We start from the raw sequence: 1,153,433 nt of genomic DNA on the forward strand, positions 1-1,153,433 counted from the left end.
CACTGCATGGTTTCAAGCGTGAAGTAGTACTATTAAAAAGTGCCTGTGAAGAAGCCTAAGTAAATTCATAATTATACCACAGAAACCTAAATCAATCCATAATTATAATAAACAAGCCTTTCTCAATGTCTAACTCTTACAGAGGGACAGTATATAACTATCTGAAAATGTTTTCCCAAATTAATTTAAAGTGCATGACATAGTTCTCCTTTCAAATTTACAAAATAACATCTTACCTTTTAAAAACAAATTTAAGTTGTCAGTGAAAATGCTCTTGCAATGTACTTCAGGAAGTAGTAGTCAAAATGGCTGTGTTTCTCTCTCTTTCTTTATATATATTCAGGTACATAACCAATCAAATGTCAGGTAAAAAAAGTAGAAAATGAAAGTAACATTTTAATTGGTTGTCAATTCCAACACTTCAGATGTGTTTTGTGAAGTAATTTACCTCAGGGTATTTAGAGAGGTCTACAGGCTAAATGGCTAAATGGAATTCCAACCAAATTTGTGAAAATGGTAGGGATTGGTATGTAGTATGAGCTAATCTATATTTGGTGCAAGTGTCTTCAGTGGCTTTTCTGTATATTATTTTCCCACCTTTTTTGAGCGAGCGCTTCCCGGTGCGCGCCCCGGTACGCGAACCGGCAGCGTTACGGGAGTCCTCCATTTTGTGTTTCGGTAGATTTGAGATACAAGATGGAGGGCAAATAATGTTGAGAATGGGTAGAAGGGGGCACGGTAGACGTATCCTGACCCCCTAGGTTTTCTGAGGGTGGCTGAGGAGGCCCATATGTGCGAGAAAAAAACCCATTTGTTTTTCAAATTTTTGCACGGTTAGCGTCCGGTGCACGTACCGGGTAGCGCTCCGGTGACCGTACTTTGGTGAAAATTAGTGAAAAAAGTTAGAGTAAAATAATAATTGTGAGTGATCAGATGTAGGGTAGCTCTGAAAAGAGCTTTTGGGTCCTGTGGCTGATTTAGGTACCTACAAGTAAGCACCAATGCACAGTCTTAAATTCAGGATGAAAATTCTGTTCCCCTCATCTGAGAAGTGAACTCCATCTCTTCTGCAGATATCTTGCATGTAGTAACGCAAGTTATTGTTGTAGATGGAGCCCATTCCATGGTCTCTCATGTAAGCTGAAACAGACTTATTTACATGCTTCCTCGATTTCTCAATTTGTGGACAAAATTGGTTGGACCACCTCCATTTCTGTCTTTGGCATATATTTGAATATATCAAGGCAGTTTGAGGAAAAAGTGCCATCAATTTGTCAAAGGTGTCTTTTAAAAGCATTTCCAGACCTACCCCAGTCAAAGTGCCCAAGTCATTTCCTCCACAGTGCTCAATTAACAGGTCAGGTTTTGGCAAATGCAAAACGTTTTTCACCAATGGTATCAATTGGTGACATCTTAATCCTCTGTGGCCAATCCAGTTGATTTCCACATTTTGTAAATTGAGGTTGTGTACATTTCTGTTATCAGCATACCTTTGAGCCCAGTGGATATAACTATGTCCAACAATCCAGACAGAAAACATGGTGAGAGGAGGTTCTGCTGCAGTCAGATGAAGTGTGGGAATGAAATGGCAGTTGGAACAGTAGGAGTATGTAATGAAAAAAACTGTGGAGTTTCTGTGGTAATTAATCAGTAGCAGTGATTGGTGGATTTTGATTGCTGAAAATAGAAAGTTAGGGTGCATGGATGAGTTCTTTGAAAGATGTAATTTGAATGGTCAAGAAAAAATCATTTTATGAAAGATTGCACTGGATACGCAGGTGTACTGAGAGTTCAGAGTTCAATTGAAACATTGTTGTGTGAACTTGCAAACATGAGAGGTCTTTCAGGAGGTGGTTGCTATGGAAAAAAGGCAGAAAGGGCAGAAGGGGGAAGGGTGTTGATTTGAAAAAAGTGAGGGAAGAGTTTTGATTGGGTGACATGAGAGATATGTGTGATGAATTACAGCATTTCTGTGCCATTGTTGGTTGCAGCCTCTGGAGTGCATACCTTTTGCTCTGCTGAAGACAAATTGGTGTGTGTCTGAGACTGTTTTGAAACTCAAAAAGTATTTGCTAAGGTGGGAAAAGATTCATTTAATTTAGATAGAGAATAGTATGCTTTAGGGAGAAAATTATGAAGAAAGTTGTGTATTTAAAATGTTGCTTTGTTTCATAGGTTGCTTGGGGCATATTTACAAGGCCTTTAAGTCCCTTTGATATTATTTTTCCCATTTTAATTTAAGACATTTCCCCGTGGTGCAATGTCCTTGTAAATACGCCCCCATGTGTGCTTGGCAAATGTAGATTTTGTTTCTTTGAGTTACATAGCCATGTTAAAAGTGATGCAAAAATGGTTTAAGGGCCTTCAAAATACGCTTTCATGTGTGTTAGGGCATTTTAAGTCACTTCCCCATGAATGTAGTTGAATAACTGCTTTACTTGATGTGTTTAAAAACGTTTATTGAAGTCATTTAAGTTTCTTGATATGTACTGCTAGAGTTTCATAGGCTGCTTGGGGCATATTTACAAGGCCTTTGAGTCCCTTTGATATTATTCTTCCCATTTTAATTTAAGACATTTCCCCGTGGTGTAAGGTCCTTGTAAATACGCCCCCATGTGTGCTTGGCAAATTTAGATTTTGTTTCTTTGAGTTACATAGCCATGTTAAAAGTGATGCAAAAATGGTTTAAGAGCCTTCAAAATACGCTTTCATGTGTGTTAGGGCATTTTAAGTCACTTCCCCATGAATGTAGTTGAATAACTGCTTTACTTGATGTGTTTAAAAACGTTTATTGAAGTCATTTAAGTTTCTTGATATGTACTGCTAGAGTTTCATAGGCTGCTTGGGGCATATTTACAAGGCCTTTGAGTCCCTTTGATGTTATTTTCCCAATTTTAATTTAAGTCATTTCCCCGTGGTGCTAGGTCCTTGTAAATACGCCCCCATGTGTGCTTGGCAAATTTAGATTTTGTTTCTTTGAGTTACATAGCCATGTTCAAAGTGATGCAAAAATGGTGTAAGGGCCTTCAAAATACGCTTTCATGTGTGTTAGGGCATTTGAAGTCACTTCCCCTTGAATGTAGTTGAATAACTGCTTTAGTTGATGTGTATAAAAACGTTTATTGAAGTCATTTAAGTTTCTTGATATGTACTGGTGGAGTTTCATAGGCTGCTTGGGGCATATTTACAAGGCCTTTGAGTCCCTTTGATGTTATTTTCCCCATTTTAATTTAAGTCATTTCCCCGTGGTGCAAGGTCCTTGTAAATACGCCCCCATGTGTGCTTGGCAAATTTAGATTTTGCTTCTTTGAGTTACATAGCCATGTTAAAAGTGATGGAAAAATGGTGCAAAGGGCCTTCAAAATACGCTTTCATGTGTGTTAGGGCATTTTAAGTCACTTCCCCTTGAATGTAGTTGAATAACTGCTTTAGTTGATGTGTTTAAAAACGTTTATTGAAGTCATTTAAGTTTCTTGATATGTACTGCTAGAGTTTCATAGGCTGCTTGGGGCATATTTACAAGGCCTTTGAGTCCCTTTGATGTTATTTTCCCCATTTTAATTTAAGTCATTTCCCCGTGGTGCAAGGTCCTTGTAAATACGCCCCCATGTGTGCTTGGCAAATTTAGATTTTGTTTCTTTAAGTTACATAGCAATGTTAAAAGTGATGGAAAAATGGTGCAAGGGCCTTCAAAATACGCTTTAATGTGTGTTAGGGCATTTTAAGTCACTTCCCCTTGAATGTAGTTGAATAACTGCTTTACTTGATGTGTTTAAAAACGTTTATTGAAGTCATTTAAGTTTCTTGATATGTACTGCTAGAGTTTCATAGGCTGCTTGAGGCATATTTAAAAGGCCTTTGAGTCCCTTTGATGTTATTTTCCCCATTTTATTTTAAGTTATTTCCCCGTAGTGTAAGGTCCTTGTAAATACGCCCCCATGTGTGCTTGGCTAATTTAAGTACTGATAGGATGTGCTTCTACATAGGACCTGTGTTGTGTTTTCAAATTATGACCAGAAAATCGTTTTTTTTTTTAAAAAAACGCTTTTCACATTTATGAGAAGGTCATATTGGTGTCTGCTTCTTTAAATAAATATTGAACTGAGAAATATTAAACTGAGGCTTATGTAAGTGTCAAAGGAGGTGAGTAATGTACATTGCTCTGTTACATACAGTCCTCATCCTCTGCGTACTCTTGGATATGCTAGACTAAATCTGCTCAATGAGATAACTAAGCTGAGGAAAGACAGGTGATGTGATTGTTAACTGAGCATAAATATTTGCACGTTTTTCAATTACATCACCTGTGTTTCCTAACATTATGAATCACATTGTGCAGTTGAGGTTTAGGCCTGTCCACGGACACAGAAGAGGTCTGACCTTTGTTCAAGAGTGCAGTGGACATGATTCACTTCATTGGTAGGCCTGCACATGTATTATCTCCTCTGTACTCTTCAACAAGCCTAAATTCCATCTGCAACCCTGAGTAGGCCTCACCTCAAACAAACCTCTGGATAGTCCACACCTTATCGTCATCCTGAATCAATCATTTAAAATGTTAGGGGCAGATTTATGATGGCCGTGTGCCTCTTTTGCGCCGCTGTTGCGTCACTTTTGTGATGCAGCAGTGATGCAAAAGATGCACCATGTTGCAAGATAGGCCTCACTTCATCTCCAACAAGATACCATCAGTTTAAACTGTAAACATTTAGGACTGTGTAGGGGGCATGGAGAAGCTGAATCTTCTGTAAATGTCAAAATTGTTGTATACAGTGCTCAACTTCTGCGTACTCTTTGATATGCTAGACTCCATCTGCACAATGAGATACCTAAGCAAAGGAAACACAGGTGATGTGATTGTGAAATGAGGAAAAGAAATTCCACATTTTTCAATTACATCACCTGTGTTTCCTAACATTATTAATCACATTGTGCAGTTGAGGTTTAGGCCTGTCCAGGGACACAGAAGAGGCCTGGCCTTTGTTCAAGAGTGAAGTGGACATGATTCACTTCATTGGTAGGCCTGCACATGTTTTATCTCCTCTGTACTCTTCAACAAACCTAAATTCCATCTGCAACCCTGAGTAGGCCTCACCTCAAACAAACCTCTGGATAGTCCACACCTTATCGTCATCCTGAATCAATCATTTAAAATGTTAGGGGCAGATTTATGATGGCCGTGTGCCTCTTTTGCGCCGCTGTTGCGTCACTTTTGTGATGCAGCAGTGATGCAAAAGATGCACCATGTTGCAAGATAGGCCTCACTTCATCTCCAACAAGATACCGTCAGTTTAAACAGTAAACATTTAGGACTGTGTAGGGGGCATGGAGAAGCTGAATCTTCTGTAAATGTCAAAATTGTTGCATACAGTGCTCAACTTCTGCGTACTCTTTGATATGCTAGACTCCATCTGCACAATGAGATACCTAAGCAAAGGAAACACAGGTGATGTGATTGTGAAATGAGGAAAAGAAATTCCACATTTTTCAATTACATCACCTGTGTTTCCTAACATTACGAATCACATTGTGCAGATGAGGTTTAGGCCTGTTCACGGACACAGAAGAGGTCTGACCTTTGTTCAAGAGTGCAGTGGACATGATTCACTTCATTGGTAGGCCTGCACATGTATTATCTCCTCTGTACTCTTCAACAAGCCTAAATTCCATCTGCAACCCTGAGTAGGCCTCACCTCAAACAAACCTCTGGATAGGCCACACCTTATCGTCATCCTGAATCAATCATTTAAAATGTTAGGGACAGATTTATGATAGCCGTGTGCCTCTTTTGCGCCGCTGTGCGTCACTTTTGTGACGCAGCTGCGGTGCAAAAGATTTGCTATGTTGCGACATATTTACAACTTGATGCATCTAGGCAGATGTGTCATGCTGTAAAGTCCTGTGCCACATGAAACCTGCGTCAGATTTCATGTGAGCGTTTCGTTGTAGGGTGGGCAGTCATTTGCATGAAAGCCCTGTAAAACTAACACAGTAAAATTAAGAAGATTTCACTCAGTCACATTTATGGCATTGCTGAATCAAATCCTTACGCCTGTTTGAAACAGGCATAAGGAGTGATGCACCATGCAATGTGTGGCTTGCCCCTGTGCATTGCAGTAGATATGTCGCGCTTACGACGTGATTCCTGCAATGCGCCGTTTTTGTGGAACAGATGCGTGACGCATCTGTGCTGTTTTTGCTCAATGGTGCTCTGCATTGTAAATGCGGCACATCATGGGTGGCAGAGCAGTGGCGCACGTTAACTGGTGCATCCCTGGGGATGCGCCAGTTAACATAAATCTGCTCCTTTAAATTTAAGTATTAGCAGGGGACACAGTGTTGGTGAGGCTTATCCAAGGTTAAGAAGAGATGAGTCCTGTTCACTGAAAAATTGGACATAGGCCTCACCTCCTCAGCATCGCTGGACATGGTTAAATAATATCTGCAAAATGTTACTCTTGTTAAACAATTTTAGAATTATAGTCTCTGAGATTTGTCTCTTACTCTGCAACATCTCATTGTTGTTCTCTTTCTTTAAAGATAACGACAACATCAAGCATGAGTGATAATGAGCAATCTGTTGATCTCGATATTATCATTGAAATTGTGATTGAAACATCAGTGGAAGTAGATCCCTTGGATGATTTAAATCCTGAGGATGATGAAGAACATGACGAGGATGCCGATTTGTCAGAATTGTATGACATAGGGTGGGAAGCTGACCTGCTCGAGCCTATGGAACTATAAACATTTATTTTTAAAAGTTACTGGAAATGAAAAGTAACCATGTTAACCGTTTCATTTAAAATTAAACAGATCTTCAAAAACAGCTTGTGTGAAGTGTCTTAAATAAAATAGGCATTAAAAAAGTGAAACTAGAGGGTCTCTAGTTTCATCCCTTGGTATGCACACCGTGTATGAACTGGGATTACTCTAGAAGGGAACTTCTTTTGTACCTACCACTTCTACTAACCAGTTAGAACTGGAAGTAAGCTTCTTTAAGCTTATGCGTAAACTTCGACTGAGACACTTTTTTGATAACGTAGTACCAGAGCGTCCACAACAAGAGAAAGATCAACTGTTGGGACTACGTCCCCATAGTACCTTCCAAGCACCAACAAGCCATAAGATATTAGACTTATTTGAAACAATGGTCAAACAAGACCTCAGTAAGATCAAATACAGCAAACCAAAAACAAGGAACATGACGCAAAAGGATCACAACACTCTGCTTAAATTGGCAGCCAATGATCAAAGTATATTCACCAAAGCCGACAAGGGAGGAGCCATGGTGATAATGAACACCACCATGTACGACAACAAAGTAATGGAACATGTTTCTGATACAAACACCTACTGTTTATTACACCAAAACCCGACGGGGGAATATTCGAAAATTCTACAATCTATCATTAATGAAGCCTGCACCAAAGGTGTTATCACTGAAAGAACAAAAAACTTTCTAACAACCTCTAACCCTAGAAGCCCATCGTTGCGAATGGTGCCGAAAATCCACAAAAACATCAGGGACCCACCAATGAGGCCGATCGTTTCTACACGAGGTAGCCTACATGAGCCGATTGGACAGCTGATCGATAAATATTTACAACCATCAGTGCAAGCTATGCAAACTTACATCAAGGACACTTCACAATTTCTACTAAAAATACAACAATTACCATTCAATATAGATGAAAAAGTGATCTTATGTACAGCTGACGTATGTAGCCTATACACGAGCATACCCCACAACATGGGGATCGAAGCCATGGAATCTGCTCTTGTAAACACAGAACTGGACCAAGACCTACAGGTATTCCTAATGGAATTGATGTGTTTTATCTTACACCACAGCTACTTTAAAGTTAAAGGGAAGTGGTACCAACAACTTACTGGGATGGCCATGGGCAATTCGGCCGCACCCGTGTATGCGAATATCTTTATGCAGTGGTATGAAAAACAACACATTCTGACAAAAACAGCATGGACCAACAATTTGAAATTGATAATTCGATACATCGATGATTATTTCATCATTTGGAACAACTCAGAGGAATCACTACGTACTGAACTCATGAGGTTTAATGAAATCGATCCAAGAATTCAACTCACCTGGAACATATCAGACAGTTCAGTCAATTTTTGGGATGTGAAAATATCATTAACCCAACGTGGCTTCACAACAGAACTCTATGTCAAACCGACGGATAGAAACAACATGCTCTTACACTCAAGTTTCCATGAACCTAATTTGATAAGGAACTTACCATTCTCACAGATGGCCAGAGCAAAAAGAATCACTTCAGATGTTGTAACCCTCAACGCAAGCCTGAATGAAGTATCCAACAAGTTCATTAACAGAGGTTATCCTCAAACCCTAGTTGATGAAACTAAAGCAAGGATTGCTAAACTGGACAGGCAGGAGCTGTTAACTCCCAAAACAAAACCTGAGCAAACACGCACAGTGGTTGTTTCAAAATATTCAACTGCCAGCAACAAATATAAACAAGCCATTTTAAAACATTGGTCCATATTAAACATTGAACCTGACTTTAAACAATCTTTCAGGCAACCACCTTTATTTGCGTTCACAAGGGCAAGGAATTTGGGAGAAATTTTACAGCATAAACCCACGGAGTCCGCAACATTTTCTGGAACTAAACCTTGTCTTAATTGCGGAAGCTGCAACAGTATAATCAAAGGGAACACCATTCATCACCCGATGAAAGGACATGCAATAAAATTAAGAGTAAATGCCACCTGTGACACTAGTAATCTGATCTACGGGATTAAATGCCCGTGTGGCAAAATGTATGTCGGAAAGACAGAACGACGCATCAAAGTGCGTCTCACGGAACACAAGTCGAATATCCGACTCAAAAATTTGAAGTCAGCATTATCCTCTCACTACGTTGAAGAAAACCACAACGTCTCACAAATTAAATATATTGTCCTGGAAACTGTTCAAAAAATGGAGGGTACAGACAATAATAAATACCTCCTAAGAAGAGAGAACTTTTGGATCCACAAATTGTCGACCCAAAAACCGATGGGTCTCAATGAAAGAATTGAACTGTCATGTTACCTTTAATGATTTGCTCCATGTACTGCAGCTTGTGATTACTGTGTTTGTTTACCATCTAACTTGACACTATCTCATTTCATCAGCACTTAATCCTTATATTTTTTTCAGTTCCCACTATCGCGGCATTAGCCAACACGTTAACCACTGACCACCCCACTACACACTATCCCAGTTCGATCCCATACCAGCATTTTTATTATTATTTTTTTACTGACACCACATTTGGTTTAAATTGTGTTTTTCACCTATTCCACAATTTGGATTATTCCTATCAATTAATCCTGTCCCCCAGACCTTTCATTTCACGTTTCTGTCTACATTTCCCCGATGGTATGACGGAGCTCTATAGTCTTTCTACAGTGTGACTCACGTGATACATCACGTGATCGGACACTTTCAAAATATCCAAACGCGGGCAGCATCTCCTGCGCCGGCGTTTCTTGAAGACAAACAAACGAACCGCAACACTCGCTCACCAATTTTCAGGTCAGTTACAGATATTTTATAACCTCCAACTCAGAATACTAAATCCCTACATTTTAGCAGTATCCTTTGACCGCGTTTTTTCTATTACTTCCTTACAGAATCGATTCATCTTTCTCGATAGGCATGTAAGTGACACGGCACCTTATCATTTACTTTCTGTTTGCCTTCAATGGGTTTTACACGTATAACACTGCGTTTACTGTTGCGCACTATCAGTTATTAATGACAGGTTACGTTTACATGCACAGTATTAATGACAAATGATTTTTATGTTTAATTACACTGTTTTGCTAGTACTGTTTCTAACACTTAGCTATACTGTTAGGAGTCAAACTAATAGTTGATTATTTTATTGCTTCACAGTGTCTATTCCCTGACGAAGGGCATGAAGTTAATGCCCGAAATGCATTGGACACGTTGTAAAGACATTGCCTAAGTGAAAATTGTATATCATGAAACTGAATATTATAAACTTAATCCAAGCTTAAAATGAAGTGAAATATAAAGATACTCAAAGAAATTTATTGATTGGAAGTCTTTCTTTTCAAGACAAGCATTTGTGTGCCTACCAAGGGATGAAACTAGAGACCCTCTAGTTTCACTTTTTTAATGTGTATTCATTGACGCCGTTGGACACTCGACGTCACCTGGCGGAGCACCCTAAAACTACTTAAACAGCATTGTACCTTAATCAAAAACTTCTTAAATTCGTAGTGCATCTATCTGAATTTCATTTAAATAAAATAGGGAAATATGCTGATAAAAATTAGTTCAGATTCACATATAAAAGAGTAAAGGTCAAATGTAGAAGCATTCTCTTTCTTTGCTACTATTTGTGAGTACTAAATTTGCCAATGCACTAAAAATTATTGTATGTAAAATTGACAAGTAGTGTGTTAATTTTTTGATGACTGTTATTGATTTACTGTTTGGTAATAGTGGTTAATAAAAAATTTTAATATATTTTACCACAGATTCAACTGCAGATCATTTCAAAACTACATTATGCCATCTAAAGAAAGAAGCCGAAAGGCTACAAAACGTCAAACAGCAGATTACTAAATGCTTGCAGCAGTCCTCTACAATAAAAACTCGTCAAGTCACCAAGAAAGCTCCGGGTAAGACAACGAAATCATTCCTAAGAAACATTTCTAGAAAAAAAAGTATTACTACAGAACATGTTTTAGTCCAGAAAAAGAGAGCCAATTTAAACGGAAAGGAAAGGCCAATCAAAAATGTTACTGCTAGAGCAGGAGATAACTCTGTGCATGGTAGTAGAAGGAAAAATCAGTTTAGGGACATTCGTAGACGAATGTTCCGCAACAGGATAAATGGCAATTTGTTAAAAAATATTAAGAAAGGTCAACAGAAAGTGGTTTTTTATAAGAGAAAAAAAAAAGTTGAGAAAATTATTGATCAGGCATTTGAAATTAAGCGAAAGTTATTTATTTTGATAATCAATAGAATTAGGAAACTAAACAAGGCAATTTATGATTTCAAAACAAATAGTAGATGGAAGAGAACAGTTAATCGTAGTAATTTTTGTGAAGTTTTTTCAGGAGAATGGATGCATAGTTCAAGTTGTGAGGCATTTTTTAATGAGGAGAGTTATTTCCAGGATAATGATTTGGTGCATGCAGTTGACACCAGTGGTCGAGCTTATGAGGTGAAAGATGGTTGTCCAGTTGAAAAAGAAAAACTTGTGACAACAGAGGCAGAAGAGGTGTTAGGTAATGAGATTTTAGGAAGACATCCTAAGGGACCAGTGTATACCTGGAAGTGTAGTAGTATTTGCAGTGTGCGACAGGATTCCATCAATTTGCTTTGTGATTTTGTACGGACATTTAATAAGAAAACTTTAAAACAGAAAATGAAGTTGTTGCAAGAATTAGATCCTTGCAGAGTGAGAGAAGGGACAGGTTTGCCTGGTCATTCACTGGCTTGTCTTTCCAGGAGAGTATGCCAGAGTGTTTTTCATCATTTTAGGATGCTAGCAGTGCATCATAATAAAGTGAGGAAATTAGTTAGAATGTTGTATTATGCTAAGAGTCCAGCAATTATGCTTAAACAATTATGCACTGCTCTTTTGCATGGTTCTGAAGTAGATGTGAAGAATATTTGTGAAGAAATTGAGTTTTGTTACTTTGCAAGTAAAGAGGAGAATGTTGAAATTGACCCAGAAGAAGAAGGTAATGTGGAAGATAGTGTACAGGTTTCCAGTACAGATAATTTTCAGAAAGAAATTGCCACGTTTCAGGTGAAATCAAGTGAGAGGCCTAATTTCACTTGTGTGTGTTGTCGACGCACTTATTATAAGAATCAGACTAAGTTAGTGGATTTATATGCGAAAAGTGAAAGGGAAAATAATAGTGAATGGAAGGATTTTGCAACATACTTGATGGTAGAAAATTGTTTTGATTTGGGATCGGATCAACGTGTGTGTACTTATTGTTGTAACAAATTAAATCAAAACCGGATGCCTGCTAGAGCGGTTCATAATAATCTGGAATTGGTTGAGATTCCTTCTGAATTGAAGGATTTAAATACTTATGAATCTATTTTGATTCAAAGTATCCATCCCTTTCAGGCTATTATACGAATGGAGCCAAAGACAGGGAAATTGCCTCCATCAGATTTACAGAGAGGATTAAAGGGAAGAGTTGTTTATTTGCCTCTAGATTTGAAGAAAAACATTAATACAATTGGAGTAGAGAAAGTGGAAGAGGAACCTCTGGTTATCTTAGTTAATGGGTTTCCGACAAAAAGTAAGACAATCTGGCAAGATTTAGTGGATGTTAGGAAAGTCAAAAAGGCAACATTGTATTTGAAGAAAAACAATAAGTACTACAAGAATGTATATGTTGCAGAAGAGGAAGTAAGTGAAGAAGAGGATAGCGATTTGTGTGCTGGTCAAATTGAGAAAGTAGAAGCCTCTAAAAATGAAGAAATATATGAACATTATAGTGTTCATCCTTTGCATTCCAAGGAAGTCATGGGGAATGCTATTGAGTTGTTTCAAATGAAACAAGCCAAAGGAAGTCCCATTAGTGTTTGGGAGGAAAGTTTGGAAGCTCGGTGTTTCCCACAGCTATTTCCAACAGGTCAAGGAGTAAGATATGATGAGCGACCTGATCAAATTCCTGCTTCTGAATACCGGACTTTACGATTGTATGCAGAAGATCCTAGGTTTCGTCAATGCATTCCCTATTTGTTTCATCTACTGTTTGAAAGCGATCTGTCTAGACTGTCATATGCAGTGAACCACATCTTGAAAAGTGGTGTACACATGCAAAATATCTCGGCAAGGGACTTTATGGATAAAGTCAATGTGCAAGACAGTATTTTGGATTCTCACCTGATTAATCTCATGGCGTGTCAGCGTGGTACTAATGAGTATTGGTACCGTCGTCATGGTGATTTAAAATGTATGCTGAGGAACTTAGGAACTCCCACATAGTTCCTCACTCTCAGCTGTGCCGAGTATGGCTGGGAAGACTTAGTTGAATTTCTACGAGAGGCAAATGGAAACATTGAAAATATCGAATTCAAGACACCCTGAGAACTGTGCTCTTTGGATCCAGTGAATGTATGCAGGTACTTCAATCATAGATTTGAAGCTAGGATGTCTTTCATCATGAACAAGAAAAATCCACCTCTTGGAGAGGTATTGGATTTCTTCTGGAGAAAGGAGTACCAAGCAAGAGGTGCTCCTCATATACATATGCTGCTGTGGATCAAAGATGCACCCAAATTTGGAACAGATCCGGATGACTTAGTGATGAGTTTCATAGAACAGTATTCTACATGTGCTGTTCCAAAGGCAAAGGAAGACAAAAGCCTAAGAGAACAAGTTTTAAGCTTCCAAAGCCATCGTTGTGGAAAGTACTGTCGTCGTAAATTCAGAAACAAGGACAAGTTCTACACAAAATGTCGTTTCGCCTTTCCACGACCGGTGATTTCTAAAGGAAGAGTGAACAGTTTGATGTCTTCGCTGCGACATAATGTGATGAAGAAATCACCCAAAAATACCTACAATTTGAAAAGGAACGAAGAGTCCAAGTACATCAACGACTACAACCCAGTGATTTTGTCCATGTGGAATGCTAACATGGATATACAGTTTGTGGCTGATAACTGTATGGCTGTGACTCGGTATGTGACATCTTACATCACCAAAAAAGAAAAGACAGAATTGAAGGATATGTGGGAGGACATTTCCCATGAAAAGAGCCTCAGTAAGAAGTTGTACAGTTTCAGTCGGAAGATGTTGTCGCATCGAGAAATCGGAGCTTACGAATGTTCTGACCGGTTGTCTTCAGCAAGTCTCTATGCCAAATCCAGGAGTATCATTTGGGCGAGTCTTGGTCTTGCTGCAACGCGTAATCGAGTTCTGAAACCTGTACGGGAAATTGAGTATTTGGCGGAAAAGGAGCCAAACAGTACATATATTTTGAAGACCAACAAACAAATAGAAGCAGTCACCTCGAGAATGTTTGTCTGTATGAGGTTCTACAAAATTACATATTCAAGAGGAACATCAAAGAAGATATTGATAAAGGAGTGTATGCTGTAATTGGAAGTGAGGGATGTCTGGTCAAGCAAAGAAACTGCCACTTGGTAAACCATCGAAAATTGAGTGGCGAATCTCCTGAAAGAAAAGAGTTTTTCTATTTAGTACTTTTGCAACTTTTCAAGCCTTGGCGTGCAGAAGAGGAACTGCTTGGAGATTTCCTCTGTTACGAAGACTCTTTCAATGCCGCGAAGGAGACCATAGAATGTCCTGTTTTTCCCAAATATCTAGAAATGTTGAATGCGGAAATCGAGCAGGAAGCAACGATTGCAGCCGAGATTGCTAGAGACAGTTCTCAGGACAGTCAGAGTTCTGTTTCATTGAGTCAGGATCCACTAGGAGGACCAGTTATCGAAAATGAAGCTGCCACTGCCATGATTGAAGTGGAAAGAGCCATGGCACATGCTCAGGAGGATGCGGTTAACTTAGAAGACTTGGAAAGACAACTCAACGTTGAGCAGAGGAAAATATATGACGAAGTTACCAACCAAATAGATCATGGATTAAGTCATGAGAAGAAAGAGTACTCATGTACGTCGTTGAAGCCTGTCCGACTGTACGTGAGTGGAGAAGCGGGAACTGGAAAAAGTTTCCTCATTAAAGCAATTTCATGTTATTTGCAGAAAAGGACTGAGTCATCGCTGTCTTGTGTTGTCACCGCTCCAACTGGACTGGCAGCACATAACATTAAAGGTATTACTTTGCATCGTCTACTGATGCTGCCAGTGGAGCATGATAACAAATTACAATACCACAAGTTATCTGGAGATGCTTGTTGTGAAGTTTCAAGAGTCTTGAGGAAAATGAAACTTCTTATCATTGACGAAGTAAGCATGGTTTCCAATGTCATGCTTGCCTTTGTGCATTTGAGAATGCAAGAAGTTCTCAAAACAGAGTATGATGTGTTATTTGGTGGCAAACACATCATTGTTTTCGGTGATCTTCTGCAGCTCACACCAGTGAAAGGACAACCTGTGTTCAAAATGCTCACGCATGAAGATACCAGGAAGTGCCTAGGGAGCATTGGCAATGTCAATATATGGTTAAACTTCAATTATGCTGAACTGCGTGAAAATATGCGTCAAGCGAAGGATGAAGATTATAAGAATATTCTACAAGATGTTAGAATCGGAAAAGTGACCGAGCATGGTAAAGAAGCTTTAAATGCACGATTACTGTCAAATTTGTATCCAGAAGAAGACGTTGTGCCTCAGAATATTTTTCGGAAAATTACTGAGAAGAAATATGGAATATGTTTGATGCCAACTCTTGCAGAATGTGCCATCTTTAACAACAAAATGTTGAATTTAGAAAACCAAGAGATTGTGAAACTGGAAGCTATTGACAGAATAGAGCATATGGGAGCAACAATTATTTTGTCTGAGAATTTGAAATCAAAATTGGATTCATTAGAGAGGACTATATCTAAAACTGCTGGTTTTGAAAAGACTCTGAATGTGTGCTTAAATTGCCGTATAATTTTAAGAAGGAATTTACATGTTGAAAGAGGTCTGGTAAATGGATCAATGGGTAATGTTGTTGATTTTGAGAAATACAGAAATAGAGATGGAATTGAATTTTTAAAAATTAAATTTGATGGCATTGAGGAAGTACAGCTAATTGGTCGTTGCTCTGCTAGGTTTTTGCTTGTAAAAGACTTATATGTTCGCCGTAAGCAGTTTCCTGTTTGCTTGGCATATGCGGTGACAATCAATAAATCGCAAGGTTTAAGTGTAGACAGTGCATTGGTGAATATTGGCAGTTCTGTGTTCAAGGAGGGTATGGCATATGTGGCATTGTCACGAGTCAGAACTTTATCGGGATTGTACTTGATTGATTGTGATGTCACAAACATTTGTGCGGATGTAGATTGTGTTAAGGAATACAATAGGTTAAGAAGAGAGTATGCGCCACATTTGCCTCAATATCCTTTGTTTGAAGACGTGTGGTAGGCCGGAAACGAAGAAATGTGACCAATAGTAGGGAGGTTGTAGCAAAAAGACGAAAAGTCGATAAACCCGAAATTATAAGCAGAAAAAAAATGGATTCTGTTGAAGATGTTGTTGGTTTTCAATTTGAAAATAGTTCTGGTGTCAACTGCTATGCTAATGTTGTGGTTAATGTTGTCTTTTCTCTAGAAACTTTCAAAGAAGAGATTGTGGTCAATTCGGATCAAAGATTTTGCAGTTTGTTGAATTTTGTGTTAGAGAAATGTAGCACTGATAGAACAAAAATAGAAAGTGTGTCTGAAATTCGAAATCTGTTAGACAAATGTTCAGGTCAAACGCAATTCTCTCAAAATATTCAGCAAGATTGTCAGGAGTTTTTAATGTATATGCTTGATGTATTGCAAGATGAAGGTGTAGATGTAGATCACCTGTTTGGCCTTTCTTATCAATGGCAGCATGACTGCGAGAAGTGTAGGGTATCAAGTACTACTAGTGTAGACTCAGAAAGATTTATATATTTAACTTTGCCAGACAGTAAATCAGTGTCCTTTAACAAGCTTGTGAAAGCAGCCGATCACAACATGGAGTGTAGCCAATGTAAGTCTGAAATGTTGTCCATATTATTTATACGAACATATGGCCTGTATGTCATTTTAATGTTCCAACGATGTAGGCCTGATGGAACAAAATTGACAACTTTAATTAAAAATGTTGTGGCTTTGCAGTTTTCAATATCAGGAAGGACTTTTGTAACTGCAGCAATTATATATCATGACGGTCCTTCAACAACATCAGGACATTACACAGCTTATTTGAAGTCTAGAAACGGCTGATCATTCTGCAATGATTCTGTTTTAACTTTTTTTTAAAAATTGCCTTTTGACCTTAAAAATTCTTACCTGGTGTTTTTACAACCAAAATTTTAGGGAAAGAATCTCGGGATTTGCTCTGAGGAATTTCAAGAGGTTCTAATGGCTCCTACACTATTTGGACTTGAGGATAAGAGTAGTACAGAGTCAAAAGTTATTTTTGAGTTTTAAGTAGTTCCTGAAAAAAAAGAAGGTTTTCTTACAGAAAGTGGTGGGCACGGATTAGTTAAAGGACAACAGAGTATTTCCCAAAGCAAACGGTGTTCTTATCATAACACTTGACGTCACGGAAAAATAACTGCACTTTGAATGAGTTCAGAAAAACTGTTTCTTTTAATAAGCTAATTCAAGCAGCCAATCAAAACATGGAGTAGAGGTAATGTACGTCTGCAATGGTGTACACATTTTTTGAACAAACTTTTGGTTATAATGTCATTTAAAAATTCCAACTATATAAACCTGATGAAAATAAGTTTTCAACTTTAATTACAAATGTTGTGGCTACACAGTCATTGATTTTAGGAAGAACATTTCTAACTGCAGCTATTATGTGACATGATGGTCCTTTGACAACATCCACTTATTACACATCTTATTCAAAATGTAAAAAAAGCTGATGTTCCGGAAATAATTTACATTTCACTATGAAACAATGTTGCCTTTTTATTTAAAAATATTCTTACTTTCTGTTTTCAGAAGAAAGAATTTAGGGTAGGTAACTGGCCTATAATGATTCTAGGAGTTGATATAATTTTATGTACTGTTTTAAATTGCTTTGTGATTAAAAGTGATGTAGAGAATTAAATAATTGTAGTAGTCATAGAGGTAGTGTAAGTCTGCTTCATAGTAAGTAGTATCAGTGTCATAGGAAATGTGGAACATGAGTGACCAAGAATGGTGAGATATTATTAGTACAGGATTGTGAAAGTGATCTTGAACGTTTTCTTTCTGAAAGTTGTGGAAAAAGAAAATGACGGGATTTGCTTAGAAGAATTCCAAGATTTATAAATGGCTCTTACACGATTTGGCCTTGAGGAGAAGTGCGGTAGAGAGCGAGAAGTCATTTATTGTATGTAACATATTTGTCAAAACGATTGAGCTTTTCTTTCAGAAAGTGACGGGCTGAAAATAATAACAGCACAACAGAGTATAAGCTGTTCATAGGACATCCTTCGACGTCATGGAAAGTAAGTTACTTTTGAGGAGTTCTGATTTCTGATTGGTTATGTTATATGGGTTTTTTAAACACAATCATTTTGATTGTGTTTTTTTTTCCCCGCTGTTATATGATGAATACCTTCAAGTCACTGTTTTTAGTGAAATTTGATATATTCTGAGAACAGCAAAAATAAACCATTTAACATGTATAATTAATTCTGTACTTTTTGTATTTGTGATATACATTTAGAACTGTGTAGGAGGCATGGAGAAACTGAGGCTTCTGTAAGTGTCAAGGGAGGTGAGTAATGTACATTGCTCTGTTGCATACAGTCCTCACCTTCTGCATACTCTTGGATATGCTAGACTACATCTGTACAATGAGATACCTAAGCTGAGGAAATACAGGTGATGTGATTGTTAAATGAGCAAAAATATTTGCACGTTTTTCAATTATATCACCTGTGTTTCCTAACATTACAAATCACATTGTGCAGATGAGGTTTAGGCCTGTCCAGGGAGACAGAGGAGGTCTGGCCTTTGTTCAAGAGTGCAGTGGACATGACTCACTTCATTGGTAGGCCTGCACATGTATTATCTCCTCTGTACTCTTCAACAAGCCTAAATTTAATCTGTAACTCTGAGTAGGCCTCACCTCAAACAAATCTCTGGATAGGCCACACCTTATCGGCATCCTGAAACAATCATTTAAAATGTTAGGGGCAGTTTTATGATGGCCGTGCGCCTCTTTTGCGCCGCCGTTGCATCACTTTTGTGACACAGCAGCAGTGCAAAAGATGCACCATGTTGCAAGATAGGCCTCACTTCATCTGCAACAAGATACCGTCAGTTTGAACTGTAAACATTTAGGACTGTGTAGGGGGCATGGAGAAGCTGATTCTTCTGTAAGTGTCAAAGTTGTTGCATACAGTGCTCACCTTCTGCGTACTCTTTCATATGCTAGACTACATCTACACAATGAGATACATAAGCAAAGGAAACACAGGTGATGTGATTGTGGAATGAGCAAAAAAAATTGAACGTTTTTCAATTACATTACCTGTGTTTCCTAACATTATGAATCACATTGTGTAGATGCCTCACTCAGTCTCTATCTGACACTCTTTCCTTCACTTCCTCTGTCTCCTCTCTCCCTCACTCTCTTTTCCTTATTCACCCTTTCCTTATATAGTTTACCTTACTCACTTTCTTTTAGTAGGTTACACAACTTCAATTTAGTTTTCTCTTCTATCCTTCTTTTCTGTCACTGAAAGTATCTTCTTTTTTTTCTCTTAGTAATTTATTCTATTTCAATTTCTTTTTGTGTGACTGTCTATCACCATTTCTTTCTCTTTTTTTCTGCATGTTTATCTCTAACTTTATTTCTTTGTAAAATTGGATGATTGTCAATCTTTTCCCTTGTCTTTTCTAATTTTTAAATACATGTTTTAATATTTTTCAAATTTTTGTTCTTTCTTTCACAGATTGAAAGTATAAAAATAACAAGTGACTAAGTTAACGACAATTATAAGGTAAATGTTTTGTACTCTTTTCGTTACATTTCTATCACATTTAACTTCTATTAGTTCCACAGCTTCATTTCTTTAACCCTCAGTTTCCTGCCTTTGCTATTTCCCTCATTCCTTTCTCTATTACTTACTTACTCTACTCCTTCCACTCCTTTTCTCAGTCCCTCTGTTCTCATAGTTCCTCACTCCTGTTCTATTACTCTCACTGTCTCTGACTGATCACTCTTTCACTACTTGTTCATTATGCTTTCTCCCTGTAGTTCAAGCACACTAAGGGGCATATTATCAACACAGGCAATAAAATTATCGCTGCTTTTATTGGCAGAAAACTGCCTAAAAAGCGGCTTTAGCGGCAGTTTACTGCCGCAAAAGCGGCTTTAGCGGCAGTTTTCTGCCGATAAAAGCAGCGAAAATTTTATCACCTGTGTTGATAATATGCCCCTATGTTATTTACATTTCTTTGCTGTTTCAATCATTCCTTTTCTGTCACTTCTTCTTTTCTGCTTTCTGTTTTTTCTCTCTGTTATTCCACATGTTTTAACCTTAGTCACTATCATACATCTTGTTTTATTCCTATTTACTTTTGCTCACTGTTTTCTTAACACTTTCCCTCGGGATTGTTCTTTTAGTCCGGTTCTATCTCCACCTCTCATTCCACATCCTTTACTATTTTTCTTCTTATTTTGAACATTCACTCACATTCTCTAAGAAACTCTTGTTTATTATTCTTCTACTCTCCTTTTTTACTTTCACTTCCTTATCTATTTTGTTTTTCACAATTATACCCTCTTCCATCTTTTCTTCGGTAAATAGATCTATTGAACAGTATCTCTCTGTTACTCCATCTAGCTGTCTTTCTTTTAACATTACTCTCTGTTTCCTTCCCTTATACTAACTCTTCTTTTTTTAAAAAAAAAATTTTTGGTTCGCTTCCGGTTCGCGTACCGGTGCGCGTACCGGGAAGCGCACCAATGAGAAAAATGAAGTCAAGAGTGCTAAAAATGTTAGTAATTTTTTAAAAATGGGAGGTAGTTCTGAAAAGAACTTTTTTTTAATGTTTTTGTTGTTTTATATATTTTTTAATTTTTCTGAACATTTTTTGTTTTTTTTGTATTTTTTGAACAATTTTATGTTTTTTTTGGTTTTTTGGGGGGGAAACAACGAAAAACAGGCATTATAAAGGGCTCAACAAAAAACAAGAAACAAAAAACTGGGAATTAACAGTGGCTCGAGAGGAGCAAAAAAAAAAAAAAAAATACTGCTTTCTTCTCTTGCTGCAGTTGTGGTTGTCGATGGAAGCATTAATAAGGTGAATGCTTAGTTCCCCGTAGCAGAGGGTCTTTCCGCAAAAAATGCAGACCATTTTTATTACACCAATTTTTTTTGTATATTTGGTACTGTTTCGCGCCCTTCTGGTGCTGCAAATGAAGATTCACCTGAGGAGGTGCTGGCCTGATGGTCTCTTTTTTTCTGAGCCAGATCCCGTACCTCAGCTTGTGCCAGATTGTTAGGGTGCCACCTCTGCATGTGGCGGATCATTGTGTAGTTCCCAAATGAATATTTTTTATTTGGGTTGCCCCTGGACATGACCTCTTTGCAAATTAAGCATGTCACCTTCGGGGCATTCACTTTTTTTTGCCCAGCAGGGATGGAAAAATACTGCCATATATAATGAACTTTGACATGGCTTTGTCTTGGTTCTTCAGGCAAGTATGTTATGGTTTGTTGGTCCTCATCATCTTCTTCCTCCTCTTCTTCAACTCCTGGAAGGATCTGTGGTGGTGGACCTTCCTTTCTGGGTGGTGGTGGTGGTGGTGGGGGTGCACTAGCTGCAGCTACTACTGCAGCCATGTCTCACAAATAGCTCTTGCTTTCTCAAAGAAAAAAGTAAGAATGAGGAAAAGAGGAGGGGGCTTTCATCATTTGTAGAAAAAAAAAGTTGAGAACCAATGAAAAGTGTTATTTTCAGGTCACATGTCCCGACGCGCTTACGCTACGCGCACAGGAGCGATTACGTTGCGCGCTCCGGGTCGTGCCACGGAGCGCTTCTGGGTACGTTTACGGAGCACGCCGAAGAAGCTCATCACGCGGTTACGCGATGCGTCACGTTTACACGGCGCATCACGCGACTACGCGAAACGTCATGATGTTATTTTCGTTCGCGGGTAAAGCGCTCACGGGACGCTCACCCGTACGTTCACCGGTACGTACCCCGGGAGCGCCCCGGGGCGCGTACCGGGGCACATAATAAAAAAAAAATATTTACACATTTTAAAATTTCTAATAAAAATTATTACTTTCATACATATAGATATTTGCTATTAAAAAACCTATGAAATTCACTGAAAAAAAATAGGTTATAGACCATATATAGTTAGGAATTAGCATTTACAAACCTTGAAAATTCACTGAAAAAACCATAGGTTATAGACCATATATAGTTAGGAATTAGCATTTACAAAACCTTATTTTACTCACACAAAACCATTGAAATTCGCATATATAGTTAGCTGTACAAACTATATATCGCGCACCCGCAATCCACTGCTGATCATGTCACATATTACATCATTCATGACATGGTCAGTGACATCACTGATGACATCACTGATGACATCTCAAATGACATCACTGATGACATCACTGATGACATCTCAAATGACATCACTGATGACATCACTGATGATATCTCATTTGACATTACTGAGCACATCACTGATGACATCATTCATGTGATAATACGATGAACCTCTTCAGACTCTAATATAACCTTAGATACACTCAGTGTAACCAGACACTAACAGACTGTCACAGACTGTCACTCATCCATGAAGTTACACACACACCTAGTTAGTCATGCAAAGAATCAATCACACCTCCATTTTCACAAATATACAGTTATACACACCTTACTTATTCAAACATATACTAACACATATTTACTCTCTTATACAATCCTGGATACAAGTGAAAAAAATATGTGTCGCGGCAGCTCAGCCGCGCTGGAGTGCACCATCGCAACAAAGTTGGAGAGGCCGTGATGGGAACGATTCCTCATCAACTCGGCGCTACTGTTGGGGCATAAAAGAACCAGTGTCTTACCCGGGACCCTACGAAGGGAATCTTAATTGTTGTCAAAGAAGTCAATAGGACCCCACTGAGGGGATGAACTACTGATTCCAGCATGCCCCGGAGCACTATGCAACACCCACTTAGGGCGGGGACATCAATTATAGCATGCTGGATCGTTCCGAAATTGACTTTGTCACAGTTGCCCAGGAAGAAGAGGTGATTCCTCGAAACGCATCGGCGAAAAGACTGTGATTTCCGGATTATGTACGCTGGTTGCTGTATTTTTAAATAAACCCTTGGGTTACAACAAGCAGTGTGTGCCTCCAGGTATGCTTTGGGCGTATTGGTGAAAAAAATATGTGTCGCGGCAGCTCAGCCGCGCTGGAGTGCACCATCTCAACAAAGTTGGAGAGGCCGTGATGGGAACGATTCCTCATCAACTCGGCGCTACTGTTGGGGCATAAAAGAACCAGCGTCTTACCCGGGACCCTACGAAGGGAATCTTAATTGTTGTCAAAGAAGTCAATAGGACCCCACTGAGGGGATGAACTACTGATTCCAGCATGCCCCGGAGCACTATGCAACACCCACTTAGGGCGGGGACATCAATTATAGCATGCTGGATCGTTCCGAAATTGACTTTGTCACAGTTGCCCAGGAAGAAGAGGTGATTCCTCGAAACGCGTCGGCGAAAAGACTGTGATTTCCGGATTATGTACGCTGGTTGCTGTATGTTTAAATAAACCCTTGGGTTACAACAAGCAGTGTGTGCCTCCAGGTATGCTTTGGGCGTATTGGTGAAAAAAAAAAAATATATATATATATATATTTCTAGATAACTATAACTGGTGTGAAACCTATGGTTTCTTCAGTGAAAATATATATATATATATATATATATTACCTACTGGCGGTCGCCAGTAGGTATATATAGTTAGGATTTTTTCCCTATGGGATTTTTGAAAATTCTATGTCTAATAACTTTGGCGTTTGTGGACGGAATTGGCTGAAATTTTCAGGAAAATGGAACATTTTGTTTCTGAGCAGCCCCTGAAAATTTGGGGGGGGTTCGTCAAGGGGGGCTGAGAAAAAAGGGGGGTTCCAAAACGTGTTTTTCCAATGTTAATTTCCATAGGGCGGTTGGCCTCACTTTTAGGCTGAATGGATTTGCACGAAACTTGGCAAAATTGTAGGGACTGTTAGCCCGATGTGCCTTTGCTAGGTCTCAATATATGTGCTCCAGTGGATTTTGAGAAATTAACGTTTAAAAAAAGATATATATCTGTAAGCGCGCTCTGGGCAGCGCTCCGGTTCGCGTACTTTACGCGTAACGGAACTTCGCGAAGCGAAGCTGATTGGCTCTTCGGTGTCTGTCAACATTCTAAACAGTCCGGAGCGGCCGCCATCTTGTCTCTCTGTAGGATCGAGAGACAAGAGGAGGCCAAAACAAAGGGGGAAATGACCATAAGGGGGCATAGTAGATCCTCCCTGACCCCCTAGGTTTGATGTGGAGGCTTTAAAAGGGCCCCGCAGGGCAAAAAAATAAAAATTTTTTTTTTTTTTGCGTGGGGAGCGCCCGGTTCGCGAACCGGGAAGCGTACTGGGGAGCGTACTATAAGGAAAAAAGAATGATAGACTTTTCAAATGCTGTATGTTAATTGATTGTTGGTTTTGTTGATTCTTTTTTAATTTCTTTATTTTTTAAGTAATTATTTATTATTGTGATTGTGTTTCAAAATTTAATAACATTTCTAACATTTCACTGTCTGAAATGTCGTCATTTTCCATGAACATAGTTTGTAATCTCTGAGGGTGTAAAATGTCCTCATTTTGAAGGAGGTCATCTACTGCTTGCACACATTGCAGTAGTTCTTGGTCCCAAGTTTCATCCATAAATTCTATATCATTTGGATCAATTAATTCTTGGCTGCTCTCTTGCAGGACAATTTGAAATGAAACTTTCTGTTCGCCTTCCATGTTGCCTGAAATTTGGATAAAAAAAAAAATATATTAGTAGAGATAGGGCACTGTTGGGATTAATTTTAGATAGGCAGTTTTTATCAGTGAATTTATCTTTGGGCAGTGTATAGTATCAGAGTGGAAGTAGGAATATAAAAAAGTGTATGTGATTTAACGTAAGTAATTTCATAATTATACAAGAGAAGCCTAACTCCATCCATAACTATAACAGAGAAGTCTATCTAAATCTATAACTACTACAGAGGGATAGTATATAACTTTCAGAAAAAGTTTACCATATTAACTTTTGGTGCACAATTTACTTCAGTTTTAAAAATAACAACTTACCTTTACAAAGAAGTTGAAGTGATTAGTGAAAATCCAATTGAAATGTACAACAAGAAGTAGTAGTCAAAATGGCTGTGTTTCCTTCTCTTCCTTTATATATATTCAGGTATATAACCAATCAAATGTCAGGTAATAAAAAAAGAAAATGAAACATTTTCATTGGTTGTCAATTCCAACACTTCAGATGTGTTTTGAGAAGTATTTACCTCACGGTATTTAGAGAGGTCTACTGGCTAAATGGCTAAATGGAATTTCAATCAAATTTGTGAAAATTATAGGGATTGGTATGTAGTATGAGCTAATCTATATTTGGTGAGAGTGTCTCCAGTCGTTTTTCTGTAAATTACTTTCCCACCTTTTTTGATGGTGCGCTTCCCGGGGAGCGCCCCGGTACGCGAACTGGCGAGCGCCCCGGTACGGGAACCTTAAGCGTTACGGGAGTCCACCATTTTGTGTTTCGGTCGACTTAAGATACAAGATGGAGGGCAAATAATGTTCAGAATGGGTAGAAGGGGGCACGGTAGACTTATCTTGACCCCCTAGGTTTTCTGAGGGTGGCTGAGGAGGCTTATATGTGCGAAAAAAAACATTTTTTAAAAAAAATTCGCGAGGTTAGCTTCCGGTTCGCGTACCGGGTAGCGCCCCGGGGAGCGTACTTTGTTGAAAATTAGTGAAAAAAGTTAGAGAAAAATAATAATTGTGAGTGATCAGATGTAGGGTAGCTCTGAGAAGAGCTTTTGGGTTTATGGTACATTTAGGTACTTATAAGTAGGTACCAATGCACAGTCTTAAATTCAGAATGAAATCTCTGTTGCCCTCATCTGAGAAGTGAACTCCATCTCCTCTGTAGATATCTTGCATGTAGTAACGCAAGTTATTGTTGTACACGGAGCCCATTCCATGGTCTCTCATGTAAGCTGAAACAGATTTGTTTACATGCTTCCTCGACTTCTCAATTTGTGGACAAAATTGGTTTGACCACCTCCATTTCTGTCTTTGGCATATATTTGAATATACCAAGGCAGTCTGAGGAAAAAGTGCCATTAATTGCTCAAAGGTGTCCTTTAAAAGCATTTCCAGACCTACCCCAGTCAAAGTGCCCAAATCATTACCTCCACAGTGCCCAATTAACAGGTCAGGTTTTGGCAAATGCATAAAGGTTTTCACCAATGGTATCAATTGGTGACATTTTAATCCTCTGTGGCCAAACCACTTAATTTCCACATTTTGTAAATTGAGGTTAGGTAAATTTCTGTTCTCAGCATACCTCTGAGCCCAATAGATGTAACTATGTCCAACAATCCAGACAGAAAACATGGTGAGAGAAGGTTCTCCTGCAGTCAGATGAAGTGTGGCAATGAAATGGCAGTTGAAAAAATAAGAGTTTAAAATGAAAAAAACTGTGGAGTTTCTGTGTTAATGAAGCAGTAACAGTGATTGGTGGATTTTGATTGCTGAAAACAGAAAGTTAGGGTGCATGGATGAGTTCTTTGAAAGATGTATTTTGAGTGGTCAAGAAAAAATCATTAAATGAAAGAATGCACTGGATATGCAGGTGCACTGAGAGTTCAGAGTTCAATTGCAACATTGTTGTGTGAACTTGCAAACACCAGAGGTCTTCCAAGAGGTGGTTGCTATGCAAAAAAAGCAGAGAGGGCAGAGGGGGGAAGGGTTTTGATTTGAAAAAAAGTGAGGGAAGAGTTTTGATTGGGTGACATGAGAGATATGTGTGAAGAATTACAGCATTTCTGTGCTTTTGATAGCTGCAGACTCTGGAGTGCATACCTTTTGCTCTGCTGAAGACAAATTGGTGCGTTTCTGAGACTGTTTTGAAACTCAAAGTATTTGCTAAGGTGAGAAAAGATTTCTTTAATTTAGATAGAGAATAGTGTGCTTTAAGGAGAAAATTATGAAGAAAGTTGTGTTTTTCAAATGTTGCTTTGTCTCAAGTGTTTTACAAATAGATTTTGTTTCTTTGAGAAATTGTAATTGGAGAAAATGTGAAGTATTAGTACTGACAGGGTTTTTATGTGCATAGGAGCTGTGGAGTGTTTTCAAATTATGACTTGAAAATCGTTTTTGAGGAAAAGGAATGGTTTTAAAATTTATGACAAGGACATAATGGTGTATGCTTCTTTATAAGGCAATTGAGTGTCTCTGATGTTATTTTTCCCATTTTAATGTAAGACCTTTCCCTGTGGAGCAAATTGCTTGTAAATATGCTCCCACCTGTGCATGGCAAATTTAGATTTTGAATGTTTGCGTTACATAGCCATGTTAAAAGTGACCCAAACATGCTGCAAAGGCAATCAAATAACGCTTTCATGTGTCTTAAGGACATTTTAAGTCATTTCCCCATGTGGAGTGTTTTCAAATTATGATTTGAAAATCGTTTTTGGGGAAAAGGAATGGTTTTAAAATTTATGACAAGGACATAATGGTGTATGCTTCTTTATAAGGCAATTGAGTGTCTCTGATGTTATTTTTCCCATTTTAATGTAAGACCTTTCCCTGTGGAGCAAATTGCTTGTAAATATGCTCCCACCTGTGCATGGCAAATTTAGATTTTGAATGTTTGCGTTACATAGCCATGTTAAAAGTGACCCAAACATGCTGCAAAGGCAATCAAATAACGCTTTCATGTGTCTTAAGGACATTTTAAGTCATTTCCCCATGTGGAGTGTTTTCAAATTATGATTTGAAAATCGTTAATGGGGAAAAGGAATGGTTTTAAAATTTATGACAAGGACATAATGGTGTATGCTTCTTTATAAGGCAATTGAGTGTCTCTGATGTTATTTTTCCCATTTTAATGTAGGACCTTTCCCTGTGGAGCAAATTGCTTGTAAATATGCTCCCACCTGTGCATGGCAAATTTAGATTTTGAATGTTTGCGTTACATAGCCATGTTAAAAGTGACCCAAACATGCTGCAAAGGCAATCAAAAAACGCTTTCATGTGTCTTAAGGACATTTTAAGTCATTTCCCCATGTGGAGTGTTTTCAAATTATGATTTGAAAATCGTTTTTGGGGAAAAGGAATGGTTTTAAAATTTATGACAAGGACATAATGGTGTATGCTTCTTTATAAGGCAATTGAGTGTCTCTGATGTTATTTTTCCCATTTTAATGTAAGACCTTTCCCTGTGGAGCAAATTGCTTGTAAATATGCTCCCACCTGTGCATGGCAAATTTAGATTTTGAATGTTTGCGTTACATAGCCATGTTAAAAGTGACCCAAACATGCTGCAAAGGCAATCAAAAAACGCTTTCATGTGTCTTAAGGACATTTTAAGTCATTTCCCCATGTGGAGTGTTTTCAAATTATGATTTGAAAATCGTTAATGGGGAAAAGGAATGGTTTTAAAATTTATGACAAGTACATAATGGTGTATGCTTCTTTATAAGGCATTTCAGTGTCTCTGATGTTATTTTTCCCATATTAAATTAAAAGACCTTTCCCCGTGGAGCAAATTCCTTGTAAATATGCTCCCACCTGTGCATGGTAAATTTAGATTTTGACTGTTTGAGTTACATAGCCATGTTAAAAGTGACCCAAAAAAGTTGCAAAGGCTTTAAAAAAACACTTTCATGTGTCTTAAGGATATTTTAAGTCATTTCCCTGTGGGCAGTGTTTTCAAATTATGACTTGAAAATCGTTTTTGAGGTAAAGGAATGTTTTTCAAATTTATGTGCGCCATATGCCCCCAAATTTCTTTTTCAGGGGTGCAGCAGGGTGTTCTTGAGACACCCCTGCACTTTTGGAAAAATTCCTAATTTGCGATGAGCTAATTGCTAATCGCAAATTGCACCTTCATTCCTATGGGCCTCCTGGCCCATGGAAATGAATGGGTAATTTGCAATTAGCAATTTGCTCATCGCAAATTAGGAATGGTAAAGGATCACTATTTATTCCTTAAAATTCGCTATTTAGGAAATGCAAAATAGTTTGATGATACATATGGCGGTTCATCTCTAACAAGATAAGAAGCTTAGGGATACATTTATGATGACTGGCGCAATGAAGTGGACATCACTTACTTCATTGTTAGGCCTTTACATGTATTATCTCCTCTGTATTCTTCATCAAGCGTAACTTTGATCTGCAATCCTGAGTAGGCCTCACCTTAAACAAACCTCTGGATAGGCCACACCTTATCGTCATCCTGAATTAATCATTTAAAATGCTAGGGACAGATTTATGATAGGTGTATGCCTCTTTTGCGCCACTGTGCGTCACTTTTGTGATGCAGCGGCGGTGCAAAAGATTTGCTATGAGGCGACAAAATTACAAATTGATGCATTTAGGCAGATGTGTCATGGTGTAAAAAACACCGTGCCACATGAAACCGATGCAGCAGTGATGCAAAAGATGCACCATGTTGCAAGACAGGCCTCACTTGGGGCCATATGTATCAAGCTAATTAGCATTCGCAAAGGCCGAAATTCTGTGAATTTCGGCCTTTGCGAATGCTAATTAGACAAATGGTATGTATCAAACAAGTTTGATGCAAAATAAGGAATAGCAAAATTTGCTATTCCTTATTTTGCGATTGCACTGAAGGATTTGCAAATTTTGCGATTTCTTAAATGCAATGTATCAAACAAAAAATATGCAAAAAATGCCATTAAGGATTTGCAAATTACCACCAACTTCTAGTTGGTGGTAATTTGCGAATTCTTTTCAAAAAGCTTTTTTTCCAAAAAACAAAAGGTGCCATATGACGCCCATACATACCATTAGGGAATGTATGTGCGCCATATGCCCCCAAATTTCTTTTTCAGGGGTGCAGCAGGGTGTTCTTGAGACACCCCTGCACTCTTGGAAAAATTCCTAATTTGCGATGAGCTAATTGCCAATCGCAAATTGCACCTTCATTCCTATGGGCCTCCTGGCCCATGGAAATGAATGGGTAATTTGCAATTAGCAATTTGCTCATCGCAAATTAGGAATGGTAAAGAATCGCTATTTATTCCTTAAAATTCGCTATTTAGGAAATGCAAAATAGTTTGATGATACATATGGCGGTTCATCTCTAACAAGATAAGAAGCTTAGGGATACATTTATGATGACTGGCGCAATGAAGTGGACATCACTTACTTCATTGGTAGGCCTTTACATGTATTATCTCCTCTGTATTCTTCATCAAGCGTAACTTTGATCTGCAATCCTGAGTAGGCCTCACCTTAAACAAACCTCTGGATAGGCCACACCTTATCGTCATCCTGAATTAATCATTTAAAATGCTAGGGACAGATTTATGATAGGTGTATGCCTCTTTTGCGCCACTGTGCGTCACTTTTGTGATGCAGTGGCGGTGCAAAAGATTTGCTATGAGGCGACAAAATTACAAATTGATGCATTTAGGCAGATGTGTCATGGTGTAAAAAAAACGTGCCACATGAAACCGATGCAGCAGTGATGCAAAAGATGAACCATGTTGCAAGACAGGCCTCACTTGGGGCCAAATGAATGGGTAATTTGCAATTAGCAATTTGCTCATCGCAAATTAGGAATGGTAAAGAATCGCTATTTATTCCTTAAAATTCGCTATTTAGGAAATGCAAAATAGTTTGATGATACATATGGCAGTTCATCTCTAACAAGATAAGAAGCTTAGGGATAGATTTATGATGACTGGCGCATCACCAGGGATGTGCCAGTCATCCTGCGCCGCTGTTCCGCCACCCATGGTGTGCTGCATTTACAATGCGGCGCACCATGGGGCAAAAACGGCACAGATGCGTGACGCATCTGTGCCGTAAAAGTGGCGCATTGCTGGAGTTGTATTGCAAGTGCGATGCAGCTCCAGCAAGGCTCAGGGGTGCTCCATCTCCACAATGCTGCGTCAAGACCTATGCCTGCTTCAAGCAGGCGCAGGGTTTTGACGCAGCTTTGTCCTATCTGATTGTAAATGCGGCACACCATGGGTGGCAGAGCAGCGGTGCACGTTAACTGGTGCATCCCTGGGGATGTGCCAGTTAACATAAATCTGCCCCTTTACATTTAAGTATGTGCAGGGGATACAGAGTCGGTGAGGCTTATCCAAGGTTAAGAAGAGATGAGTCCTGTTCACTGAAAAATTGGACATAGGCTTCACCTCCTCAGCATCGCTAGACATGGCTAAATAATAGGTGCAAAATGTTACTCTTGTTAAACAATTTTACTATTATAATCTCTGAGATTTGTCTCTTACTCTGCAACATCTCATTGTTGTTATCTTTCTTTAAAGATAAAGACAACATCAACATGAGCGACAATCAGCAATCAGTTGATTTCGACCTCATCATTGAACTCGTAATTGAAACATCAGTGGATGTTGATCCCTTGGATGATTTAAATCCTGAGGATGAAGAAGAACGTGATGAGGATGCAAATTTGTCAGAATTGTATGACATAGGATGGGAAGCTGACGTGCTTGAGCCTATGGAACTATAAACATTTATTTTAAAAATTTATAATAAATAAAAAGTAAAAATGTAAACCGTTTAATTTAAAAATAAAGACACCTTCAAAAACAGGTTATGTGTAGTGTCTTCAATAAAATATTAAAATATGCTCATAAAATTAGATCAGATTCACATATAAAACAGCACAGATAAAATGAATATAAATTCCATTTCTTTTCTGCTATTTCTGTATTCTAAATTTGCCAAGCACTAAAAAATCTTCTATGTAAAAATGTCAAGTAGTGTTTTAAGTTTTTGATTACTGTTATTGATTTACTGTTGGGTAATAGTGGTTAATAACATTTTTTAATATATTTTACCACAGATTCAACTGCAGATTATTTCAAGATTTCAGCATGCCAACCAAAGAAAGACTGAGAAAGGCTGCAAAACGTCAAAGACAGCAGGTCAATGAAAAAAAGCAGCAGTCCTCTAATAAAAAGATTTGTCAAGTCACCAAGAAAGCACCGGGTAAGAGTACAAAAACATTCATAAGAAATATCTGTAGTAAACAAAATATTACTACAGAAAATGTTTCAGTCGAGAAAAAGAGAAGCAATTCAAACGGAAAGGAAAGGCCGATGAAAAATGTTACTGCTAGAGCAAGAGATAACTCTGTGCATGATAGTAGAAGGAAACAACAGTTTAGGGACATTCGTAAACGAATGTTCCGCAACAGGATAATTGGCAATTTGTTAAAAAATATTAAGAAAGGTCAACAGAAAGTGGTTTTTTATAAGAGAAAAAAAATAGTTGAGAAAGTTATTGATCAGGCATTTGAAATTAAACGTAAGTTATTTATTTTGATAATCAATAGAATTAGGAAGCTAAACAAGGCAATTTATGATTTCAAAAGAAATAGTAGATGGAAGAGAATAGTTAATCGTAGTAATTTTTGTGAAGTTTTTTCTGGAGAATGGATGCATAGTTCAAGCTGTGAGGCATTTTTTAATGAGGAGAGTTATTTCCAGGATAATGATTTGGTGCATGCAGTTGACACCAGTGGTCGAGCTTATGAAGTGAAAGATGGTTGTCCAGTTGAAAAAGAAAAACTTGTGACAACAGAGGCAGAAGAGGTGTTAGGTAATGAGGTTTTAGGAAGACGTCCTAAGGGTCCTGTGTATACCTGGAAGTGTAGTAGTATTTGCAGTGTGCGACAGGATTCCATCAATTTGCTTTGTGATTATGTACGGTCATTTAATAAGAAAAGTTTGAAGCAGAAAATGAAGTTGTTGCAAGAATTAGATCCTTGCAGAGTGAGAGAAGTGACAGGTTTGCATGGTCATTCACTGGCTTGTCTTTCCAGGAGAGTATGCCAGAGTGTTTTTCCATCATTTCAGGATGCTAGCAGTGCATCATAATAAAGTGAGGAAATTAGTTAGAATGTTGTATTATGCTAAGAGTCCAGCAATTATGCTTAAACAATTATGCGCTGCTCTTTTGCATGGTTCTGAAATAGATGTGAAGAATATATGTGAAGAAATTGAGTTTTGTTACTTTGGAAGTAAAGAGGAGAATGTTGAAATTGACCAAGAAGAAGCGGGTAATGTGGAAGATAGTGTACTGGTTTCCAGTACAGATAATTTCCAGAGGGAAATTGCGACGTTTCAGGTGAAATCAAGTGAGAGGCCAAATTTCACTTGTGTGTGTTGTCGACGCACTTATTATAAGAATCAGACTAAGTTAGTGGATTTATATGCAAAAAGTGAAAGGGAAAATAATAGTGAATGGAAGGATTTCACAACATACTTGATGGTAGAAAATTGTTTTGATTTGGGATTGGATCAACGTGTGTGTACTTATTGTTGTAACAAATTAAATCAAAACCAGATGCCTGCTAGAGCAGTTCATAATAATCTGGAATTGGTTGAGATTCCTTCTGAATTGAAGGATTTAAATACTTATGAATCTATTTTGATTCAAAGTATCCATCCCTTTCAGGCTATTGTAAGAATGGAGCCAAAGACAGGGAAATTGCCTCCATCAGATTTACAGAGAGGATTAAAGGGAAGAGTTGTTTATTTGCCTCTAGATTTGAAGAAAAACATTAACACAATTGGAGTAGAAAAAGTGGAAGAGGAACCTCTGGTTATCTTAGTTAATGGGGTTCCGACAAAGAATAAGAAAATATGGCAAGATTTAGTGGATGTTAGGAAAGTTAAAAAGGCAACATTGTATTTGAAAAAAAATAATAAATACTATAAGAATGTATATGTTGCAGAAGAGGAAGTAAGTGAGGAAGAGGATAGCGATTTGTGTGCTGGTCAAATTGAGAAAGTAGAACCCTCTAATAGTTAAGAAATATATGAACATTATAGTGTTCATCCTTTGCATTCCATTGCATTGAGTTGTTTCAAATGAAACAAGCCAAAGGGAGTCCCATTAGTGTTTGGGAGGAAAGTTTGGAAGCTCGGTGTTTCCCACAGCTTTTTCCAACAGGTCAGGGAGGAAGATATGATGAGCGACCTCATCAAATTCCTGCTTCTGAATACCGGACTTTGCGATTGTATGCAGGAGATGCTAGGTTTCGACAATGCATTCCCTATTTGTTTCATCTCCTATTTGAAAGCTATCTGTCTGGACTGTCATATGCAGTGAACCACATCTTGAAAAGTGGTATACACATGCAAAACATCTCGGCAAGTGACTTTATGGATAAAGTCAATGTCCAAGACAGTATTTTGGATTCTCACCTGATTAATCTCATGGCGTGTCAGCGTGGTACTAATGAGTACTGGTACCGTCGTCATGGTGATTTAAAATGTATGCTGAGGAACTTAGGAACTCCCACATGGTTCCTCACTCTGAGCTGTGCCGAGTATGGCTGGGAAGACTTACTTGAATTTCTACGAGAGGCAAATGGAAACATCGAAAACATCGAATTCAAGACACCCGGAGAACTGTGTTCTTTGGATCCAGTCAATGTATGTAGGTACTTCAATCATAGATTTGAAGCTATGATGTCTTTCATCATGAATAAGAAGAATCCACCTCTTGGAGAGGTGTTGGATTTCTTCTGGAGAAAGGAGTACCAAGCAAGAGGTGCTCCTCATATACATATGTTGCTGTGGATCAAGGATGCACCTAAATTTGGAACGGATCCAGAAGACTCAGTGATGAGTTTCATACAACAGTATTCTACGTGTGATGTTCCAAACGCAAAGGAGAAGAAAAGCCTAAGAGAAAAAGTTCAACGTTTCCAAAGCCATCGATGTGGAAAGTACTGTCGTCGTAAATTCCGAAACAAGGACAAGTTCTACACCAAATGTCGTTTCGGCTTTCCACGACCGGTGATTTCTAAAGGAAGAGTAAACAGTTTGATGTCTTCGCTGCGACATAATGTGATGAAGAAATCACATAAAAACACATACAATTTGAAGAGGAACGAAGAGTCTAAGTACATCAACGACTACAACCCGGTGATTTTGTCCATGTGGAATGCTAACATGGATATACAGTTTGTGGCTGATAACTGTATGGCTGTGGCTCGGTATGTGACATCTTACATCACCAAAAAAGAGAAGACAGAATTGAAGGATATGTGGGAGGACATTTCCCATGAAAAGAGCCTCAGCAAGAAGTTGTACAGTTTCAGTCTGAAGATGTTGTCGCATCGAGAAATCGGAGCTTACGAATGTTCTGACCGGTTGTCTTCAGCAAGTCTCTATGCCAAGTCCAGGAGTATCGTTTGGGCGAGTCTTGGTCTTGCTGCAACGCATAATCGAGTTCTCAAACCTGTGCGGGAAATTGAGTATTTGGCGGAAAAGGAGCCAAACAGTACCGACATTTTGAAGACCAACATGTTGGATACATATTATCCAAATCTAAGCAGTCACCTCGAGAATGTTTGTCTGTATGAGGTTCTTCAAAATTACATATTCAAGAGGAACATCAAAGAAGATACTGAGAAAGGAGTGTATGCTGTAATAGGAAGTGAGGGATGTCTGGTCAAGCAAAGAAAATGCCACTTGGTAAACCATCGAAAATTGAGTGGCGAATCTCCTGAAAAAAAGGAGTTTTTCTATTTAGCACTTTTGCAACTTTTCAAGCCTTGGCGTGCAGAAGAGGAACTGCTTGGAGATTTCCTCTGTTACGAAGACTCTTTCAATGCTGCCAAGGAGACCATAGAATGTCCTGCTTTTCAAAAATATGTAGAAATGTTGAATGCGGAAATTGAGCAGGAAGCAACGATTGCAGCCGAGATTGCCAGAGACAGTTCTCAGGACAGTCAGAGTTCTGCTTCATTGAGTCAGGATCCACTAGGAGGACCTGTTATCGAAAATGAAGCTGCCACTGCTATGAATGAAGTGGAAAGAGCCATGGCACATGCTCAGGAGGATGCGGTTAACTTATAAGAGTTGGAAAGACAACTCAACGTTGAGCAGAGGAAAATATATGACGAAGTTACCATGCAAATTGATCATGGATTAAGTCATGACAAGAAAGAGTGCTCATGTACGTCGTTGAAGCCTGTCCGACTGTACGTGAGTGGAGAAGCGGGAACTGGAAAAAGTTTCCTTATTAAAGCAATTTCATGTTATTTGCAGGAAAGGACAGAGTCATCGCTGTCTTGTGTTGTCACTGCTCCAACTGGACTGGCAGCACATAACATTAAAGGGATTACTTTACATTGTTTACTGATGCTGCCAGTGGAGCATGACAACAAATTACAATATCACAAGCTATCTGGAGATGCTTGTTGTGAAGTTTCAAGAATCTTGAGGAAAATGAAACTTCTTATCATTGACGAAGTAAGCATGGTTTCCAATGTCATGCTTGCCTTTGTGCATTTGAGAATGCAAGAAGTTCTCAAAACAGAGTATGATGTGTTATTTGGTGGCAAACACATCATTGTTTTCAGAGATCTTCTGCAGCTGACACCAGTGAAAGGGCAACCTGTGTTCAAAATGCTCACGCATGAAGATACCAGGAAGTGCCTAGGGAGCATTGGCAACGTCAATATATGGTTAAACTTCAATTATGCTGAACTGCATGAAAATATGCGTCAGGCGAAGGATGAAGTTTACAAGACTATTCTACAAGATGTTAGAATTGGAAAAGTGACCGAGCATGGGAAAGAAGCTTTACATGCACGATTACTGTCAAATTTATATCCAGAACAAGATGTTGTGCCTGGGAATATTTTTCAGAAAATTACTGAGAAGAAATCTGGAATATGTTTGATGCCAACTCTTGCAGAATGTGCCAAATTCAACAACAAAATGTTGCATTTAGAAAAGCAAGAGATTGTGAAACTGGAAGCTATTGACAGAGTAGAGCATATGGGATCAACAATTATTTTGTCTGAGAATTTGAAAACAAAATTGGATTCATTAGAGAAGACTATATCTAAAACTGCAGGTTTTGAAAAGACTCTGAATGTGTGCTTGAACTGCCGTATAATTTTAAGAAGGAATTTACATGTTGAAAGAGGTCTGGTAAATTGATCAATGGGTAATGTTGTTGATTTTGTAAAATACAGAAATAGAGATGGAATTGAATTTTTAAAAATTAAATTTGATGGCATTGAGGAAGTACAGCTAATTGGTCGTTGTTCTGCTAGATTTTTGCTTGTAAAAGACTTATATGTTCGCCGTAAGCAGTTTCCTGTTTGCTTGGCATATGCGGTGACAATCCATAAATCGCAAGGTTTAAGTGTAGACAGTGCATTGGTGAATATTGGCAGTTCTGTGTTCAAGGAGGGTATGGCATATGTGGCATTGTCACGAGTTAGAACTTTATCGGGATTGTACTTGATTGAGTGTGATGTCACAAACATTTGTGCGGATCTAGATTGTGTTAAGGAATACAATAGGTTAAGAAGAGAGTATGCGCCACATTTGCCTCAATATCCTTTGTTTGAGAAACGTGTGGTAGGCCGGAAACGAAGAAATGTGACCAATACTGGGGAGGTTGTAGCAAAAAGACGAAAAGTCGATGAACCTGAAATTATGAGCAGAAACAAAAAGGATTCTGTTGAAGATGTTGTTGGTTTTCAATTTGAAAACAGTTCTGGTGTCAACTGCTATGCTAATGTAGTGGTTAATGTTTTGTTTTCTCTAGAAAATGTTAAAAAAGAGATTGTGGTCAATTCTGATCAAAGATTTTGCAGTTTGTTAAATTCTGTGTTAGGGAAATGTAGCACTGATAGAACAAAAATAGAAAGTGTGTCTGACATTCGAAATCTGTTAGACAGATGTTCAGGCCAAACACAATTCTCTCAAAATATTCAGCAAGATTGTCAGGAGTTTTTAATGTATATGCTTGATGTATTGCATGCTGAAGGTGTAGATGTAGATCACCTGTTTGGGCTTTCTTATCAATGGCAGCATGACTGCGAGAACTGTAGGGTATCAAGTACTACTAGTGTAGACTCAGAAAGATTTATATATTTAACTTTGCCAGACAGTAAATCAGTCTCTTTTAATAAACTAGTAAAAGCAGCTGATCACAACATGGAGTGTAGCCAATGTAAATCTGAAATGATGTCCACATTATTTATACGAACATATGGCCAGTATGTTATTTGAATGTTCCAACGATGTAGGCCTCATGGAACAAAATTGACAACTTTAATTAAAAATGTTGTGGCTTCACAGTTGTCAATATCAGGAAGGACTTTTGTAACTGCAGCAATTATATATCATGACGGTCCTTTAATAACATCAGGACATTACACAGCTTATTTAAAGTCTAGAAATGGCTGGTCATTCTGCAATGATTCTGTTTTAATTTTCACAAAAAAATTGCCGTATGACCTTAAAAACTCTTACCTGGTGTTTTTAAAACCAAAATTTTAGTGAAAGAATCTCGGGATGTGCTCTGAGGAATTTCAAGAAGTTCTAATGGCTCCTACACGATTTGGCCTTGAGGATAAGTGTAGTACAGAGACATAACTTCTTACCATAACACTGGACGTCATGGAGAAATAAGTGCACTTTGAATGAGTTCAGAAAAACTGTTTCTTTTTATAAGCTAATTGAAGCAGCCAATCAAAACATGGAGTAGAGGGAATGTAAGTCTGCAATGCTGTCTACTGTTTTACATTGCTTTGTGATTAAAAGTGATGTAGAGAATTAAATAATTGTAGTAGTCATAGAGGTAGTGTAAGTCTGCTTCATAGTAAGCAGTATCAGTGTCATAGGAAATGTAGAACATGACTGAGCAAGAAGGGGAAGATATTAGTAATCCAGGATTGTGAAAATGATCTTCAACATTTTAATTCTCAAAGTTGCGGAAATACAACATGACGGGATTGGCTTACAAGAATTCCAAGAGTTATAAATGGCTCTGACACGATTTGGCCTTGTGGAAACGTGGGGTAGAGAGCGAGAAGTCATTTATTGTATGTAACATATTTTTCAAAACGATGGAGGTTTTCTTTCAGAAAGTGGCGGGCTGAAAGTAATAACAGCACAACAGAGTGTAAGCTGTTCATAGGACATCCTTCGACGTCATGGAAAGTAAGTTAACTTTAAGGAGTTCTGAATTCGGATTTGTTATGTTGTATGGGTTTTTTAAACACAATCATTTTGATTGTGTTTTTTTTCCCCCGCTGTTATATGATGAATACCTTCAAGTCACTGTTTTTAGTGAAATTTGATACATTCTGAGAACAGCAAAAATAAACCATTTAACATGTATAATTAATTCTGTACTGTTTGCATTTATGATGTACATGTAGAACTGTGTAGGAGGCATGGAGAAGGTGAGGCTTCTGTAAGTGTCAAAGTTGTTGCATACAGTGCTCATATTCTACGTAGTCTTTCATATGATAGACTACATTTCCACAATGAGATACCTAAGCAAAGGAAACACAGGCGATATGATTGTGGAATGAGCAAAACAAATTGAACGTTTTTCAATTATATTACCTGTGTTTCCTAACATTACACATCACATTGTGTAGATGAGGTTTAGGCCTGTTCCTGGAGACAGAGGAGGTCTGACATTTGTTCAAGAGTGCAGTGGACATGACACACTTGGTTGGTAGGCCTGCACATGTATTTTCTCCTCTGTATTCCTCAACAAACCTAAATTTCATCTGCAGCTCTGAGTAGGACTTACCTGAAACAAATCTGTGAATAGGTTACAGCTTACATTTGAGATGTCATCAGTGATGTCATCAGTGATGTCATTTGAGATGTCATCAGTGATGTCATCAGTGATGTCATTTGAGATGTCATCAGTGATGTCATCAGTGATGTCACTGACCATGTCATGAATGATGTAATATGTGACATCATCAGCAGTGGATTGCGGGTGCGCGATATGGAATTTCAATGGTTTTGTGTGAGTAAAATAAGGTTTTTTAAATGCTAATTCCTAACTATATATGGTCTATAACCTATGGTTTTTTCAGTGAATATATATATATATGAAAATTTCAGCCAATTCCGTCCACAAACGCCAAAGTTATTAGACATAGAATTTTCAAAAAACCCATAGAGAAAAAATCCTAACTATATATACCTACTGGCGACCGCCAGTAGGTAATATATATATATATATATATATATATATATATATATATATATATATATATCCGAACCAACAAACTCCGGTTGTAAAAGAAGCCGACAGGCAGGGCGGTCTGTGGGCAGGGCACCGGCAGCCCTGTAAACTATCAAAGTCCAGCACTCCCCAGATTGTATATACTTACCATTAACTGTGACTAGGCCAAAATGGCGGAACAAGTTAGTAAGTGGTTCACTGATACTGATTTCACTGTGGTTTTGAGTCCCTTTTCTATGTTTATGTTTACCACGAAATATTTAAATGTGTACACTGCGGAGCTTCCTTAGCGTGATCAAGCCGAAAGGTGAAACGCGTTGCGGTGCAGCATTACATTTTGAATAAATTACCTGCAATCCTTGCAAGGTGTCTGTGGTATTTCTTCCGGAGTTGGGGAGTGCTGGACTTTGATATATATATATATATATATATATTACCTACTGGCGGTCGCCAGTAGGTATATATAGTTAGGATTTTTTCTCTATGGGTTTTTTGAAAATTCTATGTCTAATAACTTTGGCGTTTGTGGACGGAATTGGCTGAAATTTTCAGGAAAATGGCACATTTTGTTTCTGAGCAGCCCCTGAAAATTGGGGGGGTTCGTCCAGGGGGGGTCGAGAAAAAAGGGGGGTCCCAAAACGTGTTTTTAACATTGAGTTTTCCATAGGGCGGTTGGCCTCACTTTTAGCCCGAACGGCTGAATGGATTTGCACGAAACTTGGCAAAATTGTAGGGACTGGTAGCCCGATGTGCCTTTTGTAGGTCTCTATATATGTGCTACAGTGGATTTTGAGAAATTAACGTTTAAAAAAAGATATATATCTGTAACAGCGGACCGGGCAGCGCTCCAGGACGCGTACTTTTCGCGCAACGGAGCTTTGTGAAGCAAAGCTGATTGGTTCTCCGGCGTCTGTCAACATTCCAAACAGTACGTAGCAGCCGCCATCTTGTCTCTCGGTAGGATCGAGAGACAAGAGGAGGCCAAAGCGAAGGGGCAAATGACCATAAGGGGGCATAGTAGATCCTCGCTGACCCCCTAGGTTTGATGTGGAGGTTTTAAAAGGGCCCCGCGGGGCAAAAAAAAAATAATAATAATAATCGAACGGCTGAATGGATTTGCACGAAACTTGGTAAAATATTAGGGACTGGTAGCCCGATGTGCCTTTGCTAGGTCTCAATATATGTGCTTCAGTGCATTTTGAGAAATTACCGTTCAAAAACAAGATATATATCTGTAACAGCGCTCCGCTTCGCGGAGATAAAATTATATCTGTATTACCTAGCTGTTGCTAACACCAGTTAGTGACGGCTAGTAGGAGATAGCGACCATCTTGGGCCCCACTTTGCATGTGAGTGATATTTATCACTAATGACATGCAAAGTGGGCATGCCAAGATGTTAGCGACTGGAAACAGTCGCTAACATCGCTATCTCCTATTATCAACTTTTGGAAATATTCGAGATAAGCGCGAATATCTCCAAAAAGTAACAGCTGCCCTGAGCAGTTCTTAGCCAGGTTATCCAATGGGAGGTGGATAACATGGCTAAGAGCATTAGCTCGGTAATGCATGAATATCGCTGAGTTTTCAGCGATATTAATGCATTGCGGTCGTTTTTATCGTATTTGCGATAAACCTTGATAATAGCAAGGTTTATCTGCGATAATTTCTGACGGTAAAAAAATGTTTGCAATGCATCGTTAGGGATAAATATCGCTTAACTTTGGTAATATGCCCCAACGTCTGTTAACGTTCGATTCGAAGGAAATCAGGAAGTGTTGAAAAACATTGTCTGCGCCATCTTGTCTTTTTTCAAATGCCACACTTTTGTCGTGCACGGCAGCCATTTTAGATGCCTTGACCAGACCCACTCTGTGCACGCTGTCGATCCTTAGCATGGCTCCCCACCCTCGCAAGCATCTCACCCAGGCAGTGGTCACCCCCGCTCTCTGTCTTATGCATGGGTAATAAACCTCCCCCCATCTGCGCTGCTCTTCCCTGAGAATCACACCCTGTGCCCGCCCGACACCTCCCTTTCGCCCTATTCACTACCGCACCCTCTGACACTCCTTTTCCTCTGTGTCCGATTGTCCAGGCCGGTCCTAGGCTATCAGCTAGCCCTGCAGATGTAGTTTATGGCCACAGCTGTAAAGAATCACCCCTCTTCAAAGGAGTTATAGTAGATCAAGGCCCACACTCGATGAGATCCGTCACAGCAGAAGCGTTGCTATTATCTGAAAACCATCCTGTATTGTGATTGGGGAGGGGACCGAGCGTGAAGCGGAAGATTCCAGGGATGACTCTTTGTACATCAAAGTTTTTACAATTATGTGTCACATTAAAAATATATAGCACTCCGACAAAGTAGTAAGATTATAAAACTTTAATAATTTATAAATATATACAAGAAAACAAAAATAGTAATAACATATAAACATTTTTAGGGAAAAACAACGAAGTAGCGGTCGGCTGTGCGAATAGTCCCAACGCAGCACAACGTCCAGATTTCCGGCGTGGGGCGTCGCGGGGGGTGGGTCATCAGTAGCAAACTGTTGTGCGAATAGTTCCAAGGCAACAGAACGCGCCGAAATCTAGATGACACGAAAGTGATGTCTAGTAAGTTGCCACCCAGCAAATAACGGCGTGGGGCGTCGCGGGGGGTGGGTCATCAGTAGCAAACTGTTGTGCGAATAGTTCCAAGGCAGCAGAACGATGGCACCAAGGTGATGTCCAGTAAGTTGCCGCACTGGTTTTGGTATCCTACAATGCTGCTCCGAATAACGGCGTGGGGCGCCCCGGGGGAGGCGGCGTGAACGGGCCTCTCCAGGTGGAGTGTCATCTGTTGTAGTGGGGCGCCCCTTTACCGTTTCAGTTGCCATTCCGTCCGTTTTTGGTCCACTGTGTCAAAAGCCGCAATTCAGCTGAGTTGCGCCCACTCTTGCGGTGCAGCGATAGGCGGCTGTCACAGGACTCTCAAAATGGCGGCAGGCTCTTTCCTTTTTGGGCCTGGTCCACTGAAATGGCCCTGGGACACCTTGGAAATCGGACGCTTGTCTGCTAGGTCTTGGACCCCATTCTCGAAAGCGTCCCCTCCGCCTTGAGAATTCATCAAAAGTTTTGGGGGCCCCGACTCCTGCAGGCTTCTGGTGGGGAGCCGCTGCCATGATTGCTCGCGGAATGACCACGACGGAGCTATGAGATGGTGGTGCTCTCATGCTGACGCCAGTTTAGTCTGAAACATCCAGAAACAAGGTGGGGCTTTCATCGTTTGGGAAAAAAAAAAAGTTTTCATCCAATGAAAAGTGTTGTTTTTAGGTCACATGATCAAGCCTTCCATCATTAGGAAACCAAAAGTAAAATGAACCAATGAAAAGTTTTATAAACAAGTCACATGACCTGTTATGCGGCATAGGGTATAAAATGCGGAGAAAATACGTTGGCACGTGAGGCGGCGTCAGTAGCGGACCGATGTGCAAATAGGCCGAAGGCAATACAACGCGCCAAGATCCGGATGGCACCGAGGTGGTGTCCAGCAAGTTGCAGCACTGGTGTGGCCATCCTACAATGCTGAAAGTCGGCGTGGGGCGCCCCGTTGGCCTGTGAGTTTGCGTCAGTAGCGGACCGATGTGCGAATAGGCCGAAGGCAGCACAACGCGCCAAGATCCGGATGGCACCGAGGTGGTGTCTAGTAAGTTGCCGCACTGGTGTGGCCATCCAACAATGCTGAAAGTCGGCGTGGGGCGCCCCGTTGGCCTGTGAGATGGCGTCAGTAGCGGACCGATGTGCGAATAGGCCGAAGGCAGCACAACGCGCCAAGATCCGGATGGCACCGAGGTGGTGTCTAGTAAGGTGCACTGGTGTGGCCATCCTACAATGCTGAAAGTCGGCGTGGGGCGCCCCGTTGGCCTGTGAGTTTGCGTCAGTAGCGGACCGATGTGCGAATAGGCCGAAGGCAGCACAACGCGCCAAGATCCGGATGGCACCGAGGTGGTGTCTAGTAAGTTGTCGCACTTCTGTGGCCATCCTACAATGTTGAAAGTCGGCGTGGGGCGCCCCGTTGGCCTGTGAGATGGCGTCAGTAGCGGACCGATGTGCGAATGGGGCCAAAGGCAGCGCAACAATATTTTCTGACTGACACCACAAGGCGCTGAGATGCCAAGATCCGGATGGCACCGAGGTGATGTCTAAGTTGCGGACTGATGTGCGAATGGGGCCAAAGGCAGCGTAACAATATTTTTTGTATGGAAGATACCACTAGGCGTTGAGATGCCAAGATTCGGATGGCACCGAGGTGATGTCTAGCAAGTTTCTGTACTGGTGTGGTCATCCTACAATGCTGAAACTCGGCGTGGGTCGCCCCATTAGCCTGTGAGATGGCGTCAGTAGCGGACCGATGTGCGAATAGGCCGAAGGCAGCACAACGCGCCAAGATCCGGATGTCACCGTGGTGGTTTCATAGTTGAGAGGCACTTCATCTGCAGTGGGGCGCCGAGATCCGGATGGCACCGAGGTGATGTCTAGCAAGTTGCTGTACTGGTGTGGTCATTCTACAATGCTGAAAGTCGGCGTGGGGCGCCCCATTAGCCTGTGAGATGGCGTCAGTAGCGGACTGATGTGCGAATGGGGCCAAAGGCAGCGCAACAATATTTTCTGAAGAGAAGACACCAAAAGGTGCTGACATTCCAAGATCCGGATGGCACCGAGGTGGTGTCTAGCAAGCTATGCAGTTGAGTTGTGTGCGCACTTGCGGCGAATAGGTCGAAGGCAGCATAACAATGTTTTTTGAATAGAAGACACCACAAGGCGTTGAGATTCGGTTACCACCGAGGTGATGTCTAGCAAGTTGCCGCACTGGTGTGGCCATCCTACAATACTGCTCCGAATAACGGCGTGGGGTGCCCGAAGGGGGGGGGAGCCGGCGTGAATGGGCCTTCCTAGGTGGAGGCTCGTCTGCTGTAGTGGGGCGCCCCTTTACCGTTTCAGTTGCCATTCAGCTGAGTTTCGGCTGCTCTTGATGCTACAGCGACAGGCGGCTGCAAGAGGACTCTCAAAATGGCGGCCTGTTCTTTGGATTTCGGCCTGGTCCACTAAAATGGCCCTGGGACACCTTAGAACTCGGACGCTCGATTTTTTTTTCCTTTCCTGTACATGCAAAAAAAGGTAAATGCCCGGTACGTTACACGCTTCATCTGCCACGATGAACTCTCCAGAGGAACCGAAAAAAAATATAGTTGTGGTAACTATACCATGCATCGTCATATGGAGAGGTGGCACCAATTAATTATAGTGCTGCATAAAAGAGAGATTTGGAGGAGAACCCCTGACCTGCTAGTACATTCATCAAAGAAGTGGCACTGAGAGCTTCAGAGGCAAGGGAAACGGTCCCAAATATTTAGAAGAACTTTGGAAAGATTAAAATGACATGTTTAGATTGTGGCAAATTAATTTCATGTGGACAGATGAGTGTTACTCTAATAAATACAGCATATGAACATCATCATAGTCGTTGGTTGGTAGAGACATTTTGACTATATCCTGGACCTGCCCGTCCTCGCCCAAAATGGCGCCGGAATAAATGGGACTCGTAACTCCTTGTTGTGTACTGGTTGCAGAACCTTGAAATCACGAGATACGTATGCAGTTTTGAAGCACATGGCGGGCGGGGACGAGAATTGATTGAATATTTCGACATCCCTATTGATATTAAGTTCTGATGTGTTATTGATTACTGTACTGTTGAAAGTTCGAATTAACGTCACCCATGGTACTTGCCCGCAAATGTATATCTAGATAATTTTATTGTAACTGGCCCTGTCGTATTTTAACTATAAAATGTACGTCCACCGATTCCGTAACTGTTAGACACCTTAGTTCTTGCAACCTAATGGCCCGCCCGTTACGTTCCTCTACAGTGTAAATGTCTATTCATCATATACGATTACAGTTTGCTCCGTGGCAGGCCCACGTGGTTATAGGCTCGTATTTGTATAATGAAATTTTCACAATAAAGGTTTTTAAAAGAAAACATGGTAGTAGTATATACATTGGTAAAGTTTTTAATAATAGTGACTGTTTTAGAATCATTAAAAGGCAAGTGAAATAAAGCAGACCAATTACATGAAGGGTAAAAGGTATAATACGAAGGAACGCAGTAAAGATAAATGGTCAAGGGCTGTTGTGTTTTCTATTCCTGCAACATAAAGTGATCGATAAGAATCTCATATTCAGGCGTATCGACGACTAAGACAGCAGGTCGACCCTCTTTTGCTCAACGGCTCCGTCATGGGACGAAGAAACGCTCTTTTTCTCGAAAAAAGAATATATTTTACTTGCAGGACAGTTGTAAAATTTCCGGGAAAGTACATTAGCCTGGAACATTATAACATATATTTAAGAAAAAATAATGTTCGGAAGTAATGAAAAGCGTAATTTTTAGGTCATATGACCAAGCCTTTCATCATTACAATAAGAAAAGTAAAATGAACCAATGAAAAGTTTTATTAACAAGTCACATGACTTGTTATGCTTACGTTACGCGCTGCGCGCCCCGGATGACTTCCGGATGCGCTAACGCGGCGCGTCATATGACGCATTACGCGACAACGCAGGTACAGAATATAGTCAAAATGTCTCCACCAACCAGCGGTCGGAACACAACCCCTTTCAGCAGGCTAAATAGTTCTGTTAAATGACAACAGAAGCGACAGGCAACAAGAACCATCAGTCAAAGAGGGGAGGGCTAGTTCTTCTCTACCGGGTTACATTGGGGCGCTACCGGAACTGATCGAATTGGTAGTCTACAGTGTTTCTGGATGTTTCAGACTGAAGCTGGGGTTAGCATGAGAGCAGCACCATTTCGTAGCTCCGTCGTGGTCATTCCGCAACCAATCATGGCAGCCGTTCTTTATCGTTATTTTGGGCGGGGTGGGTGGCGGAGCCGAGCTGTTTTGCAGCCATCATTGTGTGGAGTTCAGTTCATCTCACTAGTTTTGCATTTGTCATGAGGGGTTGTTCCTAATGTTTCTATTTTAGCGAGGTCAAAAAGAGATCCCATTAGTGGACTACTGATTTTGCTCGATTCCTTTTCTTTTTTTTTACACGATTTTTCGTTATCTGCAAAGACTAAACAGAGTATTGCGACTCTGTGTTTGTTTGTAAATAGAGAATGAACCAAAGAGAACTAATTCTAAAACAGTAAATACTTGGATAACAATCAATCAAATGGAGAGAGAAACAGGCACGATGGATTACAACGGGGGCAAAGGCCTGCGTTAACTACCTTTCACTATCTGCAAAGAGAGAGTACTCCTAATAGAAATGAGGGGGGGGGGCACCATTCAAAGCAGATCAGTGTGCATAAACACGAAAATGTTTTCACTTACCACGTACTTGACATTCGACAGCTTATGATATTTGCTATTAAAAAACCATTGAAATTCACTGAAAAAACCATAGGTTATAGACCATATATAGTTAGGAATTAGCATTTACAAAACCTTGAAAATTCACTGAAAAAACCATAGGTTATAGACCATATATAGTTAGGAATTAGCATTTAAAAAACCTTATTTTACTCACACAAAACCATTGAAATTCCATATATAGTTAGTTGCACTAAATATATATCGCGCACCCGCAATCCACTGCTGATCATGTCACATATTACATCATTCATGACATGGTCAGTGACATCACTGATGACATCACAGATGACATCTCAAATTACATCACTGATGACATCACTGATGACATCTCATTTGACATCATTCTTGTGCTAATACGATAAACCTCTTCAGACTCTAATATAACCTTAGATACACTCAGTGTATACAGACACTCACACACTGCCACTCATCCATGGAGTTACTCACACACCCAGTCAGTCATGCAAAGAAACAATCTCACCTCCATTTCTTCAACTATACAGTTAAACACACCTTACTTATTGAAACATATACTAACACATATTTACTCTCTTATACAATCCCTGATACAAGTTCACAATGATCGATACAACCACTCACTCATTCAGTGGCTCTCATGCACAGTTATTTATATATGCCAACTCTCACATGTACTGTGTTTTACATATGTACTTACTATGACATGTAGCATTGAGATATCCATTCACTCATCAATACACTCATGCACACAGTCAACTGCCCATGTAGCTGTTTCCACATGCACTCTTGAACTCATACACCTAGTGAATAAACTGCTCACACATCTATGCATAGAGTCACACACCTTCCAGCCACCCCCACACAAACTCAATCTCCCATAGAAATACTTGGGCAACCAATTAATAACACATATAGCCTCTCGTATAGCTAATGATCAACACATGCAGCAGTTTACAGAACAACAGACATAATGATGCACAAATTAAGACAGTTTAGTCACTAACCCATGCATTCAGTGAGACACATTTAATCACTCACTCATACAGTCAGTCACGCACCTACTAAATCCTTCATCCAGACACTTATACATCCACTCATTCTTCAATATGTAAGACATATTTTAACTTTACAGAAACATACAGTCACTGGATGTTGTCATCAGTGATGTCATCAGTGATGTCATTTGAGATGTCATCAGTGATGTCATCAGTGATGTCACTGACCATGTCATGAATGATGTAATATGTGACATGATCAGCAGTGGATTGCGGGTGCGCGATATATAGTTAGTGCAACTAACTATATATGGAATTTCAATGGTTTTGTGTGAGTAAAATAAGGTTTTTTAAATGCTAATTCCTAACTATATATGGTCTATAACCTATGGTTTTTTCAGTTAATTTTCAAGGTTTTGTAAATGCTAATTCCTAACTATATATGGTCTATAACCTATGGTTTTTTCAGTGAATATATATATATATATATATATTCACTGAAAAAACCATAGGTTTCACACCAGTTATAGTTAGTTGGAAATTTTACTCGCATAAAACTATTGAAATTCCCACGTTATAGTTAGTTGGACTCACTATAACTTGCGCGTGCAATGCACTGCTGATGATGTCACATATTACATCACTCATGACATGGTCAGTGACGTCACTCATGACATCACTGATGACACCATCCAGTGAATGTGTGTCTTTCTGAAAAATAAATATGTTTTATATATGTATATGTAAAAGTTGATGGAAGAATACATGTTTAAATACGTGTCTAAATGGATGTTTTGTAAAAAAAAAAATTGATTGGTTAACTGGCTTATTAAGTGTATCTTAGTGAATACATATATTAGTGAGTAATGTTTAAATATTTAAATATATGTATTAGTTTTTCACTTTGTGTATAAGTGGCTGCATGGGTTGGTGAGTAGCTACATGTGTATGTATATGGGTTATTAGATGTTTTTCTTAGTATCAGTATGAGTGTTTGTATGGTTTGGTGGGGGTATTACTTAGCACATAGATGCATGAATGACTGACTCTCTCTTTGTATGTGTTTTGAGGACAGCATATGTGCAGGACTGTATGGGTGGATGAGTGTGTATATGTGTGTGTTAGTGAGTGAATGACTGTCTCACTAGTGTCTTTATCAGTAACTACATATGTTTTAATCTAGTATATGTGAATATTGATGTATATAAGTGAGTATATGTGAGAGTAAGAGATTGTAAGAGTTACTGTTTAAATAAGTATGTGTTTCTATAAGTGATTGTTTAAGAGAGTAAGTATGTGTAAGTTTCCTTAGAAGTAAGGTGGTAGTGTGTGTATAGCTGTATATGCAAATAAATGGATGTTCAATAGTTTACTTGCATGTGTGAGTATGTGTGAGAGTAACTTTTGGATGACTGTCGGTGTGTAACAGGATGTATAGGTGTATCACTACATATGATGAGTGAGTATATGTATGAGTGACTATATAGAACTGTTGGTGAATGAGTGGATGTGTATATAGATGGTGGAATTATTGAATTGGTTGTTGTAACTGGTATGGGTTTCTCCATTTTTTTGAAAATGTTAGTTTCTATTTTTGAATATGTGTTTCAAGGGTTACATTACAGTGAAAGGAGGTCTGTCACTCTGTCACAAGGATGGTGTCATCAGTGATGTCATGAGTGATGTCACTGACCATTTCATGAGTGATGTAATATGTGACGTCATCAGCAGTGCATTGCACGCGCAAGTTATAGTGAGTCCAACTAACTATAACGTGGGAATTTCAATGGTTTTATGCGAGTAAAATTTCCAGCTAACTATAACTGGTGTGAAACCTATGGTTTTTTCAGTGAATTTAATAGGTTTTTTAAATGTTAATTCCTAACTATAACTGGTGTGAAACCTATGGTTTTTTTCAGTGAATTTCATAGGTTTTTTAAATGCTAATTCCTAACTATAACTGGTGTGAAACGTATGGTTTTTTCAGTGAATTTCATAGGTTTTGTAAATGCTAATTCCTAACTATATATAGGGCCTCAAACCTATGTTTTTTTCAGTGAATTTCAAAGGTTTTTTAATAGCAAATCTCTATAGGTATGAAATATAATATTTTTATAATGAATTTTATATTGTATATTTATGTAATACTATTTTTTTAATGTATATTTTTCCCTTTTTTTTTTGCCTTGGTGCGCTCACGGTGCGCGTACCGGTGAGCGCACTGGTAAGCGCAGTGTTGCGGCGCGCCCCGGTGCGCGTAGCGTTGAGCGTCCTGTTAGCGCTATTGCCGCGAACGAAAACATCATCGTGACGTATCGCGTAGCCGCGTGATGCGTCTTATGATGCACTGCGTGAGCGCACCCGGAAGCGCCCGAGCGCATACGATCGCGCATGGTAAGAGCCCCCGGGCGTAAGCGCGTCGGGTCATGTGACCTGAAAATAATACTTTTCATTGGTTCAGAACACTTTTGGTTTCCAAATGATGAAAGCTCGGGTCATGTGACCTGAAAATAACACTTTTCATTGGTTCAGAACAGTTTTGTTTTCCAACTGATAATAGCCCCCACCTTTTTTCCTCATTCTCACTTTGTTCTTTGAGTGAGGAAGACCTGTATCTATTCATTAAGAAATGGCTACAGTAGCAGCAGCAGCAGGAGCATCTGCACCACCACCAACACCACCACAAGGACTACCACAACACCACATTGGTGGTGAAGAAGAAGAGGAGGAGGAGGAGGAGGAGGAGAGAAGGCACTTCCTGCCTGAAGTTAATCCCCCCTATAGACCGAGAGAGCACATTGTGTGGGAGTTTTTTAAATTCCCAAGGGGCCTAAAGAAAGTCATTGCGCCAAAAGTGACTTGTCTGATCTGTGGCGCTGAACTCTCCAGGGGGAACCCTGCCAAAAAGTATTCTTTTGGCAATTACACCATGATTCGTCACATGCAACGCAGGCATCCCAACAACTATTCTGCGGCAGAGGTCAGAGAACTGACCAGAAACCCTCCCCAATCTTCTTCCAGCACCTCAACAAGCAAACAACCCACTCCATCGGGTCCAGAGGCAAGGGAGATGGTCCCAAACATCCAAACCCAGTTTGGAGTTTTTAAAATTGTTTGTATCTATTGCGGGACTACAATTTCCTATGGCGAGAAAAGTATAAACCTAATCAACCGTGCAGGAGAGAACCACAACTGCAGAAAAAAACCTTAATTTTTTTCCTGATTTTTTTTGGTCCAGTTGAGCCGTTTACAATTCCCTGTTTTATGTTTCTCCCCATAAACATTACAAAAAAAATATAAAATTGTTCATAAAAGCCAAAAAAAGTAAAAAATGTTCTAAAAAACAAAAAAATATATAAAACAACAAAAAGAATACAAAAACAGTTCTTTTTAGAACTACCTCCAATTTATAAAAAAATGCTACATTTTTTAAAAACTCTGTCATTATTTTTTCTCCAGGGTACGCTCCCCGGTACTCTCCCCGGTGCGCTCCCCGGTGCGCGTACCGGGCGCTTCCCCCGCGGAAATCGAAAAAATAAAAAAAATAAAATGTTTGCCCCGCGGGGCCCTTTTATGGCCCCCACATCAAACCTAGGGGGTCAGGGGGGTTCTACCCTGCCCCCTTTTGGTCATTTCCCCCTTTGTTTTTGCCACCTCTTGTGTCTCGATCCTACCGAGACACAAGATGGCGGCCGCTCCGGACTGTTTGGAATGTTGACAGACACCCGAGAGCCAATCAGCTTTCCGCTCGCGTACTCACGTTGCACGCTGGTACGCGCCCCGGTGCGCGTACCGGGGCGTGCACATAGATATATATATTTGTTTTAACCTAAATTACTCAAAATCCACTGGAGCACATATCTTGAGACATAGCAAAGGCACATCGGGCTAACAGTCCCTACAATTTTGCCAATTTTGGTGGAAATCCATTCAGTCGTTCGGGCTAAAAGTGAGTCCAACCGCCCTATGGAAATTAACATGGGGAAAACACGTTTTGGGACCCCCCTTTTATCTCGGCCCCCGCTTGACGAATCCCCCCAAACTTTCAGGGAAGGAGCGGAGCCGAGCGGGCCATCTTCTTGGAGAAATTCAGCCAATTCCGTCCATCAACGCCAAAGTTATTCCCAATAGAATGTTGCGGATTTCCTATGGAAACTAGGACCTAACTATAACTACCTACTGGCGACCGCCAGTAGGTAACATATATATATATATATATATATATATATATATATATATATTCACTGAAAAAACCACAGGTTATAGACCATATATAGTTAGGAATTAGCATTTAGAAAACCTTATTTTACTCACACAAAACCATTGAAATTCCATATATAGTTAGTTGCACTAACTATATATCGTGCACCCGCAATCCACTGCTGATGATGTCACATATTACATCATTCATGACATGGTCAGTGACATCACTGATGACATCACTGATGACATCTCAAATGACATCACTGATGACATCACTGATAACAACATCCAGTGATTTTTTGTTTCTATAAAGTTTAAATATGTCTTACATATTGAATAATGAGTGGATGTGTAAGTGTCTGGACGAAGGATTTAGTAGGTGCATGACTGACTGTATGAGTGAGTGATTAAATGTGTCTCACTGACTGCATGGGTTAGTGACTAAACTGTCTTAATTTGTGCATCATTATGTCTGTTGTTCTGTAAACTGCTGCATGTGTTGATCAGTAGCTATATGAGTAACTATATGGGTTATTGATTGATTGCCCAAGTATTTGTATGGGAGACTGAGTGTGTGTGTGGCTAGCTGGGAGGTGTGTGACTCTGTGCAGATCAATCTGTACTTGTATCAATGATTGTATAAGAAGGTAAGTATGTGTTAGTATATGTTTGAAAATGTAAGGTGCTCTATGTTTAACTGTATAGACAAGAAAATGGAAGTGTCATTGATTCTTTACAGGACTGACTAGGTGTGTGAGTAACTCCATGGATGAGTGGCAGACTGTGAGTGTCTGTATAGGTGTATGAGTGCATATGATAGTGTTGTAAAGATGAGTGATTGTATGTATGAATGATTGTATGGGTGAATGAGTGAAGGTGTGTGTAGACGTAGCAATCAGTGAGTGCGTATGTAGTAACTAGTATTGGTGTGTCAATGGTTTCAGAAAATTATACTCTCTTTTTAACACTGGGTGAAACAGGGGTTATATTAAAATGTGAGGAGATGCATTGTATTGTCACATGAATGATATCATCAGTGATGTGGTCATTGATGTCAAATGAGATGTCATCAGTGATGTCATCAGTGATGTCATTTGAGATGTCATCAGTGATGTCATCAGTGATGTCACTGACCATGTCATGAATGATGTAATATGTGACATCATCAGCAGTGGATTGCGGGTGCACGATATATAGTTAGTGCAACTAACTATATATGGAATTTCAATGGTTTTGTGTGAGTAAAATAAGGTTTTCTAAATGCTAATTCCTAACTATATATGGTCTATAACCTGTGGTTTTTTCAGTGAATTTTCAAGGTTTTGTAAATGCTAATTCCTAACTATATATGGTCTATAACCTATGGTTTTTTCTGTGAATTTCATTGGTTTTTTAACAGCTAATATCTGTAGCTGTAAAATGTATTCTTCTTTAAATCCAAAAATATATTTTATATGTTTATGAATAATTTTTTTTTTAAATATTTTTTTTTCTTCGTTCCCGCTTCGCGAATCGGGAAGCTTCCCGTTAGCTGACCTTGATGCCGCGAAATAGACCGCGAGCCGGTAAACGTTTCTTTACCGCAAGTGCCGCGTTAGAAAACAACATCGTGACGCCTCCCGTCCGCATGACGTTTCACGTTGTCGCGTGATACGTCATATGACGTGCTACGTTAGCGAACTGGTACGCGAAGCGAGTCGCAAAGCGCAGGTTTCTGGAAGCAAACCGGGAGGCCCTGCAAAGCGCTTAACGTAAACACAGCAAGTCATGTGACTTGGTAATAACACTTTTCATTGGTTCATTTCACTTTTGGTTTCCTAATGATGTAAGACTAGGTCATATAATCTAAAATGAACACTTTTGATTGGTTGAGAACTCTTGTTTTTCCCAAATGATGAAAATCCCTCCTTCTTTCCTCACTCTGACTTTCATCATTGTGAGAGAAAGACCCTTTGTGATCACTGAGCAATGGCTTCTTTAGTAGCTTCAGCTGGTGATTCCCCACCACCTCCACCACATCCAAGGAAGAGTGGACCACCTGCTCAAGTTATAATTCAACAAGAAGAAGAAGAAGAGGAACAGGACGACGAGCACGAAGAGAGGCAGTTTTTGCCTGAGCAGCCCAGGACGTCTCACCGGAAAGAAAACTTCATTTGGCAATTTTTTAAAATTCCCAAAGGTCAGAAAAAAGTAAATGCAAGATACGTAACTTGCCTTATATGTCAAGATAGACTGTCCAGAGGAACCGAGAAAAAATACAGTTTCGGAAACTACACAATGCATCGCCATATGACTAGGTGGCATCCTAACAACTACAGTGCTGCACAGTTTCGGAACGACCTAGATAATCTCCCTATTATGGCCAGAAGATCTGTTGTACCGGAAGTAACGGGACCAGAGGGCAGGGAGATGGTGCCAAATATACAAATGAAATTTGGTGAAGTAAAACACACCTGCGTATTTTGCGATGGATTCATTTCCTACGGAGAAAAAAGCATCACTCTGATCAACAGAGCTATTGACTATCATATGCAAGTTTGTACGAAACGCCCAAAATAATAAATACTTCTTTTTTTGTGTTGTTGCTCCTGTTGAGCCCTTTACAATGAATCGTTTTCATTGCCCCCTCCAAGAAAAACCCAAAAAAATATAAAACTTCAGAAAAATTCAAAAAAAGTAAAAAAATGTTCCGAAAAATAATAAAAAAAATATAAAACAACAAAAACAATCAAAAAAAAAGTTCTTTTCAGAACTACCTCCCCGTTATTAAAAAATTGGTACAATATTTGGAACTGTGCCAACCTCTATTTCTCTTAGTTCGCTTCCCAGTTCGCTCGCCGGTACGCGAACTAGAAGCGAACCAAAAACAGTAAGTAGAAGGGAAGGAAACAGACACTTATGTTAAAAGAAAGACAGCTATAGGGGAGTAAACTAGAGATACTATTACCCGTAATCCACTGCTGATGATGTCACATATTACATCATTCATGACATGCTCAGTGACATCATCAGCAGAGGATTGCGGTTTTTTTGGCTACGTGCCTTATCCACGGTTTAATAACGCTGCCTTTTGCTTTATATAAGTTTTCAAATTGTATGAAATATATACCAATAGGTCGTTATGAACCTTTAGGTAGTGCTTTTCTTCATGAGGTCTGGTCGCTTCCATACACATACAGATGTTTCAAAGATGATCAAGAAGTTTATCTGAATGGAGAGGAATGCACTGAGACGCCAGATCATTCACTAATGTGTAGGCACATACAGTTACACGGTTCATGCAACAAACACCGACCAAATATGGCTTGCGTGTTGCAAGGCACGCCAGTTCCTGCTATCATCCCCACGTTCAAGTTGTTGGAAAATGGTAGTTATTTGATGCTCAATAATGAAGATTGTTCTGAGTTAATTGAAAAGGGTCTGCACCTCTGTACGGGTGTTCGCTATGTGAAGCACGAAAGATTCACGGGCCGAACTCAAGGCCACCTCTCTCTGAGACAAAAGAGCTCTTATTCTTGCCATGCCGTTGAAATCTGTCCCAAGGTTGGTATTTGTGGCCAGATTGAAAACTCCCTATGTTCATGTGTGGGAGGAAATAGAACATTTCTGCAGCAAATAACCCGTTCACTTACTGTTACGATAAAAGGAATACTTTTAATTCAGATTTGCCTTTCAATTTCAGCAAGATGGTTCCGACTATCTTTAACGCATCCTCCACAAAGACCCTGGCGCACTTTTTTAAAGTTGTTACCAGTGGTCTCGTGACTTCATTTGAGAAAATCTTTGGAGTCATCCCTGCTTCCTTTCATTCCATTTTCTCCACTCCGGTTCGTGGATTGGCATTTTTACTTGCATTACCAGCGGACGCTCTTGTGCTTTTTTACATTTTTAAATATGGATGTCCCTCCTATGCAACCTCCCACCCTGCAGCTGCTGACACTGTTCCGCAATCGCATGCTAGAATATTATGGCACAATGCCGTTGGCGATATTAAGCACGGCATATGGATTATCTTTTCGATTCTCCTACTTCACCTGTGTCCAGCCTGTATTTCACTGCCTGACCTGTGATTTCGATTGGGCCATTGATTTGTGTCTCTGCGGACCGGTTTCTCCTGACGTCGACTTTAATCAGCTGATGACTCCTATCATTACTCACGAGTTCGTTTGTCCTGGCAAAAGGATTATGGCTGTGGCATTGATGCATGGACTACTTGGTCCCTGGAATTTACTGGCGGCAGCACAGTCTTTCTTGGAACAGAGCTTTCTTGAAAACCCACCGAGCTGTCCTCTGATGGTGATAGAGGATCCGGTGCTGGGAGAGCACGTATGTTCTTTTCCGCTTTTTAATTGGATGGCTGAACTGTTTTCGGATGAAGACGGTGACTTCCTATTGGAGGCTGTTGCAGCTTATTTTGCATACACAGTTATGTCATAGACCTTTTTCATGTTTGATATGCTGAGTACTAGCATTTCATTGACAATTCATTGACTTATTTGTCAAGTTTTTATTATTTACCTTGCCTATTGGCTTAAGACTCGATAAAGTACTTGGCTGTTTTATTTTTCTTTAGCATTAAATTTTCCTAGTTTTTAATGCTTTACCTTGCGGACCGTCCACATATAAACTTGCAATCTGCTCTCATGAGATGGCACTTCTATTATCTTTTTCAGTTCGTTTCCGGATCATGGGGAGGTGTCATCTAGGTCCTGGATATCTTTACACCGTGTTAAGTTAGCATGGGCTCATTACCGGTTTAAACGCCATTTTTCCTTTTTTGCAACTTCTGCACACGACACTTAGTTGTTGCTTTAGCTTTCCACCTAGTAGTTCATCGTGGTTTACATGAGAATAATATGTTATTGCTCTACTATCTGCTTTGCTTGTTAAACTATATCTGTACAGCGAGTGCTAAAGTTTCAAGAACAACACGATACAGAATTGTTATGAGGTCTGATCTCCACGACTTCATACTCATAACATAAGTGCAACTTCTGCCAATTCTGGGCATGAGGCGAGTTTTATATTGCTTTGCCGAACACACATACACAACAGTTGTTGCGGTTCACATGAAGAGAGAGCTGGTGTATGCTGATGTGATTCCTTCAAATCTAAGACACTAAAGTATGGGCACGCCCTAAACCAACACAAAGAGACCTTCTTAGCAAATAATATAATATGTGTATTAGGGAGGGTGAGATATAAGCAGCCGCGGGCCGTGGAGGGAGTTACGGTGAGGCAGGGAGGCGGGGAGGGGGAGAAGCAGGCTGGAGCCCTCTCTACCTTGCCCCTCCCCCTCCCCGCCTCCCTGCCCCACCGTAACTCCCTCCACGGCCCGCGGCTGCTTATAAGTGTTGCTAACTCTTATTCATTTACAGCATGTTAACATACTGTCACCATTCGCTTTTTATGTACTAGTAACTATGCTGGTAATTTTGCTACTGATAATATGTGTACTTCTATTATCTAAGATACTACGCCTGAGAAGACGGCATTAGTAAATAAACATTTCAAATACACATGTGTTCTTCTTAACTCCATGTTCTGGTTTCTAAGAAATATATAACGACCGACTGTTCATGAGTTCCACGTATCCTGAGGTACTATAAGTTCATATTCTGGATTGTCTAAACATTGAGAGTTTGTTATATCCAATGTGACACTGTACCTAGCTTGCTAAGGAGTTTTTGATTACTAACGTGAGTTTTGGGACACCCTAATTCGCCGAGGTTCCAATCCTCTGTCCACAGTTCTGTGTGAGAACAGAAACCCTGCGACAGGGGCACCCCCGACCCTTGCTGGAGCTTCATCACACTTGCGATACAACTCCAGCAATGCGCCACCTTTACGGCACAGATACATCACGCATCTGTGCTGTTTTTGCCCCATGATGGGCCGCATTGTAAATGCAGCACACCATAGGTGACGGAACAGCGGCACAGAATGACTAACACATCCCTGGTGATGCGCCAGTCATCATAAATGTATCCCTATGCTTCTTATCTTGTTAGAGATGAACCGCCATATGTATCATCAAAGTTTTTTGCATTTCCTAAATAGCGAACTTTAAGGAATAAATAGCGATTCTTTACCATTCCTAGTTTGCGATTAGCTATTTGCTAATTACAAATTACCCATTCATTTCCTTCATTTCCATAGGGCGGTTGGACTCACTTTTAGCTCGAACGGCTGAATGGATTTCCACGAAACTTGGCAAAATTGTAGGGACTGGTAGCCCGATGTGCCTTTGCTATGTCTCAAGATATATGCTCCAGTGGTTTTTACGAAAATTTACTTTGAAAAATATATATTGGGCTACATTGGCCTATATATATGTTGGAGCCCAAATGTAGCCCAATGTAGCCCAATGAAGCCCAATGTAGCCCAATGTAGCCCAAAGATGGCCGCCAGACACACAAAAAAACAAATGTAGCCCAAATATCAGCCAGATGTAGCCCAACTATAGCCCAGTGACAGAATGACCAATCAGCTTCGCAAACCTCCGTTACGCGAAGCGGAGCGCTGTTACAGATATATATCTTTTTTTGAACGTTAATTTCTCAAAATCCACTGGAGCACATATATTGAGACCTAACAAAGGCACATCGGGCTACCAGTCCCTAATATTTTGCCAAGTTTCGTGCAAATCCATTCAGCCGTTCGATTATTATTATTATTTTTTTTTTTTGCCCCGCGGGGCCCTTTTAAAACCTCCACATCAAACCTAGGGGGTCAGCGAGGATCTACTATGCCCCCTTATAGTTATTTCCCCCTTTGTTTTGACCTCCTCTTGTCTCTCGATCCTACCGAGAGACAAGATGGCGGCCGCTACGGACTTTTTGGAATGTTGACAGACGCCGGAGAACCAATCAGCTTCGCTTCACAAAGCTCCGTTGCGCGTAAAGTACGCGAACCGGAGCGCTGCCTGGTCCGCTGTTACAGATATATATCTTTTTTTAAACGTTAATTTCTCAAAATCCACTGGAGCACATATATTGAGACCTACAAAAGGCACATCGGGCTACCAGTCCCTACAATTTTGCCAAGTTTCGTGCAAATCCATTCAGCCGTTCGGGCTAAAAGTGAGGCCAACCGCCCTATGGAAAACTCAATGTTAAAAACACGTTTTGGGACCCCCCTTTTTTCTCGGCCCCCCCCTTGACGAACCCCCCCCAAATTTTCAAGGGCTGCTCAGAAACAAAATGTGCCATTTTCCTGAAAATTTCAGCCAATTCCGTCCACAAACGCCAAAGTTATTAGACATAGAATTTTCAAAAAACCCATAGAGAAAAAATCCTAACTATATATACCTACTGGCGACCGCCAGTAGGTAATATATATCTTTATTTTAGCAATTGCAATAAAAGCAAACGATAATTTGAACTATAAAAAAGCATGAAATAAAAACATTTAACAACATTTTACAGTTACAAATATTTATATTACCCATAACAGAGACTAGGGGCATGGTGGGGGAACATCACAACAAAATTGGGAAGCACAAACTGGATTTGGTCCAACAACTCTTTTACCAGTTATTGTCTATTGCACTTTCTATAGGGAGAGAAAACTGACAATGACAGTAAACTGCAACTAGAACACACAACGATATTAGCGCTATGTACTAGGTGGCAATAGGGTAGTCTTTTTCTATCTGTGTCTCCACATGTATAGCAGAAACCGGGAAACAGCAAAGACAATTACTTGAGCCGTGTCTGCCTTGAGTACCCTAGTTGCGGTACTCCCTGATGTTCAAGTTACAGCATAGTGGCAAGATCCATTTCCTCGTATGAGCATAATACTGCTAGAAAAAGTAAAGTACAAAACGTGAATCACAGTTTCCTTAACCTCTGGGTAGAAAGGGCATCTCAGGTCAGCTTCAGCATTAACAAGGGTATGTTGCCACTTTGCAGTAAAACTCCCAAATCAGAACTTAATGTAAAGTGTTTTAGCACCTGGAGTCTCAATTATATCCATGTTCCTTTCCCGAAGATATGTGTCTTTAAATTCTAAAAAGGTAACAGTTAGAGCACCTGCTCCGCATTCTGGATGAGCCCACATGTCTCTGCACCCAATCCCCTTAAGTGTGTTCTTAATATAGCCCAACCGAGGAATTCTACTGGCCCCAAAAAGCTTCATAATCTCTTCCAGGTCTAGACGACAGGGTAATAAATCTGCTGATGACCAGATCCTACTCCAGTACTTCAGAGGACTGAGTTTTGTTTGGTTGGTGAGTGAGCGAATGAAAAGATCTAAACGAAGTGGTACAAGTGGAGGGCTAGGGGGAAGGTTTGTGAGCAGCTGGAGGAAATGATTTCCAGTCAACTCCAGGTCATTGACATTAGCATTACTCCAGAGATCCCTGCCATAAAAGGCCCCCTCCAACACTTGCAAATTGTAGATTTGCAATTCGGGTGTCATCGGATGAAAGCTGGATCCCTTTAAAGCTCTCAGATGGCCACACGTATAATGTTCAATTCTGAGTTTAGCCTTGTGGATCTGGGACAGCCAGCCTAAGTGCTTGTTGACAGTGAGCCCCAGATATTCAAAGGTGTGGACCCTCTCCAAATGGGTACCATTAAGAACTGGATGCGATCCAGCTATCTTACAAGGGTTCAGTACCATGTACTTGGTTTTGCTAGTATTGATCTCCAGCCCTCTCTGCCTGTAGAAGACTCCGAACTGATCCAGAAGATTTTAGATACCCATTGGGGATCTTGAGGCCAGTAACCTGCCATTCGCAAACTGGAGGGCAGGGACTTTCTTGTTGGCCAGATGCAGAGCATCATGCTTGCAATATTCTAGCATATTAACCATGTCATTGATATATAACAGAAACAAGGTCGGGACAGTACACACCCTTGTCTCCCCCCCCTAGTCATTGGAATGGGATCTGTCAGTTCTCTAGAGGAGCTGTACCTAACTTGGTCATAGTTGTCCAGGCGTAGTCTCCTGAACATATCAATCAAGTATTTCGGGACCCCATTCTGGTTAGAACTTTTCACAGGCCCTCCCTGGAAACTATATCGAAAGCGGATCATAAGTCGAGAAAAATGACGTAAAGTGACATATTTCCAATAGATTAGCTGTAGTTGTAGCACTTGGTCGATGGTACTTGTCACAGCCCTGAAGTCTGCTGGGAGGGGTGTCAACTCATCTGCTTCCTCAATCCATACTTGCAATCTACTCAGTAAGATTCGACTAAAAAGCTTCTATGAGCTTTTAATGAGACTAATGGGGCGATAATTTGACACAATGGACCTTGTACTCTTATTATAGTTGCACTATTTCAGCCCCTGCCCATGTCCGTGGCACAGTGGGCCCGTTCATAATGTTGTTGAAGAGAAGTACAAAATAAGGGCCCCTAATCTCCTTCTCAGCTTCACACAGGTCCCCAGGAACCATGTCAAGCACCGGGGCTTTTCCTGGTGTCATCCAGTCAATGGCTGCAAAGACTTTGCGCAATGTGATGGGGCTAGTGGCATGAGCGAAGGGACGGCGCAGCAAGAGGGAAGACATTAAATTGTTGGTCTGTTTTTCCCACTCCCCTATGGTGGTCTGGCCTTTAGTATGTGTGGCCAAAATCAGTGCATCACTTGCCAATCTAGTAGGGCTCAATATCGGGCTAGCAATTGGGAACAGGGCCCCCTTGTTGCTTCCCTAATTCTGGGCATAGAGATTTGTAAAGTGTTCAACCAAAGCATAAGGCGCATAACAGAACAGCAGGGAGGCACAATCAGGGCCATTATCGGCCACTAGTGGCCTGAAGGAGCGGTGGTCTTTCCACTTGGACGCAGCCAATAAAGCCTCCCATTTAGCATTTTCATGGTCTCTTTTGGCCCTGCCCAGTACAGCTTTATACGAAGCTCTGGATTCCTGAATGGTTATGTTGTCCCCCCCCTCGAATAGCAGCCATTAGGGCATGCCTAGCATGTCAACATGTTTTGTTGAACCAAAACGTATATGTATATTTTTTTAAGCCACTCTGGTTCCTTTAAGAGACACAGTTTGGTTTTTAAAAACGTTTTACGTTATGGAACACAGTCATACAGATGGTGGTCTACTGTCTCTTGCAGGCAACCATCTCTGTGATAGTAGCCACTCACATTGGTCGGAAATTGAGACTGCTCTAGAGAATATGAATTAGACTTGTTGTTCTGCGACCCTCCGATTTATGTGAACTGACCTAGTGGCAAAAAGGTCAGCTCCGACCTATTGGCACAAAGCTCATCTCTGAAATTATTCAGCTATTCAATTCACAAAAAGTCAGTGAGCAATTTCAACCACTTTTTTCAAATGTATTAATAGCATATCAGCCTAATGGTACCTAAGGTAAATGCATTTATCTTTTAAATATAAGGCAACTCACTCATATGGTTCTGCAAGTTATATAGTACACAAATGTATTACTAGATGGAGACTAGTTAAATCATTTCGTTTCTCATATCACTTTTTGAGTGTCATATTTTTCTGGCCTGAGACAGCACACTGCAGAGGGAAAGTGTGCATTTCAACAAGTCTTCCTGTTACAAAAAGTGACAGACCCCGAAGTGAACAACGTCAGTCTCTGTAAAACAGCAAGAAAACCGAGTTCAGGGCATGAATCACTTTCCCGAGGACGTTTTAGCACTGTCACAAGTACTAACACTGCCAATGTAAAATCCTTGCTCTGCCCCTGTGTAACCTTTAATTACCCCCACCACCCCAAAATTATTCCACAATTACCTCGCAGGCAAATTGCTAATATTATAAAGTTCTCCAAGGGATCTAACACTGAACGCTGAATTGTTATGGTTCAGTGGTTTACATTACAGACTACTTAATTAAAACAACGTAAAAAGCTGTCAGTAATCCATGTAATTTGCGGGACTTTGATAAGTGGTTTTGTGGAGTTACTGCACGCTTACAGCATAGCGCATTTCTATGTCTTGAAGGCTTTACAAGGAATGTATTTACGATTCTGCAGACATTTTGTAAAATGAACATATGGGCTATTTTTTGTTAAATACAGGTATATATTTATATTCACATTCAAGTGATGCTTTCGAATTAATAGGAAGTATTGAGTGTATAGAATGGCTGATTTCATGTGCCTCGGTCTATTGAATATTAAATACATCACGCAAAAAGATACGTGTATACCATGTATTTTCATAAATAGGAACATTTACTGATTCTGTCAGGCAGGCTTCTAATACTAGAATTTATTTTCAGGGAAAATCGTTTTGTTAATAAGTTTGATTCATAAGCTAATAGCACATTTGCGTTTTATTTATGTTCAAAAATAGCTTTTGGAGGGGGAGGGGGGGTGAAACAACTCACATCTATTTGAGTGAGCAATTCTTTTTCCAGGAGTGACTTCTGGGCAGAAAACTAGGGGGATATGGGCGTCTCAGGGCTGGAATACCCTATGTTTTGAACACAATCACGAATTTACACGTGTGTGGTTATTCAATAATTCTCCTCCAACCGTTAATACGCGTGGGAAAGGACTGCAAAATAACTCATAGCAAGGACAGGTGAAAATTCCTTCCTAGGAAATCCTAGAAACTTCCAGAAGGGAACTCGTCAAAAATTGATAAGTGTATAGTGAAAAGGGTGTCTCGATGGAGAGTTGCATTTCTCCAGCGCAGAAAAACAAAAACAGCTTTTGTACTTGCTCTGCAGATGATTCTGACATGATCAAATATATGTTTCCCATCTTATCCTGGGAGTTCTTTGTGAATTGCAAAAATGCATATGTGCACCCATGCAAGGGCAACCACTTAATATAGATTTATTGACAATGAGACCAAGTGTGTGTTGAATGAGCTTCGTGCATTCATTTTCACTGTGCACAATCACATAATCTATGGTAGGGTGACCAGAGCGTGAAAGCCAAAAATCGGGACATTTTTGGAAAATAGAAGAAGGACTACAATTTTTCATCCACGGAATGCCGCAGAATGACAACTTTCATCATCATAGGATCACAGGAGATGCATTAAGAAAATAAATAAAATGTAATTTTTACACCCACCCCGTACCTATTAGTTAACTTGCTTACTTATAACGGCTGCTAGCTATCACTGCTTTAGAACTCCCTAAAAAGTGCCTCTCACTGTTTTCAGTTGACCCCCGTCTAAAAACCGGGACATGAGCCAAAATTGCCGAAATCATGCGGGACAGCCGGTGAAAAACCGGGACATCTGGTCACCCGGTCTATGGACCCCCGTTCCCCACAGAGACACCGGAGTACAATGGCTGTGTCAGGTTGCATTTTGAATGCCACACGGACTGGTTTATGAGATTTGGTATTTTTTGCACCTTGAGTGCACGGTCCCTCACTCACCTAGGTGGAATGTTGTATCATCCTCGCTGGGAAGGCAAGGCAATACCCAGTGGGCGCCGCTCAAAAAAGGGGGATCTTGATGGAGATCTTTTCTTGTCCATGGCCCAGTAGGGTTGCAGTAGGTAATGTGTGTAGTGAGAAATTGCCTATAGAGAGCCAGTATGTACTGCTTTCATCCTCTGAACGTGTGGACCAATTAACATCAGTTATTCTTTGGTCCTTTTTATGGCCACCACGTTTCACGCCTTGCTGCCCAGCTGGGTCAAGTGGTGTTTTCCTCAGAACCTTTATATATGAGGCTGATATGTTCTTATGTAACCCTATCTCTGGCATTAAAGGCTATGTCCATTTTTTCGATATTTCATGTGTGGGTGCAAAACCATTGGAAGAGTGTCCCGAATGTTGGGAGCTCACATGCTCCTAAATCGGTGAACCCTTAAAACAAAATAACATGTATATGTACAAAGACAGACACCTATATACAAATATGTTATTTTGTCATATTACTATTCAGTCAGATCCACTATACCAAGCCATAAGCACACTTTGCATAGTCAACATCCAGGGCCTTATTTATGAAGGTCTTGCGCCGCCGGTGCGTCACTTTTAAAATGGGAAAAAGTGACGCACCAGTGGTGCAAGGCCTTCATAAATGATGCCCCCAGTATTTTGTTGGCACAGCAAAATGTGAACTGCTATTCTGTCAGTGCTTTTTCTGTAAATAATAGATGATATACTTCTAGTTTGATAGAATCACTCTATTTGGTAATGGGTCTTACCCATGTCATAGTTTGTCAGGGCCACCATGGTGGTGTTAGACTTGGCGCCTTCTCTGAACACTGCACTGAACAGGAATTTTTCGACAACTCTTACGGTCTCATCCTGGGAAATACTAGTATATATTGTGCTTCCACATCAAGTCTGATAATCAGGCTGGTATTACTTTACCCATTGATGGTTTTGATAAGGTTAAGGATATCGTTTGTGTCGTTCAGAAATGAGGGCATGGCTTCCACTAGTGGTTTGAGGAAGAAATCAGAGAAGGTTGATAGAAGTTGAAGTAGAGATCCTATTGCCAAGACAATATGAATTCCTGATGGGGAAATGTATCCTTTATGTACCTCGGGCAAGGTGTAGACCTATGGAGTCATGGCGTCTGTTTTGATGAAGAAACTTCTCCTCTTCTGCATCCCTCCAGAGATTTCAGACTCATTCACCATTATCCTGACTTATTTCACAAGCTCCTATGTCAAATCAGAGGTTAGGATCTGGTTGCTATAGCAATCCTTCAGTAGGTGTAAGCACTCTTTTCTGTATATGTCGGTTACCATAATCACTGTTACACCACCCTTGTCGGCTGGTTTAATTGTTATGCTGTAATCATTCAATAGTGAAGAAGTTGCTCTGTATTCTTCCCCCATCATGTTGTGTTAGATGCAGGGATGGGCAGAATTTGAATTACGCCAGAGTAATCAAAATAATGTCAGTAATTTTGAGTAATTCTTTGACACAGAATTACCAATAATAATGCAATGACACCTGCTCGTGTAATTTTCGGGAAAACACCTACTGTAAGAGCTCATTTGGAGCTGGTGTTGATGTTTTGTTTCGATTAGCACTATTTTCTTAATGCAAAATGCATTGATGCATCCATTTTTTATGCAAGGGTGCATTTTGTGCTAAAAACTAACCCTTAATGCTGTGAGTAACTTGGGGGGAACTCCTACCCCAAGAATACATTTAACAAGCGGTATCAGTGCAGTGCAACTCCTTCCTATCTTACTGCTACTGCTAGTCTGCTGTAGATGGTCAATTTGTTTGCATTGAGGGACAACCCTGTACAAGGTCCACAGGAGCGCTGCAACCATGGTGGGTAAACCGGCCGGCAGGCAGGCAGTCAGGTAGGCCTGGATGGAGAGGCAACCATGACTGTGTCCGTATTCAGCCACCCAGCTCGGCTCAGCTCAGGGCTTCGTCCTATGCAGTCCTTCCTTGCCTGTATGTACTGCTTTCATTTTATGAATGTAATCTATGACAAGTTTAAAAACTAGTGCAGACCAATTGAACATCAGTTATTGCTTGGTATTTTGTGAGGTCGACAGGTTCACGCTTGGCTGCCTAGCTGGGTTAAGTGGCATTTCTTCAGGGGCATTAAATATGACTTCAGTACCCCCCCATATGTAGCAATATCTTTGCTGTTAAAGGCTATCTGTGTTGGTGTCAAACACCTGACTTTTGGGATCCGATCTGCTCCTAAATCGGCGAACCTATAAAAGGCACATATTTAAAGCTCTGGCAAATACTATTTGGTCAGATCCACCATACCAGAACCTCCCGGTTAAAAGTCATGAGCAGACATTGCATACTCAGCATGCACAATATTGTGGGGTCAGCAAGTTTTTGAGCAGCCATTCTGCGAGTTCTTTTTATATATGTATGACGATTTACATTTAGTCGAAAGGATGCATTTTATTTCGTAATTTATCTTACCCATGTCATAGTTTGTCAGGGTGCCAGTAAGTTGTTGATAATTTGACGTCCTCTCTGTTCACTGACCTCTCATGGGAGAAATAATTTGTCAGATCATTGATAGAGTAGGTCAGCATACCTGTTGCTTACAGTGCTTCTCTGCACATACTGTAGGTGTTCCTGCTGGCTTGACTACACAGGTCCTGCGCCACTGAATGATCTAGTAGAAGTGGGATCTGCATTATTTAATCTGCCGACTAATGAGTAGACAGTGAGCATTTCTGAGGTCCTGTCAGCTTTGCAGGTGTGGGCAATTAAAAAACACCGTCAAATGACTGATGAAAAAGCAACTTTGGGTGGTTTACTTTGGACGCTGTCTTGGAGTGTTGAAAAGTTAGGGTTATTTATGTTCCCACAGGTGGTGGGTGACAAGTAAAAAGATGATTTTTTGAAGGGACTCTGTGTTACGACTCCATCCAAGTTTTATTTTTATTTTCCAGAATATCAGTTTTCAAAAAAATACATTTTCTGTTAGTACCAACATGAGAGGATGTTCCCCATGCAAACGAGGGAATAAATTTGCCTCTACTTGCCCAAACAGTATTACATACATGGGCACAGAGGTGATCATGCCCTTGGAAGGTGCACTGAAAGTGCTTCACAAAAAGGTGTCACACTGTTAGTGTGTCTCTTGAGGGCAGCCCTCCGGCAGGGTGAAAGGGGGTCCCATGGAGACCCCTGCCATCCCACTGTAGGCAGAGGGCTCACTGCACCTGCCTGCAGGAGATCTCTCTCTCTTGTTAAGAGTGCAGGTGGCATGCTGCTTGCAAGAGAAATACAGAGTGGCTTTGAAGGAACTGATCATTATTTCATTGAACAAGCTGCCATAAGGATAACACAAGTTTGTTGTAGCCCTGACGGCAGAGCAGTTATCATAATCAAGTGCACTTTCCATGCTTGTATGCATTATCTGGACCCTCTTTGCAATATGTGCCCACGATGGTTGGGACCATGAGAGACCTGCAGGACTCCTGCAGTGCTGTAAAACAAAAAAACAGAGCATTGTGATTAGTTGAGGAAACTTTACTACCTCAGCTATTTCGGTCCCACTAGATGGGAAGCTATCCTGCAGGAACAAGCAATCTGATTTGCTGGTCACATTTTCAACAGAAATGTTGCGTCTGCCTTTACAGAACATAGGAACTTAGTTCCTGTGTCTTGAAGTTGAATTTAAAAGAACATATAAGGAGGCAGGTGCGGGGATTCCCTGGGGTAGAAAGAGAGAGAAACATCCCAACGGCCCCAAAAAAGAATTGTACAGCGGTTACTGTTGTACTACCACAGTACCCAGCTGGACCCTCCCATGAGGGACTGTGGTATTCCTGCAGAACATTTAGTGCAAGACCTTGCAAGCTTCACTGGAGGAAACTTGCATGGTACCATGGGGTGATGCTTATTCACAGTACCTTGGGAGTATGTGGTACTGTGAAAAAATGTAATATATATATATATAAATATATATATATATATATATATATGTGTGTGTGTGTGTGTGTGTGTGTGTGTGTGTGTGTGTATATATATATATTACCTACTGGCGGTCGCCAGTAGGTAGTTATAGTTAGGATTGATTTCCATAGGGAAATCGCAACATTCTATTGGGAATAACTTTGGCGCCGGTTGAGGAATCTGCCTGAATTTTTCAGTAACTTTGTTTGGGGGGGATTCGTCAAGCGGGGGCCGAGATAAAAGGAGGGTCCCAAAACGTGTTTTCCCCATGTTAATTTCCATAGGGCGGTCGGTCGCACTTTTAGCTCGAACGGCTGAATGGATTTTCACCAAACTTGGCAAAATTGTAGGGACTGGTAGCCCAATGTGCCTTTGCTATGTCTCAAGATATGTGCTCCAGAGGATTTTGAGTAATTTAGGTTCAAAAACAATTTATATATCTATAGCAGCGCCCCGGGGAGCGCTCCGACTTGCGCACGGCAAGCTGATTGGTTCTCGGGTGTCTGTAAACATTCGAAACAGTCCGCAGCGGCCGCCATCTTGTGTCTCGGTAGGATCGAGACACAAGAGGTGGCAAAAAACAAAGGGGGAAATGACCAAAAGGGGGCAGGGTAGACCCCCCCTGACCCCCTAGGTTTGATGTGGGGGCCATAAAAGGGTCCCGCGGGGCGAAAAAAAATAAATATTTTTTTTCGAATTTCGTGGGGGGAGCGTCCGGTACGCGCACCGGGGAGCGGACCGGGGAGCGTACTACGGGGAAAACAGAGTGAAACAGGAAAATAATAATTCAAAGTGATTAGAGGTAGGGTAGCTCTGCATATAGTTGTTGTGTTGTTTGGGTGTTTTAAGTACCAACATGTAGGTACCTAATGTTGAGTCTTAAATTTAATGTACACCGTTTCCTCTGTAGATATCTTGCATGTTGTTACAGAAGTTATTGTGCTATATGGAATCCATATCATAGTCTGTCAGGAAAGCAGAAAGAACATGGAGGCAGGAGATGAAAAAGAGATGTCAAATACACATTGGAGATAATATAGTGGGAGAAAGGAAGTATCTATGAGCAAAATTATTATGTAACACAAAAAAGTTGCACTGTATACTATAAGTCTGACTTTACATTATAATCAATTTGGTACTAGTTTAAGAATTACATATAAAAATGAATAGTGTCTCAAACAATTTTCGAATTATTAAATATAAATTTATTTTTGAGATTCATTTTCCAAATTAAATATAACGTCTAACATTTGACTGTCCGAAACATCCTCATTTTGAAGGAGGAAATCCACAGATTCTACACATTGTAGAAGTTCATGGTCTCGTGATTCGTCCATGAATTCAATGTCATTTGGTTCAATGTTTTCTTCATTGTTCTTTGCAAGGACAATTTCAAATGAAACTTTTTGTTCTCCTTCCATTTTGGCTGAAATTTGCATATAAAAACATATATATATCAGTAGAGATAGGGCACTGTTGGGTTTAAGTTTAGATAGGTAGTTTTTAACAGTGAATTTATCTTTGGGCAGTGTATGGTATCAGACTGGAAGAAGAAATATAAAAAAGTGTATGTGATGAAACCTAAGTAAATTCATAATTATACAAGACAAGCCTAAATCCATCCATAACTATAACAGAGAAGTCTATCTAAATCTATAACTATTACAGAGGGATAGTATATAACTATCAGAAAAAGTTTTCCATATTAACTTAAAGTGCACAATATACTTCAGTTTTCAAAATAACAACTTACCTTTAAAAAGAAGTTGAAGTTATTAGTGAAAATCCTTTTGAAATGTACACCAGGAAGTAGTAGTCGAAATGGCTATGTTTCCCTCTCTTTTTTTTTATATATATTCATGTACATAACCAATCAAATGTCAGGTAAAAAAAGTAGAAAATGAAAGTAACATTTTAATTGGTTGTCAATTCTAACACTTCAGATGTGTTTTTGTGAAGTAATTTACCTCAGGGTATTTAGAGAGGTCTACAGGCTAAATGGCTCAATGGAATTCCATCGAATTTTGGAAAATGGTAGGGATTGGTATGTAGTATGAGCTATTCTATATTTGGTGAAAGTGTCTCCAGTGATTTTTATGCAAATTTACTTTTATTATTTTTTTGGGGGCGCTTCCCGGTGCGCGCCCCGGTATGCGTACCGGCAGCGCTACGGGAGTCCTCCATTTTGTGTTTCGGTAGATTTGAGTCAGAAAATGGCGGACAAACAACTTTGGGAATGGGTATAAGGGGGCACGGTAGGCACTCCCTGACCCTCTAGGTTTTCTGAGGGGGTCTTAGGAGGCCCATATAGGCCAAAAAAATTAATATTTTTTTAAATTTTCGCGGGGGGAGCGCCGGTACGCGCACCGGGAAGCATACCGGGGAGCATACTATGGTGAAAAATAGTGAAGAAAGTTAGAAAAAGATAATCATTTGGAGTGATCAGAGATAAGGTAGCCCTGAAAAGGGCTTTTGGGTTCTGTGGCTGATTTAGGTACCTACAAGTAGGTACCAATGCACAGTCTTAAATTCAGGAGGAATATTCTATTCCCCTCATCTGAAAAGTGCACACCATCTCCTCTGTAGATATCTTGCATGTTGTAACGCAAGTTATTATTGTATATTGAACCCATTCCATAGTCTCTCATGTAAGCAGAAACAGATTTATTCACATGTTTCCGTGCTTTCTCAAATTGTGAACAAAATTGATTGGAGCACTTCCATTTCTGTCTTTGGCATATATTGGAATATACCAAGGCAGTTTGAGGAAAAAGCGCCATCAATTGATCAAAGGTGTCCTTTAAAAGCATTTCCAGACTTACCCCAGTCAAAGTGCCCAAGTCATTTCCTCCACAGTACACAATTAAAAGGTCAGGGTGTGGCAAATGCAAAAAGGTTTTCACCAATGGTATCAATTGGTGACATCTCAATCCTCTCTGGCCAATCCATTTAATCTTCACATTTGGTAAGTCAAGGTTGTGAACATTTCTGGTAGTTGCATACCTTTGAGCCCAGTGGATATAGCTATGTCCAATAATCCAGACAGAATACATGGTGAGAGGAGGTTCTGGTGCAGTCAGATGAAGTGTAGAAATGAAATGGCAGTTGGAACAGTAGGAGTTTGCAAAAACAAACCTGTGGAGTTTCAGTGCTCTTGAATCACAAGCAATGATTGGTAGATTGAGATAGTTGAAAACTGAAAGTTAGGGTGCATGGTTGTGTTCTGTGTAAGAAGTAATTTGAATGGTTAAAAAAAGTTATTCAAATAATCATTGCACCAGATAAGCTGGTGTATTGAGTGGTCAAACACCCTTGCTCATTTGATTTGCAACATTGTAGAATAAACTTTTAACCCTGGGAGCTCAGTGAGGAGGGAGTTGCTATGGTAACAGGTAGAAAGGGCTGAGGGGGGGAAGGGTGTTGATTTGAAAATAGAGAGGGAAGAGTTTTGATTGGTTACCATGAGGAATATGTGTGTACAATTAGAGGTTTTCTGTGCCATTAATGGTTTCAGTGCCTGGAGAACATACCTTTTGCTCTGCTAAAGAAATATTGGTGTGTGTATCTGACACTGTTGTGAATCTCCTAGAGCATTTGTAAAGGTGAGTTATGATTAATTTAATATACATAGAGACTTGTATACTCTATGGAGAAGATTTGAAAGCAAATTGTGTTTTTTTAATGTTGCTTTGTGTCATGCTTTTTGATAATGCTTGGTAAAAAGTTTTTACTGCATAGAGGAATTGTATTTTGTAAAATTGTGAAGTTTTAGTAGTGACATGGAATGCTTGTACATAAGACCTGTGCTGTGTTTCTTAAATGTGATGTCAAAAACGATTTTGGGAAAAATGAATGGCTTTTACATTTTTTAAAAGGAATAAAGAATGTGTGCATGTTTAAAGAAATAAATTTGAGTCTTTACAATGATGTTACCTGTGTTAACTCAGTGTAGGAAGCATATTGAGTTTGTTTGCATAGAGGAATTGTATTTTGTAAAATAGTGAGGTTTCAGTAATGACATGGAATGCTTGTACATAGGACCTGTGCTGTGTTTCCTAAATGTGATGTTAAACATGATTTTGAGGAAAATGAATGGCTTTTACATTTTTGAGTATAATGTGGCGCAGAGGTTTAAAAAGTAACGCATCTACCTACATGCGTCACTTTTTAAATATGGCGGAAAAAGGTACATGTGTGGGCTTTTCTGGGGAGCGTAGGTGGTGAGGCTTGTGTCTAAGAGTGCAGTGGACTAGGCTTCATGAAGCCTATCCCCGACTGCACTCTTAGACACAGGCGTCAATTTGACTCTTTACTATGATGTTACCTGTGTTAACTCAGTGTAGGAAGCATATTGAGTTTGTTTGCATAGAGGAATTGTATTTTGAAAAATAGTGAGGTTTCAGTAATGACATGGAATGCTTGTACATAGGACCTGTGCTGTGTTTCCTAAATGTGATGTCAAAAACGATTTTGGGGCAAATGAATGGCTTTTACATTTTTGAGTATAATGTGGTGCAGAGGTTTAAAAAGTGACGCATCTACCTACATGCGTCATTTTTTAAATATGGCGCAAAAAGGTACATGTTTTATGCCGCCGATGCGTCACAAAAAGTGACGCATCAGCAGTGCAAAACTGACGCAGGGCCTTATAAATGAGATTCTTTTTTTTTTGCACACTACTCCAGTTTAGTCCTGTCCACTGCACTCTTGGACACAAGCCTCACCTTTTGTGCTCCCCTGGACAGTCTTCATCTCATCTGCACTCCTTCTTAGGTGTCAGAATCCTATCATATGGGGAAAGCTCCATGTGAAAGTGTTTGCCTCAGTCTTATCCCTGCTGTGAGGCAGATGCTTGTACATAGGACCTGTGCTGTGTTTCCTAAATGTGATGTCAAAAACGATTTTGGGGAAAATGAATGGCTTTTACATTTTTGAGTATAATGTGGCGCAGAGGTTTAAAAAGTGACGCATCTACCTACATGCGTCACTTTTTAAATATGGCGCAAAAAGGTACATGTTTGGGCTTTCCTGGGGAGCGTAGGTGGTGAGGCTTGTGTCTAAGAGTGCAGTGGACTAGGCTTCATGAAGCCTATCGCCGACTGCACTCTTAGACACAGGTGTCAATTTGACTCTTTACAATGATGTTACCTGTGTTAACTCAGTGTAGGAACCATATTGAGTTTGTTTGCATGGAGGAATTGTATTTTGTAAAATAGTGAGGTTTCAGTAATGACATGGAATGCTTGTACATAGGACCTGTGCTGTGTTTCCTAAATGTGATGTCAAAAACGATTTTGGGGAAAATGAATGGTTTTTACATTTTTGAGTATAATGTGGCGCAGAGGTTTAAAAAGTGACGCATCTACCTACATGCGTCACTTTTTAAATATGGCGCAAAAAGGTACATGTTTGGGCTTTTCTGGGGAGCATAGGTGGTGAGGCTTGTGTCTAAGAGTGCAGTGGACTAGGCTAATTAACCCCAACACATATACACCCCACACTCATACACTCCTCACACATATTTCACACACCCTCACCTCCACCCACACCGAAACACCCCACACAGCCACACCCACAGACACACCTTACACACCCACACCGCGACCTACACCCACTGACTCCCTATAAGTCACACACACACTGCATTACTTATCTTTTTTTGCTGTTTTACTCAAGCCCATTCAGGTACTGTTTCCTTTTACTCTCTTTGTCCTCTCTCTCACTCCCATGTGTTATCCTAATTCAATTTTTCTCCCTCTTTCACCCCTCTTTACTTATACTACCTGGTCTTTTCTCACTTTCCCTCATCGTTCTTCATTTATCGTGGTTCAGCCACTATCCTTCATTCTCCATTTTTTACTGTCCTTTCTTTTTCTTTTAACAGCCAATCACAGTCTCACACTATCTCTACTTTAGTGTTCTTCCTCTCTCTTCCTTTCTTTCGCTCCTTTAGTCATTTTACTTTTCTCACTTTCATCCAATTACACTTTCTCTATTTTTTACTATGTAATAAACAATCCCTCTGTGGTCATCTTGTAGCTCTTTTTCTCTTAACATAACTCTGTTTGTGTCCCTTCCTCATGCTAACTGCTTCATTACATTTTTTTTCTTTTTTTGGGGGGGCGCGCCCCGGTACGCGTACCCTAAGGACAAAAAATTGACAGAGATCCTTTAAAAATATAGGTTTAATTTTATAAATGTGAGGTAGTTCTGAAAAGAACTTTTTTTTTTATTCTTTTTGTTGTTTTATTTTTTTTTATTATTTTACTGAACAATTTTTTGTTGTATTTTTGAACAATTTTATATATTTTTTGTGTTTTTTAAGGGAACAAACAAAAAACAGGGAAGTGGAAATGTCTCAACAGGAGCAAAAAAAAAGAAAAGAATTAGTACTTCCTTTTCTTGTTGCATTGGTGGTTGTCCACAGCATTATTTATTAAGGTGACACTAAGTTCACCATAACATAACGTTTTGCCACAGAAAATGCAAACAATTTTTATGGTGCCAAATTTTTGTTGTATATTTGGCACCATTCGGCGTGCTTCAGGACCAGAAAGTGAGTCTTCAGTAGAGGAGGTGCTGGCCACGTGGGGTGGGTTGTTCTGAAGTTCCTGTACTTCAGCGTGGACTAAGTTATTGGGATGAAACCTCTCCATGTGGCGGATCATGGTAAAATTACCAAATGAATATTTCTTTAGGGGATTGCCCCTGGAGAGGACTGAGCCACAAATTAGACAGGTGACTTTGGGGGCGTTCACCTTTTTTTTGTCTTCAGGGATTGAAAAGAATTGCCAAATAAAGTGCACTTTAACATGCTTTTGCCTTGGTTCTTCATGCAGGAAGCGCCTTGATTGTTCCTCCTCCTCCTCTTCTTCCTCTTCTTCTTCTTCTCCTCCAAGGAACTGTGGTGGTGGACCTTCTTTTCTTGGTGGTGGTGGTGGTTGTGGGGGTGCACCAGCTGCAGCTACAAGTGATGCCATTGCAGTGATCAAAAATAGCTCTTGCTCTCTCAATGAAGAAAGTTAGAATGAGGAAAAAAGGAGGGGGCTTTCATCATTTGGAGAAAAAAATGATGCGAACCAATGAAAAGTGTTATTTTCTGGTCACATGACCCGACACATGACCCGATGCGCTTACGTTACGCGCTCCGGCGTGCTTACGCTATGCGCACCGGGCCGCGCCGTGGAGCGCTTCCGGGTGTGTTTACGCAGCGCGTCATAAGACACATCGCGAGGCAACGCGATACATCGCGCTTACGCGATGCGCCATAAGACGCATCACCTGGCTACGAGATACGTCACGCTTACGCGACGCGTCACGATGTGGTTTTTTCGATCACGGCAATAGCGCTAATGGGACGCGCCCCAGGGCGCGCCGCAATATTGCGCTTACCTGTGCATTCACCGGTAAGCGTCCCGGGAGCGCCCCGGGTTAAAAATAAAAAATAAATAAAATTGACATAATTATACAATATAAAATTCGCTTTAAAATTTATTATTTTTTATAACTATAAAGATTTGCTATTAAAAAACCATTGAAATTCACTGAAAAAGCCATAGGTTTCACACCAGTTATAGTTAGGAATTAGCATTAAAAAAACCGATTAAATTCATTTAAAAAACCATAGGTTTCACATCAGTTATAGTTAGCTGGAAGTTTTACTCGCATAAAACCAATGAAATTCCCACGTTATAGTTAGTTGGACTCACTATAACTTGCGCGTGCAATGCACTGCTGATGACGTTACATATTACATCACTCATGACATGGTCAGTGACATCACTCATTACATCACTGATGACACCATCCTTGTGACAGTGACAGACCTCCTTTCACTGAAATGTAATCCTTGAAACACATATTCAAAAATAAAAAGTAACATTTTCAAAAAAATGGAGATACCCATACCAGTTACTACAACCAATTGAATAATTCCACCATCTATATACACATGCACTGATTCACCAACAGTTCTATATAGTCACTCATACATATAGTCACTCATCATATGTAGTGATACACCTATACATCCTGTTACACACCGACAGTCATCCAAAAGTTACTCACACACATACTCACACATGCAAATAAACTATTGAACATCCATTTATTTGCATATACAGCTATACACACACTACCACTTAATTTCAAAGAAAACTTACACATACTTACTCTCTTAAACAATCACTTATAGAAACACATACTAATTTAAATAGGAACTCTTACAATCTCTTACTCTTAGATATACTCACTTATATGCATCAATATTCACATACACTAGATTAAAACATATGTAGTTACTGATAAAGAAACTAGTGAGACACTCATTCACTCAGTAACACACACATATACACAGTCATCCACCCATACAGTCCTGCACATATGCTGTCTTCAAAACACATACAAAGAGAGAGTCAGTCATTCATGAATCTATGTGCTAAGTAATACCTCCACCAAACCATACAAACACTCATACTGATACTAAGAAAAACATCTAATAACCTATATACATACACATGTGCCTACTCACCAACCCATGCAGCCACTTATACACAAAGTGAAACACTAATTAATATATTTAAATATTTAAACATTACTCACTAATATTTATTTTTCAAAAAGACACACATTCACTGGATGGTGTCATCAGTGATGTCATGAGTGATGTCACTGACCATGTCATGAGTGATGTAATATGTGATGTCATCAGCAGTGCATTGCACGCGCAAGTTATAGTGAGTCCAACTAACTATAACGTGGGAATTTCATTGGTTTTATGCGAGTAAAGCTTCCAGCTAACTATAACTGATGTGAAACCTATGGTTTTTTTAAATGAATTTAATCGTTTTTTTTAATGCTAATTCCTAACTATAACTGGCGTGAAATCTATGGTTTTTTCAGTGAATATATATATATATTACAATTTCACTAAAAAAATAAGGTTTCAGGGAAGTTATAGCTAGTTGAACATTTGACTCATATAAAAAACCAGAGAAATTCACCTGTTATAGTTAGTTGAGCTAACTATAACATGCGCGCCCGCAATGCACTGCTGATGATGTCACATATTACTAGGCCTGGGCGGTAAATTCCGTTCCGCTCGCGGAATTTGCGGAATTTGGGTAATTTCACGTTCAGCGGAGAACTCGAAATTGCCCAAAATTCTGCGTTCCGCGGCTTTGCGAAATTTTTTGTCTGTTCGCGTTCTCAAATGCGTGTTCATGAGATATTTCCCCCCGAGCACGCAAACAGCGATTGCGAACAGTAAAAAAGCATTGCGAACAAGCAATTCCGCGTGTTCACGTACTTACTGCATGTTCGCAGAGATTTTTTACCATTTCGCGGAGATTTGCGTAAAGCAATTACCCAAATTCCGCCCACCCCTACATATTACATCACTCATGACATGGTCAGTGACATCACTGATGACATCACTGATGACATCTCAAATGACATCACTGATGAAGTGGTTTGGACAGAGAGGATTGAAGTGGCACCAATTGTTGCCTTTGGTTAAAACCTGTTTGCATCTCCAACACCCTGACGTCATGATTGTGCACCGTGGTGGAAACGACCTAAGCACATTGACTGGGGTAGGTTTGGAAATGCTTATGAAGGAGACCTTTGGACAATTGATGTTACTTTTGCATGAAACTGTCTTTGTATATTCCAATATATACCAAAGACAGAAGTGGAAATGGTCCAAAAAATGTTGTCCTCAGATTGAAAAATCTCTGAAGAAAGTCAACAAAGCTGTGTCTGCATACCTCAGAGACCACAAAATGGGCTCCATCTACAACAACAACATACGTTTTGAAATGATGGATATATATAGAAGTGATGGAGTACACTTCACAGATCAGGGAAAACAAGTTTTTCTGAATAACTTGAAGCTGTGCACCCGCACTTATATGTAGCTCCATCTAATGAACACAAGGGCACTTTTTAGAGCCACCCTTTAACTTACAACTTAGGCCCACTTTTTTAGGGCCAGATATCGGCAACTCCCAGACCCTCGCCAAAATGTATTCTCCACACAGACTGTCTCACTTTGCAGCACAGACCTCTTGCTTTGATCCCCGACTCTACTCACCCACAAGGGTGAGTAGTTTGCACTTTACAAATACCGTATTGATTTACCTTCGCACTCCCTATACAACACCACCTTAGCACCAAATACAAGTTGAACACGTGTGGCACAGCGCCCACAGTAGTCCAACGGCTTTATCCCAAGTTCGTCAGCAGCTCAGCTTATGCCCCCAGCGCCATCAGACCCATAGGAGTGAGTAGTTAGCACTTCACAAATACCAAATTGATTTGATACGCCCAAATTTACCTTCGTACTCCCTCTATAACACCCCCTAAGCACCATACACAAACTACAATGTTCGAAACAAAAGTTCATCCAAGTAGCTATAACTACATGCTCACACTACTTAGACAGGTTTGGCACAGCGCCTAGAGCACATGACTTCACAACATAGCACACACAGTTTAGGCTCACGCTTTCATCCCGAGTCCAGCAGCAGCTCAGCTTAGCACCATGAGACTCTAGACAATATCTCACAAATTTTCTGTACCCCAGGACTTTCACACCAGAACGGGTCAGTAGTTTGTCCGAGTAGGTATAAACACATGCTGACACTACTTCCACAGGTGTAGTGCAGCGCTGATGGCACATGACTAACAGCATAAGACACATAATTTGAGCTCACGCTTTAATCCCCGAGTCCCGCACCAGCTCACCTTAGCAGCAACAGGCTCTAGGCAATCCCTCACTTAATTTCACACTGGTAGATGTGAGTACTTCACTTCGCACCCCCCCTATAGCACACCCTAAACACCCCACAGAGGTTACATTGCTCCTACCCTCCTATTTCCCACTTTTTTCGTCCTTTTTCCCCCTTACTCACTTTAACGGAATCACAAAATGGTGGCACCGTTCGCAGCCAATAAGCAGCATAATGCCTCAGCCAATCAGATGGCAGAATTCCCAAATATCGATATCTGTAAATTTCGATATTTCTCAAAAAATACTGACCACCAAATAAACAAAAGCGTGCTTTCTAGACCAAGACCCTTTTTCCTGCCAAATATGGGGTAATCCCGTTCCTCTGTTCGACCTGTAGCCTTGTCTAAAGTTTCCTACGGAAATTAACATAGAGAAAACACATTAGGCCCCCTCTTAACGAATCAGCACCAAACTTTCAACATAGGAGCAGATATCAACAAAAATAATTATGCTACCTACTTGCGACCGTCAGTAGGATATATATATGACTTGATGGAGAGTGCTATAGAACGAACCCGCAGCATTCCCAGGGAACAAGTCTTGAAGGGCAAAGAACAGTTTATTGAGACAAAGGCCGAATCTGTACAATCAAGGGCCATTGTCACCTACAGCCTTCAACACGCTGAGATTAGGAAAATCTTCAGTAGAAATTGGAATCTGGTAAAAAGAGATCCAATAATAGGTAATCTAGTCTCCTGTAGGCCGGAATTGACTTTCCGTAAGTCCTCGACAATGGCAAACGCACTGGTAAGCAACAACTAGGACAAACTATTATCAGGGACCTGGTTGGACCTCAATAAGGGTTTTAAAAAATGTCCATTTTGTAAAGCCTGCCGACAAGGTGTTAATAAAACTCACTACTCCATTCCCTTTCATGACAAACCTATCGCCATCAAGCATAGACTTACATGCAAAACAGAGTATGTAGTCTATGTGCTACAATGTCCATGTGGGCTATGCTATGTGGGCAGCACCCGACTGCCCGCCCACAAACGGATCTTGCAACACCTCCGAGCCATTTCAGGAAAGGATCCATCTTATCCAGTAGCACGGCATTTCGAATTGACCCACAACAGCAACCCTGATGAATTAGTTTACTATCTGGTAGACACAATTCCACCACTTAAAAGGGGAGGCAATAGAGATGCAAAATTAAGGCTACTGGAGACCAGATATATCCTGGAGTTCAACAGCAAGAACCCGGGAGGTCTCAATGCCAGTGAGGACATGTACACCTGTTTATAAGGGCATTTTCGGAAATATAAATATGTTAAGCTACATGCCGGTGTATTTCGTCTTGGTTTGTGATTCACACATCTGGGACCAGATGGAGCCAAGACGATAAAACCATTGAGTGTCTGTTTCCCAACTGTAAATCAATTTTAATTCACATTCACATTTTATTCACTTTGGGTGGTTTCCCAAGATTTTTATGAGGGATATTAGGATATCCAACAGCCATACACTATATCTAGTCTATACTTAGAGACTAGAATCTTTAAATTGGAACAGTTTTAGACTAAGGGCGGGGATTTGGGATTGCGAGGCAGGATTTTGTTGTGTTCAGGATTATCCACTCCTCCCAATTTCGTATCCAGGTTGTGCAATACTTTAGTACAATTAATGTAGATATTAGGTTATATGAAATTCTTGAATGTTTTGTAAATATGACTTATTTAAATTGGTTTTTGAGTATGTAGAAATGGCTTTTAACAATCGTCTATCTTACATATTTATTTGTATATATTATATGTTTTTCTAAATATTTGAAAAGTATATATTTGCACTACCTTGGGCACTATGCCCTGGATATGCTGCTTGCTGCTAATACTTTGGGCAGTATTTTTATTATGTCTACTGTTTCAATGTGTTACACAGCTGCTGTTCAAATGAATTCCGCTATATATACCCTCATTTATGTCATTGACACATCATGTGATCAAGCCTCTACGAGAGGCAAAACGCGTCATGACAGTTGCTGGCTGGAATTATCACAATTAAAGCACTGAAAATTTGCACTTATCTGTGGTTTCGCTATGGCGTTATTTGCTATCGTTGTGGAGAAGGAGCATGTTGGATGGCGTCTTGGGACACACACATATATATATATATATATTACCTACTGGCGGTCGCCAGTAGGTATATATAGTTAGGATTTTTTCTCTATGGGTTTTTTGAAAATTCTATGTCTAATAACTTTGGCGTTTGTGGACGGAATCGGCTGACATTTTCAGGAAAATGGCACATTTTGTTTCTGAGCAGCCCTTAAAAATTTGGGGGGGGTTCGTCCAGTGGGGGCCGAGAAAAAAGGGGGGTCCCAAAACGTGTTTTTAACATTGAGTTTTCCATAGGGCGGTTGGCCTCACTTTTAGCCCGAACGGCTGAATGGATTTGCACGAAACTTGGCAAAATTGTAGGGACTGGTAGCCCGATGTGCCTTTTGTAGGTCTCATTATATGTGCTCCAGTGGATTTTGAGAAATTAACGTTTAAAAAAAGATATATATCTGTAACAGCGGACCGGTTAGCGCTCTGGTTCGCGGACTTTTCGCGCAACGGAGCTTTGTGAAGCGAAGCTGATTGGTTCTCCGGCGTCTGTCAACATTCCAAACAGTCCGTAGCGGCCGCCATCTTGTCTCTCGGTAGGATCGAGAGACAAGAGGAGGTCAAAACAAAGGGGGAAATAACTATAAGGGGGCATAGTAGATCCTCGCTGACCCCCTAGGTTTGATGTGGAGGTTTTAAAAGGGCCCCGCGGGGCAAAAAAAAATAATAATAATAATAATCGAACGGCTGAATGGATTTGCACGAAACTTGGCAAAATTGTAGGGACTGGTAGCCCGATGTGCCTTTGCTAGGTCTCAATATATGTGCTTCAGTGGATTTTGAGAAATTAACGTTCAAAAAAAGATATATATCTGTAACAGCGCACCGCTTCGCGTACTTTTCGCGTTACGGAGCTTTGCGAAGCGAAGCTGATTGGCTCTCCGGTGTCTGTAAACATTCCAAACAGTACGTAGCGGCCGCCATCTTGTCTCTCGGTAGGATCGAGAGACAAGAGGAGGCCAAAGCGAAGGGGCAAATGACCATAAGGGGGCATAGTAGATCCTCGCTGACCCCCTAGGTTTGATGTGGAGGTTTTAAAAGGGCCCCGCGGGGCAAAAAGAAAATAATAATAATAATAATCGAACGGCTGATGACCATAAGGGGGCATAGTAGATCCTCGCTGACCCCCTAGGTTTGATGTGGAGGTTTTAAAAGGGCCCCGCGGGGCAAAAAAAAAAATAATAATAATAATCGAACGGCTGAATGGATTTGCACGAAACTTGGTAAAATATTAGGGACTGGTAGCCCGATGTGCCTTTGCTATGTCTCAATATATGTGCTTCAGTGCATTTTGAGAAATTAACGTTCAAAAACAAGATATATATCTGTAACAGCGCTCCGCTTCGCGGAGATAAAATTATATGTGTATTACCTAGCTGTTGCTAACACCAGTTAGCGACGGCTAGTAGGAGATAGCGACCATCTTGGGTCCCACTTTGCATGTGAGTGATATTTATCACTAATGACATGCAAAGTGGGCATGCCAAGATGTTAGCGACTGGAAACAGTCGCTAACATCGCTATCTCCTATTATCAACTTTTGGAAATATTCGAGATAAGCGCGAATATCTCCAAAAAGTAACAGCTGCCCTGAGCAGTTCTTAGCCATGTTATCCAATGGGAGGTGGATAACATGGCTAAGAGCATTAGCTCGGTAATGCATGAATATCGCGGAGTTTTCAGCGATATTAATGCATTGCGCTCGTTTTTTATCGTATTTGCGATAAACCTTGATAATAGCAAGGTTTATCTGCGATAATTTCTGACGGTAAAAAAATCTTTGCAATGCATCGTTAGGGATAAATATCGCTTAACTTTGGTAATATGCCCCAACGTCTGTTAACGTTCGATTCGAAGGAAATCAGGAATTGTTGAAAAACATTGTGTGCGCCATCTTGTCTTTTTTCAAATGCCACACTTTTGTCGTGCACGGCAGCCATTTTAGATGCCTTGACCAGATCCACTCTGTGCACGCTGTCGATCCTTAGCATGGCTCCCCACCCTCGCAAGCATCTCCCCCAGGCAGTGGTCACCCCCGCTCTCTGTTTTATGCATGGGTAATAAACCTCCCCCCATCTGCGCTGTTCTTCCCTGAGAATCACACCCTGTGCCCGCCCGACACCTCCCTTTCGCCCTATTCACTACCGCACCCTCTGACACTCCTTTTCCTCTGTGTCCGATTGTCCAGGCCGGTCCTAGGCTATCAGCTAGCCCTGCAGATGTAGTTTATGGCCACAGCTGTAAAGAATCACCCGTCTTCAAAGGAGTTATAGTAGATCAAGGCCCACACTCGATGAGATCCGTCACAGCAGAAGCGTTGCTATTATCTGAAAACCATCCTGTATTGTGATTGGGGAGGGGACCGAGCGTGAAGCGGAAGATTCCAGGGATGACTCTTTGTACATCAAAGTTTTTACAATTATGTGTCACATTAAAAATATATAGCACTCCGACAAAGTAGTAAGATTATAAAACTTTAATAATTTATAAATATATACAAGAAAACAAAAATAGTAATAACATATAAACATTTTTAGAGAAAAACAACGAAGTAGCGGTCGGCTGTGCGAATAGTCCCAACGCAGCACAACGTCCAGATTTCCGGCGTGGGGCGTCGCGGGGGGTGGGTGATCAGTAGCAAACTGTTGTGCGAATAGTTCCAAGGCAGCAGAACGCGCCGAAATCTAGATGACACAAAAGTGATGTCTAGTAAGTTGCCACCCAGCAAATAACGGCGTGGGGCGTCGCGGGGGGTGGGTCATCAGTAGCAAACTGTTGTGCGAATAGTTCCAAGGCAGCAGAACGATGGCACCAAGGTGATGTCCAGTAAGTTGCCGCACTGGTTTTGGTATCCTACAATGCTGCTCCGAATAACGGCGTGGAGCGCCCCGGGGGAGGCGGCGTGAACGGGCCTCTCCAGGTGGAGTCTCGTCTGTTGTAGTGGGGCGCCCCTTTACCGTTTCAGTTGCCATTCCGTCCGCTTTTGGTCCACTGTGTCAAAATCCGCCATTCAGCTGAGTTGCGCCCACTCTTGCGGTGCAGCGATAGGCGGCTGTCACAGGACTCTCAAAATGGCGGCAGGCTGTTTCCTTTTTGGGCCTGGTCCACTGAAATGGCCCTGGGACACCTTGGAAATCGGACGCTTGTCTGCTAGGTCTTGGACCCCATTCTCGAAAGCGTCCCCTCCGCCTTGAGAATTCATCAAAAGTTTTGGGGGCCCCGACTCCTGCAGGCTTCTGGTGGGGAGCGGCTGCCATGATTGCTCGCGGAATGACCACGACGGAGCTACGAGATGGTGGTGCTCTCATGGTGACGCCAGCTTCAGTCTGAAACATCCAGAAACAAGGTGGGGCTTTCATCGTTTGGGGGGAAAAAAAAGTTTTCATCCAATGAAAAGTGTTGTTTTTAGGTCATATGATCAAGCCTTCCATCATTAGGAAACCAAAAGTAAAATGAACCAATGAAAAGTTTTATAAACAAGTCACATGACCTGTTATGCGGCATAGGGTATAAAATGCGGAGAAAATACGTTGGCACGTGAGGCGGCGTCAGTAGCGGACCGATGTGCGAATAGGCGGAAGGCAACACAACGCGCCAAGATCCGGATGGCATCGAGGTGGTGTCATAGTTGAGAGTTCTGAGCAGCGGTTGTAACACTGTCTGAAGCTTATTTGCAGCTGCTGCAGCTTCACTACGCGCCAAGATCCGGATGGCACCGAGGTGGTGTGTAGGAAGTTGCCGCACTGGTGTGGCCATCCTACAATGCTGAAAGTCGGCGTGGGGCGCCCCGTTGGCCTGTGAGTTTGCGTCAGTAGCGGACCGATGTGCGAATAGGCCGAAGGCAGCACAACGCGCCAAGATCCGGATGGCACCGAGGTGGTGTCTAGTAAGTTGTCGCACTTCTGTGGCCATCCTACAATGTTGAAAGTCGGCGTGGGGCGCCCCGTTGGCCTGTGAGATGGTGTCAGTAGCGGACTGATGTGTGAATGGGGCCAAAGGCAGCGCAACAATATTTTCTACTATATTTCCGGTGTAGAAGAGACCACAAGGCGCTGAGATGCCAAGATCCGGATGGCACCGAGGTGGTGTGTAGCAAGTTGCCGCACTGGTGTGGCCATCCTACAATGCTGAAAGTCGGCGTGGGGCGCCCCGTTGGCCTGTGAGATGGCGTCAGTAGCGGACCGATGTGCGAATAGGCCGAAGGCAGCACAACAATATTTTCTGACTGACACCACAAGGCGCTGAGATGCCAAGATCCGGATGGCACCGAGGTGATGTCTAAGTTGCGGACTGATGTGCGAATGGGGCCAAAGGCAGCGTAACAATATTTTTTGTATGGAAGATACCACTAGGCGTTGAGATGCCAAGATTCGGATGGCACTGAGGTGATGTCTAGCAAGTTGGTGTGGTCATCCTACAATGCTGAAACTCGGCGTGGGTCACCCCATTAGCCTGTGAGATGGCGTCAGTAGCGGACCGATGTGCGAATAGGCCGAAGGCAGCACAACGCGCCAAGATCCGGATGTCACCGTGGTGGTTTCATAGTTGAGAGGCACTTCATCTGCAGTGGGGCGCCGAGATCCGGATGGCACCGAGGTGATGTCTAGCAAGTTGCTGTACTGGTGTGGTCATCCTACAATGCTGAAACTCGGCGTGGGTCGCCCCATTAGCCTGTGAGATGGCGTCAGTAGCGGACCGATGTGCGAATAGGCCGAAGGCAGCACAACGCGCCAAGATCCGGATGTCACCGTGGTGGTTTCATAGTTGAGAGGCACTTCATCTGCAGTGGGGCGCCGAGATCCGGATGGCACCGAGGTGATGTCTAGCAAGTTGCTGTACTGGTGTGGTCATCCTACAATGCTGAAACTCGGCGTGGGTCGCCCCATTAGCCTGTGAGATGGCGTCAGTAGCGGACCGATGTGCGAATAGGCCAAAGGCAGCACAACGCGCCAAGATCCGGATGTCACCGTGGTGGTTTCATAGTTGAGAGGCACTTCATCTGCAGTGGGGCGCCGAGATCCGGATGGCACCGAGGTGATGTCTAGCAAGTTGCTGTACTTGTGTGGTCATCCTACAATGCTGAAACTCGGCGTGGGTCGCCCCATTAGCCTGTGAGATGGCGTCAGTAGCGGACCGATGTGCGAATAGGCCGAAGGCAGCACAACGCGCCAAGATCCGGATGTCACCGTGGTGGTTTCATAGTTGAGAGGCACTTCATCTGCAGTGGGGCGCCGAGATCCGGATGGCACCGAGGTGATGTCTAGCAAGTTGCTGTACTTGTGTGGTCATCCTACAATGCTGAAACTCGGCGTGGGTCGCCCCATTAGCCTGTGAGATAGCTGTTCTTTGGATTTGGGCCTGGCTCGTCTGCTGTAGTGGGGCGCCCCTTTACCGTTTCAGTTGCCATTCAGCTGAGTTTCGGCTGCTCTTGATGCTACAGCGACAGGCGGCGGCAACAGGACTCTCAAAATGGCGGCCTGTTCTTTGGATTTGGGCCTGGTCCACTAAAATGGCCCTGGGACACCTTAGAACTTGGACGCTCGATTTTTTTTTCCTTTCCTGTACATGCAAAAAAAGGTAAATGCCCGGTACGTTACACGCTTCATCTGCCACGATGAACTCTCCAGAGGAACCGAAAAAAAATATAGTTGTGGTAACTATACCATGCATCGTCATATGGAGAGGTGGCACCAATTAATTATAGTGCTGCATAAAAGAGAGATTTGGAGGAGAACCCCTGACCTGCTAGTACATTCATCAAAGAAGTGGCACTGAGAGCTTCAGAGGCAAGGGAAACGGTCCCAAATATTTAGAAGAACTTTGGAAAGATTAAAATGACATGTTTAGATTGTGGCAAATTAATTTCATGTGGACAGATGAGTGTTACTCTAATAAATACAGCATATGAACATCATCATAGTCGATGGTTGGTAGAGACATTTTGACTATATCCTGGACCTGCCCGTCCTCGCCCAAAATGGCGCCAGAATAAATGGGACTCGTAACTCCTTGTTGTGTACTGGTTGCAGAACCTTGAAATCACGAGATACGTATGCAGTTTTGAAGCACATGGCGGGCGGGGACGAGAATTGATTGAATATTTCGACATCCCTATTGATATTAAGTTCTGATGTGTTATTGATTACTGTACTGTTGAAAGTTCGAATTAACGTCACCCATGGTACTTGCCCGCAAATGTATATCTAGATAATTTTATTGTAACTGGCCCTGTCGTATTTTAATTATAAAATGTACGTCCACCGATTCCGTAACTGTTAGACACCTTAGTTCTTGCAACCTAATGGCCCGCCCGTTACGTTCCTCTACAGTGTAAATGTCTATTCATCATATACGATTACAGTTTGCTCCGTGGCCGGCCCACGGGGTTATAGGCTCGTATTTGTATAATGAAATTTTCACAATAAAGGTTTTTAAAAGAAAACATGGTAGTAGTATATACATTGGTAAAGTTTTTAATAATAGTCACTGTTTTAGAATCATTAAAAGGCAAGTGAAATAAAGCAGACCAATTACATGAAGGGTAAAAGGTATAATACGAAGGAACGCAGTAAAGATAAATGGTCAAGGGCTGTTGTGTTTTCTATTCCTGCAACATAAAGTGATCGATAAGAATCTCATATTCAGGCGTATCGGCGACTAAGACAGCAGGTCGACCCTCTTTTGCTCAACGGCTCCGTCATGGGACGAAGAAACGCTCTTTTTCTCGAAAAAAGAATATATTTTACTTGCAGGACAGTTGTAAAATTTCCGGGAAAGTACATTAGCCTGGAACATTATAACATATATTTAAGAAAAAATAATGTTCGGAAGTAATGAAAAGCGTAATTTTTAGGTCATATGACCAAGCCTTTCATCATTACAATAAGAAAAGTAAAATGAACCAATGAAAAGTTTTATTAACAAGTCACATGACTTGTTATGCTTACGTTACGCGCTGCGCGCCCCGGATGACTTCCGGATGCGCTAACGCGGCGCGTCATATGACGCATTACGCGAGAACGCAGGTACAGAATATAGTCAAAATGTCTCCACCAACCAGCGGTCGGAACACAACCCCTTTCAGCAGGCTAAATAGTTCTGTTAAATGACAACAGAAGGGACAGGCAACAAGAACCATCAGTCAAAGAGGGGAGGGCTAGTTCTTCTCTACCGGGTTACATTGGGGCGCTACCGGAACTGATCGAATTGGTAGTCTACAGTGTTTCTGGATGTTTCAGACTGAAGCTGGGGTTAGCATGAGAGCAGCACCATTTCGTAGCTCCGTCGTGGTCATTCCGCAACCAATCATGGCAGCCGTTCTTTATCGTTATTTTGGGCGGGGTGGGTGGCGGAGCCGAGCTGTTTTGCAGCCATCATTGTGTGGAGTTCAGTTCATCTCACTAGTTTTGTATTTGTCATGAGGGGTTGTTCCTAATGTTTCTATTTTAGCGAGGTCAAAAAGAGATCCCATTAGTGGCCTACTGATTTTGCTCGATTCCTTTTCTTTTTTTTTACACGATTTTTCGTTATCTGCAAAGACTAAACAGAGTATTGCGACTCTGTGTTTGTTTGTAAATAGAGAATGAACCAAAGAGAACTAATTCTAAAACAGTAAATACTTGGATAACAATGAATCAAATGGAGAGAGAAGCAGGCACGACGGATTACAATGGGGGCAAAGACCTGCGTTAACTACCTTTCACTATCTGCAAAGAGAGAGTACTCCTAATAGAAATGAGGGGGGGGGGGCACCATTCAAAGCAGATCAGTGTGCATAAACACGAAAATGTTTTCACTTACCACGTACTTGACATTCGACAGCTTATGATATTTGCTATTAAAAAACCATTGAAATTCACTGAAAAAACCATAGGTTATAGACCATATATAGTTAGGAATTAGCATTTACAAAACCTTGAAAATTCACTGAAAAAACCATAGGTTATAGACCATATATAGTTAGGAATTAGCATTTAAAAAACCTTATTTTACTCACACAAAACCATTGAAATTCCATATATAGTTAGTTGCACTAACTATATATCGCGCACCTGCAATCCACTGCTGATGATGTCACATATTACATCATTCATGACATGGTCAGTGACATCACTGATGACATCACTGATGACATCTCAAATGACATCACTGATGACATCACTGATGACAACATCCAGTGACTGTATGTTTCTGTAAAGTTAAAATGTGTCTTACATATTGAAGAATGAGTGGAAGTATAAGTGTCTGGACAAAGGATTTAGTAGGTGCATGACTGAATGCATGAGTGAGTGATTAAATGTGTCTCACTGAGTGCATGGGTTAGTGACTAAAGTGTCTTAATTTGTGCATCATTATGTCTGTTGTTCTGTAAACTGCTGCATGTTTTGATCAGTAGCTATATGATTAACTATATGGGTTACTGATTGATTGTCCAAGTATTTGTATGGGAGACTGAGTGTGTGTGTGGCTGGCTGGGAGGTGTGTGACTCTGTGCAGATCAATGTGTACTTGTATCAATGATTGTATAACAAGGTAAGTATGTGTTAGTATATGTTTGAAAATGTAAGGTGCTCTATGTTTAACTGTATAGACAAGAAAATGGAAGTGTCATTGATTCTTTACAGGACTGACTAGGTGTGTGAGTAACTCCATGGATGAGTGGCAGACTGTGAGTGTCTGTATAGGTGTATGAGTGCATATGATAGTGTTGTAAAGATGAGTGATTGTATGTATGAATGATAGTATGGGTGAATGAGTGAAGGTGTGTGTAGACGTAGGAATCAGTGAGTGCGTATGTAGTAACTAGTATTGGTGTGTCAATGGTTTCAAAAATTATATTCTGTATTTAACACTGGGTGAAACAGAGGTTATATTAAAATGTGAGGAGATGCATTGTATTGTCACATGAATGATATCATCAGTGATGTGGTCATTGATGTCAAATGAGATGTCATCAGTGATGTCATCAGTGATGTCATTTGAGATGTCATCAGTGATGTCATCAGTGATGTCACTGACCATGTCATGAATGATGTAATATGTGACATCATCAGCAGTGGATTGCAGGTGCGCGATATATAGTTAGTGCAACTAACTATATATGGAATTTCAATGGTTTTGTGTGAGTAAAATAAGGTTTTTTAAATGCTAATTCCTAACTATATATGGTCTATAACCTATGGTTTTTTCAGTGAATTTTCAAGGTTTTGTAAATGCTAATTCCTAACTATATATGGTCTATAACCTATGGTTTTTTCAGTGAATATATATATATATATATATTACCTACTGGCGATAGCCAGTAGGTATATATAGTTAGGATTGGCTACCATAGGAAATCCGCAACATTCTATTGGGAATAACTTTGGCGCCGGTTGAGGAATTTGCGTGTAATTTTCCAAAATGTTGGCCAGCTCCGCTGCGCTCCTTCCCTGAAAGTTTCGGGGGGATTCGTGAAGTGGGGGCTGAGAAAAAAGGGGGGTCCCAAAACGTGTTTTCCCCATGTTAATTTCCATAGGACGTTCTGACAATTCTACAGCCCGAACCGCTGAACGGAATTACACCAAACATGGCAAAATTGTAAGGACTGGTACGCAGAAGTTCCTTTGCTATATTTGGTGAAAATTGCTCCAGTGGTTTTTATGAAAATTAACTTCAAAAACACATATATATCTGGGCGGAGCCTAACCACCCATCTGATCTGATTGGCTGTCAGCACTTCATGCAAGAAGTGTTGGCAGACATCTTGGGACCAATATACATGATAGCACCTCATTAAAAAGCATTGTAGTTAATAGAGGGTTTTAGGACTTTAGTTACATTATAAATCATTTGTTGATGGTACCATACTCATTTTAGGAATTGTGGTGTGTTCTAAGGTGATTTTACCATGGGAAAAAGACTTCTGCTAGGATATCATGAATCATGTTTGAACGAAAACTATTATCTCATGCTTTTCCCACAGTGGTTTGGAGGGAATCTATAAGCTAAACTGAAAGCATATTTTCGGTAAATTCACATTATCTTTCTCAGTCATGTGAGAATGAAGTCTGACATTCTCAGTAAAACATGTACATCCAACAAGGACAGAGACTGTCAGTTGATTGCTTTGTGTTCTACTGCAGCCTCCTAGAGTGTTCTAAGGAACAACTAGAGCGCTAACAGTCCTACTTATTACAAAGGTGTGGCACACCTGAAGCCATCTTGATTGGAATAAAGTGGTAACTCTTAAAACATTTAATTTAAAAAGGAACAAAATGAGGGGGTATATTTTGCCATAGAAAGTATGATTAGTGCTGCAGAAAGAAAAATTAGGGCACATTTTGAGTGACTTCTCAAATCCTCTTCTATTTCATTTAAAACTTCTGACATGCAGTCTCCCAAGATGGCCACCAGAGACAAAAGAGCCCAAATGTAGCCCAAATATCACACAGATGTAGCCCAAGTATAGCCCAATGACAGAATGTCCCAGAGTGTTCTAAAGAACAACTAGAGCGCTAACAGTCCTACTTATTACAAAGGTATGGCACACCTGAAGCCATCTTGATTGGAATAAAGTGGTAACTCTTAAAACATTTAATTTAAAAAGGAACAAAATGAGGGGGTATATTTTGCCATAGAAAGTATGATTAGTGCTGCAGAAAGAAAAATTAGGGCACATTTTGAGTGACTTCTCAAATACTCTTCAATTTCATTAAAAAATTCTGACATGCAGTCTCCCAAGATGGCCACCAGAGACAAAAGAGCCCAAATGTAGCCCAAATATCACCAGATGTAGCCCAAGTATAGCCCAATGACAGAATGTCCCAGAGTTTTCTAAAGACCAACTAGAGCGCTAACAGTCTTACTTATGACAAAAGTATGGCACACCAGAAGCCATCTTGATTGGAATGAAGTGGTAAGTCTGAAAACATTTAATTTAAAAAGGAACAAAATGAGGGGGTTAATTTTGCCATAGAAAGTATGATTAGTGCTTCAGAAAGAAAAATTAGGGCACATTTTGAGTGACTTCTCAAATCCTCTTCAATTTCATTAAAAAAATTCTGACATGCAGACTGAAACATGCACTTTGTATACCAGCAGCAGACTTCCCTGGTGAGCAGTAGCTTTACTACAGTGATCTAACGAGCAACTAGAGTGCTAACATTCAGAATTTATGGCAAATGTGTGACACATCTGAATACCTTCTTGATGGAACCAAAGTAAACAAGCATTGAAAATGCAATAGATCTCGCCCTCGTTTAAGTTAAAGCCATTCTGTTTGTAATGTGGTGGCTTTTTAGCTTTGCTTTTATTGGTGTTTTTTAAACTTTCATGTAAATAACATGCATATTTATGCATATATGTATATGTATGCATGCATTTATATTTGTATATATATAGATATACAGATTATATATGTTTATATATGTATGTATATATATATATATATATACACATACATATATATAAATGCATATGCATATATATGCATATATATATGTGTATATGTGTGCGTGTAGAGAGAGGTAGAGAGGTAGAGGTGTAGAGGTAGAGAGGTAGAGGTAGAGAGGTAGAGACTAGTAGATAGAGAAGTAGAGAGAGGTAGAGAGGTAGAGAGTAGAGAGTGAGTAATAGAGAGTAGAGAGTGAGTAGTAGAGAGTAGTAGAGAGCAATAGAGAGAGTAGCAGAGAGTGAGTAGTAGAGAGTAGTAGAGTGAATAGTAGAGTGAGTAGTTGAGAGTAGTAGAGAGTGAGTAGTAGCGAGTGAGTAGTAGAGAGTAGTAGAGAGTAAGTAGTAGAGTGAGTAGTAGAGAGCAGTAGAGAGTGAGTAGTAGAGAGTAGTAAAGAGTGAGTAGTAGAGAGTAGTAGAGAGTGAGTAGTAGAGAGTAGTAGAGAGTGAGTAGCAGAGATAGAGAATAGTAGAGAGTAGTAGAGAGTGAGTAGTAGAGTGAGTAGTAGAGACTAGTAGAGAGAGAGTAGTAGAGAGTGAGTAGTAGAGAGTGAGTAGTAGAGTGAGTAGTAGAGAGTGAGTAGTAGAGAGTAGTAGAGAGAATAGTAGAGAGTGAGTAGTAGAGAGTAGTAGACAATGAGAAGTAGAGAGTGAGTAGTAGAGAGTAGTAGAGTGAGTAGTAAAGAGAGAGTAGTAGAGAGAGATGAGTAGAGAGTGAGTAGTAGAGAGTAGAGAGTACTAGAGAGTGAGTAGTAGAGAGTAGTAGATAGTGAGTAGTAGGGAGTGAGTAGTAGAGAGAGAGTAGTAGAGAGTAGTAGAGTAGTAGAGAATGAGTAGTAGAGAGTGAGTATTAGATAGTAGTGGAGTAGGAGAGAGTAAGTAGTATAGAGTAGTGGAGAATATTCCAAAGTTTGGCACAGCACCACTTGCACAATAAGTCCAATTAAATCATATCACTTAGAGTCCTTATTGAAGTGCTGAATCTTGGTGTATATTCAAATGCATTTATTTTCCTTAAGTTTATATACCACAGCCAGCCGACACGTTTCGTTCTGTACAACAGAACTTCTTCAGGGCGTTCTTATTTCCTTCAAGTTATGTCGGTATCCTGTTGTCATATAACTAGATATTTCTTCCAAATGATAGACGAGACGTAAATACATTCTTGTTCAAAGTGACTAGGTATCAATTTTACCCACACAATTCGGGCAGACTTGAGTAATTTATAGCATCCTCAAAGTCAGTCTTTCAAAACTTCCAAAGAATAGGACATGATAATCCAAATCCAAATGTTTCTCAAGAAAAGTAATTTTCAATCGTTCGGAATATCGGTGTTTGGGCAGATGTGACCCAGGGACCCCCAGTATGCAAGGGGAATTAGTCCCCCCTCTGCAAACACGCCAGTGGCTTGCGTTGCAGAGAGGTGTAAAAAGGGGCATAGCCTCATTACACCTCTGTGCAATGCAGCCCCCTGGCGCATACTGGAGGTTCCAGGTGGGCTAGTTGGCCCCCAGGGACCCCTAGTATGCAAGGGGAATTAGTTCCCCCTCTTCAAACATGCACAGGAGCTGCATTGCAGAGAGGTGTAAAAAAGGTTGTGGCCACATTACACCTCTCTGCAATGCAGCCCCCTGGTGCATACTGGAGGCTCCTGGTGGGCTAGTTGGCCCCCAGGCACCCCCAGTATGCAAGGGGAATTAGTTCCCCCTCTGCAAACGCGGCAGGGGGATGCGTTGCAGAGAGGTATAACAAGGGGCATAGCCTCATTACACCTCTGCAATGCAGCCCCCTGGCGCATACTGGAGGTTCCAGGTGGGCTAGTTGGCCCCCAGGGGCCCCCAGTATGCAAGGGGAATTAGTTCCCCCTCTTCAAACATGCATGGGAGCTGCGTTGCAGAGAGGTGTAAAAAGGGGCGTGGCTTCATTACACCTCTCTGCAATGCAGTCTCCTGGCGCATACTCGAGATTCCTGGTGGGCTTTCAGGTCTTATATAGTTAGGAATTAGCATTAAAAAAAACTTGCAAATTCACTGAAAAGACCATAGGTTTCAGGCCTTATATATTTAGGAATTAGCATTTAAAAAAACCTTTGAAATTCACTGAAAAACCACAGGTTTCAGCCCTTATATAGTTAGGAATTAGCATTTAAAAAACCTTTAAATTCACTCAAAAAACTATAAGTTTTAGGGGTGTTATAGGTAGCTGGACATTTCACTCATATAAAACCATTGAAATTGCTCCTATATAGTTAGTTGTACTAACTATATTTCGCGCACCCGCAATCCACTGCTGATGATGTCACATATTACATCATTCATGACATGGTCAGTGACATCACAGATGACATCTCAAATGACATCACTGATGACATCATCCACGTGACAATCACATACACCTTTTCATACACCAGTAAAATCTTTCATCACTCTTTGTAAAATACAGAGTATCATATTTGAATCCATGGTTACAGCAATACAAGTATCTAAAAACCCACTCAGTGATTCATAGATGTATACACACATCTAATCACTTACCTGTAGATTCACTCATACATGCTGTCAATGAACAATAGAACACTATCAAAAATACTTATACACCTAAATCGACATTACACACCAGCACACATCCTATTCACATATGAAGTCATCCTACTCACTTATGCAAACAATGGATCATACTTACATATTTACATAGCTACACACTTATACAAACACAACTTCATCTATTCATTTAGATAGTAAGTCATACTTAGTGAATTATAAAATCATTATTACAAGTATAAAGTTATTCATACAGTCACTCACACAATCATTGAGACTTATGTATACTTATTTATATACAACAACTGACACATACACTGCCTTTTATTTTTCTGGTTTATTGGACATGTACCATTGAGAAATATATTTGCTCATCACCACACCCATAAAGATATTCACTCACCCAAACAACTGTTAGAACATGTAGTTTTAACTTCATATATCTAGTGAATCAACTATTCACACATCTTTGGGCAGTCACACCCCCCCCACCGAACCACACACGCATTCACTCTCCCATACAAATACTCAGTTAAGTAATCAATAACTAATATAGACTTTCACATAGCTAGTAACCAACTGGAGAACCAGTTTACACAACAACTGACAAAGTGATACAGATATTCAAACAGTTTAGTCACTATCCACTATATTTAGTGAGACACTATAAATTGGTCAAGTAAACAGTCAATTACACTGATACTAAATCCTCCATCCAAATATTTATTTGTATATATCCACTCATTCTTCAATGCAAATTGCTATGTATATAATGCATATTTAAATAACGAAGCAAACCACATTCACTGGATGATGTCATCAGTGATGTCATCAGTGCTGTCATTTGAGATGTCATCAGTGATGTCACTGAACATGTCATGAATGATGTAATATGTGACATCATCAGCAGTGGATTGCGGGTGCGTGAAATATAGTTAGTACAACTAACTATATAGGAGCAATTTCAATGGTTTTGTATGAGTGAAATGTCCAGCTAACTATAACACCCCTAAAACTTATAGTTTTTTGAGTGAATTTAAAGGTTTTTTAAATGCTAATTCCTAACTATATAAGGCCTGAAACCTATGTTTTTTTCAGTGAATATATATATATATATATATATATATATATATATATATATACATATATATATATATATATATATGTATTACCTACTGGCGGTCGCCAGTAGGAAGTTATAGTTAGGATTGTTTTCGGCAAGATTGTATGGGGAATAACTTTGGCGCAGTCTGAGGGATCTGCCTGTAATTTTTCTCAAAATTGCCTCGCTGCGCTCCGCTCCTTTTCTGCAAGTTTGGGGGGGATTCATCAAGCGGGGGCCGAGATAAAAGGGGGTCCCAAAACGTGTTTTCCCCATGTTAATTTTCATAGGGCGGTTGGACTCACTTTTAACTCGAACGGCTGAATGGATTTTCACCAAACTTGGCAAAATTGTAGGGACTGGTAGCCCGATGTGCCTTTTCTATGTCTCAAGATATGCGCTCCAGAGGATTTTGAATAATTTAGGTTAAAAAAAATATGTATATCTATAAGCGCGCCCCGGTACGCGCACCGGGGAGCGTACGAGCGCGTAACGCGAGTTTGCGCGCGGAAAGCTGATTGGCTCTCGGGTGTCTGTCAACATTCCAAACAGTCCGGAGCGGCCGCCATCTTGTGTCTCGGTAGGATCGAGACACAAGAGGTGGCAAAAACAAAGGGGGAAATGATCATAAGGGGGCAGGGTAGACCCCCCCTGACCCCCTAGATTTGATGTGGGGGCCATAAAAGGGCCCCGCGGGGCAAAAAAAACAATTGGGGGGGATTTTCGCGAGGGGAGCAGCCGGTACGCGCACCGGGGAGCGTACCGGGGAGCGTACCATGGGGTAAAAAGAATGACAGAGGTTTTAAAAAATGTAGCATTTTTTTTTATAAATTAGAGGTAGTTCTAAAAAGAACTGTTTTTTTATTTTTGTTGTTTTATATTTTTTTTATTGTTTTTTGAACATTTTTTATTTTTTAGGCTTTTCTGAACAATTTTATATTTTTTTTGTAGTTTTTCTGGGGTCAAACAAAAGACAGAGAATTGCAAACAGCTCAACTGGAGCAAAAAAAATAGAAAAAAATTAAGGTTGCTTGCTGCAATGATGGTTGTTTGCAGCTCGATTGAGTAAAGTGATGCTTTGCTCACCATATGAAATTGTTTTGTTGCAATATATGCAAACAAATTTAAATTTTGCAAACTTGATTTGTACATTAGGGACCATCTCCCTCGCCTCTGCACCCGATGGAGTGGGTTGATTGGAGGCCCTTGAAGAAGACGGATGGGGAGGGTTCCTGGTCAGTTCCCTGGCCTCTGCTGCCGAATAATTGTTCGGGTGCTTCCTCTGCATATGCCTAATCATAGTGTGGTTCCCAAAAGAGTACTTCTTCTTTGGGTTCCCTCTTGACAGTTCTGCGCCACAGATAAGGCAAGTCACCTTAGCTGCATTCACTTTTTTGCACCGCTTGGTAACTTGTAAAATTCCCAAATAAAATGTTCCATGGGTCTGTATGGGGGATTGTCCTCAGGCAGAAAGTGCCTGTGCTCCTCCTCCTCTTCGTCCTCCTCTTCTTCTTGACCACCAATGTAGTCTTGTGGTGGTCCTTGTGGTGGTGGTGGAGGTGGTGGTGGTGCAGATGCACCTGCAGCTGCTACTAGTGAAGCCATTTCTCACAGAATGAATGCAGGTCTTCTTCACTCAAACAACAAAGTGAGAATGAGGAAAAAGGAGGGGTCTTTCCTCATTTGGAAAACAAAACTCTTGTGAATCAATCAAAAGTGTGATTTTCAGGTCTCATGACCTGGGCTTTCTCATCATTTGGAAACCAAAACTGTTCTGAACCAATAAAAACGTGTTATTTTGAGGTCACATGACCCGACACGCTTACGCTACGTGCCCCGGGGTGCGTAGCATAAGTGCGTCAGGACGTTGCGCGATCGTATGCGCTCGCGTGCTTCCGGGTGCGCTTACGCAGTGCGTCATATGACGCATCACGCGGCTATGCGATACGTCACGATGTTGTTTTTGTTCGCGGAAATAGCGCTAACGGGACGCTCACCGGTACGCACCTCGGGGCGCGCCGTAACACTGCGCTTACCGGTGAGCGCTCCGGTACACGCCCCGGGAGCGCTCCGGGGCAAAAAAAAAAAAAAACTATAACATAATTATATAATTCGTTATAAAAAATATTACTTTTAATACCTATAGAGATTTGCTATTAAAAAACCTATGAAATTCACTGAAAAAACCATAGGTTTCACACCAGTTATAGTTAGGAATTAGCATTTAAAAAACCTATTAAATTCACTGAAAAAACCATAGGTTTCACACCAGTTCTAGTTAGCTGGAAATTTTACTCGCATAAAACCATTGAAATTCCCACGTTATAGTTAGTTGGACTCACTATAACTTGCGCGTGCAATGCACTGCTGATGACGTCACATATTACATCACTCATGACATGGTCAGTGACATCACTCATGACATCACTGATGACACCATCCTTGTGACAGAGTGACAGACCTCCTTTTACTGTAATGTAACCCTTGAAACACATATTCAAAAATAGAAACTAAAATTTTCAAAAAAATGGAGATACCCATACCAGTTACAACAACCAATTCAATAATTCCACCATCTATATACACATCCACTCATTCATCAACAGTTCTATATAGTCACTCATACATATACTCACTCATCATATGTAGTGATACACCTATACATCCTGTTACACACCAACAGTCATCCAAAATATACTCTCACATATACTCACACATGCAAATAAACTATTAAACATCCATTTATTTGCATATACAGCTATACACACACTACTACTTTACTTCTAAGGATACTTACACATACGTATTCTCTTAAACAATCACTTATAGAAACAAACACTAATTTAAACAGGAACTCTTACATTCCCTCACTCTCACATATACTCACTTATATACATCAATATTCACATATACTAGATTAAAACATATGTAGTTACTGATAAAGAAACTTATGAGACAGTCATTCACTCACTAACACACACATATACACACTCATCCACCCATACAGTCCTGCACATATGCTGTCTTCAAAACACATACAAAGAGAAAGTCAGTCATTCATGCATCTATGTGCCAAATAATACCCCCACTAAACCATACAAACAGTCATACTGATACCAAGAAAAACATCTAATAACGCATATACATACACATGTAGCTACTCCCCAACCCATGCAGCCACTTATTCACAAAGTGAAACACTAATACATATATTTAAATATTTAAACATTACTCACTAATATATGTATTCACTAAGATACACTTAATAAGCCAGTTAACCAATCAATTATAAATAAAAAAACATCCATTTACACACGTATTTAAACATTTATTCTACCATCAACTTTTACATATACATATATAAAACATATTTATTTTTCAGAAAGAATCACATTCACTGGGTGGTGTCATCAGTGATGTCATGAGTGATGTCACTGACCATGTCATGAGTGATGTAATATGTGACGTCATCAGCAGTGCATTGCACGCGCAAGTTATAGTGAGTCCAACTAACTATAACGTGGGAATTTCAATGGTTTTATGCGAGTAAAATTTCCAGCTAACTATAACTGGTGTGAAACCTATGGTTTTTTCAGTGAATTTAATAGGTTTTTTAAATGCTAATTCCTAACTATAACTGGTGTGAAACCTATGGTTTTTTCAGTGAATATATATATATATATATATATATATATATATATATATATATATATATATATATATAAGCTCAATATGGCTGTGCTTCTGATTACACTAAAAAATTATTTATAAGTAAATCAGTACTTATCATTAACCGGCACAGTGCTGCAACGTTGTGTTATATACTGCAAATCCCCGCAAAAAAGTCCTTATTCTATCTGGTGGTCAGCAAATTCTGTACAGTGTAAAAAAATATTATATTGAAAGTCAATCCGACCATTTTCTATTTTACTGCATAACACGGTTTTGGCTTTTACTGCAATTTCAAAACTAGAACAATAAAATAGTTGCACTTCCTAGGAAGTCACTAAGACAGAGCCCCAAGTGGGTAAATCCTGCCAGATCTAAACAGCAATCAAAAAAACAAAAAATATATCCTAAACATCAAGTCCCAGTCGGCTTACAAAATGTTCTTTGTTAGGTAATGTACATATGACTTCTTGAAGTGCCTTCACTCAAGTGGGCTTGAATTTGAACTTCATTCTTGAAATGCCAGATAAACACATCTTATGCCAAAGTTAACCTCCTGCAATTATTTTCAGGAAGCCCTGGGGGTGGCGGTCCCCAGGGCTGGGGGGGCCTGAGAGCCTCGCACCTATTTTGAGGAAGCCCCAGGGGTGGCGGTCCCCCGGGCTGGGGGGGCCTGGGATCCCCCACACCTATTTTGAGTAAGCCCTGGCAGTGGGGGTCCCTGGGGGGCCTGAGAGACCCCCGCACTCATTTTGAGGAAGCCTTGGATGAGGCGGTCCCAGGGGCTAGGGGGCCTGAAAGCCCCCACAACAATTTTGTGGAAGCTCCGGGGGTGGTGGTTCCAGGGGCCGGTGGGGACCTGAGAGCCACACACTTATTTTGAGGAAGCTCCGGGGGTGGCGGTCCCCGGGGCTGGTGGGGGCCTGAGAGCCCATCCCAACTATTTTCACAAAGTCCCAGGGGGTGGCGGTCCCTGGGGCTGGGAGGCCTGAGAGCCCCCACACCTATTTTGAGGAAGCCCGGGGGTGGCGGTCCCTGAGGCTGGGAGGCCTTAGAGCCCCCTCACCTATTTTCACAAAGCCCCAGGGGTGGCGGTCCCTAGGGCTGGGGGGGGCCTGAGAGCCCCTCTACACTTATTTTGAGGAAGCCCCGGGGGGGGTGGCAGTCCCCGGGGCTGGGGGGGCCTGAGAGCCCCCCTTCACTTATTTTGAGGAAGCCCCGGGGTGGCTGTTCCCGAGGCTGCGGGGGGGCTGTGTGCCCCACTGCAATATCAATAAAGTTGAGCCCCGGGGTGGTGGTCCCCAGGGTTTGGGGGGGCCTTAGAGGCCCTCAACATTAAACTTTTAAGCCCCGGGGGTGGCGGTCCCCAGGGTTGCGGGTGGCTGTGTGCCCCCCCAATTATTGATACTTTGCCCCGGGGTGGAGGTACCCGGGGCAGTGTGGGTGGGATTGGGCCCCCCCACACTTTATTTTCCAAATGCCCCCGGGACTTGGCCCCCCAGGGTCTAATTAGCATCGAAGCGCGTGAGACCGCACTTCATTTTTTTTATTGGCAGGATCCACGCACCCTGCGCAGATTTTGCCAATTTAAAAAAAAAAATGTATATATTGTTTTGCCTTGGGGGTCCTTGTGGGACCCCCTGAGCAGGCCTAGGGGCTCAGGGTGTTTCTACCCTGCTCCCTTTTTGCGTTTTTCACATTTTTTCCTTAGGTTTCTTGTGCCTCGGTTTGTGATATTTGTGATATTTTTTGTGATATTTTGTGAGGTTATTTGTAGAGCGCGACGTTCGCTCCGGAGGGAGCATCTTGGCGCTGAAGATCCTGGGTGACCAGTCCTAGAGTAGAAGTCCTAGAGTAGATGGGAGGTTAGATGGCTGCTTTGGAATAATCATCAGAGAGGTTGAAAATCCAGGTCTTTAAGAGCTTTCTGAAGGGTTTTTCAAGGGTCTGTTGTCTGAGGGTTTTGGGGAGGCTATTCCATGCTTTCGTGGCCAGAAAGCTTAAGGTTTTACCGCCCTTAGTCTTCAGGTTGTATTTGGTAGGGAGGATGAGATTGTCAAGGGACGAGCGGAGGGAGCGACTGGGGGTGTAGTGGGGAAAGCGTCTGGAGAGGTATTTAGGGCCGGTTTTGTTGAAGGCACGGAAGGCAATGATCAATATTTTAAAAAGAATTCTTTTGTGAAGGGGTAGTCAATGTAAGGTCCAGAGTGCTGCGGAGATGGAGGCTCTGCGGGGTAGCCTGAGGACCAGTCGCGCGGCTGTATGAAGCACACTTTGAAGTTTCGATAGCGTGTTCTTTTTTGCCCCTGCAAGAAGGCCGTTGCAGTAGTCTAAGCGTGAAAGTATAAGCGCTACTGTCACTGTTTTTCTGGCTTCGATTGGAAGGAAGTCGAAAAATGTTCTGAGGGATTTGATTATTCCGAAACATTTGCCGGCTACAGTTATGGCATGTTGATCAAAGGAGAGGTCAGAGTCAAAGATGAAGCCTAGATTCCTGGCCGATGTAACTGTCTGGGGGGGGGCGGCTGAATCGTCTGGTCACCAGAGGGCTGGACAGAAGGAGGTGTTTTTTCCAATCGGAAGGATCTCGGTTTTGCTAGAGTTACACTTCAAGTGGTTGCTGTCCATCCAGCGGAAGACTTCAGTTAGGCAATGTTTGAGGTTGAGCTCAGCTGCGGTGGATTTGTCCTCTAGTATTTCACCGAGGCACAAGATGGCTGCCAACACTTCGTGATTTGAAGTGTTGACAGCCAATTAGCATGCAGCTCATGCTCGGCAGGGTGCGCGGATCCTGTGAGGCCACAGATATATATGTGATTTTAATTGTGATTTTCTCAGGAAATACTGAACGGATTTACACCATTTAAGCAAAAGGCACAACTCTGAACCAAGGTCTAACTCTTTGCCAAATTTGGTGTAATTCTGTTCAGCAGTTCGGGCTGTAGCTGCGACTAAATGTTCGAATGGGAAATTGCATGGGGAAAACACGTTTTGGGACCCCGCTTTTTTCTCGGCCCCCGCTTGACGAATCACCCCAAGACTTTCAAGATAGAAGCGGACCGGAGCTGACCATAAGTTTTAACAATTCCACGAATATTCTTTGACCGGCGCCAAAGTTATTGCAAATAGAATGTCGCGGATTTCTTGTGGAAAATAGGTCCTAACTATAACTACCTACTGGCGACCGCTAGTAGGTAATATATATATGTTGGAAGCCGGCTATTTCTGGTAGGCTAAGGCTGATGCCAAAGCCAGGCAGAAACCACCATTCCAGTCAGGGCAAGGAAGTCACACGCCAAGATAACCCCTGCTCGCCCTCTAGGTAGCATGGCGCGGGCAGTCTAGGCTAAACTCGGAGGCGATGTGTAAAGCATTTGCGTCAGCGCACAACAGCAACAACATACTAGGTACACCACAAAAGAGACTCCACACAAGGTTATATTAAAATAAATTTTGTATTGTCAAAACATATCAGATAGAAATTACACATGTACATTGTGCCAACTGGCACGGCAATCTTCACAAGGGATTATTTACAAGACAGGGCCACATGGGCCACTGTCTGAATCAACACTTTGCAGATATAGAAATACTTGTCAGAAATTAGAATAAAAGTATATAAACTTCACTGTAACACAAAGTAACAGTTATAGATCACATCCAGTAACTACTGGGAACAGGTAAGTACCCCCTACGCAACCCTAAACTCCTTGGGAGACTGTCACGCAGGGGACCAGGACCTCACTAGGACCACCTGTACTAAAAAGAACAACCACCTAAGTATCACACAGCATTTAGGGGTCTAAGAAAGAACACATTACCCATGATGTATGAACCACATTCAGAGGAGTAGTAAAGGCAAACCACCTAAGTATCACACAGCATTTAGGGGTCTAAGAGAGAACACAGTACCCATGATGCCTAGATATACATTCAGAGGAGTAGTAAAGAGAAACACATAATGTATAAACCTACACATTCAGCGGTGTTAAGAATAAAGCACATGATGCAATAAAATTACATTCAGAGGTACCAGAATAATACAGTAGCGCAATAGTCACATGATGTCTAAAAACATTCAGAGGTGCAGGAATAAGACATGATGCAAGAAATCACATTCAGAGGTGCAAGAACCATACAATTGCGCACAACCTACATAAGCCACCACCTGTGGCAGTCCCTAGGCCAACTGGCCTTGTTGGGGCTAGAACGCCCTGGGTCTCAATGTCAGGGGCCTAAACGATGCAGGGGCCCACTACTTGCTGGGCCCCTGGGAACACTCACAAGGGCCTAAACGTAGCAGCTGGCACTAAGTGCTGCGCAGCTGGTACCAGAAGCTGTGGCAGGGCTCTCAGTAGCCCCTAGAACGAATCTGCGCCACCTGAGCCACACAGGCTCTAAAACAAACACTGCGCCCGTTGGAGCCACACAGGCCCTGGCCAACACTGGTCAAACATTGGAGCCACACTGGCTCTAAAGCAACATGCCCCCTGGAGCCTCCCTGGACACGAGCTTCTCCCAGGCAGGAGGGGACGGGCACCGACAATTATGCCCCGGCGCCCCTACTTATCTAACATGGCCCCCAAGAGCCTCAACAGGCTCTGAACACGACTTAGGGCAGTTGGAGTCCCTCACGGGGGACTCGAGTCAAGAAAACGCCCTTCTGAGCCTCAACAGGCTCACCAAACAACATGCGGGCACGAGCCTCTCACAGGGCTCCAAGTAATATGCCCCGCGATCGTCGGGGCGGCCCTCTGCCAAGCGGGGCCGCCCAAAGCATCCTCGCTCCGTTGGAGTCCCTCACGGGGGACTCTGTCACAAATACTGCCCCCGGGTTGTGGGAGCCTCTACAGGCTCTGCGCGACGTTGGGGCGGCCCACTGCCATCGGGGGCCGCCCTGCATACACCAGCGTCTTAGGGCCGGTCAAACGCCCGCACCCCACTCACCGGTCTCCTGAGGCGGCAGCTGCACGCGGGGGCTCTCTGCTCCTGCCGCCGGAGCCCCGCCTGCTCCTCCAGACAGCAGCTCCTCCCGCCGGCCTCGATGTGGCGGCTTCCACTGGCGGCGGGGGAATCTCCGGTCTCTCTCTCCACACGGGAGACCGGCAACGACAACCCAGAGCTTCTCCCCAGGCAGGGGGAAGCGGGAACAGCCCTCTCCCGGCCACCATGCGTCCTTCCTCCTCTTCGGCTCCCCACCACGTCACGCAGCTTCCAGGAGTCAGCCAACCACAGCGCGGCTCCTGGACCAGGCTCCCGTCCAAGGACCAATCAGAGCACGGCTCTCCTCGGGTCCCGGCCAATCCGGTCGCGGCCCCTTCGTGGTTGTTTTCTCCGCGGCAGATCGAGGTGGGCACTCGTAAATAATTAAATAAATACGGGCAAGAAGCCTCAGCGCGTCCAGCGCTATAAGTGAGCATAAAAGCGCTCCTAAGCGCTAGGAAGTCCAGAGAAAGCGCTCTCAACAGGAAAAGGCAGCCTCTCCATGCTGCCACGGTCCCAGAGCCTCCCAGGGGTAAAGCCAAGTCCCCTCCTCAGCCCAGGCAGGGCAGAGGGGTCCCCCAGGAGTCCAGGCATCCAGGAGCTGGGCAGCACCCACCCCTGGTCGATTCAACTCCAGAGAAAGAAGAACATTTTGGAAGGGGCAGAGCCCCTTCTTATCCACAGAAAAAGCTTTGAAGTCTTTAGAAGTCTTTGTGTAGGCGAGCCCTAAGCTCTGGGAGTATCTGGTTTCCCTCGCCTGTCAGCCTCAGGTCAGAGGTGACAGGGGGCCATCGGGAGGGAGAGTCATCCAGGGTGGGCCGACAGACACAGCCTGGCACCACCAGAGCTCTTTCCACTCCCCCCTAACAGCAGATGGGGGGCCTTTCATCTACGGCTTGACTCAGACCCCCTCCTCCAGACAGTCCATCTACCAACAGGCCCAGGCATGCCTGGGCCAGGCCCATCAGCCAATCACGTGCTAGCAGACTCACTACACAATTATGCCAACTTCTAAAAGTGGCGCTTCTAGACTACACACAGCCATGCCGCATACACCATTCTGCAGCATTCATTCTCACGAGTTCATACATATCAAACTCGCCCCTGCACTCCCCATGCATCAGGAATCTACCATGGGCATACATATTCCCCATTCATTCCTATGGGAGGGCAGGTCACTCACCATCCATACACAGAAAGCACACGCACTTTACACTGTACCACAGTGAAAAAGTGCGCAGAGGCCTACAATCACCAATCCAGGTTCCAAAAACAGGCTAGGAAAAAGCAAAAAGTCACGGGGTAAACCTGTCCAAAGGACCGGGTCCAACAATATATATATATATATATATATATATATATATATATATTACCTACTGGCGGTCGCCAGTAGGTATATATAGTTAGGATTTTTTCCCTATGGGATTTTTGAAAATTCTATGTCTAATAACTTTGGCGTTTGTGGACGGAATTGGCTGAAATTTTCTGGAAAATGGAACATTTTGTTTCTGAGCAGCCCTTGAAAATTTGGGGGGTGTTCGTCAAGGGGGGCCCGAGAAAAAAGGGGGGTCCCAAAACGTGTTTTTAACATTGAGTTTTCCATAGGGCGGTTGGCCTCACTTTTAGCCCGAACGGCTGAATGGATTTGCACGAAACTTGGCAAAATTGTATGGACTGGTAGCCCGATGTGCCTTTTGTAGGTCTCAATATATGTGCTCCAGTGGATTTTGAGAAATTAACGTTTAAAAAAAGATATATATCTGTAACAGCGGACCGGGCAGCGCTCCGGTTCGCGTACTTTTCGCGCAACGGAGCTTTGTGAAGCGAAGCTGATTGGTTCTCCGGCGTCTGTAAACATTCTAAACAGTCCGGAGCGGCCGCCATCTTGTCTCTCGGTAGGATTGAGAGACAAGAGGAGGCCAAAACAAAGGTGGAAATAACCATAAGGGGGCCTAGTAGATCCTCCCTGACCCCCTAGGTTTAATGTGGAGGCTTTAAAAGGGCCCCGCGGGGCAAAAAAGAAAATATTTTTTTTTTGTTTTTTTGCGTGGGTAGCGCCCGGTCCGCGAACCGGGAAGCGTTCTGGGCAGCGTACTACAATGAAAAAAGAATGAGAGACTTTTCAAATGCAGTATGTTAATTGATTGTTGGTTTTGTTGATTATTTTTAATTTTCTTTATTTTTTAAGCATTTTTTTTTATTGTGATTGTGTTTCATAATTTATTAAACTTTCTAACATTTCATTGTCAGAAATGTCATAATTATCATGGAATATACATTGTAGTCTCTGAGGGTGTAAAATGTCCTCATTTGCAAGGAGGTTATCTACTGCTTGTACACATTGCAGTAGTTCATTGTCCCAAGTTTCATCGAAAAATTCAATGTCAATTTGATCAATTGTATCAATCAATTCTTGGCTGCTCTCTTGCAGGTCCATTTCAAAAGAAACTTGGTTTTCGCCTTCCATTTTGCCTGAAATTTGGATTAAAAAAATATATATTAGTAGAGATAGGGCAATGTTGGGAATAATTTTAGATAGGCATTTTTTATCAGTGAATTTATCTTTGGGCAGTGTATAGTATCAGAGTGGAAGTAGGAATATAAAAAAGTGTATGTGATTTAACGTAAGTAAATTCATAATTATACAAGAGAAGCCTAACTCCATCCATAACTATAACAGAGAAGTCTCTCTAAATCTATAACTACTACAGAGGGATAGTATATATCTATCAGAAAAAGTTTACCATATTAACTTATAGTGCACAATATACTTCAGTTTTAAAAATAAAAACTTACCTTTAGAAAGAAGTTGAAGGAATTAGTGAAAATACTATTGAAATGTACAGCAAGAAGTAGTAGTCAAAATGGCTGTGTTTTCTTCTCTTCCTTTATATATATTCAGGTATATAACCAATCAAATGTCAGGTAAAAAAAGTAGAAAATGAAAGTAACATTTTAATTGGTTGTCAATTCCAACACTTCAGATGTGTTTTGTGAAGTAATTTACCTCACGGTATTTAGAGAGGTCTACAGGCTAAATGGCTAAATGGAATTCCAATCAAATTTGTGAAAATGGTAGGGATTGGTATGTAGTATGAGCTAGTCTATATTTGGTGAAATTGTCTCCAGTGGCTTTTCTGTGAACTACTTTCCCACCTTTTTTGATGGTGCGCTTCCCAGGGAGCGACCCGGTACGCGAACCGTTGAGCGCCCCGGTTCGCGAACCTTAAGCGTTCCGGGAGTCCACCATTTTGTGTTTCGGTCGAATTAAGATACAAGATGGAGGGCAAATAATGTTCAGAATGGGTAGAAGGGGGCACGGTAGAGTTATCTTGACCCCCTAGGTTTTCTGAGGGTGGCTGAGGAGGCTTATATGTGCGAAACAAAAACATTTTTAAAAAAAAATTCGCGAGGTTAGCTCCCGGTTCGCGTACCGGGTAGCGCCCCAGGGAGCGTACTTTGTTGAAAATTAGTGAAAAATGTTAGAGTAAAATAATAATTGTGACTGATCAGATGTAGGGTAGCTCTGAGAAGAGCTTTTGGGTTTATGGTACATTTAGGTACTTATAAGTAGGTACCAATGCACATTCTTAAATTCAGAGTGAAAATTCTGTTGCCCTCATCTGAGAAGTGAACTCCATCTCCTCTGTAGATATCTTGCATGTAGTAACGCAAGTTATTGTTGTACAGGGAGCCCATTCCATGGTCTCTCATGTAAGCTGAAACAGATTTGTTTACATGCTTCCTCGACTTCTCAATTTGTGGACAAAATTGGTTTGACCACCTCCATTTCTGTCTTTGGCATATATTTGAATATACCAAGGCAGTCTGAGGAAAAAGTGCCATTAATTGCTCAAAGGTGTCCTTTAAAAGCATTTCCAGACCTACACCAGTCAAAGTGCCCAAGTCATTACCTCCACAGTGCACAATTAACAGGTCAGGTTTGGGCAAATGCATAAAGGTTTTCACCAATGGTATCAATTGGTGACATTTTAATCCTCTGTGGCCAAACCACTTAATTTCCACATCTTGTAAATTGAGGTTAGGTAATTTCCTGTTTTCAACGTACCTTTGAGCCCAGTGAATATAACTATGTCCAACAATCCAGACAGAAAACATGGTGAGAGAAGGTTCTCCTGCAGTCAGATGAAGTGTGGCAATGAAATGGCAGTTGAAAAAATGAGAGTTTAAAATGAAAAAAACTGTGGAGTTTCTGTGTTCATGAAGCAGTAACAGTGATTGGTGGATTTTGATTGCTGAAAACAGAAAGTTAGGGTGCACGGATGTGTTCTTTGAAAGATGTATTTTGAATGGTCAATAAAAAATCATTAAATGAAAGAATGCACTGGATATGCAGGTGCACTGAGAGTTCAGAGTTCAATTGCAACAAAGTTGTGTGAACTTGCAAACACCAGAAGTCTTCCAAGAGGTGGTTGCCATGCAGAAAAGGCAGAAAGGGCAGAGGGGGGAAGGGTTTTCATTTGAAAAAAAGTGAGGGAAGAGTTTTGATTGGGTGACATGAGAGATATGTGTGAAGAATTACAGCATTTCTGTGCTTTTGATAGCTGCAGACTCTGGAGTGCATACCTTTTGCTCTGCTGAAGACAAATTGGTGTGTTTCTGAGACTGTTTTCAAACTCAAAGTATTTGCTAAGGTGAGAAAATATTTCTTTAATTTAGATAGAGAATAGTGTGCTTTAAGGAGAAAATTATGAATTATGTGGCGCAAATTGCTTGTAAATATGCTCCCACATGTGCATGGAAAATTTAGATTATGAATTGAAAATCGTTTTTGAGGTAAAGGAATGTTGTTAAAATTTATGTGCGCCATATGCCCACAAATTTCGTTTTCAGGGGTGCAGGAGGGTGTTCTTGAGACACCCCTGCACCTTTGGAAAAATTCCTAATTTGCGATGAGCTAATTGCTAATCGCAAATTGCACCTTCATTCCTATGGGCCTCCTGCTCCATGGAAATGAATGGGTAATTTGCAATTAGCAATTTGCTCATCGCAAATTAGGAATGGTAAAGAATCGCTATTTATTCCTTAAAATTTGCTATTTTGGAAATGCAAAATAGTTATATGATACATATGGCGGTTGATGTCTAACAAGATAAGAAGCTTAGGGATACATTTATGATAACTGGCGCAATGAAGTGGACATCACTTACTTCATTGGTAGAGCTTTACATGTATTATGTCCTCTGTATTCTTCATCAAGTGTAACTTTAATCTGCAATCCTGAGTAGGCCTCACCTTAAACAAACCTCTGGATAGGCCACACCTTATCGTCATCCTGGATTAATCATTTAAAATGCTAGGGACAGATTTATGATAGGTGTATGCCTCTTTTGTGCCACTGTGCGTCACTTTTATGATGCAGCGGCGGTGCAAAAGATTTGCTATGAGGCGACAACATTACAAATTGATGCATTTAGGCAGATATGTCATGGTGTAAAAAAAAACGTACCACATGAAACCGATGCAGCAGTGATGCAAAAGATGCACCATGTCGCAAGACAGGCCTCACTTGGGGCCATATGTATCAAGCTAATTAGCATTCGCAAAGATCAAAATTCTACGAATTTCGGCCTTTGCGAATGTTAATTAGACAAATGGTATGTATCAAACAAGTTTGATGCAAAATAAGGAGTAGCAAAATTTGCTATTCCTTATTTTGCAATTGCACTGAAGGATTTGCAAATTTTGTGACTACTTAAATGCAATGTATCAAACAAAAAATATGTAAAAAATTACATTAAGGATTTGGAAACTATTGTGGTAAATTGGTGGTAATTTGTGAATTCTTTTCAAAAAGCTTTTTTTCAAAAAAACAAAAGGTCCCATATGACGCCAACACATGCCCTTAGGGCATGTATGTGTGCCATATGCCCCCAAATTTCTTTTTCAGGGGTGCAGCAGGGTGTTCTTGAGACACCCCTGCACCCTTGGAAAAATTCCTAATTTGTGATGAGCAAATTGCTAATCGCAAATTAAACCTTCATTCCTATGAGCCTCCTAGCCCATGGAAATGAATGGGTAACTTGCAATTAGCAATTTGCTCATTGCAAATTAGGAATGGTAAAGAATTGCTATTTATTCCTTAAAATTCGCTATTTAGGAAATGCAAAATAGTTTCATGCTACATATGGCGGTTCATCTGTAACAAGATAAGAAGCTTAGGGATAGATTTATGATGACTGGTGCATCACCAGGGATGTGTCAGTCATCCTGCGCCGCTGTTCCGCCACCCATGGTGTGCTGCATTTAGAATGCGGGGCATCATGGGGCAAAAATGGCACAGATGCGTGACGTATCTGTGCTGTAAAGGTAGTGATTGCTGGAGTTGTATCGCAAGTGCGATGCAGCTCAAGCAAGGCTCAGGGGTGCCCCATCTCCCCAATGTTGCGTCAAGACCTATGCCTGCTTAAAGCAGGCGCAGGGTTTTGACGAAGCTTTCTCCTATCTGATTGTAAATACGGCACACCATGGGTGGCAGAGTAGTGGTGCACGTTAACTGGTGCATGCCTGGGGATGTGCCAATTAACATAAATCTGCCCCTTTACATTTAAGTATGTGCAGGACACACAGAGTCGGTGAGGCTTATCCAAGGTTAAGAAGAGATGAGTCCTGTTCACTGAAAATTTAGACATAGTCTTCACCTGCTCAGCATTGCTGGACATGGCTAAATAATAGCTGCAAAATATTACTCTTGTTAAACAATTTTACTATTATAATCTCTGAGATTTGTCTCTTACTCTGCAACATCTCATTGTTGTTATCTTTCTTTAAAGATAAAGACAACCTCAACATGAGCGACAATCTGCAATCAGTTGATTTTGACCTCATCATTGAACTTGTAATTGAAACATCAGTGGATGTTGATCCCTTGGATGATTTAAATCCTGAGGATGAAGAAGAGCGTGATGAGGATGCAGATTTGTCCGAATTATATGACATAGGATGGGAAGCTGACCTGCTTGAGCCTATGGAAATATAAACATTTATTTTTAAAATTTATAATTAATAAAAAGTAAAAAGGTAAACCGTTTAATTTAAAAATAAAGACACCTTCAAAAGCAGGTTATGTGTAGTGTCTTCAATAAAATATTAAAATATGCTCATAAAATTAGATCGGATTCACATATAAAATAGCACAGGTAACATAAATATAAATGTCATTTCTTTTCTGCTATTTCTGTATTGTAAATTTGCAAGGACTAAAAAATCTTCTATTTAAAATGTCAAGTAGTGTGTTAAGTTTTTGATCACTGTTATTGTTTTACTGTTTGGTAATAATGGTTAATAACATTTTTTATTATATTTTACCACAGATTCAACTGCAGATCATTTCAAGATTTCACCATGCCAACAATAGAAAGACAGAGAAAGGCTGCAAAACGTCAAAGACAGCAGGTGAAAGAAAATAAGCAGCAGTCCTCTAACAAAAAGATTTGTCAAGTCACGAAGAAAGCACCGGGTAAGAGCACAAAATATTTCATAAGAAATATGTGTAGTAAAAAAAATATTACTACAGAAAATGTTTCAGTCCATAAAACGAGAAGGCATTCAAATGGAAAGGAAAGGCCAATCAAAAATGTTACTGCTAGAGCAAGAGATAACTCTGTGCATGATAGTAGAAGGAAACAACAGTTTAGGGAGATTCGTAAACGAATGTTCCGCAACAGGATAATTGGCAATTTGTTAAAAAATATTAAGAAAGGTCAACAGAAACTGGTTTTTTATAAGAGAAAAAAAAAAGTTGAGAAAGTTATTGATCAGGCATTTGAAATTAAACGTAAGTTATTTATTTTGATAATCAATAGAATTAGGAAGCTAAACAAGGCAATTTATGATTTCAAAAGAAATAGTAGATGGAAGAGAATAGTTAATCGTAGTAATTTTTGTGAAGTTTTTTTCTGGAGAATGGATGCATAGTTCAAGCTGTGAGGCATTTTTTAATGAGGAGAGTTATTTCCAGGATAATGATTTGGTGCATGCAGTTGACACCAGTGGTCGTGCTTATGAAGTGAAAGATGGTTGTCCAGTTGAAAAAGAAAAACTTGTGACAACAGAGGCAGAAGAGGTGTTAGGTAATGAGGTTTTAGGAAGACGTGCTAAGGGTCCTGTGTACACCTGGAAGTGTAGTAGTATTTGCAGTGTGCGACAGGATTCCATCAATTTGCTTTGTGATTTTGTACGGTCATTTAATAAGAAAAGTTTGAAGCAGAAAATAAGGTTGTTGCAAGAATTAGATCCTTGCAGAGTAAGAGAAGTGACAGGTTTGCATGGTCATTCACTGGCTTGTCTTTCCAGGAGAGTATGCCAGAGTGTTTTTCATCATTTCAGGATGCTAGCAGTGCATCATAATAAAGTGAGGAAATTAGTTAGAATGTTGTATTATGCTAAGAGTCCAGCAATTATGCTTAAACAATTATGCGCTGCTCTTTTGCATGGTTCTGAAATAGATGTGAAGAATATATGTGAAGAAATTGAGTTTTGTTACTTTGGAAGTAAAGAGGAGAATGTTGAAATTGAGCAAGAAGAAGAGGGTCATGTGGAAGATAGTGTACAGGTTTCCAGTACAGATAATTTCCAGAGGGAAATTGCGACGTTTGAGGTGAAATCAAGTGAGAGGCCTAATTTCACTTGTGTGTGTTGTCGACGCACTTATTATAAGAATCAGACTAAGTTAGTGGATTTATATGCAAAAAGTGAAAGGGAAAATAATAGTGAATGGAAGGATTTCGCAACATACTTGATGGTAGAAAATTGTTTTGATTTGGGATTGGATCAACGTGTGTGTAGTTATTGTTGTTGCAAATTAAATCAAAACCAGATGCCTGCTAGAGCAGTTCATAATAATCTGGAATTGGTTGAGATTCCTTCTGAATTGAAGGATTTAAATACTTATGAATCTATTTTGATTCAAAGTATCCATCCCTTTCAGGCTATTGTAAGAATGGAGCCAAAGACAGGGAAATTGCCTCCATCAGATTTACAGAGAGGATTAAAGGGAAGAGTTGTTTATTTGCCTCTAGATTTGAAGAAAAACATTAACACAATTGGAGTAGAAAAAGTGGAAGAGGAACCTCTGGTTATCTTAGTTAATGGGGTTCCGACAAAGAATAAGAAAATATGGCAAGATTTAGTAGATGTTAGGAAAGTTAAAAAGGCAACATTGTATTTGAAAAAAAATAATAAATACTATAAGAATGTATATGTTGCAGAAGAGGAAGTAAGTGAGGAAGAGGATAGCGATTTGTGTGCTGGTCAAATTGAGAAAGTAGAACCCTCTACTAGTGAAGAAATATATGAACATTATAGTGTTCATCCTTTGCATTCCAAGGAAGTCATGGGGAATGCTATTGAGTTGTTTCAAATGAAACAAGCCAAAGGGAGTCCCATTAGTGTTTGGGAGGAAAGTTTGGAAGCTCGGTGTTTCCCACAGCTTTTTCCAACAGGTCAGGGAGGAAGATATGATGAGCGACCTCATCAAATTCCTGCTTCTGAATACCGGACTTTGCGATTGTATGCAGGAGATGCTAGGTTTCGACAATGCATTCCTTATTTGTTTCATCTCCTGTTTGAAAGCGATCTGTCTGGACTGTCATATGCAGTGAACCACATCTTGAAAAGTGGTATACACATGCAAAACATCTCGGCAAGTGACTTTATGGATAAAGTCAATGTCCAAGACAGTATTTTGGATTCTCACTTGATTAATCTCATGGCGTGTCAGCGTGGTACTAATGAGTACTGGTACCGTCGTCATGGTGATTTAAAATGTATGCTGAGGAACTTAGGTACTCCCACATGGTTCCTAACTCTGAGCTGTGCCGAGTATGGCTGGGAAGACTTACTTGAATTTCTACGAGAGACAAATGCTAACGTAGATAACATCGAATTCAAGACACCCGGAGAACTGTGCTCTTTGGATCCAGTCAATGTATGTAGGTACTTCAATCATAGATTTGAAGCTATGATGTCTTTCATCATGAATAGGAAGAATCCACCTCTTGGAGAGGTGTTGGATTTCTTCTGGAGAAAGGAGTACCAAGCAAGAGGTGCTCCTCATATACATATGTTGCTGTGGATCAAGGATGCACCTAAATTTGGAACGGATCCAGAAGACTCAGTGATGAGTTTCATCCAACAGTATTCTACGTGTGCTGTTCCAAACGCAAAGGAGAAGAAAAGCCTAAGAGAAAAAGTTCTGCGTTTCCAAAGCCATCGATGTGGAAAGTACTGCCGTCGTAAATTCCGAAACAAGGACAAGTTCTACACTAAATGTCGTTTCGGCTTTCCACGACCGGTGATTTCTAAAGGAAGAGTAAACAGTTTGATGTCTTCGCTGCGACACAATGTCATGAAGAAATCACCTAAAAACACTTACAATTTGAAGAGGAACGAAGAGTCCAAGTACATCAACGACTACAACCCGGTGATTTTGTCCATGTCGAATGCTAACATGGATATACAGTTTGTGGCTGATAACTGTATGGCTGTGGCTCGGTATGTGACGTCTTACATCACCAAAAAAGAGAAGACAGAATTGAAGGATATGTGGGAGGACATTTCCCATGAAAAGAGCCTCAGCAAGAAGTTGTACAGTTTCAGTCTGAAGATGTTGTCGCATCGAGAAATCGGAGCGTACGAATGTTCTGACCGGTTGTCTTCAGCAAGTCTCTATGCCAAGTCCAGGAGTATCGTTTGGGCGAGTCTTGGTCTTGCTGCAACGCGTAATCGAGTTCTCAAACCTGTGCGGGAAATTGAGTATTTGGCGGAAAAGGAGCCAAACAGTACCGACATTTTGAAGACCAACATGTTGGATACATATTATCCAAATCGAAGCATTCACCTCGAGAATGTTTGTCTGTATGAGGTTCTTCAAAATTACATATTCAAGAGGAACATCAAAGAAGATACTGAGAAAGGAGTGTATGCTGTAATAGGAAGTGAGGGATGTCTGGTCAAGCAAAGAAAATGCCACTTGGTAAACCATCGAAAATTGAGTGGCGAATCTCCTGAAAAAAAGGAGTTTTTCTATTTAGCACTTTTGCAACTTTTCAAGCCTTGGCGTGCAGAAGAGGAACTGCTTGGAGATTTCCTCTGTTACGAAGACTCTTTCAATGCCGCCAAGGAGACCATAGAATGTCCTGCTTTTCCCAAATATGTAGAAATGTTAAATGCGGAAATTGAGCAGGAAGCAACGATTGCAGCCGAGATTGCCAGAGACAGTTCTCAGGACAGTCAGAGTTCTGCTTCATTGAGTCAGGATCCACTAGGAGGACCTGTTATTGAAAATGAAGCTGCCACTGCTATGAATAAAGTGGAAAGAGCCATGGCACATGCTCAAGAGGATGCGGTTAACTTAGAAGAGTTGGAAAGACAACTCAACGTTGAGCAGAGGAAAATATATGACGAAGTTACCATGCAAATTGATCATGGATTAAGTCATGATAAGAAGGAGTGCTCATGTACGTCGTTGAAGCCTGTCCGACTGTACGTGAGTGGAGAAGCGGGAACTGGAAAAAGTTTCCTCATTAAAGCAATTTCATGCTATTTGCAGGAAAGGACAGAGTCATCGCTGTCTTGTGTTGTCACTGCTCCAACTGGACTGGCAGCACATAATATTAAAGGTATTACTTTGCATCGTCTACTGATGCTGCCAGTGGAGCATGACAACAAATTACAATAACAGAAGCTATCTGGAGATGCTTGTTTTGAAGTTTGAAGAATCTTGAGGAAAATGAAACTTCTTATCATTGACGAAGTAAGCATGGTTTCCAATGTCATGCTTGCCTTTGTGCATTTGAGGATGCAAGAAGTTCTCAAAACAGAGTATGATGTGTTATTTGGTGGCAAACACATCATTGTTTTCGGAGATCTTCTGCAGCTGACACCAGTGAAAGGGCAACCTGTGTTCAAAATGCTCACGCATGAAGATACCAGGAAGTGCCTAGGCAGCATTGGCAACGTCAATATATGGTTAAACTTCAATTATGCCGAACTGCATGAAAATATGCGTCAGGCGAAGGATGAAGTTTACAAGACTATTCTACAAGATGTTAGAATTGGAAAAGTGACCGAGCATGGGAAAGAAGCTTTACATGCACGATTACTGTCAAATTTATATCCAGAACAAGATGTTGTGCCTGAGAATATTTTTCAGAAAATTACTGAGAAGAAATCTGGAATATGTTTGATGCCAACTCTTGCAGAATGTGCCAAATTTAACAACAAAATGTTGCATTTAGAAAAGCAAGAGATTGTGAAACTGGAAGCTATTGATAGAGTAGAGCATATGGGATCAACAATTATTTTGTCTGAGAATCTGAAAACAAAATTGGATTCATTAGAGAAGAGTATATCTAAAACTGCAGGTTTTGAAAAGACTCTGAATGTGTGCTTGAACTGCCGTATAATTTTAAGAAGGAATTTACATGTTGAAAGAGGTCTGGTAAATGGATCAATGGGTAATGTTGTTGATTTTGTGAAATACAGAAATAGAGATGGAATTGAATTTTTAAAAATTAAATTTGATGGCATTGAGGAAGTACAGCTAATTGGTCGTTGTTCTGCTAGATTTTTGCTTGTAAAAGACTTATATGTTCGCCGTAAGCAGTTTCCTGTTTGCTTGGCATATGCGGTGACAATTCATAAATCGCAAGGTTTAAGTGTAGACAGTGCATTGGTGAATATTGGCAGTTCTGTGTTCAAGGAGGGTATGGCATATGTGGCATTGTCACGAGTTAGAACTTTATCGGGATTGTACTTGATTGAGTGTGATGTCACAAACGTGCGGATCTAGATTGTGTTAAGGAATACAATAGGTTAAGAAGAGAGTATGCGCCACATTTGCCTCAGTATCCTTTGTTTGAGAAACGTGTGGTAGGCCGGAAACGAAGAAATGTGACCAATACTGGGGAGGTTGTAGCAAAAAGACAAAAAGTAAATGAACCTAAAATTACAAGCAGAAACAAAAAGGATTCTGTTGAAGATGTTGTTGGTTTTCAGTTTGAAAACAGTTCTGGTGTCAACTGCTATGCTAATGTAGTGGTTAATGTTTTGTTTTCTCTAGAAAATGTAAAAGAAGAGATTGTGGTCAATTCTGATCAAAGATTTTGCAGTTTGTTAAATTCTGTGTTAGAGAAATGTAGCACTGATAGAAGAAACATAGAAAGTGTGTCTGAAATTCGAAATCTGTTAGACAGATGTTCAGGGCAAACACAATTCTCTCAAAATATTCAGCAAGATTGTCAGGAGTTTTTAATGTATATGCTTGATGTATTACATGCTGAAGGTGTAGATGTAGATCAGCTGTTTGGGCTTTCTTATCAATGGCAGCATGACTGCGAGAACTGTATGGTATCAAGTACTACTAGTGTAGACTCAGAAAGATTTATATATTTAACTTTGCCAGACAGTAAATCAGTCTCTTTTAATAAGCTAGTAAAAGCAGCTGATCACAACATGGAGTGTAGCCAATGTAAATCTGAAATGATGTCCACATTATTTATACGAACATATGGCCAGTATGTAATTTTAATGTTCCAACGATGTAGGCCTGATGGAACAAAATTGACAACTTTAATTAAACATTTTGTGGCTTCACAGTTGTCAATATCAGGAAGGACTTTTGTAACTGCAGCAATTATATATCATGACGGCCCTTCAATAACATCAGGACATTACACAGCTTATTTAAAGTCTAGAAATGGCTGGTCATTCTGCAATGATTCTGTTTTAATTTTCAAAAAAAAATTGCCGTATGACCTTAAAAACTCTTACCTGGTGTTTTTAAAACCAAAATTTTAGGGAAATAATCTCAGGATGTGCTCTGTGGAATTTCAAGAAGTTCTAATGGCTCCTACACAATTTGGCCTTGAGGATAAGTGTAGTTCAGAGACATAACTTCTAACCATAAGACTGGACGTCATGGAGAAATACGTGCACTTTGAATGAGTTCAGAAAAACTGTTTCTTTTTATAAGCTAATTGAAGCAGCCAATCAAAACATGGAGTAGAGGGAATGTAAGTCTGCAATGCTGTCTACTGTTTTACATTGCTTTGTGATTAAAAGTGATGTAGAGAATTAAATAATTGTAGTAGTCATAGAGGTAGTGTAAGTCTGCTTCATAGTAAGCAGTATCAGTGTCATAGGAAATGTAGAACATGACTGAGCAAGAAGGGGAAGATATTACTATTCCAGGATTGTGAAAATGATCTTCAACATTTTAATTCTGAAAGTTGCGGAAATGCCAAATGACGGGATTGGCTTACAAGAAATCCAAGAGTTATAAATGGCTCTGAAAAGATTTGGCCTTGTGGAAACTTGTGGTAGAGAGCAAGAAGTCATTTATTGCATGTAACGTGTTTTTAAAAACGATGGAGATTTTCTTTCAGAAAGTGGCGGGCTGAAAGTAATAACAGCACAAAAGAGTGTAAGCTGTTCATAGGACATCCTTTGACGTCATGGAAAGTAAGTTAACTTTAAGGAGTTCTGAATTCTGATTTCTTATGTTGTATGGGTTTTTTAAACACAATCATTTTGATTGTGTTTTTTTTCCCCGCTGTTACATGATGAATACCTTCAAGTCACTGATTTAAGTGAAATTTGATACATTCTGAGAACAGCAAAAATAAACCATTTAACATGTATAATTAATGTTCTACTTTTTGTACTTATGATATACATTTAGAAATGTGAGGTAGATATGGAGAAACTGAGGCTTCTGTAAGTGTCAAAGTTAATGCTTACAGTGCTGCACTTCTGGGTACTGTTTTTTTTTTAAAACTGAATAGGCCTCACCTTAAAGAAACCTCTTGAAAGGACACATCTTATTTGTATCCTGAAAGAATCATTTAAAATGTTAGACACAATTTTATGATGGCTTTACATCTTTTTTGCGCTGCTATTGCATCACTATTGTGAGACATCAGCAGTGCAAAAGATGCACCATGTTCCAAAATAGGCCTCACTTCATCAGCATCAAGATACTGTTTGTTTATAATATATATCTTTAGGATTGTGTAGGGGACGTATAGCAGCAGAGGCTTCTGTAAATCTCAAAGTTTTTGGAAAACTGTTTCTTCTTGAACCTTTTCCCTTGTCTTTTCAAATTTTTAAATACATGTTTTAATATTTTTGAAATGTTTCTTCTCTCTTTTACAGATTGAAAGTATGAAAAAATATTTGAAAAAGTTAACAAGAATTATAAGGTAAATGTTTTCTACTCTTTTAACCCGCAATCCACTGCTGATGATGTCACTGACTATGTCATGAATGATGTAATAAGTGGACATGACTTACTTCATTGGTAGGCCTTCACATGTATTAGTGCATACACTGCTGCACTTCTGCGTACTGTTTCATATGCTGAACTACATCTGCACTATGAGATACCTAAGCAAAGGCAACACAGGTGATGTGATTGTGAAATGAGCAAAAGAAACTCCACGTTTTTCAATTACATTACTTGTGTTTTCTAAGTTTACGGATGACATTGTGCAGATGAACTTTAGGTCTGTCTATGGACACAGAAGAGGTCTGGCCATTGTTCAAGAGTGAAGTGGACATGTTTTACTTCAATGGTAGGCCTTCACATGTATTATCTCCTCTGTATTCTTCAACAAGCATAAATTTGATATGTAACCCTGAGTAGGCCTCATCTTAAACAAACTTTTGGAGAGGACACACCTTATCGTCATCCTGAATCAATCATTTAATCTATCACATTTAACATCTATTAGTTCTACTGCTTCATTTCTTTAATCCTTACTTTCCTGCGTTTGCTACTTCTCTCATTCCTTTCTCTATTACTTAATTATTCTACTCCTTCCAGTATTTTTCTCAGTCCCTCTCTTCTCATACTTCTTCATTATTATTCACTCATTCTGTCTCTATTAATGTTACTGTTTCTGAATGATCTCAAAAAAATTTTAAAACAAGAACAGTAAGTATAAGGATAGGAAACAGACATTTATGTTACAAGAAAGACAGCTATAGGAAGTAAACAAAAGATACTGTTACTCGCAATCCACTGCTGATGATGTCACTGACCATGTCAAGAATGATATAATATGTGACATGATCAGAAGTGGATTGCGGGTAACAGTATGTTTTCTTTACTCATTGTAGCTGTCTTTCTTGTAACATAACTGTCTGTTTCCTTCCCTTATACTTACTGTTCTTTTTTTAAAAATGTTTTTTTGGTTCGCTCCTGGTTCGCGTACCGGAGTGCGAACTGGAAGCGAACTAAAAGAAATAGAGGTTGGCAGAGTTTCAAAAATTCTACCAATTTTTTTTATAATGGGGAGGTAGTTCTGAAAAGAACTTTTTTTTTGGTTTTTGTTGTTTTAAATTTTTTTTATTATTTTTCTGAACATTTTTTATATTTTTTTTGTTTTTTCTGAACATTTTGTAATTTTTTTGTTTTTTGGGGGGGAGGGGGGAAACAAAAATGATTCATTGAAAAGGGCTCAACAGGAGCAACGAAAAAAAGAAGAATTTATTTTTTGGGGCGTTTCGGGCAAACATGATTTTTGATAGCTCTCATTATAAGGGTAATGCTACTTTCTCGGTAGCAAAGTGTTTGGTTGCACCACACGCACACTTGCTTTACTTCCCCCATGTCCATTTGAATGTTCGGGATCACCTCCCTCGCCTCTGGTCCCGATACTTCTTTGACAACAGATCTTCTCGCCATTGCCGGGGGATTTTGCTGTTCATCACGAAGCTGGGCAGCACTATAATTATTTGGGTGCCACCTACTCATATGCCTGTGCATCGTATAATTTCCGAAGCTGTATTTCTTGTCAGTGCCCCTTGAAAGTCGTTCGTCGCAAATACGGCAAAACACATATCTGGCATTGACTTTTTTTTGCCCTGCTGGAAATTAAAAAAATTGCCAGATGTAGTTTTCTTTTCTATTGTATCTTCTGGGCTCCTCTCGCAAAAACTCAGGCTATTCCTCCTCTTGCTCCTCTTCTTGATCTTCCTCTTCTTCTATGATTGCTTGAGCAGGTGGTCCTTTCTTCCCTTGAGGAGGTGGTGGTGGTGGTGGGGGAACACTAGCTGAAGCAACAATGGAAGCCATTTCTCTAGAATGTAAAAGGGTCTTTCTCTCACCAAGATGAAAGTCAGAGTGAGGAAAGAAGGAGGGGTTTTCATCATTTGGGAAAAGCAAAAGTTCTCAACCAATGAAAAGTGTTATTTTTAGGTCACCTGACCTAGCCTTCCATCATTATGAAACCAAAAGTGAAATGAACCAATGAAAAGTTTTATTACCAAGTCACATGACCTCTCACGCTCATGTTACGCGCTGCGGAACGCGCCCCGGTTAGCTTCCGGGTCGCTAAGCTTCGCGCCCCGGTCCGCGCCGCGAGACACTTCCGGGTGCGCTAACGCAGTACGTCATAAGACGCATTACGCGGCAACGCGATACCGTCACTATGTTGATTTCTTATCGGTTCGCGGACCGGGTCGCGGCATCTATTTGAGCTAACGGAAAGCTTCCCGGTTCGCGGACCGGGAGCGGAACAAAAAAAATATTTAAAAAAAATTATTAATAAACATATAAAATATATTTTTGTATTTAAAGAAGAATACATTTTACAGCTATAGATATTAGCTTTTAAAAAACCAATGAAATTCATTGAAAAAACCATAGGTTATAGACCATATATAGTTAGGAATTTGCATTTACAAAACCTTGAAAATTCACTGAAAAAACCATAGGTTATACACCATATATAGTTAGGAATTAGCATTTAAAAAACCTTATTTTACTCACACAAAACCAATGAAATTCCATATATAGTTAGTTGTACTAACTATATATCACGCACCCGCAATCCACTGTTGATCATGTCACATATGACATCATTCATGACATGGTCAGTGACATCACTGATGACATCACTGATGACATCTCAAATGACATCACTGATGACATCACTGATGACATCTCAAATGACATCACTGATGACATCACTGATGACAACATCCAGTGACTGTATTTTTCTGTAAAGTTAAAATATGTCTTACATATTTAAGAATGAGTGGATGTATAAGTGTCTGGATGAAGGATTTTGTAGGTGCATGACTGACTGTATGAGTGAGTGGTTAAATGTGTCTCACTGAGTGCATGGGTTAGTGACTAAACTGTCTTAATTTGTGCATCATTATGTCTGTTGTTCTGTAAACTGCTGCATGTGTTGATCAGTAGCTATATGAGTAACTATATGGGTTATTGATTGGTTGCCCAAGCATTTGTATGGGAGACTGAGAGTGTGTGTGGGTGGCTGGGAGGTGTATGACTCTGTGCATAGATGTATGGGTTCAAAAGTGCATGTGGAAACAGCTGTATGGGTGGTTGACTGTGTGCATGACTGTATTGGTGTGAGTGAATAGATATCTCAGTGCTACATGTCAAAGTAAGTACATATGTAAAATACAGTACATGTGAGAGTTGACATATATAAATAACTGTGCATAAGAGCCAGTGAATGTGTGAGTGGCTGTATGGATCATTGTGCTCTTGTATCCAGGATTGTATAAGTGAGTAAATATGTTTTAGTATATGTTTGAATAAGTAAGGTGTGTATAACTGTATAGTTGTGAAAATGGAGCTGTGATTGATTCTTTGCATGACTGACTAGGTGTGTAAGTAACTCCATGGATGAGTGACAGTCTGTGAGTGTCTGTTTACACTGAGTGTATCCAAGGTTATATTAGAGTCTGAAGAGGTTCATCGTATTATCACATGAATGATGTCATCAGTGATGTGATCATTAATGTCAAATGAGATTTTATCAGTGATGTCATCAGTGATGTCATTTGAGATGTCATCAGTGATGTCATCAGTGATGTCATTTGAGATGTCATCAGTGATGTCATCAGTGATGTCACTGACCATGTCACGAATGATGTCATATGTGACATGATCAGCAGTGGATTGCGGGTGCGTGATATATAGTTAGTACAACTAACTATATATGGAATTTCATTGGTTTTGTGTGAGTAAAATAAGGTTTTTTAAATGCTAATTCCTAACTATATATGGTGTATAACCTATGGTTTTTTCAGTGAATTTTCAAGGTTTTGTAAATGCAAATTCCTAACTATATATGGTCTATAACCTATGGTTTTTTCAATGAATATATATATATATATATAGGAAAAATGTGGGGTGGGAGTCTAAGAGTCATTGGAAGCCTGCGGGGCATTGATCACCTGTGTGGCATTGGGACACAAAGGCCATGCACATTAGTGTGTTGTGACCACGGGCCAAACCCCCCACCAGCTGAAGGCTCTGCACTGTGGGGGATTGGGTGCCCACGTGGTTTAGGCACAGAGTCTGGCCCTCCAATCAAAAAATCAGTTCTATTGTCTCCATGATTAGCTTAACACCATAACCAACGAAAGTCTTCTGGACATAAGCGTCCCCATAAGGCAACCATTAGGCTTGTATTCATAGAATTGCAAGTATCGTACAAAATTACAGCAGATATTCAATTTATAAACTCTCCTAAAAGAGCCTAACAAGTCTCATGACAGTGCAAATCTTAAGGCACAATGGTTTTTCACGGGGTGACTGACATCAAAACCTTTGTCTACTATAAAATGTGCATTATAAGAAAGTGAATTATGAATTGGTGTGATGAGTTATTTTGCTACCTCTTTTCTTGAATCAGGAACATTTGCTTTCCCAATCTATGCAACAACCTGACAACAATGCTACGGAGAGCTGTTTGTCTACACTGTGCATCCTCAAAGCCCCTCATAAGAAGTAAACCACTTATCATGTCATTCCCCACCACAAAGCTAGGCACAACACATTTAGGCAAGTGAGGGGTGTGTAACCCCTCTTTAGATGGCTCCTCTCTTTTTGCACCGCCATCACTGCACAAGTCCAAAGTGACCACCTTTTTCTCTAAGGCCAGCTTCTTTTCTTAAAGTACCGACATCTTCTCCTCCTGAGCTGTAGCAGCCAGTTTATCTTCTTAGTCCCTCTTGACTTCCCATCACTGTTCTCCAGCTGACGAACTCTAAGGGGCTCAGGATGTAGCTGTCATAACTCCTATTTTATTAAGTTGCACACTGGAAGCATCTTACCAACAGATTGCCATCTGCCTCCTGTTCTTCTTGGGCTCCCTCAAATTCCTCATTGTCATCTGAGGGGGTATGTAACTGATGGAGTTCCTCTGAGGCCCTGAGGGCTTAATGGAAATCCTCTTTATTGGATTCATTGATCAACTTCAGTCCACTGTGCTTGACAGTGCTCCTCAGCTTGGCCATGAAAAGGATCTCCATATCAGACAGATCCACCACTATTTTCATAATACATTAAGGCCCAAACATTTGAATCAGAAATGTATTTGGGAAAAATATAAAAACTGAACCCAATAGAAATGAAAATTCTCAAATCAAATGTTGCAGTCAATTAGTATAGGGATTGTTAATTTCGTCCTTTATAAGTGGCAATGGCACTGCTAAACACAAGATCTGGATCCCACTGCTAAACACCAATGGCGGAAAGTGGATTACTAGCTGGGGTCAATGGGAGTCTACCACAAGTAATAAGACCGCAAGCTTGTTAATGTAAAAAATATGTGCAATCATTTGAATCAGGTGTCAACCCCCTTGTACCTAGAGCAGCTTAATTTAGGACAACAAGTACAGTATTTAGCAGTAGCAAAACAGTTAAAAAGTCAAATCACAACACACCAACAATCCCTTGACCAACTTAGAAATATATAGAACAATATCATCAGTACAATTACACCAACTCAACAAAAATCCAATAAGCAAAGTCGGAGGAATGAATTTTTTAAAGATTTAAGTAAACAAAATCCTCTTGAAGTCATCCACTGTTATCTTGAAGTCCTGCTGAAGCCCTAAAGATCTTGGAAGTCCTAACATTGTTAAAGTCCCAGCTTTTCAGAGTTTCTAGAGCAATTCCTCTTGGTCACTTCTAAGGCTTCTTGGACACCATGGGCTGCCCTTAAGGTCTGGGTTTCACTCCAGGCGAGGTCCCCAGCAGGGTCCAATACATGTCTACAGCTCAGCTTGACATTTCAGGAAAAAGGCCTCCTGCAGCCACCAGGACAGCAGCCAATTGGCACGCAGCACATGGAACATGTATCATGTTGTACTTTGGAACAAAAGTATACTCACCACAGTAGGAATGAGTTGAATTTACTAGCAAACAATGGAGAATACAAGGCATGATCCATTTATTATGAAACTTTACAACAAAAGCAGTGTGCTTGACATATTGATTGGGAAAAGCATATATTAAATCCAATAGCCTAGAGGGTGGACAATGATTATACTCTTAGAGTCTGGAGACAGGTATTTTGTTACATGGGATCTTACAAATTACTGGAGTAGGCAAGGGTGTTGGTATTGGTTTCCCCTCTCAACAGGCTGAGGAGTTAGAAGATTTGCACTCTAATTATCCAGGTTAGGCACCTGTTTGGAGGGATCATACGTTGTTTTCCCAAATTTTATACAGTATATATTTCTAACTTTAGGAATGTAGGCATTATAATTGCCTTGTAGGAAAGTACACACTAATACAATAGGCCAAAGTTGGTTATAATGACAAGTCAATCATGAAGTATTAGGCTTTTTATTTGGATTATTGACTTTATTCAGTGGGCATGGTATGTATGATGACATAGGTAGGAATATCTTTATTATAAAAACGTTGTGACAAATGCAATAGGTCTGACGTATTTCTCATTAAGCATGGTATGATAAATGCCGTAGGTCTGACGAATTTCTCTTGAAACATGTTATTCATATTAACTCCAGTAGACCTTTAATGATTGAGTGATATTATACAGCTTTAAAACCTGTAGACAGGTAACTTATTAGATGTTACATCAACCCATTTCATTGTTGGTGCTTGGTATCGCTGTTTCTTTTTTACTCTGCACATTGGGTCATTGCTATCCATGCCCCAATGTATGTGTCTTTACCTCTAAAAACATGGTAAAATTGGCTATTCCCCAATTGGCCTTTTTAACTTTGCAATAGGACAATCGTATCTGGAGCGGAAAAATATACCACCTGTGGACTTCAGCACCTATTATGCCATCCACTAGGGTGAAAAGGAAAACATGATTTCAGGCCAACCTGTACTGAGTACTGCACGTTTTAAGTCTGCAGGCAAATATGTCAAAATAACCCATTTTGACAGTAAAGACCCCTGCTTTTAATTATTGACTAGGTTATCCCTAAATGACCCTTTTATACCATAGGGTATGGTGCGTAATACTTAAAAGCTGTCCTAACAGAAACACAAAGGTTCATATGAAATATTAAGTCTGCTAACTTTCGATTGGGATATGCTACAGTGATGACTAAACCACTATTTTGACTATTTACTGAAAATCAAGTTTACTGGTAAAGTTGCGTTTTAATAAATATTTAGAAAAAGTGACTTTTAAAATGTTGCATTTGCATGCCTGAACCTCCAGTAGACTATTTAGCATTAGCCAGGAGCTGGACCCTGTCAGTTTGTTCCTCCCTTAGAGAATGAATAAAGGCCTGTTAAAAAGGTGGTAAGGGTTTCCCTCATTAGAGAGGAAGTGCCTTGGAGTTACCCCCCCACCAACTGGCCATTGAATTTTATGAAAGTGGTGCCTCACCCACAGCTCAAGGAACTTGATCTGGATGTGCAGAAGAAGAGAAGAATGACTGCATCTGCCTGTGAGGAGACTTGAAAGGTAGGACCTGCTCCCACTTGTACCCAGGACAAAGATGTGGACTCCAAGGGTCAGTTGTTGTCCTTCTGGTAATGTACAGGAACACAACAAGCTGCAAGAAGCTCCAATTCCAGAAGAGTCCATTTTATCAGTTCCAATTGAACCTAAATAAACCCTGCTGGTGGCTTCTGTTAGAGTGAGTCTGGATCCCCAAGTTATGTTCCCGAGGTCCCGAGATCCTTGGCTGTGTGAAAGTTTACTCCTTTTAACATCCTGAGAAGCCTGATACATAGAAATGTTTTAGCTCCATTGACCTCCGGAGGACTAGGACAAAGCTGCCAAGTCACTCCGATAAAGGTGCAATGCAGCTGGGCCAAAGGTTCAGGTTGCTCCTTCTCAGAGCTTTTCCACAGCAAAAAATCTGTAATAGCGGCTGATACTGAGAGGGTATCTGTTCAGTTACAACTTTCAGTCTTGCCCTGCTGGAGGAATCCAAGCTCCAAAAAGCATACTTGGTTTTAATGTAGAAATCTTCACCGAGCAAAGATGCCAAAAGTAACTGGAAAGTGAGGGACATTTTTTGGGCAAAAATTAAAAATTTATACCACTTGGAGCTTTACAGTCAAAATTCAACATTTCACCTGGACCTCATCTGATGGCTATCCACTCTTGTGGAGCCTTTCTCACCAAAAGCCTTGTTTTGACTTCTATTTCAGGGGCTAACTCGGAAAATCAAACTTCTGAGTAGATGGAACCTGGTTTCTGAATCCGACCCACTCTCCATCGCGGTCAGCCTTAAATCACGTCCAGCCAGGTGCAACCAGGTGGCCACGGTTGGTGCTTAAAGTTTTTGTACTATTTTTAGTTACAACTTTAAAAAATCATATCTCTGGTTACCCTTATTGTATTTTTGTTGTTTTGGTGTCAATTTGTTCAATACATGTTTTTTATGTTTATAAATTGGAGTGAAAATCTTAGTTTGCACCTGTTTTGATACTGTTAAGAGCTTTATACATTTTCGTAAATTAAGCCTGTCTGCTCTGCGTCAATGCTAAAGTTTAATATTTAAATTACTGAAAACTTTGCAGGACTAACAAAATAGTGCCATTATAACTTGTGGTGGACTCCCATCCAATCCAGAAAATAATACACTATCTCACAGTGCAGTTCAATAAATTGTGGCAGAATCACTGTTTATGGTGGGCTGTTCATTTGATTACAAATAGCAAGCTCTGGACACTACATAGTAGAAAACCCATATTAGTTTTTTTATTTTGGACATTTTAAGGAATGTATTAGTCGAAAACAAGACATCCCTTGCCCTGACTGGCTGGCCTATAAAACATCACAACATTTGCCATATTTGAGCAATTTGTTTCCAAAACATGGTAACTCCCCTAGACATACTTGGGTCTTCTATGTTTGTGTTTTCTATTAATTTAGGGTGTTTGCAAGTAATAAAGGGCCTGCAGTGTCTATTTAAAAAATGAAAAGCGGCTAAAATATAGTGCTGATTTAGGATGTCTGTCATCGGAGCTCTATGAAAATGTGAGACAATCATATATTTTCAGCAACTAAACATTCTAAGCATTCTAGTGACAGACTTCACTCACACTGTATGGCCTGCTAGTAGGATGCACTGAACATGACAATTGCATGATTTTATTATTTGTTCCCAAAACATAGTAATTGCCTCTATTTAGCCTCGAGCAGTAACATATTCCTGTTAAGGCTTTATCCAAGCAATGTTCCTTTGGGCTTCTTGAGTGTAGAGCACAGGAATTGGCTGTTTTCCCCATCTCCACAAGTTGCAAGTAAGTGTGAAGCATGGAATTTACAGGAATTGGCTGTTTTCCCCATCTGCACAAGTTGCAAGTAAGTGTGAAGCATGGAATTTCAAAATTATCTTTATCCTCTTAGACTAAGAAAATATCAAAATGCCCTTGCTGGGCCATAGATACACAGTTCCTTCCTTTTATTTTACTTTCTGAGAGGAAAAAGCAGTGTGTCTTTGCCCTAGCAAGGAGCCAGACATGATTGAATTTGACCTTAGTTTTATGTCTGTGCCCCAGCAAGGTGCCAGAAGAGGGTTTGATTTTTTTGGTAAACAAAATATAGATCAAAGCATCATCTGGCTTCTCACTGGATGATGGACACATTTCCTTATTCTCAACATGCTTCTCATGAAAAGAAAAGTATTATGAGAGAAAGGAACTATGGTGTATATTTACAGGAACTGGTGCATCACTCCATTGCCGCAGTGATGCGCATAAAAACTTAACACAGTGGTAAGGCCGATTCCTACACCATGCAGATGTCACATTTACAATATGGTGCACTATGACGTAAATAGGTAGCGGGCGTCGTAAAAACGGAGACTCTTTTCTGATGTGAATGCTGCATAAGTGACATTGGGCTGATTAGCATCTTGAAAATAAACGCTAGCCGTCATAGCATCACTTTTGTGCACCTAGAGTAAAATAAAATAACTGTAAACACTTCTACATGAAAAAGAAATGGTGCCGGAACGCGATACTTATAATTAAGGGATACTTGTAATTTACATTGAGAGGTGCTGTCAAGGTTCACGGATACTTCAAGGTGAAATAAAAAACGGAAACAGCACAACTGAATAAACAGGCAGACTAGGAGTAGGACTACGAAACCGCGTGGGCCACTGGGGCTCCGACTGAGGAACCCTTACATGCTACGGACAACTGCCGACGGCTCTTTCTTTCTCCCCTTTTTTTCGTAACTTTGGAGGATCCACGTGTGCGTTACCGGATGTACTTTCATCTCGCCCTGAAGAAACTCCCTGGTAGGGAGTGAAACGCGTTGGCTGATTGTTTATGTCAATTGCAGTTTGATGCCTTTAAAAGAATGAATAATATTAAATAAAGGACTTTTTTCACATACCAAATTCTACATCTCTCTTGGACTTTTTATCTGTGTGCCCCCACATAAGCTAACAAACTACCCATGATCTGGAAAACACAGCAACGCCAATTAGCAGCTGACGTCGAGGGTGGCTGCACACAAACTTACAAATATTTAGAAATGGGTTCAAGGTGCGGCATTGTAGGGTCCGCTGCTACAATCTTTGTGTACATGAAAAAAAATGGCACACTAATTTGAAAACAGCCACTGAGGAGACAACACATGGTAGAGCCCAGTACAACAACCCCAGCAACCCCAGTACCAGCCAGGATGTCCTGACAGAGTGCCAGGGGAAGTGGAAGTGCAAGTTTAGTGGGGAGGAGAAAGAGATCCTGATCACTGTGGTGACGGAGTACCAACAACAGCTCTTCGTCAAATCAAAAATGTCATCAAGGAGTAAAACAGCCACATGGGAGTCCATTGTGGACACAGTCAATAGCTTTGCAGAAATAAAGAGAACAGTGAGTGACTGCAAAAAGTGCTGGCATGATTGCAAGCGAAGGACAAAGGAGAAATTGGCAAGAAACCCCAAGGCAGTCCTGTAGGCCAGAGATGGAAGTCCAGCGCCCCAGGAGCAGCTGGTTTTCCTGGAGTAACGGGTGTCAGCTGTCATCTCAGAGGAGCTGGTGGCAGGAGTTGATAGACATGACAGTGCTGGCTATGATGAACCACAACGGCAACAAGGTAAGTTGCAACAAGGGGCAATGCAGGTAACTAGGTCATGTCATGCAGTGGAATCAGCTATGTCCCAACACTCCTAGGCACTGTCTGCAGGCCAAAGGGTAGTGTGTTGGCTCATCTATGGTTAGACATAACATAATGGAAGACTCACGCTCCAGTTACATATTGCACAGTTCAGTCCACCTCTATCACCTTTATGCTTTCCATTTGTGAAGTGCAGCACCAGTCCACGGTCAATTTTCTCTGCATTATGGCACTTGCAGTTGAATGTACAACATCAGTCACTAGAACTACAAGTCCCACCATGCAAAGGAAAAAAACATGGGGCATATTTACAAGAGAATGATGCAGCCCAGCAAATCATCTTGCTGAGCCGAGCTGTGTCATTAGAAAAGTTCAGGGTTTCCAACGCAGACACCTTTGCATCATGATGCAAGCGTACCTGCATTGATGCTAGGCAGCCTATTGCGTGCCAGCGTAGAGGAAAGCACAGGGATGCGTCATATTTTTGTAAATATGACACATCTCAGAACTTTCCTCATGACACAGCTCGCACAGCAAAATTGCTTGCACCACCACACTGCACAATATTTTTGTAAATAGGCCTATCTATTTCACCTGGGCCCATGCACACTAAGCTAACCTGCAAATCCATGGCATGCAATTGTTTTGTCAGAGGAGAAATAACCCACCTGTGGGGTGGTGGATTTGTGGGCCATGGGAAGTATCTACACATAGGGACATTTAAAGAACCACTTCTATAGTAGCATAGATTAAAATACATTGCACTCAGCTGTACTGGCATGCAGGGTCAGAGCACACAGGTTTCAAATGCCAAAGTAGGGACCACCTGAACTCTTCTCATTTATTAGATCTGCCTGTATGTGGGTGAATGCAAGTGATGTACACCAGAGGACCATGTGTGTCAAACAAATGATGGTGTATGGCCCTGGTGGGTTCCTGCTAGTGCAGTGCATAGTAGATGCTAACTGTGCACATCAAACTGCCTTTTTGTCTGAATGGGGAGACACTGCATAGCAAGGAGGTGAGAAGGAGCATGTTTCCTTAAAGGTACCCTCACCAATACACATGTGCTGCTGTGTTTGACTGGGTCACTCTTGTGTTGCAGCTGGTTAGGGATTGCAGACAACAGCCCATTGTTGTACTACATTCTACATGTCATGTGGACCTGGGTGAAGAAGCAGTATGTGCCAGGAGGAAATCTTGTCCTAAATTGTCTCACTCTGCCACATATATAAGTTGGAGGAAGTCATACAGGGAATTGTCATGGAATAGAGAGAACTACTTAGCAACCACAAAGGACATGAAAGGAGGTGAGATGCTGAGGTGGATGGGCCCAGTTGTTTTAGAAAACTGAGCAGGTACATGTCACCACTTCCTGCACCACTACCAAGTGGGGTGCTACCAGACCCATATCAGTCAAAACCATCCTGTCAATTCAGTCCATTGGATTAGGTCACACATAATATAGGTGCCGTAGGCACATGGGAGTCAATGTATGACTTGGGCTCCATCTGTGTGTGGCAGTAATAGCAGTTTATTGTCAGGTTAATAAAAACCTTAACAAACTGACATACAGATTAAAAGCATTCAACATGCAAGGTTAAAACGTCCCATAAGAACAAGCAAGTCTGAGTTCAGCACAAAAGGTTTGAGCTGAACCATTGTTAAAACAAAAAAAAACAGGATTTGCAGCGTGTTTGATTGCGAAGAGACAGTGTACAAAACAGCAATAGCAGCATAGACAATACCAGGCCCATTTAAGTCACAGAAATACATTAATTTAGGTAATAATTAAAACCGAAGCGCAGTTTTTGCAGCATATTCGGTTGCTATAAAACAATGTATAAGATTGCCATGGCAACATAGACAGTACCAAGTCCATTTAAAGCACACTGTGGAATTTTGAAGTGTAGAATTTGTATCAAAACATTTTTTATCAAGCACAGACCATCAGTATCAGGTTGCACAGGTGTTGAGATTTTAAAGAAAAAGTGTAATATGTCAGACAAAAGAGAAGGGTTGTTTAAACTACGATACTGGGCATCAGGTTGTTAGCAGCACAGATAGAATTAGCATTGTCCAGTTTGGCCACAGCTATCCGTAGAAACTTAACAATTTTGACGTTCAATAAGGAATTGACAGGGTTCAGACTGGCTATTACTACATGTCAGCAGGAGTGAACTCCTAAGCGAATGAAGTCTGTGCGGAGAAGGATTTTTCTATGCTTCAGCAAAAAAAGGTAAATGCATAGGATATGAATGAAAGTTTCTTTTTCCTGGTCACAAAAATGGCATGCCAGAAAGTGAGCTAACAAGTTCCACTCATCCAGTCATAGTGCCACTAACCTGGCCTTAATACACAGGGGGATTTGTGCAAGAAATATAGGGCCTGATTATGATGGCAGAATCCTTTCGGGAATGGGACCGTTTGATTAGCTGTTAGCAGTCCCACTATAGGTATTACGATGCAACCACCTTCAAGGCGGTCGTACTTTGTATATTTTGTATTACGTGTGTGCTACGGGCTGCAGCTCAAGCTGCAATATAAAAAAAACTCATTTTGCTTATTCCTGTACTATATGACTGACACCATTCAGTGCCTGCCACATGGTGCAGGGATATGAAGGGGGGCATGATAGGTGCCCCCTAGGGTCCATATTGTAGGGCCAGTGGGGAAGGGGGCCACTAAGGCCCCCATGTCACTTTCTGCCTGCCTTTTAATGGTGGTTTAACCACCATGAAACAGTGGGAAGAAAGGAACATTGTGATTGCTACGGCGATGCCTGAACAGACATGGCAAAACCATTGTAGGGACTGCAGTCCCTCCTGCCTCTATGGTGGTCGGTCTCACCAGCTTCCCTCCATCCACTTACCATCATAATGTGCAGGTGGTCACGCAGGGTCCGATGGCAGTGGGACCACCACTGACGGCCAGGTGGTGGTAGTTCTACCACCATCATAATCAGGCCCATAGTACTGCTGCTTACCGAAGGCATAGGAATTGATTACTGACTGCTCAATGCCATCATATCCTCCAGTTTGGAGTGTTTTTTTTTGCTGTGTTTGCCCTTAGTTCTTTAAAGACCTGGGTGGCAGTAAGTCAGCTACCAGGACCAAATTGGGAATAGCCAGAGGAGGCATGTACACATACAAGTTCATGGGTCTTACTGAAACGATGTGTGACACCCTGCCGATAACCAACTCTGGTCATCATGAAATGGGGTAAAAGTAAGTGATAGTAATCAAACCAGTATGACAGGGCCCGTCTCCTCGGAGTAGACACACAGTGGTAGTGGAAATAGTGCGGAGATCCAGACACCTGAAAAGGAAGAACAGTACTATTTGAAATGAATACCCATGCGTAACAGGTGTCCTACGTATCAATGAGGAACTGAAAGTGATAGATATGGAACCTTGATTGTCAACTGGATTACTCATGTCAACATCTAACAGAGATCACCAATAGCATTTCTTCATCTAATTGCAGAGGAAGAACCCTCACCTCATAGCAACTAGGTTGTCCAAGACTTCAGCAATGATATGGAAGACAACCTGCAAATCCTAGACCAGTACACCATCCAAGAAATCATGGACTCCATTGAGACACCATCTCTGGACATGAAGAGGGTCAATAGCATTGTGGGGTCTCCACATGATTGGCATACCAACCAAATGAACCATGTGCCAGTCCACCCAGAGCCCTGGATTCCAAGGACGTTCAAATACTTTTCCAAAGTACTGCTGTATGCGTCCAGCAGGAGATAGTAGACCAGGTGTGGGTGGGGATAGAGACCATGGCAGCCACCCTAGAGGGAGGCAGTGGGAGCCTTAATCTCAATAGGGACAAAACTGTGGCCATAACAGGCACTTACTCTCCACTTCATGGCTTTCAGTAGTCCCTGGCTGACATTGCTTGTGTCATGAGGCAGAGACATGAGCAAATCACCTGTCAAATTGACACCAGTGAGGTTGCCAAACAGCTGGGGGCAATCAGAACCATTGTAGAGTCCATAGAGCAGAAGACGGACTCCCACATTGCTACCATGGCTGCCCACCACCTCAAAGTTGCTGCTGTGTTGCAAAATAAGCAGATCCTCCTTGCTGCTGTGCTGCCTCATGTGTTGCCAGAGATAAATGCTGCTACTGACATGGGATCCACATCTTCAACCCCTGATGTGAGTGTGCCTCCCTCAGCTTCTGCACCTACAACACCCTCTCATCAGAGCCACTTCATACACCAAAGTAGGAAGGTGTGGACTGCACCTCTTTTTTACGTAAAAGTGTCTGGTAGCATTTTTCTGTGCCACATACCCAGTTTCTCTTTTGCCATTTGCCTATGAACATGCCAGTGAAAATCAGCTGACACTGTCCTCAATGTGCTTCCCCCGTGTTGAGCTCAACTATTTATGGACTGTCAATGTGGCCTGTCCTCCCTAATGCCAATGTGGTCATCCTCCTTGCTGAAGCACTCCTCTACTCCACATGTCCCATGACATGTCCCCCCCCAAGTACTCTGTCTGGATATCCACCGGCTCAAAACATCATCTTTTGGGGTTGCTGTCCTATGAACTGTCCCTGTGAGCTGCATAGGTATCAGCACATGTAAATAAATGCACTTAACACTACTTGTGCGTTGTCTGTCTGTTTGAGTCTGGACCAAGTTGACCATTGTGCATTCTATGAGGCAAAGACACCAACTACTTGCAAAAGGGACATGTGTTGTTTCGAGTCAGGGACAATGCTAGACAGTGAGAGTGAAACATATTTTGTTACTCTATATGTGCGTTGACTAGCAAGTGGTTACTTAAGGTTGCAAGCATGAAGGACAACAGGCATCAAGCAGTCAATTTGAATAGAGAATGAAGTCACATTATAGGTGCCAGGTATACTTATAGATACTAACAAGCAAACAACAGTGGGCTGACAAGTAAATGCTGCGAATATGAGTATATACAGGGCAGCCATCAGTGTGTGAGCCAAAAAACCTTCAATTTGGGCAAATGTTTTGAGCACAACATCCCTCCAATGCCTGTTGCAAGACGTACCCACACAGAGAAATCGTAAGTGAATACGGGTTGCAATATGTATCCATTCCCATCATGATTGCCACATACATTGCTCAACAATGTCTTCAGATAGATTATGTAAAGCCATGGTCAACCTGACAACACACTGTCTATAAGTAAATCACTTACTCACACATGTTGCCAAACAATGCTAGCAAAGACAAATACATGTACATAACATTACCCGAGCAACCATGCTAACTTCCACACAGTAAATCATGATGTAGACCTGTATGAAGCAAACAATGACATTTAATGTCAACTGAAAATGTAAAATTACTAAACCAACCTAACGTACAATAACTAACTAATCTAATCTAACTAACACTACCTTATCCTACATACTATCTAAAACTACCTTATCTTAATCTAGTTTACTCTACACATACAGCACAACATGATAATCATTAACCCCCACACCCCTGAATACAGAAACTTCTCCCAAATATCAACTAATTACACATATAATCCTAACCAATCATATATTTTTTTTCTTTTGTATTTTTTGGGGTTTTGTATTTTTAAAACACATATGTAACACATCAACCCGCAACCCAAAAAATACAAAGTACCCCAACCCACTAAAATTGTAAATACCTGCATCAAACCCCTAAAACTGCTACCCCTACACAATACCTACACTAACTACCCTAAACTAAGCTATAAAATCATTAATAGCAACTAAAATCAATGTACACTGGGAAGGGCATAAAGGTTCCCCGTGGCTCAATAAGGGGGCTACATCCATGCCACTGGCCGCTTTACTTCATTTAGGAGGGTATTGACCCAATCCATTTTGTGTCCAAGCACCACCCCTCTCAACTTAGGGCCGGAAAAGCCATTATGCATGTCCTGCTCAAAGGAGATAGACTCTTGTGGGCTGAGGTTTGGGGACTGCCGGTTATGTGGGCTTTCTGCTGGAGGTGCCTAGTACTTGTCCCCTGAAGGTACCTTTGTGTGCCCGAACATGCTTGCTCTTGCTTGCACTATCCAAGCTTGGTTGGTGGTCCCTGAGGGATGAGATACCATTTGCCAGATGCCTTATGCCCCGCATATTGCTTCTCCATTGCTTTGTGAGCCTTTGTTACTCAATGGATGTGGAGGTAATGGTCCTTTTGAATTTTATGCTACCTCAACTGCTATGGGAGCAAAAAGGAATACTGTCAGACAAAGGGTGACTAGGAACAGGTACAAACACCATGAAACAACATCATTTTTGAAACATCAAAATACAGCAACCCTACAGCCAAAAATCATCTTACAGCTTAAAGTGAGCATACACATGCATATTATCTATCATCTCGGATTTACTAAGAACAAAGGCAAGGCAAATGTTGCACAATGCAAATGCACCACCTTGGCATATCTAGGTAAGACCATGTAAGTACATTATATGCTTGGAAACAATGCTGTTTTGTACCCATGATATGGTACACACGTTGTTTGTACTAAACATTAGTGTGCCTTCTGCATTCTGCAATAACATTTATGCCATTGGCATTTGCCACAGTAAGATGTGCAATGTCTGCAAAGTAGATGTATTGTCTCACAGCATCGTGTACCAGATATGGCAAGGACCCATATCAGGATGCATTGCTAACTATACTGAATACTTGGCATGTATTAGATTTAACAATGAAGGTTGGATAAGTAACTTACATCACACCGAGACATATGAAACATCTCTTATCTGAACTGTTACCACGGCTTATTACATGCTTCCAATGTCATAGCATGTGCAACTGACATGCATTTAGAAGTTTTCACATCCACAAGCATTTTCAGATATTTCTCCACTACCAGAGATTTTCACATAGTCTGCCTGTGTGATCATCGCACCCGTCAAGCCTTCCATCATGTGGTCCATCCTAGATTGGCAATATATTCTCTTTGACATTAGCCAGAGGCTGATGCACAAGCTACAATTAACATTTTCTAACCTATTATTCATATTGCAAATGTTTCTTTCTGATAAGGATGCACATTGCATCTGGAAATTTACACAGCATCTTACATCACAATCAATCCTTGCACTGCACTGCACAATAAGCATTGACAAAGGCACTCACTGGTAATATTGAGGTCTTTGAAACTATCCACCTCTCCAACTGTGTGTGTGGCAGGTCAACCTACAAGACATAACATAACATGTAAAACAAATCACTTAACTTAGAACACATACTTTGAATGCAAAGGAAGCACAGTACAAATGCATAACAAATGGCTATGTCACCCTTCAGGTTGTAATTGATCTAATGGCACAGTTGACATGCCTGAATGATACACATTGGTAAGCTGGATGGAGTGTACACACATGAGATGAGCCAAAACATGCACCTGTTGGCCAATTTGTGGAACCAGGTTTTAGATCTCATAACAACTATTCTTCACCATGGTAGCTGACTTTAATAACTCTCTGCACCTAAATAACTCATATACCATACTCAGCAAGTTATTGCAATACTCATGCCTTCTTAATTTTTAAACTAGGATATGAGTATGAAACAGACATCAATCATTAGGCATCCTTGTTCTGAGTTCTGTAATTTTCAGTGCTGCAGCCTACCAGATATTGTTCAAACATGTCCTGTGCAGCCCTAAATATGTTATTTGACAATTGTACATCAACATGTAAGGGATATGTTGAGATGTGTCAGATTCAGGCTGGCATACCCTTGTATACAGTCCCATGTGAGTGTGCTCCCCTATGAGATATGTGAGGTCTCTTTTTCAAAGAGCATGCATAAAAGGAATCTCAAATGTAAGAACAGCTATACTGGCTCTGGCCTCAAAGCATCTCCATGGGGCAATGTAAAGCCAGCAGGTGGGGCTTGCTATACATTCAGAGGTATGGAGTCAGGCAAACCAGTACAAAGCACATCATGCCATAGTGGACATCAATGAGCCATACCTTTTACATTGTAATTGCTGTTGAAGGCCAGTAAAATGTGCTTTGCCACATTCATCATAAGCCATGGCAAGGCCTTGTTAATGTGTAGTCACACATTAATGTGAGTGGGAGGTATGCCAAGGAGGATCATCAGCACATCAATATGTGCCATTCAGTATTTTATGTGTGCTACATTCCAATGCACACATAGAAACGTTTGAAACTCTGCCATTGCATTTCATTGTGCTGAGAGCAGTCCCTTCCATTAGAATATCAATTGTCAACAATGCACAAACACAAGGGCACCATAGGTCAAGGGTGCCTGTGTATGCTAAGACCACCAAGGGGCAAATTTTCAAGCCCATGCCATGCAGAGGCCTCACTTTTTTACGTACAAAATGAGGCAACAGTGCAGCTAGAGGCAAGTCAATAAGCATTCTAGTTGGTAAGGTGGTCAGGTATAACCCAACAGACTACCACTTCATAGATAAATTATGCCTAAATCTGCATTAACTCAGTCTTGCTGGCGAGCACAGAGCAAATACTTGTTGAGCTGCCCAGCACCAGTAATTTGCACTCCCACAGTGTTGTGTACATCTGTATGTACAACGTATGGTCTATAATGGCCCATCACAACTGTACCTGGCAAAAGTGAAAGAAGAAGCTCTGGAGCTGACCTGCATTACCTGGTTTGTCACCATATAAGTTGTCAGGACGGGTGACAGGCATGTGCATCAACTCTATGCATCTCTGGTACTGAGTTGCATCACCTAAATCGACACTAACACTTGTGTGGCCCATTCTGTGACATAGATAGCACTTTAGCAATAGCATTTGCATAATGTGTATGGGGGTATGGCTATTTTGAGCAAAATGTTACGTGGGCCATAGTTACTGTTAACACTATTAATTACTGGGTAAATGAGACACATGGGAGAACACACACATCATGTGTACTTACGAACATGTCCATCAAATTTGAAGCCGATTAAGTCCAGGAGGTGCATTCATGGCCAACCACATCCGCCCAGTGATGCTTCAATTGATGGACCATCCGGTAGATGCCAAACATCCTTTCCATTTGTGTGTGCACCTTCTCCCACCATTGCCTCTGCACCGCTGTGGGGTAACCCAGGATTACCTGTCCAGCACTGGCCACCACGTTTGGCAGATGGAAATTCTCCAGCCACAGGAAGCTCCCAAACTTCCAGGCATTACTCAAGCCAAACCCAATTCACACCCAAACAATACAGCACCCCCAAAAACCCACAACTAGCCCTATTACAATAATACCCCAGATACAAACACCCGACTACACAAAGAGCAATACACTACAATGCACACCAATAAAGAAGAAAAAGGGCCTTAGGTTCATGACAGGGAGATCAGAAACTACTAAGCAGCTCCGGACACAATAAAATACTCTTCAGCACAGCCAACACACAGCCACTCAGAAGCACAGACAGATAAACTGTGATTTAAATGTAAAATTAAACTATCTCGACAGTTCCTGTATTGCAGAATGCATGATCCATTACATCACATCCTGGCCGGATGCATCCCATTTTCAGCAGGTGCGTCATTGTTTTTATGCTTCCAAGTCAATGTGTCGATTTCATAAAAGGCCTGACAAGGCACCATGCATTCATCCAAATGCGTCAGCGGAGAAGCGTCATTTTCAGCTGACGAGATGGCTGCAAAATTTCATGCACATTCATCTTTTTTTGATGCAATAGGGCAAAGGTAGGTTGGTTGGTGAATTGTGATGTTCAATGCATGTAAACATTACAGGGATTGCTGTGTTGGGTGTGAATAGTTGGGGTGCCCGGCTTACTGTCTTTGCTTGTGTTTAATGTGAGTGTTAACAGTGTACAAATGTGTGAGTTCATGCATTTTTAGGATCATACTACACATAGGGCCCAATACATCTGGTAGAGCAAGGACATACCTTACCGGTGTTCTAATATCACCTATTTACATGGCTTTAGCTTCTCCCAGAGATGCCATAAACTTGCACTGACATGTGGTCAGTGCACCCACAGCTAAGACAGCGCAGCCTTTGGCCAAACTGCGCTGTGTACCACAGTGCAGGCTGTAGGGAAACGGGAGGGTTACAGTTTCTCTTTCAGGTGAATGCTGCGATTGGCTGCACCCACCTGGAAGGGATGCAGGACACATAGAAATTGGACATGACAGAGACGTAAATATTTTTCTTCATTTCACCTCACCTTGGGAGGGATACTATTAGCAAATAGTCCCAGTATTCTTGGTCCTTGGATATGAGGAAATGTGTGATTATAGTATGGGCAACCTGTTCCAATAGGACAGAATGGGGAGTTTATTTATAACATCTTATAAGCATAACTGGCCCTGGGAAGAAGGTAAAACAATAAAGTTTAGTATGCCTGAACACAGAATGTTAAAATGCAACTTTTAGGGAGGGTGATTTTTTACATTCCGTGTTTGAAAATACCACTTTTAGAAAGTGGGTATTTTCTTTCCTAAAAATCCAGTATGACTCTGCTAGGTTTTTGTATTGAATGTCTGGCTTTTGGATGGCAGGGGCTGGAGAGGGGCTGCGGCTCCAGAAGTCTTATGAGTCAGGGCTGGGCTGAAAAGACCTGGGCTGTATTTAGACTAGGGGGAGGAGATTTCTTTTTTAACTAAATGGGCCTGGTCTGCCTTCAACAATGTTGTCTCCACCTCCTGCCAGGAAGCTGCACCAGTGAGGACAGAACTGGTTTTGGCTGGGTACAGACACTCTCTGCCTTCAGAGAACAAAGCATTTGTGTGTATAAAAAGTGGGGCCCGGACCCCAGACTATTAGATCACTTCTGAGAAATCAAGAGGAAGGTTTACCAAGGAGAAGAGCCAGAAAGCTGAGGAGAAATACTGCCTCCGTGCTATTTGCTGTCCGGGGTTGGCCTGCAGTGGCTGCTTGCTGCCAAGGAAAGGAGAACAGGACATTGCTGTTTGCTTTGTCATCTTAAGGAAGATCTCCAAGGGCTTGAAACTGAGCTTGCCTCCTATTCTGAAGTCTCAGGGACACAAAGACTTCACTACCAGCTCCCCTGAATTTCCTTCCTGGAAATTCCAACCTGCATTGAGGTTCCGCTGCTGTTTAGGACCTCTAGCGACTGTCGCTGGGAGCTGAAAAATCGAAGCAACACCAATAAAGCGTGTTGCATCTGCACCTGTTTTCCGATGAATCACTGAAGAAACTTTTGCAGTGCCTGCCGCAGCTTGAGAAATAGCATCACACTGCACGAAACCATGCATTGCACCGGATCGATGCATCGCATCGAGGCACCAAGACTGTTGCATCATTTGGGGCCGCAGCAAGAAACAGACGCATCAACTCCACACACAGTAAGGAATGGATGCATTACCTCCCCTGTGCCGCAGTAAGGAACCATGGCATCACCTCACCTAAGTGTAAGGAACCGACGAATCACCGTCCCTGCGGCCATTTTGTTTGTTTTGCGTGACACATTTAAGGAACTTTTGAGAAAAGTGTTGCAATTACAACTTGCATTGCTCTGAACTATTTCTACTATTTGAAAGCCTTATCTTTAATACTGTATTGTGGATTTTTGTGATTTGGTTTTGTTTTGGTTTAGAAATAGATTACTTATTTTTTTAAACTGGTGTGGTGTCCATTTGTAGTGTTTTCACTGTATTACTGTATGTATTCACAAATGCTTTACACACTGCCTCTGAGATAAGCCTGTCTGCTTGTGCCAAGGTACCAAGGGGGTGAACAGGGGTTATTTTAGGAGTGTATCCCCGTTACTCCGACTAGAATCAAGGGTCCCTATTTGGACAAAGGTACCTCCCTCTGCCAACTAGAGAACCCCATTTCTAACACCCTCCAAGAAGCAAGACATGGTTTTACTTTTCTCTTATGGTAACAAAAGATTCAAACAGCATCTGACTCACTGCTGGAGTGTAGAATTGTGTGTTTGTGGCCAAAAGGAGCCATACAAGTGTTGATTTGTTTTAGGCAAATAAAGCAATCCAAACAGCCTCTGGCTCTTTACTGGGGAGTAAACTTCAGTGTTTGTGGTCCAGATAGAAGCAACAGTCTGTTTGGATTATGTTTTAGCCTAAACACAACTCTAAAACAATGCTGGGCTCCTTGCTGAGTCACAGAGTTGTTTGCTTGTGTCCCAGAAAAATACACAGATGCTATTTTTCGATTCGATTCGAATACTCTTTATTTCGATCACAAGATCATAAAAGATGTACATTACATTCTATATAAAAATTAAAATCGTATTATACAAAGTTGGTGATCAAAAATAGGACTAAAAGTGGGAAAATTACCACGGAATTATGTCGTCATAAATCTTCAAGTGTTTTATACAAGCATTTTTACACAGCGACTTCTAATGTGCCACACAGCAGTTAAAAATTTAGACAATGCAAAAACTACAATGGGGGACAAATCTGTCTTTAGGACTCTATAGGCAGGTAAAAAAGTTCTGAATCCCAGATTTCTAAGCAAAGGGACTAGCCAGTATTTCCTGCTCCTCTCGTAACCCCTACAAAAAAAGACAACATGAACATCGCTCTCCATCGGGTGTTCGCATACCGGACAAGTTTCTGAGGTGGAGCGAGAAGACCAGGATGCTGTAAATGTCGCTAGGGGGAGAGTTTCATATCTCCATTGGAGAAATAATTTCCTGGTCAATTGTGGGGTAATGGCATCTAAGACACTTTCGAGTTGATAGGAGTCTTTTGTTTTTATGAACTGATTGGCCAGTGATCCGTCCCGGGTACCTTCTATAGCTCTGGAGAGCGTATGTTCATAATAAGCTCTCGCAAGTACCTTTTTGGGATCTTTGGACAGGTGTTCAATGGGTCCAGCCATAGTTCAGGGTGTCCAATTGCTTCCAGCATTCCCTTGATGTATGTAAGCCATGGAATACTTTTACTTTTGGTATTGGACAGCTCTAAGAATTCCTGCAACTCAGCTCTATAATTTGAGAGGTCTGGGCTACTCCATAAACGCCGCCAAAATGTCAAGGGCTTAAGACCTAGCTCCTCCGTTATTGGTCGAATGCCCAAATCCAGTCTGAGCGGGAGTAATGGAGTACTCTGTGGAAGAGCAACTATCTGTCTCAGAAATTTATTCTCAGTTGTTAGTAATTTGCATGTCGCACTATGACCCCACAATTCGCCCTCATATGTAACACCCCCCGTGCTTGGACTTTGTAGATATGGATTATGGGACTAAGTGGCCGGTAGGGAGATTTGTTCGCCAGTCTTATAGTGCCTCCCGCCAGCTGTGCCAGTTTTATGTTCATTTTCGACTGGTGGGATGACCACGTCAGGTTGTCATTAAGAGTGATCCCCAAGTATTCGATTATGTGCACACGTTCCAGTTGGACTGTTCCCAACGTGGGAGGTGCACGGTTATGGGGTTTGGGATTAAATATCATATATTTTGTCTTTTGTGAATTGATTTCCAAACCCCGGTCTAGACAGAACTGTAAAAATCCATCCAGAATGCGTTGAAGGCCCATAGGAGATTTAGACAGCAGCAGAGTGTCATCTGCAAACATAATTGCAGGCACCCTGCTGCCAGTCAATTTTGGGGCGTCAGTGATGGGGATCCTAGTCAGATGGGCAATGACCCCGTTCACAAAGAGGCAAAACAGGGTCGGTGCGAGCACACAGCCCTGTCTTACCCCTCTGCGAACGGGGAACCTTTCGGTTAACTTACCACCTCTACCACACCTAACACGGGCGTAGTTGTTATAATGCAGCCTCATCAAGATCGCCAAGATATCTGCAGGGACATTCAACTCCTCCATGACTTGCCATAATTTTGCCCTCGGTACCAAATCAAAGGCGGCACGCAAGTCTACAAATACTGTATACAAGGTGCCGCCCTCGATTACAGCTGTTTTCCAATATAGGAGGTTGAGCCTGAAGATTTGGTCTATTGTGGACACCCCCTGTCTAAATCCTGCCTGATAGGGGGTCAGGACATCCGCCTCCTCTACCCAGCACTGTAGCCTGTCAAGAATCAATCGCCCGAAGAGCTTTTGGGATATGTCGATAAGACTAATTGGTCGATAGTTGGCTGGGAGCAGAGGGGACCCCTTTTTATAAATTGGAACCACCTCTGCACCCAGCCAAGTATCCGGGACCTCCATGCCCTCCAGAATAGCATTAAATATCAGTGTGAGGTATAGGGCCCATATCCCTGGTTCCTGCTTAAATAGGTCCCCGGGTACCCCGTCAAGACCAGGTGCTTTCCCTGCGGACAGCCCAGCTATAGCCACCCTCATCTCTTTTTCTGTGAAACGGTCGCCAGTAGGGCCTCGTTCCATTATAGTGTTATGAGTATTGGGAGACCCATTTTCTGCTGAGTACAGTGACTCGAAATGACTATGCCATAAGCTAGGGGCTATATTAGGCTCAATTGCTGAGGATAAGTCTTCTGTACCATTGGCGACTAAGCTCCAAAATTTGCGCGAGTCTTTGGTGGTTAGGGACTTTAAGAGGTTTTCCCAATATTCTTGATCCCATTCGGACCTCGCATCTACCAGGAGCTTTCTGTAGGATCTTCTCCTATCTTGTATTTCCTGCCTACTTTTACCTCCCTTAATAGCAAGTAGGAGTTGGGCCTTAGATTCCCTACAAGTAGCGTTATACCAGGACTTCTTGACTGGGGGTCCTTTTCTATTCCCAGGTTTAGAAAACAGATCTAGCTGCAGGGTACTAATTAAATCAGCATGTATCTGAGCAAGCTTTTCTCTGTTAGCTGCACCTTCCACCTCCTTTCCTATCTGAAACGACTCCTCTAGCAACGGGATAATCCTAGCGTATAGTTTAGGTATTCTTTCTTCGCTAGTGGCCAGTTTCTCCCACCTTACTTTCCTCCTGTTGTTATCTAGTAGGAGCCCTGACTTGACTATATCCATGCCAGGCGAGAAGTCCTCGTTCCATGGTGAGCTGTAAAAAAGTTCCAGGGCGTTGTGGTCACTATCCCTTCTCTCAGTGACTTTAAAATCTAGTACTTGCGACCACATTGCTAGTTTAACAAGGATATAGTCTAATCTTGATTCCCTACCGATTTTGTTGTAGGTGCAGATACTTGGTGTATCCGATTTACAACGACCATTGCAGGCCCTTAAACCATGGTTTAAAGTGAGGGCATTTATCTGCAAGGCCAGGGGGGTCCAGGCTCTGGGGGGGGGGGGGCGCCACCGTTGCGGGAACCATCCAACGTGAGTCTTCCTCATAAGAGGGGCCATCACATAGGCCTGATAGTGGTTCGTACTGGGAGTTTAAATCACCTCCCACCAGGCATGGAAGTTCCCCGGGTATAGCCTCGAGGAAAACAGAGAGTTGCTCTATGGTACTAGATTCTTTTGACACGGGTACCGGCCTTGAATATATATTTACAACTAGCAGTTTCGAGGAATTTGGCCATTCTAGTAGGATTGCCAGAATATAGTCGGAGTTGGTTTCCAAACAGGTAGCCTGGCAGCCTAGATCCGTTGCTACCCATGTTGCGAGTCCTCCCGATGGCCTACCCCTTCCTCCCCACTTGGCGGGTTTAGAGAAAACTGCAAATCCCTGGAATAGCAGTTCCTCACGCGCCCAGGTCTCCTTAAAAAGTAGAATGTTTTTTGATCCAATGAAGGAAACCCAGTCTGAAGAGTCAATTTTACTAGCTAATCCTGCAACATTCCATGAGATCAAAGTTAAAGGGAGTGGTTTAGTAGTAGGTTGGCCTGTAATGATGGTATTAGCAACACTGATCTCAGAGGATTCTATCTGAATTGGGGTTGTGTGAACCAGAGACAAACTTTGATTGGTGTTGGTCACAATAGGATCCTCAAAGATAGGCTCTAGGGCTAGATTTGGTTCCAATGCATTTTGTACCCTTATATGTAATGAGGGTACCGAGGGCGAACTGATCTCCATCAGTTCTGATGTGGAAAGTACACCCCCCTCATTGCCCGAGTGTCAATCCACCAATTCTAAGCTACTATATCTGTTATAGGTAGGGAAATGGGCTGGATAATGCAGTCTGTGGGGCCCAGGGATTCCTCTTGTGTATCCACCCCCACCGCCCCTCCTCCGCGGGATTGTTTCCCAACCTCCCTCCTCCCCATATGGTAAAAAATGGTCTGTAGATCTAACCCTGTGATTGAATGGAGCACTCCTCCCCCTACGGGAATTTTCCCAGTCATTCAACAACTCTTAGTGGTGCCCCCATCTCTGATCTTCCAGATTATATGGACTTGCTGGATAAAAAAATGAGAGGGGGAGGGGTTGGATGTTACTGCCCAGGTCATCCGGGGCCCAGGCGCAGATGTAATCAGCGGTGCCCGGCTCTCTAAAAGTGACCAGAACGCAGTCTCCCCTTAATGATTTTCTAGAATGTCCCACCCACGTGGCCCGCCTAACCATAGAGATGTCACTAGTTGTTCCTCTCGGGAGCTATTTTGATTTCTTTGAGACAGTGGTGGTAATGTAAAATGATGGGCACCCCCCCTGCAGAATGTGATGAGGAGCCCCCGAGTCTCACATGTTTCAGAGAAATTAATTGGCCTTGTGCTGAAAGTGGGCTCCCTAAAGGCTTGGGGGGCCTTTAAAGAGTAGGGGGCCCCCTGCATTGCAGACACTTGGAAGGCTTCCATTACATCCCTGGTTTAAGCCCCAGAAAAATATCTAAAATACACCTAGGGCCTTTCCATTGTAAGAGAGCCCCAAGTGATTCCAAACTAGCAAACATGCTATTTGGAGAATGCCTTTCTGTTGTTTTTGTATTACATAATTCTCAGAAACCCTAATAGGAAAGCTCAGAATATGCCAACATCAAGCATTTTCTTATTTTGCAGATTTGCTACAGATAAACGTTGTAGCCAATATCTATTAAGAGAGCTTTTCTACTCTTTTCTGGTGATTGGGTGACTTGCTTCTTTATTTTAACTCCCTCTTCCTGGTTCAATAGATTGTCTCACTATTCTTGTGCTTGTTGTGCCAGACAAGAATGTTGCTCCTACCATGCTCTGAAGGATGAGTTGTGTCCTTCTACAGCTAACATCACAGCATTATTTTTCCTTATGCATGTTTCTTAAGCATTTAAGTTTTAGCTCTCAATTCGAGTGCCCCTATTGTTCCTTCCAGTAGTTCTGCTTGAGTATTAAAGACCACCCTTACTTTCATTTCTGCCTCTAGACGCTCACTCCACCTTCCCAAGTTGTCTTTCCACTCGGTGTCTCCACCTGCTCATCATGGTTAAACAGTTCTACAAATCTGGTTCTCCCACTGACAGCCACCCCTCACACATTCTTCATGAAATCTTTTCTTTCTGTTCCGACCCCCCTCTTGCTCTCCTTAACAAATCATTGGCTTTGGGCGTTGTCCCTAATCTCTTTAAATCAGCTAAAATTGTTCCAGTTCTGAAAAAGGTTGGGGCAGATCCCACTATCCTGTCTAATTTTTGACCTATCTCCCTACTCCCATTTCTAGGTAAAGTATTGGAGAGATATGTAACTCATTGCCTTAGCTCCTTCATTGAGGCCTCTGATTACTTTGATCCTCATCAGGCTGGTTTCTGTCCCACTCACTCCACGGAATCAGTCATCCTCTCAGTTTTGGATGAACTAAGAGTTAGTGCTGACCATGGATCTACTCAGGCCCTTGTACTTCTTGATTTATCGGCTGCCTTTGACACGGTCGACCATCATCTTTTGGTCGACCGTGTCCAACGTGCTGCCATCTCGGATGTTGCCTTGAGTTGGGTCTCTTCTTTCTTGGAGAACCGTCAACATGCGGTTCAGCTCTCCTCCTTTTCTTCCCTTCCTCAAACAGTAACTTGCGGTGTTCCCCAAGGCTCTGTTCATTCCCCTCTTCTCTTTAAACGTTATACTTTTTCCCCTAATTTTTGCTTTACGCCACCGGGAGGTCTCAGTGTTTAATTATGCTGATGACCTTCAACTCTTTTTCACTTTCTCTTCTTCTCCTGATTCTATCTCTCACTTTCAGAACACTATGATCTTTATCCAGGACTGGATGAGCACAAACCATCTTAAGTTAAATCCCGACAAGACGGAACTAGTCCTGATCGGAGGCCCATCCAATCCCTGGACTCCCAATTTCTGGCCTTCTTCTCTTGGCTCTGCCCCCTCTCATATGAAGTCTGTGAAAAGTCTTGGCATTAAAATCAGTGACAACCTCTTGATGCACGCCCAGATTAGTATGGTCGTCTCGTCCTGTTTTTTATGCCTCCCGACTATTCGAAAAGTTTCCAATTTTGTTACCACTGATGCTCTCAAATGTATCCTTCTAGCCCTAGTCATCTCTTGGGTTGACTATGCTAACTCCCTTTACATTGGTATTCCCGCCTATGAACTGCGCCGGCTACAGCTTATTCGAAATCAGGCAGCTAGACTGATTCATAGACGGTCTAGATACCATCATGCTCTTCCGCTTCTGAGGCGATTGCATTGGTTACCTGTTGCTCATAGATGCCTATTTAAACTGGAATGTCTTATTTTCAAATCATTAGCGGGCTTAGCTCCTTCTTATGTAGCATCTAGGCTAACAATCTACACTCCTTCTAGAAACCTTCGGTCCTCCTCCAAGAAACTTTTGGTTGTTCCACGCTTTGTTAGATGAAAACATGGGGGGTTGAGCTTCTCCTTCCAGGCCCCTTGATTCTGGAACTCCCTTCCCGATAATCTACGATCCTCCCTTTCATACTTGAAGTTCCGCAAATGTCTGAAGACCTGGTTATTCACTAGGGCCTTTGCGGTGTAATTGTTGCCTTATTCTGCTGCCAGACCGATTTAGCGCCATGAAACCTTTCTGGTATACGTTCACTCTATAAATTCCCTCAACTTCAACTTCAACTTCTACAGGGCAATCGGGCAATACCCAATGGGCTGGCCTGACAAGTCAGTGTATGGGTATGTTTCTTGGCTGTTTTGGGCCTGTTTTGTGGTCTGTTAGTATGGCCTTACAGTTGATTTCGTTGATATTACAACAAACACTGCCTGCAGAAAGCTCAAACCCATTTCTGTCTTCCATACCAGACAAAAAACATATACAGTGTGTCTTAACAAGTTCAAAATCTGCTCAATTTGCAAATATGGCCCACTTTTTTTAGCTATCTAATTCACTAATCGCGATCACATTTTATTTGGTGCCTGGGCCTATTTTCTGTCCCAACCCGACCCTGCTGCCTGTTTCTCTTTCTGCACACTGTTGTTCTGCTCTTTTACAACTGTTCCACCACCTTTGTTGGTCTCCCATGCTCTATGGTCCCTCTCAACTCCACTCTTACCCACTACACACCTTCCCATTCTATGATGCTTCCCATTCTCTGGTGCCTTCTGCTTCTTTCTCTCGCCTTGCCTCGCCACTCATTGCTCCTTTCACCTTGTTACTTTTTACCCAAGTCATATCTTATTATTTCTATGTGGTTAACTGTTTCTCTACAGCAGGGGTCTCCAACCATTTCAGTAGGGAGAGTTAATTCTGCTCAAGGAAAGTCCTGCCGAGCTAATAGCATATTTTATCACTGTAAAATGCTGATGATATGTATTAACATTACACTATGACCACCCTAAGAACGATTTATCAGTAGTAACTGCCCAAACATTCCAGATGAAGTTATCAGTAGAATGCTAGAAAACCGTTTATCAATATTAAATGCTTGTAATCAAGTAAAATTCAAATCTTCACATTCTGTTGGCCACAAAGAGTACTACCACAGCAGTAAGTCTCCCCAACACAAACTGAATTATCATTCAGCTAACAAACTTTAAATGTGTTTTAGAATTGTAATATTTTTTCTTTATTAGCTTATTAGTTTTTTTAAAAAACATATTTTTCTATCAAAAGCACTTTCCACTTTCAGCAATCAAACTAAATTTTCCAAAAGAAAAACCGTTTCAGAAAAAGCATAATTTTTTTCTTTAAAAATCAAATCAGTTGTCATGGTTAGAAAATACAGTCCCTAAACATCAGTTTTTCGTTTTCATTGAGTACAGCCTTGTAAAAATGCCTTTGATGGACACATTCTGCTTCAAATACCCAGGAATTGGAATCATAGGCCATGCTTGCTCACCATAACACTATTAATGCATCTGTTATGCTAATAATTCCCACCATTAAACCGAGGCTACCACTGTGCCCCAGCTGGATGCCCAAAATATATCAGTATGGACAGTATTATGGGAGAAGCGGTTGCCACTCTGTCAGGAATGGCTAAAAGCAAGCCATTCATGCTCTTAATATGTCAGTGATGGCAGCAAGTATGTAATTACTAGACTTGTATGCCCAAAATAGTCAAGGATGAAAATATTGTGGCAATGGCACAATTATGCCATGAACTGGCACAATTGTGTCAGAGATAATGCTCTTATGATAGGAACCAGCATTCATATTTTGCAGCCCTTGACACTAGGAGTAGCTTTAAGGAACCAACACTGTTTATTAGAGAAGGACACAATGTCACACACCCACACAAAAATGAATGTGATGCTTCTAATTTTCCCTGCCCTGGATGCATATGCATATTCTCTTCTCTCAGCTCTTTGGTTGATCATGCTCCCAACTAACACATTTTCATTCAAGTTCTTGCAGTTACACAGTTTGGTGGGTCCACCCTGGTTACTGTTGCCACTATTCTTTGATGTCACACATGGTGTGACTGATAGAGCAGGGCATATAACATGGCCAATCTCCTTCTTAGGTAGATTTAAAGTGGATAATGACGGTTCATGTAGCAGACCCATAGGCCAGCACCAGAGCCTCCACATGCTTCAACACCCTCCGCATACTTCGCAAGACCTGGAAATGTTTTCCCCCGAATCTAGGAAGACCGTCATCCATGCACTCATCACCAGCAAGCTGGACTACCGGAATACCCTCTATGCCGGAATCAACAAATCTCTGCTCCACAAACTCCAGACCATCCAGAACGCTGCAGCAAGACTCGTCCTCAGCATCTCACGACAAGACCACATCACCCAGCACCTATGAGACCTCCACTGGCTCCCCTTTGACAAAAGAGTGACAATCAAGCTGCTCACACACACCTACAAAGCCCTCCACAACACCGGATCCCAATAACTTAATGAAAGAATCTCCTTCTACGCCTCCAAGAAAACCTCCGCTTTGCTGACCAGAATTCGGCCGAAATCACCCGCATTCATAGAGCCAGAACAGGAGGCAGATCCTTCTCCTACTTCGCGGCCAAGACCTGGAACGAACTCCCCCTCAGGATCAGACGTAGCCCCACGCTGAAAGCATTCAGGAAGAGCCTCAAGACCTGGCTTTTCAAATGACCGGAGCTTCCCAAATGCCCCCCCTTCAGCGCTTTAAGAACCTCATGGGTGAGTAGTGCACTTTATAAATCCTGGATTGATTGATTGATAGGCCAACAGAGTGTGTGTTTAAGTGTTATCAAGAGGTCCTGCCATTGGTTTGTCTGTCTGTAACTCTTACGGGTAATGAAACGAGCAGTTCTGCCTTCCTTAATATACACAGAATCACTGAGATCAGATTGGTTTGGCTTCATCTCTGAGAGCTACTTTGAGGGTGCTGGTAAGCTACCAGTAGCTCCCGAGCTACTGGTTGGAGACGCCTGCTCTAAAGTCTGTCAAGCTTTGCTCATTAGAAGGAACAGTCATACTCATAAAGCAGACTGAATTGTCCATACAGAAAAACTCTCCTTAAAAACAGGGGGCCTCATTTATTCGAAGTAACGCATCGTTGCATGAAAGCAGCGATGCGTCACTTCTCAGTGCGCCCTCCTTGCGACATGATAGATGCGTCATATTTACTGTATGACGCATCATGTCGCAAGGAGTTACAGATACATCAGTATTTCTGACGTATCTGCAGGCGCAAAAGTGACGCATTGCTAGAGTGTGTCACAAAAGTGACGCAACTCCAGCAATGTGTCCTTCCACATGGGGGAAGTCCATGTGAAAGGGCCTGCATCAGTCTTACGCCTGCTGTGAAGCAGGCGTAAGTTGTTGACGCATTTGCACCCTAGATGTGATGCAGTGACATTTTTTACATTTCACTGCATCACTTCTAAAAGGCTTACTTACGTGGGAACATCCACCCTGCATACATTATACCTGACGTAGATATAATGTAGCGCAGGGAGTTACAAAGTGACGCATCTGCTTAGATGCGTACCTTGTAAATAGGGCGCACCAGGAGGCATATTTTACGCCATTGATGCGTCACAGAAAGTGATGTAACGGAAGCGCAAAACTGTTGCAAGGCCTCCTAAATAAGGCCCCGGTTTGGCTGCGCTGTCAGCAATCACTGGCAGTAGTTTCTGAAGGACAAGCCTGACCTGCTGGACATCCTGTGTTAGAAGGAGGCCCAGAAGACTGGGACCATCGGATCGCAGCAGTCTCAGGCTTTCAAGAAGGAAATCCAAAAAGACTGCAGGGTGATGGCTCCTTTACGAGTACACCTCTTCCCTTTATGAATTCCTGGCATGTGGAGAGTTAGAAACTGGAATAGGTGATTGTGTCTTAATTATGTCACTTTTCCTCTTCATCGTTGCCAAGCCCTCTTACCCCAGTGTTCTGACTGTCCTGCTGCTCCTGCCCCATAACCTTCCTCCCCTCTCCCCTGGTAATTGATCAACTTAAACATTTCCATCTGTTTGGTTGACTGGCACTAACATTGAACATCAGTGGGTTCATCCTGTGTGCCTCAAAAACTTGGGTATCATAGTGGATATCATACTTTGCATTCTGTGCTATATTAGCATAATTTTAATCAGACGGAGAACTAACATTGAAGGAAAGTATTTGCCGTCTTGATGCAATTATTTCAATTGAATGAACACATATTTTAAAGACTTGGGGATGTTGGGTCGATATCCTGAAGCATTTTGCACATCGATGATCACAGTTTTAGGCGTAATGCGATGGTCTACTAGAATTTCACGCATCTGCAGATTACTTTAAGAGCTGGCGTTCACTGTTTAGAGCCCGCTTCATTCACAGATGAGCGTACCCAAGCCTTCATTAGAGAACAGCCACAGTTCCAGGGTGTTCCATGCAGAGTCCTGAAGAAGACCAATACAAATGTTGCGAAAACATTCGCTACTTGAAAGGATTGAAAGGTGGACCGTTTTTTCACTCAGATCCTCATTACGAGTGGGCCGTCATATTCCAACCTATGTGCAGTACTTAATTTGAGCTAGTGGTTTCCGTTGTTTGGCACCTGCACTTAAGTGTCAACACAGGCGCTTGTGACAGTCTAAACAAAAAGATCCACCTCTAAGAGGTTTCCTGCGAGCCAAGATATGACAGGCATACACAGTAACTGTGTATGCCTGTCATATCTTGGCTCACAGGAAACCTTTTAGAGGTGGATCTTGTTGTTTACATATACCATTGACTGGAGGAGGGTGCATCCACCTGAGTGCTTTCTAGCACTACCTCTTCACTCTCTGATTTGATTTTTTGTTTACGCTTGTGACAGTCTGCCACATGTTGGCGCTGTCTTGATAAGTTAGAGATGACCACAACAACAGGTAATTAGTAATTTAACATAAATTAAACATGACTATTACCTGCTGTTCAAGCTGTTCTTATAGCTTTGTGGGCCTGAAATAGTCTAAATTATCACACTTGGGGTGTGAGGATTATTGGCTTTCTTGATACTGTCATTGGCAGGGCTGGCAGGAGGCAGGAGCAATGTGGGGTGCAAGTTGCAGTGACCTACCGACAAGAGCCCTGGCACTTATGAATGTACAAATTTAGCACTGCTCATGAGTAAATCCCTGCTTACACATGGGGTAGAATTATGAGTTGCTAGGTATTTAACTCGTCTGATATACATTGGATCCATGAAATACCTCAACCTTCATGAAAGTTTGGCCAGTTAAACCTGTCAAAATTTAATGGGGGAAAACCATGCAGTATTTACCGAATCATGCACATTTTGGTATATTAAACACCAATATCCACACGTTATTCCTCACCAACTTGTATTAGGTGGTACTCTATGGTATTGTTATTTATCATATGCGATAAATAGCAACTCAACTCGTATTCAGAGCCTTCGTCTGTACTTTTATGCTCACTTGGGTTCACAAAAGAGAAAGTGATTCAGGCCATCCCTGGGGTTTTTTAATTTGAACAAAATAGACAGGTTTCCAAACGTTATCTATCAATCAATTGTGTATGATGTGTTTATTCGCCATCTATATTGATGCACTGCAGTAGCACTTTGCAGCCATCATGTATGGAGCACCAGATTGAATAATATTGCGAAGTGTCATCATTTTGATTGCAATACATATTGCTCAGACCTATATGTAATATTGTTTTATTTTCTCTGTGACTGAATCATGTTATGTATGGGATTGTTCTACTTATTCTAAAATAAAATAAAAAGGTTGTTGTAATAATTTTCCAACAGAGCAATTTTCCCAATGCAAAATTGGTTGACAAGATCGGACGATTGGCTTCGCCATTGCTTGTTGGGAAACCTGCCTCTTCTTTCATTAATCTGCAACGTGCTGTCGTCCATTTTGACGTATTTCATATACTCATGAATCCTATGCAAAATATTATGATAAAGTACACAAAGTCCTATATATATTGGTTATTTTGTTAACAATTTATATTATCTAGCTTCTTTCTGCCACACGTATATATTTATTAGACCACAAAGAAAATGTGTGCAATACATTCATTATAACAATTTACACGTTTTCCACAATATGGGATGAATATTGTGTGCAGCTACATAAATAAGACACTTTCTTGTTATTTTAAAAAACAAATTATAGACTCCTGAAAAATTGACACTTATGTGTCCAGGGCCCACTACAGCAATTACTGAGAGGAAGAACAATGCCATTAAATTCAGTGGACTTCCCCTAAGTCAGCCTGGAATGTAAGGTTTGATTTCAGTCTAGTAAATCGCTCATATTGTTCTGGTTTAAATAGAGATATACCTCGAATAAATACGTTGTAAGGAGCAGGAGTGCCTAAAAATGTCTATTTAACTTAATTTTCTGGCGGATAAATGCCATACAATGAGGTTTCCATGTTGGTGGCATTTCCTGCAGCGGGGCAAACAATTATAATAATGGTGGGGACCAATGCACTTGCTCAATTTGCCTGTCCTGATTAGAGCGAAAGTGAATGGAATTTGATTTGCCTTTGCCACCTGTATTATCTCCCTATGGTCTCTTGTACTATGTCATTCATTACAGTGCCACCATTCGTTGCGGCTGATTGTGTCCGATTGTGCAGTCATACATTTAACTAACATGCTCTTGCAATTGCTGTTCTCAAGTTCAAAGGATTCTACGCTACCTTCTTAATTTTGCTAGAGTCTTTAATCAAACATTTCACATATGGCCGCGAGGCCTGTGGAGCATTTTTCAGAGGCATGTTGGAATTGCCATACTTTATTTAGGATGAATATTTGGAGAAGGTATATTTCACTTAGCAAGTACTAGTCAGAACTGAGACAAATCTTACAAATATAATATTTCTCTGTTTCTGACTGTACCTATCGTAGTTCATAAACTTCATACTACAGCACTTTACTGACTGAAATTTGATTCGTAAACGCTGATATTTTTGATTTAAACATGGAGGGCAAAAAATAAAATGTATTAATCTGATCAAGGTACAGTTTAGCCACTTCTAAATACCATAGATCGAGGAGGAAATAAAACAACCGATTCGTAAGATAAGTCAAAGTAAGGCAACATTAGACTTTTATTACCTGAATACATAAATATAAGAGTTGCTCCGTACTAAAAACTCGTACAATTGACATAAGGGCCCAGAGTACGACCACAATACATTTTTGCTTGGCGTTTTTTTAATCTGGTGCAAACAAATTTTGCTAATGTACCTTGAAAGCTTTTCGTGGCCGTGGCAATATGTGACAAGAATATTATAAACCGATCTACTATAGCTGAGGTACTGCAACTGAATAACGCAGCATTAACATCATTTCAAAACCATATCACATCAAAATAACAGAACGCCACCTCACCACCATCAAAACGACACCACAAAACACAAGAGCAATACAGTAAACCAAATAACACACTAATGCAACAAAACAAACATGCTGACGTTAAGACAAAACGCAATTAAAATACACAACACAGTACAACACGCTGACACAACATAGTGAGACAATAACCTCAATGCAGCAACACAAAACGTATTAGAACATTGATAACACAATACCACAAGAAAAGAGAGACAAAATAAAAATTAGCTGCATTAGTATAAATGCATTGCTTCATTATGCAACAACACAGTAATACAACGGTGCATTTGTGATATTTTTGTGTTGCATTGTGTTGTTGTGGTGTTGTGTTGCTGGCCTGTGCTGGTATTGTGTTGTTGTGTTACATTTGCATTGTGTCCTGTTGATGCATTGTGTTTTACACTTGTGTTGTGTTATTGTGTGTCTGTTTATAACGATTTTAATGGTCTAATACATTTTTTAATTATTGTTAGTGAGTTGTGATTGTGATGTGTTACTGTATTGGTATTGTATTTCACTGTGTTTGTGCTATGATTGTGTTGTTGTTATGTTGTGGTAACTTGTCGTGAGGTTGTATTTGTGGGTTCCATTTTTGTTGCGTTGCTGTTTTGCAGCGCTGTGTTATTGTTATGTTATGTTAAAGGTTTTTAAAAAGAGCACGTACACCAAGTGTTTTCAAGGCGCTGAGGTCCAGGAGAAGCTGCTGCAACTGATATTTTGGCAATATGCTTGTTGGAATAAGCAGGTCTTTAACTGTTTCCTAAATGGAGCAAGGGAGGTCAAAGAAAGTGTCTCGAAAGGGAGAAAATTCCAGAATAGGGGAGCCAGGAACGCAAATCTTAGTCCCCCATATTTCTTGCGTTTGGAGGACAGGATGACCAACAAATTCAGATGGGAAGACCTAAGGTCCAACACAGGAACATAGTGTTGAATCCGGGAGATTATGTATGCTGGACTGTTGCCATGAAGAGCCTTGAAAATGATGCACCCCAGCTAAAATGTGTATCGTTTGGCCACTGGAAGCCAGTGAAATCTGACCATTAATGGGGTAACGTGGTGCCGTTTGGGCTGATAGAAAATCAGACACGCAGCCTGATTTTGCACTAATTGCAGACGTTTATGTTGGTATGCCGGGATGCCCACATACATCAAGTGGGCGTAGTCAATGCGAGAGATGACTAAGGCCAACACAACTTGAGTCAGGGCTTCAGTGGTAAAGCATCTACTAATCTTCCTGATCATACGCAGCTGGAAGAGGCAGAAAGAGACCACTGTCCGAATCTGGGCTTTCACGGACAAGTCACTGCTAATAGTGATGCCCAGGATTTTAGTTGAGCATGCAGGTAGTGGAGGGGCTCCTAGTTCGGATGGCCAGAAGTCGGAATTCCAAGGGTTTGCTGGCCCACCAATAAGGATAAGCTCAGTTTTTTCGGGATTCAGCTTCAGATGGTTTCTATTCATCCACTCGCTTATAAATTTCATAGTAGATTGGAAGTTGAGAACAGACGAGGTTGATTGATTTATATCAAATATCAATTGGAGGCGATCAGCATAGTTAAAGGTGCTGATCTTCCTTTATCCAAGGAAGCGGTTCAGGGGCAATAAGTACAGTTTAAATAAGAGCCGCGAGAGAGAGGAGTTTGTTGGTACTCCACATGCCAGTTTCATTTTGAGGGAGGAAATGTGAGCAACACGAACAGCCTGAGAGCGATTGCTAAAAAAAGATATGATCCACTCGAGAGCCAGGCCCCGTATTCAAGCACTGCTTACACGATTGACCAAAAGATCATGGTCGACTGTGTCAAATGCTGCCGAGAGATCAAGAAGGACCAAGGCTTGAGTAGTGCCCAAGTCCTTTCCTAAGTTTGTCCACAACGGTAAGGATTACGGTCTCATTCGAGTGAGCAGGTCGGAAGCCGGCTTGGTGGGGGTCGAGAAAGTGAAAGCGTTCAATAAAAGAACTGAGGCTACTAGCCACATGAACTTCCATGACCTTAGCAAAGAGTTAGGGCGGTAATTTGTAAGGACTAGGGGTCCACCCCAGGTTTTAGAATTAGAACAATTTCTGCCTCTTTAAATACATTTGGGATGATACCCTGCTTGAGGAGGTATTGAGGGGTTCAAGGGGGGGTCTGGACAGATCAAAAAGGCTTCCTGTAATATGTGCAGAGGGCAGTGATTGGTGGGGGAGCCAGAACTAACCTTCCTCAGAAGGGTAAAAAAGACTTCCCTGGAAATGGGTGGGAGCTGGTCTTGTAATAAAGGTATCGTGCAAATAGCTGGTGGAACCACTGGATAGGTATTTGTAGGGATGCTAGCTTTTATATTGGTAATTTTATCAATAAAATGGGTGTTGAGGGAATCACATAGGGCTTGCGTGGGAGGAGGCTTCGCTGTCACTCTATCCGGCTTGAATAGTTCATCCACAATAGCAAAAGTTTCCTTGGATTTATTGGCACGGTTTAAAACTCTATTAGAAAAATAGGCAGCCTTGGTTTGCAGGATAGCATTTTTGTATTCTTTTAGCTGTGTCACAAATGTCTCTTTTTTGTCTGGAGAGTAATTAAGTCTCCAACTACGTTCAGCTTGACACAGGTCAAGTTTCTTACATTTTAAGTAGTCAGGGAACCAACGTTGTGCTTTACGAGGTCTTGATATTTAAAACAAATTTAAGGGAGAAAAGCTGTTGTTAGCAAATTCGAGCCAAGATTTGATATTTTCAGCTTGGTTGTTAATACACTGCTGCTCAGCCGGAGCAGTGGAGACTAGCATGTTACAGAAATCTCCCACATTGGCACCTCTCCAATTTCGAGCCATGCGGCCTACCTTTGGGAGGATTTTAGTTAAATGAACATTGGAGAGTATAAATGTTATAAACTGATCATCTGACCAAATGAATGGGGTGGTCCTTAAGTTAGAGACTCCCAGATTAGATGTCCAGACTTGGTCAAGCATATGGCCCTTGACATACTTAGCCACCCTCACATGCTGGGTACAACTTAGCCCTGAAAGTAGTTCTGACAGTTGAGCAGAACTAACACTTTCCATAATGTCATTGCCCCAGGAATTCAAATCTCCAATAGTGATGACTTTTGCATAGTTAATGACAAATTGGGAAATCATATCACCCCGTAACTGGGGAAATAATAGCATATGATATAGGGGTCTGTACACAGATCAGGGGAGAGTGAGGGGAATCAAGTTTTAAAATTGGGCTGCCAACAGATAGTATACTAGCCACCCCTTGTGATGTGAACTGTAGCTTTTGATGTATAATCACTGTGACCCCTCCCACTGTTTTCCCTGCGCCCCTGTTAGCTTGGATAATGTAATAGCTATTGGGCACTGGTGCTAATATATCCAAGTTGGACAATTCTGTGAGCCTGGTTTCGTTGAGGAGGAGTATGTCCAGTTTATCAGAGTCCAAAAGCTGAAAAAGATCTAACTGGTGCTAAACCAGAGAGCAGGTGTTCAGATATGTGACTGTAAAATCAGTTTGTTCAAAACCCATTCAGGTTGAAGGGTTACAAATAAGCTTTTACTTGGTATAAAGTTCCCGGCAGGGGGGTGTAAGATAGATCTGGGGGAAGAAGTCTCTATGCTTCAGGATCCCAGCGTTATCAAGTTTAATGTGAGTGGCACTATCAAGAGTCTTACTACCTTGTAAAGATTTCAACTCTGTATGGGAATAGCACCAGATTTGGGCATAATCACTGGCCCCTGGCCAGTGTATTTTGTTGTGCTACATAGTTCCTACAGATACTTCAAGCATGCTGTTACATTCACAACCAAAAGCAGCACATTACATAAAAGGTTCTGAGAAAAACAACTATTTGCCACTACTACCAAGGGTGGTAACATACTGATGTTACATCTCTGTGACTTTACAGAATACCAATCACTGTAAAACCATATCACAGACCATGACTTACTTACTTCATGTGATCAGTCATGGAAGATCCTCTCAATCTCCTATCAAAGGAGTCTGTCTGAGTATATGGCACATTTCGTTACTGTTTGTATATATATTTAACATTTCTTTATAGCTCACCCAAACCAAAAGGGGTTGCCTTATAGTGCCAGAGAGAAGATTGGAGTAATATTGCTTTAAAGGTGATGTTGATGGGAAAGAAGCAAAACGCAATGAGGAACATATTCAAGGCAGTGTTTATTAATATCAATAAATATGGAGCAGCTTTGGTGAACAGAATCTATTCAGAAAATATCATGTCTAGGTTGAGCATGAGGAGTGTCAAGAAGGAGGTCAATAGAGGTCTACAGAGTTTGAACCACAGAAGGATCCAAAATATTTGACTAATAACCAGTGTAGAGACCTGAGGATGGGGGAGATGTTGCCTGTGTGACTTGGGCAGCAAATGAGCCTTGCTGCTTGACAGCAAGGACTAGTACAATACTCCATATAATTAAAGTGAAGAGAGGATCCCCTAGAGTGAGCAGAGAGGGTAAATTGCAATTTTGGTTACTTGAGGAGTGGCATAGCTACGGTGCCATGTGAAAAAATGTGAACAAGGAAACTTATTTGTGGTTTGCTTATAATTTGGACTGATTCGTAATCTAAAAATAAAATCACTTTAAATTTATTTGGCTATTCCTGGTCCTTATTGTGGAATCACATTGGCTTCATAAGCTAAATATGTTTATGTATTCTCCCTTACAGTGTGTCAACGAACAAAGGTCTATACAACCAATGGGGAGAAATCTTTAATGCCTTTACTCAGAGATTGAGCTGTAAGTGCCAGTGTGCTGTCACCAGTGTTACTTCAATAAATACCGCCTTGCACAGCACAATAAATTCTCTCTGTGAATTATTGCACATACACATGCCAATACCGCTAAATCTGTTGTCTTGGTGTTCAGGAGAAAAAAGGAATTTTGCAGATCAGAGAAGCATCTACAATTATTTTTAATCTGTATGGTCTAAGCATACCAAAAATCTGATGTGTGAACACACGAACATTTGCATAAATCACATTTCAATCCTTTCATACAAAGAATGTAAGAATGCAAATTGTCTCAAAGTGAAACAAGTCAAATCAAATCAAATCAAATGGCACTTGTGAAGCGTACAACTACTCCATAGAGTGTCCCGCTGCTACAGGTTCATAGTGCCTCCCTTTCTCTTTATCTTCTGTCTTATGTGCCACCACCAGCAATTAATCAGAGAGAAAGGAAATATGTCTCTTAAAGTTGTAGACCTCGAAAAAAAATTGAAGTGTTTGTTAGTTAATACAAATAAAAATTTCCCATAGCTGTAAGGAATTGTGTTATTTGTTGAGTGGAGATAAAACCCTACTCAAGCAGCAACCACAATCCTTGTCAGGATGAATTCACAAGCAAACCCCAAATTAGCCTGTGCTCAACCCTCTGATAGGTCGGCATAGAGCAGTCAAGTTTAACTTAGAGGCAAAGTGTAAAGTATTTATGCAGCACATCAAACCCAACACAAGAAAAATCCTACACCATTTGCTAGAGTACATGTTGATAAAAAAAAAGACCAAAATGATAAAAATCCAATCTGTAGGATTGGAGATATGCAAGTATAAATATTTAAGTGAAAATAGTGCCAAAAAGTACAAAGCGGCAACAGTGGTTATCCGGTCACACTGAACCAGGACAAAGTCACAAGTTCAGGGTGACCATTATGGAGCGCAGACCTGATACAGGGACTCAGTCAGGCCTGCTTAACAAGAGTACCTTAAATCCTGGCTGCGGGGCGATGCAAACCCTTTGTGTAGAGTTGCGTTGGCTGATGTCAAGAAACTGTCAATGTGGTGCTTGTTCTGTGAGGTCCTGAATCAAGATGCAGTGCACAGCGAAGCCAGTGACTGTCAATTGGAGCTTGCAATGCAAGGCCCTGCGCCATCATTGAGGAAGCTGCTGGGACTAACGAAGACTTGCATTGTGATGCATCCAGCCTGAGGTTGGGGTGCGTAATGCTGGGCCAATGGAAGTGAAGTTGCTGGGGCTTGTGAAGACTTGTGTCAATATGTACTGTGCGGAGTAAAGCTGGGCTATTTGTCAGCTTTGAGATGCATCACAATGGGTTGGGCTGGCTGAGCCACCGAGGGATGCATGGGCCAGACCTGCGAGGTTCTGTGGGAGGCTGAGCCAGTTGTCGGCATCAAGATGAGTCACACTGGATCAAGCTTGTGGTGCTGTCAAGGGAATGCATGTTCCTGCTTTGAAGATGTCCCTCTGGCTTAAGAACAGAAGGAGAGCCAACTGACCCTTAGAGATCTTAGAGTCCTGGGATGCGCAAGCAAGATTGTCTCAACAGTCCTTGGCCAGCACAGCAGTCCTTGGCCAGCAAAGTAGGTCAGCAGGGAAGACTTCACTGCTGGGCAGTTTTTCCACAGGTCCCAACTTTGAGGGAGGAGAAACCTCAGGAGGTTTCCATCCCCCTCAAGTGTCAGTCATCCCCTTCCTCCCTGTCCTGACCCCAACCTGCTTGGGTTCTCAAAAGACTAATCACAAACCCTTTGTAAGAGTGCTCAGACAGAGTATTTGTAAAGTGCAAGTGTTGTAGGTTCCTCCCCCTCATTAACTTGGAGTGGCCCATCATGCCAACATCGATCTTCCCTTTGTCTTACTGTTTGCGAGCAATACACAAAGACCAACTACACCAGTCATGTAACCCCGAAATAAGCTGTAGGCAACAAAAGTTTGGGACAGGAAAGTGAACATTTTCTAAATGTGGCATTTTCAAAATTGTGATTAAAAATTTGACTTTACCATTAAAGAGTATCTAATTAGAATTTAATAAACGCCAAATGCATCCATTCCATCTTCTCCCAATTGAAAGGTATCACTCATAGAATATAATAGGGAAACCCAATGTTTATCAATGTTAGAAATAGGCCGTGCAGTAGTGAAAAACTAATTTGGGAGATTTTCACTACCAGAATATGTTACACATAAAAGTATATGTGTAACTTTTTAAATACACTACATCGTGCCCTCTGGGACCTTTGAGAGTTTCTCTCAGAGACTCCCTATTGACCTTGGTTTGTTGCTTGCCTATGGCGTGTACTAGGCCCAGCCACACCACTGAGGTAGTATTTTCTATCAGGACAAGTGAAAGAATGCTGAATAGTAGGAGTTCTGTGGATTCCTGCTCATTCTGGAGCTTTACATCACAAAAATTCAAAGTAATTGTGCAATTTTAGGTGAAGTTTGTGGTTTGTACTGCAGTGTGGGTAAGAAATCTTTGTAGGATCCACACAAGACATACCACCCTGGACTCCCCTGGGATTCTAGCTTTCAGAAATGGCTCGGTTTGGTAGGCTTCCCTTGGTGGCCACCGATCCCCACCCAAAAGGCAGCTACCACCATTATCATTTTTCATGATCATTTTGACTGGAAATGTTGATGTCTCCACATTGTATTTTGGGGCTTTCCCGTTGTGGACGCTCTGCCTATCCATACAAGGAAGGTACCATTTTCATCGGGAGACTTGGGGGAATGGTAGGTAGTAGGACATTTGTAGCTCCTGTAGATTTCAGAACTTTTTCACAGAAATGTGAGGAAAATGTGTGTGTTTTTAGTCAAAGTCTGAAGTTTGCAAAGGTTTTTGGGTAAGAAAACCTTGTGGGAGTCACACAGTTCACCCACCTTGGATTCCCCTGTGAGTCACAAATGTACAGGTTTGCTTGGATTCCCTAGGTGCCTGCTGAGCTAGGGCCCAAAATCCACAGCTAGCCACACTGCAAAAAATGGTCAGTTTTCAGTTGAAAATGTGATATGTCCATGTTGTGTTTTGAAGGCTTTCCTGTTGCAGGCATTCGCCCTGACCACCACACAAAGTAGGTGCTATTTGTATCTGGACACTTGAGGGAATTAAGGGGTCGATTATGATGGCGGACGGATTGCCTCCGCAGGGCCGGCGGGGGCAATCCGTCCGCCATTCTCCCTGAAATGACCCTCCGCCACATTAGGATGGCTGGGGGGGTCCGCAGCGGACGGCAAGACCGTTCGAGCTTTTCCGCCGGTCGCCTTCGCGACCGGCTGAAATAGTGCTCACATATGGTGACGGTGTCTGTGAGAAACCGCCAACCATTTTAAGATGCTGGCGGTCCAATGCCTTTCGCCGTGGAAAGGCATACGGTCTTTGTTTCGGGGGCCCGTTGTGGGCCCCCAGGGTGGGTGCACATGGGGGGTACCTATGGTACCCCCCTGCAGTTACATGCACAATGCGGCAGGCACCGCGCGGTGCCTGCCGCTTTGTGCATGCAAATGCACAGCATGCATTTTTAACTTTGCGGCAGGTGCTGCTTAAAGCAGCACCCGCCGCAATGTTAAATATACGGGATGTGACCGCCAGGGTGGCGGTCACATCCTAATTCCAACGGAGGGATTGCCGCTGCCCCTGCGGAAGGTCCCTCCACCTCGGGGGTGGCGGACGGACGCAGGTCCGTCCGCCATAATAATCGACCCCATAGGGTGGTAGGAAATGTATGGCTACCTACAGATTCCAGAACTATTCCTCACAGAAATGTGAGGAACCTGTGTTCATGTTTTAGTCATGGTTTGAGGTTTGCAGAGGTTCCTGGGTAAAAAAAACAGGCAGAAGCAACTCAAGTCAACCCACCCTGGTTTCTTCTATGTGCCTGTTTTTCATAAATGTACAGGTTGCTAGGTCTCCTTAGATGCTTGCTGTGCTAGGGTCCAAAAATCACAGCTACCCGTTTTGAAAGTGGAATAAAATGTGATGCATAAATGTTGGGTTTACAGCCCTTTCCTTACACAGGCACTAGGCCTACTAACACAAGTGAAATACCATTTTCATCAGGAAACAGGTGAAATTACAGATTGGTAGAACATTTGTTATTTCTTATTTCATTTTTCTCTGCATTTGTGCCTTTCAAATGTAAGGCAGTGCATAATAAAGAAGACATTTTGCTACATGCCCTTAGAATCATAAAGTAGTCTGGGTACCCACAAATTCAGAGGTAAAAATAACCACTACTCATAACTCTGTATCTGGTGTCTATTTCAGAACTACATATGTTTCTTTGATACCCATTTTCATTCTTTGTATTTTACCATATGAACTGCTTTATACAAGGTAGACAATAAAATAATATTTCTAAGATGCAGTTCAGATGTTGGCACTGGGTGCCTTGGGTTCCTGGAGAATGTAGTACATAGTGCTTCTCTCTAGTGTTTATAGAATTATTTATTAGAATGTTTCATATGCAGAATGTACTTTGCTCTCATGTTCTACTGTGTGGGCTTCTGTTCTATGGCAGTTACTGGTGGCTGTTGTAGAGGACAGTCCGCTCTTGTTACTCCTCGCTATCTTATTAAAGACTCTGCTTACAAGATATGATCCAGTGTATGCCTGTTTACTAAGAGAACATACAAGCCCTATATATCCCTGCTAACAAAGGGGTCCAAGGGATGTTATGTTATGTTATGTTATGTTATATCTTGTCTTTTATAGCGCACGGCTACTCAAAAAGAGTGTCCCGGCGCTTTTATTGAGAACCTGAATCAGGGTAACACAACACAGCAAAAAAAGAAACCAAACAGATCACTGAATAGTAGAACTGAATAAAATAGCCTAAAGGGCAAAAAGCCAAGTTTTGAGGCCCTTCCTAAAGGTAAACAGATTAGTAGCACCACGAAGAGCCAGAGGCAGAGTGTTCCAAAGCTGTGGTGCTAGCAACCCAAAGGAACGGCCACCAAAACGAGCCCTTTTGACTCGTGGGACCACCGCAAGAAGTAGAGATTCAGACCTTAGAGATCGTGCCGGGTGGTAAAAAGCGAGTCTCTTTTGGAGATACTGTGCTCCCACAGCATGAAGAGCCTTATGGGCCAAGGTCAAGGCCTTAAAAGCTATCCGCTTCCGGATAGGCAGCCAATGGAGCGACTGGGCTAGCAGCACTAGCTCGCCTGTTCAGGCCGTAGATCGCCTTCGCAGCCGAGTTCTGGACGACTTGCAGCCGCTGCAAAAGATATTCCGGCAGGCCCAGATAAAGGACGTTGGAATAGTCCAGTATTGAACCAATCAGAGCCTGCACAGTCGTCTTCCTGTGCTCCTCTGAAAGTAGAGGCAGAAACTTCCGGATCATCTTGAGGAGACCGAAGCATGTTCCCGTTAGACCAAGGATCTGAGATCTTAACGTCAGACCCTTATCTATCTTGACCCCCAAGTTCTTAACCAGCTGGGAAGAGCAAGACGGAGGGAACATGTTTTCAGGCCACCATGCCTGCCAATCTGGGTCAGAAGGGCAGCCGAAGAAGAGTACCTCAGATTTATCTGAGTTGCACTTTAGGCTGTTCAGCTGGAACCATTTAAAAACGGATGTATGACGTTACAACGCATACTTTTACAACGACTACCATTACAACAAATTTTTTACAACGCAAAAACTTTTACAACGCATACCATTACAACGCAAGATTTTACAACGCAAGTACCTTTACAACGCATACCATTACAACGTAAATATTGGTAAGTATATAATATTTTTTTTAATATAAATTATTTTAAATTATTAAAATATAATTAAATCTTATTTAATTTTATTTAATTAATTTAATTTAAATATAATTTTAATTTATTTTTACAAATTAACCCTGTACCCCAAAAACCCAAAACTGACCCTGAACCCTAAAAATATTTTTTTTAATTTAAATTAATTTAAATTATTAAAATATAATTAATTTTTATTTAATTACATTTAATTAATTTAATTTAAATATAATTTTATTTTATTTTTACAAATTAACCCTGTACCCCAAAAACCCAAAACTGACCCTGAACCCTAAAAATACCCCTTTACCAAAAAACTCAAAACTGACCCTGAACCCTAAAAATACCCCTTTACCCAAAAACTAAAAACTGACCCTGAACCCTAAAAATACCCCTTTACCCAAAAACTAAAAACTGACCCTGAACCCTAACAATACCCCTTTACTCAAAAACTGAAAACTGACCCTGAACCCTAAAAATACCCCTTTACCCAAAAACTAAAAACTGACCCTGAACCCTAAAAATACCCCTTTACTCAAAAACTGAAAACTGACCCTGAACCCTAAAAATACCCCTTTACCCAAAAACTGAAAACTGACCCTGAACTCTAAAAATACCCCTTTACCCAAAAACTGAAAACTGACCCTGAACCCTAAAAATACCCCTTTACTCAAAAACTGAAAACTGACCCTGAACCCTAAAAATACCCCTTTACCCAAAAACTGAAAACTGACCCTGAACCCTAAAAATACCCCTTTACCCAAAGACTGAAAACTGACCCTGAACCCTAAAAATACCCCTTTACCCAAAAACTGAAAACTGACACTGAACCCTAAAAATACCCCTTTACCCAAAAACTGAAAACTGACCCTGAACCTTAAAAATACCCCTTTACCCAAAAACTGAAAACTGACCCTGAACCCTAAAAATACCCCTTTACCCAAAACTGAAAACTGACCCTGAATCCTAAAAATACCCCTTTACCCAAAAACCCAAACATATAATATTTTAAAAATAATTATATACTTACCAATACTTACGTTGTAATGGTATGCGTTGTAAAGGTACTTGCGTTGTAAAATCCTGCGTTGTAATGGTATGCGTTGTAAAAGTTTTTGCGTTGTAAAAGTTTCGTTGTAATGGTAGTTCGTTGTAAAAGTTGCGTTGTAATGGTTGTTTCCCTTTAAAAACAGCCCCAAGGCACTCACGGATACTCTCTCCATCAAAATCTTCTCCTTTCCTACACGAAAAGAGGAGCTGGGTATCATCGGCATAGGATACGATCTGGGCCCCAAAGGACTCAGCCAATGCCGCCAAAGGGGTCATAAAGATGTTAAAAAGAGTCGGGCTCAACACAGATCCCTGCGGAACTCCGACTCCCAATGGCGGCATCACGGCCGAGCTGGATGAGGCCCAGACCGTTTGGCGGCGGCCAGCCAGAAATGATCCAAACCAGTTATACACCGTCCCCCTCAGACCGATGTCATAGAGTCTGGCGAGGAGACCCTCATGGGGGACGGTGTCGAAGGCCGCTGACAAATCCAGCATGACAAGCATGACTTTGCCTCCCGAGTCCAGTGCCTCTTTAATGTCAGTATATTTGTTTTAAAAATCTGCAATATTCATAAGAAGTCACAGATGAAAACGTAGTCACAAAAAGCAGTTTTTTCAACTCAATTCCTATATTTGGGAAAAACGTTGAACGATCTAGACAATTAACCACTTGCTGAAGTTAGAACTTTGTCTAGTTTTCAGAAATGTAGCTTTCCAGGATCCACAGTTGGGTTTCACACCCATTACCACCTCAAACTTGAACAAGGTCGAAAGCACAAAAAATAGGAAAATGGTCTCCCATTAAAATGCCAAATCTGTGGTCAACAATTTGCTTTTTCTGAATCAAGTCTTCCTATTCCTGAATGCTGGTAGAAAGTTGATTTGGCACCTTAAACCTTTTGTAGTAACAAAACATACATTTCCTTTTGCAGCACTCCCCCCCCCCCCAAAAAAAAAATAGAATTTCACTATATTTTGCCTAATTTCTCAATCCCCTTTAGGGGAATCCAAAAACTCTTGGTATTATTTCGAACCCCCAGGGTTATGGTAAAAAATGACACCAAATTGGTGTGGATACCTTATGTGAAAAAAAAGTTATGGAGGCCTAAGCATGACCTATCTCAAATAGCCAAATCAAAGCTTAGCACTGGAGGGGTAGGGAGATGTTCTAGCAGCGAAAGGGTTAAAATAAATACGAAGAAAACTGAGATTTTGGTAGCATTAAATGGCCATAATGGGTAACTGTCCATCGTGTCTTTGTACTCTCCCCAACCCAAATCACAGATACATTATGGGTACATTTGGATTCCATACTTAAAATAGACATCCACGTATGTTCTGTTGTTTTCTCATGTTCCTTGTTGATACAAGAGTTGCAACCTATTCTCCCTCTCCTCTCAAAAGATGGTGGGAGAATGGCAAAAGCAGCTGTTACTTCTGATTTTGGTCAGTGTAACTCCCACTACGTAGGTATCTCTAAACAATAAATACACAGATTGCCAAGTTATCAAAAATCAAGCTGCTAAATTAGCTGTATTAGCTCCTCATTTCTCATAGCTAAGCCCATTTTGTCCAAACGTCATTAGCTGTCGGTCCTTTTCAAAACCAACTGTGGAAGGGGTCGCTTATTTACAACTTGAATTTAGATGGAAATGACGTGGAAAGCAGAAGACATAAGTTTTGGTTGCCACTAATGAATTGGCTAGAATGATAATAAGATCTTGAGGGGCTGGGGTTAGCCCCCGTGAGATCTCAACAAGCTATCTGCCTCAGATGAGTGGTCCCATGATTACACCTAACAGCCACCATGGCTCTTTGATACCTGCCTGAAAGGCTATGGTACATCAGAGAATCAGTGTCAATTCAGGAAGGAGTTTTTTTTTCCAGACGGAGATCAGAGAAAAAGGCTGGTTCAGGAAAGGAACTCTAGAGGAAAACCTGGAGGTGAATGAGGACAAAGAAGGGATAGAAAAACCCACCTATTTAGTGTATAAATCCATAAATATCTACTCACCTAGCTTTCTCGGATCCAAATTAATTACGTATGGACCCCATGACTTTTACACTAATCACAAGCTAATCTCATTGTCTCTTGTTGCAGAAAATCTCATCACAGTCTTACATACCAGGATGTGAAAATAAAACTCCCTGCTTAGTTGATTTCTATTTCTACCTGCTTTTCAGGAAAAAAACGTCCAATTTTTTTCACTTCTTGTCACATTGTAGGACACTACAGTAGGCATATTGAAAAAGCTGGACTGTGCTTGACACACTAGGTGAAGGGTAATAGCTGCATGGAACTTATAGATGTCAAAAGATTCCTCTTGCAAAGAAGTGCTGCTGTGTACAGATATTAAGTGTGCTCCAATAGATAGACTACTTTATAATGTGTGAGATACGTGCAATCACTGATGCACACATGTGTGAGACACATTGATGCTGTGCAGTGACCCCGAGGGCAAGCAGGACGCACAAAACTGTAGAAAGTGCTGATTTTTGGCATTTCGCTTATTTTTAGAGCATATTTGAATGTATGGATTTGACCTGACACAGAATTATGATTTAAACTAGGTGCAAAACCATGATAACTTTCTGTCTTGTAACTGATGATGGATTTGTATTGAATGAAAGTACGTGGTAGGCTGTGTCATTGGGAGTATGAGACATGGGGCCTGATTTATAGTTTGGCAGACTGGAATTTACACCATCAGGGTGAAGGAGTTAAGTATCCCATTACCCTGAGGGAGTACTCATCCACCAAATGTTGAGATGTCTGCTGACCCAGCGGACATTTCTTGGATTTGAAGGCAGTTCCTGTAAATGTATTGAAAGTGTCCGTCCTGTTCCATCAACATAATGGAGCCGGAGGTCAAAGTTTGAACTTTTATTTTATTTTCATAAAGAAAATTGCATAGCAGTGTTTTCTGTTTGAAACAAAATGACCCACTCACCGTGGGAGAGTTTTCCTAAGGCATAGGGGTAATTTTGCTGTCTTCACTGCTAAGTTTTACATGGTAGTGACAGATAGTGAAACCTGGCCATGTGTGTACCAAATCTCAATAGGGTGGGTGAACAAATGGCAAAGCTTCTGATGGCCATCACTTCATTGTACCATCAGAGATGCATGTAGGCAGTGGTAATGGAATAGTCTACACTTATATGTACTGAAGAGCCCCCTGTCTACAAATGGGGGTGGGTGGAACTTTACTTTGGCAGAGAGGGCACTCCATCACAGTTGTAACAGAGTACCCTGTCCATCAAAGTCTAAATCTGGCTGAAAATGTGCAATCGTTTGGGTTGCCCTGCAATGGGGAACATTTATAGAGAGATTAGGAATATGCCTTGCTGTATCTTTGTACATAATACATATTTAGAGTATCATGCACAGAAGCAATCACAAAGTGAATAATTCTATAGTTTTGTTTTTTTGCTGTCTTCATTCCGTGTTTGTGCTAAGATGTTACATGGTGATAAGCTTTAGGCCTGGGCAGTAAACTCAGTTCCGCTTGCAGAATTTGGGTAATTTTGCGATCCGCAGAGAACGCGGAATTGTCAAACATTTTGTGATCCACAGAATTTTTTGTTATTCTGCGCTTCCAAAATGCATGTTTGCGAGAAATTTCTCCACGAGCATGCAAACAGCCTTCGCGAACAGGAAAAAAGCATCGCAAACGGGCGGAACAAGCAATTCAGCGTGTTCGCGGAACTTCTGCATGCTTGCGGAGATTTTTTACCATTACGCAGAGCTTTGCGTAGCGCGACTACCTAAAATCCGAACACACCTAATAATCATTCTGTTATTTTGGTGCCTGATCATTTTCACATTGTTTTTATATGTGTTTCTTAACAGTTGGCCTAGGCCGTTCATGGATTTGGATGGTACTAAGGGGTGTGTTTTAGGATATTCTCTTTCTCAAACAAACCAACACCACTGACATATCTTCACACGTTTCCCTCAATGAGCTCATTAGCCACATCATAGTGGCTACAGATATCAAATAAACGTGGTTATTGTTTTACATAACAGACCCTATCTACAACAGGCAACGCCAACCTGGCTTCAACTGCCCAATATGGAACATCCCTCCCGAGGTTCCATAAAAAAAACATAGCCATTTTCTAAACACTGCATTCCGTAAAAAACAATCCCAGCATATTCCTTAAAGAAATTTCCACAGACTTGCTCGAAACGCTTTTGTATATTTCTTTGTCTTTTTTTTAATTAAAAAAGACCAAACCACACACGTTTCTACTGACTTCCCAATGTGCTCTCGAGGTGCAGGAGAAATATCTGCTCGATTATACATGTTAAATTGTGCTAATGTGAAAGTACCATTTTATTTTACAAAACAGTAAATTAATTTTCGTACAGTAAGTCAGAGTTTGACTTCATCATCTCATCTATTAACACAATCTGTGTTAAACACATTTTCAGACTTGAGTTATCTGAATCACTTCTTCAATGAAATGATTTAATGACAGACCACTTACTTCTGAAGCGGGAGTCCTGTGTTCCAGTGGTTTCTTGCTCTAATTAATTAATCACGTTTGAGTATGCTCTGACGAGACAAGTGTTTTACGGTATCTGGAAACTAATTACAACGAAACACAGTATACATTTCATCCTTTTCTTAGTTGCAGCAGCTTATTTGATGTATTGTATACAATCCATTTACTTTCGCGAATTGCATTCCAAGATTACCTAAAGAATCATTCAATACTTTAACGTTATTGTTTTACATAAAAAAGGACAGAGAGAGAGAGAGAGAGAGAGATAAAAACAGGGTATAAAACTAAAGTACATCACTTAAAATAGGGAATTTGAAAAATAGAAAACTATCACTTTCGGACATACATTACATTATTGATGCAGATTTTATTTTTATAAAGCGTAAACCAGTGCTTAGTTTGAGACGGTAGTTGCAGGGGGAGCCTACCGCCACTCATTGTTCGTGGCAGCATACATGTTTCCCTATTAGACTTTGACCCAGAGCAAGAAAGAGAAAAAAGATACATGGGTGGAAGAAAGAGAAAGACTAAAAACTGCGACATTGGGAGAAAGCATGGACGATAAATAACCTATACGAACAAGATAATGTTGGGGGGTGCCTAGTGGTGTATGATAAAGGAATCACAGTTAGGCAGCCCTGGTAGTCGGCACACCCAATATTTGATAGCACCATGCATGGGCTTCTATCAGCACTAATTCTTTTACAAATTGAGCACTGGCAGACCCTGCATGAATGACACTCATAGCTGTCAATGGGCCATCCTGTCCCGTTCTGTAATACCAAAATGCACTTTGCTTATTCCAGAAAGGGGTTACATTGTCCATTTAATAAATTGTGACACTGAATGTGCAGATATTCTTTCAGTGCAATGATTAAAGATGCAGCGGGACCTCCACTTAGGGCCAGATGTACGACCATTCCATTTTGAGAGTTGCAAATTGAGATGTTTTGCGACTCGCAATTTGCGACTCGTAAAATGGAATGTTCAACAGTGTCTCAGACAATATTAGTGATTCCTAATGGGGTCATGAAAGACCTACCTCATTAACATTAATGAGGTAGGTCGCAATTTGTGACCCCTTAGGAATCTCACATATCACAGGAAGGGTGGCCGGTTGTCGGTAACCTATTACGGGCCTGGGCCTGCTGAGGACAGTAAATCACCATGTCTGTGTTTGCTTTTTAAATGAAGCACACTTTTTTTTCTTTTCAAATGCAGCCTATTTTCCTTAAAAGGAAAACGAGATGTTCTTATAAGAAAAAATTGAAAGTTTTCTTTTCATTTTTTAAGGACAGGCAGTGGTCTTTGGGACCATTCCTTCCGCTTAAAAATTATTTCTGCATACATTCACAAAGGGGAAAGGGTCCCCTGTGCACCCACTTGTGTTTGCGACTGGCTTACCTCCTAGTTGTAGTAGATGGTAACTGTGTTTGTTTTGAGACCGCATTTGTGGTTGCAAAACATTTGTACATACTGGTGCGACTCGCTATTAGGAAGGGATGCCCATAGCCAGCCCCTTCCTAATAGCCAACAGCAAACCCTATTTTGATATTCCGTAATAGGTTACCTACTCGCAAAATATTGTTTGTACATAACACAGCCCTTTTTGGTGGTCGCAAATGGGCCGATTTCCCGTTTGCGACATCTACAAAGGGTCGTACATCTAGCCCTTAATCTCTAAACACAAGTTGCAGCCTTCTGGTGTGGTGCAAAATCTGTATGCAGAATTAATGTTTTCATGCTGTAACACTGCACCAGTACTGTGCAATTATGAGTTAAAACCAATGAAATTAAGAATAACCACTTGGGATTGGATGTATCAGCCATAAAACCAAACACAATTTCAGATTCTCTTGGATTTTAATGTATGTAACAGCTGATATATGTATATTGTAGACTCTGTGTGGGCTGGGGGTGGATGTAGAGAGGTGTGGGAAGTAGGGGAGTGAAGGCTAAGTTTTGTCAGGGCGGAGAATTGTTTACTCTTTCCTGTAAAGCAGATATTGGGGAGGCAGGATCATAAGAACTTAAGTGGTGGATGAAGAAATCGTGAGTGGTAGATCATGATGTTAGAGGACAGGACCTCCATGAAAACCTAAGAGGCTGTGCAAGAGAGAAATATATGTAAGAGGGGCAGACCCAACAAGAGAAGGCTAGAGGCTGGAGGGAGATGAGAGGTGAAGTGTACAGCGGACATGAGATAGACTTGGATTTAAAGAAGACCAGAATCTGAGTGAAAGGTAAGAGCAGTGACTAATTTGAGCCTATCGGTACTAATTTGAGCCTATGGCTAACGAAGGGGGCCTCCAGCTCTTATTTTTCTGCATTAGGCATTTACCAAGCCAAGAGAGGGCAAGATACACAAACAGGAAAGAAGAAAGAGAAAGACAGAAAAATAGTCAACAGGGGAAAAAGTAAGAACGGCTAAGATCTAACATCCCTCTTGTTTTGTTGCTTTATTTACTGCTTGTGTGCTTAGTGACTGCTTCAGTATAACTTTAGAGAGGTTTTTGTTCTCCTGATGACAAATTGTTGTTTCTTTAAGCCAATTTTTCTTTATGTAAGCTCAGCTTTTTGAGATAAAATAGTTGTCAGTGTTTATCAGTGGATTAAAGAACCTTGAGGTGGATTCAGGATTATGCAGCCTTGGTGTTCGCAATCTGAATATTTAATGGCACCGACCACAGGGTGAGCAGCTCTTTGGGCACAACACTAAATATTTTACAAATTAAGGTAAGAGACAGCAGGAGGGATGAAGTGTAAATCATGGAAGTGAGAGGTAGATGTAAGAGAGGCAGAAACAGTGAGAAAAGGTAGGAGCCTGTATGGTGAAAGGAGAGAGGTGGGAGTGAAGGGGACACACCCAGAAAAAAAGGAAAGAGCCTGGAGTGTGAGAGATGAGAATTGAAGGACAGTGTATGAACAGAACATGAACGGCAATCTGTGCTTTCTGTTCTTTACTGCAGCATTTGCAGTTCACTCACCTCATCAAGCACATATTTCGTTGTGTTGATCCCCCATGCCTGCTAAAGACCAAAATGCCTAATCCATCGATCTAATTGGAATAAAGAGAATCTTGCGATGTCACTTAATAGATCTGCTGTATAGCTTTGGGACCATTCTGTTGTGGAATTTTACCCATGCACTAATTTGGAAACAGTCAGCGAACATTGCAGTAATGATATTAGTTTGGGGAGAAATATGCCTAGCTTTTCCCCCTAGTTCGATTAATGTCATGTATTTCACCTAATAAAGTTTTACATTATTTGTACTCTTTTTATTCGGATTATTACCTACATTTTTAGCCTATTCCTGTTATCCAAACTATGTAAGTAACTTCTTTCAAAGTTGCTTCAGTGATGCCAGATAATTAATTGTCAATTGATATGACTTCGTGTGATGTCATTATCCTGTGGTTGTAAATTCTGCGAATTATAGAGGCCTGTCAGGTTTCTATTCTGCCCGGGGCCCCAAATATCGTATTACTGGCCCTCAACCAGATGCCAGGTGTAGCATAGCGATGGGGTATTACTCTATTACTGCTCTTGTCAATGCATCTGATCACATGTAAAATATATAGATCACATATCAAATTTGATAAACGTGTGTCTTGTGCAAGTGGCTCTGGATTCAACATAAGTCCTGCAAATGAGATGAAATAGCTGGTCCTACATTCAGGAAGCTTGGTATGTTAGTTTCAAATAGCTTTAATAAGCTGGCTAACCAGGAGTAAAATATTATGAAAAAACATAGGTTTCAGGCCTTATATAGTTAGGAATTAGCATTTAAAAAAACCTTTGAAATTCACTGAAAAAACCATAGGTTTCAGGAGTTATATAGTTAGGAATTAGTTTTTAAAAAACCTTTGAAATTCACTCAAAAAACTATAAGTTTTAGTGGTGTTATAGTTAGCTGGACATTTTACTCATACAAAACCAATGAAGGGACACCTTCCTGCACAAAAACAATCAGTAAAGGCATTTTCCTCTTTCAATGTATGCTGTGGAATGCAGCATGCATTGAAAGAGGAAAAAATGAGGAGAAATGAAAACAATTCTCCTAGTTGCGCCTTGCTACACCATTTCTAGGATGGCGCAATATTCACACACATCTCCAGATTCCCGATTTCTCATAAATCTGGAGATGTGTCTTGTTCTATGGGTGTTGCGTGGGAACACCCCCAGCAACACATATGGAACGCCCCTTCAACGCAAAGTTCTGTGTATGAAGGGGTCGTATTTACAAGGAGAGGAAACACCATGCAGGGTGGCTTTTCCTCTCCTTGCAAATATAAAGGAGTGCCTGGCGCCATCACTACGTTACAAAAAGGGACACACTGGTGGTGCAGGGTGCTTGTAAATCAGCCTCATAAGTTCTTAGGTATTGGCAGACTGATACAATAAGAACATAGTGCTGGATGGGTGATTAAAGAATTGCATGAGACTGACAGGAGGTATCATACGCTGCATGGGTACTCCTTCAGTATTTAATGGAGTAGACCACTAGTCAGTATCCGCTTAGGGATTTGTAGGGATTATGCACAGAATATTTTATGTGTACTTGTGTTGGTGCCTAGGTAATTTTATAAGAATACCACTAGTAACTAGAATGGTGACAGTGCTGCAAACAGAGTGAACACGTAATTTGTAAGTGCTTACGTATTGGTGGAGTGATAAGATAAGTAGATAGTGGTAGTGAAGTGTTTAAAGAAGTGCCTGGGACAGACTGGATGATTCTTACACTGCATGAGTACTAACTGGTATTTAGAAGAGTGTATCAATCCACATCAACCCCAAAACCACCCTCAGAGGCACCCTCATCTACAGACCCCCGGGACCACGCACACAATTCAGCGAGGACATCGCCGACTTCGTCAGCCCGCACGCCCTCCCCTCCGCTGACTACATCCTCCTCGGGGACCTCAACTTCCATCTGGAGAACAACAAAGACCGCAACACCACCACCCTGCTGGACAACCTCGCCAACCTCGGACTCAAGCAACTGGTGACCACCCCCACCCACTACGCCGGACACACACTCGACCCGGTCTTCTCATCCAGCAAGGACATCGCCTTCAGCCACGCCACCGGACTCCACTGGACGGACCACAGCTGCGTCCACTTCAGCTTTAGAAGGACCACGATCCACCATCACCAGCAACAGGCTGCACGCAGAAGCTGGAACAAGATCACTGCCAACCAGCTCGCTACTTCCCTGAGCAAGAACCCTCCCAGCAGCACAACGAACCCCAGCCAAGCGGCTACCAACCTCACGAAATGGATCAGCGACTGCGCAGATGACCTCGCCCCTCGGAAGACCCCGCCGAGCAGACCCGGCAGCAAGAAAGCCCCATGGGTTAACGACGAACTCAAGAGCTCCAAGAAGAACTGCAGAGCACTCGAGAAAACCTGGCGCAGAGACCCAACACCGGACAACATGACTGCCCTCAAGCTCGCCACCCGAAAACCCCACCAACTGATCCACGCCACCAAGAAAACTGCATTCAAGGAACGATTGGACAATAACGCACACAATAGCAAGGAGCTCTTCAACATCGTTAAAGAGCTCTCCAACCCCAACGCCGGAAACAACGACATCACCCCTTCGCAAGACCTCTGCAACTCCCTCGCCTCCTTCTTCCACAACAGGATCGCGGACATACACAACAGCTTCTGCACTCAACCGACGCACGCCACGACCGAACCACCGCCCCCCACCACCACCCTCCACACCTGGACCCCGGTCAGCACCGAAGAGACCGTCCGCACGATGAACTCCATCCACTCCGGATCTCCAACAGACCCCTGCCCTCACCACGTCTTCAACAAGGCCGACGCTGTCATCGCACCCCACCTACGGGACATCATCAACACCTCCTTCGACACCGCCACCTTCCCGGAGAGCTGGAAGCACGCCGAACTCAGCGCTCTACTAAAGAAGCCATCAGCCGACCCCACCGACCTCAAGAATTACCGCCCCATCTCGCTGCTCCCGTTTCCAGCAAAAGTCATCGAGAAGACCGTCAACAAGCAGCTGGCCGCCTTCCTCGAGACGAACGGATCCCTCGACCCCTCGCAGTCTGGCTTCCGGGCCAACCACAGCACCGAGACCGCCCTGATCGCAGTGACCGATGACATCCGAGCCCTGCTCGACAATGGAGAAACAGCGGCCCTCATCCTCCTAGACCTCTCCGCGGCCTTCGACACTGTCTGCCACCACACCCTAGTGCAGCGCCTCAGCAACGTCGGAATCCAGGAGAAGGCACTGAAGTTGATCATCTCCTTCCTCGCCGGAAGGACACAGAGAGTCCGCCTCCCCCCGTTCAGATCAGAAGCCACCGAAGTCATCTGCGGCGTCCTCAAGGCTCCTCGCTCAGCCCAACCCTCTTCAACGTCTACATGAGCCCCCTCGCAGCCATCGCACGCCAGAACAACCTCAACATCATCTCCTATGCCGACGACACCCAGCTGATCCTCTCCCTCACCAACGACCCCGCCACCGCCAGAGCCAACCTTCACAAAGGGATGAAAGAGGTAGCCGAATGGATGAAGAACAGCCGCCTGAAATTGAACTCGGACAAGACGGAAGTCCTCATTCTGGGATCTTCACCCTCTGCCTGGGACGACTCCTGGTGGCCCTCCGCCCTAGGCAACGCACCCAAACCAACAGACCACGCACGCAAGCTGGGATTCATCCTGGACTCCTCCCTCTCCATGACCGGACAAGTCAACGCCGTCTCCTCGTCGTGCTTCAACATCCTGCGCATGCTACGTAAGATCTTCCGGTGGATCCCCACCGAGACAAGGAAGACGGTCACCCAGGCCCTCGTCACCAGCCGCCTGGACTACGGCAATGCCCTCTACGCCGGAACCACCGCCAAACTCCAGAGGAGACTCCAGCGGATCCAGAACGCCTCAGCCCGACTCATCCTGGACATCCCCCGTCACAATCACATCTCCAGACATCTGAGAGACCTGCATTGGCTCCTGGTCAACAAGAGAATCACCTTCCGCCTCCTCACCCTCGCACACAAAGCCCTACACAACGAAGGCCCAGGATACCTCAACAACCGCCTCAACTTCTATGCTCCCAAACGCCAGCTTCGATCGACCGGCCACGCCCTCGCCACCCTCCCCCGCATCCGAAGAGCCACCACAGGGGGAAGGTCCTTCTCGTACCTCGCCGCCAAGACCTGGAACTCCCTCCCGACCCACCTCCGCCTGACCCAGGACCACCTCGCCTTCCGGAAGCAGCTCAAGACCTGGCTGTTCGAGCAGTAGTGGACCCCCCCTAGCGCCTTGAGACCCCCCGGGTGAGTAGTGTGCTATATAAATGCTTTGATTGATTGATTGATTGATTGATCAATAGTATGTAGCTAGTTGGAAGTCTGCCTGGATAGTGCATAAAATATATAATAGCTGTACTTGTGTTAGTGGCTAGGCCATTCCATAATTTCATGACTAGTAACTAGAATAATTACAGTATTACAAACAGTGTGTATAGTGAATTTATAAGTGCTTAGGTATTGGTGGAGTAATAGGAAAAGTAGATAGTGCTGGATGGGTGACTGGAGAAATGCATGGGACAGACAGGAGGATTCGTATGCTGCATAGAGCCTAACTGGGTATTTAGAAGAGCATATCAATAGTTTGTAGCTGGTTAGAGGTGCTCATGCATAGTGTACAATATATTGTACCTGCACTTGTGTTAGTGACTACACCATTCCTTAAGTATACGACTAATAACTGGAGTAATATCAGTGTTGCAAAGAAAGTGTGTGCTGAATGTATAAGTGCTTAGGTATTGGTGGAGTGATAGGACACGTAGATATTGCTGGATGGGTGAATGGAGAATTGAATGGGACAGACAGAAGGATTTCTAGACTGCATAGGTACTAACTGGGTATTTAGAAGAACGTATCAATAGTATGTAGCTTGTTAGAGATCTGCATGCATAGTGCACAGAATATTGTAGTTGTACTAGTATTGGTGTGTCTATGGTTTTGAGAATGGTAGTCTGTATTTTAGGGTGTGCGGAGGTGCATCAGATGATCACGTGGATGATGTCATAAGTGATGTCATTTGAGATGTCATCAGTGATGTCATGAGTGATGTCACTGACCATGTCATGAGTGATGTAATATGTGATATCATAAGCAGTGCATTGCGGGGGCGTGAGGTACAGTTAGCATAACTAACTATAACTGACAAATTTGTCTTGTTTTGTACGAGTCAAATGTCCAACTAACTATGACGTCCATGAAACCTTTAGTTTTTTCAGTGAATTTCTGAGGTTTTTTAAAAGTTAATTTCTAACTATAATGTCCCTGAAACTTGTGGTTTTTCAGTTAATTATATATATATGTATTTAATTTCCTATCACTCTTACAAGGAAGGAATGAGCACTCAGGTTGTAGTTTGGAAGTATTTAATCTGCAAAGGACGTGATCCACACATTTCGGCTCGTCCAAACCTTGATAACGATACAAGACGTCATTGTAGCATCCTTATTTAAATGTACAAATGCCTAAAGTTGTCAACATTAACAAATGACTACATATTACATTAATCCAAAAATCTGGCAGCCATATTGGCTGGTCACGATGTAAAAATTCAGGAATTTATACAATAAAGAAAAGAAAACAAGTGTTAATATGCACACAATGTAATTTCAGCATATCTTGCCCAGTGACCGCCATACCTGTATGTACGTCAACGTGACTTATTCATAATAAACATACATAGGATTGCAAACATCATCATAAACAATGGACTACACATTACTTTAAAGTTAAAGGCTATCGACCATAATAATCTGGGCATGTTGCATATTATAATGGTTCTTATATGAATGAAAAGAAAAAAAAGGGGTGTTAATATACACACACTATCCCTAAATAAAGTTCTAGCGAGTATAGTTCCATTCCATTCACAGCTCATTTGAGATGTCATGAGTTATGTCATGAGTGATGTAACTGACCATGTCATGAATTATGTAATGTCTGAGGTCATTAGCAGTACATTACGGGGGCGTAAGTTATAGTTAGCTCAGGTAACTATAACTGCTGAATTTCATTGGTTGTGTATGAGTGAAATCTGAGTCTAACTATAACGTCCCTGTAATATTTGTTTTTTTAACGTTAAGTAAGATGCATATCACAATGGATGGTGGTGGTTGGGAGCAGGGCCTGGCATTGTGCTGCCCCACCCAAGCTTGCTGCTCCTGCCTTCCCTCTCTTAGCCATTCATTGTCCAAGTCCATGTCCCTGCTCCCTTACTACAGCCCTGTGTGGCCGTTGTTCTACCGTTGTTCTGCCACTGGTCTGCCCACCTTCTCTGAACAGTTAGCTTGCTGCCCCATCCACCTCCTCCTTATCCTCTGTTGTCTGAATCAACGGACTAGCCTCCTCCCTCTTGCCATGCATGGTCTGATGTGCTGCCACTGCCCTCCATTTAGCATAATGTACCAGTCCACACCTCCTGCCCTCCATTGCCCAATTCTATGCCCAATCATTGACCTCCTGCTTGGCTCTGTTCTTAGCTTGCTGCCCCTATTCTCCTTCCCCCTGCCCTCAGATGTCTGTGTGCATGCCCCTGCTCCATCCTTTTTGCCCACCATGTTCTATGGACCTACCACTCCTATCTACTCTGACTGTTCTGTTGAGCTGCCACTCCCCTCCCACCTGCCTAGCATTGTCAGATGACTGTAACCTCTCCCTGCCACCTCCACCCTGCCTGTCCACATTCCATGCCTCTATCCCCTTCCTCCTGTCCCCCCATGGTCCATTTTACCGCCTCATGCTTCTGCCCTCCCTGGTATGTTGTGCTGCAACTGCTCCTCCTTCCTGCCCAGCATGGTCTGTTGTAAGGCCCCTTCCCCTGAACTCTCTCATCTGTGCCCAGGACCTCACCCTCCCTTCTATCTTCCATGGTCCTTTGTGCATGCCCATGCACCCTCCTTCTTGCCCATCAAAGCCATTGTGCTGCCACTAACCCTCCCACCTTCCATGTGTGGTCAGCTAGCTGCCCCTGACCCCCTCCCACCTTGCTTCCATGGTCTGTGTGTATGCCATTATAGTCTCACTGTTGCTCTCCATGGTGTGTCTTGGTTCGAGTGCCCATCCTGCCTGACCTCCATGGGCATCTTGCTGCTCCTGCCCTGCCCCCTTGCCATCAGCCCTCTGTTTCCATGTGCAGACACCTATTCCCTCCCTACTTGCTTGTCTGTTCCTTTGTAATGCCCCTGATCCGTCCCTCCTGCCCTTTATGGTTCGTTATACTGCAGCTTTCGCTCCTTTCTGTCCATTATGGTCAGCTAGCTACCATTGCCTCTTTCCCTCTGTTCTCTGTTGTCCATGTGCATGGTCCTGTCCCCTTCCTATTGCTTTCTATGAATTGCTGTGCTGCACTCCTGCCCCGCATGCCCTCAGTGGTGTATTGTGCTGCTGCAAACCCTGATGCCTGCCCTGTAGGGTCAGTTTGGTGCACCTCTCCATGCCCCTCCTGTCCTCTGTTATCCGAGTCCATGTCCCTACCCCAATTCCTTCTTCCTTTCATGATCCAATGTATCATACTTGCTAATATTTTGAACTTGGTAAGAGGGACAGTTTGAAAAAAAATGGGGTATTGATTTTCTCCTTTGACTTACATTGAAAAAGTGGATATTGTAGACAGGAGACAGATCAAATAAAGCCCATTTGGGCTTAAAAACATTGGACATTTCCTGGCTGTTGTCATGTATGGTTGTACTACCACTGCCTCTTCCTTCTGCCTACAATGGTCTATTACATTGCCACAGCCTCTCTTGCCAGTCCTCTATTGTTGGGTTGTTGCCCCTGCCCCCCTTTCTACTGCCCTCCATAGTCTGTGGTGCTGCCACTGCCATTCCTGCCTGCCCAGTGTGGTCAAATTGTTGCCTCTGCACCCTCTACCTGCCTTCAATTTTCAGAGTCGGTGCCCCTGACCTCTGCCTCTCAACAGTATCCTAATGAACAACTAGATTGCTAACATGCTATATTTATTACAAAAGTGTGGAACGCCTGATGTCATCTTGATGTAATCAAAACTGTAATACCTAGAGCATTTCCTTTAGAAATTACATATATGAGAGGGTCTTATTTGCATCAAAATTATGGATGTATGACGTTACAACGCATACTTTTACTCCGCATACCATTACAACGCGGTATTTACAACGAATACCGTTACAACGCATAGCGCTTTGGGGTGCTGGATAGTGGTAAGTATAATTTACTATTCTAACTCCAGTCCCCGTGGACCCTAGGGAAGGTGTTGGATAGTAAATTAAACTTACCTCTTATCCTAGAGCGCCCCCCAGCGCAATGCGTTGTAATGTCATGCGTTGTAATGCCCGCGTTGTAATGGTAGTGCGGAGTAAAAGTTGCGTCGTAACGGGTGTATACCCAAAATTATGGTTAGTGCTCTAAAAAACTAAAATGAGAACATATTTTGTGAATTTTCAAATAGCGACAAAGCACTTTTAAATTATTTGTCATCTTTATGTTTTTTTATCCAGTTGACCACTTGATTACATGTTGCACTTAGAGGAGAGGATGTGGTGTTACTTCCAGGGCTGCAGACTTTCCAACTGGTGAACCAGGTTGGAGTTTCTGCTTCAGCTCAACATTCTGTGATTCTGGTCAAATCACTTAATCTCCCGATGTCTAAAACCAAAACAAATTTGTTCTTGTGTGATGTAACCAATGCTCATGTAAAACACTCCAATACCTGACAAGTCTGCACTATATAAGACTGCAAAAACACAAAAAATAAAATGTGTTTTGCATACATCTGTCATTGGGCTACATCTGGGTGATATTTGTGCTATATTTGGGCTCGTTTGGCACTGGTGGCCATCTTGGGAGATTTGTTTGTTATGAAGTTTGCTAATTTCCTCACTTACTGCAGTCTCCTCAGTAGGAAATGCTTTCAGTTTTTTACTATGATTCCATCAAGAAACTATTCTGATATGTCACACATTTGCCATACATTCTGAATGTAAAGACTCTAGTTGCTCATTAGATCACTGTAGTAAAGCTACTGCTCACCAGGGAAGTCTTCTGCTGGTATTCAAAGTACATGTTTCAGTCTGCATGTCAGAATTATTTAATGAAATAGAAGAGGATTTGAGAAGTCACTCAAAATGTGCCCTAATTTTTCTTTCTGCAGCACTAATCATATTTTCTATGGCAAAATGAACCTCCTCATTTTGTTCCTTTTTAAATTCAATGATTTAAGAGTTACCACTTTATTCCAATCAAGATGGCTTAAGGTGTGCAATACGTTTGTCATAAGTAGGACTGTTAGCGCTATAGTTGTTCTTTAGAACACTATAGGAAGCTGCAGTAGAACACAAAGTAATCAACTGACAGTCTCTGCCCTTGTTGAATGTACATGTTTTACTGAGAATGTTAGACTTCATGGTCACGTGACTGAGAACGATAATATGCTCTCAGTCTAGCTTATAGATCACCTTCCAAACCTCTGTGGTAAAAGCATGAGAACATAGTTTTCTCTCAAACATGATTCATGATATCCCAGCAGAAGGCATTTTCACATGGTAAAATCACAGTAGAACACACCACAATTCCTAAAATGAGTATAGTACCATCAACAAATGATTTATAATGTAACTAAAGTCTGAAAACCTTCTATTAACTGCAATGCTTTTTAATGAGGTGCTATCATGTATATTCGTCCCAAGATGGCTGCCAACACTTTTTGGATGAAGTGCTGACAGCCAATCAGATCTCATGATGAGATGTGTGGTAAGGCCCTGCCCAGATATATATATTTATTTTTCAATTAATATTTAAAAAACTACTGAACGGTTTTACACCATTTAATGAAAAGGGCTTTTTTAAACCAAGGGCTAATTCCATTCAGCAGTTTGGGCTTTAGCTGTGTCTAAAGTTTCCTATGGAAAATTGCATGGAGAAAACACGTTTTGATACCCCCCTTTTTTCTCGGCCCCGCTTCCCAAATCACCCCGAAACGTTCAAGATAGGAGCGTACCGAAGATTCGTCAATAGGCGCCAAACTTATTGGGAATATAATGTAGCGATGTTCCTATGGTAACTAGGTCCTAACTATAACTACCTACTGGCAACCGCCAGTAGGTAATATATATATGACATATATATATATATATATGAAGTTCCCTAATATCGCAGCCTGGGTGATGGAAAGCTGCCTGAAAATGAACACTGAGAAAACATGTTTTTATTTTTTAATCAATCTTCCCTCCTGTTTCCGGAGCTCTGGTGGCCGGGTGAGTTGTATCTTCCATCAATTCCAGTAGCTTCAGCTAGAAACCTGGGGTTCAAATTTAACTGCAACCTATCCTGCAAGACCCAGATCTGCCAGGTCTTCTCATTCTGGATCTGGAAGCTGAGAGCGTTAAGGAGATTCCTATATCTCCTCCCTATGGACTACTGGAATACAGTGGTCCATGCATTGGTAGACCTAAGATGTGCTTCTAGTTGAAAATTAGTTGCATCCCAGAGGGCACAATGATAAATGAAATACTTCTTCAATTTCAAACAATAAAGTTCATTCAAGAACGTTTTAGTAGATTCTTTGCATTTTATTGCATTGATTTAGAAATTGATGTCATTTCTTCATTCATATTTGAAAATAAATTCACATTCTCAATATTGGCTCCAATGCATTTCGGGCCAGTGCCCTTCATCTGGGAGCATATCTATAATTGAATTAACATAGCTGATGATTAATACATAAGGTCATCACAAACCTAAACATTAACATATTGACGATATTCATGCGAAAACGATGTTATGCTTCGGGAACAAAGTGTCAAATGTGATGTGCACAACGTAAAGTGAAAAGCGTGGTTTAACTCTGTGAGCAGTCATCCCACATGGTAAGGAAAAAAAGGCTTACTGGATCGCTTTTTCGTAATGGCTTCTAACTTGGTAATGGTGATGTCTGTAATATAAACATCAGTTCAGCTTTGTCTTGTAAATGGCGAAATACAGTGGGTTTTGTCGAAGCTAAATGGTACTTACAGAAAGATAGGCGTGTAGCATGAAATTGGTTCAGGCTCGAGTCACGGCTGTAGCCGGATCTTCCTGGTAATTTGTATATATGGGCGCCCATAGGTGGTTAGCGCGTCATGTGAATACGATCATGTGACGCGCCCAAGTTTAATGTCGAGGTAAAGAGCGGGCTAACACTGGATACCGGTAGTGGGTACACAGAAGCTATGTGGTAGTCATGGCGACAAAAGGATAAAGTTAAAAGACTACGGGGGTGTGAGTGATAAAAATACAGTTAGCATGGTTATGGTGATAACGAAAATATAAAAAGTGAAAAGAGGTAATAAGGTGTGATGTCAATGGTCTAGTAAAAATTTGATGGTATGGTATGTGATGATGTGTCCACACGAGAACAAATTATGGCAGAACATAAGGTCCCTTGGGACTGGTAAATTATTACAGATAACAGGAAAATTCTATTTGATCATTCAGTCCATTTGGTTTGATAGCATTCAATTTATGAATCCAGTAGTTTTCACAGCAAGGTAAATACTTGTTGTTGTCTCTGTCCTCAATTTTCTGTATGACTTCCAATGCCATAAATTTTAATTGTGATATATTGTGATTTTTCTCAATAAAGTGCACTGCCACTGATGATTTTAAATTGCATGTCCTAATATGTTATTTGTGTTCATTGAGGCGTGTTTTGAGTTTGCATTCCGTCTTGCCTACGTAAACTTTCCCACAAGGACATTTGAGTAGGTAAATGACATTTGTGGTGTCACATGTGGCTGTGACATTTAAACGGATTTCATTTCCTCGCATTGGGTGCATAACCTTGGTACCCGGAATTATGTTGTGGCAATTGTTGCAATTTGCACAAGGTTTGGTACCTTTAGGTTTGGTTTCTGGTCGATCTGTGGTTTTGAGAATTTCTCCAATGTTTTTGCCTCTTGTATAGGCGAATATAGGGTTGTGATCAAAAATACCATTAAATTCTTATTCCAAGTTTAGAATCGTCCAGTGTCTCTGGATTATCTTTTTGTAGTCTAGGCTGACATTTGAAAACTTTGAAACAATCACAGTCCTTTTGTTAAGACATTTTTGGGTGGATTTTAGTAAGGTACTATGGTTTAAAGCTTGTGTCTGTGTTTTGGCTGCTTCCACAATATGTTGTGGGTATCCTCTTTCATGAAACCTAGTACCCATTTCGTTGATGCGTTCAATTGCTTTCGTGGGATCCGAGGTTATGCGTTTGACTCTCACCATTTGTGATTTGGGAAGATGTTGTTTTAACGATCCTTGGTGAAAGCTGGAATAATGTAATATATTGTTGCGATCTGTTGGCTTGCGATAGATGTCAGTGGAAATATGTTCTGAGTGTAGTTTTATTGACATGTCCAAAAAAGTGATGGTTTCTGGATTGATTTCCAAAGTTAATTGAATGCATTGATCAATGGAATTTAAGGTCGTTAGAGCTTGTTCTAAGCTCTCCTTGCTGTTTCTCCAAATGATGAATAAATCATCGATATATCTGACGTACATTTTTATATTGTTACTCCACTGGGGGGTTGCCAAGATGTTCTTTTCTTCATATTCATTCATGAAAAGGTATGGGTAGACTGGAGCTGCGCAATTGCCCATTGATGTGCCTACGAGTTGGAGGTACCACTCATTTTGATGTTTGAAATAACTCTGATATAAGGTGAAATATACTAATTCCATTAGAAATAGTTGCATTGGTTGTTCAAGGTTCAATTTTAAAATGGCCTGCTCCATGGCTTCAATGCCCTCTTGATGAGGGATAGACGTGTAGAGGGATTTAACGGCTGCTGTACACAGTAATAAGGATTCATTTTGTTCAATCTGAATGTCTTGTAATTTTAACAAGAAATCTGTTGTGTCCTTGATGTAGCTCTTCATAGACTTGACCACAGGTTTGAGATATTTATCTAGGAATTGTCCAACTGGCTCATTGATGCTGCCTCGTGTGGATACTATCGGCCGTTGGGTTTTTGTGGATTTTTGGAGCTATGTATATTGATGGACTCCTGTGGTGTTGTTTCAACAAGAACGATTTAGTCTTCTCTTTAATTGTTCCTTCTTGACATGCTTTTTCCACAATGTTTTTTAGGATGATGGAAAATTGTTGGGTCAGATTTTCTTGTAATTTCATGTATGATGTATCATCCGAGATGTGATCTCTCAATTTTTGATTGTACATGGAGGTGTTCATAACAACCAGTGCTCCTCCCTTATCTGCATTGACGCATTTGATTGCTTTGTTATTTGCAATGGTTTTCAAAGTATCTCTGTCCTTTTGCGTGATGTTTTTGTATGTAATTTTTTTGTAATTTATTCGGGATATATCTTGTCTGACTAGTTTCTCAAAAAGATTCAACGTTTTGTGGCTCACCGGAGCCTGATAGGTGCTAGTCGTTTTTAAGCCCCATAGTTGGTCCGGTTGTGTGGTTGGTTGCGGTGGTAGTATGTTTTTTAAGAAATTTCGGAGTCTCAATTTTCTTAATAATTTGAATGTGCTGACTTCTAACTCCAGTTGGTCGGTTTTGCTTGCCGGTACAAAAGAGGTACCTCTTTGTAATAATTTGACCTCATGCTTTTTGAATCTGTGATCAGAGATGTTAATAATCAGTTGTCTTTTGGGATTGTTTTCTTCTTGTCCTTCTTCGGTAGGGTCACGCTTCTGGTTTGTGGATGTTCTCTTCCTCTTGCTCCTCCTGGGTTGTCTTTGTCGGAACCCTGTTCTAAAAAACCCGCTCCTGTTGTTTGGTCTTTCTCCGTTTGTGGAGTACCGCTGGTGGAAAGATCTTGCAGTCTCACTTCTGGTCGATGACTTCTCCTGCGTGGTCTATTGGAAGTGTCACTATCAGTTGAAGAGGTGTTGGTATTCTGAGTATACGGGCGATTTCTTCGTCTTTGGGCATATACCTCCGCCCAGGTGTAAACATCCCCTAATTTGTAATCTAATGTATCACGGCGGGATTTTCTAATTTTTTGCTCATTTATATCATTGGTGTGTTTGTCCAGTTGCCGGTTTAGGTCATTCAGAAACGCGTCCCATTCTTCCGAACTCATGCATTTAGTTAATTCCTCCGTTGTTTCAGCTATTTCTTTAGATAATTCGGTAAGAATGCTTGATAGTTCCTTACTAAAATCCACCCAAAAATGTCTTAACAAAAGGACAGTGATTGTTTCAAAGTTTTTAAATGTCAGCCTAGACTACAAAAAGATAATCCAGAGACACTGGCCGATTCTAAACTTGGAACAAGAATTTAATGGTATTTTTGATCACAACCCTATATTCGCCTATACAAGAGGCGAAAACATAGGAGAAATTCCGAAAACCACAAATCAACCAGATACCAAACCTAAAGGTACCAGACCTTGTGCAAATTGCAACAATTGCCACAACATAATTCCGGGTACCAAGGTTATGCACCCAATGCGAGGAAATGACATCCGTTTAAATGTCACAGCCACATGTGACACCACAAATGTCATTTACCTACTCAAATGTCCTTGTGGGAAAGTTTACGTAGGCAAGACGGAACGCAAACTCAAAACACGCCTCAATGAACACAAATCAAATATTAGGACATGCAATTTAAAATCATCAGTGGCAGCACACTTTATTGAGAAAAATCACAATATATCACAATTAAAATATATGGCATTGGAAGTCATACAGAAAATTGAGGGCAGAGACAACAACAAGTATTTACTTTGCCGTGGAAACTACTGGATTTATAAATTGAATGCTATCAAAACGAATGGACTGAATGATTGAATAGAATTTTCATGTTATCTGTAATAATTTACCAGTCCCAAGGGACCTTATGTTCTGCCATTATGTGTTCTCGTGTGGACACATCATCACATACCATACCATCAAAGTTTTACTAGACCATTTACATCACACCTTATTACCTGTTTTCACTTTTTATATTTTCGTTATCACCATAACCATGCTAACTGTATTTTTATCACTCACACCCCCGTAGTCTTTTAACTTTATCCTTTTGTCGCCATGACTACCACATAGCTTCCGTGTACCCACTTTCGGTCTACAGCGTTAGCCCGCTCTCCACCTCGACATTAAACTTGGGCACGTCACATGATCGTATTCATGTGACGCGCTAACCATCTATGGGCGCCCATATATACAAACTACCAGGAACCTCTGGCTACAGCCGTGACGCAAGCCCGAACCGATTTCACGCTACACGCCTATCTTTCTGTAAGTACCGTTTAGCTTCGACAAAACCCACTGTATTTTGCCATTTACAAGACAAAACTGAACTGATGTTTATATTACAGACATCACCATTACCAAGTTAGAAGCCATTACGAAAAAGCGATCCAGTAAGCCTTTTTTTCCTTACCATGTGGGATAACTGCTCACAGAGTTAAACCACGCTTTTCACTTTACGTTGTGCACATCACTTTTGACACTTTGTTCACGAAGCATGACATCGTTTTCGCATGAATATCATCAATATGTTAATGTTTAGGTTTGTGATGACCTTATGTATTAATCATCAGCTATGTTAATTCAATTATAGATATGCTCCCAGATGAAGGGCACTGGCCCGAAATGCATTGGAGCCAATATTGAGAATGTGAATTTATTTTCAAATATGAATGAAGAAATGACATCCATTTCTAAATCAATGGAATAAAATGCAAAGAATCAACTAAAACGTTCTCGAATGAACTTTATTGTTTGAATTTGAAGAAGGATTTCATTTATCAGTGTGCCCTATGGGATGCAACTAATTATCAATTAGAAGCACATCTTAGGTCTACCAGTCATATATCGTCACATGGACAGGAGACAATACCATAGGAGCACCTACCAACTATATCAAGCCTCGCTCATATGTCGCGAAACTTACTCAGGAAGCTCAAACCCGGGCGATTGGCTCCATTGTGCCTGAGGGTGTGGGCTAGGGTGGTCTGTGGGAGGGTGTTGTGCCCATACGCTCCGCTGTCCTTTTAAGTTGCTACCTTCAGACCGCACGACCGGGGGTGGATAATGGGGTGATTGGGAATAACCTGTGTGCTGGGGGTCCCGACCTGCTTTGTGTCTATCATTAGGCTGGCACCGCCTTCCTCCTTTAGTACTACCTGCTGTGGCCCGGACTGCGGCTGCTTGTATTGTTGCTTGCATATTCTTGATTATGAGCCTGAACATGACGAAGTGATTGTGCTAATTGTCCTGCTCCTGTGTCCTCACGTACTCACGGTTTTGATTTGTCTTCTGCGTTTAGTTTCTTTTTGTTCATTTCATTTCACATATTGCTATGTTTATGATGTCACTGACAACCGAAATGAAAAATGTAATACGATATGCTCACCTACCATGATCCCTTTGCGCGTTTGTTGGTTTATTGTACAATGCTACACATGTGGCCTGTTGGAGGCCTATTTGAGTTTTCTATGTGCAAACGTGGATTGCTTATTTTGTTTAATAAAGAGATTTAAAAAAAAAAGAAGCTATATCAACCCTCCACAAACTTATAACTCACCAGGCTGTGCACTCGCTTACAAATACCGGGTCCATGCATTGGTCACATCACAGCTGGACTATGGCAATAGCTCATACATTGGACTTCCTGCTTATTTGTTCCACCAGTTGCAAACTGTTCAAAATTCTGTGGCCCTACTTCTAAGGAAAGTGCCATTTCGCCACCATATATCCCCTCATTTGCGGAGCCTTTACTGGCTACCGGTCAAAAGGACGATTGAATTTAAGGCACTTACCTTTGCCTTCAGAGCCTCTAGAGATCAGTCCCTGCATTACCTCAAAGTAAGGCTGCAAAATTATCATCAAAACAGGGTTCTGAGATCCAATCACCTGAAATTGCTTGGAATCTCCCGATTTTCCATGGCCAGGATGGGCGGCCAAGCTTTCTCGGTTAGAATGGCCTCACTAACGAACGCCTTGCCATAACCACCTTCAAATTGATTGAGTATGAACTGGCATTTAGGGAGGCACTAAAACTTGTTTTTTTAGCCTCCTGTAGCTGCCATCCCTCATTCCTCTCTGGTTTCCTGCATTTAGCGCAGAGACACCAACATTGGTGGTAGCCTCACACTTTATAAATGCCTCTTATTATAAAATAGCTCATGCCACAACTAGAAATATCAAGATAGAAGATATGCTGCTCAGCCAAAGTGAGAACATGAAGAAAACCACACACCCAAGTACACCACGTCTCATTACAGGCTATTCTGCATACCACGTCAAACTTTGCGACATCCTCTATAAAAATTGACATATTGTCAAAAGTGATCCCCTCATTGGCCTCAATATCTCCAAAGTCCCTCTCATATCATTCAGGAGAGCCAAATCAATGCGAAATAAGCTAGTACTCAACTCACCACAGGTTAAGAAAGGCACAGGTTGGCTAAGAGTTGCAAGGGTGTTCAAAAGTGCTTTAAATGTAAAGCTTGTCGACATGGATCCAATATGAAACTCGTACAAACACCTCTCAGACATACACTTTTTGAAATCAGAGATAATTTCAATTATAAAAGCGATTTTGCAGTCTATGTTTTAGAATGCACTTGTAACAAAAGGTACCTAGGGAGAACTATACACCCTGTACATGTCAGGATCTTGCAACATCTAAGGGCGATTGCCAATGCCAATGATGATCGAAGTTACCTTGTAGCCAGACACATCAACCTATGCCATGGAGATAATACAAAGGATTTATTCTACTTTGAAATCATTACTGTCCCTAAGAACCCGAGGGGTGGGAATAGACAGTTGTTACTAAGGAGGCTAGAATCTAGGTACATACGCCTATTGGACTCTGAAATCCCACATGGGTTGAACTCCGATGAAGCGTTATCTGTTCACCTTTAGCTCCTCTCCTCTCTCAAACCTTGGGTGTTGTTGGTTTCATTCCACTTTTTAGGATTTTGTACAGTCTTTTGTGTATTAATAGGGTTCATCACCACATGGTATATGTTTTGTTGGCTCAGCTGGTTCTAATGTATTGTCCATAGACAAGGGGTACAATTGGTTAGAAAATACATAGACTGTATGACTTTGCTTTTTTTGATTTGCATAATTTAAAATGGTCCACTGGGGCTGTATTCTGTGCATTATCTGGGCACCAAATGAGGATATGTATCACTGTTACCCCGTCTTTACTTCAAATGCTGCAATCTGGTCTACAAAAGTGTAGCAATTGTTTTCAGTCACATCTTACACATCAGTGAGGTAATGTGGTTTAATTTGGCGAGTTGTCTATAGTATAAACACAGACTATTCCTCACTGCTACTGGTATAGTCTGTCTCCTGTGTTGTTCATTAGGCTCAATACCTTCTAGATCACAGCAAATACCAGCCTACATTACGAGTACCATCACTTGTGTATATTATTAGTATTAGACTGATGTAAGTCTTTTATACTATTAATTTATGTTAATTTAAAACATGTTATTTTTTATATTGTTTGTCCTTTGCACCCTTTTTCTCTAAAGTTTGTGTCTCCGATGACTCTCAGTTGCTGTGACAACCATGAAAGATGAAGATGCATTTAATGACCTACCTTAATGACGCCTGACGTTGTGAGCAATTTATTTACAACAAGGGGTGGTGACGGACAGAGTCTCTGAATTAAGCAGAGTACTCTCACCCAGTCAAGAGATCAGGGCTAGATCCAACACCGTTTTTTAGCTCATTGCACCATCCCAGTTTCAGAACCTGGCTGTATGCAAATTAGTCTGTCCCTGGCCCAGTACATCATGGGAAGAGGGCAGACCAGACTACAAAAGCCAATTCTTACACTGGGATTATTTACAACAAGGGGTGGTGATGGACAGAGTCTCTGAATTAAGCAGAGTACTCTCAGCCAGTCAAGAGATCAGGGCTAGATCCAACACCGTTTTTTAGCTCATTGCACCATCCCAGTTTCAGAACCTGGCTGTATGCAAATTAGTCTGTCCCTGGCCCAGTGCATCATGGGAACAGGGCAGACCAGACTAAATATTTGTGTCCACCCTAAGCGTGGAAGGGCATACTCAGACATGAGTCCCTTGCTCATTGCACCATCAGGATTCAAGCAAGCCGGGCCGAAGACGGCTGTAATGCCAGAAACCGGTCCCCGGAAGCTTGTTTCCTTCCCAGTGTTAGAATTGGCTTTTGTAGTCTGGTCTGCCCTGTTCCCATGATGCACTGGGCCAGGGACAGATTAATTTGCATACAGCCAGGTTCTGAAACTGGGATGGTGCAATGAGCTAAAAAACGGTGTTGGATCTAGCCCTGATCTCTTGACTGGGTGAGAGTATTCTGCTTAATTCAGAGACTCTGTCCCTCACCACCCCTTGTTGTAAATATTTTTGTCCACCCTAAGCGTGGAAGGGCATACTCAGACATGAGTCCCTTGCTCATTGCACCATCAGGATTCAAGCAAGCCGGGCCGAAGACGGCTGTAATGCCAGAAACCGGTCCCCGGAAGCTTGTTTCCTTCCCAGTGTAAGAACTGGCTTTTGTAGTCTGGTCTGCCCTGTTCCCATGATGCACTGGGCCAGGGACAGACTAATTTGCATACAGCCAGGTTCTGAAACTGGGATGGTGCAATGAGCTAAAAAACGGTGTTGGATCTAGCCCTGATCTCTTGACTGGGTGAGAGTATTCTGCTTAATTCAGAGACTCTGTCCCTCACCACCCCTTGTTGTAAATATTTTTGGCCACCCTAAGCGTGGAAGGGCATACTCAGACATGAGTCCCTTGCTCATTGCACCATCAGGATTCAAGCAAGCCGGGCCGAAGACGGCTGTAATGCCAGAAACCGGTCCCCGGAAGCTTGTTTCCTTCCCAGTGTAAGAATTGGCGTTTGTAGTCTGGTCTGCCCTGTTCCCATGATGCACTGGGCCAGGGACAGACTAATTTGCATACAGCCAGGTTCTGAAACTGGGATGGTGCAATGAGCTAAAAAACGGTGTTGGATCTAGCCCTGATCTCTTGACTGGGTGAGAGTATTCTGCTTAATTCAGAGACTCTGTCCCTCACCACCCCTTGTTGTAAATATGACGTTGTGAGCAAGGCAGTTCAACTGCCGAAACACGTCAGGGCCTTCTAGTGGAATAAATTCTAGTGTCATATTTCCATGGTGTCAGCGCCTTTTTGGCAGAGTAACAGGATTGGCTTCATATATATATATATATATATATATATATATATATATATATATATATATTACCTACTGGCGGTCGCCAGTAGGTATATATAGTTAGGATTTTTTCTCTATGGGATTTTTGAAAATTCTATGTCTAATAACTTTGGCGTTTGTGGACGGAATTGGCTGAAATTTTCTGGAAAATGGAACATTTTGTTTCTGAGCAGCCCCTGGAAATTTGGGGGGGGTTCGTCAAGGGGGGGTCGAGAAAAAAGGGGGTCCCAAAACGTGTTTTTAACATTGAGTTTTCCATAGGGCGGTTGGCCTCACTTTTAGCCCGAACGGCTGAATGGATTTGCATGAAACTTGGCAAAATTGTAGGGACTGGTAGCCCGATGTGCCTTTTGTAGGTCTCAATATATGTGCTCCAGTGGATTTTGAGAAATTAACGTTTAAAAAAAGATATATATCTGTAAGCGCGCTCTGGGCAGCGCTCCGGTCCGCGGACCTTAAGCGTACCGGAACTTCGCGTATCGAAGCTGATTGGTTCTCCGGTGTCTGTCAACATTCTAAACAGTCCGGAGCGGCCGCCATCTTGTCTCTCGGTAGGATTGAGAGACAAGAGGAGGCCAAAACAAAGGGGGAAATAACCATAAGGGGGCATAGTAGATCCTCCCTGACCCCCTAGGTTTAATGTGGAGGCTTTAAAAGGGCCCCGCGGGGCAAAAAAAAATATTTTTTTTTTTGTTTTTTTGCGTGGGTAGCGCCCGGTCCGCGAACCGGGAAGCGTTCTGGGCAGCGTACTGCAATGAAAAATGAATGATAGACTTTTTAAATGCTGTATGTTAATTGATTGTTGGTTTTGTTGATTATTTTTTATTTTCTTTAATTTTTTAAGCATTTTTTTAATTGTGATTGTGTTTCATAATTTATTAAACTTTCTAACATTTCATTGTCAGAAATTTCATAATTATCATTGAATATACATTGTAGTCTCTGAGGGTGTAAAATGTCCTCATTTTCAAGGAGGTTATCTACTGCTTGTACACATTGCAGTAGTTCTTTGTCCCAAGTTTCATCGAAAAATTCAATATCATTTTCATCAATGATTTCTTGGCTGCTCTCTTGCAGGACAATTTAAAATTCAACTTTCTGTTCGCCTTCCATTTTGCCTGAAATTTAGATTAAAAAAATATATATTAGTAGAGATAGGGCACTGTTGGGATTAATTTTAGATAGGCAGTTTTTATCAGTGAATTTATCTTTGGGCAGTGTATAGTATCAGAGTGGAAGTAGGAATATAAAAAAGTGTATGTGATATAACGTAAGTAAATTCATAATTATACAAGAGAAGCCGAACTCCATCCATAACTATAACAGAGAAGTCTATCTAAATCTATAACTACTACAGAGGGATAGTATATAACTATCAGAAAAAGTTTACCATATTAACTTATAGTGCACAATATACTTCAGTTTTAAAAATAAAAACTTACCTTTAGAAAGAAGTTGAAGGAATTAGTGAAAATACTATTGAAATGTACACCAAGAAGTAGTAGTCAAAATGGCTGTGTTTTCTTCTCTTCCTTTATATATATTCAGGTATATAACCAATGAAATGTCAGGTAAAAAAAGTAGAAAATGAAAGTAACATATTAATTGGTTGTCAATTCCAACACTTCAGATGTGTTTTGTGAAGTAATTTACCTCAGGGTATTTAGAGAGGTCTACAGGCTAAATGGCTAAATGGAATTCCAATCAAATTTGTGATAATGGTAGGGATTGGTATGTAGTATGAGCTAATCTATATTTGGTGAAATTGTCTCCAGTGGCTTTTCTGTGAACTACTTTCCCACCTTTTTTGATGGTGCGCTTCCCAGGGAGCGACCCGGTATGCGAACCGTTAAGCGCCCCGGTTCGCGAACCTTAAGCGTTACGGGAGTCCACCATTTTGTGTTTCGGTCGAATTAAGATACAAAATGGAGGGCAAATAATGTTCAGAATGGGTAGAAGGGGGCACGGTAGACTTATCTTGACCCCCTAGGTTTTGTGAGGGTGGCTGAGGAGGCTTATATGTGCGAAAAAAAAACATTTTTTTTAAAAATTTCGCGAGGTTAGCTCCCGGTTCGCGTACCGGGTAGCGTCCCAGGAAGCGTACTTTGTTGAAAATTAGTGAAAAAAGTTAGAGGAAAAATAACAATTGTGAGTGATCAGATGTAGGGTAGCTCTGAGAAGAGCTTTTGGGTTTATGGTACATTTAGGTACTTATAAGTAGGTACCAATGCACATTCTTAAATTCAGAGCGAAAATTCTGTTGCCCTCATCTGAGAAGTGAACTCCATCTCCTCTGTAGATATCTTGCATGTAGTAACGCAAGTTATTGTTGTACAGGGAGCCCATTCCATGGTCTCTCATGTAAGCTGAAACAGATTTGTTTACATGCTTCCTCGACTTCTCAATTTATGGACAAAATTGGTTTGACCACCTCCATTTCTGTCTTTGGCATATATTTGAATATACCAAGGCAGTCTGAGGAAAAAGTGCCATCAATTGCTCAAAGGTGTCCTTTAAAAGCATTTCCAGACCTACCCCAGTCAAAGTGCCCAAATCATTACCTCCACAGTGCACAATTAACAGGTCAGGTTTGGGCAAATGCATAAAGGTTTTCACCAATGGTATCAATTGGTGACATTTTAATCCTCTGTGGCCAAACCACTTAATTTCCACATCTTGTAAATTGAGGTTAGGTAATTTTCTGTTCTCAGCATACCTGTGAGCCCAGTGAATATAACTATGTCCAACAATCCAGACAGAAAACATGGTGAGAGGAGGTTCTCCTGCAGTCAGATGAAGTGTGGCAATGAAATGGCAGTTGAAAAAATGAGAGTTTAAAATGAAAAAAACTGTGGAGTTTCTGTGTTCATGAAGCAGTAACAGTGATTGGTGGATTTTGATTGCTGAAAACAGAAAGTTAGGGTGCATGGGTGAGTTCTTTGAAAGATGTATTTTGAGTGGTCAATAAATAATCATTAAATGAAAGATTGCAGTGGATATGCAGGTGCACTGAGAGTTCAGAGTTCAATTGCAACATTGTTGTGTGAACTTGCAAACACCAGAAGTCTTCCAAGAGGTGGTTGCCATGCAGAAAAGGCATGAAATGGCAGAGGGGGGAAGGGTTTTCATTTGAAAAAAAGTGAGGGAAGTGTTTTGATTGGGTGACATGAGAGATATGTGTGAAGAATTACAGCATTTCTGTGCTTTTGATAGCTGCAGACTCTGGAGTGCATACCTTTTGCTCTGCTGAAGACAAATTGGTGTGTTTCTGAGACTGTTTTCAAACTCAAAGTATTTGCTAAGGTGAGAATATATTTCTTTAATTTAGATAGAGAATAGTGTGCTTCAAGGAGAAAATTATGAATTATGTGGCGCAAAATGCTTGTAAATATGCTCCCACCTGTGCATTGAAAATTTAGATTTTGAATGTTTGTGTTACATAGCCATGTTAAAAGTGATACAAACATGCTGCAAAGGCAATCAAAAAACGCTTTTATGTGTCTTAAGGACATTTTAAGTAATTTTCCCATGTGCAGTGTTTTGAAATTATGATTTGAAAATCGTTTTTGGGGAAAAGGAATTGTTTTTAAATTTATGACAAGGACATAATGGTGTATGCTTCTTTATAAGGCAATTGACTGTCCCTGATGTTATTTTTCCCATTTTAATGTAAGACCTTTCTCTGTGGCGCAAATTGCTTGTAAATATGGTCCCACCTGTGCATGGCAAATTTAGATTTTAAATGTTTGTGTTACATAGCCATGTTAAAAGTGACCCAACCATGCTGGAAAGGCAATCAAAAAACACTTTCATGTGTCTTAAGGACATTTTAAGTCATTTCCTCATGTGCAGTGTTTTCAAATTATGATTTGAAAATCGTTTTTGAGGAAAAGGAATGGTTTGTAAATTTATGACAAGGACATAATGGTGTATGATTCTTTATAAGGCATTTCAGTGTCTCTGATGTCATTTTTCACATATTACATTAACCCCTTCGACGCTAATGACAAAGCCAGCTCGTCATGGGTTTTACCTGCCCTGCGCTCATGACGAGCTGGCTTTGTCACAAACAAGCCATTTATACTTCTTCAGCGCACAGCAGGTAAACGCGGTAGCGCTGAAGCAGTTAAAAGACCTTTCCCTGTGGAGCACATTCCTTGTAAATATGCTCCCACCTGTGCTTGGTAAATTTAGATTTTGACTGTTTGAGTTACATAGCCATGTTAAAAGTGACCCAAAAACTTGCAAAGGCTTTTAAAAAAAACTTTCATGTGTCTTAAGGACATTTTAAGTAATTTCCCTGTGGGCAGTGTTTTCAAATTATGAATTGAAAATCGTTTTTGAGGTAATGGAATGTTGTTAAAATTTATGTGCGCCATATGCCCCCAAATTTATTTTTCAGGGGTGCAGCAGGGTGTTCTTGAGACACCCCAGCACCTTTGGAAAAATTCCTAATTTGCGATGAGCTAATTGCTAATCGCAAATTGCACCTTCATTCATATGGGCATCCTGGCCCATGGAAATGAATGGGTAATTTGCAATTAGCAATTTGCTCATCGCAAATTTGGAATGGTAAAGAATCGCTATTTATTCCTTAAAATTCGCTATTTTGGAAATGCAAAATAGTTATATGATACATATGGCGGTTGATGTCTAACAAGATAAGAAGCTTAGGGATACATTTATGATGACTGGCGCAATGAAGTGGACATCACTTACTTCATTGGTAGAGCTTTACATGTATTATGTCCTCTGTATTCTTCATCAAGCGTAACTTTAATCTGCAATCCTGAGTAGGCCTCACCTTAAACAAACCTCTGGATAGGCCACACCTTATCGTCATCATGAATTAATCATTTAAAATGCTAGGGACAGATTTATGATAGGTGTATGCCTCTTTTGCGCCACTTACAAAACACTGTCCACGGGGAAATGACTTAAAATGTCCTTAAGACACATGAATGTGTTTTTTTAAAGCGTTTGCAATTTTTTTGGGTCACTTTTAACATGGCTATGTGACTCAAACAGTCAAAATCTAAATTCACCATGCACAGGTGGGAGCATATTTACAAGGAATGTGCTCCATGGGGAAAGGTCTTATAATGTAATATGGGAAAAATGACATCAGAGACACTGAAATGCCTTATAGAGAAGCATACACCATTATGTCCTTGTCATAAATTTGCAAACCATTACTTTTCCCCAAAAACGATTTTCAAATCATAATTTGAAAACACTGCACATGTGGAAATGACTTAAAATGTCCTTAATTCAAAATTTGCTATTCCTTATTTTGCGATTGCACTGAAGGATTTGCAAATTTTGCGATTCCTTAAATGTAATGTATCAAACAAAAAATATGTAAAAAATGACATTAAGGATTTGGAAACTACCACCAACTTCTAGTTTGTGGTAATTTGCGAATTCTTTTCAAAAAGCATTTTTTTCCAAAAAACAAAAGGTGCCATATGACGCCAATACATGTCCTTAGGGCATGTATGTGCGCCATATGCCCCCAAATTTCTTTTTCAGGGGTGCAGCAGGGTGTTCTTGAGATACCCCTGCACCCTTGAAAAAATTCCTATTTTGTGATGAGCTAATTGCTAATCGCAAATTGCACCTTCATTCCTATGAGCCTCCTAGCCCATGGAAATGAATGGGTACTTTGCAATTAGCAATTTGCTCATTGCAAATTAGGAATGGTAAAGAATTGCTATTTATTCCTTAAAATTCGCTATTTAGGAAATGCAAAATAGTTTGATGGTACATATGGTGGTTCATCTGTAACAAGATAAGAAGCTTAGGGATACATTTATGATGACTGGCGAAATAAAGTGCAAATCACTTACTTCATTGGTAGGCCTTTACATGTATTATCTCTTCTGTATTCTTCATCAAGCGTAACTTTAATCTGCAATCCTGAGTAGGCCTCACCTTAAACAAACCTCTGGATAGGCCACACCTTATCGTCATCATGAATTAATCATTTAAAATGCTAGGGACAGATTTAAGATAGGTGTATGACTCTTTTGCGCCACTTACAAAACACTGTCCACGGGGAAATGATTTAAAATGTCCTTAAGACACATGAATGTGTTTTTTTAAAGCGTTTCCAATTTTTTTGGGTCACTATTAACATGGCTATGTGACTCAAACAGTCAAAATCTAAATTCACCATGCACAGGTGGGAGCATATTTACAAGGAATGTGCTCCATGGGGAAAGGTCTTATAATGTAATATGGGAAAAATGACATCAGAGACAGTGAAATGCCTTATAGAGAAGCATACGCCATTATGTCCTTGTCATAAATTTGCAAACCATTCCTTTTCCCCAAAAACGATTTTCAAATCATAATTTGAAAACACTGCACATGTGGAAATTACTTAAAATGTCCTTAATTCAAAATTTGCTATTCTTTATTTTGTGATTGCACTGAAGGATTTGCAAATTTTGCGATTCCTTAAATGCAATGTATCGAACAAAAAATATGTAAAAAATGACATTAAGGATTTGGAAACTACCACCAACTTCTAGTTTGTGGTAATTTGTGAATTCTTTTCAAAAAGCTTTTTTTCCCAAAAACAAAAGGTCCCATATGACGCCAACACATGCCCTTAGGGCATGTATGTGTGCCATATGCCCCCAAATTTCTTTTTCAGGGGTGCAGCAGGGTGTTTTTGAGACACCCCTGCACCCTTGGAAAAATTCCTAATTTGTGATGAGCAAATTGCTAATCGCAAATTAAACCTTCATTCCTATGAGCCTCCTAGCCCATGGAAATGAATGGGTAACTTGCAATTAGCAATTTGCTCATTGCAAATTAGGAATGGTAAAGAATTGCTATTTATCCCTTAAAATTCGCTATTTAGGAAATGCAAAATAGTTTGATGGTACATATGGCGGTTCATCTGTAACAAGATAAGAAGCTTAGGGATAGATTTATGATGACTGGTGCATCACCAGGGATGTGTCAGTCATCCTGCGCCGCTGTTCCGCCACCCATGGTGTGCTGCATTTACAATGCGGGGCATCATGGGGCAAAAATGGCACAGATGCGTGACGTATCTGTGCTGTAAAGGTAGTGATTGCTGGAGTTGTATCGCAAGTGCGATGCAGCTCAAGCAAGGCTCAGGGGTGCCCCATCTCCACAATGTTGCGTCAAGACCTATGCCTGCTTAAAGCAGGCGCAGGGTTTTGACGCAGCTTTCTCCTATCTGATTGTAAATACGGCACACCATGGGTGGCAGAGCAGCGGTGCACGTTAACTGGTGCATGCCTGGGGATGTGCCATTTAACATAAATCTGCCCCTTTACATTTAAGTATGTGCAGGGGACACAGAGTCGGTGAGGCTTATCCAAGGTTAAGAAGAGATGAGTCCTGTTCACTGAAAAATTAGACATAGTCTTCACCTGCTCAGCATTGCTGGACATGGCTAAATAATAGCTGCAAAATATTACTCTTGTTAAACAATTTTACTATTATAATCTCTGAGATTTGTCTCTTACTCTGCAACATCTCATTGTTGTTATCTTTCTTTAAAGATAAAGACAACATCAACATGAGCGACAATCTGCAATCAGTTGATTTTGACCTCATCATTGAACTCGTAATTGAAACATCAGTGGATGTTGATCCCTTGGATGATTTAAATCCTGAGGATGAAGAAGAGCGTGATGAGGATGCAGATTTGTCCGAATTATATGACATAGGGTGGGAAGCTGACCTGCTTGAGCCTATGGAACTATAAACATTTATTTTTAAAATTTATAATTAATAAAAAGTAAAAATGTAAACCGTTTAATTTAAAAATAAAGACACCTTCAAAAACAGGTTATGTGTAGTGTCTTCAATAAAATATTAAAATATGCTCATAAAATTAGATCAGATTCACATATAAAATAGCACAGGTAACATAAATATAAATGTCATTTCTTTTCTGCTATTTCTGTATTGTAAATTTGCCAAGGACTAAAAAATCTTCTATTTAAAATGTCAAGTAGTGTGTTAAGTTTTTGATCACTGTTATTGATTTACTGTTTGGTAATAGTGGTTAATAACATTTTTTATTATATTTTACCACAGATTCAACTGCAGATCATTTCAAGATTTCACCATGCCAACAATAGAAAGACAGAGAAAGGCTGCAAAACGTCAAAGACAGCAGATGAAACAAAATAAGCAGCAGTCCTCTAACAAAAAGATTTGTCAAGTCACGAAGAAAGCACCGGGTAAGAGCACAAAATATTTCATAAGAAATATGTGTAGTAAAAAAAATATTACTACAGAAAATGTTTCAGTCCAGAAAAAGAGAACCAATTCAAATGGAAAGGAAAGGCCAATCAAAAATGTTACTGCTAGAGCAAGAGATAACTCTGTGCATGATAGTAGAAGGAAACAACAGTTTAGGGACATTCGTAAACGAATGTTCCGCAACAGGATAATTGGCAATTTGTTAAAAAATATTAAGAAAGGTCAACAGAAAGTGGTTTTTTATAAGAGAAAAAAAAAAGTTGAGAAAGTTATTGATCAGGCATTTGAAATTAAACGTAAGTTATTTATTTTGATAATCAATAGAATTAGGAAGCTAAACAAGGCAATTTATGATTTCAAAAGAAATAGTAGATGGAAGAGAATAGTTAATCGTAGTAATTTTTGTGAAGTTTTTTCTGGAGAATGGATGCATAGTTCAAGCTGTGAGGCATTTTTTAATGAGGAGAGTTATTTCCAGGATAATGATTTGGTGCATGCAGTTGACACCAGTGGTCGTGCTTATGAAGTGAAAGATGGTTGTCCAGTTGAAAAAGAAAAACTTGTGACAACAGAGACAGAAGAGGTGTTAGGTAATGAGGTTTTAGGAAGACGTGCTAAGGGTCCTGTCTACACCTGGAAGTGTAGTAGTATTTGTAGTGTGCGACAGGATTCCATCAATTTGCTTTGTGATTTTGTACGGTCATTTAATAAGAAAAGTTTGAAGCAGAAAATAAGGTTGTTGCAAGAATTAGATCCTTGCAGAGTGAGAGAAGTGACAGGTTTGCATGGTCATTCACTGGCTTGTCTTTCCAGGAGAGTATGCCAGAGTGTTTTTCATCATTTCAGGATGCTAGCAGTGCATCATAATAAAGTGAGGAAATTAGTTAGAATGTTGTATTATGCTAAGAGTCCAGCAATTATGCTTAAACAATTATGCGCTGCTCTTTTGCATGGTTCTGAAATAGATGTGAAGAATATATGTGAAGAAATTGAGTTTTGTTACTTTGGAAGTAAAGAGGAGAATGTTGAAATTGACCAAGAAGAAGAGGGTAATGTGGAAGATAGTGTACAGGTTTCCAGTACAGATAATTTTCAGAAGGAAATTGCGACGTTTCAGGTGAAATCAAGTGAGAGGCCTAATTTCACTTGTGTGTGTTGTCGACGCACTTATTATAAGAATCAGACTAAGTTAGTGGATTTATATGCAAAAAGTGAAAGGGAAAATAATAGTGAATGGAAGGATTTCGCAACATACTTGATGGTAGAAAATTGTTTTGATTTGGGATTGGATCAACGTGTGTGTACTTATTGTTGTTGCAAATTAAATCAAAACCTGATGCCTGCTAGAGCAGTTCATAATAATCTGGAATTGGTTGAGATTCCTTCTGAATTGAAGGATTTAAATACTTATGAATCTATTTTGATTCAAAGTATCCATCCCTTTCAGGCTATTGTAAGAATGGAGCCAATGACAGGGAAATTGCCTCCATCAGATTTACAGAGAGGATTAAAGGGAAGAGTTGTTTATTTGCCTCTAGATTTGAAGAAAAACATTAACACAATTGGAGTAGAAAAAGTGGAAGAGGAACCTCTTGTTATCTTAGTTAATGGGGTTCCGACAAAGAATAAGAAAATATGGCAAGATTTAGTAGATGTTAGGAAAGTCAAAAGGGCAACATTGTATTTGAAAAAATATAATAAATACTATAAAAATGTATATGTTGCAGAAGAGGAAGTAAGTGAGGAAGAGGACAGCGATTTGTGTGCTGGTCAAATTGAGAAAGTAGAACCCTGTACTAGTGAAGAAATATATGAACATTATAGTGTTCATCCTTTGCATTCCAAGGAAGTCATGGGGAATGCTATTGAGTTGTTTCAAATGAAACAAGCGAAAGGGAGTCCCATTAGTGTTTGGGAGGAAAGTTTGGAAGCTCGGTGTTTCCCACAGCTTTTTCCAACAGGTCAGGGAGGAAGATATGATGAGCGACCTCATCAAATTCCTGCTTCTGAATACCGGACTTTGCGATTGTATGCAGGAGATGCTAGGTTTCGACAATGCATTCCTTATTTGTTTCATCTCCTGTTTGAAAGCGATCTGTCTGGACTGTCATATGCAGTGAACCACATCTTGAAAAGTGGTATACACATGCAAAACATCTCGGCAAGTGACTTTATGGATAAAGTCAATGTCCAAGACAGTATTTTGGATTCTCACCTGATTAATCTCATGGCGTGTCAGCGTGGTACTAATGAGTACTGGTACCGTCGTCATGGTGATTTAAAATGTATGCTGAGGAACTTAGGTACTCCCACATGGTTCCTCACTCTGAGCTGTGCCGAGTATGGCTGGGAAGACTTACTTGAATTTCTACGAGAGGCAAATGCTAACGTAGATAACATCGAATTCAAGACACCCGGAGAACTGTGCTCTTTGGATCCAGTCAATGTATGTAGGTACTTCAATCATAGATTTGAAGCTATGATGTCTTTCATCATGAATAAGAAGAATCCACCTCTTGGAGAGGTGTTGGATTTCTTCTGGAGAAAGGAGTACCAAGCAAGAGGTGCTCCTCATATACATATGTTGCTGTGGATCAAGGATGCACCTAAATTTGGAACGGATCCAGAAGACTCAGTGATGAGTTTCATCCAACAGTATTCTACGTGTGCTGTTCCAAACGCAAAGGAGAAGAAAAGCCTAAGAGAAAAAGTTCTGCGTTTCCAAAGCCATCGATGTGGAAAGTACTGCCGTCGTAAATTCCGAAACAAGGACAAGTTCTACACTAAATGTCGTTTCGGCTTTCCACGACCGGTGATTTCTAAAGGAAGAGTAAACAGTTTGATGTCTTCGCTGCGACACAATGTCATGAAGAAATCACCTAAAAACACATACAATTTGAAGAGGAACGAAGAGTCCAAGTACATCAACGACTACAACCCGGTGATTTTGTCCATCTGGAATGCTAACATGGATATACAGTTTGTGGCTGATAACTGTATGGCTGTGGCTCTGTATGTGACGTCTTACATCACCAAAAAAGAGAAGACAGAATTGAAGGATATGTGGGAGGACATTTCCCATGAAAAGAGCCTCAGCAAGAAGTTGTACAGTTTCAGTCTGAAGATGTTGTCGCATCGAGAAATTGGAGCTTACGAATGCTCTGACCGGTTGTCTTCAGCAAGTCTCTATGCCAAGTCCAGGAGTATCATTTGGGCGAGTCTTGGTCTTGCTGCAACGCGTAATTGAGTTCTCAAACCTGTGCGGGAAATTGAGTATTTGGCGGAAAAGGAGCGAAACAGTACCGACATTTTGAAGACCAACATGTTGGATACATATTATCCAAATAGAAGCAGTCACCTCGACAATGTTTGTCTGTATGAGGTTCTTCAAAATTACATATTCAAGAGGAACATCACAGAAGATACTGAGAAAGGAGTGTATGCTGTAATAGGAAGTGAGGGATGTCTGGTCAAGCAAAGAAAATGCCACTTGGTAAACCATCGAAAATTGAGTGGCGAATCTCCTGAAAAAAAGGAGTTTTTCTATTTAGCACTTTTGCAACTTTTCAAGCCTTGGCGTGCAGAAGAGGAACTGCTTGGAGATTTCCTCTGTTACGAAGACTCTTTCAATGCCGCCAAGGAGACCATAGAATGTCCTGCTTTTCCCAAATATGTAGAAATGTTGAATGCGGAAATTGAGCAGGAAGCAACGATTGCAGCCGAGATTGCCAGAGACAGTTCTCAGGACAGTCAGAGTTCTGCTTCATTGAGTCAGGATCCACTAGGAGGACCTCTTATCGAAAATGAAGCTGCCACTGCTATGAATGAAGTGGAAAGAGCCATGGCACATGCTCAGGAGGATGCGGTTAACTTAGAAGAGTTAGAAAGACAACTCAACGTTGAGCAGAGGAAAATATATGACGAAGTTACCATGCAAATTGATCATGGATTAAGTCATGACAAGAAAGAGTGCTCATGTACATCGTTGAAGCCTGTCCGACTGTACGTGAGTGGAGAAGCGGGAACTGGAAAAAGTTTCCTCATTAAAGCAATTTCATGCTATTTGCAGGAAAGGACAGAGTCATCGCTGTCTTGTGTTGTCACCGCTCCAACTGGACTGGCAGCACATAACATTAAAGGGATTACTTTACATCGTTTACTGATGCTGCCAGTGGAGCATGACAACAAATTACAATATCACAAGCTATCTGGAGATGCTTGTTTTGAAGTTTCAAGAATCTTGAGGAAAATGAAACTTCTTATCATTGACGAAGTAAGCATGGTTTCCAATGTCATGCTTGCCTTTGTGCATTTGAGAATGCAAGAAGTTCTCAAAACAGAGTATGACGTGTTATTTGGTGGCAAACACATCATTGTTTTCGGAGATCTTTTGCAGCTGACACCAGTGAAAGGGCAACCTGTGTTCAAAATGCTCACGCATGAAGATACCAGGAAGTGCCTAGGGAGCATTGGCAACGTCAATATATGGTTAAACTTCAATTATGCTGAACTGCATGAAAATATGCGTCAGGCGAAGGATGAAGTTTACAAGACTATTCTACAAGATGTTAGAATTGGAAAAGTGACCGAGCATGGGAAAGAAGCTTTACATGCACGATTACTGTCAAATTTATATCCAGAACAAGATGTTGTGCCTGAGAATATTTTTCAGAAAATTACTGAGAAGAAATCTGGAATATGTTTGATGCCAACTCTTGCAGAATGTGCCAAATTCAACAACAAAATGTTGCATTTAGAAAAGCAAGAGATTGTGAAACTGGAAGCTATTGACAGAGTAGAGCATATGGGATCAACAATTATTTTGTCTGAGAATCTGAAAACAAAATTGGATTCATTAGAGAAGAGTATATCTAAAACTGCAGGTTTTGAAAAGACTCTGAATGTGTGCTTGAACTGCCGTATCATTTTAAGAAGGAATTTACATGTTGAAAGAGGTCTGGTAAATGGATCAATGGGTAATGTTGTTGATTTTGTGAAATACAGAAATAGAGATGGAATTGAATTTTTAAAAATTAAATTTGATGGCATTGAGGAAGTACAGCTAATTGGTCGTTGTTCTGCTAGATTTTTGCTTGTAAAAGACTTATATGTTCGCCGTAAGCAGTTTCCTGTTTGCTTGGCATATGCGGTGACAATCCATAAATCGCAAGGTTTAAGTGTAGACAGTGCATTGGTGAATATTGGCAGTTCTGTGTTCAAGGAGGGTATGGCATATGTGGCATTGTCACGAGTTAGAACTTTATCGGGATTGTACTTGATTGAGTGTGATGTCACAAACATTTGTGCGGATCTAGATTGTGTTAAGGAATACAATAGGTTAAGAAGAGAGTATGCGCCACATTTGCCTCAGTATCCTTTGTTTGAGAAACGTGTGGTAGGCCGGAAACGAAGAAATGTGACCAATACTGGGGAGGTTGTAGCAAAAAGACAAAAAGTCAATGAACCTAAAATTACAAGCAGAAACAAAAAGGATTCTGTTGAAGATGTTGTTGGTTTTCAGTTTGAAAACAGTTCTGGTGTCAACTGCTATGCTAATGTAGTGGTTAATGTTTTGTTTTCTCTAGAAAATGTAAAAGAAGAGATTGTGGTCAATTCTGATCAAACATTTTGCAGTTTGTTAAATTCTGTGTTAGAGAAATGTAGCACTGATAGAACAAACATAGAAAGTGTGTCTGAAATTCGAAATCTGTTAGACAGATGTTCAGGCCAAACACAATTCTCTCAAAATATTCAGCAAGATTGTCAGGAGTTTTTAATGTATATGCTTGATGTATTACATGCTGAAGGTGTAGATGTAGATCAGCTGTTTGGGCTTTCTTATCAATGGCAGCATGACTGCGAGAACTGTATGGTATCAAGTACTACTAGTGTAGACTCAGAAAGATTTATATATTTAACTTTGCCAGACAGTAAATCAGTCTCCTTTAATAAGCTAGTAAAAGCAGCTGATCACAACATGGAGTGTAGCCAATGTAAATCTGAAATGATGTCCACATTATTTATACGAACATATGGCCAGTATGTCATTTTAATGTTCCAACGATGTAGGCCTGATGGAACAAAATTGACAACTTTAATTAAAAATTTTGTAGCTTCGCAGTTGTCAATATCAGGAAGGACTTTTGTAACTGCAGCAATTATATATCATGACGGTCCTTCAATAACATCAGGACATTACACAGCTTATTTAAAGTCTAGAAATGGCTGGTCATTCTGCAACGATTCTGTTTTAATTTTCAAAAAAAAATTGCCGTATGACCTTAAAAACTCTTACCTGGTGTTTTTAAAACCAAAATTTTAGGGAAATAATCTCGGGATGTGCTCTGTGGAATTTCAAGAAGTTCTAATGGCTCCTACACAATTTGGCCTTGAGGATAAGTGTAGTTCAGAGACATAACTTCTAACCATAAGACTGGACGTCATGGAGAAATAAGTGCACTTTGAATGAGTTCAGAAAAACTATTTCTTTTTATAAGCTAATTGAAGCAGCCAATCAAAACATAAAGTAGAGGGAATGTAAGTCTGCAATGATGTCTACTGTTTTACATTGCTTTGTGATTAAAAGTGATGTAGAGAATTAAATAATTGTAGTAGTCATAGAGGTAGTGTAAGTCTGCTTCATAGTAAGCAGTATCAGTGTCATAGGAAATGTAGAACATGACTGAGCAAGAAGGGGAAGATATTACAATTCCAGGATTGTCAAAATGATCTTCAACATTTTAATTCTGAAAGTTGCGGAAATGCCAAATGACGGGATTGGCTTACAAGAAATCCAAGAGTTATAAATGGGTCTGACAAGATTTGGCCTTGTGGAGACTTGTGGTAGAGAGCAAGAAGTCATTTATTGCATGTAACATATTTTTAAAAACGATGGAGATTTTCTTTCAGAAAGTGGCGGGCTGAAAGTAATAACAGCACAACAGAGTGTAAGCTGTTCATAGGACATCCTTTGACGTCGTGGAAAGTAAGTTAACTTTAAGGAGTTCTGAATTCTGATTTGTTATGTTGTATGGGTTTTTTAAACACAATCATTTTGATTGTGTTTTTTTTTTCCCGCTGTTATATGATGAATATCTACAAGTCACTGTTTTTAGTGAATTTTGATACATTCTGAGAACAGCAAAAATAAACCATTTAACATGTATAATTAATTCTGTACTGTTTGCATTTATGATGTATATGTAGAACTGTGTAGGAGGCATGGAGAAGGTGAGGCTTCTGTAAGTGTCAAAGTTGTTGCATGCAGTGCTGCACTTCTGCGTATTCTTTCATATGCTGGACTACATCTGCACAATGAGATACCTAAGCAAAGGAAACACAAGTGATGTGATTGTGAAATGAGCAAAATAAATTGCACGTATTTCATTTACATCACCTGTGTTTCCTATCATTATGAATCACATTGTGCAGATCAAGTTTAGGTCTGTCCAGGGAAACATAGGAGGTTTGGATTTTGTTCAAGAGTGCAGTGGACATGACTCACTTCATTGGTAGACCTTCACATGTATTATGTCCTCTGTTCTCTTCAACAACTCGAAATTTCATCTGCAACCCTGAGTAGGCCTCACCTCAAACAAACCTCTGGATAGGACACATCTTATTGGCATCCTGAAGTAATCATTTAAAATTTTAGTGTCTTGCGACACTTTTCTGAGACAACAGCAATGCAAAAGATGCACCATGTTTTAAGATAGGCCTCACTTCATCTGCATCAAGATACTGTTAGTTTAAAATGTATATCTTTAGGACTGTGTAGGGGGCCTGGAGAAGCAGAAGCTTCTGTAAGTGTCAAAGTTGTTGAAAAACTGTTTGTCCTTCAATCTTTTCCCTTGTCTTTTGTAATTTTTAAATACATGTTTTAATATTTTTCAAATGTTTGTTCTCTCTTTCACAGATTGAAAGTATAAAAACAAAAAGTGAGTAATTTAACGACAATTATAAGGTAAATGTTTTGTACTCTTTTCATTACATTTCTATCACATTTAACTTCTATTAGTTCCACTGCTTCATTTCTTTAACCCTCAGTTTCCTGCCTTTGCTACTTTCCTCATTCCTTTCTCTATTACCTACTTACTCAACTCCTTCCACTCTTTTTCTCAGTCCCTCTCTTCTCATAGTTCCTCACTCTTGTTCACTCACTCCGTCTCTATTACTCTTAGTGTCTTTGACTGATCACTCTATCACTACTTGTTCATAATGCTTTCTCTGTGTAGTTGAAGCACACTAAGGGGCATATTATGAACACAGCCAATAAAATTATTGCTCTTTTTATTGGCAGAAAACTGGTGCAAAAGTGGTTTTAGCGGCAGTTTTCTGCCGCAAAAGCAGCTTTAGCGACACATTTCTGCCAATAAAAGCTGCAAAACTTTTATTGCCTATGTTGATGATATGGCTCTATGTTACTTACATTTCTTTGCTGTTTCAATTAATCTTTTTCTGTTATTTTTTGTTTTCTGTTTTCTATTTTTTCTCTTTGTTATTCCTCATGTTTTAATCTTATTTTGAACATTCACTCACATTCTCCAAGAAACTCTTCTTTGTTAATGTTATACTCTCTTTTTTTTTCTTTCACTTCGTTATCTATTTTGTTTTTCACAATTATACCCTCTTCCGTCTTTTCTTCGGTAAATAGATCTATTAAACAGTATCTCTTCTTTACTCCCTATAGCTGTCTTTCTTTTAACATCACTCTCTGTTTACTTTCCTTATACTTACTCTTTTTTTAAAAAAAAATTTTTTTGGGTTAGCTCCCGGTCCGCGTACCGGGAAGCTAACCGGGAAGCGAACCAAAAGAAATAGAGCTTGCCAGAGTGCTAAACATTCTAGCAATTTTTTTTGAAAGGGAAGGTAGTTCTGAAAAGAACTTTTTTTTAAATATTTTTGTTGTTTTATATTTTTTTTTTATTTTTTGAACATTTTTTGCTTTTTTTGTATTTTTTGAACGATTTTATATTTTTTTGGGTTTTTTTGGGGGGGGGGAAATAACAAAAAACAGGCATTGAAAAGGGCTCAACAGGAGCAAAAAAAAAATTACTGGTGGCGGTTAGGGCAATTATGGTGTTCATACGCCAGGTTTATAGCATTTATGCTCATGTTGCCACATGCTAACAACGCACGACAGTGCATACAAGTGTGGATCATGTGGCCAAAATTTTCTTGTATATTTGGCACAGTTTCCCGTGCCTCTGCTGGTGTCAATGAAATGGGTATTCTTGATCTGGCCACAGGAGTTGATCTTGGATTTTCCTGCAAATCCCGTATTTCCGCCCGGCTATAATTCAGTGGATGCTTCCTTGTCATGTGCCTGTGCATAGTATGGTTGCCATAACTATATTTCTTATCCGTCCCTCTGGATAATTTTTCTTTACAGATGAGGCAGGTGACATACCTCGCATTGACTTTTTTTTGGCCAGGAGGGATCGAATAAAACTGCCAGATGAAACTGGCTTTCTTATGTGAAACCCGGGGCACCTCTTCTAAGAACTGTGGTTCTTCTCCCTCCTCTTCATCCATTTCTTCCTCTTCCTCCTCAGTGTTGGTCATCACCTGGGGAGGTGGTCCTCTCTTCCCATGAGGAGGTGGAGGTGGTGGTGGGGGTCCACCAGCTGAAGCAACTACTGAAGCCATTTCTGATATAGTAATGAAGGTCTTCCTCTCACAATGATGAAAGAAGGAGGGGTTTTCATCATTTGGGAAAAACAATACTTCTCAACCAATGAAAAGTGTTATTTTTAGGTCACCTGACCTAGCCTTACATCATTATGAAACCAAAAGTGAAATGAACCAATGAAAAGTTTTATTAACAAGTCACATGACCTCTCACGCTCATGTTACGCGCTGCGGAACGCGCCCCGGTTAGCTTCCGGGTCGCTGAGCTTCACGCCTCGGTCCGCGCCCCGGGACACTTCCGGGTGCGCTAACGCGGTACGTCACAAGACACATTACGCGGCAACGCGATACGTTTTGAGATGTCATCAGTGATGTCATTTGAGATGTCATCAGTGATGTCATCAGTGATGTCATTTGAGATGTCATCAGTGATGTCATCAGTGATGTCACTGACCATGTCATGAATGATGTAATATGTGACATGATCAGCAGTGGATTGCGGGTGCGCGATATATAGTTAGTACAACTAACTATATATGGAATTTCAATGGTTTTGTGTGAGTAAAATAAGGTTTTTTAAATGCTAATTCCTAACTATATATGGTGTATAACCTATGGTTTTTTCAGTGAATATATATATATATATATATATATATATATATATATATATATATATATATATATATTCCAAAAGGCACAAAGTCAGTAAAGTACGCTCTCAGGGCAGAAACAGGCAAACACCGATGGTTTCTTTAGTGCTGTTTATTCCACAACGCGTTTCGCCGTGAAGACGGCTTGATCACGTCTTCACGGCGAAACGCGTTGTGGAATAAACAGCACTAAAGAAACCATCGGTGTTTGCCTGTTTCTGCCCTGAGAGCGTACTTTACTGACTTTGTGCCTTTTGGAATTAATTCGAGTCGGCTTCACTCCGCCGACACGTACGCCACCTTCCACGGGTCACCTGGGGTCCAGAAGGAGTTTTCTGCTGAACAAAAATATATATATATATATATATATATTACCTACTAGCGGTCACCAGTAGGTAGTTATAGTTAGGATTGGCTGACATAGGAAATCCGCAACATTCTTTTGGGAATAACTCTGGCGCCGGTTGAGGAATTTGTGTGTAATTGTCTAAAATTTTGGCCAGCTCCGCTGCACTCCTTCCCTGAAAGTTTCGGGGGGATTCGTGAAGTGGGGGCAGAGAAAAAAGGGGGTCCCAAAACGTGTTTTCCCCATGTTAATTTCCATAGGACGGTCTGACAAGTCTACAGCCCGAACCGCTGAACGGAATTACGCCAAGCTTGGCAAAATTGTAGGGACTGGTACGCAGATGTGCCTTTGCTATATTTGCTGAAATTTGCTCCAGTGGTTTTTACGAAAATTAACTTCAAAAACACATATATATCTATATGCGCGCTTCGAGCGCTTACAGGTACGCGTACAGGGAAGCGCACCCGGCGCACTACGGGAGTGCGCGAGCGGAAAGCTGATTGGCTGCCGGGTGTCTGTCAACATTCTAAACAGTCCAGAGAGTCCGCCATCTTGTGTCTCGGTAGAATCGAGACACAAGAGGTAAAAAAGAAAGGGGGAAATGATTAAAAGGGGGCAGAGTAGAGACCCCCTGACCTCCTAGGTTTTCTGAGGGGGGCCTAGAAGGACCTTGAAGGGCAAAAAAACTTTTTATTTTTTTATTTTCACGGGGTAAGCGCTGGCTGCACTCCCGGGTACGCTCTCCGGTACGCGCGCACTGAGCGCACCACGGGGAAAAACAGTGTAAAAAAATAGAGTAAAAAAATAATGTAGAGTGTTTAGAGGTAAGTTAGCTCTGAAAAGAGCTGTTGTGTTAAATGGGTGTTTTTTGTACCTACAAGTAGGTACCAATGCAGAGTCTTATATTCAAGAGGAAAACTCTATTCCCCTCATTTGTAAAATGCACACCATCTCTCCTATAGATGTCTTTCATGTTGTAACGCAAGTTGTTGTGGTAAATGGAACCCATACCATAGTCTCGGAGGAAAGCAGAAACAGATTTATTTACATGTTTCCTTGCTTTCTCAATCTGTGGACAAAATTGGTTGGACCAGTTCCATTGTTGCCTTTGGCATATATTAGAAAATACCAAGGCAGTTTTTGGAAAAAGTGACATCAATTGCCCAAAGATGTCCTTTAAAACCATTTCCAGACCTACCCCAGTCAAAGGGCCTAAGTCATTTCCACCACAGTGCACAATTATAAGGTCAGGGTGTGGTAAATGCATAAAGGATTTTACCAATGGTATCAATTGGTGACTTAGATTTAGGGTTTACAGTACTACAATGGTGTTTAGGTAGTGTAGGGGGTCGTGCTGAGGTAGTGTTTTACGGTTTAGGGTAGTGCAGTGGTGAATGGGTAGTGTGAGGAGTCATGCTGGGGTAGATTTAGGGTAGTGCAGTGCTGTTTATGTAGTGTAGGGGATCGTGTTGAATTATTCTTTTTGGGTAGTACAGTGGTGTTTGGGTAGTGCAAGGGGTCATGCTGGGGTAGGTTTAAGGTTTAGGGTAGTGCAATGGTATTTGGGTAGTGTAGGGGGTAGTACTGGGGTAGTGTTTTAGGGTTTAGAGTAGTACAGTGGTGTTTGTGCAGTGTAGGGGTCATGCTGTCATAGTGTTTGGGTAGAGTAGGGGTAGCGCTGAGGTAGTAGTTTAGAGTTTAGGGTAGTGCAGTGGTGAATGGGTATTGTAGGGGGTCATGCTGAGGGTAGATTTAGAGTGTAGGATTGTGCAATGGTGTTTATGTAATGTAGGGGATCGTGTTGAATTACTCTTTTAGGGTACTACAGTGGTGTTTGGGTAGATGAAGGGGTTGTGCTGGGGTAAGTTTAAGGTTTAGGGTAGTGCAATGGTATTTGGTAGTATAGAGGGTTGCGCTGGGGTAGCGTTTTACGGCTTAAGATAGTGCAGTGGTGTATGTGTAGTGTAGGGAGTTGTGCTGTAATAGTGTTTTAGTGTAGTGCAGTAGTGTTTGAGTAGTGTAGGGTGTCATGCTGTGGTACATTTAAGGTTTAGGGTACTGCAATGGTGTTTGGGTAGTGTAGGGGGTCATGCTGGGTACTGTTTTAGTGTTTAGGGTAGTACAGTAGTGTTTATGTAGTGTAGGGGGTCGAACTAGGATTACATTTAGAGTTTAGGATGGTGCAATGGTGTTTGTGTAATGTAGAGGGTGATAGTGTTTTAGGGTAGTGCAGTAGTGTTTGAGTAGTGTAGGGTGTCATGCTGGGGTAGATTTAAAGTTTAGGGTAATGCAATAGTGTTTTGGTAGTGTAGGGGTCCAGCTGGGGTATTGTTTTAGTGTTTAGGGTAGTGCAGCAGTGAATGGGTAGGGGTCATGCTGGGAGTAGATTTAGACTTTAGGATAGTGCAGTGTAGTTTGTGTAGTGTAGGGGGTCGTGCTTGGGGTAGTGTTTTAGGGTCACTGCAAGAGTACATTTACGTATATGTCTGCAAACATATCAACCAACCAAATTCTTCTATCTCAATTTTCCCAAATGGACACTGACTCACAGTGTGATTCTAGACAAATAACAATATTTCTTAAAAATGGACTATATAGAAACTAACTGGGGAAATGTAGACCTCAAACACAAGTTTGACGGTGATTACACCACCACTTGCATAGTGCATAAGAGTTTCAAGCAAATGCATTCCCTAAAGCCTGGCTCACTGCAACAGTACATGCACTTATATATCTGCAAACACATCAAGCATCTTTTCTACATATTTTATAACTGCATTTTACTACTAAAGATAAACTCTTTCTGGAAACACATAACCAATGACTACATATCTGCAAACACATCAACCAACCAAACCATTCTCTCTTAATTTTCCAAAATAGACACTGACTCACAGTATGATTCTAGACAAATAACAGTATTTCTTATAAATGGAGTAGTAGAGGAGTACAGTGGTGTTTTTGTTTAGTGTAGAAAGTCGTGCTAGGATAGTGTTCTAGGGTAGTATAGTGATGTTTGGATAGTGTAAGAAATCGTGCTGAGGTAGATTTAAGGTTTAGGGTAGTGCAATGGTGTTTGGTTAGTGTACGTGGTTGTGCTGGGGTAGGGTACTGCAGTGGTGTGTATGTAGTGTAGGGGGTCATGCTAGGGATAGTGTTTAGGGTTTAAGGTAGTGCAGTGGTGTTTGTGTAGTGTAGGGGGTTATGCTGGAGTAGTGTTCTAGGGTAGTGCAGTGGTGTTTGGGTAGTGTAGGAGGTCATGCTGGGGTAAGTTTAAGGTTTAGGGTAGTGCAATGATATTTGGGTAGTGTAGAGGGTCATGCTAGGTTAATGTTTTAGTGTTTAGGATAGTGCAGTGGTGTTTGTGTAGCGTAGGGGTCGTGCTGTGATACTTTTTAAGGTAGTGCTGTAGTGTTTGAGTAGTGTAGGGTGTCATGCTGGGGTAGATTTAAGGTTTAGGGTAGTGTAATGGTATTTGGGTAGTGTAGGGGTCGAGTTGGGGTAGTGTTTTAGTGTTTAGGGTAGTGCAGTGGTGAATGGGTAGTGTAGGGGGTCATGCTGGGAGTAGATTTAGAGTTTAGGATAGTGCTGTGGAGTTTGTGAAGCGCAGGAGGTCGTGCTGGATAAGATTTAAGGTTTACAGTACTACAATGGTGTTTAAGTAGTGTAGGGGGTCGTGCTGAGGTAGTGTTTTACGGTTTAGGGTAGTGCAATGGTGAATGGGTAGTGTGAGGAGTCCTGCTGGGGTAGATTTCAGGGTAGTGCAGTGCTGTTTATGTAGTGTAGGGGATCATGCTGAAGTACTCTTTTAGGGTAGTACAGTGGTGTTTGGGTAGTGTAGGGGGTCGTGCTGGCGTAGATTTAGGGTTTAGGGTAGTGCAATGGTATTTGGGAGGTGTAGGGGGTCATGTTGGGGTAGTATTTTGGAGTTTAAGGTAGTGCAGTGGTGTTTGGGTAGTGTAGGGGGTCGTGCTGGGGTAGTATTTTAGAGTTTAGGGTAGTGCAGTGGTGTTTGTGTAGTGTAGGGGGTCATACTCTGATAGTGTTTTAGGGTAGTGCAGTAGTGTTTGAGTAGTGTAAGTTGTCATGCTGGGATAGATTTAAGGTTTAGGGTAGTGCAATGGTGTTTTAGTAGTGTAGGGGATCATGCTTCGTACTTTTTTAGGGTTTAGAGTAGTGCAGTAGTGTTTATGTAGTGTAAGGGGTCGTACTGGGGATAGATTTAGAGTTTAGGGTAGTCCACTGGTGTTTTTGTAGTGTAGGGGGTCGTACTGAGCTTGTCTTTTAGGGTACTACAGTGGTCTTTGGGTACTGCAAGGGGAGCGTGCTACAGTAGGTTTTAAGGTTTAGGGTAGTGCAATAGTATTTGGGTAGTGTAAGGGGTCATGCTGGAGGTAGTGTCACTGCAAGAGTACATGTACTTATATATTTGCAAACATATCAAACAACCAAATTATTCTATCTCAATTTTCCCAAATGGACACTGACTCACAGTGTGATTCTAGACAAATAACAGTATTTCTTAGAAATGGAGTTAATAGATACTGACTGGGAAAATGTAAGCCTGAAACACAAGTGTGAAGATGGTGAGACTACTACTTGCATAGTGCATAGGAATTTCAAGCACTGCATGCCCTAAAGCCTAGCTTACTGCAAGAGTACATGTAGACATATATCTGCAAACACATCAACCAACCAAACCATTCTCTCACATTTTTCCAAAATAGACACTGACTAACAGTGTGATTTTAGACAAATAACATTATTTCCTATAAATGTAGTATACAGATACTGACTAGGGAAATGTAGGCCTGAAACACAAATGTAAAGGTGATTAGACTACTACATGCATAGTGCATAGGAGTTTCAAGCACTACATACCCTAAAGCCTGTCTCACTGCAACAGTACATGTACTTATTTGTCTGCAAACACATCAAGCATCCTTTCCACATATTTCATAACTGCATTTTATTATAAAAGATAAACTCATTTTGGAAACACATAACCAATGACTATTTTCTAATTCTACAAAAATGTGAGAACACAATACGTTTTTAATGAATTACATGTCAGGATACACATGAAGTACCAAAATGCTTCTCTCAGAGTGATTCCTAAATGCACACAGACTCACTGTGTGATTCTAGACAAGCAACACTATACCTTGCATTTTACCAAAACACATTTACTAGTCTACAACACTTAAGGTGACTATACACATTGCACAACATTTTCTACTACACGTTAGTATAGTGTGCTTCTATCAGAACGATTCCTAAATGCACACGAGACTCACTGTGTGATTCTAGAAAAACAACACTATCCCTTGCATTTTACCAAAACACATTTCATAGTCTAGAATGAGTACTTCATTTTAGTGTAGAAACTTGACTCATTTTGCAAATACATAAAAAATGACTGGTTTCTAATTCTACCAAAACATGAAAACAGCATAGTTATCTGTCTGCAAACACATAAAATACACAAATGCTTATCTCAGAATGGTTTCTAAATGCACACACACTCCCAATAAAATTCTACAGAAAGCAAAGTACTCCCTGCACTTTAGCAGGAGAAACACATTAGTGTGATTAAAATCAAAATGCACCACATACATCCCCTCACAAATTAATAACTCACCTTTCAAATTTTTTTGTACAGTAATAAGTATGTCAGTCACACACCAGATTTTCCTATACAGAATATCTCTTCTGTACACCTCTCACTAGAACCAAAGAATGGCAACGTTTCCCTCCCCTTTTGAACACATATACACCTGAACATCAAATCACATTGCTTCCCTCATTAATTCAAAAACTAACACACATTGCTATTGGTTACTCATTTGAACCCTTTCCAATTTACATACATTTGAACACTACCCCCAAACTGCCTTCTGCCTGTTACCATATAAACAGTTCATAGAACACTTAACTGAGCACACAGGTCAAAAGTTCATCACACAATGTTGCTAATCAAAACAGCAAGTGTGCTTGACTTTAACATAACATAACATAACATAACATAACATAACATAACATAACATAACAAACCAATGATTTCTTTTCTCTTTTCAAAACTGCATTTTTTCCACAATTTTAGAAAAATGTTAGTTTTCAAACTGTCATTTCATTTACAGACACCATCTGAGTGCACCCAGACCTCCCTTCGAGATGCTTAGAGCGTGGATTGTGGGACACAGTTATATCTTCTGGAGTCAAAGGGACGCAGAAAACAAAGGAATTCACAAAGACCTAGGTTTACCAAAAAAATTAAATGGATTGGACAGAGAGGGTTAAAGTGGCACCAATTGCTGCCATTGGTTAAATCCTATTTGCATCTCCAACACCCTGAGCTCATAATTGTGCACTGTGGTGGCAATGACCTAGGCACTTTGACTGGGGTAGGTCTGGAAATGTTTATGAAGGACACCTTTGGAGAATTGATGTCACTTTTCCCCAAAACTGCCTTTGTCTATTCTAACTTATGCCAAAGGCAGAAATGGAACTGGTCCAATCAATTTTGTACACAGATTGAGAAAGCTATGAAACATGTGAATAAATCTGTTTCTACTTTTCTCCGAGACTATAGAATGCGGTCCATTTACCACAAAAATCTCTGTTTCAATACGGATGGCATCTATAGGAAAGATGGTGTACATTTTACAAATGAGTTAAACAGTCTTCCTCATAAACTTTAGACTCTGCATAGGTACTTACTTGTAGGTATCAAAATCTCTCAATAAACACAAGGGCTCTTTTTAAAGCCACCTAGGAACTAAAAACATAAACTTGAAGTATATCGGAAAAAAATATATGTTGTTTTCTTAGAGTCATGCACCCAACGTGTTAGAGTAGAGCACTCAACGCGTAGAAGTTGTGCACCAAACACTCCTGCCCTCCCATAGCAAACAACAGTGTCCTGGGTGTGGCACCCCAGGACACTGCAGGAACAGCCCCGGGGCATGGCGGTCCCCAGGACCCTCGAGGACTCCAGGAGCCATGCAGCCCCTCTCCCGCAATACAGAAAGCCCCGGATGTGGTGGTCCCCGGGGCTTGAGGGGCCCTTAAACCCCCCCCACAAATTATACTGGGAGTGGTTTTTGAGCCCTTCCCAACAATTTATTTTATAGCCCAGGGGGGTGGCGGTCCCCAGGGCTGGGGGGCCCCTTTGGGCCCTTTAAATTTATTAATTTTGTCCCCGGGATTTGGCCCGGCGGGGACCAATTATAAAAGAAGCTAAATTTTATCATATTTTTTTTTTACGGCTGAGTGCGTGCACCCTACACGCACCTGGCAGGTTTTTTAAAAAAAAATGTGGGCCCTGGGGACCTTCTCTGACCCCGTAAGCAGGTAAAGAGGGTAACATTATTTCTACCCTGCCCCCTTTTTACGTTTGCACACATATTCCACTGACTTCCTTAGACTCTTCTGAGGCACAAAATGGCTGCCAACAGTTCTTGGTTTCGAATGTTGACAACCACTTGACAGCCAATTAGCATTTAGTGCGTGATCTGAAGGGTGCACTAATGATGACAATCCTCGCACAATCCGCGGATCCAGCGCGCCCATAAATATATAAATGACTTTAACTGTCATTTTCTCAGGAACTACTGAACAGATTGACACCATTTAAGCGAAAGGCACAAGCCTGAACTGAGGACTACCTCTTTAGCAAATTTGGTGTAATTCCGTTCAGCTTTTCGGTCTGTAGCTGTGGCTAAAGGTCCTATGGGAAATTGCATGGGGAAAACACGTTTTGGGACCCCCCTATTGTCTCGCCCCCCACTTACTGAATCACCATGAAACTTTCAGGATAGGAGCAGACTTTAGCTGGCCAAAAGTTTGGAAAATGTTGCAAAGATTCATCAATCGGCACCAAAGTTATTGTGAATAGAATGCTGTGGATTTTCTATGCATAATAGGTCCTAACTATAACTACCTACTGGCGACTGCCAGTAGGTAATATATATATATATGTACATATACATATATATATATTACCTACTGGCAGTCGCCAGTAGGTAGTTATAGTTAGGACCTATTATGCATAGGAAATCACAACATTCTATTCACAATAACTTTGGTGCCGATTGATGAATCTTTGCAAAATGCAGGCTAGCACACAGGTCTCCGGTTTATAGATATTTATTGCGACCCCCTCACCCTTAACAGACGCGTTTCGCTTGGAACAAGCTTTGTCAGTGTCAATTTGCGTGTTAGTACTAACGCCATTTTAAAGACCCACACACACTGCGATTCAACAACATAGAAAACGGTATATTTTCATCATGTTACCTAAAAATGGTCGCCATCTTATAGTGTGTTTCATCGTTTCCATGGTTTATGTCTTTTTATCTGGCGTTTCAAAATAAAGTGCTCTCGTGCAAAACCCAATTTAAAAAAACAATATGGCAGCAAATTGATAATATACCACAATTAATGATAGCTTTGAACATAACGAAAAAAGTCAACCTTAATTGTATAATTTCTTCGTTGGATTTCATGCCCTGAATGGGCAGTTTTGATGTTAAGCAGTGTCTGTATTGCCCTAAATGGGCAAAAGATTCAGATTGCCTAACTATATATGTCTTTGCTTTCGCGTAGCTTGATCTACAATTTTACTGGTAGCTTCTTCTCACAGTGGCATTGCATCATCAATGTCATTTTTTGTTGCCAGTTACAGTTTTTATCCATCCTGTGCTGTTCTGATCTTTATAAATGGACCCACATTTCTTCGTCGTTGTTGAGCCCATATGGGGTCATTGTCTTAAGATCGATAATATATTTTGACTCAAGAGTACGTAACTTTTTTATTCTGTCCCCACCTCGTTCAGATTTTTCACTTGGTCGATACAATAGAATTTGAGCAGGTCTCTGTTGCTTTGATGATTTTGTGCAAAATGGCGTGCTACAGGATATGACCTATCATTTTTTGTTATTGCACGCATATGCTCCAAAATCCTTAGTTTTGTGGGGTTGATCATGCTCCCTATGTATCATTTCCCACAGGGACAGACCAAGCAGTAAATGGTATACTCTGAGTTACAATTTAACAATTTCTTTATCTCTCTGTGCGGTTTCATTTATTCTTCCCGGGTAGTTGGTTACTTTTGTGCTTCCTTTGCAAGCCTTACACCGTAGACATGGATAAAAACCTTTTGATTTTGATAATTTGACTGGCTGTGTTGCTGGTGCAAAATGACTATGGACAAGATGATCAGCCAGAGATTGGCTGCGTCGATAGGTGATCAATGGTTTCTCAGGGATTAGTTACTTAAGTACATGGTCAGTTTTTAAAATGTGCCAGTTATTTTTGAATATTTGCACAATTTTTCCTGCTTTAGTACTGAAATTTGTTATCATTCTGATCGGTTCCTCTGTGTCCTGATTTGGTTTTTTCACCAAAAGATCTCTTCTGTTGATTTTAGAGGCCTTTTCCTCAGCTTGTATTAGTGTCTGCTTACTGTATCCCCTGGTTTGGAATCTCTGCATCTAGTGAAACCCCCCAGCGCCACACTGTCACTCTTTTGCTTAGCAGTGATTAAACTAGGACTTAACTCATCTCTAAGAGAGTTACATTTCTGAAATGTAATCTGAGGTGTCACATTAAGATGTTTCTCTAGGTTGGCATCAGTTAACAACACATGCCAATGTTTGTGTAATATCTTGCGAAGTTGAGATGCCTGCCCTGAAAATTTAGTTATAAACCGCAAGAATCCACCAGAGAGACCTATTGTGTCATCTATTGGGTCCCTCCTAGAAATGACATCCAGATTTATAGATCACTATCTGAGGCCCTATGTTGTCAGCCTGCCCGCTTATCTCAAGGATACCACCCATTTCCTTACCATTATTGAAGGAATCCACTGGGAACCCAATTATATCATGATTACATTGGACGTGTGCAGTTTGTACAGTAATAAGAACATCTTGGAGGCTTGTGCTAAAGTGGATATGGTGACCAGAACCAAATTACTCCACCCTGACATTGAGGTCCCAGAGAAAAATACCTTGCGGTTTATAACTAAATTTTCAGGGCAGGCATCTCAACTTCGCAAGATATTACACAAACATTGGCATGTGTTGTTAACTGCTAAGCAAAAGAGTGACAGTGTGGCGCTGGGGGGTTTCACTAGATGCAGGAGATGCAAAGCTTGCAGCAACAGTTCTGATTGCAGAATTCTATCAATTGCAGGTACCGAAAAGAAAATGACCATCAGAAAGAAATTGAACTGTAATACCATGTATTGTGTGTATGCTTTGCTGTGTCCATGTAATAAGGCCTACATTGGCAGCACGATTCACTGTGGCAAAAAACGGGTTCTTGAACATATTAGAGCTATTCGACACAACAATAGACAGTACCCAGTTGCCCGACACGTCTTTGAACAACATTTCCAAAATGAAAAGCTAATGAGAATGGTTGTCATTGATGAAGTCCCTAATAATATACGTGGGGGCAATCGTAAGTTGGCACTTCGGAAACTTGAGTCTAAATATATTATTGACATGGAAACCATGATCCCGCAGGGTCTTAACTCGAGCGAAGAGTTATCAATTCACTTGCATTAAAAATTGGGAACCAAAATGTCTTGAGGTAATTAAATTAGCACAACCGATGATTGTGGGAAATGTGCTTGCGATGTACCTGTGTAAATATGCATGATATGTTTTTATATCTGCTGCCGTTTGAATTTTATGAATTTCTAGTTTATGTTGATTACATTATTCCATTTTACTTTTAGGTGATGGCACATTATTGGTGATGGTGAATTACGCTAATTGGACCTTCCTCGATTTGTAAATATTTGTACCTTCATAACATGGACTACTACTGAGTGTTCATGCCCACTGGGGCGAGACTTCCTTGTTTTTCCTTTTATTTAGGCAATAGAATGTGGTATGGATTCAGCCTATTGGTACATACAACTTTTTGATATGTACAAAATTGAAAACGAACTGCTTTATAGATGAACCTACAGCCCACTTGGGCGGCACTCTTCTGATTCTCTTCTGATTCTCAATTGAAATGTTGGCCCACTTGGGTAATATTGATGCTGTTTCCGAATTATAATGCCGAAACTGTATGAATTGTTTTCTCTATAACAGTACACCAGAGATAGGAATGAGCAACATGTGGTATTTCCCTATGTGTATTGAACGACGATATTGACTAGGTCAAAATGGCGGAACCACCGTAGATTTGTGTTTCATTATTTTTTCACTGTGGTTGAGTCCTTTGTTTATGTTTATCACTGATGTATATTTAAATGTGTAAACTGTAATGCTTCTTTAGCGTGATCAAGCCGAAAGGTGAAACGCATTGCGGTGCAGTCTGATATTTGAATAAATTACCTGCAATCCATGCGAGGTGTCCGTGATAATTCTTCCGAAGTGGGGAAGCGTTGTGATACGATATTGTACAGGGCTACCGGTGCCCTGATCACGGACCGCCCTGTAAGACGGCTTCTCTCAGAACCGGAGTTTGTGTGTTCATATATATATATATATATATATATATATATATATATATATATGCGTGTAACCAGCAAAAAGATACAACGGAGAATCAAGCCAAGGCATCGCGGCGGTCCGGTCGAGTCGGAGGACCCGAGGACATCTCCAGTCTATACACCAGCATTGGACACTCTGAGGGGATAAGAGCAGTGAAAACATTTTTGGACTTACGCTCTGCGAAATATTTGGAACACAGCAAGATGATTTTAGATTTTATATAATTTTGTTTGAATAACAACATCTTTGTTTTCCAGGACCAGAGATATAGACAGACAAGGGGGACGGCGATGGGCACCTGCTTCGCCCCCAGCTACGCGAATCTATTCGTGGGCTGGTGGGAGAAGCAGGTGGCCTGGGCCGACGAGAAGGCAGTGTGGGTAGAGAATTTGATTTGTTGGAAGAGGTACATAGACGATCTCTTCCTTATTTGGAAGGGACCTAAATCCTCGGCTCAGGAGTATATAATGGACCTCAACAACAATGAATTGAACCTCAAATTCACCTATAACATAAGCAAACAGGAGGTCAGCTTTCTTGACTTAAGGGTCTTCGTAGAGTCGGGCATGATCCAGACTGCCCTTTACAGCAAGGAAACAGCAGGGAATTTGGTCCTCCATGGACGTAGTAACCATCCTAAATCCCTCATCAGCAGTATCCCTTATGGAGAGCTGTTAAGGATAAAACGTAACAGCTCTCTTGATAGAGATTTTGAAACAGCATCTGAGAGTAGTATCAAACGTTTTATATCACGAGGCTACTCTCAGAAAGTTCTCACAAAAGCAAAAGGAAGAGTAACAAAAACAGATAGGGAAACTCTCCTGAAAGAAAAACAGAATAAGAACAAAGGTGGCAATGGTATAATACGACTAATTACCAACTATTCGGTGGCAGCGAATAAGATTAGAGCTATTATGCTTAGGAACTGGAATATTCTGAAATCTGACACAGTTATTGGCAAGGAGTTATCTGATCATCCTATGATAACTTTTAGGAAAACGAAGTCCTTAAAAGATAAGTTAGTACGAAGTCACTTGCCCAAAACAAAGTCTAAAGGAGAACTACAGGCCATGCATGGATCATTCCCATGTGGGAAATGTAAGGCCTGCAGCTCAAGCAGAAGAGTGTTATCCTACAAAGTTCCCCATAAAGAGACAAAGATCAGAATTCCGAAATTCATAACATGCTCTACACCCTTTGTTGTCTACTGTCTGCAATGTCCTTGTGGACATCGCTATGTAGGGAGTACAACTAAAGCAGTCAAACTTAGGATATTGGAACACCAACACGCCATCATGAACAAGGATGATATTTATCCTATGGCCCCTCACTTCGCGACACTTCATAAAAGCGACAGAAATCTCCTTAGTTTTTTCAATCTAGACTGCATCATACAGGATTTGAGAGGAGGTGACTACAAATGTCAATTGAGACATCTGGAGTCGAGATATATTATCGAGCTCCAGACGAAATCCCCAGGAGGGATGAATTCAGGAGAAGAACTATTATCACACCTGTAGTAATTAAGAACAATTCAAGAAGTTTAGCTGCTGAGAAACCTGAGTCCGCCAGGGACATACCCTAATGTATCAGTATAGTAGTATGTTGGAAGACTATTACTTTAATTGTTATAGTATACGAATTTGGATGATCTATTGAATTATAATTGAAAATTTGTTAATATAGTAATAATGGCCTATCTAAGGCTTTATGAACTCGTAAACTATGAGTAATGTATGAACTTCCACTACTTGATGAATTTAACGAAACTTGTAAATAACTGTCATGATTTACTGTTTAATTAATTATTCATGATTTGAAATGTTACGAATGCCCATTCAGGGCATCATAACCATATACCAACTATAACATCAAGACAGTGTTACACATCGTTATTACATGATTTATATTTATATCATTATTTGGGTTTAATTTACCGTTTCAAGATGGCGCTCATGGTTTTGGACTTTGGTCCCATTTCTATGTTTTCTATTTGCCACTATTTACATCCGCCTCGCCGCCGCCAGTTTGAAACTGATGAAGGCAAGAGCCGAAACGCGTTTTTCTGTTGTGTGCAATAAACCGAAGTGGTTTAATTTACTGAGAGTGCTGGTTTTCTGGCTTTTCGTCAGGGGAGCTGTAATATATATATATATATATATATATATATATATATATATATATATATATATATATATATATATATATATATATATATATATATATATATATATATATATATATATATATATGTGTGTGTAACCAGCAAAAAGATACAACGGAGAATCAAGCCAAGGCATCGCGGCGGTCCGGTCGAGTCGGAGGACCCGAGGAAGCACCGCAAAGCCAGGTGAGCAGCGGTGGTTGATATCAGCTGAGAGGGGAAGCGGAAAAGCCAAGCGTTACTTAAATATCTCCCTGTAAATACGGGGGAGACGTGGGCGGTTCTTGACTGAAAACATTTTGCAATATAGAATATGTCGGCGTCAGAGATGACGGAACGAGAGGAGGCAGCCCTAGCTGTCTTTGATAACAATAAACAAGTCACAAGGAAAGGAACCAAAGGCATAAGTGGTATGATTAACAACGACAAAGTGTCTGATGTGCTGGCAAGACTCAAACGCCTTGAGAAATTGAAGCTTGGAGAACTTTCTAAGTGGTGGGAAGCAAAATCTCTGCAAAGGTATCTGGAAGTTAAAAAAATACCACGAGGCCTGCGAATATTAATAGCTCCTACTTATGAAGACCCCAATCCTAATATGTTGAGTGAATGGGATGAGAACAACCAAGAGTCATTGCACAGAATGTTAGGGATTCTTATAAAATATGCCAAGATCGACTGCGCTAAACTGTTGGAAGAAATTGAGCAGATCATCGTGATGTTAGATAAAGAAGGAGATCAAGAATTGATATCAACATTTTAAAAAGACATGTTAGAGCGGCTACGCAAGTTGGAAATATCGATCAAAGAAAGAAAAGCAGAAACATTTCTGCGTGATAAAGGAGACTATGAAAGAGGCCAGATATATACTTTTGAGAAAAAAATTCAAAATGTTATGTTATGTTATGTTATAGTTTTATTTTTATAGCGCACGGCTACTCCAGAGGAGTGTCCCGGCGCTTTATCGAGGCAGCTCAGTATAAAAAACATAACACCATAAAAAACAGACACACAAAAAAATGGGAGAGCAAGAGAAAAGAATCCTAAAGGTTAAAAAGCCAGGTCTTAAGGCTCTTCCTAAACAGAAGCAAGTTTGGGGAAGACCGGAGGGCCAAAGGCAAGGCATTCCACAACTGAGAGGCCCTTAAAGTAAAGGAGCGCCCCCCAGTGCGAGCCTTCCTAACTCGAGGGACCACAGCCAGAAACAGGGATTCTGACCGCAATGATCTAGCCGGGCGGTAAAAAGCAAACCTGCGTTGTAGGTATTTTGCTCTGGCGCCAAAAAGCGCTTTATGCGCCAAGGTCAGTGCTTTGAACATAATCCGCTTCCGGATGGGCAGCCAGTGAAGCGACTGCACCAAACCGGAGGCTCTCACTTGCCTATGAAGGTCAAAAATGGCGCGAGCCGCGGAATTCTGCACAACCTGCAGCCGCTGAACAAGATAGTCCGGAAGACCTACGTACAGGACGTTCGCATAGTCCAGTCTGGAGCCAATTAAGGTTTGTACAGTGATCTTTCTATGCTCTTCTGTGAGCAAAGGCAGGAACTTCCGGAGCATCTTGAGTATACCAAAGCAGGTGCCCGTCAGGCCAAGAATGTGTGATCTCAGAGTCAGCTTGTTATCAATCTTCACTCCCAAATTTTTTGCCACAAGCGATGACTGGGCAGGGGGACACATATCTATTGGCCACCAAGCCCGCCAATCGGGGTCAAGGGAACAACCGAAGAACAAAACCTCCGATTTATTGGAATTGGCTTTTAGGCTGTTCAGCTGAAACCAGCTGAAAACCATCTCCAGGCAGCCCCGGATATTCTCACCATCAAAAGCCTGATCTTTCCCACACGCGAAAAGCAATTGAGTATCATCCGCGCAGGACACGATCCGGGCCCCAAAGGACTCCACCAGTGCCGCCAAAGGTGTCTTAAAGATGTTAAAAAGAGTCGGGCTCAACACAGAACCCTGCGGAAAACCGACTCCCAATGGCGGCTTCTCGGCGGAGCTCGGGGAGGCCCAGACCGTTTGTCGGCGGCCCTCAAGAAAAGATGTAAACCACTTGAGCACCGTCCCCCTCAGACCGATGTCATAAAGTCTGGCGAGGAGCACCTCATGGGGGACGGTGTCAAACGCCGCCGACATATCAAGCATAACAAGCATGGCCCTGCCTCCAGAATCCAGTGTCTCCCTAATAATCTCTGACACCTCCAGCAGTGCCGTCTCCGTACTTAAATTAGGGCGGAAGCCGGACTGCGAAGGGTGAAGCAGGTCATTGGATTCTAGAAAACTAGAGAGAGCGCCATGCACATGCTTCTCCGTGATTTTAGCCAACGCCGGGAGGAGAGAAATCGGCCTGTAGTTGGCCCAAACCTCTGGGTCTGACCCAGGCTTCTTGAGGAGGGGGATCACCATAGCCCTTTTCCAGGGCAACGGGACCCTCCCCTCACTCAAAGACAAATTCACAAGTGCGTTGACCAATGGGTTAACCACGGCCGCCATCTCAGCCACAAATTTGGCCGGACAGGGGTCTAATGGCGAACCCGATTTAAGATTGGCCAAAAGTGCTAGGGAGGCCTCAGTGGAAACATAGGGGAACTCAGCAAGAACCACACCCCGCGTGGACAACATAGCTGGTCCGGCCTCCAATCTAGAACACACTTCCGCAGGCCTCACTGTGAAAGAGTCCTGGATAGACTTGATCTTATCCGTGAAGAATTTGGCGAGATCACAAACCCACAACTCTGAAGAAACCCTTTGGGGCAAGTTGGATCTAGGGGCAGTAAACTCCCTCACCACCGTAAAGATCTCTTTGCATGAGTTGGAGGCAGCCTCAATCCTCCTGGCCAAATAATCCTTTTTCTCACGGAGAATATCCCGATGGTAGGCTTTGATCCTTGTCCTGTAAGCCAGTCTAGCTTCCAGATCGTAGTGGAGGCGCCATGCCCTCTCTGCCACTTTACACTGGTGGCGAGTGGCACACAGTGCCTCAGTGAACCATGGAGCCGAAACCCTCTTAGCTGTATCCCGAGGGGCCATTGCGGGGGCTAGATCATTCAGCCTCTCCAGCAACCACACCTGCAAGGACTCCACATCCTGCTCTAAATCACCTGAGAGAGGGCACGGATGGTCCGCAGAATGAAAATGAATACTGAATTTCAAAATAGAAATGACACTCAATCTGAAGTAGCCTGCAAAGCTCAGAAGTTGAAACATCGGCGGATGAAGGTGCAATGGGGTTTAGGGGAAATAAAATCCCTTCAGTAATAGAGGAATTCGGGATTTTTCAAGACGAACGGAGATTCAATCTCCGTCCAAGAACTGTAACAAATTATGCAGGTCCCGGAAAAGGAAGAGGCAAAGGAAACAGAGGCGGAAGGGGGCAAAGCAACGACATTGGAGAAGGGAAAAACAAGAAGAAATAACCAGCAACCTAGACAATAGAAATCAAATGGACATAATCAACCTGACATCGATTAATTTGTCTGAGGAAGAGAAAAATATTTAACATCTAGGACTTTCTTATTGTCCACCTCTTGAATTTGATTATGTGCCCACAAGAATCGATACATTCAAATATACATGTATGCTGAAATTGAAAAAACATTTTGCACTAAATCCAACCAGATACAAAGTGCCTAGTGTACCAAAGAGTGGGATCACTCCAAGACAGTACAGCAACTTATTGGTGCAAGATATAGATCTAATAAGGGACTGTGAATAAATTGGTTCAGAAGATCAGGATAATGAGGATACTGAAATTGATGTACTGGCTTTAATCGAAAATATTGCAACGGAAAAGGGCATTAATATTAAGGAAAGTGCAGCAACGAATTTGAGACCTCGCTCAAAGTTTGTCCCAATTACTATGAAAGATTCAGTTGATTTGTTTAATGAATTGGTTGTAAACGATCTGAAGAATTTGGAAAAATGCACTGGTGCAAAATACAAAAAATGGTCACAACAGCAGAAACAGTGTATGAATCTTATTAAGAAACTTTCAATGCATGAAGATTGTGTGGTACAAAATGCAGACAAGGGGGGGAAATGTAGTAATGTGGGGGAGACAAAAATATCTAGATGAGGCATACAAGCAGCTAGACAACAGGGCTCATTATGTTAGAGTTGCCGTTGGTAAGATGACTACTAGCCATAATGTCTTTAATGTACAATTACAAGATTGGTATGCAAAAGGCCTATTGTCCAATAAAGAGTTGCTGTTTTTACAAATCATAAAGCCCATTACACAGGCATTTTATCTAATACCTAAAGTGCACAAAGATATTAATAACCCTCCGGGTAGACCAATTATCTCGGCAATAGGTAGTGCACTAGAGAATACATCCAGATTTGTCGACTCCTTTCTAAACGCAATGGTTAAAGCATTGCCCTCCTTTATTCAGGATATGGGAGATTTTTTGAAGGGTATTCATGACATGACTTGGGAGCAAGATATGTTACTAGTGACAATTGATGTATCGGCATTGTACACAAGCCTTAGGCATGAGGACGGCCTTAATGCAGTTAAGTATTATCTAGGTACGAGACCAATATCATTATGGTCGCACACCCAAGTGATAACATCAATGGTAGACACGTGTCTTAAAAACAACTTTTTTCTTTTCAATGGTGAATTATTTCACCAGCTGTGTGGTACTGCTATGGGCACCTGCTCCGCCCCCAGCTATGCTAATTTGCATATGGGCTGGTGGGAGGAGCAGGTGGTCCAGAAGTAGTACCAAACAGAGTGGCACACAAATATTGTGCACTGGTGTCGTTATATTGACGACTTATTTTTGATATGGAAAGGCACTGGAGCTTCAGTTAATGACTTCATACACAAACTCCAGAATAATGACCTGAATCTAAATTTTACATCTACTATAAGTGACACAGAGGTTAATTTCCTAGACTTGACTATAAATGTAAAAAATTCTACTTTGCTCACTAAAATGTTTCGCAAACCAACAGCAGGAAATACCCTGCTTCATGCCTCAAATTTCATCCCCAGAATTTAATCAGCAGTATCCCCTATGGGGAATGTTTGAGGACAGTACGTAACTGTAGCGAACCGGAAGTGAGGGAAAAAGAACTAAGAACTCTACATTCTCGTTTTACATCAAGGGGCTATGGAGATGAGTGTATACAAACAGCTATTGATAAGACTAGAAGGGAAACTAGAGAAGCAGTGTTATTTAAGAAGCCTGAGACAACTAATAAGAAAAAGAACCAAGAAAGTGTGAATAATTGCAGAATGATAACTATGTATAACAGACAGCATGGACAAGTGAGGAAAATTCTAACAAAACATTGCCACCTAATTCGTAATGACCCTGTACTAGGGCAAATTGTGCCAGTCAAACCTTTGATCACTTTTAGAAAATCAAGGTCATTTAAGCAAATGTTAGTGAGCAACATGGCACCCAAAAAGAAAGTAGCTAGGCCGATGAAAATTTGTCTCTGTAAGAAAGATGGGTTCACCAAATGCTCCAAGTGCAAATCGTGTCAGCATGGAAAGAATATGATGAAATATGTGACAGGTTGCTCAAACAGAGAAAGAAACATCAAAGGACAGTTTAATTGCAAAACTGATTTTGCAGTTTACGTTTTGAGCTGTCCATGTAAATTAAAATATGTGGGGAGCACAATTCTACCAGTGCATTAAAGGGTGTTACAACATCTGCGAGCCATTAAGAACATTGATAAAACCTATCCGGTGTCTCGTCACTTTGCGACACATCACAACAGTAACGTAGGAGGTCTCACCTACTTTGTAATAGATGCAGTCCCTCCAAATATCCGAGGTGATAGAATGAAATGCCTAAGAAAATTAGAGTCCAGATATATTATAGAAGTTAATAGTAAAATACCTACTGGCCTGAACATGGAAGAAGACCTCTATACACATTTGTAAAACGTTCCTGTAAAAGTGATTCGTAGTAAATCTGTAGAAAATGAAATATGAATCCTTTAAAGATATCTCTGTTTTTAATTTTAAATTCTTCTTCTCTCTTTTTTCTGATTTAATTTTGGTTGTTTTGTGGGTATTTTTCTGTGGTATGAATTGGTATGCACTATACGTTTGTGGTAAACAGTAACAGAATAGTGAAATGGACAGCTAATACAAAGAAAGGGCCCCCTGAGAACTAATATGAAGCAGACAAGCAGGGGAAGAAAGAAGCTACAAAATCACAAAAATGTCTGCCCCCTCCTGATATAGAAATGGCTCATAAAGAGTCCGTAATTTAGAAAAAAGCAAAAGATGAGCTCACTGAAGCTAAGACCAGACACAACAATCAATGATTACAACATAGATGTCAAAAACTTGTTTTTATTTTATTAGTTAATATTTCTGTTCTTTTTTTTGTTAATTTAACCTAGTTCATTCAAAGTGAATATATAGTTTCATAACATCAAAAATTGGAAATCACACATCAAATCGATATCGGCCCGCAACACTACATGAACCATTCAACACTTAAATACAACTTGCCATACTCTAGCACACTCAAACACAGTCATACACATATACCCATCTCACATTCTACACTCATCATAGATTCGGATGTAGCACACTCCGTCTGTCCCGCTAGGTCTTCCAAGATCACACAAAGAGGCCAGAAGATTTAAATGCGAGACAGGGAAAACAACTCCAACGCGCGTTTCGGTGCAGAGCCAGGTTTACGGCAACACCTTCATCAGGGCGGAAAAGCGTCAAGGAGGGGAGACGGGGCACAACACAACAGCAGACAATCTGTCATGTTGCTCCAGTTGAGTGTAAAGGCTTCGTTGATTCCACGTGCAGGGCTTCTGGGCGCTGTGAGGCTCCGTGCAGGGCTTCTGGGCGCTGTGAGGCTCCGTGCAGGGCTTCTGGGCTCTGTGAGGCTCTGTGCAGGAATTCTGGGCTCTGTGAGGCTCTTGATCTCTCAGTAACACAGCGCCCAAATCTTCTGGCCTCCTTGTGTCATCTTGGAAGACCTAGCGGGACAGAAGGAGTGTGCTACATCCAAATCTATGATGAGCGGCCCCCTTCCCGTAAAAAACAATAACAAGGGAAAGAATTGGGGGCAGGCCCTGGGGGATGGGGTCCCCAGGGCCAAAAAAAAGAAAAAAAGAAAAAGAATGGGGGCTACACAGCCCCCCTTCTTAAAAGTATATATATATTTTTTTAAATGGGATCGGGAGGAGGCCACGCCCCCTCCCTGCACCTCTCTGCAAACGCGCCCCCTGGCACATTTGCAGAGGTGGAACTTTTTCCACTTGCATACTGGGCGTTCCTGGGGGCGAACTAGCCCACCAGGAGCCTCCAGTATGGGCCAGGGGGTTCCCTTGCAGAGAGGTGTAATGAGGCCACACCCCTTTTTACACCTCTCTGCAATGCAGCCCCCTGGTGCATTCTGGAGGTTGCTGGTGGGCGCTAGTTGGCCCCCAGGAACGCGAGGGGGCTGCGTTGCAGAGAGGTGTTAAAAGGGGCGTGGCCTCATTACACCTCTCTGCAATGCAGCCCGCTGGCGCATACTGGAGGTTTCTGGTGGGCTAGTTGGCCCCCAGGGACCCCCAGTATGCAAGGGGAATTAGTTCCCCCTCTGCAATCGCGCCAGGGGGCTGCATTGCAGAGAGGTGTAATGAGGCCACGCCCCTTTTTACACCTCTCTGCAACACAGCCCCCTGGCGCATACTGGAGGTTCCTGGTGGGCTAGTTGGCCATCATGGACCCCCAGAATGCAAGGAGACTTAATCCCCCAAGTTAGAACGCGGTACAGGGCGTGTTTGTAAAGTGGTGAAGGTAGGGGGCGGGGGTAGAGGTGATATGTGTGCAAACATGCCCTATGGCGCGTTTTAAGTTGGGGAATTAATTCTTCTTCAATCCAGAGGTCCCCTAGGGGCCAACTAGTCCAACAGGTACCTCCAGTAAGCACCACGGAGCTGGGTCACAGAGTGTTGTAAAAAGGGGGCATGCCTTCTGAACACCTGTCTGCAACGCAGCTCCCTGGCTCTTACTGGAGGTACCAGGTGGGCTAGTTGGCTCACTGGGGACATCAGGATTGAAGAGGAATTAATTTGCCAACCTAAGACGCGCCACAGGGCGTGTTTACACACATGTTACCTCAGGCCCCGCCCCCTTCCTTCACTATTGAGCAAAATATTCCTGTAAACTCAGCCGAACTACGAATTCCGATTTACTCAACTGTTATCACAAGAGACGTCAGTGCTGCATCTTTCAGCGCACTACTGATCCTGAAAAGTAATTGTAACCATACTTACAGTAACTTGAATTTCCTTCCATAGGCTAACATTGACTGGTTTCACTTGGAAATTTTTCTAAGTGTGGAGTTTTGGAACTTTATAAAAATCCTCAAAAATCAGCCGAACTACGAATTCCGATTTACTCACCTGTTATCAGGAGAGATCTCAGTGCTGCATCTTTCAGCCCACTATTGATCCTGAAAAATAATTCTAATCGTAGTTACAGTTACTTGAATTTCCTTCCATAGGCTAACATTGACTGGTTTCACTTGGAAATTCTTCTAAGTGTGGAGTTTTGGAAGTTTACAAAATTCCTCAAAAATCAGCCGAACTACGAATTCCGATTTACTCACCTGTTATCAGGAGAGACCTCAGTGCTGCATCTTTCAGCCCACTACTAATCCTGAAAAGTAATTCTAATCGTAGTAACAGTAACTTGAATTTCCTTCCATAGGATATCATTGCCTGCTATATAAAATATATATAAATTAAAAAATATAACAAAAAAATATATATTACAATTTAAATATTTTTAAAAACATTTCTTTTTCAATTTATATAAAAATTTGTAATGTAATTTAAAAAATAAAATATCCCAAAATAAATAATTTAAAATAATGTAGTAAATCAGTATAAAAAAATATAACAATTAATACATTTAAAAATTATCATTTACAAGACCTTTGAAATTCACTGAAAAAAAACCATAGGTTTCAGCCAATTATAGTTAGGAATTAGCATTTAATAAACCTTAGAAAGTCACTGAAAAAACCATAGGTTTCAGCCACGTTATAGTTAGGAATTAGCATTTAGATTTTGGAATTACTAAATAGCTTGTTGTAACTCGTATCTCCATTTTAGTTTCTATTTTCTAATGTGTGTATCAAGGGTTATATTATGCTGAGAGGAGGTCTGCCACTCTTTCACAAGGATGATGTCATCAGTGATGTCATTTGAGATGTCATCAGTGATGTCATGAGTGATGTCACTGACTATGTCATGAGTGATGTAATATGTGACGTCATCAGAAGTGCATTGCGGGCATGCGAGTTATAGTTAGCTGAACTAACTATAACGGGGGAATTTCAATCGTTTTGTATGAGTGGAATGTCCAGCTAACTATAACATGTATGAAACCTATGGTTTTTTCAGTGAATTTCTAAGGTTTTTTAAATGCTAATTCCTAACTATAACATGGCTGAAACCTATGTTTTTTTCAGTGAATATATATATAAATATGTAACACAAACTAGTGCAGGTCTATCGGCGAAGAACAGGAGCCCGGACAACAACTTTGTGCAATTCAGTGAGTAGTTTATTGGCAGCTCAACTACAAACTGCAGCCATGACGCATAAGCCCTTGATCACATGACGCGTTTCTCAGGTAGTGGCTAGCTTTTAAACCAATTTTCAACCTTTTTCTTAAAGTGACAAGTGCTAATATTATAGCAAGAAACAATTCCCAGCAGGTACTAATATTATGCATAGTAAGTAGACATAATAAAGTTACTAATGCAAGGGCGACTGCTTGCAATTGGAACAGTGTTTTTCAACAGTGATGGTATAAATATCAAAATGGCAAACACACATATTATCTTCACAGTATCAATACAGTTTCATTGTGTTTGCACATTATTAGATTTGATAAATCTATTACAGCAACTGTTGTTAAAATCTTACATAAATTTGTTTAAGCTTTGTTAAATAATGCTTTTGTATAAATTCTTTAAAAAAAGTGTTTTTTTTAAATACATGAAGAAGCAAAATTAGTAGAAAAGGCATCCTAGTTTAGTTACCTACAATCACCACTGTTGGTTTTTGTACTTTGAAGCATCACACATTTATTTGAAAGAGCCCATGATGGTGCCCATCTTCAAAAAAAAGTATTAATATTTGTAGAATATCACTGTGTAATTTGAAAATGTATTGTCCAAAATGATGCTATCATTATACCAATGCCTGTAATACAGTATTTGCAATACCAGTGCCTTTTTTGAAAAAAAAGTGCAAGTGCAAATAATAAGATATAAATTGTGATATGTGCAAATAACCTATGTGTAAAAAAGCTAAAACCTATACAATTCACTGTGATGGTTATAAAAGGGGGCTATCTGTTGTTTAATTAATGCTGTGTTAAGACTTGTGTTAAATTACCAACAGCTATTGTCATTATCGGGTTTCAGAGGCAGGTATACAGGTCCTCTGTCCCGTTGAGACCACCTGGGTGTTTGCTATCCAGTTCCAGGATGTATCTTGTTTCCAACTTTGTAAGGGCCTTTTCACGGTTGCCTCCACGTTTGTTTAGTGGCACAGAGTCGATTAAAAAGTATATGAGGTCTTTGGGATCCCCATTGTGGGAATCATTAAATCTTGAAATCCTTAAAAATCTGTGAAGGTTCACGTCTTACACAAAAGGTCTGACGACTTTTACAAACCAAGGATATATCGGATATTGTGCAAATAACGCCTGACATAGTTCGTGAAAGAGAAGCTGCAGCATTAGAATTGTTTGTTGACTGCCGGCAGGTAACAAGCATCACTAAGAATGTTGACATGAGTGCTAGTGATAAAACGGAAAGAAAAATACAAAAAAACTTGAAAAAAGATGCGGGCAGAGCAAAGCAAATGGTGGGAGCCCCGCTCATTGCAGCGGTACCTGGATGTTGACCGGATAACACGAGGTCTGCGGATACTCCTAGCTCCGAGTTATGAATCTCGCAATCCAGCGATAATGCGGGAAAGGGCTCAATACAACCTTGAGTTCTCTAAAACATTGGTAACAATATTGGTAAAGTATGCCGACATTAATAGGGCAACTCTGCTTGAAGAAATAGATAAAATCAATGAAGAATTGGAAACTTTGGGGCAAACTGAGGAACAAACTAAATTACAGAAATAAATGATGACTAGACTAAAAAAGGGGAGAATAAGATTTAAGAGAGAAAACCGTACAAATTTCACAGTGATAAGACTAATTATGACCTGGGACTGTCTAGACTTAGAGTTGGCGAGACGCTGGGGCAGTGTCTTCTCCGAAAATGGGAACGATTTACGGAAACTGTGGTGTGACTCCTTTTTTATGTTACAGGCTGTGGTCAAACCCGCTAATCTCAGGAGAAACCATTTATACACCGCTTATTGAGTGTACTGGACTCCATGTAAACTGTCTAAGATGTCTGCAACAATCTACCATTACCCCAGATGTAAATATCCAGCTGCTGATGACCTGCATATATTTATGGATTGCCCGAAGATCGGCCCCTTCCGGACTGAGGTATGTGGTTTCCTGGAGGATGTACTGTGCATGCAGATTGAAGTAAGTGCAAGGTTTATCTTTTTTGGTCTTTTGCCAGACTATGGTATGAATGCTCCAGCCTCGAAGTTTGCATTGTATGTAGTAATCATTGCTAGGAGGGAAATCTGTAGAGCTTGGAAGCTTGAGGCGCTCCCTACCTTTGCGGATTGTCTAAAGAACATTATCATGACTAGTCAATCTGATATGGCCTGTGATAACTCTAGTGCCAATAAAATCTGGGCAGCTCTAGATATTTGGAGAGAGAAGTAAAATCAGTCCTATGATTATGCCGGAGGTCTGTCAGTCCGGTCCTCCCCAGTAGCAGGTGGTCTCCCAGGTGTTGTGAACGGGATTGGGATCAGGATACAGCTGTACCTCTGGGAAGACTCTATCTCTCGTTCAGGCCCACCATTAAGGTGGTCTCCAATAAGGGCTTGTTTGAAGGGAGTGGAGATATTCCATCTAGAGTGTTTTTCCGATGGCATGTATGAGGACAAAAAAAAAAAAGACTGATTATGACCTTGGTCAAATTTTCACCTTTGCTAAAAAATATGAAGCTATGAGAGTCACAAAGGGAAATAAATACACAGTGCCAAGGCAGGGAACAGCCAGGAGTGGGGAACCAACTTCAAGTACTTTTCAATCAGATCTTAGCTCAGCCCCAGACAGCGAAACAAAACAAGACATAAGGCAAAACCAACCTGGACAAACTGGCCAAAAACATACATTTGATGAGGAGTTGGGGATTTTATGTTACAACAGGCGGCAAACTTTACGCCCAAGAACCCAAAAAGCAACTACGGAAAAACAAAAACCACAAACTTGTACAAAGAAGGAAGGCCAACAGAAGCAGGTAGAAACCTCATAAAACGGGGAGGATGAAGGAGGGGCAAATAATTGATGAAAGCAAAAGGGATCAAACAGTCATAAATCTAAGAGATGTAGTATTAGATAACAACGACAAAAGAATACTAAGTCTGGACCTCTCATATTGCCCCACAAGAGATCTTAATTACTCCAAAACCAGGTTGGATATATTTAAAAGTGTCAGAAAGTTGAAAATTAAAATATTTCACACCTTACAAAAAAAGATGAGTGCCCTACCAAAAATAGGGGAACGGCAAGAATGGATAGTACTGTCAATATGCCAGGAACACAACCGGAGGTTTCTTTCAGTCAAGAGGTGCAGGATCTCTGGCTGAATAACAAATCACCTATTGAGGACTCAATCTAGGATCCCTAATTATTGGACACTAGTCAATTTGAATATATCAGATCACAAGATGGGATAAAGAAACCTTTTAAAGCCAAATCGACATTTTCCATGAAAGCGTAGTTGAACAAGTGAAACAATTAAATCTAACTACGAAAAAAAAAAGATGGAAATTTAATAAACAAAATCGTGAATATGACTCCCTTATGAAGAGATTGAAGGAAAACAACAAAATCATCATTCGTAATTCGGACAAAGGAAGGAATATCGTGTTAATGTCCAAAGATGAATATACAAGTGAGGCATATACATCTCTGAAGTCAAATCAATGTACACAATCTATCATTCAAAATTAACAACTTGGAAAAATAAGGAAATAATAACATCTCAAGAGTTCAAATTAAAAAGAAATGTTCATCCAGTGATACCCACGGTCTATTTCATCCCTAAGAAACCACCCGGCAGGCCAATAATATCAGCCAGAAATAGCCTACTTGAGCACACATCTCAATATGTTGACTTTATTTCTCCAAGATGCAGTTAAATCATTGCCCTTATAAGTGTGTAACACAGGTGACTTTTTAGGAAAACTCAAGGATTTCACTTGGAAAACTGAATGTCTCTTTATAGCGCTAGATGTCTGTTCACTATATACCAGTTTTCAACATCCAGATGGACTGAGGGCTTTGAGATTTTATTTGGAGAAAAGAGAGGTAATTACAATCAGGCAGAGGGAAATGATAATTGAAATGGTGGACTTCTGCTTATCAAACAACATTTTCATGTATAAACCAATCAGAGGTGTAGCCATGGGGTCCAGCTTCTCCCCCAGTTATGCATGCTTGCATATGGGTTGCTGGGAGGAGCTGGTCCTCAAAACTCAACACAGACAGGTGATGACAAAGAACATCAAAATGTGGTTGCAAATTACTCATGACCTGTTTGTGATATGGGATGAGGATGTACAGGGAGCCAATGATTTTGTGATAACATTGAACATAAATGACTTCAATTTGCAATTCACAGTGGATATAAGTGCAACAGAAGTAAGCTTTCTAGATACAAAGATCTATGTGGCTGATAACAGGATCAAATCAAAATTGTTTCGCAAGGAGACCACGGGAAACTTGACGCTACCCGCGAGTACCTCCCATGCCAGACATCTGATAAATAGCATCCCCTATGGGGAGATGCGCATTCTGAGGCAGATCAATAGCAATGACAAAGACCTAAGGGAGGCACAGGCAAACAATAATGTTAGGTTTCTTGAGAGAGGATACTCTAGAAAGGTGATAGTGCCATTTTGAAATCTATGAGCTATGATAAATACCAATTGTTATCATCCAAACTATCAGCCTCAGGGACCCAGGCTGTGCAAAACACAAATAGTGAGGTAGAAACTGAATCGGTAGATCAATTCAGATTCATTGCCCAATATAGCCAACATCTTAGACAGCTCAAATCAATCCTCACACAGAACTGGCCCATGGTATTGAGTGACCCTGTCAACCAACTCGAACCTCCATTACGTAGAGTAAGGGTCTTTCAATGCGGGGGAAACTAGTAAAAACTAGCCCAGAGGTCATCGATAATACCAGTTGGCTACAGACACACAAAGGGTTTTACAGATGTAAAATATGTAAGGCGTGCCAACAAGGGGAAAATCCAGACAACATACACAACACCATTCAGTGCCAGAAGTGTTAAAATAATCAAACTTCTGACATGTAAGCCAGAATTTGTGGTGTATGTTTTAATCTGCCCATGTAACCTACAATATGTAGGGAGCACCAAAACAGGTGCCCAAACACATTTTACTGCACAATAGGGCCATGGATCAAAAAGCCAGGACCTCAAATATTTTGTGATTGACTCTGTTCCACCCAGTAGAAGAGGATGGGACAGGGAACAACATCTGTGTCAGTTAGAGACCAGATATATTTTAGAGCTGAATTCAAAATATCAATCAGGGCCGAATGTTACAGAGGATCTATATACATGCCTGTAAGACAAAAGAAGGGCATCTTAACATTGAGATTTTAATTTGTCTATCTTAATGATTTTATAGGGAAATTTTATGTGCAATTTTTTTAGCTGGTGTTTCATCTAAATAATATTGACGTTTATTTATGCATAATGATATTACAAATTAGGTATTTTACCATGATTTTAGTAATTATTATGATTACACATGAGAATTGTTTTATTGATGTACATTGATTATTGTCAAGAAATGTTTATAAAAAAAACACCTGAGAAACATCTAAACATTCAGGCTATTTGCACAAATAATTACCATTACACAAATATTGACTGATACACATATAGACAAGTAGCACATGCACTTTACTGGTTATATTTATTGTATGAATAATTACCAAATACATATTTAGAGAAGTACAGCAAACCGCAATCAGGTAGATAATTGGATGGGTCAAGTGGTATTTAAACCGACATAAACAAAGTTGACCTGTGAATGGTATTGTACCTATAGGTCTCCTCTGTATCAGGGAGTAACTATAATCATTACACATTAAAAATGAACATAAAAATAAAAATAATTTCTGCCTCAAGACACCCAAGATAAATAACAAAAGGGTAAAACCATTCCGAGACAGATATACCTCGAAGACATAGACAGGGGCCCCAGCATCTACAGAAACAGAGTTAATGATGCTCGCCCGTGCAACCAGTAATGAAATCAAGCACAACTGTGTCAAATAAGAGATTAACTATGCATTCAGGGAATTTGGTGATAAAGCACACTGCACTTTAAACACATATAGCACTTTTAAATACATGTGAAAAGAAACGCCTGGACAGGAACAGACATAATCAAATGAAGAGGCAATACACGAATGGCTAATAAATACATATTGAAGATGAAGGTTATAAATATTATGATCTTTACAGAATTGTATAATCATTATTTGTTGATATTATTCTTTTATTTTTATTTATGTCTTTTGTATATATATCTGTACCAATGTCTAATGGATTACCAGGTTAGTCATTCTTTTATGTCCTTAGCACAATTTGCACATGTGATAATAGTCACGCTTGCACCAGTCATTTTAAATATGCCAATGATAATGCTGAACATTGTCATGTGATCAAGGCTCCTGTGAGAGCTGAACCAGGTTATACCATCTTGCACGCAAAAAAGAATTGAATATTGCACAAAATCGTGGTCCGGACCCGTTGTTTTGAGGATTAAAAGTGATTCGGTGATGATTTGACATATAAATGTAAATATGTATATGTATATATATATTCACTGAAAAAACCATAGGTTATAGACCATATATAGTTAGGAATTAGCATTTAGAAAACCTTATTTTACTCACACAAAACCATTGAAATTCCATATATAGTTAGTTGCACTAACTATATATCGCGCACCCGCAATCCACTGCTGATGATGTCACATATTACATCATTCATGACATGGTCAGTGACATCACTGATGACATCACTGATGACATCTCAAATGACATCACTGATGACATCACTGATGACGTCTCATTTGGCATCATTCTTGTGCTAATACGATAAACTTCTTCAGACTCTAATATAACCTTAGATACACTCAGTGTATACAGACACTCACACACTGCCACTCATCCATGGAGTTACTCACACACCCAGTCAGTCATGCAAAGAAACAATCTCACCTCCATTTCTTCAACTATACAGTTATACACACCTTACTTATTGAAACATATACTAACACATATTTACTCTCTTATACAATCCCTGATACAAGTTCACAATGATCGATACAACCACTCACTCAGTGGCTCTCATGCACAGTTATTTATATATGCCAACTCTCACATGTACTGTGTTTGACATATGTACTTACTATGACATGTAGCATTGAGATATCCATTCACTCATCAATACACTCATGCACACAGTCAACTGCCCATGTAGCTGTTTCCACATGCACTCTTGAACTCATACACCTAGTGAATAAACTGCTCACACATCTATGCACAGAGTCACACACCTTCCAGCCACCCCCACACAAACTCAATCTCCCATAGAAATACTTGGGCAACCAATTAATAACACATATAGCCTCTCGTATAGCTAATGATCAACACATGCAGCAGTTTACATCACAACAGACATAATGATGCACAAATTAAGACAGTTTAGTCACTAACCCGTGCATTCAGTAAGACGCATTTAATCACTCACTCATACAGTCAATCACGCACCTACTAAAACCTTCATTCAGACACTTATACATCCACTCATTCTTCAATATGTAAAACATATTTAAACTTTACAGAAACACATAATCACTGGATGTTGTCATCAGTGATGTCATCAGTGATGTCACTGACCATGTCATGAATGATGTAATATGTGACATCATCAGCAGTGGATTGCGGGTGCGCGATATATAGTTAGTGCAACTAACTATATATGGAATTTCAATGGTTTTGTGTGAGTAAAATAAGGTTTTCTAAATGCTAATTCCTAACTATATATGGTCTATAACCTATGGTTTTTTCAGTGAATTTTCAAGGTTTTGTAAATGCTAATTCCTAACTATATATGGTCTATAACCTATGGTTTTTTCTGTGAATTTCATTGTTTTTTTAACAGCTAATATCTGTAGCTGTAAAATGTATTCTTCTTTAAATCCAAAAATATATTTTATATGTTTATGAATAATTTTTTTTTTAAATATTTTTTTTTCTTCGTTCCCGCTTCGCGAATCGGGAAGCTTCCCGTTAGCTGACCTTGATGCCGCGAAATAGACCGCGAGCCGGTAAACGTTTCTTTACCGCAAGTGCCGCGTTAGAAAACAACATCGTGACGCCTCCCGTCCGCATGACGTTCCACGTTGTCGCGTGATACGTCATATGACGTGCTACGTTAGCGAACTGGTACGCGAAGCGAGTGCCAAAGCGCAGGTTTCTGGAAGCAAACCGGGAGGCCCTGCAAAGCGCTTAACGTAAACACAGCAAGTCATGTGACTTGGTAATAACACTTTTCATTGGTTCATTTCACTTTTGGTTTCCTAATGATGTAAGACTAGGTCATATAATCTAAAATGAACACTTTTGATTGGTTGAGAACTCTTGTTTTTCCCAAATGATGAAAATCCCTCCTTCTTTCCTCACTCTGACTTTCATCATTGTGAGAGAAAGACCCTTTGTGATCACTGAGCAATGGCTTCTTTAGTAGCTTCAGCTGGTGCTTCCCCACCACCTCCACCACATCCAAGGAAGAGTGGACCACCTGCTCAAGTTGTAATTCAACAAGAAGAAGAAGAAGAGGAACAGGAGGACGAGCACGAAGAGAGGCAGTTTTTGCCTGAGCAGCCCAAGACGTCTCACCGGAAAGAAAACTTCATTTGGCAATTTTTTAAAATTCCCAAAGGTCAGAAAAAAGTAAATGCAAGATACGTTACTTGCCTTATATGTCAAGATAGACTGTCCAGAGGGACCGACAAAAAATACAGTTTCGGAAACTACACAATGCATCGCCATATGACTAGGTGGCATCCTAACAACTACAGTGCTGCACAGTTTCGGAACGACCTAGATAATCTCCCTATTATGGCCAGAAGATCTGTTGTACCGGAAGTAACGGGACCAGAGGGCAGGGAGATGGTGCCAAATATACAAATGAGATTTGGTGAAGTAAAACACACCTGCGTATTTTGCGATGGATTCATTTCCTACGGAGAAAGAAGCATCACTCTGATCAACAGAGCTATTGACTATCATATGCAAGTTTGTCCGAAACGCCCAAAATAATAAATACTTCTTTTTTTTGTTTTGTTGCTCCTGTTGAGCCCTTTACAATGAATCGTTTTCATTGCCCCCTCCAAGAAAAACCCAAAAAAATATAAAACTGTTCCGAAAAATTCAAAAACATTAAAAAAATGTTCAGAAAAATAAAAAAAAAAGTTCTTTTCAGAACTACCTCCCCGTTATTAAAAAATTGGTACAATATTTGGAACTGTGCCAACCTCTATTTCTCTTAGTTCGCTTCCTAGTTCGCTCGCTGGTACGCGAACTGGAAGCGAACCAAAAACAGTAAGTATAAGGGAAGGAAACACACACTTATGTTAAAAGAAAGACAGCTATAGGGGAGTAAACTAGAGATACTATTACCCATAATCCACTACTGATGATGTCATATATTACATCATTCATGACATGCTCAGTGACATCATCAGCAGAGGATTGCGGGTTTTTTGGCAACATGCCTTATCCACGGTTTAATAACGCTGCCTTTTGCTTTATATAAGTTTTCAAATTGTATGAAATATATACCAATAGGTCTTTATGAACCTTTAGGTAGTGCTTTTGTTCATGAGGTCTGGTCGCTTCCATACACATACAGATGTTTCAAAGATGATCAAGAAGTTTATCTGAATGGAGAGGAATGCACTGAGACGCCAGATCATTCACTAATGTGTAGGCACATACAGTTACACGATTCATGCAACAAACACCGACCAAATATGGCTTGCGTGTTGCAAGGCACGCCAGTTCCTGCTATCATCCCCACGTTCAAGTTGTTGGAAAATGGTAGTTATTTGATGCTCAATAATGAAGATTGTTCTGAGTTAATTAAAAGTATTCCTTTTATCGTAACAGTAAGTGAACGGGTTATTTGCTGCAGAAATGTTCTATTTCCTCCCACACATGAACATAGGGAGTTTTCAATCTGGCCACAAATACCAACCTTGGGACACGTTTCAACGGCATGACAAGAATAAGAGCTCTTTTGTCTCAGAGAGAGGTGGCCTTGAGTTCGGCCCGTGAAACTTTCGTACTTCACATAGCGAACACCCGTACACAGGTTTGCCTTTCAATTTCAGCAACATGTTTCCGACTATCTTTAACGCATCCTCCACAAAATCCCTGGCACACTTTTTTAAAGTTGTTACCAGTGGTCTCGTGACTTCATTTGAGAAAATCTTTGGAGTCATCCCTGCTCCCTTTCATTCCATTTTCTCCACTCTGGTTCGTGGATTGCATTTTTACTTGCATTACCAGCGGACGCTCTTGTGCTTTTTTACATTTTTAAATATGGATGTCCCTCCTATGCAACCTCCGACCCTGCAGCTGCTGACACTGTTCCGCAATCGCATGCTAGAATATTATGGCACAATGCCGTTGGCGATATTAAGCACGGCATATGGATTATCTTTTCGGTTCTCCTACTTCACCTGTGTCCAGCCTGTATTTCACTGCCTGACCTGTGATTTCGATTGGGCCATTGATTTGTGTCTCTGCGGACCGGTTTCTCCTGACGTCGACTTTAATCAGCTGATGACTCCTATCATTACTCACGAGTTGATTTGTCCTGGCGAAAGGATTATGGCTGTGGCATTGATGCATGGACTACTTGGTCCCTGGAATTTACTGGCGGCAGCACAGTCTTTCTTGGAACACAGCTTTCTTGAAAACCCACCGAGCTGTCCTCTGATGGTGATAGAGGATCCGGTGCTGGGAGAGCACGTATGTTCTTTTCCGCTTTTAAATTGGATGGCTGAACTGTTTTCGGATGAAGACGGTGACTTCCTGTTGGAGGCTGTTGCAGCTTATTTTGCATACACAGTTATGTCATAGACCTTTTTCATGTTTCATATGCTGAGTACTAGAATTTCATTGACAATTCATTGACTTAATTGTCAAGTTTTTATTATTTACCTTGCCTATTGGCTTAAGACTCGATAAAGTACTTGGCTGTTTTATTTTTCTTTAGCATTGAATTTTCCTAGTTTTTAATGCTTTACCTTGCGGACCGTCCACATATAAACTTGCAATCTGCTCTCATGAGATGGCACTTCTATTATCTTATTCAGTTCGTTTCCGGATCATGAGGAGGTGTCATCTAGGTCCTGGATATCTTTACACCGTGTTAAGTTAGCATGGGCTCATTACCGGTTTAAACGCCATTTTTCCTTTTTTGCAACTTCTGCACACGACATTTAGTTGTTGCTTTAGCTTTCCACCTAGTAGTTCATCGTGGTTTACATGAGAATAATATGTTATTGGTCTACTATCTGCTTTACTTGTTAAACTATATCTGTACAGCGAGTGCTAAAGTTTCAAGAACAACACGATACAGAATTGTTATGAGGTCTGATCTCCACGACTTCATACTCATAACATAAGTGCAACTTCTGCCAATTCTGGGCATGAGGCGGGTTTTATATTGCTTTGCCGAACACACATACACAACAGTTGATGCGGTTCACATGAAGAGAGAGCTGGTGTATGCTGATGTGATTCCTTCAAATCTAAGACACTAAAGTATGGGCACGCCCGAAACCAACACAAAGAGACCTTCTTAGCAAATAATATAATATGTGTATTAGGGAGGGTGAGATATAAGCAGCCGCGGGCCGTGGAGGGAGTTACGGTGAGGCAGGGAGGCGGGGAGGGGGAGAAGCAGGGTGGAGCCCTCTCTACCTTGCCCCTCCCCCTCCCCGCCTCCCTGCCCCACCGTAACTCCCTCCACGGCCCGCGGCTGCTTATAAGTGTTGCTAACTCTTATTCATTTACAGCATGTTAACATACTGTCACCATTCGCTTTTTATGTACTAGTAACTATGCTGGTAATTTTGCTACTGATAATATGTGTACTTGTATTCTCCACCCTGCTTCTCCCCCTCCCTGCCTCCCTGCCTCACCGTAACTCCCTCCACGGCCCGCGGCTGCTTATAAGTGTTGCTAACTCTTATTCATTTACAGCATGTTAACATACTATCACCATTCACTTTTTATGTACTAGTAACTATGCTGGTAATTTTGCTACTGATAATATGTGTACTTTTATTATCTAAGGTACTACGCCTGAGAAGACGGCATTAGTAAATAAACATTTCAAATACACATGTGTTCTTCTTAACTCCATGTTCTGGTTTCTAAGAAATATATAACGACCGACTGTTCATGAGTTCCACGTATCCTGAGGTACTATAAGTTCATATTCTGGATTGTCTAAACATTGAGAGTTTGTTATATCCAATGTGACACTGTACCTAGCTTGCTAAATAGTTTTTGATTACTAACGTGAGTTTTGGGACACCCTAATTCGCCGAGGTTCCAATCCTCTGTCCACAGTTCTGTGTGAGAACAGAAACCCTGCGACAGGGGCACCCCCGACCCTTGCTGGACCTTCATCACACTTGCGATACAACTCCAGCAATGCGCCACCTTTACGGCACAGATACATCACGCATCTGTGCTGTTTTTGCCCCGTGATGCGCCGCATTGTAAATGCAGCACACCATAGGTGACGGAACAGCGGCACAGAATGACTAACACATCCCTGGTGATGCGCCAGTCATCATAAATCTATCCCTATGCTTCTTATCTTGTTAGAGATGAACCGCCATATGTATCATCAAAGTTATTTGCATTTCCTAAATAGCGAACTTTAAGGAATAAATAGCGATTCTTTACCATTCCTAGTTTGCGATGAGCTATTTGCTAATTAGCCGAATGTAGCCCAATGAAGCCCAATGTAGCCCAATGTAGCCCAAAGATGGCCGCCAGACACACAAAAAAACAAATGTAGCCCAAATATCAGCCAGATGTAGCCCAACTATAGCCCAGTGACAGAATGACCAATCAGCTTCGCAAACCTCCGTTACGCGAAGCGGAGCGCTGTTACAGATATATATCTTTTTTTGAACGTTAATTTCTCAAAATCCACTGGAGCACATATATTGAGACCTAGCAAAGGCACATCGGGCTACCAGTCCCTAATATTTTGCCAAGTTTCGTGCAAATCCATTCAGCCGTTCAATTATTATTTTTATTATTTTTTTTTGCCCCGCGGGGCCCTTTTAAAACCTCCACATCAAACCTAGGGGGTCAGCGAGGATCTACTATGCCCCCTTATAGTTATTTCCCCCTTTGTTTTGACCTCCTCTTGTCTCTCGATCCTACCGAGAGACAAGATGGCGGCCGCTACGGACTGTTTGGAATGTTGACAGACGCCGGAGAACCAATCAGCTTCGCTTCACAAAGCTCCGTTGCGCGAAAAGTCCGCGAACCAGAGCGCTAACCGGTCCGCTGTTACAGATATATATCTTTTTTAAAACGTTAATTTCTCAAAATCCACTGGAGCACATATATTGAGACCTACAAAAGGCACATCGGGCTACCAGTCCCTACAATTTTGCCAAGTTTCGTGCAAATCCATTCAGCCGTTCGGGCTAAAAGTGAGGCCAACCGCCCTATGGAAAACTCAATGTTAAAAACACGTTTTGGGACCCCCCTTTTTTCTCGGCCCCCACTGGACGAACCCCCCCCAAATTTTCAAGGGCTGCTCAGAAACAAAATGTGCCATTTTCCTGAAAATTTCAGCCAATTCCGTCCACAAACGCCAAAGTTATTAGACATAGAATTTTCAAAAAACCCATAGAGAAAAAATCCTAACTATACAGTCGCCAGTAGGTATATATAGTTAGGATTTTTTCTCTATGGGATTTTTGAAAATTCTATGTCTAATAACTTTGGCGTTTGTGGACGGAATTGGCTGAACTTTTCAGGAAAATGGCACATTTTGTTTCTGAGCAGCCCTTGAAAATTTGGGGGGGGTTCAGTGGATTTTGAGAAATTAACGTTCAAAAAAAGATATATATCTGTAACAGCGGACCGGGCAGTGCTCCGGTTCGCGGACTTTTCACGGTACGGAGCTTTGTGAAGCGAAGCTGATTGGTTCTCCGGCGTCTGTGAACATTCCAAACAGTCCGTAGCGGCCGCCATCTTGTCTCTCGGTAGGATCGAGAGACAAGAGGAGGCCAAAGCGAAGGGGCAAATGACCATAAGGGGGCATAGTAGATCCTCGCTGACCCCCTAGGTTTGATGTGGAGGTTTTAAAAGGGTCCCGCGGGGCAAAAAAAAAAAATAATAATAATAATCGAACGGCTGAATGGATTTGCACGAAACTTGGTAAAATATTAGGGACTGGTAGCCCAATGTGCCTTTGCTAGGTCTCAATATATGTGCTTCAGTGGATTTTGAGAAATTAACGTTCAAAAAAAGATATATATCTGTAACAGCGCTCCGCTTCGCGTAACGGAGGTTTGCGAAGCTGATTGGTTCTCCGGCGTCTGTAAACATTGCAAACAGTCCGTAGCGGCCGCCATCTTGTCTCTCGGTAGGATCGAGAGACAAGAGGAGGCCAAAGCGAAGGGGTAAATGACCATAAGGGGGCATAGTAGATCCTCCTTGACCTCTTAGGTTTGATGTGGAGGTTTTAAAAGGGCCCCGCGGGGCAAAAAAAATAATAATAATAATAATCGAACGGCTGAATGGATTTGCACGAAACTTGGCAAAATTGTTGGGACTGGTAGCTCGATGTGCCTTTGCTAGGTCTCAATATATGTGCTTCAGTGGATTTTGAGAAATTAACGTTCAAAAACAAGATATATATCTGTAACAGCGCTCCGCTTCGCGGAGATAAAATTATATCTGTATTACCTAGCTGTTGCTAACACCAGTTAGCAACGGCTAGTAGGAGATAGCGACCATCTTGGGCCCCACTTTGCATGTGAGTGATATTTATCACTAATGACATGCAAAGTGGGCATGCCAAAATGTTAGCGACTGGAAACAGTCGCTAACATCGCTATCTCCTATTATCAACTTTTGGAAATATTCGCGATAAGCGCGAATATCTCCAAAAGCTAGCACCTGCCCTGAGCAGTTCTTAGCCATGTTATCCAATGGGAGGTGGATAACATGGCTAAGAGCATTAGCTCGGTAATGCATGAATATCGCTGACTTTTCAGCGATATTAATGCATTGCGGCCGTTTTTTATCGCATTTGCGATAAACCTTGATAATAGCAAGGTTTATCTGCGATAATTTCTGACGATGCTTAGCGGTAAAAAAATCGTTGCTAAGCATCGTTAGGGATAAATATCGCTTAACTTTGGTAATATGCCCCAACGTCTGTTAACGTTCGATTCGAAGGAAATCAGGAAGTGTTGAAAAACATTGTCTGCGCCATCTTGTCTTTTTTCAAATGCCACACTTTTGTCGTGCACGGCAGCCATTTTAGATGCCTTGACCAGACCCACTCTGTGCACGCTGTCGATCCTTGGCATGGCTCCCCACCCTCGCAAGCATCTCCCCCAGGCAGTGGTCACCCCCGCTCTCTGTCTTATGCATGGGTAATAAACCTCCCCCCATCTGCGCTGCTCTTCCCTGAGAATCACACCCTGTGCCCGCCCGACACCTCCCTTTCGCCCTATTCACTACCGCACCCTCTGACACTCCTTTTCCTCTGTGTCCGATTGTCCAGGCCGGTCCTAGGGTATCAGCTAGCCCTGCAGATGTAGTTTATGGCCCCAGCTGTAAAGAATCACCCCTCTTCAAAGGAGTTATAGTAGATCAGGGCCCACACTCGATGAGATCCGTCACAGCAGACGCGTTCCTATTATCTGAAAACCATCCTGTATTGTGATTGGGGAGGGGACCGAGCCTGAAGCGGAAGATTCCAGGGATGACTCTTTGTACATCAAAGTTTTTACAATTATGTGTCACATTAAAAATATATAGCACTCCGACAAAGTAGGAAGATTATAAAACTTTAATAACGTATAAATATATACAAGAAAACAAAAACAGTAATAACATATAAACATTTTTAGGGAAAAACAACGAAGTAGCGGTCGGCTGTGCGAATAGTCCCAACGCAGCACAACGTCCAGATTTCCGGCGTGGGGCGTCGCGGGGGGTGGGTCATCAGTAGCAAACTGTTGTGCGAATAGTTCCAAGGCAGCAGAACGATGGCACCAAGGTGATGTCCAGTAAGTTGCCGCACTGGTTTTGGTATCCTACAATGCTGCTCCGAATAACGGCGTGGGGCGCCCCGGGGGAGGCGGCGTGAACGGGCCTCTCCAGGTGGAGTGTCATCTGTTGTAGTGGGGCGCCCCTTTACCGTTTCAGTTGCCATTCCGTCCGTTTTTGGTCCACTGTGTCAAAAGCCGCAATTCAGCTGAGTTGCGCCCACTCTTGCGGTGCAGCGATAGGCGGCTGTCACAGGACTCTCAAAATGGCGGCAGGCTGTTTCCTTTTTGGGCCTGGTCCACTGAAATGGCCCTGGGACACCTTGGAAATCGGACGCTTGTCTGCTAGGTCTTGGACCCCATTCTCGAAAGCGTCCCCTCCGCCTTGAGGATTCATCAAAAGTTTTGGGGGCCCCCGACTCCTGTAGGCTTCTGGTGGGGAGCGGTTGCCATGATTGCTCGCGGAATGACCACGACGGAGCTACGAGATGGTGGTGCTCTCATGCTGATGCCAGCTTCAGTCTGAAACATCCAGAAACAAGGTGGGGCTTTCATCGTTTGGGAAAAAAAAAAAGTTTTCATCCAATGAAAAGTGTTGTTTTTAGGTCATATGATCAAGCCTTCTATCATTAGGAAACCAAAAGTAAAATGAACCAATGAAAAGTTTTATAAACAAGTCACATGACCTGTTATGCGGCATAGGGTATAAAATGCGGAGAAAATACGTTGGCACGTGAGGCGGCGTCAGTAGCGGACCGATGTGCGAATAGGCCGAAGGCAACACAACGCGCCAAGATCCGGATGGCACCGAGGTGGTGTCCAGCAAGTTGCAGCACTGGTGTGGCCATCCTACAATGCTGAAAGTCGGCGTGGGGCGCCCCGTTGGCCTGTGAGTTTGCGTCAGTAGCGGACCGATGTGCGAATAGGCCGAAGGCAGCACAACGCGCCAAGATCCGGATGGGACCGAGGTGGTGTCTAGTAAGTTGCCGCACTGGTGTGGCCATCCTACAATGTTGAAAGTCGGCGTGGGGCGCCCCGTTGGCCTGTGAGATGGCGGCAGTAGTGGACCGATGTGCGAATGGGGCCAAAGGCAGCGCAACAATATTTTCGGAATAGAAGACACCACAAGGCGCTGAGATGCCAAGATCCGGATGGCACCGAGGTGGTGTCTAGCAAGTTGTGGCACTGGTGTGGCCATCCTATAATGGTAAAAGTCGGCGTGGGGTGCCCTGTTGGCCTGTGAGATGGTGTCAGTAGCGGACTGATGTGCGAATGGGGCCAAAGGCAGCGCAACAATATTTTCTGACTGACACCACAAGGCGCTGAGATGCCAAGATCCGGATGGCACCGAGGTGATGTCTAGCAAGTTGCTGTACTGGTGTGGCCATCCTACAATGGTAAAAGTCGGCGTGGGGCGCCCTGTTGGCCTGTGAGATGGCGTCAGTAGCGGACCGATGTGTGAATAGGCCGGAACCAGCACAAGGCGCCAAGATCCGGATGTCACCGTGGTGGTTTCATAGTTGAGAGGCACTTCATCTGCAGTGGGGCGCCGAGATCCGGATGGCACCGAGGTGATGTCTAGCAAGTTGCTGTACTGGTGTGGTCATCCTACAATGCTGAAACTCGGTGTGGGGCGCCCTATTAGCCTGTGAGATGGCGTCAGTAGCGGACCGATGTGTGAATGGGGCAATGGTAGCGCAAGAATATTTTCTGAATAGAAGACACCACAAGGCGCTGAGATGCCAAGATCCGGATGGCACCGAGGTGGTGTCTAGTAAGGTGCACTGGTGTGGTCATCCTACAATGCTGAAACTCGGCGTTGGGCGCCCCATTAGTCTGTGAGATGGCGTCAGTAGCGGACCGATGTGCGAATAGGCCGAAGGCAGCACAACGCGCCAAGATCCGGATGTCACCGTGGTGGTTTCATAGTTGAGAGGCACTTTATCTGCAGTGGGGCGCCGAGATCCGGATGGCACCGAGGTGATGTCTAGCAAGTTGCTGTACTGGTGTGGTCATCCTACAATGCTGAAACTCGGCGTGGGGCGCCCCATTAGCCTGTGAGATGGCGTCAGTAGCGGACCGATGTGCGAATAGGCCGAAGTCAGCACAACGCGCCAAGATCCGGATGTCACCGTGGTGGTTTCATAGTTGAGAGGCACTTCATCTGCAGTGGGGCGCCGAGATCCGGATGGCACCGAGGTGATGTCTAGCAAGTTGCTGTACTGGTGTGGTCATCCTAAAATGCTGAAACTCGGCGTGGGGCGCCCCATTAGCCTGTGAGATGGTGTCAGTAGCGGACCGATGTGCGAATGGGGCCAAAGGCAGCGCAACAATTTTTTTGGAATAGAAGAGACCACAAGGCGCTGAGATTCGGTTAGCACCGAGGTGGTGTCTAGCAAGCTATGCAGCTGAGTTGCGTGCGCACTTGCGGCGAATAGGTCGAAGGCAGCATAACAATGTTTTCTGAATAGAAGACACCACAAGGCGTTGAGATTCGGTTACCACCGAGGTGATGTCTAGCAAGTTGCCGCACTGGTGTGGCCATCCTACAATACTGCTCCGAATAACGGCGTGGGGTGCCCGAAGGGGGGGGGGGAGGCGGCGTGAACGGGCCTTCCTAGGTGGAGGCTCGTCTGCTGTAGTGGGGCGCCCCTTTACCGTTTCAGTTGCCATTCAGCTGAGTTTCGGCTGCTCTTGATGCTACAGCGACAGGCGGCTGCAACAGGACTCTCAAAATGGCGGCCTGTTCTTTGGATTTGGGCCTGGTCCACTAAAATGGCCCTGGGACACCTTAGAACTCGGACGCTCGATTTTTTTTTCCTTTCCTGTACATGCAAAAAAAGGTAAATGCCCGGTACGTTACACGCTTCATCTGCCACGATGAACTCTCCAGAGGAACCGAAAAAAAATATAGTTATGGTAACTATACCATGCATCGTCATATGGAGAGGTGGCACCAATTAATTATAGTGCTGCATAAAAGAGAGATTTGGAGGAGAACCCCTGACCTGCTAGTACATTCATCAAAGAAGTGGCACTGACAGCATCAGAGGCAAGAGAAACGGTCCCAAATATTTAGAAGAACTTTGGAAAGATTAAAATGACATGTTTAGATTGTGGCAAATTAATTTCATGTGGACAGATGAGTGTTACTCTAATAAATACAGCATATGAACATCATCATAGTCGATGGTTGGTAGAGACATTTTGACTATATCCTGGACCTGCCCGTCCTCGCCCAAAATGGCGCCGGAATAAATGGGACTCGTAACTCCTTGTTGTGTACTGGTTGCAGAACCTTGAAATCACGAGATACGTATGCAGTTTTGAAGCACATGGCGGGCGGGGACGAGAATTGATTGAATATTTCGACATCCCTATTGATATTAAGTTCTGATGTGTTATTGATTCCTGTACTATTGAAAGTTCGAATTAACGTCACCCATGGTACTTGCCCGCAAATGTATATCTAGATAATTTTATTGTAACTGGCCCTGTCGTATTTTAATTATAAAATGTACGTCCACCGATTCCGTAACTGTTAGACACCTTAGTTCTTGCAACCTAATGGCCCGCCCGTTACGTTCCTCTACAGTGTAAATGTCTACTCATCATATACGATTACAGTTTGCTCCGTGGCCGGCCCACGTGGTTATAGGCTCGTATTTGTATAATGAAATTTTCACAATAAAGGTTTTTAAAAGAAAACATGGTAGTAGTATATACATTGGTAAAGTTTTTAATAATAGTCACTGTTTTAGAATCATTAAAAGGCAAGTGAAATAAAGCAGACCAATTACATGAAGGGTAAAAGGTATAATACGAAGGAACGCAGTAAAGATAAATGGTCAAGGGCTGTTGTGTTTTCTATTCCTGCAACATAAAGTGATCGATAAGAATCTCATATTCAGGCGTATCGGCGACTAAGACAGCAGGTCGACCCTCTTTTGCTCAACGGCTCCGTCATGGGACGAAGAAACGCTCTTTTTCTCGAAAAAAGAATATATTTTACTTGCAGGACAGTTGTAAATTTTCCGGGAAAGTACATTAGCCTGGAACATTATAACATATATTTAAGAAAAAATAATGTTCGGAAGTAATAAAAAGCGTAATTTTTAGGTCATATGACCAAGCCTTTCATCATTAGAATAAGAAAAGTAAAATGAACCAATGAAAAGTTTTATTAACAAGTCACATGACTTGTTATGCTTACGTTACGCGCTGCGCGCCCCGGATGACTTCCGGATGCGCTAACGCGGCGTGTCATATGACGCATTACGCGACAACGCAGGTCCAGAATATAGTCAAAATGTCTCCACCAACCAGCGGTCGGAACACAACCCCTTTCAGCAGGCTAAATAGTTCTGTTAAATGACAACAGAAGGGACAGGCAACAAGAACCATCAGTCAAAGAGGGGAGGGCTAGTTCTTCTCTACCGGGTTACATTGGGGCGCTACCGGAACTGATCGAATTGGTAGTCTACAGTGTTTCTGGATGTTTCAGACTGAAGCTGGGGTTAGCATGAGAGCAGTACCATTTCGTAGCTCCGTCGTGGCCATTCCGCAACCAATCATGGCAGCCGCTCTTTATCGTTATTTTGGGCGGGGTGGGTGGCGGAGCCGAGCTGTTTTGCAGCCATCATTGTGTGGAGTTCAGTTCATTTCACTAGTTTTGTATTTGTCATGAGGGGTTGTTCCTAATGTTTCTATTTTAGCGAGGTCAAAAAGAGATCCCATTAGTGGCCTACTGATTTTGCTCGATTCCTTTTCTTTTTTTTTTACACGATTTTTCGTTATCTGCAAAGACTAAACAGAGTATTGCGACTCTGTGTTTGTTTGTAAATAGAGATTGAACCAAAGAGAACCAATTCTAAAACAGTAAATACTTGGATAACAATCAATCAAATGGAGAGAGAAGCAGGCACGACGTATTACAGCGGGGGCAAAGGCCTGCGTTAACTACCCTTCACTATGTGCAAAGAGAGAGTACTCCTAATAGAAATGAGGGGGGGGGGGGCACCATTCAAAGCAGATCAGTGTGCATAAACACGAAAATGTTTTCACTTACCACGTACTTGACATTCGACAGCTTATGATATTTGCTATTAAAAAACCATTGAAATTCACTGAAAAAACCATAGGTTATAGACCATATATAGTTAGGAATTAGCATTTACAAAACCTTGAAAATTCACTGAAAAAACCATAGGTTATAGACCATATATAGTTAGGAATTAGCATTTAAAAAACCTTATTTTACTCACACAAAACCATTGAAATTCCATATATAGTTAGTTGCACTAACTATATATCGCGCACCCGCAATCCACTGCTGATGATGTCACATATTACATCATTCATGACATGGTCAGTGACATCACTGATGACATCACTGATGACATCTCAAATGACATCACTGATGACGTCACTGATGACATCTCATTTGACATCAATGACCACATCACTGATGATATCATTCATGTGACAATACAATGCATCTCCTCACATTTTAATATAACCTCTGTTTCACCCAGTGTTAAATACAGAGTATAATTTTTGAAACCATTGACACACCAATACTAGTTACTACATATGTACTCACTGATTCCTACGTCTACACACACATTCACTCATTCACCCATACAATCATTCATACATATAATCACTCATCTTTACAACACTATCATATGCACTCATACACCTATACAGACACTCACACTCTGCCACTCATCCATGGAGTTACTCACACACCTAGTCAGTCCTGTAAAGAATCAATCACACTTCCATTTTCTTGTCTATACAGTTAAACATAGAGCACCTTACATTTTCAAACATATACTAACACATACTTACCTTGTTATACAATCATTGATATAAGTACACATTGATCTGCACAGAGTCACACACCTCCCAGCCAGCCACACACACACTCAGTCTCCCATACAAATACTTGGACAATCAATCAATAACCCATATAGTTACTCATATAGCTACTGATCAACACATGCAGCAGTTTACAGAACAACAGACATAATGATGCACAAATTAAGACAGTTTAGTCACTAACCCATGCACTCAGTGAGACACATTTAATCACTCACTCATACAGTCAGTCATGCACCTACTAAATCCTTCGTCCAGACACCTATACATCCACTCATTCTTCAATATGTAAGACATATTTAAACTTTACAGAAACATAAAATCACTGGATGATGTCATCAGTGATGTCACTGACCATGTCATGAATGATGTAATATGTGACATCATCAGCAGTGGATTGCGGGTGCGCGATATATAGTTAGTGCAACTAACTATATATGGAATTTCAATGGTTTTGTGTGAGTAAAATAAGGTTTTTTAAATGCTAATTCCTAACTATATATGGTCTATAACCTATGCTTTTTTCAGTGAATTTTCAAGGTTTTGTAAATGCTAATTCCTAACTATATATGGTCTATAACCTATGGTTTTTTCAGTGAATATATATATATATATATATATATATATATATATATATATATATATATATATATATATATATATATATATATATATATATATATATATATATATATATATATATATATATATATATATATATGTATATATATATATATGTATATATATATATATATATGATTTAGGGATCGAGGGAACGAGGAGAAATAAAAGTAATTTTTTCCTGTTATGTCAATCAAACGCCTGCTACTGCATGGCATTAGTTTTTGGCGCTGTCTCAGATTTACACATCCTTGTAAATCTAGGGCAACGTCAAAAAGCAATGGGTGTGGTGGTGGGGCACCCACAGCAACACCTGTTGCACCCCTATTTTACGCAGATACCTGCGTGAAAGGGTAGCATATTTATAAAATGGTGGTAAGCCACAAAATGTGGCTTAAAGCCACTTTGTCAATATGGTTTAGGGCATATTGCAACTGGAACGACGATACAAGTCAAATTCCGGTGGTGCAATCTCCATGTAACTATGGCCCCTTGTGTATCACATTATCCTCATAATTATTTATTCATGTAGCGATGGTGCCTAATTGTTTTTCAGGAAAATATCAGCTATTATATTCATTTAATATATGTGCTTGCATATAAAATAAATATTACAAAAAGTAGAACTCATTCAGCAAAACATGTTATTGTAGGCAATTTTACATGAAAATTAATCTGCCAATCCTTTTATAGGTGACTTGTGTATCAACAAAGCATGAAATATTGTGTTAACACTGTGTGTAAAAAGGAATGAATTGAGAAGGATGCTTCATGTCTGCCTAGTGAGCCATTTCTGCGAATGCCATCGATACCCCACATTACAGATGCATGCACTGCACAGTTATTTACTGATGCAATGAGAAAACCCAGGAACAGATGATTTTTCCGTGGAGTGCAGCAGAAGACATATGACAAATGCAAAAATTAAAACACTTGGGAATAAAGCAAATACAGAGAGTAAAACTAGGAATTGGATAAATATTGAATTAAGTCAAATGCTGCTGTAGATTCAAATTCCAATGCTATTTCTAACTGTTATTGTGAAGATTGTAGAGTGCTGGCAGTTGGAGATTAAGCACAAAAGCAAAATGCAAAAAATATAACTTCCATCTGCATCCGGGTCATTGTATTTGGCTGAGTTGATGTAAATTACTTAACACAATAAAACATTTAATATGTTCATGCAAGCCTTTTGTGTACCCGAACGAGGGTTTCAGATATTGTTCACACAATTATGGCAAGGGAAATTACTTTTGCAGCAAGAAGGGTGTGCTTAAAATTCTTCTTACATTGTTTTTATTGTTTAGATGGATGACAAACATGGAGTAAACAATACAACAAATATGTAGTGCATCCCTGTCAATACTGAAGACACAGCAAAGGTGGAGCATTTTGACAATGCTAGTTTTAGTTTTTCACACATATCGAAAAACAGAAATACTGAACATGGGTTAACAATTTTTTTCTTGCTAGCACTCAAGCATGTTGTAATACAGAGATCTAAAGATAAAGCTTTTTCAGAAAATCTTTGACAACCAAGGTCGGCATACAGTCAATCAATCAATCTATCAGGGGAATTGTGAGAGCGCTACTCACCTGTGAGGGTCTCAAAGCACTGAGGGGTGGGGGGATCCGCAGAACTGTTTGGCCGAAGAGCCTGACCTTGAGGATCTTCCTGAAGGTGTTCAGGGAGGGGCGCGTCTGATGTCTGGGGTAGCTAGTTCCAGGTCTTGGCTGCAATGTGAGAGAAGGATCTTCCCCCTGCTCTAGCTCTATGGATGCATGGGATTTCAGCTAGTGTGAGGTTGGAAAATCGGAGCTTTCTTTTGGGTACGTGGAAATTTATTCTGTTGCTCAGTTTTTTGGGTCTGTTGTTGTGCAGGCATTTGTAGGTGTGAGTGAGGATATTAAAGGTGAATCTTTTCTCCATGGGGGCCAGTCTACGTAGGTGTTGGTGTTGGCTGATGTGTTTGTGCCAGAGGGCGCCAAGGACGAGTCTAGCGGTGGTGTTCTGTATTGTCTGGTGTTTGCAGAGTAGGGACTTGTTGATTCCGATGTAGAGTATTTTTCTACGTGTGCTTGGGTGACTATCTTCCTTGACTCAGGGGGATCCATCTGAAGGTCTTGCGGAGGATGCAGAGGGTGTTGAAGCAGCTGGAGGTGATGGTTCTGACCTGTCGGTTTATGGCGAGTGATGAGTCGAGTACGATGCTGAGGTTTTTGGTATGGTCTGAAGAGGTACTGTCCGAAGCCGAAGGGGTGGTTCAGAGGACGAGGACTTCTGCTTTCTTAGCATTGAGCTTCAGACAGCTTTTGGTCATCCAGACTGTGATGTCTTGCATTCCTTTCTAGAAGTTGAGCTTGGCAGTGGTGAGGTCTTTGGTGAGGGAGAGGATGAGCTGGGTTTGGTGGCGTAGGATATGATGTTGAGGCCGTGTTGTTGGATGATGGCTGCAAGGGGGGCCATGTGGATGGTGAAGAGGGTCAGGCTTTGTGATGACCCCTGTCGGACTCCACATGAGATTTTTGTGGGATTGGGGAGGAAGGGTGGTAGACTGATCCTTTGGCTTCTTCCAGTGAGGAATGATCGGATCCAATCCAGGGCTGTTCCTTGTATGCCAGCGTTGTGTAGTCTGGCGACAAGTGTGCGGTGAGGGACAGTGTCGAAGGCCGCTGATAGGTCAAGTAGGATGAGGGCTGCTGAGTGGCCTTGGTCCAGGAGGGTGCGGATGTCATCCGTGGTGGCGAGTAGGGTGGTCTTGGTGCTGTGGTTGCTTCAGAAACTGAATTGGGATGAGTCGAATACAGCTTTCTCTTCAAATAATTGGGTCAGTTCCCTGTTGACTGTTTTCCCTGCAACTTGGCTGCGAAGGGGAGGAGCGAAATGGGGCATTAGTTTTTTAGGTCGGTGGGGTCACCTGTCGGTTTCTTGAGCAGCGGCCTGACTTCCAGTCATCTGGGAAGGTGCCTGTTTTGAAGGTGGTGTTGATGGTGCATTGTAGTTCGGGTGCGATGACAGACGTGGCTCTATGGTTGATGTGAGGAGGGCAGGGTTCGGTCAGGGGCACCCGAGTGGGTGCCTTTCATTGTTGAGTCTGTGTCTTCAGTTGTGATTGGACTCCAGTTGAAGATGGCAGGCTGGCTGGTGTCTCTGGAGGACGGGGGGCCGCTTTGGCGTCAGGCGGCTGGTCGACGAAGTTGTCGAAGAGGTTTTTGATCTTGAGGTGGAAGTAGGTTCCAAGCTTGTCACAGAGGTCCTGGGATAGGGTGATATCAGTGGCTTTGCTGCGTGGGTAGGTGAATTTCTGGATGACACTGAAGAGCTCCTTGGAGTTGGTGGAGTTGGCGAGGATTTTATTGTGGATGAAGTTACTCTTGGTGGTTCTGATTTGGTTCTGGTAGTCCGTCATGGTGTCCTTGTAGGTGAAGTAGTTTCCGGTTGTCTTGGTGTTTCTCCAGTTCTTCTCCAGGCATCTGCAGGTGCGCCTGGCTTTTTGGAGGTCGGTGGTGAACCAGGCGGCTTTTCTCAGGCGTTGTTTGTCTGGAAAGTGAAGCAGGGTGAGCTTGTCTGCGCAGTTGGAGATCCAGGTGTGGAGTCCTCTGGCTGGGATGTTTGCGTTGGATGCCCAAGTGTGGTTGTTTCGGGTGAGGGTGAAGTTAAGTTGCTCATCTGTAACCTTGCTCCAGTTCCTTCATGGTGGGCCTGGGTCTGGTTTGGGTGCCTTGGGTTTGTCAACGGTAAAGGGTACACAATGGTGGTTGGTCCAGGGAGCATGCAGGGAGCTTTAGCTGTCTTCCAGAACTCCAGAATTGTGGTTCAAAAATACCAAACTCAGAATGAGTGATAAAAGGTGTCTATCACTATGATTGCAATATTACACAGCATCACCATTTATCCGATGTCGATCACCTATAGAATGGGAAATACTGTACAAAACATCAGCTTCTGTACCAATTTCTGTATGACATTCTGTATTTCCAGGACATTTCCTTTGGATGAATTCCCCCAGTCTAACAAGGAGGATATAGTTGAGTCCAGAAATGTATAATATAAACAGTATTAACACTAGTCTCATAATACTAACATGGGCCAAAACGCTAAACTCCTTCCAAGTCAGGAATTACACCTACTCTTAATGTAGGCCAGAGAATGTGTTTTGGTCCAGCTTCCTTCACCCATTGCTTGTTTGAAGTGTCTTTCACAGGTTGTAAGAAGTTTAATGCAAAGTATATTGTTTCCATTATTGATTGAACAAGGAACTTGAGTAATGCCTGCAGTACTGTACAATTTCTGCTGACTTCAGAGAGATCCACATTAAGAGCCTGTTGTAATGACTTTTGTGCAGTGACAACAGTAGGTTGGTTGTGGTCCGCCTGACATTTGCCATTGCAGTCTGCCTACCTCATTAATAAGAGCCCATCGGAGTGTCGAAAACACATGTAATCCCATAATGATGGCAGAGCCAGCCTGAGCTCTGCTGTCGGGATCATGATGTTAATTTCCGACAGCCTTTCCATATCAGCCTTACCGACATCGAAAGACTGTATAGAAAGTGACTTTGGGGGCCTCTGGCAGGTTAGGGGCTCACTTCCTCTGCAGCCTCTGCTATGAGGCCTGGGTGGCCCCCTAAATATTCCTGCACCATGTGGGCAGCTTGTATTGTGGGACTTTTCTGCCCGCCGCACAAACTGCCATTGCAAAATGGATGTTTCCGAACACACATCGGGTGGTCAAATCCAAATTGTGGGTCGGGACAAGCCCGCTACGGTGTCCAACATCTTAATGATACCCATTGTTGGGGACGGGTGGTAAAAGCTGCAGTGCAATCAGCATAAGCAATATTGCACTTATTGATAAAAATGGATGAACGTTATATTAAAAAATCCTTTTTTTTCTTGATGTTTGTACCGGCTGAAGGTAGCAATACTATTGTCTGATGGTGCACATGTGGTGCACAATAAAGTACTGCACCAGCCTCGAGTCTGACCATTCATTCCCATATTCCACTGACAAGTGCAAGGCCATCAAAGTATTCTTCAGTAACAAATACAGACGTTCCAGCAACCAAATCAGAAGACCAACTCTGCGTCTCCTCTGACACACACCACTTCATGGAGCATCTCACAGTGATCAACCTTGAGACCCCTGCTTCTTGTAGACTTCTCTGACTTAATTTCTCTTTCAAATCCACATTCTAGGAAAGCTATATCTTATTGTTTTCCTTCATCCAAGCACTCTCAGAGGAAGCTCTCACATCCCTGCTTATCATCATCAAAGCCTTCCTCGCTTAAGGCATTTTCCAAGAAGCTCTCAGGACAAGCCAGGTCCTCGCACTCTTTAAAAAACCTGCAAAAGACCCGGATGACCTTGCCAACTTCTGGCCATCACTCACTGGAAAGCAGTCTATGCTCTGCATTGATTCAATGCGCCTTCACTGACTCGAACCAGAAGCGAGCACAAGTTTGGTGGACCGTGGCAACGAGTTACAGCTGGTGGTAGTTGTGGCTCCCGTTTGAGCTCCCATCTGAGCCACTTGTCCTTATCCAGCCGATCGTCTGACCTGCTTAGGATCAGGTCGGACCGAGAGAGCTTGGGTGCATGATTGCGGCAGAGAAGTGGAGCGGGGGTGGCATTTGAGCCCCGCTCTGCGTTATACCACCATTATTATGACCCACATTTTCCCGCTTTGAATCACCACCACAGCCGCCGTCAACCCCTCTACTGAAGCAGGGGGGGCAGAGTACGGTGCATCGTGCAGAGGATCATTCCAGCAGCAGTGGGAGTAGCACCGGGCCAGGCACACCGGAACTCAGCAGCAGCTGCATTGCTGGAGTCCAGGAGAGCCCAAAAGAGACGGGCCACTCCGGACACGTGTTCTCGTGTTCTTGATACTGAGTCTGCCGACAAAGTGGGAGCAGCAGACAGCATGGCAACCATAGAGCAACCATAGAGCTGTGGGACTTGCTGGGACCAGCTGAGCAGGGAGTACTCTGCAGGATTCTGCAAGATGAGCAAGAGAGCGGAGGCGAGTGGAGCAAAAAAAGTTGTGAGGTAGAGAGACGTGGGGGAGGTGGTGTGATGTGCCCGGGTGGGGACAAGTGAGGAAGATCTGCGGAGCTTGCCGCCCTTCCCCTCCCCCTCTCTCTGTGGTTTAGATCGGCTCTGCTCTGCTCTTCACGCCACCAAAGATCCTTCCAATTCTCTGCCTAATCTCACCAATCCCACAATTTTAATCAGCCGTCTTGCTCAGAGTAAGAAAGTCCGGTTTGGAGGTCTGCTAGTGACTTGTTGAACATAGAGGCTGGCAATAGAGGGTGCTGACAGTGACTTCTTGGTGACAAGTGCAGCTGCCCTTTGGTGGCCACAGCAAGTGCCTACAACACAGCCTTGGGAATCTGGGAGTCCAGCTCGATCAAGTCCTCGTTCCTTTACTACACTACATTTGCCCAGCAGTATTTATATACTGTTATTGACATGGATTCTTTGTAGTTTTAATGTTGTTATTGTACAGTCCATAGCCTACGATTGTTTATGATTACCATCAATAATTTGCCTACGATTGCTTATGATTACCATCACTAATCTTTCTGTAGCGGTCCGAGCCTGTGAGTCCATTCTCGGTGTTGTATGAGCGGTGCATCAGAGCATTGTCGAATGAGAGCCATACCTTTTGGTTGTGTTGGCCGTCCAGCTAAGGGTTCCTCTGCATTAGGTCAAAGAAATAACTGCAAAGAAATTGCGCTCTGATAGATTGCTATATACAAGAGTGTGCAAAAAAGCTAATCCTTTAAGAAACAACTCATTACAAATAAACATTTTGAAAAGTTTCAATACCATCCCTTTCCTTTCCCCAGTAAAAGAAACAAGCTTAAATTCAGCAGGGATGCTGGAGTCTACTAGAGAAGCTCATGGACATGCTAAAGCAGTCCCTGGAAAATCATCGCCAGTAGTCTCTACTAAATTATCTCCTAAAACTGCAAGAACTTAGCAAGGGATCTCTATCTTTTGGAATCTAGGGAGGCTGACTCTTTGCTGGCATACTTAACCATCCACTCCCTTGTTAATGGAGTCCCTGAAGGGGTATCTCATCTAGCTCCAATAATTAGAGAACCCATTATAGAAGATTTCACGCTCCCTGACCTCCCTGACCTTCCCGACCTCAACACCAACTTAAATCAGTCTTCTAAGATGCTGTACGCACCAAATCTAGAGTCATACAGAAATCATATTCCTGCTATATCACTTTCTTTTAACCCTTGTGTTCCCTCTCAGGTTTGTCAGGATCGTCCCTTTAAAATGCAGCTGTTTAGTAGTACACCTAGCGGAACAAGCATTTAGATTCACTTGGCTCAGCTACACCTGATCTATCCCCGAACTTTCATCCTTCAAGTTACAATCCAGAGTCAAAAATGCTGATCTTGGAATCTTTACTTTGCTTGGAAAGAGTGCTGCCTTCTATTCTAGCCTTAACGGAGAAATCAGTAAAAAACTCCAACACTATTCAGGAGTCTCTTCTGGCCCTGACTAAGTTTTAAGTCTCTGAGCAAAGATTATCACCTGGTAAAGCTGACCTACTACCTTCCTGTAAATCTAATCCAGGGAAGGGGTTCCCTCCCCCTTTATTCTTGGAGGATAACATCAATCAGCCCCACCCTACTCAAAAAGGCTTACTTCCTCAAGATAAATGGCAAGACTTTGGCGTATAGGCTGGCAAGCTTTTTTCCAGTAGGAAAAACAAACCCAAATTGACAGAAAATGAAGATTTCTTTGATAAATTACAATCTTCTGCATCTTGAGGGTGAAACACATCATGGTGGGTTTATCAGGTTAATGAAGCCCCTTTATCGTACCTTGGAATACTGGTGATTTGTGCAAAAGCCTGAGAGAGTGATTGGGACTCCGTTCGAGAATGACATAAAATACCGGCTAAATCCGCAGGCATCGCGCCACCCCTCGATGGGCTATGATATCAGGAAGGAGTAACTTCAGAGCGGATATATATATATATATATATATATATATATATATATATATATATATATATATATATATATATATATATATATATATAAATATATAAATATATATATATATATATATATATACATATATATATACATATATATTTATTAGTATGGGAAAATAAATAAAGGAATATAAATATTTATTAATTATGTAAATATATATAAGTAGGTAGTTACAAAGAGGACCTAGTTGCTTTAGGAAAAATGTTTTTCGGGACTAACCTATATCTTTGGCACAGTTTGATGAATCTCCATGAGGTTTTTCAAAAACAAAGTGTGCTGCCTTTTCTTATTGTGCATGAAAAGTTTCAGGGTGATTTGTCAAGCAGGAGACAAAAAAAAGAGGGGGGTCAAAAAAAGTGTGTTTCTCATGTTTATAACCTTGAAGATTTTTAACAGGACTACAACCCAAACTGATCTGTGGCGTGACAGCGTCTGAAGTCCAATTTAATGAACTCTCCACCTCGTCCTGAATCCTACCAAGGACAGCGGAAAGCTTTTAATGACACTTCGCAGTGGGAACCCACTTAGGGATTATTTTGAAGGCTCTCTTGGAACTCAAGTTTATAATCAAGGAACTCCTGCTCCCAGCATGCATCAAACAATTTGCATAAACGCACAAACCCACTCAGGGCAAAAGAAACCACCTGCATGCCAAAAATAGAAATAAAAGAGGGCCGATTCCACTGACTAATTGAAGAGCAAGCCTCTGATGAGATGCGCCATGCATCGAAATGCGTCAGGCACAATAGGTAATTGAGGGACAATGTGGGGAGAATCGAATGTAGACCGGATGGTGGATTTCGAGTCGTGTGACCTCCCGAATACTCCAGGGCACTTTGTGGCAAGATATATATATAATTATATATATATATATCCATATCCAAAACTGCTGATCACTGTAGACCCCTGTCGCTGCCAGCGGCGGGCCCCGACGGGATAGCGAGTCCCACGAAAATTCCAAAACTTATCCTTGCAAAGGTCAGAAAAGGATTGTTCGGGCCACAGAATGCAGAAAAGCGTGCTTTATTTCAGAAGCTCCACTCGACGCGTTTCGAAGGCAAGCCTTCTTTCTCATGAGTCCATATATATATCCAAACAAACAGGAGACCCTTTAGGAGAGATGCGCACGGAGGTAAGTTTTTAGCTCACTTTAATTATCTTGGTGGACAACCTGCAAGCAGATAACATCGTGGAACAGCATAAGTCCAATAGACGCCAGACGCATTTCAGGATGAACCTTTCTTCAGTGGCGTTTAGGCATACAGGCTGTAAGCGCTGCGAGGAGTGTACTTTGTAGATTCCAAACCCCGCCCCCAGTGGGTGTGGCCATCTCGTGGTTTTATGGGTGATGTAGTGCACTCTGAATAATCCCATGTGGGTGCGCTTGCTCACAGTCTCAATTAAGCCTCATAAAATTGCTAAACGTCCAAGAAGTGACCTGCCGCGCTTTGTGGCCGCCTCACTGAGCTCTCGAGCCGGTCTCCCCCCTGTAAGGGCACCAGCTCACCTCCGTTCGTAAAAGCTGCAGCACCCCGTGATGCTGCCGCCGACCTGCAACAGCAGTGGACTTCTCTCCGCGACCGGGAAGGCCGCTTTTAATCCAAACAAACAGGAGACCCTTTAGGAGAGATGCCACACGGAGGTAAGTTTTCAGCTCACTTTAATTATCTTGGTGGACAACCTGCAAGCAGATAACATCGCGGAACAGCATAGGTCCAATAGACGCCAGACTCGTTTCAGGATGAACCTTTCTTCAGTGGCGTTTAGGCATACAGGCTGTAAGTGCTGCGAGGAGTGTACTTTGTTGATTCCAACACCCGCCCGCAGTGGGTGTGGCCATCTCGTGGTTTTATGCGTGATGTAGTGCACTCCAAATAATCCCATGTGGGTGCGCTTGCTCACAGTCTCAATTAAGCCTCATAAAATTGCTAAACGTCCAAGAAGTGACCTGCCCCGCTTGAGGGACAATGTGGGGAGAATCGAATGCAGACCAAATGGTGGATTTTGAGTCGTGTGACCTCCTGAATGCTCCAGGGCACTTTGTGGCAACATATATATATCCACCAATGGAAGAACGATTGGAACTACTTTTGCGGGTTGTTGGCGGGATTTGGTGTGTTGGAGTAGGCATCTGATGAAGGCACAGACTGAAACGCGTCATGCCATTGCTCCTGTGTTATTACATTTCTTCTGGTATTCCCCGCTGTGTCACTCCAGTTCTGTCAACAAGGAATCCTACGTGGCATATTTTCGCGCTAGTCCTGGGCGCGTTGGAGGAGACCCGCTTCACTCAGGGTAAGAGCCACGAGGACAGCTTCGGCAACTTCTTCTCGCACTCCAAGGTATTGGACAGGCTCTTAACCCATCACATCCATTTTCAGCAAGGTGCCGCTGCACAACAGGCAGTTTGTGACTTCACGAAGGAATTGGGATTACTGAATCCACTTTTTCAGGCAGAAACTGACTTTGGACTTATGCGGTTGAAGCGTTGGGGACCCAGGAGGTTTATTTATTTCACCAGCATTGGCCTGCCAAGAACCGCAATCCACGCTCATATTCTGTTCAGAGCCCACCCAAGGACACAGAGATTGGAGGGGAGTAACTTACCTGCAAGCCGTGAGAGGTGCATGCTGGTACTTGCAGTCTGCCCTTGCGACTGTAGTGCTGTTCGTGACTTTTACTCCACCCACCTGAACATCCACCAATGGAAGAACGATTGGAACAATTTTTGCAGGTGGTTGGTGGGATTTGCTGTGTTGGAGTAGGCATCTGATGAAGGCACAGACCGAAACGCGTCATGCCATTGCTCCTGTGTTAATACATTTTTCTGGTATTCCCCGCTGTGTCCCTCCGGTTCGTTCGACAAGGAATCCTACGTGGCATATTTTTGCGCTAGTCCTGGGCGCATTGGAGGAGACCCGCTTCACTCAGGGTAAGAGCCAGAAGGACAGCTTCAGCAACTTTTTCTCGCACTCGAAGGTATTGGACAGGCTCTTAACCCACTGCATCCTTTTTTAGCAAGGTGCCGCTGCAAAACAGGCAGTTTGTGACTTCACGAAGGAATTGGGATTACTGAATCGACTTTTTCAGGCAGAAACTGACTTTGGACTTATGCGGTTGAAGCGTTGGGGACCCAGGAGGTTTATTTATTTCACCAGCATTTGCCTGCCAAGAACCGCAATCCGTGCTCATATTCTGTTCCGGGCCCACCCAAGGACACAGAGATTGGAGGGGAGTAACTTACCTGCAAGCCGTGAGAGGTGCATGCTGGTACTTGCAGTCTGCCCACGCGACTGTAGTACTGTTTTTGACGTTTACTCCACCCACCTGAACATCCACCAATGGAAGAATGATGGGAACTACTTTTGCGGGTGGTTGGCGGGATTTGCTGTGTTGGAGTAGGCATCTGATGAAGGCACAGACCGAAACGCGTCATGCCGTTGCTCCTGTGTTAATAAATTTCTTCTGGTATTCCCCGCTGTGTCCCTCCGGTTCTATCAACAAGGAATCCTACGTGGCATATTTTCACGCTAGTCCTGGGCACGTTGGAGGAGACCCGCTTCACTCAGGGTAAGAGCCACAAGGACAGCTTCAGCAACTTCTTCTCGCACTCCAAGGTATTAGACAGGCTCCTAACCCACCGCATCCATTTTCAGCAAGGTGCCCCTGCACAACTGTCAGTTCGTGACTTCACGAAGGAATTGAGATTACTGAATCTGCTTTTTCAGGCAGAAACTGACTTTGGACTTATGCGATTGAAGCTTTGGGGACCCAGGAGGTTTATTTATTTCAACAGCATTTGCCTGCCAAGAACCACAATCCACGCTCATATTCTGTTCAGGGCCCATCCAAGGACACAGAGATTGGAGGGGAGTAACTTACCTGCAAGCCGTGAGAGGTGCATACTGGTACTTGCAGTCTGCCCACGCGACTGTAGTACTGTTCGTGCCATTTACTCCACCCACCTGAACATCCACCAATGGAAGAACGATTGGGACTACTTTTGAGGGTGGTTGGCGGGATTTGCTGTGTTGGAGTAGGCATCTGATGAAGGCACAGATCGAAACGCGTCATGCCATTGCTCCTGTGTTAATACATTTCTTCTGGTATTCCCCGCTGTGTCCCTCCGGTTCTTTCAACAAGGAATCCTACATGGCATATTTTCGCTCTAGTCCTGGGCGCGTTGGAGGAGGCCCGCTTCACTGAGGGTAAGAGCCACAAGGACAGCTTTGGCAACTTCTTCTCGCACTCCAAGGTATTGGACAGGCTCTTAACCCACCGTATCCATTTTCAGCAAGGTGCCACTGCACAACAGGTAGTTCGTGACTTTAGGAAGGAATTGGGATTACTGAATCGACTTTTTCAGGCAGAAACTGACTTTGGACTTATGCGGTTGAAGAGTTGGGGACCCAGGAGGTTTATTTATTTCACCAGCATTTGCCTGCCAAGAACCGCAATCCTCGCTCATATTCTGTTCAGGGCCTCCCAAGGACACAGAGATCGGAGGGGAGTAACTTACCTGCAAGCCGTGAGAGTTGCATGCTGGTACTTGCAGTCTGCCCACGCGACTGTAGTACTGTTCGTGACTTTTACTCCACCCACCTGAACAACCACCAATGGAAGAACGATTGGAACTACTTTTGCGGGTGGTTGGCGGGATTTGCTGTGTTGGAGTAGGCATCTGATGAAGGCACAGACCGAAACGCCTCATGCCATTGCTCCTGTGTTAATACATTTCTTCTGGTATTCCCCGCTGTGTCCCTCCGGTTCTTTCAACAAGGAATCCTACGTGGCATATATATATATACATATATATATCCAAGTAACGATCTCGAACCTCCAACCAGTGGCGAACAAAGACCAGCGAATCCCAAAGTAAGGCAAGATGTTTATTTTGTTGCACCAGTTTTCGAAAAAGCACGCAGCGGACTGACGCGTTTCGGGCGGATGCCCTTGATCACAGTGAAATGCAAATCTAAAAGCCTTATTCTTATATGTTGTGGAATACACCATGTGATGTATGAATAGACAACATACTATAGAGTAAACATGGTTCCCCAAATGGACATTGGAAAGGTCACTTGTAATTCGAAATTAATCCATATCGGTTCCACATTGGTCATTTAACATATTGTTGAATAAATTCAGTAAAACAATATATGTCTGCATGAATGCAATATGACTGTTAAATATGCCAGGCCGGGTGAATACAGTACAAATTGATCAAAAGACATTGTATGAAAGCAGCATGAATAATATGTGCAAAATATCGCATTGTGCAAACAATTGTACAAAGTGCAAATAGAATGGCATGTGTTAAAAGTAATGTTATAAATACTTAAAAACCACATTGAAATATCAAAAATTTCTAAAAAACATTCTTTCCATTGTTAAGATGTGCAAAATGTTGCAATGTAAATTAATCATTAAATACAATGTCTCTTATTAGATCTGAGTACTGTCAATGAATAAATAAATCCATCTGCATAATGGTCATTGGGGACATCTTAAATAGATGGCAGCCCCACAGTATTCTGGGGTCCACAAAAAGAGGGGGACCTAAACTGAAGAGGATAAATCCACAGGGTGGAACCGAAAATAGTATAGGGAAAAACTAAGCATAATTGACCCTATAGAAGTGAAATGTGCCCATACAGCTGGATTTAATAAACCAGATCTGTATACCCATGTGATTCAAAAAAGTACAAATGAAAAGGTGATTTTCCAAGAATAAAATAGATGTCATGGATCATTTCAGTTAGTATTGTTACATCATAGTATCTGATCGGGTACAGGAGGTCCTGAACCAAGGAATAATAATGTTTCAGCATATACCCCAAATAGGCCAGGCTGAGCAACCCCTCATTCTTCATAGAGCCCTATAAAAAATGATAAAGATCCTCTGTCGTATTGAGCCCGTTAGGGACCTTACTGTCTAGTTCCAATATGGTTTTCGATTCAAGTTGACGAAGCATTTTGTCCCTGTCACCACCTCTTCTAGGTTTAGGTACAGAGGTGAGTACAAAGTAGGTGAGACACTTGAGATTGTTATCATGTATACTTTTAAAGTGTCTCGCGACAGGGTAGGAACTGTCATTGTTGACAATTGCCCGGAGATGCTGCAATATTCTGGCATGCACCTGTAGCCTGCTGCTGCCAACATATCTCAGGCCACAGGTGCACCCCTGAACTTATACAGCATATTCCGTCTTGCAATTGTAATTTTCCCTAATGGGCAAAGGAACGGTACTGAAAGGGGTGCTGTAATGGGTTGTGTTTATGCCGAATTTGCATTTGCAATATATATTACCTACTGGCGGTTGCCAGTTGGTAGTGATGGTTAGGACCTTGTTTCTATTCTAAAAGCGTTTTTTTCTGTGGCGCCGTTTGACCAGCTCTGGTCAGCTCCTGTCTTGAAAGTTTGGGAGTGATTCGTCAAGCGGGGGCTGAGAAAAAGGTAGACAGTGACCTTTTTTTAAATGGTGTAAAACCAATCAGTAATTCCTGCGAAATTCAAAAATAAAAATATCGATATCTGTGCACTGGAGTGACGAAACCTCCAGAGCCAACCAGAGTGCGTTGGCAATCATTTTGGGACTCGACTGAGTCACATCAAAAAGGTTGAGAAATGTTGAATATGTAGGAAATGGGTGAGGGTAGAAACACCCTGACCCCCTGGGGCTGATCAGGGGGTCTTACAGGAACCAAAACGGCCCCAAAAATATATTTTCTTTTGCTATTTTGGCAGGAGTCGGGCTGGGTGTGGGAATCCCACAGAGAAAAGTTTTAAAAAACAAAGCTCGATCTCCTGTGCTTTGTTTTCCTTAAGCCCCCGGGTGAGCCAGGTCATGGGGGCAATGTGTTATTATGCAGCTGGGACCCCCGCAGCCCCGGGGACCGCCACCTCCCCTGGGCTTTATTTTTATAAGGGTTGGGGTGCCTCATGGGCCCTCTAAGTGCTGGGGTCTGGCACCTCCCAGGGGCTTGAATAAAGTAGTGTGAGGGCCTCTTGGGCCCCCCCAAACCTGGGGGACCACCAGCTCCATGGGGCATTGAATTAGTAAATACAGGGGTCTGTTGCAGACCCCCGTATTTCCACGAAGGGAGGGTGCTGTGCGGCCATCTTCCTAAAGCACTTGATGGCCCAACCCCGGGGACATTGCTGATTACTATGATAGGGCAGGAGCACGGCTCCCACCCTGTCATAGCAAGCACTGCTTGGCTTCATTGATGCGAGAGCAGGAAACCTGCTCTTGCTTCAACAAAGCAAAGCAAAATTGCTTTTGAGCAAGGGAGCTGCATTTTCGCAGCTCCCCTAGCCCAAAAGCAATGCAGGCTCCCGCAGAAGGTGGGGTCCCCAACACTGATGCCAAGCCCGGGGGATGTTAGTCCCCGAGGCCAATATTGGCCTGAGGAGCGGTCCACGCGGTCACACTCTTTATTTTTAAAAAATATTAAATGCTGGTAGATCCCGGGGGATGGGGTACCCAGGTCAAATACCGAATAATTGAAGTGGGGTGTTTTTTATTCTTTCGAGTTTAGAGTTGCAGCCTCAATGTAGCTCTCAGCGCGGCCCCCCATGTAACGTCATGTTGGATTAACAAATTCACCTTAAATAAAAAAATGAAGTAGTATATAATTTAGAAGGTAGTGTTTTATTTGTGAAATTGTTTTAACGAGTTACTGGAATTGCAGTTAATGACAAGGTTACAATGTATAGAGTTGTTAAAAATATATCAAATAAAAAATTAATAGTTAAACTTGAAAATTGTATTGTGTTGTACTACATTGAATTCCTGCTTTTGCAGATTTGCGTTGGTGCGCAAATCCACAAAAATTAAAAAAAATATGTATGTGTAAAATAACTGTTATATTCACTTCTAGGTTATAGGGTAGCTCTAAAGATACCCCTTGTTTTCATTATGAATTTGTTGTAGCTACATGTAAGTGTGGATGCACAGCTTTAGGTTGTTGAGAAAGACTGTTTCCTTGATATGTGAAGTGTACTCCATCACTTCTGTAGATGTCATTCACATCAAACTTAGATTGTTGTTATAGACGGTGCCCGTCCTATGGTCTCTGAGGTAAGCAGAAACAGCTTATTTACATTCTTTCTAGCTTTCTCAATTTGTGGACAGAATTGATTTGACAGTTGAGGTAAAAGCAACATCAATTGTGCAAAGGTGTGCTTCTTTAGCATTAACAGACCTACCCCAGTAAATGTGCCTAGGTCACTGCCACCACACTGCACAATCATGAGGTCAGGGGGTTGGAGATGCAAAAAGGTTTTAACCAAAGGCATCAATTGGTGTCACTTTAATCCTCTCTGTGCAATCCATTTAATATTCACATTTTGCAAAACTAGGTCCTTGGCAATACCTCTGCGTTCAGCATACCTTTTGCACCAGAAAGCATAGCAATGCCCAACAATCCATACTGTAAGCATCTTGAAGGGATGTCTGGAAGTAATGGAAAGATATCTGTAGCTGAGGTAGTCAGTTGGTAGAATGAGAGGTAACTGAAATGGTGGACAAGATGTTGTTTTATAAAAAGTAGAGAATTGATTGGCTGTTTAAGAACATTGTACATTCACAAATAGGGTGCATGCTACTTTCTTTAAAAATCATGTTTCCTATTGTGGTTAGTAAAACATGTTTGAAAGCTACAGTAGATAGGATAAGGTCATATTATGCAAACGTCAACCATACCTGCTGTTTTCATTTGTAACCTTGTGTGCTGAACTTGAAAATATGGTGAACTTGTGACCTCTCGGTTCAGTTGAATGTTCCATGAACTGTTACCATGGATACTGGCATTAAGCAGAATGGGGTAAGGGTTGAAACTTAACTGTGGACTTAAAATGTGAAATTGTAATTTATATATAGGTGATATCTTCAAATCAAATCAAATCAAGCTTTATTTGGTGCATAAAAAACGACCATAAAAGCATACTATAATATAAATACAATTCATCATTCACTGGTACATTTATATACAATTTTTCCAAAGTTACTCATAAAAGGCATTTCAACCCTAATTATTTGCATTAAGAAATACAGTTTAACAGATTGTGATCTATTTGATTTCATAATTCAAGTTTTCCAGATAAGAAAGATCTTTCTTTCGTTTAATGGCCATCAATATAAAATGAATAACCGCATTGCAAGTTGATACATTTTCCAAATTATGTATTTGATTAAAAGCAGCTTTGAAAGAATACAGGCTATTAACAATAAAAAGGGGTTGTAAAAAAGATGTCCTAATGTCTCTGTAAAAATTTGAAAAAAGTAGGACATGGAGGGTAAGTGATATCTTATTAAAGTAAGTCAGTACTATCTTTAGAAGTGTTGTGTTCTTAGAAAACAGTGGTATTTTTATTTGTCATATATTTTTGAACTCCTGTATGGATTTGTGGCTCAATCACGTTGGTGCATGGTGGAGTAGCGACTACAAAAAATTCCAGAACCAGTTTGGGCACTTTTAAAAGTCAGTTAGTAAGGGGTAATATGTCTAACTAATAGAAATGTGTTGAGTAATTTGTAATAATGTGGGAATCTATGTGATTTTTTACTTACATGTATTTTTGTGAAGAGAGGAAAAGTTTGCCATTTCTGGTTTTACCTTGCTGACAGTGGTGCATTACATTGATTGTGTGCATAAGAAAATCTTTTATGAGTTTGTGATATTTTAAATTTTACAAATCAATTTGGAAGGTGAGTTATTCATTTGTGAGGTGTATTATGCATTAGATGTATTTTTAATCATTAAAAATTATTGATGAATTGTGATGTTTGAAATATATAATATTAAATGTAGAGATGTGTATTGTAGTTTGTTTTATTGTAGTTACATTTTGTTTCAAATAGATTCTGTATAGTAATATGTGTATATTGGAAGATGGAGTAGTGATTATTGTAAGTTTGTTTTAGTGTGTGGATATGTACATTTGTAGTATACCGCATCATTTTAGCTTTTTAAGGTGTGCATGGACTTCTGTCTCAAGTATGTCTCTACTTGTTTTAGAATTTACATATGTCTTACACATTTAAAGGTGCATGATGTATAACAAAAAGGTGTTGTTGCTTTTTATGTGGTAGGCTCAAGACTGTGAGTAGTAGTGAAATGGTGAAGATGCAGCATAATAGTGTGGTTTGAAAGATGTTGACATAAGGTATTACTGATTAGGCTTCTTTTTTTAAGTTTCTAGAGAGGTACAGTTGAAATATGCCACATAATCCTTGGTGTTTGCTTGAAATTAGAAGTTTGTTCTGTGAATTTTGTACGTTTTGGATAGTGTTATTGTACAGACATATTCATGTATGCTTTCAGGAATATGGTGAGCCTTTTAGTACAGACATATGAAGGGTCCCTGCTGTGTATTTGGGTATGTGTTATATTATAAGTCGTTGTAGAATGGTAAAGCAGCAGCCTGAAAGTGAGGTTTGAGATGCTTGTAGAGATGGTATTTATTAGAGTAATTCGTATGATGTGAGGAAAGTTATATTTCATATATACCGCATAGGTTTTAGTGTCTGTTTGAAACCTGAAGTGTAGTCTGTGAAGTTTTGCGCTGTGGATAGTGTTGTGAGTGAGAGATGTGTCTACTTGAAGATATTTTATGGTATGTGTTATGTGTCTGAAGATGATAGATGTATAAAACACAGGTATACATTTATCTGTGTATTACTTTTATATATGATTGTGCTAGCAAAAGGTACAGACATATGCATACATGGTTTTAGAAATATGGGGAGACTTTCATGAAAGATAAGTGAACTGTTGCTTTGCTGTTAGCTATGCTCCACACCTGATTACTACTAGAAAGTGAAGCAGTAATAGTAGAAACGTGATGTTTATGATATGTTGGGAGAGGAATTATTGATTATGGCACTTTATAAGAGTCTGTGTAAACGTTCATTTGAAATATGCCTCAAAGATCTAGGTGTGTTGGAAATGTTAAGTGTAGTCTGTCAAGTTTTAAGGCCTTTATTATCTTGTGAGTGTAGTTATGTTTCTACTTGCACATGTATTCAAATATGTGTAATGCTTTTGGCAATAGGTATAGATGGAAGCTTGCATGATGATTTCAAAAGGTAGACATATATGCAGACCCTCCAGGATTTCGCTATTTCTGATGAAGAATTGCAAATCCAAGGGATAACAGCCTTCACCTGTGGGCTGCTTCCTCTATTCCATATTCCAGGTTGCCTATTCAAAGTGGAATACTCTGCTAAAACAGTTTCCATTGATTTAAGGCTGAAAATGAATGATTATGAGTAAAATAAAGTGCCGCAAAAATGCCGCTAAATTTCCATATTTGTGCTGCTAAATTTGCGAATCCATGCCGCTATATCCTGGGGGGTCTGTATATGCATGTATAGTTTCAGGAATATGATGAGATTTATAACAGACTCATGTTTAGCTTTTATGCTATATTTTGAGTACGCCCAACACCCTGAGTAGTTACAGAATTTTGAAGCTGTAGTACACAAGTGTACACCATGTACACCATGTACAACATATACATCATGTACACAATGTACACCATGTACACCATGTACACACAAGTGTACACCATGTACCCCATGTACACACAAGTGTACACCATGTCAAATACCTGACTTTTGTGCTGCAGCTTCAGTATGATGCTACTACTCAGGATGTTGCCTCTGGTCGCTAGACACTTTCGGGGCTCATTGGGGGAAAAGGTGGCCGAGTTTAGGGGCAGGTTGTTGGCACATGTGGTCAAGGTGGGACGTATGACTCGGGTGGCAGGATCTCTCTATGTTCCTAATGCAGGTCAGGAATCATTTCTTAAGGGTGCAGGGTCGGATGTCTTGCTAACTCAGGATAAATATGTTCTCATTGGTGGAGACCTCAACCTTGTTATGGACCTAGACCAAGCTTGATCGAGCCACCGTCACGGCATGACAGGGGCAATCTCATGTGAGGGGAGGGCCTGGCTGGGCCAGAGAGGGCTTCTGGATGTCTGGCGGGAGGCCTATCCCAGGAGCACACAATACACATTTTACTCACAAGTAAACCATTTGTGCGCCCGGTTGGACCATTTTATTAGTTCCTCAGAACTTTACCCATTGGTGGACGAAGTGGAAATAGTCCCTGCCGCACTCTTTGACCACAATGCCATGTCTATCTCCCTTATAGTCCCCGCACACACAAATCTAAGGGCAGATGGAGGTTACGAGAATCCCTATTGCATAGGAAAGGGGTGCTTCAGCAGCTTAGCAAATGTATCACCGATTATCTCTCGACTAACGATCAGCCCGGCACGCCTCTCCCCATGCTATGGGGAACTCTTAAGGCGGTCATGAGGGGGGAACTGATCGCGCTTTCCGTAGTGGAACATAGGGAGCGGGCGGAACAAAGGGAACTCCTTGCGGCCAAGGTCACGGAGCTTGAACGGGTTCATAGCCGTACGGGCGCCCCTAGGATTTGGTGCCAATTGAAGGTGGCCAGGGCACAACTCTCAGGTCTAGACCTCGACCGAGCGGAATTCGCGGCACTGCGGCTTAAACACACCTACTATGTGGGGGTAACAAAACAGGGCGCCTCCTAGCGAGCAAACTCAGCGCCCGCATCCATGATTGCTGCCATCAGTGATGCCCGTGGTGAGATAGTAACATCCGACGACCTAATTGCTGACACATTCAGTGATTACTACGCGACCCTATATAGCAGGGACCCGACCATAGACGCAGCGGGCGAGGACAATCTTGGCCATGCGACGACCACGGCCCTTAACACCTCGGGGGCAGCTGCCCTGGATGCACCTATCAGGATTGAGGAGGTCATCGGAGTGATCTCCAGACTCAAACCCTTGAAATCCTGAGGGCCTGACGGCTTCTCTGCGGGATTCTACAAATCCTTCTGCCCACTATTAGCGCCAATTTTAACCCGACTTTTTAATTCTTTCCAGCTGCCCGGCTCCATTACGCCGGACATGTTAGAAGCGGACATCATGGTGCTCCCTAAACCAGGGAAAGATACTACCCAATGCTCTGCGTAAAGGCCTATCTACCTACTCAACCTCAATTTAAAACTGTTTACGTGGGTGCTAGCTTCTAGAGTGGCCCCGCGGTTGCCAGGCATCATCGAGCCTGACCAATCCGGCTTTGTTCCAAACCGCCAATGCAGCGACAACACCAAAAACCTCATGCATCTTATCGACAAAGCCCACTATAATCAGCTGGACTCTATGCTGTTGTCGATCGATGCTGAAAAGGCGTTTGACAGGGTGGACTGGGGGTTCCTAGATAAGACTTTAGCACACTTTGGCATCAGGGATCGCTTCAGGGCCTGGGTTGCGAGCTGCTATGACAAGCAGAGGGCGTATATTTGGCTGAATGGCAGAACAATGCCCCCTTTCGACATCCAGAGGGGAACGAGGCAGGGATGCCCATTGTCCCCACTCCTCTTCGCGCTCTACATAGAACCCCTTGCCCAGCGAATTCAGGATAACCCCGATATTCTGGGGATCTCCTTCGGGGGGAGCATCACACACTCAGCCTGTACGCAGACGACATCCTGGCAGCACTGGACACACCTAAACGGTCAGTGCCAACGTTCATGTGCGAGCTGGAGGCCTTCTTGTAGTGTCGGGTTTTAAAATTAATGCCAGGAAATCCCTGCTTCTTCCCCTAGGTAGCGATGTTCCCATGACAGTGAATATACCTCCAGAATTTAGGGATCTTCGAGCATACTCAGAGATTCCCATACTTGGGAATTACTCTAACCCCCTCCACAGAGCATACGGTCTCTTAGGGAATATTCGCGCCACACTTCTCAAATCCAAGGGGATCTGCGCCGATGGCAACAACATCCACTGTTAGGCCGTATCGCGGCGATAAAAATGTCCATATTGCCTAAAATCCTATATGTCTTTCAAACCATCCCGGGCGGCCCACCCCTAGGAACACTCCTAAAGCTACAAGATGCCATCCAACAATTCACATGGGCAGGGAAAAGACCACGGATGCGTAGGGAATTGTGTCACGGGCCTCCGGACGAGGGAGGGCTGGGGATCCCTAACCTTCTACAATACTTTCAGGCAACCCACCTTACGTACTTGGTGGAGTGGAGCCTGCCTGAGTTGGAAAAGAGGTGGCTTTTTCAGGACCGAGCGTTGGCACAAACGGCTCTGTGGAGGATACCGTTCCTGAGGCGCTTGGACAGGCCGAAATACCTTAATAGATCCCCTGTAACTCGCACAATTATGAGGGTCTGGGACGCAGTCGCGAGCGGAAGGAAGCTTACTATGTTCCCCTTGCCCCTGACACCTTTGCTCGACAACCCGCAATTTGAACTCGGGATGGACAAACTAGCCTTCTCACAATGGCGCACATCAATGTGCAAGTACGCAGGCCACTTATTTGACCTTAAAGGATTAATGCAATTATCAGACCTCACTCAGTTCTATGACCTTCTCAACCTGAGCAGATACCAGTACTTCCAACTTAGACACTGGCTGACACACCCAGAGGTACGCCCACTTGTAAGCAGGAAGTTGTTGGCTTTAGAGAAATGGCTAGTCACTAAAGAATCGGATCGGAAGCTGATCTCAGAGCTCTACCGAATGCTATACCCGCCGATCCCTATCTTACGTTCAGCGGGCCAGAAACGCTCAATGGGTAAACTAGGTAGGGCACTCTCTGACCCGGAGTAGCAGGCCATATACTACAGAGCAAACCACACCGCAAGGAATACCACGAGCAGGGAAGCGGCGATCAATTAGGCCACCTACTGGTATTTAACACCGGTCCGCCTACATAGGGGTAACCCTAACTGTAGCCCTACTTGCTGGCGAGGATGTGAGGAGGAGGGAACACTGACTCGCCTGTTTTGGGGCTGCTGAGAGGTGGAAAGTTTCTGGAATGAGTTTCTCAATGAAATTGACACACTTTGAAACGGAGATCCCTAGATTCCCAACATACACACTCCTGGGCTTGCTCAACAGACTCACTTTCCCTCTGAAATCAATCCGGGGAAAACAGATGGGACTAACAATAGGAGCGGCAGTGCAACACATCTTGTCGCTCTGGGGTACACAGACCCGACCGACTCACACGGGGTGGCTCCATAGACTGTGGTCTATAGCGGGCATGGAGTGCATTCAGGTTTCCCTTACCCAATCCCAGTCCACTTTTGCTACTACTTGGCAGCCGCTGCTCGCAATCCTATCGACAAAATTCAATGAGGTCACATGCCCGTTGAGACTCATGGACTTTTCATCTCCAGAGGACACTACCGGGGAATAGGCGTATCCATGTTGCATCGTGCTAGACACACTCTGGAATATCTCAGGCACACCGGTTCCGGGAGGGGAGTGATGGGGAGGGGGGAGGGAGTTGTTGGTTGTTTAGTTTCATATGTCATACTGAGTTTCTGTTTAGAGAATTTAGCATGGGTATCTGCCCTGTTGGGCACCCCGGGACATTTGCTACACAAGCGGCTTTTACCGATGCTTCATGACATTGTTTGAGGGGTAGGGTGTGGGACATGGGAGGCCCCTGTCTGACTGCAGCATACTAAGATGCTTGTACAATGCATTTTTCATTGTCTGAAACTTAATAAAACAAAGTTAACAAAAAAAATGGTTGTCCAACTGAAAAATAAAAGATGGTTCCTAAAAATAAGGAAGAAGTAATAGCTGAAGAATTTCAAAGGAGACGTACACAAGCTCCAGTGTATAAGTGGAATTGTAGTAGTATTTGTAGTATACGAGAGGAATCTATTGATATATTACCGAATTTCTTACGAGATTATGGTTATAAAAGTGTTAAACGGAAGATTAAGATATTTCAAGGGCTAGATCCTTGTAAAGTGAGAGAATATACTACCTTGCAGGGTCATTCTCTGGCTTGTCTTTCCAAAAAAGTGTGTTGAAGTACTTTTCATCATTTAAGAATATTAGCAGTACATCACTCAGAAATGCGGAAGTTTGTAAGAAGATTGCACTATGTAAAAGTCCTTCATTATCTTTAAGTGAAATAAACACTGCTGTTTTGCATGGTTCAGAATTGGATGTTAAAAATAGTTTTAATGATATTCAGTTTCATTTCTTTGGTCCTGAAGAGGAGTGTAGAGAATGTGAGGGTCTGATAAGTGTAGGTGTTCAAGAAGAGGTAGAAGATAGTACTACGAAGAAGTTTGCAGAAGAAATTACAAAGTTTAAAGTACTTTATTGCAAAAAACCGAACTATGTTTATTTTATGTATGTATTTATTTATTTGGTGTTTTCTATAGCGTGACCATGACCCTGAGTGGGGTATTAGAACGCTTCACATTTGCATTACAATAAACAGTCATTAGTAGTTGTATAATAACTTTGAGAAAAATATTAAAGTTTCATAAACATATATACAATACCCCAAAGATGTTAAAGTTCGATTAGAGGTAGCATGTGTATAATCGCGCTGGCACAATGATGGTGGCGGGTCTGCTGCGATTATGGGAGATATTTACTCATGTAAAAAGACTTGGCTTCATTTGTTAAGGCAGAGATTGATGAAATTCTTCTAATGTTGGGGGGGAGAGCGTTTCAAATTCTGGGCGCTGTGCCAGAGAATGCTCTGTCATAAATTCTTTTCTTGCAAAATCTGGCTGGTTTTAGTAAGAGCTCTTCATGGCTCCGGGAGACACAGCATCCTCCTGATACTGTGATTTTCTGGGCTAGGCACACTGGTATTTTGTAGTGTATCGCTCTGTGGGTAATGCATGCCATTTTTAGTTGTATTCTCGCTTCGTAAGGCAGCCAGTTAAGAGCTTTCAGATGAGGGGTGATGTGATCGAATTTCCTGGAGGCTTTCAGCGGGGCTGTTGAAATCTTGGGGAGACCAGCTAGGGTTGTGCAACCGTGCTCAATCCTTGATATTACCAGTGCCTGGACTGCTACTTTAAGGTCTGACTTATTTAAGAAGGGTTTCAGTTTTCTAAGGTAGCTTAAGTGGAACCGGACATTTTTTGCCATCGTGTTAATATGAGATAGCATATTCAGGTTTTTGTCTAGTATGAGCCCCAGGGCTTTGGTAGAGTCAATAATCCTCGGTGAGCAGTTTAGTGCCGTGATCAGATTGGTCCACTCTAGGATGTTTGTAGCGCTTTTCTGTGGGGAAATCAGCTGGAATTCCTCTTTATGGGGTTCAGCTTTAAGTGATTGCTGGTTAGCCAATGGATGGTACTTTTTAATGCTTGGTTCATGATATTTATCTCTTCTGTTGATGTAATCTTGATGTAAAGCTGTGTGTCATCTGCGTACATGTGGAAGGAGTTGTTTGCTCATTGTAAGGTTACTGTGAGTGGCACTACGTACAGATTGAATAGTGCCGGGGATTGTGTTAAGCCCTGAGAAACTTCTATCATATTTCTGGAGGAAGCTGATAATATTTGGTTGACTGTGAATTTTTGTGTTCTATTCTCTAAGAACGATCTAAACCATTTTAGGACTGTACCCTCTAAACGTATCCTATTTTTTACGTGATCAAGTATTTTGGTATGGTTAACCGTGTCAAATGCGGATGAAAGGTTGAGCAGGATTAGGAGACAGGTTTCATTGCAGTTAAGGGCAAGCAGTGCGTCATCCATGATCTGCACAACTGCTGTCTCAGTACTATGGTTAGGTCTAAACCCTGATTGGAAATCATTTAACAGATTGAATTCAAGGTATGTTGGCTCAATTGTTGCTGTATGCATTTTTCCAGGACTTTGGCTAGCATGGGAATATTTGTTACTGGTCTGAAATTGTTAGGGTCATGGGTTCTCTGTTTTTCTAAGATTGGGGTGACTTGCCCTGTTTTCAGGCAGTCCGATATTGAGCCTTGTGCCATTGAAGCGTTGATGATCTTTGTCCATGAGGGTATGAGCAGTTGGTTTACTGAAGATCAACATTTTGCAGGTAAAGGATCGTTATAGCGATTGTTTGGTTAATGGGCGAGATGATCTTTGCAATATCTAAGTCCCTGAGAGGTTTGATTTCTGACCATCTTGCATTATTTTTAGGCATTTCCAGAGCAGGTTGCAGTTGAACCTCATCTGGGGTGCTCTTAGTGAAGCATGGTCCTTCAGCTGCTTTCTTGAGCTCCACCTCCATCGATTTGGCTTTGGCTGTGAAGAAGGAGGAGAAGTCATTACTGCTTAAATTTGAAATTGCATTAGCCCTTTTATTAGATTGATCTTTTAACAGATCGAATAGCATCCTCAGTCTATTTTTTGCGTTGTCCAGTTCTTTCCTGAAGAAGCCTTTTTTTGAGTTTAGGATGCCTTTCTTGTATGCATTTCCTGGCCAGTCTTAGTTGTATTAGGTGGGGTGAGGAAGGGTGTTGTCGCCATTTCGGCTCTGTGAATCTGAGTGACTGTCTTTCTTCATTCAGGTCAGAGTTGTACCAAGGGTTTTTATCTTTGTCAGGGATCCTTTAGAATTTTAACGGGGCTATATCCTCCATAGTATTTGACATTGTGTTATTGTAATACTTTGTGAGGTCACTAACTTCCACCATAGTATTAGGAGGTTGGAGTTCTATCTCACAGCATGCTGCAACCATCTCCATATTGAACCCTCTAGTGTCACACATCCATTTTCTAGTTTTTGTTTTACTTGTGTTGAAGTTTTTGGTTTTGTGAAGGGTTTTTGGAAAGTAATGATGTGGTGATCAGACCAATCACATGGTGTGATTTCAATGGTATCTATTGCTTGATTGATTGATTGAAAAAGCTTTATTCGAGTTATACACTCATAAAAGCACACGCATGTAAGTTTATACATTCAAAACTCTTAACATACATTTAACAGCATATTACAATTAAAATTTATAATTCACACACATAAAATATTTAGCAATAATAATTAGTGCAAGCTTTCTCAAAAAGTGCTAAGACTCAATGCATGTTGAAAGATAAAACCCTCCGCCTTGTGGACCATGCCCAAATTTATACAGTCAAAACTCTTAGCATACATTTTAGCACATATTTCAATTAAAATTCATAATTCACACACATAAAATACTTAACAATAATAGTTAATGCAAGCTTTCTCAAAAAGTGGTAAAACTCAATGCATATTGGGAGATAAAGCCCTCCGCCTTATGGACCATGCCCACCCCAGGTATTTTGCTGTTCCTACTACAATGGACATTTCGGTGGAGGTACAAATAATTCTCAACCCCTCAACACCACTTAGTACACCAAGATTTCTACAAACAGGTGCCAGCCAGGATTTTCTCGGGTTTACGTAGGCCTCACACAAAAATAAGAAATGTGCGATACTTTCGTTGGTGGCACCACATGTCGGGCAACACGAACTACTACTAGTTCTCCAACTAGACGTCAATGACCTCAGGGGGAGGGAACCTGCCCTTAACTGGAAAAATAATTTCCTATCTAACGGAACAGTTATAGTGTCCCAATACTGTTCTAGGGCAGGTCTCATTTTAATTTCCATAAATCTACCCCCCATAGATTCTGAGTTTACGCTCCTCCAGAGCTTCTGTTCTATGTAATCCCAATATATGGCCTTTATAATATTTTTACTAGGGAATACTTCCCCGAGGGGATTTTCCCAGAGCTTGGAGAGACCGAGCTCAGCGAGGACATCCCTGAGCATCTTCAGCCATGTAATTTTGTGGAAGACATCTGATTTAACTAGGGCTAAAAAACCCTCAGCATAGTGTCTAATTTCTGGGGTCGTCCATAGCCGTCTCCAGTAGAGGATAGGCCTTAGTCGGGCACGATCGCTAACCAATCTCCTTCCTAGATCCAGTATCTATTGCTTTTTCTTTAGCTATGATCCAGTCTAAGGTAGAGCCTTTAGAGTGGGTTAGTAGCAGAAATTCTTGGACCAGTGATTGATCTACAAGGAAGGCTTTGAGTAGATTGATCTGATTGTCAGAATGATCCTACCAGTGAGGTTGAAGTCTCTTAAGAAATTATCATTGGAATGAGGGGTAGAGTTTGCTGTGATGATTTCTGTCAGCTGGTCTATAAACCTGGTGTTTTTGCCTGGGGGGGTGATAGAATGGGTGTAGTTTGCGAATTTAATTATTAGAGTATCCTAGGAACATACCGAGATAATCACATGACTCCAAAGGGTCAGATTGAATTTTCGTGATGGCAATGTCAGATCTATGTATACAGGCGATACCTCCTCCCTTTTTGATTGGCCTGTCTAATCTCATAATGCAATTGTTCGGAGGTATAATATATCTAGGCAAGGGGAGGAAGAGTCAGATAGCTAAGATTCAGTTAGTATAGTTATGTTGATTTCCTGGCTTAATATGAGGTCAGCTATGTATGCAGCAGGTTTCTTTGCTGACCTACAGTTGAGTAGAATACACCTGATGTGTTTCTATGGTTTGGTCGTTGGAGAGTCTAGATTTTTGGGAATTATTATCAAATTTTTTATGTTGTTGACATTTAGTGATCTATTACTAGTCTTAGCAATTCTGTATGCGTTGGTTGGGACTGCCTGTATCATGTGTTCATCTAACTTAGTAGAAGGAATAGTGGCTGGTTCATAGGATCGTAAAAGGGTCTGTAGCTCATTGTCTGTCAGATAGCTAAGTAGATTTCGGGGACGGAGTAGTCTTTTGGTTGCTACCATATGGATAGATTTTTTGTTTCTTCTGTGTTTCGTAGGTGGATTTTTGTATGGTCTCCAATTTTTATGGAAATTTTTCTGAAAGACGTGGAAGGATCTTCATGGCTTTATAGGTCTTGATGGATTGCGAGCTGAGATTATCGAGCTCCATATTAGGCTGGGGGTCAAAGCGATTCTCAGACTCCGTTCTAGGTTGAGGGGTGCTAGTGAGTTGTATGGATGACCCTGATGGTATGCTTTCATAAATTCAAGGATTGGGGCTGCTCTTCGGCTTTACTGTGCCTATTTCCTTGTATCTTGGTGCTGTTTCACGTTTCTTAGGGTCAGTCCTATGAATACTTCTCCCATTGTCCTGATCTAATGCTGTTGACTTCAGTCTAGTGCCTGTTTCCAGTATTGGGTTAGAACCTGTGTTTGAGCTTGAATCAGAGCTAATGGCCCTGAGGTTAGTTGTGGATACTATTGATTTGGGCAGATGTGGGCAGTTATTCATAGCTATGAGGATACTGGAATCCTGTTGCACCTTTTGGGGCTCATTAGCGATGCTGCTTTCTATAAAATCCGCTTGATTAGACTGTTGGCGCTCATTATCTATGATGTTTACTGTCAGAGCAGATTGATTCCTGTGTGGGGAACTGGCTTGTACATTGTTATTTGGATGGATTCTAGCTGGAGGACTATTGAGGACATGTTCTTTTAGAGTTGAGAAGTATTCGTCAAAATGTTCCAGATCTTTGTTGGCGGCTTGAATGAGGATTGTGCTTTTTTGTAGCATGTTATATTTAAAATAGCTCCTCGTTTTCGTGAAGGAGTTATTAGCATCTTAGTGCCATAAGGAATGTTTTTTTATTCCTGTACTTTCAGCAGAATTTTTAGGGTATTGTGCCATTTAGATGTTTTGAAAGTCAAAAATATTAGTTTGATGATGGTAGCACCTTTTTTTGTGTGGAAGGAGGGGTCCAATATTAGGGTTTTAGGGTTTCTTCTAAGTAGGTTATGCCTAAAATCTTTGGACGCATTTTTTGAAAGATTAGGAGGGTACGAGATCGAGTGGGAATTCCTTCCTTCAGGTGCTCCTGTCATGATTATGAATGATATTTTGTATCTTATTTGTATTAATAATAATCCTCAATTGATATGTCAGCCTAGTAGAAGGAAGATAAATATAGTGACTAAATTTCAATCTTCCTTAGGTGACTTAGCGTTTCGCAGGCAGACTAGTTTCAAGCTCCACCTTAATCCTGAATACCACTCTAATATGGCTGCCATGTTAGCTCTGAACTAAGGAGTAGTCCTATATCTCTGTCAATGAAGTTGGTTTCTTAAGGAGGTAGTCCTCTGTAACTTTCCCTGAACAAATTTGTAATCGACCTTTACTCATAGTCCTATGTCTCTTTCCAACGATGGTGATGAATGTATAGTCCTTTCTTTAATTAAGTTGTTAGTCCTGCCATTTTGCAGTAGGGCACAGGAAACCGTTTAAATAAACCTAAGATGGGACCTCACCCTGCCCACCAGGCCAACAAAAACAACAGTTGTGCAAGAATAATCAAAAGTTATGGCAGGGGGTTACCTAGATTATATTAAGCCATTTGCAATGTCAGCTCAAAAGAACTAGCTCCTCACCTGCCGATTGGGGTAGCCTCCCTAGAAACAGCGATTCTCTCGTAAGTCCATTATCCTCGTAATTATTTACTAGTCAATGCTGCCAATATGTTTGGTCAAATGATTAACCCACCGTGTTCTTCCTGCGCACTTTGCTGCCCGGGATTTTATAAAGGTATAGTGGGATGGTCTCCACCGGCACTGACATTGCTCCTGCAGTGGAGCTCATCCATGGATCTGCGCGCCTCCTCCAGTGATATGGTTGCGTTAGGATCGTTAGGATCAAAGTTGAATGCCGCCTACGAGGTGGGGAGGGAGGGTCACTATCGCTCCTAACCCCGCCCCTGCATTTGTTTGCCATCTCACACAGATGCAACAGCTCCGGTGTGAAGCACGGGCAGCATGACTCCCAAGCGGCCCACAATTAAAAGCACTGAGGCAGCCCCAGAACGTTCCGACCTCCCGTCCCAAACGAAAATGCAGCAATGCTGGTGTGTGGCTAGGGCAGCCGACCCCCGGTTTCTATCTGCCTGTTTTGGTCCACGAAGGAGGGATCTGTAGTACCCCAGCAGGAAGCTGCAACCAGGAAGGCAGCAATCCCAGGGAGTCTATTCCGAGGCTGCTCTGGCAGACCACGGCAGAAGAATCTATCAGGCACCCACCACGGGCATCGGAGTCACCAGGCGATCTCCGTGTTAGAGTGGACTCCCGATTGTGCAGGAACCACAGAGGACAGGACAAGAGGACAGGACTCATGTACTCACTATAGAAGTCAAACTAGGAATGCTGATGTGTATTTAAATAGCGAAAAAGGAAAACAATGATAAGTGGAAGCAATTTGGTGCTTATTAGTTGGTGGAAGGTTGTTTTGAGTTTGGTAGTGATCAACGTATTTGTAAATATTGTAAAATTAGAAGAGAACAAAAAGAGAACATAACAACCTAGAATTGGTAGCTAATGCTCCGGAACTGGTAGAATTATATACGAATGAGTCCATTCTTATTCAATATGTGCACCTGTTTAAGGCTATAGTTCGTATGGAGCCTAAAACAGGTAAGATGTCTCCAACAGATTTACAAAGAGCTTTAAAAGGAAGAGTTGTGTTTTTACATTTAGACTGTAAGAACAATATTGACACTGTTGGTGAAGAGAGAGAGGAAAGTCAACCTGTAGTTGTTCTTGTTAATGCTGTACCAACAAAGAGTCGGAAAATATGGAAAGAGTTAGCAGATGTCACCAAACTTCAGAAGGCTACACTATATCTTGTACAATATCTTGTACAAAGCAATATTTATTATAAAAATGTATATGATGACGCACAAGAATTATCTTTAGAAGATGATTGAGAAATTCCATCTGGGCAAAAAGAAAAAGTGAATAACTCCAGGAATAAAGACATTTATGAACACTACAGTATACATCCTCTACATTCAAAAGAAGTTATAGGAAACACTATTGAATTATTCCAAATGTAGAAAGCAAAAGGAACTCCCATGAGTGTATTGGAAAAAAGTTTAGAAGCTTGTTTTCCACAGCTCTTCACCACTGCAAAAGGTGGACGATATGATGAACGACCAGTCGAGATTCCAGCTTTAGAATATTGTACAACAAGATTGTACTCAGAAGATCCAAAATTTTAACAGTGTATTACATATTTATTTCATCTTCTGTTTGAAAGTGACTTATCTGGACTTTCTGCAAAGGATTTTTTGAACAAAGTTCAACAAAGAGACGATCATTTAGAATCTCAGTCAATTAATTTGATGGCGTGTCAACATGGTACTAATGAGTATTGATATTGTTGTCACGGATAACATAAAAGTATGTTAAGAAACGTAGGAACCCCTACGTGGTTTGTTACGATTAGCTGTGCTGAATACGCATGGGGTGATTTACTTGAATTTCTACGAGAAGCAAATTCAAATATTAAAAACATTGAATTGAAGACATCTGGAGAACTGTGTTCCTTGGATCCTGTAAACGTGTGTAGATATTTTAATTATAGGTTTCAAGCTATGATGTCTTTTAACTGCAATGAAAATAATCCACCTCTTGGAGAAGTTGATGGTTTCTTTTGGAGAAAGAAGTGCCAAGCCAGAGGTGCTCCTCATATACACTTGCTATTATGGATCAAGGATGCTCAGACTGGAGTTTGGCCTGATAAAGCAAACTTGGGACAGATATGGAGCATACATCAACTGTTAACTCATTAATTCACCTACTGTGGCAAGATCTCCAACAGAGGTAGAATTCGCCCGCAAGACTATATCTTCAGGAGGCACTAGCAACCACAAGCTTATCGCCCTTATGGGATACACAGTGTCACCATTCAACTCTGAAAAGATTAGTGTGGAAGTCACTGAAAAAACCATCACTGGTGGAGGATAAAGCTGCTTTTTCTGCCAGAGCACAGGCCTGGATGACTCTGAATTCTTACAAGACCCTCGCCCTGCAACAATATTTTTATCTGGGCTACTCAAAAGCACAGAAACTAAAATTCCTAATGCTACGACTCAGAGTGATACCATGCACGCAGCATCTTCTACCATGGAAAAGGGTGCAGACTTTCACAGTATGCAGTCTGTGTAAAAACGGCCACGGGGACATCATCCATACCATTTGTTCTTGCACGGAGATGCTTCAAGAAAGGAGGCAACTGCTAAAAATCCTCTTTAATCAAAGGGGAATTAAGACAAGGAGGCAAGCAGTTTTGGCCTGCTTTGACGCAGCATCACCACAATTGAACTCGAGACTAGTTAGAGTTCTCGAAGCGGCCAGGGCAAAAATGCCAAACTGTCACTAAAGCTTTTTTGGGGCAAAGGAGCCTTAGGACTATTAATTTTTGCAGGCGAAGCATCAATCAATGCATGTGACTGGTTCACTTACATAGGTTGCTTCTGCATGTTTAAATCAGTAGTTTTTTAAGTTGTAAGCAACGGAAGTGTATTATATTTTAATTATGATGACATTTTAACATTGTGATTGAATATCTTACATATGGTTTTGTTTTTTGCACGTATTGCAATGATTTTAAGTAACTCTACAAAATAAATAAACTGAAACTGAAACTGGATCAAGGATGCACCTAAATTTGGAACCGATTGTGAGGAAACTGTTTTGTCTTTTATTGAAGACTAAGTTACCTGTGATATTCCAAAAAAAGGAGGAAAAAATAGCTTAAGACAACAAGTTTTATGGTTTTAAAGTAATCAATGTGGAAAATATTCTCAACAAAAAAATATAAACGGGAACATTTTACATAAACTGTCGTTTCACATTCCCACATCCAGTAATTTTAAAAGAAAGAGTCAATAGTTTCATGTCAGCATTAAGGTATACTATCACTCCAAAATCTCCACAGAATACTTACAATATAAAATATACTGAAGAATCAAAGTATATTAATGACTACAATCCAGTGATTTTGACAATGTGGAATGCAAATATGGATAACCAGTATGTTGCAGATAATTCAATTGCTGTTGCTCGGTACGTTATGTCGTATATAACAAAATCTGAAGAGACAGAGTTTAAAGAAATGTGGCAAGAAATTTCACAAGAGAAGACTCTTAATAACAAATTGTACAGCTTTAGTTTGAAGATGCTTTCCCATTGAGAAATTGGATTTTACAAATGCAAGTTTATACTCGAAGTCAAGAGGAATCATTTGGGGAAGTCTAGGTCTTGCTGAAACACGAAATGGAGTATTGAAATCTGTAGAAGAAATTGAATACTTAGCATGAATGAACCGGAAAGTACAGATATTGTTAAAACAAATATGTTGGATACGTACTATCTCAAAAGAAGGTCACATCTGGCAAACATATGTGTCTATGAAGTATTGCAAAATTACAGTTTTAAGAGAATTATTACAGAAAATATAAATGAAGAAAAATATGCAGTATTTGGATGTGATGGATGTTCGGTGAAACATGCCAACGGAAATCTTATTAACCACAGGAAACTCAGTTGTGAAACTCCAGATAAAAGGGAATTTTTCTATTTAGCACTTCTGCAACTCTTCAAGCCTTGGCATAGTGAAATGGAATTACTTGGATATTTTGAGTGCTATGAAGATTCTTTATAATGCATGGAAACATAGCATTCAATGCACAATTTCTCAGACTTATGTACAAAAGTTAAATGAAGAGATTGAACAAGAAACTACAATTGCAGCTGAAATAGCTAGAGACAGTTCTCAAGACAGTCAACATTTTGCTCCACCAATTCAAGATCTACTAGGTCAACCAATTCTTGTAAATGAAGCAGCAGTAGCCATGAACAAAGTAGAAACGACAATGCAACAAGCACAACAGATAATATTAAGTTGGGAAACCTAGAAGAAATCTGAATATTGAACAAAAATGAATATATCAGCAAGTGCAGCATGGTTTACAGCATGAAAAATAAGAATGCCAATTCACATTATTTCAACCTATTCTAATGTATAGTAGTGGGCAAGCTGGAACAGGAAAAGGTTTTTTAATTAAAGTTTTCACCAGTTATCTACATAAAACCACTGAATCACATTTATCTTGTGTTGTAACCGCTCCAACTGTGTTAGCAGCACACAACATTAAATGGATTGCATTACATCGATTACTCACGATACCAGTTGAATATGGGAATAAGGTGGAATATCACAAGTAATCTAGAGAAGCTTGGTATGAAATTTCAAGAGTGCTCAAGAAAATAAATCTTCTAATCATTGATGAGGTGAGCATGTTCTCAAACTTAATGCTTGCCTTTGTACATTTAAGAATGCAATATATTTTAAAAACAGATTATGATGTTCTATTTGGAGGAAAACATGTAATTCTATTTGGAAACCTACTACAACTTACTCCTGTAAAAGGACAACCTGTTTTTTAAAACACTTCTTCATGAAGACACTAAGAAATCTTTGGAAAGTATTGGAAATGTCAACATTTGGTCTTATTTTGAATATAAAGAACTTATTAAGAATATGTGGAAAGCAAGTGATGAACTTTTTGGAAACATTCTTCAAGAGATAAGTATTATTGTTTTAGCAAAAGATGGAAAAGAAGCTTTACAAAGTTGACTTTTAATGAACTTGTTTCCAAATGAAAAATAGCACCTGAAATAATATACAAAAAACGTGGACAAAACAGGTCTATAGTTTGCCTAATGCCTACACTGGAAGAGTGTTCGACATTCAATCAAGAACCTTTGAAATTGTAAAAACAGCCAATACTGAAAATGGTAACTATCGATAAAATGGAGCATGAAGGAGTTACTATTCTTCTCTTAGAGAAATTACAGCCAAAATTGAATTTTTGGGAAAAGTCTGCAAGTTTAGAAAATACTTTATATGTATGTGTGAACTGTCTGGTAATTTTATGGCAAAATTTGAATGTGGAAGAAGGTCTAGTAAATGGAGCAATAGGAAAAGTTGTGGATTTTGTACATTTTCAGAATAGAGATGTAATTGAATTTTTAAAGATTATATTTGATCAGATTGAAGAGGTGAAACAGATTGGATGCTGTACTGTTCATTTTATGCTTGTAAAATACTTGTATGTTCTTAGAAACCAGTTTTCTCTTTCTTTAGCATATGCTGTAACCATTCATAAATCTCAAGGTTTAAGTGTAGACGCTGCTTTTTTAAATATTGGAAGTACAGTGTTTAAAGAAGGCATGGCATATTTTGCATTGTCTTGAGTAAGGACATTATCTGGTTTGTATATGATTGATTTTGATGAGAAAAAGATTAGTACTGATTTAAATTGAGTAAGAGAGTACAATCGGTTAAGACGACTTTATGCTCCTAAGTTATGTTTATATTCTGTATCAGAGAAACGTATAGTGCCCCCAAAATGGAAATATGACAAATATTTCACTGAGATTCAGAAAGAGAAAAGTATTAAAGAGAATGATACAACTGCAAATTAAATGAAAATGGACACAGTTGATGATATTGTAGGATATCAGTTAGAAAATAGTTCAGGTATCAACTGGTATGCTAATGTAATTGTGAATGTTGGGTTTTATCTAGAGCATCTTCATCATCAAATTATGGAAAATCAAGAAAAAAGATTCTGTTCTTTGCCAAATTATATTTTTAAAAAGTTGATAACTGATACTGCTTCTGGCATTTGGCATCTTTTGGATATATGTACTGGATCGTTGACATTTACATTGAATGTACAATAAGATGCACAAGAACTTATTATTTTTGTAGTTGCAGTATTGGAAGATGAAGTAATAGAAATTGAAAATGTGTTTGGACTAAGTTACAGATGGGATCACAAATGTGAAATGTGTTCATTTTCCTGAAGAAATAGACACTGAACGGTTCATATATTTGACAATACCAGATTGCAAATCAGTGTGTTTTAATACGTTACTAAAACAGATAATCAAGATATAAAATGTTCTCATTGTAAATCCACAAATGTTGTTATAGAAAGATTTGGGCAATGCCATTTTAATGCTACAATGTTGTAGAGCAGATGGATGAAAACTGGAAAATAAAATGTTATATTTTGTGGCAAGTCAAGTATCAATATCTGGAAGAATTTTTAAAGCAGTGGATATTATTTTCCATAATGGACATAATACAACATCTGGACACTATAATGTGTATTTAAAGTACAATAAAGTATGGACACATTGCAATGATGCCCATTTGGAATGCAAATGTAGGTTGTCTTATGAATTATCAAATTCATATCTGATATTTATGATGCCAAAGTTTTGAAAGGACCTTAAGTCAGGACAGGTGGACCGGACTAACATCGTATATAGTCTTGACACAGTGAATAACAATAGGATATTGGACATTAGAATGTTGTAGAAACACGAACAATGCTTTTCAATCCTGAAGTCATTTAAAGGTGTTAAAGGTTTTTCTACTTTGTGTAAAACCAGAGAAATTTTCAAGTATTAGCAAAAAACCTAAGTGTATCGTTGTATATTTGTAGTAACAGTTTTGTATATATTTTCTTGTTTTGTGTATTAATGTACAGTTTTTCCTCTTCTATTTTTATAAGATATCTATGTCGTGTATATGGTGAAGGAATGCTAAACTGCAAAAACTACACAAAGATACAAAAATTAAAATAAGTGCAGGGTCAATAAAAGGGATACCTGCTTACAAGCATGACTTCTCTCGGGAAGTGTGTGGGCTAACAAAGGAGGCAAGACCTGACCCTCCCCTTCGGAACTAGTTCCTGGTAACTGGGGATGTACATTTGCCTCTTTCCTCTTTTTTCCTCTTCTTTACTTGTCTTATCTCTCCTTCCCACCCTTTCTCTTTTTCTTTTCTCTTCTTGTCTTTTATGAGTAGGTGATAGCTTACACCTTACTCTAGGAACAGTGCCCCCTTTGTTTGATATTAGTCACGTATTGGAGCACAGACACTGGACCTGAACAGGCTCCTGGTCCCCCCTTCTCTTTTTTGCGATTACCCATGCAGTTCCCCAATGACCCATACTTTTACCCTACACTCATGCAATCACCTACCTATTACCCATGCAGTCCTTCAAACACTCATGCACTTATAAAACTATGCAGGTACTTCCTTTGCACTCATGCATTAACCCCAGGCACTACTTATGCACTTCTGCAATCAAGGAACTACCACTATACTCATGCAACCACCCGGACATTACTCTTGCAGGCATGCAATCACCCAGGCACTAGATATGCACTCTCACAATAACCCAAGCAGTACTCTTGCACTGCTGCAATCATCCAGGCACTACCCATGCACTCCTTAATTCACCCATCCATTGCCCATGCAATCCTTCAATAACTCAGACAGTGCCCATGCACTCCTCCAATCACCCAGACATTACCCCATGCACTTATGCAATCACCCAGGCATTACCCATCTACTCCTTCAATCACTCAGGCAGTACCCATGAATTTTAAAATCATCTAGGTGCTACCTATGCACTCATGAAATCACAGAGGTACAACTGATGCACTATTTAATGCACCTAGGCATTACCCATGCACTCCTCTAATCAGCCATGCACTATCTATGTACTCCTTTAATTACAAAGTCACTACTCTTGCAGTCATTCAATAACTGAAGCACTACTGCTATACTTATATAATTACCCAGGCAATATACATACATTTATAAAAAACATGCAGACACGACCTATGCACTCATGCAATCACCCAGGCACTACCTTTGCACTCATGCAATAAACCAAGTACTACCCATGCACTCCTCCAATCACCCCAGGTACTTCCCATGCACTCATGTAATCACTCAGGCACTAACAATGCACTGATACAAGTATTCAGGTAATTCTGCAGCACTTATGCAATCACCCAAGCATTACCTATGCAGTCTTCCAATCTTCCAGTCACTACCCGTACATTCATGCAGTCACCCAGGTTCTACTCATGCTTTCCTCCAATCACCCAGGAACTACCTATGCACTCCTCCATTCACCCAGGCACTAACCATCCACTCTTCCATGCACTCAGGCATTACCCATGCACTCCTCCAATCACCCAGATATTATCCCTGCACTCATACAATCACCCTGACATTACCCATGCACTCCTCCATGCATCCAGACATTACCCACCATGTACTCTTTCAATCAGTCAGACATTATCCCTACACTCACACAATCAACCAGGCATCACCCATGCACTCCTTCAATCACTCAGGTAGTACATATGCACATATAAAATCAATCAGACACTACCTATGCACTTGTGGAATCACAGAGGTACTACTGATGCACTCATTGATACACCTAGGCATTACCCATGCCCTTCTCTAATCAATCATGCATTACCCATGAACTCCTCCAATGATCCAGACATTTACCGTGAACTCATGCAATCACCTAGCTATTATCCATGCAGTCCTTCAATGACTCAGGCAATACCCATGCACTTATAAAATCATCAAGGCACTATATATGCTCTCATGGAATCATACACACACTAACATACACTTACACAATAACCCAGGAATTACCCATACACTCTTTCAATCATTCAGGAACTACCCCTGCACTCATGCAAACATCCAGCCTCTATCCATGCACTCTTGCAATTATTCAGGTAGTACTCATGCACTTCTCCAACTATGCAGGTACTACACATGCACTCATGCAATCACACATGCGCTACCCATGTACTTCCCCATTTTTTGAACTTGCTGCAATTCATACAACACATAGAGATTTGTCTTTTTTTAACCAAATAGCTGGTTCTAACAAGAACCATTTTTTTCGTTTACATTTTTGTGTGTTTTTTTAACTCTTTTTTGTATTTTTTGGGTGTTTTAAAAAAAAAGAAAAAATCAACAGTATAAACTGAGAAATTGCAATCAAGAAGTAATTGCAAAAAAAAATTAACAACTGTGTTTTTTTGCAGCAACCACCGATTGCTCTCCATAACAAAGAACTTTTTTGCATTTAATGCACTGCTGCTCAAGTCCAGCAAACTCAGGTATAATTTGGGTTCTTTGTGTTGTTGTTGAAGAACCTGATGAGATGCTAGGTCTTGCAACTTGGTTGTCTTGAGAAGCCTGTTTTTGAAGCTCACAACGATGTTGCTCAAGTGCAAGACGACATGGATGCATTGTTTGCAGGTGTTTAAGCATAGATGATGTGCCACAGGAGTATTTTCTTCAGATCCACGTGAAAGGACCTTTTTACATATGGTGCATGTCACCTTGCATGCGTTGACCATCATTTCACCTTCTGGAATAAAAAAAAGGCCTAAACGATGCTCTCGTACCTTTGCTTTACTGGTTCTTCCAAGTCTTCTTGTAGTCCAGTAATGCCCTGTAGTGGAATTGAAGAAGCCATTTTTCACTGCAGTGAAAAAAACACCAAAAAATGCAAGAAAGAAGAACAGAAAACACAAGAGCTGTGTCTCTGAAGATGTTCTTAGAAGAATGAAAAATGTGGGTGGGGTGCTGTAAGTTCTAGAATAAAAAGCTTCTTAACCAATGAAATGCTTTATTGTGAAGTCACTCGGGATTCGCGCACCCGGCGCAGAACGTGCGCTCACCCAATGTGATTTCCCAAAAATATATTTAACAATAATAAATCTTTATTCCAGTTACAAATATATGATTTTTATAATTAGATTAAAATGTCTCTTGCTATAATATACAAATTAAACTTATATACATATGCTTTCAAAAGAAAAAAATTGAGGTGGATTCGCGCACCTGGCGTGACCCCCTGAAATACATATATGACATTACGCTGGGCCAAGATCCACGCACCCAACGCATCCTATATGACTTAACCAATATGGCTGCAAAATTCTTGGATTCCTGCACCGACCGAAAACGGTATATGATCGGTACCGGATCCACTTTTTAACCCTTTCACTGCTAAGCCTTTTCCCACCTGTGGTAAGCCTTTTTTTGGCTATTTGGGGTAGTTTGTGCTTAGGCCCCTGTAACTTTTTGACCACATAAGGTATCAACGCCAAATTTGTGTCCTTTTTTTACAACATAATGGGGATTATAAAGGGATGCAGGGTTTGTGCATTTCCCTGGAGTGGACCCAGAAATTAGCCAAAATACAGCTAAATCTGTTTTTTTGGGGGAAAAATGGGAAAAAAGTGCGGCAAATGAAAGCGTCTGTTTTTTTCCCTGCAAATGGTATCAAAAAAGGGTTTGCAGGGATGGTATCACCATTTTCCCAGCTTTTAGGGAATGATAGACTTTTGTCATAAAACCAAAATTGTTCACACAGTTTTGGCATTTTATCGGGATATAGCCTATTTTTGCTATTTTTTATGCTTTCAACCTTATTCCAGTTAATGGTCGAAATGGATATAAAAGGAATAATGGATCCTGGAAAGCTTTGCATTTTAGAAAAATTGACGAAATTCTGAATTCAGCGAGGGGCCTTTTGTGTAGATCAATCAAGGTTTCTCTATAGAAATTAACAGTTAAATATAGGAAAAAATAGAAATTAGTTGAATAAAACAGCCATTTGTGTCAATGTTATCACCTGTAACGTCTTCTAATTATGACAGCTGTTTGAAAGCAATATTCAGTTACATCAGCTGGACATCTCTGGTTGTGGAGATATATGGGACTTGTGTGTTCACCAAGAACCTGACGAACCCAGAGCCAATAACTGAGCAGCGTCTTGCAATGTGTTTTTTATTATGTACCGGGTAAAAAGCAATTGTACTGGAAAACTGTATTTCATGGAAAAATTGGTATGAAAGACACCTATGTATTTCTAAAAAGAGAACAAAATATAGAGTTTAAAAACAGTAAATATTTGCACATTTCTGAAATTGAGAGTACCCATACTAGCATGAGAATTGTAGGTCATTTTAAAAAAAAACAGCTTTTTTACAAATTGTCTTTCATTTGTAAGGCAGAAATGCATCAAAAGTCAATATGTAATAACATTTGCTCTACAATTCAGTATTACTCTAAGTCTCTTAATAAAAATGGTACCTCACTTGTGTTGGTAGGCCAAGTACCCACAACAGGAAACGGCTCAAAAGGCAACATGGAGACACCACATTTTCACAATAAAAATGATCTTTTTATGCAAAGTGCCTAGCTGTAGTTTTTTAACCCTTGCTCTGCCGGCACCTAGGGAAACCTAGAAAACCTATATATTTTTAAAATCTAGACACCCAGGGGTATCCAGGATGGGTTGACTTGTACCCAGAATCCCCTGCAAACCTAAAAAATTGTCACATTTTCCTCACATTTCTGTGGTGGAATGTCCTGGAATATGTGTGGATCCACAAAATTCCACCCACCTGCATTCCCCAAAGTCTTCCATAGAAAAATGGTACCTCACTTATGTGGGTAAGCTTAGTGCCCGCAGCAGGAAATTGCTCAAAATACAACTTGGACACATCACATTTTCACTGTGAAAAATGACCCTTTTTTTGCAACGCGCCTAGCTGTAGTTTTTCAACCCTAACTCTGCCGGCACCTAGGGAAACCAGGCAAACCTCTACATTTTTAAAACCTAGATACCCAGGGGAATCCAGGATGGGGTTACTTGACTGTCTCTCACCAGGTTCTGTGACTCATATTCCCTTGCAAACCTAAATAATTATTTTAAAAAACACATTTTCCTCACATTTCTGTGGTGGAACGTTCTATAATCTGCATGGATCCACAAAATTCCACCAACCCTGCGTTCTCCAAACTCTTCCAAGAACAATATTACCCCAATTGTGTGGGTAGGCCTAGTGCCTGCGACAGGAAACGGCACGAAGAGCAACGTGGACACACCACATTATCATATTGAAAAATGACCGTTATTTTGCAAAGTGCCTAGCTGTAGTTTTTTAACCCCAGCTCTGCTGGCACCCAGTGAAACCTCGTCAACCTATACATTTTTGAAAACTAAACACCCAGGGGAACCCAGTACGGGGTGACTAAACTGGCTCTCACCAGGTTTGGCAGCCGTCTACATTTCTCTGGTGGGGGGCATTGGCATGCCCTTTTTGGGCAGCCCCCACCCCAACATCAATTAAAACCTCTGTTTCTTAATGGCCGTTCTGCCCTCATGGTGGAGCAGAAACACAGACATTTCTGTGGGGGTGTGGGGGTGTTGCCTTGTGTTTTTTGGGCAGTCCCCACCCCAACATCAGTTAAAAAAAATCCTGGTGTCTAGTGGGCTTTCTGCCCCCTAGGGGGGCATATTGGGGGCTACTGCCCCATATGACCCCTGGGGGGCAGTAAGACTGTTATTTTTCTGGGAGGTTGAAGGCATTGGCAGGCCCTTTTTAGGTGGCCCTCACCCCAACGTCAATACAAAAATCCTTGGTTTTAGTGGGCTTTCCGCCCCCAGGGGGGGCTGAAAGTCTTACATTTATGTGGGGGGGTTGGGGCATAGTCAAGCCCTTTTGGGCAGCCCCCACCGCAACGTCAATAAAAAAAATACTGGTGTCTAGTGGGCTTTCTGCCCCCCGGGAGTGCAGATTGAGGTCTACTGCAGAAAGACTGTTGTACCCAAAACAAAATGGGGGTGTGAAGGCCTTTGCCCAAGGGGCCACTCCCCCTCCCTGGTGCTAGTGAATGGACCCCTGCTTAGAAATCGCCCTCCTGGGATGATCTCAAAGCAGGGATCCGATCCTGTATTTTAAGAGTGGGTGTATCAAAGGTTATATTAGGGTGAGAGGAGGTGCGATTATTAAGTGGATGATGTAATCAGGGAGGTTATCAGTGATGTAAGTTGAGATGTCATCAGTGATGTCACTGACCATGTCATGAATGATGTACTATGTGACATCATCAGCAGTTCATTGTGGGGGAGCAAGTTATAGTTAGCTAAACTAACTATAACAGCTGAATTTCTCTGGTTTTGTATGAGTGAAATGTCCAAATAACTATAACATCCCTGAAACCTGTGTTTTTTCAGTGAATTTCTATGCTTTTTAAATGCTAATTTCTAACTATAACGTCCCTGAAACCTATGGTGTTTTCAGTGAATTTTAAAGGTTTTTTAATGCTAATTTCTAACTATAACGTCCCTTAAACCTATGTTTTTTCAGTGAATATATATCTATATATGTGTATATATATATATATATATATATATATGTCACCTACTGGCGGTTGCCAGTAGGTAGTTATAGTTAGGACCCTGTTTCCATAGGAAAAGTATTTTTTAACTTGCCTATAACTTTTGCGTGGTTTGACCAATCTTCATGACATTTTCCAATAAAGAGTCAAAATGGGTTATGATTGTCATGGGAAGTTTGGGGGTGATCCGTGCTGTGGGGAATGAGAAATACTGAGAAACAGGAGTGCAAAAAAACAGTGTGTTTATAATGTTCATTTCCATTGGAACACCTTTTCGAACCTACAGCCCAAACCGCTGGACTGAAATTGTACCAAATTTTGCCATAAAGGTAGTTGTTGTTGTGTAAATTGAGCTTTTTGTTATGTGGTGTAAATCTGTTTGGTAGTTGTGAGAAATGTATGCCAAAATGGATAGATATATCTATAACCCAGATAGTTCATGAAGGTTTTTTTAATTGCGCATGATATTTGCGACAACACCAAAACAGCCAGCTCGACACCACGTCTGCCATCGCGGGGGTGTCGTGGCTATCTTGACGTCATTGCGAATATTGGTGGAAATGTAAAAAAATCTGTGAATTATTAATATGTATTATTATAGAGATATTGAGATTCTGATAATTGTATTTGAAGAGTTATTCAGATAGTGAGTTATCTAGTGTGATGGTTAGAATTTTCTATATACTTATAATTTTTAATGTGGTGGTCGCTATTGAATTCCTGCTTTTGCTTTCTGCTTTTATGCCATATCTCCGAGGTTCATGATTACTGATGTCATCTCGATCTCCGGCCTCACCACGAAAACAAAAAATATGTTTTAGAGATAGTTGTTGCACTAGAAAAACATGAGTTTGAATTGTACAGTAATAAATCCCTAGTGTGTAAAATACTGTCAAATGTGTGCATACGTGTGTTTTTCACTTTATGTAACGTCGCAGTTAACGGCATCATCACAACTCCCCAAATAACCGCGAAAACGGAAATAGGTCTTAAAGATGGATTTAAAGAAAATTAGTACAAAAAGATGAGTTTAAACATGTTTTTAAAGAAGCGTGTACATAGTAATATGAGTTGTACAATGTTAAGAATGCTTTTTTAGTAAATATTTATGGATGTGCAGATGGTGATTGAATGTCTGCTTTTGTTTTGCAATTTCTCAACTTATTCTCGACCACCGCCAAGTTGCCGCGAAGATTCCTAAAAACAAAAACAAAAATCTCTAGCAAAAAAAGAACAATATTTCGGGTACTAGGGTGGCTCTGACAAGAGCCTTTTTGTTGATTGTGTGTATATGACAGATACACATAAGACCAGATGCAGAGTTTCAGGTGTCTTCGTATGTAAAGAGCACTCCATCATTTTTTTAAATTACATGCATGTCAAAATGCAGACTGTTGTAATAGATACAACCCATGTGATGGTCTCTGAAGAATGCAGAAACAGTTTTATTAATATGCTTCCTAGCTTTGTCTTTCTGTAGACAGAATTTATTTGACCACTTCCATTTCTGTCTCTGGCATATCTTAGAGTACACCAAGACAGTGTTTGGGAAAAGCGACATCAGTTCTGCAAAGGTTCCTTTCATTAGAATTTCCAGCCCTACTCCATTCAATGCGCCAAGGTGATTGCCATCACAATGCACAATCATGAGGTGAGGAGCATGGGAATCCACAATGGATTTAACCAAAGCCAGTAAATGTTGTATCTTTAACCCTCTCTGGCCAAACCAAGTAATCTCTACATTTATCAAACCCAATTTCCTGTCCATACCTCTCTTTTTTACAGCCTCTTCAGTCCAATAGACATAGCTGTGGCCCACAATCCAAGCTCTAAACATTTTAAAGTGAAGGAGCAATAGCAGCCAGCAGAGAAGGCTAAATGAGGTTAAAATTTACTTTTTTTAAATGATATATTTAATTGGATGCTGTCAGCATGAAAGTGAATAAAATTATGTAGTGTTTTGGATGCCTTGGCAAGAAGTCCTATTATTAGCTGTTCTTTAATAAAAGAAATGTAATACAGAAATGTATATGTTTTGTACCCATGAAGTAAACCACAACTGTTGTATCTCATTTGAAGATAGCATGTTCCTTCTAGAATGCACTATGAACTTGTGACCTACTGGTTCCACTGGGTTGCTAGGTACACTGAGCTAAGATTGTATTGGGGAAGGGTATTAAAAAGACAGCATTTTTTTTAAAGTTGAGGAGTTATGACACAATTTAAGCAATGGCAAACTTTTTTTTATTTGATGCCTTTCTCATGCCCATAGAGTGGAAGTTGAAGAGGTTGCCATGTTATAGTTGCTTTCTATGAGACAGATGTACCATTCTTGTGCTTAGTTTTTTCAAATCTTAACAGTGTCAAAACTATCCAGAAAGAACTAAAACAACAATGTAATCTATGTACTCAATTCACTGGTATGCATTTAACGTTTTAAATATTTAATAAATGTACATTGTAAATAAAGATGTATATGGGTGTTTGATTAAAAAGAGTATCACAGTGATGAGAAAAGAAAATATCAGATGAACTGTATCTGACAGCAGGTATGTGTTTAAGATGTTATTACTGTTGAAAATTATTAAGATTATTATGAGCAATGCCTTTAAAAATGATAATGTGCAGTGTTAGACCTGGGGTCTGTAATTGGCAGAGGTTTCAACCTTTCTCAAAGTAGGAACTCTTGCTTCTAGTCAGGATAAGGGTGCTACACACTCTAGATAACCCCTGCTCACCCCCTTGGTAGCTTGGCATGAGCAGAGAGGCTTATCTCAAAGGCAATGTGTGAAGTATTTGTACTCAAAACACACAGTAATACAGTGATAACACCACAGATGGATATCACACCAGTTTGAAAAATAAAGGATCTTTATCTATACTCAAGGAGACCAAAATGACAACATGAAGTAAAATAGCACTTCAAAACAGGTGTCGGTGCCGTGGTCGAGGCTGACTGCCAAGGGGGAGGTGAGGTGTTGTGTCTGTGTGCTGTGGAGGCAACATATCGAATCCAAGACTGGGGAACTCAGTTGTGTTGGCAGTGGGAAGTCGGCGAGTTTGTGGAGTCACCCTTGGCTGGTATTGATGCCGTGATAACAGGATATCAACTCTGGCGATGATGGAGTCGATACGAGAGCTGGCGTAGAAGGGCATCAGAGCTACAGTACAGGCCAGGCGGTGCGTTGTGCACTTCACAAGCGTTGCCCGTGGCCTTGTTGCATGTTGTGGTATCACAGCAGCATCACTGACTGCATCAGAAATTGCCTTTCTTGCTTCTTTCAAGTTGCTTCCAGCTCCAAACAGCAGAAACAACCTCCACCAATCCAAAACTAGAATATGCACCTCCTGGCAGGTCATAACTCTCAGCAATAGAGTTCAGGGGAGCTGGGGGTGAAGTCTTTGAGTCTTTGAGACTTCAGAACAGGAGGGTGGCAAACACAGGCCCTTGGAGATTCTTTTGCAAGCAGGTTTCTCAGATAAGTTGAGTCTTTGTCTTTTCCTTGGCAGAAGAAGCCTCTGCATGCCAAGCCCACACAGCAAAAGGGGCAGTACTCCTCCTCACAGCTCTCCAGCTCTTCTTGGCAAAGGTTCCTCTTGATTCCAGAAGTGATCTAAAGTTCTGGGGTTTAAGGTCCATTACATATACCTCATTTTGTCTTTCTTCTTCTTTGTGCAAGGGTCTCTGAACCCAGCCCAAACCAGTTCTGTCCTCACTGGTGCAGCACATCCACATGGAGTAGAGACAGCAGTGTGCAAGGGAGACAGGCACTATTCATGTGTAAGGAAAACTCCTCCCACTAATCTAAATGCAGCTAAGGTCAATTTAGCTCAGCCCTAAGTCCTCCCGGAAGGGACAGGCATACCCCAACTCCCCTAGGTACTGAGTTCAGTGAGCCAAAATGCTATTCCTCTATCTTGTCCCAATGGGAAGTTATACTTGTAAGATGTTACAAAGGATCTCCCATGCTATCCTATGGGACAGATGTCCTTTCAACAGTGAAAAATGAAATTAGCAGTATTTCACTATCAGGACATGGCAAACACGCCAGTACATGTCCTGCCTTTCCCATACTCCACACCCTGACCATGGAGGTACCTTGGGCATAACTGAGGGGTGCCTTCCATGTAAGAAAAGCAAAGGTCAGGGCCTGGCAAGTGTGTGCACTTGCCAGGTTGACAAGCCTGTTCAAACCTGCACGCAGACACTGCAGCTGCAGGTCTGAGTTACATTTGCAGGGCTCCTTATGTGGGCGGCACAATCAGTGCTGTAGGCCCACCTGTAGCATTTGATTTACAGGCCCTGGTACACTCAGTGCACTTTACAAGGGACTTACCAGTAAATCAAATATGCCAGTCAGGGAAAACCAACTGCAGTAACAATTTACACTGGGAGCACTTGCACTTCCAAAGTGATCAACAGTGGCAAAGTGCTGAATGCATTTAAAGCGATACCAAAGGGGATGATGAACGGAGCGTTTGAGCAAATCAAACACTCACCCCAGTCAACTGATCTGGGTTTAATCCATCATCCTTCTTTAGCTCACTCCACCACCCCAGTTCAGACATGGCCATATGCAAATCAGTCTGACCCTGTGCCTCATGCGAACAGTCCAGCCCGAACTGCCAAGCCAAGTCTTCCCTTGACCAGAAACAAGCATCCTGAGACCGGTTTCGGGTTGATAACCCTCATCAGCCAGGTTATCTCGAATCCAGTGGCAATCAATCAATCAATCAATCAATCAATCAAAGTACTTGTAAAGCACGCTACTTACCGGTGAGGGTCTCAAGGCGCTGAGGGGAGGGAGTGCCGGTACTGCTCGAAGAGCCAGGCAGGTCTTGAGGAGTCTTCTGAAGGCGAGTAGGTATTGGGTCTGCCGTAGGTGGGTAGGGAGGGTGTTCCAGGTCTTGGCGGTGAGGTAGGAGAAGGATCTGCCACTGGACGTTGTTCGTTGGATGCGGGGAACAGCAGCGAGAGTGAGGCTGGCGGAGCGGAGCTGGCAGGTGGGGGTGTAGAAGCTGAGTCTGCTGTTCAGGTAGTCTGGTCCGGCGTTGTGGAGTGCTTTGTGTGTGTGGGTGAGGAGCTTGAAGGTGATCCTCTTGTCAATGGGGAGCCAGTGTAGGTCTCTCAGGTGGGGGGTGATGTGGCTGCGTCGTGGTACATCGAGGATTAGTTGGGCGGAGGCATTTTGGGTGCGTTGAAGGCGTCGCAGGTGCTTGACCGGGATTCCTGCATAGAGTGCGTTGCTGTAGTCTAGCCTGCTGCTTATGAGCGCCTGTGTCACCGTTCTTCTTGTTTTGGTCGGGATGCACTTGTAGATCCTGCGTAGCATGCGGAGAGTGTTGTAGAAGGAAGAGGAGACGGTGCTGACCTATTTTGACATGGATAGGGAGGAGTTGAGGATGAATCCTAGGTTGCGTGCGTGGTTGGTGGGTGTCGGTGCTGTTTCCAGTGTGGTCGGCCACCAGGAGTCGTCCCAGACTGAAGGAGTGTGTCAGAGGATGAGTACCTCTGTCTTGTCGGAGTTCAGCTTCATACGGCTGTTCCTCATCCAGTCGGCGACGGCCTTCATTCCCTCGTGGAGGTTGGTTTTGGCGGTGTGCGGGTCCTTGGTGAGGGAGAGGATGAGCTGGGTGTCGTCAGCGTAGGAGATGATATTTAGGCTGTGTTGGCGGGCCACTTGTGCGAGGGGGGCCATGTAGATGTTGAACAGCGTCGGGCTGAGGCATGAGCCCTGGGGGACGCCGCAGATGATGTCGGTGGCCTCGGATTGGAAGAGCGGGAGGCGGACGCTCCGGGTTCTGCCAGAGACGAAGGACGTGGTCCAGTCAAGGGCCTTCTCTTGGATCCCGCTTCTAGGAGGCGTGTCTTTAGAGTGCGATGGCAGACCGTGTTGAAAGCGGCTGACAGCTCCAGGAAGATGAGGGCTGATTTTTTGCCATTGTCTAGTTGGCACCTGATGTCCTCTGTGGCAGCAATGAGGGCTGTCTCGGTGCTGTGGTTTGGTCTGAACCCAGACTGGAATGGGTCCAAGATGTTGCTGTCTTCCAGGTGGCGGGCCAGTTACATGTTGACGATTTTCTCGATGACCTTCACCGGGAACGGGAGCAGGGAGATGGGCCGGAAGTTCTTGACATCCTTGGGGTCCGCCTTAGGCTTCTTGAGGAGGGCGTTGATTTCGGTTTTGAAGGAGATGTTGATGACCTGCCGTTGTAGGGGTGCGATCGCAGCGTCTGCTTTGTTGAATATGTGGTGTGGGTATGGGTCTGACGGAGATCCTGAGTGGATGGAGTTCATGACCCTGCGTGTCTCGTTGTCGTTGACGTTGGACCAGGAGGTCAGGCGGTTGGCGCTGGTGGTGTTCACAGGGGAGGTGGGGTCTGGTGTAGTCGGGATGGTCATGGTGTTGAAGTTGTCATGGATGTCAGCGATCTTTCTGTGGAAGAAGATGGCCAGTGAGTTGCACAGTTCTTGTGAGGGCGGTATGTCATTGGCGTTGGCGCTGTGGTTGGAGAGTTCCAGTACGATGCTGAAATGCTCTTTGCTGTCGTGTGTGTTGTTATCCAGGCTGTCTTTGAAGGAAGATCTCTTGGCTAATCTGTTGAGGTGGTGATGTTCGCGGGTGGCGTCCTTGTGAGCTGCGTGGTTGACCGGAGTGCGTTTGTGGAGCCATATCTTCTCCAGTTTCCGGCATGTGCGTTTTGAGGTCAGCTGCTAGTCGGTGAACCAGGTGGCTCTCTTGTTGGCGTGGTTGTTGGAGGGTTTCTTGAGTGGGGTGAGGGTGTTGGCGTAGTCGTTAATCCACTGTCTAAGGTTGCGGGCTGCGGTGTCTGGGTTGGTGGGGTCGATGGGTGGGTTTTGGGCGAGGGTGGTGATCAGCTGGTCTTCGGTGACTTTGCACCAGCAGCGGCGAGGTAGCTGTTGGGTGTGGTGGTGCGTGGTTGGTTTATTGAAGGTGAAATGGATGCAGCAGTGGTCGGCCCAGTGGAGTTCGGTGGCCAGCAGCGTAGGTGGGTGCAGTGATGGTTTGTATGAGGCCGAGGTTGGTGAGGTTGACGATCAGGAGGGCGGAGTTGGCATCATTGTTGTTCACGAGGTGGAAATTCAGGTCCCCGTGGAGGCGAGTGCGTGGGTGCTAGCAAGGTTGGCGATGGAGTCGCTAAATTGAGTTTGGGATCCGAGGGGTCTGTAGATGAGTGTTCCTCTGAGGGGGGTGTTGGGGTTGGTGTGGATTCAGAAGTGAAGGTGTTTGGCGGTGTTGAGGATGTCGTCTGCGTGGGTGGCTACCTTGAGGGTGGACTTGTGGACGATGGCTATTCCTCCTCAGGTTTGGTGGCTCTGTCGCAGGTGAAGTTGCAGATGTGGCAGGAGAAAGGTCAGTGAGTTAGTTTCGGGGCGGCTTGGAAGCAGGTGTGGTTTCGGCCGGCGTTGATTGCATAGAGGGTGCTGGCGTCGTAGCGGAGTCTGGTGTTGTGGCGTTCGCAGGGCCCAGGGGTTCTGGTGGTGGGCGCGGTCCAGGCGCCGACGGGTGCAGACGGGCTTGCGTTTGGCACGCTTGCTGCGCGCGTCCGCTGCGCGGCCTCCATAAGAGGGGGATAGGGAGGGGGGAGCAGCTAGGAGGTGGGAGCGGGGTGTCCAATGGGGAGCAGGGGGGCGGGGCTGCAGCGGGGCTGCAACGATGCAGCGGCGAGGAGGAGTGGGACATGGCAGGGAAACAGATGGGCGGAAGGGAGAAGTTACGAGGCAACTGGCGGCTGTGTGGTGGCGTGGGGAGTGACCTGCCTGCAAGCAGGGTCAGAGTGGCAGAGTGAGCAAGGGACTCACGTCTGGGCATACCCTGCCAACTCAGGGTGAACAAAGCGATACCAAAGGGGATGATGGTCGGAGCGTTTGAGAAAATCAAACATTCACCCCCAGTCAACTGATCTGGGTTTAATCCATCAAAATTCTTTAGCTCACTCCACCACCCCAGTTTGGACATGGCCATATGCAAATCAGTCTGACCCTGTGCCCCATGTGAACAGTACAGCCCAAAGTGCCAAGCCATGTCTTACCTGGACCGGAAACAAGCATCCTGGGACCGGTTTAGGGTTCATAACCCTCATCAGCCAGGCTACCTTGAATCCAGTGGCAGAGTGAGCAAGGGACCCACCTCTGGGCATACCCTGCCAACTCAGGGTGAACAAAGCGATAATAAAGGGAATGATGGACAGAGTGTTTGAGCAAATCAAACACTTGGTGAGATATGGTTTTTGTGGCTGCAGATAGTTATATGTCCGATGAGGCTCTTCAGTTTACTTAAAAATGCAGAGAACTATACATCTTTGGAAAGATGACCTGAAGGTATATATCTATTATGAAATCGCATGAGCTGGATTCTAAGGAAGCAGAAGAGTTATCAAGAGGATGAGCTTCAGAACAGAACACAGATATTACAATTGATAGTTTTGAAAAAGAGATTACAAAATGTAACACAGTGTGGTCTGAAAAACCTGATTATGTTTGTATATGTTGTTGACACACTTACTAGAAGGTTCAAATGTGGACTGATGACTTGTATTTAAAGAGAAAAATAGAATAATGATAACTGGCAAAAGTTAGCTGTATATTTATTTGCAGGGGAATGATTTGAATTGTCAAAACTGGGGTGGGGTAGTGGGCAAGGGAATGATGGATTTAACCCAGATCTTTTGACTGGGGGAGAATGCTTGCATTCTGACCATTCCGTACATCATTCGTTTGCTGTAACACTTTTCATTCTAAGTGGGATGGGTATGCCCAGACGTGGGTCCCTTGCTCACTGTGCCACTGGATTCAAGCTAGTCTGGCTGAAGAAGGTAGACATACCCAGAAACCGTTCCCAGGACTTTTTTTTCCGGTCCAGGGAGGACCTGGTCTGGTAGTTTGGTCTGGACTGTTCCCATGGGGCATAGGGTCAAGACTGATTTGCATATGGCTGGGTCCAAACTGGGGTGGCGTACTGGGCAAAAGAACAATGGATTTAACCCAGATCTTTTGACGGGGGGAGAATGTTTGCTTTGTCAGCATTCCGTCCATCATTTGTTATAACACTTGATTTGTCCATATGGCAAGTTATATGTATGTAGTGTTACAATAAATTAGAAGATAATAAAATGAATATCACATAAATATTAGATACCCATTTTGTAAGATAATGAAATGCCTGCTAATGTAGAAAAACTATGAAGGGACAAAATTTAAAATTAATCAACATTTTTTATTCTTTGCAGCGTTGTGGAGGGCCCCAGCATTCACTACAACTCCATAAGCATATGATGCCATCTGGGAAAACTGTGGAGCCAAATCTTGATGCTGAGATTAGACCTCTGAAGGAAATCGCTACCCTGGTGTGTTTACTGTTGCTACTGAAGTTAAGGGTCCTTTCGGTTTGCGTAGCCTTCTTTCTGGGTTTACACAAATGCTATGGCTTGTTTTCAGATGATAAAGCATGTACATAGCCCTGCAAGAATATTTTTTCGTACCCCTTGACAATGTCATGTGATATATTGTGCATTGCGATAAAAGGGCGTATTCTTCTTCTTTTTTTCGTTGAATAGTGTATTCTCAAATGATATTCCTTTATTTATCAGTGACATGATTTACTGTTTTGTTTTGAATTTTCTTTTATTTAGTGCTTTTGTAAAGTTTTACAATTTTTTTATGGTAACGGAATATCTGTTATAGTAGTCTGCACCTCTAAAGGGACTTTCTGGCCAGGTATTGTTGTTGTTGACACTGATGTAGATGGTCCTCCAGCTTCCCTTGGTAGATTGCCAGTTGGAATGGTGTACTATGCCCGGTTTTAAGATAATATAAGATGGACATCGTCCCACATGAATATTTTTTGTTCATCCCTTTAGAGAGGGTCTTGCCACACAATGTGCATTACTTTAGTTTTGCACCAGTTTTTTGTTCCCCATGAGTTTGGTTAACAATGGATAGTGTGATGTGTGTTTGGAACTTATGTTGTGTTTGTGAGATTAAATGTTGAAAATAACTTTTTGAAACTGTTGTTTTTTAGAAATATGTTGTTAAAATAAAGTTAAACAAATATGTTATTAAACAGATAGACTCAAAAGTTGTGTATCCTATGTCTATGTATCTGTTTTACACTTTATCATTTGAATTTGTGAGTACTGATGTCATTGCGACCTCTGGTGTTGCTGTGAAGAAGGAAAATGCATTTTTGGTGTAGATATTTTGATAAATGATTATAAAGGGGAAAGTTCAATTAGTATCTTACAAAATAGCTACAGGGAAACTTTATGTAAAATATGTCTATATATGTGCTTTACACTTTGTCAAAAACACCCAGTATTCGCAGTGTGTCCTTGGCAATTGCACTCATAGAATCACACAGGCACTACAATCATCAGGGATGTCCTTTCTCCACTACTCTGCAAACACGCCTCCTGGCACACTACTAGTTGGGGAATTAAGTCTCCTTGGCTATTGAGGGTCATTGGAGGGCAACTAACCCTCATGTTACCTTCAGCAAGTCCCACACAGTGGGTTTGCTAGGAGGTCTTTGGAGGCCATGCCCCCTTTCTCCACCACTCTAAAAATGTGTCTCCTTGCACACTACTGGTTGAAGAATAAAGCTCTCTTGGATGCTAAGGGGCCTGAGGGACCAAGAAGCCCTACTGTTTTTTTTTATGTAAGTCTTACACAGCGGATTGCTGAGAGCTGGTCAGAGGCCCTGCCCCTTTTCCCGCCACTCTGCAAACACCATTGCTACTTAAAAAACCATAGCAATTCACTGAAAAAACTAAAGGTTACAGGGCTGTTATGGTTAGGAAATATCATTTTAAAAACCTTAGAAATTTACTGAAAAAAGAAAGGTTACATGGAAATTAGAGTTAGGCTGACATTTCATGTCATAAATGATGTAATATGTGTGGTCATAAGCAGTATATATCGGGGGGCACGAGTTATAGTTAGTTCAGCTAACTATAACTGCTGAATTTCACTGGTGTTCAATGGGTGAAATCTGAGCCTAATTATAACCTCCCAGTAGCCCTTGGATTTTCAATGAATTTCTAATGCGTTTTTTCATTCCATTTCAGAACTTTAACGTCCCTGTAAACTTTGTTTTTTCCAGTGAATTTCAAAGGATTTTAAATACTAATTCCTAAATATACCATTCCTGCAACCTTTGTTTTTCTGAGTGAATTTCCATGTTTTTTTTAAGCATGGGCGGATTTTGCGGATTCGCAATCCGCGAATTTGCGTATTTGCGGATTGCGAAAATCCGCAAAATCCGCGAATTCTCGCGGATTTGCGTATTTTTTGGGGGGGTGTGTGTTCGCACGGGTTTCTGCAAGTTCGCAAATTGCGAACTTACTTGTCGGGTCGCCAGTTTTGCGAACTTGTTGTTTCTACGTGCCCAGCCTGTTTGCAAGGCTTTCTTCATCACTGCCACCCTCTGTCACCACTGGCACTCTCTTTGGTCACCCATGCCACCCTCTGGCTCACCCATGTCACCCTCTGTGTCATCACAGCACCCTCTGGTTCACCAGTGTACATTATTGGGGCAAAGCAAAGCACTGCCATCCTCTCTCAACACTGGCACTCTGGTTCACCCATGCCACCCTCTGGCTGGCACACCCATGCCACCCTCGGTGTCATCACAGCACCCTCTGATTGACTAGTGAGTGTACATTATTGTGGCAAAGCCAAGCACACCTGCACTAAGTTTTGCAAACAACAACACCTGCCCTGCCCCAACTGACATTAATGAAGGCTGGCACCTGCTTGTCTGCTCCCTTTCCTTTTTGTTGCAATAACAGGATGCAATGGCATACTTATAACTATTCTGTGACTGTCAGAGCAGGGTCACACAATAGTTGCAAGTAGGCAACCGGATTTTGGAGGGCCCCTTCAGGAAGCACTACAGGTAAATGGTTACAAATGATGAGCTCGAACTTTTGCACCTGCTCGTTGGTTTTGCTTTTGCAAAACTCGTTTTTCGGTAATTTCGCCCTATTCGCGAGGCGCGGCGTCGTGCGAAATCGACCGTGGAAGCCGCGAACTCGTGCGAGTTACCCCAAGGTTGAGTATGGGCGCCGCCATTTTGTTTGCGTGACGTATTTCCGTTTCCGCCCGCTATGTGTAATCTCGCGCAATGAGCGCCTTGCGAATGCAAGTTCGCACGAGTTCGCGAGAGAAATCGCGTGCGAACTTACTTACACGCACGTGTTCGGGCCGCCATCCTATGTGTCTGGGCATGGTGTTTCTATCCTCTGTATATCTCTGCCATCCTTTGCTTGTTTTAATATTTTATTGATCTATTTAACTTTTTTTCTATCCCTCTATTTTTCTAGGTCTATATTTTTGTGTTTTAGGCTACTTTTGGTTACTTTTCAACTACTTTTTTAAACTTTTATTTCCTTCTTCCCTACTCTTATTCTTTTTCATTTTGTCTCCTTACTGCTAACACCTGCCCAGAACATGGTGAAGACAGCTGTCAAGCTGCCCAAGACGGGCACCGCAGCCCGTGCCCGGCTCCCGTGTGGCCGCTTGAGGGCGGAAATGGTGGTGCCCCGGGAGATCTTCAGCCCTGAGGAGGTGGGCGCACTCGTTTTTTATGTGCAGCGCCGTCTCCCCAGGACCATCGCGGCAGGCGGCAGGATCGCTGCTGGTTATACCAACAGCCAGGAGCGACGGAAGCGGTGGGGGCAGGTGTGCCGGGCCCTTTTTAACATCACGGGGGTCCAGCGCACCTACAATCAAGTGACCCACCGCTGGACCGATATCCTGGACCGAGAGCGCGACCTGCTAGACGTGCTGGGAGTGGAGGTCCCCGGGCTTGGTGAGTAGTAGTAGCAATTTTTTCATCACTCACTACTCTGTTTTTTCTCCTGCTCTGTGTGACTGTGTTATATTGCAAATGTTTGCTTTAACTTTTTTACAAAGAGCAATAATGCTGCTGATTACATTGATAAGAGAGGTAAATTAATATTTCAAAATCTTCTGTGCATTTCAGGTGCACTGTTCTCCTTCTCTGTGGCGGTGCCACTGTTTATTTGTTTTCTATTTTGTGTTCATTTAATTGGGCTGAGTAATGTATGAGTGTATTTTACAGAACTGCGTAATGCTAGACACAAAGGGGCAGATTTACAAGCCCCTTGTGCCACGTTTACGCTGCCTTACCTGACGCACAGCGACGTAAACGTGGCGCATCCCTGCGAGTCATGTACAACGTGATGCATCTAAGGAGATGCGCCACGTTAAGGCCTGGGCCTGCGCCACAATGGGTGCGTTCCCACGCAGGGGCGGGGGGGTGGGGTGGGGGGTGGGGGGTGGCGGTCAGGCAGCTGTGCGCCTCGCAAAAGTGCCTGCGTGAAATCTACAAGATTTAACGCAGGCACTTCCGCGACGCTGCTACGTTAATTCTTTATGCCTGCTTGCTTGAAGCAGGCGTAAGGACTGATGCGGTATGTTGAGTATTGGGCAGCCCTGAGCATTGCTATAGTTGCATCGCGCCTGCGACGCGACTCTAGAGATGCGCCTCTCTTTCGTCACGAGATGCGTCATGCATCTGCCTAACCTTGCTTGCACCAGGGTTTGCCGCATTGTAATTGCGGGGCATCTGCCGTGACGCAAGGTTAGTTTTGCGTTACGCATTTGTTCTGGCGCACCTCTGGAGATGTGCAGCCCAGAACTTGTAAGTATGCCCCTAAGTGTCAGATTAGCAATTACCTGCGCATCCCTGCAAAGTGTGCGGCACGCCAGCACCACCCATGGTGCGCCGTATTTACAATGCGGCACACCATGGTCCCAAAACGTCACCGAAGCGTTACGCATCGGTGCCGTAAAGGCGGCTCATTGATGGAGTTGCGTTGCAACGATGGCGCAGCTCCAGCAATGCTGCGTAAAGCCGTAAGTCTGGTTCATGCAGGCGCAGGGTTTCAGTGACGCATCATTGTCCTAAATGACTGATTGAAATTTTATATATTCCCCATAGCCACTTTTAGCATGCGTTCCTGCGCAGGAACGCCCTCCCTTGCGCTGGAACGCTCCCTTATGGCGCAGGGCTTTAGAATGGGATGCATCTCCCATATGTGTCACGTTGTTAATATACGCCACATCATGGCGCCTCTCTTGTTGTGGCGCTGCGTCACAAAAGTGACGCAAGAACGGAGCAAAAGAGCTGCAAGGGGTTTGTAAATCTGCCCCTAGAGTAGAGGCTCAGGTGCAGTCCTTCCTTTGTAGCCCTCATTTTGGCTGAAATAGTTGGTTCTTGTTCTTTCTAAATGTTTGATTTGGTTGACAAGGACATCGGCAAGCAGCAATCATCAATGTTTTCTTTTCATTCTTTCATGTTGTACGTCAGGTCCGCCCAGGGGCAAGCGGACAGAAAAAACGGATGCAGTGGCTCCAAAGGAGGAGGATGCAGGCCAGGGCGGCGAGTGCTCCTTTGCTGGCCCCAGTAAGTTTTCATTTAAATATAGAGGACCTATTGTTGTCCAAGCGTTCCTAATTTAATTTTTTCGAAATAGTGTTTAGATAGGAGCAAAATCAATAATACTACTGTTGCAGGGACAATTCTCCACAAACCGAACTATGGACACCAAAGACCAGAGTAATAATATTTCAGAGTGGCGTATTTGGCACACTGTATAAACCTGGTAGTGTCAGCGGCACGGACTTCTCCTTGCAAAAATTGCAAAACCTTTCGCTCAGTCACTCTAGTCTGGAGGACCAAAAACCACAGAGTCTATTCAAGTTTAAAAGCTTTATTAAAAGTAAACACATATATTAAAATAAAGTTAGTTGGAAATGGAAAAGTGCTTGGTGCTGAGTTGATGAGTAATGGAACACATTTCTTGTGGTCGAGCCGAGCTTTCACCTGGTTTGAAGTTGATGTTGCTCTTGTCCTTAGAAGTCCAGCTTCTGTCTGTTCAGAGAAAAATGATGTGTGTTAAAAGGAATCAAGCATTCATCAATTATGACAAAAAAATGCAGCAAGACAACAACCTTCCCTGGAAGGAGGGACATTTTTACTTTAGACTAGAGTAGACAGTCAATTAATTTTTCTGTTGTTTTCACATTTCTTCATTCATAGACCAAATACTAGTTAGTGGTGTAATCTAACATTCTTAAATCTACTTTGTAGGTGGAACATCTGGTGGCGGGGCCAGCTCGGATGTGGTGGTGATCATTGACTCTGAGTCCGAGGACAGCTCTGGGGAGAATGAGGCGCAAGTGGCCAATGAACAGACTGTGAGGAAGCAGACAGTGGCGGTGGCGAGTACAGGTAAGCTGGATCATGGTACTATCTGACTCTTAGATAGGATATGATGTGTATCCAGTGCTGGCCCAGTGACAAATTACAATATGGTAATTACAGCAGGCTGGGACCGACAGACAGATAGAGGCAGAGACAGAGAGAGAGGAAGACAGAAGGAGAGAGAGAGAGGGAGGGAGCCAGAGGGAGGGTGAGGGAGGGAGACAGAGAGAGAGAGACAGCGAGGTAGAGGGAGACACAGGGAGACATAAAGAGGGAGACAGAGAGAGAGAGAGAGAGGGAAACAGACATATCGCCTGGGCTTCTGCCAGATCTCTTTCATATGAAAGAGCATCAAACCAAGGATACAAGTGAGTTGTGGGAAGGGAAATGGTGATTTAAGCGCCCCCCCTTGCCCCTCCCTGCGGACGCCCATGATACTGGCCTGAATAGTTTTGTACTGCGCTGGCTAGTTGCTAGTTGTACTGTGACACAACTTCCTGCTGAATTATTTTGTGTTAATCATATTCTTAAAGAGCATTGGTTACATATTATGTCTTTCTTTCTTCATATAGTTGGTAATACTAAAACCTCAAAACCGACGAGGAGTATGCTGGCTGTACTGGCCCGGCAACGGAGGCTGGAAGCAACTGTTGCCGAATATCGGCGGCTGGTGGAACTGGAGGGGGACGACACGCAGTCCAGTGCATCAAATGTAACATCTGCATCCTCCTCCGTGACCCCACGTTCTGCCGGTAAGCGCAGTGCTCCAGCCAAACGGAGCCGTGCTGGCAGACGCCACCGCCAAGCAGCAAAGGCTGCACCTCACAGCAGTGTAAAGGCTCGCTTGCGCCGAGCACTCCGCAGAGTGTCCGACCTAGAGGCGGAGGTCCAGAAATGGAAAGACTATCAGAATGTGGTGGAGGGCCTCCGCTTAGATCACGCCACCCTCCAGGAGAAGTACGATGCCCTGGCCCTAAGGCATGATGCCCTGGAGGCCAAACTCAACACTGTGCATCCCTAGAGTGTCCCTTGCCCCTTTTTTAGAGACTTTTGGGGGGTGGGAATTGGGAGTTGGGTTTTTTGGGGACTTTTGAATGACTATTTATTTGTTGGGGTTAGGGAGGGTCTTGCGGGAGATTATTTTGTTAGGGATATAAATATACTTTTTCAAACTTTATCTGAGCATACCTGTTTTTTTACTACTTTTGAGCTTGGTGGGTGGTGGTTTTGCAGTAAGTTCATTTAACTGAACACTGTCATCGTGTTGGTTGACGTGTAATAGGCCAAATGTTTTCCAAAGTAAATGCCTGTCACAGAGTTTGTTAATTCAAGAGCCCTAGGACTTTACTACTTGTACCACTGTCACTCTCTCGCCTCTCCAAATACTCCATTATACTACCTCCCATCCAAATGCTTATCTTACCTGTAATTTGTGTTTGAGGGCTGGCTCCACCTGGAATTCACAGTGTCCTAAAGCGTTCTGCAGCAGGGCCCCAACTGGATGTTCCTGGCGTGGATTTTCTGCAAAACAAAAGCAATCAACATTAGAAATATGGCAGCGGTGCTCACAGACCCCAAAATCCTAGAAGCCCCACAGACAGCACCCCTAAGACAGGCAAGCGAGCAATAATAACGCCTAAACGTTCACGTGTAATAGGCCAAATGTTTTCCAAAGTAAATGCCTGTCACAGAGTTTGTTAATTCAAGAGCCCTAGGACTTTACTACTAGTACCACTGTCACTCTCTCGCCTCTCCGGATACTCCATTATACTACCTCCCATCCAAACGCTTATCTTACCTGTAATTTGTGTTTGAGGGCTGGCTCCACCTGGAATTCACAGTGTCCTAAAGCGTTCTGCAGCAGGGCCCCAACTGGTGTTTCCCGGCGTGGATTTTCTGCAAAACAAAAGCAATCAACATTAGAAATATGGCAGCGGTGCTCACAGACCCCAAAATCCTAGAAGCCCCACAGACAGCACCCCTAAGACAGGCAAGCGAGCAATAATAACGCCTAAACGTTCACGTGTAATAGGCCAAATGTTTTCCAAAGTAAATGCCTAACCAATTTCATCCCTTAATAGACCTTGCCAGCAATGGCCCAGCCAAGACCCGTAAACCCAAACGCAAAAAAGTCACACTTAGCAAAATGTATTTAAATGAGGACTCACTACTTCCAGACAGTCCCTCTTTAGGGGACTCGTCAACGTAAGTTTCTTCATTGTGCAGATTCCAGGCATCAGCATTACGGGAAATGGATAGGGTGAGTCTGGAGGAGGAGGATAGACGACCAGGACTGAGTTCTTGTCAACTAACTGTTGTGAACCTGAGGAATGCTTCGGCATCAAAATCAAGACAGTTCTGCTGATGGGCTTGTTGTTGCTTGTGATGGGGTGATTACAGTTTTGTTGTGAATGTGATCAAGCACTTGCTAAAAAAAGAAAGACAGACACACAGGAATAAAAATGAATAAGGACTAATGTTAAAGTTAATTAATTATTGACTCATTTTCAGAACTCACTGTCAGGGAAGCAGAGCTCGTCCTCAAACTCTGCAAATTGAGTCGGTAGTACTTCTGGTAACTGAGGAGAACTTTCCTCAGGTAGGTCGGTGTCCTCGTCTTCTTCCTGCGTGCATTCTCGTACTTTGTAATCTGGTGGTATGAAGTGCTGGTTCATCTTAATCATGGTGAGCCGCTCCACATTTGCGGGCAAGAGGCGGGACCTTTTGCAAGTCACAATGCCACTAGCAGAACTAAAAACACGTTCTGAAGACACGCTTGCGAGTGGGCAAGACAAGTAATTGATAGCCAGGTTGGTGAGCTCTCGCCATATGTTTCTTTTCCCATGCCAATACGCCAATGGGTCCTCAGTAATATTGACCGCTGTTGAGTCATAAAGATAGGCCTGCACCATAGAAACAATGTTCTCCCGGATTCCTGTACTTTGCACTTCTGTGCCCTTTCTGGGACAAGGAAACCCTAGCTCACTTAGCCAATCCGCTTCAGACATATCGCCTGGGCCTGGTGCAGATGATACGGTTGCTGGTGTGGTTAACGGCTCAGAGGAAAAGTCACTCACTTCTGCCACAGGCACAGATGCAGAAGTGTTTTTTTGGGACGCCTGATGGCCTGCTGAATCACTAGTAGTACTGTCTTCAAGTTCTCCTACAGTTTCCTTCCGCTCTCTTTCAAAACGAATGGCTGACTGAGCTAGCCAACCTTTGTACTCTGTAACATTTGATGTTTCAAAAGGAATTATTACTTTGCCAAACAATGGCTTTTTGTAACGTGGATCCAGAATAGTAGCACAAATGTAGTGCTGTTGTTTCTTGATATTTACAAGCCGTTTATTGCTAACTAGGCGATGTAATAATCTCTGCGCCAACTCATATGCTTCATTCTTTCCAGCATCTTTTAATTCTGAAGACACCACCTTGACTTGGTGCTCGAGCTTCAGCAACAATGGGATAGCTTTGCTCAAAGAACAGTCCTCCCTGCTGACGTCACGCGTGAAGACCTCAAAAGGACGAAGCATGTCTGTCAGGCTTTTAACTAGCTGCCATTGCTCCACCGCTTGCATCATTTCTGTCGTATCACCACCCAGGTTGTAGAAATACTCATTGACTACTGGAAACAGCTCATGCAGACGCTCAAGCATGTAGAAGGTTGAGTTCCAACGTGTTGCCACCTCCTGGATAAGTGCTTTCACTGGCATTCTACGTACATTTTGCTGGCGCCTCAGCTCCTTCCGGGCCTTAAAAGAATGGTTGAAGTGTGTGCATATTCTTCTGCAGATGGTCAGTATTTGGTCGACTGCAAGTTCTTTTTTCAAGAACTTTTGTACGACAAGGTTCATACAGTGCGCCAAACACGGCACTCTGAAATAGTAACCGTTCTCCATGGCCTTAACTACATTGCTGCCATTATCAGTAGAAACATAACCAACCTTGCAATTTCTTGGGGGCAGCCATTGTGAGACCTTTTTGTTAAAGTCATCCAAAATGTTGACTGCAGTATGACTTTTCTCCATGCCAAACATGGCTAATGTTGCATGTTTACGAGCACCCTTAAAAATCTCGACCAAGTCACCACCTGCATTTATCTGTTGTGCAACCCCTGAAAAGGAGACCCAGTGTGCAGTGATGCACATGTAATCAAGGGCTTGGCAACTGGTCCACATGTCTGTTGTCAGGTGTATAGTGTGAACTGCACTCTTCTGCAAAGCTGCCCCAACCAACTCAAGCACCTCTTTATGTAGTGCTGGAACAGCAACCCTGGCAAAATAGAACCGGCTAGGAACCTTCCATTTAAGGGCCAGTGTTGCCACGAGTTCAAGAAAACCCACATTTTCGACAAACGAAAAAGGGAGAAGGTCCACCGCTAGCATTTTAGCCAGCTTAGTGTTATACAGGCGTACAGTTGGGTGGTTGCGTTGAAATTGCACATCTCAGGAGAACATGGCTGAAATGGTGCGCTGGACAAATTTACTGGATGATGCTGATGCCTTCTTCGACCCACTTCTGCTCAGTGTTGACATTTTCCGCATTGGTGTGTCTCCCAGACTCTCAGTGTGCCTCCTATGTGTTCCGGAGGGTGTGGTGCTGCCAGGGGTACTGGGTGCAACCGGACAAATGCCTGACGCTTCTTCTACCTCCCCGTCATCTTCAGATGAAACACCTAGTATGGGTATATTTTGGCCACTTGCCCTTTGGGATTGCTTTCCCTTGATGTTTGCTAGGTGCGCAAACCATTCGATAGCGTGCCTTCTTTGAAGATGACCTATCTGGCCTCCGGTTCCATAGTTGGTACCAGTCTTACCACGGCTAACTCTAGTCTTACAAATGCAACAAACGGCTATGTTATCATACTTTGCATGGACACTAAAAAAATTCCAAACTGGGGACTGGAAACTTCTGGTTTTGCCGCACGAGATGATACTGCCAATGCCAGATGAAGCAGTGGTGGATGAGCCTTGCAGACATCTACTGGGTTGTGCAATTATTGCAGCAACCCTACTTGAGGGAGTCGAGCTGGATGGAGTCCCCCTCTGGGGAGAAAATATGGGAGCTGTAGGTTTTGTTGAACTTGTTGTACTACTTGACTGCGTTGGTGGTGCTACCAGTGCCACGTAGCCAGGGTCACGCTCAGCATGACGTCGGGATAGGGTATAAATGTCTGTCTGCTGCATGGCCGGTGTGGCTGGAATGACGTGTGTGATGACTAGGTCATTGCTGTCATCCTGTTCAACAACATCAGAATGCACCACTTCATCAAGTCCGACGTTCGGATCCATAAGTATGAGCTTTCCGGGGCCCTTCCTTTTAACATTTGATACCTTTCGCAGCTCATGGTGTGCCTCCCTCTCAGACGTCAGAGATGGTTGCCAATCTAGATCCAGATCATCATTTGATGGAGCGGGGCTTGAAGAGGAACTTCTACACACACTCCTTGATCTTTTCCTTGGTGGGGAGCTGGGAGAAAATGAATCATCAGGAGGAATGCCTTCGTCTTCCTGACATGATACCCCGACTCCAAAGTCAATTTCCTCCTGTGCCCCTACTTCTGGAAGAACAACCATTGTGGGCACTTGCACCGCTCCATGCGCCGCTACATGGGCCTCTTCACTGACCTCTACTTGCAACTCTCCATGGATCTCTCCTTCTCGGCCTTCTCCTTCTCGGCCTTCTCCTTCTCGGCCTTCTCCTTCTCGGCCTTCTCCTTCTCGGCCAGCTCCTTCTCGGACAGCTCCTTCTCGGACAGCTCCTTCTCGGACAGCTCCTTGCGCATGTACTTGTGCTTGTACTAGTAGCCCATGCAGTTGTTGTTGCGGCTTTGGTTGTTGAATAGTACTTGTGAGATGAGTTACAACCTGTGTTGATGGTGTGCTGCTACTTTCTTGCGATGAGCCAACATCACTGGTCGTTGGTGATTGAACTACTAAACAGGCTACCTGTGCAGCACTCATGGTGGGCCTTTGTTTTTTCCCCCAAAATGTAGTGGTCGAGCCACCAGTCTCCTTGGTAAGTGGTGCCACTTGCTTCTTCTTCTCCTTAGTAGAGACATTTTTCTTGCAAGAGGAGCTACGGGCACCTCTTTTTGGAGCCATCTTCTTCAGATGTCGGAACAACAGGCCGCAGCAGGACTTCTTCCTGGCACTGATGCTCAACGATGATGCGGAGTTATTGACTTTGTGCACCTAAAAGCAAACGAAGACAGAGGAACATCAGTAAATATATGTTGCATATGTAGCAATTCAATAAATAGTTTGCAAGTAGGCATTTATGAATACACACATGCACACCACACAATATGGAAATTTCAAAATTAGGATTTGCTAAATTTTTGGGAAACAGGAATTTAACATTGATCCAAGAGAGCACACACAGAGAGGGTTATAGTTTCATGTACCACTGACTCCCCCTGGGCTAAATGGGTGAAAACAAGGCAAAATGGGTGCAGGCCTATGGCACAAAGCTCACTGCCTGCCTTCAAAATGGCCACTTGACCCCCATCCACATGGCCAGGACCATGCCTCAAAATGGCCCCCACCAACATAGCCAGCCCCCAACCCCCCACTCCAAAAAGTCAAAAAACACAACACCAATCAAATCACCACAATCCAATGCCATCCATCAAGTTTCAGAAAGTTTATGCTGCCTGCTGGTGGTTTTCTGGTGCGAAATTACAATTTTTGCAATTTCGCGAGTGCGAGATTGTTGCTTCACGACGCGAACGTGGCGAATAACCAGCAAAATCCGCGAACAGACGGATTCTGGGCCCCCTGGGCATGATAAAATCACAGCACACTGGGTGCAGGCCTATGGCACAAAGCACACAAACTGGCTTAAAAATGGCCCCTAGACCCCCACCCACACGGGACCAGGCAATAAACTGGCCCCCACCCACATAGCAAGCCCCCAACACCACCCCAAAAAGTAGTAAAACACACAAAAATCACAACAATCCAATGCCATCCATGCCCTGGCCAGAATAATGTTAAAATTAAAGAAAACAGTTGTATCATGCATGCACCCATAACTAAGCCTGGTAGTTTTCAATTCATGTGCAGAATTGTAATTTTTACAATTTCGCGAGTGCGAGATTGTTGCTGCGCGGGACGCGAGCAGTGCGAACACAGGCAAAAAAAAATGTTTTAATCCGATTTTCGGGTAATCCGTGGGAGTTCGAGGCCCCCTGGGCATAATGAAAGCAATCAGAGCAGACTGGGTGGGCATAGGGCACAAAACACACTGCCTGACTTCAAAATGGCCGATTGACCCCATCCACATGGCCAGGACCTGCAGGACCATGCCTCAAAATGGCCTCCCACACATAGCCAGCCCCCAAACCCACCCCAAAAAGTCGAAAAACACACACAAAAATCACCACAAACAAACAACATCAACTTATCAACTTACTTGTAAATCAAATTTCTAATCAAAAAGTAATCCAAAAGGCCTCAAAGCCAAATCTCCAGCAGCATCCACAAAAAGTAATCCTTCCCAGTCAAGATCGAATTCAAAGTGGCCAGGAAATGGACTAAGCAATGGGAGGAGCTTGCTGGACAGGAAGAGGAAGTTGGAGACTGGGTCACTTCCTTCACCCCTCCCCAATTGTAATTTTTGTAATTTCGCGAGTGCGAGATTGTTGCTGCCCACGCCGCGGCTCGCGAGCAGTGCGAACACAAGCAAAAAATCCGCCGCGCGCGGATTTGCGTATTTTCGCCACATCCGCGAGAGCTCGCGGATTGCGGATTTACCGAAAATCCGCGAGCGGAACGGATTTTGCGCCCATGCTTAGTTTTTTTAACTAGTAGTTGCATTTGCAATGTGGTGGAGAAAGGCGGCTGGACCTCCAACCAGCTCTCAGTAATTCCTCTGTCTGGGACTTACTGGAGGTAACACAAGGGGGTTCTGGCCCCCAAGAACCCTCAGCATCCAAGGGGACTTCATCTCCCAACTAGTGGTGTGCGAGAAGTCACGTTTGCAGAGTAGTGGGAAAAGGAGGCATGGCCTCCGACCACTGCTGAGCAATCCTAGTGAATATGACTTATTGGAGGTAACATGAGGGTTTTCGGGCCCTAAGGACTTTCAGGAGCTAAGGGCACTTCATCCCCCAACAAGTAGCGTGCCAGGAGGTGCGTATGCAGAGTGGTAGAGAAAGGGGTTGTGGCCCCTGAAGGCCTGTTGGATTTTTTGCTCTATATGGGACTTACTGGAGATAATATGAGGGCTTGTTGGCCCCAAAGCACCTTCTGGAGACAAGGGGACCTGCCCCCAACCCCAAGTGCCAGGGGGTACATTTGCAGAGTGATGGAGAAAGGGGGAAAGGCCTACAGTAAATTAATGCTTTTTTGTATTTTTATTTTGTAGGTACGGGGGGGCATGTAGTCCCCTTTCCCTGGGCTGATTTTGGACCCAGGAACTACATCCCCCAGAGCCTGGCCTTTCATTTTTCATGAACAAAGGGAGGGGGCCATGCTTTTTAAATTTTTTTTTTTCAAATGGAGCGGGGCTGTCTGGCCCCACTCCCAGTCCTATTTTGGCTCAGGGGAACCCCTCACACCAGGGCCTGGCCTCTAGTCTGAGTGCCCTGGTCTCACCCAGGGCACTCAGATAGTTTATCAGCACCGCAGGGGGAGCCTGAAGGCCCTCACATTCTCTGTCAGCTCACTCTGTCCTGCAGGAGCTGGCATTGCTTTTGGACAGAGGGAGCTGCTGAACATGCAGAACCCTCTGTCCAAACCCTTTTCTGCTTTGGTTTCAGCTCCCTTTGTAGAAATGAAACATCTAAAATAACACATTTACAAAAAAACTATAGACATTAAAATAATCTATTGCTATAAAATCTATTCATGTAATATGAAAATTATTGGAGTCTAAAAATAGTGAATATACAATTCTCACTCTATATTATGCAACAGTAGGGAAAGTGTTGTCCGTGGTTGGGGTTAAATTTACTATTCCTATATCAGTCACCACAATAATAGGGAAAGTATTGGAATTTGGAGAGGTTGGATTTACTAATTCTACTCCAGTCATTGCAAAAGTAGGGAAAGCATTAGACTTTGTAGGAGTGAAATGCACTATACCTTCTCCAGTCCAAGCAACAGGAGGGAGAGTGTTGGATTTCAGAGGGGTAAAATATACTATACCATCTCCAAACAGTGCAATTGTAGGGAAAGTGTTGGACTTTGGAGGTGGAATTTACTATAACCACTCCAGTCAGGGCTACCGTAGGGAAAGTGCTGGATTTTGGAGGGGTAACATTCACTATTCCCACTCCAGTCTCTGCAACAGTAAAGAAAGTGTTGGATTTTGTAAGGGTGAAATGTGCTATTCCCTTTCCAAACAGTGCAACAATAGGGATAGTGTTGAACTGGGAAGACGCTAATTTCACATTTCCAACTGCAGTTTAAGGAGGAGTAGGGAAAATACTTCACTTCAAACACATTAAATGAATCAGTAACCTCATTAATTCACATAAAATATTAGACTCTTCATAAAAAAATATTAACATACATAAAATATATATAATTACCTACTGGCGATAGCCAGTAGGTATATATAGTTAGGATTTTTTTCCTATGGGATTTTTGAAAATTCTATGTCGATTAACTTTGGCGTTTGAAGACAGAATTGGCTGTAATTTTCAGGAAAATGGAACATTTTGTTTCTGAGCAGCCCCTGAAAATTTGGGGGGGTTTCGTCAAGGGGAGGCCGAGAAAAAAGGGGGCTCCCAAAACGTGTTTTTCCCATGCAATTTTCCATAGGGCGGTTGGCCTCACTTTTAGCTTGAACGGCTGAATGGATTTACACCAAACTTGGCAAAATTGTAGGGACTGGTAGCCCGATGTGCCTTTGCTATGTCTCAAGATATAGGCTCCAGTGGTTTTTACGAAAATTAACTTTGAAAAATATATATTGGGCTACATTGGGCTATATATATGTTGGAGCCCAAATGTAGCCCAATGTAGCCCAATGTAGCCCAATGTAGCCCAAAGATGGCCACCAGAGACAAAAAAAACAAATGTAGCCCAAATATCAGCCAGATGTAGCCCAACTATAGCCCAATGACAGAATGTCCCAGAGTGTTCTAAAGAACAACTAGAGTGCTAACAGTCCTACTTATTACAAAGGTATGGCACACCTGAAGCCATCTTGATTGGAATAAAGTGGTAACTCTTAAAACATTTAATTTAAAAAGGAACAAAATGAGGGGGTTCATTTGCCATAGAAAGTATGATTAGCGAATATATGACGAAATCCCGCATACCATCAGTCCGCCAAAAAAATCCCGCATGTACTATTAGGCCGCAAATTAAAATAACGAAAACTTTTAGAACGAATATGCCTTTAGCATACACTAAACAACTAAACTACCCTAAACCCTAAAACACTACCCCCAGCATGACCCTACACTACACAAACAGTACAACACTACCCTAAACCCTAAAACACTACCCCCAGCATGACCCTACACTACACAAACACTACAACACTACCCTAAACCCTAAAACACTACCCCCAGCATGACCCTACACTACGCAAACACTACAACACTACCCAAAACCCTAAAACACTACACCCCAGCATGACCCTACACTACGCAAACACTACAACACTACCCTAAACCCTAAAACACTACCCCCAGCATGACCCTACACTACACAAACACTACAACACAACCCTAAACCCTAAAACACTACCCCCAGCATGACCCTACACTACGCAAACACTACAACACAACCCTAAACCCTAAAACACTACCCCCAGCATGACCCTACACTACGCAAACACTACAACACTACCCTAAACCCTAAAACACTACCCCCAGCATGACCCTACACTACGCAAACACTACAACACTACCCAAAACCCTAAAACACTACACCCCAGCATGACCTTACATTACGCAAACACTACAACACTACCCTAAACCCTAAAACACTACCACCAGCATGACCCTACACTACGCAAACACTACAACACTACCCAAAACCCTAAAACACTACACCCCAGCATGACCCTACACTACGCAAACACTACAACACTACCCTAAACCCTAAAACACTACCCCCAGCATGACCCTACACTACGCAAACACTACAACACTACCCTAAACCCTAAAACACTACCCCCAGCATGACCCTACACTACGCAAACACTACAACACTACCCTAAACCCTAAAACACTACCCGCAGCATGACCCTACACTACGCAAACACTACAACACTACCCTAAACCCTAAAACACTACCCCCAGCATGACCCTACACTACGCAAACACTACAACACTACCCAAAACCCTACAACACTACCCCCAGCATGACCCTACACTACGCAAACACTACAACACTACCCAAAACCCTAAAACACTACCCCGCCAGCATGACCCTACACTACGCAAACACTACAACACTACCCAAAACCCTAAAACACTACCCCCAGCATGACCCTACACTACGCAAACACTACAACACTACCCAAAACCCTAAAACACTACACCCCAGCATGACCCTACACTACGCAAACACTACAACACTACCCAAAACCCTAAAACACTACACCCCAGCATGACCCTACACTACGCAACCACTACAACACTACCCAAAACCCTAAAACACTACACCCCAGCATGACCCTACACTACGCAAACACTACAACACTACCCAAAACCCTAAAACACTACCCCCAGCATGACCCTACACTACGCAAACACTACAACACTACCCAAAACCCTAAAACACTACCCCCAGCATGACCCTACACTACGCAAACACTACAACACTACCCTAAACCCTAAAATACTACACCCCAGCATGACCCTACACTACGCAAACACTACAACACTACCCAAAACCCTAAAACACTACCCCCAGCATGACCCTACACTACGCAAACACTACAACACTATCCTAAACCCTAAAACACTACGCCCAGCATGACCCTACACTACGCAAACACTACAACACTACCCTAAACCCTAAAACACTAGCCCCAGCATGACCCTACACTACGCAAACACTACAACACAACCCTAAACCCTAAAACACTACCCCCAGCATGACCCTACACTACGCAAACACTACAACACTACCCTAAACCCTAAAACACTACCCCCAGCATGACCCTACACTACGCAAACACTACAACACAACCCTAAACCCTAAAACACTACCCCCAGCATGACCCTACACTAAACAACCACCACAACTCTACACTACACTAACACAACACTACACTACACAACACTACACTACACTACACAATCACTAACCCACGAAAAAATTAACACAAACCCACTTACCTCTCTCGTCATTGTGGTTTTCACAACGCAAATGCATTTACCATACATGCCTTTAAAACGTAATTCTTTGTAAAGGCATGCGCGATAAATGCACATGCGTTTTGAAAAAATGCGGGATAATGGTATGCGAGGTCAATGACCTTGCGGGATAATGGTATGCGGACTGAAAGTCTGCGGGATAAAAAATGCGGGAAAATGGCTGCAAACCATGATTAGCAGCAGACTTCCCTGGTGAGCACTAGCTTTACTACAGTGATCTAATGAGCAACTAGAGTGCTAACATTCAGAATTTATGGAAAATGTGTGACACATCTGAATGCCTTCTTGATAGAACCAAAGTAAACAAGCATTGAAAATGCAATAGATCCCGCCCTCGTTTAAGTTAAAGCCATTCTGTTTGTAATGAGGTGGCTTTTTAGCTTTGCTTTTATTAGTGTGTTTAAAACTTTCATGTAAATAACATGCATATGTATGCATATATGTATATGTATGCATGCATTTATATTTATATAGATATGCAGATTATATATGTTTATATATGTATATTACCTACTGGCGATAGCCAGTGGGTATATATAGTTAGGATTTTTTCTCTATGGGGTTTCTGAAAATTCTATGTCTAATAACTTTGGCGTTTGTGGACGGAATTGGCTGAAATTTTCAGGAAAATGGCACATTTTGTTTCTGAGCAGCCCCTGATAATTTGGGGGGGTTTCACCAAGGGGGGGCCGAGAAAAAAGGGGGGTCCCAAAACGCATTTTTCCCATTCATTTTTCCATAGGGCGGTTGGACTCACTTTTAGCTCGAACGGCTGAATAGATTTACATGAAACTTGGCAAAATTGTAGATATGGTTTGCCCGACGTGCCTTTGCTATGTCTCAATATATGTGCTCCAGTGGATTTTGAGAAATTAACGTTTAAAAAAATATATATATCTGTGACAGCGCTCCGGTTAGCGCCCCGGTTCGCGTACCTGACGCGTAACGGAACTTCGCGAAGCGAAGCTGATTGGCTCTCCGGTGTCTGTCAACATTCTAAACAGTCCGGAGCGGCCGCCATCTTGTCTCTCGGTACGATCGAGAGACAAGATGTGGTGAAAAACGAAGGGGGAAATGAAGGAAAGGGGGCAAGGTAGACCACTCCTGACCCCCTAGGATTGATGAGGGGGATATTAAAGTGCCCCGCGGGGCAAAAAAAAAATATTTTTTTTTGGTTGCGATTTTACGCCGTAGAGGCGCGTCCCGGTACGTGAACCGGGCAGCTCACCGGGCAGCTAACCGGCAGCGTAGCTGTCAACATTGTAAACAGTCCGGAGCGGCCGCCATCTTGCCTCTCGGTAGGTTCGAGAGACAAGATGTGGTGAAAAAAGAAGGGGGAAATGAAGGAAAGGGGGCAAGGTAAACCCCTCCTGACCCCCTAGGATTGATGAGGGGGATATTAAAGTCCCCCGCGATTTTTCGCGGTAGAGGCGCTTCCCGGTACGCGAACCGGGCAGCTAACCGGCAGCGTAACGGGAGTCCGCCATCTTGTGTTTTTGGAGCGTCCGGTTCGCGTACCGGGTAGCGTCCCGGTAAGCGTAACAAGGGGAAAACCAAGAGAAACAGTAAAAAAAAAAGTAAGGGAATAGATTTCCAGCAAACTTGGCAAAATTGTAGGGACTGTTTGTTTGATGTGCCTTTGCAAGGCCTCAAGATATGTGCACGTGTGGATTTTGTCTAATTAAGGTTAAAAAAATATATATATCTGTAAGCGTGCTCCGGCACGATTACGTTACGGGTTTTGTTTGCGCTGCAGAGCCGATACGTCACGGTTATGCGACGCGTCATGAGGCGTCTCACATGGCTACGTGATACGTCACGTAATAAAGAATATATTTTACAGCTATAGATATTAGCTTTTAAAAAACCAATGAAATTCCTGAAAAAACCATAGGTTATAGACCATATATAGTTAGGAATTTGCATTTACAAAACCTTGAAAATTCACTGAAAAAACCATAGGTTAGAGACCATATATAGTTAGCTGGACATTTTATTGACATAAAACCAATGAAATTCCATATATAGTTAGTTGCACTAACTATATATCGCGCACCCGCAATCCACTGCTGATGATGTCACATATTACATCATTCATGACATGGTCAGTGACATCACTGATGACATCACTGATGACATCTCAAATGACATCACTGATGACATCACTGATGACATCTCAAATGACATCACTGATGACATCATGACACACCAATACCAGTTACTACATACGGACTCACTGATTCCTACATCTACACACACATTCACTCATTCACCCATACAATCCCTCATACATACAGTCACTCATTATTACAACACTATCATATGCACTCATACACCTATGCAGACACTCACACACTGCCACTCATCCATGGAGTTACTCACACACCTAGTCAGTCCGTAAAGAATCAATCACACTTCCATTTCCTCATCTATACAGTTAAACACAGAACACCATACTTCAGTGACATCACTGATGACATCACTGATGACATCTCAAATGACATCACTGATGACATCTCAAATGACATCACTGATGACATCATGACACACCAATACCAGTTACTACATACGCACTCACTGATTCCTACGTCTACACACACATTCACTCATTCACCCATACAATCACTCATACATACAGTTACTCATTATTACAACACTATCATATGCACTCATACACCTAGTCAGTCCTGTGAAGAATCAATCACACTTCGATTTCCTCATCTATACAGAAAAACACAGAACACCATACTTTTCACACATATACTAACACATACTTACTCTCTTATATAATCACTGATACAAGTACGCATTGATATGCACAGAGTCACACACCTCCCAGCCAGCCACACACACACTCAGTCTTCCATACATCCACTCATTCTTCAATATGTAAAACATAGTTAAACTTTACAAAAACACACAGACACTAGATGATGTAATCAGTGATGTCATTTGAGATGTCATCAGTGATGTCATCAGTGATGTCATTTGAGATGTCATCAGTGATGTCATCAGTGATGTCACTGACCATGTCATGAATTATGTAATATGTGACATCATCAGCAGTGGATTGCGGGTGCGCGATATATAGTTAGTGCAACTAACTATATATGGAATTTCATTGGTTTTATGTCAATAAAATGTCCAGCTAACTATATATGGTCTCTAACCTATGGTTTTTTCAGTGAATTTTCAAGGTTTTGTAAATGCAAATTCCTAACTATATATGGTCTATAACCTATGGTTTTTTCAGGAATATATATATATATACATACATATATATCCAGCAAACATCTCCTCAGAAGAAAAAAATGATGGCCACAGCAGGGGAACACAAAGATGCAGCTTTATTTGCAAGCTTGGCGAATGCATTTCGGCTACAGATAAGCCTTCTTTAGCACCAGATGGTTGCAGGAGCAAATGAGCACGCTTGTGGTTGTCTGTTCTTTAAAAGTGTCCTGCCTTCAATACATTGGTTGCTGCCTGCTCCGCCCCTCTGCAAGTGCATAGGTTCACCTGCTGCATGTGATTCGAACGCAGGTGAACTACCAAACCCAGAATGCAATGTGGATCCCAGATAGGTCTCGGTTTGGCGGATATCTTCCTCGGCAAGCAGGGCACCACAAAGTATGATAAATGCCGCTCACTGTGTGCAAACATAGCCCCCTCAAGTCCCCAACCGCAACAACCACCAAGGCCACGGAGTCCAAACTCTGGGGCGCAAGTGTGAAAGTTCACCTCGCCCAGCGAGGAGCCGGTTAGCCCCTATACCGCTGCTTTCTTCCTGGCCAGGGGGTGGGTCTCAGCTATTCCAGAAACCTGGACAGTCCCAATTTTCACGGAAGTGAAAGAACCAGCGAGGCTGAGTCCTCTTTACGTTGCGGGGCCCCCAAAGCGCGTCACTGGAACACGCGCTGCCAATCTCCAACAAACATACATATATATATATATATATACATAGATATATATATACATACATATATATATTCTTGTATTTAAATAGCTAAAAACAATGAATCAGTTTACATAATCACTATTCAATAAAAAAAATCAGTATTGCTTAATAAATAATTGTTAGTCACTTATTATTAATAAATGTCCCAGCCTGTACCCCTACAAACCTAGCAGTACGCACCTCAAATATAACTACAAATATAACTACGCTATTGTTTACATATTTAAGTAAATGAAATAATTATCTATTAATATTTCATTGTTAATTATTACCTAATTAACTTCCCACCCTATATACCCAGCATTCCACATCTAAAATGAAATTAAATAAGTATTTAACAATGTACATATTTGAAGTTTAAATATAAAATCAATTAACAATTAATAGTTACTCAAAATATATAATTGTTCAATATATACATAATTAATATCAGTGAAATAATTAATCAACCGTTAAAGATTTATTGTTAAATAATTATTTTTTAACTTCCCACCTATGCCCCTACAAACACTACAGCCCGCAAATAACATATAATGAAAATAAATCAGTATTGCATAAATTACATAATAAACATCAATCTTATCATTAAATAAAATGCATTAAATAATTCTTCATTATTTATTACCTAAATACCTTTCCACCCTATCTCCTTACAAGCCCAGCACCTCACTAGGACACTGAACATTAATATTATAAATTATTTAAAATATTCTAAAACACTAAAAATGTCATTATTAAACCAACTAATAGCATGTATTTGAGCATAGTAAGGTATAAAATATTATATCAACTAAAACACATTCAAATAATTAAAAAATAATATTTTTAACCACTTTATCAGTGAAAACGATATTAAAAACTTCAGCATTATTCACAACAATATTATTTACCTAAAATAATTATGTCCCTGTCATCGATATTTCCACATCACGATATTTGTGTGTCACAATATTAAATTTCCGATATTTCTGTCTCCCAATGTTTTTAAATTAATATTTTAGCCAAGCACCCTTCCAGATGTGGGACAAAAAGGCCTTGGGAGTGACGCAGGGTGTTAATATCTTGAGTAGAATGTGCTGGGGGTTACACTCAATCTCCCTGGGCTTCGAAAGGTAGCCTCAAGACATCCCTTTCCTGACTTTTAACCGCATGCGTGCGGGCGGAATTCCGCCCGTACGCTGAGATTTGCGAAAGCGCACTTTACGTGACGAGCTGAGCTCGTCATCAGCGTAGCAGGAGGCTACCTCATGACGAGCCCAGCTCGTCATCAGCGTCGAAGGGGTTAAATGCTGCCTGCCCTGCCACTGTCAAATTCAGCTTGCACCTAGGCCTGCCTGCCTTTTGTTATCATTGAGGGTTTGGAGCTAAACCCAGTAAAGGGGAAAGGATAGACAAAGGGGTCGTCCCCTACAAACAGGCTTACTTTGGGGTTAAAAGTGGCACCTTCAGTACCCCTCTTCAGAACATTCCTGGACCGATGGAGGATTCAGAGGAAGAACTGCCCTTTCATTGATTGAAGGAAGACTGGATATACTTGCCTTCTACCCAGGGTCCTCAGAAGTGACTCCAAGAGTGAGTTGGCTGACCTCCTGTTTAAGCTTGCTTGGGTCCAATGGCTGACCTCTACTCGTCCAAAAGAGCTGCACCTCCAGGTCCTGGACATGAGCTCCAGGTGAAGATTCAGAAGTTTGAGACTTTTTGCGACCATAAATAGACACCTTGCTTTGTCAGATGATCACTCTCAATGCCTACCAATGTATATCCACAGTGACTTTCTGCTCTTTTCGTCCTCCCTGAGATCCAGCACCAGTGATGAAAGTCTAAGTCGACCGGGAAAGTGAAGGTCCTGTGATGTTTGACTCTTCACACCAAACCCGCAACATCTGACTTGCTCCTTCCACTGACAACGACCCCCCCCCATTGACCACCAATGTGAAGCTCAACTACACCTCTCTACATAGACTTGGACTCAGCGAAGGTAACATCTTCAGTGGGCCAAATCTGGTCCTTGAATCCAACACGCTCTACATCGTGGTTGGCCTGTACTTGTGTCTTCACACCAGCAAATCACAATTGACACTTTGTGCTTTTAGGTGCTTTTTCTTTACTAGAAAATGTAGAAATTTAGAACCCCGGTTCCATTGATTGGATTTTTATCATTTTGGTTGCATCTTATTTTCAAAAACGTACTCTGTTTTTTTTATTTGTTTGTGATTATTCTAATGTTGTGTTTCCACTTTATTATTGTTTAAAAGCTGCATACGTACTTTACAAATTGCCTTTAAGTGAAGCCTGACTGCTTTTGTGTCAAGCTACGAGAGGGTTAAGCACAGGTTTATTTGATGACATTTGTGATTGACAAGGATTGTATTTATTGTTTTCAGTGGAGCTTCCACCCCCTCAATTAATAATCCAGTTTCTTACTTATATATTTAAACACTTGTGCTTAGTTCTTTAATTCTTTTACTCTGTTCGTATGCACTAACTTGACAAGGAAATTGCAGATCTTGGTAGTCTGGCGCCAACTTCACAGCTCAGAGTCTCTCGTTCTGGAAAACGTTGTCTTTGTTAAACCAGAAAACTTTGAACCAATGATTTTCTGATTGTGCTTCCAGAGTTTGGAATGTCATTCCACCATCCATATGCATAATCGCCTCTCTTCCATCTTGTACACATGAGCTTAAATGATTTCTCGTACAGAGACACTTTACTCGAACCACTTCATCAACGTGGGTGTCAGCCTAATTGAGACTGTTGTGATCTCATATAGAACCTTAAGGTCTTAATCTCCAAACTGTTGGAGGCACTGCTACCTCTGAAATTCTAACTGCACACATCTTGATTGCTTGAGCACCAGTTGCGTTACAAAAGGATACATGAATTTTTGTTAGGCACGGTGAGATTAAGTGATTTGCCCAGAATCACAGGATGTTCAGTGTCATTGCCGAGACTCAAACCCAGCTCCCCAGATTTGAGATTGACTGCCCTAGCCATTATGCTAAATCTTCTCCCCAATGAATGCTAGCAGACAGGAGTGTGCATAACAAATCCCCAAACACACCATGAAAAAAACTGGTAAAAAGAACAATACTAAACACACCTTAAAAACCAACCTATATACCTTTGGACCCCATCAAAATCAGACTCCTAGGTACATCTTTACACACAGACAGACACACACATTATGGGACATGAATACACCGAATCAAAACCCACTCTTCCACCATCTAACACCTACCCACCCGCCAACAGATGCAGACAAAACAACTATCAACACGCTACACAGCTACTATCAATCCCAATCAGTGCAGCAAGAGACACCCATAAACCACCTGATCCCCACACCTGATCCCCAAATACACATTATCAGACACCTGAGCACACCCACACATACACCATCGGAAACCTTTACACACCATAAGACACCAATGAATATAAACAGATGCCTTTATGTAACCATCAGACACTCATGCCAACAGACTTGACTGCACCTACATGCACCTTGAGATGCCCACGAACGCACCATCTCACACACAGACATAGACACCACTAGTCAACCCCCCACACACACCTCATCAGATAGCCATGTCCTCAATCAGGCATCCTTGTAAGTCATCAAACACTTGTGCACACCATTAGAACCTATGCATTGCATCAGACACACTGACAATCATTCGTGTACCCAAGAGCACACAGGCAACAGCAGACACCTAAGCGCATACTAAAAATCCCCCAAAAAGTATTTTAAAATTAGCTGTATTTTACTACTCCAACAGCAGTCGTAGGGGCAATTCTCTTGCTTGCACCAGAGCCGTGACATCTTTGCTACATTACTGCTTACATAATCTATTGTCACACCCTAACCTTATAGCTAGGACAATTAATGTTGTATTTCTGTAACTCTGGCAATATGTAAACATGTTTGCGTGGAGTTAGTTTTCCTGTCCCCGATTCCCATTCATTTGGCATGCGATCTTCTGTTCCTCGGGATTATTTCACAGTAGACAAATACCCCCAATAAAATCAAATAATAGCATTGCGATCACGTGTGCAAGATCATCTGTGATACAAGATTTCTTATTTAAAGTAGCAGAGCTCTCAGTATGGAGAAATACTTGTCAGATCAAATATGGCAATTAATTGCACACTCCTGTAGGTGTCAAGAGATGAGAACCTCCTCAAGCAGTCTTGTCATCCTAACGTCAAGGCAGCGGCTTGTCAACATCATGACAAGATAAATCAAATAATTGGAGGTGAACAGTGTTTGCTGATGTCCTTCCCTGGAAGCTGGATGAACTGCATGTTTGAAAGGATAATTATGCAGGCACTACATCCCTGTTAACCAACTTTGCTCAGAAATATTATCTCTGTTTTGATTCTTCCTAATGATTTGATAAAAACCGTGAAAGACAAATCCGCATATCGCTGTCTTTCAAATAATGCACATCCATTATGACCACTAAAGTCAAGTGAAATTCAAAATATTTATGATCGTGTGTATTTATGTCGAGTAAAGAAATACATATTAAAACTGATTTTGTATTTTTTTTTATTTTAAGGGGGATAACTTCCTTTATGCAAAAAACGACTTGACCTATTTTAAAAAGATATATAATACTGTTAAAGTATTTGATGAAGTCCTGCATACTACATTTAAATACTATATGAATAAGTAATTTAATATGTTTTGTATTTCAGATTGTGATCCGGTGTGACCTTCATAAATGTAATACTCTAATCGCACCCAGTATGCATTGATTTTTAGATAACAGACTTCTTGTTTGCTGCTCACTGTAGATGAGTACATGTAACTATGGATGTTAGAAATGCACGTATGGTGGATTGTGGAGAAGTCTGGCTCACTGGTTAGAGGAGGCAGACCCTGATGCAGAGGTCAGACCCGGGACCAGAGTTCAATTCCCGACGCGGCAGGGTCTTGAGCTCAAAATGTCCACGGACTTGATAATTCTCGCCTCAGTGCCTACTCGAATCATGGGTTCACACTCTGCAACTCTGGGCAATAGCTTGCTTAATCTCCACTACGGCCCCACTGCGATGGGATGCCTGGTCTTCACCTTTGGGATGCCCAGTAGGGGTTATCTCACAGGGAATGCCAGGACGGGTTCCCAAAGCAAGCGCTAAGAGACCTGTCGGTGATTTGGCGCTATATAAATCGAAATTAACATAACATGCGTAGATTTAATTTGATCAGAGCAATTAAAATCATTTGTATATGGAGATTTGCTTTACGGCAAATTAGATATATTTAACCTTTCCTGATAACACTAGTTATTTTACTATTCTTCATACAATAAATACAAGTTAATTAGATTTAGATCATTTATTTCTAATGTATTGTTTAATACAGTGTATAAAAAAGCAACCTATTGTAACATATCAAACAAGTGTAAAACATTCTATTCACCAAGTTATGAAACTTAGGGCACTATTAGGATGGCGGACGGACCTGCGTCCGTCCGCCATCCCCGATGAAGAGGGACCGTCCGCATGGGCAACGGCGGTCTCTCCATGGCAATTAGGATGTGACCGCCACCCTGGCGGTCACATCCCCTACATTTAACATTGCGGCGGATGCTGCTTCAAGCAGCACCCGCCGCAAGGTTAAAAAGTGCATGTTGACCTTCGCTTGCACAAAGCGGCAGGCACCGCGTGGTGCCTGCCGCTTCGTGAACGCAAAGGCAAAGGCATGTGTAATCCCCACCCCCCCTTCATCCCTGGGGGCCCGCAACGGGCCCCCAAACAAAAGACCGTATGCCTTTCCACGGCGGAAATGCCACCGTGGAAAGGCATAGAACCGCAGCCATCCTAATATGCCTGCCGTGTCTGATAGACACCGCCAGCCATGTTAGAGCTTTTCCGCCGCGGCGGAAAAGCTGCGGACAGAAAAAATATCCCCCGCCATCCTAATCTGACGGGGGGTATTTCTTCAGCCCGCAGCGAATAGTCCGCATCCTCCGGCCCGGCGGTGGCTTCCGCCGGCCCGGAGGATGCGGATTATCCGCAATCATAATCGGCCCCTTAATTTGGTCTAGAATAAAGTTTGAACATAGGTTCTTCAAAGACGAATTAGACTTTGTTGAGAGCGGTCCTGCTCAATAATCCTAAAAAAGTATTTTAATTTGAAATCGAAATATACTTAAAAGATTTCGAGGTTTATTTAACCAGGTCAATGACACTGCCTCTTTCCAGTGGTATCCCTGAAGGCACTTGGTTCCAAGCTCCTACCGTGACCTCCAGAGATATTACTCTTTAATTACATTTGTAGCCAGACAAGTCAGAAATGTTTGCAGAACTCGGCCTATCAAACTGATGCAAGGTCCTTCAGAATATCCAGAGCTGTTTCAAAGTTTAGAAGTATGTCTTTTTGGGGCAGAGAAAACGATCCAGCATCTACTTCCACATAATAGTAATAGACATGTTAGCTACCCTGTTACTAATAAAGAAGGCAGTTTTGTTTTAAAATATATATATGAATATGTTACACTATACTTATGTGGCACTCAGAAAGAAGGGGATCTGGGGCGAAATGATGACAGTCCAACCCATTTTGATGGCCCTGGGTGTTGCTGGAAAATGGTAGGCAGTTGACAGACTATGTTGGTGGAGGAACACCTCGTGGGGCATCTCAATAAAAGGTGGCAAGGTGAGAGGAGATGATTGAAAGTGAAGTTCTCCAGGACACAGGTACAAAATGTTATTCTTTGAGGCAGCCGTGGATTCAATCCCTGTTTCACCTCCTTATCCTTATTACCATGCACCCTGACTTGCTATATGGCTTGCCTGTTCCATGGCACCTTAACATAAGGAGAGGTAAGAACTCAACACTCCTCTATCACAATGAATCCTTCTATCACCGCTCATGCCACCCTTCAAACATAATCAGATAGCACACATATGTCTCTTATACACAGGCTCCAACGCACCCGCTTCAGAGAGAAAAATATTAACATTGTTCTCATCACAATCTACCATTTTTTCATGCAGTCGCCAAAGCTAGTGCTTTTTTAGCAACTGTTGGATCGTAGTTATGGGCCGGTTTACAATTCCATTCCTACAACCCATGTGGGTATGTTACAATGCTATCAATACTATCAATGCCGCTACCATACTATAGGGAAACTAACTCCCTCTGTTTGGTAGAACATCACACTGTCATTACTCTTACATGTTTATGCATTCTGAGACAGTTTTCTCATCTTAAATGTAGAATGTAAAGTAAGGTGACTTCTAGTATTATTCCCCAGAGAGGTTTCTGTGTTATCAGCCCCGCCACGTTCTGCCACTATGACTGCTCCACTCTCTGCCTTGAAATGTGGACCAGCCACAGGCAGCAGATGAATGACAGAGTGTAAGAATGATACATCCTGGTCCTTTGTGATTCCTATAATCATAACTATTACAATTGATTAACTAGCAATGTTTTCACTGGTTCTCCTCCAACCTTTGAAGCCAACATCACTTTATTCACATGGGCACCTCCAGGTTCTGAAAGATTTCTATCACTTGCAGAGCCTTCCAGGGTTCCACACTGTCTCCTGTCATTTTCAACATCTACAAGGATCCATTTTGTACTCTCCTCAGAGATAACAGCATCAAGATTCAGCAATATACAGACAATACACAGCTGTATTTGAAAGTCTCCTCTGTCTCAGACAGACAATGTCTCATTACTTGGGAGGTAGGTGTTCCCACCTTGCCATGATGTGTAGATGCATGTTACTTGGTCCTGATGAATTGCCATTCGATCCTCCTGATGAGCAAGGTAAGAAACATGTTGACCTGTATAATTACGAGTAGAGCGTAAATATCCTGATCTATCACAGTCACATACACACCACTCTATCTTTTTAATCAAGCAGGGAACCTACCAGAATAAAGGTCTCTTATTGGATTCCCTTACCTGTTTTAATCACTGCACACACTCATTCACTGCATCTACTTACATTAGGCCCCTCACCCCCACAACACCAAACGGCATGGAACAAAAGATCTCCGCCAAAGAGCCCCACATTGGGTGCCCGTCGGGTATTGCAGCGCCGACCCAACGAGGAACAGGCCCAATGATAAAGCATGACACCTAGCTGGCTGGGTGTGTGAGGGCCCTAGTTCCAAATGGAGGAATTCCCCTCCCTGTTGTTAAATTAGTTGGACTACCCCTACAGTAACAGATAATCTGTCTCTCTCGCCTGCTCAGGACCCTTACAAGGAATTACGTACCCTCTTTTGTTAGAATTGTCTAGGGCATGTACATTGGGCCTTATAAAATCCCACTTGTTCCCTACTTTTTGTTAAAATTACATGCACGGGTAACCCCCGTGGGACTCTATCAGGTTACCAGAGACGCAAAATTGCCTTTTCTGGTCCAGTGTTTTTATCCAATATATGTAAAATGTATATATATTTTTTATAATTTTTAATAAACCTTTTCCATCCTTATTGATGTAGTGTTCATCTTGGACTGCTTACACATTGGAGAGGGGCTCTCTCTGGGACTTGGTTTCAGTGGTATTCGGATTCTCAAATCCTGGTTTAGCACACAGTGCCTTTTAACCTTACACACCTAACACCCATAGTGAATTGCAGTACATACTTACTATAGCAAATTGCAGTACTTACCTACTATAGTGTATTCATCTCACTACCATTTTTGCAGGACTCCAATTTATACTATGCTCATGGGGCAAATATGCAATTGTTATAATCTCTATTTGCCCTTCAATCAATCAATGAATTGGGCTGTTATTTACCTTGTTTAGACTCAATTTTAGACCTCTGTAATTAATGTATGACATTTGAGGCCATACACTTCGCTTAGTTTTTATTTTTACTCGATATGGCCGATACATACTGATCCAATGTATTGAAATCCCAGCATAGTTCATGTTATAAGTGTTTTCATCCAGTTACTCTTTGGACAGTAAAATGTCTATGACGATGAATCACTTGGCACAGTATTCACGGATAGCGCCATATTGAGGCTACTCGCAGTTTGAAGCATTTTGTAAACACTCAGATGTTTCTTTTACCATCTAAAGATGCCTGACACGGCTCCCCCGATGCCGGCCCCATGGTATATTGAGCCGCAGGTGTGACGGTGCTCTGCGACCGATTGGAGACAGGCCCCGCCCGCATCCTGGAGCCGGTGTATATATCGGCACACACTGACACCGATTGTCACTATAGGGTTCCGTCAGCGGTGGGGTAGGTCTCACACTTGGATTCCTTTTTAACCAGGTGAGCTTAAGGCAATCAAGAAGAGTGGTTCCGGCCCATACTGTAATGACACTGTAGGTTCCGGCAAACGGGCGAGAGGCGGCTGTATATGGTAACAAACTAGCGCTGTTTTCAAGGGTTGGCCATCTAAAAACGAGCGGTGAACACGGGGATATTTTCCACGCGTACCCTCTAAGCTGGAGCTTAACATGGTGATGTTTCCCAGCGATAGCTGACGGGTGTTGTGGTGGCTCTCCGTTGTTCCGGCTTGGTTGGGGGCCTTTACTCAACTCTTTGAAGGTTTATGTATATTGCTTCCAATGCACTGGCCTCCCCACCGCCTACCTACAGCTGGTCTTTTGCTGCAGGACTTTACCTTATTCTGCATATGTTGGTAACTAATTGGTGATTTCCTCAACCATTTTGTCCCCATAGGACACTACAAGATAGGTGTCTTAGGACCCGCCAAAAACTGCTGAGGCATGAATTTTGCACCAGAAGGTGAGTCCGTGTGCCACTAACTCCATGACTAGTTTGAGTCCTGTGTGTTTTTTAGACTTCTTTACCCGAGTTCACTGTTAGCCTTCCAGTAAACATCAGCACTTCAGTGATGCAATAATGTGAAGCATGATTGCCCTTATCAAGGGTCATGAATATTAATATCAAATAACTGCATTGTTGAGAGAGCCATTACTGTTACACAGATATAGACAAATAGGTGTTTGAGTATGAATTATATCTCTTTCACAGGTCATCCTCCATTTCTGGGGGCACTTTTCCCGCAGTCTCATTACTTGGGAGGTAGGTGTTCCCACTTTGCCATGATGTGTAGATGCATGTTACTTAGTCCTGAAGAATTGCCATTCGATCCTCCTGACGAGCAAGGCAAGAAACATGTTGACCTGTATAATTACGAGTAGAGCGTAAATATCCTGATCTATCACAGTCACATATACGCCACTGTATCTTTTTAATCAGGCAGGGAACCTACCAGAATAAAGGTCTCTTATTGGATTCCCTTACCTGTTTTAATCACTGCACACACTCATTCACTACATCTACCTACATTAGGCCCCTCACCCCCACAACACCAAACGGCATGGAAAAAAAGATCTCTGCCAAAGAGCCCCACATTGGATGCCCGTCGTGTATTGCAGCACCGACCCGACGAGGAGCAGGCCCAATGATGAAGCATGACACCTAGCTGGATGGGTGTGTGAGGGCCCTAGTTCCAAATGGAGGAATTCCCCTCCCTGTTGTTAAATTAGTTGGACTACCATTACAGTAACAGATAATCTGGCTCTCTCTCGCCTGCTCAGGACCCTTACAAGGAACTACGTACCCTCTTTTTTTAGAAATGTCTCAAACACTGCCTGCTCATCACCCAGACCTTGGTGCCCAGCAACTATCTGAGGCTCAAACCAACCAAGACAGAATTCCTGTTATTTTCTAAGAACAAAAAACAAGAAGCAGTCCAAATCGGGCTCAATAACTTGAACATTGAGAACTTCGAACCCTCCCTTTCACTGAATGCCATGTTACTTGGATGCACCTTGGACACCAATATCACCCTCAAGGAACAAATTAACAAAAAAAGAAACTTTGTACTTGTTATCCCTTCTAAAGAAAGTGAAATAGTTTTGTCCAGAAATCGACTTCAAATCTGCTTTTCAAGCCCTCATACTTTTGCTTCTGGATGGCGTTAACACTATGCTCTCTGGCCTCCCAGACTCAAACTCCACACTGGCATCCCGTAAGGGAATCCTTCATTATGCAGCACATCTCATCCACATCTTGCGGAAATATGACCATATCACACCCATCTTTTGTTTTTGTTTAATTAGTTTTGCAGTTTCCAAACACTGCGTGGTGCCTGCCACGTAGTGCAGGGAAATGAACTACGTGCCATTTTCGCATTGCGAACAGTGCTGCAGCCAGCAGCACCATCCGCAATGTTAAGGGCCCTGGATGCGCCCACCATAGGGGCAGGCGCATCATATTGAGTTTAGCAGGATCGCCGCGGTCCCAAGACCCGCAACGATGGCGGGCGGACTCAGGTCCGCCTTCCATCGTAATGACTCCCTTAGTGTCTGGCACAACAGAAGACCCTAAAACCTACTGCACATATGTTGCAAACTTGTCCTAGAATCCCCTTAAATTCTTGCAAATCCAGATCACATGCTCCCAGGTGCCCTTCAGATTACATCCAGGGTAGCTATCTGGAATATTTACGTTCCAGTGATGCAGTTTCGTAAGGGTGTATTAATCTAACCACTACAAATACATCAGCATGCGTTTAAAATTTGCCCACTTCTGCAGCTGGGAAAAAGATAATTCTGACCAGTCTCCTCCAGCCATATTTAAGCCACATTTCTTTATCTGCTTCTTTTTTGCAGTGCAAAGCATTTTGTCAACATTATTGTGGCATGTTCAAAGCCATCTTACCCACAGCCTAACTTTCTTTGTTATGTGTTTGGAGTTATATATTTCTATCGCTCTTTACCTTGATCCCTCTATCTAGAGAAGAAAAAATGTGTCAAAAAGGTTTTGGATTTGTAGATACTCCAAATGTTCCCATCCTGGACTCAGAGAGATCTTGTCTTACTTCCTTCCCAGGATATTAATTCATTATTACTAATCCAGATGCATTTTTGGAAGACCTCCTAACAGCATTTACTCCGTCCAAATCGGATCGAGAACATATCTTTCCGACCGAATTGGAAAAGTTTCCGACCGACCGAATATGATGCAAGTTAGGCACTAGGAATATCCCAATCCGAACCCAACGGCATTCAGAATGACCGAGCCATATGGAGCAGTATCATAGGTCTCCACAGGCCTTGTTTCCAAATGACCAATTACAATTCTCGATTTGGACAGCCTTTCCGAATCGTGCCATCCAATTTGAATCGATTCAGAAAAGGGGGTGGTGATGAACAGAGTGCCTGAATTAAGCAGACCACTCTTACCCAGTCCAAAGATCAGGGCTTGATCCATCACCGTTTTTTAGCTCACTGCACCATCCCAGCTCAGAACTTGGCTATATGCAAATTAGTCTGTTCCTGTCCCAGTGCATGATGGGAACAGGGCAAACCAAACTACCAAGCCAATTCTTATACTGGGAAGGAAACAAGCTACCGGGGACCGGTTTCTGGCATTTCAGCCCCATCGGCCCGGCTTGCTTGAATCCTGATGGTGCAATGAGCAAGGGACTCACATCTGAGTATACCCTTCCACGCTTATGGTGGACAAAATGATTCAGAAAAGGGGGTGGTGATGAACAGAGTGCCTGAATTAAGCAGACCACTCTTACCCAGTCCAAAGATCAGGGCTTGATCCATCACCGTTTTTTAGCTCACTGCACCATCCCAGCTCAGAACTTGGCTATATGCAAATTAGTCTGTTCCTGTCCCAGTGCATGATGGGAACAGGGCAAACCAAACTACCAAGCCAATTCTTATACTGGGAAGGAAACAAGCTACCGGGGACCGGTTTCTGGCATTTCAGCCTCATCGGCCCGGCTTGCTTGAATCCTGATGGTGCAATGAGCAAGGGACTCACATCTGAGTATACCCTTCCACGCTTATGGTGGACAAAATGATTCAGAAAAGGGGGTGGTGATGAACAGAATGCCTGAATTAAGCAGACCACTCTTACCCAGTCCAAAGATCAGGGCTTGATCCATCACCGTTTTTTAGCTCACTGCACCATCCCAGCTCAGAACTTGGCTATATGCAAATTAGTCTGTTCCTGTCCCAGTGCATGATGGGAACAGGGCAAACCAAACTACCAAGCCAATTCTTATACTGGGAAGGAAACAAGCTACCGGGGACCGGTTTCTGGCATTTCAGCCTCATCGGCCCGGCTTGCTTGAATCCTGATGGTGCAATGAGCAAGGGACTCACATCTGAGTATACCCTTCCACGCTTATGGTGGACAAAATGATTCAGAAAAGGGGGTGGTGATGAACAGAGTGCCTGAATTAAGCAGACCACTCTTACCCAGTCCAAAGATCAGGGCTTGATCCATCACCGTTTTTTAGCTCACTGCACCATCCCAGCTCAGAACTTGGCTATATGCAAATTAGTCTGTTCCTGTCCCAGTGCATGATGGGAACAGGGCAAACCAAACTACCAAGCCAATTCTTATACTGGGAAAGAAACAAGCTACCGGGGACCGGTTTCTGGCATTTCAGCCTCATCGGCCCGGCTTGCTTGAATCCTGATGGTGCAATGAGCAAGGGACTCACATCTGAGTATACCCTTCCACGCTTATGGTGGACAAAATGATTCAGAAAAGGGGGTGGTGATGAACAGAGTGCCTGAATTTAGCAGACCACTCTTACCCAGTCCAAAGATCAGGGCTTGATCCATCACCGTTTTTTAGCTCACTGCACCATCCCAGCTCAGAACTTGGCTATATGCAAATTAGTCTGTTCCTGTCCCAGTGCATGATGGGAACAGGGCAAACCAAACTACCAAGCCAATTCTTATACTGGGAAGGAAACAAGCTACCGGGGACCGGTTTCTGGCATGAAGAATTGTCTTGGTAGTTTGGTCTGCCCTGTTCCCATGATGCACTGGGCCAGGGACAGACTAATTTGCATATAGCCAGGTTCTGAGCTGGGATGGGGCAGTGAGCTAAATAACGGTGATGGATCAAGCCCTGATCTTTGGACTGGGTAAGAGTGGTCTGCTTAATTCAGACACTCTGTTCATCACCACCCCCTTTTCTGAATCATTTTGTCCACCATAAGCGTGGAAGGGTATACTCAGACATGAGTCCCTTGCTCACTGCTCCATCAGGATTCAAGCAAGCCGGGCCGAAGACGCCTGAAATGGCAGAAACCGGTCCCCGGAAGCTTGTCTCCTTTCTGGTGAAGAATTGGCTTGGTAGTTTGGTCTACCCTGTTCCCATGATGCACTGGGCCAGGGACAGACTAATTTGCATATAGCCAGGTTCTGAGCTGGGATGGGGCAGTGAGCTAAATAACGGTGATGGATCAAGCCCTGATCTTTGGACTGGGTAAGAGTGGTCTGCTTAATTCAGACACTCTGTTCATCACCACCTCCTTTTCTGAATCATTTTGTCCACCATAAGCGTGGAAGGGTATACTCAGACATGAGTCCCTTGCTCACTGCTCCATCAGGATTCAAGCAAGCCGGGCCGAAGACGCCTGAAATGGCAGAAACCGGTCCCCGGAAGCTTGTCTCCTTTCTGGTGAAGAATTGGCTTGGTAGTTTGGTCTGCCCTGTTCCCATGATGCACTGGGCCAGGGACAGACTAATTTGCATATAGCCAGGTTCTGAGCTGGGATGGGGCAGTCAGCTAAATAACGGTGATGGATCAAGCCCTGATCTTTGGACTGGGTAAGAGTGGTCTGCTTAATTCAGACACTCTGTTCATCACCACCCCCTTTTCTGAATCATTTTGTCCACCATAAGCGTGGAAGGGTATACTCAGACATGAGTCCCTTGCTCACTGCTCCATCAGGATTCAAGCAAGCCGGGCCGAAGACGCCTGAAATGGCAGAAACCGGTCCCCGGAAGCTTGTCTCCTTTCTGGTGAAGAATTGGCTTGGTAGTTTGGTCTGCCCTGTTCCCATGATGCACTGGGCCAGGGACAGACTAATTTGCATATAGCCAGGTTCTGAGCTGGGATGGGGCAGTGAGCTAAATAACGGTGATGGATCAAGCCCTGATCTTTGGACTGGGTAAGAGTGGTCTGCTTAATTCAGACACTCTGTTCATCACCACCCCCTTTTCTGAATCATTTTGTCCACCATAAGCGTGTAAGGGTATACTCAGACATGAGTCCCTTGCTCACTGCTCCATCAGGATTCAAGCAAGCCGGGCCGAAGACGCCTGAAATGGCAGAAACCGGTCCCCGGAAGCTTGTCTCCTTTCTGGTGAAGAATTGGCTTGGTAGTTTGGTCTGCCCTGTTCCCATGATGCACTGGGCCAGGGACAGACTAATTTGCATATAGCCAGGTTCTGAGCTGGGATGGGGCAGTGAGCTAAATAACGGTGATGGATCAAGCCCTGATCTTTGGACTGGGTAAGAGTGGTCTGCTTAATTCAGACACTCTGTTCATCACCACCCCCTTTTCTGAATCATTTTGTCCACCATAAGCGTGGAAGGGTATACTCAGACACGAGTCCCTTGCTCACTGCTCCATCAGGATTCAAGCAAGCCAGGCCGAAGACGCCTGAAATGGCAGAAACCGGTCCCCGGAAGCTTGTCTCCTTTCTGGTGAAGAATTGGCTTGGTAGTTTGGTCTGCCCTGTTCCCATGATGCACTGGGCCAGGGACAGACTAATTTGCATATAGCCAGGTTCTGATCTGGGATGGGGCAGTGAGCTAAATAACGGTGATGGATCAAGCCCTGATCTTTGGACTGGGTAAGAGTGGTCTTCTTAATTCAGACACTCTGTTCATCACCACCCCCTTTTCTGAATCATTTTGTCCACCATAAGCGTGGAAGGGTATACTCAGACATGAGTCCCTTGCTCACTGCTCCATCAGGAATCAAGCAAGCCGGGCCGAAGACGCCTGAAATGGCAGAAACCGGTCCCCGGAAGCTTGTCTCCTTTCTGGTGAAGAATTGGCTTGGTAGTTTGGTCTGCCCTGTTCCCATGATGCACTGGGCCAGGGACAGACTAATTTGCATATAGCCAGGTTCTGAGCTGGGATGGGGCAGTGAGCTAAATAACGGTGATGGATCAAGCCCTGATCTTTGGACTGGGTAAGAGTGGTCTGCTTAATTCAGACACTCTGTTCATCACCACCCCCTTTTCTGAATCATTTTGTCCACCATAAGCGTGGAAGGGTATACTCAGACATGAGTCCCTTGCTCACTGCTCCATCAGGATTCAAGCAAGCCGGGCCGAAGACGCCTGAAATGGCAGAAACCGGTCCCCGGAAGCTTGTCTCCTTTCTGGTGAAGAATTGGCTTGGTAGTTTGGTCTGCCCTGTTCCCATGATGCACTGGGCCAGGGACAGACTAATTTGCATATAGCCAGGTTCTGAGCTGGGATGGGGCAGTGAGCTAAATAACGGTGATGGATCAAGCCCTGATCTTCGGACTAGGTAAGAGTGGTCTGCTTAATTCAGACACTCTGTTCATCACCACCCCCTTTTCTGAATCATCCAATTTGAATCAGCAGTTGGATGCAGACTTTGGGGGACTTTGGTGGCCCGTGGCTGGCCCCCCTGCACCCGGAGGCTTCCCATGTGTTCCCCCTTATCAACCAGCCAGGGCGTGCCCATCACAGAGTGTCTGATTTTCTTCCCAGCCACCCTTTTCTTCAATGGGAGCCTAGGCATTTGGTCGGAACATAGGCTCTCAATGAAGTCAATGGGAGTCCAACCAAATCGTAACTGGAAGCATCCAGATGCATTGTGCTCAGTCGATCGGATTCTGCCAGTCTGAGTCGGCCAGAAGACATTCCCAAACTGATTCAGTTGGGAAGATTTTCAATCCGCATTGGAATCGAGCCCTAAGTCTTTGCCATCATCTAACTGTTTGTTGAAGATCTAGGGGGCATAAGAGTTCTATAGTGGTTGCAGCATGTATGCTTGAAATGTTAAGGTATTTCTATAACTGCTTTTGCTTCTTCTTAAATAAGATTACTGTCTCATATCTAACCAAATTCTGAATCCACTCATATGACTTTGGGAGACTTTGGTGCAATGGAGCCTCTTCAAATGTTCTTTCTAAGTAAAAATCATCAACCGTTGACACCTTGGATATGTTAAAGATCCTGGTATACATAACCAAGAAGGCAGGCCATATAATACACTTTCCACTCTGGGAGTGCAATCCCTTCTTCTTCCCAATGAAGAACTAACCCCTGCAGATTTATCACTGGATTAGTCGCATTCTACATAAAACTGGTAATTCTCGAATGTACTCTTGAAAAGAATGTGTTTATTAGAGTCATGGAAGTTGTTATAAATAAGAAATTCAACAGATGCAAAATATGCAATTTTACAGTTGCCAACCTATCCACAGTTGAGATTCCTGAGAGGGGTCTAATTTAGCTGATACAAATCATCAAATTTACCTTTAAATGTAATCCCCAGTTATTTAATGGGTTCTCTATTATAAAACTTCTGAAGAACTTCTGGTTAATCTTTTATATCGGTATTAAGAAGCAGCCTTTCTGTTTAGCTTTGTTTATTATACACCCTGCCACAGCAGAAAATGTTTCTGAAATATCAAAAAGATTTTTTGTTTATAGTTGTGGGGTCTAGTTGAATGCACAGAGCCAGGTCATCAGCATAAATATTTAATCTGGGGGATTCTGGTACTAGCACATTAAAAGCTTCCAATCTCCTCAAGGCATAGGCAAGGATGTTCAATAAAAGCTGCAAACAATAGGGGTGACAATGGACATCCTTGCGTAGTGCCACAAGAGATATTTATAGAAGCTGAGGTTTCTATTTAATACCAAATGAACCATAGCGCCCTGCTACATTTGGGCAATTGTCTTAATGAGCTTGGCAGGGAATTTCATTATATCCACTGCTTTTGAAAAACAACTTACAGTTCACCAAGTCAAATGCTTTCTCAGCCTCCACCAATAACACAACAACAGGAATCATGTCAATAATCCATACCTTCAATTAAAATATGTGAATTAGAATATAATTGATAGGATAATACAAGCCAGTTCTGATCTGCTTCAAATAGATTAGTAATTACCTTGGATCTTTTCCTGGTTAATATCTTCATAAAGATCTTATATTCTGTGTTAAGTAAGGTTATGGAGCAGCACAAATGTACCTGCTCTGGATCTTCCTCCTTTTAAGAAAAACATGTTAATATCTCTCTCTTAAATAAAGGCGGTGAGGTTACACCTTTAAGAAGAAAATTAAGCAACTCAGAGAGTTAATAATAACTGAGCACCATTTGGGGGATATCTTTCCTTCCCAGGAATCTTTCATCTTGGAAGATCCTTTACCACCTTCACCATCTCTTCTATTTCTGTAGGGCAAATGAGCTAACACACAACTTCTATTACCAATGATGGAATTTGGGCTTGGATCAAAAAATGTATAATTTCTTCATCCAAGGGATCTACATTTCCTTTACATATTCTGTGGAAGTGTTTAACAAAGAAATAGACTCTATTTCCTCTCTATCCTCCTCCATGTTCCCCACCCTGGAATCGTCTATTTTTGTAATACTGTCCCTCACCATTTGAGTCTGGGTGTGCCATGCCAGCAGTCTACTTCAGACTTCCTCCTCTTCATATGACTGTTGGCTGTAAGTCTTCACATTTATGATCTCCTTCTCCAGGAAATAATTCCAGAGATCCTGCTTAGTTGCTTCTCCAGTTGAGTACCTCTGCTATCTTGTACCTGATGCAGTCAAGTTTCGGCTTATTGAAGGACCTTAAGGGGCTTTGTTATTCCTCACACTCTGTCTTTATTTGGGTGCTTTCAAAAGCTATGATCTCACCCCTCATCATTAGCTTATACACCATGCAGACATTTTCCAGTGATGTGAAACCTCTACTCTTCAAAAAGAAAAGTTGACTCCTATTTGCCATTTCTTCCAAAACAACTGCCATTGAAAATAGGGCTTTGTTAAATGGCCATCTGTACATTGGAGTAGTTGTGGATAGCAAAGAAACTTCCAGGCTAACCATTGTATCATTTGGAAAGCAGTTAGGTACATGAGGTGCACAGTCATATTATTGAATTGTTTATATCGACCGGCAAAAATATCGAGTCATAAATATTGTGATTGAGAAATATCAACAGCAAGAATATTGTGGTCAAGAATATTGACTTAAGGTAAGTAATATCGAGTTTAAAAATATCGAAGTGATATTGAATATCATTTGCAAAAATAAAGGGAGTGATTATTATGGCGGAGGGTCTGCCACCGCCAGTCGTGCGGTGGTGGGCCCTCCTCCATTGGACAGCAATTGTCCCTCTGCAAATTAGAATGGCGGCGCAAAGACCACCCACCATGGATCCACCACAGGCAATTGTTCCAATTCCCTGATAGAGCTGTTTGCAGCTGTAAAATGGTGGCGGTGCCTAGCAGACACTGTCTGCCAAATTACGATGCTGGCCTCAGCCAGCCTTTCCATGGTGGTAGAACCGCCATGGAAAGGCTGGCAGGGATTGGTTTCGGGGGCCCACTTCAGGCCTCCCTTGTTATGGTGGGAGGTGGTGGATGGGTACCCCTCTGTATTTCCGTGCACTAAGTGGCAGGCCCCTTGTGCTGCCTGCTACGTATTGCAGGGAAATGCACAGCATGGCAATCTCACATTACAGCGGGTGCTGCCGCCAGCAGCACCCACCCCAATGTTAAAGTGCCAGGATACGACCACCATGGTGGCGGTTGTCTCCTAATGGGGGTGCGGGACCGCTGCCTCATAGGCGGGCGGTCCCAGGCACTGTTACGATGGCAGGTGGACTCGAGCCGGCCGCCATCGGAATCACCCCCATAGTTGTTAAAAATATTGATTTTTTAATTAATGGTATATATTGTAGTATATGTTTTAAATATATGTGATATTTTATTTTTTTATAAGAATTGTGTATATTTTTTAATATAATTGTTAAATTTTTTTGTAGTTACAAATTTTTTTTATTAGAATTTTGTGTTTTTTAGTTGCGTAGCGGGTTGAGGGTTTAAGGGTTTAAGGGGAATAGGGTAGGAAGTAATTTAACTATATTAAATTAATTAATATTTTGTATTTATAAATATTTATTTAATCGAGATGTCAGTGTTAAATGTGTAAAATAATTTATTATGAATTTATTGATTAAACTTAATTCGTAAATAGGTAATTAATTATGATAATTGGGTAATTAATTTTAGGGGTGTGTTTTAGGTTTATAGGTGTAAAGGGTGGGAAGTAATTTTTTATTGATGAATTAATAGTTGTTTGTTAATTAATCTTAATTAATTATTTGGTAATTAGTTATCATAATTGTGTAATTAATTTTCGGTCTGTGTTTTGGAGTTTATATGGGTAAAGGGTTGCAAGTATCGTTTTTTTATTATTAAATATGTGTTCATTGATATTAATGAATGCAATTAAAAATGAATTATGGAAATTGAGCAATTAATTTTAGGTCTGTGTTGTGGGGATTGGAGTGTTTAAGTGTGGGTAATAGTTTTTATCACTAATAATGTTTCAATTGATAACTAATTATGTTAATTATTGAAGTAAATTTTTTTAAAGAAGTGTGATTTGTGTGGTGTTATAGGGTAGGAAATAAAATAAATACATGTATGTATTAATTGATATTTTTTTGTAAATATTTTCTATTTTATATATATATTTGTATATACTATTTGTAGGTGTTTGTTATATGTAATTAATATTGTAATATGTTTTTTTTATATATTTCATATATTTGTTTTTTAATTGTTTTAATATTGATATATTTATTTGTTTTGTTAATATATTTTTTATTTTTATTTTTAAACATTTGTGTTGCTTTTATATTGTTTTAACTGACTGGAGTATAAATAGTAAATGTTATCCCTCCGCTATCCAACACCTTCCCTACATTTTGCATTGGCTGGAGTGGGAAAAGTAGTTTTTACCCCTCTGCTATACAACACTTTCCCTACTTTTGCACTCACTGGGGTGGGAATAGTAATTTGTATCCCTCGCTATCCAACACTTAACTCCTGTTCTACTCATTGGAGTGGTGATAGTAATTTTTACCCCTCTGCTATCTAACACTTTCCCTACTGTTGCACTCACTAGAGTGTGAATAGTAATTTTCAACCTTCTGCTATCCAACACTTTCCCTTATGTTGCACTCACTGGAGTTGGAAAGGTCATTTTTACCCCTACGCTATCCAACACTTTCTCTACAGTTGCAAAATCTAAAATGTCACCCGTGTTGGAAGCATGGTGCTTGTCCCTTCTTAATTTCAATGCACAAAGTCAATGCCTCATTAACATGCTTCCTTTGGTGTGTCATGAACACCGAGGACGGCTTCACGCTGAAACGCATTTGTTCACTGGTTGATGAATAAAGTTTTGCAAGCGCCCTGTGAGTGTGGTAATTCTTTGAAGTTTGGAGAATTAGAGCGTGAATGCAAAGTGGTTTAACTACTACTGAAACCAGCAGCCGTCTGAGAGTGCTCCACTATCAGTGGTAATTGAGCGTCTATATATATAAATATATATATATTTTGTACATCTATATCTTTTATATCAATATTTTTTGTCCATATTTTTGTACTTACCTGTTAAAGTATAGGGAGTCGATAATTTTGTAGTCTATATTTTTTCATTGATATTTTTTACATCGATGTTTGTGACATCGATGTTCTGTCAGTGAACCGTACATGAGAAGCAACTGCCCTTGACAGAGATTCTAAGATAAAAAGAAAATCTATCCTTAAGTTTTTCTGAAACAAGTGGAAAAAGTCTTTACTGCTTTAAATGGTGGTTTGAAATACACCAGGAATCAGACAAGTACATTTTACACTTTAGCCTATTTATGGCTTGTGCCACCTTTGGTTTCCTTTGGGTACCTTTTGGGTTGCCCAAGTCCAACTCGGGAATTAGGACACAATTAAAGTTCCCTCTGACTACAAAATTATTCGAGAACTAAGCTAGAGGATGAATCAATTCGTATAAAAGCTCTGGCTCATCCAAAACTGAACCATATAATGGAATTAGTGTAACTACGCCTGATCAATTGAAATCTCAACAATGACCCATTTTCCTATTTTATCCATCAATGATTTAATAATCTCACCCCTAAACCTTTTGCTAGCTAATACCACTCTGCCCCAAACCATTCACATTAATGAACAAAATTCCAAATGTATACCCATTCATAACAATCTACTAATAGACAGATATTTAACAAAACAACCCCTCTCTAGCATCACATAGCTCTCTTCCACCCTGACTCCATTAAAAAAAAAAAACATTTTTGATTTTCCAAACTCTCCTTTTACAACTCAGGCTGCAGTTCCATCTGATAACTGTTGCCTTTTCACCCTCTCCCCACCCCACCCCACTTGGCCCCTTCCCCCCTTCTGCGCTCACTCCCGGAAATCGACCTTCAGGCTCCCCAGTAGACACCTATGTGACTTCGCCAACATTTGCATAGATGTTCACCCCCCTCTTCACAGTCCAAGTGTTCTGATTACACCCAGTGCCCTGCCTCCAGCTTCTCCACTTCATCTTACCACAAATAATGATTTCAATAATAATACCTTCAAGCCAAAGTGAATCCTCTCAAATCTTCCAAACAATTAAATGTCATAGACAGTATTTCTGCTGCCCTCCTTTATTTGAAGTTGATATGATTTTGCTGCCTCTAAATCCTGAGAGATCTTCAATGTCCTATTTGCCAGCATTTTGAGATATTGTGGTCTGCATTCATATGGCTTGGGCAGCATCTGTTTTGAACAAGTGTATCAAAAGTCATAATTCCTTCCAGCGCCTTGATGTCTCGAAAGTTATATCTGGGAAGACCTGAAAAGTGAAGTCCTCTGAAGAGTTAAAAATCTGCTGTTTTCTTGCTTGTTAAAGGACTTTTTCTTGGATTCTAAAATCTCCTAAGTTCACTAGTACCATATGCGGACTTGCTGCATTTGGGTACTCTGTGAAAAGGACGCAATGTGCCCTCATAATGCTAAGGTCCTCTTTGAATTCCGGAAGGATGTGGCTTCTAATTAAGCTATCTATGACATCTTCTGGTGAGGATGCCAACCTTTCTTTTGAGTATTCCCACAAATCTAAGATTCAGTCTCCTAAAGTGTTTCTCTTGATCATCCAACTGTGACTTAATTGATGTAATCTCCTCGACATGAGAGGAATTCACAGACTCAAGCTAACCCTGCGTGTCCTTTAGAATAGAGAAATGTGCTTTCACTTTCTCCAACTAACAGAGTGTGTGTCTCTTCTCAATTTCTTTCATTTTGCCACTCAAAGAAGAGGAGAGAAAGCTCTAATTTTTTTTAATCTTGTGATTCTTACCCAGTATGGTGGTTAACAATACCTCAATTTTAATACTGGAGAGTTGGACTGCCAGATAAGCAAGAGTTTCATCTGAGTTGACTGGACCCACTACTGTGTTGGCTGGGCCTGGCATTGAAGTAGCAGCTCGAGGTAATTGGGGTTATTGATGTGGTAGAAGTGCTTGGGATGGTTTAAACACTCCAATGTTCAAGTTGGTGGCATTGCCTAACCCCTTTGATATCATACCGGTCTCCTTCCTGGGATGGATTGTATCACCTCCAGTATTACCCCTCAGCTCCAACTTCATTAACTGTTAATTGAGAGACGCTCCTATATTATCATCCCCTCTCTCAGTTTCATACTGGCCATGGTCTTCCATGCCCTTATCCACTGAACCCCTGCCCATGTTCCATGCACTGGTCTCTTTATTTCAAACTGCTGGAGCATTTTTTATTGTTCTGTTAGTGAAGACAGAATACACCTTAGCACCTCTACCTTCTGTTCCATATTCAAAAATTGATGGTTTAGTCTGAACAGCCAGGGTGCCCTCTCCCAGAAGCTCCTTCACCCTGTTCCTTTTTGAACAGGCTGCACTATCATACATGCAGTACCTCCCAGGTTTTGGGGTAAAGCTGTCTGTGGTTCAGCAAGGGACTTCTCAAACTGGTGTGTGTCATTCTTTCTTGTCTGCCATTAACCTTCCAGTATCTTCAAGCACTCACATGATCAACCTCTGCTCCCCCCGTCCTCGGAGCCGATCAAGGAGGGGCAAATTAGCTCTCTTCAACAAAAGCTTCTCAGTTGGGAATGATCTCCCGGTTCTATTACTTTGTGAATATCCTGTGCTGCTTCATGGGGGTGAGGAGGCATTTTGACTCTTCCAGGCAGCCCTTGCACTTGTTGCCTTTGCATTTTAAAAGTCTATAGACTGCCAACTCATCTGGCTTAACCCAACTACAGGGGCCAGACAACTTCTAATACTTATATATGTGTCCCCCTCTCCACTTTTTTCTATTTTTCTACGCTCCTCTTGGGGTGTGACATGCAACTCCAGCTAGCAAACCCCGCTCAGCGTAGCCACTCCCTACAGCTAACGTGGTCACCACTGCAGCAGCAGTGGTCGCTGAGCCCGCCAGACATCGGAATTTAGGGGTGGTGCACAGTGCTGCATAGTGCATCCCTCGCTAGATTAAGGTCCCCATATTCTCACCTCTCCTGAAGCTTTATGGAAGTCATGAAGGCCTTCCTAGATGAGGCAGTACTAGACAAAAGGACCAATACCTGGTACAATGGCCCAGAGTGACACAGACTCTTCCCCCTCTGCAACAACTCTGTAAGGACCATCAACATTTCTGCACTGAAGGAGACAGAGAGCTAAGCCGAGCCAAGGAAAAGGTAAGGAATGCTCCTTTGTGTGGTAAAGGCTGAGATCGAACTTGCACTAAGCAAGAGATAAGTTGAGCTCTCCTGCCAAAATTGGAGGAACTATTTTTTATACTCTTAGCCACCCTCTGTTCTATGTGATTTGTATGTCTGAATGGTAACGATTGAGCTTCATAAGACAGATTGAAGGTGAGTAACCAAATGGGAGGAAGGATATAAACTGGATTTGAACTTGGTTGGAAAGGGCTGATATTGATTGATATTAGACTGTGGGTCAGAGGCAGAGACCCACTCAGGGATAAAAACAAAATTATCACCCTTGTCTTGATGAACTCCATCGGCTTCCCTTGCCAGCAAGCAATATTTTCAAAACCAGTTGTATCATTACGAAGCCATCACTACCAGAACCCCCATTATTTTGCAGACAAGCTCACCATCTCTGGTGCCTCTCTGTACACCTTCAGCCAGGTTACCATCAGACTGCAGACTGAAAAAATGTAAAAAGAGAAAATGAAGGCAACAGGCTTCTTCCCTATAGGCACCCAGGAAACAACATTGTTGGATCCATTAGGGCCACCAAAAAGGTGATCCAATTTATAAAAGAGTTGAAGGCAATCTTTTAAAAGACCAATATTTCACAAAAAATCCAGCTACCTCTCTTATCACCCACTTGTTGACTTTATGCTTGTTCTTGTCCTTGTGCAGAGCTTTGCTGCCTTCTGACTAGGTTCACACTGTAGCAATACCATAAACAAACATACATTTATTCATACATAATTAATTCTCTCTGTAAAAGTGTCAACATTTATTTTCATTTTAATATATTTAAAATACTGTTGGCATAGGTTGTTGATGTCTCAACAGTTGGTCTAATAGTTGAATGGATATGTATACTTCATTGGCCTCAAGTCACCAAATCAAGTCATACATCATGATACGTCATCTGCAAGGCTATGTATATGTTATCTTGCAACCACTCTGTCTACCCATGACCCCATTGAAGTCTATCATTGAGTGATACATTCTTTGTCAATAGAGTGGATGGTCTCAGGAGTCATTGCAATACAGTCTTAATAAAGGCAACTTAATTGTAGTTCCTTCCACCTAGGAAAGGCCTATGTTTTGTTGACGTACTGTGTAACACACAAATTGCCATACCCTCATACCATTTTTGGTAGAGCCTCTCATTACTCTGTATGTTTTGCTTATCAGCTTCACTTATACAGCAGCCCAGGGTGTTCACACTACACCCCAAGTCTCAGATGACATCAAATGACATCCTTAAAGCAACAATTCTGTCCTCCACCATCCATCAGTCAGGTTAGTCTGTAACCTTTATACAGCTGATACTGTATGTCATCATTTGCAGTTTCTTATTATCATTTGACATTTCTAACTAATGTATGCTCTTTGAGGAAAATTATATGTATCTTGTGTACCTATAGCTGCAATCAAGTAACTGTGCACACTTTCACAGTGCTTCTCAGTGCCATTCTCATATTCCTCAACTTTATCATTTCTCTCCACACCAGTTCCTTGATCAAAATCAAGGGAATTGTATTCACCTTAGTTTTTAAAGACACTGGTTCAGTAGCTAACATCTAGGGGTGTGTCCACAAAGAATGCACTTGTTCCCATAGCAGGTGAGATCCCTTTATACATCAAACAAATTTGGTAATGGTATTTACACAATCTTTAATGTCAGATTTTCAATTTTCTTCACTTTTCTCTGGCAGTTCCTAGGAACCTAGTTCCTGACAACAATGTCATACTTTACATTAGTAGAGGATGACTGGCAATCTGAGGAGACAACCCTTTCCTTTTACAAGCGATCATATCTGTGGTCTACACCGCTGAACAGGATAAGAAAATTGTTGACGCCAATAAAAGTGACATCTCTACATTGCCACACTGCAGGCAAACAGTATCCTCGCTAGGGCTCCCCAAAGAATTGCAAGCCTCAACCACTAACAGGTACAATTGTTGTTGTGACTGTGCAGGACTCTCCTCTCAGCCCTAAACCAACAGGTACATCATTTTATCCCCCTGCTTACTCCCCCACTCATAAACTTTCCTCCAAAACCCTTTACAATGTTGACCTTTTCTATGGTGGCAACATGCTGACATAGGGGATACTCTGTGCAGTACTGAAAAACACAATCTAATTTCACTGAGAGGCAGACCCATGTCTTACAAAAACATTGAACACCTTCTCCAAGCACAGCATCATTACACAGACCTTGGTGATGCAGGGGCTAAAGGCCATATACCACAAGTCCCACTGATAATTTGTAGGTCCAAGGGATATACAGGAACCAGCTGAAACACAGCGCTACTCTGTAAGGGCTCCATCACCAACAGGCACTCCACCTCCCACTTCAGAACCACGAATTCAACTGCCCATTGCTGTGTAGCTGGAGACCTGGACAACCACCCCTGGGAGGATTTCACCCATCAAAAACGTTTACATATTGCACTACATCTCACTGAATTATCCTTACATAAAATTCACAACATTTATATAAGCTCTTCGCAAATCTTATAATGTGAATAGCTTACATTTGTGTACCTATGTGAAAAGGAAAATCATATACAATTCACAGGTGCGACTGCCATGTGTGGAGCAATATACATTGGCCTAAATGTATTACTGCATTGCGATGCAGACTTGAATACACCAGCATACATATACCCATGTGTAAGAAATATTATCAAGCCAACCATGATAGGTGCCATAAAATACAGATTTATATAATTGTTAAGAAATAAAATAAAATATTACAAAAAGAGACATTTCATGGAAATGGATTATTAACAAAAATTGTGCTGAGTACATCGAGTAAAGTAAACTTGGGGATTTCAAAGAAAAGAAACACATTGAAAACATACAAAACACGTTTATTTATGATGTAAATTGTGGAATATGCAAAAAATCCCACTCAATGCCCAACATAAACAGTTAAAAAAAGTATTAAATTATGAAAGGAAATGCACCGCGAAAATCATATAATTTCAAACCCTGACTTAAATCTAAAGTCCATTCCCAACCCATATTTCATTGAGTTGGGGCAAAGTTCCTGGCCATCCTCCTATATTGATTTGGTAGACCAGAACTAACTCCTCCTCAGATTGGCACGACTAAGTTAAAGGAGACACTGGGGTAGGATGGTAAATAGCTAGGTCAAATATAATTAGAGACACAAATAACAGAACGTGGGGTAGACAGGGTGACCATACAAGACAATACATCTGCACTCCAATAGTTCAGGAAGCTACAAATTTCCCTGTGTGAGTCAAACTGGCTTTCAGGGTGTTTTCTACTCACCTGCTGTCTCTGTCACATTAGAATATGTGTTGTTGACCAGAAATCAGCTGCATCATGGCCTCTTGGAAGGCATACAAAGCATTAAACTCTTCTTCTGGAGGATAACAGAGGAAGCTTCTTTGCAAACGCTTGTGGTAGGAAGAGGGGCAGACCCAAGTGTTTTGGGAGCCTCTGGAGTAATGGAGGGCCAACCCTCAAATCCTGATAACAAACATGTCTATTCCTGGAGCACCACTGATATTAAATTTTCTGAGCACCATCATCTGACTACAACTACCAAGTATTGATGTCCAGCATTACCTATGTTAGACCTGTCAGCCTTAGGGTGGTCTTCCACAAACTTTTTTCCTGCCCATCTCCATGTTTTCAAGAAACTTCGATGTTGTTGGCCTTGGGAATCTGTGCATGTCACCACTGACCACTGCTAGCCAGTGCTAAAGTGCTTGTGCTCACTACCCCAAAAAGGGTTCAATGATCTACACCTGATTGGCATATTTAATTTGCTTAAAAGCCCCTTGGGAAAGTTGTATAACATTTACCCATGACCTTTAAATTAAATGCTACTATTTGGCCTGCAGCACATATTGTGCTACCTACTTAAGTAGCCCCTTAAAACATGTCCCAAGACTGCCATGACAGCCTGATTGCAGTTTTAAAATGTCAATTCGTCTTGTCAATATTAACCCATTTCCAAGCCTTAAACTCCTCTTTTTGTGCATACAAGTCACCCGTAGGGTAGGCTCTAGGTTGCCCATTGGGCAGGGTGCACTGTAAGTAAAAGGTTGGACATGTACTTTTAAGTTTTTTATGTCATGGTAGTGAAAAGATTCTACATTTGTATTTTCGCTACTGTGAAGCCTATATTGTCCCATAAGATAACAATAGGTTGCCTTATTACATTTAATAAGCACTAACTTTTGATTGAGAACAGAAAATCATTTCATGACCGTTATCTATGAAATTGTAATTAAAAATCTTATTTAATGAGAGATGGCATTGTCGGCCTTTAGCCATTTGGTGCCTGAAGCCTCTCCTGGTTCACGTGACTGGATGTAGCTGACAATTAGACTTTGTGAGTTCCTCCCAGAGAGTTACAAAACAGACAGATTAGGTGTGCCTGAATTGGCTGGCAAAATGGGGGGCAGTGGACATGGGTGCAACCCATCTTTACAACTGAATAGGCTATGCTCTGCCTTTACACAAAGAGCTTTTCACCTCCACATTGAGTATGCACTGAGCTTGGAGCCAGGGCAGGAAAATCAGAAAATTCCAGCACTTCAAAGAAAAACCTCCACAAACTTTTACCAATTACAAAGAAGGCACCATGTATAAAGAGCTAATCTTCAGTTCACTTTCAGGACCTACGGAAGGACTCTCAGTGGCCTGATGTGTTCTACAAAAGACTGCTTTGCTGCACGGGAAGGACTGCCTGGAGCATACCTTGAACCCTTAGAGGCTAGCCCTTCTGTTTGAGCCCTGCATCTTCATCTGAACCCAGGACTACTAGAGCAATGCCAAAAGCTGGTTAGCTAACCTCCTGTTCAGAGTCACAGGGTTATAAAGGACTCCACCCATTTTGAACTGACACCCAGAACCAGCCTGAGTGAGTTCTGAATCTCCAAGTGGTATCCCACCAGTTCTGGACTCTTGGTTGTGGTGCCAAAGGAACCCAGAAATCCAAAATCCTAAACTTGGGACAGTTTGAGGTAAAATCTGCACAGAGAACTGAAAGAAGACTGGGACCAACCTGCTTGTCGAACCGCTTCAAAATTTTAAGTCTGAAGGTAAACACTGAAAAGGTTAAATCCACTTGTTGTATCATCATGATGCTCCATCGCGGTCAGCCATATGTTGTTTTACTTTGATCCGGTCTTGTGCAACTAGATGTTTAAGGTTAGCACTTTGATCGTTTAAGTGCTAGTTTTTTATTAAAAAATTACAAATTCAGAATCCTGGTTCTACTGATTCTATTTTTGTCATTTTGGTGTCAAATGATTTATTAAAAGGTACTCTGTTTTCTAAATTGGTGCAGGATTTTTCTTGTGTTGTGTTTTTCACTTTATTTCTGTTTGGGTGCTGCATAAAGTCTTTACACATTGCCACTAAGTTAAGTCGGTCTGCTTTTTCCGCCAAGCTGACCAGGGTTATGCACATGTTAATTTAGTGACTTTTTGTGGTTTACCCTGCTAGGGATTGTGACTGTTGTTTGACCAGGGCTCACACCTCAGTCAACCACCAAACTAATTTCTCACAGCTCCACAAAAGCCTCTAAATAGCCTCTGCACAGAGTCTTTTCGATTGAAGGTGAGTGCGTCTCTAGATTAGGGCACTTCCCCTGCTGGTGGAAGATCTCTTCTTTTTCGCATAGATACTGGAGTCTTCCAGTGGCCATATAGCACCCAAGGTAGGTCTTGGTTTTTGCTGAAAATGAAGGGCGACAAACAAACAAACCGAAGAGTGCATAGGTTCATTATTACAAGAAATTGACAATTTGTAATATAACTGTGAATGTGACAAAGACAATTTATGCCAATCCATAGCACATTTGTTATTTCCCCATTGCTTTTTTACAGTTGATGACTATGGTAAAACAGAATTCATCTTTGGGACATGTCATCAAACTGAAACTTTATAGTTTCTTTATATCAGACATGGGAAAACTTCACTTTGGCTTATGGGGTTTCTATTTTTTTTTTAAATCTCACTCTCTGTTAGACCTGTCACCTTTGACATGTTTTTCCCCTGCCTTTTTTTGCTTCTGGCCTCCTGGTTTTGACTGTGTGCTGCATTTCATTTTTGCTGGTTATAGACCTCTGGGCACTTTACCACTGCTGATCTGTGCTGAAGTGAAAATGCTCTCTGTGTAGATTATGATTACGATTGGTTATCCATGATTGGCATATTTGATTTACTGGTAAGTCTCTAGTTAAATGCACTGATTGTGCCCAAGGCCTGTAAATTCAATGCTACTAGTGGGCCTGCAACACTGATTGTGCCACCCACACGAGTAACCCTCCAACCAAGTCTCAGACCTGTCACTGCAGTGTCTGTGTGTGCAGCCTTAAACTGCCATATCAACCTGGCAGGTACACCCATTTGCCAACCCCAAACCTTCCCTTTTACTACATGTAAAACACTCATAAGGTTGGCCCAATGTAGTCCCATGGGCAAGTTGCAGTGTAAGTGAAAAGTAGGACATGTACTGGTATGTTTTACATGTCCTGATAGGGAAATACTGCCAATTGCGTTTTTCACCACCGTGCAACTTTCATATGGGAAATGGTAGAGATTTGGGGCCTCATTTATGAGGCCTTGCGTGAGTTTTGCACTTCCGATGCGTCACTTTTTATGACGCATCGGCGGCGTAAAACATGCCTCCTGATGCGCACTATTTATAAAGTGACGCATCTAAGCAGATGCGTCACTTTGTAAACCCCTGCGCTACATTATACCTGCGTCAGGTATAATGTATGCAGAGGGAGATTTCACTGCGTCACTTTTAGGACGCTGTTGCGTCAAAATCTTGCGCCTGCCTCACAGCAGGCGTAAGACTGACGCAAGCCCTTTCACATGGGGCTTTCCCCATGTGAAAGGTAGCATTGCTGGAGTTGCGTCACTTTTGTGACACACTCCAGCAATGCGTCACTTTTGCGCCTACAGATACGTCAGAAATACTGACGTATCTGTAACTCCTTGCGACATGATGCGTCATATTATAACTATGACGCATCAATCATGACGCAGGAAGAGCGCAGTGAAAAGTGACGCATCGCTGTTTTCACGCAGCGATGCGTCACTTTTCATAAATGAGGCCCTTGGAGTTTAGGTTCTCTTAACTCAGGATTTAAAAACACATATTTCTGTGAAAGTGGTTTTTAAATTGTATGTTTGAAAATGGCATTTTTAGAAAGTGGGCATTTTCTTCCTTTACCATCTTATGCCTCTGTTTGCCTATAGGATCCAAGTCTGGTTTAGACTGACAGTTGGGCTATTTGTGCATTCACACTCGACAGCCACACAAAGACAGCTGAGGTGTGCCCAGCTTATCCTGATTGTTTTAAAAGACAAAGGTCCTTAGTTTCTCATAAACAAAAAAATAAATGAAATATAGGCCATAATAGGAAACTATATTTGTCCTCTGTTTAGCCGGACAGGGTATTTATTTAAATAAACGCAATGAAGAACAGTTGAATAAATGATTTTTCAGGCACAATCCTGTACCTTACTCAGGAAGAACAAACAACATATAGGGAAGAAGAATTTCACAGGCAAAAGAGAGCAAAGCTGGCCACTTTTGAATCAATATTAGATTGAAGTTTTTGCCAGGAAGTGCCAAGCACAACTGAAATACAACACAATGGCTAGGTTGTGAGCGCACTACATGAAGTCGACGTTTCGATCCCCTTTTGCTCTAATTACATGGGATCATCATCAGGACTAAAGATTGACAACATTTGCCTGCCTGTAATTATGATACAACCGCCCAATTCTGGGCTTCTTATATCAAGTGCGGGTGGCGTTCCCACACACTCGAGTTAGTATAAAACCTGTTTTCAATTTAATTTCCAATATCTGAGTATCAGGGTATTGTGGTCTGCGCAGTGGATTTCGGACTGCAGGGTCCTATTAAGTGCCACCGGAAGTTTTCTGGTGCAAAATTCTTCCGTCCGAAGTAGTATTAGTTGGGCTGCCGGGTTGGGGTCCGAGCCAGCGCTGTATCTGTGTGAGTACAATGACTCTGCTGCAGTAGGTGTTCTGCTTATCCTAATGGCACATCACCAGGCTGATGGGTCTTCCTGAGCTATAGTGGTGGGAGGAGTTGTCACTGACACCTGAATAGGGATGTGTCTATTCTCACACAAAGCTGTCTCCACCCACTGTAGTGTATCTGCAGCCAGGTCAGGGGAAGGCAGGGTCCTGTGCACTACAAAGACTTTCCTTTGAAGTTCGCCTACTCCAAATTCAGAAACCGGTATAAGTACTGGAGCAATAACTCCATGTTTTTAGAACACTTCTAAATATCAAATTGCCCCTTTTAACAAAAATTATACTCTATTATATGCATTGATATTTGCTATGCTTGCTCTCCTTTATCTGATTGGAAATTGTCTGTTGGGATGCTCAGTTAAATTTTATGTCTTGAAGATGACCGTGTAGTAATAACAAAGGTCGAAAAGTCGTCGACCCAATTGTGGCTGCAATTAATGGAGGACACATTGTTTTGTTTGTTGCAGTTTCAGTGTTGCTCTGAAACTCCTTCTTCTATATAACCTCTTTTTGTCTGGCACCTGTCTGGTTTTGTATGTTCATCAAATGTTATATGTACCAGCTTACAACTCTGAGCTCTAGGATATTATATATTTGTATTGAATACATTTTGTATGTTTTCTAGATTTCTCCTTTATTGGCTGTTTCTCAATTTTTTAACTCCCATGTGTGCCCTGATGTAAATACTTGTTTGTCTTAATTAATTGTTTGTTGTTGACATTTGTCTGTACAATTGTAATTTCTCAAACACTTTGAAACACTGTTTGGATTAGATATTAATCCCACTGAAAACATCTAAACATGAGCAAAGAAAACAGGCACCCTTGAATGAATGCAGAAATAAAAAAGGATAAAACTACAAATTACTGAGCTTAAACACATCTAGCTCAAAACAAACACAAAAAACACTCAAGACAGAATATGCCTTCACAAACATAACAGTTGGCAATTTGACAATAGCAAAAGCTTAAAAGGTTACCATTCAAACAGAATCAACAATGCAAATGTTTGCATTTTTCTTGTCATTTTTTAATTGAATTGTGTACTTGAGCTCTCTGGTCAGCATCTTTACTTTAAGTCTATTTATCTGCAAGCATGAGTGTATTTGAAAACGATTGCGAATGCCCTCAATGTCTGGCTTATACTTTCCAGATGGGCAGAATAATGTTATTGCATGCATTTGACTCTTTCTTTAATACTCACGTTTTCCTGGTTATGCCCCTTGGATCTTTCTAACTTGCACAACGTATGTATAAACCACTTATGGGGAATTTGGACTTTAATGAAGCATGAGTACCATTGTAAATTGGTGGTGCTCCTACATCACAGAACGAGCTGTACCCCCATCCACTATTTAGAGATAGGGGAATCACAAAGTTTGCAATTCTGAGTCTTACATGGCTTTGTGCTTGAAAACCTATGACCTGGCCACCCATCTGACATAGAGTCAATGGGTTCAAAGGCCTGCCCTATTCAGCACACTCCTTCAAATGCCTATTTTTCATTCCTAGTGGGTTCATGAAAGTCATGGTGGATGCTGGCAAGAAAAAGAATCAATGGATCCCAAGCACAGGGAGAAAAAATCCTGTGTATCAAGACCATTGATATTTTGTTTTGGAGAAATAACTCCCCACTTTAACCCGTTGACCGCGGCTGGAATTCTGCCGTGGTGCGGGTGATTTATGACGGGGCGTGGTCAGGACGGCCAGGGGCCGTCTTCCGCACACGCCCACTGTGACGTCGGATGGCCGGGGGCCGTCCGACGCACGCAAAGGGGTAAAAGTAAGAACATTTCCACTGTTGCAAGCAACATTGTGGCCAGTTGGTTGGCATTACTGTTCAAAAAATGTCCTCTCACCATGCTGGGGAAGCACTTTCAGTAAATGATTCCTGCTGTGGCTGCAGGGACCTTTTAAATATAGAGGGCCTGATTCACAAAAGTAAACTTACACTTTTGTGTAAGTTTAGGATTTTTTGCTATTCACAAAGATATTTTACCAGTAGTATCTTCAGGACTGCGAATACTCCGCACAAGAAAATATAGGACTGTCCTATCTTTTTATGTGGGGAGACTCTGCAGTGGTAAAGATACTACTCGTAAAATACCTATGTGAATAGGAAACATTCGTAAACTTACACAAAAATGTAAGTTTATGTTTCTGAATGAGGCTCAGAGAGTCCTGTGCTGGGCCTGTGGAAGCAAGAGTCTCCACACCACACCAGGGGCTGGCAGGTCTCTCACCAGAACTTAAATGACCGCCTTTGCTTTACTCATAGAGGACGCAGCGTGTTTTAGCTCTGGGAATCATATGTAGGTGATGTAAGCGAGTGCTCTATATGACGTTTACTATGGTTTTCACTTCCAGGAAATTCTGCGAATTAGCCCCACTTCAACCCACACGTGCTCAGATATAAACCAACACGTTTATCTTTTCTTTTTAAGCGGACGTTAATATTCTGGTGTGGGCGCATTTTGTATGGATGTAGTTTCTGCTGTCAGCTACTCGTGTCATGGAATATGAATGCGAACAACGATACACTAATACCCTAGATCAATACACATATACCGTTCTACATTATTTATTCAATTACATTGAAATAATCACGATTGTCTTATTTTGTCTCTTTCCTATGATATAATACGAGGAGACATAGTGTCAGTACGCTAAAACTATTTAGAAAGTTGAATTATCGCGATATGGTACATCTGGCGAGAACTAAAATCACATCTATACCGTTATTTGTGTCACTCGGCCCTGGTGGCTCTCTGCTGCATTTCCGCCTGACAAGAATGGATTTGGGGCCATTAATGGTTATAGATATGTTTTTGATCATGTCTTTTCGGAAGTGACTGCGCATCTATCACTGGAGTAGCTCAATAGGAACAACGCATGTGGCCCAGAGTTATGTTGGGACGTTGGCTCGCGCCATAATCATTTAAAGATTGGATTCTACTGTAAAATTTCCAGCGGTGGGATTACTTGATAAATCAATCTAAACGCTGCAACTCATTATAAACACTCAAGCGGCGTACCTGTTTCCAAAGGATGGCAACCCATCATTCCCGCGCTCTTGACTACATTGGCTTCCTGTCAGAGCTCACATTGATTTTAAAGTGTTATTGTTAACTTGTAAAACATTTAAGGTCTTGGAATCATCCTGTAACACCGATTCTCCTCCGGGTCCCCTTAGGCTGCGGTGAGCTGAAATCCTTTTCGGTTTCATGCAGGTACTTATTTTTTATCCCACGATTTTTTCGCCAAATGCAAATAAAGAAGGTGTTTTCCATTTTGTGACCAAGGGCAAAAGAAGAAACTCTATCGACACACAGGATCTAATTATGAAGGGGGGGGGGGCTGAATTTTTCTGAGCCCTGCACAAAAACCTAAGCGCAGCGTTCAGATGTCCGAGTTGCACAGAGCTTAGAGCATCCAGTAATTAGCAAGTGTAATGAAGGCTTTACTCTTCGTTAAATTTCAGCAGGTCAGCCCAAGGGAAAGGATATGGTGTTCACAGTAAACATGCAATTTGTAATGATGTAATCGACAAAATAATCATTTTATTCCCCCTCAATCGGAATAGGTGCAATTTATTAGCTCGATATATTCTGAACACTAACCAGGGAGTCACATTTTTGCAGGCGCAATACATCCAAAGTAGTTTATGAGCACTCGTAAGCAGGGCCGAGCTTTTCCTAAGTTAACAAATGATAAAACCCGGCGTTACTGTGGAGGCGCGAAACAGTACCAAATCACGCTAATAAGTACAAAAAGATGCAGATCAAATGACAGTTCTAATGACAAAAGAAAGCAGGAGATGTGTTTAACTAGCCATCAAAACATTATTCACTAAGTTAGTTCTCTTTCTCCATACTATCAGATCAATCTTAAATGGGACAAATAAATAACACACCCAAAAAATAGATCAGAATAGAGTTGCAGGGATTGAAATGGCACTGCTGGCTGTAGGCAACGTATTGTGTGTGCATCCATCATGTGAATGAAGTAATGCCTTAAAAGTTCAATTTCTGATGAACAGACAATGGACTTGACTATTACAAAAAACATTCAATGTATAAATAAACGTAAAATAGACTAAACTGACACCTAGTAGGTAACACATAGACCATCTAGCATGTCCATTTCTACACCCAGTGGGAATGTTAATATTGAAAGAATCGATGCCAATATTTATAATGATACATTTGCACATAAGAACAAAACTGCATCACTATTATCAAATTCGCCCGTCATGAACTCTTCAGCAACCTGACTCAGAAATTTGTGGTCTGACAGGCCCTGTGACCTATGCCTGAGGTTACTGATTGACAGGTCACAGTTGGTGTGGCATTTAGTCATGTAGTCGGCAGGCAGACGAGTGAACAGGAAACTCAGGTCCACCTCCAGATAAGAGCAGCGACACCACAATGGTCTTGGGAAATTCACCCTAATAAAGCACACATGGCCAGAGGGGTGTGCACATTCCCATAACACTATAAAGTCAGATGCCACATGAAGTTAGGAACACACAGTCAATCAGGACACAGCACTCACAGTACATGGAGTGATCACGCGATTCTCATGCCGGACATCTGGACACATTATTCACTGCCCCTCATTGTGTCTACGCAAGGTTGAGGCCCACCTGCAATTGTCATCAGGAACCTTATTATGACTCCAAAGACAAGGCCTGCATTTGTTTACCCAAAAAGGATCACCGGAAGTACTTTATGATACCCAAAGTAATGTAAAAAACCCTGTGATTGCACTTTAAACAGTCCTTAAACCCACTTCTGTAACTGTGGTCCTGGCCGAAATGCTTAAATAAACCAACTGTTCCTGTTTTGCCAAATGCTTCTTGCCTGTTGTTTTTTCAAGGTAAATTCATATTCGGGTAACATTTGGTGAGGCAGCCAGGAGAGATTGGTACCTTGGACTCAACTGCAGGCAACGGAAAAGGGCCCTGTCCAAACGGACTCACATTTGTGCAGCATTTATTCATTCGTTCATTCATTCATTCATTCAATATAGTCTTTATTTCGATTTGTTTCAATCATAAAATACAGAACACAGCTAAAAAAGTATTTAAAGGTCACAGTACAATAATCAGCGATGTACTAACAACTAGGCTTCAATTCATTAGCATTGAATGCCATTCGCAGATGTTACTACATCATTACGATAAAAATCTCTGCAAGATAAAACCTTTGATAAAATAATTAATTTGATTAGATATCTAAAGAACTTAAAAACGGAGTTTAATGACTACCATATACAACTTATCTAATACAAGCTGCTAAGCCCATGATTATACAATAAACACACCGGTAACGGCAACCTAGAAACGCTTGCCAACCTATGTGGGGAATGTATCTACCACACCAAGACTTATCCCCTGACCTCTAATAAACAGTCTAGCAAGGCTATGGAGCATTTGGATTTTCTTTTTTGGCTCAAATAGCCCACATCCAACACGGAAACTTGGCCACTGCAACCACCAAGGGTTCCTCTGTATCAGTCCTTAGGATCCTGAAGGCCATCATGGCACATCTGGTGCCCAAGTTCATACAGATTGGTTTTAGCCATCTATTCCTGGGAAACTTATAGGCTGGACGTACAAAAGGAATATGGGCAAGTGTTTCAGTTTGAGCTGGACAAAAAAAACATTTATCATCAGTCGGTGGGTGCCATCTACTGGTGAGAGCTTTGACTAGAAGTGAACCCACTCTGAACTGGTGGTATAGTTTCCTAACATTTGTGCAGCAAGGAAGGTAAGCAGACGCCACAATTGATTGGAAATTCTTTTTCATCTGCAGGATTGAGATTCACCTTGATGCCACCGTCAGAAGGTAAGAGATCACAACTGATCCTTAGCCCCTGCATTTGGTGTAAGGCAAACTATGAAAAAGTGCAAAGAGGTAACTTGAGCACCATGCAAATGACAGAAATCTGGCATGTTACATATTTTATGTGTCCAAATTGAGAAGTCGCAAAGCGGCCTCAGAGGCATTCCTGCAGAGGTAATCTTAATTCAATAGTGAGCATGCTAGGAAGGGTGAAATTGGTTGCCACTTGGACCAACCGGTGAGACACAGATGGTATGCTTGTCCCCTGGGTGTTATACAGGGTTGAGGCCTCACTGCTTGGACTGCTAGGTGTGACACAAATGGTACACATAGGTCCTAGGTGTAATATAGGGCCAGCACCTCAATCTTATTTTTTAGTCTAAAAGGGTTTTCTCAGTACTACCGGCTTCTTAAACGCTGTTGGTATCTGAAAGAGGTGAGAGGTGTTGTTTACTTGGACCACTGGGCATGACACAAATGGTATGCTAAGCCCCTGGGTATGAAACAGGGTGCGATGATAGAAAAAGGTTTTGGTCTGTGAGATCAGGTGTAGCTTGTGTTTTGCCAAGAAGGGCTGGTGGTTCTTTAATTTATTCCTTCCTTTTCTCTGTGGAAAAAAATGTCCTTTTCTTATCCCAGAGCCGATATTGAAAAGCTGTCAGGCTCACTTAGTCCTGGGTGCGGCACAGGGCTTTCACTGTTCACAGGATAGCCAATGCTAGGAACAGGCAAAATTATTTTTTACTAAGTCAGCATTTTTTCTCTGTCAGTTTTTCGCTTATTGAAGGATTGAAATTGATGGAAGGTATATTTGATGTTGTGATGATTTAATGCTGTGATGCTGGTAAAATAATTTAACTGTGTTTTGTTTTGAGTATTGTGCTTTATTGATGGCATTGCTATTTTCTCACAATTGTTATTTTATATTAAAGTACATTCTGCTGCCAAATTCCATAATGTTTTAACAATCAAACTTGTTTCTAGGTTGTGACCATTCATATGCATTGCTGTTTCTGTTTGTGAAATGTTCATGTTCATTCATCTGTAAAAAGTGTTGAGCTTGAAGTAAAGTAGTTAGAACTAGCAACCCCATACATATTTCCCTATGACCAGAGTAGAACTTTAGATTCCCTAAAACTAGAAAAACTACAGTGCATCTGTCCCTTAAAAAGTACCCAACTTACCATAGAATTCCCGCTAAAGCATGTGCATACCAGGTTGCCCACACAGGCAAAAAAATGTAACAAGTTTTGCCATGAATGGCAAGCATACACTAAGGCACACTTGTTAATATGGCCAAAGGAGGGAGCCTTCAACATTAACACAATTGAGCACAAGAGAACACACATACAGAACAAATACAGAGGACAAAAGAAGGACAGGAGAGAGGCACTATCAGAATTATGGGCCATCTTCGAGGAGGCCCAGACTAATATTCCTATCCCACAGACAGTAAGCAAGGCATCAGCACCACCCCCGCCATATGCAGTGCTGTCCCGATGCCTCCTATTCCCACATAAGGATACACCAACCCACCAGTTGAGTGAGCCAGAGGATCCCCTACCGAGTTAGGTCTAGGTATGATAGTCTAACTGACCAGCAGGCCCAGGAAATTCTAGCGCCACCCCAGTCCAGTGTTTGAGCTCTCTGAAGTTCGATCCTTCTGACCATCACGTTCAGTATATTGTACCCCAGTGGTCCAGAGAACATACATTCCCACTGGTTTGGGTGAACACACTTGGGTAACAGGGAGATTAATAGTAACCCTGGACAATGATACAACAATGGGGGAGGGAAAGGGTCCCAGTCCTAAGCGACCTAATGACCATGTGGAAGCCACAGGGTTTGCTCAGGAAGCCAAAGAAAAATCAGGAAACAAGTTTGAAAGCAAGTTCCAAATAAAAAGTGCAGAGCATAGCTCAGAATAAAGGAGGCAATCTAGGTGGCATTTAGAGGAAAGGCACAAATTAAGGAATGATAGCCCGCTCACACCATTGAAGCACAGCAAGAGCACAGAGCAGACCGCCCACCACCTGACTAGGGCAGGGGTAGGTAAAGAGCGCAGTTCAAGGAAGAGTCAGAGGCAGAACTAGAAGAAATACTTTTGACTGCAATCCGAGCCTCACCAGATCATCAGCGTAGCAGAAGGGCTGACCAGCTAATAACAGGCCGAGGTAGCCTGGTCAAACTCAACTAAGACATAGGAGAAGTAGGAAGACATCTTGTAGTGCGCTTTAGGGGAGCAGCAACAAAGATGTCCGCTGGTCCTGCTGATTGTGCAGGACAGACAAACTGACCTCTAGGGAGCTAGTGGCCCTGGAGGAAGGCAAGATCTTTGAAAGGTCATTTTGCCACTGGCTAGCCCATTGGAACTAGAGAAAGGACTAGTACGATAGACCCTGTCTCGAGGAAGGATCCTTCGAACCAGAGCACATGGCTGCTACAGAAGACTGCATCTGGCACAGAGGAGGAGATACCAAATAGAACTTCCCCTACAAATAGGATTCCCTAAAAAAAGGGGAACGCTATGTTAGGGAGAGATCAGTGGAGCTACCCCAAGCTAAAAAGTACCTGCTACCTCAGAAGGACACGCCAGGGACGATCTATAGGCCATAAGCTCAGATTTATAAAGAAGGGCTATGGATCAAATGCTGCCCTTGCTGGATGGAGTAGGGAAATTAATCTCATGTTTTGAGAAGAACATCACAGGAGTAAATCTACCGATAGGCGATGTCAAAAGCCTGCTAAGTTGCCACATCTTAGAGCAGACCAAAACAGTGTTTTATACATATAGATCACGTAAGCACTTGTTTTTCAGCAATTTTCATATATATTGAACGATAGTTAGAATAACGAACATTATATTGTTCACAAGTGTTTAATCATTGATTCCTATTCTCCACAAATAGTGTGCTTTAATGTCATTTTATATTGCACTATTGCACTTTACACTTTGGTGATTGCACAATCAAATGTAGAAAATATGTTCAAAGATGGCCGCGATGAAATTTGCCAACAATGTTTTGTAAGTCAATCTTTGATCTCCACAAAAGACCCGTGATGTAGTGTTATTTTAAATACTGCTGTCTTTCCACTGGGAAACTGACATTGAAAAAGCTGCAAAGCGAAATGCGTCTGTCAGTGTAGGGCGTTCTACAAAATTAACCACTTGGCTTCAATTTACTCTTGTGTGTGCTTTCCATTTGGCGTCAGAAGGGTTCACCTGCTTTCTGTAATTATAGCGGCTCACCACTGCAGGAGTGAACACCCGGGACGAAACTAAGTGGTGGTGGTGGCTTCCTGTTTTTGAATATATATATATATATATATATATATATATTTTTTTTTTTCAACAGCGGCATCTGAGGAAGGCTTCACCGGCCGAAATGCATTATGCTTACCTGCTGTTCCAATAAAGCCTCCAAACCAGATTCCCTGTGTGGCATCTTACTTTCTTTGTGAGGGAGGTTTTGCTGCATATTCAGCGTCTGCCAGAGGCACGTTAAGAGGCCCCGGTCCATCAAGTTGGCTGGTCGCCATTCTGGTTCCTGCTTCTGCAGTTTCGTTTTGGTCATCCGATATATAGATATATATATTACCTACTGGCGGTCGCCAGTAGGTATATATAGTTAGGATTTTTTCCCTATGGGATTTTTGAAAATTCTATGTCTAATAACTTTGGCGTTTGTGGACGGAATTGGCTGAAATGTTCTGGAAAATGGAACATTTTGTTTCTGAGCAGCCCCTGGAAATTAGGGGGGGGTTCGTCAAGGGGGGGCCGAGAAAAAAGGGGGGTCCCAAAACGTGTTTTTAACATTGAGTTTTCCATAGGGCGGTTGGCCTCACTTTTAGACCGAACGGCTGAATGGATTTCCACGAAACTTGGCAAAATTGTAGGGACTGGTAGCCCGATGTGCCTTTGCTAGGTCTCAATATATGTGCTTCAGTGGATTTTGAGAAATTAACGTTCAAAAAAAGATATATATCTGTAAGCAGCGCTCCGGTTCGCGGACTTTACGCGTAACGGAACTTTGCGTAGCGAAGCTGATTGGCTCTCCGGTGTCTGTCAACATTCTAAACAGTCCGGAGCGGCCGCCATCTTGTCTCTCGGTAGGATTGAGAGACAAGAGGAGGCCAAAACAAAGGGGGAAATGACCATAAGGGGGCATAGTAGATCCTCCCTGACCCCCTAGGTTTAATGTGGAGGCTTTAAAAGGGCCCCGCGGGGCAAAAAAAAAATAAATTTTTTTTTGTTTTTTTGCGTGGGTAGCGCCCGGTTCGCGAATCGGGAAGCGTTCTGGGCAGCGTACTATAAGGAAAAAAGAATGATAGACTTTTCAAATACTGTATGTTAATTGATTGTTGGTTTTGTTGATTATTTTTTAATTTTTTAATTTTTTAAGCAATTATTTATTATTGTGATTGTGTTTCAAAATTTAATAACATTTCTAACATTTAACTAGTTTATGAATTACATATAAAAATGATTAAAGACTCAAACAATTTTTTAATATTACATACAATTTTATTTTTCGGATTGTTTTTCAAAATTTAATAGAACGTCTAGCATTTGACTGTCCGATATGTGTTCTTGTTGAGTGAACATAAGTTCCCACATTTGACCGTCATCATAATGAAGTAAATGATCCACAGATTCTACACATTGAACTAATTCATGGTCCCGTGATTCATCCATGAAATCTGAGTCATCATTGTCCTCAATATCTTTTTCTGTGTTGTTCTCCAGAACAATTTCGAAGGAAACATTCTGCTCACCTTCCATTTTATTGCTGTAATTTGCATAAAAAATAAATATATCAGTAGAGATAGGGCACTGTTGGGTTTAAGTTCACACAGGTACTTCTGAGTTTATAACAGAGAAGTAATCTATGGGCACTGTATGGTTTCAGGCGTGAAGTAGTACTATTAAAAAGTGCCTGTGAAGAAGCCTAAGTAAATTCATAATTATACCACAGAAACCTAAATCAATCCATAATTATAATAAAGAAGCCTTTCTCAATGTCTAACTCTTACAGAGGGATAGTATATAACTATCTGAAAATGTTTTCAAATTTATAAAATAATATCTCACCTTCTAAAAACAAGTTTAAGTTGTGAGTGAAAATGATCTTGCAATGTAGTTCAGGAAGTAGTAGTCAAAATGGCTGTGTTTCTCTCTCTTCCTTTATATATATTCAGGTACATAACCAATCAAATGTCAGGTAAAAAAAGTAGAAAATGAAAGTAATATTTTAATTGGTTGTCAATTCCAACACTTCAGATGTGTTTTGTGAAGTAATTTACCTCAGGGTATTTAGAGAGGTCTACAGGCTAAATGGTTAAATGGAATTTCAATCAAATTTGTGAAAATGGTAGGCATTGGTATGTAGTATGAGCTAATCTATATTTGGTGAAATTGTCTCCAGTCGCTTTTCTGTAAACTACTTTCCCACCTTTTTTGATGGTGCGCTTCCCAGGGAGCGACCCGGTACGCGAACTGGCGAGCGCCCCGGTTCGCGAACCTTAAGCGTTACGGGAGTCCACCATTTTGTGTTTCGGTCGAATTAAGATACAAGATGGAGGGCAAATAATGTTCAGAATGGGTAGAAGGGGGCACGGTAGACTTATCTTGACCCCCTAGGTTTTCTGAGGGTGGCTGAGGAGGCCCATATGTGCGAAACAAAAACATTTTTTAAAAAATTTAGCGAGGTTAGCTCCCGGTTCGCGTACCGGGTAGCGCCCCAGGAAGCGTACATGGTTGAAAATTAGTGAAACATGTTAGAGTAAAATAATAATTGTGAGTGATCAGATGTAGGGTAGCTCTGAGAAGAGCTTTTGGGTTTATGGTACATTTAGGTACTTATAAGTAGGTACCAATGCACAGTCTTAAATTCAGAATGAAAATTCTGTTGCCCTCATCTGAGAAGTGAACTCCATCTCCTCTGTAGATATCTTGCATGTAGTAACGCAAGTTATTGTTGTACAGGGAGCCCATTCCATGGTCTCTCATGTAAGCTGAAACAGATTTGTTTACATGCTTCCTCGACTTCTCAATTTGTGGACAAAATTGGTTTCACCACCTCCATTTCTGTCTTTGGCATATATTTGAATATACCAAGGCAGTCTGAGGAAAAAGTGCCATCAATTGCTCAAAGGTGTCCTTTAAAAGCATTTCCAGACCTACCCCAGTCAAAGTGCCCAAATCATTACCTCCACAGTGCACAATTAACAGGTCAGGTTTTGGCAAATGCATAAAGGTTTTCACCAATGGTATCAATTGGTGACATTTTAATCCTCTGTGGCCAAACCACTTAATTTCCACATCTTGTAAATTGAGGTTAGGTAAATTCCTGTTCTCAGCATACCTCTGAGCCCAATAGATGTAACTATGTCCAACAATCCAGACAGAAAACATGGTGAGAGAAGGTTCTCCTGCAGTCAGATGAAGTGTGGCAATGAAATGGCAGTTGAAAAAATAAGAGTTTAAAATGAAAAAAACTGTGGAGTTTCTGTGTTAATGAAGCAGTAACAGTGATTGGTGGATTTTGATTGCTACAAACAGAAAGTTAGGGTGCATGGACGAGTTGTTTGAAAGATGTATTTTGAGTGGTCAAGAAAAAATCATTAAATGAAAGAATGCACTGGATATGAGGTGCACTGAGAGTTCAGAGTTCAATTGCAACATTGTTGTGTGAACTTGCAAACACCAGAGGTCTTCCAAGAGGTGGTTGCCATGCAAAAAAGGAAGAAAGGGCAGAGGGGGGAAGGGTTTTCATTTGAAAAAAAGTGAGGGAAGAGTTTTGATTGGGTGACATGAGAGATATGTGTGAAGAATTACAGCATTTCTGTGCTTTTGATAGCTGCAGACTCTGGAGTGCATACCTTTTGCTCTGCTGAAGACAAATTGGTGTGTTTCTGAGACTGTTTTGAAACTCAAAGTATTTGCTAAGGTGAGAAAAGATTTCTTTAATGTAGATAGAGAATAGTGTGCTTTAAGGAGAAAATTATGAAGAAAGTTGTGTTCTTCAAATGTTGCTTTGTCTCAAGTGTTTTACAAATAGATTTTGTATCTTTGAGAAAATGTAATTGGAGAAAATGTGAAGTATTAGTACTGACAGGGTGTTATTGTGCATAGGAGCTGTGGAGTCTTTTCAAATTATGACTTGAAAATCGTTTTTGAGGAAAATGAATGGTTATAATATTTATGACAAGGACATAATGGTGTATGCTTCATTATAAGGCAATTGAGTGTCTCTGATGTTATTTTTCCCATTTTAATGTAAGACCTTTCTCTGTGGAGCAAATTGCTTGTAAATATGCTCCCACCTGTGCATGGCAAATTTAGATTTTGAATGTTTGTGTTACATAGCTATGTTAAAAGTGACCCAACCATGCTGGAAAGGCAATCAAAAAACGCTTTCATGTGTCTTAAGGACATTTTAAGTCATTTCCCTATGTGCAGTGTTTTCAAATTATGATTTGAAAATCGTTTTTGGGGAAAAGGAATGGTTTGTAAATTTATGACAAGGATATAATGGTGTATGCTTCTTTATAAGGCATTTCAGTGTCTCTGATGTCATTTTTCCCATATTACATTAAAAGACCTTTCCCCGTGGGGCACATTCCTTGTAAATATGCTCCCACCTGTGCATGGCAAATTTAGATTTTGAATGTTTGTGTTACATAGCTATGTTAAAAGTGACCCAACCATGCTGGAAAGGCAATCAAAAAACGCTTTCATGTGTCTTAAGGACATTTTAAGTCATTTCCCTATGTGCAGTGTTTTCAAATTATGATTTGAAAATCGTTTTTGGGGAAAAGGAATGGTTTGTAAATTTATGACAAGGATATAATGGTGTATGCTTCTTTATAAGGCATTTCAGTGTCTCTGATGTCATTTTTCCCATATTACATTAAAAGACCTTTCCCCGTGGGGCACATTCCTTGTAAATATGGTCCCACCTGTGCATGGTAAATTTAGATTTTGACTGTTTGAGTTACATAGCCATGTTAAAAGTGACCCAAAAACTTGCAAAGGCTTTAAAAAAACACTTTCATGTGTCTTAAGGACATTTTAAGTCATTTTCCCCCGGGTGCAGTGTTATCAAATTATGACTTGAAAATCGTTTTTGACGTAAAGGAATGTTGTTAAAATTTATGTGCGCCATATGCCCCCAAATTTCTTTTTCAGGGGTGCAGCAGGGTTTTATTGAGGCACCCCTGCACCTTTGGAAAAATTCCTAATTTGCGATGAGCTAATTGCTAATCGCAAATTGCACCTTCATTCCTATGGGCCTCCTGGCCCATGGAAATGAATGGGTAATTTGCAATTAGCAATTTGCTCATCGCAAATTCGGAATGGTAAAGAATCGCTATTTATTCCTTAAAATTTGCTATTTTGGAAATGCAAAATAGTTTGATGATACATATGGCGGTTCATCTCTAACAAGATAAGAAGCTTAGGGATACATTTATGATGACTGGCGCAATGAAGTGGACATCACTTACTTCATTGGTAGAGCTTTACATGTATTATCTCCTCTGTATTCTTCATCAAGCGTAACTTTCATCTGCAATCCTGAGTAGGCCTCACCTTAAACAAACCTCTGGATAGGGCACACCTTATCGTCATCCTGAATTAATCATTTAAAATGCTAGGGACAGATTTATGATAGGTGTATGCCTCTTTTGCGCCACTGTGCGTCACTTTTGTGATGCAGCGGCGGTGCAAAAGATTTGCTATGAGGCGACAAAATTACAAATTGATGCATTTAGGCAGATGTGTCATGGTGTAAAAAAAACGTGCCACATGAAACCGATGCAGCAGTGATGCAAAAGATGCACCATGTTGCAAGACAGGCCTCACTTGGGGCCATATGTATCAAGCTAATTAGCATTCGCAAAGGTCAAAATTCTGCGAATTTCGGCCTTTGCGAATGCTAATTAGACAAATGGTATGTATCAAACAAGTTTGATGCAAAATAAGGAATAGCAAAATTTGCTATTCCTTATTTTGCGATTGCACTGAAGGATTTGCAAATTTTGCGATTCCTTAAATGCAATGTATCAAACAAAAAATATGCAAAAAATGCCATTAAGGATTTGCAAACTACCACCAACTTCTAGTTGGTGGAAATTTGCGAATTCTTTTCAAAAAGCTTTTTTTCCAAAAAACAAAAGGTGCCATATGACGCCCATACATGCCCTTAGGGCATGTATGTGCGCCATATGCCCCCAAATTTCTTTTTCAGGGGTGCAGCAGGGTGTTCTTGAGACACCCCTGCACCTTTGGAAAAATTCCTAATTTGTGATGAGCTAATTGCTAATCGCAAATTGCACCTTCATTCCTATGGGCCTCCTGGCCCATGGAAATGAATGGGTAATTTGCAATTAGCAATTTGCTCATCGCAAATTAGGAATGGTAAAGAATCGCTATTTATCCCTTAAAATTCGCTATTTAGGAAATGCAAAATAGTTTGATGATACATATGGCGGTTCATCTGTAACAAGATAAGAAGCTTAGGGATAGATTTATGATGACTGGCGCATCACCAGGGATGTGCCAGTCATCCTGCGCCGCTGTTCCGCCACCCATGGTGTGCTGCATTTACAATGCGGCGCAGCATGGGGCAAAAATGGCACAGATGCGTGACGCATCTGTGCCGTAAAGGTGGCGCATTGCTGGTGTTGTATCGCAAGTGCGATGCAGCTCCAGCAAGGCTCAGGGGTGCCCCATCTCCACAATGTTGCGTCAAGACCTATGCCTGCTTAAAGCAGGCGCAGGGTTTTGACGCAGCTTTTTCCTATCTGATTGTAAATGCGGCACACCATGGGTGGCAGAGCAGTGGTGCACGTTAACTGGTGCATGCCTGGGGATGTGCCATTTAACATAAATCTGCCCCTTCACATTTAAGTATGTGCAGGGGACACAGAGTCGGTGAGGCTTATCCAAGGTTAAGAAGAGATGAGTCCTGTTCACTGAAAAATTAGACATAGGCTTCACCTGCTCAGCATCGCTGGACATGGCTAAATAATAGCTGCAAAATGTTACTCTTGTTAAACAATTTTACTATTATAATCTCTGAGATTTGTCTCTTACTCTGCAACATCTCATTGTTGTTATCTTTCTTTAAAGATAAAGACAACATCAACATGAGCGACAATCAGCAATCAGTTGATTTTGACCTCATCATTGAACTCGTAATTGAAACATCAGTGGATGTTGATCCCTTGGATGATTTAAATCCTGAGGATGAAGAAGAACGTGATGAGGATGCAGATTTGTCCGAATTATATGACATAGGGTGGGAAGCTGACCTGCTTGAGCCTATGGAACTATAAACATTTATTTTTAAAATTTATAATAAATAAAAAGTAAAAATGTAAACCGTTTAATTTAAAAATAAAGACACCTTCAAAAACAGGTTATGTGTAGTGTCTTCAATAAAATATTAAAATATGCTCATAAAATTAGATCAGATTCACATATAAAATAGCACAGGTAACATGAATATAAATTCCATTTCTTTTCTGCTATTTTTGTATTCTAAATTTGCCAAGCACTAAAAAATCTTCTATGTAAAAATGTCAAGTAGTGTTTTAAGTTTTTGATTACTGTTATTGATGTACTGTTGGGTAATAGTGGTTAATAACATTTTTTAATATATTTTACCACAAATTCAACTGCAGATCATTTCAACATTTCACCATGCCAACGAAAGAAAGACTGAGAAAGGCTGCAAAACGTCAAAGACAGCAGGTGAATGAAAAAAGCAGCAGTCCTCTAACAAAAAGATTTGTAAAGTCACCAAGAAAGCACCGGGTAAGAGTACAAAAACATTCATAAGAAATATTTGTAGTAAAAAAAAATATCACTACAGAAAATGTTTCAGTCCAGAAAAAGAGAAGCAATTCAAACGGAAAGGAATGGCCAATCAAAAATGTTACTGCTAGAGCAAGAGATAACTCTGTGCATGATAGTAGAAGGAAACAACAGTTTAGGGACATTCGTAAACGAATGTTCCGCAACAGGATAATTGGCAATTTGTTAAAAAATATTAAGAAAGGTCAACAGAAAGTGGTTTTTTATAAGAGAAAAAAAAAAGTTGAGAAAGTTATTGATCAGGCATTTGAAATTAAACGTAAGTTATTTATTTTGATAATCAATAGAATTAGGAAGCTAAACAAGGCAATTTATGATTTCAAAAGAAATAGTAGATGGAAGAGAATAGTTAATCGTAGTAATTTTTGTGAAGTTTTTTCTGGAGAATGGATGCATAGTTCAAGCTGTGAGGCATTTTTTAATGAGGAGAGTTATTTCCAGGATAATGATTTGGTGCATGCAGTTGACACCAGTGGTCGTGCTTATGAAGTGAAAGATGGTTGTCCAGTTGAAAAAGAAAAACTTGTGACAACAGAGGCAGAAGAGGTGTTAGGTAATGAGGTTTTAGGAAGACGTGCTAAGGGTCCTGTGTACACCTGGAAGTGTAGTAGTATTTGCAGTGTGCGACAGGATTCCATCAATTTGCTTTGTGATTTTGTACGGTCATTTAATAAGAAAAGTTTGAAGCAGAAAATGAGGTTGTTGCAAGAATTAGATCCTTGCAGAGTGAGAGAAGTGACAGGTTTGCATGGTCATTCACTGGCTTGTCTTTCCAGGAGAGTATGCCAGAGTGTTTTTCATCATTTCAGGATGCTAGCAGTGCATCATAATAAAGTGAGGAAATTAGTTAGAATGTTGTATTATGCTAAGAGTCCAGCAATTATGCTTAAACAATTATGCGCTGCTCTTTTGCATGGTTCTGAAATAGATGTGAAGAATATATGTGAAGAAATTGAGTTTTGTTACTTTGGAAGTAAAGAGGAGAATGTTGAAATTGACCAAGAAGAAGCGGGTAATGTGGAAGATAGTGTACAGGTTTCCAGTACAGATAATTTCCAGAGGGAAATTGCGACGTTTCAGGTCAAATCAAGTGAGAGGCCAAATTTCACTTGTGTGTGTTGTCGACGCACTTATTATAAGAATCAGACTAAGTTAGTGGATTTATATGCAAAAAGTGAAAGGGAAAATAATAGTGAATGGAAGGATTTCACAACATACTTGATGGTAGAAAATTGTTTTGATTTGGGATTGGATCAACGTGTGTGTACTTATTGTTGTTGCAAATTAAATCAAAACCAGATGCCTGCTAGAGCAGTTCATAATAATCTGGAATTGGTTGAGATTCCTTCTGAATTGAAGGATTTAAATACTTATGAATCTATTTTGATTCAAAGTATCCATCCCTTTCAGGCTATTGTATGAATGGAGCCAAAGACAGGGAAATTGCCTCCATCAGATTTACAGAGAGGATTAAAGGGAAGAGTTGTTTATTTGCCTCTAGATTTGAAGAAAAACATTAACACAATTGGAGTAGAAAAAGTGGAAGAGGAACCTCTGGTTATCTTAGTTAATGGGGTTCCGACAAAGAATAAGAAAATATGGCAAGATTTAGTGGATGTTAGGAAAGTTAAAAAGGCAACATTGTATTTGAAAAAAAATAATAAATACTATAAGAATGTATATGTTGCAGAAGAGGAAGTAAGTGAGGAAGAGGATAGCGATGTGTGTGCTGGTCAAATTGAGAAAGTAGAACCCTCTACTAGTGAAGAAATATATGAACATTATAGTGTTCATCCTTTGCATTCCAAGGAAGTCATGGGGAATGCTATTGAGTTGTTTCAAATGAAACAAGCCAAAGGGAATCCCATTAGTGTTTGGGAGGAAAGTTTGGAAGCTCGGTGTTTCCCACAGCTTTTTCCAACAGGTCAGGGAGGAAGATATGATGAGCGACCTCATCAAATTCCTGCTTCTGAATACCGGACTTTGCGATTGTATGCAGGAGATGCTAGGTTTCGACAATGCATTCCTTATTTGTTTCATCTCCTGTTTGAAAGCGATCTGTCTGGACTGTCATATGCAGTGAACCACATCTTGAAAAGTGGTATACACATGCAAAACATCTCGGCAAGTGACTTTATGGATAAAGTCAATGTCCAAGACAGTATTTTGGATTCTCACCTGATTAATCTCATGGCGTGTCAGCGTGGTACTAATGAGTACTGGTACCGTCGTCATGGTGATTTAAAATGTATGCTGAGGAACTTAGGAACTCCCACATGGTTCCTCACTCTGAGCTGTGCCGAGTATGGCTGGGAAGACTTACTTGAATTTCTACGAGAGGCAAATGCTAACGTAGAAAACATCGAATTCAAGACACCTGGAGAACTGTGCTCTTTGGATCCAGTCAATGTATGTAGGTACTTCAATCATAGATTTGAAGCTATGATGTCTTTCATCATGAATAAGAAGAATCCACCTCTTGGAGAGGTGTTGGATTTCTTCTGGAGAAAGGAGTACCAAGCAAGAGGTGCTCCTCATATACATATGTTGCTGTGGATCAAGGATGCACCTAAATTTGGAACGGATCCAGAAGACTCAGTGATGAGTTTTATACAACAGTATTCTACGTGTGCTGTTCCAAACGCAAAGGAGAAGAAAAGCCTAAGAGAAAAAGTTCTGCGTTTCCAAAGCCATCGATGTGGAAAGTACTGTCGTCGTAAATTCCGAAACAAGGACAAGTTCTACACCAAATGTCGTTTCGGCTTTCCACGACCGGTGATTTCTAAAGGAAGAGTAAACAGTTTGATGTCTTCGCTGCGACATAATGTGATGAAGAAATCACCTAAAAACACATACAATTTGAAGAGGAACGAAGAGTCCAAGTACATCAACGACTACAACCCGGTGATTTTGTCCATGTGGAATGCTAACATGGATATACAGTTTGTGGCTGATAACTGTATGGCTGTGGCTCGGTATGTGACATCTTACATCACCAAAAAAGAGAAGACAGAATTGAAGGATATGTGGGAGGACATTTCCCATGAAAAGAGCCTCAGCAAGAAGTTGTACAGTTTCAGTCTGAAGATGTTGTCGCATCGAGAAATTGGAGCATACGAATGTTCTGACCGGTTGTCTTCAGCAAGTCTCTATGCCAAGTCCAGGAGTATCGTTTGGGCGAGTCTTGGTCTTGCTGCAACGCGTAATCGAGTTCTCAAACCTGTGCGGGAAATTGAGTATTTGGCGGAAAAGGAGCCAAACAGTACCGACATTTTGAAGACCAACATGTTGGATACATATTATCCAAATCGAAGCATTCACCTCGAGAATGTTTGTTTATATGAGGTTCTTCAAAATTACATATTCAAGAGGAACATCAAAGAAGATACTGAGAAAGGAGTGTATGCTGTAATAGGAAGTGAGGGATGTCTGGTCAAGCAAAGAAAATGCCACTTGGTAAACCATCGAAAATTGAGTGGCGAATCTCCTGAAAAAAAGGAGTTTTTCTATTTAGCACTTTTGCAACTTTTCAAGCCTTGGCGTGCAGAAGAGGAACTGCTTGGAGATTTTCTCTGTTACGAAGACTCTTTCAATGCCGCCAAGGAGACCATAGAATGTCCTGCTTTTCCCAAATATGTAGAAATGTTGAATGCGGAAATTGAGCAGGAAGCAATGATTGCAGCCGAGATTGCCAGAGACAGTTCTCAGGACAGTCAGAGTTCTGCTTCATTGAGTCAGGATTCACTAGGAGGACCTGTTACCGAAAATGAAGCTGCCACTGCTATGAATGAAGTGGAAAGAGCCATGGCACATGCTCAGGAGGATGCGGTTAACTTAGAAGAGTTGGAAAGACAACTCAACGTTGAGCAGAGGAAAATATATGACGAAGTTACCATGCAAATTGATCATGGATTAAGTCATGACAAGAAAGAGTGCTCATGTACGTCGTTGAAGCCTGTCCGACTGTACGTGAGTGGAGAAGCGGGAACTGGAAAAAGTTTCCTTATTAAAGCAATTTCATGTTATTTGCAGGAAAGGACAGAGTCATCGCTGTCTTGTGTTGTCACCGCTCCAACTGGACTGGCAGCACATAACATTAAAGGGATTACTTTACATCGTTTACTGATGCTGCCAGTGGAGCATGACAACAAATTACAATATCACAAGCTATCTGGAGATGCTTGTTTTGAAGTTTCAAGAATCTTGAGGAAAATGAAACTTCTTATCATTGACGAAGTAAGCATGGTTTCCAATGTCATGCTTGCCTTTGTGCATTTGAGAATGCAAGAAGTTCTCAAAACAGAGTATGATGTGTTATTTGGTGGCAAACACATCATTGTTTTCGGAGATCTTCTGCAGCTGACACCAGTGAAAGGGCAACCTGTGTTCAAAATGCTCACGCATGAAGATACCAGGAAGTGCCTAGGCAGCATTGGTAACGTCAATATATGGTTAAACTTCAATTATGCTGAACTGCATGAAAATATGCGTCAGGCGAAGGATGAAGTATACAAGACTATTCTACAAGATGTTAGAATTGGAAAAGTGACCAAGCATGGGAAAGAAGCTTTACATGCACGATTACTGTCAAATTTATATCCAGAACAAGATGTTGTGCCTGAGAATATTTTTCAGAAAATTACTGAGAAGAAATCTGGAATATGTTTGATGCCAACTCTTGCAGAATGTGCCAAATTCAACAACAAAATGTTGCATTTAGAAAAGCAAGAGATTGTGAAACTGGAAGCTATTGACAGAGTAGAGCATATGGGATCAACAATTATTTTGTCTGAGAATCTGAAAACAAAATTGGATTCATTAGAGAAGAGTATATCTAAAACTGCAGGTTTTGAAAAGACTCTGAATGTGTGCTTGAACTGCCGTATAATTTTAAGAAGGAATTTACATGTTGAAAGAGGTCTGGTAAATGGATCAATGGGTAATGTTGTTGATTTTGTAAAATACAGAAATAGAGATGGAATTGAATTTTTAAAAATTAAATTTGATGGCATTGAGGAAGTACAGCTAATTGGTCGTTGTTCTGGTAGATTTTTGCTTGTAAAAGACTTATATGTTCGCCGTAAGCAGTTTCCTGTTTGCTTGGCATATGCGGTGACAATCCATAAATCGCAAGGTTTAAGTGTAGACAGTGCATTGGTGAATATTGGCAGTTCTTTGTTCAAGGAGGGTATGGCATATGTGGCATTGTCACGAGTTAGAACTTTATCGGGATTGTACTTGATTGAGTGTGATGTCACAAGCATTTGTGCGGATCTAGATTGTGCTAAGGAATACAATAGGTTAAGAAGAGAGTATGCGCCACATTTGCCTCAATATCCTTTGTTTGAGAAACGTGTGGTAGGCCGGAAACGAAGAAATGTGACCAATACTGGGGAGGTTGTAGCAAAAAGACGAAAAGTCGATGAACCTGAAATTATAAGCAGAAAGAAAAAGGATTCTGTTGAAGATGTTGTTGGTTTTCAATTTGAAAACAGTTCTGGTGTCAACTGCTATGCTAATGTAGTGGTTAATGTTTTGTTTTCTCTAGAAAATGTAAAAGAAGAGATTGTGGTCAATTCTGATCAAAGATTTTGCAGTTTGTTAAATTCTGTCTTAGAAAAATGTAGCACTGATAGAACAAACATAGAAAGTGTGTCTGAAATTCGAAATCTGTTAGACAGATGTTCAGGCCAAACACAATTCTCTCAAAATATTCAGCAAGATTGTCAGGAGTTTTTAATGTATATGCTTGATGTATTGCATGCTGAAGGTGTAGATGTAGATCAGCTGTTTGGGCTTTCTTATCAATGGCAGCATGACTGCGAGAACTGTATGGTATCAAGTACTACTAGTGTAGACTCAGAAAGATTTATATACTTAACTTTGCCAGACAGTAAATCAGTTTCCTTTAATAAGCTAGTAAAAGCAGCTGATCACAGCATGGAGTGTAGCCAATGTAAATCTGAAATGATGTCCACATTATTTATACGAACATATGGCCAGTATGTTATTTTAATGTTCCAACGATGTAGGCCTGATGGAACAAAATTGACAACTTTAATTAAAAATGTTGTGGCTTCGCAGTTGTCAATATCAGGAAGGACTTTTGTAACTGCAGCAATTATATATCATGACGGTCCTTCAATAACATCAGGACATTACACAGCTTATTTAAAGTCTAGAAATGGCTGGTCATTCTGCAATGATTCTGTTTTAATTTTCAAAAAAAAATTGCCGTATGACCTTAAAAAATCTTACCTGGTGTTTTTAAAACCAAAATTTTAGGGAAAGAATCTCGGGATGTGCTCTGAGGAATTTCAAGAAGTTCTAATGGCTCCTACACGATTTGGCCTTGAGGATAAGTGTATTTCAGAGACATAACTTCTAACCATAAGACTGGACGTCATGGAGAAATAAGTGCACTTTGAATGAGTTCAGAAAAACTATTTCTTTTTATAAGCTAATTGAAGCAGCCAATCAAAACATAGAGTAGAAGGAATGCCAGTCTGCAATGCTGTCTACTGTTTTACATTGCTTTGTGATTAAAAGTGATGTAGAGAATTAATTAATTGTAGTAGTCATAGAGGTAGTGTAAGTCTGCTTCATAGTAAGCAGTATCAGTGTCATAGGAAATGTAGAACATGACTGAGGAAGAAGGGGAAGATATTACTAGTCCAGGATTGTGAAAATGATCTTCAACATTTTAATTCTGAAAGTTGCGGAAATGCCAAATGACGGGATTGGCTTACAAGAAATCCAAGAGTTATAAATGGCTCTGACAAGATTTGGCCTTGTGGAAACTTGTGGTAGAGAGCAAGAAGTCATTTATTGTATGTAACATGTTTTTCAAAACGATGGAGGTTTTCTTTCAGAAAGTGGCGGGCTGAAAGTAATAACAGCACAACAGAGTGTAAGCTGTTCATAGGACATCCTTTGACGTCATGGAAAGTAAGTTAACTTTAAGGAGTTCTGAATTCTGATTTGTTATGTTGTATGGGTTTTTTAAACACAATCATTTTGATTGTGTTTTTTTTCCCCGCTGTTATATGATGAATACCTTCAAGTCACTGTTTTTAGTGAAATTTGATACATTCTGAGAACAGCAAAAATAAACCATTTAACATGTATAATTAATTCTGTACTGTTTCCATTTATGATGTACATTTAGAACTGTGTAGGAGGCATGGAGAAGGAGAGGCTTCTGTAAGTGTCAAAGTTCTTGCATACAGTGCTCATATTCTACGTAGTCTTTCATATGATAGACTACATTTCCACAATGAGATACCTAAGCAAAGGAAACACAGGTCATATGATTGTGGAATGAGCAAAAAAATTTGCATGTTTTTCAATTATATTACCTGTGTTTCCTAACATTACACACCACATTGTGTAGATGAGGTTTAGGCCTGTTCCTGGAGACAGAGGAGGTCTGACATTTGTTCAAGAGTGCAGTGGACATTACTCACTTCGTTGGTAGGCCTCCACATGTATTATGTCCTCTGTTCTCTTCAAACAACTCGAAATTTCATTTGGAACCCTGAGTAGGTCTCACCTCAAACAAACCTCTGGATAGGACACATCTTATTGGCATCCTGAAGCAATCATTTAAAATGTTAGTGTCTTGCGACACTTTTCTGAGACAACAGCAGTGCAAAAGATGCACCATGTTTTAAGATAGGCCTCACTTCATCTGCATCAAGATACTGTTAGTTTAAAATGTATATCTTTAGGACTGTGTAGGGGGCCTGGAGAAGCAGAAGCTTCTGTCAGTGTCAACGTTGTTGAAAAACTGTTTGTCCTTCATTCTTTTCCCTTGTCTTTTGTAATTTTTAAATACATGTTTTAATATTTTTCAAATGTTTGTTCTCTCTTTCACAGATTGAAAGTATAAAAACAAAAAGTGAGTAATTTACCGACAATTATAAGGTAAATGTTTTGTATTCTTTTCGTTACATTTCTATCACATTCACCTACTATTAGTTCCACAGCTTCATTTCTTTAACCCTCAGTTTCCTGCCTTTGCTACTTTCCTCATTCCTTTCTCTTTTACCTACTTACTCAACTCCTTCCACTCTTTTTCTCAGTCCCTCTCTTCTCATAGTTCCTCACTCTTGTTCACTCACTCCGTCTCTATTACTCTTAGTGTCTTTGACTGATCACTTTTTCACTACTTGTTCATAATGCTTTCTCTGTGTAGTTGAAGCACACTAAGGGGCATATTATGAACACAGCCAATAAAATAATTGCTGTTTTTATTGGCAGAAAACTGGTGCAAAAGTGGTTTTAGCGGCAGTTTTCTGCTGCAAAAGCGGCTTTGGTGACATATTTCTGCCGATAAAAGCTGCAAAACTTTTATTGCCTATGTTGATGATATGGCTCTATGTTATTTACATTTCTTTGCTGTTTCAATTAATCTTTTTCTGTTATTTTTTGTTTTCTGTTTTCTATTTTTTCTCTCTGTTATTCCCCATGTTTTAATCTTATTTTGAACATTCACTCACATTCTCCAAGAAACTCTTCTTTGTTATTGTTCTACTCTCTTTTTTTTCTTTCACTTCCTTATCTATTTTGTTTTCCACAATTATAACCTCTTCCGTCTTTTCTTCGGTAAATAGATCTATTAAACAGTATCTCTGGTTTACTCCCTATAGCTGTCTTTCTTTTAACATCACTCTCTGTTTACTTTCCTTATACTTACTCTTCTTTTTTTTATTTTTTTATTTTTTTGGTTCGCTCCCGGTTCGCGAACCGGGAAGCGAACTGGGAAGCGAACTAAAAGAAATAGAGCTTGCTAGAGTGCTAAACATTCTAGCAATTTTTTTTGAAAGGGGAGGTAGTTCTGAAAATAACTTTTTTTTTAATGTTTTTGTTGTTTTATATTTTTTTTTATTTTTTGAACATTTTTTGTTTTTTTTGTATTTTTTGAACAATTTTATATATTTTTTGGGTTTTTTGGGGGGGAAACAACAAAAAACAGGCATTGAAAAGGGCTCAACAGGAGCAAAAAAAAAATTACTGTGTGGGGCGGTTAGGGCAATTATGATTGTTATAAGCCAGGTTGATGGAATTAATACTCATGTTACCACATGATATCAATGCACCGCAGTGCAGACAAGTGTATTTCATATGCCCAAAATTCTCCTGGATGTTTAGCACGGTTTCCCGTGCCTCTGCTGCTGTCAATGATATTAACGATGTTGACCTGGCCACAGGAGTTGCTGTTGGGTTTTCTTCCATGTCCCGTATCTCCGCCCGGCTGTAATTCAATGGATGCCACCTGTTCATGTGCCGATGCATGGTATAGTTCCCATAGCTATACTTTTTATCAGTCCCTCTTGATAATTTCTCTTTGCAAATGAGGCAGGTGACATACCTCGCATTCACTTTCTTCTGCCCTGGAGGGATTGAAAAAAACTGCCAAATGAAACTGGCTTTCCTATGGGAAACCCGGGGCACCTCTTCCAAGAACTGTGGTCCTTGTCTCTCCTCTTCCTCTATTTCTTCCTCTTCCTCCTCTGTGTTGGTGATGATCTGGGGAGGTGGTCCTCTCTTCCCATGAGGAGGTGGAGGTGGTGGTGGGGGTGCACCAGCTGAAGCAAGTACTGAAGCCATTGCTCTACTATGAATAAAGGTCTTCCTCTCACAATGATGAAAGTCAGAGTGAGGAAAGAAGGAGGGGTTTTCATCATTTGTGAAAAAAAATAGTTCTAAACCAATGAAAAGTGTTATTTTTAGGTCACCTGACCTAGCCTTACATGATTATGAAACCAAAAGTTAAATGAACCAATGAAAAGTTTTATTAACAAGTCACATGACCTCTCACGCTTATGTTACACGCTGCGGAACGCGCCCCGGATCGCTTCCGGGTCGCTGCGCTTCGCGCCTCGGTTCGCGCTCCGGAGCACTTCCGGGTGCGCTAACGCGGCGCGTCATAAGACGCATTACGCGGCAACGCGATACGTCGCGCTTTCGCGAAGCGCCGCGGATCGCTTCCGGGGAGCTGCGCTTCGCGTCTCAGTTCGCGTACCGGAGCACTTCCGGGTGCGCTAACGCGGCGTGTCATGAGACGCATTACGCGACAACGCGATACGTCGCGCTTCCGCGACGCGTCACGATGTTGACTTCTAACGCGGCAGTTGCGCACACGGAACGTTTACCGGTTCGCGGACCGGGTCGCGGCAACAAATTGAGCTAACGGAAAGCTTCCCAGTTCGCGAACCGGGAGCGAAACAAAAAAAATATTTAAAAAAAAATTATTAATAAACATATAAAATATATTTTTGGATTTAAAGAAGAATACATTTTACAGCTATAGATATTAGCTTTTAAAAAACCAATGAAATTCACTGAAAAAACCATAGGTTATAGACCATATATAGTTAGGAATTAGCATTTAAAAAACCTTGAAAATTCACTGAAAAAACCATAGGTTATAGACCATATATAGTTAGGAATTAGCATTTAAAAAAACTTATTTTACCCACACAAAACCATTGAAATTCCATATATAGTTAGTTGTACTAACTATATATCGCGCACCCGCAATCCACTGCTGATCATGTCACATATTACATCATTCATGACATGGTCAGTGACATCACTGATGACATCACTGATGACATCTCAAATGACATCACTGATGACATCACTGATGACATCTCAAATGACATCACTGATGACATCACTGATGACATCTCAAATGACATCACTGATGACATCACTGATGACATCTCATTTGACATTACTGATCACATCACTGATGACATCATTCATGTGATAATACAATGAACCTCTTCAGACTCTAATATAACCTTAGATACACTCAGTGTAAACATACACTCACAGACTGTCACTCATCCATGGAGTTACTAAGACACCTAGTCAGTCATGCAAAGAATCAATCACACCTCCATTTTATCAACTATACAGTTATACACACCTTACTTATACAAACATATACTAAAACATATTTACTCTCTTATACAATCCTGGATACAAGTTCACAATGATGCATACAGCCACTCACACATTCACTGGCTCCTATGCACAGTTATTTATATATGTCAACTCTCACATATACTGTATTTTACATATGTACTTACTTTGACATGTAGCACTGAGATATCCATTCACTCACCAATACACTCATGCACACAGTCAACCGCCCATACAGCTGTTTCCACATGCACTTTTGAACCCATACATCTAGTGAATCAACTGCTCACACATCTATGCACAGAGTCATACACCTCCCAGCCACCCACACACACACTCAGTCTCCCATACAAATGCTTGGGCAACCAATCAATAACCCATATAGTTACTCATATAGCTACTGATCAACACATGCAGCAGTTTACAGAACAACAGACATAATGATGCACAAATTAAGACAGTTTAGTCACTAACCCATGCATTCAGTGAGACACATTTAATCACTCACTCATACAGTCAGTCACGCACCTACTAAATCCTTCATCCAGACACTTCTACATCTACTCATTCTTCAATATGTAAAACATATTTAAACTTTACAGAAACACACAGTCACTGGATGTTGTCATCAGTGATGTCATCAGTGATGTCATTTGAGATGTCATCAGTGATGTCATCAGTGATGTCATTTGAGATGTCATCAGTGATGTCATCAGTGATGTCACTGACCATGTCATGAATGATGTAATATGTGACATGATCAGCAGTGGATTGCGGGTGCGCGATATATAGTTAGTACAACTAACTATATATGGAATTTCAATGGTTTTGTGTGGGTAAAATAAGGTTTTTTAAATGCTAATTCCTAACTATATATGGTCTATAACCTATGGTTTTTTGAGTGAATTTTCAAGGTTTTTTAAATGCTAATTCCTAACTATATATGGTCTATAACCTATGTTTTTTTCAGTGAATATATATATATATATATATTAAGCACACGAAGAGATGGCGTGCTTCTGCCTCTTGGACGGCGGGCTCCCGACGGGGTTCGCCAACCCCTATTATCAAACACACTCCTAGTTCACATTCATTACTCGTCGAGCGAAATAACCAGAGTCGGGGCCCCAATATGGTAAACGGTGCTTCAGGTTTTAATTAGCAAGGAAAAACCCAACGCGTTTCGAGATCAGCCGATCTCTTGCTCACGGGTGGAGCTTACGTGTACCTTCATTCACTTAAAGTAACATTACCGTGTTTCAACACTCACACGTGATCAATAGACATAAACAAGTTCATTAACTGAAGCAATGTCTAAACGATGATAGGTTCATTTCACATTTAGTTTAAGCATTAAACTCATGCTTTCCCACAGGAATGATACTATGTACATTAAAGTTCACAAAGCAATACATTGTATATGGCATGTTAAGAGACTCAAAATAACCAACTGTTACAAAGTAACCAATGTCAATTGTGCCCATGTGGGCAAGTTCAAAGGCAACAAAGTCCAAAAAGCCCAAGTGGGCATAGATTCCTGGGTATTGTATCATACTCGCGTAATTTTGCAATTGTCCGTAATTATGGAGTCTCGCCCAAGTGGGCATGCCACATGTTACAACGTAGCCATATGATAACATCCAATTTTCACCTCAGTGGGTAATACCTTTTGTATCCCATTCCTGAAAAAAGAAGACATTGCTATTTTATCAAATCAATTTGTGTCAGATCCGTGTTTCTACTTAAAAACATATTTAAAATACTAGAATTCAGTTACAAGGTAAGCAGCAGCTATTCGACACATCATACGTAACTCATTTTAATTCTGGAGGTGAATTGCTAATTCTTCCCCAGATTGTGTCCCACGGGCTGCATCGTGTTGTACATTATAATATATTTTGATTCCAACTTCCTTAGTTCTAACCACCTGTTCCCTCCTCTTTCTCTGTTTTCTACACTGTCCAGTACATAAAATTTCATCAGACTGGGGTTTTTATTGTGAAATTCAGCAAAGTGCCTTGCTACAGGATATTGTTGATTTACATTCCTGATTGCCCTCTGGTGTTCCAAAATTCTTAATTTAGCTTGTTTGGTAGTGCAGCCTATGTAAAATTTATTGCACGGGCATTCTAGTGCGTAGATAACATATTCAGTATTACAACTGAGTGGTCAATGTATCGGGAGGTGTTCTCATACATATAATGCCGGTATTTTAGGGTGTTTGACAAGGAGATAGTTATATTCATCATCCTCTATTGTCCCCCTTGCTCTCCAATCACTCAGTCTATTCCAGTACTTTTGTTTCATTTCATTGTACTCATCCCTAGTGGTTTTTGCATTATTACTTTCATCAGCCAATTGTCGAAGACCTTCTTTTAAGTACATGTCAAGGGGCCACACATTAAATATATGACGTATTATGTTGCAAGTACTTTTAGATACGTCAGTATTTCAGACGTATCTGTAAGCACAAAAGTGATGCATTGCTGGAGAGTGTCACAAAAATGATGCAACTCCAGCAATGCATCTTTTCTTACCCTTCCACACCCCCGTTCCTTTTCTACATTTTGTTTGAATAACCACATTCCCCATGTTCACTCTCCTTCTCCTTACTTTCGTACCCAACACTCACCTTCTTTCAGTCCCCCTACTTCACTTCCTTTCTCCTCCCATACTTTTCTGTTCTTTCTTACTCATTTTCCTTTCATTTATCAATGCACTCCACTTCACTTACTCTTTTTCATTTTTTTAAGAATATAGCTCTTTGATGAGAATTGGAGGTAGTTCTGAAAAGAACTTTTTTTTTCTTCTTTTTTCTTTTTTTAGAACTACAACAAAAACAGGGAATGGAAACTGCTCAAAAGGAGCAAAAAAAACAAAAAACAAAATTAGGGCTGGTAACGGCAGTGATGGTTCTCCAATGCTCGAACCATGAGCAGAACACTTTGCTCCCCACAGGAAAGTAGCTGATCACAGTATCTGCATTTAAGGGCGCCTTTGTTAAATGCAGGTTGAATGTTCGGAACCTGCTCTTGTGATCTCCCCCTCACCAATGGTGTTCGTCCTCCGGTTGATGTAGAGGCCCCATCACTGGGAACCTTTTGTGCCAGAGCCCTGACACTTTCCCGGGCAAAATTCTGGGGGTGCTTTCTCTCCACATGGCGAATCATTGTGTAGTTCCCAAAAGAATATTTTTTATTGGGGTTACCCCGTGACAGGACTGTGTGACAGATCCTGCACTCCACTTTTGGAGCATTTACCTTCTTCTGGTGAGCAGGTATGGAATTTTTTTTCCAGTTGAAATGTTCTTTGTATTTTGGCTGAGGAGTCTCTTCATCGATGAATTCATTGGAGTCATCTTCCCTGCTGGATGGTCTGGCAGCCATGATAATCCACGATATCCAACAAAGAACCGACAGCAAAACAGGCAGGTCTTTCAGTCACAAAAGTGAAAGAAGAAGTGAAGGAAATGGGTGGGGATTTCATTCTTTATAAAAAAAATGTTAGCACCAATGAAAAGTGTTATTTTTAGGTCACATGACCTGACGCGCTTACGCTACGCGCCCCGGGACGTGCCCGTAGTCGCGCTCCAGGGCGCGCGGCGTAAGCGCGTCAGGACATTGTGTGACCGTATGCGCTCGCGTGCTTCCGGGTGCGCTTACGCAGTGGGTCATATGACGCATTACGCGGTTACGCGAAACGTCACGATGTTGTTTTCGTTCGCGAGAATAGCGCTAACAGGACGCTCCCCGGTACGTGCCCCGGGGCGCGCCGTAATATTGCGCTTACCCGTGCGTTCACCGGGAGTGCCCCCGGGTTAAAAAATAATAATAATAATTACATATTTATACAATATAAAATTTGTTTTAAAATTTTTCACTTTCTATACCTATAAAGATTTGCTATTAAAAAACCATTGAAATTCACTGAAAAAACCATAGGTTTCACACCAGTTATAGTTAGGAATTAGCATTTAAAAAACCTATTAAATTCACTGAAAAAAACATAGGTTTTACACCAGTTATAGTTAGCTGGAAATTTTACTGGCATAAAACCAATGAAATTCCCACGTTATAGTTAGTTGGACTCACTATAACTTGCGCGTGCAATGCAGTGCTGATGACGTCACATATTACATCACTCATGACATGGTCAGTGACATCACTCATGACATCACTGATGACACCATCCAGTGAATGTGTGTCTTTCTGAAAAATAAATATGTGTTATATATGTATATGTAAAAGTTGTCTTGTTCCCCCCGCGCACAACTCCCAAGGGTCTCAATGTTGGATTCTGGGAAATGAAGTCCTTCTTAACAATTGGGACTCAACGCAGGTGTGATAGTGGCTGTCAGGGGGAGGAGCATACCGGCTCCAACAAGGTACTAGGGGGCTGAACTCACCACAAGCATGTGACTGCACAGTTGGGACGCTTTGGGCGCTGAGGAAGGCAGGAATCTGTCGAAATGCATTCGCCAGTTCTTCATTAAATTGCTTCCAACTGTATCCTCCTGGGTCTCTGCCTCGTTCCTTTGGAGGGAGTTGTTGTTCATGCAGCAGGCGTCAGCCAGAGACGCCTTTACAGAGACCCCTGCCTCGTTTGTGACTCCGAATTTTACTGCCATTGAACTGTTGCAGTTCGTTTGTTTTTGCCAAAGCTATTTGGACAGTTTGGAGACCGCCGCGGACACTGGGAGAAGAGACTGCAGTGTTGGGATTATTAATCTAACCTTGGGCAAGTGTGCATTGCCACATCAGCCCCTGCTGAAAGGACTCCTGGAATACGCGGCTGAGGTGGTATTGGGGGACCGGAGGAAGCGCATTTCGTGAGGAACTCCAAAGCAGGAAACTTTTCCTTCGTTCCAGTGGTTGGACATTGTTCGTTGTACCCCCCGCACTGACTCTTGACAATTTGTCTTGTTCCCCCCGCGCACAACTCCCAAGGGTCTCAATGTTGGATTCTGGGAAATGAAGTCCTTCTTAACAATTGGGACTCAACGCAGGTGTCATAGTGGCTGTCAGGGGGAGGAGCATACCGGCTCCAACAAGGTACTAGGGGGCTGAACTCACCACAAGCATGTGACTGCACAGTTGGGACGCTTTGGGCGCTGAGGAAGGCAGGAATCTGCCGAAATGCATTCGCCAGTTCTTCATTAAATTGCTTCCAACTGTATCCTCCTGGGTCTCTGCCTCGTTCCTTTGGAGGGAGTTGTTGTTCATATATATATATATATATACACACACATATATGATGATGTTCGTTGTTCTTCGACCACCCCGCCCTCCAGCAGCGGGCACTAATCCATCATTTTTCCACTCCCCCACACCAGCTACCTGATTTTGCCGAGACTGTGCATGCTGGGGTTTTCCATAACTGGTGAAAAACAGGTACTATACCGACAACCAGAAGCAGATAAACATGTAGATCAAAGTGTAGTTGTATTATAAAATTGTGTCATGTAATGTGTTTGCAAAATTATGTTGATAACTGTCACAAAAGGTGTTACTTTGTTATATACATATATAGAAACTAGAATTTCTAGAATTCTATGGGACGGGTTTTGAAACGCATAGCCTTTATAAACAGAGAAAAAAGTAGTGCCACCTACCGTGAGAAAGGACGTGTGCCCGAAACGCGTCGGTGTGACAGACTGATTGTGGAGTTTGCTGAATAAATGAGTTATCTACAATTCCTGAGTGCGGCTTACAACTTTGTGAAAAAAAGATTACTGGACCTGTGGTTGGTCCCTCGCACGCACCCTCTGCTGAGCGCTCCAGTTCTAACCGCCATTGCTTCACCTTAATTGTTTTCTGGAGGCGCCCGAACTACACAGAGGAAAAGGAAGTCTGAGGAAGCCGAGTAATTTGATCAATCAAGTAACGAGCCACGCCGTGCAGAACCCCGGAGGACGGGGTGGAGAACGCCGCCCAAACGGGAAGCAGCCGGCTTGGTGAGTGAAGCAACTGTTACAAAAAGCATTACGTCATTTCTGTGTACTGGTAGCGACTTGGAAGAGGAAAAGCTCGAAGTGAAAGCCGATACGTATCTGCTTCCTTCGTAACCCACTAGAACGGTAAATTTTCTCTGTAAACGGCATGAACTGCAAACTTCATTCAATCCATTGCCACGTAAAGAGTTACAAATTGCAAAGCCGATTATATTCTCGATCCAACCGAATCCATAGGCTCGACAGACAACTCTAATCGACTACATTTATTACCATGGAAGCACGGAAAACTAAACGCATGGCAAAAGTAGCCACAATCTTTCAAAAAGAGATTGACATCGAAAGTACAAACGCTAATGAAAATGTCCAAACATCAAATCCAGATACACTAAAACAACTATTTTTTCAACTGGAAAAGCAATACAAACGAGAAATAAATAAAAGTTTGGAATCAATAACACTTCAAAAATATCTGGAAGTTGATAGGGTGCCACGTGGACTGCGAATCTTCACAATGCCCACCTATCCGGATACAAGAACTGAAATGTTTTTAGAATGGGGCGAAAATAACATGCAATGTAGTAAGAACATGATGCGCATTCTAATTAAATTCGCTGATAAGGATCTGGAGGAAATACATGATATAATAAAAGATTTGGAAAGTAAAATCTCTTTAAAAGATAAAAAAGAATCATAAAAAATGCAAAAGGAAATGAAGGACCGCCTCGAAGAATACGAGGATGAAATACAACATAGAAAACATAGAAAGTTTCAAAGGGATGAAGCTGATTATAAATATGGACGCATTCTGACATTTGCGAAACGCTTCGATACCCTAAAATCAAATGTTACAACAAAAACACATTTATCAATAAGCGGATCGGGCAGTGAATCCGATGTGAGTGTTGTCGAAGGGTCCACATCCAAAGGGTTCAAACAACAAACAAACTTTTCTTTTTTAGAGGAAATGCTCCTAGTGAACCTCGATCAAAATCTGTCAAGAACACAGGGCCAAGCGAGGGTAAGAGGCAGAGGCAGCGGATTTGGAAGAAATACTACAAAGTCTTCAAAAGCCGCAGAAGAACCAGGAGATCAAAGAACAACCGCAGCGGTTACAATATCCGCAGAGGAACAGAAACAAGAAACAATAGAAAAGGAAAACCTAATAATGAACTTGTCAAACCACACATTACCACCAGTAGAAAATCAAGTTCTAAATAAAGGATTACGATTTTGCCCACAGAAGCACTTTAACCATACGGACACTTAAAATTGACATTTCCAAGTTTGTACGGAAAATAAAATTGGCAAAAATATATGCCAATAAGGAAGAAAAAGTAGGACAACGAACAGAGGAAGGAGGAGAATCGACATCTACCATCAATGAATCGGAATCGGAATTATCAATTGAGTTAATACCACATTTGAAAGTACTATATGACCTTGCCAATGAGTATGAGAATGACGAAGTGTCAGAAATCGCAATGCTACAAGAAATGGGATTGAACACTAAAATACATCAAAAAAGCAATGTACGATTAAAATCTACATATTGCCCACAATTGTACCCAGGAAACAAAATAGATCTATTCTGTGATGACAGAACTTGAAAAATTAGATAAAGAGCGAAATAAAAGATCGGAAAACATCACAATAAAGGAGAACAGAGCCATACAAGCATTGGCAAAGAATCCTGAAATAATAATAAAGCCTGTGGACAAAGGTGGAAATATTGTTATTTTAAATACTCAAGACTATATCAAAGAAGCACATCGACAGCTAGACGATGAGACCAAGTATAACAAATTAACGTCCAATCCAATTAAAAATATGCAAAAGGTACTGAAAAATATGTTGGACGAATGGCATGAACAAAAATTATTGGACACTGAAGAAATAAAATACCTTTGGAAAGAAAATCCAACCATGCCAACAATATATTTTTTGCCGAAGGTACACAAGACCCTCATTGACCCACCAGGCAGTCTAATAGTGTCCTCATGTGATTCCATCTACGAAAACATTTCATCTTACGTGGACCAATATCTAGCTCCGATGGTGAAAAATGTAGCCTCATATGTTCAAGACACTGGGGATTTCTTACGGATACTATCTGGCATCACCTGGAATCCTGCCTTCCTACTGGTTACAATAGATGTTGTATGGGGGTGGGGTCGCACACTACTCACACACCAGCGGGATCGCCCCTAAGGACTGTAGTAAGTGTAGTTCGTGTTCCGCGATGCATCTTTCGATTCTCTGCTATCTTTGCTATCTTCGCCATCCCTGGCCACTTGTTTCGGGGTATTTACCCCTCATCAGCAGGGATTAGGCCGTGTTCTGGGGTTGCCGGTGGCTGCCAAATATTGCCAGGTTTAGTACCACTCAGGCGCGCAGGTGCGGGGTCCCAGGCTCGTCAGCCAACTGCTCGAGGGAGCTTTAACATTACAAATGGGGGTGGGGTCGCACACTACTCACACACCAGCGGGATCGCCCCTAAGGACTGTAGTAAGTGTAGTTCGTGTTCCGCGATGCATCTTTCGATTCTCTGCTATCTTCGCCATCCCTGGACACATGTTTCGGGGTATTTACCCCTCATCAGCAGGGATTAGGCCGTGTTCTGCAGTTGCCGGTGGCTGCCAAATATTGCCAGGTTTAGTACCACTCAGGCGCGCAGGTGCGGGGTCCCAGGCTCGTCAGCCAACTGCTCGAGGGAGCTTTAACATTACAAATGGGGGTGGGGTCGCACACTACTCACACACCAGTGAGATCGCCCCCTAAGGACTGTAGTAAGTGTAGTTCGTGTTCCGCGATGCATCTTTCAATTCTCTGCTATCTTCGCTATCTTCGCCATCCCTGGACACGTGTTTTGGGGTATTTACCCCTCATCAGCAGGGATTAGGCCGTGTTCTGGGGTTGCCGGTGGCTGCCAAATATTGCCGGGTTTAGTACCACTCAGGCGCGCAGGTGCGGGGTCCCAGGCTCGTCAGCCAACTGCTCAAGGGAGCTTTAACATTACAAATGGGGGTGGGGTCGCACACTACTCACACACCAGCGGGATCGCCCCTAAGGACTCTAGTAAGTGTAGTTCGTGTTCCGCGATGCATCTTTCGATTCTCTGCTATCTTCGCTATCTTCGCCATCCCTGGACACGTGTTTCGGGGTATTTACCCCTCATCAGCAGGGATTAGGCCGTGGTCTGGGGTTGCCGGTGGCTGCCAAATACTGCCAGGTTTAGTACCACTCAGGCGCGCAGGTGCGGGGTCCCAGGCTCGTCAGCCAACTGCTCGAGGGAGCTTTAACATTACAAATGGGGGTGGGGTCGCACACTACTCACACACCAGCGGGATCGCCCCTAAGGACTGTAGTAAGTGTCGTTCGTGTTGCGCTATGCATCTTTCGATTCTCTGCTATCTTCGCTATCTTCGCCATCCCTGGACACGTGTTTCGGGGTATTTACCCCTCATCAGCAGGGATTAGGCCGTGTTCTGGGTTTGCCGGTGGCTGCCAAATATTGCCAGGTTTAGTACCACTCAGGCACGCAGGTGCGGGGTCCCAGGCTCGTCAGCCAACTGCTCGAGTGAGCTTTAACATTACAAATGGGGGTGGGGTCGCACACTACTCACACACCAGCGGGATCGCCCCTAAGGACTGTAGTAACTGTAGTTCGTGTTCCACGATGCATCTTTCGATTCTCTCCTATCTTCGCTATCTTCGCCATCCCTGGGCACATGTTTCGGGGTATTTACCCCTCATCAGCAGGAATAAGGCCGTGTTCTGGGGTTGCCGGTGGCTGCCAAATATTGCCAGGTTTAGTACCACTCAGGCGCGCAGGTGCGGGGTCCCAGGCTCGTCAGCCAACTGCTCGAGGGTGCTTTAACATTACAAATGGGGGTGGGGTCGCACACTACTCACACACCAGCGGGATCGCCCCTAAGGACTGTAGTAAGTGTAGTTCGTGTTCCGCGATGCATCTTTCGATTCTCTGCTATCTTCGCTATCTTCGCCATCCCTGGACACATGTTTCGGGGTATTTACCCCTCATCAGCAGGGATTAGGCCGTGTTCTGGGGTTGCCCGTGGCTGCCAAATATTGCCAGGTTTAGTACCACTCAGGCGCGCAGGTGCGGGGTCCCAGGCTCGTCAGCCAACTGCTCGAGGGAGCTTTAACATTACAAATGGGGGTGGGGTCGCACACTACTCACACACCAGCGGGATCGCCCCTAAGGACTGTAGTAACTGTAGTTCGTGTTCCACGATGCATCTTTCGATTCTCTCCTATCTTCGCTATCTTCGCCATCCCTGGGCACATGTTTCGGGGTATTTACCCCTCATCAGCAGGAATAAGGCCGTGTTCTGGGGTTGCCGGTGGCTGCCAAATATTGCCAGGTTTAGTACCACTCAGGCGCGCAGGTGCGGGGTCCCAGGCTCGTCAGCCAACTGCTCGAGGGTGCTTTAACATTACAAATGGGGGTGGGGTCGCACACTACTCACACACCAGCGGGATCGCCCCTAAGGACTGTAGTAAGTGTAGTTCGTGTTCCGCGATGCATCTTTCGATTCTCTGCTATCTTCGCTATCTTCGCCATCCCTGGACACATGTTTCGGGGTATTTACCCCTCATCAGCAGGGATTAGGCCGTGTTCTGGGGTTGCCCGTGGCTGCCAAATATTGCCAGGTTTAGTACCACTCAGGCGCGCAGGTGCAGGGTCCCAGGCTCGTCAGCCAACTGCTCGAGGGAGCTTTAACATTACAAATGGGGGTGGGGTCGCACACTACTCACACACCAGCGGGATCACCCCTAAGGACTGTAGTAAGTGTCGTTCGTGTTCCGCGATGCATCTTTCGATTCTCTGCTATCTTTGCTATCTCTGCCACCCCTGGACACGTGTTTCAGGGTATTTACCCCTCATCAGCAGGGATTAGGCCGTGTTCTGGGGTTGCCGGTGGCTGCCAAATATTGCCAGGTTTAGTACCACTCAGGCGCGCAGGTGCGGGGTCCCAGGCTCGTCAGCCAACTGCTCGAGGGAGCTTTAACATTACAAATGGGGGTGGGGTCGCACACTACTCACACACAAGCGGGATCGCCCCTAAGGACTGTAGTAAGTGTAGTTCGTGTTCCGCGATGCATCTTTCGATTCTCTGCTATCTTCGCTATCTTCGCCATCCCTGGACACTTGTTTCGGGGTATTTACCCCTCATCAGCAGGGATTAGGCCGTGTTCTGGGGTTGCCGGTGGCTGCCAAATATTGCCAGATTTAGTACCACTCAGGCGTGCAGGTGCGGGGTCCCAGGCTCGTCAGTCAACTGCTCGAGGGAGCTTTAACATTACAAATGGAGGTGGGGTCACACACTAATCACACACCAGCGGGATTGCCCCTAAGGACTGTAGTAAGTGTAGTCCGTGTTCCGCGATGCATCTTTCGATTCTCTGCTATCTTCGCTATCTTTGCATTCCCTGGACACGTGTTTCAGGGTATTTACCCCTCATCAGCAGGGATTAGGCCGTGTTCTGGGGTTGCCGGTGGCTGCCAAATATTGCCAGATTTAGTACCACTCAGGCGCGCAGGTGCGGGGTCCCAGGCTCGTCAGTCAACTGCTCGAGGGAGCTTTAACATTACAAATGGGGGTGGGGTCACACACTACTCACACACCAGCAGGATTGCCCCTAAGGACTGTAGTAAGTGTAGTTCGTGTTCCGCGATGCATCTTTCGATTCTCTGCTATCTTCGCTATCTTCGCCATCCCTGGACACGTGTTTCGGGGTATTTACCCCTCATCAGCAGGAATTAGGCCGTGTTCTGGGGTTGCCGGTGGCTGCCAAATATTGCCAGGTTTAGTACCACTCAGGCGCGCAGGTGCGGGGTCCCAGGCTTGTCAGCCAACTGCTCGAGGGAGCTTTAACATTACAAATGGGGGTGGGGTCGCACACTACTCACACACCAGCGAGATCGCCCCCTAAGGACTGTAGTAAGTGTAGTTCGTGTTCCGCGATGCATCTTTCAATTCTCTGCTATCTTCGCTATCTTCGCCATCCCTGGACACGTGTTTTGGGGTATTTACCCCTCATCAGCAGGGATTAGGCCGTGTTCTGGGGTTGCCGGTGGCTGCCAAATATTGCCGGGTTTAGTACCACTCAGGCGCGCAGGTGCGGGGTCCCAGGCTCGTCAGCCAACTGCTCGAGGGAGCTTTAACATTACAAATGGGGGTGGGGTCGCACACTACTCACACGCCCCTAAGGACTCTAGTAAGTGTAGTTCGTGTTCCGCGATGCATCTTTCGATTCTCTGCTATCTTCGCTATCTTCGCCATCCCTGGACACGTGCTTCGGGGTATTTACCCCTCATCAGCAGGTATTAGGCCGTGGTCTGGGGTTGCCGGTGGCTGCCAAATATTGCCAGGTTTAGTACCACTCAGGCACGCAGGTGCGGGGTCCCAGGCTCGTCAGCCAACTGCTCGAGGGAGCTTTAACATTACAAATTGGGGTGGGGTCGCACTCTACTCACACACCAGCGGGATCGCCCCTAAGGACTGTAGTAAGTGTAGTTCGTGTTCCACGATGCATCTTTCGATTCTCTGCTATCTTCGCTATCTTCGCCATCCCTGTGCACATGTTTCGGGGTATTTACCCCTCATCAGCAGGAATTAGGCCATGTTCTGGGGTTGCCGGTGGCTGCCAAATATTGCCAGGTTTAGTACCACTCAGGCGTGCAGGTGCGGGGTCCCAGGCTCGTCAGCCAACTGCTCGAGGGTGCTTTAACATTACAAATGGGGGTGGGGTCGCACACTACTCACACACCAGCGGGATCGCCCCTAAGGACTGTAGTAAGTGTAGTTCGTGTTCCGCGATGCATCTTTCGATTCTCTGCTATCTTCGCTATCTTCGCCATCCCTGGACACGTGTTTCGGGGTATTTACCCCTCATCAGCAGGGATTAGGCCGTGTTCTGGGGTTGCCCGTGGCTGCCAAATATTGCCAGGTTTAGTACCACTCAGGCGCGCAGGTGCAGGGTCCCAGGCTCGTCAGCCAACTGCTCGAGGGAGCTTTAAAATTACAAATGGGGGTGGGGTCACACACTACTCACACACCAGCGGGATCGCCCCTAAGGACTGTAGTAAGTGTCGTTCGTCTTCCGCGATGCATCTTTCGATTCTCTGCTATCTTCGCTATCTCTGCCACCCCTGGACACTTGTTTCAGGGTATTTACCCCTCATCAGCAGGGATTAGGCCGTGTTCTGGGGTTGCCGGTGGCTGCCAAATATTGCCAGGTTTAGTACCACTCAGGCGCGCAGGTGCGGGGTCCCAGGCTCGTCAGCCAACTGCTCGAGGGAGCTTTAACATTACAAATGGGGGTGGGGTCGCACACTACTCACACACAAGCGGGATCGCCCCTAAGGACTGTAGTAAGTGTAGTTTGTGTTCCGCGATGCATCTTTCGATTCTCTGCTATCTTCGCTATCTTCGCCATCCCTGGACACTTGTTTCGGGGTATTTACCCCTCATCAGCAGGGATTAGGCCGTGTTCTGGGGTTGCCGGTGGCTGCCATATATTGCCAGATTTAGTACCACTCAGGCGTGCAGGTGCGGGGTCCCAGGCTCGTCAGTCAACTGCTCGAGGGAGCTTTAACATTACAAATGGAGGTGGGGTCACACACTACTCACACACCAGAGGGATTGCCCCTAAGGACTGTAGTAAGTGTAGTTCGTGTTCCGCGATGCATCTTTCGATTCTCTGCTATCTTCGCTATCTTTGCATTCCCTGGACACGTGTTTCAGGGTATTTACCCCTCATCAGCAGGGATTAGGCCGTGTTCTGGGATAGCCGGTGGCTGCCAAATATTGCCAGATTTAGTACCACTCAGGCGCGCAGGTGCGGGGTCCCAGGCTCGTCAGTCAACTGCTCGAGGGAGCTTTAACATTACAAATGGGGGTGGGGTCGCACACTACTCACACACCAGCGGGATCGCCCCTAAGGACTGTAGTAAGTGTAGTTCGTGTTCCGCGATGCATCTTTCGATTCTCTGCTATCTTCGCTATCTTTGCCACCCCTGGACACGTGTTTCAGTGTATTTACCCCTCATCAGCAGGGATTAGGCCGTGTTCTGGGGTTGCCGGTGGCTGCCAAATATTGCCAGGTTTAGTACCACTCAGGCGCGCAGGTGCGGGGTCCCAGGCTCGTCAGCCAACTGCTCGAGGGAGCTTTAACATTACAAATGGGGGTGGGGTCGCACACTACTCACACACAAGCGGGATCGCCCCTAAGGACTGTAGTAAGTGTAGTTTGTGTTCCGCGATGCATCTTTCGATTCTCTGCTATCTTCGCTATCTTCGCCATCCCTGGACACTTGTTTCGGGGTATTTACCCCTCATCAGCAGGGATTAGGCCGTGTTCTGGGGTTGCCGGTGGCTGCCAAATATTGCCAGATTTAGTACCACTCAGGCGCGCAGGTGCGGGGTCCCAGGCTCGTCAGTCAACTGCTCGAGGGAGCTTTAACATTACAAATGGAGGTGGGGTCACACACTACTCACACACCAGCAGGATTGACCCTAAGGACTGTAGTAAGTGTAGTTCGTGTTCCGCGATGCATCTTTCGATTCTCTGCTATCTTCGCTATCTTCGCCATCCCTGGACACGTGTTTCGGGGTATTTACCCCTCATCAGCAGGAATTAGGCCGTGTTCTGGGGTTGCCGGTGGCTGCCAAATATTGCCAGGTTTAGTACCACTCAGGCGCGCAGGTGCGGGGTCCCAGGCTCATCAGCCAACTGCTCGAGGGAGCTTTAACATTACAAATGGGGGTGGGGTCGCACACTACTCACACACCAGCGAGATCGCCCCCTAAGGACTGTAGTAAGTGTAGTTTGTGTTCCGCGATGCATCTTTCAATTCTCTGCTATCTTCGCTATCTTCGCCATCCCTGGACACGTGTTTTGGGGTATTTACCCCTCATCAGCAGGGATTAGGCCGTGTTCTGGGGTTGCCGGTGGCTGCCAAATATTGCCGGGTTTAGTACCACTCAGGCGCGCATGTGCGGGGTCCCAGGCTCGTCAGCCAACTGCTCGAGGGAGCTTTAACATTACAAATGGGGGTGGGGTCGCACACTACTCACACACCAGCGGGATCGCCCCTAAGGACTGTAGTAAGTGTAGTTCGTGTTCCGCGATGCATCTTTCGATTCTCTGCTATCTTCGCTATCTTCGCCATCCCTGGACACGTGTTTCGGGGTATTTACCCCTCATCAGCAGGGATTAGGCCGTGTTCTGGGGTTGCCGGTGGCTGCCAAATATTGCCAGGTTTAGTACCACTCAGGCACGCAGGTGCGGGGTCCCAGGCTCGTCAGCCAACTGCTCGAGGGAGCTTTAACATTACAAATGGGGGTGGGGTCGCACACTACTCACACACCAGCGGGATCGCCCCTAAGGACTGTAGTAAGTGTAGTTCGTGTTCCACGATGCATATTTCGATTCTATGCTATCTTCGCTATCTTCGCCATCCCTGGGCACATGTTTCGGGGTATTTACCCCTCATCAGCAGGAATTAGGCCGTGTTCTGGGGTTGCCGGTGGCTGCCAAATATTGCCAGGTTTAGTACCACTCAGGCGCGCAGGTGCGGGGTCCCAGGCTCGTCAGCCAACTGCTCGAGGGTGCTTTAACATTACAAATGGGGGTGGGGTCGCACACTACTCACACACCAGCGGGATCGCCCCTAAGGACTGTAGTAAGTGTAGTTTGTGTTCCGCGATGCATCTTTCGATTCTCTGCTATCTTCGCTATCTTCGCCATCCCTGGACACGTGTTTCAGGGTATTTACCCCTCATCAGCAGGGATTAGGCCGTGTTCTGGGGTTGCCCGTGGCTGCCAAATCTTGCCAGGTTTAGTACCACTCAGGCGCGCAGGTGCAGGGTCCCAGGCTCGTCAGCCAACTGCTCGAGGGAGCTTTAACATTACAAATGGGGGTGGGGTCGCACACTACTCACACACCGGCGGGATCGCCCCTAAGGACTGTAGTAAGTGTCGTTCGTGTTCCGCGATGCATCTTTCGATTCTCTGCTATCTTCGCTATCTTTGCCACCCCTGGACACATGTTTCAGGGTATTTACCCCTCATCAACAGGGATTAGGCCGTGTTCTGGGGTTGCCGGTGGCTGCCAAATATTGCCAGGTTTAGTACCACTCAGGCGCGCAGGTGCGGGGTCCCAGGCTCGTCAGCCAACTGCTCGAGGGAGCTTTAACATTACAAATGGGGGTGGGGTCGCACACTACTCACACACAAGCGGGATCGCCCCTAAGGACTGTAGTAAGTGTAGTTCGTGTTCTGCGATGCATCTTTCGATTCTCTGCTATCTTCGCTATCTTCGCCATCCCTGGACACTTGTTTCGGGGTATTTACCCCTCATCAGCAGGGATTAGGCTGTGTTCTGGGGTTGCCGGTGGCTGCCAAATATTGCCAGATTTAGTACCACTCAGGCGCGCAGGTGCGGGGTCCCAGGCTCGTTAGTCAACTGCTCGAGGGAGCTTTAACATTACAAATGGAGGTGGGGTCACACACTACTCACACACCAGCGGGATTGCCCCTAAGGACTGTAGTAAGTGTAGTTCGTGTTCCGCGATGCATCTTTCGATTCTCTGCTATCTTCGCTATCTTTGCCATCCCTGGACACGTGTTTCGGGGTATTTACCCCTCATCAGCAGGGATTAGGCCGTGTTCTGGGGTTGCCGGTGGCTGCCAAATATTGCCAGATTTAGTACCACTCAGGCCCGCAGGTGCGGGGTCCCAGGCTCGTCAGTCAACTGCTCGAGGGAGCTTTAACATTACAAATGGGGGTGGGGTCGCACACTACTCACACACCAGCGGGATCGCCCCTAAGGACTGTAGTAAGTGTAGTTCGTGTTCCGCGATGCATCTTTCGATTCTCTGCTATCTTCGCTATCTTTGCCACCCCTGGACACGTGTTTCAGTGTATTTACCCCTCATCAGCAGGGATTAGGCCGTGTTCTGGGGTTGCCGGTGGCTGCCAAATATTGCGAGGTTTAGTACCACTCAGGCGCGCAGGTGCGGGGTCCCAGGCTCGTCAGCCAACTGCTCGAGGGAGCTTTAACATTACAAATGGGGGTGGGGTCGCACACTACTCACACACCAGCGGGATCGCCCCTAAGGACTGTAGTAAGTGTAGTTCGTGTTCCGCGATGCATCTTTCGATTCTCTGCTATCTTCGCTATCTTCGCCATCCCTGGACACGTGTTTCGGGGTATTTACCCCTCATCAGCAGGGATTAGGCCGTGGTCTGGGGTTGCCGGTGGCTGCCAAATATTGCCAGGTTTAGTACAACTCAGGCGCGCAGGTGCGGGGTCCCAGGCTCGTCAGCCAACTGCTCGAGGGAGCTTTAACATTACAAATGGGGGTGGGGTCGCACACTACTCACACACCAGCGGGATCGCCCCTAAGGACTGTAGTAAGTGTAGTTCGTGTTGCGCTATGCATCTTTCGATTCTCTGCTATCTTCGCTATCTTCGCCATCCCTGGACACGTGTTTCGGGGTATTTACCCCTCATCAGCAGGGATTAGGCCTTGTTCTGGGGTTGCCGGTGGCTGCCAAATATTGCCAGGTTTAGTACCACTCAGGCGCGCAGGTGCGGGGTCCCAGGCTCGTCTGCCATCTGCTCGAGGGAGCTTTAACATTACAAATGGGGGTAGGGTCGCACACTACTCACACACCAGCGGGATCGCCCCTAAGGACTGTAGTAAGTGTAGTTCGTGTTCCACGATGCATATTTCGATTCTATGCTATCTTCGCTATCTACGCCATCCCTGGGCACATGTTTCGGGGTATTTACCCCTCATCAGCAGGAATTAGGCCGTGTTCTGGGGTTGCCGGTGGCTGCCAAATATTGCCAGGTTTAGTACCACTCAGGCGCGCAGGTGCGGGGTCCCAGGCTCGTCAACCAACTGCTCGAGGGTGCTTTAACATTACAAATGGGGGTGGGGTCGCACACTACTCACACACCAGCGGGATCGCCCCTAAGGACTGTAGTAAGTGTAGATCGTGTTCCGCGATGCATCTTTCGATTCTCTGCTATCTTCGCTATCTTCGTCATCCCTGGACACGTGTTTCGGGGTATTTACCCCTCATCAGCAGGGATTAGGCCGTGTTCTGGGGTTGCCCATGGCTGCCAAATATTGCCAGGTTTAGTACCACTCAGGCGCGCAGGTGCAGGGTCCCAGGCTCGTCAGCCAACTGCTCGAGGGAGCTTTAACATTACAAATGGGGGTGGGGTCGCACACTACTCACACACCAGCGGGATCGCCCCTAAGGACTGTAGTAAGTGTCGTTCGTGTTCCGCGATGCATCTTTTGATTCTCTGCTATCTTCGCTATCTTTGCCACCCCTGGACACGTGTTTCAGGGTATTTACCCCTCATCAGCAGGGATTAGGCCGTGTTCTGGGGTTGCCGGTGGCTGCCAAATATTGCCAGGTTTAGTACCACTCAGGCGCGCAGGTGCGGGGTCCCAGGCTCGTCAGCCAACTGCTCGAGGGAGCTTTAACATTACAAATGGGGGTGGGGTCGCACACTACTCACACACAAGCGGGATTGCCCCTAAGGACTGTAGTAAGTGTAGTTCATGTTCCACGATGCATCTTTCGATTCTCTGCTATCTTCGCTATCTTCGCCATCCCTGGACACTTGTTTCGGGGTATTTACCCCTCATCAGCAGGGATTAGGCCGTGTTCTGGGGTTGTCGGTGGCTGCCAAATATTGCCAGATTTAGTACCACTCAGGCGCGCAGGTGCGGGGTCCCAGGCTCGTCAGTCAACTGCTCGAGGGAGCTTTAACATTACAAATGGAGGTGGGGTCACACACTACTCACACACCAGCGGGATTGCCCCTAAGGACTGTAGTAAGTGTAGTTTGTGTTCCGCGATGCATCTTTCGATTCTCTGCTATCTTCGCTATCTTTGCCATCCCTGGACACGTGTTTCGGGGTATTTACCCCTCATCAGCAGGGATTAGGCCGTGTTCTGGGGTTGCCGGTGGCTGCCAAATATTGCCAGATTTAGTACCACTCAGGCGCGCAGGTGCGGGGTCCCAGGCTCGTCAGTCAACTGCTCGAGGGAGCTTTAACATTACAAATGGGGGTGGGGTCGCACACTACTCACACACCAGCGGGATCGCCCCTAAGGACTGTAGTAAGTGTAGTTCGTGTTCCGCGATGCATCTTTCGATTCTCTGCTATCTTCGCTATCTTTGCCACCCCTGGACACGTGTTTCAGTGTATTTACCCCTCATCAGCAGGGATTAGGCTGTGTTCTGGGGTTGCTGGTGGCTGCCAAATATTGCCAGGTTTAGTACCACTCAGGCGCGCAGGTGCGGGGTCCCAGGCTCGTCAGCCAACTGCTCGAGGGAGCTTTAACATTACAAATGGGGGTGCGGTCGCATACTACTCACACACAAGCGGGATCGCCCCTAAGGACTGTAGTAAGTGTAGTTTGTGTTCCGCGATGCATCTTTCGATTCTCTGCTATCTTTGCTATCTTCGCCATCCCTGGACACTTGTTTCGGGGTATTTACCCCTCGTCAGCAGGGATTAGGCCGTGTTCTGGGGTTGCCGGTGGCTGCCAAATATTGCCAGATTTAGTACCACTCAGGCGCGCAGGTGCGGGGTCCCAGGCTCGTCAGTCAACTGCTCGAGGGAGCTTTAACATTACAAATGGAGGTGGGGTCACACACTACTCACACACCAGCGGGATTGCCCCTAAGGACTGTAGTAAGTGTAGTACGTGTTCCGTGATGCATCTTTCGATTCTCTGCTATCTTCGCTATCTTCGCCATCCCTGGACACGTGTTTCGGGGTATTTACCCCTCATCAGCAGGAATTAGGCCGTGTTCTGGGGTTGCCGGTGGCTGCCAAATATTGCCAGGTTTAGTACCACTCAGGCGCGCAGGTGCGGGGTCCCAGGCTCGTCAGCCAACTGCTCGAGGGAGCTTTAACATTACAAATGGGGGTGGGGTCGCACACTACTCACATACCACGCAGCAACCCGTGCACATGCCTAATCCCTGCTGACGTGCGTTAATAACCGCGAAACACGTGTCCAGGGATGGCAAGCACACCAGTGAACACACTCAAGACTCAAGACTCGGGTAGAAGCGCACCCGCTGATACCTACTACATCGACCATCATGCTCCGGAGTCACACGCTGATGGGACGAGCAGTGTGCGACCTCATTTGAAAATACTATTTATTCAGGCTCCCTTGAGACGGTGGAGGTGACGACCTCGAGACACCACACCTGCGCGCCATAAGAGGTATCTGGACCTATAAATTTTTTCGGCAGCCCACGCAGCAACCCGTGCACACGCCTAATTCCTGTTGACGAACGGTAATAACCGCGAAACACATGTCCAGGGATGGCAAGCACACCAGTGAACACACTCAAGACTCAAGACTCGGGTAGAAGCGCACCCGCTGATACCTACTACATCGACCATCATGCTCCGGGGTCACACACTGATGGGACGAGCAGTGTGTGACCTCATTTGGAAATACTATTTATTCAGGCTCCCTTGAGCCGGTGGAGGTGACGACCTCGAGACACCACACCTGCGCGCCATAAGAGGTATCTGGACCTATAAATATTTTCAGCAGCCCACGCAGCAACCCGTGCACACGCCTAATCCCTGCTGACGAGCGGTAATAACCGCGAAACACGTGTCCAGGGATAGCAAGCACACCAGTGAACACACTCAAGACTCAATACTCGGGTAGAAGCGCACCCGCTGATACCTACTACATCGACCATCATGCTCCAGGGTCACACGCTGATGGGACGAGCAGTGTGCGACCTTATTTGGAAATAATAGATGTTGTATCGTTATACACATCAATCAGACATACAATAGGACTAAATGCCTGTGCCTACTTTCTCAAACAAAGGAACATATCACAATTGGAACACTCAGCCATGCTGTTAACCCTAATCAATACATGCCTTAACAACAATATTTTCCTCTTCAATCGGAATATCTACCAACAACTATGCGGATGCGCAATGGGCGTCTCCTTCTCCCCAAACTATGCAAACCTTACTATGGGTTGGTGGGAGAAGGAGATAGCATGGGGACCGGACAATCAACAAGAACTGGAAAAAATAATGTTATGGTCGAGATACATCGACGATCTCTTCCTCATATGTAATGGAACAAAAACAGAATTCATGCAATATTTCTCCAAACTAAACAATAACGATGTAGGACTATCATTTACATGTAACACAAGTAAAAGCAGGGTTGATTACTTGGACATTACAGTTTACATTGAAAATGATCAAATAAATACCACACTTTATAGAAAAAGTACGGCAACCAACAGTATCCTACATGCTTGTAAGTTTCCATCCGAAGTAAGTAATAAACAACATTCCATTTGGAGAATTTGTAAGAATGAAAAGACACTGTTCCAAGGAAGAAGAATCAAATGCACAAATTTCCAAATGTGCGTCCAGGCTAGAAGGGAGAGGATACAGTAAAAGAGAACTAAACAAAAATATGGAAAAAATTAAACTAAAACCGAGATCAGAGATCCTAATACAAAAACCGCAAATTGCAAAAAACACAGACGAAATACCAAGATTGATCTTACATTACAGCAAGGAGGCACACAAAATACGAGGATGTGTACAAAAATATTGGCCATTACTACAACAAGATGCTGATCTAAAGAACATTTTGGGAAATGTGCCTAAACTTTCGTTCAGAAAAGTACCCTCTTTAAAAGACATGCTCGTAAGAAGCGACTTTGAAACTCCAAGCATGAAATCTACCTACTGGCTTGAGGAACAACAAAATGGATTTAACAAATGTGGACGTTGCAAAGCGTGTAAAATTGGTAAGAATGTAAAATCCTTTAGAGACCCAGAAGGACGACTAATTGAAATAAAAACAAAAATAACTTGTACTACTCAATATGAAGTATACATAATTCAATGTGACTGTGCACAAATGTACATAGGAAGCACAATCTGTGCCCTAAAGAAGAGAATGCTTGAACATATAAGAGCTGTAAAGAACAGAGACATTACATATGCGACAGCTAAGCATATGCTCGAATGCCAAGGTGGAGATTGGAAGAAAATGTGCTTTTTTGGAATAGACAATATAGAACAAAATGAGAGACTGGGGGATCGAAAATTGAAATTACGCCAACTAGAATCAAAGTACATAATTCGTATGAAAACTAAGATCCCGAGGGGGATGAACCTTGATGAGGAACTCTTTGTACATTTGTAGCAAGAACTTGGTACAAGAAGTATCATAATCAATCATGTGAATGCCAAAACTGAGATGATTAACATCATACGACAAAGACAGTGTTGAGCTAATGGGTTGACATAAGTAGGAGAATAGCCATTGTAAATACAAATTAGGAAACGTTTGGTACTATACCTAATGTTAACACATAGGACTACATACAAGAAAATGTGATAAATCGGTTTAATATACAACTGCACTAATGTTTTCCATAACTGGTGAAAAACAGGTACTATACCGACAACCACAAGCATATAAACATGTAGATCAAAGTGCAGTTGTATTATAAAATTGTGTCATGTAATGTGTTTGCAAAATTATGTTGATAACTGTCACAAAAGATGTTACTTTGTTATATACATATATAGAAACTACCAATCCCAGAATTCTATGGGACGGATTTTGAAACGCATAGCCTTTATAAACAGAGAAAAAAGTAGTGCCACTTAACCGTGAGAAAGTGCGTGTGCCCAAAACACGTCGGTGTGACAGACTGATTGTGGAGTTTGCTGAATAAATGCAGCGTACAACTTTGTGAAAAAAAGATTACTGGACCTGTGGTTGGTCCCTCGCACGCACCCGCTGCTGATCGCTCCAGTTCTAACCGCCATTGCTTCACCATATATATATAGGAGCCGCTGGAGAGGGGCGCTGAGGAAGGCAGAAATTGACGAAATGCATTCGCCCAAGACTTTTGTCCAATAAAGTGCTCCTGTGTTTCTCCCTTCTGGGTCACGGCTCTTTTCTTGTGGAAGAGGTGGTTACTCAGACATTGTGCGCTAAGCCAGGGCGCATTCACGTGTACCCCTGCCGCTGAAGTGGTCTGGACTTGCTGGCTAGCTCGGTGGAGACACCATCTTTTTTTGCGTTAGCAATACTGTCCAGTACCCACCAGGACGCTTGGCTGACAGACGCGGTTAGAGGATATTCATATCTTCTTCTTGGGTGACCGGGTTCCCTGTGCCAACCCCCGCGAAGGACACCAGGTGGAGAGGTTGCGGCGGTCATGGGAAGGGGGACTCGAGGGGGCACCGAACTGAACATTTGCCTCACCTCCCAATGGACTTCGAGGGCTGTGCCTGTCACGGAATCCTACTCCAACCACATCACCCCACAGCACTTTCCAATTTCCATGAAGCACAACATTGAGGCATTGTGGGAAGTGTAGTTCCACTACATGGGACTACACAGGATGGCCGAATTACACCTTGGGGGTGGAGCTTGGCAACCGTTTACAACAGCGTGACAGGACGATGCTTCACAGCACAAGGAGCAGCTGGCGAGGGGCGCTGAGGAAGGCAGAAATCTCTGAAATGCATTCGCCCGAGACTTTTGTCCAATAAAGTGCTCCTGTGTTTCTCCCTTCTGGGTCACGGCTCTTTTCTTGTGGAAGAGGTGGTTACTCATATATATATATATATATATATATATATATATATATACACACATATATGATGATGTTCGTTGTTCTTCGACCACCCCGCCCTCCTGCAGCGGGCACTAATCCATCATTTTTCCACTCCCCCACACCAGCTACCTGATTTTGCAGAGACTGTGCATGCTGGGATTTGGAGTCCGTAACAATCAACATGGACTGCCATTGCTGTGCTGAACGCATTAGGGGGAGGGAGCTCAGTGCCTGCAGGTATTTATACACAGGAGGAGTTCATTAGGGAATGGTTCGTTTCAGAGGAAGGCGCTGAAGAAGGCTATCACGCCGAAATGCATTCGCCATTGCTGGGACTTCTGAAATAAACGGCTTGTCTGTTCCTTACTCCCCTTGTGGCCTCTCATCTTTTCTTTGAAGGGATTGTACGTGATGTATACTGCGCTTGCCAGACGAGCAGAAGGGATGGCCCTGCAGCAACAAGTGACTCGGGATCAAACTGGCACCACGCTGCTTGCAGCTTTTTTCTAATCGAGGGATCGATATTCCCGAGGTCCGCCAAGAATCTCAGGCCGGAGGAAGCAGACTGAGATATTTCATCTCGATGGGGCAAGCTGTCTCTCATTTGACTGCCCCTGTTTTACGTCTGACCTGGAGGACTGGCTGCTGCAGCTAGAGGGGACACAGGACTGGCACCCTGATGTTCGTTGTTCTTCGACCACCCCGCCCTCCTGCAGCGGGCACTAATCCATGATTTTTCCACTCCTCCACACCAGCTACCTGATTTTGCCGAGACTGTGCATGCTGGGATTTGGAGTCCGTAGCAATCAACACGGACTGCCATTGCTGTGCTGAACGCATTAGGGGGAGGGAACTCAGTGCCTGCAGGTATTTATACACAGGAGGAGCTCATTAGGGAATGGTTCGTTTCAAAGGAAGGCGCTGAAGAAGGCTATCACGCCGAAATGCATTCGCCATTGCTGGGACTTCTGAAATAAACGGCTTGTCTGTTCCTTACTCCCCTTGTGGCCTCTCATCTTTTCTTTGAAGGGATTGTGCGTGATATATATATATATATATATATATATATATATATATATATATATATATATATATATATATATATATATACATATATATATATATTACCTACTGGCGGTTGCCAGTAGGTAGTTATAGTTAAAACCTATTTTCCGTAGGAAATCCGCAACATTCTATTTGGAATAACATTGGCGCCGGTGGACAAATCTTTGCGAATTGTTCTACGAAAATGGCCTGCTCCGCTCCGCTCCTTCCCTGAAAGTTTGGGGGTGATTTGTGAAGTGGGGGCCGAGAAAAAAGGAGGGTCCCAAAATGTGTTTTCCCCATGCAATTTCCATAGGACCTTTAGCCAGGGCTACAGCCCGAACGGCTGAACGGAATTACACCAAACTTGGCAAAAAGGTATAGTTCTGTTCGCAGATCAAGATGATCAAGACAATGGTGTAAATCCGTTCAGTAGTTTGTGAGAAAATCATAGGTAAAATCCTAGATATATGTTGGAGGAGTTACGGTAAGCTTACTGTAAGCTTACTGTACTCTGTACCTTCCCGAGCACAAGCTGACTGCTAGTTGGCTGTCAACTGTCTGTGAACATTCAAAACCAGAAAGTGTTGGCAGCCATCTTGTGCCTCGGTAGACTGAGGCACAAGAAAGCATAAAAACAAACGAAACACCCTGGCCCCCTACGCCTGCTCAGGGGGTCCCACAAGTACCCTCAAGTCCCCCCCCAATTTTTTTGGGACAAAAATCACGGGGTACGAGTACCGTACAAGTACTGAATGAGTACCGTATGCGTACCTTTCCGAGTACGAGCTGCATGCTCATTAGCTGTGAACACTCCAAACCAGGAAGTGTTGGCAGCCATCTTGTGCTCGGTAGACCGAGGCACAAGAAAGCAGAAAAACAAACATGTAGAACGCAAAAAGGGGGCAGGGTAGAAACAGCTTGACCCCCTAGGCCTGCTCAGGTGGTCCCACAAGGACCCCCAAGGCCCCAATTTCTTTTTTTAAAACCCGGTCTGCTTTTTTTCAAATTACCCTCAGGATGACCAAATCCCAGGGGCATAGTGAAAAAGAAGTGTGGGTGGCCCCAATCCCCCCCACACTGCCCCGGGAACCACCACCCACGGGGCAAAGCAACGCAGCCCCCTGGCGCATACTCTAGGTTCTAGGTGGGCTAGTTGGCCCCCATGGACCCACAGTATGCAAGGGAAATTGGTTACCCCTCTGCAAACGTGTCAGGGGGCTGCGTTGCAGAGAGGTATAAAAAGGAGGGTGGCCTCATTACACCTCTCTGCAATGCAGCCCCCTGGCGCTTACTGGAGGTTCCTGCTGGGCTAGTTGGCCCCCATGGACCCCCAGTATGCAAGGGGAATTAGTTCCCCCTCTGCAAACGTGCCCGGGGGCTGCATTGGAGAGAGGTGTAAAAAGGGGCGTGTCAATTGAGATGTCATCAGTGATGTCATCAGTGATGTCATTTGAGATGTCATCAGTGATGTCATCAGTGATGTCACTGACCATGTCATGAATGATGTAATATGTGACATCATCAGCAGTGGATTGCGGGTGCGCGAAATATAGTTAGTCCAACTAACTATATAGGAGCAATTTCAATGTTTTTTTTTAAATGCTAATACCTTACTATATATGACCTGAAACCTATGGTTTTTTCAGTGAATTTGCAAGGTTTTTTAATTGCTAATACCTAACTATGTAAGGCTTCAAACCTATAGATTTTTTCAGTGAATATATATATTTTTATTTTCAAGTTTTTTTTTATATGATTACAGGGTCCGCGCTTCGTAAGCGCTCCGAAAGCACACCGTAAACGCTCTGAGCTCTTACCCCGACAAATTTTTTAAAATTTCTAAAACATAATATCTACGTTTTTAATGTTGATTTTAAAGGTAGACAATATTTGCTTTAATGTAGAAAATGGTTTTTTCAAACATTTAACAACAGTATATTACTTTTTAAAGTAGTAATAAATCTAGCGAGGGTGCGTCGCAAGTGCACGCAACGTAAGAGCTCCGTCCGCGCACCGTAAAAGCTCCGAGCTCTTACCCCCGAAAGTTTTATAAACTTTAAATCGTTATATCTACGTATTCATGGCACAATGTAAAGGTACACATTATCTGGGATAATAAAGAACATGTTAATTTAAACTTTTAAAGACCATATATAACTTTATTTAAGCAATTATAAATCTCACGAGGGTGCGTACTACGTAAACGCTCCGTAAGATGACGTAAGCTCCCCGTAAACGCAACGTAAGCTTACGTAAGCGCCCCGTAAACGCAACGTAAGAGCTCCGTAAGCTTACGTCCAACCATGTGACCTTAAACCAAAAGATTTAATTGGTTTATAATACTTCCTACTCCAATTGTTGAAAAACCCCTCCGATGTTCATCATTCTTCTTTGGCTTTCAGCGAAGCAACACCTTTTTTCTACAGCTCCTAGCTACAGAAAAATACTTGCAAATGGCTGAACATCCAGAGTCTGACCATTCTTCTAATGAAGAGTTTGTTGAAGAGGACCCTCACCCAAGTAAGAAGAAGGAGTCCATAGTCTGGAAATTTTTCAGTTTTCCAGAACATCAAAAGAAGGTAAATGCACCCCTGGTCACCTGCAAGATCTGTAACACAGTGTTATCAAGAGGAAATCCAAATAAGAAATATTCATTTGGAACCCACACCATGGAACGCCATGAAAAGAATATGCACCACAACAATTGGAGTAGAGCTGTGGTGCAAAGATCTCGGGAGGAGGACTCTTCTCCTAGTACATCTACAGCAAGAACCGGAGTACCACCAATGCCATCTTGAATGGTGGCGAACATTCAGCCAGAACTGAAAAATTTAATGATGCAATGCATAAATTGCAGTAAATTAGTAGCCTTCGGACAACGGTCCATTGAAGTAATTTTACAGAAAAACAGGAACCACAGATGCATCAAATAATTTTTTTCTTTCAATTTCATAGTTTGTTCCTGTTGAACAATTATTTTGTGTAAAAGTTCACTTTTCTACGTTTTTCAAGCAAAACAAAACCAAAAAAAACCCCAGTTCTTTTTAGAACTACCTCTACTGGTTGAAGAAAGAACTAAATTTCTATGTTTGTATGTAAAAGTTTGTCATAGTGAATGTCAAAGTGCAAAACTATAAGAATGTGGTACAGCATAAACCTATAAGGTGTTTACCTATAGTATACTGTACTACTTCCAAAGCACTGAAATGTAATATATGTATATAAATATGTTACAACTCAAAGAGCCAGATGTACGTAATCTCGATGTACCTACTCATAAATACCGTGGGCCCAATGTAGGTAATCCCAGATTACCACTTCTATCTGGGATTCGGTATTTAAGAACTGGCAATGGGGATGTAGGTATTTTTACTGAATTAATTACCGATTCGGTAAAATTCGGTAATTACCGAATCTGTGTTTGCCATTGATTCCTATGGGCCTTGAAGCCCATAGGAATCAATGGCAAATACTGATTCGGTAATTACCGAATCGTAAATACCGAATCCTTCCAGAGGGAACAGGGTGTCACTTTGACACCCTGTAGCACCCCTGTTTTTTACTTGTGTGCAATGTGACATACATACATGCCCTTAGGGAATGTATGTGTGCCACATGGCACAGGTGTACAAGCACAGATGTGCATGTACACTGGAATTCCTTATTTACCACCCAATTGTATTGAGTGGTAAATAACGAATTCTTAGATGCCTCTAGCACTATCAACAGTGCTACCTACATTAGAATTTACAGATTTGGTATTTTTACCGAGTCTGTATTTACCGATTCGGTAATTTTACTGATTCGGTAAATGCAGAATCGGTAAAAATACCAAATCTGTAAATAATGCCTCCTACATAGGAAAAGGCATTTACCGGTCAGTAACGGCCAAATTCAGCCGTTACCGACCGGTAAATGCCTACCTACATCGCGTTCCAAATCATACCACTTCAATAGTTAAGAGTAGGTGAATGGGATGTATGTAATTTGTCTTTTGAAATTACCGAATCTGTATAATTCAGTCATTTTACCGAATCGGTATTTACCGATTCGGTAATTGCCATTGATTCCTGTGGGCCTTGAGGCCGTATAGTATTCGGTGGTAACTAACGAATATTTAAGGGCCTGTGGCACTGTTTTCAAACAAAGAAGTGTAAAGAGAGGGGAGAGGAGTTGGCCGAACAGCTAGGGCGCTCGACCTCGGACCTGGGGACCTGGGTTCGAGTCTCGGTAACGACGCCAAAACCTCCTGTGATTCTGGGCAAATCACTTACCGCTATATGTATCAACAAACCATTTTGCATTTCCTAAATAGCGAATTTTAAGGAATCGCTATTTAGGAAATGCAAAACGGTATGTATGTACAAAATCGCTTTCCAATAGCGATTCCTTAGCATTCCTTAATTTGAGATTAGCAAATTGTCAATCGCAAATTACCCCTTCATTTCCATGGGCCAGGAGGCCCATAGGAATGAAAGTGCAATTTGCAATTAGCACTTTGCTGATCGCAAATTAGGGATGTTTCCAAGGGTGCAGGGGTGTCTCAAGAACACCCTGCTGCACCCCTGAAAAAGACATTTGGGGGCATATGGCGCACATACATGCCCTAAGGGCATGTATGGGCGTCATATGGCACCTTTGGTTTTTATCAAAAATGATTTTTGATAAGAATTCGCAAATTACCACCAACTAGAAGTTGGTGGTAATTTGCTACTCCTTAATGGCATTTTTTGCATTTTATTTGTTTGATACATTGCATTTAAGGAATCGCAAAATTTGCAATTCCTTAAGTGCAATCGCAAAATAAGGATTAGCAAATTTTGCTAATCCTTATTTTGCATCAAACTTGTTTGATACATTCCATTTGTCTATTTAGCATTCGCAAAGGCCGAAATTCGCAGAATTTCGGCCTTTGCGAATGCTAAATAGCTTGATACATATAGCGGTTAATCTCCCCGTGCCTAAAAATGAATGTGTGTTCGTCCTCATGTAACATAATTGGTACTATGTAAAGCGCTCTGATACCTGATTCGGTTCGAGTCTAGTTCGCGCTATATAAAACTCTGCAAAAAATAAATAAATAAATAAATAAACAAAAGTGAACACAAAAGGGAAGAGGTGTGAGAAACAGAGAGAAGGAAGTGCACTGGAGGAAGTGCAGTGCCAATAAATGAAGGTTTACTAACAGGTAAGAAATGGATAACAGAGTGAAGGAAGGAGAATAAGATCAAACTAAACAAAAGAAAGAAAGAGGGAAACTGACTGAGGTAAAGAGGAGGAGTGGTAGAAAGAGAGAGCAAAGAAGATTAACTGTAAGGGAGACACATGTAGAGAGAGAGGGAGCAAGGGACTGAGAAAGAGTGAGGCAGTTATTCTGTCACAATAAGAGAGTGATAACAAACTTATTTTTGATTCTCATACTTACCTTATAAATAATGAAAACTTAGACACTGATGCGAAAAAAGTTTTTTATTTCTTATACTTACCTTCTAAGATATAAAAAAACTTAAAGAAATTATTTAAAAAAAATATAATATCTGTAAAACACAAGAAACAATTAAATTATAATGCATACAATGTATATTTCACAATACAAGAGAGAAGGAAGGAGATTAAGAGTCAAGAAGGATAGATGGCACATACAGAGGGACACATGCCACAGATAGAGAGTAAGATGGTGCAGGCAGAGAGTGAGATAGAACAAGTAGAGGGTGAGAGGGTCAAGCAAAGGGTAAGGTGACAAACGCACATGCATATATTGTGCAGACAGAGGGTAAGATGGCACACACACAGAGAAACATGGAACAAGCAAAGGAAGACATAGCACAGTCAAAAGAGAGATGGTGAATGAGTGTGAGACAAAGGGAGTGAGGACACAGAGGGAGTGAAGGAAAGAGTGAGAGAAGGGGGCTTAGTGAGGGAGCAAAGAAAGACAAGTGATGGAGTGTGGGTGAGTTAAACAGAGTGAGTGTAAGGGAAGGGCAGTGAGACAGTGAAGGGACAGAGGAAGTAGGGCTATCAGAGAGACAGTGAAGAAAGAGAAGTGAGGATGTCAGAGTTCAAAGGGAGTGAAAGAAGGAGTAAGTGAAGTGGAATAAGGTGAGTGAGGGAAGGTTAATGAGTAAGGGAGCAAAGAAAGGAAAGAGAGGTGAAGTGAAAATAAAACAAAATGGAAATGGACATCGTCTCCTCTGTAGATACCTTGTATGTTGTAATGCAAGTTATTGTGGTGTATTGAATCCATAGTATAGTCTTTCAGGAAAGCAGAAACAGATTTGTTCACATGATTCCTTCCTTTCTCAATGTGTGGTCAGAATTGGCGTAGGGGATCATGAGTTCCTACTCTGGTGAAACACACTTGCTGTTCTATATACTTACTTATGTTGTAAACTAGTGCATCAGAGACAGTCAGTGACAGAAAGGATACAGGAAATGAAGAATACAAAATTGTATCACTTTGCTACTACCTCATAAATTACATTTAAATAAGTATAATTTTCAAAACAATTTTTTATTTACTAAATTAAAATTTATTTATCAGAATTTTCAAAATCTAAAAGAACTTGTAGGATTTCTTCATCAGAAATGTCATCCATTAAAGTGTCTGAAATTGATTCGTCAAACTCGACAACGTTTACACATTCCATTAATTCCATATCTAGTGTTTCATCAAAAAAATCTGCCATGGTATCTGCTTCATGTTCTTCTTCATTTGTTTCATCTATAGGATCAATATACACCTCAGAATAAGTTGCCTCAGTAAACGTTGCTGTTATTTCAAAGAAGATGTTGGTAGGCTCCTCATTTTCATTCATCATTTTATGTTAGTGTACTATTAAAAGAAAGAGAAACAGCGCTTACTGCATGATTTCCTACTCTGTTGAGACACACTTGCTGTTCTTTAAACTTACTTATGTTGCAATCTTTTGCATCAGAGACAGACAGTGAGAGAAAGGATGCAGGACATGAAGATGAGATGTCAAATACACATTTAAGAAAATTTTGGGGAAGAACGGAAGTATTTATGAGTAAACTTACTATGTAACACAAAAGATTATCAGTTTGCTACTACCTCATAAATTACATTTAGTTAAGTATAAATTCTCATACAATATTTATTTACTAAATTTAAATTTATTGTTGGGAATGATCGTCTAAGATTGCATCATCAGCAATGTCATTATTCAAAATCTCCCAAAAAGAATCCTCAAACTCAATGAACTCCAAAGCTTCCATTAAATCTGAATCCAATGATTATCATAGAAATCGTCCATGCCATCTCCTCCATCATAAAGCTCTCCTTCAGGATTACTCTCATCAACAGGAACATCCTCAATAACAGTCACAAAAATTTCTATAACGATGTCAAATGACTCTTCATTTTCAACCATTATTGATGTAAGTGTACTATTAAAAGAAAGAAAAAGACAGTGATATGTTGCAGGGTAAGAGTGAGATAGGGCACTACTGTGTAAATCTCACACCAGAAATTGAACACCAAAATGTCCACACAAAAGTACCTCAGACACTATAGTCACAAAATGGCTGTGTTACCCTGGACAATGTATAGTATCAAGCAAGAATTAGAAATATAAAGCACTGCATCTGACGTTGCCCTACTCAATCCATAAGTATAACAGAAAAACATTAAATAACTAACAGAAAACATTTTTCCTATTAACTTAAAGTGAACAACAGAGTTCTTCTTACAAATTAACAACTCACCTTCTAGAAAACTGTTGTACAGTAAATTCTGTCTCAATCTCACACCTCAGAAGTATACCTCAAACACTAAAATCTCAAAATGGCTGTGTTTCCCTCTCATTTTTCATACATATTCAAATACCCAGCCAATCACATTTCATCACACACAAAATCAAAACCAAAGAAACATTTTAATGGTTCAAGTTATCAACACATTCAAACTCACATAATCTTCAACCTACCCCCAATGCTCTCTACCAATTACCATACTAACTCTCCACAAAACACCTACCTAAACCCAAAAGTGAAAGAGTCATCACTCAATGTTGCACTCAACCAACATCTAAACACTGAAACTTGTTATTTTAATGTATTTCTTTTTTGTCTTTTTGAGCCGCGGTCCGCGCACGGTGCGCGGACCCCGCGATTTTTAATTTAAAAAAAAAAAAATTCAACCTTCGAGGTCCTTTACAGACACCATGACAAAACTAGGGGGCTCAGGATTCTCTACCCTGCCTCCTTGTCAACTATTAAACTTCTAATTACAACCACTATCATCTGCCACAAAAACAAGATGGCGGACAACACTTCCTTATTTCGACTGAATGGAATGTTAACAGACGTCCAACAGCCAATCAGAATTCCGCGCGCGCACGCTAAGGTCCGCGCACGTGCACGGATGGAGCACGCCCGTGCGCGCACCGTGTCCCGCATATAGATATATAATTTGAAAAAAGTCAATTTTCTCAACAATTACTGGAGGGATTTTTACCAAATATACAAAATAAACTATTGCATATCAGTCTTTACAATTTTGCCAAGTTTGCAGTAATTCCATTCAGCCGTTCGGGCTGTAGCTGTGTCTAAAGGTCCAATGCAAAATTGCATTGGACTCACTTGCGCATTCAATTTTCTCAAAAACTACTGGACGGATTTACACCAAACATACAAAAGGCACTGCTCCATACCAGGTTCTACCATTTTGCCAAGTTTGGTGTAATTCCGTTCAGCCGTTCGACCTGTAGCCTTGTCAGAATGTCCGTATGGAAATTACCATGGGGAAAACACGTTTGACGAATCCCCCCGAAACTTTCAGGGAAGTAGCGGAGCGCAGCGAGGCAAATTTAAGGAAAATTACAGGCACATCTCTCAATCAGCGCCAAAGTTACTCCCAATAGAATGTTCGCCATTTCCTATGGCAACTAGGTCCTAACTATATATACCTACTGGCGACCGCCAGCAGGTAATACATATATATATATATATATATATATATATATATATATATATATATATATATATATTTTACCTACTGGCGATAGCCAGTAGGTATATATAGTTAGGACCTAGCTACCATAGGAAATCTGCAACATTCTATTGGAAATAACTTTGGCACCGGTTGAGGAATTTGCGTGTAATTTTCCAAAATTATGGCCAGCTCCGCTGCGCTCCTTCCCTGAAAGTTTCAGGGGGATTCATGAAGTGGGGGCTGAGAAAAAAGGGGGGTCCCAAAACATGTTTTCCCCATGTTAATTTCCATAGGACGTTCTGACAAGGCTACAGCCCGAACCGCTGAACGGAATTACACCAAACTTGGCAAAATTGTAGGGACTGGTACGCAGAAGTGCCTTTGCTATATTTGGTGAAAATTGCTCCAGTGGTTTTTATGAAAATTAACTTCAAAAACACATATATATCTGGGCGGAGCCTAACCACACATCTCATCGTGAGATCTGATTGGCTGTCAGCACTTCATCCAAGAAGTGTTGGCAGCCATCTTGGGACTAATATACATGATAGCACCTCATTAAAAAGCATTGTAGTTAATAGAGGGTTTTAGGACTTTAGTTACATTATAAATCATTTGTTGCTGGTACCATACTCATTTTAGGAATTGTGGTGAGTTCTAAGGCGATTGTACCATGTGAAAAAGCCTTCTGCTGGGAGATCATGAATCATGTTTGAAAGAAAACTATTATCTCATGCTTTTCCCACAGTGGTTTGGAAGGGGATCTATGAGCTAAACTGAAAGCATATTTTCTGTAAATTCACATTATCTTTCTCAGTCATGTGAGCATGAAGTCTGACATTCTCAGTAAAACATGTACATCCAACAAGGACAGAGACTGTCAGTTGATTCCTTTGTGTTCTACTGCAGCCTCCTAGAGTGTTCTAAAGAACAACTAGAGCGCTAACAGTCCTACTTATTACAAAGGTATGGCACACCTGAAGCCATCTTGATTGGAATAAAGTGGTAACTCTTAAAACATTTAATTTAAAAAGGAACAAAATGAGGGGGTATATTTTGCCATAGAAAGTATGATTAGTGCTGCAGAAAGAAAAATTAGGGCACATTTTGAGTGACTTCCCAAATCCTCTTCTATTTCATAAAAAAATTCTGACATGCAGTCTCCCAAGATGGCCACCAGAGACAAAAGAGCCCAAATGTAGCCCAAATATCATCCAAATGAAACCCAAGTATAGCCCAATGACAGAATGTCCCAGAGTGTTCTAAAGAACAACTAGAGCGCTAACAGTCTTACTCATGACAAAAGTATGGCACACCAGAAGCCATCTTGATTGGAATGAAGTGATAAGTCTGAAAACATTTAATTTAAAAAGGAACAAAATGAGGGGGTTCATTTTGCCATAGAAAGTATGATTAGCAGCAGACTTCCCTGGTGAGCAGTAGCTTTACTACAGTGATCTAATGAGCAACTAGAGTGCTAACATTCAGAATTTATGGCAAATGTGTGACACATCTGAATGCCTTCTTGATGGAACCAAAGTAACCAAGCATTGAAAATGCAATAGATCTCGCCCTCGTTTAAGTTAAAGCCATTCTGTTTGAAATAAGGTGGTTTTTTAGCTTTGCTTTTATTAGTGTTTTTAAAACGTTCATGTAAATAAAATGCATATGTATGCATATATATGTATATGTATGCATGCATTTATATTTGTATTTATATAGATATGCAGATTATATATGTTTATATATGTATGTATATATATTACCTACTGGCGGTCGCCAGTAGGTATATATAGTTAGGATTTTTTCTCTATGGGATTTTTGAAAATTCTATGTCTAATAACTTTGGCGTTTGTGGACGGAATTGGCTGAAATTTTCAGGAAAATGGCACATTTTGTTTCTGAGCAGCCCTTGAAAATTTGGGGGGGGTTCGTCAAGGGGGGGCCAAGAAAAAAGGGGGGTCCCAAAACGTGTTTTTAACATTGAGTTTTCCATAGGGCGGTTGGCCACACTTTTAGCCCGAACGGCTGAATGGATTTGCACGAAACTTGGCAAAATTGTAGGGACTGGTAGCCCGATGTGCCTTTTGTAGGTCTCAATATATGTGCTCCAGTGGATTTTGAGAAATTAACGTTTAAAAAAAGATATATATCTGTAACAGCGGACCGGGCAGCGTCCCAGGACGCGTACTTTTCGCGCAACGGAGCTTTGTGAAGCGAAGCTGATTGGTTCTCTGGCGTCTGTCAACATTCCAAAAAGTCCGTAGCGGCCGCCATCTTGTCTCTCGGTAGGATCGAGAGACAAGAGGAGGCCAAAACAAAGGGGGAAATAACCATAAGGGGGCATAGTAGATCCTCGCTGACCCCCTAGGTTTGATGTGGAGGTTTTAAAAGGGCCCCGCGGGGCAAAAAAAATAATAATAATAATAATCGAACGGCTGAATGGATTTGCACGAAACTTGGCAAAATATTAGGGACTGGTAGCCCGATGTGCCTTTGCTAGGTCTCAATATATGTGCTCCAGTGGATTTTGAGAAATTAACGTTCAAAAAAAGATATATATCTGTAACAGCGCTCCGCTTCGCGTAACGGAGGTTTGCGAAGCTGATTGGTCATTCTGTCACTGGGCTATAGTTGGGCTACATCTGGCTGATATTTGGGCTACATTTGTTTTTTTGTGTGTCTGGCGGCCATCTTTGGGCTACATTGGGCTACATTGGGCTTCATTGGGCTACATTGGGCTACATTTGGGCTCCAACATATATATAGGCCAATGTAGCCCAATATATATTTTTCAAAGTTAATTTTCGTAAAAACCACTGGAGCATATATCTTGAGACATAGCAAAGGCACATCGGGCTACCAGTCCCTACAATTTTGCCAAGTTTCGTGGAAATCCATTCAGCCGTTCGAGCTAAAAGTGAGTCCAACCGCCCTATGGAAATGAAGGAAATGAATGGGTAATTTGTAATTAGCAAATAGCTAATCGCAAACTAGGAATGGTAAAGAATCGCTATTTATTCCTTAAAGTTCGCTATTTAGAAAATGCAAAAAACTTTGATGATACATATGGCGGTTCATCTCTAACAAGATAAGAAGCATAGGGATACATTTATGATGACTGGCGCATCACCAGGGATGTGTTAGTCATTCTGTGCCGCTGTTCCGTCACCTATGGTGTGCTGCATTTACAATGCGGCGCATCATGGGGCAAAAACAGCACAGATGCGTGATGTATCTGTGCCGTAAAGGTGGCGCATTGCTGGAGTTGTATCGCAAGTGTGATGAAGCTCCAGCAAGGGTCGGGGGTGCCCCTGTCGCAGGGTTTCTGTTCTCACACAGAACTGTGGACAGAGGATTGGAACCTCGGCGAATTAGGGTGTCCCAAAACTCACGTTAGTAATCAAAAACTCCTTAGCAAGCTAGGTACAGTGTCACATTGGATATAACAAACTCTCAATGTTTAGACAATCCAGAATATGAACTTATAGTACCTCAGGATACGTGGAACTCATGAACAGTCGGTCGTTATATATTTCTTAGAAACCAGAACATGGAGTTAAGAAGAACACATGTGTATTTGAAATGTTTATTTACTAATGCCGTCTTCTCAGGCGTAGTATCTTAGATAATACAAGTACACATATTATCAGTAGCAAAATTACCAGCATAGTTACTAGTACATAAAAAGCGAATGGTGATAGTATGTTAACATGCTGTAAATGAATAAGAGTTAGCAACACTTATAAGCAGCCGCGGGCCGTGGAGGGAGTTACGGTGAGGCAGGGAGGCGGGGAGGGGGAGAAGCAGGGTGGAGAATACAAGTACACATATTATCAGTAGCAAAATTACCAGCATAGTTACTAGTACATAAAAAGCGAATGGTGACAGTATGTTAACATGCTGTAAATGAATAAGAGTTAGCAACACTTATAAGCAGCCGCGGGCCGTGGAGGGAGTTACGGTGGGGCAGGGAGGCGGGGAGGGGGAGGGGCAGGGTAGAGAGGGCTCCACCCTGCTTCTCCCCCTCCCCGCCTCCCTGCCTCACCGTAACTCCCTCCACGGCCCGCGGCTGCTTATATCTCACCCTCCCTAATACACATATTATATTATTTGCTAAGAAGGTCTCTTTGTGTTGGTTTAGGGCGTGCCCATACTTTAGTGTCTTAGATTTGAAGGAATCACATCAGCATACACCAGCTCTCTCTTCATGTGAACCGCATCAACTGTTGTGTATGTGTGTTCGGCAAAGCAATATAAAACCCGCCTCATGCCCAGAATTGGCAGAAGTTGCACTTATGTTATGAGTATGAAGTCGTGGAGATCAGACCTCATAACAATTCTGTATCGTGTTGTTCTTGAAACTTTAGCACTCGCTGTACAGATATAGTTTAACAAGCAAAGCAGATAGTAGAGCAATAACATATTATTCTCATGTAAACCACGATGAACTACTAGGTGGAAAGCTAAAGCAACAACTAAGTGTCGTGTGCAGAAGTTGCAAAAAAGGAAAAATGGCGTTTAAACCGGTAATGAGCCCATGCTAACTTAACACGGTGTAAAGATATCCAGGACCTAGATGACACCTCCCCATGATCCGGAAACGAACTGAATAAGATAATAGAAGTGCCATCTCATGAGAGCAGATTGCAAGTTTATATGTGGACGGTCCGCAAGGTAAAGCATTAAAAACTAGGAAAATTTAATGCTAAAGAAAAATAAAACAGCCAAGTACTTTATCGAGTCTTAAGCCAATAGGCAAGGTAAATAATAAAAACTTGACAAATAAGTCAATGAATTGTCAATGAAATGCTAGTACTCAGCATATCAAACATGAAAAAGGTCTATTACATAACTGTGTATGCAAAATAAGCTGCAACAGCCTCCAATAGGAAGTCACCGTCTTCATCCGAAAACAGTTCAGCCATCCAATTTAAAAGCGGAAAAGAACATACGTGCTCTCCCAGCACCGGATCCTCTATCACCATCAGAGGACAGCTCGGTGGGTTTTCAAGAAAGCTCTGTTCCAAGAAAGACTGTGCTGCCGCCAATAAATTCCAGGGACCAATTAGTCCATGCATCAATGCCACAGCCATAATCCTTTCGCCAGGACAAACCAACTTGTGAGTAATGATAGGAGTCATCAGCTGATTAAAGTCGACGTCAGGAGAAACCGGTCCGCAGAGACACAAATCAATGGCCCAATCGAAATCACAGGTCAGGCAGTGAAATACAGGCTGGACACAGGTGAAGTAGGAGAATCGAAAAGATAATCCATATGCCGTGCTTAATATCGCCAACGGCATTGTGCCATAATATTCTAGCATGCGATTGCGGAACAGTGTCAGCAGCTGCAGGGTGGGAGGTTGCATAGGAGGGACATCCATATTTAAAAATGTAAAAAAGCACAAGAGCGTCCGCTGGTAATGCAAGTAAAAATGCCAATCCACGAAGCAGAGTGGAGAAAATAGAATGAAAGAAAGCAGGGATGACTCCAAAGATTTTCTCAAATGAAGTCACAAGACCACTGGTAACAACTTTAAAAAAGTGCGCCAGGGCCTTTGTGGAGGATGCGTTAAAGATAGTCCGAACCATCTTGCTGAAATTGAAAGGCAAATCTGAATTGAAAAGGGTCTGCACCTCTGTACGGGTGTTCGCTATGTGAAGCACGAAAGTTTCACGGGCCGAACTCAAGGCCACCTCTCTCTGAGACAAAAGAGCTCTTATTCTTGCCATGCCGTTGAAATCTCTCCCAAGGTTGGTATTTGTGGCCAGATTGAAAACTCCCTATGTTCATGTGTGGGAGAAAATAGAACATTTCTGCAGCAAATAACCCGTTCACTTACTGTTACGATAAAAGGAATACTTTTAATTAACTCAGAACAATCTTCATTATTGAGCATCAAATAACTACCATTTTCCAACAACTTGAACGTGGGGATGATAGCAGGAACTGGCGTGCCTTGCAACACGCAAGCCATATTTGGTCGGTGTTTGTTGCATGAACCGTGTAACTGTATGTGCCTACACATTAGTGAATGATCTGGCGTCTCAGTGCATTCCTCTCCATTCAGATAAACTTCTTGATCATCTTTGAAACATCTGTATGTGTATGGAAGCGACCAGACCTCATGAAGAAAAGCACTACCTAAAGGTTCATAACGACCTATTGGTATATATTTCATACAATTTGAAAACTTATATAAAGCAAAAGGCAGCGTTATTAAACCGTGGATAAGGCACGTTGCCAAAAAACCCGCAATCCTCTGCTGATGATGTCACTGAGCATGTCATGAATGATGTAATATGTGACATCATCAGCAGTGGATTACGGGTAATAGTATCTCTAGTTTACTCCCCTATAGCTGTCTTTCTTTTAACATAAGTGTCTGTTTCCTTCCCTTATACTTACTGTTTTTGGTTCACTTCCGGTTCGCGTACCGGCGAGCGAACTGGGAAGCGAACTAAGAGAAATAGAGGTTGGCACAGTTCCAAATATTGTACCAATTTTTTAATAACGGGGAGGTAGTTCTGAAAAGAACTTTTTTTTTATTGTTTTTGTTGTTTTATATTTTTTTTATTATTTTTCAGAACATTTTTTTACTTTTTTTGAATTTTTCTGAACAGTTTTATATTTTTTGGGGTTTTTCTTGGAGGGGGCAATGAAAACGATTCATTGTAAAGGGCTCAACAGGAGCAACAAAACAAAAAAAAGTATTTATTATTTTGGGCGTTTCGTACAAACTTGCATATGATAGTCAATAGCTCTGTTGATCAGAGTGATGCTTCTTTCTCCGTAGCAAATGAATCCATCGCAAAATACGCAGATGTGTTTTACTTCACCAAATCTCATTTGTATATTTGGCACCATCTCCCTGCCCTCTGGTCCCGTTACTTCCGGTACAACAGATCTTCTGGCCATAATAGGGAGATTATCTAGGTCGTTCCGAAACTGTGCAGCACTGTAGTTGTTAGGATGCCACCTAGTCATATGGCGATGCATTGTGTAGTTTCCGAAACTGTATTTTTTCTCGGTTCCTCTGGACAGTCTATCTTGACATATAAGGCAAGTTACGTATCTTGCATTTACTTTTTTCTGACCTTTGGGAATTTTAAAAAATTGCCAAATGAAGTTTTCTTTCCGGTGAGACGTCCTGGGTTCCTCAGGCAAAAACTGCCTCTCTTCCTGCTCTTCCTCGTCTTCCTCTTCTTCCTCTTCTTGCTGAATTATAACTTGAGCAGGTGGTCCACTCTTCCTTGGATGTGGTGGAGGTGGTGGGGAAGCACCAGCTGAAGCTACTAAAGAAGCCATTGCTCAGTGATCACAAAGGGTCTTTCTCTCACAATGATGAAAGTCAGAGTGAGGAAAGAAGGAGGGATTTTCATCATTTGGGAAAAACAAGAGTTCTCAACCAATCAAAAGTGTTCATTTTAGATTATATGACCTAGTCTTACATCATTAGGAAACCAAAAGTGAAATGAACCAATGAAAAGTGTTATTACCAAGTCACATGACTTGCTGTGTTTACGTTAAGCGCTTTGCAGGGCCTCCCGGTTTGCTTCCAGAAACCTGCGCTTTGCGACTCGCTTCGCGTACCAGTTCGCTAACGTAGCACGTCATATGACGTATCACGCGACAACGTGAAACGTCATGCGGACGGGAGGCGTCACGATGTTGTTTTCTAACGCGGCACTTGCGGTAAAGAAACGTTTACCGGCTCGCGGTCTATTTCGCGGCATCAAGGTCAGCTAACGGGAAGCTTCCCGATTCGCGAAGCGGGAACGAAGAAAAAAAAATATTTTAAAAAAAATTATTCATAAACATATAAAATATATTTTGGGATTTAAAGAAGAATACATTTTACAGCTACAGATATTAGCTGTTAAAAAACCAATGAAATTCACTGAAAAAACCATAGGTTATAGACCATATATAGTTAGGAATTAGCATTTACAAAACCTTGAAAATTCACTGAAAAAACCATAGGTTATAGACCATATATAGTTAGGAATTAGCATTTAGAAAACCTTATTTTACTCACACAAAACCATTGAAATTCCATATATAGTTAGTTGCACTAACTATATATCGCGCACCCGCAATCCACTGCTGATGATGTCACATATTACATCATTCATGACATGGTCAGTGACATCACTGATGACATCACTGATGACATCTCAAATGACATCACTGATGACATCACTGATGACATCTCAAATGACATCACTGATGACATCATGACACACCAATACCAGTTACTACATACGCACTCACTGATTCCTACGTCTACACACACATTCACTCATTCACCCACACAATAACTCATACATACAGTCACTTATTATTACAACACTATCATATGCACTCATACACCTATGCAGACAGTCACACACTGCCACTCATCCATGGAGTTACTCACACACCAAGTCAGTCCTGTAAAGAATCAATCACACTTCCATTTCTTCATCTATACAGTTAAACACAGAACACCATACTTCAGTGACATCACTGATGACATCACTAATGACATCTGAAATGACATCACTGATGACATCTCAAATGACATCACTGATGACATCATGACACACCAATACCAGTTACTACATACGCACTCACTGATTCGTACGTCTACACACACATTCACTCATTCACCCATACAATTACTCATACATACAGTCAGTTATTATTAGAACACTATCATATGCACTCATACACCTAGTCAGTCCTGTGAAGAATCAATCACACTTCGATTTCCTCATCTATAGTTAAACACAGAACACCATACTTTTCACACATATACTAACACATACTTACTCTCTTATACAATCACTGATACAAGTACACATTGATATGCACAGAGTCACACACCTCCCAGCCAGCCACACACACACTCAGTCTTCCATACATCCAGTCATTCTTCAATATGTAAAACGTATTTAAACTTTACAAAAACACACAGACACTAGATGATGTCATCAGTGATGTCATTTGAGATGTCATCAGTGATGTCATCAGTGATGTCACTGACCATGTCATGAATGATGTGATATGTGACATCATCAGCAGTGGATTGCGGGTGCGCGATATATAGTTAGTGCAACTAACTATATATGGAATTTCAATGGTTTTGTGTGAGTAAAATAAGGTTTTCTAAATGCTAATTCCTAACTATATATGGTCTATAACCTATGGTTTTTTCAGTGAATATATATATATATACACATACATAAATGCATATGCATATATATGCACATATATATGTGTATATGTTTGCGTGTACAGAGAGGTAGAGAGGTAGAGGTGTAGAGGTAGAGAGGTAGAGGTAGAGAGGTAGAGGTAGAGAGATAGAGACTAGTAGAGAGAGAAGTAGAGAGAGGTAGAGAGGTAGAGAGAAGAGAGTGAGTAATAGAGTAGAGAGTGAGTAGTAGAGAGTAGTAGAGAGCAGTAGAGAGAGTAGCAGAGAGTGAGCAGTAGAGAGTAGTAGAGTGAATAGTAGAGTGAGTAGTAGAGAGTGAGTAGTAGAGATTGAGTAGTAGAGAGTAGTAGAGAGTAAGTAGTAGAGTGAGTAGTAGAGAGCAGTAAAGAGTGAGTAGTAGAGAGTAGTAAAGAGTGAGTAGTAGAGCGTTGTAGAGAGTGAGTAGCAGAGAGAGAGAATAGTAGAGAGTAGTAGAGAGAGAGTAGTAGAGAGTGAGTAGTAGAGAGTAGTAGAGAGTGAGTAGTAGAGAGTGAGTAGTATTGAGTAGTAGAGAGAGAGTAGTAGAGAGTGAATAGTAGAGAGTAGTAGAGAGTGAGAAGTAGAGAGTGAGTAGTAGAGAGTAGTAGATAGTGAGTAGTAAAGAATGAGTAGTAGAGAGAGAGTAGTAGAGAGTGAGTAGTAGAGAGTAGAGAGTAGTAGAGAGTGAGTAGTAGGGAGTAGTAGATAGTGAGTAGTAGGGAGTGAGTAGTAGAGAGAGAGTAGTAGAGTAGTAGAGAATGAGTAGTAGAGAGTGAGTATTAGAGAGTAGTGGAGTAGTAGAGAGTAAGTAGTAGAGAGTAGTGGAGAATATTCCAAAGTTTAGCACAGCACCACTTGCACAATAAGTCCAATCAAATCATATCACTTAGAGTCCTTATTGAAGCGCTGAATCTTGGTGTATATTCCAATGCTTTTATTTTCCTTAAGTTTATGTACCACAGCCAGCTGACGCGTTTCGTTCTGTACAACAGAACTTCTTCAGGGCGTTCTTATTTCCTTCAAGTTATGTCGGTATCCTGTTGTCATATAACTAGATATTTCTTCCAAATGTTATACGAGACGTAAGTACATTCTTATTCAAAGTGACTAGGTATCAATTTTACCCACACAATTCGGGCAGATTTGAGTAATTTATAGCATCCTCAAAGTCAGTCTTTCAAAAATTCCAAAGTATAGGACATGATAATCCAAATCCAAATGTTTCTCAAGAAAAGTCATTTTCAATCGTTCGGAATTTCGGCGTTTGGGAAGATATGACCCAGGGACCCCCAGCATGCAAGGGGAATTTGTCCCCCCTCTGCAAACCCGCCAGTGGCCTGCGTTGCAGAGAGGTGTAAAAAGAGGCATAGTCTCATTACACCTCTGTGCAATGCAGCCCCCTGGCGCATACTGGAGGTTCCAGGTGGGCTAGTTGGCCCCCAGGGACCCCCAGTATGCAAGGGGAATTAGTTCCCCCTCTTCAAACATGCACGGGGGCTGCGTTGCAGAGAGGTTAAAAAAAGGGTGTGGCCTCATTACACCTCTCTGCAATGCAGCTCCCTGGCGCATACTGGAGGCTCCTGGTGGGCTAGTTGGCCCCCAAGTACCCCCAGTATGCAAGGGGAATTAGTTCCCCCTCTGCAAACGCGCCAGGGGGCTGTGTTGCAGAGAGGTGTAACAAGGGGCAAAGCCTCATTACACCTCTGCAATGCAGCTCCCTGGCGCATACTGGAGGTTCAAGGTGGGCTAGTTGGCCCCCAGGGTCCCCCAGTATGCAAGGGGAATTAGTTCCCCCTCTTCAAACATGCACGGGGCTGCGTTGCAGAGAGGTGTAAAAAGGGGCGTGGCTTTAATACACCTCTCTGCAATGCAGTCCCCTGGCGCATACTGGAGATTCCTGGTGGTCTTTCAGGTCTTATATAGTTAGGAATTAGCATTAAAAAAACCTTTGAAATTCACTGAAAAAAACATAGGTTTCAGGCCTTATATAGTTAGGAATTAGCATTTAAAAAACCTTGCAAATTCACTGAAAAAACCATAGGTTTCCAGCCTTATATAGTTAGGAATTAGCATTTAAAAAACCTTTGAAATTCACTGAAAAAACCATAGGTTTCAGGCCTTATATAGTTAGGAATTAGCATTTAAAAAACCTTTAAAATTCACTCAAAAAACTATAAGTTTTAGGGGTGTTATAGTTAGCTTGACATTTCACTCATACAAAACCATTGAAATTGCTCCTATATAGTTAGTTGTACTAACTATATTTCGCGCACCCGCAATCCACTGCTGATGATGTCACATATTACATCATTCATGATATGGTCAGTGACATCACTGATGACATCTCAAATGACATCACTGCTAGCGGGTCCGGACTGGTGCCACGTTTGGTGCTGGTGATTACGGGAGGAAGATGAGCTCAGCGCCTATCCAGGGTGGTGCTGGCTTGGTCAACGCTTTTGGCTTCTGAAAAGACATGCGGACTACATGCAGTGACAATGCCTCGAACCCACAAGGGTTTTTACTTCATGCTACAATGGTGAAATGGAACAGCAGCCCCACATGAGGAATACGATAACGCACTACAATACCCAGAAAGCCACTCTGTTGGCTACACCCACTGGGGCTTATATTTGAAGATGAATCAATGTGCGGGTTAACGTGCTTCCATTTGGCTTGCAACGCCACTGAGGAAGGGAGCAAGATACTCCCGAAAGGCGTATGGCGTATGATTGACTTTTGAAGCCTGTACCTGGTGTTTGTCTGCCTGCAAGTTGCCGAAAATAAAAGGACGTTGTTATTTACCTTCCAGAGGCGTCACTTAATTGGGGCTTTCCTGGTGATGGATATGTGACATCTGCGAGCCCAGCCGTAAGTGATACCCACCGCGTGCTAGCGGGTCCGGACTGGTGCCACGTTTGGTGCTATTGATTACGGGAGGAAGATGAGCTTAGCGCCTATCCAGGGTGGTGCTGGCTTGGTCAATGCTTTTGGCTTCTGAAAAGACAGGCGGACTACATGCAGTGACAATGCCTCGAACCCACGAGGGTTTTTACTTCAAGCTACAATGGTGAAATAGAACAGCAGCCCCACATGGGGAACACGATAACGCACTACAATACCCAGAAAGCCACTCTGTTGGCTACGCCCACTGGGGCTTATATTTGAAGATGAATCAATGTGCGGCTTAACGGGCTTCCATTTTGCTTGCAACGCCACTGAGGAAGGGAGCAAGATACTCCCGAAACGCGTATGGCATATGATTGACTTTTGAAGCCTGTACCTGGTGTTTGTCTGCCTGCAAGTTGCCGAAAATAAAAGGACGTTGTTATTTACCTTCCAGAGTTATCACTTAATTGGGGCTTTCCTGGTGATGGATATGTGACGGCTGCGAGCCCAGCCGTAAGTGATACCCACCGCGTGCTAGAGGGTCCGGACTGGTGCCACGTTTGGTGCTGGTGATTACGGGAGGAAGATGAGGTCAGCGCCTATCCAGGGTGGTGCTGGCTTGGTAAACGCTTTTGGCTTCTGAAAAGACAGGCGGACTACATGCAGTGACAATGCCTCGAACCCACAAGGGTTTTTACTTCAATCTACAATGGTGAAATGGAAAAGCAGCCCCAGATGGGGAATATGATAACACACTACAATACCCAGAAAGCCACTCTGTTGGCTACGCCCACTGGGGCTTATATTTGAAGATGAATCAATGTGCGGCTTAGCGGGCTTCCATTTTGCTTGCAACGCCACTGAGGAAGGGAGCAAGATACTCCCTTAACGCGTATGGCGTATGATTGACTTTTGAAGCCTGTACCTGGTGTTTGTCTGCCTGCAAGTTGCCGAAAATAAAAGGACGTTGTTATTTACCTTCCAGAGGCGTCACTTAATTGGGGCTTTCCTGGTGATGGATATGTGACGGCTGCGAGCCCAGCCGTAAGTGATACCCACCGCGTGCTAGCGGGTCCGGACTGGTGCCACGTTTGGTGCTGGTGATTACGGGAGGAAGATGAGCTCGGCGCCTATCCAGGGTGGTGCTGGCTTGGTCAACGCTTTTGGCTTCTGAAAAGACAGGCGGACTACATGCAGTGACAATGCCTCGAACCCATGAGGGTTTTTACTTCAAGCTACAATGGTGAAATGGAACAGCAGCCCCACATGGGGAATACGATAACGCACTACAATACCAAGAAAGCCACTCTGTTGGCTACGCCCACTGGGGCTTATATTTGAAGATGAATCAATGTGCGGGTTAACGTGCTACCATTTTGCTTGCAACGCCACTGAGGAAGGGAGCAAGATACTCCAGACATGCGTATGATTGACTTTTGAAGCCTGTACCTGGTGTTTGTCTGCCTGCAAGTTGCCGAAAATAAAGGACGTTGTTATTTACCTTCCAGAGGCGTCACTTAATTGGGGCTTTCCTGGTGATGGATATATATATATATATTCGGTACGTGGACGTCCCAGCAACCAATGGTTCAGTCAAAGGACGAGGCAAACCCAGTATCTGGTGCGTGTTAATTTATTTTAGACCCAACACCACTCTGCCATGACGCGTTTCGGCCTGGCAAGGCCTTGATCACATGACAGCGTATGGGAAGCGGACTAGCAAATTTAAAGTGCACAGTGCCATTGGTAAACATAGACATAGAGAAAATACTTCATGACATAGTGTCTTAACATCAAGTAGTATTGCGTGGCAAATGTTATAATCACATTATCTCGCCATTACTGATTGCACATACTATACACAATATAAGGTTAAATTGATTATCTTATGCAATTGAAAATAATGATAAAACACAATGAATGTCACTCTAAGATGTTTTAAAATATAAATATTCATAAATCATTGCAAAGATAAAAGACTTCGCTTCCCTAAAACCATGGTAAAATGTGTATGAAAAATACGGTTAGTCATGATAAAATATCAGCTTATCCAACCAATTTAAAACACATATTTACAGGGAGGCTAAAAAGCAAATCCGTCACTAGTTCAACAGTCCCCGGAAGGTTCATTAAGCCCAAGTGGGCTAACCTTAAATTATGTGCAAAACAACGCAAATTGTATCAAATACATGAATATGTCAATTAGCAATAGCATAAAAATGACATAAAATACATTTATATGCAATAAGGTGAAAAGTGCTACCAGTGAAATAACAAAGAATAAATTATGTGCTAAAATCAAATATGGACGGCATCGTTTCATTGTAACTAGGCATGTAAAAATAATTTAGGTATTGTAGTGCAAAATGCATACAAATTTGCTCCTGTTAAGTTACCAAATTTATAAATAGGTATAACAATCCTCACTGGCATTGAGACCGTTTGGTATTTTTGTATCAAGCAGGATGATGTGTCTCGTCTCAAGTTTACGTAGCTGGGCCTCACGGTCCCCACCCCTTCTCTGGGGTGGTACTGTGTCTATTACAAAGTATTTGAGCCCGCTAGCATTCTTAGCATGACACTCCTCAAAATGCCGCGCAACAGGGTATGCTGCGTCAGCATTTGTGATGGCTCTGAGGTGTTGTAGAATCCGTTTGTACACCTGTGGCCTGGTACTTCCCACATACCTGAGGCCACAGGGACATTCCAGAATGTAAACGGCATATTCGGTTCTGCAATTCAATTTGTGTCGAATTTGAATAGGGTCAGTACTGAAAGGGGTCGTGTATTCTTTCTTGCTGATGCCATTTTTACAGGCTTTACAAACAAAACATTTCAGAAAGCCCCTGCTGCTATCTAGCCAAGGTGTTTTAGCTCTAATTTCCGGGCTACTGGAGACAAGACTGTCCTGCATGGATTTGGCTTTCCTATAGGTGATACTGGGAGTACTTTTCATTAAATGGCCAACAACTGGATCACTAGTTACAAGTGACCAGTTGTTTTTCACAATCCTAAGAATGGCCTTTTGTTGAGTACTGAAGCCAAAAATGATGCGTGTCTCACTGTCAGATACTGGGATTGGAGTATTGTCCACTTTAGGAAATAATATTTGCTGCCTTTCTTTGGAGTTAGCTCTGTTGATAGCTCTGGTCAGAGTATCGTTGTTGTATCCTCTGTCTAGAAACCTAATCTGACATTCTCTTTGAGCCTTGTAGCATTCCGTGTCACTGCTACATATTCTTCTAATACGGAGCATCTCCCCATAGGGAATACTCCGTATTAGGTGGGCTGGATGCTGACTGGCAGCATGCAGAATGGAATTTCCAGCAGTGGGTTTCCTGAAGAGTTTAGTCTCCAATCTGCCATCAACTACAACTATCTCAACATCCAGGAAACTGACTGACTCTGCGCTGATGCTGCTGGTAAACTGTAAGTTCAAATTGTTTACATTGAGTTGTTCAATAAATTCAACAACCTCGCTTATGGACCCGTCCCAAATAAAGAGGAGGTCGTCAATATATCTTAACCACCTCTTTATTTTGGTGTCGACAATGGGACTGAAGTCAATGGCCAGGACCTGCTCCTCCCAATACCCCATGTGTAAGCAGGCATAACTTGGGGAGAAGCAGGCCCCCATTGCTACACCCCTGGTTTGTTGAAATAGCTGATTGGAAAATAGAAAAACATTGTTATTCAGACAAAGATTAATCATGTCAATGATCATTTTAGAATTTTCATTTTGAGAGTTTGGTCTCTTGTTCAAGTAAAACTGAGTGGCTCTTATGCCATCCCTGTGAAAAATACTCGTATACAGGGATGTTACATCCATTGAGACCAATAAGTATCCTGGTTTCCATTTGAAAGTTGACAATTTCTTTAGTAAGTCTCCAGTGTCTAATATAAAAGACGATAAGTTTTTCACATGTTCTTGCAGGTAATAGTCAACATATTTGCTTACATTTTCAAGGATACTGTTTCTGGCTGCGATGATTGGCCTGCCAGGTGGTTGCAATTTGTTTTTGTGCACTTTCGGAATAAAGTAGATTACAGGCATGGTCGGTTTGTCATTCTTTAAAAACTTGTATTCATCCATGCTTAACAAACCTTTGCTCCTCCAGGCCATCAGTTTTGAATAGATGTCATTGTGTGCCATTTGAACCTCATTTAAGTTTGTCCTTTTGTAACACTCACGATCGTTCAATTGACCAAGGGCCACTTCCATGTACATTGTACGCGGCCACAAGACCACGTTGCCGCCCTTGTCAGATTGTCTGACTACAATGTTAACATTAGTTCTTATTTTCTTGATCAGTTTATGGTACTCCATGTCTTTGTAGTTTCTACGTTAGCAGCTTTTGAAACTCTTAAGTGCAATGATTTCAATTCAGATGCAACTTTGTCGTGAAAGGCGTCGAGATTGTCCTTGATCATAAGAGGACAAAATTTAGACTTAGGCTTAAAAATACTATATATATATATATATATTCACTGAAAAAACCATAGGTTAGAGACCATATATAGTTAGCTGGACATTTTATTGACATAAAACCAATGAAATTCCATATATAGTTAGTTGCACTAACTATATATCGCGCACCCGCAATCCACTGCTGATGATGTCACATATTACATCATTCATGACATGGTCAGTGACATCACTGATGACATCACTGATGACATCTCAAATGACATCACTGATGACATCACTGATGATATCTCAAATGACATCACTGATGACATCATCTAGTGTCTGTGTGTTTTTGTAAAGTTTAAATATGTTTTACATATTGAAGAATGAGTGGATGTATGGAAGACTGAGTGTGTGTGTGGCTGGCTGGGAGGTGTGTGACTCTGTGCATATCAATGTGTACTTGTATCAGTGATTGTATAAGAGAGTAAGTATGTGTTAGTATATGTGTGAAAAAGTATGGTGTTCTGTGTTTAACTGTATAGATGAGGAAATCGAAGTGTGATTGATTCTTCACAGGACTGACTAGGTGTATGACTGCATATGATAGTGTTGTAATAATGAGTGACTGTATGTATGAGTGATTGTATGGGTGAATGAGTGAATGTGTGTGTAGACGTAGGAATCAGTGAGTGCGTATGTAGTAACTGGTATTGGTGTGTCATGATGTCATCAGTGATGTCATTTGAGATGTCATCAGTGATGTCATTTGAGATGTCATCAGTGATGTCATCAGTGATGTCACTGAAGTATGGTGTTCTGTGTTTAACTGTATAGATGAGGAAATGGAAGTGTGATTGATTCTTTACAGGACTGACTAGGTGTGTGAGTAACTCCATGGATGAGTGGCAGTGTGTGAGTGTCTGCATAGGTGTATGAGTGCATATGATAGTGTTGTAATAATGAGTGACTGTATGTATGAGTGATTGTATGGGTGAATGAGTGAATGTGTGTGTAGACGTAGGAATCAGTGAGTGCGTATGTAGTAACTGGTATTGGTGTGTTATGATGTCATCAGTGATGTCATTTGAGATGTCATCAGTGATGTCATCAGTGATGTCATTTGAGATGTCATCAGTGATGTCATCAGTGATGTCACTGACCATGTCATGAATGATGTAATATGTGACATCATCAGCAGTGGATTGCGGGTGCGCGATATATAGTTAGTGCAACTAACTATATATGGAATTTCATTGGTTTTATGTCAATAAAATGTCCAGCTAACTATATATGGTCTCTAACCTATGGTTTTTTCAGTGAATTTTCAAGGTTTTGTAAATGCAAATTCCTAACTATATATGGTCTATAACCTATGTTTTTTTCAGTGAATTTCATTGGTTTTTTAAAGCTAATATCTATAGCTGTAAAATATATTCTTTATTACGTGACGTGAGACGCCTCATGACGCGTCGCATAACCATCACGTATCGGCTCTGCAACGCAAACAAAACCCGTAACGTAAGCGTGCCGGAGCACGCTTACAGATATATATATTTTTTTTAACCTTAATTAGTCAAAATCCGCACGTGCACATATCTTAAGGCCTTGCAAAGGCACATCAAACAAACAGTCCCTACAATTTTGCCAAGTTTGCTGGAAATCTATTCCCTTCATTTTTTTTTTACTGTTTCTCTTGGTTTTCCCCTTGTTACGCTTACCGGGACGCTACCCGGTACGCGAACCGGACGCTCCAAAAACACAAGATGGCGGACTCCCGTTACGCTGCCGGTTAGCTGCCCGGTTCGCGTACCGGGAAGCGCCTCTACCGCAAAAAATCGCGGGGGACTTTAATATCCCCCTCATCAATCCTAGGGGGTCAGGAGGGGTTTACCTTGCCCCCTTTCCTTCATTTCCCCCTTCTTTTTTCACCACATCTTGTCTCTCGAACCTACCGAGAGACAAGATGGCGGCCGCTCCGGACTGTTTACAATGTTGACAGCTACGCTGCCGGTTAGCTGCCCGGTTAGCTGCCCGGTGAGCTGCCCGGTTCGCGTACCGGGACGCGCCTCTACGGCGTTTTATTTTTTGCCCCGCGGGGCACTTTAATATCCCCCTCATCAATCCTAGGGGGTCAGGAGGGGTCTACCTTGCCCCCTTTCCTTCATTTCCCCCTTCGTTTTTCACCACATCTTGTCTCTTGATCCTACCGAGAGACAAGATGGCGGCCGCTCCGGACTGTTTAGAATGTTGACAGACACCGGAGAGCCAATCAGCTTCGCTTCGCGAAGTTCCGTTACGCGTCAGGTACGCGAACCGGGGCGCTAACCGGAGCGCTGTCACAGATATATATATTTTTTTAAACGTTAATTTCTCAAAATCCACTGGAGCACATATATTGAGACATAGCAAAGGCACGTCGGGCAAACCATATCTACAATTTTGCCAAGTTTTATGTAAATATATTCAGCCGTTCGAGCTAAAAGTGAGTCCAACCGCCCTATGGAAAAATGAATGTGAAAAACGCGTTTTGGGACCCCCCTTTTTTCTCGGCCCCCCCTTGACGAAACCCCCCCAACTTTTCAGGGGCTGCTCAGAAACAAAATTTGCCATTTTCCTGAAAATTTCAGCCAATTCCGTCCACAAACGCCAAAGTTATTAGACATAGAATTTTCAGAAATCCCATAGAGAAAAAATCCTAACTATATATACCCACTGGCTATCGCCAGTAGGCAATATACATATATAAACATATATAATCTGCATATCTATATAAATATAAATGCATGCATACATATACATATATGCATACATATGCATGTTATTTACATGAAAGTTTTAAAAACACTAATAAAAGCAAAGCTAAAAAGCCACCTCATTACAAACAGAATGGCTTTAACTTAAACGAGGGCGAGATCTATTGCATTTTCAATGCTTGTTTACTTTGGTTCTATCAAGAAGGCATTCAGATGTGTCACACATTTGCCATAAATTCTGAATGTTAGCACTCTAGTTGCTCATTAGATCACTGTAGTAAAGCTAGTGCTCACCAGGGAAGTCTGCTGCTAATTATGGTTTGCAGCCATTTTCCCGCATTTTTTATCCCGCAGACTTTCAGTCCGCATACCATTATCCCGCAAGGTCATTGACCTCGCATACCATTATCCCGCATTTTTTCAAAATGCATGTGCATTTATCGCACATGCCTTTACAAAGAATTACGTTTTAAAGGCATGTATGGTAAATGCATTTGCGTTGTGAAAACCACGATGACGAGAGAGGTAAGTGGGTTTGTGTTAATTTTTTCGTGGGTTAGTGATTGTGTAGTGTAGTGTTGTGTAGTGTAGTGTTGTGTTAGTGTAGTGTAGAGTTGTGGTGGTTGTTTAGTGTAGGGTCATGCTGGGGGTAGTGTTTTAGGGTTTAGGGTTGTGTTGTAGTGTTTGCGTAGTGTAGGGTCATGCTGGGGCTAGTGTTTTAGGGTTTAGGGTAGTGTTGTAGTGTTTGCGTAGTGTAGGGTCATGCTGGGGGTAGTGTTTTAGGGTTTTGGGTAGTGTTGTAGTGTTTGCGTAGTGTAGGGTCATGCTGGGGGTAGTGTTTTAGGGTTTAGGGTAGTGTTGTAGTGTTTGCGTAGTGTAGGGTCATGCTGGGTGTAGTGTTTTAGGGTTTAGGGTAGTGTTGTAGTGTTTGCGTAGTGTAGGGTCATGCTGGGGGTAGTGTTTTAGGGTTTAGGGTAGTGTTGTAGTGTTTGCGTAGTGTAGGGTCATGCTGGGGTGTAGTGTTTTAGGGTTTTGGGTAGTGTTGTAGTGTTTGCGTAGTGTAGGGTCATGCTGAGGATAGTGTTTTAGGGTTTAGGGTAGTGTTGTAATGTTTGCGTAGTGTAGGGTCATGCTGGGGGTAGTGTTTTAGGGTTTAGGGTAGTGTTGTAGTGTTTGCGTAGTGTAGGGTCATGCTGGGGTGTAGTGTTTTAGGGTTTTGGGTAGTGTTGTAGTGTTTGCGTAGTGTAGGGTCATGCTGGGGGTAGTGTTTTAGGGTTTAGGGTAGTGTTGTAGTGGTTGCGTAGTGTAGGGTCATGCTGGGGGTAGTGTTTTAGGGTTTAGGGTAGTGTTGTAGTGTTTGTGTAGTGTAGGGTCATGCTGGGGGTAGTGTTTTAGGGTTTAGGGTAGTGTTGTAGTGTTTGCGTAGTGTAGGGTCATGCTGGGGTGTAGTGTTTTAGGGTTTTGCATAGTGTTGTAGTGTTTGCGTAGTGTAGGGTCATGCTGGGGGTAGTGTTTTAGGGTTTAGGGTAGTGTTGTAGTGTTTGCGTAGTGTAGGGTCATGCTGGGGGTAGTGTTTTAGGGTTTAGGGTAGTGTTGTAGTGTTTGTGTAGTGTAGGGTCATGCTGGGGGTAGTGTTTTAGGGTTTAGGGTTGTGTTGTAGTGTTTGTGTAGTGTAGGGTCATGCTGGGGGTAGTGTTTTAGGGTTTAGGGTAGTGTTGTAGTGTTTGCGTAGTGTAGGGTCATGCTGGGGTGTAGTGTTTTAGGGTTTAGGGTAGTGTTGTAGTGTTTGCGTAGTGTAGGGTCATGCTGGGGGTAGTGTTTTAGGGTTTAGGGTAGTGTTGTAGTGTTTGCGTAGTGTAGGGTCATGCTGGGGGTAGTGTTTTAGGGTTTAGGGTAGTGTTGTAGTGTTTGCGTAGTGTAGGGTCATGCTGGGGGTAGTGTTTTAGGGTTTAGGGTAGTGTTGTAGTGTTTGCGTAGTGTAGGGTCATGCTGGGGTGTAGTGTTTTAGGGTTTTGGGTAGTGTTGTAGTGTTTGCGTAGTGTAGGGTCATGCTGGGGGTAGTGTTTTAGGGTTTAGGGTAGTGTTGTAGTGGTTGCGTAGTGTAGGGTCATGCTGGGGGTAGTGTTTTAGGGTTTAGGGTAGTGTTGTAGTGTTTGTGTAGTGTAGGGTCATGCTGGGGGTAGTGTTTTAGGGTTTAGGGTAGTGTTGTAGTGTTTGCGTAGTGTAGGGTCATGCTGGGGTGTAGTGTTTTAGGGTTTTGCATAGTGTTGTAGTGTTTGCGTAGTGTAGGGTCATGCTGGGGGTAGTGTTTTAGGGTTTAGGGTAGTGTTGTAGTGTTTGCGTAGTGTAGGGTCATGCTGGGGTGTAGTGTTTTAGGGTTTAGGGTTGTGTTGTAGTGTTTGTGTAGTGTAGGGTCATGCTGGGGGTAGTGTTTTAGGGTTTAGGGTAGTGTTGTAGTGTTTGTGTAGTGTAGGGTCATGCTGGGGGTAGTGTTTTAGGGTTTAGGGTTGTGTTGTAGTGTTTGTGTAGTGTAGGGTCATGCTGGGGGTAGTGTTTTAGGGTTTAGGGTAGTGTTGTAGTGTTTGCGTAGTGTAGGGTCATGCTGGGGTGTAGTGTTTTAGGGTTTTGGGTAGTGTTGTAGTGTTTGCGTAGTGTAGGGTCATGCTGGGGGTAGTGTTTTAGGGTTTAGGGTAGTGTTGTAGTGTTTGTGTAGTGTAGGGTCATGCTGGGGGTAGTGTTTTAGGGTTTTGGGTAGTGTTGTACTGTTTGTGTAGTGTAGGGTCATGCTGGGGGTAGTGTTTTAGGGTTTAGGGTTGTTTAGTGTATGCTAAAGGCATATTCGTTCTAAAAGTTTTCGTTATTTTAATTTGCGGCCTAATAGTACATGCAGGATTTTTTTTGCGGACTGATGGTATGCGGGATTTCGTCATATATTCGCTAATCATACTTTCTATGGCAAAATGAACCCCCTCATTTTGTTCCTTTTTAAATTAAATGTTTTAAGAGTTACCACTTTATTCCAATCAAGATGGCTTCAGGTGTGCCATACCTTTGTAATAAGTAGGACTGTTAGCACTCTAGGTGTTCTTTAGAACACTCTGGGACATTCTGTCATTGGGCTATAGTTGGGCTACATCTGGCTGATATTTGGGCTACATTTGTTTTTTTTTGTCTCTGGTGGCCATCTTTGGGCTACATTGGGCTACATTGGGCTACATTGGGCTACATTTGGGCTCCAACATATATATAGCCCAATGTAGCCCAATATATATTTTTCAAAGTTAATTTTCGTAAAAACCACTGGAGCCTATATCTTGAGACATAGCAAAGGCACATCGGGCTACCAGTCCCTACAATTTTGCCACGTTTGGTGTAAATCTATTCAGCCGTTCGGGCTAAAAGTGAGGCCAACCGCCCTATGGAAAATTGCATGGGAAAAACACGTTTTGGGACCCCCCTTTTTTCTCGGCCCCCCCTTGACGAAACCCCCTCAAATTTTCAGGGGCTGCTCAGAAACAAAATGTTCCATTTTCCTGAAAATTTCAGCCAATTCTGTCCTCAAACGCCAAAGTTATTTGACATAGAATTTTCAAAAATCCCATAGGAAAAAAATCCTAACTATATATACCTACTGGCTATCGCCAGTAGGTAATATATATATATATTACCTACTGGCGGTCGCCAGTAGGTATATATAGTTAGGATTTTTTCTCTATGGGATTTTTGAAAATTCTATGTCTAATAACTTTGGCGTTTGTGGACGGAATTGGCTGGAATTTTCAGGAAAATGGAACATTTTGTTTCTGAACAGCCCCTGAAAATTTGGGGGGGGTTCGTCAAGGGGGGGCCGAGAAAAAAGGGGGGTCCCAAAACGCGTTTTTCCCATGTTAATTTCCATAGGCCGGTTGGCCTCACTTTTAGCCCGAACGGCTGAATGGATTTGCATGAAACTTGGCAAAATTGTAGGGGCTGTTATCCCGATGTGCCTTTGCTAGGTCTCAATATATGTGCTCCAGTGGATTTTGATAAATTAACGTTCAAAAAAATATATATATCTGTAACAGCGCTCCGGGTAGCGCTCCGGTTCGCGTACTTGACGCGTAACGGAACTTCGCGAAGCGAAGCTGATTGGCTCTCCGGTGTCTGTCAACATTCTAAACAGTCCGGAGCGGCCGCCATCTTGTCTCTCGGTAGGATCGAGAGACAAGAGGAGGCCAAAACAAAGGTGGAAATGACCATAAGGGGGCATAGTAGATCCTCCCTCACCCTCTAGGTTTGATGTGGAGGCTTTAAAAGGGCCACGCGGGGCAAACAAAAAAAAATCCGTTTTTTTTGCGTGGGGAGCGCCCGGTACGCTTTTGTGCAATGGGCGGTGGTAATCTAAATGATGAGGGGGGGGGCAGCGTTCAAAGCACATCAGCGTGCATAAACACGAAAATGTTTTTATCTACCACGTACTTGACTTATCTCTAGCTTTATTAATACAATAATCAATAATGAAAAATCGACATCAATAGGGTTGTCCGTATTCCCAGTCAGTACCCTTCCCCGCCCGCCATGTGCACAAAGACCGCATACATCCCCCATAACGTCAAGGCTAAGTAACTAGAACGTCATAAGGAGTTGCAAGTCGCTCCCATACTGGCGCCATTTTGGTCGAGGCCAGGCAGGTCCAGAGTATAGTTCAATGTCTCCAATAAGTAGCGGCAGGACCAGAATCCCTTTAGGCAGTTCTGGCTTCGTCATTACAAGCACTAGAAAACAAGACATTCTGGGCAATACCACCCTTGACGCAGCCCTTTATTCTACAAGATGGTGTCTTTCAAAAGCCAGGGGTATAGGAGTATGTAACAAGCGGTCCATTTAATTGAAAAAACTAAACGTGACAAACGGTTGCAGGATCAGTGAAGGTTGATTTTATAATTGAAAGTATAACAGGATCAGTTACAATAAAATCGTTCATACGCACACCATGGGCGAGTATCATGGGTAACATTATTTCGAAGCTTTATTAATACAATAATCAATAATGAAAAATCGACATCAATAGGGTTGTCCGTATTCCTAGTCAGTACCCTTCCCCGCCCGCCATGTGCACAAAGACCGCATACATCCCCCATAACGTCAAGGCTAAGTAACTAGAACGTCATAAGGAGTTGCAAGTCGCTCCCATACTGGCGCCATTTTGGTCGAGGCCAGGCAGGTCCAGAGTATAGTTCAATGTCTCCAATAAGTAGCGGCAGGAGCAGAATCCCTTTAGGCAGTTCTGGCTTCGTCATTACGAGCACTAGAAAACAAGACATTCTGGGCAATACCACCCTTGACGCAGCCCTTTATTCTACAAGATGGTGTCTTTCAAAAACCAGGGGTATAGGAGTATGTAACAAGCGAGCCATTTAATTGAAAAAACTAAACGTGACAAACGGTTGCAGAATCAGTGAAGGTTGATTTTTTAATTGAAAGTATAACAGGATCAGTTACAATAAAATCGTCCATACGTACACCATGGGCGAGTATCATGGGTAACATTACTTCGAAGCTTTATTAATACAATAATCAATAATGAAAAATCGACATCAATAGGGTTGTCCGTATTCCCAGTCAGTACCCTTCCCCGCCCGCCATGTGCACAAAGACCGCATACATCCCCCATAACGTCAAGGCTAAGTAACTAGAACGTCATAAGGAGTTGCAAGTCGCTCCCATACTGGCGCCATTTTGGTCGAGGCCAGGCCGGTCCAGAGTATAGTTCAATGTCTCCAATAAGTAGCGGCAGGAGCAGAATCCCTTTCGGCAGTTCTGGCTTCGTCATTACGAGCACTAGAAAACAAGACATTCTGGGCAATACCACCCTTGACGCAGCCCTTTATTCTACAAGATGGTGTCTTTCAAAAGCTAGGGGTATAGGAGTATGTAACAAGCGAGCCATTTAATTGAAAAAACTAAACGTGACAAACGGTTGCAGAATCAGTGAAGGTTGATTTTTTAATTGAAAGTATAACAGGATCAGTTACAATAAAATCGTCCATACGCACACCATGGGCGAGTATCATGGGTAACATTACTTCGAAGCTTTATTAATACAATAATCAATAATGAAAAATCGACATCAATAGGGTTGTCCGTATTCCCAGTCAGTACCCTTCCCCGCCCGCCATGTGCACAAAGACCGCATACATCCCCCATAACGTCAAGGCTAAATAACTAGAACGTCATAAGGAGTTGCAAGTCGCTCCCATACTGGCGCCATTTTGGTCGAGGCCAGGCAGGTCCAGAGTATAGTTCAATGTCTCCAATAAGTAGCGGCAGGACCAGAATCCCTTTCAGCAGTTCTGGCTTCGTCATTACGAGCACTAGAAAACAAGACATTCTGGGCAATACCACCCTTGACGCAGCCCTTTATGCTACAAGATGGTGTCTTCCATTCAGAAAATATTGTTGGCAGCATTTTGAAAGGAAAGATAAACGGCCGTTCTCCTAGTGAGTCTCACATTGTTACATTTATGAAGAATGTTGAAGAGTAGTATGTTGAAAATCTGAAGCCATCGTTCTACAAACTCTCAACCAGCCTTGGATGGAAAAATCCTGAAGAATGTACAAACTGAAAACCAGTTTTTGTCTGCATAGCATCAGCAGCAACACTTGAGTCAGCTTTGTGTGAAGCCGCCATCTTGATCCAATCAATACTGTCCACCTGCACACATTCAGGGACCAGGCCGCATTGCGAGGGCACCGCAAGACGTGTCTTCAGGTCAAACGGATTGTGGGACAAGGTCCAGAATGAAGAGTCACCAAAAGGCAAAAAGTTCCGCCGGACCCCGGGAGCCGGCCGCCTATGTCGGGGGCGATCTCAGGCCACACCAGGGCAACAAGACTTGGGGAGGGGGCAGGAGCCAAGCGCCCCCTCCCAGTCCGCGCCACCACACCGCCCCTCGGGGGCCTCCGTCAAGCGGTTCAGGGAGGCACCGCAGGCAGCGGTTCTTCAGATCAGTGGCTCACCGGCAAGGCTCCCCTCCGTCAGCAGCGATCGTTGGCGCTGTGGTTGCGGCCGGAGGCCCCACCTAGTCAACACCCCGGCCTCTCCATGTCGTAGGCCGCAAGAGTGGGCGCAACTCAGCTGGATGGCAGGTGAGACGCTGTAGCCGCAAGAGCAGGCGAAACTCAACCGGCCGAGTGAGGCACTGTGCCGCAAGAGCGGGCGGAACTCAGCTAGCCGAGTGAGGCACTGTGCCGCAAGAGCGGGCGGAACTCAGCTGGCCGAGCGAGGCACTGTGCCGCAAGAGTGGGCGGAACTCAGCTGGCCGAGCGAGGCACTGTGCCGCAACAGTGGGCGCAACTCAGCTGGCCGAGCGAGGCACTGTGCCGCAAGAGCGGGCGTAACTCAGGTGGCCGAGCGAGGCACTGTAGGTCTTCCTCTCACAAAGATGAAAGTCAGAGTGAGGAAACAAGGAGGGGTTTTCATCATTTGGGACAAAAAAATAGTTCTAAACCAATGAAAAGTGTCATTTTTAGGTCACATGACCTAGCCTTACATCATTAGGAAACCAAAAGTGAAATGAACCAATGAAAATTTTTATTAACAAGTCACATGACCTGTTATGCTTACGTTACGCGCTCCGCACCGCGCCCCGGATCGCTTCCGGGAAGCTGCGCTTCGCGCCTCGCTTCGCGCATCGGGTGCGCTAACGCGGCGCGTCATATGACGCATTACGCGACAACGCGATACTACAGTGTTTCTGGATGTTTCAGACTGAAGCTGGCGTCAGCATGAGAGCACCCCGTTGCTACGTCGTGACCGTTCCGCGAGCAATCATGGCAGTCGCTCCCCACCGGAAGTCTGCGGGAGTCGGGGGCCCCGGTGACTCTTGTAGAATCTTCAAGGCTGAGGGGACGCTTTTGGGAAAGGGACCCATGCCCTAGCAGTCAAGCGTCCGAGTTCCAGGGTTGCCCAGAGCCATCCTTGCAGGCCAGGCCCAAGTCTGTGGAGCCGACCGCCATTTCGTGAGCTCCGTGGCAGCCGCCTGTCGCTGTACCGCAAGAGTGGGTGCAATTCAGCCGGATGGCGGGTGAGACGCTGTAATAGCAAGAGCAGGCGCAACTCAGCTGGCCGAGAGAGGCACTGTGCCGCAAGAGTGGGCGTAACTCAGCTGCCGAGTGAAGCGCTGGGGTGCAGCTGAGAAACCTCCACCTGGGGAGCTGGGGGAGGCTCGTTCGCGCCGCCTCTCCCTTCCAGTGCACCCCACGCCGTCTCCTGGTGCAGGTATATGTGATGGTCGGACCAGGGCACCGCAGGACGTGTCTTCAGGTCAAACGGATTGTGGGACAAGGTCCAGAATGGAAGAGTCACCAAAAGGCTAAAAGTTCCGCCGGACCCCGGGAGCCGGCCGCCTACGTCGAGTGAAGCGCTGGGGTGCAGCTGTGAAACCTCCACCTGGGGAGGTGGGGGAGGCTCGTTCGCGCCGCCTCTCCCTTCCAGTGCACCCCACGCCGTCTCCTGGCGCAGGTATATGTGATGGTTGGACCAGGGCAACGCAGGACGTGTCTTCAGGTCAAACGGATTGTGGGACAAGGTCCAGAATGGAAGAGTAACCAAAAGGCAAAAAGTTCCGCCGGACCCCGGGAGCCGGCCGCCTATGTCGGGGGCGATCTCAAGCCACACCAGGGCAACAAGACTTGGGGAGGGGGCAGGAGCCAAGTGCCCCCTCCGAGTCCGCGCCACCACACCGCCCCTCGGGGGCCTCCGTCAAGCGGCTCAGGGAGGCACCGCAGGCAGCGGTTCTTCAGATCAGTGGTCTCACCGGCAAGGCTCCCCTCCGTCAGCAGCGATCGGTGGCGCTGTGGTTGCGGCCAGAGGCCCCGCCTAGTCAACGCCCCGGCCTCTCCATCTCGTAGGCCGCAGAGTAGTCGGGGAGAAATCCCGGGAAAGGCGGCATGTATTTGGATCGATGTTTCAGCAGGCTGCCATGTAAATAGTTATTTAATAAAAACGTTTTACCCTGTTACTTTGCTGGTGTGTTGTATATATTTATAATATTTGCATAGGGTTTGTCGTTATTTTGGGCGGGGCGGGTGGCGGAGCCGAGCTGTCTTGCAGCCATCATGGCGTCGAGCTCGGTTCCTCTCACTAGTTTCATATTTCTCATGAGTGGTTGTTCCTAATGTTTCTATTTTAGCGAGGTCAAAAAGAGATCCCATTAGTGGCCTACTGATTTTGCTTGATTCCTTTTGTTTTTTCTAATGATTTTTCACTATCTGCAAAGACTAAACAGAGTATTGCGACTCTGTGCTTGTTTGTAAATAGAGAATGAACCAAAGAGAAGCAATTCCAAAACAGTAAATGCTTGGATAACAATCAATCAAATGGAGAGGGAAGCAGGCACGACGGATTACAACGGGGGCAAATGCCTGCGTTACCTACCCTTCACTATCTGCAAAGAGAGAATACTCCTAAAAGAAAAGAGGGGGGGCAGCGTTCAAAGCACATCAGCGTGCATAAACACGAAAATGTTTTTACCTACCACGTACTTGACATTTTAAAGCTTTTGATATTTGCTAATAAAAAACCATTGAAATTCACTGAAAAAACCATAGGTTATAGACCATATATAGTTAGGAATTAGCATTTACAAAACCTTGAAAATTCACTGAAAAAAACATGGGTTATAGACCATATATAGTTAGGAATTAGCATTTACAAAACCTTATTTTACTCACACAAAACCATTGAAATTCCATATATAGTTAGTTGCACTAACTATATATCGCGCACCCGCAATCCACTGCTGATGATGTCACATATTACATCATTCATGACATGGTCAGTGACATCACTGATGACATCTCAAATGACATCACTGATGACATCTCAAATGACATCACTGATGACATCACTGATGACATCTCAAATGACATCACTGATAACATCTCAAATGACATCACTGATGACATCACTGATGACATCTCAAATGACATCACTGATGACATCTCATTTGACATCAATGGTCACATCACTGATGATATCATTCATGTGACAATACAATGCATCTCCTCACACTTTAATATAACCTCTGTTACACCCAGTGTTAAATACAGAATATAATTATTTAAACCATTGACACACCAATACTAGTTACTACATACGCACTCACTGATTCCTACGTCTACACACACATTCACTCATTCACCCATACAATCATTCATACATACAATCACTCATCTTTACAACACTATCATATGCACTCATACACCTATACAGACACTCACACTCTGCCACTCATCCATGGAGTTACTCACACACCTAGTCAGTCCTGTAAAGAATCAATCACACTTCCATTTTCTAATCTATACAGTTAAACATAGAGTACCTTACATTTTCAAACATATACTAACACATACTTACTCTCTTATACAATCATTGATACAAGAACACATTGATCTGCACAGAGTCACACATCTCCCAGCCAGCCACACACACACTCAGTCTCCCATACAAATACTTGGACAATCAATCAATAACCCATATAGTTACTCATATAGCTACTGATCAACACATGCAGCAGTTTACAGAACAACAGACATAATGATGCACAAATTAAGACAGTTTAGTCACTAACCCATGCATTCAGTGAGACACATTTAATCACTCACTCATACAGTCAGTCACGCACCTACTAAATCCTTCATCCAGACACTTCTACATCTACTCATTCTTCAATATGTAAAACATATTTAAACTTTACAGAAACACACAGTCACTGGATGATGTCATCAGTGATGTCATCAGTGATGTCATTTGAGATGTCATCAGTGATGTCATCAGTGATGTCATTTGAGATGTCATCAGTGATGTCACTGACCATGTCATGAATGATGTAATATGTGACATCATCAGCAGTAGATTGCGGGTGCGCGATATATAGTTAGTGCAACTAACTATATATGGAATTTCAATGGTTTTGTGTGAGTAAAATAAGGTTTTGTAAATGCTAATTCCTAACTATATATGGTCTATAACCCATGTTTTTTTCAGTGAATATATATATATATATATATATATATATATATATGTATATATATATATATATATATATATATATATATATATATATAGATATATATATATATATATATATATGGCGGTTGCCAGTAGGTAGTTCTAGTTAGGACCTATTTTCCAAAAGAAATTTGCAACATTCTATTTGGAATAACTTTGGCGTTGGTTGATGAATCTTCACGAAATTTTCGAAACTAATGGCCAGCTTTGTTCCTCTCCTTTCCTGAAAGTCTCAGGATGATTGGTGTAGCGGGGGCCTAGAAAAAAGGTGGTGCAGGACAATATTGGTTGGGGCTTATTTACAAGCCCCTTGCACCACTTTTACATTACTTTTCCAATCTTCAAAGTGACGTAAAAGTGGCGCAAGGGGTTTGTAAATAAGCCCTTTTATTTCAAACCCATTTAATTGGAGGCATTGTGTAACTAGGCCGCTCTGCTTACCTTCTGTAAACACTGTGGCGAACAGAGTTCACAACTTGAACTCAGCTTTGGTTGTACACTGCAGACTGTCTTACATTCAGGCTTGATTTTTTTTATCGGCAAATTGGACAGCAGCATCCATAACTTTAAAAGAGAAAGAGAAACCATGTGAGAGAGAGTTAGAGAGAGAAAGAGAGAAAAGACAACATTAAAACTGAGAGAGAGAAAGTTATAGATGGAACAGTTACTACTGGAGAAAATCTTCGTAGCTCACCTTTTTGCCTGTGTTGTGTGTCGAAGCATGTGCCGGTTCATAGTGTACCCTCTAGTTTAGTGTTCTGAAAGATAGTATATAGAGTTAGTAATAGCATAATACATACAACTGCACAAGTTTATTTTTGCTTTATTTCTTTGTACACTCAGGATACTGTATCTCATCAACTTCCACTGTAAGGAGGTGTTTGTGCACTGTTTTTCTTCCAAAGTACTATATTCCATGCACTCCCACTGCATAACGGTGAGTTTTCAATACTGCGTACCCAGACTGTTGCACCCCATTGACTCCCAGAGTCCGAAGGTGAGTGATTTTTCTTGTGCACTCAGGGGCAGATTTACAAGCTCCTTGTGCCACTTTTCCCATGTTAAAAGTGACACAAAAGTGGTGCAAGGGGCTTGTAAATCTGTCCCTCAGACTGTTGTAACCTACCTATTCCCACTGCGCGGAGGTAATTGTACATTCCTACGCAGTCAGACTGCTGCACTCTACCCACTCTCTTCTTCCACATATGACTTGTTGTTGTTTTGGAAACAAGCTTCTTTGCTCACCTTGTGCCATTGGCGTGATTCAAAGAGGGTGGACCACGTATCAAACCAGCCTTCTCAGATGTTGCTTTGATGGCCACGCATCATCGCAGAATGCACGGACGTTGAGCTTTGGAGTTGTTTGGGAGGACGCCAATTTGTGAAACACAACCTGTAAGATGAAAAGGAAGTTAACATTATGTGTCGTTTCATTATCAAAGGAGAGAGGAAGTGAGAGAGTGACTGAAAATAATAATTGCAGCTCACCTTTCTGTCACCGGTGTGTCTTTCACCACGTGTCGGGACATAATGATCCCTGAAGCTCTACATCTAAAAGATAGTAAAAGAAAGATGTTATGATTGGTAATTGTTTACAAAGAAAGTAGAACACAGCGCTAAAATGTACCTCCACCACCGGCAATACCAAGTACCTCTGGGGTATCAACTTCAATATCGCTACCAGACATATGTCCCCATTTTGAGAAAGTTAGAATGCACTGCATGAAACCTTTTTGCAGAGCAATTGATAATCATTGATGGTAGTTTTTTTTTAACCTCAGAAATCATGCAGAGCAGTATGCAACACTCAATATTTTGAGTACAGACCGTTCGAACCATGCATCATCGCAGGGTTAGCACAAGCTGAGCACCACAAGTACCACTTACTCAGTGCACCATAAATAATCGCCACTTGGCCTTATTAAGGCAAAATTCAGTTGCCAAAAGACATCTTACCAGTGTGGTCTGCCTCGACCACACATCATCACAGGCTCCACACAAAACGCCCCTACCTCAGTGCATCACAACTCAAGAACCCTTTACGATAGAATATTCTGTGTATTATTTCACATATATTGCTCCTACCTTTGTACATCAGAAGTCATAAACCGGTTATGATTGAATATCTGTTTATTGTATCATGATACCGTGTATGTGATTCCCTCCTGAGGCGGAAGCCGGGAGGTTGTGTTGTTTTTTGCTTTACTTTTATTTGCCTTATTTGTATTTTAAAATACTGCACAAACCTTGCCTGATGCTCTGAATCATTTTAAAAATTGTAACGCTGACTGTCATTGTCCACTCGCTTACTTGAAAAGCAGTGTCTCTATCGCTCCATCAGGCCCACAGCTTGACTGCAAAGCGTGGCACCCTCCAACTTATTCTCGTACGCCTTGATGACCCGGACCAGCATCAGCCGACTCAGGGCTGAGACAGCGGTGTCCCGGGCGAGTCGATGTCTATAGCGGCCATCTTTGTTTGGGGAAGCGTCACCACGCACCCTAGCGGACATTATAAAAGGGCTCACTCACCTCGGCGCATATTCTAGTGTGTATGTGATTCCCTCCTGAGGCGGAAGCCGGGAGGTTGTGTTGTTTTTTGCTTTACCTTTATTTGCCTTATTTGTATTTTAAAATACTGCACAAACCTTGTCTGATACTCTGTATCATTTTAAAAATCGGAACGCTGACTGTCATTGTCCACTCGCTTACTTGAAAAGCAGTGTCACTATCGCTCCATCTGGCCCACAGCTTGACTGCAAAGCGTGGCATCCTCCGTCTTATTCTCGTGCCCCTTGGTGACCCGGACCAGCATCAGCCGACTCAGGGCTGAGACAGCGGTGTCCCGGGCGGGTCGATTTCTATAGCGGCCATCTTTGTTTTGTGAAGCGTCACCACGCACCCTAGCAGACATTATGAAAAGGGAAGGGCATGTCTCCACGCAGCGGACGCGCATTGCGGATGCGCCGGACCTGTGCCGGAGTCGTGCCAAAGTCCTGCCCGTCTGCACCCGTCCGCGACCAGGACGTGGCCAGGGCCATTCATTATGCCGAACCTGTTATACATCCTACATTTAGGTACGATAGGAGCACTTTACTAAACCTAAGGCCACAGCACTGTGGTTTCCTACATTCTATCCCTTCTGACCTCACTACTCGCACCTTCCCGTGCCTGCCCTGCAAACCCGACCAGGCAGATAGCACTTCTGTGATTCTCTGCCCTCTTCAAACTAACCCTCAATGGTCCCCTACCTCTAGTAAAAACATTACCATCAAAGCAGGTCTTATTAACTGCCGCTCTCTTGTTAAACATTCGTTGGACATAGCTCAACCCCTTTCAGATAACAATTGGGATATTCTCTTTTTAACAGAGACATGGTTAGGGGACGAAACAAACCCTGCCTTGTCCCTTGCCATTCCACCCGATTATCACATTCTTTGTGCTAATAGACAAAGCCCTAACCATGGCGGAGGTATCGCCATTGTTTATATATCTTTATGGACCATTTCCTCCTTCCCCTATACACAAATAGAATCCATTTAAGCTCTCCCTTTTTGCATTCAACTTGCTGCTAACTCCACTCTTACAGGTTTATTAGTTTACCGCCCCCCTAAATCCAAGGCTTCCTTCCTTCCGGACTTCTTGGATTACGTCCTCCAGGCCAGCTCTCGCTATGCCGATTTCACTCTACTCAGAGGTTTTAATCTCCATGTAGAGGACGCATCCGAACCCATAAGTACTAATTTTCTTAATACACTTTCAGATGGCGGACTAAATCTTCTGATCTCTCATCCTACCCATAAAGCGGGTCATACTCTAGACCTCATATGCTTCAACCTTGCCGGTCTTACTACCGATGATCCTTACCCTGTGATCTGGTCCGACCACTTTTTTATTCCTTTTTCTATTTCATTATCCCAGCAAGTAAGACCTCGAGTTTTAGCAAAAACTCTTGGTCGTAATTGGAGCAAGATCTCCTCAGAAAGCCTAGGAGTACAATTGGCCTCAACCACCCCCAGGGAGGCCACCGACCTAGATTCCAGGCTGAATAATTTTAACGGCTGGATCACCTCTGCTATAGATTCAATCGCTCCTATCAGGCCTACCAAAACATTTCGTTCTTCTCCCTCCTCACCTTGGTACTGAGATGAACTCCGAAAGTGTAAGTCTGCTTGTAAACTTCTGGAGAGACGTTGGAGACTATCATATTCCCCAGATAACAAATTGAAATATAAATCAGCTCTTAAAAATTATAGGAAAAAGATCATAGATCATAAAAGACTCTACCTAGAAGAAAAAATTAACAGCGCCCAAGGTTCCGCGAGAGAAATTTTCAATACTGTGAGATCTTTTACTAACCCCTCGGCCCTCTAACGACAGTCCCCAGTATCACAATCCCTCTGTAACCACCTTTCAGACTTCTTCGAGGAAAAAATTGCCATCATCTACGATTCCTTTCCCTGCAATAATAACACTGACACTGACCCACAATCCTGCCCTGCTCCTCCACAGATCTTCTCGGATTTTGATAAGATCTCCCTTGATCGTTCGCTGGCAGAACTATCTCAATGTAGATCTGGCTCGCCAACTGACCCCTGGCCGGCCAAACAATACAAAGCCCTGGCCCCAATACTTAACCCAGCTCTGAATAGTATCTGGAACGACTCATTAAGTACTGGCATCTTCCCTGACTCGTGGAAACACGCACGTATTGTCCCCATCCTGAAAAAGGCTAATGCTGACCCTAACGAGCCAGCCAATTATAGGCCCATCTCCCTGTTGCCAGCTCCAGCCCAGGTACTTGAAAAACTAATACAACAGCAGTTGTCAAACTTCTTGGAAGTTCAAGGGTCATTCCATAACTCACAACACAGATTTAGACAAGGCCACAGCACGGAATCGGCACTGATTGAGATGGCCGACGCTGTTCGATGGAAACTAGACGCAGGATCGAGGGTGGTGTTGGTGCTGCTGGACTTATCAGCAGCATTCAACAACATCTTCCATCCTTTTCTCCTCGTCCGTCTCCACTCTAAAGGTATACAAGGCCAGGCCCTGGAATGGGTGTCATATTTTTTGTCCAATCGTACACAGGCGGTGTTCACTCCCCCTTTTACCTCAGAAAGCCGTCCACTCAAGTGAGGAGTCCCTCAGGGCTCCTCCTTGAGCCCCCTCCTCTTTAATGTTTATTTTTCCCCCCTGGCCCAGCTGATTGCCCAATCTGGAATCAAAGCCACCTCATACGCGGATGACTCCAACTGCTATTTTCTTATGACAACATATCTGACTTTACATTTGCCCTATTAAAAGATTGTTTACGCAAAGTCGCATGTTGGATGGATAACAACTGTCTCCGACTTAATGCTGGAAAGACAGAGGTCCTTTTCTTCCACCAATCATCTCCCCTGGAATCTAATTTGTGGTGGCCACACGACTTAAGCACACCCCCCACCCCTAAAGAATCTGTAACAAACCTTGAAGTCAGGTGGGACTCTACTCTTTCCTTTCACACCCAAGTTCAAACGGTTTCTGCCGCCTGTTTCTCAAAAATTAGGACGGTCAAAAAACGTATTAATTTCCTACCCAGTAATACAAGGAAAACTATTGTCCAAGCATTAATTACATCTCACTTGGACTATGCTAATGGCCTGTATATCGGACTTGCCTCAGGCCTCTGCCATCGGCTTCAAACAGTACAGAATGCGGCAGTCCGACTAGTGTGTGGGATTTCCGTTAGAGAACATATCTCCCCACACCACCGTTCCTTTCACTGGTTACCAATACAGAAAAGGGTTGAATTCAAAGCCCTTACACTGGCTCATAGGGCAATCAAGGGGAAGGGCTCTGCTTATCTTTCTACCTGCCTACGCCCCTACAAAAACATCAGATCCTTGCGATCCAGCTCCAAAAACCTCCTTACTACCCCGAGATTTAAAAAGATGCGATCAGGAGGAAAAACTTTTCAAATTTGCGCCGCATCCCATTGGAATAAACTTCCGCAGTCTATTCGCTCAATCCAGGAAGAACTCCCCTTTCGTAAGGCTTTAAAAACACACCTTTTTTGCTTATTCTCATGGAGAAAGAGTCACCCCACCCTCTGGAGCGCCGGAACATCCCGTTGGGGAAGCTGCGTGCTATATAAGAGACACAAAAAAAAATGATTACAATTGTACTTGTTACCAACAGCAACTTAATAAAATGGAATTGAGCACACGTGCCCGTACCCACTTCGACTATCTATCTGTGTCTGAGTATTTATTATGTTTGTAAAATGCGGCTCCTGCGCCCTACCATATTATATTGTGCTATAAATAGCTAACGCAACCATCTTACCTCTGACAGTAAGTGTGGGCTATTCCTCCTTTTTTTATAGCATATTTATATAGCGCAAAATCAACCCAAAACTATATCAGCAATTTACATGAGCACCGTATTTTCAGTACATTTTCAGGCACGCATAGATTACGTCATTACTCTACAATAACAGGATGTGCACGCAACTCCGAGCCTCGAACACTGAGTTGGGGCTTGGGTGTAGGTGCTGTTCTTTCACAACTGAATAAAGATGGTCAAGAGCAGCCAGTAGCTTTTATTATCATAAGGCTGACCCCTAGAGAGAAAAGTTGGTCAGCTATCGAGAGGGAGGCCTTCGCTGTGGTTTGGGCCCTGAGGAAGCTGAGGCCATACTTGTTTGGTACTCACTTCAAGATGCAGACAGACCATAAGCCCCTCTTGTGGCTAAATCAGATGAAGGGTGAAAATCCCAAACTGCTTAGGTGGTCCATTTCCCTACATGGGACAGACTTTACAGTGGAACATAGACCTGGGACTGACCATGCCAATGCAGATGGACTCTATGGATATTTCCACTTAGAACATGAAGACTCAACTGGTCAAGGTTAGTTTAATGTCCCTGCGTTTGGGGGGTTGTGTAGGAGAGTAGGGTGTGCTTCCTATGGTCACCCCCACTTTTTGCTGTGATTCTCTGGTTTTTCGACTTTAGTGAGGCTGTGGGCCTGCTAATCAGACCCACAGCCCAGCTGTTCTCTCTCTAAATTGATACCATGTACTTTAGGTACATACCAGATTGGTTACTGGGTCACCCTTGTGAGCCCCTGTAGAGTGTACCATAGGTACGGAGGGCATAGGTGGACCCTAGGCCTACCAGGGGCTGCAGCATGTATTGTGCCACCCCTTGTTTGCCTTCCAAACTGACACCACAGGTCTGTTCACTCAGCCTGGGTAAGGTGGTGTAATCACCCCTTACTTAGATATAGTATACCTATATCTACCTTTATATATAGACACATATACACCTATAAGCCACTCCAATGGTAGGCCTCGACAATCCTGGAGGCAGAGTGCTTGGTTTTTGTGAGAGGGTGCTCTGGCATGAGCTGAGCCCCCCTGTAGCTTTCCGAAACATCTCCTTATAGCTGTTCTATGATATAGCCATGCCATATTCTCTTAAGTGCATTATAATCCTCACGGTTAATGCTAACTTTGGTTTGGCTTTATCAAAACATGTCGTGTAAGGTGTCAAACAGTTTGGAATACTACCCCCTGCCAATTCTGGTGGTGGGGTAGCATTCCACCCTACTAGAGGGAGAAGACATGTAGTTACTGCTTTACCCGGTTAAAGTTAAACATCTTCGTTTGGTTTTCACTGAGTTAGTGGTATCTGTAACAACAAGGTTCAGTGGAAACTGCTATGATGCGCGGTACGGGCAGGCTGTACTGATAGTAATGTTTTTTGTCGTGTGAATTCTGCCTTAGTAAGGCCATGTGATAATGATTTTTGGTGCACTGAGTTACTTGTACCTTTGGCACTTAGCGTGTTCGTATCCTGCCATGATGCGTGGTCGGGGGTACAGTAATTGGAATAATGTGTTTTGTCGATTGAATTTTGCATGAATTCCATTTAGAAGGGACAGTATGTCTCATTGTGAGATAAAACTGTTCACTCCACTTTGCGATGATTTATGGTGCACTAAGTTAGTAGTATCTTTGGCACGGAGCTTGTACGTATCCTGCGATAATGCGTAGTGCAGGAGGGCCACACTGGGAGCAATGTTTTTGCATAGTGAATTCTGGTGTAATAAGGCTACAGGGAGATGACTTGTGGTGCAGTGAGTTAGTGGTACCGAAAGTACTCAGCGTGTGCGTACCCTATGATGATTCGTGGTTCGGGGGGTCACAGTTGTATAATACCTCTTGTCTACTGGAATGCATCATGTACAATCGTCATTCTACCTGAATGGTGAGCCCTCACAATGTAGATCGAAGGCAGTAGTCATCACTGACACCAAGAAATTCTTTTTGTCGTATCTTTTAACAAAATCAGAGGACATAAAGTACAATTAACGGTACCTTAAAAAAAAACAAGGCTAAATTTCATGGTGTTCGTAGTATAGATTCAAAGCTGAATTCAATATGTGAACCCTGCTGTCCGTACTGTAGATCGAAGGCAGTAGTCATCAGAGATATCGCCAAATGATTTTTGTCACTTATTTTAACAAAATCAGAACACATTCAGTACAATTGTCTCTGCATTAAATAAATCAAGGTTGAATTCCCTACTGTCTGTAGCGTACATGCAAAGTTAAATTCAAGTTGGGAACCCTGCTGTCCGCAGTGTAGATGGAAGGCAGTACTCGACACAAACATTGATGAATGCTTTTTTGTCACAGTTAACAAAATCTGAGGACGCAGTACAATTGTCTATGCCTTAAATAAATCGAGAATGAATTTAATGTTGTCTGTAGTGCTTATGCCCTTTTGGTATCAAGTAGTGAACTCTGTTGATCGCAGTGTACATTTGAAGGTAGTACTCAGTACAGACATTGAGGAATGTTTTTAGTTGCATCATTTATCAAAATTGTATCCGCCTTACATAAATCAAGGCTATCTCCAATGCTGTCCGTACTGTAGATGCAAAGCTAAATTCAACTTGTGAACACTGCTGTCCGCAGTGTAGATCAAAGGCAGTAGTTGACACAGACATCGAGTAATGCTTTTTGTCACTTACTTTAATACAATCTGAGAATGTAGTATAATTGTCTGTACCTTAAATAAATGGAGACTGAATTCAATGTTATCTGTAGTGCTTATCCGAAACTGGTATCAAGTTTTTTTTTTGTTTTTTTTTAAGAGTTGTAAACTCGACTGACCGCACTGTAGATCGAAGGTAGTAGTCAGCACGGATATCGAAGAAGAATTTTTGTCACTTATTTTAACAAAGTCTGAGGACATAGAGTACAATTGTTTCTGCCTTACATAAATCAAGGCTAACCTCAATGCTGTCTGTAGTGTACAAGGAAAGCTGAATTCAAGTTGTGAACCTTGCTGTCCGCAGTGTAGATCGAAGGCAGTAGTTGACACAGATATTTAGGAATGCTTTTTTTTACATACTTTAACAAAATCTTACAGCATATTACAATTAAGTATGGGCGAAATTTGTGAATTCGCGTTCCAAAAATTCACGTGAATTCGCGGTCCGCGAAATCCACAAATTTGTGCGAACTTGCACATTTTTTTATTTTGGCGTGTTCGCTGGTTTTTTTTTTGCGTGGCTACTGCTAACTTACCCATGCGGTCGTTTTTGGGCGCGACCATCTTGTTCGCGGGAGGAGATTGTATTTTTGAAACGGAACAAGCAAATAAAATTCGCAAACTTGCGAATTGCGGATTGTTTGGCAATTTCGCGTGATTCGCGGAAAGCGAAATTGCCAAAAATCCACAAATTTCGCGAGCGGAACTAATTTTCAGCCCATGCTTAATTACAATTGTCTCTGCCTTAAATAAATCGAGACGGAATTCAATGTTGTCTGAAGTGCTTATCCGCAACTGGTATCAAGTTGTAAACTCTACTGACCGCACTGTAGATCGAAGGCAGTAGTGACCACAGATATCGCCGAAGAATTTTTGTCACTTATTTTAACAAAGTCTCAGGACATAGAGTACAATTGTCTCTGCCTTACATAAATTAAGGCTAACTCCAATGCTGTCCGTAGTGTAGATCCAAAGCTGAATTTAAGTTGTGAACCCTTCTGTCCGCATTGTAGATCGAAGGCAGTAGTCGATACAAACATAAGTCTGTGGTGGTGTGGCGCTGAGTTCGCAATGGGCCTGTATCTAGGAGGCACGTGGTCATGGCGGCAGCCATGTGGCAGGGTGCGGACCTTCACTGTGGTGGAGTCTCTTCTCTTTGCAGAAGTGAACCATGCCCAAGGCATAGCCTAATTATTTATAGTCTTACGCTGACGTTGTGTACGTTGGACCAGCCCCCTCTGCTTCTGCTTCAAAAGGGGGAACACAGCTACATGACCAAAATATTCCCCAGTGTCTGAGATAATATGGTTGTGTCCACTATGCAGTACACTACACGTATCAATGGTATATCTACACTTGTATAGTGAATTGTGTATAGCATTTCACCGGTAGTCTTGGCGTTGTGTACATTTTTGTTGATGTGCAAGTTCTTTCCATTATACATACTTGGTTGCCACATCTCTGAACATTGAGCTAGTGTGCTTTTGAGGGGATATATTATTTTGGGAAGGTTTGTTGTCCTGTTTTGCGCTGCCTGTGAAGTAGTAGAGGGGGAGGGGTTAGGAGGGTGGTTGTAGTGGTGGCTGTGCTGGGTATTGTGATTTTGTTTGGTGTCGGAAGTGTATAATTAGAACCTCTATCACATATTGCTCTTTAAATATGGGTGTGAGTTGGATGTAATTTAAGCAGTACATAGTCGACTTTCTTACATTAGTTACATTTTCATGTTAATTTGTTACTGGTAAGTGGAACTATTGCCTGTTTTTTTAGGTACCATTGCAGATTTGGTTTCTTGTTGAAAATATGGGGAAGTGGTCAACATTATAATTAGGAGTTGTCATTTAAAAAACCTTTGAAATTCTTTGAAAAAACCATAGGTTTCATGCAGGTTATAGATAGGAATTATCTTTTAAAAAACCTTTGAAATTCTATGAAAAAACCATAGGTTTCAGGCAGGTTATAGTTAGGAATTTTCATTTAAAGACCCTTAGAAACTCATTGAAAAAAACATAGGCTTCAGGGGTGTTATAGTCGGCTGGAAATTTCACTCATACAAAACCATTGAAATCCCTCCGTTATAGTTAGGTGTACTAACTGTAACTCTCGTGCCCGCAATCCACTGGTGATGATGTCACATATTACATCATTAATTACATGGTCAGTGACATCACTGATGATATCACTGATGACATCTCAAATTACATCACATTTGATAATTCCTAACTATAACCTGCCTTAAAACCTATGTTTTTTCAGTGAATATATATATATATATATATATATATATATATATATATATATATATATATATTCACTGAAAAAACCATAGGTTATAGACCATATATAGTTAGGAATTTGCATTTACAAAACCTTGAAAATTCACTGAAAAAACCATAGGTTAGAGACCATATATAGTTAGCTGGACATTTTATTGACATAAAACCAATGAAATTCCATATATAGTTAGTTGCACTAACTATATATCGCGCACCCGCAATCCACTGCTGATGATGTCACATATTACATCATTCATGACATGGTCAGTGACATCACTGATGACATCACTGATGACATCTCAAATGACATCACTGATGACATCACTGATGACATCTCAAATGACATCACTGATGACATCATGACACACCAATACCAGTTACTACATACGCACTCACTGATTCCTACGTCTACACACACATTCACTCATTCACCCATACAATCACTCATACATACAGTCACTCATTATTACAACACTATCATATGCACTCATACACCTATGCAGACACTCACACACTGCCACTCATCCATGGAGTGACTCACACACCTAGTCAGTCCTGTAAAGAATCAATCACACTTCCATTTCCTCATCTATACAGTTAAACACAGAACACCATACTTCAGTGACATCACTGATGACATCACTGATGACATCTCAAATGACATCACTGATGACATCTCAAATGACATCACTGATGACATCATGACACACCAATACCAGTTACTACATACGCACTCACTGATTCCTACGTCTACACACACATTCACTCATTCACCCATACAATCACTCATACATACAGTCACTCATTATTACAACACTATCATATGCACTCATACACCTAGTCAGTCCTGTGAAGAATCAATCAAACTTCGATTTCCTCATCTATACAGTTAAACACAGAACACCATACTTTTCACACATATACTAACACATACTTACTCTCTTATACAATAACTGATACAAGTACACATTGATATGCACAGAGTCACACACCTCCCAGCCAGCCACACACACACTCAGTCTTCCATACATCCACTCATTCTTCAATATGTAAAACATATTTAAACTTTACAAAAACACACAGACACTAGATGATGTCATCAGTGATGTCATTTGAGATGTCATCAGTGATGTCATCAGTGATGTCATTTGAGATGTCATCAGTGATGTCATCAGTGATGTCACTGACCATGTCATGAATGATGTAATATGTGACATCATCAGCAGTGGATTGCGGGTGCGCGATATATAGTTAGTGCAACTAACTATATATGGAATTTCATTGGTTTTATGTCAATAAAATGTCCAGCTAACTATATATGGTCTCTAACCTATGGTTTTTTCAGTGAATTTTCAAGGTTTTGTAAATGCAAATTCCTAACTATATATGGTCTATAACCTATGGTTTTTTCAGTGAATTTCATTGGTGTTTTTAAAAGCTAATATCTATAGCTGTAAAATATATTCTTTATTACGTGACGTATCACGTAGCCACGTGAGACGCCTCATGACGCGTCGCATAACCGTGACGTATCGGCTCTGCAGCGCAAACAAAACCCGTAACGTAAGCGTGCCGGAGCACGCTTACAGATATATATATTTTTTTTAACCTTCATTAGACAAAATCCACACGTGCACATATCTTGAGGCCTTGCAAAGGCACATCAAACAAACAGTCCCTACAATTTTGCCAAGTTTGCTGGAAATCTATTCCCTTAATTTTTTTTTTACTGTTTCTCTTGGTTTTCCCCTTGTTACGCTTACCGGGACGCTACCCGGTACGCAATCCGGACGCTCCAAAAACACAAGATGGCGGACTCCCGTTACGCTGCCGGTTAGCTGCCCGGTTCGCGTACCGGGAAGCGCCTCTACCGCGAAAAATCGCGGGGGACTTTAATATCCCCCTCATCAATCCTAGGGGGTCAGGAGTGGTCTACCTTGCCCCCTTTCCTTCATTTCCCCCTTCGTTTTTCACCACATCTTGTCTCTCGATCGTACCGAGAGACAAGATGGCGGCCGCTCCGGACTGTTTAGAATGTTGTCAGACACCGGAGAGCCAATCAGCTTCGCTTCGCGAAGTTCCGTTACGCGTCAGGTACGCGAACCGGGGCGCTAACCGGAGCGCTGTCACAGATATATATATTTTTTTAAACGTTAATTTCTCAAAATCCACTGGAGCACATATATTGAGACATAGCAAAGGCACGTCGGGCACACCATATCTACAATTTTGCCAAGTTTCATGTAAATCTATTCAGCCGTTCGAGCTAAAAGTGAGTCCAACCGCCCTATGGAAAAATGAATGGGAAAAATGCGTTTTGGGACCCCCCTTTTTTCTCGGCCCCCCCTTGACGAAACCCCCCCAAATTTTCAGGGGCTGCTCAGAAACAAAATGTGCCATTTTCCTGAAAAGTACAGCCAATTCCGTCCACAAACGCCAAAGTTATTAGACATAGAATTTTCAGAAATCCCATAGAGAAAAAATCCTAACTATATATACCCACTGGCTATCGCCAGTATGTAATATACATATATAAACATATATAATCTGCATATCTATATAAATATAAATGCATGCATACATATACATATATGCATACATATGCATGTTATTTACATGAAAGTTTTAAAAACACTAATAAAAGCAAAGCTAAAAAGCCACCTCATTACAAACAGAATGGCTTTAACTTAAACGAGGGCGAGATCTATTGCATTTTCAATGCTTGTTTACTTTGGTTCTATCAAGAAGGCATTCAGATGTGTCACACATTTGCCATAAATTCTGAATGTTAGCACTCTAGTTGCTCATTAGATCACTGAAGTAAAGCTAGTGCTCACCAGGGAAGTCTGCTGCTAATCATGGTTTGCAGCCATTTTCCCGCTTTTTTTATGCCGCAGACTTTCAGTCCGCATACCATTATCCCGCAAGGTCATTGACCTCGCATACCATTATCCCGCATTTTTTCAAAACGCATGTGCATTTATTGCGCATGCCTTTACAAAGAATTACGTTTTAAAGGCATGTAGGGTAAATGCATTTGCGTTGTGAAAACCACGATGACGAGAGAGGTAAGTGGGTTTGTGTTAATTTTTTTGTGGGTTAGTGATTGTGTAGTGTAGTGTAGTGTTGTGTAGTGTAGTGTTGTGTTAGTGTAGTGTAGAGTTGTGGTGGTTGTTTAGTGTAGGGTCATGCTGGGGGTAGTGTTTTAGGGTTTAGGGTTGTGTTGTAGTGTTTGCGTAGTGTAGGGTCATGCTGGGGGTAGTGTTTTAGGGTTTAGGGTAGTGTTGTAGTGTTTGCGTAGTGTAGGGTCATGCTGGGGGTAGTGTTTTAGGGTTTAGGGTTGTGTTGTAGTGTGTGCGTAGTGTAGGGTCATGCTGGGGGTAGTGTTTTAGGGTTTAGGGTAGTGTTGTAGTGTTTGCGTAGTGTAGGGTCATGCTGGGCGTAGTGTTTTAGGGTTTAGGATAGTGTTGTAGTGTTTGCGTAGTGTAGGGTCATGCTGGGGGTAGTGTTTTAGGGTTTTGGGTAGTGTTGTAGTGTTTGCGTAGTGTAGGGTCATGCTGGGGTGTAGTATTTTACGGTATAGGGTAGTGTTGTAGTGTTTGCGAAGTGTAGGGTCATGCTGGGGGTAGTGTTTTAGGGTTTTGGGTAGTGTTGTAGTGTTTGCGTAGTGTAGGGTCATGCTGGGGGTAGTGTTTTAGGGTTTTGGGTAGTGTTGTAGTGTTTGCGTAGTGTAGGGTCATGCTGGGGTGTAGTGTTTTAGGGTTTTGGGTAGTGTTGTAGTGTTTGCGTAGTGTAGGGTCATGCTGGGGTGTAGTGTTTTAGGGTTTTGGGTAGTGTTGTAGTGTTTGCGTAGTGTAGGGTCATGCTGGGGGTAGTGTTTTAGGGTTTTGGGTAGTGTTGTAGTGTTTGCGTAGTGTAGGGTCATGCTGGGGATAGTGTTTTAGGGTTTTGGGTAGTGTTGTAGTGTTTGCGTAGTGTAGGGTCATGCTGGGGGTAGTGTTTTAGGGTTTAGGGTAGTGTTGTAGTGTTTGCGTAGTGTAGGGTCATGCTGGGGGTAGTGTTTTAGTGTTTAGGGTAGTGTTGTAGTGTTTGCGTAGTGTAGGGTCATGCTGGGGGTAGTGTTTTAGGGTTTTGGGTAGTGTTGTAGTGTTTGCGTAGTGTAGGGTCATGCTGGGGTGTAGTGTTTTACGGTATAGGGTAGTGTTGTAGTGTTTGCGAAGTGTAGGGTCATGCTGGGGGTAGTGTTTTAGGGTTTTGGGTAGTGTTGTAGTGTTTGCGTAGTGTAGGGTCATGCTGGGGGTAGTGTTTTAGGGTTTTGGGTAGTGTTGTAGTGTTTGCGTAGTGTAGGGTCATGCTGGGGTGTAGTGTTTTAGGGTTTTGGGTAGTGTTGTAGTGTTTGCGTAGTGTAGGGTCATGCTGGGGTGTAGTGTTTTAGGGTTTTGGGTAGTGTTGTAGTGTTTGCGTAGTGTAGGGTCATGCTGGGGGTAGTGTTTTAGGGTTTTGGGTAGTGTTGTAGTGTTTGCGTAGTGTAGGGTCATGCTGGGGATAGTGTTTTAGGGTTTTGGGTAGTGTTGTAGTGTTTGCGTAGTGTAGGGTCATGCTGGGGGTAGTGTTTTAGGGTTTAGGGTAGTGTTGTAGTGTTTGCGTAGTGTAGGGTCATGCTGGGGGTAGTGTTTTAGGGTTTAGGGTAGTGTTGTAGTGTTTGCGTAGTGTAGGGTCATGCTGGGGGTAGTGTTTTAGGGTTTAGGGTAGTGTTATGTGTTTGCGTAGTGTAGGGTCATGCTGGGGGTAGTGTTTTAGGGTTTAGGGTAGTGTTGTAGTGTTTGCATAGTGTAGGGTCATGCTGGGGGTAGTGTTTTAGGGTTTAGGGTAGTGTTGTAGTGTTTGCGTAGTGTAGGGTCATGCTGGGGTGTAGTGTTTTAGGGTTTTGGGTAGTGTTGTACTGTTTGCGTAGTGTAGGGTCATGCTGGGGGTAGTGTTTTAGGGTTTAGGGTAGTGTTGTAGTGTTTGCGTAGTGTAGGGTCATGCTGGGGTGTAGTGTTTTAGGGTTTTGGGTAGTGTTGTAGTGTTTGCGTAGTGTAGGGTCATGCTGGGGGTAGGGTTTTAGGGTTTAGGGTAGTGTTGTAGTGTTTGCGTAGTGTAGGGTCATGCTGGGGGTAGTGTTTTAGGGTTTAGGGTAGTGTTGTAGTGTTTGCGTAGTGTAGGGTCATGCTGGGGTGTAGTGTTTTAGGGTTTTGGGTAGTGTTGTAGTGTTTGCGTAGTGTAGGGTCATGCTGGGGGTAGTGTTTTAGGGTTTAGGGTAGTGTTGTAGTGTTTGTGTAGTGTAGGGTCATGCTGGGGGTAGTGTTTTAGGGTTTAGGGTAGTGTTGTACTGTTTGTGTAGTGTAGGGTCATGCTGGGGGTAGTGTTTTAGGGTTTAGGGTAGTTTAGTTGTTTAGTGTATGCTAAAGGCATATTTGTTCTAAAAGTTTTCGTTATTTTAATTTGCGGCCTAATAGTACATGCAGGATTTTTTTTGCGGACTGATGGTATGCGGGATTTTGTCATATATTCGCTAATCATACTTTCTATGGCAAAATGAACCCCCTCATTTTGTTCCTTTTTAAATTAAATGTTTTAAGAGTTACCACTTTATTCCAATCAAGATGGCTTCAGGTGTGCCATACCTTTGTAATAAGTAGGACTGTTAGCACTCTAGTTGTTCTTTAGAACACTCTGGGACATTCTGTCATTGGGCTATAGTTGGGCTACATCTGGCTGATATTTGGGCTACATTTGTTTTTTTTTGTCTCTGGTGGCCATCTTTGGGCTACATTGGGCTACATTGGGCTACATTTGGGCTCCAACATATATATAGCCCAATGTAGCCCAATATATATTTTTCAAAGTTAATTTTCGTAAAAACCACTGGAGCCTATATCTTGAGACATAGCAAAGGCACATCGGGCTACCAGTCCCTACAATTGTGCCAAGTTTGGTGTAAATCCATTCAGCCGTTCAGGCTAAAAGTGAGGCCAACCGCCCTATGGAAAATTGCATGGGAAAAACACGTTTTGGGACCCCCCTTTTTTCTCTGCCCCCCCTTGACGAAACCCCCCCCAAATTTTCAGGGGCTGCTCAGAAACAAAATGTTCCATTTTCCTGAAAATTTCAGCCAATTCTGTCCTCAAACGCCAAAGTTATTCGACATAGAATTTTCAAAAATCCCATAGGAAAAAAATCCTAACTATATATACCTACTGGCTATCGCCAGTAGGTAATATATATACATATATATATTCACTGAAAAAAACATAGGTTTCAGCCACGTTATAGTTAGGATGTCATTTGAGATGTCATCAGTGATGTCATGAGTGATGTCACTGACCATATCATAAGTAATGTAATATGTGATCTCTACAGCAGTGCATTGCGGGCGCGCGAGTTATAGTTAGCTGAACTAACTATAACGGGGGAATTTCAATGGTTTTGTATGAGTGAAATGTCCAGCTAACTATAATGTGTGAAACCTATGGTTTTTCAGTGCATTTCTAAGGTTTTTTAAATGCTAATTCCTAACTATAACGTGGCTGAAACCTATGGTTTTTTCAGTGAATTTTCAAGTTTTTTTAAATGTTAATTTCTAACTGTAACATGGCTGGAACCTATGTTTTTTTTCAGTGAATTTCAAAGCTTTTGTAAAGGATAATTTTTAAATGTATTAATCATTATATTTATTTCTTTTTATAGTAATTTCCAACATTTTTATAATAATTATTGAAGTTATTTTATTTTTTAAGTTACATTACACATTACGCATACGGTGATCGCACCATCTTTTGTAAGGAAAATCGTACTGTGCGCTCAACCGCGCATACATTACGAATAAGTTTTCACTTTCCGCATCGCATCGACACTTCCGCGTGACGTCATGTACGTTTGTACATTGCACTGTACGTATACCGCGAATGTTTCTGTAAAAAGATATATCTATGTATTTAATGTAAATATTAAGGGAAGACATTATCTAGGATAATTATTAAAATAATATTTATTAACTTTTAGTAATCATATGTTACTTTTAAAAGCAATTACGCAAATGCGGGCGTACATCGTCCATTCACGCACATTATGCGCACCCGACACATACACCATGAAACTTTAAAATAAGACATTTGATTGGGTCATAACACTTCCAATTCCAAATGTTGAAAGAACCACCCATTTTAATCATTCTTCTCTGACTTTCTCAGAAGAACCATCTCTTGTCGGGAGCTCCTGTCATTTGACAAAACAATTTTAATATGGCTGCATTTCTGGAATCCTCTTCAGAACATGCTTCAGAGGGGGAATTTATAGCTGAGGAGTCACAGGAAAAAAAACAGGCAGTAATCTGGACATTTTTCACCTTTCCAGAAGGACATCAAAAGGTAAATGCTGCAAAGGTCACCTGCAAAATCTGTGACACCACACTGTCAAGAGGAAATCCGAGCAAGAAGTACTCATTTGGGACAGCAAGCATGGTTCGCCATGTGAAAAACTACCATCCTCGCAATTATGCAAGAGCTTGCTCTGATAGGCTACGGACAATCCATCACCTGCTGTTCCCAGCACTTTAAGCGCACCAACCACACAGCCATGGACTCCGCATCCAAATATCGAACCGGATTTTGCTGACTTAATCATCTATTGCAAATTTTGCAATGAGATGCTCTGCTATGGGGAGCAGTCAATTAATTTAATTAAACGGCGCAAACAGGAGCACCGTTGCTCACAACGCTAATTTTTTTTTGTTTATTTGTTCCTGTTGGACACTGTTTTGTTTCCAATTCATTTTTTTATGTTAAAAAAAGACAAAAAAAACAGTTATTTTCAGAGCGAACTTCACTGGTCAAAAAAAGAGCTATATTTCTATGATAGTATCTAAAACTTTCAATTTTTTTCTGCACCAATTGTAGTCTGTATGCATGGGCAGCCTTGTTTCCAAGACCACGCTTCTTTCTTTTTCTTCAAGTTCGCCAAGCAAACCTCTCCTCATTTCAGGTATTACATTGCCGCTTTTTTCTCCGGGGCCATGTGCCTCATCCGCTGCTACACTTTTCTAATATATTAATAATCATATTCTATCTATATTTATTTGAAACGTATTGCCAGGGGTGCCAAACCTTGATTACATACTCTGTCCTCCGCCATTTTAGTAGTTTTCCTCCGTTATTTTTATAATACCTGCCACTTTCATTTTTATTTTACCCCCGCCTACCTTCTCTGTGAGCCATGAGATTTCCTACCACAGACACCACGGTGTTTGTCCTTGGCCGTCGACCTTATCAGAATTTGTCACACGAATACCTAAAAACGAATTTGAAGCACATAAGCCACAGCCATTACAACGTACGACCATCACCACAAAGCCATGACCACGCTTATGCCTTTATCATGCGTGGTAAATGCATACTAGTCGTAAAAGCATGCGTGGTAAAGCCATATGGGTGCTAATGGCTTCGTGGTGACGGTCACGCATGGTTATGACAACATTGTAATGGCGTTTTCCCCCCAGGACACTGCAGGAACCGGGTCTGGGCGTGGTGGACTCCAGGGCACCAGGCGGAGGGCCACGCAGCCCCCTCACACAATATAGAAAGCTCAGGGGGGTCGTTGTTTCCGTGTTTTGAAGGGCGTCATTGAGGCCCACACACTTTTAATTTTGTAGGGGGGTGGCTTTGCATGCGAAAGTGGTGCAAGGGGCTTGTAAATCTGGTACACATTGTTTTGTTTTACTTTGATTTCCTTTCTGTCTTGTACCGCATCCAGGGTAAATATAACTTATTGTACAGCCAGTACTTTTCAACCCTACTCTCAAACGTCTTACCATAGTTCTTCAAATTATAAATATTATTTCTATTGTGGACCATCACCGCCCCTCAAAAAAAGACGTATATAGTTTTTTAAATTAACTTTTATTAAAACAACAATAACTGTAAACGTAACTTAAAGATAACAATATATTAAACAACTAGAAAAATAACTTTAATAAAACAATAATATAAACAAATTGTGACGTGGACTCCAAAAGACATACGGTAGGGAATCTGCAAAACAAAAAAGAAAATTAGAGTTTAAAATTATGTAGATGTGACTAAATGAGGTGACACATTACAAGTCAAGGTAACACAACGATTTTACGTGTGTTATAGTCCAGCATTCAAGTGGTGTCTATATGGAAGTGCCTACTGCATTACTGACACAAAAGTGGCACAACGGGATTGTAAATACGCCGATTTATGTCTAATGCATTTAATTTGAGGCATTGTATATCTAGGCCGCTGTGCTTACCTTGTATAAACACTGCGGTCATCAGAGTTCACAACTTGAATTTAACTCTGCTTCTACATGTCAAAGTATATTCAATACGTTGCGGACAATTCCATTGCTGTTGCTCAATATGTCGTGATTTCTTCTGAAGGATGTTTGATAAAGCAAACAAAAGGACATTTGATTAATCATCGTAAACTGAGTTGCGAAACTCCTGACAATAGTGAATTTAAATGTGAGTTCACTCTCTATATCAACTCCCTGAATAAAGCTTTGGAGGGGTCCACACTTGACATCCCGTATGTGGGGGGCTGTGCAGTGCCTGTTCTTCTATATGCGGACGACGCGGTCCTCCTAGCCCGCACGGGTGTGGGGCTTCAAAGGCTTTTGGACGCGTTCGGTGACTTCATGACAAAATTAGATCTCTTGATCAATAACAAAAAATCACATGTCATGGTGGCTGGGAGGAGGCAAAGGCCGAAAAAGATAAAATCTTTTACCTGCTGTGGAGAAAGGGTTTCTAGGGTGCAAGTCTTCACATACCTGGGTGTGATTTTTGAGGAGAAGGGCTCTTGGAAACCACAGGTATCTGCGAAATCACTCGCCGTAACAAGATCAACCTCAGCTTTGTTGAGTTTCGCAAAGCGACTTGGCTCTCGGCCAATGGAGGCACTACTGAAAATCTACAAAACTAAATGCCTATCCATTGCCACTTACGGTGCACCACTGTGGGGCTACTCCTCAACTGGCGAATTGCAGACTGTGGAAAACCAGTTTCTTAGATCCCTACTAAATGTTCCACAATCAACACCAGTTTTTACATTGCACTCTGAGTTAGGTTTAGGCTACATTACCGACCTGCTTCTTTTGGCACCATTGGTATGTTGGGCCAAAACCTGGTTGAACAAGGACATCACACTTAACCACACCATTCTTAGGGACTGCATGGCTCTGGATAACGCTTCAAAGATCTCGTGGCTGGCTTACATAAAAGGCGCACTGGGTAGTCTTGGCAGGCCTAACCTTCTCAGCCACCCAAACTCAATCTGTAGGGGGGATGTGAAATGGATTAAGGACAACTTCTTGAGGATGGCATCGCGAACGCGGGAGAGTGAGGAACTGACTAAACCCAGAGCCAGAGCCAACTTCCTCCTCCTGACTACGCCCTCAATTGAACCTTATCTAAAAATTGTAAGCCGCCCATATCACCGACACTTGCTTATTAGATTTAGGTTCAACATCATACAGTACTCCCTAGGTGACTTCCCCGTATGGGGGGTCCCAGACGAGTCAATCCCATGCAGCTGCGATAACTTCTCAGAGCAGGCCCTCATGCATTTTGTAATGTTTTGCGATCATTTTAAGAAGTGCAGAATGCAGTTTTTGGCCCCCATCTTAAGAGAAGCAGGTTTTGCACAAGTACGCCCAGCCCTATTTTACTTACAGCTACTGGGTAGCCCTAGGACAGTCTTCGGGGTTGCTAGCTTTCTGGTCGCAGCCATGCGTACGAAGGCCAGGAAGCTATCCCCGAGGTACTTGGAAGGGTGATCCCATTATACTGCAGACTCTGTTAACGTTTTTTAACTTTTCTCATTTTTTATATTGTGATCGAGTTGTATTTGTACCAACTTTTTAATTACTTGAATGTACTAGACACTGCTATTGGGCTTGACTTTTTAATGATCTTAACTATATGAACTTTGTGACATTTTTTTAAAATTTTTATTGTCGTGTTGCTTTTATGATTTTAACTAATCGAATAAAGCTTGCTTTTGACTTTGACTTTAAATGTGAGTTCTTAACATTATGTACCTAGACTGTTGCACCCCATTGACTCGCACAGTCTGGAGTTGAGAGTTTTTCTTGAAAATTCAGATGCAGATTTACAAGCTCCTTGCGCCACTTTTCCCACGGTAAAAGTGACACAAAAGTGGCGGAATAAGCTTGCAGATCTGTTCCTCAGACTGTTGTAACCTATCTGTTGTCACTGCTCGGAGGTAATTATACATTTCTACACAGTCAAGCTGCTGCACACTACCCACTCACTCCTTTCACAGATAATTTGTTGTTGTTTCGGAAACAAAATTCTTTGCTCACCTAGTGCCATAGGCATGATTAAAAGAGGGTGCTCTATGTCTCGAAGCAGGCTTCACTGTAGCCAACAGAGTTCACCACTTAAACTCAGGTAAGGTTCTATACTGCACAGTGGAGACAGCAGCGTACATAACTGTAAAAAGAAAAAAATGATGTGAGAGATAGTAAGAAAGAGAGAGAAAAAGGACATTAAAACATGGAAGAGACAGACATGATGGGTGGGGGGGCTAAAGCACTGTTAGCCTGATTGGTATTGCGTGCCTGCTGCATACTACATATTCTCTCCTTTCACAGCTAATTTGTCATTGTTTCGGAAACAAGCTTCTTTGCTCACGTTCAGCCATTTGCGTCATTCAAAGAGGGTGCACTACGTGTCAAAGCAGGCTTCTCAGTCGTTGTTACAGTGGCCACGCATCATCGCAGAATATACGATTGTAGAGCTTTGTAGGTTTCTTTTGTGGGGGTTTTGTCAATTTGTAAAACACAACCTGTAAGATAAAAATGTAGTTAACATTGTGCGTAATTTTTTTATGAAAGCAGAGAGGAAATAAGAGAGTGACTAAAAACAATATTTGCAGCTCACCTTTCTGTCACCGGTGTTTTTCACCACATGCCGGACATAATGCTCTACATCTAAAAGATAGTAAAAGAAAGATGTTATGATTGGTAATTGTTACCATCTTAATGTGCAGTTAGATAACATTGCGCTTTCATTGACGTTCCTTCTCACATTTATGCAAACTATTTGTATAGGTAATATTCCAGACGTTTCATCAATTATAAAAACGTTCCTGCTATTGGGAAAAAAATTTATACATATAAATTGATACACTATATAGGAGTGCGTTCGTCTAAATCGCTGCGTCGCCTTTTTGTATCTAGTCTGCTACAACCCTTTGACTCCCTCCGATGGTACCCAGCCCTCACAGCTCACCTTTTCATGGAAAAGACACCTTCTGCATCATGTAGTCCCGATCTGCAACAAAGAAGTCTCATATATGGTGCCGAGTCTTGATATCTCTATGGCTAACGACATACTCGTGCTCCCATCATCATCATCACAGGTTCTTTACCCGCTCAGTGCTTTGGGTACCACTAACTCAGTGACCAAAGAGGCCACGCATGTGGTAGTGGGCCCCCTTGTTTGGCAGTTTGGGAACAACTCTAAAATGGCTTACAACATGTGCGCTCCGTCTTTTTTATAGATAGGGTCATGTGTATAGTGACGGATGTGCTGAATGGGTGTGGTGTGGGTGTATACCAATGATGAGGGAGTGTGTGTGTACCGATCTGACAACTAGACCTGAAACTAACAAATCACTACAATGGAAATCTGGGCCATGTAGTGTTGTTGTGTTTTCCTGGTAGTATAAGCGGAGTGGGCTGTACTAACGTATTCAGTCTCGATTCATTTACACCTCCCCCGGGGCTTTTAAATGTTGGGAGGGGGGCAGCCCGGCTCCGAGACACTGCAGGAGCTGGTCTTCGGCGTGGCAGTCTCCAGGGCCTTCGAGGGCTCTGGGCATAGGGTCATGCAGTCTGCCACACACAATACACTAAAAAGAAAAGAAAGTGATGAGAGATGATTTCTGACGTGTTTAGGCATGGGAGCCTGGATAATCATTAAATGGGGTTTGGCAGTGAAGTGCGTACTTATTCAGGAAGAAGCCTTTCGGGGTCTTGCGAAAGCAAGTCATCTTTAATAATTCCCTCTCGCTGTGTGTACATGCAAAGATATCTCATTTACTCATATGTTAAAAACAGAAACTTTCAACACCTCTTTTTCTATAGTTGTGAGGCATTATAAGAAAACGTATTAGCAACCAATCCCTTTCCCTTGCGCAGATTTTGAAAAAAAGTTGAGTGGCTGTTGTGTACTTACGTCTACCTTCCTCATGCTAATTTTGATTGGCTTTCTTTTTTCTATGTGCCGTTACGATACAGTCACCATGTATGTAGCCCATTTTGTGACGCACTTTATTTTACTATGTGTTTCAAAAACTAGTTGTGGTAGGGTGCTTTTAACTTAAACTGCTTACGAGTTTGTTGACTGTAAAAGTATTTAAAAACATTATTCTGTTTTCTAGTCTATCATAATTGTGCTGACTTTTCTCCTTTTTTAACGGGCAGTACTATGTTCCTTTATAAAATTTATAACTTTCAAACCATCCTTGAAAGAAAAATGCTCATGTTTTCAAAATATTTTTATTGAGTCTTTTATATTCATCATATGGGTGAAATGTAAAATGTATTTAACATTCATTGGTATCACGCGTTGACCACATTTATTTTATTTTATCATAAGCACTCGTTCCTTATGTTTACATTATATAAATGTTGCCCCATCATCTTTTTACAAATGTTTGGGCTTCTTTTACTTTCAGATAAAGTAGAATAGAAGTGTTACGACAAACACTCCCTCACTACTTCATCTTTCTTTTTTTATGTACATTTCATATCATTATTACATTTAACAATTGTGACATTTTAAACCACAATTATATTACCTTTTTTCAAAAAAGTGCTTCGGAAGATAATCCTCCTATTCTTCACGAGTGCAATTTGCAAAAAGCACTACTCAATATAAATAGTTTTAGCCCGATTTCACTCTAGAAGATAAGGAGTTTTGTTTTTAATACATTTTTCATTCATAAAGAAATACTTGCATACTAAAAAAAAAAATGTCGGTTGTAAGTCAATCAACTCCAGTTGAAGGATCATACAGTTTAATATAAATTAAAATATACATTAACAATATGATCTCTCTCAGGAAATGAAAGATAAATTGAAGATTATGACATCGCTCCAAAGCAATACTTTGCACGTTCTAATTCATTAAATAACCTATATTTCGATTCATATAATTTACCTCTCTTCAATATTGTTTCCATCCTCTGTAGAAATTCATCCAACTCCTCTGGAAAGTACATACGGTATTATGTATTTTTAAATATACATTACCAATATGTACTCTCTGAGGAAATTAAAGATAATGTGAAGATGTTTCCGCAGTTCTAAATCACTCCTTTGCTCGTAGTTTCTTCGCCCGTATTGATTCTCTGAAACTAAACTAATCATCCCACGGGTGTGGTTTATATACTTTTTGGTTACTTAACAATCTATGGGATCAATTTATTGCTTCTCCCACTATTAAGTCACGTTTTTCAGTTGACAGGTGTTCTCATTTCCACTATTTTAGCGTGTTACGTGTTGATGTAAATGTGCCTCTTTCCATTCTTTTTAATTTTCGTATAATTTCTAAAATGCTTTATTTAAACTCATTTTTATTATTAAAGCATTTCTATACATTACTATTTTTTTAATAGGATTTTTAACCCCTTCGACGCTCATGACGAGTTCAGCTCGTCATGAGGTACACCTCTTGTACGCTCATGACGAGCTGAGCTCGTCATGAACCGTGGGTTTTTAAAAACTTCAGCGCACAGCGGGAAAATGCGCTGCACGCATGGTGTTAACATTTATTCCCCTTTTTTTTCAACTTATTATTCTAGTAACTTCCCTTGTTTAAAAACTTTTTAAAAATTCTCTTTATTACCGTATATTAATGTAACCATTCACTCAGTAAGCATTTACTCATGAAGTGAGGCAGGCTTTAGGGAATGCACTGATTCAAAGTGCTATGTATTATGTATTTTGTGGTGTAATAACCTTTACATTTATGCTTCAGGACTACAATTCCCCACTCACTATATATACCAGGGGTCTCCAACTACTAGCTCGGGAACTACTGGTAGCTCACCAGCACCCTAAAAGTAGCTCTCAGACTTGAAGCCAAACCAAACCAATCTTAGAGATTCTGTGTATTTTAAAGAAGGTAGTACTACTCATTTCACTGCAAATTAAGAGTTACAGACAGCCAAAGCAATGGCAGGTCCTGTTCATAACACTCAAACACAAACTGTGGTGGCGTATGAATTAATAAATTAGCGATGTATAGAGCTCACTATTCACCTGTGAGGATTTCCAAGCACTGGGGGAGTATGTGTGGCGGATTTATTTGTACAGCTTTCGTCATTCAAAAAGGCAGGTGTTATGGCTCTTCCTGAATGCTTTCAGTGTGGGGGTTCATCTGATGCTGAGGGGGAGTTCATTTCAGGTCTTGGCCATGATGTACGAGAAGGGTGTGCCTCTTGTCTGGTTATGTCATTACAGAGGATTTCGCCCAAGGCCTCGTCAGAGGAGTGGGCCCCCCCTCTGGGCCACCCATTATAAATAAAAACATTCCCCCAGGATTTGCCCCCCCGGGGGCTAATTAACAATAAAGCTGGCTTCTGGTTTTTTTCTTCTTTTTCACAGCATCCCCGTACCTTATGCATAAACCGCAACCTTTTAAAAAAAAAATTAAAAAATGTTTTTTGCCTTAGGGGTCCTTGTGGGACCCCCTGAGCAGGCCTACAGGGTCAGGATGTTTCTACCCTGCCCCCTTTGTGCATTTTGCACGTTTCTTTCGCTGAACCGAGGCACAAGATGGCTGCCAACACTTCCTGGTTTGGAGTGTTGAAAGACAGTCGACAGCCAATTAGCATGCAGCTCGTGATCGTTATGGTACGCACACTATCCTCGGACAGTACTCGTACGGTACTTCGTCTATAGATATATCTATGATTTTACTTTAGATTTTCTCAGAAACTACTGAACGGATTTACACCATTTAACAAAAAGCATAATCTGCGAACCAAACTCTACCTTTTTGCCAAATGTGGTATAATTCCGTTCAGCAGTTCGGGCTGTAGCCCGTCTTAAAGGTCCCTATAGAAAATTGCATGGAGAAAACCCGTTTTGGGACACCCCTTTTTTCTCGGCCCCTGCTTCACAAATCACCCCAAAGCTCTCAGGGAAGGAGCGGAGTGGAGCAGGCCATTTTCTTAGAGAATTTTGCATGTATTCATCAACCGGCGCCAAACTTATTCCAAATAGAATGTTGCGGAGATCCTATGGAAACTAGGTCCTAACTATAACTACCTAAATATATATATAAACATGGCGAACACCATGTTGAAATAAAGATTCATGCACTGAATTTCTGATTTGGAGCACGTTTTTTGTGGTCTGTACCTGTTTCAGGTGCCTGAAGAGTCCAAGGGTTCAGGATTTGTTCTGCTATATATATATATATATATATATATATATAATTCACTGAAAAAAACATAGGTTTCACACCCGTTATAGTTAGGAATTAGCATTTAAAAAACCTTAGAAATTCACTTAAAAGACCATAGGTTTCACACACGTTATAGTTAGGAATTAGCATTTAAAAAACCATAGAAATTCACTAAAAAACCATAGGTTTCACACATGTTATAGTTAGCGTGACATTTCAGTCATACAAAACCTGTGAAATTCCCCTGTTATAGTTAGTTCAGCTAACTATAACTTGCGCTGCCAACATAGCACTGCTGATGACGTCACATATTACTTCACTCAAGACATGTTTGCTGACTCTCGGACGGTGGATCGGTTGGACGAGCGCCGAGTGCCTCTCCGGTTTAATGGTGATCTGGGGAGCTGTAGTCTTAGAGGTGGTTCCCGCGATTCAATTGAGGGTGTGTGATACGCCCAGGTGTTTGTTTAAATACACACCCGTGGATAAAATACTTTTTTAGACCCAGAATTGATATTTTTGGAGTATCAAGGAGAGATCGAATTGCTTGCCCCGTAGGAGGAGGTTGGCTGTATCCCCCAGGGTGGTGTCCCCTCTTGGGGGGGACTGCTTGATCATTTTTTGTACCCTTGTCCTGATGAAGCCACAAGAAACTACTGGCGGAAACGCGACCGCGACTGCGTCGACAGAAAATTGATTGTGTTCTTCCCTTTTTTCTTTTGTTTAGGGTACACTGTTGTATATATAATGTATATATTGCAATTATAAGGTTTGTTTGTCCTTTGTCTATTGTATATATTCTGGCCACCTTGTCTTGTGATTCGTAATATTGTCCTTCTTAAACATATCATTTAATGATGACAAACATATTGTAGAAAACAGGATAATAAACTGTATCCTGTTTTGAAGTAGCTTATGCTTTATTTGTTCCTCAGTACCATTCATTCTACTTTCTCATCCTTGTGATGCTCCTTGCCCAGGTATGGGAGGGTAATTCGGGCAGAACCCCTGTTTATTACGTAGTCACTCAAGACATGGTCAGGGACATCACTGATGACATCTCAAATGACATCACTGATGACATCATTTATGTGTTAAATTGATGCATCTTCTCACACCTTAATATAACCTTTGATATACCCACTCTAAATTACAGACTGCCATTCTCAAAGCCATAAACACTCTTAACACCAATAACTACATAACCACTCACTGATTGTTAGGTTTACTCACACATCCACTCACTCACCCTTACAGCTACTCATACTTATGGTCACTCTGTACAGGACTATCATATGCACTCATACACCTATATAGAAACTCACACACCGCCACTCATCCATAGAGGTACTCACACACCTACTCAGTCATGCAAATAATTAATCACACTGCCATTTACTCACCTATACAGTTATACACACACCAGCTCACTTACTCATACAAATATTAGCACATACTTAGGCTCTTATAAATTCACTGAGACAAGAACAGACTCATCCATACAGTCACTCTCACAATCAAACACTCTTACGTATAGCCATTTATATACTCCACACATATATGCTGCCTTTCACATATGTAGTTACTAACACATATACAACTGAGATATACATTCACTCACTATACACCTATATACACACTCACCCACCCATACAGTCCATCAAAGATGCACTCTTGAAACCATGCACCCAGTGACTCACCCACTCAAACATCTATGTACAGAGCCACACATGCCCCACCCATACAAACACTCAGGCACCCATACAGATACTCAGACAACCGATCAATAACCCATATAGACACTCATGTAGCTATTCACAAACCCGTGCAGCCGCTTACACACCAACAGAAAGACGGATACAAACATTCACACAGTTTACTCACTAACCCATGCATTCAGTAATATAAGCTAATTCACTCATTTATAGAGTCAGTCACACATTTACTAAATCATCCATTCAGACATTTATACATCCACTCATTCTTCAATATGCCTTTCCCTATATATATTAAACATATTTAAACTTTACAGCAACACACAGTCACTGGATGATGTCATCAGTGATGTAATTTGAGATGTCTTCAGTGATGTCATCAGTGATGTCACTGACCATGTCATGAGTGATGTAATCTGTGACATCATCAGCAGTGTATTGTGGGGGCGGAAGTTATAGTTAGCTGAACTAACTAAAACAGGGTAATTTTATGGGTTTTGTGAACATTGTGAAATGTCCAACTAACTATAACTTTCCCTAAAACCGATGTTTTTTTCAGTGAATTTCTAAAGTTTTTTAAATGCTAATTTCTAACTATAACGTGCCTGAAACCTATGTGTTTTTAAGTGAATATATATATTTTAAGACTTGCACTGAACGAGGCGACTCACATGAGTTTTCACTTTACTACAAGTACCATGATGCCATTTTGTGGCCACGCCCGGTAGGGCGTGTATCGTGACTTTAAATACCTGCAAATGCCAGCGTTCATCAGCTACAAGCCCTTAGCCCATGATTAAGTGCTACCTGCACGAAACGCGTCGGCCTGGACTTTTTACTGTGGGGCGAAGTTTTATCTCTGCTAGCGCACCTTACCTGCTTCCATTAAAGTGCGGCTGATCTTCAAATCCTGTTTGGGCTTCTCCTTTGTTTGGCGAAAGTATGATGGATATGGAGCGGTCAAGCCAAGGCCGCGGAGAGCGCCCTGCTGCTGTTAGCAGTCCTGCTGTGGCGCTTAAACTCGCCGTAGCACAAGGAACGGGATGCCGGTGACGCAGAGTATCACGAGGGGTGTGCAGCAAGATGGTAAACAACACCCACCCACTTGGGGAATACAATTTTAAGACTTGCACTGAACGAGGCGACTCACATGAGTTTTCACTTTACTACAAGTACCATGATGCCATTTTGTGGCCACGCCCGGTAGGGCGTGTATCGTGACTTTAAATACCTGCAAATGCCAGCGTTCATCAGCTACAAGCCCTTAGCCCATGATTAAGTGCTACCTGCACGAAACGCATCGGGCTGGACTTTTTACTGTGGGGCGAAGTTTTATCTCTGCTAGCGCACCTTACCTGCTTCCATTAAAGTGCGGCTGATCTTCAAATCCTGTTTGGGCTTCTCCTTTGTTTGGCGAAAGTATGATGGATATATATATATATATATATATATATATATATATATATATGACGAAAAAGACCACTCTGCTACAAGCAATCCAAGGACACAGCGGGGATTTCAGATGGGAACCCTTTATTCACAAAATGTGGTTTGGCATAATGCATTTCGGCCGCTTCAGCCTTCCTCAGATGCCCCTTAGCCACTAGTCTGCACCTTCGCCTTCCTGCGCTCTTTATGCGGCACTCCCAGTCGTGGGAGATCAGCTGTTCCTGCTTAAATCCTGGCAGCTGCGGTCCGTTATCAAACTACAGCCCCCAGCATGCAATACGTTGGTAAGTTCATGTGCAGGAAGAATTAATGAAAACTCTAAGTGAGCGCCGTTAATGCCTGGTACAGGAAGGACCAAGTGGTGGCAGATGCAGTCCATTAATTATAGTGTTAGGCATTCCCTTGAGTCCCCAACGTCCAAAGCCACAAATACAAAACAAACCGGGCCGTGGAAAAAGCTGCAGTGAGCCGTATCCCCCGTGAAGTCACAGTCTACTGGTTGGCAGCAGCCTCTGGCGTGGCTCGCTCTCGTGGCGGTCCTGGGATAATCAATCCCTTGATTGCTGTGAAGTTCGGTGCCATGAAACTCCCAGGACTCTTGGATGGACGGGTCCTTGTGGCACGCCTCTGGCAGGCGTGAAAACATGACGAAAAAGACCACTCTGCTACAAGCAATCCAAGGACACAGCGGGGATTTCAGATGGGAACCCTTTATTCACAAAATGTGGTTTGGCATAATGCATTTCGGCCGCTTCAGCCTTCCTCAGATGCCCCTTAGCCACTAGTCTGCACCTTCGCCTTCCTGCGTTCTTTATGCGGCACTCCCAGTCGTGGGAGATCAGCTGTACCTGATTAAATCCTGGCAGCTGCGATCCGTTATCAAACTACAGCAAACTATGCAAAACGTTGGTAAGTTCATGTGCAGGAAGAATTAATGAAAACTCTAAGTGAGCGCCGTTAATGCCTGGTACAGGAAGGACCAAGTGGTGGCAGGTGCAGTCCATTAATTATAGTGTTAGGCATTCCCTAGATATAGATATATATATATATATATATATATATATATATATATATATATATATATATATATATATATATATATATATATATATTCTAAAAAAAGAAGCAGAAAACTCTGGATAGTTCTCAAGTTTAGTTGGAAAGCAGCTCCAATATAAAGCACTCTCAACACCAGCGACATTCTAAATTTGCTCACCTCAAACATCTGCTTTTCTCTCAAAGTCTGTAGGTGTGGGATTAGCTCAATGCCATCCACGTTGAGATAGAAAGGGACACAGTTTTTTGCCATTTCCACAGCAAATGTAAGCATAGGATTAGCTCAGTGCTATCATTGCCGTGCTGTAAAATGGCCAAAGCCTTTTACCACTCCTGGCACAGTATTACAGCTTTGGTTTGGTAAAATACCATTCAAGCCAACCTGAAATGAATAAAAGCAACCCCTGACACGTGTTTTGCTCTCATTAGAGCTCTTCAGAGAGGTTTAGCTTTGTCCATACATGAGGGATCGCTTGTGCAGCGGTGACTGGACTGCCATTGCCTCACCACCATGAGTCTGGCGGTCCTTGTTATTGGTTTCTCTAAATCTGTTCAGACATCTTGGATATGTGTTTAAAACAGTTACAGAGGAGGCTTTAAAGGGTTAACGAGTTTTCATGCTTGTGCTGTTTAAACTCACGATTCAAAAAATTCCTAATGTGATGTTACGTTTTGTTATAATATTTTATATTATACAGATTTGTAGAGCACACTATCACCCAGGAGGGTATCCTTTCGCTGAGCAAGTGTGAGTCAAGCACACCTCGGATCTAGAATTCAAGATGTGAGAGGAAGGCTCTTATGAGTAGCAGCTGGATGTTGCACACTTTAGGAGCAATGTAGGAGAAAGCTGGTTTTCAGTGTGCGTAGGATGTGTGCAACTAGAAGCCTGGGCAATGGGAGGTATCGGGAAGGTTTGTGGAAGCAGATGCAATTGTAGAGGTATGCTGGGCCAGGGTTATGTAGCGCCTTGAAAGTTTGGGTGAGGAATTTGAATAGTGCACATTTGTGAATGGAAATCCAGCTTAACTCTGTCAGATGTGGTCTGATTTCAATCACTTTAAATGTCATGATAAATGTAATTTGGTGGATAGGGGCTCAGTATAATTTTGTTCACCATATTGGAAATCATGTGCTGTGAAGAAATAAATTCCATAAACTTTGTAGTACCAAAGAAAGTGCCCAATCTCAGCGGAGGGCTTGACACACACAGAGGTGCACCAAAGAAAGAGTTTGCATTCTTAAACGTTAGATTTTATTGAAAATGGTAATCTTGCAACTGTCTCTGTATGAATAGCAAAAATGTACTCCTTTCTACTGAAAATCACAATTGTCATTAAATGTGTGAACTTTCCTTATTGCAAATAAATAGGAAAATCGATTGTTTTGTTCCATTTAAGATAAAACAATTGTGATGAAACTCACTCCATGGAGCAAATGGTTCTTGCTAAGTATGTTATAGTAGTCCACAATGGCTGCCAGTGGAGATTTGGTGCCTTTGGTGGATTGGATGAAGGGTCTAGCCACAGGCCATCTACTAGGGGCTCAGCACAGGTCAGGCTCTGATCCCAAGTTCTGCTGCCCATGAAAAAAGTTGTGCTAACAGGGGACTGACTGTCCATGGTGGGTTGGGGTTAGGGCGTAATCTATGGAAAATCAGACAATCCTCAAGGCCAGTGAAGAGCGGTTTGCTGTCTGAGGAAGGTTGGTTGTATGGCCTAATCTTTGGCCAGGCACTATTTCTTACTAACCATTCATGGACATAGGCCATGTACAGCTGGCATTGCAAATTAAGTGTGTCATAAAAACCAATGAAGTTCATTGAAAAATCCACAGTGAAATAGTTGTGGTTCTAGTTTAAATACACAAAACCATTGAAGTGTGCCAGATATGATTAACAATGCACACAACACACACCCAAACTACCATTCTCACCAACTTCTTCGCTCTGTAGCTCTTTTACTGGTTTCTGTGTCGTGTGTGTGTGTGTGTGTGTGTGTGTGTGTGTGTATATATATATATATATATATATATATATATATATATATATATATTACATATATATATTTTGTTTTATTTTTTACTGAAACAAACAAAGGTTACAGGGATGTTATGCGTTGGCTCAGATTTCACATGCACAAAGCAAGAGAACTTCAGCTGTGTAGTTACCTGAGCCAATTATAACTTACACCCCTGCAATGCACTACTTATGACATCACATATTACATCACTCCTGACATGGTCAGGGACATCACAAATGAAGGGTGAAGGCTCTGCACAGTAAGGTTCGGTGATAGACTTGCATGCCCACAAAATTAGTTTTTTGCTGTGTATTGTAGAGTTTTGGTAGGGACTGGTCTCTCTGCAAAGACCTCTCTAAAGCATGAGGGCTGGGTGTGGATTGTGATAAAATCTTTTTTTAACTGTGGCACCAAGAGTTCTCTTTGGAACCCCCCAATCACAAGGGCTAGGACTTCAGGGTATGCGTACCATGCCCCGTTATATCCATTTTATATTGGTCTTCCCAATTGCGCCACCCAATCACAACCATCACACCCACGGGACCCAATTAAATTAGTTTTATTCACCTTTTCAGACTCCTGTGTGTACTGCATTGACAGATATGTAGACATTTGGAACCTTCATTTCTGAAAAACTATGAAACAGATTTACCCCAACACACAGAGCACACTTTCTGGGTAACGATCTAGCATTCTACCAAATTTGGTGTAATTATGTTTATCCGTTTTGGCTGTAGCATTGTCTAAATTCAGATGCGAAATTGCATTGTGATAAAAGGGTTTTGGGACCCCCTTTTTCTAAACCCTCACTTAATGGATCGCCTCAGCGATGAGTTGAGGTGGATGAACCTTTTTTCAAATGTGTTGTGAAGATTTTTAAAAAGCCGCCAAAGTTATTAGCAAAGCAAACCAAAAATCCATTCCATAGGGAAACCTGGTCATTGTTATAAACCACACAGTATATATATTTAGATAGGTATATAATATTCTGCTTTCACAAAAATCACTCCCAAACAAAATACATTTTATTATAGCCAAAAGTTTAGCCCTAAACTCTAGAATGTTTGGGTTTGACAATGCTTGTTGGTATTTGCTAATAGCTTTAGTATCCTTTGATTAAGCTGCCCAAAATCTTCTAAAGACAGTTTATACTGTTTGAGATCCGCATGGCAAGTTTCAAGCATGTCTTTCTGTGGGGGAATAAATGAGAGGGGGGATTCATAAATCATTGTTTACTCATTTAGACTATGGGAACAATTGTTCACCGCTATAGAAAAAAATGCTGATAAAAATTTCACCAAACTTGACATAAAAATAGAAAGTTTCTGTTTAAGCATATATCTGTTCAGTAGGTTTTGAAAACATGTGGACTTTGAATAATTTACAGATAGGTATAGCATACGAGGAAAAAAGCTTTTTTAACATGCCTATAACTTTTGTGTTGTTTGTCTAATTTGCACAAAATGTGCTATTCCATACCATGCTCTGCTTACTCAATTTTGTTAATTTGTGCAGATATGTCAAGAAAGGCACAGTTAAAAAATGTGAAACGTGTTTATTTACATATATATATAGCATCCTTTGACAAATCTGCAAGAAATTAGTTGGACATTTCATGTTTACTTTTTCAGTGGATATGGCATGATTTGTGCATATCCATAAAGGAGGGAGACAAAATGTTTCATGTGCAACTTGTTTCCATGCTAATTATTAAATCTTCAGGAATTTTGGAAGACTGTTAGACCAGTGCCCAGTGCCCAAATGTCAGGTTTCTGATTCTACAAGTTGTGGGCAAAGTGAAACTGTGAGTCAACAATTCATTGATTTGTACATAATGTTGGCACAGTTTAAAGGATCTGCACAATACATGGCAGACATATAGCATGTTAAGTTAATATATTGTTGTGTTGCAATTCTTCATTTTAAGAACCAAGGCATTTCAAAACAATGGGGCATATAGTAATGCAAGGTGGGGAGTGGGGTAGGAGGAAAGTTGGGTGATAGAGAGCAGTACAGTAATACATCACAATCTTTGGCCTCTTACTCTCTATACAGCTGCATTGGTCGTACGTTAATATGTGTCCTGTCCTCCTGTCATGACTGTGTTCATAGGGCCCAGCATCTATTGTCAATGTGGTCCTGTTTGGTTCTCTATTGTCTACATGGGAAAAGTCATGAGGCCGCAAAATGGCCATCAAGTCTGATAAATGATAAGTTGTGATATGTTGTGTTTGGGGATAATACTGTGTAGGGCGGGTGCGAAGTCCAATGGAAGATGTCGCAGGATGTGCCTGTTATTGGTGGAGGGGTGGAAGGGACAACTGTACAATGGGTGTATGTCTGTAATCACTATGGGCTATTTCAACAGCAGTGACACCCAGTGGAGTGTCAGAGGAAGAGGGGGTTGGGGAGGGAGCACTGTGCCTCATTTCAGTTCACAGTGTCACAAAAGAAGGGTGCCGGTGTCTGAAGAAATGTTTCTACTCTATCCTGGAGGTTGTATATGGTGTGTTTGTGGGTTGCTGTTTGAAAAATTACCACCAGCCATTCTTTGTATGGGGGGGTTTGTCTTGGATTGCCATTGAAGGAGAATGCATAACTTGACTGTCGCTAGGGTTCTGTATAGGAGGTGGTGCTGAGTGCTGGGGAAGTCCGGGTACATCTCCAATTTTGCAGAAGTGCCACACTGCCTACCAGAAGGGCTGTATCCAAGGACAGTCACATATAACATGTGTGATATTGCAGCAAGTGTTCAGGCAGTGCCAGTGGTTAGTGTGGGCATCTGGCCCGTGGTATTGTCCAGTGCCAGACATGCAGCATTTTGAAGCAACAGAATTTTAAGCGGGTTTACATTGCCACCCAGTCATGTGCCCCCAGGAGTTCCACCCAGACTTCTTCCTTATACTCAATCTGCTGTCAAAATCACCATTGGACTCTGAGGCTGTTGAGCAGAGGGAGGGAAAAATGTGATGGTTCAACAAACCGTATAGGCCTCGACATGACCCCACAGGAGTGGCCCCCACATCCAGAGATAGGATAGTATTGGTGATGTCTTTAGAGCCCATGGCCGCACTTCCAATATGCATCAGAGACAGAGTTGTAGTTGAAGATATCACCACATCTGTTGAGGTGGTAGACCAAACTCCTCATGGAGCAAATCAATGAGCTTCAGGGCCTCTTCCACAATGACATGATCTATGCTGTGTATGCCTGCCTCTTGGCAGTTCTCCCAATTTTGAACCTCCCCTGCCAATTCTTAGACAAATGTTGCCCCATAGGGGTGCATGCACATAAAGAAGGGGATCCACTGCTTTTAGACGGTGCCCGCTACAGGATTTCATCATGGCCTGTATCACCATATTGCCTGAGGGCATCCAAAGGCACATCCCCCTCTGTACAGAGGGACCAATCCCCTTCGGGAACCAATACCCACTGTGGCAAGTCTGGCACCTCAGGTAGCATGTAGGCCAGCTGAAAGCCTCCACATGAGCGGCATGCCAAGAGTTTGGTGTAGGCCAGGTGGGAGTGGGAGGGTCTCGACTAGTCATCGTCTAGGGAGTGTAGAGCGTCTGATAGAAGGATACAAATTCATTGACTATGTCTTGTGGGCAGGTGAGGACCTCCCTTTCCACAGAATAGATGGCGAGTATGGTACTGCTGCCTCCAGCTGATGCAACTGGGCAGCGAGGAGGTAACCTGCCTTTTCGCCCTGCTGATAGTGACAGCCTTTTAGTCTCTGTAGCGCATAATCTGCTTTGGATGTGCATTGCATGTTGCGATCCATACGAGCTTTCTCCAATTTATTGTGCGCAGAGGGTGAGGGCTTTGCAGTGTGGAGGCAGGTGAGGCTTGTGATCCCTGTCTCCAGTTACCTCTGGCATGTCACTCTCCCCGCGTTTGTCATAGCCACGTCACTCATGAGTTTTCCATTGATGGTCAACTTTGTGGCTGCCCATTCAGTCCTACAGGATGAAACTGAGCCCTTATTGTCATCTAGGTCTGTGGCAACTTGTGTGCATAGTTTGATTTAAACCTGGGGTAAGTGGTAGCATGCCTTGTTTAGGCACCAGGGTTTTCAGACCAGGGAAACAAGATTTCAGCTAACTTTTGATATTTTGAGTTTCATGCAAATTTATTAGGGGCACTGATATGTGTGAGGTCCTAAAAGTGTTAAGTTGCTGATAACTATGGTGCTGTTTAAGGAACCTGCATCACTTTTTACAGACTGTTAGCAAGTGAAGCTATTCTGGGATCGGATTTCCATGAGATTCAATAAGATAATGAAGGGATGTTGGGGTGAAGGTTAAATTGAGATCAACAATCATTGAGTTGCTAATCATTTTGGTGCCACTTCATAGATCTCCATGAAAGATGGAATACATTTGGCATGTGCTTGCTTATCACATGCTGACTTTAATGAACATCTGTTGCAGTGGGCTTGGTTAAGGGTTAGAAAAAAGTGTTTGTTATTAGCTCTGACACCCTATGACAATTTCAAATAAAACCTCTACGGAATCTAAATGTTTAGTTTTCTGTTTGTATGTCAAGTTAAGTGCAGTGTTGGGACATCCACAGTTTTGGAATTTTAATATAGAGATTCTAAGGTATTGTTAATGGTACTTTTGCTTTCATAGGCCCTACTTTCTGGAACTCCTTACCCTTGAGTATCCGTATGGAAACCAACTATGTCTGTTTTCGTAGAGCCGTTAAGACCTGGCTTTTTAATCAATAATCTCAAGTAATTGTCGAATTGGTGACTCCCAAGTATCTTGCCTGCGTAGCGCCGGGAAACCCTTTTTGAGTAGCTGTCACGCTTAATAAGCTCAAATAATAAATAAATAAATGGTAATTGTTTTTGAAGTCTTATTACTTCATGCTCTGGAATTTGGCAAAAAAGGGCTCAGTTAAACAAAATACAAAATGTATTCACCTAAAAAGTGGAATAAGTGCAAACGTGTAATATTGGAAAATATATAGTGGCAGAGGCCACTAGTTCATTTTACCAAATTTCATATAGGTCTGAAATTAGGGGCAAAAAAAAGCAAGGGTAAAATGTAGGATTGGACAGAAATCACAGAGTTTCACTCTGTAGAAATCCACAGAGTCACCTAAAAACTCCATGAGATTCTGTGGATTACTGTGAACAGTGGAATACAGTACATTGCACTACTCACACTGATTTTCAGTGCTGGGAGCTTATCGGCACTGTACAAATCAGCCTGAACAACACCACATGGCGCTCCAGAGGGCAATGCTTCTTCTGGCTACTCGAGTAGATTTTCTACTCGAGCGGTACCTTCTCAGTGTCAGAGGGTGCGACCTGCCAAAGCTGCCCGAATTGAGAAATCTCAATGGAAGGCGGTCTAGCACTCATTTTCTCACTTGTGCTCGCCAACTTAATGTTGGCAAGCCGCACTCAAGAAAAAATTCTGCCACACAGCGGTTGGCAATGTTTTTCCGGAACTGGGCAAAACTCCACAAACTCCGTCAGAGTAGTGGAGTTTATCGCCCACCCCTAAGAAAAAGCCTTTATTTGTAAAATAACTACATTTCACTTTGACAGAATTGCTAACATTTGAGATACCAGAATGTACAGTTGATAGCCTGTACCAAAAATAGATAAAAGTAATTGATGATTAATTACACTGATGTGCCCTAATATAGACATGTAACATGGTTTAACATATGTTTTAGTTAGCCAATAGTACTTTACTCACTTGTGTTAGGAAACCCAAACTATTCCATGAAAAGTAAAGCTCCCCACTTTCTTGTGTTGTACTCATCTCCTTTGGCAGAGTATGGAACTGCAGGCCTCAGTCTTAAGCCAATGCAAATACTACTTTGACTCATTATAACTGGCTTGAATGTGAATTGTGGGAGTAGAAGAGAAAAATATAACCAGAAAAAGGGTTTGGAGCATCTTACACACTTGTGAATGTGTCAGACACTCTGGTTGGCTTTTGTATACTCCAAAAGGGGTATAGGTAATTTATCATCTGCACCCAAACAGAGCCTGCATGGTACTTTGTGAACCCTAAGGAGCCAAATAATTGCTGTGATCTGAGGATCTGCTTGCCTGCTCACGATCTGGACTATGCCTGCTAGGAAATATGAACTAATCCTTGGAAAAACTTGTAAAAGGTCTAGCTGACTAGAAGATGCTTGTGAGGGGAGTTTGATAAGAAAAACCGGCCTAACACCCAGGCTCTGCTTTGAGGAAACAAGAGGAGAATCTGGATCAAAGCACATTTGGATAGCCTGTCTTTAATGTGAAGTTGAGCTTCCACCTTCCCCAATCCATCTTGTACTTTCTGAGTACCTTGACTATCCCTTTATCAGCCCAGGAGGGCCCAGGAGACAGTTAGTCATCATAATGCCAGCATAGATACTGATTTTTCTTGCTGGAGGAGGATTCAATCAACCATTTGTTTAGCCCTTACAGTTCAAGAAATATTGCTAGTTAAAGTCACAATCAAGCCTAACCATAACTGATCAGTTCTCATTGTGACTTGTGCTATCAGGAACTGTTGTGGGTGCTGCTCAGCCGCGGCCGGTAGTGGGAGTACCGGCCGGGCGGTGACGTAGGGAGGGGGAGGGGCAGGGTGGGGGGTAGTAATGTATGGATTATGGACTTTAAAAGGTAAGTAAACATAAAAATAAATAAAACAAATTTCGTTGCACAGACTGCATTGCATTTGGGTGATACAGTGTGTGCAACGGAATTCGTTTTATTTATTGTTATGTTTATTTACCTAATCTATACATTACTACCCCCCACCCTACCCCTCCCCACGTCACCGCCTGGCCGGTACTCCCACTACCGGCCATGGCTGGTGCTGCCCGGTCACATCCATGCTTCCGGTCACATGCATAGACCCACCACCGTAAAACCTTGACAATGACTGGCATATCCTAAGTTACAGTCATGTAAGAAAGATATCGTTTGGACTTAATAGAGGGAGTTACCCTAAATTTTTCTTCATTTTACATGAAAAATACAAAGACAAATTTGATATTTAACATGTCCCTGGACTCCAGTTCTGTGGACTGTGACTCTAAGCAGACACTGGTGATAGGAGACAGGTCATCGGGTCACCACAATGTCACTGAACGCAGTGGGAGTACAAGCTACTTTTATAGGTGCAGTCCAACTGTTTAGGTGCTATGTTTTTCGGCTCTACATTTTTTAGGGTGACCCTTTTTATTCTTGCCTTCTCTGGCTTTAAATTTTGATACCTGGTATTTCACTCTGTGTTATCACATTGCCATCCATGCACCAGAGTTGGGTCCAGAGCAACTGCTTCTATAGCCTGTGCCCAAATTTTGACCTAATTTGCAACAGGTTTACGCCTGCTAAGTAGTAGGGACCTCTATGGATACAAAACCTAATGAATCAGGACAAAACAAGTTTGCATTGAATAACATTTGTCAAAGGGTGAATTTTGATAGAAATCTAGGGCATAGAGCTAGGAGCTATGATAGTGTTTGGGGGTCATGTCTTGGTACTAGCACCTTCTAGATTTTTATGTGTACCATTTTTAATTTACTATTTACTTACCTGTAAACTGTACTGTAAGCAGACACATAAAATGGTAATAACCATCATTTTATGTTTCAGCTTCTCACACTGTGAGAAAGCAGAAGAGAGCAGAAGGGTTTATTTAGGGGCAGGCGGGTGGGTTGGTCTGCTCTAAGGAAAGGGCGGAGTGGTGTGCCCACTGCTGAGGGCGCTGACTGTCCTGCTCACTCTATAGTTCTCCATGCAGGCTGCAATGAGCCTACATGAAAAACATGCCCTCCCCGTAAGCTCCTTTCTTGGTGGCATCCTGATCAATCACATTGCTCCACTGGAGTATTGTGATTGGCTCATGGGAGGGTAGGGAGGCTGCCTTCTTCCTGAAAACTCAGGACCCGGGCGGTGAAAAAGTAGGTTTGATTTTTGTTATTATTAATTAACCCCTTTCCTGCGGCCACGATTTTGCGGCAGTGCGGCACTTTCGCAAAATGGGTGGGCCCATGTCAGCCGTCGGCCAACAGCCGACAGAAGCAGGCAAAGGGTTAAATTAACAGCCCCGTGCGACCCCCGCATGACCTCTCCCCCACCCCCGAACCACGAGACATGCCAGCCTCGACTGTTCATTTTACTTGTTTACTGTATCATACTGAATGTGAGTTCTAACTCCTTTCACGTTCCGGAGCACATCACCACTGCACAAGGGAAAACATGCATGCACCAGCTAAATTCTCAGTATGCCATCCTCACTCTTGAAATCTGCTGCTTGTCAATTTTGCCACTTACTAAGATGCTCCTTTAATGCACTTCTTCATTTCTCATTGCACCACCAGGACAGCTCAGCAAAGTAAAAGTTTGCTGCTGAAAATGTAGCTGAAACAAAGAGCTATCTTGAGGTAACTGGATTGAATCCTGGCAAAGCTGACTAAACCTTCCAGACTTCTATGTGTAAATTGTGTAACATTAAATCTGGTAACAGTAACACTAGCTATTTGCATTAATTGAAAATAGTACAAGTGCAGAATGAAGCGGGGTGTCTTTTGTTTGCGTACCAGAAGGGAACTTTCCTGTATGCTGAAACAGAGCATTCTATTGTTCACCTGATACACTTTTAGTTTCATCTACATCACACATTTCTATGTGTAATCAGTTAATATGTTTTCTTAACAAAAGATATATTTTAATTAAACTTAGAGAAACACGATCTGCGTAATCATTCACGTTACATTGATAGCAACAAGGGGCCCCAATTTAGTCAACAAGGGACCTCGGGGAACAATTTTTTCATACAACAGTGGTCCCATGCACATTCCAGTACAAAACAAATAAATATAGACGGAATCAATTCTATATTTAGAATGACATGTCCAGCCGGACAGAGGTCTTTCAAGTTTACTAAATAAACAATGTTTCAGGATAAAACAAAGATATCTTCCACAAAACCCTTGTGTGGTACACAAGCCTGTGCCCAACACTTGCGGGGTGTTTACAGTTGAAGGAAAATAGGAAAGGTTTTTAAGGCAAACAAGCGTTCTTCTGTTCATATGTTAATTATACAGAAAATAACAAGTCGCACCACTACATCAATTTAGCAATCAAATATTCGTATAAGTTGCTTAAGCAAGTCGACGGCGTTTCGGTCCCCCTAAAGGGTCATGGGGACCATCATCAGGACAAACAAATAATTGCCTTTATCGCTAACCCTCAAAAATGCCTAAAAGAAAGGAAATAAGGAGAAAAAATACTTTAAGAACAGAGCACCAATAATTTCAGAACAAGTGACTCTCTGTGCAGAGCGCATACAACCGTTACCGAAGTGAAGATGCTGCAGGGTTTCCAAGAGAATTATTTACAGGCGAGTGAAGAGATGGTGGCAGAGTGGTAGAGCAAGCTAGTCGGCGTTGTACCAAGGCTGGTAACTGGTGCCTATCGTGGTAGTGCTTAATGGCACTCAACAATGGAGCGTGGTTCGTTGTGACTATTGATGCCTTAATGTGGTAGTGCCTATTCGTAATCGGTAATGGTTGTGAAGTGGGAATAGCATGCCTCTATATGGAAGAAATGGGAAATCATAGATGGGGAAGGAAGCCCAATGGAGGATTGGGTTTATTATTTGTTTTGTTGGCACTTTGTTGCAGTTACATTTGCATAATGCACGCAAAAAGAAAATTAAGGAAGCTAATTTAAATATGCTACATACCAATATTCACTTGCGTGGAAAACCTAATGACAGAAAAGGCTGAGGAGAAGGACAGAATTGTTTGCATGCAAAACAAACCAGTGAAAGGATACAGAAAAGATGTTGTGAAAACCTACCTGAAGAGCATTCGAAGAGAGAATAGGAACTAAAAGAAAAAGAAAAGACATTTGACTGTAGACTGATTTGAAGGAGAGGAAAAGCAAAGTGCCTAAGGTCATCAAATGAGGACTGTACGAGAGAGAAAAAGGTAAAAACCTACTTGACTGCTTGTTAGGGAATGAGAAACAGGTGTGAAAGGTGAACCAGGGATAGTCTGAGAAAAAATAAAGACTCAGAGACATTTTGTTTATGATTTCCTTCATTAATTTGTTTTTACTCAACTATAGTTACCTGGGTTCTGGAGGATGGATATCCTCGTGGACAATGCAGGAATGGTGGACAAGAACCTTGACAAAAACATCAAAGTTATAAACTAATGTTTTTAATATGTATTTCTTTGTTACCTATGAGTTTATAGAAAATCATACAATAAAGAAAACTATTTAAGATGAAATTGGCAAGTTGACCTGTGTTTAAGTAGTACCAACATAAACATGTTGACAAGCTATCTTTAAAATTTGTAAATAACTTTTTGTGCTTGCCTTACATTCCAGGTGATAAGTGGATAACTGTAATATAAAAACAATTCACAGTATTGCACACATCAGGTCATATATCTATTCACTGTCTACAGTATCACCACTCCATACAGCAATATGTTCATGCTAGAATGTTTCCATTGCGCTAGTTCATAATCCATCTGATTGATTCCTGATGGAGTCACCAGTGAAATAGAGTGTAAATCCTGTCGATGACTCGTAAAACAAACAAGTGCTATAAAGTTTGAAAAAATCCTAAATTCAGAGTCACATAAATAATCACTATTCCTAATCTCAGATTTTAAAGTACATTTAAAAATTCATAGCTTACCTTCATACTTATTTTACATTTATATAATTTTACCATATTATTCATGCATACATTACTGGGTTTTGGAAAACCAATGTACCCTATATATCGCTGTGAATAAATGGGTGTTTGGAGAGAATATGAAGTCCAAATTATCATGTGGACAAAATATCATGTCAAGAATATAAAGGAAAATATTATTGTGAAGGTACGATTCTTAAGGTATTCAAAGCTTTAGTATACTTAACTCCACATATTTGTAACTTAACTATATTTATATCTTCAAGTATGTAAGTTGTGGAGTTAAGCATTGTAAATCTAGACTTTGCTATTTGCACTTACCTTCTTGGTATTTTGAGATTTAATATTTTTGACACTATATTCTGTCTATACAATATTTTTGTGCTTGATATTTTATCATTGATCCAAAGAAAGAATCAGATGGACATTATGGTATATTGCTTTTTTTAAATTCACCACCAGGGCAAAAGGCATATGAGTTCAGATGAAACCTTTGTTACCTATTTCTACTTTCTCCTACTTGCTTTCATTAGTTTTTGATTTCAACAATTGGTTTCTTTTGGAAAACCATGATTGATCCACACAATTGACCTCTTTCTGTATTCTAAATTTTGCTATGTTTAAGAATTGTGCAGACTTCCAGATGCACCACTGGCTTCCCCACCTCTTTACCCCACAATCTGCAAGTATGTAAAACCACAAATGTGACAGATATTGACAATCCCACTGAAAATTGAAAATCTGTGGTGAAACAAACTATTTTCTTTTCCGCAACTCATTTCCTGAAAGTTTGCCTGGGAATAAGCAGATCTTGGCACACCTAACATTTCACTGATTGATGCATATTTGGAAACAAAACTCATACTTTTCTGCACAGCACCAATTTATTCCCAAAATAATGACTACAGTTTGGTTACTTACTCAGTACTTTCCAGGCAAATCCACTATCCCTGAGGTAGTGAAATATCCAACATTGGGGGGTTGGGGTGGAGGAATGCAAATGTGGCCTTAATCTCTTTTATGAGAAAAAGGTATGAAGGTGTAAGTGCAAACTGACACAAATATGCAAATATAGAGGAGGGGGTGCTTATCACTTAAATTGTAAAGGCCGCTTGACCAATGATAAGCACAGCGCCACTTTAACCTTTGGACTTTTCAATTAATTTCTGGGTTTTAGATGAAATACAATATCCAGCTGTTCCTTGTGCACATCCATCTATTTAATGCCAACCCCATCTGTGCGAAGCACTCGATCAGGCACAGTGGCTGTGGGTGGCAAAACCATGCTTAAGGTCAAACCAGGCTTAACAAAGCGAAAGGAAATACTCTGTGGCGGTTGGCCAGGCACAGGTGGTGTTACTTCTGCTGCACTGTCTAGCATTGTCAGAGCCAATTCTACATTCCAAAGTTGAGTCCTCAGCAGCCTGGGCATTTCTTATCTTAAGGCAAGCTAATTTCTTTTTTTTAAATTGAGGTTTTGATTTGGGTTTATCTTCTTTTTTGATATTATAGTATGAAGTACGATGTGTATCTCTGGACTTTGTTTGCTCTTCCGATCTGTGTTCTGACTGTCCTTCCCTCTCCGAGTTTTTTGTTGAACCCTGAAAGGAACGAGAGAAACATGTATCAGTATCCTGATACCTGTCAGGTTTTTTAATGCTATTACGATTTCTAAGGTTATACCTCCTTTCAGAGGGCTCCTGTCAAGGAGACCCGCCCCTTGATAGTGATCTTTTCTGATCTGTGTTCTGACCGTCCTTCCCTCTCTGTGTTTTTTGATAAACCCTGAAAGGAACAAGAGTAACATGTATCAGTATCCTGATACTTGTCAGGTTTTTAATGTTATCATGATTTCTAAGGTTATATTTCCTTTCAGAGGGCTCCTGTCGAGGAGACCCGCCCCTTCATTGTGATTAATTTAATTTAATCTATTCTAACTATTTTTTTGTTGTTTATTATCCCATTTCTTTTTTGAAGAATCAGTGCTTGCTTGGTGTTATGCTTTTCAGGACAACCCCTTACTTGTGGTTTCATCGCCCTGGCTCCCAAATTATCTCTACCTAATTCGGATATGTATCTTTTGGTAATTCTTGTTGATGTTGTGAAGGAGTGCATTCCCTGAGACATTCTCGTTTAGCCACTGCTGTTGCCTCCCCTTTTATGTTTGCTAACATAATTGTAGATACCTAGGAAAAATTGCCTAATAGTTTATTCCCCAAGTTGAGGGCAGGTTCTGCTCCATATTCATTTATTTTGTCTTAATAAATCTGGTATCACAGCTTTTGAGGGGATACCATGTGCTCTGGTATAAATGGCAGTGAAAACTGTACCCCAAGTGCTACTGTCCTCTATCGGTGGAGCTAAATCCATTCACAAGCAAATTGTCAGTATTCTGTGTTTTTCCTGTGGGCCTGTGTGTGGAAATCCTGCCTCTAATTGTGCTATTTTCTGTGCTATCCAGGATAGCATTTGTTCATGTATACTTGGCACTCTTCCCATAACTGCGTTCAGCATTTGTGGGGTTATTTTAGTTGCAGTTCCATGTAGTTGACCTGCTTGGGTAATTTTAGTTGGTTGAAGTGTGAGTGTTTGCTTAACGACAGTGTCAGATTTCTGTAAAGTTGTATTATTTCTTTGTGAAGTGGACAGAGGTCTGCTATCAGCAATGTGTCAACGTCAGTATGCAGTGTGTAAGCTGCTAGATCCGGCCAAGTTCTCCATCTCTGCCAAGACTGAGCCTGACTTTATCTGTGATGTGTGGGAGGGCGCCTTTGAACCAGTTTATATGCTCCTGGCAACTGAGCGGAACTTCAATGTCCTCGTATGGACAGTAGTCTTCCGGTGTTTCATCCGGGGTGTAAGAATGGAATGTGTTTGTGCGTGCATCTGCAGGTGGGAATTTAACCCATGAATAAAGTACCTCATTTCTGAATGACTCATGTGCCTCAATCACGAAAGTTACAGTCCAACCCAATGTTGAGACTTTAAACTCTGCTAGTTTTAAAGGAAGTGCATTTCTGACATTTTCTGAAATGTTTATAGCACCTTCCTGCTCCCCATCCCCTGCTGCATTTGCATTTAGTGCTGCTGCAGCGTTCTCTTTGGCAGACATTATTGAAAAAGAGCTTCAAGGAGAATGAGATAAAGGTTTTGTGCGCAATGTAGGTAACTACAATCCTTCAAGATTGAACAAACCTACAGCCAATTCATAGGATATGCCTACTCAACTGTGGCATATTTTTCCCTTCCAACTCCAGACGTCTCTGGGTAAATGTGAGTAGGGTCTCTGAGAAAAGGACTACTGAACTACTCAGATTTAACAATTGAATAAGATCAAAGCCAACGTTGGCAGCGCCATGTTGTGTAGTACCTACAAATCTATATAGGATCTGTGCATTTAGACAGCATAAACCAAGGGACTGGTGTCGAGACTGAATCCAGACACCCCCACTGGATATGATAGCCCTGCTATCTCACAGTTCCACAATGAACCCCTCTTAACCAAGGAGTGAATAGCTTCTGGCAACCATCGAACATGACGGCCCTGACCCCTCAGGGATCAGGGAAATAGTACAGTACTTTTCGCTTTAACACTTGTGTTCACTCTGTCTCAGAGAGATACACAAAATAGATGGTGGTGATGTTTTCAATAAGCATTTATTGAACCAGCGTAATTGTAGTGTAAAACACATGTGCTGCAGCAACCATGAGACAGCAGCAAATATATATGGTTATTAGCACCAACAGAGTAAAGAAAAGGTAGAATTTTACCATAGTGCCAAAACAATGTGTATATGCAGGCATATGGATACATGACAGTAATAATGTGTACTCCTATGATGCAACCCCTATCTAAATATACCTAAGTGTAACGAGCATGTATGTAGTTGTATAGCCAAGACTCCCCTTAGGATAGAGACAACTGCATTACCTGATGAGAGAATGAAGGAACCCGTCTTGGTGTCGAGATGGACACCCGCAAGGGATGTCAGACCATTGCGTGCCGGAGTGTCTGCGTGCAGGGACCTCAGTGTCTCACGTCAGTGTATCAGCATGGAAGTCTTCCTCCTCTGGTTTGCCCAGAGAAGATGTAGTGCTTACATATCAGAAAGGTACCCTCAGGGGTTCTACCTAGAAGTGTAATGTGGGCATGTCAGGAAAGCATGACGATAGAGATGACCCTTATACAGAGTTCTTATGCAGAAGATGGTAATCCTGCTGTGATACTGAGAATCCTCATGCATAATACATGAGGCAACTTTTCGGAGAAAACCACATTACAGCCATGTAGCACCTAACTAGGTAAAAGGTCAGCGTCAGACCTATTATGTAGAACAATGGTAGGACAGATGTAGATAAAAGGTCATGTAAATACTAGGTTAATTGGGTAAATTGGGGTTCATAACACTATTAATGGTTAAAAGCCGATAAAACCATTTTAAAGGAGAGATCACAAGTACTTTAGCATTGGTTAGCACTAGAAGTGGTAAAGCGCACAGAGTCCAAAAACCAAGAAAATTAATTCAGCAAAAAGCATAGAGTAAAAGGCAAAAGATTTGGGTGTGACCCTGCAGAGATGGTCAGATCCAACACTGGCTAAGAACTGTGCACACTGGGGGACTACTGTTCAGTCCTAAATGTATGTTTTCTGACCTCTAAAACATGCTAACGACGGTCCTAAAGTGGAATATTTAACTTTCCATTAAGGACATAGTGAATGTTGCAGGAAAATACACCAATGGCACTGGAAGTTGAATATTGCCTATGGACTTCAGCACACATTGTACCATCCACTAGACTAATAAAGAAAACATATCTTCAGGCCTACCTGTGTAGCCTGACTCCTGCGTCAGATATTAAACCTGCAAGCAAACCGATTAAAATAACTGGTTTTGACAGAAAAAAAAACCCTACTTTTAAATGTTACATTAGTCGCCCCTGTGTAGGCCTTGTCAAACACAAAGTAGGATGCCATTTACATAAAAGTGGTACATGCAAGAATTCAGTATTGACATGCATCTACAGTGATGAAACCCCAAAAGTAAATTTTACTGTAAAGGGGTGTTGTTGTTCTTATGAAGAAAGCTATAGAATGACTTAACCACTATTTTGTAATATTTATTACAAATTCTATTGACTTATGAAGTATGGTACTTGATAGAAATATAAGAAAAGTAACTTTTAAAAAGTTAGATTTTGTCTGCTTCAACTGCCAGTTGGCTAATTAAAATTAGCCTGCCTGCAGCGTGCCCTTGTCAGTGCATTCCCTTAATCTAATGTGAAAACTGCTCTCATTCCAGAAACAATAGTTTACGCCTTTTTACAGGAAGACTTAGGTATGAGGTTCGTGAATCCTCTCAACTTAGAAAGGTCAGCAGAGTAGGGTTCAATAAATTCTTTAACTTGAAATGGACGAAGGTGAGGCCTGTCCATTCATGGTAAGTGTAGATTGACATTTTGGGAAGAAAGCCTTTGTTGCCTGGGTCAACAGTAGCCAGATAGGCACCAACTCAGTGGTAGGGAGAGCTGGTCGCAAAACCAGTTTGGTGTCGCTGAGGAGGTGGAGAATGCTAATTTTCATAATCATACCCCTGAATGAGTCACCAGAAAAGGCAAAGTTAAAAGGGTACCTCCAAAATGGATTTTACTCAGAATAGTAGACTGTAGGAAAGTTTGCAGTAAGGCAAACAGGATGGGCTGCAAATGTTGTAAAGATTGCCCCTGGGACTTTTTTTCTCATTGGTTAGGTAATGTCCATAATTCCCTCTCGACCATTGACTAGTGAATCGTACACAGATAGCACCTCACCAACCTCTGGAAATGCAGAAGAATGCAAGTGGACTAGATCTGTGGTGTGTGCTTGGATGTTAATGGTGTGGGGGTTGACGGCTTGGGGGCAGGGGGTGAAGGTAGATGGGTGCAGATGTGACTCTGGTAGCTGTGACAACAGGTGGTGGTAGGAGGGTGTGGTGGGCCAGACTGGGCTGGTTGGGTCAGTTTCAGCGGTGACAATGGCTGGGGACTGGGTGGCAAGCTTTTAAGATAGCAACTGCATTCACTGGAAATACAGTGTACGAGAAGGTGTCCCTGGTATAGCTGGCCCTGGAAAAACGTGTAGGCAGGGCCAGGACTTGAGAGGACCTTGAGAGGAACTTTCACCACTTTCATTACCACATCAGGGACAAAGTCATGATTTTGGATCCCAGATAACCCATTTAATTGGAGTGTTGGCAATGCAACTTAATCGAACCTTTGGGTCAACATTGCTCTTTCAAATTATAGATATTGTCAACTCCTGGAGCTCTTGGCACACCTTAAACCCTATTCATTCTGATTTTTGTGATATCCAGAAATGTGAAAACATGATGAAACCATGCCAGCAAAGGGGCGGAAAGTTGTTAGTTCAATGCTGTTGTGTCATCCTGATGGGGGTCCTGGGGGTCAATGAATACTGGAAAACTCTATATCCTGCAAAGGCTGGACAACAATACCAATAACACCGATATTAGGAACTTCAGTTGTAGAGCAAGCACCAGCTCCACAGCCAGACTTACAGGCCTTCAGATTTGGAATAGCTCATGGCATAATTATAGACCGCTCTCTGTCTTCGGATGACATTAATGTGGTTGCGGTAGAAAAAAACGTTGAAGTCAGACAATAGAAATACAATGAATGTCTAATTACTATTATTTGTATGACAGCTTGCCATGCTTAAAGCAGAAATCAATTAGCCCTTGGCTCTCAATGATGTCAGCCAGAGATAGTTGAAAGCATTCTCCTAACAACAGAGACAAATCACTGATCTGGTCAACTAGAGGGTCAGGGAAACCCTGTTCCCCCATGAATGAAGTCTTGTAGTGAGATCTCTTTAGGATCCTGACCTGATATTCAAGGACCCCTGATTAAGCTAGCTGAGGTGCATGGAGTCTTTGATACACTGGATTTTAATCGTACAGGTTCTGAAAGCGATTCAAATTACGGTAGAGAGGAGATTTTGTAATTTCTACATTGAGTCAGAGCCAAGTCTCTGAACAATTCGAACTAGCTGCCACCCAAAACTTTTATTCTGTTACAAACATGGCAACTGAGCTAGTAAGTTGACTCAACAAACCAGATCTGCTGTTGGAACTGAACGGAATTAAGACATATCAACCTAACTTGCTATCCTCTCCATCGACAAAGGCTAGACCAACAGTCTCTGACTTGATAGGTCAAGAATATTTTATGGAAAAGGATTTAGAAACCCCTCCAGTACATATTGTTCTCTCTGTTATGGGATCAATTAGTCTACTCTTACAAAAATGGTGGAGGCCTTGGAACTTCAGTCAGTCCTTATTAGCAAGCAGGTTATACTATTAAAATCAATCAGAGAAAATTCAACTACTTGGAACTTGCTTAATAAAACCCTAATTAGGGTGGACACAAAACTCTCAACATTAATGGAGAGCACATCTGACTTGACAAGGATTGGCAATTTAATCAGCCTACTACAGCTCCTTGGCAAAAAAGATGTGCTCCAACTTAAAATCTGAATAGCAAACAATTCAATCGCAAGTTAGCTTGACCACATGGTGCAGGATTTAACTACACCAATTCAACTCTGTGAGAGAACCTTGAACAATTTGATACTGACGTCAAGCACAAGTGTAGCACAAGATGAAGTAAAATGTAGAAAATATTGAAAACCTGTAGCATCCGTGGTGGAGGAGATTGCAGCAACTGTAGATGAGGCACAAAGCATCAACCCAAATGATCTAAATGCACCCTTTTAAACTTAGGTAAGCAATTGACAACTGAAAAATCTGAAACGATTAAACAAAAACCTGGACAAAATAAATGCTAAAGAGATGAGCACAGATTCTGTCAGTAGTCAATTTGGGTGGAGAAATTATTTCAATTTTTAGGAAGTGTCAATACTGAGTCCACATTTGCTTCACAAATCATTCAAGCATAACTAATATGCCTCAAAGTGAGGACAATGTAATTACCAATCATTGCAAAGCATTCACTTGAATTCAAGTTGTAGCATGAAAAGTTGTAAATACAGCCAATCAAACAATCGTCCTGGTACCACACTCAAAGCAGCATGTTGTCAATACAGGAGAAGTATCAATACAGGTCCAAACATTCTTTGAAGGGCCTGAACAAGTTTCAGTTAACACAAAGAGTGTTGCATCAGTGGTCTCTCTGAATGTCCGCAACAAATATCAGATGAATTCACTGAACAGCATAAAAAAGCAATATTTCCTATAAGGGACATCAAAATGTAGCTAACAGCTGGAGTGCAAAGTTAATTAAGGGTTCGCCTCAGGCAGTAAATCAAGTACTCAGTCCAACATATGATGGACCTCTTGCTTTGAGTGGTAGATGGATTTGTAAAGCTGCTTAATAACATTTTCATGCAAAGTCCAGTCAAGGATGATTTAATAGATAACTGTAGCACTTCTATTTCATGCAACCTAAGGCAGCCAGACCACTTACTAACACAGCCATGCCCAAACTCCAGGTTAAAGGATCCAGTTTCCGCAATTACCTCAGGCACAAAATCACATACCAATACGAATCAAGGTTCCAACAACCAAGGGACACACTGCTCAAACGTCAACAGTGACCAAGTAATGACTAACCCAGTTTGGAATTTAAACTTCTTTCTCAATTGAGGGGGTCTCAAGACGTTTTGAATCAGCACAATATTCTAATTTTTTTTTTTAAATCTGCAACTCTGTTGGGTGACCTCAGCAGACCTTTTGTCAGTTTGCCATCTCACTGAAAACAACAGTATAATTTAGCTCACCTGAGCAACTAGTCTACTCTTAAAAAAATGGTGGAGGCCTTGGAATTTCAGTCAGTCCTTATTAGCAAGCAGGCTATACTATTAAAATCAATTAGAGAAAATTCAACTACTTGGAACTCGCTTAATAAAACCTTAATTAGGGTGGACACAAAACTCTCAACATTAATGGAGAGCATTTCTGAATTGACAAGGATTGACAATTTAATCAGCCTACTACATCTCCTTGGCAATAAAGATGTGCTCCAGCTAAAAATCTGAATAGCAAACAATTCAATCACAAGTTGACTTGACCACATTGTGCAGGATTTAACTTCACCAATTCACCAATTCAACCCTGTGAGAGAACCTTGAACAATTTGATTCTTCCGTCAAGCACAAGTGTAGCACAAGATGAAGCAAAATGTAGAAATTATTGTACAATATATGGGCCAGGAAAGAAGAACTAAAGGAATGTGGCATAATGTTAGCTTGGATGGTCAAACCTAAATATCTGCCTATGTTTGCAATGTTAGAGGTGATGTTTTGAAGTAATAATAACTCAAACTTGAAAATAACATGTTTAACAGAACTCCCTACCTAACAATGGTTCCTTTCAAAAGATGACCACTACAATCCATACAGATTTGTTCCTGGAACATTTCTAGTATTTCTCACCACTGGAAAACTCAAAACATGATTTAAACTATTTTTTAAATATGTTACATATAGTATGCTTACAAAAATCCTGAGAATAAGACAGTATTAGTATATCCAATTTTGCTACCTTTGAGAAAATGACCAAAAAGGCTAGATTTGGTCACCCATTGGAAGGATTGATTATGTTAGTAACCAATATAAACTAAGATGTAGAGAGATTCCATCTTCCTTTAATCAAATCCTGGTTGTCAAGGTGAGTAATGATAGGAATTAATGGCTGTACATCATAAACATTTATTTACCATTTTCTAGGATTGACTTAGCAACCTGTACCAGCACTATGGATGCGTTGAAACATCTAATATAGCACTATATGGACCATCCTTGCATTGCCATGGGGGATTTCAACAAACTTCTCTTCTGAGTATTTTCAGAATTGAGTACCTCCAAAGAAGAATCAGATGCAGCTTTTTTTAATTAAACCAGACATATTTTAAAAAACTTTGAGAGGCAATACTCTGCAATTCAAATTTCTAAGATCTTTATTAATGAAAATGAGATTATGTTGTCTTATTGGTTGCTTCCCTAATAAACAACCTGCAAGGAAGATTTTCTTCTTGATGAACTCAAGTTCTATCATAGATTTTTCCATGAAATTATCTCCAGGGAGGAAAGTGATCAGTATCCCCAGACCCTCAAGATATGCATTTTTCAGATTTCAAATGCAGCATTCGATACCAGCTAAGTCAACTGCCATAAACAGTAAAAAGATAGACTGGAATGTTAAATTATTAGTCAAGCTCGCAACACTAGGCACTAACACATTGTTAAAAGGGATGCAGGAAGAGTCCAGTGAACTTGGTGGGAAGGGCAGCACATAGAATGAAATGTGGGACGAAATAATAAACGTTATTACATCTCATCTGTCCTAAAATACCAGAACAAGCACTTAACTTAGAGCAGGACAAATCCATAAGTCTTCGATGGAAATATTAAATATAAAGAGCCAATTCAGGAGATCCATGCAACTTTTCTTAATTCTTCAATAAAGATTTGAATGATCCAACGTTATAAAGCAACTAAACGCAGCATACAGGAAACATTAAGGAAGATCAAAACAAAGGAGGCTATTATGAAATATGCTAGACTACAAATAAAAATTGAGCAAAAAGACACAACAATGTTTTAGCATTTAGTAGGTGCTGGCTTATTATCATATAGGTCCACCACTGGTTATGACATGCCATATAATAAATGGGAAGAGTACATCAGATCACACTATACTAGCTGGGACACAAGAACCTTTGAAGCATATCAGTATGTCAACAAAGGAATGACAATATCAGTACAGTTAGTATCTTCAATGATAATGAAAAGCAAGTGTTCTTATGTCCTTGACCTCAATAGGAACCCGATTACCATAATTAATCAGGATCCAATGCTGTGGAGCAGTATATTAAAACCAGCATTCAACCTTGTCTTGCTGTCATGGGAAGTACCATAATTATGGCTAGTGTCAATAATACAACCACTTCATAAAAAGGGAAGCTGAAAAGACCCTGCAAACCTCTGCTTGATAGTCTTTCTGGATGCAGAAGGCAAACTCTTTGAAAAATATTCACTGTCAAATTTAACGGAATGGGTAACATGCAACAACCTTCTGCCAGCTCACTTAACTGTGTTAAGGGCAGGCAGTGAACCCACAGATAATTTCGTAACTCTGACACTACTTCTAGCGAAAACAATATACCATATAAGACCATTATATGCCTTCTTTGTGTATTATTCATCTGCCTTCTACAATGTAAACCACAGCCATCTTTTGGTCAAAGCTTGAAGATAGGGGCACTTGATAATGGCATTACATTGAATGCAAACCAAGCTAACAAACCAGCTGCACCTTCCCCCTAATTCTTTTTATTGAGAATGGGCTTAAGCAAGGCTGTGTTCTTGCTCCTCTTCTGTTTTCTCGATACATCTCAGATGTAGGCGATTATATAAAAAAAATGTGAATTCCATCCACCAAAATTAGGTGCCCAGTTAGCTACTTAGCATATGCAGATGATCTCATGATCTGCTCACAGGCTCCAATTGAACTACAAAACAATAAACAAACAGGAGTAACCTGTTAACCCAGTTGAGACCAGGTAGTATTTATAACAAAAACAATGTCTCAACAGGATTATCACGTTAGAGAGTGATTCAGCAACGTAGAAAAAATCACAAAGAACGGGGGAAAAAGGTAAGGGAGACCAAAGGATAATGCAAAAGTTGTTATTTACATATATTATTTACATATAGAGACACATAGATACAACTAAATTGCAGTGACCAAAAAAACGGATGTGTACTGGCAGTGTATTAGTGAGTGAACGGTGCAGTAACATATGGGGTTATGAACAATGTGAAGCGGCGCAAGTGAAGGTAAGTGAAGGTCGGGACAAATATTTACAATTACAAACAGCCAATCATTAATTGTAAATGACCAACAGAAAGCCGCAAATGGTGTTGCAGGGTCAACGGCGTTTCAACCTCTATCACTCGAGGTCATCATCAGGACGATGGTCACATGAATTAGAATTGTGCTCTGTGCAACTTATGTGAATCAGTATATTGAATCAATATACTGATTCACATCCATTATCTCATTGCCTCACATTCAATAACACACCACAAAACCTTTAACATAATGAACAACACAATTGCTTTCAAAAGAGTAACACTCAAATTCAATACACAACATACCTACTGTTGGAACTGTCCCTTCTTGCAGGGTCATCCCCAAACTTTTTGCTTCTTCCGCCCTTATTTTTCATGACCCGTGGCTGTTGGCAATAGGACTCTGAGCACTTTTCCACCGCTGATCAGTGCTAAAGCGGATATGCTCTCTGTGTGAATTTTTATTGTAATTGGATATACATGATTGGCATATTTGTATCACCAAGAAGTCCCTAGTAAAGTGCACTGGGTGTGCCAGGGCTGGTGATGACAAATGCTACTAGTGAGCCTGCAGCACTGGTTGTGCCACCCACATGAGTAGCCCTAAAATGTTGTATCAGGCCTGCCACCGCAGTATATGTGTGCAGTCTGTGAACTGTAGGAGGAGATAGCACCTGGGCCTGAATAGGGCTGTGCCTGCCTTACACAATGCTGGCTTCACCTCCTGCTGGGTGGCTGACGACCCTGTCCCTCACTATGAAAGGAAAGGAGAAGCCAGAAAAACAAAGTGCTCAAGGAACACCCAGAACTGGTTCAGACCGGGCTCAGGGCCCACTTGCACAAAGAGAACAAAGACTTTTAGGGGTATAAGTACAGGACCCCTGACAACAGAAAATCAGATCATCCTGGAATCAAGAAGGAACCTCTGCCAAGGAGAAAGCTGGAAACTGAAAAAGGAAGACTGTCCTGCAGTTGCTCTGCTGGACTGACTTGCTATTGCTTTGCTGCCAAGGAGAGGGGAAGGACTTTGCTTTTGGTGCTGTGTCCCCTGTCTTGAAGGAATCTCCAAGGGCCTGAGAAGAGCTGGTGCCCTGTTTTTAAAGTCCCAGGAACAAAAGGACTTCACCCCTAGCTTCCCTGAACTCTGCTGAGAGAGTTCTGTCCTTCCTAGAGTGCTTGGGCCAGTTGTGGTGCCTTTGGAAGTTGTGCCTGTGTTGGGAAGCTGGAAACCAAGCTTTTAAAGACTTTCTGCAAGTTTTGTTGCATCGCTCGCTTGCGGAGCGCATCCCCGACAGTGCGAGGAAATTCCCACTGCTACGAAGGTCGCAGTGCCTGTTGCCGCTGCCAGAGCCGTTGCAGCCTTCGTTTGCGGAACGCACCAGACCGGTGCGAAAAGTTTACCATCGCTGCAAGTGTCGTCGCAGAGCCTGTCGTTGCTGGGTGGGATCGCCGCACCGCTTGCTTGTGGACCGCATCACGTCGCTGCGAGTGTCGTCGCAGAAGCCATCGCATTGAGGAGCTGCGAGAGAGAGATCACCGCTGGTCCGCGCATCGTCGCCCCGAAGATCATCGCAACTCCAAAGATCATCGCATCGTGCCTTTGCGAGAGAAAACTTCCTACGGAACCTTCTCAACTGAATCCATACAAGTCCGCCTTCCTCCCCATACAGACCGGATTCGTTGCAACATGCCCGCTGCTGGAGCAGGGCTGTCGCATCGCCTCCCCAGGGTCTCAGGAGCAAAGAATCGCTTGTTTTCCACCGCACCCGCTTCTGCTTTGGAACTTTGTCACTTTTAAAAGGTACTGTTGGCAAAATGTGACGCAACTGTGAACTTTTCACGCACTGTAGATTATTTTATCGCAACCTTAAGAACTCTTTTGCAACCATATTCTTGAACTGTGTATGTTGGATTTTTGTCGTTTTGGTCTTGTGTAGTTTAGATTAAATACCTTTATTTTCTAAATTGTTGTGAAGTCAGTTTGTGGTGTTTGCACTGTGTTACTGTGAGTGTTGGTACAAATACTTTACACATTGCTTTTGGATAAGCCTGACTGCTTGTGCCAAGCTACCAAGGTGGTGAGCAGAGGTTATCTAAAGAGTGTTTCCTCCTTACCCTGACTAGAAGCAAGGGTCCCTATTTGGACAGTGGTACCTTCCTCTGCCAACTAGAGACCCCCAGTTCTAATACCTACCATCATATAAAACCCACTCCTATCATAACCCTATGAGCTATGCCATAGAAGAAAACATTCCTTTTAACAATAAACACAAATTAAATTCATCCACTCAGTTAAAACAGAACAACCATGAGCATTTGTAGGAAAGCACACACTACTACCTTGTAGCATACAGTAACATAGGCACCACCATCCAGACGGAAACGATGTGTTAAAAACCCATGTATCCACCTCAATATATATTTAAATACAGAACAACATATACTTTTATGACCAATATATAGACATAAGAATATTATAATGAAAAGGATTTTGCAATCCCTGTATGAATGCACAGCTTTAATTTCTTTAACATTGGTGCCTTGTGACGCACTTAGTCACTGATTATACAGAAAAGACGTCAGAACTAGACTGTAAAATGTTATTGCAGTTGAGTTTGAATGTCTCAATGCCTGCTGCCAGCAGCCGATGTGGAAGGCAGGTCAAGTCGCGGAGCAGCTGTTTAAAGCAATGGCTAGGCACCGTGCTTTTTTTTCTTCTGCTCTATTTTTCTAGCTTAAAGTGACTGGGAGGAAAAACATTATTATTTTTTGCATTTCTTAGATAATTATAGAAAAGTTAGAATCTTTCTGCTTGTATCTACACATTCTGAGGTACCAGAGCTTTGTTTTAATTCCCTTGTATTCAACTGTTTCTAATATCCTTTCGCAACAATTATACCACCGATTTTTTATGTTTTTAATCCACTACCAGAGGTTTAATTTTTATTCTTCATGTGTTCAAACATGCTGTCTCTCTCGAAAAGATCTACGCAACAAGCTTTTAAGTGGTTTGTGGGAAAGGTGATGGTGTGATCATGTATTACATGAGATTAAGTACCCCCTGCCGAACATTATAAGGATATTGCAAGTCACCTTGGAGTTCCATAATCTTAGAAAGGAACTCCGCCATCAGACCGAATCCTCTCTATGGTTATCGAACTATTCGGTGGCTGTAAGCCGCCGAAATTCTTAGAATTTACTGCTTATATAATCAAACAGGAAAATCATTAGACTATTGCACACCTGTAAACACATTAAATACAAATGTATTCAGTACTAAAAAAAATTGTAACAAAAAAATACTTTGAAAACAGTTCTTTATAAAAACATGTATTTATGTCCAAGATGATATTATTAAGAACACTGTCATTTCCAACAATAACAAAATAAAAACTAAAGTGTATAACAGTATCACCCATGGTGTTATCTGTAGTGTCATCTGTAATATCATGAGCACTGCATGACATGGGTATGAGTTATGGTTAGTTCTACTAACTATAACTGATGAATTTCAGTGGTTTTTAGGTTTTATTTCAAACCATAACTACAGTGTATTTTTAGTGCAGGTAAATATAAAAAAACTGAGCCTTGAGACTTTGGTGATCTGTGCGCTATACAAGAGACTATGACTATGACTATAATGTTATACATCTACTTTAAAATCAAGTTCTGATTTCTATGTTTCTGGATCAGTAAACATAAAGCAGATATATTTACATTATTATCTGCAAATATCTTGCATGGAACACTTAAGGCAAATGTTCGTCGAACAGAATTAAATGCTTTGAGCGACATGATTTCTTATTACTTTTTACTTAGTTTTGCTCATAATGAAGTGCTGAAACACATTGTGGTCTTCCAAAAAAGTTTTCATTGTCGATTTAAAATTAACATTTCAATGTCATCCGGTAAGTCTTTAGAAAAGCATCAACATAATAGGGCAGCTAAAAATAATTAAGTGTTGGTGCCAGCACACGTGGACTCCACCATAAAATAATTGCCAGCGACTGCAGTCGACATCCCAAGAAGCAATTATCAGTGGCGAACCTGCTTTTATGTAAAAAGAACTTTGCCCAATTATTTCCATTTGAATAAAATACTTCTGTTTTTGTATCAGTGGAATACGCATGTATGTTTTCTTTCTTTCAGCACTGTGGTCTCCCAGGCTGAAATAAAGATACCTACTGAAACTATTTTTTATTTGCACTTATCCATCCCCACACATTTTTTGCATACAACTTTTAAATAGCATGTATGAGTGATGTGAGAATCCAGAGGGGTTTAGTGAAATATTTAAATTATTTCCAAAATAATTTTGAAATTATTAAACAATTTGATATAGATATTCTCATTTTTTGAATGTATATATATGTATATTCTAACCTGTACTTGCAATTTGAGATACATAGGAAGCACCAAACTACCTGTGTATCAGCGTATTCTACAGCATCTTCGGGCTATTGTGAATTGCGATCAGAGCTACCCTGTAGCTCGTCACTTTGACCAATTTCACAATAGAAACCTATCTCAGTTAAACTATTTTGTAATAGATGCTGTGAGAACGTCCAAAAAAGGGGGTGATTACGAAAAGAAACTAAGACAACTCGAGTCAATGTACATCATAAGACTCAATAGCAAAACCCCTGCAGGTTTAAATATGGGAGAGGACTTAATAATTTTTTTATAATTCTTCATAAATTACCGTTTCAGGTGATGTGTTTCTGAACAGATCCAGAATGCCCATAGTAGAAGTTAATGTGTGCAATTGGAGCCATTAATGTAATTATTTGATATACAATGGGATTCGGATATGTCTCCTCCTGTGTGACTTATGGAGCGAATAGGATGTGGCGTAAACATCCGAGAGTATGATTAAATCAACCATAAAGACTTATATCTTGATTTGAAAATGTTCATTTTGACATAATATTTGCCTTTTTTATTTTGGTTTTGGATTCAACCTCACACACAACTTGTCATAACGAGCCTGATCGCTGACATTTTGTCACTCCCCCACTTTTGAAAAATTATGTTTTTATTATAAGATGGACAAACGTTTTATTAGACTACCAGGTTAAAATATTTTGAAACATCATATAGAAAATGGTAAGGACATTTTGGGCATTTGTGCTCAGTTAGCACAGAATTGAATGCACTCAAAGATTTCGTTTTGTCAAAATCATCATGTTATGTGGTATCATGGTATAAATGGATGGCACAGGCAACATAGAGATAACAAGAATCTTATATTCATATTTTTTTCATGTATTAATACAGAGAAAAAACCTATGTATTTGCAAACATAAATGCTTTAAAATTATCAAATGTAAAGAATGAATTAATTTCAGGGATATCACCGAAATACCATTATTTGCCTGCATGAAATGGTATGCAATAGACTTAATGAATTGTAAGTGATTTTGACTAAGCTAAGATGGCTGACATATGTTTGTTTGCATTCCTGACCTTATAATTTGGACAAGTCCTTACACTATGTTTCCTAATTTCCTTAGGGCGCGCAATTTTTATTTGACCGCGCCTTTTTTTCAAAATGCACTGTGTATTATATAAACGTTAGTCTGTCCACCTTACCGCCAACAGTGAGCAAGGGCGGCCACGCCCGAAACGCGTCTGTTCGATGTACTTTGATTTGCACCCCTGCACTTTATGATTAAATAAACAACGATGATTTGAAGACTGGGTTTGGAACGTTATTTCGTGTCCGTGCACCGGAGAAAGTGCTTGGGAGGTTTCTTTGCACCGAAACCGGTTGGAGGTATATGTATATATATATATATATATATATATATATATATATATATATATATATATATATATATCAAGGCCGCATGTCTGGTGGCCGAAACATGTCATTTGGACATCTGATGCTGTGATTAAACATCCTTAAGCACTAAGGGCCTCATTAGGATGGCGGTGAATCCGCATACTCCGGTCTGGCGGAAGCCACCGCCGGCCCGGAGGATGCGGATTCACCGCCGCGGCCACATCAAACACCCACCACCAGATTAGGATGGTGGTGGGAATGTAGTGGGACCAGCGGTGTACAGCCAATTCCTCATGTGTGTTAAGACCTCCCGGGGTCTTGGTTTGGAGGTCGATTATGTACCTTGATTCCAACCTCCTAAGGGTCATAAGCCTGTCCCCACCCCTGGGGTTGATAGGTACATGATCTAAACAGAAATAAGTCAACAGGTCCCTGTCTCCTTTATGTAGATTAGGAGGTTGGAATCAAGGTACATAATCGACCTCCAAACCAAGACCCCGGGAGGTCTTAACACACATGAGGAATTGGCTGTACATCTGGGTGACTAGGGAGCTGTGGAAAGGAAATGTGAATAATGAATTCAGATAGGATGGTTGTGATATAGACTATTGATTACGGACATTGTGTGACCGCCGAGGGACAGGATTGGACAAAGGTTCACATGGCATATGCCCATTCAGGGCGGTATCATGTAGACAGCGGAAGTGAACACTTCCGGAGTGCCCATCTGTGGGCGAGATTATGATTCTGATTTTGGTTTGAAGAAAAATATGATATATATTAAGAGACCCAATATTACACAAAATGCAAATTGTATGCCAATGCATTCACTTATTTATGTGGTTATGTGTTGAATGAACTGTGATGACTTGCATGTTCCAAGATGGCGATGATGAATTAACTTGTTGTCCGTTAACAATTTCTATGGAAAAGTAAACATAAAAAACGGCCGTTTCGGCACCGCCATGTTACCATCGACAAAGGCGAATGCCGAAACGCGTCTGGACACTGTGAGCTCTAAAATAAATCTTTGAGCTCGCCACCCTGAGTGCTTGTCTTCTTTGCGGGGAGTACCGCAGGAATCTGGGAGCAATAATATTGCGGAGGGCACCATCCGCTAAGGAGCACCCGCCCGTGAGTGCAAGGACTCGGTGCAATGCTGGAGCAAAGATATATATATATATATATATATATATATATATATATATATATATATATATATATATATATATGCAAATCCACCTCCAGTAGGTAGTTATAGTTAGGACCTATTATCCATAGGAAATTTGCAACATTCTATTCCCAATAAATTTGGCGGCCAGTAGGTAGTTATAGTTAGGACCTATTATCCATAGGAAATGTGCATCATTATATTCCCACTAAATTTGGCACCCATTGATGAATCTTTGTGAAATTTTCCAAACTTTTGGCCAGCTCTGGTCTGCTCCTATCCTGGAAGTTTCAGGGAAATTGTACAAGTGGGGGCCGAGAAAAAAGGGGGTCCCAAAACGTGTTTTCCCCATGCAGTTTCCCATAGGACCTTTAGCCACGGTTACAGCCCGAACAGCTGAACGGAATTACGCCAAATTTAGCAAAGAGGTAGTTCTCAGTTCTGACTTGTGCCTTTCGATTATGTGGTGTCAATCTGTTCAGTAGTTCCTGACAACATGACAGTTAAATTCATTTAAATATCTATGGGCGCGGTGGATCCGTGGAGGATGCGAGGATTGTCATCATACCATAAGCGCAACCATAAGCGCACCGTCCCAATCACGCGCTGAATGCTTATTAGCTGTCAAGTGGTTGTAAACATTCGCAACCAGGAACCGTTGGCAGCCATTTTGTGCGTCGGGAGAAGCGAGGCTGAGGAAGTCAGTGGAATACGTGTGCAAAATGGAGAAAGGGGGAAGGGTAGAAATAATTTTACCCTCTAGACCTGCTTAGGGGGTCCCAGAAGGACACCCAGGGCCCACATTTTTTTTTAAACCCAGCAGGTGTGTGTAGGGTGCGTGGACTGTGCCGTAAAATAAATAAACTAAAACACATTTTTTTTTAATAATTTGTCTCTGGGGGGGTTAAAAGCCGGGGGCAAAATTATTACATTTTATGTGGGGCCCGTAGGGGCCCCCCAGCCTCCGGGATTGTAACCCCCCGTGGCTAAAAAGAAAAAAATGGTGGGGAGAGGGTTTGAAGGTCCTCAAAGCCGCGGGGACCATCCTCCCTCGGGCTTTATGTATTGTGGGAGGGGGACTACGTGGCCCCCTCCTGGAGCACTTGAGGGCCCCGTTACCCCCCCCCCGGGATACGAAAAAAACATCATGGCTGGGGAGGGGGTCTGTAAGGTCTCCAAAGCCCCGGGGACCACCACTCCTCGGGGCTTTATGTATTGGTGGAGGGCCGGCTTTTGCAGTGTCCCGGGGTGCCCATCCCGCCCTCTCATAGGAAGGAAATCTGTTATCTCTTTGTGAATCAGATTGTTTTCCACATGGGGAGCTGCATGTTAGTAGCTCCTGATGTGGAAAAGTAATGCCGGCTCCCAAACACGTAAAAGTTGTGCAGCAAAGGTGCTGGAGTCACGCAGCCTACAGATTATGAGTCATGCATCCTGCCCGTGCACACCAGTGGGCCGCACTGAGCGCTGCACTGGGTGTGCAACTTTTACTTTTTCCAATAAAAAATAGCCCCTGTCAGTACTTTCTAATATTCCCGGGGACCGTATCCCCCGTGTCTTATAAAAAATGTTGAGGATCGTGGGGGGAGCCACAATGTCTTCACGGTCTCGCCAGCTCCCCGCATTATTTTTAAGATGGAAAAAGTGACACGAAAGTGGTGCAAGGGTGTAAATCTGGTTTGGATTTTGAAAGAGAGAGCAGGGTGCATCTGTAGGGTAAGTGCAGGTTAGTGTAGGGCTAACAATTATTATTCTAAGTCCAGGGGGTTGCATCTGTAGGGTAATTGCATGTTAGTGTAGGGGTAACAGTTGCCTCTCACTGCGTGTACTTGCAAGGTCATCTGATTTGCTCGTATGTTAAAAACAGAAACTTTCTACACCTCTATTTCATTGGTTGTGAAGAACACGTATTACCAACCAATCCGTTTCCTTGTGCAGATTTTGAAAAACATTTGATTGGCTGTTGTGTGGTTAACTCTACGTTCCTGATCTTAATGTTGATTGGCTTGATTTTTCTATGTGACGTTACAGTACCCTCAGCATGTATGTAGCCTATTTTGTGACACACTTTATTTTACAATGCGTTTCAAACCCTCCTTGATAATATGCCCCCAGTTGTGGTAGGGTGTTTTTAATTTAAACTGTGTACTGTGTTTACAAGTTTTATTATTCCATTTTCTATTCTATCATAATTGTGCTGACTTTTCTCCTTTAGCGTGAAGTACTTTGTCGTTTCATTAAATGTATAATTCTTCAAACCATCCTTGAAAGAAAATTGCACAAGATTTCAAAATATTTTTATTGAGACTTTTATATTCATCACATGGGTGAAATGCAAAATCTTTTTTTTCAATTATTGGTATCACGTGATGGACCACATTTATTTTATTTTATCATAAGCACTCATTCCTTATGTTTTCATTATATAAGTGTTGCCCCATCATTTCTATTTAAATCTTTGGGCTTTTTTTACTTTTAGATAAAGTAGAATAGAAGTGCTACGACAAACACTCTCTCACTACTTCATCTTTCTTTTTTTATGTCCATTTCATTTCAATATTACATTTAACAATCATTTTTAAAAATGTAATAATTACTAACATTTGAAGCCACAATTATATTATTTTTTTCAAAAAAAGTGCTTGCAAAGATAATCCTCCTGTTCTTCACAAGTGAAAATAGGAGAAAGCACTACTCAATAAAAATACTTTTAGCCCATTTTCACTCTAGAAGATAAAGAGTATTCTCTTTTATTCCAAAGTATTTCGTTTTTTTTGTCGATTCTTTATTTATACTACATTTTTCAATCATTAAGAAATACTTGCATACTAAAAAAATATTATGTTTACATGCTACAAATTTTGGTGAAATATGCTTGGTCATATTAAGTGAATATAAAAAAAGAAATAGAGGCATTGGCGGAAGAATTAAATAAACATCCGGAGCAAGAGACTGTCACCAAGTTCATCAAAGAAATGAGAAAAAGGTTGAAAGTAATGGGAGAAGACATAAAAAATGTAAACAATACAAACTCCACAGACTGTGGTGTTTATGAGACTGGACGCATTCTATCGCATAGTAGGAAATACGACCACATGTATGAAACAACTCAGGCACTGTGCCTCTAGGGATACATGAGAACCTGTGTGTCCACTCCCACAGAGTGCAATGGTTGGGTCTAATGGGTAGCTTTTTTTAGGCTGCGGACACTCAGTACATCCCTCATGTGCCTGGCACTGTACATGCTTCAGAAGTGTGGAGTCTTGGAATAGGAAATGTAGACACCAATTCAAAGAAGGAACCTTAAAAGTGCTTTTGGTAGTGTTAGGCTGCCCCCCCACCCCCTGAATGCCTGGAACGTAACACACTGCGTACATTTCATGTCTTCCGCCCCTGGCCAGAAGAAAGCCTGAGATTGTGTTATTTGCTAAAAAAAATCTATGTTCTACACCTTCATTGTCTTTGCATCAATATTTCACCAGAGGGAATAAGTTGAAGTTTTGAAGATCATGGCAGGCCCGTAGAACTCGAGCTGTAAGATTTCAACACTAATGTTAGGGATAAACCACTTAATAATGGGTTGGTTCCCCACTAAGGGGATGTGCAGGTCGTGCAGTGCATGCTGGCACTCTTCATGCTGTTAATACTCCATTTTAGTAAAGATTGATAACTACAACAATAAAAAAATAAAAAAAACTCAGGCACCGAACATGAATGACAAAGCCTCATATAGACAACAAGATGAGGAAAGTGTGAGTACAAGTGATTTGAGTTCGGAAGTTTCTCATATTACAGGAACATCTGAAAGCTCAAACTCAGAAACAGACAATATACCAAAACAACAGACTTTTTTAGACGAGTACCGGCTCCTGAAAGAGAGCCGGCAAGCGACCAGATCTTCGATCAGACTGAAGGAGAAGATGGATACAATGGGACCAAACAGAAGAGGAAGACTAAGGGGTACCAGAACAAGAGGCAGAAGAAATGAAAACAGAGGCGGAGACAACAGAAAACAAGAGCACGTGAGAAACAAACAAGTTCGGTCCAAGAAGGATTAATTATGGATGATGAACAGGTAAATCAAACCATAGTGAATGTATCAACCAAAGAAATCAGTAACAAAGACAAAAGAACACTCTGCCTAGGTTTATCTGTTTGCCCAGCTGTACCCATGAACTATGTCGATGATGGAATTGACATGTTCAAATTCAGCAGAAAACTAAAACTAAAAAAATGGCATACTTTGAAACTAACTGGAAACAAAATAATCAAATCCATTGAAAGATGTCCACCTGATGATGAATTGATATTAGATGATATTGACACCAATGTGGTATTCGACGAATTGAGTAATGAAGAAAATGGCCCAAACCTCAGCTCAGATACTTTAAGTATCTTAGATGCTATGGAAATAGGACTTGATCAAGTGGCATGTACAGAGTACAGACCTAAATCAAATTTCCTTCCAAAAATGAACCATGATAACTTTGACACATTTCACAAGATAGTAGGGAAGGAATTACTAGATTTTCGAAGCAAGAATTGGCCCAAACAAGTTAAAAACTTTAAACACAACTTAACCTTCACCCAGAAGAAAGTAATGTGGGACTTAGCCACAGATACTAGTATTTTGATAAGGCCTGCCGACAAGGCTGGAAATATTGCCATTCTTCCAGGAAACATGTATATCATGGAAGCAGAGCGTCAATTAAATGATATCAGAACATACAGAAAAGCAAATCGTACAGAATATACTCTCAGCATTAACTCAATCTGGGAGAAACTTACAGAATGACAGTGGACTTATAGAGTGGGAAGAATTCTGCTTTCTGAAAAAAGATCACCCTGTATTGCCTAGCCTTTATCTACTGCCTTAAATTCATAAATGTAGAATTGACCCTCCAGGCAGACCTATAATTTCATCAAGAGAGAGTGTTTTGGAGAATGTGTCTCGGTATGTAGATCATTTTCTCAGGGACTATGGGCCATATGTAGGTAAATGGCATTTACCGATTTGTAAATACCGAATTTTACTGATTCGATATTTACAAATCGGTAAATGCCATGTAGGTATTTTTACCAAAATACTTACCGAATCGGTAACATTCGGTAATTACCAAATTGGTATTTACCAATTCGGTAATTGTCATTGATTCCTATGGGCCTTGAGGCCCATAGGAACCAATGGCAATTACTGATTCGGTAAATACCGATTCGGTAAAATTACCGATTTTACAAGGGGGACAGGGTGTCACTTTGACACCCTGTTGCACCCCGGATTCAGGCTTGTGTGCCATGTGACACACATACATGCCCTTAGGGCATGTATGTGTGTCACATGGCACAGGTGTACATGCACAGATGTGCATGTACACAGGAATTCGTTATTTACCACCAAATAGAATTTGATGGTAAATAACGAATTATTAAGGGCCTGTGGCACTGTTTTCAGTGCCACCTACATTTCATATTACCGAATCTGTAACTTTACCGATTTGGTAATTTACAGAATCGGTAAATTTACCCAATCGGTAAATTTACAGATTCGGTAATATTTTGGCCACCTACATCTGAAACTCAAAATACCGGTCGGTAATGGCCGAAATCGGCCTTTACCGACCGGTATTTGGCCACCTACATATGACCCTTAGTAACCGCATTACCTTCACATGTAAGGGAGGAAGGCTGCTTACTAATACCAATGGATGTCAACTCCCTTTAACCCCTTCGACGCTCATGACGAGCTGGGCTCGTCATGGCGTAGCCTCCTCGCACGCTCATGACGAGCCCAGCTCGTCACGTAACATGCGTTTCCGCAAAACCCAGCGTACGGGCGGAATTCCGCCCGCACGCATGCGGTTAAACAGTAATTGAACACAAACATGGAATAGAAGCTTGTGCACGCTTCTTGAGGGGAAGAAAAATATGCTATTTGGAACATATCACCATGATCCTTGATATGATCATGCACTGTCTTGAAAATAATTTCTTTCTTTTAAATGATGACATCTATGTTCAAACACACGGTACAGCGATGGGAGCATGTTTCGCTCCCAGTTTTGCAAATTTGTTTATGGGCGAATTGGAGAATGACATCAGGGCATGTAGATCCTTTCAGAATGATTTCAACTGAGTCAATGTTTGGCTCCGCTATACAGACAACATTTTTGTCATCTGGAAAGGGTCCTAAGTTCAATCTTTAGAGTTCATAGCCAGACTTAACCAGAATCAGATGAACATTTTGCTGACATGCAACATTAGTGATAAAGAAGTGGAATATCTTGACACTTAGGTACAAGTTAGGGATAACACACTACATACTGTCCTGTTCCGGAAAAGCAGAGCAGGGAACACCCTCTTACATGATCTGAGTAGCCACCCGGAAAATGTCAAATGGGGCATTCCTTACGATGAGCTACTCAGAGCAAATAGAAACTGCAGTACGTGGTCGAAATCTGAAAGACATTTTAGTACAGATTAACATCGGAAGTACAAACCCTAATCGAGGCATTGACCTCTATGGCTTCTATCCATGCAGGCATTGTAAAGCCTGTAACAATAGCCATATGGTGAAGGAATATTGGAACCCAAGTACCAACAGCATGATCAAAATCAAGCAATTCTTGACATGCACAAGCATTTTGCAATATATGCACTAGTCTGCCCATGTGATCTTAAATACATGGGCAATGCTACTCATATGGCTAAAACAAATCCTTGATCATACTCGGGCCATAAGCAAGAACAATAAACAGTATCCGATTGCGAGGAATTTCACTATTTGGATCGGACCAAACTGTCTTTTTTTATTGTAGAACAGGTTAATCTTGGTCAGAGGGGTGGTAACCGCACTCTAAAACTCAGGCAGAAAGAATCTAGTTATATTATCAGTATGTGAACCCGTTATCCAAAAGGACACAATATGGATGAGGAAATAGCCGTACATTTACAGAATGAATGATACACTCCTTGCGAGTACGTTCCTTCCATGTGATAGGGTGCGTTCCCTCCATGAGGGGTACACACTGTCATCTTAGAAAACAGAAAGTAGGGCTTGTCATAAACTGCTATATATCCCGTATTTCTAATAGGCATTAATGGATGTGTATGATTTGTGTTAGATATATTTTGATATATTAATTGTTTTATCATGGTATATATCTGAAAATGTTTTAGCATTATATTCTTCTTTCATATGTATAAAATATGTGTATACAATCTTTTATTTCATTCTCACATGCACTTATTGTATTTGTCGTTCAACAAGGTTTTCTGTTGTTTGTGCTTTATGCTAACGGGCTGAGAGTACACCACCCAGTATATACAAGTATATGTGACTTACTGATTTGTTAGGATGTGCATAATCGATTTATTTCCAACAGGACATGTTAAGCACATAATGAAGGAAGGAGAATTAACATCCTATGGCTTTCAAGGCACTAACCAGCCTTACATGTGAACACAGATGAGTCTTATAGACTAACATCAGACACCTCTAGCATCAACAAGCTGTGAAAGCATCCACATCCTAAGGTCCGCAGGCACTAAACAGCCAGTATTTTCGGACCCATTGACCTCCATTCATAGGTCTATGACTCGACTTTTACAGTTAACACTGCAAAGTCACACTTGTTGCAATTTGTGACATACACAGAATTATATCTTTGGGAATTCGTTATGATGCCCAAATGCACTATTTTTCTTTAACTTCCCTACTGACACAGCAGGCTATATGAGGACATTTTTACCACAAGTGGCATAACACTAACAGTCCCACAATGCACCATTTTGGTAAAACTGGAGTTCACGTCCATACATATAAGGCACATTCCATTTATATTGCGTATTTTGATACAATATATTATCAAAAATAGAAGTTATACAATCAAGTATTAACTGTTTATAAATTGTATTTATGTATCAGAATTCAATTAGTGTCTTACAATTGTAATGCTGTACAACTATTTTGTCTGCTGTTTTAGTCTGCTTGCATGGTCAGTGACATCACCTATGACATCCCTGATGACATCTCAAATGTTTTGAAATCCTCTGTTGAAAGTCATTCAACTCCAGTTGAAGGATCATAAAGTTATATATAAATTAAAATATACATTAACTATATGATCCCTCTGTGGAAATGAAAGATAAATTCAAGATGATGGTTTTGCTCCAAATATTACACATAGTAATTTGTTAATTAACTTATATTTCTTGTAATGGTTGCTTCGTAAACTTGTTATTATATTACATTTAAACTTAATCATTTCACACTCTATTATCAATTACATTTTTTTGCTTTCTTTTTTAAAAATATCAAACATATATCCATTCAGATAATTTACCTCTCTTCGATATTTTTTCCTTCTGTCAAAATCCATCCAATTAATCTGAAGGGGACATGATTTTTTATGATTTTTTAAATATACATTAACAATATGTTCCTTCTGAGGAAATGAAAGATATTCTCAAGATGCTTCCGCAGCACCAAATCATTACCTTGCTCGTAGTTTCTTCACCCGTATTAATTCTCTAAAATGAAGCTAACTTTCCCATGTGTGTGGTTTAAATACTTTTTAGTTACTTAACACTCAATGGGATCAATGTATTGCTCCTCCCACTTTTAAGTCACATTTTTTAGTTGATAGGTGTTCTCATTTCCTTTGTTTTAGTGCGTCACATGTTTATGTAAACATGCCTCTTTCCATACTTTTTAACGTTTGTATTATTTCTAAAATGCTTTATTTAAATTTGTTTTTCTTATTAAAGCATTTCTATAGGTTACTTTTTTTAATACAAGTATTAACACTCATTCCCCTCTTTTTTCAAATCATCATTGTAGTAACTTCCCTTTTCTTGGAAAACTTTTTTTTATTATTTTTCATTACCCTAAACCATTATTTTCCTTGTATCCCGTGCCAGAGATATTAAACTTTGAGTATTCTAATTTATATCCGACTATTAATTTATTTAATTCCATTAGTTTTAATACATTTATTTATCTAATATTTGTAATCTTTTTTTGTACACTGCAAGGGTTACTGTTATCTGTCTAGAATCACACTATGAATCAGTGTCCATTTGGCAAAATTGAGAGAGAATGATTTGGTTTGTTGATGTTTGCAGTTATATAAGTATGTACACTCTTGCAGTAAGCCAGGCTTTAGGGTATGTGCTGCTTCAAACTACTATGCATTATGCATGTGGTGGTGCAACCAGCTTCACACTTGTTCTTTAGGTCTAAAATTCCCCAGTCACTATCTATATACTCCAGCAAACACAGTGTGACTGCTGTTGCAATTTCAAAATGAGTTTTTCAGTACCATGTAGTAATTCATTCACTGAAGTAAAAATCAACCAATTAAGAATTCACCCAGTGTCTTTACTTATATTAATGTAATCATTCAGTCAGTAAGCATATACTCATGCAGTGATCCAGGCTTTAGGGCATGGATTGCTTCTAACTGCTATGCACTATGCATGTAGTGGTCTACCTACACACTTGTGCTTCAGGCATACAATTCCCCACTCACTATCCATACCTGGGGTCTCCAACCAGTAGCTCGGGAGCTACTGGTAGCTCACCAGCACTCTGAAGGTAGCTTTCAGAGGTTAAGCCAAACCAAGCCAATCTCAGAGATTCTGTGTATATTAAAGAAGGTAGTACTCCTCATTTCAATACCCTTAAGAGTTACAGACAGGCAAACGAATGGCAGGGCCTGTTGATAACACTCAAACACACACTGTGGTGGCATATCAATTAATCAATTAGGGATGTATAGAGTGCAGTACTCACCTGTGAGGGATTACTGGTGCTGGGGGAGTATGTGAGGAGGATTTGTGCAGCTTTGGTGATTCCAAAAGCCAGGTCTTAAGGGTCTTCCTGAATGCTTTCAGTGTGGGGGTTCATCTGATGCTGAGGGGGGGGTTCATTTCAGGTCTTGGCCATGATGTAGGAGAAGGGTGTGCCTCCTGTCTGGTTCTCTGGATACAGAGGATTTTGGCTAAGGCCTGATCAGCGGAGTAGAGGTTTCTTTTGGGGGTGTAGAAGGAGATTGAGGTATTGGAGTCCGGTGTTGTGGAGGGCTTTATAGGTGTGTGTGAGCAGCTTGAAGGTCACTCATTGTTCGATGGGAAGCAAGTAGAGTGCTCCTTTAAGCTGGGTAATGTGGTCTTGTTGTGGGATGCTGAGGATAAGTCTGGCTGCGGTGTTCTGGACAGTCTGAAGTTTATGGAGCAGAAATTTGTTGATTCTGGTATAGAGGGCGTTTCCGTAGTCCAGCTTGCTGGTGATGAGTGTTTGGGTGATGGTCTTCCTTGATTCGGGGGGTGGGTCTATTTGAAGGTCTTGCTGAGTATGTGGAGGGTGTTGAAGCATGTGGAAGCGGCAGCGTTGGCCTATGGGTCTGTCACATGTTTATCCACTTTAAATGTAAGTTGGGGAGACTTACTGTTGTGGTTATATCATTTGTGGGACACTGCATGTAATAATTTGAAATTTACTTAATTAGAAGCATTTAATATTGATAAACGTTTTCCTAGCATTCTGCTGATAACTTCACCTGGAATTTTTTGGTGGTTAGTAGTGATAATTGTGCTTTGGGTGGTCATAGTGTAATGTAATACATACCCCCAGCACAAACCCTACACTTCACAAACACTACCACACTACCCTAAACCTTACAAAACTACTCCCAGCATGAACTTCTACAATACATAAACACCACTGCACTTCTTTAAACCCTAAAACACTATCCCCTACAGTAGACAAACACCACTGCACTATTATAAACCTTAAAACACTACCCTCAGCATGACCCCCTATACTACACAAACACCAGTGCACTACCCTAAACGCTAAATCTACCACCAACACGACCCCCTACTCTACACAAAGACCAATGCACTACCTTAAACATTAAATCTATCCCTAGCACAACCTGTTCACTACACGAACACCACTACACTACCCTAAACCCTAAAACACTACCCCTAACACTTATACAAACAGCACTTAGATAGCAACTCATAGTTAGTGTTATAAAATCACTATTACAAGTATACAGTTATCCATACAGTTACTGATGCAACCACTTAGTTATATGTATACTTCTTTATATACAACAAATGTCACACACCGTGGCTTTTATTTTTGTATTTTATTGTACACGTAGCATTGAGAGATATATTTCCTCATTACCTCACCCATAAAGATATTAACTCACCCAAACAATTGTTATAACATGTAGTCTTAACGTCATAAACCTGGTGAATCAACTATTAACACATCTTTGGGCAGTCAGACACCCCCCAGAGACCCACACACAAATTCACTCTCCCATCCAAATACTCAGTTAACTAATCAGTAAGTAATATAGATTTTCATGTAGGTAGTAACCAACTGGGGCAGTAGTTTAGTTCTAACTTTTGGCAAACATTTTCATACATCCATTTAGCCATTATTTATATAGAGAAGAGCAAAGTTTCATGTGATATATTAATTGATTATAATTCATCAATTTAGTATTCATTGTTTGTCTGAGACTGCAGGTATGCCCCAAATGTTTTGAGAAATGTGTATTTTTTTACTATTACTTAAAATGTACTTTATGCAACAATGTGTATTATTATACATCAAAATTACAAAACGCAAAGTGGATTGTACAGAACTTAAAAACATGCATTCTATGGTATGATCTTTTTTTTAGTACAGTGACACTACTGTCTAGGTTTAACATGAAATATATAAAGAAAGAAAATAAATTGCAATGTTTGGCGTGTAACTTTTTGCTGACAGGGTTCTGCATTTACAATGTTAAGTATCACACACATTTAGGATTCTTTGGTCGATGATTGCATTAAAGATTGACCTCCACGATGAGCTTGTCAAGTGTGCTGATAAATGCTCTCAGAGAAGTGGTGTCATTGCAAAAGTATTTTGTTTTACCAGCACTGGAATAAAGATGAAATGCTTTGTTAAACATCCAATTCATGTTTTGTATTTGTTTAGGAAAGCTAAATAGTCCTGTTAATGAATTCAAAACTGTGAATTACCTTGGTGGGCGATCTCAAAAGGGCCTTTTCTTACTTTAATTCCCACATATCTCTTCGCTCCATGATACAGAAAAACAATCTTGTTGACATTACACCAAATTTGTCATGAAGATACAACTTTAGTCAGGGAAGTGCCTTTGCTTGGTTTGATGTACAGTAGTTTTCAAGAAATTACCACTTAAAAAGATGTTTGGGTTGGGCATGAAGAAGTTACATTTTAGAGATATTTTGACCATTAAGACATGAAACGTCCATGGATGTGCCAATTCACTGAGGAATCACAAATCCAGTTTAAAAATGAAAGGTACACCATTGAATAGATGAGCTTTTTCTCCCATCGTGCATCATTGATTTAAATTCCGGTAACTCTTGCATGTAGCATATGATCAACTAACCAATAAATTCGATAAAAAAAGATAAAAATGAAGTTCTAGTTAGCTAAGATTATAAACTAAGAAATGCACCTAAAAGTCACGTTTAAAGTGCAGTCATGGTTATGAATTGAATTTGAAAACGACTGATATTTGCAAATAATGCTAGTAGCACAACCCACAACTCGCATAGCCTTGCAAACCCTAACTTGATTATGTCACCCATGAATGGGGCAACTTGGAATCTAGGTAGGTATGGTTGAATGCATTGTGTGGTGCTGTGGTGTGACTACATTCTATTTGCATATATGCTTTGCGGTGTGAGGCACCACCAGTTAACTAACCAAGAGTATCACTACTACCTGCTGTTTGTCGTCCATTATTTCTCTAATTTTTTCCTGGTCATCCATCAGATAATGCAGTGTCTAATGAGAAGTCATCCTTCTCAACTAATGTATGTCCAAGTGGCAAAGAATATCAGTCTGATGCTCCCTTGACTCTTTCAATTTTGCCTCTGGAGACTGGACTTCTCTTGCACCTATCTATTCAAGTGTAATGTACATGCAGAAGTGGAGTCTGACCTCACTAACATTTTAGTAAAAAAAACAATGCATGAGAATTTCTTGTGCTATAAAACACCAATACAGTGAATCTACATTCCCTTCCTTATACATGATGATGTTTGGGGTCATAGAGGCCTATTGGCACCATATATACAACCAATGACAATGTTGTAAGTTGCAATCAGTTCATTGTCTGCAGGACAGTACGTACTAACATGTTACGGTGTATACTGATTTTGAGACCCTCTAATGCCAGAGATCTTAAAGGCAAAATTATGGGTACCACTAATCAAGCTAAGGGTTGCAATTCCATCTCTGGTGACTCCCAAATGATGTCCAAGATCTTACAAAAACAATTACTTGAAACACATGCAGAAGAGGATGCCACTTTGTGCTTCCGAGCTGTGCTGTCTGCCGTTCATGCACTAAGTCTCAGTGTTAATGAGTTACTATATTTACTACAAGATCTGTGCTTCAGTGAATGAGAACACATGGCCGCTCATCCAAACTTGGACAATTGGGAATGGGGTCTTAAGATTGGTCCCTTGTATAGAGTTATATGGCCAGTTGTGTCCCTAGTTCATGTCTTCCGCCACCCAGGACCAACAATGTAGAAATATAAAAGGCAGTATATGTCACAGTTGGTGTATATAAATAGGTATACATAAGAATCAGTGATTGTCTGAGTGACTGCATGGAAAACTGTATACTTGTAATAGTGATTTTATAACAAACTAAGTATGAGTTACTTTCTATATCAATAAATAAAGTTATATTTGTATATGTTTGTAGCTGAATAAATGTAAGTATGATCAATTATTTGCATAAGTGAGTAGGATGACTGCATAAGTGAATAGGATTTGTGCGGGCGTGTAATGTTGATATAGTTGTATAAGTATATTTAATATTGTTCTATTGATCTTTGTCAGCACGTATGAGTGAATCTATAGATAAGTGTTTAGATGTGTATGTAGATCTACAAATCATTGAGTGGGTTCTTAGAAACTTGTATTGTGTGTCAATGGTTTCATAAATGGTAGTTTATATTTTATAGTGAGTGATGAAAGGTTATACTAGTGTATGATGAGGTGTTTCAGATTGTCACACGGATGATGTCATCAGTGACGTCATCAGTGATATCATTTGAGATGTCATCAGTGATGTCACTGGCCATGTCATGAATGGTGTAATATGTGACATCATCAGCAGTGGATTTCGAGCGCGCGAATTATAGTTAGTACAACTAACTATAACGGAAGAATTTCAATGATTTTGTATGAGAGAAATGTCCAGCTAACTATAACATCCCTGAAACGTATGGTTTTTTCAGTGAATTTCTGAGGTTTTTTAAATGCTAATTCCTAACTACAACATACCTGAAACCTATGTTTTTTTTAGTGAATTTCAAAGGTTTTTTAAATGCTAGTTCCTAACTATAACATGTCTGAAACCTATGTTTTTTTCAGTGAATTTCAAAGGCTTTTTCAATTACAATTTTTAAATGTATTAATTGTTATATTAAGTTTTTTGATATTGATTAACGACATTTTTTTAACTATTTATTTTTTAGATTTTTTTTAAATAACATTACATATGTTTAATATTAATTGAAAAAAATGTTTTTAAAAATATTGAAATATTTTTTTTTATTTTATATTTTTTCAATATAATATTATTATTTTCTTTATTGTTATTTTTCTTTTTTTTCAAATATTTTTGGGGAGTCGCGCACCCAAAGCGTACCTTTTGCGATCACTTTGCAGAGCCGAGCTGACATTTTAGGATTTTTGTGTAGGATCCGCGTAGGGTGTGCGATGGGTGCATATTTTCCTGCGCGATCGCTATGCGACCCGTACGCGATTCTAAGAGCATACACAACATATACGTACTCTGTAAAGCGAAGCTCGCGTGCTTCCGCGTGACGTCACATACGTGTTCGACGCGATGGGTGCGCGACTCCCGCGAAATTTTATAATGTCGAAAAAGATATATATATGTATTTAATAGAAATATTAAGGCAAGACATTATTTAAGCTAATCATAAAAATAATATTCTTTTAGTTTTAATAAATTTATATTACTTTTAAATACAATTTCGCAAAGTCGCACTGGGTGCGTGCTGCCTGTGCGCAACCTACTCGGACCCCGTGTGACCAGAAAAAACAAAACGTGTTGGTTCATAACACTTCCTATTCGAACTAATGAAGGACCCCACCCATTTCAATCATTCTTCTTAGACCTTTTTTGGAGCAACAACTCTACTGAGAAGAACCCTTTTTTTGGTGATTGCACACCTTATTTTGATTTTCATTAAAAACAATGGCTTCTGCACAGCAAGAATCATCTGATTCTAAGAATTTCAATAATGAAGGGTACCAAAGTAACTTGCAAAATCTGCAAAGCTGTACTCTCACGTGGAGATCCTAATAAGAAGTATATTTGCGGGACCGCAAGTATGCTAAAACATTTAAAATCTCTACACCCTGTTAACCTGGCACACGTGGAGTGTAGAAGACACCAATAGAACCCACCACCACCATTGGCAGAACCAAGCACTTCAGGGACGTCTCCATCGAACCAACATCTAGACATACATCCCCAATTCGCTAATGCAAAAATGCACTTCATTAAGTGTAAGAAATTGCTCTGCTATAGAGAGCAATCTGTGGATTTGGTTTGCCGAACATTAGACAACAATCGGTGCTAGAGTTTTATTTTTTTCCCCTGAAGTTCATTGTTTTGTTGCTCCAGTTCTCTTTTTTTCCCTTTGAAAAAAACGCAAAACAAATCAAAAAATTGTTCAGAAAAACTCAAAAAATATAAAAGAAAAAAGAGCTATATTTGTATGATAGTATGTGAAAGTTTAAATGAATGTATGCATAGAGTATAATTGACTGAAAGAATGAATTAGTAGTATATGGTGAATGTATAAGTGCAGAACTATAAGGAAGTGCTGTAGCATGACACTGTAAGCTCTTTAGCTGCAGCGTGCTGTGGTACTTCCGAAGAACAGGGATGCAACATATGTACATAAATATGTTGCAAGTCTATGCTTCCCTCTGCACAGCTGCTTAAACTAGAGCCATGTTGTGACACAGATAACCTTGCACCATGGTGCAAGGATATCTGTGTCATGTTGAGTTTATTTTTGTGCAGGAAGAGACACCTTCCTGCACAAAAACAATCAGTGAAGGCATTTTTCTCCTTCATTGCATGGTGTGAATTTTAGCATACATTGAAAGAGAAAAAATTAGGAGAAATGAAAATAATTCTCCTTCTTGTGCCTTGCTACTAGAATTGGAGGATGGTGCACCATTCATAGACATGTCCAGATTTATGATTTATGATAAATTTGGAGATGTGTCTTGTTCTATGAGTGTTCTGTGCAAACACGCACAGCAACACCTATAGAACGTCCTTTCAACGCAAAGTGGTATGAATGATGAGGTCGTATTTACTATTTACATGGAGAAGAAAAGGTACACAGACTGCCTTTTCCTCTCTTTGTAAACATGAAAGAGTGTCTTGTGCTATAATTATGTTACAAAAAGTGACATATTGTTGGCACAGGATATTTCTAAATTTGCCCCATAAGTGCTTAGGAATTAGCAGACTGTTACAATAAGAACATATTGCTAGTTAATTGTATAAAAAATTGCATGAGAGTAACATGAGGTAAGCACAGAGTTATGTCTCCAAAAATGCTCAAAGAAGAATGATTGAAATGATTGCGGTCCTTCAATACGTACGATAGGAAATATTATGAACCAATCAAATCTTTTTTTTCAGCTCACATGATATCCTATGACAGGGAAATTCCAAAACTGGATAGGTATAAACTGGGTGTTTTCAAGACTGTAATAATACTGTGTAGCTTCTTACAGATCTGCTTGCATAGTATATAAAGACATTAATTTGTACTAGGGTTAAAGGGTAGGCCAATCCATAACTATATGAGTAATAAGTAGAGTAATTTCAGTACAGCAAAGAGAGAGCAAGATACGTTTATAATTACTTAGATTTTGGCAAAGTGATAGGACATGTTTATAGATTAGTGAAGGGAAGGGATGTGACATGTTTAAAGTTAAGGAATGTTGTCTCTTTTAATCCTGAAAGTGCCTGGGCCTTACTAGCCCACCATGTCTCTCTATTGAGTACCATACAGGTGCGTTGCAGAGAGGTGCTCTTGAAGCCATGTCTTATTTTATACCTCTGCAATGCAACTCTCTAGCACTTTCTGTACATATCTGGTGGGTTAGTTTGCCCCCATTAACACTCAGTATTCATGTTAACTTTATCCTGTAACTTAAAACGCCCACAGATATCTACTCCGTCCATCTCCCCTTTCTTTACCTGTGTGCAAACACAGGCCATTGTGCATTTTAATACTTAGTTAAACTTAACTTCACGGTAATAGAAATAGAAAACGCTACACATTTATTTCAGCTGTTTTTTATAATCTAAATTACAAAAAATTGCATATTTTAGGGTTAGGATCTGTGAAAGAAAAGAAAAAATACAGTTATAATATATAATATTACATTTTTTACAACACAGCATAATTTAAAAATGTTACAAATTATTTTCTTTGCTTTTTTGATGTTCTCAGAATATATTGAATTTCACTAGAAACAGTGATTTCAATCATACTCATCACATAACAGCGGTAAAAAAAAAACAATCAATAAGATTGTTAAAAAAAACTACTTCCTCAATAACATACCATATAATACAAATCACACAAATATAAAATGCTTACTTCTGAAAACAAAATTCTTACTTGAATTTATATACACTGTAAATGTTGTTTAAAAATATACGCTGAGAGAATGTGCAAGAAAAAGTCCGTAATTCAAAGATACACCTTTCCTCTAGGCCAAATGGTATTACTAAAATCCCTACATTGAAATTGTCTAATAGTAATCATATTAAAACAAATTAATAAATTCCTTGAAGGCCTAATTATGTTTCTAAAACTTTGGCTTTAAAAATATTATGTAGGAATTTGGTAATTCTTTAGGCAAACGTTGTTTAAAGACCAATTGAGCATACTTACGTGTCCATCCTTTATCACATTTCAAAAAGGCAGTGTAATGTCCAGATGTTGTGGAAGGACCATCATGGAAAATAATTGCTACTGCTACAAAAGTTCTTCCTGATATTGATAATGTCCTTTTTGTTATTTGGTGGAAATATGTTCAGCTATAATTTGACACATTTTCATTTATAGAGGTGCTCCAATTGGACTTGAAGGGGTAATGAAAATTCCAACAATATGGCCCATTGATTAATTGAGAGAGTTCCAGTCTGCCTGAATCACTAGCCAGACCCCAATTACGAAAACACCCCTGTCTAACCCTGCAGCATTTCAATCATACCAATGTGTGTGTATGTGTAAATATATATATATACATAAATATATATTTATAGATATTTATTTATTACCTATCGTTAACAATAATAGAATGATGGGAGAGAATAGATACATATTAAATGTTAAATGTGGAAAATGAGCAAAGTAGCCAATACTGAAAAGCAATTATAATGAAAAACAGAAAAAATAGTATGTTTTCCATGTTCATAGCTATTGCTGTATGTTTGCACCTGTCACTTTAAAATTCAAAGGGAAAAGACAAGATAAGAATCACATGCAGACTGATGAGCATGTTATGGGATCAAGGCCTTCTGGAGCAGAAATGCACCATGGTTGCTCTGCTGTGGAATAAATGATCTAAACAGCGTTTACTTCGTGGTCTGTGCTCCATTATTTTTCGCCAACGGCATGGCCAGTGGCATTGGAGTACTTTACATATTTTAAGCTGGGTGGTCTTCCCCGGCTTTACACGGACCCCTCCTCATAACGGGCAAGTCAGCTGACAAGGAAGGTGAATTCTGGCAACGGAGGAAGACATTCAGGGCCATATGTAAGAAGCCAATTTTCATTCACAAACGCTGCGAATTGCAAAAGAAAGCGTTTGCGAATGAAAATTCGCTATTTGGAATGTATGTAGCAAAAGTGCCTCTCAAAACAAGAATTCGCAAAAAATGCGATTCCTTAATTTGCGAGATTGAAAAATGTTTGAATTTCCTGCGATTTCCTAGTTTTGCGATTTCTCAGTATGCGAAATTCTCAAACGGAAAATCGCAAAACAAGATATCACAATGGAATGTATGAAAAAATTGCAAATTGCGATTCTCGTAATTTCGTAATTTACAGAATTGCAATTACCACCAAGTAGGAGCAGGTGGTAACCAGGTGCAACCTATTTAAGGAGTACCAGAATGCAACAGACTTTTTTCCACAATGGCGGGGCTTTACTTGATAGCCAGGAGGATGTGACTGGCACAGAGGAGGAGACGCCAGGAGAGGATATTCCGTGTGCACATTACCATCTACCAGCACACTGAGGAGGACATCTACACCCAGTACAGACTGAATGAAGACAGTATCCATGATTTAATTGAGGAACTCAGACCCTTCCTTAACCACCCCACACGCAGGACACATGCCATCCCCACTCACATCCAGGTCCTGTGTTCACTACACCTGTTGGCCTCAGGTAGTTTTCAGGGGGTGTTAGTCACAGCAGGAGGGGTGTCACTTGCGTTCCTTGATGCCATGGTTCAGAGGATGCAACACCACATTTACTTCCCAAGCACCCCACAGGCACTAGACCAGACCAAGCAGGACTTTTACCAAATTGCCCAATTCCCCCACGTGATAGGATGCATAGATGGGACACATGTTGCAATATCCCCCCCTCAAACAATGAATACGTGTTCAGGAACCGCAAATGCTACCATTCACTAAAACATACAGATTGTGTGTGATGCCAAATACATCATCACAGACATAGTAGCAAAATATCCAGGCAGCACACATGACGCTTTCATCTTCCGTCACAGTGGGGTATACCGCAGACTCACAAGAGGGAAGTTTGGCGAGGGATATCTACTAGGTAAATGCATTTAAACATAGGGCACATTTGTACTGACTAACCATAACCATTCCAACCCAAAGGTGACAGTGCATATGCAGTCCGGGATTTCATTTTGATGCCCTACCTAAATCCTGCCAATGCTGGGGAGCGGCGATACAACCGAGCACACATAGCAAACAGAGGCACCATTGGACGCACATTCGGGATACTGAAGAGCAGATTCCGCTGCCTCCACAAAAGTGGAGGTGCACTACAATAGAGCCCCCAAACATGTTGCAAGATAGTGGTAGCAAGTGCCATGCTGCAAAACATCACCACCAGGTAAGGCACACCAGTGGAGATGAGTGAATCAGAATCCTCTGACGTGGAGGGGCCTGGACCAGGACGTATGGCAGCTGGTGTAGCTGGTGCAGCAGCTGGGCCCCAGAGGCATGAAGAGATTACACGCAACAATTTCTAGGTAAGAAAAAATGACACAATGCCATATCTTATGTGTGTGACTGTTTTTATTCCTTAAATGCAGGATAAATTATATCACACAGCCTGAATGCCAACTAGTCACACTCCATTTGTCATGCACACGTTATCCTCACAGTGCAATACTGTAAACAGGATTGAGTGGAAAGTCAAGTCTGTAGCTCCCCTCTCCCAGTGGTATCAAACTTAGCACCTCATATGCAGCGCAGCCTAGCTGAGGACCCTGTTGGTTGTTGCACAGTGTTATCCTCATTGGACATTGTAGACCTACTGTTTCTTCCACTACGGCGCCTTTCCATGATGGGTGGTGGGGTGTTGCTGCTCCACCCTGACAGTGCGTCCTCTTCAGTGGGAGTTAGGACTCCTGGCCCAGTAGTACGAACTGCCGCAGCTCGTCTACAGCAGATGTAACCTGCACAAGTGCCCTAGCTATATCCTGGCTACCATGTGCCAACTCCCGCTGCATGTGTATGCTGCGCCTGGACAGGATATTTGTGGCAAAGGCCAGGTGGTACATGGCCCGTGTATATAGATGCAGGTGCTGCAGCTATCAACGCTTAGCAGCACGATCTGCTCGTAATTCTTCACAAAGCGCCTGCATGGCACCCCTCAGTTCACCCGTTATGCCCCTGAAGCCTGCCCTCACCTCTCTTTGTAATGATTTTATGTTTTTGGCTTGCAGGCGCAGCACCAGCAACATATGCATTTCCAGGCCGGCAAACACTGTTCCCTCACCCGGATCTTCAGTACAGCTGGTTGTTTGACGTCTGCGCCTGGCTGTGCCTTGTGGGACTTGGTGGTCTCGTGCACAGACTTCTTGCTGTGGTTGTGTGGTCTCGGAGTGCACATTTACATCGCAGTCCTCTGCCTCGCCCTCCATTGGGGGTTGTGGTCTGACTATGTGTCTTCTTTGTTTCTTTCGAGGGACGACAGGGCTGTCCTCCCCATCTGTGTTTCTCCTCATGCCCTGCGCCTCCTAAGTTTGGATGATCAACCAATATTCCACTGCCTATAGGCTGTGTTGTAGATGGTGCTGTGGACAGAATAGCACACATTTATTAACTGTACCCACTTGCACTTGGCAAATAATACATTTCACCGTTTGGGATTACATTTGTTATTTATTTCCCTTTCCTGACCTGCACATGCTATTTGGGACTGGCTGGCTGAAAATGCACAACTTTGAATTTCATGTGACTACATCTCCCTTAATGCATTGCTGTGTTTACCTGTGTACCTGCTCTGGACTACAAATCTTTTTTCCTGCCACTAGGTCGCTGCTGGGGGGTGTTTGGGGGGTGTTAGGGGTGTGAAGGCATGCTTCTTACCTGGTCCAGATACTGGTTGCTCGGAGCTGTTCAGATCAGCCATGCCCATTACACTTTCTGGTTGCAGGGCCCCTCCACCAGTTCCTCCAGAGGTGTTGAGTCCGACACTGTTGAGGTCCCTCCATCGGTGTGCCTGGACTGCTCCAGCATGGCAGCCAACTTCTCTTTCGAGCGCTGGTGCAGTTCATACCAGTGCTTACGAAGTTCATCTACACTCCAGTGTTTCACCCCCACTGCGTTCACTTTCTGCTGTATGTCAGCCCAAATGTGCCTTTTGCGAGTCTCTGGCACCGTCAAAGATTTCTTGCCAAACAGAAGTTCATGATTGAGCACCATTTCCTGGATTAATGCCTCCAGTTCAGCCTCAGAGAATTTCTGTTTCCTCTTCCTTGTACATTCTCCCTCCTGTTGCTGCTGCTGTGTTTCCTGGCTGGGCATGTCTCCAGTTTCAGCCATGGTGAGGAAAATGTACAGTTCACTCTCCAGCACTCCTTCCCTCTGACTCTGACTCAGCAACTCAGGTGCAGCATGGGTAGTCACACTTCCTGGTTGTGATGTCATCAAGCTGCACCTGAGTTTCCGATTGGCTGATTTGCGAAATCCGCAAAACTGGGAATTTTCCCGTTAAGAAATCGCTTTTGGGAATCTCGCAATTAAATAGCGTTTTTTTCCGAATCGCTATTTAATTGCGATTTGTTACATACATACCAATTTGCGATTCTGAATCTGCGATTCGCAAAAAATTGCAATTTCAGAATCGCAAATGGGTACCTTGATACATATGGCCCTCAATCCGGGAAGATTCTCAAAATCACTTACCCCCAGCTTAAACTAAAACAATCCAACTGATCTCGGAGTGTGGCTGCCTCGAGTCGGAGGACTCGGGACATGCAGACATGAAAAGTGAAGGTAGGATTTAAGCAAAATATGGTTGGTGAGGAGTTGCTCAGGACAGGTGGGAGAAGGGACAAGCCTACACGAAGGTACAAAGAATCCCTTACACGCGTCTATTATTCAAACAGAAACAGATTCCACAGCAACGTCGGCCGACGTGCTCAGAGATAGAGAGGCTGCAGCACTAGAAATGTTGGACGATACACGATGTCCTTCAACAGACTCATTCTCCCAGAGTGCACCAATAAGAGGCAATGCAATCAGCCTTAGGGAGAAAATGCGATGATTATGAAAACTAATGAAAAGCGAGCAGAGCAAGTGGTGGGAGGGTAAATCCCTCCAAAGGTATCAGGATGTGAGAAGAATCCCACGGGTACTATGAATCTTGATATCACAAAGCTACGAGGCCCCAGACCCAATGCTGATGAAAGAGTGGGCGAAAACTATTTTAGAGTCTTCCAGGAAACTTGTGGTGATACTGGTAAAATATGCAGAGGCTGACCAATTAAAATTACAAGAACATATAGAACAACTAAATGAGGAGATCAGCAAAATGAATCAAATTGATGAAGAAACCAAATCACATGAAGAAATGAGTAAAAGATTGCGAAAACAAGAGGAAAAAATCCAGGAACGCAAGACCTTTAAGTTCCACAGGGACAAGGCAGAATACGACTTGGCCGTATCTTCACTCTGGAAAGAAGTATGATTCTATAAAAACATCCAAATACAGCGGAATAAATATTGCCAAAACTAAAAGTAACAAGGGGTTCATGCTGATTCATCTACCTTGGAACTAATCTCAGTCTTGGAAAGTGAGACTGAGCTTGAAACAAGTTCCAGCTAAATTGTCATTAGAACAGGAATTGGATTTTTTTAGTCGGAGAATGCAGGCAGTCTCCAAGACCTCGACCACAAAAAAGCACACAAGGAAAAACTATACAAACAGAAGAAGGGAGTGGATACGAGCCAGACAATGTTAAACAAAAAAGACCAAATACACAGAAGTGGAAACAATGAGGGCTGAAACTCACAACAATACAGTGGTACATTTGGCAAAACATTGGCAAACATTGAGCTGTGTGACAGAGAAAAACAAATACTAACTCCAGGCTTGTCATACTGGCCCAGAAAAACATTTGATTATGCATCGACCAGAACAGATATCTTTAAAGAAGTAAGGAAATTTAAACTCAAAACATTTCATGCGCAAAAGGAAAAAAAATCAGGATATACAAAATATAGACATACTTGAACATTTACCAATGTCACCCCTTTTCAATCTTACTGCCGCTGACATGCCAACACTAAGAGACCTAGAGGAATTGGCACAAGAAAACTTGGCTGAAGTAATGGGAGACTCTAGTTCATTAATACAGGAATAACAAAGTGTCACTAGAAGTGAACACCAGCTGACAGCGGTGGCTAGACTCAAACCAAAGTCAACATTTACCCCTATATTGGCTAGAGATTCGAAAGATATATTTCATGAGCAGGTCATCACAGGCATAAAGCAACTAAACCACAAGATAACAGGCCAGAAAAAAAGGAAAATATAACATGTGAGACATCTCATACCATCAACTCATGGACAAACTGTAGAAAATCCCCAGTTAATAGTAAGAAATGCAGACAAAGGAGGCAATTTAGTTATTTGGGGGAAAACTGAATATATAGAAGCTAACAGGCAACTATCAGACCGAGAATGCTACCGTAAAACAGATAAACTATCTTTACGATCAACTTACAATCTGTATTACAACAAACTTTTAGCATGGAAAAGTGCCGGTTTGCTCAACATGGATGAATATACATTTTTGAAAAATGAAACTCCGACTACACCAGTGATCTATTATATCCCTAAACTACATAGGAATCCTAGTAAGCCCCCAGGACGGCCAATAATATTGGCATGCAATAGTCTGAGAGAGAACACGTCACGATATGTAGATTATTTACTGCAGGAGTACATCCAGCAAATTCCCTCCTATATTAAAGATACGGGCAATTTATTATCCAAAATTCAAAATGTTAACAGTCACGAGGATTTTCTTTTAATAACTATGGACATTACGGCACTCTACACAAGCATCAATCATAAAGATGGCATAATAGCAATTCATCACTACTTAAGAAAAAGGCCAGCAATGTATGAACCGCATAGAAAATGCAAACTATTATGATTGAATTTTACTTGGACTATAACATCTTTTTATTCCAGAGTGCACTGTACCAGCAGTTATGTGGAGTAGCACTGGGGGCCAGCTTCTCCCCCCGCTATGCCTGTCTTCATATGGGTTGGTGGGAGGAGCTTGTTCCACAGAAAAATCATGGGTCGATCTTGCAAAACAATGTCAAAACATGGTTAAGATTAATCAATGACCTGTTCTAAATCTGGCACAGGACCGTGTCAGATGCAGAAACATGTATCAAAAGTCTAAATAATAATGATGTGCACTTAGAATTTACAGCACACATTAGTTCTAAAACTGTGCTATTTCTTGATGTTGAAGTATATATTAGAAATGGCAAAATAGACACCAAGGCGCACAGAAAACCAACTGCTGGCAACTCAGTGTTGCACGCAACTAGTGCCCATCCACAACATCCTATACACAGTATCCCCTATAGGGAAATGATTAGACTAAAACTTATCTGTAGCAACTTACAAAACTTAAAAGATGCACAACAAGCTAGCAAAATAAGGTTTCTGGATAGGGGATATACAATAAAATGTATTGATGCAGCCATTTTAAAAAGTCAGCAAGTGTCATGGGATGATTTATTGAAACAAAATCATTCCCAAGGGCCTTCTCCTATACTGACAGTAAATACAGATAATACGACCATCATGGGAGAGACTTTTAGAATTATTATGAGGTTCAGTGGACAAGAGAAAGAGATCTACTGAATTATTCATAAGAATTGGCCGATTGTACCAAATGATCCGATTATTGGCCTCCAGTTGCCCGCTATACAAGCTATCACTTATAGACAAGCCCCATCCATGAAAGATTAATTGGTACAAAAAACCCGAGAGATAAGATGCCTGTGACATGGTTGGCTCAGAGAAAAGGTTTTTGGAAATGTAAATCATGCAAAGCCTGCCAACATGGTATCACTAAATCATCTTACCAAACACTGTTCAGTAAACAGGAGAAAAATATCACCAAAGCTCTAACTTGTAAAACCGATTATGTGGTGTATGTGATCCAGTGCCCCTGTGGTTTAAGGTATGTGGGAAGTACCAAACTACAGGGGCACAAAAGGATATTACAACTCACTCGAGCCATAACAAATAAAGATCATATGTACAGAGTGACTCACCATTTCCGTGAAAAACACCATTCACATCATAGCGACCTCAGATATTATCTAATCAACACAATACCCATCATCAAAAGTGGCGGTAACAAAGAGAAGGCCTTGCTCAGATTAGAAACACAATATATTCTGGAATTAGATTCCAAGTACCCTGGGGGTATAAATATGACTGAGGATCTTTACACCTGTTTATAAGATATGAATAGGCAGCATAAATAAAGATACAGAATTAACAACAGACATATTCATACCAATAGTATTAACACCGAGAATAACACGTTCAAGTGCTGCTAGTGTTTCTCAATTGAACAGTCATAACATTCATGTTCTTTTTTACACAATTATCGTTTTTTTACTTTTTATATTTTTTAACATAATGGTACAATGATTCAGCACTTGCTCTTTAAATTTTCTGCACTTAAGCGTATTTGCCCTACAGGGACTATTGTTTACATTGCTACATTGTTTACTGCACTCCTGAAGGTCTGACCAACACTGTTGGTCCCATGATGAATTTCATATTTTTTAATGAGAAGCACCCACATGGGGTAAAAGAACTACCATTCCCATAATGCAACTGTCGCTGTTTTGAGCGCAACTGGTGAAATAAAAGAGGGGATGTAATGGTAGGTGTTGGCCTGCATTTAATCACCATAAGTCTGCCCAGAGGAAGGGGGTATCCCGAAACGCGTTGGCAGCAACAATATGGGGAAGTGTTACCTGGGAACGATCTTGGGTCTATCAGCCGCACCTTCAGGAGTGCAGTCCCAACGAAGCAGTAACATTCATGATTTAATATTTTGTGGCCAAGACCAGGTCATGGGACAGCACCACTGCTGCATCTGAGTGGGTCCGCAGCTCTGCCCCTCGCAGCAGTTTAAGCGTAGCTGGAGGGGCTGTTTTCTATTGCCAAGAATCACCAATTTAACACTGTTTGTCCCATCATGAACTTCATATTTTTTTAATGAGCAACACCCACATGGGGTAAAAGAAAAAGAACTACCATTCCCATGATGCAACTGTCGCTCTTTTGAATGTAACTGGTGAAATAAAAGAGGGGATGTAATGGTACGTGTTTGCCTGCGTTTAATCACCGTGAGTCTGCCCAGAGGAAGAGCGTATCCTGAAACACGTTGGCAGCCACAATATGGGGAAGTGTTACCTGAAAGCGATCTTGGTTCTATCGGCCACACCTTCAGGAGTGCAGTCCCACCGAAGCGGCAACCTTCATGTTTTAATATTTTGTGGCCAAGCCCAGGTCAGGGGACAGCACCACTGTGGTTTACGAGCGGGTCTGCAGCTCTGCACGGGCACAGCAGTTCAAGCGGAGCTAGAGGGGCTGTTTTTATTGCAAAGGCGCCCCGATTTAGCACTGTTGGGCCCCATCATGAATTTCATGTTTTTTAATGAGCAGCATCCACTGTATTGGGGCTGAGCCTTGCATTCATACAGTGTTAAGTTAGCATGAGCTTATTAAAAGTTTAAACGCCATTTTACCTTTTGCTTTCTTTTGCACATGGCACACACGTTAGATATTGTTTTGCGTTGAGCTGAGTGTTTGGCTTCACATGAGAATAACTTGTTTTTCTACATTGCTAGACTTGCTTCGTAAGTGAGTACTGAGGCCTCCAAGGTTATATCAACACTGTTGCTGTAGTTTTAGCTGATCAGCGCACGTTCTAGACATAACATATACGCAACTGTGTGCAGCTCAGATACTAGCGCCTTTCATATTACACTATGTGGGCATGATTGAACACACTTGGAGAACATTCGTATGCTGAGAGCTTGTGCTGAACTCGATGTGATTCACGGGAGGGTGAAATATAGGTATATATTTAACCTGTTTCCATTTAGCATTATAACATGCTTTCTCCCTTTGTATTTTATGGAATAGTAACTATGCTAACAACCTTATTTCTTATCACATATCTGCTTGTATTAGCTGAAATGCTGCACCTGAGATCACTGTATTAAAATTAATATTTTAAACTTGTTTGTGTCTCCCTTCTGGACTGGTATGAGAGTATAATGAATGAGTGCTCATGTTTCCCACCTTACCTGAGGTATCCTAAGTCGCATGTTCTGGGTTGTCTAATCATTGGTTACTTTGCTATAGGATGAAGAGCTAATGAGACACTGATGCTAGTCTGGCAGGGGATTTTGGGTACTAAGGTGAGTTTTTGGTACACCCTAATTCACTGAGGTCCTGAGCCTCTGTGCATAGTTCGGTACTGAAGAGAATCCCTGCAACATGGCGCCCAAACAGTGGTGGTCTTATTTCATGACACTTGAGTAGTGCTTATATTAGTCATTAACCCCTTCACTATTGTTTCCGGTTAACTATAGTTACATAGGTCTTTTCAAGCTTGAATCTTTCATAATGGTTTACTTTTGAATTACTACCCAGTTGTGCTACATTGTTTTGCATTGTACCTATCCTGTCTGTGTCATTATGGGTGACATTGACATACCGCAGCATATTCGCATTGCGGTCCGCAATCATTTGCAGGCTTATAATGTCCCCTTGGAAGGCATGGCGGTTATTTTAGTGGTGAGTGCTGAGATAGCTTACCCGTTTGAGATTTTCTACTCATGGGTGACTTTCCTGCTGTGTATGCAGCTACTCAGGTGTTTCACACTTACACTCAAACAGTACTGCCCGTGAAATATGTTCCTTATAGGACACAGGAAATTTTGATTTCTGCATTGCAGCACCGTGTTTGGTTTAATGGCACCCTTCCCCACAGTTTAATGGCGATTAGATTAGGTCCTTTGTCCATTCCAGGCGCTTCTTGGCCTGTTTTGGCTGGATTTACCCCGCATCCTCGTGCAGGGGTAGTCCCCTTTGCTGAATTGAGGCCCCTATATACCTCCGTGATTGGAGTTATTAGGGCCTTGGTTCAATATATTACCCGCAATTTCTCCTGGTGTTGAGGTGCTCCAGGCTGGACCGAGCAGGATGAAGCTTAGTCCCGTCATGGTTAATGCGGTTATGGGTAAGCGTCCCCAGGATAAGGATGATATGCCTTCCTGGCTTGCCGAGAAATTTGACCAGCTGGAAGCAGTTTTTCCTAATTCGAATCCTGTAGAAAAACACAGGATTCTTACAATTAGTTTGCCCAACGACTTGGTACCGGAAGCCGGTGACTGCGAGTCATGGGGTAGAATCTTTGCAGGAGTATACACGAGGTGCTCCGGCACTCCGTCAATGGCTGTCCTGCCCACGGTCATTAAACGTGTTCAAGATGAACACGGACCTGAGGTTGCAGTTGAATTGGGAGTGAGACTTGTTGGCTCATTTCATGTAGTTTCTGATCTCGTCCTTTCTATTATAAAGGGAGATGCGATGAACTTCCAAGTGTCAATGCCTTACGCGATGTCCCCGATGCAATAAACCCCATCAGTTGGCGAGAATTAGTACCACGGCTTATAAGACCATATTCCGTAATAGTTTAGGTGACAAGCCCTTTTCTGCGACAGATAAAAAACAAACTCAGGGGTCCAAGTCTGAGAAAGACGATCAACCCAAGTCTCCAAAGCAAAATTGGAACAAAAACAAGAAACCGGGAATAAAAACAACACAAACAGGAGTCCCGTCCCGCATCACTGGTGCCTGCGTCTACTGAGCGCTCTTATGACCTGCGTGACCGCGCTACAATTAAGTCACCTGATCGATTCCAGGTTCCTGATCAATGTTCTCCTTGTTCTTTACAGGTCACATCGGCCTCATCGTCCGGTGGTGGTGGTGGGACCAGAGGAAGGGGTGGCCAACAGAGTCGCGACCAAACCCACCCGAAAGATGGAAAAGGCAAGCAGGAAGATTCTACACAGAAAATACCCCAGTTTCAGAAAAAGAAAGTTGCCGCTTTAACAGCGAGATATGCCACAGACAGTGAGAACGCAGCTTCGGAATCAGACGTGGGCGCTAACGCTGTTAGACAGCGTGGCGGAGATTACTATTGTTGGAGAGGCCCTGCGTCCACTACTGAAGGTGACAGTGACTGACAAATTCTTAGTTGTTGAGACAGCTTATACTAGGGTAGCTCCCCCTGATAGGTTATTTGAAATCGACCTTTTGATTGAAGGTGACAGACAACGTACCATTAAAGGGGTATTTTGGGAAAATCTTACAACTACGTATGACATTTTGTTAGCAGTAGCTGACTGCCCCCCACCTTTTTGTTCTCGCAGCTCCAAGAGGGAAGGAGGTAATCCTCCCTAGTTTCACGTACACCGTGTCAAAGCAGCATGCAGTGAATTTTGCAGGAGAGTGGGCTAAGGCACTTGCGCCTGCTTTGTACCGTACTCACTGTGGTTGGGATAAATTCTCCCCCCAACATGAGATTACCTTGCGGACTATGCCACAGCTTCAACCTCAATATCCCATGCGGCATGAAGGGAAGGCTTTGGTCACAGAAATCCTTAAACAATTGGAATATCAAGGTGTGATTGAAACTTCTGTGTCTCCGATGAATAACCCTCTTTTTACTGTGACCAAGCCTGATGTTTCTTACCGTTTGGTATTGGATTACCAGGATCTAAACTCGCATGGTCGTACCTGTGCAGTACAGAATATGCACGGATCTGCCCTGGTGGATGGTCTTGTACGTAAAAGGTTTCATATACCTTACTTTTAAGGAAGCTGACACAGTGCCCATCGCTTACAAGTCCCCTTGTACACTTCGGCTGAAATGCGGTTTTCCACTGTGGAAAAAGTTTTGACAGCAGTTCAAATGGCGATTCTAAAGGAACGTGCACTGTCGCAGGGAAAACGCATGTTGGCTGTTACCCCGTATCCCACCTTGGAGGCAGTGACGAAAGCCAGTGTACCTAATTCTAAAGCTTTGCACCCACGGTGGATACAATGGGCAACATCATTGACATCTTCGGATGTCACGTTCATTTTTTATGCCTCCTTGCAGTCGCAGGAGTTCTTGCAGTATGAATTTGTTCATCCTGCCTCTTTCACTATGCGCCCTTTGGAGGATTTCAATTGTATGTCGCGCATGGGTGTAAGCACGCATACGTCTCAGCTTGCGCTATTGTGGTTGGTACCATGGTGAATGGAGATTTCAAGTCCGATGTCGTACATACACAGACATTAGGGGACTGTACCACCCAGTTAGCGGAGCTCCGTGCTTTGATGCTTGCATTGGAGTACGCAGACCCTGGTGTGACTTCTCTTATTGTGAGTGACTCTTACTGCTGTGTCCAGTCTTACAATGACAATCTGTTCTTTTGGACTCAGAACGACTATCGTGACTCCAAAGGTAACACAATAAAACATAAAATGATCTGGGTTCGAGTGGCTGAACTTAAAGAGCAACTGACACTTGTATATGTAATTCATACTCTTGGTCATCAGCGTCTGGGATTTCACACTGTTGGCAATAGTTTGGCCGATGAGGCCGCAAAGACAGCAGTTTTTACATATTTGTTTGCAGCAGTTACATGTTCCAAAAGTAAGATTGATGATGACATCTTGGCGGCAATTGCCACTACTGAGAAGGGAAGTAAATAGCCTACTAGATTTCCTTCAAAGTAATCTTATCATTTAAGTCCTGATAAAGTTCCTTATGTGAAAATACCAGACGTTGGCGACAGATTGATTCCCAATGCGGACCGCAGATCAGCGCTGATTATGGCTGCCCACGAGGGTGTTGCGTCCGCACATGCAGGTGTTTCGGCTTCTGTATCTCAGCTACAACAGCGTTTTTGGTGGCGGGGACTGTATAAGCAGACACATGATTATGTCCTTCAATGTGACGTTTGTCAGCAGATCAAACCTTCGACTGCCACGCGTCCTCCCCCGACACAGTTGTACATTTCCAATAAACCACTTGGTTGTGTTTATTTGGATCACTGCGGTCCTGTTTCTTCAGATACTGCGCATAAGTACATCTTAGTTGCAATTGATTCTTGCACGCGCTTTGTATAGGTGTGGCCCCACCGAAGTGCTGATTCACCAACTGTCATAAGAGATTTGCGTGTCTATGTGGACATTTTTGTGTGTGGCCCCCTCCATTCGGACCAGGGTCCAGCGTTTGCCTCTAAGGCGTACAAGGATGCCATGAGTTCATTGGGGGTCCAGGTAAAATTTTCGTCTCCATACAGACCTGAGTGTAAAAGTGTTGTAGAGCGGATGAACCGTGACTTAAAGCAATCATTGACAGCTAGGGTTACAGGTAGGGGTGGGAGGAATTTGCGAAATTCACTTTCGCAAACTATCGCGAATATGTTTAAAATCTCTGCGATCACACGGAAATATCGCGAAGACGCAGAAGTTTTTTGCCCGCCCGTTCTGCTACTTCCTGTTTCGGGTTGCGCAATGCATGCTCGCGCCTGTTCGCATTACGTATTTCCTGTTTGGGAACGCTTTTACGTGTTTGCACCACTTTTTGCCTGCTCGGGAAGAAAATATCGCACGAATTTGCGCACGTGGTCACAATGGGCGCGGTCATCTTGTTTTTCACTCTATGATATGGTTCTGGGGTCTGCTTTTGAATTCTCCCTTTATCTTTTCAACTTTTTTCTGATCTTTTTTACGTATTATTATTCAGGCTATTTTCCTGCTTCTATATTTTTGGTTTTTGTCTACTTTTTTTGTGTTTCTTAGCTACTTTTTCACTTTTTTTATTGCCTACTATTTTCAATTCTTTTACTTACTTTTTTCATTTTTTACTTTCTTTCCCGCCCCGTCTCACTCTCCCCAGAACCATGTCGAAGGGTAGGGTTCGCCGCAGCCAGAGCCGCGACCGCCTCCCTGCGGAAGGCGGCACCCACAAGGGGTGCATGCACGGGCCTTATTTGGGGAGGTGGAGTTGGCTGCACTCATTTTCTTTGTGCAGCGCCACCTCCCCTCAACCCTGGCAGCAGGTGGCAGGCCTGGGTCCGGGTACAGGCTCCGGGAGTTTCAGCAGCGGTGGGGGAAGGTGCCCTGGGCAGTGTTCCGCTGCTCTGGAGTTCGGCGCACCCAGGCCCAGCTGACATCCTGGACCGGGAGCAGGGCCTGCTGGACCTGCTAGGAGTGGAGGTACCGGGTCTTGGGGAGTAAATATTTATTTATTAATACTTTGTGTCTGTTCTTCTGCTCTGTGTTATATATTGCGAATATCTTTTTTTTCCAACCAGCTAGAATGCTGCTGCCTACATTACAGGTAAATTATGTTTAAAAGTCTTCTATGATTGTTCTGACACAGGTGCTCTTCTGCGCTACTAATCTCACTTGTTTGCAACTTTGCGTTTGCACTCGCTTACTTAGCGTGAATATATAAGAGTTTATTTTAGAGAAATTAAGTAACGTAATGCTATAGTGACTCTAGTCTTTACTTTGTCCTGTCCGGAGATAGGGGTGATTGATACTTAGGTTTAGTTACTTTGTATGAGTTTGTAATTTATTCATGTGCTACTAGTACCCCAGTCTTTATTAGAACCTTTTCTAGTTTGTTCAATGAGTGGTCATAGGCTTAGCAGCACTAGCAGACCATCAGCATCAATCAATCAACCAAAAATTTGGTGTATACAAAAATGTAGTCATGTGTCCTCCATTTGACCATATGCATTGTTGAGGACTAAAAGAAGTGGAAATGCATACTTTAATGTCCAATTGACACGCCTGGAATAGGTGGGCTAGTTTAGGTGGTACATTTTACTTAGGCTTAGTTAGTATTCTGGAATCAGAATGGAAGAGTGGAAGAGTGGATTAGTGTTGATAAATAGTAAGTTTGACACCATTCTTCAATGTTTGTCTCTTTCTTATATCTTTCCTGTTCAGCACCCAGGGGCAGGCAGACAGGGACACAGTTGGCGGGAGAACAACACCATCAACAGGAAGAGGGCACCAACGCGGGCTCTTCTGCTGGCCCTAGTAAATCTTCTTGTTTTTAATAATAATTCTTATTCCATAACTTTTACTGCACCATATTTTTCCCGAACTATTGTTTCCGTTTCCTAATGCTATTTTTTTCCAACAAGTATCTTTCGATCTGTACTGTTTCGAAAATCTTGTTATCCCTGCCTCTGCTATAATGACTCTCTGTACTACTACAACTATTAGTCTGTCTGTACTGTAGTAGCTAACCTTGCCCAGTTGGCCACTCTTTATTTAAAAGGTTTTAAATAAAACTCAGATTCACCTGTAGCTCTAGCCATTGAGTCCAGTCCTTTGGGTCGTCCTCTTGTAATACTTCTAGTCTTATTGATCTTGAGTCTTTGTTAGTCTTGAGGCTTTGACTATTCACACCAACAAATGCCCAACCAGATTTATTACTATTTTGATATGATAGGACATACTAATACTATTGTAGGGATTTTGCACATACAGAACTTTGCACAAGAAAATAGGATGTTGGTGTTGGGAGGTTGGACCTTCCTCATACATCTGAATCAGAAGTTTAGAACCCACACAATCCCCTGCCCGACTAGTTATAGTAGTGTCTTGTCATAACTATTAGCTCTCTGAACCCTCCCCCTAGATTCCCAACAAGTAGACAACCCAGAACAGAACACACCCAACCTCTCAGTCATGAAAGCAATACACATGCACACCCTTCCTTTCGCTTGCTCACTTGTGTAAGTCCACACCAAATACAACCAAGTCTATGTAAGTTTCACATTTTTATTTTGAATTGACAAGCTGTGTAACATTGTTCGATAATGCGGCACCAACAGGAAAATCAATAACATTAAAACAATAAACATTGTTACACTTACTTACAGTTGGAAAATACATCATAATAACTGAACAGTGGTGGAAGCACCACCATCCCCTAGGTAGGAATATAGTTTATATAAATTTATAAATGAAGATATCTGAGTCAAATTTGGGGACCCCACACCTTAGACGAACCTATTACTGGTAGTTGTTGCATCATATAAGCTCTCTAAAGCTCTGGTTCATAGAAGGGAATCTTCCGTCTATAATGCGAAAAACTGAAATGGTGCGCATTAGTATATTGCAAGCATTTCTCAGCCGTGCCAAAAAGTGTAGCATTTATAGATAAGCAATATGGACTAACAGTACACCAGAACTTCATAAAAAAAGTGGCTTGCTAATGTTTTGGTTGACCGCTTGTACGCAGCGCTTAGACAGTAGCAGAATGAGGTCATGTGGGCTCAAAGGTGTCTATACAACACGCTGCAAGGTAACATCAAATGTGTAAAAATAAAAGACACGAAGGTAAAATGGTTGCATGGCTCCGGCTAACTAAGCAAAGGCTAGAATGACCCTAGGGACCATATATAACTACTAGTGTCTACTCTACTACTACCTGATTTGTACTAGTGGTGTATGTTGTATACTATTAATTAATTTTTCAATCTTGCTACTGACCAATAGGGGGAGGTGTATATGACGCCTAAAAAATCTGTAATGTTTTCTAGGCGCACTACCGACCACCATTGCTGGGGCCAGCGGTGGTGAAGGCGACGCGTAGGGGGAGGATGCGGCAATTGCCGATACTGATGGAGCGATAGGGGGAGTGCCAGCACCAGTGGCGGCCGGCGGTACGTTAGATTCATAATCCTTAACTATTGACATTACACTCACTGCAAGGGTGTACTGTATGTATGTATACTGTACTGTTGAGACTTAAGGCCCCATTAGGATGGTGGGCAGAATGCCCCCGCAGGGCCGGCGGTAGTCACCACCAGCCCGGCAGGGGTAAACCTCCCGCCATCCCTGTAGAAAAGACCCCCCCTGCCATATTAAAATGGCTGGGGGGTCCACGGTGGCTAGAAACCATCCGCCAATTTTCCGCACACTCGACATGTCCACCGGCTGGAAAAGGGTTCAATATGATGGCGGTGTCTGAAACACACCACCAGCCATATAATCTGCATTTTGGAATGCCTTTCCGTGGTGGCATTTCCGCCACGGAAAGGCATGTGGAGTATGCTTGGGATGCCCTTTGCGAGCCCCCAGGGAGGGTACCTACTACCTATGGTATCCCCCTGCCTTTCAAAGCCCAACGTGGCAGGTTCCACGCGGGGCCTGTCACATTGTGCTTGAAAAGCACAACTTGTATTTTTAGCACTGAGGCGGGCGTTGCTTTCAGCACCACCCACCACAATGTTAAAAATATGGGATGCGCTCGCCACTGTGGAGGGTGCATCCTAATTGCCCCCACGGGACCCCCCCTTATGGCGGGCAGTCCCTTTTAGCGTGAGGATGGTGGCTAATGATGCCCTAAGTAAGTAAGAGTTGTTGTGAACGTTTGAAGAGTGAAGATACCCTTTAATTGGCATTAGTAAAGGCATTAAGGGCGGGAGTATTGAGTAACCAATAGCCTCATCTATCTGTGATTTCAACTCTACTTTGAAAGTTTTAAGGAGAAGACTAAAAATCAGATCAGCGCACCTGGAGTTCAACTAAAAAAAAGTGAAAGACTGGTGGAAGGAAGAAGGACGGGCGAGATTTAATATTTATGACTGACGAAAAGAGAAGGATACGTGTGATGCATGCATGCAAATTGCAAAGGTGATTGATAGTAAAGAATCTGATGCATGGTTGCTTGAATGCCTGAAAAAAATCCTGCAAATGTTAAACCCCAAGTAAGTGGGTGGATAGATACATACCACAAATGTTATGTACTGTGCTTTATAGTGCTACCATGCCACACTATGTGTATAATTAACTTGTCTTACTGTTTTTCTAAGAGTATATTTTACAATTGTCTTGTTTTTTCTTTTTGATATACAGCTACTCCTTCCAGTTCCAAACCTGATTGGAAGGAGTTGGCCACCAAGGCACGGTGCCGCAAGCTGGAGGCAATCCAGCGTGAATATCGGGGGCTGGTGGTCTTGGAAGAGGAGGAGGAGACTGCAGCCCTTACAGCCTCCTCCAGTGCCCAGGGCCCTAGCCACCGCCCTCCAGTGGTACGGCGCCACTGTCTGGCATCCGCCTGCCGCCGCCTTACCATCTCTGGTGCCCCCCCACTGTGGCTGCAACTGCCACGCCTTAAAGCACCGCGTCACCAAACTAGAAGAGCAAATGCGACGTGTACTCCAGAGACAATCCTGCTGCACATAGACCCTGTCTATTGCCCCCTTTTCAATTCTTGTTTTGGTGGGTGGGATTTGGACGTTGGGGTTGGAGTTAGGGAGGGGGGTGGGTCAGCCGCTAAGGTTTTTTTTACATAGTTTATTTTTGTTAGGGTTCTATTAAATCTATATATTTCTACTTTACATACAATGTTGGTAATGTTTTGTAGGTGGGGTTACTGTTTTACATCACACTGTTTCCTTGTGGGTGCAGGTTCTCCCATAGCCAGTGTATGATTTAAATAATTGACTGACTGTGTAAGACACAAACAGATAGATGCGACACCCCTCACTGATTGAGTTGTCCTACTAGTACTGTCAGTCTCTCTCTTCTAGTCTATGCATTCTTTATCTGGACTCAAAGGGGTGTGTGAATTGGTTAAAAACATGTCCATTATTAAATATGCCTCCCCAAAACTTCTCTTACCTTTGCTTGATGTTTTACTTAGGCTCAGCGATGGCTGCATGATGGTTTCCTTTTTCTAACATGCCATGATTGTGGTGGTGGTGGTAGTTGTATTAGACACTGACAGGGCAGCAGCATTTGCAAAAAAAGAAAATGAGACAGTCAGTCACCTTTGAGAGACTGTTCGAGGAGTAGTAGAATGAAGTACAGTACAGAACTTACCGAGCAACAATAATATGCAAAAATATTAGGAAAGAGGATGTAGACTCAGTCAAGAGGTATTTTTATGATTATGGCAAGATTAGGTCGTGAGGAAAGGGAAATGCAGAAGCCCTCTGTGGGAGCTCACTACTTGTCATTAAACACTACTGCACTGGAACCCTACCTCAGCATTGTCACCAGGCCTTTCCATAGGTTCCTTTTGATTAGGTTTAGATTTAATTTGATCCACTTTTATTTGGGCAATTTTCAGACATGGGTCAGACCAGAGACAGCCCTCTCAATCCGGGATACCATGCATTTTGTTATGTTTTGTAGTTTGTTCCGCCCCAGCAAGCGTGTGATTAATTATTGGTGTACATTTAATTTAGTGACACGACGGAAGTCCTCATCCTGGGATCCTCGCCCTCCGCCTGGGACGACTCCTGGTGGCCCCCCGCCCTGGGAACTGCACCCAAACCGACAGACCACGCACGCAACCTGGGCTTCATCCTGGACTCCTCCCTCTCCATGACCAAGCAAGTCAACGCAGTCTCCTCGTCGTGCTTCAACATCCTGCGCATGCTACGGAAAATCTACCGGTGGATCCCCACCGAGACCAGGAAGACTGTCACCCAGGCCCTCGTCACCAGCCGACTGGACTACGGCAACGCCCTCTACGCCGGAACCACCGCCAAGCTCCAGAAGAGACTCCAACGGATCCAGAACGCCTCGGCCAGACTCATCCTCGACATCCCACGACACAGCCACATCTCCGGACACCTAAGAGACCTGCACTGGCTCCCGGTCAACAAGAGAATCACCTTCCGTCTCCTCACCCACGCACACAAAGCCCTACACGATCAAGGCCCGAGCTACCTCAACAACCGCATCAACTTCTACGCTCCCAAACGACACCTCCGATCAGCCAGCCACGCCCTCGCTGCCGTCCCCCGCATCCGAAGAACGACAACAGGAGGAAGGTCCTTCTCCTACCTGGCTGCCAAGACCTGGAACTCCCTCCCGACCGACCTGCGCCTGACCCAAGACCACCTCGCCTTCAGGAAGAAGCTCAAGACCTGGCTGTTCGGGCAGTAGCAGCACCCCCCCTCCCTAGCGCCTTGAGACCCTCCGGGTAAGTAGAGCGCTCTATAAATGTCTATGATTGATGATTGATTGATTGACACCTCAATAAGTCACACAGCCCGGGGGGAGAGGGTTAGGGTTTGTTGAATGGATGGGAAGGGAGTTTGGGGAAAGGTTTGACAGTGAAAAACAGTACGCATGGACAAACAACAAACGACAATCTTTATAGGCTACCATATCCATATAAATATGTTAAGGGAGAAAAAGGAAATGCATGCATGATGATGATTGATAAGGAGACCCTGATTACATACACTTCTTGTTCAGTTGTTCCGGGCTTAATACTTTTACAGATAGCAAATACAATTTTTAAATATTGGTAGGGATGAAACATAAACAGAGAGCAAACCTAATGATAATAACAACAACAAGAAGAACACACTGTTGTAAAGATTGTAGAAAAAAATGAATCAAATTATTTAAAAGAAGATGAAAGTTGATACTGTTACTGTGTTATCCTCATCAAAAATGTGGACTGGATTTGCATCTAGGCATTCCTCTTGGTCCTCTCATCCATCAATCTTGGGTGTCGCCACTCACCAGTCGCCACTGCAAGCCTGGAAAAAATATGTAGATTTATTGGTAAGGTAAGTGTGCATTGTAATGTTTTCCCAAGTATAGGGCAAGGCCCGGCCTATAATTGTGGATGGAAAAACAAAGGGGATATTGAGAAACAAAGTTGAAACAAATGCACAAGTTATGGTGTAGTGCAACAAGAACACTTTTCGAGGCGGCATGTATGCATCATCTCTACTCTAGTCTGTTTCCAGCATTGACCTTCAACATCAACAGGACAGAGCAGGCCCACAGTGACGGCACGTTGCTTAGCACATCCTCCGCTTAGAGCACTTTTTTTTTAAAGAGTTGGACAAAGCACATATCCATTCCAAACATAGCATTTTACAATTTAAGTTAGTAAATGAATGCACCGCAGTCATCCCACCGCTACACTCGACTCCACTTCTACACAGACATTTGGGTCTGCTGTGGTTGTTGTTGACGTGTTTACCTTTGGGCTTTTTTTATGCCACTCATGAAACGTCCTCCTGACTTGTTATTATTCCATCAATCTTCTCTGATGCTTGTACTGACTGACTGTGAAGATCGGCCTGCAGTAGAAGTAAAATTTTGTTATCACACAACAAGAGTAGAAATATTATTGACTTGAGTCCCTCTTTAGTGTGTACTGTAAGACTACTTGTACACTTTGACTTCACTTCGTGCACAACAAACAAACACCAAAAACACAAACACCAATCGGTCATAGTCAGGTGTCCAATACATGTCATTCATTTTCATTAACTGTTCATTCTCATCTTAAGTTAACAGGCCATCTTTTTCGCCATCATCATCATCATGGACGGTGCTTTTGTCATACTCGGTGTGCAGATTGAGTCCATTTCCTGTATTCAATCAAAAGAAATGTATCAAGCTGCAGTAGAAGTACAAATTTCTTATTTGCAAGAAGGGGAAAATTGCCTTTCGTTACGTTTAGTGTGTACTGTAGAAAGATGATTAGTGCACAATGACATAACTTCATGCACAGCAAAAAACAACAAATTCACTCAGTCTGCGATTCTGCGTCCAATGCATGGCATCAATCATTACCTGTTCCATTTCCTTTTCAGTTAATGGGCAGTCTCTATCAGGTCTAAAAGGGGGATAGCTATATTAGTCATCATGTTCCACTACTTTTGGCATCTTTTTCCATCATCCAATCATCATGAGGGCAATGGATTTATGCGGGAGATTCAGTAGGATGGAGCATAGGAGCTGGATTCGGAGGACTTTACTGTCAAATGCAGACACCTGAAACTTGTATATTGAAATAAGAAGACTAGAAGACGGTGGTAATGGATTTGTTGTGATTCAAAGTTTGTAACTGGAACGACAGACATACAAATAAAGGAAAAAAGGGAGGAAGAGAGTAAGTGCAAGCCTAATTGTCAGGGAAGTATAGCTCGTCCTCAAACTCTGGGGGTTCAGCCAGTAGTAGGTAATCATGATGTGACACACTACTTCCGTCACCTGAGACACTGTCCTCGTCTTCCTCACTTGCTTCATGTATTGTATAATTTGGTGGTATGAAGTGCTGATTCATTTTGATCATTGTTAACCTCTCCACGTTTTTGGGCAAGAGATTGGTCCTTCTCACTGTTATAATGGAACCAGCAGCACTGAAAACACGTTCGGAAGAGACACTTGTGATAGGGCAAGCCAGATAGCTTATCGCCAGCCTGCCGAGCAGTGGCCATTCAGCCCTTTTCCTATACCAATACTGCAATGGGTTTTGATCAATGTACACCTCTGTTGGGTCGTCCAGATATGCCTGGACCATCCGCTCAATGTTCAGAGGTGCTGCTGCTAACCTTTCGGGCTCTTTTCTCTGTGTATCAGCACTGTGCCTATTAATGCCTAACTGTAAATACAATAGTTTAATGATTCTACTGGGCCTAATGATCCAGTTATTGTTGCTGTTGTCGATAGTGATGGTTAGTGTTGTGAGCCAAACGCACTGCCCTCAGCCTCCAAAGTTGCACTTGATGCCTGCATGCGCTGCTGCAGTACTTCTTGTGTGTTGATCTACTGGGCTTTTAAGTAGCAGTTGTTCATTTTCCAACTTACTTGCTGCCTCAGCTATCCAAGTGGTGTAGCAGGCAACATCCATCTCTGATAAAGGAATGAATGTCTTCAGTCCCATTTTTGCCCGTGGATCCTGAATTGTGGCAGAAATGAAATGTTGTTGTGACAAAATCTTATTGTGCACCCTTGTATTTTTAGCTAAGCGACGGGCTAAGCTCTCCACCAAGTCATAGGCTTCATTTTTTTCCTCTACAAATTGGTATGATTCAGAAACCTTCTTCAGCTGATGCTCTAGCATTTGCAATAATGGGATAGCTTGGCCCATTGTACAGTCCTCCTTGCTGACTTCACCTGTGAAGACCTCAAAAGGACGAAGCATATCAGTCAGGCATTTAACTAGGCCCCATTGGCCCATCTGAAGGATCATGCCTTTCACAATAGCATCCCGTCTTCACATGACATATTCATTGAGTGGCCTGTACTGCTCAAACAGACGATCAAGCATGTAATACGTAGAGTTCCAACGTGTTGCCACCTCCTGGATGAGTGCTTTGACTGGCATCTTATATTCACATTGAATGATCCCCAGCTGCTTCCGAGCTTTAAAAAAATGGCTGAAATGAGTGCATATTCTTCAGCAGGTGGTCAGTAAGTTGCTAACTATAGTTTCTTTTTCCAGAAAGTTGAACTATAATGTTAATGCAGTGCGCTAAACACGGAACCCTGAAATAGGAACCAGGGTCCATGGCCTTAAGTACATTACTGCCATTATCTGTGGTGACAAAACCAATACTAAGCCCTCTTGGGCGCAGTCATTCAAAAACCTTGCTGCGAAACTCGTCCAAAATGTTTAGAGCAGTATGAGATTTCTCCATGGCGAACATGGCTACATTTGCATGTTTCCAAGTAGCTTTAAAAATCTCAGCTGTGTCAACAACGCCTCGTTCAGATAGCTTATCTCTAACCCCCACAAAAGAGACCCAGTGTGCAGTGATGCACATGTAATCTGTGGCTTGGAAACTGGTCCACATGTCTGTTGTCAGATGGATATTGTGAACAGCACTCTGCTGCAAAGCTTGTCCAACCAATTCCAGCACATCATGATGTAGTGCCGGAACAGCAATTCTTGCGAAATAGGACCGGCTGGGAACCTTCCATTTAGGGCAGATGGCTGACACAAATTCAAGGAAACCCACCCCTTCCACAAATGAAAAAGGGAGAAGGTCCAGTGCTAACGTATTAGCCAGCTTCGCATTGTATAACCGTGACATTGGGTGTTTGCGTTGGAACTGCCCCTTTAACCTAAGCATGCTCTCAATGGTAGGCTGGATTACTTTCCTTTGTGGTGCTGTTGTTTTCATTAACCCACTCAGGCTCAAAGACGCACTTTGTCTCATTGCAGTACTCGGTCGCCTTGGTGTCTCAGGCTGACTCTGAGTATGGCTCTTACTTCGGTGCCACTCAGATGTTACTGAGGAGGATGTGGGCGGTACCACTGGGACAGGCTAGAAATGCCTTCCTCTTCTTCACCTTCCACCGCAATATCGCCCCCTGATTCTTCATGCCCAACTTCAATGGGTTGAGTTTTTTTACTTTGTTTTAAGTGAAGTAGGTGATTCTCCCACACGATAGTATAGTGTATTCGGAGATGACTTGCTTGGCCTCCGGTACCATAGTTTGTACCAAGCTTACCGCGCCAAACACCTGTGCGACAAATTGAGCATATAGCAATGTTCTCCTCCCTGGTGCTAACAGAAAAGAAGTCCCAAACTGGGGAGGAGAACTTTCTGGCACTGCTGGATGTGCCACTTTCAATACCAGATGAACTGGCGGGTGTGCTTGGAATGTGACTCTGTGCAGTTACACTGTGACTTTTACTACCACCACTACCTACTGAGAGGGTTGAACTGGATGTAGTAGGTCCCTGACGGGCCTTTGAAAATATGGCAGCTGGAGGTCATGGTGGTGTAACCTGTGTTGGTGGTATCCGTGCTACATCCCGCTCAGTAGCCGCCTTTCTGGATAGGGTGAGAATGTTGGTCTCCATCCCTTTTGGGGCGGGAGTGATGTGCGTGATGACTGGCTCTTCTGACTCTTCATCAACATCACCCCCCCTCTTGTACATCTACCTCCATAACTGTAAGTTTTTCTGGAACCTTCCTTTTCAGAAGAATTGTCTTGTGGCAATCATCACTCTCAGACTGAGCTGGTGGCTGCCAAGTGGCATCACGATCATCAGACGCAGTGCTTGAAGAAGAAGATGATGGCCTAAGCCTCCTTTTCCTTGCTGGTGGTCTCGAATACAATAGATCTTCCGAAACAGTGGTTTGCACCACTTTGTCCGCAGGAAGCTCGATTTCCTGAAATGCCCCTATTTCAGGAGCTACAACTACTATTGTGGGCTGTTCTTGCGGCTGCTGCTGTTCTTGTTGCGGCCACTGCTGTACTTGTTGCGGCTGCTGCTGCTGTTGTTGTGGCAGCTGCTGCTGTTGTTGCGGAACACACAAGATGATGCACAATGGAAAAACATTCACCCCCAGTCACAGATCTGGGTTTAATCCATCGTTATTTTGCTCACCAAGCCACCCCAGTTCAGACATGGCCATATGCAAATCAGTCTTGACCCTGTGCCTCATGGGAACAGTCCAGACCGAACTGCCAAGCCATGTCTTCCCTGGAACGGAATCAAGCATCCTAGGACTGGTTTCTGGCTATCAGCCGTCTTCAGACAGGATAGCTTGACTCCAGTTGTTGCGGAGGCTGCTGCTGTTGTTGCGGCGGCTGCACACTTATCTGCTGAGTTTCCGCCTGCATTGATTGTGTACTACTTTGTGATAATGACATTTCAGCATCGCTGCTTGTTAGTAGACTGGCTACCTCTGCGACACTCAAGGGCTTAGGCCTAGGTTTGTGAGGTTGGACCGCTGGTGCGGAGGTGCTACTCCCAGCTTGGTTCCCGGACAACGCGGCTGCAGGCGTAACTTTTCTGGTCCCCAAAAAAAACATTGGCCGGCACACCAGTCGTGGTTAATGCTGGCACTTCCTTTTTCTGTTCCTTCGTCTCACCAGCAACTTTCTTGGTACTGGACCTGGTACCTTTCTTTGGGGCCATCGTCTTCAGATGTCAGGCAGGACGCAGATGCACAACAAGTTGTGGTCACACGTGGACGTGATGTGCAGCAGGACTTCTGGCTGGCTGGCAGTACAACGGGTGATGATGATGACATCTCCTCCTCTGGCTTTTTGTGCACCTAAAAGCAAATAAGCCAGGAGAAGAACATCAGTGAAATGTTGCATTTGTTGTTGTGGTTTAGTTACTACTGTACTAGTGCAAACAAAATATATATTCTAGCCATTTCTGAGACTTTGTCAACAAGGCTTTTGTTTTACTACTGTGTACACACACTACACTCTCAGGAAGGATAGGAAAGAAAATAAGAACCACCAAAATAAAAATGTAATGGAAGTGGGGTGGACCCTATTTTCCATTAAATTATTCGAGCATCGCATCATTCAGGGAGCTGCTGCTGGCAAAGGGGGTGGATGGATGGAAGCAGTAAGCCAATAGGAAAACCATGCAGGCCTAAATGGCAAAAGCAGGACACTAATAACTCCCACCATAAAAAAAATCCACCAGCCACATGGATACTCACAAATCACAAGCAGGAGGCCTGGGAAACACCAGGAGCTGACAAAAGGCCTATAAAAGCCAGGCAAAGGATGCATGCAAAATCACACTGCTCTGCCTTTTTAATGCAGCAAAATGCAAATACAAAAATTCACAGGCCCCAAAAAGGTCTGCAGGGTGCATGCATTGCACACCAACACACACCAGACACACACAACAAAGGCAAGTCTTTAAGACGCCCAACATCAGAAAGCCCACACAAAAAAACCACATTTCCCAACTCAATCCAATGCCATCCATGCCCTAAATGATGTCTACAAATTCAACAGACCACACAGAAACACTTGATTAATAAAGCTGTGGCTACCTGCTCTGAGCCTACTGGATGAAAGCAGGCCTGTTGGCAGACAGGGCCAGACAAGCTTGCAGTCCTAGGCTTCAAAATGGCCACCAGCCACATGGCCAGGCCCAACATCAGAAAGCCCACCCCAAGAAAACATACTTCCCAACTCAATCCAATGCCATCCATTCCCTAAATGATGTCTAAAAATTCAACAGACCACACAGAAACACTTGATTAATAAAGCTGTGGCTACCTGCTCTGAGCCTACTGGATGAAAGCAGGCCTGTTGGCAGACAAGGCCAGACAAGCTTGCAGGCCTAGGCTTCAAGATGGCCACCAGCCATATGGCCAGGCCCAACATTAGAAAGCCCACCCCAAGAAAACACACATCCCAACTCAATCCAATGCCATCCATGCCCTAAGTGATGTCTACAAATTCAACAGACCACACAGAAACACTTGAATAATAAAGCTGTGGCTACCTGCTCTGAGCCTACTGGATGAAAGCAGGCCTGTTGGCAGACAAGGCCAGACAAGCTTGCAGGCCTAGGTTTCTAAATGGCCACCAGCCAAAAGGCCAGGCCCAACAACAGAAACCCCACAACATTAAAAACAAATTTTCCAACTCAATCCAATGCCATCCATGCCCTAAATGATGTCTAACAATTCAACAGACCACACAGAAACACTTGATTAATAAAGCTGTGGCTACCTGCTCTGAGCCTACTGGATGAAAGCAGGCCTGTTGGCAGACAAGGCCAGACAAGGCCAGACAAGCTTGCAGGCCTGGGCTTCAAAATGGCCACCAGCCACATGGCCCGGCCCAACAACAGAATCCCCATCCCCAAAAACACATTTCCCAACTCAATCCAATGCCATCCATACCCTTAATGATGTAAAATAATCAACAGACGACACAGAAACATTTGTTTAATGCAGCTGTAGCTACCTGCTCTGAGCGTACTGGATGAAAGCAGGCCTGTAGACAGACAAGGCCAGACAAGCTTGCAGGCCTAGGCTTCTAAATGGCCAAAAGGCCAGGCCCATCAACATAAAGCCCACCCCAAAAAAACACATTTCCCAATTCAATCCAATGCCATCCAGGCCCTAAATGATACTTGAAAATGAAATACATCAATACAACACCAAAGGAACAGTTGCTTCATCATGCACACACCCATGAGGCCATGACTAGCTCAGGCCTTCTACTGACTACTACCCAAATTTTTTTTTAAAAAGGAATGATAGTTACCAAAATTAAATTGTAGTTGCAACAACTGCAATGCCCCCAATCAAACAGACACAATAACCACTTACTTGTAAAAGATCCAATTAAAAAATCCTCAAATCCAATTGCAATGATGCAGCAGACAAAAAGAATGATCTTTCCAACTCAAAATCCAAAGGCAGAATGAGCAAGAGATGGACAAAGCACTGGGAGGAGCATGCTGGACAGGAACAGGAAGTTGGAGATGCTGTGGCACTTCCTCCCTCTCCCTACCTTTTTAAAAATGGACGCCTTGCACCAAAAAGGACAGCCAAATGTCAATCTAAGGAGTTTTTTTCATCCAAATCATCACTTGCAGAAGGTTTCATGCTGCTAGAGCTGATATTCTCCTCCAAATTGAAAATTTTACATGTTCAAGTTCTCGAGCTTCACATTACTTCCGTCGGCGCGTCCAAAATGACGTGATCGTGTTCTCTCGCTCCCTGTCGCGTTGGATATGATGTGTTCGGGTTCTCTCGCTCCTTGTCACGTTCGATATGACATGTCCGCGTCCTCACGCTCTCGCTTGCGGGGGAGAATGATGTGTTCGAGATCTCATACTCTCGCGGTGCATGATCGCGAGACAGATGACGTGTTCTCGAGAAAAATTACGTGATCGGGGGCGCCAACTCTCACGAGATAGCACAAAATGGCTACCAACAATCTAACATCTTGTGGAGAACGTGACCGGATTGGGAAAACTTGTCGGCGGACGCGGGGATACAGGTAAGGCGAACTCGCAGGCGAGAATGTATTTTTACAGCGCGAACAAGAAAAGACATTTTCGCACTCTCCGCGGAATGCGAACAAGTCAAATTATCGCAATTAACGCGAGCAAAACGGATTTGCGCCCACTCCTAGTTATAGGTACCAGCAGGAACTGACTGGCCAATCTCAATGTCGTACAGCGTGCACTTAATAATCTCCCTAGAAGGTGTCCGGGTGGGCAGGCCCCATACGAGATGCCCTTTGGTATCAAAGTGTTTGTCCCAGACCTTGAAGGTCTACACCAGGTGGTGGCTGCTGCCCCCTTCGACGTAGATGAACATTGTAATATATTACAGAATCTACCAGAGACGAGAGACAGTCTTGTAAAGGAGCATTTGCCCTCCACATCTGATGCTGCGTTGCAGATTCCGGTAGTTGGCAGGCTACCCCGAGTTGGAGAACCGGTCCGAGAAAAGATCGAGAACAAGAAAGAATTTTGTCCCTTATATCGAGCTCCAGTTCCTGTACTTGGCGTGCAGGGCACAAGAACAGTCATTGTACCTCCACTTCCAGGTCGAAAGGAAAAAAGGTACATCTCCATTGACAATGTCAAATTACACAGAGTGGCCGATTCTTCTTAGTATGACACTTGCGGTCTCCTGTCCATCGATACTGAGAATTTCTGTGTTGGCTCCGGCTCCTAACAACAGGCCTGACGTTGCCTTCAAGATGCCTGCAGTTTCAAGTACTTTATTGAATACCCCACCTGATGCTCATTTTGATGATACTGAGTATACTTACACCACAGACTTGTCGATGCCCAATTTACAAACGTATTTGGCCACTGAGCCCAGATGTTCATTTGACACTAATTCTACCACATCGAAGTCCCCTTCACAACTTTCCATTTTTGCCACATGGTTTAAAAAGCATGTTTTGATTCCTCCTTAGACTTACATTTGATTGGGGCTTTTTAAATTTTTTTTGTTTATGTCAATTGGATTTCTGGTGTCTTTTTTCCATCTTGTGAATGGACACTACGTAGAAGAGAGGACTGCTATTCGACTAATTAATGGAACATTGGCACCCTATTCCTCATCACACAGATTGAAGAGGGACCTGACTTTTGTAAACATTACTGCTTGGCCCATCTTAGATGGGATTGTATGGGATGCTGTTAAATTTCAAATTCAATGTCCCGAACATACTAAGAGTTTCTATGGGGGATGTGATAAAACAAAATATACGCTCTGATGATTGGGATGTTAAAGCCGTAGAGGCTTTGTTTTCAGATTTAAAATATTATGCTGCTTTTGATGCTGAGGATTTATACTTAGATCCGGCTAATTATGGTGATTTGGTCTGTTATCAACACTATGGAAATCACAACTACATAAGGCAAACACAAGAAGGAACATTGCCCTGCTCCTGTGGAAGGCAGCTCAAGTTCTCTTTTAAAGAGATTAACCTATTTTACTGATTTCAATCATTCAAATCCTAATGCATTTTATTTTAAGATGACCGAAAAGTCCCCTTCCAAAGTTAGACTTACCCACGCAAAATTATTATATTCCAAGTCCTTTCTTGACCAATTGGCTGTTGGGGGCTATGAACTGTGGAAAGAAACTATTGATCTTAAATCTGTTTGGGGTTCTAAAAGTTGGCAAGTGCAAGGCACAGAGGCTTTGCATTATGCATGTCTCATCCCAAACCATATGTTGTTTTTGAATTCGACTATTTTACAAACCACCTGCTTTGGCTACTACAAAAAAATGTAATGCTCCTTCCTTTCAAGAATTGGAAGAGTACCCCGGTTGGGATAATAATACCAGTATTTCTATCAGGGAATTACAGACCCTGTTGCTGAATTCTACTTTTAACATATTCAGTTTGGATCCTAAGGGTTGGTTGCTTTGGCACAGAAGTGCAGATTCTTGCCAACATCGTTTTCCGGGTTTAGCCCCGGGCTATACACAGGTTAGGGTGGATCCCCGTTTTGAGATTGATCATTCTGTAACTACCTATTCCGTAGGCAAGCTGTGTCAGAATTGGCTCAAGACTCCACTTTGGCGTCAGTTAAGCTTCATTTGTCTAAATTGACTGACGACGTTGATCTGAATGAGGCTGCTTCCCGCTTAAGAGCTATAGATCAAGCAAATTTAGAAAAAGTGCTAGCAGTTGTAGATAACAGCATTAACACGCTTTCTTCCCGCATTTACGCATTAGATAATATTGTTTCGTCTGTTGATATTGTGCAGGAAAATGTCTCTGTTTTGTACCATGGTCAAAATCAATTGCGTTTTATTATGCAGTTTGCATGGACTTTACAAACGTTGAAGGCAGGAAACGTGCCTTGGGACTACATGAACACGTCCTCATTATTTACCCCTTTTAATTTGACTGACAAACAGCAATTTACGTCTATGAAGGATGCAACTTTTTCTATGTTACATATTGAAAAGTTAGAACCTTTGCCATTTTCTGTGGCTGAAACCAATTATGCTGTGTGGCTCGTACATGGGCTAATAACATTACCTTTCTCTCTGCTCAAGCTCAAAGCATGCATGAAGTATTATGCAATTGGCAGGTATGAACCTCTGGGCACTGCTTATCTCCATGAAGCTTGGTCACTACCATTTACCTAAAGGTGCCTGATGGAGGGAAAGGAGGTTTATTTGAATGGTGAAGATTGCACAACAATACCTGATCATTCGTTAGTGGTTTTTTTTGTCCTCATACATGCCATCAGAAGCGCTCTAGATGGGATTTCTCCGCACCTTCCATGGGGGCCAATTTGATACCACCCATAGTAGAATGCCTGAGTAGGGGAAGCAGAGTTCTCCCAGAGGTAAGGCTGTTTCCTGGTCCCACTCCCGTTCACAGCACCTGGCGGACCATATATTACTAAGGAGGACGGGACCAACAGTCCTCTGGCATAATCATAGGACCGATGTTACTTCTCCCTCCAGGCCCATATGGCAGCCCAGATCTTACAGGCATGAAAAAATGGTCCGTGACCAATTTACTTATGAATTAAATTCAATTATCAACAGTCTGTGTTGTGTAGAACACTACAACACTGATATTCAGTATCCAAATGAACTTGCCGTTGAAATATGCATTGAGTGCACATTGTAAATTTACAGAATACATGTAAATGAATGCTATACATTGGACAGGTCTCCATTGTCTGGTTTGGATTACCAGTGATTATAAAAGTATCTTATTGTATCTATCCTTACTTCTATGATTTACTCTCTCACTATCTACCACAACCAATTCCCTACGTTTTCACCCTTCACCCTTCTTGTGTGCAACCTATATTTATTGAAAAGAATTATATGCCCAGTCAACAAATAAATATTTTTTGAATTAGTTTGAATTGGTTGGCGCTATTTCTTGTGTGGTTTCTCAATACATGTATGCATAAATAGTAATTGAGTGCATTCATGAGAAAGTTCATTTGGATATTGAATATCAGTGTTGTAGTGTTCTCCACAACACATAATGTTTATAATTGAATTTAATTCATAAGTAAATTGGTCACGGACCATTTTTTCATTCCCGAATTGCACCCTGGTCCGTCTTGACTTTTTGGGTTACCCCATTATCCATAATGGCAGATCTTACAGGCATCAGATTTTATACTTTAAACAGTCTGCAAATGAAGGAGGAGTTTCAGATTTCCAAGCTCTACAGATTTCCCTTCTAGCAATAATTATTACATAGAATGCAAATTTCGAAGCTGGAGCGTTCATACAATGATCCGAGATAAGACCAAAGAAGATTAACCTAGAGCTTACTTGAATCTGCTGGAGCAACACATCCTCCTGGAAACCACATAACCGGGTCCAGAAAGGCTCGATCCTCGGACAGTCCATAAACATGTGCAGGTCGTCTGCACCCACCCTTTCACACATCCATCATCCTTCATCCATACACCCTTGCATCCTTCCATCCATCCATCCTTCATCCATCCACCCTTTCATCCTTCCATCCATCCATACATCCTTCATCCATCCACCCTTTCATCCATCCATCCATCTATTATTCATCCATCCACCCTTTCACACATCCATCTATCATTCATCCATCCACCCTTTCATCCATCCATCCATCTATCAATCATCCACCCACCCTTTCACACATCCATCCATCCATCCTTCACACATCCATCCATCCTTCATCTATCCACCCTTTCATCCTTCCATCCATACACCCATCCTTTCTTCCTTCCATCCACCCTTTCATCCTTCCATCCAATCATAAATCCTTCATCCAACTGGGCCACTACACCACGGATCTGTAACAACATCAATTGCCATTGGTGGCATAGTGGATAAAGTTTGAAATACTATGCCCAGCAAGGCACATGGGTGCATAGCCAAAAATACTTAGGAAATTTAACTTAAATGTAAATTTAATTAAAATTTAAATTCGAGTAAAATAAAAATTGTAATTTAATTTAAATTTAAATTCAAGTAAAAATCTCCTCAGAAGACTACAGCTCGTACTGTGCAAGATGCCGTTTTCAATAATTGCACAGTGCCAGATTCTTGTCTGTACTGTGCAATCATTGAAAACGGCATCTTGCACAGTGCGAACTGGCTACTATGCAGTTCGCGTAGAGCTATGCTTAGCTCGCGTAGTGCAAAGTGTACTTCCCGTAGCTTCGCAAAGCGCAACTTTGCAAACTACGCCCAGCCCTAATATACATGTAAATAACAAATCACATTTCTTCCCACATTAATTCAAAAGCAAATACACATTTCTATTGGTTGAACTTTTGAACCCTATCCAACTGACATAACTTTCAACCCTACCCCCATTCTGCCTTCTGCCATAGAAACACTTAACTGAGCACACAGGCACATAGTTCATCACACAATGTTACTAATCAAAACAGCAAGTATGCTTGACTTTTCAATATATCAGCTTATCTTATGTAAGGTACATTTCAATCAGTTTTTGTTAACCAATAAGAAACATGCTTTTAAAAAACAGAAACATGCACCCTAATTTTCAGTGTAAAATGTTCTCAAACAACCAATCATTTCTTATCGTTTTTCAAAACTGCATCTTATCCACCATTTTAGAAAAATCTTAGTTTTCAAACTGTCATTACATTTTAATAGACCATCTGAGTGCATCCAGACCTCTCTTCAACATGCTTAGAGTGTGGATTGTGGGACACAGCTATATTTTCTGGAACCAAAGGTACGCAGAACAGAAAGGAATTCACAAAAACCTAGGTTTACCAAATGTAAACATTAAATGGATTAGACAGAGAGGGTTAAAATGGCAGCAATGGATGCCATTGGTTAAATCCTTTTTACATCTCCAACACCATGACCTCATAATTGTGCACTGTGGTGGCAATGACCTAGGCACTTTGACTGGGGTAGGTCTGTAAATGCTTATGAAGGACACATTTGGAGAATTGATGGCACTTTTCCCCCAAACTGCCTTTGTCTATTCTAAAATATGCCAAAGGCAGAAATGGAACTGGTCCAACCAATATTGTTCACAGATTGAGAAAGCTAGGAAACATGTGAATAAACCTGTTTCTGCTTTTCTCCGAGACTATAGAATGGGGTCCATTTACCACCCCTATCTGCGTTTCAATTTGCATAGCATCTATAGGAGAAATGGTGTACATTTTACAGATGAAGGGAACAGAGTCTATCTCTTGAACTTAAGACTCTGCATCGGTACTTACTTGTAGGTACTAACATCTCCCAATAAACACAAGGGCTCTTTTTAGAGCCACCCAACATCTAAACACATAAGCTTGATAAATATCTGAAAAATATTTTTCTATTTCTTGCTTGCATATGCGTACGGGACGCCTTATAAACCATAGCATCGGCGTACAGTACGCGTGCACACCAGAGGTCCCCAGGGCCACCACAAGGCTCCAGGGGGCCGCGCGTCCCCCCTCACAACATTTAAAAGCCCCGGGGGGGTGGTGGTCCTGGGGCTGGGGGGTCCGTCACGGACCCCCAATTTAAAAATGTAGTGCCCGCCGGGGAGTTGGCAGTCCCTGGGGCGTGTGGAGGGGCTTGAGCCCCCCCACACAGGTATTTTTTATTTATTTAAAAAAGAAGACCCAGGGAGTGGCGTTCCCCGGGGCGGGGGGGCCCTCTGGGCCCCCCATTATTATAAAAAAAGAAGCCCGGGGGGTGGTGGTCCCTGGGGCTGTGGGGGCCGTGAGCCCCCCGCATACATAATGTCAAAGTCCCGGGGTTGACGGTGCCTGGGGCAGGGGGGCTCCTCTGGGGCCCCCATTATAAATAGGTAATTTGCCCCCGGGTTTTGGCCCCCCAGGGGGCCTATTAACAATAAAGTCGGCTTTGTTTTTTTTTTCACGGGGTACGCGTACATCATGTGATTACACTACAATAACAGGATGTGCATGCAACTCCGAGACTCGAACACTGATTTCCAGCATCAAGTTGTACAGTGTACCTGAATGAGAACATACATATATAAATTAGCTGCCGTTCATGTGCTAAAAAGTACGACTTAAACCTTTCACAGCCCTATATTACTACAGCAACAACACTCCATTGAATGTACAATAAACATTCATAATCGCAGAAATACCTCATGTCTGCCATATTTTATGAGTGCAACCATGAACGAATATACAGTCAGTGATACCCCGTAACTTCCATGTTGGCCAAGTTGTGGAACTTTACAGATATAATGACACATTTACTTTTAAGACCCGGCTGACGTCACCCGCTTTTTTCACGAGATGAAAAAGCGGCGTGTGCCACAAAACGCGTCGAGCAGTGTTGCTGGAGATACTATTATGACAATAAAATAACGGTGAGCATAATTGGAGTAATTGTCGTTTTTGGTGAACGGAGCTGGGAGTGCGCAGGAACTTTTTGTGTGTGCGCAAAAAAACGGATTCATATATATATATATATATATATAGATATGTGTGTATATATATATATATATATATATATATATATATATTTATCTACAAGCTTGGCTCCTTTCCCAGGCCTCCGGGAGCTCTTCGGCGGTGCTATCGAGATGTGGCGGAGCACGCCGCAATCAAATAGCGTTGTGGTTTCCCACGAAACAAGGTACTTTTTCCTCGTGCACTCACAGGTTTCAGGTAATAAGTCTCCAATCCGATTCTGTTGTTTAAATTAATATTTATTAACAGCAAGCCAGCAACGCATTCCCTACACGTTTCAGTCTATACTAAGACCTTGCTCACGGGACTGACAAACAACTACTCTCCATTTTTTCTGTGAATTAAATAAGTGAATACTAACAATGACATCATTTCCTGTTCCTTTCTCAAGGAATTGTGGATCTTGTAGTTCAGTCTAACAACAAATTATTCTCTTTACAATTCAACCTTTTTCTCTTTTTCAATTGTTAGCATTACTTATTACACAATACTAGTCTAGTCCCTGCTACCTTAACAAAGGTACTTTACATAATTCTTTCATCCGATTAAGCCCTCTGGTGGGCAACTATATAATTCATTGGGTCATGGAATTTTATACCGTCATGACCCAATGTCAAAGATCATAACTAATCTACTACAAAAGTTAGATTAGTATACAAGTTGTACTCTTATTGCTTGTTTGCACACAGCTCTAGCTCATTTCTGCACTATTCTGGATATAGGAATATATTTGTAGGAATTAATTTAAATTAGTACTGATTTTTATTACAAGACTGAGTTAAGTGTTGTTTTAAACTGTATTGTAAAGTTATATGTCATATCATACTGTGTATGTATACTTTGATGGTGCATGGATACCGAATAAAATATTATTTCTACTAATATTACTACTACTACTAATCAGTGACAACATCTCTAATATATGTGATCTGAATAGGTGTGGTGTACACAGATAGGGAAAGTCAGTGTGGTTTAGTACCTTGTCTGCAGTGACACTCCATGATACACAAATGGCAAAAGAGTCATACAGATTTACATTATAACCTGTGTTAAAAGATCAATTCTGCAAAGTCCAAAGACAGAACTGATTGATCTTTATGTATTATGGGTCATCCAGGAATATCATGCTTCTCTAGCTCAGCTCAGGATCAGAGTTCAGGGCAGAATTGTCACCCTGCTTAGCTGGGCTAATTACATTTTCTCTCCAGCTGCTTGGACATAGGCCTTCCCCCACAAAGAAAGCAATTAACAGTGATTAAGGCAGCTCCTGAGGAGGAAGGGGTAGTATGAACTGTTCTGCAGCAAACATCCAGCCATGAAGAGGACTGGCCCAAACCAACTAATCAAACGGAAGGAGTAAAGAACCCTGGAGCCAAACCAGTAATGTGTTTCCTTTGAAGTTTTGCTGGGGAAGGCCTTGATAGTGATCTCAGTGTGGGGTGGAGCAGAGACCCCCACCGTACATGTGTCAAGTGACTCCTGGGTAGCGCAATCTTGAATAATCCCAGAAGGCTGTGCAATAAGGTTAGGAGGTTGGGGTTAGAGTTTATGTGGCACATCAGGAAAGGCCAAAGGTGCATCCCTGATGGATCCTCCAGCCTGTACTTAAAAGGTCCTGTGCAGTAGGTAGAGCTCTGTTGGTTGTGCTTTTTTGCTGGACACTGGAATTGGAGGCAGCCGCCATGACAATTGAAAGGAGGAACCCCCTGACTGCCATCTGGACAACAACAACAACCCCAACACCACCTCCCTCCAATAAAACCTCACCCACATAGGACTGTAGCAACTAGTCACTGCCCCATGCAATCAGCAGTCAACAGGGTTTTAGCATTGTGACTCTCAACAGAAAAGCACGAGGGGGTGGTATCGCAGTTATTTTCAAATCATGTTACACCTGTACCTTTGTGAAAGAGGTTGTGGTTGGCTGTGAGTGCGCACGTTTTGGTATTTCACCTAATGCTAGCTATACTGGGTTGCTAGTCTACCAGCCGCCGGGGCCTTCCAAAGAGTTCAGGGTGGCACTGATTGATGCGGTCAGTTATCTTGCTTTGAGGTCTGCCAATGTTAGCATTATTGTTGATTTGAACCTACATTTGGATAATTTACATGACTCGGAAAAGGATAATTTTTTAGCAGACCTTGCCGCCCTTCAACTGACTCAACTTGTCCCAGGTCATACCCATCTTGCAGGCCATTTGCTTGACCCAGTCTTCTCTAACCTCCCTGTCCTCACAGTGAATATCCCCATCCCGGTGAGCTGGACCAATCATGTTCTGGTACCCATGACACTCTCTGGGGTTGTTCCCTTTCAGAGGGTGGCAGAGAAGTCGATGCTTAAATGTCCTTGGCACAAACTGGACTTAGGTCAATTGCATACATTCCTCGCTGCACATACCCTTAGCATGTCGGATGACCCTTATGCAGCCGATAAAGTTTTATCTGACTGGATTTGGTGTCCTCTTGATGAACTCATCCCTGTGAAGTGTTCTAAGTGCCTCAATAGTAAATCTAGCCCTTGGTATAACTGTAAACTGGTCACAATCCAGAAAGCATGCAAAAGGTTGGAACAGGTATGGAGATGGGATTATGACCTGGCCCTGAAGGGGCAGTATCAGGCAGCTATTAAGAAATATCAAAGGGCCACCCAGAAGGAAAGGGTGGCCTACTTTGCTGATGAAATCAGTAATAGCAGCAATCCCACTAAAGTTATTTTCTCAATACTTAAAGATCTCAAGCCAGCAGGGTCCCCCACAGCGCTTCCAATTTCATCTGACCAACAATGTGAGGATCTGGCCGCCTTCTTTATTAAGAAGGTCTATAACATTTATATGACCTTCTTCCAGCTTTGATCTGATCTGGCCCTGTCCATAGATCTCTCTCTACTTCCACACTCACTGTCCTCCCTTCGATCCCCCACGATGAGTTACGTACACTACGTAGTAGGGTCAAATCAGGGTCTCCGGCAGATCCTCTTAAGCCTGAACAATTTCTTGAATCTTTGTCTCCACTCCTTACACCCCTTTGCCAGCTGATGAATCTATCTCTGCTTAAGGCAGCGAACCCCAGGGCTTGGAAACTAGCCACGGTGGTCCCTCTGTTAAAAAAACCCACATTGGATGCCGCCAAACTGGAGAATTTTCATCCTATCTCTTTCCTGCTGTGGGTGGCCTAGATCACCGAGTCCTACATTAACTCCATTTTGACAGGACACTTGGAAAACAGCAGCTTGCTTGGCTCTTCTCGGAACGGTTTTCGCCCTGGTCACAGCACTGAGACTGCTCTCCTTGCTGTGACTGAACACCTGAGGAAGGCTTTGAAAGCTGGGCGCACGTTGGCACTGATAATATTTAATCTCAGTGCTGCGTTTGACACAGTGCCATACCAGATCCTCCTCCAAAGGTTGGAGGAGGTTGGCATTGATGGCCGGGACCTGGGACGGTTAGCCTCTTTTCTATGTATGGGTGGACTCGGCCCTCAGCTTCCAGGTCCAAACTGAAAAAGTTGCTGGGACCTGCTTTAGAGTGCTACATGGGCTCAACCGCTATTAGGCTTTTTTGATCCCACAGTCTGCCAAGTTATCATCCAGGCATCCATCATGTCTAGGCTGGACTATGCCAGTTCTCTCCACCTGGGCGTGAATAAGGTTGAAATCCTTTATCTACAAGGGGTTCAAAACGTGGCTGCGAGAACTCTTCTTGGCCTCCCTAGAACTTGCCCTATGACCAACACCATCTGTTGACTAAATTGGCTGCTGGTGGTGAAGCGTATCGAGTTTAAGTCCCTATGTATTCATTTTCAAATCATGAACTTCTCTTCCCCAGTTATACTGGCACACTTTCTCTCTCCCTACACACTCACTTGTCTACTACAATCTATGGGCCGGCATTTGGTGGTTGTCCCCCGGGCAAGGAGGGTGCATACAGGGGGTCACTCCTTCCACCACTGGCTGCTAAACTGTGGAATTATCATCTTGCCACCTTTGCAGCATTGGCAACTTTCTGGATTTAGCAAGGCCATTAAAACTCAACTGTTCCCTTTGTTGTAGGCATGGACTTCTGGTAGTAGCCTCACATCTTCCGTTTGCTAGAGCTGGGACGCCCCTTTGCTGGGGCAGCTGCGCGCTTTAAAAAACCTGTAACATAACAACATAACATACTCGATTCCATTTTTGTAGAAAGAAACAGCGTCTCCTACAGCCACACCATGGAACCCCTCTGGACAGACCACCCCTGCATCCATCTCTCCTTTAAAAAACCCACCTTACACAGGCATGCCCACCGCCTCCACTGTAGAAGTTGGAACAAAGTCACCAAAGACCAGCACACCTCTGCCCTCATCGGCACCACACCACTGACTATGCCAGATGCTAATACCGCAGCATGCAACCTCTACCGCTGGATCACAAACTGCACTGACACACTCACCCCCTTAAGAAAGCCAGAGGACGATACATCAAGAAAGCAACCTACTTTACCCCTGCCCTCCATCCAAATCAAAAAGCTCCTGCCGATGACTCAAAAAGGCATGGAGGAACAACAAAACCTCAGAAACATGTATCGCCTACAGAGCACCCACCACCGCACACCACCAACAACTCATCAAATCCACAAAGCAGAACCCCTCCAAGACAGATACCTCACCAAACACTAACAACACCAACACACTCTTCTCCATCATCAAGGAATTTGCCAAACCCTGCTGTGAAACAACAGACAATCCACCCTCCCAAGACCTCTGCAAAAGACACTTTTTTACATCAAGATTAAGATGATCTGCGACAACTTTGATAACCAAGATCTCTGCACCGCTCCAGCTGCCCCCAAGTGATGCCAGCCAACAAACCATGCTCAATTGGACACCAGTCATGACCGAACACACCTTAAAGACCATGAACAGCATCCACTCCGTAGCACCATCAGACCCCTGGCCAACCCACATCTTCCACAGAGCTGCCACGTCCATCGCACCTGATCTACGCTGGGCAATCAACAGATCCCTTGAGACCACCACATTCCCCGACGACTGGAAAAACACTAAAACAACACCCTCCTGAAGAAGCCCTGTGCAGACCCAACGGACCTCAAAAACTTCAGGCACATCTCCCTGTTTCCATTCACAGCCAAGGTAATCAAAAAGGCCGTAAGCACTCAGCTAGCAAACTTCATTGGAGCTAACAATGTCCTGGACATCTCCCAATGTGGATTCTGCAGCACCCACAGCACCAAGAGAGCCCTACTTGCCGCCACCGACAACTTCCGCTCCCTCCTCAACCAGGGCTAAACTGCAGCCATCATCCTCCTGGACCTCTCGGCTGTCTTTGACATTGCACACTAGCCACCAGGTTCCACAAAACCGGCATCCACGGAAAGGCCCTGGACTGGATATGCTAATTTCTCGCCGGAAGAACTCAGTGAGTCAGAATCTCACCCTACATCTCGGGACCAACAGAAACCAAATGCGGGGTGCCCCAGGGATCCTCTCTCAGCCCCACCCGCTTCAAAATCTACATGGCCCCCTCGCAGCCATCATTCGAAACCACGGGGTCAATATCATCTCCTACACTGCTGACACCCAGCTTATTCTCTCACTCATCAATAAACCCACCATCACCAGATACAACTTCCAAGAAGGGGTGAAAGCCATCGCCACCGGGATGAAGAAGAACTGCTTGAAACTCAACTCCGAGAAAACAGAAGTTCTTATCTTTGGTTCCAACCCCTCCTGGTGGCCACCCTCCCTCAGAAACCCCCATCCTGAAGACCATGCACGAAACCTCTGCATCATACCAGACTCATTGCTTACAATGAACAGTCAGATCAATGCTGTATCCTTGACCTGCTTCAACACCCTACGCATACTCCCAAAAACATTTGGATGGATCCTATCCGAATCCTGAAAAATGGGCACACACACTCTCATCAGTAGCAGACTGGACTATGGCAACATTCTGTACGCCAGAATCAACAAGAAACTTCTTCACAAACTCCAGAGTTTCCAGAATGTCCAGACTGATCCTAAACATCCCCTGTCGCAGCCACAATACCCAACACCTCTGCGATCTCCACTGGCTCCCTATCGAAAGAAGAATAAACGTCAAACTCCTCAATCATGCATGCAAGGCCCTTCACAACACCAGACCAACATACCTGAACAACGCACACAAAAGACACCTCCATTCAGCTGATCTCTCTCCGGCCACGTTCCACGCATCTACACAAGCAGAATAGGAGGAAAGTCCTTCTCCTACTTTGCAGCCAATGTCTGGAATGTCCTCCACCCCTGGCAAGCTCGCACACTGCTCCAGTTCAGGAAGGACCTCAAGACCTGGCTCTTCAGATGACCCCAGCACTCTACTGAGCTGCCTCCACCCTCCCTTCCAGCAGCTTGAGACCCTCGCGGGTGAGTAGTTGCCCTTCACCAATCCTTAATTGATTAATTGATCTGACCAAAAACTGTAACCCAAATTGACCCCAAGATCAGTGGAGCACTCCCTAAGATCAGGGAAGATGGTTCCCTCACCCCCACTGAGGATCAGTTGGGGGAAAGACTGGGCATCTGTGCAAGGAAAGAAAAAAAAGCTCAGAGGAAAAGTAAAGAGAAAGGTTGATGCAGGTAGCCAATGAAACTGGCTCCCTGTTAAGTTTGTCATCTTTGAAGCCAGGAGGCCTAAAGTAAGTGTTGGGGGTGGCTAAAAGTGCATAATCATCCAAATACGCCCAATGGGGCCTGAGATATAGCATTTCTTGACTTTGAGTGATATTTGACTTTCACTACATACAGAACTCATGGAGCTCAGCTGCTTTTGGATCCCGGGTGATCCAGTGCCCAGAGGCTACTCCCCAGAAGAAGAAATTGCAGGAATTTGCCAGTGCGCTCTCCCGGGATGCTAACGAGGGGCCCAGGACCCAATCCCTGGGCACAGTGAAGAAGAAACAGATGAGGGGGCATTGTTGCATTCCGCCTGCCAAGGTGGCCAGGGACCCAGGAGCCCATCCCTTGGTATCGAAGAGAAGGAGGAGGGAAGGGAGGGAGGCCATCCCTGGGACCCGAGAAGAGATGCCAGCAAGGGAGCTTCATCACGCTCCAATGCAATCACAGGAAGGAGTCCAGGGACCCATCTCTGGGCTCTGATGTATGGAGAAGTGAGGGGGGTGCCGCCACACTCCCCCACATGGCCAGCCCCATTCCAATATCTGGGGAGAGCAGGAAGGCTAGTCCCAACAAAGCATCTGCACGCAGGAGCAGGCATGTCAAAAGACTGCTGCCGGCTCCTGCAGCAGCGCACCAGAGTTCCAGCCACACGGATAGCTGGAGGGGACCACTGGGGATGGGCTCAAGCAGCCCTCCAATGAGGGAACATGCACATGGGGTGCCTGGGTGGGACAGAGCACCTAGAGACTCTCAGAGTGGTACAAGGCAGCACCTAAATCCAACAAAACCAAAAGGTATGTACAGTTATGGTCCTACCCATCGCAGCAGGAGGGCCGCTGCTTAAATATATACAAAAGCTCACGTGTAGCACCTCATAATGCGAGGTAACCACCAAATGGTTTCACAGGGGGAGATATAGAAGCAGCGCTGCCTCCCCCCCCCAAAAGCAGTTTTGGACTTCCCATCCTAAGCTGGGTGAGACTCCAACAGAATACCTGCCAAGGATTGTCAAGGTATTGTTACACACTCCCCAGGCTACAGCAGGTGCTCTGCAGCTGGGAGTGCTGCATTCTCTAGGGGCCAAGTCTATGGCTTCAGTCTATATGGCCTGAAGGTGTTTAATGTGAGTTTTCATTTTGCGTTCACTGGAGCTAAAGGCTGTAATTACACAGGGTGGGGATTTCAAGTAAATGCCCTTAAGGGGTCATATATAAAGTGTGCACTTCCTACTAAACTTTATTAGGAGTGCAACTGCAACATCCTCTAGTGGTGAAGGTCTATAATTTCATATGGTGTAGTTATAAAGGTGAAGCCCTGTAGGGGCTACAAGTTATTATGAGTACTCAAGTCATCCAGACCTGCATGTCAATTTTTCTTGCAAAAACATTGTTGAATTAATGATGCGGACAACCAGTATATTTGCTTTATTGCCAGTATTAAGTACAATTCATTAAGATTATTTTCAGTTATTGCATTTAAATCCAAGTGAATGTTTTGAAAATTGATTTGTAGAACCATACCCTCTTTGGGAGGGTCAAATGTGATTATGCAAAGTCATCACAAAGCATTTCCATCAGCGTACGTATATTTGTAAATTACTGCATAGTATTGAGTAGTATGTGCAATATATGTACTTTTTCCTTTTTCAAAAGAAAAAACAAAGACTGGACAATCATCTATTGAGTGTTATTATTCTGCACCTGTGAACGGTGATTACTAGCCCACCCCATCTCCATGGAGTAGTCCTTGGACTGCTCTGCTTCACTACATTGTGAGAGTCAAGCAAAACAATGGGATGCTTGGTTACCAATGGAGGACAAATGTGGACACATTACTTGTTCAGGCCACACAACTAACAGCCTGTTTTCTAAAACACCTTCATCAGGACAGCCACTTTAGGTTGAGTCACAACTTCTCATCACAAATCATGCAGAGGACATGATGCAAGAGACTTCTGAGCGTTAATCAACATAACAACATAATGATATTCCACTGCACTCTAAAAACAATCCTCCACCTTCTGTGAGAAAACCTATTGCAAGGCATGGGTGTGATGGCCCAACACAAATGTACACCCATCAATGTGCATAACCTATTTCTGTGCATGAGGAACTACCTACTGGGACACTCTAACGTGAACCCCCAAAGCACAAGTATCCACCTATATTGATAGAGTCCCATGTGTAATCCTATGGACCCCAATTTCAATATTGCCTCAGATATATACACATACATATATATATATATATATATATATATATATATATATATATATATATATATATATATATATATATATATATATATATATATATATAGATATAGATATAGATATATATAGATATAGATATATTACACTCCGTGGGGGTGTCCAAGTAGCGGGTAGCACCCGAGCCTGCGTGCACCTTCCCCAAAGCGTTAGTTGGTATGGGCAGTTGCGTGTTTGAAATTTATTTTCCTCATCAGGGGCCAGCAGTAAAGTGCACAACGTCTACCATCTCCCTATATGAAAACACACATTGTGCTTGTGGGAGATGTAGTCCATATATATATATATATATATATATATATAATATGCTGTCACCCCAAGAGCTAATAGACCAATGGTTCTTTCCATTACTAAAACCTGGTGGTTGAACCGCAAAGTAATCTGTTCTATAAATCCACTGCATTCCTGTTAATCAAATGCATAGATCTCTTAAGCTAGACCTTGAGGAGAGGAAAATGGGGAAAGGGCCACCGGCCACTCTTTAGTTGACCATTTAAAGACATTGCGGAGTGCAAAACTGAAAGATACGCTCTGCGATATCTAAAGAATTACCCCGACACTCCTGTTTATTTCATGCATTTACCCTCCAAGTAGAGTGTAAAGGAGCAAACTGCTGTTTGAAAATTTACCCGTAAAGTACTCACAATCAAGCTAACGGATGTATCTCTTGCTTCTGTTTGTGTTCACAGAAACACAAATATTTCAATATTTGCAGTCATTCCAGACACGTTACTCAGAGCCAGGGCTAAAAAAGAATGAGATACAATCAAAGAAACTCGAACCCCATTTGTAAATTATCAAGTGTGCTAATATAACGAATCACTTAGCGTTTAAAGACCCCCCTCACTTATCTCCAGATGGAGATCGATCCAGATTGAGTAATCTGATTGGCTGGCTGCAACCCGGAGATAAATGTTGCTCTGCCATTACGAAACAGGTAATTACAAGACATGGGGCAGATTTATGATGACTGGCGCATCCCCAGGGATCCTGCGCCGCTGCTCCGCCACCCATGGTGCGCCGCATTTGCAATGCGGCGCACCATGGGGCAAAAACGGCACAGATGCGTGACGCATCTGTGCCGTAAAGGTGGCGCATTGCTGGAGCTGCGTCGCAAGCGCGACGCAGCTCCAGCAAGGCTCGGGGGTGGCCCATCTCCACAATGCTGCGTAAAGACCTACGCCTGCTTCAAGCAGGCGCAGGGATTTGGCGCAGCATTGTCCTGAATGTGACTGAGTGAAATCTTATAGATTTCACTCAGCCACTTTTAGGAGGCGTTCCTGCGCAGGAACGCCCCCCCTGCGCAGGAACGCCTCCTATGGCGCAGGGCTTTACAACGTGACGCATCTCCTAGATGCGTCACGTTGTAAATAGGGCGCATTGTTTGCACCGCCGTTGCGTCAAATACAGTGACGCACCGGCAGCGCAAGGCCGTCATAAATCTGCCCCTTGGTTTCTGTGTCCCGAATTTGTAAATAAATGGTCCTATAAGAAGCAGGGGTGGACCACAGGGATGGCCAGGGGCAAAATTAAAAAAATATATTTTTTTTTAAACTGCAGGTACCACGAAACATCAACAGGACTGAGAATGGTCCACCCTTGAGGTACCATGGTACTCCCGCAGGCGCAGCTGCATAGGATTTACCTCCATGTCACTGTGGTACCATCTAAGCTACACAGAGGAAGCATGCTCTGCACCACAATACCATGGGGGTGAAGCTTGTTTGATTAGTACTGCAGAACCTACAAACAAATTTGAAAATATATTAAAAAGTGAAATTTGGATCAGGTCTCTGTGGGGGGGGAAATGCCTCTACTGGTGGCTGAGTGTAGGGTCTGGCCTGAGGCAATACACAGTGAGACTTGGCCCGCCATGGTGGGGTTGGTCACAGAGCATTGTCAGTGATCAGGCCCTGCCCTGTGCACATTGGAGGTTGACCACATCAGACTGGTTGACCGCAGGGCCTGGCTGAAAGCCAACCCCCCGGTTGAACATTGCCAAAGGCAATGTGCGGAATGACTGAGTTGACCACTCCTAGACAGGGTTGGCCGCAGGTCCTTGCCAGAGCACAGGCCCTGTGGCCAACCCTCCGTACCCCACAGACGGTTATGCAGAGAGAAAGAGTGTTGAATGGCTGTGGGGGTGTTGATTGTAGGGGGCATGGGTGCTCTGCCTGCTCACAGGTTAGACTCTATCCCAATCATCTCACTGCAGAAAATTTGGGGGTTGGTGCTTAATCAGAGTTGGAAGAGTATAGTGAGGGGGTCAGCATTTTGTGAGTAAGAATGATACTGTATTACTTCTATAGTAGCAGGAGTATTTGTTCTAAATGGAATTTCAGCAGGACTACTGAACCAACAAACGTTACAGATTTTTTTAACTGAAACTAATATGTATAATAAGTTGAACAGAGTAGCTCTAACAAGAGTCTTTGTGTTAATACAAATGTGGGCACACTTAAAGGTATATATGGATAGGTTATTTTATGTTGTTTAGAAAGATCCTGGTCTTTTCTGCTGATTTGAAATGTACACCATCTTTTCTGAAGATACCAGACATGTCAAAATGGAAATTATTTTAGTAGACAAAGCCCATGACATAGACTTGGAGAAATGCCAAAATTATCTTATTGGCATCCATTTGGGACTTTTTGCACTTTGGATTTGATATATGTCTTAATTGACAAAGGCGGCACAGGGGAAGAGATTCATCGACTCTTCTGTGGGTTTCCTTAAATTGAATTGACAAATCTACCCCTGTGATGGTGTCAAAATAATTTTGCAGAATGTGCACGTAATTTGGAATGCTTTCCACCATAAGCAGTAGTTAATGCTATTCCAGCCTTTTTAGCCAATCTAAGTAATTTCTTCTTTTAGAAACTCTAGACCTTTGCCAATGCAGCAAATGTTTGGCAGTGGAGCAATAGCTATGGAAGATAAACTGAGTACATGTGTCTATTCTCACAAATGTAACACTCTAGTCTTTACGTTTATCAGAGACTCCAAATGTCATTAATTCATATATTCCTGCCCGTGCACCAGGTCTGGACAGGATTCCCCAACTATTTATTTAAAGCCATAATGGAAGTGTAGGGTCAGTATATAAATATTCTGTTGAATGCTATATTCTCTTGTCTTGCAATTGCACCTTCATGGAAGTTTGCAGAGATCGTGCCCAGCTGCAAGAAGGGGGATCGGGCATACCTGGTGAACCATCGTCCCATCAGTGTGATTTATTCAGTGCAAAAACATTTCTGCAGACAAGTACTATTTCACTTGCAGAATTGGATTGATAAGGAGGTTATTCGATCTGATCTCTAGCTGGGCTTTGGCACAAGTATCAATACCCTGGATCAGGTCAGTAGGTTCCTGTGTCTACAATGGCACGACGTGTTACTCCATGGGGGAAAGCTGTATTTTGCTTTTATAGACCTGCGTACAGCATTCAACCTTGTTCCCCAGGCAAGTATTTGAAGAATACTGGAAAACCTGGGTATTTCCCCCTCCCTATTGAACATCTGAGTGAGATTCCATGTGTGAATTAAGACTCAGCTTTGATGGGGCTCAGATGGACAGCTTGCTGATCCTTTTAGAGTGGTCCAAGGAGTCAGACAGGGCTGTGTTTTAGCGTCCTACCCTTTTTTCTATGTCTAAAAATGGGTTAATTAACCACCTTAGGAAGAAGGGGGGTGAATCACCAAGTATCGGGGGAAGGAGTGTTCCAGACCTCCTTTTCGCTGATGATACCTTATTCATTTCTAAGACACCACAAGGACTATAACTACTCTTGAACCATTTTTCTTCATTATGTGCTGAAAGGTGCCTTGAGTTAAACATTACCAAAACCAAACGCATGCTTTTCTCTAAGACCAGACATTTGCATTGTAGTAGACATATCTTGGTGGAATGGGGTCCTGGGAGCGACACTCGCAGAGTGTTCGCTCCGGGCTATTTCGGGCTATGGTACGCCCTGGGCCGTTCTGGGTTGGGAGGCAGCTAGGGACACGAGCGTGAGACACGGAGGCCGGCTCTGATGTCAGCGCTAATCAAACAGGTGGCGCGGGGCACGAGAGCCAGCTCTCCTGTGTCGCATGTTCTAAAAAGGCAGCAGTCGAGCGGAGGGCAGAGGGAGCTGCATTTTTTGGCCCTCCCTCCCATTTATTTATCATTTGTATTTATACTGTTGTTACAATTTAATGTACCCTATTGTTTTTTGTATGGTTCCTTGTCGCTTGGACAGGTGGCAGAGTTGGAAGAAAGCAAGACAGGCAGGAAGGGTTGGGGGCATTAGGAATAGGTTTGGGCAGAGGGAAGCAGGGGAGAGTAGTTGGAGCCAAGAGGTAGACAGGAGACTGAGTTAGTCGTTAGGTGAGGAGCTTTGGGATGGACAAGGTGGAAATTAGGGGGAGGGGGGTATTAGGGTTGCATGTTCTAGAAGGCAGCAGTCGAGCGGAGGGCAGAGGGAGCTGCATTTTTTGGCTGCATTCTTTGGATTCCAGTACCGGAGTTTCTGGCGCGATAATTTATACTTTAAGAGGGCAGTATGCCTATGGAGCGAGCTTCTGCTTCCGTGAGAGAAGCGCTCTGCATGCTAGCTGAGGCAGGGGAGAGAGGACCTTTTAATTCCTGGCACGCTCTCCCAGGCGTGGGTTGGCCTGGAAAAAGGGGAGCGCCCGGGTGCCCCAAGTGCCACAGCAGCTGTTCCAGCCTTGACAGGGGAGGATATCTCGCAGGCAGTGTCCATGAGAGGTGAGCCTTCGACGCTGCATGTGTCTACCGTTTTTTCTCCTCATGTTCCACAGACTAGTCCACCCCCAGCCCACTCTACTGAGTCCCTCCCTCCTCCACATAAAGGGAAGGTTGGTAGGCCACGCAATGCCACCAGACAGGCAAAGAAAATGACATGTAAATCGACTGCCAAAGGTAGCAAACTGCCTTTGAAGCTCACTGCTGATACATTGTCTCCTGTGCCTTTGCTGCCATCTAGTGGCGACATTGAAAATAAGACTGTTTTACCTGCTGCCACACAGGGCCTTTCCAAACCTCCTTTTCTTTTTGGTAATTTGAAAGATAAGGGCAAGGTTTTTTCTTCTGCTGAGTCCATGGATAGGGGGTTATCTCCCATCATTTCACATGTTCAAGGAGACTTTGTGCTGGATCAGGGGCATGCTTCACGCCGGCCGCTCAGAGAGTTAGTTTGCGTCAGTAATAATGCCCAGCCTGTCTCTCAGGCCTCTGATGTTCCGGTTGCTTTGATGTTGGCGAAACCCACAGCAGACACCATCACTTCCACAGCTGGTGGGCCAATTTTGGTTCCTGACCACGGCGAGGTTCAAGAAGAGTGGGTTTGGATTCCTAAAGACCTTACAGATGGGACCACAGTGGCGGCGCTGCGGGAAGAATGTTCATCTCAGGCGGCAAAGTCTAGCGCTTTGCGGTCCCACGAGGGTTCGACGCTGTCAGCCTTGGTAGAGGACAGCGAAAGTACTTTTGGCAGGTCTTTGGTGTCCTGTGCCTCCAGCAAAAAGACCACTAGGGGAGTTGTGGCGGCTTTCCCGGCACCTGTTGAGCCCAAGAGAGCAGCCCGCTTACGAAAAGCGGTTAATTGGAGGGTGTTCGATGGAGGTGTGGGTGATGGAGAACTTCCGGGGAGTAGCGGTACTGGTGCTAGGCCCAGCTGTGATGGTTTGAGGTTTTCTGGTTCTGGAGAGATGGCCACTGGTTTGTTAGACGAAGGGGATTTGGATGAGCAATTCACTGAAGAAGGGGTATTCCCCACAGTTGGTGGGCGTCCGGGGGGATCATCTAAAGACTTTTCTAGTTTTTATTTCTCACAGGCGAGAGCTCAGGACAACGAGGTTGCCAAGGGACGGAAGAGGAGCAAAGTGGTGGTGGCTCGTGGGGCAGACAGCCAGCTTCAGAATGAGTCAGGTGAGCATGTAAATGTAAATGTAAATGTATTTCGATTTATATAGCGCACGAATCACCCAGGGGTCTCAAGGCGCTTGCTTAGGGAACCCGTCCTGGTATTCCCCTGTGAGATACCCCGGCAGGGTATTCACAAGGTGAAAGCCAGGCATCCTGCCGCAAGGGGCCGTAGTGGAGATTAAGCAAGCTATTGCCCAGAGTCGCAGAGTGTGACCCCGTGAGTCGAGTAGGCACCGGAGCGAGAATTGTCGAGTCCGTGGAATTTTTTGAGCCCGAGACCCGCCGAGGCGGGGAATCGAACCCTGGTCCACAGCTGATCTCAGCTTCTGGGTCTGCCGCCTCTAACCACTGAGCCACGCTTCTCCACTAGCATGTAAGCATGACTTACAGACTGTCAAACGTTTGAGGTTGGACAAGGGGGTAGGACCTGATACAGATGATGCTATAGCTTCAGTGGTTCCGACATTGCCTGCCAAGGATTCTGTTAACACACTTGAGTCTGAGGTTAAGCAGACTGTTCCTTTCAAACGCTTGCCATACATGGGGGTTGCTATGCCCCTAGGTGCTCATTTGAGCAAAGCTACTAAAGATAAAATATGGAAGGGCGATTTCATTGATGTGTTTAAACTACTTCACAGGGACATACAAGCAAAAGAGGGTTCCAAAGAGGAGGCTTGGGAGCTGTCCAAAAGGCCGAGGGTTCCTACTAACATAGATTCATGGACTTCGGCTTTCCTCATATTTGCTAGTGTTTACTGTGAACAATTTGCTGACAGATCTGTTTCCCTTTTTAAATATATTGATGTCATTAGGAAAACCGCTAACGTGTTTGGGGGGTTTGCATGGCTTCATTATGACGAGGAATTCAGGGCCAGGTTATCCCTAATGCCAGACAAACCTTGGGGGGAAGTTGATAATGAGCTCTGGGTTCAATCGATGTATCCTCAACGGCCTACTCCTTCCTTACACACAGCAAGTGGCTTAGCGGTGTCCTATCGGCCCTTTCTGTCTAGGCCCACCCCCTTGCATGGAACAGACCTCAATCCTTGTCGACCGGAGCCTGCTGGAATTTCAACAAATGTTTCTGCACTAGGAACCCTTGCAGATACAAACACGAATGTTCCCGGTGTGGCGGTCGACATGCAGTCACACAATGTTTCGGGGACACAGTGCAGTGGGGGAACAGTTTTTCCAACCGGGGACGGAGTTTTACACCTCAGTTTGGCAACAAAGGCTTTTACTCCAATCAAGGTGGACATGCTGTGTAGCTGGCTGCCTCTGTACCCTGATACTCAAGTTGCTAACCTGCTCCACTGGGGTTTCAAAGAGGGTTTTTGGCTGGGTTATCAGGGTCCGAGGACCTCCCTTTTCGCACAGAATTTAAAATCTGCCAGGATGTTTCCTCACATTGTAAGGGACAAACTTTTGTCCGAGGTCCGTGCAGGGAGGATGGCAGGGCCTTTCACTCACTGCCCTTTGGATAATCTCATTGTGTCTCCCGTAGGCGTTGTTCCCAGAAAAGCTGAGGGGGAATACAGAATGATTCAACACTTGTCCTGGCCTCAGGGTTTTTCTGTGAATGATTTCATTGCAAAGGAGGATTCCATGGTGCAATTTGAGTCTTTGGATGCTGCTTTGCTCCTGGTAAAAGACATGGGGGAGGGAGCACAGTTGGCAAAATGTGATATTAAATCTGCTTTCCGATTGTTACCCATACATCCTTCAGATTTTTCCTTACTGGGCATCTTTTTTGAGGGTCAATACTTTGTGGATAAGACACTTCCTATGGGCTGTGCCATATCTTGCAAACTGTTTGAGGCTTTCAGTTCTTTTCTCCAGTTGTGTTTTTCATTCCGCACAGGCCATACAGGGGTGACACATTATCTGGATGATTTTCTATTCCTGGGCTCAGCAAATTCACCACAATGCGCACTTGCCTTACAGGAGTTTCACTTGCTTGCAGAGTCTCTTGGTGTTCCCTTAGCTGAGGACAAAACTGAGGGCCCTTGTTGTTGTCTCACGTATTTGGGCATTGAGATAGACACTATTTCCATGCGGGCTAGACTCCCTACACAGAAGATTACAGAAATTACTCAGTACAGAAATTGACCCTAGTGGAAGCACAACGTTTGCTAGGTCATTTGAATTTTGCTTGTAAGGTTATAAGTGCTGGCAGGTCTTTTTGTAGGAGACTTGGTTTTGCTATGTCTGGCCTTCAACGTCCTCATCATAGACTCAGGGTTACTACACATATGCGAGCTGATTTTGAAGTTTGGTCCACCTTTTTATCAGACTTCAATGGCATTACCCTTTGGTCTCTGGGTGATGAATTTGTTTGGCAATTGCAGCTTTTTTCTGATGCCTCTGGCGCATATGGTTTTGGCCTTTTTTGGGACGGCCATTGGTGTGCGCAGCGCTGGCCTGACAGTTGGTCTACTGAGAAGAAGAGCATTGCTTTCTTGGAGTTTTTTCCCCTCATTGTAGCTCTCAGGGTATGGGGTTCCAAATTGGTCAATAAAGCTGTTCTCTTTAATGTAGACAATAAAACAGTGGTTGATCTGGTTAATGGTCAGAAAGCAAAAGACAAGCAGATATTGAGGTTGTTGCAGCTCTTTATGTTGGGATGCTTAAAATTTAACATTGTCTTCAAGGCCAAGCACATTGCAGGTACAGCTAATAATATCGCGGATGCCCTGTCTCGTTTTCAGTGGGAGAGATTCCGTGGTTTGGCGCCCGGAGCAGAGTTACACGGGACTCCCTTCCCTCACGACCTCTGGAGTTTGGGGATGTGACTGCTTATCTACTCATGGAGAACTCTCTAGCACACAGCACCAAAGTGGCTTACAGAAGAGCTTGGCTGGAATTTTTGGGGTCCGGTGCCACTTTTAGATCTTGCAGTGGTTCAGGTTTATGTCACTGTAGAAATGATGTAGTGAATTTCATTTTACTTAACATCAAAAAGAACGTCTCATCTACCACTATTGCTGGGAAACTGGCGGGTATTGCCTTTTATGGGAAAGCCTTTTGGGGTTATGAGCCTTCAGCTGGTGAAATGGGAAAGCGCATGATACAGGGGTGGGCTAAGTCCAAAAAGAGGGGTACTTTTCATCGGGAACCGATATCTCTCCCTCTACTTGCTCAAATTCTCAAGGCCCTGCCCCAAATTTGTTTTTCCCCATTTGAATTTCACTTGTTCAAACTGTGTATGGTATGGCTTTTCTTTGGGGCATTCAGGGTGTCTGAACTTCTGGGGTCCTCCCTTTATGAAGATTTGAAACTCCTGAACGTTGCAAGTTTTTCTACGCACATTGAAGTTTTCCTGGAACATTACAAAACTGATCAGATGGGCAGAGGTTTCACGGTGGAGTTACAGCCTACAGGAGGTTCCCTTTGCCCGGTTCAGGCTTGGGCTGAATTTTTGCATATCGGTGGGGCATTCTCTGAGTTTGTTTTTTGCCACTATAATGGCTCACGCCTTACAGCGCCCCAAGTTCTTGGCATCCTTAGGAAGTCTTTGAACATTCTAGGAGTGAATCCCCAGCATTTTGGTACTCATTCCTTTCGGATAGGGGCAGCCTCCGAAGCTGCGAGGTGGGGGTTTTCTGTGGGCGACATTAAGAAGTTGGGTAGATGGTCTTCTGATTGTTTTTTGCATTATGTTCGACAGTTGTACATTTTCAATTGAGTTTTTTTCCAGGATTTTAATTGCTTTTTTCTTTCCAGGCTCGCAGTCCCATCGCAAGAAGGTCTGGGTCATCGGCCATTCTTTTGTTAAATGGGCGGCTACACAGGCTAATAAGAGACACTATGGCACGGGCCTGGGTTTTGCCTCTGATGCAGTTTCTATCTCCTGGTGGGGTAAGAGCGGTATGCGCTGGGGACAGTTGTTACCTTTGATTGCAGAATTTCCTCCATCAAATATGCCAGACTTTTTGTTAATACATTTGGGGGAGAACGATTTGGTTCAGTTATCTGGCCTAGGTTTGCTGATAGAAATGAAGACAGACCTTGAGCTCTTACAAAAGACCTGGCCGCGCATGCGGCTAATATTCACTGCTCTGGTGCCCCGCAGAGTGTGGAAAGGAGCGGGCAGCTACACGGCCATGGAAAGAGCACATAGGAAGGTTAATAGGGAAATGCAACGTTTTTGTTTCTTTCACAGAATTGTGTGGTTGCTTCATGAAGATATTCAAACTGCAGATTTTCAATTTTTCCGCCATGATGGGGTGCACCTGTCATTCATTGGAAATGAAATATATTTATTGAATATAAAAGATTTGCTGGCTGGAGTTTTGGGCTTAAACCCATGGTGTTAGAATTTATCCTGTTATAGCGACAGTAGAGATTTTTTGTGTTATATTGTTTCTCCAGATTTTTATCCTCTCCCTTTATTCGACTCATGCCTTTCTCTGCCTTTCCTGTTTTTTACCTTGTTTTCCCCTTCCTTTTCCTAATTTTCTCTCGTTGCCTTTTCTAGTTTGGATAACAGTGGGTTTTTATGACTTTGCGACTTGGTTACAATTATGGGGCAACATTGTGTTTTTTCGCTGTTTCTACCAACAGTGTTGTTTTCTTCCCCTATTGATATCATCTATGGCTACAGTTACAATAAAGTGTGTTTTTTCCTGTTTGGCGACAGTGGTTTTTTTCTTCTGGTTTACTTTCCAGGGACGACCCGGTTAACGGAAAGGGGGGGACAGGAAAAACACCCGTGATTGGGTTTTTCCTGGTGGCAGAGTTGGAAGAAAGCAAGACAGGCAGGAAGGGTTGGGGGCATTAGGAATAGGTTTGGGCAGAGGGAAGCAGGGGAGAGTAGTTGGAGACAAGAGGTAGGCAGGAGACTGAGTTAGTCGTTAGGTGAGGAGCTTTGGGATGGAGAAGGTGGAAATTAGGGGGAGGTGGGTATTAGCTGGGGAAATGTATGTATTTGATAAATATGCATAATTATGTTACTGCCTACCTGTCCAATAAAGCGGCCTTTTACCCCATTCTGGCTTGAGGTGTGGTTATTGCCCGAATATGCCTATTGATTGTGTGTACTCCTTCGATTACTTAGGCGTTCGGTTCAGACATAACCTGAGCGGGCCACGCAGATTGAAAAGGCCCAATTGATTCTTACCCAACAGTCTGCAAATCTGATGAAGGTTCACTGCAGAACTTCTTCCAGGTAAGTGGCTCCTGGTTTTGGGCATTTATAATGTTTGAGATATTAGGTCTGTTTAGTATGAAATGAAGTACTGAAATATGGGGATCATCAAACCATAATAGCCTTGCAGTGTCTGAACATAGGTTTATGAGATCTATCCTTTCTCTTCCAATGAGTACCACTATTGTCCCCCTGTATCTAGATCTTGCCCAGAGGTAGCCCAGAGGTAGCTGTTGCACAAACTTGAATGCAGAATGTTATTGCTTTTGTATCATGTATGGACCACAGCTGATCTTGAACCCAATCGCAAAGGTGTCAAAGATTTGTTACCCTATCCGGGTGTAGTCAAAATCCGCTGGTTTCATGTCATCAAAACTCTCCTACAGAGGTTGAATCTACATGATTAAGGGTTTTTCCAGAGAAATTGTGCCAGTTATGTAGAGAAAAGATCAAAAATCTGTATTGGGAAGCAGCAGCTGTGGACATAGTGACGAACAGCAAAGATAGTCTCACTTTATCCTTTATCAATTTTAAACCATTTATGAGTTTTGAGACATCAGTTGATGAAATCAAACTCCCTTGTGCATGTAAACTATATCTGCAGTTTAAATATCGTATCCTTCTGGTCAAATCTTTTATTTTTGACTGGTCCATAGGGAATGAGAATGGTGATTACCAATGTCCGGCATGTGTGGGCAGAAACATTGGACCACTTATTGTTCTTTTGTTCCCAGTACAGTAAGTCACGAGTAAAGTGGATTGTTCCACTGTGTGAGAATCTTGGTACTAGGAAACATCAGGTTGCTTTTAGAATTTTAAGAACAGGTCCAGATAGGCCCCATGTTTCCACTCTAAGTGCCTAATTAAATATGTAAGTCACCTCCTGAGCACATATAACTGAGATGAATACAGTGGAATGTTTTGTAAACTGTATATGTGTTTAGTCTATAAATTGGTTTGTCTTCTTTTAATAAGTTTATACATTTTTTCATAATAACTGGACTGTGCTTTTTTAATCTATTTAGTACTCTGTCAACTGTGTTTCTTTTCTACTTTGTTGATCTGCATGATCAAAATAAAGTATTTTGGCTGACTGAAGATACCAGACATGTCAAAATGGATGTTATTGTAGTAGAGAAAGCCCATTCCATAGTCTTGGGGAAATGCCAAAATTATCTTAATGACATCCTTTTGGGATATTGGCACTTTGGCATTGACACATGTTGAAATGGAAAAAGGCGGAACATGGGAAGAGATTCATTGACTCTTCTGAAGTATCCTTCATTTGAATTGACAAATCTCCCTTGTGATTGTGTCCAAATAATTTCCTCCGCAATGCAGAAGCATGACATCAGTGTGCATGTAATTTGAAATGCTTCTCACCATAGGCAGTAGTTAATGCTATTACATCCGTTTTTTGGCCAATTCAAGTAATTTCCTTGTTTGGAAACTCTAGACCTTTGTCAATGCAGCACATGTTTGGCGTACTCACTAGCCCAAAAGACACAGGACTGACCCACAATTCAGATGTGAACCATGATGCAGGTATCCCACTGCAAAATAAATAAGAAGTCTGAAGCATAACGAGCAATTCTCTGGTGCAGTAGGTAATTTGAAGAGAAAAAACATATTTTAAAGTCCTAATGTCATGATTGATTGCTGTTAGTGAGGTAGTTAGATAGAACACAACTGCTATTCCTTTTGAGAATTGTGAGAGAGGAAGAAACGGTGCCCCCGAGCTCACTGGAGAATCACCTCTTCTTTCTAACTGTGGCTCAATGTCACTGAAGCCTTGGAAAAAACAATAGAAACACTTTTGTCAGTTCTTGGATCTCTGTGGCTTGACTAAAGTTAGAAAAATAGTTTAGCAGTGTACAGGAAATGCTAGAAGCAGAGTTCTCCTTTCCTACACATTTGTTGTGTATTTAACAATCTTCAGCTATGGTCCTGTCCAAAGTTAGCTGTGATTATTGAATTTTTTTTTAAAAAAACTGTAAAATAAACGGCTTCAGAGCGGAGTGAGATTTTAAATGCCCTCTGTCTTCCAGTACCTGTACTTCATAAAGTATTTCTAGGGTGGAATGCGCTTGTTCGCCCATTTCCTGTGCTTTTAATGCACTCTGGTATTACAGAAGTGGGTGCTGACACTCCTGTGCCCTACACTTTAATAAAGATAGCACCAATTTTATAATAGTCTTATAGCATTCCATGATGGCCAATACCAGCCATTACATCCCACATCCTTTATAATAGGCCCTTGCCTCTGGGTTCGACCTACAACCCTATTGTGAGTATTTAATGGGCGGTGAAGGTTTCTACAGTGGGCCATACAGCTTTATTATCATCAAGACAGAGACATAACAAACAAAATAAAGTTTCTTCTATTTCTTTTTACACATAAAGGTGGTTCGGAAAATAAGTTGTATTTATTTCTAAAAGCTTTAAAAAAAGATTTTTTGGAGTGGGGAACAACTGTTAAAAAAACGTAAAAAAGGAAAAATATGTGCCTGGATTTGATTTTTGTGAGTTCTTCTGCTCTGCTCACCAAAATTAATTGGACACAAACCGAGCAATGGAGGCCAACAGTGGCATAATCAGGGTCAGTGCCTTGCTTCTGAGCTTCCATGACACCTGGTGCCAGGGTTTCCCCTGGTGTACTAACATGCAAATGTGTGACGTAGGTGCAGATGATGTTGAATTACCCTACTAATCAAGTTGGTGTTGCTTGGTTCAGTTTAACTCTCTGGAATGTCAGACATTTAAAAGCTTATGCATTCCCAGGTTCCAAAAACTGTACCTTTTGCCTGGGCCCCAGCTAAAGTTCTTCTTACATAAACTACAGGTCAAAGTTTTTGCTGACACCTTGCTTTGATAAATAATTGCCACATGATGGATGGTGGTGATCCTTGTTATTCTTTGTCGTTCTTCACTTATTCCTGCTCACTTCCAGACGCCATAGTTGTGAATGTTAATAGGTTTGAACCTACAGAGAACTAGCACTGAAATAATGGAAAATAGGCAGGGGCTGATGTTGTTTTTGTTACCCTGAAGTACATTGACTCTTGACCAGACCCAAGTGGATATGCTCCGGCCCATATTATGTATGTACCAATTGCCTAATCTCTGATTGGCATATTTACGTCACCTGTAAGTCCCTGGTATATGGTATAAAGAGTATCCAGAACTTGTACATCAATTAAATGTCACTAGTGGACTGCATGTCTTATTGTGCCACCATTGCAATGAAAAAAAGGAACCATGCCTCTAGGTCTGCTATTGCAGGCTAGTCGGGCAGCTTTTGAACTGCCAACTCGAACTGGCAAAATAAAAACTTTCAAGTCCAAACCTTCCTTTTTAATATTTATAAGCCACCCATAGGGAAAGCGTTAATAGCCCATGAGTCAGTGAACGAAGGATTAAAAAGAATGACATTTTGTGCTTTACATGTCCTGACATTGGCTAAGATGGGATTTTCACTAACCTGACTGCTAAGTGCTCACTTCTATTTGGAACCACTAAATATAGTAGTCCAAGGTATCAATTGATTGTTATATTAAAACCAACTTTTTGCAGAAGTCATATTTCAGGTTACTTTTAATATCTAGGTGACTTTAGAAAGTCACCACTTTCTTCCCAAACTTCTAGCAGCAGTTTTTCCAAGAAACATCTAGTAGCAGTTTGGATTAACTACAGCATTTGCCACCTAAGACAGCCTGTTGTCTTCCTTCTAGGAATAGGGAAATAAGGAACCTGTTGGAGAGGGAAGATGTAACCTCCTCCAGATTGATGGAAAGAAGGCTGTGGCAACAGATGGCACTGCTTCAAAGAGGCTGCCGCCACTGATAGGCAAATATTATACTGGACACACTTAAGGGGTGTGCCTATAGCTCTGACCCAGGGGCATTTTGGATTTGGGCACAGGGAGTGTTTAGGGTCAACCCCACAGGAAAACAATATACGGTGGGTGGGGCTGGCCCATGGGAATAGTAGCCCCATTGGCTAAGGATTTCTCCCCATACACAAACTCAAAAAATAAAATTGGCACCTCTAGATATCATACTCAGAACACTACTGGACTCACAAAGAACAGAATGATGCCTGCACCTGCTGAAAGAAATGCTGTAGCAAGAAGACTACAGCTGCTGAAACAACACAGGACTTTAGAAAGAGAGGACGGCTCCTGCTCCTGAACCTGTGGTGAAAAACTACAATGACTGGACCTGCCCCTACTTATTCCAGTGAGTGGACTTCAAGGGCTAGTTGGCTAGCCTTCTGTTAAGCTTCAGTTACATAAAAGCTAAAGAAGTCTGCACCTGCCCAGCTGTCCAGTTCTCACTGGACTCGCCCAGGAGATTGCTGTTGTAGCCCATGAGTCCTAGATCCCAAGATGTGCCCCTCCCCTCTGGTCCTGGACCCTTGGCTCGTGCTAGAGTGTATTTTTTATCCCCACAGTACTGAAACATGCAAGCAAAAAGCAAAAGAAAACAGATTTTGATACAGATTCTGATACTCATAGACTATTGCTGCTTGCTAGTTTTAGGTAGTCTTGAATGCTAAGAGAACCAAGGCACTTCATCAGACCTTTGAATTTCATCTATCAGTCGACATCAAACCCAATGCCAGGCTCAAGGTGTCAGGGACTCTGCCGACCTGACCGTCAAAGAGAAAAAGAAGCATAAAAGGTTCTAAATGCGAAGATAAAATCTCGACCAGGACCAACCCGGCATCTGTATTTCACCCTGAATTCCATCGCGTTAGCCTGAAACTTTGACTTTGTCTCAGATTTTCGCATTTCATAGACTACCACTAATAGTGAAAAGCAATGATTTACCAAATCTTTTAGAGTGCATTGTAGCGATTTATGAAAAATCATGGTTCTTGTTCCGTTCATGAGATTTTTGTCATTTTGGTGTCTATTTAAAGATATAATACGTACTATTATTATCAATTGGATTGGGGTTTTATTGTCTTTTTATTATATATTAACTGTTTCGGTGCTGATAAATGCTTTATACTTGTTTTCTTTTGAGTTATTTCTGACTGCTCTTTGCCACAGCCACCCAGGACTGAGCTAACTTTTGATTTAAAGAAACGTAACTGGGCCTGATATGGAATAGTGACTTTATAACCTGGTGAGGTCTCACAATCACCCCAACTAATAATCCATCTTTCTCACAACAGTTCAAAATTTTTTACCAAAATTAACATACAAAACGTGTCTGTATCAGGATTGGCGATTTTACAGCTGTGTTTTTTTACATAATTATGAAATTTTCACATTTGATACATAATCCATCTTCTGCTGCATTATCTGCTGGTTGCAATAAAGCCGCATTTCGAGCTCAGTGGACAAAAAAGCACTGAAACGTGGCAACACATGTTGCAATGGAGTGGATAGCCTTTCACAAAGGTGGAGTTGTCACCTTCATGTTGATTATTACTTCATTTGGGTGTGAAACTGGTTAATAGGTGATATCTTAGACTAAATAGAGTTAACATGTGCAAATGACAAAACAATATGGTAATATTATCATGATGTGGTGCAATATGGTGCATAATTTGCTGCTTCTTGCTGCATAATGTAGTCAATCCTGCCACATAATTGGTCCTCCTTTGCTGCATAATTCCAGTGGCACTGGCTATAGTATGCGGCCACTAATAGGTTTAAAAAACACATATTCAGAAAAATAAATGTTAACAGGCAAAGACCTGCATAAAACTGTTTGTTCACAAACACTGTCAAGCATTGTTCTCCAAGCTCAGTACATACAGATGAAGGTAGGGCAAAATAATAGTAGTCCACTTTACAACACTGATACATCAACACAAATTGATCAAAGCAATCCAGAAATTCACAAAAGAAACAAAGCTTACGGTGATGGTATAATTAGGTATTCAAGAAATACATTAACTTATGTAAAAAGAAAGAACTTGACAAAAAAAAACAAATGTTAAAGTGATATTATAGTTAGGTATTGAAAAAAGACCTTAGCATATGTAAAAACAACTCCAGACATTCACTGAAAAAACCTTCTGAATTATTTTTTTACTTAATATTAAAAATTGAGTTTGAATTTATCAAGTAGTTCATCCAAAACTAATTATAGCAGAGTTACGAGTTTATTCTGAACTTTGATTTCCTCTGAAGATGGCTACTGTCCTTCACAATAAAAGTAACTTTTGGGAGTTAGTCACTGTAGATACATGCCAACATTGAATTCTTGTACGTACCACTTGCAAATACTGGGCACCATACCTTCTGGATTACAAGCCATAATTAGGACTGACTTATATAATATTATAAAAGTCGTTTTTTCCTGTCACAAAGAGATATTTTGACAATCTCAAAAGCAGGTTTAGAAGCTGCAGGAGTCAGTATAAATATGTATCTCTGAAACCATGTTTCCCATGTCAACCTAGTGGATAATAAAAGTGATACAGTCCATCAGAGACATTTCTCTTTCCATGCCATTGGTATATTTATCTACATCATATATTTTGGGCTTACAGTTAAGTTAATCATGTCAAGTGGGCCTTCCCCAATTTTACCATGTTTAAAGGATCACAGCATATGCACTTGGGCCATGAAAAGTAGTTCCCCATTGAGTTTAGGTAAAAGAAACAGCAATACCAGCTAGCGGAAAATGGGTATGGCAGGGCAAAAAGAGGCCCTTCCTCACAAAAGAGAACTACAAGGCCTGTCTCTTTCTCAGTGAAGATCCTCTTCCACTCTAGCGGGGATGGCTGTATATTCGGGGCTTTAGCAGGGTCTTTGTAGACAAACAATATAACACAGTTGAAGGGGAAGAGGGTAAATCCTAAAGTGTGACCTTTATTCATGTGCCTGCAGAGTTAATGTTTGTCAGGTGTATACGATTTTTGCCTCCACTGGAGCAATATCTGGGCTTGAATCAGATATTGACAGAGAAGGTACTCTGTCACAACCAAAGAAGGAAGGAGGTTACACCTTCTGTCCATCACTGCAAGGTAAAAAGTGGCAGTGAAGGACATACAAAAAACTTAGTGACTCCCAGAATGAGGGAGGCATTAGCCTTTTATTTTTCACAAACAAACTGCTACTTTTTAGTTTGCTTCTGCAAATAAAGAATTTCATAATTTGGTGAAAAGTGAGCTTTGTGTCTTGAAGGGAACTTTAGTCTATTAAGGTGGTAGGGCAGAGTAGTGTCCACCAAAGTTGAATTCAGTACTCTGCCTACAGGTGTACAGATTCTAAAGAGACAACATTTCCTCGTGTAAGAGAGTGAAGACTCACATTTTACTACTTACTGGAGATTTTCACCAATAATTGGTGAATATAATCAAGATGGAGACTTCTACCCAGCTGTTAGTGTCTATGTGTAAATTTCCGTATGAAATAATCTCCTTATGTTTGAGTTACAGTGTTTAGTGTGGAGACTTGATATTAACCTGGTAGTTATGGTCCAGGTTTTTTCAGCACTGTGGTAGCTATACATGATTTTTGGGTACTCTTTGGCCAAACCTCCAAAACATACTGCTGGACATTTAATTTCTGCAGTTGCATTTGTTTGTATCTAGTCCTAGGATTGTTTGCACCCTTGAGTTTTTGGGTTTTTACATTAGCCACATAGGATTCATATGTATCATATTTATTTTGTCAGTAGAACTTTGGGCATGGCAACATTTTCACAGATTTTTCTGCCACCTGCATTATCACATTTCTGATGTTTTTCTATACGTGAGCATGTTTTAGTGAATAAGCAGTAATCACTTTCGAGGGGTAAGCATTACTACACCAGTAACTTGGTACTTGCCTACCTCATAATCCCTCTTTAATGGTGATAACTTCGTATTCATTTATTCAATATTATGATCAGTTTCGCAATCCTCATCAATGTATAAGTACACAAGTATTTCTTTATTAATGTCCCTTTGATGGATTTTATTTTCATGTGTTTTGGATGAGGCACTTTAATAATAGATCTAGAGCAGGCTAATTTATTTTGTGTTGGTTGAGCAAATACCAGGTGAGAACAGAAATTGTATTAGAAAAAGTTCATCAAGCAACTGAGGGATAACATACATATTGTGAAAATACTCATATCAAATCAAAGAGAAGAACGTGCATGGTGCAATTAGTGCCATTTTCCTATTTAGGTGTTACTTTTAGCTCAACAGGCTCTTGGACACCGATTATTTTGTAAAGCAGGGCAAAGAGATCCAGGTCAATGGGTTTACTTCTTAGTCTTCTGCATCCTTTTAGTGGGTGGTTATTGGCCCCACTGTTACAAATCTATGCTGCACAGTGTGATCCGACAACTTGTTAGGGTGCGGGTGTATGGGGAATCGCTGATTGAACAGCTATCCAGAGGGTAGAGCATACGTTTTGTACGAGAATTCTGGCAGTTTTTGTATACTCCTCACACTTCATCTGTCATGGTGATCTGGGTTTATCTTATTTGATTGTTTTTTTATTTCAGACCAGACCTCCCTATTGTGGCTCTCTATCTGGTAGACTGAGGAAGCACTTTTAACAAAGGCCATCATTATTGATTTTTTGGCATGGAATAAAGGTCCGATCATTCCTTAGTTAGCATATGTAAAAGAATCATTTGATGGGATCAGATTCTCTAATGCATTTTTTTACACAACTTCATGTGCTGATATTGTTGAAAAATTTGTGTTTGCACTGTTGCTATTCCAACTACATGGAAATAGGGTTAGGAATGAATCCCAGAAAGTAACCATTGCTAATTTGTTTGATGATTAATACAGGGGTTAATTCAGACAGTAACTTATGGAAACCAAATAGGAATTGGGAACACTCTCTTTAATTACGGTTCAGAGCTGATACAGTAAAGGATCTACTCTGTTTTCCTATAGAGTGCCAGCCAAACCTACACACAAGAGCCTGCCTGTGCAATAACGTTGATAAACAATCAATGGTCCTTTTTCTTTTCCTTAGTAATTTTTGTAGATTATACACTTAGGGTCTCATTACGATGTCGGGCGGAAAGCCTCCTTTCGATAGTCAGAATCTCCTCAACCGGGTCAGAGCCCTGTCGACTGACTCGGTCGGTTTACTTTCTGACCACCCGATTACAATGTTCGTGGTTGGAAATTAAACCGCCCAGTCAGTCTGACTAGGCCTGGGTGGTGAACTCCGCTCTGTTTGCGGCATTTTCTGCACTCTGCAGAGTTTGTGAAGTGCAGAAAACTCTACTCCACATAGTGCAGTGGAGTTTTTTCCCCCGCTCGCAAATGCTCCTCTGGCACAATTTCGACCCGAGCCGCAGGAAGATCAGTGCGAACGACAGTTCACACTGCACTCTGCCATTTGTGGAACTTCATAGAGTTTTTTTGTCACTTTGCTGAGTTCTGCGTAGCAAAACTATGCCCAGGCCTGATTCTGACTCAGTTCCGAATGATTTTCAGCGTGTTCCTGTTGCTCAGAACTCCATTGTACACCCCTATGGACAGCGTTTCTGCCATCGGGATTACAATGTCGATTTCCAACAGCCTTTCCTCGTTGGCCTGCCCGACTCAGAAAGGCTGTCAGAAAGTGACTTGGGGGGAGCCCTCAATGTTTTTTGGTTCCGTTCATGAGACTAAGAACTTAAAGAACTGTATTCCAGCTTACCACTTTCTCCAGCGACTTTCAGATGAAGAAACATGTATATATGTGTCCCGATTTCTTCATCCAGCTGTACAATCAGGGGGCAATAAGAACTTTACTTAAGGTGTGACAATTGTGAAAAATGTGGATATGATATGTGTTTAAACATTTGTTAAGTGCAGATGTAATTATCTTTTAGTAGTTTAACATATTTTATGTGCTCTGTATGTTTACTTTTATGGTGGTATTTTTCAACCAAAAAAAGTTATTCAATCAGTCATAGTGCCATAATTATAGGATCCACAAGAGGGTAAGTACCACACGTTACAATAGTACATACAACGTAGGTTAATTTGTTCAGGTCTCACCACATCCCACCAAAAAGAAAGTTAACTTAGGTTTAGAACAATATTGAAGAAAAACTGGATTTTATCTTCACATATGAGCAATTACTCTGAGCTGACCGGTTGACTATTCCAACTCCTGGTGCCATCCTTTTATTTGACAAAATATCTAATAAAGACACTTTGCAGGATGACTGCAGAAAACATTTTGGGAATCATGATGGATATTAATGGCCATTCTAAATTTCAAATACACTTCCAGAAGCCTTTAATGGAAAAGACAAAAGCAACTCTTCACCACCTGTGTCAGGAATTTTAGAGAATACATTTGAGAACAAGGTTATCAACTGGTGAAAAGGGAAATAGAAAAGAGGGAAAGGTCAGGAAATTGGAATAAACAGGGATTCAGTAGATTTAAACAAATTCATTGGACTGTTTATCTGGGCCATGCTTGCTCCAAAGACCTGTCATCATGTGTACAGTTCAGACACAACAGCTGAAGCTTATCATGTATGCCCAGTTCAGGCCATTCAATCCAAAACATGTATTGCACTGGCTTTGCAGGTGATGTTGATTACCCTTCATATGATGGCCACTCCCATTACTCCAAATACTACAAATAACCCCTAATGCTCTCATGAAAATCCACAATATTGCAGAATCAAGAACTCACAGTACTGTGGATCATGCCTTCGAAATCCTAAAAAGTCTTGTAGCATCTGAATGTCAAAAAGTGTCCATCAATATAGATATACAAGGTTAGTAAGTAATTATTTTTTGCTCAGTTAATTAAAACAATTGCATTCAGTTACATGTAATGGAATAAATGTACATAAAATACAGATTTATCTGGTGCCGCCCTTTTTGTGAATGAGATTATTAAAAAATGATGTTAAAACATTAAAACAAGTTTCATGATGCTAAAATGTTGAAAGTTTAGGCTTCATTAACACTTTCCGTAGATAAAGGTTAGAAAAAGTCATTATATGGCCCAAAGTGTCTATGTTAAAATACTTGTGACTGCATGATCTTGAAGCAGATTTGAGCAGATTGGAATGACACTTGAAAAATAGGTTTTCAAGGAAGCATTATGGCTAGGTGCAAATGCCTTCCGCTGTTTTGTAACATACAGACTTGCGTTGGGGTGATTGCTCCTTGTCAATGCCAAACAGGTAATTAGATTTTATTTGCCATTTGGATTTGCTTCGTCCGATCTCTCCCTTCTGTCGTTCTGTTTTTTTCTGCTTTTTCCAGAAATTTGACAAAATGACTTGCTAATTGGATGTTTTTGTCATCAAAGCATGCTTTAACCGCCTTCCAGCATGTTCTTATTCCCAGCTTCTTTAGGGTTGGTTTTAGATGATGTCTGCACTCCTTATTCAAGGTGAATTTCCAGGTATTTGTATTTGTATTTGTATCTCAAGGAATATGGTGGCCCCACCCTGAACCCAACTAACCCAGCTCAAAAAACAGAGGAGGTGCATTTTGGCCAAATTCAAGATTCTTTGGAGGTGCTGAATCTCCAGGTAAGGACTCAAACACTGCCTGACATTCCTTTGATATTGTCTCCGGGTCCAGGTGGAGCACCTCAACTGAGATACCTGTATCTATTCCGCCAATGTTGATGGTCACCAGATCTACTTGCCCGCCATCGAGCTGAGGAATCGTCTGCCGGGTAGTCCTCAATGCCAAGCAGTCCACAGGCTTCCTCAAAGGAGCAGATCAGGTGGAGCCTACCTTGAAGCCAAAAACCCAGCTGGAACGGACGCCCCAAAGTATATGAGATCACTGATTGCTGAGGTGTGCTGTGACTAGGCAAAAAAGTTCTACGCTTTTGAATGGTGGAGGCAGGTAAATCCTGATAATGAGTTGGGAAATGGCCCTTTAATTGTATTGGATGTTAGTCTCTCCCTGTCCATAGTATGCACTCTTTCAGTGTGTGATCATGGACAAACACTAAAATGTCTGATGGTGGTGCTGAATCTGGTATCTTAATGCCCACTCTGTGGACACAATCCATTTTAATGTCTGTCTCCGGAGGGACAAGCCAAGTTCAACAACAAAAGGGTGATATTGGATCCATTAGAGCCAGATGATACGCCTTTAATGAGGATGTTCTTGCACCAGGATTGGTTAACAAGATCTTCATTGTGGGATGTAGATCTTGGTTTTGGTCCCGGAGGCGGCGAAGGTCTTGATCTGTTTGAGCTCCTCTTTCTGAATGGTTTCATAGTCTTCTACTAGGGAAGACAGTCTGTCCCACAGGCTGTCAACTGTTTGGCGCATTTCTTGGAGCTCAGCTGGGAGTTCTTTTCTAAGGATCTGGAGGCAAAAAGTAACTCTAAAAAGGTAGTGGTCACTGGGGCATCCATCTCTCCACTATCCGACATAGAGTCCAGACCTTTTGATGGGAGGTGCTCACTACCCTGTTGTCCTCCAGGCTTGACAAGCATATCTTTAAATGCGGGTGAGAGAGTGGGCCTCAAATACACCCAGCTTAGGTCCTCATGGCATGCAGGGCCCCCTCATCCCGGCACAGAGAGGGAAGTTAGTATGGGCACCCATGAGGGAATGACGTTATTGACAAGGTCCCAAGATGGCCTCAGTCTCTGGTAGTGTGGCAATCCTAGCTAGAGTGAAAGTCTCAATCAGTGTCTAGGTCTCTTAGTCATTTTTATTGGGGCTTGGGTCTCTCCTCCAGGAGCGGGGCCCAAAGCAGATTGGCAGAGCGTACCCCCTTGGGCTCTGAGTGAAGTACAGGTCTCCACTCTGGATCCACAATGCTCCTATTGAGCCAGAATCAGAGCTACAGTCCCCAGTCAGACACAGCATGAGTCGTCTGTCTGATTCTGGTTCCACCACTCAAGGGCGGCTGGCTCCCTAGTCCTCTGCTCCTGGTTCTAGTCCCTATGATAGCGAGCTGAGGCATCCACAGTACTCGATGAGGAGGGCACTCCCATTCCAGGCTTAGGGCTGCACTGCTGTCTGGCACAGGCATAGGCCTGCAGGCTTCAGATGAGGCAGAGGTCACCGAAAGTATGGAGGGGCCAAGCCGATGGCATGGCAGCCTGCCGGCAAGCTGTCTCCGCCTCTTGCTTTTCCACTGGCCACCACCTCTCCTGGAGACAGGCATGCTCTACCCAGGCCCCCCAGTGGAACGATGAGTTCTTAAGCTCTACCCGCCATGGAGCTCTGACTAGTGCACCACCATGTTTGTGGCTCGATGTGATTATCCCCTTTTGGCGGTCCCAGGAGCTGTTGAGTCCCTTGGCTGTCCTGGCAATTCTCCATAGCTTTCTCTGTTGCTGTGCAGCAATTGAGGGTAGTTTACCCCATTTGTCGGCTATTAGGATGGGCCAGACGCTATAGAGACTGAGACACACAGAGTCATGGCTCACTCGTATACCATCTTGGGCACCCCAGGCGGAAGTATATTAAAGAAATATGCCGTCCCTTCCTCATAAGCTGAACCAAACTTGTTCCAGGACCAGCTCCCCCTCCCACTAGGCTGGTGCCCAATTGGTTTCTCTGGCCATAAAGAACAAAGGCTTCCCCTTCTGTAGGTTTCCCCTTACACTAAACTATGAATTGGCAGCCTTCACCTATGTCCCATTTAAGTTGATTAAGTTCCTTAAAGCCCCCAGGTGTTCTTCCTGAGCTGACAGGGAGAGTCTGCCTCAAACCCAGTTCATCCTCTCACAAGGCCCAAGCCATTGTTCTGCTATGGGAACATTTTTCATACCTCATTTAAGTTAAGCATTGACAGGGCACCTGATGGCAGGCTACTGCAGATTAGCTTCCAGAAGCTTCAAGAAGGGAAAATGTATCTTTCTAAAAGTTAACAATGATGGTTCTGGCTGGTCGCACATCTGAGAAAAAGCAGGATTTAATATTTAAATCTGCAATCTAGATTTCTCATAGGACAGCTAGAGCATTTCACATAAAAAAGCTGCTTTTGGGTGTTTCTCACTACATGGCACACGTTTAAATGCTGTGCACCCTACCTTGACCTGGTATTTACCAATTAAATAACATCCCCCTACGCCCTTTTTTAGTGACATTTAAATGGGAGAAATGCCAACAGCGTTACTGTTTACATTTTAATCTCCAACAAATGAGCTGCCCCTGCGTTTAATTTTAATACCCATTCTATTTCATTGAGGGATCATTTTCCCCAGTATGTGCACATTTCATTTGCTTCCATTTTGTAACCACCAGCAACGCCTTAATAACTACCAGACTGGTCAGCTTGAAATAGCGACCCTTAATGGATATTCTTTGTCGTGGTCACAGGTTATTTCTGCAGGGTTTTTGAAACAATTAATCAATAGAAAAGGGGAAGTTTTTGAGACCTGCTAAATCAAACCTCACACCCAATAACTGAAATGAATGCTTTTTTGAAAATCAGGCAGGTAATGAAGGAATGCCTTATTGTACCAAATGGAAAGAAATAGACAAGAAAGGAAAGGATTATTCGACCCATCATGTACCAAGGCACAGAAGAGGCTAAAAGAAGCACCACATAAAACCCCAAGATGTAGACTCGAAGTCCAGGGTTGTGGATTAGATTAAAACTGGCAGTCAAACAAAGGAAATGATGACTAAGAGAAAAAGCAGGGGAATCGCTACACAAAGCAAGTATCAATACCGCTAATAACGAGTTCTAAAGGATAATTTCATCATCAACAACAACTTTATTTCATAATAAAAATGCATAAAAGTGTGTACATTCTGTTACATGTAAATAAATATTGTTTACATTAATTCAGTAACAATGGTCTCAAATCCTAATATCTTAAACAACATGGCCTAGATGTTATTATAAGATAGCCATTATACAATTGCAATGAATTTAATGGCCGATATACGCCTTGACAGTATAAACAAAGTTAAACTGTCTAAAATGTATAGCTACAGGAGCGTTAGCAGCAATCTAATTTCATCATGATAAAAACCTGTTGGAATCAAAGTTACCTACAAATGTATCCCTGAACTATAAAACAACCATGTCTGACTAAATTAGCGAGACAGTAGCAGTTCTTCTCGATTTTAAAGCAGCATTTAGAAAAGACGCCATCATAAAACATATAAACAGCGATTCCAATTGTTGTAGTACTACAAGAGCTGATCTATGGGAGCGTAAGGTCAATTTTTGCAGTATTGGAACAATGAACCTTTTTCTCTCTGTTGTATAGAGGGAACAAAACAACCAAAATGTGGGAAATGGATTGATTTTAATTGTGGACAGGAAAGCTTATTTATTGAGAATACATTAGATGGATATCCCGGCATCAAGGGGATATAATTTAGGCGGAATCTTATTAATAGAAAGTGGTGGTGAGTGTTATCTACCAAGGAAAGGTGCCTGAACTGGGAGGGTGGCATCGCCTGACACATTATTACTGAACCTTTTGCTTTGTTTTTATTCCTTCTATATAAGTTAGCTTTAGCTATAAACAGATCTTTTAGGTTATATTTAGAAAACGTTGCACATTGTGTGGGCATTTCATAAAGGTTCGCCAAACCCAAGGCACAAAAATACTGTCTTACATAAGTTAGCCATGTAATAGATGTGGGACGGTCAAGGCACATAATGTCTTATTTAGTGGGACCGATTCCTTTTCCATATAGATATCCATAACAATATAGGGCCATTTTAATGGTATCCGTGATATAGGACAAAGCCAGTTCTTTATGAATAATAACATTGGAGCATGACCCAGGAATAGATTGCAATCTTTTTGTAAATGTATCTCTTATGATTTGCAGTAACTCAACTTGTTCTATGTCCCAAATTGCTGCCCTATAAGTAGCCACGGAGATCATTTTTGAAAAATAGATTTTTAGCATTTCTTGAATTGGTTTATTTTCCAGGTTTTTGGCAAACTTAAAAATAGCAGCTATGATGGGGCGTGGCTTGGCGCCCGACGGTGATGGCGGCGCCCGTGTGAGGCTCGGCTGACGCCTCGGGAGCTTTCCCTTTCACAGCCCGTCTTTTCTTGCTTCACTGGCCCTTCTCGGTGGCGGAACATCTCCGGAAGACGACATGACCATTTCCGCGAGTTGACATGCCCTGAAAGCGGAGATTATATCACAGCAGTTGGCGGCTTCATTCCAGGTATTATCGCGGCCGCCATCTTATGACGCCGCTCGTATTACACCAGCGCCGCCTCTGTGAGGAACTTTCTTCATACCATAACCGCTCGTCTTTTAGAGTTCAGAGCCTTTGCTAAAATGAATCTGAGTGCCTTCTTCATCACATGTTAGTGCTTCACCTATTCCTCACGAACTGTGCAATGAAAGGCTGCTGCATCGTTTCCTTTATATGAATGCTCCATGTCTTCTGCTTCATTATCCTATTAACGCTTGTGCAATCGCTTGAAGTCTTTCACAGCAGTCCTCTTTATTTAAGCTCATGCTGAAATTTTGCTCTATGCTGTCTTTCACCGGGTGACTACTACTCCGGTTGAAAGTGTGTCATCTTTTTCTGCTTTTGTCTTGACACATCTATTAGCCAAGGGAACTACCCAGCTACGCATTTTGGCTTATTATTATGTCAACGAAGTGAATTGTTGCAGCACTGTTACTCTCCTCTCACCCATTATCTCACGCTGTCACTGCTGCTCACTTCTTATGACCTACCGGCAGATGTTGGACCTACTTTCGACAATTTTTTAGTCTAAGCCTTATCCTACCTAGTAGAGCCTCCTTGGACTTTTTATCTCTTCCCAGCTTCAAAACCTTGCGCATCTTTCTGTAAATGTGCGCTTTGACATAGGTTCCTATCTTTTATATGGGACGGCTCAAACTTATGTCGCTCATACACTCCAAATCTGCGACGAAGGTGGCTTTTGTGAAAAATTCAAAAGTGTTCTCTGCTTTTTCTAAACTAGAGGACTCTCTCACCTCCTCTGGTTCTGACACTGCAATGGAGCCTTCTCAGACAGCATCAGGAAAAACCAATACCAAGAGGCTGAAGAAAGATCCTCCCTCGCCTCTCAAATCGTCTCCACCTGTTTCAATGGAACTCCTTTTGGAAGAGATAAGATCCTTTCGACCTTTTTTGGAAGAAATCAGGACCTTGCGTCCTTTTATGGAGGAAACTAATGCCAAGCTTCAAACTCTAATTGACAATTGGTCGCAAATTGAAACCAGAGTCCCTTCAGTTGTACAATCTGTTGCCTCCTTTCAGGAAACTCACACCGCGGTTTCGCATATAACCTCACAAGTGGGCACCCTCCAGAAGCAGGTGGAGGAGTTGGAAAATAGAAACAGACGGAACAACTTACGCATTTACGGTTTGGTTGAGGGTCTTGAGGGTTCAGACCCAATCACCTTCTTTCGCTCCTTTCTTCCTAAGTTGCTCCACTTGCCAGAAGGTACAACTCTTAACATACAACGTGCACTACGGTTGGGGTGTTTACCTACATCTGCTTCAATGTCGCAATGACCAAGAGGTGTTATTCTCTATTTTCTGGAATATACTGACCTTCTGAAGGTTCTTATGGCTGCCAAAGCTTCACCGAAATTATCATGGTCTGGTTCTCCCTTGTTGTTCGCTCAGGATTATGTAAAGGCAACTGCTAATCGTCGAAAGGCCTTCTTAGGCATGAGGGATGTCCTTCGTTCCATGGGTGCTAGATATGGACTGTATCATCCCTGTTTGTTTAAAGTAACCTACAACAACAGGACAACCACCTTTGAGTATCCGGTACGCCTACAGAGCTTCATTAATGCACACAAGACTACTGCCATGAACTCTTCTGGGCCTTCTTCGTCGCATCCTGACTGAACAGTTTCCATGCTGGTTCTTGTTCTTCTGATGTTTTCGTATTTAAAGTATTTTTGCCCTCCTGTTTTGCTCTGCTCCCTTGCTTGTTAACCCCCGTTGCTTGTATAGTGGTCGATTGCTCCTTGTTCTTTGTCGTTTTTTCCCTGGATTCATGTTTGTAATTGGTTTTGTATTTTCCCATTCTGTCTCTGCAGGATTCTTCCTCGTTCGACGATGTCTCCCTGGCTTTCCACCCGGCTGTCCACGTCTGTGCTGCTTTGCCTAAAGGCCCCTTCCCTCCCAGCTCCATTTTGTCTTCTCCTTTTGTAGGTATGTTCTTCCCCTTGTTTTTTTGTTCCCTTTTTTCCCTACCTCTCCTTTTGTGTTTCAACTCCCTTGTCACTGCAGCGGTTCTAACTTTTTTTTTTCTTTCAGGTTGTAGTTCCTTCCTTCTCTTCTCTTTTCTTTCAATACTTCTCTTGCAGTCCTCTCTAATTTTTCCTATGTCCCTTTTTCTTACAGGTTCCTTCATCTTTGCACACTTCCCTTTTCTTTCTCTTTTTTCACTTTCTACTACTTCTTTATTCCCTTCTTCTTCAATTTTCTACATGGGTTTTTCTCCTCTTCTCTTGTATGTTTTTTCTGCACGCTGGTTTCTTCCTATTCATTTTATCCTTCTCCTTCCTCTCGTATTTCTCATTATTTCTATCTTTTATCTTGATTTGTTCGCACCTTTCACTTTTTGCATAGTTTTTATTTTCAACAACTTTGTTGCCTTATTGTATAAGTCATGTCCTTGAATATAATTTCCTGGAATGTTAAGGGTATCAATTCCCCAATTAAGCGTCAACGTATTTTATCTCACTTAGCCAAGTTGAATGTTGATATTGCTTTTCTTCAGGAAACTCACCTCTCTGATGTAGAATCTGCTAAGCTTAAAAGAGGTTGGGTGGGAGATGTTTTTTATTCACAAGGAGATGGCAAACGAAATGGTGTTGCAATTCTTTGTCGCAGATCTCTCCCTTTCACAGTTATTTCCCAAGAATCTGATACTAATGGCAGATGGACACATGTTAGACTATCGCTTAGAGGTGTTCCAATCTCTCTTCTTAATGTTTATGGCCCCACTAATGGTGAACCCCTTTTTTGGGCTGAGTTTTCTCCACGCATCACCCAATTCATGGACGATAATTGTAATCAGCCTCTTGATCCATTTTTAGACAAGAAATCTGATGCCACCTATATCCCCACTAAATCACATAAACTTTTTACTCAAACTATATCTCAACATAAGCTTGTTGACTCTTGGCGATTATGCAACCCAACTTTGCAGGAGTTTACTTTTTATTCATCGTATCATCATTCCCAATCACGGATTGACTACATTTTTGTTTCCCATGATCTTGCTCAAACGCTTACTGCAGCAGAAATTGGTCCGATTTTGCTATCGGATCACGCCCCTGTTGTAGTTAGCCTAGAGGTGATCCCCAAAGTTGATGGACCCAGGAGATGGCGTTTTAATTAAGCATGGGCGGATTTAGCGGATTCGCAATCCGCGAATTTGCGAATTTGCGTATTTGCGTATTTGCGGATTGCGAAAATCCGCAAAATCCGCTAATTCTCGCGGATTTTGCTTTTTTTTTTTTTTGTGTTCGCACGGGTTTCTGCAAGTTCGCGAGGGTTTCGTACAATTTCGCAAATTGCGAACTTACTTGTCGGGTCGCCAGTTTTGCGAACTTGTTGATTCTACGTGCCCAGCCTGTTTGCAAGCCTTTCTTCATCACTGCCACCCTCTGTCACCACTGGCACTCTCTTTGTTCACCCATGCCACCCTCTGGCTCACCCATGTCACCCTCTGTGTCATCACAGCACCCTCTGGTTCACCAGTGTACATTATTGGGGGAAAGCAAAGCACTGCCATCCTCTGTCAACACTGGCACTCTGGTTCACCCATGACACCCTCTGGCTATCACACCCATGCCACCCTCGGTGTCATCACAGCACCCTCTGGTTGACCAGTCAGTGTACATTATTGTGGCAAAGCAAAGCACATTTTACTCATGTTCATCAACGTTTTCCAAATTTTTAAATCATCTTTATACTTTTAGTTGCTCAGTACAATATTGCAGAGCTAAGATTAACACCACAACATGAAATGTAACAATAATTAATTGTAAGTAAAAAGTACGAAAGTGCATTACAAGATAAATTGAAATGTTTTATTGTTATTTTCAGTTACCCCCGAAGAAGGGCTTTGTCAGCCCGAAATGCATTGGGTTTTTAATAAACACTGCCTGGATGAATTTGCATCAATTCGTGTTTTTGTTAGAGGCCTGGAAGGCACACTTAAACATGGGAAACTTTGGAAATGGCAACTATTCCTGCGCGTGGATTGTACTGAGCAACTAAAAGTATAAAGATGATTTAAAAATTTGGAAAACGTTGATGAACATGAGTAAAATGAGTGAAATAATAAATTGGAGCTAAAGAAGCATAATTCGCAGTGCAACTGGGAGAGGGGCGTATTGTCGCCCCACATATCGTTGTAACAAATCCAAAAGCCATGTGGGCAAGGCTTTTTTGCCAGTATGCACGCATTCAAGGAGAAAGTGAAAATATGGATATACTTTGGAAAAACAGGTGTGCATCCTACATCTACAATTGAACGCTTTTGCATATATTGCCCTCAAATAGGATCGCACCCGGCAGTAAAAAGGATGACAATGAAGAAATGTAAACAATTAAGTGATGACCCACGTGCATGGTGTAACATCTTAATTCATCGAGCAAGTTGTTGTTACTCGAGAGACTGAAATTAACTTTATTACAAATGATCACTGGTTATTTTTGAAGTTTATAGTGGTGAAAGCTGGAGGGCAAAAAACTTAGCGGCACTTTATACATATGATTAACGCTATTCAGAGTTTTTTCATTACATTGCATTGTGGGAAATGTATTTTTCTTTCACTTTTGTGTATGCTGTGACGATAGGAGGAGGGCAAGGTAGTATAGCCGGTCTATATGGTAACAGCAATGTGGGAGGAGATTACGAGTCTTAGGCGGTTAAAAGAAGGGTGGATTAGCATGTGTTGATTGACGTTGGTGAGATGTGGACGGACTGATTTTAACGCCGTGGCAGGTATGAGAAGCAATGTGTTGAGACTTTTTGTTTGAGATTACATAGGATGTTGCGAGCTAGCGATAAATTGAGTTAATGGGAAGTCACGAGTGTTGGTGAGTGAAAGTGTGACCGATAGTGAGTAGAGAAAAAGCGGGAGGTATAATTGTTGGCGAATGGAAGTGTGATTGATAATGAGGTGAGAAAGGGCGGGCAAAAGTCGGAAAAGTGCATGGTTAACGATGCAACGCTAACAGTCACAGGATGAATGGGGCTTAACATCAGAGCTGTTTGTGCAGGGGATTATTAATGGAGAAACAGGAATAGCATTTATACATAGATGAGAACGAATATTGCAGAGCTAAGATTAACACCACAACATGAAATGTAACAATAATTAATTGTAAGTAAAAAGTACGAAAGTGCATTACAAGATAAATTGAAATGTTTTATTGTTATTTTCAGTTACCCCCGAAGAAGGGCTTTGTCAGCCCGAAATGCATTGGGTTTTTAATAAACACTGCCTGGATGAATTTCTATCAATTCGTGTTTTTGTTAGAGGCCTGGAAGGCACACTTAAACATGGGAAACTTTGGAAATGGCAACTATTCCTGCGCGTGGATTTTACTGAGCAACTAAAAGTATAAAGATGATTTAAAAATTTGGAAAACGTTGATGAACATGAGTAAAATGAGTGAAATAATAAATTGGAGCTAAAGAAGCATAATTCGCAGTGCAACTGGGAGAGGGGCGTATTGTCGCCCCACATATTGTTGTAACAAATCCAAAAGCCATGTGGGCAAGGCTTTTTTGCCAGTATGCACGCATTCAAGGAGAAAGTGAAAATATGGATATACTTTGGAAAAACAGGTGTGCATCCTACATCTACAATTGAACGCAGACCATGGTGAAGCCATCAGTCAAGCTGCCCAAGTCGGGCCCCGCAGCCCGTGCCCGGCTCCCGTGTGGCCGTTTGAGGGCGGAAATGATGGTGCCCGGGGACATCTTCAGCCCTGAGGAGGTGGGCGCACTGGTTTACTTTGTACAGCGCCGCCTCCCCAGGACCATCGCGGCAGGCGGCAGGATCGCTGGTGACTACAACCTCCAGGAGCGACGGAAGCGGTGGGAGGAGGTGTGCCGGGCCCTGTTTGACATCTCGGGGGTCCAGCGCACCTACAACCAGGTGACCCACCGCTGGACGGATCTCCTGGACCGGGAGCGCGACCTGCTCGACCTGCTGGGAGTGGAGGTCCCCGGGCTTGGTGAGTAGTAGTAGCAATTTTTTCATCACTCACTACTCTGTTTTTTCTCCTGCTCTGTGTGTTATATTGCAAATGTTTGTTTTAACTTTTTTACAAAGAGCAATAATGCTGCCGATTACATTGATAGTAGAGGTAAATTAATATTTCAAAATCTTCTGTGCATTTCAGGTGCACTGCTCTCCTTCTCTGTGGCGGTGCCACTGCTTATTTGTTTTCTATTTTGTGTTCATTTAATTGTGCTGAGTAATGTATGAGTGTACTTTACAGAACTGCGTAATGCTAGACACAAAGGGGCAGATTTACAAGCCCCTTGCGCCACGTTTATGCTGCCTTACCTGACGCAACAGCGACGTAAACGTGGCGCATCCCTGCGAGTCATGTACAACGTGATGCATCTAGGGAAATGCGCCACGTTAAGGCCTGGGCCTGCGCCACAATGGGTGCGTTCCCACGCGGGGGGGGGGTGGTCAGGCAGCTGTGCACCTCGCAAAAGTGCCTGCGTGAAAACTACAAGATATAACGCAGGCACTTCCGCGACGCTGCTACGTCAATTCTTTATGCCTGCTTGCTTGAAGCAGGCGTAAGGACTGATGCGGTATGTTGAGTATTGGGCAGCCCTGAGCATTGCTAGAGTTGCATTGCGCCTGCGACGCGACTCTAGAGATGCGCCCCTCTTTCGTCACGAGATGCGTCACGCATCTGCCTACCCTTGCGCCAGGGTGTGCCGCATTGTAATTGCGGCGCATCTACCGTGACGCAAGGTTAGTTTTGTGTTACGCATTTGTTCTGGCGCACCTCTGGAGGTGTGCAGCCCAGAACTCGTAAGTATGCCCCTAAGTGTCAGATTTGCAATTACCTGCGCATCCCTGCAAAGTGTGCGGCATGCCAGCACCACCCATGGTGCGCCGTATTTACAATGCGGCGCACCATGGTCCCAAAACATCACCGAAGCGTTAGGCATCGGTGCCGTAAGGCGGCACATTGATGGAGTTGCGTTGCAACGATGGCGCAGCTCCAGCAATGCTGCGTCAAGCCGTACGTCTGCTTCATGCAGGCGCAGGGTTTGAGTGACGCATCATTGTCCTAAATGACTGATTGAAATTTTATATATTCCCCATAGCCACTTTTAGCATGCATTCCTGCGCAGGAACGTCCTCCCTTGCGCTGGAACGCTCCCTTATGGTGCAGGGCTTTAGAATGGGATGCATCTCCCATATGCATCACGTTGTTAATATACGCCACACCATGGCGCCTCTCTTGTTGTGGCGCTGCGTCACAAAAGTGACGCAAGAACGTAGCAAAAGAGCTGCAAGGGGCTTGTAAATTTGCCCCTAGAGTAGAGGCTCAGGTGCAGTCCTTCCTTTGTAGCCCTCTTTTTGGCTGAAATAGTTGGTTCTTGTTCTTTCTAAATGTTTGATTTGGTTGACAAGGACATCGACAAGCAGCAATCATCAATGTTTTCTGTTCTTTCTTTCATGTTGTACGTCAGGTCCCCCCAGGGGCAAGCGGACGGAACAGGAGGATGCTGTGGCTCCAGAGGAGGAGGAGGATGCAGGCCAGGGCGGCGAGTGCTCCTTTGCTGGCCCCAGTAAGTTTTCATTTAAATATAGAGGACCTATTGTTGTCCAAGCGTTCCTAATTAAAATTTTTCGAAATAGTGTTTAGATAGGAGCACAATCCATAATACTACTGTTGCAGGGACAATTCTCCACAAACCGAACTATGGACACTAAACACCAGAGTAATAATATTTCAGAGTGGCGTGTTTGGCGCACTGTATAAACCTGGTAGTGTCAGAGGCACGGACTCCTCCTTGCAAAAATTGCAAAACCTTTCGCTCAGTCACTCTAGTCTGGAGGACCAAAAACCACAGAGTCTATTCAAGTTTAAAAGCTTTATTAAAAGTAAACACATATATTAAAATTAAGTTAGCTGGAAATGGAAAAGTGTTTGGTGCTGAGTTGATGAGTAATGGAACACATTTCTTGTGGTCGAGCCGAGCTTTCACCTGGTTTGAAGTTGATGTTGCTCTTGTCCTTAGAAGTCCAGCTTCTGTCTGTTCAGAGAAAAATGGTGTGTGTTAAAATTAAGCAAGCATTCATCAATTGTGACAAAAAAGTGCAGCAAGACAACAGCCTTTCCGTGGAAGGAGGGACATTTTTACTTTAGATTAGACAGTCAATTACTTTTTCTGTTGTTTTCACATTTCTTCATTCCTAGACCAAATACTAGTGAGTGGTGTAATCTAACATTCTTAAATCTACTTTGTAGGTGGAACATCTGGTGGCGGGGCCAGCTCGGATGTGGTGGCGGTGGTCGACTCCGAGGACAACTCTGGGGAGGAGGCGGCGCAAGTCGCCCAAGAAGATACTGTGAGGAAGCAGACAGTGGTGGTGGCGGGTAGAGGTAAGCTGGATCATGGTACTATCTGACTCTTAGATAGCATATGATGTGTATCTACAGAGAGTAGACGGTCACTGGATGAACTATGTGTTACTTTGAAGAGCATGTAACACCGCACCCGCACGTCCGTTCCAGTGTAGGAAAGGCAAGGAAAAGAAGTTGTAATTTTGTCAAAAAACTACCATGAATAGTAGCAGTAGTTTTTATTGCAAGCACAGCATATATCCGGTTAATAGTACGGTGGCCACTCCCCACCTCTTAATAATTTTAGTAGTAGTACGTCATTCATGTGTGGATGTATCACTGGTCACTCAATAAAAAGCAAAGCACCTGAAGTCATCCCATATGTAAGCAAATACATCCCATGTGAAGTGATAGATAATCCCATTATTTAGCTCCTTGATTTTCTTTTCTTAGTGTTTATTTGTATTGTAGGGTGAAAGTTAAATTAATTAAGCAGTAGCCCTTGTAACAGAGTATTCTCAGTGCCACCCGTAATAGAAAAGTAAGAGCTTCACCACCTGCATGTACTGGACCGTTACAGTAACGCAAGTGTATGTCACTCATCATGGCGTGCGTCTGTTATTTTTCTCGGGTGCAAGTTCACTGCGCTGGCATTATGCCGGCTTGCAGATGACGTACCAAACAATTTTGCCCCCTTGCCCCTCCCTGCGGACGCCCATGATACTGGCCTCAATAGTTTTGTACTGCGCTGGCTAGTTGCTAGTTGTACTGTGACACAACTTTCTGCTGAATCATTTTGTGTTAATCATATTCTTAAAGAGCATTCGTTACAGATTATGTCTTTCTTTCTTCATATAGTTGTTCATACTAAAACATCCAAACCATCCAGGAGTATGCAGGCTCTCCTGGCCCGGCAACGGAGGCTGGATGCCACTGTTGCGGAATATCGGCGGCTGGTGGAACTGGAGGGGGAGGACACGCAGTCCAGTACATCTAATGGGACACCTGCATCCTCTCCGCGCCCCCACGTTCTGCCGGTCAGCGCAGTGCTCCGGCGGTACGGAGCCGGGCTGGCAGACGTCACCGCCGAGCAGCAAAGGCTGCCCCTCACAGTACTCTCAAGGCTCGCTTGCGCCGTGCAACCCACAGAGTGTCCAACCTGGAGGCGGAGGTCCGCAAGTTGAAGGAACATCAAAATTTGTTGGAGGGCCTCCGCTTAGACCACGCCATCCTCCGGGAGCAGTACGATGCCCTGGCCCTAAGGCATGATGCCCTGGAGGTCAAAGTCTACAGCATGCATCCCTAGAGTGTCCCTTGCCCCTTTTTTAGAGACTTTTGGGGGGTGGGAATTGGGAGTTGGGGTTTTTGGGGACTTTTGAAGGACTATTTATTTGTTGGGGTTAGGGAGGGTCTTGCGGGAGATTATTTTGTTAGGGATATAAAAATATACTTTTTCAAACTTTATCTGAGCATACCTGTTTTTTACTACTTTTGAGCCTGGTGGGTGGTGGTTTTGCAGTAAGTTCGTTTTACTGAACACTGTCATTGTGTTGGTTCACGTGTAATTTGCCAAATGAGGAATGCTGCGGCATCAAAATCAAGACAGTTCTGCTGATGGGCTTGTTGTTGTGATGGGGTGATTACAGTTTTGTTGTGAATGTGATCAAGCACTTGCTAAACAAAGAAAGACAGACACACAGGAATAAAAGTGAATAAGGACGAAAAATAAAGTTAATGAATCATTGACTCATTTTCAGAACTCGCTGTCAGGGAAGCAGAGCTCGTCCTCAAACTCTGCAAATTGAATCGGTAGTACTTCTGGTAACTGAGGAAAACTTCCCTCAGGTAGGTCGGTGTCCTCTTCTTCCTGCGTGCATTCTCGTACTTTGTAATCTGGTGGTATGAAGTGCTGGTTCATCTTTATCATGGTGAGCCGCTCCACATTTGCGGGCAAGAGGCGGGACCTTTTGGAAGTCACAATGCCACCAGCAGAACTAAAAACACGTTCTGAAGACACGCTTGCGAGTGGGCAAGACAAGTAATTGATAGCCAGGTTGGTGAGCTCTCGCCATATGTTTCTTTTCCCATACCAATACGCTAATGGGTCCTCAGTAATACTGACCGCTGTTGAGTCATCCAGATAGGCCTGCACCATTGAAACAATGTTCTCCCGGATTCCTGTACTTTGCACTTCTGTGTCCTTTCTGGGACAAGGAAACCCTAGCTGACTTAGCCAATCCTCTTCAGACATATCGCCTGGGCCTGGTGCAGATGATACGGTTGCTGGTGTGGTTAACGGCTCAGAGGAAAAGACACTCACTTCTGCCACAGGCACAGATGCAGAAGTGCTTTTTTGGGACGCCTGATGGCCTGCTGATTCACTAGTAGTACTGTCTTCTCCTACAGTTTCCTTCCGCTCTCTTTCAAAACGAATGGCTGAGTGAGCTAGCCAACGTTTGTATTCTGTAACATCTGATGTTTCAAAAGGAATTAATACTTTGCCAAACAATGGCTTTTTGTAACGTGGATCCAGAATAGTAGCACAAATGTAGTGCTGTTGTTTCTTGATATTTACAAGCCGTTCATTGCTAACTAGGCGTTGTAATAATCTCTGCACCAACTCATATGCTTCATTCTTTCCAGCATCCTTTAATTTTTAAGACACCACCTTGACTTGGTGCTCGAGCTTCAGCAACAATGGGATAGCTTTGCTCAAAGAACAGTCCTCCCTGCTGACTTCACGCGTGAAGACCTCAAAAGGACGAAGCATGTCTGTCAGGCTTTTAACTAGCTGCCATTGCTCCACCGCTAGCATCATTTCTGTCGTACCACCACCCAGGTTGTAGACATACTCATTGACTACTGGAAACAGCTCATGCAGACGCTCAAGCATGTAGAAGGTTGAGTTCCAACGTGTTGCCACCTCCTGGATAAGTGCTTTCACTGGCATACTACGTTAATTTTGCTTGCGCCTCAGCTCCTTCCGGGCCTTAAAAGAATGGTTGAAATGTGTGCATATTTTTATGCAGATGGTCAGTATTTTGTCGACTGCAATTTCTTTTTTCACGAACTTTTGCACGACCAGGTTTATACAGTGCGCCAAACACGCCACTCTGAAATAGTCACCGTCCTCCATGGCCTTAACTACATTGCTGCCATTATCAGTAGAAACATAACCAACCTTGCATTTTCTTGGGGGCAGCCATTGCGAGACCTTTTTGTTAAAGTCATCCAAAATGTTGTCTGCAGTATGAGTTTTCTCCATGCCAAACATGGCTAATGTTGCATGTTTACAAGCACTCTTAAAAATCTCGACCAAGTCACCACCTGCATTTATCTGTTTTGCAACCCCTGAAAAAGAGACCCAGTGTGCAGTGATGCACATGTAATCAAGGGCCTGACAACTGGTCCACATGTCTGTTGTTAGGTGTATAGTGTGAACAGCACTCTTCTGCAAAGCTGCCCCAATCAACTCAAGCACCTCTTTATGTAGTGCTGGAACAGCAACCCTGGCAAAATAGAACCGGCTAGGAACCTTCCATTTAGGGGCCAGTGTTGCCACGAGTTCAAGGAAACCCACACCTTCGACAAACGAAAAAGGGAGAAGGTCCACCGCTAGCATTTTAGCCAGCTTAGTGTTATACAAGCGCACAATTGGGTGGTTGCGTTGAAATGGCGCATCTGAGGAGAACATGGCTGTAATGGTGCGCTGGACAAATTTACTGGATGATGCTGATGCCTTCTTCGACCCAGTTCTGCTCAGTGTTGACATTTTCCGCATTGGTGTGTCTCCCAGACTCTCAGTGTGCGTCCTATGTGTTGCGGAGGGTGTGGTGCTGCCAGGGGTACTGGGTGCAACCGGACAAATGTCTGACGCTTCTTCTACCTCCCCGTCATCTTCAGATGAAACATCTAGTACAGGTATATTTTGGCCACTTGCCCTTTGGGATTGCTTTCCCTCGATGTTTGCTAGGTGCGCAAACCATTCCATACTGTGCCTTCTTTGAAGATGACCTATCTGGCCTCCGGTACCATAGTTGGTACCAGGCTTACCACGGCTAAGTCTAGTCTTACAAATGGAACAAATGGCTATGTTATCATACTTTGCATGGACACTAAAAAAGTTCCAAACTGGGGACTGGAAACTTCTGGTTTTGCCGCACGAGGTGATACTGCCAATGCCAGATGAAGCAGTGGTGGATGAGCCTTGCAGACATCTACTGGGTTGTGCAATTATTGCAGCAACCCTACATGAGGGAGTCGAGCTGGATGGAGTTCCCCTCTGGGGAGAAAATATGGGAGCTGTAGGTTTTGTTGAACTTGTTGTACTACTTGACTGCGTTGGTGGTGCTACCAGTGCCACGTCGCCAGGGTCACGCTCAGCATGACGTCGGGATAGGGTATAAATGTCTGTCTGCTGCATGGCCGGTGTGGCTGGAATGACGTGTGTGATGACTAGGTCATTGCTGTCATCCTGTTCAACAACATCAGAATGAACCACTTCATCAAGTCCGACGTTCGGATCCATAAGTATGAGCTTTCCGGGGCCCTTCCTTTTAACATTTGATACCTTTCTCAGCTCATGGTGTGCCTCCCTCTCAGACGTCGGAGATGGTTGCCAATCTAGATCCAGATCATCTGATGGAGCGGGGCTTGAAGAGGAACGTCTACACACCCTCCTTGATCTTTTCCTTGCTGGGGAGCTGGGAGAAAATGAATCATCAGGAGGAGTGGCTTCGTCTTCCTGACATGATACCCCGGCTCCAAAGTCAATTTCCTCCTGTGCCCCTACTTCTGGAAGAACAACCATTGTGGGCACTTGCACCGCTCCATGCGCCGCTACATGGGCCTCTTCACTGACCTCTACTTGCAACTCTCCATGGACCTCTCCTTCTCGGCCTTCTCCTTCTCGGCCTTCTCCTTCTCGGCCTTCTCCTTCTCGGCCTTCTCCTTCTCGGCCTTCTCCTTCTCGGCCTTCTCCTTCTCGGCCTTCTTCTTCTCGGCCAGCTACTTCTCGGCCAGCTCCTTCTCGGCCAGCTCCTTCTCGGACAGCTCCTTCTCGGCCAGCTCCTTCTCGGACAGCTCCTTCTCGGACAGCTCCTTCTCGGACAGCTCCTCTCGGACAGCTCCTTCTCGGACAGCTCCTTCTCGGACAGCTCCTTGCGCATGTACTTGTGCTTGTACTAGTAGCCCATGCAGTTGTTGTTGCGGCTTTGGTTGTTGAATAGTACTTGTGAGATGAGTTACAACCTGTGTTGATTGTGTGCTGCTACTTTCTTGCGATGAGCCAACATCACTGGTCGTTGGTGATTGAACCACTAAACAGGCTACCTGTGCAGCACTCATGGTGGACTTTTGTTTTTTCCACAAAAATTTAGTGGTCGAGCCACCAGTCTCCTTGGTAAGTGGTGCCACTTGCTTCTTCTTCTCCTTAGTAGAGACATCTTTCTTGCAAGAGGAGCTACGGGCACCTCTTTTTGGAGCCATCTTCTTCAGATGTCGGAACAGCAGGCCGCAGCAGGACTTCTTCCTGGCACTGATGCTCAACGATGATGCGGAGTTATTGACTTTGTGCACCTAAAAGCAAACGAAGACAGAGGAACATCAGTTAAATATATGTTGCATATGTAGCGCTTCAATTAATAGTTTGCAAGTAGGCATTTATGAATACACACGTGCACACCACAATATGGAAATATCAAAAATAAAAATTGCAAAATTTTTGGGAAACAGGAATTTAACATTGATCCAAGAGAGCACACAGAGAGGGTTGTAGTTTCATGTACCACTGACTCCCCCTGGGCACAATGGGTGAAAGCAAGGCAAAATGGGTGCAGGCCTATGGCACAAAGCTCACTGCCTGCCTTCAAAATGGCCGCTTGACCCCCATCCACATGGCCAGGACCATGCCTCAAAATGGCCCCCACCAACATAGCCAGCCCCCAACCCCTACTCCAAAAAGTCAAAAAACACAACACAAATCACCACAATCCAATGCCATCCATCAAGTTTCAGTAGGTTTATGCTGCCTGCTGGTGGTTTTCTGGTGCAGAATTGCAATATTTGCAATTTCGCGAGTGCGAGATTGTTGCTTCACGACGCGAACATGGCAAAAAACCCGCAAAATCCGCGAACAGACCGATTCTGGACCCCCTCGGCATAATGGATGAAATCAGAGCACACTGGGTGCAGGCCTATGGCACAAAGCACACAAACTGGCTTAAAAATGGCCCCTAGACCCCCACCCACACGGGACCAGGCAATAAAATGGCCCTCACCCACATAGCAAGCCCCCAACACCACCACAAAACGTCGTAAAACACACAAAAATCACCACAATCCAATGCCATCCATGCCCTGGCCAGAATCATGTTAAAATTCAACAAAACAGTTGTATCATGCATGCACCCATAACTAAGCCTGGTGGTTTTCAATTCATGTGCAGAATTGTAATTTTTACAATTTCGCGAGTGCGAGATTGTTGCTGCGCGGGACGCGAGCAGTGCGAACACAAGCAAAAAAATCAGATTTTTGGTAAATCCGCGGGAGTTCTAGGCCCCCTGGGCATAATGAAAGAAATCAGAGCAGACTGGGTGGGCCTAGGGCACAAAGCACACTGCCTGACTTCAAAATGGCCGCTTGACCCCTTCCACAACATGGCCAGGACCTGCAGGACCATGCCTCAAAATGGCCCCCCACCAGCATAGCCAGCCCCCAACCCCACCCCAAAAAGTCGAAAAACACACACAAAAATCACCACAAACAAACAACATCAACTTATCAACTTACTTGTGAAATCAAATTTCAAATCCAAAAGTAATCTAAAAGGCCTCAAATCCAAATATCCAGCAGCATCCACAAAAAGTAATCCTTCCCAGTCAAGATCGAATTCAAAGTGGCCAGGAAATGGACTAAGCAATGGGAGGAGCTTGCTGGACAGAAACAGGAAGTTGGAGACTGGGGCACTTCCTTCACCCCACCCCAATGGGAGGAGCTTGCTGGACAGGAACAGGAAGTTGGAGACTGGGCCACTTCCTTCACCCCTCCCCAATTGTAATTTTTGTAATTTCGCGAGTGCGAGATTGTTGCTGCCCGCGCCGCGGACCGCGAGCAGTGCGAACACAAGCAAAAAATTCGCAGCGCGCGGATTTGCGGATTTTCGGTAAGTCCGCGAAAGTTCGCGGATTGCGGATTTACTGAAAATCCGCAAAATCCGCGAGCGGAACGGATTTTACGCCCACCCCTAGTTTTAATAATGCCCTCCTTTTAGATCCCAAATTTTCCTCTTCCTTCAATGCCTTTTTTGATGAATTTTTTCTGTTTAATGATGCCCCGCCCATTTCAAAACACTCTGTTTGGGATGCTTTCAAAGCTGCTGCCCGCGACTTTATTATTAGTTATGTCGCAAAAAAACGCAAAACTGCTCACCAATTCACTAAATCCCTCCTTCTTGACATTAAAAGATTGGACCACGCCTATTTCACGTCCCATTCCACAGACAGACTAACTGCTTTGGTCGCTGCTAAGCTTAAATTCAACGAAAAATCCACTGAGGATGCTTCACTATATCTACTTAAGTCAAGTGCCAAGTTTTATGGTGGTAGGAATAAGGCTGGGAAGATTCTCGCTAATTACTTGAAGGTTAAGCATAGCAAGATAACAATCGACTTTGTTTATGATACCAGTGCACACTTGCAACATAAAGATGCTGACATCCTTGCTGCTTTTTCACGTTTCTATGAGACTTTATACACTGCTGATACACAACCCTCCTCACAAACTCTCGCACAATTCTTCTCAAATATTCAAACGCCCGCACAGTTCCCCCTTGATCTTTCTTCTTTGGAAACTGACATCTCACAGAAAGAACTGCTCACCGCACTCCAACAGCTCAAACTTAACAAAGCCCCCGGCCCAGACGGTTTTACCGTTGAGTTTTACCTTCACTTCTCCAAGTTACTGATTCCAAAGCTCCATTCCCTTCTTCACTCTTTTGTTAACTCAGGTGCTTCTTCAGGGACCTTTTCAGACGCACACATTTGTCTAATACCCAAACCTGGCAAAGATTTGCATTATTGCAAAAACTACAGACCCATCTCCCTTGTTAACATTGATTATAAAATCTTTGCCAAATCATTAGTGATAAGACTGGACCATTTTCTTCCTGACCTCTTAGGCGAAGAACAGTCTGGCTTTGTTAAAGGTCGTTACATTACTGATAACACTAGGCTTTTATTTAACATCTTATCAAAATCATCCCATCTTCAACACTCCCTTGCGGCGATAGCCCTGGACGCTGAGAAGGCGTTTGATAGGGTTGAATGGCCTTATCTTTTTCACACTCTCGGATGGTTTGGGTTTGGCCCTAAATTTATTTCCCTAATCTCATTATTATATTCTAACCCACGAGCTGCAGTTTATGCCAATGGTCAAATCTCCCCTTACTTCAACCTTGGCAGAGGTGTCCGTCAAGGCTGTCCCCTTTCACCTTTTCTTTTTAACCTCGCTTTAGAACCCTTCCTATCCAAGTTACGCCAAAACCCTGACATTCATGGCTTTCAGACCACGTCCTCCATTAAACTAGCTGCTTACGCGGATGATATCTTACTTTTTATTTTGTATCCTAATGTCTCCATCCCTGCTTTTTTGGAGGAAGTGCGAAACTATTCCTCAATTTCTGGCTACAAACTCAATAATGATAAATGTGAGATCCTTCCCCTGACAAAATTCACCTTTAAACCTGGGCGCCTCCAATTTTACTTGGAGCCCTTCCCATATTAAGTATTTAGGATTACATATTACCCCCTCCATCCCTGACACTGTTTCCCTTTGCCTCACTAAATGCATTCAAAAACTATCCGACCTCACTGCTAAGTGTCACCCTCTTTACTTGTCCTGGTGGGGTTGCTTAGACACTATCAAGATGATGCTATCCCCCATTGTTCTATATACCCTCTCCAATCTCCCAATTTCTATCCCATCCAAATTTTTAAAGAAAATCAACTCAGTCTTGTTATCCTTTCTTTGGAATAACAAAAAATCCAGAATGTCCCTAGCTCGACTTATTCGCCCTGTTTCCGAAGGGGGAGTCAATTTTCCGGACTTCCTCGCTTACCACAAGGCTTTTCTGTTGCGTCAAGCTTCCTTTTGGTTACAAGATCCCGATTCCCCTTGCCCTTTGTGGACCAAGGTTGAACGCCTCTTCCTCTCCCCTTTCTCTTTTGCTGAATATATCTCCTTTTCCCGCAAACCATCCTTAATTCCTACTCTTATCCATAAATTCACTGTTAAACTCCTCTTGTCCTCTAATCCTCCCCCTCCAGCGAATATTGCTGACTTCCTTTCATCTACCATATGGCATAACAAACACCTTCTAATTCGAGGCAAACCCTTTTATTGGAAATCTTGGAGATCCAAGGGGTTGCTTTGGATATCACAGTTATTCTCACAATCTACCTTTTTGCCTTTCCATACCCTTTGCTCTACCTTTGATTTGCCCCTTTCCTTCGCTCCCAAATATCTTCTCCTTAAAACAACGGTCATGGACACCTACGCGAGACTCTCCGGGTGACCCCCTCTCTTATCTCACCAAGCCCTACTCTCCAACTACACTCTGTTCTACAAACCCTTCCTAAAGCTTCTGTTGTTTACAAGCACCTTCATGCACGCACATTTCCCAGACCTAAGTCCAAAGTGGAGGAACACTGGGAAACTGACCTTTCCATAACATGGCCAATCTCTCTTTGGGACAAGATTTGAACGAAAGTTCATAAAACTTCCAGGGCGGCTTCCCTGACACAATCCCTATTTTTCATATATAACCGACTACTTCAATCTCCTTCTACACTCCATAAACGATTCTCCGCCACCACAGATACATGTTGGTCTTGCTCTCTACCTAATGCTACTTTGTTTCATATGCTGTTCCTTTGCAAAAATGTACATGCATTCTGGTTACAAGTTTGGGCACAAATCAATGTTATTTTTTGCACTTGTATTCCCTTCTCTCCTATACATATCTTCTTAGGTAGCCTTTCTCCTTGCTGGGATGAGAGAGATCTTTGTGTTCGTATTGTTGATTTACTGTTAGCTGTGGCATTTCAACAAATTACTATTAATTGGAAGTCTTCTTCTAATATTACATTCCAAGCATGGTGGTATAATGTGTGTCACAATCATAGACTTGATAATGCTTTTGTTTTTCCTGCCCAGTTGGCGGCTAAACGTGCAGATTTATGGCTCCCTGTTACATTGTACTTAGATAAATGTACAACTCGTTCTTTTAGCCTGCGACCTGCTCAACAGGAGGTTCCCAAACCTACATGATACCCTTCCTTCATTCCCCTTTCTATATTACAATATTTCACTGCATAACTTTTAGTGCCTTTACCTCTATTATATAGTTATTATACCCTTTTTTCTACTTTCTCACACCCATGATGAGTTTATCAGTTATCATTGTTTCGTTAATTTTGCAATGTAATCTGATTATTCCTCCTATGTTTTTCCTCCTCCCCTCCCATTTGTTCCCCATACTTCTTTGGTTGTATTATGTATTCTTATTTTTACCATGGTTAATAAACTCTTATTGAACTTTAAATAGCAGCTATGCCTTTAGAATTAAGATTTGCTCTGTTTCATACCATCTCATTACAATTTAACTTAGTGTCAAAAAGTATGCCTAGGTACATAACGTTATCTACTCTTTCCAGGTTTCTTCCATCTAATTGGATACTCAATGATCTTTTCTTCTCACTACCCACAGCCATAACAAAGGAATATTACTTATTGACATAAAGGTCTAAGTCTGCTATATAGGCCGAGTAAGTCCCTAAAGAAGATAGAAGGGCCAAAGGGGTCGTCTGCATATAGCATAATAGGCAAAGGTAACATAGCGACAGATGGTACATCTTTACATTTGGTTGTTCAGCTCCTTGTGGGGGTGGCGCTGCAGTCCCCCACAGGTTCTGCAAAAGGGCTTTTTAGCGGAGATCTTTTCAGAGGAATGCTGAATTTCTGATTGCAGGTGTGTGGGGATTGGTGTAAGTGGATTAAAAATATCATGCTGGTACCCTCAGAGGTATTGTATTCTTGGGTTCATGCAATATAATTAAAAACAGGCAAATAAAGGAGTTTATGACCTTGATGTCAATTAGGTGGGTGTTTCCTTTTTTGCAAATTTGAGTGAAAAATAAAAGGTGATAGATTGAATTTGGGTCTAGTCAGGTCGACATGTTTCATGCCTTTGTGGTCCCTAATGGATCCTATGGCGTTTCCTCAGGACCAAGAAGGAGTTTAAGAAATAGAAAAGTAGTGGTACAGGGGTTCGAGAAAACCACACCCAATACACCCTGTAATGCCGCCCTGATTCAGGCCTGTAGTCAGAGCGGCTCTGCACCCAGTCGATACCGACCACCTTAGTATGCAAATCCAACACCAAATATTGTCAAAGGAAGCCTAAACAGTGGATAAAGCTGCTTGTGAGCATACATTGACCTCCTGCGATACACCATTAGTACCCTCAGTTGCTGGGTCACAGGTGACTTGTTGCAGAACCGCCCTGACCACCACCACCACCATTACCACCACCACCAACAATACCACCACCACCAATACCACCATCACCAACGCCACCACCACCAATACCACCACCACCAATACCACCATCACCACTAATACCACCACCACCACCAATCCCACCACCACCATCAATACCACCACCTCAAACACCACCAATACCACCACCACTAATACCACCGCCACCACCAATACCACCACCACCAATACCACCAGCACCACTAATACCACCACCAACACCACAACCAATACCACCACTAATACCACCAATAACAATACCACCACCAATACCAGCACCACCACTAATACCACCAATACCACTAACACCACCACCAGAAATATCACCACCAATGTCATCATTAGCATTACCAATACCAACACCACAAATAAAACAACCAATACCACCACCACTACTAATACTACAACCACCAATATCACCACCACCACCAACAATGCTGCAACAACCAATACCACCACCACCAATACCACCACTACCAATACCATCACTACTACCATCACCAATACCACAACAATCAATACCACCACCACCACCAATACCACCACCAATACAACCAACACCAATAGCACCACCACCACCAATACCCCCAATACCAAAAACACCATCATCAATACCACCACCTCTAATACCACCACCACCACCAATATCACCACCACCAATACCACCACCACCACTACCACAATTTCCAGTACCAATACCACCACCAATACAATCAGCAATACCACCACCACTAATACCATCAGCAATACCACCACCAATACCACCACCCCTAACACCAGCAATACCATAACCAATACCACCACCACAAATACCACTGCCACCACTACCACCAATAGAATCGCCACCACCAATACCACCACCACCACTTATACCACCACCACCAATACCACCACCAATCCCCCTCCACCAGCAATAACACTACCACCACCACCACCAATACCACCTCTATCAATACCACCACCACAAATACAACCACCACCTCCAAAAACACCAACACTACCACCAATGCAACCACTAACACCACCACCGATACCGCCACCACCACTAATATTAGCACAACCAATACCACCACCACCAAAACCTCCACCACCAATACCACCACCACCAATACCACTACCACCACCAATACCACCACCAACACCACCAATACCACCATCACCACCAATACCAATATCACCACCACCACCAATAAAACCACCAACAATACCACCACCAATACCACCACCAATGCCACCACCACCAACACCAATATCACCACCATTACCAACAACAACAATACAACCTCGACCAATACCAACACCACTACAAATACTACCACCACCAATACCTCTGTGACCAATGTCACTACCACCACCAATACCACCACCACCAACAACAATACCACCAATATCAGCACCACCGCCATCAGTAGCACCACCACCATCAATACCACCACCACCATCAATACCACAACCACCAATACCACCACCACCAATAACAACACAAATAACAACACCACCAATACCACCACCCAGTCAGTCAAATACTCTTTATTCGATTTATAAAATCATAAAAGACATAAAAACATTATACATACACATTTAAAATAATTCAATACATTTTCATAATCATTTCATACAATACAGTGGGTCAAAAGGTAAAAACACATAGATGTCATGATTAAAAATTCATAATATCACAGACCGTGGGGCATTATGTAATTTAATCCTGGAAGCCGCCACTAAAAAGTTAGCTACACAAAATGTAATGCGGGTACTACTCAGGGACTGAAGGAAAACTAGTGCCGGCCTCACTTGCGCAAAGCCAGCCTCCCTCAAAATAGGCCGCAGATATCTTTTTCTGATATCCGAGAATAGCCCGCAGAACATTACAAAGTGCATTGTGTCTTGGGTTGAGAATTGGTCGCAGATGCAAGGGGTGGCTAAATCTGGTTTGACCCAGGTGGGGTAATTGCCCAAATAAAAATGAATCAAATTAAATCTGAACTTTGTCAGTAAAAACCTATGTAATGGCTTTGTGACAGTAATGAGGTATTGCTGAAGTGCAAAAGTGCCTAAAAGCAAATATTGAGAACGCACAGTGGGTTTCAGCATTTCCCTTTCCTCCCTGGCTAGGCTGGCCCTTTCCATAAAAAGTTTTTTTACCAAATTCACATCCGCCTTCCTGATACAGGATGGTGACAGAAAAAGGTCTGGGCGTCCCAGATGTTCAAAGGCTTTTCTCAGGTACTCTAACCAGGGCACTTTATGGGAGTGATCTAAAGACATTACATCCGCTAGGATCGCGTGATTAAGGGTTAGTTCCTTGTTGAGCCATATCTTGAGCCAGAATGTTAACGGTGCCAAGTTAAGCCTGTCGGTGACATAATTCAGGCCCAGCTCCGCATGAGTCGAAAAAGTCGCAGTCGACTGAGGCACGGACAACAAGGAACGCAAAAACCTGTTTTCGACCCTCTGGATTGTCTCTACATGTACATGACCCCATAGGACCGACCCATACATCGCGATCGTGGTGCATTTAGCATTGTAAACCTTAAGCAAGCCCTCCATAGGCCTTGCGCCTAACCTTTTTGTAAAACCCATGAGGGCCATGGTTGATCTAGCCATGGATAGGCACTTTGCCCTTACCTGGGGGCCCCAAGAGCCCCTCTCATCAAAGAGCACCCCCAGGTATGGGAACGCTGCAACCCTAGTAACCACCTCGCCCTTACATTTGAAAAGTTTAGATTTACCCCTGTTCCTATGAAGACCGACCACCATGGTATGGGATTTATTAACATTTACCTTTAGGTCCAGCCTGTCCATAAAAGCCCCGAATGCATCAAGTAAGAGCTGCAGGCCATTACCAGTCCGGGCTGTAAGGACTGCGTCATCCGCGTATAGGAGAGCACGGATCTTTGTATCTCCTATACGCGGGACGTCCCCATCCACCTCCTCCAGATATTGACCCAGACCGTTAATATAGATGGTGAAAAGGAGGGGGGCCAGGATATAGCCCTGGCGCACCCCACGCATAGATTTAAAGCGGGTGGTGCACCTTCCCTCGTTTGTGACCCGGATTTGGGAGACCAGCTCTTGGTGGAGAGATGCCATGAATCTAACTAATGCCCCATCTATGCCAAGCTCCAGGAGGATAGCCCAGAGCTTGGCCCTATTCACCAAGTCGAAGGCCGAGGAGAGGTCCATAAAGGCCAAGAACAACGACCCCTCCTTGGCTACCGTGTACTTGGCGATCAACATGTGTAGATTGGAGCACTGCTCCAAGGTACCGCTGTTCTCCCTGAACCCATACTGGATGTTTGAAAGCCCACCACATCCCTCAATGCTGTCCCTTAGCTTAACCAGGAGAACTCTGCCTAGAATTTTGATGGCAGAATCTAGGAGGGAAATGGGTCTATAACACCCTGGGTCATCGTGCCGGCCTTTTTTAAAGATTGGCACTATAATTGAGGTAGCCCAGGAAGCAGGCAAAATATTGCCATTGGCTGCATTAAAGACTTTAGACAATATACTGGCCCACAGCTTTGGAGAGTGTTTATAAAAGTCGACTGGCACCCCGTCCGGCCATGAGGCTTTGTTTTTTGTTGACTCTGAGATAGCTAACTCCACCTCTGCTTCGTTGAAGGTTACTGGTCCAGCCTCAGGGTCTGTACATATATAACCTGAGTCCGTATCACCATAGACTGCTCTAAAGTGGCTCAGCCATTTATCGTCAGGAATGACACAATCCATAGCACAGTTGTCCGAATCCGAGAAGAAAGGCTCGTTAATAATTGTCCAAAACTTGCTGCTGTTACGAAGGACGTCTACTGAGAGTAAATTCTCCCAAGCCACGGCCTTTATATCGTCCTTGCGTTGTTTAGTGGCTTGCTTATACTCTCTCCTAAGCAGTGTAATTATCACCTTATCCCTCGGAGTTTGTTTTAGAGCTGACATAAGTGCTCTATGTGCTTTAGAACACATAGGGCCCGATTACGATGGCGGTTTTCCCGCATCCTCCGGGCCGGCGGAAGCCACCGCCGGCCCGGAGGATGCGGGAAAACCGCAGCGGACTGAAAAAGACCCCCCGCCAGATTAGGATGGCTGGGGGATCGTTTTTCAGTCCGCAGCTTTTCCTCCGCGGTCGCCTCCCGTCCGCGGTGGAAAAGCACTAACATGGTTGGCGGTGTCTATCAGACACCGCCAGTCATATTAGGATGTCTGGAGGAACATGCCTTCCGCCGTGCAAAGGCATTCGGATTTTTGTTTGGGGGCCCGTTGCGGGCCCCCAGGGGTGAAGGGGGTGGGGGGTGCACATGGGGGGTACCTATGGTACCCCCCTATGGCCTGCATTTGCCTGCGCAAAGCGGCAGGCACCGCTTTGTGCATGCAAATGCACAACTTACATTTTTATCATTGCGGCGGGTGCTGCTTCAAGCAGCACCCGCCGCAATGATAAAAATACAGGATGTGACCGCCAGGGTGGCGGTCACATCCTAATTTGCACGGACGGACCGCCCCTGCCCCTACGGACGATCCCTCCTACTCTATGATGGCGGACTCAGGTCCGTCCGCCATCATAATCGGCCCCTTAGTGTCGAACCATCGATGGTGATTGGTTACTGCCTGCCTTGAATTAACCGTCAGATCTGTGGAGATGTGTGTGCATATGGATTCAAATGCTCCCATAATTTCATAGTTTGTTGCACTCGGGTCCTCACAGACAGCCATATAACCCTCTGTTTTTGGGAGGAGGTCAACATAAAAAGTTTCATGGACCACATTTGCCCACTTTATCCTTCTCCCCTGGTCCACGGGACGTAATACTGACCTAGTCTTAACGGGGCGTGGCTTGGAACCCATAGAATCCCCCATTTTACTTCGAGAACGATGGGATTGTGGTCGCTAAACAATGAAACAACTGTGGCATAGAAAACAACCATATGTAAAATCCCAGAAGTCACGAAAATGTAGTCTATGATGGATCCGGGATCTGAAACCTTGTAGGTGTCAAGTCTCATCTTACCACCCAAGGTCAATGGTTCAGATAGGTTGAAATTAGCCAACAACTCTTCCAGTGCCTCTCCGGCCTTAGTGTGTTGGAAATGGGTGACCCCGGGGCTAGGAGGGCCGATGGGATCACCTATGCTACATAAATTGCGCCAGGGGTGAATGTTAAAATCGTCCAATAGGACGCACTCGACATTAGAGTTTTTATCTTGACCGACTAGAAATAAAAAGGATTCCAGGGTAGTATTATGATCATTATCATTATCCCTGTTCCAGGAGTTGTAAAAATTAATAAAGAAGGTTTTCCTGCTAGGGCAAACCTCCCTTTCCACAATTAAAAAATTTGGTGAGCTGCTATTAATTATTTTTAGGGCCCCCTTAAGTTTCAGTGAGAAAAGGAGAATAAGGCCTCCCTTGGCTTTACCGGTGGTGCTAGGGGCTGCCGGGACGGCAAAGCTTACAAAACCGTCCAACCAAAAACCCGGCGAGACATCCCAAGTTTCCTGAAGTGCTATAATGTCGTGGCTGGTAATATAGCTGACCCATGCATCATTTCCTCTTTTTTCCTCTAACCCCAGCCACATTCCAACTAACAATTTTACAGGCTAAGCCCTACTCTAAAATGGGGGCCTCAACCGTGGGAGCAGGCCCCGTGTGAACCAGTAAATCGATTTCTTCTAAGCCCGAGAGGGGGGCAAACCGATTACTCAGAACCGGCCCGCAACCCACAGTAGGACTGGATACAGGATGTGGAACGGGTGCCAGGGTTACATTGTCTGTCCTTAAGATGTTGGTGCGATCATGCGCATCTGGACATATCCCTCCCTATTATGGAACTAACCTCCGCCTCCGTGTGGATAGTCGGAGGTCACCATAAGGCTTTAATAGGGGGGATACAAATAACCCAAAGGGACGGGTCTCAACTGGTCTTTAACTGAGATATGAGAACTGTCCCAGAACAGTCTATCAGCCATGTTGACCCTGTCAAAATTTATTAGAACACAGTCCCCCTGGATGGTCTTCGCACGCCTCCCTATCCAGCCCACCCTCCTTGCAAAGATGATCCTGTCAGAGATGACAGCCCCACTGCAAACGTCATCACACCAAGATCGAGCCCTTGCCATAAGGTCTAGGACAGATTCAGGCTCTCCCTCAGTAAGCGGAGGTACCCCGGTAAAGATAGCAACAAGTGGAGCGGCTTCCGGAGGTAAATCCAAGTTAACCGGGCTAGGTCTGACCCTTTTGTTAATGGGGACCTTATGTTGGTCAATTGTGCGGGCGGGAATAATAGGATATGGTGGAGATTCCTCTAAGCCTATATGGGAATTTATGGAATCCCTTGTTCTATCACTAACTTTGGCTTGCACCACCTCGCTATAGAGTGGCCCTGGTTCCCCTGTTTTAACACCCTCATTAATACTGATGCCTTTCCCTTTATACCCCACATGATGTGCATTTAGATATAAAGTATGATCCTGTACAAGTCTATCCAGGAGTGAGCACTTTTTTAAAAGTCCTTCCAAGCAGGTATTCAATGTGTCCACGATATCCTTGGCAATACCTATAAGTAAGGGCTCAATTCGGGCTGTGAAGAGGGCCTCCATCTGATCTCCCAAAAGTCTGGTGCCCCAGGTGGCACGACCAGCGCGGTCTTAGGTTTTCCCCGTCAACCGAGGAAATAACCGGTGGAATGGGGTTGGCGATGATCACCTCCGGTTCGAGGGGGATATGGGAAGCGACAGCAGGATTCTGGGTGTTGGGTGTAGTGGGTGGAGACGTAGGTGTCAGGCCTAGCTCGTGTTCAGCATTCGCGATCTCCTTAGTGAGTGCCCCAACAGCAGATGAAAGGTACGTCAGAATAGAGTAAGAATGTGTGGGTACTTTAGCTTTACTTCCCTCCTCCTCTGCCTCGTTGATATTCTTGCGCTTACCCATCGTCCATTGTTAGAGGGCTGGCCCTGCCCTGCCCTGCCTCCTCCTGCTCCTGATGGCCACAGACGGCCCGCCCTTTGCCCGGGCTTAGCCCGTTGCTGCCCGAGCACGTCCTGTGACGCGGGGGCTCTCGCTGCACTAAGAGCACCTCCGGGGGCGGGACAGGGCGTGCACGACTTCCGGTCACGAAGGGGCCGCTGGGGGATGTAGTCCCCGATCCTCGTGGGGCTGGCTGGCAAGATGGGCGTTGTGGTGCTGTGAGGCGGCAGAGAGGCTGCTGACAGCAGCGGCGGTCACCACGGAAGAAGAGCGCTGCTCCTTGGCTCTCCCCCGCTACACCCAGGTCAGTGTGCGCAGAGTCCCCCGCTCCCCCGGGGCTCTCGCTGCACTAAGAGCACCTCCGGGGGCGGGACATGGCGTGCGCGACTTCCGGTCGCGAAGGGGCCGCTGGGGGATGTAGTCCCCGATCCTCGTGGGGCAGGCTGGCAAGATGGGCATTGTGGCGCGGTGAGGCGGCAGAGAGGCTGCTGACGGCAGCGGCGGTCACCACGGGATTAGAGCGCTGCTCCTTGGCTCTCCCCCGCTGCACCCAGGTCAGTGTGTGCAGAGTCCCACGCTCCCCCGGGGCTCTCGCTGCACTAAGAGCACCTCCGGGAGCGGGACAGAGTGTGCGCGACTTCCGGTCGTGAAGGGGCCGCTGGGGGATGTAGTCCCCGATCCTCGTGGGGCTGGCTGGCAAGATGGGCGTTGTGGCGCTGTGAGGCGGCAGAGAGGCTGCTGACGGCAGCGGCGGTCACCAAGGGAGAAGAGCGCTGCTCCTTGGCTCTCCCCCGCTACACCCAGGTCAGTGTGCGCAGAGTCCCCAGCTCCCCCGGGGCTCTCGCTGCACTAAGAGCACCTCCGGGGCGGGACAGGGCGTGCGCGACTTCCAGTCGAGAAGGGGCGCTGGGGGATGTAGTCTACGATCCTCGTGGGGCTGGCTGGCAAGATAGGCATTGTGGTGCTGTGAGGCGGCAGAGAGGCTGCTGACGGCAGAGGCGGTCACCACGGGAGAAGAGCGCTGCTCCTTGGCTCTCCACCGCTACACCCAGGTCAGTGTGCGCAGAGTACCCCGCTCCCCTGGGGCTCTCGCTGCACTAAGAGCACCTCCGGGGGCGGGACAGGGCGTGCGCGACTTCCGGTCGTGAAGGGGCCGCTGGGGGATGTAGTCCCCGATCCTCGTGGGGCTGGCTGGCAAGATGGGCGTTGTGGCGCTGTGAGGCGGCAGAGAGGCTGCTGACGGCAGCGGCGGTCACCACGGGAGAAGAGCGCTGCTCCTTGGCTCTCCCCCGCTACACCCAGGTCAGTGTGCGCATAGTCCCCTCACCCATACCACCCCCACAAATGCACCACCACCAATCCAATACCACCACCATCTACAACAATGTGACTGCCAATACAAATACCATACCAATACGAACACCATCAATACCCCCACCATCAATACCACCACTACCAATACTACCACCACCAATACCACTACCACCAATACCTCCACCACCACTAATACCACCACCCCTAATACCACTACCCATACCACCACAACCACCAATACCATCAATAATACAACCACCAATACCACCACCACCAATACTACTGATAGAGCGCAGGCTCACCTGCTCACCATACTCACCTGGGCCCATATATCTATGTATACATTAAACGGGTAAACCTACACTCAATCAATTGCGAATTTACCACTCGGGATCTATACCATTTTGTCTTACCAATTCCAATCCACTGTTACCTATAGAACTAAAGGATCAAGGGAGTTAGTAAGAAAATAGGTAGAAAAATAACATTCAGCATTTCATAGATTAACCACAGATTCGGAAAAAGTTTAAGTTCTTTTATCTAAGAAAGTTCTTTGGAGAGTTTTGAAAACATAAATTCAATTAATTTCTTATTCTATTTTAGAATGATGCAGATTTAAACATGAACTTATGCAAATAATTTTGGAGAGAAAATATCGATAAGCATTTAGACAAAGGGTGGGTAAGGAAAAGGGAAAACAATACAATGACAAACCCACACTTTATAGTTACCTAGAATGATGTGGTGACCAACCCTGACCACGGACTAAGTCAAGGAATAAGAATCCCAAAGTACAGGTGCCAGCAGGAAAGAACAGGTGCAGATCAGATTCAGAACCAGGAAAGGTAACAGGCCAAATTGAATCAGGACAGGACCACCACAGGCTAAGACCAGCACCTCAGCTAAAGTTCCAACGTTGTAAAACCCTCTCTACAGCTAACAGTCGAACCCCGATTGGGTCATCGATCTTCTTCCCAGAACCCCGATTGGGTTATCGAATATTTTGACAGAGTGCTCCGCCAGCAACTCTGCTCCCGATCACCTATTGAGTGCGTTGGGTCAGTGACAGGTCAGCTATTCGGACAAGTCGAACAAACTAACTAGCTAAGCCTACCCTAGTTATACGATTTTTCAGGTCAGTATATCAAATGTGTGAATCCCTCAATTTTATTGGACAAAGAACGAGGAGAAGTCATCACACCATATTACGATGAGGTAACTTGTCAATCATATATTCAAATTGTTCCCTCCCATAACTTTATCTTCCCATGTACTTGTTCCGTCAGGTAGTGAAATGTAACAATAAGATATACAAACATGTTATTTAATTCTGCTTCCTCTGGCAGGAGTACCAATACCAACACCACCATCACCACCAATACTATCACCAGCAATACCACCAACACCAATACCACTGCCAATACCACCACCAGTACCACCACCACTAATACCACCAACACCACCAATACCACCAATACCACTACCACCACCAATACCACCACCACTACCACTAATACCACCACTATCAATACCACCACCACCAATACCACTACCACCACCACTGTCGCCAATACCACCACCACCAATACAACCACCAATACTGCCACCAATACCACAACCAATTGTGGTGTAGTTCCTATCTTACCCATACAGCACCTGCACGTTTGGATAACTGTAGGATTGGTGGCAGATTAAGTCTGGGCACCCCCACCGCATATGTTAGCCTGTTTGCATTAGCTAGCTCACAGTGCCACTATATTCCCCTCTTATTGGCGAGAGAATAGTTTCTGGCAACCTTAGTACATGACAACCCTGATCCCCCAGGATTGTGGAAACAATGTACTACCTTTCGCTCAGTCACTTGTGCTCATTTACTTTGTCTTAGAGAGTTACACAGAAGAAACAGTTGGGCGTGTTTACAATAAGTATTTATTGCACAGTTGTTCTTTTAGTCTAAAAAATATGTGCTGCAACAACCGTTAGACAGTAGCAGAGATACATATAATCAGCAGTATAGTGAATACAAATGGATAGTACAGTGCTACCATTTTGCAATATTCATGAACACAAACATGGATCTAAAGTGCATTATAGAAGAAAGCACATGTACTCCTACGATGCCTATTTAGATGTACCTAAGTGTACCAAGCATGAGAGTAGGTGTGAAGCTAAGAATCACTCTAGGCTTAGTCTAACCCCATTACCTGAAGCAAGAGAGTGTGGGACCCCGTCCTGGTCTCGAGTTGGACACCCCGCAAGGGATGTTTAGACTACTGTCAGCTGGAGCGTTTGCATGAAGGAGCATCAGCGTCTCTGGTCAGTGTTTCAGCCTGGAAGTATTTGTTCCCTCTAACTAATACTAGAAAGAGGTGCTCTATTTATACAGAAAGGTATCTAGGGTTCCTTTGTCCCCTATTTCTTGTATTAGCCAGTGCTGGATTTGAGGATGGCGTATGGGATGAACCTGGTACGTGGATATTAAGCAGGTAGATGTAGCCCCAGCTTAGTTTCCACGAACCCTTATGAATATTCGTTCTTACTGTGTCAGTCTAAAGATGAAGTCATACAATGGCATTGTTCAGGGAAACGCTCCTTCTGAGCCCAGGACTAGAACTAGGTAAAGGTTCAATCCTAAAAGGCTTGTTACTGTGTAGTGTAGGGGAGGTGATGTAGGTTAAACGATATGATGTTACCTGGACCTATATTAGGCTACCTATATGACATATAATACAATACCACCACCAATACCACCAGCACCAATGCCACTACCACCAATAACACCAATAATACCAACACCGCCAATACTACCACAAATACCACCACCACCAATAATACCACCACCACCGATACTACCACGGATGAGTAGTTGGCCTGGTATATGCTGTTCACTATTTAAAGTAGGCACCTTGTACCAATCCAAACAACGCTTATTGATGATTAGATTAAAGACAACCTTTATAGAAAGCTATCCTAGTTGTAGCTGGGGAGAGCAGCCTTCAGGCTAAGTCTCAAAGGAATGTAAAGCAGCTTGTTTTACCAGATCCGAAAATCCTGAATAACCAAATGATAGGAGAACCACACAAGAGATATATAAAATATATATATTTATTACTCGACACTCTCTACTAACCTCTTTATGAGATTAAGCACAAGGCACACAATACGTAATCAATAGAACAACAGTAAATAGCACAATACACAGCGGGCTCCGGGGGAGACCAAACAATCAACAAAATAGTATAACAACAACGACTTCACTAGACACAGTGCCTAGAGCACATAGAATCACTGGGACCCCAAGGAACCACGCAAAGGAGTGACACAGAGCCCACGGATGACGGGTGCAATGTGTGAACACAGACGCGTGTTCTGTACAACTCTATGGGAAAGTCGCGGGTGGAAAATTACAGTTTAAGGACACTTCGGGGAGGACTTCAAGCAAACCCTTTGGAACAAAGAAGGTTAAAATGTCAGCCCCCTTGTGAGCACTGAGGTACCCATGTTACCTATCCCAGGAGAGCAGGGTGCATAGGGGTCAAGTGGTGTCAGAAATCTTTGTTGTTTTTAATGGAGTGACTCAAAGTGCTGCTGCTGGAAAGATGAAAAGAGTCCGGTGGAATTCAAGCCTGGATCTGAGGTGAGAGGAAACTGAGCACAGAGGGGATAGAGTTTGGGTCACTTCAGGGTGACCCGGGGCTCGGTAGATGAATGCCCACTGATGACGGGTGCTTCAGGTGTGAAGATTGGATGCTTGACTCTGCAGCTACTGGGACCAGGAAATGTCGACAATGACCAAATTCTGGAGGTGAGCTGTCCCATGAGGGATGTCGAGTGTTGATGGGTCAGTGTTCGGATTAAACACCAACAAGCCTTAGCAAATGAAACACATGCAGGCAGAGGAAACACGTTACAGAGAGGACCAGAAAGGTCCTAGAGACTATCCAAGCTATGGGGAGTCAGGGCATATCTGAAGCAACCAGGAAAGCCCAAGGGAAATCAAAGTTACCTTCACAGGGACCCACAGGCAAACGGACCACGGATCGTGATGGGACCCTGAGCTGAATCACAAAGTACAGGCCCATGGAGCACTCGTGGAGTGGAGGCCAAAAATCTTTTTGGGAAATCCTGCTCATGCTCAGGACTACACATAGCCTGAAGTATAGCCTCAGGGATTTCCAAAAATAATAAGCTACTGCAAAAGTACACGGTACACAGGGGTTCGGGTTGCTCGGTCGCCACGAGGGATACTGGTGTCAGAATTACTGAGAGACCAGATCAACCTCAGAGACACTCAGGAACCCACCTCCTGTGTTGTACAAATCTTCATAGTCCTCAGGAGCTTGGGAGATGCAAACCAGTCAGATGTGTTAAGGTGCCTGCTTCAGCATGGGCGTAACTCCTTTCCTCCAAGGGAGATTTTCCAATCGTCCAACGAAGTGTAGACTGTTAAAGTACTTGGTTTCTGCTTGCAAAGTTTAGTCCAGATAAAATCTAAAGTCCTGTAGTCAAGTTTCCTTCTTTATACTCAAGGAAGGTGTTGGACAAACTCTGGGGACCCATCTATGGGAGTATCAGTACAAAGGGGTGGCTACATTGATTTCCTTTGTCCAGTTTCACGCCAGAGCAGGAGCAAATGGTTTGAGCTAAATTATGCACGGGGACACCAAATGTGCCCCCAGTGCAAATTTTCAGGCACTCTCAGAGTGCACCCACCCAACCCCAATACACCTAATCCTGTCTGGGAGGTGGTCACACCTCCCCGTGACAGGAAACCTATTGTCAGGCCTTCCCCTGCTTGAGCTCAGCTCAGCAGCAGGAGGGCAGACTCATGTCTGTGGCTGGCAGCATCAATTGTGTGATGCCCAGCTCAAAAAAGCTGGTACCGTGTGTACCAGTGTTTCACATAAGACCCTCTAGAAGGGTGGAATCATACATTCCCCGCTTGTGATTCCAAGGTGTTTGACACCAAACACAACATGTTTCTAAGCAGCCATTTTAAAGTTAGCATTTACTACGAGGTTATAATGCACCTAAGTATATATGGTTTGGCTGCATCACAGATAATCCCGGAGAATAGATTCCGAAGGTTGCAGAGGGACTCTGCTCATGCAGGGGCACCCTCTCACACAAAACCCTGCACCCTTCCTTTAGGATTGATAAGGCCTTCCATAGGGGTGACTGACAGGTTTATATGTGCAGTGATTTAGAATAGATATAGATTACCTATATCCAAGTAAGGGGTGCATGTACTACCTTACACAGGCTGCAGTAGCAGACCTGTGATGCCATTTTGAGTCCTCTGGGGTATCTATGCCCTGGATACATGGTGCACCATATACTAGGGACTGACAAGGGTACCCCAGTATCCAATCTGGAGTGTACCTAAAGTACATGCAATCATTTTATAGGAGAAAGCAGATAGACTGGGGTCCTGGATAGCAGGATCCCAGTCAGTCTAAGTCGAAAACAGTGATACATCAGCAAAAAGTGGGGGTAATCATTAACCCTGGGCAAAGCACTACGCTACGCTCGCGTAGTTTTGCGAAGTTTGCGCAACTTCGCACTAGGCGAACTACAAGTAGCATAGTGCAAACATGTGTAGCGGAGCGTAGCGGAGCGTAGTGCAGCAGTCATTTTTTGCTTGCTCGCGGTCCTCAACGTCAAGTTGACGACCGCGCGCAAGCAAAATGACATCCTCGCGAGACTTTTTCCTTGTTCGTGATCAGCAACATCAAGTCGATCATGGAAAATAAACCTCCCGGCAAGATTCTCAATGCGGGGAGGTCAGGTTTCTTATTGCGAGTGGTCGCGCATGCTCGCGACCACTCGCGATGAGAAACTACCAGTCCGCATTGAGAAAGCCGCAGCTCGAGTAAAAATCTACTCGAGCGGCAGAAAAGAACAGCTCGCACTGTGCAAGATACTGTTTTCAATGACTGCACAGTGATGGATGCTTGTCCGCACTGTGCAATCATTGAAAACGACATCTTACACAGTGAGAACATGCTACCACGCAGTTCACGTAGTGCTATGCGTAGTGCAAAGTGCACTTCGCGTAGCTATGCGTATCGCTACTTCACGAACTACGCCCACCCCTAGTAATCATAAGAAGCTGATCCTACTCTCCTGCACCACCAATACCACCACCACTAATACCAGCACCACCACCAATACCAATATCACCAATACCACCACCACCAATACCCCTACCACCACTAATACCACCAACACCATAAATATCACCACCACCACCACCACCAATACCACTACCACCATTATCACCACCACCAATACCACCATCGCCAATACCACAACCACCACCAATACCAATATAACCAATACCACCATCACCAATACCCCTACCACCACCAATACCACCACCACCACCAACACCACAAATATCACCACCAACAATACCACTACCACCATTATCACCACCACCAATACCACCACCACCACCAATACCACCACCGCCAATACCACAACCCCCAACAACAACACCACTACCACCATTGCCACCATAAATAACACCAGCACCAATACCACCATCACCGTCACTACTACCACCAATACTACCACCATTACCACTACCACCACTGTTGTAGTTTGGCAGCGATTAGGTTGAGCGTTAGCAAAAGACATCCGAGTTCTAGCTGTTATCTTCACATATTGGAGCATCCATTTTGGATTTGCGTCAGCCATTTTGTCTGCCACATGCTTCCTCGTGCCGACCACGTGCGTTGTCCTATCTTTCTGCTCATGGCCTTTGAATCTGCCTGGCAACAGGCTAATAATAGCATCTCTGTGTTTCGCTGCTGACCGTTAGGGTCCACATCTGCCAAATGATTAGCCCTGGATTGGAATGTGGTAGCCGAGACCCCGAGACTGTTAACTCCTCCCACTGATCGATTGTGCCTTTCGTTATTGCCTTGTATGGACATGAAATGTGCTCTTGGACCTTGTACCGCCTTCTTTTGAGCCCCTGTGTGGGTATAAATAAACTATGTGTCCAGGTGCCCTTTGTGCTACTTCTCGCAGTGCCGAAGGGTACTGGTTGAACTTTAGCACCACTTCATGAAGTATAATAAATTCTATGTTTTGCAATTCCAGTTTCCGTGCACGAAAAAGATGGTTGTGCATTATCAGTGTTGGTCCAGTTACACGGCGATAAGCAACGTCCGTGTGCATACTTTTCTGCAGTTCTTGACCCTGTTGCTAGAGCATTACCTGGATGCTTTCGTTCAGTTGCAGCAACAGCAGTGTCCATTCGACAGAGTGAAGGGATAGTTTTGTCACACAAATTGTTGGTGCTAGTGCCGCATGCTGTTGATGCCCTTCTGAATCAGACAAAGACACAGCACTTGACTAGTGCTCGTCTTACAGGATACGAACTGACATTGTTAGCCCCCCACATTACATTGAAGAGATGTGCAACTCTGAACCCATCCACATTGTTGCCATATCCGGTGACTCAGTCCCAGCCACAAGAAACGCATGATTGTATTTTTCTGACTGAAGAACAGACAAAGGTCCGTATTGATTTACAGGATACGCCCCTTCCAGATGTAGATGGTGAATTGTGGGTTGATGGGTCCTGTTTGAAATTGCCAGATGGTACGACCTCAGCCGCATATGCAATTACCACGCTTGAGACAGTAGTGGAGACAGCTCGCATACCACAGAAATCGGCTCAAGCAGCTGAATTGATAGCGTTGACGCGAGCATGTGAGCTCAGTGCTGGTTTGTGAGTGAATATTTACACAGACAGCCGCTATGCTTTCGGAGTAGCGCACGATTTTGGCCTACTCTGGAAGGAAAGAGGCTTCTTACATCTCATGGAGTGCAGATAATGCATGGAGATTTAGTGCAAAATCTCTTGACTGCATTGACGCTACCGAAGAAAATTGCCATAGTGAAGTGCAGTGCACATAAGAAAGTCACAGACAAAATTGGACAAGGAAATGCCTTTGTAGATCGTATAGCACGTGAGACTGCAATGCAGAGGGGCACCACTTCTATGTATGTAGTGAAGTCACAAGCTGAAAGATGGCATGATGCTAGGCAGGAAGTGTGAGAAATACAGAAGACAGCTTCTGACAAGGAACGTGAACAATGGTCTAGAGAAGGAGAGTTAGATGATGAAGGTTGTTGGAGAAACAAGCAGATGGATCGATGGAAGCTGCCTATAGCTTTCGTGCAACCTATGGTTCAGATGGCACATGGAGTAGCGCATGTTGGAGCTCTTGCAATAACAAAAATGCTTACGCAAGTTTGGGAGCATCCTGAGATTGCCAACACAGCTAAGAGAATAGTACAGTCCTGTTTGATTTGTCTACAATACAATCCTGGAAAGGGGACACGAGTTCCGTCTGGAGGGTTTGTCACACCAACCGCACCTTTTGAAGTCCTGCAAATGGACTACATTCAGCTTGAACGGTGTAATAATTTGAAGTATTTTCTAGTGGTGGTTTGTGCCTTCAGTAAATGGATTGAGGCATACCCTACGAAAGATAATACTGCTATTACTACTGCTAAGGTGCTACTGAAGTAGTTCTTCCCGAGGTTCGGTTTTTGCAGACTTTGATGGAACGATAATGGACCTCATTTTGTTGGGGAAGTTATCAAGTATGTCCTGAAAGGATTGGGAACTAAGCAGAAGTTTCACGCTGTGTTCCATCCACAATCTGCAGGATTGGTGGAGAGGTATAATGGTACTCTCAAGCTCAAACTCGCGAAAATTCAAGCCTCCACGAATCTGACTTGGCCAGATGCGCTGCCATTGGCATTGTTGTCCATTAGATCAGTACCACATTCTAGAACGGGTCTTACCCCGTACGAGGTGGTATTCGGACGTCCTATGAATATCTGGGGAGTCCCGAAACCAAGTTCTGTGTATGATGTACCTTGTGTTTTAATGAATGACTATTTGGCACAATTAACTGACAGCTTGGTTTCTATTCATCAACAGGTTCGAGAAGCGCTCCCTGATAAATCCCAAGGTGAAGGCATGAGCTCCGTCACGGAGACTTTGTCATGCCAAAAGTCTTCGAGAGGTCAAGCAGCTTGGAAACAAGGTGGCGTGGACCAGAGCAAGTACTCCTCCCCACGAGAACAGTGGTTAGGGTGACCAACAAGAAGAATTGGGTCCATAGTACCCACTGCCGAAAAGTTCTGCTGACCCTGGTGGAACCTGCTGTGCTGACTGATCATCGAGAGATCCTGACTACGGAGAAAGGCCCTGCTGTATCACCTGCCGGATTTGCGGAGTTCTTCCCGGACCTGACGACCCCTGGAGCAGCGCGATATAATTTTAGAGCAAGAAAGTGATTTGCAGGTTTTTTTGTTGCGAGACTGGTTGAGCAACCGCTCTGGGTAGTGGAAACGGAGAGCTGATATGACGAGGGAGGGGGATCAGCCCTGCGTAGTGTAGTGACACCCGTCTTGGTCTGTGGCGAAGAAACCAACGTCTGCCCAGAGTAAAGAGCTCATGGACTATTTTTTTTTTTTATTCTTTAGTTTTGAAGATTTGGCTTTGTGACTATGAATGCTACTAAGAAGAAGATTTTAGGAGTATTAAGTGTTTTTGTTGTTTTAACTGTTATAGCAGTAATCACCTGGTGTGTTGAGAGAGTGAGTCCCGCCAGGACATTCTTTGTGGTTCCTACTACTCCGATTCCGGAAGAGCATCAGCATTTTTCTCTTCCCTATCATGAGCATAAGCATCGAGAATCTTATTTGAATAACACTTTTGTTCAGATGCTCCACCATACACATGACGCCACTAATGTTACAAACTGCTGAATTTGTGGCATGCTTCCAGCTCATCAGAAGAAAGGTGGACCGCCGTTTATTCCACTTCCTTTTTCGCACCATGGTTCTTGTCGAGCCTGGTACACTCTTCTCTTTTCGAACAGAAAACCTGCAGTAGGTGGACTTCTCTTCCGTTTGAATAAAGAGTGTTATCAAGATGAACATGGTTATCCTCAAGCGAATGGAACTATATGGGAATGGGAAGAATATGGACCGGACAATGCTTCAATGCCTTATGTTTTCACCCATACAAGAGACTCTACTACGAGTAATGAATCTGTAATTACTGTAACACGAACCAGAGCTAACCTCTGTGTACAAAGTACTGGCCGAATTCCAGTAGGAGATAGTGATTGTGTTGTCGTATTAAATATGGATGGAATAAATGATAGTACCTTTTTAGCCTCACATAATACATATCTAGTATGTGGTAGTTATGGATATCATAGATTACCTATAGGGTGGTCTGGTATTTGTTATGTATCTTTTCTATTGCCACCTGTTTTTCTTGCACCTGCTTCTTACCACCGAGATTTTAAACTGTTTCAAAATATTTCTATGAACCGTTATAAACGAACAATCCGAGTTGATAATGTCGATCAGACAGACACTAGTCTACAGCAATATGTTGACTTCAATTTAGGCCTGTTCTCGTTTGTAGGAGCTGCATTAAACAGCAGGAAAATACGACGGTTAACTAGAGTTGTAGAAGCTGTCACTAATGAAACAGCAGTAGCGCTTGGCAATATTACTGAGGAACTGCAAATTGCTAGAATTGTAACTCTGCAGAATCGAATGGTTCTGGATGTTATGTTAGCAGAGAGGAGGAGCATGTAAAATCATCGGAAGTAGTTGTTGTGTGTACATTCCAGACAATTCGCCTTCTGTATATGAAGCAATTCTTAAGCTACATAAGATAGCCTCTGATATTCATGAGTCAAACGGTACCTGGACATTTGCTGGATGGTTTTGGGCTTTGATTTCCGCTTGGGGTTGGAAATTATTGACTTTTTTGTGTATTGCAGCTGCGTTAATTTTCACCTGTTGTATGTGTATACATTGTGGTCCAATGCTATGTTCTATGTGTATAACAGCTTGTATACCATCCAAACAAAATGCCGTAAAAGCGCAACAATTATCAGATAAGGAGGTGACAAGTATAATGTGCATAGATATACGAGATGAATGCACAGATTACCCGAAGAGAGCATATGTCTTTAGCTAACGCTAAAAGGGTCATCTGTTGTAGTTTGGCAGCGATTAGGTTGAGCGTTAGCAAAAGACATCCGAGTTCTAGCTGTTATCTTGACATATTGGAGCATCCATTTTAGATTTGCGGCAGCCATTTTGTCTGCCACATGCTGCCTCGTGCCGACCACGTGCGTTGTCCTATCTTTCTGCTCATGGCCTTTGAATCTGCCCGGCAACAGGCTAATAATAGCATCTCTGTGTTTCGCTACTGACCGTTAGGGTCCACATCTGCTAATGATTAGCCCTGGATTGGAATGTGGTAGCTGAGACCCCGAGACTGTTAACTCCTCCCACTGATCGATTGTGCCTTTCGTTATTGCCTTGTATGGACATGAAATGTGCTCTTGTGCCTTGTACCGCCTTCTTTTGAGCCCCTGTGTGGGTATAAATAAACTATGTGTCCGGTAGCCCTTTGTGCTACTTCTCGCAGTGCCGAAGGGTACTGGTTGAACTTTAGCACCACTTCATGAAGTATAATAAATTCTATGTTTTGCAATTCCAGTTTCCGTGCCAACTTTTTCCTTTGGGTCTGAGGACTTCGTGCGCAGAAGGGCGCACCCCTTGCACTAGTGGGTCTGGCTGAGGCCTGCACGACACCACCACCAATACCATAACCACCAGTGCCACCACCACCAATACCACCACCACCAAGAGCACCACCAATACCAACCCCCAAACGCCACCACCAATACCACCACCACCAACCCAAAACCACAACCACCTATACCAATACCACCACCACCAATAACACCACCATCAATACCACCACCACCACCAATACCACCAATACCACCACAACCAATGCCACCACCACCACTAATCCCACCACTACCAACACCACCATCACCACCACCACGAATACCAACACTGCCAATTCCACCACTACCAATACCACCAATACTCCCACCACCAATACTACCATCACCACCAATACCACTACCAATTACACCACCAGCATCAATACGACCACCACCAATACCACCACCATCAATACCACCACCACCACCACCAATACCACCAATACCAATACCACCACAACCAATTCCACCACCACCACTAATCCCACCACTACCAACACCACCATCACCACCAATACCAACACCGCCAATTCCTCCACTACCAATACCACCAATACTCCCACCACCAATTCTACCATCACCACAAATACCACTACAAATGCCACCACCAGCATCAATACCACAACCACCAAAACCACCACCAATACCACCAATATCACCTCAATTACCACCATCACCACCAATACTACCAATACCACCACAACCACCAATACCCCCACCACTAATATCACCACCAATACCACCACCCCCACCAATATCACCAATGCCACCACCACCACCAATAGCACCACCACCAATACCACCACCACCACCACCAATAGCACTGCCACCAATATCAATACCACCAGCACCAATACCACCACGAATACCACCACCAATGCCACCACCACCAATACCACCACCAATACCACCACCAATACCAATACCAACCAACAATACCAATACCACCACCACCACCAATACCACCATCACCAATGTCACCACCAATACCACCTCCACCAGCACCACCAATACCACCACCATCACCATCAATACCACCACCAATACCACCACCAATGCCACCACCACCAATACCACCACCAATGTCACAACCACCACCACCAATTCCACCACCAACACCAATATCACCACCAATACAGCCAACAATACCACCACCAATACCAATACCGCCACCATCAATACCACCACCACCAATACCAGTACTGCCACCACCAATACCACCACCAGCACCAACACCACAGATATCACCACTACCACCACCAATACCACTACCACCATTATCACCACCACCAATACCACCACCACCACCACCAATAACACCACCGCCATTACCACAACCCCCAACAACAACACCACTACCACCATTGCCACCATAAATAACACCAGCACCAATACCACCATCACCGTCAATACTACCACCAATACTACCACCATTAACACTACCACCACCACCAATACCATAACCACCAGTGCCACCACCACCAATACCACCACCACCAATAGCACCACCAATACCAACCCCACAAATGCAACCACCAATACCACCACCACCAGTATCACCACCACCAATGCAAAACCACAATCACCTATACCAATACCACCACCAATACCACCAACATCAATACCACCACCAAAACCAATACCACCAATACCACCACAACCAATGCCACCACCACCACTAATCCCACCACTACCAACACCACCATCACCACCACCACCAATACCAACACCGCCAATTCCACCACTACCAATACCACCAATACTCCCACCACCAATACTACCATCACCACCAATACCACTACCAATTCCCCCACCAGCATCAATACCAACACCACCAATACCACCACCACCACCAATACCACCACCATCAATACCACCACCACCACCAATACCAATACCACCACAACCAATGCCACCACCACCACTAATCCCACCACTACCAACACCACCATCACCACCACCACCAATATCAACACCGCCAATCCCTCCACTATCAATACCACCAATACTCCCACCACCAATACTACCATCACCACCAATACCACTACCAATGCCACCACCAGCATCAATACCACAACCACCAAAACCACCACAAATACCACCAATATCACCTCAAATGCCACCATCACCACCAATACCACCACAACCACCAATACCCCCACCATTAATATCACCACCAATACCACCACCCCCACCAATATCACCAATGCCACCACCACAACCAATAGCACCACCACCAATACCACCACCACCACCAATAGCACTACCACCAATATCAATACCACCAGCACCAATACCACCACGAATACCCCCACCAATGCCACCACCACCAATACCTCCACCACCAATACCACCACCAATATCTCCACCAATACCAATCAATACCAACCAACAATACCAATACCACCACCACCACCAATACCACCATCACCAATGTCACAACCAATACCACCTCCTCCAGCACCACCAATACCACCACCATCACCATCAATACCACCACCAATACCACCACCAATGCCACCACCACCAATACCACCACCAATGCCACAACCACTGCCACCAAATCCACCACCAACACCAATATCACCACCAATACAGCCAACAATACCACCACCAATACCAATACCGCCACCATCAATACCACCACCACCAATACCAGTACTGCCACCACGTAAACCAATACCACCACCACCAATACCTCCAATGCCACCACCACCACCACCAATACCACCTCCACCTATACCAATAGCACCACCTCAGCGCCTCTCTCTTACCAGGAATATCAGGGGCATGTATGAGGCAGGAGCTGCAGCCGAAACCATCCCAACCTCCCTCCATGCCTGCCATAAAGCACAGCCCGCCCTGCAACAGGAGGTGAAGCCAGGGCCCTACTACAGTTCGAGTGTTCTTTATTAGGCCAAAGATAGCAATCAAATCTTAGAGAGGGCAGGAAATAGCCTCCCCTCCCGCTTTTCCTAATGAGCTGTGACAGTGTAATCACAGAACGGAAGGTGTTTGAGCTCTTTCATAGTGTTTATAGCTCGGATCCTATGTAACTCTCACTTCACACTTTGTGTAATTTACAACACTTACACATCTTCTTCACTGCAATATTTATCACTACTTTGAAGTCGTCGCAGGCCGGTGTACTGATATTAAGATATATTGACCAATGGATCCATTTGGCATAATTGACCCCATTTTCTGTGCTGATTCCATCTTGTGCAACAGACTCGATTTTGTGTGCTCACACGTAGCTGCAAAGTGGGGAGGGCATGTTTTTGTTTTTCACATGTTTATCGCTCCTCACGGATCAGAGTGAACTGGAACATGTTTTGTGGGATGTGTGCTTGGTACCTTTCAGGGAATGTGCGGAATATACAGCTCTGTCTCGGAGTCAAAATACAGTAGTCTGGCCAGCTTCTGTCTTGACCTTGCCACAGACCAGTACAGCCAGCTCATTTTTTTCCAACAGATGGGGGCGAGGTTTCTAGAATCTTCGTCTCACGTTGCGTAAAGGTATTAAAGCTGGAGGTCTTCGGGGGGCAGGTAGAAGCTGATCACAGAGTAGACGTACCGCTGTGAAGCAGACGGAACTTGGGTGCCGATCGAACTCCTTCCTGGGCTGTTGAAGGGCTTCTCCAGCTTGAGTTGGCAAGGATGTTGCATGATCCATCGGTGAGGTGTTCTTTACCTTATGTACAAAATTTCTAAGTTTCTTTGCTCTTTGATACATATATATATATATATGCTGCATTTTATTCTGTTTTTTCACTTGAGTCATTTGATATTTGGGAGTCTGCATTAATGATATATTTTGCCTTCCTTTCTAAAATATTGAATTAATAAACATGTGTGTGTCACTTTAAATGCACCTGAATTTGTCTTCTTGCCTCGCCTTAAGAGAGTGCTGGGTTTTGTTTTATCGCCTCGTCGTTTGGAAGTGCTGTTTAACATGTTGTTTAAAGGTACTGTAGTGCATTTGCCTCCTATTGGGAGTGCAGGGTCCAGGCATGTCCTATTGTGTCAAAATAACAAGCACTACTGCCGATCTCTTCCTCTGAGATTTACAATCTTACAAGCTGTTGAGAAGGCCCTTTATTGCAATGCAATAGGTCTCATATTTGCGAGAGTTTATGATGTTAGTATTGTAAATGACAATGCCTTTTATTTATGTTTTAAAACCCAAAACATAAATAAAAGGCCTTGTCATTTACAATGCCAATAGCTCAAACTCGCGTGAATGTGAGACCTATTGCTTTGCAAATGCTTGTTTACTCAAGTATGAAATCCCTTTGTGTGAATGTTACAGACTGGACATGACAGGGTTTGATGATTGTTATAAATAATTTCTTTTTAAATGTATTATCAAAGATTTTGTTAAATATTTATTGTATTTTTAGATTACTTTTATTGTACTTTTATAGTCTAATATATTTAGATCGAACAAAGTTGTTACTGAGACTTACAGTAGCAGTGGGGCAGAAACGTAAAAGGTGCTGCCTATAGGGATCTTGTTTGCATACCCATAATCTGTACATCCTTCTAATGAGAAAGTTGTGAATACATTGAAAATGGACCACACACATTATATCAAATGCAAACACACACACACACACACACACCCCTTATGCACTCACATTCAGACATTTTACTATTGCAATCAGCGATTACTTGGTATGAGTTAAGTTGTTTTCTGAGGCCATCAATGTAAAATTAACAAAACAGAATGATTGTTTTGCTCTGTAATAAAACATGTGTCAACGTAATCCAAGATGGTGCAAGTGTTCCAGAATAACCACATGAAATTAATATGAATGCAATTAGAATAAACGGGACTCATTTGTTGTTTGACTTCATGATCAATTAAACCTGGTTTGTATTGGCCCTCCAGTTACTCTGCTGGACACCCCTCTGGAAATGGTTAGTATTGAGTGGAAAACAGGTACATTTAATTTTATTTAAAGCAAAGTCTAAAAATTATTTTGGTTGGAGGTTTCAATTAATGCAAGCACCATGCGTTTCGATGCAGTGGTATCAGCAGAACAGAGCAAATTCGTTTTACTAATCAACGATCTGGTTGGCTTCACTTCTATTACTGATTATGCTGATTGTGCAGGTATGACAGTGGTGTTCTCGAAAGATTTGCTTTGTTCCTCCAGCAGATGAAATTCAACACGGGGAAATATCACAGCCTAAAAGAAAAACACAGAAATTCATCATGAACAAATTCTTAATTAATATTTGTATAATTTAGGTAACATTAATACTGTAGAAAAATATTACTATCACAATCAATGATTGGTCACACTTAAGAAAAATTCATCAGTCAGCAGTGCAACTTCTTTATTATCTTTATAGACTAATAGTTGTCTTTCAGCTGTCTCCAATAACTGTAATTATTTCATGCTTTTCGTTATATGTGAAGAACTGCAGACACTGCATTTCTGTTCCAACATCTCCAAGTCATTCTCTGTTTTACTACTTGTGTAAACCTGCAGTTTTCAATAACAGTGATCAGTACATGTGACTTTAACTCAGCCAAGGGTCTCATTTCAGAGTTGTAATATCTGTTTTTATATGTTCTAATTGATGATAACAGACTAATGCAGGACTTTGCTGTTGCACTCACAATTGACCTCTCTCTCCCTATATCTTCACTTCTAACTTGTACTGTGCATAAGTTGCTACAGAACCATTTCCAGCGTTTTTCCAGACTCCAGTAGGTCACCAGATTTCGAGCCTGTGCTTGAGTAGTGACGTACTGACATTTTTTGGCATGCATGTTCATCAGATTTTCAAGGCTTTCTCCCCCAAATAACTTCCTGAGTTTATGTAACTAGAAAACTCTGTTAGACTAAAGGTTTGCGTGTCACTAGATATTTTTTGTCGCGGTGCATTACTAAAAGCACACAATGGTTTGAACACATTGAATGGCATTCTAATTGTTCCCCTCTCACTGTATGTAGTGTTGATGTCCTAAAAATTTACAGAATCAGTGAGAATTTTGAAACGTTTATGGATAATATTGGTAAACGTAGCTCCAATTCTTTTGCTGATTGTATCAATCAATGCAGTATGATCTTGTTTATTGAAGATGCACAGATGCAGAAGAGATCCGTTCTGTTGTTTTTTTTAGCAAAATGTGCTGTCGACAGTTTTTACACCCACCTGGTACGTATGTCACTTTAAAGATGGCATTCTTCTGTGCCTTTGAAAATGTACAGATATGGATAATGATTCGACCCCATGTGTTGTATCCTGTGCTTATTGTATTCATAAAGTTACTTATTGGTGACTGAGAATAAATCAGTATGATGCTACACTAAGAATCAATTTCAGTAAATCAGATTTTCCAAACAAGTTGTATCACGAAATGTTTGAGGCAGAGGTGGGCATTATGGTTCTCCTTTCCCGATTTATTTTATTGATGCCAAGTTAAGAATTAAAAATGCCACTTCTCAGTAAACCTAGAAGTGAACAACCAGTTGTAGAACATATGAGGGCCGTTTAGACCCTGCAGGATGTCCACAAATCCTCTCGTGCAAGTGAGACCCCATCTCTGCCAGCTGGAGAAGAGTTTTGGTGGAGGTCGTTTACCAGCCAAACACTAAAATGACCATTCAGGAGTCCACGAATCACAGCTCCTTTTAGCCTAGAGTATGTTCATGTATGACCAGTTAAATATTTTTGGGCAGATTTACAAGAAACTAATGCATATCTGCATTAGAGCAGAGATGTGTCAGTTTCTCTGCTGTAGTGTAGCTCCTATTTTCCCAATAGGCTCTGCGCATTGGAATAGTACCTACAGCAGTAAAGGCCTAGACCAGACGTTAACTAGGTCTACTACTGTCGATACTAGACTTAATTTTTGGGTTTGCCAGCTAAGCTCAGAGTTCGCTAGAAACTTTCTCGAATGTTCAAGGAAGGATTAACTCCCCTGATTAGACAAGAAGGGATTTAGTTTCTGACAACCATAGAACATGACAACTTTGCTCTCCCCTAATCAAGAGTCAATCTCGAGAGTCGTGTGAGCACAAGGCAATTATTTTACTCAGTCAGTACGTGCATTCTTAGTCTCATCAGAATGTAGAGAAAAGGAAGAGACGGGCGTGTTCAATAAAAGATGTTATTTATTGATCAGTCTCTTTTCTCGTACAAGAGAAATGGATCGATATTATTGCAATACTTATAGTTAAGTAAAGTGCATACATTAGAAGCAATAGTATAAAATAATACTGTAAAAACATTGATATGGTTTCTGAGCCATATGATGTTTAAAATGATTAAAATATATTTACATACACATATACATTTGACTAAACGTACTCAACTGGTGTTTCTAAATACGCCTACCCCGTGTACCTGACCTAAGTCTAATGTGTGGGCGGGAATAGAAAGTTACAGTTTAAGTTAAGTTTGTTTTTGCCAAGTGAATAACTAAAGAATTCTCTGTGAGGGGTTATTCAGTTCTGTACCTGGAATTTAGGATGAATGAGGAATGGTATCTCTTTCTCTGCTCTCGATATTCCAGGCTGCCTGCGAGGGCTACCCGGAAGCGCCGGTGCTGGGTCTCTCGGCTTGAGATAGCAGCGCGTCTCTCAGCGCGTCAGGAAGGCGGGGCTGCTGCCAGCGGGGTCTGCTTCTGCTCTCGGCTTCGGCAAGTATGGCTGCTCCGTCTTGTCACCACGCGTGTGTTTGCATAGGGCAAGGTCGGCAATATTTATACCTTAAAGGTGCCGGGATTGACGTAAGGATGGACATAGGTACGTCAATAAAGATGTCATACGACTTGCTCGTTAGCACATTCTTTACTAAAGTTCTCTGTGAAATCAAAACAATGGCCGCACGGATTATCCAGGTTGTCATAGGTTTGATTTGTTATGAGAACGTCGTATGCCTTATCAGGGGCTGGAGGAATGTCGCTTGTCTAATTAGATCTCAAGCGTTATGACCTAATCAGATAACACGTTCCTGTGCCGTAGTGTGACTGCGTCAGATCACGGTATCTGCATCATGGGGGTTTTCTTGCCTCATGGGCTGACTGTTAGTTAACTAGCTAGGTAGTTTAACCAGAATAGGGTCAGGAATAGGGGGATCGATTCAGAACCTATAGAAATACACGACACCCACTCCACGCTAACTATGGTCATATCTACTAATCTATGCATAGTATAACATAGTACAACATACTATAGAGTATAGTGTATACCTTACCACCCCAAAATACATAAATGCATTTTGAAATTTTCAAATATACTGAAAAATTGCAGTCATATATATTGTATGCACTTAAGCTATGAATTAAATGCAAAATTAAACACGCATTGTTATGCATTATTGCTTTTTGGTATATGAGAAATACACATGAAATGGCTCTTAATATAGCTATACAGAAAGGAAGGTCGAGACCATTTCATCACATAATAAAATATTTGTGAACATACCAGCGGGCAGCTAAAGCCTATATAAAGTATCTAAAATAGAAATCTTAGTTCTCTAGGAATAGCTTCTTACTTTAAGCAGAAGATCAGTGTCCCGGGGAAAAAATATATAGAAAAAAATTTTAAGGGCTTGCTGAAAAAAGTTGCTGTCCGTGAACTGGATTGTAATTGTTCATGTGACTTTATTTTTAAAGTTGAAGGCCGAATTCAGGGAACGCCGTGTGCGAGTTTACTCAAAAGTCTCTATTTCTGTTCTGGAGAGAACATCATATCATTCAGGCTTTCGAAAAAACTGTCAACAGCTTCATGGGAAAGTTCCACTAAGTCGGAAATAGGGGTAACCATGCATTCGTGTGCATGACTGTCTCCATTGACATTCTGATTTGCATTGCTGACAGAAGGTCGTACCTGTTCGATGCTGCTTTCATCTCGAACTTCACTACCCTTCAATCGTAATGGTGAAGATTCCAGGAATGCCGTCATCAGAATTGGCAGCCTTTGAGGGCAGCACAGTGCGTGAACCTTGGTAGGAACCAACAGTGTATCTGCATCCACCGGCGCATCCGATTGTAGCGTCAGACAGGTGTCTAACACGCATTCTTCTCCGCATAGCAGACACCTTAGTACAGGTAAAACACACCTTTGCCACATTGGTCGAAATGATAGAAACCAAGTCATGTTTAGGTCTCTAAGCCGGGAGAGTCCCAGGATTTTTGATATCCGGTCCCGGTATCCAATGGCTAGGATCGTATCTTCCATTGTCGCGAGAGTTTGATCTGTGACATGGGTTGCCATAACGAAAAATAAGGACTAAGAATAGGATTCCTGCAATTAGTCCCAGGATCAGGGGAAGTCCGCCAAAAATCGAATGGACGAAATCTGGAAAAATACCCAGTATGGCTTTGAATGGTGTTAATGCCATCGAAAATACTGTCTTAAATACCTTTGAGACCCCAGTGGTATCAGAAATATTTAAGATTTCGCTCAGGATTTCCGCGAAATGTACGGGGGAATTGGTTGATAATAATGTATGTATCTCTGCAGTCGTCCTTGCGACTTGTAGATCATACGTTTCTTTAGATGACGTGAGCCTTGTAGGCGTCTGAAGAAGCACTGTTTTCATTCTGCTTAAAGTATCTATTCGAATAGAAGTAATTTTCAAACCGGGCCATGCCCTTGCCTCCCTGTCTGGAAAGGAGCTGGGGAATAAAGAACGTCCACAGCACTTGACCTTCGCCGTCGTAGTGACGAGATAAGGAGTCCCAGGCATAAGACTACAACATCTGCGGTCTACAATAAGAATGTAACTCCCATTATAGAGTCTTTGAAAGAATGGTTCTATTTCAGTTGCAGGTGCGCCTTGCTGGTGACATGAAAGGTTGTATGAATTCCCTTCACAGGCAAACTAATACCGTTACACAGAAGCATGCCGCTTAGTGACATAGCACAATTGTTGCCACTAAGAAACACTTTCTGTCCTTTGTTACTGACACATGCATGTGAATAGGGCAGGTTCCAAGTTGTTTTAAGGTACCCCTTTCCCAATTTCTCGTACATGCCAGCCTGTATATATTTCTGGCAGTATTGAAACCTGAAGGTTGAGATTGGAATATTTATGATTCCGTGGATTATCCATTCACTGACAGGTCGTTCTGACATTGTCATTGGTAATCTTTCTAGTTTTTCAATGCTCAAGATTGTATAATCAGCACCCTTCTGCGCCATACCGATTTGTCTATCAGTAAGGTTAAAGATTTGGAATAGTGACGTTGTGTTGATTAAACGCCAAGGCACATAGCCTGAACGCAGATTTTGTAACGTCCAGCCAAGCTGTACAATGGAACGCAATTGTGACTGTCCATGTTGTAATAACAGTAAGTCTTGCGATAATATATCGATTGCTGAAGACACAATGCTGTCCAATGAAAAAATTCTGGAGGACAGAGTCATTAACCCATTGTCCACTACAGAAAGTGATTTTTCCAAATTAATACGATCAATTTCACGTATTCTCTCTGCTGTTTCAATTTGAGTAACCTTCCAGGCCTCATTGTATGCTGCATATACAGAGGCTGCTATGAAACGCTTTTGACGCTGTTTGCGTGGTCCCAGTATGAAATCACGCAAGTCAGCACCATCAGTAAGTAAAGTTAGGTGTTGCTTAATTTCAGGCAGTGTGGAAGTTTGTAGCCATTGAAGGCATAATTTGCCCACACTGTAGGTTGTTATTATCCCTGGGTGATGTCTTTGGGGATATCTAGGGTCTGGCCTGGTCATTTTGAAACCCTGTGTTTTATTCAGGAATCTATCTTGACAGTGATTTGTATCTGTGGGCCAGATTAACCATTGTTTCCAATCAGGATGTGTTCTGTTTTGGTTAAGTATATGGTTTATGTCTATTTCTTCATCTGTATCAGAGTTATTGCTAAACATTGTTGGCTTTGGAATAGACGGGTTATTTAAATCTTTGATTTTGGCTAAGCCAAGACAGGTGGTTTGTTGAACAGTGTCATTTAAAAATATCATTTGTTCTGGGATCATGCAGGCTCTAAACAAAGCTTCTAAACCCTGTACTTGCCATTCTTTTGTACCCCAAACACTTTTCAAATCAACATTTTTGTCCCAATAATCAAATCCAAAAGTATTCATTTTTTCAAAGAATATGTCTGAATATATCAATTTTGTGTTGGTTATCATGGTTTTCATCCCTGTCTTGTTTGACAATTTGTAATAAAATGTTTCAGCATTAGTTATGTTAAAACCTGAAAAATATGAATATTTGTCATAAACGGTTCTAGAGCTCCCTTTTGGAGGTGTAGCACAATGTTCCCATTGATTATAATTTAAAACATTTCTTGGTTGTGCAGATTTATGCAAAAAACTGTTACCATAATGGTTATAGCAATACATACTATCATAATTTGTAGAACCTTGCAAATAATCATGTTTTGTAAATTTAGCAGACATTACTAAGTCAGACATCATATTGTTTATACTTTCAAAGTCCCAATCATCAGCAAATGAGTTTGGTTTTGCAAAATCACTCAAGGAGATCTTGATTTGGTGTGGATATTTCAGGATCTCGACCGGACCATAAATTTCATAGTCAGTGTTGTCCCAGGCTACCCCACCAGGTATTGGAATTGCTGTGAAGTTGGCTGAAGAAAGTTCTGAAGAAAGTTCTCGTTTCTCGACGTGTGAAGATGTGTGTGGTTTGAGGACCAAGTTGATGTTCTGACTTGCTGTATCCATTTTAGCATATTTTCCCTCAATGAAGCGTCCCAAGGTAAATACCATGATGAGCCAAAGTATGAGGATAAATGCACCAAAACCCACCCAAAATTCAATCCATGGAGTAACCAGATATGTTTCTTTCAGTTGTTTCAAAAGTTCCTTAGCTTTGTCTTTAAAGGATTTTGATGATGGCTGTGTCTTTTGTTCGCTGAAACCTTCAGAGGAATCATCGAAGTTGATGAAGTAACCAGATGCAGTTCTGTCAATTGTTCCAATTGGTTCAGGATTTTTGTTTCTTGCATTTTCACTTAGAACTTCATTGTAGATTGGTGTGTCTCTGCTAAATGTCTTTATTTGGGTTTTCAGAGGTCTGAGTTCTATTGCATTGTTGCATAGTCCTTGTTGTTCTTCTTTAGGCGTTTCGAATGTGATGAGCCTCTTTGTTAGGACCTCTGTACTGGTAGCAAACCTTGGTGTTCTGCTACTTATTGGGAGTCCACTTGGCCTACTGTTTGCTATCGGCCACATGTTGTGGTTTTACCAGGTCGATGGATACAACTCGGTTCTCCTTTTTTCCAGCAAGTGGCGGTAGTACAACTGATCTTGTCCCGTTGACAGACAAGACAGGAACTGCTTTTCTGTAAGAAGGCCCAAATTCCTTCTTTACCGCGATCTTCTCCCTGACTAGATCCCCGACTTTTGGAATCCAGACAGGTCTTGCTGGGACAGGTGGTGAATCTTCAGTGGTCGTTGGCTGTTGTTTCAACTGTATGTTGCTCAGGTCTTTTCTTGTTTTGTTTAAGTCCTGCAAAATAGCCAAACGGTCTTTGACATCAAAGGTTTTTTCTATTACCACTGAAGTCTGACTATCAAGGTCAGAGATCAACATCCTAGTTCCGAATAATAATTCGTACGGACTGAATCCCTTCAGAGAATTTCTTGGCAAGTTATTTAGACTACGTTGGACACTTATTAGATGTTTGACCCACCCAGCTCCCGAACCTAATACCTTTGCCGTTATAGATTGCTTTATGTCACGGTTTTTTCTTTCAACAATTCCGTTCCCCTCAGGGTGAAATGGACAAGAGTACCGCAATTGCACGCCCATGCTGACCATGGCCTCCTTATAAGCCCGAGAGCTAAAAGCAGGACCATTGTCCGAATGCAGAATGCCAATTGCGTATGTGCCGATAAAGACCCGCAAATCTTTTATAACAGTTCTGGCGTCAGCCGTTCGCTGGGGCCACATCCATATGAATCTCGTGCATGAGTCCACTGCGACCAAGATATATTTATAGTTACCATCCCTTTGTAAGGGACCGCAGTGGTCTAGATAAACACATGCTAATGGTTTATCCGAGATTAGAAGGGGCGTCTGTGCTGGACGTCTCACAGTTGATACTTTCATTTTTTGACATATTTCACATGCTAGAACATAGTTCCTTGTTTGTCTTCTCATTTGTGGCCACCAGTATCTCTGTTTTAATAATGATACTGTGGCTGAGACGCCAGCATGGGTAGAAGCAAGCCCTTCGTGTGCCGCTATTATTAGTCCTAATCTGTGTTCCATGTTTGGAATTGCCCTATCCCCCACTCCAGGGATTCGAGCAAAAGGAACATTGTTTTCATCAGTTATGTATGAGTATTTTACTGGAAAGCCTTTAGGGAGTGGTTCTATCGAATCCTTTTCTGAAGCGCTGACAGCTTGTAATATTTCGCTGTCTATTTTTGTTTTTGACCGAGTGACGGCTGCTACGGAAGCCGTTTGCACAGCTGCTTTCGCGGCCTCATCAGCCAATGAATTCCCTGCAACGTGAACGCCATCACGTTGATGACTCAGTGTATGTATCACGTGAGTCTTTGGTAGTTCTTTTTGTAAAAGAGCTACTTGTTCCCAGAGCATTTTATGCTTGATTGTGCCACCTTTCGCATCCTTGAAACCGTTCTGAAGCCAGATCTGCAAGTATTCATTATAAGACTGAACGCAATAATACGAATCGCACACTATAAGTGTGGGGAATTCTCGATCGGTATTTTCAAGCGCCATCTTGAATGCTAGTAGTTCAGCTCGCTGAGCTGTGCAATCTCCTAGAGATTGTGTTTTAGTGAGGGTTGGTTTAAATTTCCCTTCGTGCCAACGACCTTTAACAATCGCGCACGCAGCACTGTAAGCTTGTTTACCCCCTACTGCGGGTTGTGCTGATCCGTCTGTATATATTATACAGCCGTAGTGTTCTAGAGGCAGAATTTCGGTTGGCGGAGGACATTCAAATTCATATTGGAGAAATTCTTGTGTTTTTAAGTAAGGATCAAATTAGTACACCACGTCTGTTGCAGCAAGAGAGTTAGCCCATTGTATCCATCTCAGATGGAGTGCTTTAGCATTTGGAATGCTTGCCTTTGTTACCGCCTCTAAGGCTGGTATTGGTGTCACGATTACTATTCGTTTACCTTGTGCCAGGGCTCGTTCTTTTGCTATAGCTGTCTGTGTTGCTGTAAGAATTTTTTCCGTTGGGCTAAATTTCATTTCAGCCTTAGTGTACAAGTGTGATTTGAATGCAATTGGTACCTTATCTCCCTCATTAGAGGTCAGGTATGTGAATCCGCATTTCCCTGGGATGACTCGGATCACAAGGTTGCGTGTATTATCACGGGTTTCTAATTTTGTTTTAATTAGCATGTCTGTTTGTAAGGATCTCAAAATTTCTGTGTGTGCTTGAGTCCAACTGGATCTTTTAAAGTCTGGTTTAATTAGATCATAAAGGGGTTTGACCCTTTCTGCGTAATTTGCAATATATGTTCTTCCGAAATTTAGGAAGCCTAGAATTGACTGTAGGATTTTTAGTGTTTTAGGAGCTTGGATTACGGCACATTTCTCTAGGAAATTGTCTGCCAGGCTTTTACCTTCACTTGATAACTCATATCCTAAGAATAGGACCGTCAGATGGGCAATTCTGGACTTTTTGAAGTTGAATTTGTAACCCTCTGCAGCGAAACCAAGTATTATGGTGTTCACTCTTTTCAAGTGAGTCTCCAAGTCATCATCTGTTAAGTAAATGTCATCGACATAAGATAATGCTTCATCATCATATAGTTGTAGTAATTCTGTTACTCTCGCTGAGAATACCCCCGGGCTGTTCTTGTACCCCTGGGCTAACCGACAGAATTGTTTTTGAGTGCCATTTACTGAGAAAGCTGTTAAATATCTGCTCTCTGGTGCTATGTTTTGACAAAAGAATCCATTGGAGATGTCCAAGGTTGTTTTGTATTTTTTGCGCACTATGTTATTCATTAGTGCAGCACTGTGTGAGTTTTGCACTGCAAAGGTTTTGCAACATGTGTTAAGGTGTCGGTAATCCAAAACTAGACGATATGAGTTGTCTGGTTTGGCGACCGGAAACAAAGGATTGTTCATTTGTGAGGTGCAAGTTTCAATCACCCCCTGGTATTCTAGCTGATCTAGTATTTCATTTACTTGTTTTTTAGCTTCTTGCTTAATTGGGTACTGCCTTTGTGCAGTTGGTTGTGATTTTAACTGGACTTTGTGAGGAGGAGAATCCTCATCCCATCCTACATGATTTTTATATAAAGCAGGTGCTAAGGCCACTGCCCACTTTCTAGCAAGTGTATATTTTTTATGAATCGGTATTTGATTCGAGAAGGCAGGCATAATTACTTCTTCGCCATGAGGGCACTCCCTGACAAACTCTGGTGGCCAGTCTTTTTCAGCTAGAAGGATGTCATAGCCTTTGGAGAGGTTATCCCAAAATAGTCCCCTTATTTTCCTAGTCTTATCTCCCTCTATACGTAATGTTATCTCGTATATCTTGTGGGGCTTGCTAACTCTGGTATCTGCAGTTTCCACTTGAAGGTATTCATTCGTGTCCACTGTCTCCAGATGATTCATAAGGACTTTGCGAGCTATGCTCACCTCTGCTGCGCTGTCTAGCATTGTCTGAGCCCACTCTCCGTTTTTCAGTTGTGTCCTCAGTATTCTCGGCATTGTTAACTACCTTGATACTGGCTACCTTCTTTTTTGGAAATTGTGATTTCTTTTTCAGTTGAGCAGGTTCCTTGTCTTTGGACTTGGCGTGCTCTTCTGATCGTCCTCTTCTTTCCGATTTCTGCGAGGAATTCTGAAAAGATTGAGAGGGACGTGTATCAATGTCTTGATATCTATCAGGTTTTTTAATATTATCCCTATTTCTAAGGTTATATCTATTCCCAGAGGGGTCACTCTGGGGTGACCTTTGTCTCGGGTTTGGAGATTTCTCTCTTCGCCTAGGAGACCTTCCTCTGGACTGGAATTTCTTTTCTTTAGGATTGGATTGTTTATTTCCATCCCAGTTCTTTTTTGGTGAATTATTATTATTATTAAAAAACATTTTTTCTGGACTTGTAGTCAGTTGCGGTTTTACTGGTATTCCACCTAGACTATCTCTGCCTAGTTCTTCATAGGATTTTTCTATGATTCTGGCAATTTCAGCTGGTTGGTCTGCTATATCTGTCTCTTTTAACCTCTGGCGGATCGCCACGTTTGCTGCTTCACCTTTTATGTTGGCTAATAATATAGCCGAGACCTGCTTGAAGTCTTTCAGTAATTTCATACCAAGAGTTAAAGCAGGTTCTGGACCGTATTCATCTTGAATTTGTTTTAGCACATCTGGTATTACCGAAATGGATGGAACACCGTGCGTTTTTGTGTAGATGGAAGCAAAGACTGTACCCCAAGTGTCACAGTCCTCAATGTGTGGTGCGATTCCCATTGGGAGACATATAGTCAGGATCCTGTGTTTTTCCAGCGGGGTGGTGTCAGGAAACACCGCCTCTATTTGGGTGATTTTCTGTGCCAACCAGAATGGTATTTGTTCCCGTTTAGCTGGAACTTTACCTAGGCAGGATTGGATGTTCTGTGGTGTAATTTTATTTGTGTTCCCCTGGTGAGGGGTCAGCTGTGGAAGTTTAATCGCTGGCTGAATTGTTGAAGTCCGCATTACATACTGAACTAATTGTCTGTGAATTTTTAGTAGTTGTTTTAGCTGTATTAATAGCTCTGCTGCAGGCATTCTTTCGATGTCTGGATGTGGTGTGTATCCGGCTAAGACCGGCCACGTTGCTCCTGGTCTTCCTAAAGGACCGAGCCTTGTAATGTGATTGTTATGTATTAGGGCGCCATCAAATAAGAGCAAATGCTCTTGGAATTTGAGTGGTACTTCCACCTCCTCGAAAGGAGTGTACGTTTCAGGAGGTTCCTCTACTTTGTAATAGTGGAAGTACTTTGTTACAGCATTTGCTGCTGGAAAATGTATCCATGTATAGTATACCTCTGTCTGCCGATATTCGTGTGCCTCAATTACGAATATGACTGTGCCACCTCTAGGTGTCAGTCCATTTTCTATAAGTTTTAAGGTTATAGATCTCCTTTTAATGACCGGAATGAGTATTATATCCGCGTCTGCTGCTTGCATGGTAGCATCAGCATCTGCTATTTCAGTAGCTAATCTAATTGCCTCTCTTTCTCCATCACTGTCTCCCATTTTACTGAAAGGATGGTATTATGTTTGTTTGCAGATCAGGTTTCTTATGGAAACAGAGATTAGATGCACAATATTCTGGAACTGTTTATCCTTCAACGTTGACTAGACCAAGAACCATACATAGGAGTTCCCCCCTGCGAGGTTTTGGAGGATATAATAACCTTTCACCCACTCCAGACGTCTTTGGAGTATTTGGGAAAAGGGGTCTGAGTGAGAAAGCACGACTGAGTTACTCTAAATGTCTTACGTTAGTTTTATCGCCCTTTCCAAACGCGTTGGGCGCCATGTAGTGTAGCTCCTATTTTCCCAATAGGCTCTGCGCATTGGAATAGTACCTACAGCAGTAAAGGCCTAGACCAGACGTTAACTAGGTCTACTACTGTCGATACTAGACTTAATTTTTGGGTTTGCCAGCTAAGCTCAGAGTTCGCTAGAAACTTTCTCGAATGTTCAAGGAAGGATTAACTCCCCTGATTAGACAAGAAGGGATTTAGTTTCTGACAACCATAGAACATGACAACTTTGCTCTCCCCTAATCAAGAGTCAATCTCGAGAGTCGTGTGAGCACAAGGCAATTATTTTACTCAGTCAGTACGTGCATTCTTAGTCTCATCAGAATGTAGAGAAAAGGAAGAGACGGGCGTGTTCAATAAAAGATGTTATTTATTGATCAGTCTCTTTTCTCGTACAAGAGAAATGGATCGATATTATTGCAATACTTATAGTTAAGTAAAGTGCATACATTAGAAGCAATAGTATAAAATAATACTGTAAAAACATTGATATGGTTTCTGAGCCATATGATGTTTAAAATGATTAAAATATATTTACATACACATATACATTTGACTAAACGTACTCAACTGGTGTTTCTAAATACGCCTACCCCGTGTACCTGACCTAAGTCTAATGTGTGGGCGGGAATAGAAAGTTACAGTTTAAGTTAAGTTTGTTTTTGCCAAGTGAATAACTAAAGAATTCTCTGTGAGGGGTTATTCAGTTCTGTACCTGGAATTTAGGATGAATGAGGAATGGTATCTCTTTCTCTGCTCTCGATATTCCAGGCTGCCTGCGAGGGCTACCCGGAAGCGCCGGTGCTGGGTCTCTCGGCTTGAGATAGCAGCGCGTCTCTCAGCGCGTCAGGAAGGCGGGGCTGCTGCCAGCGGGGTCTGCTTCTGCTCTCGGCTTCGGCAAGTATGGCTGCTCCGTCTTGTCACCACGCGTGTGTTTGCATAGGGCAAGGTCGGCAATATTTATACCTTAAAGGTGCCGGGATTGACGTAAGGATGGACATAGGTACGTCAATAAAGATGTCATACGACTTGCTCGTTAGCACATTCTTTACTAAAGTTCTCTGTGAAATCAAAACAATGGCCGCACGGATTATCCAGGTTGTCATAGGTTTGATTTGTTATGAGAACGTCGTATGCCTTATCAGGGGCTGGAGGAATGTCGCTTGTCTAATTAGATCTCAAGCGTTATGACCTAATCAGATAACACGTTCCTGTGCCGTAGTGTGACTGCGTCAGATCACGGTATCTGCATCATGGGGGTTTTCTTGCCTCATGGGCTGACTGTTAGTTAACTAGCTAGGTAGTTTAACCAGAATAGGGTCAGGAATAGGGGGATCGATTCAGAACCTATAGAAATACACGACACTGCGCTGTGCCAAAAAACCCTTGGCCACCATGGATGCGTCACATTTACAATGTGGAGCATCATGGCACAAGGATTGACAGATGCATTACGCATCTGTTGGCGCCAAGGTCATTGTTAGATCTGGGGGTCTCTAGTTGGCAATGGTATTCACCTTTGTCCAAATAGGGACCCTTACTTCTAAGTAAGGATAAGGGAATTACACTCCTTAATAACCCCTGCTCACCCCCTTGGTAGTTTGGCACGAGCAGACAGGCTTATCTCAGAGGCAGTGTGTTAAGCATTAGTAAATATACACAGGCATACAGTGAAAACACTACAGATGGACACAACACAGGTTTTATAAAAATAAGTATTCTTTATGTAGAATTAAACACAAGACCACAAATGACAAAACTCCACAATACTACACTTAAGATTACTTAAAAGATGATTCATGTTGCTTAGTTCAAGTTGTTGGTAAATGCGACAAAGTTCTCAACAAAGTACCTAGATGCGTAACGTAAAGTGAACAAAAGGCTTGCAAAAGAAGAAATGTGTCGGTTCCGTGACCCAGGGGAACGGTTGCATCCTTCCTCAATGCTTGCGCAGAGTATGGGACTCGTCGTGAGCCTTACCGGTGCGGAGGTGATGCATAGATTCTCGGCCTGCGGGCCCGTTCGGGTGCGCAAGATGGCGCCTTGATGCAATGCGATGATCCGGGTGCGATGCGAGAAGATGGCGCCCTTGGTGCGGCGATTCGATGACGATGCGATGACGTCCTGACAGCCTTGCGATGACTCTGTACTTTGGAGCCGCGACAGGCCCTGTAAAACACTTCTCCGGTGATGCGATGGCGACTCTCTCGATGGCGTCACGCTTCTCCGGTGATACGACAGTAGGCAGCTTCGATGAACACAAGCTTCCAGGGAGATGCGACGAAGGCTCGCTTCTCCGGCGTTGCGATGATTTCAGCTGCGGCGGCTACACGCTTCTTCTCGATGCGTTGCGCTTCCAGCTCCCACCGGCATGCATGTGTGTGTGCACTGTGACTTGAGTCAGAACTACCAGCAAGGAAATTCAGGAGGGAGCTGGAGGTGAAGTCTTATGTCCCTGAGACTTCAGCAGGAGGCAAGCACAGTTCAAGTCCCTGGAGATTATTCTGTAGATGAACGTCCTTACAAAGTTCCTTCTCCTTTCCCTTGGCAATGAAGCAGCCACTGCAGGCCAACCCAACAAACAGCACACTGGCAGAGGGGCAGTACAACTCCTGCAGCTTCCTTGGTGCTTCTCCTTGGAAGAAAGGTTTTTTGTCCAGAAGTGATCTAATTTCTTGGGATCTGGGTCCCAATATTTATACCCCAAAATCCTTTGTTCTCTGAAGGCAGAGAGGCCTGTCTACTCCAAACCAGTTCCTGAGCACTTTGTTTACACAACTCTCTTCTTCCTTTCACTGTGCAGGACAGAGACATCAGCTGCCTTGCAGGAGGTGGAGCCAGCACAGGGGAGGGAAGATACAGCTCTGGAGCACTCTGTTGACATGATTCCTCCTCTCCTTTCACAAGCAGGGCAGAGACATCAGACAAACCACAAGGGGTGGAGCCAGCATTGTAGAGGGAAGGCCAAGCCCTATTCAGGTCCCAGGTGCAACTCCTCCCTCCCATCTAGATGCAGATCTCTCTATTCACCACCGGGCTGCCCCAGCCTGTCTCCTGGAATCCCCTAGCCCTGTCACTCACAAACCCAGAGAAGGAATACACAACCCAGCAGAGACAGGCTCAAATGGTTAGGCAAGCAAATACCTACTTTATAAAAGTGGTATTTTCAAACACAGAATATTAAAATAAACTTTACTAAAAGATGTATTGTATTATTCTGAGTTCAGGCATACTAAGTTCGAATTTCTACCATGCTCCCTTAGGATTATAAGAATGTAATAATCTAACTACCCATTCTATCCTATGGAGAACAGGTACCCTTCAAGTGTGAAAAAGAAAATGGCTGTAATTCACTATTAGAACATGCTACACACATCAGAGCATGTTCTACCTTATACTTACAATGCAGCCTGCCCTTTGGCCTACCATAGGGGTGTCTAATATGAAGCAAAGGGAAGGTTTAGGGACTGGCAAGTGGGTGCACTTGGCCAAGTCGATATGGCAGTGCTAGACTGCACATAGGCCTTGCAATGGCAGGCCTGAGACACACTTTACAAGCTGCTTCTGTGGGTGGCACAACCAGTGCTGCAAGCCCACCAGCAGCATTTGATTTACAAGCCCTGAGCACAAATGGTGCACTGTACTAGGGGCTGACAGATAAATCAAATAACCAAATCATGGAATAACCAATTAGTACATTAATTTAACCTAGGGAGCACTTGAACGGTGGCACTGATTAGCAATAGCACAGTGCCCAACGCATAAAACCAGCAAAGACATCTAAAAACAGAGGAGGCAATCCATCAAAAATCGACGGGAGACTCACGCCAATTATGCCAGGTCTAACAGTCATGCATTGCTAGTCGTGTCGCAAGCAAGACGCAACTCCAGCAATGCTCTGGGAGCCCTATACATATTGTGCTGTGTCACTCCTAACCCCAACTTATAGCAGGCATAAGGATTTTACGCTGTTTTGAAGCGTCACTTTTACAAGACTTTCCTACGTGGGAACACCCATCCTGCATACATTATACCTGACATACATCTCCCTAGATGCGTCACGTTGTAAATGTGCTTCAACATGCCTCATTGTATTCGCCTCTGCAGCGTCACAAAAGTGATGCAACAGTGGCGCAAAAGTGTTGCAAGGGGCTTGTAAATCTGCCCCAATCTTCTTGGTGAAGCTCGATAATTCAAAGTAGATAAAAGAGATAAGGAACATAAAGATAAAGAATGCCAAAATCTTGGCAAGACCTTCCTTGTGGGACTCCTATTACCTGTTTTAAGTCATTTATTGAATTTTAGACGATGGAGCTGAAATGTAGCACACAGTACTAAAAAAGGAGAGTAAAATGTGATTTGTATCAAAATGTTGGTGATTGGATTGGGGGAGGAGGACCTTTAACAGCCTAATAAACGCAATCAAGTTAGGTTAAAAAAATGTGTTCAGAGACTGTCAGTGTTCAAAATCTGGTAGCAATTGTACAACCAGAATCATTTCCCAGAGAAGTGTGTTTTAAGTTCAAGCCATACCAAAAATGTCATAGTAGAGAACACAACATACTAAAATTGCTAATCCAATTTAGAGAAATAGGAAAAAAGTTAATAACCTAAAAGACACCAAGATCAATAAAATAGGACTTCTTTCTTACAGCCGGGCCTTCTTCTTTAAATGGACTCTTACCAGGTTTTGGAATATTCTGAAAAGGTGGCGGTTGAGCTGTCAGAATTATCATGGGCAGTAGCCAATGACTGGAGAAAGTCTGCCACCAAATTGTCACTATTTTCTAACAGGCACACCTCCTTTTTCAGCACTTTTTCAATGACCAAATAGCCTGTTTCAATATGGTGGAACTCTTCTGCCACCAGTCAAGCCTGTCTTCAGCTCCTTTGCCATTCCTTTATCTAGAAGACCTCTCCATCCACCAGACAGGGTTTAAGTTGGTTTTCTTTCTCGCTGGATCCTGACTTTCTAGGAGGTTCCTCGGAGTAAATAGGAGAAGTAATCACTTGCATCTCCATCTCAAAAAAACGTAGTGCTAAGTGTTGGAAAGGTGTTTATTAGTAGGTGTAGGTAGGTACCTACCACTAGTAATAAGGCCAAAATCACAATATAAGGTCCAATCAAGGTCTTAATATATTATTCTCGTGCTCAACGCTTGGTAGATGGCAATGAGCAGTCAGACGTAACTTAGGAGACAGGTGTGTAAAGCATTTAAAAACACCAATACAATAAATAGGGTAAGACACAACACACAATAGAAATTCAACACTAATTTATAAAAGTAGGGCATCTATTTTGTACTTTAAAATGACACCAGAGCGACAAAAATCCAACGTAGAGAACCGGAGATATTAATTTTTAAAGAATAAACACTTTCTAGTGCCTCAAAACCATACAAGCCAACTTGGGACATCTGGTTGTGCTTGAATGGTCCAAAGCCAAGGTTTGAGGCTGATTGAGATGGAGGGTGGAGCAGAGTCACTGAGCGGGAGGCCTCAGTCAAGTTCTTACCTCACACTTAGGGGTACATGTCAAGCCCCTATCGCCACGGGAACAACACTTTTTAGGACTGTCCTGTGGTGATAGGGGCTTCCCCTTATTTACAAGGCAGTATTAAGCCACTTGACATGGCTTAATGCTGCCTTGTAAATAAGGCCCCTTTTCACACTATTCTTAGTGTGAAAGGGGTGGGAAATGGGTGTTGCTGTGGGCGTTCCACTGCAACACTCACTGATTTTGACACTGCCCCATATTTATCGGGGTGTCGTAAATAGAAGGCAGTGCCAAAATTAAGACCAGTGAAAACCTTGTTTGTGCTTTTTCCATGTGTGCTGCCTTTGTGCAGCAGGCATGGAAAACGCAAAACACCTTGGATTGTTTATGGGTAGGAAGGTGCCCCTTCCGGCACATAAACAATCTTTTAAAAAAATGACATTTTGTTACTTTCATGTGTGCTTTATTGAGCAGCAACAAAAGTTAAAATGTTCCCTTTTCCTGGTTCAAAAGGCCCATGAAAAATGGCCCCGTGGTCTTTCTATCCAGCCGTATATTACACTGGCCTATGAGTATAGTCAATTAGGAATCCCCCACCGTAAAGTAACAAATTTACAAACGTGTTGTTGTGTTCCACATTTTGGATGATCTTTCTTCAAAAACAGTATGAAATGTGCATCAATAGTCAGCAGAGGGTAAAACATTAAATCAAAAATACAATCAAAGAGGTTTTTGTCACTTAAATATACCAATTTTATTATAACAAAATAGAGCTAGATTTGTTCATTTATTGTTATTCCAAAACAATTTATCACATCTGAGTTATTAAAACATGGCATTACATTACCAATATCTAAAAAAAACTTTAGAAAACGCAAATAAAAGCAAGAAATTGTAAACGCGGCGTTTCGGTGAAAGAGTTGAACACCTTCTTCAGGGCAATGCTTTCTTATATTAAAAACAATCTATACAGGGAAAAATAAATACAGATATATTTTTTATTATAAAGCATTGATCTAAGTAGAAGCCTCATATTCTTCTGCTACTTTTTACAACACATTCATTTCTGTATTTCTACATTCCTATTTGGTGTGTATTATTCCTTTAGGCTAGTCCATATATAGTATCTTTAAAGGAATTATTTATTTATTGAGCAGCACACAAAGAAGTGACAAAACAGCATTTAAAGATTGTTTATGTGGAGGAAGGGACACCTTTCCACACATAAATAATCTTCCACTGCATGCAGACACCCCATGCATGTGCAAGGGTGCCTGTGTTGGGGCTAGGCAGCTAAGTGTAGCGCCAGCACAGGTGGAAACGCAAGGTTGCACCATATTCTTGTAAATATGGTACAGCCTTGTTTTCTGAAGTGGCTGAGTGAAGCGTTAAGCCATGACGGCTAACGCCTCATTCCACCACTTCTTTGTACAAGTACATATGCCCCTTAGTCGCTTTTCTGGAGCTTATGCTCTTGACTTTGAGCGAGACTCCTTGCCAGGTGGAATCCTTTAGGGTGCAGGCCAGGGTTCCAGCTGGGCAGTCCTTCTTCTCCTTATAGTTTCAGTCAGGGATATGACTTGCTGGGCAATGCTCCCATATTTATTTTCAGTTTTGCGGTGACAAGTAGGGGAACACTTTACCAATGGGGTGCAGGGTGCCAACCTCAGGTATGACCACTTCCTCCAAAGTGTGGCATATGCTTGACCAAGAAAGCACTATTCTTCCAAAATCCAAACAGAGAACCTCTCTCTTAGACGTTAGGATCTGGCTAATCCATCCCACTGGCATGCCTAAGTTTCCCTGACTCTCAGTCCCTCTGCTAGTCTAATTCATATGCTAACATCTGGCTGGAGGGTGAAGGATGTGGGGGTGAGACTATGCTGCCCTAAACTGTCATTCCCACTTTGAAGACCAGTTTGGCTACTCCACCACCATCCTTCTATTTGGACTGCAGCTGCAGTTCTCCTCCCACAGGATGTCCTTTGGCTCTAGTCAGCCCACTTTACAGCTCAATATGGCAACTTGGGTCAGTCTAATAGAGACTGGCCAACCAGAGAAAGGCTGTTGGAAGGCTGGATTTTGGCTTACAGAAAAAAAGGGTCTATAACTGATTTTTGTGATAGTTCTAATAAATATAACAGTGGTAAGTTGTACTTATTCTAAACCTCATTTTGATATGTTGATGTATATTTTTGCTCCTTTCCTTCAAATGGTTTACTTTATTAAAGTATTTCCATGTTAGCCTATAAAGTTATTATGCTACTAAGTGGAAAATTAAATTGGCTTCCCTCACCATAGCATATAAAATATACTTTATAATGTCCCTGCTTATAGTTACAAGGAACCCTACCACTGGGGCACATAGTGGAGAATTTTGGGGCAACTTAAATGTCAAAATAAGGCAGTTTGAAACTCCAAAGGTGAATTTACATAAAACTTAATTTTAAAACTAAGCATGTGGAACCAACTACCAATAATTAGTGCAGTCATTAGTACAATCTGAATGCCCTAAAGACTTTAAATTTTCATCAAACTGAATGAGCTTCAAAAGGTGTTTACAAGCCCACCCAATTCATGGTTCAATTTACACCACAGGATAATAAAAATGACATCACCAGAACACGTGGTTTCTAAAATTAATTAGAAGAAAACAAAGGAGGTTTTCTACACGAACACCTGGGGTGGATTCAGCCTCCCCTTACAATTATTAATAAATAAAAAGATCCACCAAAGGAAGATTGCAATCAATGAAGTTAGATGATGGGTCAAGTGTGTTTCCTACATTGGTGGGAAGCACATCGTGTTTCTTAAATATCCCTCACATACTAAAAGGGCCCTTGGTGTCATGTGTCATCATAGGGGTCTTCGCATCCCTCTACAGAATGCGGCGTGCTTCTACCAATGAATATGTGGTCACACTTCTGTAATCGCTATGTGTGGTGTGTGAGGGGTGGTGAAAGGTAGGGTCAGGAGTGAATGGTAAGTGAATATTAAAAAATACCTAGTACCATAGGAGTAAACATTTTAATAAGCCTCGGTGCCGGTATTATTAAAAGGGTGTGAGGTGGAGGTGTGTTATATTAATGTACATAACCTCCTGCGTGTGTCAACATGTTTCGAAGCGTGCTGCTTCTTCTTCAGGATAGGTACACAGATCCCTACCCTACTCACATGTATGATGTGACAATGTCAACAGTACCAGTATTATGTGTAGACTGGTGGAAAAATAAGGTACAAAAAATGGGACACAATGGTCTCAGTATTATTAGTAAAAAGGAAATTCCTTAGTTTGAATCTGTAAAGAAACACAATATAGGAAAAATCAGGTGTGTAAGTTATATTCCAGACGTAGCATTCGTGACCTGTATAAGGTATAAATACAATGTCTATAACTGGAGCAAGCTACAGACTATTGGTGCCAGTGCAGTGTCCTGTAAAGAAAAATGGGGGACAAATGCAAGACGTACACACATGTAACAGAAAACACACACACTAAAAGGAATTATGTCCCAGAATCATTGCTGCAGAGACTAGCAAGTTTTTAAAAAAAATCAGAGATCTGAGAAAACAGCCTAGAAGAAGAGAGATCACATACTTGTAGTTTTAGAAGCCTATGGCATCATGAGCCTTAGAACGACAGGGACCCTGTGCACATTGCACTCTGTGAAAATGAACATAAAATAAAATAAAATGATATGAAGTTATATCCCGAATTGCTTCATCAGGTCGGTGACCAAGATCTATGGGAACAGAACTGGCCTCTCTAAAGCGGCTATGTCAAACTCACATATACCAGGTAACTTCCTCGCATGAACATCCCCCTCGCAGCTCCGTCGATATGGTTGTGCCGACCGGAGTATTTTTTTATACTGTTCTTAAATGGCTATATCGTTCCCGCCAAAAACAGGGTGTACGTGTGCCCAGGGAGCGCTTCCATTCCTGTGCTGCTGTGAGACTTGCGGGGACTGCCTTCGGCTCCGAAGATGTTACGCGTCCCTACACTCGGAAGTGGTGAGACATCATGCGTTTAGCAGACCCACCGCTGCCCCAGATATCAAAACTTTTTGTTTTTCTTATTTCTCAGCAATAACTGAATGGATTTACACCATTTAAAAAAAGGTTTCTTTCTGAACCACGACCTACCTTTTTGCCAAATGTGGTGTAATTCTGTTTAGCAGTTCGGCCAGTATCTTTGTCTAAAGTTTCCTATGGAAAATAACATGGTAAAAACGTGTTTTGGGACCCCCTTTTTTCTTGGCCCACGCTTGACGAATCACTCTGAAACTTTCAAGACAGGAGCTGGCAGGAGCAGGTCACTAGTTTTGAAGATTTTGAAAAGATTCATCAACCGGTGCCAAAGTTATGGGGAAACAAAAAACACTTTTACTATTGAAACTAGTTCCTAACTATAACTACCTACTGGCGACCGCCAGTAGGTTATTTATATATTTATATTTATATACATATATATATATTTATATATACATATAAATATATATATGTGTCATAGGTTTTACACATGTTATAGTTCGGAATTAGCATTTAAAAAACCTTGCAAATTCACTGAAAAAACCATAGGTTTTACAAACGTTATAGTTAGGAATTAGCATTTAAAAAACCTTGCAAATTCACTGAAAAAACCATAGGTTTTACACACGTTATAGTTAGGAATTACCATTTAAAAAACCTATCAAATTCATTGAAAAAACCATAGGTTTTATATCAGTTATAGTTAGCTGGACAATTTACTCATACAAAACCATTGAAATTCCCACGTTATAGTTAGTTGTACTCACTATAACTGGCGCGCCCGCAAACCACTGCTAATGACGTCACATATTACATCACTCTTGACATAGTGACATCACTCATGACATCACTGATGACATCTCAAATGACATCACTGATGACATCATCCTTGTGAAAAAATGGCAGACTCTCTCTCAGTGTAATATAAGTTTTGATACACACAGTGAACAATAGAATCAAATAATTACAAAACAATGGAGAAACTAATTCCACTTACAACAATCTATTCAGAAATTGCAAAATCTACATACACATTCGCTCATTCACCAACATATCTGGCACACCATGGGACAAAAACGGCACAGATGCGTGACGCATCTGTACCGTAAAGATGTCGCATTGCTAGAGTTGCGTTGCATGCACGAAGCAGCTCCAGCAATGCTCCTGGGGGGCCCATTCAACTAATGCTGCGTCAAGCCTTACTCCTGCTTCAATCAGATGCAGGGTTTTGACATAGCATTGGCCTAAAAGTGATTGAGTAAAATCTTGTAGATTTCACTTAGCCACTTTTAGCAGGTATTCCTGTGCAGGAACGCCCCCCCCTGCACCATAACGCCTCCTTAAGGCACAGGGCTTTACAACGTGACGCATCTCCCAGATGCGTGACGTTGTAAATAACATGCACCATGGTGCGTCTTTTGCACCGCCGCTGTGTCACAAAAGTGACGCAACAGCAGCACAAAAGATGCGTAAAGGGTTTGTAAATGTGCCCCAAGATGTTTAAAGGTAGAGTAGTGAGTTAAAGGAAATTAAAAATTATAGGAAGAACATTATGGAAAAGAAAGTAAAGGTGCAGGACTCACAGAAGGGGAGTGAGGATGAATATATGGACGGACAGTAAGGGACAAAGAGAGATACATAGAGTAGGGTTAGGGGAGTGAAGGTAAAGGAAATGGAAAGATGATGAAGGAAGGGGATTTGAGGATGATAAAGGGGAGGTAAGTTAAAGTGAGTATTGGTAATTAGTGATTAAAAATTGAATAAGAGAATGAAGGGATTTAGGAAAGCATAGAAAGGGAATGGATTTTTTTCATTTTTTAACAAATTCGAAACTACTCTATTATAAAACATACGTTTCCTGATTTCCGCAAACTGATTAGTACGTCTATTAATTTGTTCACCGCAGAGTTGGGAAACATTTCTCTTTTTTCTCTGATTTGTCCTTGTAGACTTGAGCTTATATTTATTGCCACATAATTTATTCATTGTATTGTCTAGCCGCGATGTGCTTGTTAGTGTCCTTTTGTAAGAATTGCTGCTTTTGTCTTCGGATTTTATAAATAACGCTTTTTCTTTACCAACTGTAACTGCACTTATATTCCCAATAAAAAAACTTTAAAAAAACTGATTTGTCCTTGTAGATACTGCCAAATGTTTTTCCTTTCCCACATTATCCTTTTTTTTTTTACTTTGACATCATTTTTTTAGAAAATCCTAGGTTGTCTTACCAGGAGCACTCTTCTTTTTGTCCGTCTTTTGTTGATTACGTAATTCTTCTAATTGTTATTTATTGTTTATTTTTTGTATAAATTTTTACCGAGGTCCGCGCACCGAGCACTCACCGAGCACTCCCCGTGCGCGGACCTATCATGTTTTCTGTTATTTTTTTTTTTTTAAACCATTATTTTTAACCTTAGGGGTCCTTGAACGATCCCCTGAGAAGGCATAAGGGGTCAGGGACACTCTACCGTACCCCCTTCCCACGTTTTTAAGTTATATTTGTCACTCTGTTCTGAAACCACAAAATGGCGGCGATAGGGTTCGCGCACCGTGCATTTACCGAGCACTCACGGTGCACGGACCTAGTGCAATTTAAAAAAAAAACTAAATGGAAATGGACATCATCTCCTCTGTAGATACCTTGTATGTTGTAATGCAAGTTATTGTGATGTATTGAATCCATACTATAGTCTTTCAGGAAAGCAGAAACAGATTTGTTCACATGATTCCTTCCTTTCTCAATGTGTGGTCAGAATTGGCGTAGGGTATCATGAGTTCCTACTCTGGTGAAACACACTTGCTGTTCTATATACTTACTTATGTTGTAAACTAGTGCATCAGAGCCAGTCAGTGACAGAAAGGATAGAGGACATAAAGAACACAAAATGGTATCACTTTGCTACTACCTCATAAATTACATTTAAATAAGTATGATTTTCAAAACAATTTTTTATTTACTAAATTAAAATGTATTTATCAGAATTTTCAAAATCTAAAAGAACTTGTAGGATTTCTTCATCAGAAATTTCATCCATCAATGTGTCTGAAAATGATTCGTCAAATTCGACAACGTCTACACATTCCATTAATTCCATATCTAGTGTTTCATCAAAAAAATCTGGCATGGTATTTCCTTCATGTTCTTCATGATTTGTTTCATCTATAGGATCAATATACACATCAGAATAAGTTGCCTCAATAAACGTTGCTGTTATTTCAAAGAAGATGTTGGTACGCTCCTCATTTTCATTCCTCATTTTATGTTAGTGTACTATTAAAAGAAAGAGAAACAGCGCTTACTGCATGATTTCCTGCTCTGGTGAGACACACTTGCTGTTCTTTAAACTTACTTATGTTGCAATCTTCTGCAACAGAGACAGACAGTGAGAGAAAGGATGCAGGACATGAAGAAGAGATGTCAAATACACATTTAAGAAAATTTTGGGGAAGAACGGAAGTATTTATGAGTAAACTTACTATGTAACACAAACAATTATCAGTTTGCTACTACCTCATAAATTACATTTAGTTAAGTATAAATTGTCATACAATATTTATTTACTAAATTTAAATTTATTGTTGGGAATGATCGTCTAAGATTGCATCATCAGCAATGTCAATATTGAAAATCTCCCAAAAAGAATCCTCAAACTCAATGAACTCCAAAGCTTCCATTAAATCTGAATCCAAGGATTCATCATAGAAATCGTCCATGCCATCTCCTCCATCATAAAGCTCTCCTTCAGGATTAATCTCATCAACAGGAACATCCTCAATAACAGTCACAAAAATGTCTATAACAATGTCAAATGACTCTTCATTTTCAACCATTATTGATGTAAGTGTACTATTAGAAGAAAGAGAAAGACAGTGAGCAGCATGTTGCATGTAATTTACCATCTCTGTCTCTGCAAGCAGTATGTGTGTCTCTGCTCATAAATCGTTTTTAAGTCATCTTAAACACATGAGCAGCATGTTGCATGTAATTTACCATCTCGGTCTCTGCAAGCAGTATGTTTAATTTACAATCTCTGTCTCTGCAAGCAGTATGTGTGTCTGCTCGTAATATTTCACCGTCTCTACTGGCCAAAAACAGGCCACCTATATATAAGCATATATATATACCAGACTTTTTAGCAGAAAACATTTTCTATACTAAATCGTTTTCAACTCATCTTAAACACGTGAGCAGCATTTTGCATGTAATTTACTATCTCTGTCTCTGCAAGCAGTATGTGTAATTTACCATCTCTGTCTCTGCAAGCAGTATGTGTGTCTCTGCTCATAAATCCTTTTTAAGTCATCTAAACACATGAGCAGCATGTTGCATGTAATTTACCATCTCTGTCTCTGCAAGCAGTGTGTGTAATTTACCATCTCTGTATCTGCAAGCAGTATGTGTGTCTGCTCCTAATATTTCACCGTCTCTACTGGCCAAAAACAGGCCACCTATATATAAGCATATATATATACCAGACTTTTTAGCAGAAAACATTTTCTATACTAAATCGTTTTCAACTCATCTTAAACACGTGAGCAGCATTTTGCATGTAATTTACTATCTCTGTCTCTGCAAGCAGTATGTGTAATTTACCATCTCTGTCTCTGCAAGCAGTATGTGTGTCTCTGCTCATAAATCCTTTTTAAGTCATCTAAACACATGAGCAGCATGTTGCATGTAATTTACCATCTCTGTCTCTGCAAGCAGTGTGTGTAATTTACCATCTCTGTATCTGCAAGCAGTATGTGTGTCTGCTCCTAATATTTAACGGTCTCTACTGGCTAAAAACAGGCCACCTATATATAAGCATATATATATACCAGACTTTTTAGCAGAAAACATTTTCTATACTAAATCGTTTTTAAGTCATCTTAAACACATAAGCACCATGTTGCATGTAATTTACTATCTCTGTCTCTGCAAGCAGTATGTGTAATTTACCATCTCTGTCTCTGCAAGCAGTATGTGTGTCTCTGCTCATAAATCCTTTTTAAGTCATCTAAATACATGAGCAGCATGTTGCATGTAATTTAACATATCTGTCTCTGCAAGCAGTGTGTAATTTACCATCTCTGTCTCTGCAAGCAGTATGTGTGTCTCTGCTCATAAATCCTTTTTAAGTCATCTAAACACATGAGCAGCATGTTGCATGTAATTTACCATCTCTGTCTCTGCAAGCAGTGTGTGTAATTTACCATCTCTGTCTCTGCAAGCAGTATGTGTGTATCTGCTCATAAATCCTTTTTAAATCATCTAAACACATGAGCAGCATGTTGCATGTAATTTACCATCTCTGTCTCTGCAAACAGTGTGTGTAATTTACCATCTCTGTATCTGCAAGCAGTATGTGTGTCTGCTTCTAATATTTAACGGTCTCTACTGGCCAAAAACAGGCACCTATATATAAGCATGTATATATACCAGACTTTTTAGCAGAAAACATTTTCTATACTAAATCGTTTTTAAGTCATCTTAAACACATAAGCACCACGTTGCATGTAATTTACTATCTCTGTCTCTGCAAGCAGTATGTGTAATTTACCATCTCTGTCTCTGCAAGCAGTATGTGTGTCTCTGCTCATAAATCCTTTTTAAGTCATCTAAATACATGAGCAGCATGTTGCATGTAATTTACCATATTTGTCTCTGCAAGCAGTGTGTAATTTACCATCTCTGTCTCTGCAAGCAGTATGTGTGTTTCTGCTCATAAATCCTTTTTAAGTCATCTAAACACATGAGCAGCATGTTGCATGTAATTTACCATCTCTGTCTCTGCAAGCAGTGTGTGTAATTTACCATCTCTGTATCTGCAAGCAGTATGTGTGTCTGCTCCTAATATTTAACGGTCTCTACTGGCCAAAAACAGGCACCTACACATAAGCATATATATATACCAGACTTTTTAGCAGACAACATTTTCTATACTAAATCGTTTTTAAGTCATCTTACCACATAAGCACCATGTTGCATGTAATTTACTATCTCTGTCTCTGCAAGCAGTATGTGTAATTTACCATCTCTGTCTCTGCAAGCAGTATGTGTGTCTCTGCTTATGAATCCTTTTTAAGTCATCTAAACACATGAGCAGCATGTTGCATGTAATTTACCATCTATGTCTCTGCAAGCAGTGTGTGTAATTTACCGTCTCTGTATCTGCAAGCAGTATGTGTGTCTGCTCCTAATATTTAACGGTCTCTACTGGCCAAAAACAGGCCACCTATATATAAGCATATATATATACCAGACTTTTTACCAGAAAACATTTTCTATACTAAATCCTTTTTAAGTCATCTTAAACACATAAGCACCATGTTGCATGTAATTTACTATCTCTGTCTCTGCAAGCAGTATGTTTAATTTACCATCTCTGTCTCTGCAAGCAGTATGTGTGTCTCTGGTCATAAATCCTTTTTAAGTCATCTAAACACATGAGCAGCATGTTGCATGTAATTTACCATCTCTGTCTCTGCAAGCAGTGTCTGTAATTTACCATCTCTGTATCTGCAAGCAGTATGTGTGTCTGCTCCTAATATTTAACGGTCTCTACTGGCCAAAAACAGGCACCTATATATAAGCATGTATATATACCAGACTTTTTAGCAGAAAACATTTTCTATACTAAATCGTTTTTAAGTCATCTTAAACACATAAGCACCATGTTGCATGTAATTTACTATCTCTGTCTCTGCAAGCAGTATGTGTAATTTACCATCTCTGTCTCTGCAAGCAGTATGTGTGTCTCTGCTCATAAATCCTTTTTAAGTCATCTAAATACATGAGCAGCATGTTGCATGTAATTTACCATATCTGTCTCTGCAAGCAGTGTGTAATTTACCATCTCTGTCTCTGCAAGCAGTATGTGTGTTTCTGCTCATAAATCCTTTTTAAGTCACCTAAACACATGAGCAGCATGTTGCATGTAATTTACCATCTCTGTCTCTGCAAGCAGTGTGTGTAATTTACCATCTCTGTATCTGCAAGCAGTATGTGTGTCTGCTCCTAATATTTAACGGTCTCTACTGGCCAAAAACAGGCACCTATACATAAGCATATATATATACCAGACTTTTTAACAGAAAACATTTTCTATACTAAATCGTTTTTAAGTCATCTTAAACACATAAGCACCATGTTGCATGTAATTTACTATCTCTGTCTCTGCAAGCAGTATGTTTAATTTACCATCTCTGTCTCTGCAAGCAGTATGTATGTCTCTGCTCATAAATCCTTTTTAAGTCATCTAAACACATGAGCAGCATGTTGCATGTAATTTACCATCTCTGTCTCTGCAAGCAGTGTCTGTAATTTACCATCTCTGTCTCTGCAAGCAGTATGTGTGTCTCTGCTCATAAAGCCTTTTTAAGTCATCTAAACACATGAGCAGCATGTTGCATGTAATTTACCATCTATGTCTCTGCAAGCAGTGTGTGTAATTTACCGTCTCTGTATCTGCAAGCAGTATGTGTGTCTGCTCCTAATATTTAACGATCTCTACTGGCCAAAAACAGGCCACCTATATATAAGCATATATATATACCAGACTTTTTAGCAGAAAACATTTTCTATACTAAATCGTTTTTAAGTCATCTTAAACACATAAGCACCATGTTGCATGTAATTTACTATCTCTGTCTCTGCAAGCAGTATGTTTAATTTACCATCTCTGTCTGTGCAAGCAGTATGTGTGTCTCTGCTCATAAATCCTTTTTAAGTCATCTAAACACATGAGCAGCATGTTGCATGTAATTTACCATCTCTGTCTCTGCAAGCAGTGTCTGTAATTTACCATCTCTGTCTCTGCAAGCAGTATGTGTGTCTCTGCTCATAAATCCTTTTTAAGTCATCTAAACACATGAGCAGCATGTTGCATGTAATTTACCATCTATGTCTCTGCAAGCAGTGTGTGTAATTTACCATCTCTGCATCTGCAAACAGTATGTGTGTCTGCTCCTAATATTGAACCGTCTCTACTGGCCAAAAACAGGCCACCTATATATAAGCATATATATATACCAGACTTTTTAGCAGAAAACATTTTCTATACTAAATCGTTTTTAAGTCATCTTAAACACATAAGCACCATGTTGCATGTAATTTACTATCTCTGTCTCTGCAAGCAGTATGTGTAATTTACCATCTCTGTCTCTGCAAGCAGTATGTGTGTCTCTGCTCATAAATCCTTTTTCAGTCATCTAAATACATGAGCAGCATGTTGCATGTAATTTACCATATCTGTCTCTGCAAGCAGTGTGTAATTTACCATCTCTGTCTCTGCAAGCAGTATGTGTGTTTCTGCTCATAAATCCTTTTTAAGTCATCTAAACACATGAGCAGCATGTTGCATGTAATTTACCATCTCTGTCTCTGCAAGCAGTATGTGTGTCTCTGCTTATGAATCCTTTTTAAGTCATCTAAACACATGAGCAGCATGTTGCATGTAATTTACCATCTATGTCTCTGCAAGCAGTGTGTGTAATTTACCGTCTCTGTATCTGCAAGCAGTATGTGTGTCTGCTCCTAATATTTAACGGTCTCTACTGGCCAAAAACAGGCCACCTATATATAAGCATATATATATACCAGACTTTTTAGCAGAAAACATTTTCTATACTAAATCGTTTTTAAGTCATCTTAAACACATAAGCACCATGTTGCATGTAATTTACTATCTCTGTCTCTGCAAGCAGTATGTTTAATTTACCATCTCTGTCTCTGCAAGCAGTATGTGTGTCTCTGCTCATAAATCCTTTTAAGTCATCTAAACACATGAGCAGCATGTTGCATGTAATTTACCATCTCTGCAAGCAGTGTCTGTAATTTACCATCTCTGTCTCTGCAAGCAGTGTGTGTAATTTACCATCTCTGTATCTGCAAGCAGTATGTGTGTCTGCTGCTAATATTGAACCGTCTCTACTGGCCAAAAACAGGCAAGTTATATATAAGCATATATATAGACCAGACTTTTTAGCAGAAAACATTTTCTATACTAAATCGTTTTTAAGTCATCTTAAACACATATGCACCATGTTGCATGTAATTTACCATCTCTGTCTCTGCAAGCAGTATGTGTGTTTCTGCTCATAAATCCTTTTTAAGTCATCTAAACACATGAGCAGCATGTTGCATGTAATTTACCATCTCTGTCTCTGCAAGCAGTGTGTGTAATTTACCATCTCTGTATCTGCAAGCAGTATGTGTGTCTGCTCCTAATATTTAACGGTCTCTACTGGCCAAAAACAGGCACCTACACATAAGCATATATATATATACCAGACTTTTTAGCAGACAACATTTTCTATACTAAATCGTTTTTAAGTCATCTTACCACATAAGCACCATGTTGCATGTAATTTACTATCTCTGTCTCTGCAAGCAGTATGTGTAATTTACCATCTCTGTCTCTGCAAGCAGTATGTGTGTCTCTGCTTATGAATCCTTTTTAAGTCATCTAAACACATGAGCAGCATGTTGCATGTAATTTACCATCTATGTCTCTGCAAGCAGTGTGTGTAATTTACCGTCTCTGTATCTGCAAGCAGTATGTGTGTCTGCTCCTAATATTTAACGGTCTCTACTGGCCAAAAACAGGCCACCTATATATAAGCATATATATATACCAGACTTTTTACCAGAAAAATTTTTCTATACTAAATCGTTTTTAAGTCATCTTAAACACATAAGCACCATGTTGCATGTAATTTACTATCTCTGTCTCTGCAAGCAGTATGTTTAATTTACCATCTCTGTCTCTGCAAGCAGTATGTGTGTCTCTGCTCATAAATCCTTTTTAAGTCATCTAAACACATGAGCAGCATGTTGCATGTAATTTACCATCTCTGTCTCTGCAAGCAGTGTCTGTAATTTACCATCTCTGTATCTGCAAGCAGTATGTGTGTCTGCTCCTAATATTTAACGGTCTCTACTGGCCAAAAACAGGCACCTATATATAAGCATGTATATATACCAGACTTTTTAGCAGAAAACATTTTCTATACTAAATCGTTTTTAAGTCATCTTAAACACATAAGCACCATGTTGCATGTAATTTACTATCTCTGTCTCTGCAAGCAGTATGTGTAATTTACCATCTCTGTCTCTGCAAGCAGTATGTGTGTCTCTGCTCATAAATCCTTTTTAAGTCATCTAAATACATGAGCAGCATGTTGCATGTAATTTACCATATCTGTCTCTGCAAGCAGTGTGTAATTTACCATCTCTGTCTCTGCAAGCAGTATGTGTGTTTCTGCTCATAAATCCTTTTTAAGTCACCTAAACACATGAGCAGCATGTTGCATGTAATTTACCATCTCTGTCTCTGCAAGCAGTATGTGTAATTTACCATCTCTGTATCTGCAAGCAGTATGTGTGTCTGCTCCTAATATTTAACGGTCTCTACTGGCCAAAAACAGGCACCTATACATAAGCATATATATATACCAGACTTTTTAACAGAAAACATTTTCTATACTAAATCGTTTTTAAGTCATCTTAAACACATAAGCACCATGTTGCATGTAATTTACTATCTCTGTCTCTGCAAGCAGTATGTTTAATTTACCATCTCTGTCTCTGCAAGCAGTATGTGTGTCTCTGCTCATAAATCCTTTTTAAGTCATCTAAACACATGAGCAGCATGTTGCATGTAATTTACCATCTCTGTCTCTGCAAGCAGTGTCTGTAATTTACCATCTCTGTCTCTGCAAGCAGTATGTGTGTCTCTGCTCATAAAGCCTTTTTAAGTCATCTAAACACATGAGCAGCATGTTGCATGTAATTTACCATCTATGTCTCTGCAAGCAGTGTGTGTAATTTACCGTCTCTGTATCTGCAAGCAGTATGTGTGTCTGCTCCTAATATTTAACGATCTCTACTGGCCAAAAACAGGCCACCTATATATAAGCATATATATATACCAGACTTTTTAGCAGAAAACATTTTCTATACTAAATCGTTTTTAAGTCATCTTAAACACATAAGCACCATGTTGCATGTAATTTACTATCTCTGTCTCTGCAAGCAGTATGTGTAATTTACCATCTCTGTCTCTGCAAGCAGTATGTGTGTCTCTGCTCATAAATCCTTTTTCAGTCATCTAAATACATGAGCAGCATGTTGCATGTAATTTACCATATCTGTCTCTGCAAGCAGTGTGTAATTTACCATCTCTGTCTCTGCAAGCAGTATGTGTGTTTCTGCTCATAAATCCTTTTTAAGTCATCTAAACACATGAGCAGCATGTTGCATGTAATTTACCATCTCTGTCTCTGCAAGCAGTATGTGTGTCTCTGCTTATGAATCCTTTTTAAGTCATCTAAACACATGAGCAGCATGTTGCATGTAATTTACCATCTATGTCTCTGCAAGCAGTGTGTGTAATTTACCGTCTCTGTATCTGCAAGCAGTATGTGTGTCTGCTCCTAATATTTAACGGTCTCTACTGGCCAAAAACAGGCCACCTATATATAAGCATATATATATATACCAGACTTTTTAGCAGAAAACATTTTCTATACTAAATCGTTTTTAAGTCATCTTAAACACATAAGCACCATGTTGCATGTAATTTACTATCTCTGTCTCTGCAAGCAGTATGTTTAATTTACCATCTCTGTCTCTGCAAGCAGTATGTGTGTCTCTGCTCATAAATCCTTTTTAAGTCATCTAAACACATGAGCAGCATGTTGCATGTAATTTACCATCTCTGCAAGCAGTGTCTGTAATTTACCTTCTCTGTCTCTGCAAGCAGTGTGTGTAATTTACCATCTCTGTATCTGCAAGCAGTATGTGTGTCTGCTGCTAATATTGAACCGTCTCTACTGGCCAAAAACAGGCAAGTTATATATAAGCATATATATAGACCAGACTTTTTAGCAGAAAACATTTTCTATACTAAATCGTTTTTAAGTCATCTTAAACACATATGCACCATGTTGCATGTAATTTACCATCTCTGTCTCTGCAAGCAGTGTGTGTAATTTACCATCTCTGTATCTGCAAGCAGTATGTGTGTCTGCTCCTAATATTTAACGGTCTCTACTGGCCAAAAACAGGCACCTATACATAAGCATATATATATACCAGACTTTTTAACAGAAAACATTTTCTATACTAAATCGTTTTTAAGTCATCTTAAACACATAAGCACCATGTTGCATGTAATTTACTATCTCTGTCTCTGCAAGCAGTATTTTTAATTTACCATCTCTGTCTCTGCAAGCAGTATGTGTGTCTCTGCTCATAAATCCTTTTTAAGTCATCTAAACACATGAGCAGCATGTTGCATGTAATTTACCATCTCTGTCTCTGCAAGCAGTGTCTGTAATTTACCATCTCTGTCTCTGCAAGCAGTATGTGTGTCTCTGCTCATAAAGCCTTTTTAAGTCATCTAAACACATGAGCAGCATGTTGCATGTAATTTACCATCTATGTCTCTGCAAGCAGTGTGTGTAATTTACCGTCTCTGTATCTGCAAGCAGTATGTGTGTCTGCTCCTAATATTTAACGATCTCTACTGGCCAAAAACAGGCCACCTATATATAAGCATATATATATACCAGACTTTTTAGCAGAAAACGTTTTCTATACTAAATCGTTTTTAAGTCATCTTAAACACATAAGCACCATGTTGCATGTAATTTACTATCTCTGTCTCTGCAAGCAGTATGTGTAATTTACCATCTCTGTCTCTGCAAGCAGTATGTGTGTCTCTGCTCATAAATCCTTTTTCAGTCATCTAAATACATGAGCAGCATGTTGCATGTAATTTACCATATCTGTCTCTGCAAGCAGTGTGTAATTTACCATCTCTGTCTCTGCAAGCAGTATGTGTGTTTCTGCTCATAAATCCTTTTTAAGTCATCTAAACACATGAGCAGCATGTTGCATGTAATTTACCATCTCTGTCTCTGCAAGCAGTATGTGTGTCTCTGCTTATGAATCCTTTTTAAGTCATCTAAACACATGAGCAGCATGTTGCATGTAATTTACCATCTATATCTCTGCAAGCAGTGTGTGTAATTTACCGTCTCTGTATCTGCAAGCAGTATGTGTGTCTGCTCCTAATATTTAACGGTCTCTACTGGCCAAAAACAGGCCACCTATATATAAGCATATATATATATACCAGACTTTTTAGCAGAAAACATTTTCTATACTAAATCGTTTTTAAGTCATCTTAAACACATAAGCACCATGTTGCATGTAATTTACTATCTCTGTCTCTGCAAGCAGTATGTTTAATTTACCATCTCTGTCTCTGCAAGCAGTATGTGTGTCTCTGCTCATAAATCCTTTTTAAGTCATCTAAACACATGAGCAGCATGTTGCATGTAATTTACCATCTCTGCAAGCAGTGTCTGTAATTTACCTTCTCTGTCTCTGCAAGCAGTGTGTGTAATTTACCATCTCTGTATCTGCAAGCAGTATGTGTGTCTGCTGCTAATATTGAACCGTCTCTACTGGCCAAAAACAGGCAAGTTATATATAAGCATATATATAGACCAGACTTTTTAGCAGAAAACATTTTCTATACTAAATCGTTTTTAAGTCATCTTAAACACATATGCACCATGTTGCATGTAATTTACTATCTCTGTCTCTGCAAGCAGTATGTGTAATTTACCACCTCTGTCTCTGCAAGCAGTATGTGTGACTCTGCTCATAAATCCTTTTTAAGTCATCTAAACACATGAGCAGCATGTTGCATGTAATTTACCATCTCTGTCTCTGCAAGCAGTGTGTGTAATTTACCATCTCTGTCTCTGCAAGCAGTATGTGTGTCTCTGCTCATAAATCCTTTTTAAGTCATCTAAACACATGAGCAGCATGTTGCATGTAATTTACCATCTCTGTCTCTGCAAGCAGTGTGTGTATTTACCATCTCTGTACCTGCAAGCAGTATGTGTGTCTGCTCCTAATATTTAACGGTCTCTACTGGCCAAAAACAGGCCACCTATATATAAGCATATATATATACCAGACTTTTTAGCAGAAAACATTTTCTATACTAAATCGTTTTTAAGTCATCTTAAACACATAAGCACCATGTTGCATGTAATTTACTATCTCTGTCTCTGCAAGAGGTATGTGTAATTTACCATCTCTGTCTCTGCAAGCAGTATGTGTTTCTCTGCTCATAAATCTTTTTAAGGCATCTAAATACATGAGCAGCATGTTGCATGTAATTTACCATATCTGTCTCTGCAGGCAGTGTGTGTAATTTACAATCTCTGTCTCTGCAAGCAGTATGTGTGTCTCTGCTCATAAATCTTTTTTAAGTCATCTAAATACATGAGCAGCATGTTGCATGTAATTTACCATATCTGTCTCTGCAAGCAGTGTGTGTAATTTACCATCTCTGTATCTGCAAGCTGTATGTGTGTCTGCTCCTAATATTTAACTGTCTCTACTGGCCAAAAACAGGCCACCTATATAGAAGCATATATATATACCAGACTTTTTAGCAGAAAACTTTTTCTATACTAAATCGTTTTTAAGTCATCTTAAACACATAAGCACCATGTTGCATTTAATTTAATATCTCTGTCTCTGCAAGCAGAATGTGTAATTTACCATCTCTGTCTCTGCAAGCAGTATGTGTGTCTCTGCTCATAAATTCTTTTTAAGTCATCTAAACATATGAGCAGCATGTTGCATGTAATTTACCATCTCTGTCTCTGCAAGCAGTGTGTGTAATTTACCATCTCTGTATAACAGACTTTTTTACCAGAAACCACAGAGCACAACCCATTTAAATGACCACTACAAACCAAAGCAGAAACCTAACTCATTTCAAAAATTATTTTCCAATATACACCATACAAAAACACAATATGCTTCTTAATCTTCCCCGTACTACATACAGCAGTGTATCTTCATTAAATAAATCATATTTCAGATACCACACAGGCACAGAGTAAAATGAGACACAGGCATAGAAAACCCTTTAAGCTAAAAGAGGCAAACTGTTACAACGCACTTGTGACATTATTGAAAATTATATAAATATAATTTCTGACTTTAAACAGACACTCAGAGTAATCCTTGGCCAACATTTAAACACCACACTTTTTACCAGAAAACATTTTCCACAGTAAATCGTTTTTGACACAGAGCACAGCTCATTTAAATTACCACTACAGAAACAAAACAGAAACCTAACTCATTTTGAAAATACATTTCCAATATGCACCATTCTATTTTTAAACAGCATTACAAAATAACATGACACAAAATACAAGAATAAAGAAGCACAATAAGCTTCTAATCTTCCCCATAGTGCATACAGCACTCTATCTTTATTACAATAATAATTACTCACCTTTAAAAATGCTTTGGAAGATGTAGACAGTGTCAATCACAGTCAACAGATTTTCTGCAGCAGAATCTCTGAATTATGCTTCTGACACTAGAGCCTGATAATAATTGCACAAATTCATTTTCATTTCAGACCCATATTCGTGTACACAGCCAATAAAAATTCTTCCCACACAAATTCAAAACCAAACTGCACATTTTAATTGGTTGTACATTTGAACACTTTGAAAGTCACATGACATTCACCCATCCCCCAGTGCTCATTCCCCTGTAACCATGGTAACTCCCTCCTAACCCAGCTCACAGTGCAGAAGTTCATCATACAATGTAGCAAAATATTACATCAAGGGTGTTTGACCTCTCACTGTACTACCTAATCATGTGCCATGTTTATTTAAATGACTTTTTCTCAACCATTGAAATGACTTCTTTCAAAAAAAGCATGCACCCTAATTTTCAGTGCTGAATTTTAAGAAAGCACCAATCATTTCTTGTTTTTCAAGTGCACTGAATGTTAACCAGTTTTTTTCATAACTCCCACTTTCAAACTGGCATTTCATTTCCACAACTCATCTGAATACAAGCACATCTACCTTGAAGATGCAAAAAGTCTGGTTTGTGGGTCATAGCTATGTCCACTGGGCTCAAAAATACACAGCTAACAGAGGTAATTACAACCTTGATTTACCAAATGTGAACATTGTATGGATTGGACAGAGAGGATTGAGATGTCACCAATTGATACTATTGGTAAAATCCTTTATGCATCTTCCACACCCTGACCTTATAATTATGCACTGTGGTGGCAATGACTTGAGCACTTTGACTGGGGTAGGTCTGGAAATGCTTGTAAAGGACATCTTTGGGCAATTGATTACACTTTTTCCAAAAACTGCCTTGGTATTTTCTAATATATGCCAAAGACAAAAATGGAACTGGTCCAACCAATTTTGTCCACAGATTGAGAAAGCAAGGAAACATGTAAATAAATCTGTTTCTGCGTACATGAGAGACTATGGAATGGGTAGTATATACCACAACAACTTGCGTTACAACATGTAAGGCATCTATAGGAGAGATGGTGTACATTTCACCGATGAGGGGAATAGAGTCTTCCTCTGTAACATAAGACTCTGCATCGGTACTTACTTGTAAGTACCAAAAACACCCAATAAACACAACGGCTCTTTTTAGAGCCATCTAACATCTAAACACTCAAACTTGTAATTTAACTCAATTTTTTAAATCTTTTTTTGTCGCCGTGCGCGCACCGTGCGCGCACCCGTAACTTTTTGGCGACAAGAAAACAAAAAAAATGTTTCTTTTTGGCTTTGGGGGTCCTTAATTGACCCCCTGAGAAAACCTAGGGGGTCAGGGAGTCTCCAACCTAGCCCCTTTCCACGATCTCCGCTATAGTTTTTAACAGTCTTGTAAATCGAGGTGCGCGACCTGGTGCGCACCTCGCAACTTTTTAGAAAAAAGTAAGGTTTTTTTTTGTCTTGGGGGTCCCTATTGGACTCCCTGAGAAAACTTAGGGGGTCAGGGAGTCTCCACCCTGCCCCCTTTCCACGGTCTCCGCTATAGTTTTTAACAGTCTTGTAAATCGAGGTGCGCGACCAGGTGCGCGCACCTCGTAACTTTTTGGAAAAAAAAAGATTTTTTGTGGCCTTGGGGGTCCTTAATGGACCCCCTGAGAATACCTAGGGGGTCAGGGACTGTCTACCAAACCTCCTTCTCACGTTTTGAAACTTTTATTTAAATCGAGTAAAACGCCATTTTGAGACGGGGTGCGCGATTAGGTGCGCGCACCCCGCAACTTTAAAAAAAATATATATTTTTTTGTTGGGCCTTTGGGGTCCCTAATGGACCCCCTGACAATACCTAGGGGGTCAGGAAGTCTCCACCCTGCAGCCTTTTCCATGTTGTGCCCCTTTGTAATCTACAATATGTGGGCTCGCACTGACAAAATGGCGGTCAATACTTCCTGATTTCCTCCAAAACGAATGTTGACAAACGTCAAACAACAAATCAGAATTCCGCTCGTGCGCGGGAAGGTGCGCGCACGGGTGTGCGCACCCGTGCACGCACGGTGCGCGCTTATAGATATATAATTGATTTTAACTTTCATTTTCTCAGGCACTACTGGAGGGATTTACACTATTTAACCAATGCGTGATCTGCATACCAGACTCTACCATTTTGCCAAGTTTGGTGTAATTCCGTTCAACCGTTCGGGCTGTAGTCGTGTCTAAAGGTCCTATGGAAAATAACATGGGAAAAACACGTTTTGGGACCCCCCTTTTTTCTCGGCCCCCGCTTCACAAATCCCCCCGAAACTTTCAGGTAAGGAGTGGAGCAGAGCTGGCCAAATATTTAGAAAATTACACGCAAATTCGTCAACCGGCGCCAGAGTTATTCCCAATAGAATGTTGCGGATTTCCTATGGAAACTAGGTCCTAACTATAACTACCTACTGGCGACCGCCAGTAGGTAATATATATTTTGATGTTTATATTTAAACATAATATATTCACTGAAAAAAAACATTGGTTTCAGGCACATTACAGTTAGAAATTAGCATTTAAAAAAACCTTAGAAATTCACTGAAAAAAACAAAGGTTCTAGGGACATTATAGTTAGATGGACATTCCTCTTGTACAAAACTATAGAAATTCCCCTGTTATAGTTAGTTCAGCTAGCTATAACTCGCGCGCCCGCAATGCACTGCTGATGATGTCACATATTACATCATTCATGACATGGTCAGTGACATCACTGATGACATCATCCAGTGAATGTGGTTTAGTTTGAAATTTAAATATGTATTATATATATATATATATATATATACATATATATATATATATATATATATATATATATATATATATATATATATATGTATTGAAGATTGAGTGGATATATAACTGTCTGGATGGAAGATTTAGTAGCTGTCTGACTGTCTATTTAAGTGAGTAATTAAAAGTGTCTCACTTAATACATGGATTAGTAACTAAACTATGTGAATGTGTGCATCCCTGCCTCTGTTGTTGAATAACATACTGCATCCATCGGTCACTAACTACATGAGTGTGTATATTAGTAATTGATTAGTTGGGTGAGTATTTGTATGGGGCACTGAGTTTGTGTATGTGGTTGGATGGGTTGTGTGTATTTTATGCATAGATGTGTGAATGGTTGATTGACTAGGTGTATAGGTTTAAGGGTGCATGTGGAAACAGTTGTTTGGTTGACTTAGTGTATTTATTTGTGTGTTGGTGACCAAATATATGTTTTAGTTGTACATCTTCAACAAAGTAAAAAAATAAAAGGCATTGTATGTGAGAGTTGGTGTATATAAATAAGTATATGTAAGAGTCAGTGATTGTGAGAGTATCTATATGAATGAGTGTATAATTGTAATAGGGATTTTTTAACATATTAACTATGAGTTACTATGTGTTTGAATAAATGAGTTGTGTGTATAATTGTGTAAGTGAGTAAATGTAAGTGTGATTACGTTTTTTTCATGAGTGAGTAGGATGACTGCATAACCCAATAAGACGACTGCTGATGTGTCAATGTCTATATATGTGTATAAGTGCATTTGAGTAGTGTTCTATTAATTAGTGACTGCATGTATAAGTGATTCTGTTGTTGAAAGGGTAATTGTGCGTGTAGACTTAGGAATCTGTGAGTGGGTATGTAGTAACTGGTATGGGTCTGTCAATGGTTTTAAATATGGTACTCGGTGTTTTACAGTGAGTGATTAAAGGTTATACTAGTGTATGACGAGGTGTATCAGATTGTCACATTGATGATGTCATCAGTGATGTCATCAGTGATGTTATTTGAGATGTCATCAGTGATGTCACTGACCATGTCATGAATGATGTAATATGTGACATCATCAGCAGTGGATTGCGGGCGCGCAAGTTATAGTTAGCAGAACAAACTATAACAGAGGAATTTCAATGGTTTTGTATGAGTGAAATGCCCAGCTAACTATACCACCCCTGAAACCTATGGTTTTTCAGTGAATTTGAAAGGTTTTTTAAATGATAATTCCTAACTATAACCTGCCTAAAACTTTTGGGTTTTTCAGTGAATTTCACAGGTGTTTTAAATGACAATTCCTAATTATAATTTTGACCACGTCCCCATATTTTCAACAAGAAACCAAATCTGCAATGCTACCTAAAAAAACAAGCAATAGTTCCACTTACGACTAACAAATTAACATCAACATTTAACTAGTGTAAGGACGTCAACTATGTACTGCGTGAATTACATTCAACTCATACCCATATTTAAAGAGCAGTAAGTGATAGAGGTACTAATTATACACTTCCGACACCCTACAAAATCACAATACCCAGCACCACCACCACTACAACCATCTCTGCTGACCCCTCTCCCTCTATTACCTCAGAGGCAGCGCAAAACAGGACAAAGGACCTTCCCAAGATAATATATCCTCTCAACAGCACACTAGCTCAATGTTCAGAGATGTGGCAAACAACTATGTATAAGGGAAGGAAGTCGCACATCAACAATAATTTACACAATGTCAAGACTACTGGTGAAATGCTATATACAACTCACTATAGAAACTAAAAACGTTTCCATGTGTAGATATAACATTGATACGGGTGTGCTGCATAGTGGACGCAACCATATTATCTCAGATTCTGGGGAATATCTCGGTCATGTTGCTGTGTTGTCTCCCCCCCTTGAAGCAGAAGTATAGTGGGCTGATCCAACGTGCGCAACTCCAGCGTAAGAGTATAAATAATTAGCCTACGCCTTGGGCGTGGTTCACTTCTGCAAAGAGAAAAGACTCTGCCACAGCAAATGTCTTCTCTCTGCCATGTGGCTGCCGCCATGACCACGTGCCTCCTCAATACAGGCCTATTGCGGACTCAGCGCAACAGCACTGCAGACTTATGTCTGTATGGAATACTGCCTTCGATCTACACTGCGGACAGCAGGGTTCACAACTTGAATTCAGCTTTGCATCTACACTACACACAGCATTGAAGTTATCCTCCATTTATGTAAGGCAGAGACAATTCTACTCTATGTCCTCAGACTTTGTTCAAATAAATGATAAAAATTATTCTTCAGTATCTGTGGTGACTCCTGCCTTTGATCTACTGTGCGGTCAGTAGTGTTTACAACTTGATACCAGTAGCGCTTTAGCACTACAGACAGCATTGAATTCAGTCTTGATTTATTTAAAGCAACGACCATTGTACTATGTCCTCAGATTTTCTTAAAGTATGAACAGTAGGAAATTCAGCCTTAATTTTTCAATGCAGAGACAGTTCTACAATATGTCTTCAGATTTTGTTTAAATAAGTGACAAAAAGCATTCCTCCATGACTGTGTCAACTACTGCTTTTGATCTACACTGCGGACAGCAGGATTCACAACTTCAATTCAACTTTTCATCTACACTACGGATAGCATTCAAGTTAGCCTTCATTTATGTAAGGCAGAGACAATTTTGTTAAATTATGCGACAAAAAAATTCCTCAATATCTGTACTGAGTACTGATTTCAAATGTACACTGCGATCAACAGAGTTTACTACTTGACACTGGTTCATCAGTTCCGTATGCAGTAGTCAATGTATGGAGTACATTACAAATAATGCAGTGCAGCCTAAGATCTACACTACGAACAGCAGGGTTCGCAAATTCAATTCAGCTTTCCATCTACACTATGGACAGCATTCAAGTTATCCTTGATTTACGTAAGACACAGACAATTTGGTTAAAGGATGCCACAAAAACATTCCTCAATTACTGTACTGAGTTCTGTTTTCAAATGTACACTGCGATCAACAGAGTTTACGACTTCATACCAGTGGTGGATCAGCAATACAGACAACATTAAATTAATTCTCAATTTATTTAAGGCAGAGACAATTGTACTGTGTCCTCAGATTTTGTTAACTGTGACAAAAAAGCATTCATCGATGTTTGTGTCGAGTACTGCCTTCGATCTACACTGCGGACAGCAGGGTTCACAACTTGAGTTCAACTTTGCACCTACACGAGGGACAGTAGGGAATTCACCCTTGATGTACTTAATGCACAGACAATTGTACTGTATCTGTTCAGCTTTTGTTAAAATAAAAGCCAAAAAACATTCATCCATATCTGTGTTCAGTACTGCCTTTGATCTACAGTGCGGACAGCAGTGTTCACAGCTTCAATTCCGCTTTGACAGCATGAAATTTAGCCTTCTTTTATTTAAAGTAGAGATAATTGTAATTTATGTCCTCAGATTTTGTTAAAGGATCTGACAAAAATAATTTCTTGATGTTTGTGATTACTACTGCCTTCGATCTACACTGTGAGGGCTCACGATTCAGGTGGAATGGGGTTTGCACATGACGCATTCCAGTAGGCAAGAGACATTGTACCAGTGCGACCCGCCCGAACCACGAATCATCGCAGGGTGTGCACACTCTGAGTTCTTCAGGTACTACTAACTCACTGCACCACAAGTCATCTCCCCATGGCCTTATTATGACAGAATTCACTAGGCAAAAAACATTGCTCCCAGTGCGGCTGTCCCACACCACGCATCATTGCTGGCTGCGTAGATGCTCAGAGCCACACCTAGCACTAACTATACAGCTCAAGTCAATGCCACATGGCTGTGGGCCATTTCTGACGACTGCCTCCAGTCTGTACTGCGAACAGTAGGGCTCACAATACAAGATTAGTACCGATGCAAATTGTGTAAGAGACTATAATCGGTAAGGAAACCAAATGCTCCCAATCTGCAACATCGCCACCAGACATACGTCACCATTTTGAGAAGGTTAGAATGCACTATGTGAAGTGCAATCGTCTAATTTGTTATGGGGAGCAATCAGTAGACCTAGTTTGCAGAACAATTGATAACCATCGATGGTAGTTCTTTTTTTCCCCCTCAAAGTACATGCAATCCAGTATGCAGCATTCAATGCTTTGAGTGCAAATCGTTCAGACCACGCATCATCGCAGGCTGAGCACACGCTAAAGACCAAACGTACCACTAACTCAGTACACCATAAATAATCACCCGAGACTTTATTAAGTGAAAATTCAGTAGTCAAAAAACATCACCCCCAGTGCGGCCTGTCCAAACCACGCATCATCGCAGGTTATGTACAGGCTCAGTCCCAAAGGTACTACTAACTCAGTGCACCATAATTCATCTCCACATGGCCGTATTCAGGCAGAATTCAACTGACTCTTCATTCATTATTTGCAGAGTGCAGTACACATTTCAACAATGTATTCCATACATGTTTTATTTTTTATTTCAATTGTGATTACAGATTATGCAGTCCAGTAGGCAACACGCTGACTACCAGACGTATCACTAACTCAGTGCACCATAAATAATCGCCACGTAGCCTTATTATGGCAACATTCAGTAGCCAAAAGATATTCTTAGCAGTGCAGTCTGCCTGAACCACACATCATCGCAGGTTCCACACAAACCGCCCCTACCTTAGTGCACCACAACTCATGAACCTTTTACGATAGAATCTTCTGTGTATTATTTCACGTGTTGTGCTCCTAACTTTGTACAGCAGACGTCATCAACCATTTACGATTGAATATCTATGGATGATATCATGATTACTATTCTACTTGTTACCAACAGTAACATAATAAAATGGAGTCGCGCACACGTGCTCGTACACACTTCGAATATCTATTTGTGTCTGTGTATTTATTATGTTTGTAAAATGCTGCTCCTGTGCCCTACCACATTATATTGTGATACAAATAGCGTATACAGCCATCTTACCTCTGACAGTAAGTGTGGGATATTCCTCCTTTTTCTTTTTTTTTGCATATTTATATAGCACCAAATCAACCCAAAACTATATCAGCAATTTACATGAGCACCGTATTTACAGTACATTTTCAGGCAGGTGTAGATTATTTCATTACTCTACAATAACAGGATGTGGCGCAACTCCGAGCCTCGAAAACTGATTTCCAGCACCAAGTTCAACAGTATACCTAAATGACCACATACGTATATGTATTATCTGCCTTTCATGTGTCAAAAACTGCAACTTAAACCTTTCACATCCCTGTATTACTACAGCTAAAACACTCCACTGAATGTACAACAAACATTCATAACCGCAGAAATGCGTCATGTCCACCATCTTTTATGTGTGCATCTATGGATATATATAGGGTCAGTGATATCCCATACCTTCCATGTTGGCCATGTTGTGGAACTTTACAGATAATGACACATTTGCGTTTACGTGAGTCCCGTGCTCTCCATGCCACTGGAAACAAGCTATGCAGGCTGATGAGGGCTGAAAGCCCGAAACCGGTCCATGGATGCTTGTTTCCAGTCCAGGGAGGACCTGGCTTTGCAGTTCGGGCTGGACTGTTCCCATGGGGCACAGGGTCAAGACTGATTTGCATATAGCTGGGTCCAAACTGGAAAGGCATGGTGAGCAAAAAAATGATGGATTTAGGCCCAGATCTCTGTACTGGGGTGAATGTATGACATTGTTCTGCATTTTGTCCATCACCTGTTGTTTTTGACATTTGTGTTTAAGACCCGGGTGACGTCAACAATACAAAACGGACACCCGAATAACTTGATTTCTCACATAGCTCACGACGGAACCACACTCGTAGCTCCGGAATCATGGTTCAGAGCCTCGCGCAGCACTGGTATACGTCAGGCCAGCCTAATCTGCTTACGCTTCCAGGAAAAAACAAAAACGCAACATTGCCCAGATTTCTATTGTACTGATTTCTTAGTTCCAGGTCTAGTTGTCAGAACGGCACACACACACACTCCTTCATGCCTCGTATACAACCACACCACACCCATCCAGCACATGCGTCACTACACATGTGACCCTACCAAAAAAAAAGACGAGGCGCACGTGCTCTACGCCATTTTAGAGTAGCTCCCATCGCAAGCGCGGTGATGGCCCGTCCTAGTAGTTCGTACGCCTCATGTAGGCTCGAACCACTGAGAACAACAGTCCACCACTTTGTGCTTGGCCTCTTAGGTCACTGAGTTAATTGTACTGCAAGGACTAAGCGGGTGAGGAACCTGCGATGAAGATAGGTGCACGACTATGTCCTTTCCCATGACGATATTAAGACTCTGCACCATATGTCAGACTTCTTGGTGGCAGAGCGGGACCGCATGATGTAGAAGGTGTCCTGTCCACAAAAAGGTGAGCAGTGAGGTCTGTGTGTGCATCGGTGAGAGTCGATGGGGTGCAGCATGGGTACAAAAAGGCGACACAGCGATTTAGGCGTAAGCAGTCCTATATACCATATCTTATTGAATTTATATATTTTTTTCCAATAGCAGGAACGGTTTTATAATCGGTCAAATGTCCGACGCTTGTGATGATCGAAACCACGGGTATTACTTCGCACCACTTGCTTTCACAACCAAATAAAAAGATTTCTACTTTAGTAATTTTTCAAAAATCGAAGCCTATTTAACAAGTTGGAACTGTACAAATAATTGTTTTTAAATGTGGGAGGGAAAGTGTGTGAAAGGGCGATGTCATTCTACTCCACATTAAGATAGTAACAATTACCAATCATAACATCTTTCTTTTACTATCTTTTAGATGTAGAGCTTCTGGGTGCATTATGTCCCGGCACGTGGTGAAAAACACACCGGTGACAGAAAGGTTAGCTGCGAATATTCTTTTCAGTCACTCTCTCACTTCCTCTCTCCTTTGATAAAGAAACAACACACAATGTTAACTTCCTTTTTATCTTACAGGTTGTGTTTCACAAATTGACGTCCGCCCCAAACACCTCCAAAGCTCAACGTTCCATGCATTCTGTTATGATGCATGGCCATCATAACAGGGTCTGAGAAGGCTGCTACGACACGTGGTGCACCTTCTTTGAATCACGCCAATGACACAAGGTGAGCAAAGAAGCTTGTTTCCGAAACAACGACAAGTCATCTGGGTAGTGTGCAGCAGCTTGACTCCATAGGAATGTACAATTACCTCCGAGCAGTGAGAATAGATAGGTTACAACAGTCTGAGGGGCAGATTTACAAGCCCCTTGTGCCACTTTTGTGTCACTTTTAACATGGGAAAAGTGGCGCTAAGATCTTGTAAATCTGCCCCTGAGTGCGCAATAAAAAGCACTCACCTCCGGACTCTGGGAGTCAATGAGGTGAAACAGTCTGGGTATGCAGTATTGAGAACTCACCGCTATGCAGTGGGAGTGCATGGGATATAGTACTTTGAAAGAAAAATAGAGCACAGGCACCCTCTTACAGTGGAAGTTGATGAAATACAGTATCCTGTCTTTACAAAGACATACAGTATAAATATATACTTGTGCAGTTGTATATACTCTGCTTTTACTAACGCTATACTATCTTTCAGATCACTAAACTAGAGGGTGCACTATGAACCGGCACATGCTTGGACACAAAACAGGGGCAAAAAGGTGAGCTATGAAGATTTTCCCCAGTATTAACTGATCCATCAATAACTTTCTCTCTCTCTCAGTTTTAATGTCATTTTGTCTCTCTTTCTCTCTCATCGTTTCTCTTTCTCTTTTAAAGTTATGAACGCTGCTGTCCACTCTGACGATAAAAAAATCAAGGCTGAATGTGAGACAGTCTGCTGTGTACAACCAAAGCTGAGTTCAAGTTGTGAACTCCGTTCGCCACAGTGTTTACAGAAGGTACGCAGAGCAGCCTAGATACACAATGCCTCAGATTAAATATGTTAGAAATAAAGGGGCTTATTTACAAGCCCCTTGCGCCACTTTTACTTCACTTTTAACATGGGAAAAGTAACGCAAAAGTGGCGCAACGGGCTTGTAAATAAGCCCCAAAGAATATTGTCCTGAATAATGACTTGAACTCTCACCTAACTCTATCTCATCTCTGAATAATTTTAAAGACCTGTTCGTCCATACTGTAAATCTGACGCAGTAGGCACTTCCGTACAGACACCACTTGAACGCGGGCCTAAAACAGAGGTGGAATGTATCAAGCACACTGCAGACCTGCAAAGTATTACCTTAACTTGAAATCTTTGACCTCCTTCAGTCACATCAAACTAATTTTAAACACTTATTTTCATTTTTGTTTTGCAGATTACTGACCCTACTTCTATTGGAGTCCATATCACATTTTGTTTATTATACTGTTTTGTTAAAGTTATGTTTCCAGTTATTTATTATGTTATTATTTTAAAGTTATGTTTCTAGTTATTTATTGTTGTTTTAATAAAAGTTAATTTTAAAAAGTACATACGTCTTCTTTTTCTGACAACCTTTCACTATTATTTAGTGTGATAATCATATAGTTATAAAACATTTAAAAATAGAACTGATATATATAACTAGAAGTATAATACTGAGGCTAACTCTTTATCAGCTCTTTACCAGAGTCTATAGCTACAACTAATGGTTACTATGGAAAACATTTACAACTCCAGCACAGTAACTGTTTCGATTAGCAACATTCTGTGGTGAACTTCTAACCTCTGTGCTCACTTAAGTGTTCCTTGAACTGTTACTATGGTAACAGGCAGCAAGCAGTTTTGGGGGTACGGTTGAAAGGTACTGGCTGTACAGAGACCGTTATATTTACCCAGGATCCTATACATGACAGAAAGGAAATCAAAGTAAGACAGAACACCGTGTAGCAGATTTACAAGCCCCTTACGCCACTTTCGCGTCACTTTTCGAATCTTAAAAGTGATGCAATATTAACGCAAAGAATTTGTAAATCTGCCCCTATGCACATTACGAGCAAAAGAAGTACACAACAATTTCAAATCTTTATCAATCACAATTAGAAAGTGTTGCTTCACGATTCACAATGCACTTCAATAAATATTTTGTGCCTATTTAAATGGGAGACGGGAATGTCAACATTACAAAACTTATGGGCATATTTACAAAGATGGTGTTAAAACGGTTGCCGCTTTAACAGCAGCAAACTACAGCAAAAACGGCAAAAATGGACTTCAAAATCCTTTGTTATCTTACCAGAAGATGTTTTCAACATTGCTGTTTGCTATGCAAGAGTGATAGATAGATAGATATCCTCTATTGTTTGATTAATTAAAATCTTACAATGAAACAAAATTCATTCCATAATCCATTATATACATTTTAAATATTGATAATTCTTAAAATTCGATACAACTCATGAAGTTATTATTATTAAAAGAACCGTTAAATAAAATGAGGGGAAACAAATTAAAATGACAGTCAGTGGAAAAATTTAAAAGGAGGAAAGTAAAATAAATATTCATTTTCTGTTTCATGAAGTTCTAATTTTTTCCACACTTTCGTTAGAAATTTTACCAATGCAGAGTTCATAGATATATCATTAGGGGAGAGACATAAAATCAATCCCTGTCTACAGGATCTTACACCTCTTTCATTAAATAATCTCTTTAGCACAGTTACTCTTTCATTTCTCAGTTCAGAGCAAAGGCACAATAGGTGGATAATGTTCTCCTCACCAGATTTTCACAGCCGTAAGACAGTGTCCTTTTCGTGCCTTTTCCAAGGTGGTAGATGGCATAGTCCCGGCAAAACACCAAAACGGGCTTTAATAAAAATTTGCTTGCTTTTCAGCGACCATGGCGTAATCAAATATTGCTGTGCCATCTTTTATGAAAAACCATTTATTATAGGCCATGCATGTTTTCTACTTGAAAACTTGGCTTTGTCGCTTATCAATGATAGAAGGTCCATTATTTTATTGACAGTTTTCTTAAATGATGCCTGAGTTATAGCAAAATCCCAAATTGGCCTAAGTTCAAATTCTTCCAAGGCCGCGTCCAAATATTTCCAAGCGGATGATTTGCTATTGCCGCTAATTTCTCTCCAGATTAACTGGGACATTAAGTCGTCTTGGTCATTTTTTATTCTGTACCAGACTTTAATTGCATGACCCTTTCGAGCATACAGCTGGTGTTTTTGGCCAAATTCAAGTCTGACTTGTGCTTGTGATGCATTAGTGGGCAACTGGAAAAGGATTTTAAACATTTTTGAAATAGCACTATTGATAATAACTGCATCTTTTCCATTTAAAGCCTCACTACCATAGGTTCAGGAGGGAAGCAGTTTAGCCGAAATCACTTTTAGGAACGGGCGGTAAGTTAAGTTGCTTATGGATTTTTTATATGGTCCTAAATGCTGCTGTTAAAGCAATATGATTTCCTATGGATTTCAAGGTTCTGTTGCGAGAAGTTTCCGTTATCATTAAATATGACACCCAGATATCTGTAGGTTTCTTCTTGGTCTAATTGCGTCCTTCCCAGAAACCATTTCGATTTGTATTTCCATCTTGCATTTTTTGTAATCACCATTACTTTGGTTTTTGATTCATTTATTACCATCCTGTTTTCTTTTGCATACTCAGATAATCGCACTATTAGGCGTTGTAGTCCTACTTTTGTGTTGCTTAGGAGGACAACATCATCTGCATATAGGAGGTTTGACATATGCTTATCTGCAAGCTTAGGTGGGTGAGCGTTTATATCGTTCAATATCCCCGTCAGATCTGCTAGGAACAAGTTAAAAAGTAACGGGGCAAGTACGCACCCTTGCTTTAAGCCACCGAACGTTGGTATTTCCTTGGTTAGAGATCGTCCATTTCCCATCTGTACTCTCACCCAGGTATGAGTATGGAGGAGACAAATCAACTGTAATAGGTGTAGTGGGATTCCATACAGTTGTAATTTTTCCCACAGCCTTTCTCTGTCCACGCAGTCGAAAGCTGATTTAAAATCGACAAAGCAAAGGTACAATGGTTGTTTCATTGCAATTGCTTTACCCATTAGTACAGATAGGGCTAGGATATTTGTTGTCGTACCTAGGCCCTTAATAAAACCTGTCTGATTAGGCGGGAGGATTTCATTAACCTTTACCAAGTCCGATAGGCTTGCCACAGGATCCCTGCAAACAATTTTGCTTCCGTGTCTTGCAGTGTTATTAAGCGGTAGTTCTCAGGCCTGGCCCAATTTCCCTTTTTAAAGATAGGGTATATAAGTGATCCTCTCCACGATTCGGGGATCATCCCACTCCGAACTACTTCTTTAAAGACTTCAGTTAGATGTTCAGCCCATAAACCTGGATCCTCCTTGTAAAGGGCAAAAGGGATACCATTTGGACGAGGTGCGCCATCCGTTTGTTTCTTTATAAGGTTAGCCACTTGGATTTGAGTTATTTCAGTTTCGCCTTCCAATTCTGGATTCGATGTCTCTTTCCTGTCGCTAACTGATCTTTCCTTTGTTTTGTGATCCGGATTTAAATGGTTCCCCAAAAAGTTGATCCATTCAGTTTCACTTAGTACAGATGACACAACTGTTTTATCTGGTCTTACAAGACTATTTATCATTTTCCAACACTCCCTTGAGTTTGGATGATTACTAGCATGATACATTTTTGTCCACAGATCATGATTGGCTTTAGTTTTTTCATTCCAGATTAATTTCCTCAACTTTTTGTTTAGTGATTTTAAGGTGGTTAGTTTTTCTTTGTTTTTTGGGAGCTTGGTTAACTCTTTCCTGAGTTTGCTACGCGACTGTTTCATTTTTTTAACCATATGTCAAGAGTGAGAGCCACCCCCTGGGGCTATAAAATAAATGGTTGGGTTGGGGCTCCAAGGCCCCCCTGCAAAATTAGAGGTTGGGGGGCCTTAATGACTCCCCCCAAACCCCAGGGACCACCACCCGCCGGGGCTTTCTGTATTGTGGGAGGGGGGCTGCGTGGCCCCCAGCCTGGAGCCCTCGAGGTGCCTGGGGACCACAACTCCCAAGGTCCGGCTCCTGCAGTGTCCCGGAGTGCCCACTCCCGGGACACTGCTGTTTGCTTTGAGAGGGCAGGAGTCTCGCGGCTCCCGCCCTCCCATAGCAAACTTAGTTTGGATTTTGAAAGAGAGAGCGGGGGTGGCAGACCCCGGAGCTAGGTGGCCCCTCTGGGCCCCCCATACATTTTTAAAATTTGCCCCCGGGATTTGGCCCTCTGGGGGCTAATTATAAAAGAAGCCCCGTTGGAAAGCACCTGCCGGGTTTAAAAAAAAACAATTAAAACATTTTTTGAGCCCTGGGGAACCCCTAAACAGGTCTAGAGGAGCAGGATATTTCAGTGCAAATGGTACCATGGGCAGAGCAAGAGGGCGCAGCTTCTTTCTGCCACTTGAGTTGATGTTCTACTCAAGCAGCAGTTTCCTCAACGCGAGCGCCAGGTTTCCTAATGCGAGTGGTAGCGACCTGCTGTGACCGTCTTTGTTGACAAATCATTCCAGGAGGTAGTCAAGCATTGGATTTTCCTGATGCATACTCCCCAAATTAACATTGGTTAGCCACCAGAGAGGAAAACGTCATCTACGCACCACTATAGAGAGTTCAGAACTCTTCATACTCCGCGAGCGGAGCTGAGTTTACCGCCCAGGCCTACTTAATTGGTTTTAGGTAGTGATATTTGAATGCTAGTTTTTGAGATCACAGCACTCTTGTTGTAACATTTTATTGATCACCTTAACATGTACCTTCCCATAAAGTCTATAACTATTTGCTCACTTGTAGGACAAAAGCATCTTCACAACCCAACTCTACTCTTAGAGTACATGAACAAATAAAACCCGTATATTTTTTGACTTGTATTTCAGACTCCACTAGTTTTTATCAAATCACAAAGTCATCATCATGGATCTTTATTTCGACCAGAAAGATAGCCATAAAAGCAGATACAAAGACAATAATCAAAAACATAAAACCACTTTTCACAGATAAAAGTACTTAATTTATACAATAAATAAAACCAGATAAAAAGAGATGTCAAACAGCAAGGAATTACAGCAGGTTAAAACAAATAACACCATTCTTATACTTATTTCCTGGGAACATATTGACTGGAGACAAATTAATGCAGCTCTACAGTACTTAAACTTGGCTTTCCGAACTACTGGAATGAGTAGGCCCTTTGATAACTCTCTGTAAAACCTACAGAAAAACAGAAAGTGCAAAATAGTCAAGGGCAACAACATATCGTGGAAGGACTGTACTGCCCAAGGGAAAAACATAATTTCCATCCTAAAAAACCCAATCGAGATTTGGTGGATTGATCTTTCCCAAGCATTGCTGACCCACTCTAGGTATGGTTCAATCCCAGGGCAGGTTTGAACAAACTCATAGTTACTAAAGGAATCCCAGATAGACAAATTCAAATCCCTGTCCCTAGACAGTTTCAATAGAAATTGTTTCTTCGCCCACCACTTGTCCTCCATCTTAATGGAAGTTGGATTTGTAAATAAACTTGGTCTTCCAAGATTAGAAAAGTTATTCTGTAAGCACTGTCAGCATGGTATTTAAGAGCCCATCACGCATGCCAAACAGTCTTCAATTACCTCTCTACTTATGGAGCCATGCATGTTTTGCCAAATAGAACACCACAGTAAAAGAGGAGCTAATTTAATATAATTTCATATATTCTAGGCTAATCTCCTTGTGCACCTTAAATTGTTACTGCTGGGAGGAAGCCCCAAAAGTCTGTGCAGTTGCCTGTTCCCTTCCTCCTGCAAGTTTCCTGTATTCGAAACAGCCTAGATACTGGCGCCTTATGTCAGAATAGGAACACATCTGCGTTTATAAATCCCTATAAATGGTCGGATTGGCTTTTTTCCTATGCTTGCTGAAAATGTAAAGGCCAACCCTGTGGTCAGTGGCCCAGAAGAAACTGTAGTGTCTGTTTGTCATGCAGGAGCTCCAACTAAGGTTTTCGTCAAAAGTGATTTATAAGTAGTGGAAAGAATGGGCTCCCTCAATATGTGAAAACTTGATGTAAAAAGGGTGTGGTTTCACAGTCTTGCGGCCGCAGGCCAGTACGTAGTTTTTGACCTATTGGTTTGCAAATGGAGTCTCTCCATAAAGCGTACAAAACCATTAATGAGGGCCTTAAGACTGTTAGGGGTTCTGGCTAACAAAACAACTTCACTTCACATAGAGGAACACCAGTACCATTTTATTTTTGATTCTAGGGATGTCTGCACATATGCCAGTCGGGACAGACTCCAACTTATTAATGTACATGCGGTAGAGAATAGGGGCTATGACGCGCCCTTGCTGGAGGCTAAAAGGTTCAGAATATTCACAGTTACTCCTGTATCTCACCCTGGACTGGAGATCCACATGCAGCTCTCTAAGGAAATGTACTAGCCCCTTCTATACCCTCATAGAGGAAATGTACTCCCACAGATGAGATCTATTGACACTGTCAAATGAGCTTGACAGGTCCATGAAAGAGCAAGGGATAGCATTAAGCTTGAGCAATTTATACTTACAAATTATAAGGAGCATATTGATATATTGGTCATTGATCCCCAGGTTGTGGCAAAAGTCAAGCAGGACCATCGATAAGACCCTATTTTAGACCTGGGTGGTGTTCGCAGAGTAAGTGGCCAAAAAACTCCACTACGATATGCGGCGTTCCACAAACGGCAGAGTGCATTCGGTTATGTCCTGCGCTGTAAAATCAGCGCAAAAGGCACCATACACAGCTCAAAAAGATGCTGCTTCTTTTCTTGCCACTCGAGTGGATTTTCTGAGTGGCAACTTTCTCAATGTGAATTGAAGGTTTCTCAACGGAAGCGGTCACGACCATCAACGACTGCCCGCATTGAGGAATCTCTCTGGGAGGTGGATTTTCCTCGCTCACCCTCGCCAACTTGACTTGATGTTTTTCAGAACTCTGTGTGCTGTGCAGTGTGCGAAAAATGCAGCATACGGAGCGGAGTTCATCCCTAAGACCTACCTATTTCCACTGATTCAGTGTTCCAGCCTGTCTAGCATGATACGTCCTATGATCTTAACTGACAAATCTATAAGAGAAATGGGGCGGTAACAATACACATTTAGTCTATCCCCTTTTTGAAAACTGGAACGATGGTGGTGGACCTCCTAAACTCAGGAAGCCCAGTTACACAGGAGGAGTTGAAAATATTCATCAAAAAGGATCCCAAAAGTTGATATTGTCCTTATGTCCACTGGTACACAGTCAGGAACCAGGGTTTTATTAGCAGGGCTGCACTGGATGGTAGTTATAATCTCATTGAAAGAGAAGGACATTTCAAAGAGTAAATGAGATTGGGTAGGGACTTGTCCACTAAAATCATTCTCCTTCAGGGCAGACATATGCTGGAAATGATCTACCCAGTACCGTTGGGGGAATATTGCAGTTCACGGCAGCCTTGGGATCATGTGCCAGAGAGTAATTGTTAACTAGGTTACTGAAGGTCCTAAAATATTTAAGAGTACAGGCCAGAACTAATGCATCCCTGGGTGTATTTTTCACTTCAGCTTTCCTCGCCACTAAGGCTTGAGTATTTGCTTTCCCGCAACTAGCGATTTCCATCCTATTCTTTGGAATTTTCCTCAGGACAAGGTGTTGCTTCTGACTGGATGACCTAAAGGTTTTGTCAAATCAGAAAGCCACATTGGGTTGTTTACCCTAACCTTCTACATAAGAATTGTTTTTACTGTGCAACCCAGGAACTCAAAGGAGTCTACATCCGGGTGCCTTTCTGCTTCTAACGATTGCCAGTTTAGGATGTTAGTCAGATTACCAGCTAAAATCTTGGCAGAAACTGAAGTGATATCTACATACCTCCATACCAGTCTGCTCCAGTTGCGTTTGGACTTTATTAAAGAGTTGCCCACTAGGGTGCCCCTTTTACCCATAGAATGATTAAGAAAGAGGTGGAGCGCATTGTGGTCACTAAAGATTTTGGAAATGTACCACCGTCTCAATTCTAGTGGACATATTTTTTTAAATAGAAACATAATCTATGGTGGAACACTGGCCTCTGCCCGTAAATGTGGCTGCCTTAGTAATATTATGGTCTAAGAAGTCAAAGGTGTTATAGAAATTATGACTGGCAAGCATTTCAAACAAAATAGCTCTCTTAACATCTCATCCCTAAGAAGAGTAATATCTAAATAATTCAGATGCTTGCGACCCAGTGAGTCCCCCAACTTAGAGTTAAAATCTCCAAGAACTAAAAGGTTAAAACTTTCCCTGTGCACAGAGGACTCGTGCATAAAGAATTAATAATAGGGAAGAAGATGGTAACGTTTGGCTTAGCCTTAGCAGAGAAATCATCATTGTAAAAATTTTAAACAAATAGACCAGCATTTGGTGAACATTTTAAATAAAAAGTTTGGATGAGTATCCTTCATGTGTCAATACTAGTTATGGAGAAACTCAAAGTAAGGTTTGTGCCTAGATGTAAGGAGAAACTGCACAATGTAAAAATCCACATTGAATAAAAGGAAAAAAGGCTCTCCAACTTACACACAACGTACAAATTACTGAGGCAGTAGCTAAACACAACCGTAATTTGTTTGGGCAGAACGCCAAAAACAGCGATATTTTTTTTTAACCATAAGGACTACACGTATTAGCTACGCAGAATAGATTTCACATCTTCAGATGATTTGTAGTTTAACAACTTTTTTTTTTTAATCTGGATGTTACACATAGAGCAGGTAATGATTTAAATTATGTTACATTGTAGATGGGGTCTCACTAGGTATCTAATAGAGGTCAGCCAGTAAGGCCCCGGGCTAAAAGGCATGTGATGGACCTCTTCATGAATCGTGACTTAAGGACCCCTTTCCTATCAAACATTTTTAATAACTGATTCTCCATCAATTAAGAAAGGAAAGACAAGAATTGTGTTGTCATATGCTCATCTCACTCATTGATTCATAGGTGAAGAGTTGGGTAAATTTATTTTTAACAGAATTATGAAGTGGGCTGCCGGACAGAATATTATGAGCCCTTATTAGCTCAGTTTCATGGGGCATTTAGGCACTAGGATTCAACGCCTAAATCTTAACATACAGTTAGGCAAGTACACCATTGCCTCGTGTTGTCTTCTATACATAGCTTTTATATACTCATCTAGTTCCCTTCATAGGGTAAATTGCTCCACGCTTTGACATTTTTTACTGGATCTTTGTCTAGAGATTGCACTATTAAATGTATTGCCAATGTGCACAAAAAATTGACAGATAAGGTGAGTGGTTCTAAAGGGGAGCTGACTGAACTGTGCAGGCTTGACATGGTGTCTGGCAAGATTGTATACTGCCCAATTTATTGTCATTTTTATTCTATGTATAAATAATATTAACTCGTTATTGCTACAAAGTTATGCTATTGCTCATTCAATCAAATGATCTTCTAACCCAGTACTGTTTTATATGGATGATGCGGTGCTTCCTGCATGTACAACACAGGATCTATGGAAGGCGATGGCGTAAACACAGGATCTATGGAAGGCGATGGCGTAAACACGGTCTCTGTGGAAGGCGAGGGTGTATCACCAGTCTAGACATGAGCACCAGCTTCCCTAAATCACAGGTAATGCCATGCAGACTGGGCAGTTCAAATCTATGCACATGCAATATAGGCAATAATAATACATTCAAAATGTTCCCTAGGTTTCACTGTTTGGGTATTACAGTTGATGCTTTTTCTTCCCGAAAGAATAATATTTCAGTGCAACAGCAGAAATGTATTCAGTCTGTGGGTGCCCTGATAAACCCATCATGTAGGTTGGGAGGGAAACCCAATGCCGCCATGCTTAAAATTTAATTATGTCTTAAGAGACAAGACATGGAACTGAAATTCAACCATAATGCAGCACATGATTTCACGGTCACGTTGCAGTATTGACTGATACCTGGACCTGGCTCTGGGGACAGGGGAGTGAGCATTACTCTTCCGATTTAATTCTGGTACTGAACATACATTATGGTTTTTTTTCCCAATACAACCTGGCAAACATTTGGATTTACCCATGTGACGCTATCTCCAAACAGACATTGTTACACTTTTCCGTTTTTCACTCATTTTAGAATCTTTGTATTGCTTGTTTTTAAAACCTTTTAGGATGAAGTACATAAAAAAAGGGCAAGATGGCAGCCGCTTAGCTGGTTGTTTCACTGTGCTGGTGGACAGTGACAGTAGAGCTGCTGACCCGTCGCTAATGTGATATCTGAGGGGAGGGGCAACACATTACTTGCACCCCTGAGCCCCCCCTGGATCCTCCCCCCAAATCTAGATGCTCCAGAAGCTAACTCGTCGTGAAGTCCTGGGAACCCTTTGCCTAGACACAGCACCGCGTTGGCTGAAACGCCTGATTAAGGAATACCTGTTGCGGTTGCTCGGACAGCTGATCACGAGTAGCAGAGGGCGTCCCATCCCGATGGCTCCGAAGGCGATTTCGGCAGTGGCGATGGCGAAAGCAGCTGCGGCTGCTCGAAAGGTGCGTGATGGAAACACAATGGATTCGGCGGCGAGCAGCGAGAGCCCTCTGCCGCAGGCAAACAAACTACTCTCCCCTGATGCGCCGGCGAACAAAAGTGGAAGAAGTGGAGTCTCGTCCAGCGGCACCATCGGTGGTGGAGCTGCTGCAGAAGGGGAAGGATGCAGTGGCTACTGGGACGGCTGGTGGGGCTACGGGCCATGAGATCAGCGCCCAGTGTGACAAGGTGAGCCTAGCACTGAGTCAACAGGGGGTCCCACAATCCATCACCAATACTAACACTAACCCTGACATTCCGGGCATTGACAGTGTGACAGATAGAGGTTTGCCCTCTTCTTTCCCCTGGACTATTTCCTCTGAAACAGCGATAGACGCCTGTGGATATGCAAGTAACGTGCAAACGGGCTCTGAAAATGACAAAAGTGCGGTGGCCAATGGACCTGAGGTGCATAATATTTTGAAATCTCAGGTGCAGATGACTGAGCACCCCCAGATTCTAGAATCTGCTATACAGCCCCTACTGGTGATCTCAAAATACGACACAGCTGATTTGGCAAGGGGAAATGGCAGGGATGATGTGGAAAAAGAGCCAAGTGACTGCTTCTTTTCTCTATCTGAAGGGGCAGAATGGTCAGATGATTTACTGAGTGCTTTGCAAGGGGGTTGCAGTCTCGAGTCGGATGGGTTAGACAGTGATCTAGAGCTCCCTCCAATAGCTGTGAAGTCCTTACAGCAGAGCGGTGCTCGGAATAAGTCGAGTCACAACAAGGGTCAAAGTGACCTGTCATGGGATCACTCTTCAGTTACCCCGTTGACAGGGACTGCGAGAAAGGTGCCTATGGTGGAGGAAGCTATACCCCCCACTCTGGACATAATACACCAGGCTATCCTGGCTCATAGGGAGGAGACCAGACAAGACAGCCGGAAAGCCCAGACGAGGATGAGGAAAATGCAGGAGGTGGTGATAAAACTATCCAAGGCATTTTCATATCTGGGAGATAGGGTAACCGACTTGGAGGAAAGGATTGATAGGACAGAAGCAGACACAGCTAATGCCATATCGCTGGTGGAGGCTCGGGCGCTCAAATCAAAGACATCCAGTGGAAACTGGAGGAGTCTGAAAATAGACAGAGACGAAACAACTTACGAGTACTGGGTGTGCAGGAAGATCTCGAAGGGTCTGATCCCAGACAGTATGTAATTAATCTTTTTAAGGGGGCCTTCCCGGAATTGTCAGGGTGGGACTGGGCAGCAGAGATCCAAAGGGCACACCGTATCCCTCTAAAGCTTTGGGCACCAGCAAAAGAGGAGGACAGACCCCGGGCCCTACCAGTCTTCTTTGGATATTTCCTCCTGCGGCAAGCGATCTATGATAAGGCAAGGCCAGACGCCAAAAGATCAAGCGGGGGGGGGTGTCTTTCTTCGTCTGGCCTGACTTCTGTCATGTGACAGTCGAGAGACACTGGAGGCTGAGACAGCTCATTAAACCATTTCAGGACAAGAAAGTTCAGGTGTACATGGTCAATCCAGCACAACTGAAGGTGGTAAATAATGGCACCACCTTATATTTTGGTTCAGAGATTAAAGCCAAAGAATATTTGGATTCCTTGGGCAAATGAAGATGAGGATTTATATGCCAGGGGGCTAGTGGAGAAGGGCGGGGGTTATTTTGTATTCTGTATTTTGTAAGAATATGTTTGGAATATAAGGGGTAGGGGGGCTTAGGGGTTTCAAGGGTTTGTTTTTTGGTGCTTCAATTGTTTCAATTAAATGTAGGATGTGAGTGTTTTCTCTATCAGGTAGAGCTGATATGTTCATAGACGTCACAAGGGTCATCTAGCAAATCATAGTTTCAGTGTAGGTATGTAAGGGTAGTCACTGTCCACCTACACAGCGTTCATCACATGCACAGTCTAGCGTCTGAGCGTCCTGGTCGGGTGAAGTGGGGTCATGAGCAGGGGTGGCCAGGAGTGGGGGGGTTCTGTGAGGGGTTGGGTGGGAAGGGGGGCAGGGGGGTTCACTTCAGGGAGGGCAAAAACAAAAAAAGATACTACCAAGTGCTCTGTATTCGATTTCATGGATATTCTGATTATTTTGATATATGCAATAAATAGGGAAGTGCTGAGACAGTGCATAGGTGACCAAGTCCCAAGATTTAATGGGCAAACTTAGGATCTGCTCAATCAACGCAGGGGGTTTAAACAACTGGTCTAAGAGACAAAGACTGGGGCATTTTGTAAAAACTAATCAGATAGACGTGCTCTGTATCCAGGAGTCCCATCTTCCCTGGGCAAAAATACATCTACTTAGTATCAGAGGTTTTGAGCTCTTGGCATGCTCCAATCAGACATCATCTATTAGAGGGGTGGCAATTCAGGGTAAAATAGGTCTGGGCACTAGGGTACCTACCCAGGGAGATACAGGGGGTAGATGGGCAATTGTGGAGCTTAAGATCGGGGTCACTGTATTTACTATATAAGGCTCAAATCAGGAGGAGCGAGAGGTTTTTGACAATCTAGAATTAGAACTCTTAAAATGGTCGTCCCCCCTAATCGTGTGTGGGGATTTTAATATCGATGTAGACCTTACAGATACCAATGGAATGGCAAAGTATGTGGGTAGTAAACCAAGGGTATATAGAGCTTTGTGTTTGCTTATCAATTCCTACGGCTTGTTAGACGTGTGGGGATATAAAGAGCGGGATAATCCAGGATGTACATATTTTTCATATCCACAACAAAAGGCATACCAAACTGGATTATTTTCTTGTTTCTTCCACAGAAGCCTCAAGGGTGGGTATCAAAAAAGTGCCAAAATTGATCTTGGATCATAATCCGTTGGTTCTGGTATATGAACAGAATAAAGCTGGAAAGCCTACACTGGTTGCCAGTGAGGCAGAGAGTGGCATTCAAGGCACTGTGCATTACTCATCGGGCCTTTTGGAAGACCGGAGCAGCAATTAACAACAGCCTGGTCACCCCTTACCACCCTAACAGGAACCTCCGGTCCACGGGTGCATTTCTGGCAGTGGTCCCTAGAGTGAGGAGAGCTAGATCTGGGGGTAGGCTGTTCTCACTGAACGCCGCCAAGCTGTGGAATGCCCTCCCCCTCGCTCTTCGATCCACACCCGACCTGCTCTCTTTCCGTAAGAAGCTTAAAACAGTCTTATTCACCAAACCCCTCTAGTTTCTTGTATCCCCTGCCCCGTCACGTCTCTGTTTAGACTCAGCGCTTGGACGCCTCTGGGCAGCAATCGCGCTCAACAAATCGATAAATAAATAGATAAATAAAAACCTAGATCTGTCTAGACATTCGAGAGGAGACTGTTGGCAAATCCCAAGTTTATTGATCATCTTAAAGAATGGACAGAAAATCTCTTTGCTGCATATAGATTTAACTCCTCCCGTAATTGTGTCTGGGTTCTCATAAAGCGGCTAAAGGGGGAGACGCTTAGTTTCTCGGCCAGACAGAGAAGGGAGTGGGGAGTGGGGAAGTTGATGGAGGCAGAAGAACAACATCTAGGGGATATCATAGGAGGAAATGAGGCCGAGGAAAGTCATCAAAAAATTCTGACTCTGAAGGCAGAATTAAATAAATGGATAGCACAGGTAAATTGAGGACTATCAAATACATAGGGGTAGGATATATGAGACAGGGAGCAGGCTGGGAAGCTATTGGTATTTAAAATAAAGCAGGGACAAAGTAGGAATGTAACAGCTAAAATATGTGAAGGGGGTCAGGAGTTTGTGGCATCTGCCGATATCCGAAATGTATTTATCATCATCAAAATTTTTATCAGCATCTCTATAGGGAGGAGGATAGGGCATCCATGGATAACAGTGGCCCGGCAGATATCAGACATAAATTATTAGAGCAAGATAAAATATCACTTGACAGTGAGTTGACTCTAAATGAAGTGGAAGAAGCCCTGCAGGATCTTGCAGCTGGGAAGGCTGCTGGACCTGATAGTTTTCCTATCGAGGTTTATAAATGTCTGCAGGACGTGCTCGCCCCCATCTTATTGGATCTATTTAGTGGAATTATGTGCTCAGGGAAGGTTTCAGAGTCTTGGAAGGGAATGAATATCGTTGTCTTTCATATAAAGGGCAAGACCAAGGAAGATCCAGCTTCATATCGTCCAATATCCCTCATAAACACTGATACCAAAATGTACTCGAAGGTTTTGGCCAGAAGGCTGTGAGGGGTTATTGGCGGTCTGGTCTCCCCGTGGCAGCATGTCGAGATACAACCGATCATATCAGATGAGCTATTACGCTGTTTGATATTCAGGCTGTCACGGGGGTCAGATGGCCATGATCCTCTTGGACGCGGAAAAGGCCTTTGACCGTGTCAACTGGAGGTTTTTGTGGGGGATATTGGACCAGAGAGGCTTTGGCCCGAATATAATGAGGGCTATAAAAGCCTTATATGTTGACCCGGTAGCAAGAATCCAATTAATGGGTTGGGTCCTCCGAAGAAATAGCGATAGCCCGGGAAACCTGACAGGGGTGTCCCTGCTCGCCTATCTTATTTGCCCTGTATAATGATCCCTTGGTTAGAAGGATCATAGGGTCTGAAAGGATCAAACCAGTGGTGTGTAAGGGGCTAGAGACAAAATTGTGCTTTCTCTTCCGCCTACCTCATTTTCTTTTCACTCCTGGCTGCACATTTTCTCCCACCCACAATCTTCTCCTGCTCCATTGTGACGTGTGCTGTGCAAAGTGGATGCACGCATTGTAGGCGGGTGACCTCACTTCCTGGTTATGAGGTCATCAAGGGCAGTCTGTGCGACATTCGCTATTTGCCATTCTCTATTTTTGGCTTTTACAAATTTGATATTATTGAATAACTCGAATGTGAACCCTAAGTATTCACAAATAGGGAAAACCTATGAATTGTACATATGAATAAACAGTTCTATATTTTTTGATTCAGTATTTATTGCAAGTAATGAACCACTAAATGATATGTTAGTATGTAAAGCCAAAAATGTACAATAAAAATTGAATTGAATGAAAATGTATCAATATATTTGTCCATGCATTACTTAGCCCTTATTACCCATGCTGACTCAAATGACTTTTGATTTGTATTGAAGTGTTGTAGATTCTAAAAAAAACACCTGTGAGTTCTCCAAGACTGAAATAATTAAAAGAGCACGATTCCATAGCGGGTTGTGACATTGACCTTGTTGAATATTCAACCTTTGCAAGGCTCAGAACTGAAGGAAACCAGGAAAAATACCTGGGCTGGTGAAGCCAAAAGGCCCACTACTGCAGCTTGATGATGGAGAGGAAATAGAATTGCTTATATAATCTCTAGCATTATTACAGAGTCCTTTGTTTCTTCTATTTGCAAAACTGTATTTTCTGAGTCTATCTTTATTCTCAAAAATTATATGTGCTCTGAATACTCAGGCCTAGATTTTACTCAATTGACCACAAAATCCAGAAGCTGCATTAGGATCTCATTGAATTACATCATTAAGGCAGAGCTTACTGATTCTTAGCCAAAAAGATTAACTCGACACTAATTATCATATGTTCTCTTTGGTGCTTCAGCACCCTATCTGCTGGCTTCGTCAGTTTAATAAAACACTGTAAAGTAGTTGAAGCCTCAAACACATGACTGCCCTATTCAATAGAATCGCATAGATTTAGTAGCCCTTTGTAAATTATCAAAGTGAAATGTACCTACTGAAGATTAAGGAGACCTAACCAATCACAGGCTACAATTAATCTGTGAGATATATTATAGTCCCGATTTTGCAACTGTGGTAAACACAAAATTATTGGAATTCCTTATATTTCTGACTGGACACATTTTCTAGTTTATCTTTATATCACTAAAATTGCGCTCATTAATTGGAATGGATGGATTTCAACAGTAGCTGCTCCTGGAGGGAGTGCTGTGGGCGGTGAGGCAGGGCTAGGGAGGGGCAGGGTAAGAGGTAGTAAACTCCAGCGTACGGCCGAACCGAGGTAAGTACATAAACAAATAAATAAAACAAATTACAATGAGCACGCTGCATCGCCATTTGGCGTTGCAGCGTGCGCAATGTAATGTGTTTTGTTTATTTCTTTCTTTACTTATCTCTGTTCGGCCGTATGCCGGAGTTTACTAACCCCCACCCCGCCCCGCCTCACCACCCCACAGCACTCCCTCGAGGAGCCGCTACTGCATATTGTGGCTTTATAGGTGATTTGGACTGATGCCATGATTACTTACTTACATGATGCATCACCTCACATTTCACAACTCTACTTGCTCCTATAACGCACGCTTTGTAGAACCTGAAAGTTACAAACATCAGCCTTGACAAATACTTGTCATTGTAAATAATATTTTGTTTGCAAAAGTCTATTACTCCTAATTCTGGAAAGAAAGCACTAACAGGGATAAGGGAGGTCTAATCATACAGTTTTGTTGAAAAGGTAATCCTGTATTTTTGTGGAAATAGCGACTGACATGTTTAACACAGGGCTTGTCCATTATGCTGAAGGTAATAAAGCCAATAAAGAAATGTTAATAAAAATATAAAAAGGATATTGCACTGGATATTAAGGCCAGGACAGAGCTGGAGCACCAGAGCATTGTATTGTGCAAATCACTGCAGACTTAACAGAGCGGCAAGAGCCTCAATACTGGGTCTGGTGGCTTAGCGTCCTAATACGTCCAAAATAGAGGCCTCTGTTTGTTTTCATGTAATTCGGATTCCTACATTGATATTTTTAGGAAATCTAAATTTAGGAATTGCAATTGCTCATGCATGTAGGAATCGCAATTTGTTTTTAGATTTCTACACATTCCTTAATTGCGATTCGCAAATTGTGAATCGCATTTAAGGAATTGCTTCCCATTCATTCCTATGGGCCTAGAGACCCAAAGGAATGAATAGGAATTGCATGCGCAATTTGCGAGTACCAAATAGGTACTCGCAAATTGCAAATGTAATTTCAAGGATGCAAGGGTGCCAAAAGGACACCCTGGTGCACCCCTGAAATTGATTAAGAAAAAAGGGGTAAACCGGTGTCCCTCAGAACCTGGGTAAGTTACAATTTCAACAAGAAATGGTTCTGTCGGGTAGAACAACAGTTAGTTGAGGATGCTCAAAATGCAATCTGGAAAGCAATCTCTGGAACACTCATCATATGAACAACCACTCAACACTTAAAGAATAAGAACTGAGCTGTTTTACTTAGCACTTAATGAATAAGAACTGAGATGAATGGTTTGTTGATATTATTTATATCAGAATTACTTCATTAGATGATATACACAATATACTGGAAGACTGCCAAGATCAATTATTTACAGTAATACAAAATGAGTAGGAGTGACAATTGTGTACAGGGCTCAAGTGGTGACCACCAACTGGGGCACCATAGGGTTGAAACGTCAACGCTTATGCTAGGTTCAGTACTATCGTGATTCTATACAACGCAAGATAGGAATCTCTGGAGTGAAATCAGCTTCTGCCCTACAACACATTTGTATATAAATAACTATGATTTCACTGTATATGTTGTATATGTTGTACACCACTTGAGCACTGTGCACAATTGTCACACAATTGTCACTCCTACTCACTTTGTATTCCTGTAAATAATTAATCGTGACAGTCTTCCTGTATATTGTGTATATCATCGAACGAAGTAATTCTGATATAAATAATATCAACAAAACATTCATATCAGTTCTTATTCATTAAGTGCTATGTAATACTGCTGAATTCTTATTCTTTAAGTGTTGAGTGGTTGTTCATATGATGCATTTTCCAGAGATTGCTTTCCAGATTGCATTTTGAACATCCTCAACTAACGGTTGCACCCCTGAAATTGCCATTTTACCACATGTTGCACACACACATGCCCCAAGGGCATGTATGTGTGGAACATGGAACTTTGAAACATTAACTTTTGTGCATTTTTAGAAGTTCTTGCAAATTATCATCAACTTTGAATTGATGGTAATTTGTGTTTCTTAATTGCAAAATCACAAAATATTTTGGGTTAATGTATTGCATTTAGGGAATCGCAATTTGCGATTTCGTAAATACAATCATAATTTAAGTCATCGTAAATTTAGCGATTACCTAAATTGTGATTAAAATACCAGTCTGCAAAGGGGCAGATTCTGCGAATCTTCCCCTTTGCGACCGGCATTTTGAATAGTGCATGTGACCCTTAATCTCCCCGTGCCCAGGGACAGTGCCTGTATACCCTTATGGATGATAAGCTGCACTATATAATTCAATACCTTTAATTTAATTAAAATGTAATTTCCTTAATAGTGTCATAACACCCTTTGGGTGAACGTGTGCTTTACAAATAACCGTAATGTTATGCCTTTAGATTTTCCGGCAAACCCAGATTATCTGAAGTGGTGTGACCTGGCTTTGCATGCCACTCTTGCACCTTATGAACTGGGTGTAAACAATGTGAAAACTGATTGTGTGAGTAACTTGTATAATTTTTGTGAAATTAATCGTTTTATCCCAAATACCACATGGTGGCTGTTAGTGCATACAAATTTGTACTGGGGGTTGTGCCCTAAGTGCAAATCTCACGCAAGACACCACTTGCCCTATTCAACCACCAAAACTTTAGATTCGCACGAGCAATGCATTTTTGTAGAAAGTGTGGCTAATAGCATTATTTACATGTGACACTTATCAAACACAGTGTTCCACAGTTTTCTCCCATTCACACACCTCACTGTGCTAATATTTAGCAAACGTGGATCCCTATTTGAATCTCTTAAGCCAGAATGAAGCTTTCAGGCTCACTCACATCATCCCAAAATGTTCTAACCTTCAATTTAAATTATGGTAAAAATGACAACATACCTATCACTATCATACATTGCCAGCATTAGTTGGAGTCACTTAGAACTCAAGTATTCATTTTCTGAAAGGTCCAAAAGTCAAATAGTGGGAGTGATGTACAAATCATTTTTGCAGTCGTGAACACTCTGAGTCGCAGTTTGAGACTGCACAAACAATTGTTTTAAAAGTAGGAATTCCGATTAGGAGTTGGTATACTTTTATCAACTCCTACAATATGTCTGTGACCCTAACACCAATTTGTAGTTTGGAAGAAACACATTGCGGGTATCCCTTTCAAATACCGAATCGCTATGACATTGATCAATGTTTTGTCTCAGATATCCATTCGCAAAAAATGACTGAATACCAAGTTGCATTGGTAAGCCATTTGCAAAAGAGAAAAGGTCTCTTTTGGACCCTGTGTCCTCTGCGAATATTTAAAGAAAAGTCTTTGGGGCAGATTTATGAGGCCCTTGCGCCACGTTTACGCCGCTGTTGCGTCACGCAAGGCGGCGTAAACGTGGCGCATCCCTACGAACGATTTACAACGTGACGCATCTAGGTAGATGCGTCACGTTGTAAAGCCCTGCGCCGCTTGTGGGCGTTCCGGCGCAGGGGGGGGCGTTCCGGGGCAGGTGCGCCTCGCAAAAGTGGCTGAGTGAAATCTATGAGATTTCACTCAGTCACTTTCAGGCCAATGCTGCGTCAAAAGCCTGCGCCTGCTTGAAGCAGGCGTAAGGCTTGACGCAGCATTGTTAAGATGGGCACCCCCGAGCCTTGCTGGAGCTGCGTCGCGCTTGCGACGCAACTCCAGCATTGCGCCACCTTTACGGCACAGATGCGTCACGCATCTGTGCCGTTTTTGCCCCATGGTGCGCCGCATCATAAATGCGGCGCACCATGGGTGGCGGAGCAGTGGCGCACTGTGGCGCATGTTAACTGGCGCATCACTGGGGATGCGCCAGTTAACATAAATCTGCCCCTTTGGGTTTAGGCATCGGTCCTGCGCACTAATGCCAACTCTCATACAAATAAAAAAAAATAGTCAACTTTTTCAAAACTTAGATTTTTTTTGGTAAAAGTTGACTTTATTAAAAGGCAATCACATAAATGAGGATCTGCTGATGTTTGCAGGCAACCCTCCTTATAATGAACACAGATCTTACTGAGATTCAATTTGCGATCTACCTCATTAATATTCATCCAGTAGGTCACATTACAAGTCAATCCATCTAGGAATTTTACAAGCTCACCTGTGAGTACCTAGGTCAGTTTTTAAAATTCAACTGTCTGAAAAAAATCTCCAACTGCAAACATTATTTAGTATATTTGCCCTTGTGTTTTGCTAGAAGCAAAATTGAGATCTCTAATCCTATCAGACCTATAGTCCTATGTTTAAAATTCCGCAACACATGCTGATCCTAACCATTCCTGATTAAAAACCAAAATATAGTTGTTTCCTTTTTTTCTCATGGTACCAAGACTGAGGGCCTCATTTACAATATTTTGACGAATTGCAGCACAGCGCAGCAAGCCTTCCTGCTGCACTGGCGTGCATAAAAAAAGGGCAAGAATGCACCATATCTACAAGATACAACACATTCCTGTCCTTCTCCCCTGTGCGACACACAAACAGCATCCGTGCTCCAGCGCAGACACCCGTGCATCATTTTACAAAGTTGCCTGCACTGAGGGTATGAGTGTTTTTGTGCTGGAAGGGACACTTTCTGCACAAAAACAATCATTACAGGCATGTTACTCTTTCTATGTGCAGAGAAAGAGGGAAAAAAAATGAGGAGAAATAAAAGTATATCTCAACATTGCACCTCCTTACGCCTTCCCTGGGGAGGCATAGGATTCGGACGCATTCACAGGTTTACAAAATGTTGTAAATCTAAGACTGTGTCAAATTCCATGGATGCTGCGTGGGAACAGCCCCAGCAACATCCATGGAATGCCCCTTTCAAGCAGAGTTATGCGTCAAAGGGAAACATATTTACAAGACCATGAAAAGTCATGCAGGGTGACTTTTCATGGGCTTGTAAATATGGGGAAGCCCATTGTGCTGCCGGTGCGTCAATAAACGTGATGCACCAGCAGCACAATGGGCTTGTAAATAAACCCCTGAGTCTTTAGGAAATAATAGGCTTAATTTGCGTTCTTGTTTTACAAATGCAGGGTCATATATATGATGAAGTGACGGAGCGCAGCATTAGCATTAGCCTTCTTGGCTTAACGCTGTGCTCCACCACTTCCGAAATTCACGCCTGCACCGTATTTACAACTATACAGTGCAGCCCTGCATTTCACCCTGTGCTGGTGCTAATTTCAGCTGCTTAGCGTCAACGCAGGCACTGTTGCACCATAGTGCAAGAGTGCCTGCTTTGGGGGGAATAATTGTTTATGTGCAGGAACGTGTCGCTTCCTCCACATAAACAATCTTAAATGGCGATTTGTAACTTCATTGTGTGCTGCTTTTTGCAGCACACATAGAAGATGCAACTCGCCATTTTTCAAATGATTGTTTATGTGCAGTAAGGGACACCTTCCTGCACATAACCAATCATGCATGGTGTTTTGCTGTTTTTATGTGTGCTGCACAATGCAGCACACATAAAAACAGCAAAAATGAGGAGAAATAATGCATTTCTCCTTGTTGAGCCCTGTTAAAACCAGGTTATCCTTGGTCTTAATTTTGGTGCAGCCCCATATTCCCGCACCCTTGTAAATATAGGGCAGCGTCAAAACCAATGGGTGTTGCAGCAGAACGCTCACAGCAATACCCATTGCCCACCCCTTCCACGCTAAGTATATCGTGAAAGGTGGCATTATTTACAAGGCTACGTTAAGCCACATTAAGTGGTTTAACGCTACCTTGATGTTATGGTGGCGATAGGGCCTTGTAAATATGCCCCGCAGAGTACTAACCACCAGATTGAGATGCAGTACACAGCGCCAAGCACATACTCCTTACTGACATTGATAAGAATTGCATGTTTTTGCCTGCATTCTGTTTTCTAAAATATGCAGCTCTTCTATGGTGCTACTCACCTGTGAAGAAAGATATTGACTCGAAAGTGACTATGAGAAACTATAAGTCGTGTAATAGCAACATTCCTTTAGCAAGTGCCACAGAAGTAAAGACAAGTGTGGACTTTTCGTTGTTCACATCAGTATCTCTATATCAGTTGACTTTGAGTCACTGTAAGCAGCTATTTGTCCTCAGTTAGGTGTACACCTCTATGTCAGGTGTCATTCCCTCTTAAAAGCCTGTCAGGGATTGTTCACTGTAAGATAACATATAACAGCATAGGACATACACTTTATGTAGAGATAAATGTATCGATCATGTGTCTCTTTACCCTTCTTGGAAAAACATTTTCTGCTATTTGCGTGAAGGACATGGCATGAGTTCATTAAAACTATATAGCTGTATGTTTGTTCAGTATCGCAGAAACAAAATCTGTTTTGTTCTATTCATATACACTTACATTATTAACATTTTTTTTAACATATGGAAACTAAAGTATTATAATATTAGTGGTTTTGCTTTTTAAATCCGTGTACTTTAAGTATGCACAAATATTAGGCAAATATATATTTCACGGATGTTGACCTGAATATTTTTGCAGGATATACATACACTTCTGAAGAGATCCGATTTGATGTAAATGAAAAACTTGCATTTCAATAATTGTTTCCTTCGCATTGGTCATGTTTGTTATGTTAGTGTTTTGTGCCATCGTGTGATGTGTTGTCCCTCAACACATAAAAGAAAACGAGCTCGGAAACCGGATAGAATTGCGCTCTCTTCAAGTACTAAAATATTTTCTATAATCTACTGTGATGTCGTCTGCTAGGTGACTATTGATATCTCGGGAGATACATGGTGAATATCATGCCATGCTTAAAGTTATTAAAATAATTATATTTCAGAACATTAAAAAAATTCAAAATCGGAGTTCGAATATGTTCTTTAATGAACTTCGTTTCATTCAGTAATTCACTTTGTTAATTAGTCACAACGTTTAACCACAGAGTCACAATCCTCTAACAAAAACATTTATTCAGCAAAATATTAAACTTTTTTTTTGGAGGCAATAGTTATTTAACTTACAGGTGAATAAAGGTGAACAAAATACGAAACAATACTTTTATGTGAAATGACAGTTCTCAAAAAGTTTTATATTGTTTTTTACGGAAGCAGCCAATATCTTATTCCAAACAGTGCTTTGGAGTTACAACTGCTGGCTGTAAATGTGCACCAAATTCCATATTATATGTTTGTCATTTCAGAGCACCGCTGGAGCTGTGCAGTGTCAAATCTGCATGACAGATTGAGGTGAAAGCTGGAAAGGGAGCCCGTATGAAGAAACAGTGTTGACTGAGTCAGGCACCCTATAGGATTTATCCTGCAGGCTAAATGAAACCAGTTTCATCACATAAAAGGAGGAATAGAACGAGGATAATTGTCTGCTAATTTAACTCTCTCATTTAGCGATACGGGATGTTCAAGGAGACATAGCAACGCAATCCTGCCACCTACTGACGAAGAGGTGGTATTGCCTACCTCTTTACAGAAAGCTCAGATTTCGTCGAGAAAATGCGATCTTGTTTGTTCTTTGTTATTATGATTTAATACTTTTAGAATGAAAGGAAAACAGGTGGTTAATTGCACATTTGGATTCTTTTAATGGAGGCTTGTGGTTAGAACAAGGTGACAATGTGATTTCTGAAGAATGTAAACCATGTGTTTTTATGTTATACATTTTGCCAATATCCATGACATTCATGTATTTGAGTCCTAATATTATATGGTATTTATTTAAATATGCCGTGTACAACATCTGTACTACTACAAAGGTCGTGGTATTAATTGAACATTCTGTTCCACTAAAATATAGTTTATTGCAAGTCAAAATCAAGTGATTTTTGCAGGGTGTCCCGAATCATGTCACAAAGAGTCCTTCCATAGATAGTTGATGAATACATATGGAACTAGTCAAGCAGAGTATTCGAGTGCTTCTGTAAACTGGCTCCTGATGAATTTCTATTGGTACAGAAGTCTCTAGCTCACTGAAGCCACACAAATAGGAGCTAGAGTGATTCAATAGTACTGAATGGTGCACACATTTAAAAAAAACTGCATACTGCGTTGCAAAAGCTTATACTTGAATGGAATAGTTAGGCACCTTCTCTCCTTTTCAGACTTGGCTCCATTTTGAACGAAGTTTCACACCAGGCACTTATTTCTCATTACGTTTCATAAACCGAGCAAAGAAACACAATAAAAAGTAACTCATGTGTATATCTTACATTAAAATATACAATATTAGTTTGCATCTCTTTAAACGGTCTCAGAAGTTTCTCAGTTTATTTGCATGTTCACACTTCATATTAAATAAAATTCAAGTTGCATCTATTACGTTACATATATTGCCTCCATTCCTTATTTATGCAAATTGACACTCTATTACCACTTGTAAATTTGCTTCACGCGCGATTAAAATCTAGCATCAATTGCAAGCCAGGCAGGTGTTTAACACCTATAACCAACGCTTGCCCTGTTTTCAATTGGTTATTTCAGGACAGACAGAAAATTCCCGTTCTTACAGTAACTAACTTTTTTACAAAAGGAAGACATCAGTTTGTCTGTTTTCTTTTCTAAATGCTCTTGTCCTCTATTTACACCCGTGCACGCGGGGATCAGGGAGGGGGTAAGTATCCGCATAAATCTGCCCATTAACATTTTCAGAGTCTACTTCGAGCTTGAAAATCAGGTAGTGGTTTCTTAATCCGGCGTAATTTGTTTGTTGCAATTCACGTGCCTTAAATCTGTGTCTCCAGGCTAGATGAACATAGAACGGTGACGATGGTGGGGAAGCTGCAAAATACACCTGCGACGTCTTCCTGACAAGGTACGTATTACAATTCTAAATGGAAATGAATTATGTGCAAGGTTTACAGTTGGTGAGAAGCTGAATCGCACGATTTCAGAAACTTTCCACTTGTTAATTTTTATTTGCCACATCCTTTGGTTGCAGTGCCGGTAGGTGTGCTAAACGACAATTGTCATTTTACGTTTCAAAACATGATTCTGTTTTTATCTTTAAGGCTTAATTGCATCTACAAGGCACATAGGGGCATATGTACAAGGAAATGGTGCAACGTGGTGGTGCAACAAACTGTACAGCGCTGCGTAGTTTCAAAAACTCAGGGATGCGCAGTATTTACAAGAATAAGGCGCAACCCTGTTTTTTCTCTTGCACTAAAAGTAGCTGCCTAGCACCAACACAGGAACCATTGCGCCATAGTGGAAGGGTGCCCGCATTGCAGGGATGATTGTTTATGTGCAGGAAGGTGTCCCTTCCTGCACATAAACAATCAATTATGGTGATTTGCTCTTTCTATGTGTGCGGCGGAATGTAGCACACATAGAAATAGCAAATCACCATTATTTAATGATTGTTTTTGCGCAGGAATGCCCACCTTCCTGCACAAAAACAATTATTAAGGTTGTTTTGCTCTTTCTAAGTGTGCTGCACAATGCAACACACATAGAAAGAGAAAAAATGGGGAGAAATGAAAGTATTTCTCATTGCGCCAATCTATCATCTGCTTTTGCATGGCATTAGTGTTTGGCGCTGCCTTAGATTTAAACATCCTCGTAAATCTGGGGCAGCATCGAAAAGCAACAGGTGTTGCGGTGGAATGCCCACAGCAACATCCATCGCACACCCCATTCACCCCGATACCTGCGTGAAAGGGTACCATATTCACAAAGCATTGTTAAACCATGCAAAGTGGCTTAACAGCGCTTTGTAAACATGGTGCAGGGCATCGCGACACCAGAATGTCGAAAAAAGTGGCGTTCCATGGTGCAGTCGCCTGGTACATATGCCCCATAGTAGCCTATATTTTGTCAGCAATATTTAAACATCGCAATTGAATCTGTGTCAGCCAAACCTAATGTATTATTTTTATTTAAAAAATGTGTTGGCTCTATATAATCAAGACTATGAATCATCATGAGGAGTACAAACTGAATTGAATTGGAATGTGCTGATGATAGGTTGCATACGAAAATGTAATTGTGCTGATATTCTGCCCACCCAACATTTAGACTTAATGGCCTTCTAATATGAGCTACTCTTTTCATCCTTCACTGTTGTGGTGACATAACTAGAAGAGTGTTTAGGATATATTTTTCTTCTCAACTCACATCACCTTTCCTTATAGAAAAATCCCTCATCAGTTAAAATTGTGTCAAGCCTGTATGTAAACCATTAACCAAAGTGTGGCACGTGGGAATGTACTCGACTTAATGAGCCCTTATGTAATCCCTTGAGTATGTTCATTAACAGCCGGTGATTAACTCTGGTCATGTTAAATAATTACATAATTGCACTGATGAAACAAATCCGGAGCCATAATATGAAATTTCAGACTTAAGCTGAAAACAGTCGGCTTGTGGGGCGGCCCTCTAATTTACAACACTTCTTTCTAGCTTTCTCAAAGGAAATGGCGGACAGGGTGGCCCTCAGCTAGCACTAATTAAAAGGATTACAACTCAACACTTCCTTTCACATAGTGGGGCTAGTCTGCAAAAATACCACCAGGCATCCATAACTGGAAGAATTTAGACAACAACCAGAAGCCACGTTATTAGCGATTGTTTATGTGGATTATAGATTGGAAACATCTTGTTCCATACTGCATGCTTGAGAAAAGTGAGGTCAAGTCTGCGTTTGCATGGTAGGGAATTCCAAGGTCTCACAACTCTTCGCATATTGCTTTTCACACCATGTTAGCTTCGCAGATTGGGAAGCTACTTGACCATGTTAGCAGTGGGATACCATTCTGGCTGCCATTATGGACCGCCCACTTCAACAGTGAGACCGATGCTGGCCAGTAACGCCCTAGGTGTCCTACTCCATGCCCTTCTCACTCCCCCAAGCAAAGGCTCCCTTAGGACTGGCCTTGACTCCAGCCTCCCCTGTCACCCTTCTGAGCACACTCTGCACTAACCACTCACCTATCCCTGCTTTGCATAGCCCCGCCTCCAGCACTATCCCCAACATCTACCCTCCTCGCTTCTACTGGTGGACATGAGACGGTGCAGCCTTCTTATCTACTTTTCCTGTCACAGGATGTTCCTTCTTGGACAGTCAGCCTGGAGCAGGAAATAGTCATAAAAGGGCAGGGCAGGCATATTTATATTTTACTTATAATTTCTTTCTAGTGCTGCTGTAGTAAAATAGTTTTGGAGCACTTTACAAAGAACATTTGTGTACAACCCAGATAAAATGAAGAGGTCAGCTGAGAGGAGGATCAATGATGAAGAAGGCACTTTGGTGAACAGTGGGTTAATCAAAGTTCAGTGGGAATAAGGGAAGTTGGAATTGCAGTCAAGGAAAGCTAGGCGGGAGTGTCTACGCTGTCTTTAAAATAGGAAACGAAGCAAAATAGAATAAACATACGGGCATATTGTCAAGGAACGACGTTAAAATTATCGCCGCTTTAGCAGCAGGAAACTGCCGCTAAAGCGGCAATAATGAGCTTGATGATATGCCCTTGAGAATTCCAATACAAGCCCATGTTCTGGTGTTAACACGGGCTTCTATGGGAAATCTCTACGGCATATTATCAAGGCCATTATCGCTGTTTTAGCTTCAGTTTCCTGCCGCTAAAGCGACGATAATTTTAACACCGTTCCTTGATAATATGCCCCGTTGTTATTTCTGCCTCTGTAGTCATGCACATAATCATCCCAATTGTAACTTGAAAAGGTGAGGCTTCAGTTTTTTTCTGAAGGTGAGAATGTCCAGCTGTGTTTTTAGTTGTGCTGTTAGTTTCAAATGGCTGCAGAAGAACCAGTATCAATTTATTTGGTGGTTGTATAGTTCGGAATTTTGGTAAAGTGAATTATTATTCCTTGGTGGTAAGGACCACCAGCAATCCTTATTAAGTGCTCCAAGTACTTCAGTGTTCCTGGGTGGACTGCTTGAAAGGATGGGCAGCCAGTTTTAGATTTTATTCAGGCATCCTGTTGAAGCCATTGTAGCTCCCTGAGTATCGGAGAGATGCGGGCAAACCTCTTCTTGGATATCAGTCTTGCAGTTGAGTGTAGCATTGCTTTTATCGTGGTGGGCTCACCATATGGATGCTACTTTCATCTCTTAGGTGGGCGAAATCTGAAAACGTTAGCTAGCTTCAAAAAGGCTGACATTTTCCGATTTCACTTTACAAAGCAGACCTAATTAAAGCAAATATCTCCACCCCTACAATCTTTCCCCCAACACCAGAAAGGTGTATTCATAGGAGCTATTGTGAATGTGCGCATCAACAAAGTTAGTGCCTTTTACCTGAAGTCACAAATATAAAATTATCAAATTCCAAAAGTTACAAAACATGGTCTTCAGGCTTTGTTAGAAAGGTCCTGTTCTAAAAGTCCCTCCAGACTTACATTAGCTGTCACTCAAATCTAGATTACAATATGGTTGTCTCTTCAAGCCTTGTCATGTGTCAGTTCGCATCCCCTTGAGAAAGAATGGTGATTGGGCAAAGTTATTCAACTGCCATTGCCGGACATGAGCTAGTGTTGTAGTTTTGGCAAAGCGGTTGCTGACATGCACCACAGGAGTTGATCAGCATCTTAATTAGCCAATGAGATGCATTAAAACAAGTAGAGCTTAGTTTCTCGACCTCTTTCTCTTTTGTCCCTTGTATACAGCATAACCTTCTTCACTGCTGCTACATAACAGGACCCTTGTAAAGCCCACCCAGCCAGAACATTTGTTTGAGGAAGTTGACATTTTGGTATACAGATTGTAATATTTAAAGTCTGTTACATAGTGTGTAAGTGATCGCCCATTTGTGACAAATGTAACCAGCCGCAGGTATACTTGCTATTGCATTTCCCACTTTTACCATTGCTGCATGGCACTTAAACATACACCGATTATTGAATACCATGTAGTATCTTTTCCATATGCTTATGTATTTAGCAGGTGATACACATATTGTGTGGAGTGGGTCATTTATTTTTATTTTTACAAAAATCATGCAACACACTGGTATGTTATCCTAAATTTGAATAGCAATGGGTAGGATATCCTGATATGAATTGAAATTGGCAATAGCTTGTGTTTTTGTTTCCACTGAATTAGCTATACTTTATTTGGGCCAGTTTTTGATTCTTGAAAAAGACGTACAATCAAATGGATCTGGCCTCATTCCAAGGTGCAACATTAGTTTACTTGTAGCGTAGGTGTCCCCTTAGACTGGGACAAATTACACAATTCAACTCACTCATGCTATATGTATGCTGACAGCGATTCCAACATCTGGTCCCCTGAGGAGAACTGAATCATGTAATTTGATAATCGTCATTGCCCTGAACTTTCATTTTTGTATGATTGGGCTTATGTGATTAAATGGCTCCATGATACTGGTCTCTTGGAGCAATTAGGCTTCCAGTGCTAGAGGATACATGTACTACAAATGTACGTTCTTTCTGTTCAAAATATTTTCTGTCCTGATGAGGACTCAGTAAATTGAAAGGGTTGAAACGCAGCTGACAAATCATTGGCAAACTAGGGAAAAAGCATTTGTTGGATAGGTTTAATCTAATTGGACTTTTTAACTGATTTCAAAACTCCCCAGACATTGTTTTTGTTTGTGTTTACACTATTTATTGTTTGTATGTGATCATTTTGTGTAAAATGTTAAGCACACACTGTCTGGATATTGCATTGTGATATCATTCTTGAAAGTAATTCTTTAAAAAATGTCAGTTTCTTAGAATTCTTTGTGAGGGCACTGTTTTCTATTGTATAGTTTTTCTATTGTATACTTCTGGTACTTTTAGAAACTTGCCATTTTCTTGCCTTAACCATTTGGTGCCTGCAGCCTGTTTCTAGGCACATGACTGAGAGTAGTTGGCAGTTGGGCTTTGTGTATTCCCCATAGAAACCCGCAAACAAGGTAGCTTAGGTGTGACTGGATGGGTCATCACTGTCAGGATGGGAAGGAGGAGTTGGGCCCAGCCTTGCCTACAACTCATTAAGCTGTGTCCTGTTTCCACACAAAGAACTGCATACCCCTTGTAGTTAACCAGAAGACAGGGCCAGGAAGGCAGGGCATCTTTGCACTTCAAAATCAGGACTCCAGAGGCTTCCTCCCACTGAAAAGGCACAACTGTGTTTAAAAGGGTCAGACACCCCCATTTCAGTACACTTCTGGACATATTAATACTCTGTACAGGAAGAAGGACTGCTGTGCTGGTACAAAGACTAGCACTCTGCTGGACTGCTGCTCCAAAGGAACTGCTAGTCTACTGTGCTGACCTTCTGCCTGCTGCCCTCTTGCAAGGATGAGAAGGACTTGACCTACATCTCTTCAATCCAGAGTGACTCAAAGGGCTAGTTGTCTGGCCTCCTGATCTGAAGCCTCAGCCATAACAGGCTTCCAACAGCCTTGAACCCAGTACGTATTTTGTCATCTGTGAGTCCTGCCCTCCGGAGTGTTAACACCCCAGTCCTGGACCATTGTAAGTAGGCCTGCAAGTGCTTCTACCAAGGCCAACTGTGGTCCCCCATTGCAACCGAAGTGGAGCAACGCTAAGCCCAACTAAGCCTCACCGCACAGCTACCAGCCTCAATGGAATTGACGCCAAGTGGCGCCAAGCCCTGCAAAGTCTCGCCGCACTGTTGCCGGCTCATCATAACCGATACACAGCAATGCATTGCCTCACCAAGCCTCACCACACAGCTCCACATAACCGACACAAAGTGATGCCAAACCCTTCAAAACCTTGCTGCATACCTCCATTAGAATTGACAATGTGTGATCTAGCAAAGAAATGCCATGTAGGCCGTACACCAGGATTTAAGGTATTGTAAACACACCTAGGTGGGTCCCTGTAGCAGGTGCACGCTCTGTCAGCCTGAACATGTGACTTTGTCCCAGTCCAGCGTGACCAAATAACCACTGTGGGGGCTTTGTGATTTTATGCTCGGTTTTCACTAAACTCTTTTAAATTGCATATCTCCAGGTCTACTGATTGGATTTTGGTTGTTTTAGTTTTGGTTTATTCATTAAACTAAGGTCTACTTTTCTAATGTGCCTTGGGATCTTTTGTGTTGTGTGTTCTCTATTTTACTGTTTGAAGCGTTGCACAAATATGTTACACATTGCATCTAAGTTAAGTCTGATTGCTCCGTGCCCAGCTACTAGGGAGTTCAGCACATGTCAATTTGGGGTTTTCTTGTGCCTTATCTTGATCCGGTCCAGGGAAGACATGGCTTGGCAGTTCGGGCTGGACTGTTCCCATAAGGCACAGGGTCAGACTGATTTGCATATAGCCATGTCTGAACTGGGGTGGCTGAGTGAACTAAAGAATGGTGATGGATTAAACCCAGATCAGTTGACTGGGGGTGAGTGTTTGATTTGTTCAAACGCTCCGTCCATCATCCCCTTTTGTATCGCTTTGTTCGCCCTAAGTGTGGCAGGGTATACTCAGACGTGAGTCCCTTGTTCACTTGGCCACTGGATTCAAGATAGCCTGGCTGATGAGGATTATGAATCCGAAACCGGTCCCAGGAGGCTTGTTTCAGGTCCAGGGAAGACATGGCTTGGCAGTTCGGGCTGGACTGTTCCCATAAGGCACAGGGTCAGACTGATTTGCATATAGCCATGTCTGAACTGGGGTGGCTGAGTGAACTAAAGAATGGTGATGGATTAAACCCAGATCAGTTGACTGGGGGTGAGTGTTTGATTTGTTCAAACGCTCCGTCCATCATCCCCCTTTGTATCGCTTTGTTCGCCCTAAGTGTGGCAGGGTATACTCAGACGTGAGTCCCTTGTTCACTTGGCCACTGGATTCAAGATAGCCTGGCTGATGAGGATTATGAATCCGAAACCGGTCCCAGGATGCTTGTTTCCGGTCCAGGGAAGACATGGCTTGGCAGTTCGGGCTGGACTGTTCCCATAAGGCACAGGGTCAGACTGATTTGCATATAGCCATGTCTGAACTGGGGTGGCTGAGTGAACTAAAGAATGGTGATGGATTAAACCCAGATCAGTTGACTGGGGGTGAGTGTTTGATTTGTTCAAACGCTCCGTCCATCATCCCCTTTTGTATCGCTTTGTTCGCCCTAAGTGTGGCAGGGTATACTCAGACGTGAGTCCCTTGTTCACTTGGCCACTGGATTCAAGATAGCCTGGCTGATGAGGATTATGAATCCGAAACCGGTCCCAGGATGCTTGTTTCCGGTCCAGGGAAGACATGTCTTGGCAGTTCGGGCTGGACTGTTCCCATAAGGCACAGGGTCAGACTGATTTGCATATAGCCATGTCTGAACTGGGGTGGCTGAGTGAACTAAAGAATGGTGATGGATTAAACCCAGATCAGTTGACTGGGGGTGAGTGTTTGATTTGTTCAAACGCTCCGTCCATCATCCCCTTTTGTATCGCTTTGTTCGCCCTAAGTGTGGCAGGGTATACTCAGACGTGAGTCCCTTGTTCACTTGGCCACTGGATTCAAGATAGCCTGGCTGATGAGGATTATGAATCCGAAACCGGTCCCAGGATGCTTGTTTCCGGTCCAGGGAAGACATGGCTTGGCAGTTCGGGCTGGACTGTTCCCATAAGGCACAGGGTCAGACTGATTTGCATATAGCCATGTCTGAACTGGGGTGGCTGAGTGAACTAAAGAATGGTGATGGATTAAACCCAGATCAGTTGACTGGGGGTGAGTGTTTGATTTGTTCAAACGCTCCGTCCATCATCCCCTTTTGTATCGCTTTGTTCGCCCTAAGTGTGGCAGGGTATACTCAGACGTGAGTCCCTTGTTCACTTGGCCACTGGATTCAAGATAGCCTGGCTGATTAGGATTATGAATCCGAAACCGGTCCCAGGATGCTTGTTTCCGGTCCAGGGAAGACATGGCTTGGCAGTTCGGGCTGGACTGTTCCCATAAGGCACAGGGTTAGACTGATTTGCATATAGCCATGTCTGAACTGGGGTGGCTGAGTGAACTAAAGAATGGTGATGGATTAAACCCAGATCAGTTGACTGGGGGTGAGTGTTTGATTTGTTCAAATGCTCCGTCCATCATCCCCTTTTGTATTGCTTTGTTCGCCCTAAGTGTGGCAGGGTATACTCAGACGTGAGTCCCTTGTTCACTTGGCCACTGGATTCAAGATAGCCTGGCTGATGAGGATTATGAATCCGAAACCGGTCCCAGGATGCTTGTTTCCGGTCCAGGGAAGACATGGCTTGGCAGTTCGGGCTGGACTGTTCCCATAAGGCACAGGGTCAGACTGATTTGCATATAGCCATGTCTGAACTGGGGTGGCTGAGTGAACTAAAGAATGGTGATGGATTAAACCCAGATCAGTTGACTGGGGGTGAGTGTTTGATTTGTTCAAACGCTCCGTCCATCATCCCCTTTTGTATCGCTTTGTTCGCCCTAAGTGTGGCAGGGTATACTCAGACGTGAGTCCCTTGTTCACTTGGCCACTGGATTCAAGATAGCCTGGCTGATGAGGATTATGAATCCGAAACCGGTCCCAGGATGCTTGTTTCCGGTCCAGGGAAGACATGGCTTGGCAGTTCGGGCTGGACTGTTCCCATAAGGCACAGGGTCAGACTGATTTGCATATAGCCATGTCTGAACTGGGGTGGCTGAGTGAACTAAAGAATGGTGATGGATTAAACCCAGATCAGTTGACTGGGGGTGAGTGTTTGATTTGTTCAAACGCTCTGTCCATCATCCCCTTTTGTATCGCTTTGTTCGCCCTAAGTGTGGCAGGGTATACTCAGACGTGAGTCCCTTGTTCACTTGGCCACTGGATTCAAGATAGCCTGGCTGATGAGGATTATGAATCCGAAACCGGTCCCAGGATGCTTGTTTCCGGTCCAGGGAAGACATGGCTTGGCAGTTCGGGCTGGACTGTTCCCATAAGGCACAGGGTCAGACTGATTTGCATATAGCCATGTCTGAACTGGGGTGGCTGAGTGAACTAAAGAATGGTGATGGATTAAAGCCAGATCAGTTGACTGGGGGTGAGTGTTTGATTTGTTCAAACGCTCCGTCCATCATCCCCTTTTGTATCGCTTTATCTTGACAAGGGCTGTGGTTGGTGATTGACCAGGCTTATACCCCAGTAAACCAGTAACCAAATTTCTAACAGAATGCTTAAAACATGGACAAATGTATTAGTGGAAAATGCCCTATAAGACGGCACGACATGTACATTTTTGTGCAATAAATACAGGACTCAAGGAGTATGCCTCATTTCACAGTGGAGAACTCAGAATAGGGGTTAGTTACCACACTGCAAAGACCACATCCCGGGTATAGAATTTCACTGGATGCAGTTAAATATTCAACCACTCTCTGAATTTGTGTCTCAGTTGAAACACACTGTTATGATTTTAAGGTAGGTACGATCTTTATCATTCAAACAGGTAATCATAGCCTGAAAATGGCAACTAAGTTTTAATAATACAGATGTGAATAAAATGAGTACTAATTAGTTAAATAATAATAACTCCTATCTTTTGAAGAATCATGTTTGCAGAATGGTATACAGGATTGTTTGTCTGCCATGAGCGCCCAACTGCTTGTGTGTCTGGCATTCTGTCTTTTATCTAGATTCTAGTGTCAGGCTAATCTAACCGTGAACACAGAGGCCTTGGCCTGTACCTCACTATGCAAAGGTTCTGGACCTGTACTGTGGTCTGAAGAAATTCCAGTGCTTAATTTGTGCCGGTGCTTTCTGGTGCTCAGCACCGGCACTCAATTGGCAGCACCAGGGCTTAAGACTGTCTGCCAATGGTCCTGATGAGAATCCTTGGATTATTTAGGATTCGAAACGCGTAGACCGTGTAGGGTCATCTCTTGCCACTCTGGTGCCTAAAGTACATGGCACTTGGAGGTCCACATACACCAATTAAATGTGATATAATAGTGTGATAACAAGAAAATTTAAAATGAAATGTTAATGGTGTATATATTGTGCTTGTGATTTTCAACAATTGCATTCGAATTGTACAGTTGACCCCCCTTTTCTTCTTTCCCCAATGGTCCTGATGAGAATCCTTGGATTATTTAGGATTCGAAACGCGTAGACCGTGTAGGGTCAACTCTTGCCACTCTGGTGCCTAAAGTACATGGCACTTGGAGGTCCACATACACCAATTAAATGTGATATAATAGTGTGATAACAAGAAAATTTAAAATGAAATGTTAATGGTGTATATATTGTGCTTGTGATTTTCAACAATTGCATTCGAATTGTACAGTTGACCCCCTTTTCTTCTTTCATCTAATGCTCCCACTTTTCTTCTTTTATTTAATGCTCCCACTCTTCCCTGATTATTTTCTCCCACCCCCTGTGTATTCGTTGATTGTTCGAATGAAAGTGGTGTGAATGTGATATGTCTGTAAAGTGTTGACATGGTGTAATAATTTTATATCGTTTTGTGGTGTCCTAATTCTATATGTGTGTTTATAAAACCTGTAAAGGCATAGGAAATTTGAATTAGTGCTATCTTTGAACAATTTTGGAAATAAATAGCTATTCTATAGCCACCCTAAGTATTGAACTGTCGTCTGTACTTTGGTGCATTTAACTGGTCTAAAAAGGACATATCAGTATTGGCAATTTCTCTTTGTTGTTGTTCTCATTAGGCTCAGCCTTACTGATTAGAGCCAGCCCTATATTGTTATTAGCTTAGACATGGTAGTAGTGTCTGCCAATGTAGGTACGAGCACAGCAACTTCTGTTTATTATTTCTATTTCAATTTACAATAATTAGTATTTTCCTCCAAAGCCATTCTTTTAGCTTTGGAGGGCTGTAATAGTATGAATGGTCACACTTTTAACAGTGTGATGATTAGTAGTGTGTTGGTGCTGACATTGGCAGTGCTGTCAGGGGCAACGGAGGGTGCAAGCTCTAGTGTCCTCCTGTCAAAAACCCCGGCACTATGTTTTTTACAAATTAAGCACTGAGAAATTCATCATGTATATCTCGTAATAGGCAGACGACTAATGTCCCTCTACTGGGTTTCGCACATAAAAATTAGTTACAGCATACTTTATTTTCTGTTTTTTAGTGTAACTATATCTTTTTGTCAATGTGAATGAGAGAGTTTTCTATACGCAATGCTTCTGTAAATTTCCACTGTTATCTGAATGTCGAGAACCTCGTGTTAACATCCTATCTGCATGTCAAATGTGTGAAAGTGAGTAGTGGATGTTTAACAGTACTGAAGCCAGTGGAATCCATTTTGGATGGCTCTGGTTTGACATGGACAAGATAGATGATGAGAACTGTTTCTTCAGGCAGTGCAAGTGCATTTGTTGCATTCCTGTGTCTCGGGGTGACGAGCCAGACACGGAAGTGAGGAGAATGAATACAGGGCTACTTATAGAAATTCTGCAATTTTATCAAGGATTTGCCTTTCAGTTCTTCCTGAGCAATGCCATCTGGGTGGCGGTAGGGGTAAGAGGTCGACCTGCTCCTTTTGTTGTCCAAAATGAAGAAGTGCCTATGCCTGATTTCTGCTTTGGAGGGGCTGATTACAAACAAATGCCGAAAATTCAAACTTCATCATGTATATTTTGTGGGTGCTTCAGTTTGCAGACAGCCAAGTGCCTACAGAAGCATTACTCTACACAAACTTTGCATCTGAAGAGCTGCTGCAGAAGGACACTTGAATAGACTACTACAACCGCAAATCGGTTCCGAGGTTTGAGATAGTATCTCCACATGCCCTGTTTAGAAATTATGGAGACAAGTGGGATCCAAACTACAGCACTTTGTTCCAGTTTCAAGTCTGTCATGACCAAGGAAGAAAGTGCTGGGAAGATTATTCCCCGGATTAGCTGTGTGACCACTACTGATGAGTGCCTGACAGCCAGTTTCCCAGAGTTGAAGGGGCATCGCCTGAAGTCTGCTCTTTCTGCTGAAGGAGGTGATGGTCTATCTAGTGCCTAGAAGCCTGCTCTCCTACTTAGAGAGAAACAGAGTCTGCCAGTCCTTGCTGGAGGAGAGACTTTCAAAGAGAAGCCCAGAAGGTCCCTGGAGGAAGCAACACCCATTTAAAAGGTGTGCTCTGCCAGCAGAAACCTATGACCCAGTGGCCTATCGGCCACTAGAATACCAGGGCACAATGTTGGCATCCATAACTCCTTTAGGGTGGGAGAAGTGTCAGTGGATGTTCCGACCTAGGACTGCTTTGCAAGTCAAGGTCTGCCTGAGCAGAGTTTAAGAATCAATGGCCACACCAGTGGATGCATTATAGGCAAAGAGATCCATTTCATCTAGAGGGAATCTCTACCTATGCCCGACAGTTCTCTTCGAGCTTTCTAGAGGCTGGAGTCTCTGCCAATCAGGTGGGGTGGTGGGTTGCAACGTCATTGTCTACATGGCCACACAAGTTGGGTACATTGTTCTTCTCTCATGCACGGTTCCTACAGTACAACAGTATATCCTTACGGCCTGCATTGGCACCAGGATAGGAATAGGGAAAAACAAAAAAGAATTAAGAAAATGTGGATACAAATATGAAGAATATTTAGTAAATAAAGGTTGAGGTTTAAGACGAAACCAACAAGGGGACTCGATGTTATTGTGCAAATGGCGATGGCATCACACTACATAAAAATAACTAATTTGACTGGAACGTGTAGAATACATTGTAATGCTTCCGTGCCCCTTTATTCTGAATATTATTTAAAATGTAACCACATTTGAAGAGAATTGTGCTATGACTTCGACTAAACCAACATATGTAAATGCAAGGGTATGTCAAGGACTTCCATTTTAATTAGAGGCCCTGGTGAATATATACTTTTAGAGCAAGTGTTACATCACTCATCATGAAGGAATGTTATATGTGCAGAAACTGGTTAAAAATACAATAGCATCTTCAAGAAATCATCTTTGCCTGGGGATTTTCGCAATGTTCCTGTTTGGTTTGGTATCAACCCTGTAAGAAAAGGCAATGCTCAACTCTAACACATGAGTATAATTTTTCATTGGTTTCACCTGAGATGCCTCATATGCACAGTGAAAATATGTTTAGTTTTTCGACTATTTAAGAAAATAAATGAGCGTCTTGCAGCCGATGGGTGCCAAGAAGTAGAAAATGTGAGCCCTGAAATGTACAAAATCATAAATAAACGAATATGTGCAATAATCCAAGATAAAAAAAATAAATTAAAAAAAATGATTGTTTCTGTGTCAGTTTTCAGCTTTTGGAAGACAGTCCAGCTATGATGGATCACTAATGAGATCACCCCCTTCTTGCTCATCTGGAAAGCTTTGCCCCGTCTGCTGTTTATATGACACATTTAAATGTATTTGAAAGAAGTTCGTAAGAAAAAGAACAGCGTCATCATAGCAGTTTGTTAAGAAAATAAAAGCGTCACCATAGCTGAAGAAAGTGCCGCGTTTACTACAGTGTTTAAGGTAAAAACAGCCACCTTTTCTAAACTCATCATCTGGAAATATGTTGGCACGATTACCATGCTATCATTTCCATCTCTTCTACTACAAAATATACAGAAGTAAGCTGTGCTTCGGCGACAACGTAGGCCTCGGTGGAGCTAAGCGTGGGATCTGTGTTACTTAGCATTTTATTGAAAGGTGTTTGGCTGCTTCAGTGATCGCTCGTGGCAGGTTACAGTGATGTGTCTGATGTCACCTATCATGTCTTGTCAGGACAATTTCCATCACTCATCTGCACACAGCGACGAACAAAAACCAGCATTCGGTAATGGTGCGTTCACTTTATGCCTCTTGTCAAGGCAGTGCTTTGCGTAACGAGGTAAAGGCTAGGAGTTTTTTACGTCATAAAATATGTCATTTATCAACATACTCTGGGGCATGTTACCAACAAATAGCGATATTTATCGCTAAGTAGGGTTAGCGGCAATATTTTTATCGCCGCGCATCACCAGTTTTTATCGCTGAGATAACTTGCTATTAGCAAGGTTTATCTCAAAAGTGATAAAAATCAGGCGAAATGCGTGAATATCGCTGAGAATACAGCGATATTCACGCATTAGCGATGAAATGCTCTTAGCCATGTTATCCACCTCCCATTGGATAAAATGGCTAAGAACTGGTTAAGAACTGGTCTGAGTAGGCGTTGGTTTTTGGCGATAGCGGGAATATTTCTATCGCTACGCCTGCCTTGCTAGTAGGCGATAGCGGTGTTAGCGACTGCTTTCAGTCGCTAACAGGTTGGGTACGACCACTTTGCATGTCATTAGCGATAAATATCGCTGACATGCAAAGCGGGCCCCAAACCGCTTGCTATCGCCTAAAAGCTGTCGCTAACATCAGTTAGTATCAGCTTGCTAATAGAGCGATAGAATTATCGCCGCTTAGCGTCCGAAAACGGCCGCTAAACCGGCGATAATTGCCCATCGCCACCCTTGGTAATATGCCCCTCTATTCTATAGTGAAAATCTCAACTCCCAGGTTTGCATACTATAATGTAGGATGTAAATTCATTGGTCTGTATATTTAATGTTTAAGCAGGGGTTTTCTACCACAGTATGTTTGTGTATTAACCTATAAAAATAGTCTATTTGGACATTACTATTCTTAACTTCTCTGTAGTACCTCCAGGGCTACATTCTTCCACAATACATATTGTTCCTTCTCTGGTAGAGATACTCACACACACACATATAAGCTGTTGGGATGTGGTTTATTAGTAGGGGTAGTTAGGTACTAGTAATAAGGCCCCAATTATTATATAAGGCCCAGTGAAGGTCTTATTTATTCTCTTTTTCAACCCTTGGTAGCTGGCTACAAGCAGGTAGGCTTAACATTGGAAGCAGACATGTAATTCATTTAAAAACACAAATACATTAAATAAGTAAAACACAACACACATTAAAAACCCAAAACTAAATTATAAAAATAGAACATTTGTTTATGATTAAAAAGACACATTATGACAAAAATCCAATGTATAGAACTGGAGACATGAATTTTTAAAGAATAAACACTTTCTAGTGCCTAAAAGACAAAAGCGACACTTTCATACATCTGGTCACGCTTGATCAAGACATAGTCAAACTTTCAGGCTGATTGTGATGGAGCGGGGGTAGGATACACTTAGCAATAGGGCCCGTTCAAGTTTTTAGCTTCTGACTTAGTCATTTTTTTGGAGCTTTTTCTCTCTCGACTTGGAACAATGCTCCTCTTCAGGCCGGGTTTCAAACCATCAAGGGCGGCTTGGTTCAGCGCTAGGCTTCGGTGAAATCCTTGCAGTCTTGACCTCCGGAACTTTCAGTGGGGCAAACCTGGAATCCAGGCCGGGATGCATTCGACATCGGTGGCTTGACTCAGGTCGAAGGGTTGGTCACCTTATGGAGCTTTTTACCAAAAAAACTCCTATCATCTTAGAACTTCTGGATCGTCTTCCCAAAGGACCTTTTGGGGTTCCAAAGTGTCCACAATACCAATACAAGGTTCCAAAAGCTCTGAGTTGCTCTTTGGGATGTTGCGACCACAACTCTCACAAAGCACCTGGCCAAATCCTTTTAAAGTCCAGCTGAAGGTGGTCAGCTGGTTTCTTCTTGCTGGATATGATGAAGTTGGAAATCTTCTAACCTGTTGCTTTCACGGTGTCCACTCCTTCACTTTGTAAAGCAAGGAAAAGTTGTTAGGGCTGTAGTTCTCAAAGTGTACAGCAGGTGCAGTCATTCAGATTACACTCCTCTTGGTGCAGTCCAGGGTTCCAGCAGGGAAGTCCTTCTTGTTTTTGTTGTTTAATTCAGGGATCTGAGTTGCTGGGCAGCTCTCCCATATTTATCCATTGTTCTTCGGTGACAAGCAGGGGGGAACCCCTGACCAATGGCTTGCAGGGTGCCACCCTCAGGTATGACCACTTCCTCCAAAGTATGGTATAGTCTTGTCCCAGAAAGCACTATTCCTTTAATATTAAAAATGGAGAGACTCTCTCCTGGAGAATAACATCTGGTTAATCCAACTCACTGGAGTGGCTATATTTCCCTAATACTCTCCTTCAATCCCGTCTGCTAATTAAATTACAGTGGCTCCTGTCGGGCTGGGGTGCAGGAAGTGGGGGTGAGGCTAAATTCTGACTTAAATGTCCTTCCCTCTTTGAAGACCAGTTTAAGTACCCACCTCCCTTCCTGTGTTTTGCTCTGAAGCATGCTAACCTCCTCGCACTAGATGTTCTTTGTCTCTAAACAGGCCACTTCACACCTCATCAGAGCAGTTTGGCTCAACTTGCCAAAGGCTGGCCAATCAGGAGAGGCTTCTGGAAGGCTGGATTTTAGTTCATCAGAAAAGAAAGTTCTATAACTTCTTTTCTTTGAAAGGTATTATAAATCTAACCATGACAAGTTGTTGGTTTTATTCTAATATTGTAATACTATGAAGTATATTTTTAGCTGTCTCCTGTCACTATTTATACTTTATTAAAGTATTCCCATGTCAGTCTAGGGAGCCAATGTGCTACAATGAGAAAACACAACATTGGCAGTTTGTCCCACACCAGGGCATGTAAAACATATTTTATATTGTCTCTCCTTATAGTTACAAGGTACCTTACCCCTGTTACACCTAGGGGAGACCTTAGGGGTGAATTATCTGTAAATATAATCTTGTTTAAGTACCTATGATTCCAAAGTCAAATGAGCATATCATTTACTTTTAAAAGCAGCCTGCAAATCAGGGCTAACGTTAAAATGACAGCAGGCAACTTAGCAGCTTAAGTGCATTAAATCTGCTTGGCCTCTAAACCTACATGTCCTACCTTATACTAGGGGCGTTCAGGTAGGTTGTCATAGCAATTGTAATTTCACCTAAATATCATATACCTCACAGAGCACAAGCCCTGGGTCTGGTTAGCAGAGCCCAGGCCACAATCAGAGTCAGTTACCACCAGTCAGTTAAAAGATTGTGGGTAATCAGGGCAAAAAGGATGACTTTCTCACACATACACATAGATATATTATACATATTTATACACTTATACATACAAGTTCAAGTTCAAGTTCAGGGATTTATATAGCGCACTACTCACCCAGAGGGTCTCAAGGCGCTTGTGGTAGGGTGTGTGCATTACTTATCGAATAGCCAGGTTTTTAGCTGCTTTCTGAAGGAGAGGTGGTTCTGTGTAAGGCGGAGGTGGGTGGGGAGGGAATTCCAGGTTTTGGCTGCTAAGTAGGAGAAGGATCTTCCTCCCATGGTGGATCTGTGGATGCGCGGAATTGCGGCGAGGGCTTGATTGGATGATCGTAGTTGGCGGGTGAGTGTGTAGAAGGACAGTTGTGTGTTGAGGCATTCGGGTCCTAGGTCGTAGAGGGCTTTGTGTGCGTGGGTGAGGAGACGGAACGTTATTCTCTTGTTGACGGGGAGCCAGTGGAGGTCTTTCAGGTGACCGGAAATGTGAGCTTGGCGGGGAATGTCTAGTATGAGTCTGGCTGAGGCGTTTTGGATGCGTTGGAGTTTTTTTTGTAGTTTGGCCGTGGTTCCGGCGTAGAGGGTATTTCCATAATCCAGTCGGCTAGTGACCAGTGCATGGGTGACTGTCTTTCTTGTTTCGGTGGGGATCCAACAGAAGATTTTTTTGAGCATGCGAAGGATGTTGAAGCATGAAGATGAGACGGCGTTGACTTGTCTGGTCATAGAGAGGGAGGAGTCCAGGATGAAGCCGAGGTTGCGGGCGTGGTCCGTTGGTTTGAGTGCTGTACCCAGGGCCGGAGGCCACCATGAGTCGTCCCAGGCAGAGGGGGATGATCCTAAGATGAGGACTTCCGTTTTGTCCGAGTTTAGTTTTAAACGGCTGTTCTTCATCCATTCGGCTACTTCTTTCATTCCTTCGTGTAGATTGGTTTTGGCGGTGTTTGGGTCTTTGGTGAGGGAGAGGATCAGCTGGGTGTCGTCTGTGTAGGAGATGATGTTGTGGTTGTGTTGTCGCGCGATGGATGCGATGGGACTCATGTAAACGTTGAAGAGGGTGGGACTTGGTGATGATCCTTGTGATACGCTGCAGATGACTTTGGTGGCCTCTGATTTGAATGGGGGGAGGCGGACTCTTTGGGTTCTTCCGGCGAGGAACGAGATGATCCACACACACACACATATATAGATATATCTCGTCAAGGTACGTTCACATCGAGTTAAGTATAATTAATACATAATTACCTAAATATACTTACCTAGAAAATATATATTTGTAGCAAATATTCCTATATGCCTTATTGGGTCTTTTGTAGATGGATATATAGCACTTGAAATGTTGACATAAACAGAGATGCATGCTAAAGTTACAAAACATTTTGTTATATGGCAGTTCCAATAAACACAGAAAAAGATTTTTTCAAACCCAAATGCATTGCTCCAAGTCTAGGGACAGATTTACAATTCTTTCATACAATGCAATGCAGCAAGTTCTTTTGATGCACTATGTTACGTGAAAGGGAGAAAGTAGAAAATGCTCAATATTTACAAAGACATGGAGAATTTCTGATATGTCCTTGTGCTGGTGCACCCTGTGCTTCCTAGAGAATGCAGGTATTCTTGCATCATGGTGCAACGCTTTTGGTGTTACAGGCAGGAACAACCCTTAACAGTGTTCTCTCCTTCTATGTGTGCTGCAGAGTGCAGCACACATGAAAATATGAAATAACAAAGAGAAATAAAGATTTTTCTCCTCCTTAAACCTCACTGGGAAAGGAGTAGTACTTTGATGCATTCTCAGGGTTACACGTTTTTGTAAATCTGGAAATGAGCCAAAATCCATGGGTGGAAGCAGGGGAACACCCATGCTCGACCATGGAGTGCCTTTCCAATTCCAGGTAACTCAAGGCAGTACGTATGTGCAACCTTGCTTTACTTTGTATTTACTGAACCACACAAAGCCATGCAAAGAGGATTTGCATTGGTTATTGAACAACAAAAATGATTTTGCGTCAACCCTGATGCAAAATCATTTTAAATCTACCCCCTAGTAATTTAAGCACAGAGACCATTCATTTGCGTCTTCATGTTGGTGTTTTTTATATCAAAATGAGCTGGATGAAACATATTCTGTTTTCCTGATGTTATAATATCAACCTGTGTGCTTGTTTTTGTAACTCTTCTTGGATTTTTCTTAACGGTGGTAGTGGCCTATGTTTAACATATTGCCAGCAACTTCTGAAGAGGCATCTAGCGTTCCTCACTGTCTCACACAGTGTCTATAGGAACACTCACACAGGATCAGAGGTGTACCACAATTGATGGTGCATCCGATGGGACAAGGTAGCATGCCCCTTATTACGATGTATCATCAGGCACATGGACTTTTTGGGTGCCTGGTGACCCCACCAGAATAAGGGCATTGAAAATATCTATCCTTCACTCTGAAGTGTCCCCATGTTCAATCTTGAGGGCAGACAGTTGCACCAGCAAAGTAGTGGATAGAGCAGATTCTACTGACATATGGATTGTGGCAGAACACATCCAGCCTTCATTGGCCAGATGTCCTCCCATTCAGGCCCTAGGAGTTGCAACCTATTCTTGCACACTTCAGGGGGTCCCCAGAGGGCCCTGGGATCTCTTCTCTCCCACTTTTAAGGGACTGATGGCATAGGAAATGGGCTACAATCTGTATGACACACCTATGTTGTCGGCAGTATCCATGACCTCAGTCCAATTGTTCCACCAAGGTCCATATGCTACATCCTTGAAGAATACCTCATAGAAATGATGAAACTCCTCCCATTGAATGCAATAGATCTCCACTAGGGCTTTCATTAAATACGGTGGTAATCCCCCTTCTGTAATACTAATGTGTGCTGTGATCACCAATACCTGCAGAAATAAAACTTTGTACTGGTGCACTATATTTTTCCAATGCAGCAAATTGGGGCAGATTTACTAATATTCCAAGCAATGCAGCAACTAAATTTCTTGCACTGTGCTGCACTGCTGTGCGTGAGAGGAAAAGCGCTGGATAGAACCACATCTACTAAGAAATTATGCGCAGACTCTCTTCCCCATCCCGGGTGCACAATTAGGCTATGCAGACCCACACACACACCTTTTTCATACCATGGTTCAAAGGTATGTGTGTGATGTCTAGCATAGGTTTTGTATTGTAAGGGTAAAATGTGTTCCTGTACAGTGCATCACAGATATAACCTTTGAAGTTTGGAGAATAAAAACTGTTCTCCTACTTTGTGCCAAATGTTAGTAGATAGCTGTTTGAGACAAATACCATGGCTGGTAGAATAAAACACCTATTTGGCACAAAGTAAAGCAAAGAAGCACAAAGCTTTATTTGGGTTTCTTTTAAACAACTTTTCAGCACAAAAGCAGTTTTGTGCTGGAAAGTAAATAGTTTATTGCGACTTTGTGCCAGTTTGAGCCACTTTCTGTGACTATGCACTGGTGCAAGGCCTTGGCAAACCTGTATGTTGTCTTGACAAACAGATACACAGATGTATCAGAGATAAATGCTCAGAGCCTCATTTGTAAGAAAGTGCCCCTGCAAGTCCTTTGGCTGCGCCACTCTGCAGCAATTTCTAATCACAGGGATGTGACTTATTTACAATAAAGTTGCATCCCTGTGCTTTCCCCTGCACTGGCGCACAATTAGCTGCCATGCCCCGACGCAGGCACCCTTGCACCATGGTGCAAGGATGCCTGTGTCATGGAAATGAATGTTTATGTGCAGAAAGATGTTCCTTCCTGCCCATAAACAATCTGAAATGACGTTTGTCAGCTTCTATGTGTGCTGCATTAGCACAAATAGAAGTTAAAAAATGACATTTTAGGTGACAAGAAGGTGTTCCTTCCTGCACATAAACAATCATAAGAAGTGATTTCCTCGTTCTAAGTGTACTGCAGAATGCAGCACGTACAGAAAGGGGGGGTTAAAACGTGGAGAAATTAATACATTTCTCCTTGTTGCGCCTCCCTATGCCTCCTCTGGGGAGACGTAGCATTCAGACGCATTTCCAGGTTTACGGTGTCTCGTAAATCTGGAAATGTGGTCAGGTCCATGGGAGTTGCGTGGGAAAACCCACAGCAACACCCATGGAATGCCCCTTTCATGCAAAGTGCTGCATGTGAAAGAGCAGTATTTATAAGGACGGGTAAAACCGTGCTGGGTGGCTTTTCCTGTCCTTGTAAATATGGGGCAGAAAAATGTGCCACCGGTGCGGCACAAAAGGTGACGCCCCGGCGAAGCAAGGGGCTTATGAATAAGGCCCTTAATTTCCTGTAGCAACACTTTCTACTGTGTGTTTAACATGTATATATTTGAGTGAGTGGATGTTTCTGCATGTGTGTGCGTACAAAACAACTAACATCATCACACTCTGCAATATCAGAAAAATCCTCGGTACATTTCTAGCAGATTATTCTAAAACACATGTGGGCACCCCTACAAACTATCATATATCACAGTGAAAGCATATTTTCGCGCTCACGGTTTTCAGCAGAATATTGATGCTTACATGCATACATTTCAATCACGTTGTATATGAAATTCTTTGTCGATTTACGGATAGATAAAACAAATCCCTTTTAATGCTGCTCATCAATAGGAGAAATAAATCAGCCACGATGATATAGGCTTTGCAGAGAGAAAACATTGTTGAATTGGGAAATTCCTTACTAATCAACGGGAGTTTTTTTTGTTGATTTTATGTTTGATTTCATATGTGTTACCATAAAGAGTGGGTACTGTTTTAACGACCATTGAAACGTGCACATTTTGTTAAAGAAACTATTGCGTTTGCCCAAGACGCTTCTTTACTATATGTAGTAAGTTTGTAATCTTTCACCATTAACGTCTGTGTAGATACTTTGACGTAGAAAGTAAATGCATTTTTAAATAAAGCGTCGTCAGGGTATTTTTTTTTCTAAATCGTGTGCCATCACTCGTGTTAGTAATGTGTATTACATTCCCCGCGGATTCGAGCCATTTACTCATACAAACCGTCGTTCCTTTGCGATGATTGGCAAGTGTTTGGCTGATAAAGTTAAAAGCCTGAAACCCTCTAATGTGCCTGAAGTTTGTTACGCATGCAATGTAACTGCTTTGGTTTTCAATGACGGCAACAATATTGCAAAAATGAATCGTGACTAACAACCTTTGGGGCATATTACCAACAACTAGCGATACTTTTTGTCTCTAACTTGTTTAGAGACAAAAATTATCGCCGCAAATCGGCGATTTTTATCGCAGATAAACCTTGCTACTAGCAAGGTTTATCGCAAATGCGATAAAAAACGGCCGCAATGCATGAATATCGCTGAAAAGTCAGCGATATTAATGCATTATCGAGCAAATGCTCTTAGCCCTGTTATCCACCTCCCATTGGATAACATGGCTAAGAACTGCTCAGGGCAGGTGTTAGCTTTTGGAGATATTCGCGCTTAGCGCGAATATCTCCAAAAGTTGGTAATAGGAGATAGCGATGTTAGCGACTGTTTCCAGTCGCTAACATCTTGGCACGCCCACTTTGCATGTCATTAGTGATAAATATCACTGACATGCAAAGTGGGGCCCAAGATGGTCGCTATCTCCTACTAGCTGTCGATAACTGGTGTTAGCGACAGCTTGGTAATAGGGAGATAATTTTATCTCCGCTTTCTTGGCTTTTAAAGCCAAAAAAGCGGAGATAAAACCCCTTGATAATATGCCCCTTTGTCCTTTCTCTATTGTAGATTTTTAGAGATTTATTCACTCCCAGCAAATATTTCAAAAGACAAATTAATCCGAAATACTTAAAACACTATTTTCCACCTTATATTCGGGGAACATTTATTGCTGAACTGAAAGAAAATGTACTTTTGCAACCCTGGCCTATAAAAGTCATGTGCCTAAAAGGTTTGGGCCAATATGGGGGTATATGATTCGAAGTATACCCGTTAAATGTATTGATTGCTAATCCTGGTAAATCATGTTGTCCTTGGAGTGCAAGAAACAGATTTGCATATAGCAGCAGTTGCTCCAGAATCGTATTTGGTAAAACTTTTGTATTCGACTTGAGCAATCTTTGGGGCATATTACCAAGGGCAAGTATCGCCGCTTTCTCGGCGAATTGTGCCGAGAAAGCGGCGATACTGCTAGAGCCCTATTAACAAGGGCATTTTAAAGCCTGCCCCAAGCCCACTTTGCATGTCGGCGATAAACATCGCTAATGACATGCAACGTGGGCGTTCCCACGTCCAACCACATGAAAAATGTGGTTGGAGGTGGGAACACCCTATTACCAAGGAAGGCGATGGGAGAAAAAGACCTGCGATAAACTCATTTATTGCAGGTCTCCCAACGCCTGCTCTGACCAGGCGTTAGGCATTGATAACATGGGGGTGTGGATCATAAAGCTGAATCCACCCCCCCATATTATCGAGGCCCTATGCGCTAATGTGCCATATCTCCGACTATCGCCGGATTTCTATTCGCCTGCCTGATGCGCATTGATAATTGCGCGCTAAAAAGGCGATGAAATCCGGCGATAGCCGGCGATGCAGGAATGTGCGTTGTGCGTTTTCCAACGCACTCCTCGGTAATATGCCCCTACATTCTATACAAAAATGTTTAATAATTCAAATTTGTTAACCCAGAGACAGAATACTTTGACTTTTGTACTGTTATGTCGGCTTAAAAAATATGCTTTCAACGTTTGCTTGTGCTAAAACCTGCAAGTGTTTTGCTGATACAATACAATACAATAAGGATTTATAAAGCGTAAAAGCGTCCAGCTGCCTCTGGAGAGGCGTCCCGGCTCTAGCGGTTCTAAGGTCCATGCGCCTCAGTTACAAGATCTTTCTCATAGATGAGGCCCCCAGATTGTTTGAAAAGGAAGATTTTGGCGACATGGATAAATCACACTTGTGAAAACTGCATGGACAAGCATATAACTTTTGATGTGGGCCAGCAATTTTTATAAAATATACAAATATATATCAGTTGTGTGCGTGCATATGTGTACACGCACGTGCATGCATGCACATATATAAAGCCCTTTCTCAGACTGCTTAACATGACAGGTTTTGCAGGTTGATAGAAAGACACAATGATAATCCATTTCTTTGAATCCAGATGTTTCAAGAATTTTGTCCTGGCAGCGTAAAGGTATAAGATGGCTTTATCTTTCTTTTAACTCAGTCAAGGAATACAAGGAAAACAAGCGTTTTCTAATATCTGGTTATTTTCCAGTGATGGATCAATATAAAATGCAAATGATCTAGATTATGATGATGTTGGAATGGGTGAATATGATGTCAATAAACACCATATGTGCAGGCCTGAGAATGGCAATACCAATACAGACAATATCAATGTGGGACACAACCTGTGCCTGCAGGACCATGCCAATACCCGTCAATGTAATATCAATGTATGTCAGAACCCACACCCGCACAAAGGTGCCGCCACCTGCAAGGACGTGATAAATGTGTGTCACAATACTTGCCCAAATGACATTACTGTTGCTAGTAAAAATTATGTTCATGTATTTTATGACTTAAGCAAACCTAACTGTGTTAATAACAGTAAGAATACTGTCAATGTATGCCAGCCGCGGCCGGTAGTGGGAGTCCCTGCCGGGCGGTGACGTGGGGAGGGGGAGGGGCAGCGTGGGGGTAGTAATGTATGGATTATGGACCTAAACAGGTAAGTAAACATATAAATAAATAAAACGAATTTTGTTGCGTGCACTGCATCGCATTTGGTGATGCAGTGCACACAACGAAATTTGTTTTATTTATTTATATGTTTACTTACCTTTTAAGGTCCATAATCCATACATTACTACCCCCCCCCACCCTGCCTCTCCCCCTCCCCAGATCATCGCCCGGCAGGTACTCCCACTACCGGCCGTGGCTGATGTATGCTATGACAACTCTATGCTCAATGTTAATAATAGCGATAGAAATTATGCCAGTGACTGCCATATTATTTTCAGGAGTGCCAATAAACTTGTATCATTGCTGTTGAATTCACCCAAGGTGGCCTTTCCATCACCCCCAGTCAGAGATTTGTGGTTAGACAAGTACTACAACCATCACCCATGCCTATTGAATAACAGGTCGAAGGTAGGGTCTCTCTTAACCTAAAGACTAACGTGCGTTCAGGGAAAACCCTGATCGATCCCACAGATAAATAGTTGCACCACAAGCAGGTCAGAGGAAATTGGCTCCAATAAAGCACGTGTGGCCAAGAGCTCACAATCCCCAAAATACCACCAAGCTAGATCCCACTTGTAGATAGAAACACTCAACCAATTAGAACACAACATGCACACCACACGTAGTGATCACGTGACATCTGGACACATACGCACTGGCCCACACTAGGTCTCCCCAATGTCAAAAGCCCTTTGTGTCCGTATCAGATGCACGCACTTGCTGATTTAAAAGTAGTGTCATTTTTGGAATGTAGTATGTTGCTTTATTGTATCTTATTAACTGTATATAAGAGCAGCCAAATCTTTTTACACTAAGAAGATTTAAGCAGATGCACACTGTTGAGGCTCTCCCGGTTGAAGAATTGAATTGAACCAACTTGTAACTGTATTGCCAAACTCCTCTTGTCTTTTCACTTTAAACTAATATCCGGACAACACTTATTTGGTTCATTGGGAGACCATAGAACTTCTCAGGTTTCAGATAATATGATGTTCAATTTTTCAAAGGAAGGTAAATCCTGTATACTTGATTTGGTAATCTCTGCAGTTTTTAGAATTTTCTTTGATGCTGCAGCACACAGTATAGTAGTCCAGGTGGAATAGGGCCAGTGCTCTAGTTAGTTCAGTTTGGTGTTTGGTTTGAAATAGTGAAATAACCTTTCTCATTATCATAAGCAGGAAATGCAGATTTTTTGTGACACATGTTTATTTGACTCAAAAAAGCATAGGTCCCATTTGAACCAAATTCTTAAGGTTATTACCTTTCAAGTTAGACCTTGGGTAGCTCACAGCCACTAACATCATTAGAAAGATAATATATGGGCATCACCCTCCTGCTGTATCAGTATTTCTGATTTGTTTCAATTGAGATATAAACATTTTCCCTCATCCACTGATGTATGTGAAGCAAACAATAGTGAATTACAGCTATAATTTGGATGCAGAATGCCCCTCACACCTGTGGTCCTGGTGCCACCACATCTGTTGCACCATTGATAGCTATGCCACTGGAGGCACGTAGGGTTTAAAGAGGTGGGATGAGTGTGTTGAACCTTGGGGAGTGCTCCAGGATATGGCTTTAGTCATGGAGGTGAAGTGGCCCATTCTGATCAGTTTGGCTACCTTCTTGAATGGAATGTCCTGAGTTCCACACATTTTATCATGTGGTTGGGTAGAATCAGATAGCAGACTATGGTGTACTGCAAACTAATGTTGGCTCATCTGCTAAGGTGGAGGAGTGCCGCCCGTTTTCAGTAGTGTAAACAAGAAACAAAAGAATGATCATAAATGATAATAACACAATATTATTATCATTGTATTTGTCCCTGCTGATGCAGTTTTGCGGGATGGGGCAATGCAGGGCTGGGCTGCTCTGCTCAGAGAGCAGGGGGCGGAGTGGTGAGTACACTCTGTTAGTGCGCATGATCGTTTGGCCGGCCATCTTGGGCCTGCAAACAGTCAAGCGCACTTTGCATGTTCTGCACCGCTTGTAATGCACAGCGTGGGTGGAGAACATGCACAGGTTCCCACTGCCTGTCTGAGTGCCGAACTGCGGCATCATAACTTGGCTTTTGGGTGCCTGTGTGCTTTCTGCTTCCATTCCGGCTGGAAGAGACGTGGAGAGACGACCGAGGAGAGACACGGTAAACAAGTAGGTGTATTCCTCCCCCCAGGGGTGGCCAGCAAGGCTCTCGGATGGGGGGGCAAGTGTCTGGGCCTTGGGGGGATTGTGGGGGTGGGGGATGTGGGGTTTAGAAATAAAAAAAATTAAAACGTTACCTCGAGGTTGAATCTATTGTTTTCTGTGCTCCTGTTTTCCTGAGTCCGCTTCTAGGAACAGGAAGCAGGCAGCTAGGATCCCTCCCTTAAGCCAATCACAAAGCTGCAGTACAGCGCTGTGATTGGTCTGAGCGCTATTGACATGGCGCTCAGACCATGGGCTGTAGGGGTGGGCATGTTCCCCATGCAGGCTGTAATGCAGCCTGCATGGAGAATAGGGAAGTGTGCATGACTGCTTTGGGCGGCCTGAGATGGCCGACCAAACAGTCATTGCGCACTTGAGTGGGCAAACCCCTCCTCCCCTGCCATGCTCTGTGAGCCATAGTGCAGGAGCCACCACTGCCTCCCCAAGCCACCCCCGATCCGTGCCAGCCTCCACTGCTGGGAACAAGACAAGCAAGATCAGAAACTGGGATAAACTAGTGACACAAGAGGAAATTACTTCCTTCCCAATCTCAGCAAGTGTGGGGATCTGGGGGCATATTATCAAGGGGGTTTATCTCCGCTTTTTTGGCTTTAAAAGCCAAGAAAGCGGAGATAAAATTATCTCCCTATTACCTAGCTGTCGCTAACACCAGTTAGCGACAGCTAGTAGGAGATAGCGACCATCATGGGCCCCGCTTTGCATGTCAGTGAAATTTATCACTAATGACATGCAAAGTGGGCGTGCCAAGATGTTAGCGACTGGAAACAGTCGCTAACATCGCTATCTCCTATTACCAACTTTTGGAGATATTCGCGCTAAGCGCGAATATCTCCAAAAGCTAACACCTGCCCCTGAGCAGTTCTTAGCCATGTTATCCAATGGTAGGTGGATAACATGGCTAAGAGCATTAGCTCGGTAATGCATGAATAGCGCTGACTTTTCAGCGATATTCATGCATTTCGGCCGATTTTTATCGCTTAGGAGATAAACCTTGATAATAGCAAGGTCCCTAAGCGATAAAAATCACAGCAGCTCGGCGATAAAAATATTGCGGCTAAGCCAACATAGCGATAATTATCGCTAGTTGTTGGTAATATGCCCCCAGGTCCTCTTATTGGTCTTAAACCACTAAAATGTACGTATTATTTCAGGCGATTTTGAAGTTGCAGGGATGGCCTATAATACAATAAGATACTGAGAAGAGTAAATAAAAGTAGGTTACAAAAAAGAATAGGAACTACATTGAAACAGTTCGGAATAGAAAAATAAATACTTTCAATAATTCGTCTCATTTCAATCAGTTTGAGAAATATTCCTTGTTTAAAAGAACAAACAAATAATCCTACCGAGTCAGCTGGTCATCATTTGTACAACAGAAAGATAAGCTCAACAACCGTGCAGCAGCACATCAGGACTTCCACTGGCTTTATAACGAGGCACACCATGCAGTAAATGGGACTTTTCCATTGCAAATACAATTCGCGGGAAAAAAGATGCTAAAGTCAAGATATGAGGTGCACTGTTTATCCCTGTTTGGCCAATGCCTCTCATGAGGTATTTAGTTCGATAAGTGTTACATATTCAACTGTATTTGGTGTTGTGTTTATGTTTTATATAACTACACAGAGCCACTTTTAAGTAACAGTTATCTTGCACTGTGAATAAACTAAAGTCGTTCACAAATTCTGAGCATTGGCAAAAAACGTAAAACCCTTATGAAGAGTGAACAAGTTGCATGATATTATTAATTGTCTGTTGCCATCTAGTGGCAGCAGTAGGAATGACTACCATTTTTTAGCATGCTTGCGACCATAGAGCTACTTGTTATCGCTTTTAAAGTTGTGCAGTTCATGGTATATAATTATAATTATTATTATTATAATGTGGGTCATTTAGAGAGCATATGGTATGAGGTGAGAAATGTAACAATTAAAAACAACTGAACAATAGCACTTATTGTTTTCTGTTTTTTTCTGACCCTGAGATTAATTTGTAAAAATAATGAAGAGTGGAGTGATAGTATTAATAAGCAGAAACAAATGTCAACTAGCTAACCTCTTTTTAGAGCATAGAACTATGAATCAATTTGCTGTTTAACCTATTCAGGCTAATCTTCGTGGTTGACATGCTTTGTACATGATAAGTCAATTTTGTCATCATATAACGGACTGGTTGCATATTTCCAAGACAGTCACACAGCGCAACGCTGCAAGTCACCTTGCTGCACAGCATGACAGGTAAAGGGCAGGAATCAACCATATTTTTGAAGAGTATGGCGCATTCCAGCCTTTGTCCCTCCGTTGGCGACGTTTTGGCTGTCTAATGACATGCATTGTAAGGAGGGTTGTTTTGTTCAAGAAGGGCCATGTTTGTGTATAAAAGCATTCCCATAAGGTATATTCCTCTTTCTATGTGTGCTGCAGAATGCATCACACATAAAAAGCGGAAGTAACGAGGTGAGACAAAGATATTTCTCCTTGTTACGCCTCCCATTAGAAGGCGTATCTTTTTGGAGCATTCTCAGGTCTGCCACTTTTGGTAAATCTGGGAATGTGTGAAAAACCATGAGAGTTGCTTTAGAACACCAATGCAATGCCTACAGAATGCTTTCCCAGGGCAGAGTAATGCAATGTAGCGATTTTCATTATGTTGCGTTACACATGATTTATGAAGCCACTCCGGGGCACTCAAGATTGCCTTGCATGGCTCCATAAATTGCATTTTGGCCCTGCGTCGCTCTTGCTCCATGTTGCCAAATGAATATAACTGAGCACCCTCAAAAAAGATACCCCAGTTGGAGGATACCATTCCGAGACCAATTTCTAACAATTGTATCATAAATTATAGATGGTAAAACCGATGACCCCCATATAGGCATTTAGAAATTAAATTTAGTGATGGCAGTCTATTCTTTAGATTGCTGACAGTGTGCCTTGCTATACCTCACATTTTGGTTTTCTTGTAATAGCTTCTCTCAATACTTTTCAACAGGCATCCTTTAGCTCACCTCCTAAGGTGAGCTTGTAAATTGATGGGGCTGCAGCTGGATTTAAGTTGTATGTTCTACACGTGATCAGGATGCCCATATTCTGCAACATGCATAACCAATAATACAAATTTAGATTGGGAACAGCCAATATCATATATTTAGACGCCCATCTTAGCTTCTCAAAGCCTCACAAAAAGCCATAGCAAAGACTATCAAATTTAGCCACCCAACATTGGCTGATACCCAATGAAATTGCCCTAAATAAATATAACAATTTGGGAACATTTATCCTTTTTAAGGCATTTCCCCTCCCCGCAATGATAAATGGAGATTATCGCTCCTCCTAAGATATTGTTCTACTTTGTATGCCAAAGGGGTCATATTTAGGTCCACTAATTCCTACATCTGAGGACAAGGCAATTCCCCAGATAACTGCCTCCTCCCCCACTTGAGGGTCAAAATGTCCCACATCTTTAGTGCTCTCCACTTGAGTTTTCTTGTTTTTGTGTTGTCATTTTTAATTGGATATAAAAAAAAAACAGTACTGTGACAAGCACATGATAGGATATAAAATGGGGATTATAACATAGTGGATACATCAATGGAAGGATGAGGGGCCGGGGGAAGTTTCTGGAACTGGAAAGGGAGGGGAAGAGAGAAGGGTGGGAGTGGAACAATGTAGAGAAATATATCATCAACATGAACAACCCAGAAAATCAAACAAGTTGATATAGAACACTTGACTCAGTACAATAAGTATCAGAAAGGGTGCACCGGTCATAGCCCCGTTCACAGCAAAGTCGGTGGCCGCAATTTGTGGACGCTCTTGGTGGGAGGGGATAGCGAGTCAGATAGGACCTCCATAGGGAGAAAGAAGCGAGGGAGAGAGAGGAGGGTGGGGGGATCCCCTTTTCGAGTCCGAGTGGGAGGAGCATCAGTGATAGGTATTGAGGGGGAGAGTAGGGTGTGTTGTGATTAAGGGGTAGTTCTGTGGGTCAATGTGGGGGGAATGTCAGGTACTTCTCTAGAAGCGGTGAGGGCAGTATCCCTGACGAGGACATCGGTGCACCGGACTGTGATTGTGCAATGGCGACTGCCCATACCTGTTAGGGGAGCAAGTGTCTGCCTAAGTGTCTGATGGTGGGCGGAATAACTGGAGGGCCATATGGGCTTTCTCTAGATGGAAGTGTTTGGGCACTGAGGGTTGAGCAAGTGTCTGCCTAAGTGTCTGATGGTGGGCGGAAGAACTGGAGGGCCATATGGGCTTTCTCTAGATGGCAGTGTTTAGGCACTGAGGGTTGAGTGGAGTAAAGAGAGGTGATTGAGGCAATCTGACCCTCCAGCTCAGTCCTAGGGAGGGATGCCTGTTTGTTGGCCATGGCTGCATCTCTCATCAGCCGCACATGAATGGTTGCCTTTGCGGCCGCTCCCAAGATCTTGTGGCAGTCTACTGATGTCTTGTTGTCCACAAGGTAGGCAGACAGGTGAGTCCATAATCGGGTCCTGCCCTGGGGTGAGCAGTATCTCTGCACATTCAGGTTCCATGGTTTGACTACAGGGGGATGCTCCCACTTGCAGTCCAGCTTGAGCAACCATATCAATGAAACTTGGTAAGAAACCATTTGATCTTACTTTTTTATCTTTTGACCTTCATTTTCCCACTCACTGCTGAGTGAGGGGCCTGCGTGGTGAGTGACTATAAGTGTGGCCAGTGGCGGTCAGGAGATTTCCTCGACTAAGCCTATGAATGAAAAGGATTAAGGTGCAATATAGAGGTGGCCGTCCCTATGAACCTGAAATCATTTTTTTTAATATATATATATATATATATATATATATTAACCCCTTGCCTGAGCTGAACGTTCTGCGCTGGTGCGGAACGTTCTATTGTGCGGGCTGGGCCCCGACGTTCAATGGACGTGCGCAGCACTACCGAGGTAGTGCACGCAACGTCCGTTGAACGCGGGCATCACTCAAGGGGTTAATAAGGCATGTGAAAACGTGTGGTTTTGTATTGTTTTGTATTTATGTTTATGTGGTGTGTTTGTCATTTCAGTAACACATGAGAGTGTCTTCACAGAAAGTGACAAGCAGTTGCATTGTATAATGTAACACTTATCTTGTCAAAACACATATATTTCCTTGAAGATTTGACTATTCACCAGGAAAGTGATTTGTGCCAATAGGGATTGCTAGTCCTGAGTAGGGCCAGATAACCCTTTATGGGTGGTTGTAGAGGTCAAAACATGTTGACATATTAATCAATATTGGAGAGGAAGCTGGTTCTAAGCTCCCTTATACCATCTATTAACTTTTAATTGTGAATCCTATCCAGGGAACCCACGAATATTAATCACTGTTTTTTTGTTTTTCTAATTACTGCATGGATCCCAACACATTTATGTTTGTTATGTCCTCCCCTCCCTTTGCTCCATCTGAGTCATTGGTCTGCACAGGGATGATGTAGCAATCCTATGATGAAGCATGCCACTATTTAGTGGGTGAGGGCAGTCATTTAATGAACCCCATATTTTCTAATAAAGAAGGGTGGTATCTTGGCACCCACCTCTCCCTCCTTTTCCTCGGTTTGTGGTTACAGTATGAGTATTACAGGGCGGATGAAAAAGGAGTAGTACCTCTCTCCCTTTCTTCTTTGTGTGATGATACCATGGACCGAAGACAGGAAAGTGTATTCCCTGTCTGTTGGGTGGCAAAGGCGCCAATGATCCACGAGGCTGTGGTACGAGGCAACATCTCCCATCAGAGCTCAGTCCCCATCATTCCCCCTGTCCAAGGGTCCCGTCCTGTCTATTACTGCATCCCAAGCGAGATTCCAATCACCTCCCATGAGGTATTGAGATGCTCCACTCTCAACAAGTAGACGATTCAGGTGGAGGAAGAAAGAGCGTTTGGCCCTCGTTAGGGCATACACTGAGCCCACGTACAGGGATTTGTCTCCCAGTTTCATTTTGGTAAATGGATATCTACCATCTTGGTCAGACCACGTTTTTATCAATTCAAGTACAAGTATCACTACTCCGCATTTTCGCAGTTTGCCACCCTCACCAGTGGCCAACACGATATGTTGCTGTGGATCGCTTTACCAACCTAGTGGTAGCATAGTTTGTAGGATTCTAGGGCATCCAGATGTGTCTCCTGTTGGAGGACAACATCCACTTTCTTTTTTTACAGAATAGGAGAGAACTTTCTTTTGTCTAATGTAGTGCGTGAGGCTTTTGACATTCCACAAGAGGACTTAGAGGGGCTGTGAGGAGTGAGGAACAGGTGCTGCCATGTGCAGTCTGAGGGACTGTGAAGGTGTCTGGCTGCTTTTAAGGGAGTAAGGGATAGTCTCCAGGTAATGCGAAAAGGTAGAGTAGAGGGGCTGGGCTGTTTTGGAGCAACAGCATAGGCAGGGGAATGGTGTGTAGGCTAACCCTGGGCAGAGCTGGTGGAGCAGGGTGATGCGGAGTGCCACGGAGTAAGCAACAAAATCTGTGGAACTCTGCATAGCTACGCTACGCCGCCCGCCTCCACCTCCCTATTAAGGTATACCATAAGAGTACATTAAAACAATTAAAAAAACACTAACCTTAACCGTGGCGTCCCCGGGCTGCCCTCCTCCTCTCTTCTGCTACATTCGTATACAGTGTATTATATTTTTTTAATATAGCGGGAACTAGACCAGAGACATCAGGTATCAGAGCGCTTTACATAGGACCAGTTTCGTTACAGAAGGACACATTCATATTTTCTAGGCACAGCGAGATTAAGTGATTTGCCCAGAATCACAGGATGATGAGTGTCGTTGCTGAGACTCAAACCCGGTTCCCCAGCTTCGAGGTTGACAACTCTTGCTGGAAGGCTACATTCTCTCTGCATTTCTCACCGCAGTTAAGGTAAGTGGGTTTTAATTGTTTTAATGTACTCTTAAGGTATATCTTCATAGGGGGTAAATGCGGGCGGTCGGCCAACTCTGCCCCGCTGCGGAGTGTGCGGAGTTCTGCCCTAAAAAAGGAGAGGATATAAAGTGTGGGGTTGAAAGGGGAAGGCAAGAAAGAAAAAGAGGGGGATAGTGAAGGTTGGATGGGCAAAGGGAGTGGCCACGTAGGTAGAACAACTACTAGTTGGCACCAGGCAGTGATGAGGGTGAGTGAGCAGGAATTACCTTAGGGGGGAAGGTAACAGGAAGAGAGAGGGGTAGGCTGAGCGCAAGAGATGCAGCTCTAGGGAAGCTGGGCTGTGCGCTGCGTGTCTAAGCTTAAAGGCTCTTACATGCCCGGGGGCCCCTTAGGGCGGCAGGGCTGGCTGGGAGGCATTCAAGCAAGCCAGTGTGATTAAGACTAAGGCTGGTGTCACGTTCACGTGGGGGAAGGAAGACAAGCCTTATTGACCTTTGTAGGGAAGAGGGGGGTAAGTCACCTCCAACTGTTCATCAAGGAGGGAGGGAGTGAGGAGAGGTCAGTTGAGTGGACAGGGCTTGATTTGGGGTGTGTCCGTGTGGCTGGGGTCCTGATGTCCCCATTTGTGGGTAGCTGGCATCCATGCCAAGGCAATGCAATTGGCGAGGGAGGGTCAGAATGGGAATGAGGGAGGATGGAGTTGAAGCCTTGCATAGGGCAGAAGGCATGGGGTAAACTGTCCATGGCTGTGTCCTGGCAGGCCCCCCAATATGGGACAGGATGTGGGTATGGGTCCAACAGTGAGGGAGGGTGGACACAGTACACAGGTTCGTGGAGGGTTAAAGGGGATGTGGTTATGCCTTGGGTGGTCAGGAATAGAGCCAGGCAGGAAGAAGGAAGAGACATGCCATCCAATGCTACGAAGTACAGGGAGCGTTTCAACCATTTTATACAAGGTCACAGTCACGGCCGTTTCATTTGGGGGGAGGGGAACTGCAAGGGACAGTGATGTGTAGAGGGATAGGGCGAGGATAATATGGGATACTCCTAGCCACTGGGCCCCTGATGCTGCGCACCCATGTCTAGCGGTCTCATGCAGTATCATCAGAGAAGGGGGAGGGAGCTTCCAAGATCAGTCAACCCATAGCGCAGAAGGTATATAGCAGATAAGATGCATGCTCATGACAATTAAACATTGAGAAGATAAACATTAAAGTATGCAAAGAACAGTCAATAAAAAAGTAAGCTGGTTCGTCGGTTCTCTGCTTTTCGAACATACTGTTTCCGGCATGCCAAGGGGGGCTCAGTTCATAAGGACTCAGGACGTGCTCTCCATGGCAAAGGAGGGCTTCGGGGGGACTGTGACTTGTCCCTGTCATGCTCCTGCATGAATTTGACTACCGATTGTAGAGCTTGGGTCCAGTCTTCCAGGGAGCAAGCAGCTCTGTCAGGGTCCCTGCTTCTGTGTCGGGAGCCTCCCGAGTACTGCCGAAGCCCGCTCGAATGTGTCGGGAGGGAGGATGATGGATCGGTGCAGCTGTCTCCAGAAGCAGAGGCAACAGTGTACATAGCCTGAGGAGTGAGACCTTCTAGGAACTGTTGAAGATCCTCTGGGATGAAAAATTCCTTTGAGATACCATCCATGGTGATTCGGAGGCGCGTTGGCTCCAAGGCGCATTATTTAATGTCCAGTTTTTCAGATGTGGGGCCGAAGGGAGAGGAATGCCTTGCAACATTTGTTGGTATCCTTAGAGAAATCCTCTGCTGTTCAGATCTCATGTCCCTCGAATGTATACTGGCCACAGGTGTGGTCTGTAATTATCAGTTACCGGGCCTGTTTGTGACATAGGAAGTAGGAAATAAGGGGTCGTTGGTGCGCAGAAGTGCTCAGTTGAGGCGGTTCAACACAGTGTGCTCTCTGCATCTCCAAGGGGTAGGTCAAAGGTAAGACCTGTGATTTTTGGTAGTGTGACCCAGAGGAGAGATCGGACATCAAGGCCTTCCACGTTTTCTGGAAATTTGAAAAAGTGGACATTGTCTTGGCGGCTCCTGTCTTCCAAATCTATGACTTTACTGTGTAGGAATAAGAGTTCCTGGTCAGCAGTTCATGCAGTTCTGGAAACCAGCTATGTCCGTACGAATGGACTTGGCCATGGCTGAGATTTCCTGCAGTATTCGCTCCATGGTGGCCATAGTGGGTCGAGTAAGACCGGGCTCTTATGAGGTTGTGTTCTGAGTGCTGTTTGTGGGATGGCCCTGATTTAGTGCTTCTGTGATGAGGAGCTGTCATGCAGGCTTTCCTGTCGTCTTGCCAGGAGACACCCCCAGACCAAAAGCAGAGACCACAAGTCAGGTAGGAAAGCCTCAACTGCCTCCATTGTACTCTAGACTCTGGTGTCCAATGAGGGGGTAGACCGCGTCCTGAAGTGCAAAATGTGTGTGAGCCCACAGGATTCACTTGGATTTTAGGTCCCAGGGGTGCCCATCACAATCTACATTGCAAGGAAGGGGCAGGCCTATAACAGGTAAGCATGGGTCGGCTTTCTATATAGTTAGTCCAGCCACCGGCAAGTGGTGGTGCAAGAATCAGTCTGAAGCCCTCCACATGGGGGCCTCAGGGGTCCTGTTTGCCACGTGTGAATAGACCCCATTTTGGTTGTGGGCCTTTGGCTTGTAGAATGCCAAGGTATGGTTGTTAGAGTCTGTGTTGGGGTCCCGTAGCTACTGGTAGGTAGGTGTGGTGGGCTAATAAGGCTCAGAGCTCCAAGCCACCCCTGAAAGTAGAGGCCTATAGGAAAAGGAGGACCTTCGGCTTATTGTCTTGATGCAGGTGGACAGTGGCGTCCTTGTATCATACTGACCTGCCTGGGATCGATTCTCAGCGGTTGTAGGGGCCACAGGATCAGGCATTGTCTGTGGACTTTGGTGCACTAGTAGGCAAGGCTGCAGCGGCAGTGGGCTCAATGATGGTGGTCGTCCAGCGCTGGAGATATGCATGGTGAAGGGTACCAGCCACCGAGCCTCCACAGGTCCTCAGCAGTGGTGAGTAGTAGTTAGGGTCTGTGGGTACACAGCCCCACTGCAGGTTGAGACAACCAGGCAATGTGTCTTGCCTGGTGTACCTGCACTAAACATGGGCGGATTTCAGGCGGAAAGCAGGCGGAAAGCAGGTCGTATTCTCATTGCTGAACAACCAGTTTCCTGGTCAGGTGATTTCCGGAGGAGGAGCGAGTCGGCAAGCAAGCGAGCGAGCCAGCAGTCAGCGGCGGTCAGCGGCGAGTGTTATCGCCGTCGTACTACCGCACTGCTACTGCTACTGCTACCGCTATCGCTCCGCCCGTGAGCGTTTTACCCTGTAATCTCAGCAAGCCCTGCAAGCACCCCGTCGTGTGGATATTGCCGATACCGACACCGCGGTAACGGGGCAGCTCCGCTCAGGTCTGCTCTACTCCGCTTCGGTCACGGGCCACGGGGATCCACGGGAGTAAGAGCGTGAGAGCTTGAGAGAGTGAGAGCACGACCAAGAAACTTGTCTGCTCTCCCCGCGAGGACGTGGGAGGATCTGCATTCCCCACCTTGTGTTTCTGCATAACCCGGTGGCCAGCAGGGGGGATTGCGCCTGTGCAGTTCTTCCATTCGCTGAGAGGAGCTGCACCAGAGGACTTAGTGCTCCCAGCCAAGACAAGCCACGCCAAGCCACAAAACGAGGTGAGACCCTGCCCGGTACGCGCAAGCACAGCTGCCGATAGAGGCAGCCGCAAAGTAAGAGCCCGGGGGTGGGGGGCCGGGCAGGCCTGACTAGGTCCGACTCTGCCAGCGGCCCACCCCTGTGTGCTCCGCTCGCTTCTGTTTTGCCTCTTGTCACGCTTTAGCGGCCCCTCAGTGGCCCATTCTCCAGAAGGGCCCAGGATCCCTACAAGGCTCCCCACAAGATATCTGAAAATCTTCATAAATTGTGGACAGCAACCTCACCCTATCTACATCTCAACTACTTCTGTACCTATTATACAAAAAATCCCCAAAACTAGAGGAAACACCGTATCCCTCCCTCCACATCCTACCGCAATGCGTACTAGGAGCAGCTTTCAATTACAAAACAATCATCGCCCCCATAAGTCTGCCAAACAATAGAAGTTGTTATACCCCCGAGAAGCTGGGCGGGGTCTCCAATCTCCCTCCCGCTCTCTGCACCCTGAGCAAACTGAAGAGGTTGACGAGAGACCCCTAAGGCCCCCGTTGGAACCCATATCGGGTGGAAAAACACTAACTAACTGCTCACAAACCATTCGCCATTCATACTCACCCAAAAAAATTTAAAACAACAGCATCAGCGACATCAGAGATCATTTTCTAAGTATCAGCAAACTAGACCAATCTGTCCCTCACCACTCACGAGACATGAAAGTAAAGTTTCCTCAACAATTAATAACTTCACCAGCTTCCTCTAACCCTCCTTCACTCTATCCTGAAATAACCATCCAACGCAAGACCATAATTGCTGATACCGACATTGACACCGAGCTAGAAAAGTCACCATTAAGACACCCCTCCCCTCACTCAATAACACCCTTGCTCCTTCCAGAGAATCAACCATTACAGTCAAGCTCAAGCAAATCACTTGCAATTCTACGCTCTTTGGCAATGTCAGCTCCTCCAGCTTTGTCGCACGCCAAGAGCTCAGCCACCGTCCCGACCCCAAGAATGAACCTCTAACCCCCAAGCCGGAGAACGAAAAGTGTAAACATAAAGTCACAACCACGGCACACAGCCCTGATGACTCTATAATTTGGATCTCATCGACTTGCCCTTTGACTCAAGCAAGAAAGCTCTCGCCACTGAAAAATGCACCAGCGTGCGAAGACGCGACGAATCCACCGAAGGGCCGAATGAACGACTCCCCTCAAGCACACAGCCAGGATCGCCCGTCGCAAACATCTACTCCGATCCCTAATGGGGCACAAGACTCCATTCTTTTGAGGAATAATGACCCAATTGAGGCGACGACTAAAGCAAGTCTACTAAAAGCATCATCAGTAATCGGAAGCAGCTATAATCGTGGCATTAAAAGACTGCAGTTCTACCCCAAGCCCAAACAAATACCTTCAAAATGAGCAAAACTACATATCATTTAACTCATCATTGGCTCATAACCATTCCATCGGAATAAACTTACTCACAACGGACCCTAGGCAAGGGGCCTCTGAAACTAACCCAGGAATGCTCAAAGTTGAAGCACTTCTTGTAGTCACCAACAGAGCCCTGAGCTCTATGGCCAATGCCGCCGACATGCAGGCTGATAAACTTGACACTCAGATATCCATCTTACAATTAGTAGCAGACTCCATAAAAGGGATAGATTCAAAATTAGACCAACTAAATTCGTTGATACGAAGAGCCCAAAAAAAGTGGCCCAAAATTCCAACCCCGTAGTGAATCTAACCTTGGAATCAATTGCAAAGGCTGACTTATAGCCAAACCATGGTCAATCCAGCTGTAATTGCAATTGTAAGCCTCTGCTAAAAAAACTGGAGTCCCTACCCGAAATAATGTCTACACTAATAGAAGATCTGAGGCTAAAGACTCAACCTAGACTGCAGAAATCATGTACCCCCCCACTCATCCCGACCTCCTGAAACCTCTAGATCACCAAAATCAAGTTCTAACAATCCAAATTGCTACAACAATAATAACAACAGCCTAAAATTGGACCAGTCTCTGCCTAACGTCACACTGTAAAACCACCCAGAACAGCCTCTCTTTGTAGCTCAGGACTCAGACACTCACTCCCCTCTACAAATACAGAATGCTGATGAAACAACAGCGCAATCCAACATTGAAGGAAAGCCACCTACTCCACTGTGCCACCATATGCCTGTAGCTAAAACCAATCAGGACCCAAAGGCTGGAACGTCCTTGTACAGAAAGAACAAGAAAAAACTGAAGAAATTAAATAAAGCACAAAAAAGGGCAATGCACTAACTCAATGGCTTGGAACAAACACGGGTGAACCGTTTTCCAATCCGACTAATCAGTCTGAAAAAACGGCAGACTCCCAAAAAGATAAAACCGAAAATAACGGGCAGAAATCATCAGACCTAAAGGAAAACTTTAAAAATAAAAACAGTGGAATAAGCAAACCTGCTATCCATGAATTAGGACAAAAAACAAGAACTCCTACTAAAGAATCTCCACTGCTTCGAATAGAAGAGGAACAGATTCATATTAAAGCCACTATAGAGGCGGTCAGTATTGACAATAAAATGTCCTCTCTTCAAGAACCACTGACAGGAACAGACCCACTCAGAAGGACCTGTTCACCAATTGTAAAACCACCTCCCCAAGACTACTCGGAGCACACGGGCAATGGGAAGTATCAGACTGACCCCCTTACTTCTGGCTCCAACCAGGCAACATTGAATCAAGCGCCTTGCCCTGGGCAGCAACACCATAAAAAAATATTACTATACCCGGAGTACGAATCCCAGGGCCCATGGGACACTCTAAACAGAGGAAATATCCTAAAGTTATGCTTGCACCTGCCAGGCTTAGAAAGTGTTAACTCAACGGACATTGAGTCAGTGGCCTTCATCGACCCTATACTGGGACAAAAAAATGAGCCAACAGTTGTAACTTTCTTTAACCCAGAACGGGGGGCCACATTAATAAAGAACAAAAAACAATTGAACGAATGGGGCATACAGGTTAGCCCCTATACCACCACCAACTACCCGTCCTTTCTAAAAAATACCCCTGAATCCTTAGTGTCCAACAAAACAAGACCAGACGCAAAACAAGACAAGCATAACTAGCAGCTCCCCCTGACGCTGGGCGGCCTTCGACAGGAGCCAAAAACAGCACCTTGGATTGAGAATCCGCTTCAAGTAATAGCCACAACAGCAGGAGGACAACGCAAATGCATATTAAAACCGCTTAGATCCCAAGACTGGTCCTGGCTTTCACAGGCCTAAGGGTAGTGCGCCGACACCTCCGCTTGTAAGCGAACCCAACCACGGCACAGCTTACAATCTAAATATATGCTCTTGGAACATCCGGGGCCTTACAAAGGAGAAAATTGAACCTACAACATCTTTGCTATTCAAGAGACCTGGGCCTTGGAGAACACTATCTGGGAAGACTTCACTATAATTGAATCCATCGCTACTCCATCTATAGTAGGCGGCCATGCATCCGGGGGTGTGCTGATCCCCGTAAAAAACACACGGGTCTCAAAGTTAGAAACTCTTCATAATGGCAACGGCGATTATCTCATCATCAGCATTGAGATCGAGTGCCATGAAAAGGGGAAAATAAAGAAAAAAATCATCTTTGGCTGTGTCTATTTGCACCCCACAAAAACAAGACGAGAGACTACTCTGAGTAATATATTACCCATCTTGAAGCTCAATTCCCAAATGACCTATGGCTGATAATGGGTGACTTTAACACCAACTTAATGGATATTGATCCCACCCAATCCTCCCAAGTAATATCGCTCAATGTAATGTGGGCAATACCGGAGATAAAATTCCAGTATCAACGGAAGGATTTGAATGGAATAAAATTAGCCACAAAACTAAACCATCTTGGACTGCGCATCCTTAATGGAAGGATTGCCTCGGACCAACCGGCCGCATACTCCCATGTATCCACCTCCCGAATGGCCACCCTAGACTACATATGGATATCACTCACTGCCTTCCATCAGGTACGACAATTCCTAGTAACACCATCTACACATAGCAATCATTCCATTTTAACATGCAGTATTGCCCTCAGGCCAATACATCGCCCGACCACTAGTTCGATTGGGGTGGCATCAAACTTACAGAGCATAAGGAAATTATGATGGTCAGAGGGAAACCAGAAAGCAATTAAAACGGAAGTGGATAATCTCATGACCTGATGGACCTCAGCCGGCAGTAGCAACGTGACAGTCCCCATGTGGGAAACTATATTGACCAACTTCAGAGAGCACCTCGCCTCAAAAACAATAAATAGCTCTCCGAAGGACACACTGGCCACAACAAACAATTTTGTCAGTCCAAAAACGATACACAACCACTGCAAAAACAAAACTAAACAAACTGCAACGAACAAACGCGAACAATGAAAGTGATTATAAATTTCTGAAGGGGGAAATCCTGGCCGCGAGAAAAGACTACAGGAAGGCTCTGTTTATCTTAAGGAAACTGGAAGAAGAGCACCACTGCGCAACAGCCTTCGAGATTATAAAATCTAAAGACCAAAGGAAATTTCGGAACTGGGTAAACAATGCCACTAAAGCCACAAAACCTCCTACTACAACCAATATTTCTCCGGCAGACTGGGAGATCTATGTTAAACTACACAGCATCACATGGCGCGACCACTAGTAGTGTGTCTACCCATGACTTGCTAATAAATCAGTATGGAGCAGCCCCTCCTTTCAACATAGCAACAGATGAAATAACAGGAATAATAAAGAATATGCGTTCAGGCGGCGCCCCTGGACCTAACTGAATTCCTATTCAAGTTTTTAAAGCTTCTGCCGGAAAATGGGCCCAGCTACTGACACCTGTCTTCGAGGCCGCAATACTGGGAGGCCCTATCCCGATATCTTGGCGAGGATCACTCCTCGTCCCCTTCCACAAAAAGGGTTCGCGATCCAACCCCGACAACTACTGGATGATAGCCCTCCTTGACGTGGACGGGAAGGCATATGCTAGCGTCCTTTTAACTACACTCTCCAAGTGGGCGGAAAATAACAACATAGTCCTTTTTACCCAAACCGGCTTTCAAAAAGGGTGTCACATCGAACACAATTTGACTTGCATAGCCCACCTGATGGAATCCACCTTAGCCACAAAAGGTAAATCGCTACACCTAGGATTTATCGACTTTCGTAAAGACTTTGACAGTGTGAGCTGGCCTAAACTGTGGGAAAAAACTGATAAGATGGGGCATTCCACGGCCGCTACGGAACGCATTAATAGCCCTACACACCGACACTTGGGTTAAGGTAAGAGTAACAGCGAGATGGAATACCTCTAGCAAAATTTATACTAGTAGAGGCCTAAAACAAGGGTGCCCCCTTGCGCCACTACTTTTTAACTTGTATCTCGCTGACCTTCCCGAATGGTTGTCTCGCACCCGTGCCTTCCCTTCGGGAATCGAACTAAGAAAAATTCAAACCCTACAATACGCTGACGACACCATTCTGTTAGACCAAACCCAGGTGGGCCTCCAAAGACTGTTTGATTCCCTCGCTCAGTACTGCAACCTCAATACACTTGAAATTAATGTCACCAAAGCTAAAGCAATGGTAATATCTTCCGCAAAAACCAAAAAGAACTTGTGGTTTATCGAAGGGAAGCGGTTGGAAACTGTCACCGCATATAAGTACCTGGGTGTGTGGATTGATCATAAAGGGAGACCGTGTGTGCACATAACTGAAATGCAGGCTGTCGCTCGCAGCCTGGAAGGGGCCTTTATAAAAACTAAATGTGCTCTGCACTCCCAAGACCTTGCATTATTAATAAAACTGATCACTGCAAATCTACTTCCCACAATTTCTTTTGGTGCAATAATCTACAAAGATAAAATGAACAATTGGCTGGACAGAGTGCAATCGTCTTGCTACCGTAGAGTCTTCCGACTGCCAAACTCAACCGCTCACGCCCAAATTCGGAAAGAATTTTCTTTATCCTCTCAGCAATGGATTATGAGTGCAAGATATCTCAGCTACTGCTTAAAAACCAAACAAGCTAGCCCTCACACCTTAAAAAGATGCATATGGCTAGCCCTCAGCTACCCCAAAACATCCTGCCTCGAATCCCTCAAAGTAAAGGACATTTGGTCAACTCCATTGCCCATCGAGGCAAAAACAAAACTCTTTACCAAACAAGCAAAAATCTTATCAAACGATCACGATGAGCAACGGTTACTTCAGCTCTTCCACGGCTCCTGGGCCTCCAAACTATATGCTCCAAAAATCTTACCGTCCTACCTGGCATCCTCTATGAAAGTCCACACAAAACTCCAATTAATGAGACTTCACTTTGGCTTAATTCCGCTGAAGACTGAAGGCATACAAGTTTGGACAAGGATACAAGAAAGATGCATCCTCCCAATGCCGCTTCTGCAACCTGGACGAGGAAAATCTTATCCATATTCTGTGCATCTGCCAAAATCTTCGAGCCCAAAGAAACATCTGGCTGCGACCAATTTGGCTCCTTCTTAACATCAGGACATGCCAGGAAGCATTATATGCATGTATGAGGGGAGACTCACCTCAGCTGGCGTCACGGTTTGTAAAGTTCATCACGGAAATCAACTCCCTGAACCCACTATTGGACCAAGTCTGAGCTCTATCCCCTCCTAGCAACTTATTCCTTGTCCTTCTTTCCCAATCTATAAACTCTTAGGGGCATATTACCAACAACTGGCGATAATTTTTGTCTCTAACTTGTTTAGAGACAAAAATTATCGCCGCACATCGGCGATTTTTATCGCAGATAAACCTTGCTATTAGCAAGGTTTATCGCAAATGCGATAAAAAACCGCCGCAATGCATGAATATCGCTGAAAAGTCAGCGATATTCATGCATTATCGAGCAAATGCTCTTAGCCATGTTATCCACCTCCCATTGGATAACATGGCTAAGAACTGCTCAGGGCAGGTGTTAGCTTTTGGAGATATTCGCGCTTAGCGCGAATATCTCCAAAAGTTGGTAATAGGAGATAGCAATGTTAGCGACTGTTTCCAGTCGCTAACATCTTGGCACGCCCACTTTGCATGTCATTAGTGATAAATATCACTGACATGCAAAGCGGGGCCCAAGATGGTCGCTATCTCCTATTAGCTGTCGCTAACTGGTGTTAGCGACAGCTTGGTAATAGGGAGATAATTTTATCTCCGCTTTCTTGGCTTTTAAAGCCAAAAAAGCGGAGATAAACCCCCTTGATAATATGCCCCTTTGTCTTTAACAGACTTAAATATCATTTTTCTTCTTTCTTCAATGGTTATTCATGAGTGTCTATATTGCAATGATTTTAATTAATTGAGCAAATACATTTTTACTTTACTTTACTTACTTTACTTTACTGGGCGGATTTCACAGAGTTGCACTACGCGAAGCTACATGAAGTGCAATAAAAACTCTGTTGCACTATGCGGAGCTCCGCGAGTCTGTGCAATCATTGAGAATAGCACCATGCACAGCGCTAGCTTACCTATTCTTCCGCTTGAGTAGATTTTTACTCTAGCTGCAGCTTTCTCAATGTGAACGGGCAGTTTCTCAACACGAGCGGTCGCAAGCATACACGACCACTCGTAATGAGAAACCTGACACCCATGCATTGAGAAATCTTGCCACAAGGTTTTTTTTCTACAGATGCGCTTGCCAACTTGAGGTTGGCGATCGCGAAAGATGGAAAATATCGCCAGAAGGTGGATTTTCCTCACTCGCGCTCACCAACTTGACATTGGTGAACGCGAGCGAGGAAAAAAACTCTGCTCTGCTGCACGAAGCAGAGTTTTTCAGAGCTCTGTGTAACAGGGAGTGCGGGAAACTCCGCAAACTCCGCGAGCAGAGCGCATTCACTGCCCAGAGTTAACCGCTTTGTCGCGATGCACATTCCCCTGCAATGCAGGTGAATTCCACACATATGCAGATCGGATGGCTCCCGGGCATCCGATGCACAAGCCAACCATGACGTCAGACTGCAGGGGGCCGTCTGACGCATGGACAAGATTAACCTGCACTCCTGGTGAAGTAGGCTCTCCTGATCTCTGGCCCTGCAGCTGTCGTGGTTTGCTGTGAGAAGTATTTAAAGTAGCAATGATTTTGCCTAAGTCCTTTGCTAAGACCTTGAATTACATTTTGGCATAGCAATTTATCAGTGTTGTTGGTCTTAAGAACACTTAATTTAGTGGAGGTTTACCTTTAAAAACAATGTATTATATTAGTTGATCCCCATGAGGAGGGAGTCTCCCCTCCCTGTGCTTTTAAAAAACTGAAAGCATATCTTGTGGCAACTCATTATATAATGCCTTGAATAATTTGAGGGGAAGACTATCTGTCCCCATTGCCTTCCCTAAAGCCAATAAGCTGATTGCCACTGTTATTTCCTACATGGAGATCAGCAGGACCCTGTTGATTTCTCATAAAACCTCATCATAACCCACCATTGATGCAGCCACATCTTCTGTATATAGTTTCTCATAGAAATCTTTATAACGTTTAAATATATCTCCTGGTAAGTAAAATTTACCTCCCTTATCATCCTGAATTACCTCTAGCTCTGTCTGCACCACCCTTTGCTTAATGCAAAATGCAAGAATGCACTCAAAATTTTCACCATATTCATAGCACTCCATCTTATGATTATAAAATGTAACTGCGGTCTCTTTGCAAAAGAATTGCATGATTTTAGATTTTAAAACTGCGATCCTCTGCTGAATCGCCTTGTTGTTCAGCTTATGAGAATTCAACTGGATCAGGTGTTCCTCTAACAATGAGAGATCTTTAAACAAAGTTTGAAACTCAATACTTTTTTCCTTTGCTGATATGAAGTCTAACTCAGTGGTTTCCCTCTATTCCAGCCTTTAGAGTATCCCAAAGCACTGTATCCTCCTTAGCAGTGCCCCTATTGCTCTCTAAGAAATCAGCTGTCCAATTTCGCATATGATCTAAATATTCTTCATTCCATATGTGTTTTTTTTTATCAATAGTCCAATTAACAACCACAACCTCTTTCACCAGTGGGCTATGATCCGATAAGCCCCTAGGAAGCCTATCAATTGCAGCATGGCTATTAAGTGCCATAGACATAAAAATATAGTCCAAATTAACTAATTAATTATGTGGGTATGAAAACAATTGGATCCAGAAGCTTACATTTCTCCCAAATGTCCACTAAGCTGTGATCTTTAACCAAACGTCAGAGTGCCTTAAACACTATGGGTTTCCTCCCTGAATATAGCCTGTTAATAACCTCTAAATTTAGATTGAAATCACCACAAAATATGTGTGGTGCTGGCCACTTTTCTAACTCGATAGTCGAGAAATCAAGCACAATATCTTTGTCAGTACTTGCTCCATAAACTGTCCATAACATGAACCATCCTGCACCCAAAAGACGTTCTATAATAACCCACCTGCCCATTATATCAGTGGAGCACTGAAGTACAGTGGAGCGCCCAGTTTATCAGTGGAGCTCTGAAGTACCGTAGAGCTAGAATTTTTTTGAAAATATGGAAACCCCTCCAGATGTTAGTCCTTCCTGCGTACAACTCAGAAGCCCCAGTCCAAGATCTGAGAAGTAACCTCTCTTACACCAGTGAATATGCCTTTCCTTGAGATAGACGATATCGAATTTCATTAGCCTGGTGGCTAGTGCCACTCTACGTCTCTTAGCTCTATTGTTTAGCCCACAAATATTAAGTGGGGTGAGATGCAGTTTATTATCCCCTATGACAGCTGGTTGTATACACAACTTTTGGGGATCCCTCCATTGGACCCGTGCCATCTAGTATGCCAAGTATCTCTTCAAGAGGCTCCAACTCAAAGCTGACATAGAGATAGAAACAGAGAGCGTCACCTGCATCCTTTTGCTGCCAACTTACTATTTGAAATACATGTATGGTAACACTCAGATTCCAAACCCCTAGTATAATACAGACAAGCAAGTCAATTCCAATACAATGCACATCTAAAGCATAATTTGTGTCTGCTGTCTCACAATTGCATGCTCCTTCCTCCCCCCAAACCCTTCCAGCCCCATCTCACTCTGCCCCACCCCAACTACACTCCCCACCATCCATTTAAGGCAATAGGACCATGACGGTCCATATATGGTAATGTGCCACCTTCCTCTATTTGAACTGATCCTAAATCTATTTTATTCTCTAAAGAATTGATCAACCCTGCACCCAGCCAAATGTTGAATCCAACAAAAAAACGATGGATTTAGGCCCAGATCTCTGTACTGGGGTGAATGTATGACATTGTTCTGCATTCTGTCCATCACCTGTTGTTTTTGCATTGTCACCCCGAGTGGGACGGGTATGCTCAGACGTGAGTCCCGTGCTCTCCATGCCACTGGAATCAAGCTATCCAGGCTGAAGAGGGCTGAAAGCCCGAAACCGGTCCTTGGATGCTTGTTTCCAGTCCAGGGAGAACCTGGCTTGGCAGTTCGGGCTGGACTGTTCCCATGGGGCACAGGGTCAAGACTGATTTGCATATGGCTGGGTTCAAACTGGAATGGCATGGTGAGCAAAAAAATGATGGATTTAGGCCCAGATCTCTGTACTGGGGTGAATGTATGACATTGTTCTGCATTCTGTCCATCACCTGTTGTTTTTGCATTGTCACCCCGAGTGGGACGGGTATGCTCAGACGTGAGTCCCGTGCTCTCCATGCCACTGGAATCAAGCTATCCAGGCTGAAGAGGGCTGAAAGCCTGAAACCGGCCCTTGGATGCTTGTTTCCAGTCCAGGGAGAACCTGGCTTGGCAGTTCGGGCTGGACTGTTCCCATGGGACAGAGGGTCAAGACTGATTTGCATATGGCTAGGTTCAAACTGGAATGGCATGGTGAGCAAAAAAACGATGGATTTAGGCCCAGATCTCTGTACTGGGGTGTATGTATGACATTGTTCTGCATTCTGTCCATCACCTGTTGTTTTTGCAATCCCAAAACACCACCATCATGAGTGCAACGTGTAAGAAAAAAAACCTAAAAAACAGAAGATCAAGAATGATAATTTTGCCTACTTTCCAGTGGGCAATGGCTTTACTAATTTTGACCAGCAGCCGATACCAATGATAAATGCTTCAACCTCCCATTCCACTAAAAATTAGAACCCCATCCTACCCAGTGGAAAACAGTGATCAGCAGATATACTCATCAACCAGTAATATCATTAGTTGGTATAGTGTTTGACCAAAACCCAATCATTGTATAGTAATTATATTGTAATTTTATTTATATAGCTCTTACTACCCTTGAGGAGACGTTAAAGCTCTTTTTGGCAAGTAGCACGCTAACCCAAAAAGGATTTGAGGTGGATTAGTGTAGTGAAATTTGATTTAATTTGAGCGGTGGACATGTGAGTCTGTTAGTTGGATTGAAAAGATGCATGCGTGGATAGAAGAGGGACAAGTCTAGATAGGGCTTTTTATTTGAAGATCATAGTGGTAAGGTGAGGTTTGAGTCTTGAGATGAGTATAAAGAGAGATGGAGGAGTTAAGAAAGTCTAGAAATGGATTAGGGAGATCATAGTAGTAAAATGAGTTTTGGGATGAGTTAAAAGAGGAATAGTTGAGGGAAGAGTTTGGAAGGGTTATTTGGGAGATCATAGTATTGAATCACTGATGTTAGAACTGGGGGTCTCTAGTTGGCAGAGGTAGGTACCACTGTCCAAATAGGGACCCTTGCTTCTAGTAAGGGTAATGAGGAAACACTCTTAGATAACCTCTGCTCACCCTCTGGGTAGCTTGGCACAAGCAGGCAAGGCTTATCATAGGCAATGTGTAAAGTATTTGTACCAACACTCACAATAGCACAGTGAAAACACCAGAAACTGATTCCACAGCAGTTTAGAAAAATTAATGGTATTTAACCTAAACTACACAAGACCAAAACGACAAAAATCCAATATACACATATCAAGAATATGGTTGCAAAAGGGTTCTTAACCTCATCGCTGCGGTGTGAATTCCGCCGTAGTGCTGAGATTCTAATCGCGGGCGTGGTCATGACGGCTCCCGACCGTCATCAGCACACGCCCACCGTGACTCATGACGTCTGGGAGCCGTCATTAGCGTGGAAGACATTAAAGTTGCGATAAAATTATCCACAGTTGCCTGCAAAGTTCACAGTTGGGTAACGTTTAGCCAACAGTACCTTTAAAGGTGACAAAGTTCCAAAACAGAAACTGGTGCGGTGGAAAAAAAGCAATGCATCACTCCAGAGACCTTGGGGAGGCGATGCGACAGCTCCGCTGGATGTGGTGGGCGTGATGCGGTGACTCCGGTCTGTATGGGGAGGGATGCGACCCTATATGGATTCCGGTGCGGAGGTTCCGTAGTGAAAGAAGCTTGCAAAGGCACTATGCGATGATCTTAGGAGTTGGGACGATCTCCGGGGCTACGATGCACGGACCAGCGGTGATCTTCCACTCGCAGCTCCTCGATACGATGGCTCTGCGACAACACAACTTGATGCGGTCCGCAAGCAAGCAGTGCGATGATCTCACCCAGCGACGACAGGCTCTGGGACGACACTCACAGCGATGGTAATCTTCCTGCACCGGTCTGGTGCGTCCTGCAAACGAAGGATGCAATGACTCTGGCAGCGGCAACAGGCGCTGCGATGATCTCGATCTTCGTAGCGGCGGGAATTTCTTTGCACTGTCGGGGATGCGCTCCGCAAGCAAGCAATGCAACAAAACTTTCAGAAAGTCTTTAAAAGCTTGGTTTCCAGCTTCCCAACACAGGTACAACTTCCAGAGGCACCACAACTGGCCCAAGCACTCTAGGAAGGACAGAACTCTCTCAGCAGAGTTCAGGGAAGCTGGGGGGGAAGTCCTTTTGTTCCTAGGACTTCTTAACAGGGAGCCAGCTCTTCTCAGGCCCTTGGAGATTCCTTCAAGCAAGGGGACACAGTACCAAAAGCAAAGTCCTTCCCCTCTCCTTGGCAGCAAAGCAACAACAGGACAGTCTTCCTTCTTCAGTTTCAGCTATCTCCTTGGCAGAGGTTCCTTCTTGATTCCAGGATGATCTAATTTTCTGTAGTCAGGGGTCCTGTACTTATACCCCTAAAAGTCTTTGATCCCTTTGTGCAGGAGGGCTCTGAGCCCAGTCTGAACCAGTTCTGGGTGTTCCTTGAGCACTTTGGTTTCCTGGCCTCTCCTTTCCTTTCAGGGAGAGGGTCAGGGTCGTCAGCCGCCCAGCAGGACGTGGAGCCAGCATTGTGGAAGGCAGGCACAGCGCTTTTCAGGCCCAGGTGCTATCCCCTCCCATCACTCAAGATGCAGATGCAGTCATTCAGCCTAGGGCTGACTCAGCCAGCCTCCTGGGGGCTCCCAGCCCCTGTTACTCTCAAACCAGACAGCCAATTCACAAACGGAAGGGTCAGACAAGAGAACAGCAACTTTTTAAAAGTGCTGTTCTCAATCACAGGATTTAAAAACAACCTTTCCTAAAAGATGTGTTAATAAATTCTGAGTTCAGGGATACCAGACTTTTAAGTCATATCTTGCTCCTATGGGAAGATATGCTGGTACCCACTGTAGCCAGCATCCCCCATGATAGCCTATGTGGCAGGATAGCCTTACAATAGTGAAAAACGAAAATGTCTGTAATTTACTAACAGAGCATGTCACCTGCACAAGTACGTGCTCTACCTTTCACATACACTGCGCCCTGCCCAAGGGGGTACCTTGGGCATTCCCTGGGGGTTACCAATGTGTACAAAAAGGGAAGGGTTAGGCCTGGCCAGTGGGGACACTGACCAGGAGGACATGGCAGTTCACAGACTGCACACAGGCACTGCGGTGACAGGCCTGAGACACCATTTTAGGGCTACTCATGTGGGTGGCACAGTCAGTGCTGCAGGCCCACTAGTAGCATTTGTTATCACCAGCCCTGGCACACGCAGTGCACTTTACTAGGGACTTCTTGGTGACACAAATATGCCAATCATGGATAACCAATCATAATAACAATTTACACAGGGGGCACTTGCACTTTGACACTGAACAGCAGTGGCAAAGTGCCGAAAGCATCTAAACCAGCAAAAACAAAATCCAGCACAGCATCAAAAATACAGGCGATAGAGGCAAAAATATAGGGGGAAACCACGCCAAGATGCCAGATGCCATAATAATAAATGACACAATATTGACTTACATTTTCATCGACACGAAAATATCGACAACACTCATATTGATATCCTATACTTAAATATAAAAACACTATTATCGAGCCCAAAATATCATCAAACATAATTATTGATTACAGTATTATTGAACACATAAATATTGTTATTCAAAATATCGAAGATCCTTTAAAAATATACCACATGGTCAAAATATCGATCACAATCATATAGACAGCAATATTATCATTTTGGTTAAAATATCGACAACTTAAAAACAGATAAAACAAACAAAATTTAACACCATAAATACATGTACATATTTAACAAAATAAGAAAAAATATGTTTTACTCTTCCAACAGAAAGATCGGCAACTTAACAGAATTCAACTAACAAAGACAAAACATGTCCATTCAAAAGCAGCTCAAAATCAACGTTATGAGTATGTTAATAACAATGTGTATTTGTTAGGACGAAAACATGTACCATATTCGTTTTAATAATTTGTATATTTTTTTTGTAGAATTTAACACATCACAATGACAGAAGGCACCCAATTTATCACATCCCAAACAGGAAATATTTTGCTATATTACATGGGGTATGTCTATACCCAGGAAAAGCAAAGTGGACTAAAAGCAAATTGAAAATGCAGCAAGTACTATTCAAATAAGTGTTATGGTCGGGCAACAACTAGAGAAACAACTGTTTTGTATGCAAGGGAGCATAATTACCCTCCAAATGTTACTGAAAAAGAGGTTAGGAATGCCCTTGATAACATTAGAGAAGCTAGCACTAGTTCACTGAAACTTGCAACTCGAATACTTAAAGAGCTGCTGCCTAAAGTACCCAACTATGCTACTGGGCAAATACCCTCTATTTCTTCACTAAAAAGAACTCAAGCTCAGAACAAAAGGGCCACAACAACTACCACACCTACTCCAAAAACATTTGAAGGGGTGGTAATTCCCCCAGAACTCTCTATAACTCATAATGAAGAACCCTTTGTTCTTGCAACTGCAAACCATATAATAAAGCTACAACAATCAGAAACATGGGTGATGGACGGGACATTTAAAATCTGTCCCAAACAGTTCTATCAATTATACACTGTCCATGCCCTATATCAGAACACCAACATCCCCTTTATCTACACCTTGCTATCCAATAAACAAAACTCTACATATATGGAAGTACTAATTAAAATGAAACAAGAAACAAATAATTATTTTCCACTGAAAAAAATTATAGATTTTGAGCAGGCAATGATAAGTGCAATTCTAAAATCCTACCCACACACAACAATTTAGGGTTGTTACTATCATTTAAATCAGTGTCTATGGAGACACCTTCAGAAATCAACACTAAGGGGGTCCTTCCGCCATCGCACATGATTTCCCCACCGCCCAATTAGGATGGCAGTGGGTATCCCAGCGGACACAAAGTACGTCCGCCACTTCACCGCCAAAGGCAATCGTTCCAATTGCCTGGCTGAGGGTGCAGGGCACTGAAAATGGTGGCGGTGCCTAGCAGGCCCGGTCCACCAAATTAGGATGTGTGTTTGAAACCGGTCTTTACATGGCGGCAGTGCCGCCATGGAAAGGCTGGCAGGGATTGGGTTTGGGGGCCGTTGCGGGCCCCTCAATGTGGGGGAGGGCAGTTGTGCACTGGAGGGTATCCATGGTACCCCCCTGCATTTCCCAGCACAAAGTGGCAGGCACTGCATGGTGCCTGTCACTTAGTGCAGGGAAATGCACTAAGAGCATTTTCGCATTGCGAACGGTGCTGCAGCCAGCAGCACCATCTGCATTGTTCAGGGCCCAGGATGCGCCAGCCATAATGACACGCACATCGTAATTCACTTAGCGAGACCGCCACCTTACCGGCGGCTGTTCCACAGCATGCAACGATGGGGCGCGGACATCGTAATGAGCCCCTAAGTGTTGAATATGCAACAAACAGTTCATTCCCATACCAAATAAAAAAAAAGTATTGCACTGGCCTACGTCCCAGTTACCGACATGGCCGAACATTACAAGCTTTTAATAGAAAGTCCTTACTACCACCAACACAAACAAAAATTAAGTCCCCTCCTAGACTATTTTGAAGATACCTGGGTGGGAAGACTCCATAGATCAGGACATAGAAGACAACCAAAATACCAAATTCTTTGGTGGAATGTCTACCTTAGCACACTAAACCAAGAGGCAAAAACAAACAATGCTGCTGAAGGTTGGCATAATGCCTTCCAAGCAACAACAGGACGGGGTACACCTACTCTACAAAAACTCCTACTCTCTATCTAAAAAGAACAGAGCTACCAACAGCTAAGAATGTAGCAACCTGTAACACAACTCAGGCCTAAACTATCCAAACAAACTAAACAAATGTTTGAGTACCTACAACAACAAGTCAGACTATACCCAACAACAAGAGGCATAGAATACTAAGCAATAATTGCCAAAAGCCTACTCTAAATTCTCAAAGCAGTTTAAAAAGTATAATACTGTTCTGTTAAAATGTTTGCAATACATACAAATAAATGTTATCATTTCACAAAATTAAATAATATGTATAATATATTTTTGTAATGAATAAATATATATAGACATATTAATTAAATATATGGAATTATAAACAACAATAACACTAACCCTCTTACCATTTCCCTCCCACAATAAATAATTAAAATAATTTACTGTTTCGATAGCTGTAGACAGAAAATCCCACAATCCAGGTAACTCATAATCCAAATAGAATAGAATAGAATCCCCCATAAAAATGTAAAAATGCAATTGTTTCAAAAAGTAATGCTCCGCCTGTAAATCCACAATCGATAAACCATAAAAAACCAAAAAAGTGTTTTAAAAAAAGAAACGCTCCATGCAAACCAAAAAAGTGTAAAATAATTATTAGGTACTTAAACTATTAGGTACTTAAACTAATATACACTTCCTTAATTTAAAAAAAGGCAAACTTCTGGTAACCGCAACTTCTATCAAACTTCCATCGAATAAAACCTGGAAAAAACACTCAAACATTCCCACCCATACAAATATACTCAAAGTATACAATAGACCAGAATTCTAAACATTACACACACCATATTCAGACATACTTTAAGATTTCTAAACTAAGCTTAAAAAATAAAGGCCTGGCATTAGCGATTGTTCCGCCATCGTAATGAGCCCCTAAATTACTATTCCCACTACCGTTAGTATTAATTCAGGGTAGGTGTTGGACACTAAACTTAATTAATTTACTATTCCCTCTCCAGTTAGCATTAATCCACGGTAGGTGCTGGACACTAAACTTAATTAATTTACTATTCCCACTCCAGTTAGCATTAATCCAGAGCAGGTGCTGGACACTAAACTCAATTAATTTACTATTCCCACTACATTTAAAATTAATCTAGGGTAGGTGCTGGACACTAAATGTAATTAATTTAATATTCCCACTCCAGTCAACATTAATCCAGGGTAGGTGATGGACACTAAACTTAATTAATGTACTATTTCCACTCCAGTTAGTACTAATTCAGGGTAGGTGCAAGACACTAAACCTAATTATTTTACTATTCTCACTCCAGTTAATATTAAGTCAGTGTAGGTGCTGGAAACTAAACTTAATTAATTTACTATTCCCATTACAGTTAGCATTGATTCAGGGTAGTTGCTGGACACTAAATTTAACTAATTTACTATTCTCACTCAAGTTATTGTAAATTCAGGGTAGGTGTTGGACTCTAAACGTAATTAATTTACTATTCCCACTCCAGTTAGTATTAATTCAGGGTAGGTGATGGACACTAAAACTAATTAATTTACTATTCCCACTCCAATTAACATTAATCCAGGGTAGGGGCTGGACACTAAACTTAATTAATTTACTATTTCCACTCCAGTTAATATTAATTCATGGTAGGTGCTAAACACTAAACCTAATTAGTTTACTATTCTCATTCCAGTTAGTAATAAGTCAGGGTAGGTGCTGGACACTAAACTTAATTAATTTACTATTCCCACTACAGTTAATATTAAGTCAGGGTAGCTGCTGGACACTAAACTTAATTAATTTACTATTCCCACTCCAGTTAGTATTAATTAAGGGTAGGTGATGGACACTAAAACTAATTATTGTACTATTCCCACTCCAGTTAACATTATTCCAGGGTATGGGCTGGACACTAAACTTAATTAATTTGCTATTTCCACTCCAGTCAGTATTAATTCATGGTAGGTGCTAAACACTAAACCTAATTAGTTTACTATTCTCATTCCAGTTAATAATAAGTCAGGGTAGGTGCTGGACACTAAACTTAATTAATGTACTATTCCCACTACAGTTAGCATTACTTCAGAGTAGTTGCTGGACACTAAACTTAATTAATTTACTATTCTCACTCCAGTTATTATTATGTCAGGGTAGCTGTTGGACACTAAACTTAATTACTTTACTATTCTCACTCCAGTTTGCATCAATTCAGGGTATGTGCTGGACACTAAACTTAATTAATTTACTATTCCCACTCCAAGTAGTATTAATTCAGGGTAGGGGCTGGACACTAAACGTAAGTCATTTACTATTCCCATCCCAGTTTCCATTAATTAAAAGTAGATGCTGGACACTAAACCTCATTAATTTACTCTTCCCAATCCAGTTAGCATTAATCCAGGGTAGGTGCTGTACACTACACTTAATTAATTTACTATTCCCATTTCAATTAACATTAATCCATGGTAGGTGCTGGACACTAAACTTAATTAATTTACTATTCTCACTCCAGTTAGTATTAAGTCAGAGTTGGTGCTGGACACTGAACCTAATTAATCTACTATTCCTACTCCAGTTAGCATTAATTCAGGGTAGTTGCTGGACACTAAACTTAATTAATGTACTATTCTCACTTCAGTTAGTATTAAGTCAGAGTAGGTGCTGGACAACAAACATAATTAATTTACTAGTCTCACCACAGTTACCCTTAAATAACGGTAGATGAAGGACACTTAATATATTTAATTTACTATATCCACTGTAATTACTGTAAAATAAAGTAGTTGCCAGACCTTAAACGTATATACTTTTTCCCCAATAAAATTTATGTAATATCTCTAACTATACTCTACATTACATTTTAATTATTTGACAATACCTGTAATAATTTAGTACACTATAATATAAAGAATTAAAATATTTTTACATTCATAAAATGTAATTATTAATTGTTTAAATATTTTTTAAATATTAATATGGTCATCATAATATTATAATTCACATATCAATAATATGTTATCTCTGGCTTGGTCCACCAGCACCATGATAAACGACCAGCCAGAGGCTGTCTGGGGATCAATGGGTCCTACAATGCAGATGCCCATCCTTTCAAAGGGTGTGCCAATGACAGGCAAGAGAAAATGGGCTTTCAGCCTCTGCCCTTTCTTTCACACTAGCCATGCAGGTCAAGCAAGTTCTACAGAAAACATCTGAGGAAATCGTCATTCTAGGCCAATAAACGTATGCAGCAGGTCTTGCAAAGGTCTTGTCTTGGCCCAGATGTCCAGCCAGTAGTATGTCATGAGCCAGCTCCAACAGAAAGGCCTTGCAGCTTTGAGGGACCTCCAGGACCCTTGTTGTCCCATGTACAGTAGCCTTAGGCACACTGTAAAGGAGGCTGGCCTCCGAGTAAATGTGATTACTACCAGAGGCATCACCTACAACTTGGAATCTGGCTTATTGCCTCATGCCCTTCAGGTTTGGGCACTCTCTCTGTGCCTTACAGAATTCCTTCTTAGTGGGTCCTCCTTTCGATTGCCATCCTGCAAGCTCTGGCAGGTCACCAAGGAGAGCAATGCCCTCTTCAGTGGGTTCCGGTGCCCCATCCACCTCAACTGGGAGAAATTCTGAGGCTGGTTTTCATGCCCTCCACCCTTCTCTTTCTTAGCAGCTGGCTGGGCAAGGTTTCCAGGCTCCAGCCCTTCTTGGCTCCCAACCTGGGCAGTCATGGTTCTGATGGTAGCACAAATCCACATTTCCAAGCGTGTCATGAACTCCACTTCCTTCCAGATACTGTGCTCAAGGTCATTATTTAACAAACAGTCCACAGGCATGACAGGCATTGCAAGGCTCACTGCAACTTTCAGAAGACCTGAGACCCCCTGCGCTACTCAAATGGAACAAGTGCCACTGGATTGTGACCGTTCTGGTTGCCTGCCACCAGAACCTGGTGGAACGCATTTGGTATTAACAGCTTTGGGTACATCAGCTGACACCTTCACATAGTCATACTGGTACATGTGTCCCTTCAGAAACTCAAAACCTTGCCCATTATGGCAACCCATTGCCTATACTTTGCAGCATTTGGGGGCACGTGGATATTAGGAACCATCTGCCTGTCACCCAGGGACACTAGGGTAACCTTGCTGCCACCCCTCACTTACTAGGACAAAATCCTCATCCAGCACTACATTCACAACCCCTGGGACTTTATCTCCTACAGGAGGTTGTGCTGATTTTAGAGACTTGTGATGCCCCCTGTAGTGCCCATACTCAAAACATTCAAAGCACTTGGGATTCTTTGGTTGACCCTGGTCAGAGAATCCCTTCTTCTGGTGGCTAGATTGAGAATTGGACCCTTTCCCCTGTGAGTTGTTTTGGGGGCCTTGAGAGATCTCCTTGTTATATCCCCCCTCTTTCTTGCATTTGGAACACTGACCACCCTTTTGGTATTCCCCCAGATATCCTCTTGGACGCTATTGTGCTGACCAGATGTCTGTCTGCTCAGCAACATTCCAGTGATCACTCAGCTTGCTATCAACCAGGTGTTGGTTCGTCACTGGTAAACAAATATAAAGCATGTGCTCCTCTACATTTAACCTTGCTGCCACTTGCTGCCACTCACCCAACCCTTCAATGCCTTGCTAGCATAGTCTAGAAAATCCACCCATGTATATGATGATATCTTGTGGCTGCCCCTGATTCTCTGTTTATGTGTTTCAGGAGTCAGACCAAACATACTACCTTGAACAACTTTCATTGCAGTGCAGTGCTCCTCTGCCTCTAGTGTGAACAGTGTGACCCTTCCCACCGAAGGCATGTACCTCTACAACTACCCCACAGGACTTCATAGGGACCTTGTGCACCCTTAGAGCCACTTCAAAGGCAGCAAGCCAATTATCTATGTCTTCCCCCGCTACAGAACTGGGCATAACGTTTTTTGGTATGCAGACCCTTACTTCACCAGTCTACACTGTAGGTACACTGCCACCATTACTGCTGGACTCCACCTGTAGTGCTCTTATGTTTAGTCTCAAAGGCGTAGCTCATGGGCCATTCTCTGTTCCTCCATGGCCAGCCTCTTCTCTTCCAGAACTTGTTCTTTCTCCATCTTCAATTGGACACGCTCTACTTTAAGTTTTCTCTTATCCCTCCTGTTCTGCAGCTCCTCTGGGAACAAGGTCTTTGATGGAACACTGCTCCCTGCTTTGGGGGAAGCCTCTGCCCTTGGCAGGTTGGATGTCTCCATGCTCCACAGGAAGTTCTAGATTCTCCTCTGAATCCAGAATCAGCTCCTTGTCCTTCTCAATTTCTTGCTTATCCTCCTCTGGGTTTCAGACACCGCATTGTGAGCTTCTGTCAAGGCCCTCAGCATCTTTTGTACCTCCACCTTCCTGGTGGGCATTTAGTAGACAGCTCAAACTCATGCAGAAATCCTTGAACTGGACCACAGTGCAGGTTTTCAACTTGGCCAGCTCAAAACCATGTTTTCAGGGAATGGATGCTGCTTCCCCAGACAGAGATATGATTTTTGAAAACATTTAAAAATACCAATTAGAGAGAATTGAAAAGGGTAGTGTACATAAAATTATTGTATGACACTACACAATCACAAGTTCTAACCTACCCGCTGATCACCAATGTTAGAAATTGGGTATCTAGTTGGCAGAGGTATGCACCCTGTCCAACTAGGAACTACAATCCTAGTCAGGGTAAGTCAGATACACACTATAAAGTAACCTGTGCAACACTTCAAACAGTAATACAGTGAAAACACCATAAAAAGACTACACACTATTTCAGAAAAATAGACATTATTTTTTATAAATATGTCAATGCCAAAATGCCAAACATACAATAAGTAGAAATCGAGATATGAATTTTCAAAAAATAAAAGTGTTTCTAGAACTTAGAAGCAATAAGCGTTGATTTTTTCCATGCAACTATGGTAATGCGATGGTTCCAAAGATGAAGCAACAAAGCCGAGATGCATTGGTTCCGAGAGTGCTGTTTAGGTTTTCTTCATGATGCAGGAGTTCAGATGTGTTAGTTTCTTTAAATTAAGGCAATGCGCTGGTTCCAAGTGTGATGCACCAGTTCTACTCCTGCCACAGAGTCAATGTATTGGTTGTGCTTCAAGCACTCTGTCATTTCTACTGAAGCAAACACCTGGATCAATTCCAATGGACCAGGCTCAGGAGCAGGAGGTGAGACTTGTATATCTCTGAGTCTCAGGAAAACAGGATGCAAGCCAACCAACACTTGAAAATCACTTTGGGAGCAAAATGTCCAGTTCTTCCTCAGCAGGGTCACAGGGTAGTAGGCAGCTGGACAGCACAGTAGAAAAGTAGGTCTTCCAGAGCAGCGGTCCAGCAGAATGACAGTCCTTGTAGCAGCCAAGCAGTCCATCTTCCTGCCAGAGTTTACAAGTCCAGAAGAGTCTGATTTGGTGGGGTCACACACCCAGTACTTATACTCAGTTGTGTCTTTGAATTGGATATCACTTTAAAGAAGGGTCTTGGAAGTGCACAGAGGTCCTTACTTTCTAGCCCTGACACCAGACTATCTACAGGGGAATAATCAGCCATTTGTGCAGGGATAGGACCCTGCCAATTCAGGTGTGTCGGCTAATCCCTCCCCCCCTACCCAGAATAAGCCATCAAAATGCAGATGGGCACTCAGATACACCTAACCTTCTGATGTGTGTGTGGCTGTCTGGAGTGAATGCAAAAATGCAAGCTGTCACCCACCCCAAATGTGTATTTGAGACAGACTGCAGCCACAGAGAGCTTTAAGAGCATTAAGATGCCTATTTTCTGATAGTAGGATTTCTAAAATAGTAATGTTAAATCCAGCTTTACCAATAAAGAGGATTTTTCATAAAAATTTCAATGATATATACCATGATAGAGATATTCCTTCTCAATCAAGAACTACAGCTAAAAAGATTATAAGGAATTCCCAATGTGTTAATCTATGAGAGGAGGAGGGCATCACAGAAGTTAAAAGCAGATGTGGGTGTTTTTTACTACCAGAACATGTAAAACCTAATAGTACATGTCCTACTTTTTACATACACAGCACTCTGCTCTACAGGCTACCTAGGCCTCCCTTAGGGGTGACTTTTATGTAATAAAGAGGGGTGTAAGGCGTGGCAAGGGGTTTTAAATGGCAAGTAGACATGGCAGTTAAACCACATGCACAAGCTATGTAGTAGCAGGCCTGGGACATGTTTAAAGGGCTACTTATGTGGGTGGCACAACCAGTGCTACAGGCCGACTAGTAGCATTTAATTTACAGGCCCTGGGCACAGGTAGTACACTCTACTAGAGACTTACAGATACATTACATTTTCCAATTATTGATAAAGCAATGTAACCATGTTTATGGGAGAGAGCACATGCACTTTAACTCTGGTTAGTAGTGGTAAAGTGCTAGAGTCCTAAGCCCAGCCAAACGAATTAGCAAAAAAGAAGAGGTAAGCAGACAAAAAGTTTGGATGAAGACCACCTTAAGGTTGTCAGGTCTAATAGTGGGTTGGGGAAATGGTTAGGAAATCACCATCTAACTCTCCACAGCCAGTATCACCATCTGACTCTCCCAGCCGTTTTTGTTGTGGGGCAAGCCCGTTCTGTTCCTCGCTCCTCCATATCCTCACCATAGGAGCTCTATGAGTGAGGCTGGTATTTTTTCTATCACCCCATTCAGGGGTCCCTGGTCTCCTCCAAGGCAGAGGAGTGACGAGCTAAAATTCTGTTTTATCCTAAATCAGCCTCTGTTGATGTCTTAAATACCTTCTCCGCATTATGTGCTGGGCTGAGATTTGCCCTTACTGTTCTTAGCCAGGGCCACACCACTCCCAGGGGTCCTTGCCGGTTTAACAAGCACTGTTCAAAAGCTCACATTGCTCTTAAAAAGGCCATTCAATGCTTCCAAAAGGACAGGGGGGGGGGGAATTTAAGAGGCATCTATAAGACAGTCAGAAAGGAAAGAAGAGAGTCCCTCAAAGACGGTGCCTTGCAACCTGCCCGGCTTGAGCACTATCGACCAGAATTTGATTCTGCATCGACTATTCCAAAAGTATAAATTAGGAAACAAGGGTACTCTTTTTTTTTAGGTTTTAGGGACCTCATGTCAGCATTTGATCGAGTGAACGACTCCAAGCCTAGGGCAATCCTGTTGCCCCTTGGCGATGACCCAGAATTGGTATGTTTTTGGTGAATATTCACAAGGACATGTGTGCATCGACAACATTTGGGGATCATGTACCAAACGCTTTCAATCACTGGAGGCTTCAGTCAAGGGTGCATCATTCTTGGCCCCTTTTTTATTTATTATTTATGTTAATGGTCCTGAAGAGGCATTGTTGAGAAACAATGCAAAGCTCGCCATCTAGGCACCCATCCATTACCAGTCCTGTGATAATCAAACGGTGCCGTCCTCATGTCAAGGACGGCATTAGGGCTTCAATTGTTACTTGACTCTTTTGCTAATTTTATGGCCAGTTTAGCCCAGCTCTTAGTGGGCATATTGCAGGCTACTCACCCTAGCATTCTAAGCCCTTCCCTTCTCCCCCCACAAAGAGCACTATACAAATGTTTTGTCTTCACTGCGTAGTTTATTACTTCTCACATATTGTCACCATTATTGTTGATGCACTATCAACATTAGACCAACTTTATTCAATTTATCACATCAAACCAATACACATAGGTAAACATATAGTTGTACAGTTTTCATCTTGACCAAAGGTTATAATTGTATTTACAATTCGGTACCTTCAGCACCGCATTGGATGTGTGTAGTGCCAGCAGGCATCAACACCATCTCCACTTCCACTACCATTCTGTACCTCCACCACACCAGATGCGGGTTGTGCCAGCAGGCAGCAACACCCATCGGAATTGTTTCCATTTGGAGGTGACTACCCACTGTCTACCCCCTAGACTCAGCCACTACGGCACTGCCTTGCGTGTTGCTTACGCACCAGCTCTTACACTAATTGCTTCCTCCAAGCACCGGCATCGCAGGTAGGGTCGGAGACTCTAGGACAACCAGCAGGACGGCCCCCTCTCCCGCCAGCCCGGAGCGCCATTGACTGTCCTCCCTGCAAAAGGATATGACAGTCCCGCTACTATGGAGTCCCCTACCATTCCTCTTGCCCAGGACCCCTAAACCAAGGGATGGGTGGGGGGCACTTTCTTCAGGCTGCATCCAGATGGGCAACCGGGGTGAGAGAACAAAGAGGGCTTCCTTCTCATGGTCAGGCCTTATATCCCCTCCCTAGAGGGTCCGCCTGTGCAACTCGGGTGATAGAGCATGGGCTCACCTGCTCAACATACTCACCTGGGCCCATATACCTATATATACATTAATCAGGTAAACCTACAATCAATCAATTGGGATTACACTCAACCAATTGGGATTTTACTATTCGGGACTTATACCATTTTGTCTTACCAATCCAAGCCACCGTTACCTATAGACCTAATGGATCAAGGGAGTTAGCGATAAAATAGGTAGAAAAGTAACATTCAGCATTTCATAGAATAACCACAGACTCAGAAAAAGTTTTAGTTATTTTATCTAAGAAAATTCTTTGGAGAGTTTTTGAAAAACATTAATTCAATGATTTTATTATTCTATTTAGAATGATGCAGATTTAAACATGAGCATATGCAAATAATTTGGAGAGAAAATATCGATAAGCATTTAAACAAAAGGTGGGTGAAGAAAAGGGGAAACAAATACAATGACAAATCCACACTTTATAGTTACCTAAAATGGTGAGATGACCAACCCTGGCCACGGATTAAGTCTAGGAATAAGAGTCCCAAAGTACAGATGCCAGCAGGAAAGAACAGGTGCAGATCAGTTTCAGAACCAGGACAGGTTACGACCAAATTGAATTAGGATAGGACCACCTCCACAGGCTAAGACCAGCATCACAGCTAAAGTTCAAACACCAGCGTTGTAAACCCTCTCTGCAGCTAACAGTCGAACCCCGATTGGGTCATCGATCTCCTTCCCAGAACCCCGATTGGGTTATCGAATCTTCTGACAGAGTGCTCTGCCAGCAACTCTGCTCCCGATCACCTATTGAGGGCGTTGGGTCAGTTACAGGTCAGCTATTCGGACAAGTCGGACAAACTAACTAGCTAAGCCTACCCTAGTTATACTATTTTCCAGGTCAGTGTACCATCCCCAAATGTGTAAATACCACAATTGTATTGGACAAAGAGCAAGGAATAGTCATCACACCATATTACAATGAGGTAACTTGTCAATCATAAATTCAAAATGTTCCCTCCCATAACTTTATCTTCCCATGTACTTATTCCGCCCGGTAGTGAATGTAACAATAAGATATAAAAACATTTTATTCAATTCAGCTTCCTCTGGCAGGGTAAGGCGTTCACTCTTCCCATAGTTCTTCCCATCCATGTCTGATTGGCTTGAGTTCAAGGCTCCAGCTTCAGTGGCTCAGGACTTTTGTCGCACAGGCGCAGTTTCTCCAAAGATGGAGTTCACCAGTGTATTTAGGTCCAAGATATGTAACATGTAAAAATAGAAAAGAAACTGTTTTAGAGACACAGAATAAATAAATGCACTGTATACCACTTCTTTCTACTCTATTCCCATTTGTTTTATTTAAACTATTGCATTAGATATTAAGCAAAAACAAACAGCTTAGCAAAGCAGCGATGCAAGCTTCTTACACATTAGGACAAAGAACAGCCATCTTAGTTCTAGTGCGCAGAAGCAAAATTTTCCCACCAAGCATATCACATGAGCATGACAGACGCATGCGCAGTAGAAAATCCTGCGTAGCAGCAGCCATTTTAATGTGAGCGGATTTTAGTTAGTAAAAGCACATAAACAAGCTTCCCCTAGATGCCTAATATGTCGTGTAATGCAATATTAATATGACAAAACATGTTAGTTACTACATTAACATTATTTTTGAGAGAGTTGAGTACAAGCAAGTCACTTTACGTGCAAAACCTTGCTCCATCACGGGGACGCCCCTGGATGCCTGCCTCTTGCCTCTGGCATTCTTGGCGACCACTCCCAGCCTTCTCCAATTACCGTGGCACCTTGGCTCGTGCCCAAAATGCCACTAAAGGTGCCCCACCCCTAGGCACAGTGGCGCCTTCTATTCTTTTTATCTGTTTTGATTGTTTTCATTGTTTCAACATGAACATAACAGCATACCAGAGGCACATTTTATGGTACAGCGCATCGTGTCGCTTAAATACAGTCACTACGCACATATGACATAGGCCTAGTGTTAGAGCCTAAGTGGCTCGGGATCTATGGGTGATGAGGTGATTCATGCCTCATCAGTTTTTGAAATTTGATGTTTTGCAGTTATCAATCCCTAGTGGAATGCTTGCCTATTGGTGGGATATGTTTGTACCGTCTCTAGTGTAGCTAACTCTGCGGGGTGGGAAGTAAAGGTCGAGGCACCTCTAACTAGTTAAGGTAGAATTTCCCTGAACCACGAGCGCAGATGGCGTAAGTATTTTGCTGCTTTGCAGCGTATAGGTTCTGCACGTGGCATGCTCAATAGCTATGTGTCTGGATACGGCTATTAAATACTGTGTGCAAGAGAGGTCATCTTGGTGCATACCCAGGAATCATGTTAGGGTGTGTCTGTCACTATCTCAGTTTCAGTCTCAGGGGCCCATCTCTTTCTAGTAATTCGTGTAAGAATGCATCCCAATGTGCCGCAATTGGAACTTTGGGCACTCCATTCATGTCCTCCCTACACAGTGCCACTCTTTCTGCTTTGGCCGACACTTGCAATGAACGGTTCCAGGCGAGTGCGGCTGGGGGTTCAGAGGAGCGCCATCTTTTAGTTATGTCACTTCACAACAATTAACCCCAGTGCAATAAACCCGGAGGTGACTCACAGTTCTTTGGTAGTAGTGTAGTGATTCAGTATACAGTATACAGGTCTCCCAACTCAGGGGTATCGAATGATCTGTATAGCGACTAAGTGAGTTCTTTGACGTAAATTGTTGGTGCTTCCTTAGGGAATGCCTTTTCCTTGTCCCATATCTATCAGGGGATGAGCAGAGATTTTCTCAAAAAAAAATTTTTATATCCAGAGTGAGTGTATTGTGTTGGGTAAGGGTACCTATCTCAAAAAATTAATCACCCATTTCTGAAAATGAGGTACAAGGGAATATATCATATGCTCTGGGTCTTTGCTGACCAAACCTTCACAAAGGAATTGCTGCATTGGAGAGGGAACTATGAAAAGTAAAGTGGGCTATCATATTTGACATTTTCATAGTTTTTCAAATCATTTGAGAGAAGTTCACACTTCAGGATCACTGGGGTTTGCAACATACATAACCATTATAATACTTTGTAGGTGCAGATAATAATGGATAATCTCACACTTATGAAGGTTTACGACAATAGGGTGACTATGCAGGGAAGATCCGTAAAATGTTGGAGGTCTCAAATCACTGTTGGATATATAATCATAATTACCCATAGATGAGGAGGAGACGTGTAGGGAAAAGGTTTTGGACCAATTGACCCCCTAGAAGTTTGCTCTTTGACAATTCAGGTTTTGGACATTTGCTGTAAGTGAGTATCACTAATTGAGTCTCACTCACTGTAAACTGTAAAATGGATTAGGAGTGCTAGCCTCCAGTGTCCACCATTCAAAAACAAGGACTTCTGCTGCACTGCTGGGGTAAAAGGCTTTGGACGGGCTGCATGTGAAGATGGATGTGCACACACAAGAGTGAACTGAGTGAGTGGGACATCTGTCTAGCACAGTCTGGTATTACAAACATGTAGCCTTTTGTAGAAAGGTCCCTTAAGGGATTGGTGCTAAACTTTTGAAGGCCTTATAATCTGAGTCGGCATTTATACTAAAATTCTGTAGTGCTTCACCATAAAGCGTGGGTTCTTTACAATATTGTAGTTGAATTTTGCACCAAAGTACAATAATCACACAGGTAGGCCTAGAAAATCAGATGTTGCACACATCGTGGTCTGAATCTACACATTATTGGTGAAATCTGCACCAACAAACAATTTTGTCGTAGTAAGCCTAGAGACTCAGATGTTGCACCAATTGTTCGCCAAATCAGAATGCAGTGCCGACAATAATTTCTACTTATCTGTACTCCTTCTTGCAAATGAAGATTTAATATATTTCTGTGACTCATTTCCAAATTTGATTCCTTGATTTTGTCCCCGTCCTGGGTCAAGCTAGCTTAATTACGCTTCTGGCCAGCCAGAGAATTAAAGGTCAGGGACAGAGAAAAACAAAAAAGAAATTGCTGCGCCCTGGGGGTGCTGAGTTCAGCCGGGATGTTAGTTGTATTGACTTCCAAGATTATCAATGACTCTCCAGGGGGAAGCCAAGGTCCCATGGGTCAGAACAGGAGTAAATGCCAGAAGCATGTGTCAGACCCCCACCCAGCCCCCACGTCACTGTGCTGATGTCCAGGAAACTCTGGCGCAATTGGTTAGACAAGCTTTGAAGCAGTGTGCTGTTTACAGTATTCAACTGATGACAGACATGTGGACCGGTGACAAGCAACTGATTACATATGCGACACTGGATCTCTTTTCTGTGTGTTAGGTAACAGCTATCTACAGGTCTCAGAGATAAATGAACTACTTAGGGTGTTTGGCAATATTAACCTTGGAAAAATCCCATTCAGCTGCAAATATCTTTGAAGACTTTAACTGCAAAATGTGTGAATGGCTGCAACCCACGAGTCACAGAACTGGATGTGTCGCCAAGGACAATGAAATGTAATATAGTTAAAGCCATGGCAGATGATGGATATTTCAGGGTTCAGTGTTTGGTGCATTGCATCAACCTACTTGTACAGGACTGTCTAAAAAAAGAAGACATAGTCAGCAACTTACTGACCACCTGCAGAAGAACTTGCACTCATTGCAGTCATTCTTTTAAAGCCTGGAAGCAGTTGAGGATTATTCAGCATGCTGATAGAGTACTAGTGAAACCTTTATACAGGAGGTCCCAACATGTTGGAAATTGACCAGTTACATGTTGCAATGTCTGTTTGAGCACCACAAACCGATTAATAACCATGACATTCAAAGAAGATGGGATGCAACTAGGAAAGCATTACCATGCAGGTGGACAAAAGGGGTCTACTCAAATGTTTAACACAAATGCTACTTCCTTTTTTAGGTTTTCACTTGGGAGGCCAGCAACGAGGACAGTATGATGAGCCAAGCAATCCCATTGTATCTGTTACGCTTGGTTGTTAATCCAAGGCTGCAAAGAGACATTCTGTCGTCCAAAGAGAATATCTTTGCCCCAATACTTGATCCATTGTACAAAAAAATACTAGCCATTTTCGTTCCTTTTTCAGAAGTGAATGTTTTCATATATAAAACATGGATTGTGGGGAAAGTGAGAGACCTGGAAGAAAAAAAGCTGGAAGATAGCATGCTGGGTAGAAGTTCTGGAGTGTGTCATACCACTCACTAGCTCTTTGCCGCAGAAACTATGCTGGACCTCCTATCTCTCCTAGGGTGAGAGACTTGCGTGTCTTTGAGGTCAGCCTCTATCTTCTTGGAGCTGTACTTATGTTTCTTCTCAGTCCTGGAGTGTGTCATTGTGATATGTGCGTAATATAGTGCGTTCTGAGCTGTACTGCAAATACGAGTATAAATGTTACTCAACAAATGAGTAGTCATGAAATATTCCCTCACACCTTTGATATGGGTACTAACAGTCACTTACACAATAATGAATCTATTGCTGCACAGACATCCAATAATCAACTGTTACCCTTGGAGTTGTAGCATTCCCAGCAGAAACGATATTGTGTTTTCAAATCACACATTAAGGCGCACCTTGTTTGTTCAACATCAGGCACAAGGTGCACAAGAGTGTGTTTCTGGATTCACAAACTACAGCACAATAAAGGAAGGCACAAAAGAATGTCACTGGGCGTTAATATCAAGCCTTGGTATGCATGTTAAATAATAGCCATAATGTCTCTATGTTCAAGAGTTCTCCTGTTTTCTGATTTTTGGCATCATACAAACGAGTCTTTGGTTGATTAGTGCACTAACCTTTAAGATTTTACTTAACCATGTTTTCTCCTTTTGGGTGCAACGTTGCAGGGATGTTGTTTGCTGCATCACAGAATTAGCAGGGGAGATGCCGACAGTGCTGAAGATTCGCAGGAGTGCCATGCAGCATTGCATGGATGGAGTTTTCTACAGATGTCTACAGCATCAGAGATTTGCAGAAGAGCTGAAATGCAGAAGATGCTCGGCCAAGTCTTGGAGACGTTCAGGTAAGTGGGATCGCTAATCAGTGGGTAAGCCAAGCACTGCCTCCTGGTTTGAGGGTAGTATAAAATGTATTCCCAAATCGTGATGAGTCAGACCAAATAGCCCAATAGTCATGTGCCTATGAGTCAACACAAACATCCCCATAGTCATGTACCTATGATTCAGCCCAAATATCCCCATAGTCATGTGCTTATGAATCAGCCTAAATATTCCCATAGTCATGTGCCTACGAGTCATTTCAAATAAAACTGTAGTCATGATGAGTCAGCCTAAGGGCCTTGGGGGTCGTTACTGTTTGTAATATGGTGTTTCAGGACTCCATGGCCTAGGGTCCCGGGGGATAATTACCATGCCAAAAACATTGTCAAGCCTATGGGGCAAAGATTCCCATGAACAGCCAAGGAGCCATTGAGATGTGTGCTAGATCCCGCAATCCCCCTACACACAAAGGACAGGAGAAGTGAGAACGCAAGGAAGTTAGGGTCATGAGGGGTGCCCTCCCACAAAGAAGGGCTTACTGGGTTGGGTTTGTTGGGATGGCATGCATGAAAGAGGCAAACCAAACCGGGGAACGTGCACGTAGGCAGCAGGTTGCCATGATTAATCATTCGGACCATTCCCTTTCCAGTCAAATTAGCAATATAAATGTTTCACTCTTTTGACATCAAGTACCATGAACCTCGAATTTCAGCTGTCCATTGATAGCTATAGGAGGGGATGAGGTGCTGGGCGATCTGGGCATAGTAGGGATTTAGGAGGGACACATGGAACACTTGATGGACAGGAAAGTCATTAGGTAATAGGAGGCGTACTGCTAGAGGATTGATTATACTGCCCACAGGGAAGGGACCCACATATCACGGTTAAAACTTATGTGGTCCCTGGAGCCGTAGATGTCTTGTGGAGAGCCAAACCTGATCCCCTTTCTTTTAATTAGGGGCTTGTCTATGATGTTTATTGGCTTCTTCATCATGTCTGCGTTTGCAGTTTGCTATTGTTTTTTTGTATCCCAGGGTGCCCTACTAACGGAGTGTCTTGGCACCAGATCAAGAGTTCCTTTTTCAGATCTTTAGTGGAGATATACAATGTAGTTCCATGATAAAGCTACCTACCACACATTTAATTGTTCTCTTTGTCCCCCTTCTTGTCTATGTCTCCTTGTTTAGTGCATAGGCAGACTTTGTCTAGAAACGGGTCTTGGTTGCATAGCTGTAGTCTGTTGGGCCCGAGGTCTGTATGTTATCACAAAATTTTAATCACTAAAGAATAGGAGTCACCTGATTTGTTGTAGGGGCAAGGGCTTTAAGGATTTGAAACATTGAAGGTTTTTATGATCCGTGTGTATGGTGATGGTGTGTTGTGCTCCAGGTAGTACTGTGCCATTCCTAAAAGCAGAGTTTAATGACAAGCAACTCATGTTTAGCCCATGTGAATTCTGCTCTGTGGGCCACAACATCTTGGAAAAGTAAGCAATGGGGTGCATGTTTATTGTAGAAATGTTGTGCTGTGCTAAGATTCCCCTTACTGCCACCTGTGAGGCATCTGACTCCACAAAGTACGGTTGTGTGGGAACAGGGTGTTTCAGTATCGGGCTGACATGAATTCCTGTTTCAATAAACAGAAGGCTTATTCTCCCTCCTGCAACCAAATGAAGGGTACTTTCTTCCTCAATAATTGCACAGTGGAACTTACAAGGTTGGAGAAGTGAGTGATGAATCGCATAAAAAATTGGAAAAACCCAAGAAACTCTGAACAGCTTTAAGGGAGGTTGGGGCTTGCCAATCCAGAATTGTCTGGGCCTTTTTTATATTCATGGTTTTACCTTCATGTGACCGGATGTAGCCTACAAACTTGTCTTTTTAGTGTGAAATGCACACTTCCCTACCTTGGCGAACAGGGATTGGTCTTGGATGTGCTTTAAGACTGTTCGTACATGAGTGATATGATCATTACTGTTTTGGGAGTAAATGAGGATGTTGTCAATTTACACAATCATGCATAAGTCCAGCAGCTCTTGTAGGACCTCATTTACAAAGAATTTAAATGGGGTGAGGGCATTACACAAGCCAAATTGCATGACAGTATATTCAAATAAACCAAACTTGGTTCAAAAAGCTGTCTTCCATTCATCACCCTCCGTCACCCTAATGAGGTGATACATTCCGCGCAAATAGCGTTCAGGGTATATTGTAGAGTCACAAACCTGGTCCACCAAGATGGTGATTAAGGGCAACGGGTACTGTTTTGTTATTGTTACCTTACTAAGTGCCCTGTAGTCTATGCAGAACCGGAATTTGTGGTTCTTTTCAGTGACAAAGAAGAGTAATGAGGATGCAGGAGAAGTGGAATGTCTGTACCTTAACTGAATAGGAGCCTCAATCTGCTGCTGTTCCTGCTATGGGAGAGCTGCAGGGTGAGGAGGCAGACTACAACCCCCAGCAATCCTCTCCCTAACGCCATTGTTGTGTGCCAGAGTGCCATAAATCAGCTGGCGGTGTCCTGCAGCATGGGACGTCACAGGTCGCACCCGGGAGTGGCCTGGGTGAAGACCAGGCCAAGAACGGGCCCGCCTGAGCCCGTCAGCGAGCAAAAGAGGCTGGGCCGGGCCATCCTCCTTGGCCTTGTACTGTGGCTCACTTGATTTTTTACCTGCTTACCTTTTTGACAATGCTAGAAGCACAAGGTTAGAACAATGGCAAAGAGGAAGTGTGTCATGCCATTGACTGCCACAATTTACCAGCTTCCTGACTACAGCAATGGGGGCAATCAATAGTGAGATCGAATGTGGCAATATTTTTCATACTATAGTGGCAAAATATTATCTTTTTTAACAATTGTTTTTTCCACAACTTATATTCCAGACTAAATTACATATATGGGCCGAGGCCAAGGCAACCTCATTGATTTTATTGGTATTTCTAGCTATTTTAAACCACCGTTGGTCAGCTTCTCTATCTTGGAAGAATGTTTAAGTGGCCATTTTCCATTATTGCTCTTTCTTGTGATCCATAATAAGAAAACAAGTGGGATATAAAACTTACATCTTATATCACATCGTATGAATAAGGGCATATTACGCAAATGGCCAACTATATACCCAGATGCCATCTTGGAACAGATAATGCCTAATAATAGGGCTCAAATAGAGGAGCATCTGAAGATCACTATTAATCAAAAGCATATGCTTGTGGCCTTTGCTGACATAATTGGGTCAATTAATGTAGTACTGCAGGGGGGCAGGAGTTGAACATCATGAAGAGCCTCCACATGGCTTGACAGTAATTGCACATGGACACAATGTAATATTATGATGGCCCTGAAACAAAAGCCGAGGGACAATATGCTAGTCCGAGGTTGTCGACTTTTATATAAACTGATTGATTGAAAAAGCTTTATTCGAGTTGTACACTCATAAAAGCACAAACATACATTTCGAAATTCATACATTTTAAAATACATTATAATTAAAATACATTATAATTAAAATTCATATTACATACACATAAAACATATTTTAAACAATTTGTGCAAGCTTTGACAAAAAGAATTTTTAAAATTAATGTAAAATTTAGTGCATATTGGAAGATAGAACCCTCCTCCTGATGGACCATGCCCACCCCAAGTATTTTGCTGTTCCCAGCACTATAGGCATTTCGGTGGAGGTACAAATGATTCTCATCCCCTCGACACCACTTAATACCCCAAGGTTTCTACAGACTGGGGCTAGCCATACTCTCCTTGGGTTTGCATAGGCCTTACACAGAAATAAGAAGTGTATAATGCTTTCATTTAGGGCACCACATGCCGGGCAACACAAGCTATTAGTACTTCTCCATCTGCCCGTCAATGACCTCAGTGGGAGCGAACCTGACCTTAATTGAAAAAACAACTTCCTATCTATCGGGACAGTTATACTGTCCCAATACTGTTCTAGTACAGGTCTCGTTTTTATTTCCATAAATCTACCCCCCATTGTTTCTGCATGTGTACTCCTCCAGAGCTTATGTTCTATATAATCCCAATATATGGCCTTAATGATGTTTTTACTTGGGAATACTTCCCCAACCGGATTTTCCCAAAGGTTGGAGAGACCGAGCTCAACAAGAACCACCCTGAGCGTCTTCAACCATGATATTTTGTGGAATATATCTGATTTAACTAGGGCTAGAAACCCATCAGCATAGTGTCTGATCTCTGGGGTCGTCCACAGTCGTCTCCAATAAAGGATAGGCCTTAGTCGGGCGCGGTCACTAACCAGTCTCCTCCCTAGGTCCAAACCAAGTGGTATTAATGGTGTACTCTGGGGGAGACTCGTTATTCCCCTCAAGAACCTATTCTCTGATATTTGTAGGGCGGGGAGCCTCTCAAAACCCCATACTTCTGCCCCATACAGGGCTGCACCCAAGGCTTTAGCATCATAAACCATTAGGACCGGTTTTACAGGCCGAATTTTTGATTTCACTTGTTCTGCCCGGAGCGCCCCTGAAATCTGCTGGTGACGCAGTACCGCCTTCTCAATATGTCGTGACCAACCTGGCTTGCTTGAGATCTCTACCCCTAGGTAGGTAAAAACATTTACTACCTCAAGCTTGATATTATTTAGAGATACCCTTGGTTGGGATCGGCGCCTTTGACCAAAAACCATCAGCTTTGTTTTACTAACATTAACTTCGAGACCATGTTCCCCGCAAAACATATCAAATATATTCAGCGCGCGCTGGAGTCCCGCAGGGGTTTTGGATACAATAAGGGTATCGTCAGCGAACATCAGGATAGGGACCCTGATGCCCGCTAGCGATGGTGCATCCACACTTGCATCCAACATCCTATCCACGATACCATTGATGAACAGGGAGAAGAGCAGGGGTGCCATTGCACATCCCTGTCGTACACCCCGTCCAACAGGAAAATTATCGGTACATTCCCCATTACTCCCCCACTGGACTTTGGCGAAGTTGCTTTCGTGAAGACGCATTATTAGAGTAAGCAACTCGAGTGGGACCCCTGCTTTTTTCAGGACTGCCCAAAGCTTACTCCTTGGCACCAGGTCGAAAGCAGCCCTCAAGTCTACAAATGCGACATAAAGGTTGCCCTCGCCAAGGAGTACAGTCCCCCACCGCAGCATGGTAAATCGAAATATTTGATCAACCGTGCTGGTTGCCCGCCTAAAGCCTGCCTGATAGGGGGAGAGGGCATTGTTCTGGTCTACCCAATCCATAAGTTTGTTGACCACCATCTTCCCAACCACTTTTTGAATAGTGGCAATCAAACTTATCGGCCTGTAATTGGCCGGGAGTGACCGATCACCCTTCTTGTGTATCGGTATAATTATTGCCCCCTTCCATATTTCTGGGATTTCAGCCCCTTTAGCTAGAGCATTCCCCAGTGAGGTTACATACCTAGCTCACCGTACCTTATCGTGCTTAAAAATGTCTGAGGGAATCCCATCTAAGCCTGGTGCTTTTCCCCCTTGTAGGGTAGAGATTACCAATTCTGCTTCTTTATATGAAAACAGGTTTCCCTTGCAAAATACCACTGGAATAGGTTCTATTGCCACAATGCCCTTGTTTTCTGCGTACTGGGGTTTAAAATACTCAACCCATGATGCCGCATTAACATTGTTATCTGCACTGTTGGGGGTACCACCTCGGCCCCACTTCACGATTTGCCAAAAAAGTCTAGAATTTCTTGACCCAGAAGCTTCGAGCAACTCTTCCCAATATTCCTCATCCCACTTTTTCTTATCCTTGCGTATACTAACATTGTAGTGTTTCCTTGCTATACTAATCAAACCCTTGTCTCTACCCTTAAGTGCCCTACCCAATTCCAATCTGGCTGACCTGCACTGTTCGTTAAACCACCTCGCCATTTTAACTGGGACTTTTCTATTTACCTTATTTAATCTAGTAAAGTGTGGTTTTATAAGAGAAAAAAACGTATCGTGTATAGCTGTTATTAAAGAGGAACCAGGTATTACGGGGTTTATTATCTCCAGGGCTGCGATTGCTTTATCCACCTCCGAGTCTATGTAATTCATTGAAGACACATTTGCCAACACATTTGGCCATTTAACTCTTCGTGTATCATTGGCCATAACCGGTACAACTTCGCTACGCGTCTCTGGATCATCTGGCATGACCCTCCACCAGGAATGGGTGACACAAAGGGGATTATGATCACTTTCTAATCTATCCTTAATTTCCATATCACCCACCCCACACCATAAATGAAGGCTACAAATGACATAGTCTATTCTGCTTTTACTATGACCATTGTCAAATGTACAATTGCCTCCCTGGTCGCTCTTTGTCCTTCCATTGAGGGCCCTCAAGCCATATTCCATACATAACGCGTTCAATAGCAAGATATCTTTTGTCCACCGCTTGACTGGTACAAGATTCAGGTTTGGGACACCCCATTGGACATCTTCCTCCTGCCCTAGTGGATGTTCAGTATTTTCTAACGGCTCGAAGGTCCTATTAAAGTCGCCAGCCATAACCACTCTATTTCCAAGGGACTGCGATTCTAGAAAGGAGGATAGAGCCTCTAGGGTAGGGGATTTCCCAGCACTCATTACCCCTAGCATAGATGTTGTATATGTCTATCACACCCCCCTTGTCTGGTGATATTCTGAGCAATTGTATATCCTTGCAACCCAGGTCAAGCACTTTTATTTTAACTTGTAAAGTTTGCTTGATCCAAACTGTTAAACCTCCCATAGGTCTGCCCCTTGGGCCTCTACTCGCTGGTATACAAAAATTTAAATAGCCTGGGAGGAAAATTGGGTCGCAAGCCCATGTCTCCTGGAATAAACACATTTCAAACCCGTTGACAAAATCTATCCAAATTTGTGAAAACAATCTAGTACACAGCCCTGCGATATTCCACGAAAGGAACCTCCCCGTGGTATTGCTATTACAGGTCCCCACATTGATGGCTGGCATAGACACGTGGTTTGGCATGCTCACGCAGTTACATTCCTCTTCCATAACAGTGTTCACACAATTACCAACCCTGCCCTCAGTGACACCCGTATCTAATAAAAGCTTTGATTCACCCACCATATTTCCCGAACATACCATGCTATCCCTTTTCAAATTTCCACATTCCCTATTGATGGTCGCTCCATTTGTACTTGGTGTTACATCCCTTGTTATTGCCAGTGATTTCTCTGGGTAATTCTCCCTAGCCATATTGCCCCCCTTTACAATAGGATCAACCGGTCTCCGTCAACATCCCCACCTCAAATTTCCCAACCCATCATGAGGATTACATGGTTGTCCATAGCAGACATTTAGTTGTGGGAGAGGAACATGGAAAGGGTTGATCTCTGCCAGAGGGAAGAAACTGAATCTCCCTGGCTCGTTATTCCCACCAGAATGAGCATCCGCAGGTCTTGGATAAAAGAAAGTGAGGTCCACAATACCAATCCCACCACTGCTAGTGCTCCAACCAGGTCTCGTGATCAGTCCTACCACCCTTGGATCTTGAAAGTTAATTATGATACATTCACCCCCCCAGTTGTTTCAGGGTACTGCCTATCCAATTAACCCTTCTAACCCCGATGATCAAACCATCCACTTCCCCAGGTAGAGGTCTGTTAACCCTTAGCCAATGCATAACCTTATTTTTTAACATTTCATAGGTTTCTCTTTGCCCTTGAAGAAGGGGAGGAACATTGGTAAGGATAGCCACATAGGGGTAGGAATCAGGGGTAAGTTGTATCGGGGGTATCCTAGTCGAGGGTTTTGTCACATAGGGTAATGGTTGGCTTTGTTCCTGGACAACAGGGCGTGGTGGGACTACATTCTTTGGTACCATGGGAGCCTTATTTCCCTCTAATATATTGCTTCCATCACTTACAAGGCCACCTCTATTTGGCACTTTTGGATCATGGGGCTTGTATGTTCCAACACTATTTTTACCTAGATTTTTATCATTACTTGCCAAAGGACCGTGACTAGTTGTCGAAGTACTTTGCAGGGGTAAAGTATTAGCGATAACAGGGGTGGCATTTATTGACAAATCTTTTCTACCTTTGACTACAGTGCTCTGGGGCTTGGTCTTCCCACAATTACTATTAGTAGATTGGTCATTGGTAGTCTTACTACTTTGACCTTTTCCCTGGGAGCTACTCGCAGTACTCACAGTAGAAGGTTGTAAAACAACCGGCGGGGGACCCACATCTCGCTCAACTGTTTGTTGGGTAATCATATTTCCTCCCGTTTTGTGGCAAGACTTAATTAAAGATTTAGTAGAGAAAGAATTATCTAAGCTCACCTGCTCTAGATGGTCCAGTTGTTCAGCTATCTTTTTAAGTCTATCCTCAACGGGGTTCAAGAGGGACCGTATTATTTTCTCCACTTCTAGAAGGAATTGTGGCTTAGGTGTTAGAGTCCCAGGGATGCTATGGCAATGGGATCTGGACCTGATGGTAGTGGTATCTCAGGGGATACCATTATTACGGGATCCAAAACAACTTCTCCCTCGCCCGCCGGTAGCCCAATAGGGTTATCCCCGGTAGTATGACGGCTCAATTTCCTATGTTTTTTTGGGGGTTTTGGGAGCTGGCCTTTCTTTGCAATAACACCCCTTTTCCTTTTTGTGCAAGGTTTAGGTTTTATAGCCTGTGCTGAAACACTGGGTTGATTTGTAAGATGTTGCCCAGTGGGTGAGTTGGTAGAAACACCGGGGGACTTTGCAGGCAAGGTAATGGTTACTATTTCTAGAGGAGAGGTATCCAATAGCTCATTTACTGCAAGCGAAAGATTTGGAAAGTCGTGTATAGCAGGCAACAAGATAGATGATAAAGGGGTTACCAATGAGGGGAAACTTTGGCTTTTGCGTTTTTCAAGGGGGGTTTTCAACAATTCTATAGACAACCTACGCCCCGCACGTCTTTCTGCCAAGGCGATTTCCCTATCAATATCCTGGGGCAGCCGTTTGAAATAGGTATCTAGGGGGCCCATAATAGCTGCTTCCACTTCACCCACAAATGGCAGCAAAGTGGATGTGTTTGTAGGACGGGCCATATAGATAACCCCTAGGCACCTCAATATATAACAACAAGTAAAATCAGTATCACAACTATAATAACTTGCTTACAGTGCTAGTGTGGCAAATGTCAGTGGGGTGGCCCAGCCCGGCCTCCTCCGGCCCCGGACGGCCACAGACGGTCCCGCCCTTGTCCCGGGCTTCTCCCGGGACGCTCCCGCGCGCTCCCGCGCCGCGAGATAAACGAGTTAGCAATATACAATGCAGTGTGAGGGGGGAGGAGCATGCGGGGAGAGCGGCCCAGGTGTTTGCAATTGGGTCTGGCGGGCGCTCCTGGGACTTATAGTCCTGCGCCCGCACTCGCTCGCAGCCCCGCACACCACAGTCACACACGAAGGCTTCCTTTAAAAAGGACGATGTTCAAGACTGTTCACCCTCACTCAAGCAAAGTTCACCTCCTAAACGAAGCGGGACCCGCGCAGCGGGTACCGCGAGCAGTGGGCTGAAGAGCAGGCTGAAAAGCAGGAAGGCGAAGGCAGGTCCGCAGGCGTTGGCTCTCACAAAGGTATCCCAACAGCCACAGGAGGAGTAGAGTTTTATCAGGCACTGGTGGGGAGGAGCATGCGGGGAGAGCGGCCCAGGTGTTTGCAATTGGGTCTGGCGGGCGCTCCTGGGACTTATAGTCCTGCGCCCGCACTCGCTCGCAGCCCCGCACACCACAGTCACACACGAAGGCTTCCTTTAAAAAGGACGATGTTCAAGACTGTTCACCCTCACTCAAGCAAAGTTCACCTCCTAAACGAAGCGGGACCCGCGCAGCGGGTACCGCGAGTAGTGGGCTGAAGAGCAGGCTGAAAAGCAGGAAGGCGAAGGCAGGTCCACAGGCGTTGGCTCTCACAAAGGTATCCCCTATAAACTGATTGGAAAGTGCCCTGCGGTTAAGGGCATGATTTTATACTCTGCTTTTATTGATTCCTCCACAGTGTTTAACAGGATTGACCGAGAGACGCTGTGGAGGAAACTGTCCGCACTGGGTATACCTGCTCATCTGCTCAGGTTGATAGTTTCCCTGCACTCTTCCACTTGGACTCAGGTCTTAAGGGGAGGGAACCCGAGTTTTGCCAGCAAAGTGGAGACATATAATGTTCTGACACAGGGGTGCCTGCTAACGAACCTTTTTTTCTCTCTTTGCACCCAGGACTTATCATGCAGAGCTGAACAGACTAAAGGGGACCCATCTAAGCTAGGATCAATGAATGTTAGTTTTCTACTCTACACTGACAATGTTGTTGTATTGAATTTAAACAAATATGATTACAGACGCGTCTCACTAGGCTGGGAAATTATGTTAATGAACATTTTCTAAAAATAAACGTCTCTAAGAGCAAAGTTATGACTTTTAGGTTTCGGGGGTGCAAAGTTGGGAATGATTTATACTGGTTCTTGAGGCCGATAAGTTGGAAGTGGTGAAGATGTATCCTTTTCTTGGTGGAATTTTTTCCAGTAATTCTTTAAAAAAGGATGATATCAGTCAGTGTAGAAGTAAGGCATTATCTCAAGCCTCAGTCATTCACAGACTACATAGGTGTTTTGGGCAAAGACATTATGCCAATGTTTTGGCAGTCTATAAGTTTAAAATCCTGCCTTCACTGCGTTATGCCTGTGAAGTACTTGAGGACCAGTATTGGTCCTTTTTTGAGAAGGTTAAAGGACGTATTTGGAGTAAAATCTGTAATTTGAATCTTTCTGCTGTTCCTCCCGCCCCCAGCTTGAATTTGGGCTTCTCTTAATGGATGTGTTTGCTATAGCAGTTTTTTAAGGTGGGAGAACACCTTACTGAATAGTCTCTCTAATTGTACTGCACTAAAATATTAAATATTTTATAGCTTGAAGGGAAGAAGTGCCCTATTTTTATAGTATGTGAAAGCTCTGTATATTTTTTAATTGGTCAGCATAAGGTGGCACCCCTCTCCAAACTTATTTTTAAAAAATTGATTAAAAATTCTATTTATGTATTTAGCCGGAAAAGGGACATAGTAATTTGTGCACAGTATGTCGGAATGAAATTGCAGTTGAGAGCAGCATTTGTAAAAAACCTCAACCATATGTTCTATGGAACTTTCTCCATTGTGTGCATAGAACTATCTTATTACTACGGTAGAACTTGCTTCCATTACGAATTGTCACTGAATCATGGGAAGGTATGCCCAGGGTTGAGAGGCTCTATAACCCTTGTGGGAACTAGTTCAAGATTTAAACCATGTGACACTTGTTTGTCCTGTCCTACATTCATTGTTGTTGGGGTTGTTTTACTTTGGACATTCGGCTGCCATCTTGGGAGTGGTGGTGCCGTTTTTTGGGCGCCATTTTGAGCGGTCTAGTGGTGATGCAGACACGCGGCAGCCCTATTTAAGGCGGTCCCTCAAGGGGGTCTGTCTTGTTAAAGTGCTCTAGCTCATCAGAGCGTTTAAGGACTCAGCTGCCTCAGCGCTGTGCTGAAGGTGCGCTTCGTTTTTATATCTACCTATTTTGTATCTTGTTTATTTTTTGGTTCCTTTCCCCTGTTTTTAAGTCTGGGCATTTTCCCTCTTACCTGCATTTTAATTGCTTATGCACCGCTGCTTTAGCGGGTCCGGTTCTGGGGGTTGTGTTACTTTGGACATTCGGCCGCCATCTTGGGAGTGGTGGTGCCGTTTTTTGGGCGCCATTTTGAGCGGTCTAGTGGTGGTGCAGACACGCGGCAGCCCTATTTAAGGCGGTCCCTCAAGGGGTTCTGGCTTGTTAAAGTACTCTAGCTCATCAGAGCGTTTAAGGACTCACCTGCCTCAGCGCTGTGCTGAAGGTGCGCTTCGTTTTTATATCTACCTATTTTGTATCTTGTTTATTTTTTGGTTCCTTTCCCCTGTTTTTAAGTCTGGGCATTTTCCCTCTTACCTGCATTTTAATTGCTTATGCACCGCTGCTTTAGCGGGTCTGGTTCTGGGGGTTGTGTTACTTTGGACATTCGGCCGCCATCTTGGGAGTGATGGTGCCGTTTTTTGGGCGCCGTTTTGAGCGGTCTAGTGGTGGTGCAGACATGGGGCAGCCCTATTTAAACCAGTCCTCAAGCGCACAGCAGTATCGTGCAGCGGGCGCGCCCTTATCGCGCCTGAGTCGTGACAGAGTCCTGCCCGTCTGCGCCCGTCAGCGCTAAGGAGGCGTGAGGCGTGGCGGTACTCTGTTCGTGGGGGTTTGGATTTTACTTAGGTGATGGCCGGGTTGAGTGGATATTCTAGGGGTGAGCTGTTGGGTATTAGGCAGTCGGTCCCATGCTGTTTGCATGGGCCTGTTTGTCCCCTTTGTGGCCCGTATATGTGTACCTGCGGTACTTGGTCTCTTAATGCCCCTTCTTTGATCTCTGCTCTGACGGTGTCCCCTCCGGTCATAGCCTCTCGCAGTAGACCATCGGTCTCTCGAGATATTAGTATCTGGAATCTTAATGTTAGATCCCTTCGGAAGCACCACTCAGAACTCCATGATCTTATAAGGGATGAGACACCTGATGTGTTTTTTATGACGGAAACATGGCTTCAGGAAGCGGACACGGCAGTTGTGAATCTTGCACTCCCTCCTGAGTATTCCATCTTCACTCACAATCGGGCATCTAGGGGAGGTGGCATCGCTGTGGCCGTAAAGTCCTGTTACCCCTGTGACTGGAGGGTAGTGGATCTGGTAGGTTGTGAAAGTGCGTTTTTTAGAATTTCTATCAGTCATCATTTTACTTTCTCTGGTCTCTTATTCTACCGTCCTCCTGGGTGTGACACTGCGTTTAGAAAGGCTCTTCCGGAATGTGTCAGCTCTTTGGCACTGGGCTGCGCGAATTTCAGCATACTAGGAGACCTTAATCTCCATTTTGATTGCGGTCACATTTCGGCTATCAGTAGTACTTTGGCAGATCTGGAGGTTCTTCAGCTTAACCAGCTGGTTACCTTCCCCACTCATGTGGGGGGCCACATTCTTGATCCATTATTTACGAATTTGAGTGGAGTCAAGGTGGCTAGGCCCAGCCCAGTTGCTTGGACCGATCACTTTTTAGTGAAAATGTTTCTTTTGATTAAAGAGCACCCTTTTAAGTCCCTGGATAGAGTAGTGTTTAAACGCCACTGGAAGAAACTCAAATTGGAGGACTTCCATCATCTCCTGGAGGTTAACCCACTATGCCCTTCTCCGAATATAGATTCGGGGTATGACTTTTTCTGTGATTGGGTCTCTAGGGCCTTGGATGCTTTGATCCCCGCTGCATGGACTAAATGCCGTTCCAGAGAACCCAGCCCATGGTACGACAGTTCCCGGGTGCTGTTAAAACAAGCCTGTAAACAGGCAGAAAGGGGATGGCGGAAATCCTATGAGGCTGGGAAAAAAACTCTGTATTTTGCTAAAATTAAAATATATCATAGAGCAGTGTGTAGAGCTCGTGCAGCATACTATTCTCGGGAATTTAGTAATAGTCTCAATCCGTTTAAGCTAATTTTTAAGGTCCTTAAGGACCTGATGGCTAAAAGAGCTCCTGCGGCTGAAATCTGTTCAGAGGCTCATTGCGAAGACCTGGCCGCTTTCTTTATTGAAAAGGTTCAAGCTATTTATCGCGCCTTTTCCATCACTGAGCCAGTTGCTGAGCCCACTAGCCCTACACGACCATATGTGAGGCCTTAGCCTCATTTCCTAGTCTGCCGATGGAGACATTTCTCAAGCTGGCCTATAAGATAAAATCTGTTTCGCCAGCGGATCCTCTGAGACCAGCCCAAATCAGAGACTCTGCGGCTATTTGTCTTCCTCCACTATGCCACCTTATAAATCTTTCTCTCGCCTCCGGTGTCGTTCCAACTCAATGGAAACAGGCTGTTGTGACACCCATACTGAAAAAGGCTACCATGGACCCCCTCAAACTCGAGAGCTATCGCCCGATTTCTCTCCTTCCCTGGGCCGCTAAAATCACTGAGGCCTTTGTGAATGGGGTGTTGTCTGAACATCTTGTGAGAGCAGCCATTCTGGATTCCTCCCAGAATGGTTTTTGTGCTGGCCACAGCACTGAAACAGCCTTGCTCTCAACGACGGAACATCTTCGTTCTGTGCTTGACTCTGGTCAGACTGCGGCACTGGTACTATTGGATCTTAGTGCCGCGTTTGATACGGTCTCGCACAGGATCCTACTCCAACGTCTTGGAGAGGCGGGCGTCATGGGCATTGCACTCGACTGGTTTAGTTCCTTCCTTGCGGATCGGACCTTTAAAGTAGCTACCCCGCCTTTTGAGTCTAAGTCCTAATCGCTGGAGCTGGGTGTGCCCTAGGGTTCGTCGTTGAGTCCCACATTATTCAATCTTTATGTGAGACCGCTGGCGGCTGTCGTCAAGCACTGGGGCATGACTTTGGTCTCTTATGCTGACTACACACAGCTGGCGGTCACCTTGAGTGGTGACTCCGACCTTGATGCCCCAGATTCCGGGAGGGACTTTTGGCGGTAGCTAGCTGGATGAACGCCAACTGCCTCCAGCTTAATGCTAAAAAAACTGAGGTCATGATTGTGGGCAAGCGGACTGATCTTTGGGGTGACACATGGTGGCCCCCTGAGCTGGGTGTAACTCCTATTCCAGTCTCAGAGGTTACAAACTTAAGGGTTTGGCTAGATCCTGCCCTGAGTTTTAGTGGCCACACTAAAAAAGTGGCGGCCACCTGTTTTGGCATCTTACGAGGGTTGAGACCTATTTTGAAGTTCTTTGATGCTTCCACCAGGCAGTTGGTCATACAGGCATCCATTCTATCTCGGCTCGATTACGCAGATCGCTCCTGTTGGGAGCCAACCAGGCTGAAATCGCCCAGATGCAACGTGTCCAGAACGCCGCAGCTAGAGCCCTGGTAGGTTTACCGAGGTTCTGCTCTGCGGAAAGTACCATCCGTTCTTAGCACTGGCTGCCAATTTCACAGAGGATCCATTTTAAAACCCCGTGCCTCTCCTTCAAGATCCTCAAGTTGGCCTCCACCCACATTCTTGATAATCTTTTGGTGCCTTACGTGCCCTCGCGCTCCCTGAGATCTTTGGGGCAAAATTTGGTGGTTGTCCCACGGTTCAGACTGTGCAGAGCTGGAGGCCGGTCCTTTCGGGTTCTGGCTGCCAAATTGTGGAATTCTCTTCCGCCCCATATTCGTGAAATGGATGAGCTCCTGAAGTTTAGGAGAGCTATTAAAATGCATCTGTTCCCCCATACATTTTAGTACTCTGTTCTGTGCGCTTTCGTTCTTGTATTGCTGTGTTGTGTTTGGGTACGTTCTATGAAGCGCCGGGACGCCCCTTGGCTGGGGCAGCTGTGCGCTATAAAAGTGTTTTTAACATAACATAACATAACATTGTGATGCCAATCGTTAAGACCATTGTTCATAAAGTAAAACTAAACATCAGCAGCAGAGGCTCATCAATGTCTCTTTTACAAACAATCAGAAATACACAGTGGCGTTACACAGGCCCCCACAGCCCCCGCGGAGCGGGGGGCCCTGAGCTGCAGGGGGTTCCTCAGCACAGTACTCAGGCCTGTGAGCTTTGTATTAAATCCAGAGTGGGGTCCCCTCCATGGACCTTGCAAGGGGTGGGGGGGGCACAACTTTTGTTACGGCACTGCACTGCACAAAAATGTAAACATGTTTAAAACATTTTTAAATTGCTTTTAAATATGTTTGAATAGTGTCATTTTATATTATCTGTGTTCGGCTTTGCACTAGTGAAATAGGGCATTTTAGGTCACTTAAAGATTATATATCGCTTAATATAAGCAGTGTGTTACTATCGCTCTGTAAAGTTGAAGGAATTGCTTTTTTCTGTGTTTAAGTTTTCTTTTGCCATTTTTCACTATTTATCTGCTTTACTGTATTAAGAGTGTTTAGTTTCCTGTATTTCTTTAGGAATTGTATTAAATTGGTTGACAGTCTCAATCGCGCATTTGCATCTTTTCTGATCTTGTGTGTATTTTATTAGTATATGGTTGTATGCCGAATGGCTTCCTTTCCTATTTTTTATTCCAAATATTTTTATATTGTATGTATTTTTCCTTGCATAATTTGTTATTGTATTTATGTCGACCTCTTTGAGTTCCGAATCATAATAAAATACTTTACTTGACTTGACGGCCTATTTCTGCTTAAGTCTTCATATTTTCATCACACTTTCTTAAAAAACGATGAGTTTGTCAGAAAAACCTTCTATCATTTCTCTTTTATATTTCTTAAAATGCTCCACATTGAACTCAGAGGTAATCTGGCCAATTATAAAGGAACTTGACGGTAGATATAATGGTAGCACTGCAATTTGTAACGGAAAATGTGTAGCTACGGCAGAAGGAAAAATAGTATTCCTCCGACATTCGAACAAGCGATTTGAGAAACTGGCATCTAATGAAAGAGTTCTGCAAATTAGTCGGTGCAGTTTGGGGCAGCAATGCTAAGCGACAATAAACAGTATACTCATCACAATCCTGTCCTCCCACAGGTGTGAAAGTGGTGGCACACTCCAGAAGCATGAATGAGCATATTGACAATGATGAATTATTGAAGATGGAAGGCAGTTGTTTACAATCCTTAAGAGAGATGCGCCTATTGTGTCAGTGAAAAGTAAAGAACGATGTTGTGGAGCTGACATTTCAATACAAATAGCTATTTGTACCCAAATCAAACAATGCACTATTATTTACAGTGTTGAAACCAAATGTTAATATTGAGTGCCATTTTTATTCATTCATTTTTATTCAAAGAATAATATTTATAAGTCCGACAGAAACATTGCAAGGGTAATGCAATATTTTTATCTCAAGAAAGGAGTTAGAAAAGGATTGCCGGCATTCTATTGTAAATGTGAGTGTTATGCTTACTCTTGTATATTGTGTGCACTTAATTCATTGCAAGAGGAACATACTGTGTGCTCCGGTTGTAACTACACAAAACGGAAAAAATGACAGACACTTCATATTGATCATACAATAATAAGTGTGGATCGGATGCCGTACGTGGATTTTAGGAATGATATGCAAGACTTCCGCATTCAATAAACTGTTACTCACAAGGGTTCAAAGGTCTGACGGACAAAGATTGCTAATAAGAAATCATAATTTGAATAAAATAATGATTTGCAATATGCTTTTATCATTAGGAATGTACTAAAATGGATTCATTAGAAGTGGTTGAAATTTGAACATTGACTTCTACCATATGCATTAATTTTTTGTGAACTAACATGTATTATTAGTTCGCATCAATAAATTCAGATTTTTTGTGGGTTGCAGTTCGGCCTACCTTATGAATATGCAGAAATTGAGACCCACTAGGATTGTTTAATGTCACAAACATGGTAACCTGCTGGAGTTAGCAGCAGTGGCGGGCGACACAGGTAAAAGCAGTGGGGAGGTGAGGCAGGGCAGCGTGGGGCAGGGTGGCGGGAAGTTGACAGACGACGGGGTAGGGAAAAAATAAAAATAAAAACACTTACCTAATGCTCGGCCGCATCACCAAGTCCAGCGCCCCACGGCCTCACAACACTTGCCTGTGATGCCCACAACTAATCAGGAGACCACCATGTCTGTGAGGATTGCTTTAAAAAAAAAAATCTTTTTCTAAATATACTCGAGCCCCTTTCCCTTAAAGGTGATGCATTTAAAGGGAAAAAAGAATAATTTAAAAACACATTTTAGGCGCAGGAGGTGGCCCTATTTTGTTGTTGACATTCAGAAAGGGTCAGGGGTCCCAGGATGACCCTTTTCCATTTGCAAATGGTTTACATTGATTCGGATTTGGTGGTTAAAAAAAAAGTACTGTTTTGCGACAGGATTTTGGTCACAAAACATAATTACATAAGTTAAGGGATCGGTCGTACTTTATATTCCCCTTCCAAATATCGTTCTGTATTTTTGCTGCCACCCAAATTCGATTTGGTAAGGTGTAACTGGACAGTAATTTTGGTTCTGAATACCGAAGAAAGCATTTTGTAGTCACAAAGGCCCACATTTGACTTTTGCACTAGTAAAATCACTTTGTACATCAGGCCTCAAATTCCTAGTGGAAAGCAGGATGTAGGGGTCTCATGTGCTGAATTTCTGTGACGGATTCTCCATGGGTTTACACACTGTGAAATCAGCCCATTGAAAGCCACTGGATATTACAGAAAAATCTAGAAGATGAAGTCTCGGGCCATATCATAATGGGCTTTTCTGACACATGTCAGAGTCGAGTGCCTATTTTATGTGCCTGCAGACCATAAAGTGAATGTATTTAACCCAGCATTTCTGTGAGTTGGTGCTTTATTTTCAGATACTACAGCTCAGAAACAGTGTATTCGGTATAAATCTTTCTGTGTCAGGTCTATGCAGTCTGAAAATTAAGTGCTAATTCAGAGGAATAGCCGGTAAAATGAATTAACTTTAAGGCCTGCGGGCGCATTAGCAGGCACTCAACTTTGCGATGGACTTGAAAAGCCCATATGATACAGCCATGTAAACAAGTACATGACGATGCTCTGCACCAGTAAAGCTCATCCTCATATGGTAATATTTACTGTCAGATTTTGACATTCAGTATTCAATATCAAGCATTACAATTGTAAACAAATTTAAAAGATAAAAACATACAGGCAAAATTTAGAAACGTGATTGGAGAAGGATAGGTTAATGTGAAGGGAAATTTAAGTTTAAAGTTTTGAAATAGCAGTACCCAATTATGTCCTTTCCTTGGGGCAAACGGTCCAAATTATTAAGATTATTTTCACTGTACCAACACTCCCTTCCCTATATCTTTGCAGTCTATGAAAAACATCTCCGTACTTAAGTCATTTATTTTCCTTTCCTTAAGATTGTATTTTTTTCAGAATTCTGTTATTAATATCCCAATACATGTAATAATAATAATACCTCGATTTTCATTTGACCTTCGTTCCACATTCATGCCTTTTCTTAGTGCTGTACATAGGTGGTGTTACAATAACTGACTTTTCAAAGTCCCTGTTAATTCAATGGAACCGATAATAACACTGACCAACTCTCAGGTATGAAGATACGGGAAGATATATTTAGTTGTACCGGGAGATTTCAGCTGATTAATGCAGTTAAATACTCCTCGTGAAACTCCATAGAAAAATTAAGAATTACCATCGGAGTGTACCATTACTTATTGCCCTGGTTCTGGTAGTTTCTCATTTCGCAACGGACTCCCAGTGTTCCATTTGCAATCGCCCCACAGGTGTTAGTGGTACCCATGACATCAATAAAATAGGAGGAGGAGCTGCCAGGAGGAATTCGTGGGCGCTCATTATGGGAACCTTGGTGGCATTCTGTGGACCTGTCAGCGGCGTTTGACACTGTGTCACATGCCATCATGTCCTCCAGACTAGTCGACATCGGTCTGGAAGGCAAGGCTCTGGCCTGGCTAAGGAGCTTTCTCAGTAAACGCACCCAGAGAGTCATCTTGGGACCATACCAATCAGAGGTGGTGGCGATCTCTAAGGGGGTGCCACAGGGCTCATGTTTGAGCCCTACGTTATTTAATATCTACGTGGCGCCCCTAGCTAACATCATGAGATCCCACGGGTTCATTCCAGTATCATACGCGGATGATACCCAACTCCTCTTCCCTTTTAAAATCATGACTCCTGAGGTGCGTGACTCCTTCGCCCGGGGGATGAAGGAGGTGGCACGCTGGATGGCAGCCAACTTCTTGCAGTGCAACGTCTCCAAGACAGAGGTTATGCTCTTCGGAGAGGCCAGACGTTTATGGACTCCGGACTGGTGGCCTCAAGATCTTGGCCCCGTCTCTAAGCCCAAGACGGTGGTAAAAGATCTGGGAGTGAAACTGGACCATGAGCTCACCCTAACACAACAAACTAATCAAGTGGTGGGTTCATGTTTTCATGTCATTGGTCTTCTCAGGAGAGTTTTCCCTCTGCTACCGGATTCCACCAGGAGAACGCTGGTCCAGTCACTAGTGTTAAGTAGGCTGGACTACTGCAATGGTTTGATGCTGGCTGCCAATGAGGGTATTTTGGACAGATTGCAGGTTGTGCAAAACACTGCTGCACAACTTGTTCTAAATGTCCCGCCCCGGACTCCCTCAAAACCATTGTTGGCCAAACTGCACTGGCTCCCAGTAAGGCAGAGGGTGATGTTTAAGATCTGCTGTGTCATCCACAAATGCCTTATTGGGAAGGGTCCTGGCTACCTCACTGAAAAATTCATCCCTTATGTTCCGTCTAGATCTCTGAGATCAGGTGATCAGGAACTGCTATGTGTTCCCAGGGCCATGAAGGCCAGAAAGGGGGGAAGGGCCCTATCTGTAGCTGGTCCTAAACTGTGGAACCAACTCCCGAAGGAAATTAGAGTATGCAGGGAACATTTCCCTTTTAGGAAGAAGCTCAAAACGTTCCTTTTTAACTATTAGTTAGCCTAGGGCTCTGTTTCTAAATTGCGACTAGTTGCTGTTCTTAAATTGCTGCCAAAGGCGCGGAGATACTCCTCCGGGAGTCGATTCACAGCGCCATACAAACGTGCAAATAAATAAATAAATAAATTCTCTGTGTGAACATGAGTTAGTAAATGGGGTTACTAACTAAGCATGGGCAGATTTTGCGGATTCGCAATCCGCGAATTTGCGGATTTGCGTATTCGCGGATTGCAAAAATACGCGAAATCCGCGAATTCTCACGGATTTGCGTATTTTTTGGGGGTGTGTGTGTTCGCACGGGTTTCTGCAAGTTCGCGAGGGTTTTGTACAATTTCGCAAATTGCGAACTTACTTGTTGGGTCGCCAGTTTTGCGAACTTGTTGTTTCTACGTGCCCAGCCTGTTTGCTAAGATTTCTTCATCACTGCCACCCTCTGTCACCACTGGCACTCTCTTTGGTCACCCATGCCACCCTCTGGCTCACCCATGTCACCCTCTGTGTCATCACATCACCCTCTAGTTCACCAGTGTACATTATTGGGGCAAAGCAAAGCACTGCCATCCTCTGTCAACACTGGCACTCTGGTTCACCCATGCCACCCTCTGGCTGGCACACCCATGCCACCATCAGTGTCATCACAACACCCTCTGATTGACCACTGAGTGAACAAACACCTGCTAAGTGCTTTAAGTTTTACAAACAACAACACCTGCCCTGCCCCAACTGACATTAATGAAGGCTGGCACCTGCTTGTCTGCTCCCTTTCCTTTTTGTTGCAAATGCAATGTAAATAATTTTTTTTAACAGGATGCAATGGCATACTTGTAACTATTCTGTGACTGTCAGAGCAGGGTCACACAATAGTTGCAAGTAGGCAACCGGATTCTGGAGGGCCCCTTCAGGAAGCACTACAGGTAAATGGTTACAAATGATGAGCTCGAACTTTTGCACCTGCTCGTTCGTTTTGCTTTTGCAAAACTCGTTTTTCGGTAATTTCGCCCTATTCGCGGGGCGCGTCGTAGTGCGAACTGGCCCGTGGAGGCCGCGAACTCGTGCGAGTTACCTCAAGGTTGAGTATGGGCGCCGCCATTTTGTTTGCGTGACGTATTTCCGTTTCCGCCCGCTATGTGTAATCTCGTGCGACTCGCGCCTTGCGAATACAAGTTCGCACGAGTTCGCGAGAGAAATCGCATGCGAACTTACTTACGCGCACGTGATCGGGCCGCCATCTTGTTTTTCATTCATTCCTATGTGTCTGGGTATGGTGTTTCTATCCTCTGTATATCTCTGCCATCCTTTGCTTGTTTTAATATTTTGTTGATCTATTTAACTTATTTTCTATCCCTCTATTTTTCTAGATCTATATTTTTGTGTTTTAGGCTACTTTTGTTTACTTTTGAACTACTTTTTTAAACTTTTATTTCCTTCTTCCCTACTCTTATTCTTTTTCATTTTTTCTCTTCTTTACTGCTAACACCTGCCCAGAACATGGTCAAGACAGCTGTCAAGCTGCCCAAGACGGGCACCGCAGCCCGTGCCCGGCTCCCGTGTGGTCGCTTGAGGGCGGAAATGGTGGTGCCCCGGGAGATCTTCAGCCCTGAGGAGGTGGGCGCACTTGTTTTTTATGTGCAGCGCCGTCTCCCCAGGACCATCGCGGCAGGCGGCAGGATCGCTGCTGGTTACACCAACAGCCAGGAGCGACGGAAGCGGTGGGGGCAGGTGTGCCGGGCCCTTTTTAAGATCACGGGGGTCCAGCGCACCTACAATCAAGTCACCCACGGCTGGACCGACATCCTGGACCGAGAGCGTGACCTGCTAGACGTGCTGGGAGGGGAGGTCCCCGGGCTTGGTGAGTAGTAGTAGCAATTTTTTCATTACTCACTACTCTGTTTTTTCTCCTGCTCTATGTGGCTGTGTTATATTGCAAATGTTTGCTTTAACTTTTTTACAAAGAGCAATAATGCTGCTGGTGATTACATTGATAGGAGAGGTAAATTACTATTTCAAAATCTTCTGTGCATTTCAGGTGCACTGTTCTCCTTCTCTGTGCCGGTGCCACTGCTTATTTGTTTTCTATTTTGTGTTCATTTAATTGGGCTGAGTAATGTATGAGTGTATTTTACAGAACTGCGTAATGCTAGACACAAAGGGGCAGATTTACAAGCCCCTTGTTCCACGTTTACACTGCCTTACCTGACGCACAGCAACGTAAACGTGGCGCATCCCTGCGAGTCATGTACAACGTGATGCATCTAAGGAGATGCGCCACGTGAAGGCCTGGGCCTGCGCCACAATGGGTGCGTTCCCACGCAGGGGGGGGGGGTGGGGGGTGGGGGGTGCCGGTCAGGCAGATGTGTGCCTCGCAAAAGTGCCTGCGTGAAATCTACAAGATTTAACGCAGGCACTTCCGCGACGCTGCTATGTCAATTCTTTATGCCTGCTTGCTTGAAGCAGGCGTAAGGACTGATGCGGTATGTTGAGTATTATTGGGCAGCCCTGAGCACTGCTATAGTTGCATCGCGCCCGCGACGCGACTCTAGAGATGCGCCCCTATTTCGTCACGAGATGCGTCACGCATCTGCCTACCCTTGCGCCAGGGTTTGCCGCATTGTAATAGCGGCGCATCTGCCGTGACGCAAGGTTAGTTTTGCGTTACGCATTTGTTCTGGTGCACATCTGGAGGTGTCCAGCTCAGAACTCGTAAGTATGCCCCTAAGTGTCAGATTAGCAATTACCTGCGCATCCCTGCAAAGTGTGCGGCACGCCAGCACCACCCATGGTGCGCCGTATTTACAATGCGGCACACCATGGTCCCAAAACGTCACCGAAGCGTTACGCATCGGTGCCGTAAAGGCGGCTCATTGATGGAGTTGCGTTGCAACGATGGCGCAGCTCCAGCAATGCTGCGTCAAGCCGTAAGTCTGCTTCATGCAGGCGCAGGGTTTCAGTGACGCATCATTGTCCTAAATGACTGATTGAAATTTTATATATTCCCCAAAACCACTTTTAGCATGCGTTCCTGCGCAGGAACGCCCTCCCTTGCGATGGAATGCTCCCTAATGGCGCAGGGTTTTAGAATGGGATGCATCTCCCATATGCGTCACGTTGTTAATATACGCCACACCATGGCGCCTCTCTTGTTGTGGCGCTGCGTCACAAAATTGACGCAAGAATGGAGCAAAAGAGCTGCAAGGGGCTTGTAAATCTGCCCCTAGAGTAGAGGCTCAGGTGCAGTCCTTCCTTTGTAGCCCTCTTTTTGGATGAAATAGTAGGTTCTTGTTCTTTCTAAATGTTTGATTTGGTTGACAAGGACATCGGCAAGCAGCAATCATCAATGTTTTCTGTTATTTCTTTCATGTTGTACATCAGGTCCGCCCAGGGGCAAGCGGACCAAAAAGTCTGATGCAGCAGTGGCTCCAAAGGAGGAGGATGCAGGCCAGGGTGGCGAGTGCTCCTTTGCTGGCCCCAGTAAGTTTTCATTTAAATATAGAGGACCTATTGTTGTCCAAGCATTCCTAATTTAATTGTTTCGAAATAGTGTTTAGATAGGAGCAAAATCAATAATCCTACTGTTGCAGGGACAATTCTCCACAAACCGAACTATGGACACCAAAGACCAGAGTAATAATATTTCAGAGTGGCGTGTTTGGCACACTGTATAAATAAACCTGGTAGTGTCAGCAGCACAGACTCCTCCTTGCAAAAATTGCAAAACTTTTCGCTCAGTCACTCTAGTCTGGACTCTCTGGAGGACTAAAAACCACAGAGTCAATTCAAGTTTAAAAGCTTTATTAAAAGTTTAAGTAAACACATATATTAAAATAAAGTTAGTTGGAAATGGAAAAGTGCTTGGTGCTGAGTTGATGAGTACTGGATTGGTACACATTTCTTGTGGTCGAGCCGAGCTTTTACCTGGTTTGAAGTTGATGTTCCTCTTGTCCTTAGAAGTCCAGTTTCTGTCTGTTCAGAGAAAAATAGTGTGTGTTAAAATTAAGCAAGCATTCAACAATTGTGACAAAAAAATGAAGCAAGACAACAGCTTTCCCTGGAAGGAGGGACATTTTTACTTTAGACTAGAGTAGACAGTCAATTAATTTTTCTGTTGTTTTCACATTTTTTCATTCATAGACCAAATACTAGTGGAGTGGTGTAATCTAACATTCTTAAATCTACTTTGTAGGTGGAACATCTGGTGGCGGGGCCAGCTCGGATGTGGTGGTCATCATTGACTCGGAGTCCGAGGGTCAATCTGGGGAGGAGGCGGCGCTAGAGGAGGAGTCGGACCAAGAGCAAGAAGTACAGACTGTGAGGAAGGAGACGGTGGCGGTGGCGAGTACAGGTAAGCTGGATCATGGAGGTACTATCTGACTCTTAGATAGGATATGATGTGTATTCAGTGGTGGCCCAGTGACAAATTACAATATGGTAATTACAGCAGGCTGGGACCGACAGACAGATAGAGGCAGAGACAGAGAGAGAGGAAGACAGAAGGAGAGAGAGAGAGGGAGGGAGCCAGAGGGAGGGTGAGGGAGGGAGACAGAGAGAGAGAGACAGCGAGGTAGAGGGAGACAAAGGGAGACAGAAAGAGGGAGACAGAGAGAGAGAGAGAGAGGGAGGGAAACAGACATATCGCCTGGGCCTGGTGCAGATGATACGGTTGCTGGTGTGGTTAACGGCTCAGAGGAAAAATCACTCACTTCTGCCAGATCTCTTTCATATGAAAGAGCACCAAACCAAGGATACAAGTGAGTTGTGGGAAGGGAAATGGTGATTCAAGCGCCCCTCCCTGCGGACGCCCATGATACTGGCCTCAATAGTTTTGTACTGCCCTGGCTAGTTGCTAGTTGTACTGTGACACAACTTCCTGCTGAATCATTTTGTGTTAATCATATTCTTAAAGAGCATTGGTTACAGATTATGTCTTTCTTTCTTCATATAGTTGGCAATACTAAAACCTCCAAACCAACGAGGAGTATGCTGGCTGTACTGGCCCGGCAACGGAGGCTGGAAGCAACTGTTGCCGAATATCGGCGACTGGTGGAACTGGAGGGGGACGACACGCACTCCAGTGCATCAAACCTAACATCATCTACATCCTCCTCTGTTACCCCACGTTCTGCCGGTAAGCACAGTGCTCCAGCGAACCGGAGCCGTGCCGGAAGACGCCACCGCCGAGCAGCAAAAGCTGCACCTCGCAGCACTGTTAAAGGTCGCTTGCGCCGTGCACTCCGCAGAGTGTCCGACCTAGAGGCGGAGGTCCAGAAATGGAACAAATATCAGAATGTGGTGGAGGGCCTCCGCCTAGATCAAGCCATCCTCCAAGAAAAGTATGATGCCCTGGCCCTAAAGCATGATGCCCTGGAGGCCAAACTTAACAGCTTGCATCCCTAGAGTGTCCCTTGCCCCTTTTTTTGAGACTTTTGGGGGGTGGGAATTGGGAGTTGGGTTTTTTGGGGACTTTTGAGGACTATTTATTTGTTGGGGTTAGGGAGGGTCTTGCGGGAGATTATTTTGTTAGGGATATAAATATACTTTTTCAAACTTTATCTGAGCATACCTGTTTTTTTACTACTTTTGAGCTGGGTGGGTGGTGGTTTTGCAGTAATTTCATTTAACTGAACACTGTCATCGTGTTGGTTCACGTGCAATAGGCCAAATGTTTTCCTAAGTAAATGCCTGTCACAGAGTTTGATAATTCTTGAGCCCTAGGACTTTGCTGCTAGTACCACTGTCACACTCTCGCCTCTCCGAATACTCCATTATACTACCTCCCATCCAAACGCTTATCTTACCTGTAATTTGTGTTTGAGGGCTGGCTCCACCTGGAATTCACAGAGTCCTAAAGCGTTCTGCAGCAGGGCCACAACTGGAGTTTCCCGGCGTGGATTTTCTGCAAATCAAAAGCAATCAACATTAGAAATGTGGCAGCGGTGCTCACACAACCCTAAAACCTAGAAGCCCCACAGACAGCACCCCTGAGACAGGCAAGCGAGCAATAATAACGCCTACACGTTCACGTGCAATAGGCCAAATGTTTTCCTAAGTAAATGCCTGTCACAGAGTTTGATAATTCTTGAGCCCTAGGACTTTGCTGCTAGTACCAATGTCACTCTCTCGCCTCTCCGAATACTCCATTATACTACCTCCCATCCAAACGCTTATCTTACCTGTAATTTGTGTTTGAGGGCTGGCTCCACCTGGAATTCACAGTGGGGGACTCATCAACGTTAAGTAAGTTTCTTCATTGTGCAGAATCCAGGCATCAGCATTATGGGTAATGGATAGGGTGAGTCTGGAGGAGGAGGAGGACTCAGGATAGAGGACCAGGACTGAGTTCTTGTCAACTAACTGTTGTGAACCTGAGGAATGCTGCGGCATCAAAATCAAGACAGTTCTGTTGCTGGGCTTGTTGTTTTATTGGTTGATTACAGTTTTGTTGGGAATGTGATGAAGCACTTGCTAAAGAAAGACAGACACACAGGAATAAAAGTGAATAAGGAGGACTATTTACAATTAATGAATGATTGAGTCATTTTCAGAACTCGCTGTCAGGGAAGCAGAACTCGTCCTCATACTCTGCTAAATCATCAGTCGGGGTTACTTCTGGTAACTGAGGAGAACTTTCCTCAGGTAGGGCGGTGTCCTCTTCTTCCTGCGTGCATTCTCGTACTCTGTAATCTGGTGGTATGAAGTGCTGGTTCATCTTTATCAAGGTGAGCCGCTCCACATTTGCGGGCAAGAGGCGGGACCTTTTGGAAGTCACAATGCCACCAGCAGAACTAAAAACACGTTCTGAGGACACGCTTGCGAGTGGGCAAGACAAGTAATTGATAGCCAGGTTGGTGAGCTCTCGCCATATTTTTCTTTTCCCATGCCAATACGCCAATGGGTCCTCAGTAATATTGACCTCTGTTGAGTCATCCAGATAGGCCTGCACCATTTAAAGAATGTCCTCCCGGATTCCTGTACTTTGCACTTCTGTGTCTTTTCTAGGACCAGGAAACCCTAGCTGAGTTAGCCAACTCGCTTCTGACATATCGCATGCGCCTGGTGCAGATGATACGGTTGCTGGTGTAGTTAACGGCTCAGAGGGAAAGTCACTCACTTCTGCCACAGGCACAGATGCAGAAGGGCTTTTTTGGGACGCCTGATGGCCTGCTGATTCACTAGTAGTACTGTCTTCTCCTACAGTTTCCTTCCGCTCTATTTCAAAACGAATGGCTGACTGAGCTAGCCAACCTTTGTACTCTGTAACATCCGATGTTTCAAAAGGAATTATTACTTTGCCAAACAATGGCTTTTTGTAACGTGGATCCAGAATAGTAGCACAAATGTAGTGCTGTTGTTTCTTGATATTTACAAGCCGTTCATTGCTAACTAGGCGTTGTAATAATCTCTGCGCCAACTCATGTGCTTCGTTCTTTCCAACGTCCTCTTATTGTGAAGACACCACCTTGACTTGGTGCTCGAGCTTCAGCAACAGTGGGATAGCTTTGCTCAAAGAACAGTCCTCCCTGCTGACGTCACGCGTGAAGACCTCAAAAGGCCGAAGCATGTCTGTCAGGCTTTTAACTAGCTGCCATTGCTCCACCGCTAGCATCATTTCTGTCGTATCACCACCCAGGTTGTAGAAATACTCATTGACTACTGGAAACAGCTCATGCAGACGCTCAAGCATGTAGAAGGTTGAGTTCCAACGTGTTGCCACCTCCTGGATAAGTGCTTTCACTGGCATTCTACGTTCATTTTGCTTGCGCCTCAGCTCCTTCCGGTCCTTAAAAGAATGGTTGAAATGTGTGCATATTCTTCTGCAGATGGTCAGTGTTTTGTCGACTGCAAGTTCTTTTTTCAAAAAATTTTGCACAACAAGGTTGATACAGTGCGCCAAACACGGCACTCTGAAATAGAAACCATCCGCCATGGCCTTAACTACATTACTGCCATTATCTGTAGAAACATAACCAACCTTGCAATGTCTTGGGCGCAGCCATTGCAAGACCTTTTTGTTAAAGTCAGCCAAAATGTTGACTGCAGTATGACTTTTCTCCATGCCAAACATGGCTAATGTTGCATGTTTACGAGCACCCTTAAAAATCTCGATCAAGTCACCACCTGCATTTATCTGTTTTATAACCCCTGAAAAAGAGACCCAGTGTGCAGTGATGCACATGTAATCAAGGGCTTGGCAACTGGTCCACATGTCTGTTGTCAGGTGTATAGTGTGAACAGCACTCTTCTGCAAAGCTGCCCCCACCAACTCAAGCACCTCTTTGTGTAGTGCTGGAACAGCAACCCTGGCAAAATAGTACCGGCTAGGAACCTTCCATTTAGGGGCCAATGTTGCCACGAGTTCAAGGAAACCCACACCTTCGACAAACGAAAAAGGGAGAAGGTCCACCGCTAGCATTTTTGCCAGCTTAGTGTTTTTTTTTTTTTTGTTTTGTTTTTTTTTTATCCTCATATTGCGGTTGAAGGGAAAGAATGACAGGCATTTGGGAGACCAGCATCCAACGAGCCAAGTTTTATAAATTATGCCGCCCCCGATCGTCTAACGGGAAGTTCAAGGGGTAGGCCTCATACTTGGTCTGATCCGTTCTCCACTGCATACCTCCATCTTATTCAATAATTCCATCGTTTCGGCGGAACTTTGACCCATTAGATAATTGGCAGACTTCAAGTCATGCCAGGAATTATTGTCCGCTTAATCATTGGAATCAAAAAGAAAGAAAAAAAAAAAAAAGAGAAAAAAAGAGAAAAAGAGAACAAAGGAAAAACACAGCAAAGGGGCCTCTGGTAAAGAGAAATGAGTTATTGTCTAGATTCGATATACTTTTCCAAGATCTCCCAGTATTTCATATTTTTGTTTTGTTTCCTTTTTCTATCTAGGTTACTAATTCTTATTGCGGTGTTTAACCAGCTTTCATGTGTTGGGGGAGATGGTTTTATCCAATTAATACATATCTCTCTGCGTGCTAAGAGAATCATAACAAATAATACATTTTCTTGATGTTTATCTAGCTTTGTCTGGTTAAATTGAGTATTACAGTGTATCCCAAAAATAATTAAAATAGTACTCACAGTTATTGGAGTTGCCAGCATTGTAGTTAAAGTCTTACCAATTTCTTGCCAATATGGTATAAGCGAAGGGCACCCACCGAACATATGTATATCATCCGCTTTTTCCTCTCCACATTTACTGCATGATTTTACTGTAGCTCCTCTGAATTTTGACAGCTTTTTAGGAGTCCAGTACGCTCTATGTATGGAGAAAAGGTGGTTTCTTTTTAATGGAGCGTCTTTTACACATGACCAACATTTTTCTACTGATTTGTTCCAAAGTTGGCAAACATCTGAAACTTCGTTTTGCAAGTCTTTCTTCCATGTCTTTTCAACAGTTGTTTGGTCTTCTTTTTCTGTTTCGATTAATGCCCAATACCATTTTGATACTTCTTTCTTTATTGCCGTTTCGCTAATCATTTCTGATTCTAAATTCTCCGGGTCTAAATCTCCTTTTGGAATGGTGCTTGCCCAACTGCTCAATTGGTAATATTTAAACCTCGAAATTTTATGATCTGCGATTATTTGCAAGTGGTCCCATGATAACAAGGAATTCCCAGATAGAAGTTGTCCCCATTTTTCAATTCCAGCTTGCCTAATAGGTTTTGATAAGGAATCTTTTAAACAGTCAGGAGTGCCTGGGGAGTCCCATATTGGAGCCAAGTTACTATAGTATGGGATCTGTGTGATTGATCTTATTTGGTTCCAGATCTTAACAGCATTGTTCAGAACCTTTAGTTTGACTTTTTTGAAAAATTTCGGATGACCGAATTTGAAGAGGAAAAGATCCTCCCCCTTTGTCAAATAAAACAAATATGTTGGGTATGCTTGATGTGCTTTTAGTAAGACTCTGATGTTTTTGAATTGAAAGGATCTGTAATATTCATGTATATCCGGACTTGCAATGCCCCCTTGTTCCTTCTTTCTCCTAAGTTTATTCCATGAGATTCTTGTACTCTTGGATGCCCAAATAAAGCTAGCTATTTCTCCTTGTATCTTTTTTAGGGCTTCCTTTTTAAATTCTAATGGAATGTTGTTAAAGAGATATGTGAATTTTGGAATGATTGACATTTTGATTATATTGGATTTGCCTAGGAAGCTTAATGGTAGACCTGACCAGATTTTCAAAAGTTTTCTCGTTTCATTCATAACACGTGTAAGGTTTGTTTCTACTAATTTTCCAAGATCTTGTGTTATGATGATTCCTAAATATTTTATTTTATCCTTCAAGAGTGGTGAAATTAATTGTGAGTTCCAGCTCATTATTTCCGTTTTATCGATATTAACCAGATATCCAGATACTTTACCAAATTTATTCATCTCTTCCTCAATTGCTAGATTAGAATTATTATAGTTATCTGTGAGCACCATTAGATCATCTGCGTAGAGCTCTACTTTTCTTGTCCATTGTGAGTATCTAAAAGGTGTAATGTTAGTATTATTTCTAATCGAACATGCCAAGGGTTCGATATATAAATTAAAAAGAAGCGGAGATAGGGGACATCCCTGACGTGTGCCTCTTTGAATCTCAATATTTTCCGTGAGATTGCCATTAACAGCTACGTTTGCTCTTGGGCTTGAGTATATTTCACTTACCATGTGATTAAAATTAATCCCGAAATTACTTTTCTCTATGCTTTTGGTTAGAAAAGCCCAATTAACCCGGTCGAAAGCTTTAGCAGCATCATAAGTAAAGAGTGTAAGGGGCAGATTTTCCTGTACAGCTATATCAATTGTTGCTATAAGCTCATGTGTAATTTCTTGTATCTGTCTTCCCTTAATAAAACCTTTTTGGTCCGTATCAATTAATTTAGCCATAACCTTAGATACTCTTTTCGCTATTATATTCATGAAGATCTTGTAATCACAATTTAAGAGCGATATTGGTCTATAAGAAGCACAGTTTTTCGGGTTTTTTCCCGGTTTTAATAATATGCTTATCGTAGCGTCGTTCCATGAATCTGGGAGCCTTTCATGTTCTATATATGTTTTATTAATTATTTCAGTTAAAGGTTCGATTAATGTTTCTTCCAATGCGATATAAAATTCATTGGGCAGAGCATCTGGGCCTGCAGTTTTTCCCTTCTTTAGATGACTTATGGCGCTCCTTACTTCTTCTACTGTTATTTCGGAATTCACCGATTCCGCTTCTTCCTCTGTCAGACACGGGAGTTGAATCTTCTCAAGATAATTTTTGATTTCTTCCTCCGTAGGATTTGTGTCTTCCTTGTATATTGAGGTGAAGAAATTAAAGAATTCCGTTCTAATTGCACCCTCATCCGAGAGAGTGGATGATTGATCTTGGTTATATATATTTAATATATTGTTTCTGGATTGATCTGTTTTCATTTTCCAAGCTAGGAGTTTTCCGCATCCTTCACCATACTCATGGTTCGCTAATTTACTGCTCTCCCATTTCTCTTTGACTATATTCTCTAAATAAACTGTCAGATTTTCTTTTGAGTTACGAAGTTTTTCTTCCAGATTTTCCCTTTGTATTTGTGGAACATCACATTCCAAGTGTAATTCATCTTCTTTGATTTCTGTTTCCAACTTTTTGATTTCCTGTTTTTTTTGTTTGTATTTATGAGCGCCTAGACTAAGCAATTTTCCTCTGATTACCGCTTTATAAGCATCCCATATCATTCTTTTTGCCGTGCTATTTGCATTATCTTGGAAGTATTGTTGAGTAGTTAATATAAGTTCCTCCACACATCGGTCGTCTCTTAAGATTGTGCGGTCAACTGTCCACCTGCTAGGCATTTGTAGTTGCGGTAATGTTATATTTAATTGAACGGCAGAATGGTCCGATAAATGAGCGGGTAAATGTTCGATACTTTTAACTTTATCTCTCAAATTTTTGTTTAATAGAAAAAAATCTATTCTTGATTTATGCCCTAATTTTTTATTGTGGAAAGTGTATGAGTAGTTTTTTATTCCTTTTGATTTCCACATGTCTTCAAGCAATAAGTCTTTTTTGTAGAACCCTAACCACTCCCTCATCTTCGGTAGGTTCCATTGTTTTGTTGGTGGGGATCTATCAGTTTTAGGATCTCCTATGAGATTAAAATCCCCTCCCATTATAATTGGAGCTGGGTACGATAAAAGCTCAGAATAAAGTTTTTGGAGTGGCTCCGCATCGTCCCTGTTGGGTCCATAATATCCCACAATAGTCAATGTATGATCTTCAATTCTGACTTTAGCGATTGCCCATCTGCCTTTGCTGTCCACCTTGTCCTCCTCTATTTTGGCTTTGAGTGATTTCTTTATAATAACTACTACCCCTTTTATATTGCACTCTTGCGTAGTATGTATACTTGCTCCAATCCAGTTTAGATTTTTTTCTAATTGAGACCATTCCTCATTTGTTAAGCTGGTTTCTTGTAAGATAATGATTTCACTCTCTGTTTCTTTGAGGTATTCCATAATTCTTCTTCTTCGTGATGGTGTTCTGAGCCCGTTAACGTTCCATGTTAGGATTTTTATAGATTTCTCTTTTGCCATTTTAAGTTGATTTTGCATTTGAGGCATCTTTTATTTCCATTACCAATCTTTTCATATTCCAAATTTTGAGGATTTTTTTTTGTTTTTTTCCCTACTTTGCTCCCCACCCATGTGTATTTACAGTTCTGCATTTTGTGATTCCTTTTCAGTTTCCCTCCCCGGGGAAGCCTCCCTTTTTTTTTCCTTCCAGGTGTTATTTCACCCGGTTTTCGTGCTCCGTTTTCTCCAGGTAATTTCTTCTTTGAGTTTAAATTAGTGGTTGCTTCACCCCATATACTTTCTATTTGTCCTTTCTTTTCTACCTCTTTATGAACTTTGGTTCATTCTTATTTTAATATATCGAATATATCGAGTGTGTCTTAGTCAGCCCTTAGTTTGGTGGTTTATTCATTGTTTAGTTGTCAATTTCAATTTGATCTTTTATTAATTGAATAAGGTTCTCTACCTCCTTTGGGTCCCTTAAGTTATGCATTTTATTTCGCCACATTATTCTGAGCGAGGCAGGGAATTTTAGTTGTACACTTGCTCCAAGTGTTTTTAGCTCCTGCATATACTGCCCCAATTCCCATTGCCGATCTTGTGTAATTTTGCAAATATCTGATCTGATGCGAAATGACCAGCTCATTTTGTTGAAACTTCCAATTTTTAAACCCTCGCTCAGTATTTTTTCTTTCAAGGTGTATGTTCTGAAGTTTACCAAGATTTTTCTCGGGGTTTTCCTCTCTTTGCTTTTCCTAAAGGGGTCTCTATGTACTCTCTGTATATCTTCCGCTAAGTTGTAGTCTTTTGTCCACGGAAGAAATTCTTCTAGTAGAGATATTACGTAGGTCTTAATGTCCGTTCCCTCTGAGTTCTCAGGGACGTTCAAAATGCGAATATTATTTCTCCTTCCTTGATTTTCCAGAGATTCAAGTTTCTCTTTGACTATTTTATTGTTGTCCTTCAAGTGTCTTATCTCTCTTTGGGTGTTGTCTACTCTCTTATTTAATGAGCTTAACTCGCTCTCTACTGCTGTGACTCTGACCCCTAAGTCATTTATTTTTTGATCTAGACTTTCTACTGCTTCTTGTATTTTGTTCTGATTCGACTCAGAAATTGCAAATTTTTCGCGCATTTCCCCCATTATTTTATCCATCATTTTATCCAAACACAGTTCTAAGAGGTTTCCTGTCGCACCTCTGTCTCTGCTTTCATGCTCTTCTTCGTGGGTCTCTTGGGGATCTTGGGACTCTTTGTCATTTTCGATTTCAATTTGTGGTGAGGCACTTGTACTTGATTGAGTTAAAGAGATTAGCTGTGCTGGTTGAGTTGTTAATAATGGTTGTTCCATTGGAAGGATCATATTTGTGAAAGGATCAGGTGGAGATACCGACTGCATATTTCCTCCTATCAAAACTTCCTTACCTACAAGCTCTCCAACTTCTTTTCCCAACTTGTGGTTAGTGTTCAGGGTGCCTGCTGTAATACTTGAAAACTGTACAGGCAATGTCTCTAATGAGCTTTTTGTATTCGTTGTGTCGGTCGTGTTATTAGCCTGATCTTGGTTCCCACCTCTCACTTGTACCACTTGCTGTACTTTAAAATATGATCTCAGCGAAGGAGTAATCTTTATTCTCTTCTCTTTAAGTTTTTTTGATCCTCTACTTTTTATACTCTCCGTTAACTCCTCTAATCGTGAGGGGAGAACAGCCTTTTTGGTGTTCTTAGGGGTCATGCACTTCCTCTTTGTTGACAATATTAGACTCTGTTTACTTAGACTTTGATTCCTGAGACAGTATGCTGATTTTTTCCTCCCTTCTTCCAATCCTTCTTGTCCCGAAAAAAGAGGCCCTTGAAGATTTCCTATTCCCTTCTTCGCTCTGGATCTAGTAAAATAATTGATGTTCGAAGGGGGTTCCTCTTTTTTGTTACTTTCACTGATCCCTGGTATTGAGGTAGTGTGGTAATTGTCAATATTATCAATGTTTTTGAATTGCGGGGCTTTGTTATCTTGAATTTCTGGTTCTGGTCCTGGTTCTGGTTCTTGTGTAACTGGTTCTGCCTCACCTGCTTCACCTGTGCAACTGTATGCTCCTCTCTCTTCCACTAGAAAGGGCCAGAGACTTTCGTTGATTCTTTCATTCATCCAACAAAAATATATTAATTTTTCTGTTTTTACTTTATTTTCTCCCCAACAATACCCTTTGTTGTAGAGTATGTCGTGAAGAATGTCCGATATAGTCCTGTGGTTAACAACAATATACGCTTTAGAGTTCTCTCGTAGAGCTGCCTCAATAAACTTTTCATCAGCCCTTCTCCCCTCTGTTATACTGCGACCGATCACCACAGACACTGAAACTGATGCAGCGCGACCCTGCTCGCCACAGCTACCGCCACCGCCGCCTCTTCCACTCTTGCCCCGGAAGAAGAACCGTGCTGTGAGGGCTTTCCTTCTGCTTTCACCGGCGGCTTCGCGAGCTCTCTTCCATAGCCCGCCTGACGAATCAGCTGCCTGGGAGGGCTGCAGCCGAGACGCTACCGGGACCGGGACCGGGACCAAGATCTGCGCTAAGTCCGAGTGCAAGCCTGTCATGGGAGCTCCCCCTCCACCTCTCTGTATGTACAGCTCCAGGGGACCCGTGGATCAAAAGGTCTCATCCGCGACAGGGATTGCACACCGCGGCGGACTCTTCGCTCTCACTCTCGCAGTGCAGGTAACGGGGAGACTATCTAAGGATTCCCAGTAACGGGCGGCGGGGAGAATCAAGTATCAGAGGGCGGTAGCGGTAATAAGGAACGGACACAGAACGCTGCCAAACTACGACTGCTCGTTTTCGTTTTCGTTTCCTTTATACATTAAATCCTTGCCATTCACATTCTAATGCTTCCGCTTCTGCGAGGTCGACCGGGAAGCGTGTGTAGCGGTTACCTGGAGATTTCTTCCACGGAGCTCGCGACCAGCGTCTTCAGCCGGCCGCCATCATCCAGCCAGCTTAGTGTTATAGAGGCGTACAGTTGGGTGGTTGCGTTGAAATTGCGCATCTGAGGAGAACATGGCTGAAATGGTGCGCTGGACAAATTTACGGGATGATGCTGATGCCTTCTTCGACCCACTTCTGATCAGTGTTGACATTTTCCGCATTGGTGTGTCTCCCAGACTCTCAGTGTGCCTGCTATGTGTTACGGAGGGTGCGGTGCTGCCAGGGGTACTGGGTGCAACCGGACACATGTCTGACGCTTCTTCTACCTCCCCATCATCTTCAGATGAAACACCTACTATGGGTATATTTTGGCCACTTGCCCTTTGGGATCGCTTTCCCTTGACGTTTGCTAGGTGCGGAAACCATTCGACAGCGTGCTTTCTTTCAAGATGACCTATCTGGCCTCCGGTTCCATAGTTGGTACCAGTCTTACCACGGCTAACGCTAGTCTTACAAATGCAACAAACGGCTATGTTATCATATTTTTCATGGACACTAAAAAAGTTCCAAACTGGGGACTGGAAACTTCTGGTTTTGCCGCACGAGGTGATACTGCTGCCAATGCCAGATGAAGCAGTGGTGGATGAGCCTTGCAGACATCTACTGGGTTGTGCAATTATTGCAGCAACCTTACTTGAGGGAGTCGAGCTGGATGGAGTCCCCCTCTGGGGAGAAAATATGGGAGCTGTAGGTTTTGTTGAACTTGTGGTACTACTTGACTGCGTTGGTGGTGCTACCAGTGGCACGTCGCCAGGGTCACGCTCAGCATGACGTCGGGATAGGGTGTAAATGTCTGTCTGCTGCATGGCCGGTGTGGCTGGACTGACATGTGTGATGAATAGATCATTGCTGTCATCCTCTTCAACAACATCAGAATGCACCACTTCATCAAGTCGGACGTTCGGATCCATAAGTATGAGCTTTCCGGGGCCCTTCCTTTTAACATGTGATACCTTTCGCAGCTCATGGTGTGCCTCCCTCTCAGACGTCAGAGATGGTTGCCAATCTAGATCCAGATCATCATCTGATGGAGCGGGGCTTGAAGAGGAACTTCTACACACCCTCCTTGATCTTTTCCTTGCTGGGGAGCTGGGAGAAAATGAATCATCAGGAGGAGTGGCTTCGTCTTCCTGACATGATACCCCGGCTCCAAAGTCAATTTCCTCCTGTGCCCCTACTTCTGGAAGAACAACCATTGTGGGCACTTGCACCGCTCCATGCGCCGCTACATGGGCATCTCCTCTGACCTCTACTTGCAAGTCTCCATGGACCTCTCCTTCTCGGCCTTCTCCTTCTCGGCCTTCTCCTTCTCGGCCTTCTCCTTCTCGGCCTTCTCCTTCTCGGCCAGCTCCTTCTCGGCCTTCTCCTTCTCGGACAGCTCCTTCTCGGACAGCTCCTTCTCGTACAGCTCCTTCTCGGACAGCTCCTTCTCGGACAGCTCCTTCTCGGACAGCTCCTTCTTGGACAGCTCCTTGCGCATGTACTTCTGCTTGTACTAGTAGCCCATGCAGTTGTTGTTGCGGCTTTGGTTGTTGAATAGTACTTGTGAGATGAGTTACAACCTGTGTTGATGGTGTGCTGCTACTTTCTTGCGAGGAACCAACATCACTGGTCGTTGGTGATTCAACAACTAAACAGGCTACCTGTGCAGCACTCATGGTGGGCCTTTGTTTTTTTTGTTGTTGTTGCCCAAAAAATGTATTGGTTGAGCCACCAGTCTCCTTGGTAAGTGGTGCCACTTGCTTCTTCTTCTCCTTAGTAGAGACATCTTTATTGCAAGAGGACCTACGGGCACCTCTTTTTGGAGCCATCTTCTTCAGATGTCGGAACAACAGGCCGCAGCAGCACTTCTTCCTGGCACTGATGCTCAACGATGATGCGGAGTTTTGTGCACCTAAACGCAAACGAAGACAGAGGAACATCAGTAAATATAAATGTTGCATATGTAGCGCTTGAATAAACAGTTTGCAAGTAGGCATTTATGAATACACACGTGCACACTGCACACCACCACACAATATGGCTTCACGGTGCGAACGTGGCAAAAACCCGCAAAAACCGCGAACAGACCGATTCTGGGCCCCCCTGGGAATAATGGATGACATCAGAGCACAGTGGGTGCAGGCCTATGGCACAAAGCACACAAACTGGCTTACAAATGGTCCCTAGACCCCCACCCACACGGGACCAGACAATAAAATGGCCCCCACCCACATAGCAAGCCCCCAACACCACCCCAAAAAGTCCTAAAACACTCAAAAATCAGCACAATCCAATGCCATCCATGCCCTGGCCAGAATCATGTTAAAAAAAAAATCAACAAAACAGTTGTATCATGCATGCACCCATAAATAAGCCTGGTGGTTTTCTATTCATGTGCAGCAGAATTGTAATTTTTACAATTTCGCGAGTGCGAGATTGTTGCTGCGCAGGACACGAGCAGTGCGAACACAAGCAAAAACATCCTCAGCTCGCGAACTTGCAGATTTTCCCCCCAAAAAGTCGAAAAAAAAGCAACACACACAAAAATCACCACAAACAAACAACATCAACTTACTTCTTTGTGAAATCAAATTTCGAATCCAAAAGTAATCCAAAAGGCCTCAAATCCAAATATCCAGCAGCAACCACAAAAAGTAATCCTTCCCAGTCAAGATCGAAATCAAAGTGGCCAGGAAATGGAGGAGCTTGCTGGACAGGAACAGGAAGTTGGAGACTGGGGCACTTCCTTCACCCCACCCCTATGGGAGGAGCTTGCTGGACAGGAACAGGAAGTTGGAGACTGGGCCACTTCCTTTACTAATTTTTGTACTTTCGCTAGTGCGAGATTGTTCCTGCCCGCGCCGCGGACCGCGAGCAGCGCGAGCAGTGCGAACACAAACAAAAAATCCGCTTCGCGCGGATTTTGCGTATTCTCGCCGCATCCGCGAGAGTTCGCGGATTGCGGATTCTCCGAAAATACGAAAAATCCGCGAGCGTAACGGATTTTACGCCCATGCTTATTACTAACCTGTTAGGTCCGGTCAAAGTTTTCAGTAATTTAAATCTGAGCTCAACCCCTGGTATCTATGGCACAGAGCAGACAGGATTAATGTAGGAGTACTATGTAGAGGATTTAGATATAGCAAAACAGGCAAAAAGTGAAAGACAAAACATAATAAAAGTCCCATTGTAAATGATAAAAATAGAGAAAAAGGTAAGTAAAAGGACACTCAAGAAAAACACAATAAGGAGAACCGGAGAAAGATTTACGTGGAAAAAAGCACAAAAAGTGCAACCCACTAATGGTAATCAGAGGTCGAGGAAGACCAGGATGAAGGCATGATTTGTTGCTGACCACGATGGAGCCAGGGTCATAGAAAAAAAGTGGTCCACGTGAAAGTTTGGAAGCAAAAAACTTCAAAACGTTTTAAGTCACTGATCAGAAAGGGACTTTGTCCATTATTTTGGGTAAAACATTAACATTTTAGCTATGTTCCATTACAGAATGTGACTTTGTCACTTTTTGAGCAGGCAAATCCTCCCTGTATGGGTCACCGATAAAACTGTAGCCTCTGCCATAGAATCAAAGACAGACTACCGGAAATAGGTTGGTCCAGCTAGCGTGCTAGATTTTTGGACATTTTTCGCTTAACCTTGAACTTATCTTCTTTGTAATGGGCACAAATAGGAGCAGATCCAGACCTTCAGGTCTCCTCACAGCTCTCAAACTTCAGGTGCAGCTATTCTTCTGTTCTTCAACAGGTCCAGATAGTGTTTTGAGGATAGTGCCTAGAGGTGACACATTTATGCCTGGCATCGGCTATCGGGGGCTACTGATTTTGAGGCCTTATCAATGTATGGACATAGTACCAATACATATTTCTACATATAAAACTTTCAAATAACATGTGCCCTACCTTCTGGGCCACAAGGCAAATATTAGTGAGACATTTATAATTAAGTTTTTTCCCCTATCAACAGGGTTATTTTCACAGGTCGGACTGCAGGTTTAAACTGCAGCAATCAGGCTACAATCCTAGGCCTGGAGTCATGTTTTCCTTGTGCAACTACTGGATAGCACAATAGGTACTGCAATCCAGAGGCTCAATCAAAGATAAGCTAATTTCTACATGTTTTAGCTACACGTTTAACAACGTTATAGTAGGAATATGACCATCTCCATTTAAAAAGCGGCGTCAATCCACTTTTTGTGGCTTACTACCTTCTTGTAAATAAGGTACCTTTACATGCATTACTTAGCTGGAAAGGTGGCATACAATGGATATTCCTTCCGACGTTCCACTGCAACACTTATTGCTTTTGGCGCTGCTCCAGATTTGCAAGATGTAAATCTGAGGCAGCACCAAAAAATAATACCATGCAAGCTTTAGAATGGCGAAACAAGGTAAAATGCGTTTACTTCTCTTCGTTTTCACTTTTTCTATGTAGCACATATAAAAAGAGAAACATGCTATTTATGATTGTTTATTTACAGAAAGGTACCCCTTCCTGCACGTAAACAATCATTAAATAATGACAATTTGGTACTTCTATGTGTGCTCCATTGTGCTGCACACATATAAGTAACAAATCAACATTAGTGATTGTTTATATGCACTAAGGGACACCTTCCTGCACATAAACAATCATTCCCTGAAACACAGGCACCCTCTTACTACGGTGCAAGGGGGCCTGCGTTGATGCTAGGCAGCTAAATTTAGTGCCAGCGCTAGGGTAAACACATGGCGCATCCCTGTGTTATGAAAATGTCAGAGTACAGTCCGACTTTTTGTCGTAAATATGCCCCCTAATGTCATAACAGCTGCAACATGAATCCTCTTGTACTCCTTTTGATTTTGACCTTCTTCTCCAGTGCCATATCTCTTACTTGTTAGGCCATTATGTCCTGAGGGACATTTCCCTCACCGCTCCAGTGCTGAGCAATTTCTAATAATGTGCCTTAAAAACCTTTTTCCACTATAGATATCCAGGACAAATTTGCATCTTTTTTATGAGACTGTGGATTACAAAGGAAGTATGGAATTGTTTTTCTGCCCTTAGCAAAAAGCTGAAATGTGTCAATTTTCTTTTTTTTTTTTTTTTTTAAAAATAGGGATCTGTGCAACAAAGTGTGTGTTTGCTCTAAAACAGAAAACCACAAAAGGCTTGCTGTGCTAAAATAGCTCTCTTTCCAACTTTCAGACTCAGGCGAGGTGAACCGCAAGATAGATATATTTTTGAAAACTAGATAAAATTCTGGATTCTGCAAGTGGATATTTGGTTATATTACTGAAGGTTTTCCCATTGAAAACAAGTGTTAAATAAAACTATTGTGAACATTAATATGAAAATAGAGAATTAAGTGACAAGATTTTCATTTGTAGGGTTTTGGCCTGAAGGTCAGACTAAAAATGTAATATATTTTTATTGTGCCTCAGAGTCCTCCCTTCCTTGATCTGCTTCTTTTAAAGATTTTATTTCCATATGGTGTAAAGCATGATACTGACCATGCTTAATACCATTAGGAAAATTTAACAGATAGTGAATGGGCATGAGAAAATGCTATGCATTACTTAACTGTACCCATGAATCTGAGCTCGTGGTTATTGATTACTTGCACCTCTCCAAGCTTTGGCATACCCACAATGCCATGTAATTTTCATGAAATCTGTCTCAAAATGTGCTTTTTTGCACACTGGCATACACTTGGACGTGATTAATATTGAAAAGGGCACAATATAACTATACATTCCCTACCTTTATGCAGTCCCATATTTATCTAAATGAGTTTATCAGATAGGTTAGGAAAAGAGGAAATTATATTTGTTTAAGATGGAGTTTTATGCTAGTGGTTTCCTGCCCTATTTGGTTTTGGGTCTTTCTGCATCCAAATAATTCTATCACATCCTGAATTTCTTTTTAACAAGGCACATAAAAGAGTTCAAGGAGGTGTTGCTTACCTGGATCCCAGTAAAGTCCTTATCTGCTATGCCAATGTCAAACTGTGAGTAAAATCTCATACGTTTTCATATTTCTGTTAGACAGTATTCAATAATCTAAGTGCTACCCTGCGTAGGAATGTTGGTAGGAAACTTCCCAGTCTTTTAGAGGTACATAAAAACAGTGTGGGCCCCTTGGGTGGAATTGTGTGGCTGACGCTAATAGAGCCTGTCCCTCACCCTTGTTCTGTTTTTTAAAAACCTGTTCTCTAGCAGTGCTTTCTGCCTCCTGCAGTTGAATGATTGGGGGTGAAACGAATTTCCCCCTGCCTCTAGAGGTTCAAAAATGATGTGTGGGCCACTGAGGGGAAGGGGTGTTCCTTGATACCAATAAGTACGGTTCCCACCTCAAATGTACTGAAAAAAGTAAACTCCCACGGACAGTGGAACATGTACCCCTCTCCACTCCAACCCTTTGGTGCGCAGATAGGGACTGTTGGACTTGGTCATCTCTGCAGGGTCACCCCCAAACCTTTTGCCTTCACCCTCCTGTTTTTTGACCCTGTATTGTTGGCTTTTAGGACTCTGCTAACTTTACCACTGACACCCAGTGCTAAATTACTTGTGCTCTCTCCTCTATACCTGGTTGTATTGACACCCAATTGGCACATGGGGCAGGGTGAATGTATTTTAAAAGATGGACATGTACTATTAAGTTTAACATATCCTGATGGTGAAAAACTCCTAAATGTGTTTTTCACTACTGTGAAGCCTACCTCTCCCATAGGATAACATTAGGGTACCTTATTACCTTTAATGAGTGATAACTTGTAATTGGGAGCAGATGGACAAGACGAGTTTGGTGTCTAAAGAATTATAAATAAAAGTCCTCTTTGATGGAAAAGTTGGATTGTTTGCAACAATTCAGAAAATGCCACTTTTAGAAATTTGGATTTTCTTGTCCCAACTATTGGGTGCCTGCATCCTGATCCTGGGTCACATCACTAGGTGTAGCTGACAGTTTGTCTTTGTGTATTGCTCCTAGACAGTTGTACAAAGGGAAAGTAGGTGTTGGCAAGATGGACCACTCTGAGTTGATGAGGAGGAGGGGCCATCACCTACCACACTTGCACATCACAAAGGCTCTGCCTGATCACTCTCACAAAGGGCTGAACACTGGTCTTTGTGACCCCCAACAAGCTGAGCCAGGGCAGGGAGAAAGGGTACACTTAACACTTGAGGGAGTGAGAACCTTTAGAAACGTGTAATACTTCAAAGTGGACACCAGGTGTAAATATTGGACCTCAAACCCCAAAATCTCAGTACACATCTGAGCCTATGGGGAAACTCAGAAGAAGGACTACTGTTTTGCTCTGCATGAAGGGCTGCATTTCTCCTGCCCTGCTGTTCTGCTGCCATGCTGCCCGCTGCCTGAGTGAAGGATTCGATCTGCAGCTTGCACCCAAGACCCAAGAAAGACTCCAAGGGCTAGTTGGCTGTCCCCCTGACCAGAGACTCAAGGACAGAAGGCTCCAACCATCTTGAAGCCAGTCCTTGCACTTTGCTTGCTGTGTGTCCTACACTCTCATGTGGTGCCACCCCAGTACTGAACGTTTAGAAGTGGGCCTTTAGTTGGTCTCTCAGCCTTACTGGGGTCCCAGCATAATCAACTCATCGAAGCTGCAGCATGATGCTTCACCAACCAGATACTCTGCGCAATGCATCACCTCACCAGACTCCGCATCAGGGGCACTGCGTGATTCGTCTCTATTGCAGGACTCCACATCACTGCACACAACATTCCAAGAACCGCCGCTGTGCAACGCACCCTCGATGCAAACCAGAAGCTCAGAGTCGAAACCTCTGCAGAGCACATTACCTTACCAGACTCCACATCAGGAACACAGCGTGGTACATCTGCAGCACAAAATTCCACATTGACATCCGCAGCCTTCCCAGAACCTCCACTGTGTGATGCATCCTCAACACAGGCCTTAGCATTGCAAGCCACTCTACGATGACCAGGTCTCAGCATCGCAAGCCCCACAGCTTCTTTAAAACCAGCCAGTGCACGACACAGCTCGACTCTGGACTTTGTTTCATAAGCTCCTCGTCATTGGCATTCCTGATGATGATGCAGGACCTCACATTGCAGGTTCTATAAATCACTGCTGCATGATATATCTTTGAGGTGGGACTCCAAAATGCTCCATTGCCGTTGCTTAAGTTACTCTCGTTTAGCTGAACTTGTGACTTTGTCCCAGTCTGGCGCAATCAGATTGCCACAGTTGGCACCATGTGATTTTTAGGGCTTTTTTCACTTAAATATTTTAAATGATATATCTCAGTTTGTACTGATTGGATTTTTGTTGTTTTGAACTTAATTTATTCATTAACGTTTCCTCTATTTTTCTAAATTTGTGTGTGATTGTTCTTGTGCTGTGGTTTACTTTATTACTGCCTGACTGCATAAAGGCTTTACACATTGCCTATAAGTTAAGCCTAAGTGCTTTTGTGCCGCACTACAAGAGGGTTAATCACAGGTTAATTTGGGATTGCTTGTGACTTTACTGTAACATGGGATTGTGGTTGCTGTTTCAGAAGGACTGCACCTGCCTGAACTAGTAACCCAACTTCTTACATTATTTATGCTGTTTAACAGAAGCCATGGTGCATAGGGATTGTGGCTATCAGATGTATTCTGCACACTTGTTATCTGGCCTTCACTACCTCAGCAAATCCTGGTCTCATGTGAACAAAAGGCTGCAGCTGTATGTCCCATCTGATTGGCAGTCTACAGCAGGGTTTGAGGATCTTCTGCAAAATTTGAGGATCCCAAAGTCTATAAAAGTCACAACCAGGGAACGGCCAGGTGCTTGGCTTTTCTCTATGTTAATGAGAGGAATCTTCTTCTTGGCTGTGCTCTTCACCTGTGTTCCTCTGCTTGACCTCAGCTGCTCACATGGGCTCCTGGCTCTCCAGTCAAATTATCTTCAAGCCAGACATCAAGATCATCTTTGCAGACATGTTCTATTCAGAGCACTTCTTCAAATTCCTTCAGTAGCTTCACCTGAAATACTTTCCTTGCATAAACTTTTAAAATGGTAGTAGTGGTTACTATTAACTGCCTTTCCCTGGATTACACTAGCTATTGTAATGTATCCAAAGTTAAATGTACAACCAAGAACCAAGTGCAGCTTGTGCTACAATAGACTACACCTTTGATACCCGGAACATCAGAGTGATTGCTGAGCATCACAAAATAAAATTACAATAGTTGCCTAGAGCACAGAAAGTATTCTTGCTTGTGCACAAATAATGTCAACCGAGTTTTGTTAATTATAAAAATGATTCTATTTATTTTATAACACCAGTGACTACTTATGTTAAATTCAGTAAGAATGTACAATATATTGAAGATAAATAGTTTGTCAACACAATTAGTTAATTGACAGAAATATCATATCCAGTGTTAAAAAGTGCTGTTCAGTTACAGTGAGCACAATCAAGGAACATACATCTCCGGTCTTGCATGAAGTTTTCATGGATTGTCTTTTTATTTTATTTTATCTATGAAAGCCTTCTATCCAACCTGTGTTTCATCAGGATTTCACACATAGATTTCCAGAGGATTAGTCGCTAACCTCAGAGTTTTCGCTATTGTTATCACTTTGCAAAGCACTCTTAATCATCGATTTCCTCTGAGTAAAGGCCAAAATAAATAAATAACCAGCTGTCGTCTAATACAAAAAATGGACTAGCGTCAGACAGTTCACACTTTTGATTATGAATTCCAAATTGAAAAGTTGAGAACACAAAAATTTAGATAAGCTGCAAATACTCTTTACAGATTTGAGTTCAGAAAGAATCAAATACTGCTGACGTGTTTCATCACAATCACTTTTTCAAGTCTGATTTACATCAAGGTAGATAATGGGAATTTTTTTTCAGTCCATATTGCAGTTTCTTCACTGTGGCCCATTGCACCAAGAATAGCGCAAATTTGATGTAATCACTCACATGAGTACCCTCTCCGCCAAACTGAAGGTAGGCCCGCCTCATTTAGAATCGGGTGGACCTTCATTATGTTGACAGTTGCTCTGTTTTTGCTGACGACGTATATCTCGAATGGCCCGATAGAGTAATGATCATCAGGAGTTTTGTTATTTGTCCTCCTGCCCTATTCTTAGTGGGTGAACAAATGGCAAGATTTCACTGTCCATACCACCAGGCAAAACTTGTCTGCAAGGGCCAGTAAACACTGCAAAAAGACCCCCCACCACAGACGAAAACTATTAAATCCTGTTTTGGCATTTTGTCTTTGAAAATAAAAATAAAAGTTGAAACGTTTCACAGACAAATCCATCAATTTTGACAGAGCCATCGGTGCATTTCCATGAACCGCGTTCACTGTGGTTCCTGGAAGTGCAACAGATGTCTGATGGGCTGGCAGACATTTCTAAATTTGGCGTATTGGTACTCCCTCATGGTGACAGAGTACCTTGCTCCTACTCCCTGATGGATTAAAGATGTGTCCGCCAAAGTCTAAATCAGGCCTTTTGTGTATCTTAAGTTGTTGTAGGAGCAGAAAGTAACAGTAATCTTGTTTTCTGTTTAGTATAGAGAAGCTGTCATTCATGAGAGATTTCAGAAAATCAACAAGATCCTCTATCTGACAAGATTATCTGTGCAATTTATTTCAAACCCCCAATGTCACTTGTATGCCTTATCTCGTATCCCTAGTCCCCTTCCATGTTCTTCACCAAAAGCGCTGAGTGCAATCTTGTATGTGTTCAGCACTATCTACGGGGAAGGAGACTGGTCAATTCCGTTTTGGTCCAGAAGCAAGATTCAGATCTGCAGGATAGTGGTGACTTGAGTCTGACAACAGCTGACATATATGCAGACAACAAAAGCTATTGTAAATTATTGACTAAAAGGCATTTGCTGACACCTTGGTGCTCAATGCTTTGTAAGCGTTTGAGAATTAGTGTCAATTCATAATGTGTTTTTGCCAATGCATTGACTATTGACTTTAACAATTCTTTTTTTCTCACTGCAAGAGGGCCACCTTGACTCATTATATATCATATTTTTTGTTCTTTTCCATTTTACATAAATTCCAGAAATGGAAATATCTTATGCCAGTTCTTTATAATGCTCTTCTTAAAGACGTTGGTCGAGCTGTTACAGGTGTCACACAGACCAGCCAATCCTTTTTGGACCCTTGATGTTTCTCTAAAAGGTCTTCTCTGCTGTTGTTGCATCCTCTCTTCTTAGCTAATTTCACCAAACAGAACATGTCTTAAATATCCTCAGCCAGGTGGTCTGTGTGAGCGCCTGTAGCAGATTGACCAACATCAGTAAGATGAGTATTATGAAGAACTTGCATATCTTGAATAGTGGAGCACTGTAAATGGACAAACCCATGTTCACATTCAGTTGCAACAAGAATCTCAAAGATGCCCCACTCAGACACAATATCGATATACTGGATACCCAGACAAAGTAATAGGTTATGTTGAGAATGACAGGACAATTTTCCGGTGGCTCCTGCTAAGTATGTCATTTTAGGACAACTGCTACAACACACCAAGGCAATTGACACAGCACAACACCTGCAACAGCAGTGGAGTAATATATGTGCTGAAAAGTCTTGTGGATTGAATTACATTGGGATTCCAACCTCGACGAGTAATCGAACATCACAGCACTATTTGCTGCTGAAGCTAAAAAATCATGCTAACTAGATGCTGGCTCAAACACGATCACTGTAAGGATGGCATTTTTTCAACTACTATTGATAAACCCTATATCTCATATCAGCCAGATTATTTTGAACACTTCTTATATCATAGGAGAAAGAGATGGGTCTACAGTCTATGTGGTCATACAGCTGGTCTAATCAATGCCATTCTTTGGATGAGTTTGCCCTGAGCAGTAATCTCTCTATTGTGTCTACTGACAGGTCTAATTCAGGTAATTTCTTACCGATAATCACAGTACATATATATTTTGGATATAACAGTTTTCTTTACGAAGCCACCAGTTTATTTGCCAAGAACTACATATTCTCTGATCCAGACATACCTAACTTTACTCTATATCAAACTATTATTATTGTTTATCTCAATGTCCTTTCTGCCTGTTACATTCAAGCTTCCTACACCACGCACTGTTACAGATTCTCCTACGGTGCTTATCTCTACACTACATTTACCATCAATGCTGCACACTTTGTCATTAGGATGCATGGCCGCTTGTTAGAAATAGAGTTGTTGATTGACTGGGGTGTGAACCCTAGGCAAGCAGCAAACACAATCTTAATCAGGGTAATAAGCAGGCAAAGCCTAACTTAACATGTGCTCACACTCTGGTAGCTTTGCACAGAGCAGTCAGGCTTAACTTAGAGACAATGAGTAAAATATGTGTGAAACAATTCAAACAGTGAAACAATGAAAACATCACACAAAAAGATTCCACATTAGGTGAGAATGATAGAGTTTAATGTAATAAATAAAACAAGTTATAACAAAAGAGGACAGAGAGGGAAAGTGGATTCGTTCTCCCTATACAGTTATATTTAAACAAATGAAATCCACAGAAGGTGTGAGGGTGATTCCTACAATGGTGGGGAGCACACAGTGTTGTTTAAATACCCCTCACACACCAAAAGGACCCTTGGTGTCATGCTTCATCATTGGGGTCTTCGCACCCCTCTACGGGATGCGGCGTGCTACTAATCTACTACTACGCGGGAGCACTTTTTTGGCTATGTTAATCCAATGTTATCCTATGGGAGCGATGGACCTTGCACTAGTGAAAAATGTATTTGAAAGATTTCACTACCATGACATGTAAAATCTAAAAGTACATGTCCTGCTTTTTAAATACATTGCAACCTGTCCTCTGAGTTGTCCAGGGCCTACCTTAGGGGTGACATATGTTTATAAAGACAAGGTTTGGGACTGGCAATAGGTTTATTTTGCCAGGTCAAAATGGCAGTTTAAACTGCAAACACAGGCTCTGCAATGGCAGACACATGGTTAAAGGGCTACTTAAGTGGGTGGCACAATGAGTGCTGTAGATGCACTAGCAGCATTTAATTTAAAGGCCCTGGTCACATTGTAGTGTATTTTACTAGGGACTTAAAAGGAAATGAAATATATCAAATGAGGTTGAGCCTATATTACCATGTTTAGGGGGGAGAATACAAGCATTTTAGAACTGGATACCAGTGGTAAAGTACCCAGTCCTAAAGCCAGCCAAAACAAGGTCAGAAATTTAGAGGTGGTAGGCAAAATGATTGCCCCAATAAAGCACACATGGAAGGAAGCGATTCCTAATTTGATGGAGAAGGCGGAGGTTTTTGGTTGTATCTCAGGTTACAAAGTGAATCCCGGCAAAACCGGGATTATGGATTGGAATCAGGGGGCGGCAAGTAGGGGCGCAAATACCAAAATATGATACCTGGGTGTCTAAATAACTCAGAAAATGGAAGACATCATTAAGGTAAACTGGAAGAAAGTTAGTCATGAAGTCATAGGTTTGCTTGCTACATGGGCGAATCTACCACTTAATATTTATGGAAGGTTAAACCTTATTAAAATGATTATTTTGCCAAAAGTGACTTTTATGTTTAACTCCATCCCACTTACGTTCCAAAAGAAAGATATAGCAAAACTTCAGGGAAGAATAGGGAGTTTTATTTGGGCAGCAAAGGGTGCCAGGATTTCTTGGAAGAAACTGGGCAGGAGACTCGAATTTGGAGGTTTGGCACTACCTGATATATTAGCTTACTGTTATGCATTTCAATTCAAGAATATTCGTATGATGGCCAACAAAGTGGATAATTCTATGATTGGCGCACTATTCGGGGCACTGTTAGTGGGTGTACCACAAAGTCAAAGTGGTTTTCTTATTAAATATGGGGATCCCATTTTTTGTTTTTTAAGTGAGGCTTAAGATTCTGAAATTAGCACTGAAGGTATGGATGTATGTGCGAAGAATGCTAAAGATCCCCTATTGTCATCATGGGCACCAGTTTGGGATTCCCCTGGCACACCAGAGTGTTTGAGGGACCAATTGAGCCAACCGGTAATAACTGCAGATATTTTGTTGTTGGGCGGACCTTAAAGTTGGCAGAAATGTAATGAGTTGGGAGGCATTGAGTAACTGTACCAATGGTCAGCTAACAAGGTTTAAGTACTATCAACTCAGTTTTTGGTGGGCCACGCAAGATTGGGCAGAACAAGAGGATGGTAATGTCGATCAAGAATCGAGAACTGGTCAGTGGCGTAAAGAAACATCATTTTGGGACTTGGTTTTTGTGGAGACAGAAGGACACATCGAGAATGAAGTCTAAAAATGATGGGGCGAGGAACTGGAAAATCATGATTTAATGCAAATGTGGCGTAATTCATATGCTATTCTGCAAAAAGTGGTGAAATCAGCCCCACTGAAATGAAACCCTGTATGTTTACCACATACAGGGTATATTGGTTTCTGGTAAAACACTCGAAGGTCACTGGTAGTATCTATATATGTCCTAAGTGTATGAAGTTTGAGGCTGATGATATACATATGTTTTTGTCATGCCCTAAGATCGTCCCTCTTTGGAATGAGATAATCACTTTTTTGGGAGATACCATAGGGGCACAAATAAAGATAACTGTAAGTTTAATTTTTTTTTGTTTTAAGTCTGGACCAAGAAGCCCAACTTTCGGCTGCACAATCAACATTTTTATTTTATGTTGTATTATTGAAAAGACGGGAAATTTGTAAACTTTGGAAATCTGAGATATGTTGTATATTAGCGAATTGGATATGGAGTGTGATCAGAAAAGCAGAAAGAATATGTGGGCTCCATTGGTAAAGTGGAGAGAGGCAGCAACGTGAGTACAATGATTATGCCACCTACTCTGTTGGCCAAGTTGTCTCCCAGTACGCCGGCCGGCACAGTTGGAATACGGAGATGGAAATGGAAACAGTAGTATACTTGTGGGATATGTGCTTCTGGGCGTTACTCCTGGGTCTCGGTAAGAGCTGCCCAAGAAAAGGTAAGACTCGGAGAGGTCAGAGCCTCAACCCATCAAGATATTGGGCAAAATGAGGACAAATAAAAAGGAAGGGGCAAAACACCATAAAGGCAGATGCCACATGGGTTAGAAACAGATAGCCAATTAACACCTAGCCCACGTAGTGATCACACGCTCCTAATGCCAGGCATCTGGACACGTTCACCACTGGCCACACTGCGTGCAAGCCAGGTCTAGACCCGCCTGTAGTAACCATTGACCAATAATTTATGACCCTGAAGGCAGCAACCAACATTCCTCACATATAAGGTGTGTAGGAAACATTTTCTTGCCTATTTCATTTTTTGTATGAGGACTCCAGCCAAATGTAAATTGAGACAATCCTCAGACCTAGTGCCTGTAACTGTTCTCGGACTGAACTAATTAATTACACAAACTGTTCCTGTTTTGCCAAACCCCTGTATTCTGTTTTCTTCAGGAAATCTACTTCTAACAACAATACGTTATGACAGCTGTGATAGAAGCTTAATCACTATCATGAGAAAATACAGCTACTTTGAAGCAAACTCCTGTAAGGAACTCCAAAAAGAAAAAAAATACATGTTCAGGCATTAGAGGGAACCAGCGTTTGAATGGATGTACAGTAAAAAGTGACTTTAAAACAATTATGGACATATTTTGGCACATCAGTATCTACAATTAATCTAATGCATTGGCAAAGCTGTTAAAGAGAAAAAAAAAATTCAAGTCATTAATGCTGGTTTGAAGCAGTGCGCACACAATACATGTTTTAGACTGTAAGAAATATGCTAGGACATGGACCTGTCAATGACTTTACATTCAGAATTAGCACATTTTATGGAAGTCGATCAAACTTTAAACCTGTATGTGACAACGTGATTTGAATGATAGATGCTTGTGATTCAAATGATTTATTATGAGGCTTTGCAGAGTTTGGGCTTTTCGAAAATGGATTAAACTGTTGCATCTCCAAAATGGATGCAGCTCGCCTAAACCAGCTTCTCCTTTGTTGGTTACCAATTTCTTGCCTCAACACATGTCCTACTATTTTTTTACAGGGAGTGATGCAATACCAGCTCCTACACCCTTGCCTATAATAATGGAAATGTAAGAGTATATTGCTAAAAATATTCAAAATCTTGAATGCCTTTTAAAGAAGGTAGCTCCTCTGTTCCATGCACCAAATCAACCCTTGGTTAGAAAGCTGGACCACCTACTCTAGAAAAACATATCTAACTACCGTGAGAGAACAAATGGCAAAGGGCATCCGCAAAGAGTGGAGAGAGGAGTTAAGTCCTAAAGCAGGCACATGAAAGAGCTAAGAGAAAACAATTCTGCAGATACACTGTGGGACTGAGGAGAGATTAAAGGGTCCAAACAGACATATCTTGGCATCCTAACTGAGTACTTTATTAGAAGTGAGTCTTCACCTTGCTCTAAATAACCTTTGGATCTATAAAGTATCACATTTAAACTTAATACATTTGAGCAAAATTAGATCATTGAAATCGTACTACTATTTTGGGAATCTGTATTCAAATTAGTCATACCTATTACAAAACCCAGTGATTGCCTTCCATTTTAAAAATCTAATTTAGGCCAAAGATTACCATAGTAGTGGAGATCAAGAAGCAATTATTGAACTGTCGGTAAGTAAAAAAGTGCTTTATTACAGTTCAATGGCGGCCAATACAGATAAATACTGTCGAGCGGGTGGAGGGAAGGGAGAGGGGGCTAGTGGGAAGCGCTTGGGAAGAGTGTGCGGCGGATGTGTTTACATTTTTTTTAAATCATTTAACTTTAACTGATGGTGCTGGCCGCCTTGCGCTCCTCTGCTGCCAGTTCATGATCCCAGTCCCTGTGTCAGCATTTCTAATCGTTGCTCGAAATTTAGCCAGGCTTGTAGTGCCCTGTTTAGATTTTCTCTGTTGATAGGAAATATGCCTATCCTGCTCATAATGCAAATCTATAGAATGAAATGACTCCCAATTCTGACATACGGTGCAGCCATATGGGGGTACTGTAATTGCAGGGTGATCCAGCAGGAAGAGGACCGATTCTGTAGAAAATTACTGGGCCTGGGTCCAAACAGTGCTTCCTTCTTTACTCACGAGTAATTGGGTCTGGACTATGTGGAGGATCAGGTTAAACTGGCCCCACTCTGACTTTGGATTTCAGTTAGGGTCGAGAGACTGAGGTTCAACAGGAGCATGATTGAGGACGGTTTGGAGTGTACCCATGGCCAAAAGATACAGTGGCTAAATTATATTAAAAACGCTGCGTTCCCTAGGTTGTATAGACACTTTTAACAGGTCACATCCTCTTAAACAAGCATTTGCAATGTAATCGGTCTCTCCTTTGGTACCTTATATGTATTTAGCTATGCAGCACATTATCCTGGGTGCTGAATCATCTACTGTTCATTAACATGGAGGGAAAGTAAGCACCTAACTGCGTGACAACCCTGGTATGGGAACACATGGAGAGAAATATTGCCATTAAGTGGGAAATGGTATAGTCCAAAGCTCTGTTTTAATATAAAATCAGGGCCTTAGGTGGTCATATCACTGAAAATACAAGATTTGAAAAACATATTGTCTACTGGTGCTCATGGAAGACAATTTCTATGGACTGGAATCTAGTGAATGCTAAGGTGATTCTGGTATTTTACTGACCTGTACTGTTCGTTTTCTATCAAGAAAGGTAAATAGAGGCAATTGCCAGAAAAATTTAAATAATAAAGTCCCTCAGCAGAAAGCAATTCTGTTTTTACTGGCCTCTACTGGTCGTTTTCTATCAAGACAGTTAAATAGAGGCAGTTGATCAAGCAGAAAGCAAGTCTGGTATTTTGCTGACCTCTACTGGTCTTTTTCTTTCAAGACAGTTAAATAGAGGCAGTTGAGCTAAAAAAAAGTCACTAAGCGGAAGCAGACAAGTCCTAGGGCTGATCTCCGGAGCCCACAAAGTACATACACATATAAGTATATACTAAAGTATATACAAGAGGTCTTGAATGCTTGACCTAAAAAGGTGATCAGGTCTTTTTAGGGAACACATTTAAATGGATTGAAAAATGAGAGGGAAATTAGGATGCTGGAGAAAGACTCTAACAGATTCTGCCTGCTCCTGAAATCTGTTACTGGTTTTGAACCATACCTTACAGCAGTTAAACATCCTAGGGACAGATCATTGCTCACAACATTTTCTTTGGACTCCATTTGTACAATGATCTGTTTTCCCCCATGTCAGTACTATCCCCATGCACTTTTAACCTGTCCCTGTGATGATTGCTCACCTCAAACCTTAATACACTTGATTTTATTCTGTTCATTTTATGATTTTTTGCATAAGAGTTATTTATTAAATTTTTTAAAAGTGAGGGGTTTTATTCAATTTCGACCTGCCTTTTTACATTTACAGTTATTACCTGATCAGGTATTGATGTTGACAGTCACCGACTATCTGAAAGAATCCTTCTATTGGAATAAAATCAAGTGTGCCTAGTGTATAGTGATTTGCAGGATAGGCTTGCTCATTGTTTTTAAACTGTACCTAATGTTTGTAGACTGTGTGGTTTGATTGATATAAGGTGGACTATTTATATTAATGTGTTTAGGGTTTATGTCGTTTTTATGTCTCTATCTTTTATGATTATAATGCATAATCGAATAAAGATCAATTGAATTGAATTATTTATTAAAAAAAATATTAATTCATTATAACATTTGTTATAAACTTTTTTAAATATAAAAATGAACCTGACTTTATTCTTTTTAAACAGTTATTAAATTATCCATAATTATTTCTACACATACTCTAAATACATTTTCAGACATAATACATCATTATACATTTTAATTTTTGATTTTTAAAATCGGATTGTCGGGCGGTGGCACCACCGCGGTGCTGGCGGTGTGGAATATGCATGATTCTGCCCACGAGCAGCGCGAAACACGTCCGCCATATTAGCATTGCCAAACATAGGTGAAATACCGTCTGCCGCCATCAGAGTGCACACGCCACCATGGCGCTGTGAGCCAATGGAGACTTACCGCCGTGCGGAATGACGTCCGCCTCGCTGCACAAATTAGGATGGCTCAAACAAGCAAACGCACTGCAGCGGAGACACCGCTCAACCGGAGACGGCGAAACTCGACAGCGGAGCACGATACCAGAGTCCCGGTCCACACCACCCGGTCACGACTGCCATGGGTCCAGCTCTACACGTGTTCCGGATGCTGCACCTGCTACATCACTATCAACTCATGGGCCGCCGCGGACGGCGCCGCAGGTATGCAACTACACAAATACAACACACAACACACAGGCTGACACAGGGTCCAAATCCACAACAGACATCCTGCTGGGGGCAGTAACACATCCACAAGGGCACCCACACATGATCCACCTGCCACCAAGTCACCCCTCTGCATCCTGGACACACATCTACCGCTAACTTGCAGCAATGTCCCGGTCACGTCACCGCAGCGGTGCATACATGTGCACAATTCAGAAGCCTATGCAATGCCTTGTCAGACTTTTTCTTTACCAAAGTTAATGATATTTATCAAGATTTTAATCCTGACCAGGTCCACAGTAGTGGCACTATTTCTCCGGTCACAGCAGTGACACCGGCTAGCACCATTATGACATCTTTTAATGCTCTCACCACCGATCAAGTTAAAAGTATCGTTAACACGATTAAAGCTGGATCAGCTTTGGATCCCTGCCCTACCTCTGTACTTGCCACAGTACCAGATATAGTTATCCCCATTATAACTACACTCTGTAACAGCATTCTGGCATCAGGAACCTACCCAGATGCGCTGAAGAACACACTAATCAAACCTCTGCTGAAAAAACCGGGGTTAGACAAAAGCGAATTAAAAAATTACCGCCCGATTGCACGCCTCCCTTTCCTAGCGAAGGTTATAGAAAAGGCCATGAACCAGCAGCTGTCAGCCTATATAGAGAACAATCACCTGCTGGACGATACACAGTTCGGTTTCCGCAAACATCATGGCACGGAAACCGCACTCATTAAAGCAGCCGACGACATAAGAGTCATCCGTGACCAAGGAGGTACTGCGGTATTAGTCCTCCTGGATTTGTCTGCTGCTTTCGACACGGTCGACCACAAGATCTTGGTCGACCGTGTCGAGAGGATGGGCATTCAGCTTACTGCCAGAGATCTTCTGGCCTCTTTTCTGGCCAATAGAACCCAGGCAGTGACCCTGGGCCCCTTTCAATCTGCCGACCTGTCGTTGCCGTGTGGGGTCCCACAAGGCTCATCCCTGAGTCCGACACTATTTAATATATATGTGTCGGACCTTGCTAGTGTCATCAAAGCCTACGGGATGGGCCTGACCTCATACGCTGACGATACTCAGTTGGTTTTGGCCATAAGAGACGATGGACAGAGGATGGCGGAGAGCTTCCAAGATGGGATGACTGCAATTAGTGAGTGGATGGCAAGAAATTGCCTGAAGCTCAACTCTGATAAAACAGAGGTGGTTATCTTCGGTAAGCTCTCCCCTCCCTGGTCGGCAACCTGGTGGCCAGCAGCCATGGGTACACCTCCTTCCCCTTCGGTCAAAGTGAGAAACTTAGGTGTCACCTTTGACAACCAGCTCAATTTTATGGCCCATGCGAATAAAGTGGCTGCTAACGCTCACTTTAAGTTACGTATTGTCAGGAAAATTATACCATACTTACCTGAATCAGCAGCAAAAACACTAGTTTCTTCGCTAGTGCTGTCTTCACTAGACTATTGTAACGGTCTGTTGCTTAACGCCCAGAAAAGAGTCATCAAAAAACTACAGACCGTTCAAAATGCTGCTGCCCGTGTACTCGCAAAAAAACCCAGATTTGCCCCCATTTCGGACACGCTTAAAAAATACCACTGGCTGTCCATTCACAATAGGGTCAAATTCAAATCTCTGTGCACGGTTTTTAAATCACTTCAGGATTTAGGACCTCGATTCTTTAAAAAACAACTGACTCCGTACAATCCTGTGAGAAAGCTTCGATCCACATCTTCTAACCAGCTAGTGGTCCAACGTAGCCGCACAGTTTCCTGGGGTGATCGCCGTTTTTTAATCTCGGCCCCCAGACTCTGGAATACCCTACCCATTGATATTAGGACCAGCTATACTCTTCTTCAGTTTAGAACAAAACTGAAGACATGGCTTTTTAATCAATAATTCACTTCCTGCTTTTTTCTGTCTAAGGTGAGACTTTAATGCAATTTCAGCGCCGAGACGCCTAAGGGTAATTGCACGCGCTTTATAAATGGCATTAAATAAATAAATAAATAAATAAATAAATAAATAAATAAATAAGGCAGGGCCAGTTCAAGGCATGGGCAGGCACAAAGACCCCAGGACACTCCTCCTCACACCACACATCAGCACACCCCATGAAGGAACAGCCCATGGGTCCATCCTGTACAGTTCCATGCGCAACAACAAGCCAGGTCAATCAACAGCCTGCAGCACACAACAAACAACCAGGGAGACAGCCACTGCAGGAGTGGCTGCACAGGAACACACAACACACAGCACAGTGCCAGGGAAACACACACACCACAACACCACCACACACATGGAAACAAACATGAGTACAAGCACCTAAATTAACACATACCGGGAAAAAACATACAAATAGACACAAGGCATTCATAGTCACACATACATACCACACACTGACACACAGACACCCAAAATGCCAACAGCAATGGAGCACAACAAATCAGCAAGCCAAAGTGGGGTGTACACACATGGAAGTCCATGGAGACACACAACAAGCATGTGCACATCACATGCAAGACAAGGAACACAGAACACCCCCTCAGACCCTCAATCCACACATGGCTGGTACAGTCAGTGAAGTTAAACCACTGGCACCACAGTGCAACAACACAGGGAGACCTCAAGGCATTGCAGGAAAAAGGCACAAGGAAGAAAGCAAGGTCTGGAAGTCCAACTGGGAACAGCCACACATGCATACAACCACCTCACATGAGTACACCTGCAGCACAACACACAGGGCCCATATACATACCCCATTACTGACAAACATCAGGAGGAATTTACACACATACCCCCCTCACAACAGCAGCACACAACACCAGTGCCACACACACTGAAGGCTACCAATACTTGCCAGTCCATACACACAAAAACAAACACACACTCTGGGTGTAGCCACAAACATCACAGCAAATATCTACATAGAAAAATCACACCAATACATAACCTAAATGGAACACACACAGAACCACAACAAAAACAGACATACCCTGTCAGCCAAACTGTGACAAGGCAATGGGAGAACAGACACAACAGGAGTGCAAAACATCTTCACTCAGGAAAAAAGCACACACAACATACCACAAATCACACAAGAAGTGCACCATCACAGAACAACACAGCCACATCAAACCAACTACAGATGCACAGGCAAAGAAATTGAGCAAACACTGTAGGACATCAGGGGGTGCACATCAGGCAATGTCAAGGCCACATACACACAGCACTGTATGCACAACAAGCAGTGTGTGCACACCAAGCATACCAGTCACACACAGACATGAGTGACAACACAACACAAATTAGCACAGCACAAACACAACAGCACACCCAAGAAGTGAAGCAAAAACACAGCCAACACACATACATCCAACACAACCACAACAGATGCACAGGTTTGGGACACAATGGTGGAATCAACTTGAACATAGCACTTGCCAGCACACACAGCTGAACAGCAGATGAGCAACCATGACTGCCAAACAGCACAAGAACATCACAAAGGAACAAATAGGGAAAGAACCTGAGTGGTACATAGCCCCAGCCCAAAGAAATGCACCACACAGCACAATGCCACAAAGGATATGATGAGGAGGCACACACACACACGCACACAAACCAAGGGGACAGCCGACATCCAAGTGAAGTGTACTGCAGTGGACATGGCAGGAATGCACAAAACACAATCAGAGGGAGTCCTGGCACACAAAGAGTAGGCACAAGCAGCACACATAGGGAGGATAAAAGGCACCATGTGCCTGCAATGCATTAGAAACACAACCACAATTGCAGTGTGGAGCAACAGGTATGCACAGTCTACACAAATAGAATCACAACACACAGATGATCTAACAAACACAACACTGATGTGCCAGTCACAGACCCTGCACCCTCACAAGTGACTAAAACAACAAGTAGGAGTCACACAGAACAGCATGGATATACCAACACACTGCGCAACTCTTAACAACCCAAGAGCACACATCTCATGTAGGCCATGGGACCAGGATGACGGGCCATCACAAGATGACCATATACATACACAGCTGGGCACACAGAAAGGAATAACACACATATATGATGGCTTTGCCCAGCCTGCATGCAAACCTGTGCACAGAGTCACACTCTGTGCTGGCAGTGTCCCCCAACCTGACATGTGAACAATGTAGCCAACAATTGAAAACCTTGAACATGAGACCTGCATCACAGGTTACATTGACACCACAGATGCCAAAAGTATAAGTATCAGTGTCAGAAAGAACTGAATTCCCTGTCATACCTGTGAAAAAAAGAGTAGGTGAGCAAAGACCTTGGCAATGTTGAAGTGCCACATAGAGCATGGGCCACAGACAAACATATGCACACGCCAAAATAACTTTATTCAGTAAGGACACCGACACAACAAACAACAGGAGTAACTGTCTTTAGTCACATGTTGCATACATAGGCATCAACAGAAGAGAAGAGCAAGGCACAAAATGCACAGTATATCCATGAGAATCTGCTTAGGCAAGGGCAAAACAGCAAGGCCAGTGGCCAGTCTAAGGAGTAGAATGAGGACATGAGAATCTGCACAGGCAAGGGCAAAACAGCAAGGCCAGTGGCCAGTCCAGGGAGCACAGCATATTCATGAGAATCTGCACAGGCAAGGGCTAAACAGCAAAGAAAGTGTCCATGGCAGAGTGCAGAGCAAGTACGTGAGAGGCAGCACAGGGTACAGTCCAACACAGCAAAGAGCTACACAGCCAGTTTCCATGGCACAGTGCAGAGCAAGTACATGAGAGGCTGCACTGGAAATAGTCCAACGCAGCAGAGGAACAGGGCCAGTGGGCATGGCAAGGTGCAGAGTCAAGACATGAGAAGCTGCACAGGGAGTGTGTTTGACTGTACCATTCCATGGGCAGCAACACAGTCAGGCGGTAAACAATAGGCAGTACAGGTCCACCTGTGTGAGAAACAGGTGTGTGAGGGGGACTACCACTCACACTTGGCTGTCTGGTGGACTTGGAGCTGGCTGTGTGTTGGGGAAAGCAGGACCATTTCACTGGGGAGAGAGAGGCCCAGGTGAGGTAGGGATATCAGTGGCTTGGCAAGCTGAAGGGCTGTTTGGACCAGGTGGTGTAGTGGCACGTGGAGGTGGAGTCATGCAGACCAGTGACACAGTGTGGGTGGGAGATATTTGAGGGGTGCCTTTCCCCTTCTTGTGGATTCAAAATGGCTTCCCTGCACTGGGATTAATGGGAAGTGGTGTGGAAACAACAGGCATACACACCAACAAAGCTGCATCAGGTGCAGATACTGCCACTCCCTCTGGGGACGTGCTGGATCCTGCTGAACGCTTCATCTGGCTTTGCCTCTGGCCCTCCTTCCCCTATTAGCCAGGTGAACTCCCTACAGTGCCCTCCTTCCCCAGATTCACAGGGCTTGGAATGGGAGTCGAGGTGGTGGGGGAATGTGTCTCTGAGCTCTTCCTAGGTGTACCCTTGCCATGCACCAACTCCTCAGTGGACACAGAAACTGCATGCCTCCCTTTGTGTGATGCTTTAGGGACAGGAGAGTCCTTAGCTGGCGATGCTTCTGAGGCATATGAGAAAGAGGTCTGCTTCTTAGCTTTTTGGACCTTTCTTTTGGCATACAGGCTTTTCTCTTTGCATTCTGGGCTGGCTTTTCTCTTCTGTGGTGATGGTAGGTATGGTAGGGATTATTATATAGCGCATGACTCCCCCAGGGGCATCTCAGCGTTTACCAAGGGGACTCAGCGAACCGGAGGATGAGGAAAGGACATTTAATACAGGGGCATTTAAAACAGCCATGTTTTTAATTGCTTTCTGAAAGACAGGTAGGTACTGGAATTTCGCAGGGCTATTGGTAATGAATTCCAGTATTTAGGAGCAATAAACGAAAAGGCTCTGCCATCTGTGCAGGTAAGCGGAATGCGAGGGGTCTTCAGGAGTAATAGCGCATTGGATCTTAAATTGAGTTCGTTTGAGTATTTGGAGAGTTTATCCTGAAGGTAAGATGGTCCCTCTCCATTAAGCGCTTTAAAGGAGAGGCAGCAAATTTTGAGCATGGATCGTTTTTGTATCGGTAGTCATTGTAAATGTCTGAGCAGAGGAAGGGATGGAGTTCCGGAGGGACAGTTCAAAACCATTCTAGCAGCGGTGTTCTGTAACACCTGTAGTTTTGCCAGAGTGGTGGCTCCTACCTCCGCCAACAGCGCGTTAACATAATCCATCTTGCTCCCTACCATTGCCTGCACTACAGTTCTACGATGTTCCAGTGGTAGGTAGGGGATGATTCTGCGTAATAAACGCAGATTGTAGTAACATACTCCTGTGATGATTTTCATGTTATCCTTCATGTTAAGTTTGACATCCAGCTGGATTCCCAAGCTTTTTACTGAAGAGGCCGGTTTTGGTGCCTCACCCAATTGCGGTTGGCCACCAGTCAGGTGTCCAAATAAATATGTGCATCCTTTCCTAACAGCATTAGCTCTGTTTTTCCTGGGTTGAGCTGTAGACACTGTTCCTGCATCCAATTTGCAATTGCCAGTATACCACCCGAGAAACGTTGTTGCTCATCGCTGATGTTTTTGCCTATTGGAAACAGTAACTGTGTATCATCGGCGTACAAGACTATCTCGAAGCCGAAAGATTGAATTAGCTTGGCCAGGGGGGTCAGATAAATATTAAAAAGAGTGGGGCTGAGACAGGAGCCCTGCGGCACCCCCTTGTCCAGTAAAAATGTGTTTTTAGAGACAAATGGTCCAAGTGTAGTGGATTGCCATCTGTCCATTAAGAAGTTTCTCAGCCACTGCAGGGCTTCACACCCTATGCCGCATTCACCCAGTCTCTCCGCAAGCCTCTGGTGGGATATCGTATCAAAGGCTGCAGAGAGATCTAAGAGGATCAAGATTGAAGATCCTCCTGCATCGAGGGTGCGTCTTAGCTAGTCCGTAATCGCCAGCGTTGCTGTCTCTGTGCTGAATCCAGGTCGAAAACCCGACTGGGAAGGGTCAAGCAAATCATTGGCTTCCAGGTACTGACTGAGTTGGATATTTATTTTGGACTCTAGCAGTTTCCCCAGTAGGGGTAATAGGGATATTGGCCTATAGTTGCTTAACACCTGGGGATCTGCCGATGGCTTTTTTAGGATGGGCCGCACAGAGGCCTCTTTCCAAACGCTCGGAATTAGGCCAGTCAAAATGGAAGCATTGAAGATACGTTGTACCATAGGGGCACAAGTTGGAGACACAAGAGCCATCACACTGGGTGGACATAAGTCCGATGAAATCCAGATTTAGCTGTTTGCAGGAGTTTGCTTGTCTCAGCGAGTGAGATGTAATTAAACTGATTTAGGGCCTCTCTGAGGGAAGTTGAAGGATGATTCAGATTGGTATTTGTACAGTCCTTATTGATATCAGTGACCGAAAAGTTGGCATAAATTTTAGCAATTTTGTCATGAAAGAAGTATGCGATGGAGTCACATAGGTTCTGGGATTCGAGTGGAGGTTGTTTGCAAGCTGGGGGCGAGGAAAAGTCTTTGACAATGTCGAATAGAGCTTTAGTGGAGTTTTTAGATTTTTCAATTTGCGTATGTAGATAAGAGCATCTGGCGGTTTTTATTGCATGATGATAATGGGATAGTGATGCTTTATAGACTTTCCTATCTTCAGCTAGTTTTTGCTTTCTCCATTTCCTCTCAAATGCTTTGCACGTGGTTTTTAGAGATTTTAAGTCATCTGAGTATCAGGGGGCTGAGCGTCCCCTTGATGTGAGGTTTACTTTTATTTGTGGGATCACTGTGTCAAATGTTTATATTAGGCCTGAATTAAGACTAGATAGTATAGCTGAAGGATCTTGATCAGTTTGCTCAATATTAGAGGACAATGGGATGAATGTTTTGTTAAAATTATCCAGAGTTAGATTGTGCCATGGCCTTTTAAATTTCCCATTTTTATGTATAGGATTTGTCCTGTATTTTGGTCCTGATTGAAGTTGGAGAGAAAATTGAATCATGCTTGGGTTGTTTTTGTTGTGTGCTCCGTGTGCTGTATCGTGACTGTGATGTATGTGATCCGTGGTCACTATCATCAGACGTGGCCACTATCTGGGGGGTGGACAAAGGCCCTGGAGCAGGAATGGGAGTATGTGTAAGTTGAAGGGCAGACATCACTGTGGAGGACAAGGCCTGGACAGTACAGTGCAGTCCACCCACGTTGGAATGTATGCCCTCCATGTAAGCAACCACCTGGGCTAATTTCTTGACATGGTCACTGAAGGCATTGAGGAGAGCTGTCTGGCCCACACAAAGCTGGCACTAAAGCTCAGCGGACTCTGCACTGAGGGCAGCAGGGGGGACAGGTACTGGGGCAGCGGTGCCAGGTGTGAATGAAACTCGTCCCCTCTTACTGACACGGACACGGGCAGCACCAGAGGAAGTGGATGGGAGGAAGGGCATTGGCCGCTGTGTGGTAGAAGATGATGTAGAGTCTCCATTCCCTGTGCCTGCAAACATGGCATCAGAAGATGTGGTACTTTGTGTCTCAGGTTGGGATTCCTCCTGCAGACTCCGGTCACCCTCTGAGGCACTGGTGACATCTGTGTCACTGGGCTCCTTGCAGCTGTAGTGCTAGTCTCACCACCACTGGTGTCCGGCTCCCATCCCTCCGTGATCACTGGTGAATCTGCATGAAAGAGAGATGCAGGGTCAGGTTAGTGGCAGCAACAGAACAAACCTATGCAATCAATGCAGTATAAAAGAGGACCAAATCTACATGTTGCACACCACACTCTGTAATCACATTGCGACAACTCCCTACATAGACCCCAAAAGTGTACGTAATCCTGATTATCTGTCATGACTGAGCCATGTTATGGCCACACAGCAAAACACCCTGCCTGTAGCGGAAGTCTACCAGACACACAACTACCTCTGCGCACACCTAGGGACATGATGTGGGCATACCACTTGTTGCCACAGATAGACCTGGAGGGAACAGGAAGGGACAACACAGACACCTATTACGACATGACAGTTCACAATGGCAAATATCCCATGCCAACCACCATGTTGTACTCTGGGGCCCAAAGACTAGTGCACCCTGTTGTCAGATGTGTAGGTCTCAACATTCATGGTGCATGCAATGTACGCATAAATGAAGTCACACCCAGATTGGGAACACTGCTGTTCCCTCCAATTTCAATTCCCCAGACTACCCCAATGCTGAATGACCATGAACAGCCAAGCACAGACGGCAATGGGAATGCACAGCAGAGAGGATCACCTTTGTAAGAACAGTTTGGGCAAATGCATGACACTGTCACCCATCCCAGCAGCCACGTACATGACACTGCATGCACCACTCCACAAACATCACATAGGCCACCTCTTGCACAGGCCCTGTACACATGCATCTGCTCCCAGTCGAAGTAACCCTCCCCAAATACTCACCTCTGCCTTGCTGCTGCTGATGCTCCTTCAGACAAGCATCCAGCTCAGGTTCAGTGGTGTCATGCTGTGTCATGCCAACTGCCCAGTGCAAGGGAGCAGCCCCAAGGTCATCACTGCCACGTTCTTTGCCAGCCAGCTGATGTCGTCCCACTTCTTGTGGCAGTGGGTGCCCCATCGATTAGATACCCCCAGAGCTTGTACCTTTGCTGCAATGGCTCTCCACACGACCTTACGCTGGTGTACCTTGAGCTGCAGGCATGGGAGACAAGAGGGGGAAATGATCAGTGACACAGTGTCATGTACCTACATCTATCAGTACAGTAGCAAAACAGAGACTCATTACCAAATCTAATCTCTGTCCATCCCACCCTGGGGTACATCTCACATGGGTACTTTGCATGGGCTAAGCTGATGTGATTGCATGCATTTATGAGAGCGTCCATGCACATCTCACACACATGTAGGATGACAGCACTGAACCCCCTATCTGGCTTGCGCACATCTCCAGTCCTATGCATGTCTGGGCACAACATACATCACATATCAACCTGTGTCTGTGTGTAGACTCACTGTGTGCAAGACTGTGCAGCACTCAATGTCCATGCCCTGTGAATATATCAGTATGTCATGTGTGTGGCATTGAGGGACATGGACTCACAAACAAAATATAGATCTACACAAGTGTGGTCGTGTGCAATTACACAGGGCTGAGATGGTGCATAGTTGGATTTTACTGTGAAAAAACAATAGTAAAGACACTGTAAGTGCATTGAAGTGATCTCGTTTTGGTGGGCAGGCACAGTGCAGAGCATCTGGGCTCACACTAAGATGGACAACAGGGGCACACAAAGCCATTCAGCCAAGCAATCACTGTCCTGGCACATGCATGGCCAACATACGGTGTCACTGTATGGCTGACAATGCAACACATTTCATTCAGACTTACAAATGCAGGCAGGGAAACCTGTGACGTTGGGACGCACACTCCTTCCCCCTGGAGACAGCATGTTTGTCAGTGCATGACACAACCCCACACCCTTAGGCATATACTGCAACAGTCCAACTACATGTGTGCCCCCCCCGCCCTACACCTCCGCCTTTGATGACTTTCCACAACATTTGGGGCACCATACAGCCTTGGGTACCTTGTGAGCACCCCGTCCACCAGGACCTCCAGCTCCTCGCTTGTGAATGGACTGGCACAGATATTCTCTGTCCTTGCCATCCCTGTGGACATGGAACACCTGTGGTGGAATTGAGTGGTGAGGGGTCAGAGGCAGCGGTCCCTGGAGGCAGCAGCAGATGAGGGGTCTCAGGCAGCCGTCCGTGGAGCCAGCAGCTGATGAGGGGTCTCAAGCAGCAATCCCTGGAGGCAGCAGCAGATGAAGCAGCAGATGAGGGGTCGTAGGCAGCAGTCCCTGGAGGCAGCAGCAGCAGGACAGAGGTATCTGGCCGCAGGCTTTGTGAGCAGTGGACATGTGAGGCTCGCTCCCACACATATATAGCCCCCTGGGGTCTTTTCAAAGGTGCCAAGATGCAACAATTGGTTGTCCAGGTCTGCCTCATTCGAAAGCATACAATGACCGCCTCCGCGGTGGCGAAGCATGTCTACCACAATTTTCAAAATTGCATCATGCCACCGCAATCATCGTTCCCATTGGCTCTAGGGCCCGGGGTGCGCTACCGCGATTTGGGGCTCATATAATAATATGCGGCACTGCGATTTGGACGGTGGAGCATGCCAACCGCCATTTGGGCATGTCTCCATGCCAATGACTACCGCATCTGTGTCGGGGGGGGTGCCGGTGACACACCGCCGTGGCCAAGTGGTAGCTACCGCAATATGGGGCACATACAATGACATGAGGCACCGCGATTTGGCCGGAGGAGCATGCCAACCGCCATTTGGACATGTCTCCATACCAATGACTACCACACCTGTGGTCAGGCTGTAGCTACCACGATTTGGGGCACATACAATGGCAATGTCCATCGGGAAAAGTTCAACAGTGCACAGTGGCCACATGGTGAAGGGCACATCATCGTGCACACAATGCCAATGTTCTATTGACTCCACAGGTGCCTAGATGTGCCATGGTTGTGCATGTGTGATGTACATTGGTCTGTAGTCTCTAACATGTCACAAATGCATTACATGGTTAATGAGGCAGGACAGTGTTGTAGTGGACTCTACAATATGTACATATATCAATGTGTTGTGGGGCAGTGTTGACCTCGGCAAGACTTGTCTCACTGTATGATGTAGTTACTTGCTTGTGCTTTTCTGTCTGCTCATACACGCAATTGTCAGTTCACCGCCAACTGTGGTCATTGTGTTGTGGATGTGTGCCAAGTTTGAATGATGCATTGAGGTGCGACAGGTACAGCAGATGAGTATGAGACAGTGGTGTTGATTTGTCACACATTGGCTGGATGCCACTCTCCCAGGCGTGCACATATAAAATGTGGCCATAAAAATATGTGCATTCACATTGACCTATGTGGTGTTTGAGGCACTTGTGTATTGTAAATAGAGATGTGTGCCCTCTGTGTGGCATTTATTAAGTCTGTCTTTGTTTTTTCTGTCATCCTGAATGAGATATGCTGTAGCCATCTCATGATGGATGTCTTTGAGATGTGTCCACTTTCATCTCAATTAGGAAGAGGCCTAATCTGATACATCACTTGACACTGCTGGAGGACATGGAGGATGTGGTGATCATTCGCAAATTGCGTCTAGATAGAGCCACCCTAAAGACCCTTTGTGATCTTTTGGAGCCCCACCTGGAGCCTCGCTGGACATATCCAACAGCTTTCACACCAACTTATAAAGTGATGGGAGCCCTCCATTTTTTTGCCACTGAGTCGTTCCAGGAGACCGTGGCCTGCGCTGGTGGGATGTCTCAACCCATATTCAGCATGGTGCTGCTGGATGTTCTGTCCGCCATGATGATCTACAAGGACAGATATATACATTTCCTCAGGGGTGCTGAATTGGCAGCTGTGAAGGGAGACTTCTATCCCCTTGGGCACATCCCCCATGTTGTTGGTGCCATAGATTGAACACATGTCGGTCTTATGTCACCACAGGCAAGTGAGCAAATTTTTCGTAATAGAAAACATTACCACTCCATCAATGTGCAGGTGGTGTGCCTGGCAGATATTATCATCTCGCATGTGTGTGCCAGATTCCCCGGCTCAGCCCATGACTCCTACGTCCTGAGGAACAGCATTGTGCCTCGGCTGATGGCTAATATGCTTCCAGAGCGTGCATGGATTATGGGTGAGTATGCCTAGTTGTATGGCGTGCTGGGTGTGTGACCTGCTGCCCTCTGCCTGTGCAACATTGCAATGTGTATTTGTCATTCCTAGGTGACTCTGCATATCCCAGGCGTCCATGGCTGCTGAGCCCACTGTGGAATCCCAGGACCCCGGCTGATATCAGATACAATGAGGCCCATGACAGGACACGTCATGTGGTGGAGCGTACTTTTGGTCTGCTCAAGTCACGTTTCCGCTGCCTGGACAAAACCGGAGGTGCACTGGCATACTCGCCTGAGAAGGTGTGTAAGATCATAGTGGCATGCTGCATGCTCCACAACCTGGCCGTTCACAAGGAGATTCCCCTGCTCCTGGATGATGTTGAGGACCCAAGGGCCCTGCCTGCACAACAACCTGAGTCTACTGATGAGGACAGTGGAGAGGAGGAAAGTGGTGACATGCGTCAACATCTCATCACCCGCTACCTCACTTGAAGGTGGGTGATGAAGTACAACATGTACATTGTCTGGTGAGATTGCTGTTGTCATGAAGGGCTATGTGCGAATGGTATAGACAGCCAGATGTAAAGTCACCTGTGTGTGGATATGTGACAGTGACATGTCATCTGTGAACGTATACAGCACATGTTTGTTGACACTTGTTGCCCATTGTGTTGTCTGCATGTTGGCTTATGTAGATGGTTAGTGTAGTGTAATGTTTGTGATGCCATACTCACACCAGTGAATGTTGTTCTGCTGTGTTTCCCTAGGTGCCTCAAAATCATTCATGCCTACATACTGTACATACTTCTGATACATTATGGACATTTTGAAGACTGTACATCTTGCACTAAAGACAAATCTTTTTTTTATTTACAAAGTTGACATGTGAGGGGGCGGGCAGATTTTGATAGAGGTGGTGATGAAGCAGTGAGTTGACAGTCATGGTAAATGAGATGAAAGAGTAGGCACCACATTGATGTGGTGACCAAGTCCAACAGACAGGTGCCATTCACAAGGCAGTGTGGGGAAGGACAGTCAAAACAGTCAATGCAGTGGGGAAGAGGGTTGCCATCAGGGCTGGCTCCTTGACTGGCATTTGGCTGGTTCTTTGCATCTAGAGACTCCTAGGCTCTTTTTCGGATGGCCCCTTGGTCGCTTGTCTGGGGGGGGTCTGCTGTGGTGCCATCGGCATCTGAGGACTCACCCCTCTCTGTGGCTGCAGAGGAGGATGGTGAACTGTCATCCTGTGGTACAACAGAGTGGGGTGGAGGTGTTGGGTGGGACACAGGCATGTCCCTCAGTAACGCGCTTGCTGGACCATGAGGTCCACCATTTGTCCAATGCGGGTGTCGATGGACCATCTTCAGCAGGATGAGCTTGCATAATAGTTCGTCCGACCGGCCACTTTGTCCCTGGACCTGTTTGTATGCCCCAATGACTCTGGTGAAATGTTGCAGGGATGGGGTCCCACCCTCCTGATATCTGGGGGTGACCATGGCCCTCCCACCTGCCCTGCTGCCATGGACCTGTCACCTCACCACTATGGGTCCCTGCACACTCTCCCTACTGTCCACAGTTGTTGGTGTGGGGTGGTAATCCACTGGGACAGGGAGGGTGTTGCACGTGGCACTGGTGGTGGTGGACACACAGGCGGTAATAGCAGGGGTCTGCTGTACAGTTGGTGTTGCAGCAGACGTGGTGGTAGGGAGAATGGGGTCCTGGGACCTGTTGCTCCCTGGCACACCAGATGGGCCGGCCTTGAGCTCATCGTCCTGAAAATTCTGGGAGTCTACATCCGAGAATCCATGTACCCGGGGGGGAGACTGGCTCTGCTGGCCGTTGGTGTTGTCCTCAGCAGTGAGTTCTTGGTCACCTGTGGATTAGATGAGGAATGGTCAGTGATGTGCACTCTGAAAAAATTCTGTTAGCTGTGTGTCATCCAGTGTCTGTACACTACACAATTGACTTGATCTTCGCATCATTTTCTATGTGCATTACTGTGCCTCCTAACATTATGCAGAGGTACATACATTACTTGTACATGCTGTGAGGTATCAATGCATACCATGCAAATTGTGTTGTGATCATGTTCACAGCGACCTGTTGGCTTGTAGGGACCAGCATAACATCTTTTTATTCTTCTCTCCTTGTTGATTTGTCTGACCTGGCAGACGTCACATCTGGCCATGGACTGGGCATTGTATTGTACTGCATGACTTTGTCCTGTCAAATACATATTTAGATTTATAAGCCCACACATGCTTTCTAAAAATGTAAATGGTCCTTGCTGATTGGGCCACATGGCAATGCACTTATCAGTGTGTGCTGTGCATGGTTGTGCCCAGTCTTCCTTGTGCATGTGCATTGGTCTGTGACTCTTTGGTAGCTGTGACAGTTCCCTTACCTATGTGCACACTGTGCGTGTCAAGCGGGGTCGGTGTGCATATTTGTGCAATGAGAGTGCTGATGTTGCCATATGGCACCACTTAATTAGTGACAAATGTGAGGGTGCATGTACAGGCTACCTACCTGTTAGGTGAAGGTAAACAATGCAATGGCTGCCTACTGCTTCTGGGTGGTTTAGGGGGAGTGCTCCATCATGGTAGGCTGTGGGACAGGGGGCATGGTGGGAGTAGTGGTACAGGCCTCCCACGCCGAAGCAACCCTCCCAGGGAAGATGCCTGCCTACCTGTGAGTTTGTTTATGATGATACAATGGCTTCCAACTACTCTTGGGTAGGGGAGTGCTCCATCCTGCTGGGGTGTGGGACAGGTGGCATGGTGGGAGTAGTGCTACAGGCCTCCCAGGCCGGATGGCTACCTACCTGTTAGTTTGTTTGGTGAACAATGCAATGGCTTCCTACTGCTTCTGGGTGGTGTGGGGGTAGTGCTCCATCATTGCAGGCTGTGGGTCATGGGGCATGGTGGGAGTAGTGGTACAGGCCTCTCTCCCCCAAACAGCCCTCCCAACCAAGATGGCTACCTACCTGTTAGATCAAGGTGAACAATGTAATGGCTTCCAACTGCTTCTGGGTGGTATGGGGGGAGGGCTCCATCTTGGTAGGCTGTGGGCCAGGGGCATGGTGGAAGTCGTAGTCCAGGCCTCTCTCCCCAAACACACTCCCAGGCAAGATGGCTACCTACCTGTTAGGTGAAGGTGAACAATGCAATGGCTTCCAACTGCTTCTGGGTGGGGGAGTGCTCCATCCTGCTGGGGTGTGGGACAGGGGGCATGGTGGAAGTAGTAGTGCAGGCTGCCTGTGCTCGTGCTCCAATGGTAATATTGCTAGCTACGTTTAGGGTAAATGGGAGTGAGTGAAGGATGGATCTGTGAGACAGGTTTTTGTGGGTGTGCGGTGCAGATGGATGGGATTTGTCTTGGGTGTTGTGGGTTTTTGGTTATGCAAGACAGTGCAGTCAGTGTGTTGGTTAATATTTGTTTGTACTTACTAGCCTCCACTCCCCCGGATACTCCTGTGAGACTCTCAGGATGCAGTATGGCAAGCACCTTCTCTTCCCATGGTGTGAATGTTTTCGGTGGGATGAAAGGGCCACTGCCAGTCCGGTTAGCCAGCTCCCAATTCTTGCTCCTCCTCTCTTTGACAACCCTCTTCAGATTATGCCACTGCTTCATGATCTCCTTCTTGGATTGCGGGGTGGTTCCTACTGCATTGACCCTTTGTACTATCCTTTCTCACATTTGAGACCTTGTGGATAATGGTATCTGTTGGACCAGGCTACCAAACAGTTGTGGTTCCACTCTGACTATCTCATTTACCATGACTGTCAACTCACTCTCTGTGAATTTGGGCATTTTTTGTGTGGGCATGATGTGTGGTATGCAAAGTGTTTGTGGGTGCAGGGGTGTGGGTGGTGGGTGTGGTGTTGGTGTGTGAGGTGTGTTCTGTGCTGAGGGGCTGTTGGTGCTGATGTGAAGGTGGTGGTGGAGTTGAGTGTGCTGTGCTCTTTTGCCGCTCCTCTCAGATCTGGTGGATGCCTTTCTCTTCTGGAGTTTTGCAAAGGATTGTGGTCAGTGAAGGGACTGGTTTTATACTCAGCTATGTGGGTGTGTCCAAATGGGGTTTTGCTGTCAGGTGTATTGTGGGTGTTGTCCTAGGAATTGTATGTTTCTGTTTGGCATTTATTTGTTTCATTTGGATGTGCTTTGTGTATTTGGGGGGCATGGCTTCTTTGATTTGTGGAATGTTTGGCATTGTTGTGGTGTTTTTGCATCGTCCGCCATGTTTTGAATGGATCGTCCGCTGCGGTGGCTATGCTGCAGGTCTTCCGCTGGCTCTCCCATTCACTCCAGTGTGCGACCGCGGCGGTCGGAAACAGCGGATCGTACCATGGGACCATCTGGGATATTCTAATTTCCGGTGCGGTGTCTCCGCTATGCTTGCGGTGGGTTGTAGATTTTCTGCTGCATTTCCGACCGCCACGGTCGGATTTTGGACATAACCGCCCGCGACGGGCGATTTTTATTTGCCCGCTACCACCGTGGTCGGTCTTTTTTGGCGGTTAATCCTAATTTGACCACCGGTTTATCCACAGTCTCGGCGGACGGTTGTTTTCCGCTTCCATGGCGGTCGGGTGGTTTTCTGCCCGACATCCTAATGGGCCCCTAAGTTTATTACTGCAGTAGCATGGTTATTTTGTTCTACAATACAATTCATTATATACATGTACATGAACATTCCTCATAAAATATTCTTAAATTTTTAAAACTTGTAATAAAAAATGTAACTGTTTATTATTCTTTACTGTAGGGAGACCTACTCCTCTGTGAAGGAGACCTTTGCATACAAACGAAAAGTTACAAGAAGTATGTTTACACAGGTAAATTAGGCTCCACCCCCTTAAATTAGGGAGTGCGACATACAAGCCGACAATATTGATTCATTTTACACTTGTAAATGGTAAATAGCAAAAAACAATAAAGTTACTCAAAACGTATACATATAAGTTTACCTGTGTGAATAACCCGCTTTGACTTTCTACTTTCACCCCTTGGCAGCAGCATACGAGGTGTAAAATTGACCACCCTTTACATTTACAAAGTCTGCTGTTTTTAATGTCATTGTGCTAGTTGTGCCAAGCTGATCTAAATTCTAAGTAACACTTACATTTAGGTTGAACCTTTTGAAAGTTGTAAATGTTATGAACTGCGACCAGTACCACTGGTCCATTTCATTGCCATGCATGTATGTGTGTTTTATCATCAACAGTTAATTTATTTTATTTTATGCAATTTTATATGGCGCGAACATTATCCGAAGGTGTCCGAGCGCTTTGCAAAAGAACCAGTTGCGTTACATAAGGACTTTGGATTACATGAGTTACATAAGAGATACAAACAGAACAAACTGCAAATGTACAAGTTGTAAAGTCACTCAGGGAAGAGACACAAACAGATAAACTCTAAGATCACATAGGAGTGGTAGTAAGTACAAAGGTCTACTACATATACTAGTGGTTAGAGTTATATATATACAAATTGCAAGTTTACTCAAGATTACATTTTAGCAGCGATTAGGCTTGGACAATTATATATTACATATTTACAAAGCAGGAAATTCTTGCCATTGTTCAGCCAGGTATTCAGGTTGTGTTGCACTTAGGAGCGGTGGTCTTGGGTCCGTAGGGGTCCCCAAAGAAAATGTTACCTAAAATGACAGCTACATTGTTGCTGGTTCAGTTAAAAGATTTGTAAAACAAGACCAATGGAGCAGGCCAAGGCGTAAAGTACTGTCAGGGAACCCCATAAAGATCAGAAGTTGGCAAAACCAGTGGTGATTCCTGAGATCACCCAGTGTGAGACCGGTCACCCTTACCCCGTTGGACAGCAAAATAATGATGCGAAGGGTGCCTCATTGGGATAATGCCGTGAAGGGGCTAGATTCAAATACGGGGGTAGACTGAGGGCAATGGTCAAAAGGCGGAAGGAAGGTGCTGACCAATAGTGAGGATCAGGCCGAGTGTCAGTTGCAGCCGCAAGATGGAGGGTCCAGGTAATGGCGGTAAACACCTCACAACAAAATGGCTGGCAATGCGTGCAAAACCGAACCGCCTGAAAAGTCAGAGTGAAGACCTACCCCGGAACAAGGCTTAATGGGAAGGCAAAGTCACTAAAATGTGAAGGAGGAACAGCAGGGTGTCGTCGATCCCTCTCCGGGCATCGAAAGTAAGGGGAGAAGTCAGAGCAGGCTCGGATCTGTAAGGGAATGGCGGTTGCGGGGTCAGGAGGGCGCGACATCCAAAGGGGGAAAAAAGCTCGGAAAGTCAACTGCAGCCCCAAAGCGGCATCGCTGCAAGATAGGAATTTGCAGCAAAGGTCTGGGAAGGCAAGCGTAGATCGACGGGACTGCCCAGACAGCAGAGTCAGGTATCAGCTGCAGTAAGGCGGACAGGCAGCCAGCAGACCCACCGGAATTCACAAGAAGGCGGGGAAAGAAAGGAGGACCAGCGGAGTGATGAGGGGCACTGTGCCCAATGTCCGGCTGGGTAGGTGATGGCAGCGGCGGTGTACAGCTCCACCGGACATTGGCCATGTTGCTCCGATGCCACAAATCCACCGGCGGTCTTGCATCCTGTAGAGGGAGTCCAGAGAGGCGAGGACCACAGGCAAACCAGATCCAAGACGGGGAGATTTTAGGGGAGTTAAGCCCAAAAAAGCAATACCTGGCCGGGAGCTCCCAACCAGAGCTCCTCACCAGTCGGCCATCTTGAGCCTGGCCCTTCAGTTCTGGAACTATTTGCAAATCAATCAGTGCAGGCTTTTAACTCAAAAAGGAACAATGAGGAAAATAAAGGTAAAAGGAAAATAAGAGGAATAACATTAGATAGTGTAGGGCAGTCTATAGGTAGCCGAAGTAAAGTAAATGACATAAACATGCAGACTTATTGTCTTTTCATGCACTCTGAATATTTCAATGAATACTCAAAAGCTGGCAATGAAGTAGAATAACTCTACCTTTACAGTTGTGATTTCTCTAATTAGTACATGTGCGCTACTGGTGCCCCCTATGCAATGCTACAGCCTGCAGTCACTCTGTGCTATCTGTGCTATCTGTGATCTTCTCCTCCATTGCGCAATATATAGCAAACAATACCCACCTTGCAGCAAAACATTCCAATCTGCCTTTTCTGTATACACCTTAGTGTTTAGGAATTTCTCTTGAAGCCACCCTTAGAAGCACAGCACAATTCCTGATGCTCCTGACAGTCAAGGCCAGATTTCAGATTAATTAAAAAATATCAGCAGCGATTGTGGGGTAGCATTCATTCATTTAGTGTGCTTTGCTTGGACATCCAAATAGGTTTTACATTGGATCCTGATGGAAGACACTGAATTCGACTAACGAAGCCATTTTGGGCCATAAACATAGATTCCAACCCCAAACATGGCGCATCAGTTGCCAACAAATGGGCACTTAAGCATAAATGTATTTACTACTGTGCATTTGTACATCACCTTTGTATACAGTTATGCAGTTAAGCCTCAAACAAGGGGTGGTGAGTGGAACAATCTGTGCTTTTTTTTTCTTGTATGCGAATGACCACAAACTTGTGAGTTTGTGGGTATTCATAAACTCCTCTCGCACCTTTGAAATGGTAAAAAATGTAGTCCAGCAAAAGGCTGGCTGAAGTAAACACACCCCTTTCCAGGGTAGGAATGAAAAAGCAACACCTGCAAGGGGATTTAGGGGAAGGAGTTTTCCTATGGGTACAAATGATTCCCAGTGGAGTAAAAAAGAGAAGAAGAAAAAATATACAATTGCATGGTAGAATTCTCTTTGCCTGCAAGAAATTGTAATGTTCCTACAATATTATTTGAGGAAAAAGTAGCATGTAAAAATGCCACATGGCATTTCTAGTAGTTCACATGAAACTTAGCAATTGGTGTAGCTTTCCAGACATACTGCTGACAATGTTAGTGATTTGCAAACAATAATACATTTACAATCACTCATAGTGGTACTTCTATAAGTGCAAACTTACTACTTCTTTAGTTTTGGCCACAGACAGTGCAAACAGCCCAACAGACTTTATGTCAGCACAACACATAACACACAACACACATCATAAAACACACAGAAACGGTCATTCATCAGACCTTGTCAGCCATTGGCTATTTTAGGTGAGCTCTCTTTAAACGTTTCTCACGTTTTAGTATCAGCCCGAGGAACTATGGGAAAATTGATTTCTGAAGTTGTTTTTAGCTTGTATTGGTGATGTGGTAAAATGTAAGAGGAATAGTATTCCTTTCAGTTTTGTATGCACAGTTGTTGTGTGATACTTGTTGCAGACTCATGCTGTAACCATCAGATCACTGAACCCCACACCAAGGGACACATTTACAAGAAAGTGGCGCAGCATGGCACTGCAAACCCTTTGGCTGCGCCACGCTGCAGCACTTTCAAAGCAAAGCAATGGTACAAATTTACAATGATATGTCACATTCCTGTGCACTCCTCTTCACTGGTGCACAAACAGCTGCAATGTGCCAGCACTTGCAGCCCTTGCACCATGGTACAAGGATGCCTGCATCATGGGGAGCTTGATTATGTGCAGGAAGGCTCACCTTCCTGCAAGAAAACCCTCACTACAGGCATTTTCCTTTTTCACTGCATGCTGTAGAATACATCATGCATTGAAAGAGGAAAAAAACGAGGAGAAATTAAAACATTTCTCCTCGTCGCGCCTCGCTATGCCACCCCTAGGGTGGCAAAGCATACTGACGCATTTCCAGGGTTACGAATCCTCGTAAATCTGTAAATGTGTCTGGTTCCATGGGTGCTGAGTGGGAAAGCCCACAGCAACACCCATTGAACGCCCCTTTCATGCAAAGTGCTGCGTGTAAAGGGGCCTTATTTGCAAGGACAGGAAAAGCCATGCATGGTGGCTTTTCCTGTTCTTGTAAATATGGGGCACAGAAATGGGCTGCCGGTGCAAAAAGTGACGTACTGGCAATGCAAGGGGCTTGTAAATCTGCCCCCGGGCCTTTTTCTCTAGTTGTGAGCACACATCAAGCACATTAATGCTGCTGCTATCAGCCTCCTCCTCCATTACACTGGAGATTTACCACAGTGCCTTCACACCGAGAACTATACTGCTACAAGACCTTCAACTGCAGAAATTAAGAAACTGCTGAAAGATTTCAAGAAGTCATCACTGACTGAGGCATACACTAACTCTGTAATGCACAGAGAATGCATAACACTATTGACAGAAGCCATTCAGACTTCATTCCTTACTGTTATTGTGTGACATCTGAAACTGCAGCAGGATGGGTGGTGAACCTTTGCAGCCTTCGCCTTTCACGCTACTTTGTCAATCTACAGAATGACAGGAGAGAAACTGTTTGTTGGCCAAGCAAGAGGCAGCAAACATGGAGTTTCCTCCTCTTTTGTGGCTGCTACTGCCCAAGTCAGTTACTGTTTGTGCAGTGTAAGCAGTGTGTATGGCTGAGGCCCTTTTATTTATTAACAGTTGTAAACATGAAAGAAATAAAATTGAAGAAAAATATACCAACAAGCACATTTCTAAAGACTTTGGGGGATATTCTCAACAAATGTCAAAAACTATCACTAACCTCAGTTAGCATGTGTTTTCTTATTGCCATGTACCACGGACAAGAACACCGTGTTAGTGGCGTATTCACAACACGCTGCTAACAGGCGTTAGTTTCCCCATCCGGGTGAAATGTCTGGCAATAAGATTAGCGGCACGGCGTTAAAAATCATCACACTAACGTGAAAAAAGTGGAGATGGGCCGATTAGTGGCCAGGAACTGCACGCTAATTAGCATCAGCACACATATTGTCACGTTAGGCGGCAGCCAAAACACAAAAAAAAGAAACAATTGAGAAGAACTATGGAGGAAGCCTGACCCAGTACAGAAGCCAACAACAACCCCCCAAACACCCAGGAGGACCAGCCAGAGACCCAGGGGAAGGGCAAGGAGAAGAGGAAGAGGAATACCCTATTCAGTCTGCAGGAAAACCAGTCCTGATTGCGGTTGTGACAGAAAACCAACAAACAACTTTTTGTCAGCTCCATTGTGTCATTGGGCACACAAAATGCAATATGGCAGTCCATCGCAGCCAAGGTGAATGCTGTTGGAGAGGTGAGGAGGACAGTGGACCACTGCAAGAAGCACTGGCATGATGCTAAGCTCAAGACCAAGCAGAAACTTGCAGCCAATCTGAAAGAATCAAAGCCGACTGGAGGTGGGAGGCCAGTGCCACAGGAGGAGGTGGATGCGTTGGGGGAACAGGTGTCCCAAGTCATCAGCGAGCAGACAGTGGTTGGAGTTCCGGGACAGGATACTGCTCAACATGACCAGACACAACACCAACAGGGTGAGTAACAACCAGGGACTGGGGGGAGATGGGCCTAATGGCACCCATGCACAAATAAATATATTACAGTGCACACCTACATTGACTGTGGATCATGTCCCGGATACCCTAGGCCCTGGGGGTATGGACACATATCACCCTACTCACCCAATACATTGCAACACACATATTGGTGGACTCACAGACCTGGGAATGTGCACATAAAAGTCTAGCAAATATAGTCCAAGTATCATATCAGACCACAAAATACGGGCTACATGAAAGAGCAAAGGGCCGCATAGATTGGAGATGCTGCAGGGTGTCTAAATGGCACCCTTGCCTCAACACCACACATATGCATGTTCCCATTTGTCTGAGTTGTGTGCAAGATTTTGCATGTGCATCAAGGATGACACTACTGCACATACACAACCTTGCACACAACCCAGACACATGGGCACAATGGTGCATGTGTGCTGACATTGCTGGCGGCATGCCCACTCATGCACATGATCAGTCACATACACACAACATCCTCATTTTTGTGTCAGCGATATGTGGGCTGGTGCAGACCAGTCATATATGTGTGGTGTTGAGACAAGGGGGCCATGTAAACATCCTGCCGCATCTCCAGTTAATGTTCCCACTTGCTCGTACAGTAGATGCAGTCCTGTGTACGCCAAGTGAGAAAGCTGCTAGTGATTCTGCATACCATAAACACATGCATTGTCACAACAAAGTGATCATGTAGCCCACTGCCTCAGAGGTGCATATCCCACAATGCAAACAATCAGCAGACTTGAGTCAAAATGTGATGTAATACAATGAGCAGGGGGATATGCCTACAACAACATTACAGTGCATGGACAATGCATTTCAGGAATGTGTCACCCAAATATGTACCACATTACTTGTCAATTTGCCATACTCACAGAACTACAATGTCCCTGAATAGATGTATGACAATGCAAGTATGACAACAAGCAAGGATAGCAAAGTAGCACCAAATAATGACAAGTAGCTAAATGGCCCCAGCACCTCTTAGGTCAAATAGCACTCCTCCACTATCAAGTGTACACATCTGCCATACAGAAAGCTGAATTCCGCATCAGTCCTATTGTGATTTGCCCATTACTTAATTATGCGCATGTAAACCTATCAGTTTAGTAAGTCAACTCTGTCAGTAAAAACATATGCAGTCATGGTCCTTATCATCCACACGCAAAGCCTGTGATCCTATATTCTGAACCATTACAGCATGGATCATCCATGTGACCATCTGCATGGCAATAAAACAAACACACATCACCCTGCCATTGGCATCTGTTGGGAGGGGGCGGAGACAGGGCCTGAGCACCACTAACGTGACTTAGTCAAGCCACATCCATCAAATCCAGGCCCACTCATACTCCACACGTGGGCTCATCGTTGAGTGTAATGGGTGTTGACACTGTCTGTACAGCCAGCATAAACAATGGAAACTCAACCTGCACCATACTCACAAATGGTAAGGGTAGGAGGGCAGTAAGCAATGCATGCAAGAAAAATCTTGACTGACAACATGCACACAAGAGAAAACAAATGGCCTAAGCTAGCTGGAGGCACATATGGACTGCATTGTGCAGCCCACAAAGGAACAGTAAGTAGTCCTTCGTTGCAAAGGTGCATAAAGGGGGCCCTCCTCACACATGACTATTCTCGCACCACTGTCACTAAAAAAAGTAAGTGACAGTGCATGATGAATAACATGCCTGCCTCCCCAACATGTAAACATAGTGCAGGCCATGTCACTGAAGTGCCTGAGTTTGGAATTCATCCTTAAAGGAGCAGGTCACACTTCCTCGTGTACATACAGCCCCTGATGTAAACCAGACTTCAGCTGACAAACAATGCACAAGTGTCCCAACTCTGACCAAGACCCATATTTACCCCTGCTTGCAACATCTCACCATTGTAAAAGGACGTGAGTGAAAGGCCCACTGCCTGAAAGGGAAAAGGGGCAGCAATACCAAAGCTTCTGGGGCAACTCTACCACAATGCAGAGCACACACACACATAAATCTGAGCTACTCAGCATTGCCTACAATGTGGGACAAACTGCATCAACTTCACAACTGAACAGAGGAAACAACTGGTGCTGCGTGTGTGTATAAACTGCACAATCACATTAGTCATAGCTGTAAACTGTGAGATGACAATGTACAACTACAACATCACATCTGTGATGTTGCACCAATAACCACTATCTGGCAAAAAATTAAGTATGGGCGAATTTTGCGAATCAGCGGTCCACAAATTCGCATGAAATCGCAAAACAATCAGCGAATTCGCGCATTTTCCCACGAAATCGCAGATTTTTTTGCTATTTGCACCATACTTAACTGGAGTACTTTCTACTGGCTAATCAGTAAGTGCTACCTCGTTGGGTAAATGTATCGTGCTTTTCCTACACTACAGCTGCGTAAAGGCCCAAAATAGTTGTCTCCAGTGACCCCGTGTGTCTGTAACTTTGCCACCGCGCCCATAGGCACTGAGGTCCCTCGAGTGAGCTGCCCATCACAGTGGGGGAAAGGGCGGGAAGAGGTTGCATAGCCTAGTGTTTGTGGGCTGGGGCACGGCTTCTGTGCGAGTTCACATGCCTCTCGTTTATAAAGGGTCAGAGGCCGATCAGCGCAGCAAATGAGGAGAAAGCAGTAAGTGCTACCTCGTTGGGTAAATGTATTGTGCTTTTCCTGCACTACAGCTGTGTAAAGGCCCAGAAGAGTTGCCTCCAGTGACCCCGTGTGTCTGTAACTTTGTCACCGCGCCCATAGGCGCCGAGGTCCCTCGAGTGAGCTGTCCATCACAGTGGGGGAAAGGGCAGGAAGAGGTTGCATAGCCTAGTGTGTGTGGGCTTGGGCCGGGCTTCTGTGCGAGTTCACATGCCTCTCGTTTATAAAGGGTCGGAGGCCGATCAGCACAGCAAATGAGGAGAAAGCAGTAAGTGTTACCTCGTTGGGTAAATGTATTGTGCTTTTCCTGCACTACAGCTGTGTAAAGGCCCAGAAGTGTTGTCTCCAGTGACCCCGTGTGTCTGTAACTTTGCCACCGCGCCCATAGGTGCTGAGGTCCCTCAAGTGAGCTGTCCATCACAGTGGGGGAAAGGGCGGGAAGAGGTTGCATAGCCTAGTGTTTGTGGGCTGGGGCCGGGCTTCTGTGCGAGTTCACATGCCTCTCGTTTATAAAGGGTCAGAGGCCGATCAGCGCAGCAAATGAGAAGAAAGCAGTAAGTGCTACCTCCTTGGGTAAATGTATCGTGCTTTTACTGCACTACAGCTGTGTAAAGGCCCAGAAGAGTTGTCTCCAGTGACCCAGTGTATCTGTAACTTTGCCACCGCGCCCATAGGCACCGAGGTCCCTCGAGTGAGCTGTCCATCACAGTGGGGGAAAGGGCGGGAAGAGGTTGCATAGCCTAGTGTGTGTGGGCTGGGGCCGGGGTTCTGTTCGAGTTCACATGCCTCTCGTTTATAAAGGGTCAGAGGCCGATCAGAGCAGCAAATGAGGAGAAAGCAGTAAGTGTTACCTCGTTGGGTAAATGTATTGTGCTTTTCCTGCACTACAGCTGTGTAAAGGCCCAGAAGTGTTGTCTCCAGTGACCCCGTGTGTCTGTAACTTTGCCACCGCGCCCATAGGTGCTGAGGTCCCTCAAGTGAGCTGTCCATCACAGTGGGGGAAAGGGCGGGAAGAGGTTGCATAGCCTAATGTGTGTGGGCTGGGGCCGGGCTTCTGTGGGAGTTCACATGCCTCTTGTTTATAAAGGGTCAGAGGCCGATGAGGAGAAAGCAGCCTCCTGGTCACTGGAAGTACAGGAGGATTGCGCTCAAGAAACTCGTGGATGCCTAGACCCCCATCACGGATTAAAGTTAATTGTAATGTAGACGGTAGATCTGGGGAGAAAGAACACCTGCCTAGCATCCACCATGCTCACTAGATTCTTGGGCTGATTATAATGCGTTACTGAGTTTGAGCTTCAACTCGAGCACCTGTTATCTGTAAGTGCCTCCTGCTGAGGTTTAATTTTAGTGACAGGAGCCTCGTTGCCTAATTGTAACTATTCTCTGACCCTGCTTCAAGGCTCAGAGCAGAGTCAGAGAATAGTTGCAAGTAGGCAACGAGGCGCCGCTCAGGAAGCACTTACAGAGTTACAGCAGGTGCCCAAGTTGAAGTTAATTTCTTTGTAACCATTTTGTAAATGGTTACAAAGAAATTAGCTTCAATTTGGGCACCTGCTTTAACCCTGTAAGTGCTTCCTGAGCAAAATTTGTCCCGCTCGCGGATTTGCAGATTTTGCTGCGATTTCGTGCGATTCGTGGATCGCGAAATTGCGGAAAATCTGCAAAATCCGCGAGCGGAACGAATTTTACGCCCATCCTTACAACAACTATTCTTCACCTCCAAAACTTTCACAATGGACATTGTAATGCAGTCTGCTGGACATTGTAATGCAGTCTGCTTGTAAACTCATCCAATGAATGTTCGTAGATGAAACACACAGATAAAATGCATCTCCGCTTCATATTGCAGAGGGAGAAACATCACCTCCTGAACAGCAGCCTGTCCCACTCTTCACTGATGAAGAAGAGGAATTTGCCACCATTAACACTGACACCCTCCAACAGCTGCTAGACTCACTCAGCACCCCATCTCCAGGAGCAGGGCAATCCAGCAGTGTTGTGCAAACTCCACCTTCTGCACAAACCACACAGCAGCAAGCAGCTACCACCACAGCTGTCTCACAGGACCTTGAGGACTCACTACTGGCATTCCACCGCTGTGCGGTAGAGGTCTAGCAGGAGATGGCTGATCTGGTGCAGGTGGGGTCTGAGTCTCATTCAGGACCACCTAAAGAACATCACAGACACCAAGAGTCTGCTACATGCCCTCTGACATTCCATGGCTGACATTGCTGGAGTCATGACTCAGAGACATGAACAATTGTCCAATTAGAGGGGCTCCAGCAATGGAAGCCAGGAGTTGGCCCGCATGCGATGAATAATTGGAGAACATGGAGCAGATGCAAGTGGAACCAATGGCTGCCAGGGCTGCACAGCAACGCAATGTAGCTGGAATCTCAATGCCCTGAAGCTGATCATCACTGCATTGCTGCAGCAAGGTTTGACACAGTTGAATCCTGCTGCAGCTTCTACATCTCCATCCCCTGATGTGTCAGTGCCTCACAGTGCTGCAGCCAATTTACCACCAAGCCCATGTGAGGCACATGACACATCAGAGGACGAAGATGTGGATGAATCTGTATTTTTGCAAAGAAAAAAGTGGTAGCATTCATCTTTGCCAAATGGGCCGTTTCTCCTTGGATCTGGGCTCAGCATCAGGGCCCGTAGCATCCACTGTACCCCGATACACTGTGTGACACTCACCTTGGACTTCGACATGGACTGCCATATTATGTCTTGCTCCCAATGACACTGCAATCAGCCTGTAGACTGAACTCTGCCTCTTCCTCAGAACGTTTGACCCCAAAAGGACTAAGAATTGCACTCTACTGGGCATTGATGGAATGTGTGGATTGTTTGGCCAAGTACTGGTCCAGTCTTCACCAATGTCAACAGACTTGTAAATAAAATATTTAACTCACACAGATGTGTGTTGTCCATGATCAATCACGTATAGGGTACCTTCTAAATTTAGGGTGAATGAATTCACCAAAAGGTACACCAAGGGAAATAAGGGAAATGTACATGTTTAACTGTGACCCAGATAGGCAGTGAGATGACTGGGTGTGTGAGAATTAGCTGTGCCATCATTGCTCCAATACAACTTTATAGCAACATCCCAACTTAGCCCCACGTCCATTAAGGAAATAAGCATGTTTGCAAAAATGTCTGTTGCAGGCCATAAGTAGTGTCCCCCTTTACTATTGCTAAAACCGATCTCTTGCCAGATCTACTCACACTCTACATGGTGGACAAAGACAGTTGTGATGGTGCGCATAGCATGTCACATCCCATGATGGTGCACACCATATTCACATTGATGACCATTCGTAAGGGCACGTGTCTACCAGCCAAAATTGGAACCACAATGTCTGCCTCAGTAAAGTAGAGTAAGCAATAGGGATTCACAACACAGTGCAAGGCATCAGTCAGCCCCTTCCTGTGGACGAAAAAAGCGTACAAAATCAGGAACTCTCTCATGCTGTGACCACTGTGAGCGGATAGGGCAATGTGACTAGGGGTGTGTGGTGCACTGCATGTAGCATATAGTCAGAAGCAGTGCCACCATTTCAAGGGTGGTACAAAAGGGTGTGGTGATGGACGGAGCATCTGAACCAATCAAACACTCACTCCCAGTCAACAGATCTGGGTTTAATCCATCACCGTTCTTTAGCCCATTCTGCCACCCCAGTTCAGACATGGCCATATGCAAATCAGTCTGACCCTGTGCCTCATGAGAACAGTCCAGCCCGAACTGCCAAGGCATGCCTTCCCTGGACCGGAAACAAGCTTCCGAGGACCGGTTTCTGGCATTTCAGCCGTCTTCAGCCCGGCTTGCTTGAATCCAGTGGCAAAGTGAGCAAGGGACTCACGTCTGAGCATACCCTGCCAACTTATGGTGAACAAAGTGGTACAAAAGGGGGTGGTGATGGACGGACCATTTCAAGGGTGGCATCACTATGAGCCAATGCCAAAAGTTACAGCTGGGAGAAGTGTCCATGACACTGGCACTACAGGGAGCACTGCAACATCACCCCTCTTGTGTGCAGCAGAACAGTGTGCCTACCCAAAATCTTCATCTGGGACAAAATCAAAACTTTACAACTTTAGTGATTCACAAAAGGCATTTAGGAGAAGTGATATCGGTATACCTAACTGGACTACTCCTAAACCCCATTTGTGAATACCATAAATCGTAAAGTCATGACTTAATCTCAGATGACTTTTGTGAATCAGGCCCACTGTTCTGCCATATGCTGTTCACAAAGGCCCCAAAAAAATACTACTTCCTGCATGGCCCGGAGGTTGAGCCTCCATGCACAGTAACATATCATTTGAATGAAGATGCCACACTTGTACTACGCAGGTATGGAAAACAAGGGTACCCCTTTAAAAGTACCATGGGTGTAATATTTATGAGGAGAACAATGGTTCAAGGATGGGCTGAATAGGTCCAATAACACAAGGTTAAATATTATTTTGTCTAAAGATTAAATCAATTGGGGAGCAGGCTTCATAGGGCAGCATGTGCATTTTTAATTATGACAATTTGAAACTTGGTATTTACACAAGTACTTTCAGGTGCTCACACGAGTGAAGAAGGTGCGTAACGTGACTGAGTGAAAGTGACAATATACGAAATATCACACGGACAACAAAGAGAAATCCAAAACAATATGTACAAATGGGGGAATTTTCAATGGGGGGTCGACGACGTTTCGATCTTTAGTTAGTCAAGATCACCATCAGGGCAGAGTGAGCGTTCTGAAACTGAAAGCGAGAATTGAGCATTTATTAGTGCTGTGCCCTTTTGGACAGGCAATTTGTTTAATGCAGTGTCAATGTGCTCCCAGTGCTTTGTCATGTAACATTTACTGTAAGTTGCAATAGTCATCTCATGCAACTGAATGGGAGAGCAGTTCAAAGCATACAGGGGCGCTTGCGCAGTACTGCGTACCTCTACTGGTTATCATAGGAGGGTAATGGGATTAGAACAATTGTTATTCATCAGTTCTAATATGGTGCCAAAGTGCTACCCGTGATTATTCAAGGTATTAGGCATGTGAGTTGTCAAGGTAGGTTAGTATAGCTATCATCTAGAAGGAGAGCTAGGTCATGTGGGGGTGCTAGCGCCGGGACTTACAAATTATAGAGACACAGGAAGCAATCGGTGCAGTCGATCTAATCATCTAGAATACGCATCCTTGCATATGTAGAATTTAGGACAGCATGCTTGGAGGCTTGGTCTGGGAGGGATATTGGCCATTTACAAAATCATTGTGAATACCAAGGAAACAACATCGGTGCTTACTTCGCTCTGTGAACTGAGGCGAAGCATGAATAGTGTGAATGAGGGACACGAAACGCAATCCATATCCTAGGAACAGAATTAACAATACAATTAAACTGAGAAAAATCCTAATTTTAAGACTTTCGGTATTCACAGAAGGCATTTAGGAGTCCTAAAGTTAGGAGTCCTAACTTTACTACTACTAAATTGAGAAAAATCCTAATTTTAAGACTTTCGGTATTCACAGAAGGCATTTAGGAGTCCTAAAGTTAGTAGTCCTAACTTTACTACTACTAAATTGAGAAAAATCCTAATTTTAAGACTTTTGGTATTCACAGAAGGCATTTAGGAGTCCTAAAGTTAGGAGTCCTAACTTCTGTGAATACCGAAATGAGTAAGTGTCTTCTGTGAATACCAAAATGAGTAAGTGCCTTCTGTGAATACGTAAATGGTAGTAAGTTTAGGATTTTGTCTTAAGTTAGTTCTGTGAATCGGGCCCAATGTGCTTGGAAACTCCTTGAGTCACACTTCAGAAGTTAAACTTCAAAAACTACTGTCCATAGACTATGTCGTAAATTCTACCTACCACCCTGTTATTCATGCAATTTTAATGTGCACTCATCTAAGGTATCCTGACACAATCCATCCTGCTACGTAAAATGTCATGATTACACTTACACATTCAACGGATTGTCCAGTGACGGTATGAGTTGCATACAGGTAAAAAGCCACACACCACCACATCACCCCGGGCATAGGTGCAAGCAGAAATGTAAACTAGTACCATGTATTATACAAGTACAAAAAATAACTACCCTAAACTAACACTATCTACCCTAACTAATCCTAAACACACAACAACATATCTAAGACATCAACCCCCCTCCCACCTTAAAGTCACATCATGTGACAGGACTAAGACATCTAAGCTATACATATATAGTAATTACACATTCAAGCTACACAAAGATATATAGTTTTGTTTTTTTTTAATGAATTTTTTATACAACAAAGACATCAACCCCCCCACCCAAAGGAAAATTAAACTTATTCCCCAAATACTACATAATAATAAGTATCTAAAACTACCTTAAAATCTAACACTAACTATACCTACACTACAACTACACTACCTAACACATAAAATACTAACCTAACACTAACTAAAATACAAGATAAAACATTGGGGGAAGGGAGAAGAGGGCGATGGGGCTCAATATGGCCAGTCTTTTAGGGCTAAGTTGGTGGTATTGTACTAGGATACGGCGCCTCAGGGGACTGTACACCTTTCAATATCTAATTCTCTATTAGAAACGGTGCTATAAGGAGAAGAGAACCACACTTCCTCTTCTAACATAGGCTATGCCTTTAAACATTTGAACGCTCCTTAGCACTCGTTACAGTATTTAGCAAAGATTTGCACATGTGTATTTCACTCATACATAAGTCATGCAATATTTAAGAATTGAGGTCCTCGTAATTCAGGTTGTTCCGCAGGTGTTGCTTTTATTTCGGTAGATGTTACAGCCAACACGTGTTTCGTCAGTAGGGAATGTAACCCTTGACTTTTTCAAGGCTGTTAAGTGAAAAGAGTGACATTTGTAACATTTCATGGTTTGGTGTAAGTATATTGTTATTATACATCACTGTATGTTACATAGGCAGGTGGTGGTAGGGTTTGTTTACAGTGCACATATACATTTGTGGATGTTATCCTAATGGAAGTTGTATTCAGAAGTCATCTTCATTTGTACATGATTTACCCTCGGGAAATTGGGGGTTTAGGTGCACCCATTAAGATATGGAGAAACCAGTAATTCATCGTGTCATGCTTCTCAATGGTGATTATGCATCGTGAGACTATTTTTGGTGAGGTTTTAAGTCGTGTGGTTGAGAGTTGAACCATAGTGGCATGCATACTATCAAAATATAGTAAGTGCTCGGGGTACCTATTTTCCGCGAGTGTTCCTTTTTCTGTATGAAGAAAAAAATGGATCAAGAGGATATATTTTAAATATATTCACAAACCTATTAGGGGTGTTGACGTTGTCATACTTTCTCTAAACTGTTCATTCATGATTACTCACCTTCCTTGAGGTGATAATTCCAACCCTCAAAGGGGTTTCCGTTTGGGGACTTTGGTTCGTTGGTTGGTTTTTCTTCAGTTATCAGCCGCAGTATCGGTTAATATTAAGGCAGCTGTAAATTAATATGAAGCTTTGTTAGGAATCCATTTCTTATGTATTGCTTGGTGACTATTCTACGTACTTCTCTTAAATTATTTGTCGCCATTTAATAAGGTAGGAAAGGAACCTTTGTTTGGCGGCTTGAGTTACCTGTCAACCCATGACAAGTTCACATTTAGTTGGGCTCACGTGTTATATCTACAGGCTATAGAGTAGTAACACCGAGTTTTATATTTTCCACATATGTGGATTTCACCTTAATACCGTAATTTAACGTGCTGTTATTTAAAAGTCCTTTTACTGAATAGTACGTAACTTATTGTGCCCCTCGCAGTAAAGAAAAGCCGTGATAGCATGGTCAGGCTACTGGTTTTCTCGTGGTTGCTATTAATATCTTTCCTGTAGGCTTACCTTTCGCCGCTGATGCTTCCGTATCTCCTAGTGTCCCCGCTGCTCCGCGTTTGGTGCAGTGATCTGTTTCCTGGCTTTCACGCTAGTTATTTTCTGCCGGGAATGTTCCGTGTCACGTGATTCGTGACCATTTCCGGTTTTGTCAATGTTGTTATGGTCCGTGTTAGTGGGTTAATTCCCAGTAAGTACGGCGGCCATCTTATCCTTCCTATATTAACAGGATAGTCTAGCCCTTGGGATGTATATTTACCCGGGTTGCCACTATGTTACCTAGACGGGTCGTGATTGTGGATTCCTTATCATTTATTTTCTAATTGTCTATTATTCGCGAACTTTCAGATCTGCGTCCCTTAGTGTTTGGGGGGGTGCTCATACGTGCTCAATATTGTGAGTGTATTGTTATTATATCAGAGAATTCTATTTTTCTGTGTTCATAATCGTTATGGACATAAGTGTCTATTCGTCCGTGAGTGTTGATTGGGATTAGTGTCAACACGTTTTTTGGTGCGCAGTGCTTTGCAGTATAGAGTGTGAATCCTATGGTGGTATGGTTCTTGTTCTCCATCCAAAATGGGTACAGTACATGTTTTTTGCCACCGGGTGGTCTTACCGTGGTTGTAATAGTAATACCTGATATACAGGTATCATACACATTATTGAGATAGTGCATACATATTTAAAACCTTTTGTGAAGTCATACTGTTATTTCAAAGGGTGGTCATTGTTACTCACATAAGCATATTAGTTAAACAGGCATCAGCTAACTAATAAATTACATTCGCATATTGAGTATTTTGTACATATATGCAGGTTTCAGTTCATAGTCATCCTGTCTCTGTCTGGTTATGATGTTGTCAGTTATGTCCCTAGAAAAAAGTGATACTCTGGGTCCATGTTAAGACCGTGTTCCACACTTTTAAGAGTCATGATCCAAGTCGCTTCCCTCCTGCGTAGTGTCAGTTCCCTATTACCACCTCTTGGATGGCAGGGTGTGTGTTCAAATCCAAAATATTTGAAGGAGTGATTGGTAGTTTGTTCAGGGCATATGGACATGTGTGCAGCTACAGGATATCGCATGTCGCCTTGTTTTACTGCCCTAATGTGTTCATTTATCCTGTCCCTTAGTGGTCTCTTAGTACTACCTACGTATCTCTTACCGCATTTGCAGTCTAAAGCATAAACTACATACTTGGTTAGGCAGTTTATAGTACTTAAGATGCGGTATTTTTTGGTGTCGTTTACTCCTTGAAAATCTTTCTTCTTTTTGTATGCCCATTTGCAGGCTGCACAGCCTCCACAACTGTAGAACCCTGGTTCTGTTAGCCATGTGTTCTTTTTGTTTGCTTGGGGGTAACTTGGGCTTAGTATATTTCTCAGAGTTCTTCCTCTTCTGAAGGTTATTGTTGGTCTTTCTGTTATGTGTTCCTTCAGCATAGTGTCTGTCCTTAGTAGGTGCCAGTGTCTGTTTAGACTCTTTCTTAGGATTGTTGCCCAGTTATTATAACCAGTTATTAGTCTAATTTTATCATCCTTTCTTTTCTGGCTCTGTTGTTTGTCCCTTAGTGTGTCAGCTCTAGTTACTGTGTCTATTCTTCCAGAGCTAAGGAGCGTTCAAATATGGCCAGTCTTTATGGGATTCCATGGTGTTTTTAAGGTCCCCTATGTGCCTGGACTGCTCGGCCATTTCTCTCCTTAGCTCTGCCAGCATTACATTATTGTCTATCAATGTCCTGCTGTCCCACACAATGAATGGCACCACCTGATCTGCTGGTGCAGATGGCATAGTCCCTTTTGTGTGGGGTATTGTAGGGGGATGGGACACTGCACGTCCACGCTGGGACGCACCACTGATGCCAGAGGGGCCTGGGATGGTCTGTGTGCCACTCCTTCTGCCACGTGTAGCAACCTCAGGTACTGACTTCCAACTGCCGCTTGCCCGGTCTTCCTGGTACCTTCGTGCCATGTCGCAGTACCCTTTCTCTACCTTCTTAATGTGGCAGTACCGATCCTTCCTCACCTGGAAGGTGTGGGACTCCTCGGGTGTCATGTTGTCTGTAAAATATGAACAATGGGAAAATGTGGGTCCTTTGGACTACGTCAATGTTCTCCATTCAAATCTGGATTGCAAGATCACTTTAATATGGAAGCCTTCACTCCAGCGTAACAATGTGTCATCAGAGAGTGACATGGACAATGAAATCTTGAAACATGGATCAGTGACTACATACTGGGGAGACTGATATGCCAGTGCATGGCATGTGACATGTACAGTCACAACCAAATGAGACTGTCAGTGTCAAATGATGGTGCTAAGACATACCCTGGCTGAGGGTGACATGTACAAGAAATCAGAGGAGGGAGGCATTAGCCATCCGTGTGTAGCGCCACCCTCATCCTCTCCTGTTACACAGTACTACATCATTTGTATAATGCTCATGTGCAGCCCTGCATGTCCCCTGCATGTCCCCCAAATACTATGCTGTTCAAGTCAGCGCAAACACAGGCCCTCTTGCACAAGAGTGCAAGCGTGTCTGTATGCAGGGCTGCTTGTTAAAGTGTAGGAGGATTACCCTACCTGCACAGGGGCAATCCTGGGACAGCTCTACTCAAACTTTCATCTGTGCTGCATCATGCTGCACACAGGCAAACACGTCAGATGGCTGAGCACTGACATGAGGCGCTGGCCCTCTCTCTACCACTACTTCACAATAGGTGACATATTGCTGCTGAGAGTGGGAAACATTGTTTCCTCTATTTTGTCAATCATGCATGACTTGTATCTGCTGATAACACTCTGTAGTACATACAACTTTGCAGGCCTTTACAACACAAACTGTTAAAATGCATTCCCCATTGTAACCGCACCCTGGAGTGATATTAGCCATTATGTTCTTATTGGTAAAGCTTCCTCACACATAGCGTTGTAGAACCCTGCATTGTAAAATATATGGCACAGCAATAAATGCAGATCTAAAGCATGTGGGGTAAATTCATGGAGAGTTATGTCCACAATTCAGACAGAGGGGCTCGTACACCTGAGCCAGAGTCGACCAGGGATTGACCGCAAAGAGACAGCTTGTCAACACCATTGCAGTGTCCAAATATGCCAATCAGATTTATAGGGCCATCTTTGCTATGTGTTTGATGAACGTGCCATTGATATGCTTGGATATGCTTCTATGAAGCTGGTATGCAACATGCCTAACGAAATTAAAGTGCTGACCTGTGTCTGAGCACGCACGGCCGGAAAGCTACTGCCTCATTGTGCATGATCGGGCCCACTTGCACAGGCATCTCAGTCAAGGATGTACATGCATCCCATGTCTGCTGATACTCATCACCAACACCACTTACATGTCTCCTCTCCTATCAGTGCACTCTGGAATCCACATGCATGTGCTGTTGTGACAGAACACATATACCTATTTTCCATGTGTATCACTGACTGGGGATATGGTAAGATACAACTAGTAGACAAATACATAGTTCAACCTTCACTTACAGATTTTCACACACTTCTGGCTTCCACAATACATCATCACACTGCAGGCAAGCTACATGTGATACACACCCATACTGCATACAGCAGCGTTGATCATTTGACCTAGGCATTCATGACACTGCACTATGCCAAGATATGATGTCCGAACTCACCAGTGGCATGTGGGTCCTAGAAGGTGTCAATGTCCCCCTGTGTGATGAGAGGTCATCCTTCTGTGAGACATAAAAGAGAAATATGTGTTGGTATCAGACACAAAATCATACATGTCATATTCATCATACAAATCGTCACCATAACAAAAAATGCTCCGTAACTGTACTGTTGCGTTTCATGTTGGCTACATGATTGGGTCTACTTTAACAGCTTTTCACACAAGACCTTTGAATGCCGAGTTGGGCCAAACAAGACAATAATGCTAGCAAACTTGCACATACTAGTTGTGTGACACATTCACAAGGCCACATTTCTACACGCAACCTGATGTTATACATTCTCTGTGTACGATTGGTATGCTACAGATGTTGGTGGTGTATGACACTCTGGAGATGAACTAGTTCCTTTGAGCAATTGTTCATATCTCACACATTGTCACACAGAGCCTATGTACAAGGGCAATGTCACTAACTTTCCACAATTTATGAGTACAGCATTTTAACACTTCCTTCTGGGCAGCACACATGTCCCAGTAACAATGTCTTGGATTGTTCAGGTACAGTCACCCTTCCTGGACACAATCTTTATCCTGCACACAGTATTGCTCAAAGGTGCTAGCCTTGGCACTACAGTGCTAAGTGTTGTACCAGTGCAGTGGGTAACACAAACCTGCACACAGTGCTTGTAAATATGATGCAGCATTGTGTTTCTGATGTGCCAACGTAAGGTGAGAATGCATTACATCTCATGCCGGAGTCTGCCACATTTTCGCACTTGGACACTAGTGTGACCCAAAAGACATTTTAGTTTTTTTGTTACGGTGTTTATAATAAGATTTAGAGTTTGAACTTACCACAGTATAGGCCAGAGATGACTCCCAGGTGGTGCAACAGGTCACAATCACGGCCCAGGAAATCCTGCCAGCAGTGCTTCCATTGGCGCACAGTCCGGTCCACTCCAAATACATGCAGCATCTGCACCCGCACAAGCTCCCACCTCACCTTCGGCACACTGACAGGATATCCGGAGAGGATACGGCCTCCCCTCTCACCATCAAGGGCAGGAAAACTTAATGAGCCATATGAAGCCCCCCGATACCCCCTGGGACATCGGGCCTCCCTGCCCACACACACCATATCCCTACACACACCTAAACCCACTGCCGAAAATAAAGAGACCCAATATAACAGCCCCAACAACTACAAAGAAAGTTAACTACCCCAAGACAAACACCCAACAATATTGTTGACAGGAGACAATAAAACAGGTAACAACAAGTACACCACACTACACAGAGACACTATTGACAGAACACAGACACAGCAACACTCTCAAAATCTCCAATCTGCACCACACAACACCAAACACCTCCAGCACTCTCCACAATCACCAGCAATGTGCTCAAAAGTGAAAGTGAAAATGTGCAGCACTCCTCCGGTGAACAGGAAGCACGCAGACATCGCTTCCTGTGTGTTTGCGGCCCTTTTTTGACAAAGCATTGAAAATCTGCATGCAAACGGGCTATGGGGTAATATTTCGTATTGTTTAATGTGTTTAGTGATACTTTTTCCATCGCAAGTCTGAAAAAGAAATTGTGTTGACGTGTATGCGGGCAGATTGTGCACGCTAAGAGCAAATTCTTACACAGATAAACAGTCTTAGAAGAATTTTCATTGTAGGCCCTCAAAAACACCACGAGGAGCTTGTTTTAACCCCAAATGACACCCTAAAATCCATAGTTTACCAAAAATGACACCCTAAAATTAATATTTTACCCCAAAAAACACCTTAAAATTCATAATTCACCCCCGATGACACCCTAAAATTCATATTTCACCCCAAAGGACACTGTAAAATTCATAATTTACCCCAAATGACTCCCTAAAATTCATATGTTACCCCAAAGGACACCCTCAAATTCATACTTTTCCCCAAATGGCACCCTAAAATTCATATTTTACCCCAAGGACACCCTACAATTCATAGTTAAGCACAATTGACACCCTAAATGTCATATTTTGGCCCATATGACACTCTAAAAAGTAGATTTTAGCACCAGAATTGACACCCTATAAAGTTGAGTTTAGCACAAATGACACCCTAATAAGCGACTCTCTGTAGCGAGGAGACATACCAACCATCTAATGACAATTATGATATTCTTACCACTTTTTGTTAAACTTACACTTGTCAGAGTGATGTACTTATGCTGAGGATATACATGCACATAGGGTATGTGTGTGGTGTTTTTTATTTGCACATACTGTGCTTGGGGTCATTTTGAACAGATATATGATTGCTAAGGACAGTCACGATATGCCGTGCTCAGGTGAAGAAATTGTTTATGATTCAGTTCCTTCGTGCAGTCCCTCTTTTTAAATTTTTTATTTGACAAGCAAGTCATGGAGATTAACATTTTCCAAGTACAGAATCAACAAAATAAAATAAATCAAATTCGATTTAGTGCAAGTTCATTTAAAAAAAAGACAGAAACAGAAGTAAGAGAAGTAATTCCTGGTCAGTACAAATCACTAATAATTAATAACATCCTTCGTGCAGTCCCTGCTGCAGTAGCTGTGGGGTGGGCTCCACCTGCCTCATCTTTCTCATCATCCTGAGCATCGTCCAGTGCATCTAGCACTGGGATTCATGGAGCATTGGTGAGTACACATATATTATGCAATACACAACATGCTATGATAATCTTGCAAACAAATTCTGGGCTATACACAGTCTGCCAACTGTGATGTCAACATGCCGGAAACGTGACTTTAGCACACCAAATGTGCGCTCCACAAACGACCTAGTCCGTCCGAGGGCCACATTATACTGCCTTTGGGCCTGGGTGTTAGTGGCTAGGAGGGGTGTCATCATCCATGGGGTGAGTGCATATCCTTGATCACCTGTGATATGTAATGTAGGGATGTGTCCATTAGTAGTTATGCATGCTGTATTGGCAGTGTTAATAGTTTTGTGATGTGTGATTTGTGCTACCTTGGAATTCATGTTTGCCATGTGTAGCTTCTGACATTTTACCAGCATCATTGCCTCACAGCTGCTCGTCACTCAGCCCTACTATTTAATTGTGTGCGCTGCGCTTTTGCATCACTAGCACTCCAACCTCGTACCAGTGTCAAACCTGTCTGTGCCTGTCTGCAAGCCTAACACCAACACCAGCAGTGGTCCTGGCTCCCCTAGCATCTAGCGCTACCACTCATCCGCCCACCTCGCAGTCAATGCCAGGAGAACATTTAAATGCCAATGAGCCACACCAGACACTGATCATGTTCAGTTCTGCTGCTGCTGCCAGACCTGCCCACTGCCCAGCACCTGCACTTTCAGATCCGTACCTGCCACAAAGCAAAACTCAGCGGCACCCTCACCTGCAGGGCCCACAGAGGGTGGGAACACTTCGCCAACACCATCAACATCATCACACACCACGCCATCTACTCCATGGACTATGTACTCATTCCTCCAAATCCATTACCCTCTGGCAGATGCTTGCTAACATCAAACTGAGAAGTCTTTACCACATTGAGTCACAAGGTAGGGCACATCTTTGACCCCATCTTCGCATGTGGAAACTGCGTCCACTTCATCACCAACACTCAACACCCATGGAGTGACCCACACTGCGTGCACTTCATTGTTGTGAAACCCCATGACACCCAAACCCAAAGCAGGCATCAAACAAAGTTACTGGAGCTGAGTCACTGAGGAGCTGGTACACTCCACCATCTACAGCAACACACACACTGCTGCAGCCAACACCAACAGCGCTGGCCAGGATTTCCAAACTTGTATCTCACACTGCGCATACACACTTCCCCCAATATGCTACTCCAATATACAGCGTGCAAGGAATGCCACCTCGGTCACCAATAACATCCAAGATGACAGATGCATCTGTAGATGGAGAAGAACTTGAGCTACATAAAGGGGGCTCTTTGACATCACCACCTACAAGGACACCAAGTTCATTCTCTCCCTCACCAAGCCACCCACACACACCAGACTGGGCTTCCAGGGAGGATTGCAGCAAGTTGCAACATGGATGATCAACAGTTGGGGGTGTTCTACAAAGAGGAGACATTGGTCCTCATCATCATGACCACCCCATCAGCATGTGGAAACACCTGTTAAGCCACCACCTTCAGGAGCCCCCCCAAGACAACTCCAGGTACTTAGGTATCGTACTCGAGTCCTCCCTCTCCATGAACAAACAGGTCTATGCAGTGGCCCTGCGGCTGCTTCAACAGCCTCTGCATCCTCCATGCAACCTTCACATGGTCCCCCCCATTAGGTAGGACAGTCACCAACGCAGTCATTGCCTTCAGGCTGGACAACGGATACACAATATATACCCACATGGACATGTCTGTGCTCTGCAAACTCAAGACTGTCCAGCACACCACCGCTACACTCAACCTTGTGTGCTTACTTTCTTCGTAGGTTGAGTACCCCCATCGCACATACTTGGTTCACACCTCTCCCCACATTTGCAAATGTGTGGCAGAGGGGCTAGGCCCTGGGGATGGTTTGTCTACATGGCTAGCCCCAGTAACCACAGTTAATTGTGTTGTGATTTCTTGTAGGTGGGCATGTTGATTGACATGTTGTATGTGAGTTTGGAACGTGTGTATTCTCACATTTGTGAGTTCCATGATTGTGCAGTTGAGGTGTTCAGTTAGTACTTACCAACAAGCAGTGCATTTCCATATGCGCCATCTTGAAAGCGCTGGTTGATGATGGACTGGCAGAAGATGTAGGAATTATGCATACTCTCTGGGAACTTTGCAACGACATTGGTAAACAGGCCCGCCGGTCCACCATTGCCTGCACATTGATGGAATGTGGGTGCTTTCTGTTGCAGTATATGTGTGCAGTGTCCGCAGGTGGCACAAGTAGGACATGTGTGAAGTCAATTGACCCCAACACCTGGGGGAAGCCAGCTATGACGTAAAAGCCTTGCTTGGTCTCAAGCTGTTCCTGCACAGTGTTGGGGAAGCGTAGGTGCTGGGGTATCAGGCTGATGATGGCATCCAAGACAGTTGTGAGGAACTTAGATAGGGGTGGCTGTGAGACTCCTCCAATTTTGGCAGTTGTTGGTTGGAAGGTACCAGAAGCCAACATCTGCAGCAAAGCCAGCATCTTTGATTGCGGAGGGATGTTGGTTATCCGCTGTGTGGGTGCTATCAGCCTGTGGACTTTCTGGGTGAGGATGTATGTCCTTTTGATCCTGTAGTGGGCAATGACAGCCTCTGGCACAAGGTCTGTGAGGCTGAGGCGTCGGCGATGGACCCACTGTCTTATTCTGTGCTGCCTCAGTGGTGGTCCTGGGGAGGTGATGATGGTGGTGGTTGTTGAGGCCTTCTTGGCGCTCCGAACTGCATGAGTAGTACTTCCATGGCATCAATGGGTCTTCAGAATGGGCTCTGGCCTAGTCTACCTTATATACTACTCTTTATCACCATTTTTAAGACCAGTTTTTTCTGGTCTTTAGTCTTAGCAGCTAACGGGCCTTAGCTGCTTTTTTTTATCGCATCGCAGGTCCGAGCGAACATTGTGAAAGTCGCGAAGTGGGGTTAGCGTGCGTTTTTGTACGGGAACGCCTACATTGCATATGATTAACAATAGTGATCGCTGACATCCTTGGCGATGCTAAATGTGGCTGCTATCGCCAGAAAGCTGTCGCTAACAGCTATTAGCGACAGATTGGTAGTACGGCGATAAAATTATTGCTGCATTAGCGGCAGGAAAGTGCAGCTACCGCAGCAATAACTCCTTGTGAATATGCCCCTTTACTTTGTTGCAAAGTCACTCAAAGTAATGAAACCAGTAGACGTTCTTGACAAAGTATATACTTTGTAGCACAAATGTTTGTATTGCAGTGGAAGGTTGGCCTAAAAGTAACCCACACATCACTTTGTGCTGTTTTACATTGCTTTACATCAACCTGGCATCTTATGGTTGGTATATGGAAGTCCCACATTAACACCCACCCTTTTTGACCTCAAATCCCTAGCTACTAAAATTGGTAGAGAAGGTTTTGCTCCAAAACATGATACATTCTTGAGGTAGGTGCTATAATAGAGAAATGTTTTAACTTCTCCTGGACTTTATAGCACAAATGTGTGCAAAGTTATTCGAAGAAGGTAGTTTATATTGGAAGGTTTGCTTTGCTGCACTGCATTATAATTTTATTAAATGTGTTCCATTAGTGCAGGGGATTGTCAATCCATTATACCCCTCAGGAGGCTTTTTCTTATAATTTGACACTTGCCCTGATGAAGCCAGCCTCGGCCGGTCAGGTAAGAGCGGTGGGGTGGTGGGGCCAGGTGGGGGTGGATTTTGACAGACGGTGAAGAGGGAAATATAAATAAATAAATCATTTACCCTTGTCATCGATCGTCGAAATCCCCCAAACACAGCCCGACCGCCCTGCCACTCCTACCAGAGCAGGCTGTGGCTGGATGAGGCAAAATAGTCTGATTACCTACAGCATGCACAAGTGGATCACAGAGTTCATTAACGTCCTGCCCCTGTGTTTTAAGACCTCACCTTGACTGAAACAATCATTTGTTGGCGGCAACTGTGTGTATTCAAACAAACAAATGTTTGGAACTTCATGGAAGACATTGGAGAGACAGAGGGCCATCAGTCTAATCCTCTAAACTTTCATGGTCTTGAGAGAGCACAAGTCTGAAAAATGTATAAGTGCACTATATTTACAAGCACGTAGTTAGTTTAAACATGCTTTTGCACACAAGTGTTTTATATTTAGAAGCGAAATACACAGAGTGTCTTATATTCAGTAGTGAAGTGTATAGAATGTTTAAGTAGAGTAACAATAATCATAACTGTGTGAGATTAATGTAGAAATGTTGGAATGAATATGAAAACCTCATGTTCTCATGTTAAAGGAATCATGTTAGAGTTGAATAGAACTCTAAAAATCCAGTATATTGTGTAGGCCTTAGGGCAATTCACAGCAAATCTAAACGTGCTGCTAAAATAATGTGAGATGGAGTTAACCTGGTTCTTCCACAAATGTATTATTGAATTAAGTTTAAAATATATGCTTTATAGATGTGTTATTTTAGAAACGTATGCTAGTTAAGAATGTTGCTGTTTAAATCAAGTTAATGTTTTAAGAGTGCAGGGACCTGCTTCATGTAAATCAAGTAGGCCTGAACTGATAATGTCATATCGTTTGAACTGCCATGTGCTCGTTAGGGAAGAAGTCGAGAGGTGTCCAGCACCGAGCTTTGAGTGTGTTTTACGACCTAAAGATATGGTGGAGTCTGGAATTTGAGGCCCACTGCAGGACGAACTGTATGCAGGTGCGAGGGTCTTAATCAGCTCGAATGAAAGGGACTTTGTTCAGTGGCGCTTGGCGCAGGCCTGTAGGAGTTTCCAGGAATTTCAGGGGGTATCAGCGCACTGGAGAAGAAGCCTGGGAACCAAGGTCAACTATAACGAGGGTCTTGAAGAGTACCATCATGGAGTTTACCGCGCAAAGATGTACCACGTGAGGGGCGTCCCAAGGGGCGTTTCTATTGGAAATGTGATTTGGTATTAGGGAAAGCGACCCGGGAGGAGAGTAGAGCAGATGATTTTGGGAGCCTAAGGAAGCGGATGGGTAGGCAGATAGGCTGATCAGGAGAGACCCATTATCAGAGAAGAGACAAAGAGAAGTGCGTGATCTTCTTAGGAAGTCACCACGGCTGACACCTAGAGGGGTAAAGATCTTGTTAAGTAGGGATGTCACTTGGTATAGAGTAGGGACAGACTAACCTTAATTTTCTTTTCTGTAATGACTTTGAGGTTGCAACTTGTATCCATTTTGGCAACGCTTATGTTGTTGGAAGTTGTACTCATTATTCTGTTTTTCAGACTCAGACTATTCAAAAAGTTCATGTTCATAGTGATACCAATTTATCTTCTGAATCTCATTTTGAGAAGTTTGTATCTTCAGTTATCTTTGACTTTATATTAAATCTTTGAAACTTAAAATTTGGTCAGTGGTCATTTAGAGTGGTGTAAGTTCTTAAATTGATTGACTTATTGTTAGATTACCTTTTACTCAATGACAGGTACCAACGATTCAGTCGACATAGTTTGGGATTTGGTAAGGTAACTAGTAACCAGTAATCCCGCGTTAACAGTTGGTAGCAGTGTGAGGATGGTTATCTTCTTGAGGAAGGTAATCTAGAGAGGTTAGTTTACCCCAAGGCCCCGAGACGTCGAGAAACGAGCAGCGGAAGAATCGTGTGCCGAAAGGTGCAGACGGTGCGAGAAAAGCAGCAGTATCGGAGGAGAGTGAGTATAAAAAGGGTCATGCGTGAACAGATTGCGGTGTTTTGTGCTGTATTTGTATTGTAATGTCTTGCGGAGTTGAATGCCTGTAGTGTGAATGAGAGAAGGTTGTGAGCGCGCGCAACCTGGTAAGCTGGTTACCTGGTAAACGGGTGAACTGGTGAAATCTTAAGTTCAGGCCAGAGCTTAAGTGGTTTTGGGTGTATCGAACATCCAGGGTAGTTGTCGACCATAGTACGGAGGTCACGAGGTACCATTGACCGCCGTGGATCCAAGATAGGGGGAGTGTAAGAGTGAGTGTATGAGTAACGGACGCTGGTCGAAAGTTACTGCGTGTGAGTAACCTATCGGAGAAGGCGATTGTCTGGAAGTAAACGGAAAGACATTTCGCCAAGTTAAGGTGACAACTACAGAGAAAGACTGTGGGCGTACAGTCAAGAAAGGTGATCGCTTGGACGGAAGTAATCATTTTTTCAGAGTATGAATGGGACGCGTGCATGACCGAGGAGACGAGCTGAGAAAGGAGGGGAACTGCTGCGAAGGGGGACGGGTGACGTCGGCTAGAGCCGCGCTGTGATTGAGCGGTTGGTGTGACGTTAGCTAGAGCCGCGCTCTGGTTGGGCGGCTAGAGTGACGTCGGAGGAAAGTCGCGTACGGATAGGCTAGTTAGTAAAACGGGGCTGAGATTGGTGGAATATCATCAGGAAGTAAACGAACGCGGAGAAAGAGCGAAATCATGAAGTGTTTTAAGTGTTTGAAAGGGATTTTTAAAAGAAAAAGAAGTGAACATTATTACGGGGAAGAGGCTCCACCGGAGGGTACGCCAGCTCATTATATGGCAACGAATGTTGGGCTGCATACGATATTATGGATTGGGGCTTGGAATAAGCTTACGGAAGGGAATGAGGAAATGCAGTTCCCGAGGTACGGGACGTTTAAGTTAGAGGTGTTACATCGGCTAAAAGCAACCATGTCCTCATTGAAACCCTCACCCAGACCAACACAGTTTGAGGCCCTTAATGCATGGATTAGGGCTGCACACGACAGAAATTTGAACAGGCGTCAACAAAGACTGACGCGATCGGTAAGAGCAGTGCGAGATTCTAAATGGGATGAGGAAGCAAAGCGGTGGAGGGTACAGGTTATTGAGGTGGAAAAAATGTATCCGATGAGGGAGGTGGCAGGAGGAGGAGGAAACCTCATGGAAGAAGACGAGGAAAGCGAGTCGGAGGACAATCTGATAAACAGATTGTTAATGGATAGACCACCTCCGAGAGTGGGGGTGATAGAAGATAGAGGGCTCGCAAGGGAAGATGGGAATGCCATTGAGGGGTATACACCACTCCCTATATCGGAATGGACACCTACCAAAGGTGGGGAGACACCTCAACCCAGCACAGTACAGAGTGTAGTGTGAAGGTTTGTGGTGCAGAAAACGCCAGCCACCGAAAGGGTTGAGTCCTTTGGATTGCCAGATGCTCTTCAAGTGCCTGTTACCATAGGACCTATAGTATCGATCTATAACCCAGAGAGAGATAGAGAGGAAGAACAGAGGCAATTGGATAGAGAAAGGATCGAGATGGAAAGGAGGAATAACGTGACAAATGCATGGAAGCAATTGCCAGGTTCGGTAACGTGGAATACCCCATTAGATACATCTGTGGGTCCCAACACAGGACAGGGAGGTCTGAGAGGACCGATGGACCTACGGGGACCGCGGCCAAAGTCCTATACAGAATTAAGAGCTGATTTGAGGGAATGGGATGGGTCCGCAGTAACCCCGAGTAATAGGTCAAGAACAGAACCAGAATGGGAAAGTAGAGGTAACGGGACTGTATCTCATTGTGGGGCCAGCGAAAGTAGTCAGGGGCGGGAAGGACAAAGTCAGGAGAATAGAGGAGTTACACGTCCTACGGAGGAGAGGGAACAGCAGGAGCAAAATAGTAGGAGTGTAGAGTGTGAGGAGATGTCCCGTCTCTGGGAGAAAGGAGGAGATGAAATGGTACGAGCTTTTCAGAATAGATTTAGGTGCCTTCATCATGTACTCGGAGAAGATGTTCAACATTGGAGAAAGGAGAACAGCGATAGGTCACGCCACGCCTCGAATAATCAGGAATCACAGGGAAGTAGGGAAGAAAGAGGGAGTAATGGAACATCTTACCCTGCATCCCGTGAAACTAGCCAGGATGGGGAGAGAGGGGCTATGAGGCGTGAAGGAGTGTTTCACCACCCACCCCGAGAAGATGGAAAGGCATGGGACCTAGAGAGATGGGAACAGGGGAGGACTCCCTATAACTCACCAGTACCTAAACGTAGATCTCGGAGCTGGGATGGGAGAGATGTGGATGGAGGAGCTAAATTGAGTGTCTTGAAAGCTGAAATTAAGGCAAAGAGGCTCGATGTTACTAGTTTAAAATCAGATGTTGATGAGATAATAGATGGAACATTGCCTTTGGAAAGGATAGAATTGTATGAACAGGATGAGTTATTGTTCATGGCAAAGGATATTACTAGGAAAGCTAGAGCGTTTCATGAGAAACTGACTGATTTGGCAGACAGGTATGCCGTGGATTTATCTAGGACAAGGGCATTACAGAGTAACCACAGATTACAGTACGCAGACCAGGATCTAGATGAGAAGAGAACTACTGGATTAAAAACACACATAAGAGAGCTGGTATCAGGGATAAGAGTGTGGAGAGAATTGGACAAATGGGAAGAAAGGTGGTCGAAAAAGGGCACAGTTAGACGAAGTGCAAATGTGATGACCCCCGAGGGAAGGGTAATGCACATGGAGGCATTCCCTTTGCGAGAAATATCAAACGGAAATTATGTACATGTGCCCTGGAGTAGAGGAGACTTAGCTGCATTTACCAACTCATTTCCGAAGTTAAGGGACAATCCAGTAGAGTGGTATAAGCAGGTAGAAAGGTTTGTCAAGATCTCGAAAGTATTGTGGATCGATTTGAACACGTTGTTTGACATCGTGGTCCCATCTGATTTGTGGACCCCGTGCAAGACTAGTGTTGAATGGCCAAATACTGAACCAGTGAGGGATGCTCGGACTAATGGACCGTCCGAGATTGTCATGCGAAAGTATGAAAGGGTAATAGCTTGGTTGAAAGATAAGGTACCACCACAGGATATAGATTGGGTGAAAATAGACCGAACGAGGCAGGAACCCAAGGAGACAGTTCACGAGTTTTATGAAAGATTATTGAAAACATTCAAGCAATACAGTGGACTAGATGTAATGGATCCCAAAGATATAGGGCAGTTTGTGTCAAAATTTGTCTTGGGGTTGAGACCTGATATTTGTTTGATGATACAGCAACATTTAATCTGTTGGCAGAACAAACCACTAGATGAGATTCTACGTTATGCGAGATACTGTAGTGACGAAATAGATTCTAAAGCTAAGAATTTAAAGGAGAAATTAATGGTGGTACAAATGCAGTCCGCTGGGAAGGGGGGCCAGCAGAAGCAGGGGATGGGACGAAAACCAAACGGTCAGAACAAAGATAATGAAGAAGGGCAGAGACCTAGGATAGACTTTGCCACTTTAAAGAAAACGACGAAGTGCCATCAGTGTCACCAGGTGGGGCATTGGCGACGCGAGTGTCCCTTTAACCCTGAAAATGGAGGGCTAGAAGTAGAAGAGCAGGTTCAAGAAGTCCCAACTCCAAAGGTGACAGTTCCAGGCAGCAAGGTGGCCAAAGGGGGGACTTCGGCTCCACGGGCCCAGTTCCCACAGCCACCGAAGGTAGCGACAGGGGGAAAGGTCTTTAAACAAATGCCTCTATTCATCGAGGAAGAAAAGTGTTATTACATTGATCCATTGACAGGACAACGTGTGAGCAGTGAAGAGGACTGTACCCTCGGGGCAGTCCTAGAGGTGGATCAAAGAGGGCCATTTGTTGAGGCAGAAGTGGCAGGGTGTCCCACAACGTTCTTGGTGGATACTGGGGCTACCCGATCAACACTGAGATCGGCGGTGGTTCCAGACTTGCTGATGTCAGGGGAAACAATTCAGGTGGTAGGAGTCGCGAACAAAAGGCTGACTAGTCCCTTGACAGAACCAGTGTTTGTGAAGATAGGAAACCATATGAACGAGCATCAGTTTGTGGTTTGTGACTCGAGTCCGGTATGTCTGTTAGGAAGGGATTTGTTGTGCAAGTTGAACTGCACCATATACTGCACCCCGCAAGGAGTGGAGGTACAGACTACCGACGATGATGCTACCTTTAAGGTGGCCAATTCAAAATCCTGTGTAGAACTATATCCTACTCTGACAGTAGAAGATCTTCCCCAAGACTTACGAGATGCAGTGGCGTCAGAGGTATGGGATTTCACAGGAGAAGAAATAGGATTGATTAAAGGGGTAGAACCGGTAAAAATACTGGTAAAACCAAAGGCCGAGTTTCCAAGAACGCCTCAATACAAATTGTCCCAGGAAACGATTGCGGGGATAAAACCTGTGATCGAGTCAATGATACAACAGGGAATACTGAAAGAAATCGTGGGTAGTCCTTGTAACTCCCCAATTATGGGTTTACAGAAACCTAGCGGAAAATTCAGGATAGTGCAGGATTTACGAAAGATTAACAACATAGTCGTTTCATGTTGTCCCGTGGTACCGAATCCTTCAGTGATACTGTTTCAAATACCATGTCAAGCAGAATGGTTCACAGTGATAGATCTTTGCCAGGCTTTCTTTTCAATCCCATTGGATGAAGAGAGCAGGTATCTTTTTGCATTTAAAATGGAAGATCGCGTTTTAACATGGTGTCGAATCCCACAAGGATTCACAGACAGCCCATCCATCTTCAATCAGTTGTTGAAAAAGAATCTCGAAAATCTAGTACTGCCCCAGAACTCGGTTCTGGTCCAGTACATAGATGACCTACTTGTTGCATCAGAGACAGAGGAAGCCTGTAAAGCAGATTCAATTGCCTTACTGAACCATTTAGCTGAAAATGGACATAAGGTATCTCCGAGCAAGTTGCAGTACTGTCTGACAGAAGTACAGTATTTAGGGCACCGGTTAGAGAAAGGAAAACGTAAGGTGTCACCAGAGAGGATTGAGGCGATAATGAAGATGAATGCGCCTACAACACAGAGGGAAGTTAGAATGTTCCTAGGAATGGTGGGTTACTGCCGACAGTGGATAGTTAACTTTTCACTGAAAGCAAAGCCCTTACAGAAACTGACGCACAAGGAGGTGAGTGATCCGGTACCATGGGACGAAGAATGCTTGGTGGCGTTCTTGCAGCTGAGAGACGATTTGTGTCGTGCTCCGGCTCTGGGAATGCCCGATTACGAGAAGTCATTTTCACTCTATTGCTGTGAGAGAGAGGGATGTGCTTTGTCAGTCTTGGCACAGACCCACGGAAATGCCCGTAGACCAGTTGCATATTTTTCGGCTACATTAGATCCAGTAGCCGCAGCGTTGTAAGCATAGAAAAGTACAAGAATGGGCCTACAACCTCACGGGCTGGCCGCTAATAACAAGGCACAGTGCATGTAAGAAAATGTACACCCGTGGATAGGTACAGCTCAAGCACAAAGCATTACTCTATAGACATCACAGAACAATTTGTATTTTTATTTTTTACAAAAAGAAACACAAACACTAAAAGGCGAATGAATGATACTTAAGGTCAGCCCAAAGAGCGGAGGGGACGGTTCCACGATCAGGAGAACACACCCAGAGCCCAGAGGCTCCAATCAAGTCGGGGAGGGGGGGGGAGGGGAGCAGCGGGGAGTACCGGAAGTATAAAAACCTTACGGAAGGGTTCCGGGAACTCTAGTCTAGGGAGAAAGGACAATCTCAGCTGTGTTGTCAAGGGGAGGGGTGCAAATATCCCCACGATAATCATTCCACTGGCCCAAAACCTTCGTCCACGCCCTGGGCCTGCCTCTGGCCACATAAACCGTCTTCTCACGAAACATGGACCAGTCCATATTGTCTTCCCACTTTGAGACCTCAGGGGGCCTGGAAGCGCCCCAGAGTTGCGCGACATCCCGCTTTGCAATCATGTAACCAAGGGTAGCCCATCTGGTCTGGGCCACCGAGTAGTCAGTGGGCTCCCACACGTTCAACAGACATCTGCGAGGCTCCGGCCGCAGGGCCACATCCGTAACAGCAGTCATCACCTCAAGCACCGCAGTCCAATAAGCAGCTACAACCGGGCACTCCCAAAGGATATGCAAAAAGGTCGCACTCAAGCCACATCCACGCTTGCATAGCCCATCCGAAGAAAAGTCCATCATAACCAGACGCGGACCAGTGACATAGACCCGATGAAGAATCTTAAGCTGAACCAAGCGGAGACGGGCAGGAATGGCCACCTCCTTGGGAGAAGAGAGCGCCGATTGCCAATCTTCGTCGTCCAGTTCCAACCCATCGCAAACCCAAGCCTCCCGAAGTCGGACCAGTAAGTCCGCCCGATTATTAATCAATTTCTTGTAAATAAGAGAAATAGTGCTATCGGGAAGATGCCCATCAAGGACACGGTCCTCGAGGGGGGAAGATTCAGGCAGGGCCTCATCAGGGACCAAGACTGAGGCGAGGGCATGCCGGACCTGCAGGTAGCGAAAAAATTCCCTACCACTCAAACCATATTCCGCCTGGAGGGCCTGGAACGACTTCACACAACCGTTCGAGTACACGTCACCCACCTTACAGATCCCAATCACATCCCAGCGGTCGAAACCCTTGGTAGACCAGAGCCCGCCCAAACGTTCGGATGCATAAAGCGGCGTCGCCAACGTCAATCGATCCTCCCACCCCAAACTCACACTCGCAGCCCGCCACACCATTACTGCAATCCTGGATGGGCCCACAAGATGGCGCCCGGCCGATCGGGAATAAAGCGCTCTAGTAAAGTCCCCACCCGGAAGCTGGAGTCTGTCCCTCTCGAAGGCAGGATTACGACCCGGGGAAAACATCACGTGATTAATGGCAGATAACTGGGAAGCCCAGTAATATCGCTTGATATCGGGGAGCGCCATGCCCCCGTCATACCAAGGGATGGTGAGCTTTGCAAGCGCTATACGCGGACGCCCATCCCATATCAGTTGCCGTTGAAGACTCTCAATCTCTTGGAAATAGGTCTTAGGAATAGCGTCATAGGAGTTTTGGAGCGCGTAAAGGAATCGCGGCAAGGACATCATTTTAAACAGAGCCGCCCTGCCCAGAGGAGACAAAGGAAGCTTACGCCAACGGGCCACATCTAGGCGCAATCTAAGCAACGGTGGGAGGAGATTACGCTCAAAGCGGAGCGTCGGATCCAACGTAATAAAAATCCCTAAATACTTGAAACCCGAGTGGACCACCTGAATAGGAAGTCTGCTCGGCAAGGGGGGCAAAACCCCCGAAAGAACATATACACAGGACTTGGTCCAGTTAATAACAAGGCCCGAATTGGCTCCAAAGGAAGCAAGAACGTCAAACAAAACAGACAGAGATTTACGCGGGGAGGTGAGATATAAAAGTATATCGTCCGCGTAAAGCGAAACGCGGTCCTCAAAGTCCGGAGACCAGCGGATCCCCTTGAGGGAAGGTTCCCACCGAAGCCAAGCAGCCAATGGTTCCATGGCGAGCGCAAACAGTAACGGAGACAGGGGGCATCCCTGACGGGTACCCCTACCAAGGGTGAAAGGAGCCGAGACCCTACCATTCACCACTACTTGCGCCAGAGGTTCCGCGTACAGTAACTGGACCCAACCAATAAACTCAGGCCCAAAACCAAATTTCTCAAGAGCCGCCCAAAGATAAGGCCACTCCACCGTGTCGAAGGCCATGGAAGCATCCAACGATGCCAAAATGGCCGGCTCCGTCAGAAGCCCCGCCCCCGCGACCGCGCCGTGAAGACGACGCAGGTTCAGAGCCGTGTTGCGATGCGGGATAAATCCAGATTGATCCGGATGGACCAAGTCACTAATGACCGTCAAGAGACGGGATGCCAGGAGTTTCGCCAATACCTTGGGTTCAACATTTAACAGGGATATGGGCCTATAGGAGGAACAAAGATCACGTGGTTTACCCTCCTTGGGGATGACAACTATTGTGGCCAGTCTCTGATCATAAGGGAGAATACCCCGTTCCCGGGACTCCAGAAACATGGCGCGAAGATACGGAGCCACCCTATCGGGACGCAACTTGTACAATTCGATTGGCAACCCGTTCGGGCCTAATGCTTTCCCGGAACGGAGGGAACGGATGGCAGTAGCTATCTCATCAACCGTAAAGGGGGAGTCCAACGCCACACGGTCTAAATCGGAAACAATGGGCAGGGCTATATCACGCAACAGAAGGCGAGAGTCAACCACATCCCTCACAGACACAGGGGTATACACCACACGGAAGTAATCGGCAAACCGGTCAACTATTCCAATCGGGTCCGTTACACTCACACCACTCGCAGACTGAATCACGGGTACCACACGATTAGCTCTCTCCTTCTTATCCAGCCATGCCAGCAATTTACCCGCTTTGTCACCCACATCATACAAACGACCCTGTTGCTCCCGAAACATCACTTTGGCGGCATCTGTGACCATGGACTTATAAGCAAATTGTTTCAGACCCAGGGCATGGAGCTTCTCAGGTGTGACACCAGATTCCAAACCCTCCTCCAATGCAGAAATCTCCCCCTCAAGATCAACCACCTCTCTATTTCTCGCTCTCTTAGCCTCAACAATAAGGGAGAGGGCCTGCCCACGAATCACGGTCTTAAAGGCCTCCCATAGGGACACAGCAGAGGAAACCGACCCCTCGTTATCCAGAAAATACGAGTCCAAGGACTTAAGCAAAAGGGTGCGGGTCTCGGGGGAGGTGAGGTACCACGGATTAATGGGGGGCACCCGGCCCACTGCCTCCACCCCAACCTCAAAACGAAGCCAGAGCGGAGAGTGGTCAGAGATACCCCTGGGCAGGTGCACAATCTCACGCACCGCTGGGGACTGAGCCGCAGGCATCAGGAAATAATCCAGCCGAGACAGACTCCCATGGGCCCCAGAGTGAAAGGTGTACTGAAGCTGCGTAGGATGCAAAAGCCTCCAGCAATCCACCAGGCCAAAGGTATCCAAAAATCCACCCAACCACTGCTGAGCCGCAGGGGTATCCCTAGGGGGGTGGCGATCGTGGAGGCCGGAGACTACCGAATTAAAATCACCAGCCAGAAAGAGAGTACTATCAGGGAGGTCCAACAAGACACGGCCCAAATCTGAAAAGGTAGAAGTCTGCAAGCCGGGGGGCACATAAACAGTTAATAAGGAGAGGGCACGGCCTTCATAGCGACCCACAAGAACAGCATACCGCCCCCGGTCATCCTGAATAACATCATCAATAGCCAGGGGGAGGGAAGCCCGGACAAGGATACCCACACCCCTGGAACCCGAGGTAAACCCCGAATGCGCTACGAGGCGATAGCCCCACCTATTCATTGCATGACAAACATTGCCTATCAAATGAGTCTCCTGCAGGAAAACAATGTCAGGAGATAAACGTCGTATACATTTCAACACCACACTTCGTTTGATACGATCTCCCAGACCATTAACGTTCCACGAAACAAATCTCAACCCGCTACCCCCCATCCCACCTGAAAAAGCCCAAACCCCCCACCAATGAGCACGACCATGAAAAGCAGTACAGATACAGAATAAAGTCGCCTTGAACACAGAACACACAAACAACGAACTTCCCAACCACCCACCCCCCAGGTAACAAGAAAACACCCCCCACCCTGCACCCCTGCAAAAAGCTAAAAAGCCACCCCAACCTGCAGTGTGCCTGTCGCCCAAGAACCCCTATTCTACACAAAGACCCCGGAGGAGGAAAGGCTCTGTCCCACCCGCCCCCCGATCAAACCAATGACGAGAATAGAATCATACATCAAAACACAAGTGAGGTAGAGGAACATAGGCTTACATCCCTGGAGAAGTTATACAAAACAAGGCATCAGTCAAAGATGAAATGTTCAGCTCTCTACGCCACCTTCAGCACCGCCCGGGTGGGCTTCAGACTCAGTCTCAGGAGGTCGATGAGGCAGGGAGTCTAGCCAGTCTTTCACAGCATCTGGCCGATCAAAGAAGAAAGTTCGATCATTATACTCCACCCGCAGCCTGGTCGGAAAGAGCATTGCGTAACGCATCCCCATGTCCCTAAGACGCTTCTTGGCACCACGAAATCCCATACGCTGCTTCTGGACCTGTTGGGAAAAGTCCGGATAAAAGTTCACCGTGGCATTCTCAAAGGCCACCGGGCCCTTCACCCGCGAGGCCTGCAGGATAGCGTCCCGATCTCTATAGTGGAAAAGCTTAGCAACAATAGGTCTCGGCGGGGCGCCTGGCTTGCCCTGGCCCCCCGGAACACGATGTGCGCGCTCCACTGCGAAAAATTTACTAAGGCCAGACGGAGAAAGGTGGTTCTGGATAAGGTCTTCAACCAGGAGATCAACCGAGTGGGGTTCTGGGTTCTCCGGCACACCAACCACGCGAACATTACAGCGACGTGCCCTGTTCTCAAAATCCTCCAAGCGCCGGGTCATGAAATCGTTCACCCTACGGAGATTGCCAATCTCCGTCTGAATATCAGAGACGTCCGTCGTGAGGCTGGATGATTTGATATCCAACGACTTCACCTTTTCGTTCGTCTTGGAGAGATCGGCTCGAATCAAATTCACCTCAATTGCCACAGTGTCAAGTTTGTGGGCCAAGGTTTCGTACTGTTGGCCTATGGATTCCCTCATGCCAGAAATGGCGCCCATAATGTCCTGCAAGGAGGGCTCCGTCGACGCATCCACTACTTGGTCGGACGCAATGGGACCGGGCAGGGCAGCTCCGGGGGACCCTTTAGAGTGGGTATAACGATCCATAACATTAGATTGAACCGGACCCCCGCGCAGAGGTGTCTTCGTCTTGCGCGTATCTCGGTCCCCTCTGCCCGCCATTTTGAAGATGCGTCACGAGTAAAGTCACCAGGGTCGACGGACCGGGCACCAGAAATGGAGGCCCCGGGACCAAAGGACTACAAGAGGGGGAATCACCAGGATCGAGGCAGCCCACTCCAGGAACAGTGCAGCCAAGGCCAGACAACCTACTCGTGTCCCGGCCGCAGCTCCGGTCCGACCCTCTCACCAGTGTCCCAGTCTGAGGCAGAAACGAAACCGAAACTTTAAGAGGTGGACCCACAAGACCAATCCCCCTGCCGTTGTTGTTCAACTCCAAGACGGCCACCGAACCTCACCCAGTCCCGGGCGCACTTCGAGGGCGGAGCCCAAAAGTTCAATTGAACATAATTCAGGCACCCGATGTCCAAATCAGTTTCTGAAAGGTCCAGGTAGATCAGCCCAATGTCCTCTATATGAATCCTCGCAAGAAATCAGGATTAAAGCAGGATATTAAGCCGGGAGCGGCGGGGGTCCGGAGAGCGCTGTGCTCACGCGGCCATCTCGGATGCCCGCCAAGCTCCTCCCTCAGGAGCGAGAGTATTGTGATGGGACATCCAGTGGTGGTGTATGTACCACATTCAGTTGAATTGCTAATGACCAGGACGAAGACGCAGCATCTGACCAATAGTAGGCTCACGCGCTACGAGCAAGTTATTCTTGCCGCGGAGAACGTGACTCTCAGGAGATGCTCTGTCTTGAATCCTGCAACTTTAATGCCATTACCTACTGTAATAGAAGGCGAAGGATGTGAAGACCACGATTGCCTTGATGTGACTGAACTATGCACGAAACCCAGACCAGATATTGTGGATGAGCCGTTGTCTGACCCCGATGAAATTTATTTTGTTGATGGCTCATGTTTAAGAGACGATACTGGTCGGTTGAGAGCAGCTTATGCTGTTTGTACCATTACTGGAGTTGTGGAAGCTGATTGCCTGGAAGGAGTACATTCCGCACAGGTAGCAGAAATTATTGCCCTAACTCGTGCCTGCATAGCAGGAAACGGAAAGAGAGTCACCATATACACTGACAGCCAATATGGTTTCGGTGTGGTTCATGATTTCGGGCAGTTGTGGTCTCAGAGAGGTTACATGACCTCCTCTGGTTCGCCCATTCGAAATGGAGAATTTGTGAGACTGTTGTTAGAAGCATTACAAGGTCCAGTTGCCATAGCGATAGTGAAATGTGTAGCTCATACTAAGAATACAGATTTTGTGTCACAAGGCAACAGATACGCTGATGAAGTCGCACGTTATTGTGCGGAACAAGATTATTCGTTTTCAAAAGTGGAAATAGATGGTGCTGAAGAAAAGACAGAATTAAGCATGATGTTAGAAACTGTAGACACTTGGGAGGATTTAAGAATGATGCAGGAGAACGCACCTGAAACAGAGAAAAAGGCTTGGGAAATAGCAGGTTGCGTGTGAAGTGAAATGGATTTTTGGGTTTCAGCAGATGGGAGGGCTGTGTTACCTGAAGAATTAGCAAATCCCATGGCGAGAGAAATACATGGTCCAGTACATCTAGGAAGGGATGCTATGATGAGAGTGTTTAGGCAAACTTGGTATTGCCCTAAATTTAGAATAGCAGCAGAATCAGTATGTAAGCGATGTGTTACCTGCCAACAACTGAACGTAGGCAAACGAACACCAGTCACACTGAGTCACATTGGGAGGTCGGGGGGGCCTTTCAATAGAATGCAACTAGATTTCATCGAAATGCCAAGAGTTAATCGCCTTCGGTATGTGTTGGTGATTGTATGCGTATTTTCCAGATGGGTTGAAGCGTACCCTACACGTAGGTGCGATACACTCACAGTGGCTAAATTGTTGCTCAGGGAGTTGATACCGCGCTTCGGGGTGCCTGCCTCTCTGGAATCGGACAGAGGAAAACATTTTAACAGTGAAATAGTGAAGATGTTGTGCTCCACACTGAATATCGATCAAAAGCTGCATTGTAGTTATCGACCAGAAGCTTCAGGAATTGTGGAACAAGTGAACGGCACTTTGAAGAATAGATTGGCTAAAGTAGTGGCATCCACATCTTTGAGTTGGCCAGATGCTCTTCCTTTAGTGCTTATGAGCATGCGCAGCACCCCTGACAGGAGGACAGGTCTCTCTCCACACGAGATTCTGATGGGGAGGGCCATGAGACTTCCCACAGTTCCAACTGCTGCCCTATTGAATATTACAGATGATCTGATCTTGGACTATTGTAAAGGACTGTCTGACGCCATCCATTCTGTGTCCCTTCAGGTGCATGCGGCTGAAGTTCCAGCATCGAGGAACCTGTGTCATGACCTGAACCCAGGGGACTGGGTGTTGGTTAAAAAACACGTCCGGAAGAACTGCCTAGATGTTCGCTGGCGTGGGCCCTTTCAGGTAATCCTGATCACGAACACCGCGGTGAAGTGCGGGGGGCTACCAAATTGGATCCATGCATCCCATACTCGAAGAGTTCCAGCACCTCTAGAAGAAACAGCTCCTATCCCAGACGAAAGCCCAGAAGTGGAAGAAGAGTCGCAAGAAGGGATCGAAGCAGCTGAGGGGGTGTCGGAAGAAGTTGGGAACGCATCGGATTCAGAAGAAGAGCGAAGGCAGGACGGCAGTGAGACTGAAGACGCAACTGAAGGAGAGAGCAGCAGTGAATACGAAACAGACACAGATCAGTACCAAAGTAATCAAGAACCGAGTGTGAGGACGAGATATAGGAGAACAAGGTGTGAGGCTGCCACTTGGCCGGGAAGAGACAGGAGGCTAAGTTTGAGATCGGCCCAGGAAGAAACACTTGTTCCTATATCCGAAGACTCGGATCAGGAAGAAGATACCCAGGAGGGAACCGAGGGGGGCCCTAGAAGATCAAGGAGGGTGTGAGTGCCTAGTAGAAGATACTCTACTCCTGATTGGACCTACCTCGTTGCAGATGTCGGTGGGGCACAGAACCGGGAGGGTCAGGGAAGTGAACCTGATCAGAACTGACCCAATCATCACTGTACAAATTCTGTTCCTGCTACCGGGGGCGGAGACTGAAAGGTTGCTGACACTCAACATCGTCTATCCTCCTCTCCTAAGCGGAATAAGAAAATTGATTTTAGAAACAGTTGAATTTCCAGTTTGCTGTTCACGATATCCAGTGTTGGAGGGAACTCTCCTTCGGTTAGAAATGCTTGAGCGAGTAGTGGAAGCTCTTGGAATGCTCATTGTTTTGGACTAACACTTTGTTGTAAAAAGACTTTTTGAAAGGACTTTGAAAAATTACTGCAAGATAACCTAGCGCCGAGTGGAAGAAGAAAATTGGTAGGGGTTTCCTTTTAGCGGATGGAGAAGGGCTAGGGTTGTCTGTTTTCTAGAGGACTTTAAAATGTTTGGCGGAGTAAATTGTCGGCTTCCAAGTGTTCCAAAGAGGGACAATATGTAAAAGAAAGACTTTGTACAGAGAGAAGAAGAAGCGAATGCTGGAAGAAAGTCAAGAACTACACTGTTTGAGAACATGGAGGCTGGCAACCCGAACCACAGGGCAAAATGTATAGTTGGCACATTGTTGGGAGTGGTGATTTCCCTGATAGTTTTAGTGGTTACTGTTTCATACATAGTGGGACACGAGAGAGATGCAACTGCAGTCAAGGAGGTCAAGGGAGTGTCAACACCGAGAACCACTATTGTTAATGATAAGGGAAACATCAACGATAAAGACAAAGCGTTGTTAGATGCAGAAATAAAAAGGTTACACACAGATGAGTCACAGGGAAATTACAGGTCAAATGCTTATGCTAAATTGCTTTATGAATACGTTGATGCCATGGAGGTGAAGAATTGCTACGTTTGTATGCAATTACCAGATTCTGTGGAGGAGGGTATCAGATACCATCATCTTCCATTGACATATGGAATCACATGCAGTTTGTTGTTGAGCATATTTTATGGACGAGAAGGATTTGAGTATTATTTCTCGAATTTCGACTCGACATTGCCAGAGGTCCCGAATTTCAAGCATTTGAACAAGTGGGACTACTACAAAAGCGAAGACAGATTACACAAATGGTTTATTCCATGGAAAACATTAGATACTTCACATGCTCCAAGAAACAATCTGACTTGTCAAGTGTCAGAAATTGAGAAAAAGTTTATAGGGCAGGTAGATACTAGATACAGGAGGCAGAAGATTCTGAAGGCCTCAGGACAATGGGAAACAGATTGGACCAAGGAGGAAAGGGCACATCAAAGAAAGGGTAGTATTGGTCCAATTGCTTTAGATAAGGAGAAACGGGGGAAACTGTGCATCCACAGGAGTTACTCCTATTATGAGAATTTTTATGTAGGTCAAGTCAATTGTGAACATGCCTTTCAACTGGAGTATTACTCTAAGGATTTTTTGAAGGGGATGCAAGCAATTCCAAATGTATATTTTGTATGTGGAAGAAATGCCTATGTGAAGCTACCCGATAATTGGTATGGGTCATGCTATCTGGCTGTTGTCTTCCCTAAAATATATCATGTTGAGAATTTAGAAACGACAAAGAAAGAAATACCAACTAGGTGGAAGAGAGGGCTGGGTGCAGCAGAAGTAGTTGGAGATGTACTCGGTGCTGCATTCCCTTTCTTAGGACTGATATTGAATGACATTAAGATCAGGAGGTTAGCTACAGTCGTAGATAGGCTATCTGCCAGTACTGCTAGATCATTGATGCTGATAGAAGGTGAGATGCAATCGATTAGGGCAATGGTTCTTCAGAACCGACTTGCTTTAGACGTTCTGTTAGCTAAAGAGGGAGGAGTCTGTAAGGCTTTGAAGGTCCAGGAGTGCTGCACTTACATTCCAGACAATTCAAAACCTCTAGAGAAGTATATACGAAACATCACTGCCATACACTACGAAATTGAGGATCTGACAAAGATAAATGTGTGGGAAAAAGTAGGTCATGTAATGGGTAAAGTTGGAAGTTGGTTTGCCAACTTAGAAAAGGGTATCGTTTGGTACATACTGAAACCCATCATCATAATTGTGATTTGTGTAATCACTTTGTGGGGATTGGTGCGTTTGTATCAGTGGTATAGAGCAAATAGGTTACAGAGAACTTTGAGGAAACAGGAGGAAAAGTTGACAGCGATGCAGGACACCCAATACAGGAGTCTAAAGGCATTAGAGACAATGAAAAGAGGTGGCACTGCCACGACTTCACTTTGAAGGGTTCTACATTTTGTGATGGTGTCTTGATGGTGATGACCCCTGAAGGTCATCAAAGGGGGGATTGAGAGAGCACAAGTCTGAAAAATGTATAAGTGCACTATATTTACAAGCACGTAGTTAGTTTAAACATGCTTTTGCACACGAGTGTTTTATATTTAGAAGCGAAATACACAGAGTGTCTTATATTCAGTAGTGAAGTGTATAGAATGTTTAAGTAGAGTAACAATAATCATAACTGTGTGAGATTAATGTAGAAATGTTGGAATGAATATGAAAACCTCATGTTCTCATGTTAAAGGAATCATGTTAGAGTTGAATAGAACTCTAAAAATCCAGTATATTGTGTAGGCCTTAGGGCAATTCACAGCAAATCTAAACGTGCTGCTAAAATAATGTGAGATGGAGTTAACCTGGTTCTTCCACAAATGTATTATTGAATTAAGTTTAAAATATATGCTTTATAGATGTGTTATTTTAGAAACGTATGCTAGTTAAGAATGTTGCTGTTTAAATCAAGTTAATGTTTTAAGAGTGCAGGGACCTGCTTCATGTAAATCAAGTAGGCCTGAACTGATAATGTCATATCGTTTGAACTGCCATGTGCTCGTTAGGGAAGAAGTCGAGAGGTGTCCAGCACCGAGCTTTGAGTGTGTTTTACGACCTAAAGATATGGTGGAGTCTGGAATTTGAGGCCCACTGCAGGACGAACTGTATGCAGGTGCGAGGGTCTTAATCAGCTCGAATGAAAGGGACTTTGTTCAGTGGCGCTTGGCGCAGGCCTGTAGGAGTTTCCAGGAATTTCAGGGGGTATCAGCGCACTGGAGAAGAAGCCTGGGAACCAAGGTCAACTATAACGAGGGTCTTGAAGAGTACCATCATGGAGTTTACCGCGCAAAGATGTACCACGTGAGGGGCGTCCCAAGGGGCGTTTCTATTGGAAATGTGATTTGGTATTAGGGAAAGCGACCCGGGAGGAGAGTAGAGCAGATGATTTTGGGAGCCTAAGGAAGCGGATGGGTAGGCAGATAGGCTGATCAGGAGAGACCCATTATCAGAGAAGAGACAAAGAGAAGTGCGTGATCTTCTTAGGAAGTCACCACGGCTGACACCTAGAGGGGTAAAGATCTTGTTAAGTAGGGATGTCACTTGGTATAGAGTAGGGACAGACTAACCTTAATTTTCTTTTCTGTAATGACTTTGAGGTTGCAACTTGTATCCATTTTGGCAACGCTTATGTTGTTGGAAGTTGTACTCATTATTCTGTTTTTCAGACTCAGACTATTCAAAAAGTTCATGTTCATAGTGATACCAATTTATCTTCTGAATCTCATTTTGAGAAGTTTGTATCTTCAGTTATCTTTGACTTTATATTAAATCTTTGAAACTTAAAATTTGGTCAGTGGTCATTTAGAGTGGTGTAAGTTCTTAAATTGATTGACTTATTGTTAGATTACCTTTTACTCAATGACAGGTACCAACGATTCAGTCGACATAGTTTGGGATTTGGTAAGGTAACTAGTAACCAGTAATCCCGCGTTAACAGTCTCATTTACAAAAAAAGACACAGCGTGGGGCCACAAGCCATTTTGCTGTGCCGAGCTGTGTAATTTTAAAAGCACAGGGTTGCGTTGTATGAACAACAATTTGAAGCATCACTGTGCTTTTCCCGGCACTGGCACACAATTGGCTGCCATACACCAGCGCAACACTCTTGCGTCATATTGCAAGGGTGCCTGCATTGCGCAGTAAATTGTTTTTGTACAGGAAGGAGCACCTTCCTGCACAAAAACAATCATTAATGGCACTTCCCTCTTTCTATGCGTGCTCCATGGAAAAAAAGAGAAGAAATAAAAGTATTTCTCCTTGTTGCGCTGCAAAGAGTAGGATTCTGATGTATTCCCAGGTTTACTACACTTTGTAAATCTGGGAATGTGTCATTCCATGGATGTTGCGTGGGAACAGCCCCAGCAACACCCATGGAACATACCTTTCACACAGAGTAATGCGTAAAAGGGGACCATATTAAAAAGGCTATGAAAAGCCACACAGGTTTACTTTACGTGGCCTTGTAAATGTGGACAGGCACACTGCACGGTCGGTCCATCAAAAAAAGTGACGCACCGGCGGCGCAATGGCCTTGTAAATGAGGCCCTCAATGTTTCTCTTCATTTTTCACAATGTTTATTTTAAAACAATATATCATCAGTTAGTGGATTGTTCTAATAGCATATAGACCTTTTGCTTAAAGTCAGTCACTCAAAAAAGACTGGTCTCGGTCTGCACTGCTTGATAATTATTTTTATTTATGTAATATTTATGTAAGGTTGTATTCTTGATAAAATACAAGACATGAAACAGTCCTAAACATAATGAAATATTAAAATAATGGCATTTACGATCTTTAAATGCGTGCATGTGAATAAGACAAAGCACAGTGAACCGCAGTTCTTCGCAAATTAGGACACTAATTTATGCAGCAGTTTCCATAATTAATAAGGACCAAAGTATTGAACACATGGGAATAAAAAAACATTGTATTATATCAAAATATAAACAGTCGTGTAATTTTTTTAATACTTTTAATTAAACAAAGAACCCTTTCAGCACAGCTGGTACATCCAGTCACTGGCGTGAAAAACCTTCAAGGTCTAAACCATATTAAATATTAAAGTAACTTTTTTGTTCCAGCCCAGCGTAGCACATACGACTAGATCAAGAGGACTCTTTAAACGTTCTTTCACTCTAGATAAATGAAGTCCTTTCAAAAGGGCACAGCGTGTTGCTAAAACACCACGATGGTAGCATGAATATATATTCTAGACAGTTTAGGTATTAGTCGATTTTTGCTGGGGCGAAAATTAGTTTAAATATTTTTTATTGCTGTTTCTAGATGATCCCTTTAGCTTTTTCTCATCACAATGGTAATTAAGGAATATCAACTCAGATTCGCTTCATATTGTATTTATCAGAATTGTATTTTTTTTATTGAAGTTCAATTTAAAAGAGGGTTTTCTGCAAAAAAAGTGTTTCAAGCTCTGTCTCACGCAAAATAGCAGAGAACATTCTTTTAATACTTGAAATTGCTTCGATTTGGAGATTGCAAAACACATGTTCATACCTTAGCCGATATCCCCCTCTAGTGTCCATAGCTGCAAGTAGCACTCATTTCCCACTCAAGAGAATGAATAATCTCTTAGCTTTGAATGTTGAGGTTTTTTTGTATTGACAATTGTGTTCTCCTGCAATCAAAAACCCCATCAACATATGTAATCTATCTGAAAGTTGTATTGGTTTAAATGCGATTCTACTCAGAAGCCTAACATTAGCTAATGCAGGTGCATACAATGTATTACAAAACACCTGGTTTAAATGTAGGCCAGTTCAATTATGTTTTGTTATGTTAATTGCATTTATTTAGCCCATGAATAACCTTCGGTGTCATGGCGCTGGCAAGATCACTTAACAATGAAGTAATGGGATTTGCTGAAATATGACTGCTATTTCTATTTTTCTCTTTCAATGTCTTGTGTTGGGGACTCAGTGTTGAAATGGATGGAATCTTATCTACCTGTGTCAGGCCGTTTCCCCTGCCTTTAAAAGGTTGCAAAAGAGTGTCCCGCAGGGATCAGCACTTAGCCAGTAGCGGTCACTGGTGTTGGGAAGTGGTGGGGCAGGGAATACAAATTAAAGAAAAAAATTATAAACATTAAAAATTACGCTTACCTGCTCCGACACACACCTTGCTCCCGATCCTCAAGTCCTTATCAGGAGCCTGCTGCACACAAAGCAGACTCCCAGCTCCCAATCCCAGCGCTGAATGCTATTCCCAGCATGTGAGTAGTGCTGGGATTGGTCCGAGCACCTCGGTTCGGCGTTCAGACATGGACTGGGAACCTGTGGCTAAGTGCGCATGACAGTTTGGCCGGCCCCATAGGGCTGGCCAAACCTTCCTGAGCACTTGACAGTGCCCACCACTCCTCCCTTCTCCCTGATGCTACAGCATTAGGATTAAGTACCCGCCCTTCTCTCGCTCGCAGCCTGGATCTATTAGATTTCACTGCGTCACTTCTAGGACGCAAATGCGTCAATATCTTACGCCTGCCTCACAGCAGGCATAGGACTGACGCAGGCCCTTTCACATGGGGCAAGCCCCATGTGAAAGGACACATTGCTGGAGTTGCGTCACTTTTGTGACACACTCCAGCAATGTGTCACTTTTGCGCCATACAGATATGTCAGAAATGCTGACGTATCTGTAACTCCTTGCGACATGAGGCGTCACATTATAAATATGACACATCAATCATGTCGCAAGGAGGGCGCATTGAGAAGTGACTCATCGCTGCTTTCAAGCAGCGATGTGTCACTTCTCATAAATGAGGCCCCTGGTCTGTATTCATACATTTCAAAGATCAAGACAAGGTGGCCAGGCCTTCACAGTGAAAGCTGTCTAAGTGTGGAATGATCTTTGGCTCTCATTAAGGGCCTCACCTGAGTCGTTGTAATTCAGGACGGCATAGAAGACCTGGCTCTTTCCAAAGTAATCCAGACCTGCTTTTGGAGCCTGTGTATGTGCTTTCAGTAGGATATCTATATGTATCCTTAGCACTGGTATACCAGTTTGGTGACAGCTGCTCCCAAAAATATGTCATAAATAAATAAATACCTTGAATTCATTCATACTTTCTCAGATATCTAATATGAACTCAGCATTCGTAAACCTTATTATATACTCCTAGATATAGGATTTTAAACCACAATAAAGGTCATCGCAAACAGCTGATGTAAGAACAAATTGTAGCAGACATGGAGGAAGTTCTTTCAGCCCGAGTCACAACATGTATTCGTGTAGATTTAAGTCTATGTTTGGTGATATTGGTCAGGAAAACTGAACTTTGCATGTGTTGACTCTTTGTTATATCTCTGTGTAAAAATATTAGACATTTTGGGGCTTGTTTCCTTTAGATTTTAACCTTGGATACCAGTGCTGTGATTTCAAAGAGGTGAGTTATTGCCCTGAATTCAAGCGAGTAAGCAAACATGGCTTCTTCAACTTCTTCAGTGTGGGTTTGGAGGCTTTGACGGGTTGGAATTGGGAGGCTAAAGGATGGTTCTACTCTGAGGATTGTTTTAATGGGGTCAAGTAGTCTATTTTAAACCACAGATTTGAAGAATACATTTTGTAAAAAAAAAAAAGAAACTCTCTAAGAGCACTAATTCTTTTGTAGTCTGCCAAGCCTAACAATCAAGAAGCTTCCAACGAAGTGACCCGTTTGTTTTCAAAATGATGGGTAACCCCATTATGTCAATAAGTACCTCCATTGTGTACAGGCCAACATTTTCTCATTGGTGCAATCATATGCCACATGTGGCTTCTCATGCCAGAGTTACCTACAATTTGCCAGTACCAGAATGTTGCCATTGATGCAAACCATATCCAGAAAGTTGACTGATTTATGAAACTATACCTCCTGTATGTCATGGCCAGCATTTCTGTCATGGTTGCCACTACCCCTCCGTCACATATTCCATAGGTGTCTTTATAACAAGACTTACTGCTTGAACACCAGCATCAGACTTTTGCCATGTATATCCTCTATACAAAGTATTACCCATATTATGCCATAACCAACAATTTGCAACACGTTCCCCATGTGACACACATTCTCTCTTTCTCACACTTCCTCACATGCTCTTAAACTCACTCACACCCATTCTTAGTCATTCAGTCTCACTTAGGCATTTTCTTGTTTAACCATTCTGGGTGCCTCTGCCTGTTTGTGTATTGACTGTCTGGTTTAGGAGTGACAGGGGCTGGGGATGTGCATTCACTGTAGACAGCCACTGGGGGATTAAGGTGTGCCTGGCCCTTCCTGGGTGATTTAGAGCTGAGCTGAATGGGGCTTGTGGGAGATTTCCTTGCACCTGAATAGGACCTGTCTCCCTTGCCCAATGCTGTCTCTACCCCCTGTGGTCATACTGCATCAATGAGGACTGAACTTGTTTGGACTGGGCTCAGAGACCCTTGCACAAACAGAGCAAATACATTTTGGGGTATAAGTATTAGACCTAAAACCCCAGAACTTTAGATGACTTCTGGACTCAATAGGAACCTTTGCTAAGAAGAAGAGCTGAAGAGCTGTGGGGAGGAGTACTGCCCCTTTGCTGTGTGCTGTGTGGGGTTGGCCTGCAGTTGCTGTTTCTGCCAACGAGAGGACAAAGACTGGATCTTTGCTTTGAACCTGCTTCAAGAAGATCTCCAAGGGCCTGTGTGTGCTGGCCCCGTGTTCTGAAGTCTCCAGGACACAAATACTTCATCCCCAGCTCCCCTGTACTCTGCTACTGAGAGTTCTGACCTGCCAGGAGGTGCCTGTACCAGGTCTGGCCCTCTGGAGGTTGTGCTTGCTGTTGGGAGATGGAAGAAACCCAAAGAACTGAAGAAATCGATACATCATTCTTCTTGTGGCTGTTTTTCAGACACAGCACCACTGTGCAAAAAGAATCTCCACTCATCACCGTGCCACTGCCAAAACGGACACAACGCCTGCTGCCCCTGCAAGAATACATGCATCAAGGGATCGCAGCTGAAGAAACTGACACAGCACCACTCGATGCTGCCGCATCAATCGTCGACACACCCCAGATTTCCACGCATTGTACCTATGCGTTAAGTTTTCCTGATGCATCACCCACAGACTAGAACTATCTCAGGAACAACGCAACACTTCCCCCTACAGACCGAACTTGACATATTACTTCTCCTGCTTGCAGCAGAACTGTCACATCACCTCCCCATGGCCTCAGGAACTACTGCATCTCTTTGTTTTTCGAGGCTTCCCGTCTGTGTGGCTGTTTGGCTTGTGAATTTTGTCGCAACTACAGGCACTTTGAGGGAAATCAAGCATCCATAGTTTTCTATAGGCCAAGTTGTTTGAAACATTTTTAAAGTCATATTCTTATTACATGTTTGTTGGATTTTTGTTGTTTTGGTCTTGTTGAGTTTAGATAAAGATACTTTATTTTTCCTAAACTGGTGTGGTGACCATTTTTGGTGTTATCACTGTATTACTGTGTGTTTTGAGTACAAATACTTTACACATTGCCTTTGGGATAAGTCTGTCTGCTTGTGCCAAGCTATCCAGGGGGTGAGCAGGGGTTATCTAAAGTGTGTATCCCCCTTACCAATACTAAAAGCAAGGGTCCCTATTTGGACAAAGGTACCTACCTCTGCCAACAAGAGACCCTCATTTCTAGCAACGTTTGTTTATTATGTGCGTCAGCAACGTTTTGACCTAGAAGGAAAGCCACTTCTCATCAGGACAAAAAGCATGGGGCAGCCATCTAGAAACAAACAGATATATAAATGTGAGCAAAAAATGAGTGGTCTCACAAACTAATATGCATACTGTGTATGCATTTATCATTAGACACTGGTGCTTTGTAATCTTAGTTTGCTTTGTTTTGTACTCGTAGGAGACAACTCTTTTCCCCAGACTAAGTAAAGTTGTTTTTCTGAGTCTGTTGAAAATGAGATAAGCCATGTGTTATATTATTTAAATTATCTAAACAGCACCTATTTTGACTTCAGACGAAAAGTACTTCACATTGGAGTTATAATGGATGTTGCAGAGAGCTGTGAATGAGATATGCCTCTACGGGGCCCAGCACACATTCCAAGAAGGAAGATATTTGCACACACAGAGGTGTGTAAGCTTACACACCAAGGTGGTGTGTATTTGTTAATGGCCTGAGGCCGGCTTCCTGAGACAGTACACTAAGGTATGGGATTAGAGCATTCCAACTGGGTGTGGCAGAAGGGCATTCCTGCCATGTTTTTGCTAGAGTAGGAGTAGAAATGTGGATAGGAGTAATATTAGGAATAATCAACAAGGTCAAATTATTCATGTTTTTCACCATACTTATAATACTTCTAACAATGGTGTGTCTCATATGTTTAATAATCACAGTTCATGCTTTAATTACAAGGATTAGAGCTTCACAATAACATTTTTAAAATGTGTTATTGTCTCTTATATTTGTGACGCCTTGGCCATGCAAAACTGATATATGAAAGGGTTACATCTTTTTCCACAAATTCCTTCGGAATAAGGGTGGTCATGTTCGAGGTTGCTGACAGCATTTATAACTCTTGAGGTTTAGGAAGTTATATGCAGTACTGTGAGCTACCAGGACCATCATTTACTGATGAAATAAGAAGACTTAGGGCCCGATGTAGGTAGCCCTTTACCGATCGGAATCGGCCGAAAATACCGATTTTCGGCCGTTTCCGATCGGTAAAGGGCTATGGAGATGTAGGGGCACATTTTCGGTAATTTTACCGATTCGTTATCACTACCGAATCGGTAAATTTACCGAGTCGGTAATGCCTAATCATTCCTATGGGCTTCAAAGCCCATAGGAAAGAATGGGCATTACCGATTCGGTATTTACCGAATCGGTAATTAAAGAATTGTTAAGGATTCGGTAACGAATCCAGATGTTGGGACCTACATCCCATTTACCGATTTAAAAATACCGAATCGGTAAGATTCGGTATTTCAAAATCGGTAAATGGGATTTACCTACATCGGGCCCTTAGTCCAGCTATATCCATAGGGAACCGTGTGACAAAAGGTTTCACCGGGATCTATGCCAATCTTTCATGCATTGATACTGAGCAGCACTTGATTGACTACTCCCTCAGACCCAATGCTAAATTGTATCCAATCAATGCCAACAACCTTTGTTGATGTTCACCAGACCTGACACCAATCAGTCTCTGATTGAGTCTGAGACGTTGTGCAGCAGCTACCCTTCTTTGTCCAGATCTCCCTCAGATATAGTTGACTACCTGACCCGTTGAAGTCTTTCCACCTCCCTAACAGTCGCTAAGTCAGAAGGTAAACTTTTCAACGGGATAATCCTGGCCCCTGTATCTGTTCAGTGATCCATTAAAGTTGGCCTTACCTTTTGACTTTGACACAGTCCAATGTGACCAGAGACCTGCAGTTGGGGCTTTGTGCCTTATGGAGCTATTGTTAACTCGAAATTGTAAAATTCATATCCCTGGTTGTACTTATTGGATTTATTTTGTTTTGGTGATATTTTATTTATTCAGATATTTCCTGTTCTTCTAAAATGGTTTGTATTTTTTCAGTGTTATGTTATCAATTTATTACTGTTTGAGTACTGCATAACTGCTTTACACATTGCCACTAATTAAGGCTCTTCTGTCTCAAGCTACCAGAGGGTTCACCACAGGTTTATTTAGTGACTTTAGTGGTCCACTCTGACAAGGACTGAGGTTATTTTTTTAGATGGCTTCTCACACCCTTCAAGTAATTACTCTAATTCAATACAATCATGCAGTATTGAATGAGCGTTCTACCATTACTGCAAATCAGCCACTGGGTGTGCTTTTTGGTGGAAATGAAAGCTAAATATGTGATGATTCTAATTCCATATTTCTGCATCATTTAGCATTTACTATAATACCACTTTAGAATCTGTGGCATGATCTTTTAATTAAAGCAGTTGATAGTTCCAAATGTGGGTATGACTAAATGTTGGATTCGAAAATGACATTCTGAATGGAAAAGATGTGTATGTCAATATTTAGCATGCACAACTGGCTAATAGTGTTTTTGGGACAAGGAGAGGCTGATGTATGTCCTGTATAGTTTTTATGACTTTGCCAAAACATGAAGACACCCCTCACTGGTGAATTAATATGTGAACCTTGTTTACAATTTTTGACAGATTTTTAACTTTTAATGGGTTTAAGAGTTATATTTGCGCCAAATGTTAACATTGGAGTTGCTCTATGAACCCCCCGTTTATGATCATTGGCTGTGATTCTCACTAAAGGCATATTTAAGATATCTTTTTCTGTAGAATCTCTCTCCACAAGCCAAATGCCCTACTTGTCCAAAATATCCGTGCAGCCTTAATTTTTATCCTTTGTCACACAAATTGCTTCTTGCTCTTTTACCTGGGTTTCCACACATACCTGATGTTCTTCTCTATATCGTATCTGTGGAGAATGGTTTGGCAGGAATCATTTTACAGACAATTTTGAAAAGCCGTGTCCCAAATTAGAGGATTTGTAAGTAGTTTCAGGTTTAATTTTTTCATGCAAATGCACATTTAAAACACATTCAAATACTATCATCATAATACAATATGATCAAAAATGTCTTAAAAACCCTGCATATTAACAATTTGGGCAGAAAAGATAGTAGCTTAATACAATTAGTCAAGATTATACACTAAGGGGGATATTCAGAACAAATGTCAAAAACAATCACTAACCTTAGTTAGCGTGCGTTTTGATATCGCTGTGTACCGTGGAAAATTATCGCCGTGTTAGCGGTGTATTCACACCACGCCGCTAACAGCCTGGACCCAACACAGAGGCCAACAACAACCCCACAAACACCCAGGAGGACCATCCAGAGACCCAGGGGAAGGCCAAGTAGAAGAGGAAGAGGAAGACACGGTTCAGTCATCAGGAAAACCAGGTCCTGATTGCAGAGGTGAGATAACACCAACAACAGCTTTTGTCAGCTCCACAGTGACATTGGCAACCGAAAACGCAATATGGCAGTCCATCGGGCCAAGGTGAATGCTGGCTGAGAGGCATGGCATGATGCTAAGCGTAAGACCAAGCAGAAAATTGTTGCCAACCTGAAAGCAGCAATGCAGACGGGAGGTGGGAGTCCAGCGCCACAGGAGGAGCTGGATGCGTTGGAGAAACAGGTGTCAAGTCATCAGTAAGGAGACGGTGGTCCGAGTTCTGGGACAAGATGCTGCTCAACACGACCAGCACAGCAACAGGATGAGTACCAACCAGGGACTGGGGGGATGGGGGAGATGGGCCCAATGGCACTCATGCACAATAAAATATCTTGCAGTGCACGCCCACATCCACAATGACTGCGGATTATGTACCGGATCCCCTTGGCCCTGGTGGCATAGAGACATCTCACCCTACTCAACCAATACATTGCAAGACATATATTGGTGGGCACACAAACCTGGAAATATAGGCCAAGTATCATATCAGACCACAAGAGAAGGGCTATGTGAAAGAGCACAGGCCCACATTGATTGGAGATGCGGCAGGCTGTCAAAATGCCCCCCTAACCTCAACACCACACATATGCATGTGTCCGTATGTCGGAATTGTGTACACAATCTTGCACACAACTCAGACAGCCGAGCACAATGCTGCATCTCTGCTGACATTGGTGGTGGCATGCCCACTCATGCACATGATCAGTCACACACACTCAGTGCATCCACATGTTAAGTATCAGAGAGATGGGGCCCTGTGCAGACGATTTGCAAATGTGTGATGTTGAGGCACGGGGCCATGTAGACATCCAACCACATCTCCAGTAAATGTGTCCGCCTGCTTGTCCATGAGAATCAGTCTTGTGTACACAGTGACGGCTCACAGCGTGAGTTCTGTGGGGCGGTGGTGCGGGTGGTTGTGCGGGTTGAGGGAGGGGCAGGATGGGGTAGTGGATTTGGACACACGACGTGCTGGAGGTAGTTAACTAAATAAATAAATCCAACTAAATACCTGGCGCTTACTGCATCGCTAACTCGGCAGTGCAGCAAGTACAAGGTAACTAGTTGGATACATTTATTTACTTACCTAACTCAAGAACGTCATGTCTCCAACTCCACTACCCCATCCTGCCCCTCACCCACCCTGCACCAGCCCCGCACCACTGCCCTGCAGAACTCCTACTGTGAGCCATCACTGTGTGTATACCAAGTGAGAAACCATCTAGTGAGTCTTCACATCAGAAACACATTCAATGTCACAACAAACTGATCATGCAGCCAAATGGCTCAAACGTGCATATCCCACAATGCACATAAACAGCAGACTTCACTCAAAAGGTGATGTAATACAATGAGCAGGGGGGCTATGCCTACAACACCACAGGGCAGGGACAATGCATATAAGGAATGTGTCAACTAAATCTGTACTGCATGACTTGTCTGTGTGACAGACTCACAGAACTACAATGTCCCTGTAAAGAAGTAAGAAAAAAATAATGGGAGACACCCTTCTTAAAAAAAATGGAAATGGGTTTGTAATCAACAAAAGCAAAGAGATCCCTTTTCCTGGTTTTGACTGACAGATAAGACCACGTGAAGTGGACTCTCTGTTTGATATTATTCTAGGGTAATCAGTTATGTTTAGTCAGTGGTTGGAGTCCAAACGCACAATAACAAATTTACATATATGTCATGACGATTACACAATTTACATTTGATTATTAAATGCTCATAACCTTGAACAGTATGTGTCAATAGTGGATGAAACACGATTAACAAGAGGTTTTTCGTTTTGATCATTAAGATTTATTATAAAAAAGATCTTTTTTTTAATAATAAATCTTAATAATTTACCATTTACAAAATGGTTGCAAAGAAATTAACTTCAACTTGGGCACCTGCTGTAACCCTGTAAGTGCTTCCTGAGCGGCGCCTCCAGAGAGTTTGTTGCCTACTTGCAACTATTCTCTGACCCTGCTCTGACCCTCTAAGCAGGGTCAGAGAATAGTTACAAGTATGGCACAATGCTCCTTTCACAAAAATTAAACCTCAACAGGAACCACTTACAGATATAAATAAAGCAGGTGCCCAAGTTGAAGCTCAAATTCAGTAACGTTTTAATCAGCTCAAAACATTAGTGAGGACGGTCGAGGCTTCGTAAGTGTGCTTTAACCCCGTCTCTGCCGTCGAAAATAAGCTTTAATACTTCGGGGAGGTCTTTGCATCCATGAGTTTCTCGAGCGTGATCCCCTTGTAGTTCCTGTTACCAGGAGGCTGCTTTCTCCTCACCTGCTGCCCTGCTTGCTCCCTGACCCTTTATACACAAGAGGCACCATTGACATGCATAGAAACCCTGCACCACACACTAGTGGTATCAAACGTCTTCCCGCCCTTTCCCAACTATGATGGACAGCTCACTCAAGGGACCTCGGCGCCTTTTGGCGCGGTGGCAAAGTTACAGGCACACATGGTCAGTGGAGACAAATCTTCTGGCCCTTTACGCAGCTGCAGTGTAGGAAAAGCACTTTACATTTACCCAACGAGGTAGCACTTACTGATTAGCCAGTAGAAAGTACTCCAGTTGAGTAGATGCAAATCGCAAAAAAATCCACGAATTCGAGGGGATATCCGCAAATTCGCGGATTGTTTTGCGATTTCCAGCGAATTCGCGGACTGCAGATCTGCAAAATTCGCCCATACTTAGGGGCAGATTAGGATGGCGGTGAATCCACATCCTCCAGGCCAGCGGAAGCCACCGCCGGCCTGGAGGATGCGGATTCACCGCCGCGGCCACAGAAAACACCCAGCGCCAGATTAGGATGGCGGTGGGATTGCGGTGGGACCAGCGGCGGACGGCAGGGGTGTGGAGGGCTATTTGGTGACGGTGTCTGCAAGACACCGTCAGCCAAATTAGGATGTGTTTGTAAACATGCTTTTCCGCGGCTGATTTACCGCCGTGGAAAAGCATGTGGAAAATAGCTTCTGGGGGGACCTTGCGGGCCCCTAGGGAGTCGGGGGGTGGGGGGTGCACATGGGGGTACCTATGGTACCCCCCAGAATTTGCATGTACAAGGCAGTAGGCACCGTGCGGTGCCTGCCGTTTTGTGCATGCAAATGGAAGTGATGCATATTTAACCTTGCGGCGGGTGCTGCTTCAAGCAGCACCCGCCGCAATGTTAAATATACAGGATGTGACCGCCAGGGTGGCGGTCACATCCTAATTCGCACGGAAGGGCCGCCGCTGCCCCTGCGGACGGTCCCTCCACCTCGAGGGTGGCGGACGGACGCTGGTCCGTCCGCTATCCTAATAGGCCCCTTAGTGTGGACCACATCCTTAAAGGAGCAGGTCACACTCTAACACAGCCTTGTGTACATACAACTCCTGACGTAACCAAGACATCTGCTTGAAAATAATGCAAAAGTGTCTCAACTCTGACCATGACACATATTTACCCCAGCTTGTAACATCTCAGCATTGTAAATGCACAGAAGTGGAGGCCCACTGCCTGAAAGGGACAAGGGGCATTAAAACCAAAGCAGCTTGGGTGAGTATCCCACAATGCAGCGCACACACATACAAATCGGAGCTCATCAACATTGACTACAAAGTGGGACAAACTGCATCACCTTCCCAACTGAACAGTGGAAACAACTGGTGCTGCGTGTGTGTATAAACAGCCCAATCACATTAGTGATAGCTGTAAACTGTGAGATGACAATGTACAAGTACAACCTCATATCCATGATGCAGTCGAAAAAGTAAACATCCAGCAACAAATAGGCAGCCCCTCCCAAACAGTCACAATGTACATTGTCATGCAGTCTGCTTGTAAACTCATCCAATGCATGATCATACATGAAACACACAGTTAAACTGCATCTCTCCTTTACATTGCAGAGGGATAAACATCACCTCCTGAGCAGCATCCTGTCCCACTCTTCACTGATGAAGAGGATGAATTCTCCACCATCAACATGGACACTCTCCAACAGCTGCTAGACTCCATCAGCACCCCATCTCCAGGAGTAGGGCAAACCAGCTGCATCGTGCCAACCATACCCCCAGCACAAACCACACAGCAGCAAGCATCTACCACCACAGCTGTCTCCTCGGACCTCCCGAACTCAACTCTGGCATTCCAATGCCGTGTGTTAGAAGTCCAGCAGGAGATGGCTCATCAGGTGCGGGTGGGGTTTGACAGCCTGGAGGCCAAACTTGATTCCGTATTTGGGTGTCTGAGTTCCATCAGGGACCACCTACAAAACATCACGGACACCCACAGTCCGCTCAGTGCTCTCCAACCCTCCATGGCTGACATCGCTGGAGTCATGACTCAGACACCGGAACAACTGTCCAGTCAGAGTGGTTCCGGTGATGGTAGCCAGGAGTTGGCCCGTATGCGGAGGATAATGGAGAACATGGAGCGGATGCAGGCGGAACAAATTGCTGCCACGGATGCACACCAGCAAGATACAGCTGGAATCTTCCATGCCCTGCAGATTATCATTATTGCATTGCTGCAGCAAGGTCTGGCACAGATGAATGCTGCTGCTGCTTCTACATCCACATCTCTGCCCCCTAATGTCTCAGTGCCTCACAGTGCTGCAGCCAATCTACCACCACTCACATGTGAGGCACATGACACATCAGAGGACGTGTCTGAATCTGCCTTATTGCAAAGAAGGAAGTGGTAGCGTTCATCATTGCCAAACGGCCAATTTCTACTTGGTTCTGGGCTCAGCATCATGCCCCAGAATATCTCCTTCCACAATCCCCGATACACTCTGTGACACTCACCTTGGACCTCGACATGGACTGGTATATTTTGTTTGGTTACCAATGACACAGCAATCAGACTGCTGACTGAACTCTTCCTTATCTTTTGGATTTGTCAACCCTAAAGGACTCTATTTGGCCCTCCACTGGGCATCAATGTAATGTGTGGATTGCATGACCAAGTACTGGTCCAGACTCCAACTATGTCAACAGACATGTGAATAAATGTTTTTAAATCACACAGATGTCTGTTGTCCATGACCAATCCAGTATAGCGGTCTAGCAAAATGTAGCAAAAGTGAATCCACCAAAAGCTACACCCAGGGAAATAATACAAATGTTCATGTTTTACTGTGATCCTGATAGGCAGTGAGCGAACCAGGTATGTGTGGACCAGCTGTGCCCCCATTGCTCCAATACATCTACATAGCAATATCCCAACTTAGCCCAAAATCCATGAAGGAAATAGGAATGTGTTCGAAATAGGCAAAGTCTGTTGCAGGCCACAAGTAGTGTCACCCTTTACAATTGCTGAAAGAAAATCTCCTGGCATATCTACTCATACTCTACAGGGTGGACGAAGCGTGTTGTGAAGGTGCACACTGCATTTCACATCCCAAGATGATCCACACCATATACACATTGATGAAGATACATAATGGAACATGTCTACCAGCCACTAATTGAACCACAATGTCTGCCTCAGTGAAGTAGAGTTGGCAATAGGGACTCAACCCAAAGTGTAAAGCATCAGTCAGCCCCTTCCTGTGGACGAACAATGCTTACTGACTTTGGAGCCCCACATGGTGTGACCACTGTGAGCAGGTAGGGCAATGTGACAAGGGATGCGTGGTGCACTGCACCGACCATATAGTCAGAAGCAGTGCCACCATTTTAAGGGTAAAAGCAACAATTGATGGACATAATGCAGAACAATGTCATACATACACCCCAGTACAGGTATATGGGACTAAATCCATATTTTCCTTGTTCACCTTGCCATTCCAGTTTGAGCCCAGCCGTATGCAAATCAGTCTTGACCCTGTGCCCCATTAGAACAGTCCAGCCCGAACTGCCAAGCCAGGTCCTCCCTGGACTGGAAACAAGCATCCTAGGACTGGTTTCGGGCTATCAGCCCTCATCAGCCAGGATAGCTTGATTCCAGTGGCATGGAGAGCACGGAACTCACGTCTGAGCATACCCGTCCCACTCAGGGTGACAAATGCAAAAACAACAGTTGGTGGACATAATGCAGAACAATGTCATACATTCACCCCAGAACAGAGATCTGGGCCTAAATCCATTGGTTTTTTTCTTACCATGCCATTCCATTTTGAACCCAGCCATATGCAAATCAGTCTTGACCCTGTGATCCATGGGAACAGTCCAGTTCGAACTGCCAAGCCAGGTCCTCCCTGGACTGAAAACAAGCATCCTAGGACCGGTTTCGGGCTTTCACCCCTCATCAGCCAAGATAGCTTGATTCCAGTGACATGGAGAGCAAGGGACTCACGTCTGAGCATACCTGTCCCACTCGGGATGACAAATACAAAAACAACAGTTGATAGACATAATGCAGAACAATGTCATACATTCACACCAGTACAGAAATCTGGGCCTAAATCCATCGTTTTTTTTGCTCACCATGCCATTCCAGTTTGAACCCAGCTATATGCAAATCAGTCTTGACCCAGTGCCCCATGGGAACAGTCCAGCCGAACTGCCAAACCAGGTCCTCCCTGGACTGGAAACAAGCATCCTAGGAACAGTTTCGGGCTTTCAGCCCTCATCAGCCAGGATAGCTCGATTCCAGAGGCATAGAGAACACGGGACTCACGTCGGAGCATACCCGTCCCACTCGGGGTGACAAATGCAAAAACAACAGTTGATGGACATAATGCAGAACAATGTCATACATTCACCCCAGTACAGATATCTGAGTCTAAATCCATCATTTTGTTGTTCACCATGCCATTCCAGTTAGAGCCCCCCCATATGCAAATCAGTCTTGACCTTGTGCCCCATGGAAACAGTCCAGTCCGCACTGCCAAGCCAAGTCCTTCCTGGACTGGAAACAAGCATCCTAGGAACGGTTTCATGCTTTCAGCCCTCATCAGCCAGGATAGCTTGATTCCAGTGGCATGGAGAGCACGGGACTCATGTCTGAGCATACCCGTCCCACTTGGGGTGACAAATGCAAAAACAACAGTTGATGGACATAATGCAGAACAATGTCATACATTCACCCCAGTACACAGATCTGGGCCTAAATCCATCATTTTTTTGCTCATCATGCCATTCCAGTTTGAACCCAGCCATATGCAAATCAGTCTTGACCCTACGCCCCATGGGAACAGTACAGCCCGAACTGCCAAGCAGGGTCCTCCCTGGACTGGAAACAAGCCTCCAAGTACCGGTTTCAGGCTTTCAGCCCTCATCAGCCAGGATAGCTAAATTCCAGTGGCATGGAGAGCATGGGACTCACGTCTGAGCATACCTGTCCCACTCGGGATGACAAATGCAAAAATAACAGTTGATGGACATAATGCAGAACAATGTCATACATTCACCCCAGTACAGAGATCTGGGCCTAAATCCATCGTTTTTTTGCTCACCATGCCATTCCAGTTTGAACCCAGCCATATGCAAGTCAGTCTTGACCCTGTGCCCCATGGGAACAGTCCAGCCCGAATTGCCAAGCCAGGTCCTCCCTGGACTGGAAAAAGGCATCCTATGACCCGTTTCGGGCTTTCAGCCCTCATCAGCCAGGATGGCTTGATTCCAGTGGCATGGAGAGCACGGGACTCACGTCTGAGCATACCCGTCCCACTCAGGGTGACAAATACAAAAACAACAGTTGATAGACATAATGCAGAACAATGTCATACATTCACACCAGTACAGAAATCTGGGCCTAAATCCATCGTTTTTTTTGCTCACCATGCCATTCCAGTTTGAACCCAGCTATATGCAAATCAGTCTTGACCCAGTGCCCCATGGGAACAGTCCAGCCGAACTGCCAAACCAGGTCCTCCCTGGACTGGAAACAAGCATCCTAGGAACAGTTTCGGGCTTTCAGCCCTCATCAGCCAGGATAGCTCGATTCCAGAGGCATAGAGACCACGGGACTCACGTCGGAGCATACCCGTCCCACTCGGGGTGACAAATGCAAAAACAACAGTTGATGGACATAATGCAGAACAATGCCATACATTCACCCCAGTACAGATATCTGAGTCTAAATCCATCATTTTGTTGTTCACCATGCCATTCCAGTTAGAGCCCCCCCATATGCAAATCAGTCTTGACCTTGTGCCCCATGGAAACAGTCCAGTCCGCACTGCCAAGCCAAGTCCTTCCTGGACTGGAAACAAGCATCCTAGGACCGGTTTCATGCTTTCAGCCCTCATCAGCCAGGATAGCTTGATTCCAGTGGCATGGAGCGCACGGGACTCATGTCTGAGCATACCCGTCCCACTTGGGGTGACAAATGCAAAAACAACAGTTGATGGACATAATGCAGAACAATGTCATACATTCACCCCAGTACACAGATCTGGGCCTAAATCCATCATTTTTTTGCTCATCATGCCATTCCAGTTTGAACCCAGCCATATGCAAATCAGTCTTGACCCTACGCCCCAAGGGAACAGTACAGCCCGAACTGCCAAGCAGGGTCCTCCCTGGACTGGAAACAAGCCTCCAAGTACCGGTTTCAGGCTTTCAGCCCTCATCAGCCAGGATAGCTTAATTCCAGTGGCATGGAGAGCATGGGACTCACGTCTGAGCATACCTGTCCCACTCGGGATGACAAATGCAAAAATAACAGTTGATGGACATAATGCAGAACAATGTCATACATTCACCCCAGTACAGAGATCTGGGCCTAAATCCATCGTTTTTTGCTCACCATGCCATTCCAGTTTGAACCCAGCCATATGCAAGTCAGTCTTGACCCTGTGCCCCATGGGAACAGTCCAGCCCGAATTGCCAAGCCAGGTCCTCCCTGGACTGGAAAAAGGCATCCTATGACCCGTTTCGGGCTTTCAGCCCTCATCAGCCAGGATGGCTTGATTCCAGTGGCATGGAGAGCACGGGACTCACGTCTGAGCATACCCGTCCCACTCAGGGTGACAAATGCATTTCAAGGGTGGCATCACTATGAGTAAACAAATGGAGAGAGAAAGGATTTTTATGGGGTACATCCCAATCCCCAGAATAATGTACAAAAAACACAATGGACAGACCCACTAGCAAATACGAATCACTGGTACTTTTATGAGTGCCAGTAACCCATTAGGTTTCTTAAAAGACCTCTCACCCACAACCCTAGTTGGTGGCATGCTTCATCATCCCGATTGCCACCCAGTTGCGCGACAACACCTGATTACAGCGGAACTGGATTTGTGTGATTGTGTGATGAAAAAGTGATGAGGAAGTGGAGGAGAATAACATTGTCTCTGGGAGTCCTTACTGAATAGTACTTTATTCCCAGTGGCCCAGGACAAGGTTACAAAGAGAGGGGGGCCATCTTTAAAACAAATTGATCTGTGTTGTCACTGTGGTCGGTCTACATGTTTCAGCCTCATTAAAAATTGTTAGGCTTTCTTCAGGAACAAGTGAAATAAGTGAAGGTGTGGCAAAAACACGCCACGTGTATCGTTTGTTCAACACACACGCTTAGGTGTGTTGTGCATGCAGTGATGTCTGTGTACTTACGGACCCACTGGAAAAACCTGTAAGAGAAAAAGAAGAGGGAGTTTAACACACTGAATCCAAGAGATGCCTACGTCTACTTCCTTGTGGGCCCAAAAGATATCAGTCAAGATGTAAAGTGCCAAGCCCCCTTTGGCCCTGCCTTATGTTGCCTCTTATATTGCTGCATTAAAATACTACTTAAATCCCACAATTGGTTTCTTACAGGAATAGGATCTCATGTTTGTGTGAAAAGGATAAAAAATTGTCCTCTCCCAACTTGTTCCTAGGCCGTTCTCATTCCAGGAACAAATTCTGCAAGGAAAGTCTTGGGGGAAGGCATTGGGGTCCCGACTTGCTGGTGACCATCAAGGGTAACTTGCCGCCATACTGCTCTGAGTGGAGATAGTGACCTTGTTATTTGTAGTCCTTCACTGACTTCTGTGGGGTGCCCTGCTCTGATCACCCCTTCAACATGCCTGTCATTGGCAGTGGCGGGAGCAGGGGGCTTGGATAGTGATCTGTCAGTGGTTACCTCATGTTAATTCCCCAAACTGCAATTTTTTTCCCTGTGCTGCACAACGTGGGATGCAAGGGTTTCATCTTACCAGGTAATGGTTGTGATGTTATTACCTGGATGTTTAGGGTTAGGTCTGAAATTGTCCGATTCCATGTTGTTTGACCTGATGCAGTGCAGACCTTGTAAAGATTTGAGCAACCTTAAAACTGCACTTTGGTTTAAAGTATCATGGAAACCCCTTGATTTATATTGGGGGATCAACTCAGTCTTTGCGTTTTCCTGGTTGGAGATGCCAGGCCCCAGAAACCATTCCAGTGCAATGGAAATTGCCTCAGGTTCCACAGCCGGGCTTGCCCGTGGTTTGAGAGCTTGGATGGCAAGAGGGTGCATCTGGGGTAGTCTTTGGAATTTTGTGTGGGGAGCCACTACAGTAACCCATCTTGGTGCATTGTTGCCCGCTGCTGATGAGGGATGCCTGTTATGTTGTTTGGGTCTATCCATGGGAAGGTGTCTTTCGTAATTGCTATAATTACCAGGACTGGGTGGAGTACTTCGCTCCGTTCATGGAGTTTGCTGAGTTACTGCACTCTGCAGTCTGCACTCCGCAGAGTGCAAAAAACTCCGCTTCGCGATGTGCAGCAGAGTTTTTTCCCTGCTCGTGATCGTTCGTGAGGGCAAGCTGCAGCTCAGGTAGAATTTCTACCCGAGCAGCAGGAATACCAGCTCACACTGCAGTTCGCATTGCACTACCCCACTCGCGGAACTTCGCAGAGTTTTTCTGTAACTTTGCGGAGTTCTCCATGGCAAAACTCAGCGAACTACGCCTAGGGCTGATGATTACTGATTCTTGAATTAGTGACTGAGAGTGGTCTGGCCATGGTTCCTTTGAAACCCTGAGGTGAAGCTGGTAGGCCTATGATGTCAGCAGAGGAGACATGAGAGTGGGTCTGGGATCCTGACATTTTTTAGGCTTGTGACCCAGAGTGTCCCCTTGGCGTGGTGGCTATTGCAGGATACAAGGCTTCTAAGCATTTGAGCATTGTTGGAGCTCATAGCAAAGATTGGCCGCTTGATAGGATAGCCCTGGCAGGATCCAAGGTTTCTAAGCACTCCTCTAGCTGCTGAAATATTGGTGATGGAGACAGAGTTTTAGTCTGGCTCGGTGGCTATCTTCCTATCTGGATGGTGATGATGTGGTTGCTTTTGAGTGTAAGTACCACCATCAATAGATTTTTTGCCATTATTTTTTCCTGATTTTCTCAGTTGCTTACATTCAGTCTTGGGGCTTGTGGGCGGTGTGGCCTCTGCTTGGTCTACTTATAAAGCTGAGTGCGTTGACAAGATGATGACTGATCCATTCGTGTGGCGCATCTGTATGCAAGGCTGGATTTGTCTCTGGCCCCTTCTGCATGGAGACTTGGGGCAATTTTCCTATCGTTTGACTCTGCAGATGGCCCTGTTCGATGGTAGTGCATCGATTGCCGGAGGAGAATTTAGTTTGTGAGTATTTTGGGAACCTTGGCGAGAGTGTTCATGATGGTGGAGCAGTGACAAGTTTGATAGGTGGTAGCTGGATCCTGCTGTACTTACATAACATAACATAACATGTGTATTTGTAAAGCGCACGTTCACCCTGAGGTCTCTTGGAGCTGAATAACAGATGTTCATTGTTACCCAACTCAATGGTACTCATTTTATCGACCTCAGATGGATGAAAGGCTGAGTGGACCCGCCGGGATTTGAACCTGTGACCATTAGGTCGAACACAGGCCCCTGCAATGGACGCATTAGTCCACTGAGCAACCAGACCCGGCTTTTCAAATTGTCGTATTTAACTCCCGCAATTTAAAATCGATTCCCCGGATGTGCACGTCAAGTGCACTGAGAAGTTCGACTTTAGTATCCAGCTTGTCAGTGTGATATGTTAGTGCTAATGAAATCCCCTCTCTGGTGCACAATAACTGAGGCCAAATGGATGGGTCTGCTAGTTGGTTTGCGGTGTCTAGCGGTGACCATTCCATCTGACCCAGTGAGGTTGAGGCTATGCCGTTTCGGGCCCCATTGGCTCCGTAGGAAAATTAAAATGGGTCAGGACTCTCATGGTCTGCTCTTCAATATATCTCCTGCCATAAGGGCCTTCCTCCATAGAGGTGTAAGCCCCTAGGGATCAGTTGATTGGTGAGAGCAAGGAGGTATAGTTGTGTTTTGGGGCTAGGGAGCTGAGCTGATCTGTGGGTGATGAATGCAACTGTTCAAAAGGGCATTCACAGGTATCATTCAATGAAGGACACACAAACCAAACTCTGATAGCAGCATAAAGTGCCATCCCTGAATTAAAGTAACATTTCTTCTTCAACGACATGACTTCGAGCAGCCATCTAGGCTGTTGTCATCTCCTGCAAATGTATTAGATAGGTAGGTCTACAGCACTTGAGACTAGATATACAACACACGTTCTGCTAAGTCATTCTGCTGTGAGTCACAGCACATATCACAAAGAAATGTATAAACTATATACTACCCCAACGCTAAGTGATCTGAATTAGTTTCCACTTTAGTAAAGAATACAATGCATGCTCGCCTGCCTAACTTTCAAACTACTATCATCCAGCAACCTGACTATCTTTACCCATAATCCTTATCCTGTGTGAGAAGTAGCATAATAATGTTCAATGTATGGAAACCAAGAAATTTGCATCCCATCAAAGGTGTAGCTTCCATTGGTGCAGAAGGTGCAGTGGACCCAGGAGCCTGTGGATCCCACCTTATCATAATTATGTTGGTGTGTCCCAGCTCAAACAGAGGCCAGATTGCCTACTTTCTTTCTTGTACTAAGGCCACCCATGAAACACTGGCTACGCCACTAAAGGCCATGCCCTATTTGGAGAACTACCTCGCTTGGAACAAGAACTGAGATGCGAAGATCCTTCTATAGGTCAAGAAAAAACAGAAGACCCTTTTGGTCAAGAAACACTTCAGTTCATAGATTAGCCTTGTCTCAGTTCCACCCTTTATCATTTCATTCAAAGGTCCCCAACTACACACTTTTCATTTTTTTCATTATAAATTAAGCTTTGCTCACATATATTTGTTAAAGAAAAATGGAAGGTGCACTAGTATGAAAGTAGACACGCAGGCAGTGAATTCCAAAATGTGCTTCTTTTTATTCAGTCAATCTTTAAAAACCGGCACACAGCCAACGCGTTTCGTTCCCAGCTGTGCCAAAAGGGAACTTCGTCAGGGCTCTTAAATAATTCGCCAATAAGCGTAGAAAAATAGAATAGTAAGACAAACGATGTCCAGAGGGACACGAAGTGCCTGGACCACGGTTGGTGAGGATCTCTTTATATTTTAACCAATCAGTGTTGAAAAATAATGTTGAAAAGAAAACGGCGTCCTGAAGTATACAGGGCGCCTGGATCTAATTGGATAAGGATCTCTTATATGGTCAGCCTAATAGTAGTAGAAAGAAAAAGTAAAACAGGTGGCGTCTCGAGGAGCAAAGAATTTGCCTGAATTGAAGTAAATTCGAGATCCTACGTTTATTTAGGTCCTGATTAGCATTCTCAAGGCAAGATAATAAGGTCACGGCAGTGAACACCATCATATACTACCTTTAAGGACCTTACTAAGGTTAGCCTCCCACCTATATAAACGTAACATCTCGAATTTACTTCAATTCAGGCAAAATCTGTGCTCTTCAAGGGGCCACCTGTCTTACTTTTTCTTTCCACTGCTATTAAGCTGACCATATAATAGATCCTTATCCAATTCGATCCAGGCGCCGTGTATACATCAGGACGCCGTTTGCTTTTCAACGCCGATTGGTTTAAATATAAAGAGATCCTCACAAACAGTTGTGCAGGCGCATCGTGTCCCTCTCGACGCCGATTGTCTTACTATTCTATTTTTCTACGCTTATTGGCAAATTATTTAAGAGCCCTAATGAAGTTCCCTTTTGGCACAACTGGGAACGAAACACGTTGGCTGGGTGCCGGTTTTTAAAGATTGACTGAATAATAAGAAGCACTTTTTGGAATTCACTGCTTGTGTGTCTACTTTCTACGAGTGCACTTTCTATTTTTCTTGAACATTGAGACTGTGATGCGCACCTCCGGACGACGGGTGTAGGAAGTGTGTTGCACCATCTTACTACGGACTGTGCATGTCGATTGGTTGAGCTGGACCGTGGTCTGTCGTTTGTTCTTTTCTTGCACTAATATATTTGCTAAACTGACATGCCTAGTGGTATGAGTCGCTCTGTAAAAAAATATACATATAAATAAAATAATAAAAAGGTTGATAAAAAATAAAAATAAACAATATTACTAACATGAACCACTAAGGTATCTCTTCTTTCCAGCTAAGGCTGAATAAACGTTAACACCTTTGCGCGCATCCAACCATGTTTACCCTTATGAGAAAACCGTTTCTCATTGTAAGGTCATGAGGATGGTTAGAAATGTTGACATGCCTTTATCCTGGTACTTTCCAAGAAGTTTAACAAGATGAGGTGAATGTCACGGGAAGCGGCGTAACAAACAATTAAATGTACAGACTTGGTGCTAGTCATGCGCAGAAGCTGATGCTGAAGCAAGATTATTCGATGCACTGAGGAACCCTCTTAGTTAAGTTTCCTCTTGTAAAAATGACAGACTATGAGGGGCATATGTACAAGCCCCTATCGCCACCCCAAAGTCACCTATAGTGACATTGTAGTGGTGATAGGGGCTGCGCCGTATGTACAAGGCAGCGTTAAGCCACTTAACGTGGCTTAACACTGCCTTGTACATAAGGTCCCCTTTCACGCTATGGTTAGCTTGAAAGGGGTGGGCAGTGGGTATTGCGGTGGGTGTTTCACTGCAACACCCATTAATTTTGATGCTGCTCCCTATGTACAAGGGTGGCATACCTAGGAGGCAGCACCAAAATTAAGACCAGGTAAAAACTGGTCTTAAGATGGCGAAACGAGGAGAAATTATTTATTTCTCCACATTTTTGCTTTTTCCATGTGTGCTGCCTTGTGCAGCACCGATGGAAAAAGCAAAATACCATTGTTTGTTTATGTACAGGAAGGTGTCCCTTCTTGTACATAAACAAACTTTAAAAAAAATGCAATTTTTTCACTTTTGTGTGTGTTGCATGAAGCATCACGCATGAAAGTGACGGAAGGACATTTCTACGATTGTTTATGTGCAGGAAGGGACACCTTCCTACACATGAACAATCCTCCCCTACAAGCAGACACCCTTGCACTCTGGTGCAAGGGTTCCTTCGTTGGTGTTAAGTTGCTAAACTTAGCGCCATTGCAGGGGGAAATGCAAGGCTGCACCACATTCTTGTAAATATGGTGCAGCCTTGCATTTCAAAAGTGAATTAGAGAGGCATTTAGCCAGGAAGGCTAACACCTCTCTCCTCCACTTCTTTGTACATATCCCCCATAATCTCATCCTAATGGCGTATAGTTATATTTATTAAATCTTTTTGCTGACTTCTTTTGAGTAAATCAGAAATCGAATTAAACAATTCATTGCAGTAAAGTTTTCTACTAAAATTGGAGATAGCAGACATTAATTTGGATTAATGAATGTTTACTTAGCAACATGTTATAAAAAGTAAATTTCAATTCCTCACCAAAAATACATTTCATTTACAATTTTTAGACCACTGATTACATTTCGTATGTATGATGTCAAGTTTGAGACCGGAACGCGCCAGCAGTTGCAGATTTTCATAAGGTGACATTAAAAGTACTGCCCGGTTGTCCATTTTACCAGTTAAATACTTTCATGTCTTAAGAAAAGTAGTATGTCTGTATTTGGCAGAAGACTATAAGAACTGTTTGAAATACTAAGGAGTGCAGGCTTACTTTGGTAGTGACCACTTTTATATCTATTTAATTTATGTACCTCCAGAACTACAAAGACCAAATGTCAAGTTTTGGGTACAGAACACATCCTTGTTAATGAATGTGAGATCCATTACACAGAAGAGGTCATGTAAATAGCTACGTTTCTAGCTCATAATTGCAACACATTTACTGTATCTGAAGTCACATCAAACGTATATAAAACAATGAATTCACATTTCAAAACTCTGCAATAAAATATTAAAATATGAAGAGAACCCCCTTTGTAGGATCTCAATTTTAGTAAGTATTAACAGTCTCTACATACTATCCAAAGCAGTGGTGGCTGGTGACATTTGAAAGTGGTGAGGTGTAAAAGATGGGTATGACTTTAATGTAGCAAGGGGAGCAAGCATGCTTATTGGGCAAAAGTGGGGTCCATCTTCCTACAGAGAAAAAAAGATTGATAAATGATGCATTGTAATGCAAATTAACTTAGTGAGAAATCAAGGTTTATAAACAAGAGCGACCATATAGTCTTGAAATATTAAACACATTAAAAACTGCCCCACATCTTACTGCATTCATATTTTCAACAGTTACTTTGATGTGCAAATTGTACAGCACAATAACCTCAGGCCCTATGAAGTGTGTTTTTGCTCAGCGGCATCGACTTAGGAAGGAAATGTGTTGTAATGTGCTTATTGCCAATGCAGTCTCCCCACTATGGTTCTCTGCCTGTCTGCTCAGCGTGTGGTGATGTCACATGGAATGTTGGGGTTGCTTTGTATGAAGAGAGTTTCAGTTGGTTTGATGGGCTGAGCAGAGAGGACCCTGCTCCTGGTGGGGCATTACCAAGGATCTGAACATCTTCCTGTATCTGAGAACCTGTAAGATTACCACAAGAATAAATCTACTATTATCATCTACAAGACATGTCTGAGCTTCCATACTTCGTTTTAACACTGGCGATGATTTAAAAAGAACCCACGTGAGCTACCTTGGATGGACTAGACTTAAGTTACTGGAAAAGATGACGCGCATTTAAAGAAGCAATGGTTGATTGGAAAATCATAGGACTTTAAGGACATCAAGTAAGTGTACTGTAACAAGTGGATTTGATGAAACTAGGCACCCAATTGCCCCACCAGTGACCCTTTCAACGGTCGCCCCTAATTGAAATGTGCCAGTTTCACATGATTATGAGTGACTATCAGCTGACTGTCAGTTCCTTCTACGTTGTCCTTGCTTTGGCTTTAACGGTTTCCTGTATGTGTCTCAGATTTCCCCAGAGTACCGAAGGAAACTTGTATTTTATTTTAATGTATGTAAAGTCGTTTTCCGACTGTGCAAATAAGGAGGTTAATATTTAACAAAACAGCCGAGTGAAGGAATTTGGCATCGGCGAGACTTGACATGAATGTAGTAATGTGAATACAAAACTTCGTCATACCGTTGGTCCTCTCAGAGAGATCCTTCCCTGCATTGTCTTTTCCTCACACTGATGACGTTGTAGAACCTATGTGGGTTCTAGTGGAGAAGCAGTGTCTTCAATGCGTCATCCAGCGTCTTCGCATCATTCCTGCTTACATCCTGGACATTGAGTTCATCATGGTGCTATGGGACGTAACGTGAGTGGCCATTTTTGTTTGGTTCCCAGGGTTACCGGAATTTAACTCATCGGAGTGTTATTAGCTAGCAAGTTAAATTAAGCTGAGGAAGAAGACATTCGCGTACAGATTTACCGGTGTTCAGATGGTATGAGAAATGAAAGACATTCACGCGCAGTCTTACCGGTGTTCAGACGGTGAGAGAATTCGATGACATTCACGTGAAGATTTACTGATGTTCAGATGGTGAAAGAAATGTATGGGTTGTACGTTTCACTTTCATTGAGCTTATAGCTTAAATTTTGCCTGGAATCTCGTTTTTCATCAAAACGCGAAGAAACGATTCCGAATTACTAAAGTACAATCTAGTCCTTTACTCAATTATCTTTGTCAACACTGCCATCTTGTGGATTTTTGTGGTACCACGTTTTGCCTGCCAAGTTTTACTTACTATCGACTGTTGGAGTTTAGTCAGTCATCATTTTTTCTTTAGAAGGTGTATATTAATGGTCAAGTCATGAAGGCTGTTTGGGACGCTATCCAGTTAAGAGGTTTTTGCGTGTCTTGTTGATGACAGATTGGAACTTTTGCTGAGGACCTCGGGTGAGACATGTGAATACAAAACTTCATCTTACCGTTGGTCCTCTCAGAGTGATACTTCCCTGCGCTGTCTCTTCCTCACACTGATGACGTTGTAGAACCTATGTGGGTTCTAGTGGAGAAGCAGTGTCTTCAATGCGTCATCCAGCGTCTTCGCATCATTCCTGCTTACATCCTGGACGTTGAGTTCGTCATGGTGCTATGGGACGTAACGTGAGTGGCCACTTTTGTTTGGTTCCCAGGGTTACCGGAATTTAACTCATCGGAGTGTTATTAGCCAGCAAGTTAAATTAAGCTGAGGAAGAAGACATTCGCGCACAGATTTACCGGTGTTCAGATGGTATTAGAAATGAAAGACATACACGCGTAGTCTTAACGGTGTTCAGACGGTGAGAGAATTCGATGACATTCACGTGAAGATTTACTGATGTTCAGATGGTGAAAGAAATGTATGGATTGTACGTTTCACTTTCATTAAGCTTATAGCTTAAGTTTTGCCTGGAATCTCGTTTTTCATCAAAACGCGAAGACACGATTCCGAATTACTAAAGTACAATCTAGTCCTTTACTCAATTATCTTTGTCAACACTGCCATCTTGTGGATTTTTGTGGTACCACGTTTTGCCTGCCAAGTTTTACTTACTATCGACTGTTGGAGTTTAGTCAGTCATCATTTTTTCTTTTGAAGGTGTATATTAATCGTCAAGTTATGAAGGCTGTTTGGGACGCTATCTAGTTAAGAAGTTTTCGCGTGTCTTGTTGACGACTGATTGGAACTTTTGCTGAGTACCTCGGGTGAGACATCGCTCACCAGTGTTAGAGTTTGTTTTATTTCTGTACATTTTAACATATATGTTTTGCAATGTAGGGGCTCAACTTGTATTTGATTTATACTGTGATTTGCACATTGTTTTATTGCTAAACATGTTTTACATGTATCTCCTAGGCATTTTACAGTCTTTCTTTTTTTATAGTCTGACATTAAGGTACTTTTCTGTTTGTTTCTCCCTTTAGTATTGGATTTCGCTACTATTCCAGAAATTGTTGTTTATACCCATAGAGTGTTCGTGTGTTTGGGGTAAGGTGATTCTGGATTATTTGCGTACTCTGGATTATTTTGCATTGGATCTAGGTTTTTGATTTGCTTTGTGTTATGTATACATGCTGTGTGTGACGACTACACACATGGGGTTAATGGATACCCTAGGTTTTTGGTTTGCCTTGTGTTATGTATACATGCTATATAGACTGTGTGTGATGTGACGACTACACATGTGGGGTTAAGGGATACCCTAGGTTTTTGGTTTGCCTTGTGTTATGTATACATGCTATATAGACTGTGTGTGATGTGACGACTACACACGTGGGGTTAAGGGATACCCTAGGTTTTTGATTTGCTTTGTGTTATGTATGCATGCTGTGTGTGACGGCTACACACGTGGGGTTAATGGATACCTTAGGTTTTTGGTTTGCCTTGTGTTATGTTTATACGCTACATAGACTGTGTGTGACGGGTACACACGTGGAGAGTTATCTCAAGTGTTGTCTAACTCCTCCTATCACACTTGTTACCCTAGGTTTTTGGGATTTGTGTAGTTAGGGTTGTAGATCCCTGTCTTGCCCCAGTTTTATGCTGCTTTAGTATTGTGGTTGATTTGTTTTACCGCAGTTTTTCTACTGATTTAGTGTATGGCAGATTAGGTATTGTGTGCGGTTTTGGATTTGTTGGTTTTTAAGAAGGTATTTTCTTGTCTTGCATTTCTTTTTGTCTATGATCATTTTCAGGTAGAAGGAGGTATTATATTGTTTTGGTAATGTGTCTGTTTCTTTCTGTCAAAAGTGTGTTTTCCATCTCTGTGCATTTTTTGTGTTTATGATCATTATCAAAGGGGAGGGATGTGTTGGTTGTATTTATTAGTGCATTCTCATCTTCTCCTTTTCCTTTGAATGTTTAGGGGATGAGTTGGTTTTATTTATTAATACATTCTCATCTTCTTCTATTCCTTTGAATGTTTAATTATTAATGGGGGAGATGTGTTGTAATGTGCTTATTGCCAATGCAGTCTCCCCACTATGGTTCTCTGTCTGTCTGCTCAGCGTGTGGTGATGTCACATGGAATGTTGGGGTTGCTTTGTATGAAGAGAGTTTCAGTTGGTGTGATGGGCTGAGCAGAGAGGACCCTGCTCCTGGTGGGGCATTACCAAGGATCTGAACATCTTCCTGTATCTGAGAACCTGTAAGATTACCACAAGAATAAATCTACTATTATCATCTACAAGACATGTCTGAGCTTCCATACTTCGTTTTAACAAAATGCTCTATCAGGCATCATGAAGCAACCCAATCTGCTGGCTTTAATCAGTCATATAGAAATATGTGCACACAGGTCTTTAAGTGGAATGAAATAAGTGAGGGGTCTCTAAAAGGGAGCAAGCATTATACATTTCTGTGGTTCCCATATTGTGCCAGCTGACCGGTATGTTGGTTTCTCTCTGCGATATTATTTCATCCAGTTATATAACACAACTACCGGCATACAGCTAAAATCTACCAATACTATTGGCTTTGTCTTCGGTTGTTAGCTGTTTAAGCTAAATGAGAAACAACAATGATTTGTTATGAATAATTAACATTTGAAATCTTTTAATACTGAAATTAACAGACTGTGTATTAAATATTATAGAGGCATGGGAAGCAGCATTGACGTTCAGTTATGTGACCTTTATTTAGAAACGGATGTCCTTTTTCTCTGCAATCTCATCTGTACATCTGTAATCTCTCTTTCCTCTTCAGCACCCTCTTTTCACTCTCCATAAAATGCACTTCCTCGCATCTTCCTCACTCTACCACCCCTAAACATACAATGCATTCACTCACATTTAAGCATTTTCTTTTCTTTTACTTTTCTTTGTAAATATGTTGACATTGATGGCGGAGGGTCAGCAGCTCTCATCCTGCTTGGCCTATCTTCAGCATTCGACACAGTGGACCATGGATTACTGGTCCACCATTTGAACACCATAAGGGTTTACGGTAAAGCTTTCACGCTACTAACCTTCTTTCTAGTAGAAATATCTCAAATTCTGAATCTTGGTCAGTTTAAATCTTCACCTTTTACTTTGCCATGTGGAGTCCCTCAGGGCTCTACACTGAGCCCAATGCTTTTTAATATCTATGTTTCAGAACGTGCCCCTCTAATTTAAAGCTTTCATTTAAATCCAACATCCTATGCTGATGACACCCAACTCGTCATTTCAGTCGTAGATAATAATGTCAGCCACACTCTATGACTGCACGATTCCATGATCACCCTAAGCACTGCTTAAAATTGAACTCGAGTAAAACAGATGTTATTCTGTTTGTAAATCTCTGTTCAGCATGGTGTCTGGCTTGGTGGCCGGACAGTTTGGGCCCTCCTCCCACTCCGGTGACTAAAGATACAAATCTTAGATTTATCATGGATGATAAGCTCAGATATGAGGCACAGGTATTGAAAGTAGTGTCCTCATTTTTTACCATCAAAACCTTGGGGAAAAATGTTCCTTTCATTTCCAGAGATACTAGAAAGACTGTTGTTTCTTCAATGATTTTATCAAAACTGGACTATTGCAATGGCTTACATATGAATCTCCAGGTTAAACTACTTGATAAGCTCCAGGCGGTGTAGAATGCAGAAGCCAGATTGACTTTAGACATCCACAAATACCAGTTGCTATCCTCAGGCTTTCGGGAGCTGCACTTGCTCCTGGTGCGACAACAAATTAAATTCAAGGTACTCAGTGTGGCCCTAAGTCCTTTTACAAATCCTGTGGAAGGTTTTCAAATTGCACTCACCAAGTAGACTTCTACGATCAACCAATGCAAAATTGATTACCACCATAAGAATCAGGAAAGTGAAATGGAGAGGAAGGAGTTTCATTAACAGCACAGCCAGTTGTGGAACTCTTACCCAATGTACCTTAGGTCCATACCCACCCTTCTTATTTTTTGACAGGAACTTGAGACCTGGCTATTTAGGAATCAGTAATGCTCTAGCTTATTAGCTCATGACCTGCAAGCGCCAAGACACCTATGGGTACATACGTGCAATAGAAGTATATTTAACATAACATCTGTGTAGCCCCTTCACATATGTTTACACAGAATTTTATTTGCAACTGAAATACATGACCATTGTTCTATGTGCTCTTCAGAAATACCAGCCCAGTGACAGAAATTAATGTAAAGGGCATGAAGATAGGGACAGCATGTAACGTTTGACTCTGATATTTGATTCAACTTAGCAAGGGAGCAAAAGCACCTCTCATCTTTTGGATCAATTTCACTGAGTAAAGAATACAACAGCTCCACTTCTAAAGGGGCCAGTGACCTGAAGCCAGAGAGGTTAGTGGGGAAGCTTAGCGTGACCAAGGATCTCAGCACAATATACATGACACAAGATTAGCATGATAACACTTACGATTACTGAGCACAAGGCACCGAATAATAGGTGCTTGCATCCAGTGTTACTGTATGACAAAAGGCAAAGGGTAGGTCTATGCCAGTGAATGACAGAAGTCCCTCAGAAAGGGATGCAGAGTGTGACAAGATCACTGCCATACAGTGGATCACCCCATCAACTGATATGGCAATGAAGGGCTTTAGAAAGGTAAGTCATGAATCGTACATCAGAAAGTCAATTTATTGCGTGGCTTCCATCTCATGCTTCAGAGTGAAGCAGGGCAAGCAGCCTGGAACAGACAGCCCAGTCTGAAAACATTGATTTGTTTAGAGTTGCAATTGTATCTCTGAATAGATTGATCAATTTGATATTTTTTGAGGTAAAGATGTAGCAATTTTCAAAGGGGTGCAGCCCAGTGTCCTAATAAAGAAACCGCCCTAATCAAAAGGTTAAATGCATAATTCGTTTCAGCATTTCACAAAAAAGGAAGGAACACTGAAAGCTTAACTGGATAAGAAAAAATTGTTTATCCACTGGCTTAGTAGATAATCACGGAGGTGATACAAACATTGGACTGAGATGATACTTGGCTGCTTGTGGGAAAGGGACAAAAATATTTTTGAACACCATGGATCAGAATGGTATAGCTCAAACCTAGATTTTGACCTGTATGAATGTGAAGTATTATTTGGGGTGGGCCGTTGACTATCTCAAGGAATAATGACACACACTTGTCAGGGTGAACACAAGTCACTGGGTTAACTTGAGCTCAACCCTCTCATAGTTGTGGTACAGAGCAGACAGGCTTAACTGAGGGCAATTTGTAAAGTATCTTTGCAGTAAAAATTCTGTAACAAAGAAAAAACACCAAACAACAGAAATCAAAAAATCAAATTAGAAAAATAGAGTAAAATTCCGATAAAAAGTGACACCAAAAGGAGATATAAATGTTTAAAGTTTTAGGAAAAAATAGTGAAAAAAAGCACTAAGTGCTAATGATAGTCTTATGAAGTGTAGACTAGGATCTAGGAATGATTTTAGACCAACCATGATGGAGCATGGGTCAATACACCAATGGGGTTTGTCCAGTACAAAGATCATACCTTCGGACTTAGGGCCTGATTTAGAGGTTGGCAGATGGATATTTACTTTGTCAGGGTAATGTAGTTATGTACTCCATCACCCTGAAAGAGTACTTTTCTGCCAAACTACTGTGACTGCATTCCTGTAAAGGTGTTAAAAGTTTGATTGATTACTCCTTAAATAGGGTGGAGCCACATGGCAAACTTTTAATGTTTTTTTTATTTGCAAATTAAAAAAGTAAACTCCAATGGCGTCGGGCCCATTTTAGAAGTTTCACTGTCTCTTACTGCCAGGTATCACCTGCAGTGACAGACCATAAGAACTGCCCATTTGTCCGCCCACTCTAAATAGGATGGACAGGCAAATTTCAGATGATGTATGTTGGAGGAAAAGTTGTCTCCACCATCAACATTTTGTAGGTCCAACTGACTCTAAATGAGTTGGGCAGACCATTGTATTGGAGATTCTCTTTCTCAAATTATAACTCAAGCCCTAAAACATTTTTGTAGAGCTCAAAATACTCCAGCTGTATCAAAGGAAGGTGCATCAAAATCGGACAGGTTTGTCACAAGGTCCCCATGTTGGTTCTGGTTCTATGTCTCAACTTGCCAGGCTTTCTGGAGCAGCTCATCAGGGTCATAGCTTAGGCTCCCAGGGCCTCAGGATCAGCACTTAGGGGCTAGGACATACTCCAGCAGAGGCCATCAGTAAGGTCTACTCCAATTCCTGCTGGTACAGATCAACTGGAAACCTCAGGAAAAAGTTACCTTGATGCTTGTTGTGTCCCTGTAAGTACCCAAGAAGTCAGCAAACTAACCCTTGGAGTCCACTTCTATGTCCAAGGCTCAAGAGGTAACATATCTAGTCCGGCAGGGCCTCTCTCAGGTCCACTCCTCCTCTGAGCTTCTGCAGGTCTAAATTGTCTTCTCGGGCTGGTGCCTTTTGCTGCCACAAATATGGCTGGCGCTACCCAGTAGTTGGGGGGAGTCCTTGCTTCTTTGTAACCAATTGAATAAAAGTTCCCAGGGTCACCCCTACCCACATTTTTTGCAATTACTGTTCTACTGACTGCAACCAATCTCATAGTGCTCCTCACCCCTAAGATTCATGATGAGAAAACCCTGTCTTTCATGTACAGAGCTTTTAAATCCACCCAGATTCGAAGCCAGGTAAAACAGCATTCCCCTCTCCTGTGTCAACTCCAAACTAATTCGGAGGGTAGCTTCTCTGCCACTGGGTTTATGCCAGCCTGGCTGGGGGACAAATGGTTGTCCTCACTAGGTCTCATCTTACATTTATTTCTGAAATGGAAGGCCATTTCACAAGTAAATAAAGTTATGTGTCCATGCTAACTGGTCTTCCTAAAAGAGAAACAAAAGCCCGGATATTGCTCCTGCTCTGAGAGCAGTTTCAACACCTCATTAAGGCTAAGTACTGACAGGGCAGTTGCTGGAGAACCAATTTGAAATAGCCTCAAGGAGCTTCAGGCAGGGAAGAGGTAAATTCTTAAAGTTACTTTTGCTAAATATGTATTCAGAATCCAACTTCACAAATTAATTGGACTTTTAATAAATATAAAATGATAGTCTTTGGAATTTTGTAGCGGTAACTTCTGAAATGTTACAGGTTAAAATGTATAATCTTTTTTTGACACATTCTAAGATTCAGCCACAGTCCTGCCAGAGAAAATAGCTTCTAGGCAGGCAATGAAGGAACACGCGAAGTACAATTTTGCATATGTTCCACTTTTATATATCAGACACTTCTCCTTCTGGCAACGACATTTGCTTAGGCTTGACTTAATAATATTTAAATCAGGATTTCTCACCTGTTAAAAATTATTATTTTGACAAGTCATTACAGCAGGTTTTATGCTCCTGCAATCAATCTACAGAGGGCAGACCAGAAGGCAAGTGTTCTCTGTCACTGTGGTGAACTGCATAATCAGTGCAAGTGGTTGTTTAACTTTTTATGCCATGGGTGTATATCTGCACAATATATTCTATGAAGGTATAGGAAATTAAGTATGCCAATTAGTGCTAAGCTGATTTAGACATATATTTATTTGGGAGTACAGGCATTTTAGTCCTGGGTAGCAAGGGCAAAGTACACAGAGTTCTAAATCCAGTTAAACACATAGTGAAAACATTAAAGGGGAACTTCGTAAAATATGGTGATTTCATGCATCACCTACATTTGTTTTATGTATTTTTTTGTTTGTTCTTAAATATCCTCGTGTGTCAACAAGATGTTGTTATCTGGATTGTGGCCAACTACTATCCAGAGAGAAGAATAGTCACCTAGCCATGTTTATCGGCGTGTATTTCTTTAATTATGAATCCCTGAAATCTATATCCCAGGGGACAGAATGATATTATCTTGCCACCAATTTTTTGCTAGTCCCTGTTAAAGACTATGGATTCAATTGATCATTTTCTCTTTACATTCCAGACATGCTGCTATGTTCTAACCAAGAACATTTTTTGGAAGTCCAGTACAACCTATGAATAGTAAGTAAATTGAACAAACAAAAGGTGATGGGTGAAATTCTTGCCATATGTCTAGGGGGAGCATTCCAACCCATAATTCTTTTGCCAACCATGCCAACTCAATTTAGACACAGCTATATGCAAATTAGTCATGGTCCTGCTCCAATAGGAATAGTCCAGCCTGAACTGCCAATCCCAGTTTTGCGCTATTTGGGAATCTGCAACCGAATGCCAGTTTTGTTCTATTTGCTGATCTTCAGCTCAGTGGAACTTGGTTCTAGTTACAAAGTGCGCAACAGGCCCAAATTTGGAGAGACAATTTCCACTTTGGCAGTTACATCAAACACACAAAATATGATGAGAGGAATACTCACAATAAGTCTACCCACTTATTTATTTATTCATTTATTTTTGAGATTTGTACAGCGCGTACAATTGCCCGTAGGCGTCTCGGCGCTAAGAACTGTGGATGTATTCCCAAGGTTGGGCCGGTGACTAATCTTGATCAAACAGCCAGGTCTTTATCTTTCTGCGGAAGTGCATCATGGATGGGCTGTCTTTGATGGAGGCTGGCAGGGAATTCCATAATCTGGGAGCTGCCACTAGGAAGCGTCTATCGCCCCAGTTGACTGTTTTTGTTCGTGGTATATGCAGGATTTTAAGGTTGTTAGATCGCAGCGATCTTATGGAGGACTGGTACCTGAGTTGGGATTTCATGAAATGTGGACCACAGTTGTGCTATGCTTTGTAGAGAATGCACAACGCTTTAAACTTGATCCTGTTTCGAATCTTGAGCCAATGCAGGTCCCTTATTGTATCAGAGATTGGTGAGAACTTTGGGATTCCAGACAGGAGACGGGCTGCAGCATTCTGGATGGTCTGCATTTTGTTGGTCACTCTTGCTTGGGCGTTAATGAATAAACCGTTACAGTAGTCAAGAGATGACAACACGAGGGCGCTTACCAGCATCTTACCTGCCGAGGTTGGTAAAAACGGCATGATTTTCTTGATCAGCCTGAGTTTATGGTGGGCTGTTGCTGCTATTTTATTTGAGTGGGCCAGGAAATTTAGTTTATCGTCAAAAATCACCCCAAGATTTCTGACGGTGATGGCTGGTGTAGGTGGTGTTCCGTGTGTAGGGGGCCAACAGGTGTTTGACCATCCGGGGGATAGATGTCCAAATATGACGACCTCCGTTTTTTCAGCGTTTAACTTTAGGCAGTTGGAGGCCATCCATTCACCGATCGCCCGCATGCCCTCTTGGAAGTGTTCTGCTACCTTGTCTCTATTCCCGTTGATGGCCAGCACAAGTTGAGTATCATCCGCGTATGAGGTAAGGCTGGCAATTACTCATTGTAGCATTCCAACCCATCCTTCTTTCGCCTTTGACGCCACCTCAGATTACTCCCAGCCATATTTTTTATTTTATTTTATTTTTACCGATTTGTAGAGCGCATGGCTGCCCGTGAGCGTCCCAGCGCTAAGTGACAAGAACCAGATGTAAGTGGAGTCTTATGGCAACAGCCAGGTCTTAAGTGCTCTGCGGAATGAGAGGAGGGTGGGTTGGGCTCTGATGTCTGGGGGTAGAGTGTTCCATAGTTTGTAGGCGTTGTATGAGAACAGTCAGAACGGGCTTTCTTGATTCTAGGAACAGAAGCTAAGTTACAGTTTGAGGATCGGAGCGTTCTTTTGGTGGTGTGAGGTGAGATGGGGTTTTGTAAGATTGGTGGGGCCTTGCCATGTAGGATTTTATAAGTTGTGCAGAGTGCTTTGAATTGTATTCTCTCCTGAACGGGCAGCCAGTGCAAGGTGTTCAGAGCAGGTTTGGCTGAGCAGCGACGGTGGGTTCCTGTAAGTAGGCGGGCGGCAGTATTTTGTACTGTCTGGAGTTTTGACAGTACTTTTTTGGGGGCCCCCAGGTAGAGGGCATTGCCGTAGTCCAGGCGTGATAGCACAAGACCATGGATGAGGAGTTTTTGGGATTGTGCTGGGAGTAGGGGCAGGATTGTCCTAGCTGACCGTAGGAGGCCTTGACACACACTAGCCGTTTTCCTTGCTTGGGCAGAAAAATTGAGACCTTCATCTAGCCATATTCCAAGGCTCTTGATTTCCGGTTTCGGAATGGGTGGGGTACCCATGCAGGATGGCCATAGGGATTGGGAATGGTAGAGGGATTTATTGCCCAGGATCATTATCTCTGTCTTGTCGTTGTTCAGTTTAAGGTGGGAAAGGTTCATCCACTTAGTTATTTCACTTAGACAGGTTTGGAGATTAGGGAGGGAGTGGTCTTGCTGACTCAACGATACCACCAATTGGGTGTCGTCGGCGTAGGTTAGGAGCTTGATCCCGAAGGGGGTGACAATTTTTCCAAGGGGGGACATGTAAACATTAAAAAGGGTCGGGCTCAAGGATGAGCCCTGAGGAACCCCACAACTGATGGCAGTGGACCTGGACGTGAAAATGCCATCTGCTACCTGCAAAGATCTGTTCTCAAGAAAGGATTTGAGCCAGGCCAAGGCCATTCCTGCGATTCCAAGCTCACTGAGTCTGTGTACCAGTGTCGCGTGGGTGATGGTGTCGAAGGCCGCGCTCAGGTCCAGGAGGATCACTGCCACTGATCCTCCAGAGTCCATGATTTTCCTTGCCTTTCCAACCACCGCCAATATCGCAGTTTCAGTGCTCTGGCCGGGCCTGAATCCCGTCTGGGAAGGCTCCAGGAGCCCATTGGTTTCAAGATGGTGGGATAGGCTGTAGTTGACGTGTTTCTCAGCTATTTTACTAATGCCTGGGAGCAAGGAAATCGGCCTGTAATTGCCTAGTTCCATTGGGTCCATGTGGGGTTTTTTAATCAGTGCTTTCACCGTTGCTTTTTTCCAGCTGGGGGGACGATGCCGTGGGCGAGTGAGGTGTTAATCAATTTTGTCAGGTGTGGAAGGATGGTGGGCGCAACTAGTTTAAGGATGTTGAGTGGTGCGGGGTCAGTAGGGCTACCACTTTTGATAGAGTTGAATAGAGGAAGGAGGGTGTCTATTATCAGAGGGGTGAAGTGTGCCAGTTGACAAGCTGTGGCGTGGTGTGTACGGCAGGGCTGGTCGCCATCAGAGGAAGCTGGCGGTGGAAGGGAGTTGATGATGTTTTTTATCTTCAGATTAAAAAATTCTGCAAGTTCATTGCAACGGATGACTGACGCTTCTACTAGGGGGGGAGGCTCCGGTACTTTGAGAAGTTTCTTGGCTATTTGAAATGTTTCCCGGGATGAGTTGGTAGATGACCTGATTTTCTCCTCAAAATAATTGGCTTGGGCAGTTTTAAGTGCTTTTTTATAGTTGAGAAGGGTTTTTTTATATTCGTTTTTTTTGTGGGGTCAAAATGTTTTTCTCCAGTCTCTTTCTGATTTCTTGCATGCTTTCTTTAGAAGCCGCATTTCCTGGGTGAACCATGGGGAGGTAGCTTTGCCCCGAGGCTTGCCGGAGGGTTTTTTAAGAAGCGTTTTTTCCAGTGTCTCTCCTATCCAAGTTGAAAACTCTGCATCGGCGAGGATAGGGTTAGCGTCAAGTTTAGGGGGGGATCGCTCTAGCTGGAGTTTCCATTTTTCTGGATCAAGTTTAGACCAGGAGCGAGTGGCCTTCTTAGGTAGGGTTGTGGGACGTGAAGTGGGAGTCAGCTGCCAATTTAGTGGGATTAAAAAATGGTCAGTCCAAGGTACCGGGATGGGATCCAGGGTGGTTAAATCGTTGATATTGGAGAAGATCGGGTACAGCAAATGGCCCAGTGAATGGGTGGGTAGTTCACTTAGTAACTTTAATTGAAGATTTTCGAAGTCGGCTATTAGGTCAGCTGCAGGTTTGGCTTCCTTTTTATCGAAGTGAATGTTCAGATCACCTAGGATCATACAGGTGGAGTGCGTGGCGGCCAGTGTGTAGGTGTGTTCCATAAGAGATTCACAGAACTGGCCTAGGGGTCCTGGGGGGCAGTAGATGAGGAGACCCGACATGGATCTACATGGGGAGACTTGGATTGTGAACAAGACATTTTCACAGTCTAGGAGAGGACTGCTTTGCAGTCGGCAGGAAAGATGGTCTTTGTAGATTATGGCGACACCCCCGCCCTTCCCTTTGGAGCGATCCATATGATGGATTAGAAAGCCCGGGGGTAGGGAGTTTACAATGTCGGGAGCAGAGTCTTGTCCTAGCCAGGTTTCGGTTAAAAAGAGAGTGTCAAGCTCATAGTCTTCCAGCGACTGGTAGATTTCCAATGAGTGCTTGGGAAGGGATCTACAGTTGATCAGAGCCATGCGCATTGGGGTGGGGGGTGGGTTTTCAGGCGCAGCGGGTGTGAGTCTATATGGGCAGTAGGAGCAGCGGTTGAGGGGGTGTTCCCCGGGTACGAAGTGTAGGCAGGGGCCCTTCAACTCTCTATTAAGGTGTAGTAGTGCATCCCTTGAGTATCTGCGCGTGGGATAGATGGTGTTGTGTATAGTGTCTGGCTCTGTGCTCTGCCTAGCGCAGATGAGCGCAGACGAGCTTGCCTTAAGCGCGCCTTCGGCGCGCCATCGTCGCGCCCGCTGCGCTCGTCCGCTGCGCTTCCGGCAGAGACACATGATTTATGGTAGATGGTCTGGGCGTTGGAGGGGGGGCGTGGCCAACAGAGGTGGGCGTGTCTCGTGGCTCCCTCAAGCAGGTAATGGCGGCAGAAACGAGGGTTTTGCCGGAACAGCGATCAATCTGCTGCTCGGCGAAGAATTAAGTAAGTGCCAGGGGGTCAGTGCAAGTTTGTCTTTAAAAACACAGTAATACAAGTTTTAAAATCAGAAATTAGGCTGTCACAACTCCCGGCTTCCGCCTCAGGAGGTTCTCAGTTGGTCAATGCAGCGCTAGTGTTCAGCGCGCACTTTTTGTACCTGGTGAGGGGGGGGCGTGGCCAACAGAGGTGGGCGTGTCTCGTGGCTCCCTCAAGCAGGTAATGGCGGCAGAAACGAGGGTTTTGCCGGAACAGCGATCAATCTGCTGTTCGGCGAAGAATTAAGTAAGTGCCAGGGGGTCAGTGCAAGTTTGTCTTTAAAAACACAGTAATACAAGTTTTAAAATCAGAAATTAGGCTTTCACAACTCCCGGCTTCCGCCTCAGGAGGTTCTCAGTTGGTCAATGCAGCGCTAGTGTTCAGCGCGCACTTTTTGAACCTGGTGAGGGGGGGCGTGGCCAACAGAGGTGGGCGTGTCTCGTGGCTCCCTCAAGCAGGTCATGGCGGCAGAAACATGTGTTTTGCCAGAACTGCGATCAATCTGCTGCTCGGCGAAGAATTAAGTAAGTGCCGGGGGGTCAGTGCAAGTTTGTCTTTAAAAACACAGTAATACAAGTTTTAAAATCAGAAATTAGGCTGTCACAACTCCCGGCTTCCGCCTCAGGAGGTTCTCAGTTGGTCAATGCAGCGCTAGTGTTCAGCGCGCACTTTTTGTACCTGGTGAGGGGGGGCGTGGCCAACAGAGGTGGGCGCGTCTCGTGGCTCCCTCAAGCAGGTAATGGCGGCAGAAACGAGGGTTTTGCCGGAACAGCGATCAATCTGCTGCTCGGCGAAGAATTAAGTAAGTGCCAGGGGGTCAGTGCAAGTTTGTCTTTAAAACACAGTAATACAAGTTTTAAAATCAGAAATTAGGCTGTCACAACTCCCGGCTTCCGCCTCAGGAGGTTCTCAGTTGGTCAATGCAAATCAGGCTTGGTCCTGCTCTAAGAGAAACAGTCCAGCCCGAACTGCCACAGAGGATCCTCTCTGAATTGTGACACAAGCAACCCAGGACAGGTTTCACTCTGATTGAGGCTCTTCAGTAGGGTGTAGCTTCGGTCCAGTGGCACAGTGAGTACGGGGCAAACAACTGAGCAATTCTTTGCCACTTTTGTTTCCAAATCCTTTTTTGAAATATTTTCAATTTTCCAATTCTAGTCTTCTTAACATGTAATAAATTTGTATGAATGAAGAAGGCTTAATGCTCCCAAATTATGAATAAATTCAGGGATGTACAAAGCGTTGTGACTATACTAAATGAGCCATGCTAATCAATTTTAAGATAGCACGCTTTGAAAGGAACAATCAAGGGTTGGGTAGAACTCATGGAGTTTTTCATAATTTCATGTGGAGTTACATAAAAACTCCACAAGATTGCTTGGAGTTACATGAACTGACTGAAAATATTCATGTCACGTTGCTCGTGTTGCAATTTAACATGGGTAGTGGAAGCAGTGAAGACAAATCTGCGTGAACAGCATCATGTGGTGTGCAAGAGCACACCGCCATTTGAGTTGATATTTATGACACTCAAATAGACACCTACTCTAGCTGCAGTAAATCTTCTTGAGAAGTAGTTCTCTGACCACGACCGCCCACCTTAGAAAATCATACTAGGGCAGAGGTCTTCAAACTTTTTGATGCTGAGACCCCCTTGTAAAACCTTTTTAGGTGTAAGGACCCCCTTCCGACAAAAGTTTCTAGAAACTGGTAGTCCTCATCATCAACTTTTGACAACCATAAATGCGCCTGTTAGACCTCATCATATCCCACCATCATTCATCCACCCACACTTTTACACATCCATCCATCCACCCTTTCATCCTTCCATCCATCCTTCATCCATCCACCCTGTCATCCTTCCATCCATACATCCATCCTTTACCCAACCACCCTCCCATCCATCCACCCATCACTCATCCACCCACCTTTTCACTCATCCATCCATCCATCATTCATCCATGCAACCTTTTATCCATCCATACATCCATCCTTCATCCATCCACCCTTTCATCCATACATACATCCACCCACCCTTTCATCCATCCACCCATCATTCATCCCCCACCTTTTCACACATCCATCCATGCATCATTCATCCATGCAACCTTTTATCTGTCCATACATCCATCCACCCTTTCATCCATACATCCTTCATCCGTCCACCCTTTCATCCTCCCATCCATACATCTATCCTTCGCCAATCTATCCTTCATCCATCCACCCTTTCATCTATCAATTCACCCATCATTCATCCACCCACACTTTCACACATCTATCCATCCACTTTCATCCTCCCATCCATACATCCATCCTTCATCTATCCACTCTTCATCCTTCCATCCATACATCCATCATTCATCCATCCACCCTTTCATCCATCCATTCACCTATCATTCATCCACCCATCTTTTTACACATCCATCCATCCATCATTCATTCATCCACCCGTTTATCCATCCATCCTTCATCTCTCAGTGGTAACAATGAGCAGGCAATACGAGTCTCGTAGTTAACTGCCAAGGGTCTGCTTTCTGGGCCCTGTTGCTTTCTTGAACAAATTGTGCACTTTAAACGCCGCTTGGTGCTGGGTTTAGACTAGCAGGCTTCTAAGCGCATTCGCTCTGTACCTTTAAATACATCGATGCACATTGAGTCTGGGTGATGAGAGCAGGGTCGCACAGTGTGCTCAATTTGGCAAATGAGGATTAGAACCCTGAACTCTTGATGCCCTTGTCTGCAAATAGATACCTACATGAATATCTCGCTAAAACCAGCAAAGGCAAATGCCACCCAAAAAAGGCCTTGCCGGATCAGCTATGCAAAAAGTGCTTTAACTACTTTTTAATAGCCACGCACTCCTTTATTTAGCACCTGCTGTGCTTTCCTGGGGCAAATGTCAATAATTTTTGTGTGCAATCCTGTCCTGTTTGTAAGTGCTTCCAATACAAGTAGATAGAACAATCGTGGCGCAGGTAGATAAAAATGTGTCCAGGAACACACAGCTCTTTTGCAAATGGAGGATCTGGGATTACATGCAGGCCAAGTTGTGCAGAAGGCGCCATTACTACACTTCCCTTTACAGGAAAAATGCAAAGCAAATACCGTCAGCTGCAATTGATGATTGCCACTAGAATAAAACAACGCGTATTACAGAAAAATCCACTCTGGAAGGTAAAATTACCACTGACTGTAAGCACATTTCCATTGCCAATATCCACCATCGAAAAAGATAGGCCAGAAAATGAAGGAATGTACCACTCAAACTAAGAACAGTTGTGAAGCAGTTTTCTAACAGGTAAAATCGACTAAAAGCTTCCAAAATAAGAAATGTAAGTTGCACGGGCAAATAAACACTCATCTAATGATGCAAGAGAATTTCGTCTTGCAAAGGCCTTTTTCTTCCCTCAAATAAAAGTGTATTGTTGGTTTGGAAGTAGTTTTACCAAGAATAAATGTTATCATCACAATTATACACATATACATGCTCTTTGTTGTCTTCTCCAAAATGGAGACATAGGTACTCATAGTGTTTTCGAAAGCATCTGGAGCACCCAAAAAAAAGTCGACAAGGAGCAGATATTTTAAATACAGGATGCATGAGAGGGAATGCCATCCAGAGGTTCTGATGGCATCATAGCAATCCATGCCTTCAAATGCTACAGGAACAATAACAAATGGCAAACAGTAAGAAAACCTTGAGGCTGGGTGATTCAGGCCTGTGACTTCCATTCGATTTTCACCTCAGAGAGAACGGCCCCCTCCAACCCCCAAGCCCCGCTCGCATCTTCCTTTGTGGACACAGTACATTAACAGGCGTGCTGGGCTCAATTAAGCTGGTACTCGACCCCCCACAGCAAGACCCATCCCCCTTCATCAGCTGGTGAGGAGTGTGCACAATAAGTTTGCTTCTCAGAGCAGCGCCCAGTGCGAGGCTCTGTCTGGGACAACCACCTCGAGCTGATGCCATTCAACAATCCTTGCGTGCAGACAATAAGGCGGGGGAATACGCGACCCCTTCCCATGACGCCACGGCCCCCCTGGGGGTCGCGCCCCACAGATTGAAGACCGCTGTACTAGGGGATGCCAAATTCCACTTGTGCACGCATTTCTGGAGTCTTGTGGGAAAGAAATTCCACCGCGTGAAGATTGGCAGAATTTGGCCATTCGTTGTCAAATTCTGCCAATTCTATGGGTGGAATAAAACATTCCGAACACCCCTGGAACAATCCCTGAAATGTTTCAACATTTCAAACTTTGCATCAATTATAAGGGTCCCATCAGGACGTGAAATTGCACAATCTGTCTACTGCACTCTCACAATCAGTAGTCAATTCCTTTTAGAGATGACATTTTATCAATATCCACAGTCCCAAATCACTAGATACACAATTAGTTCTATAGGTAAGAAGTCCCGTGCCAGATCCACTTGGATTCCTTGAGCAGCAGCGAACACTATAGTGCTCGTAGTCAAATCAGAAATTCTAAAGAATTCAAAGATCAGCGGTGGACTTATTACTGTATAAGCATTTTAAGTAAACAATCTAACTATCAAACTCCTAAGAATACCTGGTTCAATGAAAAGTATTGATTCTTTATAAACTAGCCATGTTCCAGGACCAGATGGAATGCCATTTCCATAATCAAAAAGCCTTATGTCTGCTACCACCCTTTCCTCATAAAGTTAGATCCAACTTCTTATATAGTGGTTTATGTATTTAATGGAGCAGCGTGTATCTTTGCCTGTATCCTCCACAATGTTTTTATCATTGGTCAGGTATTAGCAATGTCAACCATTTCATTTGCATTTTGTAATTCTTTATGGAAGTCCATGTTCAAGGATTCATTATAAATCCGTTTCATGGACTTTTACTCACCATTTGACATAGGTAAACAAGTATGGCAGGATGAATGTCTTCTTCCTGGGCTACATTTAAAGGATCAGTATATTTTTTAAAGTTGATTTACTCCTCTAATTTGTACGGTATTCAGTAAAGCCTGCAGGGCTTTCTCTCAGAAAATAAAGTGTTAAATGGGCTCAAATACCGGCCAATACTTGTGTTGTTCTGTTCCTGCTATTTTTGTTATACCAACTGATTGTTAGATAAGAGGTTACTTTTTGACTACAGTAAAATAAATATTTGCTAACATTCTTTTTTATCCAGACAACTTTATTGTGATGGTCCAAACAGAAATACAGCTTGAGAGAAAGGATGACTGCTTATGTTATTATTTATGAAGTGAATATATCACCAACAAACAATAATAAAGACCGGTAGGACCGACACAACGGCACGTAGGTGTTGGTCCCATCGAAATCTCAGGCCGTGGTCAGACCTCCACACTACAATTCAGTCGGTCGTACCGCATAGGTGCAAGGACAAACTGACAGCTTCTGATGGACTTAAGAAACCCATCGGGCGGTCTGTCAGATTGGATTCACCTTCCCAGGCAACACCATGGGGATTATGATCCACTTTTCTGCCTGCCATTTCATGGTGGTCCATCTACTCTGAAAAGGTAGGCTTGAAGTGACTTTGGGGGACCCCATTCCCCCTGGACCTCTGCTATAAGGCCAGGAGGGAATCTAAGGTGATTCTCTAAAAATCCATGCACTGTATAGTACATGCCACACGGTGCAGGATTTTTATATTGCAGCTTGTGCTGCAGCCCCTTTCCGGCCACCGCACAAGCAGCAATAGAAAAATTGATGTTTCCAATCGACCATAGGGTGGTCGCATCCTAATACTGTAGGTGGAACCACCAACTAATAGTCGGGCAGTTCCATTCCTGCTACTGTGTCGGTTGGATGCTCTTCCGACTGACATCGTAATGTCTGGGCATAGCGGATCGGAGTTTTTTTTCTCACGTGCGTCAACGTCAAGTTGGCGATCGTGAGCAAGGAACATCCACCACCCGGTTAGATTTTTCCTCGTTCGCGATCGTCAACGTCAAGTTGGTGAGCGCGAGTGTGGAAAATTGACCTCACAGCAAGATTGCAGGCGGTCAGATTTCTCATAGCGAGTGGTCGCGTATGGTCGTTGAGGAACTGTCCATTTGCATTGAGAAAGCTGCAGCTTGAGTAAAAATCTACTCGCGCGGCAGAAAGAAAGCAGCGCCAGCTTACGCTGTGCATTGTGCCATTCACGATGATTGCACAGTGCGGACAAGCATCTGGCACTGAAAATCACAGTGAACAACATTTATTTAACGCACTGCGCCGCTTGCAGAGCTCTGCGTAGCGCAGCAGGTTTTTTTTGTGCACTTTGCGGGGTTGAACTCTGCGAACTCCGCCCAGGCTTAGTAGTGACCCCCTTCATTGTGGTGTTTTTGGCAGGTAAATGATGCACAAACAAATGATGGTCAGAATGCTGTACAAATTAAATATTCACCCCTCAGTCAAGAGATCTGGGTTACATCCATCACTGTTATGCTCACTATGCTACCCCAGTTTGGACGAAGCCAAAAGCAGATCAGTCTTGACCCTGCTCCTCATAGGAACAGTCCAGTCCAAACTGCCCAGCCAGGTCCTGTCTGGATGAGAAACAAGAATCCTAGGAACGGTTTCGGGATATCACCCCTCATCTGCCAGACTTTCTTGAATCCAGTGGCACACTTAGCATGGAACCCACGTCAGGGCATTCCGATCCTACTTAGAGAGAAAAATGCTGTGCAAAGAAACAATTAACAGAATGCTGAAAAATCAAATATTCAGCCCCAGTAAAGATATCCGGGTTAAATCCGTTGTTCTTTAGCTCACAAAGCCACCCGAGTTTGGACCAGGTTTTAGCAGAAAGGCTCACAATATAACACTTTCTGGCTAGCAAATGTCCAAGCCTGTTTCCTGCAACATATATTTGGAAAACTAAGGGGCTTATTTACAAAAGGCTTGTGCCACCGGAGTGACACTTTTTTGAACCTCTGATTGCGCAGTCCTCTCAATCATATCTATCAGACGATGCAAAGCCACTCTGCATGGCTGTGCATGGCCTCATAGATATAGAGAAAGCCAATACAGCGCAAAGTCTTGCGTTGCCTTACTCTATGTCAAGAAGGCATTCCATGGGCATTGCGATGGGTGATACCATGCAACACCCATGGATTTTGATGCTGCAACAGATTAAAAAAATCCCTAAACCTAGTGCAGTGCCAAAACTTTATGCCTCCCCAGAGCAGGCACACCTAGAACGAGGAAAACACATCTCAGGGCTGTTTTTGTGCAGGAAGATGCCCCTTCCTGCACAAATACAATGCTGCCAACCATGCCAACAGTGCAGACACCCTTGCACCATCGTTCAAGGGTTCCTCCATTGGCAGTAGGCACCAAATTGTGTGCCTGCACTGGCCAAAAGGATGTGAATACAACATAACTCAAAAAACAGTGCATTCCTACACTTTCAAATTGGTTTTAGGACAGCACAGCAAAAAGACTTGTGGTGCTGCCCTAAGCCATTTTTTTGTAAATGAGTACCTGGGTCTGTGTCAACTTTATTGTTGGAAACTCATAATGATATATTGAGAGGCATCGCATTTTGTGTAATGTATACTTTCAATACGGTTAACTGAATGTATGGTGGCCTCTGACTAGCACCTCTTGCAAGAGCCTTCAAGGTTAAAGTGATCTGAATGGCCATCTACAGGTGCACGGCTGCTGATCCTGAAATCCCTTTTATTATTCCAAACTGAAGAGCAAGTGATTGAAAGTAGCTATGGTGCTGTTGTTGAAACTGTTGCTTCAATTACAATCAATGTTGATTAGAACATTAGAATGTTGAGAGCTCCATTGAAGACAATGGAGCAGCAGCAGCCTATAAGAACTGGTATAGGACTTCTGCTCCCAAATTTTTACTAATACACAGCCTCTGCCTTTCTCTTTCCCCATCCTTTCCAAAATACATGGATTGGGCAGGGGAAAGTGAAAGGCAAAGGCTGTGCTGCAGGGCACACTGGACCTTTCTCTCTCTCTCCTCCTGTAGGGGGATTGCTGGTTAGCTCCTGGGTATCCCAGGCTCAGCTGTACAAGAAAAAGCAGTTTGGCTAAGCACACAAGAACCAGAGGCAGACTTCAGCCCCTTCTCACAGCTACTGGTGTGGATGTTCAACAGCTAACAGGCATGGCCCTGTATGCGGCTGCAAGTTGTTTAACAATCAAAGCAACAGCTGTGAAACTAAGGGGCAGATTTATGTTAACTGGCGCATCCCCAGGGATGCGCCAGTTAACATGCGCCACAGTGCGCCACAGCTCCGCCACCCATGGTGCGCCGCATTTATGATGCGGCGCACCATGGGGCAAAAACGGCACAGATGCGTGACGCATCTGTGCCGTAAAGGTGCCGCATTGCTGGAGTTGCGTCGCAAGCGCGACGCAGCTCCAGCAAGGCTCGGGGGTGCCCCATCTCCACAATGCTGCGTCAAGACCTACGCCTGCTTCAAGCAGGCGCAGGCTTTTGACGCAGCATTGGCCTGAAAGTGACTGAGTGAAATCTTATAGATTTCACTCAGCCACTTTTGCGAGGCGCACCTGCCCCGGAACGCCCACCCTGCGCCGGAACGCCCACAAGCGGCGCAGGGCTTTACAACGTGACGCATCTGCCTAGATGCGTCACGTTGTAAATCGTTCGTAGGGATGCGCCACGTTTACGCCGCCTTGCGTGACGCAACAGCGGCGTAAACGTGGCGCAAGTGCCTCATAAATCTGCCCCAAAATCTTTAGAGTCTTTGAGACTGCAAAGGCCTTGAGCTCCAAAGGGCCTTTCGGTTTCTGATTAGGACATTCTGCGCTTAATGTTCAGAATGTTTTAATTCCTAACCTGCCATAACTCGCTATCAAAGGCTAGCTCTCTTGTTCAAGGCCCACACCTTTGGCTCAGGCCTTCAGCACAGAAGGGGGCCTTTAATGGCTAGTTTAGGCTAAATTACCTAATGCTTCAATTGCAGGCCTATCAAATGATTCAAAGCCTCTAAACCTAGTAGTACTGTATATTGAAAAGATTTGGTGGTAAATATAAAGTTAGAAATATGGTTTTCCAAACCATTGAGGCTGTGTAGGTATCACTTTCAAAGGTCATGTATAGATTTCACTTGCTTGGTGGGGATCTTTGAGCAGAAGGGTCTGTGCTGGAAGATATGAGAGCATTTTCAACAAAAATGCGATGGAATTGGGGAGAGGATGTGACGTAATCACTAGAGCTGCCAACTTTGGAACTGGAGAAACGTCCTTGAGTTATGGCATCAGCTCCTGTGATTCTGGGCACATCATTTAGGCCCATATTTACAAAGGTCACACAGAACGCACCACAGCACCAAAACATCCAGTGCTGTGTTGCATGAGAGGAAGAGAGAAGGACAGCACCATATAGGCAGTGCCATGTACATACCCTTGCTCCATAGTGCACGGTGTGTGTGTGAGTGTAGCATAGTTTTGGACGAAATGTTACCCTTCCAGTACAAAATACTATGCTTAGACTAACTTTATAACATTTCCCATATTGGGTGTGTGCTGTATAGTACAGCACACATGCAAAGTAGGAAGCGTTAGGAGAAAAAGAAGCATTTCTCGTTTTTAACGCCTGCGTCAAAGTGCTGTTATTTATGGGCACAAAACTTTGTCTACTAATGTTAGTAGGTAGGCTTTTGCATGAAAAGCATGTGTGGTTGCTTTGGAAGGCCCTAAATTCCACCCATTTAACGCCCCCTTGCGTTACCTTTTAGGGAACTTCCAAAGCAAAACAGGTTTTGCACTAAAAAGTAAACAAACAAAAAAATACATTGAGCTCGTCTTTGTTTCCATATGTAAACAGTGCAAACTGTAAAAGTGGGCAAACATCTCCTTGAGCCCAAAAATAAAAAAATAATATGTCGTTATGTAATGTACCTTGGCCGCATGTAAATCGCTCCAATCCCTTCGGTTGAATTTGCGCTAAATAACAAAACAGCATACATCATGACCTCCAACAAGCACGCTGTTTCTCTTTTAAGAACAAACCATTATTGCAGAGAGTTGTTTTTAGCAAACACACAAAGATTGTGATATTCATAGAGTTACCTCCGTCTAGACGGACATTTTTATTCTTTTTCTGCCAGTCCTTTAGTAAGTTTTGTTCTTTTTCTCCCTGGTCTGCGATGAACCGCATAGTCACACAGGGGCAGGAACAATCAGCTTCAGATAATGTCCTGTGGCGGATGGGTTGTGTAAGCTGGCTACAGCTTCCCTTTGGAATCATTAAATGAGGCTGGGGAATCATGAGGTTGGCAGACCATCTGATGTTTTAAGATGGATGTCCCTCATCCTTCAAACTCCTAATACCCCCCCCCCCCAAGTTTTGCACTAAAAACATAGACATATGGACAGTGAAATGTAGTAAATGAACAGATAGAGCCTAATGATGAAGAAGACAAGATGTTATTTGTTACATTTTAAATGTAACTGTGACTGTATGTTTTTAAAAAGTAGGAAATTAAAAGGTATGTACCTCTTATCAAAGCTCACCTGGGAATGTTACATTATCAACCATATTCTCCTGATTGTAATCTGCACTTTCTTTTATTGAAAATGAGGACTGGTTAATCATTGACAAAAATTGAAGCACAACAGCATGCAGGATTCCTCACATTAACACATAGGGGCATATCAGTAACAGCCGGCGATAATTATCGCTAAGCGATTTTAGCGCGAGGATAATTATCGCCGACCATCGCTGGATTTTATCGCTGAGATAGAATGCTATCAGCAACGCTTATCTCCGAAGCGATAAAAATCCAAGCGATAGCTGATGAATGTGCAATTATTGCTGGAAATCCAGTGATGTTCGCACAGCCATTGGCGATAGCTTGGTGATAGGGTAGGGCAGACTTAGCCATAATATCCACTTTCCATTGGATATAATGGCTAAGTCAGATCAAAGGCAGGCATTAGAAAAGTAGCGATAAGTGAGGTTAGCGCTACTTTTCTTATCGCTCTGCAGGTTAGCGGGAAGCTAGATAATTGGAGAAATGTCGGTTAGCCACATTTCTAACGGTATTTTGGGAAGGAACGCCCACTTTGCATCTCATTAGAGATGCAAAGCTGGGTATTCAGGAAACAGACGCTAAGGCATGGATTCACACGATTGCATGACCTTGCTGATATTGCGGTAAAATTATCGCCGCTTTTCGCCCGAAAACGGACACTAAAGCGGCGATAATTTTATTGCAGCGCCTTGATGATATGCCCCGCAATACCATATTTATAAAGCTTGTGGCGCAGGATAGCGCAGTGTGATATCCTGGTTACCTGCATCCCATTACCTAGATTCTAGGTAATGGGATGCAACAGGCTCTGGAATGTGGGAGGCAGCTGGACACAGTTGGTGGAAGCTACGAGTGGAGACAGGCGTCTCCTGCTTGCTCTCAATAAAGAAGTGAATTACTTTCATCTGGAGTGTTATAATGTTTACAAATTGGAGACCAAGGGAACTGGTATTTGTATTGATGTAACATGGGTGCAGAGAGCCTTCCGTGTTGGTGCAGGAGCAGAGGAACAAGCAGGGAGCAAAGTCCCCTAGTGCGGTGAGCAGGCATATAGAAGAAGCTTGAGTGGTAGCAAGTGGAGGCAGTGTCGCAGTTCTGTGGAGGTGTAGCCGTGTCCATGGGAGATTTATTGCAGTAGTGTAATTTGGGCTATAAGTTATGAAGTTGGCTTGAGCGGTGAGAGCGTGAGCTGCGCAAGGTTGTTTCACATCACCACACTCAAGGAGTGATGTCAAGCAGCAGTCCTTGAAATGCTACTTAGCAACCGGTTCCCTCGGACAAATCATCATCAGGGAGTTACTTTGGGAGGCGTCATTAGCAACGCTTCCTAACTACAAGGATGAGTAAGGACTGCGCGGCAACGTGACGTCAGCACCATCTTGGAAGATGCAGTGTGCATGTGGGGAACTGCAGCGCTTGTATCAGTGATATGCAAACCTGAATGAGAAGACTCACAGCGGGGTTCAGCATTGCACACCACAAGGTATGGTAACGCTTTTGTGCATTTTGGCTATTGTGCTTATCAGTAGCGGCCCGTTACGGGAGTTCCATGCGGTGGAAAGGAGGGTGGGGGAGGGGCAGGGTGGGAGGTAGTAAGCATCGGTATATGGATCATCGGAGGTAAGTAAACAATTAAATAAATAAAACGAATTTCATAGCGCGCACTGCAATGCATCATGCATAGTGATATAAATATACAGTGTTTGGTTGACGCCCTATCTTACATAACCAGTATTCTATCTAATGAACCACTGTTTTTCATTAATTCAAATATCATACGTAACCAATTATAAACGTGCATTTCGTCTCACCTCACAGTTACTCTTATTCTTCTTCTCCATATCTACTAATGTCTGTGTCGGTTCAAATTCTCCTGCAAACAACATACACGTATTAGAGATATACAGGAACTGTGGTATTCCCCAGACTGTAATTCTCTCCCAGCTGTTTAATTGTATAATAGATATGTCAAAAAGGAAATATGGACATCCCCATGGTTATCTCACACCGTGAGAGTTTAAGTCCATCGGGTCAACTACATTATAGTCACGTAGTCTCACTATCACATTAGTCGCTACTTTCATATCAAAACACTAAAAGTTTATCACGTCCAAAATTCAACCTTCCTGGTTTCTTCAAAGACATGCATAAGCGGCTGCCACCACATAAGTGCAGCGCAGAGAGTACTCCTCAAACGATCTAGTACGGCGTGGTAAACAAGCGCCATATTGGTAATCCTTGTTTTATAAGGTTCTAGGAACTGGGTCATTGCGTTTACTGTCGGCCTTCTCAGCTCATTTGCATTACACTATAATGGGCATAAGCACTGTCAATGTACCCGCTGCAAGATATCTTATTCCTAAGTTAAATTCACCCGTATTGTTGTGTATTTCTGTACGAGTCGGAAAAAATACCTGCACAAGATGTCCGCCCATGCTTTCCTCATATCTAGTTACTCGTTATATCAAAATGGCGTGCCCAGTATTCCGTTATTACTACATCTACATCCATATAAACTCTGTGCTATTCCACTATATCATTGCTCATATACTCATAGCAAAGTACCCTACTCCATTATACTAATCTGCTAGTATCATAAAGTATTAGACTATTGTTTATTGTTGTACACTTACACAAGATGTCTGCCTTAGCCTTCCACGTATGTGTCCATCTGTTTCACAAAGATGGCATACCCAGCATACAGTCATTACTTTATTAAGGCAAACAATTACCAAAATATCAATATATAAATAATGACCAGTTTTACTCCTGCCCGACATTTCTATCTCTCCACAGTGTCTGGTAATGGTTTTTCCATGGAATAATCAGTTGATCACCAGTTATATTTACCGTTCCATTCCCATTTCCAACCAATATTGGTGCCAAAAGGATGCGCACTATGGGACCACATATTATTACTTCAGTCACGTAAAATGCTAGAATTTTTACTCAAATTCCATCCAGGAAAATTCAACACCAGGGATAATTATTCCCTAGAAGCACTGACATCCTATCAGGATATCTTATTAGTTCTAGACCATATCACCTTCTTACTTGAAGGCTCCTTCAAAATATCATCAAGTCACAATCCAATGCTGCTGCACTAATATTATCTAGAGTAGAGGTATATGAACAAATTCATTGTTCAAGTGTTAATCTAGTTAAAACACAAATAAGTCAACATCTGTATCTTAACTTGTGAGCTCAGTTATCAATCTATCTCCTAAGTTGTCAAATTTCTGGAAATACATATGTCATGTGCTACTATTGTGAGACGTACTCAAAATTACATAAAGGGTATTTCAATATTGTCACAGATTGTGTTAATACATATTCATCACGTGTACAATACTCTTGCTTACATGTTATACGACAGTTAAAAACCTTCCTATATACATTCTACATATAAAATTGGTGCAATCTTTATTGACATTTCTGATATCATCCACCTAAGTACCCAAAAAGTACTGCATTTCTTGGTCAATGTTAAGCCCGTTCTCCACAGTTTTTAGAATCATGATCCATCAGGCTTCACTTTGACTTAATATGAGTTCCCTGTTGCCCCCTCGATGGTTGCTTGGCACCATTTGCAACCCACGAAACCTGAACTGAAAATGCTTACCTTGTGACGTGCATTCACACATATTTTGGGCAATCAGGTATCTCATATCTGACTTTTTCACTGCTCTGAAATGTTCTGTAAATCTCTTTCTCACCGATCTGATTGTACTACCCACATATATCTTGCCACACCCACATATGAGTACGTAGCCTACATATTTTGTCATGCAGTCTATATGTGTCCTGATCTGAAATGTACGTGATCCATTATAGCTAAACTCCTTGACCTTGTCTAAAGCCAATGTACACATAGTGCAATGAGTAGAAGCCATTGCTTCTTGAGTGCAGCCATGTATCACGTATATGTGGTGTCCGGTAGCTGGGGCTCAATATATTCCGAATTGTGCTTCCTTTCCTATATGTGATGGTAGGTCGAGCTCGCCCAAATGTTTGTAAATCCCTGTCCGTCGTCAGTAGAGTCCAGTATTTTTCAATATGTTGTACAGCTCATGTGACTAAGGATGGTAGTTGGTAATCAATCTGATCGGACCCCCTTTCTCTTTCCTGCCCATGTCTTTTGTGTCCTTCAAAGTATCAGCACGGTTCAACTTGCGTGCTCTAGTATCAGCCTTGTTGACCACATCCTCGCTATAACCACGTCTCACAAAGTGTTCCTTCATGTCCCTCAAGTTCTTATCAAATGTGTGTTCCTGGCTACAATTCCTGCATGCCCTAAGCATTTCCCCATAGAAAATAGAATTGATTTGGCTCTTGGGGTGCAAGCTGTTTGCGTGCAAAAGAGAGTTACAAGATGTAGGCTTTCGGTGCATTCTGCTATGTATTTGATCTCCTGAAACATATAGTTCAACATTTGAGAGCATAATTTCTGTGTTGCTGTTAACCATAGTGAATGACATGTTGTACTCATTATCATTTAAAAAGTCATAGAACTGATTTACCAAAGAGTGTAACCAGTCCAAATCCTAATGCAGTCATCGATAAATCATCCCCAATAATGTATGTCTTCCATCTACTACCGGCTGCAAGGTTCCTAAATTTGCACCGCCTCTAACCAACCCACAAACAGGTTGGCATAAGACAGTGCAAATCTGGATCTCATCGCAGTCCCGCAGAGCTGCCTGTACCATTCACCGTTAAAGAGAAAGATATTATTTATCAATATTAGTTGCGCCATTTCCAGCAACATCTCAGAGTATGTCATGTAGCCAATCTGCAGTTTGTCCAAGAAATATCCCAATGCATGTATACCTCTCTCATGTTCAATGTTGGTGTAAAGTGAGACTACATCAAATGACATTAGAGTCATACCTGGCTCCCACTTCGCATCATATGGCATATTGAGTAGATGCTTCGTATCCCTTATGTTGGAGGGCAGGCTTGACACAAACGGTCTCAAGTAAAAGTCTACATACTGTGAAAGTTTCTCAGTCACCCCCGATTCCAGAGATAATCGGTCTACCCGGGGTAAAGTGAGGTTTCTTGTGCACTTTAGGCAAGGTGTAAGGGCATGGAAACCTTGGATGATCAATTGTTAAAAACCTGAACTCATCCTCACTTATCAGGTTAAAATCATACTATTCCCTCAGACGGCCATTGATGTTACGTAGACATTTCTGGCACTGGATTACCATTCAGTTTGATGTAACATTTCACATTGCTTAATTGCGTGAGAATTTCATTATCATAATCAGCTTTGCCCATCACCAACCATACAGCCCCCCTTATCTGCCTCCCTGATAATTATATCATGATCATGAGTTCTCTAAGGGCAGCTCTCTCCAGAGGGGTTAGGTTGTCTTTTACATAATTCTTCTTTTTCGTACTCCTTTTATCTTCCCATTTGTCGATGTCCTGTAATACCACCTTGTGAAATAGATCAATACTGTTGCCAGTCTGTAAATGTGGTGTCCACCTCAATTTTTCGTTGAGGCCACTATCCTCATTCAAGTCATTACTCAATTCTAACTCTTGTAATAGTTTATAAATAGTCATAGGGTCTTCCTCACTTTGGGTGATTGATAGTAAAATTGCTGTGTTCTTAATTTCAGCAATGGTGCACATGCTGGAAGACAGTCTACTTACAATACTCTTGTTAGTCATGTCTTTACATGAAAAGAATTTATTTCATTTCAACTGTCTTAGAAACCTATATAGATCTATCTTCATTAGGGGTGGGCGGAATTTGCGTAATTGCGTTACGCAAATCTCTGCGAAACGGTAAAAAATCTCAGCGAACACACAGAAATTCTGCAAACACGCGGAATTGCTTGTTCGCGATGCTTTTTCCCTGTTCGCAATTGCTGTTTGCGTGCTCGGGGGAAATATCTCGCTAACACGCATTTTGAGTACGCAAACAAGCAAAAAACTTCATGAACGCAGATTTTTGTGCAATTTCGCGTTCTCCGCAGAACACAAAATGACCCAAATTCCGCAAATTCCGCGAGCGGAACAGAATTTACCGCCCAGGCCTAATCTTCATATCAACAGTATCATAAATCTTAACAGGGCAATAGCTCATACATTCACTTAGTACAGAAATCATTTCATTTGTTAGTGTTTTGTTCAAAAAGTTAACAACATTCATGTCCAACCCAGATCCCTCATTTATTTCTGCTTGTTGCAAGATCTGGTTTGCATGCCCGCCTCTCTCCTGGTGTGTTTCCTCCCTCTGTACCCTCTCCTGGTTTTTGTGACTCTCCTCCCCTTGGTCTCATATTTAAATCTTTGTTGCCCATCCATATCCTCCACACTTCCCTTAAAAATGTGTTTGATTGATTCAAGGTACCCTCTCCAGGGTCCTCATCCCAACTGCTAGACACATTGCTAATTGAGGTCACACTCTTCTCACTGATGGACGATGTCCTGCTTGTACCTGGGGTTACATCTTGTCCGATCAGATAATCAAACCTCTTGGCAAATGTAAATACCTTTCTATTTAAATAATCTGTCTCATCCCTATTAAGTTTTCTAGTTTTACGTTGTTATATTTCTTCCTCAAGTTTACTTAGAATACCCTCGAAAATACCATTGTTTTTCTTTGTGGTGCCTTCTAGTTTTAGATCTGCAATTTCTTTCTCTAGTGTATCAATCTCTGTGGCCAATTTGTCAACCTTTCTGCTAGCATTTTTGTATAAGAATGTTCATAAGTTTGTTAAAGTTACTGGTGAGCTCCTTCTCCCATTGTGAGAGACGATCTTCCTCAAAGTCGTCATATGTGGGAAAGATCTGTGAACAGAGACCACGGGGTACCCTGCCTAGCGCCTGGTACTGCCTCAACGTGGCTCCATCCCACAATTTTGAAGCTTCTGTTTTTTTGAACCGCTCCAATCTGATGAATTTCTGTTTTAGACCCTCCTTCTGTTTAATTTTACCGTGGGTCACTGCTTTATAAATAGCAACCCATGCACTCAGGTCTTTAAATAACTCCTACACTACTTTGTCTCTATCTCTCCTTACACTCATTGTGCGTATTATTCAAACTACCTCTGTTTTTCTCTGGGGGTAACAAGTGCAGCATGCCCTTAGGATCAAGTTGAACAAGAACGTGGCAGGGCCACTTTCGCAAACTTTTCTCGATTCCCCCTCTGTCAATGCCAATGATCTCTACTTTGGTGCTCCAAGGGAGAGGGCTGCAACTATCGCTCACACATAAGAACTGGGAACACCTAGGGGTCAATTAGGATGGCGGGCGTATCACCACCACCATGCAGGTGGTGGCGATCCGTCCGCCATCCTTGCCCGTCCGCCACCTATTTACCATATTACAATGGCCGGGGGGACCGTGGCGGACGGGAAGACCTTCCGCAGCTTTTCCGCCTCGGTCGCAAGGAGGAAAAGCTCTAATATGGTGGCGGTGTCTATCAGACACCGCCAGCCATATTAGGATGTGCTGGGGGCTATGCAATTCCGTGGCCACAAAAAGGCATACAAGCCTTGCTTTGGGGGCCCGTTGCGGGCCCCCAGGGTGAAGGGGGGTTTGGGGGGTGCACATGGGGGCTACCTATGGTACCCCCCTGCGTTTCAAAATACAACATGGCAGGCACCGCTCGGTGCCTGTCATGTTGTGCTTTGAAACGCACAACATGCATTTTTAACACTGCGGCGGGCGGTGCTTACAGCACCGCCCGCCGCAATGTTAAAAATGCAGGATGCACCCGCCACTGTGGCGGGTGCATCCTAATTCCAGGGACGGGACCTCCGCCCCTGTGGCGGACGGTCCCGTCCTCAGACAGGATGGCGGACGGACTTTGTCTGTCCGCCATCCTAATGGACCTCTAAGGGCCAGATGTAGGTCATTCTAATTTACCGATTCTTCAATACCGAATTTTACCGATTCGGTATTTATGAATCGGTAAATTAGAAGTTGTGAGATGTAGGTACATTTCTGTTTACATTTACCGAATCGGTAAGAATCGGTATTTACCGATTCGGTAAATACCGAATCGGTATTGCCCACTGATTCCTATGGGCCTTGAAGCCCATAGGAATCAATGGGCAATACCGATTCGGTATTTACCGAATCGGTAAATACCGAATCCTGCAAGGGTGCAGGGGGTGTCACTTTGACACCCTCAAGCACCCCAAATACAGGCATGTGTGCCATGTGGCACACATACATGCCCTAAGGGCATGTCTGTGTGTCACATGGCACAGGTGTGCATGCACAGATGTGCATGCACACCTGAATTCGGTATTTTACCACCCAATAGGATTGGGTGGTAAAATACCGACTCTTAAGGGCCTGTGGCACTCTCAGGAGTGTCACCTACATGTGGAATTACCGAATCGGTAAAATTACCGATTCGGTATTTTACAGAATCGGTAAATTTACAGATTCGGTAAATTTACCGATTCTGTAAAATGCTGGCCCCTACATGCCGAATCCTAAATACCGGTCGAATTCCACCGACCGGTATTTTCTCTCCTACATCTGGCCCTTAGTCTTGTACAGTCAACAGATTTTCCAGAGCAACCAACAAATGTATGAAAAAAGTGTATACAGATCTTCTTGCTTTCAGATTAATTTATTTCCGTCAAACTTCTTCAGAAGCCACAGTCTCTCGTCTTCAGAATTCACAGTCTTTTATCAATAGTCTTCAATAGCCACAGACAACACTTGTTTCGTTAGATTGATGAGTGTTCATCACTGACTTCATCAGGGCTATAAATTCAATGTACATCATAAATCTAAGCTCCAACTAGATTACAATGCATTACTCCGTCACCTAGACACCCAGGTGCTCAGTTAATTCGTACAACTGTCCAAATTTCAGAATTCCTAATCAACATGTCATCCAATGTGGAGGAGGGAAAATACATCCATTAAAGCTCCGAGAGTTGAATCACATCAAAATTCGTGTCATAGTGAAAACACTATCACATAGAGGGTATTTCTCTAGTAATCCCAAATGTACAACAATCAGTGTGTATGAAACAAGCATCATGCATAGTGAAATAAATATGCAGTGTATGGTGGACACCCTTTCTTATATAACCGGTATTCTATATAAAGTACCACTATTTTTCATTAATTCAAATATCATACGTAATCAATTATAAATGTGCGTTTCGTCTCACCTCACAGTTACTCCTATTCTTCTTATCCATATCCACTAATGACCTTGTCATTTCTAATTCTCCTGCAAACAACATACACGTGTTAGAGAGATAAAGGAAATGTGGTATTCCCCAGACCCTAATTCTCTCCCAGCTGTCTAATTGTATAATAGATATGTCAAAAAGAAAATACGGACATCCACGTGGTTATCTCACACCGTAAGAGTTTAAGTTCATCGGTCAACTACATTATAATCACATAAGTCGCTACTTTCATATCAAAACACTGTGGGGCATATTACCAAGGAGGCGATATGAAATTATGGCCGCTTTTGCTCCCATTTTCGGCCAAAAAACGGCGATAATTTAATCGCCTTATCAGCAAAGACATGCTATTGCGTGTTTTGCTGATTTAGCGAGCCCAGCTTTGCAACTCTAATGAGATGCAAAGTGGGCATTCCAGAGCAAAATAATAGGAGAAATGTTGCTAAGCGACATTTCTCCTATTATCAAGCTGCACGCTAACAAGCAGAGCGTTAGGAAAAGTAGCTCTAACCGTAGTTAACACTACTTTCCTAACGCTTGCTTGTGACCTGACTTAGCCATGTTCTCCAATGGGAGGTGGATTACATGGCTAAGATTACCCTGTCCTATCAACAAGGTTATCGCCATTTTCAATGGAATATCGCTGGAAAACCAGCGATATTTCATTGAAAACGGCAATTATCCCCGCTATCGCTGGGATTTTTATCTCCATGGCGTTAATACAATGCTGATTTCTAGAGAAGGGGGAGACTCCCCACCTTTAGAGGTCGTGTGCACTCTTCAACTTTGACCTGAATAGGTCATTACCAAGTTTCTCATTTTAAATCGTTTATGAAAAAATTCATCCAATTTGTCAAATGTTCTTCTATTAATGTCGTTTATTTATTCATGCATAATATAAACTTCATGATTAAATCCATTTATCATGCTTCCTCACTTCACATAAACCCGACGGCCGCGCAACAGATCACCATCTCCGTAAAGCTTTACGGAGATGGTGATCTGTTGCGCGGCCGTCAACTGCCCCAACCGACAGGGGCAAGGCATTCGGGGATCTGTCTCGTTTCACAGACCCTGAAGAAGGGTCCCCGACCCGAAATGCATCGGGTTTATGTGAAGTGAGGAAGCATGATAAATGGATTTAATCATGAAGTTTATATTATGCATGAATAAATAAACGACATTAATAGAAGAACATTTGACAAATTGGATGAATTTTTTCATAAACGATTTAAAATGAGAAACTTGGTACTGACCTATTCAGGTCAAAGTTGAAGAGGGCACACGACCTCTAAAGGTGGGGAGTCTCCACCTTCTCTAGAAATCAATTTTTACAATAGTGTTCTCAGACAAAACACTTTGGAAGGAGTGCACTACAACGACAAGTGAAATACAGAATTTAAGCTATTAATAAATAAGAGTACACCAACGGATCTAATATAGTTAATACAACGCTAACATGGAAGTTATCGCCAGCGATAGCCGGCGATAGATTTTCTCACGCTAACAGCGGTCAGCGATAATTATCGCTGCTGCTTGTTAATATGCCCCTTAAAGTCTATCATGTCCAAAATTCAGAAAACTGCATTAAATGGAGCCATATTTATGAGGCAGTATTAAGCCATAAAAAGCAGCTTAGTGGTGGAACGTAAATATGGAGCAGGCTCCTGCGCCACAGAAGGTCACAAAAAATGACATTCAGTGGCTCAATGGGGCTCATGAATGAGACCCTAAATATGTTCATCAAACTTACTTGCCTCACACTAGAATTGTTAGAAATATTCTGGAGCTTCAGACATCTGTCCAAGATGCAAGAGCCCACAGATTGACCTTTACCATATGTAATGGGATTTGGGGGTTATAGCCTGTTTTGACCATGGATTCTCTCTTGACTAATATTACAGGTAGAAAACTGGTGGCTACTCTTAAAATGTTTATGAGGTACTTTGCGCAGGACTAAAGCAAATACGCAGATCAGTACATTCACCGAAATGGCATTTATGTTAGTATGAAGAAAGATTGGTATGTGCTTGAAGGCGGTGGCAGCCTAAGGTCTTTGGGATGGCTGTAAGATGTATGCAGCTGAAGTAGGGCTGAGGTAGCTTAAATTGTGTTCATTGGATAGCAAGGCGAGCCATCCACCATGGAGATTGAGCTATGATTGTGGTCAAACTGGAGTCCAAAACTGAAAAAAGACCTCCATGATGGATAGGCACAAGTGTTTCACCTTTAGGATTTTCCCACTATAGTGTTGGGTGATGCAAATTGGAACCCCTCATTTAGCATGGTGATGATGTCTCCGTATGATCCCCATTCGACTTTCTTCTTCTTAGTCGCTTAACCGTGGCACAAATTCCGTCGCGGTGTGGCAGTTTAATTAGGTGGGCGGGGCCGCATCACCCAACGGACGTGCGCACCACTACGGAGGTAGTGCTCACGACGGCCGTTGGCCGACAGAAGCAGCGAAGGGGTTAACTATAAAAATGAGTCCCAATATGAGAACCTCTCTATTTTGTGGCTCATCTGTACTCTCTATTGCATCGTTTTACTTTGTTAAATCGTTTTTTTATTTATTGTAATGTTTTCTATCAGCTTTGAAAGCTCATGATAATATGTCGGGCATGTGTTGGATGTGGGAAACAATGTGTACATCCTTGTACTTATAGCAAAACAAGTGTGTGTGCTTTCTTGACAAGAACATACATTATGTACTTTTGGGAATTCAAATAAGTAATGTGAATATTTAATATAGAGCTATAAAAACGGACCCTACATAGCAAATATCAGAACCAGACAACACTACTCCCCATTCATAATTGAAACCGACAGCCTATCAAAGGAACTCCACAAGATTCTTGCAGTATTCCACAATACAAAGGGCCAAAATGCAGACAGCCCACTATATCGAATCAAACTGATCCTAAAAAATTGAAAACACAGAGTACATCCTTAAGCACAAGCCAGCTAATACTCCTCCTGTTTGACAACAGCACTTTGATGATATCACCAATTTCACATCTCTCACCATCTTTAAATCTCTCTTTCAAAAACAATTGCATGATGTTATCAACACAAGCAGGTCATCAGTATTGCCTTTAGACCTGGCCCTCCCAAAATTATTTTAAGATAGCTTTCACACATCCTTACAGGAAAACCAGTTAGAAGCTTACTAAACAACATCTTAGAACTAGACTCTTTCCCACCTCAACAACAAACCTCTTACCGTAGGTGACTTCTCTGGGAGAAAGATCTAGACCAGTCTAATCCAATGGCCCATTCCATGGTACACTATTGAAAAGAGCAGTTTCTACTCAACTCTCGAATTTTACTGAAGAAAATATATTATCAGATCAGCAATCTGGATTCAGATTAGGTACATAGATAGAGTCAGCCCTCATACCCACGTGGGGTGACCTAAAACTCATAGTGGTCAAGACCGGCGTGGTTGCTTTACTGCTTCTGGGATTTGAAGCAGCATGTGATATTGTTCACCACCTGAAATGCTCTAAACTGAGTTGACTCATATGTCAAAGACAGACAAAGCTGGGTCATAATACCAACTTTCATATCCATACCTCACTCCCAGCATCTCTAACACCCAACATTGCTAAGGGCTTATTCATCTCTACTCTCCTTTTCAACAACACCATAACCCCCTTATTGGACCTGATCAGATTATTCAACCTGGCATGTTGCATCTATACAAGTGATGTGCAAATCATACTAAAATGTGATGAGTCAGAAGCCTTCTACAATGAAGACCTGCCAATTACCTTCATGGCTTAGATGCACTGTTGATTTTACCTCCTATATTTAAACACAGCAAAGACAGAGATCATGACTGATGGACAGTGGCACAAATACCAGCCAACAGACATATGGCCTAAAGAACATGATATTTTACCAACTTTGACAAGAGATGAGAAATCTAGGAGGAACCAATGACTCAGATCTGTCTTTAATACCATAAGTCAACGAGGTCCCAAGTAGTGCCTTCTACACAATGAAAATGTTGTGGCACATTTTTTCATACCTCAGAAATCAACCAAAAATATTAGCTATCCTCAATATCTCAAAGCACAGTGAGGTGTGCAAAAATGGCTCTTCAGAAGATAATTAGATCAACTGTGGATCTTAGTATAGAGCCTTTAGGAAATCCACCTTTTCTGCATGATCACTACAGATTTCTCGCCTTTTACTGGACCCAATGTTTGCTGACTTTAGGACTCTGTGTGCCTAACTTCTGCTAACCAGTAGTAATGTGCCTGTACTCCCCCTTTAAATACCTCATTCGTAATTGGCACCTTTGACTTCTCTGTAATTCCTTAGTATAAAATGCACAAAGTTAGCCTCAGGCCTGGAAGTAAAACAACACATGTAGACTACAGAACCTATTGTGCTATCCACTACATTGGTAATGCAAACATGGCTACCGGCCTACCAATGTAGCCTTGCTGTGTCAGTTTTAAACAACGAATTGGAGCTGCAGTGTGACCTATTAAAATTACCCTTTCTGACAGTAAAAACCTCCCTTTACTATTAAGTCACCCTTATGTATGTCTTGTAGTCCACAAGTCAGGGTGCTTGGTATTTAACAGTGGGACAGGTAGAATCTTATTATAAGTGTGTTCCTTTACAGACATTTACTATTTTAATAGTTTTAAAAAACTCCAATTCAATGATGAATTTAAATTTTTAATAAATATGAAAGAAAGGAAATTGTTGAAAATGTTACCTTTTCCCTGCCTGATATCCCTGGAGACTGATTTGCATTAACTCTCCAGCAACCTCCACACTGTGGTCAGACCAGGAACAGATGTGGAAGAGTTGTGAAATTCCTCTCAGGAGCACACAATAGACTGACCTGAAAGGACTCCTATGACTCCTCTGAGTGCAATAGAATATGTGGGGTGTGGTCTGTGGGCATTCTGTTGACGGCACAGTGTCAAATCCTGACTTACAGATCTGTTGAGCCACATGTAACACCTAGGTGCACTTGAAGGGGCAGACAATGGGATGCCAGGACATCTTGGAAAGACTCTTCAATTAATGTGTCATAATGAAAGTTTGCTAATCCCCCTCACTCTTTTTTGACACCTGTCACCGCTTGAGGATCCATAAGAACACAAAGTGAATGGCCTCCAGCCATAGTTAGCAGAGTAAATCAGATCAAGAACATAAAAGATAAACTTGTTATGCAATAAAGTGACCTGCAGAGCTAATTAGAACTGCCAGTATAACACATTTTACAAATTTGCGTGTCTATTTCCCACACTTCTTCATCCATTACACCACTGCTTCCCATTATGATATAACCACATGCTGGTCAGCTGAAAGAAAAGGCAATCTTCCAACCTCGGACTCACATGGTATAGTATGTTCACCGTGTGATCAATCACTTCAGCGCCCCATGTGCAGGGGTGTAAAGAAGTTGTAACTCGCACACACATAAAAAAGCACTATCTATCAGGTCGAATAGGATCAGTACCACAAGCTAGGCTCAGTAGGGACATTAGCACAACAACACACAGTCATCCTATAGAAGCACAACACAAGAGCCTTGATCATAGTATCGTTCTTAAGACACTCCTGAAGGGCTCTGAGTACTGCAATGATCAAGTGTTTACTGGTCAGATGAAGCCAGCGTTCAGCTAATAAAAAAAACATGAATTTATTTTGTGTATTCGGATACAACTTGGAGAAGACTATTTCAAAAGAATACACTTCATTAAGCGTATACCTGGGTTTATCAAATGTAGATATTTCCAATTACAATTGGTATATATATTTCGAAGTGGTCAAATAATCCATGACCTGCGATAATTATTATATTACATTTAATGTTAGACGTGATAAATAGTCATCAAGTGATTATTTCATATTCCTAATGAAAGAACAGATAATATTTTTTTTATTCTTTTTAATAGATTGGCATTTCAGTAACTAACATTTCAAACCCAAAGATGAAAATATAGCGATTTTGACTCGAATTCGTTCTTTAAGGCAATCACTCTCTTCAAGTGCTTGATTGCGAACGATGTGAAATGTGAAATCGCTGGGCTGCTATTTAACAGATTAACCACAGGATGGCAGTAAACCCACATAGTCCTTTCAACATTTTCGCTTATCCTCAGCAGCAAACTCGTTGAAGAATAAAAGAAACGTGCTTAATTATTTTATAGAATAAAAGTCATACGTTCCTTGCATGTCTAGCCACATGCCACTAAAAATATTAAACTGGAGTCAAAAGTATTCTGAAGTACTTCAGTCAGGGGCGACTTTAAAGCGGTATGTGTAAAGTTCAGATCAATTTGCCACTAGGATAAATTAAAACTATAACGCTGCATAATGAAAATGCTTCACCACTTATGCTATTACGAAGGGCACCTATGGAGAAGGGAACATGTTAAACTGGACACCAAGCCAGGGTGTTTGACTAAATTACAGCGCTTTACAATGCCATAATATTGCATTATATTGCAATTGCGCTTATATAGCGCTTACAACCCCTAACGAGGCATTTATGCATTTCACGGCGACTAGTACTCTACAAGTAAATTCAAGGTTAATGGTTAATTTAGTATTTTTTGGTTAGTGAGCTTAGTTCAGTGTTCTCAAAAGAAACCCATACACATAGCTGACAGGGTTTCAGATTGCTTTTATGTGACATTTTCATAATTTCAGAGTAGTTATGAGTGACATTCAACGACTATGAGTGACGCTTTCCCGTAAGCAAAACAAGCAATGAAGATGAGGGAATCATATATGTTGGACTTGACCGTTTTTGCAGGGTTATCCCGAAACATTTTGCTTCATCCTCATATTTTTTCCAGACCTGTTGTTGTTGGTTTTAGGACTCTGGGCACTTTACCACAGCTGATCAGTGTTAAAGTGCATATGCTCTCTGTGTAAATTGGTATTATCATTGGTTCACCCTGATTAGCATATGTTGATTTACTGGTCAGTCCCTAGTAAAGTGCACTGGGTGTGTTGGGCTGTTAAATCAAATACTACTAGTGGGCCAGCAGCACTGATTGTGCCACCCACATGTGTAGCCCTGAAAAGATGTCTAGGCCTGCCGCTGTCAGTGCCTGTGCGCAGTTTGCTAACCGCCATGTCGACTTGGCAAGTGCACCCGCTTGCCAGGCCCTAACCTTCTCTTTTCTTACATGTAGGACACCCATATGGTAGGCCCAAGGAACCCCCCTGGGCAGGGTGCAATGTATGTGAAAGGTAGGACATGTACTGATGTGTGTAACATGTCCTGATAGTGAAATACTTCAATTTCGTTTTTCACTAGTGAAAGCCTATCTTGCCCCATAGGACAGAATAGGGAATGCTTTGTAACATTTTACAAGCATAACTCCCATAGGGATAAGATAGAAAAATAAAGTCTAGACTCTCTTAACTCAGAATTTAATGACACATCTTTTACTAAAGATAGTTTTTAAAGTGTGTGTTTGAAAATGATACTTTTAGAAAGTAGGCATTTTCTTGTTTAACCATTCTGTGTGCCTGGTCCTGTTTGTATATTGACTGCCTGGTTTTAGAGTGACAGGGGCTGGGGAGGTGCATTCTCTCAGACAGCCACGGGTTGGGGGTTTGATCTGTGTCCAGCCTTTCCTGAATGAGTCAGGTATGGGCTGAATAGACGCTGCATTCAGAGTAGAGGGAGGAGTTCTCGCTAGCACCTGAATATGCCCGGTCTGCATTTAGAGTGGTGGAAGGAGATTTCCCTTGAACCTCTATAGGGCCTGTATGCCTTACACAATGCTGTCTCCACCTCCTGCCAGGCAGCTGTACCAGAGAGAACAACATTGGTTTGGACTGGACTCAGAGACCCTTGCACAAAAAGAACAAAGATATTTTGGGGTATAAGTATGAGACCTAAAACCCCTGAATTTTAGACTACCTCTGGAATCAAGAAGAACCTTTGCCAATCAGAACAGCTGGAGAAACTGAGGAGAAGTACTGCCCTTGTAGTGTGTCTTGGGTTGGACTGCAGTTGCCATTTCTGCCAAGGAATGGAGAAGGACCTTGCTGTGTGCTGTGTCCGCTGCTTGAGGAAAGTCTCCAAGGGCTTGAGTAGAGCTTGTCTTCTGTTTTGAAGTCTCAGGAACACAAAAACTTCACCCCAGCTCCCCTGAACTTCCTTGCTTGGAGTTCTGACCTGCCAAGAAGTGCCTGTGACTGTGTTGATTCATAAAGGGGGTGGTGATGGACAGAGTATCTGAATTAAGCAGAACACTCCTACCCAGTCAAAAGATCAGGGCTTGATCCATCACCGTTTTTTAGCTCACTGCACCATCCCAGCTCAGAACCTGGCTACATGCAAATTAGTCTGACCCTGGCCCAGTGCATCATGGGAACAGGGCAGACCAAACTACCAAGCCAATTCTTTACTGGAAAGGAAACAAGCATCCGGGGACCGGTTTCTGGCATTACAGCCGTCTTCGGCCCGGCTTGCTTGAATCCTGATGGTGCAGTGAGCAAGGGACTCACATCTGAGCATACCCTTCCAAACTTGTGGTGGCCAAAACGATTCATAAAGGGGATGGTGATGGACAGAGTATCTGAATTAAGCAGAACACTCCTACCTAGTCAAAAGATCAGGGCTTGATCCATCACCGTTTTTTAGCTCACTGCACCATCCCAGCTCAGAACCTGGCTACATGCAAATTAGTCTGACCCTGGCCCAGTGCATCATGGGAACAGGGCAGACCAAACTACCAAGCCAATTCTTTACTGGAAAGGAAACAAGCTTCTGGGGACCGGTTTCTGGCATTACAGCCGTCTTCGGCCCGGCTTGCTTGAATCCTGATGGTGCAGTGAGCAAGGGACTCACATCTGAGCATACCCTTCCACACTTGTGGTGGCCAAAACGATTCATAAAGGGGGTGGTGATGGACAGAGTATCTGAATTAAGCAGAACACTCCTACCCAGTCAAAAGATTAGGGCTTGATCCATCACCGTTTTTTAGCTCACTGCACCATCCCAGCTCAGAACCTGGCTACATGCAAATTAGTCTGACCCTTTCCAGTAAAGAATTGGCTTGGTAGTTTGGTCTGCCCTGTTCCCATGATGCACTGGGCCAGGGACAGACTAATTTGCATGTGGCCAGGTTCTGAACTGGGATGGTGCAGTGAGCTAAAAAACGGTGATGGATCAAGCCCTGATCTTTTGACTGGGTAGGAGTGTTCTGCTTAATTCAGATGCTCTGTCCATCACCACCCCCTTTATGAATCGTTTTGGCCACTATAGGAGTGGAAGGGTATGCTCAGACATGAGTCCCTTGCTCACTGCACCATCAGGATTCAAGCAAGCCGGGCCGAAGACGGCTGTAATGCCAGAAACCGATCCCCGGAAGCTTGTTTCCTTTCCAGTAAAGAATTAGCTTGGTAGTTTGGTCTGCCCTGTTCCCATGATGCACTGGGCCAGGGACAGACTAATTTGCATGTGGCCAGGTTCTGAACTGGGATGGTGCGGTGAGCTAAAAAACGGTGATGGATCAAGCCCTGATCTTTTGACTGGGTAGGAGTGTTCTGCTTAATTCAGATGCTCTGTCCATCACCACCCCCTTTATGAATCATTGTGACTGTGTCGGGCCTCTGGAAGCTGCTTCTGCTGCTCAGACCTGGAAAAGCAACACAACTAGAAAAGCGACGCATCGCTCTTCTTGCAACAGTTTTCTCCGCAAATGCCGTGCTGCGAGAAGAATCTCAACGCATTACCACGCAACTACTGACACTGGCGCAGTGCCTATCTGCACTGCAAGAATCAACACATCGAGGGATTGCGGCTGAAGAAATCGATACAGCGCCGCTCGATGCCGCCGCATCATTCGCTGGCGCATCCTGGATTTACACGCATCGTCCCTGTGAGGCAAGTTTTCCCCAACGTATCACCCGCAGATCGGAGTAATTTCAGAATCGACACATCACTTCCCCCTACAGTCTGGACCTGTGACGCACCTCTCCCCTGTGTCTTCGCCTCCCACCTTCCCCTTGTCTCTGCAATCTGGACCTAAAAGCACTATGAAGCAGGCAGCACTGTCTGCTTTCTAGTGCTTTTTCAAATCATTTCATTATCCACCCCTCCTCCCACATTAGCCACCCCTACTTGATTGCCAAAGCCAAAAGCTCTCTCAGAGGTGAGACCTTTTAGCTTTGCCAATACTTGTTATTATATCTCCTCTTCCTCTGCCTACTTTGAGCACACACCCTTGTCCAACAGCTGCTCAGACACTGCATCATTACTTTGCGTTCGCATAAACACCATTTTCCCCGGACAGAAATATCGGATTATGGGGCATATTATCAAGGGGGTTTAGCTCCGCTTTTTTGGCTTTAAAAGCCAAGAAAGCGGAGATAAAATGATCTCCCTATTACCAAGCTGTCGCTAACACCAGTTAGCGACAGCTAATAGGAGATAGTGACCATCTTGGGCCCCGCTTTGCATGTCAGTGATATTTATCACTAATGACATGCAAAGTGGGCGTGCCAAGACGTTAGCGACTGGAAACAGTCGCTAACATCGCTATCTCCTATTACCAACTTTTGGAGATATTCGCGCTAAGCGCGAATATCTCCAAAAGCTAACACCTGCCCCTGAGCAGTTCTTAGCCATGTTATCCAATGGGAGGTGGATAACATGGCTAAGAGCATTTGCTCGATAATGCATGAATATCGCTGACTTTTCAGCGATATTCATGCATTGCGGCCGTTTTTTATCGCATTTGCGATAAACCTTGATAATAGCAAGGTTTATCTGCGATAAAAATTGCCGATTTGCATCGATAATTTTTGTCTCTAAACAAGTTAGAGACAAAAATTATCTCTATTGGTTGGTAATATGCCCCTATGTGCGCCACCACTGCGCCTATGCGATACTGTCCACGTGCCATACTTGCTGACTTGGCCCTGGACTGCGCGCGCTCTCATGAAAGAAAGAGCCTCGAAGGGTGTTTTTAAATAAAGCTCACGCTCTGATGGGCTTTCCTAAATTCAGCAAGCTCGTCTTGGTTGTGTGCAAGCAGGAGAGAAAGGCTGTATGCACATCTAGGGGACAATGGGTGCACTCTCCCCAGCGCCTGCCCCCACTGAAGTGCAGAAAAACTGATTTTTAAAAAGGCAGAGGAACACAACTCCACGTGCCTTCTGAAACATGCGTTCTGCTTTTAAAACCCTGAAACTACAAGTAATTATAACAATAAAAATCGAACATGCAAAAAAACGATTCCCTCACAAAACTCAGATCCCTGAGGGAGCAGCTTCTAATTTGTTTGCCCTTCACACCAACCCTAATGCGCTGTTTTACCTTCTGTGATGGCCGAATTCATGTGAGTCAAGCCTCACATTCTCGCAGTGCTCATGAGGCTCTCGCCTCAGGCTGCTCTTGGCTGAGTCATTCTGCGGCTAACAAAGACAAGATGGACAGGGCAGGTAGGCAGTAACCTGTCCCATCCAGTAGTTCCCGGGTCCCTGCTGGCAAGGGTGCAGAAGGTCATAGCCTAGCACACACAATTAAGCAGCCCTGCCCCCGCTGGGAGATCCAGTAGCCACGCGTGGGTCTCGGAGAGGCCTGGTGAGCGAGGCTGACAGAGGGAGCACAGTCAGTTTTTTGCCCACAGCAAAGAAACAGTGTATCCCTGTTTGCCATGTTACCAGGACAACGAGCCCTCTTGGGCCAGTGCTCAAAACCTAAAATCCACTGAAGAGCAGCAGTGCTGCACACAAGGCTGTTTTTGTACTTCTCGTGATCTCCAAAGGGTGTTATGGAGCAATATATGTGTGACCAATGCATTTTAATGTGGTGATGAGGACACTGGCATTAAAATGCATTAGTCTAACTCCTGATGCGTGATATTTAGCAGGGCTGCATACATGCATTACACCAGTCTGTGTGTAGTGGAATATGAGGGTGTTAGATGTCATAGCTAGTAGTGCAGGGGGATGTAAGAAATCATGCAAATGATTGGGTGGGTAACTAGGTAGTGGAAAGGAAGCTTCCACTAGGGAATTAGATGTCACAGTAAACGGGGGTGGGCATTTGTTTGGAAGGGTGGGGTTTGACACAGATCATGGTGCTAGGATCAAACATTCACATTTGACAGCTGGGAGCCTTGGCATCCACAATATAGAGAAAATAAATTAAACCCACATAGAAGTTATAGCAGTTCATTGCTAAGATAGACATCCTCTGTGGAAGATGGAAAATGCTTCTACGAATAAAGGAAATCAGGGATTATGAAATGTTGCTGTGACTGTCACTAAAAGAGACCATCATTATAAAATGAGTTGCAATAGTCAACCAAGATACTACCTACCAGTGGTTAAGTTGCAACAAAATATGTGACAGGGCCGTCATCGGGCAGCCACTGCTGCTTTAAACAACTTTGCCCCTGCCAACGCTGCCAATAACAATACCTATTCAACTATTAACCATAACACTCCTATGAAAATCCCAAAGCTATAGGAAATTAATAGAATTTATTGCATATTGAATTAATAAACCACTGTTGCACTGCTAATTTCTAAATTACACAGACAGTGCCACCATGTGACAGGCTGTCATAAGTGCTGGTGTTTACAATTAAATACCGGTGCCAAACACAGGGAGCCACCGGATGAAATTAAGCACTGTACATAACGATGGTGCTGTGTCACACCACTTTTAAACTCAGTGAGCAGTGCCCAAGAAGGTAGATGAGAGGGTCAAAGGGTACATCAAAACTTTCATTTAAGTTAACTGGATCAACAATCAAGTGGCTGCGTGGGTGAGACACTGTGTTTCATGGCCTAGTAGCAGGTATTGGGCAATTTAAAGTCCCCCCTCATGTTAGGCCATTCATTGTCACAAGAAATGCATCAGCAGCATTGGCTGGAGCTAAATAATTACAAGGCCAGCCAGTACCCATACAATTAAGACATGGCTGATAAGTAGGTTTATTTTGTGCAATTGGTGTAAAATCTATGTCCCATAAATGCTGAGAATTTTCTCTCAGTAAGTGGTGGAAACTATTTTGTGCCCACGACTGCTATGTGTGCTTTGCAGAGTTGGATGGAACAGAAATTAGACCAGGACATTAAAATAAAGGTGCCCGCAATTCAATCACACAATGCCCATTGGGCTAAAAGGTCTTCAACCCCCCCTGTCTTTCGCTGATATGTATGGGAAACAGATTTATTTCCATCCATAAATATTGTTGAGAATGGCGCTGAACAGTTAAACATTATGTAAATCCGGGATTAAATATAGTTAGTAAATGATTAGTAGCTAGGGAGACATTTGTATTGGTCTTCCTGGATGTAATAAAATGTAATTATGATTTCTTTAATTAAATATTGTGTTGTACTGACAATATTTCCTAAACACTCTACCCAAGTACAATAACCAAGAAGACCTTGTCCCAACACACATTCATCCATTCTCAAAATTCAACAGTTAGGAATAGTGGGAACAATATAGCTAATGGGTGCCAATACTTAGACATGTTGGCTTCAAGCCCTCATTCAACTTTAGAAGATATAGAACATCAGCATGTAGAGATGGAGTGACCATACCACTTCAGTATCTATAAGCCAGAGTCCAACAATCTATAGTGCCTTACTTTCCCTCCTAACCTTTCCAGAGAAACAAGTGAGTTGGCACCCATATGACACAACACTCTTGACCCTCTCAGGGATTGCGCTAACTGGGCCCACCCTTTCACTCTCTCACTCGTACTTGTCCATAATAAGATAAGCAAGAGATACAAAGGAAGTTTATAATATTTATTTAAACTATCATGCTCTAATATGCAGTATTTGCTCCACAATTTGAACACAAATGGATACCAAAGATATCGTTATCATGGTTAACAATCCATTTACCATAAAAAGTCCTGTCATGTTATAAGACAGATTACCCTAACCCTCCCCCTCTTTCTACTGAAGCTAAATGATTATATTTGATAGATCTTAGAAATTAGTGGCGAACTCCATACCTTAGCATATATAGGTGGATGTTCTACAACTCTGCTGATGCATCACTCTTGCCTCAGGACCTTTGCTCAGTGTGTGTTTTTTCAGAACCCATGTCTTCAGTTATATGACAAGATATGTGTGCTAACAAACAGCAGCTTCTTTCTTTTGTTATGTCTAAGCGTTACTGTCTGACCAGAGAGAATACCACGGGGCATCTTGTTTGAACTTGTTTAGGGTGTTCAGTCAAATCCCAGGAAAGGTACAAAATACAAAAACATGTGCATGTTTTATGTGTAAATACAATGAGACACAAAGGCAAGTGAGTTAAGCAGTAATCTGTGCAAAATAAAAGCTGCGTACAATGTGCTCAGTTATGATAACATAGGGAAAACAACAATAGACCATGCAGGAAATACACAACACCCTCCCTATGGCCAGGGTAATAGCACAATATAAAGCACTAACTAGTATGAATGCATCTAAAAGATAAACAAACTCAAAGTATAGCTTGAAAAAGGCATAAGGATTTGTCAATTTGAAAAATTTGGAATAATTACCAGGCAACCTGCATCTGTGTTATTAGAGCCAGCATTCCGTGATTTATGTGCCAAAGCACATATTTCCTCGAAAGTAAGTGGCTCAAACCTCGCATTGAAAAGAAGTCACAAACCCAAGGGACAGTCCTGAAAATGGGTTGCTATGTGACTTATGAGCAGTCCAATGTAGAAGACAATTCATATCAGCGAACCCAGTCAAATATCCAGTGCCCATTCAAAGGGGCACCAGAGGCACCTGAACATGGGTTGTATGCAGGTAAACCAGGCAGGCCGGAATAATAAGGACCGGTCAAGATCCAGCTCCTACAGTAGAAATATTTAAAAAATATAAAACATATTCTCACAATAGTGTTGGAGCGGTTGTAGTCCCAAAGGGCCCGCAAAAGGAGCAACCATTGCGGAAAAGCAGAAATAGGATGAGAATGCCAGAAATGATGAATAACAGCAACGGAAATACCTTGAATGCACTAGGCCTGGGCGTAGGTATCGAAACCCTGCAAAGTGACCAAAAAAACACTGCAGCGCTCCGCGGAGTTCTGCAAGCAGCAGAGTGCATTAGGTCGTGTCGTTCATGCTGATTTCTAGCATCAGGTGTTTGTCCTACAAATCTCAGCATGCACAGTGCAAGAGGGTGCTGTTTCTTATAGAGGCAGCTTCCTCAAGGGAACAGATGGTTTCTCAACTTGTCCGCTCACAAACATCTGCCGCCCGTACTGAGAAATCTCGCTGGGAGGTTGTCTAGCGTTGGTTTTTCCTCACTCGTGCTTGCCAACTTAACATTGGCAAGCGCGCGTGAGGAAAAAACTCTGCTTCACTCTTCAATTTGAAATATTCGGCTAAATAAGACTTAACCTGAGAACCTTATGAGTGTCTCACAGCCCTGGAATTATCTTGACATTATTGGAATTATCCCCTGACTAAGTGCCCCATCGGAAGCTGTGCAACAAGCAGGCCCGGACTGGCCATAGCGGGCACCGGGCGTTTCCCCGGTAGGCCGCTAGGTGGGGGCCAGTTTTGGGCCCCTGGGGGGGCCTTTTTTTGTTACAGGGGGTCGCCAATATCGGCCCCCTGTAACAAAATCGGCAGAAATCGGCCCTCGCAAACTGCTCAGCTGCACTCCCCCTCATCCTAGGGGAGGTCCGGCTGAGGAGTTTGCCAGGGCCCGTTTCTGTTCCCAGTCCGGCCCTGGCAACAAGTTGTATGTTCTTACATGTACATATTCTTCAATAGTCTTATTCGTTTCGCAATGGATACCCAAGAGTTCTAACGCTTGAAGGAAAGCACCTTTCAAAAGCACCTGAACTCACTAGGTTGGTATTAACAACTGATCCCTGGACCCCGATATTCTGATCATAGGACACTGCAGATTTAATACACTTGTCATATAGTTGTTTGTACTTTCGCATATAACTGCTTTGTGGCCGCTGTAAAGGGTTGACAGCCGTCCCAAATTTAGTATAAACAACTTAACAACAAGTTAGTGCGACTTGTTGTTAGGATAATGGGAAAAAGGAAAGCAACAGAGGCAGCAGCTGGTAAGAAGAAGATAGCAAAGACTAGCAAAATAGTTACATCCGTAGCAGATAATTGCACCCTGGCAGCGATTGATGACTTAATTGAAGAGGTGGAATCTATGCTAGCAAATGAGAATGAATTAGCATCTAAGGGCACTAAAAAGATATTCTCATATTTCAGTAAACATAGCAAAGCGAGCACTACAAAACAAACAAGCACTCCAATTATTATATAATCACTTCAGCATTCGCCAATAACACATCTTCACCATCCCCTACGTTATGCTAGTCACCCCCTCCCAAATAGCCTCCCCTAGGCGAGACACTATAGCTATGAGCCAATCAAGCCCTGTAATCAGGGATTTCATACCCTTAGAATGTTCCAACAGATATTCAGTGCTAGCAGTTGGTCACGGAGAAGACCAGGGAAGGCAAGCAAAAGAGACCGAGTGCCACACACTGCTTCCAGTCAGTTTTAGAGAATTGTCGACCCAAACAGAGCTACCTGGCGTCAAAGGTGTGTTGAGGGACCTTTGCTTAAAACAGAACACTACACAAAATTAGATCGCAGGACTCAAAAGGATGATTGGGGATTTACTAAAATGTTTGTCCACAATCCCAACCGAAAAGAGCAACATGTTAGATTATAGCAAACCAAATGTTAGTCTTACAATAAATGTGGAACCAGGGCTTCCACATGGAGCAATTCCTAAATACTCCATAAAGCACTCAATAAAGCAGACTAAGCACTCATCCAGCATAGACCCTTATCCACCTAGGCTGGATAAGCACACAGTTGCTCCAGTTGGAATTCCTGGATTGCCTGCTCTTCCTATCAACGAGAGTATATTAGGGGGGGGTTTACCCAAAATGAGTCCCTGGGACCTGGGTTGTCTAACCGCGTGTATTGCCAGCCAGATTCATTCGGCTCCCGATCCGCCTTGACGATCTAAACAGATTCCGAACATTGTCCTCGTACTGACGGGGAACATCAAAGAGGATGTCCGCTTAGTTTTGCTAGATCCCAAATCAGTCTCATTAAGGTGGTCTGCCCCAACTCCCTTATCCTGAAGAAGACCCCACCGCAAGGATTTAATAGGACCTGCAATTTTGAGAGGGTCGAAACGTCGACAACCATTTACAATGTCAACTCCATGGCCCAATTGTTCATAAACTGTACTGTGTGGAGTATGATGTATCTTGATTTGAAATCCAATGTTCTTTTGGTTTTCTGTGTACATTATGTGTAACTATCAAAACTATTGTGGTTTGAAGTTTTGATTATTCTGTCACCCTAACCCGTCCTCATCACAATATCCTCACATCATCACGCACTCCCCCTTCCCCTGGGGCATTGCTCCACCTGTCCTATTTTTAAAGCATGATTATTGTTGCTATTTGCTATTCATCCCCATTGTGATTAAAACATGGTGGTTTGATTCAATGTCTATGTGACTGCATTTTGTATTATGTTATAATTTGTGTTCCACATCCATATGGGACCCCTTCCTATCAACGAGAGATACAATAGAGCTCCTCCTGAGCCCCAGAACTCAAACAGAACAAAAACAATAAGTCAAGATGAACTAAGACAAAACCCAATAGGCGGTTGGGAGGGCAGGGACTATCATCAATTGCAGAACATCTATCCAACACCTCATCGCCCGAACAAGTATAAGCCCATTACATACAACCAGCCGTGGCCGGCTGTGGGAGTAAATGCAGGGCGGTGACATGGGGAAGGGGAGGGGCAGGGTGGGGGGTAGTAATGTATGGATTACGGAGTTTTACAGGTAAGTAAACATTTAAATAAATAAAACGAATTTCGTTGAGTACATTGCATCCCAAAATGCGATGCAGTGCGCGCAACGAAATTCCTTTTCTTTATTTAAATGTTTACTTACCTGTAGAACTCCGTAATCCACACATTACTACCCCCCACCCCACGTCACCGCCCTGCATTTACTCCCACTGCCGGCAGTGGCTGCATACAACGTCTTCTTGACAAACGTCACAAGATTAAATCAGGGAATTAGAGAAGATGAGGACTGTTTAGTTAACAAAGTGATACATTGGATCAGAACCAAACACCAGTGTCTCTCTATAGTTACATCTGATATCATAAGGGCTGAAAGGCTCCAGCAAGAAGCTGGGAACATGGATGACCTAAAGCTAACATGCTACTCAAAGCACCTAGCAGACAATTTGAATTTAAATCCACAATTGCTATTAAACAGAATATTCCTGAACGTGGCATGTGCAGCAAATTAAATCAAATATGCAGGGGTCAAATAATTTAAATTCTATAGATTGGCTGATTGAGCAGGATGTAATGAACACAACACTAAATAGAACCCCACCCAACAAGATGAGAAACACTTTAAACCTGTACCTAGCCCCCAATCTAATCACGATACCAACCCAGAGTGTCCACATCACCATGAAAAAAGGGAAAACAATGTTCACACTTTAGGGGAGAGTGGCTGTTCAAAGTAAGCCTAGCGACCCCCGACCACTCCCACAGTCTTAGCCCCCAATTCAATAAAGATGGTCTCCTGGAATATAGCAGGGCTTAATCAAAAACGTAGGGAATACAACTGACAGAGATAGGTCGAAGATTTCGACCTATGTCTCTTTCAGGAGACTTGGGCAAGAGAACCACACCACAAAGTAGGGTTTGGAACATTAAGTGCAGAAGCTTTGCAATCCAAAAAAAGGGAGAGCATCGGGTGGGCTGATAACCTGGGTAAAAATCAATGTAAATGCCACCATAGAAATCATTGTCACTGGCTCATTAGATATCTTGAGGTTAAAACTCAATTTCCCTAACTCTATACAGATATATCTCTTTAATATTTACGTAAGGCCAAGGGAGCGCTTGAAAGAATCTCCGCTGATAGAACATTTCAAGGAAGTTCTAGGATCTATAGATCCAAACGATGTCATCCTAGTGTGGGGGTGACTTTAATTGTTGCTTTGAACCTATAGTGGGATTTGTCACAGTTTTTGAGGAGGAAGATCTAGCCAGGGGGATCCCCTTCCTCACGACAACAAGTTCAGCGAGGTGTACTACCTCTGCTATGCAGATATACCACCTTACCATCCGGAGAGGCCTTAGGGCATGCAACAGCCGCTTCCCCTCAGATCTTGTTTGTGCAAACACCTTATTAAGAGGAAATTCCTCATTACGAATAGATCATGTGATGATAAGCACAGCACACTGGGCATATGTACAAGATTTCAAAGTAAACAAGAGAGGAGAGAGCGACCACTTGCCATTATGCTTAGATATAGTCGGGAAATGGTTTCCCACTCATGTAACCTTAGAAACTGATTCAGGAGTTGAAATTAGGCAGCTTTTGGTAAGCAACAAGCCGCGGTCAGTTAGGTGGCCGGTCATAATAGATCAAGTTGAACCCCTCACTAGTATATATAACGCTTTTAGCAATCTTGTAACTTCGTACCTGGAGCAAGGCCCCGAACACATGCAGATAACACACATCCATCAAACATTGGTAGAAAATATACAAATCTACTTAACTAAACCTCAGATAGGAACAGGTACTGTCAGGGCCGTGACACAGCCATCCAACCCCTGGTATGACATGGAATGTACATTGGCCAAACGTCGGCTCATCAGAGTCCTTGAAGACAAAAATATATTTGAAATCAGACTTGAAAGATTAAAATACAGGAAAACATAAAAGATAGCCCAAAGAAATTGAGAAGATGGCATTTGGGAAGACTTTATATCAACCTAAAAAATCAGGGACCAGGTCATGTTTTGGAAATTAATGACCCATGGACACAAACTAAATAAGACATTTCTGACCACTACCTAGATCCCAATACTTGGCAGTCATTTTGCTAACCTATATAAAATCACTATCAAACCAGATACAGACCAAGATCTCACAAATGCATGGGGGGCTCTTGATACTCAGGCTAACTACACGGCAGGGACACCCTCTGATTCTACGCCACTCTGAACTAGGGGTGGGCGTAGTACGTGCAGTTGCACTACGTGAAGCTACGCAAAGCTAAGCGAAGATGTTCTCGCACTATGCGAGCTTCGCAAGCATGCGTAGTTGTTTGTTGGACCCGTTCGCAAGGCGTTTTTCTCGCTCGGAAGCGTGTTGTGCATGTTCAGGGTGCTGTCTGCGTGCTCGGGGGATTGGAGCTCGCAAACGTACCCGTGCAGTGGGCTATGGCCGTGGCCATCTTGTTTTATCAATTGTCCCGCCCGCTTGCGTTGCCTTATTTCCTGTTCCGGGTCGCGTATGACGTGTTTGCGTTGTGCATGTCATGTTCGGGAACGCTATCAACGTGTTCGCGACGACAAGTGCGTGTTAACGAGAAATATCGCACAAACTTACCCATGTGGTAGCGACGGGCACGGCCATCTTGTTTTTCACTCTATGCTATGGTTCTGGGCCTAGTTTTCCATCTACCTTTAATCTTTGCAATCCTTACTTATTTTCACTGTTTTTCTCACTTTTTTTATTTATCATCTCTGTCTCTCTGTCCCTAAGCTTATATTTTGTGATTTATTTCTACTTTCACTGTGTTTTTGTTACTTTTCTACTGTTTTTTTACTTCTTTCTTCAAGCTCCTACTTCTTCCCCCTAACTTTATTTTTTCCTTCTTTTCTTTTCTGCCTCCACCCGAGAACCATGGCCAAGGGCAGCAGTACCGGCTCGAAGGGCAAGGCGCCTGCGCCCAAGAGCCAGCTGCCTTGCGGCAGAATGCGCCCTGCAGGGGTGCAGGCCCGACAACTTTTTGGAGAGGCAGAGCTAGCCTGTTGTAAACGTATCTAGGACCCTATTTAAATATTCCCGATTCATGCCCTTATGTGGTTATAACAAAACGCATCCTTATAAAGGCATAAGAATCATATCCATATTTAGTCATAGCCAATGCAGTCCAAATACGGCAAGGCTACTCCCATAGACTCCTAGAAAGCACAACACGTTCTTTAAACAAACCAAGTCTCCAGCAGCCCGGGAAATCCCCCTGCTTTTGTTTTGATTTGAACAAGAACTCCTGGAGTCCAGAAAGAACTGTAAGTTCTTAGTGACTTCTTATGTCCAACCTTACGTCAAACTCGGCACCTTCCAGGTATAAATATACCAACGTTGCCTTAAGCAAACACACGGTGGTTTGGAGCAGAGCGGCTATCTATTTGCCCAAAGCCCAGCTGATGCGATAGCCGAAGGAAGCCGACCCTCCCATTAGACGCACTGAGAGGGACGCTGTCTTTTCTCCTGCCGAGAAATCCAGCTCCAGTGTTTCCAGTCACCCTTGAGGGTTTCTGGGAGATCGAGTCCTGAGAACGAGATACAAGACCTCCTTCATTCTATGACCAAGGTACGGAGCTGATTAGATTCTTAGAGAATTCTTGATGCAGATTCTTGGCAAAACTATCTTAACTCACTTACTCCTTCCCACGTACTAGGCTTAGGTTAGGTACACCGGGGTAGGCGTATTTTAGAAACACCAGTTGAGTACGTTTAGTAAATGATTTTATGTATGTATATATTTTATCCATTTTAAGTATCATATGGCTCAGAAACCATATAAATGCTTTTAAAGTATTATTTCATAAATACTCCTTTTGCTGTACGCACTTTACTTCATGACAAGTATTGCAATTGTGGCAATTCACTTCTCTTGCACGAGAAAGAGGACTGCTCAATAAATAACAACTTTTATTGAAAACGCCTGTCTCTCTATTTCTCTGCACTCTGGTGAAACTAAGCATGCACGATTGACTGAGTGAAATAGCTGTCTATTGTTTTAACACGACTCTGGAGATATACTCCTTATTCTGGAGGGAGCAAAGTTGTCATGTTAATACGGTTGTCAGAAGCTAATCCCTTCTTGTCTATTCAGGGAAGTTAACTCCTCCCTGTTCACTCGAGAAAGTTTCTAGTGACCTCTGAGCAAGCTGGCATTCATAATTAAGTCTAACATATTCAATAGAGACCTAGTCGACCTCAGTCCTACGTCTAAACTATCGTTTATGTTATTCCAATGCGCAGAGCCTATTGGGAATAATGGAACTACACTACAGGCCGCCCTGGTTTTCTTCATCCAGCACCACCTCCCCTTGACCTTGGCAGCAGGCGGCAGGCCAGGTTCCGGTTACCTTACAGAGGAGCATCACTGCCGGTGGGCAAAGGTGCGCCGGGCAGTCTTTCGCTGCTCGGGCATCCAGCGCACCCACCAGCAGCTGGCCCACAGGTAGGCAGAAATTCTGGACCGGGAGCAGGACCTGTTGGACCTGCTAGGTGTCGAGGTTGTGGGGCTTGGTGAGTAGCTAGTAATATATATATAGTAGCATAAGTATTGTGTATAATTCTTGGACTAATAAGTAACACATTTACTGATGCGCTTAGTTACATTGAAGATCATTTCCGTTTCAAAATCTTCTGTGATTGTATGACACAGGTGCTGCTCAGCACTTCTCTTACTTGTTTGTAACTTTGCACTAGCTTGGGCTGATTATTGATGTTAGGGTTTACTTTAGAGAACTGAAGTTAGTTAATGCTATTGCTAGAGTATATTCCTTCCATTGTCCTTCAGTGAAATAGTCGTGGATGGATATAGGTTTACTTAGTATTAGTTCATATTTTTTTTACGGTCTGTGTGACGCCTCCTCTGTCACTGAATGCTATTGCTTAGTTCTTACCCCAGTCCTCCATAGAACCTTTTTGTAGTTTGTTTAGTGAGTTGAAGGCCTAGCAGCAATAGCAGTGTCAGTCAGTAGCAGAACAACATATGACGCAAACAACAATATGGTGTATGCACAAATTTATGCATGTGTCCTCGATCTCATCTATGCATTTTTGCTGGCAGAAATTAAATGGAAATGCCGACTTACTGAACAATTGGCCCATCTGGAATAGGTGGTGTAGGTCAGGTGGTACTGGCTTCGTTAGTTAGTATTCTGCAATCAGAATGATTATGGAACATTTGATTAGTGTTCATATAAGTAGACGGTCCGTGAATCCTGCAAGCCAGTAGTCATTTAGAAAGGTACATTTTATTGCAATTGTTGATTCCTAAAATGTTTGAGCATTTTATTTGTTGTTTTTTTTTCACAGCACTCAATGTTTCTCTCTTTCTACATTTTTTCTTACATGATCAGCACCCAGGGGCAAGCAGACGGGTTCGAGTCGGCGGGACAACAACCACCAGAGAAGCGCTCCTCTACCGAGGATCATGCTGCTGGCCCCAGTAAGTCCTACAGTGCTTATATTTATGAACAATTATATTTCCCTAACTTTTAACGCACCTTATTTTTTCCAAACTATTAATTAAGCTTCCTCCTAATTCCATTTTTAACAAAAGCTTCTTTGATCTTCATTATCTGGTTTCCAACTTTTGGGTATCACTGCCTTCCAGATCCTTCCAACTGCCTCTTCTCTGACTCTGTGTACTACTACTGTCTGTAGCTAAGCTTGCCCTGTTGGCCACTCTTTAGTTAAGGTATTCTTTTTAATAAAGCTGCGATAGAATAGCTGTAGCCACTGGGTCCACTCCTGTCTTTTGCGTTGTCCTCTTTAATCTCTAGGCTTTGACAATTCCCACAAACAAAATGCGCAACTAGATGTTTGTCTAGTATTTTTTGTTAGGGTAGTAGTACATACTACTACTACTGTTGTGGGTATTCTGCACACCCACATACAGAACTATGCACAAGAAAATAGGTTGTTGGTGATGGGAGGTTGGACATTACTTACACCTCAGTCACAGAACCCACAATTCACTGACCGACTAGCTATAGTGTCTTAGTCATTAGTCATTTGTCCCGACCCCTCATAGGAAGACACCCAATGACTTTATCACACATCCCAGAACATAACACCCTTTCGCTCACTCACTCGTGTAAGTCCACAACACCACAGACACTCCAAATTTACCACAGAGTCTATATGCAAGTTCAAAAGCTTTTTTTTTCAAACAATAACAAGCTTTGTAAGTTGTTTCATGAACTACATCCAGCGCCACCATGCAAAATAAAGAAGATTAAAACTAAACAATTACAACTAGTGCCCGATAGAGAACTGTGCGAATTGTGGGCGACCCCTCACCATTGAATGTATACTGGTTACACAAGCATCTTTCATAAGCTCTGCAAATCTCTGGTTCGTAGAAGGCAATCTTCTCATCTGCCTATTATGAGAAAAATGGGGCACGTTAGACAGTATAAAATACAATTATGCAAGCTTTTTGCAGTCATGCCAAAAAAATGTTACATTATGGTTAGGCAATAGGGACTAACCAAACTCCTTCAAAAAACGTGCCTTGGTTTTCAACCTCTTCACTTGTATGCAACACTCATGTGGCCTCAAAGGCGTCTTACTGCGCACCAAGCTGCGAGGTAACATGCGCAAAACAGTAGACATGAATCTACTGGGTGTGAGTGTTTGATTGATTCAGATGCTCCGTCCATCACCACCCCTTTTTGTACCACTTTTGGCTGCCATAAGTGTGGCAGGGTATGCTCAGACGTAAGTCCCTTGCTCACTTTGCCACTGGATTCAAGCATGCTGGGCTGAAGACGGCTGGAATGCCAGAAACCGGTCCTCGGAAGCTTGTTTCCGGTCCAGGGAAGGCATGGCTTGGCAATTCGGGCTGGACTGTTCCCATGAGGCACAGGGTCAGACTGATTTGCATCTAGCCATGTCTGAACTGGGGTGGCAGAGTGGGCTAAAGAACGGTGATGGATCAAACCCAGATCTCTTGACTGGGTGTGAGTGTTTGATTGATTCAGATGCTCCGTCCATCACCACCCCCTTTTGTACCGCTTTGGCCGCCATAAGTGTGGCAGGGTATGCTCAGACCTGAGTCCCTTGCTCACTTTGCCACTGGATTCAAGCAAGCCGGGCTGAAGACGGCTGGAATGCCAGAAACCGGTCCTCGGAAGCTTGTTTCCGGTCTAGGGAAGACATGGCTTGGTAGTTCGGGCTGGACTGTTCCCATGAGGCACAGGGTCAGACTGATTTGCATATAGCAATGTCTGAACTGGGGTGGCAGAGTGGGCTAAAGAACGGTGATGGATCAAACCCAGATATCTTGACTGGGTGTGAGTGTTTGATTGGTTCAGATGCTCCGTCCATCACCACCGTCTTTTGTACCGCTTTGGCCGCCATAAGTGTGGCAGGGTATGCTCAGACGTGAGTCCCTTGCTCACTTTGCCACTGGATTCAAGCAAGCCGGGCTGAAGACGGCTGGAATCCCAGAAACCGGTCCTCGGAAGCTTGTTTCCGGTCCAGGGAAGGCATGGCTTGGCAGTTTGGGCTGGACTGTTCCCATGAGGCACAGGGTCAGACTGATTTGCATATAGCCATGTCTGAACTGGGGTGGCAGAGTGGGCTAAATAACGGTGATGGATCAAACCCAGATCTCTTGACTGGGTGTGAGTGTTTGATTGGTTTAGATGCTCCATCCATCACCACCCCCTTTTGTACCGCTTTGGCTGCCATAAGTGTGGCAGGGTATGCTCAGACGTGAGTCCCTTGCTCACTTTGCCACTGGATTCAAGCAAGCCGGGCTGAAGACGGCTGGAATGCCAGAAACCGGTCCTCGGAAGCTTGTTTCCGGTCCAGGGAAGGCACGGCTTGGCAGTTCGGGCTGGACTGTTCCCATGAGGCACAGGGTCAGACTGATTTGCATATAGCCATGTCTGAACTGGGGTGGCAGAGTGGGCTAAAGAACTGTGATGGATCAAACCCATATCTCTTGACTGGGTGTGAGTGTTTGGTTGGTTCAGATGCTCTGTCCATCACCACCCCCTTTTGAACCGCTTTGGCCGCCATAAGTGTGGCAGGGTATGCTCAGACGTGAGTCCCTTGCTCACTTTGCCACTGGATTCAAGCAAGTCGGGCTGAAGACGGCTGGAATGCCAGAAACCGGTCCTCGGAAGCTTGTTTCTGGTCCAGGGAAGGCATGGCTTGGCAGTTCGGGCTGGACTGTTCCCATGAGGCACAGGGTCAGACTGATTTGCATATAGCCATGTCTGAACTGGGGTGGCAGAGTGGGCTAAAGAACGGTGATGGATCAAACCCAGATCTCTTGACTGGGTGTGAGTGTTTGATTGGTTCAGATGCTCCGTCCATCACCACCCCCTTTTGTACCGCTTTGGCCATCATAAGTGTGGCAGGGTATGCTCAGACGTGAGTCCCTTGCTCACTTTGCCACTGGATTCAAGTAAGCCGTGCTGAAGACGGCTGGAATGCCAGAAACCGGTCCTCGGAAGCTTGTTTCCGGTCCAGGGAAGGCATGGCTTGGCAGTTCGGGCTGGACTGTTCCCATGAGGCACAGGGTCAGACTGATTTGCATATAGCCATGTCTGAACTGGGGTGGCAGAGTGGGCTAAAGAACGGTGATGGATCAAACCCAGATCTCTTGACTGGGTGTGAGTGTTTGATTGGTTCAGATGCTCCGTCGATCACCACCCCCTTTTGTACCACTTTGGCCGCCATAAGTGTGGCAGGGTATGCTCAGACGTGAGTCCCTTGCTCACTTTGCCACTGGATTCAAGCAAGCCGGGCTGAAGACGGCTGGAATGCCGGAAACCGGCCCTCGGAAGCTTGTTTCCGGTCCAGGGAAGGCATGGCTTGGCAGTTCGGGCTGGACTGTTCCCATGAGGCACAGGGTCAGACTGATTTGCATATAGCCATGTCTGAACTGGGGTGGCAGAGTGCGCTAAAGAACGGTGATGGATCAAACCCAGATCTCTTGACTGGGTGTGAGTGTTTGATTAGTTCAGATGCTCCGTCCATCACCACCCCCTTTTGTACCGTGATCCAGGAGGAGGCAGGAGATGCGGCACCTGCAGGAGCACCAGTGGGAGAGGAAACAGCAGCGGTGGGCGATGGTAAGTTATATTCATTACTTATTGGCATTACTAGCTGGAAGGGGAACATTTCCCTCACTGTACTGTGAGACTTAATAAGTAAGTATGAACTTGAAGTTGTACTGGACAATATACAACAGTTGAAGAAGACACCCTTTACTTAGCATTACCAATGCATTAGCAATAGCATTACCAGCATGAGTTGAGTAAACAAAGGCCTCTTCTATCAGACTCCAACTCAGCTGTGAAAGTTATGGAGAAGACTAAAAGTCAGATCAGATGACCTTGATGGATGTGTTGAACAAAAAGGGAAAGAAGTGAACTAGGGTGGAAGGAGGAAGGACAAAAGAGATGTAATACGACTAGTATAGAAGGATACTTTGGAAGCAGCATGCAGGTGGCTGATAGGAGTCAGATGCATGGGTTGTTGAAAGATGGGTGGGAGGTAAAAGAAGATGCCTGCCTGGGTGGGCGACACAATATGGGTGGATAGTGGAGAGCAAGAATCATCAGCGGTGTTTGTGTCAAACACAAAGCCAAGGCAAGGAAGGAAGGAGTGGACTCATGGGAGGTTGTTGGTGAAAGTGAAACCAGCTAAGGTTTGTTAAGCGATACCTAATAAATAATGATAGACATTTACTTTTAATGGATGGATGCCCCCTGGATGGATTGTATTCATCATAGGTGGAGACTGTCACTGGAAGCAGAGTCTTGCTTTGAAGATAATATAAAAGAAACTGTGCCAGAGTAGCAAAGCAGAGGGTCATCATACATTATATAAAAGTAGGATTTTATTTCAGAATACAGTTGATGACTCAGTATTTTGCAAGCACATCATATATCTTATCAAGCGCCTTCCTCTGAATCCAAGGACCACTTCCTACCTATGTTATATATTTTTTTATTTGTATATGTTTACTTACCAGCCCACAATCCATAGTTTGCTCCCCCCCACCCTGCCCCTCTCCACATCACCACCTGCCAGCACTCCCACCTCTGACCACTACTGGACTGATATGTCGTTCCATATAGGTAATTATCATTGGATCAATTCATAAGTATAATAATTCTACCTTTTTGTAGTCGCCAGACGCCAGGGCCCAGTGAAAGTGAAATTGAGCAATTGCTCTTAATATAACAGAGAGAGTATGGCCAGTGCCACCCGTAATCGAAAAATATAAGAGCTTCCCCACTTGCAGCTTAGTTAAAAAAGTAACAGGCATCTGCGTATCCTGTATGTTGCTGTTGGATGCAAGCTTAGCTGACTTGCCGGCTACAGCCTACAACAAGGTTATCTAATTTATGTAACCTAGAGATACAAAAAAGACAGGTGTTCTTTTGTGTACTGGAGTCCATCCATAGTACTACTAGGGCAAGTATAATGCCGGAAAAAAACTGCAACAAATGTTTGAGGCCGGGGAAGCAGGAGGATAGATACTTAAAGTTACCATAAATGTTTTGTACTGTGCTAGTGCTACTGTGCCACTATGTGTTGAATTAATGTTGGGTTACTGTTTTGCTAAGAGTTTCAGTTACAATTCTGTTTCTTTCTTTATAGATACTCCTTGGCAGCCAGGGCCCGGCAAAGGAAACTACAGGCCATCGTGGAGGAATACCGCCGGCTGGTGGCTCAGGCAGAGGAGGAGGAGGCAGCAGCTGCTGCCTCTTCCAATGCCCAGGCCCCAGCCAGGCACCGCCTACAGGAGTACGGTGCCGCAGTCAGGCAGGCACCCACCGCCACCATTTGTCAACATCTGCCACCCTCCACATGGATTCAAATATAGGTGCCTTGCATTTCGGCAACAACTTCTTCTCCGGATGGCAAAGCTTGAGGGTCAATTAGAGGAGCATGTGAAAATCCTGGTGGATAAACACTTTAAATCCCGCCAATTATGAATGGACCATGTTTATATTTGCCCCTTTTTTAATACTTTTGTTGGTGGCTGGGAATTGGGTTTTGGGGTTTCTCTTGGACATTCGTTGGACTTGGACATTGGTTGGGGTTAGGGAGAGGGGTGGGTGAGGTGTGGGATAGGCTATGTTTTATGGAAATAAATGTTATTTATTTAAACTTACACATATGATGTTAATGTTTTGTGGTGGAGTTACTGTTTCATTAATTAATGTACGTTACACAAGGTTTACTTGCAGATGCAGAGCAGCAGCCAGTGTTTGATTTAGATAATTGGCCAATTTTGTAACATGCAAACAGATAGATGCAGTACCCCTCACTGAGTTATATTTGTCCTTCTAGTACTACCAGTCGCTCCTCCTACTCCATCATACCTCCCAGCAAACGTATCTTACCTGTGATTGTAGAGGATTAAGTTCAGCAGAGCAATGGCTGCATGGTTTCCCAAGACAATGGAGAAGATATCGTGGTTGTGGTGGTAGTAGTAGACACTGGCACTAGCATTTGCAAACAAAAACAAAGAGAGAGTCATTTGCCTGAGAGAGAATGTGAGGGAGTGGTAGAAAAGAACAGTACATAAGAAGACTGACAAACAAACAATATTGCAACTGCCAAACTAAAAGAAAACAATGGTGTCGGGGACAGCCTAGTACAAGAAGATAAGAAGTTAAACTGTAGTTGTGTTGAAGGAGTCACTTAAATACAATCCTAATTCGAAAACTTTAATGCTGTAAAATTACATCCAAACAATGCCTGCAATTAATAAGATGTATTCGGTGGGTCCCTTTGGAAAATTAATTGGATTGTACATGCACTGAGCATGTGTGGGCAAGTAGAAGAAGATCCTCGACCTGCCTCGTTGACATTTAATTAGTGTTGCTTTCACCACATCTGCCCCAGCAAGCGTGTGATCAATTGTTGGTGTAGATTTAATGTAGTCACATCACACCTCAATATAAAACCACACAGCCCAGGGGAAGAGGGTTAGGGTTTGATGAATGGATGGGAAGGGGGGTTTGGAGAAAGGTTTGACAAAGAAAAATAGTACGCATGGAGACAACAAAAGCAAAACAATGAAGACGATGATTGATGATCCACTACCCAATAAATTTATAAACTAAAGGTAGAAAAAGGAAATGCATGCATGATGAAGATAACTTGATGGTTAATAATGAGTAGTACTTAACTACTACTACACAATTCAACAGTACAAGGAAGTATTTATTATATATGACATTTGCCTTGGCTGTATGCCCTCAGAGAAACCCTAATTACATGCTGTACCGGCCTGAAAGCTAGCAAAGAAATGTATAAAATAGTTTTAAGGAGCAATTACCAAACAAAGTCACACAGTCGTAAAATGAATGAAGAGAAAAAAGGCATCAAATTATTGAAAATACGACAATGATACTACAGTTACTGTATTATCCAGGTCCAAATGTGTAGTTGTATCTTCTCGTCATATATCTTGGCCCTCCCTTCCATGGACACTCTGAACATCATTCTTGGGTGCCGCTGGCTGATGAGGGTAAGGTAGGTGTGAGTTGTTGCTCCAAGTATAATAGCACTGGGTTGAGGCCGGCCTGTAAGTTATGATGGAAAAACAAAAGGGGTATTCAAAAATAAATGAACAAAAAAATAAAAATCAATTACGGTGTAGTGCAAAAAGACAAGACTTGTGAGCGAGAAGACTTTCAAACTGAGGCGGCTTGGATACATTGTGTCTACTCTACTAGTTACACAGCATTAATTTAGAGGAACAACAAGATCGGAGCAAGCACAGAACAGGCCCGCCGGTGAGTCAGTGACCCAAACTCCATTTACCTTAATTTTTGACAGAGCCAGACCAAAGGCATATACATACAGCAGATCATACTCTATTTTAATTAGGGTCGGAGGCCAAGATTAAAAGACTCAACGGGATATGCAGCCCCACAAAACAATAGCCAATACACGCTATATATCCCGAAGTCTAATTATGAAGGGCAAAGAAACGCCAAAAACAAACCAAGACTTTTCAGAAATACAACAAATTTGTATGGATTCCCATCACTCACCATTCCAGGTGACATGCTTCATCATCTGGGTCTCCTTTAACAGGGCTACCACTCCACCCTAATGATGGAGGAGCCCAAGGATGTTTTCAAAGTTTGTAAAAACAGATGTGAGCAGATGTTATTTGTTGCGTGTATGGGAGGATGGTGCAGTACAAAGGTGTAAAGTGAATTCTAAAATTGAAGCGTAGTCAGACTCCTATTTTATTAATGTCTGATACGAACAATAGTTAAAAACAGTGCAAAAGGACAGTTTTAATAAATAGCCATCCTTAAGTAAATATTGGTCAACATGTTTCAGCACTAAGTGGTAAGAAGCATACCAAGTGCTTTCATCAGGACCTTGTAGATGTTAAATGCTACTGCAAACAGTGAAAAATTAAACAATATAAAGGATACACTGTGAAACAAGCTTCTCACAGTCAGGATTCCTTAAACCTCCTGGAAAATCTATAAAGGAAACAAGAGATATGTACAAATAAAGTCTTGAAAAGAGAAAAAAGCATTTATGCCTTCAGAAAACTTTGTGGCTGAAAATAGCCATCCAGTATGCCCTCATAGTGGGTTAAAACAAATCATCCACCCTTACCTCAAGAGTATGGAGGAGAGGCCTCACCCCACCTGGACAAAGGAGGCACCGCTCTATGAAGAAAACACATAGCACCAAACCTTGATTTAGTTGGTGGGTTATTCCTCCTACACATTAAAAACACGAAGCTAATTGCCCACGAAAATAGTTCGAGCCCTCACCGCTCAAACCAGCTCACTCATAGCATATTCAAAACCCCTCATTTATATTGCAAGGGAAAGTAGTTAAGTAGTATAAGCACATCATATGTATATTGTGCTATATATAAGGTCTATAGATATTAGTTGCCTTATCTCTTTTCTGTGCTCAAAAAACAGACATTTACTCACACCACCTGATGTTTTAGGTGTTTCACTCATACTTAGAAATCTCTTATTAAATCATAAGTATGAATACGAATTTTGGCCAATATTTAGATGTACTTAGGGTATTAGCATAAAACATGTACGGACTATCTTTTCAGATCCGTTCATGTTATAGAATCAAGAAGAAAGCGTTATGCAGACTCATAGTAAAGAGCCACATCGTAACTTCATGCAAATGTGATCCCTAACTTGGAAAAAACATTTCGCCACACTCTTAGCGTAACCGGGGCATCAGGATCACCCAGTGATGGCAGCAAACATACTAAAAGACACTCAAACCCAACAGGTGTCAGCAAAAGCCAAAGCAAAAGCTGCCAAGTGCCCTTACCTTCCCGTCAGTACCTCAGGCAGTCATCTAAGCCGTTGGGGAGGTACCGACTACGGGAATCGGGTCTGTTTTAAACGCTCCCCATTGTCAGCAGAAACCTTCATGGCGTCATCACGCGAGATCTCGATACGGCGAGAATTCGTCCCGCCTCTCACGAGATCACGCGTTGAACTACAGATAACCTTAGGAATCATGGGATATGTAGTTTCACTACACATTTCTCCGCCGTCAGTGAGATATCTCCTTTGGGCATTGGTGCTGTATATGAATCCTCATTACTTTTTACACAAATCGATAGTGTTATGAGGCGTGATTACAATATAATGAGAGTTCGAACAGACTCTCGCAAAATCACGTAATGATCTACAAGTTACAGCAAGGATCATGGGAAATGAAATTTGCAGTTCCCATATCATGTCAGAAAACACCTGACCATCAACTCAAGCCCTTGTGATTTTGGTACTTGCTAAAAAATTATTACACTGGCTCAGATTTTAAGATGTACATTTAGCCTTGCAATCCTTAATACACATTTATGGCATCACTCTGCCTTCCTGCACTAAGAAAAAACCACAAGTATATTAGCACATAGTATGCATATTAGGAAAACAAGTTCAAATAAATGACATATGTCTTCATAAAGTAGACCAAGGAATTAAGTCATTCAGCCCCTCTGTGTCACTCTTAAGCCTAAAACCCACTTCTGCTCCCTTAGTAATAGAAGCTTAGAGATGTCAGTAATATGTTGTGGGATGAACGGTTGTTCAAGTATGGTCCATATCATATCTTCTGGACGAAGGTTCTTTTCTAAATAGTGGGAGGTCAAACGTGTGGCTTGCTTCTTGCATCTTATGATACTCATATGTTCCATAATTCGCAATTTTGCTTTGCGAGAGGTCATCCCCACATACCTCAAGCTGCAAGGATATGAAATCAAATAGACCACCTTTTCACTATTACAATTAGTGAAGCTTCTTTGTGTCCAAGGACGATCTGTCCCAATGTCCACTGTTTGAGATTTGCCCACTGACTAAAAAATCTAAAAAATCTAAAATGCTTTTCTCTTTTCAAGACTTTATTTGTACGGAAAAAAAAGAGAAAAGCATTTATGCCTTCAGAAAACGATGTGGCTAAAAAAATAGCCATCCAAGACTTTATTTGTACAGAACATGGCGGCCGCTGGTTAGGGCGGTCCGCGCGTTGGAGACAGACCTCTCCCTTGCCCGTGAAGCGGCGGTTATGCGAGTGACCAGACGCTGCTCATTTCTTTACCGGCAATAGAAACTATCCATTTACCGGCAATAGACGTGAATAACGCTAAGGTTCCTGTGCGGTTCCTGTGCGGTTCCTGTGCGGCTTGGAGGTTGTAGGTCGGCTGGGTGACACGGCGGTGCTCGATTCGGTGCTTCCATACGACCTGATCGGCCCCGTTTACTTAGAGAGGCTGCGGTGTGCGGAGCTCTGCCGGCTGGTCGGATGTGCGCGATCTCAGCGATCTCAGCCTCAGCCTCGCCACCTCCCCTTCTCCCGCGGTGGTTTGAAGCAGCCGTGGAGCTTCGGCGCGGCCGCACTGCGGCAGCCCGCGGTCTCCTCAGAGGCTGTCTGGGCAGAGCAGAGGAGCAAACGACCAGGAAGGCAGCAATTCATCCGTTTTTTACAGAGCAGCCAACATTGGAGCCTGAAGGAAGCAGAGACAATAGCCCCATAGCGCCTCACGGAACCTCAGCCACAGCAGCAGTTACTGTCAGTAAGGAGGGGGCACATGGAGGGAAGGGGGGAAACGTTAAAAAACACGCTGCCCAATTTAATGCAACCCCTGACAAGAGAGCCAAAGGCAGGAGAAGGGGGAGAGGAGGGAGTGGGGGTAAAGGCATTTCTACTACCTCCTACATAAAAAAATCTGCAGAAGGAAAAATAGTGCCCACTGGCAATCCACCAGCCATATCAGCCATATATCCAGTGACTGTCCACGGGGCGGAGGCAGAGGGAGAAGTGAATGTAAGCATTGAGGAGGAACCTGTAGAGGTCTCTCAGGAAACTGCAATTAGAATAGGGGAGTCAAAATCCCCGCACACACCGCAGTCTCTTCAAACCCTATCTATCAATAGTAGCAGTACAAGATCTAACACCCAGGTTAGGTGTAGCAGAAGAACTAAAAGGGGGTTTAAAAGCCCAGTACGGGTTACACCCTCGCTCCGTTCCTTTTTTAAGGTTCTTCCTCAAGTGCTGGACATCCATCAAAGTGTTGGGATGGCTAGCGGGTCAGGAGGAAACAGCACGGAAAGTGTAAAATCCTCTAAAGTCGGTGAAGAGGACGGGGGGGCCGCAGCCCAGGCGGACCAACTAACTGAAGCAGGGGGTAGCGGAAGCCCAGACCCGGACAGTGATACAGCTACAACACCGAGTGCCAGTTCCCTGGGAGAGCCTTCTGGGGACGATCGCCTAGAGTTACTTCTATCAGCAATAAGGGAGGAAATTAAATGTGGGTTTACAGAATCCAAGAACAACCAGAATGACATCAGGGCAGCTTGTGAGACCCTCGAAAAAAAAGTGGACGGGCTTTTTGAGATAACTGAAGGCCTGGAATGTACAGTGGGGGAGTTAAAAGCTAACCTTGAGTCAGCAGAGAACAAGATCCAGTGTCTCAGGAGGGATGGTGACGCAATGAAGGAGAGAGTCGAGTCCCTGGAGAATTATTCTGGGAGAAATTATCTTCGACTCCTGAAGGTTCCAGAAGGGAAAGAGGGAAGCGACATAAAAGCCTACGTTGTGTCCACTCTGAAGATCGCCTTGAACTTGGAAGAAACTACAGAAGATTTGGAAAAAGACAAACAAAGGATCCATAGAGACCCCTTTCGCCTTAAACCTGGGAGAGAGAAACCTAGGAAAATTCTAGTGAACTTTTTAACCTACAGTCTTAAAGAAAAAATTCTGAATCTTGCACTAAAAGCGAAATCACTAAAGGCACAAGACTTCTCCTTCGAAGTTCGATCAGACCTATCCAAAACAACATTATATAGACAGTGGGAACTAGGTCAGAGGATGGAGGGGTTTAGGGCCCTGGGTGCAACGGTGCAGATGAGGTTCCCCGCATTTTTGAGGGTGATGTTCAATAATAAAATGCACAATGTCCGTTCCCCTCTCGAGGCAGATGAATTATTAGCCTCTATCAGGGATTATGGACGGTTAGACCCTAGATCCTAGATCCCAGGTAATTTCTAGGGGCTCCCAGTACAACTTCTGCGCTATATTTTTTCTGTCTTTTTTGCGACATTTACAAGGTAAATCCCCGCATGGTATAGATAGATGTTATAATCATCTTGTATACACTAACCCTAACTAGTGGAGATTCTTTCGGATCAAATAGTAGTTGTACCCTCTGTAAGTGTAAGTGTATAAAAAGGACACATACACATATATATGTATAGTCAAAAAAAGGGGGAAATTAAAATAAAAAAATAAAATAAAAAAGGATTTAATAGGGGAAAAAAGGGAAGGAAGAAAAAAAAAATGAGGGAAGCATAAGGAAAATAACAGTCATCTCAATAAGACATAAATAAATAAATAAATAAATAAAAAACAAGGAAAAACTAATCCAAATAAAAAAAGTTTAAGTATTGTAGCGTCTACTGCTGGTACCTTTTGCGTACAATTATGTCAGCATGGCCTCCCCAGCCTTTAACGAGCTTATACTATCGGTAATCTACACAAGCATTTTTGTACGCTAGACAAACAGGACAGGGGGTTGAGGGTCTGTCAGACGACGCAAATCTGGCTATTCATCCAGCCAGGGAAAGTAAGGGGGGGTTCTCCAAGGGAGGGCGGGGAGGGGGAAAAACAAAAAAAAGTCCTCATATGTTCGTCCCTGCTCCATTAGATTTGAAAACCTGTCTTTCCAAAAGTATCGCACAGCTTTTTGAAACGGAAAGTCCTTTAGGCATTATAGGTGACCTAGTGAGATGGTATAGGAAGAAGCCATGACTGGGTTACAATTTTTAACCTGGAATGTTAATGGCCTGCGTGTGAGGGGGGGGAGGCATAGAATTATACAATATCTGAGAGACGCCCCCGCACAGGTCATCATCATCCAGGAGACCCATTTACTTAAACTTGAGGTGAAGGAAATGTTCAAAAAGCTTAAGTGGGTAGACACGTTTATATGCACAGACCACAAGACCAATACACGTGGGATCCTCATCATCTTTAAAAAACAAGCAAAAGCTCAGATTATAGACACCCAGGAAGATTTTAGTGGGAGATGGCTTATAGCCAAAATATTCTTAGGTGGTAGACCTTTTACCTTGGTAGGGTACTATGGTCCAAATATAGATGACCCGGTACACCTAAATAAAATCCAGAGCCACCTGATCACCTCCCAGGATCCGGTGATATGGGTAGGAGATTTCAATTTGGTTCTAAATCCATCCTTGGACAAGTCCCCTAACTCTAGAGCAGTGACTCATTCAAACTCTAGGCAGACCCTGTTAGCAATCATGACAACTTTAGGGCTTGCAGATGTATGGAGGGAGAGAGCTGGTAACATCTTGGGGGTTTCTTTTCGGAACCTCAAATACAATCACAAATCCAGGATAGATTATGCCCTTTTCAGCTACAGTCTCAAAGATTCTGTCAAGGACCTACTTTACCTGCCATCGCACCTTTCAGACCACTCTGCTATTTGTTTCACTCTAACCCTTTCCCAGCAGTCAAGACACCCTTCTTGGTCGTTTGACCGGTCAATTCTTCTAGAAGAGGAAGAATCTAGCTTTCTCATCATGCAGACCACCTCGTTCTTGGAATTAAATTTAAGCTCCGTGAAGATTGAAATAGTATGGGACACACTAAAAGCCTATTTAAGGGGATGTATAACTAACCGAGCCTCCTATAGAGCAAAAAAATATAGAGAAGCAATTGCAAACATCGAGCAAGAGTTAGCAACTATAGATCACAAAAGTGGTTCCAACGCCCCATCCAAGGTAGATCAAAAGAGGTGGGAGGAGCTAAAAATAGACCTAGAAAACTTACTTCAAAGCAGAGTGACTAAGAGGTGGGAAGCTAGCAAGCTTCAACACTTCGAATACGGAGAGGCGGCTGGCAAGGTGTTGGCCTGGAAAATTAAATCTGACCAAGCCAAAAAATACATCAGGGAAATAAAGGTGGGGGGGAAGCGACTGCTAGAACTTCAATCTCAGGAATCGGAAGTGCCTTCTGTAGTGTATTTTGTATAAATTAAATGATGAAGCCAATGTAAGCAAGGAGTTCAGTTTAATCGCCTCATCCACAACCAGCTTCAGGTCCCAACTGACCTGGAATATTCAGTACATTCTTACTCATAGAACATTACCAGCATTCCTATTCTAAACAAGTGATGTAAGCACCTCATAAGAGAGATGCAAGACAACATAACACATCTCCCTTCTTTACAATAAGCAATATCATAAATAATGAACCTAATAGAGAGATAAGAAAGTTAGACAATTAGAAGAAGAATTGAACATCATTTACACATAATCTTTCATGTACATTCGAGCACTGCGTAACCTTTGACTCCTCACACGAGTGTTGAGAGAAGAGTCAACACTTGGGCGAGAAGGATTTCTTATACCAAAGAGATTAGATTTGATATCAGAGTCAGATTGAGTAATGTTTTTTGATTTAACAACTACCACACGACTCTTATTCCAAATCCTCCCATCTTGTGTTTTGATAGCATTCCCAAAAACTTTAATGACAGGCCTAACATTGGTATATTTTGACCAAGGCCTTCTCCCTACAGGTACCTTTATTCTTATTAGGTCACCTACCTTTATCTCCTGAAATTTAACACACTTAACTTTGTCAAAATGTGCTTTCCTGCAAGCCTGTTTTTCCAATTCTCTCTCTCTCCAAGCACCAATATGATTGTCTACAAACCCTTTCTTCAAATTCATCCAACCCGGACACCACATTGTGTTCGGAACTCTACCTCTGAATAACTCAAAGGGAGATTTTCCAGTGGTTGAGTGAGGAGAGCAACGATATGCATCTATTCTTTCCCTTAGTGTATCTTTCCAATTTAAGCCACTAGCTCTTGCGAGTTGTATGCATTCTTTCAATGTACGATTGACCCTCTCAACAGCACCATTCGTTTCCGGGTGATATAAAGATGCTCTTTTGTGTAAAATTCCACATTTTTTAAGATAATCCTCAAAGAAACTAGAACAGAATTGTGGACCGTTATCTGATAATATGCTATTCGGGAAACTCTCTCTCATAAATATTTCAGATAAAAACTTGATGACCGAGGTTGACGTAATCTCACTAACAGCGCAAACCTCTATCCACCGTGAATATAAATCAATTAAAACTATCAGATAGGGAGTGTCAGTAACTCCAGGAAGAGGCCCTAAGATATCAATGGCTATTTCATCCCAAGGGTGATTAGGTAACTCTCTACAGACCATCGGCATTTGCCTGACTTTTAGGATCTTGTCACTTGCACAGCATTCAACGCATTCTCTAACCATGCGTTCTATTTCTAAGTCCATTCCTGGCCACCAAAACTGAGTACGAACCATCTCTTTGGTTTTTACTATTCCTAAATGTCCAGAATGTGCATGTGACAATAACTTTTTCCTTAAAGAGAAAGGAGGTATAAGCCTCAACCCACGAGTTAGCATGTCATCAGAAATTGATAGTTCTTGAGAAACTAAGGACCAAGGTTTATCCAGACTTTTGTTATCTTTTAATAACGACATTACCTTAACTAACTCCTCATCTTTTAACAATTCCTCTTTCCACTCTTCTTTACTTACTACACCCTCTGTAACCTCACAAACATTGAGATAATCATCTTCATCAACATAATCATCTTCACATCCTATATCATCACTTTTTACCAATCTGGAAAAACAGTCAGCTGCCTTGTTTGATACACCATGTAAATATTGTACCTCAAAGTCAAATTCCTGTAGGGATATGATCCACCTTCTAATTCGAGAAGAGATAGAATCCAATCCCTTCTTACAAAAAACTTCCTTTAATGGCTTATGATCGGATTTGACAACAAATTTAGTCCCCCAAACTAAATTTTTGAACTTTTTTAGAGCCCAATATATCGCTAATGACTCTTTTTCAATTACTGAATAGTTTAATTCAGGACCACGAACACACCTGGATGCACATGCAATTAAAGAGTCATGGTCATGTTTATTTTGTACTAACACTGCTCCTAAGCCTTTATCACTTGCATCTGTGAATATATACGTTGGTAAGCCAGGAACAAATGCTTGTAGACACGGAGCTTTCTTCAATTCCTCTTTTATACTCTCAAATTACCTTTTACAGTCCTCCGACCAGACAAAAGTGACACTTTTCCCAGTGAGTCTCCTCATGTTCTTTGTCTTGTCCGCAAAATGTATGATAAATTTCCCATAAAATTCTACCATCCCAAGAAAGGATAACAACTCCTCTCTATTAACAGGTTCTGCCACTTTACCAATGGAAGCAACTAGATCAGATTTTGGAAACACCCCTTGACTCTTGATACAGTGACCCAGGTAGTTTACTTCTTCTAAACCAAATTTACATTTCTCCCTTTTGAGAGTTAAACCAGAATCAGTCAATCTTCTCAACACGTGACACACACGTTCATTGTGTTCTTGTAAGTCTGACCCATATATTAGAAGATCGTCCTGGTAACATTTTACCCCTTGAAGACCTTTCAGTATATGTGTCATGATTCGTTGAAACACCGAAGCAGCCGATATCAATCCAAAGGGCATTCTTCGGAACTTAAACGTACCCATTGGTGTGACAAAAGCAGTCAGGTCTTGACAAGAAATATCTAGCTCAACCTGGTGGTAAGCGGATGCTAGATCTAATGTGGTAAAGTACTTCGCTCCCTCTAATGTACCTACAATTTCATCTATGTTGGGTAACGGAAATCTGTCTACCACCACCTCTTTGTTTAATGCTCTTAGATCAATGCACAAACGAATCTCTCCAGTTGGCTTTTTCGCTACTACAATTGGAGCTAACCATTCTGTGGCCTCTACGGGTTCTATTATTTTATTCGTAATCAATTTCTCTATTTCTTCTTGTATTTTTACTTGTTCCGCAAGTGGTATCCTTCTAACTTTTGCCACTGTGGGAATTGCATTTTTCTTAAGCTTAATACAGTGTTTATAGCCAATCAAACATCCTAATTTATCTTTAAACACAGAGGGAAACTTTTCTGCAAACATTTCAGACAGGTTTTCTACCTCATGAATTCTCACCTGAGGTGTGGCATTCGGATCAAGTGTAACCCCTAGATCTCGTTGATCCCTCCAACTAATTAGAGCATCCCCAAAATTGGTAACATAAATTTTGCCTGGAATAATTCTGCATCCCAATTCCATGCTGGCCATAAAATAACCTAAAATCTTAATGGGTTTACTGCCATATCCTAAGGGTAAGATATCACTCTTAAACAATTTTACATTTTTCCCAAAAGTTTTGAGTAACAACTCTTCATCTATCATGGTGATTTGGGAACATGAATCAAATTTAAATTCTATCATGGCATCATCTACCTTAACTAGATGTGTGGGATGTTCTAATACCCCACTACTAATCTGAAACGTTACTGTCTTTACTTGTGGTTGTGTCCATTTTTTGTACATGTTGTCCCTTTTATTACCTTTTGTCTTACAACATTTCGAAAAGTGACCCCTTCTCCCACACTCATTGCAAATAGATTTCAGTGCAGGACAATTTGAAGAATTTGCTAAATGACCGGGGTTGCCACATCTGAAACAAGAAAATCTGTTGGACATATTAAAGCTCGGATTAAATCTATTCATCCCCGTATCATTTCTTTCATTGTCTTCTTTTCTCTCTTTTTGAACTTGACAAACAACTTCTTCTACTTTGGGCTCAGTTTTCTTCTCAGGCTCCACCGTCTTCTCTTTTTCACCTTTCAGTTCATCTACACATTTAGTCATGTGTTCCACTTGTTTCGCTATTACTAGTACTTCCTCTAAGGGTGGTTCATCTTTTAGCCATAACTCCTTTCGAATGCTATCATGAGCACATTTTAAAACAAACTGATCTCTTATTCTTTCCTCTAACGTTTGTCCAAATTTACACGAAGAAGCCAGTTTTCTTAGAGCAGATACATAGTCTTCGACAGACTCATCCCTCTTCTGTCCTCTTAGCCCAAAATGATATCTCTCCATTATTGTGCTCAATCTTGGGAGATAATGTCGATCTAATTGTTCTATGGCTATATCATATTCATTCAGGTTCTTTTGTTCTGCCGCTGTGAGCTCTGGTAAATGTTCCAATACATCTTGCCCTTCTCCTCCCAAACAGTGTAATAGCAAAGAATGTTTTCTCTCTGCACTTAAGTACGTGCCGCAAACTCTCGCATAATTTGCGAAAATTTTCTTCCACTTCTGCCATTTCACACTTGGTTCACCTGGGCTTATCAAAAAAAATGCTGGCTGGGTCACATTCTGCATGTTTTTTTTTCTTTGTTATCTTTGTCTTCTTCTTTCTGTTATATTATACACACACTTGTGTATTGCTGTGTTCTGTCAATCTTTCTTTTTTTTTTTTTTTTTTTTTTAACTAAAAAAAACTTTAGTTTCAGTACGAATTATTTTGTATTGTGAGCTCAATTCTCCTTTAGTCTTCCTAACAATGCCACCTTCTAATCTTCTCAAAAGAATATTCACTCTCTTTCCATTCCTTACAATTGTGGCCTCAAACAATGGACATTCTCTGAGTGGCTTTCGAATGCGCTTTATATCTGCTGTGCAGCGAGGCTTGGAACGCAGTAGAACTTCCTGCTTTTACCACGTGACGTACACAAAGCCTTCTTGTGACACGCGCTGTTAAGCGCGAGCGCCTTCCAATGACACGCGCTGTTTCGCGCGAGCTCCTTTCAATGACGTGCGCTGTTTACTGTTGACACGCGAGCAGCGCGAGCGCATTTACCGGCTCTCTGCCTAACGCGCCGCGATGTTTATTTACTTTCATTTGAGTCCCCTTCCTTATTTTAAATAGCCTCCCGCCGTACTCCTCACCGCTCTACGGAGTTTCTTTCCTTCATGTAGAATCAAGGACATCAGCCGCTGGGAAGACTTCGCTTCCTAACACCTTCCATAAATTCTTTAGGGATATCTACAAGGAGGAGATTACTGAGGATATATTGGCCCAGGAGAATTGGTTAGACAAGACTGAATTACCCTCTTTTTTACCAGAGCAAAGGGATAGCCTGGACCAAGAAATCTCAGAACTAGAATTCGGCAATGCCATCAATAGACTAAAACGAGGGAAGGCGGCGGGACCAGACGGTCTACCAGGGGAGCTTTACCGCGTTCTTGGCCCTGCTATCATTCCAACCTTAAGGAACCTCTTCAATGATATCTTCATGAAAGGCGCAGTCCCTCCTGAGTCGTGGAGGGAGGCGACCATAGTCCTAATACCTAAACCAGGAAAGGACCCGTCTGATTGTGGGTCATACCGACCGATCTCGCTCCTCAATGACGACTATAAAATCTTTGCTGCAATTCTTTCAAAGCAGCTGGGGGGCGAGATCGGGTCGATAATACACGACGACCAGAAGGGATTCATACAAGGGCGTCAGCTGGCCGATCTTACCTATGATCTGATTGGCACAATTGACATCGCCTCAACCTTCTCTCTCCCTCTGGGTGTCCTGACTTTAGATGCCACCAAAGCTTTCGACCGTGTCAATTGGTCTTACCTAGGAGCTGTCATGAGAAAGTTTAGGTTTGGGGAAAGGTTTTCTCGAGCTATTAGCCTCCTGTATAGGGATCCAAAAGCCAGGCTCATGATCAACGGCGTTTGTACCGAACCTTTTGAGATTAAGAGAGGCACTAGGCAGGGCTGCCCGCTCTCCCCGCTCCTTCCCGCTCTCCCCGCTCCTTTTTAATATTTACATAGAACCCTTCGTGCAGGTTCTTAGAGAAGAGCCTAATATTCTACCATTTGAATTCGGAGGGTGGGGGAAGCGGGTAGGACTTTATGCCGATGACATCCTTGTCTATACAACTAACCCTGTAGAAGCATTCCCCATTGTGGTAAAAAGGGCAAAGGAATTCGGGCGGATTTCCGGATACGAAATTAATGAGGGAAAGACAGAGATCATGACATGGAATTTAGACAACGTAAATCCCTCAGTGTCCTCTTCTATGCGATACTTGGGCATAAAGATCACCCAAGATATTAGTAAATTAGCCCAGACTAATTTAGACCTGGTCTTTCGAGAATGTAGGGCACTATTAAAATCTTGGTCCTTTCTCCCCTTAACGCTTTTTGGGAGGACAAGTCTGATAAAAATGTCCATCCTCCCGAAATATACGTTTATTTTTAATTCTATCCCCTTAACCTTCGATAAAAAGCAGCTTCAAAAATGCCAGCAAGAAATCAATTCCTTCATTTGGAAGTACAAAACAACTAGACTGGCATGGAAGAAACTTAGGAGGAGGAGGGAAAAGGGAGGGTTAGCATTGCCAGATCTCCAATACTACGCTTGGGCTTTTCAACTGACCCATTCAAGGATGTTATTAAAAGTTTCATCAGACTCCTCAAATGGGAGAATGTTCAAAGCCATGCTGGTTGGGGCCAATCTGCCACTAGATGGGTTCATGTTTAAATTTGGTGACCAGAGATTTAAAAAAAAAGTAAGATTAAAGACTCTACTATCCCTGGTAAAGGCCTGGGTGCAAATAAAAACAATCCTAGGTCTGGCTTATTTTTCAAATTTCGCCCCGATATGGGACTCCCCGGGGCTCCCACCATGCTTGAATGACAGTCTTGCAGTCCCTATTAAGGAAGCTGAGTTTTACAGATGGGGCGAACTTCTTGCAGGAGGAAAGTTGGTGGAGTGGGAAAACTTATATGGAAAGGCTGGTCCCGGTTTAACTAGATTTAAATACCTGCAACTCGTCAGCTGGGTCCGGGAACTTTCTAGAAAAAATGTCCCAATTGGGAAAAACTGCCTCCTAGAAAAAGAACTGGTAGTGAAACAAGGGGGTAAAAAGGAGGTAGCACTATGGTACTGGACACCACTAGAGGAGGTGGACGGGGAATTTTCTCTTTTTGAGGAGATATGGGGCCAAGACATGAGTGTACAAGAGGATCTTTGGACCAGATCCTTTTCCCTCCTTTATAAAACGGTAAAACCAGCGTGGCTGAGGCAAAACCACCTGTTCACTGTACATCGTGCCTATTTCTCGCCACTAAAGCTCTCCAAATTCCTTCCAGGAAAGTGCTGTAACAAATGCCTCCTACCCGCAGCATCTGATATACACATGTTCTTGGAGTGCCCACATCTATCGGATTTCTGGGATAAAATTAAGGTTACCTTGGATTCAATCCTTAAAACATCAATAGCCATCACCCTGCCTTTAATAATTTTTGGGCTGGACGACTCGGTATCTGGACCAGCAAAGAGCTTCCTATTCTATGCAATCTTGCTTGCAAGAAGACAGATCTGTAAATACTGGGTTGATTCCAAGGCTCCGTCCCATGCTGGCTGGTTAATGTCACTATACGACACATCTAAAGTGGACATGGCCAGAACACGCAGTAAACGTAATCTTACATTTTGGAATCTGTTGGTGCAATGGCGATAACATCGATCATTTGAACAGCCCGGGGTTTTTTTTGTTTTTTTTTTTCCCCGGGTCCGATGATTATGCCCATATACTCCATGGACATGGTGGTGGTCGGGCGCGACATTTTGACAACCACCCCAGCCCAGTAGGCAAACAGGCGCCTAAGATGGAGCAATCAAAAATTCCTTGTAAAACATCTTCCGCCAATCTGGTTCATTTGTCCTAAACTTGGTCATGAGAAGGTCCCAGTCGGTTTCCTAAAGGACACGCATGGTGGTCGGTGCATACATTTATCCTCTTGGAGCAAGGGATGGCAAATGAGGACACAAAAAAAAAAAAAGAAAAGAAAAAAAGAAAAAGAAAAAAGAAAAAAAAAAGACTTTATTTGTACATACCTCTTGTTTCCTTTATAGATTTTCCAAGAGGTTTAAGGAATCCTGACTGTGAGAAGCTTGTTTCACAGTGTATCCTTTATATTGTTTAATTTTTCACTGTTTGCAGTAGCATTTAACATCCACAAGGTCCTGATGAAAGCACTTGGTATCCTTCTTACCGCTTAGTGCTGAAACATGTTGACCAATATTTACTTATGGATGGCTATTTATTAAAACTGTACTTTTGATCTATTTTTAACTATTGTTCGTATCAGACATGAATAAAATAGGAGTCTGACTACGCTTCAATTTTAGAATTAACTTTACACCTTTGCACTGCACCATCCTCCCATACACTCAACAAATAACATCTGCTCACATCTGTTTTTACAAACTTTGAAAACATCCTTGGGCTCCTCCATCATTAGGGTGGAGTGGTAGCCCTGTTAAAGGAGACCAAGATGATGAAGCATGTCACCTGGAATGGTGAGTGATGGGAATCCATACAAATGTGTTGTATTTCTGAGAAGTCTTGGTTTTTTTTTGCGTTTCTTTGCTCTTCATAATTAGACTTTGGGATATATATCATGTATTGGATATACATACAGCAACCTAGAATTTTCCAAATCAAGTGACTAAATCAATGCACGACTGTCAGTCATCATACCACTCTTCGACTCCACCACTGCACAGACATATAGCCCAGGTCTGCTTGTTGATTCGTTGTGTTTACCTTTTATTCCACTTCCTGAAACGTATTCCATCAATCATCTCAGATCCTACTGACTGACTGCGTGCAAAGATAGTATGGTCATCATCATGATCATCAGGTGTGGTACGTGTACGTGTTGTCCAACAGACCAACAGCAACTCAGTCTGTGAGTGACTCCGATTAAGAAAGTCCAGACTACACCTGCAGTAGTAGGAGTACAATTGGCTACTGTAATAATATTAAACAACATGGAAACATTGACTATCACTTGAGTCACAAGTACTTTGTTATAATTTAAACTACTAGTATAGTTCTACTTCATGCACATTGGCTCAGAGTCAGCAAGCATGCAATGCAATGCATGGCATCATTCATTTCATATACATGTCTTGCTCTTCTCTTTGGCTGTCAGATCAGAGATGCCGATGTCTTCTGAAAGTGATGACGAGTTTACTTTAGTTTCGGATGCCTGCTCTCAAGCTCTGACAGTGAAGAGTTGTGTATGCCTGCAGACAGAGGTGGTAGCCTTAAGACAGTGATGAGTTTCAGATTGGAAACAAAACAGAAGATGGCTATAGTCACGTACGTTGCACTTGTTATGGAGGGACTGTTAGAGGCTACATTATTGTACTATTCTCTATCTCCATCCAATGCCTGGCAAGATGGAAATGTTATTTAGGGCGAGTCAGGAAGATGGAGCAGGACTCTGAGGAATGGAGTGGACAGTTAAATGCACAGACGTGCAACTCCAATAGGTAAATAAAAATAAGATACAGTGGTGATGGATTTGTTGTGGTTTGATTTGAACAAGAAAGACAGATATACACACAAATAAAGGAAGGGAGAAAGTAACAATTTGAAAGCCTAGTTGTCAGGGAAGAGGAGCTCGTCCTCAAACCCTGGTGGTTCGGACAGAAGTAGGTCATGTAACCCACTACTTATGTCTTCGGAGTCGCTCTCCACTTCCTGCTGTGTTTCTGGTATTTTGTAGTCAGGTGGTATAAAGTGCTGATTCATTTTGATCATGGTTAACCTCTCCACACTTTTTGGTGAGAGACTGGTCCTTTTCACAGTTACAATGGCACCAGATGCACTGAAAACACGCTCAGAAGAGACACTTGCGACAGGGCAAGCAAGATACTTTATCACCAGCCTGTTGAGCACTAACCATTGGCTTCTTTTCCCACACCAATACACCAATGGGCTTTGCTCCATGAACACCTCTGTTGTGTCATCCAGAAAGGCCTGGACCATCCGCTCAATGTTCAATGGTGCTCCGATTTGCTTGGCCTCTTTTGACTTAGCACCAGCAACGGACTTACCAATCCCTTTCTGTAGAAACTAAGCAGCTATTTTTTTTGCTGTGTCTGATGAATTATTTATTTATTTATTTAAGAAGCTTATAAAGCGCACAGCTACCCCCAGAAGGGGGTGTCCCGGCGCTACAGATTACATGCTGGAAAAAGAGAGCTGCTAATAAGGTGGAAAACAGCCAAGTTTTGAGTTTGCGTCGGAATAGAAGCTCCGACTCAATGAACCTCAGATCCAGAGGAAGGCTGTTCCAGAGTTTAGCTGTAACTACTCCGAACGCTCTTCCCCCACTCCTGGCATGGCGGAATCTAGGTACCACCAGGAGGCGAAGACTGTTTGATCTCAATGATCTAACCGATTGAGAGAGTTTAAGTCTCTTTCTCAGATATACTGGGCCAGACCCGTTGAGAGCCCGGAAGGCCAGGATCAGAGCTTTGAACTGGATGCGGCGGGAGATGGGAAGCCAGTGCAGCTTCTTACAGTAAGATGATACCGAGTGGCGAAGAGGAATATTTCCAATCAGTCTTGCAGCAGCGTTTTGTACAATTTGTAGACGCTCAATAAGGTAAAGGGGAGCGCCCGCATACAGACTGTTGGCATAGTCTAAATGCGACGTGATCAGGGCGTGAACAATGGTCTTACGGGCATCCAGAGGGAGGTAAGGAAAAATCTTCCTGATCATACGAAGTTTGCCAAAGCAGGCTGATGAGACCTTATTGATCTGGGTTTTACAAGACAGGGCATTGTCGAATTGGAAACCCAGATTGCGAGCTGTCTGAACTGGGACCGGAGGGGGATTAAGTACTGTAGGCCACCACAATGTGTTTGGAAGTGCCGTTTTTTGGTTAAAAAATAAAACCTCGGTTTTGTCGGTATTTAAGACTAGATTGTTAGAAGCCATCCAGGAACAGATGTTGCTAAGGCGGTTCCGAAAGTTGGAAAAATTGGTGTCAGAGTGATCTCTAAATGAAAACACAAGCTGAGTATCATCAGCATAAGAGATCACTCTGACCCCCCCAGTCAGATCCTGTTGGTGCTGTTGTTGATGTTATTGGTAGTGTCGGTGACTGCTGGGAAGCAAACGCACTGCTCTGTTGCTCTGAAGAAGGACTTGACTCTGGAATCTGCCCTGTAGTACTTGCACTGTCCTGGCCTGGCACTGGCAGGCCTCTAATTGAGAGCCGTTCGTTTTCTAAATCAGTGGCTTCCTCAGCTATTAAAGTTTTGTACTTGGCAACATCCCCTTCTGAAAAAGGAATGACTGCATTACTGTTCAGAAATAATTTGCACCGTGGATCCAAAATTGTGGCAGTAATGTAATGTCGATGTGACACAATGTTATTTTGAATCCTTGTATTGTCAGATAAGCGAATGGCTAAGGCGTTAGCCAAGTAACATGCGCCTACTTTGTCTTCCACACCTTCGTATGTTTCAGACACCTCCTTCAGCTCTTGCTCTAGCATGTACAACAGTGGGATAGCTTGGCCCATAGTACAGTCCTCCCTGCTGACTGGACGTGTGAAGACCTCAAAAGAAAGTAGCATCTCTGTCAGGCATTTAATGAGGTCCCATTGCCACATCGCAACGGTCATGGCTTTCACAGTTGGATCCCCTAATCTTCTTGTTGTGATATAGGTATTAAGTGATATGTACTGCTCAAACAGACGATCAAGCATGTAATAAGTTGAATTCCAATGTGTTGGCACCTCTTGGATTAGTGCTTTGACTGGTATTTTATGCTCACGTCGAATGACCCTTAGCTGCTTCCGGGCTTTAAAAGAATGGTTGAAATGTGTGCATATTCTTCTGCAGGTGGTCAGTAAGTTGCTGCCTTTGCTTTCATTTTTCAGAAAGTCTTGAACAACAATGGTAATTCAGTGTGCCAAACACGGGACCCTGAAATAGCCACCATCTTTTATGGCCTTAACTACATTACTGCCATCGTCCGTGGCAACAAAACCAATGTTAAGCCCTCTTGATCGCAGCCATTCAAAGACCTTGCTGTTAAACTCAGTTAAAAATGTTTGCAGCAGTATGAGATTTCTCCATAGCAAACATGGCTACAGTTGCATGTCTGTGAGTCTCATTAAAAATCTCAACAGTGTCAACGCCTGCAGATAGCTTGTCTCTAACACCTGAAAAAGACATCCAGTGTGCAGTGATGCACATGTAATCAGTGGCTTGGCAACTGGTCCACATGTCCGTTGTCAGGTGGATACTATGGACAGCACACTGATGTAAGGCTTTTCCAAGCAATTCCAGCGCGTCGTGATATAGTGCTGGAACAGCAACTTTGACAAAATAGTAGCGTCTGGGAACCTTCCATTTTGGTCAGATGGTTGACACAAATTCCAGAAAACCCACCCCTTCAACAAAAGAAAAAGGGAGAAGGTCCAGTGCTAACATTTTAGCAAGCTTAGCATTGTACAAACGTGCTATTGGGTGGTTTCGTTCGTACTTTCCCTCCTGCCTAGTAAACATGCTAAGAATGGTACGCTGCATGGCATTTCTTTCGGGTCGGCTAGACGCAGCACTTTTTATCACACAGTTTGCAGTGCTCCTTGGTGTCTCCGTCTGACTCTTACTCTTGTGCCACTGAGATGTGGCTGATGCGGATGATGTGGGCTGTACCACTGCAGTGCTGGTGACAGGGCTACTTTGTGTACCACTACCAGATAGAACTTCTCCCTCTTCTTCTTCTTCCTGTTCGACCGTGAGTGGACCTTGTACTAGTTAATCCCCACCAACATCAATGGTTCCAGTTTTTATGCTATGAAGGTGGTCCTCCCACTTGATTGCCTGGTGTTTTTTCAAATGGGCCATTTGGCCTCCAGTACCATAGTTTGTACAAAGCTTACCACGACTAACAAAGGAATGACAAATGGAGCATATAGCAATGTTCGCCTCCTTTACTCTAAGTGTAAAGAAGTCCCACACTGGGGAGCTTAACTTTTGTCTCTTGCTAGAGGTGCCACTTCCAATGCCGGATGAACTGGAGGGTGTGTGTTGAATTTGACTATGTGGCTGTGGAGTAGTACCACTACCTACTTCTGCTGAGGTGGTGCTTGTGCTGGATGCAGGAAGCTGCCGGCCCTTTGCTAATGTAAATATGGAAGCTGGAGGACATGTTGGTGTTGCCTGTGTTGAAGGTATGCGTACTACATCCCTACTAGTCGCAGCAATTTTGGATAGGTCAAAAATGTTGGTCTCCATGTCCTCGTGGCCAGGAGTGATGCTTGAGATGACTGGGTCAGACTCATCATCATCATTATCCTGCTGTTCTACAACGACCTCCATATGTGTATGGCTTTCTGGAACCTTCCTTTTCCCTAGCCTGGTCTTGGGATGTGTCTCCCTCTCATGCTCAGGTTGTTGTGGCTCCCATGTGAGATCTAGATCATCAGAAGGGATGCTTGGCGAAAAACTCGATGGACTAAACCCTCCTTTTCCTTGGTGGGGATTTGGAAGACAATAGATCTGCATGAGTGGCTTCCTCTTCTTCTTGCCCTGCATGAGGCTCAATTTCCTGAACTGCCCCTACTTCGGGAGGAACAACAACTACTATTGCAGGCGGTGGTTGCGGTTGTTGTTGTTATTCACCACTTATCTGCTATGTTCCCTCATGCGTTGATTGCGTACTACTTTGAGATAGCGATAAGTTTAGGTCAGGCTCAGTATCACTGCTTTCCACCATTAGGTTGGCTACCTCTTCCACACTCATCTGCTTGGGCTTGGTTTGCTGGGTTGGGCCCACTGATGCGGAGGTGCTGGCCCCAGCTTGCACCCCGGACACCGCTGCTGCAGGCGTACCTTTTGATTTCCCAAAAAGATTTTGGGATCAACACCAGACTTAAGTGTCACTTCCTTCTTCTGTTCTTCCATCTTCTTTTCAGCAACTTTCTTGGTCTTGGAGGACCTGGTACCTGCTTTCTTTGGGCCCATCTTCTTCAGATGTCAGCAGTACTCAGTTGCAAAAGTGGCAGAGATGTCTGGTCAGGTCACACCAAATGTCACGTACAACAGAAGGACGTCCGTCTGACAGTACAACGGGCGATGAATGATGACAGACATCTCCTCCTCAGTCTTTTGTGCACCTACAAGCAAAGAAGGCAGAAGAACATCAGTCAAATAATGTGGAATTTGTTGAGCTTTAATTTTAATTACTAATGTTAGTACACTCAGTAAGAGTAAGAATAGCAAATAACTAAAATACAAATGTAGTGGAAGTGGAACTTGTTTATCCTTAATTTGTGCATCATGTCGGATGGATGCAGCATCAGTGACCTGCCGCAGATAGCAATGGGGATGGAAACAGTAAGCCACCAGGAACAATTGAAAGACACACAGGCCTATGTGGCAAAAACAAAACAGCACACCACTACTACCACCACCACGGCACCCAGCCACATGGTCACTCATGACAGGCACATGGGTAAAGCCAGAAAACAATAAACTCAAGCAGGCCTATATCCCTATATGCCCAGACAAAGGAGGATGCCTGTTACACATCACAGCTTAAAGCAAAAAAGGAAATCCCCATGGCTAAAAAGGTTGGAAAGTTACACAACAACAACATATACAACAAAGGCATGTATTAACACACATCCAAAAAGTTAACTAAACCCCAAACACCACATTTGGGAATTCAATCCAATGCCATCCATGCCCTAAATGATGTTAAATTCAACAGACAACATAGAAACAGCTACATCAAGCACCCCCGATGACTACCTCTGGGACTCTAGGCCTGCTGGCAGAATAGGCCTCAAGTTTGGAGGCCTATGGCAAAAGCACAGTGGAAGGTCACACAAAATGGCACCACCACATGGCCTGGCCACCCACAACAACATGAAAAGAAAGAGAAGACAGACAATACATGCCTATGGCAAAAGGACAATGCTTGGCTTCACAAAATGGCCACCACCACATGGTCAGCCCACCCTCAAACAACAAAGTACATACAAAGTACATTAACAGGAAGTTGAGGTCTCTGGGAAACTTCCTTCCTCTTTAAAAAAAAAGAAAAAATGAACAGAAAAATGACTCCATACTCCAAAAACTACAACCAAATGACAACCTGAGGAGTTTTTGTAGCAAAATGAACAAAATCATCCTTTTTGAAAAGGTTTTATGCAACTCGAGAGATATTGCTCGTGAGATTGCAAATAAGGCGTGTTCGGCAGCGCGAACTCTACAAAAAGTCATCGTGTGTGTGAGCATGCAGATTGAGTGAGCGAAGAAAACAAAAACTGTAAGGTCGCGTTGTCGCACTGTGCAAAGTTACCAAAACTACATGTGCTAAATTCCTAGGGTTACCTACTGGCAGAAAAAGCCATATTATGTAACACACACCCAAAACTTGAAATTCCAGCCCAAAAAACACATTTTGCAAATCAATCCAAAGGCATCCATGCCATACATGATGTTACAACTTAAACAAACACCACAAAAACAGTTGCTCAACTTTCATGCACCCATGATGATGACTCGAGTTGTACCTCTGGGCCTACTGGCAGAGTAGTCCGCAAGCTTGGAGGCCTCTGGCAAAAGAACAGTGGCTGGTTCCACAAAATGGCCGCCACCCCATGGCTAGGCCACCCACAGAAAGTACATACAATGAACTCAAGCAGGCGTACACTAACTATATGAATTCCTAGGGTTGAAAAGCCAATATTTAATTAACACACACACAAAAACTGAAATTCCACTCCAAAAAACACAGTTTGCAATTGAATCCAATGCCATCCATGATGTCAAAGAAATACAACTTGGCCCCTCATGAAAGTACAGGCCTCCCTCAACAATAATTTTAACAAGGATTGAAAAGCCCAGAAAACTGTAGGTAAAATAAAGCCCAAATCAAACATACATGTACACCAATTCTCCAATTTACTTGTAAAATAAAATTTAAAATCCAAATGTCCTCAATTAATCCAATCCAATGATGATATGATGCAGCAGACATACACAAAAAGTGATCCTTCCAGCTCTAAATCCAAATGAAAGTGAACTGCACATGGACAAAGCACTGGGAGGAGCCTGCTGGACAGGAACAGGAAGTTGGAGACTCAAGGGCACTTCCTTACTCCTGAAACAAAAAGAGTAGAAAAAGAAAGAGGACTCCTTGCACAAAAGACTACAGCCAAATCACAATCTGAGGGTTTTTTCTGAGCAAAATGATAATTTTCGAGAAGGTTTTATCATGCTCAAAGATATTCTGTGCCAGATTGTAGTTTCTGCGCGTTCGGAAACGCGATCTTACCAACACTGCGCCGGAAGGAAGATAGCGCGTCCTAATGACGTGATCGCGTGTCCAAATGACGTGAACGCGTTCGCAGTCTCGCGGGTTTGTGTGCCAAGATTCCAAACCTCGTGGCGCACGCGACCAGGAGAGAAAAGCGAGAAGGCAAACGCAGAACCACGGTAAATCGTTACCGCGCACGCAAGAACACTATTGAGCTCGCGAGGAAGAAAACAACTATGCTACGCTGTAGATTGCGAAGTTTTCGACAACTTCGCACTCACTGCGAAGCGCGAAGTTGCCGTTACTTCGCAAACTCCACGAACGGAGCGTAGGTCACTGCCCAGGGTTAATCCTGGGCAACTCTCCCCTTCCGGTCAGTTCAGCCAAAAGCTTTGGCATAGTGATAGGCAACGATCTGTCCATGAAGGCTCAGATCAGTTCGGTGGTCTTTCAACTGCGTAGAATAAAGAAGATTAGCACATTTCTGTCTCGGGAAGCCCTGACCCTGATATGATATGATATGATATGATAAAAAGTATTTATACAGCGCACGTACACCGACTGTTTCTTGGCGCTTAAGAGGACGAACAGAGGACACTGCAGTGAGGGAGAGAAAAATTAATTGTATGCTTGAGAGAATAGCCAAGTCTTCAGCGCCCTCCTGAATAGAGAGTAGGAGGAGGTAAGACGAAGATCAAGGGGAAGCGCGTTCCAAAAGCGTGGGGCTTGCAAGGCAAATCTCAATCCCCCATGCTTCTTACGCATGAAGGAGCTGGTAGACAGAAGGTTTGAACCAGAGGATCGGAGGGCTCGAGACGGAGTATAGTAGTGGATACGAGAGGATAAAAAAAGCCGGTCCTTGAGAGAAAGGGCCTTGTGAACCAGACAGCCCATTTTAAAAAGGCTGCGCTGGGCCACAGGGAGCCAGTAAAGACTTTGGCTGTTCGAAGATGAGTCTTGCTGCTTGGTTCTGGATATGTTGGAGTTGACGGGATTGGTAAGCGGGTATACCGGTGTACAGTGTGTTTGCATTGTCAATCCGGGATATAACCAGTCCCAGAGTGACTTGGACCAGGGCATCATGGGAGAGGAATCTGCTGATTTTCCTGATGCGACAAAGGTGGAAAAAGCAAGCCAACACCACTGACTGAATTTGGGGTCCCATGGGGAGATCCTTACTAATGGTGACTCCTAAGATCTTAACTGAGTTGACCGGAGATGATGGGCATCCCAGGGAGCGTGGCCAAAAGTTGGAGTTCCAGGGATTTCCTGGGGGCCCCGTGAGGACCAGCGCAGTCTTGTCAGTATTAAGCTTGAACTGATTAGCATTCATCCAACTACTGATGAACATCATAGTCGACTGGACATTCTCTATAGAGGCAGGGGAGGAGTCAATATTAAAGATGAGCTGAAGGTCATCCGCATAATTGAAGATGACCACAGGTCTTTCCTGAAGCTCTGAGATTAAAGGTGAAATATCCAGGTTAAATAATAGTGGGGAAAGGGAAGAGCCCTGAGGGACCCCACATGTAAGGTCTTTAGCCTTAGACATAAAGGTAGAGAGGCGGACCGCTTGCTTTCGGTCTTGTAGAAATGATGCAAGCCATCTCAACGGGGTGCCCCGGATGCTGGCGTTCTCGACCCGTTCGAGGAGGATGGCATGGTCTACGGTGTCGAACGCTGCCGACAAATCCTGGAGACAAGGGCCTGTGAGATGTTTTGGTCAGCCTCCTTTCTGAGTTCGTCATAAACTGCCAAAATAATGGACTCTGTAGAGTGTTGGGGTCTAAATCCGGCTTGATGGGGATCTAAGAACTGAGAGCTTTCCACAAAGGTGCTGAGGCAGTTAGCTACAAAGGCCTCTAAGACTTTGCCCAGAAAAGGGAGCAACGATATTGGGCAGAAGTTACTCAGGACCGCAGGGTCCGCACCAGGTTTTTTAAGGATGGGGGAGACTACTGCCGATTTAAATGCATTGGGAACCTCCCCCGTAGAGAGAGAGTTGTTAAGTAAGGAGAGTGGTGCACCTGGAAGATTGAGAAAAATCTTACGAGAGATGTGGGGGGGACAGCTGTCCAGGGGTGAACCAGATCGAACTTTACTAAGAAGAGAGAAGAACGTCTCTTGGGTGATCAGGGGGAAATTTAGAAGGAACAAGGAATTCCCAGGAGCGCTACCAAGATCAAGATTTGAGATGGTCTTAGGAATGCTAGTTTTAATTTTGATTATCTTGTCGAAAAAGTAACTATTAAGGGAGTCACAGAGGGACTGTGATGACAAAGGTTTAATGGTCACACGGTCGGGTTTTGCTAATTCATTAACTATAGAAAAAATATCTTTGGACTTGTTGGAGGAGTTCAAGATTTTAGCGGAGAAGTATTCAGTTTTTGCCCCAAGAATTGGCAGATTTATAATCTTTTAAAGCAGTGAGAAAATCGACTTCTTTAAAGGACAATAATCCAGTCTCCACTTTTGCTCGGTTTGTCGAAGGGCGAGTTTCCTATCTTTCAAATCCTGGGTGAACCAGAGCTGGGCATCAGGAGGCCGTTTATTTTTGAGTGTTTTCAAAGGGGCGAAAGTGTCCCTGGCCTCGGCCAACCACGCGTTGATATTTTCAGCCGGGGCATGGACTGAGAATGATGAGCCGGAGGGCTCAGATGGGCATGGGGTAGATACGGCCAAAGAGAGACGGAGAGAGGAGATATCAACTCGACCCCAGTTCTAGATCACAAGGGGATCAGAGATGCAAGATTTAGTGACCGCAGTTTTGAGTAGAGACATTGAAATAAAATAATGATCCGACCAGGCACATGTGGAGATCTGAAGATTAGACACATCCAGATTTAGCGACCAGACCTGGTCCAGGATATGGCCCTTGGTGTGGGTGGCTCCATTGATGTGCTGAGTAAAGTTCAGGCCATTTAAGAGCTCCGTAAACTCCATTGAGGATGCACTTTTGTGCTGAGCATGGGGCCAATAATTGAAATCCCCTATAATAAGAATTTTCGCATGATTTATCGCCAGCTCGGCTGCCATACTACCGAATAGATGGAGAAAATTCGGTAGCTGGCCGGGTGGCCGATAGAAAAGGGCAAATGTTAGGGGGAGACTGTCGGAATCGAGTTTGAATAGTAAAAAATCAACCGAGGGGATTGAAGACATCGTGATGGAATTGGCTTTGTGGGTGTGGGAAATAATGACCTTGCTTATCTTGTCTTTGGTAATCTCGCGACTGGACTATGCCAATTCACTTTATGTAGGCATTCCGGCTTACCAACTCAGACGCCTTCAGCTAGTCCAAAATCAGGCTGCTAGACTGATCTTTCACCAACCTAAATTTCATCATGTCAGACCACTGATGAAAAGCCTCCATTGGCTCCCATTGCCCGTGGTGTATTTAAGTTGGGATGTACTATTTTTAAAGCTCTCCACTGCAACAATCCAGCTTCATCTCTTCTAAGATTATACGCTATGCCCCCACTCATCACCTGCAATCCTCCTATTTGAATCTGTTAGTCACTCCCACTTTTAAACACAAGAAATATGATGGCTCCCGATTTACAGTTTTAACCCCCCAGTTCTGGAATTTGCTCCCTGTGGAGTTGAGGTCTGTTACCTCCTGTGCACTATTTAGGAAACAGCTAAAGACCTGGTTGTTTTTCAAGGCATATTGCAAATAGGCTTCTCTCCTCTGCTGCAACCTTACTTACCACTCCAGTGCCAAGAAACCATCCGGCGATCGCACGCTTGATAAATACTTTTTACATTTACATTTTACATTCCCCAAAGGACTCAGGTTGGCCCACCACTGGGCAACCATGTAATGTGTGCTTGGCATGGCCATGTACTGCTACAGCTCCAGAACTCCCCAGAATGTGAATTAAACATTCAAAATCACACAGATGTGCCATGTCTATGTTCACTCAAGTATAACAGTATGGATGAATGTAGAGACATTGATTGCACTGAAAGGTACACCCTGGTAAATGACATCAATGCACATGTTTGACCCTGACACACATGGCTAATTAGATGACTGTAAAGGTGTGAACTAGCAGTGGCCTCATTGCACATGAACAACAATCTCGCAACTCCCTAACGTAGCCCCACGTCCATGTATTAAATAGAGCTGTGTGTAGAAATGACAAAATCGGTAGCAGGCCAGAAGTAGTGTCCCCAATCACATGTGACAATAGAACATCTCTTTGCATACCTACTCACACACATCTGTGTGGACACAGTCCATTTTGATGGATAACATTGCTCCACATGGCCAGTAGTTGGACACTATACTCACATTGCTGAAGACACATAAGTGCACAGGTCTGCCAGCAACTATCCCAAACACAATGTCTGGCCTACAGAGGTGGAGCTGTCAAAAGGGACCCACCCCCATTGTACAGGTGTCGGTCAGTCCCTCCCTGCATATGGACAATGCTCATGGAGGCACATGATTTGTCATTCTAATCAACACTCATCACAGTTGAACGTTAGTGAAGTTGCGTAGACTTTATTAGCATGTGCCTGTCGGTACGGGCAAGGCAAGGGCCACAAGAGGCAGACCAATGCTTAAGACACTTACAGGCAGCATAGAAACATGTCGAGGTGCAAGTAATGGGGAGGCAAAAACGAACACAAATCATTACGGATGGCAACAGGCTCAGCCTACCTTGCCTTGATGGACAAGTCATGTGCTATTTGGCATCTGCTCAGTGCCCCGTGTCAGGGGACATGACTCACAGCCCATGGGATCTGCATGGTGCTGTATTACTGGCCTGTGCCAACTGTCTGCAGGTGAAAGTGTCCAACAAGGTCACATGTTGTACTACATTGCCATGTGTGTGCTCTCCACCCCAGCAGTATGTCCGAATTGTGCAACTCTGCACATGGTACTGCATCGTCTTGCACAGGTGAGTGTACACACGCGTAGTTCCATGCACATGCATTCTGAGTCCAGACGAAGGCTGACATGACCACTGTTGTTGTGGATTATGTGAACATTGGTGGGGGGACCTGTGCTGTGGGTGACCAATCAGATGTGGCTGCAGGAACGTAGTTACTGATCTATGAATGCGAGCGCAGCTTCATGGGCAATCTGTTCCAAGAGTACGTCATTGTTGAGTTTAAGGAACACGAGGGAGAGCCAATCCATTAACTGGCCCGGACAGATGTGCTCTGTCCACGCTGTTTCACCAATCCGCAACACAGACCAATAGGGGAGCGCCTCGATGTGGTCAGTGCACACACGGAGTTGTGCTATCTCCCATGCACAACTGCCAGCACATACGCCAAAGATAAAGGCATCCCATGCACGGGTATCCCAGTGACACTCCTATTCGTGGGCCAACAGGGGTGCACAGTCAAGTCATAATCCAATTCAGCTACTATTACATTGGATAGGCAGACCTCCATGGGACACTCAAATGTGCATTATCAACAGTGGAACCAGGGCTAAATGCAAGTGACGTAGGCAAGTTGGAAACTCGGACAGAAACTGATTTGCATCACTGCCATTGGCTGTGATCCCAACAGATGCAGCATTTGTGCACAGTACAGTTCTATGTGACAGGGGTTGTGCATGTGCCAGGGATGGCCTGCCATTGCGTTTGTTGTTCTCGCAGCACAGGCAATCCTCAGACCGGCGTCAGTTCGGTGTACGAAATGCCAGAGCTCTGGGCAATGAGTCGTATGTGTGTGCAATGTTTGGACGTATAGGTTGTTTGTTATCAATGTGTCACGGGCAGTCCCTATGTAGCTGAAGCAGGGACAAGTGTGTGTGGGGTGTGTACACATTGGTCTTTCATAGGCGCAGTTCATGGTGTGGGAGTCGTTGGAGTCTGGTATGGTATCTCACTCAGGGTGTGCCAGCCACATTCAAGACCAAGGCCAGAGATTCGGTTGCCCTTCCCCTTTAGGTATTGAGACAGAGGAGCTTTTATACCTAATTTTAGTCTGACTACTGCTTGCCTTTCTTGAATGTGATGTGGCCTTTGCGCTGACATTGATGCAAGGCCTTTGATTTGGGGTGCACCAATTGCGAAACAACACACCAGTTGGCATGTATGAATGAGCCAAGGGCCCGATTGGCCCTGCATTCTTTGTTCATTCTCTCTCTTTCTTTCTCTCTCTTTCTTTCTCTCTCTCTCTGTTTCTCTCTCTCCTTTGACAAGTGCCTGACACACCTTCTTGTCTAGTATATTGTCTTGCAGGCTGTGACTTACAGATTGTCCAGTGATGTCCCACCATGACTCTTCCAAATAGTTGTTTGGAGACTAATTTGATTGTGATATTTTGTTTGGACTTTCAATGATGAATGAATGATTCAGATTTTCTGTACTCACTGTTTGTTAATTGTTGTACAGGTGCGGCATCAGGCGAATGCTTTTGTTCATGATTTCGTGACATTGATGTGCAATATCCTGGTCTGGGTGAGGTAGGGGGTGCCCGGGGTAGGGCCCAGGGGGTGTGGGGGTTCCTGGGAGTGGTGGCAGTGGGTTTTGTGGCCCTCTTGGGTGTCCGCGCTGCATGATCAGTGGCTCCATGGCATCTGTTGTTTTCAGTTGTGGCTCTGGGCTGGGCTCCCTTTTCTGGTGCAGGTTGTAGTCCGAATTTACACCAGGTCAGAGCAGGTGTTAATTTCCTGCTGCTAACGCGCCTTATCACCTGTTTTGTGATCTTATCGCAGATCTGGCTGGTCATTGAGAATGTTGTGACGTGGTGTTATCGCAGCTTTTTCCATGGGAACGCCTACTCTGCATCTCATTAGCAATAATTGCGGGGGGCATCTGTGACGTTGTTTTTTGCGGCTGCTATAGCAGGTAAACTTGTGACATGGGCTGTTAGCACCTGCTTGTGAATGGGGAGATGATTTTATTGCAGCTTTGGCTGCGATAACGTGCTGATAACTCGGCGATAGCTCTTTGAGAATATGCCGCACAGTGTTTTACTTTGTATTAAGTAGTTCAGCACAAATTAAACCAAATGGAGCAAACACACTAGGCACGTATTATACTGATGACCATGAACCATTTTTATTATAATGATAAAAACTGTGAATTCTTGGAAAAGGCTGACCTGACATGCACTTGGACCTTTCAGAATTTTTTCATATTATTGAAAACGGCCAAACAATCACTTTAGTGGGGAAGGAAAATTGGGAATGGCATTGTTTAAGTTCATACTTCACATATACTAAAGATGACAGTTTTAATGTATCATCTAGTAGATTTTTATGTGTTCTGTATTTTAAAAGACTTTAACATTTTTAAGAAATACTTTGACGATCCCTTGAATTGGTTTGAACTGTTGTATGCACACTTTGTATTGAACTCAATTTTATGAGTAGCATAAATACAGTTCTTTGGAATAAGGTAAACACCAGCACTTTAAGATCACTATTGTTACAGGCTAGTTTCCGGACTGTTGAGGCAATCTTGTGGGACAGACAATAGTTCTATGTAAATCTACTGTGATTTTGCACTATCTAGATGCAACTTGGTACCTTGCAAAGAGTAATGAATGTTTGTATTTATTAACCTATTCGCATGTATTGCAATCCATTTGTATTTCTACTTTTATGGCCTTATAGGCCGAAATAACGTTTTTGAATGAATGAAGAGCTTGTTGACCCCCATGAAGATGGTTTAACCAACAGCACCCAGTACCTAATACTCTCACTGTTAGGGACTGCTTGAAGTCAGGGTTCATTTTTTCCACAACAAAATTGCCCTTGGGCCTATAGGGAGAAGACTAAGCATCTTTACACCCAGGGGCATCATTGAATCATGGTATGCTTTAGAAACAAGTCTTTAATACCAGTTGGAGAATAGGCCAAGCTCTGCAGACACACCCTAAGGAATCGACACCAAGAATCAACTGCATTGCTGTAACAGCATAATTGTCTCTGCCACTCGAAAATTAAAGTGCACCTGCGGTCTTGTTTGGGAATCAAATGCTTGCCAAATACAGGAACTATTACAAAGGGATCATTCTAGTTGCTTAAATTATAAGTGATTTTGGAAGGAAAACCCTTTGGTAAAGGGGTGCCATTTTTAATGATATTCATGGCTGCCAATATATTGTTATCTATACAAGTTTTAGGGCATCTAACTGCTGCTATTTTTCGTCTGGCTACTGCTGATTTGGGTGCTTCAGCAGCCAGAGAATTCCCTGTAGTGTGTGCTCCCACACTTTGATGACTCAATGTATGTATTACATGAGTTTATGACAACCGATACTTAACCCCTTTGGTACTCATGACATAATGGTCCCTTCATGAGCACCAGTGCTTGTGTGCTCATGACGGAACCATTCCGTCATGAGCACATGAGCACTAATTCCCTCTGCTGCAAGCAGTTGAGAAATTTCCTTTTTTTTATTGCCTAGGGAGGTGGGGAAGAGCTTCCCCAACTGCCCGAAGTTTTTTTTTTGTTTGCAATGTAATGACGATCGCACGCATGGCGCACTGATGTCATTACATTGAAACTTAGTTTCTGTTTCACTGTTTCGGTGCTTGTAGGGCAATCTCAGCCCCCGAGCACCAAAACACACATAAGGGGTATCGTTGTAAAGGGGAGAATTAAGTGCTTGGGGATCGATCTAGGAGATCGATACCTAAGCAGAGGTCCACCCGCTAGGCACCAGGAAGGTGAAGAGGCTTCTAAGGAAAAGGATTTTGCTCCCCCCATTCAAACTGGGCATATAAAGTCTTTCTGCCCCTCCTGGGGGGCAGAAATCACCTGAGACACCAGGGATTTGTTTTATAGGTCAGGTGGGGGCTGCCCTGAATGAACCTGGCGGCCAAGACATTGAACTCCCTCCCCACCCACCTACGGCTGACCCAGGACCACCTCTCCTTCAGGAAACAACTCAAGACCTGGCTGTTCGAGCAGTAGAGACTACCCCCCCGTGCCTTGAGACCCTAGCGGGTGAGTAGCGCGCTCTGCAAATTTGTATGATTTGATTTGATTTGAATGCCCCCACACCCCCCCAAAAATTGCCACAGACTTTCTGACCCCCCCCCAGAAGGCAGATGGGGAAATAGCCCCTTCTCTGACCACTCGAGGGGGAGAAAGCCCCCTCGAGTTCAGGGTTGGGCATGCCCCTCGAAAAATTCCACAGTCTTTCTGCCCATACAGGAGGCAGATGGGGACAGTAGCTCTGATCTGCCTTCTGGGGGGTGGAAAGCACACAAGGCGCCTGGGATTGTGCTGGTTTTTTTATACATAGGGGTGGTGGCTGCCCAAAAAGGGGCATGCCAAGGCCCCACCCCATTCAAACAATGGTCACAGTCTTTCTGCCCGCAGTTGGGGGCAAGTTGTAGCAATAGACCCCGATCTGCCCCCACCTTCCAGGGCAGCAGAAAGTCTTCTTGGCACTGACTTTTTTTTGCAATTTGTCTAGCTGTGGATTTTGAGCCCTAGCCCAGCAGGCACCTAGGGAAACGTAGCAAACCTGTATATTTTTGCAAACTAGACACCCGGAAGAATCCAGGATGGGGTGACTTGTGTGCCTCTAACCAGGTTGTGTTACTCAGAATCCCTTGCAAACCTCAAACTTGGTCAATAAAAACACATTTTCTTCACATTTCTGTGATGAGAAGTTCTGGAATTTGTGGGGAGCCACAAACGTCCACCCACACAGCTTTCCTCAAAGTCTCCTGATAAAAATTGTACCTTACTTGTGTGAGTAGACCTAGTGCCCGTGGCAGGAAAAGTCCCAAAAAGCAACGTGCTACATCATATTTTTCCAATGACAACAGACCCTTTTTTGCAATGTGCCAGATGCGGGTTTAGGGACCCTAGCTCAGCTGACACCTAGGGAAACCTAGTAAACCTGTACATTTTTGCAAACTAGACACCCAGGGGAAGCCAGAATGGGGTGACTTGTATGACCCAATCAGACTGTTGCCAGTGAGTGTGAATATGCGTATTACCCGCGAGTCAATCTGTGAGTAATTTGTGTACCCAGATGTACACATTTGTTCTCCAGTTAATATCTAAAAAAGTATGCAACACATTGACACAAAATCACATAAAGCACAATATGCGTACCAAACACCTAGCTTCCTGCAAAGTTTGGTGTGAAATCCATTCAGCGATTTGGGCTGTAGGCTTGGTCAAAGGTCCTATAGAAATTCCCATGGGGAAAAAGCGTTTTGGTACCCCTTGTTTTTTCTTGAACCCCGCTTGACAAATCACCCCAAAACTTTCCAGACTCCATCTGAAGTACTGGGCACATTTTTGGGGCCAAAGATATAGCCACCTGAAAATGACTTACCATGGAAATTAGGTCCTAACTATAACTACCTATTGGCAATTTCCAGTAATGGATGGATGGATGGATGGATGGATGGATAGATAGATAGATAGATAGATAGATAGATAGATAGATAGATAGATAGATAGATAGATAGATAGATAGATAGATAGATAGATAGATAGATAGATAGATAGATAGATAGATAGATAGATAGATGGATGGATGGATGGATGGATGGATGGATGGATGGATGGATGGATGGATGGATGGATGGATGGATGGATGGATGGATGGATGGATGGATGGATGGATGGATGGATGGATGGATGGATGGATGGATGGATGGATGGATGGATGGATAGATGGATGGATAGATGGATGGATAGATGGATAGCTAGATGGATAGATAGATAGATAGATAGATAGATAGATAGATAGATAGATAGATAGATAGATAGATAGATAGATAGATAGATAGATAGATAGATAGATAGATAGATAGATAGATAGATAGATAGATAGATAGATAGATAGATAGATAGATAGATAGATAGATAGATAGATAGATAGATAGGTAGATAGGTAGATAGATAGATAGATAGATAGATAGATAGATAGATAGATAGATAGATAGATAGATAGATAGATAGATAGATAGATAGATAGATAGATAGATAGATAGATAGATAGATAGATAGATAGATAGATAGATAGATAGATAGATAGATAGATATAGGAAGTAAAGATATATAGATACAGATGATAAATAAAGAAAAATAACATCAACATTATTTATATTGTATAACCAATACCATACAAATAATTACCTGCAAAGTACAATCACAAAAAAAGATTAAAAAAAGCCCCCCTATACAAATGAATCAGGGAAATATAAGATCATCCATTTTGACTTTAATAATCCAGTAAATCGACCCACAACCCGCAAAATTGAATACAAAAGTCTTAATAATTCTAGAAAAACAAAAACATTAGTTAGAAAAACAACCAACTCTTTTCGCTTGACAAAAAATAAATGCATCCTGGTTAAAAATAAAGTTTAACATGTAACAATAAGAACCTTTAAATGAAAAAACATACAATCTAGAAGTGTGCAAAAGCCACCTAGTTTACTTTAGCATACTGAATAAAATATTGATAGAATTATGTGAAATTATACGGATTTATGAAAAATGAAAGTCTAGCTGCTGTCCTATATTTTAGCATCTTTGCATGAATTTTTAATGCAAGGACCTAGTTTGCTCTAAAATAAAATAGCTTGTTGTTCAATTGAATTCTCTGTAAATGTTTACCATGAATGTACATTCACAGTAATTTTTTACAGTGAATGGTACAGAATTCCAAAATTTTGCATAACAAGTTTAATGCGAAATTACAAGTGGCGAAAAACAATGGACTGGGATGGGGCCCGAGCAATTGCCACTGCCAGTTGCAGAGTTACATTCATCACCTTATTGTTGTTAAAACTGCAGCACTAAGTGCGATAGGTATTCCCAGATATGCACCCCATCCTCATTGTGCCATTGGAACCAAGCTATTCCCCGCTAATGAGCTCTAATGAGGGTAAAATCAGCACTAGGTTGCTTGCACTAAGTTCAGGGAAGCTCTTACCAGGCAGTTTGAGTTGAACTGTTCCCATTGGAGCAGGGTCAACACTTATTTGCATATAGGTGGCTGCAAACTGAGGTGGCAGGGTGGGCAAATAATGATGGACTTGGATGCGACCTGAGTGATTGCCAGTGGGTGAAGTTAATTAAATCACTCTATCCATCACCTTGTTACACTTTTAGAAACTTGGCGTTTTCTTGTTCTGACCATTTGTGCCAGTAATCCATGGTCACATGTTTGTGAATGTTTCATCTGTTGGGGTTTGTGTACTTCTTCCAGACAGTGATGCAAAAAGGAATTAGGTGTGGACAGGATGGGCTATGATGGTTGTGGGCAGAGCTATAGCTAGCCCCACTTCCATTTTGAAGTGCTTTGCCTTCTGCACACAGAGAAACCTGCTACTACTCTTTTGTCACCCCATACTTCTTGGAGCAAATGAGGCACTCTCCAGAACCAGATGTGGAGGTAGCATAGGGAATCCCCCACTTCAAAGTCTGGCACCAGGTATAAATATTGGACCTCCAGAGTCACTCTTCCATGCACTCCTGGACCTGTGGAAATTACAGAAAAAGGACTGTCTTGATCCCCAGAGGACTGCCTTGCTGCTGGAAGCCTGTCTTGCTCCCCAGAGAACTACCCTGCTGCCCCACAGGACTGTCCTACTGCTTGAGGACTGGCTTGACTCCCAGAGTGTTGCCCGGATGTTTGAAGGCATCCCTTTTAAATGAGAATGAAGCCTGCACTTATATTGTTTATCCCAGGCTACCTGAGTGACTCCAACTTGAGTTGACTGACCTTCTTTCTGAGCTACAGGGACATTCCAAGCTCCAGTTGCCTCGCGGCAACTGCCCAGCTGCCCTACTGCATTTACCCTGCCTGCACTTGCAACTAGACCTGCCAGAGTCCTGCTGACCTCAGCTTGAGTGTGGTGGATGGATAGTTCTGACGGCAGGATTACGATGCGACTGCCAATAGGATGGTCGCAAACATGCATTTTACAATGAAAGCTTGTGCATCTCATGGTGCCTGCCACATGGTGCAGGAATGTTTAGGGAGAAATCGTAGGTTAGCCCTAGGCCCCATAGCGGAGGGCCAGAGGGTAAGGGGGCACTGCTAGGGTCCACCAAAGTAACATTCCAAGTGCCTTCTCGGACGTTCTCTCAACCCGATGCCTCTGCCCGCTGCATCATAATGCGGCAAGAAGACTGCAGGGGCAGATATCGGTGGGACCGACACCGGTGTGCTGTCAGTGTTGGTCCCACTGACATCATAATCAGCCCCTTAGTGTAAATACCTCCCCAACACTAAACTCTTGAGTTCAAGAAGACATGAGACTCTGAATTTCTCACATATTTATTTGCATCAACTCAAGCCTGTAACAGTAGACAACTCAATCCACCACTACAACTCTATCCTATGTAACTGTAATTATGTTGAGTTAAATACAGTTTTCATCTTGGAGATAAAAATATTCCCCAAAAAACAATAAAATAAAAAAGATACTTTGCAAAAACGATATTAATAAACAAATGAATAATTTGCACATACATTTCGATACCCTTTTAATTAAACAAAAAATACATACATATGCTAATAGTTAATCGTCAAAATATTTACTATTTCTAATAAACAATGTGGCCACATTGGAGAAAATGTTGTACTTTGTGGGAGAGAGATGGAATAAAAACATTTCCCACTCCCAACCTAATTGCTCCGGGCAAGGTTTTTGAATTTGAGAGAGCCAAAGCTAATCCTGTTGGACTTTTGGAATTTCATTTGTACTGTTGCAACTCCAAACTTGAAATGAAATGAGGGATTTATAATGCGCTATGTAAATTGAAGCAGGTTATGTTCGTTTTTCAGGAAAGTGGGCAAGAAATTACAAATTTTAGCAGTTGTATAGGAAAAACATTGGCCTCCCCATTTTACCTTTGAAATCTTGAGGATAGAAAGCTTGCCACTGTTAGATGATCTTAGTGATCTGCCTGGGATGTAAGGTCTGAAGAGTTGCAACAGATGTCATGGGCTCTTAAGGCCTTAATCTGGATGCGCTTAATGATGGGCAGTCAATGTAGCTCTGCGAGACCCTTGGAGGCTGAGTCGAAGCAAGTAAGCCCAAGCAGAACTCTGGCAGCGCATTTTGCATGGTTTGCAGTTTTTGTAGACTACACTTGCTTGCACTGGTAAGAAGGGTGTTGCAGTAGTCCAGTCTTGAACCAATCAAGGCTGTGACCACTGTTTTACTGCCCTCTAATGGGATGAACGGAAGTATGTTTGTGGAAGATTTTACAATTCTATGGGGAGGGAATAATATTCATTCAGTTATTGATCAAAGCAAGATAATAACAGGTCAAGCATTTCAATAATCAAACAGGCCTTCATCGATGAGCATAGCTGACGGCACTTCTTGCAACATCATTTTGGGAACTTTAATATTGTGACCAGTGCATTTAGGAGTTGGTGTGAGCTGAGTAACACAGTAAGTACGGCACCCTGGGAGGCAGTGGATGCACAGGCAACAAGTAAAGATGACATCTGCAATGCCTATTAGGACAAGCAGAATCTTCCATCCCCCAGGATGTTAGTAGACCCCAGAACCATCCCATGAGAGACCATGAACCATTATCTACATGGATCTCTGAAGCTAGCTTATGTAATTTCAGAAATGCTAAGTTGACAGTTGTGGCAGTGTCTGATATACACAGCAACTGCTCCCAATGATGCGGCATGGTCCACCCCTATCAGCTAAGATCACATCTAAAACCATTCTGTTTTGAAGCGAGACCAGTCTTGTAGCCTGGAGCTCAACTGTGATATTCGTGAGTATATCTGCTGTTGTGTTAAGAACCCCTTCTACTACCCTTGGCAAACGCCTAATGTTGCGACTATTGAATATGGGACCCCAGAATGATGTGAGGCCCTTCATTATATCAGTGAACTGCTGCAAGGATGTGTCTGTCTGATCAATATCATCTGGACTGACAATTATCTTTACTCAGTAAACTGTAGCATGCCTGCGCTGCAGTCTGTGTGTCTTGTTATAATTGGAAGGGGTCACATATACTAGGGGAAGGAGGTAAGAGAGATAAAACTGCCCTGACCACCCCTCATGTAACCACACATAACCACGGCCTCCACAAATGAAATAAATGTTATGTGGTGGAATCAATTACGGGCTCCTAGGCATCTTCAATATAGATGTTCTGTTGCAGGTAGTATTTACTACCTCTACACTTCCTATTCCCTGGACGCAGAATGAAGACGGTACATTTATCACCGCCAAGGGCATGGGCTTATCATTAGTGACATTACGTGTTTGAAAAGATTGGTAATATTCAGTTTCATTGAACTGCGAGAATCTGTTTCCATTCTCTTCTGTTCTATTTACCGTTCTACCTCTATTCACTGCTCTAAGGCACATAGTCAAGAATACCCAATCAAAACGCCCATCTCCAGGGGAAGCATCATATGGTGAACTATGCTGAGGGTACACTTTATCATTGTCATTGATGAACGGGGCCTAGTGCCCCTGTGTTCCAAGGAGTCTGGTTGAGAGAAAGGACGGACCAAGCTAAACAATGTAAACCAGCCTTCACAACTATTAATATAGGATAAAGGTATAAGCAGCAGTTTTTTACTCTTGTGTGTAGCTGAAGGCAGCAACCCACACACCCAACAGTCTGTCGTATTATAAACAGCATGAGTTTGATGCAGCATCTGAATAAAAATACTATCTTTATAAGTCTTAGGGTGTTCTTCTTAGTGTTGGGCTAAAGTACCAATAATTTGTTCAGAGGGTGTGGGTGTAGTATCTATCCAAGCCTCCACAGGATATTTTTCTTCCTGGAAAAACAAATACAGAGATCAGAGAAAGCAAAATTATCACTACAAACACAATTTTAGTCTTAAGGGGCCAGGTGGACCAAACAGAACCAGGGGAATATGAGCGGGGAGCTACAAAGGGCTGCTCCTCATCAGGGATTGGGCGACCAAAGGGATGCATCATTAAAAAGTAGTTAGAAAATTTGAGCCACTGTGCAACCAGCCAGAGGGGTATGCTTCTTTCCTGTGTCCTTCGGAGTCTCACAGGCAGTTTCCTATCGTTCATCAAACGTTTTCTCTCCCACGGTGGAGCTGCACAATTGCAGCCCAGTAAAACAATCACAGCCCTTGTTGAAAACAATCCTTCTTTCAGGATAGGGCAACCTCCCTCTTGGGTAAATACCCTCAACGATCTTCTCCAGTGTTTAGGGCGGTGCACCAAAGTTCTTCACTCTAATCTAAAACAGGTACCAGAAGTGCAGCACCTGTACCGGGAAAGGCATCTTGATATGGGAGGCGTGCACCCAGGGCTTCCGGCCATCCACCTTAACAGCCGTCTGAGTGGCCAAAGGCACTTGGGTAGGGTCGCTCCACCACGGCTCCAAACAGGTCTTGCGTTGAAACTGGTGCACAAGGATGAAATCCCCGGGCTGGATCCGATGTCCGGGCCCTCTGGCAAAGGTTGTAGGGCGGCAGATATCTATTGGTAGACGGAACTCAGATATTTAGACAAGGCATAGAAATTATCAATCAAAAGAGGGTATTCTATTTCTGAAGAACTTTTAGGTCTCGGGACGCCCCAGACATTAGCAGGGCGCCCAAAAATATCTTTGTAAGGTGATAATCCTGTCCTAAAATATGCAGTCACTCTTGCTGACATTAGTGCTAGGGGCAATGCATATGGCCATTTCAATCCTATGCTTTCATGAAACTTGGCTAGCTTCAGTTTGAGAATACTGTTGTACTTCTCGGCAAGGCCAGCCGATTGAGGATGGTTGGCCACCTGCAATGTTTTGTGATTTGTAGGCCCTTGCACACCAGCTCAATGACTTTAGCATTGAAGTGGCTCCCATTGTCACTCCATATCATGCGTGGCAATCCGTAGCGTGGGAAATACTCCTTCAGAAGTACCTTTGCTGTTGCTTTGGCTGTGTTCTCTTTAGTTGGGTAGGCCTCTACCCACTTACTAAATGCACAAACTATCACAAGTACAAACTTTAGATTGTTTATTCACTCCATTTCAATAAAAAGTTCATTTGGATGACCTCAAAAGGGAGGCAAGGTGATGCAAAGTTACCAGCAGGTGTAGGGGTGCCCTTTCCAGGTTTGTGCTTCAAACAAACTATACAGTGTCTCACCAACAGTGTTGCAACCTTAGAGATATTCTCATTCTGCCATACTGGATCTAGCAACTTACAAATGCCTTTTGCACTAATGTGTGCTGGGCCATGGGCCATGCTGACTACAGGGAAAACATAGGCATTCGGCAGCAGCCACTTCCTTTTATCCGACAAATCAGTCCAACACCCAGCCTCATCTAAGCATCCTCTTCTCTCCTCCCACATTGCCAATTCATCTGCTGTCGCTTCTCTTTGTGTCTCCCTCACACTTTCCACAGTGTCTTTAAACATCGCATTGTCTGGAACCCATTTTTCAGGTCCTGCTACAAACATCCTATTAATCTTTGTTCTGGCTGTCTCTTTGGCTGTTTAGTCCATAAAGGCATTACCCATCCCCAAATCATCTACTATTGCTTTATGGGCACTGCATTTGATAATGGCTAACTTGTCAGGAAGGGTCAATGCTGATAATAATCTGAGTAAAATTATGCGCTACCCCGAAGGCGTACTGACTGTTGGTGTAGATAATAACAGTCAGTCCTTTGCTCAGCTCAAAAGCCCTCAGGAGGGCAACAAACTCGGCAGCTTGGGCTGACTGGTATGGGACACGGGATGTCTCAACTACAGTATGTAACATTGTTATTGCATCAGCTGCAGTAGTAGTGCCGTCTGGTAATTTAAAACAAGAACCATCAACATATAGTTCCCCTTGGGGGTCAGACAAAGGAACATCTTTCACTTCGGCCCGTCCTTTCATTTCTTCTTCCATTCGAAACAAGCAATCATGAACATCACTGTCCTTTTCGTCCAAAGGGAGGGGTAGTAACATGGCTGGGTTGAGAGTAGTTTATCGTTTAATGGTAATGTGCGGAGCAAATAGACTCAGCTTGTATCCAGTAAGAAGTGCACTCGTGAGGTGCTCGGGAGCACTCTGGGGACATTATCCAAAATGGCTGAAAAGTAGGCAGAGGGTCTCTGCTTACAACCAAAACCCTGTGTTAGTACAGAAAGCGCACAACCATCCACCTCGTGTACACAGAGCACAAAAGGCTTTTGGTAGTCAGGAGTACAAAGCATAGGAGCAGAGCAAAGTGCAGTCTTTAATTGTTCAAAAGTTTGCTGGCATACAAGTGTTCAGGGCAAGGCTCATGCACATCTTTGTTGGTGAGGTAAAGAAGAGGTTTCACTAGTAGGAAAAAGTTAGGGATCCATTGCAAACAATGAGAAGATATTCCCAGGAACCCGCATACAGCACGTTGGGTTTTAGGGATGGGCATGTTAGTTATGGTAGCTATGTGTTCTGGTGTTAGTCTGCAACCCTCCTTTGACAGTAGGTGACCTAAATAGGTGACCTCCTGTCGACAGTACTGAAAATTCGATAAGGACGCTTTATGTCTATGGGGTGACAAATGGAGCAGTAATTTAAATGTGGCCTCCTTACAGCCCTGCTCGGTGTCTGAGGCCACAGGAAGATCATCAACGTATTACAGCAGCATATTACCAGTGGGAATCTCCAATGAATCCAGCTGTGTTTCCAAAGCCTGGCTGTAAATACTAGGACTCTCTTTATAGCCTTGTGAAGCCCAACAGAATCTGAAACTTTGGCCACTGATTGTAAATCGAAAAATGTGATGGCTGTCAGGGTGTATTGGTGTAAAGCATTCTTTAAGTTGATCACTGAGAAGAACCGAGCTATCGGGGGCATCATTGTCAAAATCGCTGTAATGTCGGGCATCACAGGGAATTGGGTAATTACTATTTTATTAACCTCTCTCAGATCAATCACAAAATGACAAACATCAAGGTGGTGGTCTGGACAACCCGAAGGTGCTTTCTTAATGATAGGAAGAATAGGGCTGTTACACACATTCGCTGTGGTCTCTTAAACTACACCAGACTTAATCAAATTGTGACTTATTTGTAATAAGGCCTATTCTCCTGCCTTGGATTTCTTGTACTGTGGAACTCTAGGCAACCTGTCATTCTTCTTTATCTGGATGGAAACAGGTGGGCTCTGAAGCAGCCCTACATCTGTGTCACCTGTCGCCCATAATGTAAGCGGCACCTCATGGAACTCAGGGGGGAGAGGGTCATCTTTGGTGAAGCATTGTTTGGCATGGACAACTCATGGACCAACAGTCATATGAACACCATCCGTGGAACAATATATTGTTGAATGTAACCGTTTCAGCAAATCCAGTCCCAGCAATTCTCCCCACAATTTGATGTCAGCAAAAAGGGAGAGTTGACTGTAAAGGGACCGATAATAAAAGCCAAGAGTTGGGAAATGAGGCTAACAACCGGCACGTCTGAGAAACCCACCAAAATATTGTTTTCACAAAACAGAGCTGCCCCCGGGACCAGTGAACGGGAAACAGAGCTATTCATAGCCCCTGTATCAACTAGAAATTTCTCGGTGGAGCCTTGCAAATTCGCAGTAACATAGGGTCCGCACTGATCTACAGGCACCGGAAATGGTCCCTCGTCCTGCCCACATCTGTCCTAGCTGTGAGACAACCCCATCATCTCATCCAGGTCATAGTCATCATGATAGTACTGTCGTCCCCGAGGGTCCTCAAAATAGTTCCCGCTCCGTCTATTGTCTGTCATATCATCTGACTGTTTCCCCCCTCTGCCTCCTGCTCCATGTCCTCTACCTGCAATACCTCTGCCTCTCAGAGCCCCACCTCCCTGTGACAATTCTGGACACTTGTTCCACCAATGTCCCTCCTTTTTACAATACACACATTGGTTGGGTCTCACAGGCGCACCCGAAGCGCCACCCATGCCGGACCTGGGGACCCGCGACCCGAACCCGAACCACGTCCTCTGCCTCTTCCTCTTGCAACCTACTGCATCAATACTCTTGTTTTCAAATTGTTCGTCTTCTTCTCCACTCTGTCCTTGTCTTCATTCTCTCAATGCCCATAATACTGAGCCTTGCTCAATATAACTGAAGGAGAGGATGTCATCCAAATACTCTCTGAGGCCTGCAATCGAGCTGCAATCTCAGGTAGCAAATTAGTAACAAACCTATTCACAAACAATCGAACATCACCCTCCTGTGACAAACCCTGGCCACTGAAATCTAGGATACCCCTTTGAATCTGGTAAAGAAATCGGACACACTTTGGTCTTTCTTCTGATGACACGCAGTCAACTTATCCCAGTCCACTCTCTTCGGTAGGATAAGGGAGTGCATGTAGGCGATGATTTTTCTTGGCAAGGCTAACAACTCTGCTTTGGGCTTCTCACCGGGCTTGCGCTCCTTATCCCATGCTCTGATCTCATCCCAATTCCACTACATTGTCTTGTGTATGGACCTGCCTCCATACGTCTACCGGTACCAACAGACCAAAGAATAACTCTATGTCAGCTAGCTTTATAACTGTCGAGAAGGCTGCTTCTGTCTTTTTTTTTTAAAATGCAGTGGGATTTTTTCCCGGGCCCGGTAGTTGACCTTTTAGGGAAAGGACCTCACTCCTTTTCCAAGGCATATAGATCCATTGTTCTTGGAACTGAGCATCGACTCGCTGTCTTATTACAGTATTGGTAGAGTCACGCAATTCCGGTATTTCAGGATGATAAATGGGATGGACCTCCCTCATGGGGTGCTGTGTCGCTAACAGTGGAATCTTCTGGAGTGGTCGGCCTCGGTAACCCACCAGTGTAGTCACATTACTAAAAACTTAATTCGGAGCCATGTCTGTGACATATTCTTGGTCTCGTATATCATAAATAACCTGCGGCACAGTGCCCTGAAAGCATTGCTCTGACAACTGTATCAGAGTAGACGGCATGTGCCTAAGGGCATGCTGTTATATGAAGGGATCATAGTCTTTTATCACACTGCAGATATCCTCCACGCTATAGGTCGGGTGTCGAACCCTCTGAGCTGCCTGATTTGCCACCACCTGTTTCTCCTCCAGTTCCACAGCTGAACGCACAAGCACTTTCTTCACGCAAACCTGCACTGCTGTCCAATTGGCGTCAGGGAATCCACGTGTAGGAGTCTTGGGGGTAACAATGTTTGAGGCGTGATGCTCACGGAGGAGAGAGCAGAGGCAGAGACAGGCATCATCACATAAGGGGTCAGTGTTGTGGGTGTAATGGGAAGCATGGCGGATGAGGCGGAAACCAGAGATTGGTCAGGAGAAGAGAGGGATAGTACAGGGGAAAGAGTGGTGTCTGTAGCTGTTGTCAGCGGGAGTACAGGAGAAGCAGGTGGGGCCGGGGCTGATGCAACAGTGCCAGGCGAACGGGAGTGAGCAACCCCAGAAGTCGGGGCTGAGGAACTAGGGACTGTAGGGTATATCTGCAGCTGGGTACTGGCAGTGGAGGACAAGACTCCAGAAGCTCCTTAACTAGTTTGTCTCATTCTTCCTTACCTACATAACGTTTATCAGCTTGTAGCCGGCACCTCCTGTCCTCATGCTCTATGCCTTTCTGCACTTTGTCCCTATCATAGGCTACTGCCTCCTGTGTAATAGTTTGTGTCTCTTTCCTTCTAGCCACCTTCTCTTCCCTCATGCGCCCCTGCTTCGCTTCCTTCTGCCATACCCTCAAAGAATCAAACATGGACTGTGTACTCATTTTAGCAAACAATTGATCCTGTAGGAAATTCATTTTCTGCTCATCCAAAGAACCAGTAAGGGCTCATTGCAGCACAGTATTGTCCCTTGAACATTTATTCCACAATGTGCTAAATATAATAGGGCCAATAACATGTTTGACATACATGTCAAAGTTTGGGGTACCCTCCGGAGGGGCGGGCTGGTGCTCTTCCAGCTGCCCACTCTTAGAACAGCATTGGCATCCAGAATAACCAAACTTACTGAAACAAGGCATCCTAACATAAGACACTCCACCTGTCCCTAATGGACAGACAACACCCACAAATATAGTACAAATAAAATAGAGGAATGAAAGCCGTTTACAAACCAGGACCACTGTCCGGAAAGCACAGTCACTACTCACTCAAGCAAGCATTGCGCAAACACCATCACCGACGTCGGTCCACAAGCCTCAAAACACTCAAACGCAGCAATCAGCCACAAGTCAGCCCGGAACAAAACAGTCAAAAGACCACACCAAGACAGGTAGACAGCCGACAGATTGTACTACATTAAAAAAGACAGTCCGGAGACTGTACCAAGTTCAAGAAGACAGGCTCCAGCCCCAGATCTTTTCAAGCATAGACCGAATTACCAATTGCCCTGAAAGATTGTCCGCAAACAGCCCCATACCTTTTAGAGCCCAAGCCAAATTACCAATTGGCCTGGCAGACTGTTCACAAACACTCTGTGTATTTTTCAAGGGTCTGCAAACCCACCAAGTACAAACCAAGATGTTCCAGAAGACCGTACCAAGACACAGCTTGTCAGCTGGGGTCGTTCAAGACAGCTCAAGGACTGTACCAAGGCACCGCCTGCAAGCCGGCGTCATCCATGTAAGGCAGTCCGCAAACTGCACCCAAGACAGTCCAAAGACTTTACCAATACAAGATGACTCAGCCCCAGACCTTTCCAAGAGCAAATCCAATTTCCAGTTGGCCTGGCAGAAAATCTGTGACCGGTCCCGGACCTTTTATAAAGATGCCAATTTCCAGTTGGCCTGGCAGGCTGCTCACAAGCGGTCTGTGTCCCTCAAGTGTCCGCAGACCCACCATGTCCAAGACAAGACAGTCAGAGACCGTACCAGGACAAGGCCTGCAGGCGCGTGTCGACCAAGAATGCCGTAAATTTCAAAGAACCAAATCACTCACCTGGTGCACACAGGTCAAGCAAGTTATTCTCCACTGCCCACTCTCCGGACCAAATGGTCAGGTCCAGGGTTTTGCCATTAGGACCCCAACCAAGGGCCACTGGCTGAGGATCCGTCCAATCGGGTGGTCGGAGCAGCTGCGAGAACCAAGCGGATTCATACTCATGAACCATTCTCGGTCTTGTACCTTTGAAGGTTCATGAGTATGAGTCTGTTGCTCTGTACTCCAACTACCAGGATTCCACCCTTCATAACGTACGAGTAAAATTGGTCGGAAATCAAAGCAATGTGATATATTTTTGCTGTTTCACCTGAATTTAGAAATGACTATGTGTCTCTTTGTAGAGTCATAGTCAAGAATAGAATTTGCATTAAATCACGCCAACAGAATACAAATTTTTTAACAACCTTTGAAGGTTCATGAATACAAGCTTGTTTCTCTGTACGACAATTACCAGGATTCCGCACTTCATAATGTATGAGTGAAATTGGTCAAAAAAGTATTGTGAAAGATCATTACCATTTTTCCTGAATTTACAAAGGCAGAGACGTGTTTAATTAAAACACAAATTATTGAGCGCAATTTTTGGACACGGGATCCAAAATATGTGAAGAACGGAGACCCAGAAACTAACACTGGCCGGTTTAGGCCAAATATTGGTGTCACACACACCGCATCGAATGTGACTGCAGAGAGTTCCAGCCAAGCCAGAGGATTTCTCAACAAAAAGATGGTTGTGACAGACTAAAGTCTTTTTTCATTTGTTTCTAGAATTGGCACCTCTGCTGAAAAGGATCTTTATAAGTGAGTGTAGTTTTGGATTTCTGTTGTGTAAGTGTCTGGAACAAGAAAATTAGGAGGCAGTCCTGAGTTTGTCTTTCGTTGTTCTATTTTGTAGATTTACAAAAGTGGTGAAGCAGTGGCCATTTTTTTAAGGCTGGAAAGAAAAATAATCTGATGTGACTAATCATGGAGAAAAGAGGTCAATAGAGTATGGATAATGTATGTGAGGTATGTTGCAAGTGAGTATGAGGATGTCAGTTAATAAATACTTATTTCATTATTCTTTCAGCTCTAAGAGTGTTCTGAGTCCTGAGGAGAACCTTGTGAGACATGAAATAGGGTTTAAAATGTGTCAAATGTTGTGTTCCCAAACAAGTGTGCCTTTTGGAAGCATTTACCATGAAGGCTCATAATTTAAATGTATATATGGTGTAATTAAGAAGCAACATATTGAGCCCTACTGGTACACTGTTTGGATTGTGCCCTTGTACCACAAAAAAAGGCATCACAACACCAGCCTAAAAGATCATTGTTTTTCTCTCAAATATAAGAAGCTGTAGCTCCAAAAAACTACAGAACCAGAGCTAATAGGTATTTTGTACTATGTGTTTTAATGTAATTTAATCTCAAAACATTTTTTGTGAGGTCTTGTGTGTAGTCAATGTCATGTACTGTTTTTATTATTTTTATTTTTTATTTAAAGAGTTTTATATAGCGCTAGCTAGACCAGGAGGTATCAGAGCGCTTTACATCAGAATCAACAATGTAACAGAAAAAGTTCAACAATTACACAATAAATCCCCCAAAAAATGCAATACAATTAGGAGAGGAGAGAAAGGAGAGAGAAAAGTAGTGGAGGGGGCAGGGGAGGTGAGAAAGGGAGGATAAGGGAAGAGACAATTCAGAGAGACGAAAAGAAGTCTGTTTAAAGACCGACTGGGTAGGTGACGACCACGAAGGGAATCCATGGCCCATCTCATCTTTAGTTAAACCAGGTAGCTCCATCGGGCATAAGACAAAAAAGTTCAGTCTCAATACATTGAGAGAGGGGAGAAGGAGAGACATAAATAGAGGGAGGATGCGGGAGGAGACCACAGGAGGGACGAAAGGAAGTGCAACCATGTGGTTTAACAGTATAACAGAAAAAGATCAAACAATTACACATTACATCAAACAATCAGCAATACATTAGGGGAGGAGAGAAAGTAGAGAGAAAATAAGTGGGGGGTAGGGGAGGTGAGAAAGTGAGGATAAAGGAAGAGACAACTATAGAGATGAGAGGAAGTCTGTCTAAAGATCGACTGGGTAGGTTACGACCAAGGAGGGAATCCACGGTCCATCTCCACTATAGCTAAACCAGGTAGCTCCATCGGGCATCAGACAAAGTAGTTCGGTCTCAAGTGTCGAGGGAAGAGGTTCGCAGAAAAACAGGATGGTAGGGAGATACGGCAGAAAGATGAAGGAAAGTCTGCCCAAAGACCGGCTGGGTAGGTGACAGTTGAGGGGGTGTCCCAAAACCCATCTCCTCTATAGCTAGGAGGAGACCACAGGAGGGACGAAAGGAAGTGCAACCATGTGGTTTAACAGTATAGGGGGCTGAAACATGTTGACTGTATGTATGTTCTAAGTGATATACTGAGATCCAGTAACGTGATCGAAGAGTATACCCATTTGGTGTTTTTAATAACAAATCGCACCCTTTCAGAATAAAAATACAAAATGGGTAAGGTTTGTTTTTATCATAACTAACCTTCAGTGAGATGATACGTATACCTCATCTCTGGACACTGCTACGCTGTTCCAGAGTAGTCCTCAGGCTTGAGGCTGGCATTAAGCACTAGAGATCACCCGATGATAAATGCCACAAACGTCTATGTGGGGCGGAGAACATAATACACCGCACTTACGAACAAACATAGCGTTTATGAGGGTTCTCTATACTACTTGGTGTAACGTAGTTACAAGTGTCCTAGTCTATTTCTGATTTTGCTAACAGAAAAATATATCAGGTAGCTCCACCGGGCTTTGGCTAAATAGCTAGGTCTCAATGGGAAACATTTAAATAACATGGAGGGCAATATACATGGAGCATAGAGGGGAGGGAACAGGGAAGGTGAGAAAGGGAGGATAGTGGAAGAGACAACAAGGAGAGACTAAATGAAATCTGTCTAAAGGCCGACTGGGTAGGTGACGACCAAGGAGGGAATCCACGGCAATCTCCCCTATAACTAAACCAGGTAGCTCCATTGGGCATCAGACAAAATAGTTCAGACTCAATACATTGATAGAGGAGAGAAGGAGAGATATGAATAGAGGGAGGATGCGGGAAGAGACGACAGGAGAGACGAAAGGAAGTCTGGCTAAAGACTGACTGGGTAGGTGAAGTTCAAGGAGGGAATCCCCGGCCTGTCTCCCCTATAGCTAAACCAGGTAGCTCCATCAGGCATCAGACAAAATAGCTAGCTCTCAAATGACGCTGGAAATTCACAGGTAAACAGGTTGGGGACTAGGGCAAGGACAGTTGAAGGCAAAGGTTAGTAGCAGGAAAGAGGAAAGGAGTAGAGCGGGGAGGGGTAGGGTTTAGGTAGTTTGGTAAAAGTTCCCATGGATCTGCTGCGAGGCATTAAAAAAGCAGGTCTGTTTCTTCGCAGGCGCCATCTTGATGTTAAAACGCCAGGTGAGAATTACTCCAGAAGTCTTGAAAATCTTGAAGTATTAAGGATGCGGTTGAGCCTCTGTCTCAGGAATCTGGAATCATGGGTCACAGATGAGATTTCTAGTGTCATCTTGGAAACATTGCTCATAACCAGCGAGAACAAGCCCCTTAAGAAACACACTGGTTATAGGAGCCCATAAAATACTCCCAACAAAGATTGCATAGCAGACGGGCATTGTACATCTCCGCTAGTGTAATAGATTGATTTACAATCTCCTCACCAGTCCGCCATTTTGAAGACAAGCACAGAGTTACGGTGGTAAAGCTGGCTCAATAAGCAGCCCCGCAATAAAAAGAACTTTAACGACTGTCCAGGCAGCAGTAAGCATCAGCGTTCGCTCTCTGTACCTAATTAAGGATCCCACATAGATTAGGAAGGCAGTATGCAAAATGACAACGCCGCCATTTTGAGGTCATGCTGTAAAGTTAAGAGTCGCGCCTAACGATCCGTGAGAATTAATATTATGCACAATTCCTCATTGGAGAATGTAGTAAGGCACCAGCGCCTTATAACGATACCTGGCTCAGTCCTTCATGAACGTGTTGGCGTATAGCGGCTCCCGATCAAATATCAATCCTGATCTGGCAATTTGAGCTCACGCATCGGAGTCAGTGGAACTTCCCCGATGTTGATATCTCCATATATTGTCGGTGAAAAGATGTGATTGGCAGCACCCACACGAGCAACATGCTCACATCCACATGACGCCATTCACCGCTGCCTGAGCCGCGGCAGCCCGGTCCCCGGAAACACCGCCAGGGGAGGGAGTGCAGCCCAGAGGCCGAGGCAGACAAATGACTGCTACTGCAAGGAGGGCCTATCGCTGTCAGATCCTCCCTCCTTATGGAAGCGTGCTTGTCATTCTAGAGAAAGAACACCTCCTCTGGGCAAGCCTATCACCGACAAGAAACACAGGCGCAAGAAGTCGCTAGCAGCAAATGAAGACGTGTAAGTGACTGCGCAGTGAAGAGATCCAAATCCAAGATGGCCATCAAGACATGGTTTGCGTAGTTACAACAGGAAATAAGCCTTATTTTAGCAAAAACAACGCAGAGCAGAGAGCGCCAAGCTCTATAGGAATTTGACCTCAAGTCTAGCAGAAGACAGAGTACAGAATGGAACACAGGAGCAGAACATCCCGGAAATGGTGTGCTCTTCTGGCTGCAGCTGTATTATATGAACCTCGACGTATGACATGAACAACAAAACCACAAGAAAGCAGGTACCATACTTATGTGGCCGCTCAAACATCCGTGCTCCAATTGTATATGCTTGCAGTTTCCCAACTGCTTCACCAACTCCGTGTCCCCATTGATAACTGTCAGATGAGATAAAAACCAACCAATATCACCCCCAAAAATAAAACATTGTGAACACTCTGTCTCTGTGATGTTATGTTCCATTAGATTGACAATTCTAAGTTCAACCAACTTATATGAAATACACATGAAAGACCTGAACATTTTTTTTTTATTGAAAATAAAAAACATGTGGTCCTGTTGCGTGAACGGTGTGATCATGTTGAGAGTTGATTAATTGGTATCAGTACTGGCTTACAAGTTGTGCGATTGTTGATCAGGCCTAGCCTACTGATTAAGTGTCTAACCCTTTCTAGTTGATTTTCTAAACTATCTCTAGTACATCAGAAGTGAGAAAGTGAAAAACCATTTAAAAACCGCAACAAGGGCCTTAGCTGTCCAGTCCCCAAACATTAAAACCTACTTACTTACTTATGACTACTACTGGGGTAAAGGCCATCAAGCTGGACTCCCCAGCCATCACTGTCTTGGGCTTTTCTTTCAATCTGACTCCATGTGAAACCCATCTCCTTGTACTCAGCATTGACGGCTCCGTGCCAGGTTTTTCTTAGCCTTCCTCTTTTCCTTTTCACTTGAGAGTTTCAGGTCAGGCCTTGCCCGGTTGTGTTTGATGCAGGCTTGTGGAGGGTGCGACCTATTCAGCCACGCAAAATACAAAGTCTCTACTGGAAATCATTGAAAAAGGGGGACAGTGAAAAATTAGTGATGCAAATCACAAAGGGGATGGGGAACAAAAGGGAAGGAGACCACAACAATGCAATTGGAGTGAAAAGGAGTATTAGTTGTAAGTAGTTATAGCAGCACCACAGTACAATTAAATATACAATGACTAAAACACACAAAGTGAGCACCGGATGTGTTTAGTGATAGTGAGCGGCGCAATGACACAAAAGTGATGACAGTAGAGTGAAAGGCGACAAGGTGTAAGAAGAATGTGGTCAAAATTAACAAAAAGATATAAACAATGTTCATGTTTTAGAATCAGACTAAATAAATTGACCACAACAGTGCCAAAGTTCTATGCTCAGTAGTTGACGGCATTTATTTGTTGGTCTAACTTTCCAGTAACCTACCCTCATTTAATGCATTATCATAACACATGTAGGCGCTTAAGTTCTCGTGTCTTTTTAAGCATCATAATTATCCTTAAAGATGAATTGTGTAATACTCTCTTGATACCACTATTAATGTACCGTGCATAATCAACATCGGTAAACTTTTAATATACCAATGGACTCTGAGTAATAGCTGCCATGTTGAAATCGTCTTTATAACTACAACTTTCTTAATTTTGTTATTATGTTGTGTTTGCTAAATCATAAACATACTATAATGTTCAATTCATAGGCCATATTGGATGTCAACATCGGTAATCTTAATATACCAATAAATTCTGAGTAATAGCTTCGATGTTAAAATTGTACTTTGTTAACTTGATTTTGACATTATAAATTTTCATGTGTTAAATCGTGGACATACTGTAATGTGCCATGCATAGGCCAGATCCCTTCACTCTCTGTGGTTTTTTTCTCTCCTGACTCTCCTCGGTCCCCCCAGGGCCCCTTGACGTTCTCTAACACCACTGGATTAATTTTCCGGCCCTCGTGACATGGGTCACTTGACTGATTGGTACGGCAACTAATGCTGGCTTCTTTTCCTCCGTGCTCGTGGGCGCTTCATTCATTCGCTGCAGAGCACATTACGGAGGTTTGACTCCTCTGTTGCAATTCTGGTAAATACAGATCACCTCCCTGCAACGCCGATCGTGAAATCCTTACCCTTCTAGTAAGTCTTGGTTCATAACCCGTATTACTGCACTCAACCCTGTCTGCCTTGACGCTTCCCCTCCCTTAGCTTAATTTTACTCCTGCTCACCATTCAGGCCCGACTTGACCCCCAGGCCCTCGCTTGGAACGTCAGCCCGATTCATAACGCCGTGATAACTAATCCAATTTGGGAGATTATATACGCGCACTGATACTGATTGCCATTTCCTGTTTTCTACACGTTATGAGGCACACTAATTACCCATTAACATTCCCCTTCTCACCTGGGTCAACGGGCCCTACTCATCTATTCGTTTCTTTACCTATCCAGCCACAGAATCTTTTCATGATTTCTTTATAAGCAGGGAGTTGAAAAGTCTTCTGCCATAGATCATGGTTGCTGATGGTGTATGGCCAGAGGAATTGGAGGATTTAAATCAGACAGGTATTGATGACGGTCTGGAATTTGTTGGTGGTGGCGCTGTTCTCCTCCAAGTTTCTGTTCCATACAGAAGGACTGATTTCACATTTGTGTTAAAAAGGCTACTCTTGGTAAGCAGTGGTAGGTCCCTGGTGATCCAGATCTTCTGTAGCTGCATGAAGGCATCCCTTAATTAGCCGATTTTTGCCTTGACTTTTGTGGCTCTGCTGCCTTGCGTGTCTATGCCACTGCCCAGGTAGTGAAGCCCTCAACCTCTTCCAGTGCATTGCCTGCAAAAGTGACTGCAGTCAGGCTGGCCATGTTAGCCCTAAGGATTTTGGTTTTACCCTGTGGATGTTGAGGCCACGTTGTGTTGATCTTGCTTCCACACTGCCTGTCTTCTCTTGCATCTGCAGATGAGTATTGGATAGTTAGCCCAGGTCATCTGCAAAGTCGGGGTCATCAAGCTACGTCCAAGATGTCCACTGGAACCCATTTCTTCTCCTTGCTGTTGATGTGTACATGATCCAGTCTATGACCAGCATGAAGAGAAAAGGCAGGAACAAACAACCCTGGCGGACTCTGTTCCTCACTTGGAAGGCTTCTCTGAACTGTCCTCCATGAACTGACTCCCATGTATTTTCCTCATAGGAGTTCCTGATGATTCTTAAACGTTTATATGGCACACAGTAGTGGTGAAGAAGTTTCAAAAGGGTCTCTCTACCCGTTCCATTAACTGCCTTCTTATAGTTGATATAGACGGGGGAGTTCTATTCCATTGAATGCTCAATGATGATGCACAATGTTGCAATCTGGTCTGTGCAGGAGCTATGTTTGCGGAAGCCCGATTGCTGGTCTTGTAACTCAGAAAAACCAAAGGTGATGATGGACGGAGTGTTGACAATACAAACACTCACCCCCAGTTAACTGATCTGGGTTTAATCCATCACCGTTCTTTAGCTCACTCCGCCACCCCAGTTCAGAAATGGCCATATGCAAATCAGTCTGACCCTGTGCCTCATGGAAACAGTCCAGCCCGAACTGCCAAGCCATGTCTTTCCTGGACCGGAATCAAGCTTACCAGGACCGGTTTCTGGCATAACAGCCGTCTTCAGCCGGGCTTGCTTGACTCCAGTGGCAAAGTGAGCAAGGGACTCACGTCTGAGCATACCCTGCCAACTTAGGGCAAACAAAGAAAAACCAAAGATCACCACCAAAGAAAAACCGTCCATCACCACCCCCTTTTGTACCGGTCTTGTAACTCAGCATTGCCTTGTTCCTTCATTCTGTTCTGAATGACTCTGTTGAACACTTTGCCTGGGATTTATAGAAGAGTTGTCTCTCTGTAGTTTGTGCAGCTACTCAGGTCACCTTTCTTGGGGATCCTGATGAGATATCCTTCCTTCCAGTGTGATGGTACCTTTTCTCTCCCCAGATCCTTTCAAACATAGGGTAGAGCATATCTACTGGTGTTTCAATGTATGTCTTCATTGCTTCTGCAAGAATGTTTTCAGGACCTTATGTCTTTCCATTTCTCAGATGTGTCATGACTTGCTGTATATCTTCCTAGGTTGGTATGGTGCAGTTGATTGCCAAATCCTTGTTAGCTGGCTGTATATCTGGTGGAGACTGCGGAACAGCTGGTTCAGCAGTTCTTCAAAGTGCCCTACTAATCTTCTTTGTTGGCCTTTGTTACCCATGCTTGTCTTCCCAGCTTTAACAGCTCTTTCTGGCTTGCTGTATCTGCGGCAGAGTTCCCTTGTTATGTTGTAGGGTTTGAAAACAGTAAAATACCACAGTATAACCCAAATCTGCCCATGAACACAAGGAAAAGAAGGAAACATATATACCACTCTCATTCCCTACATGGGCTTGCCCTGAACCCCCTATTCCAAACTCCAGGCTATCTAGCAACAATTACATTCAAAACAATCAAAAAAAGAAAAATGATAGTCCCTGAATTCCATCAAATATCAAATATTTCATTCTTGTGTTTACACAAACACAATCTTGTTTAGATGAATGGAGTAATGATGAATTCACATCCATAATGCAAAATACTAGAAACTTTGCAAGATTATGATGGAATAGAGAAAATAATAAATGTCTACATTTTTATGCCATATATTGCTTATCCTTACCTAAATACCACAACAACGTGAAGGGGACCATCACAGACCAATGACTGCCTAGGCAATAAAAAAAAAGAATAATTTGGTGGGATTTAGATGACCATGACAAGCTTGCCGTAGTAACCTACAAGTGCCTAATCACTCCTTGAAAGTCCAGTATACAACTGCGTGCCGTTTGCCACTGTTGTGAGACAAAATACACATAGCATAACAAATATTGCAAGAAAGGAAAAGGGGACGAATATTGCAATGAGCTCTATAGCTGTCACACAAATCACTGAGAGAATCTGAGGTTGTAAATGTTGTCACTGATTAGTTTGAATCTAAGAGTTCCTGATGCTACCAGATGCATTAAGTGCTCCACAACATTCAAAGTTGTATTTACTCTCCAAGATCGGGAGTTTATTTTTTAGGTGTGATGAAGGCGTGATGCGATAAAAAGGTGAATCATGAATGTACATGCGATGGGTGAAGGTGGTTGTAGCCAGATGTGTTTTGGGAATAGATCAATAGATTTGAGCTATCCACACAATTGTCAGAAAGATTAGGTTCAGTATTTTTTCCCAGTAGGAGACAATGAATCTTCATCAAAAAAGGGAGGAAGCAGGAGGAAATGGCTAGGTTCAACCTCCTATATCTTTACAGTACAACACAAAAATGTATATGTAATAGATCAGAGGAACCCAGCCGGGGAGAGATTGTAGGTCCACCTGATTTGGGTGTGCCTAAATAGAAAAGAAAAATGTTTTTTCTTGAGTCCCCGCACTCACCCAGGGTTGCTCCTAGTTGACATGCTTCATCACTGGGGCCATCCCAAGCATCTACTGCTTGGGGCGTGCTACCACTTGCGAAAGATACGTAGGAGCACTGGATTGTGAATCTATGTGTAGTGCAATGTATGGGGGAGTGGTGATTGTGCTAGTTAAAAATACCTAACCAGTAAGACAAAGTTTTATTCCTGCTCCTAGTCGGTAGTTTAAAAAGGGGTAGATAAAAGGAAAAATAACTGTTATGTGGTTATAGTCCCTAATAATCCGTTGATATGTATCAAGGTGTCCCTTACACCTCTTCTTCAGGACAACTTTTGGGCCAGACCCATGTGTACCACTCCGGTGAACAAACCTAAATTAAGGTGAAAATCAGAAAAAATGCAGAAAGCACATCTATTATATGTGCTTTTCAATTATACAAACGGTTAATGCTGTACCCGCAGTATCTGTATTGTGGGAGAAAAAGTAGATTACATATAAGTACATACTTACTGCCCTAATGGGCAGGTCATGTTTTTTAGGCAGGGGCTGATCAGTGTAGTCCAGTGCTCCTATGTATCTTTCGCAAGTCATAGCACGCCCCAAGCAGTAAATGCTTGGGATGGCCCCAATGATGAAGCATGCCACCCAGAGGCAACCCTGGGTGAGTGAGGGGACTCAAGAAAATACATTTTTCTTGTCTATTTAGGCACACCCAAATCGGGTGGACCTACAATCTCCCCCCGACTAGGTTTCTATGATCCATCACATATGGATTTTTGTGTTGTACTGACAATTAATCTTCACCAATGAACTTACACACAAAAGCAAGCAAGATGAAGAATATAGGACTGCATGTATATGGGGGAGACAATTGCAACCTCATAAAATGCTTTAAACTAGTTCAGATTCAACACATAGCCTTTCAAACATTTAAGAGAAGAAACATTAATTCCTTAACTGACTTAGGAAGAACCAACAAAATTAGTGACAACTCCTTTGTTAATACAATATACATTATACAAAGTTACCACCATAAAAGTGAAGACATCTGTGCTAAAGAGAGCTCAACAAAATTACCATTGAGTTCTGCAATACAAAGTGCATCTCTCGTGAGGTTTCCCACTCTCAAACCCTCAGCTAATCACTTGGAGCACATTACATGTCCTAATCCAATGTCCTACATGTCTGCAACTTTGCAAAAAGCCTTGTGGACCAGCCAACATCTTCAACTTTCTTCTAACAGTGCTCGAGCATTTAAATCTAGTAAAAGCCAGTGCCATTTCTGACTCTCCGGCAGATATTTTCCTGACACAATCAAGAACATTCTACTCAACACATTCCCAGTTTACCCTGTCAGAAACATCATTAATCTCTCCTTCTCTGAGGTATTGTCCCAAATGATGTCAAGATATTTTATGTGAAATTTATACTTAACGAAAATGATCTTGACTTCTCTGACTCAGACATCAATTGTCCAACTGAACATGGCTGCTTCTTATGCAAGTTTATTTATCTTTCTCACTTAAACTTTGCCATTAGATTACATCTTGAGACTGCATGGTTTCGTCAATGCAGGGATCAACATTACCAGATATCTAAGTACAGTTACTACGCCATTCCTGAAGCTATGAGCACACCACGCAACATGACAAGTTGTTTACTGACTCTCCAAGGCCGGGTGCTTCAACTTTCTAAGTCTTATGCATTGCACATTAAGCTGTTCAACTTTGCAGCGCATGCATAATGTTACCATCATCTATTTTGGGGTTTAGACCGTTCTGAAAACACTGACTCCCCCTGATCCATTTTTTTCACCCAGCACAATATGGGTTTATAGCACCAAGAGACATATGTATCATCTGATATATAAATAAGATAGGTAAAGCAATCAATAAAGAACTTTATCAATAATGAACCTCAGATAAAACAGTTACACCTATTTTCTTACAAACGCAAATCAGGCAACTTCCAAGACTTGGGGTGTCACATTGGCAACATTTTAGCAACATACTTGTGGAATGTCACATTAACATGGCATGGAAGCTGCTCTGCCCTGCAGCCACATTGACATGAATTGGTGTGTATCGCTAATCAGGATAAGAGCCATTTTGCGCTTAAAGTCCACATCAGTGGTAGCAATGTGCTATACAAATGCTGCAAAACAAAAAAATACAGCGCAAGTTTGCCTTTATAGATACGCCGTCTTTTTGATGACTTACAGTCCCACGGCTCTGGAGTTTTAGACCTGTATTCCTCTTTTTCATACCACCCCTATCAATTTAAGCAGCCTTTAGACAATACTTAGATTTTCCACAACAGTTTAATGGAGTTATAGCTAATAAAGTCCATTCAAGATTTCTCTGCATCAACTTAAAAAAAATCCTTTCATATTTATAAACTAATTCTCATTGGGAGAAGACACAACCTAAATATTATTAATCTTTATGGGGAGTAATGCAATCAATACAATTGATAAATACATTGGCGCTCAGTCAGCAAGCCTGTAGATAACGGCCTGTTAAGGTTCTTATTCCACCGACCATTTCGATGCCCTAACAATCCAGCCACATAGCTACACTTTCCGTTGTCTGCACTGCTTAGGAGAACATTAAGCACATTTGACAGATCGGTGATATTGTATTTTAGCGGAAATGATTCCAGAAACATTTTCTAAATGTCCAGCTAGCCAGGGCATCTCAGCACTAAATGCAGTGTCATAACTACTGTGTTGAAATGACAAATCCGTTTCCTTTGAGGCTAAAGGCGACCTTTTCAAGCCCGTTCTACCTTCAGCCGACATTCTTGTACTTTTTGTACATTTTCAAAAGGCATTTCTACTTCTTGGGCAGTGATTCACAACCTGCTAACATTCCCCTGAGAACTGACGTTTGACCCCAGACAGACTGAGTGAGACTTTCCCAAGGGCTTGTCTTCCACCGTTTTCTGTCTGACCTTCCTTTCATTTAGCTATTAATTAGGGGATACATTCTCGAAAAAGTACGCTTGAGATAACACATACACGTACTCTGCTAACTAATGTATATTTTCTAAAACATTTCACCTTTTTATAAAATATTTCTAAAGTAAAACTTAAGTGCTCTTAAAAATCTCAGTAATGAATGAAATCGTATGCTCAAACTGTCACGAGTAATAAATACAGTGTTGTGGTTCATGCATTTTCCCAGCCAAAGCTAAGAAAACATATTTTTTTGACATCTAATCAACTCCACAGAGGTTTTCTAGCATTATATCTACCTTAAATTGCAGGCCCTATTTTGTAATTAAATCCTTGGGGACAGAATTGGTTTTATAGGAGGAAAAATAAACTTTCCAATATTTTCAAATACATTTGAGGTCCTATTTAAATGTGATGGTTAATTGGTCTCATAGGGAGTTCGGGAAATGATTTTCTACTTTGCTTCCCAGTTAGCTCTTTCTGATAGCCTTTGCCCACAAAAATATAGTGAGCATGCCGGAAGAAGCATTTATTGAGCAATGCATTTACTTTATCTGGCAGAAGAACACTGCTATATTTTAAATGATTGGCTTCGATGATCAAATTATTCCGCACTTTAGTGCACTTATGGATACCACAGGAGCTTTTGTGATTCTAAGAAATATGTAAAAAATGCATTCTAATTAAAAGTGAAGCATTGTGCTGCAGACCTGAATCACTTATAACTCATCCTCCAGCATAAGAAAGAGACTTACACAGGAAAGGCTGAGCAATTTTTGGGTTAGTGAAGGAGCTGGTTTGTTACACAGAACACTTTAACTCCTCCTATCACACACTGAATTGACATTGGGTGCAAAGAATTCTCAATGCAGTCAGTAATAGGTCAGGATGAAGTGTGACCTGCTTTTAGATAGATGCACAGCACCGTGTTGTGCGGGGTCTGTGGCCCCCTGAAGGTGTTGTATCAGAGCATCGTGCTAAGAATGTCCTCTGTCTTAAATATGGAGTTCCACATATCGTGTATAAATATATCACCACATTGGAGACAATAACAGAAAGTGTACACCCAATGGGAGCTCATTTTCTAAACAATGATATTTCTGTCAAATGATGTTTGTATATGTAAATTATGCCACATTCAGCCTGACTTAATATCAGCAGCAACCAGCTGAAGAACGCAGCACTTACAGTACATGCATACTCTGTGCTATACTCAAATGCTTTGCTATGTATGTTATTAATGCAAATACTAGGCTCACCCATTTGTTATTTGTACTTATTAATTCCACGTTAGCCTGTACTACATTGCACCAAACAAGTGTAATTCGCCCCGTTATTCTAATGCATGTGAACAATCCATTGTGTCCCTAACTTTGGCAAGGCCCAAACAAGATTAGCTCTAGGAGGAAAAGTGAGGTATTTTCTCGTACTTTTTTCATTTCAGATGTTGCACGGTCTATACCAGGCTTACACTTGGTCCTGTTTACGACTTAAGAAAACAGGTTAAGGATAAGCATGGGCGTAAAATCCGCTCCGCTCGCGGATTTTTCGGATTTTCGGCAAATTCGCAATCCGCGAACTCTCGCGAATTTGTCGAAAATCCGTGAATCCACTCGCGGCGGATTTTTTGCTTGGTTGCGGCGCGCGGCGTGGTGCACGGCGTTCACTTTCCGTCATTAAGCGTTTGCCGAGTTGTTTTTCTCGATCATATTTTTCTAGTGCCGCGCCATTTTAGATCTTGCTGCGTGATCCCGCGGGAGTTTGGTGCCCGCGAATACGTAATCGCGGCTTGCCACCTTGCACAGCACACCTCGCGAGAGTTCGCAATTGCGAACACGTAGTTGCGGCGGAAAGGAACAATCTCGCACTCGCGAAATAGAGATTTTGCAATTCTGCACAAGAAAATCACCAGCAAACAGGATAAACCTTCAGAAAATTATGGTTTTTATCAGAATCACTCCTCAGGTTGACATTTGCAAGGCCTTTTTTTTTGCAAGGAGTCCATTTTTGGGGGGGGGGAGGAAGGAAGTGCCCCACAGTCTCCAACTTCCTGTTCCTGTCCAGCAGGCTCCTCCCAGTGCTTTGTCCATCTCCTGGTCACTTTCATTTGGATCTGGAGCTGGAAGGATTACTTTTTGTGGGTGCTGCTGGATATTTGGATTTGAGGCCTTTTTGACTGTCTTTGGATCACTTTTGGATTAGAAATCAACTTTCACAAGTAAGTTTGTTTGGGGCATTACAGTTGCTGCAAGTACAATTTTGGAACTTTTTCAGAGCATTAAATAAATTATATTGTGGGTAGCCACAGTATCCAGTAGGACCAGGGTTGGTTAGGGGTGCATGATACAACTGTTTTGTTGAATTTAAACACCATTGAGGCCATGGATGGGCTGGGATTGTGCTGATTTTTGTCGTTTTTTTGGGCCTGCTGGTGTGGCCCTTTGCCCAGGGGTGGTGACTGAGTGTTGCATGGGCCTAGTCTTTCTGTGGGGTGTCTTCTTGAATTTAAACATCATTGAGGCCATGGATGGGCTGGGATAGTGCTGATTTTATTGTTTTTTGTCGTTTTTTTGGGGCTGCTGGTGTGGCCTTTTGCCCAGGGGTGGTGGTGCATGGACTGAGTGTGCCTGTGGTGTGGTCTCACTCTCTTTAATGTAAACATCATGGATGGCATTGGATTGTGGGGATTTCTGGCTGGTTTTCTTTTTTTTGGGGGTGTACTGTTGATGTGGACTGGCCATGTGGGTGGTGGTGGTGGCCATCTTGAGTGCTGGCTGGTACAGGCAACATGTGCTTGGGGTGTAAGGGGCCATTTTGAAGAGAGGCAGTGTCTGAGGCCTGCACTTATTTTGCCTACTTTTCATCCATTATGCCCAGGGGTAGTGAGTGTTGCATGGGCCTAGTGTTTCTGAGGGGTGTCTTCTTGAATTTAAACACCATTGAGGCCATGGATGGGCTGGGATTGTGCTGATTTTATTGTTTTTTGTCGTTTTTTTGGGGCTGCTGGTGGGGCCCTTTGCCCAGGGGTGGTGACTTGCATGGGCCTAGTCTTTCTGTGGGGTGTCCTCTTCAATTTAAACACCATTGAGGCCATGGATGGGCTGGGATTGTGCTGTTTTTTGTTGTTTTTGTCGTTTTTTTGGAGCTGCTGGTGTGGCCTTTTGCCCAGGGGTAGTGGTGCATTGACTGAGTGTGCCTGTAGTGTGGTCTCACTCTCTTTAATGTAAACATCCTGGATGGCATTGCATTGTGGTGATTTTTGGCTGTTTTTCTGTTTTTTTGGGGTGTACTGTTGATGTGGACTGGCTTGGGGTGTAAGGGGCCATTTTGAAGAGAGGCAGTGTCTGAGGCCTGCACTTATTTTGCCTACTTTTCATCCATTATGCCCAGGGGTAGTGAGTGTTGCATGGGCCTAGTCTTTCTGAGGGGGGTCTTCTTGAATTTAAACACCATTGAGGCCATGGATGGGCTGGGATTGTGCTGAATGTTGTGTTTTTGTCGTTTTTTTGGGGCTGCTGGTGGGGCCTTTTGCCAAGGGGTAGTGGTGCATGGACTGAGTGTGCCTGTGGTGTGGTCTCACTCTCTTTAATGTAAACATCATGGATGGCATTGGATTGTGGTGATTTCTGGTTGGTTTTCTGTTTTTTGGGGGTGTACTGTTGATGTGGACTGGCCATGTGGGTGGTGGTGGTGGCCATCTTGAGTGCTGGCTGGTACAGGCAACATGTGCTTGGGGTGTGGGCCATTTTGAAGAGAGGCAGTGTCTGAGGCCTGCACTTATTTTGCCTACTTTTCATCCATTATGCCCAGGGGTAGTGAGTGTTGTATGGGCCTAGTGTTTCTGAGGGGTGTCTTCTTGAATTTAAACACCATTGAGGCCATGGATGGGCTGGGATTATGCTGATTTTATTGTTTTTTGTCGTTTTTTTGGGGCTGCTGGTGGGGCCTTTTGCCCAGGGGTAGTGGTGCATGGACTGAGTGTGCATGTAGTGTGGTCTCACTCTCTTTAATGTAAACATCCTGGATGGCATTGGATTGTGGTGATTTTTGGCTGTTTTTCTGTTTTTTTGGGGTGTACTGTTGATGTGGACTGGCTTGGGGTGTAAGGGGCCATTTTGAAGAGAGGCAGTGTCTGAGGCCTGCACTTATTTTGCCTACTTTTCATCCATTATGCCCAGGGGTAGTGAATGTTGCATGGGCCTAGTGTTTCTGAGGGGTGTCTTCTTGAATTTAAACACCATTGAGGCCATGGATGGGCTGGGATTGTGCTGATTTTATTGTTTTTTGTCGTTTTTTTGGGGCTGCTGGTGGGGCCTTTTGCCCAGGGGTAGTGGTGCATGGACTGAGTGTGCATGTAGTGTGGTCTCACTCTCTTTAATGTAAACATCCTGGATGGCATTGATTGTGGTGATTTTTGGCTGTTTTTCTGTTTTTTGGGGGTGTACTGTTGATGTGGACTGGCCATGTGGGTGGTGGTGGTGGCCATCTTGAGTGCTGGCTGGTACAGCCAACATGTGCTTGGGGTGTAAGGGGCCATTTTGAAGAGAGGCAGTGTCTGAGGCCTGCACTTATTTTGCCTACTTTTCATCCATTATGCCCAGGGGTAGTGAGTGTTGCATGGGCCTAGTGTTTCTGAGGGGTGTCTTCTTGAATTTAAACACCATTGAGGCCATGGATGGGCTGGGATTATGCTGATTTTATTGTTTTTTGTCGTTTTTTTGGGGCTGCTGGTGGGGCCTTTTGCCCAGGGGTAGTGGTGCATGGACTGAGTGTGCATGTAGTGTGGTCTCACTCTCTTTAATGTAAACATCCTGGATGGCATTGGATTGTGGTGATTTTTGGCTGTTTTTCTGTTTTTTTGGGGTGTACTGTTGATGTGGACTGGCTTGGGGTGTAAGGGGCCATTTTGAAGAGAGGCAGTGTCTGAGGCCTGCACTTATTTTGCCTACTTTTCATCCATTATGCCCAGGGGTAGTGAGTGTTGCATGGGCCTAGTGTTTCTGAGGGGTGTCTTCTTGAATTTAAACACCATTGAGGCCATGGATGGGCTGGGATTGTGCTGATTTTATTGTTTTTTGTCGTTTTTTTGGGGCTGCTGGTGGGGCCTTTTGCCCAGGGGTAGTGGTGCATGGACTGAGTGTGCATGTAGTGTGGTCTCACTCTCTTTAATGTAAACATCCTGGATGGCATTGGATTGTGGTGATTTTTGGCTGTTTTTCTGTTTTTTGGGGGTGTACTGTTGATGTGGACTGGCCATGTGTGTGGTGGTGGTGGCCATCTTGAGTGCTGGCTGGTACAGGCAACATGTGCTTGGGGTGTAAGGGGCCATTTTGAAGAGAGGCAGTGTCTGAGGCCTGCACTTATTTTGCCTACTTTTCATCCATTATGCCCAGGGGTAGTGAGTGTTGCATGGGCCTAGTGTTTCTGAGGGGTGTCTTCTTGAATTTAAACACCATTGAGGCCATGGATGGGCTGGGATTGTGCTGATTTTATTGTTTTTTGTCGTTTTTTTGGGGCTGCTGGTGGGGCCTTTTGCCCAGGGGTAGTGGTGCATGGACTGAGTGTGCATGTAGTGTGGTCTCACTCTCTTTAATGTAAACATCCTGGATGGCATTGGATTGTGGTGATTTTTGGCTGTTTTTGGGGTGTACTGTTGATGTGGACTGGCTTGGGGTGTAAGGGGCCATTTTGAAGAGAGGCAGTGTCTGAGGCCTGCACTTATTTTGCCTACTTTTCATCCATTATGCCCAGGGGTAGTGAGTGTTGCATACTTGCATGGCCCTAGTCTTTCTGTGGGGTGTCTTCAATGTAAACATCATGGATGGCATGGGATTGTGCTGATTTTTCTGTGTTTTGTCGATTTTTTGGGGTGTATAACTGAACTGATGTTCCTCTGTCTTCCATTGCTTTTAGGTGCACAAGACTCAAGAGAACCACCAGTGCCAGGAAGAAGTCCTGCAGCGGTGTGTGTGTGCAGCATAACGTCACGCGACGTCACGTCTGGACACAGACAACTCTGCAACTCGTGCAACTGCTGCCTGCTGTTCTGACCTGCTCTGAAGAAGATGGCCCCAAAAAAAGTTACCCGTAGCTCCTCTAGCAAGAAAGGTGCCAGTAAGGAGCAGAAGAAGCAAGTTACCAACGAGACTGGTGTGCCGCCCGCCCCTTTTTTTGGGAGTAAAAAAAAAAGTATGCCTGCAGCAGCAGCGGGATCTGCTAGGGACCAAGCTGATTCAAAAGGGGGTGGTGATGGACAGAGTATCTGAATTAAGCAGAACACTCCTACCCAGTCAAAAGATCAGGGCTTGATCCATCACCGTTTTTTAGCTCACTGCACCATCCCAGCTCAGAACCTGGCTAAATGCAAATTAGTCTGACCCTGGCCCAGTGCATAATGGGAACAGGGCAGACCAAACTACCAAGCCAATTCTTTACTGGAAAGGAAACAAGCTTCCGGGGACCGGTTTCTGGCATTACAGCCGTCTTCGGCCCGGCTTGCTTGAATCCTGATGGTGCAGTGAGCAAGGGACTCACATCTGAGCATACCCTTCCACACTTGTGGTGGCCAAAACGATTCAAAAGGGGGTGGTGATGGACAGAGTATCTGAATTAAGCAGAACACTCCTACCCAGTCAAAAGATCAGGGCTTGATCCATCACCGTTTTTTAGCTCACTGCACCATCCCAGCTCAGAACCTGGCTAAATGCAAATTAGTCTGACCCTGGCCCAGTGCATCATGGGAACAGGGCAGACCAAACTACCAAGCCAATTCTTTACTGGAAAGGAAACAAGCTTCAGGGGACCGGTTTCTGGCATTACAGCCGTCTTCGGCCCGGCTTGCTTGAATCCTGATGGTGCAGTGAGCAAGGGACTCACATCTGAGCATACCCTTCCACACTTGTGGTGGCCAAAACGATTCAAAAGGGGGTGGTGATGGACAGAGTATCTGAATTAAGCAGAACACTCCTACCCAGTCAAAAGATCAGGGCTTGATCCATCACCGTTTTTTAGCTCACTGCACCATCCCAGCTCAGAACCTGGCTAAATGCAAATTAGTCTGACCCTGGCCCAGTGCATCATGGGAACAGGGCAGACCAAACTACCAAGCCAATTCTTTACTGGAAAGGAAACAAGCTTCCGGGGACCGGTTTCTGGCATTACAGCCGTCTTCGGCCCGGCTTGCTTGAATCCTGATGGTGCAGTGAGCAAGGGACTCACATCTGAGCATACCCTTCCACACTTGTGGTGGCCAAAACGATTCAAAAGGGGGTGGTGATGGACAGAGTATCTGAATTAAGCAGAACACTCCTACCCAGTCAAAAGATCAGGGCTTGATCCATCACCGTTTTTTAGCTCACTGCACCATCCCAGCTCAGAACCTGGCTAAATGCAAATTAGTCTGACCCTGGCCCAGTGCATCATGGGAACAGGGCAGACCAAACTACCAAGCCAATTCTTTACTGGAAAGGAAACAAGCTTCCGGGGACCGGTTTCTGGCATTACAGCCGTCTTCGGCCCGGCTTGCTTGAATCCTGATGGTGCAGTGAGCAAGGGACTCACATCTGAGCATACCCTTCCACACTTGTGGTGGCCAAAACGATTCAAAAGGGGGTGGTGATGGACAGAGTATCTGAATTAAGCAGAACACTCCTACCCAGTCAAAAGATCAGGGCTTGATCCATCACCGTTTTTTAGCTCACTGCACCATCCCAGCTCAGAACCTGGCTAAATGCAAATTAGTCTGACCCTGGCCCAGTGCATCATGGGAACAGGGCAGACCAAACTACCAAGCCAATTCTTTACTGGAAAGGAAACAAGCTTCCGGGGACCGGTTTCTGGCATTACAGCCGTCTTCGGCCCGGCTTGCTTGAATCCTGATGGTGCAGTGAGCAAGGGACTCACATCTGAGCATACCCTTCCACACTTGTGGTGGCCAAAACGATTCAAAAGGGGGTGGTGATGGACAGAGTATCTGAATTAAGCAGAACACTCCTACCCAGTCAAAAGATCAGGGCTTGATCCATCACCGTTTTTTAGCTCACTGCACCATCCCAGCTCAGAACCTGGCTAAATGCAAATTAGTCTGACCCTGGCCCAGTGCATCATGGGAACAGGGCAGACCAAACTACCAAGCCAATTCTTTACTGGAAAGGAAACAAGCTTCCGGGGACCGGTTTCTGGCATTACAGCCGTCTTCGGCCCGGCTTGCTTGAATCCTGATGGTGCAGTGAGCAAGGGACTCACATCTGAGCATACCCTTCCACACTTGTGGTGCCCAAAACGATTCAAAAGGGGGTGGTGATGGACAGAGTATCTGAATTAAGCAGAACACTCCTACCCAGTCAAAAGATCAGGGCTTGATCCATCTCCGTTTTTTAGCTCACTGCACCATCCCAGCTCAGAACCTGGCTAAATGCAAATTAGTCTGACCCTGGCCCAGTGCATCATGGGAACAGGGCAGACCAAACTACCAAGCCAATTCTTTACTGGAAAGGAAACAAGCTTCCGGGGACCGGTTTCTGGCATTACAGCCGTCTTCGGCCCGGCTTGCTTGAATCCTGATGGTGCAGTGAGCAAGGGACTCACATCTGAGCATACCCTTCCACACTTGTGGTGGCCAAAACGATTCAAAAGGGGGTGGTGATGGACAGAGTATCTGAATTAAGCAGAACACTCCTACCCAGTCAAAAGATCAGGGCTTGATCCATCACCGTTTTTTAGCTCACTGCACCATCCCAGCTCAGAACCTGGCTAAATGCAAATTAGTCTGACCCTGGCCCAGTGCATCATGGGAACAGGGCAGACCAAACTACCAAGCCAATTCTTTACTGGAAAGGAAACAAGCTTCCGGGGACCGGTTTCTGGCATTACAGCCGTCTTCGGCCCGGCTTGCTTGAATCCTGATGGTGCAGTGAGCAAGGGACTCACATCTGAGCATACCCTTCCACACTTGTGGTGGCCAAAACGATTCAAAAGGGGGTGGTGATGGACAGAGTATCTGAATTAAGCAGAACACTCCTACCCAGTCAAAAGATCAGGGCTTGATCCATCACCGTTTTTTAGCTCACTGCACCATCCCAGCTCAGAACCTGGCTAAATGCAAATTAGTCTGACCCTGGCCCAGTGCATCATGGGAACAGGGCAGACCAAACTACCAAGCCAATTCTTTACTGGAAAGGAAACAAGCTTCCGGGGACCGGTTTCTGGCATTACAGCCGTCTTCGGCCCGGCTTGCTTGAATCCTGATGGTGCAGTGAGCAAGGGACTCACATCTGAGCATACCCTTCCACACTTGTGGTGGCCAAAACGATTCAAAAGGGGGTGGTGATGGACAGAGTATCTGAATTAAGCAGAACACTCCTACCCAGTCAAAAGATCAGGGCTTGATCCATCACCGTTTTTTAGCTCACTGCACCATCCCAGCTCAGAACCTGGCTAAATGCAAATTAGTCTGACCCTGGCCCAGTGCATCATGGGAACAGGGCAGACCAAACTACCAAGCCAATTCTTTACTGGAAAGGAAACAAGCTTCCGGGGACCGGTTTCTGGCATTACAGCCGTCTTCGGCCCGGCTTGCTTGAATCCTGATGGTGCAGTGAGCAAGGGACTCACATCTGAGCATACCCTTCCACACTTGTGGTGGCCAAAACGATTCAAAAGGGGGTGGTGATGGACAGAGTATCTGAATTAAGCAGAACACTCCTACCCAGTCAAAAGATCAGGGCTTGATCCATCTCCGTTTTTTAGCTCACTGCACCATCCCAGCTCAGAACCTGGCTAAATGCAAATTAGTCTGACCCTGGCCCAGTGCATCATGGGAACAGGGCAGACCAAACTACCAAGCCAATTCTTTACTGGAAAGGAAACAAGCTTCCGGGGACCGGTTTCTGGCATTACAGCCGTCTTCGGCCCGGCTTGCTTGAATCCTGATGGTGCAGTGAGCAAGGGACTCACATCTGAGCATACCCTTCCACACTTGTGGTGGCCAAAACGATTCAAAAGGGGGTGGTGATGGACAGAGTATCTGAATTAAGCAGAACACTCCTACCCAGTCAAAAGATCAGGGCTTGATCCATCACCGTTTTTTAGCTCACTGCACCATCCCAGCTCAGAACCTGGCTAAATGCAAATTAGTCTGACCCTGGCCCAGTGCATCATGGGAACAGGGCAGACCAAACTACCAAGCCAATTCTTTACTGGAAAGGAAACAAGCTTCCGGGGACCGGTTTCTGGCATTACAGCCGTCTTCGGCCCGGCTTGCTTGAATCCTGATGGTGCAGTGAGCAAGGGACTCACATCTGAGCATACCCTTCCACACTTGTGGTGGCCAAAACGATTCAAAAGGGGGTGGTGATGGACAGAGTATCTGAATTAAGCAGAACACTCCTACCCAGTCAAAAGATCAGGGCTTGATCCATCACCGTTTTTTAGCTCACTGCACCATCCCAGCTCAGAACCTGGCTAAATGCAAATTAGTCTGACCCTGGCCCAGTGCATCATGGGAACAGGGCAGACCAAACTACCAAGCCAATTCTTTACTGGAAAGGAAACAAGCTTCCGGGGACCGGTTTCTGGCATTACAGCCGTCTTCGGCCCGGCTTGCTTGAATCCTGATGGTGCAGTGAGCAAGGGACTCACATCTGAGCATACCCTTCCACTCTTGTGGTGGCCAAAACGATTCAAAAGGGGGTGGTGATGGACAGAGTATCTGAATTAAGCAGAACACTCCTACCCAGTCAAAAGATCAGGGCTTGATCCATCACCGTTTTTTAGCTCACTGCACCATCCCAGCTCAGAACCTGGCTAAATGCAAATTAGTCTGACCCTGGCCCAGTGCATCATGGGAACAGGGCAGACCAAACTACCAAGCCAATTCTTTACTGGAAAGGAAACAAGCTTCCGGGGACCGGTTTCTGGCATTACAGCCGTCTTCGGCCCGGCTTGCTTGAATCCTGATGGTGCAGTGAGCAAGGGACTCACATCTGAGCATACCCTTCCACACTTGTGGTGGCCAAAACGATTCAAAAGGGGGTGGTGATGGACAGAGTATCTGAATTAAGCAGAACACTCCTACCCAGTCAAAAGATCAGGGCTTGATCCATCACCGTTTTTTAGCTCACTGCACCATCCCAGCTCAGAACCTGGCTAAATGCAAATTAGTCTGACCCTGGCCCAGTGCATCATGGGAACAGGGCAGACCAAACTACCAAGCCAATTCTTTACTGGAAAGGAAACAAGCTTCCGGGGACCGGTTTCTGGCATTACAGCCGTCTTCGGCCCGGCTTGCTTGAATCCTGATGGTGCAGTGAGCAAGGGACTCACATCTGAGCATACCCTTCCACACTTGTGGTGGCCAAAACGATTCAAAAGGGGGTGGTGATGGACAGAGTATCTGAATTAAGCAGAACACTCCTACCCAGTCAAAAGATCAGGGCTTGATCCATCACCGTTTTTTAGCTCACTGCACCATCCCAGCTCAGAACCTGGCTAAATGCAAATTAGTCTGACCCTGGCCCAGTGCATCATGGGAACAGGGCAGACCAAACTACCAAGCCAATTCTTTACTGGAAAGGAAACAAGCTTCCGGGGACCGGTTTCTGGCATTACAGCCGTCTTCGGCCCGGCTTGCTTGAATCCTGATGGTGCAGTGAGCAAGGGACTCACATCTGAGCATACCCTTCCACACTTGTGGTGGCCAAAACGATTCAAAAGGGGGTGGTGATGGACAGAGTATCTGAATTAAGCAGAACACTCCTACCCAGTCAAAAGATCAGGGCTTGATCCATCACCGTTTTTTAGCTCACTGCACCATCCCTGCTCAGAACCTGGCTAAATGCAAATTAGTCTGACCCTGGCCCAGTGCATCATGGGAACAGGGCAGACCAAACTACCAAGCCAATTCTTTACTGGAAAGGAAACAAGCTTCCGGGGACCGGTTTCTGGCATTACAGCCGTCTTCGGCCCGGCTTGCTTGAATCCTGATGGTGCAGTGAGCAAGGGACTCACATCTGAGCATACCCTTCCACACTTGTTGTGGCCAAAACGATTCAAAAGGGGGTGGTGATGGACAGAGTATCTGAATTAAGCAGAACACTCCTACCCAGTCAAAAGATCAGGGCTTGATCCATCACCGCTCCATTGGGCTCAGTGCCACCACCACCACCACGCCAACTTAAGTCCAAGCCCTTGAGTGCTGCAGAGGCAGCCAATCTACTTGTTCAATCACCATCGACCAGTGATGTTGGCTCATCGCAAGAAAGCAGCAGCAATGTCCCTCAATCAACACAGGTTGTTGTAGCTCATCTGACGAGTGTTGAACAACCACAGCCGCAACAACAATCACATGTGCAAGTACAAGCCCAAGTACATGTGGAAGGAGAGGCAGCGCAAGGAGATGCGCAAGCAGAGGTGCATGGAGGGTCACAAGTGCCCACAATAGTTGGCCCTCCCGAAGTAGGGGCACATCAGGAAATCGACAATCAAGGCGAGGTATCATTTGAGGAAGCCACTCCTCCTGATGATCCTTCATTGTCTTCCACACCCCTAGCAAGGAAGAGATCAAGGGTGGTGTCTACATCTTCTTCAAGCACACCTCCTTCTGATGATACGGATCAAACTTGGGAACCAGCAGCACTGCCGTCTGAGAGTGAGGCACACCATGATCCGACAAAGGTAGTTAAGCGTAAAAGGAAGCTCGTCCAAAGTCTCAGAGTTATGCAGTGTGATGAGGCTCAACAAGAAGTGGCGGATACTGCTGCTGATGAAGACTCTGCCAACGACGACCCAGTCATCATAAAGGTCACTGCAGCCCCAGCGGGCATGCAGCAAACAGACATTTTGACCCTAGTCCGAAGAGCTGCTGAGTGTGATGATGATGATTTTGTCAATGAGGAGGCAGTGGAAACACCACAATCATTGGAGTTAAGTAGTACACCAACTCGTCCCGCTTCCATATTTCTTTCTGGCAAGAAGAGACCTCCATCCACCTCGACCTTAATTAGTGGCGGTGAAAGTGCACAACGTACAAAAGTTGGGCAATCCAGATCCTCCACTTCATCTGGCATTAGCTTCATGACCACCACCACCAGTATCGCCGCCTCCTCCAGGTCCCACAGACACTGCAAGTCCCCAGTTTGGGACTTCTTTACTGTTTGTCAAAAAAATCCAAAGTTTGCCATTTGTACCCTTTGTAAGGTTGCAGTTAGTCGTGGTAAGCCAGGTACCAACTATGGTACCGGAGGCCAGAGAGGTCATCTTAGGAGACAGCACACTGTCCAATGGTTTGCGCACCTAGATGCGATCAAGAAAGGCCGAATTCAAGGAAACGTTGATGTTGCATCTGATGATGACGAAGAGGAAGAAGACGTGTCAAACACTTCCCTTACACCCAGTACCCCTGTCAGCAGCACACCCAATGTGAGGCACACTAAGAGTGTTGGAGAGAGTGAGACACCAACGCACAAAAGTTCACCAGCGAGCAAAATTGGGTCAACAAAGTCATTATCAGCCCGTAAATGCTTGGTCCAGGGCAACATTAGAACAATGCTTACTTCAGACGTGCCATATGAACGCAACCACCCACTGACGCGTCTGTATAACACTAAGCTGGCTAAAATGCTAGCTGTGGACCTTCTCCCTTTTTCTTTTGTAGAAGCGGTAGGTTTTCTAGAATTAGTGGCAACGCTCTGCCCTAAATGGAAGGTTCCTAGCCGGTTCTATTTTGCCAGAGTTGCGGCTCCAGCACTACATGAAGATGTGCTGGAGGCGATTGGGGCAGCTTTGCAGAAGAGTGCTGTTCACACAATACATCTGACAACAGACATGTGGACCAGTGGCGCAGGCGCTGATTACATGTGCATCACTGCACACTGGGTCTCTTTTTCAGGTGTTAAAGCAAAGCTAAACGCAGGTGTTGACCCGGACAAAGTTTTCAAAGCTGCTCGGAAACATGCAACACTAGCCATGTTTGGCTTGGAGAAAAGTCACACATCCCAAAACATTTTGGACGAGTTTGACAAAAAGGTCTTGAAAATGCTATCCCCAAAAAAAACACAGATTGGTTATGTTTCCACGGATAATGGCGCCAATGTAGTTAAGGCCATGGCGCTGGGTCGCTATTTTAGAGTGCCGTGTTTGGCGCACTGTCTCAACCTGGTAGTTCAAAAATTCTTGAGTGATAGAGACAGTGCAGCGTTCGCGGTAATGGCCACCTGCCGCAAAATGTGCAACCATTTCAGCCATTCTTTTAAGGCCCGGAAGCATCTGATGCTTGAGCGTCTGTATGAGCAGTATACGGTACTCGATCACTATTTCTTCTCAGACGGTACATCTCAGAAGGAGGACATGCGGATGGGTGCGGCGCAATGGGACATAGTTAAAAGCCTGACAGACATGCTTCGTCCTTTTGAGTTCTTCACGCGTGCAGTCAGCCAGGAGGACTGTAATTTGGGAAAAGCTATCCCATTGTTGTGCATGCTGGAGCACCAACTGATGGCGGTGTCTTCTGAGTTTGAAAAAGATGAAAAAAAAAAGACCATTTTATTTTGTCTGAGAAATTATTAGAGCGCCTACGTGGTGATGAACGTCTTCAAAAGATCAAGTCAGAACAGCATTACATTTGTGCTACTATTCTGGATCCACGCTACAAAAAGGCGCTGGCAGGCGAAGCATTCTTTCCTTTTGCTGATGCAGATGTTCAAAAGTACAAACATTGGTTAGCCTGGTCAGCCAAGAGGTTTGAAAAAGAACGGCAGGTTATTGAAGGAGAAGACAGTACATCAGCATCAACAGGCCATCCCCAGTCACAAGAATCCACTTCTGCACCTGTGGCTGGGGCACAAGTGACCTCTCAGCCGTTAAAGACACCGGCAAGTGGATCATCTGCACCACACACAATGACAACACTAACAGTGGCTGCGGAGGAGGATTGGCTAAGTTTGATGGGGTATGGTTCTCGAAAAAATGTCACAGGCACAGCAAAAAGTAAGCAAAGTGGAGGAACAGTTGATGACCTTGAGTCGATGGTGCAGGACTATCTGAATGACTCAACAGAGGTCTTTCTTAATGATGAGCCATTGCAGTATTGGCATGGGAAAAAACAATTGTGGCCAGAGCTCTCCAACCTGGCTATAAACTATTTGTCTTGCCCACTCGCAAGTGTGTCTTCTGAACGTGTTTTCAGTGCTGCTGGTGGCATTGTAACTCCCAAACGGAGCCGCATCTCGCCCCAAAATGTAGAGCGGCTGACAATGATCAAGATGAATCAGCACCTCATACCACCAGATTAAAAAGTACGAGAAAGCACGCCGCATGAAGACGAGGAGGACGGCAACGTAGATGAGGGGATTTGTTCTCTGTTCGGTGGCACTGACCTCATCCTGCCTGAATTCGCAGAGTATGATGACGAAATCTTCTTCTTATTCCCTGACACAGAGCCCTGAAAATGAGACAATGAATAAAGAACTTTCTTTTTCGTCCTTATTCACTTTTATTCCTGTGTGTCTCTCTTTCTTTGTTTTGCACAGTTAATTTAATTCAAACTTTAATCACCTAATCCCAAAAACAAGACCATCAGCAGAACTGTCTTCACTTGTTTGCTTATTGATTTGAAGGTGCCGCAGTCTACATTCCTCAGGTTCACAAGTTCTGAAGAACATGCTCCTCTATCCTCCTCCTCCAGACTGCGATTTCCCTCAAAGCAGAGTGCTGGATTACGCCCAATGAAGAAAGACTCAGCACTTGTGGGGGTGTTGTACTTCTTTGCGGGTGAGTTGACGGATTTGGGCCCATTGCTGTGAAGCTCTAATAATGGACAAAAGTGTTTTGGACCAAATATGAGGTGGAAATTTCTTGCCGTTTTTGCTGACTTGCTTGCCTTTGAGGTGCTGTTTGGCGGGGTTCCGGGTGTTTGTGGGTGATTTTTGGTGTCTGGGAGCACTGCTGCGACAGTCTAATCTTGATTGCATTTGCTTTTCAGGAAATCCGTGGTGGAAAACAGGAGTTATGATGATTGATGATGACCTAGCTGCACAGCGCCGCGTTTGGACCGAAGGCCGAGAGATATTGTAAGTATGAGATTTAGCTTTTTCGCTGTTTGGGGGTGTTGTCGGGTGGTTTTTTGCAGGTGGGTTGGCGGGTCTTGCCTGGGGCATTCCTGGGAAGGCCTAATACCGGATAGAAGTGTTTTGGACAAAATCCTTAAGGAACAGCCTTTTTTTTGCTATTTCTTCTGACATCTTGTTCAATGTAGCGTTTTGGGGGGCTTCCTGCTGTTCGTGGGTGGGTTGCGGCCGGGGTCTCTGTCGAAGCACTGCTGCGACGACAGTCTAATCTTGATTGCATTTGCTTTTCAGGAAATCCGTGGTGGAAAACAGGAGTTATGATGATTGATGATGACCTAGTTGCACAGCGCCGCGTTTGGACCGAAGGCCGAGAGATATTGTAAGTATGAGATTTAGCTTTTTCGCTGTTTGGGGGTGTTGTCGGGTGGTTTTTTGCAGGTGGGTTGGCGGGTCTTGCCTGGGGCATTCCTGGGAAGGCCTAATACCGGATAGAAGTGTTTTGGACAAAATCCTTAAGGAACAGCCTTTTTTTTGCTATTTCTTCTGACATCTTGTTCAATGTAGCGTTTTGGGGGGCTTCCTGCTGTTCGTGGGTGGGTTGCGGCCGGGGTCTCTGTCAAAGCACTGCTGCGACGACAGTCTAATCTTGATTGCATTTGCTTTTCAGGAAATCCGTGGTGGAAAACAGGAGTTATGATGATTGATGATGACCTAGCTGCACAGCGCCGCGTTTGGACCGAAGGCCGAGAGATATTGTAAGTATGAGATTTAGCTTTTTCGCTGTTTGGGGGTGTTGTCGGGTGGTTTTTTGCAGGTGGGTTGGCGGGTCTTGCCTGGGGCATTCCTGGGAACGCCTAATACCGGATAGAAGTGTTTTGGACAAAATCCATAAGGAAACACCAGTTTTGGCACTTTTTGTAAGTTAGGGTTCGTTAGGGTTCGCCCTAGCAGCAGGATTGCATGTGTTTCGGGGGGTTCTATTGCAACGCAGTTCTGGGGTTTTAGAGCACTGTTGGAGCGATGCAGGCTATGGATACTTTTGCTTGCTTGCAAGTGGTTTGAATATAATCCACGGTCTGTATTTGGGCCTACTGTTACTTTCAAAGTACGTTTTGTCACCATTTTTCTGCTAGGCATCATTTTTGGAGATCTGATTGGGGGTCTTCTACATTTTTGCGACTGGCTTTAGTAAGGGTCTTGGTGGGAGCATTGCTGGGAAGGTCAAATTTTGTTCTAAAACACAGTTTACAGTACACCTACCTTGAGGGGAAAGATCCGCTATAATATTTTGGCCATACTTATTTATCCTTAAAAAGGTGACTCAGACAGAGCACGCAATTTCAAAAATATTGTACTGTCTATTAGGGAAATCAAAGTGTCACTTTTTGCACCACACAGCGTACATACCTTTCATTTATTTATCAGTGGTATTGTAATAGCACTTCCTGTTTTCCGTTCAATAATTACAGGCCGGGTTTCAGTCAACATCCACCAGGCAGGCAGTGGACAGGGTGTCTTCTGTCAGTGGTCACCAACATTGATGGACGAAGCGTCAGCTGGAATGGAGGAGTGCCGCCAATAAGAGGAATTGTTTGCTGCATGCAACTTACTTACCAAATTCAACAGGACAACTCCAACAACATACGCAATACAGATACAGTATCCATTGTTTTATTCTATGAGTGTGACTGCATGTGCTTAGCTTTAGTTTGTACCCAAAGATTCTCTTTATCTTCAATTATTGTTTGTCCATGCTGTGCTTTTTTTTTCTTCTCTCAACAAAACCTACCCAAAAAGAAACCCCCATTCCCATCCATTTTCCAAACCCTAACCCTCTTCCCCCAGGCTGTGTTGTTTTGCTTGATGTCTGACTAAAATGACATCAATAATTCCACACACTTGCTGGGGAGGATAAGGTCATAGCAACAGGCTGGTGAAGGAATACGAGGATATCTTCTAGACTTACTCAGCGTCAGTACTATATCTTCTAGTAGTAGGAGCCAATGTCAAATAAATTCAACGCAAGTACTAGTTATACTTGCAAGCAAATACTTTACCATTTGTTAGGCTACATTATGGCACTGTTCTAGTGTACTGTCACCTGCTATATTCTCGATGGTACCGTAACCGTTGTAATGCTACAGTAAGGACAAACCAGGTTTCGTTTTCTTTTTTTCCATAGGCATGCAACTGCCACTGTGTCACACCACTAGTACCACCGCAATGAGGAAATTTCACCCGCCCAGGATTGCCAACGTTAATCCCCATTTCACGTGGAGCCAGCCCTGGGCCTAGCCCTAATTTCTAACACAAATTACAGGTAAGATAAGCGTTTGGTGGGAGGTAGTATAATGGAGTATTATTTAGGACTAGACGAGAGATTGACGGTAGTACTACTAAAGTCCTACGACTGTTCAGGAAAACAAACTTACTGTTACACCCCCGTCCCCCACCCACCAGACTGAAAAGCAGTAAAAAACAGGTATGGTCAGATAAAGTTTAAAAATGTATATTTATGTAGCCCTAACAAAATAATCTCCCTCAAGACCCACCCTAACCCCAACGATTGTCTTTGAAAAGTCCCAAAACGATCCCAACTCCCAAATCCCACCCCCCAAAAGTCTATAAAAAAGGGCAAGGGACACTCCACTACTGGAGGGTGCTGGACCTGGTGCATTTTGCGGCATGGGCATCATACTCCTTGTGGAGGGTGGCAAGCTCGAAGCGGAGGCCCTCTACCAAGTTCTTATAGTTCTGGACCTCCTGCTCCAGGTAGGACATTCGGACTCCTAGGCGGCGTTGGCGTGCCTTGCAGCTCCTGTGGGGGGCAGCTGGTCTTTCTGTTGCTTGGCGGTGGCGGTTGTCTTTGTTAGCCCGGCTCGGTCCCGCTGGAGCACTGCGCATGCTGGCGTCCCGTGGGGTCACGGAGGAGGATGCAGCGGTCCCAGTCGAGGATGTTGTTGTTGCACCGGTCGACTGCGTGTCCTCCTCCTCCTCCAGGGCCACCAGCCGCCGATATTCGGCGACAGTGGCATCCAGCCTCCGTTGCCGGGCTATTCGCGCCTGCTCCCTCCGTGATGTTGATTTGGAAGGAGCAACTATATGAAGAAAGAAAGACATAGTCTGTAACCAATGCTCCTTAGCATTAATAACACAAAGTGATTGAGCCGAAAGATGGGTCACAGTACAAGTAGCAAATTGAAAGCACAGTACATAACTATTGAGGACAGTATCTATGTAACCTCCCACTTCTGCATCCTTGCTCTAACATTAGTGGTAGTTTAATGAACAAATTCTACGACCACTATGGACTTCCATTACAGTCGACTATGACAGTACACCAGTCTTATTCTTCTTCTTCTCTCTTGTTTAGGAAAATTGGTACGTTATCTTATGCAAGCCGGCAGAATGGCAGCACAGTGAACTTGCACCCGAGAAAAACAGTTGCACACCATGATGAGTGAGACAGACTTGCGTTACGGTACCCGTCCAGTACATGCGGGTGGTGAAGCTATTACTTTTCTATTACGGGTGGCACTGAGAATACTCTGTTACAAGGGCTACTGCTTAATTAATTTACCTTTCACCCTACAGTGCAAATGAGTACTAGAAAAGGAAAATGAAGAAGCTAAATAATTTGATTATCTATCACTTCACATGGGACGTATTTGATGACATATGGGATGACTTTAGGTGCTTTGCTTAATATTGAGTGAACAGTGATACACCCACACATGAATGACGCACTACAACTAAACTAAAGTTATTAAGAGAGGTACGGAGTGTCCCCCGTAATAACCAGATATATGCTGTGCTTGCAGTTGCAATACAAAGTACTGCTACTATTCATGGTAGTATTGGACACATTTACAATTTCTTTTCCTTGCCTTCCCTACACTGGAACGGACGTGCGGGTGCGGTGGTACATGCTCTTCAAGGTAACACTTAGTTCATCCAGCGACCATCTACTCTCTATAGATACACATGTGCTATCTAAGAGTCAGAGAATACCATGCTCCAGGCATCCATTCATTCAAAGTATACGCACACATACAGTTTCTGTTTCACCCACCCAGGCTGATGTCCTTCCACCCATCCTTGCTTCATCATTGACCCAGCCATGCACCATACCATATTCTTTCCTTCCCAGCCACCTCGGGGGCCAAGCAAACACATATCGTTCTTCTTTGCCAGCCATCATACAATTTCGCGTCCCACTTACTTACACCCTTCTTTCGCTTTTCGTTCATCCCATCCATCACGTTCGTCTAAGAACTTATTGGGATTCTTCTCACCAAAAACTTCACAGCTAAGTCGAAGTACATTTCGAGGAGGCTACTACCTGGTTGATTTGTAATACACCCATGCAGAAAGCACACTATGCAGTCTTCAATCTCAATAAGTAAGGAATATATAGCTTACCTGTTCCCGCCACCACCGTGCGAACCCCCACAGGACCGTCCGCCGGCTCTTGCACCGCCTCCTCCCCAGAGTCCTCCGAGTCCTCGCCCAACACCGCCACCTCCGCGCTGGCCCCGTCACCAGATGTTACACCTACAAAGTACATTTAAGAATGTTAGAATACACCACTCACTACTATATAATATTTGGTCTAGGAGAAATGTTAAAAAAACAGAATACAATGTAATAATTTGTGACTGTCTACTCTAAAGTAAAAATGTCCCTTTTTCCAGGGAAGGCTGTTGTCTTGCTGCACTTTTATGCACAACTGATGAATGCTTGCTTTTTATTTTTAACACGCACCACTTTTTCTCCTAACAGACAGAAGCTTGACTCCTAAGAACACGACCAGGATCAAGTTCAAACCAGGTGAGAGCTCGGCTCGACCACAAGAAATGTGTCCAATTAATCGTCAGCACTAAGCACTTTTCCGTTTTCAGTTAAATAGTTTTATGACAAAGTAGATTTTAATAAATGTGTTTACTTTTAATAAAGCTTTTAAACTTAAATAGACTCTGTGGTTTTTGGTCCTCCAGACTAGAGTGGATGAGCTAAAGGTTTTGGAATTTTTGCAAGCATGAGTGCCTCTGACACTTCTTGACTGTGCTGTGACTCCGTACTCTCTTGTCCTGCGTACGATAATCTAGAGATCATTGGGGATCAATCATCGGTGACTTCGGGACTCGGGAGCTGAATGACTCTGCCACACTATCTAGTCAGTAAGGAGACAGTGCATAGAGCTATTGCTGAATAGAATGGGAGTCCAATGGAATTGCCAAATGTCCAATCTTAGTTAGCTACACAGACAGACTAATAAGAATAATCTACTAATACCACAGGGAGTCATATTCGAGCCAGGATAAGAAGTTATATCCAGTCTACAAGAAGATCAAAGACGATTTAGAAAAAATCGAATGAGGAACGCTAGGAAAAAATAGGTACTCTTTATTACAATTAAAACTTACTGGGGCCAGCAAAGGAGCCCTCGCCTGCCCGATCCTGGCCTGCATCCTGAACAGCACCCTCCTCCTCCTGTGTCCTCTTGCCCTTGGGGGGAGCTGATGTACAACATGAAAGAAAGAAAGACCAGAAAACATGGATGAGATTTGTCAACCAAATCAACCATTTCAAAAGAACAATAACAACATTTTTTGGAGAAATAGCAAATAGATAGACAACTATTCCACGGGATCTTTCTCATGTGGTATACTACGTTATTCGTATTGCCTGATTTGCGGACCGTTGACTTAGAAAGTTCCTATGTAACTCAATAAACAGACTACTAAAGAGGTTTGCCTAGGCCTGGCACTGCAGGCAGCAGTCCGCAGCACGCGAAGTGACAGACAAAGTCCATCCTGCTTGCAGATCAGTGAATACTCAAACTATCAATCCACCCACCACCACCACTATTTCTTCTTATAGCCATGTGTCTAAAGGAAGGACTGGACTTCAGTCTGTTGGGGCTGATTTAGAAGTCCCTTGCGGCTCATTTTCCTCCATTGTTGCGTGACTTTTGTGACGCAGCGGCAGAACAAAAGACTCGCCATGGTGTTGGTGCGGCGTATATATTAAAAAAAAAAATATGGGCGATGCATCACGTTGTAAAGCCCTGCGCCATCAGGGGGCGTTCCGGCGCAAGGGAGGGCGTACCTGCGCAGGGACGAATCCTAAAAGTGGCTGAGGGAAATCTACAAGATGTCAATCAGTCACTTTTAAGACAATGATGCATGAGTCAAACCCTGCGCGCTTGAAGCCGACGTACGGCTTGATGCAGCATTGGGGAGATAGGGTACCCCAGAGCATTGCTGGAGCTGCGCCATCGTTGGCACGCAACTCCAGCAATGCGCCGCCTTTACGGCACAGATGCGTAAGGCTTCTGTGACGTTTTGGGCCAATGGGTGGTGGTGGAATGGCACACAATTACTGCCGCATCCCTGCTACTTTGCAGGGATGCGCCGGTAATTGAAAATATGACCCTTAGTGTCTAGCATTACGCAGTTCTTATCTTTACACTACACTCATACATAATTTCTCAGGCCAATGAAATGAACACAATTTACAAAACAAATAAGCATAGTAGCAAGCAAGGCTACTGAGAAGGAGAGCAGTGCACCTGAAATGCATAGAAGATTTTGAAATATAATTTACCTACAATGTAATCGGCAGCATTATTGCTCTTGGTAAAGAACAAAGATTTGCAAATAACAGAGCCGGATAAAACAGAGTAGTGATGAATAGCTACTACTACTCACCAAGCCCGGGGACCTCTACACCGAGCGCGTCCAGCAAGTCCCGTTCCCGGTCCATGACATCGGTCCAGCGGTGGGTGGCCTGGTTATATGTGCGCCGGACCCCAGAGAGCTTATACATGGCCCGGCACACCTTCTCCCACCGCTTCCGGCGCTCCCGGATGCCATAGCCAGTTGCGATCTTGCCGCCTCCCAGGATCGTCTTGGGGAGGCGGCGCTGGACGTGGAAGATGAGCGCGGCCACCTCCTCCGCGCTGAAGATCTCCCGTGGCACCACTTGCTCCCCCCTCAAACGCCCGCACGGGAGCCGGGCACGGGGTGCGGGACCCTTCCCCTTCCCAGGGTGCTTCCCGGCTCCCTTTACCATGGTCTGGGCAGAAATAAACTTAAATGATAAAGAAGAAATAGAATAGTGAAGAAGAAAAGAAAAGAGTTTAAAAAAGTAGTTTAAAAGTAACTAAAAGTAGCAGAAAACACAAAAATATACAGCTAGAAAAATAGAGGGATAGATAATAAGTAAAATAGATTAAATAAACTTCAAACAAGCAAAGGATGGCAGAGATTCAGAGAGGATACAGAAAGCATGCCCAGAACCATAGCAATGAATGAGAAACAAGATGGCCGCGCCCGTTCACGACCGCGTGGGTGAGTTCGCGCGAGATTTTCCTCGCGAGCACGCGCAAAATTGTACTAGCGAGCAGCACAGTTTGCGAGATTACACATAGCGGCCGGAAACGGAATTACGTCACGCAAACAAGATGGCCGCGCCCGTGTACGACCGCTAGGGTAACTTGGCAAATGTATAGCTACAAGCGCCTCGCGAACACGCGCAAAAGCACGCGAACATACACGTCGCAAAAAAAAATTTGTGTATTCGCAAGCATTCGCGGCTTCCGAAATCGATCTCGCACGGATTCGCGCCCCAAAAAACGCGCGAAATTGCAGAAAAAACGATTTTTGCTAAACTGAAAGCAATGAGCTGGTGCAAAAGTTCAAACTTAACATTTGTAACATTCACTGTAGTGCTTCCTGAGGGGCCCCTCCAGAGTTTGCAACTATTCTATGACCCTGCTATGACCCAAACAGCAGGCTCATAGAATAGCTACAAGTAGACCATAAAGGTCCTGTGAAAAAAAAATTCACTGCAACAGAAAGCAATTTAGAGATAAGGAAGGAAGCAGGTGCCAGCCAGACTGGAACTTGCTAAATAACTGACACATTAATCAACCCCAAATTAATTCATGGCAGTTGAAGTAGGGGAGGTGTGCTTGCTTTTTTCACCCCCATAAACTACAGTGATAAACAAACCTAATGGGTGGCAGTGAGGATTTACCAGAGGGTGGCATGGGTGTCCCAGAGGGTGGCAGTGGTGAAACAGAGGGTGCTGTGAACCTGTGAGATAAACCAGACGTAGAAACAACATAGTCGCGGCCGTTGCGTGCAGAAAAGTAAGTTCGCAATTGCGAAATTGTCCCAAAATCGGCGCGAACGCTCGCCAACACAAAAAACGGGAAAATCCGCAAATCCGCAAGAGTTCGCGTATCTTCGCGGATTGCGAATCCGTAAATCCGCAATTTCGCGTACGCGAGATCCGCTAGATCCGCCCATGCTTAGTTAAGGAGCAGAGGGAAGAAATGTTGTCCATTAAAGAAATACATGGGATGATTTCCAAGGAAGCAGGAATACAATACAACCACATGTTCAATGGCCAAAGTGCACTCCAAAGGCCTCATCTACCCGTACTCATAAAATTCCTCAACAAAGAAAAAAGCTGAAATATTTATGAGGGAACTACTGGTCAACAACCACAAATGGTGAGTTTATACGGAATTACTCACCCCTAATCATAATACTTATACAGTCATGGACAGCCAAATTATCGCACGAACCTCAAGAAATGGACATCTTGGAAAGTGTCTTTTTCCACATTCGAAAAGAGTGAGGTGTTTGACGAAAGCAGAGCTAGAATGATCTATATGATATTAAAATCAGTCAACAGACTGAATCACAATGAAAAAGGCCATAGATGAACATGTTGGTGCTTTTTTGGTCATGGAAAACTGAGGTGGGTGGGTCTAATTTGGGCTTGTAGGAATCCGGAATAACTACAGACGACCAATGGCATGATTAATTAAGCCAATAAAATGGTTAAACGATGAAACCCAGCTTAGACCCCGCACCCGCACAGTGGTCGTGAACTGTGCCAACATTCTTGCTAAGGAGAGAATAGCATCCTAGGTTGTTGAATCAAGAATATTCCAATTTCTCAATGAATTTAAATTGAAAAAAATCTGGTTGCAGTCTGAATATATTTAAGTGCCTTTTGGGAAATACAACAAATGTTCCTTCAATTCAGGAATTTTTGCACACATGCCATGATTGCTTAGCAGGCTAAATTGAAAGCCATTTTGGAGGGCCTTTTTCAGATTTTCTATTACGTATCATCTGCAAAACCGGCCTATAAGTCACCTAGAATGACACAGATGCATGGCTGAAATGAAATAGCTTTGGTTATGGTACTTGGGAGACATTTGAATTTACTTGTTGGAATGTTTATTGTTTACTTGCACTTTTGTACATTTTCTATTTTCACACATTTGCAGGCAGTAATAGGTGCTGTCTGGATATAGTCCCCTGACCTGTCAGGTTTAGTCTAAATTTTGTTCCTCCGATCATTTTATTAAAATATAAATTAGCAGTTCTGAAGACAGAGATGACCGCAATTCTCTTGCCCATTGGCAGATAAAGACAAGAGCAAGATGTTCCAATATGCCATCAATGGAGGTGGGTGGGTGGCAGCATGTTGTATTTTTTAATCAAGATCAGAGGTGTGGATAGATGTGTTTGTAATTGTGTCACTGATAGTGAGGTCTGCTGGCACACTTATGTAAAGTTCAGACATTATCTGTATGCCCATAACATTTAACTACATCCTGTAAATGTGCCCTGTACATGTATATGTCTAGTGTGTAACACATGGGGTGATCAGTTACATATAAGTGGGGGGCTGATTAATGGAGGCCAATACAATCTATTTTGAATTACATGGGCGTGGTGTAGCACAACAATATGGAGGATTAAAGACTGCCCTTCCAGACAGTGGAAATGTGTTGCTAGCAATTCTGTAATGGAAGGATGGGGATCCAGACACTCGAGGGAGGAGGATGGAGACAGTTCTAAATTTAGTCATTTCTTGAGATCCTGGTTTCAGCATAATCCACCAAATGGCAGTGATCAGGCTAGCAATAACTCGCAATGTTGCCATACACAGCTAATTACCCAACATAATACATGATTGAACTTCTAGAACACCATTGATATTATCACTGCACCATTAACAATAAACTGCTTCATTCGAAAACTGTGCATGGCGGGGACGTTAGTTATAGTTACTTGAAATAACTCTAACTATAACAGCTCAATTTGTATGGTTTTGAGCGTGCACATTCAGAACCTAACAATAATGTCCCTCTAACCTTTGTTTTTTTAAATATATACATGTATGTGCATCAAGCAATTGGAACCAACACAATTTTTAGTGAAGCAGCACGCCGGGAAGAGGCATCAGACATTTTTAAAGCAAGGTCAACTACGGATCAAATAGCAAGCAGCAGTCGGGTACAAGGAAATACAACTTAATTTTGAAATATGCAGCCTTAGAGAGATTATATGAACGTGAGACCAGGAAATGGTGGGAAGCTACCTCCTTGCAGAACTATATTGATGTTAACCGAGTTCCGAGGGGACTACTAATATACACATTACCGCCTTTTGAAAACCCAGATCCACTTGCTAGAGGAGTGGGCAGAGCATACCGCCAACTCCTGTAGGGACATGTTGACTATTTTAGTCAAATTCGCTTGGAGCAAAAGAGAACGAGCCCTGAAAGAAATCCAAGAGTTGGAAATTGAAATAGGCAAGGATGAGGATAAAGCCAAGCAAGAAGAATTAAAGGTACACATGAAAAAAGTCTAATAAATTATGAACAGAAGATTAGATAAAGACAACAAGACAGGTTTAAAAGAGATGCCATACTATGTACAAGGGAAAGGGTTAACTTTTGCTAAAAAAGTTGATGCACAGAGGAGAGAGCTATAAACAAAGAAGACTCAATCAGCACTGGAGAATAGGGAAACATCAGCATCTGATGTGACAGACAATGAGCAATCCAGTGAAGACGGAATTAACTCCCTAGCAACTCACACAAATGAAACCCATTTTAGTGAGGAATTTCGGTTAATACGTAAAATGTGGCTCTGAGGAGGAAAGAGCAAACAACCAGAACCAAGAAGCGCTAAGAAACAAGAAAAGGCAGGTGGTGGAGACTAAAGCAACGCATTACCTCAAGTTATGAGGAGCAAACAGGGAAATCAAATGGAGGTAGAAGAAAATAATCTAACAATAATTAGTCTGACTCCCAAGTAACTATCCAAAGCAGAAGAGTCAGTGTTCAAATTTGGCTTATCTTTCTGCCCCCAGAACAAACTATAATATACTCAAACAAGAATCGACTTTTTCAAATATATGAGAACACTTAAATTGCATACATTTTTTAAATTGAAAGTACATATGGTAAGGTCAAAAAGGCCGGGCAGTAAATTTGTGGAAACTGACATCCTGACAGGCAATGACATAGAGACATTGGAAACCTTGGAGAATTTGCAAAAAGAGGAAAACACTGGGTCAAACATCACCCTGGACATTGTACAAAGAATGGAGCTTCTAGGAATTGAACAAAGCAGTGTACCTAGGCCCTTCAAACCTAAATCACAATTCCTACTTGAAATGCCATCTGACACCATCAATTTTTTTGGAGAAACTGTAAACAAAGATTTTGTATGCCTGCGCATAAAAGGAGATACACCAAAATCAAAAAGGCACATCACTAGGGAGCAACAATTGGCATTAAAGAATTTGAAAGAAGATAAAGCAATAATATATAAACCATCTGACAAAGGGGGAAACATTGTGCTACAAACTATGGAACAATACTGCGATGAAGCCTAGGGTTAATTGGACGATGAGAACTGTTATCATAAAGTAACCAAGGAACAATATAATCAAAGTGTAACTGAACACTAATCTGGTGTTGGTAAGAGAAACTCATGCTTGATATGGATGAATATGAATCCCTCTGCTCTCCAAACCCATTACACCAACATTTTATCACCTACCAAAGATTCATAAAGACAAAAAACATCCACCTGGACGTCCTATTGTGTCATCTCAGGGTAGATTAACAGAACATCTGCCTATATACATAGATCACTTACCATTCAAGTTTGTGACTGATCTAGCTTCATATACCAGAGATACCAAAGATTTCTTGTGACATATTGAAAATGTAGTATGGGAACATGACTTCCAAATGATGGTCTTAGACATATCTAGTCTGTACACTAGCATTACACACAAGGATGGTCTAGAAGCAACATGGTTCTTTCTAAAGGGCCGCTCTTTGAAATTCACGGAACATAACAAAATGGTGATGAGGTTCATTGAATTTTGTCTGTACAATAAGATCTTTTTATTTCAGGACCAACATTACAGACACATCATCCGCACTGCGATGGGCACCTGCTTCAGCCCCAGCTATGCACATTTATTTGTAGGCTGATTAGAGAAGCAAGTGGCCCGGTCGGATGCCAACTATCACTGGGTGGCTAATAATATAAGTTTGCAAAGGTACAAAGATGACCTTTTTGTGATATGGAGGGTATTCTGAATCAGCTATGGCTTATATTGACGTTTTAAACAATAACAACATCAATTTGAAATTTACTGGAGCAGTGAGTCCAACATCGGCAAATTTCCTAGACCTCAGAGGTATTGTATCGGAAGGGAAACTATGTACCTCATTACACAGGAAACCTACAGCAGGCAACTCCCTGCTTTATGCAACACGCAGCCATCCACATATTCTCATTAACAGCATCCTTTATGGATAATTAAATTGACAAACTTTGAATACAGATCCAGTAATAAGATGTGACATTCCGCTTGCTCCTCTGATTCCCTTTAGGAAGACAAGATCTTTAAAGGACTAACTAGTGCACAGCCACTACACTAAGGAAGGTAGAAGCTCAACCTTCAAGGAACTGCAAGGCTTTTTCCCTTGTGGGCAATGCAAGGCCTGTGCTAACAGTAGGGAATTTTCATCCAATAGCATTCCAGGATTAAGCATACCTAAACTAATAACAAAAATCATGAACTGTAATACACTGGATACAGTTTTTTGCCTGTTATATCCCTGTGGGTTGAAATACATTGGGAGTACTATTCATCTCACCAAAATACTCATCATGGAACACCTAAGGGACATAGTAAATAAAGATGCATCGTACCCAGTAGAAGGCATTTTGAATTGGCCACAAAAGCAAGAACTCCTATGCTATTTCTGCATAGATCATATACCCTCAGAAGCAAGGGGAGGAGACATAGTCATATGAAACTTAGGAAGTTGGAATCGCGATACATCATTGATTTACACATGAAGCCCCCGTCGGGTATAATTAGTGGGGAAGTATTATCCATACATTTGTAATCATGAGACTGCATGCATTAAATATAAACTATTAGAATACAGACAATGTCTGTTAGGCCTTATGTATGATGTTTTTGAGCATGAAGAAGCTTGATATGTATTAGAACTTTGATCATCAAAGAATTGTAGATGTTTTATGAAACTAGTAAGAAGCCCATTTTGGGCAAGATTAATTCACCATAGCTTAGGCTGTGCATAGCTTAGCACTGATCACTTTGCACTTTCTGTAATGAAATATATGGGTGTTTGCACTGATAAGATAAAGGGGATGCAGTTTGGAAAGAAGTGCCCATCTAGGGCAATATAAAGGTTGAAAGGTTTATACTGTTATCCCAGGATGTGAGTTACTTTCTAAATTTAAATACTGCATTTTGCACATGTTTCACTTGCATTCACCATGTCTGGCACAATTGTCTAGAACCGATGCGACCAAAGCCAGCAATGATTTTTGATTTTTAATAGGTAATGACACTGATTTCAGAAAATATAACAACTTAAATAAATGTAAGAAGATTTAACTAAGTGATTATTTCATAATTATTATCACATTAGTCCATACAGGGCAACATTTCTCCTGTCTATGCATAAACATATGGCAGATTTTACTGTGTGTGCAATACTACATAAAAGTAGGTTAGCCACTCCAAGATAGCAATGATTAAATGACAAGCGTATCCTTCATGCCGTCGTTAATGTTGATGAAATTAACACACGTAATGATGTGAAAATTTGACCGTTTCTGGCACGCTTGTGAACACTGAAGAAGGCATCCGCTGAAACGCTTTGTTTGCACACCATTCATTACAAATAATGAATGTACCCCCTGAGTGCCGATTCCTTTTTGGGTGGAATTACTAAAATAGCAGTGATATATATATTACCTACTGGCGGTCGCCAGTAGGTAGTTATATTTAGAACCTAGTTTCTGTAGGAAAAACATTTTTTGATTTGCTAATAATTTTGGCGTCGTTTGACAAATCTTTGTAAATTCTTCCAAAAAAAGGTCTATCCAGGTCAGCTCCTATCCTGAAAGTTTGTGGGTGATTCATTAAGAGGGGGCTGAGAAAAAAGGGGGGGTTCCAAAAAGTGTTTTTTCCATGTTAGTTTCCATAGGAAATTTTAGCCAAGGCTACAGCCCGACCTGCTGAACGGAATAACACCAAATTTGGCAAAAAGGTAGAGGTTGGGTCAGAAAGTGACCTTTTTTTTTTAAAATGGTGTGAATCCGTTCAGTAGCTGCTGAGAAATTTGAAAAATAAAAGTAAAAAAATCAATTTACCATAGGAAACTTTAGCCAAGGCTATAACCCGAACTGCTGAACGGAATTACATCAAAATTGGCAACAATGTAGTTTTTTGTTCAAAAAGTGACCTTTTGTAAAATGGTGCAAATCCGTTCAGTAGTTGCTGAGGAAAAAAATAAATAATATTGATATCTAGTGGGTTCACGAACCTTCCAGACCCCGTGCTTCATTTTAATTGGCTATCATCACTCCAAACCAGGAAGTGTTGGCAGCCATCTTGTGACTCTGTAGAACCGAGTCACAAGAAAACAGTAAAAGAAAGTGAAAAATGACAAAAGGGGGCAGGGCAGAAACATCCTGACCCCCTAGGCCTGCTCAGGGTTCTACTAGGACGCCCACCAATTATTTTATTTTTTAAACGTCCGAATGTGCGCTGGGTTCATGAATCCAGACAAACATTAAAAAAAAAATAAGTGGGGGTCCACCAACTTCATTTAAATGAGCCCCCAGGTGGGCCAGGTCCCGGGGGCAATCGTATATGGCCCTCCCGCAGCCCCGGGTACCACCATCACCCTGGGGCTTTGAAAATGGAGGAAGGGGCACACGGCCACCTCCTGGAGTGCTTGATGGCCCTGGGGGCCGTCACCGCACAGGTCTGGGTCCTGCAATGTGCCAGTGTCTCCACCCCCAGGACATTGCCGTGTGCTATGACAGGGTGGGAGCATTGCTTCCAACATTGTGATAGAAAACCCTGGTTTGCTTTGTTGAAGCGAGAGGAGGGAAACTTCCTCTCGCTTCAATAAAGGAAAGGAGAATTGCTTTTGGGCAAGGGAAGCTGCATGTTAGCAGGTCCCGTTGCCCAAAAGGAATGCTTACTCCCGCGGGAGGCAGGGAGCCGGCGGGACTGTGGGGGCATTTGGGCTCCCCCCATGGTCCCTAACAGAGAGGCGAGGCCCTGGGGGATGGGGTCTCTGGGCCCAGGAGGGGCACCACGCGGCCCCCCTCCCAGGCCACCTTTCCACCACCGGTGTGTCTCCAACCATGTGCCAGGACATAATACAGCTGACAAGCTTACTCATCTGAAACATAGTATAGAATCAGCAATGGTAGAGTACATACAACTGCACATGCCTAAATCACTGTGCCGCCGCTGTGCACTCAGGCTTCTGCACCCCATCCACTCCCGCCACCCAGATGTGTCTGCCCACCCTTCACACCCAGGCAGCTGCACACCATCCATCGGTGACTGCCGCCGCTGCGCAAACAAAATAAGTCTCTCTGCTCACCTTCTGACACCAGCGTGTGTCGAAAAGGGCTCACCACGTGCCAAAGCAACCTTCTCACAATTTAAATTTGGTCTTGATTGCCAGGATGGTGTATTGAGGCCATGCATCATTGCAAGCTGCACACCGGATGAGCTCTTGCAGCACTAACTCAGTGGGACTCAAGTCATCGTCACGTGGCGGGAGGCCCGTGTCGGGGGGGTCGACAGTCTGCAAGACAAAAAGCAAGATAAGATTGTGCACGTGTGCCCATCAAAGGAGAGAGAAAGAGTGAGAGAAAGGAAGAGCGAGAGAAAGAAAAAAAGCATGAGAGAGGAAGAGAGAAAGAAAGAGAGAAACAGTGTGAGAGAAAGAGAGAAAGAGTGAGAGAGAGGAAGAGAGAGAGAGAAAGAGAGAAACAGTGTGAGAGAGAGAGCACACCATCCACTCCCACCGCCCAGAGGTGTTTGCCCACCCCTGCACACCCATGCTGCTGCACACCATCCACTCCCAACGCCTAGAGGTGACTGCCAGCCACTGCACAAACAAGCCTCTCTGTTCACCTTCCACCACCGGCGTGTGTCCAAGAGGGCCCACCATGCACCATGTGCCGAAGCAACCTCCACAGCCATGGCCTACACGTGGTCCAGCCGAGCTCACAAATTCACATTAGGTCTTGATTGCCAGGATGGTGTATCAAGGCCACGCATCATCGCGGGCTGCACACCCGCTCAGCTCTGGTGGCACTAAGTCAGTGGAACTCAAGTCATCGTCACGTGGCGGAAGGCTCATGTCGGGCAAAGTGCCTCAGCTGCCACCAACTCTGTATACTTGAAGTCATGGTATAGAATTGAAATAGCATCCAGCATGTGCGCCCCAACCTTTTTATTGGCTTCGTCACATGTACTGTGATGCCTGTGCTGCATGGGTGTGGTGTGGGTGTAAACCAGCTGTGAGGGAGTGGCTGTGACATGCTGACAACTAAACCTGTGCTCAGCAGATCACTACAGGGAAGACCATGGGCATGTAGCTTTGTTGTTCCTCCCTGTAAGCATAAGTGGAGTGGGCTGGCCTGGCGTATGCCAGTCCTGGGTGAGGCTGTGAACAATGGCTCTGGAGCTATGGGTGTGGTTCTGTCCTGGGCTGTATGAGGGTTGAACTGATGCGGGTGTCTCTGTTGCAGTGTTGCCGCCATGTGGGCCGCAAGTGCCAATGTGTCACCCTGTGACCCTAGTCCTACAACATGGCCAACATAGAAGGTAGGGGGAATTTCTGACACTACATTCATCCATACTTCCACACATAAAAGATTGTGCACATGACATCTGTGTGGATATGAATGTTTATTGCACATTCAGTGGAGTGTTGCAGCTGTCTGTTGCCTACTGGACTGCGTCATCTGCAATCGCAACTCAATCTGAATTGTGAGCCCTGCTGTCCGCAATGTAGATCGAAGGCAGTAGTCAGGCTTTTTGTCACTTCGTCTTGACAAAATCCAAGGACATAGAGTACAATTCTGTCTATAATTGATAAATCAAGACTGAATTCAAATTGTGAGCACTGCTGACTGCAGTGTAGGTGTATGGAACAAAAGATGAAATATGTATGGACTACATTGTCGAAATATGTAGGTTTCAGGGACGTTATAGTTAGTTGCCTACTGGACTCTGGAATTAATGAATCAAGACTGAATTTGAATTGTGAGCCCTGTTGACCACAGTGTACGCCAGAGGCAATGGTCAGCAAAGGCCCACCGCCACGGGGCATTGACTTGAGCTGCACAGATTGCAGGCATTTGGTCTTCTTAACCGATTCTAGTCTCTTACACAATTTGCATCAATACTAATCTTGAATTGTGAGCCCTGCTGACCACAGTGTAGGTCAGAGGCAGCGGGCTTGAAGGGGCCACAGCCATGTGGCAGTGATTTGAGCTGCACAGAGTTAGTGGCACCTGAAGCACTCAGCGTGTGCGCAGCTAGCGATGATGCGTGGTCCGGGTGGGCTGCATTGGTAGCAATGTCTGTTGCCTACTGGACTGCATCATTTGTAATCGCGACTCTATCTGAACTGTCAGCCCTGCTGACTGCAGTGTAGGCCAGAGGCAGAGGTCAGCAAGGGCCAATAGTCACGTGGCGTTCACTTGAGCTGCACAGTTAATGGCACCTGAACCACTCAGCGTGTGCGCAGCCAGCGATGATGCGTGGTCCGGGCGGGCCGCACTGGGAGCAATGTCTGTTGCCTACTGGACTGCATCACAACTCGATCGGAATTGTGAGCCCAGCTGTCTGCAGTCTACATTGAAGGCAGTAGTCAGCACAGACATGACTTTGCGGTGCCTGTGCCCCTGGGTTCGCAGGGGGCCTGTGACAAGGAGGCCAGTGGTCAAGGCGGCAGCTTCGTGGCAGGGTGAGGGCCGCAACTTTAGCAGACGCTTTGGCCTTCCAAGAAGTGAACCATACCCAGAGCCCTGGCCTATTTATTCACACTTCTACGCTGGAGTGGCGTATGTTGGACCAGCCCTCTCAGCTTCCGCTACCGCTTACAGGTGGAATGACACAGCTACATGACTGAGATCTTCTCCACTGCCTGTGGTAACATGGTTGCGTCCACTGTCCATAACACTACAAGCACCAGTAGTACATGTACACATGGAGAGGTCTGTGCTCTGCATAGTGAGGTCTGTCCAGTACATTAGCGCTACACTTGGCATTGTGTGCATTGTTATTGATGGGTGACTTGCGTCCTTCACACATACTTGGTTGCCACATCTCCCAACATTCAGCTATTGTGTGGCAGAGGGGCCATGCCGTTTTGGGAAGGTTCGCTGTCCTGTTCTGCTCTGCCTCGGTGGTAGTAGGAGTGGGTCCCGGGGGAGGTCATGGGGTGGTCGCGATGGGTGTTGTGGCCTTCTTGGATATTGGAGCTGAATGATCAGTAGCTCTATGACATGTGTTGGTCTTCAGATGTGGCTCTGGGCTGGGCTCCCATTCATACTGTAGGTAGTCATCCTGCCTTACACCAGGCAGATGTTAAATTCTTAATGCTAACACAGCTTTTCGCCTTTTTTTAGATCGCATTGCAGATTTGCCAGTCGTTGGAAATATCGGGAAGTGGTGTTTTAGTGTTATTTTTGCACGAGAACGCCTACTCTGCAAATCATTAGCATTAATTGTCGCTCTCATTTGTGGCGATTTGTTTTTGCTGAAGCTCTCGCTGGAAAAATGGCGATATCGGCAGTTTTCACCAGGTTGAGAATGGGATGATAATTTGAAATCTCAGAAAAGACCATAGGTTTAATGAACATTAAAATTCGAAATTAGCATTTAAAAAACCTTTGAAATTCAATGAGAAAATGATAGGTTTCAGGCACGGTACAGTTAGAAAGTAGCATTAAAAAACCTTAGCAATTCACTGAAAAAATCATAGGTTTCAGGGATGTTATAGTTAGTTGGACATTCTTTTCGTACAAAACCATAGAAATTCCCCAGTTATAGTTAGTTCAGATAACTATAACTCGCACACCCACAACGCACTGCTGATGACGTCACATATTACATCATTCATGACATAGTCAGTGACATCACTGATGACATCTCAAATGACATCACTGATGACATCATCCAAGTGAAAATCTGATGCACCTCCTCACACTCTAATATAAACTTTGATACACCCATTGTAAACTACAGACTACCATTTTGTAAACAATTGACACACTAATACCAGTTACTATATACTTACTCACTGATTCCTAGATCTACACACACATCCACTGATTCACCCATACAATCACACATACATGCAGCCACTTATCAATATAACACTATCATAAGCACTCATACACCTATACATGCACTCAAACACCACCACTCATCCAGAGTTACTCACACACGTGGTCTGTCATGCAAAAAATCAATCACACTTCCATTTGCTGACCTAAACAGTTATACATACACAAACCACATCACTTTTTCAAACAGAAACAAACGCATACTTACACTTTTACACAAGCACTGATACAAGTACACACTCATCCATACAGCCACTCTCATAATCACTGACTCTCACGTATAGTCATTAATATACTTTAACTCTCACATACACTGCCTTTTACATATGTAGTTCCTTGAATATGTACCATTGAGACATACATTCACTCACCAACACACCCATACACACACTCACCCACCCATACAGCTGTTTCCAGATGAACTCTTGAGCCCATACACACAGTGAATCAACCACTCAAACATCTATGCACAGAGTCACACACCTCCCACCCACACACACACTCAGGCACCCACACAAATACTCAGGCGACCAATCAATAACCCATATAGACACTCATGTAGCTACTGACCAACCCATGCAGCAGCTTATACAACAACAGACCTACTGATGCAGACATTCACACAGTTTAGTCACTAACCCATGCATTCAGTATGACATATGTAATCGCTCACTTAAACAGTCAGTCACGCACCTACTAAATCCTCCATCCAGACACTTATACACCCACTCATTCTTCAATACACCTTGGCATATATATAATACATATTTACACTTTAAAGAAAAACACAGTCACTGGATGATGTAATCAGTGATGTCATTTGAGATGTCATCAATGATGCCATCAGTGATGTCACTGGGCATGTCATGAATTGTGTAACATGTGACATCATCAGCAGTGCATTGCGGTTGCGCAAGTTATAGTTAGCTGAACTAACTATAATGGGGGAATTTCTATGTTTTTGTATGTGAAGAATGTCCAACTAACTATAACGTCCCTGAAACCTATGTTTTTTTCAGTGAATTTCTAAGGTTTTTTAAATGCTAATTTCTAACTATAATGTGCCTGAAATCTATGGTTTTATCAGTGAATATATATATATGTATAGAACAAAGACGGCAGTTGCATTTGATAAAGGGAATTCATTCCGAAACATGTCATGCCACAACTGCACATGCTGGAATAAAGAAAGGTTTCTTGTAAATCTGTGTGGTCTTTGATCTTTTCACAAAGTAAAAGGTTGTTGGACTTTATGTATAGGGTGGCCACAAGTATCTTAAAACCCCCGAACCCCAAGTAGGTTGGCGGATATCAGTGGAAACATTTTGGACTTTTCTCAAAACCTTTGGGACCCGCTGAACCACCATACTGCTCAACAGCAAAATAGATTGAACTTGTGACCTGTATGTGGCGTGGAATATTAAGTAGCTTTTCATATGGAAAATTCTAAATAAACCAATGGAGATAAGTTTTGGAATGCCGTTGAAGGAATTAAGTATTTTTATTTGTTTTTTACATGTATTTATGTGTGAGGTGACGGGGAAATTGTGCCATTACTGGTTCCATTTTTGATGAAATCGGTGCTTTACATGTACTATGTGACAAAGAAAGAATTGTATGCGTGTGTGACATTTGAAATCTGCACACGAACTACAAACGTGAGTTAGAAATTAACAAGGTGTGTTATGTATTCTGTAGTAGTGATTAAGTATTTGAGGTGATGTTTTTAAGTTTGATAGTATTTTTTATTTCAAATTAATATAGTGTTAGTAAAGTGTGGTGTTTGATATTGGTTATAAAATATGCATAAAATTTGACCTGTTGTTAAATAAGTACTATATATATATTTAGACATTTTTCACAAAGAAGTGTAGTTTGTTATCTTTAAAGGACTGTATGGTTTTGAAAATGAGGTACAGCGTTAATTTGGGTTTGTAATGTATTCGGGCGAGATAAACAAAATGTCCAACGTTTGCAATTATACTTTTTGTAAAAATAGTGGGGTGGGGATGTGGTGGTAGGAGATGTATGTGTTATTAATTTAAAGGCATTAAAATGAAACCCAGAAATGTTATATGGGCAGGTTGTGCTCTCATTTTTGACACTGAGAGGTAGATTTTAATGTAAGTCGAGGTAGGATGTAGTACTGTGAGGCCATGGAGATTGTATGGAGTGTATGGAGATTATATGGAGAGGAGATGGAGATAGTGAAAGTGATACATTCCTTTTATATGTATGCATAGTTTGAATCATTTGATGATAGGTTGAGATATAATATGAACATGGTTTCTGGTTTGCATTTGGGTATAGTTAATAGTTTTAGTAGTTTCCGACTAGTGAATAATAAAAAGGTAGATATATTAAAATATATGGTAGTAAATGTTTTTAATGATTGTCTGTTCTTATGGAATAGAAGTGGCTGGGGAGTGCTTCTTTAGAAGAGATGTTTTATAAATGTGTGACAGATAAAAAAGAAATGAAAATGTGCGTATATTTTCTGTATGACTTTGTTGACATTAGAGACTACATGTGATTATAAGTGATACTATTTGTTAGGCTGTGTACCTGTGGTGGATATATGTAGGTGTTGAAGTAGTCCAGCTTTTACCAGTGCTCAGCTTCACTATCCCCTTTGAGACACTCGTCAATGATTTCATTCCATGTAATGTCTTTAAAATAGATACAGTAAAGGGACGGTATATTAAAAGTTTGGGAATTAGAACTTTGTTTACTCTACCCATCCCCTGCTTGGCACTCTACAGAGTGTTTAAACAACTTTAGTAACATATAGATGTCTAGCTAGAAAAGGTGGTGTAGTTCCTCTGGGCCCATTTATAAACCGTGCTATGGGATGGTTTATGTTTTACCCGCCAACTTGCATGTTTGAATAATTTTTGCTGATAAGTGTTCCAGCACACACCTGTTAAAATTAACATTGCATATCGGTATAGTGGCACTACTGGGAATGGTGGGGGTTTCTGTTTGATTTCATACTGTTAAGCAAAGGCGGGGGTGGGGGAGGTGGGTACGTTGGTAATTAAAACACAGAATTTAGTAACGTGCAGATGTTGAGCTACTAAAGGTGATATAGTACCACTGGGAGCACGTATAAAGCGTCCTATGGCATGGTATATGTTTTACATGCAAATTTGCATGTTTTAATAAGTTTTGCTGATGAGCGTTTCGGGAGACACATGTTGAAATTAAGCCTCTGTATGGATATAGTGGCGCTTCTATGATTGCTGGGGCTCTTTCTTTGATTGCGTAAAGTTAAGGAAGGGTTGGTGTGGAGGTGGTATAGTGGTAATGCGACTATTTATAAACCGTCTTATGGTATGGTGTATGTTTTAGTTGCGAAATTGCAGGTTTTAATAGATTTTGCTGATGAGAGTTCCGTAGACACCTGTTGACATTAAGTCTATGTATGGCTATATTGATGGTAACGGGAGTGCTGGAACTCGTTTGATTTCGTAAGGTTAAGCAAGGGAATGGGTGGGGGTGGGTGAGGTGGGTATGTTGCTGATTATAACACGGACATTTGTAATATGGACATGTGAAGTTAGTAAAAGTAATGTAGTTCCACTGTACCCATTTATAAACCGTGCTATGGGATGGTTTAGGTTTTACCCGCCAGTTTGCATGTTTGAATACTTTTTGCTGATAAGTGTTCCGGCAGACACCTGTTAAAATTAACCCTGTGTATGGGCATAGTGGCGCTACTAGGAATGGTGGGGGGTTCTGTTTGATTTTGTACAATTATTCAAGGGTGGGGGTGGGTGTGGGGGAGGTCGGTATGTTGGTGATTAAAACACAGAATTTAGTAACGTGCAGATGTCAAGCTACTAAATTTGATGTAGTACCACTGGGAGCACTTATAAAGCACCCTATGGTACGGTATATGTTTTACCAGCAAATTTGCATGTTTTAAACGTTTTGCTGATGAGCGTTTCAGGAGAAATGTTTGCTGGGGCTCTTTCTTTTATTGCATAAAGTTAAGCAAGGGCGAGTGTGGAGGTGCTGTAGTTGTACTGCGACTATTTATAAACCGCGTTATGGTATGGTGTATGTTTTAGTTGCAAAATTGCAGGTTTTAATAGCATTTGCTGATGAGCGTTCCAGCAGACACCTATTGACATTAAGTCTATGTATGGCTATAGTGGTGCTAGCAGGGGTGCTGTGGCTCGTTGTTTGATTTCGTAAGGTTAGGCAAGGGCAGGGGTGGGGGTGGGGAGGTGGGTATGTTGTTGATTATAACATGGATATTTGTAATGTGGACATGTGTAGGTAGTAAAGGTAATCTAGTGCCACTTGACCCGTTTATAAACCGTGCTATGGAATGGTTTATGTTTTACCCACCAATTTGCATGTTTGAATACTTTTTGTTCCAGCACACACCTGTTAAAATTAACCCTGTGTATTGGTATACTGGCGCTAATAGGAATGGTGGGGGTTTCTGTTTGATTTCATACGGTTAAGCAAGGGCGGGGGTGGGTGTGGGGGAGGTGGGTATGTTGGTCATTAAAACACAAAATTTAGTAACGTGAAGATGTCGAGCTACTAAAGGTGACGTAGTAGCACTGGGAGCACTTACAAAAGCGTCCTATGGCATAGTATATGTTTTACCCGCAAATTTGCATGTTTTAATACGCTTTGCTGATGAGCGTTCCTGCAGACAGTTGTTGAAATTAAGTTCCTGTATTGCTAGAGTGGCTCTACTAGGTTTGCTGGGGCTCTTTCTTTGATTTTGAAAGGTTAAGGAAGAATGGGGAAGAGGGTGGTGTAGTGGCAGCGTGCCCATTTATGAATCGCTTATGGTATGGTATATGTTTTTCTGGCAAATTCCCATGTTTTTATACCTTTTGGTGATGAGTGTTCCAGCAGACAGCTACACAAATTACACATTTCTGTGGATAACAAATCTTCGTGCTGATAGGCACTCTTGCACTGTAGTAGAAGGCTGCCAGCGTTGATAGTAAATTATGAACCTTGGTGCCATTGTAGATTTCAATGGAAGCTTAGACTATTTCTTTGTTACAATGGTGCAGTCAGGGTTTTAAGTGGGAAAAAGTATGGGTGTTCTAAAAGAGGGGGGCAGACCTCTTAAAGGGGTGTGGGGTATGCAAGTAGGGGGTCGTCTAAATCAAGATAAGTAGCATTGTGTGTTTTAGAAAATCCCCTCCAATTATCCTACATTCGGAAAAAACAAAATGGGCATGCGTACATCGATGTGCATGCTCTCACTGCAGTGTAATAAAAAAATGAAACAGAATTGACTATCTTTGCGAGGGCTGAAAATAGAGCCCGATAGAGACCCGTTTGGAGGCTCCCCGAAAATAAGTGCCGGTATTCAGACCCGGGCTAATTAAAGACCTGCATCCATCCATCCTAAGCACTGCGCTATCCAATCATATTTTAATTGATGCATACATTCCTACTTATATACATACATACATACATCTGTTCCTGCACATATCTTAAGCATCCTATGGTAAGCACTGTGCCATCCATGCAGCCATAAGCCTATATATCCTTAGATACATCGGTCCCAGAACCAATCCTAAGCATCTATCAGCCCTCCCATCTATCCTGAGAACTGGTCCATGCATTCATTTATCCTTCCATCCATACAATGATACATCCATCCATTTACCTATCCATTCATCCATCTGACCATGCATCCACTCGGCCTTTATTCAACTATACGATCTTATATCCGTGCACCCTCTGCCCCGATCCTAAATACGGCATGTTATACTCATCCACCCAGCCTCTTAAAGGGTCGAAACGTCTGTCGATAAGCATTGTATGGCAGATACTTCTTATAAAGAACAACAAAGCTTTGAGTTGCTCTTTATGGAGCATAGTTCACCACTCTTCTCTGGTGGTGTTTTAAACAAAGGTCAATTTAGCCCAAAAAATGGAAAGGAGCTTTTTAGTGTAAGACGTTAATTTAGAAACATAACGTTTTGTCCAGTTGTCTATAGGAACACTGTTTTAAAGTAGCCGTGACTCACAGATACTGAATACCTGTACTTCTTACATTTGAGAGAGTATACCAGAGAGCTAATTTGGGGTGGTGAGAACCTGCAGTTCTATATTTCCATGTGAAACACAGTATAGGAATATAAAAGGAACTGCAAAGCTTTTATCTTCATATTAAAGAGGGGTTGTGAGAACTTAGTGAGTCAGGCAAAGCGTGTGTTTTCGTAGCACTAAAACAAGGCAGTGTGTATGGTTAGAGTAGGGTCTTGCTGGAGCTGCCTGCTTGTGGTCGTTTGCAGAGGTGCAACCAGAGCGAAATTTTGAGGGAGCCTAATTTTTTCAGCAATCGGCAGAGTGGGGATGTAGGGGCTGTAAAAAGGGGTGAAAAAGAACAGAATCTCATTTACAAAATAAATTGTCTTTTGAAGACCTGTGAAGTACTCGGGTGCAGTTCTGTGTGTGCCCCTGGGAAGCTGTCTCAGAGAGTCTGGGGCAATGGGTGTTGTGCGCCTTGCTTTATCATTTGGATAAACATGGAGTTGGGAACAACCGGATATAAATGCTACATACCAGCTGCATTTGAGAATACATTAGGAATTTGGATAATGATACACTGATATAGCTGACTTGGGATCAAGTTACATGACAACTTTACATTTGAAAGATTTGGGATTCTTTGACATCGCTGAAGAAAGAAAAAGGATATAACATGGAGATATAACTTTAATGAGGAGCACATTTGAAAAGCCTTAAGCCCTGAGGAAGTCGTAGGTTTATCCCTACCACAGCAAAACGCGGTGGCATAAGGGATTGGATGATGTGTTTTACAATTGCAATTTGATTATATAAGTGTGTGTGTGCTTCAAAACACCCTACGATGATGTTGCTCCTGGGTTGCAAAAAGAGAAGGGAAATCCTGAGAGAAAATGGCTCTCTTTAAAAGATTTCCCTTCTCCTACAATGCGACTTATCTGGCATGATGTCTACACTTCTCAGTAGTGGGCAATGTACATGCTCTCACAGTCTCACTGTAGTGCAATAAAAAAAACAGACTCCTTTTGCGAGGCCCGGCAATAGAGCTTGTAGATACAATTGTTATGCTAATAATGGTAATTTTTGTGTGTGCCGTTTGGTTGATAATATCAAACTAAGTACATAGATTATAATTTTTAAAAATACTATCTATAAAGTTGTCTGCGGTGGGTTGCAGAGAGAGTGCTGTGGGGTGGTGCGGTGCGGTGGAGAGGGGAAAAGTACGAGGTAGTGCAGTTACATATAAATTGTAAAGGTGTATGTAAATAATTAAATAAATACTTGCTGAATGTTCTATGGCACTACTTGTCATCCTATTGCTCCCCTGTTGTGCTCTATCATGTTGCAGCACTGGGTCTGGAAGTCGTTAGTAGAAGTTTTGAAATTGTATGTTATTATTTTAACATAGTGAACAGTTGTAAAAAATAATTGAATCTATTTCTTTGTTTTTCAGAAACTTGTTTCGTTTGGATTAAAATTTGCAAATGCCTGGAAGAAGTGAAAAAAAAGAAAAGAGAAGAAAAATATATATTTGACCAAAAGGAAAGATCTTGAATTAGAAACAAAATGTGAGTAGTACAGAAACAGTTTGTTCTAATAAAAATACTAGAAAATTTGGAGAAAAAAATGTATGAACATTAAATGAAAAAAAATCACACAAAGAAAAAAGAAGAACTTTTCAAGTAAGGTGAAGCAGACTTCAATTTCAAACACCAGGAACAGAAAACATCATAAAGAAACAGTATCTGTTACTCGGAGACAAAGGCAATTTCAAGAAATTCGTCAGAGACTTTTTCGATCTAGAGTGATTCAGAATTTAATGAAAGCATGCTGCAAATATAAAAGGAAAGTGTTGCAATTCAAAGAAAAGCAGCGTATTGAAAGTATAGTGGATACTGCTTTCAATTTAAAACAGAATTTATTCAATCTGATTTTGAAGAGAATGAAACTATTGGATAAAGTAGTCAAAGTGTCGAAAGACAAAAAGAGACTTGTGATCAGAACCAACTTTTTCAATATCTTTAGTGGACAATTGAAACTAGTGAGTCTTTTTTAATGAGGAAAGTTACTTCCAGGATAATAGTTTACCATTTGCAGTTGATACTGGAGGTCGTTGCTGCAAAGTTCAGGATGGTTGTACTCTTCCAAAGGAGGAACTAGTTGGTAAAAGTGCAGAAGAGTTAATAGCTGAAGAAGTACAAGGGAAACTTCCACAAGCTCCTGTGTATCAGTGGGGTTGTTGTAGTATTTGTAGTATTCGACAAGAATCTATTGATATAATGCCAAATTTGCTATGAGAATATGCACAGAAAAGTATTAAACAGAAGATTAAGTTGTTACAAGGACTCGATCCATATAATGTAAGAAAATATACTGAGAAGTATGCCCATTCGCTGGCTTGTCTTTCAAGAAAAGTTCGTAAAAGTGTTTTTCATCACTTGAAGATGTTAGCAGTACACCATTCAGAAATGCAGAAGTTTGTAAAGAAACTGTAGTTTGTAAAAAGTCCTGCATTATGTTTAAGTGAACTTAATACATGTCTTTTACATGGTTCTTTATCAGATGTTCAAAAAAAGTGTAATGTTATTGAAATGCGATATTTTGGTTCAGAAGAGCAGTCCATAGAAAGTGAAAGTTGGACAATTATAGATGTTGGAGGAGATGGGAAAGTGATCAGTACTGATCCGTTTGAAGAAGAAACTGGAAAGTTCAGTGTAGTGTGCTCTGAAATACCAAACTATGTTTGCATTTGTTGTTGACGTACTCATTATAAAAGTCAAACTATGAATGTTGATGTGTATTTGAAAAGTGAAAAGGAGAACAATGGTAAGTGGGTAGAATTTGCAACTTACTTGTTGGTGGAGGGTCGTTTTGAGTTAGGTAGTGATCACGTATATATTTAAATATTGTTACAACAAATTAGAAGAGAACAAAATGCCTGCTAGATCACTACATAATAAGTTAGAATTAGTAGCTATTCTGGTGGAACTGGCAGAATTGAATACATATGAGTCTGTTCTAATTCAATCTGTTCGTCCTTTTCAAACTAAAATTTGGATGGAGCCTAAAAGAGGTAAAGTGCCACTAACAGACTTGCAAAGAGGGCTGAAAAGCAGAGTGGTGTACTTACCTTTGGATTTTAAGAAAGATTTTGAAACTATTGCTGGAGAGAAAGAGGAAAATGAGGCAGTAGTCATTCTAGTAAATGGTGTACCAACAAAGTCGTCGGAAAGTCGGAAAATATGGCAAGAATTTGTGGATGTTAATGAAGTTGAAAAGGCTACGTTATATGTTATAGAGAACAATATTTAGTACAAAACTGTAAATGTGGATGAACAGGTAATACGTTTAGAAGATGAATCTGAAGTGTCAAGTGGTCAAATAGAGAAAGTAGACAAGTCAATGACTGAAGAGATTTATGAACATTACACAATATGTCCTTTGCATTTAAAAGAAGTACTAGGAAGCAGCATTGACTTATTTGAAATGAAAAAAGTACAGGGAACTCCAATGAGTGTATGGGAGAAAAGCTTGGAAGGTCGTAGTTTTCCACAGCTGTTTCCCACTGGAGAAGGTGGACGGTATGATGATCGACCTGTGCGGATTGCAGCTTCAAAATATTGGTCAACAAGATTATATTCTGAAGATCCTAGATTTCGACAGTGCATGCCATACATATTTCACCTTTTGTTTGAAAGTGATATGTTTTCTCTGTCGTATGCAGTGAACCACATACTTAATCCTGGAGTTCATCAATCTCTTGTTTCTGCAAAAGAATTTGTGGAGAAAGTTCAAGAAACAGATGAAAATTTAGAAGCACAGTTAATCAATTTGATGGCATGTCAACGTGGAACAAATGAGTATTGGTATCATCATCAGGGAGAACTCAATTGTATGTTACCGAACGTAGGTACACCAGCATGGTTTGTCACACTTAGCTATGCAGAGTATGCATGGGAAGATTTGCTTGAGTTTCTAAGAGAAGCAAATTCCAATATAAAAAATGTTGTAATAAAGACTCCTGGTGAACTGTGTTCATTGGATCATTGTAAATGTGTGCAAATATTTTAATCATAGGTTTCAAGCTATGATGTCTTTTATCTGCAATAAAAAGAATCCACCTCTTGGAAAAGTTACTGATTTCTTTTGGAGAAAGGAGTATGGAGCAAGAGGTGCACCTCATATACATATGCTACTATGGATCAAGGATGCACTTAAATTTGGAAATGATTCTGATGAAACAGTATTTTCTTTCATCGAACAGTATGTGACATGTGAGATTCCAAGAGAAGAAGGAGATAGAAGATTGAGACAGCAAGTTTTACGTTTCCAAAGTCAGCGTTGTGGAAAGTATTGCAGAAGAAACTACAAGTCTAAAGGAAAATTTTACAGCAAATGTCGGTTTGGTTTTTCGCATCCAGTCATTTGTAATTTAAGAGTAAATATTTTTTTTTCTTCTGTAAGGTACACAATAACTCGGAAATCTCCAAAGAATACCTACAACTTAAAAAGAACAGAAAAGTGAAAGTATATCAATGATTACAATCCAGTCATTTTAAAAATGTGGAATGCGAACATGGACATTCAGTATGTTGCAGATAACTCAATTCCTGTTGCACGTTATGTTACTTCGTACATAACAAAATCAGAAAAAACAGAGATGCAACAAATGTGGGAATAAATTGCACAAGAGAAAAGCCTTAGTAAAAAATTGAACAGCTTTACTTTGAAAATGCTTTCCCACCGAGAAATTGGATTGTATGAATGTTCAGACCACTAGTGCTCCTCAAGTTTATATTCAAAGTCACAAGGAATCTTTTGGCTAAGTTTAGGTCTTGCCTACAAACACAATAAAGTGTTAAAATCATTTGAAGAAATTGAAGAATCAGCAGAAAATGAACCAGACAGTACAAGCATTCATAAAACGAATATGTTGGACACATATTATCAGAAAAGGAGGCGAGAGCTGGAACAGCTATGTCTGTATGAAGTACTTCAACATTACAGCTTCAAAAGAAATGTAAACAGATTTTAAATGAAGGAAAAAATGCAGTATTTGGATGTCATTGTTGTTTAGTAACACATGCAAAGGGTAATGTCATAAACCACAAGAAACGTAGTTGTGAAACTTCAGATAATTGAGAATTTTACTATTTAGCACTTCTGCAACTGGTTAAACCATGGCTTAGTGAAAGTGAATTACTTGGAGACTTTGACTGCTATGAAGATTCTTTTAATGCTTGTAAAGATAGCATTGCATGTACAATTTTTCATATATATTTAAAAATATTGAATGATGAAGTTGAACAGGCAAAGACTTTTACAGCTGAAATAGCTCATGAAAGTTCTCAAGATAGTCAAAGTAGTGGTCCATGTAAAGATCCTCTTGGACAACCAATACTGGAAAATGAAGCTGCGATTGCAATGTATGAAGTTGAAATTGCAATGCGGTTCTATGATTGAGGATGTCAGAAGTTAAAGTCTGTGATAATTTCTGTGTACCCTCTCTGATCAGTTGCGACCAACTTTAGGTCCCAACAGTGGAACGGCGTCTTGATCCCACAATGGAGGATGTTAGAACTGAATCTGAGAGTGGAAATGAAGGTACTCCCTTTGACCGGGTGCAACCAACGCTATGTTCCAATAGTTGAACGGTGTCTTGATCCCACAATGGACATTGTCCTAAATTTCCTGCTGCTTGCTTTTCGTTGAACTCCCTCCTTTGAGGTGCATCAGACTCTGTGCTTCCGTAGTTAACTCCTGCACATGATTAATGGGCTTGATTGACTGCAGTTGTCGGACTACACCGTGGTACACAAGGTCCGAACAATAAAACAGGTTCTTGATTCTATGGTTGAGGATGTCAGAAGTAAAAGTCTGTGATAATTTCTGTGTACCCCCTTTGTCCAGGTGCAACCAACTATAGGTCCCAACAGTGGAACGGTGTCTTTATCCCACAATGGACGATGTTAGAACTGCATCTGAGAGTGGAGATGAAGGTACTCCTTCAACCAGGTGCAAGCTACTGTAGGTCCCAACAGTGGAACGGTGTCCTGATCCCACAATGAATGATGTCTGATAATACCTGCCGCTTGCTTTTCACAGAACTCTCTCAGTTGAGGTGTATCGCAGTCTGTGCTTACGTAGTATACTGCTGTACAGGATTATTGGGCTTAGTTGACTGTAGTCGGTGGACTAAACCGTGGTACAGCAGGTCCGAACACTGAAACGGGTCTTGATTCTATGATTGAGGATGTCAGAAGTTAAAGTCTGTGATTAATTCTGTGTACCACCTCTGCCCAGGTGCAAGCAACTCTAGGTCCCAACAGTGTAACAGTGTCTTGATCCCACAATGGAAGATGTCCGATATTACATGTTGCTTGGTTTTCATAGATCTCCTTCTGTTGAGGTGCATCACACTCTTTGCTTCCGTAGCTAACTGCTTACAGGATTATTGGGCTTGGTTGACTGTAATCGCTGGACTACACCGCAGTACAGCAGGTTTGAGCACTGAAACGCGTCTTGATTCTATGATTGAGGATGTCAGAAGTCAAAGTCTGTGATTATTTCTGTGTACCACCTCTGACCAGGTGCAAGCAACTCTAGGTCCCAACAGTGGAACGGTAAGAGCCCACAATGGAAGATGTCCGATATAACATGTTGCTTGGTTTTCATAGAACTCCTTCTGTTGAGGTGCATCACACTCTGTGCCTCCGTAGCTAACTGTTGCACATGATTATTGTGCTTGGTTGACACCAGTCGATGGAGTACACCGCGGTACAGCAAATCAGAACAGTGAAACGGGGTCTTGATTCTATGATTGAGGATGTCAGAAGTTAAAGCCTGTCATTATTTCTGTGTACCACCTCCGATCATGTGCAACCAAATCTAGGTCCCAACAGTGGAACGGTTTTGATTCCACAATGGAAGATGTCCGATACTACCTGCTGCTTGGTTTTCATAGAACTCCCTCCGTAGAGGTGCATCAGACTCAGTGCTTCCGTAGCTAACTGTTGCACATGATTATTGTGCTTGCTTGACACCAGTCTGTGGAGTATACTGCGGTAGAGCAGGTCCGAACAGTGAAACAGGGTCTTGACTCTATGATTGAGGATGTCAGAAGTTAAAGTCTGTGATTATTTCTGTGTACCCCCTCTGATCTAGTGCAAGCAACTCCATGCTTTTGAATTTAACAGTACGTGGCTGTGAGGCGTTAATGAATAGTGCCTCTGGCCTACACTGCGGTCAGCAGGGCTCACAATTTAGATCGATTGGTGATTGTTTAATTGCAGAATCATTGAATATTGAACTATGCATAATATCCTTTTAAAATTCTTGCTTGAAGAATTTTTGTTAGATGACTTGTAGTTTTACTACAATGACCAAATTAATCTTGCAAGTCCAAAGGAACACTGACTAGTCTACACTGTGGACAGCACAAATCGCTATTCGAATTGTTTCAATTTATTTATTGTAGAGTTTTCTGTAATTTATGTTGTTGTATTTTGTGAAGAGGAAGTGAGAAAAAGTATTCATGGTTGTCTGTGTGAGTACAACCTTCAATTAACACTGCAGACAGCAGTGTTCACAATTCAGATCGAGTCGCTATTGTAGATGACGCAGTCCTGTAGGAAAATACATTGCTCCAGGGCGCTCTGTCTGCACCATGCATACGTATCATTACAGGCTCCGCACACGCTTTTTGTTGCTTTGCTCATGACAAACTGGGGAGCTCAAGTCCACGTTACATAGCTGTGGGTTCTTGCTGACCGCTCTCTCTGGCCTATACTGCAGACAGAAGTGTTCACAATTCAGATCGAGTGGTGATTGTTTAATTACAGAATCCAGTAGTCAAGTGACTACAATGTCTATTGAAATATACACATTATCCTTTTAGTATACTTTCTTGAAGACTTTTTTTAGATGACTTATAGGTTTAGTACAATGACCAAATTTATCATGCAAGTGGAAAGGAACACTGCATTGTCTACATTGTGGACAGCAGAAATCGGAATTCGCATTCTTTTGATTTATTTATTGCAGAGTTTTCTGTAATTTATGTTGTTATATTTTGTGAAGAGGAAGTAAGAAAAAGTATTCATGGATGTTTGTGTGAGTACTGCCTTCAGTTAACACTGCAGACAGCAGTGTTGACAATTCAGGTCGAATCAGTATTGAAGGTGACGCAGTCCTGTAGGAAAAGACATTGCTCCAATGCACGCTGTCTGCACCATGCATAAGTATCATTACAGTCTCCGCACACACTTTTTTTCCGCTTTGCGTATGAGAAACTGGGCAGCTCAAGTCAATGCTATGTGGCTGTGAGCCCTTGCTGAACGCTCTCTCTGGCCTACTCTGCAGACATCAGTGTTCACGTTTGAAATTGAGTCGGTATTGTAGATGACGCAGTCCTGTAGGAAAAGACATTGCTGCAGTGCGCTCCGTCTGCACCACTAAAACGCATCATGGCTGGGTCCGGACTCCGCACATGCTTTTGTGTTGTTTTGAGTATTGCAAACTGTGGAGCTCAAGTCAATGCCACGTGGCTGTGGGCCTTTGGTGACCACTCTGTCTGGCTTACACTGCAGACAGCAGTGTTCAGAATTTAGATCGAGTCGCTATTGCAAATGATGCAGTGTTGATGGGAACAGATGTTGCTCCTAGGACGGCCCCCCAGCAGCACACATCATCGATAGCTGTGCACATGCTGAATCCTTTTGATGTGGCTATGTGAGTGCACTTGAACTGATGGAGCGTTTACGATATAATCTTTTTGTGTATTATTTGAGATCTGTTGATTGTGTCTCAGTACACCACGAGTTGTGGTTCTTTTACGATATAATTTTTTGTGTATTATTTCACATCTACTGTCCCTACCTTATTGCAGCACAAATTATCGATTCTTTTAATATTGAATCTCTGTGTGTGATCCAATGATTACTGTTGTAGTTGATGCTAGCAGCAACCATTCCCTTAGGGTTGCTTTAAACTCACCCCACACGCATGCAGCACAGACGTCACTGCATATGTGACGCTGGTAATAAAAAGGAGTCGAACGCACGTGCCCTTACCCACTTCTATCTGTGTCGGTGTGTTCATTATCTATGGCTGATTCTGCCTCTGGGCCATACTACATTACATTGTGCTGTGAACAGTGTATGCAACCATGTCACCTCTGGTAATGGAGAAAACTTCTGTTATGAAACTTTTAGGTGTATGGCTATCACAGGTGGAAGGCTACTTTACAAAGTATGAATATTGATGAAGATGATGGTGGCATTTTGTGTGTAGTGTAAGATATGTGTACATTGCACAAAGTTTAGAAAAAAGCTCTCTAAGCAGAAGAGGTGTGTCTCATCGAATGCAGTACAGAGATTGTCTAAAATGGGTGGCGTTTTCCAACTGTTACAATGGGAAAAGTTATGAGATAATGAAATGCTTTTTTTTATGGTCAGATGGCAATCGAGCATCCAGCGCACAAGGAGACCGCACCCTACGTGATTTTGAGAAAAAATATTTACTATAATTTAAATTTATTACATTTAGAAACATATAAATGTTTAAAATATTTTTCATTATTGCTTGCTCTCATATACACTTTAAAGTTATTTAGATATAGTTTTGAGTAAAAAAAAATTAGGGAATGGCGTACGCCGCGCGACACCATACGTCAATGACGTAACACAGGGCGTGGCAGCGTGTACTCGTCGCCTATGCAACATGCAGCGGGCGTGACCCCATACGTATATGACGTAACCAGTGGCTTTGTAGTGCGTACCCGTCGCATACCAAAGTAGCAGCTGGTAGGACCTCATATGTAGATGTTGTTGCACGGGACGCGGTGCCACAAATCCATCGGATACGAAATGCGCATCATTTAAATGTGGTGGATAGGATTCGTGTGCTGATCGAACAGGGTAGACTACCGGTACAGGACTGTAGTTTTCTAAAAAAAATAAAAAAATGATACACATATTTTTGGGGAAGATATACAACATTACATAATTTTTAAAGTAAAAAAAAGGATAATAGAGTTGTAAAATATAAAAAATAATTAGAAAAAATATAGGTTTTATAAATATTAAAATATAAAATTAACATGTAGAAAACTTTTGAAATTCACTGAAAAAACCATAGGTTTTACAGGCGTTATAGTTAGGAATTAGCATTTAAAAAACCTTGCATCCAAGAGAACTTTATCTTCCAGCCAGTAGTCTGCTAGGAGGTGCGAGTGGTCAGGGCCTCCATCAACTTGGTAGTCCTACTGTTTTTTGTGTCCCCCCTTCCCTCCATGGGCCTATTTGGGCCCTGGGAACCCCTTCCACCATGGCCAGTCCTTTTCTTAATGGGGAGGGGAGCCCTGGCATATTTAGCCCTGAGGAGCTCATCCCCTGGGGCCCAGTCTTTCTATGTTTTAAATGTAAAAAATAAATAAAGGGAGAGGGCCGCACTGCCCCCTCCCTGGTCAATTTCAGCCCCAGGGACCCCATCCCCAGGGGTGTAGCTTTTTAGATTTTAATTTAAAAAAAAACAAGTGAGGGAGGCCATGTGGCCCCCTCACTGGACTATTTATGCCCCGGAGATGTCATCCAGCGGTGCAGACTGTATCCGATGGGATCTTCTCATAGCCACATAGCTATTGGATGCGGTCCACCTGAAGCCACTGTTTTGTATGCCTCTGAGTGTTGATTGGATACTTTTCACCCATATATTTATTTACACATATATATCTATGTTTTATAAATTTTGGACCTCTACCCAGTCTTGAACCATAAGCGCACCTTGTCTCCCTTTACATCTTCCCATCCCTGAACTCTAAAAAACCCTTATCGCTGATTACCTCTACCCACACTGAAATCTAAAAAACTCTTACTTCCCTTTTCCTCTGCCCATTCCTGAACCCCAAAATACCCTTACCTCCCTGTACCTCTACCCACCCCTGAACCCTTAGAAATGTATGTTAACTAATTACTACATACTTACCTTCTCCAGCATTGTAAAGTCTCATGCAGTGCAATAGATTTGTGGCAAAGGTAGCCCACTGTATAAAGAAATGTGTAGTAAAGGAGTGAGTTCAGGGCCATGAGCACTCCCCTACTCATAAGCTACACCACACTGGGTCTGGGACCAGCTCTGCTTCATACAGGGCTGATGCCCAGTCAGTTACAGAGGGCATAAGGATCAAATGCTTCCCTTCCTCATGCTGCCATTTTTTACATTAAACTATGAATGAGCAGACCTCACCTTCACCTGTTCAAGGTTATGAAGTTCTTGGAAGATCCCTAGTTACCCTTCCTGAGCTTATAGGGATCATATATGCTACACTCAGCCCTTCCTGTCACCACACCTAAGTGATTGTTCTGCTCTGCGGTTTTCACACCTCATTACGTCAAGCGTTGACAGCGCAGCTGTTGGTAAGCTAATGCAAGTTAGCCTCCAGGAGTTTCAGGCAGGGCAATCTTTAACTTCCTAAAAGTTATGTTTCCTAAATATTTATTGACAATCTAACTTCTTCACTGAATTATAGTTTTAATAGCTTCTGTAAGATTGGGCAACTTCTCTAGCTTGTTATCAACCTACAAAAGCTAAATTGATACATTAACCTGCACTTTTAGTTTTCCTCAAATGACAGCAGGATCCTTAGACAGTGAGAATAACTTTTGAGGGCTTTTCACTGTATAGCTATGGTAATATTAACTACCTGCATATCCCAGTTTTAACATACATGAACCCCTTCTGTGTGGGCTGCAAGGCCATTGTAGGAGCTATTTGTTAATATTGAAATGGGAGGGATTTCTATTGTCAAAATGGTTATTTTATGATGGTGGATTGCAGGTTTAAATTGCAGCAGTCAGGCTACATTGGTAAGAGCGAAGCCATATTTTCCTGGTCACAATAGTGGATGGCACAACAAGTGCTGCAGTTAACAGGTAGTAATTAACTTTCCATGCTATGGGTGTTGTTTCTACAAAATGTGCTATAGCCTCATTGTAAAGTTAAATATGCCAATCCAGGATTATCAATTTTGTACATGTTTAAGGAATCAGAGCACATACACTGTGCTTCAGATAGCAGCACCCCAGTCCAAAAAACAGCAGTACAATTCAGTAGAAAATGGTGGGGACCATGCAGAAAGGGGCATTTTCTGACATCCAATACAAATGCTCACTACAAGAAGTGCAGCTTGACTAGTAACATGGGTGAGACACTGTGATTAGAGTGGTATGATAAGTGATGCATATATACTTACTGCAAGCAAGAGCAGCTTACATTTGTAAACTGAAACAGAAGCTCCATCTATCTTTTGCTAGGGTACAGTTTAACAGCCCTGGAATAAAGTAACATGTCCCAAGGGCTACCATTTTTCACTGTACTATGTGCCCACAACATACACCTATCAGAAAACCTTAGGGACATGCTAAAATATTTACATCCTCAAACAAAATTGTATTATAAATACTATTCTTGTATGCATCTGTTGCAATGTAGTTTGGTGCAACCCTACAGAAGGAAGTACCCTTGTTAGGCAACTGAACACTCAGAAGGAACTCTGGACTTAGCAAAGCAAATTAATGCACAACATCTCCACCAACAAAGTATGCCTTTCCTTTCTGACTAGGGCATCATTGGAGAGCCCAACTGGGCTGGTAGAAATAGTCCACATGTGTTCCTACACTATGTGAACAGGAGAGAATGTGCTGGGCCACAAAGCAACAAGTGAATAGAATATAATGCTCAGAAATTGGCTACAAACATCTAGAAAGATCCTAAACCAAATAACACAGATATTTAATTTCCTTCTGATTTCTTGCCTCCCACAAAGTTTATAACCAAGCATAAGGGGTTCCAGCGACGGGCTTGTAGGTACTAACCATTTGCCATGTGTCCATGCCCTTCTGTATCTGAGACTGTCCATGCTTCCACTATTTCTTCACAGTTGAACATTTTCTATGAATGCGGTTTGTTCACATTTTGATTCCTGAGATGGTCCCTATCACACTCAGATTTACTTCCAAGAAGGCATCACAACATGAAATTACATGGGTGGTTATTTAAAATTTACAAAAATTGCTGTCATCGACAACTGTTCTTAACCCTTTCACAGCAACCAATGTTGCCTTCTCTCCTCGTGTCCTAGTGAAAATGTAATTAAACCTGAGGTAAAAGCTTTTCAAACCCATTGTGGTTTCTCTACGTGGACATCTTATTTCTTTTTCAGCTCGTGTGGATCTGTCCACCTAAAAAGTATTGGAGCTTTTGCAAATTATATATTCCCCAGCTTTTCGTTACCCTGAGGTGATTCCCAGCAATACACCTCCTTAGAGTGACCTGGATAAATGATGGTGATACTCATCTCAACTACACAATATAGCTTTGTGAAAGACCTTCTTTCCTCGTTTTGGAACTTGAAAGCATTTTCAATGCTAAGGCAGTCTGAAGAATATTGTATTCTGGCCGGGTTTTTGAGGCCTAGTTTTAAATGATGCAGCAAAGGTGTTAGCACTGGGGCCCAAGGATAATATCCAAGATACCATACTGAGATGAGACATCAATCAGCAACATATTTACAGCTTCCACATGTCTCCCAACTGCAATCTGCAGGGCCACATCGATTATTTATTTATTCAACAAACCCTTCCTGACAAATCCCACCTTGTCCCTCATCATTACCTTTACTCATATTAAGCTCCCTTATAGCCAAATATACATGCCAGCACTATCCATGCCCTCTAGCCCAAAGAAGTTAGCTGGGGTTTCTAGCCCCTGCATTTCAGCCCGACCTCCCCTACCTGAGAAGGGGTTAGCCATCATCGACCACTGCCACTCTCAGCACCCTCCACTTTCATCTTCATTTCTATGACAGTTGCCCACTCACCAGCCAACCCCCTCAAGGAACAGATCGATGTTCCAGAAACAGTGGAACAAGTAGATGAAAAACAGACCCAAAATGTCTCACTGATCGGGAACTTCTTGGGCAATATAACATTGTGGGAATATGCAGATGACGCATGTGGTGGCCACAACAAAAGTGTTCACAGAGGCATCAGAAGAGTTGTCGATGCTCGTATGAGGCAGATGAGAGTAATTGAAGGAGGAACACTTCAATGTCCAAGAGTGATGTTCCTCTGAGACACTGACTTTGGTTTATAATGCTCTGAAAGGGCTATAAAATCAATCAGAGTGCCTTGGCGTATGCCTGTGTATGTGACTTAAACCTGTCGCGACTGTATGAAGAGATCTATTGTTAGAAAAAGAGAGAATTTGGTTAGTAAAGAATTACAGACATCCACACAGGACATATGCTCAAAATGACATTGGTCCTCAAAATTCTCTCCAATCTTTCTACAAGCAGACATGTTTGATAATGGACATAATCCGCAATTAAAATCTCCACCCAATAACACAATATAATCAGTATTAAGGTCCAGAGCCATATCAGTGTTGGCAAAGATAAAGATAGTATGATAAAAATGTGGGTTTGTACATGATATTAATACATTGAAAATGCGGCGAGTCCAGATAAGAGCAACAGATCTTTTTTTCCCGAGTGGTTGCCATTAAAGTAAACAAACCACCCTGGTGATGACTCCCCAGCAAGTGACGGGCTGGGGTGTGGATGGATACAAACTCATCAATATATACTATGTCTCGGGCCCAATATTCTTGCAGGTAAACACCGTTGTAGCCCTATATGAAATCGAACCATCATTTCTCACCTTATTTGCAAGACCTGCCACATTCCAAAATAAGCACCTAATTTCAGTTTCATCATTTTGTAAAGCCAGACCCATACCACCTGCACAACCATTACTTCTATGGTAAATATCGGAGTCAGGGGCAATATTTACATGCATAACACCTGCCTCTCTTTCTTTCCCAGGTTCCCTTGTACTGATTCCATATTAGCACATGCAGAAGACGTAATCACACTTTCCTGAGTGACTATCATCAAGTCCTCACCTGACAACTCCAGAGCAACAGATAACCTCTGGGATTGCCGTCAATTTGCTCCAGTGGGGAAAAACGATTATGAGTAGAAATGGCAAATACCTCAGGAGCACCTCCATAAATGGGACAAAGCATTGAGGAAACCGGCAAACCCGATTTATAAAAGTAACCCAGGGGTACTGCCATAATCCTCCCCCTTAGATGACACAGCCTAGAAAGCCTTTCCAGGAGAGAACTGGCCATCTATGTCTTGGTGCATAGAGATAACTCTTGATATTTTAGGCGTTTTCCCAATCCAGCATACCGGCTCTGTCATACATGTTATCACTTGTTCCAGGGCACTTAATATGCTTGTTAACATGGACATTTGGGTCACACTTGTTTTCTTTGAACTGTATTTTGTGCTGTGGCACACAAAAAGCTTTTTACTACAATACTCTACCCTCAATAGCGTTAGTTGTTGTAGGTCATTTGGCATATTTTTCAGTATTTTGAATCCTACTGAGTCCAAGACAGATCTTCATAGACAAACGTGAGAGCTAAGCTAAGAAAAAACATGTAAGGACAGAAGTAATTGCCTGCATGTGCACTGAATATCTTAAAGCGGGTATCATTCCTCTAGGACTGCAAGTTCGTAACATCCCAGGCATCTTCAGAGAAGACAAAAAGTTTAGCTTCTTCGCTGCGGCGCAAATTCTGATGCAGTGGGGCGGAATTTAACGTGTGCACAGATCGGATGGCCCCCACCTGTCGGACGCACATGCCCACTGTGACGTCAGATGACCGGGGGCCGTCCGACGCATCGAAGAGGTTAAGAGATGCTTTAGTCAAATTTCTACCACATGCTCAAGACATTGGATGGTCTTAGGCATTGAAATGGAAATAGAACATAGCAAGGAGGAGTTGAAAGACTTAGAAAGGGAGCACCTTGGCTCTGACAATTTGAAGGAAGACAATTCTGCCCTTGCAAATAGAATTTAACATAATAGAACTACAGAAGAAAGCTGATAAAGTCCAAAAAGACATCAGAAATTTCAGTAAAGAAAAAGCATATCCATACTTACTAGATAACTTCTACACTCAGGCACAGTCACCACACAGCCAAATTACTTGGGGCTGATATAAGGGCCATGGACTGATTACATTTTCAGAATTCTCTGGGGGTACTGAAATTTCAGACAACCCATGAGAGGGAACCAGTTGAAACACAAAAAACCAAGTGCAGAACACCAAGGGGGACAGGCAGAGGCAGGGGGTACTGAGGCAGTCCGTGAAACCAATACTCAGGGGATCGCCAGACTTGGAGAATCTACTACAAGTGGGGCCAAGATGGCCCGTAAACAATAGAAGCAAAACAGCGAAAGAACCCCTGACAAAATCGGGAGACAACACTTTGACATATGAGGCACCCTCTTCTAACATCACTACAGATACTTTCTAATGCATTCCCATCTTCAATCTGTCAAGCCCCTTATTCTGCCCAGAAGAAATATCCTCACTTAGTAAGTGATTATCATTTGTCCCCACCGAAAAGAAAGATTATTTCAAATTACAAGCAGAATTACATAGATTGTTCAGGATAATCAGACTCAAAAACTTCTTCACAGACAAAGATACCCCACCACCAGCTTCTGCGTCCTTTCTCGGACCTTCGTTTGTGTCCCCCATTCAGCAATATCAGCAGAAATTCTGGCATTCGAGAAAGGAGTACTCAATGACATTAACAACTTAAGAACCAAAAGGTCCTCCACCCCACACAACATTACATGGCAAGAAAGACCAGAACTTATTAGCCTCAAGAGGAGGATTCCATCATCATTAAGCCAGCGGACAATGGAGGCAGTATTGTGATTCAGGACAGAGACTCCTATGAGGCAGTAATCATTATACAACTGTCTAATGTTAACCAATATAAAAAAAATGCCCTCAAGCAAGGTGCAAGATATAAGAACAAGAATATTAGAGACCACGACCTGTGCACTAGATCAAGGTTTCCTCACAAAGCAAGAATTTGGCTTGCTCAACAAAGAATCCCCATGCACCCTGGTACTTTACACACTACCCAAAATTCATTAAAAAAATCCCCTCTGGCTGACCTATACTAATAGGCTGTGATTCCATCCTGGACCCCTTGGTGAATCTATAAATATCTTTATCAAGGATTTTGATCCCCTGCTTGAAACATATGTATGTGATAGCATGTTTATGATCAATCTCATTGAAGGCCTGGATCTTGACCCACTCAAGAGATACTGCTGTCTCTAGATATAGAGTGACTTCACATGAATATTCCACAATAAGAGAGCATTGAGGTAATCAAAAAGATCCTTGAGAATTGACCAGCCCCATTCACTGTGCCCACTGACTTTATAATAGAACTACTGGAGATCGCCTTAACAACTAACTACATTGTGTTCAATCAAAATTATTACCAACAATGCTCAGGGACAGCCATGGGACCAGTTTTTCCTCCAAATTGGACTGATTTGTTTAAAGAAAAATTTGAGAAAGACTTAGTTGCCACCAACTGTCACCCATTCCGGGCAAACTTTCAGTGGTGGAAGAAGTACATTGACAATATTATCCAACTATGGAAGGGTCCCCAACCAGACCTAATGTTGTTCATACAATATACCAACAACCACAACCCATTCTGAAATTCACATCTAACTGTAGCGATCACAGCCTTCCCTTCTAGATCTGAATATAAAACACAATGAAAACCATCTCATTGCCTCACTATTTTGAAAACCCACTGAAAATAACAGTCGGCTTCAGTTTAGAACCTTTCATCCCAGAGCCCTTAAGGAGAGTCTCCCATATGGCCAGTTCCTAATATTACACAGGAACTGCACTCTGAAGGAAGATTTCTTTATAGAAGGCACCATTTTGAACACCAAACTTTGATGAAGAGACTACCCCAAATGCTTAGTAAAAACACTCTATGAAAGAAGCCTGGTAGAGACCAAGAGAACAGATACTACAAACCAGAACCAAACCCCCAATGGACAAGATTGCATGCGTCACTACATTCTGCCCAGACATGAACAAGATAAAGAAAAGTATCAAAAAACATTGGGCCACACTCACAACAGTGGACCCCTTTGGGGTGCTTACCCTATTTTCCTGTATGAAGGGCAGGAATATCACAGATTACCTTGTTCATGCAAACTCAGACACTACCAATCAAACAAACACTATTGTGTTCGTCTTGGGTCTGGAACCTATTAGGGGCCATTTCAAATTTGAAATTTGTGTTTCATGTCAATATACCACTAATACCATAACTATCACACATGGTAATACCCAGACTACTTTAAAACATACAAACTGTGCATGTAACTAACGTGATATATTGTGTGTGGTGTCTGTGTGGTCTGATTTATATCGGCCAGACATTTCAGCAAATCAGAACAAGGATTTCCCAACACAGGAGCAGGATTCCTTGTTCGATCGCTACTCAGTGGTGTAACAAAACATGAATAGGCCCCCCTGCAGGATATGCTAGAGGGGCCACTCACACTCACATCAGTAGGGGCCGAGGGGCCCCCCTCCAGAATGGGTAGGCCTGGGGGCCCCCGCATCATGAGGGTTGCGGCAGCCGTTGTTATGCCCCTGTTGCTACTGCTTCTGTGGTACCTCATTTCCTGGAGAAACAACACACAGCGGAGAAGATCAGATGGCAAGTCATCAAGAAAGCCCTACAACCCAGAGAGGTGAAGACATCACATACAAAATACAAAATACAAACTGGAATGCAAATTAATTGATAAATGTGACTCAATGAGGAATAGTCTAAACACAATGTAGGAATGGCCTACATTTATCACAATGATGAATTGATCAATTTTTCCTCTACTGACAGAACAATTCTGTATATAACGGTGGACCCTCCCAGAATGATACCTTGTCTGTAATGGTTCTAGTGTCCGTGTTTTGTCAATACTGATTATATTGTCTTCAATATACATAATTTGAAATATCATCTGGCTGTCACTCCCAGAATGATACCTTATCTATATTGACCATGATATGTATATACTATGGGGTTGATTACGATGCAGTTAGGAAGGCCTCCTAACGGCATTTACTCCATCCGAATCTGATCGGGAATGTGATTGACTGAATATGATGCGAGTTCGGCATTAGGAATATCCTAATCCGAACGGGATGACATTGGGAATGACCGAGCAGTACGGAGCAGACTCATACGTCTCTATGGGCCACATTTCCTAAACAACCGATTACGATGATGGATTCTGACAGCCATTCCGAATCGCGCCATCCGACTTGAATCGGAAGTCGGCATCAGACTTTGGGGGCCCGTAAGTAGGCCCCCTGCACCCTCAGCCTTTCCAATCGGGCATGTGGGGCAACCCATGGGTCCCCCCTTACCAGCCATGCACAGTGTGGCAGACACCATGGGGTACCTGCCACAGGGGGCCAGATTTTCTCCAGCCACCTCTTTCTTCAATGGAAGCCTATGCATTTGGTCAGAACATAGGCTCTTATTGAATTCAATGGGAATCTTACTGAATCATGTCTGGAAGCATCTGGATGCATCGTAATCCGTCAGTCAGACTCTTCCGTACCAAGTTGGTCAGAAACCATGATTCAGTCAGAAAGATTTCCAAACCGCTTCGTAATCAGCCCCTATATATTGTGCCTTCACTGTACATAATCTAGAATGTCTGTACTGTTGCTTTAGGATTTCATTTGGAGATGTATACAATGTAGGCATGGATACTTAAGCTAAGTGTACTGTTCAAGAATCCCACTTTTACCATATGACACTCACCATTTTGACATGTTCTCGGCCTTTTCCACAGTGCAGCCCTTGCACATGTGACTGGTAATGCCTGCCTCCCTTTAGCACTAGATGTCCTAAACATGGAATGCTTCCTTTTCTACATCCGTGTACACTGAAGTCCTTATGTTCATCCCTCTTATCCTTGTTACTCATAGTTGAGTGAAACCCCTCACCATGGTCCGGCGCAGCCTTGTGGCATGAGCATCACACGTCAACCTTGACAAACAGGGTTCACTTCCCCCGTTCCTGATTCCAAACACACTTGACTGATTATTATTTTTGATTTTTATAATTCTTCTTTTTTTCAAGGCTAATATTCAATTTGCATAATACTGTAATTTGATTGGCACTGTGCAACTGCCAGCTGCCTTGATGTTATCTTCCCACACCGGCTACACCAATTACATAATCAACATTCCCATATCAGGCCTGTCATCACGCCCACCGACAAGCTCCCCCATGTGGATGTTTCATGGCAGGATGTCTTGCTTATCTATGGTGGCTCAGATTAGCCAGGCACTGTTATCTATGAACCACTTCTCCGCTCGTGAGAGCTTTGCATTGTGGGATCTACCTCTGTCCCATTCACCCTGAGACCTTCATATAGAACCCATTGCTTGTAGAAGTAGACACTCCTACAAATTGTTTTTTGTAATAAATCCCTGCTTGGTCCATCAGGGTCACAACTAATTTATCAAGGCAATGGCATGAACTGTACCCATTAAGAGGACAATTTTAACAATGGGGCAGTATTGTGCAAGAAGCTGCTGAACAGAGTGTACTATAAGAAACTGGTCAGGCAATCCTGTCTGTACAACTTGTTCGCAGCCGAATCGTGCCAAGCAATGGAGCAGGATTCCAAATGAGCAAGTACGAAGCACGATTCAGACAGCCATATCGACTCAGTTTTAGTGAGATGAAACAGCTGTGGGAATCAGACTTTGGGGGGTTGTAGCAGGCCCCCTTCACTCAGGGCCCCCCGAATCAGTCACGGGGGATGCCCATGGGTCCCCCCAATCCAAGCATGCACAGTGTGGCAGGCACCCACTCCTTTTTGCAATAGGAGCCTGTGCATCCATTCGGTATACAGGCTCCCATAGAGTTCAATGGGAGTCCGAGCGAACCTAGTCCGTCAGAATACGGATGCATTGTACTCGCTCGGTCAAACACCAGCACTTTGAGTCGTACGGAAAGCCTTCCGGATCTGATTTGGTCAGGATGCTTTCCGAACGAGATCGGATTCAGGCCCTTAGAGCAACCTGAAAGACACATACCAAAGATCAGACCCACTTATTGAAATTGCCTACTATAGTGGACCACTACAGATGTGGTTAATTTACAACTTGTGATTTCACGATAAATTCCAAGGAAGTTACTTTTTAACTGTATCACCATTGCACAACATACAATTTTGAACTGTAACACGAAATGTGTTGTATACTGTATTTTGTGTCCCTGCAATAAATGATATATTGGCCAAACCAGTAAAAAATAGGATTTTCCACATAGATCACATATCCAGTGAAAGATACCTGGAGCGCCACTTGTACAGCATTATAAAAATATGGCCCATACAGAAAATGACTTCAGATGGACGGAACTTTTTGTGGCCTCAGCAGATGTAAGGGGATGGTTGACTGAATCTCTATTGCTAAGGAATGAAGAAAATATAATGAAAATTGACAAACATCAGCTAATGGTCTAAATGAACATGATGACTTATGTCCATTGATCGAAATGTAATTTGACCAAATGATCACATTTTTAAAAGACTTCTGTAATTAGATATTAAATGTGCACCAGATAGTCCCCACCGTGCATGTATTTAAAAAAAATCACCTCTATATATATATATATATATATATATTCACTGAAAAAACCATTGGTTTTACACACGTTATAGTTAGGAAGTAGCATTTACAAAACCTATGAAATTCACAGAAAAAACCATAGGTTTTACACACGTTATAGTTAGGAAGTGGCATTTACAAAACCTATGAAATTCACTGAAAAAAACATAGGTTTGACACCAGTTGTAGTTAGGTGGAAATTTTACTGATATAAAACCAATGAAATTCCACGTTATAGTTAGTTGGACTCACTATAACTTGCGCGTGTAATGCACTGCTGATGACGTCACATATTACATCACTCATGACATCACTGATGACACCATCCAGTGAATGTGTGTCTTTCTGAAAAATAAATATGTGTTATATATGTATATATAATTGAATATCTTAGTGAATACATATATTACTGAGTAATGCTTAAATATTTAAATATATGTATTAGTGTTTCACTTTGTGTATAAGTGGCTGCATGGGTTGATGAGTAGGTACATGTGTATGTATATAGGTTATTAGATGTTTTTCTTAGTATCAGTATGAGTGTTTGCATGGTTTGGTGGAGGTATTACTTAGTACATAGATGCAAGAATGACTGAGTCTCTGTTTGTATGTGTTTTGAAGACAGCATATGTGAAGGACTGTATGGGTGGATTAGTGTGTATATGTCTGTATTAGTGAGTGAATGACTGTCTTATTAGTGTCTTTATCAGTAACTACATATGTTTTAATGTAGTATATGTGAATATTGATGTATATAAGTGACTATATGTGAGAGTGAGGGATTGTAAGAGTTCCTGTTTAAATTAGTATGTGTTTCTATAAGTGATTTTTTATGAGAGTAAGTATGTGTAAGTTTCCTTAGAAGTAAAGTGGTAGTGTGTGTATAGCTGTTTATGCAAATAAATGGATGTTCAATAGTTTATTTGCATGTGTGAGTATGTGTGTGAATAACTTTTGGATGATTGTCAGTGTGTAACAGGATGTGTAGGTGTATCACTACATATGATTAGTGAATATATGTATGAGTGACTATATAGAACTGTTGGTGAATTAGTGCATGTGTATATAGATGGTGGAATTATTGAATTGGTTGTTGTAACTGGTATGGGTATTAGTTTCTATTTTTGAATATGTGTTTCAAGGGTTAGATTACAGTGAAAGGAGGTCTGTCACTGTGTCACAAGGATGGTGTCATCAGTGATGTCATGAGTGATGTAATATGTGACGTCATCAGCAGTGCATTACACGCGCAAGTTATAGTGAGTCCAACTAACTATAACGTGGAATTTCATTGGTTTTATATCAGTAAAATTTCCACCTAACTACAACTGGTGTCAAACCTATGGTTTTTTCAGTGAATTTCATAGGTTTTGTAAATGCTACTTCCTAACTATAACGTGTGTAAAACCTATGGTTTTTTTCAGTGAATTTCATAGGTTTTGTAAATGCTACTTCCTAACTATAACGTGTGTAAAACCTATGGTTTTTTCAGTGAATTTCATTGGTTTTTACAATGCTAATTCAGAAATATCTCGTGTATACAACCTATACTTTTGTCAATAAAGGTCTGGCAATATTTTTTTCGGAAACAAGCCGTTTTCTTCACTGTTCAAGTTGCATAGAGACTCCTTGTAAAGCGATACAGAATTAGAAAGTCTGTATCTTGCCTTTTTTTGAACGCATTAAAATTTGTCTGTAAATAAAAATAGCCTTTCTAAACTTTCGTGCGCGACCCGGTGTGCGCACTCTCGGCAACAGTTCTCAATAAAATGGATAGCGCATTTCCAGGCTTTCGTGCGCGACCGACTGCGCGCACCCGCCTATATATTTCGGGAAAACTTTGCAATCTGAACTTATTGAATTTCTTCATAGACCCATCAAAGAACTTATACTACGTCAAAGACACTAAACCTAGGCTTCTTTTTTATTATTATGAAAATTTACATTAAATGGAGCCGAATGTCTTTTTAAACTTTCGTGCGTGACCGAATGTACACACCTTGGTATTTTAAAAAAAAAATATAAAAGGTTTTATACTTTAACAATTGTATGCTTGAATCGAGCTCAGAAGATATATTAAATCCGGATGTGTTTGGATTTACTCCTTTTCACGTTTTGAAACTTCGCTGAATTAGACCGCTACTTCCAAATGGCGTACGTGACCAGATACTGTCACCGCCTACACGTCCCGAGACGCGCATGTGAAGTCATGTGACTCGAAAACAACACTTCCAATTGGTTCTTAGTAGTTTCTATTCTGCAATTTACACGGAGGACTCCACCCACTTCCCTCACTATCTTTTGTACTCTCAAAAGAGAACAACGTTCAACATCCTTTGGAAGACTTTGCTGAAATGGCTGCCGCCCCGAATTCATCTTCCGAATCTGAAGGAAATGAGCGACTACCTTTAAAAAGAAAAAAGGAATCTTTTATTTGGCAATTTTTCACTTATCCTGAAGAACAAAAGAAAGTGAATGCGCCAAAATTTACCTGCACGATATGCAATTCGGTTCTCTCAAGAGGAAATCCAAGAAAAAAATATTCCTTTTCCATGCATACCATGGTGCGGCATGTCAAACAAGTGCACCCTGTGGAATTCGCACAGGCATCGACAAGAGCCCTGGCCACGCTATTACCATCAGAGGTGGCCAGCACATCTTCTGATCGACGACCTGTATCTCCATCGAGTGCTGTGATGGACTTGAGACCATATCTTGCAAAGGTGCACATGAAATGCAACGAGTGTGGAGAAATTCTTCTGTACGGAGAGCAGAGCCTGATTCTTACTAAACTAAAAATTGAGAGTCATAAATGCCCCAAGAAAAGATACATTTCTTCATTTCATTTTGATCCTGTGTCACACATGAAAATGTTGTTGCAAGTTTAAAAAATCAAAAACAACATAACACTTGTTTTAAAAAAAAATTTAAAAAAAGTTATTTTCAGAACTAACTCATTCTACCAAAAAGAGCTCCAGGAGCATATTATAAAGGGGGTTTATCTCCGCTTTTTTGGCTTTCGTTCGTGCGCGACCGTGTGCGCGCACCCGCCTATATATTTCGTGAAAACTTTGCAATTGCAACTTATTAAATTTCTTCATAGACCCATCAAAGAACTTATAATACATCAAAGAAACTAAACCTAGGCTTCTTTTTTATTATTATGAACATTTTCATTAAATGGAGCCGAATGTCTTTTTAAACTTTCGTGTGTGACCGAATGTACACACCTTGGTATTTAAAAAAAAAAATATAAAAGGTTTTATACTTTAACAATTGTATGCTTGAATCGAGCTCAGAAGATATATGAAATCCGGGTGTGTTTGGATTTACTCCTTTTCACGTTTTGAAACTTCGCTGAATTAGACCGCTACTTCCAAATGGCATACGTGACCAGATACTATCACCGCGTACACGTCCTGAGACGCGCATGTGAAGTCATGTGACTTGAAAACAACACTTCCAATTGGTTCTTAGTAGTTTCTATTCTGCAATTTACACGGAGCACTCCACCCACTTATCTCACTATCTTTTCTACTCTCAAAAGAGAACAACGTTCAACATCTTTCGAAAGACTTTCTTTTCACGCGATAATGTGAAATACTGAGATTGTTACAGGATTTTCTATCAGATATGTGTTCCCATTTCTGTTGAAGCACTAACACCGTGGAAAATTCCACCGATAGCAGTGATATTTTTAACGCCGAGCACCGGCGATTTTTATCACTTAGAAGCCTTCCTATTATGAAGGTTTATCTCCTAAGTCTCTGATTCTCAAACTGTGCAACGCGGCTCCCCTGTGTGCCGTAATGAAGTGCTAGGGGCGCCGCCCACACTCTAGTGTGACTAACCATCTATAAATTCCACAGACATCTCTACCCTGTTATCTGCAATTGTGAGCATCAAAATGAGCTGCGCTACGCCCCTGTGAGAGGCCTCACTCCCACTGCTGCAACGGCTTGGCAGTCCTCCAGATGCACAGGAACAGCCCCTCCGATCCATTGAAGTTCTCTGTCGTGAGAGGCCTCACTCCCACTGCTGCAAAGGCTTGGCAGTCCTCCAGATGCACAGGAACAGCCCCTCTGATCCATTGAAGTTCTGTGTCGGTCTCAATACCACTTACGAAATGAAAATAAGCCCTGAAGAATATTCAAGCATGTAGTACTCCTCCTGCTACAGCATACAGAATGCATTGTATTACCTATAAAAAAGTGAAACACCCATGCTACAATCATATAGAATACTTCCTCTAAAGAAGCCTGTGAATAACTTTAAAACATCAGGTTAACCTTTTTTTACTCTCTCATCATTGTTAAAGATAAGTATTTACAATACTATATTAAACAATGCCATGGTTGTTGCTTTTTAATTTTAAAAATCTTGCAATCTTTCACAAACCCAATACTCATGGCTTCTTTTTCGTGACAAAAATATTGCAATATTACATACCTACATCGAATAACAGAAAAAACATAAAACTACAAAGGCCAAACAGTCTACTAAACGCGGATTTGTAACCTATGGGGCAGATTTATGTTAACTACTTCATACCCAGATATGCACCAGTTAATGTGCACCACAGTATGCTAGTGCTCCGTTACCCATGGTGTGCCACATTTGAAATGTGGCGCACCATGGTACAAAAACACCATACATGCGTAACACATCTGTGCTGAAAAAGTAATACATTGCTAGAGTTGCATCGCAACTGTGATGCAGCTCCAGCAAGGCTCACCAATGCACTATATTCACAATCCTGCGTCAATACCTACGCCTGCTTCAAGCACATGCACAGTTTTGAAACAGCATGGGCCTGAAAGTCACTGAGTGAAATATCATACATTACAGTCAGCCACTTTCAAGACGCATTCCTTCAGAGGAACACTTACCGTTTATTAGAGGTAGATCGTCCGACTCCACCGGAGGACACCCCTAATAAAAAAGACATATATATAAAATGCGGACTAGCCGCTGTATCGTGCTAGCAAACTTTAACTTAAAAATCGTTAGAAAAAACAAAAGGAATCGAGCAAAATCAGTAGGCCACTGATAGGATCTCTTTTTGACCTCGCTAAAATAGAAACATTAGGAACAACCCCTCATGAGAAATATGAAACTAGTAAGAGAAACCGAGCTCGACTCCATGATGGCTGCAACATAGCTCGGCTCCGCCGCCCACCCCGCCCACCCCGCCCAAAATAACGACAAACCCTATGCAAATATTATAAATAAATACAACACACCAGCAAAGTAACAGGGTAAAACGTTTTATTAAATAACTATTTACATGGCAGCCTGCTGCAACATGAAAACAACACTTCCAATTGGTTCTTATTAGTTTCTATTCTGGAATTTAAACGCAGCACTCCACCCACTTCTCTCACTATCTTTTCTACTCTCAAGAGAGAACAACGTCCTACATTTTTCGGAAGACTTTGGTGAAATGGCTACCGTATCTCATTCATCTTCCGAATCTGAACAAAATGATCGACTACCTTTAAGAAGAAAAAAAGAATCTTTCATCTGGCAATTTTTCACTTATCCTGAAGATCAAAAGAAAGTAAATGCACCAAAAGTAACCTGCACGATATGTGACTCGTTTCTCTCAAGAGGAAATCCAACAAATATATATTCCTTTTCCATACATACCATGGTGCGGCATGTCAAACAAGTGCACCCTGTGCAATTTGCAGAGGCATCGACAAAAGTCCTGGCCACGGTATTACCATTAGAGGTGGCCAGCACATTTTCTGATCGACGACCTGTATCTCCATCGAGTGCACAGATGGACTTGAGATATTTAACTATATATGGTCTATAACCTATGGTTTTTTCAGTGAATTTTCAAGGTTTTGTAAATGCTAATTCCTAACTATATATGGTCTATAACCTATGGTTTTTTCAGTGAATTTGCTCCGCCGCCCACCCCGCCCAAAATAACGACAAACCCTATGCAAATATTATAAATATATACAACACACCAACAAAGTAACAGGGTAAAACGTTTCATTAAATAACTATTTACATGGCAGCCTGCTGCAACATCGATCCAAATGCATGACACTGTTCCTGTCAAGGTAGCATAGCTGGCGGCCTAGGGGTAGAGGACCGTTGTGCAAATACCCCGGGGAGGACTCTGGATATGCTTGGTCCCTGAGATTCTTCGATGTCACTGCCTTCCACAAATGGCATAAGTCCTGGATGTTCGGTGCCATACTTGAGGGTTTGACCTAAAGACACATCCTGCGGTGCCCTGGTCCAACCATCACATATACCTGCACCAGGAGACGGCGTGGGGTGCACTGGAAGGGAGAGGCGGCGCGAACGAGCCTCCCCCACCTCCCCAGGTGGAGGTTTCTCAGCTACACCCCTAAAGACACGTCCTGCGGTGCCCTGGTCCAACCATCACATATACCTGCGCCAGGAGACGGCAACATCCACGACTTATGCCATTTGTGGAAGGCAGTGACATCGAAGAATTTCAGGGACCAAGCATATCCAGAGTCGTGGATGTTGGGTGCCATAGTTGAGGGTTTGACCTAAAGTCACGTCCTGCGGTGCCCTGGTCCAACCATCACATATACCTGTGCCAGGAGACGGCGTGGGGTGCACTGGAATGGAGAGGCGGCGCGAACGAGCCTCCCCCACCTCCCCAGGTGGAGGTTTCTCAGCTACACCCCTAAAGACACGTCCTGCGGTGCCCTGGTCCAACCATCACATATACCTGCGCCAGGAGACGGCGTGGGGTGCACTGGAAGGGAGAGGCGGCACGAACGAGCCTCCCCCACCACCCCAGGTGGAGGTTTCTCAGCTACACCCCAGCGCTTCACTGATCTCCTTGTCCTCAGTCAAGCATCAATAGTAAGATTTTCATAGGTGAGTGTAGGTTCATAGTTTGCCATCCACAGACTAAAAGCCTGGAGTGGGAGTGAAAAAACCATAACTAGGTAAAAAGGAACGCAGAGGCTGTAGGAAGGACTCTGGATATGCTTGGTCCCTGAGATGCTTCGATGTCACTACCTTCCACAAATGGCATAAGTCCTGGATGTTGGGTGCCATAGTTGAGGGTTTCACCTAAAGACACGTCCTGCGGTGCCCTGGTCCAACCATCACATATACCTGCGCCAGGAGACGGCGTGGGGTGCACAGAGGCGGCGCGATCGAGCCTCCCCCACCTCCCCAGGTGGAGGTTTCTCAGCTGCACCCCAGCACTTCACTCGACATAGGCGGCCGGCTCCCGGGGTCCGGCGGAACTTTTAGCCTTTTGGTGACTCTTCCATTCTGGACCTTGTCCCACAATCCGTTTGACCTGAAGACACGTCCTGCGGTGCCCTGGTCCAACCATCACATATACCTGCGCCAGGAGACGGCGTGGGGTGCACTGGAAGGGAGAGGCTGCGCGAACAAGCCTCCCCCACCTCCCCAGGTGGAGGTTTCTCAGCTGCACCCCAGCGATTCACTCGACAAGATGAGTTGCGCCCGCTCCTGCGGCACATTGCCTCGCTCGGCCAGCTGAATTACGCCTGCTCTTGCTATTACAGCGTCTCACCCGCCATCCGGATGAATTGCACCCACTCTTGCGGTACAGCGACAGGCGGCTGCCACGGAGCTCAGGAAATGGCGGTCGGCTCCACAGACTTGGGCCTGGCCTGCAAGGATGGCTCTGGACAACCCTGGAACTCGGACGCTTGACTGCTACGGCATGGGCCCCATTCCCAAAAGCGTCCCCTCAGCCTTGAAGATTCTACAAGAGTCACCGGGGCCCCCGACTCCCGCAGACTTCCGGTGGGGAGCGACTGCCATGATTGCTCGCGGAATGGCCACGACGTAGCCATGGGGTGCTCTCATGCTGACGCCAGCTTCAGTCTGAAACTTCCAGAAACACTGTAGACTACCAATTCAATCAGTTCCGATGGAGCCCCAACGACGTATCGCGTTGTTGCATAATGCGTCATATGACCCGGAAGTGCTCCGGTGCGCGAGGCGCGAAGCGCAGCTTCCCAGAAGCAATCCGGGGCGCGGCGCGGCGCGGAGCGCGTAACGTAAGCATAACAGGTCATGTGACTTGTTAATAAAACTTTTCATTGGTTTAGAAATATTTTTTGTCCCAAATGATGAAAAGCCCTCCTTGTTTCCTCTTGGCTCCTGCCCCCTCCCCAAGTCTTGCTCGGCCAGCTGAGTTTCGCCCACTCTTGCGGCCTACGACATGTATACGCCGGGGCGTTATGGATCAGTATGAGCAAATATACACTTGGGGATTCACAAGCAAAAACAAGCCTTTGTATTTGGGGCTCTAAATCAACAACAGTGACAGAGAACAGAACCGAACTAAGCACTCAGGGGCTACGTTTAAACGTAACATCATCTCCCCAGAGTTACATCACCTTACACACACATCCACTCTGATCTCCTTGGCCTCAGTCAAGCATCAATAGTATGATTTTCATAGGTGAGTCTAGGTTCATGGATTTCCATCCACAGACTAAAAGCCTGGAGTGGGAGTGAAAAAACCATAACTAAGTAAGAAGGAAGGCAGAAACAGAATCTTCCTCTGCAACATCCGGCTCTGCATCGCTACTTACTTATAAATGCAGAAAAAACTCAATTAACACAAGGGCTCTTTTCAGAGCCACCTTATATCAAAGCACTGAAACTTCTGATTTATCTCCATTTTCACACTCTTGTAAATAGGTGTGCGCGCCCTGAGAAAACCTACGCAGCAAAACAATCTCTACCTTCTCCCCTTTCCATGTTCCAACGCTTTGAAATGAACAATATATTTACTCGCAGTGACAAAATGGCGGTCAACACTTCCTGATTTCCTTCGAATCGAACGTTAACAGACGTCACGCAGCAAAAAAAAAATTCCGCTCGCGCGCAGCCGCTTGAGTGCGCGCACCCGTGCGCGCGTATAGATATATAATTGACTTTAACTTTAATTTTCTCAGCAACTACTGAACGGATTTACACCATTCCAAAAAAAGCGCAATCTGCGAGCCGGACTCTACAGTTTTGCCAAATTTCTTATAAATCCATTCAGCCGTTCGACCTGTAGCCGTGTCTAAACGTCCTATGGAAAATAACATGGAGAAAACACTTTTTGGGACCCCCCTTTTATCTCAGCCCCCACTTCACCAATCCCCCCCCAAACTTTCAGGGAAGGAGCGCAGCGGACCGAGCCATCTTCTTTGAGAAATTCGCAAAGATTCATCCACCAGGGCCAAAGTTAATCCAAATAGAATGTTGAGGATTTCCTATGGAAACTAGGTCCTAACTATAACTACCTACTGGCGACCACCAGTAGGTAATATATATATATATATATATATATATATATATATATATATATATATGAAAGCTCCACTCGCACCAGCCTGTTGCACTCCAAGGCGGGTGCCTGCCAGTCGGGGGTGCACCCGACAACAATATCCGCTCCAACAGTCCCTCCCCGCAATGCTCGGGAAACAGGAAGCAGCACTCCAAAGATAGGGTTTCACAAAGTTTTAATCTCACAAAAAGCGCTTTCGGCACTCGGCCTTCCTCAGTTATGAGACAGTGAGAAGTTTCAACCATCATTCATTTAAACCTTTACGTTGCGTAAATAGACATAAAGATGGGACTCAGAAATAAAACGGCGTCCGCCATCTTTGAATGGGTTTTTGTGTATATATATGAAAGCATTGTGTAAAACAAGTGTATCCACTTATAATATACATAAATCAATGTTCTATACTCAAAGCTCAATATGGCTAAGATCTATATACAATGCAATCAATTATCCGTGTATCATCACATTATCACGCCCAGGATGGGCATAAACCATTCCATGTGTCATCGCTTCATCGCGCCCAAGATGGGCATAAGCCATTCATTATGTCTGCAACGTGACACAACCCTCGATTCAAGTTATAATTCTTACTGAAAATCAGTTCATCGTCATTATGGATAAAACCAACAGAAAAAGCAATGATGCAGTCAATCCATTCTTGTCAAACAATATAAATTAGCAGTAATCATACTAAATGAACAGCTAAGTCCTCATGCATATTTAATCCAGTGGGTGTTTTACTTAACAAATCTATGATGTACCGCAATTCCAAACGCCTTAACTTCAAGAGTCTATCTGCGCCCCTAGCACTCACTGGGACAGAATCCAAGCAGAAAAAGGTTAGTAATTCCCTGTTGCGTGCATGCTCTTTGTCAAAGTGTCTAGCAACTGGGTAACTTACATCTGCATGCTGGATGGCTCTCTGGTGTTCTAAAATTCTTAGTTTCACCGGATTAGTTGTGCTGCCCACATACCTTCTGCCACAAGGACATGTAAGACAGTACACAACGTAAGGCGTGGTACACGTGAGGAACTTTTGTATTCTCTTAGGTTCTTTAACACCAGGTATACTGTATTGAGTGGTGCGTTTACTCCCCTTACACGCCTTACAGCGTCCACAGGGAAAGAAACCCTTCATGGGTTCTATTTTGGGTTTGTACTTCTGTTCCTCATGGTGACTTTGAACCAAATAGTCTTTTAATGCTCTGGCTTTCCTGAAAGTTACTAGAGGATAGGAGGGCAGATCTTGTTTTATAACACTATCCGTCATCAAGATATTCCAATGTTTACGCAAGATGCGTTTAATGTCATTGGAATTTCTAGAGTAGGTGGTTATAAGCCGAAATAGTCCAGCATCAACATTTTTAACAAGCGTTTTATCTTCTAGCAACTTACTCCTTTCTAGAGTCTCCACCTTACTCAAGGCTTGTCTGAGTACCCCTGTCTTGTACCCCCTTGCTTTAAACCTTTGTATGCAGTTGCTAGCAGCTTTTCTGTACTCATTGTCTTTAGTGTTGTTCCTCCTTATCCTCAATAGTTCACCATACGGTATACTATTCACCAGGCTCTTGGGATGTCCGCTGGTAGCATACAGCGTAGAATTGCCAGCGGTAGCCTTACGAAAGAGCTTGGTGTGAAGACTGCCATCTTCAACAAAAACAGTCAAATCCAAGTAATTAACTTTCGTTTGGCTGATTTCTCCTGTAAATCTCAAATTGTTATTATTGTTATTGAGTACCTTTAGATACTCTTCAGCTAGTTCCACTGACCCTTCAATGATGATAAACAGGTCATCTATGTAGCGATACCAACATTTTACCAGATCGTTCCATTTCATGTTGGCTTGAGACCAGGCCACCCGCTCTCCCCAATGCCCCACGAATAAATTCGCGAAGCTAGGGGCCGAACAATTGCCCATCGCTACGCCTGTTAACTGTTTATAGAGATTTTTTCCAAACAGAAAAATGTTGTTGTTGAGACAGAATCTGAGAAATTCCATCAACATCTTGTTGTGTTCATAGTATTTCACTGGTCTACTCTCCAAAAACCAGGAAATAGCTAGAAGTCCTTCATCATGTCCAATACATGTGTACAGACTAGCAATGTCAATGACCATCATGGTATACCCCTCAGTCCAATTCATTTGATCAATACAGTTCAAAAAGTTTTTCGTATCTTTTAGATATGATTTAAGATTGACTACATGCGGAGAAAGAAAAGAGTCAACATATATAGATAGATGTTCTGTTAAGCTGCCCTGGGAAGCTACAATGGGCCTCCCAGGGGGATTCACCGGATCCTTATGTATCTTGGGTAGATCATAAAAGGTCGGAGTCACTGGGTTTAAGCATCTCAGAAACAAATGTTCATCACCATTAAGCATGTTATTATTATACCACTTCAGTATCATATCGTGGTACTCTTTTATGCTGTTGTTATATGTTGATTCGTTAACCCTCATATATGTGTTTGGATCATTAAGCTGTCGCAATGCTTCTTGCTCATATTGCATTTTAGTCAACAGTACTATGTTACCCCCTTTGTCAGAGGGTTTACACACCAAGGACGAATCGTCACAAAGCTTTTTTAATGCTACTTGTTGTTTATTGGTGAAGTTAAACCTGCCATGTCCAGATTGATGTTTACTTCTGAGAGATCTTAAATCCTGAATCACAGCTTCAGAAAAAGTGTCTATCGCATCTGTTCCCATTACTGGCATGAAAGTAGACGTAGGTTTAAAGTTCGTAGCACCCCCTCTCTGCTGTACTTCCATAAGTGTCACCATATCTCATAACTGAGGAAGGCCGAGTGCCGAAAGCGCTTTTTGTGAGATTAAAACTTTGTGAAACCCTATCTTTGGAGTGCTGCTTCCTGTTTCCCGAGCATTGCGGGGAGGGACTGTTGGAGCGGATATATATATATATATATATATATATATATAGAGAGAGAGAGAGAGAGAGAGAGAGAGAGAGAGAGAGAGAGAGAGAGAGTGAGAGAGATTTTAGGAAATGTTTGCAATTTTAATATAATTGTTCTATGTGTGACCCTATTTATATAAACATGACATATCATATTTCTATTTTGGCCTAGATGCAGTGAAATGTGTTTCTGATTAAATTAACTGAGGCTTCAGGGATGTATTTGACTAATTAAGAGGTATTTTTAAGTTCCAACATATAATTCACCACATACTGTGTCTGCAACAGCTTTGTTTCGTTCATTTTTAATTTTTGCACAATAGCTATTTTCACTCCCATATAGGTATAAATGTAGTTCTTTTTTATTGAAAACAGACACAGCACCCCCTTTCCACTATAAGATGGTGGCACCTTTTTCCACCCAGCCCGCATCACCGCTTTACCCATTTCACTTCTGCTCCTTAGCTGCTTGTTTACGCACGCTAGTACTCCAAGGCCCACATGCATCGTTGAGAATTGCATTCGCAAACGGTGCGAATCGCAATTTTCGGCCGTTTGCGAATGCAATTCTCACATTTTGGATGCATCATGCTTTTCGCAATTTTAGGAATCACAACCATGTTGCGATTTCTAAAATTCCGTTTGCATTTAAGAAATCGCATTTTGAGATTTCTTAAATGCAATGCATGATAATTTTGAAATTGCGAATTCGCAAATTGGAAGGGGTAAATTAGCATGAAGTTGAACTTCATGCTAATTTACCGAAAACTTTCAAACATGCACAAGTTACATATTTGAAAGTTTTAATGTACACACACACATGTCCTTGGGGCATGTGTGTGTGTAAACTGCATTTAAAGTTAAATTTCAGGGGTGCAGGGAGGGGTTCTTTGGACCCCCCCTGCACCCTTGAAATTGCATTCACATATTGCGAATTCGCAAATTGAAAAATGTGAATGCCTTCCCATTCATTCCTATGGGCCTTTTGGCCCATAGGAATCAATGAGAAGCTTTTCCTTAATTGCGATTCGCAAATTGTGAATCGCAATTAAGGAAAAATAAGGAATCGGAAAAAAATTTGTGATTTTTTCATGCATTGCCGTTTGCGATTTCTAAATTGCGATTCCTTAATTTTCGCAATTTAGGAATCGCAAACGGAAACGTTGATGCATCTACCCGCAACAAACACAATCCATGTCAGCATAGACACAAGCAGCTGGGCCACGGAGACCTAGTGTCCTTGTTCTCAAAGCAGCGCAATTAATAATGGCACTGGCATGCACCCCTTTTTCCTCCAGGATTGATCCCCAATTAACCAACTTGCTGAATTAGAGAGCTGATGGCTCAGCAAGCAGTACGTAGGATAAAGCTCTGCTATGGTTATCATAACCAGTAAACCACGGGCTCCCTCTCCTATTTTTTATGACCGTAATTTTTTGGGTACTACAGATGTGTCTGTGCAAGTTTACCTTTGTGAACCAGGCCCAAAGTGTTACACGATCCTCTAGACATTAGTGCTCAACTAACTGCTAATGAGACAAAGAAATATTTGATATAAGGAATGATTACACATAAAATGTAATGAGATGGAAGAACAACTATCAAGAAAAGCACTCAAAATTCAAGAACTGTCGGATAAAGTGAAGTGAGGAAGGTCAGGAAAGAGTAGTGGAATACTAGATGATATGTCATGCTGCAGTCTTCAATAGGGACAATTTCACTTGAATTATTTAAATGAATGAAGAAATCCAACCGCTAGTGCGTACCTAGGATGGATGAACTAGATATTTGGATTACAGAAGGTGGACTACTGAAATAAACGACACAATCCTGACTATATGTAGGAGATATAAAATGATTGTGTGATAACATACACCAGAATATTTGAGGAAATATATTATTTCAAAATCCCGGCTTTTTCTCTGACTTCTATCTGATTATATTTGCATTAAACAATACAGCAGTGACAGTGAAGCTTATTTACATCCTGATTTGTAGAATCCACTCTATGCTGGGAAGGAACGCAAGCTTCATCTCTTAAAATGTGGCTGAGTTATAGAAAGAGATTATGCTTTCAGATGTTTGAGGCATCAATGACTGATCATTAGTAGGTGTGATATTTCTACCCTTAAGTGAGAAACAGATCATTCCCCTTCTAACGGAGGGGAGAGAATCCCTAATAACACTTTAATTGCAGTCACATTTGGGTAACTTCAGTCTATGCATTCAAGTGTAGCGAGAGGTGGATAAAGAAGGGTTTCTTTTAGAGTGTTGCAGAAGTCCAAAAACGAAAACTCATTTCAGTGACATGTTGTGCACTATTAATGATGCGGTACCTGTTGGGGACTTTGGCTTAGTCACACATGTTTTCCAAGAAATTCTTCATCTACACTAATCTAGTATTTCGGTTTCATTACGAAGTCGTAGGGAGGTCAGAAATCACCTTGCTACTTTTGACAGAAGATGGTAAAAATAACTTGTCCCATGCTTTTCGACAGATTGGTCAAATGTGGAATTCAGTGTGGATAGGTCACAGGTGTGCTGAAATGTGTGGAGTAAATAATGAGCACAAGAGAGCAGAAGAAAAAATATATTAGAGGCATAAATCAGTGTTATGAGTGACAGTAGAAATCCACAGCCTGGTTCACATGCAATGCATGTCAAAAGGAATATATGTCAAATCCAGACAGAAAGTGTGCCTATTTGAAGAAAGTGGAGGATGCTAGGCATTTAAAATGACCGTGATTTCACAGCGTATGATTATGTACATATTGTAAAATTTCCTATGCTTGCTAACTAGTACCAAGAGGTAACCAGCAGTAATGGCAGATATAAATGGACCCATTATATTTAGAAAAATACCTGCATTTTTTCCAAGGGCATTATTGTGGTTATAGATGAATTTGATTGATCCATTCCCGACAGGGTGATATGATCAACAGCAGCCAGCACTGGTAAGCGCAGTGGGGCGGGGTGGGGGGAAAGTCGACAGATGACGGAATAGGTATTACCTATTTATTTAATTATACCTGTTCTGTGCTCTGTTTAAATTCCCTCACTCCCGCCCCGCCCCCACCCCATCGCGCTTACCTGCAGCACACAACGAAAGTGGAATACAAGAGGAGAAATAAAGATATTTCTCCTTATTATGCTCCACAAGGGGAGGAGTAGAATGTTGATACATTCCCAGGCCTACCAGTAATGGGAAATCTGGAAATGCGGCGAAATCCATGGGTCCACTGTGTTTTGCTTTACTCTAGATCTATCAAACCATGCAGGGCCACGCAAGGCGATCTTGCGTGATTTGATAAATCTGCCTTTGTTTTTGCATCACCTTTGTGCCCCTTTGCCTGGATCAAGGGCAACGCAGCTGAATGATAAATACGCCCCTTAGGGCCATATGTATGAACACATTTTCCCATAGACACAGAATGGGTAAAACCCTTTGATACATCTGGCCCTTAGTGTCTGAAATGGAGGTCACAATCTTCCAGTGGTACAAGATCCAAGGCTCTGGTTGTCAAGGGACTCTCAAAGTAAGTCGCATAACATTAAATCCCCCCCTGAAACCATTGGTATTTGGCACCGAAAGCTCTGAGTAGGACAAGCCTGGATTTTGTACCACAAGGTCACCTTACTGGTCGATAGATTTGCCACCACCATATTTCTACTTTGGATACGGTTATGGTGTGCTGAATGTACGTAAAATTTTAAATGGACAGCTTTAATCCAACCAGCAATCTGGTTCGGTTCAGTGCAAAGGGTAAATGCAAAAGACCTCTTCTATTAAAGTGCTCTCCAAAATTATTCATTGATTCCTCTTAACCGTTTCCAGTCCCCTATACCCTGCCATTTGCCCACTCTTGCTCAAATGCAAAATGGCCCAAAAGAGGAATTTTAAATCACCTGTGGGACAAGGCATGTCCCCCAGACCCACAAATCATAAACCATTTGCCCTCCTTCCTGAGTCAGAAGTCAAAAACAACAACCAAATAAAGAATTGCAGCAATCCGGAAGGAAATCTGTAACAAATCAGTGCTCCACTGCAAGAATGAGTAGGCTTTAAAAGTTTAAAGCAGACACTGCTTCTGTATACCTTTCGGCAATAGAGATATAATATTCAAAATTGAAATTAACACTGTGGCGTTATAGTTCAGGAGTTCAAGAGGGTAATATGACTCGTGATTACATATGTATGTTTGGAAGTTAGCCAAACAAAAGGCTACTGTGCACTGCTACAGCTAGCAAGCCTATGATTAAAGATGTTCAAATATTATTTAATTAAACACATGAGACTTGGCTCGAACTCAGTCATGCTTGGTTTCATTTCTCCAGTTAATTAATTAAGCTGAGGTAATTCCAGTCTCTTCAAAGTCATTACAATAGAGAAAGTAGACAAGAAAGATATGCACTGTCAATGCAGGAGCGGGATGTCTGGGAGCTTTTTTTGTATGAGATTGTTTATCCGAAACGTCTCAGAAATAAGATGTGTAATTAAAGTGATTCATTTGAAAGAAAAGTGCATTTGTCAGATCAAATCTCTATCAATGTTCAAAAGCATGGTGTGGTCACATTTAAGGCTGAGTAGGAACACCACCATTTTACATGGTCATGTTTTAAAGTTGCCATTTGTTCCTAAACGCTGACATTACACTCACATTTTTTCTCTAAAATGTCTTTGCTTACCTTCACACTTTTTCGTAGTCATACTATCGACTGCCTTGAACATTCAGTTCAAGAGCTAAGTTCACTATGTAAAAATGCTGTTGAAGGTGTCTGTTCGGCGACAGAGCTATCATGAAGGAATCAACAATAGCAGCCTGACTGGGGCTTCAGGCATGAATACGTGAGTGAAGTTTATTATGTAAAATACATAGCATTTTTCTGACACTGCGTTGTTCACCCCATGCCATAATTCCAGCTCAGCTGATTCCTGTTTCCCTCCTGCAAGGGATGATTCCCAGCTGTCCACCAAGGTGGGCACCCTAATGACACTTACCCACAGGTAGCAGGGGATTTAGATCACCCTACCACAGAGGTCTTCAATCTTTGGGCTGCGACCCCAAGGGGGTATGGAGTCCTAGAAAAGGGGGTGGGCATTCACCAGCCTCACTTCTGCCTGAAATCAAAAAAGTTTGCTTTCGTTTTGGAAAAAGACACCCTTTCCGGGACAGCTAATTTCAATCATTAAAATGCTTCGGCTGAAGTTTCATTGAGTCTCCTGTGCTGAGAAAAGCTCTTGTGCCAGGGTGCCTGGTTCCCTGAATGAAATGCAAATGTGCACTATTAGTTCATCTGTACGGGTAGAGGGTGTTTGAGAGCCAGTTCTGGCTTTAATGGATGGATTCACTCCAAGCATTATGATGATAAAGATGTGTTTTTTTTTAGTGGTAGTGCAACTGATGGAGCAAGGATTTGCACCTAATGCGACTTGCTTGTATTCAGTCCTCTCGACATAACGTTAATGTACTAATCAACATGTTTGTCCTATTAATATTGCATTACACAACATCTAAGTGAAGCTTGCATATGTGCTTTTACTAATGATAATCCGCTTGCAATATTATGGCCGCTGCTACGCGGTATTTCTTACTGCGCATGCGTCTGTCGCACTCGCGTGACATGACATACTCTCGGCTTTTGGAGGGAATCTTTTGCTTCTGCGCACTAGAACTAAGATGGCTGCTCCATGTCCTCACATGCAAGAAGCTTGCACTGCTGCTTTTGCTAAACTGTTTGTAATGCTTAACTCTAACGCAATAGTTAAATATAAAGTAATGGGAATAGAGTAGAGATAAGAGGTATACAGTGCATTCATTTATTCTGTGTTCTAAAACTGTTTCTTTCTATTTTTTCATGTAACGATAATCTTGGGCCTGGGAGGTGCTATTACTCCATCTTGAAAAACCACACCACGCATGTCAAACTCCAGAAGGAGCTATGTCATTCGTCATTGAATCACAGCCAAGCTTACAGTACACTAGAAGATGTGCCTGGGAGCGTGAACTTTCAACCTCAGGAGAGGAAGCTGGACTGTACAATACTGAACACTATTGTTATTGATTGACACATTCATTGCAGGGTGGAATAAATGTGCATGGGAAAATAAAGTTATGGGTGGGAACGTTAATTTTAATATCAATAAGAAAAGTTTCATTTTGATACGGTGTGATGACCTCTCCCCTCTTCTTGTACAATCAAAATTGGGAATCCTTACACTTGCAACATTGGGGGGTGGTACACTGACCTGAAAAATAGTATAACTAGGGTAGGCTTAGTTAGTTAATTTTTCCGACTTGGCCGAATAGCTGACCTGTCACTGACCCAGTGCACTCAATAGAGTTGTGGTTACTTTATGAGTGCATATGTTCTTTTTCTACCCATTATTCTAACACCTTTGATCCCTTAGGACTCTAGGTACCGATGACGAAGATTGGTAGGTCAATGGTATAGGTCCTAAATGAAATGTATAAATCACTGATTAGAGTAAGTGCACAGGTTACCTGATTAAATCTCATCATATGTTGTTTATGTGCCCAGGTGAGTATGGCTGCTCCATGTCCTCACATGCAAGAAGCTTGCACTGCTGCTTTTGCTAAACTGTTCGTTCTGCTTAACTCTAACGCAATAGTTAAATATAAAGTAATGGGAATAGAGTAGAGATAAGAGGTATACAGTGCATTCATTTATTCTGTGTTCTAAAACTAGTTAATTTTTCCGACTTGTCCGAATAGCTGACCTGTCACTGACCCAGCGCACTCAATAGGTGATCGGGAGCAGAGGTGCTGGAGGAGCCCTCTGTCAGAAGGTTCGAAACCCAGATAGGGGTTTGAGAGCTGAAGTGCCGGTGAAGCATTTTGTCGGAGAAATCGATAACTCTCATCGGGTTCTGGCTGTTAGCTGCAGAGAGGGAGTAACGTAGGCATTGCAACTTTAACTGCGGGTGCCGGTCTTAGCCCTTGGTGGTCCTGTCCTGATCCAATTTGACTTTACCTGTCCTGATTCTGATCTGCACCTGCTTGCCTTTATGGTGCCTGCACTTTCGGGGTTCCGTCCTTTAAACTGACCCGAGGCCAGGGTTAGTTACTCAGACCATTCTAGGTAACTATTCAATGTGGGTGTGTCATTGTATTGTTTCCTTCTCTCTTCCCACCCCTATGTCAAATGCGTAAACAATGCGTTACAAAAACTCTGCATATTTTCATTCTAATCGTTATTTTTCTAATTGAAAGTTTTCTGATGTTTAATATTTGGATGAAGACTTTTTAAAGATTTTAGATAAAGAGTTTAAACCTTTCACGAGTTGTGGTTACTTTATTAGTGCATATGTTCTTTTTCTACCCATTATTCTAACACCTTTGATCCCTTAGGACTCTAGGTACTGATGACGAAGATTGGTAGGTCAATGGTATAGGTCCTAAATGAAATGTATAAATCACTGATTAGAGTAAGTGCAGAGGTTACCTTATTAAATCTCATCATATGTTGTTTATGTGCCCAGGTGAGTATGGTAATCTGAGTCGGGTGACCTGCGCGCTCCATCAGTATTTTTTTTTGGTAGCAGCAAGATGGTTAGGGTTTAGTTAAGATAGGTAGTTATTTGTAGTTAGTTGGTTAATGAAAATATGTTTGCATATTTGAGATTGTAATATTGATTGTATTGATTTTATGTATTAACTAAAGTTGTTCGTACCTGTTATATGTTTTGTCTGGAATCCCCGGGGGCAGGATAGCAGGTGGTAAATGGAAGCCACACTGCAGTGAGGTCACTTACCTGTAGGAAATAAGTGCATGGTTAGGTAAAACTAGGGAGAGGAGGAAGAAGCACAAACTACATTGGATGC

The sequence above is a fragment of the Lissotriton helveticus genome, chromosome 3_1, assembly GCF_964261635.1.
Source record: "Lissotriton helveticus chromosome 3_1, aLisHel1.1, whole genome shotgun sequence".
In the NCBI taxonomy this organism is placed as follows: domain Eukaryota; kingdom Metazoa; phylum Chordata; class Amphibia; order Caudata; family Salamandridae; genus Lissotriton; species Lissotriton helveticus.